The sequence below is a fragment of the Schistocerca piceifrons genome, chromosome 1 (assembly GCF_021461385.2).
Source record: "Schistocerca piceifrons isolate TAMUIC-IGC-003096 chromosome 1, iqSchPice1.1, whole genome shotgun sequence".
Lineage (NCBI taxonomy): Eukaryota > Metazoa > Arthropoda > Insecta > Orthoptera > Acrididae > Schistocerca > Schistocerca piceifrons.
Window position 1 is genome coordinate 737282630 of NC_060138.1, and position 964031 is coordinate 738246660.

The window sequence follows — 964031 nt, forward strand, 5'->3', positions numbered from 1 at the left end:
CGGAACAAACACTGGTAGCAGTTACTTCTGTAAAATATCTGGGAGTATGCGTGCGGAACGATTTGAAGTGGAATGATCATATAAAATTAATTGTTGGTAAGGCGGGTACCAGGTTGAGAGTCATTGGGAGAGTCCTTAGAAAATGTAGTCCATCAACAAAGGAGGTGGCTTACAAAACACTCATTCGACCTATACTTGAGTATTGCTCATCAGTGTGGGATCCGTACCAGATCGGGTTGACGGAGGAGATAGAGAAGATCCAAAGAAGAGCGGCGCGTTTCATCACAGGGTTATTTGGTAACCGTGATAGCGTTACGGAGATGTTTAACAAACTCAAGTGGCAGACTCTGCAAGAGAGGCACTCTGGATCGCGGTGTAGCTTGCTCGCCAGGTTTCGAGAGGGTGCGTTTCTGGATGAGGTATCGAATATATTGCTTCCCCCTACTTATACCTCCCGAGGAGATCACGAATGTAAAATTAGAGAGATTAGAGCGTGCACGGAGGCTTTCAGACAGTCGTTCTTCCCGCGAACCATATGCGACTGGAACAGGAAAGGGAGGTAATGACACTGGCACGTAAAGTGCCCTCCGCCACACATCGTTGGGTGGCTTGCGGAGTATAAATATAGATGTAGATGTAGACCATTATAGTATGATTATGGTCTTATGACACAAACAGTTACCCTGCTGGAAGGTGCCTTCAGTGTCAGGGAATATGGTTAAGGCATGTAGGTGGTCTGCAGTTATGTTCACATAGATCATAGTATTCAAGGTGCCTTCAATTACTATCACACGTCAAATGGCAGTGCACATGAATGTCATAAATATGATTGGAGTATATTAACATAACTATTGACATTATGTTTTAGTGTCATTAATTTTGAACAAAGTGCTGTTGTATTAATTTCTTGAATTAAGTCAGGTGGCAGTTCTCACCCAATGCAGTTAGGTGGTGGTGACTTGAGAAAGCAGTTCTTCAGAAAATCATGACATTACCATCCACCCATCTGAGTTATTGCTTCTTGTTACAGCTGTCCCACAGATAAACACATAGTAAAAACACAAAGTGTAAAGAACTTAAAGACAAATATATTTTTTCTTTTACAGGACAAATGTACATACATGAATTACATCTGATATTAATAAATAATGAGAATATATTATTGAGCTATAAGGACTGAGGACAACCTAAGTCAGTTGGTGATGCTCAGTGGGTGACTCTCACACAAGCTGCACATAACCAGAAATATATATTTTATGATGCTGCATTTGAGGGAACTGATGCTCTACTGTTTGCTTACAGTGAGTATGAAACATTCAAAGCAGTCTGATGCTATGTAAATGAATAAAGATAGAAGGATTTGTAAAAGACCATTGTTTGCACTATGGCACCACAATTTATGCAATGAATCTTTACCACACTCGTTCAGGCAGTTATGCCAAATTATGTGATGTCTGTAATTCAGTTGATAATTTCTGAGAAAATTTACATTATCTCATATGTATTGTTATTAGTAACCAAATCCATATCAGTTGTCACAGCTGCTTTCCAGTTATGCATCAGACACAGAACACATCATATTGAATACTGAGTCAGGATTGGACAAAAGATTTTGTGGTGTATCCATTTCCACAACCTGCAACCAAACATTGTCACAGTTATACATACTTAAATCGTATTGTTTTATTCAACAGTTTCTAGGACATCATTGCTCATTTTATAGTAAAAAACAGTGATAAATATATATTACTTCTTCAAAATCATGGTTTTTGTTTGTGTTATGTTTTAAGGGCTTACAGAAGATGAACTATTGAAATTTTTACCTGGTAATAATCGTGGATGTCTTTCTGCTGCTTTTACTGAGCAGGAGAAATAATGACTAATACACTTCTGCAGCATGTTTCACTAGCTTTCACAGTTAATAGGTGTCAGGAATAGGAATGAAACAATCATCTAATCATCAGAAATTTAAGCTGGTATGCTGTATTTAAAAAATGAGTTATGAGGACAAATCTATACCTACAAATATATTCCACAAGCAACTGTCTCATGTGAGATAGACAATAATTCAACAAACACTATCATTTCCCCAATTCTGGTTGATTCCAGTGACTGACTGCCAACTGTGTAAACAAACAGTGATTGGTCCTTTTACCAGTTTGTGCCCATTGCGTTACACTGGTGTATGTCAAAGATCGACTGACAGCCCCTGCACCAAGTGTAGATCCTCTACAAGTCTTGCAGCAGCCTACTACAATTGTCTGGTGTCTCAACTTCCCTCTATATAACATACTCTGTGAAAAACATTATCCACCAGGACATTTATACATATCATGAATAGTTATGGCCTTATAAAATTGCCAGAACCTATATTCAAATCTGACAATTTCTCCTCATTAAGAATAATGTGCTGAGTTCCATTAACTATGAATTCTTCAGTGTAGCTACATGAGTACTTTGCCACTGCTCAACAAAACTACTTCATATTTATTAATGAAAAACAAAAATCCATTTTCAGCTTAACAAGTCCATCATCAGAAAAAATTATCCAGTATAACTTGGCTCATGCCAAGCAACTTTTGCATTGTTTTGGGTAAGAAACATGTGGAAGGCAGATCTGTTCTGAAATCAGTGATTTTCATCCAAAAGCAGCACTAAATTAGCATTGTTCAGAAGTTGTTGAATGATGCTTACAATGATTTTGAAACTTCTTCTGAAGTTCAATGTTACAAGAAGGTTCTGCTCACTGTGATATTCAGTTTCAATGGTGTAGAGGGTCACGAGTTATTTTCTCCGAGAACCTAAAAGGGGCATGAATGCAGCAATCAGAAGAAAATACTCTTACTTGTGACCAAATATTTCGTGGTAAAAGTACCACAATAATGTAGCTGTTCACACTTCCCCATATGTTCATCAATGTTTGACTAAAAGCAATATCCTTATCATGTCTCTGCTTCCCCTTCACTAGACACGGCTCCAAATGATATCATCCTATTCTTGAAGCTGAAAATAACTAGCATCACAGAATCAATGTAGGATCAATGAAGGAGCTAAATATCATTTAAAATTGTGTTTTAGAAATGCTGACACAAATGTATTATATTTAATGGTGACTACTTTGAAGGGAACAAAATAAAGATATTTTGAGAAAAATGATAATTCTGTGTATTTTTTTGTTGAATATTATACACTGAAGGTGATTGTGGTATGACTCAAGACAGCAGAGTATGACAGCTAAGAAATGGAGAAAATTCCAGCAAGAGTGATACAGTAATGATACAAAAGACACACTTATTTCTAACCTTTTTAATTTTGGAAAATTTTTATCCATGCTTATTCCCCGTAAATGTGGTTTTTAATATTATACACTGCTGTGACTCTGCTGAATAGCACTTTGTCAGTCATCATGACTTTTTGTGTACAATAAGAAAGAGCTCCCTCCAATGACTCTCTGTCACATCAGTACAATTAAAAACATTCTTGTATTGTATTCATTCTCTCACTCTTCTTCATTGTTAATTTTCATGCAGGATATGTCTCTGCAAATAAATTTTAGTTTATATTTTATTAACTTGTGCCAGCTGTACTACAAAAATGCATGAACTGCAGAACTGGACTTACAGCCTGAACAAAGTGTGCGGCACATGGCATCCACCAGCACACATACTGCTGTTAGGCCAAAGTTTGGCAACAGTGTGTCATTCACGAGCCTAGTCAGACAAACCTGTGTGAGGTGAGCAACAGTACCATGGAGACACATATACCTGTGTCTGATTCTGCTGCCTGTGAACCACATGGGTTGAGCTATGTGTAAGCTCCCCACCAGCACATGTCAAGTTAATTTGGCATTATTAATTTTGTTTTTGTTTTGTCATTTTTGCAAAGTACACAACTCCGCATGGGTTGAGATGGAAGTAGCTCATTTCATATTGGACGCGGATCCACTGTCTTACTGCAGTCATGTTGTTGGATGGTGTGCCCCTTCCACTGCGGAGTGAATACCCTCCAGGACCAGTGTTTGAGTGAAACTATTTGTGTTAACACCATTTACTGCAGTCTATGAATAGAAGTTATGGTCAGTTGGTCATGTACTGATTTGTGATGAATAAATGTATTATTTGACAAACATACTCTTTTTATCAATTCCCATCACCGTCCCCCCAACCTAACGTCCTTTCTGAAAGTAGTGCATTGGTGTGGCAGTAAAGCCAGTTCACTACATGACTAACTTGTAATTTGTGATCTCCAAATATTTCCTCTTCTCTGGTGGCCCTGACATGATTTCTACATGTGACCTTCCTCACCCAAGTACAACACCGACTTGATTAAACATGGATCCTGGAACTGTATACGGACAAGCCCAATGGCTTGGAGGGCAATGTCCAGAGCTTGAGGTTAATGGGAAAGCAGCCTCCACTGCATTGGTTGTTGAGGTCAGTCTGACTTCTGCGCCAGTTTTCACGTTTGATTTCCTGTCGAGCTCACTCCAGATGTCACCCTTTGTTAGTTAGTTGCTTGTGTGTTCCATGCTTGCACGGTATGGTACCCATTATGAAATGGAACGTGTCAAGTGCACAAGAAATGCACATATGAAACAAGATTTTTTTAATATATATATATATATATATATATATATATATATATATATATATATATATATATATATATATATATATATATATATATATATATATATAAAAAAAACAAAGATGTAGTGACTTACCAAATGAAAGTGCTGGCAGGTCGACAGACACACAAACAAACACAAACATACACACAAAATTCAAGCTTTTGCAACAAACTGTTGCCTCATCAGGAAAGAGGGAAGGAGAGGGAAAGACGAAAGGATGTGGGTTTTAAGAGAGAGGGTAAGGAGTCATTCCAATCCCGGGAGCGGAAAGACTTACCTTAGGGGGAAAAAAGGACAGGTATACACTCGCACACACACACATATCCATCCACACATATACAGACACAAGCAGACATATTTAAAGACAAAGAGTTTGGGCAGAGATGTCAGTCGAGGCAGAAGTGCAGAGGCAAGGATGTTGTTGAATGACAGGTGAGGTATGAGTGGCGGCAACTTGAAATTAGTGGAGATTGAGGCCTGGTGGATAACGGGAAGAGAGGATATATTGAAGAGCAAGTTCCCATCTCCGGAGTTCGGATAGGTTGGTGTTAGTGGGAAGTATCCAGATAACCCGGACGGTGTAACACTGTGCCAAGATGTGCTGGCCGTGCACCAAGGCATGTTTAGCCACAGGGTGATCCTCATTACCAACAAACACTGTCTGCCTGTGTCCATCCATGCGAATGGACAGTTTGTTGCTGGTCATTCCCACATAGAATGCGTCACAGTGTAGGCAGATCAGTTGGTAGATCACGTGGGTGCTTTCACATGTGGCTCTGCCTTTGATCGTGTACACTTTCCGGGTTACGGGACTGGAGTAGGTGGTGGTGGGAGGGTGCATGGGACAGGTTTTACACCGGGGGCGGTTACAAGGGTAGGAGCCAGAGGGTAGGGAAGGTGGTTTGGGGATTTCATAGGGATGAACTAAGAGGTTATGAAGGTTAGGTGGACGGCGGAAAGACACTCTTGGTGGAGTGGGGAGGATTTCAAGAAGGATGGATCTCATTTCAGGGCAGGATTTGAGGAAGTCGTATCCCTGCTGGAGAGCCACATTCAGAATCTGATCCAGTCCCGGAAAGTATCCTGTCACAAGTGGAGCACTTTTGTGGTTCTTCTGTGGGAGGTTCTGGGTTTGAGAAGATGAGGAAGTGGCTCTAGTTATTTGCTTCTGTACCAGGCCGGGAGGGTAGTTGCGGGATGCGAAAGCTGTTGTCAGGTTGTTGGTGTAATGCTTCAGGGATTCCGGACTGGAGCAGATTCGTTTGCCACGAAGACCTAGGCTGTAGGGAAGGGACCGTTTGATGTGGAATGGGTGGCAGCTGTCGTAATGGAGGTACTGTTGCTTGTTGGTGGGTTTGATGTGGACGGACGTGTGAAGCTGGCCATTGGACAGGTGGAGGTCAACATCAAGGAAAGTGGCATGGGATTTGGAGTAGGACCAGGTGAATCTGATGGAACCAAATGAGTTGAGGTTGGAGAGGAAATTCTGGAGTTCTTCTTCACTGTGAGTCCAGATCATGAAGATGTCATCAATAAATCTGTACCAAACTTTGGGTTGGCAGGCCTTGGTAACCAAGAAGGCTTCCTCTAAGCGACCCATGAATAGGTTGGCATACGAAGGGGCCATCCTGGTATCCATGGCTGTTCCCTTTAATTGTTGGTATGTCTGGCCTTCAAAAGTGAAGAAGTTGTGGGTCAGGATGAAGCTGGCTAAGGTAATGAGGAAAGAGGTTTTAGGTAGGGTGGCAGGTGATCGGCGTGAAAGGAAGTGCTCCATCGCAGCGAGGCCCTGGACGTGCGGGATATTTGTGTATAAGGAAGTGGCATCAATGGTTACAAGGATGGTTTCTGGGGGTAACGGATTGGGTAAGGATTCCAGGCGTTCGAGAAAGTGGTTGGTGTCTTTGATGAAGGATGGGAGACTGCACGTAATGGGTTGAAGGTGTTGATCTACGTAGGCAGAGATATGTTCTGTGGGGGCTTGGTAACCAGCTACAATGGGGCGGCCGGGATGATTGGGTTTGTGAATTTTAGGAAGAAGGTAGAAGGTAGGGGTGCGGGGTGTCTGTGGGGTTAGGAGGTGGATGGAGTCAGGTGAAAGGTTTTGTAGGGGGCCTAAGGTTCTGAGGATTCCTTGAAGCTCCGCCTGGACATCAGGAATGGAATTACCTTGGCAAACTTTGTATGTGGTGTTGTCTGAAAGCTGACGCAGTCCCTCATCCACATACTCCCGACGATCAAGTACCACGGTCGTGGAACCCTTGTCCGCCGGAAGAATGACGATGGACCGGTCAGCCTTTTTTATTTTTCGACATAGTCTCCTTTTAGACTTATACACTTCATCCAACGCTGTACTAATTTGTTGATCCCTTCTGAATTATAGGAATTGTCCAAGTCTGCAAAATAGCTATTAGTTGCTGCAATCACCTCCTCACTTGAATAAAATCTTTGTCTCGCCAGCCATTTCTTCAAATTGGGAAACAAACAGTAGTCCACGGGAGCCAAGTCTGGAGTATTGGAGGTTGTGAAACAAGTTGGGATCCTATTTCTATTAATTTTGTGACTACAACAGCTGAGGTGTGTGCTGGTGCATTGTCGTGATTGAAAAGGACTTTTTTGTGGTTCAATCGCCGGAGTTTTTCTTGCAGCTCAGTTTTCAAATGGTCCAATAACAATGAATAATACGCACCTGTAATAGTTTTACCCTTTCCCAGATGGTCGATGAGGATTATCCCTTGCAAATCCCAAAAGACAGCCGCCATAACCTTTCCGGCCAGAGGAATGGTCTTCGCCTTTTTTGGTGCAGATTCTCCCTTGGTAACCCATTCTTTAGATTGTTGTTTGGTCTCAGGAGTATAGTAATGCATCCATGTTTCATCCACAGTGACAAAACGATGCTTTAAGTCCTGCAGATTCTTCCTGAACAGCTGCAAACCATCCTTGCAACACTTCACATGATTCCGTTTTTGGTATAGCTGAGCAATTGAGGAACTCATCTTGTGGATAGCTTTCTCATGTCCAAATGTTTATGCAAAATATTATGTAACCATTCATTCTAGATGCCCACAGCACTAGCAATCTCACGCACCTTAACTCTTCTGCCATCTATCACCATATCATGGGTTTTATCAATGATTTCTGGAGTCATAACTTCCACAGGGCATCCAAAATGTTCAGCATCACTTGTGCCCATTATGGCCATTCCGAATATTTTGAAACCACTTATAAACTGTTCTAATTGAAAGTGCAGACCTACTGTAATGTTATCAAGCTTCTCTTTAGTCTCCTGAGGCGTTCTGCCTTTCATAAAGTAATGTTTAATCACCACACGAAATTCTTTTTCATCCATTTTTTGACAATCACTCGCCTTCCTTGATTCACACGAATACCAAACACAAAGAAATAGACCAATATGGTTAAAACTTAGTGTGCATTCTTTCCAAAGATGCTACTAACTAAACATGACCTCGATCTGTGCCGGTGGTGCCATCTCTCGGACTTCGCATGGACTTTTCAAACGCCCCTCATTTGTGGTGCCTGACAATGGCGTATTTTAACCTTCTGGGAAAATACCTTGAGTTAGTGATGCATTACATATGTGACTCAGAACACCAGCTGTAATTGCTCCACATTGTTTTAATATCTTATCAGAGATGTCATCTACTTAATCTGACTAATTTTTTTCAAAACTGACTCTTCCATGTTTTGCCTGGCTTTTTCTTTTGAACTATTCTCACAAATTTTTTCTCCTACACATAATAAATGGTTGTTAAATACATTAGCTACTTTTGTACTGTTGGTCAGGATGGTCTCATTCTCTTTAATAGCAATACTACCTACCCCAGTGGTTACTTTTCCTGTCTCCCTTCTAACAACATTCCATATTGATTTGATTTTATTGCCGGAGTTGTTAATTTCTTCTCTAACATACATATTTTTTGATTTCCTTACAACTTTTCTCAGTGTGTTAGAATAATTTTCATAGTGTAAAACTACTTCTGGATCTTTACTAGTTCTTGCTATCTCATACAGTTTTTTTTCTTTCTGAAGACACTTGAATACCTGTTGTAATCCAAGGTTTCTTTGAAAAATGTGTGGTGTTAAATTTAGTAATTTTCTTTGGGAAACCATGTTCAAAAAGAGATATAATTTTACCAAGAAATATGTCTCATTTATCATTAGCATTTGGCTCATTATATACATCTACCCAATTAGCATTTCTTAAATTTTCTCTGAAGTGCCCTATAGATACTGGGTTGAGCTACCTCATACTTTTGCTTAATCGTTTCTGGACTGAGCTTGTCCATCTCAGTTCCAGGATCAATGTTGGAGTCACAACAATGCCATACTCACATGCGTATAGACTCTTTTGTGTAGTCTCTGTGCAATGCTGCATCAGGCTTCAAGACCGGATCAAATGCCATGTTGTGCTTCCACAACTAAGTGCATCAGTAATAGTTCATCATAGTAATGTATGCCTATACCACATACTACTATGGACAGTTCACAGCCAGAACTACCTGCCATTGCTGTCGTTAGCCAGCTGTATGAGGACATGCCAACCATATCTCTGGTGACCCCAAGCACTGACATCTCCAGCTGCCACCATATCACCACTGACTGGCCCTCTACCATAGCACTCGCACTAATGTCACTATGAAGGGTGAGAGCCCCAAAAATATACTAGCTGCAGGTTGATCACCTGTGTTTTCTTCCAGCTCTCAAGCTCCACTCTCCATGAGGTGATGTGTGTAGCAACCATACTGCAGAAATGTGTGACTGACAGAACTCCAGTTACAGCAAGCCTGAAGACAGCAAGTGTTGTCATCCACTGGTGTGCACATTTATCATCAGGACTAGTTTTAGCAATGGTGTGCCAAGCATGGGTGGGAGTCGGACAAACCAGTGCAAGCTGTGCAACAGTACTGTGCAGACTCGTATTCCTGAGTCTGATTCTCTACTTGTAAACCATGCGGATCAAGCTTAGCATGAGCTTCCCATCACCCCATGCATGAAGTAAATTTGGTGCTGTTCATCTAATTTTTGTTTCATCATGTTTGTAAAGTACACCATTCCCCATGGGTTGAGAAGAAAGAAGTTTGTTTCTTTTCAAACAGGCGTTCATTCTTTTCTCAATGTCACACAATTGAGCACCATGCTCATATCATTGAAGACTGTATACCCTCCATGTTGTTGTTGTTGTTGTTGTTGTTGTTGTTGTGGTCTTCAGTCCTGAGACTGGTTTGATGCAGCTCTCCATGCTACTCTATCCTTTGCAAGCTTCTTAATCTCCCAGTACCTACCGCAGCCTACATCCTTCTGAATCTGCTTAGTTTATTCATCTCTTGGTCTCCCTCTACGATTTTTACCCTCCACGCTGCCCTCCATACAAAATTGGTGATCCCCTGATGTCTCAGAACACGTCATACCAACCGATCCCTTCTTCTAGTCAAGTTGTGCCACAAACTTCTCTTCTCCCCAATCCTATTCAATACTTCCTCATTAGTTTTGTGATCTACCCATCTAATCTTCAGCATTCTTCTGTAGCACCACATTTCGAAAGGTTCTATTCTCTTCTTGTCCAAACTATTTATCGTCCATGATTCACTTCCATACATGGCTACACTCCATACAAATACTTTCAGAAATGACTTCCTGACACTTAAATCAATACTCGATGTTAACAAAATTCTCTTCTTCAGAAACACTTTCCTTGCCATTGCCAGTCTACATTTTATATCCTCTCTAATTTGACCATCATCAGTTATTTTGCCCCCCAAATAGCAAAACTCCTTTACTACTTTAAGTGTCTCATTTCCTAATCTAAGTCCCTCAGCATCACCTGACTTAATTTGACTACATTCCATTATCCTCGTTTTGCTTTTGTTGATGTTCATCTTATATGCTCCTTTCAAGGCACTATCCATTCCGTTCATCTGCTCTTCCAAGTCCTTTGCTGTCTCTGACAGAATTACAATGTCATCAGAGAACCTCAAAGTTTCTATTTCTTCTCCATGGATTTTAATACCTACACCGAACTTTTCTTTTGTTTCCTTCACTGTTTGCTCAATATACAGATTGAATAGCATTGGGGAGAGGCTACAACCCTGTCTCACTCCCTTCCCAACCACTGCTTCCCTTTCATGTCCCTCGACTCTTATAACTGCCATCTGGTTTCTGTACAAATTGTAAATAGCCTTTCGCTTCCAGTATTTTACCCCTGCCAACTTCCGAATTTGAAAGACAGTATTCCAGTCAAAACTGTCAAAAGCTTTCTCTAAGTCTACAAATGCTAGAAACGTAGGTTTGCCTTTCCTTAATCTTTCTTCTAAGATAAGTCGTAGGGTCAGTATTGCCTCACGTGTTCCAACGTTTCTACAGAATCCAAACTCATCTTCCCCGAGGTCAGCTTCTACCAGTTTTTCCATTCGTCTGTAAAGAATTCGCGTTAGTATTTTGCAGCCTTGACTTATTAAACTGATAGTTCGGTAATTTTCACATCTGTCAACACCTGCTTTCTTTGGGATTGGAATTATTATATTCTTCTTGAAGTCTGAGGGAATTTCGCCTGTCTCATACATCTTGCTCACCAGATGGTAGAGTTTTGTTAGGCCTGGCTCTCCCACAGCTGTCAGTAGTTCTAAAGGAATGTTGTCTACTCCAGGGGCCTTGTTTCGACTTAGGTCTTTCAGTGCTCTGTCAAACTCTTCACGCAGTATCATATCTTCCATTTCATCTTCATCTACATCCTCTTCCATTTCCATAATATTGTCCTCAAGTACATCGCCCCTGTATAGACCCTCTATATACTCCTTCCACCTTTCTGCTTTCCCTTCTTTGCTTAGAACTGGGTTTCCATCTGAGCTCTTGATATTCATGCAAGTGGTTCTCTTTTCTCCAAAGGTCTCTTTAATTTTCCTGTAGGCAGTATCTATCTTACCCCTCATGAGATAAGCCTCTACATCCTTACATTTGTCCTCTAGCCATCCCTGCTTAGCCATTTTGCACTTACTGTCGATCTCATTTTTGAGATGTTTGTATTCCTTTTTGCCTGCTTCACTTACTGCATTTTTGTATTTTCTCCTTTCATCAATTAAATTCAGTATCTCTACTGTTACCCAAGGATTTCTACTAGCCCTCGTCTTTTTACCTACTTGATCGTCTGCTGCCTTCACTATTTCATTCCTCAAAGCTACCCATTCTTCTTCTACTGTATTTCTTTCCACCATTCCTGTCAATTGTTCCCTTATGCTCTCCCTGAAACTCTGTACAACCTCAGTTCTTTCAGTTTATCCAGGTCCCATCTTCTTAAATTCCCACCTTTTTGCAGTTTCTTCAGTTTTAATCTACAATTCATAACCAATAGATTGTGGTCAGAGTCCACACCTGCCCCTGGAAATGTCTTACAATTTAAAATCTGGTTCCTAAATCTCTGTCTTACCATTATATAATCTATCTGAAACCTTTTAGTATCTCCAGGGTTCGTCCATGTGTACAACCTTCTTTCATGATTCTTGAACCAAGTGTTAGCTATGATTAAGTTATGCTCTGTGCAAAATTCTACCAGGCGGATTCCTCTTTCATTTCTTAGCCCCAGTCGATATTCACCTACTACGTTTCCTTGTCTTCCTTTTCCTACGGTCGAATTCCAGTCACCCATGACTATTAAATTTTCATCTCCCTTCACTACCTGAATAATTTCTTTTATCTCATCATACATTTCATCAATTTCTTCATCATATGCAGAGCTAGTTGGCATATAAACTTGTACTACTGTAGTAGGCGTGGGCTTCGTTTCTATCTTGGCCACAATAATGCGTTCACTATGCTGTTTGTAGTAGCTTATCCGCACTCCTATTTTTTTATTCATTATTAAACCTACTCCTGCATTACCTCTATTTGATTTTGTATTTATAATCCTGTATTCACCTGACCAAAAGTCTTGTTCCCCTGCCACCGAACATCACTAATACCCACTATATCTAACTTTAACCTATCCATTTCCCTTTTTAAATTTTCTAACCTACCTGCCCGATTAAGGGATCTGACATTCCACGCACCGATCTGTAGAACGCCAGTTTTTTTTTCTCTTGATAACGACGTTCTCTTGAGTAGTCCCCGCCCGGAGATCCGAATGGGGGACTATTTTACCTCCGGAATGTTTTACCCAAGAGGATGCCATCATCATTTAATCATACAGTAAAGCTGCATGCCCTCGGGAAAATTTACGGCCGTAGTTTCCCTTTGCTTTCAGCCGTTCGCAGTACCACAACAGAAAGGCCGTTTTGGTTAGTGTTACAAGGCCAGATCAGTCAATCATCCAGACTGTTGTCCCTGCAACTACTGAAAAGGCTGCTGCCCCTCTTCAGGAACCACACGTTTTTCTGGCCTCTCAACAGATACCCCCTCCATTGTGATTGCACGTACGGTATGGCTATCTGTATCATTGAGGTGCGCAAGCCTCCCCACCAATGGCAATGTCCATGGTTCATGAACAGCCAAACTACTTGTACTAACACCATTTACTGTGGTCGTGCAATTGTGAGTGCAAAGACATTTAGGAACAGAACTGACTGTCAGTTGATCATGTACTGATTTGTGATGAATAAATGTATTATTTGGTAAACATGCTCTTTATCATTTCCTGTCACCATACCCTCACCCTAGCCTCCATTCTGAACTTAATGCAAGGGTGTGGCAGTAAAGCTGCTTGTTGCATGACTGACTTGCAAGCCACGATCTGCACAGGTCCCCACTTCACTCTTTTGGAAACTGAAACTACTCTCTGCAAGAATCTACAATGATCCTGGGAAAAGATGATATGCCAATATCATCAGCCATCTTTCTGATAATGAATCAGTGATTGTCAGTAACCACTTTTCTCACATTCTGAACATTGTCACCAGCTGATGATGTACGGGAGCATCTAGAGAGTTGATAATCTTCAACAAATAGTTATTTTTGTAAAATTTGTACCATTTTCAAATGCTTGTTGTACCCTCAGAAGATTAATCAAAACTGATATAGTAGAGTGAAACACAGTTTTAATCTGCCAGGAAGTTTCATATCAGCGCACACTCCGCTGCAGAGTGAAAATCTCATTCTGATATAGTAGAGTGTCGATTATCCAAATGTCAGTCAACCAAACGACCACTTAACCAAACCATTACTCACTCATGCAAGCCTCCCTACCTCTCAGCTATGATTTTGCCCAAAAATATGAAGCTCACCATGAATGCAGATCGAGATACGACATTGTTTACAAGTGGTTCATACAAGGAGAACCTGTCTCTTGCCCCATTCCATATGAAAAGGCAATTTAATTTAATGAAAATCTTGGAGGGCCATTGAATTTTAAAGCAAGCATGGCCTGGTTAAAACACTTTAAAGTCAAGACAAAGCACTCCCTATGCCTCCTTGCCTCTTGTTGGCAGTTGCTAGGCTAGTTACAACAAGTGGTGGCAGCACTGACTGAAAGCTGGAAGGATTGGTAGGAAGGGGAGGAGCAGTAGTAATGCGGGAGCAGGAAAGTGGCACACGTACTCAGCTACACCCAGCCAACAACAATACATGACACCCCAGTAAATAAATCATTACATCTATTGAGACAAAAACGAGATTTGTCCAGTGCTTTTTATTTTTTTTTATTTTTATTTTTTCAAATTTCCCTGATGTGTTTGAAATTCTCTGATATTCCCTGATTTCCAGAACCTGTGGCAACCCTGATTACATACACTCCTACTGTACTTGCATTTGTAATAATAAAAGAGATTCATGTTACTATTAACATATGTGGATTTGTAGGTAAATAAAAGTATACAGTTGGATTATTCAAAGAAACTGGTTCTACAAACATCCACATCCCCCACTTAGTTTGGATAACTGACGCTCTATTGAATGTCCTGCTGTATATTCCACACTAATTCAATCCTTTTGCCCCATTTTTTCCACAACCTCAAAGTCAGCAAGCATTCCAAAACATCAGTAAACAGTAAAGTAGACATCTATTTCTACTAGCAATGTCAAAATATATTCAGGGCAAATACAACAATATAACAAAAAACTGTGATTATAAGATATATACTCTCTGTAAAATTAAACAGTTCCACATACATTTTGATCAAACCTCATAAAAGCAACATCACATTTAAAAAACAACTGATTTATCACTTGACCTGCAAGCATAACATATAATTATATCCACATATAATACTTGAGTTAGTTACAGAACTAAACATGTCATTACAACATTCTCATTAGCACTGAATACTGCAGCCACAATAATGCAAAAACAAATTTTTTACATACCTGCCCTTTATCCATCACAATAATATGGTCACAGTGCATAACAGTATTCAGCCGATGTGCTATTGTGAGTACTGTGCAGTGCTGGAACTCTGACTCTATTGTACTCTGAACACAAGCTTCTGTTTCAGGATCTACTGCTGCTGTAGCCTCATCCAGAATTAATATCTGTTTTGTAGATAACCAAAAAGAAATAAATATTAGTTCTGCATATTTTTAAATAATAAATTGTACTGACCCCTACACATACCAATACATTGCTTGTTGTATTAATTTGTGGACTATTACATATGTTAAAATCACAATAAAAAAACACAAAATGGATCACAGAGGTACTATCATTCTGAACTACAGGTCTGCCCTTCAGTGAGGGTATGAGAATAAATCGAGAGTTATTGAAAAAGTGATAACAGGAGGAAGAGGGTGCAGATGGGTGGGGGAGATCACTTAAGAGCATAAGTGTATGTAGCACCACCACTGTGCTGGAATAAGGAGGTGCCGCAACAAGGCCAGCCAGTCTACTAGCACTCTGCGAGTAGAGAGACCCAAAGCCTTTGCAGTTAATAGTAGCCTGTCTGTGAATGTGTTTGTTTACTAGGACCACACCAGTATAATAGACTCTCTCTCGGATTTGCTGTTCAAGTTAAGTCAAGTTATTGAGTCATTCAGATTATGTGTACTTCTCATCATTTCTGTTTTTTATATAAGCAGCCACCTATTCCTTGGCACCCATCTCTGGTGGGTGCAACACAGGTGACGAATATATGCTCATGAGTTTTCTGGTTTTACTTCTCACTCTACAGCCATCTGGTGACAACATTTATCATTGTGTTTCTCTATTTTTTGCAGATTTTTCATTGTTTCTGTGCTTCCCAATTCTTGATTCTGTTCTCATTTCAAATCCTGGCCTGCATCTGCATCCAAATTAACTGTGTGTTCTTGTACCTTCGGAGCCTAACTATTTGGTGTGTTCCCTTATCTTTCTTGCTGTTGTGTGTTGATCACAGATGGCCCTCCACAAAGAACCACAACTAACAAAGATTTTCAGTTTCAGGTGCAGTAGCTGAATAATTTAATGGAAATGATGACAGACTGCTCACTACACAAACAAACCCTGTATCACCACCTCCACCAATCACAGCACTGCCACAGCCAGCAGTGCCTGTTCCCGTACCACCATTCCATGCTTTTGACTCAATGCAGGAGGAGTGGTTTGAGTACCATGCATGACTCAATGCTTGCCTGCAGGTACATCAAGTTAAAGGTAGGGACAAGCTGAACCCCGGATGGTAAGTGTCCTCTGACTCAGGGTTCTGCATGACTTTTCCAAATTCTACCCCTTTCCCTAAATGTCACCAATCTTTTTCCTGCATCCCTCTTCCTTTCCCTCAACTTTGATTCCACTTCTATTTGTGCAATATATACTAGTAATAAATGGAGTGTGTTTGTAGCTTGCACACCGCAGTGTGCACAGCCTCAGCCAGGGCAGAAACGTAAACAGACTCAGTGTGCTAGGTAGCAAACTACTTCAGTTTCACAGCACATGAGCACCTGTTGTGATGCTAAGTGTTATTATTGTGGCAAGCACAGTCACAATCAAGCTGTTTGTTTGTAAAAACACAAGTTCAAAATGCATTTTGCATGTTCTCAAATGTCTCAGTCAATGAATGTCAACACAATTTTGTCCAAGCTCTAGTATTAAACAGTGCAAAGTAAATGCAAAGGAAAAGAAGTCACACACTTCTTCTATTTAGCATCAGACAAATAAAAATTATTTGTCGCATAACAAATTGCCAATCACAAAGCTTGCATGCAGTTGGACACTGGTTGATCAGTGACCTTGCTGAACACAAATACTTACAAACTCTTAGGCAAGCCCCAAACTACATAAGTTGCAGGCATCTCTTTCTGATTATGGTGGACATGACATGCCTGTACTAGGTATTTGCAGCTTACCTGTTACTTTCTGTGACACAATGAAAACAGTTTCATTCACAGTTTTGTGTTCACATGCCAATGAAAATATTTTTGACTTAGATTTGCTTGATGCTTTGGTTTGCAAAGTCAAGACAATATCCTCTCTGTAAACTCTTCTTTGACTATAGAGAGAGTAGCTCAACTTTTTGGTGAATTTAGAGGCAATTGTCAAGGAGACAATGAAAGAGCTAATAATTTTGAGGCTTACACTACCGTGAAAGACAATGCGCAACCACAGTTTTGCCACACATGGCTAGTCCCTCATGCTATCAGAATCAGGTGGTACAAGAACTCTTATCCTGGCAAGACAATTGTGTGATTTTCCCCGTAGCAGTCAGTCAGTGGGCATCATCTTTAGTGGCAATAATGAAACCTTCAGACAGATTACATTTCTGTGCTGATTTCAAGGGAACAGTAAATCCACAAACCATGATTGACTCTTTTCCTTTGCCATGGTCTGAGGAACTCATGGACAAACTTGGTGCAAATCATTTCTTTTCCAACACTGATCTTCAAGATGCTTATTTGCAGCTTCCTTTGGAAGAATAATCAGAAGAAGATTTGGTGATCAACACTCACTTAGAGTTATTTTTGAGACCCTCACTTGCAATTTTTCAACATTATTTGTTATAGTTGACTGCTACAGTTCCTTATTGTTTATACTATTTGGATGACATAATCATTTTGGGTTGTGCTCCTGATGAATGTCTTTCCAATCTCAGGAAATTGTTTCAAATGCTCCCAAATGATTGATTAAAGTTTAATAAAAGCAAGTGCTCCTTCTTCCAGGCTAACATTTAGTATTTAACGCGTGTGATTAACAGTCAGTGCATACACTCTTTGCAGACACATTTAATCACCACAAGGGACTTCCCAGCCCCTTAGAATGTCAGTGAAATCCAATTTTGTTGGGTAAACTGACTTATTTCATTTGGTTCATCCAGACATTGCACAGACTGGAGCTCCATCGCATCATCTTTGATGAAAGAATGTTCTGATTGAGTGGACCAAAGAGTGTCAATCACAGAATCTTAGATGTGCTTTATTGAGTGAATGTTATTTGGTGCATTTTGATCCCACCAAACTCATTGTGCTTGTGGCTGGCACATCCTCTTACGGAATTAGTGCTGTTCTCTCATACAGGAATGGACTAGAGGACAGTGCCTTTACATAGAAACTCCCCAATAAAGTGCAGTGCAGCTACTTGCATATTGAGAAGGAAGCTCTTGCTATCATATACAGGTGGCCAAATTCCACCAATAATTATATGGCAGAAAATTCTACTTGGTGGCTGAGCACAAACCTCTCAACTTATTGTTCAACTCTTCCAAGCCAATCCCTCTGTGCATGGTGAAAAAGTTTCAGAGACGGTCTCTGCTCCTCTCCAATTACCAGTACGAAATTGTGCACAGGCCAATGGCTGAGCATTGAACATGGACACTCTTTCTCATCTACCAACTGCCACTGATTTGGTGTTCAACACTTCAGAGGACTCTTGCCTTCACTGTAATTTTCAGAAGAATGAAACACTTGATGGTTTTCCCACTGACCACCATCAGATTGCTCGGGCATTGGCTGCAGACCCTAGTCTCAATATCCTGTTGCAGTACTTCTGCAACAGTTGGCTGCAGCAATTGAGCAGAATAGTGATCTGGTGGTATGCCATTATTTTGCTCTTCAGCACAACTTTTCTGTCCAGCAGAGTGTTATCCTATTACATATGGACAATGATCAATCTTGTGCAATAGTGCCACATTTGCTTCAGAAGGAAATTCTTCGCCTTCTCCGTCAAAGACATTGGGGAACTGTATGCACTAGGCACCTCCCCCGACGTCACTGTACACGGGCTAGCACGGACATGCAAATCAAACAATTCACTTCACACTGCTGACAATGTGTGGAACGCTAGACTGCCCCACCACAGAAATTTGTTGATTGGCCTAAGCCCAGCACCCCTTGGCAGCATCTGCTTATTGACTATGCATGTCCCTAGTGGAACTGTCATTGGCTTATGTGGTAGATGCATTTAGCAAGCTTCTGTTTGTGGTGCCCATGGAATCCACCATGGCAGTTAGTACTATAAAGACTCTGACATCAATTTTTTATATTTTAGGTCTACCGGAAGTTTTAGTTTTGGGCAATGGACCCCAATGTACTTTGGCAAAATTTCAACAGTTCTGTGTCACCAGTGGTATCAAGGATGTAATGGCAGCACCGACCCACCCTCAATATAATGGTGAAGCAGAACATTTCATCCAAACATTAAAGTACCACGTGAACAGGTTATGCATTTCACATATGTGGAACCAGGCATTAATGCCCTTCCTCTCACCATACAGTTCCCAGCCACACAACAGGAAGTCACCAGTGGAGCTCTCGCACGGATGCTGACATCGAATGCTGCTGCAGCTGCTGCATCCTCTGCAATGATCGATCCTCCTTCCCCAGAACTCTAAATTTAAGGTTAATGATGTTTTTTTCTGAATTTTTGGCAGATGCAGGTGCTGGGAACAAGGTCTTATCAAGAAAGTGTTGGGATGCTCTTTTATGTCTTACAGGTCCCACTGGGCTACAGAAGCATCATCAGAATCAGCTTCGCTTGTGTGAGCTGTGTGATCCTGCTGCACATTTTACCTTTCCAGGTTTGGTGCCAAGGAGGATGCCGCAGGCTCATTGCGTTCACCTCCCTTTGGTCCTCCACTGCTGATACAGGACAGGGAGCCAATAATGAATGTGCTGCTATTACTGTCACCCCATCATCAAGGTTCCAGCCACGAGAGGTGGCTCAACTTCACCCTGCCACCTTCTGGTTGGCCTCCACGGAACCTCCAGGTGCTGTTGTGCCTTCACTGATAGAAGGAAATGTTCCATCCCTGGGCATAGGGGCACACTGTATGGAAGATTTTTCAGCCACTGTTTCTGGCCCAGTGGATGTCAGCGTGTGGATAGGAGCTGGCATCAGTTGCACTTTTGGTTCCTGACTGGTCAGTGGCAACTGCGCCCAAATCCTACCCATTGTTGTTTTCACCAGGACCAATATACAACAGTGGCAAAAAGTTTTTTTTTTTTTTTTTTTTTTTTTTTTAAATTTGCGGGTAGAGAGGGTAGGGAGAGGATTGTGATGCCATACAGTATCAACACCCCTTCCGGCAGAATGCATCCTGAGGTTTGCAGCAAACTATGCGACAGCTGTACCAATCTGTGGACATCTTGAAGCCACAGCTATGGCCGCATGCACAGGTAGTGCCACCACTATGCTGGAATAAGAAGATACCACAGTGAGGCCAGCCCTGCCTGATAGCAGTCTATGAACAGAGTCAGCTGGAGCCTCAGCAGTTTATAGCAACCTATCTGTGAATGTGTTTGTTTACAATGACATTCCCTATAAAGCAGATTCTCTCTTGGACTTGCTGTTCACACAAACACCTACCAACAGAAGTATGATTGTGTGGAGTACTAAATGAAATGTGTGACTGGGTTGAAGTTTTCTTGAAGGATGCACTTTGTACTGGATGAAGAGTCAGTGACAGATCTAGTATAAGAACTTCAGTTGTGTCCAAGGGAAGGGATGTTGGGACCTTTGCTGTACAGCTGTATATTAATGACATAGCAGACAACATTTATAGTAACCCTATACTTTCTGCAAATGACTGATTTATCTAGTATTAAGTACTGCTGGAAAAAATCTGCATAATTATTTAATCAGATGATGATGAAAACCAAAGCGATGCAAAGATTGGTAACTCACTTTAAATGTTCAGAAATGTAAAAGTGTGTATTTCACAAAACGAAAAATGTAGTATTCTATTGCCACAATATCAATTAATCAAAATTGGAACCACTCAACTCATACAAATTCCTGAGTGTAAAACACTGTAAGGATATCAAGTGGGATCTCACATGCTTTGTTGTAGATAAAGCATGTGTCAGACTTTGATTCATTTGAAGGCTAATGGTAAAATACTGTCACTCTATGAAGGAGACTGCTTACAAAATCACACTTGTAACTTATCCTAAAATATTTTTCAAGTGTGTGGGACTCATACTAGACAGGACAAACAGGTGATATTGAATGTATACTAAGGAGAGCAGCACAAATGGTCCCAGATTTGTCTGACTCCTGGGAGAGAATCAAAGAAATGCTGAAAAACCTGAAGTGGCTGTTTCTTGGACACAGATGCTAATTATTCTGTGAAAACGTACTTACAAAATTTCAAGAACCAGTGTTAAGTGACGAATCTAGGAATATACTAGATGTGCCCTATGTGTCACTCCTACAGAACTACAAAGACAAGATCAGACTATTTACAATGTGTACAAAAGCATTTAAACAGTAACTGGTCCCATTTTGATCATGTGAATGGAACATGAAGAAGCCTTAATATGAAATCTTGCAAGTAACATAATATTATGCTTCTTTTTTTGGAATAAATATGAATATCTTTTGAAGACTTTTAAAAACTCAGACTGAACACTTCCAAAATAATATTTTGAAAAATTCAAAATTTTAGAGCATCTTGTGTGCAGAAATTGTGCTGGAATGGAATTTCAACTTGAGGGTTTTTCCCTCTTGAAGAAAAATATTTAATAAAATTTTTTAATTTTGTCCTTTGTTGCTGGATGCATTTTTGGAATTTTATTAAAGGGTTACAATGCAGATAACATTTTATTTTCTAATTATTTCTGGTTTCAGTTAGTGGGAAGTAAATGACCCACTTAGTAATAAATAACAAATTAAACAAAATTCAATAGTAAACATAAAAACTGCTGCAAGAAGAATAACTGCCAATAGAGCGTATGGATACACTTAAATTGAAAACTGTCCCATCCACAGCTCGTGGTCCAGTGGCTAGCATTGCTGCCTCTGAATCACGGGGTGCCGGGTTCGATTCCTGGCCAGGTTGGGGACTTTCTCTGCCCAGAGATCGAGTGCTTGTGCTGTCCTCATCATTTCATCATCATCATCATCATCATCATCATCATCATTCATGAAAGTGACTAGATTGGACTGTGTAAAAAATTGGACTGTGTAAAAATTGGGACTTTGTATGGGCACTGATGACCACGCAGTTGAGTGCCCCACAAACTAAACATCAACATCATTGAAAACTGCCTTCTAAGCTTTCAGAACAATAGGTTCCTAGATGTAATAGGTAAAGACAGCAGATAGCAAAAAAGACATTCAAGGCCACTTGGCATATCGGAATTAAACATTATAACAAATTCCTCAAAAAGATAAAAGCAAATACTGAGGTCAAAACCCTTGGAGAACCTTTGAAGTCTTATTTACAGCACCACTCCTTTTAATCTATCAAAGAATATTTAAATGTAGGTATTACAATTGACCTACCAGAGATAGAGATCGGCTGTGCATGGGGTGTGCGGTGTGTGGTGTGGTGTGGTGTGGTGTGTGTGTGTGTGTGTGTGTGTGTGTGTGTTTTCTTTACTGAGGAAGGCCTTGACTGAAAACCCAATGTGTAACAGTGTTTTTGTCATGCCGGTCTGCAATTCAACATGTCATCCATAATGCAGTTAAATATATGTAGTGTATTACAGAAATATTTAAATGAAAAAAGTGTATTATTTGTAATTTAATATGTATGCATAATAATAACTTCCATCTGACTGATATCTTAAGTATAAGCTGCTTTTGTAGACTACAGTAGCAATAAAAATGCAATACAATTTTTTAGGAAGGAGGTTGGAATAAAAGTGTGGGGCGCTCAGCAGGTAACCCCCAAGGCCCGTGCCCCTGGCTCCTCCCATCTTCCCATGTAATAGTCTCCAATTAATTTTCCTTTTCACATATGGTACTCGAATTGACTGCTTCAAGGCAAATGCATATAACTACCCTTTTTATTTATTTATTCATGACGCACAATAAGTATATCCAGACTGGAATAGCAATTGATGCAAAAAGCTTAAGCAATCTTTTCATCTATGTTAAAGAGGTGTTCCCGGCACAATGCAATAATTGAACTATGCAAGTCACTCTACTTTTAAATAACAGTTTATTAAAGTGAACACATTCAGCATAATTGGAAAGCAAGTTAAATATTTTAATGATACCTGGAAGGGTAAGCCAAATATGGTTTTGTGAAAATGAGGGCCAATAAACAAAAGAAAAGGAGAAAAAAATAAAAGATGAATTTTATGTAGGGAATCAGAACCAAAATAAGTTGGAGAGACTATGTCAGTGAGCTCAGTTTCAAATCTCATGTGACTGGAGACGCAAGTGAAAAAAACTTAAAACAAATAGTCAGAGAGTAAGCAGCATTTGTCTAACATTTCAACATAGCTGATAAGTAAAGAGGATAGCGGTAACAAATTGCATCCAACGAATTTGTGATTTTTCTCAGTGTCCCAGTGTAAGCTTTGTGCATCACACACATTTTCCACTACAGTGCTCAACTCTCTTATCTATATGATTCTTATTTTGATGTTCACCATGAATAATAGTATCTAAGATACAATTGTTTAAAGTCAAATGTTATGACTAATGATGTAATAATTCAAATGCAGCTCCTTATTTTTCTAGTTTAATCCAATTTGCATAATTTAACTATGGAAAAATGTGACAACATACCTTACAATTCCGCAGCAGTGCTCTAGCAAGACACAGTAATTGTTTCTCACCAGTAGACAGACTGTCCCCTTCCTGAGTGACCTTAGCATCCAACTGTCCCTTCATTGAAAGAACCTTGTCTCGTAGTTGTGTTCTTTCCAATGCAAGCCAGATCTCTGCATCTGTATATTGACAATTTACATCTAGGTTTGACCTGCAAATTTTAATGTGAGGTGATTATTATTGCTACATGGACTTTTAAATTTGAAATGTGATGATGAAGTTTGTGACAAATAATGTTAAGGAAATTAGGATTCCCGTGTTAGAAAAAAACAAGCTGACATTTATGTGTTAGGAAAAAATGCAAAGTAGTTCATTACATAATGATGGCTAGAATTAAACATGAAATTCCATTACTCATGGCAAAAAATATGCTGCTGTTATTATTTGTAAAGACACAGGTTTAATTGCTGACAAATTACCATGATATATGGAAGTTTACAAACATAATTTACAATAAAAACATTATTCTGTATCCTGGATTTTAAGGATGTAGCAATGTTTGCAAGTATTTTATAAAGTGTTTTAAATGGTACAAAACATGAAGGACCTTATTTCCAGGATGGCAAATTTTCGAAACTTAGAAAACTAGCACATCCCCTGAGTCAGAAGTGCTAGGAGATTTTCCATATGAACACTGTAAGGACAAAAGCCATGGATCCCAACTTGAAACTGTGGATGGATGTCTTACATGATAACCTGAATAACCAACTAATAATAAGTTAGTAGCACCATTTGTTTCCTGCTGATTGTTGCGGTTTATTAATTATTGAAGGGATTATTCCTTGTGTTTACCAATATTATAGCATGGAACAAAATTCACAGAGCATAACACCATTTCCTTCCAATACTTTTTTTTCACAACAACATATGGTTTTCATTTTTAGCCAACAAGGCTTTGCCTAACTAGCAGGCAGAGCAGCTTCATAAAATTTAGCAAAGACGTTTATTGAAACAAACAACCATTATTAAAAACTGCACGAATTGTAATTTACTTTTCAGTTATTGTTTTCATTTTTATTCATCCACTCATAACTCTCTCTCAGTGTGGATGTCACTCATTGATATTCGAGACTGTGGCAGGGAGCTGACTGTTTGTATCATGTAAGGAGACATACAGGATATATAAAAAAGAATCATCCAATTTGGAACATCTATATTTCTGAAACTAATAAACATATACAGTGAATTTTGTTTTTTGATGAACAGGAACCTCAAAACATTTTTTTTCATACCTTACCATAGGTGTTCAATACACCCCTCTTGAGATACACAGCACATGTCAATGTGGAATTCAAATTGTTCCCACACTGCAGTGAGCATGCCTTGAGTTGCAGCTTCCACAGCTACTGTTATGTGATGTTTCAGTTCATTCACTGTTATTGGTAATGGAGACACATAAACAGAGTCTTTTATAAACCCCCACAAAAAAATTATCGGTTGCAGTCATGTCTGGTGACACTGGAGGCCAGTAATGTAAGGCTGAATCATTTGGTCCCGTGTGACTGATCCATCATTCAGTAATCCTTTGATTTAAAAATTCCTGCACTTCCAGATGCCAGTGTGGCAGTGCCCCATCCTGCTTGTAAATGAAGTCATTCGAATCAGTCTCCAGCTGTGGGAAAGAAAGTTCTCAAGCATATTGTGATATGTGCTTCCTGTAAAATTGTTGTCAGCAAAGAAAAATGAGCCATACACCTTATCTCAAATAACATAATAGTTACAATTTTTTAAATTTTATGATTCATTCTGATGTACCACGCAAAACTCGAGAGTTTGCTCTTTCCAACGGAATGTTGTTCACGCATGTATTTCAGATAACATAATAGTTATGATTTTTTTTAAATCGGATGAGTCTCCTTGGTATACCCTGCATTTTGGAATTTAGTATGTGAATGGAAGAGTGTAATCTTAAACACATATGGTCCTCCGGCATAGTGATAGATCGTAGTACAATCTTAAAGCACACCCTAATCTGACTGTCCTCCCAACATCCTCCCATCACTGTGGCGATGAACCAGAGCAACTGTCTGACAGAAGGCATCTGCAAACTGGTACTGTGTTTCTGTAGAAAGATTACTGACCTTGTTGACTAACACCTCTAACCAATTACTTATAGCCTACTTTCCCATTACAAGAACACAAATCACTTCCTTCACCATCTTTCAACCGTTTCCAACTCATGACAACCTGGTTCCTTGTTTGTTGCTATTGACACTACCTCCAGACCCATGAGTGGAAAATCATTCTGGAAATTATTCCCCAGGTTGTGGATAAGCCATATCTTGGCAATATCTTTTCTTCCAGGTGGGCTATTCTTGCAAGGTTCACGGGAGAGCTTCTGTGACGTTTGGATGGTAGAAGATGAGGTTCTGGTGGATGTAAAGCTGTGAGGACAGTTCATGAGTCATGCTTGGTTATCTCAGTTGGCAGAGCACTTGCCTGTGAAAGGCAAAGGTCCCAAGTTCAAGTCTTGGTCTGTTACACAGTTTTAATCTGCCAGGAAGATTTACTAAGTCCATATTCACTAAGACACATCATGCCCATGACCTTGCTGGTATTAAGCACTATTTCTCCCAATGTTCTGCCAACTACAAACATACTACCTCATTACTAGCACACCAAACTAATTATATTCTAAGTTGTCATCACATGGGATGAGGCAGCTAACACTGACGTAGAGAGGAAATTGAACCTCATGAGACACAGCACCTATGTCACATGGAACATTCCAGTTAATGTGATTTGTCACTATAGCGCTCTCCAGTGTCCTCTGTTGGCTGCTGGCTGTATCTGGCTTGCAGGCCACAGAGTTTGTTTATGATAATGGACACACAAAAAATTCCTACAGTTACCTCTATTAAAATGCATGTTTCTTCCCTTTTCCACGTGCTATTTGTATTTTTCTGTCTGTTGTATACACAAATAAAAACTTCAGTATCCATGAACATGCTGCAAGACAAGAAGAAATGTTCCATGTCCAATCAGTAAAGACATCAGCTTATAAAAATTTACAAGATTGGACAAACTTACTCCTGAAAGAGAATGCACTTATATTTACATAACATCAAATGTTATAGAAAATATTTCTATAAATTTGATAAGAAAATCCCATAACCTTTTATAAAATATGAAGGTAAGAATATAGAAAATAAAACAAAAATAAAAATAAATAAATAAAATGGATAAAGCACAGAGTGACCCTCCTACACTTTGTTTTGTGACTCAGTATTCTACCTTGTATTTTATGTTTTGATCTTCTGAAGGCTTTAATCAGTGATATGTTATTAACTGGCATACAATTACAACAACTCCTACCAAGAACAATGCATTTTTGATGACTCTTCAATGTGCTGTTGCCTTAAAATGGTGTACTTTCATAATAAACAAGTTATAATATGAAAAGAACTAAATATGAAAATTTTTTAACCACCGATAATGACATTTCCTGGCATTTAGTACAACACACTGTACCAATAATGACGTGTTTTTGAGCAAGATCTTCAATGTGCTGGTACGTAGAAACAGCATACATTCATATGGAGTCAGTTATAATATAAAATCCACCGAATATAGGCTTCAACTGAAAAATAACAAAGACAATATGGCATCTCACAAATTCTGCTTATGATGTAGAGAGCATTCTTGCCTGTTATTGTTTCAACCTTTAGTAGTATGTTGCAAAAAATCACTGAATTTATTTTTGTCTCACATGAGACAATGGCTCATCGATCTGGAATAAAAGGAAGCAATGGTACGAAACTAATACAGCTACACATCACAACTCATTGTGTGAGAGGATGGCATTACACATAACTGATTATCTAATGGTAGATACACAAACTAACCTGTAAATGGCCATTGGTCCTGCAGGGAAGTCTCATATATCAACCTGTTTATAAGCCACCTAGAAGAAACTTTCCTAGTTATCCAAGATGCTTAACCCCACTTCTGCTTTAGGTTTATTGATGACATCATTATGGTCTAAAACCAGATATAAGGCATTCTATGCTCATTTCACCACAGCCTCAACACCTTCTCTGCTACATATTTCCTCAGAACTTCCTCGGACCAACATGACACCTTACCTGACACTGACGTCCATCCCTTGATGGCTCCATAAAAATCTAGGTTTATATCAAGGCCACAAAGCATCAACTACCTCCATTATGACAGTTGGCATCCCTTACACACTAAAAACTCTCTCCCATAAATCATGGCAACATGTGGACAACACATGTGCAGAGACAATCAGTCTCTCGCATGTTATGGTCTACAAGCAGGGTGGTACATGATGGTGCCCATGCTCATACTGCAGTTCAGTTCGACATTTACAGACAAACAATATCCTTAAAAGTTCACCCACAAACAGATCTCCTGTGTCATATACACACAGGCATCTAATTCCCCCACCGCTCACAAGAAATCTGTTGCAAAGGGACACAGCCCACTCCCAATTTACAAATATAGTCCTGTGCTGGAACAACTTAACAATGTGCTTTGCTAGGACTTTGAATACCTTTCGACATGCCCTGAAATGGAGAACATCCTTCCCATTATCCTTCCCACTTTCCTCTAACTGGTATTGCGCTGCCCATCTAATCTATGAAATATCTTCTTCCATCCTTATGCAACACACACAGTCCCAACTCATTGCCACATGGATTACATCTGTGTGGACGATACAGATGTGAGACCTGTGCTATGCACCCTCCAAGTGCATCCTTTTATTCCTGACCTGTCTCAGCCATATCATACCCCATCAGAAGCAGGGATACCTGTGAAAGTATGTTGTTGTTGTGGTCTTCAGTCCTGAGATGGTTTGATGCAGCTCTCCATGCTACTCTATCCTGTGCAAGCTTCTTCATCTCTCAGTACCTACTGCAACCTACATCCTTCTGAATCTGCTTAGTGTATTCATCTCTTGGTCTCCCTCTACGATTTTTACCCTCCACACTGCCCTCCAATGCTAAATTTGTCATCCCTTGATGCCTCAAAACATGTCCTACCAACCGGTCCCTTCTTCTAGTCAAGTTGTGCCACAAACTTCTCTTCTCCCCAATCCTATTCAATACCTCCCCATTAGTTACGTGATCTACCCACCTTATCTTCAGCATTCTTCTGTAGCACCACATTTCGAAAGCTTCTATTCTCTTCTTGTCCAAACTAGTTACCATCCATGTTTCACTTCCATACATGGCTAAACTCCATACAAATACTTTCAAAAACGACTTCCTGACACTGAAATCTATACTCGATGTTAACAAATTTCTCTTCTTCAGAAACGATTTCCTTGCCATTGCCAGTCTACATTTTATATCCTCTCTACTTCGACCATCATCAGTTATATTACTCCCTAAATAGCAAAATTCCTTTACTACTTTAAGTGTCTCATTTCCTAATCTAATTCCCTCAGCATCACCCAATTTAATTTGACTACATTCCATTATCCTCATTTTGCTTTTGTTGATGTTCATCTTATATCCTCCTTTCAAGACACTGTCCATTCCGTTCAACTGCTCTTCCAAGTCCTTTGCTGTCTCTGACAGAATTACAATGTCATCGGCGAACCTCAAAGTTTATACTTCTTCTCCATGAATTTTAATACCTACTCCGATTTTTTCTTTTGTTTCCTTCACTGCTTGCTCAATATACAGATTGAATAACATTGGGGAGAGGCTACAACCCTGTCTCACTCCTTTCCCAACCACTGCTTCCCTTTCATGCCCCTCGACTCTTATAACTGCCATCTGATTTCTGTACAAATTGTAAATAGCCTTTCGCTGCCTGTATTTTACCCCTGCCAACTTCCGAATTTGAAAGAGAGTATTCCAGCTAACATTGTCAAAAGCTTTCTCTAAGTCTACAAATGCTAGAAACGTAGGTTTGCCTTTCCTTAATCTTTGTTCTAAGATAAGTTGTAAGGTTAGTATTGCCTCACGTGTTCCAACATTTCTACGGAATCCAAACTGATCTTCCCCGAGATCCTCTTCTATCAGTTTTCCATTCGTCTGTAAAGAATTTGCGTTAGTATTTTGCAGCTGTGACTTATTAAACTGATAGTTCAGTAATTTTCACATCTGTCAACACCTGCTTTCTTTGGGATTGGAATTATTATATTCTTTTTGAAGTCTGAGGGTATTTCACCTGTCTCATACATCTTGCTCACCAGATGGTAGAGTTTTGTCATGACTGGCTCTCCCAAGGCCGCCAGTAGTTCTAATGGAATGTTGTCTACTCCCGGGGCCTTGTTTCGACTCAGGTCTTTCAGTGCTCTGTCAAACTCTTCACGCAGTATCTTATCTCCCATTTCGTCTTCATCTACATCCTCTTCCATTTCTATAATATTGTCCTCAAGTACATCGCCCTTGTATAAACCCTCTATATACTCCTTCCACCTTTCTGCCTTCCCTTCTTTGCTTAGAACTGGGTTGCCATCTGATCTCTTGATATTCATACAAGTGGTTCTCTTCTCTCCAAATGTCTCTTTAATTTTCCTGTAGGCATTATCTATCTTACCCCTTGTGAGATAAGCCTCTACATCCTTACATTTGTCCTCTAGCCATCCCTGCTTAGCCATTTTGCACTTCCTGTCGATCTCATTTTTGAGACGTTTGTATTCCTTTTTGCCTGCTTCATTTACTGCATTTTTATATTTTCTCGTTTCATCAATTAAATTCAATATTTCTTCTGTTACCCAAGGATTTTTATTAGCCCTCGTCTTTTTACCTACTTGATCGTCTGCTGCCTTCACTACTTCATCCCTCAGAGCTACCCATTCTTCTTCTACTGTATTTCTTTCCCCCATTCCTGTCAATTGTTCCCTTATGCTCTGCCTGAAACTCTCTACAACCTCTGGTTTAGTCAGTTTATCCAGGTCCCATCTCCTTAAATTAGCACCTTTTTGTAGTTTCTTCAGTTTTAATCTACAGTTCATAACCAATAGATTGTGGTCTGAGTCCACATCTGCCCCTGGAAATGTCTTACAATTTAAAACCTGGTTCCTAAATCTCTGTCTTACCATTATATAATCTATCTGATACCTTTTAGTATCTCCAGGATTCTTCCATGTATACAACCTTCTTTTATGATTCTTGAACCAAGTGTTAGCTATTATTAAGTTATGCTCTGTCCAAAATTCTACCAGACGGCTTCCTCTTTCATTTCTTCCCCCCAATCCCTATTCACCCACTATGTTTCCTTCTCTTCCTTTGCCTACCTACGAATTCCAGTCACCCATGACTATTAAATTTTCGTCTCCCTTCACTATCTGAATAATTTCTTTTATCTCATCATACATTTCATCAATTTCTTCATCATCCGCAGAGCTAGTTGGCATATAAACTTGTACTACTGTAGTAGGCATGGGCTTTGTGTCTATCTTGGCCGTAATAATGCGTTCACTATGCTGTTTGTAGTAGCTTACCCACACTACTATTTTTTAATTCATTATTAAACCTACTCCTGCATTACCCCTATTTGATTTTGTATTTATAACCCTGTATTCACCTGACCAAAAGTCTTGTTCCTCCTGCCACCAAACTTCACTAATTCCCACTATATCTAACTTTAACCTATCCATTTCCCTTTTTAAATTTTCTAACCTACCTGCCCGATTAAGGGATCTGACATTCCAAGCTCTGATCCGTAGAACGCCAGTTTTCTTTCTCCTGATAACGACGTCCTCTTGAGTAGTCCCTGCCCGGAGATCCGAATGGGGGACTATTTTACCTCCGGAATATTTTACCCAAGAGGATGCCATCATCATTTAATCATACAGTAAAGCTGCATGTCCTCAGGAAAAATTACGGCCATAGTTTCCCCTTGCTTTCAGCCGTTCGCAGTACCAGCACAGCAAGGCCGTTTTGGTTAATGTTACAAGGCCAGATCAGTCAATCATCCAGACTGTTGTCCCTGCAACTGCTGAAAAGGCTGCTGCCCCTCTTCAGGAACCACATGTTTGTCTGGCCTCTCAACAGATACCCCTCCGTTGTGGTTGCACCTACCGTGCGGCCATATGTATCGCTTAGGCACACAAGCCTCCCCACCAACGGCAAGGTTCATGGTTCATGGGGCTGTGAATGTAGTTATATCATATACTATCTTTACCGTAGTTTAAACACAGTCTTTTATGTGGGAATGATCATCAAGCAAATGTCCACCTGAATTATTGGCCACTGTCAAAGTATGGCCCAGAGCATTGTTGAGCACTCAGAGGCAGAACATGCTGCTGGGCATTACATGTTCATCACAGTCCATGCTACCTGGATCTCCTCACACCCATGTGCTGTCCCCTCCCCCCTCCCTCAAGTACACATACAAGCTGCTCCTGAATTACTTAGATGTAAACTGTGCTTCAATATATCTTTCAATGTCATAATGCAGCAAATGCAGCCATTGCCTCCAGGAGAGGAAAGAAAACTGTTGGAATTAATGTACAAATAAACTGCCACAGGTTGTGTATTATTTGATTATTACTAGTTTTTCTCATCAGACATGAGAAACTTCTGATATTTATTGCCCTGAAGATAATATATTAAAGGTATAAAGTTCCACTCGGTACCAATGTTAAAACAAACTGATACATGCTTTGGTCTTGCAATTCTCCTGTCTTCAATCTCCACTAGTGTCACACCCATCTCTTGGCCTCATGTCTCCCACTTCACTCACTTGGCATATCTTCACTCAGTCTTTTGTCTCTGCAGTTTTAAACCTTCTCTGTTCTATCATCCCCTCCCCCCACACCGAACTATCTTCTTCTAGTTCAATACTCCCTTTGTGTACTACACTTAATTGCTCTTTCTGTGCCATCCTATTCCAGTTCATTGCAGTCTCTCCCTTTCAGCTATGAGCCTCCCTTCCCTCCACCCTTACCTTCTGCTACCTGTTTCCTTGCTCTTCTCACTCACACCTCCTGATACAACCTCTCACCCTGGCGAAATACCAGTGCCACAGCAATGTAGTCCACCAAGGTGTGTGTGTGTGTGTGTGTGTGTGTGTGTGTGTGTGTGTGTGCGCGCATGTGTGTGTAGGTGTGGGTGGGCGGGTGGGTGGGTGCATGTGCGCATGCCTGTCAACCATTCAGTTATTCAACTACATGGTGAGTGGTTACCACTTCTCTTCCCATTATTTAGAAATATATGTTTGTAGTTTGTGTTTTGATATTATGGTATAGATAATAAACTGAATCAAAAATTACTTATAACTGACACCTTCAACAAGCATAGACACAGCACCAATGTGTTGGAAAGTTGTTCCCTAACTAAAAGAAAAATATTGACAGTAATGCTATCATCTCAGGCAAAGAATTAAAACTTCCAACTGTCTAATTTATGCATGTTAGTAAAGCTGGAGAATAGTATACTTTGTTACTCTCTGCATCCATATCTAATTGAGACATGGAAAATATATTGAGAAGGCAGGTTAGATTGTGCTGCAGGGATGTGTTCATTGCAATATATAACAATACTATGTCTAGTGAGGTCAAAATTCAGCCTGACTGTGAACATACCTGGGTGTGAGTAACCAGCCTTGGTGCACTCGAATTAGTCATTGGCTACTTTTAATGGGCACCCAACTTTACTACTAAAGTTGCAGAGGTATTCCAGGAAAGTCTAAGCTTCACTGAATATAATTACCCTGACTTGCCATAGCAGCAGGAGGAAGAGTGAACGTCAACCCACTCAGTATAGACTCACATGTCTATACACTCATCCCCAGAGAATTTAAACAGTCCTGTAAAGTACATCTGAATGGTTTCTCTGAAAACTGTCTTCAGTAAATTTGTCCAATAGTCCACATGTGACAGAAATATTTTGGACCTTGTGGCTACAAACAGACTTTACCTTATTTGCAGTATTACAGCTATGATGATTTTTAGAGTCAATAGATCCATTAAGAAGGATAGGGAAGTTTTTATGTTTGTATAAGAAGTTGTTGGTATTCTGATTACAAAATAAATGGAAATAATTTAATTTGAGTACAATGTATGTAATGGAATATTGCAGAACTTTTAAACTTACCACACACCACATTCTGGATAAGTTTACAAAAGTAAATACATTAAGGATGGCAAAGAAAAATCTGGTTCAATAATAATGTTTAGAAAATGCTGAGAAAACAGAGACTGCTGCAATCTCAGTGCAGAGAAGGGAGCAGAAATGTCAACAGGCAGAAGTTAGTCTATAAGGAGAGCTATGCACACTATTTGACAACTTCCGCCCGCCCAGTTAGCCGTGCTGTCTAACGCACTGTTTTCTGGATGGGAAGGCATCCCGGAACAAATCTGCCCAGCGGATTATCAAGGTCCGGTGTGCGGGAGGTCTGTGGATGCTTTTTAAAGTGGTTTTCAATCTGCCTCGGCGAATGTGGGCTGGTTCCCCTTATTCCACCTCAGTTACACTATGTCGGTGATTGCTGTGCAAACACTTTCTCCACATACGCGTACACCATAATTACTCTACCACACAAACATTGGGGTTACACTCACCTGGTGTGAGATGTTCCTGGGTGGGGTGGGGGGGGGGGGGGTGTTGACTGGTGGGGGCGAAACTGCACAATAACTCTGGGTTCTGTGTTTGGCAACAGAAGGGTGAGTGGACTGCCGTAGCCTGTTGTGGTGTTGTGAACCACTGAGGGCTAAAATAGGGACAAAGCCTGTCTGTCGTTTCTAGGTCCCCAGTTCCATACAATACAATAACAACTTCCACTGCTATAGGTTAGCAAAATGTCTTTTCAAGAATCCGAGAAAAGTCTGGTATTACATAGTAAATGGTCAACATCTTCTATTCAGTCACTCAATGACCAATCTGTTGCACAAACTGAAGATGGAAGAAGAATAGCCAAAGGCTTAAATCTCGCACTTGATAAATCATTGACACAGGAGATCCCATCATTTAATTGCCACACACTGTTCCACATGGATGACATGTAAATAAGCATTGCCTCTTTCTTATCTTGCATTCATCATGAATCTCAGGCACAGTAAAAAGTCTTAAGTGACCAGAAAAAATGATTAGGTTACTCTGATGTATAAAAAGGTAAAAGAACAATGCACAAAATTATACATCAATATTCTTAACATCAGTCTTGTTCAGCATATAATAAATTTGAATATAATGAGAGAAGCTTCTGTCCATAGATCAGCAGCAATTTAGAAAGTATCACCCATGCAAAACCCAGCTCATCATTTTCACACAGAATATCCTTTCACCGAGTGAGGTGATGCAGTGGTTAGCACACTGGACTCGCATTCAGGAGGATGATGTTTCAATCCCCTGTCTGGCCATCCTGATTTAGATTTTTCATGATTTCCCTAAATCACTTCAGAAAATGCCGGAATGGTTCCTTTGAAACGGCATGGCCGATTTCCATCCCTAATCCGATGGGGCTGATGTCCTTGCTGTTTGGTCCCTTCCCCTCAATAAACCAACCAACCAATATCCTGTCAACAGCTGGTGAGACCAATAGGCAGCTTCTATATGCCTCAATTTTTGGAAAGAATTTGATGTTCGACCACATTGTAGACTACTAACAAAAGACCCAACATATGGTGTAGGATCTCCAATATGTGATTGGCTCAAAGACTTTTTGAGTAATGTAATGAAATATGTTATCTAGGTCAGTGGGTGTTCATTGGACACAAAGATAATTTCAGGAGTGTCCCAAAGAAGTGTGATAGGACCACTTTACTTTTCCATTTAAGTCTTTCACATAAAATATGGCCACTAGTCAGCTGCCACAAAATCAAAGTCTGAGTTGTTCACTTAAGGTGCCAATAAATCTGGCCACTCCCTCAGAATCCTAAGTCCAGCTATCTGTATAAAACAGAAAGACTGTAGCAACAAAAAGTTTATGGAGGAAGTTATGTCTCCTACTAGAAGCAAGTCTGATGATGTATCGGCTCGTGGTCTAGCGGTAAATGTCACACAGTGTAAATGCAAAGCCAAGGTTTGTGCCAACTCCTCCCTTTATTTTAGAAACCGTATTGGCACACAGGTTGCTCTTAACGTATTTATCAACTGTAATTTTCTAGTTGAAGTTCTAGTATGGTGGCAACAGAAGCAGTTTGAAACATTTTTGCTGTGTATGGGATGCATGTCATCAAAGAAATCATGCAAGATAATGGTTTTCTCATTTCCAGCAGGTACCCAATTATTGGCAACTCTGATTCACTGTGATTATTTAACCTCTGTGTGACATTTGTATTCAATGGGCAAGTTTAAAAAGTTGGGAGTAGAGTAAAGCATGCTCTAATTCATAGCAACAAAAATCAAGGTGATGGCCATATCTGCATTCTTCCTTGAACATCACCAATTTGAGCACTAATGTTCAATGTCATTACTGATGATGAGATATGGTGCCTTGGCGTTATGACCCTGTGATGAGGGGTTGGGGTGGGAGTAGCATAGGAATGGACTGGGTGTTATGTAGGTGGGGTGGTTGATGGAATATCATTTTAGGATGGGTGGGAGGGATCTTGGGTAGGAAGTCCTCCATTACCAGACATGATCACAGATGGCCATAGTTCTGGCAAAGGATATGGTTCAGTCGCTCCAGTCCAGGGTGATAATGGCTGACGATGGGAGCACTTCTTTGCAGCTGATTTTTGTGGTTGGTGGGAAGATTAGGGGTATGTTATGATATGCCACAGGAAATCTGTTTGCATACTGGTTTTGGAGGGTAGTGCCTGTTGTGAAGGGCTTAGTGAGACCTACAGCATGCTGGGCAACAGAATTCTTTGCCACAGCAGATACACCATCCATGGGGTGCCAGGCTGTATCAGACTGATTTTTTGGTGAGGATGGGGTAACAGCTATCAAAATGGAGGTACTGTTGGTGGTTAATGGGTTTAGTATGGACAGAGATGTGGATGGAGCCATAAGAGAGGTGGGGGTCAGCATCCAGGATGGTAGCATATTGGGTTTCAGGCAGCCAGGTGAAGTGGATGGGAGTGGTGTTGATGTTGTGGAGGAATGAGGATAGGATGTCTTGGCTCTGGGTCCAGATAATGAAGATATCATCAATGAACCTGAACTGGACAAGAGGTTTTGGGATTTTGTGAGGCTAGGAAGGTTTTGCTCAAGATGGCCCATTGACGGGTTGGCATAGGACAGTGTCATGTGGTGCCCATGGCTGTGCCATGGATTTGTTTATATACCATCCCCTCACAGGAGAAGTAGTTGTGAGTGTGTAGATAGTTGGTAAGGTGTATAAGGAATGATGTAGTGGGTTTGGAGTCAGAAGGACATTTGGAGAAGAAGTAGATAGTGGCAAAGCTATGGGCGTGAGGGATGTTGAGGCATAGGAAGGTGGTATCAACATTGAAGAATAGGGATAAGGGTGGGGTTGGATTGCGGTTAGTTGAGAATTGGTGATGGGAATGGTTCATATGAGAGGCTAGGCTTTGGCAGCTGGTTGGTTGTTTGGTTGGCTGTTGGTTTCACTTGCAAGAGTTGAGATTCTTTCCGTGGGAGCATAATAACCAGTTACAATGGAGGAGTATGATTGTTGGGTTTGTGGAATTTTGCAAGCATTTGGAAAGTGGGTATGTGGGAGATCACTGGAGTGAGAAAGGAGATGGATTTATGGTAAAGATTCTGGGATATACCCAAGGATTTCAGCAAGGATTGGAGGTTATACTGGACTTCTGGAATGGGTTCACTATAGCAGAGCTTGTCGGTGGAGGAGTCAGATAGTCACTGTGATTCATCACAACAATGATGGAGCCTTTCCCTGCAGGGAGGATGTTTAAATCCAGGTCTGTTTTGAGGTTGTGAATAGCTGTCCTTTTTCTGTTGAGAGGTTTGTGTTCCTGGAAAGGGATCTGAGGAGGATGGTGAGGCTAGGATGGAGGTAAGGAATTCCTGGAAGTTTACTGGGGTGGAGGGGGGGTTAGATGGGAGGGAGGAGAGTCACAGTTGGATGGTGGTCTGAACTGGGAGGGGACAAGGTTTCAATGTTGGTATTAAGTTGATTCTGGTTGGAGGGATTGATAGCAAATAAGTTTGCTGTTGCAAGGACTGGGAGTAAGATAGCTGGTATTTGAGAAGTGCAAAATGATTAAATGTGGGTTGGCAGGGGGGAGGGCACTTAAGGTAAGGCCTTTCTATAGGACTGAAACTCCTATAGGATTGAGGATTTTGGGGGAAGGTTAACAACGGTGTTTTGAATTTCTTGTGTTCTGGATTTTATGGAGGGAATTTTGGAGGAAGCGGCACATTGGGAAGGTCAGCACGGCAGGGGGTGTGGGTGCTATGAGGGGTTGGCAAGGGGGTCACTGTGGGTAGAAAAGGTGTTGATGGGGTGTGCTGCTTTGAGATGGGAGCAGGATGTCAACAAGTTTATAATTTATAGACGTGGTGTCTGGAGAGATCTTACAACTGTTGGGAGGGCAGGGGTTTCAATTTTGGATATGTGGTGTATATAGTTAGGATTACACGGTAACAGTACCTTGCTGAGGGAACAGAGGTGATTTTGGCATGCGTGCATGCACCATTGAGGTGAATATTTGCTGTACCAGGTTTGTGAGAAGTAGGAATGGTGGAACCAGAAAACATGAAGGTCATTGTGGAAGGAAGAGTCGGATTCAGAAAAGGGAATTTTTATAGTTAGGCTGTTGGGGGGATTCCATGGTTTAGGCAGCAATTAAAGAGCAGGATGTGGGGCTGGTTTTTACTTAAGGATAGGGATACTTTTCTGAATTGGAGCAGATAGAGAGATGTGATCTTGCTACGAAAATGTGATATTATTTGGAAAGTAGGAGAACAAAAACACTGTAAAGGGAGCTATGGATACAAAGGCATGGGTCTGGGATTGTGAAAATACCAGAAGGGCAATAGGATAGTTATGTAATGTGAGGATATTCAATTACAGTTAAGGTACTGTGCCTCTGGAGAGCAGGGGAGGGTGGATAGTCAAAGAACATAAAATTCTGTCAGGAAGAATGTGTGACAAGGTATGGGTTGATTTGGAGATGAAATGTAATGGTTTGTTTAAGTATTTTAGCTGTGATCCAGCAGATGGGTGGTTCACAGGATAGCGTGCAGTGCAGTCAAAATGGCCCTGACTAGTGTTGCAGGGTATCACAAGATTCATGCATGGCCACAATAGTTGACACCAGTATAGTGGGTGCGTAACAAAGGCCATAACAAAGGCGAGAAATAAATCATATGGAGACATGAGAATGTAGAAGTTGGGAAAGACAAAGTAGATGTAAATCATGAGCAGTAACAAAGGACAGATGACACAAGGTTTAGGATGGAAGGGAGCCACCAGGCAATATAAATATATTAGGGAAAGTTTTGGCAGAATGTAAATAATTTAGTAGTAAAGGGGACCACTCCCCGAATAGCAGAAGTGTTGTGTCATCAACACACACACACAAAAGACACACACACAAATACACACACACACACAACCGTGCACTAAATTGTGATGGCTTGGCACTCAACGCCAGGATTGCAGTTCGGCAGGCGGACTGGGGTGGGAATTGTGTCGCGAGGGGGGGGGGGGGGGTGCAATAATAAACCCACTAAACACCTAAGGTACCTGCATTTTGACAGCTGTCATCCCCTCCACATTAAAAAATGTTCTAATATAGTCTGGCCATGGATGGCCCTAAACCTAGTCCATATGCAGATTTTCCACTCCATATTCTCATCTCCCACCCCTCCCCCTGCCTAATCATCCCACCATCCCCAAGAATCAGCTGCCAATGAGTGCCTCCCCTCATCTTCAAATATCAACCCAGATTGGAGCAATTGAACCACATCCTTCACCATATCTTTGATTATCTATCATCAAGCCTGGAAATGATGGACAGCCTACCCAAGAGCCTCCTCACCCACCCACACAGCATTCAGGTCCATGGTGATGCCACTCCCTCTCCATATCTCTTGCCACAGGGGTCATATACCAATGGAAGACCCAGATGCTAGACCTGTCTGATTCACACATCCCATCACAAACAGGGTTTCCTGTGAGAGCAGCTCAGTCATAAGCCAGGCCTGCTGCAATTTCTACACAGCATTTTGTGTAGGCATGACTAACAATCAGTTGTCCACTGGAATTATTGGTTATCATTAAACTGTGGCCAAGAGCACAGTTCCTATAACTTTCTTCCTCTGCTCATGCCACTTGACACGATCTCCACCCCATTTGCCCTGCTGGCCTGCAATCCTGACATTGTGAGTCCAGCTAGCACAATGTAGGTGTACAGGTGTGTGTGTTCGTTGTTTGGAGTTTAAGAGCAGTCAACGGCAAAAGGTTATCAGCATTAAAGATTTTAAAAGAAGCAAATGTGGATAAAATGATTAATATTGTCGTCACAGAGTGAGGAGGAAACCAACAAAAGGACACTCACTCCCACCCCACTGTGATGACCCTCACAATCACTCTATCTCACATGCCTTAAGACAATGGAGAAATGGTGAAACATGGTACACCTGGGATTAAAACATACGCAAGACAAAAGAAGAGCTAAAGTGTGACTGGCTGACAATTTGCAAGAAACATGATTGAGAAAGCCACCCTGTTAACACGTTAAGAACATCTCCATAAAAGTTTAGGAAACAAGTTAGACTTATCTCAGAACCCTTAACACACTCACCACATTTGCTTGAATATCACTTAAAATAGAGGGTTGATGTTGGTAAGTATGTGGCTGCCATTTATCTGAAAATAAAATGCAGTCTAATAAAATGTGGCATAAAGTGATTGTATGCCACTAGCACCAGAGCAAGAATCCAAGAATCATTAAGTTGTAGCCTACATGAAGATGAGTAAGGAGGACCTCATCCCACCTGTGTGGCTGGAACAAGGCATACCAGTACTGTGCTGTGGGCTTTACTAGACACAGCTTATTGTTTGCCACTGCCAGCCACTCTTTTTATCATCAATGCAAGACACTGAACCTCAACAGTGAAGCAATAGTATGTGGGGGATGGCACAATGATGTATTTGGAGATCTCTACACACCACCTTGGCTGCTCCATCTGCCCTTTCATTCCTCGCAATACCCATACAGCTTGGTACCCAGCAGAAAGAAACCTCCTTCTTCAACCTTTCTAGTTGGAGGAGGGGATCCTAGATATTCTGGACTACTTTACCTGCTAGGTACAAGGGTTATAGAAAGTGAAGGGCACTCATGGAATTGGAACAGACAAGGAACTTAGCTCCAGTGCCCACAAGATCGCATATAATTCTGCAGCATGGACAGTTAAGTCATGATGCACTCAGACCTTGGTGACACGTTCAGGGAATACAACAGAGCAACCTGCAGAGTCCCCCTGTTTACACCTGTCCATAACTACAGCTACACAGTTGTGTTGCTCAGTTAAAATGCCATTAAATAATGTATTGAAACATATGCAGGAGTGTAACCTCTCCTCTGCTGCATTAAATCTAAAATTACTCTGGACTGCTCCAGTAACCAGGGATGCAGTCAGTCAGAATCCCAAATTTGAGCCTGTACATGCTCCTTATTAAGGGACTCCAGTGCGGCTCCCAAATGGCCTTGTTGCTTACGGATGATGGGTAAAAAAGTATTCCATAGCTGGACAAGCAATGCTATGGTATGCTGGGGAGGTGGGAGTAGTAAGAAACTGACCGCCTGACACACCATGAGGAGTTGCCACCAGATGGAAAGTGGCGTTCCAGCAGCCTCAGAACAGAGACTGGATATGGGGCTGGTCCTGTAAGCACCCAAGGCTAGCCTAGTCCCCTCTTGGTAATATAGTGTCAATGATCTTCATCTAAGAAGGCCTTGCTGACACATATGCTGTGCACCCAGAGTCCACCCATGATCGCACAAAGGCCCTATAACTGGAACAGACGGGCCTGTGGCTAAGGCACTTCGAGTGTTCAGTGCCATCTGGGATCTTGCCTTCAGATCTTTGAGGTGAGCTAACCGTGACAGTTTTGAGTAAAAAATGAGGCCAAAAAAGCTCACAGAGTCTTTAAAAAGGAAGAGTATCCCACATACACATCAGGTGAATTAAAAATATGACAAGAACAATTAAAATGAACACACACACTTCTATGCACGAAAAAGTTAAATCAGTCTTTGTAGTTCATTGCTCCAACCTCTTCACTGTAAATTGCAGTTGACTAATTGCTGTTGTGGCATTGGAGGAAGAGCAGTAGACTGCAAAATCATCAATATTTAAGGAGTATTGGATAAGATACCATACTGTGGACATGATAATGTCAGTGGCTATGGCAAAGAGAATAACATTTAAAACACTGCCGTGGGGAACATTATTCTCCTGCACAAGACTATCTGACAGCATGTCACCAACTCTGTGCCTAGTGGTGTCTGAAGAGGAAGGAAGGAACAAACAAAGATGGGGAAGTAGGCATGAAAGCCCCACTGGTGAGTGCAAGCACATGCAAGCGCATTTGTGTGTGTGTATGTGTGTGTGTGGGCATGCTCGTGCACGTGCACACATATGTGTCCACGGTCTCCATTTCATCAAAGACTTTTTTTCTGAAAGCTAACAAAGATTTCATTCTCTTTTGTGGGTGCTTGTCAATGACTCAATACTTCCACTTTAACAAAACATAAGATATCAATAACAAGAGCATGTCCACATCATCAAAACTTAGAAAGATGTTAAACATTTTTTACTACAAAACAGTCTGTGTCTACATGCTGTCCTATTTCATAGACAAATAGTATAGAAATGTTCAGTGAACCAGCTAGCAAATTATTCAGTACCACAAGCATTATTGAACATGCAATTCTGCAATATCATAAATTTTTCATAATCAGATCTATAGATGCTGAAAGTAGTAAGAATACTTATGATGGAGAAGTTTTCTTCAGATTTTGTTATTGATTTTTGATGTGACTGCTTGAAGATCTGCCACAGAAAATGTGAAAAGTTGCTCTCCAACTAATGCAACCTACACTTTACAGCATGACCAAGTTACCACAGAGCTAGCAAACAACTGTGGCATGTATGTCTCCCTCACTGCCCCAGTGATGGCTAATGCAGATAATTTGCAATGTATGAGACACTATTTATTATTGATCTCCCTGGACTCAAAAATATAAATTTACTAACTCGATATCACACTTTCAATGAAACACCTTCAATGAAATGACAAGAAACTGTGAATTGAATTTAAAAGGATAATTCTGTGTCACTCCAGGTCGTAACTTGATTATAAGACAGCTGGCAAACATATTCTGTGATGTTACATTATACTAGTAGCAGCAAGAATAAGTTTCCCCAGTTGAACTGTTTCTTCAGCAATCTCGCACATGAGAAGTGCTTCAGAGACCATCAAATTTACTGAGGGCTAAAATATTATGAGTAAAAGTAATTTTGTTTTATTTCCATTTCTGGTAACTTGTGTTAGGGGCTACAGCATAGTTATGAATAATACTGAGATGTACCGATTGTAACCAGAACACCATAAATTAAGAGGTGCATGAATTATTTGTGTCGCCCTCCTCTTCAATACCTGTCATAATTACTGTTTCTTTTTTATTTTTTTTAATTTTCTTTTTTGGCTTAAGGGTACTCTAAACTGAAAAGCTAATTCACCAGATGTGGTCCTCTTTTCTGGAGCATCTCCAATGGTTATACTGTAAACATTATGAGCAGGCAACACGTCTTTTGCTCATTATAGACTTTAAAAAAGTTTTTATTAACATTGAACCACACAAAGGAAATGCTGAGTGACGGACAGGCACAACAACACTGTTATACACACACACACATTCATGCAAGAATAACTCACACATGCATGATTATTGTCTATGGCTGCTGTGGCTGGACTCAGTGACCAGAGATAGTGATCGTGTGCATGTGAGTTGTTGTTCTGCGAATGTGTGTGTGTGTATAACTTCTGCCACAGAAAAAGGCCTTCTGGCCAAAAGCTAAAATTTATAGGAATGTTTTTGTTTTGCCTGTCAGCGACTCAGCATCTCCTCTGTATGGTGAATAACAGTCTATCCTTTACATAATATTTTTGTTATTCCATTCAAGGCTTTCTGTTGTTTGATTTTCTTATCTGATATTGGCACTACCCCTAAACAGTGTAACACAAATAAAATCAGCAACACAGCATTGATAGCAAAATGGTAATATCCACCAGCACTGACAGCAAAATGGTAATATCCATCGAGAAGTTCCCTAAGTTACAAATAATACAAAGTTTGAAAACAAAAAGTAAAGTGCCCAAAGAAACAATGTATAAAAATAAAAAAAAAGTGTGCTCAAAAGGCATAAAGAAATGGAACTAGGGTATGTAAATAGGGTTGGGTTGTTTTGGGGAAGGAGACCAGACAGTGAGGTCATCGGTCTCATCGGATTAGGGAAGGACGGGGAAGGAAGTCGGCCGTGCCCTTTGAAAGGAACCATCCTGGCATTTGCCTGGAGCGATTTAGGGAAATCACGGAAAACCTAAATCAGGATGGCCGGACGCGGGATTGAACCGGCATCCTCCCGAATGCGAGTCCAGTGTTTAACCACTGCGTCACCTCGCTCGGTATATGTAAATAGGAACACATATACTGACAGTAATATCTTTAAAATGTGAAACTTAATCAAAACTGTCATTCTGTCTATAATAATTAAAATAATGAAAAGTAACTTCTGCTGACAATGACAACAAAATAAACCTTGCTAATGCTTTATCTATAAAAGCAAAACACATCTGATAACTGAGCTATTCAATTACATCTCAGACAGACAGAAATTAAAATAACTATAAGATGTTCATTTAATTGCACATGGTGCAAATTTTTAACAAAGTGCATCACAGCTGGTGAAGTTTCCTCTTAACATATTGCCTGATGACTTCATATTAACAAAAACCTTAGTTATCAAAATACTCAAATAAGAGTTATTGAGGCACTATTGCCAGAACAGATTGCTATGTCAAATGGTTATTACTAATGTAATGTAGCGCTCATTCTGATGAAGAGGTGAATGACACCAAGTCTTTGGAGTGGCATTTATTCATAGTTCCTCACTGGGAAACCTAGAATTAAACATGACAGCATAGATGGGCAGATGGTGCTGGGATGTCTGAAGACTATCCAAATGTTTCTGATTCATTATGCCAAACTACCACCATTCTTTAACAGCAGTCATTGTCAGCCATATGATAACCCAGTTTCTGCCAGCAAAAGAGCTACTCAGTTGTGTATGAAGAGCATCCACAACTCTAAAACCCACACACTGGGTACACCCATCATTTAATAATTAATCACAGCATTATGCCCTGTGCCTAAAGCTTTCTGTAGATGATTTAAGTTCTTCTACAGCAGAATTGTCACATTGTTGTAGGGATCATAAACAAGAGTAACAGACTATCATGCCATCATGCACCCCCACAATTCCCACTGGTAAGGAAGCCATCAAAATAAAAATCACTGACATTCTTAATAGAGACAGCACCGTACAGCTCAACTTGGGATCCAGTGATCATAGGGCTGCATATAATGCAGAGCTAACATATGCATATAATTGGCAATAGCATCTGCACCAGAGGTGTCACTGCCAAGAACTAGAGTATACAGGGTGATATTTTCCACCATGTACATACTATAGGGATTGATCAATGAGGGGATAAGGAACAAAAAAAGTCTAATGAACTCATGTATGGAAATGCATGGTTTCCATTCTAGAGACCATTTATTCAATCATACATTGTTACAATGACTGCGGTCTAATATGCGCTGTACCATGCAAACCACAGTTACAGTATGTGTTGAAAATGGTTTCCATGTGCTTCAATGTATGCATATGTGCACCGTAGCTTGTTCTGTCTTACATGTCCACATTGACCAGACTGCATCCAAACAGTGTCAGAGGCAGCATGAATGCTCTGCTCCAGTGTCACCACATCTGGAATGGGCTCTGCATACACAATACTTTTGAAATGGTCCCGTAACCAGAAATTGCACAGGTTGAAATACAGTGAACAAGCAGGTCATGCAACTGGATCCCCTTGTCTGATCCATTGATCAGGGAAGACACGATTGAGATGTGTCTGGACGTTAGCAGCGAAGTGGGCTGGAGCACCATCATGCAGCAGCTACATAACCCTTCAAATCACCAATGGCACTTATTCCACCACGAGTGGAAAAGTCACCCGCATGAAATGTCTGTAATTCCAGTATGTTGGGCTATGTGGAAGGAAGACTGGTCCCAAAATATGGTTGCAAATTATCCCGGCAGCACCGATGCTGATGATTTGCTGTAACCATACCAAGGGCGTTCTACATACTATTCCAGAGATGACCATTATGAAAGCTGAAGATACCACTCTACATAAAGTTGGCTTCATCTGTGAATAGGATGGATGACACAAATCCTGGAATCGTGGTTGCCTGGTGAAGAAAACAGTGACAAAGCTGCTTCCAATATGGAAAGTCTGTCGCTAGTAAGCCCTTCGTGCACTCTTAAATGATAAGGGTAGTACCAATCATCATGGAGAATGTTCCACACGGTCTTCTGGCTTACCCAGTACTGGTGGGTCAACTGCCCGGTATTGACAATGCAATCGCCTTCCACAGCGTTAATCACATTTTCCTCCAAGTCTGGTGTATGTCCTTCATGAAACAAACCTGTCTTGGACAAATGGGAAAACACTATTGCAAACATTGAAAGCTGTAGTTGTTGTCAGAGGGGATAGGTCTCCTGAGACAACCTTGCTGCCTGCCGTCTTTTGCCATTTGCCTTTCAATAAGTAAACACCATGTCAGCAAGCTCTCAATTTGAATATGGAACCACTGTGTACAATGCCATATCACATCTACTACAATGTGAGTCAGCAATGGAAGTGAATCAGACACAATATTACCAATTACTATGGCAGGAGAGGGTGCTAGACATGACTATGAGGAACAGTAGCACCCTCCAGGAGGAAACCATGCATACTGCAACTCTGGCTGTGTGGTACAGCACATATTAGACTGCAGTCTCTGTAACAACGTAGGATTGAATAAATGGTATCTAGAATGGAAACCATGCATTTCCGGACATAACTTCATTAGAACTTTTTTGTTCTGTATCGTCCCACCAATCAATCCCTAGAGTTTGTACAAGGTGGAAACAATCACCCTTTATAAGGGCACAAAAGGAGCCCATCAGCAGTCATTCCATTTGACAATAGCAAAACTGACTGAAAGCTCATGGCGTTTTAACCACTGGAAGATTGAAGACTGAGAACATTTTACTTAACACCATTGTGTTACTTCTGCATTAACCAATACACAACATTTTATAAAAGAAAACTGCTCAAGAGGTCTTCTCAGAATTATGACAAAATAACAGATAACAAGATTTTTCCTACAACATGATGTCACAATGAGAAAATAGTTTAAATACAGTGCTAGGAAAAGAAAATAGTACACCTGGAAAGACAATGTCAATTTTGATCTGATGATGGCATATGCCATATAGAGGATAGTAGATGTACTGCTTATGATTTCAACATCATCTACCAACATATACTGTAGTGGCATAGCTACAAGGGAGCACCTGTGTCTATCCTTTAATAAGGCATACTCACAGCCAGAAGACTAAGTGTGGTGCAAATGTGTGAAGCAAGCAGGCAACCAGGTTGAGATGCACTCTTGCTTCCTACAGCCAAATGAGTGAGTTTGAAAGGGGTCAAATTGTGGCCTTCTGAACAGAGGGGTAGTGCTGTTGGAGAATAGACAGACAAGTTGGATGTGCTCCATCATTTGTGCAACAACACTGGTATCAGTGGTCAAGTGAACATTCTCACACCCGTAGAGGAGGTTCTGGTTGTCCACCAGGACTGCTGTATTTTAAGGGCAGCTGTGGCAGATCGTACAGCTACAACAGCACAGATAAGATGGCTTGTGAGCCCAGACGTGCCAACACAAACTGTTGCAAACTGGTTATTAGCAGTGGGACTATGGGCGTGCACACTTCTAGCCCTTCTTCCATTCATGCCACAGCATTGATGCGCATGGCTCGGCTGGCACCAGGTGAGGATCACCTGAAAGATGTAATGCCACACCATGGTTTTCAGCAATGAAAACAGATCTGCCTGCACGAACTGATGGTCATCTGTGCGTATGACATAGAACTGGCGAGGGTTGTCTTGTAGAATGCATTTGTCCAAGGCACACCAGCTCCACCCCAGGCCTTATGGTCTACAGTGCGATAAGCTAAACTCTCGTTCATGTTTGGTGTTTCTGGAGGGGACTCTAGCCAGAACTCATTATGTGCAGAATTTTTTAGCCCTGTTCTTTTACCACTCTTGCAACGGGAGGCTCAAAAATGGTTCAAATGGCTCTGAGCACTATGGGACTTAACTTCTGAGGTCATCAGTCCCCTAGAACTTAGAACTACTTAAACCTGACTAACCTAAGGACATCGCGCAGTTCCAGACTGTAGCGCCTAGAACCGCTCGGCCACTCAGGCCGGCACAATGGGAGGGTGATGTGTTGTTCCAACAGGATAATGCTTGCCCATACACTGCCTGTGAAACTCAACAAGTTCTGCAAGATGTGTAGTAGCTATCCTGGCCAGCACTGTCTGTGGACTTATCTCCAATTGGGCGTGTGTGGGATACGATGGGATGAGAAGTGACCTGTGTGACTCATCAGTCAACAACTCTTACAGTCTTTTTGTTGTTACTATCTGCGACTCAGCATCTCTGCTATATGGTGAGTAGCACCAATCCTTTTAAAAATATTGTTATATTTAGAATTAGCTTTAAATAATTTTGCTGATGACTCATGAATTTGTTTGTCAGGCCACTAGTGCAAGGAAAATGAATTACATGTTATGAATATAAGCAAATTTATATCAGCATCTCATTACTGCCGCAATGTATGTAAAAACGGTGGAGTATGCATCTATACAAAAACAGAATTACAGTTTAAACAAAAACAGAAGAGGACCATCTAAATACTGAGCAAGATTTTGAATCATGTGACACAGAGACAAAAACTGAGGACAAGAGCAATAAACTAATTGTTACACAAATATATAGGTCACCAATGGGCGATAAAAACACGGCTTGTAAAAAGCTGGAGGCAGTGTTAAGCAGTTTATATAATAATGAAGTGAAATTATTTTTATGTGGGGATTACAACATTAACATGTTAACTGAAAGTGAAGAAAAGAGACAGCTTCTGAGTATCCTAAACAGCTTTTACATGAAACCACTCTTTACGAACCCCAGTACAATAACAGAGTTTTCATCTTCTCTATTAGATAATATCTTCACAAGCATGGAAAATGGTTTCACTGAGGCACAAATTGTAACTTAGGTCTTTCAGATCACAACACACTTGTCACATGTATAAATTCTTCTATACCCAAGGTAACAAAGTATAAGTTAAGATTAGATTAGATTTACTTTCATTCCAATTGATCCATAGTGAGGAGGTCCTCCAGGATTTAGAACATGTCAGAAAAACAACAATACATGACAAATATTTACAACTAAAACAAATAAGCTAATGTACCATTCCACAGGTCCCTAGTGGAATGATCGTCATTTTTTAATGAACACTATATGAAAGAGCCATTTTACAAATACTAGTGCACTGAATCTAAAATAAAAAAGTTTATTTATTTATTTATAAGGTAATAAACGTGCAATACAACTACTATAATACTTATTTACAATGAACACATTAATGCTCTGAAATGGTGCAGAAGTTAGATTTTACTTACACACACACACACACACAGATATATATATATATATATATATATATATATATATATATATATATATATATATATATATATAATGGAAGGAAACATTCCACGTGGGAAAAATTATATATAAATACAAAGATGAGGTGACTTACCGAACAAAAACGCTGGCAGGTCGATAGACACACAAACAAACACAAACATACACACAAAATTCAAGCTTTCGCAACAAATTGTTGCCTCATCAGGAAAGAGGGAAGGAGAGGGGAAGACGAAAGGAAGTGGGTTTTAAAGGAGAGGGTAAGGAGTCATTCCAATCCCGGGAGCGGAAAGACTTACCTTAGGGGGAAAAAAGGACAGGTATACACTCGCACACACGCTCATATCCATCCACACATACAGACACAAGCAGACATATTTAAAGACAAAGAGTTTGGGCAGAGATGTCAGTCGAGGCAGAAGTGTAGAGGCAAAGAAGTTGTTGAAAGACAGGTGAGGTATGAGTGGCGGCAACTTGAAATTAGCGGAGATTGAGGCCTGGCGGATGACGAGAAGAGAGGATATACTGAAGGGCAAGTTCCCATCTCCGGAGTTCGGATAGGTTGGTGTTGGTGGGAAGTATCCAGATAACCCGGACGGTGTAACACTGTGCCAAGATGTGCTGGCCGTGCACCAAGGCATGTTTAGCCACAGGGTGATCCTCATTACCAACAAACACTGTCTGCCTGTGTCCATTCATGCGAATGGACAGTTTGTTGCTGGTCATTCCCACATAGAATGCGTCACAGTGTAGACAGGTCAGTTGGTAAATCACGTGGGTGCTTTCACACGTGGCTCTGCCTTTGATCGTGTACACCTTCCGGGTTACAGGACTGGAGTAGGTAGTGGTGGGAGGGTGCATGGGACAGGTTTTGCATCGGGGGCGGTTACAAGGATAGGAGCCAGAGGGTAGGGAAGGTGGTTTGGGGATTTCATAGGGATGAACTAACAGGTTACGAAGGTTAGGTGGACGGCGGAAAGACACTCTTGGCGGAGTGGGGAGGATTTCATGAAGGATGGATCTCATTTCAGGGCAGGATTTGAGGAAGTCGTATCCCTGCTGGAGAGCCACATTCAGAGTCTGGTCCAGTCCCGGAAAGTATCCTGTCACAAGTGGGGCACTTTTGTGGTTCTTCTGTGGGGGATTCTGGGTTTGAGGGGACGAGGAAGTGGCTCTGGTTATTTGCTTCTGTACCAGGTCGGGAGGGTAGTTGCGGGATGCGAAAGCTGTTTTCAGGTTGTTGGTGTAATGATTCAGGGATTCCGGACTGGAGCAGATTCGTTTGCCACGAAGACCTAGGCTGTAGGGAAGGGACCGTTTGATGTGGAATGGGTGGCAGCTGTCATAATGGAGGTACTGTTGCTTGTTGGTGGGTTTGATGTGGACAGACGTGTGAAGTTGGCCATTGGACAGGTGGAGGTCAACGTCAAGGAAAGTGGCATGGGATTTGGAGTAGGACCAGGTGAATCTGATGGAACCAAAGGAGTTGAGGTTGGAGAGGAAATTCTGGAGTTCTTCTTCACTGTGAGTCCAGATCATGAAGATGTCATCAATAAATCTGTACCAAACTTTGGGTTGGCAGACTTGGGTAACCAAGAAGGCTTCCTCTAAGCGACCCATGAATAGGTTGGCGTACGAGGGGGCCATCCTGGTACCCATGGCTGTTCCCTTTAATTGTTGGTATGTCTGGCCTTCAAAAGTGAAGAAGTTGTGGGTCAGGATGAAGCTGGCTAAGGTGATGAGGAAAGAGGTTTTAGGTAGGGTGGCAGGTGATCGGCGTGAAAGGAAATGCTCCATCGCAGCGAGGCCCTGGACGTGCGGAATATTTGTGTATAAGGACGTGGCATCAATGGTTACAAGGATGGTTTCCGGGGGTAACAGATTGGGTAAGGATTCCAGGCGTTCAAGGAAGTGGTTGGTGTCCTTGATGAAGGATGGGAGACTGCATGTAATGGGTTGAAGGTGTTGATCTACGTAGGCAGAGATACGTTCTGTGGGGGCTTGGTAACCAGCTACAATGGGGCGGCCGGGATGATCGGGTTTGTGGATTTTAGGAAGAAGGTAGAAGGTAGGGGTGCGGGGTGTCGGTGGGGTCAGGAGGTTGATGGAGTCAGGTGAAAGGTTTTGCAGGGGGCCTAAGGTTCTGAGGATTCCTTGAAGCTCCGCCTGGACATCGGGAATGGGGTTACCTTGGCAAACTTTGTATGTGGTGTTGTCTGAAAGCTGACGCAGTCCCTCAGCCACATACTCCCGACGATCAAGTACCACGGTCGTGGAACCCTTGTCTGCCGGAAGAATGATGATGGATCGGTCAGCCTTCAGATCACGGATAGCCTGGGCTTCAGCAGTGGTGATGTTGGGTGTAGGATTAAGGTTTTTTAAGAAGGATTGAGATGCAAGGCTGGAAGTCAGATATTCCTGGAAGGTTTGGAGAGGGTGATTTTGAGGAAGAGGAGGTGGGTCCCGCTGTGACGGAGGACGGAACTGTTCCAGGCAGGGTTCAATTTGGATGGTGTCTTGAGGAGTCGGATCATTAGGAGTAGGATTAGGATCATTTTTCTTCGTGGCAAAGTGATACTTCCAGCAGAGAGTACGAGTGTAGGACAGTAAATCTTTGACGAGGGCTGTTTGGTTGAATCTGGGAGTGGGGCTGAAGGTGAGGCCTTTGGATAGGACAGAGGTTTCGGATTGGGAGAGAGGTTTGGAGGAAAGGTTAACTACTGAATTAGGGTGTTGTGGTTCCAGATTGTGTTGATCGGAATTTTGAGGTTTTGGAGGGAGTGGAGCTGGAAGTGGGAGATTGAGTAGATGGGAGAGACTGGGTTTGTGTGCAATGAGAGGAGGTTGAGGTTTGCTGGAAAGGTTGTGAAGGGTGAGTGAGTTGCCTTTCCGGAGGTGGGAAACCAGGAGATTGGATAGTTTTTTGAGGTGGAGGGTGGCATGCTGTTCTAATTTACGGTTGGCCTGTAGGAGGATGCTCTGGACAGCCGGTGTGGATGTGGGAGAGGAAAGATTAAGGACTTTTATTAGGGATAGGAGTTGACGGGTGTGTTCATTGGCTGAGTTGATGTGTAGGTGAAGGATTAGGTGGGTGAGGGCAATGGATTGTTCAGTTTGGAACTGGTATAGGGACTGATGGAAGGAAGGGTTGCAGCCAGAGATGGGAACTTTAAGTGTAAGGCCTTTGGGGGTGATGCCAAATGTCAGACAAGCCTGAGAAAATAGAATATGGGAGTGTAATCTGGCTAGGGCGAAGGCATGTTTGCGGAGGGAATGTAAATAAAACTTAATGGGGTCATTGTGGGGGTGTTGTGAGGGTGACATGGTATTAGAAGGTGGAAAGTGTTAACATGAGGTGAAATGAAAATGAAAATAAAAATATATGGGGAGAGATAAAGGTGAACCGGAAAGAAACAGGAGATCTGGAATGAAAAAAGGCGAAAAGGTGTTGGTTACAGCTGGGCTATGTTGGACTTGGGTTGGTAGATAACAATGTGCATAAAGGTTAGGTGGTTGTTGCCGCCAAAACACGTTAAAGGACGCAGAAATTCGGGAAAATTTCGAAAAAACTGCGTGTAGTATATTAAAAGGAGTGGTATTGTGGTGGCAGATTATGAAAATGAGACTAACAATTGTCTGACGAAGAAATAATCGCGTTAAAACCTGTGGGAAGCGGCTAAAAATGATCAGTGGTGTGGGAAAAACGGAGATGGAAATAAAGCGAAAGTTATTAGAACTGGCCGAAATGGTTGTTTAAAAGGTGAAAGGAGCTGTTTGTGAACTAGAAAACGGTGGATATTATAGCGGCGGTAGTGCTGAAAGCGGCAAAAAATTTTTTTTTTTTTTTTTTTTTTTTTTTGGTTATGGTTTGGAAGTGGGTTACGTATTATTGAGTATATATATAGGCGGGATAAAATAGTATAGCAGATTACGGTAAAAAGGAGAAGGTGAATTCAAAGTGAAACCAAAGTGAAACTACTGGCAAAAACAGAAAGAGGAAAATAAGACGACAGAAAAGATTTCGAAATGCAACAGTGACAATAACAAACGTAATTGTTTCCAGGACGTTCTTGAGTTCACACCACATATAACTCTTACTGCACGTTTTTGTGCCTGGAAAACTTTAGCTTGGCTTGATGAATTAGCCCAAAAAATAATCCCATGTGACATTATGGAATGAAAGTAGGCATAGTATGCCAGCTTTTTCATTTTTATATGCCCTATGTCTGACACAATTCACATTGCAAATACAGATTTGTTAAGATGCTTCAGCAGTTCTGTAGCGTGCTCCTCCCAGTTGAATTTGTTATCAAGCTGTAATCCCAAGAATTTGACACCGTCCACTTCTTCTATCTGCTTGTCATCGTATGTTAAGCTTATATTCGTGGGACACCCCTTAGAAGAACTGAACTGCATGTAGTGTGTTTTTTCGAAGTTTAGTGACAAAGAATTGGCTTGGAACCAGTGTTTAATGTCCACAAATATTTCATTAGCTGATCTTTCTAAGACTACACTTGATTTGCTATTTATTGCAATGTTTGTATAATCAGCAAACAAAACGAACTTGGCATCTGGTAATGTTATTGACGAAAGTTCATTGATGTACACAAGAAAAAGTAAGGGCCCCAAACTGGAACCTTGTGGGACCCCACATGTAATTAGTTCCCAGTTGGATGATGCCTGATGGCTTGATACATGTCTCTTTCCTAATAACACCCTTTGTTTCCTGCCAGAGATATAAGATTTGAACCATTTTGTAGCATTTCCTGTTACACTATAATATTCTAATTTACTTAAAAGGATATTGTGATTTACACAGTCAAATGCCTTTGACAGATCACAAAATATACCAGTTGCCTGCAATTTTTTGTCTAATGAATTAAACACATTTTCACTGTAATTGTAGATAGCCTTCTCAATATCAGAACACTTTAGAAATCCAAACTGTGACTTTAACAGTACGTTATTTGAGATAAGATGGTTATAAAGCCAATTGTACATTACTTTTTCTAAAATTTTTGAGAATGCTGGCAACAGTGAAATTGGATGGAAATTTGATGCTATTTCCTTATCTCCCTTCTTAAACAGTGGCTTAACTTCAGCATATTTCAACCATTCAGGAAATATTCCACTGATAAACGACTGGTTACACAGATAGCTTAATATGTTACTTAGCTCAGAATCACATTCTTTAATTAACTTTGTAGATATTTCATCATACCCACTAGATGTTTTTGATTTTAAAGATTTTATGATGGACATTATTTCTGTTGGGGTAGTGAGGGTCAAATTCATATTATGGAAGTTACTTGAAATGTCTGGTCTGAGGTATTCCATAGCAGCATCTACCAAACCTGACAACCACATCTTTTCAGTAATAGTTATAAAATGTTTGTTAAAAAGTTCTGCAACATTTACACATCTGTCACCAATGTATCATTTACTCTTAATGCTATTTGTTCCTCTTCATGTCTTGTTCTACCGGTCTCCTACTTCAATATATCCCATATTGTCTTTATTTTGTTATCTGTTATGACTATCTTTTCCTTGTAATATATTTGCTTTGATGTCCGTATTACAGTCTTTAATATTTTGCAGTATTTCTTGTAATGTGCTATAGCATCAACATTGGAACTGTTTCGGATTGACAGATACAGTTTTCTCTTTGTTTTACTAGATAAGTGGGAATATAAAAGACACTTCTGCACAGAAAACGTAAATACTTTTATTTGGATGTTAGCAAACAAAACCTGGGAAAATGTATTTTCAAAAACAACAACCGATGACTTATACAAATCTTTTCTACTATTTTCATGTCCCTATTTGAGACTTGTTTTCCAAAACAGTTAACAAAATAAGTGTTGTGCCAAAGAACAACAGCCAGTAGTTATTACCTGCTCTCAGAGTATCTAGCCAAACTCTAAAATATACCAGTCAAATAAAAAAAAAAACAACAAAGATAAACACTTCGCAGACTATGTTAAGATGTATAAGAACATTGGCAGGAAGGTGATTAAAAAAGCTTAAACAATGCACAATGACAAAATAATTTTAAGGTCAGCAAACACATCAAAAACAATATGGAATGTAGTAAAAAACAGAAATAAATAATAATGTTAAAAGTCAAGATGACATTGTTTTAGAAGATGATCATGGTGTGTTACTCAGAAATCTCACCCTTGCAAATTACATAAATGACTACTTCATAAACACTGCAGTCAACCTGAGTAAAAATTGCCTTAGGAACAGTGGAACCTCTGTTCCAAGAGAACAAAGTGTCATTTCAATATTGCTATGCCCCACAAATAAATCAGAAGTTCTAAGACTGATAAAAACAATGAAGAATAAAATGTCTTCACGGTTGACAAAGTATCTGCTTCAGTCATAATAACATGTGCTCATGTCATATCAGAACCGCTCTCACACATCATAAATATATCATTATCTGAAGGACTGTTTCCTCAAAGATTAAACATCTCAAAAATAAAACCACTGTATAAAAAGGGCAATATATATGAAGTGACAAATTATAGACTAGCAGCTTTGTTATCTGTATTTTCAAAAGTAATAGAGACAGTAATGCAACATAGAATAACAAATTTCCTTGAAAAAGTCAATCTCTTGTCTGTAAACCAGCAAGGTTTTCACAAAGGATAGAGTACAGAATCAGCTATTTTTCATTTTTCATTTCATTGAAAATATTGTAATAGGACTAGACAGACACAACTGTACAATAGGAATAAATTTGGACTTGATACTGTCCAACATGATATCTTGCTAGACAAGTTAGAAGCTATTGGTATACGAGGAGCTGTGAAAAAATGCTTTCAGTCTTATCTCCATAACAGAAGACAGGTAGCAGAAATTACCTCAGCCAACATTAAAATCCAAAGTATTGCTTACAGATTTGATTTTAATTTGTACCAATTGGGATACCACAGGCAAGTGTTCTAGAACCTCTCTCATTTTTAATTTATTTAATGATATCAAAATGTCAATCAGTGCTACTCATATAACCCTGTTTGCTGATGATACAAATGTTGCGACTAATGTAAACCAAGTACTGCCAACATCTGCAACTAGAGTTTTGAAATATTTACAAAATTGGTTTGAAATGAGCAAGTTAACTTCAAATATTTCAAAAACTAATTACATCCATTACAGGAAAACAAAGTCACAAAATGTCCTGGACCTCAGAACACAAAGTAAAGATGTTAAGAGAGTGGCTATCACAAAATTTTAATGTATCCACAAAGATGAAAATTAGGTTGGAGAGCCCACATCCACTATCTCGCTAGCAAGTTAAGTTCTGCTTGCATTGCAGTACTTGTAATTAGTAACGTATCTAGTGAACAGTGTAGCAGAAGTGTCTACTTGGCTTACATTCACAGTGCTATTACTCATGGCCTCAGTTTCTGGAGTCATAATACAATAAATCTAAAAACAATCTTCACACTACAAAAATGAGCTGTTAGAGTATTTACCAACAGTTTGAGGGTAACCCTCCAAGCAGCTATTTCAAAAGCTAAATAATCTAACTTTACTGTGACTGTACTACAAAAAAGTGAAAGTGAAGTGAAAATTTCACAACCATCTCATGTCTGCATTCATATAATACAAGAATGTGTAATGATATCCATGTAAAAAGAGTAAACAAGGATATTACACAGAAACAAACAAACATTCCAGTACAAAATTGTATAAAACATTCCAGTGCATATAAAAGAAATGAAAAAATTGTCTTACTGCCCGACTGCAATTCAGTGTGAGGGAGAACGTTCAACAACCCAGTATCAAGTAATTATATTCATGTACTATGTTGATACTATATGCCACAGTCAGTGTCAATAGTGTTTTCAGTCAAATGTTTCTATTATCTTAATTAGTATTTTGGACAGAAGAGTCACAACCACTATGTGTTTTTATTTAAATCTTAACAATAATCCATGGAAAATATCTTTTATGCGATTAATCAAAGTTGTATATACTGTTTAAATAAAAGTTCGTATAGGGTACTATGCACCCTTGTACTTTTAGAATACTGTTCATCCTTGTGTGCATGTATGTGTACGTGCACATAAATTTTACTACTGCTACTACTACTACTACGATTGACTGGATGCCAGGATCAGCACCTTCATTGTCGCCTGTGGAGGCTACATCACATACTAATGTGGGTGTTTTGGGATGGGTCAATACCTGGTACCTTATAACTCCTTGTGCTATTATTTGTAAATGTAACCATTTCATGTACTCCATATGCACTGTTGCAACAACAAACCTTAAGTGAAACAGAAACCTCTAAAAGGATGACTATTTTTTTTCTGGCAGTGTAGAATGAAATTTGTATATACTGTAGTGCTTGTGTCATAAAACCGATGAGCTCCTTGGTTAGAAAAGACAATAAAAAATAATAATGCTAAGTGATCAATGAGAAATATGCTTAAGACTGAAAACATAAATGAGTAAAAAGTAATGTCTGATTCTGATGGATTTTAAACACAATTACTAACTGTAAAATGTATGAAGGTTTCACCTTATTGTTCCTGAAAACAGTACAGGATCTTGTGGAATAACTGACAAGCGACTCCTTAGATGTTGGAGCTTGACATCTGCTATGTTAACACCATCAACTGTAATTTTCCCAGATGACAGTTCGGCCATTCTATAGATAGCTGCTACAAGAGAACTTTTACCAGATCCAGTCCGGCCAACAATACCTATTAAGAAAACAGTTACATGAATCACTTTGAATATTGTCTGCAACTTCTGTCAGTGATGATGTTAGTGTAATTTTAGCAATAAATTCTGAATAGTTATGGATGTATAAACTGTCTACTAATTTGAAGATGGTTAGCAGGAATCCCAGGTTTGAGTCTCGGTAGGGGCATACATTTTCAACTGTCCCCACTGCTATTTATCAATGCCTGTAAGCAGCAAAAGGTGTGGATTTCATTGTAATTTCATTGTCCACTAGTTATTACACCAGAGAAAGGTGACTGTCCTGTTCCAACAATTCATTACAAAATTGTATGAAAATTATGCAGTTATATTTACTTATTTTGTAATTGTAACATGTAATTCCATACGCAGAGATTAAAGCTTTGGGATGTGTGAGGTGATAAAGTTCATGGGTCATATCTGGAACTTGTGGATGTTTGTGTACATCAGTTCTAATGGAACAATGTAATTGTAAGTTTATGAGTGTGTACTGGAGGGCAGCAAAAAAGAGTCCTTCATTATCTCAAGGATACTATGAACTATGGCATTATGTTTAACAAAGGAGATTTTAAAATTCTGTATGTACTGTAACTGGACTCAAATTTTGTAGAGATTTAACTACTGTGTTGTTTCAATAGAGGAGTGCTTTTCCACTGGGGAAAAATAAAATTTCATGTGTGAGCAAGAAACAGGAGAATGTTACAACCTCAACTACTGAAGATGAGTAAGTAGCTTTAAATACTGCATTCAAAGAGGCTGTGTATTTGAGGCAGCTGACAGAAGAATTTTTAAATGATAGGAGTCAAAATTCTGTAATCATTTTTCATGATGCTGCTGTATTAACTAAACCACTTGCTATGGAACAAAACATGTATCTTATTAATAAGTTGAAATTGTTGCCAGGTTAAGTGGTAGTGTTGTTACAATGGTAATCTGGCTCCTTGTTTCATTTTTATCAATGCATTTTGTGATGTGTGGACTATTTTTGTGTTGTTATTCCTTTTGCCTGTGTATACAATGTAATGCAGTTTCTGTGAATACAAGTATTATGAACAATGTAATTTTTATTTATGTTTACCATCATAAACACCATAATGTTCTAACCACACTCTGCTAACATCTTATGGACCCAGGATGGTAAATCTGTGCAGTGAACTATGTATGTCATGTTGGTAGGAATATAAATAACTGAACAAGCTTATTCATTTTGTGTCCACTTATTATAGTTTGTCTTTCATGAAATTCATCATTGTCTAAACTCTTGTTTTTTGGAAGAAATCTGTAAATTCAGGTTTCCTAAAATGTCTTCAAATGGAAGTTAGATGAAAACCACTATTCCAGAGGTACACAAACTAAGAAGCAAGAATGATTACAACACATAAAAATTTAGGATGAAACTTATTCTAATGCATGAAAAATTATGGAACTATACCAAGGGTGCAAGTATAGTTAGAAGTGCAGAGAAGGATACAGATGAGTGGATACTTATTCTTTAGCATGTGGCTAAATCTCTGTATGCACATGTGGACAACATAACAAAGGAAAGGAAGCTTTGGATACCCTGGAACATCTGCTTGCTGGTATGAATAAAGCTAAGTGAGATGCTCTGTTGGACACTACATTATCTAAATTTGAAGGAAATGTTCAGCATTATGTAACTCATATTCCGGATATAGTCAACAAACTGCAGAGCATGGGCAGACCAGTTGATGATGGACTAATTGCACTCATTATGCTTAGAGGCTTAACAAAAGTTTGTCTACTTTACAGGATAGGTGTCAAGTCCAGTAAAATGGATGAAAATTTCACATCAGAAAACATAAAAGCAAAGTTTGCTAAATGGAAGTGTGGAAGTTGCTAAATGGAAGTTGGACAAAGGTGGTGGTGATAGTACCTTATTCACAAAATCACAGCAGGTTCTTCCGAAGACAAACAAGAAAGGTAGAAAATAAAAATGTTTCAGTACATAACTGGTGCAGTGTTTCATTATTTAAATAAAAAATATTTCAATTGCTGGCAGTGTGGTCACTAAAGTCTGAGTGTCCACAGAAGCAAGAATCTTCAAAGAAGTATTTCAAGGGAGCAGAAAAGTAATTGTTTGATGGACTTGGTATGTCAGATTTCAACCAGAATGAGTGGATTATTGATTCCAGAGCATCATCGCACACGACTTCAAGGCAGGGATGGCTTCAAAATCTTGTACCAGAAACTTGCCAACAAAAAACTGTGAAGTGTGCTGATACTATTGAATTAATAAGCAAAAGGAAAGGAGATGTATTTGTCAGTTCATCATGTGTATCTACATTCATAAATGTTATTCTTGTCCCGGGCTAAACCACTAATTTTTAGTCAGTTTTTTTTGGTTAAGAAAGGCATAAATGTTATTTGAATCTTGTCTGCCTAAGCAATATAGAGCAGAGACATATGATACTGCTGTCTGCATAAAGAACCATGTTCTAAATAGAGAATTTAAAGGCAAGACTCCACAGAAGTTGTGGAAGAGAAAAGTATCTTCTGTGAATCATTTAAAAGTGTCTGGTTGTTGAGCTCTTTTTCATATACTAGATAAAAAAAGAAGAAAGAGGGACGTCAAAGCTAAAGAACTTGTTTCTGTAGGTTACAATGGAATGACAAAAGGTTACAGATAAACTGACCTACAGAATTCCAAAAAAACTGTGAAAAGCAAGAGTGTTGTTTTTCTGGACAATGAGTGCATGACAGACAGTTCCAGAAAACTAGCTGTACATGAAGATCACTTTATGTTGCAGCCAAATGAACAGTACCGTATGCTGAAGGGGATGAGGCAGAGAAAGTAGTGGAAGTCAGTAGAGCTGGGAGTGACAGACCCAACACTGATCAAGACACACAAAACCCAGATGCTCTGTCAGTGCTAGACATATAAGAGACTGAGATGCTGCCATCAGACCCTGATGCTCCAGAAGATCAGCCAGTTAGGTAGCCTGTGTACCCACAAATGAGTACCTGGAGTATGTCACCTATTTGGTAAGTAGTTTTTCCAGTTTGGGAGCACATCTTGTTAGTCTGCGAGATACTATGTCAAGCAGTGATAGAGACTTCATAAAAGCCATGAAAGAGAAAATGAAGTGTTTTCACAACAATGGTGTTTGCGAAATTGTGGACCCAGCAAAGAGGAAAAGTATTGTAGGTAACAAGTGAGTAGTTGAGTTGAACACTATATTGTACTAGACTTGTTGATGATGGATTTACTCACAATATTGGTATAGATTATGATGAAACTTTTTTACCAGTTGTGAGACATAGTACTCTTACAGCTCTCATTAGTTTAGCTATTAATTTTGATCTTTAGATTTGTCGCTGTTGTTGTGGTCTTCAGTCCTGAGACTGGCTTGATGCAGCTCACCATGCTACTCTATCCTGTGCAAGTTTCATCTCCCAGAACCTACTGCAGCCTACATCCTTCTGAATCTGCTTAGTGTATTCATCTCTTGGTGTCCCTCTACTATTTTTACCCTCCATGCTGCCCTCCAATACTAAATTGGTGAGCCCTTGATGCCTCAGAACATGTCCTACCAACCAATCCCTTCTTCTAGTCAAGTTGTGCCACAAGCTCCTCTTCTCCCCAATTCTATTCAATACCTCCTCATTAGTTATGTGATCTACCCATCTAATCTTCAGCATTCTTCTGTAGCACCACATTTCGAAAGCTTCTACTCTCTTCTTGTCTAAACTATTTACTGTCCACGTTTCACTTCCATATATGGCTACACTCCATACAAATACTTTCAGAAACTACTTCCTGACATTTAAATCTATACTTTATGTTTACAAATTTTTCTCCTTCAGAAACGCTTCCCTTGCCATTGCCAGTTTACATTTTATATCCTCTCTACTTTAACCATCATTAGTTATTTTGCTCCCCAAATAGCAAAACACCTTTACTACTTTAAGTGTCTCATTTCCTAATCCAATTCCCTCAACATCACCCGACTCAATTCGACTACATTCCATTATCCTCATTTTGCTTTTGTTGATGTTTATCTTATACCCTCCTTTCAAAACACTGTCCATTCCGTTCAACTGCTCTTCCAAGCCCTTTGCTGTCTCTGACAGAATTACAATGTCATAGGTGAACCTCAAAGTTTTTATTTCTTCTCCATAGATTTTAATACCTGCTCCGAACTTTTCTTTTGTTTCCTTTATTGCTTGCTCAATATACAGATTGAATAACATCGGGGATAGGCTACAACCCTGTCTCACTCCCTTCCCAACCACTGCTTCCCTTTCATACCCCTCGACTTGTATGACTGCCATCTGCTTTCTGTACAAACTGTAAATGGCCTTTTGCTCCCTGTATTTTACCCCTGCCACCTTCAGGAGTGCGGATTAGCTACTACAAACAGCATAGTGAACACATTATTGTGGCCAAGATGGACACAAACCCATGCCTACTACAGTAGTATAAGTTTATATGCCAACTAGCTCTGCAGATGATGAAGAAATAGAGGAAATGTATGACGAGATAAAAGAAATTATTCAGGTAGTGAAGGGAGACGAAAATTTAATAGTCATGGGTGACTGGAATTCGTCAGTAGGAAAAGGGAGAGAAGGAAACATAGTAGGTTAATATGGATTGGGGGGAAGAAATGAAAGAGGAAGCCGCCTTGTAGAATTTTGCACAGAGCATAACTTAATCATAGCTCACACTTGGTTCAAGAATCATAAAAGAAGGTTGTATATCTGGAAGAATCCTGGAGATACTAAAGGGTATCAGATAGATTATATAATGGTAAGACAGAGATTTAGGGACCAGGTTTTAAATTGTAAGACATTTCCAGGGGCAGATGTGGATTCTGACCACAATCTATTGGTTATGAACTGCAGATTGAAACTGAAGAAACTGCACAAAGGTGGGAATCTAAGGAGATGGGACCTGGATAAACTGACTAAACCAGAGGTTGTAGAGAGTTTCAGGGAGAGCATAAGGGAACAATTGACAGGAATGGGGGAAAGAAATACAGTAGAAAAAGAATGGGTAGCTCTGAGGGATGAAGTAGTGAAGGCAGCAGACGATCACGTAGGTAAAAAGGCGAGGGCTAATAGAAATCCTTGGGTAACAGAAGAAATATTGAATTTAATTGATGAAACGAGAAAATATAAAAATGCAGTAAATGAAGCAGGCAAAATGGAATACAAACGTCTCAAAAATGAGATCGACAGGAAGTGCAAAATGGCTAAGCAGGGATGGCTAGAGGACAAATGTCAGGATGTAGAAGCTTGTCTCACTAGGGGTAAGATAGATTCTGCCTACAGGAAAATTAAAGAGACCTTTGGAGAGAAGAGAACCACTTGTATGAATATCAAGAGCTCAGATGGAAAGCCAGTTCTAAGCAAAGAAGGGAAGGCAGAAAGGTGGAAGGAGTACATAGAGGGTTTATACAAGGGCAATGTACTTGAGGACAATAGTACGGAAATGGAAGAGGATGTAGATGAAGACGAAATGGGAGATAAGATACTGCGTGAAGAGTTTGACAGAGCACTGAAACACCTGAGTCAAAACAAGGCCCCGGGCGTAGACAACATTCCATTAGAACTACTGATGGCCTTGGGAGAGCCAGTCCTGACAAAACTCTACCATCTGGTGAGCAAGACGTATGAGACAGGCGAAATACCCTCAGACTTCAAGAAGAATATAATAATTCCAATCCCAAAGAAAGCAGGTGTTGACAGATGTGAAAATTACCGAACTATCAGTTTAATAAGTCACAGCTGCAAAATACTAACGCGAATTCTTTACAGACGAATGGAAAAACTGGTAGAAGCGCACCTTGGGGAAGATCAGTTTGGATTCTGTAGAAATGTTGGAACACGTGAGGCAATACTAACCTTACAACTTATCTTAGAAGAAAGATTAAGAAAAGGCAAACCTACGTTTCTAGCGTTTGTAGACTTAGAGAAAGCTTTTGCCAATGTTGACTGGAATACTCTCTTTCAAATTCTGAAGGTGGCAGGTATAAAATACAGAGAGCGAAAGGCTATTTACAATTTGTACAGAAATCAGATGGCAGTTATAAGAGTCGAGGCACATGAAAGGGAAGCAGTGGTTGGGAAAGGAGTGAGACAGGGTTGTAGCCTCTCCCCGATGTTATTCAATCTGTATATTGAGCAAGCAGTAAAGGAAACAAAAGAAAAATTTGGAGTAGGTATTAAAATTCATGGAGTAGAAGTAAAAACTTTGAGGTTCGCCGATGACATTGTAATTCTGTCAGAGACAGCAAAGGACTTGGAAGAGCAGTTGAACGGAATGGACAGTGTCTTGAAAGGGGGATATAAGATGAACATCAAAAAAAGCAAAACGAGGATAATGGAATGTACTCAAATTAAATTGGGTGATGCTGAGGGAATTAGATTAGGAAATGAGACACTTAAAGTAGTAAAGGAGTTTTGCTATTTAGGGAGTAAAATAACTGATGATGGTCGAAGTAGAGAGGATATAAAATGTAGACTGGCAATGGCAAGGAAATCATTTATGAAGAAGAGAAATTTGTTAACATCGAGTATAGATTTAAGTGTCAGGAAGTCGTTTCTGAAAGTATTTGTATGGAGTGTAGCCATGTATGGAAGTGAAACATGGACGATAAATAGTTTGGACAAGAAGAGAATAGAAGCTTTTGAATTGTGGTGCTACAGAAGAATGCTGAAGATAAGGTTCGGTAGATCACGTAACTAATGAGGAGGTATTGAATAGGATTGGGGAGAAGAGAAGTTTGTGGCACAACTTGACTAGAAGAAGGGATCGGTTGGTAGGACATGTTTTGAGGCATCACGGGATCACAAATTTAGCATTGGACTGCAGCATGGAGGGTAAAAATCATAGAGGGAGACCAACAGATGAATACACTAAGCAGATTCAAAAGGATGTAGGTCGCAGTAGGTACTGGGAGATGAAGAAGCTTGCACAGGATAGAGTAGCATGGAGAGCTGCATCAAACCAGTCTCGGGACTGAAGACCACAACAACAACACCTTCAGAATTTGAAAGACAGTATTCCAATCAACATTGTCAAAAGCTTTCTATAAGTCTACAAATGCTAGAAACGTAGGTTTGCATTTCCTTAATCTAGCTTCTAAGATAAGTCGTAGGGTCGGTATTGCCTCACGTGTTCCAACATTTCTATGGAATCCAAACTGATCTTCCCCGAGGTCGGCTTCTATTGGTTTTTCCATTTGTCTGTAAAGAATTCGCGTTAGTATTTTGCAGCTGTGACTTACGAGATGCGGCTAGAAAAAAACTGGACTGATGCTGGAAGAAACATTTATTTACAATTATTTACAATTTCATGTTATCTCCTTCAATGTACTCTCCTCCTTGGTCTCTACACCGCTCCATACGAATTTTCCACTGTTCATAGCAATGCTGCAAATCATTTTCGGTAAGTCCATACATTACTTCCGTCACTTTTTCTTTTACTGCTTCAACAGTCTCAAATCTAGTTCCTTTCAAAGCTGACTTGACTTTAGGGAAAAGATAAAAGTCACAGGGGGCCAAATCAGGTGAGTAGGGTGGATGATCTAAGATGGGAATGTTGTGTTTTGCCAAAAAAGTCTTCACTGACAACGCACTGTGAGCTGGGGCATTGTCTTGGTGAAGGATCCATGACTTTTTTCTCCACAAATCGTTCCATTTTCTCAGTACTCGCTCACGTAGGGTAGGCAGGACGCTAATGTAGTAATGCTGATTCACTGTTTGTCCCTCTGGTACCCAATCAATGTGCACAATCCCTTTGATGTCAAAAAAAACAATCATCATTGGCTTGAATTTCGATTTTGAGATTCGTGCTTTTTTTTGTCGTGGAGAACCAGGAGTTTTCCAATGCATCGATTGGCGTTTACAAGTTTCGGGATCGTAAGTAAAAAACCACGATTCATCGCAAGTAATAACATTTTGTAAGAAGGTGGGATCACTTTCAATGTTTTCCAGGATGTCAGAACAAATCATTCTTCGGCGTTCCTTCTGTTCAATTGTGACACACTTTGGAACCATTTTTGAACACACTTTGTTCATGTTGAAACTTTCATGAAGAATCTGCCTAACACTTTCCTTGTCAACTCCTGTTAACTCAGACACTGCTCTGATTGTTAAACGGCGATCTTGTCGAACAAGTTTACTGATTTTTTCAATGTTTGCATCAGTTTTTGCTGACAATGGTCTGCCAGTGTGAGTGTCATCACTGGTGTCTTCGTGGCCATCTTTAAATCGTTTAAACCACTCAAACACTTGTGTTCGCGACAAACAATCATCGGCGTACACTTGTTGTAACATTACAAACGTTTCACTTGCAGATTTTCCTAGTTTGAAACAAAATTTGATGTTAACACGCTGTTCTTTCTGTACACTCAACATTTTCCGACGCACAGACAAAACGTCAACTACTTAAAACAGACGCCACGGGCAGACTGAGTGCAGGAGGCAGATGAAACTCGAGCAGTAGGCGGAGCGAGAGTCACGTGACAGGCCACGCGACTTTCAGCCTTATTGCATTCGTTTTATTGTTTCACCAGTACTAGTCCAGTTTTTTTCTAGCCACACATCTGTCAACACCTGCTTTCTTTGGGATTGAAATTATTATATTCTTCTTGAAGTCTGAGGGTATTTCACCTGTCTCATATGTCTTGCTCACCAGATGGTAGAGTTTTGTCAGGACTGGCTCTCCCAAGGCCGTCAGTAGTTCTAATGGAATATTGTCTACTCCGGGGGCCTTGTTTCGACTCAGGACCTTCAGTGCTCTCTCAAACTCTTCACGCAGTATCATATCTCCCATTTCATCTTCATCTACATCCTCTTCCATTTCGATAATATTGTCCTCAAGTACATCGCCCTTGTATAGACCCTCTATATTCTCCTCCCACCTATCTGCTTTCCTTTCTTTGCTTAGAACTGGGTTTCCATCTGAGCTCTTGATATTCATGCAAGATGTTCTCCTTTCTCCAAAGGTCTCTCTAAATTTCCTGTAGGCAGTATCTATCTTACCCCTAGTGAGATAGGCCTCTACATCCTTACATTTGTCCTCTAGCCATCCCTGCTTAGCCATTTTGCACTACCTGTCAATCTCATTTTTGAGGCGTTTGTATTCCATTTTGCCTGCTTCATTTACTGCATTTTTATATTTTCTCGTTTCATCAATTAAATTCAATATTTCTTCTGTTACCCAAGGGTTTCTTTTTACCTATTTGATCCTCTGCTGCCTTCACTATTTCATCCCTCAGAGCTACTCATTCTTCTTCCACTATATTTCTTTCCCCCATTCCTGTAAATTGTTCCCTTATGCTCTCTCTGAAACTCTGTACAACCTCTGGTTCTTTCAGTTTATCCAGGTCCCATCTCCTTAAATTTCCACCTTTTTGCAGTTTCTTCAGTTTTAATCTACAGGTCATAACCAATAGATTGTGGTCAGAGTCCACATCTGCCCCTGGAAATGTCTTACAATTTAAAACCTGGTTCCTAAATCTCTATCTTACCATTATAGAATCTATCTGATACCTTTTAGTATCTCCAGGCTTCTTCCATGTATACAACCTTCTTTCATGATCCTTGAACCAAGTGTTAGCTATGATTAAGTTAAGCTCTGTGCAAAACTCTACCAGGCAGCTTCCTCTTTCATTTCTTAGCCCCAATCCATATTCACCCACTATGTTTCCTTCTCTTCCTTTTCCTACTGATGAATTCCAGTCACCCATGACTATTAAATTTTCATCTCCCTTCACTATCTGAATAATTTCTTTTATCTCATCATACATTTCATCAATTTCTTCATCATCCGCAGAGCTAGTTGGCATATAAACTTGTACTACTGTAGTAGGCATGGGCTTTGTGTCTATCTTGGCCGTAATAATGCGTTCACTATGCTGTTTGTAGTAGCTTACCCACACTATTATTTTTTTATTCATTATTAAACCTACTCCTGCATTACCCCTATTTGATTTTGTATTTATAACCCTGTATTCACCTGACCCGAAGTCTTGCTCCTCCTGCCACCGAACTTCACTAATTCCCACTTTATCTAATTTTAACCTATCCAGTTTCCTTTTTAAATTTTCTAATCTACCTGCCCGATTAATGGATCTGAAATTCCATGCTCCGATCCGTAGAATGCCAGTTTTCTTTCTCCTGATAACAACGTCCTCTTGAGTAGTCCCCACCCAGTGATCCGAATGGGGGACTATTTTACCTCCGGAATATTTTACCCAAGAGGATGCCATCATCATTTAATCATACAGTAAAGCTGCATGCCCTCGGGAAAAATTATGGCTGTAGTTTCCCCTTGCTTTCAGCCGTTCACAGTACCAGAACAGCAAGGCCATTTTGGTTAGTGTTACAAGGGCAGATCAGTCAATCATCCAGACTGTTGCCCCTGCAACTACTGAAAAGGCTGCTGCCCCGCTTCAGGAATCACACGTTTGTCTGGCCTGTCAACAGATACCCCTGCGTTGTGGTTGTACCTACGGTACGGCTATCTGTATCGTTGAGACACGCAAGCCTCCCCACCAACGGCAAGATCCATGGTTCATGGGGGGGGGGGGGGGGGGGTCTTTAGATTTATCATTTTGATATCAAGACTGCTTTCTCATATGGGAACTTGGAGAACACTATTTTTATGAAGCAACCAGATAGTTTTGTACCAAAAGGGAATGAAGGTAAAGTCTATTAAGTATCCAAGGCTACTTATCGCTTAAAATGGCTAGCCAGATAGTGGTCTGAAAAGACACATACTGTAGTTTTTGATCTAGGTTATGTGAATATTGTTCATTAGGTCAGGTAAACAAACAATATTCACAATATTATTCATTAGGTCAGGTAACACCCCCATGAACCATGGACCCTGCCATTGGTGGGGAGGCTTGCATGCCTCAGCGATACAGATAGCCGTACCGTAGGTGCAACCACAACAGAGGGGTGTCTGTTGAGAGGCCAGACAAACTTGTGGTTCCTGAAGAGGGGCAGCACCCTTTTCAATAGTTGCAGGGGCAACAGTCTGGATGATTGACTGATATGGCCTTGTAACACTAACCAAAATGGCCTTGCTGTGCTGGTACTGCCAACAGCTGAAACCAAGGGGAAAATACAGACATAATTTTTCCTGAGGGCATGCAGCTTCACTGTATGGTTAAATGATGATGGCGTCCTCTTGGGTAAAATATTTCAGAGGTAAAATAGTCCCCCATTCGAAACTCTGGGCAGGGACTACTCAGGAGGATGTTGTTATCAGGAGAAAAAAAACTGGCGTCCTATGGATCGGAGTGTGAAATGTCAGATCCCTTAATCGGGCAGGTAGGTTACAAAATTTAAAAAGGGAAATGGATAGGTTAAAGTTAGATACAGTGGGAATTAGTGAAGTTCATTGGTACGAGGAACAAGACTTCTAGTCAGGTGAATGTAAGGTTATACCCTACTGGCCATTAAAATTGCTACACCAAGAAGAAATGCAGGTGATAAACCAGTATTCATTGGACAAATATATTATACTAGAACTGACATGTGATTACATTTTCACGCAATTTGGGTGCATAGATCCTGAGAAATCGGTACCCAGAACAACCACCTCTGGACGTAATAACGGCCTTGATACGCCTGAGAATTGAGTCAAACAGAGCTTGGATGGCGTGTACAGGTACAGCTGCCCATGCAGCTTCAACACGATACCACAGTTCATCAAGAGTAGTGACTGCCGTTTAGTGACGAGCCAGATGCTCGGCCACCATTGACCAGACGTTTTCAATTGGTGAGAGATCTGGAGAACGTGCTGACCAGGGCAGCAGTCGAACATTTTCTGTATCCAGAAAGGCCCGTACAGGATCTGCAACATGTTGTCATGCATTATCCTGCTGAAATGTAGGGTATTGCAGGGATCGAATGAAGGGTAGAGCCACGGGTCGTAACACATCTGAAATGTAACGTCCACTGTTCAAAGTGCTGTCAATGAGAGCAAGAGGTGACCGAGACATGTAACCAATGCCACCCCATACCATCACGCCAGGTGATACGCCAGTATGGCGATGACGAATACACGCTTCCAATGTGCGTTCACCGCGATGTCGCCAAACACGAATGTGACCATCATGATGCTGTAAATGGAACCTGGATTCATCTGAAAAAATGATGTTTTGCCATTTGTGCACCCAGGTTCGTCGTTGAGTACATCATCGCAGGCACTCCTGTCTGTGATGCAGTGTCAAGGGTAACTGCAGCCATGGTCTCCGAGCTGATAGTCCATGCTGCTGCAAACGTCGTCGAAGTGTTCGTGCAGATGGTTGTTGTCTTGCAAATGTCCCCATCTGTTGACTCAGGGATCGAGACGTGGCTGCACGATCTGTTACAGCCATGCAGATAAGATGCCTGTCATCTCGACTGATAGTGATACGAGGCCATTGGGAACGTGATGGTATGCATTTCTCCTTCTTACATGAGGCATCACAACAACGTTTCACCAGGCAACGTCGGCAACTGCTGTTTGTGTATGAGAAATTGGTTGGAAACTTTCCTCATGTCAACACGTTTTAGATGTCGCCACTGGCGCCAACCTTGTGTGAATGCTATGAAAAGCTAATCACTTGCATATCACAGCATCTTCTTCCTGTCGGTTAAATTTCGCATCTTTAGCACGTCATCTTCGTGGTGTAGCAATTTTAATGGCCAGTAGTGTAAATATAAAATCAAATAGGGGTAATGCAGGAGTAGGTTTAATAATGAATAAAAAAACAGGAATGCGGGTAAGCTACTACAAACAGCATAGTGAACGCATTATTGTTGTCAAGATAGACATAAAGCACACACCTACTACAGCAGTACAAGTTTATATGCCAACTAGCTCTGCAGATGATGAAGAAATTGAAGAAATGTAGGATGAAATAACAGAAATTATTCAGATAGTGAAGGGAGACAAAAATTTAATAGTCATGGGTGACTGGAATTCGGTAGTAGGAAAAGGGAGAGATGGAAACGTAGTAGGTTAATATGGATTGGGGGTAAGAAATGAAAGAGGAAGCCACCTGGTAGAATTTTGCACAGAGCACAACTTAATCATAGCTAACACTTGGTTCAAGACTCATTAAAGAAGGTTGTATACATGGAGGAAGCCTGGAGATACTGACAGATTTCAGATAGATTATATAATGGTAAGACAGAGATTTAGGAACCAGGTTTTAAATTGTAAGACATTTCCAGGGGCAGATGTGGACTCTGACCACAATCTATTGGTTATGAACTGTAGATTAAAACTGAAGAAACTGCAAAAAGGTGGGAATTTAAGGAGATGAGACCTGGAAAAAATGAAAGAACCAGAGGTTGTACAGAGCTTCAGGGAGGGCATTAGGGAATGATTTACAAGAATGGGGAAAAGAAGTACAGTAGAAGAAGAATGGGTACCTTTGAGGGATGAAATAGTGAAGGCAGCAGAGGATCAAATAGGTAAAAAGACGAGGGCTAGTAGAAACCCTTAGGTAACAGAAGAAATACTGAATTTAATTGATGAAAGGAGTAAATATAAAAATGCAGCAAATGAAGCAGGCAAAATGGAATACAAACGTCTCAAAAATGAGATCGACAGGAAGTGCAAAATGGCTAAGCAGGGATGGCTAGAGGACAAATGTAAGGATGTAGCGGCTTATCTCACGAGGGGTAAGATAGATACTGCCTACAGGAAAATTAAAGAGACCTTTGGAGAAAGGAGAACCACTTGCATGAATATCAAGAGCTTTGATGGAAACCCAGTTCTAAGCAAAGAAGGAAAGCAGAAAGGTGGAAGGAGTATATAGGGGACTACACAAGGGCAATGTACTTGAGGACAATAGTACGGAAATGGAAGAGGATGTAGATGAAGATGAAATGGGAGATATGATACTGCGTGAAGAGTTTGAGAGAGCACTGAAGGTCCTGAGTCGAAACAAGGCCCCCGGAGTAGACAATATTCCATTAGAACTACTGACGGCCTTGGGAGAGCCAGTCCTGACAAAACTCTACCATCTGGTGAGCCATATGTATGAGACAGGTGAAATACCCTCAGACTTCAAGAAGAATATAATAATTCCAATCCCAAAGAAAGCAGGTTTTGGCAGGTGTGACAATTACCGAACTATCAGTTTAATAAGTCACGGCTGCAAAATTATAACGCGAATTCTTTACAGATGAATGGAAAAACTGGTAGAAGAAGACCTTGGGGAAGATCAGTTTGGATTCCGTAGAAATATTGGAACACGTGAGGTAATACTGACCCTACGACTTATCTTAGAAGCTAGATTAAGGAAAGGCAAATCTATGTTTCTAGCATTTGTAGACTTAGAGAAAGCTTTTGACAATGTTGACTGGAATACTGTCTTTCAAATTCTGAAGGTGGCAGGGGTAAAATATAGGGAGCGAAAGGCTATTTACAATTTGTATAGAAACCAGATGACAGTTATAAGAGTCGAGGGGCATGAAAGGGAAGCAGTGGTTGGGCAGGGAGTGAGACAGGGTTGTAGCCTCTCCCCGATGTTATTCAATCTGTATATTGAGCAAGCAGTGAAGGAAACAAAAGAAAAATTCGGAGTAGGTATTAAAATCCATGGAGAAGAAATAAGAACTTTGAGGTTCGCCTATGACATTGTAATTCTGTCAGAGACAGCAAAGGACTTGGAAGAGCAGTTGAACGGAATGGATAGTATCTTGAAAGGAGGATATAAGATGAACATCAACAAAAGCAAAACAAGGATAATGGAATGTAGTCGAATTAAGTCGAGTGATGCTGAGGGAATTAGATTAAGAAATGAGACACTTAAAGTAGTAAAGGAGTTTTGCTATTTGGGGAGCAAAATAACTGATGATGGTCGAAGTAGAGAGGATATAAAATGTAGACTGGCAATGGCAAGGAAAGTGTTTCTTAAGAAGAGAAATTTGTTAACATCGAGTATAGATTTAAATGGAAGGAAGTCGTTTCTGAAAGTATTTGTATGGAGTGTAGCCATGTATGGAAGTGAAACATGGACAATAAATAGTTTGGACAAGAAGAGAATAGAAGCTTTTGAAATGTGATGCTACAGAAGAATGCTGAAGATTAGATGGGTAGATCACATAACTAATGAGGAAGTATTGAATAGGATTGGGGAGAAGAGAAGTTTGTGGCACAACTTGACTAGAAGAAGGGATCGGTTGGTATGACGTGTTCTGAGACATCAGGGGATCACCAATTTTGTATGGAGGGCAGCGTGGAGGGTAAAAATCGTAGAGGGAGACCAAGAGATGAATACACCAAGCAGATTCAGAAGGATGTAGGTACCTTTGAGAGATGAAACAGTGAAGGTAGTAGAGGATCAAGTACGTAAAAAGAGGAGGGCTAATAGAAATCCTTGGGTAACAAAAGAGATATTGAATTTAATTGATGAAAGGAGAAAATATAAAAATGCAGTAAATGAAGCAGGCAAAAAGGAATACAAACGTCTCAAAAATGAGATCTACAGGAAGGGCAAAATGGCTAAGCAGGGATGGTTAGAAGACAAATGTTAGGATGTAGAGGCGCATATTACTATGGGTAAGATAGACATTGCCTACAGGAAAATTAAAGAGACCTTTGGAAAAAAGAGAACCACTTGCATGAATATCAAGAGCTTTGATGGAAACCCAGTTCTAAGCAAAGAAGGGAAAGCAGAAAGGTGGAAGGAGTATATAGAGGGTCTATATAAGGGCGATGTTCTTGAGGACAATATTATAGAAATGGAAGAGAATGTAGATGAAGATGAAATGGGAGATACAATACTGCGTGAAGAGTTTGACAGAGCACTGAAAGACCTAAGCAGAAACAAGGCCCTGGGAGTAGACAACATTCCATTAGAACTACTGACAGCCTTGGGAGAGCGAGGCCTAATAAAACTCTACCATCTAGTGAGCAAGATGTATGAGACAGGCGAAATACCCTCAGACTTCAAGAAGAATATAATAATTCCAATCCCAAAAAAGCAAGTGTTGACGGATGTGAAAATTACCAAACTATCAGTTTAATAAGCCATGGCTGCAAAATACTAACACGAATTATTTAAAGACGAATGGAAAAACTGGTAGAAGCCGACCTCGGAGAAGATCAGTTTGGATTCCATAGAAATGTTGGAATACGTGAGGCAATACTGACCCTATGACTTATCTTAGAAAATACATTAAAGAAAGGCAAATCTACATTTCTAGCATTTGTACACTTAGAGAGAGTTTTTGACAATGTTGACTGGAATACTCTCTTTCAAGTTCTTAAGGTGGTAGAGGTAAGATACAGGGAGCGAAAGGCTATTTAAAATTTGTACAGAAACCAGATGGCAGTTATAAGATTCGAGGGGCATGAAAGGGAAGCAGTGGTTGAGAAAATTCTGAAGGTGGCAGGGGTAAAATACAGGGAGCGAAAGGCTATTTACAATTTGTACAAAAGCCAGATGGCGGTTATAAGAATCGAGGGCCATGAAAGGGAAGCAGTGGTTGGGAAGGGGTTGTAGCCTATCCCCAATGTTCAAGACCCAACAGTCCACAGGAAAACTGATGCTTATGGTTTTTTGGGACGCACAAGGTCCAGTACTGGAACATTATGAGGAAAGGGGAACAACAATAAACAGTGTGCATTACAGTGAGATGCTTACTTCCAGGCTAAACCCTACAATTCAAAGCAAACACCAAGGACTGCTGACAAAAGCTGTTGTGTTGTTGCACGACAATGCCCGTCCACATACTGCTGCCCACACTGCTGAAACACTCCAGAAACTCAAATCTGAAGTACTGGGCCATCCTCCATATAGTTCTGATCTTGCCCCTTATGACTATCACTTGTTTAGTCCACTAAACAGGCATTAAAGGCCCGTCGATTTGCCTCGGACGAAGCGGTGAAAGAAGCAGTGCACTCCTGGCTTGCGACTGAACCGAGAACCATCTTTTATGAGGACATCAGGAAGCTTGTACAAAGATGGACCAAGTGCATTGAAACGCAAGGAGACTATGTCAAAAAATGATGTTCTTGTAAGTTTCCTATTTGATTACAATAAAATTTTGTAACTACTTTGCAGATAATAACTGACTTACCCTGGTACAAATAATGATATTTCTACACCAAAACATTTTAACAGCAATGCACATTATTGCAGTCTGTTATTATAATACACCACAACACAGCACAAATAATAATTTGTTTCTATGCCATTTATCACTATGTTTAGGGCTAGGGCAAAGTTATCGCTAAAACATATAAGATTGCGGAGACAGAACTAATGGCTATTACTTATCTTCGGAAGGTAAAATTTCAGAACTGCTAATAGACATGTAAATGTACACACACTAACATTCGTTTTGGAACAGTGAAAAGGGTAGTTGCTAGTCACCATACAACAGCGATTCTGAGTTGCAGAAAGGCACAACAAAAAGACCATCAGAAAGTTAGCTTTATGCTGACAAGGCCATTGTTAAAAACAGACAACACACACACACACACACACACACACACACACACAAACACACACATATACTGAATTTAATGATACACCATTATTTAAGCTGCTTTTTAAAAGATTCCAGCCCAGATTTTTAGTTCATTTGGAAGTAAATTAGGAGACTTTGTCCCTTTGACATTGAGGGTCATTTGTTTTGAACATAGATTGTCACGTGATGTACCTGAATTCACCTTTGCTACCATACTTATAGTTCTCTTCTGCAGAATAGAAACCTTAATCATGTTCATTTGGTAGTTACTGCCTCAATCCAAATCTGTCTGAACTGAACTGTGACATACACAGTCACAATATATGGAACAAAAATAATTTTCATGAATGCTTTGCCCCAATTACAGGGTTCAGAATAGAATGATGTACTTTGGTGGTAAGATATTCAACAAGCTCTTGCATAACATAACATAAAATAAAAAATAAATAAATAAAACCATGTGTCATTAGCCACTCTTCCTACAAAATATCTGAATATTTAGATTCAGGCATTCAAAATTTTTGGTAGCTACATGGCAAGTAGCAGTGTTTGCTGTAAAGTTGTATAACAAATAATAATCTATTATAAGTATGGCTCAAATTTATAAATATAAAACTAATTTCTTTGAAGCATACCATTGTAATCAAGTGCATATTAACTTACTAATTCCAGATGAACAGCTTCCATATAGTAAAACTAAGAAGGTAGCAGCTCTATTGAAAGAAGCAGCTTTCTTACTAATTTTCACAATTAAATTTAAGTGATATGAATGTGAATAGCATCAAGCAGTGTAGTGATAGTTTAATATTAGTACAGTATACAGATTAAGTTTCTATTATGTCTTTGTCCCATGTTAACATTTACCCTGACTTGTTCCATATCCCTGAAGATTCTCCTCTTGATGGGATCTACGGAACACAATGAATGAATGAATGAATGAATGAATGCGTGAATGAATGAACATGTTTGAATAGGAAATGTTTGAAATGCTCATATTTAGCAGACTCCTTCACATTTTTAGTAACCAAATAATATATGAAACAAGTCCAAGTAACACAAATAAGGCTTTATTCCCGGATCTGTGAACAATAATGGAAATAAGTCTCTCGTGGATCCCCATGTAACAAGACGTGAACAGTACAACTGGAGAACATAAAGGAGGGCCAGATAGAGGTGCTCTGAGCATATGTATATGCAAGTCGCTGGCAGACAGCATGGCAGAGACCGTGCTGTGTGCATGGCTCCCAAAGGCAGCCTCCAGTGGCTGGCCTGCTACATTTGACGGCTGAGTCAAACACACACATTCAGCAATACCACACTCAGTGCATGCACACTCACATGCACTAATAGCATCATGCAGCACATTCTCAGTAGCGTTCCTAACACATCTATATGCATCAGCTTGCAATTACTTGACATTAGTCTTGGTGATTTACAGCTGCTTACAAAAAGCAACCAACTCATCCTCCACACAAGAATAGAAGCACAATTGGGCTGCATTATGCCTGAAGTAATATTTTACTGAACAGTAAACGAATAACTCATGCCTGGTGCAAAATTTTACAGGTGGTGTAATATTTTACTCTGAAATGGTTATTTGTTGGAGATCTTAGGTTCAAGATGTTTTAATACCACCCATTTGTTCTTCAGAACCCATTCTATACCTTCCTTTTCTCTCTGTTCTCTTAGAAGATTCCTCCTCTCTGCCCTAGACAAGGCTTCGGTCTTGATCTGTTCCAACTTATCAGTGATATGTTCCACTTCTTGGACTGTTCTGTCCCCTTGTCCAGTTGCTGAAAGAGCTTCCATTTGTTCAACACCTGATGTTTGGAAATTTGAGGTATCAAGATGTTCATCAGTTTTTAAACTAGTTTCTGTGCACTCCATTTTGGGCCCATGATAATTTTGGATATATTGGATGGACACTAGTCGACCCTCACACCAGTGTAAGGCTACTTTCTCAGGGAACTCACCCAGGATCCCTGAGGCTGCATTCATGAGGTATCTTCCCATGTTCCATGCACTCCTCCTCAGCATGGATTGAATCATGCCTTGAGTTGGGAAACTAGGTTGCTGGGGACAGAATTACAGAAAGAATTTAGGAAGAGATGGGCCACTGTGTGGCTCTTTTCATCAGGTTCATCCAATGAGGCCTGTCAAGGTTGGGGGACCTTGCCGGTATCTATGCTGATGCCAAAATAGCTCTCAGCTTCAAGCATACATGCAAACCTCTCTGCCTGGACAGTCAGTACTAGATAAGGCAGTATCACCTGGAGAGGATCCATAATATTACTCTCTTTTCAAAATTTTTTACATTTTCTGCTGCAAATCCATATTTTTTCACTAGGCAACTTCTGGATGTTGTACATTCATATTTTATTTGGGACTGGGTACAACATTTGGTCACACTTGTATAACATTCATTTAGAAGGTTATTTCCATACATACATTTGCTTTTTATGATGTTTTTGTTTTAGTGAAAGTGGCATGAAATCTTACTTTCTAACAATGACTCATAAATTATTTGTAGAGCAATTTGGCTACATATTATACACCAAGTTGACAAACTGATACAATAGCAATATGCCCATATGCAGAAGGCAATAGAATCGTGTATGCAAAGTATAAAAAGATAGTGCATTGGCAGAGCTGTCATTTGTACTCATGTGATTCATGTGAAAATGTTTTCAACGTGATTATGGCCACACGAAGGGATTGAACAGTCTTTGAATATGGAAGGATAGTTAGAGATAGATGCATTTGCGCAAAGTTGTTTGTGCTAAAAGACAAGCACCAATGTGTGAAATAACCACACAAATCAATTGGGGATGTACAACGAACATATCCATTAGGACTGTGCAGTGAAATTTGGCATTAATGGGCTATGGCAGCAGACAACCAATGTGAGTACTTTTGCTAACATCATGACACTGCCTGCAGCATCTTTCCTGACCATATAGGTTGGACCCTAGCAGACTGTTAAACTATGACCTGCTCAGATGACTCCTGATTTCAGATGGTAAGAGCTGATGGTAGGATTCAAGTGTGGTGCAGATCCCAGAAAGCCACGGACTCAAGGTGTCAACGAGGCACAGCACTGTGGAAGCTGGTGAAACTCCATAACGGTACGGGCTGTGTTTATTCGGAATGGACTGGGTTCCCTGGTACACCCAAACTAATCATTGACCAGAAGTGGCTATGTTTGGCTTGTTGGAGACCACTTGCAGCCATTCATGGACTTCATGTTCCCAAACAATGATGGAATTTTTATGGATTATAATGCACCATGTCACCAGGCCACAGCTGTTTGGGATTGGTTTGAACATCGGTTCATGTTGGCTTTTGATTTATATCTTTTATAACTCTCACAGGAACTCAGCAGATTAAAATCACATGTGTGCTGTAAATGACCAGTTCAATGTGAGGACTTTACATAATTTTTGACATTACAAAGTGTGTTGACATAGTGATTTATGTGGAAGACTCTAGTTTTACTACTTTGGTATTCTGCAGGCATTACGGAAATGAAGTGTAAAGAATGGTTTTTACTCAATTATTTGAGGCAGACTGCTTCCTCGCTTTATTGAAACTTTGGAACACTTCCTATACAGATTCCCAAGTGTGTTTATTATCACATCAACACCTGCTCTCAAATACTAGTATGCAGCTTATTTATGTGTGTGAATAATTTATATGTAGTCATTTTGTGTGTGATATTTGACATTTGCACCCACAACCACAGTCAAGTTTGCTTGCTTGTAGGCACCTATACAATAGAATACATAGCTAGGCCACAGCAATATTAACTTTTCATATAACAGTCTCAACCGAACAGCAACAGCAACAGCAACAGGAATCAGTTACAGGAAATTAGAAGCAGTTGCGATTATTATAGCCCCTCTGTTAACTCTAATTCAACGTAGATCCCTAGAACAAAAAAAGTGCCCCATAGCTGGATGAAAGCACAGGACACACCTGTCTACAGGAAGGGTGACCCACAAAACTACCATCAAATATGTTTGACATCCTTTTTTTTTTTTTTTTTTTTTTTTTGAAAACATTCTGAGTTCAAACATCATGAAGTATGTATAAAAAAGTGTCAGACCTCTTGCCACATCAATTCAGATAAAACTTTGAGATTGTGATGATTACCTGCATTGTCCTCATCAGCAGCAACTGACTATCAAAACTAATGTTGTAGGGTCCTTATATAGCCCATAGATATCTTCTGATTGGTTGATGATTATGTAATGCTATCACAAATGGTGTCAATGTCTGCACTGGTAGTGCCACTATTCCTGTAGTAGTGTAAATACTGTGATGAGTATCTCAGTCTCTTTTTTGCATTGGGAGCTCATTTCCAGGCACTGGTAATATTATATCCACTGTCATGGTTCAAGTTCTTCTCACAGATTCATATTTCTACAGCCTCTTCAATTACAGAATCCCATTATATAGGAGCCTGGGCTGAAACTTTCATTTCATCAAATAATATTTTGTATTTTTTTCTGAAGCTGTGCTCAGCAACTACAGATTTCTCAAGTTCTTGATTTTTATTATATGGAAATGATACGGATGGACTGACTGATTTATTTGCTTCTGCTCTTACAAGGGGCATCATAAATCCCATGGAACCTGAGGCTGAGTCTGTCCTTAACCAGGGCTAGCATCAACTTTACCTTCCTAGGAGGTTGGAAAATACATTTTATCTTCCCAGGACTCTGCCTATTTTGCTGGATGTAGCACTGTGGAAAGGGAGGAATACAATCAGTGGCTCATCATATGAATGTTCATTTTCATGTTTCCTTTTCTTGGAGAAGGCTGACTTCATATCACCTGAATCATAGCCATTCTTTTGGAACACATATTTCAGATGATTAATTTTGGAATGCAAGTGGTGCTCATTAGAAGCTGAAACCATCCGCAACAGTGTTAAGCCATCTATAGTCTATATAAGGCCACCACAACAGTAGTTTTGAAAGTCAGTTGCTCCTGGTAAAGACAACTGAGCTGTCATTGAAAGCTCAAGGTTTTACCCTGAACTGAGATGGCAAGAAGTCAGAAAGTGTTTTATACAACACTGCTGTCATGAACGGCTTCATTCTCATGATGAGGTATCTCAAATAGAATGACCTCAGCACAAATTTTGAAAGCATCGATCTTGCGAAACCCTACTTGCATTTTTCTCATGTGACATAATAAAAGCCACAGACCAAGCCTGTCAGGTAGATGCCATATTATTGCTTTCCAAAGAACATTTGACTGAGTGCCATACCTACAGTTTTTATCAAAAGTATGACCATGTGGGGTATCAAGAGAAATTTGTGATTGGATTGATGATTTTTTGGTAGGGAGGACACAGCAAGTTATCCAGCATGGAAAGTCACTGATAGATGTGGAAGTAACTTGGGGAGGACCCGTAACACCATCAGACTTTTAGCAGGTGTTCAGTTATCTACAATGAAGTACAGTTTCAAAGAAGCTGCACAAATATACAGCCAGAGATTGATAAGATCTTAAAGTGGTGCAAAGATTCACAACTTGCTTTAAATGTTTGCAATTATTAAATTGTGCCCTTCACAAGATGAAGAAACATAGTAACCTAAATCAGGTAGCAGATTTCAGTTTATTGGTACAATACTACAGAAATACAATCAGTCTAAAAGAAGACTGCTTACAAATTGCTGATTGACTTCTAGAAAATCCAGTGGGCAGTGGAGTTTTCCAACCATTCTAGTCACCAGGCCCAGATGGGATTTTTCTGGCTCTACTGCAAGAAGCAGGAGGGAATAATTAAATTCATATGCAGTCTGTTTAGAGTCAGTCTAGTAGCAGAAGTCATCCCCAATACTTGGAGGACAGTAAACATTGTTTTCATTCAGAAGTCAGGGAGAACTGATCATACCAAGGCTAAGGATATAGGCCTAATCACTCTGTCCCTCTTTCTTTTACAGACATTATAAAAAAACTGGTTAATGTGCACATGATAAAGAGAATGTTAGCTGAGGTTCCTCTACATGGAAAAAAAAAAAAAAAAAAAAAAACCCCATGCGTATCGACCAGTAAAATCATGCAAAACTGCTCTTTACCAAATTGTTAGGAAGGTAGAAAAAGCTCTACACATTCAAGAAGCTGCTCTCTGCATCTTCCTGGATACTGAGGGGGCTCTATGCAACATGACCTTCAAATCCAAGTTTAGAGCCGCCAAACAGCATGGCATTAAGACCACCATGTTGAGCAGATGAAAGGTAAAAGTCACATTGACAGATGTAAAAATGGGGATTAACATCACCAGACAGTGTCTACAATGTGGGGTTTTGTCTCCACTACTGCAGTTAGAACAATGACATGGTGTGCTCTGAACATGGTGCAAAATGAGCAGGAAAAGGAGTCTAAGGGTTAGTCCCAGGAAAACTGTTATAGTACCATTAATGAGGAAGCATATTCAGGACACATATTGAAATCATAAGCTCTTCAGTGGTTACCTAGGGGTAACCAAGGATGCAAAACCAACATGGACTCCTCACACAGAAGAATAAAAGTTCCAAGGCAAAAGGTGCTCTCACGTGCACTACAAGGGCCTGTGGTAAAAACTGTGATCTGGGTCCCAGAAGCATGTACTGGATATCCAAATCTGTTATAAAACCTGTGATACATTTATGGGACTCCAGTATGGTGGAATAAAGCAGAGCAAAAGGTGGCTGCTGAGGAGCTTGGAAAGGTGCAGAGATTGGCCTGCTTTGCATAATAGGAGGAATTAGCAACAAAAACACTGCAGGAAAGCAGACCATGCTGGACTTGTCTCCGTTACACCTTTGGGTTACAATGGAGACACTAGCAGGGGTATAAAGGTTAAAAACTGGAATCCTTTAGGATATCCAGTATCCTACATTAATATAATGACTGTGGTAAATATAGGAATGGCTGGAGAAATTCCCAATGGCTATGAAACAGCTTCCAGCTGCTTCAACAAATGTTTCAGTGTAACAGTTGGAAGCACGGAGCATTGGAAGAATGAACCATGATACTGTTCAGGAGACAGTCTGGTTTGTGGATGGGTCAAAACAGATGAAGCTGCTAGGACCAAGGTATATGGCACTGCAGTCTCTCCAGGGATGCCAACTATGAAATTCTGGGCAGAGATATTCACTGTACAAGCATGTGTACATGAGAATTTACTTAAGTGCTACAAGGATCATACTATCTACATTCATTCAGACAGCCAAGCATTTCTGAAATCTTCATTAGTCCCCTGCAATGAGATCAAAGATCAATGCAGAATGCCATGACTCCCTTGTGAGGCTTGGAGAAAGCAACAGGTTTGACCAAATGGGGGTCCCTGGTCACCCAGGGATTAGTGGTAATGAACAAGCTGATAGGCTGTCTAGTGCAGCAGTGATGAGTCCATTTGTTGCTTCAGAATCTGTCTTAATCATCACTAATGGTATGGTAAAATGTAAATTATGTGGCTGGGTCAGAAGGAAGCACACAGAGTATTGCATTAAGATTCAAAATTGAAATATGGTAAATTAGTGATGCCCAAACCATATTTTAAGAGAAGTATTGCAATCCTGGGCTTGAACAGAAGACAGATTAAACTCATTGTAGGTCTGTTGACTACCCATGGGAACTTCAAGAAACAGCTGCACACAATCGGCCTCAAGAAAGAAACCCCTCAGTGTAAACTATTTCCAATGCGAAGCACTGGAGGCCAAAAGACAGTAAATATTTGGGACAGTAATCCCTGAAGAGATTGTGTCTCACAAAGACCTAGTAAAGGATACCCTGCTACTCATCAAGGGTTCTGGGTGACTCTACTGGAATGACAGGGAGAGAAACTGTACAATAATCTTAGTTTTGGTGTGGGTGCCAGGAGTCTTAGCTCACTATTATCAAATAAAATCAATATTATTGACAGTGAGGTGAGAATGACTATATAAAATTAAAATGGTGTACTGAAGTTGATTGTGACTAATTTTGTAATAATAAAATATAATGTAATGATCGTTATGAAACTATAAAAGTATATGAGGCAGAGTATGCAGGAGACTATGTTTCAACAAGCGCATTTTGGACTGCGGTTTCAGATTGTTTTCCATAATTTTTTTAATAAATAAAAGGAACAAAAGACTTTTGAATGTTGTATATTGAAAGAACATGTAACTTATTGTTCAACTATACAAAGATGAGTATTTAAACTGTATTTAGATTTAATAACTTAACTCTTCTATATCCATTGCTAGCACGTGATATCATAATATTGGTATTAATCTATAAGAAAGCACCAGCTATTGATACGGAGTGCATTCTATTATTTTTTGCTGCTTTAGTATTGATGGAATGTAGAATTTATTCACCTTAGAACATTTTACATGTTACTGGTGTAATTATGTACATATAAAGCTAAGAGACAAAAATACATAACATTTCATGATATTTACACCAGTGACATATTGATACAGATAATGTGAAAATTATTTATGTAGGATCCTTTTAACCAGTGATTTATTACAACTTTGTATGACATTAGTCAGAACTTTATGTCACTTACACCTGATTATTCATACTGTTTTACGGAATGGTATGCTGCCTTCTTAAACCAGTCTTCTAGAACATTCTTAAATGTATTATATGGAACAGGATGGGTGACTTTTGAGAGTCTGTTGAAAAATCTGGGTTCTTGATATCTGTGGCTGTTGTGAATCTTAGCTAGCCTACTGCAGGGTATGTCAATTGATTATCCAGTTCTTGTGTTGTGATCATGTACAGACATCTTAAGGTTATAATTATTTAACTTCTCTTTAACATTGAGAAGGCAACTATGCATGCGATGCCATGGGACTGTCATAATACTCAAATCTTTGAAGTGATCCTTACAAGATTCTCTTGGAGTGAGTGCAGCTATACATCTGTTAGGCTTTTTTGCACTTGAATACAGTTCTTGAGCTGGAGCAGTTGCCCCATAGAAGAGTTCCACAGGTAAGATGGGCGTGGAAAAATGCAAAATAAGCAGATAATAGTAGGGTTTTGCTTACATTATTCCTCAGTATGTGCAGCAGATAAATCACCTGAGAAAATTTTGAGCACAATCTTTCTGTATGACTCGCCCAGCTGAGTTTGTGATCTAGGTGCAAACCTAATGGTTTGATTATTTTTTGATCTTCATTAGACACACTTGAACTGAAAACAATGTCTTCAGTTTTATTGTTATTAATTTGCAAATAATTTGCCTGGAACAAGTTAGTGCATTGGTCCACTGCTATATTTAATTACATTGCAGCTCCTCTAAATCGTCAACTTGTATGGCAACAGTTGTAGACACACACACACACACACACACACACACACAATGAACAGGAATGGACCCAGTATTGAGCGCTGTGGAATGCCTTTTGTAACAAGTAATGAGTCTGACCTTTGGTTCTTTATAGTTACCATATGCTTTCTGTTGCTAAGGTGAAGAGCATTCTCTCCAACTCTGTAGTATTGGAGCTTTCTGATAAGTATACAATGGGAGGGACTGTCAAAAGCTTTCCTCAACCCTAGAAAAGTCGCACAGGTCGTTTTATTAGTCTCAAAAGAATCAGCTATTTTTGTAATGATATTCTCCACTGTTCTGACCCTGGAAAGACAAGGTATGAAACAATATTGTGAGGAGCTAGTTAGGTTATTTTTCTTGAAGTGCTTGTTCATCTGTGCATACAATACTCTATGATTTTTGATATTACTGGTAAGAGTGACATGGGACAATAGTTATCAGGAGATGCTTTATCATCTTTCTTATGGATAGGTGTTACAATAGTAATTTTTAAGCAATCTGGGAAGATTCCTTCGAGTAGCATTTTGTTGATGATTTTGGTTAGCAGCAGTAGAATTTCGTTCTTTATATTTTTTATTAGATGATCTTCTGCTTTTAAGTTGCTAAGTCGGGCAATTGCTTTGTTAACCTGTCTGTAGGACACAAGTGTCCATTAGAAGTTGTCATGTTGCTCACTGTCTAGAGCTGGAAGAAAAACTATAGCTTTACTTGCACCTTCAATGAGATTTTTATTTGAGCCAGAACAGGTAAAGTGTGCATTTAACATGTTCAGTTGACTTGGAATGTTGTTGGGTTTCTTTTCATAGATTATCTCTGTTTTGATAAATTTCCACACTGGTTTACACTTATTTGTTGAACTGAATTGTCATTGGCTCTATTCTTGGCTGCTCTAATTTACTATCTATACACTCTTCTCGCTGCTGTGTAAATTTCCTCCTCAGCTTGTTCTGTCGCAATCTGTCATAGTGCACCATCATTTCTTCCCTAAGTTTGTGCAGGTGTGTTGTGTACCAGTTTCTCAGTTATTGAGGTTTATTACTCCAGTTATGCTTTGTGTGTTTTCTGTGATATTTGGGACAACATGAGTCATGGTTTTTTACAAATAATTCTAAAAATTGCAGTGTTGAATCATTAGCAGACATATCATTAGTGAGTACTGTATCCCAGTTGATGTGACTAAGCTCAGTTTTTAACTGATTCAGTTTATGATCTGTTATTGGTCTGATTACTCTTACTAACTCAGTTGAAGAACTGCCTGTCTTGTTGTTTAGGGGTTGCCTAACGCACAGCCCTGCATGATCTGATATCCTGTGGTTTACAGTACCAAATTCAGTTTTATTTCGCTGAAAGTTGCAGGTTATATTATCTAAGCATGCACTGAGTGTGGTGGATTTGTCATTTAGACAGTAGAAGTTTAATGGTCTTAATATGTCTAATAGGGGTTTCATATGTTCAGCCTTATACCTAATATCATCAAATATAAAAACTCTGCAATTTTACATTTTAAGAATACTATTTTCTACGAATAATTCTGTATGATTACTAGGAGAGTGGTACACTGATGTCAAAAGTTACATAAACAATTATAAATAAGACTTCCCTTTTTCTATATGGTTGCCAGATTCTGCACTGTCTGTGATACTCTGTACTGTCTGTGTTATATGACACATCACCCAGTTATAGTTTAATACATGGTCAAAGTACATTAATGTGATAAACACCTATGTTAAACATCAACATGCAATAACCACTCACATATGGAGGGGGCAGCACTAGTAGTGGAAGGTATATGAGGCATGTTGGGGGTACACGGAAAACACTGCAGTCATTGTTGTAATGTGAAAACAGAGAGATTTATCTGAAATCCAAAAGGATATGATCATTGGCTTTCAGGGCAAGGATTGGAGCATTTCCAAAGTCAAAAAGTTTGTAAACTTGTTACTGGCATCGAAAGATGAACTAAGTGGAACAGTGTACTCTCAATGACCATTCAGCAAATGTTGTTGCATATGGGCTTCCGCAGCAGGCACTTGGTTCATGCACCTGTGCTGACTGCTGTTCATCAGTGATGAAGACTGGAATTTGCATGCCAATGCAACAACTAGATGTTCAAAGAGTGGCAACAAGTGGCCTTTTCAGATGCTTTACACTCCAATGGTCAACTGGCTTTTGATGTGAATAGCATGAAATATCTGAAAGCAAACACCCTACAACAATCATCAAAAGGGCTCAGGCCGGAGTAGGGAGTGTTATGGTCTGGGGAATGTTGTGTCATTCCCTGAGTGATTTTGTCAATCTGGAAGGCACGATGAATCAACACAAATATACATCTATCCTTGAGGACCATGACCACCCCAAATGTGCAGTTTGTTTTTAATAGGCATGACAGCACGCTAAATGCAATATGTCACACAGCTTGCCACATACATGCATGGTTCAAAGAGCGCAAGGGTGAATTTACCTTACTACCCTGGCCATCTTGCTCCCCAGACTTAAAACCAAATGAGTCTCCTTGGGACCAGCTCGATCGAGTCATATGCACTATGGTAACTCCACCTACAAACCTAACACAGCTAACCAAGGTACTGGAGTTGGCATGGCTCCACATCGCTGTCAGTACCTTCCAAAACCTCACTGACTCTCTTCCTCCATGTCTTACACTGGTCTGTGCTGCAAAAGGTTGTTATTCAAGCTATTATTCACCGATAGCTCAAACCAAGGGAACTCTCTCAAGTGCTGAGTTGTTTTCCCCATGACAGTCTTCAGGATTTACCTTCTCAATCAGTACACTGTACATAGCATGCAATCCTGAAGGAAATATTACAGATGAGGTGTCATCAAAACAAAAAAGGTTCTCATCAGCTCTGATTCACACAGTGCCTTACAAGTACTGCAGCAAATATACCCCACACAGAAAATCTGCCTGCTGACAAAGTTTCCACCATCATGGTTTTGAAGCACAGTGATTACTTAGCAGAAGGAATCCACCAGCTGTAAGATTCATCCACCTACAAACTGTGCCACATTGACCCCATTCCAGAAATCCATCAGGATCTCCGCTCTCTCCTTAAATCCTTAGGCCCATCCCAGAACCTCTCTCTGGAGTCTATCTCTCTCCTCGTCCCTATCATTCCCCCACTCCTACCTTCTACGTGCTTCCTAAAGCCCATAGACCCAACATCCCAGTGCACCCCAATGTGGCTGATTACTGTGCCTCCACTGGGAGAATCTCTACTCTGGACCATCTCCTTCAGCCTATTGCCCACAACATACCCTCCTATATAAAAGATGCCAAACATTTCCTGCACCAGCTCTTCACAGTTCCTGTTCCTTTACCCTGCTTGTCACTATTGATGGCACCTCTCTCTTCACTAACATCCCTAATGCTACTGAACACTATGTTCCAAATGAACAACCTCCTTCCTAGTTGCCATAACCAACTGCATCCTCACCCACAATTATTTCTCCTTTGTAGACAATACCTACAAACAAATGCAGGGTACAGCTATGGGCACCCACATGGCACCATCCTTTATCAACTTATTTGTGGGCCATCTAGAAGAATCATTCCTGAACACACAGAATCTCAAACCCCACATCTGGTTAGTCACCCAAGGCTGTCACATCTGTACTGATGAGTGGTCCCTCTTGAAATATACGAAGTGTCTCATTGAGGCCTTCACAGACTGTAATTAGCCCCCCCCCCCCCCCCCCCCCCCTGCTGCCTTGTACAAAAGCAGATCTCTTGTACCCTATCTCTCCAATTACTCCCCACCTCCCAAAGTCCCATTGTTCGGCCACAGACACAGAAGAGCATTCAACTTGTGAAACAGTACCACCAAGGACCAAAGCAACTGAATCACATTTTCTGCCAGCGTTTCAACTATATCTCGTTGTGCTCCGAAATAAGGAATGTTTTACCCACTAACATTCCCACCTGTCCCACAGTTGTAATCTACCACCTACCAAACCTACACGACATCCTTGTCCAACCCTGCACAACCCCACCTCCCAACCCCTTGCCCCATGGCTGATAGTCCTGTAATAGACCTAGATATAAGACCTGCCCCATAGATCCCACCTATTCCAGTCCAGTCGCAAGCATTACCTATCCCATTAAAGGCAGGGCTACATGTGAAACCAGTCATGTGATCTACAAGTTACGCTGCAACCATTGTGGTGCATTATACCTGGACATGACAACCAACACACTGTCTGTCTGCAAGAATGGTCACCAACAAACGGCGGCCAAGAAACAGCTGAACCGCCCCGTTGCTGAATATGCTGCCCAATATGACATTCTTCATTTCAATGATTGCTTCACAGCCTGTGCCAGCTGGATCTTTCCCACCAATTTACGAACTGCGCAGGTGGGAACTCTCGCTGCAATATATCCTACATTCCTGTAACCCTCCTGGCCTCAACCATCGTTAGTCATTATCCTTACCTATCTAGCCCTTGCCTGTTTCCAGCACTTCATAGCCTCTATTTCACCAATGCACCCTCACTCTTTTTACTTTTCTTCTTTTCCGCTACCTCCCTGCTGTTCTAACCTCTCTCCACCCTGTCCTTGTATGCTCTAACAAACAGTATTTTACCATCCCTCACATCTACACTGCTATCTCTCCCCCTCCCCCCTAGCCTCCTCCTTAATCTCACCACCCGGTTCCTCTCCCATCACGCGCTGCTGCTTGTTGGTCTCAGCAACCAGAGACTGTGGTCATGTGTGTGTGAGTTGTGTTTGTGTGAGTGTGTGTGTGTTGTCTATTTCTGACGAAGGCTTTGTTGGACGAAAGCTCATTTTCTGACAGTCTTTTTTGTTGTGCCTGTATGTGACTCAGTATCTCCACTACATGGTGAGTAGCAACTATGATTTTCATAATATTGTTTCTAGTATCATTATTATGTGGAATGAAATAAACATATAACATTAATGGCTGGGGTTGTTCAGCCACCTAGTCCAAGGCTTTTTATTTGATACCACTTTGACTACTTATGCATCAATGACGATAAGGACAACACAACACCCAGTCCCCGAACAGATAAAATCCCTGACTGGCCAGGAATTGAACCTGGGTCCCCTGCATGTCAGTCCTGCTGCACTGGCCACCCAGCTACAGAGGTAGACATCATTGTTATGTAATGAGCTGTGACTGATTGTTGGTCACAAAATTTCACATACAGAAAGGCTGTTATCATAGCCACTTAATTTATGCATTTCAAAAGCTCTAAAATATTAGCATATGAATTTCAGTTCAAGTTTTTAACATGCACGTCCAACACCTTTTGTAATCCCAGTTTATTGTTTAAATTTTTCCATGTGCGTAACTGATAAGACAGAGGTCAGGTTTTACACTGGATGTACTTCGATACATCAAAGTTAATTTCAGTCTGTTTGTGGAGAACAAATTAATATCTTTCAAGAAAAATGTCTTCATTCATTCATTCACACACTGTGTTCCATAACTCCCATTAATAAAATTGTACATTATACACTAACTGGGAGAAGAAGCCACTACAAGCTACGTCTATAAAGTATACTAACACACACACACACACACACACACACACACACACACACACACACACACACACACACAGAGAGAGAGAGAGAGAGAGAGATAGATAGATAGAGAGAGAGAGAGAGACATATGGTTGGCTGATCAGTTGCTTAAAAAATTATAAATCACACACTTTACAAGACATTAAAACATGCAGCCCAAAAGCTTAAACCAGAGTCCAGACACAAAAGAAACTAATATTTCTCTTGTCTCATCTTGAGGACAAGTTCCCATTTACATTTGCTTCTGCCCTCTTGTCTCAGTTAAAATGTGTACAGTGATTTGTGTTCTCTACACATCCCAGACTGAGGCTTCCTTCTACAAAAGTATGAAGCCATGATTTACTGAACAATGCCCATCCTCCCACCATTCCATGGCTTCTTACTGATGACAGCCCATAGGGGAGTGGCACATTGCGTTCTTTGCTGGCCTCCTTGGTTGCTTGCTCATTTCCCGAAATTCCAGTAAAATGAGACATGTTTCCCCGGCTACTGAAAAATCAGTTATTTGGTGGATTGCAGATCTTTCTGTGGTTGCATGTTGAGGGATTTGGGGAATGATGGTGAGGCAAGGTTCAAGCTTAAGAAATTATGGAAAGTTGACAGGGGGTGATTGGGGGGGGGGGGGGGGGGGCACTTGGATGGATCACTGTTGGATGGAGGAATAGACTGAGTCAGGCAGTGTTCAACATTGGTCTTTGGTTGAGTCTGATTGGTACGGTCGGTGGCGAAAAAGTGTTTCCACTGTAGGGACCGGGAGAAGGAGAGGTCTTTAACAAGTTCTGCATGACTGAATTTGAGAGTGGGGCAAAAAGTGAGGCCTTTGGAAAGGACTAATACTTCTGCAAGGCTTAGGAGTTTGGCAGAAAGGTTAAACACCGTGTTTTGGGTCTGCAAAATTTCTGAATTCTGTGTGGTGGTGAGAGTGAGTGTTTGAGGCTGGGGTAAATGTAGTCGGTCTGTGAGACAGGGTTTGTCAGCTATGAGTGTATGTGGTGGAGGCTGTTGTAGAGATAGTGGATAGTGGTAGTCCAAGGTGGGAACAGGTAGTGAACAGGTTGGAGAGTTTTTTGAGTTGGCATAGTGCATGCTGCTCTAGCTCCTCAAGTGTAAGAGTTTCAGTGTGTGATGTGGGATCCGGTAATTTGGGATTGCACAGAAGGAGAATTTTGTGGATGGAGGGAAGATATTGCAAGGGGGTTTGGGACTGGTTGATATGGTTTTGCAGGACCATGCTGGTGAGGGTTAAGGATTGATGGAATTTGAACAGATGGAGGTCATTGTGGAGGGAAGGGTGGCAGCCGGAGATGGGTAATTTGATGGTAAGGCCATCTGGGGGGATTCCATGTGCCAATCAAGGATGCAGGAACAGTATGTGGAATTGGGTTCCAGCTAGAACCCAGAAAATAAGACATGAATTATTCTTTACTTAATTTAGCAATCTAGCATGGCACAATATTCTGAAGGGATAACAGGCATGGTATTGGAAATAACTTTAAAACTAATTAAAATGAAATCTATTTGACAATTTTTTTGCACCATAGTACAATATTTCACAGATGATTGTACAGTTTGTACATTTTTCTCCTACAACATTAAATCTTTAATTAAAATTATTTGTTTTAATCTTCAGATAATTGGGGTTAATGTCAACTATATAAGTGGAAGCATGCAACCACATATGTAGTGGATTTGTATATTTCACTTGTTTACCTTGTACATCAGCGACAATTTCCAAATTTTAGCAAATCATTTTGGATTTTGTTCAACTGAAGAACCAACAAACTGAACTAGTCTATGTTTGCAATAATTACTAAAAATAATAAAATAAAAGTAGTTGTAACTACATCCACAAATAACATGGTTATTTGGATAGTACACCTAAAAAGCACAGCATATATTTCTGAAGAAGCTTTGGCTCCTGGATTTAGCAAACGATTATCTGTTCCAGGAACACAAGATAATACAACTAGTGTCAGAATATCTGTAGCTGTTCAGCAACCTTTTCCTTTTTTATGTATAAAATTTAAGAAGCATTTTACATTTATTTTTCTTTTGGCTATTGCAGCTACAAACAGTATATTATTAACATACCTATTTTTTCAGCAGATTCAATGATAAAATTAATACCCTTTAAGACATTTGGCAAACCTTCTCTGTAACAGAGGCTGACATTTTTGAACTCAATTCTGCCCTTTGTAGGCCATTCTGGCAACACATTGATTTTTGCTGTTTTGAAATCCTCTGGCATTAATTTCTGTCAAAAAAAAGCAGAAACAGAAATACAATTTTGTACAGACAGTGGTAAGAAATATTGTGAATTTATTACACATCATTCCTTATCTCTAGTAGTATCCACTCATGTTATTGGCAAAAGAAGCAATCTTGGTATGAGTTTCATGCAATTTATGGTATATCGCATTAATAGTAAATTGTGTTCAACATTTCAAAATGGAATGACTACCACCAAGTTTTCAGTGTGAATGTATGGCTGCAATCAGTCTGTGTCACAAAAACCAATATCTCATTGCTAAGAACATGAGCCTGAGTATTTGTTTCACAACTTAGATTACTTGAATTTCCACTCAAAAATGGAGCTTCCAAAGACAAAAATGTGAACTAAAGCTTCAAGAAGTTCTGTATCACACTGTTATACCACACCATTCTTAATGTTCATGCATTTCTTTTCTCTTTACCACTTTCTATCCCTTACCAACACAAAACAATAAGTATTTTCTCAGCATCTTAACCTATTATCATCTCTCACTCTTTTTGAATTTATTGATATTTATTATGTTCTCGTCATCTCCCCCGTCAACCCCTGCTGTCTCATCCCCACTCCTACCACACACATTCTTAGATATGACTTCCTTTAATTTTTATTTTTTATTTGCATGATGTTACTTATTTCCAGTTACGCTAACATCTATGACCTCTGCTGTTCATAAGCACTTCGTAAGCTCAATTTTGGCTCTTATTTCATTGTAGCTTACAACTCTTTTTCCATTCCAAGTGTCTCTTCTGGCCTATGTTTTAGAAACACTACCAATGCCATTACATATTATGTCCCTTATTAATTTTTGTGCCTTTCTCCTGTATAGAGAATTGCCAAAAAGTTGAGCAACTTAGGGATCCAATATCTATTACATCAACTGTGTATCTACCTGTCATTATGTGAGTGATATAAGATATTCTCTTTTGTCTCAAATGGTATTTAACTTTTACTGCTTTTAGTCTGTAAAATCTGTTTTGAATGAAGTACTGACACATTCTTTCATTTCAACAACAAGATGCTCCTGGAAATAACAAACAAAACTAGGAAATATTGCAATTGAAAAATATATTTTCTTACCTATTCCAGTAACTTAAATAATTATCTGACATTATATAATGTAGATGTCAGTTAATAGTATGATCACTGCTTATGGGCCATCATTGCCATAATGCGTAATCTACTGGCAGATGTTAGTACACTCACGTAAATATTAAGCTGTCAATAGTACATCAATAATAGGTTAAAAACAGGAGTGAAAAATCAATGGCTTTCTTGAGTATCATTGGAACTTAACCATCCTGCAGCTCCTATACATTATATATTTCTACAACTGCACTTGAACACCGTTTCATATCATTCACATATTATCATATAATCAACTTTTTATTATGATCTAAACATCGCATAAACCAGAACGGCAATCACTAGTCAAATGTGCTAGTGTATTTTCTCTTCCCAGGTTCACACTAATGATATATTTGATATGTTACTCTAGTGCCTTGTCTGCAAATATTAATTAACAATTTTTTCATTAAATAAACATAGTAAATTAAAAAATTAGTACAAATAATTCATGACAAAGTTATCCTTATCATTTAACAGTGGAGAATGTTTTGTTTTGGCACTCAGTAATAATAATATACACGGTGTATCTGAAATGAATGTAGAAAATGAGAGGGCTGGTTGAGTGGTTCATAGTAAGCATATTTCACATAGCAACCAATGCCCACTTCCCTTATCGTACAGTGCTAGGCGTCGCTGAACAGCGTCACGTGCCACCAAGAGGTAGGCACACAACATACCTTTCGAACCATCATGGTAGCAGTCTGCAGGGCAATTCAATGTATTTGTGGCAAAAAGATAAATGAGAAGTTGGGGTGAAGTTTATCTTTATTTGAAAACAGTTACAAAAAGTGCTCAAAATTACACCCTTCTGCTTGAATGCATGCCATGCAGTGGCACTGGAGTGACTGTCACACTCTTTCGAACACTCCTGGCAAAGTGGAAACTCTATTGGGGCTGCCACAACGTGCACTATCAGCTCTTCATCAGTCTCAGTGGGTATTTTATAATGACAAATTTCAAATGGTCCCAAAAGAAAAAAAATGAATGGACGCCAAGTCAGGGGAACGTGCAGGCCATGCCAGCAGCCCACCTCTTCCTATCCAGTTCTCACCAAAGGTTTCATCCAAACGCATTCACACAGGTTGTGTGAAGTGCGCAGCTGCACCATTGTGTTGGCACAACATTCACTGTCGAACATTGAGTGGAACATGTTCCAACAGCTCTGGCAGGGTTTATTGTAAAAAGATGGAAGTATCTGTTTGTGTTCAGTTACTGGGGAAACATGTTATTGACCAATCAGATTATTGCCTACCAAGCCGGACCAAATGTTGACAGCAAAGCAATCTAGGTGACCACAAACAAAGGTCGCATGTGGATTTTCTCGTGCCCATGTGTGCTGCTGTTGAACATGCTCTCTCATGTAAAGAATAACTTGTGCATAAAAAGTACACAGTTTAGGAAGTCCTGTTCAATGACAACTTTGCGAAAACCACTGGCAGAAAATCATCTGGGTTAAGGTCATGAGTCTTCTGAAGGCAGTAGGGGCGGAAATCATTTTCTTGCTATACATGCCAAATTGTGGAATGGCTTACACCCATTTCCCATGCAACACACCATGAATTTGTTCAGGGTGTGTTTTCCAGTGGTGCTAATACCTCCTATTCAAGCCATGGTGTACGCACTGTGCAATGATGATTGCATCCATTAGGTCTTCGTACATGTGACACAAAATGAATGCACCATGTTTCAAAGTAGATCTTAAATGCACGGTGCCATTACGAGAACACTCCAGTGGAAAATGCACCTCAAGTAAATCTGTCCCTCATAGGGAACTGTGGATGGCAGCAAATGTGTGTGAACCTGGCATTTGATGATTTGGAAACCACCGAACATATAGACATTGGGCAGTGTGAGCATTTCCATCCCCTGGCCTGTAAGCACAATGCATGTCTGCCATTTCCTCCCGAGAAAAGCACTCCATTCCCTGTCCACACCACACAGTAGCAAACAGAAGAGTGTCCTCATGTCACGACAAACTGATGCAGGGGAAACCAGACTCCACAGTGTGTAAAGGTGCTGCCCTCTATGCAACACCTATCAAACAGCTATTTGCACAGCCAAAAGAACTGCGTTCACATCCAAGTAAGAAGCAGAAAACCTGCAATGTTGCCCCACCTGGAATATCTGCAACTATGTCGACTACAAGTTATAAAACTTCCACCTGATGTCTCTTTTACCTTGATGTCACAAATACATTGAAATCGTTGCCCTACAGAGCTGCTACCATGATGGCTCAGATGGTATATTATGTGCCTACACTCTTGGCAGCGCAGACACTGTTCAACAACATATAGTGCCTATGCAAAGGGATGCTGATACGGGATGCTATGTGAAATATGCTTGTTATGACCCACTCTACCAGTCCTCTCATTTCCTACATTCATATCAGATACATCCTGAATATGGTTTTTATTTAGAGTAAATAGATGGTCTGCTTAGACAGAGGTAGTCTGTTTCTGTCTCACAGGGCACAGCCTTATCAAAGGCACCTTCAGTGCCGGGCAGGGGGGTTTGCATGCTCCAGCGAATTTGAGGGCTATGCCACCATAGCTACCGGCAGGGCACTGAAGCTAAGCCAGACAGGCCTCAACAGATGAGCCATACCAATTTAGGAACAGGAAGGCCGATCCCCTTAGGGGAATAAACACAAAGAGAAAATAAAATTCTGGTTCTACAGGTTGGGAGATGAGCATGGATTTTCACCTCATGAAATGGAATTGTGGCTGATGCCATACATCAGTCTATGAAGGATGTAGATTACAGGATGATGAACTGGTAAGGGAAATGTTGACAAGAAGGAAAAGAAAAAGGTGGGTTGATGATATGGAAGAGCACTTCAAAGCACTGGGAATCAGGAACTGGAAGAAGTAACAGTAGACAGAAGCAAGTGGAGGCAGATGACAAAGGAGGCCAAGGTTCTACAAGGACTGCAGCATTGACCAGTAAGTAAGTAAGTAAGTAAGAGGGCCTGTTCATCTGTAGTCAAATATGCTCATTTTATAGCTGATTTCAAGCATCAACAGATGATGAAGTGAATGCATTTGTACCACATCTCCAGTTTTTGTTACAGTTGTTATAAGCAATTTCATGTACAAAAGCCAATAACTTAGTCAATAATATGGCACAAACACGATGATAATTTTATAGGAATCACCTCTTTATTGTGATTTGAAAGCAATCTCTAGATTTTCTGTAGTTATTTTGGAAGTGATTTTACTGTTATGGTGAGTATATACATATTTTAGTTGTAGACACAGTCAGAATCTCACCACGATGCTGAATGTCCAAACCCATGCAATATCTTGCCTTCAGCCCTCTCCCCCATGGGGAAATCCAAGCAAAATTTACTTACTGGCTGACCAAATATTTAATTCTTACCTACCCTGTTGCTCACTTGCTGCTGCCCCTCCAACTTGTAGCTCTTGCTTACTTGTCTGGCCCGGCAACTACGCTGCAATTTACCAGTCATACAATGCTCAGCTAAAATCTGCTGTACATTGACCAATTTGGGTGTCGGGCATAACTCTTGCAGAGTCACATCAAATTTTAAGTTAACTGTGAAAAATGCTCATTCATATTTTTTTTAAAGACACATACAACAAAGCACACTATCATTGCAAAAAGTAAAGCTTTCCTCAACCTAAAGGTCAGTCTACAAGGGGCATTATCCGAGATGCGGAGGAGGTTCTGCCTGTGGCTATCGAGGGTGCAGGGTTCAGTAGTCTGGAAGCTGTTAGTCAGCTCAGCAGCAATGATGCCTGTTGCTTGGGTTCTGAGGAAACACTCTGTTCCTACAGGTGGCTGGTGGAAGTGGTGAAGACTGCTGGTCTCACATACAGGGTGCAAGCAGAGATCACTATTTGAAGCACCATCCCAGAGTCGATGAGGGTCCTTTGTTTTGGAGCTGGATAGAGGGTTTCAACAAGGGGCTCTGTTGATTATGTGATGATCATAGCTGCAGATTTCTGGACCTGCACATGTTGTTGTTGTGGTCTTCAGTCCTGAGACTGGTTTGATGCAACTCTCCATGCTACTCTATCCTGTGCAAGCTTCTTCATCTACCAGTACCTACTGCAACCTACATCCTTCTGAATCTGCTTAGTGTATTCATCTCTTGGTCTCCCTCTACGATTTTTACCCTCCACGCTGCCCTCCAGTACTAAATTGGTGATCCCTTGATGCCTCAGGACATGTCCTACCAACCGATCCCTTCTTCTAGTCAAGTTGTGCCACTAATTTCTCTTCTTTCCAATTCTATTCAATACCTCCTCATTAGTTATATGATCTACCCACCTTATCTTCAGCATTCTTCCGTAGCACCACATTTTGAAAGCATCTATTCTCTTCTTGTCCAAACTAGTTATCATCCATGTTTCACTTCCATACATAGCTACACTCCATACAAATACTTTCAGAAATGACTTGCTGACACTTAAAGCTATACTCGATGTTAACAAATTTCTCTTCTTCAGAAATGCTTTCCTTGCCATTGCCAGTCTACATTTTATATCCTCTCTACCTCGACCATCATCAGTTATTTTGCTCCCCAAATAGCAAACCTCCTTCACTACTTTAAGTGCCTCATTTCCTAATCTAATTCCCTCAGCATCACCTGACTTAATTAGACTACATTCCATTATCCTTGTTTTGCTTTTGTTGATGTTCATCTTATATCCTCCTTTCAAGACACTGTCCATTCCGTTCAGCTGCTCTTCTTAGTCCTTTGCTGTCTCTGACAGAATTACAATGTCATCGGTGAACCTCAAAGTTTTTATTTCTTCTCCATGGATTTTAATACCTACTCTGAATTTTTCTTTTGTTTCCTTCACTGCTTGCTCAATATACAGATTGAATAACATCTGGGAGAGGCTACAACCCTGTCTTACTCCCTTCCCAACCACTGCTTCCCTTTCATGTCCCTCGACTCTTATAACTGCCATCTGGTTTCTGTACAAATTGTAAATAGCCTTTCGCTCCCTGTATTTTACCCCTGCCACCTTCAGAATTTGAAAGAGAGTATTCCAGTCAACATTGTCAAATGCTTTCTCTAAGTCTACAAATGCTAGAAACGTAGGTTTGCCTTTCCTTAATCTAGCTTCTAAGATAAGTCGTATGGTCAGTATTGCCTCATGAGTTCCAATATTTCTACGGAATCCAAACTGATCTTCCCTGAGGTCGGCTTCTACCAGGTTTTCCATTCGTCTGTAAAGAATTCGCATTAGTATTTTGCATCCGTGACTTATTAAACTGATTGTTCGGTAATTTTAACATCTGCTTTCTTTGGGATTGGAATTATTATATTCTTCTTGAAGTCTGAGGGAATTTCGCCTGTTTCATACATCTTGCTCACCAGATGGTATAATTTTGTCAGGACTGGCTCTGCACAAAGGATGCAGAATTGTAGAACTCTCCTTGATAGGTCAGGGGTGTGCTACACAAAGGAAGCAGCTACTCGGGTAGTGGAGTGGAGATGGAGGTTTTTAGGCAAGGTGGTAGTTTGAGGTACTGTGATGAACATTCATCAGCTGATATGCAGAGAGAAAAATCAGATCATGTACAAACTGTCAACAATCTGACTGTCAAAATTTTAACTTGAAAATTTTAAAGTATTTGTAACATGTAATGAATTTACTGCCCTTATGGAAATTTCTCAGGCTCAAACTATTCATGGGGCTGAGAGCTGCTGAAACTGGAAGTAGAAAGCTCTGAAAGGTTTAGTGATTCATGACAAATATCAAACAATGGAAAATCCAGAATGGAATGTGATTCATGAAACATATATCAGAAACACAGATTAAATGCTATAGGAGGTGGAGTGTTCTTCACAGCTGATGAAAATATTGAGGTCAAATTTGAGCATGACATTGAAGTTATCTAGATGCATATAACAGGTCTAAGTGGAAACAAGTTAATTGTTGGTTGTTTTTAGTGGCCACCCAATTCTGCTGTGACAGTTTTACAGTCATTCAGAGGAAGTCTATGGTCAATAGCATGGAGATACCCAGATCATGCACTGTTAGTTGGAGGTGACTTTAATCTGGCAAGTATAGACTGGGACATCTATGGATTAACTGCATGCGGTATGGACAGACAGTCTTGTGAAGTAGTTCCGAAAAAGTTTTCCGAAAACTGCCTTGAACAAATAATTAGACAACTCACACGCAATGGAAATATTTTAGACCTTTTGTCTGCCAACAGGCCTGACATTATCAACAGTGTCAGCATAAAGACAGGAATTAGTGACCAAGATGCCATCATATCAATGATGGTTACTAAAGTTAACAAATCCGTCAAGAAGACCAGGAGAGTGCTTATGCTAGAAAAAGTAGATAAGAAGTTGTCAGAATCCCACTTAGACAATGAATGGGCACAATTTAACTCCAGCATGACAGAATGACGGACATAGAGGGATTGTGGATAAAGTTCAAACTGATTGTAAATCACACTATGGAGACATATGTGTCAAGTAAGAGGATTAGGGATGAGAAGGACGCTCCATGGTTTAATAATCAAATATGGAAAATGCTGCGGAAACAGGACTGCTGCACTCTCGGCTGAAAAAAGAGTGTGCAAATGTTGCCACGCAAAAATAATTGGAAATACGTGCATCCATAAGATCAATGCATGAAGTACACAACAACTTCCAGCATCATACCTTAGTGAAAGATCTTGCCATGCACATGAAAAAATTCTGGTCATATGTATAGTCACTAAGTGGGCCGAAGGATTCTACCCAGTCACTCATAAATCAGTTTAGAGTGGCAATAGAAGACAGTAAAAGGAAAGCTGTGTTTAAGAAATCATTCACACAGGAGGATCACACAAACATACCACCATCTGACTGTCATACAGACTCCCATGTGGAGGACACTGAAATTGGCACCCACGATGTAGAAAAGCAAATGAAAGAGTTGAAAATGCATAAGTCACAAAGCCAAGATGTAATCTCAATTCTGTGGTATCTTATTGTGAATCACTCGCATAGTGAAAAATCCCAAGCAACTGGATAAAATGCAAGTGACTTCTCTACGTAAGAAAGGTAAAGAAATTGACTCCCATAGCAACTGATGAATATTCTGAACATCAGTTTACTGCAGAATTCTTGAACACGTTATGAGTTTGAATATAATACATTTCCTTGATACAGAAGAGCTTCTGATCACAAATCAGCATGGATTTAGAAAGTGTCACTTGTGCGAAACTCAGCTTGCCCTTTTGTCATGCAGATTCCCTGGACTTTGTCCTCAAAGATAAGCATTCATCAGAGATGAGGGTACGATCAGGACTGCTTCAGGGAAGTGTGATAGGATTCCTTTTATTCTCTATGCACATAAATGACCTGACCGACAGGGTGAGCTGCAATTCATGGCTGTTTGCTGATGTGCTGGAGCATAAGGAAGATGTTGTTGTTGAGCGACTGTAGAAATATACAAGATGACTTACACAAAATTTCTTGTTGGTGTGATGAATAGCAGCTTTCTCCAAATGTAGAAAATTATAAGTTATGCGGATGAGTATGAAAAACAATGTAGAAAATTATAAGTTATGTGGATGAGTATGAAAAACAATCATGTAATGTTCGAATACAGCATTAATAGGGTCATTTTGACACAGTCACTCTGATTAAATACACACATCAAAAAAAGTTTTGCATTACCCCGGTTCCCAGAACTCCTGAAGATAGATGTTGACTGTGGATATTGTATCACAGACACAGTCCCTTTGACTGTTCAGAGATGTCACTAAACGCATCCAAAGATTTAAACAACCATGTATGAGCAGTACCTATTAGACGGAAGGGATATGACAGCCGATCAGTTCCAGTCATTTCACCAGGAAGGAGGTACATGGCTCATGTTGTCTGTAGTTCAACCATGCCTAGACAGTCAATATTGATCGCGTCCACATTGTTACTTTGTGCCAGGAAGGGCTTTCAACAAGGGAAGTGTACAGGTGTCCCGGAGTGAACCAAAGCGATGCTGTTCGGACATGGAGGAGATACAGGGAGACAGGAACTGTCGATGGTCGATGACATGCCTCACTCAGGACGCCCAAGGGCTACTATTGCAGTGGATGACCGCTACCTACGGATTATGGCTCGGAGGAACCCTGACAGCAATGCCACCATGTTGAATAATGCTTTTTGTGCAGCCACACAACATCATGTTATGACTCAAACTGTGTGCAATAGGTTGCATGAAGTGCATCTTCACTCCTGACATCCATGGTGAGGTCCATCTCTGCAATGACGACACCATGCAGCACAGTACAGATGGGCCCAACAACATGCTACATGGGCTGCTCAGGATTGGCATCATGTTCTCTTCACCGGTGAGTGTCGCATACGCCTTCAACCAGACAATCATCAGAGACGTGTTTGGAGGCAACCCAGTCAGGCTGAACACCCTAGACATACCGTCCAGCAAGTGCAGCAAGGTGGAGGTTCCCTGCTGTTTTGGGGCGGCATTATGTGGGTCTGATGTACACCGCTGGTGGTCATGGAAGGCGCCGTAACAGCTGTACAATATGTGAATGCCATCCTCCGACCGATAGTGCAACCATATCCGAAGCATGTTGGCAAGGCATTCGTCTTCATGGACAACAATTTGCGCCCCCATTGTTCACATCTTATGAATGACTTCCTTCAGGATAATGACATGGCTCGACTAGTGACCAGCATGTTCTCCAAACATGAACCCTATCAAACATGCCTGGGGTAGATTGAAAAGGTTTGTTTATGGATGACGTGGCGCACCAACCACTCTGAGGGGTCTATGCCGAATCGCTGTTGAGGAGTGGGACAATCTGCACCAATAGTGCACTTGTGGATAGTATGCTGCGATGAATACAGGCATGCATCAATGCAAGAGGATGTGCTACTGGGTACTAGAGGTACTGGTGCGTACAGCAATCTGGGCCACCACCTCTGAAGGTCTCCCTGTATGGTGGTACAATATGCAATGTATGGTTTTCATCGGCAATAAAAAGAGCAAAAATGATGTTTATGTTGATCTCTATTCCAATTTTCTGTGCATGTTCCATAACTCTCAGAATCAAGGTGATACAAAGCTTTTTTTGATGTGTGTATCTAGGCATAACATTGAGAAGTGATATGAAATAGAATGAGCACGTCAGGTTGGCAGTATGGAAGGCAAATGTTTGACTTCATTTTAATGTGGCAATTTTGGGAAACAGTAGTCTTAGCTCATCCATAAAGGAGGCAGCATATAGAAAAACTAGTGAAACAAATTCTTGAATACAGTTTGAGTGTTTGGGACCCACAACACGTTGAATTAATGGAAGACACTGAAGCAATTCAGAGGAGTGCTGCTAGATTTGTTACTGGTAGGTTCAATCAGCTCAAACAAGAATCCCTCTAGGGAAAATGAAGCTCTTTTCACAAGGTCTGTTGTGTAAATTTAGAGAACCATCATTTGAGGCCAACTGCAGAATGAGTCTACTGTCACCAGTGTATGAACACAGCTCTTTTTTTCACACACACACACACACACACACACACACACACACACACACAGCAAGAGAGGGAGAGGGGAGAAAGAGAAAGAAAGAGGAAGAGAGAGAGAGAGAGAGAGAGAGAGAGAGAGAGAGAGAGAGAGAGAGAGCTAAAGTGTTGCAGCACTTCATCACATCTGGATCTATGCCAGAAGACGATGAAAGATTATCCTTACGGTACTCATTTATTGTTTGCAGTGACTTACCATACGAAAGCGCTGGCAGGTCGATAGAAACACAAACAGACACATACATACACACAAAATTCTAGCTTTCGCAACCAATGGTTGCTTCGTCAGGAAAGAGGGAAGGAGAGGGAAAGACGAAAGGATGTGAGTTTTAAGGGAGAGGGTAAGGAGTCATTACAATCCCGGGACTGGATCAGACTCTGAATGTGGTTCTCCAGCAGGGATACGACTTCCTCAAATCCTGCCCTGAAATGAGATCCATCCTTCATGAAATCCTCCCCACTCCACCAAGAGTGTCTTTCCGCCATCCACCTAACCTTTGTAACCTGTTAGTTCATCCCTATGAAATCCCCAAACCACCTTCCTTACCCTCTGGCTCCTACCCTTGTAACCGCCCCCGGTGTAAAACCTGTCCAATGCACTCTCCCACCACCACCTACTCCAGTCCTGTAACCCGGAAGGTGTACACGATCAAAGGCAGAGCCACGTGTGAAAGCAACCATGTGATTTACCAACTGACCTGCCTACACTGTGAAGCTTTCTATGTGGGAATGACCAGCAACAAACTGTCCATTCGCATGAATGGACACAGGCAGACAGTGTTTGTTGGTAATGAGGATCACCCTGTGGCTAAACATGCCTTGGTGCACGGCCAGCACATCTTGGCACAGTGTTAATCCGTCCGGGTTATCTGGATACTTCCCACTAACACAAACCTGTCAGAACTCCGGAGTTGGGAACTTGCCCTTCAGTATATCCTCTCTTCTCGTTATCTGCCAGGCCTCAACCTCCGCTAATTTCAAGTTGCCACCGCTCATACCTCACCTGTCTTTCAACAACATCTTTGCCTCTTTACTTCCGCCTCGACTGACATCTCTGCCCAAACTCTTTGCCTTTACAAATGTCTGCTTGTGTCTGTGTATGTGCAGATGGATATGTGTGTGTGTGCTCCCGGGATTGGAATGACTCCTTATCCTCTCCCTTAAAACCCACATCCTTTCGTCTTTCCCTCTCCTTCCCTCTTTCCTGACGAAGCAACCATTGGTTGCAAAAGCTAGAATTTTGTGTGTATGTATGTGTCTGTTTGTGTTTCTATCGACCTGCCAGCGCTTTCGTATGGTAAGTCACATCATCTCTGTTTTTAAATATATTTTTCTCGCGTGGAATGTTTCCCTATTATATTCATATCATTAATTTGAACCTAACAATCACGTTTATTATTGTCACTCTTGCATTTCGAAATCTTTTCTGTCGTCTTATTTTCTCTTTCTGTGTTTTGCCAGTAGTTTCACTTTGTATTCACCTTCTCCTTTTTAGCGTAATTTACTATACAATTTTATCCTGCCGATATATACTCAATAATACGTAATAATACGTAACCTACTACAAAAAAAAAAAAAAAAAAAATTCCGCTTTCAACACTACCGCCGCTATAAAATCCACTGTTTCTAGTTCACAAACAGTTCCTTTCACCTATTAAACAACCATTTTGGCTAGGTCTAATAACTTTCACTTTATTTCCATTTCCGTTTTTCCCATATCACTGATAATTTTTAGCCGCTTCCCACAGGTTTTAACGTCATTATTTCTTCGTCTGACAATTGTTAGCCTCATTTTCATAATCTGCCACCACAAAACCACTCCTTTTAATATATTACACGCAGTTTTTTCGAAATTTTCCCGAATTTCTCCGTCCTCTAACGTGTTTTGGCAGCAACACAACCACCTAACCTTTGTGCACATCGTTGTCTACCAACCCAAGTCCAACATAGCCCAGCTGTAACCAACACCTTTTCGCCTTTTTTCACACCAGATCTCCAGTTACTTTCCAGTCCACCTTTATCCCTCCCCATATATTTTTATTTTCATTTTCATTTCAGCCTCATGTTACACTTTCCACCTTCTAATACCATGTCACCCTCACAACACCCCCACAACGACCCCATTAAATTTTATTTACATTCCCTCCGCAAACATGCCTTCGCCCTAGCCAGATTATGCTCCCATATTCTATTTTCTCAGGCTTGTCTGACATTCGGCATTACCCCCAAAGGCCTCACACTTAAAGTTCCCATCTCTGGCTGCAACCCTTCTTTCCATCAGTCCCTGTACCAGTTCCAAACTGAACAATCCATTGCCCTCACCCACCTAATCCTTCACCTACACATCAACTCAGCCAATGAACACTCCCGTCAACTCCTATCCTTAATAAAAGTCCTTAGTCTTTCCTCTCCCACATCCACACCGGCTGTTCAGAGCATCCTCCCACAGGCCAACCGTAAATTAGAACAGCATGCCACCCTCCACCTCAAAAAACTATCCAATCTCCTGGTTTCCCACCTCCGAAAGGCAACTCACTCACCCTTCACAAGCTTTCCAGCAAACCTCAACCTCCTCTCATTGCACACAAACCCAGTCTCTCCCATCTACTCAATCTCAAACTTCCAGCTCCACTCCCTCCAAAACCTCAAAATTCCAATCAACACAATCTGGAACCACAACACCCTAATTCAGTAGTTAACCTTTCCTCCAAACCTCTCTCCCAATCCGAAACCTCTGTCCTATCCAAAGGCCTCACCTTCAGCCCCACTCCCAGATTCAACCAAACAGCCCTAGTCAAAGATTTACTGTCCTACACTCATACTCTCTGCTGGAAATATCACTTTGCCATGAAGAAAAATGATCCTAATCCTACTCCTAATGATCCAACTCCCCAAGACACCATCCAAATTGAACCCTGCCTGGAACAGTTCCGTCCTCCATCGCAGCGGGACCCACCTCCTCTTCCTCAAAATCACCCTCTCCAAACCTTCCAGGAATTCCTGACTTCCAGCCTTGCATCTCAATCCTTCTTAAAAAACCTTAATCCTACTCCCAACATCACAACTGCTGAAGCCCAGGCTATCCGTGATCTGAAGGCTGACCGATCCATCGTCATTCTTCCGGCGGACAAGGGTTCCACGACCGTGGTACTTGATCACCGGGAGTATGTGGCTGAGGGACTGCGTCAGCTTTCAGACAACACCACATACAAAGTTTGCCAAAGTAACCCCATTCCCGATGTCCAGGCGGAGCTTCAGGGAATCCTCAGAACCTTAGGCCCCCTGCAAAACTTTTCACCTGACTCCATCAACCTCCTGACCCCACCGACACCCCGCACCTCTACCTTCTACCTTCTTCCTAAAATCCACAAACCCAATCATCCCGGCCGCCCCATTGTAGCTGGTTACCAAGCCCCCACAGAATATATCTCTGCCTACGTAGATCAACACCTTCAAGCCATTACATGCAGTCTCCCATCCTTCATCAAAGACACCAACCACTTTCTCGAATGCCTGGAATCCTTACCCAATGTGTTACCCCCGGAAACCATCCTTGTAACCATTGATGCCACTTCATTATACACAAATATTCCGCACGTCCAGGGCCTCGCTGCGATGGAGCATTTCCTTTCACGCCGATCACCTGCCACCCTACCTAAAACCTCTTTCCTCATCACCTTAGCCAGCTTCATCCTGACCCATACCTTCTTCACTTTTGAGCCACTTTCCTTGACGTTGACCTCCACCTGTCCAATGGCCAGCATCACACGTCCGTCCACATCAAACCCACCAACAAGCAACAGTACCTCCATTATGACAGCTGCCACGCATTCCACATCAAACGGTCCCTTCCCTACAGCCTAGGTCTTCGTGGCAAACGAATCTGCTCCAGTCCGGAATCCCTGAACCATTAAACCAACAACCTGACAACAGCTTTCGCATCCCGCAACTACCCTTCTGACCTGGTACAGAAGCAAATAACCAGTGCCACTTTCTCATCCCCTCAAACCCAGAATCCCCCACAGAAGAACCACAAAAGTGCCCCACTTGTGACAGGATACTTTCCGGGACTGGACCAGACTCTGAATGTGGCTCTCCAGCAGGGATATGACTTCCTCAAATACTGCCCTGAAATGAGATCCATCCTTCATGAAATCCTCCTCACTCCACCAAGAGTGTCTTTCCGCCATCCACCTAACCTTTGTAACCTGTTAGTTCATCCCTATGAAATCCCCAAACCACCTTCCCTACCCTCTGGCTCCTACCCTTGTAACCGCCCCCGGTGTAAAACCTGTCCCATGCACCCTTCCACCACCACCTACTCCAGTCCTGTAACCCGGAAGGTGTACACGATCAAAGGCAGAGCCACGTGTGAAAGCACCCACGTGATTTACCAACTGACCTGCCTACACTGTGATGCATTCTATGTGGGAATGACCAGCAACAAACTGTCCATTCGCATGAATGGACACAGGCAGACAGTGTTTGTTGGTAATGAGGATCACCCTGTGGCTAAACATGGCTTGGTGCACGGCCAGCACATCTTGGCACAGTGTTACACCATCTGGGTTATCTGGATACTTCCCACCAACACCAACCTATCCGAACGCCGGAGATGGGAACTTGCTCTTCAATATATCCTCTCTTCCCGTTACCCACCAGGCATCAATCTCCGCTAATTTCAAGTTGCCGCCACTCACACCTCACCTGTCATTCAACATCATCTTTGCCTCTGCACTTCCGCCTCGACTGGCATCTCTGCCCAAACTCTTTGTCTTTAAATATGTCTGCTTGTGTCTGTATGTGTGGATGGATATGTGTGTGTGTGTGCGTGAGTGTATACCTGTCCTTTTCTCACCATAAGGTAAGTCTTTCCGCTCCCGGGATTGGAATGACTCCTTACCCTCACCCTTAAAACCCACTTCCTTCCGTGTTTCTCTCTCCTTCCCTCTTTCCTGATGAGGCAACAGTTTGTTGCGAAAGCTTGAATTTTGTGTGTATGTTTGTGTTTGTTTGTGTGTCTATCGACCTGCCAGCGCTTTCGTTCGGTAAGTTACCTCATCTTTGTTTTTATATATAAATTTTCCCTCGTGAAATGTTTCCCTCTATTTTTTTATATATTATTTTGCCATATATTATTTTGCCATTGATTTTGTAAAAGACAATTATCAATTTTATTAAAACATAACCAATGACAGATTGATCACATTTAAATTTTAATTTATGTATTCTATATAAGGAAGTCATTTATACAGTGATTCATTATCTGTTTCTGAGATTCTATAAGTAATCTATAATAGTACTTTATACTATTTGTTACTGTTATTTGACATGGAGATTCACAATCGATTACTGCTGGTATAATACCTAGCTTTACAAGTGTGTATATATGACATGCTGCTCAAATACAAATATGATACATGTGACATGCTGCTCAAATAGAAATACGATACAGAACAACTTTTATAACATTTTAGTAAATTTAATTACACTTTAATAACATTACCACTTTTCCTATTCAGACCACCACAGGACAACTGCTGTTACTTTGGTGCGAAATTTAAAGCTGTTAACAAGAATTATCAAATTTCTTACATATACACAAGAACCTTTCATCAAAGTTCAATTTTTGTACAAAAATTCCTTGTCGACACTGTAAACTGTTGAGAAATTATTATCACAAGTATTACAATATAAGTATCATAAATTACACTTGAGTGGCTACCCATTGGTTTCCTCACCATTGGTTTTCTCATCTGTACATTTCTATACTCAGGGTGCACACTCTGATGCAGAGAGCAAGAATCGTTTTGAAAACAACTTCTGGGCAGTGGCTATGCCATTTATTTGCAAAAGCTGACAGGAATGCTGTTCCATTTAAGTATGCTGGACGACTTTATGAAGTTTGGAAATTAAGGGAGAAGACCTGACAGAACTGAAGCCATGAGGGCAGGTTGTGAATCACACCTGAAAAGCTTGGTCATTAAGAGCATTCACCAAGGCAACATTATGGGTTTGAATCCCAATCTGGAATACATTTGTAATCTGTCAGAAATTTTCAGTGTCAAAATCTATTATTGTGACCTGTTACTATTATTAGTGTTAAACTTGTAATAGAAATATTGATTCATTAGCAGCATAAAAAATTATGTGTATTTTATGGTCATGGTCAAACATTAAGGCCTTATACTCCAATGGAACTGCAATGAAAATGAATTATTTCAGCACCGCAAATTCAAGTTCTTCACTGGCCAGTGAAAGAGGACTTTCTCTGGTTACTTTCTAATCACAGGCACTTTGGAAACAAAGAGAGCATGTCACAACACAATAAAGTACGACTGAGCATGGGACGAGGGTGCTGTACAAATCCATGATGCCAGTTTTTCAGAATTTCATCATTTTCTTTAGAAATTATACTAATCTGGCAGGCAGTCCCAGTTTAATTCATAGTTTACTATGTGAAGTGAGTGACCAAACAAGTACTGTTCAGTTCACTCTGGAATAGGGCAATACCTACTCTTTGCTATGGCCACAATTTCTCAGACCAGTAACGTCCCATAACTCACTGCGGAGTGTATCTTGGGATAATATATTTGATATTCTGGGTTTTGGCTTTTCTCTTCCTGGACACCAATAAAAACAGCTTCTTTGAGTACTTCCACAACCCCTATGTTGACAAATAATTTCACTCCTCATGGAGTTCATCTATTCCTCTGCCAGAAGTTTAGAAAGACTAGCTTCTGCCTATGATCTAATTACCTACCCCCTAACGTTCCTAAACAGATCCTTTGAATTAGGACCTATGGAAATTTGGTACAGCTGTGTGATTCATTCACTGTTTTTTGTTCTGATTTGGCCATGAAATGCTGTCATTTAATTTGAGGCATGAGACTTGAAATATGTGTATGGGGCTGTGAGGGAGACATGCCAAGCTGCCACCTTGCAGCCAAAAACTTAAGTCATGAGAGGTGCACACCTGGAGCTAATTTAGTGTATTCTACTGCTGAACTGCTGGCATGTGCCACAGCTGGTCCAAGTAACTCTATTGCTACACTATGCATGCACAGGGGCTGGCCTTGCAGTCAGCAACAGCAGAGTTTGATATAAGTTGCAGACACCACCACCATCTCAATGCCATTGCGAGCCACAAGTGTCAACCATCACAGGGATGGCAGGTGTCTGAGACATAACAAGAAAAGTTCACTGCTATGAGAAATGAAAAGACTTTCCTTTTCTTTTGCAGTTGTTTTGTATAATTATACTCCACCAATAACCAGGGCACAAACAGCATGGAGCAACAACCAGGAAGTTCCAGTGTAATGCCCTTTGACAGAGGCTCAATCATCTACATGTATCTAGAATGAGATTTTCACTCTGCAGCGGAGTGTGCACTGATATGAAACTTCCTGGTAGATTAAAACTGTGTGCCCAAGTTCGAGTCTCAGTCCGGCACACGGTTTTAATCCGCCAGGAAGTTTCATCAAAATGTACATCTATACTCTACAAACCACTGAGAGGTGTACGACAGAGGGTATGTCCCATTTTACCAGGTACTGGGGTTTCTCCTTGTTCCATTCACATGTGGAGCATGGGAAGAATTATTGTTTAAATTCCTCCACAAGTGTAGCAATTATTCTAATCTTATCTTCATGATCCCTTTGTGAGTGACACATTGGGGATTGTAGTATATCCCTAGCATAATCATTTAAACCTGGTTCTTGAAACTTTGTTAATAGACTTTTTTGGGTTAGTTTACGTCTGTCTTCAAGAGTCCGCTGTTTCAGTTCCTTCAGTAACTCTGTGACAGTCTCCCGTGGATTAAACAAACTTGTAACCATAGATGCTGACCTTCTCTGTATACATTCAGTATCAACTGTTAGTCCTATCTTGTATGGGTCCCGCACACTTGAGCAATATTCTAAGATGGGTGACACAAGTGATTAGTAAGCAATCTCTTTTGTAGACTGATTGCACTTCCCCTAGGATTCTACCAATAAACTGAAGTCTACCACCAGCTTTACCCATGACTGAATCTATGTGATCATTCTATGTCATATCCCTACAAAGTGTCACATCCAGGTATTTGTATGAGTTGGCTGATTCCAACAGTGACTCACTGATATTATTATCATAGGACATTATGTTCTTACAGTTTGTGAAGAGTAAAATTTTACGTTTATGAACATTTAGAGAAAGGTGCCAATCTCTGCACCAAGTTGAAATCTTATCAATATCTGACTGAATATTTATGCAGCTTCTCTCAGATGGTACTTTGTTATAGATAGCTGTTTAATCTGCAAAAAGCCTGATTTTACAATTAATACTGTCTACAAGATCATTAACATAAAACATGAAGAGCAGGGGTCCCAACACGTTTCCCTGGGGCATACCTGAAGTTAGTTCTACATCTGATGATGACTCTCCACCAAGAGAACATGCTCTGTCCTCCCTGCCAAAAAGTCCTCAATCCAGTCACAAATTTCACTTGATGCCCCATATGATAATACTTTTGATGATAAGCATAGGTGTGGTACTGAGGCAAATGCTTTTTGGAAATCAAGAAACACTGCATCTACCTGGTTGTCTTGATCCAAAGCTTTCAATAGGTTGTGAGAAAAGTGTGAGTGTGGTTTCACATGACTGATGTTTTTGAAAACCATGCTAGTTGGCATTGAGGAGATCATTCTCTTCAAGATATGTCATTATGTCTGAGCTCAGAATGTGTTCTAAGATTCTACAACTAATCAGTGTCAAGGATATTGGATGGTAGTTTGTGGATCACTTCTTGCAGACAGGTGTGACTTGCACCTTTTTTGCAAGGACTGGGCACAGTCTGCAGTTCAAGGGACCTAGGATAGATTATATTGGGAAGATGGGCTAACTCCGCAAATTCAGTATAGAATCTGACAGGTATTCCATCATGGCCTGGAGCTTTGTTCAGTTTCAATGATTTCAGCTGTTTCTCATTTCTACTGACACTAATATTTATTTCATTCATCTTTTCAATGGTATGAGGCAACTCTCCTGGGTTTTCTTTGTAAAGGAACATTTGAAAACAGAGTTAAGCATTTCAGCTTTTGCTCTGCTACCCTCAATTTCAGTTCCTATCTCTTTCGCTAGGGACTGGACACTAACTTTGGTGTCACTAACAGCCTTTACATATGACCAGAATTTCTTTGGGTTCTGTGAAAGATTGCTTGACAATATTCTGCTGCGGTAGCCATTGAAGGCATGACAAATTGCTCTCCTGACAACCAAACGTGTTTCATTCAGCATTTCTCTTTCTATAGCCATATGCTTTATTTTAAACCTATTATGCAGTAATCTGTGTTTCTTTAGAAGTTTCTTTACTGTCACAGTATACCACGGAGGTTCCCTCCCATTATGAGTTGTTCTACTGGATACATATCTGTCCTATGTGTGGTCAAATATTCTTTTAAATGTGAGCCAGAGTTTCTCTACATGCTCCTGACCTGTGCTATAAGTTTCACGTTCCTTATTGAGATACGACATTACTGATTTTTTGTCTAGTTTATTGAACATGTTCATATTTCTGCTTATTTCAGTTGTTCTTTGTACTGTGGTAATCATTGTTGCCACACTCGCATCATGGGCACTACTACCAGTTTTGATGAGGACAGACTTAAAGAGACTGTCAAATCTATTTGTTGCCATTAGATCCAATATATTTCCATCATGAGTGGGGTTCTGAACCATCAGTTCTAGGTAGTTTTCAGAGAAAGCACTTAGTAATGTTTCACATGATGTCTTGTCATTCCTACCACTAACAAAGCTGCAGCTTCAACATGATACCACAGTTCATCGAGAGTAGTGACTGGCGTATTGTGATGAGCCAGTTGCTTGGCCACCATTGACCAGACGTTTTCAATTCATGAGGGATCTGGAGAATGTGCTGGCCAGGGCAGCAATCGAACATTTTCTGTATCCAGAAAGGCCCGTACGGGACCTGCAACATGCGGTCGTGCATTATCCTGCTGAAATGTAGGGTTTCGCAGGGATCAAAGGAAGGATAGACCCACGGGTCGTAACACATCTGAAATATAACATACACTGTTCAAAGTGCCGTCAATGCGAACAAGAGGTGACCGAGACTTGTAACCAATGGCACCCCATACCATCACGCCGAGTGATACGCCAGTATGGCGATGACAAATACACCCTTCCAATGTGTGTTCACCGCGATGTCGCCAAACATGGATGTGACCATCATGATGCTGTAAACGGAACCTGGATTAATCCAAAAAAAAATGACGTTTTGCCATTTGTGCACCCAGGTTCGTCATTGAGTACACCATTGCAGGTGCTCTTGTCTGTGATACAGCGTCAAGGGTAACCACAGCCACGGTCTCCGAGCTGATAGTCCATGCTGCTGCAAACGTCATAGAACTGTTCGTGCAGATGGTTGTTGTCTTGCATACGTCCCCATATGTTGACTCAGGGATCGAGACACAGGTGCACGATCCATTACAGCCGTGCGGATAAGATGCCTGTCATCTCGACTGCTAGTGATACGAGGCTGTTGGGATCCAGCACGGCGTTCCTTATTACCCTCCTGAACCCACCGATTCCATATTCTGCTAACAGTCGTTGGATCTTGGCCAATGTGAGCAGCAATGTCGCGAAACGATAAACCGCAATCGTGATAGGCTACAATCTGACCTTTATCAAAGTCGGAAACATGATGGTACACATTTCTCCTCCTTACACGAGGTATCACAACAATGTTTCACCAGGCGATGCTGGTCAACTGCTGTTTGTGTATGAGTAATCGGTTGGAAACTTTCCTGATGTCAGTATGTTGTAGGTCTCGCCACTGGCGCCAACCTTGTGTGAATGCTCTGAAAAACTAATCATTTGCATATCACAGCATCTTCTTCCTGTCGGTTAAATTTCATGTCTATACCACGTCATCTTCATGGTGTAGCAATTTTAATGGCCAGTAGTGTATATGATTGGGAAACTTACATACAAGCAGAGGTTTTCTCTAAAGTTATCGTTTACATCAGGAGATGAGTCTTGCTCAAACAATATCACATGCAGCTTCACCTTCTGTCTTGGTGGATCTGAGTTTCTTGTCTAGTGTGACAAACACACCACCTCCATTTCACATTTGCCTACCCCTTCAATATATACTCGAATTTTCCCCAAAAATCTCACTGCTACCAATTTCAGGTTTCAACCAGCTTTCTGTACCTAGTATTATTAGAGCTTCATTGCTTTTCATGAGTGCTTCAAACTATGGGCTTTTTTGTGAATGCTTCAGCAGTTTACCATTAGGAATTTAATACTCTCATCTGTGGGTGGCATTTCTTTCAATCTTACACTGATACTTGTAGATTTCCTACAGCTATCATTATCTGGGTTGGTTGGAGAGTTGCCTAATCTAAAAAACCTTTGTGTGCAACTCACACACAGCCAGCTACCTGAGTAGCAACCTCTGATGTGTAGCGTGTACCTGACCTATTTATGTGGACCCTACAGTTCTTGACCCAATGGTGCGAGCCCAGGAAGTTGCAGCCTAACTTGTCACAGAACTTTTGAAGTCTCTGATTCCGTCCTTCCCCTCAACTCAGAAACAAGTGCCACAATCAGTCGGGGACAATGCTGCAAAATATGAGCTTCATTGAAACTCCACATGCAAGGCTGATCTTCTCAACCTTCTCTGACAGTCACTGGAATGATCCAAGAATGACTTCGGAGTCCATACGACAAGCATCATTTGTTCCAATGTGCACCACAATCTGCAGTTGGTTGCACCCTGTTTCCTCAATGGCTGCTGTTGTGAGTTGAAAATTAAGTCTTGCAGAAGTGCCTGGAGCACCTTTGCAGAAGGCTGAGAGAAAATGTTATGCATTTATTAATGTGCCTGTGCTGCAGTGTCACAAGTATTTGGTGTTAACAGGTTTTTGACCTTATGTTACGTTTTCCCTCTTGGGAAAGTTTGGGAAAAATGTTAGTACCATTTGACAGCACAACAAGGGTGTTGGTGAGATGTGCCACTGAAATAATGTATGCCAGTTAAATTTAAAAACACTGAAGCTGACAGGAAAGGTTCCAACCTATTTCGAGTCAGCAGAAAGCTGAAATATGTGCTGGTTCCATGGAGATACAGAGATAATAAAAGATTAACTAGATGTAATGACAAACTGTCTACACTTTACCAATAACATGATGAACAATTACAGACCTTCGCCACCCTTATTCAATGTGTTTTTGGTAAAGTGTATGTGTTGAGAGAGAGAGAGAGAGAGAGAGAGGAGAGAGTAAAATAATGCATCATTAACAAAGCTGAAATACCTGCAGTTGTATTTGTGAGAAGGTCTAAATCTTGCAATGGAGGGGAGATTAAATGGGCTGCATATGATACATTGCAAGAAACAGTCAGGTTTGCATTACTACCAAAGGAATCCAAACAGTTCATGCTGCTGTCGCACAAAGTTCAGAGCACCAGATGCATTTCTGCTGCAGAAGCTCAGTGCAACAGTGTAGCTGGATTCTACAAAAAGCTCAGGAATTTTTGTGTATGAATTGCGATTTATGGACCATGATGTGTTCTGCGATTGTCAAGAAATGGAAGGAGTATGTCACACTGCTGCCTTAATATGGAAATGCAAACAGAAGCAGCCTAGCCTCTACTGCATGCTCCTAGTAGCAAAAGCAAGTCCAACAGCCCATGTAGCGAACATAAATTTAACCAGGAAAGCTATAGAAAGCTCTCAAAATTTCTCACATATTTATATGATCAAGTCGGTGTGTTTTCTGTATCTTCCATTGAAAGGGAAAATATGTACTCATTGTGCTGTAGTCAGTGGATTAAGAAGAAATTTTATACATCCTATCTGTTTGCAGAGAACTAAATTTGAATTACATAATGGGAGATAAAAAATCACAAGTACAAGAAAGACTTAGACGCTATATTATGAAATTTGATGCTATATTAGGAAATGCTTTCATTTGCAGTTTCCAAGGCATCTCCAATTTATGAACACAAGAAATTCAACTGCATGGAATCATTCACCATACTGTACATATTAATGAAAGAAATGCACTTTCCTGAACTTTAGCTCAGCCACATATCTCAATGCCAAAGTAAAAAATAAAAAGAGAGAATATCTGCATAAAGTTAAATGATAAGGTGTTAATGAGGGAACATGCCTGGTTGATCCAATTACAAGGAACAAATGTCTGAATAACAATCAAGTACATCTGAAGCATAGAGTATGCTGGCCAGTTAGGTGCTTATTTGTATCAAAGCACTTACGATTTTGGGAAGAAAGATATTGTTATTTCACATGGCACAAACCCAGGCAGTGTACAGTTCTGACTTGTGTAGAAGTATGTCTGAATAACAATCAAGTACATTTGAAGCATAGAGTATGCTGGCCGGTTAGATGCTTATTTGTATCAAAGCACTGACGATTTTGGGAAGAAAGATATTGTTATTTCACATGGTACAAACACAGGCAGTGTACAGTTCTGACTTGTGTAGAAGTAAGAATAAGGTAAAAAGACAAGTCCAAAAGATTGATAAACAACACATCTACATCTATGTGATTACTCTGCTATTCACAATAAAGTGCCTGGCAGAGGATTCAGTAAACCACCTTCATGCTGTCTCTCTACCGTTCCACTCTCAAACGGTACACAGGAAAAACGAGTACTTAAATTTTTCTGTGCGAGCCCTGATTTATCTTATTTTATTGTGATGATCATTTCTCCCTATGTAGGTAGGTGCCAACAGAATGTTTTCGCAATCGGAAGAGAAAACTGGTGATTGAAATTTCACGAGAAGATCCCATCGCAACAAAAATCGCCTTTGTTTTAATGATTGCCACTCCATTTCACGTATCATGTCTGTGACACTATCTCCCCTATTTTGCGATAATACAAAATGTGCTGCCCTTCTTTGTACTTTTTCGATGTCATCTGTCAGTCCCACCTGATGCGGATCCCACACCACACAGCAATATTCCAGAATAGGGCGGACAACTGTAGTGTAAGCAGTCTCTTTGGTAGACCTGTTGCACTTTCTAAGTGTTCTGCCAATGAATCGCAAGTCTTTGGTTTGCTCTAGCCACAATATTATCTATGTGATTGTTTCAATTTAGGTTATTTGTAATTGTAATCCCTAAGTATTTAGTTGAATTTACAGCCCTCAGATTTGTGTGACTTATCGCGTAATCGAAATTTAGCTGATTTCTTTCAGTACACATGTGAACAACTTCACACTTTTCTTTATTCAGGGTCAATTGCCACTTTTCACACCATACAGATATCTTATCTAAATCATTTTGCAAGTCATTTTGATCATCTGATGACTTTACAAGATGGTAAATGACAGCATCATCTGCAAACAATCTAAGATGGCTACTCAGATTGTCTCCTATGTTGTTAATATACACTCCTGGAAATTGAAATAAGAACACCGTGAATTCATTGTCCCAGGAAGGGGAAACTTTATTGACACATTCCTGGGGTCAGATACATCACATGATCACACTGACAGAACCACAGGCACATAGACACAGGCAACAGAGCATGCACAATGTCGGCACAAGTACAGTGTATATCCACCTTTCGCAGCAATGCAGGCTGCTATTCTCCCATGGAGACGATCGTAGAGATGCTGGATGTAGTCCTGTGGAACGGCTTGCCATGCCATTTCCACCTGGCGCCTCAGTTGGACCAGCGTTCGTGCTGGACGTGCAGACCGCGTGAGACGACGCTTCATCCAGTCCCAAACATGCTCAATGGGGGACAGATCCGGAGATCTTGCTGGCCAGGGTAGTTGACTTACACCTTCTAGAGCACGTTGGGTGGCACGAGATACATGCGGACGTGCATTGTCCTGTTGGAACAGCAAGTTCCCTTGCCGGTCTAGGAATGGTAGAACGATGGGTTCGATGACGGTTTGGATGTACCGTGCACTATTCAGTGTCCCCTCGACGATCACCAGTGGTGTACGGCCAGTGTAGGAGATCGCTCCCCACACCATGATGCCGGGTGTTGGCCCTGTGTACCTCGGTCGTATGCAGTCCTGATTGTGGCGCTCACCTGCACGGCGCCAAACACGCATACGACCATCATTGGCACCAAGGCAGAAGCGACTCTCATCGCTGAAGACGACACGTCTCCATTCGTCCCTCCATTCACGCCTGTCGCGACACCACTGGAGGCGGGCTGCTCGATGTTGGGGCGTGAGCGGAAGACGGCCTAACGGTGTGCGGGACCGTAGCCCAGCTTCATGGAGACGGTTGCGAATGGTCCTCGCCGATACCCCAGGAGCAACAGTGTCCCTAATTTGCTGGGAAGTGGCGGTGCGGTCCCCTACGGCACTGCGTAGGATCCTACGGTCTTGGCGTGCATCCGTGCGTCGCTGCGGTCCGGTCCCAGGTCGACGGGCACGTGCACCTTCCGCCGACCACTGGCGACAACATCGATGTACTGTGGAGACCTCACGCCCCACGTGTTGAGCAATTCGGCGGTACGTCCACCCGGCCTCCCGCATGCCCACTATATGCCCTCGCTCAAAGTCCGTCAACTGCACATACGGTTCACGTCCACACTGTCGCGGCATGCTACCAGTGTTAAAGACTGCGATGGAGCTCCGTATGCCACGGCAAACTGGCTGACACTGACGGCGGCGGTGCACAAATGCTGCGCAGCTAGCGCCATTCGACGGCCAACACCGCGGTTCCTGGTGTGTCCGCTGTGCCGTGCGTGTGATCATTGCTTGTACAGCCCTCTCGCAGTGTCCGGAGCAAGTATGGTGGGTCTGACACACCGGTGTCAATGTGTTCTTTTTTCCATTTCCAGGAGTGTAGTTCATGCACAACAGAGGGCGTATAACACCTCCCTGTCTATTACTACGAACTGTAACCTTTCTGACAGGAAATCACGAATCTAGTCACACAACTGAGGCGATGCTCCGTAGGCACGCAGTTTGGTTAGAATACGCTTGTGAGGAACAGTGTTGAAAGCCTTCTGGAAATCTAAAAATATGGAATCAATTTCACATTTCCTGTCTATAGCACTTATTACTTCATGAGTATAAAGAGCTAGTTGTGTTTCACAAGAATGATATTTTCTGAATCCATGCTGACTATATGTCAATAAATCGTTTTCTTCGAGGTACTTAATAATGTACGAATACAGTATATGTTCTAAAACCCTACTGCAAATTGACGTTAGTGATATAAGCCTGTAATTCAGCGGATTACTCCTACTTCCCTTTTTAGGTATTGGTGTGACTTGAGCAATTTTCCAGTCTTTAGGTACGGATCTTTCTGTGAGCGAGTGGTTGTATATAATTGCTAAATATGGAGCTATTTTATCAGCATACTCTGAGAGGAACCTGACTGGTATACAATCTGGACCAGAGGCCTTGCCTTTATTAAGTGATTTAAGCTGCTTTGTTACACTGAGGATATCTACTTCTATGTTTCTCATCATGACAGTTGTTCTTGATTGGAAATAAGGAATATTTACTTCGCCATCTTTGGTGAAGGAGTTTCAGAAAACTGTGTTTAATAACTCTGCTTTAGTGGCACTGCCATCAGTGGCTTCACAGTTGTTATCACGCAGTGAAGGTATTGGTTGTGTCTTGCCACTGGTGTGCTTTATGTATGACCAGAATCTCTTTGGGTTTTCTGCCAGATTTCGAGACAGAAAAAGCAAAAGGGCTATGACAGAATGAAATAAAATGTTGATGTAATCATCTATTTGAACTTATCCAGATTTTGAGGAGCCATTTATCCTTTTGTATGTTGTCAGTGACTGTCATGTAGGCTGCATTTTCCCTCAAACGCAGGGTGGCAATGAGAAAGCAATTAGTTATGCATCATTATGCATGCTAAATCTGGCTGAGCAGAATAATAGCCCACTGAAAAGGAGATTCTCTCACTGGTCTATGGCACCCATTATTTCAGATGCTATCTTTACAATTGGCACCTCAGACCATGGTGCTTCCATATGTTATTAAATTTAAAGAATCCCAGCAACAGCCTCATTACAGTGTCATTAAAGTTCAGTGAAAAAACTATGTAGTGAAAGATGAAGCTGATAAGCTTAATCCGAATACTGATGACTTAAACTGGAAAAGAAAAGTGCTGCAAGTGGAAAAAAATACTTATTAGTGAGCTAAAAGAAGCACAAATTACAGACAATTAATGTAATACCTTTTATACTTAACCTGATTTTATGGAGACAGATGACATTCTGTAAAGGAAGACAGAACTCAGGAACTGAATGGGAGTTATAAAGCCCTGCTGAAAATGTATTTGGCAACAATGTCATGAAAGTATTTGTGTATATCACAATCACTAATGAGCCACACATGCCCTTGTCAGTACATTATTGTGGACAGTACTTCCTCACTGTGCAAAATGGTTGGCCAGACAGTATTCTTCAGTTCGTTCTAGAATATGACAATAGTTATTCTTTACGACAGTGTCAGTTTCATGAACCAATTTCACCTTGGCAACTGGTGACATGATCTTGCTATGGGTTTTAACTCAAGGTGAGGTGCATGAGGTTTTGGTTTGTGGCTCTTCTCTTTTTTTGACACTGATGCTGATAGCCATAGCAGTTAATTCCAATATTCTTGTGTGCTGGCATGTAAACAGACACCAGTTTCACACCACATGGACCTAATCTAACATTCATTTTTTCATAAACACTTTGTAGAGATGGGCTCCTGCCTGCAGGCAACCCTTCTTTCTTTGGAAGTCTCCCATGTAGCCCTTAAAATTTAACAAATTTCTATGTGAAAGGTTCAAAGGAAATTATCATTATATTTACTAGTTGTCCAACTCTCATCCTGTCCTGACACATGTTTGGTGAATAGGATCTGTGCAAGAGCACACTAATCCAACTAGTTGTCACTTCAGCTTTTAAAAACATTAACTGTAAACAATAAATTTTACAAGATAATATGAAAAGATTCAACTTACCCTAAGATATGAGTTGATTCTTTCAACTGAAATGAAACGCATTTCTGTTTCAGAGACAAGACGAACTGTATACTGGAAAATTCCACTGATGTGAGCTGAGTAAGATAATGCCAGTCCTGACAGAGCAGGTGGAATCACATCTCGGAATGCTATTACAAAGCAGGAAGTGAGACACACAGCAACCACTAAAAAAAAAAGCAAACAAATAACTAATGACCAAAATGTGTTTGATTTATATATTTATCATATTTTTGCAAAACAGTAAAATAAAAGTATCATGGAATTCAAGTACATAAACAGCCCAATAGACATCCAAAGGTAAAACTGATTATATAATAAGCTATATACACAACCTACATCAGCTGTAGAAGGAGACATGAGATCTATTCCTTCATATATTTAATAGCTATTGTGCATCTTCTGCTCTAATTTTTTGTGTTTTATGAAGCAAGTTTGTATATACGCTATTTCTTGAGAATATGATATAATAGTACTGAGCCGGCCCAGACAGCTGTGCATATTAAAGTGCTGCTTCATGAGTGGGGAGGCACACCAGCCATGGATTGAACCTGCCCCGTGGATTAACCATGAGGGCTGGTGAGCTGTCCAGCCAGTATGTGGTTTTTAGGGAGTGTCTCACATATGACTAGGCTAATACTGGGTTGGTACCCGTGTTCGGTTTTAGTTACATGATTTGCAAACATTTAGAACAACCTTTGTTCACTTTCACATGACTACCACAACATACAGACAATTGGGGTACACATATTCCATCCTGGGGGGTAATAAGGTAAACATGATTGACATCCGGCCACCTCTTAAATCAACAATGACAAATTCATTAACAACCATGCCAATCCTACATCATTCTGGGACACAAGCACAGGAAAAAAAGGATGATGGCATCTGGCCACCTCTTAAAACAGCAATGTCAAATCCATTAACAACCATGCCAATCCTGCATCAATCTGGGACACAAACACAAGAAAAAAAAAGATGATGATATAACAGTACTGAAAGTGTATGGAGCATTGAGGATGCTAGTAAATGAAAACAACAGTTAAGTAGCAGTAGTATTAAAGGAGGCCAAGTGACTTTCTTAAAATCAGCAACTTTTTTCCTAACAATTCTACACACATCTAAACAAATCTAGAAGTGATTTCGACACCGATGAGCCAAAACATTTTACCACCTGCTTTATGGTATGCTGGTTCACCTTCAGAACGCAATACAACAATGATTCTGCATGGCATGGTTTCCACAAGCCCTTGGTAGGTTTTCATTGGTATATGAGTGTAGGTATATATGCACATGTCACGCAATTCCCATAAATTATGGGCCAGTGCATTGTGAGCTTGGAGCTGATGCTTTATAGAATGCCATATGTGTTTCATCAGATTCAGCTCAGGAGAATTTGGTGGGCACGATGTAAACTAGAGTTCAGTATTGTGTTTACCAAACCATTCTAGCAAGATCCTGACTTTATGACATGGCCAATTAGTAATGCAGGTGGTTCACAATAATGTTCACGTAGTTCACAGCAGTCATGGTGCCTTCAATTTCTATCATAGGCATCAGGGAAGCCCAGCTGAATGTCCCTCACAGCATAATACTATTCCCACCTGACAGCAGCTGTGATGAAGTGCATGTTTTGAGCAGTCGTTGGCCTTGATCAGGGTGTATCCGGACACAACCGTCAACCTGGTGTAACAAAAAATGTGATTTGTTTGAATGAGCAACACATTTCCATTGTTCCATAGTCCAATTTCAATGTCCCTGTGCCCATTATAATGTAACTGGCATAGTCATTGGATAAATATGAGAACATTTAGGGATCATTTGCTGTGGAGCCCCATGTTCAACAATGTGCACTGAATGGTGTGCTCCAAAACTCATGTGCCTACAACAACACTGTATTTTTCCTTCACGTCTGCCACAGTCTGCTACTCATCCTGCTTTACTGAATGAGCCAGCCTCCAATCACCATGTTCTATGATGAGTTGCGGACATCCAACACCTTGTCTCCTATTTGTGGCTTCACCATCCTTCAAGTATGTTCCATAGATTCTTACAACAGTTGCACATGGACAGCTGACCAACTTCGTTTCTGAGATGCTCATTCCCAGGTGCCAGGCCACAACAAACTGCCCTCTGTCAAAGTCACTGGATTCCCCCTTTTGTGGCCCACATCATCATTAGAATGTTCCTCATTTGTCTCTGTTTCAATTGTGTGTTTTCCTTACCACATTACATGTCCACAATGCTACCATGTAGCATTGAGCTTTGTGGAATACAGTATTCATGATGTTTTGCCTCATTGGTGTTTAATTATCAGTGAAATTAAATTATCACTAATCACAATTTGTTATTAGTATTCTGTAATGGGTCCTTCAGCCTGTTAATGTGGAACTTGACTGGTTCCACATCCCTAAAGGCTCTCCTTAATGATAAGATTTACAGGATGTCTGAATCAATGAAATAATTGGAGGAGGGGGTAGGGGGCAGTGGAAGTGGGGTAGAGGTGGAGGATGTCTATGATAGAAATGTTGAAAACTTATTAATATACTCTGAGGAAGGTAAATAATTCCACCAAGTTACAGAATTATTTCTGCTTAATGCATACACCTTTCCATAAGGCCACACAAAGAAAATAACGAAGACAGAAATTTTTTGTGAAGCAGGAATATGATATAATTAACTGGTTGGTCATAGCTTTTATACTGTACAAAATGAAGTGTTATTAAGATATTGCATTTGAATACAAGCTGTACAACTTTGCAACTGCCATTTTTCCCCCAACATTTGAGGCTTTAATCAAACAAATTGGTTAAATATGTATCATTCAAAGTATTTTCTATCGCTGACCACTACTTTCTCCCATCTTTCAGGCAGTGTACAAATCCTGCATCGAAAAATTGTACATCTTTTGAAGCGATCCACGAATCGATCCAATCTGTGACTTCTTCATGAGATCGGAAGTATTGGTCAGCCAGGCCATGTTCCATTGATCTAAACAGGTGATAGTCAGAGGGAGCAATGTATGGAGAACACGGCGGGTGGGGTAGGACTTCCCATTTTAACATTTCCAAGTATGTTTTGACCTCTTTTGCAATGTGGGGTTGAGCATTGTCATGCTGCAAAACTCACTTTATCATGCATCACGCTGTATTGTGGCCGTTTGTCTTTTAATGCTCTGCTCAAACGCATTAACTGTATTTGATAACAAGAACCTGTGATTGTTTCACTTGGTTTTAACACCTCATAGTACATGACGCTGAGCAGGTCCCACACAAATGCAGAGCATGATCTTAGAGCTGTAAATATTCAGTTTGGCTGTCAATGTGGAAGCATGGCTGGGATATCTCCATGATTTTTTGCATTTAAGGTTTTCGTAATGAACCCATTTTTCATCCCCATTCACAATGTGATACAGAAATGCCTTCCGTTTTTGCACCTGAAGCAACTGTTCACACACACACACAAATGCCGTTCAATATCTCTTGGTTTCAGCTCATATGGGACCTAAGTTCCTTCTTTCTGAATCATGCCCATAGCCTTGAGATATTTTGAAATGGCTTGCTGTGTCACTCCTAATAATTGTGCCAATTCTTCTTGAGTTTGATGTGAGTCTTCACTCAGCAATGTCTCCAATTCTGCAGCTTCAAAAACATTCTCTCTTCTGCCACTATGCTGGTCTACAACGTTAAAATCACCGTTCTTGAAATGTTGAAACCACTCATGACACATTCTTCCACTAACAGGGTCCTTACCATACATACTCGAGAGTATTTGATGAGCCTCAGCTGCTGCTTTCTTCATACTGAAACAAAACAGTAACACCTCACGCGACGAACGAGAATTAGGTTCGTAAACTGACATATTCAATGAAGAACAACTTTATGATGCAGACACATATTGACTAATGTTTGAATGAGGTTATATTGACCAAGGTCCAAGCTAACTGCCTGATGTCTGTGATCTGTTTCTTTTGACTGCTACTTACCATTGTTGCCACCTATCAGCAAATGGCACAAGCAAAGATGTACACGTTGTACGATTATGGGTCTGTAAGGTCATGTTGTGAGTAAGATAACTATAATAGGGCGAAATATTCAATGCTGAGTGGTCACTATTTTGTTGTGGACATTCCTCTCCACATAAATACTGTTGAAAACTATAAATTACTTAAAAATGAAAACAATCAATTATTGATAAAATTATTTAATTGTACGAATATAATAGAGGGAAACATTCCACGTGGGAAAAATATATCTAAAAACAAAGATGATGTGACTTGCCAAACGAAAGTGCTGGCAGGTCAATAGACACACAAACAAACACAAACATACACACAAAATTCAAGCTTTCGCAACCAACGGTTGCTTCATCAGGAAAGAGGGAAGGAGAGGGAAAGACGAAAGGATGTGGGTTTTAAGGGAGAGGGTAAGGAGTCATTCCAATCCCGGGAGCGGAAAGACTTACCTTAGGGGGAAAAAAGGACAGGTATACACTCGCGCACACACACACACACATATATCCATCCGCACATACACAGACACAAGCAGACATTTGTCCTTCCCTCTTACCTGATGAAGCAACCATTGGTTGCAAAAGCTTGAATTTTGTGTGTATGTTTGTGTGTCTATCGACCTGCCAGCACTTTCGTTTGGCAAGTCACATCATCTTTGTTTTTAGATATAAATTATTTATTTGATTAGATAAAAAAATCTACTCTCCAAGTAGCGGCAGAACACAATTAAAAGATTGTTGTTATTGGCAAGCTTTTAGAGCCAGTGGCTCCTTCTTCATGCAGAAGGGTTAAGGCAAAGGAAGAGGGGTGAAGGAAATGGACTGGAGAGGTCTAGGAAAAGGGGTAGATTTCGGAAAAGTCACCCAGAACTGAGGTTCACGTGAGACTTACCCTATGGGAAGAGAAGGAAAGACTGATAGTTGGGGACTGCATTGGATGAGATTTGAAAACCTGAGATCTTAAAGGTGGAAGACAGGGTAATATGGAAGACAGAGATTACTATTAAAACACTGTGCACAAGTTAATAAGAGTGGGAAGCTAAGTGCATTGTATGTAACAGAGGTGGGAGGGGATGGTAAAAAATAGATGGGAAAGGCAATGAAAAATGTAGAAAACTAAAACAGAGTGAAGCAAAGAGTAGTTACAGTGAAGAAAAGCTGAGGCAGAAGAAATTAACATAAATTAAGGCCAGGTGGGTGGCAAGAACCAAGGACATGTTGTAGTGCTAGTTCCCACCTGCGGCGTTCTGAGGAACTTGGGTCTGGGAGAAGAATCCAGATGGCATGTGAGGTGAAACAGGTACCGAGGTCATGAATGTCATGTTGTATAGCATGCCTATGCCCATTCATCCTAACTGATAATTTGATGGTAGTCATGCCGATGTTGAAGGCTGAACAGTGTTTACATAATGGCTGGTATATGAAATGACGTTTCGCAGGTGGCTCTCCCTTTGATAGTATATGTTTTGCCAGTTACAGGGCTATTATAGGTGGTGGTAGGAGGGTTCATAGGGCAGGTCTTGCAGCAGGGATGGTCACAGGCGTAGGAGCCATAGGGTAGGGAGATGGGTGCAGAAGGAGCACAGGGTCTGACAAGAACATTGTGGAGATTGGGAAGGGAAAGGAAAGATATTCTAGGTGTGCTTAGCAAAATTCCAGACAAAATGGATCTCATTTCAGGGCATGATTTTAGGAAGTCATGGCCCTGTTGAAGTAGCTGATTAACATATTCCAGACCAGGATAATACTGAGTCATCAACGGTGTGCTCTGAAGCTGTTTTGTGGAGGGATCAGCAATACCAGGATTGGATGTTATGGCCCTGGAAATCTGCTTTTTAAGTAGGCTTGTGGAGCAATTACATGCAGTGAAGGCTAAGGTGAGAATGATGGTGTATTGCTGTAAAGAGTCTGCATCCGAACGAATACGTTTGCCTTGGATGCCAAGGCTGTATGGGCGGGAACCTTTGACATGGAAAGGGCAGCAACTGTCAACATGTCAGTACTGTTGTTTGTTGGAAGGTTTAATGTGGACGGAAGTGTGTAGCTGGCCTTCGGTGAGGATGAGTTCAAAATCAAGGGAAGAGGCATGGGATTTGGAATAGGACCATGTGAAATCTAACTGGGAGAAGGTTTTAAGATATTCCAGGAATTTTAGCAGGTCAACCGTAACATAAATCCTTATGGTAAAGATGTCATCAATGTATCTAAACCAAACCAGGGGCTGAAGACTTATTGATGCCAGGAAACCCCCTTCCAAGCAACGCATGGAAAGGTTGTCATACGGAGTCATCCCGGTTCCCATGGTGATACCCCTGATCTGTTTGTACATCTGCGCCTCAAAGGTGAAGCAGTTGTTGGTAAGTATACAGTTGATCAAGGTGAGTAGGAAGGATGTCATAGGTTTGGAATCAGGTGGGCACTGGCTGAGGAAATGCTCAGCAGCAGACAAACGATGTATGTGGGGGATGTTGATATAGAGGGAGGTGGCAGCAATGGTGACAAGCAAGGTGTGTGGTGGGAGTGAGACGGGCATGGATTTCAGACGATCTAGGAGATGGATGGTATCTGTGATGTAGGACGGGAGTTTTTGTACTATGGGTTGCAGGTGTTGATAAACTAAGGCAGATATACGTTCGGTGTGTGGTTTGAAGCCAGCAGCTATAGGATGGCCAGGATGATTGGGTTTGTAAAAGGTGGGGGTGCACGGTTTGGGAGGGCTGAGAAGTTCTATGGACTTAGGTGTTAGACCTTGTGAGGTGTCTAAGGTTTTAAGGAGGGACTGCAGGTCAGTTTGAAACACAGGGATGAGATCTGGATGGCAGACGCTGTATGTAGAGGTGTCAGACAGCTGGCGTAGACCTTCACTAACCTACTCCTTTTGGTCAGGTACTACAGTGGTAGATCCTTTATATGCTGGGAGGATAATGATGGAGTCATCAACTTTTAGGGATTGTAGAGCCTGGAGTACTGCAGAGGACAGGTTAGGATCATGTTGTAGGGACCTGAGGAAGGGTTGTGAGGCAATGCTGCATGTGAGGAATTCTTGGAAGGCTTGGAAGGGATGGTTATGAGGTAGTGGTGGTGGATCAAGTTGGGATTGGGGTCTGAATTGTTCAAGGCAGGGTTCAATGTCAGGTTTTCTGCTGGAAAGGTTTTGGGGTTGGGTTGCACATTGATATTTCCAATGGATATTACAAGTGAGGGAAAGTAGGTCCTTTACCAAAGCAGCATGATGAAATGCAAGTTTAGGTCTGAAAGTGAGGTCCTTAGATAATACAGATAATTCAGGAGGGGAGAGTGCTTTAGATGAGAGGTTAAGGACACTGTACTGTTGTGACTGGTTCTTGGGATTATGGGTTATTCTTGATCTGGGAGGCAGTGGCAAAGGCTGTGGGATGTTAAGAAAGTTGGCCAAGCTCGGTTTGTAGGAGAGGAGTGGTGGCTGATGGTGTGGGTGTTTAGGGAGATGCAGAGGGACAGGATGGGAAATACCACTGTTCAGGTAGTTTAGGAGAAGTTGGGATAGCTTTTTGATGTGAAGTCTGGTATGTTGTTACAGTTTAAAATGGCCTTGGCGACTGATACCATTCAAGGAAACATGAGGGACAGATAACTGTAGGATTTTGAAGAAGGAGAGATGTCTGGTAAAGTGGAAATTTGCTGATGAGGCATGTAGGTCACAGATTAACTGGATAAGAGTAAGAGATTGCTATATTTGAAACTGTAAAAGCACCTGATGTAGGGTAGCATTGCACCCAGAAATGGGGACTTCCAATGCTAGGCCTTGGTCTGTCTACTGCTGAATTTCCCCAGTCAGCACCCACCTGATCCCAATCCTATGACATCCTTCCTACTGAACTTAATCAACTTTATACTTACCAACAACTACTTTACCTCTGAGGGGCAGACATACAAACAGATCAGGGGAACGGCCTTGGGAATCAGGATGGATCCTTTTCATGGGTCACTTGGAAGGGGCTTGGCATCCATAAGTCTTCAGCCCATGGTTTGGTTTAAATGCATTTCTGACATCTTTACCATATGGACTCATGGTGAGGCAGACCTGCTAAAATTTCTTAAATCTCTGAATACCTTTTCCCAATTAGATTTCACATGGTTCTATTCCAAATCCCATGCCACTTTCTTTGATTCTGATCTTGGTCTAACTGAAGGCCAGCTACACACCTCCGTCCACATTAAACCTTCCAACAAACAACAGTACTTACATTTTGACAGTTGCCATCCTTTCCATGTCAAAGGTTCCATCCCATACAGCCTTGGGATCAAAAGCAGACATATTTGTTTGGATGCAGACTGTTTACAGCAATATACCACCATTATCACCTCAACTTTCACTACACGTAATTACCCAACCAGCCTAGTTAAAAAGCAGATTTCCCAGGCCATAACATCTAATCCTGATACTGCTGATCCCTACACGAAACAGCTTAAGAGCACAACACTGGTGACTCAGTATTATCCTGGCCTGGAATGTGTTAATCAGCTACTTCGACAGGGCCATGACTTCCTAAAATCATGCCCTGAAATGAGATCCATTCTGTCTGGAATTTTGCCCACCACAACTAGAATAGCTTTCCATCATTCCCCCAATCTCCGCAATATTCTTGTCAGACCCAAAGCTCCTTCTGCACCCATCTCCCTTCCCTATGGCTGCTATCCCTGTGACCATCCCAGCTACAAGACTTGCCCTACACACCCTCCTACCACCACCTATAATAGCCCTGTAACTGGCAAAACATTTACTATAAAAGGAAGAGCCACCTGCGAAATGACACTTGCCATATACCAGCTATTATGTAAACACTGTTCAGCCTTCTGCATGGGCATGACTACCACCAAATTATCAATTAGGATGAATGGGCATAGGCAGTGGGTATATACTGGCAACTCTCAATATCCTGTTGCAGAGCATGCTCTACAACATGACCTTCATGACCTCGGCACCTGTTTCACCACACGCGCCAACTGGATTCTCCCCCAGACACTAGTGCCTCAGAACCCCACAGGTGGGAACTAGCACTACAACATGTCCTTGGTTCTCGCCACCCACTTGGCCTTAATTTAGGTTAATTTCTTCTGTCTCAGGTTTTCTTCACTATAACTACTCTTTGCTTCACTCTGATTTAGTTTTCTACGTTTTTCATTGCCTTTCCCATCTACACTCCTGGAAATTGAAATAAGAACACCGTGAATTCATTGTCCCAGGAAGGGGAAACTTTATTGACACATTCCTGGGGTCAGATACATCACATGATCACACTGACAGAACCACAGGCACATAGACACAGGCAACAGAGCATGCACAATGTCGGCACTAGTACAGTGTATATCCACCTTTCGCAGCAATGCAGGCTGCTATTCTCCCATGGAGACGATCGTAGAGATGCTGGATGTAGTCCTGTGGAACGGCTTGCCATGCCATTTCCACCTGGTGCCTCAGTTGGACCAGCGTTCGTGCTGGACGTGCAGACCGCGTGAGACGACGCTTCATCCAGTCCCAAACATGCTCAATGGGGGACAGATCCGGAGATCTTGCTGGCCAGGGTAGTTGACTTACACCTTCTAGAGCACGTTGGGTGGCACGGGATACATGCGGACGTGCATTGTCCTGTTGGAACAGCAAGTTCCCTTGCCGGTCTAGGAATGGTAGAACGATGGGTTCGATGACGGTTTGGATGCACCGTGCACTATTCAGTGTCTCCTCGACGATCACCAGTGGTGTACGGCCAGTGTAGGAGATCGCTCCCCACACCATGATGCCGGGTGTTGGCCCTGTGTGCCTCGGTCGTATGCAGTCCTGATTGTGGCGCTCACCTGCACGGCGCCAAACACGCATACGACCATCATTGGCGCCAAGGCAGAAGCGACTCTCATCGCTGAAGACGACACGTCTCCATTCGTCCCTCCATTCACGCCTGTCGCGACACCACTGGAGGCGGGCTGCACGATGTTGGGGCGTGAGCGGAAGACGGCCTAACGGTGTGCGGGACCGTAGCCCAGCTTCATGGAGGCGGTTGCGAATGGTCCTCGCCGATACCCCAGGAGCAACAGTGTCCCTAATTTGCTGGGAAGTGGCGGTGCGGTCCCCTACGGCACTGCGTAGGATCCTACGGTCTTGGCGTGCATCCGTGCATCGCTGCGGTCCGGTCCCAGGTCGACGGGCACGTGCACCTTCCGCCGACCACTGGCGACAACATCGATGTACTGTGGAGACCTCACGCCCCACGTGTTGAGCAATTCGGCGGTACGTCCACCCGGCCTCCCGCATGCCCACTATACGCCATCGCTCAAAGTCCGTCAACTGCACATACGGTTCACGTCCACGCTGTCGCGGCATGCTACCAGTGTTAAAGACTGCGATGGAGCTCCGTATGCCACGGCAAACTGGCTGACACTGACGGCGGCGGTGCACAAATGCTGCGCAGCTAGCGCCATTCGACGGCCAACACCACGGTTCCTGGTGTGTCCGCTGTGCCGTGCGTGTGATCATCGCTTGTACAGCCCTCTCGCAGTGTCCGGAGCAAGTATGGTGGGTCTGACACACCGGTGTCAATGTGTTCTTTTTTCCATTTCCAGGAGTGTATTTTTCACCACCCCCTCCCACCTTTGTTACATACAATGCACTTAGCTTCTCACTCTTATTAATTTGTGCACAATATTTTAGTAGTAATCTCTATCTTGCATATTACCCTGTCTTCCACCTTTAAGCTCTCAGGTTTTCAAATGTCATCTGACGTAGTCCCCAACAATTAGTCTTTCCTTCTCATCCCGTATGGTATGTCTCCCCAGACCCACAGTTCTGGGTGACTTTCGCGAAATCTACCTCTTTTTCTAGACCTCTCCAGACCTTTTCCTTCATCCTTACCCTTCAACCCTTCTGTCTGAAGAGGGAGCCACTAGCTCTGACAGCCTGCCAATCACAGCAATCTTTTATGTGTGTGTTCTGCCTCTGCTTGGTGAGTAGATTTTTTTATCTATCCAATTAAACAAAATTATTTAAAAAGGTAGACAACATACGGTACTGCAGTGAATGTTGATGTTGATGACTAAGAAGTCTAAATTTATATGTATAAAAAATGAAAGCTGCATCTCAGTATACCTGCTAAACTATCAATTCTGACAGCAAGCCATCTCATGGAAACCATGCTCAGGAAAGAACATGTTGAATTTTCATCAAAAAGTTGGACAAATCTGTAAAATTAACAAAAATATTTAAAAAATACATTTATTATTGTCAAAATATCTGTAATAACTGTATGTTATGAAATAACTGTGTGTTATCAAATAAAAGCTGCAGTTAGGTTCCTACGTTTCATCAGAACATACATACATTTACTCCACCCTAGGTTATGGAATGTATATTGCCATTTAAAATTTTATTATGTCTAACACATGGTGCATCTATATGCTATTGACAAAAGTTTTATGATGTACTAAATTCAATAATTTAAGTTTAATGGTTAATGATTAGCATTAGTAGCACTTATTCCAAGAAAGTTAACTTTAAAGAAATTAAGTGAAAAAGATGTAAAGTTTGACCACTATACATGCATAGTTGCACTTACAATGAGCAGTTAAATCATTGTCAATACTGTTTCAAATTATTGTATGATAACTATAAATAATTTGGTGTAATTGCATCTAACATAAAACTAGACACACATGAATTTATTAAAAATTAATGGGGAAGCCAGACTCAATCTGCTGACAATATGAGAACACAAACCACACATAGGTTCTTTGAGTCCACTGGAAAGCTTTTCGTATTCAGAACTGTAGACAACAGGAGGAAGACAGGCGGCAGTGTGTAGTTTCTCATCAGCAACAAGTGCAGTGAAGAACAGTATGAAATTCCAGACCCTTTTACACTGTCATATGTATTGAGCCCAAAGGGCAAATTTTGATATTGTATTTCAATAGCTGGATACATTAAGTTTAATGCTTTTCAGGAATAGTACGTGAAGTGTGGAGAATAGGTTTTATGCTATCTTTATAAATTCATAGCTTATTGTCTTTACCTGTAGATCAGTATTACTTCTATACCTACATATGTACTCTACAAGTCACTGTTCAGTGCAAGGTGGAAGGCTATTCTGTTGCCAAATATACTCTCAATAGATAACATTGGCAGAGGGGAATACTACCTGAAGTATATGACTCGACTCATATTGTTCTGATTCTTTGGAATGAGCAAATGAAGGGAATGTGGTGTGTGTGTGTGTGTGTGTGTGTGTGTGTGTGTGTGTGTGTGTTTGTTTTGTACTAGCATCAAGAGTCAATATGCAGGGAACCATTTTTCAATGTTATACTCCTGTGCCAGCAAATTTGGGATTAAACTGAACAGATCTGCTATGAAAACTTCTGACATGATCCATGAGACTTCCAAGGTCAAATCCTTGCCAAGAATACATGTTTTTGAATATGAAAAAATTTTTGAAAAATATGAGAAGATGTCAAAGCAGTATACAGGATTTTCAACATCCACTTAAATCAATGGGAATGTGATAAATGTTGAGTGTTTGATAGCACAAGATGCAAATTTAGTAAACTCTTTTCTTTCTCATTTTTAGATTGATATCATTGGTTTAGTGACAGTTCATTTATCACAGTTTGAATATCTTTTATTTTCTAGGAGTTAACTGGTAAATACAAGAAATTGTCAATATCCGAAGTGAAACAATGTTTCTGGCAAATACATGTCATTAAATTCTTATGTATATTCTTAAATGAGCACTTCTTGACTCCTTTCTTACTCACTTAGAAATAAATATGCCTTCTTTTGCAAATGCATGTATTGTGCTTAAACCACTAACAGTTGAGCCAATAGCACTGAGAACTGGTGACCGCGTAACTGCATCTAAGCGTTTGATATCACGAATGGCAGACCTTAAAAACACAAAAATTAAATTATCAATGTTTACAAAACATTAATTCTATGCAATGTATGACAATTCTAGGTATATAGTTTCACAGCATACTCACCTGAATATCTTACTTATCAAATGGTAGACTACACCCAATACAATAACTGCCACGAAAAACCATGGAAAGACAACACATATAAACAGGATTGCAAAAACAACTAGAAGTATATTCTGCATGATAGTTTCCACAGTGATAGGCAAACGAACATCAACTGTAAAGAAAGAAAACTATGAAATGTATGTACAATTAAAATAAAACCTTAAAAATTTTTTAAATGATTTTCATTAGTGCAAATACTTTATCAGTATAGAAGACACATCTATAGATTTTTAATTTTTAGAAAAAGCTTAAAGAATTTATAAAGTTCATTAGGTGCAGAAGTACTAATAATATGATTTTAATATAGAAAAGAAGATCATTTTCAGCACTTCCAAACATGCCTTTCAAAGGGCAACAATATACTTAATTTATGTGGTTTTATTATGTGGCCAGACCTTCCATGCAGTCTAATAGTTAATGGGACCTTTAGTACAAAACAGCTGTTTTACAAATTACCGTTAGTAACACCGCTATCTATTCCACTGAGTGATAACAGGCAGTAAGCATTCACAAATTTATATTTTGAAGTATTTAGAATATTTATGTTTCAATATATTCATGCAGGTATGCATTTCTTCGTTCCATGTGAATTTAATGGGATTTGTGACAATGTAATATCATCTTCTTCACAGAAGGTGACCTTTGCAGTATCAGACAACTCAGTCTGTTTTGTGACGGCATATGACAGTGACAAGCTGGCAGCAGCATTTGCAAAATATCCTTTGGTCTCAATTGTAAAAATAAAAAATGAAATAATATCTATTTACTGTAAACCAATCAACTAATGCAAGGTAAAAGAAATGTTAGAATTTATCTGTCTGTCAAAAGATACAATTCATGCTTGTATAATATTGAAGTCGGCCATTTGTAACATCAATTATCTCTAAAGAGAAGAAGAAATTGTGAATGAATATGAGTTTGTTTCCAAAAGGATTTTAGAACATAGTTTTATTATTTTGAATAAATTTATTTATTTTACAAAACTGAAGTTATAATGTTGAAGTTGAAGATGTAGCAAGAGAGAAAGAAATTTATGTTAACTTAGAGGTTTGGAATTTTATGAGATTAAAAACCAAAAAAAAATTATTTACAAATTTCTGTAGAAACAAATGGCAACTGTTCTGACTGACTTATTAATGAAATATTACTACTACAGGAGGAAGTTTGTCTTTCTGGGAAATCCTCTGTGTCAATGATAAAAACAAAATGTGCAAATTTAAAAAAAAGACTTACCACCAGTAATTCTTAAAGTATTAAAGACAAGCTATGTCAGAGAGGAATTATTTCATGTTATTGGCTTTTCCCACAATTTATACCGGTGGAGTCTATTATGTACACACAGTTCTACAGAATACATAAAAGAGAAACAGAATATTCATCTCATCAGTGAAAATTGATAATTTGGCTCCCTGGTAAAGGATAATCTTAGAGAAGAAAAGAAAACAAATCAAGTGGGACACAAACTGGCTTTGAATAAAAATGTTTGTGAATTTACAAATAAATAAATAAATAAATGAAATCAGTACAAAGAGGATGGAATGCAAATTCCATATGGATATACAGGGGAAGCCTCACATCGAATGAAATTAATTTTGATTGATTTTTCAGGTTGATTTTGCTGACAAACAAGCAGACACCACTGTTATGGATGCCATATCATCATCTACGCCTTCTGCATGGAGGGAAAAACATCACCATCACTGTCACTGTAGAACGGCTATTTTTGGGCAGCTACTACATCTACTTCTGCTGTCAACAAGGAGATCCACCATACAATGATACAGAAAATGGTGATTTGATTTCAGAATAGCATTATAGCAAAATGTTATAGTGCTGTGGTGGTAGTTAATGATGAGTGATATTGTACACAACATTTTAGAAACAGTGGTGAACAGTAAATGAACAGAATAAATGTAAAACTGAATTATTATAATAAAATCTAATCTAAACATACACTGTGCAATCCACTGTGAAGTGTATAGCAGAAAGTACTTAGTATTGTACAACATATTAGGGTTTTTGTCTGTGTTCCACTTGCATACATAGTGCAGTAAGAATATGTAAGAGTTGACCAATGCACCCTCCTACCACCACATGCAACACCCCTGTAACTGGTAAAACATATGCTATCAAGAGGAGAATCACCTGTGAAGCTACATATGTCATATACCAGCTGTTATGTAAACATTCTTGGGTCTTCTACATTGGTATGACTACTATTAAGTTATCAGAAATGATGAACGGGCATAGTCAGAGGGTGTATACTGGCAACATGCAATATTCTGTGGTAGAGTACACTCTCAACATGACAGTAGAGATCTCACTGCCTCAAAATGACAGTAGAGATCTCGCTGTCTGTTTCACCACACATACCATCTAGATTCCCAATCCTTACACCAGTTTCTCAGAACTTTGTTTGCAGGTGGGAATTGGCTTTATGTCTATACCTACACAGATACTCTGCAAGCCACCACAAGCTGCATGGCGGAGGGTACCATGTACCACTACTTGTCATTTTTCCTCCTGTTCCACTCGCAAATACAGTGAGGGGAAAAATGACTGCCTGTACGCCTCCATATGAGTCCTAATGTCTCATAGCTTATCTTCATGGTACTTATGCGCAATGAATGTTGGCAGGAGCAGAATTGTTCAGCAGTCAGCTTAAAATGCTGGTTCTCTAAATTTTCTTAGTAGTGTTTCCTGAAAAGAAAACTGCTTTAACTCCACAGATTCCTATTTGAGTTCCCGAAGCATCTCCGTAACACGTTTTGTTCAAACCTACCAGTAATGTTAAAGCAGCAAAGAGGAAGTCGGGTGTTAGCTCCGTGTGCTACAATTATTTTCTGTATATATATATATATATATATATATATATATATATATATATATATATATATATATATATATATATATATATATATATATATATATATATATGATATCAATATAATGGAAGGAAACATTCCACGTGGGAAAAATTATATATAAAAACAAAGATGAGGTGACTTACCGAACAAAAGCGCTGGCAGGTCGATAGACACACAAACAAACACAAACATACACACAAAATTCAAGCTTTCGCAACAAACTGTTGCCTCATCAGGAAAGAGGGAAGTGGGTCTTCCCCTCTCCTTCCCTCTTTCCTGATGAGGCAACAGTTTGTTGCGAAAGCTTGAATTTTGTGTGTATGTTTGTGTTTGTTTGTGTGTCTATCGACCTGCCAGCGCTTTTGTTCGGTAAGTCACCTCATCTTTGTTTTTATATATATATATATATATATATATATATATATATATATATATATATATATAATGGAAGGAAACATTCCACGTGGGAAAAATTATATATAAATACAAAGATGAGGTGACTTACCGAACAAAAACGCTGGCAGGTCGATAGACACACAAACAAACACAAACATACACACAAAATTCAAGCTTTCGCAACAAATTGTTGCCTCATCAGGAAAGAGGGAATTTTTTGTTTGCGGAGGGAATGTAAATAAAACTTAATGGGGTCATTGTGGGGGTGTTGTGAGGGTGACATGGTATTAGAAGGTGGAAAGTGTTACATGAGGTGAAATGAAAATGAAAATAAAAATATATGGGGAGAGATAAAGGTGAACCGGAAAGAAACAGGAGATCTGGAATGAAAAAAGGCGAAAAGGTGTTGGTTACAGCTGGGCTATGTTGGACTTGGGTTGGTAGATAACGATGTGCATAAAGATTAGGTGGTTGTTGCCGCCAAAACACGTTAAAGGACGCAGAAATTCGGGAAAATTTCGAAAAAACTGCGTGTAGTATATTAAAAGGAGTGGTATTGTGGTGGCAGATTATGAAAATGAGACTAACAATTGTCTGACGAAGAAATAATCGCGTTAAAACCTGTGGGAAGCGGCTAAAAATGATCAGTGGTGTGGGAAAAACGGAGATGGAAATAAAGCGAAAGTTATTAGAACTGGCCGAAATGGTTGTTTAAAAGGTGAAAGGAGCTGTTTGTGAACTAGAAAACGGTGGATATTATAGCGGCGGTAGTGCTGAAAGCGGCAAAAAATTTTTTTGGTTATGGTTTGGAAGTGGGTTACGTATTATTGAGTATATATATAGGCGGGATAAAATAGTATAGCAGATTACGGTAAAAAGGAGAAGGTGAATTCAAAGTGAAACCAAAGTGAAACTACTGGCAAAAACAGAAAGAGGAAAATAAGACGACAGAAAAGATTTCGAAATGCAACAGTGACAATAACAAACGTAATTGTTGGATTCAAATTAATGATATCAATATAATAGAAGGAAACATTCCACGTGGGAAAAATTATATATAAATACAAAGATGAGGTGACTTACCGAACAAAAACGCTGGCAGGTCGATAGACACACAAACAAACACAAACATACACACAAAATTCAAGCTTTCGCCTCATCAGGCAACAATTTGTTGCGAAAGCTTGAATTTTGTGTGTATGTTTGTGTTTGTTTGTGTGTCTATCGACCTGCCAGCGTTTTTGTTCGGTAAGTCACCTCATCTTTGTATTTATATATAATTTTTCCCACGTGGAATGTTTCCTTCCATTATATTGATATCATTAATTTGAATCCAACAATTACGTTTGTTATTGTCACTGTTGCATTTCGAAATCTTTTCTGTCGTCTTATTTTCCTCTTTCTGTTTTTGCCAGTAGTTTCACTTTGGTTTCACTTTGAATTCACCTTCTCCTTTTTACCGTAATCTGCTATACTATTTTATCCCGCCTATATATATACTCAATAATACGTAACCCACTTCCAAACCATAACCAAAAAAATTTTTTGCCGCTTTCAGCACTACCGCCGCTATAATATCCACCGTTTTCTAGTTCACAAACAGCTCCTTTCACCTTTTAAACAACCATTTCGGCCAGTTCTAATAACTTTCGCTTTATTTCCATCTCCGTTTTTCCCACACCACTGATCATTTTTAGCCGCTTCCCACAGGTTTTAACGCGATTATTTCTTCGTCAGACAATTGTTAGTCTCATTTTCATAATCTGCCACCACAATACCACTCCTTTTAATATACTACACGCAGTTTTTTCGAAATTTTCCCGAATTTCTGCGTCCTTTAACGTGTTTTGGCGGCAACAACCACCTAATCTTTATGCACATCGTTATCTACCAACCCAAGTCCAACATAGCCCAGCTGTAACCAACACCTTTTCGCCTTTTTTCATTCCAGATCTCCTGTTTCTTTCCGGTTCACCTTTATCTCTCCCCATATATTTTTATTTTCATTTTCATTTCACCTCATGTAACACTTTCCACCTTCTAATACCATGTCACCCTCACAACACCCCCACAATGACCCCATTAAGTTTTATTTACATTCCCTCCGCAAACAAAAAAAATTCCCTCTTTCCTGATGAGGCAACAATTTGTTGCGAAAGCTTGAATTTTGTGTGTATGTTTGTGTGTCTATCGACCTGCCAGCGTTTTTGTTCGGTAAGTCACCTCATCTTTGTATGTATGTATGTATGTATGTATATATATATATATATATATATATATATATATATATATATATGCTGTATCATTAATTTATTATTCCGTGTCTTATTCATAAAATATTATAGTTCACAAACTACCCTCATGATACTTAACTGCAAAAGGAATAGGGATACAACTTCCTCAAATCCTGCCCTGAAATGAGATCCATCCTTCATGAAATCCTCCCCACTCTACCAAGAGTGTCTTTCCGCCATCCACCTAACCTTCGTAACCTCTTAGTTCATCCCATGAAATCCCCAAACCACCTTCCCTACCCACTGGCTCCTACCCTTGTAACCGCCCCCGGTGTAAAACCTGTCCCATGCACCCTCCCACCACCACCTACTCCAGTCCTGTAACCCGGAAGGTGTACACGATCAAAGGCAGAGCCACATGTGAAAGCACCCACGTGATCTACCAACTGACCTGCCTACACTGTGACGCATTCTATGTGGGAATGACCAGCAACAAACTGTCCATTCGCATGAATGTGTGGATGGATATGTGTGTGTGTGCGAGTGTATACCCGTCCTTTTTTCCCCCTAAGGTAAGTCTTTCCGCTCCCGGGATTGGAATGTCTCCTTACCCTCTCCCTTAAAACCCACATCCTTTCGTCTTTCCCTCTCCTTCCCTCTTTCCTGATGAGGCAACAGATTGTTGCAAAAGCTTGAATTTTGTGTGTATGTTTGTGTTTGTTTGTGTGTCTGTCGACCTGCCAGCTATCTGTTGCCTCATCAGGAAAGAGGGAAGGAGAGGGAAAGACGAAAGGATGTGGGTTTTAAGGGAGAGGGTAAGGAGACATTCCAATCCCGGGAGCGGAAAGACTTACCTTATGGGGAAAAAAGGACGGGTATACACTCGCACACACACACATATCCATCCACACATTCATGCGAGAGTGTACTCTACCACAGAATATTGCATGTTGCCAGTATACACCCTCTGACTATGCCCGTTCATCATTTCTGATAACTTAATAGTAGTCATACCAATGTAGAAGACCCAAGAATGTTTACATAACAGCTGGTATATGACATATGTAGCTTCACAGGTGATTCTCCCCTTGATAGCATATGTTTTACCAGTTACAGGGGTGTTGCATGTGGTGGTAGGAGGGTGCATTGGTCAACTCTTACATATTCTTACTGCACTATGTATGCAAGTGGAACACAGACAAAAACCCTAATATGTTGTACAATATATGTCTGCTTGTGTCTGTATGTGTGGATGGATATGTGCGTGTGTGCGAGTGTATACCTGTCCTTTTTTCCCCCTAAGGTAAGTCTTTCTGCTCCCGGGATTGGAATGACTCCTTACCCTCTCCCTTAAAACCCACTTCCTTTCGTCTTCCCCTCTCCTTCCCTCTTTCCTGATGAGGCAACAGTTTGTTGCGAAAGCTTGAATTTTGTGTGTATGTTTGTGTTTGTTTGTGTGTCTATCGACCTGCCAGCGCTTTTGTTCGGTAAGTCACCTCATCTTTGTTTTTATATATAATTTTTCCCACGTGGAATGTTTCCTTCCATTATATATATATATATATATATAAAACAAAGATGATGTGACTTACCAAATGAAAGTGCTGGCAGGTCGACAGACACACAAACAAACACAAACATACACACAAAATTATTATATATATATAAATCCTAGTTGTTGGGCTCAGAGGAGATCATTCCGTTCAAGACAATTCATTACGTTTGAGCTGAGAATATGTTCTATGATTCTACAACAGATGAATGTCAATGAGTTGGATCCTAGTTTTGTAGATTACTTCTGTTACCATACTTGTAGATTGGTGTTGCCTGTGATGTCTTTCAATACTGGATGTCAATGGATGTAGGGTACACTGTGGGTAAAGTGGCAGATATCTCGACTAAAAATTCAGTACAGCATTTGACAGGAATTCTATCAGGCTCTGAAGATTTGTTTAATTTTAGTGATTTCAGTTGCTTTTAAACACTGATAACATAAATGTCTACATCACTCATCCTTGCTGCAGTGTGAGAATTAAACTGTGGCATTATTTGCATATCTTCCTTTGTAAAGGGACATTTGAAAACAAAGTTCAGCACTTCTGCTTTTGCTTTCCCACCCTCAATTTTGCTGCTGGTGCCATCCAGGAGTGTCTGTATTCCTAGTTTGGTGTCTGTGAGAGCCTTTACATTCCTTTCAGTTTGGTGAGAAATCTTCCAGTAAGATTATTTACACTAGTTACACAGGCTTCACATATTACTCTCTTGACAGTGAAATGCATTTTATTCAGCACTTTCCTCTCCATAGCCCTATGCTTTGTTTTACAACTATATGAGTACTTAATAATTAGAGTATGTTTAACACATCAGTAAACAGGTATTTAAATTACCAGTCAAAATTGATGTAGAACTTTTATGAATGTTTTATGAACTAAACAGATAATGCTAAGGATTTAAAAAACAACAATAAACCTTTGTCTTGTCTAACTGAAAGTGTAGATCAAATATAACTGATCAAATAATGTGGACAAGCTCCTAATTCGAACTGATACCTATGAGTCTCAAGGAAAAAAAATCGATTACAAAGAAACATAAAACTAATAAAAGAAGAACTACATAAAAACCTAATGAAATTTAAATAAAATTAAAATCTGAGGAGAGAAATTTATGATAACATAGACATAGCAAGAAAAGAATTTGTTGAATCTGTATATAAAGTCAGAAAAAAGCAAAAAATATTTTCAATGATGCCTCTTGTGGGCAAAGTTTCTAGATAAACTTGTTAGTGACAGACATTGAACAAAACTGTTTATTATAACAATGGCCAGATATGTCCAGGAGAAAATAATTGGGTGAGTATCATCTAAGGTTAGTTCCATAGTAAGTTACTCAGAACTATTGAATATTTTTAAATGTAATGAGGGAAGATGAGTGAATATGATCCAGTGGAAATGAGGCTCAAAGAGAAGGGGGCAACCAGAAATATGAATCTTCTCTCAAAAGTAGTGATAAAGGGATGGAAAGAACAATATTAACAAATTCTGTAGATTTCAAGGGTACTGCTTTCGTAAAAACAATGATCATCCTGTTAGGAGTGACAACACTGAAAACATTGTTAGTCAAGAATAAAACTCCCAGGGATTAAAGTACTGACTCTGAATCAGAGGACACACACACTACCTTTACAAAGCAGGTTGCCAGTACTTTCATTTTTTATTCAGTCTGTTACCCCCTTGAATTGCTACTGGTCCGGTGCTTCCTTGCACATGATCTTCAATTTAAAAACAAAATAGACAAATTCCTGCATCTTCCTTTCCATGAGTGATCCATTCCATTTTTATGCCTTTCTCAAGTTATTCTGTAGCCCTTAGTCCCACTAGCAATACCCTCCTACAGTTTTTTTCAGTGTATGGCTGTATAGGATACTGGATCTCCTGATGGCTTACACTAACAATTTCATTGTCTCTTATGTGAACTTACCATTTTATTTTCCTTGATTCACGGGGTTGAATACATATGCTCTGATTCACTGCCTTTACTCACATCTAAAACTACTGACTATTTCTTCTCATTTATGTTTCTGTTAATTAATTTCCAGGATTCTGGAAGACATGATGTCAGCAGCACTATGGTTTACTACATTATGCAATAAACTGAAGAGATTCATCCAAGTTGCAAATATTAATTTTATTAATTATTTCATGACTAGTTTCAAGCCTAAGCTTATTATCAAATCATCCACTAAGGTATGAAATAACATCCATTAGGACAACCACATGCCTATTCAATCCAGTTGAACTCATCTTGTAAATTAGTGCAGGTTTGAACTTCATTCACCAGGCAACTTCATTCACCAGGCAACTTCATTCACTAGGCAGTTCAGACCTTATTAATTTGCAAGATGTGTTTAGCTGGAATGGATACAAATGTGGCAGTCATAATGGATATTACTGCATAGCTTAATGGATGGTTTGATAATGCGCTTAGACTCAAAACTAATCATGAAGTAATAAAGAAAATTAGTATTACAACTTGGATGGTTCTCTGCAATTTATTGCATAATTTGGTCATGTTTATGTGTTTCTGCATTCAACAATTTATCAATAGTCTGTTAACTTTGTATTATTTAAGAAACATTATAGCTTTCACCTTCATCTATGTCTCTTGAGAAAAGAGTTTGCATTCTTCCCAGAGGCGTTGTTTCAAAGAAATACAGTGGGCTCTCCACCACTTTCTTGAACAACTTGTTGTGCAGTATTGTTGATGCTCTCAAAGACACCTAAAATATTAGCAATAGTTTGAGCACAACAGTAGACAACAAGTATTGTAAGTAAACAAGTACTTAGATTAGAAATCTCAGTGGTACTTACTTTTGTAAACATGAACCCTCTCAGCAAGCTAGTTCCCAAAATAACTGCAATTGTTACTGCATAAACAAGCTGATACATGTGGTACTTTGGATTATCATTTAAGTTGTGACTGATGACGGTTACATTTCCCAAATTTATTGTCACATTCTGGAAATGATAAAAATGAAAATTCTAAGATCTGCTGTTACCAAAAGGGTGAATGTGATACCTTGAACAACACACATCTCTAGTACAATAAGGACTAGTAATATTTTAGATTCTAAAAATATTTCACAACAGGCCAATTAATATTTACGGTCACTACCTACAGTTTCTACATCACATATAACCTCTCCTTACAATATTGTGCTCCTTTATTTGACTCGGTCTTGTTTGAAATTGTCCTTTACAGGGTCCTGGAAGTAGATATTTCTGAAATTCTGAGAGCCACTGAATCACAATTTAATTACCATTAACTGGTGATCTTTTTCTTGTTTGGGACCAGGTACTCACCATGGCCAAACAGATCTACACTTGTCACATCCTAAAGTCCCTCTAGATCACACTGAGATGAATGACTGGATGGTGCTTTAAACAACAATGCCAGCACATTTCCATCTCAATCATGTCTAATATGAGCTTATTCTTTTCATCCAATGATCTGAAGTCAGCAAACCACTAAAGTCACTCCCTTCTACTCTCCCTCATTCATCACACATCTCATCCTAGCACGAAGAAAAGTAAGCAAGCTTACGTGGTACTTAGGACCATGGTCACAGTTGCTTCACTAGGCAAGTGGTAACGAACACAATATGCATACAATAACTTATCACTTCTCAAAGAGGATGCTGGCAGTAGATGTATGAAACCCGTATGTTGCACAGGACCTATTCACACAGGGCAGGCAGAATGTAAAGGATCAAACATGTAACAGTGTTTTGTACTTATGCAAAAACACAAGTAACAAAAGTTAATATCTTATTGTTACATATTACAGAATACTACCGTACAACACTATTGTGAATAGTACTGTTTGCTAATTATAACATATGTACTGGTTGTAGGGTATGAATTTAACAATGGTGTTTTCTTTTCTGTTTGTGCTTAAAGGAGCAGGGGGAAGTTACATATACTGCTGACCACTAAAAATTATGTGTAACATATTTAGAAAATGCAATACCATAAAGGCAAAGAATAGGAGCCAGAACTCTTTACTAGAGAGTACAACAAAATGCCACCAGTAGGGTGTCATTGGGTGTGGTAAGATATTGATGTGGAGCTCACATAAAGAAGCCATGAGGTGCCGCAATTCATTGGCAGTGAGCACATATGCATATGGCCACACACAAGGCCTCGTAGGGTGGTGGCTGGATGTGCCAATGTGTAAGTGGCTACATGGCCTGCCGCAGAGTATAAAGGTGGAGGCAGTGGTGCCCAACAGAAGGCAAGACTTCTATGTAGGACAGACTCAGAGACTGCATGTCTAGTATTTGCTCTGGGTCTGCTCACATTCATATTTAGTCACATACCTCCCTCCAGAGAAACATGATAAGAATTGTGCAATTTTATCAAGTCATTCATTCATCTTCTGCTCAGATGAGGATAAAGATTGTTGTTATTCAAGTCTTGTCTTTTGTTCATATATTTCCTGACCAATTTCCATAATTCTTTCAAAACATTCATTTGCCATAACCGCGTTCGCTAACTGGATGGACCCTCCTCAGCTTGCTATGACTTTAAGTGTCTAGACCACTCGTTACATGTGACATACGAGTTTTATTTTCTGGAGCCAGGTGTGAGATTGGATGGTCGTGAATAAGTGTGAAGTTGTTGTCGCGCTATGAGTTATCAGAATAGTCACTCCTCTTTGTAAAACTGAACTTGCACAGCCCCAGCACACACAAAGCAATGGAAAGGCTTTAAGGATCCCTTTGCATTATATGAACAACCCATACATAGGCCAGTGGCAGAGCCAGGAACTAGGACAGTAAAAGAGAGTTTGTCAACTGTTCTTGAGAAGGATGGCCCTTTCCAGCACCAAGGAATGGATGGCACCAGGAAAAGAAAGAGGAAGAGGCCAGGACAAATGCAGCACCAGATAGGGCCTGGGGCCAAAGCATAGTGGCCAGATCGCGCCCAGAGTCGATTTGGATATCCCAGAAGGTGGCCAGGAGTAACTGACAGTGATGTGAGACTGCAGATGACACATAGATGGTGGAACAGGTTACCGACAGTGCGAGGGCATCTAGCAACAGTGGTGGCCGACAGACTGCCCAGAGAGTGTTTATCATGCACAGAGCGTTCATAGGAAAAGTAAAAGCTAGGAAAATGAAGTAAGAGTGTAAGAAAGCCATTTCCTGGAAAGATATTAAGAGTTAGTCATGAAAACAGAAACAAGTTCATAGAATTGGAGTGCCAGGAAGGCACTAATAATTGCTTGACATTTCTCATGGGCACTGCAGTGCAGATAAACCTAATTCAGGGAAATACTCTGGGAAACAGTGGAAGGTATAATCTGGATGAAAAAATTTGGTTCAGGGAATCACTAGTATGGTTGCAAGGATAAAGGGAATGGTAACACTCAAATTATGGACAAGAATTGGCATGAAAGTGACACACTGCTTCGATGTAATTAGGGAAGATGTGGATCTTTCATTTCACATGGTGGTGAGCCGAGACTTATTCAAGGAAAATGGAAGCATAATCAATTACATCACCAGAAGCTTGTCGATCCACAGGGGATGGATTGAAATCCAGGCAGGTGACAATTGAGCTCTGTACAGTTGCTACTACAGTTGTGCAGGTACCGGAAAGAAAAGGCAATTTCAGAAAAGCTCAGATGCCGAGCAAAATTCACATAGAGAAACAAAGACTGAGTAACAGAGTAAGCTCGACACAGTACAGATCTTTCAAGAAAGGCTTGAGTGCAAGTCGAGAAACATGTATAAAAGCGAGAGCAAATAGGGACAGAAAGCAAATGGTTGAAACACGACAGAGACATGCAACAGGTATTACTGGAGGGAACCAAAAGGGGTAAAGCAAAGTTGAACAAGACTAACAATAGAACCCTGAAAGGAATGGGTGTACTGAGTACAAATAGAGGTGAACAGAGTCAAAGAGGCTATCATTCTGAAACAGGGGATCACCAAGGACCTGTTTCTTCTGAAGCATTAGCAATAGTAGAATTAGGAGAATGGCTAACAAGTGCGCTAAACACTACAGATTAGAGTGTGTCAGTAGAAAGCCCACTGTTGGTACCAGAAGCAGTCCCAGAGAAGGCATTGTTGTGGTAATCATTTAGCATGAATTGTGTGAATAGAAACATGCCACAGTTGAAAACGAGAGTAAGTATACTAAAAGAGAATATCCGAGTGAGTCATTTGCACACCACAGAGAAGGCAGCAATTTGAGCTACATAGCATGTAAAGCAATGTTTTTAATTTACCAAGAGACAAATTATCTTATACAGATTATATACTGCATGAAATTAAACTTAACAGAGGCAGAAGGCAGGGTGATACTTATGCAACAATGCAGAATACTGTAAGCACAAAAAGAGATGCTCCAGCAAGAAACTGGAAAGGTTTCAGAGGGTGACATCACAGTACCAAGCAAAAGTGATTGGAATTTTCTGTTAACTATGATTCCAAAGAAAACGCTTGCAAGTAGAAAGCAAAAGTGGTGAATAGTTGTGGACTATGGGGGACTGATGAAATCTCCCTAAATTCATTACCAAGGATAGAAAAAATTCCTGATGGTCTAGGAAAGCCAAAATACTTCTTGATCCTAGATTTAGTGAATGGTTTTTATTAGGTCATATTATATAGAACGAACCAAGAAAAAGTGGTTTTCAATATGGTGTACAGATATTCAGAGTACAAATGAATGTGCATGTATCTTCAAACAACACTAAGTACATTTCAGAAGTTGATGAACTCTCTTTTGACAGGCTTACAATGTGACAAGTTGTTCATTTATTTGGATAATGTGATGATATTTGGCTGCTCCTTATAGAAACACAATGTTTAGCTGACAGAAATATTTGAAAGACTTAGACTCCACAATTTAAAGTTAAAGGTGGACAAGTGCAAAATTTTGCAACAACAAGTATACTAGTTGCCCATATTTTATCACCTGAGGGCTTGATGACAGACACACAGAAAGTCAAAGTGACAATGGAGTATTCACAGCCTAAAACAACAAAGCAACTAAGGGGATATCTATGACTTGTGGGATACACAGGCATTTTATAAACAACTTAGTTAGCTACATGAGTTATTAAAAAAGGAAATATCTTCCACTTGGGATTCAAGCTGGAAAATGATTTTCAGTATCAGGAACAGGAGCTGATCAGCTCACTAATGTTGCAGTATCTGGACCTTGACAAGGGCTTTATAACTAACACAGATACTAGTGAGACAAATATAAGAGCAGTTTTGAGTCAGGGAAAAACTAGAAGCAAATTATCTTTCCCAAATGCCTTGAGGATGCTGAATAAGGCAGAAAGAGGGTACAGTATGACTGGGAGGGATATGTTAACCATCTTTTGGGCAGTATATTACTTAAGACTGCACATATTTGACAGGAAGTTACTGATATGTATTGACCAATTTGGGTAGGTGTCATCCTGATTGATGAAGTTTATGTCAAAGTTGCAGGAATAAGACCATCAGATGATGCTCAAAAATGGCAAACAAAATGAATTCGCTGATGCACATCTGTGAGTAAGGAAGGTCAGGGTGGTTGGTGCATGACCAGAAGGCAACAGTAGCCTAGGTCTGGACAAGGCAGAAGAGAAAGCTGTAGCATGGGTCAGGGACTTACAGGCAGGCACAGGCAGCAGGGCTATTGACATAAGCAAGCAGGCGACAGGCGGGATCACCGAGGACACAGAAAAATGAGACAACTGAACTGAAAACAGTAATAGATTATATTAAAAATTGTGAAAGCTGTGTCAAAGATATAGAAGAGTATATCTGGGAATGTGAGACATCTTACGTGAGCATGGTAGAAGAAATAAATCAACATGAAAAAGCTGCAAAATTAAAACAGTTTCACGTATCTCCCACTGGAGGACAACATGGCATAGAAAGAATCTATCAGTGAATAAAAAAAGTACTGAGCATTAAATGATATGAAGAAGGATATAGAAGAATATATTTTAGAGATGATAAAGACGCATGAACACGTTATCAAAATGTGTGATGCCGATGTAGTGCTTCCATTAAAGCACACAAACCAAGGAAATAAGTACATCCTTATGTTTCAGCATGCAATGACTAAGTTTATGGTAGCCAAGCCCATTGAACAGCAGTATGTAAGGATAAGTAGTGAGCAGTTACAATGTAAAACAGTATATAAGAGCCTTACAATATGCAAGCAAGTACTTATACTTTTGTTCACATATGACCATGAGAGGTATGACACTAAGAGGTTGCAACCAGTTCAAGAAATTCTGAAGAACTGCATTCAGAAGCTAATAATATTGAATGAAACTCTGTGGACACCATTAAGTAATAATGAATGGCTCTTTGTTGTCCCAGTGGACTAGGGCATTACCATTGTCTGTCACGAATAAAGACCCACCGATGTCATGCACTGATGTAGAGGAATTCTAAATTATTAGGTAAATGTCATGGATATAAGGCTCAAATGATGATCAAATCAAAGCAAATAATACAAATAAACGTTTATAGTGTCAAGTGCAATTATGTAGTTTACAAAAACTACATTGCAAGAGAAATAAATAAATAGAGAGAGATACATATGGAGGGTGGTACAGGAAAGAGGGGGGTGGGGTGGGCGCAGATGACTTAAAATTAACACTCATGAGGTAGTTGCAGATACCAAAATTTTCAATAATTAGAGGCCAATACACCAAATGAAAAGGTAGGCAGTATTCAGAAGTTATTTCCTTTAGAAATCAAGAAGAGAGCTAAAAAAAATGTAGACAGCTGGATATGTTGATTCAAGAAAGGGGGAAAAAGTGCCACGGCAAGAATGGAAAGAAAGTCATGAAATTTTCCTTCAATATTTACAGTACTTTTCACAATATATAAATAAAATATAACTTACCCCACTTCCTTCTTTGATCCACACAGCAAGCCACCATGTGCTAAATGCTGTGCTGCCCACATTTAATAAAAAACATAATGAAACTATGAGTGTAATGAAATAGCCTCCTGCTGCAGAAATGTATGACTGGTAAGTATAAAAACGAATATTTCCTTTTGTAATTTCTTCCTTTTCCATGATTTTTTGTCCTGAAACCAAGAATAATACAATGACATGGTACTGGAACAAAACAACTGCAAAAAGTCAAAAGTGGAGCAGCAATACTATGATAGATAATACCAAATGATAGAAGCAATAGTCACATTACAAAGGTTTGTGTTAATCAGAAACCAGATTTATAAAGTGCAGCCTGAGCTAGAAGATCTGAACAACCTTTTCTACATAGTCAGTTGTCATGTGACACACTTTTTTATTTCCAGAGAAGCAGCTATAATGAAAGGACAAAGAATTTAATAACTACCACATAATTGTACATTCTATCCTATCATAACAACATTCATTTCAGCAACAACAGTTATGAAAACTGTATGTATTTATCTTTTATGGAGTTAACTGAATGTAATGTATTCGATAATAATAAAATGACCCAGCATTATTTCCAGATACTATTAATTTATTCAACAAATATCTTATGTTTTGGTAACTGAAGACTTCTGGCAGAAAAGTCAAAAGTGGAGCAGCAATACTATGATAGATAATACCAAACGATAGAAGCAATAGTCACATTACAAAGGTTTGTGTTAATCAGCAACTAGATTTATAAGGTGCAGCCTGAGCTAGAAGATCTGAACAACCGTTCTACAGAGTCAGTTGTCATGTGACACATTTTTTTATTTCCAGGGGAGCAGCTATAATGAAAGGACAAAGAAGCTTCAGCTAATTGTGTAAAGTGTATTAGCCTCAATGTGAATATGGAAATAGGTACAACAATATATGCAATGACAGATACATTCTTCCAAGAATTCAAAGAAAAAAATCAATCATCATTGTATAGTTTAATATTATGACTAAGACACAAACCGACAATGAAACAGACAGCATCTGTGAAACCAGGAAGTAATATGATGTCTGAAAAACAATGAAAATCTTCGAGTCATGGGAGGCCACAATATTATAAGAGGAAAAGGAAAGAATAGAGAATTATCAAATATATGTTAGCTACAAAGTGAGATAAACACCTAACTACAAGGACTAAACATTCCACAAACCAAAGACCATAATCGCTAAAATAATATATTGAAGAAAGGTCTCTTGATATCACATGACAGGAACAGTGCTGTATGTTTCAAATGTACATGGTATTACATGTAACTTTTGTTTCTGTGTGGGAACTGTTGATTGTCTCAAAGTATCCAGAAGTTTGAATACTCCATTCTACGATTACCCCTGCAACAATTTATTCATGTCCCACAAGGCTAAGTGTGAGGTTCACAGTGACTCTCTATATATTTTTTCCTCAGAATAGATTGCTGTGTAGATTGAAGTAAATGTCGCATTGTCCACAATCCGCTTAATTTTTGCAATATGGGAGATGGAATTGATTTTAGGTTGGAGGGGAAATCCAGCTTTCATATTGTTTATGGAAGGAATACATAAATAATCTTAATAAGAAATGACAGGACAAAATTTTGAACATGATATAGTTGACTGTGGGTACAGCATTTTGCAGACCTGTCGGTTGGTTGGTTGGTTTGGGGGGAGAGACCAAACAGCGAGGTCATCGGTCTCATCGGATTAGGGAAGGATGGAGAAGGAAGTCAGGCGTGCCCTTTCAAAGGAACCATCCCGGCATTTGCCTGGAGTGATTTAGGGAAATAATGGAAAACCTAAATCAGGATGGCTGGACGCGGGATTGAACCGTCGTCCTCCCGAATTTTTGCAAACCGACCATCTCTTTAGGTTGAAAAGAAAAGTCATTATACTGAAATCACACCTAATTCACAAAATGTGTGTTGCATGCTTACATTATGAATCTAAAATTTCTTATTTCAGTGTAATTATTATAATGTGAATGACAAGCATATAAGACAATCTCTCACGCTTAAGAAGAATGTTGAATACAGCAAAAGTGATCATACAATGACTGTTTTCACAAAAGTGATCATACAATGACTGTTTTCACAGCCACTGTTTAGGCACTTGGTAACAGGCATAGTTTTCAATGTTTATTTATTTATTTACTCACCAAATTTTCCATGGTGTTTGGCAGAACACAACAATATTAAATAAGGAACACTTCCTACTGTTCCGCAAAATTCTGAAGGTACTTTGTGGCATTATGTGACAATTTTTTTATGTCATGGGTTGAGTCATTACATACTTTACAGAATGCTGATTAAAACTATTATAAACAAAAGGAACTACAGAATGAATAAAACACAGTAAAAAGTATTCACAAAGTATATGAATAAATTATACATTACAGTGAAAAGTTCTCAGCTTCTGCAAAGAACTCCAGTACAGAATAGAAGGCATGTGCCACTAGGAAGCCTTTCAACCTGGATTTGAAGACTTGGGATTTGTCACTCAATTTTTTCATTTTTGCTGGAAGCCTATTGACAATGAAACCTGCTGAAGAATTCATATCTTAGCAAAGTGTTATGTCAGTACAAACCGTTTTTCTGTCCACTGTTCACTGATCGAATGTTGCAGTTTCTTCTGAATGAGTCTATATTGTCAACAACAAATCCCATGATGGAGTATACAAACGGGGATGGCAAAGTTATAATTCCACACTGATGAGAGCAATAACTGTCACTTTCAAAAGAAATCCATTTCATTTCATTTCTAAATTAAATTTGTAAAGAGACAGATCAGCAAAATAAACATAGCAACAGTTGACAACTCATTGTATAACTGATGGCTTGACTGGCTGATATGCATGGTAACAATTCTGGAACAGTTGCTAAGCTTTTGGATGAAGTCTTTCTCCAGAGAACTACAGAATACACATACACACACACCTGAATGGCCACATTGTCCCCGATGACTATATTACACAGACATGTAGCTCAACTGAGGTGATGGTTGTATTGGGTGGTGTAGTTGATGAAAGAAAGGAGGCAAGGAGAAGGACGGAAAGTTGGAGGGAATGGGAGTTAATGGAATGATGGGAGGGGCAGAAACTTCAGAAGATGGGAATGTGGCATATGTGAGTTTGAAGTGTGAGACTTAGACAGGAGCATGATTGTGCAAGAAGTGAAGTGGAGCATGGTCCAGGTGTGTAGACGGGTGACAGGCACAGCATAGGCTGATGAGGCCAAGAAGATTTAGAGGTTCAAATGGCTCTGAGCACTATGGGACTTAACGAAGATTTAGAGATCAAAGGCTCTATTGTAATGATAATTTCCATATACACAGTTCAGAGAAAAGCATGTACAGTGCGTATGTGGAGGAAAGGGAAAATGTATCTGGAAAATCTTTGATTGAACAAATCAAATAAAGTGGAGGAATGTCTAAGAAGAAAGTCCACGAATCATTCATGAAGTTTAATGTTAAGCAAGTTATGTATTTTCCCACAGAAGAAGGCAGATAACTTACACTGAGCATTCTGCCTTGGAAGACAACTCCAAACACTGATACAAATCATGTTAGCGGAGTGAAAAAATCAGTTTCTTTTATTTTTAATACACCAGATTTTTGTTTCAATTCAACAAAATATGCTAATCACACTCCTATCAAACAATATGCATGAAAATTTGTTCACAGAGACATCTAAACTGTGAGCACTGGTAAAAGTCGATGGACATGTTGCATCAGTGTTGCCAATTACACATAACATATCCCTTAAAACACTGGAAAATCCAGAATTGGATGTAGCAATATATTGAAAAGGATAATTACTGCTCACAATATAGCAGAGATGCTGAGTCACAGAAAGGCACAACAAAAAGACTGTCAGAAAGTTAGCTTTTGGCCAACAAGGCCTTTGTCAAAAGTAGACAACATACATACACGCATACACTCATGCAAATGCAACTTACACACACATAACCACAGTCTCTGGCAGCTGGAGCCAGCTGAGTCTGTGTGAGAGTGTGTAAGTGTCTGTACATTGTCTACTTTTGACAAAGGCCTTGTTGGCTAAATGCTAACTTTCTAACAGTCTTTTTGTTGTGCCTTTCTGTGACTCAGCATTTCCGCTATACCATGAGTAGCGACTATCTTTTTCATTACGTTGTAATGTATTGCTTAATGTTTATTTATTTGTAATCTGCATTTCAGAGTACCATAGAAATATCTAGAACTGACCTGGGGAATCTATATTCAACCAGCATGTACCCTTTCTAAATTTGTGTATTAGTTAGCTACTCCTGGCTTCTAGCTGACTGATAAGATCTCTCCTTTGACCTCACAAATTGGCGTGGAACATACAGTGTGTCCTTGATGTTTCTAAGCCATTGTTACCAATGGGATGGATAGTACAAAAAAGTTCCGTGTCTAACTTTTGTCAATTTAGCCTTCTTAAGCTGTGCTGAAGTACAGAATAATTGTATTTATATAATCATGATTTATCAACTTAGCAAAACAATAATAATATTTTTTTTCCATTTTGCTGAGAACTGAATTAGTAGCCCAGGACAGATTCACCCAGGCATCTGACAAAGCAAAAAAGCTGACTGATTATGGCAAGATTTCATCCTGCCACAAAAACCTTTGTTGTCTTCCTGCAAATTCTATACTTTTGTTGTCAGTCTTCTCTGAAATGTGGTACATGACAAACATGTCTTCCAAACTTCCACATTTTGAAAAGCAGTTGAAGTTATGAAGTCAAATGCATTATCAATTAGAAATGCTGCAAACAAAGATGAAATGCCACGAATTACCTTGTGTGATCACATAATGAACACGAACAGAAACTGCATTAAATGTAGAGGAAGAACATCATTGCAGAACACCCAATGGTTGTCTTAGAGCACAGATTTTCATTTCTGAAATTTGACATTTGGTTTTCAGTAAAACACTATCTTGACAAAAGCTGATGAAATGCAAAAGTGTTTGAGAACAATTTGCCTGGAGAAGAGTGGGTGGACAGTTTCATTCATTGAAATGTCATGCTGGCAATGAAAACTTCATTGAACATCACTACCAGAAGAGTAAATGTACCTTAGTTGTACACAGTGACATAATTGATTTTATGTTGTTTCCTGGTTCATGAATGAATTTTTATTTTCTTTGTTCAAAATTATTATTATTTTATTATCCATGTTTCAGGTTGATATTGACATGGTTAAGAACTACTTCGCAAACCTTCAAAAGAGTCTAGAGGGCATCAGAAATTCTAAGATCCTACAGTACAATGAATCCAATCTAGATGATGGAAAAGTTTGAATTTACAAATGAGGAACCAGGTCTCTGGGGAATATAATGAACTCTTCTAAATCAGTAACCAGAATATTTGTTGGTACAGCCAATGGTGAACTCCTGCCTGCATGTGATGTTTATAAATGTAAACATATGTGGCATACTTGGACACAAGGAGCACCTGCAGGAACCAGATATAACAGGTCAAAGTCTGAATGGTTTGATGAAGCCATATTCAAAGATTGGCTACAGACTATTGCAATACCTTTGGCCAGGAAAAAAGAAGGTGTGAAACTAGTGCTGTGTGACAGTGTGCCTTCCCATTTTTCATTAAGTGTGCTCAAAATGTGTAAGGAGCACATAATTAAATTCATCTGTCTCCCTATGAATGCCACACACTTGCTACAACCTCTAGACATGGCATTTCACAAGCTTACAATGGCATGGCTATCAGTATTGACAAAATGGCACCAGGAAGCAGACAGAAGACTGACTTCAATTCCAAAGAGCACTTTCCTACTCTTCTTAGTGAGTTGATGGAGACCACTAATCCTATTGCAGCTGCCAACTTAAACCATGGATTCTGGCCCTGTGGCATTTCTCTATTCAATCCACAAAAAATCCTTAATACGATATTGTCATCACAATGTTGTATGGCAGAATCTCCAGAATTTCAGCCCACACTGGCACTGGTGGGAGAAGTAGTCATGAAAGTGCTCCAGGACATGAGATACGAAAAATAACCAGGTACCAGAAAAAGAAACTGAGCCAGGAAAAAGTTTTGCCAGTGCCAATACTGATGGTGGAACATCTCAGTCAAATGAATAAATGTGTCATCTCATGTAAACTGAGCAATAAAAGAAAAGAGAAGTCATGAAAACTACCATGGAAAGCAAACAGTCAGTGTCCAAGGATTTCACTGATTGTGATGAAGATGTGCAGTATTCCATTAAAGATTCATCAGATGAATAAGGTGAAGAGTAAGATAATAATGGTGACAATTTTTATGATCCTAAACCAGGGAATCGGCTTTTAGTGAAGTTTCCAGCTAAAAAGCAAAAACCATTAAGTTTTATTTTGGTTGAATTGAGGAACTGTTCACTGGAGAAGGACTTGATGTTTGTTTGAAACTCTGGCAGATTCCAGTTCAGATATCCTGAGTCACAAGATCTGAGTCTTACAGAATCTGAAAAAATATAAAGAAAACTAAGTGTTCCTGTTTCTATGAATGAAAGGGGAGTTTTAAAATGTGCTGTAAATTTCCAGCGCTATGATATTAATTCGGAAGTGACAGAGATGTAAGCTGGTCAAAGTGGCTGAGTGGTCCTAGGTGCTACAGTTCGGAACCGCACGACCACTATGGTTGCAGGTTCAAATCCTGCCTCGGGCATGAATGTGTGTGATGTCCTTAGGTTAGTTAGGTTTAAGTAGTTCTAAGTTCTAGGGGACTGATGACCTCAGAAGTTAAGTCCCATAGTGCTCAGGGCCACAGAGATGTAAAATACATTTACTATATTTTTCAAGGCTATTTTATTAATTTGTTCATTAATAACTTTGCTACTATTGTGTATAGGTTGACATAATTTTAAGTCTGATGCATGAGCATGAACATGTATAAGTACATGATTAACAAAATATATTAAAGTTCTCATATATGGATCCTAAAATTCCTTTTAAAAAATTAAGTAAATGCAAATAAATAACAAAATAATCCAATAGGGAGGATGATATCAACCAGAATGTGTTAAAATGTTCATTTGTGTGTACTTTTAATATGGTGGTTGACATAGCGCTGAGTGCTGGGTTTGAGTTGACCGACATTTAAATGTGCCTTCCTCAGTGACTGTGGACATTAATAAAAAATAAAATAACATGAAACATTCCCTTAGCAATGAGCTATGAGATACTATTTTCAGTGAAAATGGAGACTGCTTTGTCTGTGGAGCAGCGTAAAAAATACGAAAAAAAGTGGCGGTCTCTAAACGGGTTGACAGTATTGGTTTACACAAATTTCACTGTAAGGATCATATTTTATAAAGATTTATACAATGTGGATTCACCTTGAATGTTTCCTGGAGTATGGTGTTCTCCTTTCATGTCCATTCTAGACATATCAGAGTTAAGGTAACTGACATCATTCAAACCAGCTTCCACTGCTTCTTTCAACCTGGAAAAAATAAAAATAAAGTTGAACACTACATTTAAATAAAATTATAAGTCAAGAGAAATTTTCCTTTCAAAATATTCTATAGAATAATGTTTACTGACCATATGTTCATGGTTGTAAGCGCTACATGATATACGGCTGGGGGATGAAGAAAAATATTGCAACAAGGTTTACTTATTACTGCAGTTTTGTAGAGGATGTTTACTGATCTTTTCCACTGAAAATATATGGAATACAGAACTGCTAATATGTATTTGCATGTACTTTGAATTACTTTAGCTTCATTACATATACAAAAAACTATAATTCTAATAAGCAAAACATTATGCATTGGAAAACTGCTTCTTTAGGTTATTAACTCCATCAAATGATTGCAAAAAATAAAAAAAATTGATAACTGCAAATAAGGAGTGAATTTCATGTTATAGTCGATTCTCTGCTGAAAAATATGATAGTCCTGAACTACACAATATCTCTTGGTTTCAGCTCATATGAGACCTAAGTTCCTTCTTTTTGAATCATGCCCATAGCCTTGAGATATTTTGAAATGGCTTGCTGTGTCACTCCTAATAATTGTGCCAATTCTTCTTGAGTTTGATGTGAGTCTTCACTCAGCAATGTCTCCAATTCTGCATCTTCAAAAACATTCTCTCTCCTGCCACTATGCTGGTCTACAACGTTAAAATCACCGTTCTTGAAATGTTGAAATCACTCATGACACATTCTTCCACCAACAGGGTCCTTACCATACATACTTGAGAGTATTTGATGAGCCTCAGCTGCTGCTTTCTTCATACTGAAACAAAACGGTAACACCTCACGCGACGAACGAGAATTAGGTTCGTAAACTGACATATTCAATGAAGAACAACTTTATGATGCAGACACATATTGACTAATGTTTGAATGAGGTTATATTGACCAAGGTCCAAGCTAACTGCCTGATGTCTGTGATCTGTTTCTTTTGACTGCTACTTACCATTGTTGCCACCTATCAGCAAATGGCACAAGCAAAGATGTACACGTTGTACGATTATGGGTCTGTAAGGTCATGTTGTGAGTAAGATAACTATAATAGGGCGAAATGTTCAATGCTGAGTGGTCACTATTTTGTTGTGGACATTCCTCTCCACATAAATACTGTTGAAAACTATAAATTACTTAAAAACGAAAGCAATCAATTATTGATAAAATTATTTAATTGTATGAATATAATAGAGGGAAACATTCCACATGGGAAAAATATATCTAAAAACAAAGATGATGTGACTTGCCAAACGAAAGTGCTGGCAGGTCGATAGACACACAAACAAACACAAACATACACACAAAATTCAAGCTTTCGCAACCAACGGTTTCTTCATCAGGAAAGAGGGAAGGAGAGGGAAAGACGAAAGGATGTGGGTTTTAAGGGAGAGGGTAAGGAGTCATTCCAATCCCAGGAGCGGAAAGGCTTACCTTAGGGGGAAAAAAGGACAGGTATACACTCGCACACACACACACACACACACACACACACACACACACACACACACACACACACACACACACACACACACACATATCCATGCGCACATACACTGACACAAGCAGATATCAGAACTAGCCATGGCTATGAGAATTACTAAAGAAGGGCCTGATTGACCTGAGTTAGTAAATCTAATCAAAGCTCAGAGTATACAATTAGGCTCAATGAATTCTCAATTAGATGACCAGAGGACAGCTGCAGATGCTCAAAATGCTGCTCTAAGTAAGGAACTAAATGCAACTCTAAACAAAGAACTAAGCTTAGTACATTCTAGTTTAAATCCTCAGACTGAAACTTTAGGATTGTTAAACGCCAAAGTCGACTCACAGAGCAAAGAATTGGTATTCTATGCAAAGGCATGGATGCTTTAAAGACTGAATTTGACACCTTGAATAGTAAAGTAGAGGATTTGAAATTAGACTTAAAGAAAGAATGAACCAATTCATTGGACATTCACGTAAATCAAATGTTCACCGGCTTTAGTCAGAAAAAGAATGATCAATTACAAGACTTAGTAAAAAAGTTAGAATTTGATATTGAGGAAAAATGTAATACTGTAGAATCAGAAATCAATGAAAAGTTAGGATCATTTGAAAATGTTTGCAACGTTAAGTTTGATGCTGTAAAGCAGGGATTGCATACTTTAAAAGAGAGTGTCTGTATATGTGTGGATGGATGTGTGTGTGTGCGAGTGTATACCCGTCCATTTTTCCCCCTAAGGGAAGTCTTTCCGCTCCCGGGATTGGAATGACTCCTTACCCTCTCCCTTAAAACCCACATCCTTTCCTCTTTCCCTCTCCTTCCCTCTTTCCTGATGAGGCAACAGTTTGTTGCGAAAGCTTGAATTTTGTGTGTATGTTTGTGTTTGTTTGTGTGTCTGTTGACCTGCCAGCACTTTCATTTGGTAAGTCACTACATCTTTGTTTTTAGATATATTTTTCCTACGTGGAATGTTTCCCTCTATTATAACCATATATATGAAAACTATGACGGTTCTACATCATCATCATCATCATATATATATATATATATATATATATATATATATATATATATATATATATATATATATATATATATATATAAAAAAAATGGAAACAGACATTCCCAGCACTACTTCCTGCAGGGGGAGATCGAGCCATGGCCTGCAGGAAGTATCGCTATGCCAAAACCTGATGGGCTGGAGACAGCTATTTAGGAGCTAGGACCAGCCCCATAGTTCAGTTCACACCGGATGCCGACCTCATGTACTTTGACCGCTGAAGATTACGTCTTCGTATCTGAATTGGACTTTTACTACTGAGTGTGTGTTACCACGTACCTTTGTGGAAAATTAGAAGTGAACTTTTGTTTGCCTCAATTAGGAGACTTTTACTGGGAATGTTATTGTTACCTTTACTTTTGTTGTTGTCATCAACCTTGTGAACTTACCTCAACAAAAGTTGTGTTTCTGAAAAATTGTGAAGTGTCATTCACAACACACACATATATACAAGTATCTAAAAACTAGGATGATTCTACGTTGAGTGTATATAAGAAGGAGGCTTGGGAGAAAAAAAGAGTCGAACTGGTCATGGTAGTCATCTAAGAAAAGTCTGTATAATAAGTACTCCGATAAAGTGATGAATTGTAGTATATTGGACTCAAATAGCCTAAGTAAGCACATTATTTACTGAATAGTCTATATAGACATGGTATCTAATGGAAGTATAGAAGTTGATAAGTAGAGGAGGACTCTAGGGATTAGATGAAGTATTAAGAAGTATATGCCAAGTGTAGAGTAGATTTGTAACTTTACCACAAAATACTTAATTACAGTATACATAGGAGTGTATACTGGGGTAATGAACCATGAGGCCTACTCAGACAGGATAAGGGGGGAGGGGGGGGCAAAGAATATGGGGCAGGCATACCTACTTGGAGTAGGCCGACCTGTGGCATGAAAAAATAGGAGTGTTTTATAAAGGGGTGTACCTACCAAAAAATGGAAAGAGGACGTGCTCTCATAGGGTCAACCCACTGGCTAAGTATAGGTACCGATCCTAGGGGAAAGGAACAATATCGTGACAAAAGTCACAAAATTTTGTAGGGATTATTCTGGAAAGTTTGAATTATAGGCACAATGAGCATTATTACGTTTTATGGAAGTTCACGGGTGTCAAAAGGAACACTTTCATTTTGCCCAGACTTCCTCCAAACTACAACAGATAATGAAGCTAGTACATACTAAAGAAAAGGTAGTACAGAGGATAGAAATAGAAAATGGATTACTCAAGTGTCATAAACACCTGCAGTTTATGATTGGAAATAAGGAAAGAGTCCTCTCAATTCTTAAATATTATAAAAGGTGACTAAAAACATAAAAAAAGTTCGGGTCTTGATGTCAAGGTGAAATAAGAACAGAATATAGGAACTCTCAGCTAAAGATAATTCTAGAGATAAAAAAGATTGTTGTTAAAGTGAAAGATGTATGGAGAAACATGTATGAGAAAAGTATATTGTTATGATATGAAATGTTTTTGTGAGTGATGTTAGGTACATAACAATTATATATAAAATATCGTAAGTCTGATCTGACGGGGGGGGGGGGGGGGGGGGGGGATATGTAGTGTTTTGAGAATTTCCGCATGAATTCTAGAACCACTCAGCCTTCAACCATCTCGAACACATGATATTTTAGAGGTGAGTGGAAGAAAGGAACCCTATCTACTCCACATAATGTGTCTGTGTATGCAGGTGTGAAATCAGTTGCAAGCAAAAGGTCAATGCTGCAGTTGAACGGCACCGACAAGTACTTGCCGGGTGATCCATGGAAGTCACAGTGAAAAGTACACAGAAGAACCAAGGAACTCCTGTATTATTCTGTGCTGTTTGTAATTGTGACTATTGTTAGTGACAAAAGAACAACTGAGACTTGGAACTGTGAATAAACTCTTATCTTGGGCTTGGTGGAGGCTAGATGTATTTTACAATTTGTTTGTAATAGAGTTATGGTTGTTAAGCCAACTCGTTGCTAAATGTACTCAAATTTGTTTCTAATGTGAGACTATACAACTGACTTACAAGAAGTCTAATGTTTATGTGTGAAGTGTGAATTTTGTTCTTTATGAAGCTCAAATATACCCATAGCTATTTTAAAGTATTCCTCTAGTACCTCATTATTTCACAAAGAGAGAGAGAGTCTTAAATGTTCCTGTGACTAGCATCATTCTTCGGAGAAGAATTTTGTAGAGATTCCAGAAGCCAGCTATCCAGAGAAGAAGATCGGCTGTGCATTCTTAAGTGAGTTATCTCATGTAAGAGAAGTGGGGAGTTTACACATACACTTCACACACTCTTAGTCATCAAAAATGTTAGAAAGACCAGCCCAATCTACCCACCCAGTACTTCCTATTCCAATCATGTCACAGGATTATCCTACCCCATCAGAGGCCAGGCCACCTGCGAAAGTAGCCACGTCATATACCAGCTCTACTGCAAACATTGCAAGGATTTTTGTATTGGTTTATTTATTTACACATCAAGTTCCGCACGACCAATTTGAGAAGCAAATCTCCAACATCATGGAACGTGTCAGTACATGAAATTACAATGTAAAAGTAATACCAAATAAAAATAAAATGTTTATGAACCCAAAAGAAGTCAAGCCATAAGTTTAAGTAAAAGCAATCAACAATACAAGAAGAATCAGCTTAATTTTTCAAGGAACTCCTCGACAGAATAGAAGGGGTGACCAATGAGGAAACTCTTCAGTTTTGATTTGAAAGCACGTGGATTACTACTAAGATTTTTGAGTTCTTGTGGTAGCTTATTGAAAATGGATGCAGCAGTATGCTGCGCACCTTTCTGCACAAGTGTTAAGGAAGTCCGATCCAAATGCAGGTTTGATTTCTGCCCAGTATTAACTGTGTGAAAGCTGCTTATTCTTGGGAATAAGCTGATATTGTTAACAAGAAATGACAGTAAGGAATATATATATTGAGAGACCTATCTCAAAATGTCCAGACTAGTGAACAGGGTTCGATAAGAGGTTTGCGAACTTACACCACTTATTGGCCCGAACCTCCTATTTCTGAGCCAAAGATATCCTAAAAGAATGGAAAAAGTTAGCACAAAATATAGTACCATGCGACATAAGCGAGTGAAAATAAACAAAGTAGACTAATTTTTGTGTTGAACAATCACTTACTTCAGATACCGTTCGAATAGTGAAAATGGCAGCATTAAGTCTTTGAACAAGATCCTGAACATGGGCTTACCACGACAATTTACTATCTGAACACCTAGAAATTTGTCAGTTTCACTTATCATATGTCCATTCTGAGAAATTAAAATGTTGGATTTTGTTGAATTGTGTGTTAGAAACTGTAAAAATTGAGTCTTACTGTGATTTAGTTTTAGTTTATTTTCTACAACCTATGAACTCATGTCATGAAATGCACTATTTGAAACTGAGCCAGTGTTGCACACAACATCGTTTACTACCAAGCTAGTGCAGACAGCAACCAGAAATATTTTAGAGATACCAGTAATACTAAAGGGCATATCATTTATATAAATAAGAAACAGGAGTGGCTCCAACACTGATCCCTGGGGCATCCCCCACTTGACTGTACCCCCACATCACAGCCATTCTCAACATTGTGAATAATGACCTTTTGCTGTCTGTTGCTAAAGTAAGAGGTGAACCAATTGTGAGCTACTCCCCGTATTCCGTAATGGTCCAACTTCCGGAGTGATATTTTGTGATCAATGCAATCAAATGGCTTAGTTAAATCAAAAAAATATGGCTAGCATTTGAAACCTTTTGTTTAACCCAACCAGTACCTCACAGAGAAAAGAGACTATAACATTTTCAGTTGTTAAACGACTTCTAAAGCCGAACTGCACATTTGACAACAAATCATGTAATATAAAATTATGAATTATCCTTACATACACAGCCTTTTCAATAACTTTTGCAAACACTGATGGACTAGAAATAGGTCTAAAATTGTCTATGTTACCCCTTTCTCCATTTTTATAGAGCGGATTTTCCACTGAGTACTTTAATTGTTAACGAAATTGACCATTCCTAAAGGAAAAATTATAAATGTGGCTAAATACAGGGCTAACATGTGCAGCACAGTATTTTAATATTCTGTTAGGCATTCCATCATATCCATTAAGAGTCCATAGTCTTCAGTGATTTACTTATTGGTGTGACTAAACAACCAGATGTCGACCAGGATGAATGGCCACCATCAAACTTCAGCCACGAGCAAAGTAGATCACCCTGTTGTGCAACATGTAGCTGAACATAACATGTTTGACTGCAATGGCTGCTTCAATACCTGACCCATCTAGATCCTCCCATCTATCAACAGATTTCCAAAACTGTGCAGATTGGAGTTATCCTACAATATGTCTGCTTCCAAAATTATTCCAGCCTCAATCTACGGTATTGTTGTCCCTACAACCTCCATCCAACAGCTTCCACTCCCTCGGTCCTGTCGCCTCCTCCCTATTCTCATCTCCCACCCTCTTTGTGTGCCGCCATTTGCCAACAGACACACCCATCTTTCCCCTTCCCTCCTCCTCTGCTTTCTTGCTCCCCCGTCTCGTCTCCCCTTTCCTCCCCTCCCCCCCTCCCTCTCACACAGGCCCTCCACACTGGTGTATGAATGAGGTGTGCTTGCTTGTGTATGTGAATGGTGTGTGTCTCTCTTTTACTGATGAAGGCTATGGCTGAAAGCTTTATGTAAGTGTCTTTTAATTGTGCCTTTCCCCAACTTGACGAGTCTGCCTTATAGTAAGTAGCAATCTGTCTTTTCCTACATTGTTAAGCCACTTAAATTAGAATGTAAGTGGTGTTTTTTGCAGGATCCTAATGTGAGTCGTTAACAAGATACCATATTTTGAAAAGTTCCCACTCCAACACTTGTTCAATACCTGTATTGTACTAGTATTTATGCAGATTAAGACCAGTAATGAGACAACTGACCATCACAGGTTCTGTTCAAAAATGACCAGCAGCAGCAGCAATACATGCTTCCACTCTGGAATGGAATGACTGCTGCACAGGTGCTAGTATTTCAGTGGGGATGTCAAAGCAAGCTGCAGTGATATGTTGTTGCATACCATCAGGTGTAGTTGGTGTGTCTCTGTAGACAGCATCTTTCACTTTCCCTACAGAAAAAAGCCTACAGGCATCAAACCTGGGGAACAGGCTGCCCAAGGCCTCTGTGTTCAATCCAATGATTTGCAAACAATTCATGAAGACATGTTGAAGTACTTTGTGCACTATGGGCTGGACAGCCATCAATTGGTACCACATGTTCCTCCTAGTCTGCAGAGAAATGTCTTCTAGCACCTATGCAAGACAATATGTTAGGAGGCTGTGATACTTGTGCATGTTCAGTGTTCTATCCATGAATAACGGGATTATGAGCTGATAGTTCACTATCCCACACCACATGTTTACAGTCCATGGATGCTGGCATTGCATCTGACAAAGCCAATGGGTATTGTCAACAAATCAATAGTGCATGTTTTGGTAGTTTGCCTGGGCATGTTTGGTAAATGTTGCTTCATCACTAAACAAGATAGATGATACATCTGGAGTACCCTGTCTTAAGGCCCATGTACAAAAGTTAACACAATTTTCACAACCATTTCGATGCAGCACTTGATGGAGAGAGATGTGATAGGGATGGAACCTATGTTGATGGGGAATGCTTAGGACGCTTGCCTGACTCATACCAGTTCGTCATGCGATAGTGCGGGAGCTAACGCACAGATCAACTGCAATATCAGCAAGAACATTAATTCCTCCTCTTCTGTCAACACTTTTTTCCTTTTGTTACATTGTCTAGGTGTTACACTACCACTTACACATAACTAGTTGAAGAGGTTGATAAGTAACTGCTGAGATGATGCACATGTATTGGGATATCTTGCCACATGCATCATACAAGAATAAACTGCATTCTTTCTACACTCTCCATACAACATGTGCAAGTCTGCATTTTCTGTACTGGTAAATCCTATCATCCATTCATGACCTACTACTTGGACTGTCACACACTAACTAACTAGCAAGTCACAGTACATTCACAGAACACACAAGCACACTATAAGCAAACATAACAACACTGTACCCAGCAACTATGCAGGCTGAATGGCACAAGCAAGAGTCGGTCCTGAAACTTCTCAAAATATGATATCTCGTAAATGACTCACATTAGAATCCTGCAACAACCACTACTGACGTTTTAATTTACCCTACTTTTAGTTTGGTAATGTCAACAGGCATTGTTCCATTTAAAAAAGTGTATGTTTGCACAAAAAATACACTTTCTAAGTATTATTACATTCTGTTTATTTGCTAACAAAATGAGCCCAACTACCAATCCATTCTATGAAAGCTGCACATCAACAGCACCTTCCATTTCTTGAATATTGCAGTGTATGTGTCTGTTGTTTTGGACATACCCAAAAGAACATATGTGATCCAGTGGCCATACAAATACTTACTCAAAGGTTTTCAGTGATGTTAGTCACATTTGACATTGAAATGAATCAATGGTAACAGGCAAAACTTCTGAGCTGGACCAGGATACAAACCTGGATCTCTTGCTTAAAGCGAGCAATTGCCTTAACTGTCTTGGCCATCCAAGCACACTTCCCATCTGACCTAAATTCCCAGCCTGTTACCACTACTAGCCCTGTGTCACATACCCATGAATTTCTTACAAGTGATTTCAGATTCCTGCAAGAGATCAGCCTTGGTGTGCAACTACACAGAAAGAATGGATCATCAGTCATCACACCATAGGTTAGGTGTGTGTGTGTGTGTGTGTGTGTGTGTGTGTGTGTGTGTGTGTGTGTGTGTCTGAAAGAACAGACACCTTACATGATCCAGAGGCCAAACAAATAGTTTTTCAATTGTTTTCAATGATGTTAGCTGCATTTAGGCATTGAAATGAATTGATGGTAACAAGCAAAAAAAAATTTTTTGGACATATCTGAAAGAGCACACACCATACAGTGTGATGACCAAAGATCCATCCTTTCAGTATTGATGCACACTAAGCCTGATCTCTTGCAGGAATCTGAAATAGTGAGTAAGGGGTCACAGACAGGTGACTCTACGCTACTAGTGTGTAACAGGCTTTGAATTTGGGTTGGACTGAAAGCGTGTTCAGATGGTCAAGCGAGTTAAGGTGACCACTTGCATTAAACAGGAGATCTGGGTTTGAGTCCCGATCTGGCACAAAATTTTCACCTTTTACCATTGATTCATTTTAATGCCCAAATGTGGCTAACATCATTGAAAACCTTGAAAACCTTTAAATACGTTTTTCTATGAGGTTTGTGACAACAGCAGTAAATATTTTGCATGCCCTGGATTGACATGTATATAGATTTTCTGTGCAATAAAATAACTGCAACAAATTCCTTTAGTATAATATTTCCCCTGGCTTTCATCATTTCAGTGGAAACACCATAATTCCCTTGTACCTCTCCTTCCTTCAAAGTGACATTACTTAGGTATGTAAGTATATCATCTTCATGGTGAGATTTCTGATCTGTCTGTGTAAATCATCTTATATCACATTCCAACATATCTTGAACCCCTTGATTTGCCTTTATTCTCTGCCTTACTGCTCTTGAAATATTTTTCAGTTTCCCTTCCTTTGTGTCTGCAACATCTTTTGCTGTTTCCAAAACACCCTTGTCAAATAATTGCCCCTTTTGACAGTGTCTGTACAATCTTCATTTGGTTAGACACTCAAATTGTTGCTGGTACATCAACCAAATCTTTAAAAACGGTAATAAATCTGTACCGTCTGGGTATAATAAACCAACCAATATTTACAATATTTAGACCTGACATAGCTAAATGCCTACTTTTTACTCTTTGTAAAATCTTCACCAATCCATTGTATTACTCTGAGACCATGGTTCCATTACTTATGGAATAGTGCTTGAATGGTAATTCATTTTACGAGACACCAAGTAATAATATAGTAATCTGTTCTGGAACTTGGGCCAGAAATATCATCTCCCAGAACACATACATGTGATAGTGACAGTGTGGTGTGATGAGTGATGACACAGTGATCTCTTGTGAGTGTACATGCCACTAGTATCAATTTTATAAATGAGGTAGGTTAGCTATTGCTCCATGCTTCATGATATGTCCATGTAGAAAAATTGAACTCAACATTTGCAGAGTCTCCCTGAAGGGCAGTGAGTTGACAGGTCACTATCCACGAGCAGATGGCATCATCAGTAAATAACCAAGGAAGCTCATAGAGGCAACGGAGTTCCATGTTCAAAATCTAATAATTAATATCCATGTCTGTCTTTTTCAAACGAAAGTAATTTTGCAACTCTGCACTGTCTTGAGGTGAAACACATATATGTATGCGTCACATTCTTCATTGATAATTGGAGCTTCTTGGAGTTTCATCAGAATCAACAATATTGTTTCATTGTGTAAAAATTATTTTATTATCTGATAATCTTGAAGTTAGCAATTATGGACTTGATTTTGTGGAGATATTGTGCTGGCACTAACAGTGACTTTGACACTGAGGTCCTGGCAGGCCCATCAGTACCAACCAGTCCTATGTCATCCTCCACCAATGGCATCATTGGATGCTGTACATATGGGCCTGGGGTCAGCACCCTGCTCTCCAGCTGTTGTCAGTTTTCGTGACTTGGTGTCACTACTACTCAGTCAAGTAGCTCCTTAATTGCCATCATGAGGCTGCCTGCAGCATGTTTCAGTCCTCCCAATGAGAAAAACCTGTGGCAGATCAGGTAATGGAACCCTGGTCCTCTGCATGGCAGTTAGCTGCATTGACCACTCAGCTATAGAAGTGGACAAGCAGATATGTACATGAAAGCAATTAAGCAGAATTAGTCTACAACAAGAAGAGATAGAAATGAAATTTTTGAACCATCAAACCTATCTGTCTGTTTTAAATACTAATCAACTGCACAAATATAGTTCATTGTTATTTTACACTCACTATCTTTCTGAGTACACTATTTCCTACACAGTGATCAAGTGGAGTAATTAGTTTGATTTTTATTCAGGTTTCTCTATTGTTAACTTACAATGTGTAGAGTGCATCACATGGACAAATTTAATCAGTTAAAAGAGACTTCATGGACCTTATGCAAAATGTATGTTGGTAGCAGTAAATCGTTATGCAGGCAGCTTGATATGCAAGATCCCTAAATTTTCTCAGTAGTGTTCTTCGAAAAAAATGTCGCCTTCCCTGCATGGATTGCCATTTGAGTTCCAGACGCATCTTTATAACACTTGCATCTTATTCAAACCTACCAGTAATAAATCTAGCAGCCTACCTCTGGATTTAATTTGATCTGGCGCAGAGCCCAAAAATTCAAGCAGTACTCAAGAATAGGTCACACTAGCATTCTATATGCAGTCTCCTTTACAAATGAACCACACTTTCCGAAAATTCTCGCAATAAACCAAAGTAAACTATTCATCTACCCTACCACAATCCTCAAATTCTTGTTCCATTTCATATTGCTTTGCAATGTTACATCCAGATGTGCAATGGTCATTCTGTTATCTTCTAATGCCACACAAGATTGGGCAATGAGTGATTGGATGGAAGCATTACACCCGATTAGCAATTTTACATAGGACCAGAATTTTCTCAGGTTCATGGCCAGATGTTTTGCTAAGGTATAACAGTGTAGTTGTTTTCTTCACACGTAGATCTTTTCACAAATGCATGAATCTCTACTGACCATTGCCTGTCATCATTTGCACATTCCCTTTTGAACCAAGAAGATTGCAAAACCCTTTCCTTCTGCAACTTTTTCTAAATTTCGTTGCAAAACCATGGTGGGTCTTTTCTGTCCTTAATCCACTTATGGGGCACATACTTGGTCTGAGCACAATTTACAATCTGTATAAACTTTGTCCATAACTGTTCAATGTGCATCATGCTGGAACTAAATGATGTCATTTCACCATCTAAGTTAGATGCTAATGGTTGCCTAGCTGCTCATTCTAAGGGAAACACTCTCCTAGCCTCTTTGTTCCTATAATGATTCCATCGATAAGGTCTGACCTGTTTATAGCTGCAAGGTCTAAGGTACTTCACTTGTGTATGGGATGTGAACTAGCTGCTCAAGACAGTTTTCAGACAATGTGTTCAAATGTGCTTCACAAGACTGTCTGTCTGTACTCCCTAGAATGAAGCCATAGATGTCTCAATCTATACTCGGTAGGTCAAAGTTATTTCAAACTAGTATCGCATGATCTGAGTATTTACACATTACTGACCATAGACTTTCCTTTGAATAACTCAATAACTGTCACAGCAAAATCGGATGGCTAGGAAAAGCACCCAACAGTTGATTGGTTTCACCTAGACCTGTTATATATGACTAGATAACTTGAATATCACACCCAGTTTTGCTTCAATGGAGATAATATTTTTGTGAACTGTAATGAACACTACCCCTTCCATGGCATCTAATCTGTCTTTCCGATATATGTTCCAAGACTTGCTAAATATCTCAGAGATATCTACTTCGGATTTCAGCCAGCTCTTGGACCAAGAAAACTTTGAGCACAAGAACTTCTCTGGAGGACAGTAAATTTGGGTACTATGTTACAAATACTTTGAAAATTTACTGATAAAATTTTGACAGTTGAAGTGTCTTTAAGCTGAACACAGTCTGACTTCACTACCTGTGTGTTGTCTGGTGAGAGTTCATCAGAGCACCTCAAACTACTGCCTAGCCTAAACAAAACCCATGTACATTACAGAAGTTGCCTACTACCAGAGTAGTTGAGTTGCTTCCTTTGTGGAGTGCACTCCTGAACTATCAAGTGGAGTCCTTCAATTCCCCACCCAATAATGGAAGTACAGAAATGTGCAACCAAGACCACCACAGAGTTGACAAAGCCTTTGGTTGAGATCCTCCTATCAGCTCCAAACCAAAGGATGACAATCAACTCTGGGAACAATGCTGCAAACTGCGAGCTCTGCTTGCACCGCATGTGTGAGTCCAGCACCCTTCACCACGATCACCAGCTGCCTATGTAAACTGAGTATGGCCTCAGAACCCATGCAACAGGCATCTTTGGTGCCTACATGAGCCACAGATTGCAGGTGACTACACCCTGTACACTCAATAGCCACAGGCAAGGCCACTCAACATCTGGGATGAGGCCCACCAGTCGAAATACCCATTGCACACTGGCTTTCTTTCCAACATTCAATACTATCTTCCTAGGTGGCTCCATAATGTGCCTAATGTTGCAGCTCCCAGTAACTAACAAATCCCTGCCCACATGTGCCTGTTTGGACTCTGCTGAAGGAACAGCCACTAGTTCACTCAGACAGTGAATAGGGGAGGCCAGGACCACACTGGTCCACAAACTTGAGTGATGCAGATGTGTTACCACCAGCCACTCATTCTGCTGTGAGAGCTTCATGCTCACAGTGCATAATACTCCTCCAGGTTTGATCATGGCCTCAATTTGGCAAGGAAGAGAACTCACAGTTGTTTAAGGGATACCATGTCCAACTCAAGTCACTCACTGATGGGTCAATCCTATAGCGTGGCAAAATCGCTGGAATATAGAATGCCATTTTTCAAATGCAGTTACAAACAATCATGGACATTTTCTGTGGTATTAAGATTAGATGATTTAGCAGACCAGTCAAGGTTTTGTAGGGTGACCAAGTGTTTGTCAAACCAGGAATGTGTATGCGCAGCCCTTTACTAATATTTTGTACCAAGATTTTATAAGACAATGAAATATGTAAATATTCTGAAATTTTATTCTATATCTCTTTTCACTGATGGATCATTTAAGGTCACACTAGTGTTGACTCTTATCTAGTATTGTTGCTTAATTGTTGTAGCCACATGTTCTTCTTCTTTTGTTTGAGACCAACAAAGGATCATATTTAAGTTACTAAATTAGCCCCACACTTTCTCCGATACTCCTTCATCTATTACCTGTTTTCTTTTACCTCTTTTGCTCTTTACTTTTTCATGTATTTTTGAATTGTTTTTCTTGGAAATCTTAATTTTGTTTCTATATTTTATTCTCTCTTCAATTTCTTCCTTATTTATGTCAGTTTTTTATAAGGTTTCCATTCACTGCCCTAAGACACTTTTAATTTTACAAAATGTTTTAAGAGTTTTCTTGCCAATCTGTCACAATTCATTATTTGAATGTGATCATATATCACTACTCTTCTTTCCTTAATATTCTCTGCACTTTTTTTTACTTGATTGTATATATCTCTGTTATCTCTTTATTGTCTGCCTCCTTGGCTGAGATGTCAGCACATGTGACTGCCATGCAGTGGGTCAGGGTTCGATTGCCGGGGAGGTTGGAGATTTTCTGTACTTGGGGACTGGATGTTGTGTTGTTGTCATCATCATCATCATCATCATTTCATCATCATCAACAAGCAAGTTGCCCAACACAGTGTCAACTGAAAAATACTTGGAACTGAGTGGCGAACTTCCCCAGTTGGAAGTCCCACTCATCAATGTCATACGATCATTTCATTTCATCTCTTTATTTAAATCCTTCTGCTGGTGTCCTACATCCTAACATCATCTGCATAATCTTTCTTTTGTGAGGGTACATAATTTAGATGAATTAAACTTGGGATTTTTCCCATAACCATTACAGCTGCAAAATTTCCTGTTTCACTGTCATCTACAAATGAGTAAGCATGACTGTTTCATTATACAGTTTATAGTAACTCAAATATCTGTTTTACACTTTATCATTTATCTGAGTTACTCATTGGGTGAAGTTCACCAGCAGATATTCCTATGCCATGACAGGTGCTGCATGGAACTTACAACACCACATGGAGTGCCAAGAGGGACCTCACAAGACTTCACTATAGGAGTCATCAATGAAGACTAAAGAAAATAATGCATTATTTTGGAAATTCTTGTAAGGTCTGTAGTTTTTTGTTTAGCTGGAATCTGGTATCCACTCAAGACACATGCATGCAACTGACCTTTTAATAAAAGATTTTACTAAGGAACCCACACCAAGAATTTATGATTTCACTACCTGAAAGCCTTTCAGTTTCCTTTTTCCTGGTTTACTCACCTTTCTTTATTGATCCTAAAATTACTTTTTCTGAAGCATATATGCATTTAGACTGATTTACTGTCTTATAATTGTGAATATTGGCGTTTCGGGATAATTATTTTTTATTATAAACACCTTTTGTTAAGTGAAAAGCTATGTCCTGTCTTAATCCTGCTCTGGTGGCTTCTTTTTCACCCCCTTTTAGGTTGGATGACTTCTCGTAGATACTTAAATTTGGCTGTTTGTCTGATATTTCTGAACTTTGTTTAATTTTGATGATTTCTTGCCATTTTCCATTACCTCTGGTTTTTCAAAAGATGATGTGTAGTCCTGCTTTTCCTGCTGTTTGGTTGAGTATTTCTGTCTGTTTTTGTGCTACCTCTGTATTGTCAGTCAAAGCTGCTAAATCATCTGCAAACAATCAGTTTTGAAACATACTTTTTCCAATCAGCATGTACTCATTCCATTTCTGATGTTAGATTGTGCTAATTTTTTCTTTCATTGTGTGATCACTTTTTCAGTTACAAAGTTTAATGGGATTGGTGATAGTCCATCACCTTGTAGATCTCCTGTCTTGATCTCAAATGGGTATAATATGTCTCCCATGCATTTTACTTGAGATTTTGTATTTTTTGGCCTTTTCTTTAAGAGCTTTTGTTTTTTCTTGCCTATTTCAAATTCTGCCCTTCTTTTACAAAAGTATGAATTTTGCTTTCTTCTAACCACTAGGCACTGATTTTTAATTGAGAAATGTACTGAATATTATGGTTAGAAATGGATGTAAGTCAGCAGCAAATTCTGTACAGAATCTGACAGGGATTCTGTTTTATTTTAGCAATTCACCTGCAACTCAATGCCACTGACACTAACATCTATATCACTCATCTTTGCAATGTGCAAGAATAAAACTGGGACAGCACTTTTGATCTTCAATTGAAGATATAAAGTCTATAAATGAGTTCATAATCATGTTATGGCATTTTATTTGTAAAGGTCCATTTTGATCACATAAAATGCACGATTCACAATTACCATTTTCAGCTGCTGTCACCTTCAGATCTCTTAAAAATAGTAAAACAGTATTGTAACAAACTAAATTCAATTAACTGAAGCAAAATCTATAACAGGCCTATTGATATACAAAAATAATAAAAATATTAACCTGATTAACAGCCATGCATACCAGTATTAGAAAAATTTCTGATTTGTTAGTTAGATGTGTTCCAATCTCTAGTATATGACCATCTTTCAGGACATAAATTTTATCACATTCGCTAACAAAACTAAAATGAAAAAGAAATTATTATATAATAGTAGAGTTCTTATACACTAAACAATTTCTAACTTTTTAATAAGATGGTCTTTACTTCCAGCATGAGAGGCCAAAAATATTTTATTTTAGGGTTAAATTAAATGAAATATACTAGTACATCCAGATACAACATAACCAACTGCCAGTTAGTTTAGATATCAGAGAAGAGAAATGCTGATAATTTGATAATTAATTATTGAAATAAATAAAAATAAATATTTATATGAAGGCAGTTTAGATATCAGAGAAGAGGAATGCTGATAATTTGATCATTAATTATTGAAAGAAATAAAAAGAAATATTTATATGAAGGCTTATTGAAAGAAATAAAAATAAATATTTATATGAAGGCAGATGGTTTTACTGACCAACTAAAAAGTGGAAATAAAAGCTATAATGTTAACCAAGGAGAGGTAGACAAAGCAAAGATGAAAAGAAAATACATTTACCTTCATGTAGTGCATATAATTTTCTCATGTTTTTGAGAAGCTCTAGTTTCTTAAAATAAGACAAAACAGAAAAAAGTGTTAAAACAGCTATTGAGATTTCAAGTCTCACTGTACTTATATGACACTTTTTATAAAACTTAAATCAAAATATATGTAGCAGTTTTGGTGTTCATAACAAAATAAAGGCACCACTTACGAAACATTGTTTTCTTGGTCTTTGTTTGCTGTATATCTTTTGATCATAATCGAGTATTCCTTCTCAGAAGCCATCAACTCTTCATGTGTTCCTTCCTCTAGTATACGACCATCTTTCAGGACATAAATTTTATCACATCTGCTAAGAAACTAAAATGAAAAAGGAATTGCTATACAGTATCTGTACAGTTAGTTTAGGAGTACAACAAGAAAGTCTAAAATCAAACATAAAAATATTTGTATTTCACATAAAATCTGAACAGAAAACAAACTTAATAACAGAAATTTATCACAATGATAGTTGTTGTTGTTGTGGTCTTCAGTCCTGAGACTGGTTTGATGCAGCTCTCCATGCTACTCTATCCTGTGCAAGCTTTTTCATCTCCCAGTACCTACTGCAACCTACATCCTTCTGAATCTGCTTAGTGTATTCATCTCTTGGTCTCCCTCTACGATTTTTACCCTCCACGCTGCCCTCCAATACTAAATTGGTGATCCCTTGATGCCTCAGAACATGTCCTACCAACCGATCCCTTCTTCTGGTCAAGTTGTGCCACAAACTTCTCTTCTCCCCAATCCTATTCAATGCTTCCTCATTAGTTATGTGATCTACCCATCTAATCTTCAGCATTCTTCTGTAGCACCACATTTCGAAAGCTTCTATTCTCTTCTTGTCCAAACTATTTATCATCCATGTTTCACTTCCATACATGGCTACACTCCATACGAATACTTTCAGAAATGACTTCCTGACACTTAAATCAATACTGGATGTTAACAAATTTCTCTTCTTCAGAAACGCTTTCCTTGCCATTGCCAGCCTACATTTTATATCCTCTCTACTTCGACCATCATCAGTTATTTTGCTCCACAAATAGCAAAACTCCTTTACTAGTTTAAGTACCTCATTTCCTAATCTAATTCCCTCAGCATCACCCGACTTAATTAGACTACATTCCATTATCCTTGTTTTGCTTTTGTTGATGTTCATCTTATATCCTCCTTTCAAGACACTGTCCATTCCATTCAACTGCTCTTCCAAGTCCTTTGCTGTCTCTGACAGAATTACAATGTCATCGGCGAACCTCAAAGTTTTTATTTCTTCTCCATGAATTTTAATACCTACTCCAAATTTTTCTTTTGTTTCCTTTACTGCTTGCTCAATATACAGATTGAACAACATCGGGGAGAGGCTACAACCCTGTCTTACTCCCTTCCCAACCACTGCTTCCCTTTCATGTCCCTCGACTCTTATAACTGCCATCTGGTTTCTGTACAAATTGTAAATAGCCTTTCGCTCCCTGTATTTTACCCGTGCCACCTTTAGAATTTGAAAGAGAATATTCCAATCAACATTGTAAAAAGCTTTCTCTAAGTCTACAATTGCTAGTAACGTAGGTTTGCCTTTCCTTAATCTTTCTTCTAAGATAAGTCGTAAGGTCAGTATTGCCTCACGTGTTCCAGTATTTCTACGGAATCCAAACTGATCTTCCCCGAGGTTGGCTTCTACTAGTTTTTCCATTCGTCTGTAAAGAATTCGAGTTAGTATTTTGCAGCTGTGACTTATTAAGCTGATAGTTCGGTAATTTTCACATCTGTCAACACCTGCTTTCTTTGGGATTGGAATTATTATATTCTTCTTGAAGTCTGAGGGTATTTCGCCTGTTTCATACATCTTGCTCACCAGATGGTAGAGTTTTGTCAGGACTGGCTCTCCCACGGCCGTCAGTAGTTCCAATGGAATATTGTCTACTCCGGGGGCCTTGTTTCGACTCAGGTCTTTCAGTGCTCTGTCAAACTCTTCACGCAGTATCATATCTCCCATTTCATCTTCATCTACATCCTCTTCCATTTCCATAATATTGTCCTCAAGTACATCGCCCTTGTATAGACCCTCTATATATTCCTTCCACCTTTCTGCTTTCCCTTCTTTGCTTAGAACTGGGTTTCCATCTGAGCTCTTGATATTCATACAAGTGGTTCTCTTATCTCCAAAGGTCTCTTTAATTTTCCTGTAGGCGGTATTTATCTTACCCCTAGTGAAATTGGCCTCTACATCCTTACATTTGTCCTCTAGCCATCCCTGCTTAGCCATTTTGCACTTCCTGTCGATCTCATTTTTGAGACGTTTGTATTCCTTTTTGCCTGTTTCACTTACTGCATTTTTATATTTTCTCCTTTCATCAATTAAATTCAATATTTCTTCTGTTACCCAAGGATTTCTACTAGCACTCGTCTTTTTACCTACTTGATCCTCTGCTGCCTTCACTACTTCATCCCTCAAAGCTACCCATTCTTCTTCTACTGTATTTATTTCCCCCATTCCTGTCAATTGCTCCCTTATGCTCTCCCTGAATCTCTGTACAACCTCTGGTTCTTTTAGTTCATCCAGGTCCCATCTCCTTAAATTCCCACCTTTCTGCAGTTTCTTCAGTTTTAATCTACAGGTCATAACCAATAGATTGTGGTCAGAGTCCACATCTGCCCCTGGAAATGTCTTACAATTTAAAACCTGGTTCCTAAATCTCTGGCTTACCATTATATAATCTATCTGATACCTTTTAGTATCTCCAGGGTTCTTCCATGTATACAACCTTCTCTCATGATTCTTAAACCAAGTGTTAGTTATGATTATGTTGTGCTCTGTGCAAAATTCGACCAGGCGGCTTCCTCTTTCATTTCTGTCCCCCAATCCATATTCACCTACTATGTTTCCTTCTCTCCCTTTTCCTACACTCGAATTCCAGTCACCCATGACTATTAAATTTTCGTCTCCCTTCACAATCTGAATAATTTCTTTTATTTCATCATACATTTCTTCAATTTCTTCGTCATCTGCAGAGCTAGTTGGCATATAAACTTGTACTACTGTAGTAGGCGTGGGCTTCGTATCTATCTTGGCCACAATAATGCGTTCACTATGCTGTTTGTAGTAGCTTACCCGCATTCCTATTTTCCTATTCATTATTAAACCTACTCCTGCAGTACCCCTATTTGATTTTGTGTTTATAACCCTGTAGTCACCTGACCAGAAGTCTTGTTCCTCCTGCCACCGAACTTCACTAATTCCCACTATATCTAACTTCAACCTATCCATTTCCCTTTTTAAATTTTCTAACCTACCTGCCCGATTAAGGGATCTGACATTCCACGCTCCGATCCGTAGAATGCCAGTTTTCTTTCTCCTGATAACGACATCCTCTTGAGTAGTCCCCGCCCAGAGATCCGAATGGGGGACTATTTCACCTCCGGAATATTTTACCCAAGAGGACGCCATCATCATGTAATCATACAGTAAGGCTGCATGCCCTCGGGAAAAATTACGGCTGTAGTTTCCCCTTGCTTTCAGCCGTTCGCAGTACCAGCACAGCAAGGCCGTTTTGGTTATTGTTACAAGGCCAGATCAGTCAATCATCCAGACTGTTGCCCTTGCAACTACTGAAAAGGCTGCTGCCCCTCTTCAGGAACCACACGTTTGTCTGGCCTCTCAACAGATACCCCTCCGTTGTGGTTGCACCTACGGTACGGCTATCTGTATCGCTGAGGCACGCAAGCCTCCCCACCAACGGCAAGGTCCATGGTTCATGATAGTTGCATATGGAAAAATGATCGTGTGGTAGCAATAGAAGATATAACATAAAATGTGCATGCAGAGGGTATCAAATGTTCCCCACTGTATTACCCCCAGATGGTTCTGCATTTTAGCAGCTCTGTGCCAATGTCACATTGTTCTGCAGAACACCCCATTCTTCTCTCTCACAATGTCTAACGACTATTGAGGTTGCTGATATGGAGTACCTGGCAATAGGTGGCAGCACAATGCACCTAATATGAAAAAGTATGTTTTTGGGGGTGTCCAGATACTTTTGATCACATAGTGTATTTGTCGCAGTAGCCCAGAAACTCAAATCCACTGAGATAGAAATTGAATCTGCATGCAAAATTCTTCGGGCAAGACTCAGTGCCAGGGGTGGGCATAAATTGGTTACTGGATCCTTCTATGCCAATCAGACTCATCTCCTGATGTAAATGATAAATTTAGAGAAAAACTCTGTTTGGTTGTATGTGAGTTTCCCAATGATACATAATCATCGGTCAATGCTATAACCATCCAGCAACCAAGACAGTTTTGTTAGTGGTGGGCATGACATCATGTGAAACATTATTAACTGCCTTCTCTGAAAGCTACCTAGACCTGATAGTTCAAGACCCCACTCACATTGGAAATATATTTTATCTAATGGCAACAAATAGATATGACTTCTTAGAGAGTGTCCTCATTGAAACTGCTATCAGTGACCATGACATGGTTGTGGCAACAGTGATTAACAAAGTACAAATAATGGGTAAAATAAGTAGAAAGATAAATATGTTCAGAAGACTAAATAAAAAAGCAGTAGTGTCATATCCTAATGAGAAACTTGAAACTTTCAGCATATGGCAGGAGCATGTAGAACAACTATGGCTCAAGTGTAAAAAAATAGTTGACCATGCACTGCATAGATATGTACCCAATAGAACAGTTCCTAATGAGAGGGGTCATCCATGGGATAGCTTCACTGTAAAGAAACACCCAAGGAAACAGAGGTTACTGCATAATAGGTGTAAAACAAAGCTCAGGACAGTAGATAGACAGATGCTGAATGAAACATGTTTGGCTGTCAAGAAAACAGTGTGTAAAGCCTTCAATGATTACCGTAGCAGAACACTGTCAATTTATCTGTCACAAAACCCACTGAAATTATAGTTATATGTAAAGCTGTCACTGGCATCAAAGTTAGTGTCTAGTTGCTTATGAATGACACAGGAACAGAAATTGATGGTAGCAAGGCAATAGCTGAAATGTTTAACACAATTTTCAAATGATCCTTTACAAAGGAAAACCCACTGAAAAGATGAATGAATTAAGTTAGTGTAACTGGTACTGAGAAACAGCTGAATTCATTAAAACCGAACAAAGCTCCAGGGCCTGATGGAATTCCTATCAGGTTCTGTACTGAATTTGTGATTGAGTTAGCCTATCTAACCATATCCTTGACATTGATTTGTTGTAGAATCTTAGAACACATTCTGAGCTCAAACATAATGAGGCATCTCGAACAGAATGACCTCCTCCACGCCAACCAGCAGGGATTCCAAAACCATCGATCATGTGAAACCCAACTCCCACTTTTCTTACATGATATACTGAAAGATTTGGATCAAAGCAGTCTGGAAGATGCAATATTTCTTGATTTCTGAAAGCGTTTGACTCAGTACCTCATCCATGCTCATGGTCAGAAGTATGAACATATGAAGTAACAAGTGAAATTTGTGACTGCACTGAGGAATGTTTGGTAGGAAGGCACAGCTTGTTATTGTGGATAGAGAGTCAGTATAAGACGTAGAAGTAACTTTGGGAGTGAAGTGTTTTGGGAACCTTGTTCATGTTGTACATACATCAAAAAAAGTTTTGCATCACCTTGGTTCCCAGAGGTCCTAAAGATAGACATTGACTGTAGATATTGTATCACAGACACAGTCCCTTTCATTGTTCAGAGATGTCACTAAACCCGCCCAAAGATGTAAACAACCATGCATGAGCAGCGCGTATTAGACGGAGGGGTTCTGATAGCCGATCAGTTCCAGTCATTCCACCAGGAAGAAGGTATACAGCTCGTGTTGTCTGCAGTTCGACCATGCCTAGACGGTCAGTACCACGGTTCAAACATGTTCGCATTGTTATTTTGTGCCAGGAAGGGCTCTCAATAATGGAAATGTTCGGGTGTCTAGGAGTGAACCAAAGCGATGTTGTTTGGACATGGAGCAGATACAGAGAGACAGGAAGCATTGACAACATGCCTCGTTCAGGCCGCCCAAGGGCTACTACTGAAGTGGATGACCGCTACCTATGGATTATGGCCCGGTGGAACTCTGACAGCAAAGCCACCATGCTGAATAATGCTTTTCGTGCAGCCACAGGATGTTGCGTTACAACTCAAACTGTGCACAATAGGCTGCATGATGCGCAACTTCACTCCTGACACCCATGGTGAGGTCCATCTTTGCAACCACGACACTATGCAGCATGGTACAGATGGGCCCAACAACATGCCAAATGGACCACTCAGGATTAGCATCACATACTCTTCACTGATGAGTGTCACAGACGCCTTCAACCAGACAATCATCGGAGACATGTTTGGAGGCAACACGGTCAGGCTGAATGCCTTAGACAGACTGTCTAGTGAGTGCAGCAAGGTGGAGGTTCCTCGCTGTTTTGGGGTGGCATTATGTGGTGCCGACGTACGCCGCTGGTGGTCATGGAAGGCACCATAATGGCTGTATGATAAGTGAATACCATACTCCAACTGATAGTGCAACAATATGGGCAGCATATTGGCGAGGCATTTGTCTCCATGGACAACAATTCAGGCCCCCATTGTGCATGTCTTGTGAATGACTTCCTTTGGGAAAACGACATTGCTCCACTAGAGTGGCCAGCATGTTCTCCAGACATGAAGCCTATCTAACATGCCTGGGATGGATTGAAAAGGGCTGTTTATGGACGACGTTACCCACCAACCACTCTGAGGGATCTACACAGAATCACCATTGAGGAGTGGGACAATCTGGACCAACAGTGCCTTGATGAGCTTGTGGATAGCATGCCACGACAAATACAGGCATCCATCAATGCAAGAAGATGTACTAATGAGTATTAGAGGTACCAGTGTGTACAGCAATCTGGACCATCACCTCCGAAGGTCTCGCTGTATGGTGGTACAACATGCAATGGACGGTTTTCATGAGCAATAAAAAGAGTGAAAATGATGTTTATATTGATCTCTATTCCAGTTTTCTGATCAAGGTGATGCGAAACTTTTTTTGATGTGTGTATATTAATGACCTTATGGATAATGTTAACAGTATTTCAGACTATTTGCAGATGATATGAAGCACTTTCTGAAAGAAGCTGCATACATATTCAGTTAGATCTTCATAAGATTTCAAAGTGGTGAAAAGATTGGCAACTTGCTTTATATGTTCGGAAATGTAAAACTGTGCAATAGATGGAATTGACCAACTCATAGAAATATGTGGGTCTAACATATCATATGACTGCAATATCAGTGAGTCACAGCTGGAATTGACCAACTTGTAGAAATATATGGGTCTAACGCTTTGTAGGGATATGAAATAGAATGATCACTCAGTTGTGGGTAAATCAGGTGGTAGGCTTCAGTATATTGGTAGAATTTTGTGGAAAATGAGATTGCTTACACATCACTTGTGTGGCTCATTCAAGAATATTGCCCAAGTGTATGGGAGCCACACCAAACAGGATTAATAGGGTGTATTGAACATATACGGAGACGTGCAGCACGAATGGTTACAGATTTGTTTGACCTGTGGAAGAATGTCACAGAGACGCTGAAAAAGTGAAATGACTGAAGATAGACATAAATTGTCCTGAAATGCCTACTTACAAAGTTTCAAGAATTGACTTTAAATAATTATTCTGGAAATATACTATAGCCCCATTTATACCACTAACATAAGGATTGTGAGAACAAGATTAGATTAATTACAGCCTGCACAGATGCATTTTAGCAATCATTCCCTTCACACTCGTATGTGAATGGAGTGGGAATAAACCCTAATAAGTGGTACAACAGGAAGCATCTTCTGCCATGCAATTTATGGTGATTTGCAGAGTATACATGTAGATCTAGATTCTTAGCAGGCTGTCTCCAAGCCACCAACAGTGGGTTTTGACTGATCTAATTATGTTTTGATGGCTCATGCTGAAAGTGAAAAGCAAGAGAGGGCAACATATGATCAAATGGAGTTCTCATGAAAGTACACTTTCAGTCATGAACTGAGGTATTTAAAACTATGTTAAAATCAAACAATGGTAAATCCAGGAAAGTTGTTGCTCACTACATTGCAGAGATACTGATTCGCAGATAGGCACAACAAAAAGACTTTCACAATTAAAGCTTTTGGCCATTGGCCTTTGTCAACAATAGTCTCACACACACACACACACACACACACACACACACACAAACACACAAACACACACACACACACACACACACACACACACACACACACACTCACCCAAACGCAACTCACACACACGACTGCAGTCTCAGGCAACTGAAATACTGCCTGAGACTGCAGTCATGTGTCTGAGTTGCATCTTCGTAAGTGCATATGTGTGTCTATTGTTGACAAAGGCCAATGGCTGAAAGCTTTAATTGTGAAAGTATTTTTGTTGTCCCTATCTGTGACTCAGCATCTTCGCTATATGATGAGTAGCAATTGTTAAAAGAAGTACTTGAGCTAGTGTGAGGAAAGAATTTTTAAATGATGGAGAAAATGAGTGAGCAAACAGATCAATCAGGTGCCCAAGTGAAATGTTGAATAGACCAATTAGGAAAGCCAGATGCATTGTTGATTCACCTAATCCAGGAATTTGATGTATGAGAAAAAATTCTAGATATTAAAGGGCCCACAAGCTGTGAACAGTTGCATAAATTTAAAGCTGAAGTGAAAGATGACAGCAATTATAACATTATTATGCAAGAGATGGTCACATCTGAGGTGTGAGAATATAATGTCTCCCTTATAGAGAACTGAACAATGAGACTTCAGGCCCATGTGCATTGTCAACTACTTCACTAAGAATCCAAAGTTTCTGGAGCTATGGAAGCAGTGATTAATGCTGCAGCAACAACAGAAATATGAAAAACAGCAATATGAGGTCCTGTTGAATTATCTGAAGCAACACAAGCAGCATCAGCTCCATCTAGTTCTCGACTCACAAATTTCTTTGTGTTGAAGGTGTTAGCGGGTTTATCTATGTCATTTCAGAATATATTGTCAGGGAAGTGATGATCCTATTCAGCAAGGGGCTGATTGTTGGCTTCTAGTAGACCAAATTTTAAAACACCTCTTAGATACTTAATCATTCACTGATATTTACAGGTTGCTGACTATGCACTTTGATCATTAAACTTACATTGTAGCTGTCTGACTACAATTTGATATAACATAAAAAATTATGCTAGTCCTATTTAAATAGAATAGGTGATCTGCAAAATCTGAGTTGCCACAGCAAATTTGAATGTTGGATTAGTGAAAAGTCTTACATGAAAGCACCCGTAAGACATGTTACTGCATTTGGCATCTGACAACAAAGTGCATACTAAAGCACATGCAATTCAGACCCAAGTCTCAATGGCATTGCCCAGTGAACTCAGCCTTTTGAAGCAACATCAGCATAGTTTGATGATGACTGTGACAAGTTTTCAAAAATAAGTGACAAAACAGCAGACACCCACTCATGAAAACATAAGGCAACAAACAGTGCTGAGAAAAGTGGTTAGTGCTATGTTCTCCCAAACATTCACATCTGCTAATGTTACCAATATAGCTGTCAGAGGCCTTAATTGTGGGGACATGAAGTTAGCTGCAGTGCATGCACTGGCAGAGACTACAACTTGAAGTGTTGTGTCTGGCCTCCAAAGTAACATAAAAATGTGTGGTATAGCAGGCCACAATCAATTTACACTCTATGAAGCCTTTAGTCAAGTGTCAAAGACAGTCTCACTACTTCAATTGTAATGTGTTCCTGACTTTCTCTTGCTTTATGCTTGAGCAGTTACTCTCCGGCTCCCAAACAACTTTGCTTCAGTTTATGCTTGTGCATCAGCTGGTAAGACATTTAGAGCATTTGTTTGCTCTTGGCAAGTTTGCCCAGACAAGGCTAGTGACTGATTGCAGTGCTATTATTCTCTTCAGTCACTCAAGTAATGAAGTCAATAGTATCCTGTATCCCGTGGAACACTAAAAGCGGTAAATGTAGGAAGTCTGGAAATTTTGCAAATAAACAAAAATGGCAATGTTCTGAGATCATACAGATTGTAATAGTAGTGGTCAATAATTCATCTATTGTTAAGTGTAGTATCTGTTTATGATTATAAGAAATGAATTATTTGAAACACATCATAAATTTACTGTACAATACAGACAAGTTCAAAAATTGTAATTGTACAGCTTTAATAACACAAATCAAATAGTTTTATACACTTATATACAGAGTATTTGGTCAAACATGGATCAAACATAAATGAGATTATTTCATTATTTATTCAAAAACTTAATTATTTCTCATGTATTGGATTTATTTTGAAATTTACTTTTTAATTTTATTTATATTTGAAGTTATGTACTTTAAAACTGTTGATTACAAATCTTTAAAAACTGCTCCAAGAAAAGATCATCACTAAATAATTCATTTGTAATGTAAAAGAACTTCTCTGATGGGCGTGTTATCTTTTTCTTCTGAGATAGCCGTGAGAAGTAATTTTACATATAAGTGGCAGAAAGGGAGATGTGAAAATTGGTTTGGTTTTCACACACATGCTTAATGTGTCAGTAACTGTGAATTTGATGAATAGTCATGTAGAGAACATGGAATTAATGTGTCAACAGTGAATATAAATACCTGCAGCTTTTATTAATAATATCACAACTTGACAGTAGACTTGGCAGTAGATGAACTCAATATCTTTCTACACCCATCAGGAATCTCATGTTCCTCAAGACTGCTGTGCCGGCAATGTAAGGAAAATGTATTCCACATCAGGAACCAAGGTAAGTCAAAATAATTAGTTTCAGTTTTTGTACTGGTAACAGTAAACTATTTCTAATCTGTCACCTCTGTTCTTCAATTGTTTGTGAACATGAAGAAAATTGACCCAACCACTTCATTGTGAAAAATCATATTTGGGAAGATATTATGAATTTTTGATGTATTTAGTACTGGTTGAGATGGTGGACATTAGAAGCTCAATGAAGAAAATTAACCCCCTATATTATAAACCACTGTAAATAAAAATACTCTGATAAAAAAGTTGGTATGGAAAAAATTGTTAACAATGATAGATGAGAAATGCAAGTATTTGGAAGCAATAAATTAAGAATCTGGCATTTAAAAATGGAATTCAGAAAAATAGACCTTGAACGTTTTATCTGTTATAGGAATAACCACCAGGAAGTTAAAGCAAAACTCGGTTCCAAGTCACAGACAGCACAGAGGCATAAACTTACATTTTATTTGATAATATTCCCACCAGCAGGTGATATAGAGGTGTTACAGCTCGGGAGTGTAGTGTGCCATCACAGGCAAGGAAGGCAGGTCAAGTGGGCTTAATCACTCACAGCAACAGGTTAAGCAAACTCAGTTGTCAGTAATACTTTGCATGAGTAAATCCCTATCATACCTAGCTGCTTCTTGTGTACTGACTCTACTGTGGACTTGGACTTTCTAGATATTGTTACTGGCATTCCTCTTGTGCTCCCTTCACAATGATCTATGAATGTGGCTTTATTTAGGGATTACAGGCTTGTATCAAGCGATGACACAAAATATGTAAAGACAGGAGTCTTTCTGTTAATGATTACAAAGCAGGCATTTTTGCCGTCAATAGGATCTTGGAGTGTCCCTCTCCACTGCAGTGAAGAAAAAATGTAAAACTGATACACAGCTCTCCCACTCTTGTATTAATGCATTTGGGTGGGGCTGTGGCACAAATATTGATATTAATAAATACAAACTGGTTTCAAAGTTTTGAAGAGCAGAAAAGATGATCTATGAATGTGGTGAATAGAGATTTGCAAAGCATAAGATTAAGATACTGTCCACAGAGGTTTGCATAGCATAAGGTTACACATTGTGCACAGTAGTGACTCTTGGATGTAAGTCTATAGCTCAGAGCAAGTCTTGAGTATGAATGTACAGCTAGCTGCCTTAAGTGGAAGGCATATCTTGCTGGTGTTTTGTACTTTTCATTACTCTGAATGGGGTAAACTGATGCTACAAAGAACATTCTGTTCACCACTGATTGTAGAAATTATTTATTTTTCAATAGCAATTTCAGCCTAGAGACCATTTTCAAGGGGTACTGCAAAAGATTTTGCTTTAGCATAAATCAGACTTCAAAATCCTCTGGCATATATGCATATCATTGTCAAAAATAAGCCTTTTCACTGTAGAAATACCATACCATCAAATAAGACTGAAGCTCTGTACACCATGATTTTCATGATGTACAGAGCTTCACACTCGTTTGATGATACAGTATTTCTACAGTGAAAATGCTTACTTTGCTGATGACATGTACATATGTTAGAGAATTTTAAAAACCTGACATGTGCTAAAGCAAAATCTTTTGTAGTACTACTTGAAAATGGCTTTTAAGCCAAAATTATAACGATGAAATAAATAATTTCTACAGTCACTGCCAAATATGAAATCCTCTAAGAAATTATGTGTGACTGTGAACCCCAATGAGGAGAAGTTCTTTGATGCTATTGAGTTCATTTATGGCACACTGGTGTATAAGGCATCACAAATTCAGTTAATTAAACACTCAATGTCTTTCAGAGAATAACAGGAGATGAACTTGGCAATAAATAGTGGTGCAAAAACACATATGAACACAGTCTGCAGCACTTGAAGAAGACAAGTGGGTCAGTCATTCAAATATTGTGATAAAACAGAATCAACAACTCATCTGAACACCTGAAACCACACCATTAATCAATTTGATGAGAAACCTGAGAAATCACAAGTTAAGAGTTATATAATTAGATGGCCTAAATATATGAGGCATGGTGAATTATTAGGCTATATGTAGTTGTGGATTTGTCTTTGAGTCACTCAACAGACATATTTATTAATGGAATAATGACAGACAATTGTGTGATCTGTTTATATTTTAATCCTTTCATATTAGAGCCAGAGGATGTTTTTGATCATCATTCAGTTTCAATAGTCAGGTGAGAATTACTTTCTGCAGTTGTGGTAGGAAAGATTGGTGTAATTCACTCTGTATAATATACAAACATCACTCCTCTGAGCTGTTGAGACAAGCCTTCCAACAGAAGGGAACTTGCGGTGTGAGGCTGGATGGATTATCTGTCTGTGAGGATACCTTCTTTCTGCTTTGGTACACACTTCACTTCATTATATTCTCCTTTCTCACTTGTACTTTCTTTTTTATCAAGGGATGCTACTAGTACAAAGCTTGTCTTGAATGTAAGAGAACCCACAGAACTTAGCTTAGAATGGCAAAAAGAACAGTGTACGAAGGATAGATTGAACATGATCCTAATGAGTGCAAAGCTACACAAAATGTTGTTACATAAGAGCATCACACGTATCATAAACATAACATAGCTCTTGACCAAGATAAAGTTAATCTTTTTTGTATAGATTCTGTAACAAATATCAGGAATGAAATTAAAACTGCAAGTATGAATGCAACCAATCTATTTAAGCAACACCAACTTGGGAACTATAGCTTTAAGTGGAGGACAATCACACCCACTGAGATGACATAAGTAGTGGCAAAATTCTCAAATGCCAAGAGCATGGCCTACTCTTGATTGTCCAATTACATAATTAGCAAAACAGTGCATATAATTAGTGAAACATTTGTCTTTCTTTTTAACAGGTTTCTACAGTTTGGAGAATTTCCTACAATACTAAAAATATCAAAAATAATTCCAGTGTACATAAAAGGGGCCAAACTTGATATCAAAAATTACTGACCAGTTTCAGTAGTTACTATTTTCTCCAAAGTATTTGAATCTCTTATTTATAACCAACTAAACAACTACTTTAAGACACATAATCTACTTTCTAATAGTCAATTTGGCTTCTGCAAGGGAAGAAATAGTACTACTGCTGTTCTCTCAACTGATTTCAAAAATTACTGACCAGTTTCAGTAGTTCCTATTTTCTCCAAAGTATTTGAATCTCTTATTTATAACCAACTAGACAACTACTTTGAGTCACATAATCTACTTTCTGATAGTCAATTTAGCTAATGCAAGGGAAGAAATACTACTACTGATGTTCTCTCAACTGATTTCAAAAATTACTGACCAGTTTCAGTAGTTCCTATTTTCTCCAAAGCATTTGAATCTCTTATGTATCACCAACTAAATAACTACTTTGAGTCACATAATCTACTTTCTAATAGTCAATTTGGCTTCTGCAAGAGAAGAAATACTACTACTGCTGTTCTCTCAACTGTGAACGAAGTAATAATAGCTTTTGAGAATAAAAATAAAGCTTCACTTCTTTTGTGTAATTTAAGCAAGGTATTTGAGTGTATTTCTGAGGACATCTTACTTGCTAAAATCAAATTCTATGGTGTACAAGACTCAGTATTGGCAGTAATTGTATCATACCTAAACAACAAGAAACAGTTTCTCTCTGTCAGCAATAGACACTCACAGCTGCAAGAAGTTAAGTCATGGGTCCCACAAGGTTTTGTCCTTAGGTCCTTCTTTTTTTATAATTGCAGACAATGATTAACCACACAATGTCCCCAACTACATTATTTGTTATGCAGATGACACAACTTTGCTAGCTCAACATAAGAACACATTAGTTCTGCAAGGTATGATGCAAGATGGCATGGAAGCAGCACTAAATTGGTTCTCATCAAACACAGTGCTTTGCAACCCAGATTAAAAAAAACCACACCTGCACAAATTTGTGTTGAGTTAATTATTTAATGTGGAAACTGAGAGGCTCAGTAACAAAAGAATATTTAAGAGTTATTTATTTTTCACTCTTTTAGTCACTTAGGGTACAGGCTGTCAATATGAGGATATTCTCCTCACATCAGTGAAATTCCAAAAATTCAAAAGAAGGTAGTATGGGCAATGAGCAATGCTGGTAGATTTGAGCACTCCTGGTCACTATTCATACATCTCAAAATATTAACAGTCATTATCTCTACATATATTTCTCAGTATTGTATGTGAAAAACAGCACAGCGGGTTTCAAAATGAGGGAAAATGTTCACCACCATAACATTAGATGCAAAATAAAATTATATATAAAAAGCCACATGCTGGTAAGAACACAGCACCCCTATCTAATCAACAGCTTAAGAATAGTTAATAAATTTTCATTTTCTGCTCAGGCAGCTCCCGTAACTAATTCAGAAGCAAGTTGTTAAGCTGTCTACTTTTTAATCCTTTTTGTGATGTAACTGAATTTATGAATATAAAATAAATTGACATTAATTTTTAAGACTTTCATTATGAGATGTCAATGACTGTATTTATTTATTATTTTACAGTTTATCCCCTTTTTATAGGTTCTATTTGGAATATGTTAATGCTCATTCAGTTTTAAGGTACTATTGAAGGAAAATGTAATATGATATAAATGTAGAATATCTATTCCACATCAGGTGGACAATGGTAAATTAAGAATCTCAGTGTGGTTTATTAACCTTCTTTCTTACATCATTGTCCTGAATCATGTAACCTTTCCCTTTTTTGTTTTTATACATGAATATACCTATAGTGAGATCTTGGGCTCAAAAGATTATATTTTTTCCTAAGCTTCTTTGTCATAGTGGTCCAGAGGGCAAGCATTTACAATGTGTAAAGGGATCACAAGTGATTACTGGATAGTTACATATTTTGACAACAGTGAGACATGAGTGTCCAACTGAGACTAGGAGTGGCAACTTGAGCAGTAGGAGGGCTGCATGAGGTTGTCAGTGGCAAGCTGAGTCACCTCACACTGGCCAGGGAGCCAGAGGCCAAGTGGTGCTGTCAGATTTGGTGTGACCAGAAGTTCCACGGTATTGGTCATATGAGTACATTACATGGTATTATATGAAATGTTTGACTTGAGTGTTTCTATTGAGGGAACCATATATGGTATAGAGAAGCATAACATATCTGTTTAAAGAGCACACTGTTCTGACCATTTCATTTTGACAGAACACTTTTATCAGCACCTTGCAAGTTTATGAAGATTTATTATGTTGAAAAAATGTATGGACAAATATTGTAAAATTACTAACCACTCAACCATGGGTGATACAGTAATGATCAAGGTACCATTTTAAAGGGCTTGGCATGAGCATCTGCTAATATACCCACTTTTACCAGTTACATCATAATTTGCGGATAAAATAAGTTTCCTATAAATGTACTAAAATCCTGTTTCCTTCAGTAAAAATGGAAGATACACAAAACAGCAAGGTGGCATCTGTTAGGATACTGCCATATACACTACAGATATTTGTATGTTCTATGTTTTACATGATTTATTACATTATCTCCAGCCAATTAATGTTTTAGTCATTAAAAGTTCCTGTAATTTAACATAACACAAAAACTGATGGCACCAGCAGAAAGGGATGTAATTTTCCATTAGAATGATGTGTAACTTTGTTAGTTATTAATAAATTTTAAGCATTGTTAATAATTTAGTGAAGGTGTGCAATCATGCTAATCATATTTTTGTGTCTAAACTACTGAGCATACAACAACTTGCTACATTTAAAATTAACCTGGATGAAAACATGCATCCTCCTGTTTAATTACATATTAGCTAGCAGTAAGAATACTGAAATTGTAACTTTGTACTGGAGTAAACTGTGAGTCTAAGGTTTTGGAAAGTTTGGCCTAATGGTATATGATGGCCATCCTGATACTAGACAAGAGACTCAGTTTTAGACCACACTAGAAGGATGACTTACATTACTCTGCATAATGAATCAGCCACATGGTTTGGTAATAACTTATAATTATCTACTTGTGTGCTATCTGCATTTTAATAAATTTTGTTATTGAGTCACAGTTAGGACACTAGTATTTTTTAATGGTTTTCCATTCACTGATGATTTTTTGAGTGTTACGAAAAGTTGGAACATATCCAGTTTTGAATGTTGGATGAACACTTGCAACTTTGCCACAGTCACAACTTGTATTTGTCTGCTGCTGGTGGATCATTTGTGATTTTTAATTATTGTTTTTATTTTTATTTATTTATTTATTTATTTATTTATTGGGACCAAATTAAGGAGGAGTCTCCATGGTCATGGAACAAGTCAATACATTAAATTATAACACGATAATAGAAACAGATAATATGAAATATAAGAAAAATATTAGGCGACAATTTGTAAGTTTAAATAAAGAAAATCAGCAATGTAGCACCGGAATTTGCTTAATTTTTCAGCTCTTCCAGGAGCTCCTCGACAGAATAGACGGAGTGAGCCATGAGGAAACTCTTCAGTTTAGACTTAAAAGTGTTTGGGTTACTGCTAAGATTTTTGAGTTCTTGTGGTAGCTTATTGAAAATGGATGCAGCAGAATACTGCACTCCTTTCTCCTGTTCTAGGCACAGTGAGGTCTTATGTTTAGTTCTCTAATGCAGTGACCATTTGGGACTCATATTTATTTTCAATCTGCAAAACAGTATTTTATTGTGGGCATCATAAGTCAGAATATACAAAATTTGCACTGTTATCTACAATCTATAAGGTTTCATGTAGCAGTTACAAACTTCACTATTTTGTTTTAAACACATTTAGTGTAGGACTTTGCTGTCAGTACCAGTTAGGCTCTCAGTAAGCACTAATAAAAAGCAGTTATGGAATCTGCTTAAATAAACTTTCAGTTTAATTACAAACATTCAGCCCAGCTACAATAATTTATAGTCACTAGCCCATTCATTCTTGACTGATTGCATATTTTAGTGAAACTGAGTGCAGTTCATTTATTAATTGTGTAGAAAGCAACAGGTGCAACGAAGCCACAGAAACCATAGAGCCCTTAACAGTAGTGTTGTTACATTCCAATCCAGCCATACATCAGAGGGCAATTTATGTACAATATTGACCTTGGGTGTTAGCTTCACAAATTATAGCTCCATAATGTATTTCTGTTTATTTACTATTTGGAGGGGGTGATGGAGGGGGGGGGGGGGGGAGCTGGGAGGGAGAATGTAAATTAAACAATGAAAACTCTTAGTTCTAATGAATGTAAGGGATGAGAAGATATTGGTCATGCAGTTTCTTTCGTAAACTGTAACTGTAATAAGAAAACAAAAGTGTACAGTCACAGAGGAAAGTAGACACAAATAGTTCCACTACTACTGTGCAAACGTTATGAACACTTACCTGTTCAAAAGTGAAATGTACAACTACTAAGAGAAACAGTAAAAATCTATAGAACCTGGAATAGAAAGAGGTTGATACAGATACACAAAAAAGTGAGATCATTATATACATACTTCTCTGAGGAAATAAAGGCTGAAAATTGTCACCTGATGTTGGCCTAAGAAGCTGAAAGACAATTCATGTTAAAATAGATAATATTTACTGAACATTGGGAAAGTGTTTCCTTTTTAACACTATTGTCATGTTTTGTCAAATGCCAATGGAGAACTCAGTTAATGTCATAGTAGTTTAAAATTACATATTTTGGGTAGTGTGATACGAACGTGCCAAAAACTAATAAATAATTTTCTTTTCTTAGTGTAAAGGTACTGTGGTAGTAAATGATTACAGGTGCTGACATACTTCTAAAATAACTCATTGATTATGATAAATGCCACTGTCTTAAAAGTAATTAAAGATTTTGAATGGTATGTATTAGTTATTTATAGGGGTGGCACATAAGAGGAAACAATAATTTTGCAGAATTAAACTAGCATGTGATTTGAAAATGCTTGTTCAAAGAATATAAGGGCTATAGACAAAGGAATACAGGATGGGCAGGTAGAGGTGATTATATTTCTGTTTGTCTGTATACTGAAAGTACCGGTATGTATGTGGGATTCAGAAAATAGTGTAATAGTCACTAGGATGTGGTGGGGGCTCTGTCTGTGGCAATAACAAACATTCAAGCAAACAGAGTCAAAGGAGTCATCAGGAGAACCAAGTAATTTTAAAAAATCTTGTAAAAGGCAAATTTACATGTTAAAAATCATGTGTTTATTGAGTAACTGATTTGAAGCTGATAAGTTTTTGTAAGCTATAATATTTATGAAATCCTAGAAAATATTCTTTTAACTAATCGACATCCTAGAATTTTTAGAAGACAAAGGACTTAAAAACAATTTGCAAGATTTTATGTAACTGAAATAAACTAGAATGAGCACAGTCAGGTTTAAGTTAGATGATACATCAAAGAAGCAACGACAATTATATGGTTGTAGAATAAGAAAATTATTGCAAGAAATAGAAAGAACTGTATTATAAGTAGAAGGAAGTTATTTGTAGGGTATGTGATTGTTTGATGTGTAGATAGGTTACATCCACTGTGACAAGAAAAGAGTCAGGATTAAGGAACTGTTGAAAAGCTGTGGAAGAATTGGTAATTATTTTGGATAGAAGAAGGGAGACTGGTCATTTGGTTGAAGATACTGATAAAACTGGGTAAGAGATATTTCAGTGGGAGTGATGTAACCTGTCACTAATTGAGAGACAATTGGAGTAGGGTTTGTGGAGTTTGGGGAGCAGATACAAGGCAAATGTGCCCAGCATTTCTATGATGAGGAGGCAGATGGGTTCAAGTGTCAGATTTTGGGACGGGCTTAATTTTCTAATGAGCCATGTTAGTCTTATGGAATCAGATAAATGTGGGAAGATTACTACAGTACGTTGAGAATGTGTTGAACTCATTAGGAGCAATCAAAATGTTAAGTTTGGGATAGGTTTACTGCATCATAAATAGGTTTTTGTTTCCACAGCTATGATGTTGGACCAACTAGGAAAGTTTTTGGGGAAATAAAATAAGAGCCAGTTTTGAGGTCAGGAATTCTGAAAGGTTACATGGAAAGGATGGGGGAAGGATTAATTGTATGACAATTAAAACAGTTTCAGAGAAAGTTCTAAATGTGATTTGTGTAGCAGTGGTCAGAAGCAAGGGTGGGGAAGGAAAGCTTTCTCTAGTGGTAATGAGTAACAGAATGGAGATTCTTGAGAAGATCAATAGGTTAAACACCAATTTGCAGTTGAAGGTGGGAGAGTATTAAAACTTCTCGATACATTAGGCCTTTGAAGATAACCTGATGATATTGTTAAGAGATGGAGGGTGAAAGAAGTTTCTGGGAATGTAGAGTTCAGGAAGGCAGGGTCTGGGAGCTATGAGGGTTTGGTACAAGAGGCAATTAAATGAAGTAAGAGTTTGAATGGTGTTGAAGGTTGGCAACATATGTAATAAGAGAGGATAAAGTTTATGAGAAAGGATGTCTTCCACCAAAGATAATAATGTTCATTTAATAATTTTATTCATACAAAAGTGACACTTCAAATATGACTTCAAATTAAACAGGTATACAGGGTGTAAATGATAATTATTTACAACATACCACAGGGGTGTAAGGGAACTGAAGATGAGCTATTTGATGTAGTAGATAACCTGTGGTCTGTCAAACCAGGAAACAAGCTCAAATTGGTCTATAAATGCCACCTAAGTTGCAGACCACAAGAATTTCAACATTTGGTCACATTCTTACACTTCTGGCTCAGTCAGCCATTTCATTAAGATTATTAATTTAAACTTTCCTGTAACAGTAATTAAAGAAAAAAGACTCTGTAAACTTCATGCAAAAACTAATTACATTTACAATTCAATCTTAATATAATCCTTACAAGCACAATAGTTTTGTAGTAAGAGGACCAGACAAAAAAAATTATTTAACTGTTGATTTTTTGCTGTTAAAATCTAGAAAATTTTGATGTACAATTTAAAAATTTGAATTTTGCATTTTGTAAGTGCAAGAGCAAACGATTTGTAATACTCAAGGATGATTGTAGCTAAAATCTCATGTGGTTTGCATATGCTGTACCTTACGGGGCTTCTGTAGGCCAATTTGAGGCTGTATCCTAGCTTGATAGAGCAGAAGAGTCCTATATCAAATGGTATGTCTCAATTCAACAGATACTATTATAGTACACTGTAAACAATTTCAGTTTACACAACGTACATAATTAAAATATGGCTTCAAATTAAAGGGGTGTGTATAATTACAGTACCTGCACTTGATGAGTCACAAGCAGCACAGTTTTGTGTTTAAGGGCAGTAAGAATACATTTCTCAAAAATATGAGCACCAACATGAGCGTCAACAGCACTCAGTGGATCATCCAAAAAGTATATGTCTCTAAATGGGCCAAAGAAAGAAGTCTGTGTGGGTCATATTATCTCAAGGGTGTAACTATGATTTAATATTTTTTTGCAAAGGAATTTTAATTATTATAAATTTTCAAAACCAACTGATTACTTTAGCATTAGCTAACTGTAATGGAATTTGACATACTTCATCATTTAAATCGTGGTGTTAGACTTACCTGTTGGAGTACAATGCCCTTGCTAAAGCCACCCTCTGTTTCTGTCCACCAGAGAGATTTATGCCTCTTTCTCCAATTTCAGTTTCATCTGCTCCTGGCAGTTGTTTAATGTCTTCCACTAGTGCACAGCTATAAACAGCTTCATAGTACCTGGGGAATTGTCTCTCTGATATTACGAAATCAATGGAATGAAAACAAATATTACTATATAAGGCCTCATTATCACTGACAAGCTAATCACTACTAAAGAGACATAAATAGGTAACATCAATTACTTTCACCAACATACATTTATGAAGTACTTGTACTTTTCTTTAACTTTGTTAATGAGAATTACTCTTGTGTGAATGTGCACACACACACTCTCTCACACACACACACACACACACACACACACACACACACACACGCACACACACACACACACACACACACACACACACACACACAAATAAAGCAAAAATACAATTTAAAGACTTGAAATCACTGCAGAGTTCAAGACTGTTTGTCAGAATAAAAATATAACTTTTAATTATTTGTGTTTAAAATGCTGTGTGTGTGTGTGTGTGTGTCTGAAGAGAGAGAGAGAGAGAGAGAGAGAGAGAGAGAGAGAGAGAGAGAGAGAGAGGGGGGGGGGGGGGAGGAGGGGGGGAGGGAGGGGGGGGGGGGGAAGGAGCATGTGTAGAATTCAGGCTGAATCCCTGGTCTTGTCACACAGATTCCTTGGCGAAAGGATTGTAATGGTGAGCACTCAGCCCTGTGAAAATTATTTATGACATACATGCAGAAGAAGTAGTAGAAGCACTAGTACCAAAATCTGACAAAAAACTGCCAAACAACAATGTGGTAGCTACTTGCCCTTCCAGCACTGCATTTCAGTGACACCTTAGGCAAAAAAGGCAATGGTCAGAAGAAGCGTCACATAGGTTCCTGGGCCTCATCACTGTGTTTTTTTTTTTGTTCTGAGTTATGTAATTTGTCAGTAGCTGTTTGAAAGACATTAAAAGATGAGTGCTCATTTCTGAGGAATATTATTTCTACCCTATATTTAACTGTGACCAGTGGTCTATTACTTATCTCAACTTACTTTCTTGATTGTTGAGTTACATGAACATTGTGTTGCTTCTACAATTTCTGCCTTAAAGTACCACAGACATCATACTCAATTTGAGGCTAAGACACCCATGGATCAAATGACTTATTCTGCTGCTCTTGTTGCAAATAATTGTAAAGATAGTTTTGACATTACAAGGGCATTAAGGAAACACTCCAATCTCTGAATCTACAAAGTTTAAGCCCCACTAGAAACAATGGACTCATGTAAAAAAGGCTGCAGAGGAGATGTAGCCACAGAATTTATCAAACAATTTATTACTTAATTGTTTATTATCATCAAAAAATATTTTGATTACAAAGCATATCTTTAAATTATAACTTGTTTTTAGATAACAAATTCCATGAAGTTACAAAAATGATAACAAAAAACATATTTCATCCATTGATAAAAGAAAATTATCAGTTTTCAGCCATGCTGGTATCTTGATTATCACACATACTAAACAGCACCATTTGTGCTCTACTATCAACTGAAGCGGGTTCACTGTCAAGCTGTTCTAGTCACAACAAATGGTATGGAGTGGTACATAAAAAATGAGGTTGTATAAAGCAAGGAACAAATGTAATGTGGCACTGTACTCTGTAGAATATAGCAGGGTAACCCTTTGTTTGCAAGGTCATATTTTTCACATAGTCACTTGGCCCAACATTAGGCTACTGTGTGAAAGAAGTTTCACCTTCCGTTAAGATTTCCATTGTTTGCATGCCAGCAAAGGACCAATAGGATTGATGACAGAACAAGAACATGCAGCCATGAGGCATCTACTGTTCCATACCTGTGACCAAAAGAACTAGATCAGTGCCTCTAGTAATTGGTGGCTGGTTCACTGTAAGCATTGATATTCAGCAACAAATTCGACAAATCACCAAGTCAACTGAAATGAGAATTTATTTTTATAAAATAATGCATCATAAATACAGAATGAAGGGAAGAGGTACTGCTAGCAGACTGCAGTAGACAGATATCTCTAGATAGCTTATCCAGGGAATGCACTGGTCTGAATTTAAGTTTCAGTATATCATTCTTTTTTAATCCATGATCAAGTTTCATGCCCAGAATGATTCTGTTACAGCTGACCATGGCAACAGAAGCATGCAATCTTACATAAGCTTTGTACTGTTATGCAGCACATCTATGACACTAAACTCAAATATTCACAACACTATGTATTATAAACACAAGAATTACACTCCAAAGAAGAAAGAAGTTGCCTCTAGTACCAAATTGTTTTGTTTTGGATGTACTTCATCTTTGAGCTTAGTGATTTAATTTCACAGTATTTATTTATTTTTGAATATGTACTCCAAGGATATACATGGTAATTTTCTTGTTTTAGAAGTGGAAATTGTTGGAACTTCACATGTATTTAATTAAACGTCAGCATCTATAACATGCATCCGAATTATGGTCAACAGGAAATGCTATTGTAATATTGTTAGAAGCTGCATAATAAAATATTAATACACTCTAAAACAAATACTAAGTAACATTACAAATCTGACAATAAATAAATTGTGCAGAAATAACATAAATACATTAATGGAAAAATCAAACAATGGAAAATCCCAGAGGAATAATGACAATACTATGAAAAGGATAGTTGTTGCTCACCATATAGCAGAGATGCTGAGTTGCAACCAAACAAAAGCGTTGGTATGTTGATAGAGACAATAACAAACACAAACACACACACAAATTTCAAGCTTTCACAACACACGGTTGCTTCATCAGGAAAGAGGGAAGGAGAGGGAAAGACGAAAGGATGATGGTTTTAAGGGAGAGGGTAAGGAGTCATTCCAATCCTGGGAGCGGAAAGACTTACCTTAGGGGGAAAAAGTGACAGGTATACATTCGCACACATGCACATATCAATCCACACATATACACACACACAAGCAGACATATGTAAAGGCCATACATATGTCTGGCCATACGGGTTTGCTGTCGGGTGACGTCGTCGACCACCGCCGATATTTGACAGGAGCACACCCTGCCATTTTCAAGGCACAACTGCAAGGAGGAAACAATGTGCAAGGGAATTTAATACCTCGGTTCACAGAGGAGAAACAAGGAAGATACCATGCACAGAACAAGTAACCGCAGAGTCAACACACAACCAAAGATAACCAACATCAGAAATATCAATAGTGACTATTAATCACCAGGTGAGGTAGCACTAATTCTGTCCCTTTGTTTTTTGATGAGAGACAGAGCTGGATTCCAAGCAGCATTTAAACAAAATCCACCATCTCTGTTTATAAGGTTGCTTGATAGTTTGATTTCAACAGCTTTCTTAATAACACTATCCCAATAGCTGGATGTGCAAGCTAGAATCTCCGTGTTGTTGTATTCCATAGGATGACCGGTGTCCAGGCAATATTCTGCAATAGCGGATTTGCTCAGCTGTTGTAAGCGTATGTGATGCTTATGTTCAATACACCGGTCTTCCACAGTCCTGATTGTCTAACCAATATATGACATGCCACAACTGCAAGGAATACGATAGACACAAGCCTTAAGCAAACCAAGATCATCTTTTACGGACACCAAAAGGGCTTTAATCTTAGAAGGTGGCCAAAAAAACACATTTCACATCATATTTCCGCAAAATACGGGCAATCCTGGAGGAAATTCTTCCTGCGTAAGGCAAAAAGGCCATCTCAGCTGTTTAGCTAAAAGAATTTCATATGGTTTTGTATGGAATGTATTATATTTCAGGCTAAAACATATAAAAATAAATCACTTCATTTTCTTTGTTACAATTGATATGTACTAACTCTGTATGAACAGTTAAAATTACTTTTCTTTTAGAAACATTTGATATTACAAAATATCTGGCACACTTAAAATTCCTATTATTAATTGCACAATCAGATGATATTTATTAAATTTATTTCTGGATTCATTTATAAAATAATGATATAACTTGGTGAAGATTCTTCTTTTGTCAAGAAAGTTGTAAATTCTTTGGAATATTGTTACTACAGCAGAATGAGGTAGTAGGGGTCACGCCTTGGACATGATTGGACATGTTTTTAATTTTGGCAATAACAATGTAATTTTTGATTTAAAAGTGGAGACTGTAAAGATGGTTAAATATAGAAAAATGTGACATAATGAAAAAATTACAGAAACAGAAATTATGAAGCAGGTTTACTTCAGAATTATCATGTCATTTGGAACCTACAATGTCAAAAATTTCAGCATCAAGAATCAACACCTAGAGTTGATGGACTGGAGCCAACTATGAGAAAATAAGGTAAGTAAAAAGTTTATTTGTAAATCTTACTCCTCTCAAAGCTTACTAAAAGAGTTAGATATTTTGAAGAGTGAAAATCAATGGGTGATGTGAGGGAGGGTAAGATTACATGGTCCAGGGTGGTCCAGCAGTTTCTTCACTACAGTTTGTCAGAGACCATGCAGACAGATAGCTTGTTCATTGTCATGCCCACATAGAATGCGGCACAATGGTTGCAGCTTAACTTGAAGGTCACATGACTGGTTTCGCATATAGCCCTGCCTTTGACAAAATAGGTGATGTTTGTGACTGGACTGGACTAGGTCGTAGTGGGAAGATGTATGGGAAAGGTCTTGCACCTAGGTCTACTACATGGATGTGAGCCATGAGGCAAGGGGATGAGAGCAGGGGTTGTGTAGGGATGGACAAGGATATTGTGTAGGTTCGGTGGGCAGCGGAATAACACTGCGGGAGAGGTGACTGGAGAGATAAGGCATGGGAGATCTGTTTTTGTACAAGGTTGGAAAGGCCTCAGTGAGACTACTGATATATTTTGAGAGGGACTGCTTGTCACTACAGATGTGATGGCCATGGGTGGCTACGCTGTACGGAAGGAATGGGTGGCAGCTGTTAAAGTGGGGTATTGCTACACGTTGGTAGGTTTCATATGGAAGGATGTACTAATGTAGCCATCTTTGAGGTGGAGGTCAACATAGAAGAAGGTGCCTTGTTGAGTTGAGGAGGACCAGGTGAAGTAAATAGGGGGAAAGACGTTGAGGGGGGGAATGTGGATAGGATGTCCTCAGCCTCGATACAGATCATGAAGATGTCATCAGTGAATTTGAAACAGGTGAGGGGTTTTGGTTTCTGTATGGTTAGAAAGGATTCCTCTAGATGGACCATTGGCATAGGATGATGCCATGTGGGTGCCCATAGCGTACCCCGGATTTGTTTGTAGGTGATGCCTTCAAAGCAGAAGTAAGTATTAGTGAGGATTCATGGTGACAACGAAAGAGGCTATATGTTTGAAATCCTTCAGGCATTGGGAAAGGTAGTGTTCAATAGAGGCAAGGCCATAGGCATTAGGGATCTTAGTGTAAAGAGAGGTAGCATTAACAGCAATGAGCAGGGCACCATGTGGTAAGGAACAGGAACTTTGGAGAGTAGATGGAGGAAATGGTTACTATCTTTCATATGGGAGGGTAGGTTGCAGGTAAAAGGCTGAAGGTGTTTGTCTATGAAAGCAAATATTCTCTCAGTGGGGGCGCAACAATTGGTCACAATGGGGCATCTTGGGTGGTTAGGTTTACGGACTTTAAGAAGTATGTAGAAGGTAGGAGTGTGGGAGTGGTAGGGGTGAGGAGGGAGATGGACTCTGGGAAGAGATTGTGGAATGGACATAAGGATTTGAGGAGAGACTGGAGGTCCTGCTGGATTTCTGGAATGGGGTCACTATGGCAGGGAGTGTTTGTAGGTGGATAAATCTGACAGCTGGTGCAGTCCTTCCACCAGGTTACTCTTGGAGTTCAAAACAACTGTGATGGAGCCTTTGTCAGCAGGTATGATTATTTATACGGGTAGGATCAGTTTCTAGGTGGTGCTTTGGAGTTCTTTCTGCGAATGTAAGGTTAGTGTGCATGTTGAGGGATTTGGGGAACGATGCCAAGGCAAGGTCTGAGGTTAAGGAACTCTGGAAAGTTAACAGGGAGTGATTGGGGCAGGGGGGAGTGGGGATGTATCACGGTAGGATAGAGGAGTGAACTGAGTCAGTCAGGGTTCAACATTGGTTTGTGGCTGTGGTGAAAAAGTGTTTCCACTATAGGGGCTGGGAGAAGGGGAGAAGGTCAATAACAACTCCTGTATGATTGAATTTGGGAGTGGGGCAAAAACTTAGGCCTTTGGAAAGAACTGATACTTCTGTGGGACTAAGGCTTTTGGAGGAAAGGTTCGTGACAGTGTTTCGGGTCAGTTTAGATTCTGTATGGTGGTTGCACCGTGGTCTAGGGGTAGCGTCTTTGATTCATAATCAAAATGTCTTTGGTCTCAGGTTCAATCCCCGCCACTGCCTAAATTTTGATAAATAATCAGCATTGGCGGCCGAAGACTTCCGGCATAAGAAGTTACCCTCATTCTGCCAACGGCCTTGTCAAAGAGGGCGGAGGAGTGGATAGAGGTTCAGGGCACTCTCTTGTCCTATGGGTGGGAAATTGCCCCTAAAGGCGGAAGAATCAGCAATGATCAATGACATGAGGATGCAGAAGGCAATGGAAACCACTGCATTAAAGACACGTAACGTGTATCCACAGGACATGTGGCCTGTAATTGAAGAAGTGTCATGATGATCTCTCCATTGGCAAAAGATTCCGGAATAGTCCCACATTCGGATCTCCGGGAGTGGACTGCCAAGGGGGAGGTTACCATGAGAAAAAGATTGAACAATCAATGAAAGGATAACGTTCTACAAGTCAGGGCGTGGAATGTCAGAAGCTTGAACATGGTAGGGAAACTAGAAAATCTGAAAAGGGAAATGCAAAGGCTCAATCTAGATATAGTAGGGGTCAGTGAAGTGAAGTGGAAGGAAGACAAGGATTTCTGGTCAGATGAGTATCGGGTAATATCAACGGCAGCAGAAAATGGTATAACAGGTGTAGGATTCATTATGAATAGGAAGGTAGGGCAGAGGGTGTGTTACTGTGAACAGTTCAGTGACCGGGTTGTTCTAATCAGAATCGACACCAGACCAACACTGACAACGATAGTTCAGGTATACACGCCCACGTCGCAAGCTGAAGATGAACAGATAGAGAAAGTGTATGAGGATATTGAAAGGGTAATGCAGTATGTAAAGGGGGACGAAAATCTAATAGTCATGGGCGACTGGAATGCAGTTGTAGGGGAAGGAGTAGAAGAAAAGGTTACAGGAGAATATGGGCTTGGGACAAGGAATGAAAGAGGAGAAAGACTAATTGAGTTCTGTAACAAGTTTCAGCTAGTAATAGCGAATACCCTGTTCAAGAATCACAAGAGGAGGAGGTATACTTGGAAAAGGCTGGGAGATACGTGAAGATTTCAATTAGATTACATCATGGTCAGACAGAGATTCCGAAATCAGATACTGGATTGTAAGGCATACCCAGGAGCAGATATAGACTCAGATCACAATATAGTAGTGATGAAGAGTAGGCTGAAGTTCAAGACATTAGTCAGGAAGAATCAATATGCAAAGAAGTGGGATACGGAAGTACTAAGGAATGACGAGATACGTTTGAAGTTCTCTAACGCTATAGATACAGCAATAAGGAATAGCGCAGTAGGCAGTACAGTTGAAGAGGAATGGACATCTCTAAAAAGGGCCATCACAGAAGTTGGAAAGCAAAACATAGGTAAAAAGAAGGTAGCTGCGAAGAAACCATGGGTAACAGAAGAAATACTTCAGTTGATTGATGAAAGGAGGAAGTACAAACATGTTCCGGGAAAATCAGGAATACAGAAATACAAGTCGCTGAGGAATGAAATAAATAGGAAGTGCAGGGAAGCTAAGACGAAATGGCTGCAGGAAAAATGTGAAGACATCGAAAAAGATATGATTGTCGGAAGGACAGACTCAGCATACAGGAAAGTCAAAACAACCTTTGGTGACATTAAAAGCAATGGTGGTAACATTAAGAGTGCAACGGGAATTCTACTGTTAAATGCAGAGGAAAGAGCAGATAGGTGGAAAGAATACATTGAAAGCCTCTATGAGAGTGAAGATTTGTCTGATGTGATAGAAGAAGAAACAGGAGTCGATTTAGAAGAGATAGGGGATCCAGTATTAGAATCGGAATTTAAAAGAGCTTTGGAGGACTTACGGTCAAATAAGGCAGAAGGGATAGATAACATTCCATCAGAATTTCTAAAATCATTGAGGGACGTGGCAACAAAACGACTATTCACGTTGGTGTGTAGAATATATGAGTCTGGCGATATACCATCTGACTTTCGGAAAAGCATCATCCACACAATTCCGAAGACGGCAAGAGCTGACAAGTGCGAGAATTATCGCACAATCAGCTTAACAGCTCATGCATCGAAGTTGCTTACAAGAATAATATACAGAAGAATGGAAAAGAAAATTGAGAATGCGCTAGGTGACGATCAGTTTGGCTTTAGGAAAAGTAAAGGGACGAGAGAGGCAATTCTGACGTTACGGTTAATAATGGAAGCAAGGCTAAAGAAAAATCAACACTCTTTCATAGGATTTGTTGACCTGGAAAAAGCGTTCGACAATATAAAATGGTGCAAGCTGTTCGAGATTCTGAAAAAAGTAGGGGTAAGCTATAGGGAGAGACGGGTCATATACAATATGTACAACAACCAAGAGGGAATAATAAGAGTGGACGATCAAGAACGAAGTGCTCGTATTAAGAAGGGCGTAAGACAAGGCCTTTCGCCCCTACTCTTCAATCTGTACATCGAGGAAGCAATGATGGAAATAAAAGAAAGGTTCAGGAGTGGAATTAAAATACAAGGTGAAAGGATATCAATGATACGATTCGCTGATGACATTGCTATCCTGAGTGAAAGTGGAGAAGAATTAAATGATCTGCTGAATGGAATGAACAGTCTAATGAGTACACAGTATGGTTTGAGAGTAAATCGGAGAAAGACGAAGGTAATGAGAAGTAGTAGAAATGAGAACAGCAAGAAACTTAACATCAGGATTGATGGTCACGAAGTCAATGAAGTTAAGGAATTCTGCTACCTAGGCAGTAAAATAACAAATGACGGACGGAGCAAGGAGGACATCAAAAGCAGACTCGCTATGGCAAAAAAGGCATTTCTGGCCAAGAGAAGTCTACTAATATCAAATACCGGCCTTAATTTGAGGAAGAAATTTCTGAGGATGTACGTCTGGGGTACAGCATTGTATGGTAGTGAAACATGGACTGTGGGAAAACCAGAACAGAAGAGAATCGAAGCATTTGAGATGTGGTGCTATAGACGAATGTTGAAAATTAGGTGGACTGATAAGGTAAGGAATGAGGAGGTTCTACGCAGAATCGGAGAGGAAAGGAATATGTGGAAAACACTGATAAGGAGAAGGGACAGGATGATAGGACCTCTGCTAAGACATGGGGGAATGACTTCCATGGTATTAGAGGGAGCTTTAGAGGGCAAAAACTGTAGAGGAAGACAGAGATTGGAATACGTCAAGCAAATAATTGAGGACGTAGGTTGCAAGTGCTACTCTGAGATGAAGAGGTTAGCACAGGAAAGGAATTCGTGGCGGGCCGCAACAAACCAGTCAGTAGACTGATGAAAAAAAAAAAAAAAGGTGGTAGGAAGGAGTCTTTTAGGGTTTGGTAAATGTAGTAGGTCTGTGAGACAGGGAATTATCAGCTATGAAGGCATGTGGGAGAGGTTTGGAGGTTGTTGTAGAGGTGGTGGATGGTGGCAGTTCAGGATGGGCGTAGGAAATAAGCTGGCCGTAAAGTTAATTGAGGTGGCATTGTGCATGCTGCTCCAGTTCCTGGAGGGCAAGATTTTCAAAGTGTGATATGGGATCCAGGAATTTGGGATTGCATAGCAGGAGAATTTTACGGATGGAGAGACATGATGCATGGAGGTTTTGGCCTGATTGACATGGTTTTGCAGGACTTTTGGTGAGCGTTAATAACTGCAGAATCTGAACAAATGGAGGTCATTGTGGAAGGAGGGGTTGCAGCCGAAGATGGGTAATTTGATGGTAAGCTCATGAGGCTAGCGACCACACAGGAACAGTAAGTGGGACTGGGTGCTGGCTAGCGATAAGGAAACCCTTCTTTATTGATGCAGAGAGAAGGAGTAAGAAGTCATGGTGCAGGATAAAAACACATAAAAACATGTAAATAAAGTAGGAATACATCCAAAAACATTCACAAAAGTATACCAAAAAATGTGGGAGAATTCATGAAAGGATGAAACGAATGAAATATGGGGAAACAAGATGAAATCCGAGGGAGTAGGCCAATTGCAAAAGGCAAAAACCAACTGAAATCAATGTGAAAACACTATGAGATCAAAGAAAAAAACAAAGAAAAAGATTGTAATGTGGGTTGCAGATCTGTGAGTGGATAAGTGTGAAGAACGGGGACGGTAGATGTGACTCGATTACATAAAGTTAGAACGGGCTAGAATAGAGAGGAGAAGAAGTGAAGTGGTGGGGAGGGGTGGTAGAGTGAGATACAAGTTTGTGTGGCACAGGAAGAAAGTGAAAATATATGAGAGTGACACAGGAAGAGTGATCAATCTGAGCATCTAGGATTAATGATATCAGTGGGAGTAAATGTGGAAGATGAACTGGACCACCTAGTTGTTGAGCACGCTGCACAACACAATGTCCTTCTCACCAACACCAGCTTTTCTAAACTGCATGGATGGCAACTATTCCTACAATATAACCACCATTCCCATAACCCTCCTATCCTCAACTATCGTTAGTCATTGCTGGTATCCACCTATCCCCTTCCGTGTTCCCTTTTCAGCATTACACAGGCCTCTATTCCTCCAAAGCAGCCTCAGTCTTTTTACTTCTCTCCTTTTCCACTGTCAACCCTTCTTCCTCCCCCCTCCAGCCCCTGCTCTACATCCACCTCATCACTGTATGCTCCCACAAGCAGCCTTTACCAGTTCCCAGCCGTACTCTACCATCCATTCCCCTCTTTGCCCCAGCCTCCTCCTTACCTCCACCACCCAGATGCTTCTCACATCATGGTCTGCTGCTCGCAGTCTAGCCAGAGATGGTGTGGTGGTCACGTGTGTGTGTGTGTGTTTTTTGTCTATTTTGATGAAGGCCAGTTTGGCAAAAAGCTTTGTTTAACAGTCTTTTTGTTGTGCCTATCTGCGACTCAGCATCTCCATTATATGGTGAGTAGCACTATTCTTTCCATATTGTTATCAAATACATTAATGGCATAGACACATCAGTTTAATGCTTGAAAAATAGTGACTTTATATACACAGTGCTAATGGTAACAGTTCAGACAAGAGTTGCTTATGATAATAAATTATCTAGATAATTCACCTTTCAAACTCATTAAATGAATAGAAAGAATAATAAAAATAAATTTTAAGAAGATTCAGTTTAGACAAGAAAATGGAATTTTGATTTCTTAGGCTTTTGAGCACTACTAGGAGCAATAAAGATTTTGGTACCAGCTTACATTGCACCCTTTTGCAACAGTGACAGTTTTTTACTATGCTGACAGACTGGTCTCTCAACTAGCTCAAGGCCTAACACATCAGCTATTATGTTTAAAGGATCCCTGAAACTTGCAAATGGCACTAAATTTAATAGTTGAGTGATTACAAAGCTATTACAGAAGTAATGGCTAGTTAGAAGTTTAGTTATGGTGCATCTGTAGCTCTAGAAGTGTTAGCAAAAGTGTTTATAACAATGAAGATAAAACATATCAAAGTGGAGTCAATCCACATATTGTCGACCTACTGGTCTTAAATAACTATTTTTCCCTGATCTTTGACCTAAATCTATTTATACACTCTAGGGTGGAGGCAGTGTGTGACTAAAAATGCCAAAATACAGCTCATACAATGTTTCAAATAATTTTCTTGTGCGTGTAATAGTTTACAATGTGCTGATTATTATGGTACATTTAGATATCAGTAAAAATGTAATAAGCACAAGAAATTAGTAATCAAAATCATTGCAACACCATGTTATATGAATATTAGTTAGAACTAATCAGTAGTTTTGAGAGGATTGGTGCCACTCACTAGGGAGTCCAGATTTCATTCTTTCTAGTCATGACATTCATTTTCCCAGGAACTATTTAACTTGAAAGGTATTAAAGGTAAGTTACACCCAAATTTACTTTTAAAATTTGTGCCCTTATTCTTGTTTACTTCCAGGATTTGACATTATAGTTTTATTGCACTATTTTTTCTGAACCAAATATTATTATTCATTTACGCCCCTAATTAAGAATTTGCATAAATTAACAAAATTGTGAATACAAAAATTTTATATGTAAAATGATAACCTATTGTCAATGTAAACAGTGTGCTAATCAGATAGTACTACGAACTTTTATACTTTACCAACCACCTACCTATTTTTTAGTTAAAGCAAATCATTATTGGAACTTACAGGTTATCCCCATTACTAAATGTTTACCTTCCAGTTTTATAAACTGAAATATATTTAGTGCAATAAAAAAAAATCAGTACTCCATTCTGTAAATACTAACTGTCCAACCCCTCAGCCAACAATCCTGAACCCATGTACCACAATCACCATGTACTCTACGTTTGCAATCACTGTGATGACAACTTGTAGTGACTTGGGCTTTTCTTTCAGCGAGTTCTCACCCAGAAAAGAATCTGTTACCATCCCTATGTTTGTTAGTGTGATATTATGTACACTCTGTACTTTTAGTGAGCCCATGCCCAGTAAGTTCATGGTCAACATCTCTATCAGAATCAGAATCAAAATTTTACTGTCTCATAACATACATGTCAAATCACTGATTTATTGTACAGGAGACTCGTCAAGTTTATAATTATAATACGTTGTATATGGAATACAACATTTACTAGAACTACAAAGTATCTTAGTATATATACTATTAATTTTTATCCTGCTCAAATGGTAAGATCATTATTAAAAATTCATCAATAGAGTAATAGCATTTTTGTACGAGAGTGCTATATCATTTTCTTTTTACTGAATCAGTTTCAGTCTTTCGAAAATTTGTTCTTTTTTAACTTATTGTATATTTTCATCCCCATATATTATGGAGTCTGCGCGAAAAGATTGACTCTATGTGTAGGAAGCATAAACTTTCTTTGTTTCTGCTTACAAACCCATGCCAGAAGTTATTTGGAGCAAACAATTCTGGATTATTATTTGTGAAAAGAATTGTTTTCTATAAATACAGTGAGGGAACACTTAGTATGTTTAGGTCTCTTAACAGTGGCTAACAAGATTCTCTTGACTTTGTACTACTCATGTTTCTTATATCCTTTTTTTGTAAAGTTAATATTCTTGTCAAATTGCTAACATTTTCCGAAAAGACAATGCTGTATCTCACTATTGCCTCAAAGTAGCTGTGGTACACCACCTTTTTCGTTCTATGGCAGTGACATTGGCTAAGATTGACATAGCAAATGCTAGGCTATTCAGTTTATTTTTTAAATGGTCTATATGTGAGGACCAAGACAGATTTCTGTCCAACTGCATTCCTAAGAGTTTAACACATTCTGCTTCATTTAGTTCCAGACTTCCTTGTGTAATTTCAATATCATTTATTTTTGACTGTTTCATCTTAAATTGTTGGTTGGTTGGTTTTGAGGAAGGAGACCAGACAGCGAGGTCATCGGTCTCATCGGATTAGGGAAGGACGGGGAAGGAAGTCGGCCATGCCCTTTCAAAGGAACCATCCCGGCATTTGCCTGGAGTGATTTAGGGAAATCACGGAAAACCTAAATCAGGATGGCCGGACACGGGATTGAACCGTCGTCCTCCCGAATGCGAGTCCAGTGTCTAACCACTGCGCCACCTCGCTCGGTCCTTAAACTGTATAACCTGTGTTTTTGAAATATTTAGTTTTAGGCTGTTCAGATGGAACCACACATCTAGATTTTCTGGAGTTTTTATGACTCTTTTGGCAATTTCTTCTGCATTTTTATTTGCTATCAGTACTGATGTGTCTTCAGCTAATAAAACTGAATGACTTATATTTATGAGTAAGTCATTTATGTAAAAAAGAAAAAGTATAGGGCATAGAATTGATACTTGTGGTACCCCTCGTGAGGTAGTTCTTCATTTTGAGGAGTATTTTCCTTTGTCTGACTTTATGACTAAACTTAGCTGTCTCTTTGTCAAATATGACTTACACCATTGTGAGTCACTGTCTGCAATTCCATAGCTTTGCATTTTATATACATCGAACCACCAAAGAAACTGGTATAGGCATGTGTATGCAAATACAGAGATATGTAAAGAGGCAGAATATGGTGCTATTGTCAGCAGCACCTATATAAGAGAACAAGTGACTGATGCAGTTGTTAGTTCGGTTACTGCTGCTACAGTGGCAGCATATTAAGATTTAAGTGAGTATGAACTTGGTGTTATAGTTGGCACACGAGTGGTGGGACACAGCATCTCTGAAGTAGTGATAAAGTGGGGATTTTCCTGTGCGTCCATTCCACAAATGTGGCATGAATATTGGGATCTGGTAAAATATCAAATCTCCTACATTGCTGTGGCCAGAGAAAGATCCTATAAGAACGGGACGAACGTCAACTGAAGAGAATCATTGTTTCAATTCTCTCCAGCACTACTTCAGACATTAGTTGAGTCCATGCCATGTTGTGTTGCAGCACTTCTGTGTGCTCACAGGAGCCCTACACGATATTAGGCAGTTGTGGCAGTTTCTTTGGCTCTTCAGTGTAATAATAGTAAGTGGTTCACAGAGTCAAATGCTCTGTATATAAGTCACAGGCGATCCCTGCAGCTTTTTGTGATTTATCTAATGTGTAACAAACTTTATTTGTAAATTCATTAATTGCATAAATTGTACTTTTGCCTTTTTTGAAAGAAAATTGATTTTTTGAGATTACATTAAACTTCTGACAAAAATTTTGAATCTGATATGGAACATCATTTAAAATATTTTAGAAAACACAGCAAGAAGGGAAATTGAACAGTAATTTCCCATATCTATGAATTTGAAGTTCATATCTTGCCAAAAAAGTATTAGAAACTGTGATCAGTATTCATACATGTAATATCGATGTTGTTGTTGTGGTTTTCAGTCCTGAGACTGGTTTGATGCAGCTCTCCATGCTACTCTACCCTGTGCAAGCTTCTTCATCTCCCAGTACCTACTGCAGCCTACATCCTTCTGAATCTGCTTAATGTATTCATCTCTTGGTCTCCCTCTACGATTTTTACCCTCCACGCTGCCTTCCAATACTAAATTGGTGATCCCTTGATGCCTCAGAACATGTTCTACCAACCGATCCCTTCTTCTAGTCAAGTTGTGCCACAAGCTCCTCTTCTCCCCAATCCTATTCAGTACCTCCTCATTAGTTATGTGATCTACCCATCTAATCTTCAGCATTCTTCTGTAGCACCACATTTCGAAAGCTTCTATTCTCTTCTTGTCCAAACTATTTATCATCCATGTTTCACTTCCATACATGGCTACACTCCATACAAATACTTTCAGAAACAACTTCTTGACACTTAAATCTATACTCGATGTTAACAAATTTCTCTTCTTCAGAAACGCTATCCTTGCCATTGCCAGTCTACATTTTATATCCTCTATACTTCGACCATCATCAGTTATTTTGCTCCCCAAATAGCAAAACTCCTTTACTACTTTAAGTGCCTCATTTCCTAATCTAATTCCCTCAGCATCACCCAATTTAATTCTCGACTACATTCCATTATCCTCGTTTTGTTTTTGTTGATGTTAATCTTATATCCTCCTTTCAAGACACTGTCCATTCCATTCAACTGCTCTTCCAAGTCGTTTGCTGTCTCTGACAGAACTACAATGTCATCGCCGAACCTCAAAGTTTTTATTTCTTCTCCATGGATTTTAATACCTACTCTGAATTTTTCTTTTGTTTCCTTTACTGCTTGCTCAATATACAGATTTAACAACATCGGGGAGAGGCTACAACCCTATCTCACTCCCTTCCCAACCACTGATTCCTTTTCATGTCCCTCGACTCTTAAAACTGCCATCTGGTTTCTGAACAAATTGTAAATAGCCTTTTGCTCCCTGTATTTTACCCCTGCCACCTTTAGAATTTGAAAGAGAGTATTCCAGTCAACATTGTCAAAAGCTTTCTCTAAGTCTACAAATGCTAGAAACGTAGGTTTGCCTTTTCTTAATCTAGTTTCTAAGATAAGTCTAAGGGTCAGTATTGTCTCAAGTGTTCCCATATTTCCACGGAATCCAAACTGATCTTCCCCGAGGTTGGCTTCAACCAGTTTTTCCATTTGTCTGTAAAGAATTCGCATTAGTATTTTTCTGCCGTGACTTATTAAACTGACAGTTCGGTAATTTTCACATCTGTCACCACCTGCTTTCATTGGGATTGGAATTATTACATTCTTCTTGAAGTCTGAGGGTATTTTGCCTGTCTCATACATTTTGCTCACCAGATGGTAGAGTTTTGTCAGGATTGGCTCTCCCAAAGCTGTCAGTACTTCTAATGGAATGTCTTCTTCTCCTAGGGCCTTGTTTCAACTTAGGTCTTCCAGTGCTCTATCAAAATCTTCACGCAGTATCATATCTCCCGTTTCATCTTCATCTACATCCTCTTCCATTTGTATAACATTGCCCCCAAGTAGATCGCCCTTGTATAGACCTTTTATATACTCCTTCCACCTTTCTGCTTTCCCTTCTTTGCTTAGAACTGGGTTTCCATCTGAGCTCTTGATATTCATACAAGTGGTTCTCTTTTCTCCAAAGGTCTCTCTAATTTTCCTGTAGGCAGTATCTATCTTACCCCTAGTGAGATAAGCCTCTACATCCTTACATTTGTCCTCTAGCCATCCCTGCTTAGCCATTTTGCACTTCCTGTCGATCTCATTTTTGAGACGTTTGTATTCCTTTTTGCCTGCTTCATTTACTGCATTTTTATATTTTCTCCTTTCGTCAATTAAATTCAATACTTCTTCTGTTACCCAAGGATTTCTACTAGCCCTCTTCTTTTTACTTACTTGATCCTCTGCTGCCTTCACTAATTCATCCCTCAAAGGTACCCATTCTTCTTCTACTGTATTTCTTTCCCCCCATTCCTGTCAATTGTTCCCTTATGCTCTCCCTGAAACTCTGTAGAACCTCTGGTTTAGTCAGTTTATCCAGGTCCCATCTCCTTAAATTCCCACCTTTTTGCAGTTTCTTCAGTTTTAATCTACAGCTCATAACAAATAGATTGTGTTCAGAGTCCACATCTGCCCCTGGAAATGTCTTACAATTTAAAACCTGGTTCCTAAATCTCTGTCTTACCATTATATAATCTATCTGAAACTTTCTAGTATCTCCAGAGTTCTTCCATGTATATAACCTTCTTTCATGATTCTTGAACCAAGTGTTAGCTATGATTAAGTTGTGCTCTGTGCAAAATTCCACCAGGCGGCTTCCTTTTCCATTTCTTACCCCCAATTCATATTAACCTACTACATTTCCTTCTCTTCCTTTTCCTACTATCGAATTCCAGTCACCCATGACTATTAAATTTTCATCTCCCTTCACTATCTGAATAATTTCTTTTATCGCATCATACATTTCTTCAATTTCTTCGTCGACTGCAGAGCTAGTTGCCAAATAGACTTGTACTACTGTCATAGGCATGGGCTTCGTGTCTATCTTGGCCACAACAATGCATTTGCTGTGCTGTTTGAAGTAGCTTACCCGCATTCCTATTGTTTTATTCATTATTAAACCTACTCCTGCATTACCCCTATTTGATTTTGTATTTATAACCCTGTATTCACCTCACCAAAAGTCTTGTTCCTCTTGGCACTAAACTTCACCAATTCCCACTATATCCAACTTCAACCTATCCATTTCCCTTTTTAAATTTTCTAACCCAGCTGCCCAATTAAGGGATCTGACATTCCACGCTCCAATCCGTAGAATGCCAGTTTTCTTTCTCCTGATAACGACGTCCTCCTGAGTAGTTCCCACCCGGAGATCCGAATGGGGGACCATTTTACCTCTGGAATATTTTAATCATCATTTATCCATATAGTAAAGCTGCATGCCCTCGGGAAAAATTACGAACGTAGTGTCCCCTTGCTTTCAGCCGTTAGAAGTACCACCACAGCAAGGCCGTTTTGGTTAGTGTTACAAGGCCAGATCAGTCAATCATCCAGACTGATGCCCCTGCAACTACTGAAAAGGCTGCTGCCCCTCTTCAGGAACCATACGTTTGTCTGGCCTCTCAACAGATGCCCCTCCATTATGGTTGCACCTACGGTACGGCTATCTGTATCGCTGAGGCACGCAAGCCTCCCCACCAACCGCAAGGTCTATGGTTCTTGGGGGGAGTTAAGCATGTAAAAAGTACAGGTTCAGCATGCTGTGCAATAATACCATGCAGTAATTCATGTGATTTCTTTGTGAGTCATATGAGCAGTAACTATTAATGTGTTGTTGTATTTTTGGTGAATTTTATTTTGAATGAACCAGTATGCTCACTGCCATTAATTACTGAACATTTCCAGGGGCAGATGTGGACTCTGAACACAATCTATTTGTTATGAGCTGTAGATTAAAACTGAAGAAACTGCAAAAAGGTGGGAATTTAAGGAGATGGGACCTGGATAAACTGACTAAACCAGAGGTTCTACAGAGTTTCAGGGAGAGCATAAGGGAACAATTGACAGGAATGGGGGGAAAGAAATACAGTAGAAGAAGAATGGGTACCTTTGAGGGATGAATTAGTGAAGGCAGCAGAGGATCAAGTAAGTAAAAAGAAGAGGGCTAGTAGAAATCCTTGGGTAACAGAAGAAGTATTGAATTTAATTGACGAAAGGAGAAAATATAAAAATGCAGTAAGTGAAGCAGGCAAAAAGGAATACAAACGTCTCAAAAATGAGATCGACAGGAAGTGCAAAATGGCTAAGCAGGGATGGCTAGAGGACAAATGTAAGGATGTAGAGGCTTATCTCACTAGGGGTAAGATAGACAGGTGTTCACTATTCAGCAATACACATTTTCAATAAGATGCCAGCAGCCATAAAAAGTTTAACTAATAATAAAGTTCAGTTTGAGAATACTCTAAGGATTTATTCATGGCTAATTCTGACAACTACATTGAAGAATTTACTAACAGAACCAACTGATGTATGTTATTAATAATACCACATAATGTGAATATTGCATACAATGTGACTCCTGCACAAATTTTGTGTAGTAATGCAATCATTGTAAAAAAGTGCAGTCAAATGTTTTTTATTTCTTTTCTTTTATCTGATGATGTGTGGCTACAATGACTTAAGAATTAACAATGTGGACCTAAGTGTACTGAACATTAAATATTTGGTCACAAGTTTTATATCTTTTTAAATGTAAATATCTTCGCAGAAGAAACCAAGTAACGCAGTTACCATAGTATAGTGGTTATGATACTGGATTGTTGCATCGAGGGTCGTAAGTTCAAAACTCACCTGCATTGAAACACTTTAATTTCTATACTCAGTTCGAGTACATTCTAGACAAATGGTAAGAATCATTGTTCTGGAATGTTCTATAGCTGTATATATACCATATGCGCTCTGGCTGGAGGCAATTCGCTCTGCACTCTTGTATGTGCAAGTGCTGAATAAACCTTCGTTAAGTGAAGTTAGTATTCATCATTCATCTACTTACACCTTCCTCTACGTGACATTATTCTGGTGGAGACGCTGGGTACTGGAACTTGTGATACCACATATTATCGACGACACAGTGGCTCCCATCAGGCCATGACAGAGCTGCCATTTATGTGGCAAGAAACCTGAGTTCGAGCCATATTCAACAGATTGCAATCTATCGGAGACAGAAGAAGAAGAGAGCATTGAGGGCATTATGATGACAGTAACGGTGTGCCATCACATGAGACATCCTTCCAGGTTCTTGGGTGACAATGGCCAAGATCCAAACAAGTGGCTGAAGGTACATGAGCGTAAAGCCAAATTTAACAAAAGGAATCATACCGTGTGTTTGGCTAACGTATTTTTCTACTTGGAGGGTACTGCCAAGCAATGGTATGAGAACATCGAGGAGAAGTTCAGAAGCTGGGAAGTATTCCAGGTGGAACTGCACAAGTATTTCGGCGACACACAACAACAGAAGTGCAAGGCTGAAGATAAATTGAAGTGCAGGGCACAGCATCCACAATAAACTACAGTGTCCTACATTCAAGACGTCTTGGAGCTGTGTAAAATAATGGATCTTCAAACGAAGGAGGAAGATAAGGTAGCACATCTCATGAAAGGTGTTTCTGAGGACATGTATCAAGCCCTACTCCTGAAGGAAGTTTAGACAGCAGACGACTTCATAAAATGGTGCCAGTATATCGAGACAATGCATCAAAAAAGAATTACACGCAAGAAGTTTGAACAGCTTCCAAACATTGTATCGATGTCTGTGATGGAGGAAGAAACTGATTTCACAAGTGTTCTTCATCAGATAGTGAGAGAGGAAGTTCAGAAGGCACTTGGATTGCACGGTGAGCAAAAAACTGAGACGCTTCAAGTGGTCATAAGGGAGGAAGTGGAACAGACATTGAACCCAATCTCTTGTCCTTCATTTCCCTTTAAAACGGCGAGAAAGTCAAGACCCATGTGAAGTTACATTCTTACAATGCTGCATGAGGAACCTGTTTGGACACCAAAGAAGACTGATGTCTGGAGGACCCAGGACAACTAACCAGTATGCTTCCACCACGAACGACCGGGACATGTAGTGCGCTACTGTCGAGAAAGGCGGTGGATATTTGATGACGCCCGTGCCAGAAGACAGCAGACCGATCTTAGCTGACGGCAACTCCGGGATGATGAAGATGAACAAGAAGATGTGGGTGCAGGACGACGTAGGTCACCATTGGCACAAGCTAGCCACTGAGTGGATGCTCCCCAACATGCCGATTAAGGTCTCCATCACCGTTTAGAAGCTCCAGCTTATCACCTAGCCGCTGCAACCTGGGAAATTAAAGGGTGCGACCTTCCTTGGGTGTGAGGATGCCAAAGAGAAAAATCTTCTGCAGTTGATCACTACAAAAATGATAGGAAACTACGTCGATATCCTCATGTATGGCTGACCAGCTCAAGCTCTTGTGGACTCTGGAGCATCATATTCAGTCATTTTGGAGAAGTACCATCGCCAGTTGCAGAAAACCGTATTTGTCGACAGCAAAACATCTCTGCTGAAGGTAGCTAATGGGAAATATGTAAAACCTACAGGAAGATGTGTCTTTCGTGTGGGTATAAGTGACCATACACAGCCTTACAAGAGTGTAGTCATGACGTCATTCTCAAATGGGACTTTTTGAAAGCTTCCCAAGCAGTTATAGACTGTGGTTGCTCGAAGGTTATGCTAGACGAGATGAGATACTGTGGACAGGAAGATGCACATTTGAGTGTGTGGAGACTATGTGTGCTGGATGAAGTGATCATTCCTGCAGTCAGCACTAGAAAGGTATCTGTCATGATAATAAATGAAAAGCACCAGTTTGCTTTTATTCTACAATATTATTTTTATTGCTAACCGGTTTTCGGCTTACAAGGCCATCTTCAGGCATTTACTGAGTATTATCACCAAAGAAGTTAAATGTTTTTATTGCTAACCGGTTTTCGGCTTACAAGGCCATCTTCAGGCATTTACTGAGTATTATCACCAAAGAAGTTAAATGTTGGTGATAATACTCAGTAAATGCCTGAAGATGGCCTTGTAAGCCGAAAACCGGTTAGCAATAAAAATAATATTGTAGAACAAAAGCAAACTGGTGCTTTTCATTTATTATTATAATGTTGTTCTACCAAGAACCGACGGAAGATTCTGTTAATATAGTATCTGTCATGTGTCATGCCATGCATCAGCCCATGGATCTTGTAGTGGAATGTAAGAGAAGCATACCACTGAAGAATAACTTGGTCATCCCAGCCTCTGTCGTCTCGTTTCAGAACGGATTCGGTGAATTGTGGATAGTTAACTGTCGCCGACAACCGCAGATCCTTCCAAGACGCATGTGTGTAGTAAACGCTGACCCATTAATTGCAGAACAGCTGAGCGTCATAGAAACCTCCCATGCTGAGTCTGTGGGCGAAATTAATGCTACCACTACGAGACAAGATCTTCTAGCTTGACTATCAGCAGATCTCACTAAGGAACAACAGAAAAAGCTACTTTCCATTCTTCAAGAGTTCTCTGAGTGCTTCAATCCACAGGCAAACAACATATTAGACAAATCGACAGTGAAGCACTGGATTAGCACTGGAGACCATCAACCAATAAGCCACAGAGCATACCATGTGTCAGCAACGGAACGTCAAATAATTCGCAACCAGGTAGAAAAAATGATGAAGAATGACATCATTCAGCCTTCGCAGAGCCTATGGTCATCACCAGTGGTTCTTGTCAGGAAAAAGGATGGCAGTTGGCGCTTTTGTGTTGATTACAGGAAGCTTAAAAAGATAAATAAAAAAGACATTTACCCTCTTCCATGAATTGACGATACACTAGATTGTCTGAAGGGGGCTAAGTTTTTCTCGACCATGGACATGTACTCCGGATACTGGCAAATTGAAGTAGATGAGGCTGATCGTGAGAAAAATGCAATCATCACCCCTGAGGGCCTGTATGAGTTTAAGGTAATACCGTTTGGTTTGTGTAATGCACCAGCAACTTTTGAACGGATGATGGATAATCTTCCATGTCACCTGAAGTGGACAATGTGTCTTTGTTATTCAGATGATATTACAGTGATCTCAGAGACATTTGATGAACACATAAAAAGACTGAGGGCCGTTCTTATGTGTCTCCAACAAGCCGGACTGAAACTTAATCCAAAAAAGTGTGTCTTTGGAGCAAAAGAAATCAAAATACTTGGGCACCTTGAGTCAAACAAAGGTCTGCAGCCAGATCCAGAAAAGGTGAGAGCTATACCAAAATTTCCCATTTGTAAAAGTATTAGATATGTGAGAAGCTTCCTCAGACTGTGTTCTTATTACTGTTGTTTCATCAAAGACTTTTGTATCAAAGCCAGGCCACTCCAAGAGTTGCTAAAAGCCAATGCTAAATTTATCTGGGGTGGTGCTCAACAAGATTCTTTAGATGTGCTGCGAAAAGCTGACACTGTACTTGGCCTGTATGATGAGAGAGCACCTACAGAACTACACGCAGATGCCAGTAGGTATGGGATTGGTGCTGTTCTGGTGCAGATTTTGGATAGAAAAGAGAAGGTTATAGCCTATGCTTCTAGGACACTCACAAAAGCTGAGAGAAACTACTCAACTACAGAAAGAAAATGTTTTACTGTGATCTGAGCCATGTGCAAATCTCGACAGTATCTCTATGGAAGGCCATTCACAGTTGTTACAGACCATAATTCACTTTGTTGGTTGACAGGTCTTAAGGATACAACAGGACGACTTGCCAGATGTGCACTACGTCTTCAAGAGTACAGAAGTGTACAAAAGTGGAGGAAAACACCAAGATGCCGACTGTCTTTCAAGAAACCCTGTGCAAGACCATCAAGACTTTGTTGAAGTCAGTGAATGTCTCGCTGCACTCAAGGATCTCTCTGCTGAGCAGAAGGACGCCAAGATATCTCAAATTATGCTTGTCTTAAATCAGTCAGAGGATGTGAAAGGACAATTTAAGGTAGTTAATGAGTTACTTTGCAAGAAAAACTTTGATCCGTTTGGAAAGAGGTGGCTACCAGTGATTCTCAAACACATGCACTTAGATGTTCTACAGAAATTTCATGACACACCTGAGGCCGGACATTTAGGATTTATTAAGACATACAATAGGATCAGCAAGAGATTTTTCTGGCCAGGTTTATCTAGGAGTGTTCGTCTCTATGTGTGACACTGTCAAGAGTGCCAGAGGAGAAAGGCAGTTCCCCAGAAACCACCTGGCTGACTCATACCAATTCCACCTACCGAAACGCCTTTCCAGCGTGTTGGGATTGACCTCCTTGGACAATTTCCAATGTCTGCTAGTGGCAATAGATGGATTATTGTTTGGATTGATTATCTGATGCACTATGCCATTATAAAAGCCGTGAAAACAGCCGAAGCTTTCGAGGTAGCCAAATTCATCATAGAATACATTGTATTAAAACACGGTGCCCCCAAGGTCATTAATAATGAATCGAGGGAAAGGTTTTCATTCTAATCTTGTGACAGAGATAAATCACCGATGCAACATTACTCATCACATGATGTCTGCCTACCATCCGCAAACTAAGAGGCTTACTGAACACCTTAATAAGACCCTGGCCAACATGCTATCAATGTTCATAAATGTTGAGCAGAGCAACTGGAATGAGGTGCTACCTTTCATGACGTTTGTCTACAACACCGCCAAACAAGACACCACAGTCTTTACGCCATTTTTCCTGTTGCATGGGTGTGAGGCGACGACGGCGATGGACACTGTGTTTCCGTTACATCCTGATAACGTGGACGACGACTACAGCGGCCAGATGAGGAAGCTTGGCAGTTAGCTCGACTCCGCACACTGCAGGCTCAAGAAAACGATTGCCAAAGGTATGACCCGAGCCACTGCCCTGTTGTCTACCAGCATGGTGATCCCGTCTGGATCTTCACTCCTGTTTGGAAGGTTGGTTTCTCTGAGAAGCTCCTCAGACACTACTTTGGAAACTATAAGGTAGTAAGACAGTTGTCTGATGTTACTTATAAAGTTGAAGATTTCAACCCCGACATAAAATGACGAAAGATCAGAGATACAATCCACAACCTACAAATGAAGCCCTATAATGATCCTACAACCCAGGGTAAATTAGAAGCTCCAGCAACGGGCAACAAGCGGCAAGGGAAGTTCTAAGAAGATCACCGCCAGGGTGAACATCAGCCATTGAGAGTTGGAGTACGCAGGACCGATGGCTCATTCCTGGACTAGGAGGATGTAACACTGAGACGCTGTTCTCCTAAGGAGGGGGCAATGTCACAGAAGAAACTGAGTAGCACAGTCACCATAGAATAGTGGTTATGATACTGGACTGTTGCATGGAGGTTCATGACTTCAAAACTCACCTGAACTGAAATGTTTTAATTTCTATGTTCGGTTTGAGTACATTCTAGAAGTATCCACAAATGGCAAGAATCATTATACTGCAATGTTCTGTAGCTGTATATATACCGTATGTGTTCTGGCTGGAGGCAGTTTGCTCTGTGCTCTTGTATGTGCAAGTGCTTAATAAACCTTCGTTAAGTGAAGTTAGTGTTCGTCATTCATTTACTTACACCTTCCTCTATGAGACAATATGCTTATGTTTTTGTTTATTTGATCCGATTCAACACCCACAAAGCCAGTTTCATTTGGCTCCTTGGAAGATACATTAGCATATCTGTTCATATTTTGGAAATATTTATTGCATATTCCTGTTTTCTGACATGTTCCGTATTCCAAAGATTTCCTCACTAAGGATCAAATGGAAAGAAATGTACATCTAATTTAATCTACTTTAATCTTTGTCTGTGGTGTATTATTATTTTGTGTAGCATGCAGAGATCATTACTGACATTATGAACGAACACAGAATTCTAATCATGGCCCTTCAGGAAATAAGGAATGTGATCATGACTGTATGGAACCATAAGGACACCAACTTTATAAAAGAACACCAGGAAAATGAGTCATGAAAAATTGGCCACAATTTGAAAATGGATTTATAATAAATCTCAAAATCGCTGACTCGGTCATAAAATTTAAATCTCCATCATGCAGACTTGCAACATTAATTTCAAAATATACAAATGAGACATACACAGTTATCAATGTATATGCTCCCACCAATCAAAGAAAGAACCCCCTAAAGACACACAAAAATGCTGAGGTTTCATGGATCAAACCTTAATCAACATTTCTCCATCAAAATTAACCTTTTCCCTGGTGATTACAATGCACATCTGGGTCTATGAGGAAGATAGCAACATACCACTGGAAAATGACCAGCTCATAAACAAACCAACAAAAACAGTCCAACAGTGATTTAAATTTGCAGGAAACACAAAGTTATCTAAAAATCAACATGCCTTAAAGGAAATCTCATAAATTAAAAACGTGGTAACACCCCGAAAAGATGACTGGCAGCTATATCTTGTTTCATAGACAAATTTCGTCATCGTGAAATCTACAACATTAAAGTCCTAAGTATGATGGACACAGGGTCTAACCACTAAGTTTCAAATATCTAAATTAGTGCTCTGTGGTAAAGAGCAACCTCAAAATAAAAACAGGAGAAAATTCAACCAAAACAAATTAGTAAAAAATTTGGTATACTGCACGAAATCTGGGATAGAGCCTGTTGACACCAAATCACTACATTAATTGACCATCAAGTTAAAATTGATAATGGAGGAATTAGCTCCAACAAATCCCAGGAAGAAACATGATTGATGGAATGAGGAATGTGACCAGGTGATAGAGAGAAGACACAGAGCTTGGATAAACCATCAAACCCAAAAGTCAGAAGTACTACATCTAGAATTAATACAACAAATGAAGTCCAACCATAAAAACATCAGACAAACAAAACGTAAATATCTTGAAAGCAGCCTAGAAATGACAGAAGAAAATTTCAAGAAAAAGAAATTGCGATATAATTACCAGACATTCGGCAGATCTCATAGGTCCTCCAACTATCAATAACATAGAACACACAATTACAGAAATTTAAAATAACAAGGCATGTGTTGAAGACCTGATCTGTGCAGAAATATTAAAAAGGCAGGAAAACCCGCAATCATAAATCTCCATCACTAACTAGTCAAAAATGTGGATCACACAGAATATTTCAGAGCAATGGATCACAGGAATAACCCATCTGTGAGGTAAAACCAACCCCGATAACTTCAAAGGAATAACACTTCTAGACTGCAAATACTAATTTTTTACCATATCATTTACAACAAAATCAAAAACACTTTGGAAAAACAACTTGGACAATACCAAGGATGATTTCACCACTATAGAAACTGCCCAAATTCTCATCCTGAATCTAACAATGGAATTTTACACGTACAGAAATCAACAGTTCTTAATTTGATTTCAAAAAAGCATACGATAGCATTGACACATCCACATTTTTAAAAATCCTCAGATCATACAGTCAGTTTAATAAAAATCATTGAACTAACTTTAACCAACACAAATTCTAAGGTGAAGGTCAAGGAGGGAATTACAAATGCTTTTACAATAAAAACTGGTTGTACACAAGGAGATGGGAGTATTTTCAATATAGTCCTCGATCACGCCATGAAAATTTGACAAAAAAGAAATGCACTGAAAATCAAATAAGAACGGACTGCCTGGGGTTTCTAGATTATTTACCTCTCCTTGCAGCTGACACGGAAGAAGTTTGTTCCCAAATCACCAGTCTCCACAAAAGGTCTTAAAATACGATTACAAATATCCTTTGAGAAAACTGAGATCATACCCACAGAATGCTTGTGCATAAGTAAAGTCTTCAAAAACAGTCACAAAATTAATGCAGTTCTTCAGCTTAAATATCCTGGAGAAGTCATCAAGTCAAACTTACTTGACAAAGAAACTCTAATGCTTTAGACAACAAGAATCAATGTGGAGCTGATCTGCCAACTTGACACTGTAGGGATTAGAGAGTTTACATGTAAATTCTGGAACTACTCGACCTTCTGCCACCTCGAACACGCGATATTTTAAAGATAAGTGTGAGAGAGAGCCTATTTACTGCACAACACATGTCTGTGTGTGCAGGATGGATGTTGGTTATGGGAGGACAGGAGCTGCGTCAGCCGAGCAACGCCTACAAGTGTTTGCCGCTCGCACCATAGAACCTGTATGGAAAGTACAAGGCGTAATTACCTGTTCTTCCTTGGTGGTCAAATACTTGTAATTGTTATAGACAATCAAAACTCGTTTTGTCTACGGACTCTTACTTAATTTTGGTGTTAGACTTGGTAGAAGCAATATCTGTCTTTGAATTTCTGGTGGTTATTAAACCCACCACACTGTAATTATATTTAATAGTATCTAATGGTTAACAACACAGCTGACTTGCAAGAGTTTGTATGCTTATCTGAAACTTGTAGAAATGAAAATATACCTGAAATGAACTGAAAGTATGACGGTACTGTGTTATTTCAAGAGAGAGAGAGAGAGAGAGAGAGAGAGAGAGAGAGAGAGAGTGAGTCATTTTTAGTTCCTCTAACCAGCACTATTTCTTCAGAGAAGAAGTTGTGGAGATCGATGCAGCCAGGTATCCAGAGAAGAGCATTGGCTAAATGTTTCAAGTAAGTCAACTGTAGTAAGAGAAGTGTGAAGTTCGCAATCCAGTGTTACACCGCTTCTCTTGTCACCAAAACCGTTAGAACACCTCTCTCACATGAGTTGCCTTACTTGGTAGACACAGTTGATCTTCCTCACTGGATAGTCGGCCATGTCAATCTCAAAAACTTCTTCTCCAAAGAATAAGGCTAGTTAAGGGAATTTACCAGACTCTCTCTCTCTCTCTCTCTCTACTCATGAAATAAGTGGATACTCACAGAATACTTTTATTTTAGTCTTGGTATATTTCAACTTCCACAAAGAACAAACTCACCATTTCTCAAATAAATATTTGAACGTTTGCAATTCAACTGACTCATCTCACATTAGAATCAGTTAAATACAACCACATAATTTATGAACACGTCTTACTTGTGATTTATAAACATGTCTTGCTTCTAGCAAGTCCAACACATAAATTACTTGAAAGTCTAATTTCATTTCTTCATTTGTCGTTAACAATCATCGCAGTCATTAAAAGCACAGAATATTACACAAACACTCCTTGTTCTTCTCTACACATACACTGAAACTCTATGGATTGTATAGCAGGTACTTGTCGCCTGCCGTTCGGCCGCCGCATCCACATTTTTTAGACCTGCACACACAAACATGCAGTGCGCAGTAGGTCGGATTCATCTCTCTCACACTTCTATTTAAAATATCATGTGTTCAAGACGGAGGAAAGCCAAGTGGTTCTAGAATTTACGCAGAAATTCTCGAAGCACTACAAAACATGGATAAACAGAATCAACAAAATGTAAAAGTTTGATTTCTAACCTGGTCCATTTATAATAAGAAATTCTTGTGAGTAAATATTACAATCCAAGGCTCTAAAACTGTAACCCTTCTGAAAGCCACTTATGCTTGCAAAATGAAAAAAAATATCAAGCCAAAGGAATCTGGAGAATCGTTCCCAATAAATCTATCTATTGAGAGAGTGACACAATCACCAGCCTAATGAAGAAGAAAAGAATCTCTTATTTCTTTCACATCTTGAGAATGAAAGAAAACAGGATTTTACAACTTGTGATGAGAAATCTTAGAAAGAAGACATGAGGATAAGGGATTCGGGAATTCAGCAACTGAGAAAATTACGATAAGAAGGAATGAAACAGTATTCAATAAAACAGTGCTGTGAACATTGTAAGAACTGAATTGTAGAACATGCCAAGAAAAATGAACAAGGAATGACTCAAGTGGTCCAGTGTAATAAATAAAGTTAATAACATACATGAAATAAGTATCAGAAATCAGTACTTTTTGGGTAAATAATCATCAAAAAATCACATAATCTTATTTTTCACTGAGAAACTGTTGCTTAATGATTTGTCTAGACTAAAAAATATTGTCACAATGGAAAAATGTGGAAACTGTGCCAGAGCAGGGAGGAATGGTTAACAGTGTGAAAACTGCCTATGGTTTTTAGGGTTCTGTACCGTAATCGGTAAACTCGGAACCCATGTAGTACCACTTCGTTGTCCGTCTGTCTATCTGTCTGACAGTTAAACCCTTTTCCTTATGAACTAGTACACGTATCAAGTAGAAATTTATGTCACATACTAAGGTCTATCATCCCTTGATAATGTAATTAACATAAGCTTCTACGCCAGTACATCAAAAGGTACGGCTATTTATGTGACATACATGAGGAGACAAAACTCATGGGATAGTACTATGCGCATATGCAGATGGAGGTAATCTCACATACACAAGGCATAAAAGTGCAATGCATCAGCAGAGCTGTCCTTTGTACTCAGGTGATTCATATGAAAGGCTTTCCAAGTGATTATGGCCACATGACCGGAATTAACAGACTTTGAATGCAGATTGGCAGTTGAGCTAGATGTGTGGGACATTCCATTTTGGAAATTGTTAGGAAATTCAACATTCTGAAAGTGTGCTGAGAATACCAAATTCCAGGCACTGCCATTCACTGTGGACAACGCAGCGGCTGATGGCCTTCATTTAATGACCGAGAGCAGCGGTGTTTGCGTAGAGTTGTCAGTGTTAACAAACAAGCAATACTGTGTGAAAGAACCAGACATCAAAGTGGGACCTTTGATGAATATATCTGTTAGGATATGTGGTGAAATTTGGCATTAATAGACTATGGCAGCAGATGAACGACGGGAGTGCCTTTGCTAACAGCTCAACATCGTCTGCAGTGATTCTCTTGGGCTCATGTCCATATCAGTTAGACACTAGATGATCGGAAAACCATGGCCTGGTCAGGTGAGTCCCAATTTCAAATGGGTAAAAGCTGATGGCAGGGTGCAAGTGTACCACAGACTCCATGAAGCTCTGGGCCAAAATTTTCAACAAGGCACCAAGTGAGCTGGCAGTGGCTCCATAATGGTGTAGGCTGGGTTTACATGGAATGGACTGGGTCCTCTGATCCAAGTGAACTGATCATTGACTGGAAATGGTAATGTTCAGCTACTTGGAGACCATTTGCAGCCATTCACGGACTTCTTGTCCCCAAACAACAATGAAATTTTTGTGGATGAAAATGGCCATGTCACCAGGTCACAGGTGTTTGCGACTGGCTTGGAGAAGATTCTGGACAATTCAAGTGAATTATTTGACCATCCATCGGACAGTTCATGCACAAAATCAGGCACTGTCAACACTTTCACAATTATGGATGGCTATAGAGGCAGCATGGCTCAATATTTATGCAGGGGATGTGTTGAGTCTAAGCTACATCAAGCTGTTTCACTATGCAGTGCAAAAGGACAGATGACACAATATTAAATAATCTGTAGGGTACCTCTTGTAGAGAATCATGAAATTTGGCAACTGTCACTTGTTATCTGACCGTCTGTCTGCCTGTTCGTCAGTTAGACCCCTTTTCTCAGGAATGGGTAGATATATCTAGTTGAAATTTATGTCATATACTAAGGTCTATGGTACCTTGGTGCTGTAAAAAAGTTAAGCTTCAAAGTCAATGCAATCAAAAGAGACAGACATTAATGTCACGTATTTTGATACTTGCAAACTCATTCATTAAAACCTATAGGGTATTTCCCATTGAGCTATAATCTGGAAATTTGGCAAGAAGTAAGATTTTACAGTGCAAGTAAAACAAAAAGATGAGAAAACTGTTAATTTCTCATAATATTTTTCATTCCATCACACAAAAATAATATTTATTTTGTCTTTTGTTATTTGACTTCAAATTTAAAATGAAGCCATGGAATTCCCGGGACTAATAATTTGCCAGTATCAATGTTGATAACAGAGAAAAGTTGGAAAAGTTGTTGGGAGTCTGAATTCCATGAACAGATAAACTGTCAGCAAATATATTATTGAGAATGAACAGCTGTTTTAAAATAAAAATGGATTTGACAGTACCACAAACAGATTTGGAGCAGTTAAAATGTAGATTTGACAGGGGTAAAATGAGGAAAATTGTAAATGAATGGACTGTGGTTAGATTAGATTACATTCAGGTTTTGTTCCAGAGACTCAAAACTGATATGATTCTAGTGCATGCAAAAAAACATAAAACATTTGAATATAGTACTTAGCACCCAGATAATTTTTCAGGAGGTTGACAAAACAGGTGAATACATTACAGTAATCTGGAACTGTTAATGAAATGATAATTAAATCAAGACCCTACACTGCCAGGAACTGTTAACAAAATTATAATTAAATCAAGACCATACACTGCCGATGGGCAGAATTAATACATGCTCAGAATGAAACACAGTTATGTACTTTTAATCAATTTACCATACACAAAATATCTAATCTTGGCTGCTGTAACCAAGTGCTGTCAAAACTGAAATCTAGCAGACATTTTTACTTAAGATAGTCTAACAGTTCCCGTTAAGAGATTCATTTATATTGTAGAAGGAGCTGCCTACCAAAAAGTCTTTCAAACTCTGTTTAAACCATTCTTTATTTGAAACTGAGTTTTTAATGGCTGCTGAAATTTATTGAAAATGTGTGTTCTTGAATACTGTGCCCCTTTGTTGATCAAGGTAAGTGGTTTTATGGTTTTATGGTTTTATGTCTTTATGTAGATTGTTCTTATTCCTAGTATTGATAATGTGTATTGGGCTATTGGTATGAAATAAAGATGAATTACTTGCAATAAATTTCATTAAGGAATAAATATACTGAGAAGTAGTGGTTAGAATATGAAGTTCCTTGATCAGGTTTCTTCATGATGTTCTTGAATTTACCCAACAAACGAGTCTTATTACATGCTTTTGAACATAAAAACTTTTCATTGGTTTGACAAGTTACCCCAGAATATGATTCCGTGTGATATAATAGGATGAAAGCCAGCAAAGTATGCATTTTTTTATATGTATGTATTTATATCTCCTACCTCTGACATTATTCCCACTGCAAATACAGATTTGTTAAGGCGCTTCAGCAATGCTGTGATATGCCCTCCCTGCCTGAATTTATTATCGAGTTGTAATACCAAAAATTTAACAATGTCAATCTCTTCTATCTACATGTATTCATTTGTTATACACATGCTGGAAGGAAGTCTCATACGAGTTCTGAACTGCATATAGTGTGTCTTCTCAAACTTTAATGACAGTGAATTAGCTTTAAACCATTTATTAATGTCAGTGAAAATTCAGTTAGCAGCTATTTCTAAATCTATACTTGACTTTGCTATTTATTGCAATGTTTGTATCATCTGCAAACAAAACAAACTTATCATCTGGCAATGTAACAGATGAGAGGTCATTAATGTACACAAGAAAAAGCAGCAGACCCAATGTGGAACCTTGAGGAACACCACACATAATTAATTCCCAATCAAAGGTTAGGTTAGGTTAGTGGTGTTTAACGTCCCGTCGACAACGAGGTCATTAGAGACGGAGCGCAAGCTCGGGTTAGGGAAGGATGGGGAAGGAAATCGGCCGTGCCCTTTCAAAGGAACCATCCCGGCATTTGCCTGAAACGATTTAGGGAAATCACGGAAAACCTAAATCAGGATGGCCGGAGACGGGATTGAACCGTCGTCCTCCCGAATGCGAGTCCAGTGTGCTAACCACTGCGCCACCTCGCTCGGTCCCAATCAAATGAAGACTGCTTGCTGCACAGGTATTTCACAATGACATCATTTGTTTCCTGTTAGTTAGATAGGACTCAAACTATTTTGTAGCCCTGCCGGTGACAACATAACATTCTAATTTGCTTAAGAAAATGCTGTGATTCATACAGTGAAAGGCTTTTGACAGGTCACAGAAAATGCCAGTTGCCTCTAATTTGTTATCTAATGAATTGATTACATTCTCACTGTACATCTAAATAGCTTTCTTTATTGTAACCCTTAAGGAACCCAAACTGTGACTTCGAAAATATACTTTTTGCAGCCAGATGCTTAAGACAATGCATGAACACAACCTTTTCAAATATTTTTGAAAAAGCCAGCAAAAGTGAAATTGATCAATAGTTTGATGGCATATCTTTGTCCCCCTTTTTGTAATGAGGCTTAACTTCAGTGTATGCTAGCCAGTATGGAAATATTCCACTGATAAGAGATTGATTACACAAATAACTTATGATGTCAAATCAGGTAAGAGTTATACGAGAAGCTGCAAGTCTGCTAGCTTTAGTCTAGACATTTCCAGTAGGGTCACTCCTTTGAAGACTGAACAAATGTGTGCAGACTAGCCATGGAGTTCAGGAACCCACTGACAAAAGAGGCAAAAAGAGCAGTTTAAGGCTAACAGTAGTCATTGGGTTAAAAAGTTCACAAAATTCCTTTTGCTGGAGAGTAGTCTTGGGATGAGACTGTCAAAACTATAGTGGCTGTCACAAAAATAGGCTCTGCAAAGTCATCTTACCATCCTACAGCACTGCCAGTTAGTGATAATTTCAGATGTTAGATAAAAAAGAGAGACACTTCTACTTTTAGTCTAGAATATGATGCAGTGCCTTCCAAAAGAAAATTCTGGGCAGCTGTTATGAAAATCAATAAATAAATAAAAACTAACATTACTAGAAATTTTGAAGAAAAATAGTTTTTTTACTTCAACCTATGAAAGAAACAGAACCACTGATATATTGAATTGAAAATAATATATGAACATCCTCAAAGTTTATACGTGCGTGTGACAAATATTGTATCATGAAAACATAAAAGTATTCCAAGATAAAAACTAAAATACCATAAGAGGTGTCGTGCATGGGTACTTGTAGGCCGCTGCCAGGATTTTAGTTCTGACAGCTCAACTTAATACGGCTGAGAATATTCCCTATCATTTAAAATTTTTTTAATTTGTAGCTCTTACTGACCTTTCGTCACTGCAGCCATCACCCAGATCACCAATATGCACTCCACAAAAGTAACTGCATGTACTTTCAGGCCAATATATCCATTTGTTGAGCAAAATATATTTTTGTGTGTGGTTTTGTGAAACCACAAATTTTATCAAAGTATACTACAAGATAATTGTCCTCAGCTCATAGTAAACACATCTCACACAAAACTTCGTTCTTGCTGCATCAACCAAGTGAATGGAGAAGACAAGGAACGGGGGTATCTGAGCCAGAATAATTAATTTTTTTATAGTGATCACTCTATATTTTTCTAGCTGTCAGATATTTTCCTCTGTTGTAGCAATGAAGTACAGTTCTATGACCTAATGGTTTGTCAAAAATCATTAAATTCTGTTAATTTCCATTTTCATTTATCCTTTTCTTGGAAAATCAAATCACATGCTAACATATAGAGGTTCTGGCAATGTTACTGCACTGTTAGCACAGAATACAGTCGATTTGGAAATACCACAAGGTTTTGTTGTCATTTTATGAACCTGTGCACAATTTGTATTATTCCTGGATTCTTCAGTGTTGCTCAGATAAGTAAAAAATCTTCAGTGCATTCGATACAACAATTTTACATTGTCTTTTCACCCTTTAGGCATACCAACCAGAGTAGCACTACCATGGGCCTTTGCTCTTGAATTTCGCTCACTACCGAACACACATCAGTTCACCGTTACACAGAAGAATGAAACCACACATGAACACACAATATTGCATAGAAACACAGAACTTTCAGCTGGCACTGTCCTATTGTGCTGTTAGGTGACCATGTGGCAACAAAGATATGAGATGGGCAAATTACAGTGCTTACCACTGGTAGACTGCAGGGGGCAGGTGTGACCTTGAGGTGTCTACTTTTATGATGGCCACTCTAGTAAAGAAATCCCTGAGTACGAAATACTAGGTAACCAAAATTTTTCAGCCAAATGCAGTGCTTAGTGGTGTTACCTGTGATTTAAATTGTGTGGGGGAAAAAAATTAGTAACAAAAATAATGCAGAGATTATTGGAGATGCCAGGAACCGCTTTGACCAAAAATCTCAACTACACAATTGAGGTTCACATCAGGTACATAACTGGGAATGTTCCTCACACTAATCAGTGTCACTCTTTGGAAATATGACAAGCTAGGGATGAAGTGCTCTTCGAAGCTTTCAGAGTTGCTTAACAGTGTGAGTCAATCACATATGAGAAAACTGATGCATCACCCTTTCACACGATCCCACCACAGATGACATGATCTACAGCTGAATGTTTCCGGGAAGAGACAACCTGATCAATTAATTTAAAGAAGCATTCGATTTAAACCTAAACTTTCCATAAAAACCCTCTGCTTTTTAATACTTTCATTAGGTCTTTTTTCAGGATAAATTCTTTCTTAAGATAGCACAGTTGAATAACTACACACCCAGCAGCAACTATCACTGAAAAAAATATGACAGCTTGGACATTATAAATAGTAACAATCATAATAAATATGGACTTTCCTATCACAAAATATGAAGATTGTCAGATAAGAAAGATGACTTTCTCATATCCCTGCAGGAAATTAAAAATTTAAAGTTATTTCTACAGATGCACTGTGCGTAAAAGAAAATTGTACGGCAGTCACAGAAACTGAAATGGTGCCCACAGATGGATATAAGATTGGATCACATTACATCAGGAAATGGGGAGTGGCTATCCACTAAAATAATGGAATGAAGTCCCAGGCCGTATAAAAAAAAAAAAAAAAAAAAAAAAAAAAAAAAAAAAAAAAAAAAAAAAAAGCAGTAAACTTGGATGGTAGTTTTGGTGGTATACAGATCCCCAACAGTAAATGTTTTAAATTTCATTAAGCAATTAGGTGGTGTCTGAGAAGCAATACTGTGTGGATATTTCAATACTGATTTCACCTTGGGCAGTTCTGATAATGAGTACTTACAGTTGCTGATCTGCAGCTTTGGTTTGATTCCCACAGTATCATTCCCATCAGGAATAGAAAGACAGTGCACAGTACCTGGTAGCTTTTTTTCTAGATCTGTGTTTTATGAAGTAGATATGAGTCCCATAATAAATTATCCATCTGTCTGTTATGGAGCAATAAACCATACACATCAATCAGGTTTAACTCAGAAGGAAAAACATTCACTTTCAGTGACTCAAAAGTCTTTTTCTCAAGTCATCATCTTCATCATCATCATCAGTGTTCTGCCCAATGGAAGGTCTTCACTGTAGCTCTCCCACACAGCCCTATCATTAGCTACCCTCTTTGTTTTCCCATAATTGTTTCCTATCCTTACACTATCCATCATCTGATACCTTCTGCATCCTCTTTTGCTTCAACTCACCATTCCTAACATAGCATACATCAGTAAACAACCTCTTTTTATCCAGTGTCCAAATCAGTTGTGATTTCTCTTCCTGATACCTTTAAAATTTCTGTCTCTTCCTCCGCTCTTCTCAACACCGCATCAATTCTCACTCTGTATACACATTTTACCCCTTCCATCCTCCTCCAAATCCACATCTCAAATGCTTCTATTCTTCTTTCTTCCTCTTTCCTCAGTGTTCCTGTCACACATCTGTATAATGCCATGCTCCATACGAGGCACTTCACCAGTCTCTTCCTCAGGTCCTTGTCCATGCACCCACATAGAAGCCTTTTCTTATTATTAAATGCCTCCTTGGTAATTGCTATGTTTGTTTGCACCTCCTTCTTACTACACCTTATGTCATCTGTAATAATGCTTTCCAGATATTTGAAAGCACTAACTTGCTTTATATCTTCCTGTCCTAAGTTTATAATATTATTCTTGCTTTTTTTGCACTTACCATCATACATATTGTCTTTTTCTTATTAATTCTCATTCCAGATTCCTCACAGGCCTTATTTAAATCTTTTAGCATTCTAGTCATAATTCTTTCGCTCTCTGCTAAGATATCATATAATCCACAAATTGAATAGATTCTAACCTCTTACCACCAACCCACAGTCCTCTATTTTGTTCCAAAGGTTTCTGAGTAATATGCTCCAAATATATGTTAAACAGTATTGTGGAGAGGCAACAGCCTTGCCTCACCCCCGTTCCAACTGTGCTTTCCTCCGTCATCTTATTCCCATTCTGTACTTGTATTTTCTATAGTAGGTATAGGTTTTTAATCAGTCTTCTACCCCTGCAGTTGACACCATTCTTCCTAAGAATATCCATTAATTTATTCCACTGATGTCCATTAATTTATTCTACTGTGCTCTATCAAAGGCTTTCTCCATGTCAGTGAAAAGGGTATAAACTTCTCTTCCTATTTTAATGTATCTCTCACATATAATTCTCAGCAGTCCAACTGCACCTCTTGTACTTTTCTCTCTTTTAAATCCATACTGTTCCTCTGCAATATTTTATTCCAGTCTTCCATGAACTCTTCTATTTATCACTATTAATAAAACTTTTGATGTATGAGAAATCAAATCTATAGTTCTCAAGTCAAGCTCTGAAATTAGATCCTCTCTCCCTGATGTTCTTCCCATGCAGTGTTGCCTTTCATTGTCCTTTTAACCTCTGTAATGTCCCACTCAAACCATGTAATATTCCCAAACCTTTACCCCTACCACAAGATTCATACCCATGAAATCATCTCCCCTGTAAAATTTGCCCCATGTATCCACCCACTATCATCTACAACAACTTCACCAGTGGAAAATCCTGTTATGTCAAGCTCACTTGTTGTTCGTCAACTAACTTGTATGGCCTAGAAAGTTTTTCATATAGACTTGACCACCATTATACAGGCTGAGCACATGAATGTGCATACAAAAACTGTCTGCCTTGGGGATATTCACTGACTAGTTGATGAAGCTGCTCTACAACATGATTTGAGAGACCTAATACCTGCTACATTACATGGACTATTCGGACCCTCTCACCCAATGCTAGTTTCCCTCCAGAAATGGGAACTTGCCCTCAAATACATTTTCACATCCCACCACCCTCCTGGACTTAATTTCCATTAACACATTCACCACTTCCTTTTTTCACTATACCCTTTTTTGCCATCTTCGTTTCCCTCCTTCTGCTATTTTTCTTATGTCTCATGTTCTTAATTGCACTATTCACTTCTCTTCCCCCTAAGCTATCTTTACTTCTAATTCTGCTCATCATTTCTGAACTGAAGTTCTTACCAATGTACGATCTCTGACCTATACTCTGACACCACCTTCATCTTTGTCTCCCCTTGTCCTCACTAAAAGTAGGTTTATCTTGCCCTGGGGTCTGAGTGACCTGTGTTTCTTTTTTTGACTCTTTCCACTCTATCCCTCTGTAATCCCTGATGAAGGAACTAGCAGTTGCAAAAGCTAGAATAATGCCATACCTTTTAATTTTGTGTGTGTCTATTGGCAATACTAAACATTTCATCTCTTCAAGGTAGGTTTTGTCCAGCAAATGAGTCTCACATTTATTTATTCTCTCAGTAGAATTTTCCTTTTGTACATATGTATAACCTTTGTTACAACATAATCACAGAAAACCAATCTGTCACTGTGGCTAATGACAAATTCTACTTACATTTTGTGTAATTTTGATATGATAAAAAATAGGGAAATTTGTTTACATTACAAAAAGTGAGATGATCATAAAAAATAAGAAAATAAGACTCAACTTGCCCTTCTTTTTACTAAGTGATAAAATAAAGATATGAGTACTGGTCATCAATAACCATGTGCTAAATAAGATTATGGAACTACTTCAACTGTGCTTACAATAAAATACAAGATAATTTATCTTCAACTAAACAGGTTTACATATTTCTATCACAGTTACATCAGCAATAATGCTGTAGATAATTTTGTGGAGTCTATGGCATTAACTGGTGGCTGTTAAATTCCATTAAGCAGAAACTGCAACTGAATAGTGTTGAATTATTTGCCTTTAAACACATGACAGCATGACTGATTTAAATCAGTTTGTAAAAAGACTTGATATTTACAGCAATACTATCAACACAACTGTTTTATACCTATATTTATTGTTGTAAGTGGCACTGTTTTCTTTCCTTATGAAGAATGGGCCTTAATTTGATGCTCATATTACATTACATCAATCAAATTCCACAGGTCCTGTAGAGATAGTGCTCTTTGATGTAGAGAGAGGTGAAAATGTACAGTTTATGTAAGGGCAACACAATGAAATGACTTAATAGTATTAATTTTATTATTTTATTCTCTAATGCATTAATTTTACAGAGTTTCCATGAAGATACTCTTCAATGGATTAGAGTTCTTTAATCGTTTCTTTTGGAAAGGAGATCAATTAATATATGAAGTCCATTCAAAAAATTCTGGAACATTTATGATTTCGTGCCAGTGGTGTGTTGGAGCATAATGTGGTTGGCATCCTTGCAAATGCCAGTGTTTAATGTGTAACTGCCAAAAGTTTCATTGTTTTATGTCTGTTAGTTATTGTTCACTGCTGCATTGAGTAGAATATTGTGTTGCACAATTTGTGAATCTTAAGATGACAGAGTTAGAGAAGCAATGTGTCTGCATCAAATTTTGCATGAAACTCAAGAAAGCATTTACAGAGACACACCAAAAGTTGCAGGAAGTCTACGGTGATGAGTGCTTAAGCTTCACTTTGTGTTACAAATGGTTCACACAGATAAAAAAATGACCAGATAAAAGTTAAAGATGACCTTTGTTTAGGATGCCCTTCAACATCTACCAACGAAGCTCACATCAGTAATGTTACCAAACTGTGCTGTCAGAGAGAGTGCAGAAGAATGTAACACTTCAGTTGGATCATGTCATTAAATCTTTACATCTTGGACTGCATTGTGTAGCTGCCAAGCTCGTCACACAGCTCATGAGCCAAGACCAAAAAGACCTTTGCCTCAAAAACGGTGAAGGGGTTTTGGATCATGCAATAAGAATAAGATGTTCCTTAAGTGTGTCTATGGTTATGATGCTGAGACCATGGTTCAGTCTTCAAAATGGTTTGGGAAAGGCTCTCCAAGACCAAAAAATGCTTATCAGGTCAGGTCAAATGTCAAAACCATGCTGATAGTTTTCTTTGACTTTGAAGGATTAATTCATCATGAATTTGTGATACAGCAACAAACTTTTAATCAATGTTATTATCAAGATGTGTTGCGAGAAAATGTGAGAAGGAAATGACCTACAATGTTGCAATACAATTCATGGCTCTTGCATCATGATAATGCACCCACACATTCACCCCTAGTAGTGTGTGACTATTGCACAAAAAACGATATCACTGTGCTGCCTCATCCTCTCTACTCTCCACTCTTAGCTCCTGCAGACTTTTTTATTTGAAAAGTTGGGAATGCTGTTGAAAAGATGAAGATTTGCAACGACAGATGAGATAAAACAAAATTTGCACGATCCAGCAAGAGATGTGCCAAGACCGCTTTGGGAAGTGGAAAAAGCATTGGGAGCAATGTTTCAGTTGTGGAGGAGAGTATTTTGAAGGAGACCATGCACAATAAGTAAAAGGTAAATGAAAAAAAAAACTGTGGACAAAGTTCTGAAATTTTTTGAACAACCCTCATACGTATTGTGAAACAGTTCACAAAACAATGTGTTTTTTGAAGAGTGGTTTGCAGGAAGTTCTAGAACTAACACCAAATACAATTTTAAAAACATACTTCCATATTCTGAAAATGTTATTTCTGTAAATTCAGTTTCCTGAAATTTGAATGGTAATGTACAGAACACTCAAGTTTCTTCATTTTTAAATTACTTACAGTAGCAATAATGTTCACTATAAATGTAACTAAAAAGGCCTTTACTTAAAACTTACATGAGAGTTTTCCAATTAAAGGTTAAGATCTGCCTGAAACCCACAAAACTTGTCACTATTTATTTATTGTATTTCATTGCTTGAGTAGACTACTTCTAAGGTCTGTGTAGTAGTTGTATAAGAAGTATCAACACACTTATCATTAATTAAAAAAAAATTGTGGGAGTTCACATTCACACTACACAAACCTCCATCCTGCAAACCCTGTTTTCACCACTGAAGAAATAAATGTCTTAAATGTGTCATATGCAGTTCTTATGCCTCATGTTTAGGAGGCTATGAAGTGAGAGTTGCACCTCAACAATCAAAATAAAAATTGAATACACTTGTGTATGTTTCAGGATTCTTATTCAAAACACAAGCTGCTCATCAGCGGTAACAATGTACCTTGGCATATATAATTGCTATTGATGTACAGAATCATTTTTGGCTCAATTCTACAATTAAAAAAAAAAAAACTATTAAAGTACAGAAAAAGGTTATCAGAGTGATAAAGCAAACTAAATGTGAGGATTTATATACACACCTATTTCAAAAACCTGAAAAATACTGCCTCTGTCTAGTTTGTACATTGTATTGTACTAATCTTTACACGAGGTCCAAACATAACTATGATTTACACTCATACAAAACAAGCCAGAAGTTTAACTTACACATAAATGCAGTAAGTACAGAGTTATAAAAAAGTGAGTTATACTGTACTGGAGTTAATTTATATGACAGCAAACGTTGTTACTTAAAATGCATATCGACATTAGGTACATTTAAAGTAAAGTTGAAACAGTTCAGGATTGACCACTGTTTCTACTCTGTCTCTGAATTTCTGGAGCATCATTATAAGCAAATCTGATTTACTAAATATTGTTAATTATATAATTATGTATTATATCAATTTATATTATTATTTATGTTGATTGTGTTGATCATGTAGTCACACCTAACAACTACTGGAATTATAAATAAACTGAACTACCCTTGACTTGCCTTATACCATATGTACAAACAATGTAGTACTTCACATTACATTATTATGTACCTTGATTGTGCTAATCATGTAGTCTCAATAACTAAATTATGTTATCCCTAAGCTGTCTATATCATATGTACAAACAATGTACTAAAAGGATTTACTGGACCAAAAATAAAATAAATAAATAAAAAGTAGTGAACTGTATTTACTGAGACTTTTCAAATTCAATTACAACTAATTCCACTGAGCCATGTGTTTATGTTTTCAAATGCTTCAATATCTACTTTTTCAGTAAGAGCACTGGTACTAACTTTTATTTCTATACCCCTATCATCTGTAACAAGATTAAGACTGGCATTGTCTGATAGTTCAAATTGAGGATTATTTATGTGTATCATAACAGAAGGCCCAAATCAGAATAATATGCTACACCATGTTAGATTGCCTGAAATTACAAATTCCTGTTGCAGTGCAATTAATGTGAAACTAATATACACCACTTTCTCTGAAAAACCACGAAACTGCTATGACTATTGTTCCTTATTTTCAGGCTTGTATGTAAACATAATGGTTCACACAATCAAATGGATGATCAAAGTCATAAAATATTCCCAACAATAATATGTTTGAATTATTGATTGTTATATATGACAACTGTCAAGGTAAACCTAGCCTGTTGAATGATAATCCTCTTTGAAATCCAAGTTGTGTGCTACTGCTACCTCTTTTGTTTTCTAAGCGTTTAGTAATTCCACTGTATGCTGCTGCAAAGTTCTTGGCGAAATTTAAATAATGCCAGGAGTGAAGGTTAGTTAATTAGTTAGTTACATATTCGACAGATCTGAACGATACTTTTGTTGAAAAGATGTGGAGTGAAGCAGTTTACATGAAACAAATCCATGGAATAGAAGGAGTTTTCTAAGATAAATGATTTTAGGTTAGATTTAAAACTTGCTTCGCTACCTATCAGACATTTTATGATATTGGATAAATGATCACAAATTTGTATGCTCAATACTGACCTCCTTTATGAGCCACCGACAGCTTTAATCATGGATAATACAGGTAATTTTTTCTGTCCAGTGTTGTAGTTGTGGACATCGCCATTTTTCTCAAATTGTCATGGATTCTTTATGACAACTTTCTTTAGCCAATATATGTACTGTGATGATGCTGTTAAAATGCCTAACTACATGAAGACTTGCCCACATGATGATCACTAGTGAACACCATGTATTATTCTTACTGCTCAATGGCAGGAGTTTGATTCACTTGTTTCCAAGACTAACAACTATACTAAGAGCAAAAGTAGTTGAACTTCATTGATTCAGAAGCTGACTAATACACTTCTTCCAATTTCAGTTTTCTTTAATATGTACCCCCAAAAATTTGGAGCATTCTTCCCAATTTACTGACTCCTGTTCATTTGGTACATCAATTGTTGGTAAGACTCTATTTGTTGTACAGAATTAAATATAGTGTGTTTCCTAAAAATTAAGGGAGAGTCCATTTTCAGAGAAACACTTAATAATTCTGTGAAAAACATCATTAACAACCTCATCTGTTACTTTCCTCTCATGGAATTTATTACAACACTAGTATCATCTTCAAAAAGTAACCATTTCTCCATATGGAATGTTAAGTGGAAAGTAATTCACATACGAGAACATTTATTAAGTAATGCAATATATTTTTATTTTTTTTATTTTTCTGAAAGCAGGCCGGTTTTATTCAGAATTCCAATATACCATATTATTTCCCACTCTTTTGACTACAAAACCCTAGTTTTCAACATAATGTCTGTTCAAAGCATGCTACCTTACTGGACGGCCTGTGTGCATGCATGGTACACTCTACTGGTCATCATAGGAGCCAACGTCTTGCTGCATCAATAACCTCCCCATTGTACAAGTACCGCTTCCCATGGGGTGTGTCCTTCATTGAGCCAGACAGTTGGAAGCCAGAAGGTGCAAACAAATATAAATTCTATACTAATTATAAACATCTGGAAGACAAAATAATAGTAATCTTTAAGTATCTATTTGGTTCTAGTCAGAAACATGTTAGCAAAACCAGCCCTTAATTAATTCCAAAGTAATTAACAGTTTTGTCAAAGTATTCTTTGCAAAACGATATTTGTTAATTTTATGATTTAAACAAATAATTTGGTCTAACTTTTGTAGTAGAAGAAAATGTTAAGAAGAACCAATTATTCGATGTATTCAGTTAATCGAATTAGTTAAGTTTTAATTGTAATTTCTGTAAATTAAACTTCAAACAATGTGTATTTTCAGCACCTATTATTGTGATGATATATAAGGGCCCAATTTTTGGTCAGGAGTCAGTCAGTCCACAGTCGAGATTCAGACGAAGAACCTGTGTTGCTTAGAATGACAACAATGTATCAAATAACAGTGCTCCCTCCCACAGTTGGATAAGCAGCTGCCAGCAGCAAGTCGTATACTCTTAGCTCACTTATTTGTTACATAGTTTAATCCCTAATTTCTTTGGGTGTTTTTTGGTACTTGCATTGTTTAATTCATAAATTTCGGGCATATTATAGTATTTGAGAGTTGTAGCATCGCGCTTTAGTACATGAATAGTGTAAATTCGCGTAGTCGTCTGTCTTCTGTTTTCGTTTTGAACGGCCAGTGTCAGTTGGTCATAGCCAGTGTGCTCCCTGCTGCTGTTGGATAAGCAGCTGCCAGCAGCAAGTTGTATACTATTAGCTCACTTATTTGTTACATAGTTTAATTCTTAAATTCTTTTCGTGTTTTTTGGCACTTGCATTGTTTAATTCATAAATTTCAGGCGTATTATAGTATTTGAGAGTTGTAGCATCGCGTTTTAGAACCTGAATAGTGTAAAATCATGTAGTCTCCTGCCGCCGAGCAGTGTGGCGGCAGTGCGCAAGTAGCAGCATTACTGCATTTACTTCACAATCTTGTATTTTTATAACCATTTAAATTTTGTGTCGAATTGTTTGTGCTCTCTGTAGATTAGTTCAGATGTTCTTTGCACAACAGTATTTAGCACGGATAGGGACTGTGACTGCTGTGTTCGGATGCGGGCTGAGTTGGCATCCCTTCGCTCCCAGCTTCAGGCAGTGTTGGCTTTGGTCACACAGCTTGATGCCAATGGGCATCACTGTGGGGGTCTGGATGGGGGTTTGTCGGGTATGGCCAGCTCGTCCCACGCATCCCCAGATCGGACTACGGCTGTGGCTGCCCGGGATGAGGCTGACCTCTCACCCGTGGTAGAGTGGGAGGTCTTCTCAAGGTGTGGCAGGGGGTGAAAGACATTCCGGAGGGCTGAACGGAAGGCCTCTCCAGTTTGTCTGACGAACCACTTTCAGGCTCTGTCTCCGGCTGATACTGATCTTCGGCCGGACGTGGCTGCTTGTCCTGTTCCAGAGGTTGCCCCTCAGTCTACAAGATCTGGGCGGTCGCAGAGGGTGGGCTTACTGGTAGTTGGGAGCTCCAGCGTCAGGTGCGTAATGGAGTCCCTTAGGGATATGGCAGCAAGAGAGGGGAAGAAAAACAATGTGCACTCCGTGTGCATACCGGGCGAGTCATTCCAGATGTGGAAAGGGTCCTTCCGGATGCCATGAAGGGTACAGCGTACACCCATCTGCAGGTGGTCGCTCATGTCGGCACCAATGATGTGTGTCGCTATGGATCAGAGGAAATCCTCTCTGGCTTCCGTAGCTATCGGATTTGGTGAAGACTGCCAGTCTCGCTAGCGGGACGAAAGCAGAACTCACCATTTGTAGCATTGTCGACAGGACTGACTGCGGACCTTTGGTACAGAGCCGAGTGGAGGGTCTGAATCAGAGGCTGAGATGGTTCTGCGACTGTGTGGGCTGCAGATTCCTCGACTTGCGCCATAGGGTGGTGGGGTTTCGGGTTCTGCTGGATAGGTCAGGAGTCCACTACACACAACAGGTGGCTACACAGGTAGCAGGGGTTGTGTGGCATGGACTGGGCGGTTTTTTAGGTTAGATGGCCTCGGGAAAGTACAGAAAGGGCAACAGCCTCAAAGGGTGGGGGGCAAAGTCAGGACATGCGGGGACCAAGCAGCAATCGGTATTGTAATTGTCAACTGTTGAAGCTGCATTGGTAAAGTACCGGAACTTCAAGTGCTGATAGAAAGCACCGAAGCTGAAATCGTTATAGGTACAGAAAGCTGGCTGAAGCCAGACATAAATTCTGCTGAAATTTTTACAAAGGCACAGACGGTGTTTAGAAAGGATAGATTGTATGCAACCAGTGGTGGTGTGTTTGTCGCTGTTAGTAGTAGTTTATCCTGTAGTGAAGTAGAAGTGGATAGTACCTGCGAATTATTATGGGTGGAGGTTAGACTCAACAACTGAGCTAGGTTAATAATTGGCTCCTTTTACCTTCCTCCCGACTCAGCAGCATTAGTGGCAGAACAACAGAGGGAAAATCTGGAATACATTTCACATAAATTTTCTCAGCATGTTATAGTCTTAGGTGGAGATTTCAATTTACCAGATATAGACTGGGACACTCAGATGTTTAGGATGGGTGGTAGGGACAGAGCATTGAGTGACATTATACTGAGTGCACTATCCGAAAATTACCTCGAGCAATTAAACAGAGAACCGACTCGTGGAGATAACATCTTGGACCTACTGATAACAAACAGACCCAAACTTTTCGACTCTGTAAGCGCAGAACAGGGAATCAGTGATCATATGGCTGTTGCAGCATCCCTGAATATGGAAGTAAATAGGAATATAAAAAAAAGGAGGAAGATTTATCTGTTTAGCAAGAGTAATAGAAGGCAGATTTCAGACTACCTAACAGATCAAAACGAAAATTTCTGTTCTGACACTGACAATGTTGAGTGTTTATGGAAAAAGTTCAAGGCAATTGTGAAATGTGTTTTAGACAGGTATGTGCCGAGTAAAACTGTGAGGGATGGGAAAAACCCACCATGGTTCAACAACAAAGTTAGGAAACTACTGTGAAAGCAAAGAGAGCTTCACTGCAGGTTTAAGCACAGCCAAAACCTCTCAGACAAACAGAAGCTAAAAGATGCCAAAGTTAGCGTAAGGAGGGCTATGCATGAAGCGTTCAGTGAATTCGAAACTAAAATTCTATGTACCGACTTGACAGAAAAACCTAGAAGTTCTCGTCTTACGCTAAATCAGGAAGTGGCTCGAAACAGCATATCCAGACACTCTGGGATGATGATGGCATTGAAACAGAGGATGACACGCGTAAAGCTGAACTACTAAACACCTTTTTCCAAAGCTGTTTCACAGAGGAAGACCACACTGCAGTTCCTTCTCTAAATCCTCGCACAAATGAAAAAATGGCCGACATCGAAATAAGTGTCCAAAGAATAGAAAAGCAACTGAAATCACTCAACAGAGGAAAGTCCACTGGACCTGACGGGATACCAATTCGATTCTACACTGAGTACGCGAAAGAACTTGCCCCCCTTCTAACAGCCGTGTACCGCAAGTCTCTAGAGGAATGGAATGTTCCAAATGATTGGAAAAGAACACAGGTAGTCCCAGTCTTCAAGAAGGATCGTCGAGCAGGTGCGCAAAACTATAGACCTATATCTCTGACATCGATCTGTTGTAGAATTATTTGCTCATGTATTATGTCATTTCCGGAAACCCAGAGTCTTCTCTGTAGGAATCAACATGGATTCCAGAAACAGTGATCGTGTGAGACTCAACTCGCTTTATTTGTTCATGAGACCCAGAAAATATTAGATACAGGTTCCCAGGTGGATGCCATTTTCCTTGAGTTCTGGAAGGCGTTCGACACGGTTCCACACTGTCGCCTGATAAACAAAGTAAGAGCCTAACGAATATCAGACCAGCTGTGTGGCTGGATTGAAGAGTTTTTAGCAAACAGAACACAGCATGTTGTTCTCAATGGAGAGACGTCTACAGACGTTAAAGTAACCTCTGGTGTGCCACAGGGAGTGTTACGGGACCATTGCTTTTCACAATATATATAAATGACCTAGTAGATAGTGTCGGAAGCTCCATGCGGCTTTTCACAAATGATGCTGTAGTACACAGAGAAGTTGTAGCATTAGAAAATTGCAGCAAAATGCAGGAAGATCTGCAGCAGATAGGCACCTGGTGCAGGGAGTGGCAACTGACCCTTAACATAGACAAATGTAATGTATTGCGAATACATAGAAAGAAGGATCCTTTATTGTATGATTATATGACAGTGGAACAAACACTGGTAGCAGTTACTTCTGTAAAATATCTGGGAGTATGCGTGCGGAATGATTTGAAGTGGAATGATCATATAAAATTAATTGTTGGTAAGGCGGGTACCAGGTTGAGATTCATTGGGAGAGTCCTTAAAAAATGTAGTCCATCAACAAAGGAGGTGGCTTACAAAACACTCGTTCGACCTATACTTGAGTATTGCTCATCAGTGTGGGATCCGTACCAGGTCAGGTTGACAGAGGAGATAGAGAATATCCAAAGAAGAGTGGCACGTTTCATCACAGGGTTATTTGGTAAGTGTGATAGCATTACGGAGATGTTTAGCAAACTCAAGTGGCAGACTCTGCAAGAGAGGCGCTCTGCATCGCAGTGTAGCTTGCTGTCCAGGTTTCAAGAGGGTGCGTTTCTGGATGAGGTATCGAATATATTGCTTCCCCCTACTTATACCTCCCGTGGAGATGACGAATGTAAAATTAGAGAGATTTCAGCGCGCATGGGGGCTTTCCGGCAGTCGTTCTTCCCGCAAACCATACGTGACTGGAACCGGAAAGAGAGGTAATGACAGTGGCACATAAAGTGCCCTCCGCCACGCACCGTTGGGTGGCTTGCAGAGTATAAATGTAGATGTAGATGTAGATGAAATAATTGTTACACCAGTAGGCCATGCATTAAAGCAATGACAGTGACTGTTCAATGTATTTGAAGAACTGTGAACTATGGGGTTATGTTTTTACTGCTCGTAGATGTTCAACAGTAAACTATTGTAGCAGTATGTCAAGGTTTGCCTGCAAACTATTAATGAGGCTTATGGAAAGTTTAAATAATAGTGCACTGTCCATACATATATAACTGCGTATTATTGGGGGGTTGTGCAAAGTGAAAGTAAACTACAGTGAAACAAATGTGTACCTGTTGGTTACATCATTTACGGTCAGTGTCCAAATTACAAAACCCATTTTTCAACCAGTGTAGAAAAACAGTAACTCAACACTGAGGACAACAAATGAAGGAATAAACAAAGCAGGCAGAATTGCTACAACGTATAGTGCCGTCACCTCTTGAAACTTCATGAAACTGTAAGTGATGAAGCGAGGGTATTCTATTATGTCCCACAACAAACTCCACATTTTGTCATCCTAAACTAACCGAGGAAAAAATGTGTTGCAGGAGAGCTTCTGTGAAGTTTGGAAGGTAGGAGACAAGGTACTGGCGGAATTAAAGCTGTGGGGACGGGGCGTGAGTCGTGCTTGGGTAGCTCAGTTGGTAGAGCACTTGCCTGCGAAATGCAAAGGTCCCAAGTTCGAGTCTCGGTCCGGCACACAGTTTTAATCTGCCAGGAAGTTTCATATCAGCACACGCTCCTCTGTAGAGTGAAAATTTCATTATATTCTCATTTGTTTGTTCTGAATGGCCAGCAACTATTGGTCATAGCTCAGTCAAGCTCCACCTCTGTTCGTTAACCATCAGGAGTGTAGCAAGTTACATATTTATGTAAGTTTTATAGTTAAGTCTTGGGTTATTAGTACTAGGATAGATAGGATGTGGGCATGCTACGCGTGAATGGAGGAGGAGCTGGACACAGTTCATGAATAGTAGAACATGGGTTTGGGCATGGTCAGACATCTTCACGCTGCTACTTCAGGATAGAGCGGTGGCAGAGAATCTGGCACATCACATAGGATATATCAGGTGTACATTCAACCTGTACATGGACTTCTGGCCACTCCTTCAGTATGGTTCTAGCAGGCACATGGGGACAGGGGTTTGCTACTTATCAAGAGCTCCAATGTTAGGCACATTATGGAGGCCCTTGGGTGAAAAGCATCTGGCACTGGAAATTTGTCTAATGCGCGCTCTGTATGTCTATCAGGTGGCCTCATTTGGGATGTCACAGAGGGACTGCCTGCAACAACTGAGGGTGCAAGGTACAGTCCTCTGCAAGTCATGGCTTACCTCAGTACTGACGACATTTGTCACTTTGGTTCTGAGGCCAACCTCAGTTCACATGGATGACTGGCAGAAGTAGTCAAGACTGGTGGCCAAACTCGTCGGGTGCAAGTAGAGATCACAATTTGCAGCATCACACCCAGAGTTGATCAACGTCCTTTTGTTTGGAGGGTCTCAACAAAAGCACCATTGTTGATAGTCTTGGCTGCAGATTTCTGTATCTCTGTTATGAGGCAGAGAATTGTAGGACTCCCCTTGATAGGTCAGGGGTGCTCTAGACAAAGGAAGTACGAAGTAGGAGAGCAGAGTACTTGTACAGTGCACAGGCATTTTTGTTTGGCTAACCAGTAGTTTGGGTTCTCTGATGAATGTTTGTCAGTTGATGCGCAAAGAGTAAAATCAGATTGCACACAAAGTTTTAACATCAAATTGTAGAATTATTAGTTACAAAGTTCCTGAATTTACTGCACTCCAGAAAATTGTTACACTCAAATTATTCTTGGAACTGAGACTGGCTGAAATGTATAGAAAGCTCCAAAATGTTTAATGAGGCATGGTACAGATATCTGAAAGACATATTAGATGCCACAGGAGGGTGAAAAGTTATTACAGTTGACAAAAATATTGTGTCTATAGAAGTTGAAATTGAGTCTAACTGTGACATTTTCTGGACACAAAGCAACAGGTCTACATGAGCACAAGTTAACTATCAGACTTTTTTAGAATCATTCAAAGAAAGGATACACTCATTAGCACAGAAATAGCCAGATCACGCGGTATTAGTTGGAGGTGACTTTGATATACTGAGTATAGACTGGGACAGCCACAGATTCACTGCAGGTGATAAGGACAGACAGTCTTGTGAGGCAGTGTTGAACACATTTTCTGAATACTGTCAAGAGCAGCTAGTTCAACAGCCCACAAACAATGAAAACATTTAAGACCTTGTAGCTATAAACAGGCTTGACCTTACTGACAGTGTTCGTACAGAGAAAGGGATTAGTGAAATAATGCCATCACAGCAATGGTGATTACTAAAGCTGTAAATCCATCAAGAAGGCTAGGCAAGTATTTTGGTTAGAAAGAGCAGACAAGCTGTTGTTAGCATCCCACTTAGACGGTGAATGGCTATCATATTGTTCCAATATGATGAACACAGATGAATTATGGGGAAGCTTTAAATTGATTGTAAATCATACTCTGGAGAAGTATGTCCTGAGTAAGTGGATTAAGCATGGAAAAGACACATCATGTTTTAATAGCAAAATTTTGAAAATGATGAGTTAACAGAGACAGTTGCACTTTTGGTTCAAAAAAGAATGCGTAAATGATGATAGACTAAAGTTCTTAGAAATTCATGTATTTGTAAAAAGATCAATGCTTGAAGCAAGAAACAACTTCCACTGTCATACCTTAGCAAAAGATCTTGTGAAGAACCTGAGAAAATTCTGGTTCTACATAAAAATGATAAGCAGGCCTAATGCTTCTATCCAGTCACTAGTTGATCAGTCGTCTGTGGCAATAAAAGACATCAAAAAGATACCTGAAGTTTTAAATTTCTCAGTTCAGGAATCATTCACATAGAACTGTATAAATCTACCACTGCACATTCTCTCAAATAGAGGACATAGTAATAGGCATCCCTGGTGTAAAGGATCAACTGAAAGAATTGAAAACAAATAGGTCCCCAAGTCTGGATAGAATCCGTATTTGGTTTCACAGAGAGTACTCTACATTGGCCCCTCACTCAGCCTGCATTTATCGTGAATCTCTTGTCCAATGCAAACTCTAAAGTGAGTGGAAAAAATGCATTTCTTTCTGTATATTAGAAGGCTACTGGAACGAATTTGCAAAATTACAGACCAATATCCCTAGCATCGGTTTCCTGCAGAATTCTTCAGTTTATTCTGAATACAATAAATTATCTTGAGAAAGGGAAGTTTCTGCCCACAAATCAACATGGATTTAGAACGTATCACTTGTTCGGAACTCAGCTTGCTCTTTTCTGACATGATATTCTTTGAACCATGGATGAAGAGCAAGAGGCAGATTTCATATTCCTACATTTCTAGAAATCGTTTTACATGTGCCCCACTACAGACTGTTAACAAAGATGCAAGCATACTGATTAGGTTCCCAGGTATAAGAGTGGCTTGATGACTTCTTAGTAACAGACCACAATATGTTGACTTTGATAGTGTGAGAAAGGCGATCTCTGTTACCTCTCCAAATTAATGCATATCTGCTGTTAATTATTACAGAGCAATCTTCAGCTCACTATTGTTAAGAGGTTTTGTCAGTCCAGCTCTGTTTTTGCTGTTGCAGAATTTAGCCTGCATGATTATTCTTCATAACTTTTTTTATGCAGAAAACTGTAAATCAGAGCACACCTGGCAGTGCCAGCAGTTCTTTTGAAATATTAATAAAACAATAATCATTTCAGCTCATTGACATAATTATTTTTTGTGTTAACAATGAGTGATAACACTTAGAAATTGCTTGTGCTGGCTTCCCTCCTTTGTCATGTGTATCATTAAACAAAGAAGTCGAATAAATTACCCTGGCTTTGAATCTCCAAATACAACAAAAACAATACAAATTGTGAGTTGTACTTTAACATGTTGACTACCCCAATTAACAAAAGAAAGCCTGAGCTTTGTCATTTCAGGTTAGTATATTAAGCTGCAGATGATGGTATAACAGTTTCTACAATAACATATAATAGCATGTAGTTAGTAGCTTACAGGAGAGTTCAACTTAAGTAAGATGTGTCATTATGTACATTGCCCTGATGCACCTTGTAAAGAGAATGTCAACAACAGTTGCTATTATCACTAGTACAATTACTATCCCCACCACCACAACCACCAGCACCAACACTGATATTGCTTTCTCTCTCATACCGTTTAGCCTCAAATGTTTCTCCAAACAATACATTCTCCTTCAGAGTTGCATTTTGTATCCAAGCTTCTTGGCTAACATAAGCACAGGAGCCATCCCTAAATACATGTCCTGAAGTAATTCTCATTTGTCCAAGTGCTGCTAAGAGTAATGATGTTTTTCCAGAACCAACAGGACCACAAATACCAATCAGCTGACCCTATTCAAAACAAAAGATAAGTAATGGTTAAAATTTCTGAGGACTTTGGTGGTCTTTACAACGATAAGCAACTCCAACACCAGTTTTCTTATTTTTAAAAGTATTGTCTTAATGAGAGCACACATAGTAGTAAGTCTGTTTCCAAGGAAAGAACACATTTATCATCACATCTTATGGGTATTCAGCACAGACTCTAGAACATATAGATTCTTTGTCACAGCTATAAAAAAATGTGCAATGTTTAAATAGCAAAATGGGTGAAACAGAAGAGCTCCTAAATGACTCTTAAGGCATCACTAGGCACAGCTCACAGAAAAACAATCAAGAAGTACTCGAATTACATATTTTGAATTATCTATGTAAAGGAAAACATTAATTTATGTATACAACATACCACAATTTGATAATTTCTCCCAGGTTTTAGAAAATCTTGAGTGATTCTAAATAAAATCAAAAATCAATCAAAATGCATTGTCATGCACCCTAACTCACATAAATTTCACAAATGAAAGTGAAAAAAAAAAAAGGCATCTGGTTAATTTATCAGTATTTTATATTTTATATTATATCATCAAATGTATGAGACAACACGTTCTACAACTCCATCTATATTCTGCAATCTGACCTACAATATGTAGCAGAAAGTACTTCAGTGAAAATCATCAATTGACAATATAATGTAAATGGATAGATAAAAAAATTTACTCACCAAGCAGTCGCAGGAGAATACACACACACACACACACACACACACACACACACACACACAAGTTTAACTTTGATAAGATTTCAGAGACAATATCTCCTTCTTCTGACAGAAGAGGTGAAGGGAAAGAAAGAGGGTGAAAGGAAAGGACTGGAGAGGCTTAGGGAATGGGTACAGTTCAGGAAAGTCATTCCGGGTCAGAGGAGACTTACTGCACAGGATGAGAAGGAAAGACTCTCCTGACTCAGGGTTCTGGATGACTTTTCTGAACTGTTGTACCCCTTTCCCTAAATCTCTCCAGCCCTTTTCCTTCACCCCTCTTTCTTCCTCTTCAACTCTTCTGCCAGAAGAATGAGCCATTGGTCCCGAATGGTTGTAAGAGTTAAACCTTCTTGTGTGTGTGTTCTCCTGCCGCTGCTTGGTGAGTAGATTTTTTTTATCTGACCAGTTAATATTACAAAGTATTTCAGGTGTTACTGTTATTTGCACTTATTCATGTTTTACTGGGAAATGGTATTGGGAAGAGCAGCTGCTGGTAATTCAAATCAGCTCAATTTTTTTCTGATAAAACCGCCACAGCCATTTCACAAGATAAATGGGAATGATGATAATCTACTGACTGACTCTTCTCAGACTATAGGTTCTTGTAATTTTATCTGTAGATCTCTCCCTGAGTCAGAAGACATCTACCATGAGGTGGAGGAGCAACTCCATAACATTCTCACACTTATGAAGGAAACCTACAACAAAACATCAACTACCCTTTGGATCTTCTCCACATCCCCTATTAATCCTACCCGACATGAGTCCCAGGCAAAAAAAATGGAAATGTCGTGTGGCTAGGGCCTCCCGTCGGGTAGACCGTTCGCCTGGTGCAGGTCTTTCGATTTGACGCCACTTCGGCGACCTGCGCGTCGATGGGGATGAAATGATGATGATTAGGACAACACAACACCCAGTCCCTGAGCGGAGAAAATTTCCGACCCAGCCGGGAATCGAACCCGGGCCCTTAGGATTGACAGTCTGTCATGCTGACCACTCAGCTACCAGGGCGGACAGTCCCAGGCACATAAGCCATACTCAAGACACCTTCGCATGAGAATTCTGTGAGCCATATTTCCTTAGGATCATCCAATGACCATGTCTGGCAGCTTCCTTTCCAACACCTTGTAATGTATGGCTGTTCCCTTTAAATTATTCTGGACATATATTCCTAGATACTTAATAGTAGCTTTATGAAATAAAAACTGATCATATATTTAATGAAAGACATACATACCACTATGTAATTTTCTACAAAGAATATGGCACATTCTTTCTGTGTTATTTTACCTCTAGCATTAATCATATCTGCTAAAACACCTTTTCTTTTGACATACTCTACATGGCTTTATAAATCTCATGTAATTACTTCCAGGATCTTATTATCTTCATTGCTAACTATTTATGTCTGCAATTCATCTTTTTAACATTGTAACCTCTAGTTTGTCAAAAATGGCTAAGATAATACAAATAACAGTGCGCAAGAACATTTATTTAACAATATGGCATTTTCCACAGTCGTTATATGATGACTACAAACATATAAAAATAATAAATAACTTTCACATATTACATACTTGAATGACTTAATGAACATTCTTGTCATTTGACATTCACTTGTCACATGTTCAGTGTGCAATTCACTTCATTGAACTCCTTGTCATTCCTTTTATTCATCTCTCACCTACCCGTTTCATAAGTTGGTGACCATCATAGCCATATCACTTTTGCTTATTCTAAAATGTTCATCGCCCAAGTGTGACATCCATGTCTGCAAGTTTCCAAGCCAACATCTTTTTCTTTTTTGACCCTGGGTATCTTTGCATGACAAATGTTCTGCAACTTTTATACCTCTTTCCATTCCTCATTACATGACTGTGGCATTGCAATTTTCTGCATTTTACTCTGTTTAGGACTTACGTTTTTGTTAGTTTTGTGGACAATGTCACTGTTAGTAATTTTTCTGTCCATAGCACTCTTAGCATTCCTCTGTGCAGCCACATCTCAAATGCTTATGCATATTGTTTTGGTCAAAGTCCAGGTCTTAGCTCCATAGAAAAGGATGGGAAATATGTAGCAAGGTAAAAATGTTAATTCTGCTTTGACTGAAAGATGATGCCTCTAGAACAGTCATTTTACAAAATGAGATTCTGGCTTTCTCGATACGGACTCTTGTTATCCCATTTATTGTTAATGTTATGAGACATGCATATTTGATTACTTGTGCAAAAAGTTTGCCATTACTGTTTAGCTGACAGTCTGATATATCTTTCTTGTTGATAACCATTAATTTTGTTTTATTTATTTTGATTTATAGGCCGTAACACTTACTACTTTTGTTGATATGCTATACATGACGATGGCAGCTATTTAAGTTGTCAGCAAATATTACAGTATCATCAGCACAGCAGATATTGTTTGGCTTCTCTCCATTCAAGATGATTCCTTCTTCAACATTTTCAAGGGCTTCTTTGAAGATGTATCACAAATAAAGATTAAATATCTGTGGCAACAAAATACAGCCTGGTATCACTCCTTAGCATATCTTCAATCTGCCAGGTTTCTCATACTCTAACAGCAGCATATTGATTCCAATTTAGATTAATAATGATGTGGAGGTCTTTATCTATCCCACTATTTTCAGCAACTTGCCTGTTTTGTAATGTTTTACTCTTTCAAAAATATTTCGATAAACAATAAAAACAGACACAGACATCACAGTTCACGTCTACAGATATCTGGAATAAGATTTGAATGCAGAACAGAGCCTCTTAAAAGCCAACATTATTTCTGAAACTGAGCCGTGTAGGTGTCATTGTTCTTCATAAACCTTGTATATTCTTTTGTGAATAATTTTTAGAAATATTTTGGGGATGTGGCTCAAACTTATTGTTCTGAAATCACATTTTTTGCTCCACTTTTTTTGCAAGATTATAAACTCTGACTGAAGCCATTTTCGAGAAACGAACACAATTTACAAATTTTATTGAATATTTTTGTCAATGATTCCATTTGTTTTCCATCAAACAACTTGAGGAACCCAGAATGCATCCTATCTGGTCCTGCTGGTTTTCCAGCTTTCATTAACCCTTATTTCTGATGTCACTTCTTCCACTGGTCCTGTTTCTTCAGCAACTTCAAGTAGATATGACTTATCACAATCAAAACCTTCCTCCACACAGTTTTTTCAGTCACATATTCTTTCATTTTTGTCCATGATCAGCTTATTGAACTGGCTCTTGTAAAAAGTGGAAATACGCATGTGACATTACTGCACTGAAGAACACATTGATCCACGAACTGTAGAAAGCTTCCTCTTTATTTTGTGTTTATGATCACAAATAAATGTTTGAAGACTAGTGACCTTATTCAGAAAATACCATATTAACATATGAGTATGAATACAAAGCCAACAAATAAAAATGAGGTACACCCTCAAGATTATATCAAGTAACAGAATACTTAGAATACAACCAAATTGACAACACCACTGCAAACATGATGCTTACTTTGCTAACAGTGCATGTCACATTTTTCATTATATTGCCATGTCAGAAGCATTTTACATATACTGTTGTTGGGTATCACCTTGTTGCCCCATGTCTGGTACATTTCTTGACTTTACACTTTTATTCATATCTCAGTATGGCCATAGCTGACTGAATTTGATAACATATCAACTTTTCTGAACAATCATAGACTTGAAATAAAGAGGAAAAACTCATATGACTTATTTTGTAGATCCATTGGTAACTACAAGATCAGTTTCACTTGCTGATAAAGAAAAAGAAGTTTTTCAGCTGTTCACTCAGGTTACTGCTCTAGTGCTGTTCTTAAGGAATGACAAATTGTTGGTTTGTAGGTGTGGGGAACACCACCACATGCTTCCAGCACATCTGACAGTTCAGCACGTTGTACCCAATACACAATGAAAATGTCCCTTTGACATATTTCAACATAAATTTAACAATAATAAACGAAATAAGTTCCATCAGAACACTAAATACAGACACAGCTATGGCACTCTTCAAATCAAAAATAATACCGATACTGGCTTATGAGATAGAAATCATATGGACACACCTAAATGAAAAGAACTTAGAAACATTGGAAAGAGTAAAAGCAACCTATATCAAAAGAGCATTAGGGGTAGCAAAAACCACAAGATTAGTCTACCTTCTCGCCCGAGAATCTTTCCTCATAGAGGATCTAAGGAGAAGGTTCTTACTTCCCAACACATCAGCATCGGAGAACCTACTAAGATCACTACTCAAGAAAAGAGAGGAAGTACCAACGGAATTCTATGGATCCGGGGCCATGATCGACCGCACTTGGACAGCAGCAAATTCTGAGATGAGACATGTACTTACAAGACTCGCAGTACACGGATTCCACCATGAAATTTGTGCAAATACAACATATCATGAACTGTCAAACCTTTGCAAGTGTACACTATGTGGACAGTCTTGTGAGAGATACCATATAGAAATATGCAACAAGAATACCAGATCAATTAGAGACTATGCAATAAATGGTTCAAATGATAATCTGTTATAATACCTGCACTGAATGTAATCTACTACTAAGAATGATACAGACACTCAATACATCTTTGTAATTCACTCTCAAATGATTTTAATCTAATGTGTAACTATAATGGCTATTTTGCTGCAATAAATCATTTATATTTAACAATAATTGTTATTGAGCAGTGACTACCTTCTGTTACAGAGTGAGAAAGTTTTTTGTGAAAAATGCACAGATAGCTGCAGCTGAATGTTTGCTGTAAGTTTGTCACAGGAATGTTCAAGACATGAAAAGAAATTTCTATAATATTCCCTAACTACAAGACTACATCTTAATTACAAAATCCTTGCTTCTGCACTACACACACATTTCATGTCATTAGTGGTGTGTTAGCAGTAGACCAAAGGTCTCTGTATAGGTAAAACACTGTGGAAATGTGATCAGATGTAAGTACACTACATACATTTTGTGAAATCCCCTGACATCACCAGAAGTCACTCTTTGTACATCTGATGCATTATTTTGGACATCAAAAACTAGCCCACTAAATGGAGAACAGAACTTCTTCACATGGTATCTCCACAAAAAAGGCCCTTAACTATAGCATATGTTCATTCTTTTCAATTAATTCTTACATATTTTGGTTCCTTTATCTTTGTATGCAGAGAAAGAATGTTTGAAGACTTGGAGCTGTTTTCTTTTGGGTGCAAGTGCAAAAAACTTCAAAGATACTCTGGGAGCCCCAGTGGAGATGCGGAACTTCATCACACAATCACGTCTCATATCTTCCCATTTCTCCTGGTACCATGCCCTTAAAATTGCTTACAGTTTTGCACCTATAATGGTTTTTTTCTTGGCACATGTATCTTGACCACTACATCAGGATAATGAAAGTAACTCCCAAAAATTGGTTTCAAAAACGCTGTGTTTAACTAAACATTGTCCTTTTGGTGGTGGTATATCCTCTTTATTTCACCTTTAACTGATTTACCTAACATGTTATAGGGAGCCTTACAGTTCAATGTGGACTCCCAAGCATGGTGTAGTTAGGCAATGTTCATATCAACAAATCATTGCAAGAGGTGGAAGAAGCAGTAAGTGACACAACTGAGGATAGATCTCCAACTTTTTTTTTAGGATTTGCAGACTGATACTTACGTGCTTGTCCACAAAGTCCACTTAAAATACATTAAAACAGCAGTTAAAAAATACATTTGAAGTACGGTTGGTTCTGTGAAATGGAGTTTTTAGACCATACATAATGAGTGAGTCAAAAACCAAGAACAAATGAGTATGAATTTTTACTTTTTTGTATTAATGCAATGAAATGGCCAACAGTGTGAAAACTGCCTATGCTTTTCATATTTGATGTCGTGAAGCAACCTGCCTTGAAGGAAATGTGGCTGGCTTTCAGAACTGTAGCAAGTTGTGGCTGTTGCACTCACTGAGTCTGGAGAAGAAGCAGCTGATCTTAAAATTTAAAGTTGATCTAGCTTTAGGAGAAGCAGAATTAGAGCATCTGAGAGCTATAGTTTGGAGCAATAAGCATCGGAATAAGGTAGGTTTCCAGACTGTGGTCCAAACTATCTAATCAGACATGAGATTTAAGAGATGTTGCCATTCTGTTAGCTGTAATCTAGATGTCTCCAAAAGCTTCAGTGCTATGGAGATTAAACAAACATGAGTAAGCAACACAAAGAGTTCAGGAATAGTTGGAAGAGAAAGGGTGCAAGTCAAGACTAATTAAGGAGATAATAAGACCAAGAATATCATTCTATTGAGGAGCAGTAATTAGGATTTTTAAGCCAAGTGCAATGCTTAGCAATGTTACCAGTGATTTATGTTCTGTAGGTAGAGATGTTGATGAAGACGATAACTGGTGAAGGCCAGTAATGTTTGGTCAGTAACCTCAACTGCACAACTGAGTATCAGGTATATCACTGACAATGCTTCTCACTCCTGATGGGAAGATTGTATCAATCTTTCAGTGATATGACAAGCCTTGGACAAATCATTCTGCAGAGAAAGTAAATGCTGAGTTCAGGATTAGTTCAAAAGGGTAGAGCAATCACACATGGTATGACTGATGCATCACCCCTAAAGTGGCCAACTTGCCAAACATCTGAATGTTTTTGGGAAGAGATTATTTCCATGAATAATTTCCAGAATCATTCAGTATAACCAAAGCAGTCTGTCCAATTACCGTGACTTCTTACAATTTTATTAAACCTCTTTTAAGGTACAAACTTCTGAAAGACTGTAAACATAGCGGCACCAGTTAGTAAATAAACAGAAAACATCATACTGGACAGTACAAAAAGGACAAACAAAATATGTCTAGACTTTTCTGTCAAAACACAAGAAGCATATTAAGTAAAAAAGAGGAGCCCCTCATATGGTGATGTGAAACTGAAAAATTTAGAGACATTTTTAGAAGTATTCTACTAGTGAAAAGAATATCATTAAGAAGTCACAGAAACAGAATGGATGCACCTAGATGGCTACAACCTAGTATCACATTACTGTAGGCATAGTAAATGGAAAAGGAGAGTAGCTATACACGCAAAAAGTAGAAGAAAGCCACAGCACATATAGCTGAATAAGTACTATGTTACATGGGACTTTGACTGCTGTACTAAGTAACAGACTTGTAAACATACAAAACAGCAGTTCTGACAACGATCAGCCCACAACAAGATGGGTTTTAAACTTTATTAAACAATTACATTTAGCAGAAACAAGTATAAATCACTGTATGCATAGATTTCAACATTGATTTCATCTGAGATAGTGTTGTTTTAGAGCACTTGTGGGTACTGAAGTTCAGTTTTGGTTTATTCTCTATGCTTAACACTCCAAACAAAAATAGACGGCATTATGGAAAAATGATTGATGATTTCTTTCTAACTCTGTCTATCACCAAATAAATATTAGCCCATAACAAATGATTTGTCTGACCGCAACTGTCATGTGGCAGCAATAAGAATCTCATGTAAGAAGGGAAAAGTATAGTTTGTCTGCCGAGTGAACTAGTCCTGGTGAATTTCCATTATTTCCATAATTCTGTGGTGGGAGGCCTCATGGGAGTCGCCAAGACTATTGCTAAGATTCGGGAGCATCTAACCTGGGCAACATTGTATAAGAACATTCATAGATTAGTAGAGCAGTGCCACATTTGTAGGGAGCCCAAGCCCAACTCTAATGCGAGGAGACGGTTGCTGCAATCTACCAGGGAGACTGCACCAATGGACAAGGCGTTCATTGATTATATAGGACCATTACCAAGAACGTGGAATGGCAATATATATATATATAGTTAGTGGCGGTTGCATTCACACGCTTTGTATGGTTCGTCCCTAGTAGTGGAATAACAGTGGGTTTAACCATTCGCCATCTGACTAACATTTTTTCAATCTTTGGTCTACCAAGGTCGCTTGTTAGTGGTAACGCCCCTGCTTTCGTGTCATGGCAGTTTAGGAGATTTTGTTTTGAAAGTGCTGTACATCATATCACTACTATTCCCTACTACCCGCAACCTTCATTTGCGGAGAGAGTGAATTGCAATTTTAAGGCCGCTTTCATAGCCTTCCACCAGAAGTCACAGTGAAGATGGCACAAGATGATCCCTTGATTGAACTTAGCCTTCAACTCCGCCTGCCACGAAGCGTATAAGGCCGCCCCTCTCTCTCTGATGCTCAGTTATCATGTGAACTACCCACTCGCTAATTTGTGGTCCATCAATGATTTACTGCTCAAGGAGGTGACTAGCGAGTTCATTCAGCAGAATTGAAAACGTGCCAGGAAAAATATCGAGCTTGCACACTGGAAACTAGTGCAGCCATGCAATGACGGGCAGTGTCCATTTAAGGTCCAGCCAGGGACAATAGTTTTCATTCATAATTTTTTGGCAGGGGGCAAGGGAAAGAAAAAATCTCGAGCAAGTTATCACCACGTATTTTTGGGACCCTGCCAGGTGTTATGGGTCCTGAAACCAGTCAGTTTGCTGGTTCAGAATAGTCGGATGGGGAAAACCTCATGGGTCCACATCTCTCAGATCAAGGGAGGGAGCTAGCTCTGGTCTCTTGTCTTGGATGAATGGGGGATGGTTTTCTGTTTTCTGAGGGGGAGGATGAGCAATGTGGCTCATTCAGTGATATTCCCGCTGCCGGTATGGGTCATCTTTCTGGTGGTGTAGGCAGTGCGTGCGGTGGCACCTAACTACTGGACCAATCGGGGAGTGAGTGGTAAGCTCTAGCAAGTAGCGAGGATTTTGCTTTGAGATGCTGAGCAGTAATGTCATTTGGGAGGTCTGGTGGACAGTACAGGCTCCGTGCAAGGCATCAGGAAGAGCACATCTAAAAGGGGCTGTTTACCCAGTTGACGGCGCCATAGCAAATATCGCTCCCATGGAAGCAGTCATGTTACTGGGAAGCCGTTGGTGTATTTCGCTTCCTGCATGTCTCCTGGCTCCGGGATCTGCAGTGGCTGACTTCATTGAACAAGCAAGAGGGTAAGGTTCTTGCTTGTGCTGTAAATTGTGGCTGGAATTGACTACTGGGTTCCGTGCTGTTGACTTCATTTTCTTGGCCAGCCATTGCTACTCCTACTGAGTCTGTCCTTGAATGTGTTAATTTCAACTTGCTCAGTATGCAAGGTTCTAATGAGAGCTGTATGTGATATGATGATTAACATTTACTAGGGCATGGAGTGCTGATAAATTATGTGCGAAGATTGCTAGTGTCAGTGTTAACCGCCATTGAAAACGGTTTGGCTGGTCCTTGTCTAAGTGCTGCCTGGTTATTGAATTTATATCAAATGACAGAGTTAAGCCGGCCAATTGCTAGAGATATACATGGATAAAATTTTCCCTGGATATATTTTGCTGCAAATTACAAAAACATTGCTGTTACGTTTCTATCTGAAGTGATAGTGTGTCTGAGAGATGCGTGTCTAATTCTAAATGAGTAGTAGGATAAATTCTTACAAGTTACTGAGAGGCCAGGTCCTGGGTTACCACTTGCTTGTGCTGTTGTGTATTTTCTGCCCCCTTTACCCACGTGTGCCGGCTGGCCATGTATCTAGTTCACTCGCGGTTTAATGTATAATTGGCCTTACACACAAAAGATAATAGATTTGTACTGCAGATGATGTGCTGTAATGGATTATTGTCATTCTAGTTACTTAAGGCAGATGTTAGTCTGTTGTAGATATGCACTAGTTATGGGATTTCTCATGCCTATTTGTAACCATTGCTGCTCCCGTTTGGCGGTCAATGTCGAGCCTGTATTGGAAACAGCTGAGTGTGCTGGCGTCCACTTCTGCGCATAGTTTGTTGAATCCCATGAGGTTTCTTGGTCACATGAAATTTTATGTTTTATATCCTGCATTGTTGGGTGCCTGCCATTTAAGTAACATGGTTGTTTGCCATGGTATCTGAATTGTTGTTGCCTGTACTCTGAATTACTTTGGTAATACCAATCACTGCAGTAACAAAAAATGTGTTGATGGTTTTATTTGTTATTTGTCTTGTTTAAATGGGCCAAAAAATATTCAGTGCAACTGTCAATGGTGATTGCCTGATGTGTCACTTGGCCCAGTCCTACCACACCCAGCCTATTGTGCTGAGCTTGTGTCGTTGTGTAAAGGTTGAATTTCATGCTGTGCTGACTCAATTGTATAATTCAGAGGGAATTTTCGACATTAATAACCCAGTTTTTATTTACAACTGGTCATGGACAATTACAGTAGATGCTAAGAGAAAAAGTGTCTAAAGCTGGGTCAAAGTATCTTGTGCCAAGAAAAGAGAGCTTTATTTTATACCTACAGAGGGTGAAACACCATCATAATAAAATAAGAGAAATCAGAGCTCACACGGACAGATTTAAGTGTTCATTTTTACCATCCACCACTCAAAGAGTGGAGTTGTAGAGAACTAGCTTGAAGGTGGCTCAATAAATCATGTGTCAGAGGCTTAATTGTGAATTGCAGAGTAATTATGTAGAGGTAGATGTAGATGACTAGCTGAATCAAGACTTACAAGTGTACTAGAAGAATTTTGCAAAATTCTTCAGCATATGGTTTAAAATGAGAAAAGATGCACTACACACAAAATTTTAAAGTTATATTATGTTTCATAGTCCCAGAGAGATGTGCAGCAACGAATAGCCAGTGGCAGGTACTCTCTGTTCAGGACACAAACAGGTACACAAGCTCTGCTGCCATATATTCAAAGGAAGTAGCTCCCAACAGTGATTTCTCAGCAAAAGAAGCCAGTAAAAGATCCAGAGAACATACATCATTATGTACAACTGTTGCTAACATTAAGTTCTATGTAAATGAGCTCAGATGGATTGGATTTTTAACTTGAAAAAAAAAATCACTAAAGTACAGTTCACAATATATGATTTATTTTCTCATTAACGAATGCAACCAAGGTCTGGTGGTAGCATCTTTGATTAGTAATCAAAATGTCCTCAGTCTCTGGTTCAAAACCTGCTACCTGTTAAATTTTGATTGTTAATCAGCACTGGTGGCTGAAGACTTCCAGCATAGGAAGTCACTCTCATTCTGTCATTGGCCTTGTCAAAGAGGGCAGAAGAGCAGACAGAGATTCTGGGGACACTCTCTTGTCCTTGGGGTGGGAAATGGCTCCTAAGGGCGCAAAAATCAGCAATGATCAACAGCATGAGGATGCAGAAGACAATGGAAACCACTGCATTAAAGACACACAATGTGTATGCACAGGGCATGTGGCCTGTGACTGTAAAAAGAGTCATTATTATCTCTCCATTGACAAAATATTCTAGAATAGTCTCCCACTTGGACCTTCAGGAGGGGACTGCCATGGGGGAAATGACCATGATAAAAAGAGTGAATCACCAACGAAAGGCTAAGGTTGTACGATTGGGGCATGGAACATGGTAAGTAAGCTAGAAAATCTGAAAAGGGAAATGCAAAAGCTCAATCTAGATGTAGTAGAGGTCAGTGAAGGGTAATGGAAAGAAGACAAGGATTTCTGGTGAGATGAGTGCAGGGTAATATCAACAGCAGCCGAAAATGGTATAACGAGAGTAGGATTCATTATGAATAGGAAGGTAGGGCAGAGAGTGTGTTATTGTGAACAGTTCATTGTTCTTATCAGAATCAATAGCAAACCAACAGCGACAACGATAGTTCAGGTATACATGCCAACGTCGCAAACTGAAGATAAAGAGGTGGAGAAAGTATATGAGGATATCGAAAGGGTAAAACAGTATGTAAAGGGAGATGAAAATCGAATAGTCATGGGAAACAGGAATGCAGTTGTAGGGGAAAAGTGGAATAAAAGGTTATAGGAGAATATGGGCTTGGGACAAGGGATGAGAAAGAAGAAAGACTAATTGAGTTTTGTAATAAATTTCAGCTAGACGAGATATACTTGAAAGGCCGAGTGATAAGGGAAGATTTCAGTTAGATTGCATCATGGTCAGACAGAGATTCTGAAATCAGATACCAGATTGTCACTTGTACCCAGGAGCAGATATAGACTCAGATCACAATGTAATAGTGATGAAGAGTAGGTGGAAGTTTAAGAGACTAGTCAGGAAAAATCAATATGCAAAGAAGTGGGATACAGAAGTACTAAGGAATGATGAGATACACTTGAAGCTCTCTAAGGCTATAAAAAAAACTTTGTGTTCTGCCTTAGGGCAGGTCTTGTCATGGGGGGAGCCTCATCAGAAAGGTCCACCGCATGAGCGTCTAGGGAAGTGATTCCAGTGGTGGTTTCCTGTTGCCTTCCACTGATGATGATGAAATGATAATGAGGACAACACAACACCCAATTCCTGAGCCGAGAAAATCCCCGACCCAGCCGGGAATCGAACCTGAACCCCTTGGCGTGACCGACTGTCACGCTGACCACTCAGCTATCAGGGCAGACCTAAGGCTATAGATACAGCAATAAGGAATAGCTCAGTAGGCAGTACAGTTGAAGAGGAATGGACATCTCTCAAAAGGACAATCACAGGAGTTGGAAAGAAAGACATAGGTACAAAGAAGGTAAGTGTGAAGAAACCATGAGTAACAGAAGAAGTACTTCAGCTGATCGATGAAAGAAGGAAGTACAAAAGCATTCATGGAAATTCAGGAATACAGAAATACAAATCACTGCAGAATGAAATAAACTGGAAGTGCAGAGAAGCTAAGACGAAATGGCTGCATGAAAAATGTGAATAAATCAAAAATGAAATGATTGTCAGAAGGACTGAGTCAGCACATAGGAAAGTCAAAACAATCTTCAGTGAAATTAAAAGGAAAGGTGGTAACATTAAGAATGCAATGGGAATTCCACTGTTAAGTGCAGAGGAGGGAGTGGATATGTGGAAAGAGTACATTGAAGGCCTCTATGAGGGGGAAGATTTGTCTGATGTGATAGAACAAGAAACAGGAATCAATTTAGAAGAGATAGGGGATCCAGTAATAGAATCAGAATTTAAGAGAGTTTGGAGGATGTAAGATCAAATAAGGCACAAGAGATAGGTAACATTCCACCAGAATTTCTAAAATCATTGGTGGAAGTGGCAACAAAACAACTATTCACGTTGGTGTGCTGAATGTATAAGTCTGACAACAAACCACCTGGCTTTCAGAAAAAAATATCATCCACACAATTCTGAAGAGTGCAGGAGCTGACATGAGCGAGAATTACCGCACAAGCAGCTTAATAGCTCATGTATCAAAGTTGCTGACAAGAATAATATACAGAAGAATGGAAAAGAAAATTGAGGATGTTTTAGATGATGATCAGTTTGGCTTTAGGAAGGGTAAAGGCACTAGGGAGGAATTTCTGACACTGTGGCTGATAATGGAAGCAAGACTAAAGAAAAATGAAGACACATTTACTGGATCTGTTGAACTGGAAAAAGCGTAGGGCAATGTAAAAAGGAGCAAAATGAATTTCTGAGAATAGGGCTAAGCTACAGGGAGAGATGAGTAATATACAATATGTACAAGAGCCAAGAGGGAATAATAGGAGTGGACGACCAAGAACAAAGCGCTCGGATTAAAAAGGGTGTAATACTAGTGTTCAATCTGTACATCAAAGAAGCAATGATGAAAATAAAAGAAATGTTTGGGAGTGGAATTAAAATTCAAGGTGAAAGGATATCAATGATATGATTTGCCAATGACATTGCTATACTGAGTGAAAATGAAGAAGATTTACATGATCTGCTGAATGGAATGAACAGTCTAATGAGTACAGAATATGAATTGAGCGTAAACCAAAGAAAGATGAAAGTAATGAAAAGTAGCAGAAATGAGAACAGTGATAAACTTAACGACATCAGGATTGAGGGACATGAAGCAGATGAAGTTAAGGAATTCTACTACCTAGGCAGCAAAACAACCAATGAGGATGGAGCAAGGAGGACATCAAAAGCAGATCAGCACTGGCAAAAAGGGCATTCCTGGCCAAGAGAAGTCTACTAGTACCAAACATAGGCCTTAATTTGAGGAAGAAATTTCTGAGAAGGTATGTTTGGAGGACAGCATTGTGTGGTAGTGAAACATGGAATGTAGGAAAACTGGGACAGAAGAAAATTATATCATTTGAGATGTGCTGCTACAGACAAATGTTGAAAATTAGGTGGACTGATAAGGTAAGGAATGAGGAGATTCTGTGCAGAATCTGAGAGGAAAGGAATATATGGAAAACTCTGACAAGGAGAAGGGACAGGATGATAGGACATCTTTTAAGATGTCAGCGAATGACTTCTATGGTACTAGAGGACTGCAGAGGGTAACAACTGTAGGGGAAGACAGACTCTGGAATACACCCAGCAAATAACTGAGGACATAGGTTGCAAGTGCTTCTCTGAGATGAAGAGGTTGGCACAGGAGAGGAATTTGTGGCGGGCTGCATCAAACCATTCAGGAGACTGATGACTCAAAAATGACTACAGCTAAGGAGAGAAGCTGTTGGATAGTCTGTGTTGTCCTGTGTTGCTGCTTTGGCAAAGAAGAATCAACATCTGCCAAGCTGGCTGGTACTTTAAAAAAATGAAAGGTCAACATTTTGAAAATAAAATTGTGATGGAAAACAATGGGTTTTCAAAGGTGGGAAAATATTTCTGCCTCACAGCTGCAACTCAGGAGAGTTGTCAGATTGATGCTATATAAGTATGTGCAATGTTAAATATTAAGGGACTGGAAAGGGATGTCATGGACCAAAAGCAGAGTTATGAAAGTACTACAAAACCACACAGATTTTCACCTAAATCTGTGCTGTGCAAGTATACATACTGTACCAGAATTACTTTCCTTTTCAGAAGAAAGATTGTTGGTCTGCTCTGCATATGCTTGATATATTTAATCTTTTCCTCATGGTCATTATGAACAATAGTAGGAAATAATGCACTTTTTGCAATGTGTTGGAAAACTGGCATTCAGATTTTTCAGACTAAGGCTCTATACAATGCACGTCACTTTTTTGTGATGTCTCCTACTGGAGTTTGTTGAGCATTTATGTGATACACACTGACATGATAAATTCATGATGAAGTGTGCACCTCTTCTTAGAATATCTTGTATCTCTTGGATTAATAATATTTGATACGGATACTAGACCAATGAAAAACACACAATAACCGGGCAAATTGAGGTTTGTGGATGAAACACTCTTCCTTGCTATTCTTCTGGTAAGCCTGTCTGGCATCTGTGTTACCCACAGCTAGAGTCCTGTAGTAATTCTATCTCAATGTGTGCAAAACTGACACTTCTAGATATTAGAATGTTGAGACTTATTCTAGTGACTGATATTGAGCACATAATCAAATGATATAAGGTCTTTTTTGCCTATTTATATATATTGCATTCATTTATGTTGAGTGTATGAGTTCCTACCTAGGGCTGAATGTCTACATGCCTTCCTGCAGTTTGTAATAAGTTTATGATGGCAGGACACCCCTGCACACAACTGCATCAACTACAAAAGTGTTACAGATATTATATAAAAGATATCCTACAAGTTATTAATATATATCATGGATAGTAGTTCCAATTGCACTTCTTGGAGATACTTCACTTTAGACAATATCTTCACTTCTGACAATGTCTCCCCAGTGAGACCGGTTTAAAGAATTTTGTTAACTAGGAAGTCTCCAATCCAACTGCATACCTGTTCTGATTTACAGGCAATGGTACAGTACTGTATTTAAACCTATAGGAAGGCCAAGAGACAAGGCATCAACACGGACTTCAGTATCTACATGACAATATGGGAGCATGAGTCCACAACAGCGATATCTTTAGCGCCAGTACTAAAATTTTATGGGACGAGTGTGGATAAAGTTCACAAAATTATTAAAAACAGAACTGCAAAGAAAAACATAAAAAACTCTCTTAAAAAAAGTGTGGGTGCTCATGCTCTCTCTCTCTCTCTCTCTCTCTCTCTCATGCGCAAGCACACACAAGCACGCGCGCGCGCACACACACACACACACACACACACACACACACACACACACACACAAAACAACACCAATGAAACTACATTGTCAGATATAAAACTTAAAGTAAAAAAGGAAAAGAAATGAAAAAGTGACTATAATCAGTAGATAGCAGTGGCTGGCTGATTGCAGGAATGAAAGTGATGAGCCAGCCACTCTGTGACACGTCTCCGGCCTAAAATCTTAGCCTGGAGCAGAGACTCTTTACAAAAGTGAAAGCATAGTTACAAGGAAAAGATAGGATTTCTATCAATCACTGTGAAGGACTATGCTGCAGTCACCAAATGCTATAACTGATATGACTATGGGCACTATGGAAAGTACTGAAAGAAAACAAACCAATATGGTCCCACTGTGAAGAACCTGACTATTTGAAAAAGGACTGTAAAAATAGCAAGTGAACGCCAGAGTGCATTCCATGTGCGAAAAGAAAGTAATCATGCAGCCAATGAGGTACAGACTGTGGTGATGTACCAAATGTTTTGGGAACAGGAAATTCAAAAAATGGAATATGGATCCTGAATCATTAAGTAATCTGCTAACAAGCATCACAGAAAACCAGAGTGTAACTACAAATGCAAGAAATATGAAGTCAACAGTCAAAGAAGATGAAATACTGCCCAGGAAGAAAATATTATACCTGAGACCACTGATCAAATGGATTATAAAATTACCTGTCATCTTTGCAATAAACAGGAACATTCATTGAGAAAGAAGTGAGATGCAGTTTATGAAGTGTTTACAATGCAATGAGACTAGCTGAGGATACACAGATCTTAACCATAGCAATAAGACACCTGATAAGGCACATTCATCCAAAAGTCTGTACCACAAATTTTCTTTTCACAGAGGAAGCTGACCATATTCAGCTTAGTATCAACAACTTGCCTGCAAACACAGAGGAACTACAGACCTTACTTGACTTTGTCTTTAAGAGGAGGCAGGTGTTTGCATTACTGCTTGTAATTGGTGGAAATCAGCGAATGGAAAACCAAGTCGATGTTATGACATTGCATTGTTTTCCTGCTTTCGAGCACTGGCTGAGGTGCAGTACCTTAGCTGCTGCGGTCTCCCACACACCTATGTGTATACTTCGTGTGAGCTGTTGTCCTGTAACACTGTTATTGCTGGCAGTCAAGCCATGGGAAGTAAGTACAAGTCTTCTCTGTTCATGTTGGTGGGTCGCTTGGCTATTTATATTGTCTCTCTAATCTTCCTCCTGAAAGTAAGAGGCTGTTTCACCAGTATGCGAGCTTCACAAAAATCAATCTGTTTGCCGCACTCATCCTGGTGTTCTGTCACCGCTGACTTGGTGTGTTGTCTTAGACAGATATATCTTTCGTGTTCAGTTATCCATGTACTGATAGTCACCCCCACTCACCTAATACACCTGATTTTGTAAACTCCAGCAGCATTTAGTTTGTCAACAGCATATTTCGCTGTGTGGAGAACATCTTTTACTCTTGTTGCTGTTTGGGAAAATCGGCTTCATGCTTGCTCAGCAGAGAATTTTGTCAACCCGTTCAGTGATACTTGAACATATGGTAATAGAGTGATGTTTTGTGCTTCCTACCACTCTCCTCCATTGCCTTCATTCTTTGTTGCCATAGTTTTACCTACTACTTTCATCCCATAATCATTGGCTCCAAAAGTGGACTTGAGATTCTGTAGTTCACCCTTTAAATGTTCCTTACTGCTGATCCTAAGAGCCCTCTTAGTTAAAGTGTGCAAGGCAGATTTCTTCTGCATAGGGTTATTACAAGAGAAGGCATGCAAGTACTGGTCAGTACTGGTTGACTACCTTTATACTCTATGGCCCAGTGTACCATCAGGCTTTCTGTAAATTTCCAAGTTGTATGTTAAGGACTCCACCCATTTTGCAGAAATTTTAAAAGAAAAGTGTGTCTCAGCCACAGATCTCTTGATCAGCTTCAACATGAAGTCTTTTTTCATGAATGTACCAGTGCAAGACTCCATGAACAGCTTAGAGGAACACATGGCACCCGATATCTGTGACCTAGTGCACCATTGTTTAATGACCACCTATTTCAGGTGGAAAGGGGAATTCCATGAACAGACAGATGGTGTCGCTGTGGGCTCCCCTCTCTCACCTATTGCAGCAGACATTTTAATGAAGGCATTTGAAGAAATAGCACTCAAGGTCGCACCATTATACCCAGATTTTTGGCTCCAATATGTTGGTGATACCTTTGTTATCTGGCCACATTGGGAGGAAGAGATACGAAATTTGCATCAACACCTCACAGCACAGTAGAATCCAATTCACTGCAGAGATAGAAAAGAATAGGGTGCTTAGGGTGCTGCCTTTCCTCGAAGTGGAAGTTTACAGAAAGCCTAATGGTAAACTGGGCCATAGAGTATATAGGAAGTTAACCAGTACTGACAGGTACATTCATCCCTCCTCTCATCAACACCCTATGCAGAAGAAATCCACCCTGCACACTTTAACCAAGAGGGCTCACAGGATCAGCAATAAGGACTATCTAAAGGGTGAACTACGAAACCTCAACTCCACTTTTGGTGCCACTCATTATGGGATGAAACTAATACATAAAACTATAGCGACAAAGAATGAAGGCAATAGAGGAGAGTGGAAGGAAGCACAAAACATCACTTTGTTACCATATGTTCAGGCTGTCACTGAAAGGGTGTGAAAAATTTTCTGCCAAGCAGGCATGAAGCCAACTTTCCAAAGCAGCAACAGAATAAAAGATGTTCTTCGCACAACAAAAAATGCAGTTGACAAACTGTGACTGTGAAATTTGCTGCAAAAATCTATGTTTATATAGACGGGTGAATTGTATATGTGGCAACATCGGTAGCTCCGTGAGGCTATTTGCAGATGACACGGTTGTCTACAAGAAAGTAGCAACATCAGAAGACTCGTACGTACTCCAGGAAGACCTGCAGAGGATTAATGCATGGTGCGACAGCTGGCAGCTTTCCCTAAACGTAGATAAATGTAATATAATGCGCATACATAGGGGCAGAAATCCATTCCAGTACGATTATGCCATAGGTGGTAAATCATTGGAAGCGGTAACAACCGTAAAATACTTAGGAGTTACTATCCGGAGCGATCTGAAGTGGAATGATCACATAAAACAAATAGTGGGAAAAGCAGGCGCCAGGTTGAGATTCATAGGAAGAATTCTAAGAAAATGTGACTCATCGACGAAAGAAGTAGCTTACAAAACGCTTGTTCGTCCGATTCTTGAGTATTGCTCATCAGTATGGGACCCTTACCAGGTTGGATTAATAGAAGAGATAGACATGATCCAGCGAAAAGCAGCGCGATTCGTCATGGGGACATTTAGTCAGCGCGAGAGCGTTACGGAGATGCTGAACAAGCTCCAGTGGCGGACACTTCAAGAAAGGCGTTACGCAATACGGAGAGGTTTATTATCGAAATTACGAGAGAGCACATTCCGGGAAGAGATGGGCAACATATTACTACCGCCCACATATATCTCGCGTAATGATCACAACGAAAAGATCCGAGAAATTAGAGCAAATACGGAGACTTACAAGCAGTCGTTCTTCCCACGCACAATTCGTGAATGGAACAGGGAAGGGGGGATCAGATAGTGGTACAATAAGTACCCTCCGCCACACACCGTAAGGTGGCTCACGGAGTATAGATGTAGATGTAGATGTAGATGTATATCAAAATGTTGCCACAGCTATGTGCTCTCAAGGTGCCAGTAGCATTCTCATACTATCACCTCTTACCCTAATGGCAATGGAGCATAGAAAAATGATTAAAATCATCCAAATAAATGTGATGCACAGTGCCACGGTTATGCAAAAACTCAGCAGAGTGTTAGAGGAGATGGATCTGCACATATTATGTGTACAGGAGCCTTATTCCAGAAAAAGGGCCTTACCTGCCAGTTATGGCACACATCATAACAGCAGGTCATCAGCCAATGACCATCATTGGGGCACCAGATAAAAACATAACAGTTACAAAGATATATCAATTCTGTAATGAACAGCTGGTGACAATAGAAGCAATGGCTGCCTTGGGGAAACTTTATATAACTAATCAATATTTTCAGCACAGTCAGAAGATACAACCACATATAGAAAAGCTAAAAACAGCAGCAATATTTGATTGGCACGACAGACACATTTTTAATGGATGCAAATGCTAACTCAACATTGTGCCATATCAGAGAGTATCTTAAAAATACAGAGAACAACAAAAAAGTCTGAGTTTCTATCTAACATTCAAACAACAATACAGAGAGCTATTACACCAAAAACATGCAGAAAAATGGAGGCAAACATTAAGGACCAAATGGTAACAGATATTTGAGGTTTTCCATACAAACCTGCAATAAACAAGGTTCACCCACCCACTGTATTATCAACCTTGTAATGGCTTGATGGCACAATGATGACAGACTAGGAGATATCTATGCAGTACCACTCAGTTGCTGGATGATATAATGATGGAAGATGCAGAGTACCATCAGTATCTTCATTCTGAATTACTAGCACAGTATTGTTTTGATTCAATTGGCCCAGTGGGAAAAAGGCTGGTAGTAATGAAAGTTAAAGAAGCAAAAAGTCCACGGATTGATAGAATTAATAGAATTATGGCACTAGTGTTGCATCAGCTAGTTAACCAAATTGTGCCTTGGGCAACAGTGTTATTTATTGACTGTCTTTTGTATGGATGATGCCCCGAACCTGGAAAATTCCAAATATCATTATACTACAAAAAGTGGAAGACAAAGATCCAAGAGAACCAAAACCACACAGACTGATTTGTTTAGTAAATACTCCAGCCAAAGCAAAGGAAAATCTTTTGTGCCACTGCCTGGGGATTCACAGACTGCTCATAGACATGAGCTCCCTGCAGTATCGTTTCAAGAAAGAAAAATCCACAGAGGATGCGATAAATCACGCAGTGAATGTTGTGAACACCTCAGATGAGAAGTATGTTTTAGGCATAATAATTAAGATAGCTGGGGCATTTGATAATTTGTGGTGCCTGCCCTGTTTAAAAGAATGAAACAGATTGACTGTCCCAGGTGTCTCTATAGCAGTCTACAAAGATCCAAGAGAACCAAAATCAGGCAGGTGCAAATGGAATAGCCAGGAAAGAAAATTGTGATGAACATCAAAAAAGGGTACCTGCAGGGCTCTCTTTGCAGTCCAGAGTTCTAGGATGTTGGCATTGACCCATTACTTAAACAGCTTCAGAATGTAACAAACACTAAAGGCTGCATTGCCTAGGCAAACAATATGTTAATTATTGTATCTACCGATATAAGGGCTAACCTGGAGGAAAATAGTAGGGTAGTTCTTAAAGACTACATAATTCAAGAGTAGAAAACAAACTAAGAATAGTAGTCCTCTTAGCGCCAATAGGAGTGGAGAAACAAGAAACATGTTTTTTCAGTCCCTGCTGTAAAGGCTGCCCTGTACAAAACGCATGTTGTGTGAGTACTGTATCAGCCTGCTTTATCAAACTGCTTTTCAGGGTAGACTACAAGTCAGGTTGAAGAAACAGTTTCCCAGACCCAGACATGTATGTTGCATTACACTACAGACGTGTTGTGTTGGAGTAGTACAGGCCTGCCTTATCGATCTGTTTCGCAGTTACTGCATGTGTGAATGGGTATGGCTGGGAAAAGTTTGAGGTTGATTGAGGAGGGAATAGACAGAGATAGTGTGGCAAGAGGGGATGGACAGAGATAGGAGAAGGAGGCAGGATGGGGGAGAGAGGAGGAGGAGGAGATGGATAGGGAGAGGCAGAGAAGAAGATGGACAGGAAGAGAGGGGGGTGGAGCACTAAATGGATAAAAGAAGGTAGGGAAGAGGAGATGGACAGAGAGAGAGGAGAGAGGAGGTGATGGGCAAGGAGAGAGAGGAGGGAAGAAGAGATGGGTAGAGAGTTGAGAGGAGGAGGTGGGCAGAGAGGGGGAGAGAAGGAGATAGATCAGAGAGAGGGGCAAGGTGGACTTTTTGCCAGAGAAGGGGCAACGTGAAGGTGGGTCAGAGAGGTGAGTGAGGAGGAGATGAACAGAGGGAGGAGAAGGACATTGACAATGAAGATGGTGAGGGTGAGGGGGAGGAGGAGATGGGCAAAGTGGGGCAAGGATGAGATGGAGCAAGAGTGGGGAGCAGGAGATGTGTGCAATATATAGGATGAGCACAAAGTCTTGCCCTGATTAAAAAAATTTATAGCAGAATAACCATTTGACATAATAAGTTACATTTGATGCCATTACATAGATTAGTGTTACTAGTTGTTGTGACCAATAGATGGCGCTACTGCTCCACAACACCGACGCGGTCTGTTAGGTCACATTAGTTGCTGACAAAATGGCATTGAAGCAGGAGAAAGCGCAGGGTGTGCTTTGGTTTCATAAAGCGAAACCGCACATCAGTGTTCAGCATAAATTTTGCACTTCTTATGGACACAGCCCTTCTGATGTTAAATCAATAAAGCGATGGTATGCAAATTTTAATGAAACAGTCAGCACTGAAGATCGTCCTCGAAGTGGCAGGCCTATTGTGAGTGATGCAAGTGGTGATCATGTTTGGCCATCGTTTCAGTGGAGTCCATCTAAATCAACTTGTCAAGCATCATGTGAACTTCAAACACCACAAGCAAGTGTGGTGAAGATTCTTCACGAAAGGCTTAGGTTGCATGCTTACAAAGTGCAAATTGTGCAGGCCTTGCAACCGAATGCTTTGCTGACATGTGCTGAATTTGCAACTGAGATTCTCAACGGGGTTGATGGCACTAGCAATTACTTAAGTCGCATATGCTTTACCGTTGAATCCACCTTTCATGGCAGTGGAATGGTAAATAGGTATAATGTCCGTATATGGGGTTCAGAGTCTCCACACACTACTGTACAGTTACAGCGAGAAAGTGAATGTTTGGTGCGGCCTCATGCATAACAAGGTTTTTGGACCGTTTTTCTTCGCGGAAAAATCCATTACCGCTAACATTTACTTAGACATTTTGCAACAGTTCATTGCCTCACAGATAGAAGAATATCAACCCTGAATAATTTTCCAGCAAGATGGAGCGCACCCCCCCACCCCTCCCACTGGGCTTTGATAGTGCGTGATTTCCTGGATGAAACATTTCCGGATATTGGTCCAACACCCTGGCCACCCCACTCTCCAGACATTACACCACTTGACTTTTTCTTCTGTGGCTATATTAACAACAGAGTACTCGTCACACCAGTTGCTGATGTCAACGAACTGAAGGCTAGGATACAAGCTGCTGTGGGTACTGTGACAGAACACATGTTACAAAACACGTGGTGGGAACTGGAAGATGGAACACCGCCTCAACATTCTCTGAACTACTAAGGGAGCACACGTTGAGATTTACTAACGTAAATGGTCTTAAAAAAAAAAGAAAAACTAGTAACACTAACCTAGGTAATGGCATCAAATGTAAATTATTATGTCAAACGGTTATTCTGTAATAAATTGTTATAATCAGGGCAAGACTTTGTGCTCACCCTGTATATGCTGCACGGAAAAGTATACATATATAAAAAGCAGATTGAATGTATGTATGTATGTATATCTGAATTCTTGTATGCATCTATGTATTTATGTCCAGAATGTCCTCCAAAAACATTGCATTGACTTCAACTATATTTGGCACACTAACACCAAACTTCACGGGTATCAGCACTTTGGGATTTACAATTTCATAGCTCCAATAGTAGTGAAGACAGGGCAAAAATATATTATTTTAATTTTTTTTCCGCCCATGCTATATAGGCTACCCTGTACAATATGCATACCGTGTGAGAATGATGTCAATCTACTTTATTGACCTGCTTTGCATGGCAGCCTACATGATTGGGGAACATAATAATTTACAAACCACTGACATGTAAGCTTTCCTGCATGATAGGCATGTTGTGTTGGAGAAGTACTGGCCTGCTGTATCAACCTGTTTCATTTGGTAGCATCTACATCATTGGCTAAAAACGGTTTTTCAACCCCTTAACATGTAGGCTGCACTGAACAATTGGAATATTGTTGAAAGAGTATTGGGCTGCTTTACTGATCTCTTTTGCAAGGGCTACACATTCAATTAGGCATACCTGGGGGAAGGTTGACACGGTGAGAGGATCAGATGGACAGAGAGTGATGGCAGGCAGGATGCACAGGAAGAGAGGGGGCAGGAGGAAATGGGTAGACAGAGAGGACAGAAGGGGATGTACAGAGATGGGGTGATTTAGAAGATACACACAGAGACAGGGAGAAGATGAGATGGACAGGGAGAGAGGGGGGAGAGAAGAAGATGGGCAGAGAGAGAGAGAGGGGGGAGTGGAGAAAATGGACAAAAAGAGGAAGGAGGAGGAGAAGTACAGAAAGAGGGGAGCAAGAAGATACAGGCTGACAGGGGAGCGGGAGAAGGAGATGGGCAGAGAGAGGGGAAGAAGAGATGGATTAAGAGAGGGGGGAAGGAAGAGGTGTGTGTATAGTATGTGACATACACAAACATGAGCAATGTAGTGGTTGAAAGGTGAGCACACTACTAAAAGGAACGTTATCAAGACTGAGAAACCCCACGATCAAAATAAAAAAAAACAACCTGTGAAAAACTGATAGATGTACGTACCTTAGTATAAACATCGAAGAAAAGCAAAGCTTTATGCATATACAGAAATTGTCCATCAAAGAGTCATTAAAACCCTGAACAAAACAATAATAACTGGCTAAAGAAGCTCTCAGCTGCCTCTAAGTGCAGTATGAATTAACAACAATGTAATCTTATTCACTATTGTTGGCATAAGGTCAGAAAGGCAAGGTCAGCACATGTTCTGTGGTGATCACAGAGAAGTGTACCTCCAAGCCTGGCAGGCACACATAGAACAACACTGTTTAAGGCACTGCTGGAGATACTAGGCTTGCTACCTATGGATCTAGCCATAAGAAAGAAAGGTGTACAATACTGGTTCAAAAAGGGCAGATAAAATTGGATAAAGGAGATACTGGACAAAAGAGCCTTGCCAAATAACAAAATAGAGGCATGCATTGATAGAGAATGGCAAGAAATCTGAGAGATGACAGAAACAGGGACGATAACTTACCTATTTTTCTTCTTAACATAAAAGAAAGATTCACAATGCCATACTTCCTTCTGACCAAGGAAGTTATACATGCTCTGTTGGGACATGATCCACATTACAGTTGCTTATTGAAAACATGGCAATGTACCACACACACTTGTGAATGTGGAGCAATCGGCATCTGGACCCCATCATCTGGTAGTGTGCCATTAGACAAGATGTCACAGACAAGGACAGTTATAACATAATACGAAGTCAGGAGCTGTGGCATAACCTGAACTCACTGACAGCCAAAATATCAGATTATGAACTGCAAGCCTACATGACCAAGAAATAACCAAGAAGAGGGCAGACATCATGAAAATGAGGTGCATCATTGGAGAACATCCACCTACAGTGACCTTCCAAGGGCAGCGAGGAGATTTGTCTCTGGGAGGACCAGGAAGGATTTCCTAGGACCCTGACAGCCATCTCCCAATCTCTTGAGTGGCACAGCAGCAGCCCCTACAAACCCAGAGTTGTCCCTCAGCATGCCAGGAGATAACTATACACACAAATGAAGAAAACTAGCCAGGTTCTTTTACCAAGTATACTAGTATAATGTAGTGTAGTAGCGTAGTATAGCCCAGAATTAAAAATTACAAAATTTGTGAAGTAGCAGTGTAGCATAGTTCAGTAAACTAGAAACATGTGTCCTCTGGATGAACACATATCTGTGGGCCAGATGGCCAAAGGGTAAGAAGTACATTTTTAATATTATTTTAAAATATTGTTTTTGTTATGTAGATTGTTTTCCCCTAAGCATCATAATGCTTAGTTAAAATAACACATTTGAAATTATGTTAAAATATTTGGTTATATTCATACCAATCCATGTGCACCATTTGGCAAAAAGCAAAAGAAAATAGCAAATAAGTACATAAACAGAAATTTTATAAGCTTTGCCACACTCATCTCATTATCAGCTAAAATACAGGATAGCTCTCCATTTAAACTTGAATCTGCCTACTTATCACAATATTAAATACACTCAGTTAAATTATGGTGTACAGTGATTTGCATGCCACAGGCATCAAACATTGTGGGGACCTCTCATTGGAGTAGGGAGGAAACAGTGCCAAATCTGAGGGAAGTCAGGGCCACTTCATCCCAATGGAATGATCAGCAGGAGCAACATCAAGGACAGATAGTTGGTTTCGCCATCATTGCTTATTGTCTCTCACTGCCAGTCACTCTTCCTCCCATGATTGCACTGATCTCTGACTCACCAGCAAAATGACAGACTGCAGTTGAATAGCATATTGTGTCATATCACATTCCCTGTAGGCCTCCTTGGTGGCATGGTCTGACTGTTCATTTCCCCAAATTCCCACATGCCCCAGTGCCTAGTACAATGATAGCTGATACTCTTGAAGGGAGTACAGTTGGTTTTGTGACTATTTCTTCTGCCAGGTACAATTACTGCAATGCTTATAGGGCTCTAAGGGAATAAGAGCAGATGAGAAACTGTACAGATTGAAACATAAAATCTGGAGTTCAATCCTACTTAAAATTCATCGAGGCTAAAATAATTCTGGGCCTCTGTAGTAGACAATATGGACATCTGCCATAATCTCAATGTAAAACATTTAAATCAGCCACACCAGTCTATAAAAGGCAATCCTTTGTGCCACAGGGCCTCACTGCTCATTGTCAAATATGAAATAGCCTTTTGACTGGTGGCTGAGAAAAAGTATGATTTGTAGGTGTCTTTGGCATGGACAGTGTTTCATAGGTCTGTCACATGGGGAAGAGTTGTCACCTGACATGAAGTGCCAGCTCACCAGCCTCAACGCAGAGGTTTGGTATGGACTTGGTCCTAAAGACCCCAGTGGCAACCTGACTCCTTCATGGTGCACCATATTTAACATGTTCAGAAAGGGGGTCTTGAAAGCCCATACACTGTGCACCTATAATCAAGCCGAGAGCACATGATGGCTATATAAAACTGGAGCAGCCAAGTTTGGTCTGTTTCTTCTGAATTGTGGCTAGACATTTCCAAATACTGAATGCTGTGAGGGATTGCCTCTTCAGATCCCTGCAATGTGGTAACCACATAAGAATTAAATGTGCAGCACAGACCCCTCACCACATCTTTAAAATTAAGAACAGTGTCTATATTTCCAACTCACGAAAGTTTAAAGCAGAACATGAGTAGTTAAAAATAGCACACACAGACTTTTTGGTTGAGGAATTAAAACTCCCCTTCACCACCCATCCCACCAAACATCAGACAGTCAGTGGCAACTGATCAGTTGCTGTTGCAATGCTCAAGGTGGAACAAAAGATAGAGAAGTTATCAACAAACAAAGAACATTGGACATTGTGCTATTAATGGTGATGGAAAAGACAGTCACATTTACAGCACCTCAATGAACACCATTCTCCTGCTCAGTGTGATCAGAGGGGATGTTAGAACTTGATGTTGAAAAGTAAGATCAAATGAAGATTGGTGGAAATTCTCAAAATGCCCATGCATGGAGCTGTCCGAGGATATTGTGTCTCCAAGTTGCCTTCTCAAGGCCAAAAATGTACCATTTAGGTGATGCTGATGCCAGAAAGATGGTTGTATTGCTGCTCGAGCTGGGCCAGGTTATCAAAGGTGGAGCGATATCTCCTTAACTGACTGAAAGTGTGAAAGTGACTAAGGAACTGCCTGAATTCCAAGATCCAGACAAGGCAGTAGTTGACCATCTGCTCCAATGTCTTTCACATGCTGCTTCCTAAGTTTTAAAAGTGTAATTAAAATTGTCTCTCAACACAAGTCGGGAAATGGCAGCATAATTTACCCCCTTCTGAGCCTAGGTTAGATTTAACCTTGAGTGTGTGTGCGAGTGTATACCCGTCCCTTTTTCCCCCTAAGGTAAGTCTTTCCGCTCCCGGGATTGGAATGACTCCTTACCCTCTCCCTTAAAACCCACATCCTTTCGTCTTTCCCTCTCCTTCCCTCTTTCCTGATGAGGCAACAGTTTGTTGCGAAAGCTTGAATTTTGTGTGTATGTTTGTGTTTGTTTGTGTGTCTGTCGACCTGCCAGCACTTTCATTTGGTAAGTCACATCATCTTTGTTTTTAGATATATTTTTCCTACGTGGAATGTTTCCCTCTATTATAACCATATCATTAATTTGAACCCAACAATTACGTTTGTTATTGTCGCTGTTGCATTTCGAAATCTTTCCTGTCGTCTTTTTCTCTTTATTTTCCCCTTCTGTTTTTACCAGTAGTCTCACTTTGTATTCACCTTCCCCTTTTTACCGTAATCTACTATACAATTTTATCCCGCCTATATATACTCAATAATACGTAACCCACTTCCAAACCATAGGGATATGTGTGTGTGTGTGTGCGAGTGTATACCCGTCCCTTTTTCCCCCTAATGTAAGTCTTTCTGCTCCCGGGGTTGGAATGACTCCTTACCCTCTCCCTTAAAACCCACATCCTTTCGTCTTTCCCTCTCCTTCCCTCCACACAAACAAACACAAACATACACACAAAATTCAAGCTATATATATATATATATATATATATATATATATATATATATATATATATATATATATATAATGGAAGGAAACATTCCACGTGGGAAAAATTATATATAAAAAACAAAGATGAGGTGACTTACCGAACAAAAGCGCTGGCAGGTCGATAGACACACAAACAAACACAAACATACACACAAAATTCAAGCTTTCGCAACAAACTGTTGCCTCATCAGGAAAGGGAAGGAGAGGGGAAGACGAAAGCTTTCCTGATGAGGCAACAGTTTGTTGCGAAAGCTTGAATTTTGTGTGTATGTTTGTGTTTGTTTGTGTGTCTATCGACCTGCCAGCGCTTTTGTTCGGTAAGTCACCTCATCTTTGTTTTTTATATATAATTTTTCCCACGTGGAATGTTTCCTTCCATTATATTGATATCATTAATTTGAATCCAACAATCACGTTTGTTATTGTCACTGTTGCATGTCGAAATCTTTTCTGTCGGATGTCTGCTTGTGTCGTATGTGTGGATGGATATGTGCGTGTGTGCGAGTGTATATCTGTCCTTTTTTCCCCCTAAGGTAAGTCTTTCCGCTCCCGGGATTGGAATGACTCCTTACCCTCTCCCTTAAAACCCACTTCCTTTCGTCTTCCCCTCTCCTTTCCTGATGAGGCAACAGTTTGTTGCGAAAGCTTGAATTTTGTGTGTATGTTTGTGTTTGTTTGTGTGTCTATCGACCTGCCAGCGCTTTTGTTCGGTAAGTCACCTCATCTTTGTTTTTTATATATATATATGATGTGACTTACCAAACGAAAGCGCTGGCAAGTCGATAGACACACAAACAAACACAAACATACACACAAAATTCAAGCTTTCGCAACAAACTGTTGCCTCATCAGGAAAGAGGGAAGGAGAGGGAAAGACGAAAGGATGTAGGTTTTAAGGGAGAGGGTAAGGAGTCATTCCAATCCCAGGAGCGGAAAGACTTACCTTAGGGGGAAAAAAGGACGGGCATACACTCGCACACACACACATATCCATCCACACATATACAGACACAAGCAGACATATTTAAAGACAAAGAGTTTGGGCAGAGATGTCAGTCGAGGCGGAAGTACAGAGGCAAAGATGTTGTTGAATGACAGGTGAGGTATGAGTGGCGGCAACTTGAAATTAGCGGAGATTGAGGCCTGGTGGATAACGGGAAGAGAGGATATATTGAAGAGCAAGTTCCCATCTCTGGAGTTCGGATAGGTTGGTGTTAGTGGGAAGTATCCAGATAACCCGGAGTAACACTGTGCCAAGATCTGCTGGCCGTGCACCAAGGCATGTTTAGCCACTACACGCTTTTGTGCAATGAATACTCTTGTACTCAATGATGAGTTACCCCAGAATATGATGCCATACGAAAGCAGAGAATGAAAGTAGGTGTGGTAAGCTAATTTACTGAGATTTATAGTGCCAAAATTTGCAATGACCCTAATAGCATAAGTAGCTGAACTCAAACGTTTCAGCAGATCTTCAGTGTGTTTTTTCCAGTTCAACCCCTCATCAATGCATACACCTAGAAATTTTGAATATTCTACCTTAGCTACTGATTTCTGATCGAAGTCTATATTTACTAATGGTGTCATTCCATTTACTGTGTGGAACTGTATATACTGTGTTTTGTCAAAGTTTAATGAGAGCCCATTTGCAGAGAACCACTTAATGATTTTCTGAAAAACATCATTTAAAATTTCATCAGTTAATTCTTGTCTTTTGGGTGTGATGGCTATACTTGTATCACCAGCAAAAAGTACCAGCTTTGCACCTTTGTCAATATAGAATGGCAAGTCATTAATATATATTAAGAAAATTGCAAAAGACCCAAGAGCAAACCTTGCCACACCCCATTCTTGATTGTTCCACAGTTTGAGAAATCACCAGTTTTTTGCATATTATGTGACCTGCTTATTTCAACTTTCTGCACTCTTCCAGTTAGGTATGATTTAAACCATTTGAGCGCTGTCCGATTCATACCACAGTACTTGAGCTTATCTAGAAGTATTCCATGATTTACACAATCAAAAGCCTTTGAGAGATCACAAAAAATCCCAACGGGTGACTTCTGGTTACTCAGAGCATTTAACATTTCATTAATGAAAGTATATATATCATGTCGATGAAGTCATGCTTCTCTTGTTATTTACTGTCCTGTTGTAGAGTTGTCTTACAATGTCTGGTTTATACCCATTATTTGCACAATCACTTCGAGTGTTAATAATTCGTTCTCCAATGCCTTAGCAGAAAGAGGAATAGTGAATGCTCTATGTAAACTGGAATGAAAGAAGGCCATTTTGTGAGACTGTGGGTGCACAGAGTCAGCTGGTATGATATTGTCAGAGAAGGTACATTTTCTAAAGATGTTAAATTCTAAATGATTGTCTACTATAGTGAGATTAAGGTCTAGGTAATTCAGTGTTCTATTGGGAGATTCCATTTCGAGAGTGAAATTTATGTTATCATGGAGTTTATTGAATACTGAAAAAATCTGGTCAATATCTTCCTGGGAACCATCAACTATGAGAAGTATACCATCAACATATCTTGCGTAAAATGTTATTTTACTTGCTGTCTCTGTATTATTTACAAAAAATTGTGATTCCATAACAGTCATGAATATTTTGGATACAATATCGGCCAGGGGGTTTCCCATTGCTAACCCAAAATGTTGCCAATATATTTTTTCATTAAAGGAGAAGTAATGTGTTTCAAGATGTTCAAAAGGGTCATAAGTTCATCAATCTCAATATCTGACAATTTCTTGTGGAGGCGCAGGTTGATAAAGATCCCACCCTAGCCTTACAAAAAGAAATATGAGCAGGTCTCAAAAAAAAAAAAAAAAAAAAAAAAAAAAAAAAAAAAAAAAGCTCATAAATATGAACCCCAAACCACCCACCCTGAAGAGTCCATTTAAAGTCCACAAAGACAATCACACAATTCGACCAATTGTAGACAGCACTAATAGCGCATACCACAAGCTAGCCAGATACCTGCACTATAAGATAAAAGATAATTTTGTTTTCACAGATAACTATTCAGTTAAAAATTCAGTAGAATTAGAAAATAAATTGAAAGCAATAAAATGATCAGAAACATCAAAATTTGCGTCACTTGATATTACAAGTCTTTATACTAATGTGCCTGTAGACCAAACATTGAGCATCTTAGAACGTAACGTAAGAAAAATTTAATCCACTCTTTAAAAATAGCTAAGGACAAACTGTCTCTCTCCAAGATATATAAAATCACATGCAGTGAGTGCCCTAGCTTTTACATCTGCCAAACAGGGAGAGCGCTGTCAGCAAGATATAAAGAGCATATGCCAACGAGAAGTGGTGACGGCACTCGGGGTTCGACTTTTACAGAGCACCTTGTCCAAATGGCCCATTAACTCAGTCCTCCAACTAATACTGAGCTGTTGCACTGCGAGGTAAAAGGAACAAGGCTAGATATTCTAGAGACATGCAATTTTTAAACACATGATATCCAATACAGAACAATCAGCTGCTGCTGAGAAATAATTGGTTTAATGTATCCCCATTACATCAACTACCATTTTTCTCTCCTGGTTGCTGCATACCATGTGAGACATCAAGCCTTGTGCTTCCCGTTAAATGTAATTTTGGCCCACTACTCTTTCACAAGAGTTTGGACACCATTATAGTTGATTTTAACAATTATGCAGCACAGTAAGTAAGACTTAGCTGCTTTAAATACTTCCCCTTTCTATGATACTATAACGTTACGCGCATATCGTGTTACTTACAATGTTACCCATGGAAGAATATTCCCGTCAAAGGTACATTGTAAATTATATGTTAGTACGCTTGACTTATGTCTGTCAATAGCACATAAGCATGATGATGGAGATGTTGTACCCTCCACCACACTTTAATTAATATGCTTGACCTATGTTGGTCAATAGCATACATGAACTTAACTTTGTAGATTATAGGTTAGTATACTTGACCTATGTTGGTCAATAGCATATAAGCATGACAGAGATGTTGTACCTTCCGCCACACTATAATTAATATGCGTGACCTATGTCGGTCATTAGCATAGATGAATTTAATAATTATGCAGCAAAGTAAAGCAGAACATAGTTGCTCTAAATATTTCACTTGTAACGATAACGTTACATGTGTACCATGTTACTCACAATGTTACCTATAGAAAATATTACCCATCTAACATACATCGTAGACTATATTTTAGTATACTTGACCTAAGTCAGTCAATAGCACGTAAGCGTGATGATGGAGATGTTGTATGCCCCGTCACACTCTAATAAATGCGCTTGACCTATGTCGGTCAACACTAGTTAAGTGTGATGACAGGGGCGTTGTACACCCAGTTACACCCTAATTAAATTATAAATAATGATTAAGGTTTTAAATAAGTGAGACAAGTAAAGTGATCGGTATTAGGCATGTTCAGTGGGGATACTTTACACGATGACCATACGTGCTTAAAGTCGTAAAAGTTGTTCTTAAACTTTATATACCCAACCAAGTAAATTTCATGCCATTTAATACAATTTGCATATAGTTAATACACATAGGAACTTCATCTATGAGGTGCATTCAAGTTCTAAGGCCTCCGATTTGTTTTCTAATTAACTACTCACCCGAAATCGATGAAACTGGCGTTACTTCTCGACGTAATCGCCCTGCAGACATACACATTTTTCACAACGCTGATGCCATGATTCCATGGCAGCGGTGAAGGCTTCTTTAGGAGTCTGTTTTGACCGCTGAGGCAATAGCAGCACGGCTGGTGAATGTGTGGCCACGGAGAGTGTCTTTCATTGTTGGAAAAAGCCAAAAGTCACTAGGAGCCAGGTCAGGTGAGTAGGGAGCATCAGGAATCACCTCAAAGTTGTTATCATGAAGAAACTGTTGCGTAACTTTAGCTCGATGTGCGGGTGCATTGTCTTGGTGAAACAGCACACGCGCAGCCCTTCCCGGACGTTTTTGTTGCAGTGCAGGAAAGAATTTGTTCTTCAAAACATTTTCGTAGGATGCACCTGTTACCATAGTGCCCTTTGGAACGCAATGGGTAAGGATTACGCCCTCGCTGTCCCAGAACATGGACACAATCATTTTTTCAGCACTGGCGATTACCCGAAATTTTTTTGGTGGTGGTGAATCTGTGTGCTTCCATTGAGCTGACTGGTGCTTTGTTTCTGGATTGAAAAATGGCATCCACGTCTCATCCATTGTCACAACCGACGAAAAGAAAGTCCCATTCATGCTGTCGTTGCGCGTCAACATTGCTTGGCAACACGCCACACGGGCAGCCATGTGGTCACCCATCAGCATTCGTGGCACCCATCTGGATGACACTTTTCCCATTTTCAGGTCGTCATGCAGGATTGTGTGCACAGAACCCACAGAAATGCCAACTCTGGAGGCCATCTGTTCAACAGTCATTTGTTGATTCCCCAAAACAATTCTCTTCACTTTCTCGATCATGTCGTCAGACCGGCTTGTGCGAGCCCGAGGTTGTTTCGGCTTGTTGTCACACGATGTTCTGCTTCATTAAACTGTCGCACCCACGAATGCACTTTCGACACATCCATAACTCCATCACATGTCTCCTTCAACTGTCGATGAATTTCAATTGGTTTCACACCACGTAAATTCAGAAAGCGAATGATTGCACACTGTTCAAGTAAGGAAAACGTCGCCATTTTAAGTATTTAAAACAGTTCTCATTCTCGCCACTGGCGGTAAAATTCCATCTGCCGTACGGTGCTGCCATCTCTGGGACGTATTGACAATGAACGCGGCCTCATTTTAAAACAATGCACATGTTTCTATCTCTTTCCAGTCCGGAGGAAAAAAATCGGAGGCCTTAGAACTTGAATGCACCTCGTACATAATCCTTAGTTTGCTTACAATTATGGTTATCAGCTCCTAACACGTGATATACAGACAGCCAATGATATACAGCCTTGACTCTCCATATGTGCATGCGCATGAGCTGCTATGTGCTCAGTACAATTCTGCATGCAACGGTCAGTACCAACGTACTTGCCTCTGCCAACTGACCACGTGGTGAAGAGATGCTGGGGCTGGACTTCAGTTAAGTAGTTTTCATTCGACATGGTACCACGGTACTATAGGTTTTAATTTTAATGTTGACTGTGCCCTACTCAAATATGTTATAGTAATTTTATGCTTCTGAAGGAGGCTAGATTAATTTAGCCGAAACCTGGTAAAGACCAGAAAATTTGTGCAACTGAGGTTGCTTCTTCAAAATATTTGAAACCACATACCCATCTTGCTAGTAAGTGGTCTTCATTCTCTTTAACTAATAGGATGCAGTGTTGTGCATTAAGAACACACGAGAGTGTGCACAATAAAATAGCATTTTTAGAATGGAGAATAATCATTACACTTATGTCACAGACATCAATATTGCATCCACTCTGTTATATGTAAATGATCTGCCATTATGTCGGTATGATGGAGAAGTTTCATAAACCCGGAAGATTTACCGGCACCTAATCATCCAGTCATGAAAGCCATCATTGCGCAGAAATTGTTCTCTTTTCTGATGATGATTGAAAAAAACTTCAACAATTTAAAATGTAAATACTATTTTCTTCACAATTAATATCTGGGCCCTCCAAATGGTCTGTCACTGATCTTAGATATAACACAATACATACTGCACAAGACCTGACCCCACCATCAGTAATAATGCATAAGGGCAAACCAATAAGTGAAACAGATCAGACATTCTTAGGTGTTTGCATTGATAAGAACCTGAAGGCAAAGTCACACGTTACAGATCCCATTAAATATTTAAGCACTGCAACTTTTGCATCATGGATAATATAGGATTTTGAAGATGAAAATGTAAAAAAATTTACTTTCATTTCCTAACTTCATTCATAAATGTCTCTTGGCATCATATTTTGCGGCAATTCATCATTGAGGGGAAAATGAGTTTGTTGCACAGAGGTGTGTAATGAGGATTATATGTGGAGGGCTATTGACAGTAGACAGTAGACTCAGAGCACATTTACTCCATTACGAAATTTACTGCCAAGCATCAATCACAGTTCAAAAAGAACAGTAACATTCATAAATACAACACTAGAAGGAGAAATGGTTTATACTATCCACCACTCAGCCATAGTGGGACAAAGAAAGAAGTGAGGTATTCCACTATAATGTCTTTCACCACCTATACAGTGATTTAAAGAATTTAACAGATAATAAAATTAACATCAAATACAAAAATATTAGCAAAAGGATACATTGCTACTCACCATAAAGAAGATCCATTGAGTTGCAGACAGGAACACTGAAAAGATTGTTACATATTACAGCTTTTAGCCAAAGATGTCTTTGGCAAGGAAAAGAAACACACATTCACACAAGCTAGCACAACAACTCATACACACATGACCACTAAGGCCAATCTGGAGGATCGGAAAAGGAGAGAAGAAGCCTGATATTGGGGGGAGGGAGAAAAGAACGTTGTCTGGCAGAGCATGCAGGGACTTAATGATGGCCTGACTTGACTGCCAGTTGCAATGCCATGTGGTGGAGTGGGGGGGGACCAAGGAGTGAAAATGAGAGGAGCAGAGGTTGGCACACAATGAGGGTGAGGAAACAAGAAAAGGGAAGAGGTGGTAAGACAGAATGGGTGGAAACTGTTTGGTGGAGGGTGTGGGTGTGGTGCATTACCGTAAGTTGAGTCCAAGATAAGTTTGGGAACTGAGAATGTGTTATAAGGATAACTACCATCTATACACTTCAGAGAAACTGTTGGTGGAAGCAGCTATTAAAATCAAGTATGTTATGTTCAGATGCATTGTGTGACAGGATCATCTACTTTGCTCTTGGCCACAGTTTGGCAGTGGCTATTCATCCTAGTGGACAGCCAGATGCTAGGCATACCAATAGAAAGAACTGTGCATTGGTTGTGGCAGAAATGGTATAAAACATGACTGCTTTCACAGGCAGCCTGGGCTTTGATGGGGTAAGATAAGCCTGTGATAGGACTAGAATAGGAAGTGCTGGGTCAGTAGATCGGGTAAGTCTCACACCTGGGTCTTCCACAGGGATATGATCCATGTTGCAAAGGGGCTGGGATTGGGAGTGGTATGGGGATGGACTAGGATGTAGTGGAGACTGAGTGGGTTATGGAACACTACTTTGAGGGGTAGAAAGGAGCATGGGTAGGATGTCCCTCATTTCAGGGCATGACGATAAGATAATCAAAGTCTTGACGAGATAGGGGGGACAGGGGGATGAGGGGGCACTCTTTTGTAGCTGGCTCTTGGGAGGAAAGGGCGGGGAGGGAGGAGTTGGAAGGGTGGGGGAAATAGCACAATAAATCTGTTTGTGGACTAGGTCTGGGGATAGTGCCTGTCTGCAAAGGCCTTGGAGGGCCCTTCAGCATACTGGGAAAGGGCGTTCTTGTCACTGCAGATACACTGTCCTTGCATGGTCAGACTGTATGGGAAGGTTTTTTGATGTGGAAAGGATAGCAGCTGTCAAATACATGTTTTGTTGGTGGCTGGTGGAATTAATGGGACTTAAGTATGAATGGAGCCATCAGAGAGGAGAAGATCATTCTCCAGGAAGGTGGCACATTGGGTTTAAGAGGACCAAGTGAAGAAGATGGGAGATAAGGTGTTGTGGTTGTGAATGAATGAGGAAAGGGTGTCTTAGCCCTGAGTTCAGATCATGAAGATATCATCAATGAACTTGAATCAGACCAGGGGTTTGGGGTTTTGGGAGGCTATCAAGGTTTCCCCTAGAAGGCCCATAAACAGATTAGCATATGAAAGTGTCATACAGTTTCCCATGGCTGTGCCATGGATTTGTTTGCACACCTTGCCTTCAAAGTAGAAGTAGTTACATATTACAATAAAACTAATTATGTGTACAAGGAATGATGTAGTGTGTCTCGAGTTTGAAGGGCACTGGGAAAGGTAGTGTTCAATTGCGGCAAACCATGGGTATGAAGGATGTTGCTGTACAGGGAAGTGACATTTACAGTGAATAGTAGGGACCAGGGGGTAAAGGAGTGGTGATGGTGGGGAGTTAGTGAAGGAAGTGGTTGGTATCTTTGATGTGGGAGCTAGATTACATACAACCTCAACACCTACTCTCCCATCTGCTTCCTTTGATCCTCAACACAATGTGCCATCTTCCTGGAGGTTGACCTCCTCCTCTATGACAGCTTCATAGGCACATCTGTCCTCATTAAAGCCGCCAACCACCAACAGTACCTGCATCTTGACAGCTGCCACCCTCCCACATGAAAAATTTCACACGTACAGCCTTGGCACGTGGGGATAGTGACAAGAACCCCCTTTCCCAGTATGCTGAAGGTCTCACCATGGCCTCCACAGTTAACAGTCACTATCCCCTGGACCTAGTCTGCAAACAGATTTCCCATGTCATCTTCACATACCCCCCAAATTCTCCTAAGCCCCAAGCTACAAAGGAAGCACCCTTCTCCACACAGTAGCATCCCAGACCGGAACAACTGAGCTATATCCTTCGTCAGAGCTTTGATTATCTATCACCATGCCCTGAAATTAGGGACGTCCTACCCAAGCTCCTTCCCACCCCTCCTACAATGGTGTTCTATCACCCACCCAACATCCACAACATCCTGGTCCATCCCTATACTGCTCCCAATCCCAACCCCTTCCCACATGGATCACAGCCCTATGGCAGAATCAGGTGCAAGACCTGCCCAATCCACCAACCCAGCACTTCTTATTCCAGTCCTGCCACAGACTTATCTTACACCATCAAATAACAGGCCATGTACGAAAGTAGCAATGTCATATACCATCTCTGCTGCAACCACTGTACAGTTTTTTATATTTGTATAACTATCAACCAGCTGTCCACCAGGATTAATGGCCACAACCAAACTGTGGCCAAGAGCAAAGTAGATCACTCTATGACACAACATGCAGCTAAATATAGCATGCTTAATTTTAATAGCTGCTTCAGAAATCAGACCGTCTATAACCTCCCCTCCACCATCAGCTTTTCTGAACTGTGTAGGAGGGAGCTATCCTTATAATACATTCCCTGCTTCCAAAATTATCTCAACCTTATCCTACAGTAACCTACCATCCCAACACCTTCCACCCAATAGTTTCCACCTATTCTGTCCTATCACCTCATCTCTTTTCTCATCTCCTAAACCACATTGTGTGCCACCTTCTGCCAATGCACCACCTGCCATATCCCCTTCTCTGCTCCTCTTGTTTTCTGTTTCCCATTTTTTCCCCATGTCACACCTCCTGTTGCTGCACCTGGCAGTCTTAACTGGATGCCATCTAGCCCTGCATGTTCCATCAGATAGTGCTCTTCTCTCCCCCTCCCCCTACCCTGCCCTGCTCTATATTGCTATTCATGTAACAGTTGCACTGTAGTTGGAACTGCAGTGATAGTGGTCATGTGTATATGTGTTGTGCTTGCTTGTGTGAATGTACATGTGTTTGCTTTGCTGGAGAAGGCTTTGGCCAAAAGTTATAAAGTGTAATTACCCTTTCATTGTGCCTGTATGCAACACACAGGGTCATCTTTATATGGTGAGTAGCAATATATCCTTTTACCTATATTGTTAACATTCCAGCCTTGATTTTCCATTGTTTAACTTCAAATACAAACAGAAATCAAAGCTGAGAGAGGGAGATTGAATGTAGTCATGTATTAATCACTTTATGGGTGGAAAATATTGCTTAAAGGAGTCATGTATATGGTCAACAAGTTGTCGTATTCTCCACTGAGAAAGTGTGTTGTAATTGTAAAATACTCATCCTATATTATAACAAGAGATCACAATTACGAACCACAGAATATGCAAATAACTAACGACCATACTGCCTAGAATTTTTCTGAATTAAAACTACACATCATTTACAGTATCATTCACAGAGCTGAAGGTCTCTTGTTGGCAACTCAGTAAAAAGGGAAGCCTTTTTCTTCTCTTTTTTGTAAGCAGGTAAGAAACTTGCTATCTTTCTTTGCTTGACATTCAACACCATTAATCAATTATGCCATTGATGCATAACATCATACACAAAAATACAGACCTGTGATTTATTTTAAATGTACCCTTTAGCATAACATTAAAAAACAACATAATTATTCATTTACAATTGACGATGATAGTATAGAAGACTTCGTGAATGTAACTACACACATTTTCTGTACCCTTACACATGCTGTCCCACATAAAAGGGTAAGCATATCATTGTTAGGTAATCTAATTCAAACATAAACTATTACATTAGTATTTTTTCAATTGGTATATTTGAACATAATCCAGATTTCTATTTTTTCAATAATCAATCATTCATCTACTTTGATCATTATCGTCTCTCTTCTTGTTTCTTTTCAAAGTCACGTAACTACATAGGCTTCAAAAAAAAAAAAAAAAAAAGTTTTGTTACGTGAATCAGTTTTGTCAATGAAATAATTTTTTCAAATTAATGATATGAATATAATAGAGGGAAACATTCCACGTAGGAAAAATATATCTAAACACACAGATGATGTGACTTACCGAACGAAAGTGCTGGCAGGTCGATAGACACACAAACAAACAAAAAACATACACATGAAATTCAAGCTTTCGCAACAAACTGTTGCCTCATCAGGAAAGAGGGAAGGAGAGGGAAAGACGAAAGGATGTGGGTTTTAAGGGAGAGGGTAAGGAGTCATTCCAATCCTGGGAGCGGAAAGACTTACCTTAGGGGGAAAAAAGGGGTATACACTCGCACTCACACACATATCCATCCGCACGTACACAGACACAAGCAGACATGTGTGTTTAGATATAAATAATTTTTTCATATACACAAGAAAAATCAGTTTCGGTTACACGTTTTGTCTATTCGTTTATTGTTAAACTTCCTTCATTACTGGAACTTAACACTTTGGAGACCAAATGTGAGCAGAACTCAGGCCACTACTTCGTGTTAAAAAGGCTGCACTCAAGGATAAATCAGGCCTTTTCTCGATGCATGAGCCACCTGTCGCTTGGAAACGACTCATTTCATGTGGCAACAATGTATATACATCTTGTGACCTGCTCCTTGACAGGTACTGCCTCCTGTTGTGAATGTCTAGAATTATTTTGAAACAAACATTAGCAGATGCAACAGCTGCTGTCATGAATGGCAGAGCCAATATGATCACATTGAAGTAATACCATCGGTGCACTCGTCAGATTTCAGAGTTTGCTGTAATTCTGCTGCAAACACATGACATTTGTTAAGCAAGCAAGAAATTTTGGAAGCTCAAAAGGACAAAATTGCTCAATAATTCACCTCGCACTTTGTCCTTGGAAGGTAATTATACTTTCTGCCATCATTATCTTAAAATTTGTAATCTATAAAGGAACTAAAGAAAATATGAAAAAGAAATTTCAAAGCTTGGCCCTTTTAATATGTATTAGTCTTGAAGATACATCAATTACTAATGTACCAGTAGTGCTTTAAATAATGGCATAAACAGCCAGTCTCCATTCTGTTAAAGAATACCAATGCAACTAGATTCTAATCTGAGATACCTGGCAAATTTGAACTATATAATATCATAGCAGGTTTATGGTGTTCTTACTATGTACATCACTCCCTTTATTATTCTTTCCAGAATAAATTTTAAAAAATGAAAAGTTCCCTTTTTGGTGTTAGCACATTAGAATGCTTTGTTCAGAAGCTACTTGGTCTCTGTTCTAAAGTAGCCAATCATGCCACTCAGCACAACATTCTTGAGTTCAATGGCTGCTTCATAACTCATGCCATCTGGATCCTTCCCTCCAATACCAAATTTTCCGTACTATGTACATGGGAGTTATCCTTGCTATATATCCTTTGCTCCCATAATCCCTCTGGGCATGACTTCCACCATCCTACAGTCCTCCCACTCTGTATCCAAAAGTTTACACTACTTCTATCCTGTCATTTCCTCTGAATTCTGCCTCACTTCAAGCTACTGCCTACCCATACAGAACTGTATCTCCCACCACCCATGTCTTTCCCCCTCTGTCCATCCCCCCTGACACTTGACACAATGCCCAACCGACTACACCTGGCAAGCTGCAACCCTGGCATTGTATGTCCAGACAGCACAATGCAGGTGCACACTCTAGCTCACCAAAGGATTTTTTTCTGAAAGCTAGCAAAGTATTATTTTCTTTTGTGTGTGCTTCTTGACAACTCAATGCCTCTGCTATTCAGTCTGTGGCCTCCTTCACCTCTAAAAAAATTTTCATCCTGAGAGAACATTCCTACATATTAAAACAAATTATAAAGTACACAACATTATTTTCAATAGAGTCTTCATTCATGATTTATTCTTAGGTTATGGTAACCAGATTTCCAAAGTCAAACCATGAGACACAAATTAGAAGCTGAAATGAATCTAAAATTTGTGGAAACTTTTGTTAATACTTCATCTGCATGGCAAATTTGTATCACAACACCTGGTTTATGCTATAACTACACAAATCATTGCATTACTAATCAAGTAAATATGTCATTGTTTTGTTGTTATCAAATGCAACACAAGATATCACTTTAATATAATTAGGTCTTTGACTACGATCAACAATATTGTAACTTACATATGAGGGCATGCTAAAAAGTAATGCCACTAAATTTTTTATGTGAAAACCCTTAAAGTTTTTTAAATGAAACAACCATTACTAATAGTCATCTTTAGTCTTCATGTTTCCATATTTGCAACCCTCTGCTGATAGAGGGCTCTGAACTGCAGTGTGTAAAAAGGTGCTGTGTAATGCAACTATGTCAGTGTGAGAAACAGTGTGTTATACTTGAGTTTAGAATTCCAAGAGTTCATCCACACATGGAGCACTGTCTCACTGAGCAGGACAATGCCACACCACTCATGACTGCTGCAATAACTGTCACAATCTGACACCTTGGATTCATCATCATCGATCGATCTCCAACCCTCATTCGATTTTCATCTGTTTCCAAAACTCAAGGAACACCTTTAAGGACTTCACTTTGATGATGATGAAGCAGTGCAAGCAGAGGTGAGGTTATAACTCTATCCACAAAATCACCCATTCTACAGTGACACTGTCAACAAACTGCCCTCTTGTTGGGAGAAATGTGTTCACCACCAGGGTGACTATATTGAGAAATAAATACGCAGACATGAAGAATAAAGATGTACAATGTTAATAATGTTTGTTTTATTTACAAAGCTTTAAGAGTTTTCACATAAAAAATTTGGAGGCATTGGTTTGCAGACCACCCTCTTAGTTTACCTATTTCTCACTCTCAATTGGCCTGGGAGTTTTGTTGTGCGTTGTTTCTAGAAAACCTTTTTTGTTATATTTTACAGATGAACTTACGTTATTCAAGAGTTTGATATTTTCAAGTAGAGGTATCCTGAAAATGAGTCTAAGTTATAATTATTTTCTTAAAAGTTTTGAAATTAAACCTATTCTTTTCATCAGCCCATAAAGCATTTATTCACATTAATGCATTGCACAGCATCATAATGACCTATTGTGAACTGAAAAAGTAGTTTTACACAACATGCAAAATAATCTCTGACTTTGCTATTTTAATATTGCCAGTAAATACACACTTTCTTTTTGGCAGTCCTGTGAAAAGTTTTAAATCTATACCACATCAACTAATGTGCCTCGTGATTCTAAAGGTCTAAAACCACACTTCTAAATGTGGTGACCTGAAGCAACAGGAAGTGGAAGTGACAAACTATTCTTCAAGTGAAAACATTACATAGTACCAACCATAAACTTCAAAATTTGTGCCTCATTCATTTTGGTGTAATCAAAGTGGGTGTTTTTTTTTATTTTACAATGTGCAACTTAAAACACACTGTTCCAAAACACACACACACACACACACACACACACACACACGACTACAGTCCCTGACAGCTGGAGCCAGACTCAGCGAATCTGTCTCCAGCTGTCGGAGACTGTGGTCATGAGTGTGTGAGTTGCATTTGCACGAATGTGTGCTTGTGTATATGTTGTCTGTTTCTGACAAAGGCCTTGTTGGCTGAAAGCTAACTTTCCAACTTCCCCAACAATATGTTATCATAACTTAAGTAGTAACACAGTGTAGCGGAGATGGAAAATTCAAAGTGTTGAAAGATAATTTTTCTGTAGTAACAGAATGTAGTAAGTTCTCAGCAATAACAGATGATAAAAAATCTCAACAGTGTCAGGAACTGGCACATTCTTAGTAATAACAGGTGACCATAAGTTCTCTGAATCAAGAGAAGGTAACAATTTATCAGTAGCAAGTGATGATACTAATCAGTCAAAAGCAACTGATGATCATAATGAGTTACTATTAACAGAAAACAGTAGCTTACCTATTAAATGTTCATTATGAATTTTTTCTGCACTACCTGAGTATACCACAACAGCTGGTAATATCTCCAACTGATGTTCGATTTCATCGGCATACACTTTAACAGTTTTTACATTCTTAGCTATAATATATTCCAAAGTACATTCTGTGCCTGTTATTTGTTCTTCATTTACTGAGTTAATAGTATCATAATGTTCAACATTGTTGTCAGTCTTATGTTCGACTAAATATAAAATATAAATAATCACTGAAATCTTATAGCTTCTATTTTCCTGTGTAGAACACATTGTCTAGTCTGTCTGTGCTTTCTCTTAACTGAAAACTTATCTCACCCTCCAATTTATCAGCCTTTGAAACTCTGTTACCCATTTGAGCAAATTTCTTGCTCATTTCTCATTTTATCTCTGTTGATTGGCTTCAAATTGCCTGAATAATTGCTTCTAAAATTATGCCTCCTTGTATGAGAGCCATTATGTCAATCACTTAACAAGGACATGAATATAATAGGGAAACATTCCACGCGGGAAAAATATATTTAAAAACAAAGATGATGTGACTTACCATACGAAAGCGCTGGCAGGTCGATAGAAACACAAACAAACACATACATACACACAAAATTCTAGCTTTCGCAACCAATGGTTGCTTCGTCAGGAAAGAGGGAAGGAGAGGGAAAGACGAAAGGATGTGGGTTTTAAGGGAGAGGGTAAGGAGTCATTCCAATCCCGGGAGCGGAAAGACTTACCTTAGGGGGAAAAAAGGACAGGTATACACTCACACACACACACACATATCCATCTGCACATACACAGACACAAGCAGACATTTGTAAAGGCAAAGAGTTTGGGCAGAGATGTCAGTCGAGGCGGAAGTAAAGAGGCAAAGATGCCTTTACAAATGTCTGCTTGTGTCTGTGTATGTGCGGATGGATATGTGTGTGTGTGTGTGTGTGTGTGTGTGTGTGTGTGTGTGTGTGCGCGAGTGTATACCTGTCCTTTTTTCCCCCTAAGGTAAGTCTTTCCGCTCCCGGGATTGGAATGACTCCTTACCCTCTCCCTTAAAACCCACATCCTTTCGTCTTTCCCTCTCCTTCCCTCTTTCCTGACGAAGCAACCATTGGTTGCGAAAACTAGAATTTTGTGTGTATGCATGTGTTTGTTTGTGTTTCTATCGGCCTGCCAGCGCTTTCGTATGGTAAGTCACATCATCTTAGTTTTTAAATATACTTAACAAGGACAAATGTACAAACCCACAAAATTAGTGTTGTAAAAAATCAATTAGAAATTATTTAGTTTTCTATCAGGTGTGGCTTTTGGTAATGAATATCTCTATTACTTTTCTTTCTAGATTGAACAGTGTTTGACAAATTGACTTTGTAACTGAGTATTCATGTAATTGCTACACTCTATTAACTGATAAATTCAACTGTAATTGATAAATCACTTGAAGTACAAATAAGTTACAGGAATCCAATTGGATGACAGTTTCAACATCTATCAATATGATGGCAGGTGAAAATTCTGTCATTTTCAAGGCACAGACGCAGCAAGAAGGCATCGTGCAAGGGAATTTAAAAACACAGTTTGCAGAGCATATCTGGAAAGACAACACACACACGTGTGTGTGTGTGTGTGTGTGTGTGTGTGTGTGTGTGTGTGTGTAAACACTAGTGCCACCACACAACCAAAGATGACCAACTTCAGAAGTTCCAAGTGAAGTAGCATAAATGCTGTTCTCTGTTTAGTGACAAGGGAGAGAACAGAATTTAAACTTAAACCCCTTCTCTATTTAAAGGCCACCTGCTAATTTAATTTCACCTGTTTTACTTAATAACATTATCCTCTTTAACACTGGTAGCATGCCGCGACAGCGTGGACGTGAACCGTATGTGCAGTTGACGGACTTTGAGCGAGGGCGTATAGTGGGCATGCGGGAGGCCGGGTGGACATACCGCCGAATTGCTCAACACGTGGGGCGTGAGGTCTCCACAGTACATCGAAGTTGTCGCCAGTGGTCGGCGGAAGGTGCACGTGCCCGTCGACCTGGGACCGGACCGCAGCGACGCACGGATGCACGCCAAGACCGTAGGATCCTACGCAGTGCCGTAGGGGACCGCACCGCCACTTCCCAGCAAATTAGGGACACTGTTGCTCCTGGGGTATCGGCGAGGACCATTCGCAACCGTCTCCATGAAGCTGGGCTACGGTCCCGCACACCGTTAGGCCGTCTTCCGCTCACGCCCCAACATCGTGCAGCCCGCCTCCAGTGGCGTCGCGACAGGCGTGAATGGAGGGACGAATGGAGACGTGTCGTCTTCAGCGATGAGAGTCGCTTCTGCCTTGGTGACAATGATGGTCGTATGCGTGTTTGGCGCCGTGCAGGTGAGCGCCACAATCAGGACTGCATACGACCGAGGCACACAGGGCCAACACCCGGCATCATGGTGTGGTGAGCGATCTCCTACACTGGCCGTACACCACTGGTGATCGTCGAGGGGACACTGAATAGTGCACGGTACATCCAAACCATCATAAAACCCATCGTTCTACCATTCCTAGACCGGCAAGGGAACTTGCTGTTCCAACAGGACAATGCACGTCCGCATGTATCCCGTGCCACCCAACGTGCTCTAGAAGGTGTAAGTCAACTACCCTGGCCAGCAAGATCTCCGGATCTGTCCCCCATTGAGCATGTTTGGGACTGGATGAAGCGTCGTCTCACGCGGTCTGCACGTCCAGCACGAACGCTGGTCCAACTGAGGCGCCAGGTGGAAATGGCATGGCAAGCCGTTCCACAAGACTACATCCAGCATCTCTATGATCGTCTCCATGGGAGAATAGCAGCCTGCATTGCTGCGAAAGGTGGATATACACAGTACTAGTGCCGACATTGTGCATGCTCTGTTGCCTGTGTCTATGTGCCTGTTGTTCTGTCAGTGTGATCATGTGATGTATCTGACCCCAGGAATGTGTCAATAAAGTTTCCCCTTCCTGGGACAATGTATTCACGGTGTTCTTATTTCAATTTCCAGGAGTGTATAATCAGACTGAAGTCATGTAACTGAAGAAATTCATTACTGAGAGAACACTCTGTTATAGGTAGATAACTTTGAATATTGCAGAATATACCTGTGTTACATGAATAAGAAGGTCCTTGAATGTATTACAAAATCAAAAACAAAAATATTAGTGTGTACCAACATACGAACCTACTTCCTTAAGCCCTGTAGCTGCAGGTCTCTAACCACATGACCACAGAGATGGCAAACAACGTTGAATATTACTACTGTTAACCCAATCACAGCTGATGTGTCATTACTTGGCATTTAACTATAACAAATAATACCTAAAGTGAAGTGCTTGAGATAAATCTTCAACGCATCATCACTTTTAAACAGTGTGCTGTAATAAAAAGCAAGTTATAATACAGAAACAATGAAATACAATGAATTCAGTATGGTATCTCAAAAGCAGTGAGTGTGAGACATCAAGTGACTGATTTCTGGTTTCAACATCAGCCACACGCTGTGGCACTTCCTAATTTTAGTCACTCATGAAAAATACATATTAGCTGATCTCTCCACAGAAAAGCCTGTTGTATAGTTGTCTCCATCAGAGTCACATTATCAATGGTAGAGTGATACCTATTGAACTCATACTGCAAGCGAACAAGGAACTGCCTGGAATCTAAGGTCCACACTAAGTGGTTCAAATGTTCAAATGTGTGTGAAATCTTATGAGACTTAACTGCTAAGGTCATCAGTCCCTAAGCTTACACCTTACTTAACCTAAATTATCCTAAGGACAAACACACACACCCATGCCCGAGGGAGGATTAGAACCTCCGCCGGGACCAGCCACACAGTCCATGACTGCAGCGCCTTAGACCGCTCAGCTAATCCCGCGCAGCACTAAGTGGTGATTGATCATCCACTCCAAGGTCTTCCTTACCCAGCTAGTGAGGGCAACACTTGGGCTCATAAACCTTTCCTAGGTTTGAGGAGGGGGATTAAAACAGAATCTTTCCATGATTCATGGAATTGTCCTGCTTCAAAACTGAAATTAAAAGATTTAGGAGAATTCTTTAGACATTTCCATTGAGCTGCTAAATCACGTTAACAAATGTTGTCCTGCCCTGGTGACATATCACATGCCACAGACAGTGCAACTCAAGTTCCCACACTGAGAAAGAGCTATTGTAAACTTCATTGTTGGTTGAACTGAAGTCAACACCACCCCTCTCAGTGACTGCATGTTGTTGACAGAAAACTGGGTCCCATTAGGTGGTAGCTGTTATATGAGTGAAATGTTCACCCATTGCCTGGGCAGAGTCTCTTTTGTTAGTCTGGAGAATATCATTCAAAACAGCAGTAACTGTGCACCTTGTACCTTTGCCTGGAACCCTCATGATGGTTTCCTGTGCATTCGAAAATGAAATGGTTAATAAGGTTCAGGAATACCTGCCATGAGCTTCTCTCCATCTCTTTCTAATACAGCAACATTTTGCTCTCACAGCCCAAAAGGTTGTGAGATTTTCAGCTGATGGCTTGTGTTTGGACCTACACAGTGCTGTGGACCTGCTCCTGATTGTGGAACAACATTCTGCACTCCATCAAGGCACAGGTTGTCTTCTTAGAATTCCTGCGGACTTAGGAGTGGATGCATCAGCAGCTTGGTGGATCATGGTGGTGATGTGATACACCCGTTCCTAGACATTCTATGTTTGAATTATGCTATACAACATCCACTTTGAATAACTGAGCACCCATCTTGGACTTATTTTGGGGTCTGCACTATCTCCAGAAGGAGTATCCACATTAGAAAGTGACTGGAATGTAGACCATTGCTGTGCAGGATTAGCCGAGTGGTCTAAGGCGCTGCAGTCATGGACTGTGCGGCTGGTCCCAGTGGAGGTTCAAGTCCTCCCTCGGGCATGGTTGTGTGTGTTTGTCCTTAGGATAGTTTAGGTTAAGTAGTGTGTAAGCTTAGGGACTGATGACCTTAGCAGTTAAGTCCCATAAGATTTCACACACATTTGAACATTTTGTAGACCTTGACCACTTCCCACAGAGAAGTGTGTGTGAGAGCAGTTGAGCATAATGAAAGATTAACTGCAGAAAAAGACTCTGTAGCAGTGCTAAAGTGTGGCTCAGGTCCATATTCAAAACATGCTAATCTTCTGGTAACAAGAGACTCTCAGCAACTTGGCCCCAGGGGTAGGGGGTAGAACCACCTCAGAGCACACTGTGTGCATTAAAATCATCACAGATAGAAAAGGCCAGGGGAGTTGCATGATAAACTGGATAGGAGTCTCCTGGTCACTTTGGTTTTGTGGGCACAGATGGAAGGAATATACAATAATGAAGGGTTGCACATGTACTGCAATAGCAACTGCTAATAGGCTGGTGTTGACAGAGAGAGCTCAGGGGTGGCATGTATAATAAACAAAGATGGCTATCTCCTTTACTTCTCTTCCGACTTAGGTTTTCCTTTCTATGCAGGTAATAACATCTTAGCACAGGGGTGTCTGATAGTTTGAAACATGTTTCTTGTATACACGACCACAAAGGTCTTCCCTTTGCTAGTTTTGTTACTTTCATCGTCCATATTTTTCTGTCAAGATGGGGATTTTTCAACAGACAAGGACTTGTTGGAAGGACTCGTTAGTTGCCTCATACAGTTTTCAATTGTCTGCAGTGTGTCCTGCATCAGGTTCACCACACAAGACTAGCACGGCATGATCTGATGGCTTTGGGCTTCTTCACTTCAGTCTGAACATGTTAACCACAACTTTCTCCTTAGACAGAGAAGAGACTTTGTCATTGTGGACACACCCCTCAACTTTGATCTGTGCCTGTAGGGTCTGATTTGGAGCTTAAGGAAATCATTTGTCTGTAGGCCTTGCTGGTTCCATGGGGGAAATAAGATCTTTTATGGCAAATCCTTCACTGCAAGAGAATGGTTAATAAGGTTCAGGAATACATGCCATGAGCTTCTCTCCATCTCTTTCTAATACAGCAACATTTTACTCTCACAGCCCAAAAGGTTGTGAGATTTTCAGCTGATGGCTTGTGCTTGCATATGCACATGTCTGTGGCAGCTTCTGTTGACATAGTCTGCACTGAGGAGATCTTTCTCTGGAACGTTATTTTGACCACTGTAGCAAATGAATTTTCTCAGGCTGGTGGTTTTTGAGTTACATGTACCTTTTCTTAAATTCTATATATGGTACTCACCCTGTGTTTTTAATCTCCTGAATCATCATTTCATACAGGAAAATCTGCCATTCGAGGGTCTAAACAGCTTGGTTGTGTTGCAATTCACACAGAACAGGAAAGCTGAAGAACTGTCTTTGAGGGCAGTTTGGTCACATTTGCCACAAACTGCCCTTCCATTGTATGTTGTGGTGATGAGTCCATAGTGCTAACACTTCAACAACACATTGGGTTTGAGACACATGATCTAATTTCCGGGTGGATAAATCCTGCTTGAATGTGCTTAGGCAACACTGGAGAACTGATGGTCAGAACAAAGATAGCTGTCTTTTCTGATTCACTCTTGATTCACTTCAGTTAGTTCTTTTCATATGTCATCCCGGCACCTACCCACTCTTCATTCAGATCCTCTACATCTATGTCCATCAGGTCGCTGCATGTTACAACCACCTAGCTAGAATTAAGGATATTGTGTAATACAGAAACAATTTGGTACAACTCAAGATTTTTTGCCTTCTGTAGGGGTTTTGTTTCATGTGATGTGGCACTTTCCACCAATAGTATGACATTCCTCAAAGGTCTGATAGATTTCAGTGTGGCTGCCACACATTCTAATTGTTTATTTATGTAGAAAGGTGACACATTTTCTGAGTTTATTTCCTGTGTCTTAAAAACCAAAAACATATTCTGGACACAATAAGTATCCTATTACTCATTGACTGTCACTTTTGAGCTGAATCTCTCAGTGGGCTATCTAAAGCCCTTTTTGTTGAGTGGGTGTTATTGCTCCCTGTTGTTTCACCTATACCGCTAGGGTTATTTTTAAGTAATAGAGTCATCATGGTATACTCATAAACACTAGGCAAACATGAGTCGGCCCAGACAGAGGCTCGTTTACATGGGGTAGCCTTATACAACTGAGATGCAGCAGGTTTCCCGGAGGTTGCCCGCTAACGACTATTTAACCTCAAGAGATATCCATCCCATTGGCACACAGTGCACCCTCAGGTTGAGTTTTTCTTTTTTTATAGAAGTTTATATCCCCCTCATGATGCAGGCAATTAATTAACCCATGACCATATTCACTGTAACAACATAACATTACACCAGATGTGCCACACGGTGGGCCCTGAAGCTTGCCCAAGGCTTATAGTTACAGAGGACTGGCAGTGTTCATCAAGAAAGCCAAACCCATATCGAGCAGTCGGTGAAGGCTGAGATTCCTGAAGTGCTCATCATTTGGCACAACCTGGGAGGTATTTGTGGTGTGCTGACTGCCACAAATCAAAGAAGCATTACTCCTCCTATAATGTTTTCATGAAAATGTACTGCCAAGTTTAATCAAAAGGCTAAAGCAGGTAATAATGAGGTGACAGCAAAGAAATGAATGTGAAAATCACAAATAAAACAAAATACATGTGATAATTTTGTTTTGTTTCTAAATACTGCTTTGTTGTCTGCTTCATTTTTTTCTTGGGTCCTACAGGTACAATGCCAAGCTCAATCAAAATTCTGTTGATACTACATGTAATCATAAAGTTTCATAGCAAGGCTGGTTTAGCCACTCCTTCTTAGACTACTGTTGACCTTTTAAGCTATACTTACTTTTGAAACAAGTAAATTAATATCAGAAATAATATTCTCATTTTTTTCAGATGTGGCAATGTATGACTTTAGTTTTTCTGTTTCAGTGGCATCTGAATTGTCTTCTGCATTGGCACATGTGCTGAAAACCAGATTAATTAATTAACAACATTGTCTGTATAACATAAGTGTTACAGTACAGTGAAAAAGCTTTTCTTACTCACTCAGAAGTAGTGTAGCCTGTTTTATTGTCAACATCAGAGACAACAGGTCCATCCATTGCAAAGCTTCCATTGTTAATACACAGTGCTTGAGTTTTATCAACAGGGCGAGTTATGTAGGACATCATATCTTGAAGCACCAGAAGTTTCTGTTAGAATAATTTCAAAAATTTATCCATCACTTAAGAAATAAGTTAAAGGTTTGCATTAATGTATTACACTTAACAGCAAATATTTGTAACACAGTGTGCAGGTATGATAATCTGGGTCAAGCACTTTTCAAAAAGTGTGGATTTTATTCTGGGAGCAAAAGTGTAGCATAACACTGTAGTTATCAAACATGGTTTGTTTAAGTTGTGGAAAGATTATGAGAAAATTGCAGTAAATCAAATGTGGATACAAAAATAATTTGAGGAGCAAGGCAGTTTAACCTTTAACAATTACTTAATGTTTCACACAGTTTAACCATTAACTATTACTTATGGTTTTGCATATTATTGTCACAACTTTCTTTTGAATTATATATTTCTTTCCCACCCTGGACAAATCTGTATTGGCCATGAACATGAGTAAGTAAAACTTCATTCCATTTCTTTTTCTTCATCAGAATAATTCTGCTGTCTAAAAGGTCAAACATTAAAATTGTGTGTGTGTTCCCATCAGTTTGATTTCTGTGTATGTGTACGTGCAGCAGAAATCAATGATGTAATGTAACTGGATAGAGAAAAAACCTACTCACCAAACAGCGGCAGAACACGCACATTAAAGAAGGTAATAATTTGGCAAGCTTTTAAGGACAGTGATTTCTTCTTCGGGAGAAGGACTGAAGGGGAAGGAAGAGGGGTGAAGGTTAAGGACTGGAGAGATCTAGGAAAAGGGGTAGATTTCAGAAAAGTCACCCAGAACTGCAGGTCAGGGGAGACTTACCATCATATCTGTAATAATAATTGTGTTTGTACTATACCTCTTCTTCATCTATTCTTTTGTGGCTTCACAATTCATTGTGAACCTTGGTCTCACCAACAATTCTCTGCCAATTATCACAATGGGTGATTATCAATCACAGATATTTAAACTGGTCAATTCTCTCAAAACTATAATTGCCGAACGTTATTGAGGGTGGCATGTTCTCTTTCCATGCTTTCCCAGCAGTCATTTATTTTGTTTTCTGCTGTTTTATATTCATTCCCATATTCCCAGTGACCTGCTCAAGTTCAAAGAATGCCTCCTCCACTGCCCTTCTAGTTGTTGAGACTGTATCTATGTCATTGGCATATGGTAGTATCTGCATTGACTTGTAGAAGATCATTCCCATGGACAGGAGGTTTGCATCCTTCATGACCTTCTCCAAGTTAGTATTAAAAAGGAGGCACAGCAATGCATCTTTTTGCCTTACACCATCTTGTATATCTAATGGATCATTTACCTAATCTATGTTACAAAATTCCTTTCGCTTGCATGTACCCTTCTAAGTGTTGCAATTTACACAGACATTAACGTATTTTAATTTCTTTTTTAAAACAATTATTCTCTGTTTATAGTAGACCAAAAGATCACTGTACACTGTGTTACAACTATGTGCAGAGTTATCAATAATCATTACAGAAGCAGATTCAAAGCCTATAAACAAGACCATCCTTAAATGAATTCTGCAACAACAGAAAACATTAAAGGCAGAAATGTAATGAGTAATGCTGAATAACTAGTTTCATTGCAGAAATTGAAATATTAAAAATATGAATACTCATATAAATCATTGAATGACAAGTATGCTTTCAAATAATAGAACAGTTTTATGTTATATGAAAGACCAGCAGTACACTAAAACAGAGAAAAAGTTAGAAAAGTGTGCTCCACCCAAACATGCAAAAGTAAGAAAGTTAACAGAAAAAATTCAATCACTCCCAAGCACAGACAGCTCTATATACAGTTACAAATCTTTTTCATCCTTCACTATATTGAAATTCCACAACAAACTTCTTTACATTGTTTGATTATGTGTTAGAATTATTTGCCTTTCATGTCACCGAACACTATGTGAAATTTGTAATTCTTGGTATCTCAATTAATAAACAGTCACACTGTGATAAGGAGTGAACTGAAATACAACAAATGAAGAGAGTTTGGAAGTGTAACTTCATCAGAAATGATACTAAGATACACCCTATCACAAATTTATTGATGGATTTGTTTGTTATGATCCTAAAAACTAGAGATGAATCATTAAACAACTTATGATGATACAGCATGTATAGTGTGTAATTATAATATAGCTAAGAATTTTGTTGCTGTATCTCAATTTAAAAATGGAATAAAGGAACAGACCAGCTCCTGATTTTTAAATTTAATGGTTGATGATAATGTGTGACATGAAATGCTAGAACATCTACACTGTGATATAACATAATATTGAAAATAAAGGTCTTGTATCCTGGCACAGCAAGTTCAAAGGGCTGCCAGAAGCTATGGAACTCAACTATAGGTGCCACACAGTGCTGTTACATCTGCAGGTGCTGGTGTTGCTGCTGCAAGTGGTGCCATGAGGACTCACCCACCTTGCTGGCTTATCAGTTCCTGTGGCAGCCAGTTAAGGCCATCACCTCCGCAATCAGTCTTGATTTCTCTGTGCTACTGTACTGAACTCATTACGCATTGCTGTCTTGATTCTTATTTTGCATCGTCTTAGATACTGATCTTGGGTTACTTGCTGGACTTGTTATTCAGCCATGCTATCTCCACTGTCTGTCTTTATCTAATTGCTGTCCACCTGTTTACTCTCTGGCAGCTTGCTGTTGATTCCCCAAGCCACTAAGCCAATCTCCCGTGGCTCTCATGTCATTCCTAGTCTTGTCTGATTCCAGTCACTATAACTGATGACAAGAAAGAAGGTTAGAGGCATGCCATGGGTGTAAAGCTTGTGCAGCTCATTGAACAGCAACAGCAACAGCAATTAAATGACAGACTGAATTGCTCCATGAGGAAATTCAGCTTTTGTCAGGTCGCTTACAGGTTTAGGGTTCCCAACACATCCAGACTGTGGTCACTTCCCACCAGAAGGAGACCCCACCCACCTGTCTTCCTGTCATTTAATGACATCAAAGATGATTGAGACATGTACTTGCAGCAGCTGAAACAGTACCTCATCGTTTTTCAGGTACCTGAGAATGCTCTCCAATGGTCTCAAGCTTCCCTAGAGACGTTTATCTTATTAAAGAAGTTCGCTTCATTCTAGAATCTTGTCATGCTCACATTTGAGATGTGCTTGTTGCTGTCTGATTATTAATCACAACAGTTCCATGTGGTCATATCGTGCCTTGAGTTCCATCTATATCAAAAGCAATCTGGTCAGTCATACCATTCGTGGGGGACAGACTTGCAAGGGTAGAGTCGACATTGTGATTTTACTTGCATGAACCCAGTTTGCAAACCTTCATATGCAGATTCTTAAATCTGAGATGTAATGGTCCAGTTGGCTCCCATGATATATTGAAAATCATGCACTCTTTCAGGATCGCACAGGCTGCAAATAAATGCCTCATGGCTTGACCCCAAGTAGTGGCAGTCCAGACATCACCTTGGCGGTGGAATTCTTATATGTCTTTTTCCTGATGGTGGCATTTCGATTCATTGATTTTGGATGTGTCAATAGCCTCTGAACAGCCTGTCACACCACATCGGCATAAGCAGTAGGGTTTCCTGTCATGTCCTGACTGCTTCAAAGCACACCCACAGGCATACTGTCTGGATCACTGGGCACACTGTACCCATCGTGGGAAAGATGAGCATCTCTGCGCTGTCTGTTGTCAACCATCCGGGCAGTCAGATGTCACTCCCCACATGCATCTCGAGACAGTGCATGAAATTCTAGCAAACTGGGAAGTTTGTTTCAGGTAGACACAGGAACAACCATTTCTTTGATTAACATCCAAACATATGCTCATCTTGGTTCCCCTGACTTGGCTCCACCCTTCTCTCTGGGATCAACTCACACTCAATGCTGCATACAAAAGGTTGTGTGGTTGATAATTCTGTTTTTTGTCAATAGTCACTCTGCTAGCACCATTTTCAGTCTGGACACCTTCCCACTTTTGGATTTTTGATCACTGATGAGGTTCACATCATTTGAAACATAGTTTGCTTCCAGGAGTGACCTCTGTAACACCTTTGTGCTTTTATTTGAACATGGCTTGGAGTGCACAATGAATTTCTAGGCTCGTATGTCCTTATGTCCAGATGCAGTGTGCTGCTTCTGCCAAGCACAGCCTATTCTGTTTCCTTATGGATGGCTGTTAAGCAAGAACTCAGTCACCTCCTTGAAACTGGGGTAATTGAACCTCTTAAAACCAGTGTTTGGGCCACACCCCTTGTGGTATTAAGAAGCCAAATGACGCTCTCTGACTATGTGGACACTTCAAATTGACAATTAATCCCTTGGCAAAATTGGAAACCTACTACATACCACATCCAGAGGACCTCCTCATGAAGCTTGCTGGAAGTGAATATTTTTGAAGATGCATATTTTCAGATCCCAATGGATGAGGAATTGCAATGCATTGTGGTCATCAACACTGCCTTTGACTTATACAGATTCAAGTTTTTGCCCTTTGGGGTCTTTTCTGCTCAGTAAATCTTCCAGAGATACCTGGAACAGTTAATCTTCTCCATTCCTACTTGTACTATCTATCTTGATGACTCAATTGTTACAGACAGTATGCACCAGGACCGTTGGTACAACCTTTGTGCCTCTTACACAAAGTCAGTTTTTTTCAGGAGGAAGTGGAATGCCTTGAACACTTGCTCAACAAAGAAGGGATCCAGCCCACTAACTGCCACATTTCTGCCACCGACTCTCTATCCTGCTTCCACAACATGTACCAACTGCAGGCTTTTTTGGGAAAGGTGAATTATTATCATAAGTTCCTTCCATGAGTGGTCCACATTATGCATCCACTCAACTTGTTGTGAAAGAATGGCATGCAATTCAGGCAGATGACCACACTTTCACACAGTTGAAACATTTGCTGCACTGAGCATCCTGCCTTATGCCATTTTCTCTGCCACAATTTTTGTTTGCCGATGCTTCTCTCTATGGTACTGGTGCAGTGCAGCACATAGAAACGATGACATTAACAATACTGAGCAACTGATTCTCCAAGATGCTGGCACTTGCTCATAAGAGCTACTCGCAAAGTGAAAAGACACATCGGTGATCATCTCTGCCATTAAAAAGTTTTGTGTATGTTCTCCTGCTTGTCCTCGCGGTTGATACTCATCATGTACTCATCCCACCTACCCTGTGCCCTCAGGTCTTGCAACTTCTCTGTAATGGGCATGGGGTATAACATGGATGAAAGTCCCTGAACGATGCCATTCCTGCTGGCTTGGACTGAACAAAGAAGTGGAGGCCATGTCGCACAGCCGTTCTGCTGTGCCTGGAACCAGGCTGCTCCTTCGCAGTACTTCACCCCTTGGCCCACCAGCTGTTGCCCCTGTGACTAAATTCACCTGGACTTCACTAGCCCTTTTCTCGGCTCTATGTAGCTCATTGTCATGGATGCTTATTCTAGCTACCTATACATGGCCAGCATGGTGTCCATCAACACTGACACAACTCTCAATGCCCTTGTCCTGATTCTAGTGATCGAAGAGTTTCCCTGCAACATGATGTCTGGCAATGGGCCCCAATTTATGGTGACAGCTTTTGAACAGTCCTGCACTTCCAATGGCATCTGTTTAGTCTACCATTTTACCCATCCTCCAATGGCAAAGCGGAGCATATGGTCCAAATGTTTAAACAATGAATGTTGAAACTGTTGGGCACTTCCAGCACCATATCAATGCTCACAATGTTTCTGAGAACCTACAGAACCATCGATGCTGACGACTGTAACCTGGCCCCATGGACGGCACCCACATACTCTCCTCCTCCTGGCCCCACAGCCCAGGGAACCCCAGACCAGGCACACTGGGTGCTTTATGCCAGACTTAGTTATCTGGGCACCCTTATATGGGACAAAATCCTCTTAACTGCAAGCCACTGTGGTTGCCACCCATGGGTGGTGCCTTACAATTATTGACACTCTGAAGGGTTTGGAGTGCTGTCGTACCAACTGGCTCTGTGTGCCGACCACCTGCGCCATTACCACCAGCTCTGTCAGACCTGGAACGCCAGTCATCGCTACTCCCACACCCACACAGGTACAACTTGTGCTCCAGGACACCAGCAGCGGTTCCTGAGGACACCAGCATGGAGGTGAAGGTCTCTGTGTCCCTTTCACCCCTCTCCGCCTCATTGCCCGTACTGTCATTGCCCATGCCGCAGCATGTTGCCAGGAGCCCCAGAGAGAGAGACAAAGAGAGACAGAGAGAGGAAACTAAATGAGTGAATACATTTTTCTAATAGATGTGTGGTGACCTAACATCACAATGTTTAGATGTGTGGTGAACTTAGATCAAAATGTTCCTCACTAATGGTGACACTCAGAAATAATTTCATACAGTTACTGGTCTGTACCATACGTGTATTTCCCTTCAAATACTATAGCTGCAAATTCTCCATTTTTTATCAAGGTGAGCCAGTGACAGACTTCTGAGTGGAAATCTGTGTCTATTAATTCCATCCGGTGCCATGATACATGACTCACAGAGGACATGTGAAATTCATCCTACTGTGAACTGTTTCACTGATAACATAGTGACAAAGGAACTCCACAATTATGGATAAATTAATGAGTCTTAAAAAAAATAATAAAATAAATATCGAACCATCAGAGTGCCTTGTAAAAACATGACAAAATACATTTAGATGCTATGAGTCCACATTGATGAAGAGTTAAATATATCATTGTTACAAATGATGGTAAGCATCATAATGCTAAGGAGAAGAGACTGATAATACAAATCCCTGTGAGAAAGTAGATGAGCTACAAGTGGATCTATAACTTGTTCTGGGTAATCCATATTTCTGCCATTCAAATTTCTGCCACTTCTTTGGTCACTAAATCACACAAATATGGCTCTGTGACTGTGATTTGAATGCTGGCCAAATTAATTGAGTGACCAGTGAAAATACAATGCTCAACGACTAGAAATTTAGTTAGTTGAAGAAGATAGGTGTCACAGAAATTCAACACACTTTCTTCAGCCATGCATGAGATTTGTCCTAGATAACACTCCCCACATTCACTTATAACTTTACAGATTTTTGACTTCATAGTCCCCACAGGAGTTGCTGTCTTGGCTGGCAGGCAAAATGATCTCTTTCACCTAGCACTTTTTCATTACTCTTGTTATTTTTGAAGGGACATGTCCATACATGGAAGAAAGATCACTAACCTGATACCCTCCTCTTCCAGAAACTGGTCCTGTATTCTCTCATTCACCATAAGCTTAATTTGGTGTGGAGCATATCCATTATTTTTTAATACCAACAGTGGGGGACACATTTGTTGCACAGAATTTTAAAATATAATGATCAGGGGACAAAAGTCAACACACTTTCCAGGATTTGCTTTGGAAGTATCTCATAAATTTTGTCATGTCAAACTTAGGGAACATTCAGAAGAGTAGTTTCTCATTATTACAAATTACCCATTCGCTAATACCATACTACTGTGTACCATTGTTGGTTGCACTCATTTTCCAGACCAGAATCAGTCTAGTTCCTCATCTTCAAAAAAGAACTTCATAGCCTTTCTTTTCACTTCATTCTGTAGCCCTCTAGTAGAACATCTAATATTCTTTATTGTAATCTAATTTTCTTGCTTTCCATATAATACACAACCTCAGACTTTCCCAACATCTTCTTAATACATCAGAATAGTGGAGCCAGTAAGTCACAACATGAGGTTTTTCTAGACTTATTGGCTACATATAATTTTTGCTTCAATTCTTTGATAATTTCATCATCATATGGACTATAGAATTGCTCTGTCATCTGGTTCATTTATAACACATGCACATTATACAGGGCTATTACAAATGATTGAAGCGATTTCATAAATTCACTGTAGCTCCATTCATTGACATATGGTCATGACACACTACAGATACGTAGAAAAACTCATAAAGTTTTGTTCGGCTGAAGCCGCACTTCAGGTTTCTGCCGCCAGAGTACTCGAGAGCGCAGTGAGACAAAATGGCGACAGGAGCCGAGAAAGCATATGTCGTGCTTGAAATGCACTCACATCAGTCAGTCATACAGTGCAACGACACTTCAGGATGAAGTTCAACAAAGATCCACCAACTGCTAACTCCATTCGGTGATGGTATGCGCAGTTTAAAGCTTCTGGATGCCTCTGTAAGGGGAAATCAATGGGTCGGCCTGCAGAGAGCTAAGAAACGGTTGAACGCGTGCGGGTAAGTTTCACGCGTACCGCGGAAGTCGACGAATAAAGCAAGCAGGGAGCTAAACCTACCACAGCCGACGGTTTGGAAAATCTTACGGAAAAGGCTAAAGCAGAAGCCTTACCGTTTACAATTGCTGCAAGCCCTGACACCCGATGACAAAGTCAAACGCTTTGAATTTTCGGCGCCGTTGCAACAGCTCATGGAAGAGGATGCGTTCAGTGCGAAACTTGTTTTCAGTAATGAAGCAACATTTTTTCTTAATGGTGAAGTGAACAGACACAATGTGCAAATCTGGGCAGTAGAGAATCCTCACGCATTCGTGCAGCAAATTCGCAATTCACCAAAAGTTAACGTGTTTTGTGCAATCTCACAGTTTAAAGTTTATGGCCCCTTTTTCTTCTGCGAAAAAAACATTACAGGACACGTGTATCTGGACATGCTGGAAAATTGGCTCATGCCACAACTGGAGACCGACAGCGCTGACTTCATCTTTCAACAGGATGGTGCTCCACCGCACTTCCATCATGATGTTCGGTATTTCTTAAACAGGAGATTGGAAAACCGATGGATCAGTCGTGATGGAGATCATGATCAGCAATTCATGTCATGGCCTCCACGCTCTCCCGACTTAACCCCATGCGATTTCTTTCTGTGGGGTTATGTGAAAGATTCAGTGTTTAAACCTCCTCTACCAAGAAACGTGCCAGAACTGTGAGCTCGCATCAACGATGCTTTCGAACTCATTAATGGGGACATGCTGCGCCGAGTGTGGGAGGAACTTGATTATCGGCTTGATGTCTGCCGAATCACTAAAGGGGCACATATCAAACATTTGTGAATGCCTAAAAAAGCTTTTTGAGTTTTTGTATGTGTGTGCAAAGCATTGTGAAAATATCTCAAATAATAAAGTTATTGTAGAGCTGTGAAATCGCTTCAATCATTTGTAATAACCCTGTATTTCACATACTGTCACCCCAAGGCATGAATTTCCTCTCAGAAGGCAGCAACTGAGTTACTTTGAGCACTGCTGCAAAGTATTCAGTTCTAATATTGAAAAAAAATGGAGGTGTCCCAGCTACTTGTCTGAATTCCTTTGCAATATTACATTTCCGGGAAAACATCAACTATCATATGTAAAACAATAATGGAATTCCAGGATGGAACAATACATAAAATAATGGAAAGGGAATCACTCACCGTAGAACAGATGTAGCAGAAAACAGTATAAACACTAACTTTCAAGTTGATATTCTACATAAAGTACACTTCTTCATACACACACAACCACCCAAATGCACACTCCTGCAGCTTCGGTGAGACTGACTATTCACTATCACTTATTTGGAGCAGTTGCTTGTTTGGATGGAGGTGGGGATAGGGTAGGAAAGAGCACACAAGACAAGGAGAGGGTAGTGGGATAATGTGAGGTAGGTCTTTCAGCAGGTGACTCAGCTGGATGAACTGGATAGGATATTGTCTGCCAATTCAGGTTCTGGTAAGGTTGTAAGTATATTTCGACAAATCCTACACTCCACTGCAGTTGCAGCATTCATGGGTGGCAAGGAAGAGACTTTTTAACATGGAATGGGTGGCTGCTGTCAAAGGAGAGGTATTGTTGATGGATGGCACACTTGAAATGAGCAATCATATTTATAGAGCCACCAGAAATGTGGAGATGGATATCTACAAAGATAGTTTGTTGAAATGAGAAAGACCAGCTGAAGCGGATTAAGGAGTATTACTTCAACAGCTGTTTCACCACATACTTTCTTCTAGCACAAGTTTCTCTTAAGTACACAGGTGGGATTTGTCTCCCCAGTACATCCTGCACTCTTACAATCCTTCTGGCCTAAGCCTCCATTAACCTGTTTATCACTGCCTCACCTTACCTTTCTCCTTCTCTCTTTGTCCACATGTCTCCTTCCCCATCCAGACTGTGTACTGCTTCCTCCCACCTCGCTCCTCGCTCTCCCCCCCCCCCCCCCCTCCCCCCAAATCTCCTGATGTGCAGCCGTTGAGTCATCGGTCGAAAAACATGTCTTGCACTAGCCCACCTCCTTTTTCCCAGGCAGCTGCTCTCAATAAACGATAATTAGTTAATTAGTATTGCTGCTGCAGTAGTGTGCAACTGTTTACTGTTATATGCGTCTATGCACCACACATCAGTATGTTATAGGTGAGTGGTTGCTTTTCCTTTTGTTTACCTATAAATTCATAGGTAACATAATCACCAATCTCTAACAGACATAAACAAACATGGTACAGCAGAAATGAATTTCCGATATTGAGGTATGTCTTCCACATTTCCGTCCTAGAAAGACATTGTCAGTATCTACTTTTTTTACTGTCTCTAAATAGATAGTGTCTTGAACTGTTGCTGTAAAAAAGTAATAAAATATATAACAAACTTTACTTTCATTATTATTTTTGTGCTGAAGTATGTTAATTATCTGACAGATTTGATCACAGTTTAATTAACAATGAACAATTCAATGATGGAATCTTAGAAAATGGGAAAAAGTGAAACAAGTTACACATTTTTGAATACTGTTACATGAATCAATAAGAAATGCACCTCTATTCTTCCAAAAGCAACTGCTGCATCATAAATATTGGCCACACCAATTTGCAAAGTGTTGAATGTATTCCTTATTTGACCATTAAGAACAGCAATCAGAGGAAATGCCTGAAAATGGATGTTATAGATAATAAATGACAGGAAAATGAGGATGTTTACAGTCAGTCCAATGATCAATATTACGCAAGATGACATGCACGTCACTGTCATTTTTATGTCATCATGATTGTGAGCTAGCCTATAACATGAAACGATAAATATTAACTTTCCAATCTAAGCTACAGGCTACAGTAACCTGAATAAACATATGAAGATAGCAGTAGTGAATGACAGACAGGGTGAAACAGATAGCATTATCCTCTATAATGTACAGCAGTTCATTTATTTTTGGTGCATGACTGTTCTTTTTCTGACATTTTAATGTGGTAAAAAGAGGTTTTCTATATTCCTTAAAATTTATACATCAAGAATCCCTATAAAGTAGAAGGACACCAAGACAGTTAAGAACGAGATTTTCAAGATAATGTGGAAAACGAGCAAACACTTTTGGAAATTACTGACTGGAGTGATTACTATAACAATGGACAAGTTTGCCAAATACTGTCACGTCAGCAGCAAATATCTTACACAGCATGTAATTTTTTACACTGAAGCTATATTAAAATAATTAAAAATATTCTCCTTTAAAGAACCACCAACAACATCAGCATGCATCAGAGTATGAAACAGAAGTCTTATTAACTGGGAACCACACTGTAGGAAAGGGAAGTAACAACTGTTGTGGAAAGTTGGTTACTGCATAATTATGCAAATGTACTACTAATCCTTTTCCAATATTACTATCTCAAATTATTTAGCAATTAGAACTTAACAGTTCGTGTGTCATATGGTATGCTCCATGACTATATATTAAGTTGCCTAACCGCATCCTAATAAATACTCTAACTATGCAGCATCAGCACATTCATAGTGACTCCACATTTTCTTCCTTTCCTGGGGCTCCCAGTACTAGAGTAATCAGAAGGATCTCGAAGAAGTTGCCCAATTCTTGGTGTCTTAATGACCACAATGTAAAAGTTCTTCTGGTAATGTTCCCTGTCATGACAGTAGCAATGGTGAAGAAGAATAGATAATGCACAAGAAAATCAACAGGTTAAACATGAACAGTGATGCTGATCAATATGAGATCAGTCTTGTACCTCGATCAAAATAGGTATGTAACTGTAACCATCTCACCCCAATGGACATATTTCTTTCCATTTACAAAGAACTAATGGTTTAAACTGTTCAAACTAACTATTTCAATCACTCTAGTTTCCATCTGCCTTACCATGTAATTACAAACCTACTTCACTGTGAATGTGAATAATATTTTAATCAATGAAACACATATATGAGAATCACAGGGCACTAAGAAATAGACTGATTCATCACCATTTAAAAATAAAAATTATTTATTATTGAACTCAATGCTAAAAAGTAATATGGATGGCCTTATAAGATTTTTATGAAACACAAAACAGAATAAAACTTTAAGTTATTAGCATCATATTGCTGAAAATGATAAACGACCTTTATTCTAGAGAGAGAAATAATCCCTTCAACAATAACTCTACTTCCTTCACGTAATCTGCTTAGAACATCTTTTAATTGATTCCCAAAAACTGCACAAATGGGAAAAGCCTGAAAATAAATGAAAAGAGAATTCAGTCACAGTTCAACTGAAGAATTATTCACTAATATCATTAACTGTTCAAATTTTAGTAAATGAAGTACAATCGCTCTTCCAAACAATGACCTTTCTTTCACCTGAAAATATGAGCATATTCAACAATCCTTCTACAAATAATTGCTTCAAGAATTTATGTTTATTATTGATTTTATTATTATATCACTTCTGAAGAAAATTACAAACTTAATATACAAGTACTTTTTTTATACCTGTAGTACTCAATAAAATGATTTTAAGTAATTATATGTAGTGATGCATCTCAAATGTGCATCACTCACCACCTAAAAAAAAGTTACAAATTGATCCCAAAGTATTGTACAGACTGATTATGAATGGCCCAAAAGCGCCAGTATATAGAACAGGTTACTTATGATTCTTTTCACGTATGGAGAACCAGAAAAGTCTAAAAATATAATTAATACTCTTTCCTATATGCCTAAAAATCCTGATATATTAATATTGTTCCTTATATGACTAAATTACACATGAAAACATTTTGTATATCTAAAAACAAAGATGATGTGACTTACCGAACGAAAGCGCTGGCAGGTCGATAGACACACAAACAAACACAAACATACATACAAAATTCTAGCTTTCGCAACAAACGGTTGCTTCATCAGGGGTTCCCTCTCCTTCCCTCTTTCCTGATGAAGCAACCGTTTGTTGCGAAAGCTAGAATTTTGTATGTATGTTTGTGTTTGTTTGTGTGTCTATCAACGTGCCAGCGCTTTCGTTCGGTAAGTCACATCATCTTTGTTTTTAGATATATTTTTCCCACGTGGAATGTTTCCCTCTATTATATTGAAAACATTTTGTGATTGGTATACAGTTATGGTTAAATGAATGGCCTGAAGACATATTAGAGTAATATGATTTGTAAATTTATGCCAAGTAACATTTCCATACTCAAAGAACAATGTAATCACTTTATCTGATGATTGTCTCTTTTATGTCTGCCATTAATTAAATCTGATGGCAACGGAATTCACAAATTCAGTACTCAAGACCAAGTCATATGGTTTCATTATCAATATAGGTTGATATTGCAAGTAAATAGCAATACTGCTGACAATAAACTGCCAGTTGCCTGAGTAATCTAAAATATAAGTCACTACTTCTATGAATAATATGACTTTTAACAAAGGAAAGTTTAAATGAGAAAACTAATAAATTACAATATTGAATTGTTGGTCAATACTTAAGTGTAGGTGGTGAAACGTATGAAGCAGGTAACAGATATGTATAAAAGTAAAAGTAGCACAATACCTAGTTTTCAGAATTAATAGTTCCTTTGTTGGAGAAGAGACAGGGGTCAAAGGAAAGGTCAGTCACTCAGAACCCATCATGTGAGAGACCTACCTATAATGATGTGGGTTTTGCCTAAACTATACGTCTCTCATCTTCATTGAAGGAGCTATTAATTCTACTATGAAGCGACAAAGAAATTGGTATAGGCATGTGCATCTTCATATTTTTGCAGCACAAAGAGTGTTCCATAACATTTCGGGCATGCAGCCGCATAATTTATGCAGCTGCACTCCTGATATTTTATGGTATAGGCGTGCGCATTCACATACAGAGATATAAACAGCGATAAAATGGTGTTGTGGTCGGCAGTGCCTATATAAGACAACAAGTGTCTGGCACAGTTGTTAGATCAGTTACTGCTGCTGCAATTGCAGGTTTATCAAAGCCTAAGTGAGTTTGGATGTGGTGTTATAGTCGGCACGTGAGCAATGAGACACAGCATCTCCAAGATAGCAATGAAGTGGGGATTTTCAAGTATGAGCATTTCACGAGTGTACTGTGAATATCAGGAATCTGGGAAATATCCAAATCTCCGACATCACTGCAGCCAGAAAAATATCGTGCAAGAACAGGACTAATGACGACTGAACAGAGCCATTCTACATTCCAGAAGTGCAGCCCTTCTCCAAATTGCTGCAGATTTGAATTCTGGACCATTAACAAGTGTCAGCATGCAAACCATTCAACAAAACATCATCAATAAGGGCTTTCGGAGTCAAATGCCCAATCATGTACCCTTGATGACTGCATGACAGAAAGCTTTATGCCTCGGCTGGACCCACCATCATCGTCATTGGACTGCTGATGGCTGGAAACATGTTGCCTGGTCAGATGAATCTCGTTTCAAATTGTGTCAAGCAGTTGGACGTTTATGGGTATGGAAACAACCTCATGAATCTATGGACCCTGCATGTCAGCAGGGGAGTGTTCAAGCTCGTGGAGGCTCAGTAATGGTGTGGCGCATGTGCAGTTGGAGTGATATGGGGTCCCTGAACACTTCCGCTGACTACCAAACTCCCCAAACATGAACATTATTGAGCATATCTGGGATGCCTTGCAACGTGCTGTTCAGAAGAGATCTCCACCCCATCATACTCTTATGGATTTATGAATAGACCTGCAGGATTCGTGGTGTCAATTCCCTCCAGCACTACTTCAGACATTAGTCGAGTCCATTCCTTGACGTGCTGCGGCACTTGTGCATGCAAGCGGGGTCCCTACACAGTATTAGTCAGGCGTACCAGTTTCTTTGCCTCTTCAGTGTAAGAACTAGGTACTCACTATTACTTCAGTATGTGTTTGTTGCCAGTACTACATTTTTCACTCCTGAAAGTAAATATTGGTCAATAATTTTCTCTCATAATAAATGACATGATGTGTTTGATATCTGACTCATTCATACCAAGATCAAAAGTCACTAAATTTTTCCTGTTACTGGTGCACAAAAATTCAATTCTCAACATATTTAAAAGATGCTTCTAAGGATTTTCAGGTTTCCATCATTTGATTATCCACATAACTGATGTTTACAAAGATTATGTTTACATGTGAACACAAAAGTTTCATGTGACTTTTATGCATTGTCCTAAAAAAGACTGAAAGAGTAAAACCTTTCTAAGTAGACAGTGCCATTTCTGTTACGAATTCCTCATTAAATATTAAACATTGAGATCTCATTCCAAGGCATCAATGCATACGTACTCTGTGTTGTGCAGACCTTTATAAGAACAGCTTATTATACAATAATATAAACGGGGTCTGTCACAAACATTACATAGGCTCCCAGGTAGATCCTGTTATACTTCTAATTCAGTAATGAATGAAAAACCTTTAAGTTTTAGTAAGATCTGAAAACTGATCTCTCATATACACTGCTTTTCATGAATACTTTTGACTCCAGCAATTGAAGCATTATCTTGTTCTGATCCCATCATCATCTGTAATAATCCTTCATTACATTCTTTTGCCTACTACCTTGAAAATCCACTGCTTAAATGACTTACTCACATAAAGCTGTCTTTCATCTAAGCAGACACACTAGCCCTCAACTTCTTTGGTTTCTTGAGCACTTTTCATCATTTTCTTGGTGTGAATGTATCAGAAGGCATTAGGCATTGTTCAGCAACACAGCAGTGATATCAATCATAGTGTTTTACTCAAATGAACCCACAAAACATATTGTGTTGTGAAATTTACTGCAATTGTCATGACGAAACAGTGGAAATGTGTTTTAACGGTTTAGGAGTTAGCATTACAGGCACATTAAGACCTTCTAGGCTTTTCAGGGTATGCTAAAGTGTTGCATTACAAGATGATATCTTTAGCTGAACCTTACAACTAGAATGTAAAAAGTTATGACCAGTGCAGTAGGTCCCAATAATATATTTGCCAAAAATGTTCACTGAAAAAATGAGCTATATTTTACAGCAACAGAGTTATTTGCCTTGATGCAGACATAAAGCACGATAACTGAAGAATGGCTTTCTGTCTGCTTCCAATATGAACACATAATCTGTTAACAAAGCCAAACTTATCAAAGGCAGAACACTGAATGAAGACCACTAACAAGAACAACGAAGTACAGGGACTGTGCGGGACTGTACCACACTGAAACACGGCTGCTTGCTTCGCCTACAGTGGTGATTGTCAACTGTGACCTTTAGCATCTCAGAGCTGCAAATTGATACCAGCTATTGGCAGGGACATTAAATCCCTCCCCCTGATATTGGTATATAGGGTCAAGAATATGCCACCCTATACCAGTGCTGGAGGGGAAAGGGGATGGGGCGTAGGGGTGAGGGAGGCCAGTAGAATATCCTGCCGAAGGATCCAGTCACAGCCAGCAGCCAACACAGGCGGCCAGGCAGAAGACTATGGATGTGGCAGCATGCTGGAAGCAACAGACTGCACCGGTACAACACAGATGAGGGAAGATCAGAGGGGAGGGACTGGTTCCAGCTCCATGGGTTACCACACCACGAGACCCTCACCAGCCTTCCAGTGAGCAAGGCCAAGGGAGCAGAGGTCATATTGGAGACTGGGGGAGGAGAGAGGGGGGGGGGGGGGGGGGTGCATGGCAAAGGCAAGAGGTACAGCTGGTGGTGACCCTCGTGTCCAGCCTGGATGTCGGAGGTGATGGCAGGGGTGTGGGTGCTGATTGCAACTGTAACTGTGACCAAAGCCAGTAGCAGTGGTGTGCCAGAAAGATGTGCCCAGCAGCATACACTTTGGATTCATTCCCGATGCAGCCAAATGTGCATGCCCGGACACAGGTCCTCCCATGCATGGACTGGCAAGTATATGGCTAGGGAATGTTGGATGGGGCGTGAGAGGCCTAACAGTGCACAATGCCAGCATGTGGGCAGCATTCTGACCTGAGTGACCCTGTTGATGGGGGCAAACTGATACACTGCAAGAAAGTGATGCAGAGCTTCCTCAATAGATGACACCTGCAAGAACTTCCGCATCTGTGTTTTAAACATACGGACCATCCACTTAGCCTCCATGTTGGAGGTGCAGTGAATGAGGATGGGGGACAGGTGTTCGATGTTGTTATGGTCACAGAATCCACGGAACTGCGTTCACATAAATTGGGGCCAATTATCCAACAAGCAGATAAATGGCGTTCCCTCAATGGCAAGTATCACTGAGCAGGGACGGATGATAGCAGGGATGGTAGTGGACAGCATTCGTGCCACATAAGGGAAGTTTGAGAAGGCATCCACCACCACCAGCCACATAGCTACCTGAAAGATCCTGGTAAAATCAACATAGACCCTATCCAATGGGTGGCCAGGGTTGGGTCACATCAAGAAATGTAGCACAAGGTCCACTTGTTTGAAGGAGCAGGTATGACAGTAGTGCAAGTGCGTTCAAAGTCAGCATCAATGCCAGGCCAGTAGATATGCCTCCAGGCCAATGCCTTCATGTGTATCATACCTCAATGCAAATCATGAAGGAGCTGGAAGATGTCAGGGTGGAATGACAACCCAGCATTCAGAGACCACTGTGGCAAACATTAAGATATTCTTCATGGTGTTGAGCCAGTAGCACAACACAAAGTAATTGTGAAAGGCCAAGTTGGCCTGGCAGGAAACATAGTCTGGAAACTACTTCTGAACTGCAGACAAAACTTTCTGCAGGACCAGACATGGAACAACATCATGGCTACCTCTGGCAAGACCAGTGGGAGTTCATCCAGAGTTTCTTGTAGATATTGGTCAAGAGCAAAACAAACTTTCTCCCAGCAACCAAATTACATGTCAGGGCACAGAAGGAGGTGCTACAGGTGTCTGTGTGGGCCTGTATGGTGATGAGGTGAAAGTGGATTTCACAGTGGTACCCTCTTAAAAACAATGCTCGGCACTTTAGACACTGCACTGTTTTTTCTGAGAGCTGAGAATGATCCCTGGACTACAAAATCAAGGGCTTGTGGCCAGTCAACAGGTGGAATTTGTTGCCAAATACATACACATGAAATTTCTTGACCCTGTAAATGATTGTTAAAACTCAATTTGTGGATAGTTAAGTTGTGGTGCAATCAACTTTTTGGATGTGAAAGCAATAGGCTTTTCAGAACCATCTGACAACTTAGGGGCAAAAATATAGAAATTTCATTCACAGATGTGTCCCCCGCAAGTGTAAATTGCAAGCCCAGCATATATGGCATCATATACAATGCCACCTTGAGACCATCCTTATGGTGATCAAAACCCTGTTGATAGGTGGCCAACTATACAAATCAGATACCCTTCTTGTGGAGCTGATTTAGGGGGTTTTATGTCCACTCCTGATACAAATAAGTAATCCATAAACAAAGCCAAGATCACACTGTGAGCTGAACATGGAAGGAACACCAATAACAGTAACCAGAAAGTCAGTGACCACAGCCAGGCTGGCATCTAAGTAACAAATCATGTGGTGTGCTACTGAGAGCAACTTATGGGTGCTTGTGTAGCTCCATGCTGCAAGCAGTCGGGCCCACCTGACATGTCACTCACTCTTCTGGTGGTGCCTGTCAACTATAATGCCTCTCAGCCACCAACGATTTTGTCCACTGGCAGGAATGTTAAAGAGGGTGTACAATTTGCAGGATTTGGGGAATAAAGCTGGCATAGTACATGATTTTATCCATGAGTGACTGTAGCTGCTGAAGGTTAGTAAAAGTCAACATATTAGGGATCAAGTTGATATGGTCATGTGTGCATGTGATATCCTTGTGACTAAGAATGTGCCCCAGGTTTATGATGTTGGGGGCAAAGAAACTGCATTTTTCTAACTGACAGAGTAAGTCATTTTCCTCAACTCATTTGAAAAGGGATTTGAGATTCTTGTAGTGTTCCGGATGTTTCAACACCTTAAAAATATAAAATCTAAACAACTGACACAGAGCAGAATACCTTCAATCAAATATTCTAAACACTTTCGGAAAATGGTAGGTACATTAGCAGCTGACACGATGCATCACTGAATGGCAGTTGTACATATGCATCTTATAGATTTATTGATGAAAAATAGAGGCCCTCTGCTAAGTTTAGTAAACAAACCCTCCAGGCAAGACACATGATAGAGATATATGTTGGACTGGGCATCTGTTGTTTTTGTTGTTGTTGTTGTGGCCTTCAGTCTAGAGACTGGTTTGATGCAGCTCTCGATGCTACTCTATCCTGTGCAAGCTTTTTCATCCAAGTACCTTCTGAAACTTACATCCTTCTGAATCTGCTTAGTGTATCCATGTCTTGGTCTCCCTCTTCAATTTTTACCCTCCACGCTGCACTCCAATACTAAACTGGTGATCCCTTGATGCCTCAGAACATGTCCTACCAACTGATCCCTTCTTCTAATCAAGTTGTGCCACAAATTCCTCTTCTCCCCAATTCTATTCAGTACCTCCTCATTAGTTACGTGACCTACTCATCTAATCTTCAGCATTCTTCTGTAGCACCACATTTTGAAAGCTTCTATTCTCTTCTTGTCTAAATTATTTATTGCCCATGTTTCACTTCCATAAAGGGCTACACTCAATACAAATGCTTTCAGAAAAGACTTCCTGACACTTAAATCTACACTCGATGTTAACAAATTTCTCTTCTTTAGAAACACTTTCATTGCCATTGCCAGTCTACATTTTATATCCTCTCTACTTCAACCATCATCAGTTATTTTGCTCCCCAAATAGCAAAACTCTTTTACTACTTTAAGTGCCTCATTTCCTAATCTAATTCCCTCAGCATCACCTGATTTCGACTACATTTCATTATCCTTGTTTTGCTTTTGATGATTTTCATCGTATATCCTCCTTTTGACATACTGTCCATTCCGTTAAACTGCTCTTCCAGGTCCTTTGCTGTCTCTGACAGAATTACAATGTTGTCGGCAAACCTCAAAGTTTTTATTTCCGCTTGATGGGCTTAAATTCCTACTCTGAATTTTTCTTTTGTTTACTTTACTGCTTGCTCAGTATACAGATTGAATAACATCAGGGATAGGCTACAACCCTGTCTCATTCCCTTCCCAACCACTGCTTCCCTTTCATGCCCCTCAACTCTTACAACTGCTATCTGGTTTCTGTACAAACTGTAAATAGCATTTTTGCTCCCTGTACTTCACCCCAGCCACCTTCAGAATTTGAAAGAGAGTATTCCAGTCAACATTTTCAAAAGCTTTCTCTATGTCTACAAATTCTAGAAATGTAGGTTCACCTTTCCTTAATCTCTCTTCTAAGATAAGTCTTCGGGTCAGTATTGCCTCACGTGTTCCTACATTTCTATGTTCTACAGAATTCAAACTGATCTTCCCCAAGATTGGCTTCTACCAGTTTTTCCATTCGTCTTAAAAAATTCGTGTAGGTATTTTGCTGCTGTGACTTATTAAACTGATAGTTTGGTAATTTTCATGCCTGTCAGCACCTGCTTTCTTTGAGATTGGAATTATTACATTCTTCTTGAAGTCCGAATGTATTTCACCTGTCGCACACATCTTGCTCACCAGATGGAAGAGTTTTGTCATGGCTGGCTCTCCCAAGGCTATCAGTAGCTCTAATGGAATGTTGTGTACTCCTGGGGCCTTGTTTCGGCTTAGGTCTTTCAATGCTCTGTCAAACTCTTCACGCAATATCATATCTCCCATTTCATCTTCATCTACATCCTCTTCCATTTCCATAATATTGTCCTAAAGTACATCACCCTTGTATAGACCCTCTATATACTCCTTTCATCTGCTTTCCCTTCTTTGCTTAGAACTAGTTTTCCATCTGAGCTCTTGATATTCATACAAGTGGTTCTCTTTTCTCCAAAGGACTCTTTAATTTTCTAATAGGCAGTATCTACCTTAGCCCTATTAATATATGCCTCTACATCCTTACTTTTGTCCTCTAGCCATCGCTGTTTAGACACTTTGCACTTCCTGTCGATCTCATTTTTGAGATGTTTGTACTCATTTTTGCCTGTTTCATTTACTGCATTTTTATATTTCCTCCTTTCATCAATTAAATTCAATATCTCTCCTATTACCCAAGGATTTCTACTATATACTGGGCATTTATAGTGGACTTAAAGTTACAAGTGTGTAAAGACCAGTTGGGTATCTAGGGCAGCCACAGAGGTCACCCATTGAATGGCTGACACCAGGGAAATGGGGAAAAGATGCTTTGGTCCTGAATCTGAATCAATTCTGCTTAAATAGCCTCTCTCACCACAAATGCTAGAGGGCATGCATGCACTACAAAATTGTGGTATTGCTCTAGGCTTCATAGATATAGGAGTGGTAAAATTACTTGCACATCTGAGCATCGGTTCAAAAATCTCTTTGTATGAATTCCTCAGAGTACTGAGGTCATGAAAGAGCACCATTTTGGACACTAAACTGACTTGGTCCACTACTTTGAAACCAAAACTGGCAAAAGTATCTGAACCAAAGATGTTAGCAACAGTAGGGGAGCACACAACTAAGAAGATTAGTACATGGTCAACATCGCTGTACTTAGCAGCCAACGACAGTTCTCCAAGGAGAGGTATAATCTTGTAGCAGTAAGACACGACCTGGTGCTGTGTCCTTTGCAACAACAGAGAGGTGAGCTGCTGGCACTTTTTCACTGATTAATGATACAGCTGCACTTGTGTCCAGTTGTAAATTCATGAACTAGGCAAAAGCATCACATCCGACGTAAGTTTCCAAGGCAGCTCTGCAGCTGTGATGATGTGGATCAATGCGCTGTCCTGCGATGGGTGAGCATACAGCTGGTGGTTTGCTGTGAGGAGGCCCCGATTGCTCCAGACTCAACAATCCACTGCATAAATGACCTTGTGGATAACATCAGAAGTTCACTGAGGCTTTTTGCAGATGATGCTGTGGTATATCGAGAGGTTGCAACAATGGAAAATTGTACTGAAATGCAGGAGGATCTCCAACGAATTGACGCATGGTGCAGGGGATGGCAATTGAATCTCAATGTAGAAAGTGTAACGTGCTGTGAATACATAGAAAGAAAGATCCTTTATCATTTAGCTACAATATAGCAGGTCAGCAATTGGAAGCAGTTAATTCCATAAATTATCTGGGAGTAGGCATTAGGAGTGATTTAAAAAGGAATGATCATATAAAGTTGATCGTCGGTAAAGCAGATGCCAGACTGAGATTCATTGGAAGAATACTAAGGAAATGCAATCCGAAAACAAAGGAAGTAGGTTACAGTACACTTGTTCACCCACTCCTTGAATATTGCTCACCAGTGTGGGATCCATACCAGATAGGGTTGATAGAAGAGATAGAGAAGATCCAATGGAGAGCGGCGCACTTCATTACAGGATCATTTAGTAATCGCGAAAGCACTATGGAGATGATAGATAAACTAAAGAGAAAGACTTTGCAGGAGAGACGCTCAGTAGCTCGGTACAGGCTTTTGTTGAAGTTTCGAGAACATACCTTCACCGAGGAGTCAAGCAGTATATTGCTCCCTCCTACGTATATCTCGCGAAGAGACCATGAGGATAAAATCAGAGAGATTAGAGCCCACACAGAGGCATACCGACAATCTTTCTTTCCACGAACAATACGAGATTGGAATAGAAGAGAGAACCAATAGAGGTACTCAAAGTACCCTCTGCCACACACTGTCAGGTGGCTTCCGGAGTATGGATGTAGATGTAGATGTAGATGTAGATGAAGATGTAGATGTAGTTGGTGCAGGCAGCTGCTTCTGGAATGCTGGGTGCCATAGTCATTGAAAGAGTGAACTTTCTTTGACTCGCATGAAGCACATCGCAACACCGAGGAAGGAAAACATATCTGACCCCTGGTTACCATTACAAGAAAAGGTCACTTGACAGTAAGCAGTGAGCAGAATGATTGGTGTGCTTGAGTCTCTTACGAGATGCTAGTGGTCAGAATTCCAGTGAACTCAGATGCAACTTAGAGGCCAAAACAGAAGATTACAAGTCAGAATCATTAGTTGACTGCTGCTAGCAGTGTCAATAAACTACTTTTGCCACTTGAATATCATTTTTGAAAGCATGCTGAGCTTCAGAAGCACTATGAAAAGATTTAGCAATTTGAAGCACTTTACCAAGACTATAACTGAACATAGTCAAAGCTTTCCCTGCAACCTCCCTGTTGGGGGCAAGATGCACAATTACGTCCTGAATCAATGATTCTGCATACAAAAGTTTACAGTTCAGGCACATGAAATTGCACTTGTATGTCAGACCCTGCAAGTTGGCAGCCCTTGCTGTGTAAGACTGTCAGTGTCCTTGACAACTTACTAAACTGTAGCCTAGCTGCAATAAAGCACGTATGATGACCAAAGTATTTGGTTAACGAAGCATAGAGATCATTCAAAGACAACGTACTTGGGTCCAAGAGTGGTTGCAGTTTCTACATTCTACACCACTTTGTATAAATGACAACTAGAAGGCAAGAGTGACGCACTTTGCTGTCTGCCAGAAATGCTATAAGCAAAACACTACAGTTCAAACCACTGGAGGTAGACTTTGCTGTTCTCCAAAGACTCATCAAAGACAGCATATGGCAGCTTTTGCTGCAACTTCCCTCTTGGAGGCAAGGTGCACAGTTATATCCTGAACCAATGATTCTGCATACAAAAGTTTACAGTTCAGACATGTGAAATTGCACTTGCATGTGAGACCCTGCAAGTAGGCAGCCCTTGCTGTGTAAGACTGTCAGTGTCCTTGACAACTTACTAAACTGTAGCCTAGCTGCAATAATGCATGTATGATGACCAAAGTATTTGGTTAACAAAGCACAGAGATCATTCAAAGACAAAGTACTTGGGTCCAAGAGTGGTTGCAGTTTCTACATTCTACACCACTTTGTATAAACAACTACTAGAAGACAAGAGTGACGCACTTTGCTATCTGCCAGAAATGCTATAAGCAAAGCAGTACAGTACAAACCACTGGGGGTAGACTTGGCTGTCCTCCAAAGACTTGTCAAAGGCAGCATATGGCAGCTTTTGCAGCAGCTTCCCTCTTATTGGCAAGGTGCACAATTATGTTCTGAATCAATGATTCTGCATACAAAAGTTTACAGTTCAGACATGTGAAATTGCACTTGCATGTGATGCCCTGCAAGTTGGCAGACTTTACAACTCACCAGACTTTAGCCTAGCTACAATAAAGCATGTATGATGACCAAAGTATTTGGTTAACAAAGTACAAACATCATTCAAAGACAAAGTACTTAGGTCCAAGAGTGGTTGCAGTTTCCTCATTCAATACCACTTTGTATAAATTACTACTAGAAGACTAAAGTGACTCACTGCTGTCTGCCAGAAAAGCTATAAGCAAAACAGTACACTTCAAAACACTGGAGGTAGTCTTCACTATTCTCTAAAGACTTATCAAAGGCAGTGTATGGCAGCTTTTGTTGTAACTTCCCTCTTGGAGGCAAGGTGCACAATTACATCCCGAATCAATGATTCTGCATACAAAAGTTTACAGTTTGGACATGCTTATTTGTATTTTGGATTATGCGTATGGCTTGTCTCTTGAAGTCTTTGAATACCATGATGCAGAATAAATTCGACTAGGTCAGTTACTACAATTCTCACAGCTTCAAGGGGACCACAACACTCAGACCATGTTGGTGAGGTTGATTCTGGACTCGGATCAATTGCTGCCAACAACTCTAAATGAGATCGAAGAACAGACAAGTTTCCTGGATCTCCTGTCCTCTGAAGAGCAATTACCAACTCTTGTACTGACCGGGCAAATGATTGAGGAGTTTGTAGTTTGTCAATAATGCTTTGCATATGTGATTTGTGGGCAGTGTCACCATACAGTAAACTCACCAGACTTTAGCCTAGCTGCAATAAAGCATGTATGATGACCAAAGTATTTGGTTAACAAAGCACAGAGATCATTCAAAGACAAAGTACTTGGGTCCAAGAGTGGTTGCAGTTTCTACATTCCACACCACTTTGTATAAGCAACTAGTAGAAGACAAGAGTAACGCACTTTGATGCCTGCCAGAAATGCTATAAGCAAAATAGTAGCGTTCAAAACACTAGAGGTAGACTTGACTGTTCTCCAAATACTCGTCAAAGGCAGAGAATGGCAGTGGGATCACAGCTGGGACCACCGACTGATGTTCTTGTTGACAAGACACAAGCTATAGGAGAGTAACATACTGTTATTGCTATTGCTGCCACTGTTCCTTGTACTGCCACTGTTGTAGTGACAGCTGTTGCTGCCAAAGTTCCAGAAACTTGGGATCCATAACACTGGCACTGGGTGAGAATGTGTTGCCAAAAGCACAATATGGTAAGGACCTCATCACCACTTTTTTATCCACTCCTGATACATATGAGTAATCCATAAACAAAGCAAAATTCATCAAAAGAGAACAATGAATGAAGGCCAATAACAAAAAGAAGAAAATCCAGGCACTACGTATGGTCAATAGCCAATGAACAGTCGGGTGTGACTGATAGTAGTTCACATAATTGACTGTACAAGACTGAATCATGGATGCCTGTCTGTCTCCACAACTGTGAGTAGCTTGGTCCACATGACATATCACACATCATTCCTCAGGTGGTGATCGTCAACGGTAAGCTGTAGCGATTCTGAACCACTGGCTGGGATTTTAAAGATGGAATGCTGACTCTGTTCCCAACCAGGAACCTCTAAATGGATGCTTCATTTAATACCCAAATGAAGTTAACAAACTGTTTATGAACACAAAAACATGTAAAGGGTACATTAAAAATGAATTATGTCCTCCATGTGTCTTTTCGTTTGTGAAAAGCCAAGAAATAAAGAAAAAAGGGAATTTAATTCTGGATTATAAAACAACTGTCAACTGTATAGAAACTTGAAAAATTTAACAATAACAGCAGGGACTTAAAGCTACAGGCTTTATGAACCAGATGATTAGCTACTCATAATTTTGAAAGAGTGTAATAATAGTATTCTGTATTGCCATATCAGTGCTTAATAATTTGTGGTTGCATATATTTAGAAACGAGTTCAACCACCGAGGATAAGAATAACATTTCAAAAAGTTATTGTAATAGGCCTAATACACTGGGATGATCTAATGATCTACTCAAGTGCAAATAGGAGGTTCAAAAATCAAAAGTATCTAATAATAATAATAATAATAATAATAATAATAATGTTAATAATAATAAAGCTGAATTAATGAGGAAGACGTACTTGTTACAGCTAACAGGTGATCAGAATGTGGCAGAGGATCCAGAAAGAGCAAACTACACACAATAAAACAATCAGCAACTATCTTTGCCCTAACAGAGGGTGATCAATAATTAATGCAACCATATTCATGGTGTGCAGCTGGTCAGCGAGGCCAGCTGCTTCGCTCACTGCGTGGGTGACAGGAAGTCTGCCGTAGATACAATATAGTTTGTTGTGTAAGCTATTTCTAATGCACATAACATAAACACTTAAAATGAAAAGTAAATTACTCACATATATTACACAAGGATATGCTGGAACTGCAGCCCTTCATTGTTAAAGTATTCTGCTTAGGAAATTGCTGATTAGCCTGTGCAGTTCCCTCTGTGAAATGGCAGCAATTTCTTTCCAAATGTTAATTTTCAGTTCATCTGATGTGTGTAGATTTGATTTTTACACATTTTCTTTTAATTCGCCCCCCCCCCCCCCCCCCCCCCCCCGCGCCACCTTGAGATAAAAATTGCAGAGGGTTCAATCAGAGGAACAAGGAGGCTATATGTTGTTAGTGATAACTCTATATTGAAACAGGTCTGAATTTCCTGTAATGAGAAGAAAAAAGAATGCTGCAAAATAATTTTCCCCATGTCTCTCAATGTTAATGGTTTCCTTAAAAAATAGACCGTGGGGGGGGGGGGGGGGGGGGGGGGGGGGGGGGGGGGAGGGCTATTACTCTCACACTGCAAACAGCACACCACACTCCTATTTGTTGATCTTGCATCAATGCTTCATGAATTACTTTATGCTTTTATAAACTCCAATAACACCTATTTAGTGAAACAATGATACATACAAAAAGAAAGTTAGGTGACGGTCAATTCCCCCATTGTATACCATATTCAAAATCCATACACAAAACTATTGGTCAATTGGTTTAAGTTCTTGCACTGTAGTTATTTTATAGGGCTGAAACTTTAGGAACTTCATAGCCATTTGAACAGAGCCATAGGAAATTTCCATTTATTAAGAAAGACATCGAACTGAATTCCTAGGAGACCTTTTCAGAGCATGCTCAATGCTATCTGCAGTTTCTTCTATGACTGCTGTATGTGGTTGTCTATGTTTCCTATCAAGAACCCTCCCCATTTCATGAAATTTACTTATCAATCAACGAATCACACTCCAGTTACAAACTTGAGCATCAGGGAATTACTCTGGAAATAATCTGCTTACTGCATGTGCTTTTTCTGTACTCATGTATGATTCATACATGAATATGCTTTGAAAATAGAATACTTTTATTCATCATTTCACTTGAAATACTTCCACTGAATAAACAATGTTGTACTACCTAACAAACATGTGCTACCTATGCAAGGTTCCTACATGCACAAAGGTCTTGCAGCGAAGGAGAAATATATTCCCTATTAGCACTGTAGCTGGCAGTCTGATGACAGGGCAAAAATATCGCTGCCACATAGTTGCATTAAGGATCCATCACCCTATACCTGTAGATGACACAGAAGCAGCAGTGATAAAGAGGGCAAGTATATTAACAGCAGAAAAGATAGTGACACCTACAGTTGTACTAATATTAGAAATACCTTCGTCCTTAGTTACATCACCACTTATTATAGCAGCAGTGTTGATGAGGCAAAAAACAAAATTATTAGCGGTTAAAAAAAAAAAAAGGAGAACAGTTTCTCCTTCACAACTTGTAGATATACTAAGAAAATACATCAATGGAGGCAAGTACATTACCACTAGCAAAGGAGGAATTGGCAACTTCAGCAACAGTAACATCAGTGGGATCACTATCCTTAACAGAATCATCTTCTACGTCAGTACCAAGAAGGGACATGAAATCGGTAACGGGAAGAACCAGCATGCGACACAGTAGGCACAAGTTACTATCTTCCATCATCAATTACTGTTCACACATTAACTAATAAAACAGAAACAAATCATGATGTCACTATTAAAAAACTGGGATTGTCAGAGCACTTTCATCAAATTGCAATATTAAAAATATCTGCAGTACAATGCAATTAAAAGCTTAGTTACAGAAGGGATTGTGTATAAAAAAGGTGTGACTTTGCTATACAGTTGGCTAGGCAATAAGGGAGGAGTGGCACCCAGGAAAACATACGAATATGTATTAAGTTGTATTAAAATTTGATACAAAATGGTTTTCCAACACAGGCTTGGCATGTACTTACCAAACAACTTTATTTGTAATTTACTCTGTGGAGCATAACACAGAACTGCACAACAACAGACTTGAAAACAAGTGAATAGCAACTTCTATAGACATCAAAGGTATTACATGATGGTAAAATTTGAATCTCTACATGCCCCCAAATCTTAGACAGTTATAAATAAAAATTTACTCTTAAATTTGTGGCTCTAGGATTGAAGTCCAAATTCTTCAACACATTTCTCCTGTCTCAGTGCATGAAGAACCTTCACAGTAAATCTGCCATCATATTTTGTGTTGGCTAATATCCCAGTTTCAGTGGAAAGTCTTGTAGAGCTTGGTGTATGAAGTGCTATTTTGTATGAATTTACTTCATCTTTGAATGAAAAATTGGGTTGTGTGGTAACTTCCCAGCTGACTGATTGTCATTGAATAGGGTGATGTCTGACAGTTTTGCCACACTCATCTTTCTTTGCTGCTTCCATGAAGCTCACATAATCAACTTCAGTTGATGAAAGAGCAACAGCTCTCTGCTTGCGTGAACGCCATGAGGTTGCTGATCTGGGTAAAGTAATGTTGTAGCTTGTATATGACTTCTTATCAGCATTGGAACTTCCCCTAATCAACATCTGTGAAATTGAATATTCATTCCTTATCCTTGATGTTGGTCAATTTCGTGTCTGTAGTTCGTTTTAGGTATCTAAGAATTCACTTAGCCACTTGGCCGTGAATAAAAATATGGCTGTTGTTGTACTGGCTTAGCTTACTGATTGGATAACATGTCACATCAAGCATCAGAGGCAATGTACAACAATGCTCCAACCATTCCTCTGAATGGATAATGAGTACCTCTTGCATTCAACTTGTTTCCACTTGCCAATGGAGTCCTTACTGGCTTGCAGTCATCCATTCCGAATTGGTGTAAAACTTCTCTGATACACCTCCTTTCACATAATGTGATTTTGTCACCAGACTGATCTACTTCAATGCCCAGATAGCATCTTATGGCACCAAGATCCTTGACATCAAGTCTGGCAAACAACTCATCCTTGATTTGTTTTGTCCTTTCTGGGTCTGCTGAAGTGATTACAATGCCATCTACATAAATGAGAAGGTAGACTGAATGTTTTTCTGCACTGTCTAGAAAAATAGATGGATCTGGAATTGTGGGTTGAATACTATTGGTGTTAAAGGCTTGCATTCAACTTGCCACCTCACTGTTGATCAGCAAGGCACAGTTCATAAATGGCTTTTCTACGTGTACACACTTTATCACCATGTTTCAATGTTTGGAGAATGCTATTTGCCTTCTTGAATTTATGATCATCTTCCTCTTCATCTTTCATCAATTTTAAGAATTCAACTAGTTATTCCATGGATATTACTGTGCTAATTTACCATTGAGAAATGCAGTGGTGATATCCAGTTCAGAGACATGCAAGTCAAATTTGAGCCATGGGTAGCCTGAATTATTCAATTCTTGCAGCTGGAGAGAACATTTCCACAAACTTAAGCCCAGGTTGTTGGTTGAATCCTTGTGCAACTATTCTTGCTTTTCTCATATATATATAAAATAAAAAAGAGATCAATGACTTCTGTATTTATTTCTCAAAATAGTCCTACAGTCAATTACACTTTCATTTTTTTTGGTCTGTCTAGTGTCCCAGGTATCACTTTTCACCAGTGACTTGATTTCATCATATATAGCCTCTAGCCAATCTCTATGATCTGAAGCACATAATGCATCATTGTCACTGATTTCTGTTGCATTTGCAATGGAGGTAATAACATGAGCTGAAACATCTGATGAGTCTACATCTGGCACAAACTGTTGAGAAGGTGAGAAGCTTGAAGAATTATTGTCTTCAACACATTATAAGTCAAGGTCAATGCTGAATTCTTCGTCTTTATTGATTGGAAGCCCATCTTGTTCAAAGCTGTAGAGTGGTTCATCATCTGATAATGGCTCTGATTCAATGTTTGTACCACAATTGAAATCTCCTTCAACAGAATCGATGCTGATGCCTCCTCTTTGGTGATGATCTAGTTCATCTTTACAGAAGTCCACATAAATTTGTTTGGGCTCAAAACTGTCATGATCAAGGAACTTCACATCTCTTGACATGTGAATTCTATGAACTCTTGGTACCACAAACAATAGGCTTTCAAACAGTCAAAATAGCCTACAAAAATCTCTTCCTCCCCTTAGAATCAAACTTTTCTATGTTTTATGATTTATACAAAATGTATGAAGATGAGATAGGACATGTTTTCTCTTCAGCCACTTCTCGTGAGGAGTTCTGTCAGCCAGTCCTTTACTTATGCAATGATTTCAGATTTAATAGCTTTGTTGATGGCAGTAGTCCTGACTCAAGCAGGACACAACATGACATTTCAGGCAACAAGCAGAATTTAATTTTGTGACCAGTCTGATTTTCAACTAGGTTCCTGAATTCAACAAACTTGTCAGCAACTTCACCTTCATTTGATCATCTATAAAGGTCACAAAAAAATCACAACCTTGAGATGTTTCTCTCATTGGCCCACAGACATCAGAGTGAATTAACTCCAGAATCTCTTTTGTTTCCTTCTCCTATGGTGAAGGCAGTGGAAATGATTTTTTCTTCAAGACATACAGTGCATCTAATGATACAGACATCACTGAATATCCAGTCAGTCACATACTCATTTTTGAGCATTTTGATCATATCTCATGAGTTTAAGTGGAAGAATCCTCAGGAAATGTGGTCCATACACAAAGAAGGTAGCTTACAAAATCCTCATTCAACCAATACCTGAATACTGCTCATCAGTCTGAATCTGTACCAGATTTGATTGACGGAGGAAATACAGAAGATCCAAAGAAGAAGAGCATTTTGTTACAGGTTCATTTAGTAAGTATGAAAGCATTGCTGAGTGGCAGATACTGCAAGAGAGGCATTCCGTATGATGGTGTGGTTTACTGCTGAAGCTCCAAGAGTGTACATTCCTACCAGAGTCAACCAGTATGTTGTTTCTTTCTATGTGCACCTTGCAAAAATACCAAGAAGGTAAAATCAGAGTGATCTGAGCTCACTTAATAGACTTAACAGCAATTGTTTTTCTATGAGCCATTCACAACTGGAACAGGAAAGGGGGGGGGGGGGAGTAACAATGGTACATAGTCTACCCTTTGACACACAGTGTAAGGTGGTTTGCAGTTTGACCATTATTTGTCACTACACTTTGAAAAAACACACTACATGCAGTTTGGAGCTAGCAAGAGATTTTCCCTCAGTATATGTCTGAAATGTGATTACAAGCACATAAGAGAAGTTAACATTGTTAAATTCTTGGAATTACAGCTTGATAATGGATTCAACTGGGAGGAGGGTACCACAGAAGTGCTTAAGTGCCTAAAAGAATCTCTATTTGCAATGTGAATGTTGTCAGACTGAGGTTACATAAAAATTAAAAAGCTACGAATCTTTACTTATTTTCATTCCATAATATCATATGTGATCATTTTTGGAGTAACTCATCAAACCAAGGTAAAGTTTTCCACATCCAAAAATGTATAACACGAATTTTTTATGGTGTGAACTAAAGAACGTTCTGCAGAGCTTTGTTCAAGGAACTGGAGATGATAACTACTGTTTATTCCTTCATATTTCATTAAAAATGCAGGCTGTCCCAGGAGGAATGGTCGATATTCAGGTATATGACAGAAACAAAAGAATTCTAGTAAACACAGGCTCTAAAATGCATACCTTAAGAGCTGTGATCACTTTTTCATCTTCACTACTGTGAAACACATCATGTACACTGAAAAAGTGCTCATAACTCTTAAGGTATGCATTTTAGAGCCCATACTTACCAAACTTTTCTTCTTGTTTTGGTCCATAGTAGCTCCTCCAAAAGTATGAAAAATAAAGAGCTTGCAATAGAAGAGATTTGTTTAATAGTATCATAGCTCTTAAGGCAATGCATTTTAGACCCAAAATTTACTAGACTTTTGTGCTTCAAATGATCATTCCTGTCATATCCCTGAAAACTGACCATTCCTTATGAGACACACCGTGAATCTGTTTTTCAGACTCAGAGTATGTTAAGTGCATCAGATCAATAATAGAAATAAGAATAATCTTTGCAAAGACTTAAAGTTACTTCCTCTGGTCCAGAAAAGTGTCCATTATTGAGGAACACACATTTTCAATAACTTGCTACCAGCTACAAAAATTTTAACTACTAATCATTTACAAGAAGCCTTAAGGGTTTATTGGTGGCCAACTCTTTCTACTCCACTGATGAATTTCTTACAAGAACCATCTGACCTGTAAATGTCACTAATAATACCAAATAATGCAAGTATTATGCACAATTTGACTTCTGTGCAAATTAAGTGTGGCAGTGCAATCAGTTTAAATAACTGTTGTAAAAAGATTATATCATTTGGTGATGTATGACTATAATAGCATAAGAATTATCATATGCACCCCAGTGTATTGAAAATTTACATGTTTTGTGACAAGTTTGCTATTATCTTTTACATGAAGATATGTTTAAGATTTTTTGACTTATTCCACATCCATCAGGACCATTTGACTTGGGATCTGTGGAAGGTACATCAGTGTATCTTTTTCTTGTTCCAAAAATGTAGTGTGTATTCTCATTATCTTACATGCTCTACATCCTGGAGGATCTCCTCACTATGGATCTACTGGCACAAACAGTACATCTAATATATGCTTATCAAAGCAAGAAACTTCTCAAACTATATGACATTCTAGGGTCATGCCCCATTCTCAAATTCCTACCATAGCAGTTGTTCTTGCTGTAAAATCTAAACTATGCAGCAAACCTCTACCACTTACTTCGTAACTACTTCAGGAAATCCAAAAACATTGGAGACTGAGCAATACATGAAACTACTCATGTTGTTTACCAAATGATGTGTTCACTGCACAGCTTTTTTACATACGACTAAACTAGCTGAACACATGAATGGAAACAGAAAATGTTCCACTTTGGGACTTAGTACCCAGTTGCTGAACATGCTCTACAGCATTACTCAAGAGGCCATTTGGATCTCCCCAAGTACTAGTTTCCCCAATTACAGGGATGGGAACTTGCTATTCTCCTGGACTTCACCCCCATAAGTAACATTTGATCTTTGCCTCATTTGGTGTAATTTAATTGCTAATATACGTTTATTTTCGTCACCTCTTCCTCTCTCCTCTTTAATTTAATTTTTCTCTCTCTATCTTTTTTCACTTTCTTTTATTTCTTAATTGTGTTACAATTTCCATCTTTCATTTCTCTTTAGCTTTTTAATTTATCTTTACTTCTTTCTCTGATCTTCCCATCATCTCTAAACTGAAGCTGGCACAGAGCTTGTTCTTCGACTTATTACTCTTCCTGATGCTTTCTTCTTCATCTTTGCCCCCTTCTCATCTTCCTAACAGCTGGGTCCTTCTCAGTTTAAGGACAGAATGAATTTCTCCATTTTTTCAAATCTCTTCCAAACAAATACGTCTTCCTCCATGAAAAAGAAACGTTTGGTAATTCTAAAAGCTAGGGCTATCTTTAACTTAAAATATTTCTATTGTTAGTACTAGCAAATATGCCTCTGAATGGTAAGTATTGTCCTGCTGTTTTAATTCCTTATAAGTTTAATAGTTTTCTCAATCAGACTTCCTTTTTGATACAAAAGGCATAGACATAAATTGTTTTTTTCACAATTATCAGGGTATTTACACAAATGTCAAATAAGTAATGATTTATAAATAGTAAATAAACAGTATAAATGGATGAGCAACAACTAGTATTTCTTTGAATTAAAGGATTTTCTAATAATTGTGTAACTTGTTTATTTACTTGTACATTTTGAATCACAGAGCAAAGTGGATTGTCATTAATTATGGATAACATTGAATACACCATCTGCAAGAGTTTATGTTTGTTGTATCTAACTGGAAACTACTACATCAAGAGATTTGGAATCTTAAGCATGGCTGCAGCAGAAACTGTGAAAATGTAATATATGGAATAAAAACAGTCTCAAGTTGCGGAAGGTAGTAGTCAAACGCTCTTGACTACTACCTTCCACAACTAGGGGCTGTTTTTATTCCATATATTATCAAGAAATTTATCATATCCATCAAATTTCTTCCCCTTGCTGGTGTCTATTTAACACAAGAGTACATATGGTTGAATGAATGAATTCCAGTGAGTCAGATCTCTCAATGAAAAGGTAACATCTTTCCTGGTCAAGTGTTCAAATGAATTCTATGATGTGAAACTATGCATATCACCAGTCCTTGAGATATTTACTACTTTTCTTGAAAGTTCCAATGTAAGAGGAATAGTTTATGTTTGTGTATCATTAACATTGTGAATCATATTACGATAAAACCAGTAATTTCATGAACCGTTGACTTCTAATCAAACCAAGTGGTGAAGGCTCGCTCACAGCCCACAAAATTGTGTTGTTATATTTTGTTCATTAGACTTAATAAATATATCATTGTTCCTGGATATCTGAGTACATCCATTGTAGTGTGATCCTCCCCTCTACATCTACATCTACATCTACATCTACATCTACATCTACATCTACATGATTACTCTGCTATTCACAATAAATTGCCCGGCAGAGGGCTCAATGAACCACCTTCATGCTGTCTCTCTATTGTTCCACCCTCGAACAGCACGCGGGAAAAACGAGCAATTAAATTTATCTGTGCGAGCCCTGATTTCTCTTATTTTATCACGATGATCATTTCTCTCTATGTAGGTGGGTGGCAGCAGAATCTTTCCGCAATTGGAGGAGAAAACTGGTGATTGAAATTTCATGAGAAGATCCTGTCGCAACGAAAATCGCCTTTGTTTTAATGATTACCACTCCAATTTGTGAATCATGTCTGTGAGACTATCTCCCCTATTTCATGATAATACAAAACAAGCTGCCCTTCTTTGTACTTTTTTGGTGTCATCCGTCAGGCCCACCTGATGCGGATCCCAAACCGCACAGCAATACTCTAGAATAGGGCAGACAAGCGTAGTGCAAGCAGTCTCTTTGGTAGACCTGTTGCACCATCTAAGTGTTATGCCAATGAATTGCAGTCTTTGGTTTGCTCTACCCACAATATTATCTATGTGATCGTTCCAATTTAGGTTGTTTGTAATTGTAATCCCTAAGTATTTAGTTGAATTTATAGCCCTCAGATTTGTGTGACTTATCGCATAATCAAAATTTAGCTGATTTATTTTGGTACTCAAGTGAATAACTTCACACTTTTCTTTATTCAGGGTCAATTGCCACTTTTTGCACCATACAAATATCTTATCTAAGTCATTTTGCAAGTCGTTTGGATCATCTGATGACTTTGCAAGATGGTAAATGACAGCATCATCTGCGAACAATATAAGATGGCTACTCAGAGTGTCTCCTGAGTCGTTAATATAGATCAGGAACAATAGAGGGCCTATAACACTTCCTTGGGGAACACCAGATATTACTTGTGTTTTACTCGATGACTTTCCGTCTATTACTACGAACTGTGACCTTTCTGGCGGAAAATCACGAATCCAGTTGCACAATTGAGGTGTGGGCCCACAGGGCCTGTAGATGGAGTTAACGTAGTAATAATATTCTTAAATTTATTCTTCAGCCATGAGGGAAAAGAAATATTTTTGAGCTACATCCAACTCCAACTTATTTAAATCATTGCAAGCATATGAACATTGACTGAATTTGTACATATCAGCCAGCAGCAAATATAAACAAAAAGAAAAGGTAAAAAAAACTCTATCTCTTTTAATCAGTGGTTCTTCTTTTGACAGTAGAAAGGAAGGTGGGAGACATAAGCACATTAGGCAATTGTTAAGTAGGACACCTACTAGGACCACAGTCCAGGAGAATACTCTGGTCCTAGTAGGTTTCCTACTTAACAATTGCCTAATGTGCGTATGTCTCCCATCTTCATTTCTACTGCCAGGAGAAGAACCACTGATTAAAAGAGAGAGAGAGGTTTTTTTTTACCTTTTCTTTATTATATATGCTGCTGGCTGATATGTACAAATTCACTCAATGTTCATATGACCCTATTACACTCTGAATGTGCTTTATGTTGATTTATTTGATAGTCCTCCCAACCTTCCTTCAAATTTACATACACTATCTCTCTCTTTCTGCCATACAATCCCCTTCATTTTTCGTCAAAAACACATTTATTTTAATGATGTATTATCTACAGTTCCTAATGTTCAGATACTAAAATTGAATACAGAATTAACATAATGAAAGCTGACAATCTGCTACAGTGCCTACTGCCTACTTCCTAAAGCACTACAAAATCGGAGTGATGATTAAACATTCCAAATGCAGACAAAACCCATGTAATCCATAAAATAAAGTGGTGTAATATTTTTATTTATTTTATTGCAGTTTTAGTGGAGAGGAACATTGAAAGCATATATAAAAGCTTATGCATGCATTTTGGACATAATTAACCCTATTCTATCATTATGCTAAAGTTACGCTGAACTTTTTTTCAATGATGGACATCATAAATACCGTAAAGTAATACTAATAATGTAATTAAACTATTTCTAGATAAGTATCAGCACTACAGTTAGTTTATGCATTGAAACTGTATCTACAAAGCATTTTAGAACACATAATTTAGTTTCCTAACACCAAAAGCACTCTTAGCATGTCATGCAAACACAGAAAATTTCATATAGTAGACCTGAATCCTTTTTATTGCAATCAGTCCATCGAAGAAACGTATACTCCATTCATTCAGAATGATGAGTACAAAGTTGATTTGTTGTCGCATGAATGTAAGTACAGAGAATGCCTAGAAATGAACAATTTGCTGTAATGTTTCTGAGAACAATAATGTTATATAGATTTGCCTTATCTTTAATAAATTCACATATAATTTCATCCTTCATTTACAACTTGTTATTTCGGTTTCTCATCTTCAAGTGCTTGTATTATCTTTTCACCTTTACTTCCTTCACATCCTGTGAAATTGCATGCAACAGAAGAGAGGCTCATATGAGCTGAAATATTATTACACTTACAAAAATTACGTGAAGAAATTTTCAAAATTCTGTCTACCTAACTATGGATAACATTGAATTCACATAGTATGTAAAAGTTTGGCAAAATGTAAATTATGTAAGAATGATGATAGCAACTCATCAAATAGTGGGTCTCACACACACACACACACACACACACACACACACTCTGTACTGGCCATATACACACTGCTAGGACTGCAATTTGGCAGGTAGATTGAGGTGAGGGAGTGTGTTGTTTGGTGTGGATGGTTAATTATTAATTGGTTGGACTTCATTCTTGTCCTGCTATCTCACAGTTATCTACAAAACCTATAAAAAGTACATAAATGTAAAGCTAAGTAGGAAGTTAATTTTGTTACAAGTACTAACTTCTGAAAAATGTGCTTTTATATATATATATGTTCTGTATTTCAAGTTTTAATTACATTTCATAATTTCTGAACAACTCACTTGTCTTGATTAAAACACTGTCACAGCTGTTAAATGCAGATTAGTCAGAAATGTATTGTTGGGATTTGTAATACAACTGAGTGGATAGGATAGTATACTAAAGGTTGTCATGACGCAGTGAAGCACAGAAGTCACAAAAGGAAGGCAATGTTCTGAAATGTACGTGCAACATTCATAATAATAAAACTGTCACTTACATTCAAGCCCTGGATCCTTCACTGCAATTCATCCATATTTTATTGCAATTAATCTATTCTGTGGAAAAATTTAAGTGAACTCATCTTTCATAAATAAAATGAAGTTGTTGTTGTTGTTGTGGTCTTCAGTCCTGAGACTGGTTTGATGCAGCTCTGCATGCTACTCTATCATGTGCAAGCTTCTTCATCTCCCAGTACTTACTGCAACCTACATCTTTCTGAATCTGCTTAGTGTATTCATCTCTTGGTCTCATTTACATTAATTTACATAAGTTACATTAATATAATAGTTTTGTCACAGTTCAAGTTTTAGTAGCTGATGTGTAAAATTGTGCACATTTGTGAAAAGTACTTCTACTTTAATGTTTCTGAGGTGTTTTTGCATCATTTTGAGATGGTTTAAATAATTATCCAATCAAATTATATTTTTATAATATTTTATTTAAAATTAAAAATTATGTGAATATATCTCACCATGTTGTGGGAGCAATCAAAGCAATTATGTATAACAAAAACACATGCACTACAGAAACCAAATTTTGAAACTACAGGTAACTGAAAATGTGACTGTCAAACACGAATACAGAAAAATGGCAAAAATTATGAAAATTTAAAAATAAATATTATAATATGCTTTTGTATTCATTTTCTTTGTTTACAGCCAACAGTGCCAATTTGCAGGTCTGTGAGAGCTCATGAAAAGTAGTTCCAAGATATAAAACTTCCTGGCAGATTAAAAATGTTGCGGGACAAATACTCAAACTTGGGACGTTTGCCTTTTGCGGGTGAGTGCACTACCAACTGAGTTGCCCAAGCATGACACAACCTGTCCTCACAGCTTCAACTCTGCCAGTACCCCGTCTCCTGCCTTCCAAACTAATTCCAAAATATAGCATGTAAAAATTATTGTTCAGAACTTGTGGACGGATAACAATAACAATTGTTAGAACTGGAAATGTGAAATCCTTCAAGAATAAAATGTTGTAATGATTTTTGGGTACGCTACGGAAAGTTAATTGGAAAATGTAATAAATGGAAAAGGTACACAACTAGCATACTGATTTCCAACACTATTATGAGAGTCCAATATCTTGGATTTTTGCATATTCTTCATATGCTTCTGGGACTGTGAATAAGAAATTACTATGTAGCTACAAGACTGCAGCTAAAATAATCAGGTAAGTGCTCCAGTAAAATGAACTGTGCTAGCCAACTTTTCAATTTTTAAAATAAACCTGCAGATATGTTTAACGCATTTGTACTGTAGGCAGAATGTAATGGCTAGTTACACACTATAGATTCTGGTTATGTATGAGGAATGCAGCAGAAGTAATAACATTACAAAAAAGGAAGCTAGAATTTGAGCTCTTCAACACAGCATCTAATTAACAAATCTTGATGTAGGACAATCTTAGGATGCGCGAAAGAAGGATGGGGTGGAGTTAGGTTTTAGATGAAAGGGGATGATTTGCACATCTCTTTCTCAATTAAACTGAAATACTACCATAAACTATAGTCTGATGCCAGTGAGCAGGAGCCTTGTGCAGATGTATAACTATAAAGCAGTAGCCCAGCAGAATAATATTTCAGCAAGAAAAGAAGTACCATCAAATTGGGAAAAATTGGTCTTGCTGCTTGGTAACTGTCATGCAAGAAAGCAGACCAATTGCTCCAGGCAAAAGCAGGGTCAAGACTTCATGTGACAAGCATTAAGATACCTAGTGCTAAGCTTGGCCAGGTCACAAGAGACAGAGGAATGAACTAGGTATTTTAATGCAGAGGATCAAGTACTGGTAACTGAGGGGAGTAAGTAAGTGGTTACTATACCTCACAAATGTGAGGTATAGTATCGGGAATGAACTGACACATCAGGAGCAGCAAATGTCCATGAACTCAGATTCAAAAAACATAGTCTGCACTTTAATTGTAAGAATAAAGGCAAGTCAGCAGAATTATCATATGGGAAGATTGATAGGGAAAGTGAGGCGAGAGCTTATAATCACATATGGTGTAATTTTTTCTGTGGTACCTGTTGGGGGAGGGGCACCTTCCTTTAGACTAAACCCTTCATTTAGGCAGGCAGTATTGTGGAAGACTCAAGTAGCTAAGGTTTTCAAGGACATAAAGGAAGACAAACTAAAGGCTACATTTAGTATAATGCACTAAAAATTTAGAAGCTTGAAAAAGTTCTTAATGTAGGTGCTTACTTAAATGGCTCAGAAATGAAAACCTAGTTACGTGCTATGCCTATGTCAACACCATGTAAACAACATTGGTGACATATGTTGAAGATTTTGAATTTATAGTGTTCCGCTGTAGAAGGTAAGGATTGCTGAGGCAAAGAAAGAAAGTTGAAGTATGAGGTAATAAAATAGTACTGGGCCAATAGGAAACTGAAAAATCCTTTTTATAAAATTGACAGTAGTGATCCACTGAAGACAATAAAATGATAATAAATAATAGAATTAAAATAGAGGAAAAAGAGTTATCAATCATTGCATGTGAAAAATAATCTTAAATATGTCACTATAGAGACAAGCAGACTTTGTATAGATCAACAGATTGAAACATGTGCCTGTCAAGTACCTATAAGGACATTTATAATTATTACACTTCATAGAAACTCATGCAGAAACTTGCAGATATTTTTAAAAAGAACTGAAATAACCAGAAGATTCTGACCTATATCAAGCTGTCAGACAATTGGAGGCAGGTTATAATTTGCAATTATTTCAGTACTAAACTTTTGAAGCAGTCTGATCATAAACAAGATATGGAAAATCACTTAGTATGCAACCAAATATGAACTGTAAGCTTTGCTGCCAGAATAATGTTCTAGATAGTAACACCTTAACAGATAGCATATTTGCGTGTGAAGACAGAATCAATGGGATTCACATTCAGTTTTAAAATTTTACATGGATATTAACAAATGGCATTAAAGAAAAGGTAACTAGTTCAAAGGGAAAATCAGTGGGGTTAGTTCAAGAGGAAAATTGTATTGCAGTATGAGACTCAGTACCACAAGCATTTTATCAATTTCATGCTACTGCAAGAGGGACATCAGAAAAAGAAGTAATTCCTTTAAAAGCAAATTTTCTTGTGGACGTGATGGAATTTTAAAAAAATTTTACAAGATGTAGTACATTGTTATACAAGTAGTTGCTTATACATGATATTTTGAAGGCAGATTATAATAGGCAGGGTATTTTGATGACAGATTACAGTATGTCATCATTAGACTATTTTTATGACAGTAACTAATTTTAATTTTGCACTGAATGATGAAATAGTTTTGCAATTTAATGGCAGGTGGCTCTGGATAGACTTCTTAAAAATCATTATCCATTATATATTCAGACTTTCTCCAAACTGATACTGTTTAGGAGGCAGAATACAAGTTTGGTTAGGAAAAATGTGGAGGGTGGTTATGTGCCCTCCACTCTCCCTTCATTGGGGTATGCCCTTGTGCATAAAAACTTTTATAATGAACTCAGTGAAATTTTTCTACCAAACTGATGTTGGATGAAATGTTACTGAAAAAAAAATCTCCATCTGAAACTAGCTAAATTTAAAACAAAAGTATTTCTAGTGTCTTGCAAAGAAACAATTAACATCAATGGTATTTAATCAGGAAATATGCAATTCCATACTTACTCATATCAGTTACATTGCAAATGGAATATTTTTTGTTGCATGGTTACAATATTAAAGGGATGATATGACAAATTTCATCTTAGACAGCAATGATAACAATTTGATAAATACAGGAAAAGATTTAAACATACTGTTTAATGTGTTCTTATTGCCACTTTCACATCTGTTTTGCCCTTTACTTCAGTTTTTATTGATTGAAGTTGTGATCTTCGGAGAATTTCAGATTGTATTAATATCAGAGGTCAGAAGCACAATTTAAAATTTAAATGATGTTCATTAGAATAAAAGAATAGTCTAACCTGTGAAGCAGTCAAATTATTACCAGCTGCTAGATGTGCAAGAAATGTTACAATTGCAGATATGACTGGAACTGTTGGTGCTATTGAAATGCTGAGGCTCTGACAGTAAGCTGATTTCTCAAGTAGCTGATGTTCTGCTTTGCGAATTTCTGCAGAAAATTAACAGAAATTAAATTAGTTTCAATTTATTACATGAACACAATGAAACTAACACTTATATTCCCAAACAATGGTCTTGTAAGCCAAATATAAAGCAAGGTTTTTCCACATTGAGATATAGTGCATTGGGACTAACGCTACATTCTTCATTGTATATGTAACACATTTTTCAGCATGCAGCTACCAAATTTTATCTATTTACATACGGGTTTCAGATTACTAGCTGCCAAATGGTCTGAGACTAATGCAATACTTATAACCATAAAATGAACTAAGTGAAATGTTGGATTGAAAATGGAATTATAATGTTCTGAAGATAAAGTAATAGATAATAAAGACAGCTTTGAATAAGATCAGAAAGTTCATGATTAATACAGGGCTTCTTGGTGTTCACTTGAGTTGGTGACTATTTTTATACATGATATTTCAGTGACTGATGCATTTGTCTTCTTCAGATGCTGCAAGCTGTGTCAAGGCCTTGCACCTACTCACCCACCACAATAACACACAAAACTTATGAGGGCACAGATCTCAAAGGGACAGCTCTTTGGATGACAGACAATGGATAGCCAGTGAGCAGCAACCCAAGTGCTGCCAGAAATGACCGTCCTCACAGACCTTTTCTCCTCCACAGGCCACATGACTAAAAGTAGTAGCTGCAGTATCCCTGTGTCTGGGTGTATTTAGGCCAGCACTCAGGCTAAGCTCAAACACTTCACTCCCAGTGAGTTTCCTGAGCCAGGCACTGACTGCAAAAGTATTCCCTCAGTCAGGATCTCACTCTGGAGCTGCTGCTACAACAATGACCCTGTCCCATCGATCCTACTCCCTTTGGGGGCGCTACACTGAAGAGACTTGGTTTCTGATGCCATGACCGGCAATTTGAATTTGTAATATTTGTCTTTGTTTTTCATCAACAATATGCTTCACTTAAATTTTTGTGCATACCTTTGGGACTTTTAACTTTTGCATGTCCCTCCCAGACTTTGATTGTTGCATGCTTATGGTATGGAAACTGAATTTTGGAACTTTCAGTTTATTTTGACACTTTCAGGCCTTCAGCCTTCAGGTATCATTATTGTTCTTTAAATATTTCAGAAGTGACTTGTCTTCAGTTGTTGTGTTCCAAATTAAATCCTCACAGAGAAGATCATTTATGTGTGTTACAATAAATTTCGTACTCATTTTATACCTGGGTAATTTTCCTGTACTGCCTTCAGTGGACAAAGCAGTTGCCAACAATGTTGTTGTTATTGTTGTTGTTTCTTTTTTTTTCTTTTTCTTTGAGTCAGTGTCCCACGCATGCACTCTTACCCAGGTAGATTGTGTCTTGGTATGTGTTCTTCCTTCTTCCATCTTCAAGTACACTGACTGCCACGTTGTTTCCAGCATAACAGAATCAGTGGATGTCTCTGTTCAACAGATGCAGTACACCAACGAACTCCTGATCATGCAGCTGTCAGCCATTTTCACCTCACCTCTGGGGCTCTCAAACTGTCTCTCCCACATTGAATCCATGTTCAATGACTTTCGGACAGTGCTCCTGCTGTTTCAGCAATTTGGCAAGAAGATCAAGATATGGGTGAACAACACTGCATGCAGGAAACAGCACTGCTTAGCCCACAGCATCACAGGTAACACCTGGCAGCGCACCTTCCTTCTGGTGTGCACAGGACCAGACACTTATCACCTTCTGCAACAATTTAACCTGGAAGTGGAGCCCCATGCTCTGCTCTTTGACATGTTAAAGTCCAGTTTGTTAGAATATGTTGACTCCAGAAGCACATGGTGACAGCCCACCACAAGTTTTTCAGCTGCCATACACTTGACAGACAGGCTTACTGCAAATGGATCACCCTCCTCTAGGATTTATCTCATGCCGCATTTCCAGTGTAGTTATCCGCAGTACAAGAACTCATAAGTGGCCTTCTTGGTCTGGGATTTGAGTACACCCCCAATGAAGAACTACGCACAGATCTCCTTAAATTGAAGAATCCTTTCTTAGAAACATGTCTTCATTATCAGAGTTTAAAAAACATCTCTCAGATCACCGGCCACCCTGCAGAACCCATCACAAGTATTCACTGGTTTGCTGCCTGACCAACATGCTGCCCTCATTTCCAGCCACACCCCATACCCTGGTCAGATTCACATGATGCAGGCATAGACTCAGAGGACAAACACCACCTTTAACAGTTCCCTTCCTGCAGCCTGCGTTTTTTTAGTTACCATGGACGCCAGTGCCACTACAGGTGTGCTAAGTGCACCTCTTCTGCGAAATCTGAACATAGGTCTGAGTTGTGCCAAGCAGTGCTCAAAATGAATGTCGACTGTTGACTGTGCAGGTAATGGACCCTTGGATGCAAGGGTGGATGGCAGGGCAAATCTGTTCCCAGATGTACCCTATATCCAATCTGTACTTCCTCACTCCTAGAAATCTCGATCGGCCACGGCAGCCCTCAATAATGTGACCATCGAGCTGCAGATAGACACGTGGACCACTGCAACCATCATAGATTGGCACTCTTATTATTGTGTGGGGGTCCATTCATCTTCAATCATTTGGTACTTCACTGCTTAGTTACAAGAATAACATCATTAAAGTCAATGGCCAATTTACAGACCAAGTTTAGTAGCATTTGACTGCCATTAAAGCCACAATTCTGGTCATCAACTCTCCTGGAGCCATCAGTCTCTTGGGCCTGAATCTGTTCAATGTTCTTGGCTTAGAAATCCATGACTCCACTCCCCATCATGAAGTCACTGGGCACAAACCCCAACCTAAAAGACTTCTCTTCCAAGTTTAGCCCAGTGTGCACAAATCCCCCGTCAGGTGTCAAAGATTTTGAGGCATATGTAGCTCCTTTCCCATCAGTGACGATGAATTTCTTCAAACCCTAAAATGTTCCCTTCACAATCAGAGAAGAAGCTCAGAGACAGAGCTAGAGAGGTCGCAGGATGAGGGTATTCTCACTTCCACTCCCCACAACCAATGGGCCATTCACAGAAAAATCAAATGGCACATTGTGCCTTTTGTGAAGACTTCAAGACAACCATTAATGTCCAACCTGTCATAGATGATTATCCTGTTCCCAAGGTAGAGGACATCATGATTCACCTTGCAGATGGCAATGTATTTGCCAAGACTGATATACGTGATGTGTATCTCCAGCTTCCACTTGCCGAAGATTCCCAAACCTTTTTAGTGATCAACTCTCCTTTTGGACTGTTTCAGTACCATAGACTTCCATTTGGCATTGCCAGTGCTCTGACCATTCTTCTGCACTACTTTGAGCACCTCACCCACAATAGTCTAGGCACGATAAACTATTTAGACAAGATTCTTGTCGTATCTCCAGCTTCCACTTGCCGAAGATTCCCAAACCTTTTTAGTAATCAACTCTCCTTTTGGACTGTTTCAGTACCATAGACTTCCATTTGGCATTGCCAGTGCTCTGACCATTCTTCTGCACTACTTTGAGCACCTCACCCACAATAGTCTAGGCACGATAAACTATTTAGACAAGATTCTTGTCGTCACAGGCAAGGACACACAGAACTTGGCTAACAACATGCACACACTGTTCATGGTCCTCCAAGACACAAATCTCACATGCAATAAAGATAAGGGCTGTTTTTCTGTTCACCAAGTGGAATACTTGGGTCACATTTTAGTGTATCAGGCCATCTGCCCTATCCACCTTATACCGAGGCAGTGCAAAAACTTCTGGCCCCACCAACACCAGCCAGCTGGAATCAGTGTTGAGGCAGTTCAATTATTACTGTAAATTTATTCTAAATGCAGCAGCCATTGCACAGCTATTACAACACCTCTGACGGAAAATTGTTTGCTGGCAATGGACCCCAGCCTGTGATAAAGCTGCCCAGACTAAAATGGGCTCTCTTCCACCCCGCGTGCCTCATGGCATATGACCCCACCAAACCCCTAATCTTGGCAGCTGATGTATAATACTACAGGTTGTGGGCAGTTTTTCATATGCAGTTGATGGGATGGAGTGACCAATTGCATTTGTGTCCAAGACTCTCTCTGCTGCAAAGCGTAACTAGTCAGATAGGAAAAGAAGCCCTAGCAATCATGTTTAGCCTAAAAACAGTTACATTACTATGTCACCATTTCATGCTGTTTATGGAGCACAACTGTTACTCTCTCTTTTCAAAGTGTCATCAAATATTCCAAACAAAATGGAATGCCACCTTCAGCGATGGGCTCTGTTTCTTTCAAGTTACAATTACAACATTCAGTACCATTCAACAACCTGACATGCTACTGTTGACCACCTCTTTCATCAGCCCCTGGGGAAGGCCGCTGGCTTTGACACAGATCTCAAAATTGGGTTCCTCCTAGATGTCACTGCTGTGACAGCCTTAGCCAGCCTTCCACTGGACACCAAGCTCATCATGCACTACACCACTGAGGACCCAGCACTCCACAAGGTACTCTGCCTGCTGCAACACAGTTGGCCGTCAGACTGCAAGCAGCTGGGACACCCAGAGATTGAGACTTGCTGGTACTGGAACGAGCTCTCCATCCCTACAATGTGCTCCTGCTCAAGGAGGACAATAGCCACAACAGTCATGATCCTGGCAGCCATGCATTTCATCTCTCTTGCACATGGAGCACTGGGACATAGTTCTCACCAAGTGCCTGGCCTGCCAACATGCCTAATGGTGCCAGAATGAGATTTTCACTCCGCAGCGGAGTGTGCGCTGATATGAAACTTCCTGGCAGATTAAAACTGTGTGCCCGACCGAGACTCGAGCTCGGAACCTTTGCCTTTCGCGGGCAAGTGCTCTACCAACTGAGCTACCGAAACACGACTCACGCCCGGTACTCACAGCTTTGCTTCTGCCACTACCTCGTCTCCTACCTTCCAAACTTTAGAGAAGCTCTACTGCAAACCTTGCAGAACTAGCACTCCTGAAAGAAAGGATATTGCGGAGACATGGCTTAGCCACAGCCTGGGGGATGTTTCCAGAATGAGATTTTCACTCTGCAGCGGAGTGTGCGCTGATATGAAACTTCCTGGCAGATTAAAACTGTGTGCCCGACCGAGACTCGAACTCGGAAAGGTTCCGAGTTCGAGTCTCGGTCGGGCACACAGTTTTAATCTGCCAGGAAGTTTCATGCCTAATGGTGGTCATGGATGCAGTAATTGCCTGCATGGTTATCTCCTACTCCATCTGCCAGAATAAGTTGGATACCCCTCCACATCATTCTTTCTCTTGGTCAGACACTTCTGCCCCTCGCCATTGGTCCCTTCCTAGGGTACACTTGGTTAATCACTATAGATGCTACCAGTGGCTTCTCCTATGTCTCATGCATGTCTTCTACATGCACAGGGCAGACCATTCAAACTATTTATTTTATTTAGCATATGGCATTACATATGAATGGTGGCTAGCAATTGTGGACTACAGAGTTTTACAAAATATATTAATTTCATAATTTATAATTTAAAAAATAAGTCTATAAATTAACATCTAATTTGTCGAACCATTCAAGGGCTGCCTCTGTCACATCAAAGAAATCTTCCACGTTCCCAGTTCTTCTGCTACAGCTTGTTACAATGTGATGGATCATCTGGTGTTCATTTCCACAGTCACACTGAGAAGATGAAGCCCTTCCCCATCGGTAGAGGTTTTCAGCACAGAAGCAGTGGCCGGTGCGGATCCGGTTAAATGTTTTCCAGGCACAATGCGTTAGTTCCATACTGGCTGGTCTTATGTCAGGTCTTCTGATGTTCCTCATGGACAACAGTGTTCCACATTTCTGTGCGCTTTTTGTTGATACTGAAAGTAGCTGCCTGTAGCGATTCTGCCATCAGGACAGACGGTTGCCTAGATTTTAATCGGTTCATTTGGAGTGCAGGAACATCAGAGTGCATTGAAAGAGTGGGGATTTTAAGTAATTTTTGGTATTCCTTGAGGATGGCATTCTGTTTTTGGTGGTCTGGTGGTGCAGTGTTGCTTAGATGTGGTAATCAGTATAAAGGAGTAGATTTGATGCAGCCTGTTATTGTCCTCGTTGCTGCATTTAGGTCCATGTCAATTTTTCTCACATGTGTGCTATTGAGCTACAGTGGGGCACAGTATTCGGCAACAAAATAGACCAGCCCTAAGGCAGCACATCGCAGTGTCGTAGCTCTTGCACCCCATGAGGTACCACTCAGCTTCTGTATGATGTTATTGTGTGATCTCAGCTTGCTGCGGTGTTTTCTGTTTGCTTCCTGTAAGAGAGGGTTCTATCAAGAGTCACTCCTAGATATTCTAGAGTGTCTTCGTGGTGAAGGACCTGACCATTAAAGGTGACATTCAACTTCGCATTTACCATTCTGTTGTTAAGGTGAAAGCAGCTGACTTCAGTCTTCGTTGGATTTGGTATCAGTCTCCACTTCTTGAAGTATTCATCTATTGTGCTTAGATCTGCAGATAGGATCTCTTCACCAGATTCAAGAGTTCTCTGCTGGGTGGCCAAGGCCAGATCATCTGCATAGATGAACTTCCTTGACTCTGTTTCAGGGAGGTCAGATGTATACAAGCTGAACAGGATTGGTGCCAAAACTGAGCCTTGAGGAAGACCATTATCAAGTTTCTCCTGTCTGCTTAGTTGGTTGCCAAGGACTACTTAAAACTATGTCCACAATTTTTTAAACTGAAGGGCTACAAGAAACTACTGTCATGGTTGATGGCCCTCAATTTGCTTCTTTGTAATTATCTGCTTTCTGTGAAGAAAAGGATGTAGCACTGATACATGCCGTGCCCTTCAACCCTGCTTCTAATAGTCTAGCCAAACACTTTATTCATACCTTTAAATCCCAGCTGTCCATCACCCTCTGGACAAGGCTCTTAGAATCTTTCTGGCTTCTTATTGTTCGACTCTCTAGGACTGATCAACCCAGCAGAAAAACTCCTGGCCAAACACCTTGGTTATAATCATTTGTCATCCATCCCACCAGCGCCTACCCCTCCTCTCTGTGGTCCAGCAACCACTGTTCCTCTCTCCAATATCCTGTGTGGAATCTATTTTTCACCAAAGGCTGCCAGAATTAGTTTTCTGCAGTCGTTTCCAATCTTCTGGGCCAGGCTATTGTTGAGGTGACACTTCAAGATGGCACAGTGTGCCATAAGCACATTAACCAATTGTGCCCTTGCTCTGGCCCCCTTCCTGGATCCAGTAGCCTACCACCATCTTTTGTTCCAGAGGTGAAATCCTCCACAACACCCAAACCAGACACCACGAGCCTGTCTTAGCTCCAGCCTGTGGCTGGCTCCCTACAGCGGCCTGCATTTGTTCCATCTGCTACACCAGCACCAATGCTGATGGAGATGGATCTCTGCCTCCCCCCCCCCCCCCCCCATACCCTCCCAGGTGCCTTGGCCACGAGTGGAAATCCAGTCCGTACTAGAGACATTGAGAAGCACTGCCACCTCTAATCCCCTTTAAAAGGGAGGGGTGGAGGGGGGGGGGGGGGAGTGGAGAACAGGAGAGGCATGCTATATTTAAACCTTGTGCCTACTCGCCAGCAAGCAACAATACAGCCATGTTATATGTGCACGAATCTCATAGGGGACAGCTCTTCAGATGATGGTCAGGGGATGGGTGCACTACAACCAGCCACCATGTGGCAACCCAATTACTACCAGAGTCACTGGCCCCACAGACCCTTCCTCATCCACAGGCTACATGACCGAAAGTAGTACCTGCAGTGTCCTGGGGCCCAGGCAGTATTTAGGCCAGTGTCTGGGCTACATTCAGGGAGTTTGCTCGAAGTGAGTTTCCTGGGCAGGTGCCAATTGTAAAAGCATTCACACAATAAGGATCTCACTCTGTGGTCACCTCTATGACAATAATGCCATTGATGTCAACCTTGCCCTCCAGGAGCTGCAAGCAATGGACCTATCCCATTCCTGGACTCCGTACAGAAGAGGCCTGGCCTCTGATACCATCTTTGTTTTCCATTGGCAATACACCAGACCTAGACACTTGTGCATCCTTTTGAGTCTTTAAGTTTCTCTTAGGACTTTATTTTTTGCACATCCCTTTGACTGTGGCACACTTAGTATACGAACATTGTATTCTGCAACTTTCAATTTAATGTGACATTTTCAGACCTTCAGCCTTCAGATTTTATTATTGTCCTTTCAATATTCAAGAAGTGATTTGTGTTCGGTTATTGTTTTCCACACTAACTCCCATCAGAGAAGATTATTTATGTGTGTTACAATAAACTTCATATTCATTTTATGCCTGGGTATTTTTCCTGTGCTACCTTTGGCAGACATATCACTGCGTACTCAGTACTCGGTCTCCAACAAGTATGGCTGCAGTCTAAGTAGTGAGTACGTATACAATGCAGCTTGCATCACCTGAAGAAGAAGACTGGGTTGGTTGTTTTAAACTCATGTATAAAAATGGAATCAAGAACTCACTCAGGAACAAACCATCAGTCAAAGAAGCCATTAAAATCTAAAATGCCATGACTGCTTAAGTATCTAAGTATGAAAAAATGAAAAAGAAACAACCTCTGTTTTTAAAGCTGAAACTAAATAACTTTCAATGGGAATTTAACTGACAGAATATCCAGAATTATTGCAGAGTCTAGGCCCCTACAGAGAATGAATACAATTGAATGTACAATAGATATCATAAATGAATATAATAAAATTAGTTAAAATTTCAGTACTTAAAAAAAGACACTTATTTCTTAGTTACATTAGATAGCTACAGTTTATTTATTGCTTCATAATCAACATTATCATGTAGAATCCAGAATCAAGTATTAGTCAGAAGTACAGGATCATCAAGAAGAACTTATACTTCACACTGAAATCACTTTTACTGAGCATACATAAAAACAAAGAAAGTTGATGCACCAGCCTCAGCAAAGAGTTCTCCTATTTGGACATACATAGAATGATATAGAAAACTACAGTATTCAATTCACAAATGAGTCCTAGAACCTCCTGTAAGTCACAAATGTTAAGCAGTAAACAATTATGGGATGTGGGAATCAAACCAGTAACCTGCACATCACCAGACAATAACTACAACCACAACACCATTGGGAAATATTCACAACATGTGGTACTGCATCCCATCCTGGCAAAACAGTGGCGTACTGTGTTCAAATAGACTTCAGATTCCTGGATATGGATCCCATCAGTGCTCTTTTGTGTGAAAGCACTGGTCAATCTTTGTATTCTGGTTGTGTTGTCATGCCCTCATGGTCACTGCAATGTTCAAATGAAGTTATTTTTTTCCAGAAAATTGCCATAGCCAGGCAAGTCTTCATGTTCCTTGAGTCAGAAGCCTGTATCATCAATCTGCGTCTCAGGTGTATGATAGGGCTATTGCAAAGGGTATGGAAGAAATCTTTGTAATGTTCTTTCCTCAATGCAGAATCATCACCCTCAGTTATACAGGATGATCCAGAATTCCTATTGCACAGTTATAGGCTTTGTACAGAGGACTCAGGACAGCAATATTTGGTAATAAAACCATGTCTGGAAATGTGCTGTACATAAGATAAATGACTTTGAAAGAAAGTCAAATGATACACTGCCCACACAAAAACCATCCTATGCCTGCGTGAACTACAGTTTATGCTCGAAGTGGTGACATCAAGTTTTGTTACACAAAGTGCACAGTGTTCATGTACATAAGGTCGAAAAGCTCTGGAGTGTCCTGAATGACCTCTGCTGCAGCCATTACATAGGCAAGGAGATCGTCCTGTGACTCCACAGGAGTCTCATAAACAATACTCTTCATGTAATCCCACAGGAAAAAGTTCTGATCGGATGGGCAACAAATCAGTCCACTGCAACCTATCCACCTGTCCCTGAATGTGAAGTTGGTGACAGACATCACGTGAAAGGGGAGCTGGTACACCATTATGCTGGAACAACATTGTTGGAGGGATGTGCAGTGGCATGTCCTCCAAACGCTGCAACAGTATATCTTGTAGGAAGGCCAAGTAGATGTGGCCCATTAACTGGGGTGATGGAATACACTGGGCTATCAGATGACCATGGATAATATCAGCCCTCGAAGTAATACCAAAATGATTTTGAAATTCAAGCATGAGTCTTTTCCTCAACACAAGTGTGACTGTTACAACGTTTGAGCAGATATTCATTTGTGAGATACACTACATCCCATGATACCCTGAAATATGGGGAATGTCTTACCCACTACCCTTTCCATCCATCCCACAGTGGTATTCCACCACCAACCCAACCTACACAATATCCTCCTCCATCCCTACACAATACCTGCTCCCAATTTCTTTATTTGTTGCCCATATCCCTGAAACAGATCTAGAGGGAACTCCTGTCTCATACATCCTCCCACCACCACCTACTCCAGTCTGGTAACAAGCATCATCTATCCCATGAGAGGCAGGAATACCTGTGAAATCAGTCATGTGATCTACAAGCTAAGCTGCAACCACTGTGCTGTGTTCTATGTGGACATGAGAACCAACAAGCTGTCTGTCTGCATGGATGGCCACCAACAAACTGTGGCCAAGAAACAGCTTGACCATCCAGTAACTGAGCATGCCGCCCAGCACAACATTCTTCATTTCAATGGCTGCTTCACAACCTGCACCATCTGGATCCTTCCTCCCAATACCATTTTCTGAACTCTGCATGTGGGAGCTCTCCCTGCAATACCTTCTATGTTCCTATAATCCTCCTGGCCTCAAGCTTCATTACCCATTGTCCTCTACCCACATATCCATTTCTCTCTTCCCATTCGAACCCTAAACAGCTACACAGGCTTCTATTTCACCAACACACTGACAGTCTTTCCATTTCTCTCCTTTTCTGCTCCCCCCCCCCCTTCCTCCACCCTCCATGACCTCCATCTAACCTCCCGATTGCACATAGATGCTCTATCCTCCCTAGACCTCACCCCTGTATGCTCCCACAAGCAGCACCTTACTGTCCCCCACTAGTGTCTTGCTATCCCTCCCTCTCTCGGCCTCATCAGAGACTGTGGTAGTGTTTGTGAGAGTTGGATTTGTGTGAAAGTGTATGTGTGTGTTGTCTAATTAATTTTGACTGAAAGCTTAACTGTTTAGCAGTCTTTCTGTTGCGCCTATCTGCAACTCAATTTTTCATTATATGGTGAGATGCATTTTATACTTTTCATAGTCATCTGTGAAAAGAATGATCTGAGGAATGTCTGGAATATTGACACAATGGAGTAGGAACCAGATGCAGTAATCTACATGTGGCACAAATTCAGCATGCCTGCACCATCTGGAAGTGATATGGGTGAAGTTTCTGTTCATGGAGAACTCACCAGACATTCCTGTGGCATACATCGTGTGTTGTTGCAGGTATTCATTGAGGGATACTGGTTGACCAGTTGGAGGACTTTTTCCTACATGTCAAAAGAGTGACGCATCCCGCCATGACCACGGTCAGCCCTATTAGCCTTGAAGGTGCCAGTTTCCCGAAGCCATTGTTTCAATCTTGTAAAAACTGTATGTGATGGATGGGCATGAGCTGGAAATCATTCGTGATACAAGTGTTGTGCTAATTGACCTTGTAGTCCAGTTTCACTGCAAATGAGTGACATCTCAGTGTACACAGAAAATGTGTATCCTGCCATTCTGTAATGCACCATCTTTCTCAATCACTCAGTTGCAACTGATGTACATGTGCTTCAATTCATTGGATTATTCTCTGATGACACGTGACATGACATCACACAAGATGTCATGTGACATGACCAACCTCTGTCAAAGCGTATTGCCTTCTGTTGTCCAAAATGTTCCAAATGGAACATTTCTCAACATGAGTTTATTTCCAAATATTGCTGTCCTGAGTCCCCTCTACAATACCTAGAACTTTGTAATAGGAACTCTGTGTACAGGTGACGTGTCAGTGTGACGCATTATTGAGTATTGGTCGAAGATGCTCAATCTTCTATATGTATAAGAATCCAAATTAGGTCTCCTGAGATGTAGCTTAAAGGGTAGGGGTTGGCATAATAATGGTCACAGTCATTAATCTAGGATTCCGATATCCATAAATATGCCAGTTATCTTTCTTCTTCACTTATTTTGATAACATTTTTGATGTAATCATCATCAGGCTGAAATGAATGCAAAAAATTCATTGATGTTTTAACATTTTCATCATAGGTCAGGAAGAACGGATTGAAACTTATAGTGCCTCATTTTGCTCTAATGCATGCATATGTCACAAGACACAGAATCACATGCGAGTCTCTTTGCTTGATGTGAACCTCATTCAGAGCAAATCTGCTGATGTCTTTATAATCAATCCATTCTGTGAGATGATTCATCTGTGGATAACAGATACTTGTGATCCTGCAGATGTTGTTGTGTCATGTAGTTACTTTTGACATTAATCTCAGCCAAAACACTTTTCCAGAATCAGAGATCATTGTACCACGAATCAAATTTAAGTTTTTGATAAGAAGCTTGGCAATCTTCAGAGCCGTCACAGAAAATCAGGTTTTCATTATCGGTGGTAGTGTAATAGGTGAGGCAATTAGTCCCCGCTACTATCCATTTGTTTCCATTTGTTGACTTAGGAAACCTCCCCAATCTGGTTAAATGGAGCAACTGTAAGAGGAACTGGTACAAGATGTTCTGCAGATAGCTGAGGCACAAGTTCTTGTCATTGGCAGTCTCTAGAATCTCTTACATAACATCTAACAATGAAAAGTCCTGAATGGAATAATGACAACATTATGAAAAAAACAGACTGCTACTCACCATATAGGAAACAATATTGAGTCACAGAGAGGCACAATAAAAATACTGTTAACACATAAGAAGAAGAATGGGTAGCTCTGAGGGATGAAGTAGTGACGGCAGCAGAGGATCAACTAGGTAAAAAGATGAGGGATAAGAGATATCCTTGGGTAACAGAAGAAATATTGAATTTAATTGGTGAAAGGAGAAAATATAAAAATTGCAGTAAATGAAGCAGGCAAAAAGGAATACAAACGTCTCAAAAATGAGATCGACAGGAAGTGCAAAATGGCTAAGCAGGGATGGCTAGAGGACAAATGTAAGGATGTAGAGGCTTATCTCACTAGGGGTAAGATAGATACTGCCTACAGGAAAATTTAAGAGACCTTTGGAGAAAAGAGAACCACTTGTATGAATATCAAGAGCTCAGATGGAAACCCAGTTCTAAGCAAAGAAGGCATAGCAGAAAGGTGGAAGGAGTATATAGAGGGTCTATACAAGGGCGATGTACTTGGGGACAATATTCTGGAAATGGAAGAGAATGTAGATGAAGACGAAATGGGAGATACAATACTGTGTGAAGAGTTTGTCAAAGCACTGAAAGACCTGAGTCGAAAGAAGGCCCCGAGAGCAGACAACATTCCATTAGATCTAGTGACGGCCTTGGGAGAGCCAGTCCTGACAAAACTCTACCATCTGGTGAGCAAGATGTATGAGACAGGCGAAATACCCTCAGACTTCAAGAAGAATATAATAATTCCAGTCCCAAAGAAAGCAGGGGATGACAGATGTGAAAATGACCGAACTATCAGTTTAATAAGCCACGGCTGCAAAATACTAACACGAATTCTTTGCAGACGAATGGAAAAACTGGTAGAAGCTGACCTTGGGGAAGATCAGTTTGGATTCTGTAGAAATGCTGGAACACGTGAGGCAATACTGACCTTACGACTTATCTTAGAAAATAGATTAAGGAAAGGCAAACCTACGTTTCTAGCATTTATAGACTTAGAGAAAGCTTTTGACAATGTTGACTGGAATACTCTCTTTCAAATTCTGAAGGTGGCAGGGGTAAAATACAGGGAGCGAAAGGCTATTTACAATTTGTACGGAAACCAGATGGCAGTTATAAGAGTCGAGGGACATGAAAGGGAAGCAGTGGTTGGGAAGGGAGTGAGACAGGGTTGTAGCCTCTCCTCGATGTTATTCAATCTGTATATTGAGCAACCAGTAAAGGAAACAAAAGAAAAATTCGGAGTAGGTATTAAAATCCATGGAGAAGAAATAAAAACTTTGAGGTCCGCCGATGACATTGTAATTCTGTCAGAGACAGCAAAGGACTTGGAAGAGCAGTTGAATGGAATGGACAGTGTCTTGAAAGGAGGATATAAGATGAACATCAACAAAAGCAAAACGCGGATAATGGAATGTAGTTGAATTAAGTCTGGTGATGCTGAGGGAATTAGATTAGGAAATGAGACACTTAAAGTAGTAAAAGAGTTTTGCTATTTGGGGAGCAAAATAACTGATGATGGGCGAAGTAGAGAGGATATAAAATGTAGACTGTCAATGGCAAGAAAAGCGTTTCTGAAGAAGAGAAATTTGTTAACATCGAGTATTGATTTAAGTGTCAGGAAGTCGTTTCTGAACGTATTTGTTTGGAGTGTAGCCATGTATGGAAGTGAAACATGGACGATAGATAGTTTGTACAAGAAGGGAATAGAAGCTTTCGAAATGTGGTGCTACTGAAGAATGCTGAAGATTAGATGGATAGATCATATAACTAATGAGGAGGTATTGAATAGAATTGGGGAGAAGAGGAGTTTGTGGCACAACTTGACAAGAAGAAGGGACCGGTTGGTAGGACATGTTCTGAGGCATCAAGGAATCACAAATTTAGCATTGGAGGGCAGTGTGGAGGGTAAAAATCATAGAGGGAGACCAAGAGATGAATACACTAAGCAGTTTCAGAAGGACGTAGGTTGCAGTAGGTACTGGGAGATGAAGAAGCTTGCACAGGATAGAGTAGCATGGAGAGTTGCATCAAGCCAGTCTCAGGACTGAAGACCACAACACAACTTAATCTTGTGGACGAAAGGACTTTTTCTAAGGTAGAAAACACACACACATTCACATACTGTAATCATAGCTCACACACACATGTCCACTGTCTCTGACTGCTGAGGATGGACTGCTTACAGCAACTGCATCTGCTGGAAAAACCAATCTATGGTTTGTAAAATAGTAGTGGGTGCATTTGTGGAATAGGAGGTTGTGTAGTGCTGGTGTGGGAGCAGGGAAGGAGATTGGTAGATGAGGCATAGGGACTAGCGAAGGCTGAAATGAGGGGGGGTTATGGGAACTTACAATATATTCCAGGGAGAGTTACCACCTGCACAATTCAGAAAGTCTGGTGTGGGTGGGAAGAATCCAGATGGTGCAGGTTGTGAAGCGATCATTGAAGTGAAGCACATTGTTTTGGGCAGCACATTCATCAGCTGGGTGGTCCAGCTGTCTCTTGGCCACATTTTGTCGGTGGCCATTCATGCAGAGAGGCAGCTTGTTGGTTGTCAGGTTTACATAGAAAACACCACAGTAGCTGGAGCTTAGTTTGTAGATTACATCTGCAACTACATCTACAAGGATACTCTGCAAGCCATCATACTGTGTGTAGCAGAGTCATTTCATTTCCTGTTCCACTCACAAATAGAGCAAGGGAAAAGCAAATGTTTATATGCCTCCGTATGATTCCTAATTTCTCGAATCTTATCTTCGTGGCCCTTAGGCGGATTTTATTTTGGCGACAATAGAATCATTCAGCAGTCAGCTTCAAATGCTGGTTCTCTAAATTTTCTCAATAGTCTAAGTCGCCTTGTATCTTCCTACAATCACTAAACCGTACACCAAAGCATCATCAGCAAAAATCCGCAGACTGCTGCCAATCCTGTCTGCCAAATCATTGACTACTTTCACAGGTAGCCCTGCCTTTGATGGTATAAATGTGCCTGTGACCAGGTTGGCATATGGTAGGTGGTGGTGGGAGGATGTATGAGACATGTTTTTCATCTAGGTCTATTGCAGGGGGATGAGCAAGGAGCAAGGATGGACTGCAATATCCGGTCGGCTCACATCTTTGCAATAGACCTAAACCCAAAATCTTTCCCATAAATCCTCCCATCACCACCACTTACGCCACTCTAATCACAGGCATGTATTATCCCATCAAAGGCAGGGCTACCTGTGAAAGCAATCATGTGACCTACAAATTAAGCTGCAACTGCTGTGCTACTTTATATGTGGGCATAACAACCAACAAGTTCCCTGCCCGCATGAATGACCACTGACAAAATATGGCCAAAAGAGAGCTTTATCACCAAGTTGGTGAACATGCTGCCCAACCCTATGTGCTTCACTACAATGACTGCTTCATACACTGTGCCCTCTGGATCCTTCCTACAAACACCAGTTTTTTTGTGTCACACAAATGGAAAAATTCTCTGCCCTATACCACATGTTTCTATAATCCCCCTGACCTCTGCCTGTACCTCATCTACCTATCCCACTTTTCTGTTCCCACCCCAGCAGTACACAGCCTTCTACTCCACTAATGCACCCACAAGTCTTTCCCCCCTCCCCTCCTTTTCTAACCCCCCCCCCCCTTCAAATCTTATAACTGTGCCTAGCAGCCCTACCCTGTGCCTAACATGTCCCTGCATGTTCCCACAAGCAGCACTACGCCTCCCCACCTCTAACCCCACTATCCATCCCCCTCACCACTCCAACTTCCTCCTTACCCACACAACACACAGATTGCTTCTCCCAACATGTGCAGTTCCTGTACACGGTCTGGACTCAGCAGCTAGTGTGCATGAATTGTGCTTATGTGAATGTGTGTGCATTTTCTACTTTAGAAGAAGGCCTTTTGGCTGAAAGCTTAATTCATCCTTCTCTAAGGTCTCTATGGTCTTCAGTAATGACAGATCTTCTATTTATTTAGCTGTCACGTTCATTACTAAAAAGCAGCATTATCATGTTGTGGAGAAATCGCAGTCTCCTGTACATTCTAATTGTCTGAATATCAGAGTCTACATGACAACTTTATTTATTCTTAATGAGAGGTTTCAGTCAGTAAAGGCCATATTCAAATCCAAAAACTTGTTACAGCAACTGTTGTGTGTCAAGGCGCAACAGGTCTTTTGACCTGAAGGCAGACTGTAATGCCTCAAACTGGTCTTCTACACCTACACTAATAATAAAACTGCAAAATCATCATGTCTCTCTGTTTGAACATACTTATCCCAAACCCGTTGCATGAATGTACTCACAGTTTTCACAGGTAACTTTACCGTAGCTCGGGAGAAAATGTATAGGATTTATTTCACGAAAATCATAACACAGGATAAAAAAGATTTCATAACTTAAAGTTTAGGAGACTGCTCAGCATAGTAATTTGGATGTTTATCTTAGTGATCATGTACTACAACAAAGAAACAATAGATGACAGTGTCAGTTTCATAGTACACCAAAGAACCAATAGATAGTGCTGTTAGTTTGTTTACCTTAGTGACAGAGGCATTTTTGGATATTTAAATCAGTAGCAGAATTAAGTGCTGCAATCTTATCTTTGTGAACGCAAACTAACATTATGAATTTACTTGGCTTGGATATATAGTTTTACTGATTTCACTATGTGTATTAAAAACTTAAAGAGATTGCTTTGCTTTTTCAGATAGGATTTATTTATATTTGACTTCTTGGCTAGTAAAAATGAATTTATTGACTAAGAAATTCTATAAGGACTATGTTTTTGCCATCTGAGGTAAAGACACTTCTTTATCTTCTGTTGCAAAGCAAGGATTTATAACTAGTGGAAAATAAATAAAATTCTGATACAAACTGTGGTATTCAGACAATGTTCATTATTATAGTGATGACTCAGATGTAATACTGTAATGTACCTCCAATCAATTCTTTGAAACGCATTTGGCATCCTTGTGTTGCGTCCATTTTTGTACACTACTATGACATATTCCTAAAGTATTAGTGCTCATCTTGACAAATATCTTTATGGAGCTTTCAAATTTGTCTGCCATTATAAAGAATGGTGGTCAGTCACAATAGTGAATGATCTGTCATATAAATAGGGTCAGAATTTACTGATTGTTCAAACTGCAAGGAACTCTGGAGGCATAGGCAATCACTCTTTCAACGCCCCCATGGATTTGCACTAGAACTATTCCTATCTTGTAACCATTATCATCAGTGTGCAGTTTCATCTCAGCATCTTTATCAGAAAGGTGTCATGACTAGTAAAGATGTCAGCTTCTCCTTTAAGGATACAGAAAGATCTTTCTTGCTCTTTGACCCAAGAAAATTTGGCATCATCCTGTAGTAGTTCTTGCCACAATCATGCCTTACAACTGAAACCTTTTATAAAGCATCTATAGTGGGAACACATTTCAAGGAAGCTTCTTACATTGGGATTGTGCTGAGGAGTAAGAAAATCCGTTATGGCTCTCAATTTCTCTAGATCAGGAGAGAATCTTTTTTGTCAACTAGGTACCCCATAATTCATATAGCTATGGCAATGAAGAGTTACTCTCTCAGATTCAAAGACCTGCACAATTGACACACTTAAGCACAGTTGTCAAGTTGCTTAAGCTCTTCAAATACCTTTGAGATGATAACAGTTTGATCCAGAAAGCAAAACTTGTCATCTATATAAGATATTGAAATGAGTAATCCATCATGCATCCTAAGGTGGCTGAAGTGCTACACAAACTAAATAGCACAATTTGAAGTCACACATGTCATCAAATGTTATGAAAGTAGTCTTTTGCAGATCAGCTTAATGCAGTACCATGTGTTCTATGGTGCTTCATTTCTGATGAAAGCTTGCCTATTTACTTGTACCAGTTGCTTTGTAGCAACAAAATTAAATTAAAGTTAATTGTCAGTTGTAACAATCAGCTACCACCAAACAACCAATGGGCAAGCACACAACCATTTAATAGATTTAGTGACTCGAATACTAGTCTAGGGACTGGTTGGGAGAAACTGCACTGTGCTGTCAAGAAATTCTCTAAATAATAATAGAATACTCTAATGAACAAATCAAAAGCACAGTTCAACACAAAACATCAAATAAGATGAACTGTGAATAGTCTGTTTGGACAATGATGTATTCTGACACAGATTTAGGCCACAGGCAATCTTTTACTCGTTCAGCTGCATTGTCCAGTATGCAAACCCACTAATGTAAATTAATTTCCCCACATTCAACTAGTTCACGCAGTTCACTGAATGGCTGATTCTCAAATAAAGTACAATACAATTGATCATACAGACACACAATGAATAAAACACATCTCCAGAATTGTTATCTGCTGCGCTAAATAAACAAGTTCAAATTATCTTCCTACCAAGTAGTCACACCCAAACATCTGTGGTTCTTAGGCCACTCAGCTCTTACCCAGGGCAAGTACACCAACACACAAGACCCCTAAACATTTACTGATTCCTTCCTCCATAACTTGGTCATGCGACCAGAACTGTAATAAAGTTACCTTTTAAGTTCTAGGCCTTCTAGACCAACATTCAAAATCATTTACAATTTTTAAACATATTTCATACCAAACAAATAAGGTACATCTTTCGGTTTGATTTGCATCTCATTATTACACCAGTTAATTTTACATATAGCTGAAATTATGCGTTTTAGACATTATTTTTATGTTACAAGCTGGAGCTGCAGGAACCTAGTCAAGTTCACAACTTAATTCTTCAAGCCCTTGCATTAACTGATTTAGTCAAATGACATTCTTACAACATTATATACTAGAATTTCTTATTAATACATACAATCAATAAAATAAACTATTTTTGCACAGACCAATATCTTCATGTAATTGTGGAGGACTTTATTCCTTGACACACAACCACTGTAGTACAGTATTTTGTTTATAATAAATTCCTCTTTCATTCAACATTACGTCTCATAGCCTCAGCTTGTAGGAAACCTACTATGCCAGATGGCAAGTTTTAAATTGTCTCTGTTATGAATATTTTTACCATGTACAACCTAAATAACAATACTAAATATTTTGTAGAACACGAGTGGTGATGACTTTATTCAGATCATCATTCTATTACAATTTTTTTAGTGCTTTTTGTGACTATGTAGCGACAATTTTCACTTTCTATCAGTGCACGTATTGTGCGCAAACGTCGTTTTCTTTACATCATGGCTGTCAGTTGGCTTTCCATGCCAGCCACCAGGGGCACTGCAATCGGCATCGAATTTTTCACAGCCGCAACAGAACGTACACATTATTTTGACGTAATATAGTTCTGTTGTCATTTCTAGTCAATTATTATTCTCTTGTAGTTATGCCTTGTAAAAGTAACGTTCTTCTCGGAGATATATTTATCCATGTAAGAGTGTCTATTTATCCAATCTGTATTCGTTAATTCTTGTATGCTGCCTCATTCCTTCGGAGGAAGCAAATAAAGTTTTGTTCTGCAAGTAAACAGTGATAATTTTTTGCACTCTCAGGCTATTAACAAACCAGTCATAATTGATATGCCAGTAATGTCCAAAAATATATAATTTACATTCAGATACACCCAGAATCTCACTGTTTTAGCATTCTGCCTATGAGTGCTTGGCCGTGCAACGTACTTAACAACATAGGATTTCCTGAAAGCAGTCACACAACCAGCCATTGCTCAGCAGTCCTAGCCAACCTTACAGCATACAATACATCTCAGTTGCCTTGTACAGCCATCCCACTGCAGTTCACCAGCTATACAACACTCAACTTAACCTTTACCCTTCATGATCAATTTATACATAATTACCTACAACTTACAGCCACTCATCATCTTCAATCCGCCAGTAGTCACTCTGCATAACCATAATAGAGAAATTCTTTGCTCCTCTCAGACAGTCGAAGATGTCATCATCTGAAGCAATGGTTATACATCTCTTTTGATAAATTTGTTCAGCTGCAATTAACTGATACAGAAATTCTGTCCTTCCTAATGAAAACCATAGAGAAGGGCTAAGGACACTGATCTCCACTTCTGCCTGTCATTCATCTGCTGACCAACTAGAGGGTGGGACAGTCCCCAGTGTTGATATGGTATTTCACAATAGGTCATCTTGTACACCTTGAATACACTCAAAAACTGATTCAGAATGGTCAACACTCACTGACATTGTCCCTCAGCCACATCAGGAGCTACTGATGGCTGGCTCGGTTGGGGGTAAGTAATGGTAGCTTAACATGATTTTTTCATCAGCGGCTCTGAACTATGTTACTGGACTATTTTGGTTGACCCGGTTGTACATAGACAAGGGGAAAAAATATCCTGGATTTTTCCCAGATTTACTGGTTAAAAATACATATTTTCCCGGGTGAAAACAAACTTTTCCCAGATGAAAATACCATTTTTCCTCATTAAGTGACAGTATAAAACTTATCATTCCTTTGAATAGCAAAGGTTTTATACACCGGCATTTAGGACTTCCTGCCACTTAACGAAACAAAACCTGGCAAAAACATCAACTCATTTTGGAAAGATGTTTAGTGTGAGGCAACATCTACACTGCATATTTTTCATGTTGTGAAAGTATAAATATGAATTCCACCAAATACAGCATGTTAGTTTCTGAAGGAAATCCAGACTGCTTTGCACTTCAGTCAGCCCATCATAGCTCACATCATTTGATCTCACCAGCCTATGACAGGAGATATTCAAAGCGTAGGCCATGTGTTGTACTTAGACAACAGCAACATCACTATTAAGTAGCATGAAGACAGAAATAGGAAAATTTAACATTTTAAATTAATACACATATTATCCCCCCCATGAACAAATAGGAAAATTTAACATTTTAAATTAATACACATATTATCCCCCCCATGAACCATGGACCTTGCCGTTGGTGGGGAGGCTTGCATGCCTCAGCGATACAGATAGCCGTACCGTAGGTACAACCACAACGGAGGTGTATCTGTTGAGAGGCCAGACAAACGAATGGTTCCTGAAGAGGGGCAGCAGCCTTTTCAGTAGTTGCAAGGGCAACAGTCTGGATGATTGACTGATCTGGCCTTGTAACAATAACCAAAACGGCCTTGCTGTGCTGGTACTGCGAACGGCTGAAAGCAAGGGGAAACTATGGCCTTAATTTTTCCCGAGGGCATGCAGCTTTACTGTATGATTAAATGATGATGGCATCCTCTTGGGTAAAATATTCCGGAGGTAAAATAGTCCCCCATTCGGATCTCCGGGCGGGGACTACTCAAGAGGATGTTGTTATCAGGAGAAAGAAAACTGGCGTTCTACGGATCGGAGCGTGGAATGTCAGATCCCTTAATCGGGCAGGTAGGTTAGAAAATTTAAAAAGGGAAATGGATAGCTTAAAGTTAGATATAGTGGGAATTAGTGAAGTTCGGTGGCAGGAGGAACAAGACTTCTGGTCAGGTGACTACAGGGTTATAAACTCAAAATCAAATAGGGGTAATGCAGGAGTAGGTTTAATAATGAATAGGAAAATAGGAATGCGGGTAAGCTACTACAAACAGCATAGTGAACACATTATTGTGGCCAAGATAGATACGAAGCCCACACCTACTACAGTAGTACAAATTTATATGCCAACTAGCTCTGCAAATGACAAAGAAATTGATGAAATGTATGATGAAATAAAAGAAATTATTCAGATAGTGGAGGGAGATGAAAATTTCATAGTCATGGGTGACTGGAATTCGAGTGTAGGAAAAGGGAGAGAAGGAAACGTAGTATGTGGATATGGATTGGGGCTAAGAAATGAAAGAGGAAGCCGCCTGGTAGAATTTTGCACAGAGCACAACTTAATCGTAGCTAACACTTGGTTTAAGAATCATGAAAGAAGGTTGTATACATGGAAGAATCGTGGAGATACTAAAAGGTATCAGATAGATTATATAATGGTAAGACAGAGATTTAGGAACCACGTTTTAAATTGTAAGACATTTCCAGGGGCAGATGTGGACTCTGACCACAATCTATTGGTTATGACCTGTAGATTAAAACTGAAGAAACTGCAAAAAGGTGAGAATTTAAGGAGATGGGACCTGGATAAACTGAAAGAACCAGAGGTTGTACAGAGTTTCAGGGAGAGCATAAGGGAACAATTGACAGGAATGGGGGAAAGAAATACAGTAGAAGAAGAATGGGTAGCTTTGAGGAATGAAGTAGTGAAGGCAGCAGAGGATAAAGTAGGTAAAAAGACGAGGGCTAGTAGAAATCCTTGGGTAACACAAGAAATATTGAATTTAACTGATGAAAGGAGAAAATATAAAATGCAATAAATGAAGCAGGCAAAAAGGAATACAAACGTCTCAAAAATGAGATCGACAGGAAGTGCAAAATGGCTAAGCAGGGATGGCTAGAGGACAAATGTAAGGATGTAGAGGCTTATCTCACTAGGGGTAAGATAGATACTGCCTACAGGAAAATTAAAGAGACCTTTGGAGACAAGAGAACCACTTGTATGAACATCAAGAGCTCAGATGGAAACCCAGTTCTAAGCAAAGAAGGGAAAGCAGAAAGGTGGAAGGAGTATATAGAGGATCTTTACAAGGGCTATGTACTTGAGGACAATATTATGGAAATGCAAGATAATGTAGATGAAGATGAAATGGGAGATACGATACTGCGTGAAGAGTTTGACAGAGCACTGAAAGACCTGAGTCGAAACAAGGCCCCCGGAGTAGACAACATTCCATTGGAACTACTGATGGCCTTGGGAGAGCCAGTCCTGACCAAACTCTACCATCTGGTGAGCAAGATGTATGAAACAGGCGAAATACCCTCAGACTTCAAGAAGAATATAATAATTCCGGTCCCAAAGAAAGCAGGTGTTGACAGATGTGAAAATTACCGAACAATCAGTTTAATAAGCCACAGCTGCAAAATACTAACACAAATTCTTTACAGACGAATGGAATAACTAGTAGAAGCCGACCTCGGGGAAGATCAGTTTGGATTTCGTAGAAACACTGGAAGACGTGAGGCAATACTGACCTTACGACTTATCTTAGAAGAAAGATTAAGGAAAGGCAAACCTACATTTCTAGCATTTGTAGACTTAGAGAAAGCTTTTGACAATGTTGACTGGAATACTCTCTTTCAAATTCTACAGGTGGCAGGGGTAAAATACAGGGAGCGAAAGGCTATTTACAATTTGTACAGAAACCAGATAGCAGTTATAAGAGTCGAGGGACATGAAAGGGAAGCAGCGGTTGGGAAGGGAGTGAGACAGGGTTGTAGCCTCTCCCCGATGTTATTCAATCTGTATATTGAGCAAGCAGTAAAGGAAACAAAAGACAAATTCGGAGTAGGTATTAAAATCTATGGAGAAGAAATACAAACTTTGAGGTTCGCCGATGACATTGTCATTCTGTCAGAGACAGCAAAGGACTTGGAAGAGCAGTTGAATGGAATGGACAGTGTCTTGAGAGGAGTATATAAGATGAACATCAACAAAAGCAAAACGAGGATAATGGAATGTAGTAGAATTAAGTCGGGTGATGCTGAGGGAATTAGATTAGGAAATGAGACACTTAAAGTAGTAAAAGAGTTTTGCTATGTGGGGAGCAAAATAACTGATGATGGCCGAAGTAGAGAGGATATAAAATGTAGGCTGGCAATGGCAAGGAAAGCGTTTCTGAAGAAGAGAAATTGTTAAGATCGAGTATTGATTTAAGTGTCAGGAGGTCTTTTCTGAAAGTATTTGTATGGAGTGTAGCCATGTATGGAACTGAAACATGGACGATAAATAGTTTGGACAAGAAGAGAATAGAAGCTTTCGAAATATGGTGCTACAGAAGAATGCTGAAGATTAGATGGGTAGATCACATAACTAATGAGGAAGTATTGAACAGGATTGGGGAGAAGAGAAGTTTGTGGCACAACTTGACCAGAAGAAGGGATCGGTTGGTAGGACATGTTCTGAGGCATCAAGGGATCACCAATTTAGTATTGGAGGGCAGCATGGAGGGTAAAAATCGTAGAGGGAGGCCAAGAGATGAATACACTAAGCAGATTCAGAAGGATGTAGGTTGCAGTAGGTACTGGGAGATGAAGAACCTTGCACAGGATAGAGTAGCATGGAGAGCTGCATCAAACCAGTCTCAGGACTGAAGACCACAACAACAACACACATATTATATTACTGCCACAGAAAAAGTTTTGCATGCATTAGCCTAAAGGGTGAATGCCGCCAAGCAGGTAACTAACAGCGATGGAGAGCCTAAGGCAGCAGACGATTATAATAGTGGGGAAATTGATGATCTAACTTGGAATGAAGTGGAAGAAGCCATAAAGAGGATGAAAGGGGGCAAGGCACCAGGTTGGGATGAAGTAACAGTGGATATGATATGAGCAGCAGGAGAAGTAGGAACCCAGTGGCTATACAGAGTGCTGAGGGTGGTGTGGAAGGAGAACAGAATTCCTGAGGATTGGAAGAAAGGAATTATAGTCCCGATCTTCAAGAAAGGGGATAAAAGGAGATGTGAGAACTACTGTGGAAAAATCTATGAAAAGATCCTGGAGAAGAGAATAAGAAGCAGTATTGAAAGTGGACTGCAAGAGGAGCAGTATGGTTTCAGACTGGGAAGATCAACAACGGACCTCATATTTGCGGTAAGGCAACTGCAGAAAAGGCACTATGAGTACGGGAAGGACTTAATCATGGCCTTTTTAGATATTGAGAAGGCGTATGACAGTATCTGTAGGGACAAGCTCTGGGATGTGCTGAACGCAAAAGGGATAGATGAAGAGATAACACGAAAAGTCAGAAAAATGTATGAGGGAAGTGAGAGTTGTGTGAAAGTGGGGAGGGAACGTACTGCATGGTTCAAGCTGGAAAATGGGCTGCGACAGGGAAGTGCACTTTCGCCTTTATTGTTTATTATTGTTATGGATGAAATCCTACAGCAAGTATCAGAAGCAATTGGAGATCATAAAATGAAAGCAGTGCTTTTTGCCGATGACCTGATGTTATGGGGAAATTGCGAGAAGGAGGTGCAAGAGCAGTTAGATGTATGGGAGGCAACGGCAGCACAATATGGAATGCATTTCTCTGCAAAGAAAAGTGAAATAATTGTCACAACAAGGAAGAAGAATAGGCCAAATGTGGATATAACTTGTGGAGGGGAAAAACTACAAGTGGTAGAGAACTTCAAGTACCTGGGAGGCATGATTGAAAGTAAGGGGGGAAATGCAATGGAAATAAATGAAAGGTGCAGAAAAGCAGGGCAGTTCTACAAATGCATTAGGGGGCTTATTTGGAGCAAGGAGGTGCCACAGAAATCCAAGGGTATTATATACCGAACCTACTTTGTCCCCATATTGGCATACGGAAGTGAGACATGGGTAATGCACAAAAGCGACAAAAGTAAAATACAGGCTAGTGAAATGAAGTTCCAGAGGAGCAGGTTGAGTGTAACAAGACGAGACAGATTGCGAAATGTGTATGTGAGGGAAAGACTAAAGGAGGAACCAGTACAGGACAGGATAGAAAAATCAAGAGTGCAGTGGTGTGGACACATGAAGAGAATGGATGAGGGAAGAATTCCAAAGAGGATGTTTGATCTGCAACTGGAGGGGAAGAGGCCCAGAGGAAGACCAAGAGATAGATGGGTGAAGGGAGTGAAGGAATGTGTGACGAGAAGAGGAGAGAACTGGACGAAGGTGGAAGAGGGGGAATGGTGGAAAGACAGAACACGATGGAGAGGCTTGTGTTCCCGACAGACCCAGCCAGTGGCTGGAAACTGTCCAAGATGATGATGAGCCTAAAGGGTAAATCAAACACAAATGTGCCAGTAAAATTTCAAATAATGACATAAATGGTTGGTCTTCTGAGTCTCACATTTTTCTGAGTGGCTGGTCCTCAAAGTGTTAAATTTTGAATTCGAGTCAAACACTCGATGATATAAGAAATTCATCATACATTCTCAGAAGTAACATAATTCATCTTGCACAAAAGGACATTTACTTTGACAGTAACACTTCTCGAATCACCATTCACAATATTTTCCCATGACCTGTTAGAAATAGCTTCATTTGAGCAGTTGCCAGAGAGCAACAGAAAACTCACTTTACTGCACATGTGCAGCTATGATGATGTAGAAAGCCTGTGCTTGGTGTTTGCTTTGCTCATACGCTTTTTGTCTCATTTCTGTCTGGAATTTCATGCATAGTGCATCATGTGCAGCACTGTGATATGTTGTTTGGGGAGGAGGGGACACGGAGTTATTGTACTTAGGGCAATTGTTGTATCCCATTCTACCCAGACAAGGAATGCAAAATAAGAAAGCACTCCTTGGCATAATATTCATTTCAAAACTAGACTCTACAGCTCAAAATACCCAAATATTTTGCTATGTGGTGACTTGAACATCGTTTTTTTTAATTTTTGATTTTATTTAATTTTTTATTTTATTATTTATTTATTTATTTTGTACTCAGTAATACTGTTATGTAGCATTTCCAATCAGGTACTCAGGTACACATCCACACAACACTTCAAAAAGCTAGTAAAAAGGAATAAAAATTCCTGCAAAAATAAAAATAAAACAATTGTTTGTATACACCAGAATTACAGAGAATAAAAAATAAAAAAATTAACAAGGTTATCTGTGAAGTGTAAGTGCCAGTTTATATTCTACTCCAAGAGTAAATATAAAGCCTTGTGGGGATAAAATATGGTGTGTTGTCAATCTATAATTTACCGAAAATTGCTGTTCTATAAACTTCAGATGCAAACAACACAAATTAAGAAATAATGTCAAGCCCAGAGGAGGTACCAGGCAAGTGATCAAAAAATATTGTTTCACAGAAGGCAGATTTGTAAAATTCTGCTAAAGCTTGAAACAAAACATTTTATTCAACACTAGTAGCCAATTTTGTCTGCGTAGTCATCTTCAAGTGAACAATTATGTATGTTCGTATGTACACTGATCAGCCAGAACATTATGAACACCTACTAATAGCTGGTATGTCAAACTTTGGCACATCATGGCATGGAAACAATGAGGCCATGATAGGTCATTGGAGGGAACTGGCACTGCATCTCCACACACGTCACCCAATTACTGTAAATTCTGGGGAGGGGGGCAATGAGCTCTGGCACCACATTCAATCGCACCCCAGATGTGTTCAATCAGGTTCAGAGTTGGCAAGTTGGGAGGCCACCACATCAATTGGAACTTGTCACTGTGTTCCTGGAACCACTCCATCACACTCCTGCCCTTGTGACATGGCACATTATCTTGCTGAAAAATGCCACTGCAGGTGGGAAACATGATGATCATAAAGCAGTGTACATGGTCTACAACCAGCGTATGATATGCCTTGGCTATCATGGTGTCTTGCACGAGCTCCATTTGACCCATGGATGCCCACGTGAAAGTTCCCCAAAGGAAAATGGAGTCACTGCCAGCTTCTGTCCATCCTGCACTACAGGTGTCGAGGAGCTGTTCCCCTGAAATGTGATGGATTCGCGTCCTCCTGTTGGCTTGATGAAGATGGCATCAGGATTCATCAAGCCATCTAATGCTCTGCCAATGCACCAATTTCAGGTGCCAATGGTCATGCACTCATTTCAGTTGTAACTGACAGCGTCAAGGGGTTAACATTGGCACATGCATGGGTCATCAGCTGCAGAGACTCATTGTTAGGAGTGTGCAGTGTGCTGCTGTGTGTTCAGACACACTTGTAATCTGCTCTGCATTAAAGTCTGATGTTAGCTCTGCCACAGTTCACCATCTGTCCTGTTTTACCAGCCTGCCTGGCCTAGACGTCTGACACCCGTAATGAGGGGTGGCCACACAACTCCACAATGTCTAGATGTGATTTGCCTTGGTTTTGCCATGTGTTGAAGACATTCACCACAGTACTCCTCGAATACTCAACAAGTTGTGCAATTTCTGAAATGCTTGTGCCAATCCCCTGGACCATCACAAAATGCCCTCAGTCAAACTCTAATAGATTGAAATAGATTGTACAACTACCCAATTCTAGAGCCTGTGTTTATTTGCTTTACGTTTCACTTTTTTGCCACATACCAAGGAGGGAAAACTGTTTGAATTTCCTATTCAGATTTGTTTTCTCTACCCAATTTTTAACATTATACAATAGTTCCAACAGCTTGGGTAAATTTATGCGAGCTGCAAATTGCATCACAGCTTCTTCAGGAATATTAATTTTTCTAGGGACATTTTGCTCCTCGCCTTCCTTTTTTGTTTCTTCCTGATCAACTTCTGTGTTGCAAATTTCTATCAAATCTGTCCCTGAAGTACAAGTGGAGTGAGTTGACACAAAATCATCACTCTGAATGTAGTGATCTGCAGTACATGAAGTGTTTTGCATTTTAATTAATTCAACAATACCTGCTGCATTTTCTTGAGCGCTGATGGCCACACAAGTATCTTGCTCTTGAACCGCAAACCCCACTCCCTTGAAGCACTTGGTAACATTTTCAGGCTTTATTTTCCCTATTGTCAAGCCAATCCAATTTACTGCAACCAGGAGAGAAACTGACCGTGCAACAGCAAATACACTTTCAGCTTCTTCAACACTAATAATAAGAGACTGTATCAATAATCACCTATAATGGGACTTGGATGTGTAAATAACCCCCTGGTCCATGGGTTATGTGAGGCTGGTTGAACTTGGTGGGAACCAAGCCAATTTCATGTCTGCAACTTGGCTTTCAGGTGGCAGGTTGCATTGTCCATGAAAAGAACAATTTGGCAATATCCTTCTTCATTCTGGCATTAAGAAAGATCAGCCATCTTCCATAAGACCACTCATCACGCACATCTTTTTATTGCTTCATCATGTATCCGGATGCTTTCTGACGTCCACATATTTGAAACAATGTGGTTTTGCCACCTTTACCATCACCAATGGCTTCTCCATTTCACTTAATATGTTTCTACACAGCAGTAAAGTGAGTCTTTCCTTGGACATGTTTCGAACAGTGTACTTTTTACCTAAAATTACTACAGATTTTGAAGGTAGTGCATGCTAAAACAGTTCTGTTTCATTAGCATTGAACAAGTCTTTTTGGTCATAATTTGAAATTGGATTGTACAGTACTGTCTTCCATTCTGTTGCTACACTTTCCTGCATGTCCTTAGCTTGCCCATACTCTTCATTCCACACAATGTTGTGCCTAGCTTTGAAACTCTCCAGTGCTCCTGCTGATGCCTTCAACACCCTATTTCCAAGTTCTTCAGTTACTTTCAGAGCCTCACTCTGTAACATGGGTCCAGACAAAGCTAAATTTTTTATCCAGGCACAGCTAAACTTTTTGCCACCACACTTACAAACCATTCTCACACTATCTCATTAATTTTTTGATTTCCTGTCTTCTTCACCTTTCTTTTTATTTGCCTGTTCCCTTTCATCCATTCATCCCATATCTTATCCTTTTTTCTTAACGTATCATAAATTTGTGTTTTACCACATATGAAATGCAATTTAATTTTGTGTACAGAGAGTGTGTCTTACTCGCCTTGATTATCCTGAACTTTTCATTACGTGTTAGTAAAAACACTTTTTCTTTGACATCATGTTATCAGCCAGAGCGCATCTAGTCAACTGAAAAGGGGCAGAAACTAATGCAGGTACTAAATTACTTTGGAATGCTGGTAAAACCATTGTTCAATGGAACTACACCCACCTATTCCCTGCACAAATTGCAGCAGAGTGTTCTCAGGTGTGCAACAATGTTCCAGTGTGCACCCACACATGTCAATCATAATGGAAAACAAGAAACATTGCCAATTAAGAGTGTTCATGAACAAACCATTTCCTCTGATGAACTGACACAGCTATTTGTAAACAGGCAAAATACGTGCTGCAGTCAACAATGCCTATATAAGACAAGTGTCTGGTGCAGTTGTTAGATTGGTTACTGCTGCTACAATGGCACTTTATCAAGATTTAAGTGGGTTTCAATGTGGTGATATAGTCGGCACACAAATGATGGGACACAGCGTCTCCTACGTAGCAATGAAGTGAGGATTTTTCCCATATGACCATTTCACGAGTGTACCAGGAATCTGGTAAAACATCAAATCTCCGACATTGCTGTAGCCGGAAACAGATGTTGCAAGAACAGGATCAATGAAGAATGAAGAGAATCATTCAATGTAACAGAATGCAGCCCTTCCACATATTGCTGCAGATTTCAATGTTGGGCCACCAACAAGTGTCAGCGTGTGAACCATTCAACAAAACATCATAGATAAGGGCTTTCAGAGCCGAAGGTCCACTCATGTACCCTTAATGACTGCACAACACAAAGCTTTATGCCTTGCCTAGGCCTGTCAACACTGACACTGGACTGTTGACAACTGGAAACATGTTGCCTGGTCAGACAAGTCTCGTTTTAAATTGTGTCAAGCACATGGACTGTATGGGTATAGGGACAACCTCATGAATCCATAGACCCTGCATGTCAGCACAGGACTGTTCAGGCTGGTGGAGGCTCTGTAAAGGTGTGGGGCATGTGCAATTGGAGTAATATGGGGCCCCTGATATGTCTAGATATGAATATGACATGTGACGTGTACGTAAGCATCCTGTCTGATCACCTGCATCCATTCATGTCCTTTGTGTGTTCGGACGGACTTGGGAAATTCCTGCAGGACAAAGCAACACCGCACACATCCAGAATTGCTACAGAGCGACTCCAGAAACACTCTTCTGAGTTTAAACACTTCCACTGATTACCAAACGCCCCAGGCATGAACATTATTGAGCATATCTCGCATGTCTTGCAACATGCTGCTCACAAGGGAACCTCCCCATCGCACCCCCCTCAGATTTAGTTATAAGTTGGCACAGTGGATAGGCCTTGAAAAACTGAAAACAGATCAATTGAGAAAACAAGAAGAAGTTGTGTGGAACTGTGAAAAAATAAGCAAAATATACAAACTGAGTAGTTCATGGGAAGATAGGCAACGTCAAGGACTTTGGGAACGCAGGAGCACCGTGGTGTCGTGGTAACGTGAGCAGCTGCGGAACGAAAGGTTCTTGGTTCAAATCTTTCATCAAGTGAAAAGTTTAATTTTTTATTTTCAGTTAATGTGACAAACTCTTAAGTTTTCATCACTTTTTTGGGAGTGATTATCACATCCACAAGAAAACCTAAATCGGGCAAGGTAGAAGAATCTTTTTACCCATTCGCCACGTGTACAAGTTAGGTGGGTCGACAACATATTCCTGTCATGTGACGCACATGCCGTCACCAGTGTCATATAGAATATATCAGATGTGTTTTCCTGTGGAGGAATCGGTTGACCTATGACCTTGCGATCAAATGTTTTCAGTTCCCATTGGAGAGGCACGTCCTTTCGTCTACTAATCGCACGGTTTTGCGATGCAGTCGCAAAACACAGACACTAAACTTATTACAGTGAACAAAGATGTCAATGAACGAACGGACAGATAATAACTATGCAAAAATAAAGAAAATAAAATTTTCACTCGAGGGAAGGCTTGAACCAAGGACCTCGCGCTCAGCAGCTGCTCACGCTACCACGGGACCACAACGCTCCTGAGCTCACTTTGTCCATGATGTTGCCTATGCGACCCGTGGACTACTCAGTTTGTATATTTTGCTTATTTTTTCACAGTTCCACACAACTTCTTCTTGTTTTCTCAATTGATCTGTGTTCGGTTTATCAAGGCCTATCCACTGTGCCAACTTATAACTAAATCTGAGGGGGGTGCGATGGGGAGGTTCCCTTGTCAGAAGAGATCTCCACACCCCTCATACTCTTATGGATTTATGGACAGCCCTGCAGGATTCATGGTGTCAGTTCCCTCCAGCACTACTTCAGACATTAGTTGGTCCATGCCATATCGTGCTGTGGTACTTCTGCGTGGCTGCGAGGGCCCTACACATTATAAGGTAGGTGTACCAGTTTCTTTGTACAATAATACTGTATAAGCTACAGTAGGAACATTCCATGTTATACAAAAAATTTGCATACAAAAGTGTACTGAATGTGTCAGGAGTGAAATAGTTACATGGTTTGGGCAGATAAATGGATTATACATGTTCTGCTTTGATAAAGTTTTAGCATATTTAGGAAACAAGGCTCACCATGGCCCAGTAGATGGAATGGGGATAATAACTGGAGGAATAAGAATATGGTGTTTGCACAACAGAAAATCCAGGACTGAAAAACGACAATATCATGAAAAGGACAGATTGCTAGTCACTATGTAGGGAGTTGCTGAGTCACAGATAGGCACAATAAAGAGAGTGTCAAGGAAGTAAGGCCTTCATCGGAATTTCTCTCTCTCTCTCTCTCTCTCTCTCTCTCTCTCTCTCTCTCTCTCTCTCACACACACACACACACACACACACACACACACACACAAATGCAGCTCACACAGACATGACCACAGTCCTGGCTGAGGCCAGTCTGCAAGCAACAGTGCATGACAGGGGAAGCAATCTCGGTGGTGTGGGTAAGGAGGAGGCTTTGGCGGAATGAAGGAAACATGTTGGGTTTAAAGCTGATGTACCATCACAATTTGTACATTATACAACCTTCAGGCACATGGTATGAATAAAATTGCTATTGTAATTATGGAGTAATTAACGATTAAAGTTTCAATATTGCTAGTCTTCGAAAGACTGCTATTTTTGTGTTTTCAAACTAAAAAAAATTGTATCCCTAATAGAAATATGACATGATAATTTCTGAGTCAGAATTAAACATACTAATGTTTTAATTGGTGTTAGTTAATGGAATTGTAATTATGACTATAAAAAAATGAAAAGTTTTACTTGTACAAAATTTAATTAATTGAATCTTGGCTTTTCATTCAATAAAACTAATCCCTCTGTTCACCTGAAAATGATAGGGTGATTATCCTTTAAGTAAGTAAAATGATAAATGCAAATCGATGAAATATACTGTTGTAATGATAAAACATATAATTTATAATCTTAATAGAAACAAATTCTTTACTGTCTTTGTAGGAAATTATTCACTTTTATTTCATGTAAATTTCTATGTAATTTTGGAAGATGTATGTAAAAGTTTTAATTCTTAAACCTAAAAATTTTATATGTAACAATATCAGTAATTGTTTAAAATCATATAAATAGAGGTGAACTGTACGCCGCCATATCTCAGTTGGGGTCCAGTTTAGCGTCAGTCGTGAGACAGTGTTGGGTCAATCTTACATGTAGTTCACCGCCGAACATCTAGCATGCAAAATAAAACTCGTTGTGAACACAAATTCCTGGAGCTTATTTCTACCATTGCACAAGATGAACTTATGGCAGCATTAAGAAGCAGCACCCTGGATTACACAAGATATGTATTATTTATTTGGTGGAGGATATCTGTAATATGATGTGGTATTCTGTTTTCTTGTGCTAAGCAACGATACATATGCCAAACTTCACCACACAACAATCATTTTTCACCATGTTATATTACAAAAGTTTACAGGTAGTGATTAGGTGGCAGTGGGGGTGGATCACGGTTGGGCAGAGGAGTGAACTGAGGCAGGGTTCAACGTTGGTCTTTGGTTGAGTCTGATTGGCAGAGTGGGTGGCGAAAAAGTCTTTCCACTGTAGGGACTGAGAGAAGGAGAGAAGCTCTTTAACAAATCCTGCAGGATTGAATTTGGGAGTGGGGCAAAAGATAAGGCCTTTAGAAGGGACTGATATTTTTGTGGGGCTAAGGCTTTTCAATGAAAATATTCTCCACTTTGCTTTTGCCTACTTCCCATCATGCCATGAAATGAGGAATGTCTTACCCACTATCCTTCCTATTTCACTGCCCTTTGAACCTAAACAACATCCTTGGCCCACCCTATACAACCCCTAACCCCAACCCCTTGCCTCTTGGCTCATATCCCTGTAATAGACCTAGACGCAAGACCTGTCTCGTACATCTACTCCAGTCTGCTCACAAGCATCATCTATCCCATCAGAGGCAGAGCCACCTGTGAAACCAGTCCTGTGATCTAGAAGCTAAACTGCAGCCCCTGTACTGGATTCTATGTGGGCATAACAGGCTGTCTGTCCGCATGAATGGCCACTGAAAAACTGTGGCCAAGAACCATGTGGACTACCTAGCTGCTGAGCATACTGTACAAAACAACGCTCTTCATTTCAATGACTGTTTCACAGCCTGTGTCATCTGGATCCTTCCTACCAACACCAGACTTTCTGAATTGCAAATGTGGGAACTCTTCCTGTAGTATATCCTATGTCCTCATAACCCTCCTAGACACTCAAGCTCCATTATTCATTGTCCAACCTATCCCTACCATTACACTGCCCTTTCTTTTCTGTCCCCCCCCCCCCCCCCCCCCAACAGTCCCCCACACCGTCTAGCTTCCTAACTGCACCTAGCTGCCCTATCCTCTCTCCACCGCATCCCTGTTTGCTCCCACAAACAGCACTTCACCGTTCCCCACCCTTGCCTCGCTATCCCTACCCCTCCCTGCCCCAGCCTTCTCTTTACCTCGACTACCCAGATTGCTTCTCCTTTATTTGCTGCTGCTCGTAGTCTCGCCTCGGCAGCTGGAGACTGTGGTCATGTGTGTGTGTGTGTGTGTGTGTGTGTGTGTGTGTGTGTGTGTGTGTGTGTGTGTGTGTGTGTTGATGAAGGCCTTTTGGGTCGAAAGCTTACTTGCTTGACACACTTTTTGTTGTGCCGCCTATGTGCTACTCCAATTCTGATGAAGGTCTTTTTGGTCAAAAGCTTTCTTGCTTGACACACTTTTTGTTGTGCCTATCTGCTACTCAGCATCTCCGCTATGTGGTGAGTAGCAATCTATCCTGTTCATAATATTATCAACATGTTGATTGAGGTTTGCAGCCGACATGGTCCTTCCAGCAACAGATGAAAAAGAATTGCAAGATACGGTTGATTCCAGTGAAGCTTAAGAAAAGAGTTATGCAGTGGATATTAGTACAAAGAAAAAAAGTAATGGCACTACGAGGAAATAAAATGGGAAAGACAATGCTGAATGGAGAAATATTAGAACTTATGCAAACCTTTGAATACATAGGTAGCTGGATAGAAAGTGACTGGGTGAACAGCACTAAAATTAAAACCACAATAACAATGGCAAAAAAGGCATTTTGTATGAATAGGAGAGTTTTTTCAGAAATATGCAAACAGATTTGAGGAAAAGACTAATAAAACATTTTGTATAGAGTATTCTTCTGTATGGTGCTGAACCATGAACAGTGAGGAAAAAAATCACACTGTTTCAGATTCGGACATGGTGGAGGATTGAAAGAATTAATTGGATGGATAGAGTGAAAAAAAGAGGAGGTACTCAGGACACTGGGAGACGAAAGAAAATTACTGAACATAATAAAAAGAAGGAAAAGAAAGTGAACAGAGCATATATTAAGATAGGTGAGGGGAGGGAAGAGGGAAGGGGGGAGGGGGGGAGGGGGCAGGGGGATGGGTAGAACAAGGGGAGGGGAGAAGGAGGAGCATTGACAGGGACTATAAAAACAGAGAAGAGGAGATGAGGGAAGAAAAGGTTTCAGATCCTGGATCAGTGGCAGCTTGTGAAAAATTTTACCAGTGTGCTACATGGTGACCTATAGCCCTTACAAGGGTAGTGACCATAATTAAATTGAATGTATCAATTCCCTGTATATAAATTGAATTGTTTAAATATATTTAAATTTTACAATTAATAATTAATCATTTGACACTGTGATGGAAAACAAATAAGGGTAGGAGTGGGAATCTAACCCAAGCCAATGAATTGTCAGTTGGTGCATTTGACCACTGGGCTACCACAACAAAAATTGAGCTGCTGCTTAAAAATCTCTCATGTGTAAATCTTTAGAGGATATTTCATTTTTTCCTAGGGCTTGCTCAGGTGAAATATTCTAGGAAACTGAAAGGGGCATCTACCTGTTTCTACTCAAATAGTTTGAGCCAAATCAGTAAGCATCACCTCAAGTTCTCCTGATGTTAGATTTACACTTGGAATAGATCTACCTAGCTCTTTAAAACTCACTTTCTCCTCCAGAGATCTACTGAGAAAGGGCTTCTTTAGCAGATCATTTACAGAAAACATTTCACACTAAATTTCCTCATATACTCATTCTTTTTACTACCATCTATAGTCTTTTGACTAACAAGGATAGTAATAAATGAATACATTAGTTTTACATATGTAAACTGAACTGTTTTAAATCTACTTAATTTTATAATTAATAGTTTAACATTGTGGAGAATAAAATAAAAAAAATAAAAAATTGAGATGGTAGTGGGAACCAAACCCGAGTCAATGAACTTTCATTCTGCATGCTTGACGACTTTGCCACAGTGCCATTATGTCAACTGCTCCTCAAAAACATCTCATACTCTACCGCTGCACAATATGTTACACACAATTTCAAAGAAAATTGCTGACATGTGCAGAGAGCAATGTATCACTCTTTGTACCAGAAGGGTGACGTCACATTAGTGCATGGGCAGTCGAAAACAGGCAGCTGCCTCTCTTCTCTGAGTTGATTGTTGTGTGGCTGATTACCATTTCAGCACTTGACACTGGTTTTCAGTTCACAGAGAGAGTGTTACACAACATGTTTTTGATCTTTTATTTGCATACCAACATGAATCCCATGAGAAATGGCTTAATTTTAATGCAATTTCCAGCTTGCATTCAATGTAAAATGGCATAATTTTTGTGTGACTTTTGGCTCACACTCTAAGAGAAATGGCATTTTAGTGTGATATTTATAGTGTGCTGCAGCACATTGCCACATGGTACCGGGCCGCCACTGTCCTGGATGAAGTTCTGAATGGCAACACATACAACAACTTTAAGAAGGAAGCAACCATTTACAGAAAATTTAGACACATAGGACGTGCTAACATAGCAGAAAACTGACGATGGTCATGATAATTAATGATCTGACAAACAATATAAATGTAGCCCCAATCTTTGTGCAAATAATGTAGTTACATATGATTAAATAGTATCTGAAAAGAGCTGCACATCAATCACATCTTAAGAAGATTTCAAAATGGCACTAAGACGGACAGATTGCTTTAAATATAAAGAAATGTGAAACTGTCCACTTCATAAAATGCAGAAATGGTATTATAACTACAATATCAATAAATCACAATTTGAATCAATCAAATTAAACAAACGCCTGGGTGTAACAATTTGCAGGGCTACAAAATGGAATGATCACACAGGCTCAGTCATAGGTAAAGCAGGTGACAGACCTCAGTTCATTGCAGGATACTGGGAAAATGCAGTCAGTCTACAAAGGAGGTTTCTTACAAACACTTGTATGTTCAATCTTAAAATATTGCTCAGTCATGTGGGACCCATACTAAACAGGACTAACAGAGGACACTGAACATATACAAAAGGCAGCATGAATAGTCAGTCAAAGGTTCGTCTATGGGACATCTTTATGGAAATTATGAAAACCACAACTGATGAACACCTGAAGATAAAAATATCAACTATTTTGTGAAAGCCTTTTTGGGATATGGTGTTAACTGAAGCATCTGGAGATATATTTCACCCACTTCCGAAGGAACTACAAAGGCAAGAGTAGAACAATCACAGTATGTACACAGACATCTAAACATTTATTCTTCTCATGCTATATACATGACTGGAATGAGAAGAACCCCTTCATATGCAGCGCAATGTTAAACACCCTCTGTGATATGCTTCATAGCAGTTTGCAGAGTATGTACATAGTTATAGAAATTTCACCAGCTAACAGAAATTGCACTGCATACGATACTATCAGATTTAAGTGCATTACCATAGGATTCGCAAATAGGTCCCACTCTTATTTTTTACTTGCCTTAATGTGTCTCCAAAAAGTGTCAGTCTACAAGACAAAATTCTATTTTCTATTATGGCAATTCAATAATTATAAATAAAGACATCAGTGCCACTGTTGTGTAAAGCTGATGATAAGACAAAAGTACACACAAATGGTCAGAGAAAAACAAAGTAACCCTTAACATAATTATGAGCAACAGTATGAACAATAACAATACTAAAGCAAACAGAATTACTGTCTCAGTAAACAGTGTAAAGACAAAAAATTGTGTGTACAAATGTGAGCAGAAAACAAAAATGCAGAGACCATATTAAAATAATAGCAAACAGATTTTCATCTGGTTCATATATCCTAAGGGTATTATCATCAACTGCCTCAGTGTAACTTGTTATTCATTCTATCATTATATACACAGCAATAATTTAGGGTTTATGCAGACAGAACAAGAAAAAATCATGTTCCCATCATTATGCCAAAAACAGCTATATACACAAACAAAATGCAGGATACACTGAGCACTTAAAACTCAAAATAGTATATGTTACCAGGGACTCAATAATAAATCAATAGAAATCATTAAAGAAGTATCTGAAACTGAGACAACAAGAAAACTATTAAACCATATCTTACAAAGAAAAGTTATTATATAGTTAAAGAGTATTAAAATAAAAAATAGCTAGCACATTAACAAATTTGAAAAATCAAACTGCAGGTGCAAAACTAATCTTAATATATGGTGCAATATTATTTTTGAAATTGCTATATGTAGTGTATTGTATACATCTATATTAGGTGTATATATCAGTGTGTGTGTGTGTGTGTGTGTGTGTGTGTGTGTGTGTGTGTGTGTGTTCGACTTTTCTGTATCACAGAGATAAGCAGTGATTAAATAAATCTAAATAGAATGTGGACTGAAATAACATAAAGTGTCAAATTAAAGTATGGAGCTCACCTAAAAGTGAATCACAGAATCCTTTTTCCCAGGCATACATTTTGATGAACTTAATACTATTAAGTATCTCAGTCATTAGCTTCACTCTCTTATCAGTTATTTTCACAGCTCTTCCTCTAAAATATGCAGTCATCCTTGATATTGCATACTAGAAGGGAGAGAAATTCAATGTAATAAGAATGAAACATAAGGAAACCTACTTTTAATGGAACGACTGCACATTTCTTGCAATAATCTAAGATCAAGTATGACACTATATGTGCTATAATACCAACTGATTAATCTATTCCTACATATTATTTCTCAAGCTCAAGTGTCTGCCTGATGAAAATATTATCTTTTATTAATGGCACTACCGAAGCATATTCAGTCAACATACAGACTTAACACAGAAAAATGTGGTCCAGTAGCAATACCAGCAACTGTAGCATTTGGTTTGTAAGAAAATGTTTAGTTTACATGTCTCATGAGGACTCCCTTTTAAGTTCTCACAAAGTCTACAAAGAAAACATTTTTTGTACAAATTGTTTCAATGTTTCTCAAAATATTCTTGATTGCAATGTATACACACCTGCATGTGTCTGAACTACTCCTGAAAACATTTTTTCCGCATTGATGTTGGTACCTAAAAAATATGATTTTAGAAGTATTCAACAGTTTCTTGACATGCTGAAAATTGCTGACCACAAATTTTTCATTTACATAAGGGAATGAAAAGGTACTGTGCATACATCTCTTTCATCAGGTAAAACTAATATGTGCCCAAAAACAGTGCAGGTAAATCCCGCGAAATTATCAATCGATAGTTTTCAAAATGTGGAAGTAAATACGAACCTTCTTGGTCAACAAAATTCATGTGACAAAAATTTCAAAGCTATTGTATTGGGCGACAGCCAAGCCCGCAATGTATCTAAATTCTTAAATGAAGATGTAGACTTCAAATGTTTAGGTTATGTTTATCCTGAGGTCAGTGCAAAGTTTGTCCTGAAAACCATAAACCGAAACTCTGCCACAACAAGCACATCTGATATCGTGATAATTGTAGCAGGAACAAACAATGTTGCTTGCAACAACAGTCAACACCTGATAACTACTCTAAGAAGGAAGTTACCTTGTATTATATCTAAAAAAGTGTTTCTGGTTGACGTGCCATTCAGACACGATCTTCCAAATTGGTCATGTGTGAATGTAGAAGTAGCAAGTACTAACTCACAGATACATAAATTATGCTCAAAATACGCAAATGTTACCTTAATAAAAGCAAGTGAATTTAGTAGAGATCTATACACACGAAATGGATTTCACCTTAACAACTTAGGTAGAAATGAAATCACTAAATTCATAACAGAAACTGTAAAGAAAACAAAAGTACAAAGTAGCCCCACAATACCACTCGGCTACAGAGAACTGAACATCACCCCCAATGCTACTGTTACATCCGACAGGTCTCACGAAAATTTGGTACCCAAGTGCAAAAATGGTTTGGATCATACCAACATCAGAGCTCAATTCAGCACACCTAATATAGATAAAACTAGTGATTGCTTATCACAGCTGTCTATTCCTGCAATAGTTAACTCTCAAAGGAAATCTTTTTCAGACTAAAGAACAAAAAGAGTTACAGAGTTAGTGTTGTACCCAGTAATGTGCCCGAGTCCCACTCACTTGAAAAACCAGTGTACTCACACAAAAAGTCAAAATTTTGTGTTTTCTTCCAGTATATGCAAAGCATAGGGAACAAAAGTTTAGAACTACAAATATTTTTAGAAAGCTTTAGAGACACTATAGATGTGCTTTGTATAGCCGACATTGGCTTAAAGATAATGAAGCTGCCTATTTTTCACTTCCAGGATTTCAAATGGTCAACAATTTTTGCAGAACTAATAAAAAGGGAGGTGGCTAGCTAATACTTGTCCGAGATGATGTATAATGTAATCCATTACTTAAAACCAAGCATACGAACTGTGAAAAGCATTTTGAATACGTCACAGTAGAAGTTAAATGTATTAAGCTTTTAGTTATATGTATCTACAGACCACTTGATGGTAACATACAAATATTCACCTCCAAACTAGATATGCTACTACAACAGTACAGTTTAAAATATCCCAGTATTATCTTATGTGGAGACTTTAATATAGATTTTCTAGTAGAATCCACTGCTTCCCAGAAAATAGTGAATATATTGCAATGTTATAACATGATAAACTTAAACAAAAAACCTATTAGAACAACTAATACCAGTTCCTCTGTAATAGATGCTGTTTTTGTTAACAATGACATGTCATCTGCCTGCAAACTAGACAACATCTCCAACGGTATATCATATCACAATTGCATGATACTGAATATGACCATGCAAGATGCAAATAGACAGACAGAACCTCCCCAACAGACTTACAAAAGATCAACTAGCAACAAAAATAATATAGCACATTTCTCACTTCTGCTCCTAAAGCTGACTGGAAAGGTGTCTATTGTGCCAGCAATGTTGACAGAAAGGCTAATGAATTTATGAGTATCTTGCAACACTGCTATAAAGTGGCATTCCCAATCAAATTTACAGCTAAAAAATACACATCTCAACTGTTCAATAATAAATGGTTAATACCAGGAATAAAAACCTCTTGCAGAAATAAGAAACTGCTATATGCCTACAGTAAAACTATAGACAGTGAGGTATTCCCTAACTATTTCAAGCAGTATAAAAGAATTCTAAAGCAAAGAAAATGTATAATAGGCAATTCATTATCAACTCAAGTAATAAATCAAAAGCCGTGTGAAGACTGATAAATGAAACAGTTGGCATAAAAGACAAGACACACTCAATAACCTGCATTAAAGATCAGAATGGTGTTATCACTGCCCCTAAGCAATTATGTGAAATATTTAATGATCACTTCACAAATATTGGTGACAAGTTTTCTTCTTTAATCAAGACTCCTGCACTCACTCATCACTCAGATTTAGCATTATTCTCACAATCAATTTTCCTTGGCCCAGTCACACCAAATGAAATCTGCAATATTATAAGGCAGAGACCAAACAAACATTCCTGTGGTCCTGATGTTATATCTGATTGACTTTTAAAATAGTCTGCCATCATGTGTGTGAACCACCGTCAGATATAATAAACTGCTCTTTATCATCAGGTCAATTTCCTAGAATTTTTAAAGCAGCAAAAGTTTAAAAAAGGGGAAAGGAGTGATGTAAGCAACTACAGACCCATCTCAGTCTTATCAAGCTCATCAAAAGTCCTAAAAAATCAGTATATGACCGTGTTATAAATTTATTGGAAAGTAACTGCTTACTAAGTCCTCACCAGTTTGGGTTTAGGAAAGAGACGTCAATAAATGTAGCACTATACTCATTTTTAAATGAAATCTATAGGGCACTCAATGATAGAAAACACACAACAGGTGTGTTTCTTGATCTCACTAAAGCTTCTGATCTTGTCAACCATGAATTACTTTTGGAGAAACTACTATGTAATGGGATTAGGGGAAATTGCAATGACTGGGTTTGGTCATATCTCTCAGACAGAGTACAGAAAGTAGTGGTCCCCTTTTATTTCCAATATTCATCAATCATCTGCCCCAAAGCATTCAGGAACGTCTACCAGTAATGTTTGTTGATGACACCAATAGACTGTTTTCAAATCACTGTCCTCATCAACTAAATTCCACAATTGCTGATACAAATTGTAGTCTGGTAAACTGGTTGAACAAAAACAAACTTCTCCTAAATAAAGATAAAACAGTGTATATAAATTTCCACTCGACACACAAGGTATCGTCTGTGATAGATGATATCAGGATTGAGAATGTGCCCATACAGCGAGAAAGAGCCACAAAATTCCTTGGAGTGTGGATACATGACACACTACAGTGGGACATAAATAAAGATAAATTATTAAGTAAAATGAACAGTTTGTGCTATGCTTTTAGTATTTTAAGTTAAATCTGTGATATCAAGACACTAAAATGTGCCTACTTTGCATTATTACACTCAATAATTACATACTGCATTCCTTTTTGGGGCTTCTCCCATAAGAATGTATTTATTATGCAGAAGCGAATAATTAAGATAATGAAACAAGCACCCCTGTCTTCCACCACTAAACATCTCTTTAAGGAGCTCAGTATTTTGCCAGTGCCTTTCATCTATATTGATGAAACAGTGTGTTTTATTCATGAAAATCTCCATATATTTACAAAAAATAGAGATGTTCACTATCATAATACTCGTCATTCCAATGACATATATACACTCCTGGAAATTGAAATAAGAACACCGTGAATTCATTGTCCCAGGAAGGGGAAACTTTATTGACACATTCCTGGGGTCAGATACATCACATGATCACACTGACAGAACCACAGGCACATAGACACAGGCAACAGAGCATGCACAATGTCGGCACAAGTACAGTGTATATCCACCTTTCGCAGCAATGCAGGCTGCTATTCTCCCATGGAGACAATCGTAGAGATGCTGGATGTAGTCCTGTGGAACGGCTTGCCATGCCATTTCCACCTGGCGCCTCAGTTGGACCAGCGTTCGTGCTGGACGTGCAGACCGCGTGAGACGACGCTTCATCCAGTCCCAAACATGCTCAATGGGGGACAGATCCGGAGATCTTGCTGGCCAGGGTAGTTGACTTACACCATCTAGAGCACGTTGGGTGGCACGGGATACATGCGGACGTGCATTGTCCTGTTGGAACAGCAAGTTCCCTTGCCGGTCTAGGAATGGTAGAACGATGGGTTCGATGACGGTTTGGATGTACCGTGCACTATTCAGTGTCTCCTCGACGATCACCAGTGGTGTACGGCCAGTGTAGGAGATCGCTCCCCACACCATGATGCCGGGTGTTGGCCTGTGTGCCTCGGTCGTATGCAGTCCTGATTGTGGCGCTCACCTGCACGGCGCCAAATACGCATACGACCATCATTGGCACCAAGGCAGAAGCGACTCTCATCGCTGAAGACGACACGTCTCCATTCGTCCCTCCATTCACACCTGTCGCGACACCACTGGAGGCACGATGTTGGGGCGTGAGCGGAAGACGGCCTAACAGTGTGCGGGACCGTAGCCCAGCTTCATGGAGACGGTTGCGAATGGTCCTCGCCGATACCCCAGGAGCAACAGTGTCCCTAATTTGCTGGGAAGTGGCGATGCGGTCCCCTACGGCACTGCGTAGGATCCTACGGTCTCGGCGTGGATCCGTGCGTCGCTGCGGTCCGGTCCCAGGTCGATGGGCACGTGCACCTTCCGCCGACCACTGGTGACAACATTGATGTACTGTGGAGACCTCACGCCCCACGTGTTGAGCAATTCGGCGGTATGTCCACCCGGCCTCCCGCATGCCCACTATACGCCCTCGCTCAAAGTCCGTCAACTGCACATATAGTTCACGTCCACGCTGTCGCGGCATGCTACCAGTGTTAAAGACTGCGATGGAGCTCCGTATGCCACAGCCAAACTGGCTGACACTGACGGCGGCGGTGCACAAATGCTGCGCAGCTAGCGCCATTCGACGGCCAACACCGCGGTTCCTGGTGTGTCCGCTGTGCCGTGCGTGTGATCATTGCTTGTACAGCCCTCTCACAGTGTCCGGAGCAAGTATGGTGGGTCTGACACACCGGTGTCAATGTGTTCTTTTTTCCATTTCCAGGAGTGTATATAGCTGATCAACAGCTACATAAATGGCACCGTAGTGTAAGGCACAGGGGAGTATTCTGTACAAGGAGCTACCTGAAAATGTCAGGTCTTGCCAGAAAGGATTCATATCCAAAATAAAGTCAATCCTACAGAAGCACTGCTTCTATTCAGTGGAAGAATTTATGAATAGTAATCTAAAACAATTTTTGTAATGTATTTTACTGCATATGTTAAAATATTACTTTCAACTGACTTATTTGACTCTATTCACAGATATAACTGTTCCTTGTTATGGCTCATCTGCATTTATAATAACACAAAGTAAATAGTGTTACTCTGTAATCATTATCTGATGACTGTATGTAACATACCAAAAAAGTTATGATTCACTATGTACAGCATATAATTTATATAAATGTATATCTTAAGAATGTCTATACTTATGCATGTAACTGAATACCTACAAAATAAGTATATTTATTTATCAAAGCATGTTAAACGTAACTTACCCTACATCTATGTGTAATAACACAACAGGATTTCTGGATGAATAAATAAATGAAATGAAATGAAAAGTAGTTGTTAGATGATAAGTCAGATGAAGAAAGGCTATGAGACATTAAATCAATGTTTTTTTTCCATTAAATAATCAACTGTTTGATATGTTCCAATAATTTACAGAAATGCAGCTGTGTGATGACCGATAATCACTGATATTTCATCAGGTGCACACCCTGTCATTTTCAAGGCACACCTAGAGCAAGGAAACATTGTGCAAAGAAAAATATGACATACTTAGGTCCTGTTGAAATAACTGCAGCTGTCGATGTCATCATCTTGCTGCAGTCCAGTAAGTTATTTGAACATTGTATACACCAGAAGAAAGTGAGGTCTCAATTGTTTGACATGCTGAACAACAGTTGAATATGTCATGTTGAAGAATTATTTGATATTTTCAGGTTTTTTTCCTGATTTTATCAATATCTAGAGACACATTCTTGGATGCAATACAGAATTAACTGTTCTTTGATTCTCTACAGCAATAGTTATGATATATGCAGTGTAGCCAAAGAAGGAAGGGGTCATTGTCTTGGAAATACTTCATGAGTGAAACACTTTTGTTGGTTTCAATTCATCTTGGAACTTCCAACAACTGATTGCTACTTAATTTTCAACTTACATGAATATATTAAATTTTTGTCTCTTGTTTTAATGTCATATACATATTTTGCATTTTCTTGGTTGATATTTCTAGGCATTTCCTTATATTAATTGAAACGAACAAGTTTTGAGTTTCAATCAAACTGTGTGAGTTGCACCAGGAAGAGACCATTTCCACTGCCAAATGTTCAAGCAGATCTGATTTTACAGTAGTCTCTGATATGCCTCAGGGTGCCTCCACCACACAGCTAGTCAAATGCCAATCCTTTTCAGTGATGTAGCATGCAACATCATTGCATTTTGGAACAATAACTACAAAGTTCATCAGTGACGGAAGCATGAACGTAGCTAAATATAGCAGACTAACTGTAAACAACCTTTTCTCACAGTAACTGATTACCGTAAGTTTGTAAAAAATCATGAGGTGCTATTATTGAGTTAGGCACGTATGAAAATCATAGTGCATTAGCTTCCTCAGTAGGGAATGTCAAGTGCAGCACTTACTTTGGTTTGTGAAAAGCATTAATTTTACTCCCTTTATTAGGTGCTCTTCATTCTTTAGAATCATTCATATACCTTGATAGTTCATAATGAAATATGCCTAGAGACTGTGTTTGTTTTAAGCACAGGCAAGGGAAGATGGTCACTGTCTGCAAACATCTAGAAGCTATGTTGGCTATGGTTGATAGGGGCCAGGTTTCTGCCATAGACTGGAACAGCTTTAGAGTCCTTAGGGTGATAATTGTGACACTTCAGGTGTGTCTGGAGTCACATCAGATCCCTGACAATGACATGCTCAATCTTGCTTGTTCATCTTCACATGAAGGTGAACAGTGGACAATGTTTGAATTTCAGATCTACAGATGAAAATCAAATGTGGCCAGTGGGCAATGGACTGTATGCATTAACAGTAGTTGTTGTAGGTTTGTGAATAGGTGGTTATGGTGTGAGATTTGTACAAAGTATTTTCAAAGGGGGAGGGGGTGAGGGGGGGGGGGGGGTGCAGTGAGGAAGCCAGTGGGCATTCTAGCAAGATCCTCTTGTGGAAATGCAGTATTTGTAGCAGAAATTAGTTGATATGGGAGCAGGAGCATGAGATCTGTGCCCTTCAGGTGCAGTTACAATGTGCAAAAGAGGAACTAGACAGGTTGAGGAGGGTGAAGGGCACTGGGGTGTGGGAGCTGGCAGTTGGTAAGCAGGCAGCTAGGAGGAGGACATATTCAGATAGTTGTACTTTGCATATAACCAATAGATTCGACCAACTGTCAGAGTTGAGTGGAGAGGAGCCTCTTGTAGCTGTGGGTGTAGGAAACATGCAGCAGTTCACAGCAATTAGGGGGACTAAGTCAGTTGTAAATTCTAACAGAAAGAAGAAAGTTCTACTGTTAGGTAGTTCACATGGTAGTTGCAGGAAGTGTTGGGAAGTGGGTACTGCTTCACCAGCATCATGAAGCCTAGTGCAGGATTGGCTCAAGTGACTGTTAACACAGGAGAGTTATGTACGATTTTCCAAAAGAAGATTTGTTAGTGATTGTGGGTGCGGCAGGAAATAGTCTTGATAGGGATGGGGAGTATGATGTACGTGGTGACATGGTAAAGATAGCTACTCAAACTGGTGCCACTTTGTGCAACTGTTTCAGCGTCATGATTGACCTCATCTTAATGTTTCTGTTAAGTGTGTTAACGTGGAGCTGGAGATAGCACCGATGGAAGAGGGCACAGCTTACATCGCAGCGATGTCAGCTGAATTTATCAGTAGATCTGGTTTCACTAGGCATGGCCTGCACCTCAATAGGTATGGGAAGGGAAGGCTGGCAAAGCTTATATGTGACAGTGTAGTGCACGTTGGTGGGATCACTCATGGAAAAATTCCTATAGTATTTGGTGTTAGAGCAGCACCTTTTTTAGATTGACGTCAGCTGATAGGTATCTCTGCTTAAAGGAACTCCCTCTAACAAAGGAGTCACCTCCAGAGGAGGTCAGGTATCCACGTAGAGAAGGAATTAGCACATTTTATCAAAATATAAGAGGTATTAGAGATAAAGTTGGTGAACTGCTTATAGATGTTGACTCTGACTTTACTGGTATATCAGAGAACAAATTAAATAATCTGACAATTCAGAGGCTTCCTTTACAGGATACAGAGTAGCTGGCTGCTTTCAAGGAGCTTTTTTTGTGGAGTGGGGGAGTGGCCACATACGTAGAAAACAGTATTCCATTTCAGTCTGTAGACGTATCATGCCACTGCACTGCACTGAACAGAATGCACTGAATATTGTACAGAGGCAGTTGAATTTTGTGAAACTAAACTTCAAATTGTTGTTGTTTATAGGTCCCCTAACTTTGACATCAGTGCATTTATGTTCAAATTAGAGAGATATCTTGGTTCACTTTTTTTAGGAAGTACCAAAAATTAGTTTCATGTGGTGACTTCAACAATAATTTTGTATGTCGTTGTGCAGCAAGAAAAAGGATGTTGGAAGATCTCCTAAATCCATATGAGCTGATGCAGACTGTGCTTTTTCTAGCCAGGGTCCAGGGGAACAGTAGCACAACCACAGATAATAGTTTTATTCATTCTTTGTTGCCAGATGGGCACTCCGTTAGTAAAAGGGTGAATGGCTTTCAGACCATGATGCACAAATTTTAACATTAAAAGATTTTTGTACTCAAAATGGCTGCCTAGATAGGTAAGGTGGCTGCTTCTGTCCCCTCCCCCCCCCTCCTGCCCACCTCTACCCTCCCCCCTCATGATATGGAGGCACAAATTATAATTTTTGCTTTCACCCTCAGGAATAACTGTAGTCTTCAAGTTTGGAGCTTTTTGTAAAGATTAAACCTAAGGCACGGTCAATTCTGCAACAATATTAAATGTGTAATATACTGATTATTCCTTGCTACTCTAGTGTTTTCTTGAAGCTGTGAGAAAGGAGGACAGGCGCTCCAAGGCGCGGAAGCAGAGACGATGCTGAGGGCAGACGAAACTAGGAGAGATATTGTTACATGAAGTAAACTGTAAGGGGAGAGCCTTGCGAAAATGCAGATGCCCTCAGACATGGTCCCAGGGTGCTAGCCACTCTTCAAGGAATTAACACGTAACTTCATATGTCATCTAGACACTGATATGTTGCCATTGTAGAACTTTGTAACCAAAAGGCACGTATTAGCGATAAAGCCAGCTTGATACCAGCCCTGAGAACATCAACATCAGTAGGCTCACAAGGGTTACAAAGAGAGCAAAAACGCCAAAAAACTGTTGACCTAGCAGTCGCTACTCCGGGGAGCCCAAGGGGCTGGGCTAAATGACGTATAACAATAATGTTGCAAGCCTTATTTGGCAGAGCAGTTACGTTTACCTTTCAGCTGAACAATGTTGATACCAAATACAGACTTAGTTAGTGCAACAGCATTAACATCCCCACTTTAGGAGCAGTAGATGGGACCTAACTAAACTGTGACTGGCAGGGGCCTGCAAGAGACCTGCGGGATTGGCTGGGTGGCTTTAAGTGGGAAAAACAGTGCCCCGATGTGACTCTTTAAAACCCCTAGATTCTGCTTTTTTGCGGAGTTCTCAGTCAGACAATCTGGGTGCCGAATCCACATCCATCAACTCCAGCCTTGGTCAAGCTCCATGTAAGTCTGCTCTCTCACTTGGAGTGCCTCAGTGAACACTGTCACGTTTATTGTATTTTGTTTTGCAACTTAGTTGTTGCCTTAAGATGCTGCTAGTGTTTGCTACTGTGGTTAGCATCCACTCCTTGGACTTCTACACTGTCTTCTTTTGTAATAGTATTACTCACGCTTTTTCTAACCCTAGAACTAGCCTCCAGTGTATTAGTTAGTCCTGTCTGGAATAAACAACTATTTCAAAACACTGTTTGTCCAGGAGTCTCCACAACCAGTTCCCTACCAAGTCTCACCACCTGCATTTCTAGTAAATGCCTGTACCAGTGTTGGCTCAGATAGAAGAAAACAATCAAATGCCTTCAATGTGAATTATGCTTCTGCCTTCTGCTCTGTACCGCTCCGGAGCGCAGACTGACCAGTAACTCCTTTTCTTCCTCTCCCACCTATGTCACGACACGGCAGATGTGGATTTCTTAATGTACACTACTGGGTGAAGCTTGCGAAGTTTCTGAGTAGTTCAGGCACACACAAGTTTTAGCTACAGAGGTAGTGGATGTTGTGTACAAATGAAGGTATTTTGAGTTACAAAAACCAATCTATAAGGCTGACGAGTGGTTACATGCCATATATCACAAAGTAAGAGCACCTGCATGTGTTCCACAGTTAATTCCAAAAACATTCAGTGTAAGATGGCCACTATCGAAGCAGTTACTCAGCTTGATATTGCCTGACAGAGTTGTTGGATGTCCTCCTAAGGGATATTATGCCAAATTCTGTTCAACTTGTGCGTTACATCATCAAAATCCTGAGATTGTTGGGGGCCCTACTCATAATACTCCAAACATTCTCAACTGGGGAGAGATCTGACAACCTTCCCGTCCAAGGTAGAGTTTGGCAAGCATGAAGACAAGCAGCAGAAAATTTCGCTGTGGGTGGGCAGACATTATCTTGCTGAAATGTAAGACAAGGACAGCTCGCCACAAACAGCAACAAAAAAGGGTGTAGAATATCATCAGTATTCCACTGTGCTGCAAGGGTGTTATGAATGACAGCCAAATGACCACTGCTATGAAAAGAAACGACACCCTAGACCATCACTCCTGGTTGTTGGGCCGTATAGCTTGCAACAGTCAGTTTGGTATACAACCACTGTCCAGTGCATCTCTAAAAACATCTTCACTGGTCGTCAGCACTCAGTTTGAAGCCGGACTTATCACTGACAATAATTCCACTCTAGTCAACAGGTTTTCAGGCTCTGGAGATGCCACAGAAAGCAATGGGATACCAATCTGACTATTGCCCACCATACAGCCTGACAGCCAGAAGTAATGATTGGTGGTGCCATTTCTTTTCATAATAGGACCCGTTTGGTTGTCATCTTCTGCACCCTTACAGCACAGTGGTACATCGACAGTATTCTATGCCCGTTTGTTGTTCTTCATGGCAATCCATCCTGGTCTTACATTTGAGCAAGATAATGCCCACCAGCACAAAGTGAGAGTTTCTACTGTGCTTGTCTTCATGCTTGCCAAATCCTACCTTGGCCAGTAATTTAGCTATATTTCTCCCCAATTGAGAATGTTTGGAGCATTATGGGTACGGCCCTTCAACCATTCTGGGATTTTGATGATCTAACATGCCATTTGTACAGAACGTGGCATGACATCCCTCAGGAGGACATCCAACAACTCTATCAATCAATGTCATGCCAAGTAACTGCTTGTGTAAGGGCCAGTGGTGAACCAATACATTAATGACTTCTTCAATTTTGAAGTTCCTTCTCTTGAATAAAATATCCAGTTTTTCTGGAATTGTAATCCTTTTTTTGTCTGTATATGTACATCACATCTACAAATTGCCATTCTTTTTGGATAACTCCTTTGTGGTTCATCGCTTTTTTTGTCTTGGCACGCATATAATAAAAAGAGTGGTTTGCTTGTGTGTGCCACTATAACTCTGCAATCTACACCCACAGCCCCATGAAGGTTATATAGTGTGGAAGCCCTCCAAGCCCCTTCTATGATGCAGGTTTCGGTTTGGAACTGCGAGGGGTTGGTTTCAAAGACATGGGTGTCAAAAGAGGCATGGACTTCTTATGGGAAGTCAGTGAAGCAGCTGAGAACTAAGCACCAAAATGGCCGAGACTGGCCAGAATGTGCATTTTAAATGTTTGAGAGCATTGGAGAGTGTTCCAGAATGTTACAGAATTTTTTGAAAGGTTTGAGAATGTTATGGAATGCTACAGGAGGTTAAAAAATGATCTAGAAGGTTCCAGAATTTTCCTTTTATAAATATTTATAAATGTTGTGGAATGTTCTCAGATGTTTTTTTGTTCTTTGGGGCCCACAGTGCAAAATGTGTCTTTTAATGACATGATTATTTATGAATAATAGTCAGCTACACTACTATGTAAGTTGTTTATGTATTATCTCATTCAAAATGAGCCCATTTTTGATGGTCTTAATATAATGGGGTTGTAACTATGATCTGAAAATTTATAAAACGTCATTAGGTGTTTTACCTTACAAGTAACATCGTTGATGTCATGTCCTATCTGTTTTGGAATTATTACTTTCTCCCAGGTGTACAGTGGAGCTGTATATCAGATGTTACTTGTTTTCCATGTATAATTATGAAACCATTATATTAAGACCATCACTTATCTATGTATTTACAGAGCACTTGATGGTGGCAATTTGCTGAAATGGGCTCATTGAGAATGAGCTAAAACATAAACAACTTACATAGCAATGTAGCACACTATTATTCATAAGTAAGTTCTCAGATGTTTTAGTATGTTCTTGATGTTCTATAAAGAAATGAATAAACAAGTGACAGAGTACTTCATTTCAAATTAGGCTATTGCGAAATACTTAAATGGATATAGGAGTACTTAAAGAGTATTTTTTTTACTTAAAGAATATTTTTGATCCTTCAAGACTATCTTTGAGTATGAAATAATTTTTACGATTTTTGCATGTGTCCATTTTTACAATCTTCTTGAATGTCCTTGAGTGATCTAGAATGTTCTCAGAAAACAAAGATCAAGGGATGTGGTTCTTTTTCAGCTAGTTGCATATAAATTATATGCGGAAACATGAACTATGGCGAGGTTATTACCAGATGCATCCAAAAATGATGAACATGCTGATTTTCTTTTCTTAGCTGCTGGAGGATAAACACATGTAGAAAACCATCAGAGGATGAAAAATGTGTATGGGACACCATGTCTATTGAAAACCACCACTGGAGAATGCTATTCCACTTTCCACATTGGTCACGATTAAACACAAGATGAACCCACATCACAAATGTTGTAACACAGAAGTTACACCAACTCAAGCTGGAGACTCACAAGCACCCACCCTACAGGTCTGATCTCTCCCCATGCAATCATCACACCTTTGGTCCCTTAAAAAAGGTCTTGAATGAATAATTGATTCATGTTGGATGACAATGTGCAGCAGGCAGTTACAGACTTCTTCACACAGCAGGACATTGTGTTTTACCAAATGGGTATCTTTAGCCTTGTGCATCAGTGTGATAATTTCCTCAGTGCTCACGGCAGTTTTGCCTGACTGGCATCCTGATTCTCCACTGTATGGCCTTCAAATGGAAATTTTTTGATCACTCCTTTTTTTGTTCCTTAGATCCACAGTGAGGAGATTCTTGAGGATCCACCTCTCATCCTGGGGTCTGAGTGACCTGCACTTTCTTTTTAACCTACCCCAACCCAAACATCTCTCTTTCCCAAGGAAAAAACTAATATCTCTGACAGCTAGGATAGTGTGTGTACTTTTATGTGTTTCTACTAGCAATAGTTAAAATGTTGTCTCCTGAAAGTGAGAACAGGCCAACAGTCTTGTCTCACAATTTTTTTAATTTTTTCAAGTGAAGAAGAAACCAGACTTCATTATAAGAGTTGAAGGTCATGAAAGGGAAGCAATATTTGGGAATGGAGTTAGACAGTGTTGTAACTTATGCCTGTTTTTATTCAGTCTATACGGGAGAAAACTGGAAAAGTAATTAAAGGTCAGGCAGGAGAAATTTAAAAAATGACATTTGCTGGTGACATTGGGATACTGACAGAGGTGACAAAGGACTTGGAAGAGCAGCTGAACAGAATGGACAGTGTCCTTGGAAGAGATTATAAGATGAACATTAACAAAAGCAAAACAAGGGTAATGGAACATAGTCGAATTAAATCAGGCAATGCTGAGGCAATTAGATTAGGAAATGAGGCATTAAAATTAGTAGATCACATTTTCAATCTTGGCAGCAAAATAACTGAGGATGCAGAAGCAGAGGCTGGTAACAGCAAGAAATGCATTTCTAAAAAAGAGGAATTTGTTAACATCTAATATAATTTTATGTAATAGCAAGTCTTTTGTTAAGGTATTTGTCTGGAGTCTATAGAAGAAAAAAAATTACCCAAGAAGACAGAAGAAGGTTTTGAAATGTGGTGGTATAGAAGGATGCTGCAGATTTTATGGATATATTGAATGAATAATGAGGAGGTACTGAATAGATCAGAGTAAAACAGGAATTTGTGGCACAACTTGACTAAAAGAAGGGACTGGTGGCAAGAAGAGAAAAATTTTTCATCAGATGAATACAGGGTTATAAATACAAAATGAAACAGGGTATTGCAGGAGAAAGTCTACTAATAAATAAGGCAACAGGAATTAACAGGGTAGTGAATGCATTCTGGAAGCCAAGACAGATATAAAGCCAAGACCTGTCACAGTAGTACAAGTCCATACATGAGCTAGCTCTGCAGGTACTAAAGAGATTGAAAGAATTTATGATGACTTAAAAGAAATTATTCAGATCTTTAAGGGAGGTGAAAGTTTAATTGTGATGGGAGATTGGAAGCCAATGATAGGAAAAGTAAGGAAAGGAAAACTGGTAGGAGAGCATGGATTGGTGGAAAGGAATGAATGGGGAAATCACGTGACAGTATTTTGCAGAAATCACAATTTAATAACTGCTAACACGTGGTTTACAAATCATGAAGGGAGGTTGTATATACGGAAGAGATCTGGAGACACCAAAAGATTTCAAATGGATTATGTAATGGTCTCACAGAGATCTTGCAACCAGATTTTAAGCTGCAGAACATTTCTGTGGGTAGATGAAGCTCCTGGCCATAATTTATTGTTAATGAACTGTAGACTAAGCCTGAAAAAATTACAGATAGATAGCATATTAAGGACATGGTATCTGGATATATAGTGAGTGGCAGATATATAAGCTGTGAGTGCAGTGTTCATAGACCTAAGTAAGTTCATTACTGATAAGTGCTTAGCACCTTCACAAATAGAATGCAATATACATATTGTAGTAACAATTTTACAAATGTAAATGCAATTACAAAAAAGAAACAGACATTCAGTGAAGGGGCTGAAAATTTAAATGATTGTGAGGAAAAAGGGGTACAATAAAAGGAGTCAGAATATATCTCACATGAGAGAGCATCTAAAAGGACACTGATGTGTCTCCTGGTAAACTGCAGGAACACAATCGGGAACGAAACAGAATTTTGTACATTAATTGGAGGAACTGAGGCTGTTATTGTGGTAGCTGTAGATTCCTGGCTGGCAGCGGATATGGGGACAGGGAAGTTTTTTCCAAAGGATACCATGTATACAGATGGCACAGAGGGACCAGAAGGGGTGGGGGGGGGGGGGGTATTTATTTTAGTGCATTAAGTATATGAATGCAAACAGAATTTCAGCAATAATGACAACAAAATCCTAGGGGCATGATTCAGCACTTGCAGAGGGGAAGAGTTAGATGTAATAGCCTTATAGAGAATGCGAAATGGGAAATGAAATTGCATTATTGTTGAGAAATTGTTGGATTGCGGGAACATCTCTAAACTGAAGAGCAGGTAACTTGGAGGATACCTAACATGCCAAGAGTGCATTTGTAAGGAAAATTAGACTCACAGGGCTCTGGAAGCATCTGAGTTGTGGGCTGGAGAAAAATTTTAAAAACTGAGTGGGCAGATAAAGTACTAGAGAATACACAGAGGAAAAGGTGATCCACTGATCAAAGTTGTGCTATGGTAATTAGAAGTAGTCAAAGACTAGAGCGTGTAAAACATACAATCAAGAGTATTGGCTGGTACAGTAGGTATGCGAAGGTGAAATGATTGATACCAGCTACAAAGGGACACAGCCTCATACTTTACTGTTGTATTTCCTTCAATCTTGGTTCCTGAGCAGCCATCATGTCTGTCCTTTATACTGTTCGGTAAACCATTATTTCTTCCTTACTTTTTATTGGACTCAAAAAGCTACTGAATTATAACCTTGGGAGGTGTATATCAATTTACTGTCAATGGGCAAATAGAACTTTTTCTTCCATACATATTTTTCTTTTTGTCCTCAAGTATCTGTTTATATATGATTTAGATTATACGTCTCATGACCATTTACATAGGATTATTATTGTAATAATCTGACACATCCTACACCCTAGCAGTACACTCATGTCAAGGAACCATGGAACTTAAAAATAAATAAATAAATAAACTCTTACAATCTTTATTTACAGTTAATAGTTATGTATAATTATTGTACTGATTAAAAACCTGTAATCTTGAGGCTACGCAGTAAAACAATAAAATTCATAGCTCACCTGAAGTGGATAAAACAACAAGAATGATGTCATACCAAGGACTGCCCACGGACCCAACAGCCACAATATGTAACTCACGCCACAAATTATTACAATTGGCCCTCCAATTATCATTGGTACAAACAAAGCCATATCCATTATCTTCTGTCCATCGTTGGAAAATATATTTATGAGCTAAAGGATGGCAAAACAAATAATTAAAGATACGTAACTTTTCATTGAAATATAATACAAAATTGCACTCAACTTTAGTCGTATTGAAATATACTGGTTTTCACAAATCATAGTAATACACAAAAAATAATAACTCGAAACATTGTTTGTTAAATGTATTGAAATTTGAGCAAAGCATAAACCTGAAAAGCTGGCATAAAACAATATATGCTCCATGTTAGAATACCAGTGAAACACACACAATGATATAGAGGAAGCAGCATCAATACAGACTCTAATTACCACCTCAAGCAGGAATACAATACATGCAGTTATAGGTAATGTGGTTACTGAGAGAGTTGGTGAGCTCCTCAGGAAGTGACTTTCAACCTCCTTGCAAAGTTTCTCTCAGCACAGCAAGGGTCTTAAGAAAAGGCTCATGAGTTTCATAAATATGCTTTATGGGATTCGGGTTGGGACATCAAGTTGGACGAATGACATACCCCAAATGTAAGCTATGGAATGTTGTTGTCTCTGAAATGATCCCAGGGTGACAGAGCATTGTGATTTAATAGGATGCATTCATCACTTATTGCATTAGCATGAGGATGCATATTATCATCACGGATGTCACTTGTACAGGTTTGCACAGTCACTGTTCACACAAAAAGAAAGGGATGTCTCTATGTCCATCTAAAGATATACTCATATACCACAGGCATTGGCATGGCCCTTCAGGGAAATGTAATGCCCAATAATGTGTTCACCATAACAAAATATGTCTGCTACAACTTTTTATCTTAAACCAAATTTCACCTACCAACACTATGATCCTCGACTGATTTGGAGTGCAGTGTATTGGATAATCATTGATACACACTCAGGAAAAGGTGTGCCAGAAAAAAAAAAAAAAGGGTACATGGCTGTCCAAAGCGACACCACTGAAAAGTGTGCCTACTTGGTTGTTGCCTGACCCAAAGAGACTTAGCCACAACCTAGGGTTTGTTTCCAGAATTAACCTTTCAGTCTGCAATAAAGTGTTTGCGGTTTTGAAACTTCCTGGAAGATTGAAACAGTGTGCCAGACCAGAGCTTGGAAATTTAAGGTTTCTGGCCTAACACACAGTTTTCATCAGCTAGAAAGTATATGCTCTACTGCAGAGTGAAAGATTCATTTTAGAAATAATGTCTGGGATGTCACTAAGCCATTTTATTTGAGCTATCATTTCTTCAAGGAATGCTAGTCCAGTAAGAAATGTTTCAGTGAAATCTTGAAATTGAGTGAGAAGTTCTGGCAGAATTGCAGCTGCTTGAGCATTCCCTGAATTGGCAAGAGCATTGCCTGTGAAAGACATAGTTCCATGTTAGAGTCCGTTACCACCACACAACATTAATAAGTGAAGAAGTTTCAAAACAGTGGACACTGCTCTTCAAAGTCAATTATTTATCTGTCCAGTTTCTGCAAAGAAAGTCTTTTTTCATAAAAAAAAGCATCCTCTTTAAAATATTTAATCAAACATATAACTTGAAACGTTATTACACATAAACTCTGAACATTTCCTGGCAAGTTTCAATATGCAAAAGTGAAGCCTCTATATAAGTTAGATAACAGAAATATCAACAAATATAAACCAGGAAAATGTCTAGTTTTGATGTTGCAAAGGTTACTTATACATAAAGTGAGAATTCACATACACTGGGCACTAAATTACAGAATTGCAGACTAGCAGTATATGCTGTGTTTTGTTAAAAGCATTTGACAGCACAAAACATAATATCAGTTTCAATAACTTAGTATATTATGGTGCCACAGAAAATTCTGTAAAACTGTCCATGTGATGTCACTAAACAAAAAAAAAAAAAAAATACATTTTGTCCATTTCTGTGACTCTTCATTATGGTCTTCCAATTCCTCATCAGATTGCAATCACTTTGTTCATTATGAAATGCATTTTTTTTTTAATTTTTACAAGAAGTGTGATATGTTACAAAAATTAAGTTACAGACTTTTGCAACATAGGAGAATCAACAGTTTGACTCATTGTACAGAAAAAAGGATAAAACTGCTGATTTTAATGATTGTGACAAAAGGTAGAGTGTGACAAACCATCCACTTGAAAATGAGTGTCATCAAAATAACTATTGTTGGACAACGTATCCACTGTAGACATTTATAACATGCGTGCTTGTTGAACTGATACTGTGATTCAACATTAGAATAATTAGAAAGAATTGCTCTACAATTGAATCATGTTTTCTGTTACATAATGTCAGTGGTCAGGCCAGAAAACACTGCCTACTAATGAACTGCCTACTCAACACATACACCACTAAACATACACCAGCCACTTATAACTGTATATCTACAGATATACTCTGCAAAACACTGGGAAGTGCATGGGAGAATGTGCTTACATTGTACCACATGTTAAATGTTTCTGTTGAAATCATGTATAGAGGATGGGAAGAATGACTGCTTAAATGCCTCTGTGTGCACTGTAATCAGCCTAACCTTGGCTGTGCTGTCTCCATTGGAGAGTCGAAGTATATTTTTGTGTTTCGATGTGAGAGTTGAAGTATATTCTTGTAGATTCTTCCCTTAATACTCATTCTTGCAACTTTGTCAATAGGCTTTTGCAGTGTAACTGGTGTCCATCTTCAAGCGTCTGTCAATTCAGGTTTTCAGCATTTCCCTGACACTTTCCTGTGAGTGAAACAAACCTGTGACCATTCGTGCTGCCTGTCTTTTAATATATTCAGTACCCCTGTCAGTTCTATTGAGCATGTGTCCTACACACATGAACAATATCCTACTATGAAATGCCAAAGTGTTTAGTAAGCAGTCTTCTTTGTTGACTGATTGCATTTCCACAGTACAATCGAAGGAGTACATTCACTTGGGTTTGAAAGCTCTCATGAAAGATATAGACTATATCAGTATTGTATGGATGAAGAATGCCAGTTAGAGTTCATAACCCATTTGCCAACAATATGCAAGAATTGGGTGACCTGTGCATGAATATTTGGCACCATCTACGATTGGTGTTGTAGCAACAATTAGTAGGTACCTCATTAGAAGAACTGGTACTGTTACCATGTCAAAGATGGACTATTGCACTTTCATTTGGGTTGACATAATGCTCCAGCAGGACAGAACAGCAAAATCTTTATAAAATGCTAGCTGAAGTTATCAATTTTGTAAATTCAAAGAAATGAGGAATGGAAAACTTGTGCCCCTTGACAGATTGGAGTCCACCACCCACTGATTTAAGTTTAAAAATATTGATATAGGAGGAAGCACAAATTGCACACAATTATAATTCCACAGTATCACTTCTTAGTCCATAAATGAAGCAAGCTACACAAGACATAGGTAATTTCAATATTATTATAGGTCAGCTACACCTAAAGAGCAAAAGAAGACTATAAATTTTACTTATTACTTAAAAGAACAAAGTGCCTTCACACAACACAGCCTGAGTGTTACAGAACACTTAGGTGCACATTTAGGAACTGTTCCTATAGGATCATTCACAATAATTCTGTAGGAAGAAAATGCTGGCTTAACCATTTTTACTTTGATAATGTGTAAGAAAATGTGCATCACATTTTCTCTTTATGGTGCTTGATTCGCTCACTAATAATTTCCACATGAATGAGAACTCAAAATCAGTGCATCCTTGTCAACTGACTTATGACACTATCACTTTAAATAAGTAACTTTGTTTTGTACATATCAGTGATAGAAACTGATCTTTATTGGCACAGAAGCACCAAAAGTGGTGCACATCATTTGGTATATGAATCAGTTCATTTCACAAGCAGCTGTCTGATGAAGAAGGTCTTAGACTTAATGGGACTGGAGTATGTACCTGCAGAAGAATGCAAAGGGTAAATTTTGTGAAGCTGTTCAGAAGGATACAAACCATATGGCAAGGAAACTGGATGAAGAAGAGAACAAGATCTGATCAGAACATTGGAAAAGTATGTTTAGCAGGAGAGAGAAAATGTGCATCAAGGGAGAACAGTGGATAGAGGTGTTCTTTTACATTATAAAATCAGAAAATCATAACCTTGACATGAGCAGTTGATCCATTTGCAATATATCACACCTTCTGGTTGTGACATAAATCTTTCTGTTCAGTTTTGTGGTTTTATCTATCATTTTAATCTTATTTTTCTTATCACGTATTCTTCATAATCGATTAGTCACTCACTTGAGAAATTTTATCTTTATTTCATCTAGTTTTCTATTGTCTTAAAATAAATGAAGAAAGTCAGGCATAATTTGTCTTTTCCTGGGAGTTGTGAAGCTGAGCGGATGCAAAGAGTGGCACACTCACATTCACATTCTTGTAACATATTTGCTAAAATAAATAAAGTGTCTTAAGATCAGTTGGTGTGGACTGCAAGATTATCAGACTGTTCAGTTATTTTACTTATGTTTAAAAAGGACAAAGAAAGGCAGCATATTGAAAAAAGTAACCAAAAGATTTCTTCAACAATTTGCAGAGAAGATCAAATTATTTGAGACATGGTATGATGCTCCAGGACCAACCTCTGAACCTTTGGATTGAGCATTTTATACTGAATTAATGTGAAATAATAATTAACTACAATTTATTTAAATAAAATTTAACCTGTACATATTTCTTTTTCATGTATTCGACCTCAAAGATAAATGATGAGAAATTTATTAAAAAAAAACAACAACAAACGAAAGAAGCTATGACAACCGAAAAGGATGATCAGTGACGGAGGTAATATGTAAGTTGTACAATTCAGTTTATAAATTCAGAGTCAGGTAAAACATATTCGTAGTGCATGAATTCTTGGACAGTATTTATTCCTCCATACAGTGCATAGCTAGATAATGAATTCAGGAAATGGTGGATACCGAGGCGAATAAGAGGACATTGTAATAAGTGAACATGCACACAATTTCAAGAATTTGTGGTGATTATTGATAAGTGAAAAGCATGTTTTATCTGTGAGTGACTTTCTTTGGAGCTGCCCAATGCTGGATTTCTCACATGCTGTAACACTCATGTTTTTTGCTGTATTGCGTCTTGTTATTCAGTGTTTAATAAATGTAGTTCCATTGAAATGTATGTTATTAATGCCATACGTTACCTTAACTGCATGAATAACCACAGAGGTGACTCGACAACCGTTAGCAACATTACAAAACTGCAAGTTTTTATCACCTTTATTTCGAGTGCTTCGGTTCCCATTGTTCACCACCGACAAGGACCATATTATTCCTTCACGTTTGGACTTCTCCATACCAACAGTGAGGTTTGACCATGAATCTGCTAACATATCTACCTCATCACGCATGGCTATGGTGGAATGGCATAACTTTGTTTCACAGGTTTTCAATGCTACCTAGCCAGCCTCACCTGGCACAATATGGCCAACATCACCTGCTCCCTGCATGGCAACCACACCACACCAAGTGGCCTGCTCACCAACCTTGTCCCTGTAACGGACATCACCACGCCATTCCACAACACTCTGCTGGCACAGAGACGAAGTTGGAGCTACACGGCCCATTTGGTGAGTCCACAGCATGTTGCCTCGCTCCACACAGCTTCTCATTCTGCAGTGTTCTCTCAATTTGCGTTGATGAAGCCAGCCCCCCTCCCCCCCCCCCTCCACCACCACCACCACCCCACCCCCCACAAATCCCCCATGCTGTGGCAGGCTCCACTCACACGGTTTCATTTTTGCATGCTTACTTGGCAATACCGGTTGCCTCTGCTGCTTCAGTTTGCCTGCATGCTCACCAGGTGTTGCAATTCACCTTTTCCGCTCAGCTCTACCACCCACTTATTTGGTGATGCCAGTCGCCTCTGCTGTGTCAGACACCTGCATCTTTGTGCATCTCTCCCACCTGCATGAATTTTCGGCAACACTAGTCACTTCTGAAATGACAGACACCTTCGCTCTTGCACCTTCTACACAACCCGCCTCCCACTTGAATGGATTTTCGGTCACACCAACTGCTTCTGCTGTGCTGGACACCTTCAGTCTCATACCTTCCACCTCGGTTCTTGTCGCAGTGACCTACAGCACCCATACTCTGCTCGCACACACTTGTTGAGAAAAAGGGATTTTGACTTGAGAAATAATATATATGATATTATACACACTTTTATTTGCCATACCAACTAAAGCATCTACTCACTCTCCTTATAAACTGTGATTACTGTTCTTTCTTGTTTCATTCTTCCCACTCTGCATTTATTTCATTTTCCCCATTCTCTCTCTCTCTCTCTCTCTCTCTCTCTCTCTCTCTCTCTCTCTCTCTCTCCACCTCTGTCCCTACTTGCAATATTTTCTTCCTGCATCTATTGCTTGACAAATCAGTGACTATGTCTGCCGTAACCTAGATGCAAGCTCGTGTTCTTCCCTAACCCTTGTATTGCACTGTCATCTTTCTTCCTCTTCTTTCTCTTTTGCCCAACAAAGAAACCTCAGAAGAATAAAGCAATGAATATGTCAGTTTTTAATATAAGTATCTTCCAGTCTGATGCTGCTTTGTAGTTAGATAGGTAGATACATTCTTACAAGCTTATTTTGATGCATCTATGTTTATGACTCTTGTCCACCAGAAATATTTGCTGATTTATACAATGGCAGAAAATATTTGGTTGAATTTTTATTTGCACCTTAAAGTTTGCCGTGAAGGAATAAAATGTGTAAAGTAAGTATAAACAATTTCCATTTCATGGTACTGTGTATGAAAGAAATGGCAGATGATTTGCTTTGTAAAAGGAGGATATAAACTGTTCGATATTAACACGTACTGTAACTAAGAAAAACTAGCTAAACAGTAAGAGACCAAATGTGAGGCCATCATGAATATTAATAGTTGTGAAAGTTTCTGTACACTAGTCATCTACAAATGGATAAGCATGCATACAAGTAGTTTGGTTATAGTTCTAATAATAATGAAATGGAGCCTAAGTAGTGCTGTAGTATGTATTTTTATGTAGACGATATCATATTATAAGTTCAAATATTTGTTTTATGCTGTATTCTATTATTTGTTTGAGATGCACCTTGGATGCCTTTCAGAGAATGAAGTTTTGCAGTAGATATCCCTAAGTCACAGCTTAGGGTTGCATGGTGCTAGCAACACTGCGCAGCCAGCCAAGGAGGATCTCAGAATACTCTGTTCTATGAAAAACCATGGAGGAGCCAGTTAACAATAACAAATATTTAAAACTTAAATTAATGTAAAACTTGTATTTTCATTGTTTTAAACTGATGGTACTTATTTCAAAGAAAATTATTATAACAGAAGCTAAACAATAATGGAAATTCTTGGATGGAGCAATATATAAACTAAGTGGACTGATACATAACAGATACATAACTGACACATATCAGAAAACAGCATTCTTACTAGGTTTTGAGCTCTTGCTCTTTTTCTAGTTACACCCATTCACAAACACAACCACACAGACACGTGTGTGTACACTCCCACAGCTGCAGTGAAACTAATTACTGATGATCAATAACTGAAAGCAGTCGAGTTGCCCAGGCTCATGGAGGCAGGACGTGACAGGGAAGAATGCACGACACAAGGAGGGGGCAACAGGATAGAGCAAAGCAGGAGTTATGACAAACAACTCAGTGGTTGCACAAGACAACAGGAGTTTACAGTGTAGAACACAAAGGAGATATAGAGTGATGGAGGCTAACTTGTTTCTCACTGCCTCCCCCCCCCCCCCCCCCTATCTTTTTGTTTCTCTCTCTCTCTCTCTCTCTCTCTCTCTCTCTCTCTCTCTCTCTCTCTCTCTTCCCCTCCCCCTTTCCATCTCTGTCTCTCCCCTGCATCAGTCTTTGTCACTCTATATCTCTACCCTATCAATTCCTTTTGTCCTTTTGTGCATCCACTAAGTCATCTGTCAAAAGACCCACCTCACTCTATCCCGTAATCCCCTCCTTAACTTATGTGGCCTTCCCTACCTCCTTCCCACATCCAATAGCCCAAGCAAATGCTTTCAATAACTGATAATCAGTAATGAGTATTGCTGCACCTAAGAGAGTGTACATTTGGAAGTTTCTGTGGTTGTGTGTATGAATGTATGTAATTTTACTATAAAAAGAGCAAGAGCTCAAAGGCTAGTGTGAATGCTGTTTCTTGTTACACATTTCTGTGTTCTACTCATTAGGCTGCTATAGGCAAGTGGCTGTCTTTCCCTTATTTTGATTATAATAGAAGTTAACTAATTTATTACAATTAAAGCAAAATGATACACCAAAATACATGACCACTTTCACAAGATGTGGTAAAATATATTACTTTTATTCCATGATGAATAGTATCTGAATGTTTTGCAAAAATAGCAAGATTCTATCAAAATAAAGATCCAGAGTTAGTGAGAATGTCAGATCAATATAATGTTATGAGTTATGAGTCACAGAAGAGTACAGTAATGAACTATAGATAATGGGAGATGGCATGACTCAATTTGTTAAGAGTAAAGCAAGCAAACTAATCATAATGTTCAGGCCTGGAATTTTATTTTATTTTCAGTACTTCTTCACTACACAGCTGCATACAACATTTTATTTTTTCATGAAGGCACACAAATTAGATAACTTGCCATGCACTTACCTGGCCAGTAGAGCTGTCTCCCAAATTATTGAGCCGAAATAATTTTCTGTACAGTAAAGCAAGGCAAGCTGCCCGTAACCTAATGCCTGTCCTAAACAAAAAAGATCAAATCAATTAACTGATGAAATAGCAATGTTACACACATCATTGTGTTAGATATATTGTAATTGTATTATAGCAATGTGTTAAGATTTTGATTTGGTCAATCTGTGCTGACAAATGCCACAATAGGTAACATATGTAGGGTAAACAGGTTTGTGCAAGAGTTGAATCTACACTACCAGAAAATGAAAAAAGAACACCATGAATTCATTGACCCAGTAGAAGGCAATTTTATTGATATACTCTTGAGGATGTATACAACAAATGATCCCACTGACAGAGCCATATGCACCTGAATATAGCTGACAGTGCATGTAAAATGTCAGAACTATTACCCTATACACCTTCCTTCAGCGATGCAGGCTGCAATTCTCCCATGGAGACTAATGCAGAGGTGACGAATGTACTTTTGTAGACTGACCTGCCATGCTGTTTCTACCTGCTGCCTCAACTGGGCCAGATTTCCTGCCTGTGTTGCAGACCATGGAACATGATGTTTCAACCAGTCCCAAACATGCTCAACGTGCGACAGATCTGGGGACCATGCTGGCCATGGTACATGACATACACCTTGGGGAGGAAGCTGGGTGGCACGGAATAGATGTGGATCTGCGTTATTCTGTTGAAAAAGCACATTGCCTTATTGGTGCACAAACGGTAGCATGAAAGGTTGAATGATGTTTTGGATGTACTGTGCACTGTGCAATGTTTACAATCACCAGAGGAGAACAGTTATTGTAAGATACAGCTCCCCACACATTGATACCAGGTATTGGCCCTGTGTTCCTCTGTCATATACATTTCAGATGCTGGTACTCACCTGCATGACAATGCACAAGTGTATGACCACCATTGGAACCAAGGCAGAAGAAGAGACTCTCATTACTGGTGGCAACAAGTCTGCTTTTCTTCTTCCTTAAGCACCTATCACAACACCACTGGCGGCAGGCTGCACGATGTTGGCATGTGAGCAGAAGGTGCCCTAACGGCATACAGTAAGATGCCAACAGTCATGGTGTGCATCCGTGCAACGCCGCGATTCAGACCCAAGCTGACGGCCATGTGCACCTCCTGCGGCCCACTGGTAAGAACAACCATACACTGTGGAGACCTCTCGTACCAGGTGTAATTCAATTCTGCTGTATGACCACCCCACCTCCCAAAGATCGACTATATGCCCTTGCTCAGACCCCATCATTTGCACAAATGATTCACATCCACACTGTCACAGCATGTTAACAATGTTGCAGACACAGCTGATGTCCGTATGCCACAACAAACTGGCTGCTACTGACTCTGGAGGTGAACAACTGCTGCAAAGCTTGCAACATTGCATGCCTGATAATGCAGTTCCTAGTTTGTCAGCAGTGCTGTGTGACTGATCATTGCATTAACTGCCCTCTATTGGTGTCTCGTGCAAGTACGACATGCACTAGTCACTTGCTTCTAGGTGCACCTTTTTTTTCGTTTTCCAAGAGTGTATATGTATTATGGTTCAATTTTTCAAGGTGATCTAACTAGCATTTAAGAGTACCAGCAGTATTCATAACATACCATCTCCTTTCAGTGTACTGGCATTCTAAATTCAGTAGTTCAATAATGACGATCCTCAAAACATAACTGCATGTATGGCCTGAACTAAAAATTTCTCACGACATTTAAACATTACTTACATAAAATTACTCTTTTGAATACTCTTTCTCAATCTGATAAACACTCTTCCTAAAATTAAAAAATGTTTGATCACATGATTAAGAACAACATTTGGAGACATCAAATGAGTCCAAATTCATGCCAACAGAAAATATAGCTTGAAACTATCTAATTCTTAGCATTGTATGAACAACTGTCCATCAACTTCCAGTTGCCTCAGTGTGTCTTGAGTTTTCCTCCCACCAAATAGCAACTTCTTCTACATCAACATTTTTTACATGTATTATCATTACACAATAAAATTTCCAGTGCAGTGTGGTGGCATACAATGGCCAGTCAATCCCATTGCATGGCCAGATCACGTATAAAAATGTAACTTCACAACTATCCCAGCTAGTAGTCAACTCTTGGAAATTAACCAACATTTTTGGCTTAGTTGCTTTTGTGATTTTTAGGTTTTTCATTCATAACAAGCTAAATCTGGTTTCAACTGTGATGCCAGACACAGAACTTGAAACTTCGTATGTGCAATGGAAACTCCAGGTAGGAATGTCAAAAATGTAGAGAAAAACGATTTGCCATTTACCATAAAGAACACACATCAAGTTGCAGACAGGCACAATTAAAAGACACTTACATAAAGCTTTCCGCCACAGCCTTCATCAGTAAAGGAGAGACATGTGCTATTCACACACACAAACAAGCATACCTCATGCTCACACGACCACCAACTTCAGCATCTCGGGCCACATCTCTTTTACTGATGAAGGCTGTAGCTGAAAGCTTTATGTAAGTGTCCTTTAACTGTACCTGTCTGCAACTTGACAGGTCTTCTTTATGGTAAATAGCAATCTGTTCGACTGATGACCTCAGAAGTTAAGTCGCATAGTGCTCAGAGAGCAATCTGTCTTTTACTATATTGTGTGCAATTCAACTGTTTGAGCCCGCATTTGGTCGTACAACAGAGTTCTAGGCCCATGTACACTTAAAGCAATCAGCAGTGCCTACATTTTGCAGAGCTCATCCAGTGCCTTTCACCATGTGTGAGTGAGTTAAAGCAGAACTGGATAGGTTGCAAAGTATGAGATTTAAGTCCTCAGTACTATCTAACCAGTGTGCTACGTCCAGAGTCACAGTTAAGAGACCAAATGGATCAGTTAGACTTTATGGTGATTTTAAGTCTACTGCTAAAGCTCAAGCAAATGTTGATCCTTATAAATTATAGAGTGCAGCAGTCAGTCATCCTTTTTTAGATTTTATTATGCAAATCCAGATTTTAGCTAGTAGCTAGCCATTCTCAATGCACTATTTTCTATTATCAATGCATGTAAGTGCCTGTCGTTCAGGCGACAGTCACAGTTCTTTGAATACTACATACAATAGGACCGATGACTGTAGCAGTCTGGTCCCTTTAATCCCACAAACCACACTACATACAGTAGTATTCAAAGAACTGTGACTGATGCCCTAACAACAGGGACTTACAAGCATTGAAAATAGAATACTACATACAGTAGTATTCAAAGAACTGTGACTGATGCCCTAACAACAGGGACTTACAAGCATTGAGAATAGAATACTACATACAGTAGTATTCAAAGAACTTAGACTGACACCCGAACAACAGAGACTTACATGCATTGAGAATAGAATACTACATACAGTAGTATTCAAAGAACTGAGACTGACACCCGAACAACAGGGACTTACATGCACTGAGAATAGAAAATAGTGCATTGAGAATGGCTAGCTACTAGCCGAAATCTGGATCTGCATAATAAAATCTAAAAAAGGATGACTGATTGCTGCTCTCTATAATTTATATGTCACATAACAGTCGCTGAGTGCACCCAATTTCCGAATGGAAGGTAACCTGATGAAAATGTTGATTCACATCTAGTTCCTAGGCCAAATGTAGTGTTAGCAAAGTTGGTTGGAACCATTGTTTTTCAAAAATAAATCTCACTAACGCCTTATTTCAGTTGCATGTAGATGAGCAGATGAAGTATTTTCTAGTGGTTAATTTGCCATTAGGCAGCATCGTTATAACAAGTGGCCATTTGGGGTCACAAGCATTCCCATGATATTTCAGAGACACCTTGAGCAACTCATCCAAGGTATCCACAACTGTGTTCATTATTTAGATGACTTGCTAATTACTGGAGCCACGTGGGAGCAACACCTGTGCAACCTACTAATGTTGTTTTAGCAGCTCCATGTCCATGGTCTGCAATGTCATTATGATAAATGTAGTTTTTTTGAGCCAAGCATCAAGTACCTGGGGACTTTATTAAGTAAAGGGCTTATGCCCACAGGATCTCATAGAGGCACCAACTTACCAGCTCCTAAGAATGTCAAAGAACTACAGTTATTCCTCAGCAAAGTAATTTATTATGCGAAGTACATTCCTAATAAAGTCCAGATTTGCCCTCTATCACCATTTGGCCATGATCTCCATAGCCACTCCAGGGAAAGGCTTGCCCACCAGCCTGACTGCTACCACTAGAATGTCCACCCCCATTTAGGCATTGAGAGGTGGTCAACAACTACCTGTGAAGGGAGCTGATGGATGTGAAACCGTTTTCTCTCCCTAAGTCACTTCCAGCTCCCACCATCACCACCAGCAGGCCCCTCACAACACAACTGATGGAGGTTGGGCATTTTCGGACTGAGGCGCCCATAGAAGCCAAACTGCTGATCCCATCTCCGCTACGACCTAAACCCACTTCCTTGCAGCGAAGCCCAATGTGCTCTCCGGAAACCATCAGTCATCCAGGTCTCGCCCAGACAGCACCATCTTCTGGTCCAGCTGATCACATCGAGGGCATGTATATAATACAGGAGCCTTTTTTCTGGGGATTCCGGCACCTCTTTCTCCCCTTCCTCACTGAAGTCGGCAGGGGGTAAGGTTTAGTATGTGACAGTGATTTGGATTCCTACCCAGTCCGAGGATCAAAAGGAGGAACACATCAGAGATACAGAGGTTACATATTCTCGCTATAGTTTGCTTCTGTGCGAAGTGCTGCTACTGCCGCAACCACGTCACATGGAGCCAGCCACTGATGTGATTATGTCGGTCAACACCGTGGCCCGGCTCTTGCCAATTGTTAGTTTTTGAAGCCTTTTGTTACTCATCATCAAATAGCAGGGTTTGACCTTACCTGTATTATGTTTGTGATTTGGATTGCTCCCTGGACTATCACACATGTTTAAGACATCTTTGCTTTGTTCTGGACTTGTTTTTGGTTAGGCCGGTATTACACTATCAAATTTCTTTGTCCAATATCTTTGTCCAATATCTTTGTCAAAGATATTTGATAGTGTAATAGGGACTTTGTCAAATGTCGTCCAATATTTGATCAAATGTATGGCCTCGCTGTATATTTGATCAAAGAAACCGCTTGTTTTCTGTTCACTGCAATGTGACATGTTACCACATGGAGCGCTAGAATCGCTGCAGCGCTCTGTCGTCTGTAGTGTTTTTATAACCATGCCGGTAAATACAATTGGTGTGTGCCGACAACTACAAAATTAATAGAGATGTCTGAAGCTGATGAGGTGCTTTATAACGTGAGGCACCCTGAATACAAAAATAGATTAAGAAGGTTGGAGACCTAACCTAACCTAACATAACACTCTCCTGCAGCAAGGAATCGGAGTGTTACAGTGAGCCTGTCTTCTGAAGATGTAGCACTTCTTAAGTGAATATTGTGCTTTGTGATATGAGGATACACTTCATTGAGCACATACAGAAATGTATGCTCATCCATTCTTAAGTAATTGATGTACGACTTGACGTCTTCCACTGTAAGCTCACGTAACAAGTTTTGTTGAATGCTTTTATCGTGTCGTCGTAAAACCCACAGCTTCACCCAGATTAGATTAGTTTTTCGTTCCATACATCCGTGCTGAGGAGATCCTCGTGGATGTGGAACATGTCGATTTTTTTAAGCTGAAATAACAATACTAATAGTATGAATAAATACATCATTCGTTTCTATTAAAAATTTCGCCAATGGAGTAGAAGGAGTTGGCCAGTAGTAAGTCTTTCAGGCTCCTTTTAAACTGATCTTTATTTCTAACTAAATTTTTTATGTTTCCTGGCAAATTATTGAAGATGAATGTTCCTGAGTAGTGGACCCCTTTTTGAACTAAAGTAAGTGCTTTTAAGTCCTTGTGCAGATCATTTTTGTTTCTGGTATTGTATGTATGAACTGAGTTGTTTGTTGGAAAAAGAGATATATTATTTACGACAAATTTCATTAAGAAGTAAATATACTGAGAGGCAGTAGTTAGTATACCCAGTTCTTTGAAGAGGTTTCTGCAGGATGTCCGTGAATTTACTCCACAAATAATACGTATTACACGCTTTTGGACTCTGAAAACTTTTGTTTGACTTCAAGATTTACCCCAAAATATTATCCCATATGACATTATGGAATGAAAGTAGGCAAAGTATGCAAGCTTTTTCATTTTTATGTTGCCTATGTCTGCTAACACTCGAATTTCAAATACAGATTTGTTAAGGCCTTTCTGCAGTTCTGTGGTGTGCTCCTCCCAACTGAATTTATTATCAAGTTGTAATCCCAGGACTTTTAAGACTGTCAACCTCGTATGTATGGTTTCATTTTTTCCCCCACTTCTTTTCGGCATGTGCACACAATGCAATTGGAGTACGTACAACTGCTGCGGTTAATAACAAGTTGTTGTCAGCCATCTTGAACTTTGACGAAAAATTTGATGACAGTGTAATGTCCCTTCTAGTGCTACGTCAAAGATCTTTGACAAATATATTGGACGGAATATTGGATCACATCTTTGATCAAATCTTTGACAAAGAAATTTGATAGTGTAATACCGGCCTTAGTAATGCACTTTGTGAGCTCAGCTGTCCTTGACCTCAGGAACTGCCTCTTTGTTCCAAGGGTCTCTGCATTAAGACTAGTGCGAGTGAATGAAAACTGTGTTCTACATATGCAGAGTAGGATAGGAAAATGTGGAGCAAACATTGCCAGCAGTTGCTCGTGGTTGGTGACCAACTCAAATACTCTACCAAACAGCCAATATTGGAATTTTTACATGCCACAAATGACAGAGAATCGCATTTTCTATCTGTGAGTAGTTTTGTTAGGTAGCTGACAGGGTATTAGATGCAAACGTGATTGGAAGTTCAGATCTGTTAGTTGTACAATGTGACAAGAATGTTCCAATCCCATAGGGGAAACATCTGTTGCTAGGATGTGAGGGCACCCAGGAGAAAAATGAGTGATTGCTTCATAATAAAGACAGCTTATTTTATTTTATAGATCCATTCAAAAGGGACACCAGCTTTCCAATGTCTGTTCAACAGCGCTGCTATCATGGCAGCATTTGAAAAAACCATCTACAATAATTTATTTAACAAAGTACTGACTGAAGTTCTTCTATTAGAGTGCATGGTTCACACAGCTCCTGGATGGCTTGCAGGTGGGATTTTGTTGTTCTCATTCTGTCTTTTCCCATAACACTTCATAAGTACTCTAATTCTGGTTTTAAGAAATGAGCACTTCTGCACATTGCAACAGAGAATGTTTGCAACAGTACTGTGGAAACCTGCTAGAGGTTGCATGAAAGGTGTTCTTTGCCTATTTTGCTTACTATGATGTCCAAACAATTAGAGCAAAGGAAAATGTCATGCAGTAATGGCTCCAGGAACCTTTGAAACATTGCTGGGGCATTTGCTACACCAAACAGCAGACTACAGGATTGATATAATCCACATTCTGTATTTATGGACATGAATGTTTGACACTGTGTCAAAGGGAAGCTGGAAGCTGTGTCAAAGGGAAGCTGGAAGTATGCTTCAGAGAGGTTGATCGAGTAGCAATGCCCACCCCAAGGTGTGAGAAAATAATTCTTGGGTCTATGGTACTGGATAGGTATCTGGTACAGTTTGGGTGTTAATGGTACAGTTTGGGTGTTAACTGTGGGCTAGAACCCGCTGCAGATGCAAGAAGATCCATGTGTTTAATGGACTACTATGATGTGGTATGGCTGCAGAGTTCATGAAATTGGTGCTGAATTCCCCACACTTGAGGTGACTTACTTCATTCTGTATGGACTCTGATGGCATAGGATACAGTGTGAGTATTTGAAAATCACAGAATAGTGATATGTGCTGAAAACCATTTAGCACATCCCAAAATTGCTAAAGGGAGAGGAATTTGTTACAAATGTGCTGATTTTTTGAAAGGGTGTGACTTCTGTTATCACATGAGTAGTCTAAAATTGCATTAAATCATTTATTATGTATGGAGCATCCTTATGACTGCCATTACAAACTGAAGATACTGGATAACTAATTTTTATGTCACCAAGGAATACCATACATCCAAAACTGGAACTGCAGGGACATGCTATGTGGCAGGAACTGACAGAGTTTTAATTGTCCACTTGTCACTTGTAACAACACTGCTGTAGTGACAGTATCCAATTGAAACAGTACCCAGTGTCCAGGGATATGGCCACATGTGCCTTTCACAGCATCCATCCCATGTTGTATGGAGAATGTTGATATTCACTGGTGGCAAGGACTTTGTATTTCATCTTCAAGATATGTGACAAATGGTGTAATGTTCTCTACTGCCAGTTATTTTTTGAAATGTAGCTTTTATATCGAGTTATACCATTCATCTTTTTGCAGACTATGGCTGTATCATCTTATGGATTACTGCTTCAAATTCTGCAGTCCTTGCTGGAAGATAAATGTTTAGCATGCTTTTCATTTTCAGGAATAAATACAACACTTCTCAGATCTTTGTGTCACATATTCTTGAAGTATAATACAGCTATCTTCTCATGACAAACAATGATTTTTGTAAAAACATTACAATAATCTTATAAACCAGAATATCCATGTAAAAGTCAACTTGACAGTTCAAAATATGAATCAATGAATTACTATAATCTTTTCTTGTTTGTCCCCAAGTTGATACCAGCATTGTTCAACTGGAGCTTTAATTCCAGGACTGACATGCTGCTCCAACCTGAGCTGACAATACTTAGAGTATTCACAAACACAGGTACTTCCTCTCGTAAAATTACTGTGATCACTGTCCCACATTGAAGACACACATTGTCTGTTGACATAACATCTGCATCTACACCTACATCTTGTTATGCTTGTAAGTTGCCATATGAAAAATAAATGATGAAGTCACTCTCCTGTACAACAATTTATTATGTCATCCTATTGTTCACAGGTGTTATTTGTCAGAAAGGTAAATGTAGGCTTACGCATCACTCTTCCAGGGTGATACGTAATACCTCAACAATGGTGCAGTGGCCTATCCAAACACAGATTGTAAAAACACCTCTGTGATGGGGACGGTGTAGCAACTGTGGTGATAACAGAACTTGGGCCAAAGAGAGGCACCCTTCGAAACATGAGACAGGCTGGCCCAAAGTGGGTGGCTAAGGCAGCTCTTATTTGAAACTGTGAACACAACATCTTTCAGTTTTGATATAAGGCACTGAGCTTCCTATGTTACTTCAAATAATTGTGTGATGGCTGGGACATGTTCCAATGTAGAATCTGTTAATCTGAAGGTGTGAATCAGGACTTGATGGGTGTGTCTCAAACCAACCTGTCTTATATGATGCTATCTGAATAAGATTTAGAAAATCCATCTGCTGTGCAAGTGAATTTACAGTGTCAACTAATGCCTTCGAGTTTGATGGCCCATTGTAAGTATGTCTGTCCTAGTTGTTTAGTGCACTGAAAGAACTGCAGTCATTCTGAGCCGACATGCTCTCAGTGGACAAAGTATTGCACTGGTTTATCCATGAGCTCATCCAGGGTGAAGGCAGGCAGCTCCTGCTTGGGGGAAGGAGGGGGGAGACCGGGTGATCTTCTATACCAGCCGAAACATTTGCAGTCAGCACCACATCAGGAAGCATTCCCAACAATAAGAAGCATCAGTTTTGTGTCCTGTCATGAGTTGATGGGGCAGGCATGTTGTACGAACTTCATTCCTCACAGACACTGTTGAACATAGGGAATATAGTTCATTACACAGGGAATTGGCCCTTGTGGGCCATGATGATTGTGAGGTCACCTCAGAGCAAGTCAGTAACTGATCCGTAAATTGTTATTGCTGTACCTGCTAAAGTGCAACACCTGCCATTAGTGCTAATAGTTTTTTACTTGTAGTTCCAGTTGTTTTTGGTATTTTTTGATGAGCTTAAGATATGCTAGCCCATCTCTAACACACTTATGAACTGGCTAGATCTAGATACTGCTCTACACACATAATGATTATGGTCACAGATATTTTAGTTGACCTCCACACACGAGACTAATAGCTTCTCAACATTTGCAGTAGATATGCAAATAATTATGATTAAAGAATTTACTGGCCATCAATCATTAAATTGCCATAGCCTTATATCAGGGAAAAACTGAAGTCCATAAGAACACAACTGAAGTAAAAGGAACTGACACTTGATGTTCCAGAAGTTCAGTGCTTATCAAAAGGTGCAATCAATGATACTAGATAGCAACTTGAGCAAGTTCAGTTCTATCATCTGTAGATGAGTGTTCCCGACAGGAGCATAATACCTTGTCAGTACAGCAGGGTAAGACAGCAAATTCAGCAGAGCCCTGCAGAGCAGGTAGATAAACAGAGTCCAGTGGCAGGGGCAGCAAGAAATGGTGGGGTAGAATAGAAGGCAATGATCTGCGTGAGGTGGCTGACTGAAGATAAGCTGACTTCCACCTGCTCTACAGTCACATATATTACCATATTCATGGTTCCTCATGTGGTGGATTTGTGTAGCCAGCAGTAATGTGGTGTAGTTACCACCACTTGTGGCAGAGCCACTACACCTATGTCATCTATGGTATTGGCTATCAATACATTTTTGGCCATCGATGGCTTCCTATCTCCAAAAAATTCCTCACTTAGAGAACAGGTAAGATATATTCCTTTACAGAAATCATATAATTTCTTGTGTACATTATCATGCCCATACTGTAAATATAACATCTACAGCAAATAGCTTATCACAAATGTCAGTTGCTTTTTCAAATGGAGCTGATTTTTGCTTTTCCACTAGGAAACTCTGTTAATCAAACAATGGAAAATCCAGGATGGAATGTAACAATATTATGAAAAGGAAAGTTGCTACTCACCATATAGCAGAGATGCTGAGTCGCAGATAGGCACAACAAAGAGACTGTCACAAATAAGTTTTTGGCCAGCAAGGCCTTCATCAAAAATAGATGACAAGACACACACACACACACACACACACACACACACACACACACACTCATGCAGATGCAACTCACACATGCATGACTGCAGTCTCCGAAAACAAGCCACACTGCAAGCAGCAGCCCCAGTGCATTATGGGAGTGGTGACTGGGTGGGGGTAAGGAGGTGGCTGGGGCAGGGATGGGGAGGCATAGTAGGGTAGGTGTGGGGGACAATGAACTGCTGCTAGGGAGTGCAAAGGGACAAGGTGGAGAGAGGGTAGGGCAGCTATGTGCAGATGGTTAGATGGAGGGCATGGGAAAGGTGGGGGAGAGGGGGTTAGTGGAAAAGGAGAGAAGTAAAAAGACTGAGTGTGGTGGTGGAATGAGGGCTGTGTAGTGCTGGAATGGGTACAGGGAAGGGGCTGGATGAGTGTGGACAATGACAAACGAAGGTAGAGGCAGAAAGATAACGTAGGCTATGTTGCAGGGAAAGTTTCCATCTGCACAATTCAGAAAAGCTGGAGTTGGTGGGAAGGATCCATATGACACACGCAGTGAAGCAGTCACTGAAACAAAGAATATTGTGCTGGGCAGCGTGCTCAGCAACAGGGTAGTCCACTTCTTTCTTGGCCACAGTTTGTTGGTAGCCATTCATGTGGAAAGACAGCTTGTTGGTCGTCATGCCCACACAGAATGCAGCACAGTGGTTGCAGCTTAGCTTGTAGATCACATGACTGGTTTCACAGGTAGACCTGCCTTTGATGAGATAGGTGATGTTTGTGACCGGATTGGAGTAGGTGGTGGTGGGGGTTGTATGGGACAGGTCTTGCATTTAAATCTATTACAGGGATGTGTGCCATGAGGTAATGGGTTGGGAGCAGGGCTTGTGTAGGGATGGACAAGTATATTGTGTACGTTTAGTGGACGGTGGAAGACCACTGTGGGAGGGGAGGGAAGGATAGTGGGTAGGACATTTCTCATTTCAGGAGACAACGATCGGTAGTTGCAACCCTGACAGAGAACGTATTTCAGTTGCTCCAGTCCTGGGTGGTAATGAGTTATGAGGGGAATGCTCCTCTGTGGCCGGACGGTGAGACTTTGGGAGATGATGGGAGACTGGAAAGATAAGGCAAGACAGATCTGTTTTTGTACAAGGTTGGGAGGATAATTACAGTCTGTGAAGGCTTCAATGAGACCCTCGATATATTTTGAGAGGGACCACTTGTCATTGCAGATGCAACAATCATGGATGGCTAGGCTGCATGGAAGAAACTTCTTGGCATGGAATGGGTGGCAGCTGTCAAAATGGAGGTATTGCAGGTGATTAGTAGGTTTGATATGGACAGATGTACAGATGTAGCCATCTTTGAGGTGGAGGTCAACATCTAGGAAGTTGGCTTGTTGGGTTGAAGAGAACCAGGTGAAGCAAATGGGGGAGAAGCTATTGATGTTCTGGAGGAATGTGGATAGGATGTCCTCATCCACAATTCAGATCGCAAAGATGTCATCAATGAATCTGAACCAGGAGATCAGTTTTGGGTTCTAAGTGTTTAGAGAGGATTCCTCTAGATGGTCCATGAATAAGTTGACATAGGATGGTGCTATGCGGGTGCCCATAGCTGTACTCTGGATTTGTTTGCAGGTAATGCCTTCAAAGGAGAAGTAATGTGGGTGAGGACATAGTTCGTCATGGTGACTAGGAAGGAAGTTGTTGGTTTGAAAAGTTGTGTTCAACAGCAGTAAGGCCATGGGCGCTAGGGATGTTAGTGTAAAGGAAGGTGGCATCAATTGTGACAAGCAGGGCACCATGTGGTAAAGGGACAGTAACTGTGGAGAGTCGGTGGAGAAAATGGTTGGCATCTTTTATATAGGAGGGCAAGTTCTAGGTAATAGGTTGAAGGTGTTGGTCTAAGAAAGCAGAGATCCTGTCAGTGGGGGCACAGTAACTAGCCACAATGGGGTGTCCTGGGTGGTTCGGTTTATGGACTTTAGGAAGCATGTAGAAGGGAGGAGTGCAAGGAGTGGTAGGGGTGAGCAAAGAGATGGACTCCGAGGGGAGGTTTCTAGCATGGGTGTAAGGGTTTAAGGAGTGACTGGAAATTCTACTGGATTTCTGGAAGGGAGTCATTGTGACAAGGTTTGTAAGTGGATGTATCTGACAACTGACGGAGTCCTTCTGCCGGGTAATCCTCGCAGTTCGAAACGACTATGGTTTAGCTTTTGTCCGCAGGTAGGATTATAAGGTTGGGATCAGTTTTTAGATGGCGGGCTGCGGTTCTTTCTGAAGATGTAAGGTTAGTTTGCATGTTGAGGTATTTGGGGAATGATGGTAAGGCAAGGTTCAAGATTAAGAATTCTGGAAAGTTAGCAGGGGTTGATTTGGGGGCAGTGGGGGTGGATCATGGATGGACGGAGGAGTGAACTGAGTCAGACAGGGTTCAACATTGGTCTTCGGTTGGGTCTGATTGGTTGGGTTGCTGGTGAAAAACTGTTTCCACTGTAGGGTCCAGGAAAAGGAGAGAAGGTCTTTAACAAGTCCTGCATGACTGAATCTGTGAGTGGAGTAAAAGGTGAGGCCTACTATGGAAAAGACTAATATTTCTGAGGGGATATGGCTTCTGGAGGAAAAGTTGAAGACTGTGTTTTGAGTCTGTTTAGATTCTGGATTCTATATGGTGGTGGGAGGGAGTTTTGGAGGGTGGGGTAGGTGTAGTAGATCTGGAGACAGGGTTTGTTAGGTATGTGGGGATGTGAGGGAGGTGTGGAGGTTGTTGTACAGGTGGTGATCAGTGGTACTCCAAGGAGGGAGTAGGAACTGAGAAGGGTGGAGAGTTTTTTGAGGTGGCATTGTGCATGTTGCTCTAGTTCCCGGAGGGCAAGAGTTTCAGTGTGTGTTATGGGTTCCAGGAATTAGGGATTGCACAGTAGGATAATTTTGCAGATGGAGAGAAGGTACTGCAAGGAAGTTTGTTGTTAGTATGCTTTACAGTTGTATGCTGTGGCTGCTTCTCCTTTCTAATATATAGCTTGATTTGTTCCACTTTCATGAAAGCTCTCCTTTATAGGGGGACTTACGGAATATTGTTAATAAATAAATGAATTAAAGATACAAGATGAGCATTGGCAAATTAGGTACTTCTTAACTACACTGTTTGCCTCTCCTTCCCCAAATCTATCTTTACTGCTCACTATGTCCTTATCTTGTCTGGACAGAAGCTGGCACAGTGTTCACCATTGTACCATCTCTGACCTACTTTTCCTGATGCCTCCCCATTCATCTTTGCCTACACTCACATCCACTCTCTCCTATCCTGATATCTGAGTCACCTGCCCTTCCTTTCTAACCTTCATCAGCCTGACTCTGGCTTCTACTCAACAAAGGAACTATTACTTCCAAAAGCTAGGCAGTGTGTTCCTTTTCCTTCCGTATGAGTCTGGGCATAGGTACCCCCTGAAGGTAAATACTGGCCAGCAGAGCTGTCTCTCTATTTATTAGTTTTCTCAACCAAAATTTTTCTTTTATACAAAAAAATGTTGTTATATCCAGTTAAATCAGCATGATGCAGTGGCATAGAAGCCATAGAGGGTAAAATAATTTGTTCATAATTACTCACATCACATAAATGTTCAAGGTATTCACAGGCCTCAAATGCAAGAAATTTTTATTATTAAATTTTACAAAGAGGTCATTGACTTTAGCTGATACAACTGGCCAGGTCATGCTAGAATAGGCCAAATCATTGTCAGCAAAGCTACTCTGTCAATCAAATGATGTCACATGCTCAGCTGACTTCTGAGACAGAGGCTCTCGGCTGCCTAGAGCAGATCCTAAGCAGCTTAGTTTCTTTACCTTTGCATTTCCATTCTCCTCTGATGTGCCTCTGGGCTACTGGACCTACCTTCTCTCATTCCCCTGGCAATCCTTACCACACAATCCCCATGGGCAAGTAAATAACTGATACGGTTTCTTTTTCTGAACATGAGTACAATATATTATTTACAAGCCCATTTCACTTTTTGATCATGATTACACTCCAAAGTGGGTTTACAAACTAACATCACTACCAGGACGCCAAATTCAACCTGTCTTTGGCCTTGAGGTGCCGCATACAAATTACTAGAACATTAGCAGATGCGTGAAACAACTGTGAGGGCTGCCCAACTCCGTGCTGTGGTGCTGTGGATAAGTGCTTTGCATAGTCACTCCCAGCTGCCACCACGGCCTAACCTGCACTGCCACCACTGCTGCTGCAACTTCACAAGGTTGTGCAACCTCACCCACCTCCTCTGCTACCTGAGCACAAGGCCATATCGTGGTAAACAACAGAGTGCTGGCCCAACTCTAGGCACCACTGCCATGTTGCTGCCAAACACTGCCATGTAGTTGATCAATCTGCAGATGTAAATTGTGAGCTTTGCTTTTAGGGAGAAGATGCCACCGGTACCTATGCCACTGAATTTGCTTTGTTTGTTTTGATGTGTTTAGTTTAAAGGAATGCCAACAACCAGGTCACCTAGACAGCTGGAGGTTGATCCACAATTACAAGCTAGGAAGGAGCAACTCTGGGTGATGAATGGAGATCTGCAGAGGTGCTTTAATGAGGCATTATTGAACGTAACAGCCATTACTGAATGCAACACTGTAGTGCAGCACTGTGCCATCAGTTAGCCTCACTTTCCAATTTCTGAGTATCCCATAGGCAGTTCTCTCCTGATCTGCATTGATGTTGCAATGGGTTCACTGGTTCCCACCATGCGAAAATGTCCACACTTTCACATAAAGTTACACTGACACTGGGAAAATGTCCACAGGGAGTGATAGAATGTTGGTAGTAATCACCAGCCTAAGTTGCAAGGGGTGGCTCATGTTTATGTAAATTTCATGGAAGGGATGAGAAATAATACAGCATTTGGCATCCTTGTAAAAGGGCTAGTCGACAGGCATCGAGATAAGCAAAGGGTTAACCAATACAGAGACAAAAGTTTGGTAAGGATTTACAGCACTTTGCTGGCCAAATAAGGGCTGTGTCAAGTTGTGGATATGTACTGGGGGAAAGCAATGAAAGGATAAAGTACTAGACAGCAAAGTGGAAACTTACCATTTGGACATATCTGTTTGCAGCACTGACCACACATAGATGCTAAAGTGAATTATGTTTCGCCGATTACACTATGGAAGACTGTACAATTCACATTTCTATGCAAGGAGGCCATTCAGTCTTCCACTAAGGTAAAGCCCACTAGAGGTGCATTCATTGCCAAATTGCACTGCGCTTGTTGCAAACGCCCAGGCTACAAGGTTCCTGAGTGATTGGCACTGTAATGTGCTTACTTTAGAAAGATCATTCATAAGAGAGCAAATTGCGTGTCTTTACAACATAGTTCAGCTAACCAAACAAGCTTGAATAAATGTGAATACAGAAACGTGAATGGGAGCAGTTCTGCCACTGCCCACCACTCCCCACCCACAAAGTGAATCCATCAAGAGTGATAGGAAACATAACTTTAAAAGGTAAAATCAATGGTGCATTGTCTATTTTTATCATTGACACATGTGTAGAATTAAGAGTTTTGTTTGAGAAGACACAAGTCAAGTCCAGAATGAATTTGCTACATTCCAACAACCCACTAAATCATATATCATAATGTTGATGTTAAACAAAGCTGAGAAAATATTGGGTGGTATAGGGAACATCACTTGTATCACTGCAGTACAGGTGTCATGTAGCTGTTCCCATGGAAGACTACTGATTGGTGCACTTCCATTGGTATGATGAAGAAGGTAGTGGGATTCATCATACCGTGCAATGCTCTGCCACTGCGCCAATGTCCAGTGACAACGGTCATGTGCCCATTTCAGTTATAGTTGCCAGTGTCGTGGTACTAGCACTGGCACATGCATGGATCGTCAGCTGTGGAAGCCCATCGTTAGCACTGTTCGATACACTGTGTGTTCAGACACACTTGCATTGTGCCCAGAACTAATGTCTGATGTTAGTTCCACTATAGTTTGCCACCTGTCCAGTTTTACCAGTCTGCCCAGCCTATGACATCTGACATCTGTAATAAGTGGTTGCTGCCCAACCCCATAATGACTGGATGTGGTTTCACCTTGGTTTCGCCACTTGTTGAAGACACTCAACACAGCACTCTTCAAATACCCAACAAATCATGCATTTTCTGAAATGCTCATGCCAAGCCTCCAGGTCATCACAATATGGTCTCGGTCAAACTCAATAGATTGTGTACCTTTCTCATTTTACACACGGAGAGCACACTCACAGATACTACATGCACCATGCATGTATCTGACAAACAGTCATTCCTCACCAGCTGATGCTGCTATTGCCTGGACGGGTTTATATCAGTAGTAGGTTAGTGATCATACTGTACTGGCTGATCAGTGTATCTACAGCTTTAACAATATCCTGTGTACTACAAACCATGTTTCAAGATAAACTCCATTCAGGCCCACGTGTGTTGGCCAAGTGTGTTGGCCACACAGACAGTCTTCCAAAATAAACTCAGTTCGATTTTAGTTTCTCTCAAATCTTGCTTCATACCCTCATGAATATACATTACCATGCCCCCCTCTTCAAAGGATATAACCCCTCATTTCTAACTCTAAGCCAATGCATTACAACGATATTACTGTGAAGTTGACTCAAGATTACTCCCAACTCATTCTTCACATGCAGTTACCCACATCTTGTCTGAATTTTGAATTGGAAGGATGTAGGCTTTATACTTTTCCTGTTCCCTGGAAATCTACTCATTTGTACATAGTTTGGCAAACAAAAGACTACCTGCCAGCTACAATCGACTGACACATACAGCTTTGTCTGCTAGAGAATTGCAGAACTGCCCTGTATAGCTGAAACTATATTTGTACTGAGTTAACTATATACCCTGACATTTCTCTTTGCAAAATTCCTCGATTATTAGCTGTAACTAAACAACTGCTGTGTCCCCAACTGAAAGTCAAATTAATACAACCTCTGTTCTACTGGGTACGAACAAGTTGGGAATATGCAGTCCCATAGCCCATTCTGATTTCATTTGTGTGCTTCAATCAGAATTTCATTCCACGCACGTATTGAGTATTGATAAAGAATAGCAGACTTCTGTTCAAAGCATCCCATCGCTGTACCCTGGGACCTGAATTTCAATTCTCTTCACAACTGAAAGAAACTTCAAACGCCACTACCACATCATTCCTGTTATTCATTCCAGAATACAAGTCCTTTCTCAGTATACATCCTGTTTTATCACTTCTTCCAGATACTTACAACACCTAATTGCTTAAGTCCCTGGATAAGTTGATGACACAGGAGCAACAACAAATCACTCTAGATCTAGCTGCCATCCATATTACGACATTCTGCCAGCATGATATCTTAACATAATTGTTCCTGGAGTGTTATCCACCCTGCTTGCTATTCTGACATTGAGCATAACTATATTCTGCTGTTACACTCACAAGTGTAGAGTACGTACAGCCACTCCAACTGATCACGTGTCTTTTACTGGTTCCATTGGATTTTACCAAGGTTGTAATCCCGCCAGGGATTGTCTTCTTTAATTCAAACTATGTTTTATTTGTCTTATGAATTGCTTACTTTGTGACTGCATCAAACAATAGGTTTTTATTATTACATTTGTTTGCTCATTTAATGTTTTATTGTCATGAGTTATTTTTACAATCCTGCTATTGAGTTTAACTAAACTTAATTACCTTGCAGTTGCTATTATATAAATTGGGGTTAAAGAAATTGCCCTTCAGGTGTTTATTGCAAATGATTTATTTGTAAGACATGTTAATGTAATATGAAGTGTCATGTTTTGCAACTTATGCCATTCAACACATCTGGTAGTTATATCTACTTAATTTTGTAAGTCATACTTAGTGACATACAGAAAGATTTAATGAAGTAGCTGACTTGTTGCTTGTGCTTATTATTATATTTTCAATTTTGTAATTTTTCTCTGGTTGATTAAATAGCTGTGGTTTTACTTAGAGAACTTATTTGGTGACACTAACAAACCCAAAATAAATTTTATTTAACACTGCTTCAGTCCATCCTGATTACAGTTATCAGTTTGTTAACCGATTGGTGACACCTTGGTGGTTACACGGTCACTGTAAGGATATTGGACAACGCAGGCCTATGTAACCTTTTCTTTTTAAAAAAAAGGGAAGAAGAAGAAGAAAGACTGCAGACTGCAATCTGACGAGGAGGCCATTCAAGATAATGTTGCCCCTATTCTATTACAAATCACACCAGGTCCATTACTTTCTCTAATGAAGTTGAAATCAGTCAATCACATTCTTTATTAGTCTTTAAAACTGAGTTTTAAACTTGTATTGATTTTTTATGATATGTTCCAGTGCTTGTCATTTGAGTGTTTCAGTTGCTTGTAATCCTTAAAATTGTCTCTAAAACCAGCTTCAGCTACCTTTTTGACACTACTACTGTCACAGTCCTGTGTCACCACATAGTAATGTAATGGTTATGCTAGTTTCCAAGATTTGAACTGTTACATAAAAATAAAACATTGAATTGTAAAATTAAATTAAAATATTGTTACCCTTAGATTTAACGTCCCATTGAGATTGTTGAATTCACACCCAGTAAATTCACGTAAGGACAGGGGAGGAAATATAAAAGGTGCTCCCAAGCTCCAAACACAAGAAATTTCTATTATCTAAATTTTACAAACAGGTTGCCTTTTCATCTAATGCTTATCTGCTGATATGACATTAAATGACCAGTTCACAGCAGAATAGGCTAAACTGTTGTCAGCAAAACCACTCTGACAATCAAATAATGTCACAGGATCACCTGTACTCATAAAGTGCCTGAAAATATAAGACAGAATTAGATAAGACAGTTAAAGTGCACACTATTCACCAGGAAAGCCCAACAGTGTGTAGTGTGATTTCACAAGACAAGATGAATTACTCTGTTACTAATTTCAAAAATAACTCCGACATTATAAACAATTCAGACATACAGAGATGAGGAAACAGAAATCAGGATGTCCTAATTGATACTATGAAACATATTGAACTTCAAAGTGTACACAAAAAAAAGAACTCACGGAAATGTGTCTCTGCAATGTTTAATGAAGATTCACAGCTATCTGCTGTCATAAAAATGCGCAGCTCCAGTGTGACAAAACATGAAAAAGTAACATAAAGTTTATTGCCCTTGCTGACAGTCATAGTTGTGAGATTGCTACAAAGATCAGTGACAGAATATCTGAAAAAGCAACAGCATTTGTTAAGCCTGGTGCTTCCATGTCTGAAATAGGAAATGTCCACCTGCCTGAAGTCGGCAAATTAACTCATAATGATTTTATTGTGTTGTTTGGAGGAGCAAGTGATGTATTTAAAAATGAAACTCCAAAAGCTATTGATGAATTAAAGAAGTGTTTAGGACACTTGACTCATACAAATGTCCTGTTAATGACTATTCCATACCAATACGACCTACCACCATGGTCATGTGTAAACCGAGGGATAAGTGCTGCCAACATGTTACTCTCAAAAATATACACACAATATGAAAAAATAGAAGCCATTGATCTGAGTGGTATAGGACATAAATTGCACACTGGACATGGACTACAACTAAATGGGCTATGGAAGCAGTTTGTTGTGGAAAAAAATAGACATATGTGTTGTCAAGAAATCAGAGATAAGACATACAGCATCAAATAAAACAGATACATCATCACATCATCTCTGCTCACCAAAACAGCAATCATCTCCCTGTTATGCAGAAGTGGTGCACAGCACATTGGAAGAAAAGAAGCAGACTCCATCAATGCAGAAAAAGACTCCAGGTTCCCACACAGATGATTTTTTTATGGACAGATCCTTACCACGCAAGAATGAGGTCAGTGATATAATAAAAATGCCCTTATGAATCTCAAATGTTCATGTAAACCCCGGTACTGGTAATCAAATAAATTACTGCAACAAACACCTTTCTGTTTGCCATCAAAATGTTCAGTCAATAAGAAACAGTTTTAGATGTAGAGATCTTACCAAATACAGAACTTAACTTTATTAATGTTCTGTGCATTACAGAACACTGGCTAAATAATGACCAAATTGACTCTTTTCCTATATCAGAATACACACTAGCAAATTATTTCTGTAGAAACAGCTATAAAAATGGAGGTACTGCAATTTTCACCAAGCATGGGTTAAAATATAAATCAATCAATAAGTTTCAACATCTCAGTGCAGAAAGAGATTTTGAGCTGGCTCTCACTGAAGTCAGTGATGGAAATACAGTTGTAGTATGTATTCATCACTCCCCAAATGGAAATTTTGACTCATATCTAAATAAGCTTGAATATGTACAAAACAGAATTCATCTACACAAAAAATCAAAAGTGTTTTTTACGGACTCCAACATCAATTTTCTTGGAACCAGCAAAAGAAAAGAACTATTGCTCAACCTCACAGATACTTTCAACTTAAAACAGACTATAACAATGCCAACAAGAATTACAAAAACTACTGCTACTGCCTTGGATCACATACTTATGAATATAAATTGTACTGCAAAACGTATAAGTACAAGCCTTAGCGATCACGAAGCTCAAATTGTCACCATCCAAGCCACTTACAGCCCTACCAGAACTATAAAAGAACTATAACAGCAAGACAGTTTAATACACACAATATAGAAACATTCAACTCCCTGTTATCAGGAGAAAGATGGGAAGACGTTTTGCAAATAGATGACACCAACAAAAAGTTTGAGAAATTCTCTAGCATCTTCATTAATTACTTTGAAACTACATTCCCTCTCAAAACACAAAAAATAAGAGGCACAACTAAAAAAGCAAAGCTATGGATAACAACAGGGATCAAAATATTAAGTGCGAGGAAAAGACAATTACTCAAATGCGGGAAAAACAATAACATACCCCCTCTTCTAAACAGTTACATACAGGAATAAATTCAAATCTACAAAAGAGTGATACAACAGGGGGAAAAAAAGGCCGATGATAAGTTCATAACAGAATCTGCAAATAAAAGCCAAGCAGTACCAAAGGAAGAAGCAAATAAAGTGTCCCATAAAACGGGAAATATCACTCTTAACCATGAGAACAAGAATATAACTGATCCCCAACATATTGCAAATCTTTTTAAATGTTACTTTGCAGAGATCACAAATAATTTAATAGTCAGTGACAGAACAGATACTAGAAAGAAAGAGAAAAACAAAGTGCACTCATGTTCCTCTTCAATCTACATTGACGGAACAACCCCAGATGAAACCATCAGTGGTGCATCAGCTCATAGGAAAATGTCATCAAGGATTGATGGTATTCCTGATTACATCATAAAGCAATGTATTAAAAACATTTCACTTCCTCTTGCAGACATACTGTAGTAAATTCATCTTTTCTGACAGGCACATTTCCAGACAGTTTAAAAATTGCTAAAATGGTCCCTATTCACAAGAAAGGAGACAAAACAAATATTGAAAACTATAGGCCAGTTCCATTATTATCAGGCTTTAGTAAAATCACAGAAAAAGTAACACGTTAATGAAATTCTTTGAGAAAAACAAAATTCTCACTGATTCTGAGCACGGATTCAAGAAAAATAAAGCAACAACCAGTGCAATCTATGATTTTATAGAAAATGCCCTACAAGCAATAGACAAAAAAAAAACAAAGACCCACTGGCATTTTTTTAGACTTAAGTAAAGCCTTTGACATACTGGACCACAAAATACAGTTGGAGAAGCTCCAAGTATATGGTGTTCGAGGCACTGCACTAAAATGGTTCACTTCCTCCTTAACAAACAGAAAACAAAAAATAAAAATAAAACATGAACTAAAGGAAAACACCAGGACATGTTTCTCAGATGCAGAAGTTCTAAATAAAGGATTCCCTCAGGGACCCATTCTTGGGCCAATCGTCTTTCTCCTGTATATAAATGATCTAGACCTGAACATTAAGTCACAAACATACACTCTTTTTGCAGATGACACAAGCATCCTAAATACAGGAAATACCCCAAGTCAGTTTCAAACAGCTGTTAATAAGACTACAGAACAGCTAAATACATGGTCTGAGGGGAATAAACATATAACAAACACAAAAAAAAGTTCCTAAATTACTGTTTAAAAGGTGAGGTATGCTGCCCCAGTGTGACAATAAACTCCAACAAAATTTCATCTTCTCCAGAAACAATGTTCTTAGGCTTATGGCTTCAAAATAGCTTCAAATGTCACACACATATAAACAAAATTAATGGAACACCAAATAAAATATGTTAAGTCTGTGTTTACTCTCTGTCAAAGCAAGTTATAGCACTGTCTGAACTGCCTACTTTGCCCAGTTCCACAGCATCTTACTGCATGGAATTATATTCTGGGGTAACACACCACCTACTTCAGTCATCTTCTTAACTCAAAAAAGAACTGTAAGAGCAATGCAACATGCTCGACAAACAGATTCCTGCAAACCCTCTTTCAAAAGTCATCAATTCTCCCTCTTCCCCATATGTATATACTAGAAATCTGTAAAAACAACAGAAAGAGTTTAAAAGATGTAAATAAAAATTTTAATATCCATGAACATGATACAAGACAAAAGGAATAGTTTTTTGTCTAGTCAATAAGGACATCAGCCTATAAAACCTACACAGTAAACAGCACTTTACAAATTTACAATAGTCTTCTGTATAAAGCAAAAGACATACCATCATTCTTATTATTTTGTAAAACCCTAAGGGCATTCTTATTGGATCATTGCTTCTATTCAATAGCAGAATTTCTAGATGATTTAAGATACAAAAGACATGAAACAAGACAGTGCAGCTACTGCAAGAACCTTTGCGGAGGAAGCTAAAATTCATGTAACTGCTGACATGTGTGTGTGTGTGTGTGTGTGTGTGTGTGTGTGTGTGTGTGTGTGTGCCACAGCCGAAAAATGTATTGCTCGTCTGTTCTGAGCCACCACCGAGAGAAGACACTAAATGGCTTAGTTTCTTTACCACTGCACTTCCCTTTTCCTCTGAGACGGGTCTTGGGCCACTGCAACTACCTTCTCTCACCCTCTTCACAATCCACACCATGTAATCCCCATGGGCAAATAAACTGATACTGTTTCTTTTTCTGCACATGAACACCAAACATTATTTACAAGCCCACATCGGTTTTTACCCTGACCACACGCCGAAATGGATGTACACAGATGTATAGATGTAACAGTGTGTACAGATATTAAAAGAAATAATCAAATGAGTTCAGTTAAACTGTAGCAAACATCATGCTCTGGCAAGCAAACAGGATATTACAAAACTGTAGTATGTGCACAAAAGAGACAGCTTACAAAACACTTGTGTAGTTCATACTAGACTATTTCTCAATTGTCTGAGAAATATATTAGTTCAAACTAACAAGAGACACTAACTGTTAACAAAGAAGGGTGATATAATTGGTAAAACAATTGTCTCACAAATTCGAAAGTGTAATAGAAATGCTGACAAAATTTTAAATAGTCAACATTCAAAGCAAAACGCTGTAACTCTTCTGCAAACTGCTTAGAAAATTCTGAAAACTCATTTCCAAGCTACAAATATTAACATAAACATTCCTTATATGTATTGATCCCACACAGGCTATATGAATAACATGAGAATAATAATAACAGCTTGCACAGAGACATATACGCAATTGTTCTTGTCAAGTTCCATGCTTTATAGTGTCTGAACTTGCTTTACACTATACTACTCAAAATAGAGTACTGGAATTTGGCAACAGGGAGTGTCTTTTGTTGTCCCATTTTTTCTGCTTCTTTGGACAGGTGTCGAAACTTTGGAGAGAAAACCCCAAGCTTAGAGAACGCAAGGCAGTAGGTGTGACATTGCTATATGTGGTAATGAGACTTTCTACTTCTTGATCAGCTTTGTAACAATGCAGCCAAGAGATCAGGCTTACTTGCACATGGCTATCATCTCCCATAGACTACAAGTACTGTTACAGTGATATTTTTGTATGGTACATAATTCCATTTTCTCAAAAATTTTAACTGAAGTAACACACAGTTTTTAATCTCTCTTTTTTATGCTTCCACAACTTAGCAGCATTATCAGTTTTGGCTGAGTTACATCAGTAAAATATTTTTCAATCTGAATAAAAATCAGAAAATAAAAAGCAAGGAAAAAATGCAGCCTTTGAGAAACGTAATTGTGGTGTTCTTCCTGCCAACTCACCTCTCATTTAGCAAATCAATTAACCACAGCATTTGTATTCTTGTCAGATCTCCAGCTGGAACATATCGACATCTGGACACAATATTTCAGTGGCCCACCTCACCGCCATCTTCAGGTGTGTAGGCCATCACACTAACTCACTGGAACTGAAATCAAACATGCCACAGCAGCTCCTTTATACACAAACATGGGTCCTCCGCACACACACGAACATAACTGCCCTCTCGCGCAAGGCACAACAGTGCATCGGTGGTGAAAGAACATGGAAATGATAAATCGATATCAAACACTACTGACAGCTTTTGATGACCAAAACAAGGACCGTTGTTTCCTAACGTCAAACAGAACAAGGTTTCAACTCTTACTTAAAGGATACCCCGTATCTCTATTTATAATATTGTCAGATAGCCAGATTTCAATGGCTTCTTTTACTGCACAGTCCCATTACCAAGACACAGGGGTAACCAATTGTGTCTCTTCATACAACATTTTTTGTTCTTCAGTGAGACAATGTTCCGCCACTGCAGATTTTTCCGGCTGAAATAAACACGTGTGGCGATGATGCTCCATGCAAAGATCCTGGACCGTACGAATCGCTTGTCCAATATACGTTTTCCCGCAATGGCAGAGAATCTTGCAGACCCTGGGCTTTCTCAAACACAAATCATCCTTCACTGAGCCAAGCAGAGCTCTTGTATTAGCTGGCAGACAGAGTATACTTTTAATATCAAATTTCTTTAAAATCCTTCCTATTTTTGAAGATATGCTCCTCACAAAAGGTAGAAATGCCACTGATTTGCTAGTATCTTCTGTTGGTTCCCACAAAGGTCCAATCTGTACAGCACGACAGATCTGATTGTCAGTATAGCCATTCTGCTTGAACACAGATTTTAGATGATCCAGTTCTTCTGTCAACTATCTGCATCTGAGGTGGCATAAGCTCTTTTAACCAATGTACTTAGGACTCCACTGCGTTGGTATGATGGATGGCAACTTGATGCACGAAGATATCAGTCTGTATGCATGGGCTTTCAGATAAACACTATGTCCTAATGTCCCATCATCCCTCCTGTAGACCAAGACATCTAAAGATGGAAGCTTTGCATCCTTTCCAAATTCCATTGTAAACTTAATATTGGGATGCAGACAATTAAAATGATCTAGGAAACAATCCAGAGCATCCCTCCCATGTGGCCATACCAGATACGTATTGTCGGCATATCTCCAGAAACAAGTTGGTTTTGGATTTATTGAAAAGCTCTGTCAGTGAACAATTATTGCAGTCAGTCACACTATCATTCAGTTTAGTTTCTATTGTGGACTTTGCAACTAGGATATGTAAATGCTCTGTTACTGCTATTGATAATACCTTTTTAAACAAATCTAGGGAAAAAAGTCATATTACACAACCAATAGTAAATAGGCTATCTGATCATGACATGCAGCATGCTGTGTTAAATGTTAAAACTTGTCAGGATAAAAAATCTATTAAATCTGAGTACAAGAGGATAATAAGTCAAAAACTGAGAAATTCAGGAAATTGCTCAAAGACATGAACTGTATAGATGTTTACAATACTTCTGACTCAAATTGAAAATACAAAACATTATTTTAATTAAAGTTACCTACACTTTTGAAAATTCTTTTCCCCTAAAGGTAACTCAAATCACACAGAAGTCAAAGAATAAACCATGGATTACACTAGGAATAAAGATATCATGTGGGACAAAAAGGAAACTGAACCTATTATCTAGGAACAGCTCTGATGTTAGCATTGTAATGCATTATGAAGAATACTGCAAAATATTGAAGCAGGTAATCCAGTAACTGTAGCAGTTGAGGAAATTGTAAATAATGGCTCTCAGAAAATTATTAAGTATTTCTCTGCAAATGGACTCTCATTAAATTTTAGAAAACACAGTATTTACAGTTCTGTACAGTAAATGGCATAACACCATTGATAAATATAGTCTATGAACAGAAGTCTGTTGCTAAGGCAGAATATTCCAAGCTTCTGGGTGTGTGCATTGATGAGAAATTGAATTGGAAGAAACACATCAATGATCTGCTGAAATGGTTAGGGTTATTGCAAATTTTGGTGATTAACATATCAGTAAATTAGCTTACTATACCTATTTTCATTCACTGCTTTTATATGGCATAATATTTTCGGCAAGACAGCCGGCCGTGGTGGCCGAGCGGTTCTAGGTGCTTCAGTCTGGAACAGCGTGACCACTATGGTTGCAGGTTAGAATCCTGTCTCAGGCATGGATGCGTGTGATGTCCTTAGGTTAGTTAGGTTTAAGTAGTTCTAAGATCTAGGGGACTGAAGACCTCTGATGTTAAGTTCCATAGTGCTCAGAGCCATTTTCTTCTCAAAGACATGAACTGTATAGATGTTTACAATACTTCTGACACACAAAAGTGTGGAATCAGAATAATAGCTGGAGCCCACCCAAGATCACCTTGCAGACATTTATTTAAGGAATTCAGTATATTCACAGTACCTTCACAATACATATATTCACTTATGAAATTTGTTATTAATAACGCATCTCAATTGAAAAATAACAGCGAAGTGCATAGCTACAACACAAGAAGAAAGGATGATTTTTCACGATTCTGCATTAAATCTCACTTTGGCACAGAAATGGGTGAATTATGCTGCTACAAAATTCTTTTGCCATTTGCCAAATAGCATTAAAAGTCTGACAAATAGCCAACCAAAATCTAAAAGTAAATTAAAAGAATTTCTGGATGACAACTCAATAGATGAATTTTTAGATATGAAGTAGTAACTGTAAAAAAGGAAGAAAGAAAGAAATGAATTATTTTGTCTAAAGAAAACTTATGTTAAAGTGACACGTGCCACATCATTACGAAATGTCGTATTCATGATCTATGGAACAGCTATAAATGTACTAATGTATGTATGTATGTTCAAGAAAAAGATGATTACATTGGGCAACAAAATAAAAACTGTATGGAATATTGTGAAGACAGAGACAGGTGGGGCTAAAAAGGAAGAGGAACAGATAGCTCTAAAAATACATGAGACATTGGTAACAAGTGCATGTAGTGAAACTTCCTGGCAGATTAAAACTGTGTGCCGGATCGAGACTCGAACTCTGGACCTTTGCCTTTCACAGGCAACTCCTCTACCAACTGAGCTACCCAAGCACAACTCACACCCCGTCCTCACAGCTTTTAATTTCGCTAGTTCCTCGTCCCCTACCTTCCAAACTTCACAGAAGCTCTCCAGCGAACCTTGCAGAACTAGCACTCCTGGAAGAAAGGATATTGCGGAGACATGGCTTAGCCACAGCCTGGGGGACGTTTCTAGAATGAAATTTTCACTCTACAGTGGAGTGTGCACTGATATGAAACTTCCTGAAAGATTAAAACTGTGTGCAGACCGAGACTCGAACTCGGGACCTAAGCCATGTCTCCGCAATATCCTTTCTTCCAGGAGTGCTAGTTCTGCAAGGTTTGCAGGAGAACTTCTGTGAAGTTTGGAACGTAGGAGCCGAGGTACTGGTGGAATTAAAGCTGTGAGGACGGGGCGTGAGTCATGCATGGGTAGCTCAGATGGTAGAGCAGTTGCCCACGAAAGGCAAAGGTCCGAAGTTCGAGTCTCGGTCCGCCACACAGTTTTAATCTGCCAGGAAGTTTCAGTCCGCTGTAGAGTGAAAACTTGATTCAAGGGCATGTAGTGCTGCAATCCTCTTAAACAAGTATTTCATTTCTGTTGCTGACAGCTTGGGGTTATCAGGTTCAGTGAACAGTGCAATGGTGTATCTGAGACCAGTCTTTAAAAATAGCTTCAGTAAAATGGAAATGACATCACATCTCCCAAAGAAGTAGCATCCATCATAAAATCCTTAAAATCTAAGTAGTCTAATGGGTATGATAACATATCAACAAAGTTAATCAGAATCATCATGTGAGTTGACTTCTATCTTAAGTTATTTGTGTAATTAATATCTTATCAGCAGAATACTTCCACATTGGCTAAAACATGTTGAAGGTAAGCCTCTTTACAAGAAGAGGGATAAGGAGATACCACCAAACTATTGACCAATTTCACTTTTGCCAGCTTTCTCAAAAATATTTGAAGAGGTTGTGTTCAAGCATCTCCTTAAGCATCTGACTGCAAATAATATATCGTCCAAGTCACAGTTTGGATTTCTTAATGGTTGTGATATAGAAAAAGCTATTTATGCCTACAGTGAGAATGTACTTGATTTATTAGATAATAAATTAGAGGCTACTAACATTTTCTGTGAGCTGTCAAAAGCTTTTGACTGTGTGAAACACACTATTCTCTGAAGTAAATTAGAATATTATGGTGTCACTGGCAGTACTGCGAAATGGTTTGATTCTTATCCAACAGGAAACAAAGGGTGTCCTTGCAAAATACCTGTGCAGGAGCAGTCTTCATCTGACTGGGAATTAATTACACGTTGTGTTCACAAAGGTTCCATCTTTTGTCCATCGCTTTTTCTTGTGTACATTAATGACCTCTCGTCTGTTACCCTGTCAGAAGCTAAGTTTGTTTTGTTTGCAGATGATACAAACATGCAATAAGTAGCAAGTCAAGTACAGATTTAGAAATAGCTGCTAATCAAATTTTCACTGACATTAATGAATGGTTTAAAGCTAATTCGCTCTCATTAAACTTTAAAATGACCCACTACATGTAGTTCAGAACCTGTAAGAGATTTTCTTCCACCATGTGTCTAACATATGAAGACATGCAGATTGAAGAGGTTGGGAAGGGCACACCACAGAATTGCTTAAGTGCTTAAACAAGTCTGTATTTGCAATGAGAATGATGTCAAATGTAGGAGATATAAATATAAAAAAACTTGCATAATTTGCTTACTTTCATTCTAGTACGTCATACAGAATCATATTCTGGGGTAACTCATCAAACCGAGCAAAAGTTTTTAGTACGCAAAAGCATGTAATAAGAATCATTTGTGGTGTAAATTCAAGAACATCATGTAGAAACCTGTTCAAGGAACTTTGTATTCTCATCACTGCTTCTCAGTATATTTATTCCTTAATGAAATTTGTTGCAAGTAATATATCTGTATTTGCAATCAACACTTCAATACATAGTACCAATACTAGGAATACGAACAATCTACATAACGACCTAAAATCACTTACCTTAGTCCAAAAAGGGTTCCAATATTCAGTATCACATATTTTCAATAAATCGCCATTAAAAACTTGGTTTCAAATAAAGCATGGTTTAAACAGAGCTTGAAAAACTTTTTGATAGGCAAGTCCTTCTACTCTATACATGAACATCTTAACAGGGACTTTTAGGCCAGCTTAAGTAAAAATATCTGTTAGATTTCAGTTTTGACAGCATTTGGTCACAACAGTCAAGATTAAGTATTTTGTGTATGATAAATTTATTAATAGGGCATAACAATGTTTCATTCCGACAGCGTATTAATTTGTGGCACCAATGAGGTCAACACCAGCATCGATCTGAGTATCATCTTTGAACTAATCTAAAATTATCTTTGGGTGAAACCACCATGTTAGTTCTTTGTAAGCCTTGCTTGTGTAAAGAGGTGAATAAACGAACTACTGCAAAATGGGAGTGTTGTTTGGTGTAACTGACCCAAACTTCTCCCTCAAATTCTTTAAATATTAGCGGTTCCAGTATACAGTTTACTGTATTGTATTCACCTATTTTGATGATCTCCTCACAAATAATCAGGTAGTAAGTATTATATTCCAATGTTTTATGTTTTTATGTTATACTTTCTGACTTTTCCACACCCATGAGAATCATCTCATTTTTTGGGTCTATGGAATGAAAACTTAATCTAATCTAAGAACACCGTCTTCAGTGCCACGTCCTCAAAATCACTCATAAACAAACTGGTGACTATGGGGGATAAGGACTCCCCATAGCCACTCTGTCAGTTTGTTCAAAGTATTTGTCATTAAACAAAAATTGACAAATACTTTGAACAAACAGATGGAGTGGCTATGGGGAGTCCTTTATCCTCCATAGTCACCATTTTGTTTATGGAAGATTTTGAGGACATGGCACTGAAGACGGCATTCTTAAAACCAACTTGTTTCTGGAGATACGTTGACGATACATTTATGGTATGGCCACATGGGAGGGATGCTCTGGATTGTTTCCTAGATCATTTTAATTGTCTGCATCCCAATATTAAGTTCACAATGGGATTTAAAAAGGATGGAAAGCTTCTGTCTTTAGATGTCTTGGTCTACAGGAGGGATGATGGGATATTAGGACATAGTGTTCATCACAAGCCCTTGCATATGGACTGATATCTTCATGCATCAAGTTTTCATCCATCGTACCATCACAATGGGGTCCTATGTACATTGGTAAAAAGAGCTTATGTCATTTCAGATGCAGATAGTTTGACACAAGAACTGGATCATCTAAAATCTGTGTTCAAGCAGAATGGCTATACTGACAATCAGATCCATTGTGCTCTACAGATTGGACCTTTGTGGAAACCAACAGAACATACATGCAAATTGGTGACATTCGTACCTTTTGAGGGGAGCATATCTTCAAAAATAGGAAGAATTTTAAGGAAATTTGATATTAAAAGTGTATTCCATCCGCCAGCTAAGACTTGAGCTCTGCTGGGCTCAGTGAAGGATGATTTGGGTTTGAGAAAGCCCGGGGTCTGCAAGATTCCCTGCCATTGTGAGAAAGCCTACATTGGACAAATGATTCGTACAGTCCAGGATCATTGTAGCAGGAAAAATCCGCAGCGGTTGATCACTGTCTTACTGAAGGACATAAAATGTTGTACAATGAGACACAAGTGCTCTCCCCTGTGTTGTGGTATTGGGACTGTGTAGTAAAACGAGCCATTGAAATCTGGCTATCTGACAATATTATAAACAGAGATAAGAGGTATCCTTTAATTAAAAGTTGAAACCCTGTTCTGTTGGACATTAAGAAACAATGGTACTTGTTTCAGTCATCAAAAGCTGTCAATAGTGTTTGATATTGATTTATCATTTCCATGTTCTTTCACCATCGGTGCACTGTTGTGCCTTGCGCTAGAGGGCATTTATGTTCATGCACGCACTATGGACCCACAGTCATGTATAAAGGAGCCACCACAGCATATTTCATGTCAGTCCCAGAGACTTATTAAGACGGCTTACTCACCTAAAGATGGTGGCCAGGTGGACCGCCGAAATATTGTGTCCAGATGAAGATATGTTACAGCCGGAGACCTGACATGAATACAACCAATTATGATGCCAGTAAAGTTTACGGAGCATCAGCCACAATGTTTTTTGGGCAGCAACCTGCCAACTTACCCATTTGATGTTAGAGAATATTGTCTGGTTATACAGAAACAATCGTCCTGTATGCATTTGAAGACATGACTTGTCTATCAAATTAGTTTGGTACATCAAATGTCACTGGAGCAAAAAATCATGTAGTTTTGTGAATATTGTAAGACAGATGATCTGATTTTTCTTCTTCTTCTTCTTTGCCTGTTCCCATTTCCCCACAAAGTCTGCTTTCTTATTGGGTTTTGGCAATGTTAGTGACAATTGGTGGCTGGATGCCCTCCCTGGTACCACCACTCCCTCTGTGGGAGCCATCTGGCTCAACAGCCCATGTTGTTAATATGCGAGGCAGACTTGATCCAGGATAGGTTCGCCTACTTTAACCCCAAAAGCAGCATGGTAAAACACTTGGCTTTCCAGCCAGTTTATCATATGACAGATGACAACATCAGCTATTTTCATTTGCAATAAGGGTAAGTTTAATTTAATTACAGTATATTGTCTGTAAAACTGAGAACTATTAACTCTTACAATCTGTGAAAAATGCCACTAAGCCTCATTCACACAATATCACAGTAATAAGTTAACAGCAAACCAGGAGTGGAAAATTATTTAAAACATTCACGTAAATAAACCAATGGAAAAGCCAGGCTGGAATAATAACAAAAATTATGAAAAGGATAGATTGCTAGTCAGCATATAATGGAAATGTTGAGTCACATGAGTCACAGACAGGCACAACAAAAAGACCGCAAGACAACTAAGCTTTCAGCCAAGGGGCCTTTTTCTGATTTAGACAACATACACATACACATTCAAGCAATTTCCAAGTGCCTTACCTTTTTCCTCATTCCCAAATTCAATAATGCTGGACTGACCTTCACACCTTCTCCCAGCCCCTACCATGGAAACACTATTTTGCCACCAATCAGATTCAACCAAAGCCCAACACTGAACCTCACCTGTCTCAGTTCACTCCTCCATCCAAACGTGATCCATACACACTTCTCTCAAATCACCTCCTGTTAACTTTCCAGAATTTCTTACCCTTGAATATTGCCTTACCATCATTCGCCAAATCCTTTAACATGCAAGTTGACCTTACATCCACAGAGAGAACTGTAATCTACTAGCTACAAACTTGTCCCGACCTTATAATCTACCTGCTGACAAAGGCTCCACCACTGTGGTTTTGAACCAAAAGGATTACCTGGCAGAAGGATTCCACCAACTGTCAGATTAGTACAATTAAAAACCCTGCCACAGCGACCCCATTCCAGAAAGCCAGCAGGATCTCCAGTCTCTCCTCAAATTCTTAGGCCCATCCCAGAGCCTCTCCCCAGAGTCTGTGTCTGGTTACTGTGCTTCCACTGAGAGAATCTCTGCTCTTGCAGACCAACACCTTCAGCATATTACTTGCAACATACCCTCCTATACAAAAGACACCAACCATTTCCTCAACTGACTCTCCACAGTTCCTGTTCCTTTACCACATGGTGCCCTGCTGCACTGCCGCTATCAGACACTACCTTTCCCAACTCCAGATGGATTCCAAATGTACAAACTCCTTCCTGGTCACCATGCTCAACTATATCCTCACCCACAATTACTTCTTCTTTTGAATGTCTCACCTACAAACAAATCAAAGGTACAGAAATAGGTACCAGCATGGCACTACCCTATGGTGCTAGCATGGAACCACCCTATGCCAACTATTTATGGGCCATCTAGAAGAATCCTTCCTAACGACCCAGAATCCCAAATCCCTCACCTGTTCAGATTCACTGATCACTTCTTCATGATCTGGATCAAGGGTGAGGACACACAGTCTATATTCCTCTAGAACCTCAACACATGCTTCCCCGTTCACTTCATCTGGTCCTCCTCAACAAGCCACCATCCTCAATGTTGACCTCCACCTCAAAGATGGCCACATCAGTAACTGCCCATACAAAACCTACCAATCACCAGCAATACCTCAACTTTGACAGCTGCCAACCAATCCATTCCAAGAAGCCCCTCCCGCACAGTCTAGCCTCCAGTGGCCATCGCACCTGTAGTGATGTGCATTCTCTCTCAAAATATGTTAAAGGTTTCACTGAAGTATTAACAGACAATAATTACCCTCCCAATCTTGAACAGAAACAGATCTCCTGCGCCGTATCCCTCCAGTCACCCATCACTTCCCCAACCCAAGTCCCACCTTCCAGCCACAGAGGAGCATTCCCTTGGGACTGCCTCTTTTTGTGCTCTGAATTGAGGAATGTCCTACCCACTATCCTCCCCCCCCCCCTCCCACATCGGTATTCCACCACCCACCAAACTTACACAATATCCTCATTCATTCCTACTCAACCCCTGCTCATAAACCCTGCCTCATATCCTTGTCATAGACCTACATGTAAGACATGTCCCATACATCCTTCCACCACACCACTGATTCCAGTCCAGTCATAAGCATTATCTATCCCATCAAAGCAGGGCTACCTGTGAAACCATTCATATTATCTACAACCTAAGCTGCAGTCACTGTGCTGCATTCTATGTGGGAACGCAAGCAACAAGCAGTTTCTCCACGTGAATGGCCACAAACATACTGTGGCCAAGAAACAGTTGGACTGCCCAATTGCCGATCATATTGTCAATTACAACATTCTTCACTTCAATGACTGCTTCACAACCTGTGCCATCTGGATGTTTCACACCAACACCAGCTTTTCTGAACTGCCCAGTGGGAAATCTCCTTGCAATGTATCCTATGTTCCCATCGTAACCCTTCAGTCCTCAACCTCCATTAGTCACGGTTTTTCACCCACCTCTCCCCTTCCCAGTTTCCACTCCATCACTACAATGCTGTCTATTCCACCAATGCACCCACAGTCTTTTTATTTATCGCCATTTACGTCCCCCTCCACCCCCTCCCGTTTCCACCACACTGCAACTAGCTGCCCTACCTGCTCCCACAAGCAGCACTTTACCATCTGCCACCCCTACCCTGCCATCCCTCTCCCTCCCTGGCCCAGCCTTTTCCTTAACCCCAACAACCAGACTGCTTTTCCCATCATGGACTGTTGCTTGCAGTCTTGACTCAGTAACTACCGACAGTGGCCGTGTGTGTGTGTGTGTGTGTGTGTGTGTGTGTGTGTGTGTGTGTGTGTGAGAGAGAGAGAGAGAGAGAGAGAGAGAGAGAGAGAGAGAGAGAGTGCATTTGTGTGCACATTGTCTAATTTGGAAAGAGGCCTTAGGGCTGAAAGCTAACTTGTCTAGCAGTCTTTCTGTTGTGCCTGTCTGTGAACTCAGTACCTCATTATGTGGTGAATAGCAATCATCCCCTTCATAATATTGTCAAATAAATAAAAAAATGCAAATCTCTGCTGCCTATCTGTTAGTAATATATGTAATCTAATATACTTAATGTGGACAACACTCAGTGAATTACTATTCAATGTAGAAGAGATGATGCAAATAAGTGACAGACTGTTTTTGAGTCAACATAATCCTCTGAGACTCAAAGGCTTGATGTACAGAACAGATACTGAGATTCACTAAATAATAATTTTTGCAGTGGTATTCTAAAGATTAAAAACATTGACAGAAAGGTGGAAGGAAAAAATCTTTACATATTTTAAACAAGGGTGAGAAGAAGGATTTTTACATGCATAAAAGACTGAGGAGGGAGGAGATAATGGGCATGCAAAGAAGTATAAGTAAGTTGGATGGCTAACTGCTTACAAATACTGTGAGAATCAAGTAGATTCAGGAGACTAGCTGTGTGGCAAGAAAATTGACAGCTCAGTTGACAAACCTGCGATGGACGCAAAACCACAGCAGATAATCACACTTTTGTACACCAGAATGCAGTGGCAGGATGAGCTAAATGAATTAACCCAGATGAGTGCTTAAGAGACTGGAAGGAGACAACACAACACCAAAGGAGATAAAGGTAATTTCTTGAGGCAATGCTTAATCTTCAGGATCTGTGACTGCTGTATGATGACGATGAATTTTAGCACTGAATTAAACCACAGCCATAAATTCACATGTATAGTACCACTGGAATTATCCTGTATTGCTCTTAAACACCCATTGAAACTGCATTTAAAAGCATTCATATAATGTCACAAATATTATCCAAATGACAAAAAGAAAGAGAGATCTTCTTTTAAAGCTGAAACAGTTACCTGTATGAAACAGCCCAGTGCCAAGAAAAGAGTAAGATTCTAAAGAATTCAGCCAATGTAAGGAATGCTGCCCATTTTATACCACTCCAAACACTTTCTTCACTACCCTCAGCATATTGCAGCAAATTGCGCATGAATATGGTCTGAAAACAAAGTTCATGTTAATTATCAAAATTATTCTGCACTGAATGAAAATGAAATAAAATCATACATTAACACATTTAAAATAAAAATTAAAACAAAATATTGTCCAAAAATTACACAGCTTGCAGCCTGAAATGTGAAATGTCTCATAATATAAACTACTCAAATCGCTGAACCTGCCATAAAGAAGTGGAATCAAAGATCAGGTGTACAGACAGGTATGAAAATTACAGAACTATCAGTTTGATAAGTCACAGTTGCAAAATACTAACATAAATCCTTTACAGAAGACTGGAAAAACTTGTAGAAGCCAGCCTTGGGAACATCAGTTTAGATTATGGAGAAATATGGAAACATGCAAAGCAATACTGACACGAAGACGTCTCATAGAAGATAGGTTAAGGAAAGGCAAATCTATGTTTATAGCATTTGTAGAGTTGGAGAAAGTTTTTGACAATGTTGACTGGAATACTCTCTTTCAAATTCTAAAGGTGGCTAGGGTAAACTACAGGGAGCGAAAGGCATATTTACAGTTCACACAGGAACCAGATGACAGATGTAAGAGTCGGTCGCCTATCCCCAATCTTATTTACTCTGCATATTGAGCAAGCAGTAAAGGAAACAAAAGAAAAATTTGGACTAGGAATTAAAGTCCAAGGAGAAGAAATAAAAACTTTGAGTACACCGATGACACTGTAATTCTGTCAGGGACAGCAAAGGACTTGGAAGAGCAGTTGAACAGACTGGATAGTGTCTTGAAAGGAGGATATAAGGTGAACACAAACAAATCAAAATGAGGATAATGGAATGTAATCGAATTAAATCAGGTGATGCTGAGGGAATTAGATTATTAAATTAGACACTTGAAGTAGTAAAGGAGTTTTGCTATTTGGGAAGTAAAACAACTGATGATGGGAAAAGTATGGAGGATATAAAATGTAGACTGGCAATGACAAGAAAAGTGTTTCTGAAGAAGAGAAATTTGTTAACATCAAATACAGATTTAAGTGTCAGAAAAACCTTTCTGAAAGCATTTGTATTGAGTATAGCCATGTATGGAAGTGAAACATGGATGATACACAGTTTAGACAAGAAGATAATAGAAGGTTTTGAGATGTGAAGCTGCAGAAGAATGTTGAAGATTAGATGGGTAGATCATGTAGCTAATGAGGATGTACTGAAGAGAATTGGGGAGAAGAGAAGGGGTTGGTTGGTAGGACACATTCTGAGGCATCAAGGGATCACCAATTTAGTACCGGAGGGAAGTGTGGGGGGTAAAAATCATAGAGGGAGACCAAGAGATGAATACAGTAGGCAGATTCAGAAGGATGTAGGTTGCAGTAGTTACTTGGAGATGAAGAGGCTTGTGCAGGATAGAGTAGGACGGAGAGCTGCATCAAACCAGTCTTTGGACTGAAGACCACGACAACAAACAACATCAAAGATCTAAGTACAAAATAAATTATGTTAATATACAGGGTGGAGAAAAATTGTGTAATAAAATTTTAACCCTGGATAGCTGATGCCAGTAGGAACCAAAATTACTAATGTTGTGTGGGTCGACAAAGCATAATTTTTAAGCTACTGAAACTTGATGCCAGGTGCTCCTATTGGACACAGGGTTGCCCTGTTGCTGGATGCTCTGGACAACACATGACCACAAATGCTTTGCCTGCCAGAGATCACGATGTACTGAAGGCGGCCCACATGCTCGGTGGTAGTGCACCAGCCTTCCCCTCTTGGAGGGGGGCTGGGGGCAAATCTGATGGGGTCCCGACAGATCCATTGTAGTTAGATGATATGACATACTGGGAACAAACCAATCAACAGTTATTAGTTCACATACAGAAAGTCTTTTACAAATTGTGTCAGACCTGAAAAGGGCCTTTTTTGTAGCTAGGACATTGTTTACTTACAGCAGGTGCTCAAACTGGCAATCCTCTGATGCGACACAAGCTTGATAACGTCGAATGGTGTTTTGCCAAACTCTTTCAAAGATTCCTGACATTTCCCCAATGTGATTGGCAGCATGTTGAATGCAATCTATTAATTCCTTTTCGTTTCTAGGTGGTTCATGTCTGGATGGGTGAACTAGAACCTTGAAGAATCAGCACAGGAAAAAGTCCGGTGGTGTGAGGTCTGGTGATTGCTGGGGCCATATCGTACGAGCACTCTGCCAATTACCCAGCTGTCAAAGAGTTCATCCAAATATATGCGCACAGCTTGACTGTTATGTGTGGGTAGCCCATCATGCTGCAACCACATGCATAGCCGTATGTCCAGGGGAACATCTTCCATAAGGTCGGGTAGAGTTTCTTGCAAAAAGTGATGGTAATTTGCCCCAATAAGTCGAGGAGGTAGATGGACCAGCCCAATCAGATGTTCACTCACATTGTCTACCCAAATGTTGAGCATAAATCGTTCCTCATGTCCATGGACATACGTGATGTGAGGATTTCCCCTTGCCCAGTAATGAACGTTTTGAGTGTTGTAAAGGCCATCCTGATGGAAGGTGCACTCATCAGTAAACAACACAATGGTGGGGAGGTTGGGATCTCGTGCACCACATCACAGAAACCACCGGCAAAACCCTAGCCTGTGTTCATAGTCCGCCACAGAACTTAGGTCTTGGACAGGGTGGAAACTAGAAGGATGCTGGTCGTCATTGCTCAAAACCTCCCAAACTAACAGATGAGTGACCCCCATGTCCTGTCCAACTACTCAAGTACTTGTCGTACATCGTTCCTCGAAGTGCTTGACAACAATCTCTTCAAATGCAGCATCCTGTCATGTTCGAGGTCTTCCAGCATCACCCTGATATCCCATAATGAGCCTGCTTTGCCAAGTCGCCGGTGTATTGCTGTAAATGTTTGCAGGTGTGGGTGGCGTCTTATTGGGTACCATTCCTCATACAACTGTCAAGCTTCATGCACATTACTGCCAGCTAGTCCATAAACAAAAACCACATCCCATTGTTCTTCAAACAAATACTGTGATGCCAAGCTTACTGTATGACCAAATCACAGGTGACGTGTGTGTGCTCTGAAGCAAAGCTTACGTGTGAATGTCTCTGACATGAAGTGGGGACAAACAGCAAGACCTATTCAACACGTGTGCGTATCACGTTGGGGCAGTGACAGGGTGATGGACATTTGTATGTGTGAACTAACAACCACAGCACTGCCCATCAACTGACGAACAGCAACAGAGCAATCCCATGGCCAATCGGAACTCTTGGCTCCAAGTTTCCGTAGTTTAAAAATGGCGCATTGTCGACCTACACAACATTAGTAATTTTGGTTCCTACTGGCATCAGCTATCCAGAGTTAAAATTTTGTGACACAATTTCTCTCCACCTTGTTTATTTACATATTCATGATACTGAAATTCATCAGTAATAAGAAAAGTCTATAAATTACTTTCACAAACACTCTGTTCCAACAGCAGTAGAATTTTAGCAGATATTTTAATTTCTATATGTTACCATGAACCAGTAGATTCTCCCCTTGGAATGAACATGGATGTTAAAAACAAATAGAAGAAGAAAGTTTTAGGTTGAATATCCAGTTGACAATAAGGTAATTGAAGATGTAGCACAAACTCAATAGAACAAGGATTGGGAAAGGAAACCAGCAACAACTTTTCCAGAATGACCAACATAACAAAAAGTGCTGTGTCTTTTCAACAGGATAATGTCACCATTCATAGTTTTCATCATTTATTGTCAACTCTAAGAGGAATATTCCCTGGTCATCCAACACATTTTTTTAGTACGACCAGTTGGCCTGCCCTGTCACCTGATTTGATATCAAATGATACTGAACAGCTAAGGAAAGAAATGTAGCAACAGCTACCATCATTCAGGCCACAATGAGTAACAAAGCAATGGAGAACAGGTGCAAATGGCTCAAGTGTTAGTTATCAGTGATGACCACAATTTTGGTTATATTATCTTTAGAAGTTACTGAAAAAAATCTATCATATGTGCTTTTCATAAACACTGTAAAAGACTTTTTCTGTTTACCTCTTATTCTTACTTTTTATTTCCCTTAAAACTTTTTTTAACCAATGTTTAAGACATGCTGTAAAAAGAATAAGACTGCAATGTCATCACAATTATGCACTGCTCTTTTGAAGCCAATCGAAAAATGTAGGCTACTGCATGCAGAATGTTTCATAATGGTGACAAATATGAAATCAAAAAATAAGGTGACTGTATGTTTCAGGTTAAAACATTCTGCCAGACTTGGATTCAGCAGTGAATAGCTATATCTTTGTGAACACTACACTTCAAATTACACCATGTGAAGACACTTCCAAATCACCTGACATATTTAACTTTTCACAAGTTTCTCCCCTGTCCTTCCAGACTCAAAATTAATTATAAACCAGTCAAGTATCTACCCACTCAATGGCTGTCACAAGAGGGAGCATTTATTTATTTATATTTTCTTTACATCATAATAATGGCTTTGCATTAGAAATACTAATACAACAATAATTATACTTACAAAATATGTTACACACTACAATTGTTGCATCTTATATCAATCGAACAGAACTCATTCCATATGTTGTCAGACCTTTTCACCTGGTGCACAGAATCCCATTTCCCCTCTGCTACTTTGTGTTTAAAGGCATTAATGTTTGATCTATTCAGAGTTATTTTCTGCTGAACAATTTATTTTTTATTTTTTATATGCACTGGTAAGACAGAACATTATGACCACCTTCCTAACAGCCAGTATGTTCACCTTTGGAATGGATAACAGCAGCAATGCATCATGAGATGAAAGCAATGAGGCCTTAGTAGGTCACCGGAGGGAGGTTGGCACTACATATGCACATACAAGTCACTTAAATCCTGTAAATTCTGGCAAGGGGGGCGATGTGCTCTGATGCCACGTTCAACATCTACATCTACATCTACATCTACATGGATACATTGTAAATCATATGTAAGTGTCTTCCAGACAGTGCAGTGAACTACCTTCACAATAATTCTTTATTATTCCAATGCCGAACAGTGTGCGAAAAAACAAACACCTATATCTTTCTGTGTGAGCTCTGATTTCCTTTTTTTCCCCCCTGTACTGGTTGGCATCAACAAAATATTTTCACATTCAGAGACAGTTGGTGATTGAAATTTGTGAGAAGATTCCACGGCAATGAAAAATGACTTTGTTTTAATGAAGTCCACCAAAAACCCTGTATCATGTCAGAGTCACTCTCTCCCCTACTTCATGATAATACAAATCATGCTGCCATCCATTAAACTTTCTTGATGTACTCCATTAACCCTGTCTGATAAGGATCCCAAACTGCACAGAAGTACTCTAAAAGAAGACGGACAAACATAGTGCAGGCAGTGTCTTTAGTAGATCTGTTATATTTTCTAAGCATCCTGCCAATAAAATGCAGTCTTTGGTTTGCCTTCCCCACAATTAGCACATGCACTGGTTGTCAATGCAGAAGCCCATCATTAGGAGTGTTTGGCATACTGTATGTTCAGACACACTTGTGCTCTGCCTAGCATTTACCTCTGATGTTAGTTCCACCACAGTTCACTGCCTGTCCCGTTTTACCTGTCTGTCCAGCCTACGATGTCCGACATCTGCAATGAGAGGTGGCCGCCCAACCTCATGATGTTCAGTTTGGTTTTTCCATGTGTTGTAGACACTCGCCACAGCACTCCTCAAGCACCCAACAAGTTGTGCAGTTTCTGAAATGCTCGTGCTGAGCCTCCGGACCTTCACAATATGCCCTCGGTCAAACTCAGATAGATCATGCACCTTCTCCACAACCTTGTGGTATGGAGTATTCTTAATATTTTGGGAGATGAATGGCAGCTTGTAAGTAGCCATAAAAAGTTCTGACCCTCTTAAGAATGAACATAATAAAGACATTTAAATCATTTGCCTTTCCCTGATGGCTCCCCCCCCCCCCCCCCCCCCCCAATCTTACCACTGTGCATGGGTGCCATCGTCTTTTTTGAGGCTTACATATATTCTCACAGTAATACAATAAATGAGAGTTCATCATACAACCGACAGCACACTGCAATTATATTCAACAGTACTCCACAGAGACTTCTTGTACACAGTATCACAACAAAGAAATGCAAATGTCTAACCAAATAACAGATACCGTATTTACTCGAATCTAAGCCGCACTCGAATCTAAGCCGCACCTGAAAAATGAGACTTGAAATCAAGGAAAAAATATTTTCCCGAATCTAAGCCGCACCTGAAATTTGAGACTCGAAATTCAAGGGGAGAGAAAAATTATAGGCCGCATCTCCAAATCGAAACAAAGTTGGTCCATTGTAATATGAGACACAATTTAGGTCGAATGAATGACGATACAGCTACAGTAGTTTGGTTCGAGTCGTAAGTTAGCAGTTAAGCTTTACCAGGTAGCCATTGCTATGCGTCAGGCGCTCCGTCCATATTTATAAGAGTACCCTTCCTTTTCCACGTGCTTCGTCTGGTTTGAATTGATAGCTTATTTTTCTTTGATCTGATAAGCGCAGTTTTCTTTGTTAAAGGTTTTTACATCACTCTAAGCTGAAAATGCGTTACTGTACTGTGTCATGCATTGTTTGTCGCATTCTGATAGTGCGTGTTTACGGCCTGTCGCCGCTCGCGGCATGGCTTGCTTTTGTGCGCACTACGGCCTTTTTTTTTTTAAAAAAAAAGAGGAATCATCTCATTAGCGAAACAATGGCAAGAAACTGCTATTTGTTGTTACTTACACTGCTGCTTTCTTTGACAATGATCAACAAGAACCAAATAATAGACTGCATATGATAGAAGATGTTCTGAACGAGAGTTTAGCGAAAAATTTTCTCCATTTGAAAATCTTTGCAGGCGCCTCTTTAGTACATTACATTCTACACAGAAATTAGAGTCATCTTAGATTTAAAAATCTAGTCAATTGCCGTGCTTCATTTCTGACTGTATCACTATTAAGTATAAGAATAATACGAATATAAACATGACATGATATTTATATTCTTCCGCGTTAGCTGTTGTCTCACTCTAGTTTCGTAGTTTATTAGGCAGACCGGATTTAAATGAGATAGCAGCAAACATGAAATAATACATGGCAAAATGTTTATATGCGTATTATTCTTATGGTGACGAGAATACTGCATGTGATTCACAATTTATAAAAGTTCCTATTATAGCAACCATCTCTTCTCACAGATAGGAAAAAATTCAGAACGTAGAGTTGGCCATATTGACAAAACATCCCAAACAGTCTTGCCAGTCGGATTTTCGTAGTACATTGAAAATAGCTTGTCTTCCACCCTTTTTTTTTAATTTATTAACTGACGCAGAGGTTTTGGCGCCAGTATTTATCTTTGTGCCTACAAAGCATGCCTGTGTAGCGCTACATATATTCGACGGCAGAAGTAAGTTGTGGCGGCACCCACTAACTTTTTTCCAGAATTTCCGCTGACTTTGCACTCGATTCTAAGCCGCAGGTGGTTTTTTGGATTACAAAAACCGGAAAAAAAGTGCGGCTTAGATTCGAGTAAATACGGTACTTCATCTCACACCCAACAGCATTGCTTGTAAATGCTGCATCATATATAATTTTTACAGCTTGCCTTATTAGCCATGTCTAACTTGTTAAGTAAAATTTTTGTTCAGTAATCATCTTTTCATGAATAATAATAACGTGCAGGACTGACTCCACATATTTTGACTCCCTAGTCAAGTAACATCTTTAGTTCCCTCAATTTGCCACTGCCCCCCCCCCCCTCCTGCCTCCAACGTATGACCCATTCTCTCTCTCTCTCTCTCTCTCTCTCTCTCTCTCTCTCTCTCTCTCTCCACCCCCCCCCCCCCCTCCCTCCTGCCACGCCCTCTGCCACCCAATAGCTCTGTCTAATTCCCTTCCCAGTAAAAACTAAATAAAAACTAAAGACTGGTAAGAATATGGTGTTCAAATGATAATACATAAATTATTAAAACAATCCTGCTGGAGGAACATTCATAACTGAGCATTATAGTAGAGATTGAAAGTACCGATTCAGTTGTACAGTTTTTTAATTTTCCAATGCTTACACCCTGACTGGTTTTAGGCTATTACATGCCCATCATCAACTGCAATAATTTTGTGCTGCAGGAGAGCATAGGATGCGGTATACCACCAGCGAGTGCAGAGCATGGTAAGCTCCATGTTCTGTGCTCACTGGTGGTACACTCGTGCTCTCTATTGTGGTGCTCGGGGTCACTGCACAAAATTATCACACTCGATGATGGGCATGTAACTGCCTAAAACTGGTTGTGGTCTAAGCATTGAAAACTTAAAAAAAGAGAACCTTTACAACTGAAGTGATGTTTTCAATTTCTACATAAATTATGATGTTGCAGTAATTGGTTTTGTAACAGTTTGCAGCATTTAATAATAAAAAAAGGACACTGGATACTAATCAGTATAGAATAGGCCAAGAATAATTTCTCATCAAAACTATGAAACTAATAGGAGTTCCCACCTCCCCCTCTCCCTGGCTCAGACCCTTCGTACACTATTGTCCGTAATCATCCCATATTTATTTCTCCACATCTATGTCACCAGTGAAAATTTGGGGTGAAAATCTGAGGATTAATTTTGCCAAGACTTCACTAACAGTGTCAGATAATTGCCTAAAATTTCTGAGATTTTTAGGCCAAATAGTTACTCAGACATGAGTGCACTCCTGCATATCTGCAAAATGACCCCAGTTATTTGTAGTTAAAGCACCAAATCATTGTGTGAAAATGCTGAAACAGGGTAACGTCAATATAACAAATTGTCAATTAACAGCTCTGAAAGCAGACACTAGGTATTGTTAATGTTTCATTTAATTGATTGAAAAAAGAGGATCATGTTCTAATATTGTTTATTCTTCTTTCATGGTAGCTTAAATCTAAGCATTTATTTTGATTATGAACAAGTACACTGTCAGAAGTAAAAACTGTGTATACTGCCATACAATTCTCAAGTGAAAATTTGTATGAAAGTTTGTAGAAAACTTGTATTTTGTTCATAAAATCAAATGTACCTGCATGTACTAAATAAAATTCAAGATGAATGCAAATTTAGAACTTTCCTATCAACTTTTCATTTGTTTCAAACTGCCTACACATACACTTAACATCCTCTTTATTACAAATATTTTCCTTGTATTACATAAATTAATGGTGAGCAAGATGTATGAGACAGGCGAAATACCCTCAGACTTCAAGAAGAATATAATAATTCCAGTCCCAAAGAAAGCAGGGGATGGCAGATGTGAAAATGACCGAACTATCAGTTTAATAAGCCACGGCTGCAAAATACTAACACGAATTCTTTGCAGACGAATGGAAAAACTGGTAGAAGCCGACCTTGGGGAAGATCAGTTTGGATTCTGTAGAAATGCTGGAACACGTGAGGCAATACTGACCCAATGACTTATCTTAGAAAATAGATTAAGGAAAGGCAAACATACGTTTCTAGCATTTATAGACTTAGAGAAAGCTTTTGACAATGTTGACTGGAATACTCTCTTTCAAATTCTGAAGGTGGCAGGTGTAAAATACAGGGAGCGAAAGGCTGTTTACAATTTGTACAGAAACCAGATGACAGTTACAAGAGTCAAGGGGCATGAAAGGGAAGCAGTGGTTGGGAAGGGAGTGAGACAGGGTTTAGCCTATCCTCGATGTTATTCAATCTGTATACTGAGCAAGCAGCAAAGGAAACAAAAGAAAAATTTGGAGTAGGAATTAAAATCCATTGAGAAGAAATAAAAATGTTGAGGTTCGCCAATGACATTGTAATTCTGTCAGAGACAGCAAAGGACTTGGAAGAGCAGTTGAACGGAATGGACAGTGTCTTGAAAGGAGGATATAAGATGAACATCAACAAAAGCAAAACGACGATAATGGAATGTAGTCGAATTAAGTCGGGTGATGCTGAGGGAATTAGATTAGGAAATGAGACACTTAAAGTAGTAAATGAGTTTTGCTATTTTGGGAGCAAAATAACTGATGATGGTTAAAGTAGAGAGGATATAAAATGTAGACAGGCAATGGCGAGGAAAGCATTTCTGAAGAAGAGAAATTTGTTAACATCGAGTATAGATTTAAATGTATGGAAGTTGTTTCTGAAAGTATTTGTATGGAGTGTAGCCATGTACGGAAGTGAAATATGGACGATAAATAGTTTGGACAAGAAGAGAATAGGAGCTTTCGAAATGTGGTGCTACAGAAGAATGCTGAAGATTAGATGGGTAGATCACATAACTAATGAGGAGGTATTGAATAGAATTGGGGAGAAGAGAAATTTGTGGCACAACTTGACTAGAAGAAGGGAATGGTTGGTAGGACATATTCTGAGGCATCAAGGGATCACCAATTTAGTATTGGAGGGCAGTGCTGAGGGTAAAAATTGTAGAGGGAGACCAAGAGATGAATACACTAAACAGATTTAGAAGGACGAAAGTTGCAGTAGATACTGGGAGATGAAGAAGTTTGCACAGGATGGAGTAGCATGGACAGCTGCATCAAACCAGTCTCTGGACTGAAGACCACAACAACAACATAAATTAAAAAGAAAATGCACTGTACTGAGAATTTTTAATTTACTATGTAAGACACAACAGAGGCCCAGTATCAAAATTATAATTTTCTCTCTCTCTGGTCCTGTTTTAGCACTTTCACATTATGTGCACTACTAAAGATGAGTGTTTCTGCTGCAACTGCAAATGACAAGGACCAATTTGCAAGTACACAAGAGGAAACTCATGTGAGTGATGCTTGCACAGCAACAAGAATAATGCTGGTTAGAAGGCAAAGCATCAACAACTTAAACTAACAAAAAACTCAATTTGTTGAAATTTTCTGGATTTCTGCCATACATTTGGTGGTTCGCAAATATTAACATGCTAGCTGGCTGCCTAGCTCATTTGTATTATAGAACTGTTCCTATAATTGCATGAAAACTACACAGTATTTCAAGCAGCTAAAACTGACTTCTTGTCGTTGTTGTGGTCTTTAGTCTGGAGACTGGTATGAAAACTGACTTCTTGTCGTTGTTGTGGTCTTTAGTCCAGAGACTGGTTTGATGCAGCTCTCCATGCTACTCTATCTTGTGCAAGCCTCTCCGTCTCCAAGTAACTACTACAGCCTTCTGAATCTGCTTAGTGTTCTCATCTCTTGCTCTCCCTCTACGATTTTTACCCTCCACGCTTCCCTCCAATACTAAAGCGATGATCCCTTGATGCCTCAGAATGTGTCCACCAACTGATCCCTTCTTCTAGTCAAGTTGTGACACAAATTCCTCTTCTCCTCAATTCTATTTAGTACCTCCTCATTAGTTACATGATCTGCCATCTAATCTTCAGCAGTCTTCTGTAGCACCACATTCCAAATTATTTATCTAAAACGTTTATCATCCACGTTTCACTTCCATACGTGGCTACACTCCATACAAATATTTACACTTAAATCTATACCCGATGTTAACAAATATCTCTTCTTCAGGAACACTTTTCTTACCATTGCCAGTCTGCATTTATATCCTCCCTACTTCGACCACCATCAGTTACTTTGCTTCCCAAATAGCAAAACTCATTTAATACCTTATGTGTCTCATTTCCTAATCTAATACCCTCAGCATCACCTGATTTAATTCGACTACATTCCATTATCATCATTTTCCTTTTGTTGCTGTTCATCGTATCTCCTCCTTTCAAGGCACTGTTCATTCCATTCAACTGCTCCTCCAGGTTGTTTGCTGTTTCTGACAGAATTACAATGTCATCGGCAAACCTCTTCATTTCCTTTACTGCTTGCTCAATATAACCCTGTCACAGTCCCTTCTCAGCCACTGCTTCCCTTTTGTGCCCCTCAACTCTTATAACTGCCACCTGGTTTCTGCACAAATTGTAAATAGCCCTTCACTCCCTGAATTTTACCCCTGCTGCCCCTAGAATTTCAAAGAGAGTATTCCAGTCAACATGGTCAAAAGCTTTCTCTAAGTCTGCAAATGCTAGAAATGTAGGTTTGCCTTTCCTAAATCTATCTTGTAAGATAAGTTGCAGGGTCAGTATTGCCTCACGTGTTCCAACATTTCTACGGAATCCAAACTGATCTTCCCCAAAAATGACTTCTACAAGTTTTTCAAGTTGTTTGTAAAGAATTCGTGTTAGTATTTTGCAACTGTGACTTATTAAACTGATAGATCGGTAATTTTGACACCTGTTAACACCTGCTTTCTTTGGGATTGGAATTATTATATTCTTCTTGAAGTCTGAGGGTATTTCATCTGTCTCATACATCTTGCTCACCAAATGGAAGAGTTTTGTCATGTCTCCCTCACCTACAGCTATAAGTAGTTCTAATGGAATGTTGTCTACTCCTGTGTCTTTGTTTCAAAATAGGTCTTTCAGTGCTCTGTCAAAGTCTTCACATCATACCATATCTCCCACTTCATCTATGTTCTCTTCCATTTCCATAATATTGCCCTCAAGTACATTGCCCTTGTATACACCCTCTATATACTCCTACCACCTTTCTGCTTTCCCTTCTTTGCTTAGGACTGGTTTTCCATCTGAGCTCTTGATATTCATACAGTTGTTGTTGTTGTGGTCTTCAGTCCTGAGACTGGTTTGATGCAGCTCTCCACGCTACTCTATCCTCTGCAAGCTTTTTCATCTCCCAGTACCTACTGCAACCTACATCCTTCTGAATCTGCTTAGTGTATTCATCTCTTGGTCTCCCCCTACGATTTTTACCCTCCACGCTGCCCTCCAATACTAAATTGGTGATCCCTTGATGCCTCAGAACATGTCCTACCAACCGATCCCTTCTTCTGGTCAAGTTGTGCCACAAACTTCTCTTCTCCCCAATCCTATTCAATACTTCCTCATTAGTTATGTGATCTACCCATCTAATCTTCAGCATTCTTCTGTAGCACCACATTTCGAAAGCTTCTATTCTCTTCTTGTCCAAACTATTTATCGCCCATGTTTCACTTCCATACATGGCTACACTCCATACGAATACTTTCAGAAATGACTTCCTGACACTTAAATCAATACTGGATGTTAACAAATTTCTCTTCTTCAGAAACGCTTTCCTTGCCATTGCCAGCCTACATTTTATATCCTCTCTACTTCGACCATCATCAGTTATTTTGCTCCCCAAATAGCAAAACTCCTTTACTACTTTAAGTGCCTCATTTCCTAATCTGACTTAATTAGACTACATTCCATTATCCTTGTTTTGCTTTTGTTGATGTTCATCTTATATCCTCCTTTCAAGACACTGTTCATTCCGTTCAACTGCTCTTCCAAGTCCTTTGCTGTCTCTGACAGAATTACAATGTCATCGGCGAACCTCAAAGTTTTTATTTCTTCTCAATGAATTTTAATACCTACTCCGAATTTTTCTTTTGTTTCCTTTACTGCTTGCTCAATATACAGATTGAATAACATAGGGGAGAGGCTACAACCCTGTCTCACTCCCTTCCCAACTACTGCTTCCCTTTCGTGCCCTTCGACTCTTACAACTGCCATCTGGTTTCTGTACAAATTGTAAATAGACTTTCGCTCCCTGTATTTTACCCCTGCCACCTTTAGAATTTGAGAGAGAGTATTCCAGTCAACATTGTCAAAAGCTTTCTCTAAGTCTACAAAAGCTAGAAACGTAGGTTTGCCTTTCCTTAATCTTTCTTCTAAGATAAGTCGTAAGGTCAGTATTGCCTCACGTGTTCCAGTGTTTCTACGGAATCCAAACTGATCTTCCCCGAGGTTGGCTTCTACTAGTTTCTCCATTCGTCTGTAAAGAATTCGTGTTAGTATTTTGCAGCTGTGACTTATTAAGCTGATAGTTCGGTAATTTTCACATCTGTCAACACCTGCTTTCTTTGGGATTGGAATTATTATATTCTTCTTGAAGTCTGAGGGTATTTCGCCTGTTTCATACATCTTGCTCACCAGATGGTAGAGTTTTGTCAGGACTGGCTCTCCCACGGCCGTCAGTAGTTCCAATGGAATATTGTCTACTCCGGGGGCCTTGTTTCGACTCAGGTCTTTCAGTGCTCTGTCAAACTCTTCACGCAGTATCATATCTCCCATTTCATCTTCATCTACATCCTCTTCCATTTCCATAATATTGTCCTCAAGTACATTGCCCTTGTATAGACCCTCTATATACTCCTTCCACCTTTCTGCTTTCCCTTCTTTGCTTAGAGCTGGGTTGACATCTGAGCTCTTGATATTCATACAAGTCGTTCTCTTATCTCCAAAGGTCTCTTTAATTTTCCTGTAGGCGGTATCTATCTTACCCCTAGTGAGATAGGCCTCTACATCCTTACATTTGTCCTCTAGCCATCCCTGCTTAGCCATTTTGCACTTCCTGTCGATCTCATTTTTGAGACGTTTGTATTCCTTTTTGCCTGTTTCACTTACTGCATTTTTATATTTTCTCCTTTCATCAATTAAATTCAATATTTCTTCTGTTACCCAAGGATTTCTACTAGCCCTCATCTTTTTACCTACTTGATCCTCTGCTGCCTTCACTACTTCATCCCTCAAAGCTACCCATTCTTCTTCTACTGTATTTATTTCCCCCATTCCTGTCAATTGCTCCCTTATGCTCTCCCTGAATCTCTGTACAACCTCTGGTTCTTTTAGTTTATCCAGGTCCCATCTCCTTAAATTCCCACCTTTTTGCAGTTTCTTCAGTTTTAATCTACAGGTCATAACCAATAGATTGTGGTCAGAGTCCACATCTGCCCCTGGAAATGTCTTACAATTAAAAACCTGGTTCCTAAATCTCTGTCTTACCATTATATAATCTATCTGATACCTTTTAGTATCTCCAGGGTTCTTCCATGTATACAACCTTCTTTCATGATTCTTAAACCAAGTGTTAGTTATGATTATGTTGTGCTCTGTGCAAAATTCTACCAGGCGGCTTCCTCTTTCATTTCTGTCCCCCAATCCATATTCACCTACTATGTTTCCTTCTCTCCCTTTTCCTACACTCGAATTCCAGTCACCCATGACTATTAAATTTTCATCTCCCTTCACAATCTGAATAATTTCTTTTATTTCATCATACATTTCTTCAATTTCTTCGTCATCTGCAGAGCTAGTTGGCATATAAACTTGTACTACTGTAGTAGGTGTGGGCTTCGTATCTATCTTGGCCACAATAATGCATTCACTATGCTGTTTGTAGTAGCTTACCCGCATTCCTATTTTCCTATTCATTATTAAACCTACTCCTGCATTACCCCTATTTGATTTTGTGTTTATAACCCTGTAGTCACCTGACCAGAAGTCTTGTTCCTCCTGCCACCGAACTTCACTAATTCCCACTATATCTAACTTCAACCTATCCATTTCCCTTTTTAAATTTTCTAACCTACCTGCCCGATTAAGGGATCTGACATTCCACGCTCCGATCTGTAGAACGCCAGTTTTCTTTCTCCTGATAACGACATCCTCTTGAGTAGTCCCCGCCCGGAGATCCGAATGGGGGACTATTTTGCCTCCGGAATATTTTACCCAAGAGAACGCCATCATCATTTAATCATACAGTAAAGCTGCATGCCCTCAGGAAAAATTACGGCTGTAGTTTCCCCTTGCTTTCAGCCGTTCGCAGTACCAGCACAGCAAGGCCGTTTTGGTTATTGTTACAAGGCCAGATCAGTCAATCATCCAGACTGTTGCCCTTGCAACTACTGAAAAGGCTGCTGCCCTCTTCAGGAACCACACGTTTGTCTGGCCTCTCAACAGATACCCCTCCGTTGTGGTTGCACCTACGGTACGGCTATCTGTATTGCTGAGGCACGCAAGCCTCCCCACCAACGGCAAGGTCCACATTTCATGTGGGGGGGGGGAGTTCTCTTTTCTCCAAAGGTCCTTTAATTTTCCTGTATGCAGTATCTATCTTACCCCTAGTGATATATGCTTCTACATCCTTACATTTGTCCTCTAGCCATCCTTGCTTAGCTATTTTGCACTTCCTGCGAATCTCAGTTTTGAGACATTTGCATTCCTTTTCGTCTGCTTCATTTACTGCATTTTCATATATTCTCATTTCATCAATTAAATTCGTTATCTCTTCTATTACCCAATGTTTTCTACTAGTTCTTTTCCTTTTACCTACCTGATCCTCTGCTGTCTTCACTATTTCATCTCTCGAAGCTAGCAATTCTTCTTGTATTGTATTTCTTACCCCTGTTCTTGTCAATCAGTCCCTAATGCTCCCTCTGAAACCCTCAACAACCTCCAGTTCTTTCAGTTTATCCAGGTCCCATCTCCTTAAATTCCTACCTTTTTGCAGTTTCTTCAATTTTAATTTACAGTTCATAACCAATAAATTGTGGTCAGAGTCCACATCTGCTCCTGGAAATGTCTTACAATTTAAAACCTCGTTCCTAAATCTCTGTCTTACGATTATATAACTTATCTGAAACCTTCTGGTGTCTCCAGGCCTCTTCCACATATACAACCTTCTTTCATGATTCTTAAACCTAGTGTTAGCTACGATTAAGTTGTGTTCTGTGCAAAATTCTACCAGGCGACTTCCTCTTTTGTTCCTTATCCACAGTCCATACTCACCTACTACTTTCCCTTCTCTTCCTTTTCCCACTATCGAATTCCATCATGACTATTAAATTTTGGTCTCCCTTAACTATTTGAATAATTTCTTTTATCACATCATACATTTCTTCAATCTCTTTGTCATCTGAGGAGCTAGTTGGCATACAAACTTGCACTACTGTGGTAGGCGTGGGCTTTGTGTCTATCTTGGCTACAATAATGTGTTCACTATGCTGTTCATAGTAGCTTATACGGGTTCCTATTTTTTTTTATTCACTGTTAAACATACTCTTGTATTAGTGTTATTTGATTTTGTAGTTATAACCCTGGATTCACTTGACCAGATGTCTTGTTCCTCCTGCCACCAAACTTCGCTAATTCCCATAACATCTAACATTAGCCTATCCATTTCCCTTTTTAAATTTTATAACCTACCTGGCTGATTAAGGGATCTGACATTCCACGTTCCGATCCATTGAACGTCAGTTTTATTTCTCCTGATAACGACATCCTCCTGAGTAGTCGCCACCCAGAGATCCAAATGGGGGCTATTTTACCTCCAGAATATTTTACCCAAGAGGGTGCCATCATCATTTAACCATAAAGTAAAGTTAGATGTGCTCGGGGAAAATTATGGTTACAGTTGCTCCTCACCTTAAGCAGTTCACAGTACCAGCACATGTAATGTAATTACAGTTGATTCATTCATTTGGGTATAAACCTACACATATGGAGGTAGTCATTCCACCTAATACTTACAGGACTTACAAATCCCATAACAAGGCTTGCAGCATACAGCATGCACGAAACAATCATACGTGTCTGTATAAACTTCCTCACTACTCTGGACAAAGATGCATCATTAAGTCCCACTTGTGCCACTTCATCCTGCCAAATAAGCTGCAACCTAAGGAAAAGTAGAAATAGAATTTGAAATACCTCATTCCACTATCTCATTTAAAATTTTATAAATAGAGATAACACAAAGAAATGGAGCAAAAATGTGCGTATAAAAATGTCTCAATATATAAAATATTGATACATTCCATCCCAGTTTTCCATTGTTTGTCTCTTTTATGTCTGATACTTTATGTATAAAATTTTATGTGCAGATTACAGACTACTCGCTTACCTTTGAGAATTTAGATCACATGATTCAAGATGTGACCCTTGAGGTAGATCTTCTAAAGTGAAGCCTTTTTTGTGAGCATGATACATGTAAGGTGAAACCCATGAATAATAAATATATGAAAAAAGGCCAGCACTATCAATACCCAAAACCTTTTTGTTCCTAAAAGCAAATCAAAACATTTTATTAACAAAAATAAATTAACTTTAAGATATTAATATACACAGTTTGAAACTTGTTGTTGGCATGGACTCCCATTTCCCACTTTACGAATGGAGCATCGCAGTCTTGATTCATTTATACCAGGTACTTACAATTAAACTTTAATTACTTGAGGCAGTGCAGATGGAAACTATTTACTGTATGGGTACTCAAATTTATAGGAATTTTGCACAGACTATGTGCTGCAGGATTTGTGTTGTTAGTAGTGTTATTGTCATGACTTGCCATTAGATACCAGTACTGATATGGAGCCACAGAGGTGAAACACAAGCATCAGTATGCATTACAGCTGCAGACAGTCAACATGAGTCTGTACAACATGAGCAGCGCTAAACTCAGAAAGCTGTTTTATCAAAACATCAGCAACACTGCTGCTGCTCTTTAAAAGAATGACACATTAGAGGAATACATAGACGTCCTTGTTCTGCACCAGGGTTGAAGAACATGATTTGAAACGTCAAATTAACTGTCAATTTGGGAATTACTCCTTGGACAGACATAAAGCGCATTATGCTACAAATTGTTGAAGAAGTTACTATTGCCATGGCTGAGAATGCTGGATGCAATGTGCAATCTTCAAGCAGCTGAACATTACATGGTACACCATTCGAAAAGAGCTCCAAACAAATGTGAAATGTTATCTCTTGTATAGTTCCAAGCTGTCACATATACAGATGGCCATTACACTGAGCAATATTTGTAACCTAGAACATAAACCTGGTAAAGCAATTAACAAATCTTACCCTTTCACATGAAAATTAAAATGTGTTTCCTTCAATGGATTAGTCATTATTTTTCTTTTGCATGTCCTGAACAAATTTTTCCACAAAGATTCATTGTCCTATAATCACTTTTTTTTTCATGGGGGTCTTCTCAAGTAGCATAAGTTGAATTGTAGCCACCCAAGTGTTCGAAAACGGTGGGAAGTACAGAAATATTTGAATAAAGAAAAAAATACATTTCACTGAAATACAAATAGTTGTTAGCTAGTAGTGTCTTCTTACATTAGTCCCCCAATTCATAAAGCTTTCTATATAAATCATAATCAATGTCATTACCATTTTCACCTAGTGTAACAAATACTTTATTTTTTGCCCCCCCCCCCCTGCTGTGTTGGCATCTAGGAATGATGAACACCTTTTATTTTCATTAATCTGTTCCATATTAATCAATAGCCCTACACAACTATACTTTATCAGAAAAATTAGTAATGCACATTACAAATAAATGTTAAACAGAGTTAGTTTCTACTAATCTCTGTGAATAAAATGCTTTGGAATCATTCAAAATACTTACTTGATATTTCTTCGAACTGGAATAAGATTTTTGAGGGCAGGCTGATACCTTGACATTCCATGATTTGTCATATATTGTGGAGTGGTATTTACATATGCACGATAAGGGCTACGTTGTAAGGAACTGTCCCTCCTGCCTTTGAGCCTTTAACAAAAAAAGATTAGTGGTTTTCATAGAGACAACTGTTTGATAAAATATGAGCTATTTTTCATATAATATGTGTCTACCATAACCCAAGTTCAGGGAGTGATTCTCAAACACAGAAAATTTGTCATTAAATGTTCTTGACTGGTGGTTGTTTAAATTTTCTTTATGCCAGTTCTCTTTTTTATTGCATTAGTAGGCGCAGGCTACTAGTGGCCACAGTGTGACAACATGTAAGTCAGAATAACATGTATGTAATGGGACTTTAAGGTGAGGCTAGCTACAATCAGGTGTAAACTGCACTGCGCAGTGGTAATGGCCTTAGCAGGTGGGTCAGTGTCATCGTAACTGGGGCACATCTCCTTTTACAGGTGACGAGCCCAGGTGCCATGTTTAGTGAAGCAAATGTGCCTCAGGGTGATATAAATGTGTCTGAATTTTGAAGCAAAAGGCATTCCTATTGCTGGACAGTGAGATATCTGGGCCTCATCAACAGCAGCCATGGGTTCGAGATCACATTGCGCCTTTAGCCGCCAGCAATGAGTTCGTCATGGGACTCAGTGCCACAGCATCATACCTGCCATCTGCATCTGCTGCTGCCTGCACCGGGTTCCCCACAGGACTTAGCACCTTCAACACCATCTACCGTCTAACTCCTGCCAGAGGGCATAGTCGATCCTACGTACAGATGTCTCCACATGCCACCACACTGAAGGCAAGCAGGGCCGTGGGGCTGCTCGAAGTGCTATTCTTGACAGAAAAGTAGTGTGCTATTGACATCACGCTTGTGGCCTACAGAGGCTGCAGGCCTGCTGTAATCAACACAAAGTCCCTAGGCAGGATTCTCTCAGAAGGTGGAAGCCGCCATCCGTACATCAGCTTTGGCCATTGTCAACAGAATGAGGCATGTTCTGCTGCATTGAGCCATAACAAAGCATGTACTGAAGTTGAATAAAGCATTTTTTACTGCCAGCAGTGTTTCCACTGGACCCTCCAGCTTGCCACCACCACCACCACCACCACCACCACTCATGCCACTGAGTGCAACTGTGCTCTTCAGAATGGTATCAGGGGAGTTGACATCACCGCAGTCAACAGCGGACAGAATTAGGAAACATACGGTAAATACTTATATGTTAACACAGAATGAGGAGGTAAACACAGTGTTGCTACAGGAAGCTGAGTCTTGTGTGCTTTATGCTTTCCTAAGAGGTTTAGCACCAGAGACATCTAGAGAGATCTCCATGCAGTAATTAGGTTAGCATTGGATTATGAGGAAATTGAGATATCAGCAGGTACGAGGGATCAAAGAAATGTGTTCATATCAAATGCAAAATGCTTTAATTGTGGGCCTAGAAAGCAAATGCAGTAAAAATGAATGTGGAAGTGGAATGTGCCATAGTGGGGGTGAAAAGTGGCAGGAAACACAAAGTTTTATTGGATACAGGGGCCCATGTGTCAGTGACCTCAAGAGAGCTGTAGGAAGCAGGTGTTGGAACCCACCATGTTACAAGTTACTTGGAGTAGGCACAGTGGTATATGAACCTTGTGATAGGTAATGATGAATTTTTTGTTTGAGACAACCAAATTTAGACACTGGGTGGAAGCAGTGCCTCATCTAATGATCCTAGGGTTAGACTTTCTGCATCAACATATTGCCATAATTGACCTTTGGTGAGATGTAGTGGAGCCCAGTGAGAAGACATTCCAGCTAGGGGGAGCTGTTGTCAATGTTGATCTGTCACAAGAAACACTTAGTTTACAGGGCAATCCAGTTAAATTGTGAACAATGACATTAATGATTAATTCGCATGACAGTGTGTTGAGTGGCATCAGAAAGTTGCTATGGGTGAATGTGGAGCCTTACCTACCACGTGATGTGTTGTGTACAGTGGAACTGCTGGAGGATAGTGAAATATTGGATACAGTATGATTCTGACAGGAGATGAAGCACAATCTGAATAGCACAATCTCTGTAACCAATTTTGGTGGAATTTATTAATCAACAATTGGCTGGCAGTAAAATAGAGGAGAGAAGTAGCTCTGGCAGAATATGGAAGTAAATTGCAATTTTAACATAGAAACATGTAGATAGCTCAAAGAAATATCAATTCTTTTGCAAGTAACATTGTTTAAATAGTAAAACTATGACAGATGCCTACCCAATTCCGAACATCACAGAAGCGATTCGTAATCCTGGGCAATGGTGGTACTTCTTGACAATGGACTTGAAGGGTGGATACTATCAGTTACAAGTGGCTCAAGTGGACAGAGCAAAACCTTGAGGACAGTATCATTATGAAGGATGCTGCAAGGATTAGAAAATGCACCAGCAACATTTCAACATTTGTTGGATGGGGTACTAAAAGGATTGACACAGTTATGTCATCAGACACATCAGATACTGATGTAGCTGGATGAAATAATCATCTTTTGGAGAGATACGCAGTAGTATAGGCAACAACTGAGGGAAGTATTCAAGAGATTATGGACAGCTATTTGACGCTAAGTACTGAGAAATGTCACTCTACACTACACGAAGTCAACAACTTAGGACCTGTGATAACTAAGGATGGTGTAAAAACTGATCCTAGATTAGTGCAAGCAGTGCAAGATTTTCCAATACCAGAAACAACTAATGGTTTATAATCTTTCCTTGCAAATTATTACAGAAAATTCATGAAGGGGTTTGCGGATATTGCAGAACTGCTTATGCAGTTGTTGAAGAAGGGGGTTAAGTTTGTGCAACTAGAGGAATGTCAAGGAGTGTTTGTTGAATTAAAGAAAGTGTTAACATCGAGTCCAGTGTTGGTGTTTCTGTACTTTCAGAAGGAGTTCATATTGTCATGTGATGCATCAAACCATGCTCTTGGGTGTGTTTTGAGCCAGGAGATTGAAGGTGAAGAACATGCTACTGCCTTTGTGTCAAGACAGCTGAACAGAGTGGAGAAGGATTAGTCTACCACAGAGAGAGATATATGCTTAGGTTGGTGTATGGATTAACATACTTCTGGTTTAAGTTAATGGAAGGAAATTCAAGGTAGTGACAGGCCATGCTTCTCTGAAGTGGTTACTAAGTTCGAAGGATCAATCTAGTAGACTGGTCAGATTGGCAATAAAACTCAGTGAATTTGAATACAAAGTAATGCATAAACTAGGAAAGAAGCACTGAAATTCGGACGGCTTAAGCAAGAAAATAGCAGTAGTACAAGCACTGTATCAGAGCCTTGCTAAATGGCATACAGCACAGAGAACCAACAAGGAGTGTAAACTGTATAGCAAGCAACAGTAGTTTAGCACACATGATGGATTATTGTGTAGAGAAAAAAATTAGAACCACAGGTGGTTCTGTCAGCAGAGCTGATGCAAGAAGCACTATGTGAAATGCATAATCACGTCTCATCAGGCCATGGGGAAGCAGGGTGATGAATCGGAGAGGGGCAGTAAAGTACTGGTGGAAGAGAAGGAAGAATGATGTTGATCAGTACTTCATAAATTGTATAGAATGCGTGCAGCATGAAGATTTTAATGGGAAGCATGTACTACTGCAGAAGTTGCCAGAAACAACAGAACTGTTTAGTTTCATTGGGGTGGACATGTTAGGAACACAACCAAACACAGAAGGTGATCATTTTGTGCTGACCAAAATATACCATTTTCCCCCTAGCACTGAGCTGGTGCTGATGCCACACCAACAAGTTGCACAAGTGTTAGTTAATAGGTGAGTACCGAAGTTTGGAGTGCCGGAGACAATACGGACCAAGAGATGAACTTCATGTCAGACTTGATTGAAGAGTTGTGCAGGTTATTAAAAGTAAAAAAGTTAAAACCAAGTCTACTTCATCCTCAAGCTAATGGAAGGACAGAATGAGTTCATTGGACACATGGGTAGGTGCTTAGTTATCATGTGAATGCACAAAATTTGGATTGGGATATGTTTTTATCCTTCATAAAGAGTAGTGTATAGCTCTAAAGTGCACAACAGCACCGGGTTGTCGCCATTCCAGATGTAAGAAAATGCATTCTTTACTGTCAGCAATGTTTCCTCTGGGCCCTCTGGCCCCGTCTCCACCATCACTCACCCCACAAAGGAATTGAAGCTTTACTTTCTCAATAAACATGACACCTTTGAAACTTTTATAATGGGGTTTCCTCACATTGTTAAATGTGATGACTGAACAGTTGAACAACAATCAATGGACTCTGGTAAACAACATTTTTCTTATGGTGAGAATTTGTCAGTACTTACTGTTCAAAACGACTTGGCACACATGTTTGCAACTTCTCATATCTTCAACAGTGACTTTATCTGTTGGTTTTGTCTGAAGAAACTTTCACAAATTTACTAATATGCCAAATTACATTTGGCCAAGTGGAAAGTCAGAGCATATTATTTTTAGACAGGAATTTCATCCACAGGACATTGTTAACAGTGCATTGACAAAACACAAAAATGTACCAGAACAAAACCAAATATCTCATTCAAGAGCCAATAGAAATATGCATTGCTACTCATCTCAATGTTGGTATTCATTACTGTCCATAATAGTATGAGACACAAACAGTAGGGATTTTACTGCATTCCTCTACATGTATATGTTAAGGATTTTTCATCTCACACAATAGTTTTTAATGTAGGCAAGAAATATCAGCCCACATAGACTGTTAAAATCCTTGCAATGCCACAGTATTTGCCACCACTAGGCTCTCTCAGTCAGTCACCCCTGTCCAATGAAATAGCTCACGCATTTCGAGGGAATGTTTCCACCTATGTGACTTTGACCTCATCATTCACTTCACAGTACCTAGTAACTGAACATGTTTGAAATTCACTCTTATTGGAAATTACAATATTTACACCTTTAAAAACATGGAACATTAACAAACTTCCACCCTCATGTGTAATTAAATCAATTTATCTTTTATGGGACAATTTATAAAGAGTTCTTCCATCTTTGGTACTGAAAATTATGAAGAATTTAAATGCTACATTAAAAGCAGTGAATTTTTCTCCATTCGAAGCTTAGTGATATGGGCTAGATATTATAGAGAGAGAAATTCCAGTCTGTGATAGGAAACGTTCCCTAATGCATCGAGCAAGGTTGTACAGTTGTAACACACTGGACTTTCCTTGGGGGAGTTGGCAATTCAAATCCCTGTCCTACCATCCATTTTTAGGCCTTCTCTGATTTCCATGAAATACTTAAGGCAATTCCTTGAAAACACATGAGCAATTTCCCCCTCTGCCTTTCCCCTATTCAAGCAGTCTCTCTAATGATCTTGTTGGCGACAAGATGTTTCGGAATAACTTTCAGTGAAGCCAACAAATACTACAATTTCACTGAGATCAGTTTTTGTTATCCCTTTATAAAGTAAAGATATATAAAAGTAAAAGATATAAAAATATACATATCATATAAACTGACTGATCCATGGGTAGTTGGTAAATAGCTCAAATATACATATTATGTTGTTGTTGACACTGTTTAAAGAAGATTTATAAAAATGATATTGTATGTTTTAGATGCTGATTTCCCACAGATAGCCTCTGTTCTTTACATCTGTTCAACTGTTTTTGACACTTAGGATGGAGTGTAAGTAGAGATTAGAACACCTTAGTTAACCACAGCACATTGCTTTCATTCTCATTTTATTTTTGTGTCCCCTTCAAACTTGGTGCCTTTCCACAAATTGCTAGATAATTAAAAATCATATTTCACTGACCTCAACAATAACACTCAAAAGAGTACTGTGGCCAATACATCCACATATCTTAGGTTAAAAAATTAGTTTAATATTTTGCATGAATTCCATGAGCAATTTACTAATGTCATGAGAATCAACACATTCAGGGGGAATTTTTGTTTCATTTTAACTAGCTTTTTATAAGTACCCAGTCTGATTCCTTTCTGTGTCTAGGAAAGCCAAATGATATGTGGCTGACATTCTGGATCTCCTCATAGTCATAGTAGTTGCAGTGTGGTGATGCTATGATGAGATTTCTATGGAACTGTTGTCAATAGAAGCTGTGGTGGAATTTTAATCTAGCAATGGTTATTTAAAAAACCATTGCTTCTTCCCTTTGCTACTGTGGTTACATTTTGTATTCCATTTTACATTGTATCATTGTGTCTTCATTATACAGGGTATAAAAAAACTAGCTATATCATATCTTAAAGTATTTGGAGAAGATAAAAATAAACATTTTTTTAACATGACAAAAATGTCACAAGGGTATCATTTTCATGTTCATGTTCTACAAAGGTTTTGATGCTAGTGACACTCAGAGAAGGTGTTCCAATTGCTGTGTGATGAATGTTGTTTAACAGATGTTGTTGATCTCCTATGGATTTCTTTTTGTGGAGGTAGATAAAACATTTGGTGTATGAGGCACCAATAGACACTCCAGAAGAACTGATTGCCCCTTGTCTGAAGCTGCAGCCATTATTTATGAAACATCTGGTTTTTTCAAGCATGTTAGATAAGCAAGTAGATGACAGTTGCAATTAATGTAAATGGACGATATTTTCAGCAATATCTCTAATACAGTATCCATCATGTGGGAGTTCGAAGACAATCTCTGAACATCACAAGCATCAAGACATTCATGAACCCTAGAGTGGAAATGGTGCACCTGTGACATTTTTATCAGATAAAGAAAGTGTTTCTTTTTATGTTTTCTAAACATTCTGAAGTTTTATGCTCTGTATGTCTGTTTATCTGTACCAGATGCTCTTGTGTAGATCCTCAGTCTCCAACAATTTCAGTCTTAGACTACCACAATGAGATCCCCATCAAGAATGCCTCTCTGTTTTGTTTTATTCTTTGTCGTGTTCTCTGCCAGTTAGTTGGCCTTCACATTCCCCATAGTCCCAGCATGCCCCTTGGTCAATACAAGTGATATTCCTTCTTCCCCTTCATCCTTGCCACTTGATGATAGTGTTTGAAAAGCAGAGAGTGAGTCCATTACTACTACAACATGCTCATCTTGGATTTTCATATAGTTACTTAGAGCTCTTTCCATGGCTAAGTGTTCCACTGTGTAACCTGACATCTCTTTCGGTAGTTGGAATAGTCAATTCTTTTTACTTTTGGTATCTACATAGGTGCAGCCAACAGAGCCATTCATATTTGGACCCACTTGTCAACACAAATACAGCACTTGAAAATTTTCATAAAAAGCTTTGTGAATTGCTTTATATGCCTGGAACATAAAATGGCATTTTGAACCTTTCCTTAAAATAGGTAGGATGCACATCTGAGAGAGGGGGGAGGGGGGGGGGGGACTGTGTGTGTGTGTGTGTGTGTGTGTGTGTGTGTGTGTGTGTGTGTGTGCAATGTGAGAGTGACTTGTTTTCTCTTGTTCCATGCCGTTCTTTCTGATTTGAATCACTTGGTAACACTGCAGTGGTGAAAAGAAGGATGGCTGCTGTAGTACGTAAATGGCTGCCCCAGTGCATTGATTAATCATTTTTTATTTGTAACTGAAGATGGAGAAGGAACTTTACAGTGAAAAAGTATTGCCTATAAGGATAATTCACCAGCATGTGAGGCTGTGGAAAACCGAAAAATACTATGTTTGTTTGCATGGCCATCTTCTGCAGCAGCTGTTTAAATCAGCTATTATCAGTTTCCCTTCTTGAGCTTACTGAAATTTAATTAAAGAGAATTTTACACCAGACGCATTTTGCTTTTATTTATAAAGCATCTTCTGTGGTTATTTTGCAAACTTGATAAATATTTTTGTACATTTTTGACTGTCTTAGATTAAAAACAGCATTTTGTTTATAAAGTTGGAGTGCAAATTACTTATGGTGTTTCTGCTTCTTCTCTCCTTGCTAACACTAGTTAATGTCAAAAGACTTCATTTCACTTATGCACTTGGCAGTTTTTGCAATTGTGCAGTGTTTCTTGTGCTGTATTTAGGTTACTTACACTTCACTTTTGTAAATCGAACTGAAGTTATGTGTGTTTCTCACTCTGCACAGTATTACAGTGTTTATGTCTGTTCATATGTTTTCGTGCAGGTTGTGAGCATTACCAACCAGTGAATTTACATATTTCTTTTCTTTTAATTTGTGTACTGTGTATGTGTGTTTGTGTGTGAGAGAGAAAGAGAAAGAGAAAGAGAAGGAAAAAGAGAGATTAGAAGATGGGGGTGGGCACAGGATGAATGTGTGCAGTGTGTGGGTGTGTGTGTAAGTTAGTGTAAATTAGTGAAAAAGTCTTGTTAGCTTGGCAGAGATGTGAGAGGAATTTGGGAGGTGGGTGAGGGGGCAAGGGGTGAAAGGTGTTTTTAACTGTTAGATCACTTAATACAACATTAAATATATACACATAATCACAGGCTCCATTTACCATCACCTCCTCCTCCCAGCTTCTGTCCTATAATCAGGCCCCCCCCCACACACACACACACACAAAAATAAAAAATAAAAACTCAACACCTCCCTCCCCCACCAATCTCCTCTCACATCTCTGCTAAACATACAAGACATTTTCACTAATTTACATTAACTCTCACACACACAAATTTTAAAAAAGATGTAGTTTCATAGATTGGCAACATTCACAACCTGCGTGAAAACAAATGAATAGACATAAATACTGTCCAGAGTGAGAAACACACATACCTTCAGTTCAATTTACAAAGGGGAAGAACAAATAACCCAAATGCAGCACAAGAAATACTGCACAATGGCAAAAACTGCCAGGTGCATAGGTGAAAATAAGTCTTTTGATGTTAACCACTGCTAGCAAGGAGGGAAGAAGCAGTGGTTTGGACAAGATGTAAACTAACACCGTAAGTAACTTGCACTCCAACTTAAACACCGTTTTTGATCTAAAACAATCAAAAATGTACAATATATGTACCCAATTTGCAGAATAAACATGGAAGATGCTTTACAAATAAAAGCAAAATGCGTATGGTGTAAAATTCTCTTTAATTAAATTGTAGTAAGCTCAAGATTAAAAACCAATAATGACTGATTGAAAAATATTGTTTCACTATACTCACACAGATCTGGAAGATGCACCAGCAAGCAGCCGACCTCCTCTAATGGAGGAACCAAAGACCATCATAAAAGTGCTGTCTGATATGTGCATCATCACTCACACAATTGTCAGAAGTGTTGGTTTTAGTGCATGAGGTACTGTACACAACAAAAGTGTCTGTCAATGGGCCCCAAGATCGTTAGTGTTCTTTGAAAGGGAGCTTCACATTGTATCTACAATAGAAATGTTGAAAATGTGCAAGGGCAAAAAAGATGAGGTTTTCAGCCATCTGATTACAGTGGATGAATGTTGGGTTGTTCGCTATGGTCCAGAAATGAAAGAAACCAACAAACAATGAAAACTACACAGTTCCCCTCCTTAAAGGAAGACACAACCATCTTTGGGCAAGGTTACGCTTTCTCTCTTTCTGCATTGTCAAGGAGTCACCTTCAAACACTATATAAAAAAATAGACAGACCATTGCAAAACATAACCAAAATCTTCTGACCACTCTGCTGCCCAGGGTCAAACATGTACCAAGTCAGTGAGATGCTTAGACTCTTGTGTTAGTGTGTTAACTGTAAACTCAACATTCATCTCTTGCAATGACCCCTTACATGAATGTTTCTTCGTCATTAACTTGCCCCTGCCCCCCCTCCCCCCCCCCCCCCCCCCCCACACACACACACACACACACACACACACACACACACACACTAAACCATGGTCCCTGCCAAGGTGTGATGGCTTGCTTGCCTCAACAATACAGATAGTTGCATTGTCAGTGCAACCACAATGGTGGTGTATCCACTGAGAGGTCAGACAAACCCATGGTCCCTGATGAGGGGCAGCTGCTTTTTCTGTTCTTGCAAGGGCAACAGTCGGGAAGTTTCACTGGTCCAGCCTTGCAACACTGAAAGTCACAGAGAAAGATCAAGCTTTGAATACAGTAATCAGATTCAAATGGATGTAGGCTGTGGTAGTTACGCATACATGAAGAGGCTTCTACAGGATAGACAAGCATGGAGAGCTCCATCGGACCAATTTTCAGACTGAAGACCACAACAGCAGCTTTTTCCAGCAATTCCTATCACAGCCCACTTGATGTTCCTATTGGTCTTTAGACATCAAATGAGAAACAAACTTAGCTGAAAACTGAAACATGTTCAGGTTTTGAGTCACAATCTAAAGCTATAAACTAATACACAACAGTTGGCATGCATGAGATCAGTCTTCTGTACGTGAGCACCACCAGCTGAGGTCTAGAGTCTTCTTGGTCAAGCATAATATTTAACTTACTGATGACTAGTTTAGAACCACTTATAATACAGAGTTCAGCCACGGGTATCTTCTCTGAAAGCTTGCATCAAAAGTTAAAATGTTTTCATAAATGTTTACCCCACTTCCAGGCAAAACTTCTTGCTGCATCATTGCTTCCATTAATCAGACATTAGAAAAATCTCCACAAATACATTATCACCCTTCACTCAAATAATACTAGTTCATAATACAAACGAAACATCAACAATGTCATTACTCAAGAGGTGGTGGCAGAGTCATTATCATCAACAACACATTTCTAGAACCTGCATTGTCGCGTAAAAAGAACATAAAGTGCATATGTATTTTGAATAGGTGATGTACACTAATGCTATATATAATTAATGTTATATCAGGCGTCTCTCTTAAGTCATCAGGTGCGTTTTCTTTGGTGTTTCAGGTGATATTTGCAATTTCACTTTTTTAATGTGTAGCTGGTGTTGGTCCAAACAAATATTGCTCACCACGCCTTTCATATGATACACAATGCTGACAAAAAATGTTGGTTTGTTTCCCATTACAAACAAAATTATTTTTAAAGTGGTCGATATTTGTTTTATTGACATGTATTAACAGGGACAGTAAAACACAAAGACTAACCAGTACTCCAGCAGCAAAATCACCACTCTGGCCCATGCTGACTGCTACCATTACGCAGTAGTGCTCCTTTGTCACTGTTGGAGTACTGGTTATTCAATATAACAATGAAAATAATCATTTTTCAACAAGATAATGTAGCACTAAAATATTGTGCATGAGTTAATAAGAGTGAAAAGCTAAGTAATCTCTCTCTTGCATCTTACCATATCTTCCAACTTTAAACTATAAGGTTTTCAAATCTCATCTTGTGCAGTCCCCAACAATCAGTCTTTCCTTCTCATCCCTTTTGGTAAGTCTTCTGACCCAGGGTTCTGAGTGTCTTTTCTGAACTCCACCCCTTTTTCCTAAACATCTCCAGTCTTTTACCTTCACCCCTATTCCTTCCTCTTCAGCCCTTCGAGCAGAAGAAGGAGCCACTGTCTCCAAAAATTTGCATACATGAAATCTTTCTTTTATATGTGTATTCTCCTGCTGCCACTTGGTAACCAGATTTTTTTATCCATCTAATTACATTATATCGTTAGTCATTATGTTTTACTGCCCTGCTAATAGATATTGATGGAACAAGTACCACACTATACTAAAGTGGGACTGCTGTATCTAATGGGCGTGTAAAATTTGTCTTTAAAAATAATTTTGTTTTTGACATGAAACAAACTGATGGTTTCCACTGACACTGGGTGTTGCATGAAAGACAGATGAGTGGTGTGTGTTTGGGCTGACTCCAGCTATGCCCTGCAAACATGAAATCGCACATATCTGCCGAAAACCGGAGATGTGTTTGACAGCTCATTGGGAGAGACACCCTGTATTGATCAGGATGTTACTTCCAAGATGAGAGTTAAACAAACTGCTAAAAAAAAGAAAGTCATATTCCACAGATCCCATGGAGAGTAATCTCTGGGGCGAGGAAAGGAATCAAATATGAATATTTAATTTAATTAAGGTGCACAACCATAAAATAACATTACATTACTGTAGTACAATGACAATTACATCTACGGTTTTTGTGAAGATACTCTTCAGTGGAGTGAAGGAGTTGTCCAAAAGGAGGTTCTTTAAGTCAACCCAAAACTCTGCTACGCTATCTATCTAAAATTTAATTTGTTCTAGTAGACTGTTGAATATATCTGTACCCACGTATTTAGCTTGTTTCTGTACCAACGTTATACGTTTGAAGTCTTTGTAGAAGTTAATTTTGGTCTTAGTGCCTTTCCCTATCTTTTATGAAAAGAGAAATATTGGTAATGACAACGGACATTAACAAATATAATTGCAAAGTAGTTGTCAAACTACCCAGTTCTTTGGAGAGGTCTTAGCAGGATGTTCTAAAATTAACACCAGCTACAACTCTTATAATACACTTCTGTATTCTGAAAATAATATGCCTCATCTTATCTTGAATTTTGTCACAAAATGACTCAATACCTAATTAGTGCATTAATTAAAGATTAATAGTTATCTATGATGTAAGTGATGACACTAAACAGACAAATTACAGTAAAACTAAGACTTACAATTCTTCCTCATTTCCATCACTTCTTTCATCTTGACTAGCAGAGAGATGATTTGGCTGAATTTCAGGAACACGAGAAACTTCATTCAAGGGGATCTTTCTAAAATCCCCACTATTTGCCATTTATTCTCTTTTACTGTAACAACAAAAATTCTTGAATTATAAATGTTTAATCACCCATCCACTCACCCACCCACCCACACACACACACACACACACACACACACACACACACACACATAGTCACACTCTGTAGAGAATAAACGGTGAGACATGGTTGTACTATGAAGAGGAAGCAGACTGAATGGAGAGGCTAGAACGAGAGCTGAAAGAAATAATGTAAGCATGTACCTAAGCTAAGGAAAAAGATATTTTATTAAGTATGAAAGTAATACGACAGAAGATAACATAAAGAAGAATGCTAGTCTGAAGTGTTAGGTGTAAACATAGAATATAAGATTACAAATAATTAGAAATGTGTAGGATTGGAAAGATGAGGTACATGAGTCAGGTCCTCCGATGAGATGGTTCACCCTGTTGTGAGGACAATGGTTTCCCCTCATCCTCCCAATATGTGGCTCCTGGTAATCTTGAGGTCTGAATGACCTGCCCCTACTTTCTACCCCTCTTTCCTTCCTGAGGAAGGAATTAACTGTTCTAAAGGATAGGATAGTTTTTGTACTTTCAAATATGTCTATAAGCAGTCCTTCAATTTTGTCAACTGAAGGTAGGTACTGGTCAGCCATTTTGTGTCCTTGTAATTTTATAGCTTTCTCAAATCCTTTAGGGTGTGCTAGAACTGGAGTGTTAGCACCTACAACGTTTTTACTACAGTGCTAGTATGGTTAAAAAAAAAAGATAATTGTGATAAAACATGGAAACTCAGCCAAGACACACAGTAGAAACATAGTTTTCACTACTGCTGATAATTAAACATAATGCAGCTTCTGTGATGGCACTGCTCCTTCATCTGTTAAAGAATACCATCAGCATTTTTGACTAGTCAAATTCCAAATAATTACTTTTCCCCAAGTTTTTAATAGATTTGATGAAATTGGTTGGCTGTCCTGTGCACAAATTTTGCATGAAAAAAGGTTCAACAAACAGTGCAGGAATAGCAACACAGTACTAACACCCAATTCTGTTAAGTACCCTGTGAAGATTTTTGGCACATCTACGTACTGTATGAACATGAGTCTGATGATCATTTCATCCATCAGTATTATGTTTTGATGACTGTGACTGCTAATCTGAATGAAAATATAATAATATCTGCATCAGTCACAAGCTTTTATTTTATCTGTGGCACACTTCAACAGTTACACAATTGTCATCAGGTAAAAGGCCTCTTTTTACATAACATTTCTTACAGAAATGTACTTGTGGTTTCTTGGAGCATTCAACGTGGCCAGGATGTTATGCTGCATCTCGCACTGATAACAACAAGCCTAGTTAGTTTGCAAATAACATGCAATGAACAAATTATGCAGGTATAAAAATTATTTACTGTGCAAAAGCTGAAAAAAAGGTCTTTCACATGACATGGATAATCACATCTTTCTTGCCATACATTAACAGACACAACCATTACACATTTCATTGTAATACATCTTTTAAGTCCATACTTAATCAAAAATGGTATGTAAACCATGCAAGAACCTTCTAGAAAAATACAGGCACTGAACAAGCCGACTTACTCAGAAAAAGAGTCAAATATTGACTGGTACTGTACTTTTACATTCCCCAGCTAGTTCTTCTTAGGTACATGTGATGAGCTTCAGCTTAATGTATATTGCTTTTCAAGGTCCCCAGAGAATTCTGAAAAACAAAAAACAAATCATGACTCAGCAGTGAAATCTCTAAATAATAAAAAAAAACTGTGGATTATCTTCTCAATTATGACCACACAAACACAATATCCATCACAGCATCCCATCATTCTGTGAACCCTACATCCTATACATAAACTACAATTCATTCCAAATATTTTTTTATTTAAATGTCCACTTTATTCTATTTGATGTGAATTATCAAAATATTGTTTCTCTGCAATAAGCACCATCAACTCTATTGAACACAAATACAATTAATAAGCAAGAAACATCAGCAAAAAGATCCTATGCCGATACAATAAGGTGAAGAACAAAACACTGAAGCATATCTTCAGGATTCAAAGAAATTCATTAGATAATTGTGGAAACATCAAGCCAATATTAAAGCTCAGCAGTACTAGTTCAAACCTTGTACATGTCTCAGGTGTAATGATGAACTTCTTTTGTTAAAATAGTATCATGATTAATTATTTCAAATTCATTAAAAGCCTGCTGCTATGCAGCTTGTACAATTAGTTAATAAAGAATTCTCAATTGTATCCACCAAGTTTATCTTAGAATTAGGGATGTCTGACAGCTCAGCCCTTCTTTACCTCATTGCCAAATTTAGATAACACTGTAAAAGCGAAATGAGTCAGGAACATGCCAACAAAATGTGGATACATTTGTCTCAAGACTAAATGAAACTTCCTCATCGTTCAGCAGGCAGTGCTCAGTAAACATAAACTACAGTGGTTTTGTATCAGAACTCATGACTGTTTTAAATGAATGTTTCCCCTTCATGACAGCTTGTGACTGCGGGGAGGGTGGCGGGGAGGGGGGGACTTGTGGATAACTGAAGGCATCAGGATCTCTAGTATTAGAAAGAGGAAATTGCACATGAAAGCAAAGAACAAACATGATTTAGAGTTTTTCAGCTAAATGACAAACAGTTAATAGTTTGTCAGTTAAATGGCTAACAGTTAATATGTATCAGATGGCATAAATAAATCAAAAGCTGTATGGCAGAATGTCAAGATTGAAATAGATGCTCAGGAACAAAAAGTTTTAACCCTAAATTAGAAATAGATGGGGAAATGATTACAAACTCCAGACATACATGCAAAGAATTCAACAATGTGTTTTATAAATTCTAACATAATTGATGATCTCCCTCCTCCACACATAAGTCCCAATATAACGTGATACAGATTAAGAGGATTCAAATTTACTCATGTATCCTGCTATGAAGTGACTAACATTGTAAAATCCCTAAAAAATCTCAAATCTGCAGGCTGGGATGAAATTCTGACAAAAATGATAAAGGCAGCATGTGATAATATTGCCCCCAACTTGTAAGGTTACAAGGGATGATGTAATAGTATAACTAATTTCCTGAATGTGATAATGTTTACTGTGGAAGAACAGTTGGGGTGTAGCAAGCACAAGTCAATAAATTTATGGAGTCACCTTCTTGATAAAGAGAGGAGGCAGCATATAACAGTTTCACATTGAATTACTTAGTTACATAACTGCCTATGTCTCATTGCATAACTTGGTACATACAGTAATAATGTAAGGTGTGCTTGTCTTGCTAATCATTGGATTTGCTGGGTATCTGATCACTGAAATAGGAGTACTCCATAAACATAAGAGCTCTTCAAAATAGTTCAAAACTCAAATTTAAAGAATAGTAGCAGGGATAATATTTTGGACATTAAAGAACATGTTTTATACAAAAATTAAGTTGTAAGGATGTTTGAGAACCTCTGCATAATAAGTTATTGTCTTTTATTGTGAAGGTACTGTTCAGTTTTCGATCTATGTAGAGCAAAATGAGTATTTCGTATACCACACCATTTAGGCAAAGACGTGATTAAACAAAAGAAGAGGGGTGAAACTGCCAAAAAGGTGGAGTGCCCTTAAATATGTAAATAACCTGATGATTGTCTACAAAATAATATAAGGTATTTAGTTTTATGTATTTTAATATTGTAACATTGTAAATGCATGTTGGCCATGTTTAGAAATAATATATTTGACTAATGTAGTGTCACGTGACCGGACACAGGACAGAGGATAGGGGACAAAGGTCGGGGTCTTTGGATCGTGGTCCGTTGGTGGCGTAAGGTCGGTGCGGCTAAGAGCCGCTGACATTTGTGAACGATCATGATTTAGACAAATACTTGAATTCATTCACTGCTGTACTTAGATGGCTATTTACTCAATATAGGGTGCGAATGCAACTGTGCACAACCGAACCCCTTTTGCAGACGAGTCATGATAAAAGGTTGTGTACAAGCCCGAGTGAAGTTGCAAACTCTGTGACATAATAAATCAATTGTTTGATGAAGGCTGCTTTCTACACAGGTTGAAGTATGCAGAAGTTTGATCTATCCACAAGAAGGGCAGACAAGAGGAGATAGGAAATTTTCACCCAGTATCAATAGTACCAATTATTTTTAAAATATTTGAGCAAATAGTGTGTAAACAATTAGAAAAATACAACAAAAAACATAACATTATTCTTAATAATCAGTATGGGTTTAGGAAGGGCCAAAGTGCCATGCGTGCTATTAATGAACTAATCACTAAAACAAGCAAATGCCTTGATAACAAGGAGAGTGTACCCAGTATTTTTTGTGAGCTCAGTAAGATATTTGATATGGTAAACCACAAGCAGCTGCTCCTCAAATTAGCTTCTTATGGCTTCCATGAAAAATCTTTCAGTTGGTTCACATCTTATCTCAAAAATAGGAAACAGAGGGTAGTTGCCAGATGTAGAAGTATGAAACTAGAATTTGGTTGCAATAATTACACATCTGTTGTTTGAAACTGGTAAACAGTACTTTATTCAAAATAATCTTCATTGCTATTTATACAGTTCTCCCACCTCTCTAGCAGGCTATCAATGCTGCGGGGACAATAAAAAAAATCTTCTTTTGAAGTGAGCCAGCCACCAAGCCATTTTTGTACATTTCCATGCAAATTGAAGTGTTGTTTAGCGAGAGCGCGTCCCAGTGATGCAAACAGATGATAATCAGAGAGAACCAAGTCTGAAGAGTAAGCCACATGCCCTGGTATTTCCCAACTGAATGCCTCAATCGTTTCCCTGACCCATTTTGCTGTCTGTGATGGGGTGTTATCATGGAGCAATAAGAGTGTGGCCTTTCTCCATATTCCAGTTGTTTTTCATGTAATGCTCCATTTAAATCAATCATTTGCTGTTGGTAATGATCAGTAATGGTTTCGCCAGGTTTTAGCAGATCATAATAGATGACACCCTTCTGATCCCACCAAACATAGAGCACTGCCTTCTTTCCAAAGTGATTTGGTCTTGCAGCGGATGTCGATGGTTTGCCTGGATACACCCATGATTTAAGATGTGTAGGATTCTCAAAATATATCCATTTTTCATCATCTGTCACTATTTGATGGAGAAACGACTTTCTTTTATATCTGGCAAGCAGCATTTCACAAGTGGTCTTTCAGTTTGCTTGCTGTCTTTCATTCAGTTCATACGGCACCCATTTTCCCACTTTCTGCACCTTAGCTTTCAATCAGACAGAAATGGCTTTCAAACAAGAATCACACCTTCTCCTGTCATTGTGTGGCTGACTCCACATACAAATCAACCATATTTTAACCAGTTTCAATGTGTAAGATGTCAGATGGAGTCAGCTAAAAACACATCATTGTGTGGAATCTAATGCAGCAAATATGAAAGCAGAACATATTGTTATTTAAATACTTCACGAGAAATCTAGTTTCTTTGCCTTCCTTTTGCATGTGTAGATTACACAGCTTTTTAACAAGGCTATAAACAAAGTTTACATATCTCAGTCTTGTACCTGTCCAAAAGGTTACTTGTTACTATCATTGTAAGCATTGATCTTGGCTATAAATGTAGGGATGTATTCCCGACACCATAGTTTTGCAAAACATCCACATCAACATGGGTTCAAGGGTGTTATGAATGGAATTCCCTGCAGTGATCCCCAATTATGCAACACATCTCAGATGTGAATTTTTACTTGCGTTCTTCTTTACAGATATTCTTTTCATAATTTTTAGTTTGATTGTCTTTCATTCTGTTTTGTGTATATTAGAGTAACTTACTGACCAGATTTCAAGAATTGGTTGTCATCAAGAAACCCAGTAACACAAGGTGCTTCAAAAAGAATGACTTAATTTTAAATGGTAGTAATTACAAAACATAGGATATATCGACAAGGAAATATGTGTCATTTGAAAGAGTGTGGCCCATAATTTCGCCATTAGATGTTAGTCGATGCATCTTCTGTTTGCATTCAGTCAGAAGTAAGATAGTTTCTGCTCAACAGGAGACATTTTGTGTGCTGCAGTTCGCAAAGAGTGAGTTAGTGATTTTGGTCCAGCATGTTTTTCATCAGAATTTTAGCACTCATCGCCTACACCCAAAAATATTCGTCATTGTTGTCACCAATTTGAGGAGACAGCATGCTTATGCAAAGGTACGAGTCCAGATCGATCTCACACTTCTGATGACATGTGAGTGGAGTCCACGAAAGTCTACTCATCACCCAAGCACAGAACTGGTAACGCCTCATATGACTGTCTGACGGCTGTTAAGGCATTGTTTGTCCTATAAGCCATAAGACTACAATTAGCACAAGCTCCTCGGGTTGGTAATAAAAGGAAACAGGTTGACTACAGCATAGTTCTGCTGGAGGACATGGAAGACAATACATTTTTACCACAGTTGATTGTCACCAACGAACCAACATTTCATATTAGTTGCAAAATAAACTGACACACTGTGTACATATGGGGACTCGGGAATCCTCATGACATTATTAATCATGAAAGAGACTCACCTAAATCGAACGTTTTTGTGCTATTTCTCATGAAAAAAAAGAGTGCAGTCCCTTCTTTTTTTAGGAAAACACAGTGACTAAAATGAGCTACCTTCAAATGCTGCAGAACTAGCTTTTTCTAAAACTTCAGGAGAACTCCGATGACTTCATTTTCCAACAGGATGGAGCTACATCACACTGGCACAACAATGTACATCAGTCTCTCAATGACACTCTGCCTCAATGCTGGATAGTGTACATGGGACTCCAAGACACTGTCCAGCATTCCTGGCCTCCAAAATCATCAGACATGACTCCATGTAATTTTTTCTTGTGGGGATATGTGAAGGAAAGTATGTTCACCTCCCCTTTACCTCATGACAAAGAAGAAGTGAAGAAAAACTAACAGCCGCTGTAACTTCTGTAAAAGCAGATACGCTGCGTCAAGTTCATGGTGAATTCAGCTGTCGTCTAAGTGTTGCTCGTACTGATGCTGCTGGACACACAGAGCATTTGTGATAGCATACCCAAAACTTTAAGATTTTGTGAGTATTTCACATTCATCCTACATTTGTACTATGCTTTTATCAACAAATATGGAGTTTTGAAATCAGATCGTTCTTTTTGAAACACCCTGTGTTTTGCATCTTTTTACATAATGCTCACTCAGGGATAGTCTAAATAAGATCAGATTAATTTGACCTGTTCTTTGTATGAATCTGACTAGACTGATTTATGTCCTGTTTTTTTCCAGGTCTGTAGCAGGAGCACTAGCTCCACACTGTTTTCATGACGTCCTCCATGGCATACGAAAGAGTGGGAGAATTTAGTTTGATAATATCTCAATTTTTTTAGAACATTCACAAAGTCAGTTCTCATAAATCTGAAAGGTTTTTATCTCTGATATCTAAAAATTAAACATCACTGAAGCTAGATCTTCTACAACTACTCCTCCATATGTGTGCTTGCTCCTTTTGGTGCTCAAGTTCTGCAGCTGAATCTTGCATAAACCTGAAGTGACTTTTCCTCCAGGTGTGCTTATTTCATTCTAAGCCCCACTTTTGACCTTATATACCGCAACAGAATTAATATAAAGCACGTCTGTTTCCTGTAAGAAAATTATTCCAGCCTTTTTGCCAGTTTCACCATTCCCGAACTCATTTCTCAACTGAGGTTGCATTACTTACAACAGCAATATTCAAATATGGGGTCGAATATCACTAAATTCTAATCATTAAGTTTTCCTTTGTGTCAAACCTCATCATTCATGCTTATGTATTATGCAGAACCCGTCAATATCCGTTCTTTGGTCTAATACTGCACACACTGTAAGAATTATTGGTGTATTAACAGTAAGCTTATAACATGCTTCGTTGAGTCCAGCCTAATGGCCAGAAATCTATAACTCATAGCATGGATCGTTAAGGTCATTCACTTAAGAGCAAAATTTAAGGATGATAGTAACTTTCGCACAATGTGTCATTGTCAAGAAACATAAGTCTATGAAACTTGGACCATATATATAAAAAATGGCTGTAGTATAGTAAAGAAGATAACAGAAAGAAAAACACAATTAGATGAACAGAAACTTAGTCACAGACAATATTACACCGAAGTCATCACAATTTATAATGATCACCTGGACATTACAATATGCGAGACACGAGTGTGTGATCACCATGGGCAGCAATGCATGACCTGCAAGTTCTTCTGTGCTGGCCACGAGGGTGGCAAGGAGTTCTTGTGGTAGGGCATACCATTTCTCTTCCAACGTGTGTGGCAACTCGTGAATGTTTGTTGGTGCACGTGAATGTGCTGCAATACGTCTCCCAAATGTAGCCCTCATGTGCTCAATGGGATTTAGTTGGGAGAACATGCAAGTCAATCTATTTGCTGACCATCTTTGAATTCCTAGAGCTTTTCCACCCACATTGTTTGTTTTTGTTGCGCATTTTCATCCATAAAAATGAAGTCAGAGCCAAATGCATCACTGAAAAGATGTAAATGAGGAAGGAGTACAGAGTCACAGTAACGGTGGCTGGTGAGTGTACTGTGTTCATAGATTTGGACATCGGTATGCTCATGCAACATTATGCCTCAACACACCATGACACCTAGGCCACCAAAACAATCTTGTTCAACCGTATTCCTGGGTGCATTACTTATCATCATATGGGAAGATGTGGGAGCACATAAGGTACCCAGGAACACTGTCAAACATGATTGTTTTCATGATCCAGATGTCACAACATGATGAGACATAATGCTGTATGGGCATAATGATCTCCAAATCTTTGAACATGGTACAATCACCACGTAATGTTATTGTGACACTGTACTCCTTCCCCTGGAGTATGTGTACAGGAGTGCATTCAAGCCAGACTTTTTTATGGATGACAATGTATTATTTATTTTTGTTCTGATGATCTATGTTGTGACAGTATCATAGGATATGGAACGTGTCAGAAATCTATGGTAGCACATAAAAACAAAACAAAATGATTACATATTACAGTAAAGAGTAACTTAGGTTTTACTACAGAAAATCAATTTTGAGAGTTAAATAAATATTACAAAATAATAAGTGTTACAGAAAATAAATACTGCAAAATATGTGTTTACAATAAACAATAGTCAGGATTACAAATGTAGATTTGGACACAGATTTGCATTTAACAATACAAGAAATGCTAAACACTGTAGTTCAGGAACTCTTCTATCGTATAAAATGATCCTTGTAATAGAAACTGCCTTAAAGTTTTTTTAAACAAGAGCTCATCTTCTACCAAACACTTAATTCCTGAAGGGTGGGCATTAAAAATCTTACAGCCAGTCAAATGGACTCCTTTCTGTACCATGCCTGCCTGTTCATAGTGGATATCACGTTTTCTTCTCATCTCATGACTATGATACTCACTATTTTGTTTAAAAATGAATTCTTCTTTCCTTATGAAGCACATCAAAGAGAATATATATTGTGCAGTGGATGTAAGGATTCCAAGTTTCTTAAAAATATTCCTGCATGTGGCTCTAGGATGGACTCCACACATGATCCTTATGGCTCTTTTTTGTGCACACAGTACTTTTTTAGCCAGTGACTGATTACCCCAAAATATAATTCCCTTTGCCATAATGGACTGAAAATAACCATAACAGGCTTACTTCATGGTTTCCATACTTCTATAAGAAGAAACAATGCGTAAGTTGCTGAACTCGATCTTTTGCATAGATCCAGGATGTAATTTGAGCAGTTCAGTTTTCTGTCAATATGCAAGCCTAAGTATTTTGAGGTATCCACCCAGATTATCACCTGCTCAGCATTTTGACTACTATTTCTTCATTTTTGAATGTTGTGTGGAACTGAACATAGTTTTTTTAGTGTAATTTAAAGAAAGGCCATTAATATTAAACCAGTTCACTGTTTCACTTAAAACCTTATTTGCTGTTTCCTACTGAATTATCAATAAGTAGTAAAGTGTCATCAGCAAAAATGGTGAATCTACAATATTCCATACAGAGAGGGAGATTATTTATAAAGATAATAAAAAGTAGGGGGCCCAGAACCGAGCCTTGGGGCACTACACATGTGATAGTAACCCATTCTAAAGATAATGGGACTCAATTTTGACTATCCACTACATCTTCCTGTTTCCTGTTTGACAGGTATGAGTCGAGCCATTTCCCTGATGAACCACTTATACTGAGATGTGCAGCTTTTTGTAAAAGAATCTGGTGACTGATATAGTCAAACACTTTTGTTAGGTCACAAAAAATCCCAACCAACTTTAGTTTTTTGTTGATAGATTCCAAGACTTTGCCAGCAAATGCAAATATTGCATCTTCTGTTGACAAACCTTTCTGAAATTCAAACTGACTTTTGCTGGGGATATTTTGATCCCTGAGATGCTTAACTATCCTGGCATGCATTAGTTTCTCTAAAATCTTAGAAAAACTTGTCAGTAGTGATATCGGCTGATAGTTAGCAGCATCCATCTTATCACCCTTCTTATACAGCGGTTTTACAACTGCTTACTTAAACCTCTCAGGAACTATTCCTTGCTTAAGTGACACATCAAAAATGTGGCAAAGGACTTTACTTGACTTTACTTACATGACTGCAGCAGTATTTTAATAATTTGTTAGAAATATTGTCAATCCCGACAGCGTTTTTACTTTTCAGAGATTTAATAACTCTTTCAATTTCTTGAACAGTGACTGTCTTATTCAGAACTTTATGAGTTTATAGTGCATACTCCTACTGGGATCATTTGATCGGTTGGCTGCTGCATACAGTTCTCTTCTTGTTTTACAAGAAATTGATGCCTTTGGTAACCCAAGGCTTGTTTCCAGATTTTAACGGATTTTCTCTCACTTACTTCAAAAAGTCTTGTAACTTCATTGACAAATATATTAAATTTTGAGTTAACATCAATTGCAGCATACACAGCAGACCACATAGTACTGTGCATATGGAGGAGCTCTTGGAATGAAAGGAAATTCAGTGAATGGACTGGCCTCCCCATTCTCCCAGACTTAAATCCCATTAAGCATAGCAGTTCTTTCTATGTAAAGTCCAAGTTTCATTGATCTTTGTTACCTGGCAGTGACACATCACCTGAAAGTTACTTTCATCTTTAAGTTTTGCACATCAGCATTTTTTTGGTTAATATAACATTTCAGTTCTTTTTTGAGATTCAGATTCTTTCTTTATTGCTTGCCATTGACAACATACAGCAGAACAGGCTTTTCCAGTGATACCAAGTTACAGTTGCGATCCAAGTTTCAACACTGATATTCATTTTACATGTATAAATGAAGTATCTTGTATACAGCTATAATTTTAAATATTTGTATCAGCATTTTTCATATCATAAAACTCTTTTATATTGTAACATTGATTTTTTAGCCAATAATATAATTTAAATTTGGGTTTTTTTTAATAGCAAGAGTCAGCAGTGAGAGGAAACTTGTTAACAATTTTGAGGGTATTCACTTCATGGGAGTTTCCTATTATAGTTAGCCTGTGCCTTGGGATGACAATGTTTGCCTTATTTCTAGTGCCATGTTCATGAATTGTATGCCTGATGACACATTCTTTAATGCTGTTTTTCACAGAGTGCAGACTCACAGGTGTACAGATACACTACTGTTAGTATCCCCTACTGTTAGTATCCCAAGCTTGGTTAAAAAAAAAAAAAAAAAAGAAAAAAGGATGGCAGTGCTCTTTAAGAGCAGCTTTGTACATTACATGAACAATTTAAAAAAAAAAGAAAAGAAAAGAAAAGAAAAGAAAAAAGCATTACTGATATGAGGAGAATGTCCCAGTATGATTAGGCAATATGTTACAAGTGATTTAAAGAGGGCGAAACACATCATACGGAGATAATTACTGCTGACTATCTCTCAGTTTCCACATGAAGTAGGACACTCCTGAAACCTTTTTAGAGATTTGGTTGATATGTTCTTCCCAACTGAGCCTGGCATAACTGTATATTCCTAAGAGACTGACTTATTTATTATTTACATTTTTAAGACAGTCCTCACATAAGTTTTGTGTTGTCTGGATTACTAACAAGTTTATTAGCTGCAATCCAATTGGATGCAGAGTTAAGAGTTTCTTGCATAATCTTATCAAGAGTTATAATTCTTGATGCAAAGTACACGTTTGCCACAAGTTTCCCCAAGTGAAATTCCCTGATATTTCCCGGATTAACAGACAGGTTTTAGCATTTTTCCCTGACAAATTTTGAGATCTAAAGAGTAAGTAAAGACATAAGTTGATAAAAAAGTATAAGGACCTCCATTTTCTCCTAGGGTCATATGTGCCTATGTCAAAACAGTGAAACACGAAGACAAAGGGAGGAGTTAAAAATGAATACATGTCAACCCCCAACAACAGAAGAGAATACAGGTAAAACCAGGGACTTGGAGAAAGGTCTACAAAATACGCAATAGAAAAATGGAGGTCCAGAACTAAAAATTAAATGGTCTTTGCCATATTGCTACGATGCATAAAAAGTAAAATGTACTCAACAGCCCGAGTGTCATTCCCTACAATGGCCTTTAACTCGGACGGCAAACCCAAATGGGAATGCAAATGGTCGAAAAAAGGGCATTCCGTCATGAAATGGTTGACAGTTAAAAATTGGGTGCAATGTGCACAAAGTGGTGGGGGAGCGCCACTTAACAAATGGTGATGGCTAGAAAGGCAGTACCCAATATGCAACCTAGTTAAAATGACCTCCTAATGGCGGGAGGGCCGAGTGGAGGTCATCCAAACCACTTGGAGAGACTTGATAACCTGGAGCTTATTGCCATGACAGGAGAACCAACGGCAATGCCAAAGTGACACCACCTCCTGACAGATGGCAACATAGAGATCATCAGACAGAATGTGAGAACTAGTGGGCTGCGGTATGAGGACTGCAGTCTTGGCAGCAGCATCAGTAGACTCGTTTCCTATCAGACTGACATGACCAGGAACCCACACAAACATCACAGTGGCTCCATCAAGAGTGAGCAATTGAAAGCTTCCTTGGACCCATTGCACTAAGGGATGGATGGTGTACAGTGTACAGAGGCTTTGAAGGGCGATGAGAGAGTCTGAACAGATGACACAATTGGAAACACCGTGTCACCGGATGTACTGTGTGGCCTCATACAGAGCGAAGAGCTCTGCTGTAAATACTGAGCAGTGTGCCATAAGCTGATACCGAAAAACATCTGTGCCAACGACGAAGGCACACCCGACATCACAGTCAGTCCGAGAGCCATCAGTGTACACAAAGGTACTATTACAAAATTCCACGTAAAGGTCAGGAAACTGAAGGTGATAGAGCAAGACTGATGTAGTGTCCTTTGAAAGTGAATGAAGGCCAAGGTCGCCGCTCGAAGCCAAGGTGCTGAAGGGTTCACACCCACCAGGAAAGTTGCAGGGAGCGTTAAGTTAATCTGCGAGAGCAAGAGCCGAAAGAGAACTCCAAGAGGTAACAGAGAAGAGGGACGCACCCCATACTGGAGATCAAAGGAGTCATTGGAGAAGGAGGGATAGGATGGGTGGCCACACATGGCAGACAAAACGGCGTGCATATTGCTGAAGAGAAAGTCACGACAGTAGGACAGCAGTAGTTTGGCAGCTTCTGCATACTCGTTCTCAACAGGGCTACTGTAAAAGGCGCCAGTGGCCAAACAGATGCCACAATGGTGGATAGTGTTGAGACGGCATAAGAGGGATGGAGTGCAGATGCATAAACAAAGCACCCATAGTCTCGTTTCAAACAGACAAGGGACCGGTACAAACGAAGGAGTGTGATTCGATCTGTACCCCAGGAAGTACCATTGAGGACACATAGGACATTGAGGGACCGCATACAGTGGACTGCCAGGTAAGAGGCCCAAGAGAGTTTCCTATCAAGCAGAGCCGCAGGAATTTCATAGTTTCTGCGAATCGAAATGCAACACATCCTAGATGGTGGGAGAAACCAATTGCGCCACCAAAAGTTCATAGAAACAGTTTTGTCAGTGGGAAAACAAAAGCCATTGTCAATGCTCCATAAGTAAAGACGATCGAGACATCACTGAAGACGCCTCTCAATGAGACAGGCCCATGAAGAACTGCAATACATGGCAAAATCATCAACAAAAAGGGAGCCAGAGACGCCCAGTCAGAGACAGGCCGTTATAGGGTCAACCGTGATAGCAAAGAGGACGACGCTCAGAACAGAACCCTGACACACACTGTTTTCCTGGATAAAGGTATCTGAAAAGGCAGAACCCACACATACTTTGAAAACTCAAGGAAATGGGGCAGGCAGCTACGGAAGCCCCACATGTAGAGTACGAGGGTACCTGTCCTCCAGCAGGTGTACGCTTTCCCCAAAACGAAAAACAAGGCCACAGTCTGGGATTTCCGCAGAAAACAATTCATGACATGGGTTGACAAAGGGACCTGCAGAATGGTGTGCTCAAAATCCACAATCTGTGGTGGTTAGTAAATTGAAACACTTGAGCCACCATACCAGCCAGGCATGAATCATACCTTCCATCACCTTGTATGTCCTTACCAAGCTTAGGTATGGGTATGACAGTGGCTTCATGCCAGTGTCTGGGAAACGTGTCCTTTGCCCAGAAGCAGTTGAAATTATGAAGGAGAAAGTGCTTGCCCACAAGAGAAAGGTGCAACATCTGAATGTGAACAGTTTATGGCCTTGGGACGGAGGACTGGAACAAAGTGAGAGCATGATCTAGCTCCTTCATACTGTCAGAACAGAAACTGTGGAATGTATCTTGGACCCAGAGAGCCATTGGAGATTGGCCCACACAACAGAAGAGGGAGTGGAACTGTTAAAAGAACTAGCGAATGAAATCCAGCTAGCTTTTTGTTATCCTGAAGAATGCGACGACTCTGTGCATGCATCTGTTTATAATAAATGCAGTTTGCCATCGTAGGATGATGGTTAAACGTGTGGAATTGCATTGTGGCACGCCTCAGTCCACCAAGGGACTGGGACACGGCATGTAAAGAGGAAGCGCGAGAAATGGAACATTCTGCAGCCGTAAGGATAACGTTTGTAAGATATTCCTTCCACCTGGTCATCAGAACTGAGGAAATCATGTTCATCGAATATCGTCAGTGAGGGATAAAGCCTCGAATCAGCCTTAGTAAGCTGCCATTAGGGTGTGCAAAGAGGTGGGGTAGGTGTCAGCAAATGGATAGCACACGGGAAATGGTCAGGTGAGTATGTGTCAGAAAGAACAGACCACTCAAGACGATGAGCAAAATGGGCAGTGCAGAAGGATAGGTCCAAACGGGAATATGTGTGTGTGAGGTGTCTGAAAGGAATGTGGGTGTTCCTGTGTTAAGGCAGAAAAGGTTAAGTTATTAAGAAGGCCATCCAAGAGGGCACCTCTTGGACAGGCTCTGGCAGAACCCCAAATGGGATGCTGCACATTAAAGTCACCAAGCAGCAGAAATGGGTTAGGCAGCTGCCCAATAAGCTGGAGGAAGTCAACACTGGTGACATCAAATTACGGAGGGGAGGGAGTAAATGGTACAAAGGGAAAAGATCAAGTGAGGAAGGAATAGGCGAACTGCAACATCTTGAAGACAGGTAGTCAGGGAGATAGGTTGACTATGAATGTCATCCCGTATGAGAATATATTGAATCATACTATTTTTCTTTCTTTTCTTGTCTTATATAAGCTATATGTAACCTGAATAAGCTATAAACCAAAGATCCCACCAAAAATAAATTAGCGAGTTGTTATGTGGCAAGGATAATGTTTTAATACATAGTTAAATATCTGTATGAAACAAAGTAAGAAATACACTCTGCAGTTAATTAATTCATGTATCTTCACCCTTTTGTTTTGGGAAGTGGTAGCAGTCAGACATATGCTTGAATCTGTGATACCAGCATTGTTAAAAATGTGCATTGTAACCATTCATTAAAAGTATTATAAAAAGTTATTAGAAAAGGAATATTTATTAGCACAGTTGTAATTTAAACTCCTATCTGTTCATCATTTCACTCACCTCCGAGATCCTGCATCAAGAGGTTCAGTGCAGACAAGAATAATTAACTTGTATCTGGAGGAGCATTCCTGCATTGACACTGTCACACTCAAGACTAAACACACTGGAATTAATGTGAAGGTAATGACTCAGAGTTGAGAGGCACCTATTGAACTTGGTTTACTTATACTAAAAATATTGTGCTTTGTGTGTTGAAGAACTTACAGACAGATCGACAATTTCAATGGTTGTGGTGATTGATATCACACACTACTGGAGGCAGCAGTACATAATGCAAATTATGTTTATTAACCTTGAATGTACAGATATACAAGGTCTGTTGATGTTGGTATCAGTTAAAGTTCACCCAAGATGGTGCACAGATTCATAAATTACCTCCAAAATTTTCTCAGCTATTCTTTCCAATCAATTTTCCAATTATTCAAGCGATTATTAATACATTTCCATTTCCACATCCCTATTCAAGCAGCATGACTCCCCATGAGATGGAATGCCAACCTCGGGCAGAAGGTCCAAAGAGACCGGGACGAAATGCGAAAGCTCAAAGTCGTGAGGATGCAATTTTGTTTCCTGAAGGTAGAGTACAAGTGGATGCTGTGATTCTAAAAGCAGCCATAAATCTTCTTCATTGGATTGAAGGCCGCAAATGTTCCACTGGAGGAGAGTTATGATGAGGAAAAAATGAAGGGATGTCACCTCAGCTGCAGCTGAGTGCCAGCCTGCGAACACTCACTGCTACAGGGCACAGAGGCAGAAGGATCCTGCTCCGTGAGGCCCACAGAAGCTTTGGCCTTCTTCTGTTGTCGGCCTGCAGAGTCCAACTCAGAAAAACAGTTGGTGGTGCACACTGGCGACACAGAGGCCAGCCGGGTGAAAGTATCACATGCCAACACCATCGAAGAAGATCTTCAAGTTGGTGAAGGAGAAGACCATTTCCCTTTGTTGGACTTCTTTGAACCTTTCTGATGATAGAGCGCAGGGTTTGCAACTAGCCAATAACTTGCAAGCGAACAGCTAAGGAACTGTTTCCTTTACTCGGATTTCCTGGACAGCCCACTCATCGAAATCCATCGAGAGGAGGTGGCATGCTCACCATTGCAGTTGATACAGCAGGGAGAAGGAGGCAGTCAATCACCCTAGTGTGTATCCCTACCACAGGTTACACATTTCGCCAGGCGTTGACAAGACATTCAAGTGTGGTTGAAACAATGTCACTGGTAGCAGTGCATTGGGTTTGTAATGTACAGTCGGACTGTGAGAACCTCACAACCTGCTTTTATCTTGGATGAAAGCACCACTCTATCAAAAGTGAGAAAAAGAGTGCAAGTATGTACTAGGGAGGCATCTTCCTTTTTTGTCACCCAATGGACGGCAATGACACCCTTATCAGAGAGGTATGTTTGGATTACGACCTCGATCAGACTGTTGAGCAGCCTAGTGTAACTAACACCACAAGAAGAATTCAGTTTTATTGGCATCGATACCAACAGGATGGCTGTGGACAAGTGAAGTGGCAAGCAATTGTAGTGGTTTGGGAATCAGAAATAGTCTCCAAAAGCAAAGTGCCATTCCACAAACGAGAGCAGGATTTCACAGGGACGACAATTGCATCAACACCTTTCTGAATAACAAAGGGATTTACCATTGCGAAAGATTGACCGTCTTCAGTACATGAAACCATGAGGAACCATGGTGCAGTTGGGAGGGTCTTTGAATCGTTAGCCTCATTCCGTTTACATTTTGTAGACATTGATTGTGAAGATGATTGGCTCATTGCGAGAAAATCCCCTCCTTGAACGTCAGTGTCTCCAATGGCATGCTCCTTCCAACTGGGGGCCCCTTCACAAGGGGGCACACCCAGGTGATTGTTCACACCTCAGGTCACATCTCCCAGACACTTGACAGAGGGCCCAATCGGCAATTTGGGAACGTAGCAGCTCAGGCGATCACCCTTCTCTGTCCTGGCCTGTACCAGGAGGTACGTGTGAACTCTCCCTGTAGACCTGGGGCTGGTAATTAGGCGATACCCAGTCACCTGTTATGCATCAGATGTGTGCGCTGGTCTTCAAGAGAATGCAGGGAGGAAGAAGAAAAAAGAGGAGCCTCAAATGCCAAAGTGGAGAAAGGTTGGGAGAAGATAAACAAAGAAAGGAAAAATGAACTAAAAAAGTGGTCAGACTTTTCTCATGTCAGCTACGGACAGTGTGGAACATTCCCAAAAACATACCAGGCATGTTCCCCAAGGGAGGGGAAAAAGAAAAGCAAGAGGATAGACATGAAGCACGGAAGGGAAAAGCTACAAAAGCTGGGGCCCATGGCAGATTTCTCCCCCGTGTGAGCAAAAATCTTAAGCACTAACATCAACATCTTTTGTAATGAACTGTTTTTAGATGGAGAAAGCAAGGCAAATTGTATGTGTGTTTCATTAAGACCACTATTGTTGTTTTATTTCAATAAAACAAAACACATTTGAGACAAAAATATGCATTTCCTTGGAGTCCCAAGGCAGATTTAAAATACCTTCGCTGATTTCAGAAATAACCACAGAAAAAGTAGGCCTCTTGAAAGAAGTGTACGAGGCAGGGAAGAATTGTGTATAGGGACCACCAATAAAATGTTTGGTGATACAATGTTCTTATTGTCACTTACTAGTCACAGTGCTATGCCTATTATTTTACAGGTATTGTGTAATTTTTCTTTCGAGAAATAAACGAATAAATAGCGTATAAACTGCCAGTGACTGCTACAATTTTCTTCTTCTTATAGTACATACTTTCAAATATATAAACATATTTTTGAAGTGCCAAAATGTAGTAGAATAAATAAAATGTCCATAAAACACTGCATGTACAATGTACTTGCAGTGAAACAGTTGCAATTCCTGTAATCCATCGCCCATGGCCTCTGGTCTGCCAAGGAGCACTGCAATCCTGGGTCCTTGGATAAACCATGAAAATCTGCCGCATTATGCCACACACACACAGACCTGAACTGCAGGCACATTGGTGAGACTAGGTCCGATGGGCAGGTCTTGCACATTAGTGGGAAATGATGGGCTTCAGATCAGAAGGCCCGATCTGTTAGAGATACCCATAGAAATGGCCTGCGGTTTTGGCCTGTCATGGAAGTCCCCTCATGTGGCTGGCTATTTACATGTCACAGTCACCATGTTGATGAAATGAGATTGTGTTGATCAATCCATGCAACAGATAACTTGTGCAAATACTCTGAGAATCAATACTAATGAGGATAGATAGCAACTTGCCGTAAAGATGATTGCTGAGTCGCAGACAGACATCCAGAAAAGACAACTAAATTTTCGGCCATAGCCTTTGTCAGAAAACAAGAGAATACACACATCCCTCAGACACAACTCATGCATACCTGAGCACCATCTCTGGCTGCTGTGTCAACAATATCTGAGAATCAGATCCAAACAAACCACACCTCCTGCCTCCTTGCCTCTCATCGACAGCTACTAGGCTAGTGGCAAGAAGTGGTGTCAGCACTGACAGCAAGCTGAGGAGAATGGTAGGAAGGGGAGAAGCAGTAAGAATGAGGGAGTAGGGAAGTGGCGCACGTACTCAGCTGCCCACAGCCAGTGACGACTCATGACATCTCAGCAAACAAACCATTTCATTTATTGAGACAAAAACAAGATTTTTCCAGTGTTGTTTCTCAAATTTCCCTGATACTTCCTGGACATGTTTGAAATTCCCTGATTTCCAGAACTTATGGCAACCCTGAAAGTAAGTAAAATTGTATCATCAGCATAGCAGATAACCGACTGTGATACACAATGGCGCAGGTCATTGACAGCCACAGTGAAGAAGGAAGGGCCATGAACACCTGTACCAATTTCTATTACGGCAGAGTGCCTATTTCTAATTGAAAAAAACTCTCTTCTATTGTTCAGGTAGGAAGAAATTTCTGCTAATGTAGATTTCTGTATACCACAATACTCTAATTTTGTTAGCGATATGATGAAAGGAATACAGTTGAATGCTTTACTTAGCTCACATAATACAAGTGACACAGTCTTCTTAGTCTCAAAAACTGTTAAAAGTCTGATCAACAATTTCCAGAACAGCTGCAATTGTACTCATATTTACACCTGGCTCATTTTTACACCTGGCCTGCTTCATTGGATGGACATGAGTGATCCAAATATTTTTGAGAATATTGTCACAATTGAAACTGGTGAGTAGTTCTTCGGGAGTTGTTTAACACACTTGTTGAATATGAGGATAACTTTTGAGATTTTGAGTAAATCTATAAAACTCTATACTCTACAAAGTTTTTTAAAGTTTACACAGCCTCATGCATTTTTTTTTATATCCTTATTCACACAGGACCAGTTATGTAGACTGTGGTGATGGGTACAAAATTAATGATCACATTCATATTTCTGAATTCGTGCAGCCTCCAGCAAGAGATGGTGATAATTGATAAATAAAAAGGCCTACTGTTTCTCATCTTGTTTGTACTGTCTTCAATTCTGCCATGCAGTTCCAAAATGTTCACAGTTTTTGCACTGTCTATATTCGAAAGTATTTGAAAACGATTGTCATTCACTATATTTTCTTATTCTATGTAGCCTTCAGCAGTTTTCATTTTATGTCTGTTGTTTTTATATTACATTTTTGTTCACTTTTCTGAGTTCTTTGAACTACCTTGCAGAAGATTTACCTAGTTTTTCATTGATAACAGCTCAGTTTTTAAGGCTGTGGGTGTCAATAACAAACTGTATCTCAGGCATGAAAATAAATTCAGAATTGAGGGAACACAACATGTGGAATGCAACAGGGATTGGTCATCATCATCATCATCATCATCAGTTATCTGCTATATTAGCAGGTCCTTTGGCTCTCCATTTTCTGTGATCCATTGCTTCCTTCTGAAGGCTGCTGTATGTTGTACCGTCCATCATGTCATCCAGTATCTGGAATCTCTTCCTTCCTCATTTCCTTTTCCCTTCTACATAACCTTCTAAAACAGTTCACAATAAAGGATGGCAGCCAACAGTTTTTATCAGTCCGTCATTCTTTCTTAATATATGCCCAATGCAATTTCTTTTTCTTCTCTTTATTACATCTAGTAACTGTCTTTTCTCTCCCACTCTTCTCAGTACCTCTTCATTTTTTACTCTGTCCATCCAACTTATTCTTTCCATCCTCCGCCATGTCCAGATCTCAAAAGCCTCCAGAATTTGTCTGTCTTTCTTCCTCATAGTCCATGTTTCAGCACCATATAGAAGAACACTCCATACAAGACTTTTTATGAGTCTCTTCCTGAGTTCTCTGTCCAGATCACTGCAGAAAATTCTCCTTTTCTTATAAAACGCTTCTTTGCCATTGCTATCCTTGTATAAATTTCTGTGGTGCCCTTCCAGTTGGTGTCCATCCTGCTTCCAAGATGCTTAAAATTTTGCACCTGTTCAGGGATTGGTACTGGGCACAATCTTGTTTCTAGCCTACATAAGAGATCTCCCAATAGCTTTAAAGGACAGTTAAAAAAACTATGTTACTGATAACACAAGCATACCAATCAAGGTCCAAACTCGACCCTTGTAGAGATGGCTCAGAGGACAGCTGAGTGTGCTTACAATTGGTTCACAGGTAAATAGTTTAAGTTTTAATCTCACTAAGACTTTTATTATGCAACTTCAAACAAAGATGATTACCTTCTAGTACTAGAAGTAGATATTAATAATCAAACATTGAATGGTCCATAGTATGTAGAATTCTTTGGTATCCAGCTGAATAACAAGTTCAACATGCAAATTAACTCAACAAAAACTCAGTTCAGTGTATTATGCTCTTAGAGGCGTCTCTCATGGTGTTTGTTCAGCAGAAGTGAATAGTAAGAATATTGTGTAAAGAAGATAACCATACATCTTTCAGAAGGCCTTTTTTGGATCTTGGAACTCTTAAACCAACTTCCAAATACATTTACTCCTTGACTGTTTTTGTTGTTTACAGCAAAAATTATTTTCAACTAAACTATGCAGTCACAATACAAGGCACAAAAATAATTTTCATGTAGACTTTCTCTCCTGGTCCAGAGTTTAGAATGGAGCTACGCATTCTGGTGGTAATATATTCACCACGTTCCTGTCTAACATAAAGCCAGAAATTGAGAATCCATAATCGTTCAAACGAAAGTTAAAAACATATTTCACTAGACACTCTCTCTAAAAATTATCTGGTAATAGCTTTCTTACTAATTTACTTGATTAAATTCAGATGGCAGATGTATAAATAACATTAAGTAGCGCAGTAATGATTTATTGTCACTACATATACAGATTAAGTTTCTAAGACGTTAATTCATAACCACATCCCTGAAGATTTTCCTACTTGCTGGAGTATACGGAACACAATGAATGAAAGAATGCATCAAGAACAGTTCAGCTAAACTACACCACCTCAACAAAATAATTCATCAAAATCAGGAAACAACTGAGAAAAGGAAAGAATATAGTCCCAGATTGCATTGCAGTGACACTCTGTTTTATCATATATGATATGGAGTGGCCAAAACAGTGGACACTGATTTGTCAAAAAAGGGTTGTTAGAAGAAAAAAAATATTGAATAGATGAAATACCACAATAAATGAAACAAAGCACAGAAAGAGAACTTCTAGTACTAGACATAAAGGCATACACTTTAGGTAAGTGTAACTTGCAAGTAGAAGTGTATAGAAGACAAAAGTATATGTCTGCCTGCTTAGCTGAGAGGTAACATGCTTGCCTCTCATGCAGCGGGCTCGGGTTCAATTCCCGGCTGGGTTGGAGATTTTCTCCGCATGTGGACTGGGTGTTGAGTTGTCCTCATCATGATTTCATCCTCATCATCAGCATGCAAGTCACCCAATGTGTCGTCGACTGAAATAAGACTTGCACTTGGCGGTCGAACCCGAAAGGGACCTCTGAGCCAACAATGCCATACGATCATTTCATTTCATTTTTCAAAGCATAAGTCTTATAAATTTCAAGCTGAAGCGGAACTGAATAAATAGTAATGCAACAAGTCTTGGGATGACAATGATAATATTAAAAAGATATAAAGATAAATCTCCAAAAGAAGACAAAATGTCTACAGGACAATAAATGTGAAGCAGAACTGTTAGTGCAAATGAGCTTTTACAAGGAAAGAAGAAGACAACCCTAAAAAACTGGAATAATGCTGATATTAATTCTACCTAACCAAAAAGGACAAGATAAGATATAAAAAACTATAGATCTTTTTTCCAAAATTATCACCAACCACACAAAAAAGCCACTGGATATCAATCAAGCAAACAAACAAGATGGCTTCAAAAGAAATGGATGTAGCACAATGGTCTATTTGTGAGTTTGTGAATAAAACTACAAATGGAGTAGAGAGTATTAGTTACCACTTTGTCTGGGATTCACATATTCTGAGAAAACTTTTTACTTAGTTCTGTATGAACAGCCCTCGTGAACGAAGACATTGACTTATTTAATGATATTATATACTGAAGAATATAGATGTCAATGTTACAGCTTCTATTAGGTTCCATCAGGTTGGTGGGAAATTAAGAGCTGAATGAAGTGTCAGGAAAGGAGATTCCATATCATCACAACTGTTTTCAAATACATGGAGAGTTTTGAGCTCCTTAAACTGGGGAAATGAGAAAGGTATACGCATTAATGGAGCCCTTAGAACCACATATTATCTTGCTGGCAACACTGTGCAGTTTGTCTTTTGTGCAGATGAAACTCAACTGTCAATAGATAAGCTTAATAAAGACAATTTGAACACAGGCATGAAAATGAACTATAATTTGACTAACATAATAAACAACTTGTATATCAAAAAAGCAATACAAATTAATAGTCCAAGCATAAACCAGTTTTTGAGGTTCTATGCTTAGAGTGGTTGAATATAAGTACTGGATGGACTGGAAAAGAAATAAACAGAAAATTAAAAATGTTGTGAAGTGCTTTAGGATACTAAATTAAGATGGAAAGTTTACCAACCATGAATTACCAGTTATGACTTATGATAATAAAACAAGGACTTTTACTGTAGAAATCACTTAAGGAATGGTCAATAAGCAATGGAGAAATAATGGAAAAATAAATCCATGGATCAGGAAACAGGCTGTAGTGGAAGATTTAATTATGACATTCATGAAAATGAAATAGAGGTTATCAGGATATTTAGCCAGGCAAATGGTTGGTAGATGGACCAAGGAAGTTCTTTGCTGTTCTCCAAGAGATTGGAAAAGACCTAGATAACTATGTCAAGGTAGGTGGTTACATGATATTAAAAACATGTAGGAGGAACACTTCTACTTGCAACTGTAGAACATAATGCATGGAAAAGACTAGATGAGGTCTTTATTCACAAACACACATCAAATGGCTAACAATGATGATGAAAGTATGCACAATTATGTGAGAGAAAGTATGAAATAACTGAGCAGAATTCAAAAACATAAATACAAAATAGTAACTGATAAAGTAATAGGAATTTTATAACCAACACCTATGGACTGTAATATCAGTTGTCACTGGACACTGAGATAAATTGTAGAATTCTCAGATACTTACTTCTGCTTTCTAGAAATGAGATATTGCTTTTAATATCACAGAAGAGAGAAAACTTATTTCAGAGCAATTGGAATGATGTACTTGAGTAGCCACCATAATTTACTAAACAATGGACAGTAAAGCGTCAGATATTAAAAATTTCTAATCCAGGGAGCCATAATACTAACTTACTCACAAAGAGTGGAACCGACTTTCTTAGTATTACGTAACATCTTACTTGAAACATGTAGAACTCATTGTTATATCATCCTGACCAAGTATGCATTGCCTTTAGCCCTAAATCCAACTACACAATACCTGCAGCCTGATAACACAGAAGCACCAAAGATAAAAGCAGTCCAAACAGCTGCACACACGACTAAATTTTCAGAATGTGCCAAGATATTGCAAGAGTGTACTCTTAAATAATATCTCCCCACTTCACCCTCATCCCACACCCTGACCCCTTCTTATACCTCTCACCTCCGTCACTGCCCCTGTCTCTTTTTTTCTTTGCCCCATCCTTATACTCATTGACTGTGTGTGTGTGTGTGTGTGTGTGTGTGTGTGTGTGTGTGTGTGTGTGAGAGAGAGAGAGAGAGAGAGAGAGAGAAAGAGCGAGAGAGAGAGAGAGAGAAATCGTTAAGTGCCAAGGTCATAGGAATGCCAGCCTTATGGCTGGACAGTCAGTTATGAATACTAGTGAGTATTTTAAAAAAGTATCAGAAAGAAATATCTATCCTGACAATATTCAACACCATTCAGTGATCATTTCCTGAAAATAATCCATACATAAGGGTGAACCAGGTACCACTGTGACTTTTTTATATTTCTCCAACAGAATTATTATTCTAAGTGGAATTTTTATCACTGATGCAAGTTGCTGCAATATACATACAAAACATATGTCTAAGTAATTGGGGAACTAACTTGGAAAACTCAAATGTTTGATCGATATCTAAAACATGGACAAAAGGTGAGTATATCAACACACATGACATTTTGTGTAAACATGATGTAACAAAGAAAAAGAGGCTTGAGGGTAATGTAGAGTCATAATATCAACTCATGAGACATCTTGAATAAACAAGCAAGGTTTCCAGAACAGTGCTATCAGAGACACATTAAACTAACCTTAATTCACATCTGCTGATATATCTTCCATCTACAGGTAAGCTGAAACTTGACAGTGTAATATACTTACAGTAGTGGTGTAAATATTACATTATATTAGGACAAGATGAAAGGTTCTTTGCCTGGAACAGAGACGGCTTTGAGGTTAATGTAAATTTCATTTTGTTATAGGTTGGTACATGTTGTGGAAGTCAAGTGTCAATTTGTTTTTTATACAACAGCTGAAAGTAGGCATGTTGTATGTTCCATTTAGTCACATAAACTGGAAAATTGTCCCCTTTTTCTTTGGAGGGGAGGGGGGTGGGGTGGACAGATTACTGTCAATAGAAATTCATACAAAGTTTATGAAAGTGTAAAGGCAGCCTGCTCCTTCATTTTCATGAATTATGAAATGGGCATCTGAATTCAATATGACCATAATTCATTTGTAGTAGATACACATGCAGGATATCCTAAAATTATGTCCACAGATTGCACCATAGAAAATGTGCATAGTATAGTTTTGGGCAACTGATATTTAAATTTATATCAAATAGTTGATGCCATATGCATACTAAAAGGCAGATTAAAAATAAAAATTAAACATAATAAAGATTTGTGCAAGACATGTGCCACATTTGTTAATGCTGACTAAAAGTAAATGTGATTTCGCAATAATTTTTAAATTGTTAATTTGGACAGATATGATCCAGTTTCTAATCATAATGAGTAGTAAATATACTGTGAAATAATAAATTGAAATTTCTGAAGTACTATTAGTTTGTTTCATAGTTTTGTGCTGTCAGAACAGTTAACCCTTTTGTAGGGGAAAAAAAGCAAATAAGTAGGCCTACAAATTTGGGATCAGCTCAGAGATTTAGAAACAAAGTGTTACATTGAAGGATAGTGTGGATGATTGAATAATCACAATTAACTTCTTTGGCAATCAATAAATATTTTATTTATCAAACAATGGAAAATCCAGGATGGAATGTAACAATATTATGAAAAGGGAAGTTGCTAATCACCATACAGCGGAAATGCTAAGTCACATATGGGCACAACAAAAATGCTGTCACAAATAAGCTTTTGGCCAGCAAGGCCCTCATCACACACACACACACACAACTGCAGTCTCTGGCAACTAAAGCCACACTCAGTGTGGCCTTGCTGGGCGAAAGCTTATCTCGGCTGCGCACGGCATACGGCTACAAGACCAAGCTGATCGTTGATGCAGCATCTTATGTGCCACATTACTCCCGCTGATATCATTAATCCTATACCTTCAAATTGATCACTCTCCCTGCATATTTTGACATTTTATTTCCTGCACCTATCTGTTGTCACACAATCTTATATCTCATCCTACAAACCCCTCCCCACCCCCCACTCTTTCTCTGTTCTATCCCAGTTCATACACATTAATTCCACCTTATACACCTTCAGACATTATAAAGATGATGTGACTTACCATACAAAAGCGCTGGCAGGTCGATAGAAACACAAACAAACACATACAGACACACAAAATTCTAGCTTTCGCAACCAATGGTTGCTTCGTCAGGAAAGAGGGAAGGAGAGGGAAAGATGAAAGGATGTGGGTTTTAAGGGAGAGGGTAAGGAGTCATTCCAATCCCGGGAGCGGAAAGACTTACCTTAGGGGGAAAAAAAGGACAGGTATACACTCGCACACACACACACACACACACACACACACACACACACACACACACACACACACACATATATCCATCCGCACATACACAGACACAGGCAGACATTTCACATATATATATATATATATATATATTTTAGAGGGAAACATTCCACGTGGGAAAAATATATCTAAAAACACAGATGATGTGACTTACTGAACGAAAGTGCTGGCAGGTCGATAGACACACAAACATACACATGAAATTCAAGCTTTCGCAACAATCTGTTGCCTCATCAGGAAAGAGGGAAGGAGAGGGAAAGACGAAAGGATGTGGGTTTTAAGGGAGAGGGTAAGGAGTCATTCCGATCCCGGGAGCGGAAAGACTTACCTTAGGGGGAAAGAAGGGGTATACACTCGCACGCACACACATATTCATCCGCACATACACAGACACAAGCAGACATATATATATATAATACAGGGAAACATTCCACGTGGGAAAAATATATCTAAAAACAAAGATGTGACTTACCAAACGAAAGCGCTGGCAGGTAGATAGACACACAAACAAACATAAACATACACACAAAATTCTAGCTTTCGCAACCAACGGCTGCTTCATCAGGAAAGAGAGGGAAAGACGAAAGGATGTGGGTTTTAAGGGAGAGGGTAAGGAGTCATTCCAATCCCGGGAGCGGAAAGACTTACCTTAGGGGGAAAAAGGACAGGTATACACTCGTATACACACACATACCCATCCGCACATACACAGACACAAGCATGCTTCCTAAAGTCCATAAACAAGAGTGTGACTTGAGTTGGCAGAGACTGCAGCCTTGTGCATGAGAGTTGTGTGTGTGTGTGTGTGTGTGTGTGTGTGTGTGTGTGTGGTTGGTCTATTTTTGACGAAGGTCTTTCTGGCCGAAAGCTTGTTTGTGACTGTTTTTGTTGTGTCTATCCATGACTCCCTCCCTCCGCCCCCTCCCCCCATGAACCATGGACCTTGCCGATGGTGGGGAGGCTGGCGTGCCTCAACGATACAGATGGCCGTACCGTAGGTGCAACCACAACAGAGGGGTATCTGTTGAGAGGCCAGACAAACGTGTGGTTCCTGAAGAGGGGCAGCAGCCTTTTCAGTAGTTGCAGGGGCAACAGTCTGGAGGATTGACTGACCTGGCCTTGTAACACTAACGAAAACGGCCTTGCTGTGCTGGTACTGTGAATGGCTGAAAGCAAGGGGAAACTACAGCCGTAATTTTTCCCGAGGGCATGCAGCTTTACTGTATGGTTAAATGATGATGGCGTCCTCTTGGGTAAAATATTACGGAGGTAAAATAGTCCCCCTTTCGGATCTCCGGGCAGGGACTACTCAAGAGGACGGCGTTATCAGGAGAAAGAAAACTGGCATTCTGCAGATCAGAGCGTGGAATGTCAGATCCCTTAATCAGGCAGGTAGGTTAGAAAACTTAAAAAGGGAAATGGATAGGTTAAAGTTAGATATAGTGGGAATTAGTGAAGTTCGCTGGCAAGAGAAACAAGAGTTTTGGTCAGGTGACTACAGGGTTATAAATACAATAGGGGTAATGCAGGAGTAGGTTTAATAATGAATAAAAAAAATAGGAGTGCGGGTAAGCTACTACAAACAGCATAGTGAACACATTATTGTGGCCAAGATAGACACGAAGCCCACACCTCCTACAATAGTACAAGTTTATACGCCAACTAGCTCTGCAGATGATGAAGAAATTGATGAAATGTATGATGAGATAAAAGAAATTATTCAGGTAGTGAAGGGAGACGAAAATTTAATAATCATGGGTGACTGGAATTCAAGAGTAGGAAGAGGGAGAGAAGGAAACATAGTAGGCGAATATGGATTGGGGGAAAGAAATGAAAGAGGAAGCCATCTGGTAGAATTTTGCACAGAGCATAACTTAATCATAGCTAACACTTGGTTCAAGAATCATGAAAGAAGGTTGTACACATGGAAGAAGCCTGGAAATACTAGAAGGTATCAGATAGATTAAATAATGGTAAGACAGAGATTTAGGAACCAGGTATTAAATTGTAAGACATTTCCAGGGGCAGATGTGGACTCGGACCACAATCTATTGGTTATAGCTGTAGATTAGAACTGAAGAAACTGCAAAAAGGTGGGAATTTAACGAGATGGGACCTGGACAAACTGATAAAACCAGAGGTTGTACAGAGTTTCAGGGAGAGCATAAGGGAACAATTGACAGAAATGAGGGGTAAAAATACAGTAGAAGAAGAATGGGTAGCTCTGAGGGATGAAGTAGTGAAGGCAGCAGAGGATCAAGTAGGTAAAAAGATGAGGGCTAGTAGAAATCCTTGGGTAACAGAAGAAATATTGAATTTAATTGATGAAAGGAGAAAATATAAAAATGCAGTAGATGAAGCAGGCAAAAAGGAATACAAACGTCTCAAAAATGAGATCGACAGGAAGTGCAAAATGGCTAAGCAGGGATGGCTAAAGGACAAATGTAAGGATGTAGAGGCTTATCTCACTAGGGGTAAGGTAGATACTGCCTACAGTAAAATTACAGAGACCTATGGAGAAAAGAGAACCACTTGTATGAATATCAAGAGCTCAGATGGAAACCCAGTTCTAAGCAAAGAAGAGAAAGCAGAAAGGTGGAAGGAGTATATAGAGGGTCTATGCAAGGGCGACATACTTGAAGACAATATTCTGGAAATGGAAGAGAATTTAGATGAAGACGAAATGGGAGATACAATACTGCGTGCAGAGTTTGACAGAGCACTGAAAGACCTGAGTCGAAACAAGGCCCCGGGAGTAGACAACATTCCTTTAGAATTGCTGACGGCCTTGGGAGAACCAGTCCTGACAAAACTCTACCATCTGGTGAGCAAGATGTATGAGACAGGTGAAATACCCTCAGACTTCAAGAAGAATATAATAATTCCAATCCCAAAGAAATCAGGTGTTGACAGATGTGAAAATTACCGAACAATCAGTTTAATAAGCCACAGCTGCAAAATACTAACGCGAATTCTTTACAGACGAATGGAAAAACTAGTAGAAGCCAACCTTGGGAAAGATCAGTTTGAATTCCGTAGAAATATTGGAATACGTGAGGCAATACTGACCTTACGACTTATCTTAGAAGAAAGAGTAAGGAAAGGCAAACCTATGTTTCTAGCATCTGTAGACTTAGAGAAAGCTTTTGACAATGTTGACTGGAATACTCTCTTTCAAATTCTGAAGGTGGCAGGGGTAAAATATAGGGAGCGAAAGGCTATTTACAATTTGTATAGAAACCAGATGACAGTTATAAGAATCAAGAGATATGAAAGGGAAGCAGCAGTTGGGAAGGGAGTGAGACAGGGTTGTAGCCTCTCCCCGATGTTATTCATTCTGTATATTGAGCAAGCAGTAAAGGAAACAAAAGAAAAATTCGGAGTAGGTATTAAAATCCATGGAGAAGAAATAAAAATGTTGAGGTTCGCCGATGACATGGTAATTCTGTCAGAGACAGCAAAGGACTTGGAAGAGCAGTTGAATGGAATGGACAGTATCTTGAAAGGAGGATATAAGATGAACATCAACAAAAGCAAAACGAGGATAATGAAATGTAGTCGAATTAAGTCAGGTGATGCTGAGGGAATTACATTAGGAAATGAGACACTTAAAGTAGTAAAGGAGTTTTGCTATTTGGGAAGCAAAATAACTGATGATGGTCGAAGTAGAGAGGATATAAAATGTTGACTGGCAATGGCAAGGAAAGCGTTTCTGAAGAAGAGAAATTTGTTAACATAGAGTATAGATTTAAGTGACAGGAAGTCGTTTCTGAAAGTATTCGTATGGAGTGTAGCCATGTATGGAACTGAAACATGGGCGATAAATAGTTTGGACAAGAAGAAAATAGGAGCTTTCGAAATGTGGTGCTTCTGAAGAATGCTGAAGATTAGATGGGTAGATCACGTAACTAATGAGCAGGTATTGAATAGAATTGGGAAGAAGAGGAGTTTGTGGCACAACTTGACAAGAAGAAGGGGCCGGTTGGTAGGACATGTTCTGAGGCATCAAGGGATCACAAATTTAGCATTGGGGGGCAGCGTGGAGGGTAAAAATCGTAGAGGGAGACCAAGAAATGAATACATTAAGCAGATTCAGAAGGATGTAGGTTGCAGTAAGTACTGGGAGATGGAGAAGCTTGCACAGGATAGAGTAGCATGGAGAGCTGCATCAAACCAGTCTCAGGACTGAAGACCACAACAACAACAACAACAACAACAACAACAACAACATCCATGACTCAGCATCTCCACTACATGGTGAGTAGCAACTTTCCTTTGCATAAAATTTTATTTATAATGTTTGACGTTGTTATTAGTGACAGTGCACTGGGTTGGTAGATAGTGGAATGTCCCAGGGATGAAGGCACCAGCATGTAACAATTATCCAGCTACTGCATTCACCTCAGAAGAGACAGCCTAGGATACAGAATAAAACTCTGAAGTGTTTGCCACAGAAAACAAACAATTGTAGAAAGAGAAAAATTCAAGTTCGGTACATCCTATCTCAGAGTTAGTATTAAACTCCAGATCCTCACTGGAGGCATTGTGTCACCTGTATACTGAATAAACTTACAAAATAGCAATAGGATTGAGAGCATACACCCATAATGAGATACACTGTAACAAAATAATGGCAAAGAAGGAAAGGTCAGCATTTTTTACAGTCGATATGAATTTATATTGCTACATTTTGAAGAAATGAAGTTGGCAGTTATCATTGGGAAGGCTAAAAAGGTGATTTCTAGGATGCAAAACAGAGTCTTCTTATTCTTTAGCTGATAAAGAGTAAAACAATAACTGAATACTACATGTCTTCCAGAGTCCACCTCCATAGTTGAGTAGTCAGTGCACCTGACTGCTGCACAGAGGACCCACATTCAATTCTCAGTACTGCCAAATATTTTTTCTTTGGGGAGGATTTAACCAACTGAGGACCTACCTGACCAAATAGTAGCTGTTCCTAGGTCAAGAAACCTCACACCAACCAGGAGAGCGGTGTCCTGACGACATGTCCTCCATACCACATCCCATGATGCCATTGGCAGAGAATCACACAGTGGTCAGTCAAGCTTGATTGGCTCATCTAGTGCCTGAATACAGAAATTTACCTTTTACACAGTCAATATGGAAAAGGAGGGTGGGGGATGAAAGAAGGACTGGATTGCAATGTGCTTTGGCAACAGAGTAACAATGAAGACCAAACTTTTGAACAGCCATCTTAGTCACCAGATCTGGCATTCCTTGATTTCCAGTTTTTCCCATGTCTCAAGAAATTGGTGGTTGGAAAACATTTCAAACATAAAGTATAAGTTATGACAGGCTTAGCTGGATATTTCTTGGATCCTCCTCAACCACTCTGAAGGTGAAATCTGCTTGAAGAAAAAACAATGGATTTTGTGCAAAGACCCTACATGAGACCGTATCAGAAAATACATTCATTTTGATACACAAACTGTAGGCATACCATACGTACTGGGCCAAGATCTTTGGCAGCCTGACAGGCATTGTGCATTGTGGAATTGAAGTTTTTAACTGAAACACATGTTTCTTTTTATAGACAGTGGGTCGCTGGAGTCTAGTACAGTCAGTCAGAATTTTCAGGAAATGTGTTACATGGAATAGTAATGACTATAAAAGCAAATAATGAATAAGGTGGGAGAAACGGGATGAGAGGAAGAATATTAATTAGTGACAGATATGAAAAGGCTGCGATAAGTACTGATTAAACAAGTAATTCGCTGATTAAGAGTGGCTCAAGTGGTTAAGATCAACAATCATGTGTGAAAAATAAGAAATGACAACTGTCAGGTACTATGTTTCAACTAAATTTTTGTGGTTTTCTAAGAGAAACAATCTATAATGACACTACCCATGATGATATTGTAACAAAAGTGATGAGTGCAAGTGCAAGTTGAAACTGGTAGGGTTGAAATACTTGTCAAGTAAACAGTGATTATATTTACATATTTTGTTTGTTCTTCTTATGTCTTTGCCACTAATGGATGAATGCATCTTGATGGCAGAAACCATGGACATCATGGGTTTAGCACCTCTGCCACAAGAAGCTGCAACTACACCATATGAACACTGGCCACACAAGTTGACTGCCTGGGGAACTACAAAAATGGCAACTTAACCAACCACTGAGAAAATGTATATCAGTTACTCTTTAACCAGCTGTGTCCAGTAGATCACCATCAGTTATGCTAAGCCAATGTCTCTCACCACCACTACTGACGGACTCCACCAAATTCGTTCTTTCACCCTGCTGTACTGCACTTACCCTGGATGTTAGTGTGGCCTATGTCACATGGAACCCTCTGAACTTGCTCACGTTATTTTCAACTGTTGCTAAAGGCATTCTGTGACACACACTGAATTTCTGAAGTTTCAGCTGCTACTGCTTCGTTTATTTATTTGTGGACTTTTCTACATAATGATCTAGTGATTTAAGTTGTATTTATGTTTGATGGCCAGTAAATACTTAATTGTAAAAGATTCAACCAACAGCTGTCCTAGCTGTCCACCATGAGCCAGCTCACTGTGCCAGTCTGAACTGGAGCTTCCCTCCTGTCCCGAGTGCCTACTCTGCCACAGAAATGATACCTGCCCCAACAACAGCACTGATTGCCCTGCACTTGCACATGCCACATCATTCCCATCTGCAACAACACCAGATGGCGGACTACAAAGCCCTCACCATCAATGGAGGTCAACATTGTCCACATGAAGCAGGGAAGATTCAGTGACAGGCACCTATGGGCGCAGCACCACATAGTTGACCACTGGGTACAATTTCAACTGAATACTGGCACTACAGCAACACTGTTCTCCATAGATACCTATGACAATTAAACTTTGCTCCTCTCTAACCACCATGTACTATGCCTCCGGTTGGGTATGGTCAAACAACAATTCGTGTTATAGACATATGGTACACCTTGGCCACATACAGATCAGTCAGCCACCATTTTCAGTTAGTAATTGTAATGCACAAGCCAGTCCTACACAAATTTGGCATGGACTCTTTCAATTCATCTTGTTTCATAATTATATACTCTGTGCCCTATTTGAAGTCATTTCCTTTCTAGAAATCAGCACTTTTGTAACAGCTGACCTTCCCTGTTTCAACATGAATTTTAGTGTGTGCAAAAGGGTTTTCACCACACATCACTCTTCACGTTGACGTCATTCTGAGTTCTCACATGCTCATGCAATCAGAGAGTCAGTTCAGAATGGACTAAGTCACCTCATAGCCCGGGGTGTTCTGCATCAAGTTCCATCAAGTCTCTGGTCATCTTCCAGCAAAATAGTCTATAAACCACACAGACTGCAACACATTTGTGGAGACTTCAAGGCCACAGTTAGTACCTACACTGCAACGAATGTATATCCACTACCATGGACCCAAGAATTATTTTGTCAGCTTACAGGTGGGTGCTGCTACTCATAGATCGACCTTTTCAAAACATACTTCCAGCTACCTCTTGATGAAGAGTCTCAAAATTTCACACAATATCAAAATACTATTTGAACTGCACCAATACCACATGCTGCCATTTGGCATAGAAAGCACTCTAGCAATACTTCAAAGATGCCTGGAGCAATTACTGCATGACACTCCCCATTTCTCAAATTATTTGGATGATTTCACAGTAACCGGAAACAATAAAGAAGACTGTTTATACAACCTTCAGCAAGTTTTCACACATCTGGAGCAAAGAGGCCTCCAATGCAACCTGCAAAGGTATTCATTTTTTCACCAGATGTTGATTATCTGGAACATAATCTGAGAAAACATGGAGTGAAACCATCAGGATTGCACCTACAGGCTACACAGTAACTGCTTGAACCAAGCAATTTGAAAGTACTTCACACAGTTCTTGGTCAAGTAAATTATCACTGACATTTCATTCCGACTGCTGCTAGGAAAGATGTCCAGTGGATTCCCAAACATAAGCAAGCATTCTCCCCTCTCAGCCACTGTCTAATGCAAGCTCCATGCCCCATCCATTTCCCCCTGAAAGTACACCCTGAAAATGGATGCCCTGACTTTGGGATTGGGAGCAGTATCATAACACCATACAACTGATAGGTCTGAACATACAAACACATATGCATCTAACACCATCCCAGGAGCCCAGCATAGCTACTCACACTCTGAGAAACAAAAAAATCCATGAGCATCTACATCCACATCTATACTCTGCAAATCATCGTGAGGTACATGGTAGAGGGTACGCCCCATTGTACCAATTATTAGAGTTTCTTCCTGTTCCATTCAAGTACAGAGCATGGGAAGAATTATTGTTTGAATGCCTCCATGTGTGCAGTAATTACTCTAATCTTATCCTCATGATCCTTGTGTGAACGACACATAGGATGTTGTAGGATATCTCTAGAGTAATCATTTAAAGCCAGTTCTTGAAACTTCGTTGTTCACATTTCTCGGGATGTTATGTTTGTCTTCAGTTCCTTCAGCATCTCTGTGACACTCTCCCATGGATAAAACAAACCTGTGATCATTCATGCTGCCCTTCTTTATATATGTTCAATATTCCCTGTTAGTGCTATCTGGTATGGGCCCCACACACTTGAGCAATACTCTAGAACCGGTCACATGAGTGATTTGCAAGCAGTCTCCTTTGTAGACTGATTGCACTTCCCTAGCAGTCTACCAATAAACCAAAGCCTACCACCTGCTTTACCCATGACTGAACTGATGTGATCATTCCATTTCATATCCCTATGAAGTGTTACACCCAGGTATTTGTATGAGTTGCCTGATTCCAACAGTGCCTTATTGATATTATAGTCATATGATACATTTTCTTCATTTTGTGAAGTGCAAAATTTTATATTTCTGAACACTTAGAGCAAGTTACCAATATCTGCACCACACTGAAATCTTAACAAGATCTGACTGAATATTTACGCAGCTTCTCTCAGATAGTATTTCATTATATATGACTGCATCCTGTGCAAAAAGCCCGATTTTACCATTAATATTGTCTGCAAGGTCATTAGTATAAAACATGAACTGCAAGGGTCCCAACACATTTCCCTGGGGCACACCCGAAGTTACTTCTACATCTGACAATGACTCTCCATCCAACATAAAATGCTGTCCCCCCACCCCCCAAGGTCTTCAGTCCAGTAACAAATTTCATTTGACACCTCATATGATCGTACTTTTGACAGTGAGCATTGGTGTAGCTCTGAGTCAAATACTTTTCAGAAATTAAGAATCACTGCCATCTACCTGGCTGCCTTGATCCAAAGCTTTCAGTATGTTATTTGAGAAAAGTGCAAGTTGGATTTCACATAATAGATTTTTTTGAAATCCATGCTGGTTGGCATTGAGGAGGTCATTCTGTAACGATACCTCATTATGTTTGAGCTCAGAATATGTTACAAGATTCTAAAATAAATTGATGTCAAGGATACTAGATGGTAGTTTTGTGGATCACTTCTACTATCCTTCTTGTATACGGGTGTAACCTGTCCCTTTTTCCAAGAACTGGGTATAGTTTTTTGTTTGAGGGATCTAGGACAGATTATAGTTAGAAGAAGAGCTAACTCAGATGCAAATTCAGTATAGAATCTGACAGGGATACCATCGGGACTTGGAACTTTGTTCAGCTTTAATCATTTCAGCTGTTTCTCAACAACACTGACACTAATACTTATTTCATTAATCTTTTCAGTGGTATGAGGATTAAATGGGGCAATTCTACTGGGTTTTCCTTTGTAAATGAATATTTGAAAACAGAGTTAAGCATTTCAGCTTTTGCTTTGCTACCCTCAACTTTAGTTCCTGCCCCATTCACTAGTGACTGGACACTAACATTGGTGCCACTAACAGCCTTTATGTATGACCAGAATGTATTTGAATTTTGTGAAATGTATTTTGATAGTATTCTGCTATGGCAGTCATTGAAGGCATTACGCATTGCTCTTTTAAGAGTCAAATGCATTTCATCCATTATCTCTCTATCTATAACCCTACACTTTGTTTTGCAGTTATTATGCAGTAATCTCTATTTCTTTAGAAGTTTCTTTACAGTGACTGTATACCATGGAGGTTCCCTCTCGTTATGAACTGTTCTACTGGGTATGTATCTATCCAGTGCATGGTTAACTATTCTTTCAAACTTGAGCCAGAGTTCCTGTACATGCTCCTGACCTGTGCTGAAAGTTGCAAGTTCCTCACTGAGATACGATACTACTGGTCTTTAATCTACTTTGCTGAACATATATATCTTTCTGCATGTTTTAGTTGTCCTTCGCACATTGGTAATCACTGTTGCCACAACTGCATCATGGTCACTGAGACCAGTTTCCATCTGGACATCCTCAAAGAGGTCAGGTCTATTTTTTGCCATTAGATCAAATATATTTCCATCATGATTGGGGTTCCTAACTATCTATTCTAGGTAGTTTTCAGAGAAGGCATTTAGTAAAGTTTCACAGGATGTTTTTATCACACTCACCACTAACAGAACTGTAATTTTTTCAATTAATTGTTGGGTGATTGAAGTCCCCAGATGATTGAAGTCTCCACTGTGATAGCAACATGACTGCAGAACTTACATACAAGCAAACTGAGGTTTTCTCTAAGGTTTATGGTTACATCAGGAGATTAGTCTGGTCGGCCCCACCATTGATACTGAGTCTTCCCCAGCAATCTCACATGCAGCTTCAATTTCTACCTCAGTGAGTTTCTTGTCTACTGCAACAAATACACCACCTTCATTTAACATTTGCCCATCCTTTTAATAAACAATTAAATTTTACCCAAAAATCTCACTGTTATCAATTTCAGGTTTAAACCAGCTTTCTGTACCTGGTGTTATATGAGCTTCACTGCTTTTCATGAGCACTTCAAACTCTGGCACTTTGTTGCGAATGCTTCGGCAGTTTACCATTAGGATTTTAATACTCTCACCTGTAGGATGCATTTCTTTTGATCTTACACTGATAATTCTGGGTTTCCAACAGCTATTGTTATTTGGACTGACTGGAGAGTTGCTCAATCTAAAAAAACTCTTGTGTACATCCCACACACAGTATGCTACCTGAGTAACAGCCTCTGATGTGTAGTGCACACCTGACCTATTTAGGGGGACTCTACATTTCTCAACTCTATGACACAAGTGTAGGAAGTCACAGCCTAACTTGTCACAGTGCCTTCAAAGTATCTGGTTCAGTCCAACCACTTGACTTAGAACCACAGGGGCACAATTACATCTGGAGATGTTGCAAATTATGAGCTTCATTGCAAATCCATGCACAAGACTGGTCTCCTCAACCTCCTCTGCCAATCGCTGTAATGACCCAAGAACAGGCATCATTTGTTCCACTGTGAGCCACAGTCTGCAGCTGGCTGCACCCTGTTCCCTCAATGGCTGATGGGATAGCCTCTTCAACATGTCGAATAAAGCCCCCAGGCATACACACTGAGTGCGCCTGGTGTCCTTTCCTGTCCCTTGCTGCCATGCCCTAACGGGGACCATCATTTGCTATATGTCTGAACCGCTGATGATTAATACATCTAAAGTACACAAATCTCAGATACTCTTCCAACACACCGATCTGCAGCAGCTGCCAATCATTTTGACAGTAGTCAAGTTGATTTCCAGCTGCTTACAAATGTCAACTAACTCATCCCACGCTTGAGAATAGCATTCACAGTGGGGCTGTATTTTGGCTGGAGAAATATATTATGAAGCAATGAACAAATAACTTTTAATTAAATCTGTTTGCTAGAGTATTCGAGTTGGTCACTGACCATATACAACTGCTGGTAATATTCGCACCTGACTACCATCTCCCAGAATGCACCATCCACCACCTACTTTGGTCCCTTTATCTCATTAATAATTAATACAAGATCACACATACATCCCACAGCTTGCCATGCCTATGTTGACACCTTATGATAGTTACTGGTAGGTCCACAAGTGGCATTTGATGCCTCCCCACCAGGTCTGTTAGCAAACAGACAACCAACCGCCAGCAGGTCTAACAGATCTTTTACTGACAGATGCGCAAATAGCAGATGTGGCACTTAAACAGTTTTTATGGTGCATTCAGGATTACATATGCGGTGGATGATCGTTTCAACCAACCAAATAGGTGGCCAAAAGCCTGCAGTCACCCTTTGAACAACTTAAGAGTTCACCATGGAGTTGTACTGTTATTGGTGGTTGCAGACAACAATCGGAAGATTATTCCACAAGAAGTAACATCAAATACGTAAGTTAGCACTCCTCCATAAAGGGTATTGGGGCATGTCCAAAGCCAAACATCTTGCACACCAGCACGTATATTGGCATGGTATCAATCAAGACATCACCAAGATGGTTGTGTGCTGTCAGGAGTGCAGTACACCCTAGTCAGCACCTCATCAGCAGTTACATTCCTAGGCACTACCTCATGGGCCCTGGGCCCACCTCAGCACACACTTTACGGTACAATTTCTACAGTATATGTGGATGGTAGTAATTGATGCTTATTCACATTTCTCCCATGTGGTACTAGTTTCCTCCAACTCAGCAGAAGCCACAAGGCATCAACTGAAGAGCCTAAGAAACTGGTACACCTGCCTAATATCATGTAGGGCCCCCGCAAGCATGCATAAGTGCCGCAACATGATGTGGCATGGACTCGACGAATTTCTGAAGTAGTGCTGGAGAGAATTGACAACATGAATCCTGCAAGGCTGACCATAAATCCGTAAGCGTATGAGGGGCTGGAGATCTCTTCTGAATAGCACATTGCAAGGCATCCCAGATATGCTCAATAATGTTCATGTCTGGGGGGTTTGGTGTCCAGTAGAAGTGTTTAAACTCGGAAGAGTGTTCCTGGAGCCACTCTGTAGCAATTCTGGATGTGTGGGGTGTCGCACTGTCCTGCTGGAATTGCCCAAGTCTGTCGGAGTGTGCAATGGACATGAATGGATGCAGGTGACCAGACGGGATGACAGACTGTCAGAGTCATATCTAGACACATCAGGGGACCCATATCACTCCAACTGCACATGCTCCACACCATTACAGAGCCTCCACCAGCTTGACCAGTCCCCTGTTGACATGCATTCATCAGGTTGTCGCCATACCCATACACGACCATCCTCTCGATACAATTTGAAAAGCTCCGAAAGCCCATATTGATGATGTTTCATTGAATGCTTCGCACACTGACACTTGGTGATGCCCCAGCATTGAAATCTGTAGCAATTTGCGGTAGGATTGCACATCGGTCATGTTGAACAATTCTCTTCAGTTGTCATTGGTCCCGTTTTTGCAGGATATTTTTCCAGCTGCAGCAATGTCGGAAATTTGATGTTTTACCGCGTTCCTGATATTCATGGTACACTCATGAAATGGTTGTACGGGAAAATCCCCACTTAATTGCTACCTCAGAGATGCTGTGCCCCATCGCTCTTGTCCACACTATAACACCACATTCAAACTCACTTAAAGCTTTATAAACAGTAACCAGCCAAACAATTGTGCCGGGCGTTTGTTGTCTTACTTAGGCGTTGCCAACCACAGTGCCATATCGTCCTGTCTGCATATCTCTGTATTTGAACATGCATGCCTATGCCAGTTTCTTTGGTGCTTCAGTGTATATTTCCAATAGCAGGCCCCCCCTAAGTCATCGTCTTGGATAATGCATCCCCACTCCGGTGCCACATCTTTTCAAACTTCTGCAGTCTTAATGGCATTTAGTAACATCCATATGCTCAATTGTATCCACTTTCCAATGGTCGAGCAGAATATCTACTGCATAAGTTCAAGAAACACATGGCCCAGAGCATACTGGAGAGGAGTTGGTAAAATCATTGACCACTTTTTGAAGTACTAATAGGACATGGACCCATCAATAGAAAAAGCCCAGTTGCCTAAAGGAGTGTTCTAGTCACACCTGGCATCTTTGGCGAAGATCTTATAGGTTTGTAATCAATGGATGAAGACAGATCTTTGGAAGAGAGCACGGGCAGCATACATTTAGCAGCTCCGTCACAAGTGGTGGTAACTCTGCTGTGTGACAGCCATATAAATCGGCAGTCTGGGCCACTACGAAAATGGTAATATAACTGGCCGCAAAACAAGCAGAGGTCAGTTTCTATACTCTGCAAAATACTGTGAAGTGCAAGGCACAGGCTGCGTCCCATTGCACCAGTTATTATTGTTGCTTCATGATGGATTGCAAAATGAATGACTGCTTAAATGCCCCTGTGCACACTGTAATTAGTTTAATTTTGTTATCTTTGTAATCCCTATGGGTGCAATACAGTGGAGATTGTAATATGTGATGTGGTGACTATAATTAAAGTTCCAGTTTCAAAACACTGTAAGAAAACAACTGCTGCTCAGAATGACCTCTAATTTGAATAGAATATTATCGAATAAAACAGAAATGTTATGGAAACAAAAAAAATTAATGAATATTTTCCTACCAGATGGCGACGTAAGCGTCATAATAAAATGGGTTCAGCTACAAATGACTGATGAACTGTGATACAATGACTGTGGTGTGACTTTCACATTTAACGAACCATACTGTGCAATAAGCATGACCATACAAGTTTGGCATTCAGCAGTTGTGGCACTCTTAGTTAGGGAAGCCCATCCGCCCAAGCGAGATCGTACTACATTAGATGGGAAAAATCAGCTTTTAATTGTCCTGAAGCCAAAAACCGCATGGAAAGCTACAATTTAATTGGTTTATAATTGTCACAAGCCTGGTGCAAGACATGTTCAATCTGCTGTCCACCATTTTCCCTCCGAAATTGAAACAGCACATTCCACATCAGATCAATGTGTCTCAGCGGTCATGTTCAGAATGTGATGCGTAATGCATGCCTTCAATACAGCTATGTTTGTAATTGGGGCACTGAAGACAGCATGTTTCAGATAACCCCAATGCCAGAAGTCAAATGGATTTAGATCAGATGCTATAGATGAATAGGCAGTAGGGAAATGACAGCTGATAATTCTAGCGTATCCAAAATGCATCATCTGCAGCAGCTGTTACACTGGATGTGCAGTGTCAATGTGTGGAGGAGCACTATCCTGCATAAAATTTATCCTGCCCACAAATCCACAGCACTGAAGGGTTGGTATGACAATGATGCCCAAAAGACTCTCATAGCCTTTACCAGTTTTGGTACTGGTAACAGGACCCGCAGGACATATCTTGAAAAAATATGGCCCTATGATTAAAGATGCCTTCAACATGCACCACATAGTTACCTTTGCAGAATGAAAGGTACCGAGCGATGTGCGAGTGGATTTTCCATTGCCCATATACTACGGTTCTGTGTACTGACATGTCTTTGTAGATGGAAATGGGCTTCATCTGCCCACAGAATGTGCCATGTCCATTCGCAGTCCAATTCCATGTGAGCAAGAAATTTGAGAGCAAACATTTGTCTTACTGGCAGGTCTGCATGAAACAATTCATGAAGATGGTAAATTCTGTTTGTCCAGCAATGTACACTGTTTCTTAGAATTTTATGTACTATGCTGACAGACATGTCCAAGATTTGTGCAGTTCCCCATGTAATGTATACCTGCACACAACTGTTTGATCCTTCCTGCAGTGTTTTGGCCACACCTTCTACTGCTGTTAGATCAACTGTTTTCCTCCCTTTGCCACAGAGCACCTCAAAAGAACTTGTCATTTCATAATCATTTTCTCCAGATCCTTGGCAAACATTGGACCAGTGTCTTTTTGCGTACCCTTGAATGTCCAGTACGTCTGGGACACAGTCGCCAATCTTGTAAAAGAGCTTTACCAGCAGCGTGCAATCCTGCATTGAGACATTCATGCTGAGCACCTCAGGTGCAAACTGAGGAACAGCAGTGTACCCCCAATCTAGTGGTAAAATTCCTGTTAATTTCTTTCTTTTTTTCCCATAATGTTTTCCACTTCTTCAATTATATTCCATTTAAATTCGCCATCATACTGAGCAGCAATTTGTTTTTTACGGTATTTTGGAATGTTAAGTATAATCAACCTGTATATTCCTAGATTCATCAATTGAAGTTGGTTCTAGAAACATTCTAAGTAGGTTTTCACATGATAGTTTGTGTCTTTCTTCAAGCACCTGCCAGTTCAGTTCCTTCATCACCTTAGTGACATTCTCCCGTGGGTGTGCTCCCTGCCGCCGTTGGATAAGCAGCTGAGCAGCAAGTCGTATACTCCTAGCTCACTCATTTGTTACATAGTTTAATTCTTAATTTCTTTGCGTGTTTTTGGTACTTGCATTGTTTAATTCATAAATTTCGGGTGTATTATAGTATTTGAGAGTTGTAGCATCGTGTTTTAGTACCTAAATAGTGTAAATTCGCGTAGTCGTTTGTCTACTGTTTTTGTTTTGAACGGCCAGTGTCGGTTGGTCACAGTCAGTGTGCTCCCTGCCGCCGTTGGATAAGCAGCTGAGCAGCAAGTCGTATACTCCTAGCTCACTCATTTGTTACATAGTTTAATTCTTAATTTCTTTGCGTGTTTTTGGTACTTGCATTGTTTAATTCATAAATTTCGGGCGTATTATAGTATCTGAGAGTGTAGCATCGCGTTTTAGTACCTGAATAGTGTAATTTCGCTTAGTCTCCTTCCGCCGCCGAGCAGTGTCAGCAGTGCGCAAGTAGCAGCATTACTGCATTTACTAGGCAATCTTGTATTTTAATAACCATTTAAATTTTGTCGATTTGTTTGCACTCTCTGTAGATTAGTTCAGACGTTCTTTGCAAAACAGTTTTTAGCATGGATAGGGACTGCAACTGCTGTGTTCGGATGCAGGCTGAGTTGGCATTCCTTCGCTCACAGCTTCAGGCAGTGTTGGCTTCGGTCACACAGCTTGAGGCTGTTGCCAATGGGCATCACTGTGGGGGTCCGGATGGGGGTTTGTCGGGGACGGCCAGCTCGTCCCACGCATCCCCTGATCGGACTAAGACTGTGGTTGCCCGGGATACTGCCCGCATTGAGGCTGATCCCTCACCTGTGGTAGAGTGGGAGGTCGTTTCAAGGTGTGGCAGGGGGCGAAAGACATTCCGGAGGGCTGAACGGAAAGCCTCTCCAGTTTGTCTGACGAACCGGTTTCAGGCTCTGTCTCAGGCTGATACTGATCTTCGGCCTGACACGGCTGCTTGTCCTGTTCCAGAGGTTGCCCCTCAGTCCGCAAGATCCGGGCAGTTGCAGAGGGTGGGCTTACTGGTAGTTGGGAGCTCCAACGTCAGGCGCGTAATGGGGCCCCTTAGGGAAATGGCAGCAAGAGAGGGGAAGAAAACCAATGTGCACTCCGTGTGCATACCGGGGGGAGTCATTCCAGATGTGGAAAGGGTGCTTCCGGATGCCATGAAGGGTACAGGGTGCACCCATCTGCAGGTGGTCGCTCATGTCGGCACCAATGATGTGTGTCGCTATGGATCGGAGGAAATCCTCTCTGGCTTCCGGCGGCTATCTGATTTGGTGAAGACTGCCAGTCTCGCTAGCGGGATGAAAGCAGAGCTCACCATCTGCAGCATCGTCGACAGGACTGACTGCGGACCTTTGGTACAGAGCCGAGTTGAGGGGCTGAATCAGAGGCTGAGACGGTTCTGTGACCGTGTGGGCTGCAGATTCCTCGACTTGCGCCATAGGGTGGTGGGGTTTCGGGTTCCGCTGGATAGATCAGGAGTCCACTACACGCAACAAGTGGCTACACGGGTAGCAGGGGTTGTGTGGCGTGGGCTGGACGGTTTTTTAGGTTAGATGGCCTTGGGCAAGTACAGAAAGGGCAACAGCCTCAACGGGTGCAGTGCAAAGTCAGGACATGCGGGGACCAAGCAGCAATCGGTATTGTAATTGTCAACTGTCGAAGCTGCGTTGGTAAAGTACCGGAACTTCAAGCGCTGATAGAAAGCACCGAAGCTGAAATCGTTATAGGTACAGAAAGCTGGCTTAAGCCAGAGATAAATTCTGCTGAAATTTTTACAAAGGTACAGACGGTGTTCAGAAAGGATAGATTGCATGCAACCGGTGGTGGAGTGTTCGTCGCTGTTAGTAGTAGTTTATCCTGTAGTGAAGTAGAAGTGGATAGTTCCTGTGAATTATTATGGGTGGAGGTTACACTAAACAACCGAACTAGGTTAATAATTGGCTCCTTTTACCGACCTCCCGACTCAGCAGCATTAGTGGCAGAACAACTGAGAGAAAATTTGGAATACATTTCACATAAATTTTCCCAGCATGTTATAGTCTTAGGTGGAGATTTCAATTTACCAGATATAGACTGGGACACTCAGATGTTTAGGACGGGTGGTAGGGACAGAGCATCGAGTGACATTATACTGAGTGCACTATCCGAAAATTACCTTGAGCAATTAAACAGAGAACCGACTCGTGGAGATAACATCTTGCACCTACTGATAACAAACAGACCCGAACTTTTCGACTCTGTATGTACAGAACAGGGAATCAGTGATCATAAGGCCATTGCAGCATCCCTGAATATGGAAGTTAATAGGAATATAAAAAAAGGGAGGAAGGTTTATCTGTTTAGCAAGAGTAATAGAAGGCAGATTTCAGACTACCTAACAGATCAAAACGAAAATTTCTGTTCCGACACTGACAATGTTGAGTGTTTATGGAAAAAGTTCAAGGCAATCGTAAAATGCGTTTTAGACAGGTACGTGCCGAGTAAAACTGTGAGGGACGGGAAAAACCCACCGTGGTACAACAACAATGTTAGGAAACTACTACGAAAGCAAAGAGAGCTCCACTCCAAGTTTAAACGCAGCCAAAACCTCTCAGACAAACAGAAGCTAAACGATGTCAAAGTTAGCGTAAGGAGGGCTATGCGTGAAGCGTTCATTGAATTCGAAAGTAAAATTCTATGTACCGACTTGACAGAAAATCCTAGGAAGTTCTGGTTTTACGTTAAATCAGTAAGTGGCTCGAAACAGCATATCCAGACACTACGGGATGATGATGGCATTGAAACAGAGGATGACACGTGTAAAGCTGAAATACTAAACACCTTTTTCCAAAGCTGTTTCACAGAGGAAGACCGCACTGCAGTTCCTTCTCTAAATCCTCGCACAAACGAAAAAATGGCTGACATCGAAATAAGTGTCCAAAGAATAGAAAAGCAACTGGAATCACTCAATAGAGGAAAGTCCACTGGACCTGACGGGATACCAATTCGATTCTACACAGAGTACGCGAAAGAACTTGCCCCCCTTCCAACAGCCGTGTACCGCAAGTCTCTAGAGGAACGGAGAGTTCCAAATGATTGGAAAAGAGCACAGATAGTCCCAGTCTTCAAGAAGGGTCGTCGAGCAGATGCGCAAAACTATAGACCTATATCTCTTACGTCGATCTCTTGTAGAATTTTAGAACATGTTTTTTGCTCGCGTATCATGTCATTTCTGGAAACCCAGAATCTACTATGTAGGAATCAACATGTATTCCGGAAACAGCGATCGTGTGAGACCCAACTCGCCTTATTTGTTCATGAGACCCAGAAAATATTAGATACAGGCTCCCAGGTAGATGCTATTTTTCTTGACTTCCGGAAGGCGTTCGATACAGTTCCGCACTGTCGCCTGATAAACAAAGTAAGAGCCTACGGAATATCAGACCAGCTGTGTGGCTGGATTGAAGAGTTTTTAGCAAACAGAACACAGCATGTTGTTATCAATGGAGAGACGTCTACAGACGTTAAAGTAACCTCTGGCGTGCCACAGGGGAGTGTTATGGGACCATTGCTTTTCACAATATATATAAATGACTTAGTAGATAGTGTCGGAAGTTCCATGCGGCTTTTCGCGGATGATGCTGTAGTATACAGAGAAGTTGCAGCATTAGAAAATTGTAGCGAAATGCAGGAAGATCTGCAGTGGATAGGCACTTGGTGCAGGGAGTGGCAACTGACCCTTAACATAGACAAATGTAATGTATTGCGAATACATAGAAAGAAGGATCCTTTATTGTATGATTATATGATAGCGGAACAAACACTGGTAGCAGTTACTTCTGTAAAATATCTGGGAGTATGCATGCGGAATGATTTGAAGTGGAATGATCATATAAAATTAATTGTTGGTAAGGCGGGTACCAGGTTGAGATTCATTGGGAGAGTGCTTAGAAAATGTAGTCCATCAACAAAGGAGGTGGCTTACAAAACACTCGTTCGACCTATACTTGAGTATTGCTCATCAGTGTGGGATCCGTACCAGATCGGTCTGACGGAGGAGATAGAGAAGATCCAAAGAAGAGCGGCGCGTTTCGTCACAGGGTTATTTGGTAACCATGATAGCGTTACGGAGATGTTTAATAAACTCAAGTGGCAGACTCTGCAAGAGAGGCGCTCTGCATCGCGGTGTAGCTTGCTCGCCAGGTTTCGAGAGGGTGCGTTTCTGGATGAGGTATCGAATATATTGCTTCCCCCCACTTATACCTCCCGAGGAGATGACGAATGTAAAATTAGAGAGATTAGAGCGCGCACGGAGGCTTTCAGACAGTCGTTCTTCCCGCGAACCATACGCGACTGGAACAGGAAAGGGAGGTAATGACAGTGGCACGTAAAGTGCCCTCTGCCACACACCGTTGGGTGGCTTGCGGAGTATCAATGTAGATGTAGATGTAGATGTAGATGTAGATGTAGGTTGAACAAACATGTGACCATTTCTGATGCCCTTCTTTGTATCCATTCAATATCCCCTGTTATTTGGTATGAATCCTGCACACTTGTGCAATATTGTATGGTGGGTCAGATGAGTGTTTTGTACGCAGTCTCCTTTGTAGACTGATTGCAGTTCCATAGTATTCTCCCAATGAACTGCACTCTGAGACCTGCTTTACCTATGAGTGAGACTGTATTATCATTCCATTTTGTATCCCTAGATATTGTTATACTCAAGCTACTTAGCTGCACTAAGACACTATCCACTCTTGTTGCTGGATTCGTCTCACTCTGTTGTACTGTCATGAGACTTTGTCGGCAGTGATCAGCTACAAGTGGTAGACTGAAACCTTTCCTCAGGATAACTGTGCTACCAAGGGCTAACACATGTGCAATGCTCTGAAGTTGATCGTATCATGATCATTCGTCAATGACTACATCGTGTAGTAAACACTGAACTTCTGGAAATTCATATATCAGTTGGTTCTATTTTGTTTATGCCCTTGTGGACTTCAATTTTTCTGTAGATACACAGATCTGCTGATTTCTGTTGTTTTAATGTTTCATGGTAGGCAAACACTTTTTGACTATAAAAGTGTTTATTTATTACTGTACATTACAGCAGTTATCAATTGCAGACTATCAATTGTGCACATACTATTCTCTATTTAATTTCACATGAATGATAATCAGGCTTTATTTAAACTGAATAGGGATGTGGGAGGAGTATGATGCTCACAATCACATCTCCACTTTCCTGTGTTTACTTGTGAGTTCAACTCCCTATCTCACCAAATAAATTCCAATTGCCTTAATTAAACATGCAACCCCTGATGTCCTTGAGGTACAGGATGGGAGCAAGGTAAAAATTGACATGTGGCTTACCAAGACCAGAACATTGTGGTGAAGGAGATATAATAATGAATACTAAAAGTAGTGTTCATACGAATAAATGAAAAACACCAATGTTGTTCTACCAAGAACCGACATAAGATTCAGTTAACACAGTCTTCATACATTTAAATAATCCAGCCAAATGTGGCTCCAAATTTAAATGACTTGAAAAATATTAATTTTGAAGCAGAACAGTCCTTGTCGGGCAACAAAGAGTAACTGCAGTGTAAACACAGAGGCACAGAGTAGACAACACACTATGTGGATGAAACAACTGAACTACTTACAGTTGCATAGTCGGAAGTGGATGACGTATGTAAAAGATCTACATCTACATCTACATACATACTCCGCAATCCACCATACGGTGTGTGGCGGAGGGTACCTCGTACCACAACTACAATCTTCTCTTCCTGTTCCACTCCCAAACAGAACGAGGGAAAAATGACTGCCTATATGCCTCTGTACGAGCCCTAATCTCTCTTATCTTATCTTTGTGGTATTTCTGCGAAATATAAGTTGACGGCAGTAAAATTGTACTGCAGTCAGCCTCAAATGATGGTTCTCTAAATTTCCTCAGTAGCGATTCCTGAAAAGAATGCCTCCTTTCCTCTAGAGACTCACACCCGAGTTCCTGAAGCATTTCCGTAACACTTGCGTGATGATCAAACCTACCAGTAACAAATCTAGCAGCCCACCTCTGAATTGCTTCTATGTCCTCCCTCAATCCGACCTGATAGGGATCCCAAACACTCGAGCAGTACTCAAGAATAGGTCGTATTAGTGTTTTATAAGTGGTCTCCTTTACAGATGAACCACATCTTCCCAAAATTCTAACAATGAACCGAAGACGACTATCCGCCTTCCCCACAACTGCCATTACACGCTTGTCCCACTTCATATCGCTCTACAATGTTACGCCCAAATATTTAATCGACGTGACTGTGTCAAGCGCTACACTACTAATGGAGTATTCAAACATTACAGGGTTCTTTTTCCTATTCATCTGCATTAATTTACATTTATCTATATTTAGAGTTAGCTGCCATTCTTTACACCAATCACAAATCCTGTCAAAGTCATCTTGTATCCTCCAACAGTCACTCAATGATGACACCTTCCCGTACACCACAGCATCATCAGCAAATAGCCGCACATTGCTATCCATTCTATCCAAAAGATCATTTATGTAGATAGAAAACAACAGCGGACCTACCACACTTCCCTGGGGCACTCCAGATTATATCCTCACCTCCGATGAACACTCACCATCGAGGACAACGTACTGAGTTCTATTACTTAAGAAGTCTTCGAGCCACTCACATACTTGGGAACCAATCCCATATGCTCGTACCTTAGTTAGGAGTCTGCAGTGGGGCACCGAGTCAAACGCTTTCCGGAAGTCAAGGAATATGGCATCTGTCTGATAACCTTCAGTGCAGCAACAAAGAAGCTAAACACTACAAAGGAGACAGCACAGTGCACTATGTTCTCAGTTACAGTGATGAGTAAGTGTTGTAAATAGTCTTCACGGGTTTGCCGCCGGATCACGTTGTGCAAATTGGAATTTGCACAACGTGATCCGGTGGCAAACCCGTGAAGACCACCGGGAAAGCTTGAAGAGTTGCTCAAAGCAAACTGCATTTGGTATAGTTGCATTAGACACTACTGAAAGAGGCATAGGCCTTTTGGATGGGAACCAGTTTAAGAACATTAAGCACATATAACATCAGCGTTTTGTATTTTGAGAGTATACTCAGACTGTAACATCTGTTTTAGTTGGTGCTTGAAACAATATCATAGCCAGCAATACACAGCAAACAGATAATCAGTCATATAAATTGAACATGCGAATAAAAAAATGAATCACAAGATTCTAAGATTTCAACTGCTACTAAAAGGAGGGAAAAAATACTTGACAATACCTGTATGTTAGAAGATTATGATAAACCAAATCTACAGGCACAGAAGGAAATGAAAGAAGTAAAGAAAGCTGAGGCACTAATATAAATGGCATAAAAATAGGACAGGGATCTGTGGAGAAAGAGAAATGTTCTGATGCAAACATAAAACCAGCAAAATTTACAAATAAAATTTCAGAGCTGAAATAAAACTGTAGATAAAGTGAAAGACTGTGACATCAGGAGAACCTAAATCAGAAGTAGAAAACCATGTTAAATCATTATTTCCATAGAAAGGACCATAACGAGTAATAGTAACAGATCATCCAAATACTGCCAAACTAATGTGCATATGAACAAATAAAAGTTGTGGCCAGTTTTTGAGTGCATTTGAAAGGTAGTGGGAAAAGCTACAGATTTTTCATTTAACAAAAAGAAGAGAGTATGGCAGGCGACACTGCAGAAGCAGTGTACCCTGAATATCCTCAATTTGGAACAAGATACTGAAACAAGTATTTTCGAAGACAGCAAAAGAAAACCACAAACAGTGCTTCAAGAAATATGCAACAAAGTAAGAAAACAAAGACAACACAGCACGAGAGACAAAATAAAAGATTTGTGCTCATAAAATGATATCAAGTATGTAGTACAGAATATGATAAGGTACAACTTACATTGTGGAACGAAACAGAATGGAAGGAGGAAGGAATAGAAGGTATAACTAGTTGTATCAGTATGCAGAGGTAACTGCAAGAATATAGTAATGTTTAGTAAAAAATCATATAATACGTATGAATGAATTTAAAATCGTCGTCCCCTCTCTCCTCCATGATGAAGGAACAAAGTTCCGAAAGCTAGGATACGTAAATTTTCTGTTCTGTTTTGTGTATCTACCGGCTGTACTGAGCTAAGTACTAGCCAGCCCCTCTATCTCTTTGTTAGTATTTGTTTCACAAAATAAATACTGCTACTGTTTCATTATGTCAAGTACACAATTATCAACTGGCAGTATTGATGCCATTGGCTATTATTTGAAATTATGACCAAAAAATTAGAAGACAGACAACCAGTTTCTTACAGATGAACTGAGTGGCGCACAGGCACCCTTAAAACATCAAAAAAAATCAAACTAGCTTTCACACTGGCAGTTCCAAGAGAGAGATAGGCGGTAGATGGATCAGAGGGGGAAGGGAGGTCAGAGGTAGGTGGGAGGGGGTGAGTTAGTGCTGGGGAAAAAAAAAAAAAAAAAACAGCATGAAAGATTGTACAATTTTTTGATCTCACAAACATATTTAGCATCCACCTCTGCAGTGGAGTGGTTGTTTGAGTGTGTTTCATTTTCCATTTTGTTGTGCCCATCCTGAAGTCTCCATTAGTGTAATATTATTACTAATTAAAGGGTTTTTCTTGGGTAATTAAGTTTAAAGCTTTTGTTTGAGCTGCTGTTGTTTCGATCTTGATCTTGCAAAAGATGGCCTCTATTTTCATAAAAGTAATGATTCTTTTAGCTCTAATTAACTGAAGATAGCTATTTGAGTGAGTGGAAATTGTATTACACACTGGGAAACAAAGATATTTGAGCTATGTGCATGTCTAATAAGAATAGCATACCTCTCTTCTACATTGTGATGAGGAGTATTCAGATAACAACTATGCCATGGACAGTGTGAATGAGTAACGGGCTATGAATCAATCACATCTGTGGGTGAGTATTCCTCTACACACAGAGTTTCTCCAAGATCCACATTGCCAGTTTCATAAAATACAAACACAAACTGTAAATATCAACAATTAAGGTAAACAAAGCAGGAGAAATTATCTTGGTTCTGAGTGACTTCTCCAGTTTGGACCAACTGTACAAGGTTTCATTATCTTTTCTTATCTGCCAAAAGCACTTTTCTTCTAGCAGTGGAGCAACCACATTCAAGCAGCCCTCATCAGGTATTGTTCTGTCTACATTACCTTGAACCAAAATATGAGCATCCATATTTTCAGAGTACATTAGCTGGTGCTGTAATCCCATGTTATATATGATTTAAAGTATGTGACTGTGCAGAAAAGTAATGCCTCTAAATTTTTTTATGCAAAAATTCTTAGTGGGAGTTGGAACGCCCTATCCCGACAATGCTAAATTTAGTGACTTGGCTTCCTTGTATTTCAGAAACCACTGCAGCTATTGAGATGGAACTTTTACAGGGCATTAAACTGTAATTTCTGAGACTACTGAACTACAATAATTGCATTTCAGCTACTGCTTTCAGAAATACAATTTTTTAATTACACAGTTAAATTTTTTTGTACATTATCATAAATAATTTTAATTATACATAACATTATTTCTTCTTTTAGTTTAGACTCAGGATTATGCTCTTTTAGTTTAGACTCAGGATATGTATGTTATTACTCCCTGAAAATCTGAATATTCTACTCTAAGTGGTTTCTGAGATTTAGGGAAAAATGCAACAGAAAATGTAAATTTTCAGGAATGGCTACTAAAGTTTCAAAAGACTTTTTATTTTTAGTCACTCAGAAGTACCCTGCACCACACTGTATATCTTCCCCTTTTTCCATGTTTTTTCTTCTTTTCTTTTTTCTGGGCTCCTTAGTGGCCAACAGTGCTGTATACTCTGCTTTATCAATGCGAACCTTGTCCATCCATTCAAGTTCGCTGATGCAGTTTGCTCCAGGATTAATTCCCATATGCTGTAGCACTTTCACCCTAACAATGTTGCCATCAATAAAAGCAATAACAGCATCACTGACCCCCCCACCCCCTTTCGTGTCTTCATTTCGGCAAAAACATTTTTTTTTGTACGCGAATCCATATAAGATTATTGAACAACTCATTGGGATTTTGAATCTAACAATGCAGACACTTCTTCAGTAATTCAGGATTTGCCAGGTCCCTGTAAATAGGTTTTATGATACGATATCCATGACTGCTGCTGGGATGGAATGTTTACAGCTGTATGAACAGTTTGAGTACTGGGCATTGTGATAATTGCACCATGAATCAGGTCCAGGAGGGCAAAGATGGTGTTCTGGTTCTTCATCAGTTGATAGTCTGTGGAAGAAGGTAGCCCATACTGCCTGCTTCATTTTCAACAAATCCTCAGCAGTATTTCTAATGGCCATCCCCTAATACTGCTGTAGTTCATCAATCATTTTGTCTGTCAGCCTGCCTCTTATGGTTTACCATCAAAAAGTTTCTTATATCTCAAACTTTGTTTCAACTTCCTCAACCTGGTGCCCATCCTCTTGTGGACACGACCAATACTAACACGTAACTTAACCTTAATAACACAGCAATCCCCATTCTTCTATATAAAAAATTACCGACTTTATTAGATCTTGAAGTAATGCACATAAAAATTTTAATATTTTCAACCAGTGTAGATTATATTATTTGTTCATCTGCTCTTACCATCTCTTTGTCCAATCCTTACTCTTCCATTCCTCTGACCAACTCCTCGCTCTCCGTGAGCATGACAATGCTGGACCTCACACAAACACAGCAACATCTGCTGCAAACTGACATCTTGCATTCACTGTCATCCATCATCCTCCATAAAGCACCAATCTGGTCCCTTCTGATTTTAATCTGTTTACAAAACTTAAAGAGCATCTTCAAGGACTTCCCTTCGATAGTGACGAGGCAGTACAAGCAGAGGTGAGGTTGTGACTCATTCAACAAAGTCAAACATTCTACAGTGACAGTATTTACAACCTCGTCTCTCACTGGGAGAAATGCATTTGTTGCCGGGGCAACTGTACTGAGAGAGATAGATGTTGATAAGAAAAATACAGATGTAACATGTCAATAACATTTGTTTTATTTTAAAAGCTTTAAGAGTTTTCACATAAAAAATTTGGTGGCATCACTTTTCAGCACACCCTCATAGTATCTTGGCTTTCAACATAACACTTTCGTCTTAGCTTAGGCTTAGTCACTCATGATATAAATGGGCTACTGGTTTATCAAATTTTAATTTATTTGATTTTGCTGACAACCAAATGGACTAATTTGCTATTCATTTTTAATACCATATTCATAAGTGCCATTTCTCCATGGTGAGGAATTGGTAGTTCGCAAATATTACACAGTAGTCAGAACGTACTGATTAATCCCGATAGTCCTTGAAGATGCTCTTTAAGTTTTGTAAATAGATTAAAATCAGAAGGGACCAGATTGGTGCTATATGGAGAATGATGGATGACACTGAATGCAAGATGTCAGATTGCAGCAGATGTTGCTGTGTTCGTGTGAGGTCCAGCATTGTCATGCTCCAGGAGAGCGAGGAGTTGGTCAGAGGAATGGATTACAGAAAGCAAATGAAACCATCAAAGATGTTTTATAGATGGGCAATATGTAATAAATTGACATTGGACATAAAGAAAACAAACAGTACGCACTGCAACGTAAGGAGGTAAAACTACTTTGTCATTATAAGTACTGATGACAAATCTATAAAACGTGTAACAAACACTAAGTTTTTACAGACAAATTTTGATCATCAGTTAATATAGAATGAACACACAAAGGTACTGGCAAAATGAATATGTCGTTGGCACATTACACTTTTAGGGCTCTATCATCAGTTCATAACAACCAATGTCTTGTGGTGATGTACACCAATTCCTGGTTACGGGATTCTTTTCTGGGGTTTGAAGGCATGAAACAATATCATAACTTTTAAACTTCAGAAAAAGGCCACAAGAATAATACATAGAAGTTGTAGGAGGGCTCAATGTAAAGAACGATTAAAAAAAATGGTCATGCTTACCACACTAAGTGAGTATATCTACGAATCTGTGGTTCAACCATCGAAAATATTACTAAGTACTTCACTGACAGATCTACATTTATAATCACAAGACAGTCGACACTTTGAACTCACATTTACAGCGGAAAACAAACAAAAAACTTGAAATAGCATTTTCTATCAGTGAATAAAATTTTATGATGGGTGGATGTAAGGGTGTGCAAACCTACATGGAGCATATTTGGGTGTTTACAGGCCTGCAGTCAGTTTTCTAAACCAAATAGAGTTAGTGCAAGGGGCACACCAACATGTTCATGGCCCAGGAGTCTTCAGAGGTTGTCCTTAGTGTCTGCAATGATGAAGAGAAAAACTATGTTTTATATTAAAAGTTATCTGAAGCAAATTGTGTGCAAATCAAAGAATATTGTACAATAGGAACCAACTGAATGAGGCAATGCAGATGTTAAGATACTGACATCATACTCAGGAGGATGGAGTTTACTCTGTCCAAGCACCCTGATTTAGATTTTCTTAAATCATTTCAGGCAAATGCTGGGACAGTTCCTTCATCAAGGCCATGGTTGACCACCTATCCTATCCCATCCTCACAAAACAACAGTTATGTACTCTGTGTATACGTACACTTAGAGCTAGCAATTTTTGTTGTATTACATGGTAAGTCCCATATCACTATGAGATTTTGCTGAATAAAAAGAAATAGCTAATGATTTAATTGAGAAACGTTCACCACATTTATGTACAAAAGTAAGTAGCCTAAATTATGCTTGTACATCAATGCAACTTTTTCCTAGGAAAACTTCAAACTGCTATCAAATATGACAAATTCTGTTTTACGTCATTTATTTGAAAACTGGCATGTGTTGCTGTTTCTGATTTAAACTTCATTAATAGTCACTCAAATGGTAGTTTATTCAGCAACAGGCTCATTGTTGATACCTGAAAATATTGGGTAAATGGAATTCAGTGGTCTTTTGTTGCTGACTAGTCTACCATTTCCTGACAGAATAACACATCAGCAGGTCAAATGTAGATCTGTCAATTGTGGATAGAGGGAGGTAGCTTGAGTGAATTAAATAAGTTTACAGCTGACGGGCAGTAGACAAACATAAGTGGCACTGCCAGACAGCATTCTAATATTACAGAATTCTCAGGGTCCTTGAGAAGGCAACACTGTATCCACATGCTGTCTAATGAAGGGCGGCAACTTGGTTCTGTTGGTTTGCCTAAAATACCTAACATGAGAAACTGTCAATCACAAAATTATTTTAATAGAATAGAAGGTATATTAAAGTAGAACATTTTCTTTTTTTATATTTCCTCAACAAGAAATGAGGAATACTCTGGCTAACAGTTCTTACGAATCAATGTATCAGTGATAAATGAATTTGTGACTGCAAAATAAAGCTTGCTAACGAGGAATCAAATGGTAATAACAGCTAACAGCATTCACTGGAAATGATTCAGACTGTGAGATGCAGATTGCAAGTTACATTAAAAAGAAGAAAGATTTATTGATTAGTTATTATTTGACCTATGTCAGTGGAGGAAGCAAGAGACAGTCATGGCAAGTACTGTACAGTTCACTTGTGCTGTAGCTTTGTAAGTATTACTTACTGTTACTGCCACGACTTCATTGTCACTTCACTTTTGAGTTATAAAGAAATGTAGACATCACAGACAGCACCTTAAAACACTTCTTGGAAGACAATGACTGTCATAATACAGTCAACCACTCACTGAAATTCTACTATTCACAATTTTCCGCCCTTCAAGATGGAAAAACTTGTAGCCAATGGAAATATCTCACAAATACTCATTAGTTCTGAACAGCACAAAATATACTGAAATTTCATAATTACAACAGCAGACACGAGGTATGTCTCATACAACTTATCTCAGAAAGACTAAAGACAATAATAAAAGTTCTGTATGTAGGGCTTGGTTGGTTGTTTCGGGGAAGGAGACCAGACAGCGAGGTCATCGGTCTCATCGGATTAGGGAAGGACGGGGAAGGAAGTCGGCCATGCCCTTTCAAAGGAACCATCCCGGCATTTGCCTGGAGCGATTTAGGGAAATCACGGAAAACCTAAATCAGGATGGCCGGACGCGGGATTGAACCGTCGTCCTCCCGAATGCGAGTCCAGTGTCTAACCACTGCGCCACCTCGCTCGGTGTGTGTAGGGCTTATTTAACATTATATTGTACACTACCACTGTGATAACATTTATTATTCACTCTATTTTAGTTACAATTTCGTTTTCTTATCTTAGAATGAGGCACCAGAATCATTAATGAAAACATTACCTAACATCTTCAACACAAGTACAAATCAATGCAGAATGAAATTTTATGTTCAGTAATCCTACTATAAATCAACTTCCTATTTTTCTAGCTTGCATTGATTTGCTTTGTTGCCTCTTTACATTTCTATTTGCACTGTGGGTTAAATGAGTAGGCTCTTGTAAAACTGGCTCAGAATATGTCAGTATAACACATGTATCAGTGTAAATACAATGCAGATTGAAGTATGTTGTTTACATTAATCAGTCACATATGGTGACTGGGTATTAGTTTACAACCGCCAATGAACTTCAACCTTGTAACAAGTCTGTTGCAGGGAAAATAACAATTTGGCATTGTTTAATAATTTATTTCCTTTATCTTGAATGACTAAATTAACTTAGAGGTAACAAGAGCCAAGAAAGATAAACTTCTTTTACAAAGGTTACTAAACATACATTTTAATAGACTTTAAGGTTAAATATAGCAAATAAAAGAAATGAAACAACTCAGTCACAACAATACAGTAAAAAAATTGTTAATATTATTCACAGAATCAGCAAATATTAAAGACATATCTATGAAATACTGGAGTATGCGTTATCAATGTTCATAAATATTTGCAGATAGGTAACCGATTTCTTTCGGTTATTTTCGGTTTAGACATTTCGTGAATTTTTGAGTTTTGCTCTTCGAGTTCTGAATGTTCATTGAAACAAGATTTATTACTACACAGTTTCAGTATCAACTTGCATCGTTTGTGAGCCCTTATTAACTTATTTATATATTTTTACTACAATTAAAAAGTATTCTCGCGTGGTCAGTAAAAAATTCTGCACCAAGTGGGGCTTTCTATAGAGCTGAAGATTGGGAGAATCCGGTCTTACAAGAATCCTTGTATTGTTGAACGGTGCTTTGGCTACATAAAATTACAAAACAGCATTCTTACTATGCGCAAAATGCGGTCATTTCGTATGTAAGAAGCTATAAGAAAGTACATTCTACGCCTAAAATGGTCTTCACTGTTAACACTAACTGTACTGTTTATCGTCACACCAACTATTCTATAAACTACGTCAGGTACAACAATGTCGACTCATTTGCATCGGCACTATATAGCTTGCACATTCATGTGTAACCTATATATTATTTTTTAACGGAACAACTACTGTATGTCCTACTTTCCTTGCGACACAACTGTTGCACACGCATCACGTAGTTTTACGAGCGCACCTGTAGCTTTCAAAACAAAGCAAACGCGCTGATTTGAAGTAAAGTATTTCATCTTTTACCGGTAGGATAGAACTCGTCAAAGGACTCCAAGCATTGAAATGAAAACTGGAACAGCTCTTACGATATAATGCATCGAATTACTTACTGTCTACACATCTGGCAGACCCATAAACCAAAACGACTATCCCTGTTACGCACAGCAGGTACAGCACTATACGTATCAACCGTGACACTAATAATCACGAAACGCATCATAGAATGACACGCCCACTTCATCAGAAATTGATAAAAAGTCTTTATCAAGTTCAATGGACTATAAAAAAATTAGCCCTATGAAAAATGGTCACATACTATTTCTACAAGCAGTAATTCGCATCACAGATTTACATTAAATTTGTTCATCCAAACACCTGCTTCTTTGCTTAAATTATCAAAAGCTGTAAGGAGCAGTCAAATGAAAACGAGACGGAAAACGCAGATAAACTGTTTATTATTTCAAAACTGATCGCCATAATCCTTAGTACATTTATCCCACGGTGAGACAAAATAGTCAACGCCTTCATAGAAAAATGCTTGCGGTTGCCTGCGGAACCATGACTGTAATCAGGCGTGCAGCTCTTCGTCCGAAGCAAATCGATGGCCACGAACCTCTTTCTTTAGGGCTCCAAAAATATGGATATTGAACGGGGAACGATCGGAAATGTTTGGAGGATGTGGTTCTGAGGTAAGAACGCTTGACAATGGCCAAAGAGTGCTTGGCTGAAAGCTCGTGTAATTTTAATCACTTGACGTGGCTGGAAACCTGAGAACTTTTTATTCAATAATTATAAAAGAGTAACCAGAGCCTGACAATCTGTCCATTTCGTTTTTTTTCCTATGCAACTAATAACGTCATAAGTAACTTCATTTTTCTCTTTCATTAAAAGTGACTTTTTCACTTAATATATTATCAGAATGAAAAATGTTCCTATTCTGGCACAAAAGAATGTGTATATGACCTGGGCAGGGTTATAGTTGCAAAAGAAGGGAACTAGTTTTCAACTAATCTGGCGAAGACATTTAAATAAAAACACCTTTATATGTTCGCGCTCTTTTACCTTTTAGTATTCATGTCATAATATAACGCACCATGTCAAGTAAAACAACATAATCGTGATGTCATTCTTCCAGGAACAAACCTGCCCCCAGAAATTTTATCCCCCCCCCCCCAAAAAAAATCTTTTTAACTGTTACATATATGCTATTCAGCCATATCATACAATATATTGCGATGACGAATCTCCTGGATTTTGGGCACAGGTTCAGGGACTTCAGCCTATAAAGTGAAAGATACCAAAACTCACAGTTAAGATAGCTATCTCCGCTGGGGAAGTAGGTCAAACTTAAATGCGAATATGTCAAGATGTTTTGATATCAATGCCTTTGAAGCTTCTAGCCGAAAAGCTAGTTCCCTTCTTTCACATCTGTAACCCTGCCCCGGACATATTCGCCTCTTTTGTGCTATGACAGGAGAATTTTTCATTCTGGTTCCCAACTTTTATCTACAGTAACCATGACATCAGACAGCCATAGCTCGGCGACCGATTGCATATTTTTGTTGACTCAGACCACCACTGATCGGCATAGACGTTCTTTAATTGTCTTTCGAACTGTGTTACGTATATCCTGCCAATGGATAAAGCTTTCACAAACCAACAGGATGGCCATTAACTACCTATTTGTCTACCATCTCACAAAATTTGAACCGATTCACACAAGTCTGAAACATAAGTGGTGCACCTAAAAAACTCACAAAAGTGTGTTTTTTGCACATAAAATCCGAATGAAGCTAGGGTTTTGAAGGCAAGTTTTCAATTTTATCATAAATATCCATTTTTTATGTATTTCAATAGCTTTAGTGTTTTAGAGCATTCAGTTCACATGAGAGTGAGTTTTACATGCACGCTACATTTACCACGACTTTAAACTGTCGAATCTCGACAGCAGATAAAGATTATTGGGTAAAAACATTCGTTTTGACTTTACCCATTTATTAGTTCTGACATTTGACGTTTCTGCTCAACTCTAGGACGAATGTCATAAATGCCCCTTGCGACTCTCCCAAGTTCCCAATTCGGAGACGTTAGTAAAAATCCTCTTCCTCCTCCTCCAATCCTCTGTACCCCAGCATCAAATATAACCAAAATGAATAAAGATGTGAAGCAATAAACTGGCTGAAAAAATAACACGAGTGCAAGCTCTAGTAAGGTCTGTCCTCCTTCTCAGAGGCTGCAATCAAATGGACTTAAAAAAAAAGAAAATGACCTTAGTGGAGAGTTTAAATACATTCATACAAGTTTAAAATATTAGAGCTGCATGCTTCAAAACCGTGTTTTTGAATGTAATTTGAAACATGTAAGTGGCACACATAGAAGTTTACAAAAAACATCTAAAATCGGATAAGTTAGATTTCTGAAAGAGAGGTTTCAATTTAAATGTTAGTATGCATTTTTTATTTATCTTATCTGCTTTAAACCGTTTCTGTGTATTTGGTTCATGTAAGAATGAATTTTACATTCCGCATTTAGCTTGACTGTAACCCAATCATATTTCTACAATGCAACAGATTACTGTGTAAAAAAATCGTTTTGGGCTTCTCATTTATCAACTTTAGTGGAAAGTTTGAAACGACTGGTACACGTTTAAAGTGATGCACTTCAGAAAGCTGCAAAAAAAAGAAAGTGTTCTTTCCATGTGAAATCAGAATGGAGCACATACAAATAGTGCCATTAGCTGAGCATTAATTTCAATGCAATTAAAATATTTTGCAAAAGGAAGTAATCGATTCACACAATTTGCTTCAGTGCCAGCTCCAACCTTTTCTTTCAAGCCTTGTTTAATATACTTTGACGTAACTAGTCCACAGTAAGACAGATATTTGAATGGCTACACAAATGACCTCTGGTCCAATTTAAACCAAAATGTTTTTACCTCATGTTCTTAGCCCTAATGAACTCAAGCACCAAGACTCCTCCCCCCCCTCACCCTTCATCCAATTGTACTCTTGCATACAGATTTTTCAAATGTATTTTTACAGCAATTTTTAGGTGTAACAATTAGACCCCAGAGCACTAAAGGTGTGAATAAGTACAAAATCTCCTATTCGATATCTTAGAATGACAATTTTGCTGCTCAAAATGTTATTGGAAAATAAATCATTTTTTGTTTTAGATATTAGTTATAAATTATTATAGCTCCAAGAGTATCTTACATTCAGAAAGAGAAGAGAGTCTTCTGCTTTTGATGCATGATAAGCAAGATTTTTAATCCTTGGTCACCCAGAGATTCTTCCTCCAGTTCCTCATTCTCTGCTTCAAATACTTGGTCTACATTACTGCCATCTGCACATACAACTTTATCGTCTTCAAGGAAATTTTCCTCAGGACTAAATCCTCTATCATCCCCATTTTATCAGCTTCTTCAACCAAATCATCCAGTATATTAGTGTCAAAATCCTGATGAAACACAGCACAATACATATTGTGCAATCCACGATGTTAGCACTGAAGACGGACAATTTTATATAAACTAATGCCCTTCTGATGTGAGTGCTTAATATTTCACTTAAGATGCCACACTAAGGTACATTCTAAGCGTTAAAACGGACATGCTAACTATTAGAAAACAGTCACACCATTAATAAACATTTGTAATATCTACGACAAGAGCGCCAGTACCTGCAAACCGTTGGACTCGGGCAATAAATAACTCAGCTATTATAATAACAATGATTACCATGTAGGTACTCCTGAGCACGTGTCACTCATATGTACAGATTGGCAGGAGCCACAAAGAGATATCAACGGAAATAGAAAATTTTAGAAGGGCTTAATAATATAGTCTTAATGGAAATTATTGCTTCATCAGCTTACATTCTTACTTATATACTGAGTGATTATAATTAAAGTTAAACATTCAAAACGCTAAAGAAATAACACCACTTGTCAGAATGATGGCAAATTGCAATGGAATGTTACCGGAGAAGTGGAAAAACGAATGGCAGAAGGAAAAATTAGTGTGATAATTTATCAGTAGATGGCATTGTATGTGTCATAATATGTAAATGAGAACACCTGTCATGTGCACGACCCATTGAAGTTGGTATAAACACGCCAGGTACATGGCTTTTCCTCGTTTTGTGTCAGCTACGTTCGCCATGACTGTCTCAATGCACGATCGCACTCAGCTTGTAAAGCTGCATTACAAGACTGATGACCATGCACAAGTCACTCTGCAGAAGTTCTGGAGACTGTTGGGTTTGAAAAAAGGCGATGGTCTGATGACTGCCGTAGGTCTGGAGAAAATGATTCGGAATTCGAAAAGAATTGTAACATGGTAGAGGGAGGAAACGAATTGATTTGACATTAGTAGAAGCAGTGGACACAGCAATGCAGGAGGAGACATGTGGTAGTGTGCGAAAGTGTAGTGCATGGAGAATTGCCCAAACATTGATATCAATGTCTTTGAAGCGTAAAATCGTACGAAACATCATTCTTCGCTATCCATTCAAAATTACCCATTTGCACAAGTTGCTTCCTGTTGATCTGCCAGCAAGAGAAACCTTTGCTTTAGAAGTTCTTGCTCGCATGGAAATGGACAATGATTGGCCGTGGAAGATTTTGTGGACAGATGAAGACCACTTCCATCTGACAGGATATGTCAGCACACAGAATTGTCGAATATGGGCAATGGAAAATCCACACGCAAATCAACCAGTACCGCTTCATCCTGAAAACGTCACTGCATCATTTTTCTTCATAGGACCATATCTTTTCGCAGAGACAGATGCTTCTGGCCCTGTTATCTGTACCGTAATTGGCAAGTGCTAAGAGTGTCTTTTGCCCATTCACGTCATTCCATCTCTCCAACAAGATAACGCACCTCCAAATATTTCAAATCCAGTTAAGCAGCTTCTGAAGCGCCATTTCGGAAATCCTAGAATTATCAGCCGCCATTTCCCCACAGCCTGGCCGTCCCAATCACCTGATCTTAATCTGAGTGACTTCTGGCTGTGGGGATATTTGAAAGACGTTGTGTCCAGCGTTCTGATTGCAAACTTAGTTGCATTGAAGACATGCATTGTGCAACACATTCTGAACGTGACCCTGGAAACACTTCGATCACTTGTGGAACATGCTGTTTCTCAATTTCAACTTGATGCAGAAAACGGACAACATATTGAACATATTTTGCGCCAGTCACACGGAAATTAATAATCCGATTTGATTTTGATTTATGCTTTTTATGCGGTTCTTGTACTCATGATAATTAAAAACCGATGTGATCGATGCTCTTTATGTGGTTTTTGGCCTCAGGACAATTAAAAACCGATGTGAGTGATGGTTTTGATGCAGTTTTAGGCCTCAAGACAATTAAAAATCGGTTGTTCCCATCTGATGTGATATGACCTTGTCATTGTGGATGGGCTTACATAACTAACTGTATCACAACTGTAGAGCCATACACAGTGAGTAGTACAGTTTGTTTAACGTCAAACGTACATCTAAGGCATTTTTGTATGATTCATTTGTAGTCAACCACTATTAAACTATGATGCTTATAGCACCATCTATTGCTATATTTTGTAAATATTTATTTTTCTTCAATCATATGTTTTCCCCCTTATCCAATAACATTCCGTTGTAATTTGATGTCATTCTGACCTTCGGTGTTATTTCCACAGCGGTTTGAAAGTTTTACTTTAATTATAATCACCCTGTACATTGCGGGTGTCAGCTCTGTTCTGTTATTTAACCCGAAAATAATTTACCGCTTTCAGAAATCTGACATAGCTTGTAGGCACAAAAGTAAAAACTCCACTACTATAATATGAGCGAATGCAGCGAAACCAGCTTAACTACCGATGTCAGCAGCCGACGACGGCCTCAAAACTTTCTTCTCGAGAGTACTTGACGTTACGTGACGGCCTGTATGAATGCCATTTGAAATGCATTGTGCTATATTTTGACATAGTGTGACGTGATGTGATGGCCAGTGTGAACTGGCCTCTATTTTGCGGTCTGAAGCAAATTACTGTCCTTCACGAACTTCTTCATCTCGGAATAGCATTTGAACCCTAATTCCTCAATTATTTATTGCACGTATTCGAATCTCAGCCTTCCCTTACAATATTACTTTTTGCAGCTCCTGGACATTATTTCCTGATGTCTTCACACATACCCCATCTTCCTGTCCCTTCTTCTTGTCAATGTTTTCAATATGTTTCTTTCTTTGTAGATTCTCCAGGGAATCTCCTCATTCCTTATCTTACCAGACCACTTAATTTTCAAAATCCTCCTACAGTATCACATCTCAAATGCTTTGATTATCTTCTTTTCCTGGTATCCCATTCGTGTGGTAGCGTTCTCGCTTCCCGCGCCCGGGTTCGATTCCCGGCGGAGTCAGGGATTTTCTCTGCCTTGTGATGACTGGGTGTTGTGTGCTGTCCTTAGGTTAGTTAGGTTTAAGTAGTTCTAAGTTCTAGGGGACTGATGACCATAGATGTTAAGTCCCATAATGCTCAGAGCTATTTGAACCATTTTGGTATCCCATTGTTCATGTTTCACTGCCATACAATGCTGCGCTCCAAACGTACATTCACAGATCATTCTTTGGCAAAATAAGGCCGATGTTTGATACTAATAGATTTATTTATCGGATTTTTTGCATGGAGCCACCAGCTGATGACTTTCGCGAACGTGACAGCAATTTTTTACAAGTTTTGCATGAACAGAGAATACATACATTTTATATATGCATAAATGATTACATACACATGATAAAACTATAAGTGTACTTAATAAGGCCACAAAACTGGATGTTACATCATAATTATAACAAATATTCAAATATTACAGAACAAAGTACACAAATATATCTATTTAATTCAACATTAATAGTCATTCAAAAAGTACAAGCACTAATCAGTCAGGAATGATTTCATTTTCACTTTCAATAAGATCCCTTTGCAAATAACTATAGAGCCTGGGAGGTTGTTGTAATGTATCTAGCTATTAACACTTAGCCTTTTGTTTTTAGTTCAGTTCTTTATCTATAGTGGTAATATGACTTTCTTGTATAGTGTTGTAAAAAGGGTATAAGAGTACTTAGTTCTGTTGTTTTGACATGTCACAATAAAATTAATTAATTAGTAAAGACAGAATGAGTAAACTGTGAGTTATTTTTGATGTACAAAGATTTTCTTGCAGGAGTATCTGCACCATACATGGATAATACTGACTGCTCTTTTCTGCAGTGTAATTATTCTGTTCATATCCATGCCAGCATCATAGCCCTTGAAGTGTCTTAAGGCACTTATTATGAGTTGTAACTGAACCAATAATTTCACTAACAATCTGACACCCTGATGTTGCTCATGAGCATGTTTACCTTGTATGAGGTTCACAGTTCCTTTCTCACGTTTTCTTGATGCTTCAGACCTGCTATATAGTGCCACTGCTTGTACTGTAAGACTTCTTCGGTTTGTAGAAGGTCGAGTGCTGTAAGAGAGTTCACATCGATAATTCGCCAGTAAACGCGTCACTGCCTGTTTAGAGAATGCTTCTGTATTTGGTTTTAATGGTATTCAACATTTAAAACGTAGGCAGCTAATCTCATACTCATGAGAACAATATATCTGAAGTTAATCTAAGAACGGAAGGGAAGAGAACGAGATTTTCACTCTGCAGCGGAGTTTGTGCTTATATGAAACTTGCTGGAAAATTAAAACTGTGTGCCAGACCGAGACTCGAACTCGGGACCTTTGCCTTTCGCAGGCAAGTGCTCTACCATCTGAGCAACCCAAGTACGACTCACGCCCTGTCCTCACAGCTTTACTTCTGCCAGTACCTCGTCTCCTACCTTACAAACTTTACAGAAGCTCACCTGTGAATGAAATTTCTCCCCAGCTTCTATCAGCTGTTTCTGCTGGCATTTTAAACTGTCCACAGAAGTGCTTACTCTGTGTCTTCCGAAACACCACAAAGCCGCGACGTCAAAGTATAAACACCACCTCCATAGGAAGTAGAGTCTCTTGTCCAATGGTCACACTTATCCCAATCTCTCTGACAAACCAAAATTGGAGTGCGCACAGTGGAAATACTCTAGATCAGTGGTAGTCAGCCTATTGGGCTTACCGGCTTTTATGGTGAGCAGCAGCGATTTTCAAAACATTTCCACTAGGTTTTCATTAAATTTTGATGTGCAGTACTTGATAAGTAATTATAATCAAATGCTTTAACTTGTTGTAACTCTGCTTCATAATTTTTGTAAAGCTACTTCCATAGTATATAAATCACCATTGCTGAGAAAATGGTGGGCAATTAGAAAATTTTACTGCTAACAGAGATACAAAATCGGGTGGTAGATTAAAAAGGTTGACTACCCCTGCTCTAAATGTTACCTGCCTAAACAACGATTTTATACAGATATCTTTCATCTGATTGCGAATAAAAGGCGAAATAACCTGTTACACCACAGATCCACTCTCTAAGGTGAAAGATGTCATATAAAATAACTCATTTAACTCATTATGGTCTTTTATAACCTTCCACTTATTATATATTATTATAATTGCTTAAAGTAATGTCTCATGAGACTGAGGTCGTGAGATGGCCTCAGACAGCAGAATATGTATGATCATGCATCTTAAGTAAGTCATTTTGCATTTGGTATCATTAGGCTCAATAATAATTTCATTTCACTTCATTATATTTTCAGCATTTATTTATGCTTACTTAGTTAAGGGATAAAATGTATTTTTTTCTTAAACTACTATAGCAATCCAGCTACTTCATAATTACATTGTTAGATTTTCATAGCAGAATGCAAATTCATAAGAGACTTGTTCTATTTTGCCAGGCTCGATCATTAGTGCATACTTCGGCTCAAAGGCAATTAGCCTTACGCTATTTTTCAGTCTCTTTATACAACAGCACTAGGTTCTCAAATTTATTGAGAAAGACAAGGTTTAGGCTCTTATTTACTGTTAGGAGCTACATGCTGACATTTCACTCTACTCTACTTTCCACAACTTCATATCTTACCTTTGCTGTAAGTCAACATGTAAGGAAATGAAAATTCAGAGAATTATTTGTTGCCCAGGTAAGTTCATTTGATTTTGACTAGTTTGAAGAATACTTCATTTGCGTGACTAACAGTCATATTATTATTTTTTCAATGCAATAGGGTCCACAGCTGTGATGAATTTTTTGAATGATTCAGAAAATAAAGAAAATGGCAGCTGAAGGCTTCAAGAAATCATTCAAAAAAGTCATATTATTGCGTCCTACCTTTGTAGAAATGTACTCATGCCTTATCATTTGTGCTAATACTGTAGACTTACATTTGCATATTTTTGATGTGGGTGTCCTCTCCTTAACCCCCTGCATAAAAGAAATGGTACAGATTATTCTTTGCATGGGCTCAGCAGACCAGGGATCAGACCACCCATTCTCTGGGTTCATCTATCCCTTTTCCCTCCCATACCCTCAGAAAACTGGTTTCACCCCATCTTAAGGATTTAAAACTGCATGCACAGTATATCACACTTGCCTTCACAAATTCCCATGATGAAGTTTCTCCATACCTTATTGACTTTACCCAGCTATTCTAACATGTGTTCCCTAACTCTTTCTTTTATAATCTTTTGCTTTGCCGCAACTCGTGTACCTTCTGTCAAATTATGTAGCACAGAGCCTACCTTCCTGTTATCCCTGTCAATGGCAAACCACTCTTGATCTATTTATTGTACCCAGTTTTTCATGTTTATGTCTATTTTATTATTGGAGCAGTCACCTTTCATACAGACTAAAAATCTTTATCAAAGTACAGTTTGTAATGACTCTGTTAGACCAATTTCCCCTGTATGTGTAATAATATAGCTTCTCACTTTCTGCTGAGAATACTGCTATATTTGCTATTAATCACTATTTTATTTCTTTCATTATTACAGCATTCGAAACATTTACTTAACAGCTCTTCAGTGTTTCCTTCCTGTGCTAAAAGACACAGTATATCCATAATTACTGCGTTTTCTTATATTCTCACAAACCCTTCATGCACTAGTGCATGCTGCTCTGCTAACAAATTACCAGAACTCTCCTACCATACATAAAGCAAATACCATTTACTGCAGACTCGGCAGAATAGTTCTTATTCCATGCTGTTTCATCTTAGTACGTCACTTTCTACTATAAGGGCTGGTGTTAGCATCCCCTTTTAGCCATCATTGTTACCATTACTAACATATGCATATCACGATTATACAAACGAATTGCTCCTTTACTTTGTATCACAAAAAATATTGTCTTTGTCGATACATCTTATGTAAGTTACCTTGTATCTCTTGGCTCTTTCTGTAAAGCAGGTTAGAATTACCACTATGTGGCCTGGATAAAAGAAGAGTTTCAGCAGTAGAAACACATGAATCTGGAAAGAGAGAAGATAAAACCGGTACTCCAGGTGGAGAAGAAGAAAACGAGATACAAGGGTGTTAGGACCGAAAAAAAGATACATCTGCAAAGACAAATTCCCAATCCACTTCCACTCCAGGATACCATTCCTAATGGGTTTTACACTGAGGCGCCAGAGGACAAAGCGTGGTGAGCATGCCCTACAGAACAGACTTGTACCGGTTTCACTGGTGCAGGCCTCAAAAGTTAATCCTAACTGCACCCCTATGAGAAACCAGTAGAGATTGGGTAACCACATATCAGTCATCTGTGTTGCTTAGCCTTTTAATCATCAGTCTGCAAGTCAGTTTTTGTTCACAGTGTTTCATAACTGTGAAATGTATGTATTGAATAATAAGTAACTAGTTTTCAGTACCTAACCTCCCTTTAATTTATATATGTATCGAAAATGCCTCTTGCAAACGTGTAACATTACGTTTTTGTATTCTCAAGTAGTGCTTATATATACATATATTTGTAAGGGATTTTCTACACACACACACACACACACATATATATATATATATATATATATATATATATATATATATATATATATATATATATATAAATAATCCCTCATGCAAAACGTGCAACAATACTTTTTCATACTCTCAAGTAGGGCTTATAATCGTTATTTAATATGATATACTCTTTATGTTCATATAACAGTCTTTCCCCTTTACTTTCGTGGTATAAGATAGAACAGTGATAGGGAAATTTATATTGCAGACAAAAGAACAGTACAGCTCTGTGGAAATTTTAATTTGAAGTAATACAGCAATTAACTCATAATCCCATATCTGGTAATTTTCTGTGGCACATGCATTGATTGATTATTTACTAATACAAAGTAGTAATTTTTTTGGTGCTGTGAGGTATGAGAGGGTGATATTGACTAGACGTGCCAGATATCATGTACCTGGTGTGCAAGCATACAGGTCACTAGGTGCAACAACAGTTGTGTTCAGTGGATTATTGTGTCTTGTTATAGGTTTGGTAGTTCTTATTAAACAGAACTACTTGTTGATTAATTGGTGCATATTGCATGTAAGCTGTTTAAGGTAGGGTGTCAGAACTATCTGAGAACCCAGTTTGTGATGTTAGCTATTGTGGTGACAGTTTCATTAGTTGTCACTTCATTCATATGAGATCATGTCACTGAGCAATGTCATTTTTAAGTAATCTCATTCTGCTTGATTGTAGAGGGACTTTCTGAAACACTACTTTGAAATTGACATCTACAAGTTTGCACACTACATAATTTCGTGTTCTTCCCTGCAATGGCAACACATAATCCATCCCACCATTAACAAATCCACTAAAACTATAGTCTTCCAGACCATGTATACACTTGCACATGATTTGGAAATTGCAATTTGCTTACGAAAAAATACCCAGTCATCCATCAGCACAATGGAAGCAGATGTGTATAATGCAATTTCAGAATGTCTGTCAGTGCATTTTAAGTTCGGTGATGCTTTGTAGATTACTCCCTACCCCCATTAAAAATGTTTCATTAAAACTACAGACTTATGCACAATATATGCACATACATTCTATAGTGATTTTTGAAATGCACTTCTGTATGGCTAGCATTTAGACAGAACCAAATTCGACCAGTCCGTCCCACAGTTACATATCAGAGCTTATAAACAATGTTCTTTTTAGCGAAGAAAGTGTATACATCTCTACTGGACATCAGGTAGCCAAACATATTCAGCATGTTAAAGAAATGTTGCGTTTTACCAAATCCATAAGCTAATAGACATCTATAGAGGGCCATTACGATAATCCAGGCCGATGGTTCACTGTAGTTTTAATAGAACATTTGTTAACGGTAAGAAGGTGTACCACATGGTGCATCACTGTACTTAAATAGCACTGACAGAAATATTTTCTTTGCAAGCAAATCACATTTCAAAACCTGGAGGTAATTTGTATGTGCATACATGGCATAGAAGACTGTCATTGTAATGGACCGTTTGTTAACGGTGGGAGGAAGTACGAGACACATAATCACTGTACTTAAACAATGCTGACAGACGTTTGGAAACTATGTTTCCCACACATCTGATTCCATTGCTCTACTGGATGACTGGGTATTTTCTTCATAAGAAAATTACTTTTTAAAATCAGGAAGGAGGCTATATTCATGTACTTGGTATGGAAGACTAGTTTCAGTGGAACATTTGCTAATGATGGGGGAAGTACCACACTCAGTATTACTTCACTTAAACAGGACTGACAGACATTACTGAAATTTAAAAAAGAAATATAATGTTCTTCTTTGTTCCACATTAACCCCAATTCACTATGCAACAGTATTTAGCAAATAATTGTATTTTGTAGATTTCAAGTTACACATGTGTTGTGTCCAAAACCTGTTGGAGTAGGAACATTATTGACATTGAAGGCAGGAATACCTAGACAGAATGTGCTGTCCTTAGCCATCAACTAAGGCTCAATATATATATGTCAGTTTGCTGCTCATCTTCTCCCACTCTATTTGAATGCATCTCATCTTCATACCTCACCATTAATTCTCAGTTTCCACAATAACTTTGAGGTCATTGTCAGATGCTGTTCTGACATTAACTCGCATAGACCTGATGATGGTTAAATGATATTTACTGGTGAACAGTTACATTGATTCAACAGCTCAGTACTGTGGAATTGCTGTCTACCAGTCATGAGAGTCCACATCTGTTTGTATTGCATGGATGATCAGTGAAGGAAACACATCATGTTGTTGTTGCTGGGATCATATAGGTTGGTGAACTGCCTTCGAATATTTAACATAAAAAAGCCCTGGGATGATGTATTTCTCCTGAAATAATAAGGGTGGATTAAAGTATCTATGGACATACATAGACAACCATTTTTTACTCGATGAGTGCAAGAGGGTAATTGGCAATACTGGTGTGATGTACCCTATGTATTGTACAGAGGCTTGTGAGAGATTTGTTTCAGATGTAGGACGTTTGCAGGTGACGGAGTGTATACAAGCAGGCAGGGAGACCTGTGGGCATCTAGCTGTTGACCTGAACGTAAATAATTCTAACTACTGCAAATAAACAGGACAAAAAAATCCCTTTGTTATCACTGGAAATATTACCTGTATTAAAATACCTAGCACTAAGCATGTGGATCGAGTTGGAGTAAGATGCATGTGTTGATCTCAGATTCGTTTGCTACAATTCGAACCGACATGTAAGTACTGGTGGGTCTGTTTCTAAAAAAATTTAAATACCACTACACATATGTGCACTGCCCACATGGATATACAATGTGCTACCTGGAGTATGATATCACAGTCTGTCCAATCTCGAATAGCATGTGTGGGGGGGGGAATTAACAATGTTGTAATTAAAGGCTAAATCTTCCTCTACTCTTTTATTGGCTCTGAATTGTACATTGTTGTGCGATGCAGCTGCAGCAATGTAAATGATTCAATGAATAGTGTGCTGAATCGTATTATGGAGGTACCAGTATATGCTATTTGAAAGAAAAAGACGATGTATTTCACATAAAACACTGTGCTGCCAACTACAACTGCGATACCATTAGGCTATCGTATATCTAGCGCAGTGATCGTAGGAATATGACAAAAATTACATATTTATAGACAATCATTCAATTTAATTGTAGGTGTTAAGGCTCTGAATTTCTTTGCGCTGCCCTCATATATTGAAGGTACAGCAGTAGGGCTCCCTCGGTGAGTGCACTGGAGAACTATTCCCCTGTAATATCTCCATTAAAAAACCCATATCTGGAATAATGATCACATAGGAGATTAGGGTATATACCGAGGTAAATGGATAATTACTTTTATTCGATCAGTACTCGTGTGAGTCGAACAGGAACGAAAAAGTCGACAATACTCTTATGACATAGCCCACACCATGCTCTGCACACTGGTTTGCGGAATATGTATTTAGACATAGGCTTTTATCTATAGGAGGGCTGCGAAATGTAGGCTATGGCAAGCTGAAAAAGAGAAGAGTAAGAGGGAGAGAGGGGTGTGATATATACGTCCAAATGATAAATCTCTTCCTTCAAAAATGTTACTCTTCTTCACACCTCCTCTGTGTTACCACAGATGACGTGTCACTGATCTCATTTGTACTAAGACTGCAGTACACATGAGGTGCCCACTTGCTTCCACCGTCCTTAGAGGAATGCATGAGTTCTAATAAATGTTCACCAACATGCAGTCTTCTCTAGCTGCTGCCCCTGCCCCGTAAACAGCATATACAGGGTGGTCGGAAAACGTCTGAAACGCTCATAGGGGTGTTGCAGGGCAAGTTGCACCGTGACATAAATGTTAAGAAAAAATTCGATACGTTGCACCGTTTCCGAGTTATTAAGCACTGAATGTAGCCAATCGGGGCGTCGTGCGCTCACATTCAAGCGGCCTGCCAGGGGTGGTGTTACCTAACGAGTGCTTTGTTTGGTTAGCAGAAACTTGAAATCGTGCGTGCAACGACCTTATTGGCTAATTTCAGTGCTAAATAACTCGGAAATGGCGCAATGTATCGCATTTTTTCCTAAACATTTATGTCTCAGTACAATCTGCCCTACCACATCATGACAAGCATTTCAGACATTTTTTGACCATCCTGTATATATATATATATATATATATATATATATATATATATAGAAAAAAGAAAATTATTTAAATGAAAAAAGAGTTATGCTCCAAAACACTGATGAAAAAATAGAAAATATTTCATATCTCGTAAAAAATGGGAAAAACATTCAAAAGAATTAATAAAAAAACTTAAGAATAATTGAACAATGTCCATGTATGAAATTTCAATATTTATATAATAATTATAACTTTGTACAAAAAATATTAGACAATGACAAAAGGTAGTATTACTTATATTTAATATAGCTGTATATAAATAAAATTCAAATTTCATGCTTTCTTATTGTGATATTTTTCATGATTCTCAGTGTTATGAATTGAAAAAGAGAACTAGAGAGGAAATAGATTTCGAAAACAGGGAATACAATAAAAACAGTTATTGCATTTATATAAAAGTTTTAAAGAAAACATGTTTTAAAAACGAAACGATTAAAATGAAAATAAAGGATCGATGGATGACCTGTACCAAAAGACACTAACAAGAAGCCCAAAGACACAAAATGTTGGACATAATGTACTAGAGATGTGAGAATATGAATGGATTAATTCACTAGAACATAAAAACTTAAGAAATTAAAACAGTTACTGGAAGTTACCGAATCTTTGAATCCAAAAAATGCATTTTACGATGGTCGAACTAATATAACAAAATTAAGAGCTAAAGCTAATGGCATTATCACAAAAATAAAATATATTGATGTTGTAGTCTTCACCCAACTGTAGAATAATATGATTATTAAACTGAGCGATACCTAGCAAAAATATATAGACCAAGATATTATATTAAAAATAGTATTGGTTTGTAAAATGTATAGTATTGGCACCTAGAGGACTGTATCATCCAGTATTGCCAGTACCAATAAACATCGATTAGAATGATAAAGCTTTAGTTTCCTTTGTGTATCAAATACCCAGAAGAAAAAATAAATAAATATAATCCCAATGATAGGAAAAGAAATTTTATTGGAACTTGGACAACTGATGAAGTAAAGAAAGCTCCACGAAAAGGATATAAAACTGTAAGTATACATTAATGTGGGATTTTAGAAATAAAATTAACTTGTTTAAAAATTATATAGAAGATGTTATGAAAATAAAATTAGAAACAATTCCTCATGATTTTGAATCCAAGGAGTTATAAATTAAAAAAGTGGAAGAAAAAATGGACATTGAATTGGATTAAGATCAGATAAAGGAAACTACAGGAAAACTAGCTATTGCTAAGGTATATCTGAATTCATTATGGAGAAAATTTGGACAACAACAAAATATGAGCAAAACAGAGTATGTTGCAGATCTGCAACAATTTTATGAGATACTATTGGCTGATCGACTAGATAATATGTTTAGAACTTTTGTTAATAAGAGTATGGTACAGATGAAATACAATTTTAATGATCATTTGTGGAAAATTACACATCTACAAATATTTTTATAGCAGGACTCATTACATCAATTGCAAGGCTTGTGTTGTATGATATGTTGGATGAGCTAGGAGAGTCAATTATATATTTTGACGCAGACATTATAGTGTATATTGATGATGATAAAAATACTATGGAAACAGAATGTATCCTGGGTGAATGGACTCATCATTTAGGAAACAACTGGTTTAAAAATTGGGTATCGTCTGGTTCTAAAAGTTTCTATTTTGAGAAAAATGATAAAAATAGTGTAATGAAGATAAAGAGGTTTACTTTAAACTGTAAAAATATTCAAAAGTTGAATGACGAATGTATGATAAGATTAATTGAGAACGAAGTGAAAGAGATGATACAATTAGAGTACAGCCAGAGTCTGATTTTTGTTGTCCACTGTGACAGCAGCGTGCCAAGAGGTCAGCAAGTGACATTTCTGAGTACTATATCGAATGAATGCGAATACAATCGTTTATATTGACTTATAACATAGTTTTGTACAACAGAGACTGTATTTAGTGCCATAAAAATCAACAATAATTAAAAAATGACACTACATTTGACATTCTTTAGGTTTCTAAGAACTCAGACAGGTATGAAATACAGATTACTGTCCTGTTTCGTTACGATTCTCTTATAATGTATGAATACTTATCGTAGAACGTCATTCCACTTTAATAATAAGAAATTGCCATTAGTAACCGAAGACCTAACCTTTTACAGAAACACATTTTGGCCAGCCCTTACTGACATATCAAAGACAACCACTTTGTTAATAGACTGAGCGCGCAAGAAATTATCATTGTAGACTTGCAGAACAGAACTTCATTTGCTTCTGGCGAAGGAATGAGGCGGCACACAGGAATTAGCGAATACAGATCGGATAAAAACACAATTACTCCGAGGAGAACGTTGCTTTTCCTAGGCTTAACTATAAGAGAACAATAATTGACTAGAAATAACAACAGAACTAGGGAATCTCAGAGCTATACATACGCTTGTTGACGGCTGTGAAATATTCAGTGCCGATTGCAGTGCCCTTGGCGGCTGGCATGGGAAGCCAACTGACAGCCGCGACGTAAACAAACCACGTTCGCTCACAATACACAAACGACCAGTCGCGCACAGAATTTTGTCACTACAACAGCCCCTAGGTGGAGCGGAGCGCCGTCCAGGTAACGAGCAGGAAGCGCACAGGCTGTTCCGATCTCGTTGTGTGGTGTGATGATGATACTGCGTCAGTAGGAGGCAGTTCTGCGATCGTCGGAGGCGGTTGTGCAACAGCTGGAGGCGGTTCAGCGACAGAGGTAGGCGCTGCCGGTGCTTGAGCAGGAAGTTGTGGTCGTGGACGGTTGTCAGCAGGATCCTCCTGTGGAACATAAGCCAGTTTCACTCTGTCAGTTGACGCTGTAGACGGATTTCCATTTAGCAGTATTTCAAAGGCGTGTTGTCCTCATTGCAACACCTTGTGCAGGCCAGGGTACGGCGGTTGTAGCGCAGGGTTGGCGCACGAGCTTAAATATAAAGTCGTTGTGATGCTGACCAAGCGTCTGTGGTGGCGGTGCTTCGACGAATTCTCCAAGAAAACACACCGTTTTACTATACACTAGTTCTGCAGTGAAGCGTTCAAGTTGGGTTTGAACGCCGTCCAGAGACCCAGTAAAATCATTGGTAATGCGGCAGTCCAGTCTGATCTACGGCACATGATCGTCGCTTTGATTTTGCCATGCTAGTGCCCAACTAGACCATTACTGGCCGGATGGTATCTAATAGTGCGGTGGTACGCTGTGTCGCAGAATTTGGCTAATTGAGAGAATAGTTCCGACTCAAACCGAGACCGCGATCTGTTGTCACATATAGTGGGCAGCGAACGCGAGAAATTCAGCTTGAGGTAAACATGGAAACTTTTGTTTCTGCTGTTATGTTGTCTATGGAAGTTGCCTCAGGCCAGCGTGTCAGGCGATCATCAATCATTCTTAGAATGTATCTCTGCTCGTTGGAAGGAGGCAGTCAGCATGCGACGTCGTTGCGAACGTGGGCGTAACTCGCGTAGGTCACTGGAAAGTATCCAATTGGCGCATGAACTTGACTCTGAATCTTGCTTTGTTGACATTTTATGCAATGCATGTGCCCATTCTCGAAAATATTTTTGCATTCCGGGCCACGTAAGTTGGTGCGAGATGAGGCGAACTTTTGCCCTGACACCAGGTTGACTTAAAATGTGTAATTTGTCGAAAGCTGGTTTACAAAACCCTGCTGGCAAGAATGGTCTTGGTTTTCCGTTCGAGAGATCGCAATAAAGCTTGACTTCAGAACCGGGTACGTCTACTAACTTTAGCTCGATTGTTGGCGCTGGATCGTTGAGGCAGTTGAAAATCCTCAATCTGTTTTTTTCTGCCTCAGCGAGTTCCATTAAGTCTATTACGCTCGCGTTGCTCGTAATGGCAGAAGCATGGGGCCAGCAATCTGCTACCATGTTGTCGATTCCGGATACATGTCTGATGCTGGTACTGAAATGTGCAGTAAACACTAGTTGGTTGTGCTGGCGTGGTGAACAGTTGTTGTTATCCTGTCTTTCGATCAGTGGAGATAGTGAATGCTCTTGTTTGCAGCTGAGGTCTAGAATATTTTACTGCTCGTATATCGCGAGGAGTTCACGATCGTGTGGACTCCACAAACGATGACATGTCGACAGCTTATGTGAGTAAAATGCCAAAGGTTGCCACGCGCCTGCGTATAACTGTTGCAGCGCGGCTCCGATCACTATCTGGCTCGTGCCTACTACTAATGCAAGAAGTGTGCTTCAAAGGCTGAATTCATGTCGTCGGTTCACTGAATCGGCAGAGTTCCCTTGATTCTCGGACGAGCCAGTGCTGCAGTCAGTAGTACCTGTACTTCAGCTGAGTGCGGCAGATGTCGATGGTAGAAATTGAGTATACCAAGAAACCGACGTAGCTCACGAGTTATACGAGGACGTGTGATCTGCAATATGGCTTCCACTTTTTCTGTAAGGGGAGTGAGCTTTTAGAGGAGATTCTGTGTCTTAAAACATCAATCTGCGACTGCCCAATCACACATTTGGCTGCATTGAACCCCACACCATATTTGTTAAGTCGTTTTAAAACTTGTAAAAAATGTTGTTCGTATTGTTCTGTGGTCGATGAAAAAATTAAAACGTCATCTAGATACGCGAAACAGCATGGTAATCCTTACAGTACAGAGTCCACAAAATTTTGCGAAGTTTTTGCGGCGTTCCTCAAGCCGAGTGCCATGTACTTTCTTTCAAATAAGCCAAAAGCGGTGTCCATTGCCGTTTTCGAAACGTCTTCCTCTGCAACTGGTATCTGTGTAGATGCCTTAGTGCAGTCCATTACGATAAAAATCGTCGTTCCTTTCAGCGCGTAATAGTAGCCACGCAGTAGAAGCACAGGATATCGATGTGGTAGTGTGAGGGCATTGAGAGCACGGTAGTCACCACACGGGCGCCTGGCGCCGCTTTTCTTAGGTACAGTGTAGGGGAGAACACCAAGGACTACTAAACGGTCGTATGGTCCCTTCTCTCACCATAACATCGAATTCTGCTTTCGCTATAGCTAACCGGTCGGGCGTTAGACTCCGAGGGGGGCAAGAGACTGGTGGGCTGTCTGTGGTCTTGATACAATGTGAGGTGTTGTGACACACCTCCTTGGGTGCTCCGGGGGCCGCGTCATGGCCAGAAACCGTCTGAGTAGGCAGGTGTGCTCCGCGGCGTCTCCTTAACGACTTGGGCAGAGTACTCGGCTGCGCGACGGCAAAACCCAGAAGCAGACAGCCCGGTGTCGCCATCAACCAACTGTGCGTTCCTGACATCGGGTTTTAAGTTGTAGTGCGCCAACAGATCGGCGTCGACGGTAGGTTCGATAACGTCTGCGACAGTAAAGTCCTACATGAATGCTTGGCATAGACCCAGGTCCAGTTCCATTCGCTGGGTGCCAGAGTTTGTGATGGGCGAATTGTTGGCAGCAGACAGGCAGAACAACTTTGCCGGTCTACAACAATTTAGTGGTCTCCAGGGAAAAATACATAAATCCGAGCCGATATCTACTAGATATTTGTAGCCTGTCTTCCTGTCACTGACGAAGAGGCGTTGGAATGACGTTTCACAATCGGAGACAGTGTCCGACGTGCAAGGAGATGTACTGGTGCATGTCGCTGCTGTTGCCTTGTCGAGAGAGTAACTCCTGAGTTCGTTTGGTGAGGTGGTCGACTTTCGCTGCCAGACTATCAAGATCTGTACACGTAGCTGTTGCCAGTGTGTTAGATGGAGCTGCGGATAGCATGGCTTGTATTCGGTTGTTCTAAACCGCCAGTGCACCATTGCGTCCTGCTATCGACGTTGAAATTGCAGCCTGGCCTGTAGCATCCATTATACGGTCTACCAAGTCGTCCACTGCGCCCAAGGGCCTGCCAGTCTGCGACGATGTGATGGCTTATATGTGTGGCGGCAGACGGCGACTTCACAACGTATGCAGCAGGTTATCAAGCACAGTACCAATGTCCAACTTCCTGTGCAAGTGACGTAAAAACTGTGATGGTTTCCGGTCTCCCATGTATTGTGTTAACACATGACACATAAATTCAAAAATGGTTCAAATGGCTCTGAGCACTATGGGACTCAACGGCTGTTGTCATCAGTCCCCTAGAACTTAGAACTACTTAAACCTAACTAACCTAAGGACATCACACACATCCATGCCCGAGGCAGGATTCGAAGCTGCGACCGTAGCAGTCGCACGGTCCCGGATTGCGCGCCTAGAACCGCGAGACCACCGCGGCCGGCACATATAAATTCCTCTTCTGATGCAGGAACTCGTCGTATCAGCTCTACCTTCATCTCTCATATGCGTTGACCGCCGACGAGGCGATGAATACACCTCGTATTTATTACCGTAGTGTAGCGTCTGTAGAAAGGAAGAACACGATGACAGTGCTTCCCTAGGACTGGGGGAGCATCGTGACATATAGGCAGTGCGAGTGTGGGCATACAACAATTTTTTCGGGTGCTGTACTGTGAAACACGTATGTAACGTAGCAGCGATGGCGAGGCATTGCAGCGTCTCTGACCAGAGAGTATGCGCTTGACCGCGCGAGTGTTGCGAGCAGTTCGCTAGTTGTCGCTATGCAGAGCAGTACTCTGTCAGTAGTTGTTGCGAGCAGTAGCTCTGTTCAGTTGCGTCGAGTACGCTAGTAGTCGTCATGCAGAGCGGTCGGTCAGTAGTAGCAGCCCAGTGCGGTTTTGTGTGATGTAGTCTGTCGGCAACACTGGTCAAGATGCTGAATAAGGTATATTATTAATTAAGGTAATGATCAGATAATGTAAAGTTTATTTATTGTAATTAATCTCCAACAAGTGCCCCAATAATAATTTTGATTTCAAAAGCAATTTTACATAAAATTTTTATTTAATTGAAGTAACTATTTCGTTCCACTTCCCTTAAACAAAAGTTTCAGTTTTCAGTTAAATAATAAAAAAAAAGGAATAGTATTATTTGCAATGCAGTTCCTCCGAGCCGTGCGCAAGAATAAGAGCAGAAATTTGACTAGCTGTTACAATGAGGTAAGACTTTAATTCTGATTTTTGCACAGGGCCAAAGACCGATATTTCGGTTTAATTGAATTTCATTAGCACTGAATTGTTTTTCATTATTTTTTTGGGAGCATACACAAGAGTCAGATTGCGAATTTCACATTTTTGTTGCCTTTGTCAGTACATTTCATTGCAGGGACGTTATTCTTGGCTCCTATTCATTTATTATTTCTGTCATTAAAATTTCAGTGGGGAGGTTACACTTAGCGCAATGTCCATTAGCATTTCTATACAATATTATCATTTCTTTCTTTTAAATTTCGGTGGGGAGGTTACACTTGGCGACACCCAGTCCAGGATCGTATTTCGTTGAGAGTCTTTTGAAAAACAGTCAGATATCTGCTCTTATTTGCTTAGTTATAATTAGGATTTGGCGCAACGCTTTTACTAATCTTATGACTTTCTTTCTACAGGTCAACGGCAATTCGTTGCTCTGTTGTATTTGTGTGTTGTTTTTGCATTGTGCTTCTTTGCATTGTGAATATTTGTGACTATTGTAAAAATGCCGCGAAAGACTGTGAATAGTGTATCGCGAGGTATTACGAACGAAATTACCGGCTCAAACGACTTTACCGATAGTAATTGTGATACGCAGCATAATGATGACAATCCTGCGTTCACTAACAATCAGTGCATTCCAACCATTAATGATGACTTTTATCTTAGTGATGAACAAACGAACTCAATTGTCTCCACTGTTAATTTGACGACAATTGATGACGCGGGACGCTCTATTGTAATGAGCGCTGCCGAGCTTAACTCACCCGATTTGGAAAATTCAAATAACGTTCAGACAAATTCTTCTAATGAAAGTGATCAGGATACTCAAAGTAGGACGGATTTATTTAATTCCGGAACAGTGTCTGACAATGTACATCTGACTGATCAACGTTTTTGTAAATTACAGAATGACCAAATGGTCACACAAAATGCGACAATTGTAGATACACCACCAAACAGTACTGAGAATAGAGTAGGTAATGTCACCTTGGAGCAATTTATGACAATATTGATACAACAGAATGAAAAACAGAGTGAAGATTTCAGACAATTTAAAGAACAGAACAAACAAGATAACGAAAAACTCAAACAACAACTTAGTGAACAGGCGAGACAACAGAGTGAAGATTTTAGACAACTTAGTGAGCAGAACAAACGGTTTAATGAAAAATTAGACGACAATTCCAGACAGCTTAGTGAACAAATTAGAGCCGTTGCCGCGCAGTGTCATGACACTAAGGAACAGTTGCGCACGGAAATTGAGGCTTGTTCACGAAAAAATAGCGAAGAGATTAAGTCTGTTGCGCAAGAATTAAGGGAAATGCAAACAGCCGCAACAGAAACACTCAGAGACGAAATTAGCGGAGTCGCTAAACAATGCTCTGAAAAAGCTACACAATTACGCGACGAGTTTAAAGCAATGACAGCAGAACTTTCGCGCACAATGGACGCAAAGATAGACGCGAAATTCGAACAACAGAATACTCAGATTGACGAACGCTTTAATCTTCACATACAAAACAGTGATACGCGTTTCCGCAAATTTATTCAAGATCAAAACAAAGTAAAACGACAAGTCATGGAAACAATCACTGCACAAAGACAAGAAGACAAACGTAAAATGTTCGCGAAAGCGAAGACGTATGTAGACAATAATATTACTACAGTGTCCGACAAAATTAATACCATAGAACAGTTGAACGCGGAATTACGGGATGAAATTTCTGATCTTAAATCAAAAACAGATACACACACAGTAAATATTCAAACAGTGACAGACAGATTCGAACAATTAGAACTAACACAGGATTGCGATGTCATCAAAGCTGATGTTAAAAAACTGAGCGAAACTACACGTAAGTTGCAAAAACAGATTAATGCGTCCGATTCTAAAACCGATGATCAGGCAAAAATACTGACTGAAAAATATGATGAATTGGCCAGTCGTATTGATGCTATCGAAAGTAATAATGATAATAAATCAGACGATACTGCACCGATTTCATTTAACCAAACACCTGAATTTCAAAATTTACAGCAGACAATTAATGAGATCGATTCGTCTAATAACACGTTGCGTAGAAAATTGTCGAATTTACAACAAGAAGTAACAGAGATGAAAAACATTTCAGTTAATAACATACCACAACAGACGCCACTTTTCGAACATTTGTCTGACTCACGCAGCGTGTATAATGTGAGCAATTTACAGCAACTACGCGACTTAAAATCCGAAAAGCCACGCGACTTAAAATCTGAAAAGCTACGCAACTTGAAGTACGAAATGACACAGACGAACAGATTCACACACAAACCTGAACGTGTTATCAAATTCAGTGACGAGAACGTTGATTACGAGCAATTTTTATCCGCAAGAAAATGTAAAGAATTTAATAATGACAGAACACAGGTACACGCTTTGAGCTATATACGACAATTTGTTTTTGTACTTTCACCGCTATTGCCTGTAATGCAGAAGCTAGCTTTGAACCTGATGCGACAATTTGCTATTGCATTTTCATCAGCGTTGCGTGTAATGAGGAAACTTGAATTAACGTGCTTACAACAATTTACTTTTGGAATTTTACCGCTATTGCCTGTAACGCAAAAGCTAAAATTGATTTGCAGTGCGTAATTGACCTCAGGGGATTCATTACGCTTTAATGAATATGTGCCGTAGCGAGCATAGGGCCCCGAGCTGTAGTAGTGCTGTTTCATCTTTAGTTTTCTGCACTGCTGCCTTTTCTTCTACTATCCTTTATATCTATCAAAACTGCTCTTTAACTATTGCTCTATCTAGAATTAAGAAACGAGTAATGAAAACCCGATGTGACAAACTTTTACCGAATGTGACAATTTCAGTAGGCACTCCCGTAATGACAACTACCGCCGTAATTTTAATTACAGATAAAATCGTAATCATCAGTATGTGTAAAATTATCAGCAATAGCAAACGCATTTTTTTGGTAACAATAGATCTTTTCACCACAATAGCATGAAAGTGAGCCGCTTAGCATACCTAACCAACAATGCAGTCTACAAGGTCAACCAAACTTTAATGTTTCGCCACGTGCACGTATAGTCCCAGCTCCAACAAATAGTAATGCATGGCAGCAAAGAAATAACTACGTACAGACAACACACTATTTCAACTCGTATCGCAATGCACCGTATAGGAATGACTATTACGACAGACGTAAAAATAATGAGAACAATTTTCAGCGTACATCTAACAACAGTCGGACATACCAACAGCAAAATTATGCACGAGAACCTATTCTCATGAACGAGCCCGACAGTAGGTATCATCCAGAGCGTAATACGTCTGGAAGAAGTAATAGAACAGTTCAAATAGTAGAAATGCCACAGAATCCTCCTAATAATAACAACACGTCAGATAGAATCTGACTAGATACTGCACAGGACGCATCTTCTAATAACACAAGCACTACCTTTGACACGCAAAATGTTGTTCACGAAAATGTAATTACTTTTGACGATATCAGAGACACTCTTTTACAGGAAAGACCAGTTGTTCAGAAAACTATTTCACATCCTGTTATCGAAATTAAAATTGGTTCTTCGAAATTCTCAGCAGTAATCGATTCCGGCTCACCTATATCAGTAATAAATGAGGAGACTTTTAATGAGTGCAACAAAGAGAATACCTATCCGACATTACCTTTAGGCAAAACAAAAGTGAAAGGAGCAGTATCGAGTAAAGGAGTAGACGTTAAATTACAGACGCATTTATCATTTTGTATTGGAGGTCATACTTTTCACTCTGATTTTTGGATTGTTCCTTTATTGACAACAGACGTTATTTTAGGTACGAATTTTCTGGTACAACACGACGCAGTTATTGATTTTCAAAATTCTTATTTAATGTTAAAGGATGAAAATATACAATTTGCTTTAGAATTTCAGCACTCTTTATCTGCGGAAAAACAAACAATTAACCGCACAGAGGTAATTTCCGCAACACGTGACATAGACTGTAATCCCACATTGTTCACGGATACGTACGTACACAACTATAATACTCCAGACGAAGCTGACTACGACGTAATGCAATTGATTTCTGATAAAGTTAAAGAGAGCAGTGCAAATACAGACGACGAACGCACGCAGTTACACAAAATTCTTTTACAGCAAGCTCCAGTTTTTGACAACATTCTTGGTACTATGTCCGGCTTTATGTATGAATTTCAAGTGAAACAGCACGACACATTTAAAGCTAAGCATTATCCCATTCCTTATATTCACAGAGAACAAGTTAAAAAAGAATTGCAGGATATGCTCGACCAAGGAATTATAGAACCAGCAGTTAGTCCGTACATAAATAAACCCGCTACATATTGTTAAGAAAAAAGATGGCTCACTTCGCCTTGTACTTGATTCACGTCACATTAATGACATTATTATTAATGAAACAGATCGACCACAGACACTAGAGGAACTTTTACAGAAATTTCATGGTACAGCTATTTATTCTACACTAGATTTGAAATCGGGATTTTGGCAAATTCAACTTCATCCAAATTGCAGAAAATATACAGCTTTTCTCTGTTTTGGCGACTGTTATCAATTTTGCAAACTACCGTTCGGCTTAACTATTTCTTCTGCAGCTTTTATTCGCGGTTTGAACACAATACTTCCGACAGAACTTAAGGACAGAATCACAACGTATGTAGACGACATTCTTATCGCAGAAGCTAACTGGTCTGAACACAATCTGATTCTTGAACAACTGTTACAAACTTTTCATGCACAAGGACTCACAGTTAACCTCAGTAAATCGCATTTTGGCAAAACTTCCATAAAATTTCTTGGACACGTAATTTCAGCAGAAGGCATTGCACCAGATCCGGAAAAACTTCAAGCTCTACGTGACATTACTGTTCCTACGACGAAGAAACAACTACGCAGTTTTTTGGGCTTAATTAACTTTTTTCGTAAATTTATTCATCACTCTGCATTAGACACACCCAGATTATGCCATTTAACAGGTAAAAACAGTATTTGGTCTTGGGATAAACAAGCACATTCTGAATTTGTGAACCTGAAACATGCTTTGTTGAATGCTCCACTTTTATCGCACCCAGATCTTACCAGAAATTTTTCCATTGCCACCGACAGTTCCAACACAGCTTTAGGCGTACATATTTTCCAGGAAATTGAAGAAGATGGTTCAATAGTAATTAAAAACATCGCATTTGCAAGCCGCATTTTGTCACCTGCTGAACGAAATTACTCCGTTACAGAATTGGAAACATTATGTGTTGTATGGGCTTTTGCGAGATTTAGGCATTTTCTTTATGGCAGACATACCACCGTTTACACAGACCACAGAGCGATACAATTTTTACTTTCAGCTAAATTTACTCACGACAGGTTAAGTAGATGGAAACTTTATTTACAGGAATTTAATTTTACGATTGTCCACATTCCCGGCACACAAAATGTTATAGCAGATGCACTATCGCGTTCTCTGAGCAACAATCAGCAAGACGTAGCAACCAACTTCTGCAAAACAAATTTCAGTGTCATGTACATTCAGCAAGTTGCATTTGAAAACTTTATTTCATCGTCATTACAGGACATAGCGCAAGAACAAAATAAAGACAATGTGTGGAAAGAAATTAAACACCTTTGGCAAGATAGGAAAAATGTTACGATTAGGAACCACTACACTGTACGCAATGACATTCTGTTTCGCCGCTCTCATCCTGACAGCAACAATTGGTTATTATGCATTCCTGACGAACTGGTTAACAAATTAATTTGGTACACTCATTTAAGTTACGCACACTACGGAGCACGAAAATGTTTTCTTATACTGAGACAGAACTGTTATTTTACTAACATGGAGAAACGTATACGACGAGTTTTAGCGTCTTGTAAAATTTGCCAGAAAGCTAAATCAGACACCACTTCACATATTCCTCCATTATATCCCATTATACCTGTTAAATTACGACATATGGCCGCTGTAGACATTTTTGGTCCGATTCCGAGAACTAACAGAGGTTTTTGCTACATCTTTGTCGCTGTTGAGCTCACTTCAAAATTTGTTACTTTCACTCCGTTACTCAAAGCTACTGCTAAAACCGTTTCGAAAACATTTGTAAAACATTTTCTATTTCATGTAGGGCATGTGATGAAAGTAATTTCTGACAATGGATCACAATTTCGTAGTAGCGTATGGACACGCATGTTACGAGCCAGAAACATTTCTCCGATCTATATATCCAAGTACCATGCTTCTTCGAACCCCTGTGAAAGGTTAATGAAAGAAATTGGTAAGCTGTGCCGAATATACTGCCACAAAAGACATATTGATTGGGATACACACATACTCTCATTCCAAGATGTAATTAATTCAATTCCAAATGAATCCATTATGCTATCTCCGTCTGTTATACTGAAAAACGTTGAACCACCAAACAAAATTAAAGAATTAGTAAACTTCCCTAAATGTCGTCGACTAAGACACCACGAAATAATTGACATTGCGCTGAACAACATCAAACGTGCCGCAGAGCGCCGGAGAAGACAGCAAAAACAGGTTTGTAGACGCCGAGACTTTCACGTTGGACAGAAAATATTAGTACGTACACACTATTTATCCAGCAAATTAAAAGGTAAGTGCAGTAAATTTGAACTTCTATACGCAGGTCCATATCGGAATCGCAGCATCCCTCACCCCAATGTTGTACACGTCGAAACTTTGAGAACCAGAAAATCGAAAGGCAACCACCATATCTCAAACATTAAACCGTTTATTGAATGAAGACACTGTATGATTCAACACACTATGATGCCATTTACTAATGCAATTATATTCACATGACTAATTACTGATGATTATCGTATTTTTTCTTGGCAAGTGCCCGGCAAGGTAAGGTTAGCAGGTCGCTTTTCTTGTCGTTACACGTCAGACTGTGCACATTTTCCATTTTTTTTTTTTTTTGTGTATGATTGTTTTCAAGTTTTGTTTGTATGCACTATGAAATAGTTAAGATATAACACACACCAGTTGACTTTGACATTTTTTGCCTTATGACATCTCAACATCGTGACTGTTTTACATTTTTTGCTGCTGCATTGTATTATTCTGTGTACATTTTTGCATCTGAACACTGTCAATGTCTTTGACATATTACGTTTTCTGTCATGTTATGCTGTATGCTTAATTGTGTCACCATAAACCAGTCATTATTTAGTGGGTATATGATTTAAATGCAATCTTTGTTCATCAATTTCAGAAAGAAATGATGCGTGTAAGAAATAAATTCAACAGAAATGGGAATTTCACCTACGGAATAAACGAAAGAAGATGCAATAACTTTATGAGGAAGTAAATGGATCAGGATTAACAAGCATTAACAAGAATATACTATACCCATCATAGAATAGCAGTCTTAACTAATTTTTTCTTTCAGAATACAAGGTGATTGATGCAGGCTGTCAGACAAAACTACACATCTTAGTTTTAGTGATGAAATATGCTAGAGATAAGGAATAGTTGTATAATGAGTAATGAAATGATTTTTTGCAGATGATAATGAATACTGATGAATAATGATGAAGGAAATGGTATTATGAATAATGAAGTTTTTCTTTACAGGTGATGATAATAGTGAAGTTATGATGATATGGATAATGAAGTTTTTTCTTTACAGATGAGGATAATGTTGAAGTTATGTATTTATGCTATGTAGTTATTTAAGTATTTGTTGCAGTTTGTTTTGACAGCAGGTGTTATATTGCATAGTAGGATAACGGAAAGTTTTTGGAAAGGACAGCTATGGAACACATTTTTATACACATTTCACTACCTGTTAATTCGAAGTTCACTACTTTTCAGCATAGTGTGCGTTTCTTCTTTCAGGTCAATAATCCATTTTGTATTTTTTCCAGGAGAAGCTCTTCATGATACTTACTAAACCTGTTACTTATTATATCTGTTCTAGTACTTGCATTTTTATTTTTTACCCATTTGTGTTTATTATTTATAAATGTGATCACATATACTGCCTTGTTACATAACCTTGCTACAGCTGACTCATGACGAATGACGTTACTATCCTCATTTGCAGCAATAGGTCAAAAGCAAGTAGTGTTATGCCTCAGCAATTAATTATCGATCCCAACGCAATGCATTGCTAACAAAAAAAAATGTATTACCAGTCCCACATAATGTCACTAGTTTATGATAATTCTGAATAATACTGAACAACTCTGAATAGTATGTCACTTCAGTAATGACTTCTTAATGATACAAAAATATATATATATATAAAATAATGCTTTGTAACTGGCTAATAACTGCCACTGTTTATTGTAATGAGATTACTTATAATGCCCATGATTATTAATGCTATGACTGTAATTAACTGATTTTAATAATGACTTTGTAATGATCTGAATACTACTGAATGAGGAACACTGTTTATTGTAATGAGACTACTTATAATGTCCATGATTATTAATGCTATGACTGTAATTAACTGATTTTTTAATAATGACTTCGTAATGATCTGAATAATACTGAATGAGGAACAATGATTTATTGTAATGAGACTACTTATAATGCCCATGATTATTAATGCTATGACTGTAATTAACTGATTTTTAATAATGACTTCGTAATGATCTGAATAATACTGAATGATGAACAATGTTTTATTCTATTCAATACTTGCTGGCCACTGAGTGCCAATAATTAATGTCAGTCAATGAATTATGTTATTAATTATGCCATTAATTAGCTCTTGTTTTCGATGTTGAGTTTTCATGTTTTGGTTAATGGCCAATGAGTGCCAATAATTTGTATCACTCAATGTATTATGTTAATGCTAGGCCAATAATTGACTCTCCTTTTCAATTATGACTTCTGATGAACATTATTCTGTCATACTAAATATACTTTGTAACTGGCCAAGGACTGCCACTGTTTATTGTAATACGATTACCCATGATGCTAGCTAATGATTATTACTATTGGAATGGCAAATGATTAATTAATTATGCTATGCTTTGTAATTAGAAGAAGGCTAATGATTCTTAATTATGCTTTGTACCTGGAAAAGAATGCGATTGTTTCATAATGCTTTGTAATTAGGAAAAGGCTAATGATTATTACTATTGGAATGACAAATGATTAATTAATTATGATATGCTTTGTAATTGAAAAAGAATGCGATTGTTTCATAATGGTTTGTAATTAGAAGAAGACTAATGATTCTTAATTATGCTTTGTAACTGGAAAAGAATGCGACTGTTTAATAATGCTCTGTAATTAGGAGAAGGCTAATAATTCTTACTATATTCAAATGACAAATGATTAATTAATGACAAATGATTAATAACTGTAATTAGGAGAAGGCTAATGATTCTTAATTATGCTTTGTAACTGGAAAAGAATGCGACTGTTTAATAATGCTTTGTAATTAGAAGAAGGCTAATGATTCTTACTATATTGGAATGACAAATGATTAATTAACTATGCTATACTTTGTAACTGGAAAAGAATGCGATTATTTCATAATGCTTTGTAACTAGGAAAAGGAGGTTACTGATTCTATGTAAAACAATTCATGAACATTTTTCTGTAATACTGCATACTTGGTACAGAAATGTTCAATAACTGGGCTATGAATGCCACAAACTACTAATGAAGACTGTAATTGTGAATATTATGTGACTTAATGTCCTTCACCTCATGAGCTAACTACGCTGAATTACTGCAATGTCCATTTGTCCTGTTTATCCTAGTGATCATGGAGCACTATCTTTGGTTTTGCACTAATTCTACGTTGGTGTGCCTTGTAAGAGCGTGGTGTTGACACGACATGCTGTCCACCACCGTGAGCGGTGAAGACGTTATTATGGTCCCACTGTTTGGTGTACCTAATGTACTGCCAAAATGAAAACATGGAATATTACTACGACAATTCAGTGTCTTGGCTACACTGATAAATCCTGATGGGAAAAGAACTTCAAGTTGTGTCACTTGGTGTTGTACTTCTGTGGAAAGATATGGACTTTCAGAACAGCTGTGTGCAATCTAAAGTGCTACAACCATGATGCAATCCTTCCCTTTCCTATCCTAATTCTTGTCACATAGTGAAAATCATTTTTGCTAACATCATTTATGTTCATGGCTATACTTTTTTTTTTCTTCTCGATTTGCTGAACTCCAGTGCGAGTACAGTTATGTCACTTGTCGATATGATTTTTGCCATTATGTTTATTTATTGCGAAAATGCTAAAGACATTTTTTTTTCTTTTCGATTTGTTCTGAAGTACAGTACATGTGCACTCTTGTCTTTTATATTGTATATACATTTTTATTTTAATGATATGTTCTGAACTACAGTGCATGTGCACTTATGATAGGTGTCAATATGTTATCTACTGAACTTCAGTGCCTGTGCACTTTTCTCATTTTTCAATATGATTTGTACTATTCTGTATATTCAATACTTCAATGCGTATGCACTTATGTCATTTGTTACTAATTGTATATACATTTCATCATTTGCTGATATGTTCTCAACTCCAGTGCATGTGCACTCATGTCACTTGTCATGATTTTTTTTCCCAGTCTGTTTATTTGTTCTGAAAATGCTAAAGAATTTTTTCAGTGCGTGTGCACTTTGTTATCTGTCAAATAATTTGTATATACAGTTTTCTGATTTGTTACTATGTTTTCTACTCACATTTTGTCTTTGTCTGATATATTTTGTACTTAGTGCGTGTGCACAACATTTAATTTATGTACTACATCTAAATATTCTGTAAATTGTAGAAGTTTGTTAATTAAAGAAAAATTTTGCCGCGCTTGGCAAGTCCAAATGACTCACCATCGCTGCCAAATTTTTGCCCCCCCCCGTGGAGGGTTATGAAACACGTATGTAACATAGCAGCGATGGCGAGGCATTGCAGCGTCTCTGACCAGAGAGTATGCGCTTGACCGCGCGAGTGTTGCGAGCAGTTCGCTAGTTGTCGCTATGCAGAGCAGTACTCTGTCAGTAGTTGTTGCGAGCAGTAGCTCTGTTCAGTTGCGTCGAGTACGCTAGTAGTCGTCATGCAGAGCGGTCGGTCAGTAGTAGCAGCCCAGTGCGGTTTTGTGTGATGTAGTCTGTCGGCAACACTGGTCAAGATGCTGAATGAGGTATATTATTAATTAAGGTAATGATCAGATAATGTAAAGTTTATTTATTGTAATTAATCTCCAACAAATGCCCCAATAATAATTTTGATTTCAAAAGCAATTTTACATAAAATTTTTATTTAATTGAAGTAACTATTTCGTTCCACTTCCCTTAAACAAAAGTTTCAGTTTTCAGTTAAATAATAAAAAAAAGGAATAGTATTATTTGCAATGCAGTTCCTCCGAGCCGTGCACAAGAATAAGAGCAGAAATTTGACTAGCTGTTACAATGAGGTAAGACTTTAATTCTGATTTTTGCACAGGGCCAAAGACCGATATTTCGGTTTAATTGAATTTCATTAGCACTGAATTGTTTTTCATTATTTTTGTGGGAGCATACACAAGAGTCAGATTGCGAATTTCACATTTTTGTTGCCTTTGTCAGTACATTTCATTGCAGGGAGGTTATTCTCGGCTCCTATTCATTTATTATTTCTGTCATTAAAATTTCAGTGGGGAGGTTACACTTAGCGCAATGTCCATTAGCATTCTTAAATAATATTGTCATTTCTTTTAAATTTCGGTGGGGAGGTTACAACTGATATAAAAGATAACTGCGCTATTTGTGTAAAAGTGCATATATGGTATTTTAAAGTTAGTGTGGCTTACACAGTGTAAAGTGTGTATATATTGCATTGTTAAGTTACTATTGCTTATGTTATGGGATGACTGGAGAGGATGACTGTGTGTCCTATAGTGAGGGATGTGTAGATTGAGTACGTGGATAACAGTGAGCGATTTTTTACGCGGAAAATTATATGCGCTATAGATACTGAGGCGCAGTCGTCAAAAGAGGAGACATTAACTGTACACTGATCGGTGTCAGAATGTAGGAGCAATGGTAATATTTAATTGTTAGACTGGTAAATATTTTCCTGGTTTCCGACATTCTTGTGAGTCTCGTATGTATTTGATAATGTGTAGGCAAGTTCACGTGTTTAACTGTCAGTGCAATTTAGCAATCTGTGCAAAATAACCACAGAAAGCCTCGGAAAGAAAAAGTGGATCATGTTTCGATACCGGATGTATCACTAATTCGGCGGGTAAGTTCGATAAGAGGCAATGAGAATGCTCAATTGATTGCGGTGGGATATAGGAGGGAACGTTTACGTACGTTGAGAGTTGGAAGGGTACGACGTTAGGAGCGTTGGGAAGAGCACATTCGATGTTATTTTCGTAAACAGGTTCTGTTATGGGAAAAATTTTGGTGCATACAAGCTGGAACAACAGATGGTTCAAATGGCTCTGAGCACTATGGGACTCAACTGCTGAGGTCATTAGTCCCCTAGAACTTAGAACTAGTTAAACCTAACTAACCTAAGGACATCACAAACATCCATGCCCGAGGCAGGATTCGAACCTGCGACCGTAGCGGTCTTGCGGTTCCAGACTGCAGCGCCTTTAACCGCACAGCCACTTCGGCCGGCTGGAACAACAAGAAAGAGAGCGTTAACTATTTCTGGGGCACTAAAATATTACGGAGAGCTGGACTCGGCTGATATTTTTTTGTTTTTCACAAAGCCATGTGAGGTAAGAATAACACTGAGAATGTTTTAGATGGCAATGTGTCAGTCACATGTGCGGTTTAACGCGAATGTCAACATGCTCTGTGCTATTCTGCCTTCAATGGTAAAGACAAGTGGCACCTGGAGATGCCTGGTACATGAGACTGGCGTGAGCGCTACTTGGAACGCAACTTTCACCGGTGTTCGACGACGCCGACTCGGGGACTATGACGGAATGAGAGGGACCCGAGCTGCGGCTGCCTCTCTTCACGGGGGTTGTGTGCACGCGGCCCTAAATAGAGGGCTGTGAGTGCTTTTACAGCTGACGGCCCCGCGGACCGTACGTGCGATCGCGTCATCATCGGTGTCTAGCGGATAGGTGTTACATAGAATGGGGGTTCCGCCACCTCATGCTTGCGCAAGGCGGGCAGGGGCTTGTGTGCGGTTTGACTGATGCGTCACTCATCGCTACCTACTACACTCCTGGAAATTGAAATAAGAACACCGTGAATTCATTGTCCCAGGAAGGGGAAACTTTATTGACACATTCCTGGGGTCAGATACATCACATGATCACACTGACAGAACCACAGGCACATAGACACAGGCAACAGAGCATGCACAATGTCGGCACTAGTACAGTGTATATCCACCTGTCGCAGCAATGCAGGCTGCTATTCTCCCATGGAGACGATCGTAGAGATGCTGGATGTAGTCCTGTGGAACGGCTTGCCATGCCATTTCCACCTGGCGCCTCAGTTGGACCAGCGTTCGTGCTGGACGTGCAGACCACGTGAGACGACGCTTCATCCAGTCCCAAACATGCTCAATGGGGGACAGATCCGGAGATCTTGCTGGCCAGGGTAGTTGACTTACACCTTCTAGAGCACGTTGGGTGGCACGGGATACATGCGGACGTGCATTGTCCTGTTGGAACAGCAAGTTCCCTTGCCGGTCTAGGAATGGTAGAACGATGGGTTCGATGACGGTTTGGATGTACCGAGCACTATTCAGTGTCCCCGCGACGATCACCAGTGGCGTACGGCCAGTGTAGGAGATCGCTCCCCACACCATGATGCCGGGTGTTGGCCCTGTGTGCCTCGGTCGTATGCAGTCCTGATTGTGGCGCTCACCTGCACGGCGCCAAACACGCATACGACCATCATTGGCACCAAGGCAGAAGCGACTCTCATCGCTGAAGACGACACGTCTCCATTCGTCCCTCCATTCACGTCTGTCGCGACACCACTGGAGGCGGGCTGCACGATGTTGGGGCGTGAGCGGAAGACGGCCTAACGGTGTGCGGGACCATAGCCCAGCTTCATGGAGACGGTTGCGAATGGTCCTCGCCGATACTCCAGGAGCAACAGTGTCCCTAATTTGCTGGGAAGTGGCGGTGCGGTCCCCTACGGCACTGCGTAGGATCCTACGGTCTTGGCGTGCATCCGTGCGTCGCTGCGGTCCGGTCCCAGGTCGATGGGCACGTGCACCTTCCGCCGACCACTGGCGACAACATCGATGTACTGTGGAGACCTCACGCCCCACGTGTTGAGCAATTCGGCGGTACGTCCACCCGGCCTCCCGCATGCCCACTATACGCCCTCGCTCAAAGTCCGTCAACTGCACATACGGTTCACGTCCACGCTGTCGCGGCATGCTACCAGTGTTAAAGACTGCGATGGAGCTCCGTATGCCACGGCAAACTGGCTGACACTGACGGCGGCGGTGCACAAATGCTGCGCAGCTAGCGCCATTCGACGGCCAACACCGCGGTTCCTGGTGTGTCCGCTGTGCCGTGCGTGTGATCATTGCTTGTACAGCCCTCTCGCAGTGTCCGGAGCAAGTATGGTGAGTCTGACACACCGGTGTCAATGTGTTCTTTTTTCCATTTCCAGGAGTGTATGTACTCTACTGGAAAGGGGGCGGTGGACTGTGCTTGTGCATGTTGATTGCATTATTTCGCGAGCAGCTCTTTATGCTGTGCTATGCGCTATTTGGACAGTTTACGAATACTGAGCGTGTCTACACATCAATGTGAAGAATTATTTAGGAGCAGTTTGCTGTTGTGTACTGAAATTACAAGTTGGTTGCGTGTCTGTGGGCTGTGCAACATGGCTCCAGGCACATCAGGATGGATCTTTTGTATCGGTGTGATAGATGTAGCCTATTGGTAAATAAGTTGTTTCAAAATAAATAGAGTGCAGTCAATCCTTACTCTCCCCAGCAGTCCAGAGCAGGCTGAGTCATCTTGCCACTATTTTTCCTAACCATCTTGGTTTACATCAGGAAACGGACGACAGCGTCCTCTGCTCGTGGTACTGAGTACCACACCTCGTGGAGAACACACTGTTTGCAGCCATCATGGATAACTGTACTTGTGTCATCAGCTGGTGTCACAGAGGCGTTCTCTGGCGGCGACGAGATGTACTAAGCCAGTTGGGGTCTGGAGCTCGTGGTGAAGGCACTAGGCATCTTAGATTACAGTACTTGCGTCATCACCTGACGTCATTGCAGCATCCTCTAGTCGCATCGACATGAACTAAGTCAGTTGGGCTATGGACTCAGTGGCGAATACACTTGGTGGTGATGCTGCTTCTAATTGTTTAAATAAAGACTGGTGTATGATTTAGACAGTTGACGATTAGCAAAGAGAGTCTTTTAGATGGATTATTATTCTGACAATTTAGGAGTTGTTTGGCTATCTAGACGTAAATGTATTGCATTATTTACAAGTGTTTCGCATGTCTGTAGGCTGTGCAGTGCGTTATTTTTGACGGTTTACAATTAGCATGCGTGTATGTGTAGAGCCTTATACATGAGTTATGTAGGAATAGTTTGCAGGTCTGTATGCTGTGGGGCATGTCGGAGCATTTGTTCTATAATACATACACTCCATCCTTAAATAAACTGCTCCCAAAGAAATAAAGTACACTCCTTCCTCTCTCCATCAGCCTAGTGTGGGCTAAGTTCTTTTACCAGCAAACCCTAGGAAGAGGTTGCGTCCTGGAGGCTTAGGTTAGTGGGGGTGAGCTTTGCTTGCAACAATTTTCTTAGGTTGGTAGCGAAAGCCCAAGTGATCTCTTTTTACGACCAGAATTCAAACTCGGCGCCGGTTCCTAGGAAGAGGTGGCGGTCTGGACCTTGAAAAGTAGTTGAAACTAGGTAGTTGAAAGTATAGTGAGCGTGTTTTCTTACCTATATGAAGTCGAATCACGTGACTAATGCATTAGCCAATAGGAGTGCAGCATTCTAGGGGTGAGCAGTGCTAGGTCATGAATGAACACCCTGCTGACATGGGGAAAATGTGAACACAGTGGCTGCCATCATCTTGAATACCAGTACTTGTATCATGATCTGATGTCACAGTGGCGCTCTCTGGAGGCGACGATATTAACTAAGTCAGTTGGAGTCCAGACCCAGTGGCGAACACACATGATGGAAATTGGTTAAATAATAAAGAAAAGTCCTTTTTTCTGCCTAGGTGTGACGCATTATGATGTTGGAATTTTAACTTCCAGCATTTTCTGGGGGGGGGGGGGGGGTGTAGGGTGTTTAGGTTAGTGGAGGTAGCCCAATTGACCTTCATCCCACCAAAATTCAAACTTCCCTCCAAAATCCGCCATCTTTTATGACGTCACAGGGGGTGTGTCTGTGACGTTGTGACGTTACGATCGACATCTTGGATGACGTCATCGCCTCCATCTTGGATAATGCTACTTTGGACCGATACCCCTGTTGTCCCCATACTGACGATCAGCACAAGTTTTGAGGAGTAATACTGCCGCAGACGAAGTTGGCTTCAACTTGCTCAAATCAAAGTGTCGGATTCTGCGGCTAGAACGAGGGTAAGCGCACTGTGGGTTACGCGACAGTCGGAATTATTTCTTCTGACGATTTTGTCATGTCGTTTTCAGAATAATTACACCTCTTGGCGTTTTTCAGGCCTCAAATCACATCGAGGTCATCTCTTTTGTCGTGACCGACGTATCAGTGACGACTGGTTTGTTAATAACTCGAGGGTGAAAGAAATTATCATTGTGGACGTGCAGAAAAAAAACTTTATTTGCATCCACCGTAGGAAGGAGGCGGCATACAAGTATTAGCGAATACAGATTGGATAAATACACAATCTTACACAGATGACTGAATCTCCAAGAAAAACACAGCGTCTCTGAGGTAGCGATGTAGTGGGGATTTTCCCGTACGACCATTTCACGGGTGTACCGTGAACATCAGGAATCTGGTAAAACATCAAATCTCCGACATCGCTGCGGTCGGAAAAAGATACTGCAAGAACAGGACCAACGACGACTGTAGAGAATCATTCAACGTGAAAGAACTGCAACCTTTTAGCAAAATGCTGCAGATTTCAGTGCTGGGCCATCAAGAAGTGTCAGTGTGCAAACCATTCAACGAAACATCATTGATATGAGCTTTCAGAATCGAAGGCCCACTCATGTACTCTTGATGACTGTACGACACAAAGCTTTACTCCTGGGCCCGTCAGCACCAACAATGACTGTTGAAGATTGGAAACATGTTGCCTGGTTGGACGAGTCGCGTTTCAAATTGTATCGAGCGGATGGAGATGCATGGGTATGGAGACAACCTCATGGTGTGGAGCGTGTGCATTTGGAGTGATATGGGAGCCCTGGTACATCTAGATACGACTCTGACAAGTGACATGTATGTAAGCATCCTGTGTGATCATCTGCCTTCACTCATGTCCATTGTGCTTTCCGAAGGACTTGGGCAATTCCAATAGGGCAGTGCGACACCCCGCAAGTCCAGAATTGCTACAGAGTGTCTCCAGGAACACTCCTCTGAATTTAAACACTTCCACTGGCCACCAAACTCCCCAGACATGAACATTATTGAGCATATCCGGAATGCCTTGCAACGTGCTGTTCAGAAGAGATCATCGCCCCCTCGTATCCTTACGGATTTATGAACAGCCGGGCAGGATTCATGGTGTCACTTCTCTACAGCACTACCTCAGACATTATTCGTGCCCATGCCGTGTCGTGTTGCGGCTCTTCTGCGTGCTCACGAGAGCCCTACATATTAGGCAAGTGTAGCAGTTTCTTTGGCTCTTCAGTGAATTATATCTCAAAACAAAATGTACCTTCTGTGGCAGCTGTCGCACCACAACCAGAGAATCCTGCCACAGCACCATCTGCATCACTACAGGCACAACTGGCAGAACTTACAGCATAGGTCGCGGTTCTGCATGCAACTACCAACCGACGTCGCTCTCTTTCAACCACGAGTGTATGTTGGTACCACAGACGATTCAGTACAGAGATCCAGAAGTGTAACCCGCCTTGTGAAAGGGAAGCAACGATAAGGGCTTAGTGATAATAGCAGCTGACTCAATAGATAACAATGTCACCTTTTCATCACTGAGCAGAACATGAAACATGTTCTTGGTAGAAACTGCCAGTGATGTGTCATGTGTCAATTTACACAACCAAATGCCTACCTCGCTGTAGTCATGACGATTGGCATCTGTTTGCCACTAATGTCTCCACCATCCAACATATGGATAGGTGGCCTTATCTCTCCACCCGGGTCTCCAACGTCAGTTCGGGTGGCAGCTCATGTTCGCTGATGTAGTGCATCCCATATCAGGAGCAGACTTTATGTTATTCTTTGGACTACTTCCAGACCTCAGACACCGACATCTTCTGGACATAACAAGCAAGCTAAGCAGTCAGGGTCGATTTCATCACAGTGACTTTGCTGGTAAGCCAACAGTAATGGGTGATTCACTATATACCGCACTCCTTCAGCAGTATTCAGAGATTATGCGGTAGTCACCCACGCTTGCACCAGTACAACACAATACAGTGCACCACGTATTACCAACTCCTAGCCCATCGATCCAAGTTCGACCACAGCGTCTGAAACTGGATAAGTTTAAACTAGCAAACCAGATGTTTGGCTACATGCTGGCGCAGGGAATCTGCCAACAATCTAGTAGTAGCTTGTCTTCGCTTCTCCATGTTGTGCCAAAGAAAGCAAATAGATGGCACGCCTGTGGCGATTATCGTCAGCTCTACAAACAAACTATTCTTGATCGATATCCTGTACCCCACATCGAGGACTTTGGACACAACGTACACGGTAAACGCATCTTCTCTACTATAGATCTAGTGCTGGCTTACTATCAAATACCAGTCACACCAGAGGACATCTCCAAAACCGGAGTGTGTACTCCATTGGGATTCTTTGAATTTATCAGGATGCCATATGGCCTATGCAATGCTACCCAAATAGTTGAAAGGCTCATGAACGAAGTGGCACATGATCTTGATTTCTGGCTCGTCTATATCGACGACGTTTTAGTGATGCCCAGGTCAGAGACAGAGCATTCTGCCAGCTTTTCGACCGTCATGGTGCACACGGTTTGCCTATAAATCCAGTGAAATATGTTTTCGAAGCGCCAGAGGTGCAGTTCCTGGGCCACACCACCAACACCCATGGAACACGGCCTCCACAAGAGATGGTCGAGGTGATCTTGAATTAGTCAAAACCGATAACAGTACATGCGTTACGTCTATTTCTAGGTGTCACGAACTTTAATAGACGTTTCGTTCTTAACCATACCTTATTGGCTGCACTTTTAAACGAGTACCTACTTGGAACACGTAATCCTGGTGAGGAAGTGAGTGGACAGATGGGATGCTAGAGGATTTCGCAAAACTGAAATCTGCTATCGCAGAAGCCATACTGTTGACTCGCCCAGCTCCAGAAGCACCTCTCACCCTCATGCTCGATGTTTCTGCTAGAGCAGTCGGTGCCGTGTTGCAACAACAGACGAACCAGTGCTGACAAACACTGGAATTTTTCAGCAAGAACTTTCGCTGGCAGAACAATACTGGTCCACGTACGACCGGGAGCTGTACACGGTGTTTGATACTTTTAAGAAGTTCCAGTACATGCCTGAGGGGAAACAATTCACCATGGTTACGCACCACAAACCTCTCACATATGCATTTCAACAAAACCCTGACAAAGCCTCACCACACCAGCTCCACCATTTAGATTCACAACCAATATTGTACACGTCGACGGTGAGAAAATTTGCCAACTGATGCTCTATCGCGCATTCAAAGGATCACAAGCGCTGTGGATTATGAAGCAATCGCAGCAGCACGACAGCTTGATATGGAGCTGCGAGAGATTTTGGCAGAACCCGCCTGTCTACGGCTCTAGTGTCTTCCACAACCGGCATCGAACGCCCGCAGCAGCTGCGATGTGTCAACATAACGAGTGCGTCCTTTTATGACAAAGAGCGTCCACCAGCAAGCCTTTGCTTCATTACATCAGCTGTCACAGCCAAGAGTCCGCAGAAACACCAAACTGGTCAAACGGACTTTTGTGTGACCGAATTTTAATGCAGACTGCAAGGCTTACGTACATCAATGCACTACACGCCAGCACAATAAAATTATGCGACATGTTCTTTTACCACTCGGCACATTTCTACCATCCAATCAACGTTTCGAGCACATACATTTGGATGTAGTAGGACCTCTCCCACAATCTGAAGGGTTTACCTACTGTTTGACCGCAGTCGATCAGTTCACACGTCGGCCAGTGGTTTTTCCGACGCCAGACATCACAGCAGAGACTGTAGCTCCGACATTTTTCCGCTGGAGGATCACCCATTTCGGCATTCCCCTATGCATCACGACGAATCAAGGCAGACAATTCGACTCACATCTGTTCAAGGTCCTCGCCTCTCTTCTAGGACCAACAGGATTAAAATCACATACTACCACGCAGCGGCAAATGGACTTATGGAACGACTGCATCGTGAGTTAAAGGCGTCCTTACGTTGTCACACCTCAGAACATTAGACTGAGTCACTACCTATCGTTCTGCTCGGCACCCGTGGAGGTATAAAGGAGGATGTGGGAGCTATGGTAGTCAAAATGGTGTATCGACAAACGATTCGTGTCCCACGTGAATTTTCCGACACTATTCGGAGTGATGTGATAGAGGCCTCGTACTTTGCTAGAATACACAGTCGCACATTCGGCAACTGCCCACCATGGAACCGAGAGAACCATAGCCTCTTCATTCATTTGTATTCCGCTAGTTGTCAAGATGCAAACATGTTTTCGTTAGGCACGACACTGCGCAAACCGTTGCAGCCACCTTATGATGGACCCTACAACGTGCTCACTATGGGCAACAAACAATTTAAAGCGGAAGTTGGTGGTAACCCAACGACGTTTTCAGTTGACAGACTAAAGTCCGTTTATGACACTACCTCCACCGACTGGGACAGGGCAACTGGACAAACCAATACAGACACGTCAGTACAGCTTAGTACAGCTTTCCATCCCAGAGCCGAGTGCAGGCGCCACGCAGCCGAAGTTAACTAATGACGCCTGTGACGCCGCTGGAAGCGACACAACTGCACGAGGCACAAAGAAAGTGCTTAAGCGGTTGGGGTAACGTGTGCAATTCAACCAATATCACTGAAACTGCGGGTGTGGGAAGGGGGAGGGGCATTATCTTGTTACAAAGTGCTGCTTATCAAAGAAATTTATGAGATGTTATGCAGTTATGGTGTTGTTCATTCTTTGGTTGCTGTGTGTAACCAGAGATGTATTTTACGCGTAGTTGCGCTTCGTAAATGCTGGAATAAATCTTGTCAAATGCCCAACAGTAGTAAGCCGATGTGGAACTGTTAGCTACTGTCTTGTGCCTTCTAAGCCTTCCCTGCAAGATCAATTTCGCAATTATTCTGTTAAGTTTACATACATAATTTCTGCCGATAAAGCTGCAGATAAATTATCCTTCTCAAAAATTTTACCTCTCTGGAAAAGACTTTTTGCTTACACTTTTCATATTTTATTTCCTGAATGACGAAATTATACACCAATACAAAAATGACACAAAAAATTTCACATCAAAATTACTTCATTAGAGACATGGCGAACTTTCACAGAATAACACGTGACACAAAGTGCATTTCTCTTTACACGTAACTAAAAAAGTTCAGTACACATCATTAGAGCAACAAAACTGTTAAACCACTGCTTTTTTGCTAATTTCAGCTGTTTAATGTTAATGTGAATCATTTAACGGGTTGTTATTTTAACATTCATGGGCAAGAAGTTTGGTAAAGGAAGGAAGTGGTCAAATTAGTAACATGAAATTAATTTTTATTTGTTGTTTTACTTCATTCAATATATATTCACAAGCCACACATTTGCAAATATAATCAGCTTCCCCAACCTGTGTCTCATTCCATAATAGTCACCCTCTGCAGCTGCTGTTGCTTTTTTGTGTGTGCCTTTAATGTACTCTGAAGGTACACAGTAGCAATACGTCATATTAACTGTGACTCAAGCATGTCTTCACAGTCAATGGCACACACTAGCATGTGCACTTTGCCAAATACATTGGCTTGTTCACCAAAGAAAAAAACAGACAGAATTAACAAGCCTGTTATAAAAATGGTTTGCCTTTACAGTAAATCTCACCAGAGCAGAGTGAAAGCATTTTTCTGTATGCTGCTCTATTTTAAACACTGCTACAGAAGGGTGAAGCAAACCACCTCTGTAACCTTCATAGTAAAGGTATCTTGATTTGTCACAGGAGTGTTGCAGTAAGTGTGACCATTTCGGTATATGTAGGGAATAGTAATAAGTTCTTTGCACTTAGCACATCTTAATATTTGCATAATATTTTTCACAACACATCCTAATACATAATAAATAATATTCTCCTGGTGGAGGTCACTTTCTAAACGCCATCCTCATTACTCAAGTCACTTGCAGTAACATTGTTCTTGAGCAACATCTTGTTCTCAACAGACTGGAACTGTAATGTGGTGGGATTATTGTTCCAACCAAACCTAGATCTGATGCAGAAAAAAAAAGAATTCTACATGATATTGTGAGAGTTTGTATGTTAAAAAAACTTTAGTGGTTCAGTATCCCGAAACAGAAATTCCTGGTAGAGGCTTCCAACACCATGTATGCACTTGAAAACTCCTACCACAAATGTTTTTTGTCGATGTACGAATGCACACACACCATCAATGTTAATGTTTGAAGGAAGTTTTCTGTACAACAAAGACATTCAGTCCAATAATTTACGTTTTCATTTCTCAGTGGTTGTTTAAAGCCCTTAGCATAAGCATTCCTAAGTTGCACCCATCAAATGGTGTATCAATAATTCTGATGACGTCTACAGAGGCGGAGGTATCCTGAAGTCTGGCAGCTGGGAACTCTCTAGAAATTCAGTAACATCAGAAACACTGGAGCTCATTGTCTGGACTGCAAAAAGGGAAAGTAATTTTCTTATTATACAAATCCACATGTGAACCAGAGTGAAAATTGCCAAATTCACACTCTTGTAGATAATGTAACTTCAAAATAAAGTCTCACTTCACACCTCCAGCTTTGCAGTTAATAATTTTCTTTTCAGCCAAAGTATTACAAACTAATTTCAGCTTATGGCATGGATCAAGAATTGCATGAACATTATTATCATTGGCAGGGTGCTTGAAGTAAGGAGTAAAATTTTCCAGATTCAGTGAGCACCCAAGATTTTCCAGTGTCTGAATGTTGACAACAGTACCATCATATGTCACTGACCTCACAAGAAAACCTACAGAAAACAGTTACTATAAACAAAGTCTCACAATTTAAGTCGTTACGTCTGATGACAGTTTATTCAGAAAGAAATATGCAATTGGACACTTAAACTTTTCAGCATATGAGACTGCCTGGAAAACTAAAGCTTCAGTAACCAACTCTGCATCTATATTCTCAATATTGCCCAGATCAGCATAGCCTGCATACACTTTTTTTGTTGTTCCACACAAGCTGCTTCCTAATTAACATACTACCAAAAATAAGTGCACATTCTTTAAGATATTGTTTGTCATTGATACTATGTTTCAGATAGTTGAAAACCTCCTGTAGTAACGAGGTTCACAGTTTACTGATGATACCCAACCATGAAGAATTCAAGGGTAGGACAAAAGAAACCTAGAAGGTACAAATGTATAAGCCTTAGATGAATAGAAATGCAAGGATAGGGCAAATTGTTTGGATAGTTCAATGTAACACCTTTATTGCTTCTTTGCACCACTGTTTTTAAATGGGTAACTATAAAGTCTGAAGAACCCTTTCGAAATTATCATTTACAGTTACTTTTATCAGCATTTTGCCATTGTTTCCACCTTTTTTTCATACCACTCAAGTTTCATCTGCAACTGTCTCACTTTTTTCTCCTAAGGGCCACAATTCTGTGAGAGACATCTGTCTGAACACTTGCATCACGCTTCTCATAATTGCTGTCGGATTCACACAATGTATTTGTCATTTGGATCTCATTCATTTTCTGAAACAAAATTAAAAGAATCCATCAGAAGCTATTATGAGCTATGACAAATTCAGAGAGATACATTAACAGCAATGTTAACCTTGTTGTTAGTTCAATACATGGTTTCACCTCAGAAACTGATGGTTTATACCGAACAACTTGCCTTCTCCGACTGATTTTCGCTTGCAAACGGCCTGAAAACTGAATAAAGTTAGTATAGCGACATCTTTCAGCAGCTCTCTATCAGCTCATGGTCGAAACATGCAGCTGTATTTTGTAAAATGAGAACTAGATATGATGCTATGTTTTGATGGAATCCAGTACTCCCTTTGTCTGGACGTGAGTGAAGAAAACAGAAAAGATTTTAGATATCTTTTTACAGTATTTGAATTTCTCGAACACTATTTTCTTTACCATACATTAAAGCATACGTAACTTACAGAGGCAACTGTGACAAGACCTTCTACACGAAAACGCCGACCTCCGGCCTACAGCTAGGACTTTTTATGGGTAAGAACACCAGTAGCTCCGTGCTAGCAGCAAATCAAAGGAAAACAGATGCAGAGCAAAATCTTCATGAACCAAAACTACAAGAAACCCCGGTGAGTGGTGTCAAAAATCATTCCATTGGGAAACAGTCACTATTATCCTTTAAAAAAAATGGTTCAAATGGATCTGAGCACTATGGGACTTAACTTCTGAGGTCATCAGTTCCCTAGAACTTAGAACTACTTAAACCAGAATGACTTAAACCAGACATCACCCATATCCATTCCTGAGGCAGGATTCGAACCTGCGACCGTAGTGGTCACTCGGTTCCAGAATGTAGCGCCTAGAACCACTCGGCCACTCTGGCCAGCTCCTTTAAAATATTACACCATAATGTGCAGTCAATGTTTAATAAGTTACTAGAAATAGATCTCTTCCAAAAAACAAAGTCGCTCTTAGCTTTTCTCCTTATTACTGAACACTGGTTAACAAAAGACAAAATTAAAAAAACGCCACTTGGTGATTTTACTCTAGCTGGTTATTCTTGTCAGAACAAAAGTAAGGGAGGTGGTACAGCATTCTATGCCAAAAAAATTTAAGCTACAAATGCCTCACAAAGTACAATAATATGCAAATAGAGACAGACTTTGAATTCTCCTTAATTATCTTAACAGACTATAACCTATTGATAATGAATGTATATAGAGCCCCTGATGGGAACATCCAAACCTTCAATCACTCCCTTGAAGCACTACTCACAAAAATTCACTCACTAAACAAAAATCTATTAATAAGTGGAGATTTTAATATTGACTTCTTCACACCTGGAAAAAACAAAGACGAATTGTTGAATATTACAAATTCATTCATCCCCAACTGTAAATACACCAACCAGGATCACAAAAAATTCAAAAACAGCTCTAGATTAGATTTTCATAAATGCCATAAACTACACCACCACAAGTCATCAGCACAGGTTACAGTGACCATGAACCCCAAATACTAATGGCGAATTTAAATTTTATAAGACAATATCCTACAAAAACTAAAATGCAAAGGCAATTTAATGATGTTCATATAAGGCTTTTTAATTATCTGTTAAGGGCTGAAAACTGGGAAGAGGTCTATAAAGAAAATGATGTAAACTACATATTTAATTCCTTCCATAAAACATTTCTCCATCACTTCAATACTGCATTTCCACTGAAATCCAGGAAAATCGGAAACAAACAAACAAACTCATGGGTAACAAAAGGGATAATGACAGCCAAAGAAAGGGTGACTTAAAAAATCGCATGAAACACCATGAAGTCGATCAGTTTAGGTCATACTGTACGATCTATTTTGCAATCTACAGAAAAGTAATCCAACAAGCAAGGAAATTATACAATAATAAATTTATAAAGGAATCTAACAATAAAATGAAACGCTTGTGAACATTTGTAAAAAATGAAACAAACAGTAAGCAGCATGTTATAAACAAAACTTTAAAACTCAACCTAAATGATGAAGTCACATCAGATCCCTACAAAATAGTAAATGGTTTTAATGACTACTTTAGCAAAATAGCAGAAAACCTGATAAATAAAAAATGTCACAGACCAAATACTCAACACCAAACACTGATGGAAAACATACCAGTACAGGCATCAATGTTTCTTCACAAAGTCTCCAAAACTGAAGTACTTACAGCTATAAAAGTACTAAAGAATAAGTATTCCAGTGGCAGTGACAACTTTCCTGATTTAATTGTAAAGAAATGTGGAGAATCCATTGTAGAACCCCTAACCCACATAATAAATGCATCCTTTACAAATGGAGTTTTCCCTGACCTACTACAGACTTCTAAAATTACCCCACTTCACAAAAAGGGCCTAAAAATGATGTAGCAAATTACATGCCCATAGTACAACTCAGCTCATTCTCAAAAATATTTGAAAAATTATTTTACACCAGACTGAAAGACTTTACTAATAAACTATCCTTGTTATCAAAACACCAGAATGGTTTTAGAAAATAAAAGACGACTACCACAGCTATTTATGAGTATCTCAACATAACCTCAAAAGCACTAGATAATAAGGAAATCTCTATTGGATCTTTTTAGATTTATCCAAAGCCTTTGATGTAATTGACCATACCATACTCCCTAAGAAGCTAGGAAATAAAAGTATAAGAGGAATTGCAAACAAATGGTTAGAATCTTACCTGTCAAACAGATTACAAAAAGTTGAAATTAATTTTTAAAAAAAACAATACAACCACTCATCAATGTACTGTCCACTACTCTGACACAAAGCCTATTAGATATGGTGTGCCACAAGGCTCAATCCTAGGACCCATACTGTTTCTGCTATACATTGATGACATAAGCACAAAGCTTCCTACAGGACATACCACACTATTTGCCGATGACATGAGTATACTAATAACAGGTACTGATACAAAGGACCACAACCAAAAAATTAAACCGCTTATGTCGTCACTCAGCAGATGGTTCAACGAGAATAAACTGATTATAAATATACAGAAAACAACGTACATCAACTGCAGACTCTCATCCCAAAAACAAGAAATGCCCAATGTGATTCTAAATAACCAAGAGCTTACATGTGTGGACTCTGTCAAGTTTCTTGGCATATGGATTGAAGAAAATCTTAAGTGGGAGACTCACACAAGTTATATCTCAAAAAAGCTATCAACTGTGTGTTACATTTTAAGGATACACAAAAATCAGTCACAAAATCTGTTCTCATACATGTGTATTATGCTTACTTCCATTCTACATTAAAGTATGGAATCATATTTTGGGGGAACTCACCTGGGGGTAGATATATTTTCAAAACGCAAGGAAAAGGCAATACGCATAATATGTAATCTAAGACATCATGCAGACAACAGTTCAAAACAAATGATATTATGGCACTGCCCTCTGCTTACATTTATAATATCGTCTCATTTGTCAAGTCATACCTGTTAAACAATGATTGCACATTAAAATTCAATGTAGATATTCATAACTATGCAACAAGGCAGCAATCTGATCAGTCAAAAACTACCTGCTACCAAAAAAGTGTTTTAGATGTTGGGATACAAATGTATAATAATTTACCAAATGAAATCAAAGCAACAAAGAACCCAAGAGCCTTCACTCATAAGTTAAAAAAATATCTCTTGTACCAATGCTTTTATGCAGTTGATCATTTTTTTTGAAAAGTGTTAAAATTGAAAACAATTTTATAATAAATGTTCAATTAGGTTTGAAAACTATAGACTGTGCATGTCTTTGAAATATACTGGATTATTATACACTGTGCATGTCTATGAAATATACTGGATTATTTTACTATTACATTTGTACTGGCTGTTTGTATTTTACTATACAAAATTTGTATTTACTGTTTTGTTTAAGATAGAGAATTTCCTCATTACAAAATAATGTAAAATCAATTTATTAAAAATTAATTGCAAATATGTTCTCTTGACCTGCCCAATATCATATGTACAACCGTACAGTTCTATGATTTGTATTGACTGTTTTGTTTATGATAAATAATTTCCTCACAACAAAATAATGTAAAAATCAATTTGTAAAAATTACTTGTAAATATGCTCTCGTGACTGTCCAATATCATATGTACAACTGTACAATACTATGATAGTCTGGATCAATAAAATACACTACAATACCACTTCCTATTGCCTGTCTATTACTTTATCCATATGCAACAAAACTCTTTATCATGTTTGTAACAAAAAAAAGAAACGATCACTTTCAAGTCACCAGCAGAACAACAAAAAGAAGTGCTACTGCCCTGTTATAATATGATGACTCCATAAAAGAGCCTCCCAGTTTTCTAGGCAGAGACGCCTTTGAGTAGTCTCTCTAGTTTAGTATTGAGGGATCTTTGGTTAGCAACCGAGTAAATAAGATCGCAATAGTTAATCTCCCAATTTTTTAGGGAAAAAGCAGAAAAATTTATTAGGGCACATACGCGTTGAGTGTATTAAATACAGCACGACCGAAATAAAGAATATGGACAGATTCCCCCTACGACATGGAGCTATACTACCGACAATTACAGGGAGAGGAGGCTCTCCTGAACATGAGTATGGACATTGAGCAAACAACGAGTTCTGCAGAAAAACGTACACCGAAGCGCAAGGAAGAATTAAAGAGAAGAGACGAGCAGTTGCCATTCAGCAACACCAACAACAAGTAATGGAGGAGATAAAGAATCTGACAGTGCTCAACAAATGTACAGCTAATATATGATCAAAACAAAGGTAACATATATCACAGTAATGCAGTAGGTCCATTTTATCTATTTGTTGAAGGACTTAATGATAATGTAGGTAAATATCACTCTATGGCCTTACTTACCTCAGATTCTGAGCACAAGCAGAAAATCACAAATCTAAAGGTTGTGGGGAAAAACAAAATTCGGATTGGTTTATCAACAAGAGAGACTGCAAACAAGTTTGTGGAGGACAGCCTACTACATCAGAAACAGATGGTAGCAGACATACGAAACCACAGAACACATCAGCAAGGAGTTATTAGAGAAGTAGATCCCGAGATCACAGAGTTAGAGTTGAAAGATGCTATTCAGCCTACAATTAGTCACCCATTTGTGCAGAATGATCAAGAGAATAAGTAATTTAGAAACGACAAATTATATACCCTGGCAAACCTGTGTGCCCACGTTTGCATCGCAATTCCTACCAGAATATGTGACGATATACAGCATAAAGTGTAATGTTAGACCATACATACCACTAGTAAGGCAGTGTTTAAATGCCTTTGGTATGACCATCTTAGTAATCAATGTCTGTCACAGATTCGATGCAATCAGTTGGAGGGAACCTTGAGACAGCTCAGTGCCCAAGTGAAATAATGTGATGCAACCACTGTAAAGGGAACGATGCATCGAGAGATAAGTCTTGAACACTATATCTCAAACAACAAGAGGTTAAGAAAGCTTCAGCTACATACATTATATCCGTTAAGGAAGTTGAAGAATATGTAATCGAAAGACCGTATGCTTCTATGGCAGAGAATCTTGACAGTAGTAAACTGGATTGAGAGAAAGAGTCCCTTTCCCATAAAGAGTATCCAGCACAGATTCATAGCAACTGTTCATCACAGTACACAAAAACAAATAAAGAATTCGCCAACTCCAAGCCCTCCTTTTGCAAATATAAATTTACCAATCTCTCTTATTAAAGAGAATCTATATGCATCACGACCACATACTCCTGAACCACAACAGGTAATCATATCAGGAGAGGAGGAGAAGAACGCAGCAATAATCGAGCAGTGGGTGGCTGGCATAACAAATCTAATAACACAGTTTTCCTCATTAAACAAAGATAGTCTGGATCAAGCTAATATATACAGTATGATTGCTTCAATAGTTAAAAAAATATGGATCAGGACAGAAATATGTTACTCTTATGCTTTACTCATATAAAAAGAACAACATATATTAAGGTTCTCCAGTGGAATGCCAGATCCTTATATGCTAATAGAGAGTCGTTCATGCATGAACTTTATACTAATGACTCCTCTATCGCTGTTATAAGTGAATCCTGGATTAAACCAAATACGTCTATTAGCGGTCGAGAATATCAAGTGATAAGATCGGATCGAGAGAGCGGAAAAGCTGGTACAAAACTCAACTATAAACCAATTACCATGCCACTGCCTAACCTTGACTTTCAAGCTATAGCAGTAAAAGTAAGTATCAACAAATGCCAATTCTTCATTGCATCTGTATATCCTTTCACAACATTTAAGTATTTTGAACAATACATGCACACAATATTGCAATATATGCCAAAACCCTTCCTAACATGTGGGGATTTCAATGCCCATCGTGCAGCAAGGGGGGTGTCTTTTGAATGATTAGGCAGGGGAGTACATAATGTCTTCCATTGATGATTATAACATGACCATAGACGATGAAGGACCTGTTACATTAAACCAAGGATTATGGATGTGACCAACTATAGTGGATATAACGTTAGCTTCTCCCTATATGAACCAAATCACAGTATGGTCGGTTCTGCACTATACCTTGGGATCAGGTCTTTTCCCTATAACTCTGAATACACGGTGTGAAAAAAGTAACTGAGCACATATTGCCAACAAATTGACTTGGGACGTGAACTAAGCAGATTGGTATAAATATCCCCAAATTTTGGAATTACAAGTAAAATCAATAAGAAAAAACCAACCTCCACACAGGGCCTATACACAGCTAAAGAACAGCATATATCACGCAGCAAATGAATCCATCCCAAAACGACCTTTATCAACAAAAGCAAGACAACTGGGCAATCCATGGTGGAATGACGACTGCAATAAAGCAGTACAAGACAGAACAGCAGTGTTATGTGAATATGTTAAACAGTCCAACAGGAACAACTTTTTACTCTATAAACCAACAGCAGCTAAAACAAAGAAACTACTGAAATCCATTAAGAAGAGTTGTTGCACAAATTATTATAGTGGTTTGACCAATCATCGGAGATATGCCAGAAGGTCAACAGATTTAGGAATATCGGCCCTGCAGTCAATAATACACAACATATGAGTCGATAGAAGATTTCTGTCACCTTATTGTCCCACTAAGTGTTTGGAATAAGCTAATCAGGAGAAAAGGGATACTCCTGTAACTTAACATTTGCTAACTACACAGTTAGTATTTATGAGTTTTATCAGTCATCAAAGAGAGCCCTAACACTGCCCCATGAATGGATCAGATCACATATTTCATGATAAAATACATGCCTGAGAATGCTGTAGAATTACTTCTTAAAATATATAATGGAATTTGGATGCATCAAGAACTGGTCTCTGAATGGAAGACGCAGATCATAGTGCCCATATTCATTATGTAATCAAAAGTATCTGGACATTCCCAAAAACATGTTGTTGTTGTGGTCTTCAGTCCTAAGACTGGTTTGATGCAGCTCTCCATGCTACACTATCCTGTGCAAGCTTCTTTATCTCCCAGTACCTACTAAGGCCTGCAGCTTTCTAAATCTGCTTAGTGTATTCATCTCTTGGTCTCCCTCTACGATTTTTACTCTCCACGCTGCCCTCCAATACTAAATTGGTGATCGCTCAATGTCTCATAACATGTCCTACCAACCGATCACTTCTTCTAGTCAAGTTGTGCCACAAGCTCCTCTTCTCCCCAATTCTATTCAATACCTCCTCATTAGTTATGTGATCTACCCATCTAATCTTCAGCACCACATTTCGAAAGCTTCTATTCTCTTCTTGTCTAAACTATTTATCGTCCACATTTCACTTCCATACATGGCTACAGTCCATACAAATACTTTCAGAAACGACTTCCTGACATTTAAATCTATACTGGAAATTAACAAACTTTTCTTCTTCAGAAACTCTTCCCTTGCCATTTGCCGGTCTACATTTTATATCCTCTCTACTTCGACCATCATCAGTTATTTTGCTCCCCAAATAGCAGAACTCATCAACTACTTTAAGTGTCTCATTTTCTCATCCAATTCCCTCAGCATCACCCAACTTAATTCGACTACATTCCATTATCCTCATTTTGCTTTTGTTGATGTTCATCTTATGTCCTACTTTCAAGGCACTGTCCATTCCGTTCAACTACTCTTCCAAGTCCGTTGCTGTCTCTAACAGAATTACAATGTCATCGGTGAACCTCAGAGTTTTTATTTCTTCTCCATGGATTTTATTACCTACTCCGAACTTTTCTTTTGTTTCCTTTATTGCTTGCTCAATATACAGATTGTATAACATCAGGGATATGCTACAACCCTGTCTCACTCCCTTCCCAACCAATGCTTCTCTTTCATGCCCCTCAACTCTTACAACTGCCATCTGGTTTCTGTACAAATTGTAAATAGCTTTTCGCTCCCTGTATTTTACCCCTTCCACCTTCAGAATTTGAAAAGGAGTATTCCAATCAACATTGTCAAAAGCTTTCACTAAGTCTACAAATGCTAGAAATGTAGGTTTGCCTTTCCTTAATCTATCTTCTAAGATAAGTCGTAGCGTCAGTATTGCCTCACGTATTCCAACATTTCTACGGAATCCAAACTGATCTTCCCTGAGGTCGACTTCTGTCGGTTTTTCCATTCATCTGTAAAGAATTGGCATTAGTATTTTGCAGCTGTGACTTATTAAACTGATAGTTCGGTAATTGTCATGCCTGTCAACACCTGCTTTCTTTGGGATTGGAATTATTATATTCTTCTTGAAGTCTGAAGATATTTCGCCTGTCTCATACATCTTGCTCACCAGATGGTAGAGTTTTGTCAGGACTGGCTCTCCCAAGGCTGTCAGTAGTTTTAATGGAATGTTGTCTACTCCGGGGGCCTTGTTTCGACTCAGGTCTTTCAGTGCCCTGTCAAACTCTTCACGCAGTATTATATCTCCCATTTCATCTTCATCTACATCCTCTTCCATTTCCATAATATTGTCCTCAAGTACATCGCCCTTGTATAGACCCTCTATATACTCTTTCCACCTTTCTGCTATCCCTTCTTTGCTTAGAACTGGGTTTCCATTAAAGCTCTTGATATTCATGCAAGTGGTTCTCCTTTCTCCAAAGGTCTCTTTAATTTTCCTGTGGGCAGTATCTATCTTACCCCTGGTGAGATAAGCCTCTACATCCTTACATTTGTCCTCTAGCCATCCCTGCTTAGCCATTTTGCACTTCCTGTCGATCTCATTTTTGAGACGTTTGTATTCCTTCTTGCCTGCTGCATTTACTGCATTGTTATATTTTCTCCTTTCATCAATTAAATTCAATATTTCTTCTGTTACCCAAGGGTTTCTACTAGCCCTCGTCTTTTTACCTATTTGATCCTCTGCTGCCTTCACTATTTCATCCCTCAAAGATACCCATTCTTCTTCTACTGTATTTCTTTCTCTCATTCCTGTCAATTGTTCCCTTATGCTCTCCCTGAAACTCTGTACAACCTCTGGTTCTTTCAGTTTATCCAGATTCCATCTCCTTAAATTCCCACATTTTTGCAGCTTCTTCAGTTTTAATCTACAGTTCATAACCAATAGAATGTGGTCAGAGTTCACATCTGCCCCTGGAAATGTCTTACAATTTAAAACCTGGTTCCTAAATCTCTGTCTTAGCTGATACCTTTTAGTATCTCCAGGCTTCTTCCATGTATACAACCCCAAGAACATATGTTTTTCATATTTGAGGCATTGTGTTGCCACCTATTGCCAGTTACTCCGCATTAGCGACCTCAGTAGTCATTAGACATCGCGAGTGATCAGAATGGGGCGCTTTGTGGAACTCACGGATTTCGAACATGGTCAGGTCACTGGGTGTCACTTGTGTCATGTGTCTGTACACGAGATTTCCACACTCCTAAACATCCGTAGGTCCACTATTGCCGATGTGATAGTGAAGTGGAAACGTGAAGGGACACGTACAGCACAAAAGCGAAAGCTTACAGGCCGACCTCGTCTGTTCACTGATAGAGACCACCAACAGTTAAAGAGGGTCGTAATGTGTAATAGGCAGACATCTATCCAGATCATCACACAGGAATTCCAAACTGCATCAGGATCCACTGCAAGTACTAATACAGATAGGCAGGAGGTGAGCATCCTTGGATTTCATGTTCGAGCGACTGCTCATGCCTACAGTGATGTTTTAATCACCTTTTTGCTTCCTACTGTTGAAGAGCAATTCGGGGATGGCGATTGCATCTTTCATGCTGTTCATAATGCACGGTCCGTGGCGGAGTGGTTAAACGAGAATAACAACCCTGTAGTGTATTGGCCTGCACAGAGTCCTGACCTGAATCCTATAGAACGCCTTTGGGATGTTTTAGAACGCCGACTTCGTGCCAGGCCTCACCGAACGACATCGATACTTCTCCTCAGTGCAGCACTCCATGAAGAATGGGCTGCAATTCCCCAAGAAACCTTCTAGCACCTGACTCAACGCATGCCTGCGACGGTGGAAGCTGTTACCAAGGCTAAGGGTGGGCCAACACCATGCTGAATTTCAGAATTACCGATGGAGGACGCCACGAAATTGTAAGTCATTTTCAGCCAGGTGCCCTGATTCTTTTGATCACATTGTGTATAAAAAAGGGAAAGATCCATTATTAGCCACTTCCTACAGACCGCCTGCATTGTCGTCATGTAATGCTAAAATATTGGAAAAACTAATAAAAAGGTGGTTGGAATGGTGGGTAGAATCTTCATACTTAATGCCGGATAGCAATTTGGCTTCCGTAAGAAGCTCGATGGACAACATTTCTGCATTAGTCTCCTCCGTGTTAGCTGACTTTGGTGAGAGCAAATATACAGTAGCACTATTTTTGGATATTGCAAAAGAATGTGATAATATTCACACAAGTATACTATTAGATAAATTAATACTTTTAGGAATTTCACCTCAGTTTGTAGACGATATGTCGTCATTAGGCAGCGAATGAACTGTGTATGTTAGAAAGAATACTGGATTCAAGGGCCCATGCTTGATGGACAACAGCATACCACAAAGATCGGTACTCAGCTCACTACTATATGCAACGTATGCCTATGATATGGGGAGGGCAATAACTCAGCCAGTTAGAATTATACATTTTACAGATGAGATAAGTGTATTTACTTGCCATGTTGTATTACAGGAGGCGATGAACTAACTTACATCATTGATAAAGAACCTGAGTTGGCAGCTTTGTGGAAATGGCCTGATGGTGGCACCTGAGAAATCTTCAGTGGTCATATTCATCAGGAATGGTTATATACCAAGAAATCGTTTAATACCTGCAGACAACAAAGTAATACAATTTAAAGCACTTATTCGGTTCTTGGGAATGACACTGGACAGTAAGCTTACTTGTACATCACGTATTAAAGCCTTAATCGAAACCAATGAGCAAACGCTCAATATTATTCGATCGCTTACAACAACATGGTGATGAGCGCATGCTTCAGTGCTGCTGCTCCTATGTCACTCGTTCATTAAATCCAGATTGGATTAGGGATGTATGTACCACAAGTACACAACATGAAGACTGTTAGAGAAACTGGATAGATTGCAGTACCAGTGTAAATGCACCTGCTTAGGAGTAATGAAACCCATATCAACAAATGAACTGTTGGTGGAAGCGCAAGAGATGCCCCACTATATGAGGAGGAAGATGCTGATGGAACAATACATAGTAGAGCTATTATCATACTCACAGCACCCAATTCATCAGATTTTACAACTGTACTATCCTTCTCTAGGAAACTGAGTAGAAAACCTTTTGATTTCATTCTGACATGTAATAATTTGGCAGATGAGTGCAAAGCTGTTGCCACAAGTACTTAGTGGCCTGTTTACCGATATGATTATTTCTTAATCAAGGATCGCATCTCATTCCAGACAATAGAGGGGAAAGTCTGATTTCTTAGAGACAATTACAGCAATGGAAAGACAAATGGGGGAAACAATACAATTGGTAATTTATATATACACAGATGGATCATAGACAGCAGTAGAGAACAACACAGGATGTACTGTATTTCGTCCACAACTGCAGATGGCCCAAAAATATAAATTACCAGCGACTACTTCTATCTGTCTGGCTGAAACAATTGCAGTGTTAAAGACAATACAGTGGTGTATGAATGAGAAATACACATCCTCTGTAATATAATCAGACTGTAAAAATGTACTTCTAGCAAAATCAAATATAAAAATCTTAAAAAACAATGAGTACCTTCTCTAAATTCATTATTGGTACTATGAATGTCTCACAAGGCAAAAAAATTGTCTTTATATGCTGAAAGCCCACTGTGGAATGAAAAAGCAAATCAGTTCGCAAAGCAGGCTATGTTCAACAGGACAGTACTAGACATAAAACTTCTGTATAAGAAGTTGAAACGCGTATGTATTCAGTACCAGCAATGGCGAGGCATGACAGAATCTCTGACCAGAGAGTTATTTATCGTTGCTAGTCTGCGCTTGACTGTGCGAGAGAGCAGTTGCGGGTTGTACTCAGTCGGAAGTAGTGTGTGTGAGGAGTCGGCAGGCTTCGACATGGGTCTCTGGTCAAGGTTCGGGACGAGGTATATTGTTAAATAAGGTAATGAAGCAGCATTGCGCTCAGCCAATAACATCTGTTAATTGTAATTAATTTGTTCAAGAAATGCCCCAATAATAATTTTGTCTTCAAAGCAATCGTTTTTTTAAAAAAAGAATCATTCCAATTGAAACAATATTTCCTATGCTTTTCCTCCCTGAATCAATTTATCAGATTAATTATTGCACAGGGCCTAAGGTCAGCGATGCTGCCCTATTATTGTGGGTTTAATGATTAATGTTCATTTCTCAATTTTTGTGTTGAGTTTACATTGGGTCATTATTATTCAGTAATCTTGTGGGAAACTAACTTTTGGCACTATTTGCAGTTCTATTCAATTCTTTTCATTTTCATATTTTTACAGGGAGGTTACACTTGGCACCATTTACATTTAATTATTGTCATAAAAATTTCTGCGGGGAGGTTACAAAGTATGGACAACTTATTCAGAACCGGACATTCCAGTCTTGGCAGGAAGAATGGATGCAGAGCTCACGATACAAAGGAGGTTTCTATGTGCAAATACAGCCATGAATTCTGAAACAACCTTGGATTGAATACGATTGTGGACCTCAACAAGCGACATCCACATTAATTAGAATCTAAGGTTTAATTATGGGACATTTCCTGAGCATTTATACCAGCTGCTTGTAAACCAAACACCAGTCTGTGACTGTGACAATACTACACAGGGAGACATGGACTATATATTATTTCAATACAGAAAATATAGTGAGGAGAGGAATAGGTTTTTAGCATTTGTTAACAAAAATAAAATATCAGAACCAATATCAGTCAAGTACTTGCTACCTGAATCTAATATTAAAACTTACAAGAAGATAATCGAATTTATGTGTAATGAACAGATAAAAATATAAAGTTTAATAGTAAATGATAAGGAACAGGAAAAACCAAGCTAATCTAAAAGATGCACATATCGAATGAAGAAAGATATTATTACTATGCAGGAGTGACTGAATAGTGTCTAACAGGAGACAAGAAACCAAACCACAAACTCACAGTTTAGTATTGAGCTCACTGACTGTTATACAACCAGATAACCATATAGTAGAAATATATTCCTACTCTATACAGATAGCCAGAGAATGTTAACACAAAAAATTTCACCAACAAGGAAGTTAACAAAGAATTCTCATTTGAGTATGATAAAAGAGTAGTTGTAGAAGATTATAATAAAGTGCATTGTTGTTGTTGTTGTTGTTGTGGTCTTCAGTCCTGAGACTGGTTTGATGCAGCTCTCCATGCTACTCTATCCTGTGCAAGCTTTTTCATCTCCCAGTACCTACTGCAACCTACATCCTTCTGAATCTGCTTAGTGTATTCATCTCTTGGTCTCCCTCTACGATTTTTACCCTCCACGCTGCCCTCCAATACTAAATTGGTGATCCCTTGATGCCTCAGAACATGTCCTACCAACCGATCCCCTCTTCTGGTCAAGTTGTGCCACAAACTTCTCTTCTCCCCAATCCTATTCAATACTTCCTCATTAGTTATGTGATCTACCCATCTAATCTTCAGCATTCTTCTGTAGCACCACATTTCGAAAGCTTCTATTCTCTTCTTGTCCAAACTACTTACCGTCCATATTTCACTTCCATACATGGCTACAGTCCATACAAATACTTTCAGAAATGACTTCCTGACACTTAAATCTATACTCGATGTTAACAAATTTCTCTTCTTCAGAAACGCTTTCCTTGCCATTTCCAGTCTACATTTTATATCCTCTCTACTTCGACCATCATCAGTTATTTTGTTCCCCAAATAGCAAAACTCCTTTACTACTTTAAGTGTCTCATTTCCTAATCTAATACGCTCAACATAACCCGACTTAATTCGACTACATTCCATTATCCTCGTTTTGCTTTTGTTGATGTTCATCTTATATCCTCCCTTCAAGACAGCATCCATTCCGGTCAACTGCTCTTCCAAGTCCTTTGCTGTCTCTGACAGAATTACAAGGTCATCGGCGAACCTCAAAGTTTTTATTTCTTCTCCATGGATTTTAATACCTACTCAGAATTTTTCTTTTGTTTCCTTTACTGCTTGGTCAATATACAGATTGAATAACATCGGGGAGAGGCTACAACCCTGTCTTATTCCCTTCCCAACCACTGCTTCCCTTTCATGCCCCTCGACTCTTATAACTGCCATCTGGTTTCTGTACAAATTGTAAATAGCCTTTCGCTCCCTATATTTTACCCCTGCCACCTTTAGAATTTCAAAGAGAGTATTCCAGTCAACATTGTCAAAAGCTTTCTCTAAGTCTACAAATGCTAGAAACGTAGGTTTGCCTTTCCTTAATCTATCTTCTAAGATAAGTCGTAAGGTCAGTATTGCCTCACGTGTTCCAGTGTTTCTACGGAATCCAAACTGATCTTCCCCGAGGTTGGCTTCTACTAGTTTTTCCATTCGTCTGTAAAGAATTCGTGTTAGTATTTTGCAGCTGTGGCTTATTAAACTGATAGTTCGGTAATTTTCACATCTGTCAACACCTGCTTTCTTTGGTATTGGAATTATCATATTCTTCTTGAAGTCTGAGGGTATTTCGCCTGTTTCATACATCTTGCTCACCAGATGGTAGAGTTTTGTCAGCACTGGTTCTCCCAAGGCCGTCAGTAGTTCCAATGGAATGTTGTCTACTCTGGGGGCCTTGTTTTGACTCAGGTCTTTCAGTGCTCTTCACGCAGTATCATATCTCCCATTTCATCTTCATCTACATCCTCTTCCATTTCCATTTCCATAACGAAATAAAATTAAAATTCGTTTCCTATACCTTCTAATGTAAAAATAAAATTGGTATCGGGATTTTTAAAACGGTTACATAAATGCAATAACAACTTTTATTGTATTCTCTTTTTATGAATCTATTTCCTCTCTATTTTTCTTTTTCAATTCATGATTTTGGGAACCAAGAAAACATCAGGATCAGAAAGTAAGAAATCTGAAAAATATTTTTAATACATCAGGATTTATTAAATGTAAGTAAAGTTCCTTTTGTTCTTTATCTAACATTATTTTGTGCAAAGTTCTTCTTATATAAATTTTCATAGTTAATATATAGATATTGTTCAGTTATTCTTAAGATTTTATTAATTCTTTTAAATGTTTTTCCAATCTTTATAAGAATAAGCAATGTTTACTGTTTCTATTTTTTCACCAGTGTTTTGGAGCATAATTCTTTTTTTAAAAGTATGTATAGTTGCAAACATTTTCTCTTTTTAATTTAAATAATTTTGCCCCTTTTAAAAAATTCATACAACTTAAACAACTCGATAGCTTTTTCTAAAATCTGCTATCTATTTATAACATATATATTCTTCAATCCTAGTAAACATTTTCTCTGTATAAATGAATATGCTACTCAAGAAAATCAACAATGCTAGCAATTCTAATTTGATAAAAAAAAATTAATGAGCTATGAGAAAATGTTTTGTATAACATTACTGGATGTGAATATTTAGATACTAGATATGTTGAAAAATCTGTATTGTGGTTAATAACGATTTTAAAATTATTTTGCCAAAAAACATTGTAAATCAATTACTGATTGGAAGATTTAATATTTTTGAAGATGAAAATTTTACACTGATACAAGGGAATGTTGAAACTTAAAAGTAACGATAATGATTTTCGTGATTTGTAATTTTTAGTGTGAATGCAGGTGGCACTGATTTCCATTTTAATTTTTACCATATTTTCTTATGATAACTTACCTTACTTTCTTTATTTGAAAAGAAAAATATATTGATTTCCAATGATATTTCATGCTTTATTCATTATTAAATCTGAGTCAAGGTGAGGCTAGTGGCAGAAAATTATTCAAAAATTAAAAGGGATAAGAAAATAAACAAAAATTAATATAATAAATATAATAAAAATAAAAAAGAAAGTAAAAAATAAAAAGAAACAGTATATACTATATTTAAAACTGGTCATTTCTCTGCTTGTTTTCTTATTTTTCTTAGAACCAAGGTGAATCAGGCCATATGTAATACCTAAACAATTAGCCCCCAATATTAATTTATAAGAATGTTTTCTTTTCCTCATTAGTAATAATAAACTCGTACATTGCTGCAGAATATGGCAAAGATAGGCTTTTAAAAATATCTTTTTAACAAAAGAGTAATTTCTGGAGAATGTTCAATAGTTTTTAACAACTTTTGTATCAGTTTCTCTTGAGAGTTTTAGATCTCACACAAAAAGGACATGTAATTTTTAGTCATGGATCAACAATATGTGTTGTAAATGATATGTGTGATAAAAATAATGTAAGAAAATACATATATTAAGATTTATCATAGACACGAGAATATTTTTAATTATTGTGCCAATATTCCTTCACAAACTTGACTTTTGCCTGCAATCATAAGAAGAGGCAGTAGTTTCTCCCATCATGCAAGACATCATAAGATAAATACAAGTTAATCATCAAGATTCAATGGATGGATTACATGATCGCCAACCACAGATTATTAGAGGTAATTTAATAGAGGCAGTAGTTTCTTCCATCCTGCAAGACATCGTAAGATAAACATGAGCTAATCCTCAAGATTCAATAGATGGATTATATGATCAGCAACAACAGATAATTAGAGTTAATGTAATGATGTCAGCGTAACTTAATAGTTACTTCTATTAGATATATACAGTGTATAATAATCGAACAATTTACTTTGTGTTAAGCAAAGCTTTCTGCTGCAAATATGCTTCGTGTGACTTCACTATTGGTATGTTGCATTGTATTTTTCTTATGCTGCTAGGAAGACTGTTCATGGCACCAATTTAGTTTCAACAAGAATCCATAGTTTAATTCCAGTACTGCATGTAGTAATTATCTTTCATTGTGTAAATTTCATGCCAATTCATACTCTTTGTGTTAGCTGTTGGGCTCCCCCCCCCCCCCAGCATAGTTATTCCAAAATCAACCAACAGAACTAACTATCTTTATCCTAGGGATTATAATTTTTTCCCCTAGAGCGCTCTGCAGGCCCACTTATTCCCCTAGAGCGCTCTGCAGGCCCACTTACTACTCACCTCCTATCACACTATGTTGTAAAGATCGTAAAACAGGGATAGAATAAAAAATAAGTGTTTTTTTAATATAAAAAAACTTTTTAATATAAAAAATTTTAATATAAAAAATTAAATATAAAAAATTAATATAAAGAAATAAATGATTTTTAATATGCCACATTTTTTTAACATTAAATGTCCGAATGATTTAACACAACCAGGTGGTAATGGTGTCCATTCCTTTTTCTCAATTTACAAGTACATTACTTCCTTCCACATATATCTTGCAATGGGACTGCACTGAGAAAATTGCTGAACATATGTACGCCCTTTAAGTGAAATGCAGATCATGCAGCAGGTGAAGATATCAGGTACTGTTCTGAAGATAGTAAAAAGATCTGGAAGTAAATATCTACAACTACGTAAAGAGCAATGACTAGCAAATAGCAGGAAAAGCAAATGTCATGCTGAGAGAGGGGAATGTATCCACGAAAAAAGTGCGAGAGTTGAGTGATTGTAAATGTTTAATGTGTAAACATTACGCTATAATTTATAAGTGACAGAGGTTTTAACATAGACATTATAGTGTGATACGAACTGTAGGTAAATATACTTATAAAATAACTTTTTTTCGTGCTTGGGTAGCAAGTATCATGAGTGAATTGAAGATATTTATTTTCAAACGAGACACACAACACATACCGTCGATATATCACACTTTATGTAGATATTTTCAGTGCAATACAGTGAGAGCTATGTACTGAACATTGTCTTTGAAATCCTTTTTGTGCGAGTTATATGCTGCTAACATTCTAAAGTCATAAGAAATGCACTGCTGGCAGTGAGGAGGGAAGCAAATTCGCGCACACAGTCTGCTGCAATATGTTGTGCTAGTGAAAAGGAAATGGTCAGAGGAAAGTTTAATTGTGATACATGTGAGAGGCTTTCATAGAGCTGGTCAGAGGTGTGCCCTCTTGCATCCAGAGGTGGAGAGCAGAGAGCTCCTGTGGGTCACCTGTCGAAGCTGGCTGCACAGTGCATCTCTGCCTTTTACGCTTGTTACATGCTGGGCAAAGTGGGAGGGCATTACTTGTTATTTCATGTTCAGCAGCCCTCGGTCATGGCGGCATCTGATACTCAGATGCACTCTGGAGCATTCAGCGAAGACATGAAATCTTCCGCGTTGTGATTGTAAGGTTATTATTTATTTAAGTAAAGTGCGCAGCTCTTCTACTCTTATCCCAGTGGTGGCAGTCCGTTAGTGGAGTATATTACCGAAGTATCCTGGTGCGCTGCTTAAATCTGGACAAATTTTATTTTATTTTATTAAAATAAAAGACAATTGAAAATGAAAATCCTTTTACTTATGAATAGTGGTATCTTTCAAGAGTAGTAACATTACTCGATGTAACCTACTTCAGCCACAATGACTGTCACCAGTCTTGTCATGAAACAATGGCACGCACTCTTTAAAACATCACTTCCATATTCGCGAATGCTACTTCGATAGCAAAACATACAGATGTGCCAATGGGGTGCCTCGTCTCATTGGTAACTCTTTTGACTGCACTCCAAACATAATAGTCTAGGGGGTTGAAATCCGGGCTATTCGGAGGCCAGAACTCCTTTGACCATATCAACGTTATCCGAGAGCCAGTTTTGGGTTAAACTGCTCGTATGAGGTCTTCCTCTGCCATCCGACACATTCTATGCTCGCTGACTTTCACTACTGGCTCCAGGTTCCTCAGCGATTGACCCAGACACTCCGAAATCAGCGCCTGAGCCTTTTCGATGATTGCCGCAACTTTTAACACGCGTTTCCTCGAATCAGGTTTCCTCAACAGGTAAGCGGAACCTTCCCCAGAATTCTCTGAAGCATTATAACCGAAGTAAACAGTTGATCTCGAGTACCCAAAGAATCGAACTACTTCAGAAGACTATTTGCGGAGACTTTCGCTAATCGCTGCTCATCGGTTGTGCTCTACACTTGTCCGTAACACCTTTGCCATTTTGAGGTTCTGTTTACTAGATGCCAATGGCTTTCAAGAACACCAATCGCGATCTCTGGCGGGACTACTATATGGCGGGAAATTCAAACTGAAATTTGTGCATTTCTTTCCGTACAAAACCTTCCAGTCAATATTTTTTTTACAAATCCAATATAATCACATAGTGCTAGAGGAGCTGATAGTTACATCACATGCTAAAAGTGTCTGCTGAACATTCCTGGAAACTAGACCAGTACCAATGGATGCTGTACTATGCAGGAAATTTGCAACGTCACCAAAGTTTACTGATGCTACTGCTGTTGATGATGAAGTGAGGTCCATATACCAAATGACAATCTCAGGATGCTGGGTGCACTCAGGGTCTGTGGGGTTATGGAAGGGAGAGGAGCATACTGTAACAGTGCGGGTGAGGTGACACCAATTTTTTGGTCATAAATTACCACTATCAAGCGACAGTTTTCACTTTATGCTAAAAGAATTTAACTCTTAACTAACACCTGGGTAAACATGAATACAAGTTCCCTACTTGGCCAAGGTCCATACTACAAATGACAGTCTCAGGATACTGGGGACATTAAGGAACTGTGGAGGAGGGGGCGATGGCGGAAGGACCAATAGGAGCACAGTGGTGGTGGTGGAGACGGTGGAGGTGGTGGTGGGAGGTAGGACCAATAGGAACAAAATGGGGGTGACGCCATTTTTTGGATCATAACTTACCGTCATTAAAGTAACAGTTGTCACTTCACACTAAAAGCATTTGGACACATGGGTAATCATAAAAGCAAGTCCCCCACTAGGTTGCCATCTTATCTATAAATAACAGTAATTCACATTACATTTACTGACCCTAATTGTCTTATCATGACAGTTATTGCCCATGAATTACTTGACAAATAAACAAAACATGGGCTAGTAGTAATTGGTGATTTGCTTACATATGGAGGGATAATGGCGTCTTTGATCTGAAGCCTGTCTACGCCTACTACTACTTGTGTCTTGAAACATCGTCAGTAAATGACAGGAGATAAAAATTTCCACAAATAGACGATGTCTCCATTGGTCCATATACATCAGAATGTACTAAGTGCTTAGAAGACACTGCTCTACAAACCTAAAGGATGAGCTAGATAAAACAACATATTAATTGCATGGTGGAAGTGAATGAAAGTTTGGGAGCACAATGCCAGAGGTCTCCCAGATGTGCACAGGAAGTCGAAGGCCACATGGCATGAGATCAGCATGATTGTCACATTAAATATGGCTGGCCCAACAACACCAGTTACATGAAGAAGCGGGAAAAGACTGTGTTGCAATCAGTGAGCATTTACAGTGCACTCTGGTAGCGTTCTTCGATACAACATGCTCAGGTGGCAACATCTGGATTACTTCACACATGGAAGAACAACAGGAAACTGGAGGGAGGACAAAGTATGTAGAGTGTATCCGAAGAGTTTGCTTTGGCTCTCAGCATTGTTTCACAAACATGGAGAGCATTTTGAACCACAGACACTGCAGCCAGAAGGAGAGGATATGGTCGACCATGGTTAACTACAGCAGCAGATGAACGCTATATTGTGCAACACAAAGAAGAGACCTACTTCGAAGAGGGCGTTGCAACTGGAACCGCGTTTAATAGGACTGCAAGCGCACAGTCTCACATTCCATAGGTGCCACAGCGACTGCACAGGGATAGGTTTTTGGCCCAACCACCAGTATGTTGTGTACTATTGACACCCACACCTCAGCGACACCATTTGCGATGGTGCCAAGAGCATACTGACTGGGTCAAAGAAGAAGTAGGGTTGAATGCTCTTCTCAAACAGCATATTCAGTCTGTGTAGTGATTCTGGGTATTCTCTCAGATGGGGAGAGGTTAGAAAACCCAGGAACACTATTGAACATGATAGTTTTGGCGTTCCAGTTGTTATGCTGCGCAGAGGCATAATGCTGCGTGGGCATACTGTCCTCTAAATCTTTGGACACGATGTACTCACTGGCCAATGTTATTGTGACACTGTACTCCAGTCCTTGCAAGTCTTTTCAGAGGCACACTCGGCCATGATTTCATTTTTATGGATGAAAATGTGCGTCCACACTATATTGTGCATGTGGAAGAGATGGCCAATTCGCCATTTGAAATCCTATTGAACATATGTGAGATGCTTTTGGAAGGTGTATTCCAATGCATGCACATGCACCAGTGGCCTTTCAGCAGTTGTCAACTGTGCTGGTGGAGGAATGGAATTCCCTACAACAAAAACTGATTATTAACATAGTGGCCAGCATTGGAGCACGCTGCAGAGCATGCACTGCTGTCCTGCCTTTTGTAATGTCCAGGGGACCTTCATAAATCTCAGTGCTTTCAGCATAATTAGTGTCTGAATAAGAGTGTTATCGTCTCATTCAGTAGTTTTAACAGTTAACTTCTGTACTATACTATAGCAGTTCTTTCTATGTATGGTCCAAATTTCATTGAGTTTTGCGACCTGGCAGTGACACATCATGCGAAAGCTACTTTTATTCTTACGTTTTGCACACCTGTGTATTTCTTGCTAGATTTGGAAGATGTGACTGTTTTCCCATCAAGGACCACTCACAGGATTCCTTGACCAAGATATCCTCATTTAATCCAGTTGACACCTTTGCCAACTTCAGCATACTTTTGCGAGTCATTTTTTCTAGCCTGTGATGCCATAGAAATCCACTACCTTGTGTGTAGTACAATTCCTTTCTCTTCTATTCAAACAATAAACCCAGTTCTTATGAAATACTTTGGCATTCAGTTCATCTTCTGCACAGTAGATTAATCTCCCTTGTTAGTTACTTTATGCCCTTTGGTTACAATTTAACTAACTGAGAGCAACTTCATGGCTGTGTTTGAAATGTGAAGGATGCCAGACACTTCTACATCCACTGTTTTATCACCAGTGCAGATGGTCAGACTTCCAGAAGCCTCTGCTACTAAGTCCTCACCTCCCATACTGATCATTGAGCTACTACATGGTTTGGCATAACGAAACTTCATTCCATCGTTAGTGATGTGAGTCGAAACACATGATCTAAATACAAAAAATTGCTCTGAGCACTATGAGACTTAACTTCTGAGGTCATCAGTCCCCTAGAACTTACAACTATTTAAACTTAACTAACCTAAGGACATCACACACATCTTTTCCCGAGGCAGGATTCGAACCTGCGACCATAGCAGTCGGCCGGTTTCAGACTGTAGCGCCTAGAACTGCTTGGCTACCCCAGCCGGCATCTAAATACAAAAGCTACCTATTTTGAGGTGGCTAAGACGCTGCTGCAAGAAATTCTTTCATGTATAAGGACTGTTACTTGTTACATTTCTTTTATCGGTACTTTTTGACGAACTTGCTCATTTTTCGACCATACTAGAACAATATAGAGCTTTTTGCACTTGTAGCAATGAATAATGCCGTTTGTATGACTTTATTTAGATGTAATGCTGACTCTTCATTTCTATTTGTGTCTCCAGGTTTGACAATTGGTAGTAGTTTTACTTTATAGAATCTGTGGTGATACATGTGCCTGTCCATTCTTCACTCACTCAGAGTTTCATTTCATTTTACACAATTGTGACTATTATGATTCGATTGCATTAGTCGTCTACAGACTTCTATTTATCTAATTTGGTTGTGATTAATGTTCTAAGTGAGCCCACTCTACATAGACTCCAGAGTCTTCAATGCTTTTTCCAGGGCTATCCAAGTTTCTGCTGCTGTATTCGTGTCCCTTATATGGGAACAATTTGTCTTGTCCCTGAAGGTTGTAATACATGAATGTACTCTTATTTCTCTTTTGTTCCAAGAGTCCTCCAGTTTCTTCGATCCCAAAGAAGAGTTTTTTTTATAACATCCCACAGTTCGTCATGGACTAAATATCTCTTGATGATAAATTTTGACATACAATTATTTGTGTGTCCAATTAACGTTTCAACTTCTGGAAATCCAGATAATATTGTACCACCGATTTCTGGGTCTGTGTGTATAAAATCAGTCTATGCATGTGAATGATCGATTGGTGGGAATGCAAAAAAAATCATCTCACATGGAACTTACTTACCATGGGGGTTGTGGAGGAATACTCAAAATCGTGTAGCTAAGAACTTAGATTATTGATGCAGAATTTCAGTCATTACGCATTGACTACATCGGGACAAAACAGCCGATCGCTTTAATTTTAGTCAAACTATTAGGTGTAATAGTTAATGCAACAAACAGCACAGTATCCTTCTGACAATTCTACTACGAAATTATACAATTTTAAGAATATAATCAGTGAAATGTTGCTTTTTAGGAAGTGGAACATTACAATATTGTGTGAAAATTATTGATTGAGCTTATGTACAATTAAGCATTACCATTGAAATCAGAAGTTTACAGTTAATGTTAAGCATAGCCTGTCTTTGTGTGTCTCACACATTTCTCCCCCTTCTGAGGCTCTTTAGGTCGTTATACACATTATCAGTTTCATTTGACTATTTTATACAGTCGAGAATATGTATTTCAGTCTTAATTTTACATTAACATTACAATCACTAGTGCATACAAGTAGTTTGCATACAAGTGGTTTTCATACAAATAGTTTGCATACCAGTAGTTATGATATCTGTAAAAACGAATTTCAACAACAAATGGGTTATAGATGTGAATGATCATTTTGTATGCAGCAAAATGATACTCCAGTGTTTCGGGAAATTAAATTTTTATTTCGCTTTGATGAGCAAATAAATTACAAGTTATTAACGAGCTACTTTATCTAAAATATAGTTCACTATCCTTTGGAGATAATTAGATTACTATAATTACATTCACTTTTCCATGTGTGAGAAAAAGTCTTGCAGAATTCTTACTGCATGAGCCAACTAGATTGCAATATCAAGTGACCATTGTTGTCTCATATAAGGACTCAGGTTTGGAAATAAAGTCGCACTGAAACACTTAGTCATAACTTCACTAAATATTTAATCAACGGAATTCTGTGGCAAAACGTACTCCATCACCTGTGAAACCAGATACCCCATGTTGCTACCATTTACTTTTCTAGGATGTAGCAAGCAAGAATCAGATGTAACCCTGACATAATCATATGTTCTTGTTGAATAAAAGTTAAGTGTTGAAGCAAAAGACCTTAAAGTTGAGCCACAATTTTAAGAATGACGGAACCTGCTGTCCTGGCAAAAAGATGTGACAACTCTTCTTTTAGAGGTTTTTGCTGTCTGTGGTAACAGGCTGCTGAGGAAACTTGGTTTTCTACCTGTTTTGCACATTTATGTCACTCACTTAGTGTACATATTTCCCTTGATATGAGCAACAGTGTCACGAGAAGGAGCATTTCAACTGAGGGGAACGAATTGTGGCTATAGTATCAAACAAATAGATCCATGAAATTAGTATTATATGTCAAAGTTTTGGGCCACATAAATTATGATTACATTCTAGAGCAATAGTTCCATAAATAAGGGAAACTCTCCCACATAATACTTAGAACAGAGTAGAATAATCAAATATGCACAAAAGCTAATTAATATGTTGAAAATTTTAAATGAATAATTTGTTGTCTTATCACAATATTCACTCACAGAATTGTCTGAAGTATAAACATTTAAATAAAATATAAAGCGCATAGACAGCTGCTGTGATACCAGCTGACAACAACAAAGGAAAATAAATTTAACATTATATTCTGCCAAATAAATAGGTGTTTCACACTGAAACATTACCATGACATATGAAAAATCTACTGCAACTTACATTCTGTGTATGAGAGAAACGATAAAAAGGTATGCAAATCTGAGGTATGGAAACGTAGCAATGAAGTTCGATCACACTAGAAACTCTCTGGGTATAATAGTGATACATTTTACTTGTGTGCTATATTCTGTCATAAAGCCTTGATCCACAAGCTTGGTCCTTCATGCACTTAATATTGCAAATATGAAAATCAGTGAGGTGAAACATCGAAATGAATAGTCCCTATTTAAAGCCAAAGTATCATTTTAACTAAAGCATTTTCCTCCTGAAAGAAATAGCTGTCTTTCTGCTTATGTTTGTGCATCCACAGTGCCGCACGAGATTTGCCGAGTGGTCTAAGGCGCTGCAGTCATGAACTGTGCAGCTGGTCACGCCGGAGATTCGAGTCCTCCCTCGGGCATGGGTGTGTGTGTGTGTTTGTCCTTAGGATAATTTAGGTTAAGTAGTTTGTAAGCTTTGGGACTGATGACCTTAGCAGTTAAGTCACATAAGATTTCACACAATTTTGAACATTTTTTTGCATCCACAGATAACATTAGCAACCATTTTTACACAAATTTACATTCACATTTCGATGTATAACATTTGATTTCGGTTGGATTTATTGATTCATCTTTAAGCATTTTCCATGCAGTTGATGTCATTTTACATACTGTGTATAACTACATAAAAGTCATATTTTTAACAAGTTTCAGTAAGATGTACCTTCTTTACAGAACAAACTAAGTAATCTTAAATATAAATCCGTCATGTAGAATGACTAAAGGAGAAACAGTGTGTGTAACACAAGACGCGTCCTGAGAAAAACGTTTCAACAACTATAAATGAGATACATTTGACAAATGTTAAACATTAAGTATAAATGCACAATGAAAATAAAACAAGAGTATGATACAATTACATTTTCAGAAAAACTGAAGTAATACAGAGTTCACATCATACATTAGCTTTAGTAGGTTAGAATATTTTTATTACATATTTTAAATTCTTCTGCTATATAGAAGGCTTTTCGTTGAAGCCCCCTTTTTGTAATATTTGTGTAAACATTCAGTGATACACTGTGTGCTATAGGCAACAACACCCCCCCCCTCCCACACACGCACAACTCATAGTGTTCTGGTTTCAACCATATGGCGGAGTGCATAAGTCATTGGACTCATGTTTACAGTGTTAGGACATTTCCATAGATTTTAACCTCCTTGTTTCTTATGAACCGATTCTGGATTTCGACACACAAATTTAAATTTTCATCATTTATGAAACATTGCTTTTTGTAAAGAATCATTATTATTTTTTCTGTTCTTTTCTTTTTATACATATAACATTTATATACACTCCTGGAAATTGAAATAAGAACACCGTGAATTCATTGTCCCAGGAAGGGGAAACTTTATTGACACATTCCTGGGGTCAGATACATCACATGATCACACTGACAGAACCACAGGCACATAGACACAGGCAACAGAGCATGCACAATGTCGGCACTAGTACAGTGTATATCCACCTTTCGCAGCAATGCAGGCTGCTATTCTCCCATGGAGACGATCGTAGAGATGCTGGATGTAGTCCTGTGGAACGGCTTGCCATGCCATTTCCACCTGGCGCCTCAGTTGGACCAGCGTTCGTGCTGGACGTGCACATCACGTGAGACGACGCTTCATCCAGTCCCAAACATGCTCAATGGGGGACAGATCCGGAGATCTTGCTGGCCAGGGTAGTTGACTTACACCTTCTAGAGCACGTTGGGTGGCACGGGATACATGCGGACGTGCATTGTCCTGTTGGAACAGCAAGTTCCCTTGCCGGTCTAGGAATGGTAGAACGATGGGTTCGATGACGGTTTGGATGTACCGTGCACTATTCAGTGTCCCCTCGACGATCGCCAGTGGTGTACGGCCAGTGTAGGAGATCTTTTTTTTTTTTTGTGGTTTTAGGGCGCAAAACTTCTATGGTCATTAGCGCCCAGCCCGTGACGGAGGAAACAGGAAAAAAACGAAATTTAAAATCAGCAGCAATTGGAACAAAGTCATAAAATTTGAGAAACTAAAGGCAGAAGGAATGCTTAAAAATCCACTATAAGAAGGGGTTGGTTGTCCCCAAAAAAAGCTTCAAATGACTGACGTCATTTCACTGTCACTAATAAACTGTAGAACGCGGTCAGCTGAGTGCGTGTCATCTGCTAAAATCGACGATAGATCAGGCGATAGCTGTAGACGGGAGCGTAAGGGATTAAAATAGGGGCATTCAATTAAAAGGTGTCTGACCGTCCACAGCTGAGAGCAGTGGGGACAGAGTGGGGGAGGATCACCGCTTAAAAGATGTCGATGGCTAAAAAGACAGTGCCCTATCCGGAGTCTAGCTAAAATTACCTCCTCCCGACGACGCGTTCGGGAGGAAGAGGTCCAAGCGCAAGGAAGGGCTTTCACTTCCCGCAATTTATTATGGGGAAGTGTTGACCAATGCGCATGCCATAAATGAGCAACTTGGCGACATAAACCGCTCCGGAGATCGGTAGACGGAAGAGACTGAATAGCTGGCCGAGGAAGAGAGACTGCAGCCTTGGCCGCTGTATCGGCCGCCTCATTCCCACAGATACCAGCGTGTCCCGGGAGCCAGAGGAACGCCACTGAGACGCCCCCCAGGTGGAGCAAGCGCAGACAGTCCTGAATCCGGTGGACCAGAGGGTGCACAGGGTAAAGAGCTTGGAGACTTAGGAGAGAGCTGAGAGAATCTGAGCAGATTACGTACTGTATCCGCTGATGGCGGCGGATGTGGTGGGCAGCCTGGAGAACAGCGTAAAGCTCCGCAGTATAAACCGAACACTGGCCGGGAAGCCGAAAGTGATTTGGGGTGTCGCCAACAATATAGGCACTCCCTACACCTAACGATGTTTTCGAGCCATCGGTGTAAATAAATGTGGCTTCCGTCATTTGTGCACAGAGAGCAGCAAATGCCCGACGGTAAACAAGTGTAGGGGTACCATCCTTGGGAAATTGACATAGGTCTCTGAGCAAGTCGATCCGGGGACGGAGCCAAGGCGGTGCTGTAGAGTCGAGACGCCGAAGAATAGACGGCCGAGCAGAGGAGTAGACTATACTTCCATAATCCAATTTCGAGCGCACTAAGGCGCGATAGAGGCGGAGAAGGACCACTCGGTCCGCTCCCCAGGAGGTACCATTCAGGACACGGAGGGTGTTAAGGGAACGCAGACAGCGAGCCGAAAGATAGGAAACATGGGAGGACCAGCACAGTTTTCTGTCAAACATAAGACCCAAGAATTTAGCGACGTCGGAAAACGGAAGGTTGACAGGACCTAGATGTAAGGAGGGCGGAAGAAACTCCTTACGTCGCCAAAAATTAACACAAACGGTGTTACTGGGTGAGAAACGGAAGCCGGTTTCGATGCTCCACGAGTGGAGGCGATCGAGACATCCTTGAAGACGTCTTTCAAGAAGGCTGGTCCGTTGAGAGCTGTAGTAGATCGCAAAATCGTCCACAAAGAGGGAGCCCGAGACATCAGGAAGGAGACAATCCATAATTGGATTAATGGCGATGGCAAACAGTACAACACTCAGCACGGAGCCCTGGGGTACCCCGTTTTCTTGGGAGAAAGTACGGGAGAGAGTAGTGTTCACCCGCACCCTAAATGTGCGCTCTGCCATAAATTCGCGAAGAAAAAGGGGCAGCCGGCCTCGAAAGCCCCAAGAGAACAGTGTGCGGAGGATGCCTGTCCTCCAACAGGTATCGTATGCTCTATCCAGATCAAAAAATATTGCTACCGTTTGGCGTTTCCGGAGAAAATTGTTCATGATATAAGTGGAGAGAGCAACAAGATGGTCAACGGCAGAACGATGCTTTCGGAATCCGCATTGGTCTGGTGTTAAAAGACTGCGGGATTCCAGCCACCAAGCTAAACGGTAATTCACCATACGCTCCAAAACCTTACAGACACTACTCGTGAGAGAAATGGGGCGATAGCTAGAGGGGAGATGTTTGTCCTTTCCAGGTTTCGGAACGGGAACGACAATAGCTTCCCGCCATCGCCTGGGAAAGGTACTGTCGGTCCAAATTCGATTATAAAGGCGAAGGAGGTAACGCAGGCTATGGGTTGATAAATGCAGCAACATTTGGACATGGATACCATCCGGTCCTGGGGCGGAGGAGCGAGAAGAAGAGACGGGCATGTTGGAGTTCCCGCATGGAGAAAACAGTATTGTAGCTTTCATGATTTTGAGGGGAGAAAGCAAGATGTCGCACTTCCGCTGCACGTTTCTTCGGGAGAAACGCTGGCGGGTAATTTGAAGCGCTCGAAATCTCAGCAAAGTGCTGACCCAATGAGTTAGAAATTGCGACGGGGTCCACTAAGGTATCATGCGCGACAGTGAGCCCAGAGACCGGGGAGAAACTAGGCGCGCCTGAGAACCGTCGAAGCCGACTCCAAACTTCCGAGGAGGGAGTGAAGGTGTTAAATGAGCTAATAAAGAATTTCCAGCTTGCCTTCTTGCTATCGCGGATGACGCGACGGCATCGCGCACGGAGCTGCTTATATCGGATACAGTTGGCCAAAGTTGGATGGTGACGGAAAATGCGAAGAGCACGTCGCCGCTCACGTATTGCGTCACGGCATGCCTCGTTCCACCAAGGAACTGGGGGGCGCCGGGGCAATTCGGAGGTGCGTGGTATTGAACGTTCCGCAGCTGTGAGAATAACGTCGGTAACATGTGTGACCTCATCGTCGACGCTGGGAAAGCGACGGTCATCGAATGTCGCTAGAGACGAAAAAAGTGTCCAATCGGCTTGGGCAAACTTCCAGCGTCGCGAGCGCATATATGGCAGTTGAGGCTGCAGTCTAAGAACACATGGAAAGTGGTCACTCGAGTGTGTATCATCAAGGGCGAACCATTCGAAGCGCCGAGCTAGCGGAACAGTACCGACCGCAAGGTCCAAATGAGATAAATTTGTCGTGGAGGCAGACAAAAATGTGGGGACCCCAGTGTTGAGGCAGACTAGATCCGCTTGGTGGAAGACGTCTAGCAATAGTGAGCCACGTGGACAAGGATGTGGAGATCCCCAAAGCGGGTGGTGGGCATTGAAGTCCCCAACCAGCAAATAGGGGGATGGAAGCTGATCAAGAAGATGAAGGAGATCAGCTCGTGCCATTGGTGTGGACAATGGTATGTATACCGTACAAAGAGAGAACGTGTATCCAGAAAGGGAAAGACGGACGGCGACAGCTTGGAAGGAACTGTTTAAGGGGATTGGGTGATAATGGAGAGTATCATGGAGCAGAATCATGAGTCCTCCATGGGCTGGAGTGCCTTCAACAGAGGGGAGGTCATGTCGGACGGACTGAAAATGAGGGAGAACAAAGCGGTCATGGGGACGCAGCTTTGTTTCCTGAAGACAGAAGATGACCGGCGAGTAGGATGGTAAGAGGATCGACAATTCATCCCGATTGGCTCGAATGCCGCGGATATTCCAGTGGATAATGGACATAGGGTGAACAGAAAACGGAGGAACGTGACCAAGGGTGCTGTCAACTCAACGACTGCTCAGAGCTTGCGACCGACAGCATGGAATGGCATTCAGTCGAAGGCAGAAGATCCTGATCCATAGGTTGGTCAGGAGCAGCTCCTGCCACCAACGATCGGCCAGTTGACCGGCCACCAGCAGTGCGCCTCGGCGACACAGAAGACGGCCGAGAGCGATTTCCGCCAGGTGGTGCTGTAGATGGGACACGCCTTGGCGGAGAAGGAGAGGAACTGTGTTTCTTCGTAGCCTTCTTGGAAGTATGATGTTTAGATGAAGGAGGAACCGATGGTTGTGAAGTTGCGGTACGTAAAAACTCTTCACGAGAATGCTCTTTTTTCGAAGACTTGGCGTCTGACTTTTGGGCTCGAGATTTAGCAGAACCCGACGAAGGGTGAGCCGTAGAGTGGGCAGGCGAAAGAGGTGAGGTTGAACGGGCGATCTTTGCGCTGGCCGATCTGACGACCGTGGTACTAAAGGTGAGGTCGCAAGTCTGTGTGGCCGCCTCCTTGGTTGGCCGAGGAGAAGCAAGGACAGTGCTGTATTTTCCTTTCTGAGGCACGGTGGGCTGTCGACTGGCGAGTAACTTTCGAGCAGCAAAGGTCGACACCTTTTCCTTCACTCTTATTTCCTGGATGAGCTTTTCGTCCTTAAAAACGGGGCAATCTCGAGAGGAAGCAGCGTGGTCACCCATACAGTTGATGCAGCGAGGGGATGGAGGTGGACAAGCACCCTCATGGGCATCCTTGCCACACGTAACACATTTGGCCGGATTGGAACAGGACTGGCTGGTGTGATTGAACCGCTGACACCGATAGCAACGCGTAGGGTTTGGGACATAAGGGCGAACGGAAATTATCTCATAGCCTGCTTTGATTTTTGATGGGAGTTGAACTTTGTCAAATGTCAAGAAGACAGTGCGGGTTGGAATGATGTTCGAGTCAACCCTTTTCATAACCCGATGAACAGCCGTGACGCCCTGGTCAGACAGGTAGTGCTGAATTTCTTCGTCAGACAATCCATCGAGGGAGCGGGTATAAACGACTCCACGCGAGGAATTTAAGGTACGGTGCGGTTCCACCCGGACAGGGAAGGTGTGGAGCAGAGAAGTACGCAGCAATTTTTGAGCCTGGAGGGCACTGTGTGTTTCTAACAACAGGGTGCCATTCCGCAATCTGGAACAAGACTTTACAGGACCCGCAATTGCGTCGACACCTTTCTGAATAATGAAAGGGTTGAACGTGGAAAAGTCGTGACCTTCGTCAGACCGAGAAACAACAAGGAACTGTGGCAACAATGGAAGAACCGTCTGTGGCTGAGACTCAGTGAACTTACGTTTGTGAGCAGACATAGTGGAAGGTGAGGAAACCATTGCGGAAGAATCCCCCATGATTACCGGCGTCTCCGATGGCGCGCTCCTCCCTTGTGGGGGCCCTCACCGAGGGCACACCCGCCTTAGATGGTTGTTCACACCTCAGGTCACACCTCCCGACAAACGGATGGAGGGACCAATCGGCACTTTCGGAAGGTATCAGCTCGGGTAATCACCCCTCCCTGGGCCTGGCCGTTACCAGGGGGTACGTACGTGTCCTACCTGTCTACCTGGGGCGGGGAATTACGCGTTACCCCGTCACCGGCTACGCACGGAAGTGCGTGGGTCGGCCTTCAGACACGCACAGGGAGGAAGAAAGAGAAAGGGAAAGGAAAGAAGAGGGGGTCTCAAACGCCGCAGCGGAGAAAAGGGTAAAGAGAAGAGGTAAGGAAAAGAGAAGGACAAAGGAAGGAAGAAGACATACAAGCAAGGAAGGAGAAGAATGCGGTACATTTACAAGCGTCCGTCTCCGGACGTAGGCACAAACCATACTCCCAGAGGGGGAGAAAGGGAAGGAAAGAGCCAGAGGTGAGGGGGGGGGGGCGAAGACAGGGGATGGGGAAGGATGCGGAAAGGGAAGGTATGCAGCCCGGAAAGGAAGGAAGGCCACATTAGCTCGGGGCCCCGTGCTCGCTACGCATGTATCCACAAAAGAGTTGTGGATCCCCTGGGGGGGAGTGTAGCAGATCGCTCCCCACACCATGATGCCGGGTGTTGGCCTTGTGTGCCTCGGTTGTATGCAGTCCTGATTGTGGCGCTCACCTGCACGGCGCCAAACACGCATACGACCATCATTGGCTCCAAGGCAGAAGCGACTCTCATCGCTGAAGACGACACGTCTCCATTCGTCCCTCCATTCACGCCTGTCGCGACACCACTGGAGGCGGGCTGCACGATGTTGGGGCGTGAGCGGAAGACGGCCTAACGGTGTGCGGGAGCGTAGCCCAGCTTCATGGAGACGGTTGCGAATGGTCCTCGCCGATACCCCAGGAGCAACAGTGTCCCTAATTTGCTGGGAAGTGGCGGTGCGGTCCCCTACGGCACTGCGTAGGATCCTACGGTCTTGGCGTGCATCTGTGCGTCGCTGCGGTCCGGTCCCAGGTCGACGGGCACGTGCACCTTCCGCCGACCACTGGCGACAACATCGATGTACTGTGGAGACCTCACGCCCCACGTGTTGAGCAATTCGGCGGTACGTCCACCCGGCCTCCCGCATGCCCACTATACGCCCTCGCTCAAAGTCCGTCAACTGCACATACGGTTCACGTCCACGCTGTCGCGGCATGCTACCAGTGTTAAAGACTGCGATGGAGCTCCGTATGCCACGGCAAACTGGCTGACACTGACGGCGGCGGTGCACAAATGCTGTGCAGCTAGCGCCGTTCGACGGCCAACACCGCGGTTCCTGGTGTGTCCGCTGTGCCGTGCGTGTGATCATTGCTTGTACAGCCCTCTCGCAGTGTCCGGAGCAAGTATGGTGGGTCTGACACACCGGTGTCAATGTGTTCTTTTTTCCATTTCCAGGAGTGTATATTAAACACTAATAATTTTGTATCATAGATAATATTGGCATACAAACAAAAGAAGTAGAGATACCCTCTTCAGTTGAATATCTTCATCTGTTTCTCTATACAAGTGGTAGCGGACTGACATAAGACGAGTTCCCCCATGTTAATATTGTTGAAAAAATGTGTATTCCAACCGCAAATTAAAGAAGTGCTATAGAAAGTTATTAAGAAAGCAAAGTTTATTCGTACATTCATATTCTGTTCACCATTACGTCTGCACCGAGATCCTGCATCGAGAGGATCGAAGCAAAGAAGAGGAATTTGCGTGAGCAGAGAAGGGGTGATCCGGAACCAGTATTGTCATATCAGTCTCTATGCACAATAGCAGCAACAGGAAAAGGATGTACGTAAATTTACGAATGTTAATCTAATAATGTCTTGAATATTGAAGGTCTGTTGATATTAATGCCAGCTGAAGTTCACTCAGGATATGAGTACTTTCCAATTTCTTTCCATTATTCTTTCCAAATTTCCTTTTTAATTATTTAAGCAGCAATTTTTAATCAGTTTCCATTATATATTATATTTTATGCATGTCCTTCTATTCCCTCTCCTCTTGCCACTATTCAGTTACGACTGTTCAAAGGATGTCGCCGAGCGTTGTATGAACACACCTTTGAATTGTTGAGTTTCTTTTTTGAGATAAATGCTCAATTTTATCGTTACAAGAACCTAGTGAGGTCTTGTTGCATTTGTTACATGACCATGAGATTTAGACTAAAGAAACTTGAAGGAGCAAATTAAAATTAAATTCTCCCTACAAGCGAGGTGCGCCAGGAATGCTGATTTATGCGGTAAAGGTAGGAAGCTGCTACGCTGTATACTTATATGGACATGCTTGGCACCATCTTTCTTGCAGTGAATTATCTCTTTTTCTTCCAATGTATATCCTATATGGAGAAGGCATTTCTACAGGAAAGACGAAAATTTGTGTAAAGTCAACATTAAAGTGCAAAATAATTCATTCAAATTCTGGCAGCCTGTATCAGAGAATAATGAGGTTCATAAAAGAATACGCATATAAAACTGCTTTAATTGAAAGGTACCGATACAAACAAAATTACGTTTTTGCAATTTTTTTATCATCATTTTGTTAAACATTGTTCATAATGGAGCCAAAGGGAATTGCCATTGTTGAAAATTCATTACAAAATGCAGTATGCCAAGATGTCGGAAATCTGAGCTTGGCAACAGTTGAAAGTAATGCACCGACTCGTGAACGGGACGATGGCTGCCAAAACAACCAGGTTGGCCCTCACTATTAAAAAATGATGTCACTGGTAATATAACTAATCATGATGTCACTTTTATGGCGTTCTACGAGACAATTGTCTGGTCTCACTGGGAAACATTTTTTCGAATAGTGGAACTGCAGTGCGCGACAGCGAAAATTTCTTTGATTATTTGCTCACAACGTCGCGAACGAAAGAACAGGAAACAGCTCACAAAAAGTATGCAGATACAATGAGACAAACACTTTGACACAGCTCATGCAACTAATAACACAACAGTTTGCACTGCAAAATCAGGCATTTAACGATTTCAAGAATAGTGTTAGTCAGCAGTTCAGTGAGGCGAGCAAAACTATACGCACTGAATTATCTGATGAATTATCCGGTAAGTTCACAGAACTTGGTAAACAACTAAAACAAGAAATGCTAGTGAAGCATATTCTCTGATTCAGGAGACGCAATCCGAAGTGGATACGAAGGTGAAAAATGTGACGAACGCAGTCAGAGAGCTGCAAGACGTATGCAAAAACCTACCTACAGAAGTATAAATGGTGAGACTAAGAGTAGATCAGTTACGTTTGGAGTCAGAATTTGCCAAAAAAAAAAAACGAAAAAACAAAAAAAAGAGAGATAATTTATGTGCAGATGTAAAGGAAATAACTGAAAAAGCTGAAGCCGGGATGCTGGATAAGTCAGCACCCTTGCTGAAAAGGTAGTGTCAGAATACAACATTTATGTAGATACTGTAGAAGAAGCTCTAAAAGAGAAAGAAAGTCAATTTCTAGCTAAAATAGATTCGGGTTTAACGGAAGCAGAGGAAAGGGTACGAGGCAGTGTTGCTAAAACTACTGACATTCCAGAAAAACATGTGACAGAAAACAAACTGATGCTTTTAGAGCAGTTAGATACCTTCACTGGTTACCCACAATACGGGGCTAGCCCATCGAAGGGAAATAGCGAAGGTCGCACAATGCAATAACACTTGCCAGCAGTCGAGCAAGCGCAGTTGCCATGCACTACGCCACGAGCGAGCAGAAAAACGCTTTTCACTGACGGGGTGGCGGTCTGTCAACATTACTTGCAGAAGAGGGATTACTTAGGCATCGACAATTTCCGGTATTAACTTCTGAAGGGAAATAACACACCCTGTGGTCTTTATCAGAGAATTTCGAAATGCTTTACTTCGTACCTGGACCGAAACCCAGGAAATTAGATTTGTTGTTGGCTATACACAGGGTGACATTCTGCTATGGGCTACGGTCATGGCGGAATGTTGCCACTATTATAAACTATTTGAGAGTGCATTTTTGGATAAGTATTGGTCTGAGGCCGTACAAGACAGGCTCACACATGGAGTATTCAACCCAGCTCCGTTTAATAGCAAGTATGGAAGCTTAAGGGGCTGTTTCGAAAAATATTTAAATAAAACCAGATACTGGATGAACCTGGTATCTCAAGTAGACATGCTGAAAATTTTAAAGAACGGTCTTCCTGCCCACATTAGGGAAAAACTAATTACCATCCCAGAACACGACACCGAATACTTTCTATATCTATCCAAAAAAGCAGAGTTATGTTCGCTACACTTTCAGCCAAATCAGTGAATGTGATATGTAGGGAACGTATATGGAATGTAATACCCACATTATTTATGGTATCAAATAAAACACCACACCTGCATGTGAAAAATACCATGCAGATGTGATAATAAATCGTCAAAAATATTAAAACTTTTTCCCAAGGCAGGAGAAACCAATTCTACAATTGTTACTAAATCAGAGCCATTAACAGCAAGAATCTTCAACGCATTCGCTTTCGAAACAAAAGTAATTTCATTTAGAAAAATCCTCATGTATGACAAAGTCGAGTAGAGTGTAAGAAAGGGATCACTGGACTCCATAAAAATTTTTAAGTGTCTATTATAATAACAACATACAACAAAATAAATACATTGCTTCTCATGCATGAAGTGTGTCTATGTTCCCTTCCTTTCAGTAAAAATATCTGCAAATATAGAAATTTTCGAAAGTGTTTCTTCATGAATGTTATTGAATCAGTGTGGTCGGCCGTTTTTACGTGTATTTCACGATAATTCATGTCTCTTGATGAATTACTAACGCATGTAACGCAAAAATATAACAACTATTCCGTTAGTTAAGTAGAAAATAATTATAAACAAACATTATCCCTACGAAGCATGTGACTGTCTGCTTTATCACTGCTTGGAGCGCTAGTGTCGCTCCAGCTGTCAAACGGTAACACTTTCGCGCCAGAGAGTGTCGTGACGGTATTTATTAGACTGTGATGTCACTATAATCATCACCACAATATTTTCTTCTCCAAAATACTTAGTACAGACAATGGATCTCTTGGATGGAAGATAATCAGTCTTTCCTTATAACAGCTTTCGACCATTTGCAGTGTGTGTCTGTATCTGTTGGGAACCAGAATACCGTGATGTAACTTTTACCATCACTTGAACAATAATCGGTTGAAAATTCTGGGACAAAACACTTGTCTGACATCTGAAAAATATCACTGAATTAATAGTAATACACAGTTCCTGTAGATAACTCGCCACCTATTACTATAATATTACATTTCACAGTTTACTGTGTTTCTTCAAACTATTGCGCCATATTTAAACGTCGTTTCCATGATAACATATTTGTTAGAAAACTAACCTTTACCGACATACCAGCGAATTTTGAACATCAAGAGCAAAAGTTCAACAAATGTAGCAGATCTCACAGCAATCGAAACTCAGATATTCACACTGTGTGCATCTTGTAACACATCAGTTTAGTAAGCCGTTTCACAGCCTTGCCAACTCTCATGGATTGTTTTTTGTTTTTGTTTTTTTTGTTTTGGTTTTAGGGCGCAAAACTGCTATGGTCATTAGCGCCCGGTCCATGACTTAGGAAACAGTAAAAAACCGAAAATGGAAACCAGCAGCAATGGGAACGAAAGACATAAAATTGGAGAAACTAAAAGCAGAAGGAAGGCTTAAAAATCCACTACAGAATGGGGTTGGTTGTCCCCCCCAAAAAAAAGCTTCAAATGACTCACGTCATTTCACTGGCACTAATAAACGTGAGAATGCGGTCGGCTGAGCGCGTGTCATCTCCTAAAATCGACGATATATCATGCGATAGCTGTAGACGGGAGCGTAACGGATTAAAATAGGGGCACTCAATTAAAAGGTGTCTTACCGTCCACAGCTGAGAGCAGTGGGGACAGAGTGGGGGAGGATCGCCACTTAAAAGATGTCGATGGCTAAAAAGACAGTGCCCTATCCGGAGTCTAGTTAAAATTACCTCCTCCCGACGACGCGTTCGAGAGGAAGAGGTCAAAGCACAAGGAAGAGCTTTCACGTCCCGCAATTTATTATCTGGAAGTGTCGACCAATGCGCGTGCCACAAATGAACAACACGACGACATAAAACGCTCCGTAGATCGGTGAAGGGAATCGATTGAATAGCGGGCCGAAGAAGAGAGACTGCAGCCTTGGCTGCAATATCGGCCGCCTCATTTCCACAGATACCAACGTGTCCCAGGAGCCAGAGGATCGCCACCGAGACGCCCCCCAGGTGGAGCAAGCGCAGACAGTCCTGAATCCGGTGGACCAGAGGGTGCACAGGATAAAGAGCTTGGAGACTGAGGAGAGAGCTGAGAGAATCTGAGCAGATAACGTATTGTATCCGCTGATGGCGGCGGATGAAGTGGACAGCCTGGAGAACAGCGTAAAGCTCCGCAGTATAAACCGAACACTGGTCGGGAAGCCTAAAGTGATTTGGGGTGTCGCCAACAATATAGGCACTCCCTACACCTAACGATGTTTTCGAGCCGTCGGTGTAAATAAATGTGACGTCCATCATTTGTGCACATAGAGCAGCAAATGCCCAATGAAAAACAAGTGAAGGGATATCATCCTTGGGAAATCGACAAAGGTCACAGAGCATGCAGATCCGGGGACGGAGCCAAGGCGGTGCTGTACCCCAAGTTGTCAAGAAGGTTTTAGGAAAGCGGAAGGAAAGAGAATGGAGCAGTTGACGGAAGCGGACTCCCGGTGGTAGTAGGGAGGAGGGGCGGCCTGCATACCCTACATCAAAGGAGGCGTCGAAAAAAATGTCATGGGCTGGATTAGCAGGCATGGAAGACAGATGGCTAGCATAACGACTCAGAAGGACTGCTCGCCGATTGGACAGCGGAGGTGTGGCAGTCTCAGCACAAAGGCTTTCCACAGGGCTGGTGTAAAAAGCTCCAGACACTAAACGTAATCCATGGTGGTGGATAGAGTCGAGACGCCGAAGAATAGACGGCCGAGCAGAGGAGTAGACTATGCTTCCATAGTCCAATTTCGAGCGCACTAAGGCGCGATAGAGGCGGAGAAGGACCACTCGGTCCGTTCCCCAGGAGGTACCATTCAGGACACGGAGGGTGTTGAGGTATCACAAACAGCGAGCTGAAAGATAGGAAACGTGGGAGGACCAGCACAGTTTTCTGTCAAACATAAGACCCAAGAATTTAGCGACGTCTGAAAATGGAAGGTTGACAGGACCTAGATACAAGGAGGGCGGAAGAAACTCCTTACGTCGCCAAAAATTAACACAAACGGTCTTACTGGGAGAGAAACGGAAGCCGGTTTCGATGCTCCAAGAGTGGAGGCGATCGAGACATCCTTGAAGACGTCGTTCCAGAAGGCTGGTCCGTTGAGAGTTGTAGTAGATCGCAAAATCGTCCACAAAGAGGGAGCCTGAGACATCAGGAAGGAGACAATCCATAATGGGATTTATGGCAATGGCAAACAGTACAACACTCAGCACGGAGCCCTGGGGTACCCCGTTTTCTTGGGAGAAAGTACAGGAGAGAGTAGTGTTCACCCGCACCCTAAATGTGCGCTCTGCCATAAATTCGCGAAGAAAAAGGGGCAGCCGACCTCGAAAGCCCCAAGAGAACAGTGTGCGGAGGATGCCTGTCCTCCAACAGGTATTGTATGCTCTCTCCAGATCAAAAAATATTGCTACTGTTTGGCGTTTCCGGAGAAAATTGTTTATGATATAAGTGGAGAGAGCAACAAGATGGTCAACTGCAGAACGATGCTTTCGGAATCCGTATTGGGCAGGTGTTAAAAGACTGCGGGATTCCAGCCACCATGCTAAACGGTAATTCACCATACGCTCCAAAACCTTACAGACACTACTCGTTAGAGAAATGGGGCGATAGCTAGAGAGGAGATGTTTGTCCTTCCCGCCATCGTTTGGGTAAAGTACTGTCGGTCAAAATTCGATTATGAAGGTGAAGTAGGTAACGCAGACTATGGGTTGATAAACGCAGCAACATCTGGACGTGGATACCATCCGGTCCTGGGGCGTAGGAGCGAGAAGAAGAGAGTGCATGTTGTAGTTGCATGGAGAAAACAGTATTGTAGCTTTCGCGATTTTGAGAGGAGAAAGCAAGAGGTCGCACTTCCGCTGCACGTTTCTTCGGGAGAAGTTGGAATAAATTGCTTAAAAGATGGTCGTCATTTGATCAGCAAGAGTCTTTCATCTATACAAAGCTTGTGATATGGACGAAATGAATTACGAAAGGTCTTATGAACTTTGTCAACGATCACCCTAATTTTAAATAGATTGTTGCCTCCAGTACTCACAGAGTTATCACTGAAGTGTAGTATTCTCAGAAGCAGACAAAAACCGTCTCTGGCCATAATTTCGCTAAAAACTGGTGTGTTCGAAATATTATCTCTGGACCAATAATCACATAAAAACTTCTTAACTTGCGCCACTATAAGGTAAATAGCAACAAAAGAATACATTTCCTCAAATCCAGTGTCTTTCCATTTAGACAGTCGAGATTTCACTGATTCTGTAGCATTTTCTATGGTGTAAACGTAAACGATTTGTTTCGTCTCCAATACGTTGCAAAAGTTCTTCAGACATAAATATCACAAAAAATGAAAGAATGCTTGGGTCAGTATCTGGTTGATATTTGTGTCCTGAACTCTAGTCATCAAAGTAATAGTTTGTCCTTAGCTCAAGTCATCAAACTAATGGTTTAACGGCTGGAAATCTGTTTCGTTCCAGTCAAACGTGTCACTTAATTGCTCTCCTTTCTGAACCATTCCACTGTCACATTCCAAATCCTCGGATTCAGAGGAACTGCTGACTAATTCTTGCTTTCCCCTCTGATGTAAAGGGCTGATGACTACAGCTTCGAGATTCTGTTTAAGACTCTGCTAGCAACATCAGATAATTAACACTCACTGTCGCTCCTAGTGAGCATACCCAGGATCTCTTTATCTGTGCAACCATGGCGACGTGACATTTCTTCCATAGAAAACAAAAAAAACTGACGAAAACAGAGGAAGCGAAGTCGAATTCTGCAAAGAGGGGACACAGCAACATACATATACGTAATCTCGAACTATGGTCAGACCACTGAACAGCTGCTGGAAGAGAAGGGCGGAAAGACAGCTCTGCGTGTTTACATGTCTGTCGTGCTCAGGTAGCAGTGACTCTGCGCTCCAAAACTCGTCCCTAGCGGTGGAAAGTCCGGTGTCACGGTATGTGTCAATAGGTCCTTAGTGCTGTAGGGAAAGCCAGGGGCCATACTTAAACACGTCGAGTGCTCCTGGGGAACGGCGAGGCGTGACGAGTTAACACGTCCACAGCAGTCAAGGGGTTAAGGAAAGCAGCACTCGAAGAAAAATAGAAATTAGAAAATCCTTAAATGACCTGTTGGATATCAGAACCAAAATATTTTCAATACACATTAAAAATGATAGGAGGAAGAAGGGAAGCAATTATGACTAATGACACTTATCTCTCCTTCTCTTACCACCTAACTGCACACTCACACCATCCTGCACCCACACTAAGTATTTCACATTTGCATAGCATCTAAAATGATAATATCTTACATCAGAGACATGAGTCACAGGTTTTGGAATAACAAGTGCCAGCAATATTTTTAAAACACTTTGAGAATATATAATAGGAGGAACATGACATACACTAATCAGTCCTTCCTCTTAACACCTAACAGCTCACTCACCATCATACACTCTACTAAGTGATACTCATTACAGTAACATAATAGACACAAAGTATATTCTCTCTATATTGAAAACTGTGAAAGTTTTGTAACATCACAGCTGAAGTAATGAATATGTATAGGGAGAGCTTACATGTGCTCTAGTTAGTACTGAGAACTTGCTTAGTGAAGTTAACAAAAGCCGACAACTATTAATAAAAACTATGTACATTTTTTACTTTCTTTGTTTAAAATATGTCCTTCCACCACAGTTTTCAGTTTCCTTTTGTTTAATAACCTATGCAGCTTGTCATTTCCATTTTACAATAATTGTTAAGCAAAATATTAACATCTGTCAAAACAACAGATTTACACAATTCCTGTGCTGAATGTTTGTCACAGACATCTACTGCAAAAATCATCATTGGCCATGACACAATCAAGAATTAATTTACATACTATTTACCGTTGGTTTTGAAGCCAGAGAAAGGGATCACAGTGTTCATCTGACAATAGTTCCCACATGAAAAAAAAAAATATTACTATCAGCATTTTCTGTTGATATCGCAAGCCACGTCAAGATCTTTAATAAGTTTGTGCTCAGCACTACATGCCAGCTGCTTATCTGTTGTTAAAAACAGAGCACAGTTACCATACTTTAATTTCTTTCCTGTGCTGTAGCAACAGTATCAAGCAATGAATGTAAGCACTGATAATTCTGGACCGATAATTTCCAAATCACACTAACACTTAACTTACAAATATCTGATGCTGAGATGTCTCAGGCAACATCAAGACATTCAGACTGAACACAGCTTTGTAGCGATCTAATAATAATTTTCTTAGCTGAGTCATCTTGTAAAAAAACTCTAACAAAGTTGATAATCTCAGCTTTTTCTCTGCCTCAAATATTTGCCACATTGACACATGGTGCAGGGATCCAGATAGTCATCAATACAGTCCATACCTGGCTTCCAAGGCATCAGTCTAAAATTTTGCAGGCAGCAAGTATGACATTTTAAGTTCTGACAGACAATATGTTCTCAGTTCTAATAATGCATATGTTGCATGCTTGAGTATCGAGTGTATTTCCTTACTGAGCTTATCACTTGACAAATTCATGGAGCTCCAGTTGTCTAGCCAATTTAGAAAATTTTCTAGAAATTTACACCTCTCATTATCCTTGTGGCTTGTTAGAGGCTCTTGTATTTTCTCTCTAAGTCTACGGCCTTTCAAATGGGACTTAACATTCACGATTTTCCACCATGTGCTTATTATTTTAATAAATTTAGCAGTTCATTCATAATTTTTAATGTTATTTGTAGGCCCTAACTCCAGTAAAAACACTTGTTCTCATTGAAAATATGACAAGCAAGCGTTACATTTTGTTTTTTTAATGAAGAGGGCCACAGAGCTTTCATACTTAAACCATATGCAAATTTCAATAATTTGTTTGTTTCAATGTCAAATATGGACCTAATTGCAGAAAATTAAGTTTGCATTCTCACAGAGGTGTTTCCAAAGCTGGGAAAGCAAAATGTCAGAAGTTAATCCTTCAAATTCACCCAGTTATTTCTGATGCATTTATAAATATGTACTGGGCCCATAACATAAAACAAGGGAAAGCAGTACTAAGTTGTGGTGGAAATTGGTAGTAAGGTCTCATGGGACCAAACTGCTAAGGTCATCGGCCCCTAAGCTTACACAATACATAATCTAACTTAAACTAACTTATGCTAAGGACAATACTCACACCTATGCCCGAGGGGGGACTCGACCCTCCGATGGTGGGAGCCACACAAACTGTGACAAGACGCCTCAGACCTCACAGCTGTTGAATATTTTCAAAATTACTAACTGCTTTTCTATTAATTGAATTATTGTCAAAATACAAATAATCTTTAAACCTAAGTCTTCCAGCCCAATCAATACTTTTTTATTACATTGAACAACTGGTCAGCAGTCATTTTAATTACAGGCAAGATGTGGACAACATCTTTAAATGATGAAATTACACCTTGCATCATAAACACATGAGCAGTTGTTGCAAGAGCAGTGGTATCATGTGCCATACCGACAAAATTTCTTCCTTTGTAGTCCATGGGTGGCTTAATGTGTACTTCATTTAACATGAATGTCACAAAACAACACTGATGATTTGGGTTCGGTACTTTCTCCCTACTGTAACTAGAAAGTTTGGACTTAGGATCAACATTAATATTTGCACAGATGTTTCTAATAGTACTAGGATGAGGCAGAATAATATTTTCAGTGCTCCTTATGAATCTATAAGCATGACCCGAAATAAAAACCAACAAAGAAGCAAATACTAAAACACGGGGAGGAAACCTTTATCTCTCAGAACGCGAAAAGCTTAACTGAAACTGGCTTCTTATGAATTGAACAGCAGATTTAATTTTCTCCTCACATTCTAAGATATCTAACAACTCAACGATGATGTCTTTAAGATGTTTTTCTTCCTTTTTTCACACTAAACTTTCAACAAATATTATAACATTGTCTAGATCACGGACTTTACTCACAGTTTTTGGAACTTTCTTGGAAGTAATTTCACAGCCCTTAACATAAATGCTTACACTGAGTTCCTGATTAATAATTATGTACAAAATATGATACGGTGTTATTTCAGTGTCTACATAAAAAACTGTAAATATGAACCATTCACTGCTTTTGAGCACTTTTCGCTACAAGTAACAGAGTCGAGGTTCATTACCAGTTCTTGAAATGAATTGAAGGAAAACTTCTTATTATCTTCTTCTAGAGATTTAATACTGTCCTCTGTGGATCTGCTCAGTGAAGAAGCTTCCCTTTGTTCCTGTTTTTCAGAAGGAGATTCTCTAGTTTTTGGCATCACTTTCGAAATACACGAAGGGCAGTTAGGAAATTTGCTTGGGACTACGTTTTCTCGGAGTTGCGGCTCGCTTAGTGGTGCGGTTAACGTAGCCCCAGTTTTCCAGTCTACTGCTAGTGTTTCCCACAATATATCGCCTTCGCAGAAGTGCAAATGGCAGACCTGCGAAGTGAAAAATAATACTGCACGCATGTCGCTGAAACTTTTACCGATACTCAAACTTCAACTGCGATATACTTTCGTCGATAAGTACGGCTTAAAATGAAAGGTACTCACCACAGAATGCTTGATTAGCGAAGTTCTCTATTTTGATCGCAGATAACCATTTCCTTCGCATATTCCCATCGGCTGGAAATTTAAAAATGTGAACCTTCTTCTTCTCATCGTAATTACCGTCACAACCAGGAAAACAATACTTATTCACCATGGTGATGATCTCTTCTGAACTGCTATAGGCAGTATACACTTAAAAGCACAGAAAAGCAAACGATTCCACGAGGGAATTCAACTCACTAACACTACAGTTCCGAAACAGTTATTTACATGGCTCCACATAACATTTCTACATGCATCTAGGTTGCGCCGATACGGGTAGGTGACACTGGCCTTATACCTGAAGTTGATGACGTCACTTACCTGCTGGCAGAGAGTTGTAAGGCTTTGTGATTTAGGTGGTGTTGCATTAGCACGGAAATTTTCGCTCAGTTTTATCAAATTTGTAACTTGTAATGTGGAATAATTGTAATTTATTATTTGATTGTTTTAGACCTCTGTTCACTATTCGAATTGCGTAAGCTTGTAATTATTAGCATGTTTTGTTCCTATACAATATTATAATTTGTATCTATTACCATCTGTAAGTAAGTGTACTGTCCTAATGTATAATTACGACTCGTTATCTTGTATACTGGATCAAAGAGACACGAATAAATAAATAAATAAAACACTAAATACCATTTTCTACATCTATACTCTGCAAACCATAGTGAGGTGAATGGCAGAGGGTACGTTCCACTGTACGAATTATTAGAGGTTCTTCCTATACCATTCAGTTATGGAGCGCAGGAAGAATGGTTGTTTGAATGCCTCTGCGCGTGCAGTAATTATTCTAATCTTATGATCTTATCTTCGCGATTCCTAGGTGAGCGACAAGTTGGGGGTTGTAGTATATTTCTAGAGCAGCCATTTAATTTCGAATAAATAACAATGAAGTTTCATTCCATCCTGTCTCATCTCTTTCCGTTGTCGGCTTATGTGAATGCACCATTTTAAATGTATTGTGGAATGTTTTCTAGTTCCGTTTTGTCGTGTGAGGTTGGAATCGAGCGCAATCGATTTGACAGTATCTCGAGTAGTACAAATCGTAGTCAAGTAAGAGAATGAATATCTTCAACTTTGAACTGCTTGTCGTGCTGAGAACCTGTCCGTGGATGTTTGTTTGTAAACATATAATTGGCCACCGATTGTGTAAACAGACGTTCTTTAGTCATGTGAGATCGGTGTGAAATTTAGTGAAATTTTATAATGACTTTATTAGAAGTGTGAAAATCTCTGTCAATACATTGATTTGCAATGCCTGAGAAAGTAGTTATGCGTTTTTGAAATTGTCCACCACGTATATGACTCAGATTTCAAATATGAAGTACGAAGTGATATATAAATATTGACTTTTAACGCCGTGTAAGTAATTGTTTGTATCCAACTTGTATTTTTATTTTACGTTTGTTATATACAACATAATTATTGAACCGATAATTTCGCTCATAAATTACTGTAATTTTCAACTCGTACTTTCAGTTTTATAGATAAAGTGAGTCAGAAATATCATCCAGCGTTTATTAATTTTTTGTGCTTTCCACTGTCCGTGGAAGAGTCAAACATGTCATATATAATTTATGAGTGCAACATTATTAAACATATGTGTCAAAGTATATTTAGTTAGTAAATTTTTTGTTCTGCTTATCATTTTCACGCTAAATCGTAATGATGTGGAACGAGTCATTTTACAGGCGTGAGTTAATAATTCCTGACCACTGCCACTTGCCCATTATAGTAATAGAAATTCTTCTGCAGAATAGAAGGAATAGAAATGTCCATGCTGTATTTTGAGACATTAAAATATTTTGAACGTCATAGATGTGCTTGCTTTACATTACTCACAAATTACTTATCACTACGAAATATTCATTGCCACCAATGTAGCAAAAAGAGATAACTTTTTATGCTGGATTGGAGTTGGTCGTGAAATATGTTCACTTATTTACCGTGACTCTTTTGCTTATTTTAATCATTAATAATGGTATTATAATTATCTTTTGATCTGTCATTGTAGTAAAGGAGTTTTGCTATTTGGGGAGCAAAATAACTGATGGTGGTCGAAGTAGAGAGGATATAAAATGTAGACTGGCAATGGCAAGGAAAGCGTTTCTGAAGAAGGGAAATTTGTTAACATCGAGTATAGATTTAAGTGTCAGGAAGTCGTTTCTGAAAGTATTTGTATGGAGTGTAGCCATGTATGGAACTGAAACATGGACGATAAATAGTTTGGACAAGAAGAGAATAGAAGCTTTCGAAATGTGGTGCTACAGAAGAATGCTGAAGATTAGATGGGTAGATCACATAACTAATGAGGAAGTATTGAATAGGATTGGGGAGAAGAGAAGTTTGTGGCACAACTTGACCAGAAGAAGGGACCGGCTGGTAGGACATGTTCTGAGGCATCAAGGGATCACCAATTTAGTATTGCAGGGCAGCGTGGAGGGTAAAAATCGTAGGGGGAGACCAAGAGATGAATACACTAAGCAGATTCAGAAGGATGTAGGTTGCAGTAAGTACTGGGAGATGAAGAAGCTTGCACAGGATAGAGTAGCATGGAGAGCTGCATCAAACCAGTCTCAGGACTGAAGACCACAACAACAACAACTGTCGTTGTATACATGGAAGCCTGAGTAGTAAAGTTGCCCACTTTACCATAAGAAAGAGATGCATTTCATACGTCTATAATGCAAATAATGTTAGTATTTTAGGTCCTTAAATTTTTTTTTTAGGTTTTCTGTGATTTAAGTTTCTTTGTGGATATGATAACTTTTCTTATTTGTTTATAAAACTCTTTATACAGACCCACATGCTTTATCACTCCTGATTGGTATTTTTTCTAAATTACTATTTCTATATCATATCAGCCAGTTTTGGTCACATATTGGACGTTGACATCCCAGATTTCTTTGATGTTTAATATTGATGATACCTAGCGCTTACCAAATACTGCAATTTCTTACAGCTTTTCACCAAGCCAGTGTTTTGATTTTGTGTTTCAAAATATGAAAAGTAATGTTCAGTGTCCCGTAGTTCTTAAGAAAAATTTAAGTGTAACTTAAGGGTTATTGATGCTATAGAGATGACTGCGGTGTCACTTTAAGTGTTCTCAGTGTGTACTTTTATTTTACAATAAAAGATGTTATATGGTTCAAAATGATTAAATGAAGAGACAGGTCAATGGGACACATTCTTGGATATCAAGGAATATTTAATTTTGGATGTAAGGGAATAACAGTTGTAGAGAGAGACCAACGACTGACTACAGTAAGCAGGTTCAAATAGACAACACCCCTCCTTCTGGACACCTCCTGGTTGTATTGATCACCGTTTTCTCATTCAGCATGGTTGCTGCCACCTTTCTTCTACTTAGAATGGTATTAGTCCATCTGCGTATGGTGGTCTCACTGCCATGCTCTTCTGCAGCCCTAACCATGGTTTCAAAGGTCATATTGCTAAAAGCCCCCCCCCCCCCCCCCCCCAATATCCAGGAAGATGCAGAAAGCTATTTCCTGAAAGTATAGAGCTTTTTCCACCTGGTGAGTGGGTGAAGTGCTGTATCACTTGATTTCCCTGGTTGATGTGAGTGTCAGCTTACTTGTAGAGGAATCTTAGCTAGCGTCTTCTTCCTACCATGCACACTAATCAGTTTTTGTAATGCCCCTGTAAGAATGGGGGACAGACTGACTGTCTCATATCTTTGGCCTTGTGATCAGTTCTCCCTGGCTTTGGAATGAAAATAACTCTCACCGCCCTCCAAGCATTAGAAACTATTCCTGCTGCTAGGCTGACCCTAAACAGTCTATATAGGAGTCTGATTAAATCCTCCTTTGCTTGTTGCAGTGGAGCTGTAAAGATACTATCAGGGCCTAGCAACTTGAGCAGTTGAAGCATTCCCACCACCCTGTGGATTTTTTGTAAGTCAGCGCATTCTATGGCAGATTCCCAATTTTCCCTGTGGTTACTTCTAAACAAGTGTCTCTCTGGGACAGACTCCTGCTCCGTTTTATCTGACAGAGTGCACTGAGGGAAGTGAGTCTTGAGGAGCACATCCAGCATCTCACTCGCTGTCCTTGTATTCTCACCATCCTCCTTTCTTAACATACTTCCTGGATTAGTTGCTGTTCTAGTGAGGATCTTATGAACTTTAGCACAAGCAGCTGTACCTTCCACTTCCTCATAGAATGCATTCCAGCAAAATAGTTTTTCCAGCAAAATAGCTTTGCTTGCTTTATTGCAAGTTTTTGTTTCACAAGGGCCTCCTGATATTTTAGCCTATGTCCTTTTTTCCTTGCAAGGTTAAACAGGCTTCTTACTCACTTACTTTGCACTTCCGGATTCCTGTTTGTGCACTTGTCAATGATTGGGCAGTTTCCTAAGTATGAGGTCATAACGGCAGCTGTCACTACATGAGCCATTTCCTCAAAATCTACCGGGTTCCTTGTTGAAGTTCTGACTTCAGGTAAGCGTGAGTTATGTCTTTCCTCTATGAGTGTGTGTCTGTTTTCCTTGGATTCTTATAGGCCTTGGCCTGTTCAACACTCAGTTCAACCTCAAACTTAATATACTCATGGTCAGATAAAGATGGCGCCATTGCCACAGACTATTGTTTGATGTAACTTACCCATCAGTGTGGGTCTAAAAGTTATATCAATTACTTCTTCCCTTCTTATATTCTTGGAGGTAGGTTCCTTACTGTAATTCAAGCTTTCCAGACTATTTTCTAGTACAAATTTGAGTAGGTCCTTATCTCTGCCATTGTTGTTGCTGCTTCCCTGCACTAGGCTGTGGGCGTTGTCATCACAACTAACCAGCAGTTGTTCATTCTGCTGTGACCAACTGTTCTATTTACCAGTCTCCTCACTTCCTGGAGAGGAGTAGTACAGTCACCATAAGGAAGGTAAGCTAAGGCCAATACAATTTCGCTCATGCTTTCTTCCTCACATTGTTTGATGCTCATGGTCACTTAAGTCCCTGAAACAGAAGTCCGTGATTGGCATGAATGAAATTACATTCTTAACATAAATACGTGTTCTGTAGATTTCTAGTATAAATCAGCTTACCTCCAGTTCCTTTGAAGCTTGAACTCCCCCCCCCCCCCCCAAATATAGATGGGGTTCCTGGATCAGTGCCACATCCACTTTATGTCTTCCCAGAAGATGACTCAGGGTGGCCGTTGCCCCATTACTGTGTTGCAGTTTTACCCTGTAACACTTGCAGCCTCCAACTTGCTGTCATGGTCACTTCTGATGTCTTTGATTAGCCTGGCGGCAACCAACCTGTGAGAACCCTAAGTACAATTTCATGTCTTGTTCTCACATTGCTGCCAAGGATTTTTCACTGACTTCCATCACAAGAGTTTGGCTGTCCGGTACAACCTTTTGGTTGATTACCCTCCAATCCTCTGTCAAGGATTTAAGATTCTGTGCTCTTATTTTCTCAAACAAAGTCTTTGGAGGAGAATCCTTGAGAATTTTTGGTACAAAAATTGATGCCTTTGCAGCCTTGAACAGATTGTCCACTGTCTTGACCAACAGCTTCACCACCTCCTGCAGAGATATCTTGGGCAGCATCTCCTTAAGCTATTCCACAGTTACCATCTCCTCACAGACAAAGATAAGAGCACCTGTGTCCAGGTAGAGCCTCCTGAATTTGGGTTTTGGACTCTTTGCCCCCACCCCTCTCCCCTATCTGATTAGTCTCTTCACTCCAAGACAGTCTCTTTTTTTTGGGGGGGGGGGAGGCTTAGGGCAAAGACTTTTTAGTTCCCTCCATTTATTTGCCCAAAAGGATGTCTTACCGTGAACAGTCATGGAATGCATAATATGTATGTGTATTTATCACCAAAATGTAAAGGTGATGATGTGTGCTGCTCATGTAAAAGGACCATACACTGAACTTTCAGAAAAATCCTTTTTGTAATCTGAAAAATGAGGAGTGCATGCTGCATCACTGTACTCCGGGTCCTTAAGAATATAAACTCTATAACTTTTTACTAGAGCTGGAATCCTTACAAGATTCTGAAATTTATCTTCAAGCAATGGCTCCAAGTAGGTTGAGCTATGTTGGACACATTAATGAAGACATTCAGTGAATTTATTGAGTATCTCATGCAAAAGCTTCAAAACTTGACACAACACCATCACATATTAAAATCTCAGAGGCACTACTTAAAATTTACCAAGGAACACTCTCCGATACTTCATGCAACGTTATAATACATTTTGCACAAAACTATACATGTTTGCTTCAAGATGCAATACAAGAATTTCCCTTACAGAACATTCATGTCACCCTTCATCATTTTGCTGTGTTCTTTAAAACAAGGGATTGCTGTGTCATGTAAGTGATTGTTTGTAGCATGATACAACCACATTCTATTGTTGTTGTTGTTGTTGTTGTGGTCTTCAGTCCAGAGATTGGTTTGATGCAGCTCTCCATGCTACTCTATCCTGTGCAAGCTTCTTCATCTCCCAGTACCTACTGCAACCCACATCCTTCTGAATCTGCTTAGTGTATTCATCTCTTGATCTCCCTCTATGATTTTTACCCTCCACACTGCCCACCAATACTAAATTGGTGATCCCCTGATTCCTCAGAACATGTCCTGCCAATCGATCCCTTCTTCTAGTCAAGTTGTGCCACAAAATTCTCTTCTCCCCAATTCTATTCAATACCTCCTCATTAGTTATGTGGTCTACCCATCTAATCATCAGCAGTTTTCTGTAGCACCACATTTCAAAAGCTTCTATTCTCTTCTTGTCTAAACTATTTATTGTCCATGTTTCACTTCCATACATAGCTACACTCCACACAAATAGTTTCAGAAACGACTTCCTGATATTTAAATCTATACTCGATGTTAACAAATTGCTCTTCTTTAGAAACACTTTCCTTACCATTGCCAGTCTACATTTTATATCCTCTCTACTTTGACCGTCATCAGTTATTTTTCTCCCCAAATAGCAAAACTCATCTACTGCTTTAAACGTCTCATTTCCTAATCTAATTCCCTCAGCATCACCTGATTTAATTTGACTACATTCCATTATCCTCGTTTTGCTTTTGTTGATGTTCATCTTATTTCCTCCTTCCAAGACACTGTCCATTCCATTCAACTGCTCTTCTGGGTCCTTTGCTGTCTCTGACAGAATTACAATGTCATCGGCGAGCCTCAAAGTTTTTGAAACTTCCTTTCAGATTAAAACTGTGTGTTGGACTGAGACTCGAACTGGGGACCTTTGCCTTTCGCGGGCAAGTGCTCTACCATCTTAGCTACCCAAGCACGACTCATGCCCCCTCCTCACAGCTTTACTTCCACCAGTACCTCGTCTCCTACTTTCCAAACTTCACAGAAGCTCTCCTGCGAACGGGATGTGAATCGTGCTTGGGTAGCTCAGATGGTAGAGCACTTGCCCACGAAAGCAAAGGTCCTGAGCTTGAGTTTCGGTCCGACACACAGTTTTAATCTGCCAGGAAGTTTCACATCATGCAGAGTGAAAATCTCATTCTCAGAGTTTTTATTTCTTCTCCATGAATTTTAAATCCTACTCCAAATTTTTCTTTTGTTTCCTTTACTGCTTGCTCAGTACACAGATTGAATAACATTGGGGATAGACTAGGAAAACCTCTCTCACCAGTATACTGGAACAGTTACCATGAATCCAACTTGTTAATTACTTCAGTGATGGCAGCTCTGCACAATATAAAAACTTTTTAAATTTGTACCATCACGAGCAAGATCATGGGGTAACTGAAATATCAAACTTTTTGCCAATAGTCAGGGCAAAAATGCATGTGGTGTAGTTTGTGGCACTGTTAAACATTTAACAACAAGAGAGAGTTTACAGAATCCTTATGACAGTCACATTTTCAGTCCAAAAGATCTGTTTACATTTGCCAAAACTCAAATTTCAGGAAAATAAACATTTTATGTTCGGGAGGTAACAAAATCCACAGACATGTTACAAAAATCACATGACACTGGTTCTACCATTCCTGTGAGAAGAGTCAATCTTTTATTTTATTTTATTTTTTTTTAACCAATGGTGGCTTGGAAAAAATTCCAGAGACTATTGAAGAACCCAGAGATACAAAGGTCAAATTCAATAAACCAAGTGGACCTTTCTCAGATTATTAGTGGCCACAGCATGCTGAAGTTTGCTGGATCCTTTATGAAAACATTTTAATGATGTTGCCTGCTCCTGGCACAAGCACACATCTCTTATATACTTGTGGATCAGACACAGTATTCTTGATTGATGACTTGCTTTAAAGAATGAACACTTTTTAGAATGTTACAAATGTATTTTATGCAAATTGGAGATTATTTACTGTACACTTGCTAAGAGTCACAGAACAAAATGAAGATACTTTTTTATGTTCTTTCAGTTTTAAATCACTGAACAGAACAAACTCCCTTCTAAAAAAATAAAATAAAAAAGTGGATAAGACTTTAATTCCAGATTTGTAACTGGACTCGCATTCGGGAGGACGACGGTTCAATCCCGTCTCCAGCCATCCTGATTTAGGCTTTCCGTGATTTCCCTAAATCGTTTCAGGCAAATGCCGGGATGGTTCCTTTGAAAGGGCACGGCCGATTTCCTTCCCAATCCTTCCCTAACCCGAACTTGCGCTCCGTCTCTAATGACCTCGTTGTCGACGGGACGTTAAACACTAACCACCACCACCACAAGATTTGTAAATATTTGTATCTGAAAATTTCGACACTTTAATACTTTTATATCATAGTCAATCCTCTTATCTTCCCAACAACACAAAACTGAATAAAATTGATTCATAAATAAAGAAGTTACAGTAGTTACAAACTTTTAACCAACTTTTCCTACCAATGCCAATTTATGAAAAAGACCCACATTTCAAAATGGTCTCCTGACTTGTTTTGATCAGGTAATTTAGAAAAATTATCTTATCCCTCTTTCACTATGTACTTTCATACACCAATTTATCACAAACATCTGTGACACGAGGGCAACAAAATTTCCTTATTTGGGGTGATTTTAAATGAAATGAGCCAGTTACTGCATTATGTTAGTGTTTCCTAAGTATTATTGCAGCAGTCATGTTAGCAAGTCATAAATATTATTTTGGCAGTCATGTTAGCATGTCATAAATGTTATTTCAGTGTTCATGTTAGCACATTGTAAATGGTACTTTCTCAGCCATCTGTTTGTCATATGTTCAGCCATTTCTTCCTCATATCAGTGTAATGTTGCTAATATAAGGAAATAATTTTAAAGCAATGCACTATACATGGGTATTTTATTGCAATTGAATCAACTGTTTTGTCGTATAAGATCCGAGGAGTGTGGTCTTTTTAATGGTGAATGCGTAATCATAGCTGTTCCAATAATGAAGTTTAAAATGGAAATGGGAAAGGAGGAAGGGTCTTGCCTTGAGATTATGTGAATATGGACAGAAGGAAAGATAGATTTGGTGCCTAAAAAGGGAAATATGAAAGGAAAAAGAAGATCAGAAATGCTGTGGCCAAAGAAAGCAAGAAGATAGCCTCAGAGACAGATGCCTGTTCCTCCCATCCCAGGATCCCTCCCTGACAGTACTTCACTGGTGGGCTAGAGAAAAGAGATGTTCATCAGTCCTACAGAATGGACACCACTGGCTTCGTCCCCACATGCCCGAAAAATTTGCCCTTCTGTTGTGAGCAAATGTGAATTATGTATCCTCCTCTGCAGTTGTCTCTTGGAATTTTTTCTCAGCATATGCATACGTATGTTCCTCTTTGCCAAGCACTGTCACATGTCAGCAATGACATAATTACAAATGAACTTGTATTTTTAATTTGGAACATTTATGAAGAACACCATGTCCCAATGCTACATGCTTTAGTAATCAAATACATTTGTTTGATGATTTAAGACAAAAAATATGTGAACAAGATACAAATTCAGTGTCTTACCCTGTACTGTGTATATGAACTCAGTGAAGTGAGTGATCCTAAAGGCAAAAATTAGGTTGGTGCATAAGTTTGTAGCAGTTTTGCGTCACATGTTGGTATTCCAGTTGCTACAGGTTTACTTATCGATTGTCGTTTTTTATTTGTAGTTCATTGTTACTATTTGAGTTTACATATTTTCATTTTGTCATTCGGAAATAATGACTGGAACTGCGGACACTAGAAAATAGAGTGCCAAGTGGATAAATCAGAACATTCTGACAGATTTTTGTGTTTGGGTTCAGTAGAGGGGTGGCAGCAGAGGAGGCAGCCAGAAACATTTGTGCCAAGTATGGTAATAATTCTGTTGAACAGAGCATGGCAAGATAATGGTTTTCTCATTTTAAGGACGATTGTTTTGACATTAGTGACTCCATGTTCTGGAAGACGTTTGATGTTTGATGAAGATCATTTAAACGCTTTAATTCATAATAATCCATGTCAGTGTACTCGAGAAGTGGCAAAAATGATTAACTGTGATCATTCCACCATCATGAGACATATGCGTGCATCGGAGAAGGTTCAAAAATTGAGTGTATGAGTACCACATGCTCTAAACCAAAATCACAAAAATCAGCGGATGGCCATATGTGCACCTCTGCTCATGAACAACACTGGCCATCCTATCCTGTATCATTACTGGTGATGAGAAATGGTATCTTTATGCTATCATAAGGAAAACAAAGGAATTATTGAGCCCAAACAAATCAATAATTCCCCATGCAAAGACCTGCATGCATCCACAAAAGATGATGTTATGCATCTGGTGGAATAGCGATGATGTGATGTACTACGAATTGCTTCCATGAGGTATAACCATCACTGCTGACATTTTATTGTCAGCAACTGAGATGTCTTGCAGACACAATCCAAGAACAACAATCAGGAAGACTGTGTGAAATGATTCTACTCCATGATAATATACGCCATATTGTGCTCTACTGACAAAAGCACTTACGGGAGTTGGGTTGGGAGGTCATTTTGCACCCACACTATTCACCTAATCTTGTGCCCTCAAATTTTCACCTTTTCCACACACTATCAAACAGCCCTCAAAGAACTTCCTTCCTGGATGAAAATGCACTCAGACAAGATTTGACGAGTGCTTCGCCCCAAAACCACATGATCTCCACAGTCACAGAATTGAGAAGTTAACCCATCATTGGATAAGTGCTGTAAATAGTGAAGGAGACTATATTATTGATGACTAAATTCTCTGTTATGTGTATCTGTTGTGCTTATTAAACTTACAGAAAAACGCTATGGAGTTATGTACCAACATAATACAAAATGCTGAAGCAGGTGCACCATGACACTGTTATCTCGCTGAAGGCTCAGAAAACCATGAACAGCTTCACCAATGACACTTTCAGGTGCATTGCAGCTGAGGCCTTATGCACTAAAGCAAGCACTTAGCTATATAAATGGTGTTTGGTTAAGAAATACATGATCTTCAGTATGAACAAAAGAAAGTTGCCAGAAGCCAGGTGTACTGTGAACACGACCTATTGCTCATCAGGTACTCTGTGGGTATGCAGATTAGACTGATACTGAATCTATCACCCCAGATCATATAAAATGATAGACTACCCCCATGAAGTTAATAGCCTACTTGAAAATTCCACTGCCACGCATATCAGAAAACATTACTGGATAAGTTCCTGAACTTGTCAGGGGCCTCACCAATTGCTTATGGTTAGAGGACCTTGGCATTTCAATTGAATAATTGACTTCAATGGTTTCTGAATGACAGAATTTGGTCTGTAAATTAATGTTTGTTCAAACAAGTCTCTAAAACTTACTCATGGCATATAAACAATATTATGTAAAGGATAGTTGTTACTTGACCATACACCAAAGATGCTTAGCCACAGATAGGCACAACAAAAAGACTGTCGCTAAAAGAGCTTTTGGTCCACTGTCTCTGGCAGCTGGAGCCAGACTGTGTGTGTGTGTGTGTTTTTTGTCTATTTTTGATCTGCGACTCAGCATTTCCGCTATATGGTGAGTAGCAACTATCCTTTTCATAATATGGTTACAGTCCATCCTGGATTTTACATTGTTTGATTTATTTCATGACACATAAATGTATAAGTTGTAAAACAATTTGAGAATGAATTTACATAATTAAAACAGAAAAATGACAAGAAAATGAATAGTTGCTAGGGTCGCCACCAGCATGATGCTGGGCAATTACAGTTGAGATGATGCCCAGACACAATGGACACAAATTATGCTTTCAGCCATGATTGCAAAACTTTAAAATTACATAAGAATAGGTATGAATTTGAACAGAGCATACACCAGAGCAGTGAATAAAGGAAGAATCAGAAAGAAACATATCTAGGCAGGTGAGCTCCAATGAATTAACTCAATAGTGAAATAAACACAAGTGGTTACAAGAAAAATCCTCTTTGAAGCAAGAATTAGATTGCAGAAAAACTTGCATACTGGTGCATAAGGCTCATAGATCAAGTTAAGAAGACTAATAAATGAAAACCAGGAAAGAAGTCTTCTTTCTTCAATATATCACGATTTCCAAAATACAGAGTGGACGTTGCAAATGTGTTCTCACCGTGACGGTCATTGAGGTGGTTGCCAACAAGTCGGGGTGCGCCAAACTGTGGCAGCTGCTAACTATTGCTGGGCTGAGCCGATGTGATGTGATTGCAGGTTGTCTTCCAATCGGGATCTGGAAGTCTGTTCCTTAGCTTCCACCAGAAAGTTAAAATGTATCTGCCAATGAGACACGTCTTTTTGGAAAAGGGTTGCAAGTATTGCTCCATTCCCACAACTAGACTTGTTTGTAAGAAATTCTGAAAATTTTGCTGGGTTTTGCGCAGCGTTTCCACGGGAAGAGCAAAGTTTGGAAATTTGCAGACATACAACTGGCTACATACTTGGCTTCAGGAAATGTATCTGGAGGCTAGGGATGGAAAAAAATCAACCAGGTAGAACTGATATCAGTATTTTTGTTCTGAATAATTGGCATTTTTCAGTATTTGTTTGGTCTCAGTCATCACATTTGCTTTTTATTTTTTACTAATAACCAAGTAAAAAACCTAAGTATCAATTAGCCATAGCAGTGGTAAAATTTTTTAAAACTATCTTTAAAAAAACAAGTAATTTTTATTTGTTTAATTTTCATTGCTTTGAAATAATTCTTTTTATAGAAAATGGGGAAAGGTAACAGTAATGTACCTGTTACCATGTTGTTTGGCCTATTGGAACTAAGCATGTACATTCCGTGTATGAGACTTGCCCCATCTGGTCTGTATGATAGTTTCTCACTGTTGTCATTGGACATTACTTATGTTACTGAATGGCACCATTTCCTAGCCTGGGAATGTTATACAGAGTGTGGAATCAATGAAGAATCCGAAAGAAACATCTCTAGGTGGGTGAGCTCCAATGAATTAACTCAATTGTGAAATAAACACAAGTGGTTACAAGAAAATCCCCTTTGAAGCAAGCAAGAATTTCTTTATGGATAGAAACAATGTACTTGCGACATCTTATAAGGAGAAAAAGTAAAACTTAACATTCATTTATAGTTTACAATAGGAATAGAAACTAGCTCATCTATTATCTATGTCTACATAATATGTCTTTATCTGGTTGTATGTCTTGAAAACAGGAAAATTAACTTGAAAAGTAGAGTACCTCATCCTCAGTTTTCAACCTTTAGCAATGAGTATTCATAATGCCCAAATAGTGGTATGATTCTCAGTTACAATAGGATTCTTGAGCTGAGTTTTAGAAAATTAGAATCAAGAGGAGAATACTAATGATTTTTAGGAGTATCCAACCACATATCACTTTTTGAGAAAAGCAGCAAATAGTGGACAGGCTGTTTTCTTTTATTTGCCTATTTAATTCAGTGTTTTTACTTTATGTATCTTGAAAATGAGGGAGTCAAAATGCTGGCAGCTCTTCCAGAATGTGTGAAAGTTCATCTTGTTTTTGTACCGGTGAAAATGGAGTTCCCCTGGTCAAGAGCAGATGCATTTAATGGAAGAAACTACTACAAGAATGAAATGTTAGAGGGGTGGGTTACTTATATTGCTGCATTCCCCTAGTCACTCATGTAAACAATACCCAGTACAGGCAGAAAGTCGACAAATAAAACTGAATTGGAAAGTATATGGAGCAAGAGAGTCTCGTATGCAAATTCAGTATGAAACCAGGGTAAAATGTCAGGAGAAAGTCCTGAAACAGGCTGCCACCTCACATCTCACAGTACTCTGATCCAGAAGTGTTGCCAGGAGAGGTTTCAATAAGAAACATGGTGAGGCCTTTCCAAGAACAATTTCTATCAACTGACAATCAATGAGGAAAGAAAATAAACTAGAAAAGTTTAAAAACACAATAAGAAAAGGAAAGAACACAGAGAGAGCATCTGTTGTATCTCCTCGAAATTTCCATTTACTGAAATTACAAGATTTCTGTACACAGTAACTTTAAATTCTTACATCAAAATGATCAAACAAAACATAAAAATTGCTTCAGATTACCACACATTCATCCCAAAGATTATGAATTAACTCAAAGTTATGAGCATTTACATAAAAAAAATTCTCTAATGAAAGAAGAGCACAAAACAAAATTGAAATATTTATATACCAAAATACTCTCAACTGTGTCAAAGTGTGAAAAGGTGCCTCTAAGTACATGTGCATGTTGTGTACAACAAAATATGATTTGTAATAAATGGTGTGCTCAGTCATGGGTGTGTATGTTAAAACAAAATGAAATTACAAAACATGAAATGACTTAAATAATGTATAAAAATTGTGAGACACATGAAACTCAGCACATTTACAAATGGCAAACATGTACACTTGATGTGACATGTTTCACTGAACATAAAATGGGTTTATGAGCACATTTTTAGAAGTGGATGAAATCGTATGAAGAGACAAAGTAATACCTTCGTTATCGGTACTAAAATATCAGTTAAGTGTAACAAAAGTGAGGCAATAAGCAGCAACAAAAATACAGCATCAAGACTGGCAGTGAGGTCCAACATTTAGCACAGGAATGCTTTGAAAAACAGATCATAGAACACCATATGTTCCTTTAATTGTTTTATTAAAGGAGCAAAAAACTATAAAGCCTTCCAGTGACGTCCAATTTTAATCTTTAAAAGTTATGTGGCTGTGTTTGAAGATAGACACATGGTTGATCTGAATGAGTTAGCACTGCATATGCACACTTCTTTGATTTTGACTTTTAATTGAATATTCTGGTCACAATTTGTGGGACTATGCGAGTGGCTGAGGACATCTGACAGGAGCATCTGGCAACACCAACTGGAACACCAAGGCCTGTCATCTTCTTGGCAGATTTGATTGTGGCAGCTTAGGTATGAGGGCAATTGTATAGTCTGGTAATAGTGTAACATGGGACAGAAATGCTAGGTTTGATATTAGGCTGGTTAATTGCCAACCAAGTGCATGATTGTGGTACAATCTGTGTGATTACTGCTGTAAGACCTCACTAGGAAATAACAACTTGGGTTGCTTTCGTGGCAAACCAGACATCAAAGAGGAATTCTCTTACTAGAACAAACAATCAAACTTTGTTACGTGCTTCACCATTGTGCATGATGAGTAGCACGGAAAGTGCTTCTCAGTCTGTGAGGAAAGGGCATGCATGCAACTTCAGTTGATTTGTTGATGGTGACATTTACACTTTTTGTGGAGACATCAGGAATATTGAATAGCGGCTGTACGAATGTCCTGCCTAAAGCAGGTCATGTACATCATGGCCAAATGCCCCTTATGAAGACATGTGCTGCTGAGCCTGCTATGTGGGCCAGGACCAAGAGAGCAATGCCTCTTTGGAAGCGGGCAGTCAGCACATTGTTGGAGACCAGTCGGTCCTCCTTTTGCAAAGACAGATCTCTCACTGTGTGCTGTGATACCACCATTGTTTGTGAGTGCGGTACTCGTGCTACTTTCCTCTGACTATACACTTACACAAACTGACAACCATCATGCCATTGATGTCTTACAAAAACATAGTATACATCCTACTGAAAATCATGCAACCAATGATCTTCACAAGAAGAAAATTAAACAAATTGGTCTTTATAATTGCTATCACATTGTTTAGTTCAAAAAAAAAAGATAAATGAACAAAAAAAAAAAAATTAAACTGTACAATCTCTGTGACCTATTCAACAAGAATTGAATTTATCTGGAAAATCAATTTGATGGCAAAGCAGAATTTATGGCACCACCATTGGGTGTTGGCATTAATGGAGCTTACAAAACTATTTACAGAATGCTGTGAGTTAAGGTGAACTTTAGAGAATATGAGAATTTATAAATATAACACCATGAGAAAAATAAATTTTACAACTTAAACAGGACACACACGAAGTGAAAGGAATAAAAAGGAGAACATGTGGAAAAGAAACTAATCTCAATGACTCATCTGTACATCCACGCACATGTTTATTGTTGTGTAACGCAGGGTTTGTGTAATTAGTCGCACACAGTAATAGCACCCCTCTGTTCATTCCATTAAATCTAAGTTAATTGTGTCATTCCTGAAGCAAGCATGCATAACAATGTGTACTACTTATCTTAAAGTAAACAAACTATTTACAACAGTGCTCACATGCGCCACTACTAAATATGCACAGAAAAACATTGAATATTAGTCCCTTCATATGTCTCAAGCTCATTGCTTTGTGGCTTTACCCTCGACTGTTGCACTATATTGGCTGACCAATCGTGATTGTTTACTATTCACTTATCCTACTATGTTGTTGTGAGGAACACCAACCCGGCTTTGTGGGGGTCTTTCTTTTACCTGAAAGTATCTCCAGTAATGTGGGGCTTCATATCATCCTGTAACGAATTACTAAAACATAACTTGGAAGAAAATAATGAAAAAAAAAGGTTTAGTTGCATCATCAACTAATAGTATACCTTATTCCCAGGTGTTGTTCCTAATGTCTGTTGCCGATAGCATTAATGAACTCTTAGTCATTTTGCCTGTGCAGCAGGCTCAGACAGCCACAGAATAAACACCAAATCCCTTAATGGGTCCCTAACCTTCTTAAAAATTGCTGGCAGTCCCAGTGCACTGCAGTGTGGACGGCACAAAACATCATCCTCATTAATATCTTAGTGGTCCAGGTATGTTCTGACATGGGCAAAAATCAGTCCTAACTCTTTGTGATGGTTGGCATCATCTTCAGCATGGACACACACACACACACACACACACACACACACACACAATCTTCCTTATATGTCATCTACGATGGTGATCAAACTACAACTTTCTTCCTCTATTAAATGCTCCAGTTGACTTCATCCACTCCTGCTTATCCAGCATGACAGAAACATACTTTTTTTTGCCTTATTATGCAGGGTGAAACTTGTGGCATGCTGCAATATTTGTAGTGTGGGTGTATGTCATGTGGATAGTGACCCCAAAAGTACTTCCTATCTCACCCTTCATTAAAGGAAAATGCATGCACCTGTGCGCCATCTCAAATGCCTCTTACCTCTTTAACTAAAAATATCACCATAATTATCTGCTAGACAGTGTAGCATGTAAGACATTGCCTAAAGACCCTATCATTTATCCTCCCCCCCCCCCCCCTCCCCATCCCCGTCCCCTTATCAAGATTGCTACATAAGCGGACTGTAAGACTATCACAACAAGAGAACACAAATATTACACATAATGATTTAACTGAATATGCATTGAAAAAGGAATCTACAGGAAGAGACATCATGAAACAAATAAAACGTGAATTGTTCTAAAATATTTTCTTACAAAAACTTACTTATTTTCTAGGTAGCCACAGCACTCCAGTTTCCTATGTATTAAAAGCACGAGCTACATGCTCCAGGTAGGGTTTGACACCCACTACATGATGGTGCCTATAGATTTTCCCTGTTGTGATGGATTCTATTTCTAAGAAATTTCAATGCAAAATCCTTCTCACATGTAACTGACCCACAAACAGGGAAAGAAACATCTGGCCTGTTTCCGCTATTTGTTAGATAGCCTGTGTGCACTGACAAGAACTTTGTCCCCACATGGAAGACCATGGCATGTGTTCTGCTATCAGATGCGATATATCACTCGCTGTATGATTTCCTGGTGTTGTAATTTCGATGTTGTTGTTGTTGTGGTCTTCAGTCCAGAGACTGGTTTGATGCAGCTCTCCATGCTACTCTATCCTGTGCAAGCTTCTTCATCTCCCAGTACTTACTGCAACCTACATCCTTTCTCAATCTGCTTAATGTATTCATCTCTTGGTCTCCTCTACGATTTTTACCCTCCACGCTGCCCTCCAATACAAAATTGGTGATCCCTTGATGCCTCAGAATATGCCCTACCAACCGATCCCTTCTTCTAGTCAAGATGCGCCACAAATTTCCCTTCTCTCCAATTCTATTCAATACCTCCTCATTATTTATGTGATCTACCCATCTAATCTTCAGCATTCTTCTGTAGCACCACATTTTGAAAGCTTCTATTCTCTTCTTGTCTAAACTATTTATCATCCTTGTTTCACTTCCATACATGGCTACACTCCACACAAATAGTTTCAGAAACGACTTCCTGATATTTAAATCTATACTCGATGTTAGCAAATTGCTCTTCTTTAGAAACACTTTCCTTGCCATTGCCAGTCTACATTTTATATCCTCTCTACTTTGACCGTCATCAGTTATTTTGCTCCCCAAATAGCAAAACTCATTTACTACTTTAAGTGTCTCATTTCCTAATCTAATTCCCAGAGCATCACCCGATTTAATTCGACTACAGTCCATTATCCTCATTTTGCTTTTGTTGATGTTCATCTTATATCCTCCTTTCAAGACACTGTCCATTCCGTTCAGCTGCTCTTCTAGGTAGTTTCCATTGCGGCCGGAAATCAATCACTACACTGATCTTATTCAGAGGCACTTGGCGTCGCAAAACCATGATCAGTGGCAGCATAGTGGCAGAGTGCGAGAGTTCATTGATAACTTTGTGGAAATTGCGTAAGAACACATGCCAAATTTTTTATACTGTGATGTCTCAACAGCCCCCCCCCCCCCCCCCCCCTCCAAATTGATCCGCCCAAAATTGTGGCCCATTATCTGAAATTATTCTGCAAACCAGTCTTACCTAGTTGAGGAAATGCTTTTCAAATACGCTTAGAATGCTCTTCCCCATCGCTCTTTTGAGCGGTGTGAGCACAGTGTAGTTGGAGATCAGTTCAGTCATTATAAGCAAATAGTAGTAGCCTCAGCTCGACCTTGGGAGCGGGCTAGGGAAGTCAGTTGCAGCCTTTCCCGCAATTTTAATGGGACAATAGGGAAAAGGATTGGTTGATTTGAGGTTGTTGGCAGTTTTGCCTTCCGGCAATCCTTGCATGTCACAAGTATCTTGCAAATCTGTCACTGCATATTCTTAAAATGGCATGTCATTTTCAGTTTGAAAAAAACTTTTTTTGCACCAAAATGTGTATAGCTCTGGTACATGAACAAAACCAGTTTCTCAGTAAGTGTGTCTGGGATCAACCATTGGGTGTCTATTGTCCTGTGCCTAAATAGCATCCTTTTTCTGATGAGGTAGAACTGTCTCACCCCTGGGTTGTCTCACTAACACTAACACCATTTCATTCCCTGCAATGCAGGATCCTTGTCTTGTTCAGCGAAGATGTCAGTTAGTGAAGCTGTCACATTTTTCTCAGAAACAAATTTTTTTGAGATGGTACAAGCTAAAGTAGTTCTCTTCGAGATCCTCCTTCGCACCTTCTGTTAGGTCCACAGAGGAGCATGAAATAGCACCTGGAATGATGTTGGAACTGCAAGGAGATATTGTATTGATAAATCAAGTTCCTGGAGCAAAAGCACACATTGTACCAGTGTACCATGCATAAGGTTCATAAGAAAAAGCTGCAGCATCTTGTGATCCATTGGAATGGTGATTTTCCTGCTAAATAAAAAGAATCTGAACTTCTGGAAATCCCAGATGATGGCCAGGACTGCCACCTCTGTGACAGAGTAATTTCGTTCAGATTTCTTTAATGTGCGGCTACCACGCACAATGGTCTTGTGCATGAGTGACCATCTTGCACCATCTCCCGAAACAGAACCACCCCAAGCCCTGTTAATGCACTGTCCATTACCGTGCAGAAATCAGCAGAGCAGATGTGCAGGTATTGATGCCAATACTAGAGCTGATTTTAATGCTTGATGTTTCTGTTTGATTGTCCCAGGTCCAAGCTGCTGCTCTATTCATGAGTTCACAAAGGCATGGTGTAGCTATGGTTTTGGCCAAGATAATACCTAGATATCCTGTCAGTTGTTTTTTTGTAGGGGGCTGCGGAAAATGTCATATGGCCTGTATTTTTGCAAGGTCAGGTGAGATCCCATTCTTGGAGATATGTGGCAAAGGAATTTCATCTCTTGCACCCCAAATTTGGATTTCTGCAAGTTCACCATAAACTCAGTTGTACAGAGTGCAATCAGTAGGTGGCAGAGCACAACATTGTGGTTCCCCAATGTGCTTTCCGGTGTCAAGATTTCGTCTACATAATGCGTGACATACTTGCATAACGACTCATCTAGCACACGATCTGGGGTTCTGATGAAGGCTGCAGAGGAAATGGTAAGCCTGAACAGCAAACACCAAAAACCCTAACAGTGACTGAACACAAGTAAGGCTGTAATGTTGAAGGACGGATCAAATTCTGTTTGCCAGTAGCTCTATCTCAAGTCAAGTGAAGAGGACACTTGTGCTCCATGAATCGTACAGGAGCTTTTCAATATTTTCTAGTCCATTGGTTCCCGGTTTTATTATGCACTGAAGAGCCAAAGAAAGTGGTACACCTGCCTAATATATCGTGTAGGGCCCCTGCGAGCATGCACAAGTGCCGCAATACAATGTGGCATGGACTCAACTAATGTCTGAAAGATTAGATTAGATTAATACTAGTTCCATGGATCATGAATACGATATTTCGTAATGATGTGGAACGAGTCAAATTTTCCAATACATGACATAATTAAGTTAATTTAACAACATAATTAAGTTAATATAACAACTTTTTTATTTTATTTTTTTTTAATTTTTTTTTTTTTTTTTTTTTTTTTTTTTTTTTTTTCCTTAATTTATACCTAAAAATTCCTCTATGGAGTAGAAGGAGTTGTCATTCAGAAATTCTTTTAATTTCTTCTTAAATACTTGTTGGTTATCTGTCAGACTTTTGGTACTATTTGGTAAGTGACCAAAGACTTTAGTGGCAGTATAATTCACCCCTTTCTGTGCCAAAGTTAGATTTAATCTTGAATAGTGAAGATCATCCTTTCTCCTAATATTGTAGTTATGCACACTGCTATTAGTTTTGAATTGGGTTTGGTTGTTAATAACAAATTTCATAAGAGAGTATATATACTGAGAAGCTACTGTGAATATCCCTAGATCCTTAAATAAATGTCTGCAGGATGATGTTGAGTGGACTCCAGGTATTATTCTGATTACACGCTTTTGTGCAATAAATACTTTATTCCTCAGTGATGAATTACCCCAAAATATGATGCCATATGCAAGCAATGAGTGAAAATTGGCATAGTAAGCTAATTTACTAAGATGTTCATCACCATAATTTGCAATGACCCTTATTGCATAAGTAGCTGAACTCAGACGTTTCAGCAGATCATCAATGTGTTTCTTCCAATTTAATCTCTCATCAATGGACACACCTAAAAATTTTGCATATTCTACCTTAGCTATATGCTTCTGATTAAGGTCTATATTTATTAATGGCGTCACACCATTTACTGTACGGAACTGTATGTACTGTGCCTTATCAAAATTCAGTGAGAGTCCGTTTACAAGGAACCACTCAGTAATTTTCTGAAAGACATTATTGACAATTTCATCAGTTAATTCTTGTTTGTCAGGTGTGATTACTATACTTGTATCATCAGCAAAGAGAACTAACTTTGCCTCTTCATGAATATAGAATGGCAAGTCATTAATATATATTAAGAACAACAAAGGACCCAAGACCGACCCTTGTGGAACCCCATTCTTGATAGTTCCCCAGTTTGAGGAATGTGCTGATCTTTGCATATTATGAGAACTGCTTATTTCAACTTTCTGCACTCTTCCAGTTAGGTACAAATTAAACCATTTGTGCACTGTCCCACTCATGCCACAATACTTGAGTTTGTCTAGCAGAATTTCATGATTTACACAAGCAAAAGCCTTTGAGAGATCACAAAAAATGCCAATGGGTGGTGTTCGGTTACTCAGATCATTCAAAATTTGATTGGTGAAAGCATATATGGCATTTTCTGTTGAAAAACCTTTCTGGAAACCAAACTGACATTTTGTTAGTACTTCATTTTTACAGATATGTGAAGCTACTCTTGAATACATTACTTTCTCAAAAATTTTGGATAAAGCTGTTAGAAGGGAGATTGGACGGTAATTGTTGGCATCAGATCTATCCCCGTTTTTATGCAAAGGTATAACAATAGCATATTTCAGTCTATCAGGAAAAATGCCCTGTTCCAGAGAGCTATTACACAGGTGGCTGAGAATCTTACTTATTTGTTGAGAACAAGCTTTTAGTATTCTGCTGGAAATGCCATCAATTCCATGTGAGTTTTTACTTTTAAGCAAGTTTATTATATTCCTAATTTCAGAGGGAGAAGTGGGTGAGATTTCAATTGTATCAAATTGCATAGGTATGGCCTCTTCCATTAACTGCCTAGCATCTTCTAATGAACACCTGGATCCTACTATATCCACAACATTTAGAAAATGGTTATTAAAAATATTTTCAACTTCTGACTCTTTGTTCGTAAAGTTTTCATTCAATTTGATGGTAATACTGTCTTCCTGTGCTCTTGGTTGACCTGTTTCTCTTTTAATAATATTCCAAATTGTTTTAATTTTATTATCAGAGTTGCTGATTTCAGACATGATACACATACTTCTGGATTTTTTAATAACTTTTCTTAATATAGCACAGTAGTTTTTATAATGTTTGATAGTTTCTGGGTCACTACTCCCTCTTGCTGTCAGATACATTTCCCTTTTCCGGTTACAAGATATTTTTATACCCTTAGTAAGCCATGGTTTGTTACATGGTTTCTTACGAGTATATTTAACTATTTTCTTGGGGAAGCAGTTTTCAAATGCATTTACAAAAGTGTCATGAACTAAATTATATTTTAAATTGGCATCAGGTTCACGGTACACCTCATGCCAGTCTAACTTCTGTAGGCTTTCCCTGAAATTTGCAATTGTTGAATCATTGACTGAACGTACTACTTTGGAGGATTGTTTAGTACTGCTGAATGGAGCTATGTCATATATTGTAACTAGCTGTGCACCATGATCAGAAAGACCATTCTCAACAGGCTGAGGATTTATCTGGTTAAACTTATCTTGGTCAATAAAGAAGTTATCTATCGGTGAGCTGCTATCCTTTACCACCCGAGTAGGAAAATCAATAACGGGTGTCAAATTGAAAGAACCGAGTAATACTTCAAGGTTATTTTTCCTATCACCCTCTTTCAGAGAATCTACATTGAAGTCCCCACAAATAATAACTTGCTTCCCCCTGTCTGACAGATAGAACAATAAGGAGTCCAAATTTTTCAGAAATGGATGAAAATTTCCTGATGGGGACCTATATACAGTTACAATTATAAATGTACCTTTATTTAATTTAAGCTCACAGGCACATGCTTCTATATGTTTCTCTACACAAAACTTTTTTGTTTCTATACTTTTTGCACAATGATAACTTTTTACATATATGGCAACTCCTCCTTTCTCCATATTTTCTCTAATTACATTTACCTTATCCAGTAACAATGTGATGCTCAGACAGGCATAGTATATCTAATCCTGAAGGGCTGTCCATAAATCTGTAAGAGTATGAGGGGCTGCAGATCTCTTCTAAACAGCACTTTGCAAGGCATCCCAGGCATGTCTGGGGAGTTTGGTGGCCAGTGGAAGTGTTTAACAAAGAAGAGTTTTCCTGGAGCCACTCTGTAATAATTCTGGATGTGTGGGGTATCACATTGTCCTGCTAGAATTGCCCAAGTCTGTTGGAATGCACAATGGACATGAATGGATGCTGGTGATGAGACAGGAGCTTACGTATGTGTCACCTGTCACAGTCTTATCTAGTCATACCAGGGGTCCAATATCACTTCAACTGCATGCTCCCCACAGTATTACAGAGCCTGTACCAGCCTGAACAGTCCCTTGCTGACATGCAGGTTCCATGGATTTATGAGCTTGTCCCCATATCTGTGCATGCTCATCTACACGATACAATTTGAAACAAGGCTTTTCTGACTAAGCAACATGTTTCCAGTCATCAGCAGCCGAATGTCTGTGTTGAGGGGCCCAGGCCAAGGGTAAAGCTTTGTGTCGTACGGTCATCGAGGGTACACAAGTGGGCTCCGAAAGCCCCTTTCGATGATGTTTCGTTGAATGGTTCACACTGACACTCGTTCATGGCCCTGCATTGATGTCTGCAGCAATTTGCAGAAGGGTTGCACTTCTGTCACACTTAATGACTCTCTTCAATCATTGTTAGTCCTGCTCTGCGGAATCTTTTTTGGTCCGCAGCGATGTCTTGGGTTTGATTTTTTACCAGATTTGCGATATTCACAGTACACTTGCGAAATGTTCATACGGGAAAATCCCCTCTTCATTGCTACCTTGAAGATACTGTGCCCAATCACTCATACACCAGCTATAACACCACATTCAAACTACTTAAATCCTGATAATCTGCCATTGTAGCAGCAGTAACCAATCTATCCACTATACCAGACACTTGTCTTATGTAGATGTTGCCAATTGCAGTGCCACATTCTGCCTGGTTACATACCTCTGTATTTCAATGTGCATGCCTATACCAGTTTCTTTGGTGCTTCAGTGTAGATTTCATTTGCCATGGAGTCAAGTACTGTGCGAAGTGTACCATCTCGTTTCAGGACAGTGAGGTGGTTTTTTTTGTAGAATGTTATGGCTGGCTCAATTACACATTGATCAAGTATTGTTTGTGTACATTTCTATGCTATTGGTATGGAGTGTGGTCGAGTGAAGAACGCCTTGTGATCTTTCCTCCTGAACTTACATTGAAAGTCCTTCATTGGACTGACTGTGATGAGAAGACCTCAACATTGTCACTCATTGCATTCATCAGTTTGATCTTCTCCTTATTGTTAATGTCTTTGGCACCATTAATCTTATCTGTGGTGGTAGCTGCTACTTTCTCTTCACTGAGCATGACTCCATCCAGCTTGTTATTGCCGTGATCGATGATGAGTAACTTCCTTCAGCTTCTGTATCAGTGACATTTAGGCAAAGTTTCGGGCATGTTGACAGGATGTGCGCCCATATTGCATGCTCTTCAAAACGTATGCTCATCTGAACTTTTTTGTGCAGGATAATTTCATGATGATTTAGATCCAAGAAAGCCTGAAACTCCCACATAAAATCCAAGCCCAGTATTACATTGACGGCCTTGGTACTCAAATTCAAGGTATACCTGCCTTGCAGCTTCTGTGGTCTTTCCTACAATGGCTTCTGTATCTTTGTCTTCTGTAATCACAGAATTGGCCAAGTGATCTTTTCTAGACATTTTTCCAGTTCCTCTTCTGCAATTGCAGAGTTCTGGCTGCTGCTGTCCCAGATTACATTTAAGTTAACCCCACCTACAGTGATAACTGTGGCAGGATGTAGGTTCCTTGTCTCCGTCATTTCTTTTCCTTACAAGGATCTCTCACCTCCACAATTTGGGCACTGTGTCTTTCATGATTGTGTCCCTGTGCTCTGTCATCTCCTTGATTGTAATTATTATTGTTACCTTTATCGTTTCACCAGTTCCCCTTGTTGTGGTGATTACTGTAGTACAGCTGTTAGGCATGTGTGGATGGAACCTGTTGTCTCTACGCTTATTGTATAAATGGTGTGGTCGTGCAAAGTGTTTCTTGTTACCGTGAGTTGGGCTGCCATTCCCATTCTCATTATTAATGTGTTCAGGCCCTAGTAATTGGGTCTTGAATGATTCCTCATTGTCTCCACAACATTCTATTAGTCTTTTCTGATAAGTGTGTGACAACTTGCCATAACAGAACCATGTTGAACAGTTGGTGCAAAAGGCATGTTAAGAAACAGGTTTTTCTTACATGTTTTCTTGAAAAATATGGCAAGGCTGTGTATACCTGAGTTTGCAAAATTTTTGTCCTACATGATTTCATCTTTAACAAGTGCCTGATTTCCTGTGACTAATATGTCACGAGGAACTTCTCCTGAAACGTTCGGTAAGAGTGGCAATTCTGTGCTAATGTTCACAGCTTTGTCACAGCTTCACCTTCGATAAAACTGCACACAAAATGTAGTTGAAAATGAACAGGCTACAATTATGGATGCTGAATAATCACACTGTTCTGCCCAGGTTCTGTGATGGAGGTTATGAAAGTCAAAGCTTTCCCCTTACATTGACCTCGCGGCTTCATTGAATGCCAGATGTGGCTCATAACATGCTGCACTTGGCGGCTGTGATGGCGTGCTGTTATTGTCTGTGAGTGAGTGATTTTGGTAACTGCGTATCATCATGTCAGGTACAGAGAGGATGCTGCACTCAATTGCACTGGCGACTCAGTGCAGTGACTTTCAATTGCAGAGTTCCTCGCCAATTATTTCCTCCTGCTGCTTGTGGAGCCTGTTGATGTTTTCTTGAACTTCCTTCAACTTCAGCAGTACTCACTCTTCTGCTGTGCTTGAAATTGGTACAGGGGACGTCATGTCATATTTCTACAATCTTTTCCCCTTCCTTGACCTTTTGTTCTATTTCATCAGTTTTCTGTTCTGTTTGCTAGAGTTGCATTATCTGTCCCAACACTTTGTAATTGTTTGTTTGTGGATCTGTGATTCAGAAGAGATTCCCTTATTAATTTCTGTCTTCATCTGGAAAGCCTTGCTTGTTTTCTGGTGTTCCTTTGTGTCTTTAGCATTCTCATGTACTTGTTTCTGTATTGGCTCTGTAAAGACTTAAAGATTTCAGCTGTTTCTCAATGCCAGTGGGTTGAGAATTAAATTTGGCCAGCTTCCAGTGCTTTCTTTGTGAAAGCATGCTTACAAGCAGAGTTAAACATTTCTGTTTTTTGCTTTGCAACCCTCAGTTTCAATTTATGCCTCACCCATGAGTGTCTGGACCTTATCTTTGGTGCCAATAACAGCCTTTGTATATGTAGAGTCTTGTACCGCAAGGAAGCAAGGGAGAGGATGTTGTTGTGGGTGGCTGGTATCCTCTTTCTACAACACAAATGCACATGTGGATTAATACAGTTCTTTATTTACAAGAAATAGAACATTTACTTAACTTGAATAGAGTCCATGTTTGTGGTGCAAGCTGTTCAGTAATAGTCCCACTATGGTCACTATGGACTGTCATAGTCTGTGATGAACTTAACCTGCTCTGTGAGTAAACTGACAGCCGCCAAACTGGATGAGTGAGTGAGCAAGGCCCTCCGGTCAGCAGCAGCTTAAATGCATGCTGTCGAGAGGGCGTTGGCAGCATGTCACTTGTGGGTGTGTCTCTGGCCTCTCTCATGATAAGCGCACTCAATCCAGCACCTACTAGTTGATCTTCGCACTTCATCTTTGCCAACCGGTATGCTGGCAACAGTTTACGCCAGCACATTACTCCCCCCCCCCAAAATACCACACCGTTGTGACGTATAGAGAGGATGCGAATGGCAACTGGGTGTGGTGTGGGGGGGGGGGGGGGGGACAGGATGCTGAATAATTTAGACATGAACTGGGAGCCATGACTGTGGAGGATGGTGTACTCCCCACCGTACCCCACCATATGGCTTGCAAGGCAACAGGAACATCCTGTGGAAAACTGGTGTCTGGGCACACATCCAGGCCTGAGGGTGATGACGACGATGATGGGTTCATGTCCATCGGGTTGGCGAGCAGGGTCAGCGGGGATGCTTCATCCAACCACTCCTCCTGGGGTGCCCAGGTGGCACCAGCGGGCGGCTGATAAGGCCGCACGGGCTGCACGATTCCATGAGGCCATGAATCTGGGGGAAGAAAAGCAGCAGAATCATGGGGCAAATGACATGCATGAATTTGGTTCTTGCAGCAGCACTGCAAACCATTGGGACCTGCAATCAAGTACACAAAAGAGCCAATACGTTCCTGAATCATGCCTCGTTCCCAGTGACCACACTTGCCATAAGTCCTAAAAAAACAAGCTTGTGCAGTGCAAAGCAATACTTGCAGACCATCAGCAGCGCCAGATGCTACAGTGGGTGTAGCAATTGTAGCAGCATCCGATGGTGGCAACCATGCAGAAGTTCTACTGGTGATGGTCCATCTAATGGGTGGGAACGAAAGGAGGTGAGAAAGAGTTGCAGCACCTGTTCCTGAAGGTGGATGGTACGAAGCTTGGCCATCTGTTTTTAAAAATGCGTACAAAGCATTCTGCTTCACCGTTGTACATTGGGTGAAGCAGATAAATTGTTAGATGACGAATGCCATATCATTCATAAAAATGTTCAAAATCATGTGAAGTGAACTGTGGTCCATTGTCCAACACAAGTACTTCTGGAAAACCTTCTATGCAAAGTATGGAGGACAATGCTTGAATGGTGCTATGTGATGTGGTAGAAGCCATAGGCACTGCAAATGGGAACTTGCTAATGGAGTCTATGACTATAAGCCAATGAGTGTTCCTGCAAAGTCGATGTGTACTCGTTGCCATGATGATTGAGTCTTAGGCCAAGCTGCGAATGTTCGTGCACGGGCGACACTGTGATGTCATCTGTTCAATATGGGCATCCATGGCCTATCAGGTACAGTGCCATTGTGGTAACTGTTTAATGTGAATAATTCCCCAATGTTCTTGGTGGAGCAATCACAACACAGCCTTTTGCAACACTTTATGAATAAGCACACTTGATTGACCACTGTCATTTTGAACTAGAATCGCACCCTGTTGAACTGAAAGGTTATGCCAACGTGCAAAATATCAGTGCACAACTGAGGTCTGGATACTGTTCAGTGAGTGAGGCCAAGACGTGCGAATGTAAGGCAACAAAATCTTCAGATCAAGGTCTGCTTCCATGTCTGTGAAGTTTTTCTATAGTACAAGAGAAAAGACTGCAGCAATTCGAGAGTTCTGCACATCGATTTGGCAGCAAGATGAGGCAGACACATCAAAATCAGAGTCTGTGCCAATTGGAAGGCAAGATAGAGCATCTGCATTGCCATGCTTTGCCGCAGGTTTGGCACAATGTCATACTGATACTATGAAAGGAACAAAGCCCAATGTTGCAATTTTTGAGGAGTGCGTGTAGGAACCGGCTTTGACGGATGAAACAAGGACTGCAAAGGCTTGTGTTCTGTCACTAAAAAGAACTTCCAACTAGTCAAATAGTGATAGAATTTGGTCACACAATGCATAATGATGAAAGATTCTTTTTTCCATTTGAGAATAATTGCACAGAGTTTGATTTAATAAATTTGAGGCAAAAGCAATGAGTCTGTCTTGTGCACCAATTCTGTGCGGAACCACAGTGCCGATTCCATAGGAAGAACCATTGACTTGCAAAACTACCGGCTTGGCAGGGTCAAATACACTAAACATTTGTCACTAAGCAAAGCATTTTTGAGTTCCTGAAGTGTGTCTTGACAGTATTTAGTCCACACAAAAGTACATTTCTGTGACACAAGCAATGCAGTGGAGTTGCGATCTGAGCAGCATTCGGTATGAACTGAGTGTAGTATGTCATCTTGCTTCACATTGACTGCAGTTCTGACACACTGTAAGTAGCATGCAGGTCAGGGATTGCAAACAAATGAGATTAGAGGGGGTGCACACCCTACTGTTTATCACATGACCTAAGTGCTGTAGTTCAGTTTGAAAAAAGTCACACTTTTTGAGATGACACTGTCCTGCATCTGACAACACTCAAAAAAGAGTAAGCAAATTGGCAATGTGTTCCTCTGGTGTACAACCTGAGACGACAATATTGTCAGGGTAGTTTGAACAAACTTATTGGCCGCTGTAGCACCCAAATTATATTGCTCTAAGATTTGCAATACTTGGGGAAGTGATGGATCAGAGTACTTTAAGATCTGTTCCCATTTTCTACTATCTGGGACACTGAATGTTATGGCATCATGTATCATTAAACCCCTGTAAAGGTTGCCACAACTACACTTAAATTTGCATTTCCTAGTCAAGCCAGTTAATTCTGTGTACTACTACTGGTACGTCCATTCCGACTTCTTGTACAAGCAAAAGAACTGATATCTAGTGCAGATACTTGGACTTGCTGGTCATAGAACTGAGTTAATGTAGCAATTACTTGGTCATAGATGAGTTTGTGGGGAGACACAGTTAGGAATGTTTTTTGTGTTAACTTAAACACAACAGTCAAAAGGAAGTATTGTGACTTTACAGTACCCTGAACACAATGAACTTGACAATGTGCTTTGAACTAAGTCAGGTATTCAATCCATTCCTCCTCTGTTTTCTTAAATTGCCGGAACGTTGGTATACTGGTTAGCGGCACTTGTTGTGCTGGCTGGGTGGTCAGTTGTGGCTGTGTGGCCAAAACGTCTTGCACATCATGTTGTCATACCGTCATCAATGAAGTAGCGACTTGTTGGTTCTGAAAGTGAAAAGCTTGTGTTAGCCATCTGTGGCTGAGACACAGGGGCAGGGGGTAGAGGGGGTGGGGAATTCGTGATTTGCACAAATGCTTTATATCAGAAAGCAAGCAAAGCCTCTGAAAAGCGAAATTTGATTAGTTCTGCAGGTCCCCTCCTGGAATACATGCAAGAATACAACAACAAATTAGCAAATAGAAACACTTGTACACGATCATCCCTGCAAGCTAAAACACAAGAGAAACAAGCAAAATCTTCAGCCAAGTTCATTGTCTTCAATCGCCACTGAATTATCCTCGTTCGCCACTGTGGAGTCTTGTACTGCAAGGTAGCAAGGGAGACATGTTGTTATGGGTGTCTGGTATCGTCTCTCTACAACACAACCTGTGATGAACTGAACCCGCTCTGCGAGTAAATTGACAGATGCCAAACTGGATGAGTGAGTGAGCAAGTGAGTGAGAGAGCGAGGCCCTCCGTTGAGTGGCAGCAGCCTAAATACATGCTGTCGAGAGGCTGTTGGTGGCGTGTTGCTTTTGGATGTGTCTCTGGCCTCTCTCGTGATAGGCAAACTTGATACAGTGCCTACTAGTCAATCTTTGCACTTTATCTTTGCCGACTGGTGTGCTGGCAACAGCTGAAGCCAGCACAATATATGACCTGAATATCTTTGGGTATCATGAAATATCTTTCACTAATGTTCAGCTGTGGTGGTCATTGAAGGCTTCACACATTGCCTAACTGACAGCCGAACATGTTTCATCCAGGAACACACTATCAAAAGCCATATAATTTGTTTTATACTTGCTATTAAGTAGTCTCAGTTTCTTTATAAGTTTCTTTAAGTGACTGTATGCCACGGAGAGTCCCTCCCATCGTAAACTGTTTCACTAGGTACATATCTATTAATTGCATGGTCCACTATTTAAACTTGAGCCATAGTTCCTGTACATGTTCATGTCTTGAGTTAAAAGTTTCACATTGAGATATGACACTACTGCTTCTTTGTCTACTTTAGTGAACATATAATTCTTTCTACCTGTTTTAATGGTCCTTTGTGCTTTGGTAATCATAGTTAACTGTCCTGTCTCATGGTCACTTACACTATGTGATCAAAAGTATCTGGACACCTGACTGAACATGACTTACAAGTTTGTGGTGCCCTCCATCAGTAATGCTGGAATTCAATATGGTATTGGCTCACCCTTAGCCTTGATGACAGCTTCCACTCTCACAGGTATGCATACATTCAGTCAGGTGCTGGAAGGTTTCTTGGGGAATGGCAGCCCATTCTTCATGGATTGCTGCACTGATGAGAGGTATCAGTGTCGGTTGGTGAGGCCTGGACGAAGTCATTATTCCAAAACATACCAAATGTGTTCTATAGGATTCAGGTCAGGACTCTGTGCAGGCCAGTCCATTACAGGGATGTTAGTGTTAGGTAACCACTCCATCACAGGCTGTGCATTATGAACAAACAGGTGCTTGATCGTGTTGAAAGGTGTAATCGCCATCCCTGAATTTCTCTTCAACAGTGGGAAGCAAGAAAGTGCTTAAAACATCAATGTAGGCCTGTGCTGTGATAATGCCATGCAAAACAACAAGGGGTGCAAGCCCTCTCCATGAAAAACACAGCCACACCATAACACCAGTGCCTCCGAATTTTACTGTTGGCACTACAAACGCAAGCAGATGACATTCATCAGGCATTCACCATACCTACACCCTGCCATCGGATTGCCACATTATGTACTGTGGTTCGTCACTCAACACAATGTTTTTCCACTTTTCAATCGTCCTATGTGTATGTTCCTTACACAAAGTGAGGCATCGTTTTGTATTTACCAGCGTGATGTGTGGCTTATGAGCAGCTGCTCGACCATGAAATCCAAGTTTTCTCACCTCCTGCCTAACTGTCATAGTACTTGCAGTGGATCCTGATGCAGTTTGGAATTCCTGTGTGTTGGCTGGGATAGATGTCTGCCCATTACACATTACAGCCCTCTTTATCTGTCGGCGGTCTCTGTCAGTCAACAGATGAGGTCGGCCTTTACACTTGTAAGCTGTATGTGTCCCTTCACGTTTCCACTTCATTATCACATAGGAAACAGTGGGCCTAGGGATGTTTAGGAGTGTGGAAATCTTGCGTACAGGTGTATGACACAAGTGACACCCAATCACCTGACCACATTTGAAGTTCATGAGTTCCGCGGAGCACCCCATTCTGCTCTCTCACGATACCTAATAACTATTGAGGGTGCTGATGTGGAGTACCTGGCAATATGTGGCAGCACAATGCACCTAGTATGAAAAAAGTATGTTTTTAGGGGTGTCTGGATACTTTTGGTCACATAGTGTATGTCATTTTCAGTGTGGTCATCCTCAAAGAGGTCAGATGTATTTATTGCCATTAGACCAACAGATTTCCATCATGAGTGGGATTCCAAACAATCTGTTCTAGATAGTTTTCAGAGAAGGCATTTAGTAATGTTTCACAGAATGTCTCGTCATGCCCACCACTAACAAAACTGTAATCATCTTAGTTGATTGTTGGATGATTAGTCTCCTCCAAAGATTATGGTGTAATTGGGGTACTTAACTGCTAGTGAACTGATGTTTTTTTTTAAATTTTTGGTTACCTCAGGAGACAACTCTGGTAGTTGATAGAAGGATAAAGAACAAGTTCTATCTCAGAGGAAGTGACTTTTTGTCTACTGTGACAAGTGCACCATCTTCATTTCCCATTTGCTTATCCTTTCGATATTCACTTAAATTTTCCCCAAAAATCTCACTGCTGTCAATTTCGGGTCTTAATCAGATTTATGTACCTGATGTTATTTCAGCTTCACTGCTCTTTAGCGGTGCTTCAAACTTTGGAATTTTGTTGTGAATGCTTGGCATTTAACCACTATGGTTTCAGTAGTCTCATCCATGGGAATCGTTCTTTGGATCTTACATTAATACTTCCAGGTCTCCTACAGATGTTGTTATCTGGAATGAATGGAGAGTCACCTTATCTGAAAACATTCTTGTATGTGATGCATATGCTGTCAGCTACCTGGGTAACAGCCTCTGATGTTTCGTGCACACCTGACCCATTTGAAGGAAGCCTGCATTTCTGAAGTCACTGGTACAAGTCTAGGAAGTTGCAACCTAGCTTCTTACAGAACCTTTGCAGCGTCTGATTCAAGCCTTCCACTTGACTCAGAACTAGGGGGTTATGATCTGTTCTGGGGGAAATGCTGCACATTTTGAGCTTTCTTGTAATGCTGTGAGCAAAGCTGTTATTCTCAACCGTCTCTGCCAGTCATTAGAATGATCCAAATATGACCTTGAAGCTCAGATAACAGGCATTGTTTATCATAACAGGGATCACAATCCCTTAGTGGCCGCTGAAATAGTCTTGTCAGGTTGCTAAATGAGGCCCTCAGGCATACACACTGAGTGCACATGGTGTTCCTTCCTACCCATTGCTGCCGTTTCCCATAGTCTCTTCAAGTTGCTAAATAAGGCCCTCAGGCATACACACTGAGTGCACATGGTGTTCCTTCCCACCCATGGTTCCGTTTTCCATAGGGATACCATTATTTACTGCATGTTTGAACTGCTAATGATTAATAGAGCCCTGCCATTTTGCATTTACCTCCCTTTGACATGGGACACCACTCATTTCCCAGTACGGAGTTAGTCTCACTGGATCAGTTTCAGTTTCAGTGGAAGACAGTACCTCAAACCTATTGGTTAGGGGGACAGGTGTAATCCTGAGTTCTACATGATTCCTGTCTGCCCTGCACAGAGCACATAGACCTACCACTGACCCGCCACTCAGTCAAGTGGATGACAATGGTAGATCCTGAAACTTCCTGGCAGATTAAAACTGTGTGCTGGACCGAGACTCAAGTTTGGGACCTTTGACTTTTGCGGGCAACTGCTCAACCATCCGAGCTACCCAAGCACGAGTCAAGACCTGTCCTCACAGCTTCAATTCTGCCAGTACCTCGCCTCCTACCTTCCAAACTTCACAGAAGCTCTTTTGCGAACCACACAGTTTTAATCTGCCAGGAAGTTTCATATCAGTGCACACTGTGCTACAGAGTGAAAATCTCATTCTGGAAACATCCGCCAGGCTGTGGCTAAGCCATGTCTCCGCAATATCCTTTCTTCCAGGAATGCTAGTTCTGCTAGGTTTGCAGAAGAGCTTCTGTGAAGTTTGGAAGCTAGGAAACGAGGTACTGGCAGAATTGAAACTGTGAGGACGGGTCAGGAGTCGTGCTTGGGTAGCTCAGATGGTAGAGCAATTGCCCGCGAAAGGAAGGGTCCCAAGTTTAAGTCTCGGTCCGGCACACAATTTTAATCTGCCAGGAAGTTTCATATCAGTTCACACTTCACTGCAGAGTGAAAATCTCATAATGGTAAATCCTGTACTTCCTGTAGACAAGACAGTATCCAGAAGACAGAATAGTACTTGACACATCTTTGGTATTCCTGGTGCATGACTCTCGGTAGCTCTTCCAATTAAGCCATTCTTAGCAATTTCCAGTCGCTTAATTGTTGTCAGAGTGATTTCCCAGTTATGAACAATGTATCAGAGAGCTGTGATCTGTTGTAGAGGTATGTACAATTCAGGAACATTGAGACAGAACCACTGAATACTGAGGAACTCATACATATGAACTAATTTAACTATCAATTATGCTATAAATTCTGTAATTGTAATATTTTCTCTAATTGTAATATATTTTAGATTGAATATTAAGCCATTAAAATGTGTTCAGGACTTCTACATTAACTTAATGTAAAAAAAAAATCACTTGGAAAATGCCTGCTGCACTTATTTGTAATCTTCAAACCATTAGTTTATTTCTCAAAAGATTTTGGACCACACAAGCTTTTGATTTTGTCAGTGGAATTGTTTTTGAATACTGACATACAAATAAATTAGATTAGGAATGTCTTACCTGCAGTTATTGAGGTTGTTATTCAATAGGGAACAGTTTTTGTAGTGTTCGTGCTTTCATTTTTTACATTATGCTTTGTCTTAACCAGCTGATGTCAAGTCAAATCATTCACAGTCATCTAGAAGTACAGTGAACTGACAAATAACAGAATTGATAACAATTTCTGTGAAATTATTTTTCTTGCATCATGAATAACACTTTTCCTTTACTTATTAATTGGTACTTAAAGCTACCTGTGTGAGTGTCCTTTTTGTTCAAAGAACAGGAACAACAGAATGCATTCTGTTTAATAGCTCCTTAAAATATCTTACCATTTCATATTTGTAAGGCAAATGTATTTGTCAGACCATGAGAGTAATAATCAAAATGATATTCTAGCTAACTGCAATAAATATTTTTCATTTTCTTTAAAAATGTTGCTGCGCTGCAAATTTTTCTGAATACAGCATCTTAACACTCCTGATTTAATGATAACATATTAACAGTTCTGATTTAATAAAAATGTGTGATGACATTATATGGTATACAGTAATTTGAAATATTATATGTAGCCAGTTATTTAAGGTTTAACAATCTTTTGAGTGTTTTTCAGAATCTGTGACTATGAAATTTACATCGTCAGGCACAGTGTTATCAACTATCAAAGGAGACAGATATTTACTTCCAAATTTATTCAACATTTCTTAATTGTCAGTAACTGAATCTTGTAACTAAAAACATTCAGTACAGTAAAGGAACATTCCCAGGTGCTCAATTTTTAACACATACAAGATCCACCCTCTGAGAATATATGAAAATAATCTGAAATTTCCAATTCACAATTCATGTGTGTGTGTGTGTGTGTGTGTGTGTGTGTGTGTGTGTGTGTGGAGGGGGGGGGGGGCGCGAGCGCGCGCGCGCCCACTATTTTTTATATGTTGGACCACAAGATATTAGACTACCTATTTGTAGACATAGTTTGTACAGTCATTTGTTGACAGAGTATGTACAGTCATTCATAGTGTATATGGGTCATTGAGTTTGATTCTGTATTTCTCTTTCAGATCCTTTGGCTGACGGAATTTGCTTTTATGCAAGAAACTGCCGAATGCTTCTGACTGCTGCAATGATTTTAAAGTAAATAACATTAACAAGTTCGTTGGTGTGGTCAAAACTACACTGACTCATTGCATTTTATATTTCATACAATAGTCAATTAAGACAACTTAAACTGTGGAAACAATGAGCAGTATAAAAACAACATTGAAAAGAAGCAGACATTGACTTGATTTTAGTTTCTGTAATATAATCATAGAGTGTCATAGAATGCTTATATTTGTATCTCTTGACTTATGCTCTCTGTTTAAAAATAGCCGAAACATTGGAGTTTACAGTACATCATGTGATCACATAACGGCTATACAGTTCCATTCAAAACATCTGCCTTACACTTAGGAAAAAAATAACTTTTGCTTATAGTTATCTCCTAGACAGTATACACAAAAATGCCTCACTAAAACATTTCAACTTCATTCAGCACATTCATTTGTAGTGATATATTTTATGGTTCTAAAATGGCTGGTCCTTTTAAGAAAGGTGACAAAGTTTTTGCAAAGGTTCGTGGGTATCCACCTTGGCCTGCCCATGTCCAGTGTTTAGCAGAAGCAACAAATAATAAGTTAAAATATCATGTAATATTTTATGGGACCTATGAGACAGCGGTCTGCAAGGCTGAAGACATGTTTCCATATGTTGAAAATAAAGAACGATTTGGAAGACCATTGAAGAGGAAGGGTTTTAATGAGGCATTAGCGCAGATAGAGAATGGAGTTAATGATAAGCTCTTTGAAACAAAATGTAATGAAGACAGCGAGTCAGACTGGGAGTCGGATTTCAACCAAACCTCTCCTGAATCACAAAGGGCATCCAAAAGTTCTGAACAAACTGAAGGAAATTCTGTTAACCAGCGAAGCGCAAAGATTTTGAAGTCTGCTGATAAATTAAATAGTAAAAAATCTCTAAATGAATCTACATCACCTTCGTCTCAGGGTGAAGCACAAAGAGTGAGTCGCTCTGGACGAAAAATAAAGCCCAAAAAGTTTGCTGATGATGAAATAACGGGGACAGGTATTAATACAGACAACAGTGAACACAGTGTTCGAGCCATAGGTGGTTCCTATGATCAAAACAAGAGTAATGTGTTACCAAATAATTATACATTATCTAATACTGTTAGTGAAGACAATGCTGCAGGCAGTGAAGATGATCAGGTGGATTTTTGCAGAACAGGCAGATCTCACCAATTTCCAGTGTCTCATAAGAGGAAGTCCTCTTTGCAGACTGGAACTGCAGAAGGAGATAACACAATATTTAAGCCACATGTTGAACTTTCTGAACCACCTGTACAGAATGCTTTGCCATCAATTGGAACTACTCGACTGACTAAAATAAAACAATTGCAAACTGTGAGTCAACTGTTATGCTTAGATGCTCTCATAAAAGCATCTACTTGTTGTTCAAAAGCCAAGCTTGAAAACTGTGTTAAATATTTAACTGAACTGGCAAACTTGCCAGTGGACTGCAACACATTGAAAAGGTGTCCCCAGATTGTAGTTACAGTAAGGAAGCTGACTAAATACTTAGGAAACACTACCAACTTAGAGACACCTGTTTCTGAGGGGGGAAAAGCAACAGAAAAAATATTTCTTATTCAGTGTAAATCTCAGCAAATATATAACAAGTACAAAGCAATGTTTACTAATTTTGAAAAAGATGTATCTTCTTCAACATACTTAAATAATGTAGATTATTCTCATAGACATAGTTTTTCCAGTGAAACTGGCAGTTCATCTGCAAGTGAAGTATTTCCTGCTGTGATATCACAACCTGGTCCTAGTAACACTGTAATAAGAAAGCTTTCTACGAGAGGAAGAAAAATTGGCAAACCTGTTGCACAGCCTAGGCTATCCAGAATAGTAGGTAGGCCAGCAAAATTTATTAGAAGGTCAGTACATCACTCCAGAACTACCAATGCTGACAACAGACGTAGAGAGGATGTAGAAAATTGGCCGCCCAGCAGAGATTCAACTTGATTTGCCTCCTCAATGTTCTAAACAAAACTAATGTAAAGAGCCCATTAATAAAGAAAAGTGCTTGTAGATGTTTTATAATTTACTGTATTAGAGAAAGAAGATAACTGTGAAAATTATTGTTAATGTTTTGCATGTATTTGTGATCACAACATTTATATGAATATTTTTGTATGAGAGGTTTTATTTTGTAATTGTATTGTGTACAGATGTGCCTTAATTCAAATGAAATGAACATTGTGTGATGCAGTGTAGACTGTACAATATTTTATGTATATTTTCTGAAGCACACTGTCAAGATAAGGTGTGAATAAACTGTTACATAAAACCTGTCTAATGAATTCAAAATGTATTCCTATTAATGTTTTCAGATGTGGGTATCCAATAGTAGATTAGTTCAAGTAACTAAACGTAGCTGCAGAAGATTGTTAGGAATATAAGAATTTGAGTTTAGTGTGAGTAATATAATTAGAAAACAAGAAAAGAGTACTGTACATCTATAACTATACTCTACAAACCACTGTGAAATGCATGATAGAGGGTGCTTCCCTTTCCACTACTTATCCGGATTTCTTCCCATTCCATTTGCATGCAGAATGCTGGAAGAATTAGTACTTGGATACCATTGTGCCCACTGTGATTAGTCCAATCTTGTCTTTGTGGTTCCTGTAGGTGTGCTATGTAGGGGACGGTACTACGTTATTAGCTTCCTGACTTAATTCTGGTTCTTGAAATTTTTTAAGCAGGGTTCTTTGGGATATATGATATACATCTTCAAGTGCCTGCCTGTTCACTTTTTTCATCATTTCCATGAAACTCTCCCATGGATGAAACAAACCTATGAAAGTTCATACTGCTCTTCATTGTATATAAGGGATGTTCAGAGAATAAGTGTACTGCATTTTTATATTTTTTAGAAAAAGCATATTTGAAAAAATTGCAGGATATTGTTTTCATGCTTGTTGTATATTTTCCCACATAATCGCCATCCTGTCCAATGCATGTGGTGAACTGTGGTACAAGCTTCTTTATACCCTGCACGAAAAACTTTCCCAACAGCCCATTTCCCCACTTCAGAACCTCTTTTAGCACCAGCTCATTTGTTGAAAATTTAATTCCACTCATGTTTGCCTTCAGGGAGGTGAAAAGATGATAACATGACAATGCCGGGTCAGGGGAGTATGGGAGGTGATTCAAAAGATTCCAACCAAATTTTTCCAAGCCACCTTGGTTGTAAAGCTGTGTGAGGATGGGCATTGTGCAACTAGCACACTCCTCTCATCAGCATTCCATTCTTTTTGTTTTGAATGCTCCTTCTGGTTTTTTTTAAGTCTCACAACATTGTGCATTGATGGTCTCTCCTTGAGGCATAAATTTGACAAAAATGATGCCTTATCCATACAAAAATACTGCGGCCATAGTCTTTTTGCCTGAAATTGTGGTTTGAAATTTTTTGGCAGGTGCAGAATTGGTGTGACACCACTATGAGACTGACTTTATGTCTCAGCCGTGTAATGACCCACTCATGTTTCATCTCCAGACACAACAGAGCTGAGGAAATTCTCACCTTCCAATTCAAGTCACACAAAGAAACTCACTGGTGCCACTGATCCATTTTTCTCATGCTGCTCTGTCAGCTGTTTTAGAGCCCATTGTGTCCACAGTTTCCGGTATGCCATCATTTCTGTGTCATGTATAAGAGAATTCTGGAGAGTTGTGAAAACATTGAAGAAATTTCATCCAGTGTCAGTCGGCAGTCTTCACGAACATTTTCCTCAGCTTTTTGCATCAACTCATCATAAAAAAAATCAAGGTCCTCCACTCCTCTGTTTGTGATGAATATTTGTTCTGCCTCCACTAAACTCCCTACATCACTCAAACACACTTATTCTGTCCATAACACCTTCACCCTTTTGATTCATGAAAAAATTTGTGTGTGTTATACCTTCCACGAGTTGGAAGCAGATCGCAGCATGCAGCTTATGCTTGACGGGATTTCTTATCAACATCTTTCATGCAACTGGATACTACAGTGTGTGTTTGGTATGTGCTCCCATGATCCTGCAATGCTTGCTGTGTTGAGGGCATCCCCCTCTACCACCTCAGTTTTTCCAACCCTCAGAAGAAAAAAAACCAGCCGATTATGGTCACAGTACTTACTTTCTGAGCATGCCTCATACATTCAATGTCTCATGATAGTCCTATTCGATATTGGTCCACACACATGAGCAATACTCTAGGATCGGTTGCATGAGTGTTTTGTAAGCAATCTCAAAAATCTTTGTAGACTGACTGCATTTTCCCAGTATCCTATCAATGAACCAAAGTTTGCCACCTGTTTTATCTGTGACTGTGAGCTTATGTAATTATTCTGTTTTATATTTGTACAAGATGTAACACCCAGGTATTTGAAAGATTTGATTGATTCCAGCCATGACTCGATATTGTAGACAAAGGATACTACATTTTTTCATACAGTTTTACATTTCCAAACATTTAAAGCCAGTAGCCAGTTTTTAGACCACTTTGAAAATTTACCAAGATTTCCCTGAATATTTATGCATCCTTTATCAGACAGTACTTCATTACAGAAAATTGTATCATTTGTGAAAAGTTGTGGGGCGGCAGGTGGAAAATTTTGTTATTATTTCTTCTATTGTTAGGTTTGTTGCCGTTCTCAACACAGGCTCTCTAACTGCAATGTTAGCAACCAGAAAGCAATTAGCAAAAACGTAATGCCTGTAATTAGAGTTCACTGTGCCCACTCAGATGGAGAATAAAAATTATTGATTATTGAAGTTCATTACTCTGAGGATTTAGGATGATGTCTGGGATTCATACAAAATGCAGTTTACTATAACCATTTTCACTATATTCTGAAAACGATAAAGCACAAAATTCCAGACAAATGATTACCCATATCAGCTATTGTACTATCAGAGCTTTTTCAGAGTCTGTTGTGCGAATCCTATTATCCCTAGATAACGAAACTGTTCAATATCCATTACTGATGTAATTTTTCAAAGTGAATGCTCGCCAAAATTTGAAGTTAATACTCATCAAACGCCACGCTAGTAATGGTAGAAAGTCTGTCCTGTGGCGACACGTGAAAATACGATATATGCAAACTGAGACTAAATCACTGGAGCCGTTCCATAATTAACACTTTACCCCAATGCGAACTCATTGTTAAGTGCATATTGAGTTATGTAATACGGCATCCAAGACTGTTCACGGCAACTGCACAAACGCGACGCGGCTTCCGACACGGAATGTACGCTGACACGAATCAAGAAGAGAACTGGGGCCTTACTCTAGCTCGCATGCTCTTATTTATATAGCCGCGGTGCGGACCGCCGAAGGCGCAGCCGACAACATTTACCTTACTAACTAACCGCTGGGGCTAGCAGAACACTACTCCAAGTTACTAAATAATTAATTACTTCATTCACTGAAGGCCAATGAGGTTCATTATTTACTTGTGCAATCAGCACACAGGTAAGCATCTGTAATAAAATTCTAATGTGTCTAGGTTAAATACTTTTGGCGAGAGAATTATTTTAGTTGTACTGCACGCAGTAGGTGAGCTCTGAACCTGCCCTTTGGAGAGACACTACAGCTATAGTTTTATAGCTACCTTTTTGAAACTTCTCAGATCTTTGTTATTATAGCATATCTCCATTCTACCTTAATCTAAACATCCTAGCTTTATCTAATCACTTACTTAATCTATCTTGCTTCCGAACTTTTGGGACACAAAAACAGAAAATCATGAATTTGAATCAAAATATTACTTTGTGAGATCCAGCATGCTGTTTCCATTAAATTACAATGAAAAAGGAATCTGAATATAAATTTTGAAGTTTCTAGCTCCTTTCTGTTGCGTCAATGATTTTTCCGTAAAATGTCCAAATTTCAAAAACTGTTGAAGTTATTAAACTGAAACTTAACACATTATCATTTTAGCATCACTCCTGACATGATATTACCTTTTCAGATTATTTATTTTATTTTTAAGGTATTGTGCAACATTCGTGACGCCATAGCTAGTTACAGCGGACTAGGCTGGCACACAATGGAAAGCATATGAATTTTATATGGCGTGAGTAGGCTGCTTCCCTACAACGTCTTGAGGTTACTATTGTCTGCCAGGTTGTTAATATACAGTATGAACACTACGCACCCTGAGGCAAGCCTGAAGTTACTTCTATACTGAGGTGACCAAAGTCATGAGATACCTCCTAATATTATGTCAGACCTCCTTCTGCATGGTGTAGTGCATCTATTTGATGTGACAGGGACTCAAAAAGTCATTTGAAGTCCATTGCAGAAATACTGAGCCCTTGCTGTCCCTATAGCCGTCCATAATTGCAAAAGTGTTGCCGGTGTAGGGTTTTGTGCTTGAACTGACCTCTTGATTGTGTTGGATAGGATTTATGACAGATGATGTGGGTGGCCAATTCATTTGCTCAAATTGTACAGAATGTTCTTCAAACCAGTCGCGAACAATTGAGGCTCAGTGACATGGTGCTCTGTCATTCATAAAAATCCCATAGTTGTTTATGGATATGAAGCCCATAAAAGGCTGCAAATGGTCTCCAGGTAGCCAAACATAACCATTTACAATAAATGACCAGTTCAGTTTGACCAGAGGACCCAGTCCATTCCATGTAAACACAGCCCACACTATTATGGGTCCACCACTCATTCACAAAGTGCCTTGTTGACAACTTGGGTCCATGGCTTCGTGGAGTCTGTGCCACACTCGAACTCTTATCATCAGCTCTTATAAAATGAAATCAGGACTCATCTTACCGGGCCACAGTTTTCCAGTCATCTAGTGTCCAACCGATATGGTCATGAGCCCAGGAGAGGTGCTGCAGGCGATGTTGTGTTGTCAGCAAAGGCACTCACATCGCTCATCAGCTGCCATAACCCATTAATGCCAATTTTGCCAGACTTTCCTAATAGATACAATCATCATACATTACTCACTGATTTCTGCAGTTACTTCACACAGTGTTGCTTGTCTATCAGCAGTGACAATACTATGAAAACACCACTGTTTTCAGTCATTAAGTGAAGGCAAAATTTGGTATTCTTGGCACACTCTTGACACTATAGATCTTGGAATATTGAATTCCCTAATGATTTCCAAAGTGGAATGTCCCACGCTTCTTGCTCCAACTACCATTCTATGTTCAAAATCTGTTAATTCCTGTGGTGTGGCCATAATCTTATCGGAAACACTTTCTATTGAATCGCCTGAGTGCAAATGACATCTCAGCCAATGCAGCCCTTTTATACCTTGTGTATGTGATACTACTGCCATCTGTACATGTGCATATCACTATCCCATGAATTTTGTCTCCTCAGTGTATATCAGCAGCTCCTCATTCAAGATGACATGCTGCATCCCCCTACCAAGAAATCACCAAGCCAGGCCCAGACTGACTTTGATGCCCTATGTGATTGTACTGTCACTAATAAGTATTGGTGTGGTACCGAATTAAATGCTTTTCAGAAGTCAAGAAGTACTGCATCTTGATCCATGGCTTTTAGGATGTCCTGTGAGAAAAGCACAAGTTGAATTTTGCATGAACAATGTTTCAGGAATCTACACTGGTTGTTATGGAACATGTCATTCTGTTTGAGATATTTATTTATTTGTCATCAATATAATTTGTATGGACATAAATTTACACAATACAGGCACATAAATACAAGTACAGAGATGTAAACAGATACATGTGTATTTGTACACATACATACTATCAACAGTTATGTAAATGATTGTAGTCACAATTCTCTGTGGCAGGTGGAACTGCCTTGATAATACATTGGTAGTGTTACTAGGCCAGATAGGGTACATAAGGCGTACAAACTGTGTTAGCTGTCCAGTGATCGCTGTAAAAAAACGGGGAGATGCCATTTTCTTGTGTGAGAGAGTGTTGTCAGCATCTGACGTAGTTTGAAAGAGGCCTCATCCCAGGTTTCCATTTGCCCAGCTGGCCAAATTGTCCAATATCCAGATTTGTAGGACATTTATATGTAACAAGGGCCCATTGTTAAACTGCATGGGAATGTTGAGTACGCATCTAGATTCTGATCAGCCATGTCTGATCACCACAAGGGAAATCATCAAACTTTGCACCAAGAACATTGTAATCCCTTCACATCTGTGGCTGCCTTCTGAAAATAAGTAATGGACTCTCTACAGGGTTCTGTGTCATCCTGCACCATTGGTCAGGGACGAGCAGCAGCTGCACTACGCCATTACTATCCCATGCGTAGGCTGCCATTGACACTACATCACAAATGGCTTCATGTGGAGTGGTGCTGAACTTAGAAGGTTGGACTGCTGATGAATGGCATTGTAATGTGTTCAGTTATGAATCGTAGTTGTGCACTACCATGATTGACTTATTGTTGGCTAAGTATGGAGATGACCTGGGAGAGGTCCCTTTCTTACAATGTTTTGGAGAAATTCAGCAGTTGTACTCATGATGTTATGGTGTGGGCAGCCATTGAATATGACTTTAGGTCATAGCTGGTAGTGATCAAAGGACAGAACACTTGAGGGACCAGCTAGGAAGTCAACTCCATCCCAGTGGTTCTATCCAGGATATCGAGGTCCATTTACAACAGTTGTGGGCCAGCTTGTCTTAGGAAAGGATACAATGGCTTTATGATATCCTTCTCAAGTAATTTGGTGCATGCATCCAGGTCAGAAGTGGTTCAACATCATCCTGATAAATGAGTACATACTGTAGAGTTCTCTGTGAATTTCATTCGATATTGTAATGACTCATTGGAATTGCATGACACCCCCCCTCAACGTATGGAGTTTTGCTTTGTTTCCTCTTTTTTTTTTTTCTCCAGGCAGTGTGTTTCTGTATGCTATTGAACATGTTGTAAAATGACTCTTAATCACAGCAGTTAATCATGACCATGTTTGTCAACACAATTTACATATCATTTCAGGTAACCCATGACAGTATAAAAACACTTTTCTAATGAATATTCCTGATGGCATGTATTTAATTTTTGTCCTTGATCACTTTTGGAAATTTGTTGTTAAATTTTATTCCATTATATAGAATATTTGTTTTTTTCATGTGGGGTACCATAGCTTTATGTTTGTTAAAGGAAGTTTTGAAGTTTTCCACCTTGGTTGGTTTTCATAAATAATCAATTTATTACATCTTGGACACTTGTAGTTTCCAATTTGGCAGTATTATGGGAAGGATGGATTGCTACTCTCCATATAGAGGAGATGTTGACTTACAGACAAGCAGAACAAAAAGATTGCTGTACATTTGAGCTTTGGCTGCAAGGTCGTCTTCTAAAGTAACACGACCACTGCCTCTAGCTACTGACACCAGACGGCATAGAGAACTGCGGTAGATTTTATTTATTTATTTTTGTTTTGTTTGGGGTAGGGGGGAGGATGAGGACGAGACTGGGGCAAGGGACAGAAAGGATAGCAGAGTAGGGGTGGTAGAAGTTGTTGTCTTCAGTCCTGAGACTGGTTTGATGCAGCTCTCCATGCTACTCTGTCCTGTGCAAGCTTCATCATCTCCCAGTACTTACTGCAACCTACATCCTTCTGAATCTGCTTAGTGTATTCATCTCTTGGTCTCCCTCTACAATTTTTACCCTCCACGCTGCCCTCCAATGCTACATTTGTGATCCCTTGATGCCTCAGAACATGTCCTACCAACCGGCCCCTTCTTCTTGTCAAGTTGTGCCACAAACTCCTCTTCTCCCCAATTCTATTCAATACCTCCTCATTAGTTATGTGATCTACCCATCTAATCTTCAGCATTCTTCTGTAGCACCACATTTCGAAAGCTTCTATTCTCTTCTTGTCCAAACTATTTATCGTCCATGTTTCAGTTCCATACATGGCTACACTCCATACAAATACTTTCAGAAACGACTTCCTGACACTTAAATCTATACTCGATGTTAACAAATTTCCCTTCTTCAGAAACGCTTTCCTTGCCATTGCCAGTCTACATTTTATATCCTCTCTACTTCGACCATCATCAGTTATTTTGCTCCCCAAATAGCAAAACTCATCAACTACTTTAAGTGTCTCATTTCCTAATCTAATTCACTCAGCATCACCTGACTTAATTCGACTACATTCCATTATCCTCGTTTTGCTTTTGTTGATGTTCATGCCATATCCCCCTTTCAAGACACTGTCCATTCCGTTCAACAGCTCGTCCAAGTCCTTTGCTGTCTGAGACAGAATTACAGTGTCATCGGCGAACCTCAGCGTTTTTATTTCTTCTCCGTGGACTTTAATATCTACTCCGAATTTTTCTTTTGTTTCCTTTACTGCTTGCTCAATATACAGATTGAATAACATCGGGGACAGGCTACAACCCTGTCTCACTCCCTTCCCAACCGCTGCTTCCCTTTCATGCCTCTCGACTCTTATAACTGCCATCTGGCTTCTGTACAAATTGTAAATAGTCTTTCGCTCCCTGTATTTTACCCCTGCACCTTTAGAATTTGAAAGAGAGTATTCCAGTCAACATTGTCAAAAGCGTTCTCTAAGTCTACAAATTCTAGAAATGTAGGTTTGCCTTTCCTTAATCTATTTTCTAAGATAAGTCGTAAGGTCAGTATTACCTCACGTGTTCCAACATTTCTGTGGAATCCAAACTGATCTTCGCCGAGGTCGGCTTCTACCAGTTTTTCCATTCGTCTGTAAAGAATTCGCGTTAGTATTTTGCAGCTGTGACTTATTAAACTGATAGTTCGGTAATTTTCACATCTGTCAACACCTGCTTTCTTTGGGATTGGAATTATTATATTCTTCTTGAAGTCCGAGGGTATTTCGCCTGTCTCATACATCTTGCTCACCAGATGGTAGATTTTTGTCAGGACTGGCTGTCCCAAGGCCGTCAGCAGTTCCAATGGAATGTTGTCTACTCCCGGGGCCTTGTTACGACTCAGGTCTTTCAGTGCTCTGTCAAACTCTTCACGCAGTATCGTATCTGCCATTTCATCTTCATCTACATCCTCTTCCATTTCCATAATATTGTCCTCAAGTACATCGCCCTTGTATAGACCCTCTATATACTCCTTCCACCTTTCTGCTTTCCCTTCTTTGCTTAGAACTGGGTTTCCATCTGAGCTCTTGATATTCATACAAGTGGCTCTCTTTCCTCCAAAGGTCTCTTTAATTTTTCTGTAGGCAGTACCTATCTTATCCCCAGTGAGATAAGCCTCTACATCCTTATATTTGTCCTCTAGCCATCCCTGCTTAGCCATTTTGCACTTCCTGTCGATCTCATTTTTGAGACATTTGTATTCCTTTTTGCCTGCTTCATTTACTGCATTTTTATATTTTCTCCTTTCATCAATTAAATTCAATATTTCTTCTGTTACCCAAGGGTTTCTACTAGCCCTCGTCTTTTTATCTATTTGATCCTCTGCTGCCTTCACTACTTCATCCCTCAGAGCTACCCATTCTTCTTCTACTGTATTTCTTTCCCCCATTCCTGTCAATTGTTCCCTTATGCTCTCCCTGAAACTCTGTACAACCTCTGGTTCTTTCAGTTTATCCAGGTCCCATCTCCTTAAATTCCCACCTTTTTGCAGTTTCTTCCAGTTTAATCTACAGTTCATAACCAATAGATTGTGGTCAGAGTCCACATCTGCCCCTGTAAATGTCTTACAATTTAAAACCTGGTTCCTAAATCTCTGTCTCACCATTGTATAATCTATGTGATACCTAGTATTTCCAGGGTTCTTCCATGCATACAACCTTCTTTCATGATTCTTGAAGCAAGTGTTAGCTATGATTTAAGTTATGCTCTGTGCAAAATTCTACCAGATGACTTCCTCTTTCATTTCTCTCCCCCAATCCATAGTCACCCACTATGTTTCCTTCTCTTCCTTTTCCTACTCTCGAATTCCAGTCACCCATGACTATTAAATTTTCGTCTCCCTTCACTACCTGAATAACTTCTTTTATCTCATCATACATTTAATCAATTTCTTCATCATCTGCAGAGCTAGTTGGCATATAAACTTGTACTACTGTAGTAGGCATGGGCTTCGTGTCTATCTTGGCCACAATAATGCGTTCACTATGCTGTTGGTAGTAGCTTACCCACACTGCTATTTTTTTTTATTCATTATTAAACCTACTCCTGCATTACCCCTATTTGATTTTGTATTTATAACCCTATATTCACCTGACCAAAAGTCTTGTTCCTCCTGCCACCGAACTTCATTAATTCCCACTATATCTCACTTCAACCTATCCATTTCCTGTTTTAAATTTTCTAACCTACCTGTCCGATTAAGGGATCTGACATTCCATGCTCCGATCCGTAGAACGCCAGTTTTCTTTCTCCTGATAACGACGTCCTCTTGAGTAGTCCCCGCCCGGAGATCCGAATGGGGGACTATTTTACCTCCGGAATATTGAGGACGCCATCATCATTTAACCATACAGTAAAGCTGCATGCCCTCAGGAAAAATTACAGCTGTAGTTTCCCCTTGCTTTCAGCCGTTCGCAGTACCAGCACAGCACGGCCGTTTTGGTTAGTGTTGCAAGGCCAGATCAGTCAATCATCGAGACTGTTGCCCCTGCAACTACTGAAAAGGCTGCTGCCCCTCTTCAGGAACCACACGTTTGTCTGGCCTCTCAACAGATACCCCTCCGTTGTGGTTGCACCTATGGTACGGCCATCTGTATCGCTGAGGCATGCAAGCCTCCTCACCAACGGGAAGGTCCATGGTTCATGGGGGGGGGGGGGGGGGGGGGAGAGAAATAGAGGAGAGTAAAAAAGATTGATTAGTGGATACGTTGGTGGAATAGAAGGCTGTGTAGTGCTGAAGTGGAAGCAGGAGAGATATTAGTGAAGGTTGAGGACAGAGAGTTATGGGAACGTAGGATATATTGCAGGGAGAGTTCCCACATATGCAGTTCAGAAAGGCTGACTTTAGTATTAAGGATGCAGATGGTGCAGGCTGTCATTAAAGTGTAGAATGTTGTGTTGGGTAGCATGTTCAGCAACTGGGTGGGGGGGTCCAGCTATCTCTTGGACATAGTTTGTCAGTGGCCATTCATACAGACACACAGCTTGTGGACCATCATGTCCATGTAGAAACCAGCACAGTGGTTGCAGTGGGATAGGAATACCTGTGTCCGGACTGGAGCAGTGCATGGTGGGAGGATGTGTGGTGCAGGTATTCATCTCAGCGTGTTACCTTGATATGAGTTATGATGCAAAGGATTGGGAGCAGGGATGGAGTAGGGATGGGCAAGGATATTGCATAGGTTCAGTGGGTGGGGGAATACCACTCTGGACGGGATAGGAAGAATAGTGGGTAAAATATTCCCCATTTCAGGGTATGACGAGAGGTTGTTGAAGCCCTGGTAGAGAATGTGATTTAGTTGCCCCAGTCCTGGATGGTACTGAGTCACAAGGGGAGTGCTCATTTGTGGCCAGATGGTACATTGGAGGTGGTAGGTGACTGGAGAGACAAGGCACTGGAGATCTATTCCTTTACCAGGTTAGTTGGGTAACTGAAGTCTGTGAAGGCCTCAGTGAGACCCTTGGTATATGTGGATAGAGACTGCTCATCATTTCAGATGCAACTGCCATGGGAGACTAGGCTAAATGGAAGGGACTTCTTGGTATGGAATGGGTGGCAGCTGTCAAATTGGAGGTATCGCTGATGGTTGGTAGGTTTGACATGAATAGATATGAGGTGTTGTTGCCTAGTTCATGAATTTTCTCCAGGTGGCCTTACCATCAAATTGCCTAACTCCAGCTGTAATCCCTCCTCCCGAAATACACTCCATGTGTTTGAATTCTGCCAGTTCATACCCCTCATCATCTTAGTCCTGCAAAACCATGTAAATCAGGTCCAAACCTCCTTGTAGTTCCTCCTATCCATCTGTAAAATTATCTTGCTCTGCAATCCCAAATTCCTGCTCCCACATCTCACATTGAAACTCTTGCCCTCTAAGAACTAGAAAAGTGTACAAATGCCACCTCAAAAAGCTCTCCAACCTGTTCACCTCCTACTCACACAGTAGACTACACTATCCACCACCTCTACAACAGCCTCCAAACCTCTCCCACATCCCCTCATAGCTGACAAAGCCTTCCTCCCAGGCATAGATTTACCACATCCTCAGAAACTCCCACCACAACCATACAGAATCCAGAACCTAAACAGACCTGAAACACAGCAATGAACCTTTTCTCCAAAAGCCTTAGTCCCACAAGAGTATGAGTCCATTCCAAATGAGATTCCTTTTGCCCCACACCCAAACTGAAACATACTGAACTTGTTAAAGACCTTCTCTCCTTCTCCCTGTCCCTACAGTGGAAATACCAAGGTCATTCAATAACTAATGCCCCACATTTTTTTAAAAAAGTCATTGGTATACATAGTCAAATGTCCTTGATGGTGCTTGCTTCACACTTGATGTTTGATCTGTGCGCCAGTGAAATTTCGAACCATTCTGGCAGATGACAGAGTCATAGTACAGCATCAAAATGGCATCTATGTACGACTCATGTTACAAGCAGTGTACTGTTATTGAATTTTGTGTGCAGAAAAAGCAACTGTGGTGATCATCCATAAACATTTGTGTGCAGTGTATGGTGATGCTGCAGTTGATAGGAGTATGATTAGGTAATGGCTAAAGAAAGTTGCAGCCTCAGGAAATGCAGAAACAGAGCTCCATGATCAGTCATGCTCAGAACGTCGTGTCACAGCCACTGCTGCAGACATGCTGAATCGCAGCCTCAGGAAATGCAGAAACAGAGCTCCATGATCACCCATGCTCAGGACGTCCTGTCACAGCCACTGCTGCAGACATGCTGAATCGTGCAGATGCCATTCTTTGTGCCGACTGGTGCATCACAACTCAACAACTGGCTCTACAGTTGTCGGTCAGCATTGGAAGCGCATCTGCAACAATCAAGACTCTCAGATATTCAAAGAGGTGCTCACGGTGGGTTCCACAAAAGCTCTCACAGTGGACAACAAGATGCAAAGAAAGGCCATTTCATCTGAATTGTTGGAGCATTTTGAAACTGACAGAGGGGTCTTTCTGTCACGGATTGTTACGGGGGACAAGAAATGGGTGCACCACTTTGTGCTGGAAACAAAAAGGCAGTCCATGGAGTGGCGTAATCCTCACTCATCACAAAAGAAGAAATTCAAGACAACCCCCTCTGTTGGAAAAGTCATGGTGACAGTCTTCTGGGATTGTGATGGTGTCATTCTCATGAGTGAAGATTCTGAATAAACTCAAGAACTGTTTCCGACATGTTTGATCGGACAAGAATCCAGCAGAAATCTTGCTCCAACACAGTAATGCATGCCCACACACAAGTCTGTGAACCCGAGAACACTTCGCCAAATTGGGCTGGACATCATTGCCTCATCCACCCTACAGTCCAGACCTGGCACCTTTTGACTTCTGTTATTTTGGGCTGTTTAAAGATTCTCTACGGGGAACACACTTTGAAGATGACGAGAGGGTCAGTCGCGACGTGAAACCATGGCTACAGCTACAGGAGAAGAGCTTTTACCACCAGGGAATAAATGCTCTTCCACAATCTTGGCATATGGCCACAGAACGTGATGGAGATTACGTAGAAAAATAGGACATAGACAAGACATGTTGATATGTATTGTCACCAAATTCTGACTTAACAATAAATACGTTCTGAGAATAAAATGTGTGGGGCATTACTTATTGAACGACGCTCGCACTTTCTTGCCGGTAACCCTACCTGTCAGACTCAACCCAAAGCAGATGATTCAGTTCATTCCTCCACCCATCCATGGTCATATTCCACTGCCCACAAAGCACCCCCTATAAACATCCCAGAATTTCTTAATCTCAAACCTTGCTTCACCATCATTTTCCAAATCCCTCAACAAGGAAACCAAGAAGACTGATCCTGACCTTATTATTCCATCTGCCAACGAAGGTTCCACAACTGTGGTTTAGAACTGCAGCGAGTCAGCTAGCTGACAGATTCATCCACCTGCAAACCCTGTCACAGTGACCCTGTTCCAGAAATCCAGTCTCTCCTCAAATCCTAAGGCCCATCTGAGATTATCTCTCCTGAGTATCTCCTCCTCACTCCTACCACTCCCCACACACCTACCATCCTATATAAAAGACACAAACCATTTTCTCCACTGCCTCTTTGTAGTTTCTGTTCCTTTACTACACAGCACCCTACTTGTCACTACTGATGCCACCTCCCTCTGCACTAACATCCTGAATGACTGTACCCTTGTTGCTGTTGAACACTACCTTTCCTGTGCCCTGCTGACTCCAGACCTACAGGGAACCTGTGGTACAGCAATGAGCACCCGCATGACACCATCATATGCCAACCGATTCATTGACCATCTAGTGGAATCCTTCCTAAATAATCAGAATTCATAATCAGTCACCTGGTTCAGATTCACTAATGACATTTTCTGGACTGAGGGTGAGGGCACCCTATCCACTTTCCTCCATAACCTCAACACATTCTCCCCACATTCACTTTACCTCGTCTTCCTCAACCCGCGGGCCACCTTCCTCGACGTTGACCTCCACCTCAACCATGACTACATTAGTATCTCCACCCATATGATACCTACCAGCTACCAACAATACCTCACCTTTGACATCTGCCACCCATTCCCTACCAATAAGTCCCTTCCATACAGCCTAGCCATCCGTGGCCTTCGCATCTGTAGTGACTAGCAGTCCCTCTCCAAATACACCAATGGTCTCATTGAGGCTTTCACAGACTGTAATTACCCAACTAGTCTTCTACAGAAACAGATCTCCCATGCCTTGTCTCTCTGCTCACCTACCACCTTCCATGTACCCAACGTCTGGCCACAAGTGAGCACTCCCCTTGTGACTCAGTACCATCCACTACTGGGGCAACAGAGTCACATTCTCTACCAGGGCTTCAACTATGCTTTGTTGTGCCCAGAAATGAGGAATATATTACCCACTATTCTCCTCTCCTCTTCCACAGTGGTATTCCCCCACCCAGTGAACCTGTGCAATATCCTTGTCCATCCTTACTCGATCGCTGCTACCAACCCCTTGCATCATGACTCATATCCATACAATAGTCCTAGATAAGATCTGTCCTGTACATCCTCCCACCACTACCTACTCCAGTCCAGACACAGGTATCTCCTACACCATCAGAGGTGGCAAGGCCACCTGTGAAAGTGACCATGCGATCTAAAAACTAAGCTGCAACCATTGTTCTGCTTTCTGAGTGGACCTGACACTCACAAGCTGTCTGTCAGCACGAATGGCCACTGACAAACACTGGCCAAGAGACAGTTGCTGAAGATGCTGTACAACACTATGTGATTCACTTCAATGACAGCTTCACCACTTGCGCCATCTGGACCCTTGCTATTAGCCCCAGCTTTCTGAATTGCGCAGGTGGGAGCTCTCCCTGCAATATATACTACGTTCCCCTATCCCTCTGGCTTCAACCTTTGCCAGTCCCTCTTATTCAGCTACCTACCATGTTGTCTGCTCCCACTCCATCACTACACAGCCTTCTATTCCACCAACACAGCCACTAATCACTTTTCCCCTCCTCTACTCTCTTCTTTTCCACTTCCCTTCCCTCCCTCCTCTAACCTCCCGACTGCACTGTAGTCGCCCTACCATACCCCTGCATTCCACCACAAGTAGCACTACACCTCACCCCTGCTCTGCTATCCCCGCCCTTTCCTGACCCAGCCTCTTCCTTACCCCCACCAACCACAGACTGTTTTTCCAGCAGGTGCAGTTGCTCTTCACAGTCCAGCCTCAGTGACCAGAGACAGTTGTCATGTGCATGTGAGTTTTGCTTGTGTAAAGGGCTGTGTGTCTTTTCTACTTTTAAAGAATACCTTGTGACTGAAAGCTCAAATGTACAGCACTCTTTTTGTTGTGCCTGTCTGCAGCTCAATGTTTCCTCTATATGGTGAGTAGCAATTTATTCTTTTGATAATATTGACATTATTCCAACCTGGATTTTCCATTGTTGAATTACATCCTGATATGTAATTGGTGACTTGGTCTTGTTCCATGTTCATTTAGTGAGCTGTTTGTCGAGTATTGGTTGATATCTTTCTTCATGTGGATCACTGTTTGCAAAACGTATTCACATGGAAGGTTTAAGATTCCCATAAATTTAAACAAGTTAGTGCAGGGAATTCTACATTTAGTTATAATTTGTATAGTCTTCTTTTGTAGCTTAAAGATTGTATATTCTACTCATTTGTTGTCCAGAAGGTTATCCATAATGAATTATAACATGAACATATGCAGAATATGTTGTTATAATGCATGAGTTACTACACACTGAATTTGTTATTGTAAGTGCATAGCCTGCTGAAGCTATTCACTTCCTGAGGAATGTAATATATTCAGTCCACTTTACTTGTGAATCCTCACAGACCCATAGAAATTTTGTTCTTGATTCACATTCTGTGATCTCACTTTTTACTTTTAGAGACTACTGCTGGATTTTCTGCTTATGTTGAAATTGCAATTGGAGTTTTTTTTAACATTTTGAGTTAATTTGTTGTTTTTATCCATCTGCATTAGTGTGTGTGTGTGTGTGTGTGTGTGTGTGTGTGTGTGTGTCTTGAGCTGTAGCAGATCCTGTGCTTTTATCATACCTGAAACCAAAATGTTCTTTATACAAAAGATTGTACTTTATGAAGTACCCCATGCATCAATTTTTCACTATAGTTTTATAAATTTTTAATAATGAGAGTAAAGAGATGACCATATAATTTTCTAGGTCACCTTTCTTGTGATATGCATTAAAGGGTCTTGGATACTGCCTGTTCCATAGGACATGGGCACTGCCAAGTGCCTCTCAGCTTACTCCTAGGCAGGCAAAGCTAATATAGGCTACCTACCCACCAACCATATTACATGCATTCTGCACAAGTGCTGACCAAGCAGCCAACCTGTCTGCGTGTGCTTGGCCAATGCAGAATGTGCGTAGACTCTGGTCCGCTTAGCTGAGTGCCAACATGTCAGCCTTTAGCTGACCCCTGTCCATTTGAGCCCATGGGTGCCCAGCTCTCCGATGGCAGGCACACGAGTTGGAACAGCCTTGTGTTGCTGGAGGAGTTTATTTTTTCTTGAAAGTACATACATTTTGATGCCCTTATGACTGCTTAGAGTTTTACAGTACAGTTTGTAATGTAATTTAACCTTGTCGACATCTGTGTCCCTTGATGCTGAGAGGGTTCCGGGTGGTTGAATCCTAAAAATATTACTCTTGAAGTATATCTCAATTCAGTGTATCAGTTATTTACTCCTTCTGATTACTCCAAATAAATTTCCACTGAATTGTATAATACTGTACATTTATTACATGGACATATGCAATATGCTTTATGTGAAGATAAAACAAATTAATAGCTTCTCACTCAATCAGTAAATTTTTTAATCTGTATATTCTTCCCTGGCAATTCTCAGTGTTGCCTTCTCCAAAGGACACCTTTTGCATCAATGTGGTGTTGCAACTGCATGATGTACTTGTTGTGACATGAATGTGAAAGCTCATACAAGGAAATACACCCAAAGTAAGGTACCTACAGGTAAGGACAAATATACATCACGTTCTACGTACCTTTTTCCACATAGTCCCTTCACCAGTTCACATATTTGTTCCATTGCAGCACTAAATTTTAGGTGCCCTATGGTAGAATTTGTCCAGCTGATTATGGAACTACCTTTGGTCTGCTGTCTTGGCTTCATCGTTACTTGTGAATTGTTGTACTGTAGTATCCATGTTTCATCACCGGTAACAATGCGGCCCAGGAAACCCTCACCCTCCTTGGAATATTGTTCCAGATGATTCAGTGAAGACATCATTTGCTTGCTGCTTAGGCAACCACTTACATGAAACCTTCTGATACCCTAAGGACCTCTGAACAATGTCATAATCACTCCCATGCAATATGCCAAGCTCCCAGGAAATGGCTGTGATGTGCACATTCTGATCTGCTTTCACCATTGCATCCCTGAGGGAAATGTCAGTCACTGAAGAATGCGGCCTCCCCGATCTCCCATTGTCATGCAGGACTTTATGTCCTTTGTCGAAATGTTGAGAAATGCTTCCATCCTTGTCTTGAAAGCCAATGATCACACTCTTTTGGACATAAGATACACTGCCCCAGCTCAGCATTATGACAATGTCTGTGTTTTCTGCATCTCTCCGACATGCTCTATATACCCTTCACTGCTAGTGCTCCCAGCTGCCTCCTGTGACTGGTTATTGCATGTTGTGGTCAAATAGAGGTTGTAGTCTCATTAATGTGTCTGGACAATGTATGAGCTTTTATCTGACAAGAGGATGTTATGGATTGGCCCTGTTCGATTTTCTTTGTGTATATTTACGTAATTTGAAAGTCTGTGCCCAGACATCAGTTTCCTAATACAATGCAAAAAATTTTGAAAAAGAAAAAAGTTGCCTCTAAAATAACTTTTACTTTTATTTGAATTCTATTTTTTCTGAAAAGTGGAAATTATAAAAAAACACATATTGAATTATAATTTTCTAATGAAAATAACATCATTTTATTTTGAATTATGGGTCATGTGAAACATATTAAAATGTGATATACATCAATAATGATTCATAATGAATTTTTACTATGCAGCAGAGAGTGTGCGGAAATGAAACTTCCACGTAGATTAAAACCAGATTAATCTGCCAGGACATTTCATCAATAATACTGGTACATTCTGTATGCTCATTTCTCCATGGAATGAAGAATGAAGAAATTAGTGGGCATTAGCAGTAAATAGTGGAGATGTATAACACCCAGGAAAAATGCATTTGCAGTTGGCATTTGTAGTTGGCTGTTGTAGCGCTATTTACTGTAAATAAACTTCCTCTTGGAGATTTTTTTTGAACAAATCAGATTGGCAATACTTTAGATTATAAAGTTTTTAGCCTCATGACTTAGCACACTTTCAGATTTCCTGTCTAAATCAAGGCATTAATATTTATTGTGAGGTTTCATCTTATATAGTGTAATGTATGTTTCATGTTTAACGTCTTGCACTTGACGTGGAAAACACATCATAAGACACCTAAATTTGTAGTCTAGTTCTGAGATTCATCTTCTCACCAGGCTTCAAAGAAGAAATATGTAGTTGCATAAATATCTTTTACATTCACTGTATTGAATTCCACATACTGTTAACATAAATTGTGCTAGGGAAACGTATTACTGGTCCCGTAGGCATACAATAATTCAAAACATGTTTACTGCGTGTTTTCCACTATTTCATCTTATGTTTCTGCTTCAGTGTCAGAAGTATAACAGCGGAGTCTGGACTTTGCTATCTTCTGTTTGTATGTGCCACCGCAGTTAGGATAAACAGCGCTGCTGTATAGTATCAGTGTTCGCCACTGGGTGAGTCTGGCTGTGTGCTGTTAATGTCAAGATGTGATGTCATTATTATGTGTGCATGCTGTATCAAAGACAACACAGGCCATCTAATGACTTTTGTGACCATTTGAGATACTAAACTGCAGTAACCATTTCTGCAGATAAATTAAAGAAGCAGTTCATTATATCTTCAATTGGTATATTCACAGGAATATTGAAAGCTACTGATGTCTTTTATTTTCTTTGGCAGTATGAACCTGCCAACTTTAGGGAAAAATGTCCTCACAATATGATTTGCGAATGATAAACTTAGCAGCTTTGTACTCTGTGGCTCAGTCAGTTAAATGCAGTTATATGGTGATACAGATACCCTGTTTGAAACTACCGAGAGTCTAATTTTTTTTAGCGCAAAAATAGCCACCAAGTACCAGTGTAGTATGGAGTCCATGTTAAACTCAATATAAATAGGCACTTATCTTCAGAAATGATTCAGTTGTTAAAATTAAATATTAGAATGTCTAATGCCAAAACATAATTAATAGATATCCTCCATACTGTCAACCAATTACACATATCATTGAAGAAGTGCATCAGTGGGTCTGAAGTTGGGCTAGTAGTTTATTAGTTAGGATTATTGAATCTGATCTTCAAACACATTTTGAGATTTTCTATCTCACCTGGGAGAAAGTCAGGTGCTAGTCTCACTTATATGCATTGAGACATTGGGGAAGTCATTCGTACATCTAATGCTGAGTGGATAATACTTGTAAATGGTTCTTCATATCAGTAAAATTCAAAGTTTTGTTAACATTCTCATTAATATCCTAAAAACTTAGGGCATGACTAATGACAGTGTATGTAAGGAAAGTAGTTTGCCTTGGCACACAAAACATATAGTGCTGCTGTTAGATGCAGAAGAGCTTAGCATGCTATAGATTATTTTTCAAGGTAGTTTGATATCTTCATTCCATCTCACTTGATGGTCACTGTTATAAAATTCTTCAATCCAGTATTCACAGCCATTTGGAAACTGCAATGAAAGTACTGTTGCAAATTTTAAGATGTGTTGAAAGTAAGGGTCAGATGATTATAAAACTTTGCATTTCACTGATATAAAGAACCATTTGCAAATATTGTCAGCTCTGTATAGCCACTTGAAACTGATATTTGAGAAAAAATGGCTTCAGTCATCTACTTTCAGCAAAAATGTTGTACCTATCATGTACACAGGAACAAAATGAGAAGTTAACCTTGGCATTAAATGTGACTAATGACATCAATGATGTCTCAAAGTAGATAAGTCAGATTGGCACCTGTATTCTCCCTGGTGAGACTGAAAATCTCAAAAGTGTGTCTACAGCTCAGATTCAAAAATCCTTACTAATAAACTACTAGCACCAGATCATACACACTGATGCAGTTCTTCAATGATATGTGTAATTGGTTGACAGTATGGAGGTCAATTGTCAAATTATGCTTTGGCATTAGACATGTCAGTCTTTAATTAGCTGAATCATTTCTGAAGGTAATTCCTTATTCGTGTCAAGTTTAACATGGACTCCATACCACCCTGCTTTGCTTGTTGCGAATTACTGGGGGAGATGGGGATATATAGCCGGTGCATAGGTGTTGAATCGACGAAGACAGTTTCTCGTTGTAATTTAACGTACAGAAAATCAGTGGAAACATGTGGACACCAAATTTCGACTTATTTTGTAGGGACGGAATATAGATTCCAACCCTTCCAAAAATTATTAAGTTAAGTAATGGTCAGCAATTTTTTCATTAAAAAAAATAAATAAATAAAAAAAAGGGTAATCAGACTCGCAGTTTCAGACACAGGAACTGTATCACCATATAACATATTACTGCTTGAAAAATATACTGTGAAGTTATTTTTTCCAAAAGCTAGCAGGTTCACACTTAAAAAAAAGGCTTCCAAAATTGCAGTGAGTGTTCCAGCTGAAGCAATAACGAGTGGCTTCTTTAATTCACTGCAAAAATGGGTATCTCAGTTTAGTCTCTCAAACATCACAAAAGTCAATAGATTGCCTCTGTTGTCTTCGATACAGCACATATATGTCATAATGATTTCATGTTTGACTTTATCAGCAAGCAATGAAATTCACCCCCAATGGCCACTTTCTTTCTAAAGCATTAAGTACCTGTGATGTGACGTCATGAACCACAATGTCAGAAGGCTCAGGGTTTAACATCAAGCCATGAATTCTGGCAAAACATTACAGGGTTTAACATCAAGCCATGAATTCTGGCAAAACATTATGCTTAACTTGGCAAAAAGTAACACCAAGTTTGGTAAAACATACAGTGAATGTCGCAAAAAATGACGAACTTGACAAAAATAACAATGAATCTTGAAAAAAATTGCACTGAATCTGCCAAAAAATAACACTGAATGTGACAAAAAAATACTGAATTTACCAAAAACTCCAAATATATCCCAAAAAACAACTTCGAAAGTGGCAAAAACTAAACAATGAATTGGGCAAAAAATAACACTAAATTTGGCAGAAATAACAAATAATTTTGTAAAAGTAACACTGAATTTGGAGAAAAATAACACCAACTTTGGCCATAAAATTAAACAATTTTTTCCTAACCCTAATAATTGAAGAATATGTGGAGAATGTTGTTGAAGAATCATTCTCACAACATTATTTGACTGCCAACGAAAAGAAGTCTGAAGATTTGCACAGTCATGGTCAAGTGATGGACAAAAATATGGAAATGCCGCAAACACAACATATTACCATGCCTTATAGGGTATAAGGAAACTGTTGGCATTCAAAAAAGCTTCCAGTCATCTCAAAATGGATAAACAGAGGTTCTGTGTGGTTTTTAAGGGTATCTTATGCCATTCTTCCTGCAAAATAGTGTTCAAGTTCCTCAAAAGTAGATTACAAAGAAGGCTCAATAACACTGAGATCTGGTGACTGTGGAGGCCAAGGGAGATGACACTATTCATCCTCGTGCTCACAAAACCAGTCTTGGGCAATGCAAGCTGTTTGATCAGGGGCCCTGTCATCTTGGATCACAGTATCACCATTGTGGAACAAATATTGTACCATGGGATGGACTTGACTAGCCAAAATGGTCATGTAATCCTTGGAAGGAATGTGACCTCACAGAGTAACCATGATATGGCTGTCCAAATCATCACTGAACCCTAGCATGTTTCACTCTTGGCAGCAAGCAGTCTACTTTGTAGGCTTGGGACAGCAGACATAATATATAAACTAAGCCAGAAGTTGGAAACAATGTGAGACAAGACTCATCCAACCAAATGACTTTCTCCCATTGCTCCAAAGTCCTGGTTTTATGGTGTTGGGACCATGCATTCCTGTTACACGTATTGGCAACACAGATGTGTGGTTTTGGAATTGCAGCTCACCCTTCAGTTCTCAGCTTATGGAGATCCCTTCATAATGTTTATGTGCTGTCAGGGTTCACGAATGAGATATTCAGTTTTGCAGTGACTTTTGCAGCTGTTTTCGTCTTATTTTTTGCCACAATCCTCTTCAACAATTGTCTTTCGCAGTCACTTAACACACTTTGTGATTTAGCAGATGATATTTTTCCACTTTTCCTTTATGCAGTATAAATCTTCAATTCAGTACCTCTTGAAACTCAAAACATTTTATCTACCTTATTACGCAAGCATCCACCATATGAGCACCAACAATTTGCCCATGTTTGAATTCACTTAGCTCCGATACAACGCACTCACACTTAGATAGAACAATGTTCAAATTATGACTGACATGTGCAACACACTGATGGCACTGGACAAGTGTCATTCGTTGTCAAATACAACAGTGCCACCACCAGGCTCGGCAAGCATCTGCATTTATGTTTAAGCATGTATTGCCTGCAGAGTTTCCAGTTTTTTGTCCAACACTTGTAATTATAGTTTGAGTGCAAATCAATGCGCTGAAAAGTAAACATATTCAATACAAGGAAAATATCTATAATGGGAACACTGCAGTAGCAATAACCACTATTTCTGTGACTGTAGGAAACGTGTGGAGTAGGATTCGCTTATGGTATCCCATTACATGGCCTGACAGTTAATTGTGATGAAGTGTAGTTTTATATCACATGAAGTGTGATCAGAAAGTAATGGGAATTTTTGTTTTTCATAATGAATCTTTATTTGTTCACCAACATCAACTTTGCCCCCTTCAAAGTAGTCCCTCTCAGATATATAATACACTTGTGCCAGCACTTTTTCCAGCCTTGGAAGCAGTTCTGGAACTCACTTTTTCTTATGGTGTTCAGCTCCTTTGGTAATTCTGTTTTTATCTCAAAAATGGCGGAAAACTATGTCCTTTCATGGTTCTCTTCTGACTTGGAAATAGAAAGAAATTACAGGGGACAATGTCTAGCAAATACGGTCACCGAGGCAACATAATGGTTTTGTTTTTTTGCCAGAAAATCATGTACAACCATTGAGGTATGAGTGGAAGCATTATTGTGATGCAATTTCCATGAGGGGTTTCACCACAATTCTGGTAGTTTTCTTTAGATTGCTTCATGCAAATGGTGCATAACTTCCAGGTAATATTCCTTATTGATTGTATGACTATGAGTCACAAACTCATGATGCACTATCCTATTTTAATCAAAGAAAACAGTGAGAAGAACCTTCACATGTGATTGAACTTTTTAAATGTCTTTTGGTCTTGATTCTTCAGGCAGTTTCCATTGGAACAACTGGGTTTTGGTTTTGATGTTATACCTGTACACCCACATTTTGTCACCTGTTATAACCTTCTTTAGAAGTTCTGGATCATTGTCAGCTTCCATTGTCAGCTTCATTTGGTAAATCCTGAGCGATGTTGTTTTTGGTTGAATTTCAACAGATTCGGAACTAACTCTGCTGCAACACATTTTGTGCTCAAGACATCTGAAAAAACTGCTTGGCATGAACCAAAGCATATGCCAACATCTTCAGCAACCTCTCTGATGGTGATTTTCCAGAATCACTTTCTTACTTCTTCCACTTTGTTGCCAGTTACTGCTAGGGCTTCCAGGGAGGTATCATCTTCAATGTCTTCTTAAACCTCTTTGAAATGTTTATATCACTCATAAACTATTGTCTTACTCATAGCAGATTCACCAAAAGCAACAGTCAATATTTCAAATATGGTGCTGCACTTTATTCCGTTTCTCAAGACAGATTTAATGCAAATTCTTTGATCCATCTTTTTCAAAAGTAAAAATTTGCGAAGTACTCAGAAACACATATAACCTTTTCAACTGTGAACAATATATTAAATATTCTAAAAATCTGAAAATGCAATCAGACAACAGGAACATGTGTACCAATGAGATTTTTTTTTTTTTTTTTTAAAATCAGAGGTATAAAGCCTTTGAAATTAAATAATCCCTGTTACTTTTTGATCACACCTCGCATAGTGTCTGATCTCTGTTGGTGTTTCTCATGGGCACCATGAATGTCACACAGTATGTTCAAAAACATTCTACAGCTGATGGTGCTGCTGTAGGACCAGCTGCTTCGCCAATCTCTCTCCCTTGCTATCAGTATGTGAAGGGTAGTGCAGTTTGTGATCAGGAACCTACCCATGACCACCAGATAGCACAAGTGCAAGCTCAGTGCAAGCTACACAGAATGGATTATCACAGGACGCCATTCAGGACAATTGCCCCTCCATATCACTATGCCAGTACATGTGCATTCAACATTATGAAGATCTGTCATCATAGTAAAGTACACCTTGGTGGTCACATAGTGAAATTCATGTTGTCTGAAATTGTAATAATTTTGTTTGTGGTGGTCTCTACTTCTGGCCCACAATAATCCTAATCCTCTTTGTCTTTCAGTGAGCAATTTGTTCTTATGACAGTGATGTAAGCTGCAGGGCGACGATAGCCACTATCATTTGATGTTTGCGACCAACTGTCTAGGCTCATTGCACCAAGTAGGCTGAATGGTTTGAGGGAATGAATACACTTGTGACTAAATACTGATTTTACAAGGTAGCCCATATTTTCTTGTAAATGCCCATTTCTGTAGTTACAGGCGGCATGTCAAATTTTTATTGGATGTCTTTGGTGGGATGAGTACCGACCATTGCAGTTTACCAACAAATTGACTACTCATACTCAGGTACATCCCCTGGCTGTGAACCAAGTAAATTCTCTCTCCATGTAAGATGAGGTGTCATGATGAGGGGGCATCATAAAGAGATTATTGTTCCCACACTAGGGAAACATTACTTTAAATGGCCTCTTTGTAGCTTAAGATTAAAGTAATAAGGGACATGCCATAGATTTGGCTCAAAATCTGACCTTCAAAAGAAATATAGCAGAGGTGTGTGTGAGGATGTATTTGATCATGTTTACTTGGAGGGTACCTGTCTGTTTGGAGTTAACAGAAAATTTAACCAGACAGATGTATGATGGCATTGAGTTCATAAGCAAGGGAAGGGTGTGAGTATATAAGGATTTGACAATTTGGCTTTAATGGTGACACACAGGCAGCCTGAAGTGGTTGGTGTACTCAGTACTAAAGGATAGGCAGTAGGATGAATGCATTGGTCAAGGATGAATGTCTCTTCAGTGGAATCAGTGTAACCAGCCACAATGGAGTGTTATGGGTGAGAACATTTGTGAATTTTGGGAAGCATATGGGGGCAAGGACGGAGGTGTATGCATCTGAAAGGTTATGGGATGAGCCTTGATGAACTTCTGGAATTGAACAAAATTACTGTAAAGGATTTCTTCTGAAAGCTACCAAACTGTTTTGTGTGTGCCCGTCGATGACTAAACGCTCCTACTATTCAGTGTGTGACTTCCTTCACTTCTAAATTATTTACATTCTGCCACAACTTTCCTTCTATATTTTTTTTAGCTGTCATATTGTTGGTACCATAAGGAACAGAACTAGGGGAGCAACTGGAAAAAAGATTGGAGGTGAGAGTCCCTGGGATATTGTCAAGAAGTCAGAGTGAGAAAGGGCACAGTTTGGTGTAGGAACCAAATGGACCACTTAAAAATGTAGATTTGTACCTGATTCAGTTGTGGTCAATTGGAAATATGATAAAGCAGTGTTTTTACAGAAGGGAGCATGAATATGACCTGTCCATCTAAGTTGAAGCTGGGAGTGGAAATAAGGGTACAACCTTAGAATAGAACAAACTTTTGTGAGATTCTATATTTTGGGTGTTTTGTCATGAACAGCATGGACTTGCAAAGCATTCCATAATTTGAGTATCCAGTAACCATACAGATTAGATTAGATTCAGTTTTCTCTCCACAGACCCAAAAAATGAGATGATTCTCATAAGTGTAGAGCATGTCAGAAAGAATAACATGAAAAACATAAAACATTTAAATATAATAGTTACTACACCGATCATTCGTCAAGAGATTGTCAAAATAGATGAATACATTACAGTAAACTGGAACTGCTAATATTTACAGAATTAATACAATGTCAAAATGAAACACTGTTACGCACTTTTAACACATTTACTGTACACAAAATACCTAATCTGGATTGTTGTGACCGAGTGCTGTCAAAACTGAAATCTAACAGACATTTTAACTTAAGCTGATCTTTCAAACTCTGTTTAAACGGTGCTTTATCTGAAACCAAGTTTTTAATGGTTGCTGGCAATTTATTGAAAATGTGTGTTCCTGAATAATGGACACCTTTTAGGACCAAGTTATGTGATTTTAGGTCTTTATGTAGATTGTTGTTATTCATAGTATTGATACTATGTATTGAGCTATTGATTAGAAACAGAGATACATTACTTGCAACAAATTTCATTAAGGAATAAATATACTGATAAGCAGTGGTTAGAATACAAAGTTCCTTGAAGAGGCTTCTACATGATGTTCTTGAGTTTACACTACAAATGATTCTTACTGCATGCTTTTGCGTACTAAAAACTTTTGCTCGGTTTGATGAGTTACCCCAGAACATTATCCTGTATGACATTTGACATCATTCTCACTGCAAATACACACTTGTTTAGGTGCTTCAGCAATTCTGTGGTATGCCCTTTCCAACTGAATTTATTATTGAGTTGTAATCCCAGAAATTTACCTCTTCAATCTGCATGTCGTCGTATGTTACACACATGATGGAAGGAAATCTCTTACAGGTTCTGAACTGCATATAGTGGGTCTTTTCAAAGTTTAAAGAGAGTGAATTAGCTTTAAATCATTTATTAATGTCAGCAAAAATTTGATTAGCAGCTACTTCTAAATCTCTACTTGTCTTGCTACTTATTGCAACATCACCTGCAAACAAAACAAACTTAGCATCTGGCAATATAACAGATGAGAGGTCATTAACAAGATAAAGCAACAGACCAAAGATGGAACCTTGAGGAACACCACATGTAATTAATTCCCAATCAGATGAAGACTGACTGCTTACTGCACAGCTATTTGCAATGAAACCCTTTGTTTCCTGTTAGTTAGATAAGACTGCAGGAGACACTATAATATTCTAATTTACTTAAGAGAATGCCATGGTTCACAGACTCAAAGGCTTTTGACAGGTCACAGAAAAAGCCAGTAGCCTCTAATTTATCATCTAATGAATTAAGTACATTCTCACTGTGAGTGTAAATAGCTTTCTATATATAAGAACTCTTAATAAACCCAAACTGTGACTTCGACAATATACGAGGGCAGTTCAATAAGTAATGCAACACATTTTTTTTCTGAAACAGGGGATGTTTTATTCAGCATTGAAATACACCAGGTTATTCCCCAATCTTTTAGCTACACAATACTATTTTTCAACGTAATCTCCATTCAATGCTACGGCCTTACGCCACCTTGAAATGAGGGCCTGTATGCCTGCACGGTACCATTTCACTGGTCGATGTCGGAGCCAACATCGTACTGCATCAATAACTTCTTCATCATCCGCGTAGTGCCTCCCACGGATTGCGTCCTTCATTGGGCCAAACATATGGAAATCCGACGGTGCGAGATCGGGGCTGTAGGGTGCATGAGGAAGAACAGTCCACTGAAGTTTTGTGAGCTCCTCTCGGGTGCGAAGACTTATGTGAGGTCTTGCGATGTCATGAAGAAGGAGAAGTTCGTTCATATTTTTGTGCCTACGAACACGCTGAAGTCGTTTCTTCAATTTCTGAAGAGTAGCACAATACACTTCAGAGTTGATCGTTTGACCATGGGGAAGGACATCGAACAGAATAACCCCTTCAGCGTCCCAGAAGACTGTAACCATGACTTTACCGGCTGAGGGTATGGCTTTAAACTTTTTCTTGGTAGGGGAGTGGGTGTGGCGCCACTCCATTGATTGCCGTTTTGTTTCAGGTTCGAAGTGATGAACCCATGTTTCATCGCCTGTAACAATCTTTGACAAGAAATTGTCACCCTCAGCCACATGACGAGCAAGCAATTCCGCACAGATGGTTCTCCTTTGCTCTTTATGGTGTTCGGTTAGACAATGAGGGACCCAGCGGGAACAAACCTTTGAATATCCCAACTGGTGAACAATTGTGACAGCACTACCAACAGAGATGTCAAGTTGAGCACCGAGTTGTTTGATGGTGATCCGTCGATCATCTCGAACGAGTGTGTTCGCACGCTCCGCCATTGCAGGAGTCACAGCTGTGCACGGCCGGCCCGCACGCGGGAGATCAGACAGTCTTGCTTGACCTTGCGGCGATTATGACACACGCTTTGCCCAACGACTCACCATGCTTTTGTCCACTGCCAGATCACCGTAGACATTCTGCAAGCGCCTATGAATATCTGAGATGCCCTGGTTTTCCGCCAAAAGAAACTCGATCACTGCCCGTTGTTTGCAACACACATCCGTTACAGATGCCATTTTAACAGCTCCGTACAGCGCTGCCACCTGTCGGAAGTCAATGAAACTATATGAGACGAAGCGGGAATGTTTGAAAATATTCCACAAGAAATTTCCGGTTTTTTCAACCTAAATTGGCCGAGAAAATAAATGTGTTGCATTACTTATTGAACTGCCCTCGTATTATTTGCAGTCAGATCCTTAAGGAGAAACTTTAACACAACCTTTTCACATATTTTTGAAAAAGCTGGCAAAAGTGATATTGGTGAATGGTATCTTTACTTCCCCCTTCTGGTAAAGAGATTTAACTTCGGCATATTTTAGCCAGTCTGGAAATGATTACACAAATAACTTAAGATAGAACTTAACTCACATGAGCACTCTTTGATTAAGTTAATTGATATTATGATATCCAATAGAATACTTAGATTTTAAGGATTTTATGACGGATGCTACTTCACCAGGAGACGAGACATTTCCATTTTACTGAAGTTATTTTTAAAGGCTGGTCTCAGGTACTCCACTACACTGTCCGCAGAACCTGATAACCCCAAGCTGTAAGTAATAGAAATAAAGTACCTGTTTAAGAAGTTTGCAACACTACATGCACTTGTTACCAATGTCTCATTTATTTTAAGAGTTATCCGTTCCTCTTCCTTTTTGGCCCCACCTGCCTCTGTTTCACTATAGCCCACACAGTTTTTATTTTGTTGCCTGATGTAATTATCTTTTTCTCGTAATAAAGCTGCTTCGATTTTTGGATTACTTGCTTCAATGTTTTATAGTATTCTTTGCAATGAATTACAATGCTAACATCAGAGCTGTTCCTAGATAGTAGATACAGTCTCCTTTGTAAAACATGGTTTATTTTTTTACTTATGTTTGCTTTGAGTTACCTTTATGGGAAAACAATTTTCAAAAACAGAAGTAACTTTATTAATAAATGCTTTGTATTTTCCATAAGAGTCAGAAGTATTGTAAACATCTATCCAGTTCACGTCTTTGAGCAATCTCCTCAAAATTCTCAGTTTCTGACTGATTTATTACCCTCCGTTACTCAGATTTAACAGATTATTTTCTGCTGACAAGTTTTGACATTTAACACTAGATGCTGCTTTTCATCATCAGATAGCCCATTTACTGTTGGTTTTGTGATGTGACTTTTTTCTTCGATTTGTTTACAAAGATATTATCAGTAGCAATCTCAGAGTATTTACATATATTATTTGCAAAGTTCACAATAGGAACTAAACTGAATTACAGTGTTACTGATTGCAACAACTGTTCACTGACAAATCTGTGTGTCCTGTTATCTACAGTGAGCAAAGGAACATAAGATTATGTACATGCTTCTGCATCATAATGTGGGACTGCGGTGTTCATGGTATGGTTGCTGATCAGTTGCCGCCCTTCACTTTGTTGCTGAGTGATCTGAGCCATTGCGGTCCATTTATCCTCTTTTACAATTCGCAATAGCCAACAGCAACCTGTCACAGTTCACTGTTGCTCTCAGCAGTTTTTCCTGCTCACATATGGAGGGTCCCCATCATCATATGGTACAGCAAAAACAATAAAGCTAATTGGTCACAAGATATGGAAAACTTTGAATGATATTGAAACCATTCAAAGTGAATATCTCATGGGAACTACACTCCTGGAAATGGAAAAAAGAACACATTGACACCTGTGTGTCAGACCCACCATACTTGCTCCGGACACTGCGAGAGGGCTGTACAAGCAATGATCACACGCACGGCACAGCGGACACACCAGGAACCGCGGTGTTGGCCGTCGAATGGCGCTAGCTGCGCAGCATTTGTGCACCGCCGCCGTCAGTGTCAGCCAGTTTGCCGTGGCATACGGAGCTCCATCGCAGTCTTTAACACTGGTAGCATGCCGCGACAGCGTGGACGTGAACCGTATGTGCAGCTGATGGACTTTGAGCGAGGGCGTATAGTGGGCATGCGGGAGGCCGGGTGGACGTACCGCCGAATTGCTCAACTCGTGGGGCGTGAGGTCTCCACAGTACATCGATGTTGTCGCCAGTGGTCGGCGGAAGGTGCACGTGCCCGTCGACCTGGGACGGGACCGCAGCGACGCACGGATGCACGCCAAGACCGTAGGATCCTACGCAGTGCCGTAGGGGACCGCACCGCCACTTCCCAGCAAATTAGGGACACTGTTGCTCCTGGGGTATCGGCGAGGACCATTCGCAACCGCCTCCATGAAGCTGGGCTACGGTCCCGCACACCGTTAGGCCGTCTTCCGCTCACGCCCCAACATAGTGCAGCCCGCCTCCAGTGGTGTCGCGACAGGCGTGAATGGAGGGACGAATGGAGACGTGTCGTCTTCAGCGATGAGAGTCGCTTCTGCCTTGGTGCCAATGATGGTCGTATGCGTGTTTGGCGCCGTGCAGGTGAGCGCCACAATCAGGACTGCATACGACCGAGGCACACAGGGCCAACACCCGGCATCATGGTGTGGGGAGCGATCTCCTACACTGGCCGTACATCACTGGTGATCGTCGAGGGGACACTGAATAGTGCACGGTACATCCAAACCGTCATCGAACCCATCGTTCCACCATTCCTAGACCGGCAAGGGAACTTGCTGTTCCAACAGGACAATGCACGTCCGCATGTATCCCGTGCCACCCAACGTGCTCTAGAAGGTGTAAGTCAACTACCCTGGCCAGCAAGATCTCCGGATCTGTCCCCCATTGAGCATGTTTGGGACTGGATGAAGCGTCGTCTCACGCGGTCTGCACGTCCAGCACGAACGCTGGTCCAACTGAGGCGCCAGGAGGAAATGGCATGGCAAGCCGTTCCACAGGACTACATCCAGCATCTCTACGATCGTCTCCATGGGAGAATAGCAGCCTGCATTGCTGCGAAAGGTGGATATACACTGTACTAGTGCCGACATTGTGCATGCTCTGTTGCCTGTGTCTATGTGCCTGTGGTTCTGTCAGTGTGATCATGTGATGTATCTGACCCCAGGAATGTGTCAATAATGTTTCCCCTTCCTGGGACAGTGAATTCACGGTGTTCTTATTTCAATTTCCAGGAGTGTATGATAAAAGTAACCCAAAAATAAAAGTTAGGCACATTAATATATTTCCTGAAAGGTTGAGACTCACTTTCTTCATCACAAGTTTCTGTCCATTGCATTTCTGCACACATTTTCCAAATAATTATAAGTGAAATACCAAATGCCTGTGTTTTTGCAATCTGTTGTGTCAACACAATTAAATGTCTTCTGGAATTCTCTTTAAGGTTGTGAATGACTTTATTATCCTTGTATATGAGTTCCTTCACTTGACACCATGTGTCTTGGAACTATGCCATATAACTCACAAATAGGAACAAGGAAGTACTCAAGTAAAATCAAAAATCTCTTAGCACTACACAGAACTTGCATTCAGTGAATATTTAAACAAATAATTAGCTGAGACAGAATCACAAAGTGTGCCAGCAGCAGTGTGAACCAAGCAGTTTTCTTGCATAAAACGTGTCAGCAATAAGAATCTATTTCACGGTGTTCCTGTCATAATTGCACACTGAAAGCAAATGCTGGGGAAATGAAACTGCAGACTACCGACAGTGTGCATTTTATAATGGAATCCATGAAAGGCTCCACACTGGTCGTCACAGAAGGACATGACGGGATGGGAAAACTAACTTTCCCCGCCCCTCACTGTTTCCAACCAGATGAGATTCAGTACAGCTTGAGAAGATATTTAAATCCCCAATGAAGGGAAAGCCTGCTACTGTTTAGTAAGGTGCCGTATTTACATCCATACTTTGCAAGATGCCTTACAGGATGTGGCGGAGGGTTCTTCTGGTACCACAATCATTTCTCTTCTCCCATGTTATGTTCATGAGTGATAAATGGGAACAATCACTACTCCACATGAGCTCTAATTTTCTGTGTGGTCACTTCGTGAGACTTACGCAGAAAAAAGTAAAATGCCGCCTGACTCGGCTTGTTCATATGTTTTTGAAATTTTAGCAGTAAACTTTTCTGAAATGGAAAAGAATGTCTTCCACTGTCTGTTCCTGGAGTTTGTTGAGCACATCCATAATGCCCTTGCACTTATGAACCAAACTCATGGTAAAATGTGGTATTGTTTGTTAGATCTATTCTCCTTCTTCTTCTAGTAATGCAACCTGGTAAGGGTCCCAGACTATCAATATGGTCTAATGAATGTTCTGTACACTAAATCTTTTGTGAGTGAATTTGAAAGGAGGATCTTCTGGAGTGAAACAAAAATAGGACTAAACTCAATATTTCGGCCTTCTCTCTGTCATCACCTGCTTCAGTGCTGGAATTTTCACCGAGCAGCTAATCAGATGATTTAAATCTGCTTACTGATTTTACATAAATCCAAAATTTATGATTTTTGGGCAGATTGGTTCCCAAAATTTTATTTTCAAATTCACTGAATTATTTTTGCTCTGCTATCCTTATGCTAATTTTGGTTTCATTCTGCTTTTGTTTCTCAACATGGCTTTGACTTCTTTTACTCTGTTATTGTTGTTATGTCATTACTCTAGTCTTAGTTCTTTTATTGACATTATTCCTTTTTTGCAGTTTTTTGCATGATACCTTTCACAGTGTTCACTGCACAGTTGACACATGTAGTGTTCATTTAGCTGGTGGTATCTCTTGTTTTGGCAAAACTTGTGAGGAATCCATGTATTGAGTATAGTATTACTGTGTGTTGGAGTGCGTAGTTTGTCTGTTTCCACACTTCTGTCATTATGGCATAGGCTGAATGGAAGTCATTCCAGACAGAGTTGTATTTTTCTACGAGTATATGGTATGTGCTGTTGTAGGCCTTGGTGTTGGACATGAGCGCAACAACACTGTGATGTCTTCTATGAGGAGGTTCCTTTCATTAAGATGTAAGCCAATCTTGAAGCAGTGTCTTCTCAATTCCCAGGATTCATTTCATATAGTGGGATTTGACTTCTCTAGTGTTACTAGGTCATTGACGTTGTAGTTTGTCCTTGAATATGTGGATCCCGTAAGTTGCTATTCGTGCTATGGCCATTTTAAATGGTGTCATCACTGCTTCTATTGAAAACTTTTGAGGCTGTTGTAAATTGCTTTTATTGCTGCTCCTGCTCTTCCTTTCACTTGGGTGTTTAATGGTGTCATTGTTGTTTGTAGACTGACTGAAATATCTGTATTTTGGTACTGCTTCTAGTAGTTTGTTTTGAAGGGCCAGCGTGTTTTTTGGTAAGAGTTTACCTACTCTTCTGAAAATCATCTGTTTGGTTTTGTTTATTTGTAAGTCATTTTGCACAGACCATAATATTGATCTGTTTTGCACCTTCTGTAGCTCTTCTTTGTATTCTGAACCTATTACCATGTCATCAGCATAAAATATGAGTACTGCTGAACTGTCCATGGTGATCTTTGTGATGCCAGCTGTCATGATGTTTAATAGCGTTGCACTGATTGGGTCTCCATGTAGTACTCCATTTGTTTGAGTTAAGTTCTTGGATATGGTGATACCATCAGATAGTTGGATGTGATTGTATCTTAAGATGTCTGAAAGTATTTTTACTATTTGGTGCGTGTCACCAATCAACAGTCTGAGTTTTCAGAAGAGTTTTTTTTCTGGTAACAGTGTCAAATACTTTGCTATATTCTATAAAGACTACAAAATATGTTTTCCCTCGATGTCTTAGTGTATCTTGTGCTTGCTTTACTAAGCAGTCCTCACTGCATGTAGGGTGCTTCTTCCCTTTCTGAAACAAACTGGTTTTCTGGAACTTCGGCATCTATTTCAGTGGTAAGATTTCTGGTTAATATTTCCATGAAAATTTTGAAAGCTTTGTTTATGAGGGCTAGGCCTCTGTATGAGTCCAGGCTACAGCTTTCTCCTTTCCCTTATAGGATTCCATGATGCATTCTATATATATGCTCTCTGGCCCTGAAGCCTTTTTACTTTTTGCCTTTGTTATCACTTGGCACATTTCTTATCTTGTTATAGGTGTGTGACTTTCTACAGTTTCCATTGTACTGTATTCATAAGCTGTTTCCATGTGTTGGAGGTTTAGGATGGCTTCAAAATGGTTTTCACATGTATTCACTGAGATTCTTTTTATTGGTGGTGGTCTTGGGTTTTTGATCACTATGAATGGCTCTCTTTGGGCACATTCTGCTCATCGTTTAGCCTCTTCTTCAATGTGGTCCACCTTCTTCTTCTTCTTCTTTATTTGTGTTTTGTATGACCTTCTGCTGGCATATAATGACAGGTCATATTGTTAAGTTGTGGTTTTGGCTCAGTGTAGTGCTGACAGCATCTTCTGCTGTTCATCATAACACTCACTGTCGAACACGGTTTGCAATTTCCTATCTTTTATTTTTGTTTGACAGGATTTCAGAGGTCACTGTGCATAGTTCCGCAGCTTGCATCACCTGGTGTAACTGTATTACACATTTTGCTTTTTCTCTTTTTTCTAGGTTTCCTTTTAACTTCTCTGTGTCTAATTTCCTGGATATCCTGTTTGACTTGGGCTAGGTTGTTGGTAATAGCTGATTAAATTCAGAAGTCATTGTGCTGGTATATGTTTTCTTATTGGTGCTACCATTGATGTCCACGAGTACTTTCTGGTTAACTGCTGTTATGCCTTCACCTCTGAATAACACTAGTCTGTTGATGAGGCTATATTCTCATCCTCCCAACGTTTCCAGGATCAGTTCTGTTTTAGTGTTTGGTTTGAGTCTACTTGTGCTGAGATTGCTTACAAGGATTACTCTTGCGTAGATCTTTATTTCTGTTAATGTATCTGCTATTCTTTTGATTTCATCTTCTACCATCATCTGTGGTTGAGTATATATATGCTCATTATTGGGACCTGACTTGTTTTAACTATAATTGTGTTTTCATCTCTAATTGTTTCCTTTATTAATCACAGGAGTAGTTTGAGGAATATGGAAACTCCTTCTGCTGGTCCACCTGCAGTTTGGCATGCAAAAGAGTGAAATTAATAGTACACTTTTATAGTATGCTCCTCTGTTAAAAAGGTTTCTGTGCAGAATATTTGTGTGGTTACTGCAGTTCTTCTCCTTTGCTGTCGCGTGTTGTTTGAAAATGAAATCTCCTAACTCCTATTCCTTGTGGCCAAAATTCTGACCGCTCTGTATCCCCAAAAAATCTGAATGGAAACCCTACTTTGTAGACGTTTTTGTCACCTAGTGTGTGCAGTTCTTTACATTTTATACTATTTTTCATCCCTTTTCTCTTTAGGTAACTTCTAACCTTCTCTGAAGTGGTGTTTTTCTTTAAGTTGCCTAGATAAAGCCAGGCCCTTCCTTCCACAGGTTCACAATTATTGTTTTCATCTTCTCCTGTCCAAATGATGGATTTTACATTATTGATATTCCTTTTGCTTTTTTGTGTGTGTGCTGTTGTCCACTGACATCCTCTGTGGATATTATAGTGATGGTTCTCCTCATTGTTTGTATTGAATGTCTCATTTGTTATTTTGAGTTCTTAAAAGTGCTGTTGTTATGATATTTTCGTTTACACTTCAATTTGCTTCGTTCCTCTTATTACTACATTTAATGTCTTCGATACAAAATCCTTTATAAATTGGATGTCCCTTTTTATGTCTCCAATGTTGTCTTTTTTGGCAACACTTTGTATTTTGCGTAGGCATCATCTGCATTGGGTCAGGCACTTGAGCAGAAGATACTGGTTGACACTGGCTGTCGTTAGTTTGTTTCTGCATAATAGGTATTGTTACTTGTCCCATCGGTAAGCATTGGCTGTCCCCTGCTTGTTTGTGCATGGGGGTAACAGATGTCATCATTTGTCCCACAAACCTTCTTCCTCTAAGCTTGGTTTGAGGATTTTCATATCATGACGAGCAGTTTTCTTTTCTGTAAAACAGGTTCTTATGGCACTTACCGCACGTTGTATACCTTCTTTCATATTTTTTTTTTTTATATAGCCTCTACTTTGTGACATTTTCAATACTTTTCAAAGCATTTGCGACTCACGTATCTATTTCGTGCTTCATCTTGAATTGTTCTGAAACTCTCTGCACTTTTTTTGCAACTTTCTAACTTGGCTATTGAACCACAGTAGTTATTTAGCATCTTTCACAACCTTTCTCGACACATAAAGGTCCGAGGCATATTGTACAATGCTCCTGGATACTATCCACATCTTCATTCCTTGTGCTGAGTAGTTACTGTTGACTTCTCATATATTCTACATTATGATTCCTGTCACTATTGCAAAGCAAAAATATTTCTATTACATTTCTTAACATTCATTGTAACACTTGTAGTCAACTGATGTCATAATAGCCTTATGATTACTGATTCCATCCTCTGAGTTAACTGATTTGAAAAGTCTGGATCTGTTAGTTACTACATGATACTGTAAGATCCATTCATGAGCCCATTCTCTAAATAGTCAGAGGTTTTCAAGGACAGAGTAATCTCCCATGTATTTTGGTCTATGGCACCAGTTTTAATTCTCTTTCTGTCCCCCCCCCCCCCCCCCCAACCCCTCCACACTCTGGCTGCTCCCATCGTATAATATCGATCATAGATAGAAGCTAATACGTTCTTGCTCCTGAAATGGAGATGGAATCACAGATCTCCAGGTGTGAGCAATTTTTTACATGACTAAGCATCGTCATAGAAACTGAATATAAATTTTTGAAGTTTTCTACTTTCAAAAGAAATCATTGCATTTACAGCAAGAATATATTCTAAGACTTGCAACTTGAAGATCTTTCAGATACCAACCGATTATTGTGTGAAATTGATCTTTCCTGACAGGCAGACTGACTTGTGTCCCTCCACAATGACTTACAACATTTTACTACAAGAAGAGGAATCAGTTAGCTATTATACTTACTGTAAAATATTGTAAAAATTATTACATCCTTTGTGTGTGTCAGATGTATTAGCCAGTATAAACTTCTGTTTTTCAGGCGATGTAAATTCCTTACTAAACCAAATGTGAAATAATTTCTGTTTTTTTTGGCAGACTCTGAGTCTCTGAAAGTCTCTATTAAAAAAACCTTGAATAACTTACTTGGCAAAAAATTTGCAATCATGGCAAACCACAGAGTTTTGTGTTCAAATCATAGTATGGCACATGTTTAAGTCTGTTACATATTTGCACTTTATTATAAACATGACCACGTATGTCTAAAAAAAAAAAAAGAAAACTGAAAATAAAGGTACAAAATTGTCTTATTGCAGAAAAAGATGTAAAATTTTAGTCTTAACATGACAGGTGCTGATAAGAAGGAACAGGAGGAAAAATCAATATAAGAAAAATGCAACAAATGACACACACACACACACACACACATACACACACACACAAAAACCACTTCAAAGTTATTAGTGGAAGGTGCTTTAGTGATATTTATTATCAAGAAATACAGATCTGTTTATAGGAAGATAGATTAGGATTTAATGACTCATAAACAGTGAGGACATAGGGATTGAGCACAAGATTAGACTAGGTGAAAGATGAGAAATGAAAATCGGCTGTGTCTTTATCAAAGCAATCATCCTAAATTTTTCTTACATAATTACATGAAACCATGGCTAGATGGGGATCTGAGTCACTGTTCTCCCAAATGTGATTCCAGTATGCCTACCACACTACTTCCTTGTTTACAATGGGGAAACATAATAACTAGTACGCTGCCACTGAATATTTTTGTGTTGTTCACTTAGCATGAGTCTGAAATAATTTCACTGTATTATTGTGCAGTGTATGTTTTTAGCAAAACTGAATTTTCAGAACCAAAGAGTAGTTTGAAGAGTAAGAACTGCATATTATTTCATTTATCAGAAGAAACAGAATTCATTTTTAGGTTAAAAGAATTTGTAATCTGTTTAAATAAAACAATAAAAACCGAGAATTGGAGCTGTGTGCCTTTAGCAGGGAAGAATTGTGCCTGCATTTATCATAGATGGTTAGCTGTGCGGAATGTTATATCTACTTGAGAAGACTTTTAAATTATTATGGTTCTAGATAGGCTTATACGTATCTTTCAAAAGTTAGCTAGATTCATTGTGAGAAGGATGTGGAACAAATCTGAAAAGAGTTGCACAGGCCTTTGAGAAGGTACATGGGAATTGACCTGTGACGCAAAATTATAATGTCAAAACTTATGAGACATAGCATGGTATGAGTTAAAATGGTTTGACTGTTTCAGGTGGACATAACAGTAGCCCCATGGAATTTATATAACAGAAATGTCTAACAAAAGTTTTATACTTATTTAAGGGGGCATCATGCTAGGGTACAGCTAAAGGTAACCTGAATTTTTGCTATAAATTATTTCCAAAAGTAGCTTATTCAAGATTTAGTATGTAATTAATTATCAAGTTAGTAGTAGATGGGTAAATAATGTAAAAAATAGAATGAATATTGGGAATAATGGAACAAATTACTCATTATGCCAAATATAAATGGTTTGTAAAAGGAAACATCTAGTGAGATTCAGAGTTACACTCCAAGCTTAGCATTACCCCAAAGAAAAAAATAGTTCAAATGGCTCTGAGCACTATGGGACTTAACTCCTGAGGTCATCAGTCCCCTAGAACTTAGAACTACTTAAACCTAACTAACCTAAGGACATCACACACACCCATGCCCGAGGCAGGATTCGAACCTGCGACTGTAGCGGTCGCGTGGTTCCAGACTGTAGCGCCTAGAACCGCTCGGCCACCCCGGCCGGCTTACTCCACAGAACTACAAGCACTTTCATCCATTACATTATATTGTTTTTGTGCTGATTTTGTTAAGGGACCTCGGATCGTTAGAAGATTGATTGTTTCCAAGTTATGCTAACTTTGTTCACAAGCTGAAAACCATTCCTTTCTGCATATTTGATCAACTCCCATTCCTACGTTTTCCTTTTTAATCCAAGGAAAAATAAAAGCTGTAAAGAAACTAGAAGAGAAAATAATTCCATTATCTCTGTACAAACCAAATTTATTAATGTCCTAATGTGGTTCATAGTTTTATGAGAAGCACAATTTGGAAGAAAGACAGCAGTCAAAGGGTCAAATGTGTTACAGTAAGTATTTACTATATTATTTACTATTTTAATAATGCTGTTTCACACGTATTGTAACACATTATTTGATATCACAGATTGCACAAGAATGAATAAAAAACATTCATTCCTCAGTCATAAATACAGCAATTCCCTCAAGATACAGACCTAATCAGTTATTCATAACACAGATACTATGCCTACACAAATACTAACACTTTTCATCATTCTTTTTCAAAGTCATATTTACTCTGTTAAGGTATGATGGCATCAGTTACCATTTTATAAAATAATAATAAATTCATGGTATTATGTCAAGGTTTTGCTCGGCTTCTCCCTTTTCTCAAACCTTTCATCAATAAAATAAATCATCATGTTGTAAGCTGATCAAATAATTAAATTGTCAGACACTTAAAAAGCTTATTTACACAACAGGTAAAGTAAACCGTTATTGTAGTTTTGTACTGAAATGAATATTGGTATTAGCAGAAGTTTTTCCAGTTTTCATCTAAATGGCTACCAGTAACTTAGAAAACAATATATTAGAAACTAACAACTGTAAACCAGAAATCATTATTATTAAAATGCCCTGTAAAAAGAGTTGTTTAAGCTTTGTAGGTTACTATGCTTGGAGGCTATTTAAATGCAATTTCCTTAATATCTTATTTTGTGTTACCTGATACCCTCTTTCTCAAGGGCCTTGAACTCTGATTTTTCTTAAAACCTTTATTAACTCTTTGACATAATTCCCTTAAAAATTTGCTGTTCTTTGTTTCCTGGTATTCTTGAACTTTCTCTTTAAAAACTTTCTTAAATGACTGACCTCCTTCAATACCAAACAACTTATGACACTTTTGAAACAAAGCTTTAGACTTGTTCCTAATCTGAGCAGCACTATCTAGATATTTTGTCTTCTCTTCTTCTGTGAAGTTACCTACTCCTCTGTTCCCAACAAACTGACAGAGCTTTTGCACTGTGTGGACTAATCTTGGATTCTGTTTCAACATTAGAGCATCGATCTCAAGACAATTTAATTCATCAAGAAGTGGCAAACATTTCTCTGGATTTGCCTTATTGATGCAAAGCTCAGCTCTAATAGAACGATCCAGCTCAAGCATACGCTTTTCAGTTTCTTGCCACTTAGATTTGCTTTCCTTTACAGTAGCAACCAACTCATTTATATCGTATTTGTTTGCTACACTGTCATTAAGAAGTGGCTGCAAGCTAGCAGGCAGAAGGTCCCCTGATTCAATCGTTCGTCTGAGATTACATGCCTTCTCAAACACACTTTTTTTACAGGGCAGCTCAATGACACCACGATAATGATTTGAACCATTCTTCTTTGTTGAACTCTTGCCTCTGGTAGCCTTTGGCTCTGGCTGTGAACACAAATTACAGCGACTGTTGTGGTGTGAAGCATTGTGACTGGGCAACCTGCTCCGCTTGCTCTTTTCTCTCTCTTTCTCATTATTATGTTTCCTTTTTCTGTTTTTACATCCATCTCCAGCTACTGTTATCCTATTGATCTTCTGTTGTGAACGAGGCTTTGTTGCAGATGAATTTTTCGTTTTTCTTTTCACAGCAGTAGCCTTCCTAGATGTTGCCCTCTTAAGGGTACTACACTTTTTCTTTGGTTTTGATTTATTATTGGAAGATTTTCTCTTCTTCATTCTACCCTCTCTTTTTTTTTTCAAAAAACAAAACACACATGTGGTCTTGTGATTTTTCTCTCTATACTTCCGATGGTAAGGAATTTGAGATAGCTATCACCTATTTATATCACTACAATAAATGATTTACACAATGATCTGTTAAACTATCTTAACATTTAGATTATTTTTCTTGTAGGAAGTTGAATGAAAATTTCTGTAGCAGTTCAGCAACTAGCCTTCAACTATATCAGGTCATAAGAAATGTTTCCAAGATAACACCATCCATTCCTACGTTGAAAAATACAGCAGGTGCAGAGATGCAGACACTCCTACAAAGTCTGAAACACAAAATTAAAAACACAGATGCAATTTTGATTTAAAACTCTCTCCCTCTCCCTCTCTCTCAAAGAAACAAATAAAAAACACAAAAATATAACAGTTGCTATTCTTTTTATTTTTGTACAGGAAAAATGGTTTTACCACACCAGCCAACTCCTGCCTTGTGAGTGGATGCTATCAAAAATTTTGAACAGACACTGTTTTTATTCATTACTCACACAAACAAAATGATAATGGTTCCCACTCTCAACCTGCTTTATCCTGTTCACATTAACACAAAAATTACCACCTTCTATCATATATTTTAATTCCTTCAATGATATCACCATTTGCCATAGCAAAAATGGCTCTCTGAAAATAGTACAAAGCTCCTTTTGCCTCATATTTATGCCATTAACTGTTTTATAAACAGTTTCGTTATTAAGTTATGTTGGCACATGTACTGAATGCTGTGTGGGTTGTTACATGAATTCAAATATATAATTAAACAATGGAAAATCCAGGATGGAATGTAACAATATTATGAAAAGGAAAGTTGCCACTCACCATACAGTGGATATGTTCAGTCATACATAGGCACAACAAAAAGACTGTCACAAACAAAGCTTTCGCCTTCGTCAAAAATAGACAACACACACACACACACACACACACACTACACACACACACACACACACACACACACACACACACACACACACACACTTTACTAATGCAAATGTGTGAATTGCGTTTGTGTGAGTGTGGTTGTATGTGTGTCTATTGTCTATTTTTGACAAAGGCCTTATGGGCTGAAAGCATTATTTGTGACAGTCTTTTTGTTGAGCCTATCTGCGACTCAGCATCTCTGCTACATGGTGAGTGGCAACTTTCCAAATTTATAATTAGTTTGTTAGTACAACAAGATCTGTTAAATCTAGTACCATCACATCATGTGCATAAAAATCAGTTAACAAGTAAATGCCAAGGACAATTTTAAAACACGAGAATAGCCGATGTCCTGTCACGCACTCAGATGTAATACTCCACAGTAATAATGCATTTTCAAATGATACGTATAACTTTCTCAGGAAGGTGCCAGTACAGAGAGAAATACTTCTTTGAATAATATTTACAGATGTGTCGTTGGTTTCTTGGTAGAAAAACTTTTAGATTGATAGGTACCCTTAATAAACACACTCACGTCACTTCTCCTCCAAAATTTCAGACCATCTACAAATCATAAATATACTTATGAGGTACAAGCTCACTGTTGTTGTTGTGGTATTCAGTCCAGAGACTAGTTTCATGCAGCTCTCTATGCTACTCTATCCTGTGCAAGCTTCTTCATCTCCCAGTACCTACTGCAGCCTAGATCCTTCTGAATCTGCTAGGTGTATTCATCTCTTGGTCTCCCTCTACGATTTTTACCCTCCACGCTGCCCTCCAATACTAAATTGGTGATTCCTCGATGTCTCAGAACATGTCCTACTAACCGATCCCTTCTTCTAGTCAAGTTGTGCCACAAGCTCCTCTTCTCCCCAATTCTATTCAGTACCTCCTCATTAGTTACGTGATCTACCCATCTAATCTTCAGCATTCTTCTGTAGCACCACATTTCGAAAGCTTCTATTCTCTTCTTGTCTTAACTATTTATTGTCCATGTTTCAGTTCCATACATGGCTACACTCCATACAAATACTTTCAGAAACGACTTTCTGACACTTAAATCTATACTTGATGATAACAAATTTCTCTTCTTCAGAAATGCTTTCCTTGCCATTGCCAGTCTACTTTTTATATCCTCTTTACTTCGAGCATAATCAGTTATTTTGCTCCCCAAATAACAAAACTCCTTTACTACCTTAAGTGTCTCATTTCCTAATCTAATTCCCTCAGCATCACCTGACTTAATTCGACTACATTCCATTATCCTCGTTTTGCTTTTGTTGATGTTCATCTTATATCCTCCTTTCAAGCACTGTCCATTCCGTTCAACCTCTCTTCCAGACCCTTTGCTGTCTCTGACGGAATTACAATGTCATTGGTAAACCTCAAAGTTTTTATTTCTTCTCCATTGATTTTAATTCCTGCCCTGAATTTTTCTTTTGTTTCCCTTACTGCTTGCTCAATATACAGATTGAATAACATCAAGGATAGGCTACAACCCTGTCTCACTCCCATCCCAACCACTGCTTCCTTTCACGCCCCTCGACTCTTATAACTGCCATCTGGTTTCTGTACAAATTGTAAATAGCCTTTCACTCCCTGTATTTGACCCCAGCCACCTTCAGAATTTGAAAGAGAGTATTCCAGTCAACATTGTCAAAAGCTTCCTCTATGTTTACAAATGCTAGAAACGTAGGTTTATCTTTCCTTAATCTATCTTATAAGATAAGTTGTAGGGTCAGTATTGCCTCATGTGTTACAACATTTCTACAGAATCCAAACTGATCTTCCCTGAGGTTGGCTTCTACCACTTTTTCCATTTGTCTGTAAGGAATTCATGTTAGTATTTTGCAGGCACGACTTGTTAAACTGATAGTTCAATAATTTTCACATCTGCCAACACCTGCTTCCTTTGGGATTTAAATTATTATATTCTTCTTGAAGCCTGAATGTATTTCACCTGTCTCATACATCTTGCTCACCAGATGGTAAAGTTTTGCTAGGGCTGGTTCTCCCAAGGCTATCAGTAGTTCTAATAGAATGTTGTCTACTCCCGGGGCCTTGTTTTGACTTAGGTCTCTCAGTGCTGTGTCAAACTCTTCGCGCAGTATCGTACTTCCCATTTCATCTTCATCTACGTCCTCTTCCATTTTCATAATATTGTCCTCAAGTACATCACTCTCGTATAGACCCTCTACATATTTCTTCCACCTTTCTGCTTTCCCCTCTTTGTTTAGAACTGAGTTTCCATCTGAGCTCTTGACATTCATACAAGTGGTTCTCTTTTCTCCAAAGGTCTCTTTCATTTTCCTGTAGGCAGTATATATCTTACCCCTAGTGATATATGCCTCTACATCTTACATTTGTCCTCTAGCCATCCCTGCTTAGGCATTGTGCACTTCCTGTCGATCTGATTTTTGAGATGTTTGAATTCCTTTTTGCCTGCTTCATTTACTGCGTTTTTATATTTTCTCCTTTCATCAGTTAAATTCAACATTTCCTCTGTTACCCATGGATTTCTACTAGCCCTCATCTTTTTACCTGCTTGATCTTCTGCTGCCTTCACTACTTCATCTCTCAAAGCTACCCATTCTTCATCTACTGTCTTTCTTTCCCCCGTTCTTGTCAATCGTTCCCTAACGCGCTCTCTGAAACACTCTACAACCTCTGGTTCTTTCAGTTTATCCAGGTCTCATCTCCTTAAATTCTACAGAATCCAAACTGATCTTCTCCGAGTTCGGCTTTCCAACTGATGAGAGGCATATCCTGTCAGTGACCAAATTATGTTGCTATACTGACAGTCTGATAACATTTTAGAATAGGTTCAACCCTATAAGACAAGAGGGAGGGGAAGTAGGGGGGGAGGAGGAGAGGAGGAGGAGGAGGAGGAGGGAGGAAGAGGAGGGAGGAAGAGGAGGAGGAATGGGGGTTTGAGAGAGAGAGATTTAATTCTATCTTTTCATTTTTTTAAAACCTTGGAAATGACGTCACACTGAGATACTGTTTATATGGAATGGGAATAAATTTTCACCCTGCAGCAGTGTGTATGCTGCTGTGAAATTTCCTGCCAAATTTGTATACACATTGCGTTTAAGGAGGAAAGTTTTTTTAGAATCCAATCTTTTGTCTTATGGATTGAAGGTCATAATGCAGCAGCCATTAACAATTTGTTCCTCAATCCAAATAATTTCAGAAACTTAGACGTAAAAGTTATAGTAAATGCTTTATTTGGTCAGGGTGATGAAATGTTGACAGTAAAACATGCTGAGCAGTTGGTTTAGCTTTCTTCATGTTCCATAGATCATAACTGCATAGCTGCAAACCTTGAGAAGAGGCTTTCAGTAATTACACGGCAAATAAGTGACAATTGCTAGTGCGAAGCAACACAGCATTTTTTTTGTAGGGAGTCATGCTTCTGTGTAATATTTTTATAACTATGACTTCAAAAGTTTCAGAGGCATTCCTTTGCCTCACAGAGCATGACAAATTCATAAATCGTGCTTCTTGTCCACTCCATTTCATAAAGGCACAAACATAGAGACAACACACAACATTGCAGATAGAACAAAAACAAACACTAGCACTGTATAGAAGCAGTGAAATGAACATCTTCAACTACAGAATTGAAGATCTTTGACATTTGCACTGCCCATGAAGAAGACTTGAATGTTTCCTTAGCAGATATCCTATATGCAAACCCCTAGTGCTACTGGCCGATTTCATAGAAGACTCCAAGCTCCTACCCAGGTACAAGCTTCCTGCCCTAGCTGAGCACATCTGCTCACACATCGCAAATGTACACCCCCAGCCCTGTGGCCACACGTCTAGCTGTGGGTGTTTATACATAACGAACTGTCTTACTGTGAATTCATCATGTTAACCAACAACACAGTCCAGGCGGCATTTCAGCTGCCGTACTCAGGTCCACAAAGAATATTCAGCCATGTGAGTAACATCATGAAAATCTAACTCGATTGTAAATGTCAAACTGTTTCCATCAACTGAGTAAAACCTGTTTGTGCATTGGATGACAGGGCATCATAGGCTACAGCTACTGATGTGGAAGTGATGTCTACAGCTACTGATGCGGAAGAGATGTTTGATTATGTCCTAGCTGATGAGATGATGACTCTGTCTAGTAGGCAGAACAGGTATTTAAGGGAACACAAGTGCTCTTCACTTCCTTCTTCCCCACTGCTGCTGATGCCTCTGACTTCCACACTGCATACCTCTCAATCCAACTCTGTGACTGCTCAGGCTTCATGGCTACTGCTTCTCCACTTACATCATTTCTTGCCCACCACCCACATCACTTTACTTTGCTCATTTGAGATAACTGTCAATGCTGACACAAGCATAACGTTGCAGCCAGTATTGCCACAGATGGCCGTCTCTCCATTGCGGTTCTACTGCTCACACCTTCCCCAGGTCTTGAGCACTTGACAAAAACCCCCCTTGCCCATGCGGGTTGTAGCCTATGGCCACCTGTCTGGCTCCAAGACTACATAGTTTCAGACATGCATGCCCTCAACCTCCATAGGTCACAGAAAAATGGCACCTTCCTCTGGGACCAGCCATGACATGGCTGTCATGCAAGCTTGCCTCCTAGCACCAACTGACCGCCATATCACCTAACATGGCCTCACAACAGGCTCATTAGTCTTTTCTCTTCTCCATGCTCTGCTCTACCAGGGATGGACTGTGGCGACTATCGAAAGTGAACTGAACAACTTCAACTACAGAATCAAAGATCTTTGACTTCAGTTTAGTTTTTGCTTGATGTTGCTCATGCCCATTTGTAAGGGTTTTTGTGAGACAAACGAATAATTATGTTACATGGACTAGTTGGGCTTCTGTGTCTATCTCCACCAAGTTTAGTGACAGAAGCCCCCAAGTGGTAGCAGGTCAGGAACAACATTCCTTTGACCCATACCAACACAGTTGTGGAATACAGGCCAGGCACAGGCACAGGCGCAGACGCACGCACGCACACACACGCACACACACACACACACACACACACACACACACACACACACACACACACACACACACTATTATGCAGATTCAGATTCTTCTTTGGAGGTGACGATGTCATCAAGCTATTATGATTTAAGTTTGAAATTAACTTTATCTTCTATTAAAATCAGCACTGGGCAAGTAATCCAAGTGTTGGATAGAGTGTAATCAATTTATAACAGCTTATGATGTATGAGTTTTATTTCTTGGATAAAACTGCACAAGACATAAAACACTCGCAGTTAACAATGGTGGTAGGGAAGGGTACACAATGGAATAGAAGACAGTGTGTCAGCCGTAAGTGTCAAGTATAAAAAATACATCAAATGCATTACAATATATTTAATGAGGAAAATAACTTTCACATGATGTATCAGTGCCAAGAAACACAGCTTAACAAAACCCCAATTGTGCACAAAGAGTTAAGTTGGTTGTTCCATGCTGGCACACATTAGGAGCAACTGCTACAGTATAGTACAGAAGGTTGGTGAAAGAAATACTCAATGAAACTGACTGAAATGACACTTTTATTTAAAGGCAATAATTACACTGAAATCACTGTGATTCAAGATGGTCCCCCAGGAATTACAAACAGTGGGACATTGTTCTTAATAGGGTGTATGATCACCAAGGATGGCGATGCAAGCTCTGCAACATGCTCCCAAGCTGGCCAAAAGTTTGCCAAGGAATCCTTGTAGTAGAGCATTCCCATTCCCCAACCAGTGTGGTTGACAACTGCTGGATGGTTGTTGGTGCATGTGGAGAAACTGCAATACATTTCCCCAAAGCATCTTACATGTGTTTGATGGCTCTGAAGTTGGGGAAACAGACAGATCAGCCCATATGCTGAAGAGCTGTTCCACCTGCGCTGTTTCATGTGGTTGTGCATTGTCATCTATAAAAACTGAGTCAGGGCTGAATGCACCCTTGAAAAGATGCAAATGGAGGAGTAGTACAGCTTTGCAGTAATGTTAACAATGAGTGTACCATGTTCAAAGATTTGGCGATCAGTACACCCATGCAGCATTATGTCTCCCAATACCATAAACCTAGACCTGCAAAACAACTGTGTTCGGCAACACTGGACATAACCTCTTATCGTGAGAGGTGTGAACGCTTAATGCACCACAGGAATGAATTAATTTGGAGAGATTCACTTCCATTGTACTAATATTTATTTAAAGCATGAGCAGCTTGGAGATCTTAAAATCCCATCATCAGGTGTATGAAGGTATAGAATTTGGTACCACATAACATGTTGTTGGGCCAGTCAGTGCACGAATTCCAGTCACTGCATGTTGGCGGAAACTGTCTGCCACTGGGCCGCCACACAGTAGAGATGCCAACCACTACTACACAGCCCCCGAAGATTGTCATTTCACCCATGCAACATTATGCCTCTACACAACTCAACACCAGGACCACTAAAAGGATCACATTCGAGAGTACTGCACTTAACCTCATATGAAGAGGTGGGAACATATAATGCACCCAGGAAGATTGTTGAACGTGATCCTTTTGGTGGTCTAGGTGTTACGGTGTGGGGAGGCATAATGTTGAATGGGTGTACTGATCTCCAAATATCTGCACACAATACACTCAGTGATCAACATTATATTGATGCTGTACTCCATCACCATGTGCATCTTTTCAGGGTGCATCTGTCCCTTACTTTTTTACGGGCGACAATGTGCAACCGCACTGAACTGTGCAGGAGCAGCAGCTCTTGAGACAAGAGGATATTCTGTAAATAGACTGGTCTGCCCATATCCTGACTTATATCCAACTGAGCATGTATGTGACACATTGGGGAGACACTTTGCACCAACAACCATCCAACAGTTGAAAAGTGAGCTGGTGGAGGAATGAAATGCCCTGCCACACGAACTTCTTACCAATTTTGTGGCCACCATGTGAACACACCGCAGAGCATGAATTGCCACCTGCAGTGATCACACAACTTGTTAAATACCATGTCCCATCATTTGTAATGTCCATGTGATCATTTTGAATCACAGTGACTTCAGTGTAATTATTGTCTTTGAGTAAAAGTGTGATTTCGATTTGTGTCATTGTGTTTTTCTTTAACTTATTTTATGTACTACACCATATCAGTAGTTTCTATGTGTGGTCCAAGTTCTGTCAAGCTATGTTACTTAGCAGCGACACATCATGTGAAACTTACCTCCATCTTCAAGTTTTGCACACCAGTATACATGCAAAAAGACATTCAAAGATAAATATCACAAAAAGTTACACTACACAATACTCAGACTCTTGTTTGCTGATTTTTCACACAACTGATAACGACTTGCAATTAGTCTGAAACTTTTCTTTTTACAATGCTTTAGTAACATATCTGCGAACTGATCTTCAGCTGTAGCATAGAAAACAAGAATGCAACCGTTATCTATCTTCTCGTGAATGTAATGAAACTTTATGTGATTAGCTATTTTGTGAAGTTCATTACTAATTGTAATGTACTCTGGCTGAGCACAAAGAGTTAAGTTGGTTGTTCCATGCTGACACCAAGCTCCTCTAAGAAAATACAAAGTCAGGTGACTGTAGCAGCTGCTGCAACATACTCCACCTTCTGTTGAAGATCTAGCAACACATTTTTGCTTTTTTAGATGACCAGTTAAAAGGTCCACTGGTCAATATACTGACATTATCATTCAACAAATAATCAGTACCTCCAGCAAAATCAGAATCAGAGTATACATGAGTTTAAGGTTGTTACCATTCTATCTAATACCTTTGTCTCCAGTATCTTTAAGATGCATTTAGCTGCAGTCTAATCCCCATGTCCACAGCAACTTACCTGACTGACAAAAAATATTATATCATGTCGTGTCACTGTGGCAGTAAACATCAACCCATCTACAGCCTCATGAAAAGGAACATTTTCCATGGCAACTGATGAAGCCCTCTTGATAGAAGAAAGGCATTATACTTTCACAGTCTCATCTGATTTGCAATCCTACAAAGTACCTGGAATCATCAATCACAACTTCAAAATGAATCTTGAATTCTTCATGTATTTTATTTATAGTTGCAGTTAATTTACTCATAATTAGTTCATCATCAGCAAAAATAGATAGAAACACTTATTGACCCTCAACTTGACCACAGAACACAAAACTATCTGAGTAAAGCTTTTAATAAGCCGAACAATTTTTTTAAATTCCAACACTGAGGAAACTCTTCCATTTAATCTAAATTTGCATTATCAATGTTGAAACCTGCAGGATGTTTGATGAAAATATCATTTTGCAAATTACCATTGAGACAGGCTCTTTTCACATCAGTTGCTTCATGTTCATATCATAGTCTCACACCCAGGCCAAAACCAGGTTTCTGAGCATATCTTTTCGCACATAATCTAGCTTTGTGCCTCATTATGCGATCATCTGGTTTCCATTTAATTCTGCAGATCCTCTTACAATCAATATCCTGTTGATCTGGATGTAAGTCCAGCAAATTCCAGGTATTATTTTAGAGTCACTGAGGACATTTCATTTCTCATTAGTCCGCTTCCTCAGCTGAGAGATCAGCATCTCTGACTGCCATGCAGCAGGCCTGGGTTCAATTCCCAGTGGGTTGGAGATTTTTCCCTGCTCAGGGACCAGATGTTCTGTTGTCCTCATCATTTCATCATCATCAACATGCAGGTCGCCCAATGTGGTATCAGCTGAAAAGTCTTGCAGATCAGCAGCCCAACTCCCCACACGCAGCTCCCGGCCATACCAAATGATCATTTCATTTCATTTCATTTCCATTGTTTTGTATCAGTTTTCAGGGTCTTTGGATGCCATCACCTCCTTGAAAGTTTGTGGCTAATATGTGACTACTGTGAAAGTCACATAATTTTGGAAACAAACTGGTGAGTCAAGCTCATCAGTTTGTGCAGGACATGTCGATACAACATCAGCAACTGTCTGTCGTTCCACACCACAGTCACATGATGGTGATGAAGATTTTCCCCACTTGCAGTGTGTCCGCACATCGTCCAAGGCCCGTTTGGAGATGGTTCAAGGTAGTCCAAATTGCCTGAGGCTGTTCGAGTCCAGGGGGTTTCTTCTGGATGCAAGGCAGCTTCAGGCATTTTGTGGAACAGTTTTGTTGCCAGCAGCATTTCCATTCATCAATGGTACTGAATTCAGTGGGATGTCTTGATCTTAGTCTTTTTTGCTCTGCAGGGAATACATCATCCATTACTGGAAGGTCGGTGTTATTAGCAATTTTCTGATATTCATGGAGTAGCGGGCTCTTACGTCTGATATCAGGAGGTGGAATGTGGCTCAAGATAGGTAGCCAGTATGTTGAAGTAAATCGTATTGACCCACTAACAATGTGTATGGCCTCATTATGTTGTATATCTATATTTTTACATGTGGACTGTTTAGCCAGACAGATGCACGGTACTCTGCTGCGCAGTAACCAAACTGAGTGCCGATATCTAGAGAGTATCTATAGATGATCCCCAATGAGAGCTGCAGAGTTTATGGAGAATGTTCCTTCTGGTTTTCAGCTCCCCACATGTTTGTGTCATGTGCTACTTAAAAGAAAGTGTCCTATCTAATGTGATCCCAAGGTAATTTGGATGCATATTACGATGAAGTTTGTCTCCTTCAAAACAGACATCATGGGCTCTGTGTACCAATCTACTGGACATATGAAAACATGAAATTTCTGTTCTATTTGAGTTTTGTTGTAACCTCTATTTACAGATATAGTGGGTTAAAGTGTCTAGAACAAAAGTAAAGATTTCTTCAGTTCTTTCAAAAGTTTTCTGTTGAGTAGCTATTGCCCAGTCGTCTGCATAAACCAAACTTTCTGGACTGTGTTGGGAGGGGGGGGGGGAGGGGGGGGGATATCAGGTATATTTAAATTAAACAAGAGAGGAGCAAGGATGGATCTCTGTGGTAAGCCATTACTCAATGTTTTTGGGCATCTAGTGTATTTTTCTGTAGTTACAGTAAATGTCCTTCCAGTTAAGATGTCAATTAATTTTGTCATCCGTTTGCATGGGACAACTTGCAATAATTTATAAAACAGTCCATGCCTCCAAACTGTGTCTTATGATGTGCTTAGATCAACAAATGCAACTGATGTTTTCTGCTTCATTTGGTACCCTGCTTCAATAAATGTTGTTACAGTAAGACTTTATCAGTGCAGCTCCATCCTGACTGGAATCCAGCCTGCACAATAGGAAGGTTCTGAAAGATTACTGGACTAATCCGATTGTATAGAATTCTTTCAAGGAACTTACAAATAATGTTTAATAGCACGACTGGGCGATAATACTTAGGCTGGTCTGGTGCCTTGCTGGAGGGCAATAACTGTTCATATCCATGATGTACCTTAAGCCTCATATGTTCTCTGAGTGGTGCTAAAGAACAGTCACTTAAAGGCAAAAATCTAAAGCCAAGAAGGAGAGGCAGCCAGATAATCTCAAAGATATCCTGGTTCAAATGAATTTATCAAAGACACTACTGATCAGATTTCAAATTTAGCTGTACCATTCTGCTCTCATGTATATGGTGACTTGGTTTCATGGATAATCAATCTCCAACTGAAATGATAAGGAAGTTGATCATTAGCAAACTTTGACCCACTGCCAGTCCTAATAACTTTTAAGTCTATTCCCTGTCTGCCTTTCCACCAACAGTTGAAACTTTAAGAACACAGAAGAAACAACGCTTTAATTCCTAAAACATGTATGAAGTACCATCATATTTGGAAACAACAAAATAGTTCCTAGAATGAAATTTTCACTCTACAGCGGAGTGAGCGCTGATATGAAACTTCCTGGCAGATTAAAACTGTGTGCCGGACCGAGACTCGAACTTGGGGACCTTTGACTTTTGCAGGCAAGTGCTCTACCAACTGAGCTATCCAAGCACGACTCACTCCCCCTCCTCACAGCTTTACTTCTGCCAGTACCTCATCTCCTACCTTCCAAACTTTACAGAAGCTCTCCTGTGAACCTTGCAAGCACTTGCCTGCGAAAGGCAAAGGTCCCGAGTTCGAGTCTCGGTCCAGCACACAGTTTTAATCTGCCAGGAAGTTTCAACAAAATAGTTGGCTCCACAAAATGATGCATGTGGCATCTTCCCACATACTACACCATGAACAAATGCTCCTGAAGCACAGGCATGAGCCTGCTAATTTGACTAAATCCCTTCTTATACAATTTACCACATTAACATGATTCACAACATAATTTACTTAAAGCATTTGATCTTAATCTGGAATAAAAGTTCAGTCAACCATTTTTTTCAGATTATCAAAGTTTACACATTATATTGTCTTGAACTATAATAGAGCTACATCAGATGATGCCCAATTTACTTGTTCAATATTTTCCTTACAAGTAACATTTTTATGCTTTTGACCAAATTAGTTACAAATTGTTTATTTATTATTGTAAGTTCATGACAAGTTTGTTTTGTAATATGTGCCATTATCAAGTGTTCCTGTTGACATCATATCCTATAGTTTTGTTCTATGTCTATGTAATAGTACTATGAGATTTTATCTCACATTATTCTTAAGTCTAGATGTAGTGACATTCATAAATAATTTTTGAACAAAAGTTCTTTTATGTACTATATGATTAATATAGGTCATGTATTTACTTTCTGCAGAAGAATAATACTGAAATTTCATATTATTTTTTGACAGTTGTAAAAAGATTGATTATTTTGATGTCAATGTAATAGTACTGTGAGCCTTTATCTTTCATTATACTGTGAACATAGGTCACATATTTACTTTCTATAGAAGAAAAGTAGTAAAATTTCATGTTACTTTCTATAGAAGAAAAGTAGTAAAATTTCATGTTACTGTTTTACAGTTGTAAAATGACAGTTTATTTCAGTGATGGTTTATGTTTACAAGTAAAGTATGTCTTAGGTAGTCAGAGAGGTTTTTGTAGAGATACTGTACATTATGTAGAAGTACGATCTTAATGTTGTCTATTGTTTTTCATTTATCGTCTTGTGCTTACCCCATTTCTTTTTCTATCACATCAATGAAGATTTTCACAGAATTTTTACATTTGAGGTCCATCTGTTCATTCAGAATGCCATTTAGATATCTATTTGTATGTGCATTAAAATTATCTAAAAAAACTTAGGTGATGTAATAGAAAAAGGAAAGGGCTAAAAACAGTACAATAAACAAAAAACGATACTCAACATTAAGATCGACCATCTGCATACTGCACAATATCTCTGACAAAAAACATCTCTGACTACCTAAGATACATTTACTTGTAAACATAACATGTCATTGAAGTGATCTTGCATTTCACAACTGTCAAAAATTAACACAAAGCTTCACTATTATTCTCCAACAGAAAGTAAGTATGTGACCTATGTTAACAACATAGTATATAAAAGAACTTTAGTTCTAAAATGATTTATGGACATCACTCCATCTAGATGTAAGTGTATGCAAGACAAAATCTCACATTACAATTGCACATACATAGAATAAAATGATATAAAGGTAATATTGGAACACTTGATAATCACTCATTTGATGAAACAAGGTTGTCGCAAACTTATATAATCAACAAGGTATACACAATTTGCAGCTAATAGTGTCAAAAGTATAAAGAAGATGTCATATGATGACTTTATGCAAACTGTCGGCCTACCAGAGAAGATGTAACATTCTGTAACATTTATTTTCAGCTTTCAATTGCCACTAGGCTTTAAGTAACTCAATCTTATTGTTGGTAAACGTGACTTTAAATCTTCACTGGCTTGTGTTTCCACTGAAAAAAGGTGTTTCTTCAATCTAGGTACACAGAATGTACCACCCAACTAGTCACCTAAATGTTTCTAATTTCTGCACTTAGTATATGATGTTTAAGTTGATAACTTTCTCTTGACAATTTTCTTCTGTTGCACTCAGCCTTACAATGATCTTTCCTCTGACAATAATAGCACTCAGCATTCTTCTTGTTCACAGAACTCTTGCTTAAAACCGATTTGTGAATAGTGACTTTACCCTCTGTATGACTAACTCTAATAGCAGATAACAAGTTGCCATTTCTTCAACCTGCGACAAACTTTGATCTTCTTCCAGCAACCTTGTTGTTAAATTATTGAAAGTCTGCCTGCTTTTGTCACTTGAGTCCCAAGCAATACCAAACAAATCATGTTTCAATGAAAATCAATATCAAACTTTGGCAATCTTGTCTGTATTGCTCACTGATTCACATACATCTTCAAGAGACTGTGCTAATGTTTCTATTCTCCTAACATATCGCACACTAGTATCACAGCACATTTTGCAATTTCAGAACTGTTTTTTAATGTAATTTACTTTATTGCAGATCAATGCTCATGAAATATCTTATGTCGATTCCAAAGATAATATTGCCTCCAACTGGCCTTACCAATATCCAGCAATTTCTCAACAACAGGGTAATTTCCATTTTATATTTCATAATTAAAATTACCTTCATCAAAGTTCCAGATACTGAAAAACTTCGTTCAATCCATATCTTCACTCTTCACTTTACAAGTGAAAACCCTTGATGTAACTGAACTCAGTTCAGGCACTTGCTCGATGCAAAGAAAATAAAACCTTACCCAGTGAGAAACACATTGGCTGATACCAATCTATAACAGCTTATGATGCAAGAGAGTTATTTCTTGAACAAAAGGGCACAATACAGAGAACACAAATATGGAGATAGGAAAAAAGAGTACATAATGAAATAAAATACAGTGTGCACACTAGAAGTGAAAGGAGGGGGAAGGGAGAGGGAGAGGGAGGGAGGAGAGGGTGGGGGGAGAGGGAGTTGGGAGAGAGAGGGGAGGAACAGAGAGAGAGAGAGAGAGAGAGAGAGAGAGAGAGAGAGAGTGTGTGTGTGTGTGTGTGTGTGTGTGTGTGTGTGTGTGTCAGATACACTAAAACTATATGCATGTGCACACAGCTAATCAGCACAAAAAGCTACATTACACAGCATAAAGATTAGGTTCAGAACGTAAGAGAAAAATAATGTATAAAAAAAAACAAATGTTGGCTTGGTCAAGGAGTTTAAAATTTGCATGAAAAACATGGCAAAGATCTTTTACGAAGCAGGCAGTGATTTAAAATTAATTCTTTCTTACGACAAATTAAACTAATTTAATAAAAAACAGAGATACAGGATGGATAAGAGAGATGGGGAAGTGTACTGTCCCCAGATGGAATCTGTCCGCCAGATTAATCATGATGGTCAGTGTGCCGATCAGTCTGGATGTGGTTTTCAAGCAGTTTCCCCACATCTAACTAGATGAATAATGGGCTGGTACCCAAGTCACGTCTCCGTTACATGATTTGCAAACATTCAGAAAATTTTGGGATGCCCTCACACGAATTACATTACTCACAGAAAGTTGGTGTACACACATTTCAATCCAGGAGTTAAGTGGGTGGTGACAGGAAGGGCATCAGGCCATCCCTTAAATTAACCATACGAAATCTGTTAATAACAATTTTGACGCTGCAGAGATGTGGGACAATGACACAAGAAAAGAAGATAGTGTTCACAATACCATGGGAAATTATTGTAGTTTAAAAAATACCAGAGACTTTTGGATTAATTCATAATCATCAATTTGACATCCACTGTTTGATAACAGCCTCCTCTGGAAACAGCATCCTCTGAATAAAGTCTCCTCTGAGCCTTTTCTGATAATTATAGACTTCATCTGTACATATCCCTGTCATTGCTATGCATTTTCTATCATCCAGAAACCCTCAAACAATTACTCGCTCAGTCTTTTCTTGCCTCTCGGTAACCACAAAAGAATCTACCAACCATTTGCCTGCTAAACTGTTCTCCCCATTTCCATTTAATTTTCATTATAGGCATAACAACGTCTCCCAATCCTGTCTTCCCATTTCCATTTTTTCATGTTTGTTTTGATAATTTCCAACAAATTTATATCTCCATTTGTGCACTGAACAATCACCAGTATTTTTAATGGTTGTCACATGCTACACAGCCAAGTCAAAACTGATACTAAACATTTGCTGTAAACTTGTGTTTCAAAATTCATCAGAAACTTAGTTACTGAAATCATATTCTTTGCCAAAAGCACTCCTACTCATTTTTAGATTTCTTTATTTCTTTTTTCTATCCATCCAGTCGTCCTCAATTATTTCAAATACAAAAATTCACCGACTGGTTCCACAACTTCATTATTAATGTGTCAATCTACTGTTAAGTATATTGTTTGTGTATTAGGTATAATTGTAACTGGTTTTCAGACCTAATTTCAAACTTGGCCTTTTATATTCTTTGTTGTTTAAGCGTATGGCTTTGGAGGCATAGATATTTGTCATTAAAGCACATTACTTCTTTGTTTTTCCAGTTCAAAGATCTGCAGACTAGTTAAGGTGCTATGCAATCTCTTTACCTGACTCCTCCTTCAATTCTAAATTTCTCACTATTGTTATGAAATTTAACTGATGCTGTAGGACTGACCAGTAGACAGGGTGTAACAGATAAAAGTGCAGATACTTCTATTGATGACTGATGACAGTGTACTGAACAACATTGTCAGTATTTTCCCTGGGCAGCAGGTCAACTGTCGAAGTGTGGACACAACACAATTATTCTGACAGATGTAGTCCATTTAATGATGCAGTTACGGCTGTGCAGACAACATCAGATTGTAAAGTTTGTGATGTGTTTGTGGGAAGACTGTTCGACGCATAGAAAAACCAACCAACACACTGATGTGTGTACATATTGAGGTACAAAATATAAAAATATATGCACTAATGCTCGTTATACCCTTTATTCTTTGGTATAGTCATGTAGGATGAAACAACGGCTTGTTTCTCTAGTGCTTTTAGTATAGACTTCACTGAACCTAAGGCAAAAAAGCTTTCTCAGAATCTGTGAATACTAGACGAAGTAGTAATTTGTACCCACTCCTCCATTCTGTAATTTCTTTTATGATTGCCTTGTAGTCAATTGTGTAATATCTTTCACTAGAGACAGCTTGTTGCTTTGCTTTATTTAATTCACCACCCAACTCCACTTTTCTACATTCAGATCATAGAGTTGTGCAATTTGTTGCCTTTGCATAAAAATCAGCAGCAGTAGATAAATAAATCATTATAAAAAGGCAATTCAAATGATTATGATGATGTCTCTGACAGTGATAAAATCATCTGTTCACTTGATACAATTACCACTGATCTAGCAATGACTGAAGGCCTATTTCCTAACAGGCTTGAATATACAATGATGTCAGCCAAGTATAAAAAAATGGATGTTAGAAAATTATATCCAAATACAGGACTATTTCACTTTTCCCAGTTTTTTCACAATAATTTTGGAAAATGATCTAAAATTTATTCTAAAATTCTGCACGTTCATTCTGCACAGCACATCTTGTTAATTAAGTCCCAATTTGGCTTTTGTAAAGCATCCTCTACAAAAGAAGTTGTATATGATTTCACAAACCGCGAAGATCTGACTGCACTAAATAAGAAAAACTATCCTTTTGGTGTACTCTGTTACCTAAACATGCCTCTGATTGTGTGAACCATAAAAATTATACACACAGAACAAAATGTTATGGCATGAACTGCACCTCTATGGCCTGGGTGAAGCCTTCTTACAATCATCATGAAAAGAAAAGAATTGCTTTGACTGATTGCACCACATGAATTAAATTAAACTCTCATTGACGGGAAACAAAAAAGTGTGGTTTTGTACAAAGTCTACTATTGGATCCACTCCTATTCCTAAACTGCATGTGCTACCTTCCAGTGACTTAAAAATTATTCAGAACCTATGCTGTTCACTGATAACATAAATATACTAATCACGGGTCCATGCTCAAACATAACAGACTGTACTCAGATGATAATTGCAAACAGACTTTTAGCTGGTTCACGACAAAAAGCTGAAGTCTTAATCTCACAAAATCTTGTGTTATGCAATTTTAATATGCAAATGTGATCTTCTGGTCATGCATTATGAGTTTTTTAGGGTCCAGTTGTATAGATAAATCTAAGTGGCCAGATAAACTAATCAAGTATGTACTTCACTTCATTATGTTTTGTACTTAGAAATATCTCCCTTTATGTCGACACCAAGACCTGGGTCCCAACTTATTTCACATATTTCCATTCCCGATTGTCTTCTGCAATATCTTCTGAGGCAGTTCAGCTAAATATTTATTCAATTTCAGCCAGCAGCAAAAATATTATACAAAGGCCATATTAACACATCTTGTAGCATGCTCTTCAATTATCTTGGCATTTTTACATTCATTCATGTGTATGTTTATTATTTAATCTGAGGAAATAAATAAATGTATTACAACTTAACTAAAGTTGCTTCAGATTATTTTCAACATAACAGTCTTCCTATTAATTCTATTACAATAATTTTAGCTTGAGATGCATAAATTAATTTACAACACTAACAATCATTAATTGGTAATACAGTTTTTAACAACTGCTTTACTTTGTCAATGAATACTTTCAGTCTATATCTCGAAAGATTTCCTTTTATTATGAGGTCTACTGAACACAATAAAGGAACAAGTCAACAGATTCAGGGTTGGACGGAAACAAACAGTTGCCTGGGTTTGTCTGGAGGATGTGTGATAACACTGCTGCTATTGAAAAGATACATAAATGGCTTAATCAACAACATCTGCTCATTTCTGAAATAATGAGTTTTTGTGAGAACTGCTGCAGATTCATTATTGTCCAAAGCAGCTCAGTAATCTTAATGACAAATTAAGCACACTGCAATTTTTTTTAATTACAAGGACACAATATTACTCACCAGGAATTACATTCAGGATGTAAAATGACTCGTAGAACACATTTAAAAGTCATCCTCCTCGATAGCTGAGTGAACAGCTTGGCAGAATGCCATTAGAGCGGACTGGACTTGACTCCTGGCTGGGTCGGAGACTTTCTCTGCTCGGGGACTGGGTGTTGTGTTGTCTCATCGATACGCAAGTTGCCCAAGTGGCTTCAACTAAAAAGACTTTCACCAGATGACTGGTCCACCCTATGGGGGGCCCTCGCCACATGACATTTCATTTCATTTCAGTTTCATTTAAAAGCTGAAAATGTATGTACCTAGCTTTCAAAAAGAGGGATGAGTAGGAAAGGTAAGGGCAGGTCACTCAGATCCCAGGATGACAGGGACCTATCTATTTTGAGAATGAGGGGAAACGTCACATCAGAGAGAGTAGGAGGTTAAATATAATACATTGATAGGTACTGTGCAAGCTTCAGCCCAGAGATGATATGATCCAGAGAGAAGTAGGGAAGATTAAGAAGAAGATAAGTGGAAAGGAAAGCTCTATAACACTCTCTTTCCCATCACCTATCTAACATTTTCTGGTATATCTTATTTACCCTCATACTAGACAATGTAATCCTTACCCTAAACTAGTCCACATTTGAGGGCTAGACTTACTAACAAATCAGGGGACCAGTATGAGGGCCAGGATGGCTCCACCCTGAGCCAGCATATTCATGGGCGGTATTAAAGAGGAATTTCTTAAAATCTGAAGCTGGGCCACCTGGCTTGCCGTAAATTTATCAGTGACATCTTTGTGCTATGGACTCATGGTGCAGAAGAACTCCCCCATTTCCTGAAACAGCTTTACACCCAATTCTAATTCATCTGCTCCTTTTCCAAGCACAAAGTTACATTTCTCGATGTTGAACTCCATCCCACTGAACCTCTCCTCAACACCCAATGCCACATAAAACCAAACAAGGAGAAACAATACTTCGAATTTTACAGCTACCACTTCAAATGCTCCCTTTCATAACAGCCTATGAATCCATGGCAGACATATCAGCTGCTACACTATATCCCTAAATACCTACACCGACGACTTATCATGGGATTTCTTCTCCTGCAACTACTGGTACTGCAGAGATCTTGTTCATGAACACTAATCTTGGGCAATCTCACCCTCTTACAAATACAACTCTGACCTCCAAAAGATTCAGAAGTACGCCCTTGTCAGCCAGTACCAGGCAAGCCTCAAATGCCTCAATACAACACTCTGTCAAAGCTGTCAGTGACTCTAGTTAAACCCTGAAATGAGATTACATCTCTCTGATATCCTTCCTACATCACTCACTGTCACTTTCTCTCACTCTCTTACATTCTGTAACATATTTGTCAAACCATATGACATCCCAGGCCATTATCACTACATCAAGGTTCCTACCCTGACAGTTGTTCCCACTGTAAAATCTGCTGCCTGCACCAATATTGTGCCAGTTACTCCAGCCCTACCACTGGAAAACCTATCACCAAAGGTAGTGGAGGAGGAGGAGATTAGTGTTTAATGTACCATCGACAATGAGGCTATTAGAGACAAAGCACAAGCTCAAATTAGAGAAGGATGGAGAACGAAAGTGGCCACGCTCTTTCAAAGGAACCATCCCAGAATTCACCGTAAGTGATTTAGGGAAATCATGGAAACCTATACCAGGATGGCTGGGTGCGAGTTCGAACAGTCATTGTTCCGAATGCAAGTCCAGTGACAAAGATAGAGCAACATGTGAAAGTAACATGTTGTTGTAACCGCAGGAAAAAGCCAAGTCTAATTACAATCGTTATCAGATAGAAATAGTATGTAAACATTAAGTGAGTTAAAATGTAAAGCTGGACGCTGGGCGTGCCAGAGGCGTCATAAGAAACAAGATGCAGCTGGATAGCCGAGGTGGAAGTCCAAATTGCCGGACAGCTGCACATGATAAGAAAGTAGACTCCAAGTTATAAAGAGACAAAAGCTCTGTGTAGGGGACCTCTGATATGCAGTATCAGGAGTATCAACAGAGAGCACTTCTGGTTAGAGAGAGAAGTCTGGGAGTGGAGAGAGAAACAAAGAGGGCCCTTGGTGGGGACAGCACTATGTCATGAGGAGTCAATGAAGGGCTCAGGACACAGTGTGTGACCATATAAGGAGAGGCACCTCTATCTCTCCACCCAGCTTCTGAAGAAAAATAATGAAATTAATACTTAAAGAATACTAAATGAGGACAAGTTGCATTCAATGCTACGTCAGGCCAAGTGCTGGCAGGGTCGAAGGGGGAAAGCTAACAAAACTCGGGAGCACGCTGCTCTGCTCTCTCTCTCTTTCTCTCTCTCGCTCTCTCGAGGTTAGGCTCCTGGTAGCGGTAGTAGTCAGCGTGGATAGCAGCAGCCGACTTGGGCTGAGGAGCGAGTCAATGATGAGTGTTTAGGTTATAGCTGCGTGACTCTGACATAGGCTGCTAGTATGGACAGAAAGTACTGAAGAGCTTCTATCAGGCAGTTGGAACGGTGAAGTCAATCACCGTCTCTGTAACAGACTTGGCCACTCTGCAGGTACAATCACTACCCAGTTACGGTGATTTGTATTTCTTTCTGAATAAACTAGAACTTGTGTAATTAGAATTATATTAAAACCTTCAGCAGCCGACGGGTGTTGATATATATCAACGGGGACAGGTGAAAATGTATGCCCCAACCGGGACTCGAACCCGGGATCCCCTGCTTACATGGCAGATGCTCTATCCATCTGAGCCACCGAGGGCACAGAGGATAGTGCGACTGCAGGGACTATCTCACGCACCCTTCCCGCGAGACCCACATTCTCACCTTGTATGTCCACACACTACATTCGTAGTGTCCCACCCCAACACACTCATTACTTGTGGAAGACATTCTTACCAAGTCCCGTAAGAGTTCGGGAAATATGTATACATCTGCACAGACATGTCTGAAAGAACAGACGACATTGATGACTTGCAGCTGTCTAGAACGAAGTTAGAATTATATTAATACCTTCAGCTGCTGACAGGCGTTGATATATATCAACGGGGACAGGTGAAAATGTGTGCCCCGACCAGGACTTGAAACCGGGATCTCCTGCTTACATGGCAGACGCTCTATCCATCTGAGCCACCAAGGGCACAGAGGATAGTGCGACTGCACGGACTATCTCACGCACGCTTCCCACGAGACTCACATTCTCACCTTGTATGTCCACACACCACATTCGTAGTGTCCCAACCCATACACTCATTACTTGTGGAAGACATTCTTACCAAGTCCCGTAAGAGTTCGGGGAATATGTATGCATCTGCACAGAAGGAGGAGGTCATGGCTGGTATTGCCAGAACTATATACTTATATGGATATGGTGTCTGTCCTTTCGGACATGTCTGAAAGAACAGACGCCATTGATGACCTGCAGCTGTCTAGAATGAAATTAGAATTATATTAATACCTTCAGCTGCTGACGGGCGTTGATACATATCATGCCATGAAAGCAGGAGATCCCGGGTTTGAGTCCCGGTCAGGGCACACATTTTCACCTGTCCCCTTTGATACATATCAACACCCGTCAGCAGTGATGGAATTATGCTAGCAGCAGCAGTAGTAGTAGAGTTAGCATGCAAAGGAAGCAGTGAAGAGTGCTAGAGATACTAAAGAACTGAAATGTTTCACATGTGGGTTGAGAGGTCACATTGCAAGCAAGTGTAGGAAGAATAGGCCAGAGGGCAGAGTACAAGCAATGACGGGCAAAGAATTCACAAACTTTTGCTATGGGTGTGACAAGCTGCGACATACAGAGGCAGAATGCCGGGTGAGGTTAAGGAAGGTTCATCCGAAACATGTAAGAGATTTCAGAGGAAATCATAGAGAAACCAACAGAGGGTTACGGGAGTGGAGATGCCCACAATGTAACCTACCAGGGAGCTGTGGAGTCCCATGTACAAGGGTACAAGATGTAGCCTGCTTCAAGCACGGCCACTATGCTAAAGACTGTCATGAAGGGCCCTGGCACGCCTGGAGAAAAGGCATGGTGCCAGTATCTAGTAAAACCAACAAAGTAGTGCAGGGAAACTATGAGGTGGCAAGGCCGCACAGTTGGACGTTGTTGTGATAGGTAAACCCACAGTTAGGGCAATTGACGGTGCAACAGAGAATGATGTTTTAATATTGTATTGCATAGAGTTAACGAGGTATTTGAAGTTATTAATAGACACTGGAACACAGTTGCGTTTTCTCAAGAGAACAAGTGTGCTTAGAATAAATGAAACAGGAAGGCTTCGGTTAGAAGGCGTGACCAGTGAAGCCGTCAGTACAATAGGCATGGTACAGATACACTTAAGTGTGAGCGGTAGAGAAAAACTAGGACAGAAATTTCATGTGTATGGGAGAGGACTAGATATTCCTTATGATGGATTAATAGGCAGGAATTTCTTGACAGAGCATAGAATCAAGTTAAGACTATGCAGGTAAAGTAATAAGACTGAAAGGACAAGATATACCCTTAATAGTAGAGGAGGAACCAAAGGGATATGAGATAAAATCAGTTTCAGAAGTAGGCGGGGAAATAGGGCCCCGAGAGGAAAGAATAATGTTATTGAGGGTGGATGGAAATGTACCAAGGGGACTCGAAAAAGAGATGATTATTCCAAGGCAGGAGACTGCACAAGGGTTGCATGTACCTGAATCTTTAGTAAAAGTGTGAAATGGTAAATGCATAGTGAGTGCACTGAACGTGTTAGAGGACGGAGTTCAGTTAGGAAACGTCAGGTTAGTGACGGAAGAATTAGAAAGACTTGTAAAAGTACGCGAAGTAAAAGGTAGCACTGACTTCTTAGGAAAGACAGAAAGTTGTGCTAGGCAGTTAATACTGGATCACTTGAACATTGAAGAGAAAAGTGCTCTAGTAGAGGTTTGCGTGGAGTACGGAGATGTATTTCATCTACCAGGTGACAGATTGTCCTATACTTCTGCAATGAAGCACAGAATACCAATTGCGCCAGAACATGCGTGGAAGGTAGTAAATGCTAGACTGTATAGGATCCATGAAGTGCAAAAGGAAGTGCTAAAAGAGCAAATAGAACAGGTCAAAAGTACGAGCGCCTGGAACACACCGTTACTATTGGTTCCTAAGAAGTTAGACGTCAGTGGCAAGCAGAAATGGAGAATCATAGTGGACTGCAGACAATTAAATGACATCACTGTAGGCGATGCATTTCCACTACCGAATATCTCCGATATTTTGGGCCAGCTAGGGCAAGCAAAATACTTCTCGATGCTTGCCCTTGCAAGCAGATACCATCAGATACTGATGGATGAGGACAGAGAAAAAAACTGTGTTCACTTCGAACTATCAACATTATGAATATAAGAGAATGCCTATGGGACTGAAGGGAGCCCCAAGATGTTTCCATAGACTGATGAATACAGTCTTGGCAGGTTTGCAAGGTGTTAAATGTTTTGTACATTTAGATGACATAATATGCTATGGGAAAAACCTGCAGGAGCAAAACGACAAGCTCCAGTAAATATTTGACAGGTTGCAAGAGCACAATTTGAAGCTGCAACCAGACAAGTGTGAACTCCTGAGGAAGGAGGTAATCTTCCTTGGTCACTGTCTTACTGACAAAGGAATATCACTGGACATGGCAAAGGTGGAGAAGGTGAAGTTCTTCCCACAACTGAGAACAACCAAACAATTAAAAGGGTTTCACGGAATAATAGGTTATTACCGCCGTTTCATGGCAAACTTTAGCAAAATTGCAAAACCTTCCCATGAGCTCTTAAAGAAAGGAGTGGAGTATGAATGGGCCGAACGACAGAACAATGCATTTGAGGAGCTGAAGGAGAAACTGATAAACCCTCTGCTACTTCAGTACCCTGATTTTACAAAACCGTTTATCATCACAATGGATGCGAGTAACGCAGCATTGGGAGCCGTGTTATCGCAAGGAAAAAAGGTTGGCGAAGACTTGCCCATTGCATATGCATCCAGAGCACTGAACACAGCAGAACTGAACTATAATACAACGGAAAAGGACTTGTTGGCTATAGTATATGCAGTAAAACAGTTTAGACCATATGTATATGGCCGAAAGTTTACTGTGGTGATGGACTATAAGCCATTAACGTGGCTATTTAATGTCAAAGATCCGAGTTCGAGACTCCTGTAGTGGAGACTGACTCTCGAGGAGTATGATTATGAGGTAAGCCAGGAAAGCTAAACAGTAATGCGGATGTGCTAAGCAGAATAAGGCATGAAGGGAAGGAAGAGCTAGGTGCGAGGCAGAATACGGAGACAGAGATGATCTCTGTACCACAAGTAAGTGGGGAACAAAATTCTGTAAATGTGCGGCAAGTGCAAGTGTCAGCTGAAATAGAACAGGAAACGAATAGCAAAGAGGAAATTAGTCATGAGGAAAAGGAGAACATACTGAAAGAGATGCATGATAATCCCTTGGGAGGGCACCAGGGAATGCATAGGACACTAGAAAGAGTCAAGGCGTACAAACAGTGGTGTGGAATGAAGCGTGCTATTGAAAATTGCATTAGGAAATGTCCATTAGAAATAACAGGCACAGCAAAAAAAAGTATTTGAAAAATGCGCGATGGATATAGTGGGTCCTCTAGATGTATCCAGTACAGAAAAAAGGTACATGTTAACATTTCAGGATGATTTAAGTAAGTTTACCTTAGCCGTTCCGATTGAAAAACAAGATGCCGAAACGGTAGCTGAAGCGTTTGTGGAAAACACTGTATTAAGATATGGAATTCCATCAGTCTTGTTAACAGACCAGGGTCAGAATTATCTGAGTGACATTTTTAATTTGTTGAGGGTTAAGCACACACATACCACAGCTTACGACCCAGAATGAAATGGTGCACTAGAAATAAGTCATAGAACACTTGTAGAGTATCTCAGACACTTTGTAACAGGCAATCAAAGTTTTGGCACAAGTGGGTGCCGTATGCAATTTTTGTGTTCAACACTACACCACACAGCAGCACAGGTTGCACACCATTCGAACTATTATATGGAAGAAAGGTCAACATACCAGGAGTACTGCAGCAGGAAACACAACAGGTAAGTTATGATTATGAATCATATGCAAATAGGCTGAGAGCGAAATGCAGGAAGCCCACAGAGTGGCTAGAGACTCGATTATAAGGAGTAAGAAAATCAGTAAAGGACAGTATGACATGACACAGAATCCAAAAGAATTCATGGTAGGAGATAAAGTGTCACTGCACGACAAGTCGATGAGACGTGGTAGATCTCGAAAATTAGATTCGCAATGGAGAGGTCCATTTTAAGTATTAAAAGTGGAAGGTTCTAATGTAGTAATAAAAATTAAGGGAAATAAGGAAACAAAAGTACATGCCAACAGGTTGAAAGAGTTCTTTAAATTTCAGGTATGGCACTCAAGTGGCAAGTTGTGAAACTTATCATAGTGGTAGCAACATACAACATCACTGCATCAGAGTATGCAACAAACGATTTCCAAGTGACACAGTTTCCAAGCTCATCAGGATTATATTATGTAATATAGGACAAGTAGAAATATATATATCACATGGAGAATAGTTACGTATGTGAATGTAGATGCAATAACAGAAAGGTTTCAGAAGGCGGAAAGGCATGGGAGGGCAGCAGTACAAAGGTGCTGAGAAACACTAAAACAATGGAACGTAGGATTAATAGAGTGTAGGTTAGTAGATCAACAAGTAACACATCACGTGGAAAAGATCACGGGTTTGCGACAATCAGTATTACAGCTGACGAAAAATGAAACCAGAAGGAAGAGAGGAGTTTTCAACTTCGTTGGGCAGGTGAGTAAAATACTGTTTGGGACTTTTAATGAAGCAGGCGCAGCATACTATAAAGAAAGAATAGACGCTATGGAGAGAAACTCAGAAGGGTTGCTGAGGTTAACAAAGAAACAAGTGGCAGTGGTAAGGGTCACATACGCAGGAGTGAACAGGACAGTGTATACGTTAGAATCAAACGAACACGTTTTAAAAACGGGCATGCAAAGATTAGAGTGGTTCATGAGAGAATATGTAAAAGAAACAGACATGGGCTTCAAATGTGTAGCGCCCTTTGCCACAGGTATTAAAATTAGCGGCCGTGTTTGGTCAAATTGAGGAGGAATGCGAACAAATGAAAAATGCTATTGTAAATGCTCAAAAGGGAATACTGCAGCCTCACGTCATTAACCCAGTTCAAATTGTAAAATACTTAAGTTTAATACGGGATGAACTAAAAGATGTAAAGTTTCCTGTTCCTCTAGGTTACCTATTATTAAGAATAATTGATTTAGATGTTTTCATCTCAGGTAGCATACTAGGGCATGTAATTAACATTCCATTGATAGATAATACTAATTTCAACCTGTATAGAGTACTTCCATTACCTAAAGAGATCCCAGAGATGAAAGGGAGATATGTGTACATACAGCCAGAAAAAGAATTCTTACTAATAGGTGAATCCAAACGGCGATATGCAAAACTTTCTGCGGATCAACTAAAATGCAAACAACTAAGTAAGAATAGGCGACTGTGCAAACAGTCATTTGCCTTGCTATCAACATTTGACTATGAAGAGCGTGAAGCCAAGCTGTTACAACCGACAAGAGAAATTCTGGAAGATTGTGAGTGAAAAGTGGTCACACTGAATCAGAGCCTTTGGACACATCTAAATAGTAATGAAAGGCTATACTTTGCTTCTAAGGAAGAAGGCTTAATGGTACTATGTGGAAAGGAACCACCAAAGGATGTAATAATGAATGGGGTAGGCAAAATAAGTTTCTATAGTAAATGTAAAGTATATGGAACCAGAGTGTTCATACAAACAGACAGATTAATTCACAGTAATGCATAAAAGAAAGACATAAAACCGCAGATTAATCTAGAATTGTTGTATTGCAAATGAAGAAAAGACAAATGTCTCAATGTTAACGTTACATTTATCATTGGATCATGTAGTAACACAGTTAGATGATTTAAAAATCACAGGGAAAAGATTAGATGATGTCCAGAGAATGGTAGAGAGACAGGAGGAAGAATTAAAATATTCCAGGTATTTCACACACTATTCCGTAACCACGTATGTGTCAGTAGCAATAATTATCCTTATTATAATAACATGCTGTTGCAAAGAATGCAGATGTTGCAAAGACTGTTTTAACAGCATATGGAAATATTTTGAAGATAGTGATTGTTGTAGCACAGTATGCATAAGAAACACCATTGTAAACCCATACCCAGAAACTAGCTTAACTAGAAGACAAATAGATGTAGTAATATATGAAAGATGTGGAAAAGGCCAAGAAGAGGCAGTTTTGTTCAGAAACAGACGTTAAATAAACGTAAATAATAAAAATATGTATACCAAAAGTGTGATTAAAAAAAAATTTTTTTTCTTATAAAATGTGTAATGTCACTGTACCAATGTTCTTGTCCACACTTAATGAAGTTGTATTTGAAATGTCATTGTATTTACCAATGTTTATGAAAACTGTATAATTGTATGTATCAATGTTAAATGAAACTGTATTTTGATATAATTTTATGTATTATTGTATGTTATCCATGTATAATGTAATTGTGATTTGCCAAAGGCTTAATGGACTTCAGTTTACCAAGTGTGTAATGAAAATATAACATGTCAAGTGCTGATGTAACAAACAAATGTAAAATCTGTAAAGCATGTAATAAAAAGAAAAGACTCACAATTGATGCTACTCTCAGGAGTAATGCCAATTTCCCTGGTGGGGGAGGTGTTGTAACCGCAGGAGAAAGCCAAGTCTACTTACAATCGTTCTCAGGTGGTACAATGGAAACAGTACGTAAACATTAAGTGAGTTAAAATGTAAAGCCGGATGCTGGGCGTGCCAGAGGGGTCGTAAGAAACAAGACGCAGCTGGATAGCCAAGGCAGAAGTCCAAACCGCTGGGCAGCTGCGCGCAATAAGAAAGTAAACAGATTCCAACTTATGAAGAGACAAAAGCAGCTCTGTGTATGGGAACTCTGATAAGCAGTCAATTAGGAGTATCAACATAGAGCACTTCTCGTTGGAGAGAGAAGTCTGGGAGCGGAGAGAGAAAGAAAGAGGGCCCTTGATGGGGACAGCACTACGTCATGAGGAGCCAATGAAGGGCTCAGGACACAGTGCATGACCATATAGGGAGAGGCACCTCCATCCCTCCCCCCAGCTTTTGAAGAAAAATAACGAAATTAATAATTAAACAATACCAAATAAGGACAAGTTGTATTCGACGCTATGTCATGCCAAGTGCTGGCGGAGTTGAAGGGGGAAAGCTAACAATTCTCAGGAGCATGCCACTCCGCTCTCTTTCTGGAGGTTAGGCTCCCGGGAGCGACAGTAGTGAGCGTGGATAGCAGCAGCCAACTTGGGCTGAGGAGTGGGCTGTATGCAGGCAGCCAGAGATAGTCGCTGATGAGCGTTTAGGTTATAGCTGCGTGACTCTGACGAAGGGTGCTAGTATGGACAGAAAGTACTGAAGAGCTTCTATCAGGCAGTCAAAACAGTGAAGTTAGTCTCTGTAATAGACTTAGCCACTCTGCAGTGAAGCAGTAGTCAGAATGCCCAACTCCTTACTGATGTCGACAAGATGATCATGGGTGAGCACCACATGTTATTCTTACAACACATTTTTGGGCAATGAAGATCTTCTTTCTTAAAGAGGAGTTATTCCAGAACATTAGTCCATATGACATTACTGAATGAGAATAAGCAAAATATGTCAACTTATTGATTTCTCTCTCCCCAAAATTTGCTTTGATTGTAAATGCAAATGTGGCTGAACTAAGTTGGTTTAGGAGTTCCAAAATGTGTTTCTTCCAATTTCACCTAAGAATTTTTAAGTTTCCACCCTATGTATTATTTCATCACCATGTGTTACACTTATCACTTGTGCAGTACCCTTAGAGGTGCAGAACTGAACATGATGTGTCTTTGTGAAATTCAGGGTCTTGACCATTCACAGAAAACCAGTAATGATACGTTTGGAGAACTTTGTTCACCATTTCTTCCATTTCTGTATGTATACTGGGAGTGATTACAATACTGGTGTCATCTGCAAAAAGAATTAATTCTGCTTGTTGTACATTAGACGGTAGATGATTTACATATATGAGAAACAGTAGTGGACCTGAGAATGAGTCTTGGGGAACCCCATACGTGATTTCTCCACAGGCAGAATTATGTCCCACTATTAAGTACTACTTTATGCTTTCTTTTGGTTAGATATGACATGATCCATTGGTTGGCTATACCAACAATCCCATAAAACTTCAATTTATCTAGGAGCATACTATGATTGACACAACCAAATGCCTTGGATAGAACACAGAAAATACCTACTGGTGCTATTTTGTTATTTAATTCTTGTAATGTCTGGCGTGTAAACACGTAAATGGCATTCTCAGTAGAGCAACCCTTCTGAAACCCAAAATGTGATTTGCTGAGGATATTGTTGTTGCCAAGGTAAGATACTACTGTAGAAAACATCACTTTCTCCAAAATTTTGGAAAATAATGTCAGCAGTGAAATAGGTTGGTAGCCACCGACACCTCTCTTATCACCTTCCTTAAAGATGAGTTTAACAACGGCATATTTTAGTCTCTCTGGAAAAATGCCTTGAGTTCATAATGCGTTACATATTTCTGACAATACCGGACTTATTATATGGTAACAAATCTTTAGTACTTTATTGGAAACACTATGAAAACCAGAAGAGCTTTTATTCTTGAGAGAATATATGACACTCTTAATTTCAGAAGAAGAAGTTGGTGGAACATTCATATGATGTAATTTTATGAGAGTTACTTCTTCAACATATTGCTGTGATCTTTCTCTTGAATTGTTGGACCCTATGCTTGCTATTATGTTTAAGAAATGGTTACTAAATACATTTGCTGCCTGTGACTTGTCATTTATAACCCTTCCATTCAATTCAATAGTAATGTTATCCTCTTGTATGGTTGGTTGTCCTGTCACTTGCTTCACTATATTTCATATTGCCTTAACTCTGTTGTCAGACACACTGATTTCTGACATTATGTGCACATTTCTTGATTTTTTAATAACCTTTCTTAGTAATTTTGAGTAGTTTTTGCAGTGCACAACTACTGCAGAATCTCTACTTGTTCTTGCCTAAAGATACATTTCTCTTTTCCTTTCATAAGATACTTTAATTAACTTAATGATCCATGGTTTTTTACATGGCTGTTTAAGTCCCTTCTGATTAGCTTATGCGGAAAGCTATTTTCAAATAATGATGTAAATTTGTTGTGGAATAGATTAAATTTTATATTGGCATTTGGTTCTTTATAAATTTCACCCAGGTTGTTTCTTGTAAACTACTCTTAAAAACATTTGCCCTGTAGTCATTAATGATTCTGACTGACTTCCATTGAGGTATATCAACATTGTAAGGCGCTATGTCATTTATCCTGACTAATTGTGCATCATGATCAGAGAGAGCATTTGTTACTGGGTAAAAAGTTATTTTCTTGCTTTGTGCCTCATCAAAGAAGACATTATCAGTTAGGGGCCTACATCTTTATCCACACGTGTTGGAAAGTTAACTACTGAGAGCAAATTGTAGGATCCAAATAAGGTTTCCAGATCATTTTTCCTGTCAGAATCCATTACAAAATCTACATTGAAGTCACCACAGACTATTAACTGCTTGCTGATGTCTGGCAGACTGCACAGTTCAAAATTACCCAGTGGGGATCTATATACTGTTACAATTAAAAGTGAACTGTTTTTCAACATTAATTCACAAGCACACACTTCTATGTGCTGATTACTACAAAATCTACTTGTTTCAATGCTTTTGAACTTGTGTTCTGACTTAATATATGAAACAACACCCCCTTTTCCCATATTAGTTCTGCATGAGTAAGCTGCTAGACTGTAATCTTTTATATGTAACTTATCTAACCCTGTGGTTATGTGGTGCTCAGACAGGCACAGGATGTCTATCTTTTCCTCTAAATTTTGCAAGCACAACAAGCTCTTCTACCTTATTACTCAATCCTCTGATATTTTGGTGGAATAAGCTAACCTCACTTTTCTGTGCATTCTTGTAGGGCTCTTCTGTTATAGTGACATCTTTCAAAACACACTGCCTGAAACTTGATTCTAACCTATAAAGGGTGCCCCTCTGACATCAGAAACCACAGGGATCTTGCATTGTGTGATGGTGGCCCCCCGTACACTTCCTGCAAGAAGTTCAGTCAACCTGTCTTTCCCTCTCCTATTCAGGTGCAGGGCATGTCTAGAATAACCCCATCTCCCAATTGTAGCAATGCACACTGCACTCATATGAGAATTCATTTCAGTCAGCAGTAACCTGCTCAACTCAGAGTTAACACAGCTCACAGCAGTATTAACCTAGGGCTGGTCATGGGGCTGCAAGATATCCATGAAACTCACATTTTTCTGTGTAGTTGTTGCTCCTATTTTATCCAGGCCACCTCTAATGCTGTTAATTACTGTTCTTAGCCAAGCTATTTCCTGCTCCACCAACTATAATGACCCCATCCTCTTTGCCAAAACTTTTTCATAATTTTCCTATGTCCTCTGTCACCTGGCTAAGGCTAGCAATTGGCTTTACAATAATTGTTACCTAGCAACCTACACTCAACTTTTCCTGCACCATCTGGCCCACACCCCTCCTATGGCTACTACATAGCAACAAGACTCTTTTCTTCCTACTGGGTTCAGGTACCGACCTACACTGAGTCTCTTGGCTGGAAGCCTGCTGCACCCTACTGTAACATACTGTATATAAGGCTCTTCCCCTCTTACTTCAGGTAACAAGCCAAATTTATTCGATGCTGACAGCTCAAATGTAGAAGAAGTTGATGAGCTGTTCCCCTTTTGCCCATTGCCTATTACCTTTACCCAGTTCCAACGACCTTTTTTCCCCTTCAATCTATCTAGTTCCAATTTTGCATAATCTAATTCAGCCTGAAGGGCACAAATGTATGCCTCCTGTTCAGTGTCTTTCTTGTCTTTTTTGCAGAGCCTACAGTTCCATGGGAGGGTCTCATTGAGATCCCCATTCAGTTCCCCACTACAAGCACCCCGGTGAAATTCCATCCCAGTCTACACATACTACTCCCTCTTTGACTGTCCTATGGCAACATCCACACTTATCATGCATTGCAAGACAGATTATATGCTCCAAAAGAATTAAATCACTTAACACGCTACACACAACACGAATGTTCAATATTTATGAGCAGCAAAAATTGAGCCTACTGTTTAGCGCTTCTGGTGTTTTAATAAAATGTAAAAAGTTATTTATTTTCACTTAACACGAACTTAGCACTTACTTAAATTTAGTACCTGTTAATGTAATCACAACCGAATGGATTTTACTATACGCACACTGTATGTAAACAAAAGACTAGTTTGAAAGTTTCTAAATAAAATAACTTTGCACTGTTTATGTGACGAGACAAACGAAAACAAAGATCTGCATCTACACTATATGACCCTTTCACTTATTTCTGAGCTGGATGAACAACACAAGCTGTACTTTACTGAAACAATCTGGTAACTGACAGTATATGTAAATTAAACAAAACTTACACCAAAGTTCGTGTCTATGAAATGTTTCTTTTTTTCCGAAAAATACTCAAATAAAAATAAAACTTTCAATAGATGGCCTACAATAGGTATTAATTTACTTATTTATGATAGACTATATAAATTTATGTATAATATTATATTGCAATTCCAATTACTTGTTGATTCCTTTTGATCAGAATGTTATGGTCATAACACTGAATACTTAATATTTCTCTCGTGATAAAAATGAAAATATTGTTAGGTTACTTACTATACAAAGCAGCCACTCTCCCATCACAACTCCCAGGGCCACTTGTGACATGCATTACAAAGATACACTTCAAGGCTTGAGTGTGGATGGCCCCTTCTAAAGTTTTACTGGTGCGCCCATGAGTAAGAAATCTCTGACTAAAACAACCTCAGCATAAGGCACACAAATAATTTTCACAGTCTATGGTTCAGAGTCGAGATTCATACTCTCGTGTAAAGATGTTCAATAAGCTAATACGCTCTCACTAACAAATGTCACAAGGTTGGAAGAAGGAAAGGTTTTCTGAGCAGGGTACTTGAGAAATGTTTTTAAATGAATGTGTTAGCTCACAGGAATATTAATCACTCATGAAGATAACAGCTCTTTATGTGTTGTTTGTGTGAAAAAGAAAGAAAGAAAGAGAGAGAGAGAGAGAGAGAGAGAGAGAGAGAGAGAGAGGATGGAGGGGGGGGGGGGGGGGGGGGGGAGGAGTGGCGAGGTATTTCTCTGTTGGTCTTCTGTTTTCTCTTATCCTGGTACAACTGAGATTACGCACCAACTCAACGAAGTTAGTCCAACACAAGAAGAGCAACAAAATTTTATGAATTAAATAGTTTTGGCAGGAGTTTGTGAGTCTATGGAAGAGTAAGCAAAACTTTTTAAGCGATGTTATTGCTTATTGTTTTTATGCAAAATGTACACTGACTATGAGATTTAGATACATGTGATATTATCATAACTATTTCTGTTAAGCACCATGTTTCAAATTCCGACTTTGTCATCCAGATTTAGGTTTTCTGTGGTTTCCATAAGTGGCTAAGGATAATTCCGAGTCGGTTCCATTAACAGTGGCCACTTCCAATTTCCTCACCTGTCCTAGTCCAATCCAAGCCAAGTTTTCTTGCTTTTGATACATAATAAAATTTGTGTAATGTATTTGACACGCTCTATGCCATTATCATGAATGTTGAAAGCACAAACAAATAAACATGGTACTATCAATGGTTTTAGACATGGAATACCAGATTCAAATACCTTGATGATTGGATGTGATGGCCCAGGAAATCTGCTTTTGAACTAGGCTGATCTCTCTGTGCAGTGCAGTCCCCTAACAATAAGTCTTTCCTTCTCATCACATTTATTAAGTCTCACCTGACCCAGATTTCTGGGTGACTTTTCCGAATTCGATGCCTTTTCCTAAGCCTCACCAGTCCTTTTCCTTCGTCCCTCTTCTCTCACTTTCAACCTTCTACCAGAAGAAGAAGACACTAGCTCAGAAAGCTTGCAAACTTTAATACTTTTTATATGCATGTTCTCCCGCACCTGCTTGGTGAGAAGATTTTTTATCTATCCAATTACATTATATATTCATAGGATTTGTAGTTGACAATACTGACACATTCAGAAGAAACTACGTAAGTCATACGGTGAACACTATATAGAAATAAATACACATTTGGACAACACTTACTTAAGCACTGTATAGAAAGGTGTACACTATTCCGTATATTTCATTCTCAATATGCTTACAACAGAACTGAAAACTGAGTGATAAATCCCAAGTATTCAAATCACAGTTGAAAAGTTGCCTTGTGGCACGCTCCTCTGTTATGTACAAGACTTCCTCGCAGTAGTTGAGAATTTTTCTCTGTTATGTGTTATTTATTCTCATGCTCTCTGGTTTCTGGTGTTTTTATTAATTCTTGTTTATAATTTTTCTAATTCAGCATATTGTGTCTATGTACAGACTTTTACATGGCTGTGTAGCTTAGGCTTCCATGGTCCCATGGAACCTGATAAGTAAATTAATAAAATAGAATAAATGATGACATGTATTAAAGTTTTGAACATAGCTGCATGGTCAGCAACCGTTTACAAAGTAAAATTAAAACAATAGCAGCCATCAGTTGCAAAAAAAAGTCTTTTGATCTAGGTTTCAGCACTGCTATGAGTGCCTTCATCAGAAGTAAAACATTCAATCTGGCCTATAACATAACTACAAAATTATATGAAAAACTTTTTTAAGTGTCAGTACTGACTAGGAGCACAAAAAAGAAACAGTACTTACATGTCAAGTATAAAACTAAATATCAAGCATAAAGCTTTAGTCACAAAATTTTTGAAATAGAATACGTAGAAGGCAAGCCACTATGGGCTGCTTGCACGTGTTGAGCTACAGTAGCATCAGACTGAGGTGCCCGTGCAGTTACCAAAATATTTTTTCTAAGTCGACTAACAATTTTTTGTTTATTAAATGGTTTATATTAATTACATTTCATTTAATACTGCTTTTCTGCTCGCCAAGTTATTCAGTTCCCTTTGTACTTCTAAAATGTCGTTTTAAGCCTTTAAACCGTTAAGCTCTTAGTAGACTAGTTGTTACCGTGTCTGCTACTGTCAGATAAAAAAATATTGCCTTTTGCTTCATGTACTAAATAATGTTCATCGTAGCATTTGTTTGTCTATATTTTGAATGTTAAGTATCCTGTTTGTCTTTGCAGCTACCAGATGGCACTCTTGGTGTAATTTTAACCTGCCCGCAATTGCTAATGCGGGCGCCTCAGTCTGATGCTACCATAGCTCAATACATGCGAGCAGCCCATAGTGGCTTGCCTTCTATGTATTCTATTTCAAAAATTTTGTGACTAAAGCTTTATCACTTGATATTTAGTTTTATACATGACACGTAAGTACTGTTTCTTTTTTGTACTTCTAGTCAGTATTTGCAATAAAAAAAATTTTCCTATAATTTTGTGATTATGTTATAGGCCAGTTTGAGTGTTCTACTTCTGATGAAGGCACTCATAGCAGTGCCAAAACCTAGATCCAAAGACTTCTTTCTTGCGACTGAGGGATGCTATTGCTTTAATTGATGACAAGTATAATAAAAAATGCAACACAAACCCTAAAGTACAAAACAAGAGTCCACTATTCTGGATCATGGATATGTAACAAAATATTCATTGCAAACATAATCCGGAAATAATAACTTTGGAAATTTGTAAATATATTTGTAACCACAATAATTTATCTCAGTGCTTTGATACTAGCTTTTTAAAACACAAATAAAGACAGGACAGCTCATTGTAAGTAAGCCACCATTCATACAGAACATAACTATTCTTCTTCAACAGTAATCAGTACATTAACACAATTGCAAAGAACAAAGTAGTAGATCACTAGTAGCTAATAATTACACTAAGGAAGCAGCAGAGATTTTCAAAGTTACACATTTTCTTAATGCAGTAACATGAAAAAATCTTTGTATGTCTATGAGTTCTCTCTCTCTCTCTCTCTCTCTCTCTCTCTCTCTCTCTCACACACACACACACACACACACACACACACACACATAACACCAAATTGTCAACTTTCAACCTGACCTGGACCTTGGGCTGCACTACAGATCAGTTTGCCACCACAACCAAGATGTTGAGGAGACACAGTACCACACTTTAACCGATGTTGTCACATTTCCAGACGAATTTTCCATTGTGTAATCTCATGGTGGTATGACATATTCAGAGTGGATTGTATGAAGTATGGTGGCACTCGGCAGTGTGGTATGTTCGTTTCTAAATTGTTTGTGAGTGCTGTTAGTCATTCATTGGACTACTCGAGTGCTGATGGAAGAATAATATTGAAAGAGTTTTTGGCACTTTGTTAATGTGTTATTTTGATGTTGGCAGTAACAGGAACAGTTTCATTTTTGGGTTTGGATTTATTAGTGCATTGTGTTGATTACAGTTGGAGATTTAATTTTATGTTTTGTTTTTGGGTTGTTATGGATATGACAATGAAGTCCACTTGTAGGTCCTTGCTTGTTGCAATGGCGGGTGAAATGTTGACCATGATTAAATTCCTATGGTTATTTGGTTTAATTGGCAAGTATTAGAAGTATTGTGAATGTGAACAAGATATGAGATTAAAAAAAAGTATTGTGAATGTGAACAAGATATGAGATTAAAAAAAAGTTACTGGATCTGTGACATATTCAGGGGACAATGGATGGCTTCTACCTGGGGGGGGTTCATGGTTTTAGAAGTTTAGGCTGGCCATTCTAGAGATTGTGTTGATGACATACGATATTTGCTGTCACTGGATTTGTGTGTTGGCTGACTTTCATTGATAAGAATGTTTCTATGGATTTTTTAAAAAATTGTGCTATCCAGGGTACGTGTGATTGTGAGCATAGCTGTGTGTGTGTTGTATAATGAAACTGATGTTAATGTAGTTCTTTTTATGAATTTTCGTGTTGTGTTGTTAGCTGCTGGTAATTATCTTGGATTGTGATTGATAGATCTCATGGACTTTGTCTTACCTACAAGATTAATGTTATTGTTTTAACTACATAAGTAATGTTACGATGTTACACACTGCATTTGACGAGTTGTGTGTAGTATTGTGGACTTCGTTTGAGCTATACCTTTCACACGAAACTTCTGATACCAGTCCCGCCCCCCCACAAAATCCCGTAATCCTCATGGTTGTCCTGTTAGTTTAACGTTATTTCTGCAACTACTTTATTTTTTGTGTCTCTCCATGTATGTCATGAGGGACGTCATTGTCACCATATGTATAAGTTTGAAATATAGGTGTCTGCCATATTGATGATGTCACAGGTCAAAGCCCATGGGGGGAGAGGAGGGGGTAGCACAATCTTTGATTTGGTCTTGTTATTGTATCATATAATCACAAAATTCAGCAGCCTATGCCTCTTCATTGATGTAGTGATGGAAAGAGTATCCCCATTAAGTGTACATCGTGCAACCAGCTCTACAAATGTGACATCTTCAATTCACTAAAATAAAAAAAAAACTGAATTTATGTTATTTAAACTGGATAAGAAAAGGATCAAATATAAATCTGAGGTTCAGTATACATAGAAAATTGATTTTTCTCTCTCTCTCTTTGTGTGTGTGTGTGTGTGTGTGTGTGTGTTTTTATGCAATAAGTATTTTGATGGCAGTACAATTTTTCTGCAGTCTGTTCCAAATGACAGTTTTCTAAACTTTCTCAATAGTGTTCCACAATAAGAATGCCTTCTATCTCCAGATTCCCATTTGAATTTAGGGAGCATTTACACACTACACACTTGCCGACTGAACCTACAGGTGACAAATTTGACAGTCAAATAGTTTCACAGAAAACTCTGTCCACCACCATGCTTTGGATATGTACCTCCAAGTTGCTACAGGTATCTTGTAGCAATGACAGTTTAGATACAAATAGCAAACGTGCTGTCTTTCATTTAAATACCACGTTCCTGTATACTATGACACGTTTTATGTACTGCTTTTTCCTACCTTGTATCCTTTACTTCTTTATGCTTGACACTCATTACGTTTCTAACAGCATATTTATTATCTGTCCAGTTAATGATGCTCTCAGGTTTGTATGGCAAAGTCAACCATGAATATTAAGCTATAAGCACACAATTTTTTTTGCCTGCACTAGGAAAAAGTGTTTACTAAACATTTACTCAAATGAAAGTGAACCGTAAGCAATTTGGGGAACCCTTTGGTCTGAAGGAGATAACTTTTAGTTAGAGGCGGTAGATTTGGTTATATATGCCTCTATCAACAGTACTTCTGAAAAAATCTACAAACCAACAGTAACAATAATTATACGCAAAAAGGTGCCGATAAATGAATCTGTTGAGAAGTGGTAACACAGGTATTTAAGTGCGCTGGTTGCCCCATCAATTCGTCAGTACAGGTAATCTCACAAGAGACAACAAGCGAATGATAGTGACAACTGCAGAGTGATTGGAGTACAGTATTTATTACTACATTTGTTTCATTCCTCCATAACTGTGTATTTCGCGCACTAAATTGGCTATAGACTGCGTGGACTTATTAGTAGCAGGATACATATTAGTACATATGTTTGCTTTGTATAGTAATATATTTACAAAAACACACCTAGTTTCGTCTGAAATACCTGTGAGCTTCCACCCAAAACTTCATATACGCAAAAGTTTACTTATTTGGTGTTTAACTGTTTACTGTCAAACACCATTAATAAACATTGGAGCAACTGGCAGTGACAGTATAGCCAACATAAGATCAAGATCAAACACAGTCAGCTTAGCCACACCACAAACGTAACAATTTTCAATTGCTCTGGTTGGCTGCTCAAAGGCTGAGCGGCGAGCGCCAACGTGCAATGTTTACGTTGTCGTGACGCTAAAGAGTACAGACAATTCCTCGATAGTAAGCGTTTTCCGACGGAAAGCGTGTTGTGTGTAGGTAGTGTGGCGATTCACTGCATAAAAACACGTAATTTCTGATCACGTTTTGCTTTTAATGTTATTGTAATAACCACTGCATTTATTGCGGATCTGCCGTGTATTTGGGATAGGTTTATACTCTTACCAAGTTTTGAAGGGTGAAACATATTGTGTAGTTCTTCAAATCCCACCAATAGCAATATTTACTTTGCATTTATTAGTTTCTTCTTACAGTTATGAACTTCATGAGGAACAATTACAGCAGGAGACTGTGGTTATTATTTACGCCATCATATTTGCAATGACAGACGCATAATTGTTACGAGTTACAGTAGGTTTTTTTTTTTTGGTGGTATGCCCTTTCCTTCCTCCACTGAGCCAATAGTTTAAAATGGACTTTTAAACCACTTTGCAACTTTCATTTATCACATGAACGAGTCGTTGTCAGTACTGATTGTCAGAAAGAAAACAATTCGCCCACAGATTTACCTATTTTACTTAAAAAATAAGAATTCAGTCAACTAACAATGAAGTTAAAACACTGCCTTTTTAACACAACCAGGGAAGATGGAGCTTTCCCCTGCCCTTTCCATAGTAGTACATTTATTTCGAAAGTGCTAGTTTAAACTTACATGACCAGTGCTAAGTTGTATATTGATTGTTTATTGTTAATACATAATATAGATTACTTTTTATGGTATTCTTGTATTTTGTTATTGCTTGTCTTTTTTTTTTTTTTAGATATATGCCGTGACTTCTTCTCACATCCTTGAAGGTCGTTTTTTTTTTATGGAGCCAAGACACGATGAGTGAACATTTGTAGTATGAAATTTATCCATTTAACAGCTGTACTCTGTTGTAAACAACTATGATACATGATTTTCTTTGAAGATCTTACCATTTGAAGGCTTCCATACTGTCCATTACATTTGTTGATCTCTTCCCCTCCTCGTTCAAGGCTCATAGTGTCCTGCTGATACTGTCAATAAGGAAAAATATTTCAGGGTATGAATTTACAAAAGACAAGAAAATCATACGAACTTCATCTTTACACTATATCAACAACTTCCTATCACTATACTGCATATTGCTATTCATGCTAATTAAAGAGATCAGCAAACATTAACAAGCTGGGTGATTTCATCTCAAATCATGCAGGTCTAGAGTGAATGTGTCACATCATTATTCCAGACATTTCTGAAAAATATATGTTGAAGTTCCACATGACACCTCAAAAAAAAAAAAAAAAAAAAAAAAAAATTCAATTTTCTGTGTTGCTAAAATGTTGTGGACCTGTCTAAATTGTATTTGTGAAAATGTCATAATGAAAGGAACAGAAATCTGAAATTTTTAGGAAAAACCTTGTTCTCAGTATTATCAGATATGATTAACATATACACACTTCTGAGCTTGCTTTCATCTTTAATCTGGAATGTAAACTATGGAAGGTTTGTAACTTTTAGCAGACTTCACAATTGTGTTTTGAAAATATAAAGCCACAGGATGCTAATTGTCTTGAGAAATTATGGAATAGAAAGACTGCTAACTGTCAACTGTGGCATTAATGCCTGAACCCTACATCTAAATCTATAGGCCTACTCTGCAAACCACTGTGAGATATTTGGCAGAGGGTATATGCCATTGTACCATTTATTAGGATGTCTTCCTGGTCCGTATACAAATGGAGCATGGGAAGAATGATTGTTTGAATTCCACTGTGTGTGCAGTTGTTGTTGTCGTTGTTATGGTCTTCAGTCCTGAGACTGGTTTGATGCAGCTCTCCATGCTACTCTATCCTGTGCAAGCTTCTTCATCTCCCAGTACCTACTGCAACGTACATCCTTCTCAGTCTGCTTAGTGTATTCATCTCTTTGGTCTCTCTCTACAATTTTTACCTTCCACGTTGCCCTCCAATACTAAATTGGTGATCCATTGATGCCTCAGAAGATTTCCTACCAACCGATCCCTTCTTCTAGTCAAGTTGTGCCACAAACTCCTCCCCATTTCTATTCAATACCTCCTCATTAGTTGTGTGACCTACCCATCTAATCTTCAGCATTCTTCTGTAGCACCACATTTCGAAAGCTTCTATTATCTTCTTGTCCAAGTTATTTATCATCCATGTTTCACTTCCATACATGGCTACACTCCATACAAATACTTTCAGAAACGGCTTCCTGACACTTAAATCTATACTCGATGTTAACAAATTTCTCTTCTTCAGAAACGCTTTCCTTGCCATTGCCAATCTACTTTTTATATCCTCTCTACTTGGACCATCATCAATTGTCCTGCTCCCTTAATAGCAAAACTCATTTACTGCTTTAAGTGTCTCATTTCCTAATCTGATTCCCTCAGCATCACCCGATTTTATTTGACTACATTCCATTATTCCTGTTTTGCTTGTGTTGATGTTCATGTTATATCCTCCTTTCAAGACACTGTCCATTCCGTTCAACTGCTCTTCCGGGTCCTTTCCTGCCTCTGACGAATTACAATATCATTGGCGAACCTCAAAGTTTTTATTTCTTCTCCATGGATTTTTAATTACTACTCCGCATTTTCCTTTTGTTTCCTTTACTGCTTGCTCAATATACACATTGAGTAACATTGGGGATAGGCTACAACCCTGTCTCACTCCCTTCCCAACCACTGCTTCCCTTTCATGCCCCTCGACTCTTATAACTGCCATCTAGTTTCTGCACAAATTGTAAATAGCTTTTCGCTCCCTTATTTTACCCCTGCCACCTTAAGAACTTGAAAGAGAGTATTCCAGTCAACATTGTCAAAAGCTTTTTCTAAGTCTGCAAATCCTAGAAACATAGGTGAGCCATTCCTTAATTTGTCTTCTAAGATAAGTCATCGGGTCAGTATTGCCTCATATGTCCCAACATTTCTATGGAATCCAAACTGATCTTACCCGAGGTCAGCTTCTGCCAGTTTTTCCATTCGTCTGTAAAGAATTTATGTTAGTATTTTGCAGCCGTGACTTAGTTCATTATGCTGTTTGTAATAGCTTACCCGCACTCCTATTTTTTATTCATTATTAAACCTACTCCTGCATTACCCCCATTTGATTTTGTATTTATAACCCTCTACTATCCTGACCAAAAGTCTTGTTCCTCCTGCCACCAAACTTCACTAATTCCCGGTATATCTAACTTTAACCCATCCATTTTCCTTTTTAAATTTTCTAACCTACCTGCCCGATTAAGGGATCTGACATTCCACGCTCCAATTCGTAGAACGCATTTTCTTTCTCCTGATACTGACGTCCTCTTGAGTAGTCCCCGCTCGGAGATCTGAATGGGGGACTATTTTACCTCCGAATATTTTACCCAAGAGGATGCCATCATCATTTAACCACACAGTAAAGCTGCATGCCCTCGGGAAAAATTATGGCTGTAGTTTCCCCTTGCTTTCAGCCGTTCGCAGTACCAGCACAGCAAGGCCGTTTTGGTTAGTGTTACAAGGCCAGATCAGTCAATCATCCAGACTGTTGCCTCTGCAACTACTGATAAGGCTGCTGCCTCTCTTCAGGAACCACACGTTTGTTTGGCCTCTCAACAGAGACCCCTCCGTTGTGGTTGCGCCTATGCTACGGCTATCTGTATCACTGAGCCGCGCAAGCCTCCCCACCAATGGCAAGGTCCATGGTTCATGGGGTGGGGGGGGGGGCAGTAATCATTATAATTTTATCCTCAAGATGCCTATGTAAACGATATGTAGGGGTTGTAGTATATTCCTAGAGTAATCACTGAAAGCCATTTCATGAAACTTTCTTAGTTGACTTTCTCCGGGATAGTTTACATATGTCTTCAGGAGTCTTCCAGTTCAGTTCCTTCAGTGCCTCCGTGAATCTCTCTCACAGATTAAACAAACCTGTGACCATTCTTGCTGCCCTTCTCTGCATACGTTCAGTATCCCCCTTTACTCGTGTTTCGTATGGGTCCCACACACTTGAGCAGTATTATAGGATGGGTTGCACAAGTGTTTTGCAAGCAATCTCCTTTGTAGACTGTTTGCACTTCACCAGTATTCTACCAATAAACCGAAGTCTGCCACCTGCTTTATCCACAACTGAACCTTCATATCCCTACAAAGTGTTACACCCAGGATTTGTATGAGATGGCTGATTCTAACAGTGACTCACTGATATTGTAGTCCTTGGATGCTATTTGATTTTCGTTTTGTGAAGTGCACAGTTTTACATATCTGAACATTTAGAGCAAATTGACAATCTCTGCACTCTTTGCAATCTTATGAAGTTCTGACTGAATATTTATGTAGCTTCTCTCAGATAGTACTTCATTAAAGATAACTACGCCATCTGCAAAAAGCCTGTTTTTGCTATTAATATTGTCTGCAAGGTCTTTAATATACAACATGAAAAGCATGGGTCCCAACACACTTCCCTGGGAGACACCTGAAGTTACTTCTACATCTGATGATGACTCTCCATCCAAGATAACATTCTGTGTCCTCCCTGCCAGAAAGTCCTCAGTCCAGTCACAAATATCACTTGATACACCATGTCATTGTACTTTTGATAGTAAGTGCAGATACGGTACTGAGTCAGATGCTTTTCGGAAATCAAGAAACACTGCATCTACTTGTTTGCTTGATCTAAAGCTTTCACATGTTCAATGTTTTCAAAACCCACACTGGTTGACACTGAGGAAGTCATTCTGTTCAAGGTACCTCGTTTTGTTTGAGCTCATTATATGTTCTAACAAGGGAACCTCCCCATTGCACCCCCCTCAGATTTAGTTATGAGTTGGCACAGTGGATAGGCCTTGAAAAACTGAACACAGATAAATCTAGGAAACAGGAAGAAGTTGTGTGGAACTATAAAAAAATAAGCAAAATATACAAACTGAGTAGTCCACGCGCAAGATAGGCAACATCAAGGAGAATTTGAGCTCAGTGGTGCCGTGGTCCCGTGGTTAGCGCGAGCAGCCACCGAAGGAGAGGTCCTTGGTTCAAGTCCTCCCTCGAGTGAAAAGTTTATTTTCTTTATTTTCGCAAAGTTATGATCTGTCCGTTCATTCATTGACGTCTCTGATCACTGTAATATATTTAGTGTCTGTGTTTTGCGACCGCACCGCAAAACTGTGTGATTAGTAGACGAAAGGACGTGCCTCTCCAATGGGAACCGAAAACATTTGATCGCAAGGTCATAGGTCAACCGATTCCTCCGTAGGAAATCACGTCTGATATATTCTATACGACACTGATGACGGCATATGCTTCACATGACAGGAATATGCTGTCGACCCACCTAACTTGTACACTTGGCGAATGGGTAAAAAGATTCTTCTACCTTGCCCAATTTAGGTTTTCTTGTGGATGTGATAATCACTCCCAAAAAAGTGATGAAAACATAAGAGTTTGTCACATAAACTGAAAATAAAAAAAATTAAAATTTCCATTCGAGGGTAGACTTGAACCAAGGACCTCTCGTTCGGCAGCTGCTCACACTAACCACGGCACTACTGAGCTCATATTCTCCTTGATGTTGCATATCTTGCACGTGGACTACTCAGATTGTATATTTTGCTTATTTTTTCATAGTTCCACACAACTTCTTCCTGTTTTCTCGATTGATCTGTGTTCAGTGTTTCAAGGCCTATCCACTGTGCCCTTTTATAACTAAATCTGAGGGGGGTGCGATGGGGAGCCATGCTCCTGCACTGCAAGCTGGCACTCCTTATTGCTGGTTTCACGCTAAATTTGGTGATGCGACCTGCAACTGCAAGCCCCCGTGCGCTTTCCCAAACGCTTGGTGGGCACGTCTAGGCGCCACGTCCCGCTGCGCTGCCTCACGGTGCATACCGGCATCTCGTCTGACGCCTGCTGCACTGTCTTCCGCTTCGCGCCTCTTCGTCGAGGACACCAACACTGAACTTCGTTTTCTAGTGGACACTGGAGCCGACATTAGTGTTATCCCACCCTCCCTCGCCCCTAACATAGGTCCCTTATGTGCACCGCCACTGATAGCTGCTAACAATTCCCCGATTCCGGTGGTAGGTTCCTCACATCTCCTGCTTAAATTTGTCCCAGATCAGGTTTACCTCTGGACATTTTATGTTGCGGAAGTTGATGCACCTGTACTCGACCTCGATTTTCTTCATCACTATGCCCTCTCCCCTAAGCTGCAACTCGGCTGTCTGACTCACGTCTCCGGTTCCAGTGTTCCTGGTGCGTCACAACATTCCCCCCCTCAGCCCGAAGTTCCTATTGACTGTTCACACTCTGCCCTTTCAGAGTGTATGTCACTTGCTACAAACCTTTCTTCTACTCTCTCAGCTTTCTTGCGCGAGCGTTCAGACGTCGATGCATTGCGCACTCAGAATGTTGACCTGCGTGTTTGCATTGACGAAGTCCATGCACAACTGTTGCAGACATAAGAGCAGCTTCTACAACTCTGCACACCCACTCTTGCAATCGTGGGCAAGCCTCCGCAGCCTGGTCATTGTCATTAACAGTTTGGCCAGCCTCTGCCCCTACCCCCCCTGCCCCTACCCCCCCCCCTGCCCCTACCCCCCCCCCCTGCCCCTACCCCCCCCCTGCCCCTACCCCCCCTGCCCCTACCCCCCCTGCCACTACCCCCCCTGCCACTCCTACGTTTTTGCGTGCAATTCCGGAAATCACGCCGCAGAATAAACACAACTGAAGGACCCCCTGTGCGGCATAAGGCGCGCCGCCTAAACACGCAGAAACTTCGCCGTGCTAAAAACATTGTTAAAAATCTTTTGGATTCCAACATTCTCCGTCAATCTGATAGTAACTGGTCGTCACCAATCCATCTCGTGCCGAAGAAGGACGGTACTTTCGCCTCTGTGGTGATTACCGTGCTCTTAACGCACGCACTACCATCGATAACTACCCTATCCCCCACATTCAAGATTTCACCCAGATGTTGCATGGTTCCCAGATCTTCTCCGTTCTTGATTATAGCAAAGCATATCATCAGATTCTCATGTTCCCCGATGACATCCCCAAGACAGCCATAATCACTCCATTTGGCCTCTTTGAGTACTGTTCCATGCCATATGGTCTCAAAAACGCCACACATACATGGCAACGCTTCATCGACGCTCTGTTGTTTGACCTCCCTTTCGCCTATGCCTACTTAGACGATATTCTGATTTTCTCTCCCTCACCTGAGGAACACCCTCTCCATGTTTCCAGAGTGCTTGCACTGCTCGCTGCTAATGGAGTGGAGATCAACCACAAGAAGTCTCAGCTTAGCAGTCAAATATTTCAGAGCCGATGTCGAGGGTCGCCCGTTCACGATTTATACAGATCACAGACCCTTGGCAGATGCAATCCGTAACCCCTCACGTGATCTCCCCCCCCACAATGCTTCCGCCATATGGATTTCATATCCCAATATTCAACTGATGCACAATATATCCGAGGCGCTGACAATGTAGTCGCTGACTACCTGTCTCGCGTTAACATCATCACTACCCCACTTGACCTTACCGACCTGGCCCGCCGGCAAACCAAAGACCCCGATATTCGTGCCTTGCAACAAGACAGAACCTCTTCCCTCAAACTGGAACAATGTGCATTCCCCGGCACCATAGAACTGGTCTGGTGCAATGTTTCCACTGGTAGCTCCCTCCCTCTCGTACCTGCAGCTCTCCACCACTCTGTTTTTGATGCACTCCACAACCTAGCTCACCCAGGCATCAAAGCGTCCACCAGATTGGTCACGGAAAGGTACGTCTGGCCCGGTGTTAAACATGATTGTAGGGTGTGGGCTCGCGCGTGCATACCATGTCAGAGAGCTAAAGTGGGCCGCCATGCATTTCCTCCGCCAGGCACTTTCAACATACCTAAAGGACGTCTGTGACATGCCCATATTGATATTGTAGGTCCCCTCCTTCCCTCCAAGGGCTTTCAATATATCCTGTCCGTTATTGATAGGGTCACTAGATGGCTCGAGGTAGTCCCTTTGGAAGATATTTCGGTTGAGTCTGTGGCTCGGGCCTTCATTGCCACTTGGATTTCCTGATTCGGAAGCCCTACCTCACTGACCACCGACCAAGGTAGGCAGTTTGAATCACAGTTGTTCGCCTCCCTCTGTTCGCACTGTGGCGTCGCAAAGTTTCACACAACCGCTTATCACCCCCAGGCCAATGGACTTGTGGAGCGCTGGCACCGCACACTTAAAGCCGCACTTATGTGCCATGGTGACCAGTGGTCTGAATCTCTCCCCTGGGTTTTGCTAGGCCTCCGCACAGCATACAAAGAGGACTTGCAAGCCTCCCTCGCCGAGATCCTTTACGGGGAGCCTCTGGTTTTACCAGCTGAATTCGTCGAGGATACGCCGGTACCAAGCTCTTCTGAGCTCCCAGCACTCGTCGAGAGTGTTCGAGGGCACATCGTGCTCATCAAACCTCCCTTGCCATCTGCCCACTGTAGGCCTCGTGTGTTCGTGCGTAAGGAACTGCCCACATGTGAATTTATCATGTTACATGACGACACAGTACGGACAACCCTGCAGCCTCCTACACTGGTCCGTTTAAAGTCCTGTCCCGAGGCCCTTCCACATTGTCGATACTTAACAACGGCAAACCAGTAACTGTTTCACTCCACCGGGTGAAACCTGCGTGGACCTTGCAGGAGCACTCTGCAAGTGACCCCGACGTACACGACGCCTGCCCTCCTTCCCAGGAATCCCATCGTGATTTGGACGGGCCCACCACCCCTCCCACCCCTTCCTCCCCCCTTGCAGCCCACATCACGGGCCAGACGACCCGTGGTTCCACCCCATTGGCACAGGGATTATGTCCTAGCTTCAGTCGAGCTTGCTACACCTACCCCCAAGTGTTGTGTGTATGATTTCACCATGGACAAGTGCTTTTGTGACCTTCAAGTGTCCCACCCGTACCGGGCTGGCACAGGACTTGGCACACCACCGTGCTCCGCACTGCAAGGGGGGGGGGGGGGGGCCTCTGTGGCGACTATCAACTCTATGAGTGAGATATCTCCGCCATAGCAGGCTCTCTGACACATGTGGACTTATTGTGCGCCACCATATTGCTTCCCATTCTGTTGTGTGCTGCCGACTGTATAAGACGTTGTAAATATTCTCACATAATAAAGTTGTATTAATGCATGTTGGTTTGTTATTTAATGATCGCCGCCGCTCCGCACATCAGGAATAACCAAAAACCAATACTCTAACAAAGGATACTATTGTATACCACTATTTCAGAATAATACTGCAACAATAAAACATGAAAGAGAGAAAAAACGTAAATAAAACTTAAATTGCAAAGGAAATGCGCCATATACAGCAACAAAAAAACAGTGCTCATACAAGCGTCTGCCAACAGCAAAATGTGTCAAAGGCTTTAGGAAGTTTTTGAACATTTTTGGACACATTCTAAGTTGATTTCTGAGTCAATCATAAGTTGATAAGTTGATTTGTGAATGTGTGCGTCGTGTACATGATGTCTCTGTCAGGGGAATCCTCGTCGCATGTAGAAATAAAGTTTCCTACAGACAAAAGGAGCTATACGAGCTGAGCGGAGTAAGGCCGAACGGATGAATGACAACCGCTGTCTGTGTGGTTGATTGGGTTTGCGAATGGTGAGCGTTGTTATAATTACTAGCTAAATCCATAGATTCAGACTACAGGAGTGGAAATAAACGAATAACAGGTAAGAAAGATTACGTATTACCTTCTCGGTGTATCTAAGAAAATGAAATTTTGACAGAAAATTTTTGGGCAGATCGCTATACTAGTAAAGGCCAGTTGTGCAGTCCCCAGCTAGCAGCCACTTTAAATTCTATTATGGAAGAAGTGCGGAATACGCGTTGCACGAACATGTAGCAACGCCTAACCGGAGAATAATCGCGAGATAACTAAACCAGTGTTTCTGGCAGAGTTAGTGGAGTTAGCCTGCGAATAAGCTTTGATATTGGCAGGAACAGTTACAGAACTAGTGCTAACAAGACTGTTTGTTAGAACGAGGAAGGAGAAGAAACGACGACATCATATAAATTATGGAACAGTTTGACGATTCCAAGTTTATATAAAAATTTCGTACTACTACTTTTCGATCTCATACTTGAGAAACTGGAGCGTATGAATGAAGTGTGAAACTACTTCCTAACGTAAGGCTTTTTGCTTGTAGTAGGCCTAATAGGCACTTGATATTGGTACTTTGTGAATTGTATTCTGTCGTTACAAAAAAGACCGTTTGTGCCAAAACAGCCTCGTTTATTTGGTGTGTATTACAATTTTTGCAGTATTAGAAAGGCCTATTTCTTTTTATTTAGCAGAGAGTGACAAAATAGACGTAATCAGATTGGATTGAAGTAATGTGTATTGTCTTGCTTGTCTCGTGTCTTTACTGGATTTATGTATCCTATATTTAATTTTGTCACACAGGGCAGCAAGTTGTTAGCTGATAGGGAATAAAGAGTGCAAATTTTCTGAAGAGGGACAAGATTTCAAACCGGCCAATTGTAAGCACGAGAGGCACCACAGGACATTTTAATTTCCACTGTCCTGAATATGGTTTGATGGCATCCATTACAAAATATACAATTCCACAGAGCGAAGCACACTGACATATGATAGAAGAATGCTGTGTGAGGACGCGAGGCAATGCCCTTCGGCACACTTACGACCAAATAACATGTCTTACATTTCCTCGAACACACATGTTTTATGCACCAGACTCTTCAGAAAGATGTGCGCTACAAAATGAACATATTTTTGGAAAATTCGATTTCTGAAAAATTTTTGTCGTCCTATCTCAAACACTCGAGGGAGTGGCGGGGTATTGCACCGGTTCGGAAATATCGTAGACCCGGGGCTGATGTTCAGAGCAGTCTGAGTTACAGTGGGGTAGTGGGTAGTCTCCACGTGACCCTTGTTTACATTTAGTGATTTTGCTGTTTCCTCTTCGTTTACTGCTCTCACGTCAAATGAAAGCAAAACAGATTTCTGATTTCCACCTTTCTGACAGTCAAGCATTAATTGCCTTGCAGAACAATGAAGTTATTTTTGTCGGTTTGCTAAAGAAATTTTCTTTTTAATTCCACACACTGTTCGCTGCATTTCAAGTGCACGCTTTCAACTTCTAGTACGTATGGCATTATGCCATAAAAAGAACCAAATGTGAGATAACACAGTACTGGTACTCCAAGAAAATTTACATCCCGAAAACCACATTGAAAAGCTTAATATCAGGTCGTGGCCTACTTAACTGGGAATATGGACATACAAATGCGCACTTTAAATGTGGACATTTTAGTATGGGTCTCGAAATTCCGATGCTCTTGGAGTATCCTCTGATGTTTTGTTTCTTCTATGACATAATGTACGATCTTTTAATGTTTTACACGTACGAACACACGGGCTCCCTGCGACATCGTAGCTGCGCAAGCGCGGTGACGCCTGTCATCTGGCGCTCTCTGGCAACTGCAGAAACGAACCTATTTCTAACAGGTCGCGTGAAAATATGGTGGTTTGAAAAGCGTTACCATCAAAGTACCATTCTGGCAGTTACAACGGAGCTATGTGCAAATATGTACAATGAATTTCTTAGTTCAGAGAGCGTTTGACACTCATTTAAGAATGAACTCTTTGATGACGAGCCATTTAGATGAATTTCGAGCCCACAAGATCAGACATTTGAGCCGTTATTAAAAATTTTACGATCACATTTGTGTGATATATCTTAAATTGTAATACGCGCATAAAAGACCAACATTGTATGTGAAAGCTTAGCTTCTCTTGCAGAGTATTAATCTTACAGACACAATATATGTGAAAGCTTTGCGTTTCGTATAGCAACACTATGTATATTAATTTAAACCATTAACTTTTTCTGTTTGTGCATTCGCGCTACTTAACAGTGATGTTGCTATTGGCTGAGTACATCATGTGTCCTAAGCTCTGAATACACGCTGTCATCGGCTGGCGAGATCACTGACATGAGCTATGACTGGCTCACAAAAGCACATCGCAATCTCGATTTCAATGCTTCGGAAAGTAACATGCAGTGTTTGGTGGAATTCGAATTTATACTTTCGTAATACGAAAATATGCAGCGTATATGTTGCTGCACATCAAAGATCTTTCCAAAATGCGTTTTTTTGCCTGTGTTTAGTTTTATAAAGCGCCGGGAAATTCTACTCCTGTGTATAAGACCATAATCATTCAAAGGACTTATATAGTTCCAAGAGAAAATATACTGTCAGTTAACAGGGAAAAAGTATGTTTTTATCTGGGAGAAAGTGCATTTTTAACCGGGAAATCCAGGAGAAATCAGGGAATTTTTTTTCCTTGTCCACGTATACACCCTGGCTGAGCTCAATGTAGCGATCGGCAGTGGTTAACATGGACAGGCTCACATGGCTTTTGCCACACTTGCAAGGAATTTGTGAATGCCTAGAACTCTCAGGCCAAGATTATCCTTAACAGGTCACAACATTTCTTTAATTTTACTGGGTGGCAGGAAGGCTGGTCTGATTCCTTGCCTGTTTAGGACTCGTTCCTTGCCTATTTAGGTCTCTATTCATGTTAGCAGTTCTTGCACCACGGATTAGAAGCCACAGTATGTGTTGGTCATCTTGGCTTGCTTGAACAGCATTGTGTCTTGGTTTCCTTGACAGCATTTACCTTATACCATGGACAAAATACCCATTTCTTCTGAACACTGTCATCGGATGATTAATCTCAGAGCCGAGGTTATCCTTGTTTGAAATTTTCTGTACAAGAATGGCCAAGTCTTCCACCTGATTTCCTTTCTATAAACAGATCTAGGAAAGGTAACTTCCTTTTCTTCTTCACCCCCCTCTGAAAGTCTTATGTTAGGTGTATACCACTCAAACAGTCAGCAAACTACTGCAGCCTCTCACTGTTGTGTGGCCAGATTAAAAATGTATTGTCGCCATATCGGAAGAAACAGGATGGGTGGAAAGGAGCATGCTGACTCTTGAAAATCGCCCATAAAAATATTATCTATGGCGGGCGACATGGTGAACAGATGACTGTTATATTGGTCAGCTCATAATTGTTTCCAATGTACAAAAAGTAAATGGTTGTGAAAGTGTGTCAAAATAATTGTAGACAATCAAGGGAGAAATGAGCAGCCAAAAGTTGTAATGTGTCTTCTACTGGTACCTTCATTTCTCACCTGAAATTTTGAAATTATTTCAGCACACTTGGATGACGATTTACATTTTGTATGGTGCAAACAAACTCTATAGATGTAGAGGGCACCACCTCTGAGCATGTCATTTCTGTAATTCTTCAGGCTTTTCCAGCAAGGCGTAGTCATGTTGATTAATTGGGTTTCTGACAGTTATTCGTGTCTTCCTTGCATGATATTTCAACTGTGTAACTTGATCTTTTTCAGGTGCTGACTGATACTGATTCCACTGTGGAACGAGTTTGGTATGCTGTGCTAGGCGTTCTCTCTGCGGTCCGCACCGTGTCTAGCGCTCTGTCCGTGGTGTGAGGCTGCCAATAGCAACGGCTGTAGTGCTTTCTTCTAGCTGCGGCTGTTCCGAAAGCTGTGCGCGTACTTTGTGGCTATTATCCATTGTCAATACAGCGGAATTAAGTTCTTAATGGCGTCCAAGCTGTGCAAAGTGTTTTATCTGCCGATTGTAGCCATTTGAGACCTTCTGTGAATTGAGACGTTCTGTTACTGTAGTGTGCCATGTTAGGCGTTCTGTCCGAAGTTCTTGTCCCCCAGGAGTGGCTGCAGTGTCATTTTCAAGCCGATTCCGTTCAAATTGTCGGGCGAGACTCGGAACAACGCCCTCGGCTATTGTGTCTGTTGTCTGAGGTACCATTTCACATACTTGTTACATGTACTGGGCTGTCATCCCTAATTCCTTCTTTATACTTGTGTCCCTTGTGGTCTGGATGTTGCCTACGTTGCGTCTTCAGAAGATGGAGTGCTGGGTTCCAAGCCAAGCTCAGCTGGAAACCGGTGTCCCTGTTAATGAGATTCTCTGCCACCTTTATCTCAATAGATTCTTTGATGAAGCTGTCCCAGTATCTTGATGTTAAACAGCTGAGGCCTAAAGAACCAGTATGATCCAGATTTTATGGCCTCGGTTCCTCTACGTCCAATAGTCAGCAATATTGGTGTAGCCGCCTACCTCACTGCTCAACACCTTAAGAAGATGCTCTCACCATATGTAGGGAAGTGTGCCCATCACATTCGCAACTCAGAGGATTTCCTACAATGCCTCAGGCAGCTACAGATCTCAGACACTGACATTATGGTCAGTTTCGACATGATCTCCCTGTTCACCCGTGTACCACTGAGAGATGCACTTGAGCTGATTGGAGAAATGTACAACGGTGCTCTCGTGGTCTTATTCAGACGCATACTGACTTTGATGTACTTCCTATATGGGGGTCAATTCTGCGAGAAAATGGAAGGCATGGCAATGGGCAGCCCCCTCTCACCGGTGGTGGCCAATCTTTTAATGGAAAGATTTGAAGAGGACACCCTTACATTGACCCCAGATCAACCAAGATGCTTTTTCAGATACATGGATGACGCCTTTGTCATATGGCCCCATGAGAGGGAAAAGCTTGATGATGTTTTCTTGGACCATCTAAACTCATGCCACCCTAACATTAAATTCACCATGGAACTGGGGAAAGATGGACTACTCCCTTTCCTAGACGTACTATCTAAGAGGAAGGAAGTTGGTACCTTCAGTCATGGTGTGTACCACAAACCCGCTCATACCGACTTGTATCTGCAAGCCAGCAGTTGCCACCATCTGGCACAGAAAAACGCTGTACTCAGAACACTGTTTCACTGGTCAAGAACTCTGTCAGATCCAGATAATTTGGCGACAGAGATACAACATCTACAATCTCCATTCTACAAAAATGGATACCCTTCTTGAGATCTTCAAAAGGAGGCTGCGCCTTGTTTCACCACCAGCAGTTCTTGAGGAGATACAAGAAGAAATGCAAAAGGCTGCACATTTGCCATATGTTGGACCGATATCTGCTAAAATCAGCAGAATTCTCCTCAAACATAACATTAAAAGCGTGTACCATCCACCCACCAAGATTAAGGCTCTGCTAGGGAGTGTGAAGGATGACCTGCATCTACAGAAACCAGACATTTACCATGTACCATGTGAATGTGGGATGGCATACATTGGCCAGACAACCAGGACCGTTGACATCAGGTGCAAAGACCACCAAAGGCACATCGGGCTGAGACAGGCAACCAAGTCAGTGATTGCTGAGCATTGTTTAGAACTCGATCATTCTATGAAGTATAATGATGCCAAGATTTTAACACAACATTGAGATACTGGAACAGCGTCATGAAGAATCTATTGAGATTAATGTCGCGGAGAATCTCGTTAACCAGGACATGAGTTTCCAGCCGAGCTCGGCTTGGAACCCAGCACTCCATCTTCTGAAGACGCAACGTAGGCAACGTCCAGTCCACAAGGGACACAAGTATAAAAATGGAATTAGGAATAATAGCCCAGTACGTGTAACAAAAGACGTACGTGAAATGGTCCCTCAGACAACAAACACAAATCTGATTGTGTTCTTCTGAGTCTTGAGCGACAATTTGAACAGAATCGGCCTGAAAATGACACTGCAGCTGCTCCTGGGGGACAAGAACTTTGAACGGAATGCCTAACACGGCACACCATGGTAACAGAACGTCTCAATTCACAGAAGGACTCAAATGATGACAATCGGCAGATAAAACGTCTAGCACAGCTTGGACGCCATTCAGAACTTAGTTCAGCTGTATTGACAATGGATAATAGCCACAAAGTACATGCACAGCATTCAGAAGAGCTGCGGCTAGAAGAAACCGCTACAGCCATTGCTATTGGTCGGCGCACACAACGGACAGAGTGCCAGATGTGGTGCGGACTGCAGAGGGAATGCCTAAAAAATATAGGCATAAATACTGGACTCGTTACACACTGGAATCAGTATTCGGCAGCACCTGAAGAAGACTGCAAGTCACGCAGTTGAAATATCATGCAGGGAAGATGCGAATAACCGGCAGAAACCCAATTAATCAACGTGTCATTTCTGTGTTTTCAAGACATAATCCAGTCAGTCAGTTGCCATCCTATTGGTATAAAAGTGGAAGCCTCGCCAGTTTCGCAACAGTCAAACTTAGCCCCTGACAACAATGATGGAGAACTTTGTCAAAAGCTTAGGATCTTATCCAAATTTGACACAGCAAGTAAACTGAGAACTTTTTATTCAAGGACTCTGTCACGAAAGACTTCGTAGTCTTCGTAGGTACTGAAAATACGCAAAATAAGCCAACATTGTTGTCTTTAAGTAGAGACCATCAGGGATATATCTAAAAGCAACACGTGTAATTCATTGTATTCATTAGTTTATCTGGTGACACAATTTCAACTTGTTACATGGACGGATCTGGTGGAGTATTATGCCAGGTGTTTCATTTTCTGTATGACAATTAATGTTTTCATCTGATGCTAGCATATTATTTTTTCCTTGTTTGAAATTGCATTTTATGAGTCATTGTTATATTAAGATAAAAACTGTTTGATGTGAGCCTATTATAGGCATATTCAGCTGTAATCTGAGCTGTCTGGTGAGGTTGTGTTTGGGGCATTAATTTGTATGCTTATAACATCAGCAAACACACTGATAAAGCAGAATCTGTGGGGGAAAACACTGAAAGACTAGTAAAAGTTCTGTCGTTTTCATAAAAACAAATTTTAAACACCTGGGAAGATTATGTATGTAGTCGAAGAACAAGTGCGTGCAATACTGATCCTTTTGGGTCGCCACATGTTATTTGCTCTTGTCTGAGTTGATTTTTCACACTTGTGAATTTGATTCTCTGCTTTCTTTTAAGAAAATAAGACTGAATCCATATAAGAGGGATGCCGGTAATGTCATAATACTTTTACTTTTGGTAGAAGCTAGGTGCCATATACAACAAATTTGAAGCACACCACCTGACAGCTTTGACCAATGACGTCATACCACACAACACAAGAAGATGCAACACAAACATGATTTCACAATGCCAATCATTAACCTTAAACTTTTCCACAGCATGAAGATACAAACGTCAAGTAGAAAATCGAACAAATTCTTAATAATGAGTATTGAAGCTAACAGGGTTACAATGGGAAAATATGGGTTTTGTGTGGGTACATACCAAAATCTAACTTCACAACTGTAAAATCACAATAATAGTAAAATATATGAAATGCAAAAACAAAGCAACAAGATAAAACAATAGTTTCAAAAAAGCATAGTAAGAGCAAACACATTGTGTCTGGTATCGACAACATCAGTTGAGCTGTACAGGGTGAGCATTAATAAAACTGCCAAACTGCAAGAAATGGAGGTAAAAAGAGCATATGAACATGTCTGGAAATGCATTGTTGCCATGGCAGATGACACTGACGAATGAAGATTCCTCTGACCACGTGCTATGTATTCCTTGTGTTTTACAGGATGCATGATTGATGCAATATACGGGTAAGCAGCAGAATGGTCCAGTAATTGTCTCAGGAACAAGCCAAGATGAAGTTTGTGTACAGCCAAGCAGTTGGAAGCAGTAAAGAGTCAGCACATGACTATACCAAAACAAGTACCCTCACAGACACCAACCATGTATAACACAACATTTCAAGCTCTATTTGGGCATTTGTGTGATTGTCCTTCCAGGCTGACAAATGTGCAGGGAGGCAGTGGCCTGTGTGTACATCAGATTTGGAGGACTGGGTTGTACAGGATATTGAGATGAACTCTAGTACAAGTGGCCTGCCAACATGGTGTAAGCCAAAGTATGATTATGTGTATCTTGCATGACAACTGCAACTGCCACTGTCACCTGCAATGATTGCAAAGATTATCGGTGGGGGTTTCCCTCTGCAGGAAGGATTTTGCTGATGGTTTGTGTACCAGACCATCACAATTGTGAGACATCTGTCATCAGTCCTATTTACTTCAATAGTGTGTGTACAACGCTATTCAGAGAGAGGCCGTAACGTGAGAAAGAGCGCAGCAAACCATGATGCGACGTATGAACTTACGCGTTGCATCTCGTGGAGGCCACTTTGAACGTCCACCGTGACGTGGATGCAATGCAGCTCTGTACTGTGTTGTGGGACAATTTGTTGTCATTGCACGCACACTGTCCATTTCCGAACACATGTTCATAGGACTTTTTGTCCATTTCTAGTTAGGAATCCGCCCCTGCAGTTTGTCGGTTTTATTAATGTTTACCCTGCATAGCTCAATATGAAAGACTGATACCACTACAAAACTTTTAAAATAGATCACACCACAAAAAGTCAGAAGTCAAAACAGATGCATGTTGCAGTCAATCATCAAAATTAATGAAAGGCAATATCAGCATCAGTTGACCCATAAAGCACAATTCTGAAACATCGACCAATGCAGGAGGCCAAAACTTACACAACAAAAACAACATTAATAAAACCAAGAATCAGGTTTACCAAACACCAGATTCCACATGAATGAGAGATCGAGATGCATATCACAGGGAAATAACATACAATGAAGAATAATGAAATTAACACAGTTAATGAACGAATTTAAAAACATTGTTAAAACGCCTCCTCAGGTGATAGAAAACAACGCTGTACATGAAACAACCCCATCCCAAACCTAATGCAAATTCCTTTTGCTTTTGTTACTTCTGGTACCGAGTGCCGCGGATTTCGAATACGCGCCAGACAGCATGAGACTCGATGACCACTAGAGGTCTCTGCAGCAGTCACAACATATGCTGTGTCTGCACGCGCTCCTGTCCCCGAGTCTTAACGTGAGGGTGCCACTGTGGAGCACGTGTTCCCAGCAGCCAATACCGACATACCCTGTCATGTATTTAGGTGGCTGCCTCTCACTCAGCGAGGCAGTCCAATATTCATGTTGAGTCACTTACAGACAGCTTATTTAAGTTGCGTGTGCTTACTTCCCGTTTACGAATGGACGTTGTTTTGATTCTGTGAGGTTATCTCTTGTGACCCCATTGCTTAATTCTTTGTTGTTGAGCTTGGTGTCTGGCTTGGTTGTCCGTCGTCGTGCTTGTCTTTCCATTCCCGTTCGTCCGTCTTGTTTGTTCAAAGGCTGCTCCCGTTCGGTCCCTCCACATTTTCGTTAGCAGCAACCCCGCGACCGTTCCTGTTGCGGTTACAGCAGTACTTGATTTCAGTGTAATAATTTCAGTCTTGTCAAATAAATAAATTTATTATAGAAAATATGAACACTCAGCTTCAAAATAATACATTGTGAATAATTCATCTGAAGTACCGTTTATTCATCTTTTCATTATAGATATTTGCTGTTCTCACTAACCAGCATCATTACAATGTGTTCATAAACTGTAACTTTTGACAGACAAAAACAAACACTAAACTTCTGCTATGCTATGGCACAGTTTTTGATTACTGTGAATGGATCTTTTTTTGTATTATTTTTACCATAATGTAGGAGATATTGACAGTTCTTGCTGTTGTTGGCCGTGTGGTAAAATATCATGTTGACCTGCAGTGGAAATGTCTTGCCTCAAGTGAAAGTGATGACACTACAGTGTCAGAATTCCCTTTAACACATATGAAACAAAGAAACAAACACACTATATGATTATATTACACTATAAGTGTCATAAAAGTATTGAAATGTTAGAACATGAATATTTAGCTGTTTTTGGCCAGGTGGAAAAGATAGTAATTTTGCCAACAGTTACTAAGGTGCCTATTATTACTGTAGTATTATGCCCATTAAAGTTTTGGGAAAGTGGGCATTTGAACTACTGTGTCATACAAGTTCATAGTTGCTAACAAGTTGGACCACTAATTCTCATTGTCTTCTGAGGGTGGAAAGATACACTGTGGTTTAACGCTTTTTATGTGCACAGTGCATTATTAGAAAGTGTGTGTGTAATTTTTGTTGTAAGATGATAATTAAATTGGTATTCTTTAATTTACAGAATAATGGCCATGGAATTGAAGTGTGCATATCAGCAGTATGACTGGGGAAAATTTGGGCTCAACAGCAAAGTGGCATCTCTTCTAAAATGTGCAGAACCAGAATTGATAATAGATGAAAACAGGCCATACGCTGAACTTTGGATGGGAACTCATCCCAATGGCCCATCTATTGTGAAAAGTACTGGCGAAAAATTATTGGACTGGATCGAAGGCAATTCACAGGCACTAGGTAGAAAAGTAGTATCATCATTTGGTATTCAGTTGCCATTTCTTTTTAAAGTATTGTCAATCAACAAAGCCTTGTCTATTCAGGCTCATCCCACCAAGGTAATGCATTTGAATTCTTTTTCTGGACCATATAAAATTATATGCTTAATAATGCCAACATAAAACATGCTGAGGATTGTAACATTCTAGCCAAAATGTCCTCGTGCAGATACACATATCAAATGAGAAAAATATAGAACAGCAATTGTTTGATTACATTAGTTAATATTTGCAGCTGTGTAACCATTACACTTTTTTTACATTTGTCTGTCTCACTTACTTTCGTGTAGCATAATTTCACAAAGATAACAAAAATGAATTCTCATATAAGCACTCATATAATATTGTAACTGTTCCACATTAGCAGTAGTTAAATAGAAATCATTCAAAGAAATAATGGAAAGAGTGGATGTGTACCATAGAAGCTGTACAAGACTTCGTATTCTGAGAGTTTCTTTGAAACTTGACATCTATTAACAGCGTGGATCTTTTGCTTAGACGAATCTATTTATCTGTAGTTTATGTATGCTCAGCTCAACACCACCCCAGACTGTACGAGGGGGGACCCAAAAATAACCGGAATTTCTTTCTAGAAAGCAAATACTTTATTGTTTTCAAATACAACCTTAATCTCCTTCGAAGTACTCTCCATTAGCATTAATACACTTGTCCAATTGTTCATTTCAGTGTTCGAAGCACCTTTTAAATTCGTCCTCTTTGATACCTGCTAGCACTTTCATGACATTGCGTTTTACGTCTTCCACATCCGCAAAACGATTCCCTCTCAAGTCTCTTTTCGTCCTTGGGAATAGGAAGAAGTCCGAGGGTGCTAAATCCGGTGAATAGGGCGCGTGGGGCAACGAAGTCGTCTTCGTTGAGGCCAAAAACTGCCGAACGCTGAGAGCCGTGTGCGCAGGAGTGTTGTCGTGATGCAGGAACCACACGCCAGAATCCCACAAAGCTGGACATTTTCGCGACAAACTTCTGCGAAGCCGTTTCATAACCTCCAAATATAATTGTTGGTTTGCCGTCTGGCGGCACAACCTGGTACTACAAGTACACGATGTACAGCATTACGATTCCGGTTACCTTTGGGTCCCCCCTCGTATTGAACAGAACAGTTCATAATGGGAGGGAACCTCCATAGTATACATTCACTATAAAGGAACTTCTAAAGAAACAGTGTAAACCACAGTGTAGGGCTGTAGATAGAGAGATGCTGACTGAAGCACGTTTGGCTGTCGAGAGAGCAATGCATGATGCCTTCAGTGACTACTGTAGCAGAATATTGTTGAGGGATCTTTCACAGAACCCAGAAAAATTCTGGTCATATGTAAAGGCCATTAGTGGCACCAACATTAGTGGCCAGTCCCTAGCAAATGAGACAGGAATGGAAATTGAGGGTAGCAAAGCAAAAGTTGAAATGCTTATCCATTTTCAAATGTTCCTTTGCAAAGGAAAACCCAGGAAAAATGCCCCAATTTAATCCTCATACCACAGAAAAGATGAATGAAATAAGTAGTAATATCTCTGGTGTTTAGAAACAGCTGAAAATCATTAAAATTGAACAAAGCTCCAGGGCTCAATGGAATCCCTGTCAGATTCCATACTGGAGTTGTGGCTGAGTTAGTCCGCCTTCTAGCTATAATCTATCATAGATCCCTTGAAGAAAAAATTGTGCCCAGTTTGTGGGGAAAAAAGCACTGGTTGCACTCGTCTACAAGAATGATGTGGAAGTGACCCACAAAACTACTGTCCAATAGTCTTGACTTTGATTTGATTGAGAATCTTAAAAACATATTGTGAGCTCAAACATAGTGGGGTCCCTTGAACAGAATGACCACCTCAATGCCAACCAGTGTGGATTTCGGAAACATTAATCATGTGAAACCCAACTTGCACTTTTCTTACATGACATACTGAAAGCTTTTTATCAAGGCAACCACGTACATGCAGTATTCCTTGATTTCCGAAAAGCATTCGATTCAATACCGCACCTACGCTTATTGTCAAAAGCATGATTTACTGGGGTATCAACTGAAATTTGTGACTGGGTTGAGGACTTTTTGGTAGGGAGGGCACAACATGTTATCTTGAATGTAGAATCATTGTCAGTTGTAGAAGTAACTCATGTTTGCCCCAGGGAACTGTGTTGGGACCTTTGCTATTCCTGTTGTATATTAACGACCTTGCCGACAATATTAATAGTAAGCTCAGGCTTTTTGCAGATGATGCAGTTATCTTAATGAAGTACTATTTAAAAAAAGCTGCATAAATATTCACTCACATTTTGATAAGATATCGACACAATGTAGAGATTGGCAATTTGCTCTAAATGCTCAGAAATGTAAAATTTTGTACCTCACAAAATGACTATAATAAGAATGACTCACTGTTGGAATCAGCCAACTCATACAGATACCTGGGTGTAACACTATGTGGGAATATGAAATGGAATGATCACATAGGTTCAGTCATGGCTAAATCACACATGCAACCCATCCCAGTATATTGCTAAAGTGTGTGGGACCCATACCAGATAGGACTAACAGGAGATATTGGATGCATACAGAGAAGGGCAGTACGAATGGTCACACGTTTCTTTAATCTGTGGGAGAGTGTCATAGAGATATTGAAGGAACTGAACTGGAAGACGTGTGAAGATAGATGTAAACTGTCCTGAGAAGGTCTATTATCAAAGGTTTCAGGAACCAGCTTTAAATGTTAATCTAGGAATATACTACAACCCCCCAACATATCATTCTCATAGGGATCGTGAGGATAAGATTAGAAGAATTACTGCACCCCCCCCCCCCCCCCCCCCCCCACACACACACACACACACACACACACACACACACACACACACAGAGAGAGAGAGAGAGAGAGAGAGAGAGAGAGAGAGAGAGAGAAAGGCCCTCAAATAATCATTCTTCCTGCGCTCCGTATGTGAATGGAACAGGAAGAAACCCTTATAACTGGTACAGCGGGACGTACCTTCTGCCATGCACCTCAAAGTGGTTTACAGAGTATAGATGTGGATATAGATATTTTTGTTTCAACACTTGGGATTTACTGAGTAGTATCAGTTTTGTCATATAGAGGAACTGTGTTGCCATGCAGAAATCCTCACCAGAATAACAAACTTTTTAACAGGATTTGGTCACTGTATGACAGGACGGGCTTTATCGGGGGCAAGACTAACTTGCAACCACATCCAATAGATGCCGAGGGCAATGTGCAACCTCAAACTAGCAGGGATTGCTGAAGTCAGTAGAGGGTGGCCATGCACTGTCACCTTAAAGCCCAAATCCTAACATATTTAAATTTTAAAATGAAAATATATAATAAATAAATAATTAAAGTAAGCAACAAATAGTCAACTGAAATCGTGTAGGATTGTAATGTGGTCTAAACCAAATTCTTATAGTTCAAACTAATTGTTTATACCATGTATATTGACATAAATACATGAGTGATGGACTTATATAAGTAAAATGGATAAATCTGTTGGAACAGTAGTTAAACCAGCAGCGCAAAATTTAGTTACATAGTGCAAGCAAAGCATTTACACACAGTAGCATATGCAAAATAAATTCATATAGCCGTGCATTAATTGATGGAAAACAGAAGCAAAATCTTAAAAGCTTGTCAGCTAAATATTAATAAAATCCATCATGAAATATCATTAACAGTCACAACAAAAACTTAAGTTCATTTATCACCAATACTTTGGTGACAAATACCTAACTAACAAATTAATTTAATTGTTTGGGTAAAAATGTACTCACAAAGTGGCGGCAGGAGATTACACATATAAACATATTAACACTTTCTGAGCCGGTGGCTTGTTCTTCTGGCAGAAAGTTTGAATGGGGAAGAAAAGAGGGGGAGAGGACTGATGAGGTTTAGGAAAAGGGGGAGTATGGAAAAGTTGCAGAGAACCCCAGTCGGGAGACCTACTGGAGAGGATGATAGGGAAATTTCCTTCCCTTCCCATCCGGTTGATCTTGTAGGAACTGCCTGGTAACACAACAAAATCACACAGTGGACTTTGGTGTTTATTCTGTGAAGAATGTTATTTACAATGTGTTTATTCTTTGGTTTTGTTCTAGTGCATGCGATCTATTTTTATATATCTGGTCTTTGGTATTGTTCCTGTGTTCAACATCATGCAAAAATAAAGTTATATTCTTGAATGCATTACTCTTTCTCAAAAATAATTATTAATTAGCCTCAGTAGCTTTAGTGGTGACTTCAAACACTGAACTTGAAGAAAATTATGATGTAAAAACAAGAGAATTCATCGACTTCAGAAAATTCACAGAGGAATGAAGAAATGCAGCTGGTGAACCTTCAAGAACAGATACATGAACAACTTGAAGCACTGAAGTTAGCATTGGAGAGGCCTATTACTCCAATGTCAAACACGCGTACGGCTGTACAAACCAACAGCCTGACAGAAAAACATGCAGCACATAAATATGCAAACACCACAGTTCCTGCCGGACAAACTACAGCTGTGGTTTGCAGTGATTGAGCTCATGTTTGCCCATAGCAAGATCCATGATGAGCAGACCAAGTTTGCGATAACGGTGAAAGCGCTGGATGCTAGAGCAGCAACAGCAGCAGAAGATGTAATACTCTGACCTCCAGCAGAACGACCGTATGCGGCATTGAAAAATGTATTACTCACTGGAATGCATAAACCGTTAAATCAACGCATGCAGCAGGTGCTTAAAGAAGAAGCTATAGGTGACAGGACACTGTTGGAATTTTGGAAACATTTACGCGATATCGTCAACACAGAAGAATTGTCAGATGCGACGCTGAAACACATCTGGCTAGATCAATTATCAAGCATGGTAAAAGCCACACTAGTAACTTATGAAAAAGACAACATGCAGAGCCTCTAGGAGATAGCAAAGTCCATGCGGCTGTAGACAATCCACAGATGGCTTGCATGGCAATCTTTAATGGGGAAGAAGCGTAAGAAGTGATATCAGCAATACAGAAGACTCAGCATACAGACGTCAACAAAATAATGCAAGAACTAACATGACAGATGACATTATTGGAGCAACAGGCCTCACAATTGCTACAGAATGAAAACAGCAAGGCCAACGGCGAAATTCAACAAGGACAGATATGTTGGTACCATCAACACTTCGTGGATAGAGCAACAAAGTGTGCACAGCCATGTGTGTACTTAAACGTGAGCGGCGGCCATCAGTAGGCACAGCGGGCCGCCGTAGCACAGAAAAGCACCTGCATCTACGAGGTGAGATCGACGCAATCTACGGACGGGTGAGTAACCTCAATAATTTTCTTACCACCTCCAAACAGCTTCTTCAGAGATGTCAAGTCTAACCGTTGCTGCCTAATAGACTCAGGATCCGATGTAACTGTGCTCCCCTTTACTGACCATCAAGGAACAGATGGCACTCCATTGATGCAATTAACCGCAGCAAATAAATCGCCCATTGTCGCTCATGGCACGTGTAAAATTGAAGTTGCTTTAGGTTTCTCACAAAGCTGTCAGTGGACCTTCATTGTGGCAGAGGTGTCAGAGGTGATATTGGGTGCAGACTTTCTTTGTGACGTGCACATTACCGTAGATCTTGCTAATGCACAGATTAAACGATATCAAGAGACAGTAGGTGGCATCACAGAACGTGACACTTACCGTACGGGTAAGCATAACTGTGACACGGTGTCACATGCCGTAAGTGATAACATGGTTGTAGAAAAATTCACAGTAACTCACAAAACTGTACACCGCATTTACACCACGCCCAGTCAGCCGATACATCCGCAGCCGCGCAGGTTAGCACCCGATCGATTCGTGGCAGGGAAAGCAGGATTCGAGGCATTACTGGCATCAGGTGTCAATCGTAGATCAGACAGCTCGTGGGCATCACCCATACATTTGGTAAAGGAAAAAGATGAGCCATGGAGACCATGTGGCTATTACAGGAAGTTAAACACATGTACTATACCAGATCATTACCCAGTGCCTAGTATTCGCGACTTCACAAATCAATTACCTGGGCCAATGATCTATAGCATTATTGATTGTAAAAAAGCTTATCACCAGATACTGGTGGCAGAAGAAGACATACTGAAAAAAGCAATTACAACACCTTTCGGTTTATTCGAATATGTCCGAATGCCTTTCAGGTCAAAAAACGCAGCTCAAACATGGCAACGATTTATTGATGAAGTGTTGCGCGGGTTGAAAGGATGCTTTGCTTATCTTGATGACATATTAATCTCATCGACAACAGCAGAAGTACACGAGAAGCAACTGTCCGCAGTGTTCTACCACATAAACCACTACGGAATAATAGTCAACAAAGCAAAATGCGAACTGTGAAAACAGCAAGTGATGTTTCTAGGATATGAAGCTTCGGCAGAGGTCATACGCCTGTGAGAGGACAAGGTAGCAATGATTGACAACATGAACCGCCCCAAGACTTACCATCAACTCAAAAGATTTGTAGGTGCGGTAAATTTCTATAGACAGCATTTGCCCCGAGCTGCCCTTGACAGACGCTCTCGCGGGTAAAAATGCAAATGGCAAATGAGCGTTGCAATGGAACTCGGACATGGAGAGAGCATTTCAACATATAAAGGCCGACTAACGAAAAGCAGTACTCATTACTCATGTGGTACCAAAAGCACCTCTGTCAATAGTAGTCGATGCCAGCCAAGACACGTTGGGATCCGCACTGCACCAGAAAGTAAATGACAAATGGCAGCCTTTGGGTTTTTTCCTCACAAAAACTTACAGACCCACAAAGGAAAGGAAGCACATATGACAGAGAACTATTAGCGATATATGAAGCTATTTGGTACTTTCGCCCGTATGTAGAGGCAAGGGCATTTACTGTATACACTGACAATAAACCAATAATCTTTTCATTTAGTAAGTCACAGGATAACTGTTCTCCACATCAGTTTCACCACTTAGAATACATCAGTCAATCTACCACAGATATCAAGCATATCAAGGGAGTCGAAAACATAGTCACTGATTTCCTGTTGTGGGTCTCGGTTATTTCACAAACCATAGCCTAGGATAAATTAGCCACAGCAGGAGCTAATGACGCACATCTCCAACAGTACTTACAGTATGTAAGAACCGGACTTCAGTTAAAATTAATCCAGCCAGTGGGCATGAATGTGAAGAAATGGTGCGACATAGCTATGAACAAACCCAGGCCTTTCTTTCCAAGGCAACTACGGAAAGTGGTTTTCGACAGCATTCATGGACTCAGTCGTCCGGGGAAGCAGAACAACTATCGAACTACTCACGGAACATTTTGTCTGGCCAAGTACAGGGTGATTCAAAAAGAATACCACAACTTTAAAAATGTGTATTTAATGAAAGAAACATAATATAACCTTCTGTTATACATCATTACAAAGAGTATTTAAAAAGGTTTTTTTTTCACTCAAAAACAAGTTCAGAGATGTTCAATACGGCCCCCTCCAGACACTCGAGCAATATCAACCCGATACTCCAGCTCGTTCCACACACTCTGTAGCATATCAGGCGTAACAGTTTGGATAGCTGCTGTTATTTCTCGTTTCAAATCATCAATGGTGGCTGGGAGAGGTGGCCGAAACACCATATCCGTAACATACCCCATAAGAAAAAATCGCAGGGGGAAGATCAGGGCTTCTTGGAGGCCAGTGATGAAGTGCGCTGTCACAGGCTGCCTGGCGGCCGATCCATGGCCTCGGGTAGTTGACGTTCAGGTAGTTACGGACAGATAAGTGCCAATGTGGTGGCACTCCATCCTGCTGAAATATGAATTGTTGTGCTTCTTGTTCGAGCTGAGGGAACAGCCAATTCTCTAACATCTCCAGATACTGTAGTCCAGTTACAGTAGCACCTTCAAAGAAAAAGGGACCAAAAACTTTATTGGCTGAAATGGCACAGAAAACGTTCACCTTAGGCGAGTCACGTTCATACTGAGTTGTTTCCCGCAGATTCTCAGTGCCCCATATACAGACATTGTGATGGTTGACTTTCCCGTTAGTGTGTAAAGTTGCTTCATCACTAAACACAATCTTTGAAACGAAAGATTCATCTGTTTCCATTTGAGCAAGGATAAAATCACAGAAATCGATTCTTTTAATCTTATCAGCTGCAGACAGTGCTTGAACCAATTTCAGACGATAAGGTTTCATAACTAACCTTTTTCGTAGGACTCTCCATACAGTTGATTGTGGAATTTGCAGCTCTCTGCTAGCTCTGCGAGTCGATTTTCCTGGGCTGCAAACAAATGCTTGCTAGATGTGTGCTACATTTTCATCACTCGTTCTCGGCCGTCCAGAACTTTTCCCTTTGCACAAACACCCATTCTCTGTAAACTGTTTATACCAACGTTTAATACACCACCTATCAGGAGGTTTAACACCATACTTCGTTCGAAATGCACGCTGAACAACTGTCGTCGATTCACTTCTGCCGTACTCAATAACACAAAAAGCTTTCTGTTGAGCGGTCGCTATCTTAGCATCAACTGAAGCTGACGCCTAGTCAACAGCGCCTCAAGCGAACAAATGTACAACTAAATGAAACTTTATAGCTCCCTTAATTCGCCGACAGATAGTGCTTAGCTCTGCCTTTTGTCGTTGCAGAGTTTTAAATTCCTAAAGTTGTGGTATTCTTTTTGAATCACCCTGTATAATGAAGGATTGCCGTGGTTGGGTAACAACATGCATGCTGTGCCAAAGGAACAAGATTGGATGACATGTACATAAAGCAGTTGGAGATTTTCTCCCGGTAACAAATAGGTTCTCCCAAATTCATTTCAACATTGTGGTCCCTCTACCACCGTCGGAAGGCTACAAGTATTTGTTGACGTTGGTGGACTGGTATACAAGATGGGCAGAAGCTTCTCCACTATTGGACATTTCAGCGGAGATGGTAGCTTGAGTATTTTTGGCTTCTTGGATCTCCCGTTTTGGATTTCCACTATACGTGACAACTGATCAAGGATGACAGTTTGAATTCACTTTGTTCCAACAATTAGCCAAGCTCTGTGGATCCTGCCATCACCGCACAACCGCTTATCACCCAGTGAGCAATGGCATGGTTGAGCGGTGGCACAGGACATTAAAGACAGCATTGATGTGCCATAAGGACAGCTGGACTTCAGTGTTGCCAGTGGTGCTGCTAGGTCTCCGAACTTCCTGCAAATCAGACCTAGGTGCATCTGTGGCTGAACTGGTTTATGGAGAGAACCTCAGGCTGCTGGCAGAATTTTTCATTGAACCGATGGAAGCGACAGCGGGCGACATGCCTTACGTCTTACAACAAGTCTGCAACTACATGGCACAGCTACGACCTACATCTGGTTCTCGAAATGGCAGCAACACGCCGTTCGTTCACAAGCAGGTCAGCGATTGCCCTTATGTGTGGCTGAGGACAGATGCTGTACGAACACCTCTTCAGCCGCCGTATACTGGGCTGTATAAAGTACTCGCGAGAGATGAACATACGCTGCAGATAAATCATGACGGGAAGTGACAAACAGTTTCCATGGAGAGAGTTAAACCAGCGCACATGTGGCCGCCCTGTGATGAAGAAAATCAAGACACCTGTGAAGAACCGCCGTCTACACAATATGACGAAGAGGTGTTGCATGCAGAGAGCAACACGACAAGCCAGAAGCAGGAAACCACACCAAAAGTGCTTCTCAGAGAAGCACTCTAGGGCAGGCAGAATTATAAAATACAAGTATCCTTACGTGCCGGAGTTGCACTCTACAAAGGGAGGGCTGTGTAGGAACCGCCTGGTGACACAATGAAATTGCACAGTGGACTTTGGCGTTTATTCTGTGAAGAATGTTATTTACAGTGTGTTTATTCTTTGGTTTTGTTCTAGCGTTATGTGATCTTTTTTTATATCTCTGGTCTGTGGTATTGTTCCTGTGTTCAATGACATGCAAAAATAAAGTTATATTCTTGAACACATTACTCTGTCTCAAAAATAATTATTAATTAGCCTTAGTGGCTTTAAACTCATTCTCACGTGATGAGAAGGAAATTTCCTTCTAATCCTGTCCTGCAGGTCTCCCCTGACACGGGTTTCTGGGCAACTTTTCTGAACACTACTCTTTTTCATAAACCCCACCAGTCCTTTTCCTTCACCTCTGTTCCTTCCCTTTCAACCTTTCTGTCAGGAGATGGATCCACTGGCTCCAAAAGCTTGCAAACTTTAATACTTTTATATGTGTGTTCTCCTACCGCTGCCTGGTGAGTAGATTTTTTTATCTATCCAATTAAATCATATGTTCAAAAATTTATTGTTTTTGTTGATATAACTAATAAGGTTGTCACAATTAGAAATAATAAAAGCAGTGTAATATTAGTTCACAGCTACCTAAAACTGTTTAAATAACAATAAACTTCATGTGATCAAGGAAAAACAGTTGCTGAAAGCCACGTGAAAATCTCTTGAGTCCCAACAGAATTTAATGTCCAGAACTCACTCCCTCAAAATTATTCGAAATCCCAAAATATTTCTGAGTGTTTAATTTGCGACCACCAGAAACTTACTAAGTCCAACACATGCTATTCTAGGGCATGCATTGCTCTGGCTGCACAGACTTTAACAGCCTCTCATCCTGAAAGTTCACCTAGTAAAGAATACAAGCACTACTCTGTATGCTCTTTAAGCGTTTAGTCAACTGGCCACTACTGAATTCAGTACATGTATTTGCAAAATGACCACCATTCAGTTATAAATACTAACTTCATATATATAAAACCTAGAGCATATAATAAATGCTCATGATCAGTTTGCACTGTATATTAAAACATTTGTTCATTATTTCAATAGATATGAATAAATGAGTGAATACATCCACTACTATGATGTCTTCAAATTTAAACCACAAATACATGTTAAAACACTGAATTATGATTGGTTAGATGTAATGATTGTTTGGATAATGGAATCGGATACTTTTGCTGATTTCATACTATGATAGAATGAAGGTTTTCATGAGTGGATGTCATTGCTACTGGTAAATTTTTTGGAGTATAAGGTCGTGGTTCATGAAACTCTTCTGCTCTAAACATTTTGTCCAGAACTGCAGTGGATGTCTTCAGAGGCATTGCTCCTCTGTTGAGTTGTGGCGGCTGATGGGTCAGATGCCAAAGAGTGACGTATGTACTCTAGGAAAATGGGTGTGGCCTGAGTTACACCTGATAAGCAGAGATGATCCTTGTCGTAGATAAAACTTAGATATCAATTGTCGTTTTGTTAGAGATAAAAAAACTGTTTAGCAATTCTACAGAGCTACTGTCCGTATGTCTTTAAGTTTCATGGTTTCTTCTTTCCTATTAAAATTATCCCTATGTTTATATATTTCAATAGCCTGCCTACATAGCTATGGATAATAATTCATCATCAAAGATAAAATTTTTGCTGCAAAAAAACTTCACTTTGTTACTTCCTGGCTGAAGAGCTTAGCCTGCTACAGCCAATTTGTCTATTTTCCCTGGGCAGCAAAGACTTTTGTATCCCTTTAGCCATGTATTCGTGCTTCTGTTGATTGTCCTAATATAAATCTTACCTACACAGATTTTAAATGCGTCATGTTCTGACAAAGGAGGGCGTTAATTCATAACATATTGGAATGCTTGACCTATTTTCTTTGTTGGACTAAAAATTGGTGTAATAGCTTGTTTCTGTAAAATCTTTCCAATCTGATCTGTTACTTTTTTAATAAAAGGGAGAGACTGTGTTCTTCCATCATTGTTTCTCATGCTTGTCTTTCAACCTTCCATTATTTGGTTGTAGAATTCTGTTTACTTCTTTCCCCAAATAGACATGTTTCTCAAAAGCCTGCTTTAGATGTAGTAATTAAGCATCCAGGTACTCCGGCATGCGTATCCTTTTGGCTCTGTCTGCAAGACTTTTAATGACACCTCTCTTTAGTTGTAGATGGCAATTAGGGTTCTTACTTAAATATCTACCTGTGTGAGTTACTTTTCGAAAAACCTTATGTTCCTAATGTCCATTGATCTGTCCCATAACTAACACATACAAGAAAGGTATTTAGCTGTTAGTTTCTGTTTCCACAGTGAACTGGATTTTTGTATGTATATTATTTAGAAAACCAAAGAATTTGTCCAAAGCTTTTTTACTGTGTGACCAGACCACAAATGTGTCATTGACAAACCAATACCAGTGAGATGATTTCTTATTTGCTTTTTCTAAAGCTGAATGTGAAGATTCCTCCTTGCAGAAATTAGTTATAGCAGGACCTATGAAAGTACCAGTTAAGTATATTATTGTGAATATAGTAGCAGGTATGCATACTCTCCCCAAAGAAATTGCAAATGCAATCCGGTTTGAAACCACCAGAGTATTGTGCCACAGTAAACATGTGGAAAGTAATTTAATAAGGCTCTCAGAGTTTTAAATACAGATGAAGAGATAGTGATTATTTGTGCTGATGAGGGGAATGCTACTGTCATTATGAATCAACAGGTCTATCAAAGCAAAAGTCATAAAATTGATCTTCCTCTGAGACCCATTGTTAGCACTATCAATTCTCCCATGTATGAAATACCAAGATACCTGGCAGCTCATTTGCAGCCATTTATTTGGAAAACTGAGTCATACATAAGACTCGCATCATTTTGTAGAAAAAATTGAAGGGCTAATCCTCGCTCATGGCGATATCCCTGTAAGTTTCGACATAGTGTAGTGTCTTTATTCAGTATGATTCCAGTCAATGAAGTTACGGTTTTTATAACAGTTATTTTCCCAGGAGATTTGTCCATTCTTTTCAGACATTGCCTTACCTCCAGTCAGTTCCATTTGGATGATGAATTTTATGAACAACTTGATGGTCTAGCAGTGGTTAACCCATTATGTCCTGCTATATCTAATTTCTATATGTAGAAATTCAAACAGTCAGCTTTAGAAAAACCAGATAAGAAACCCATCTCACTGATATCAGTTTGTGAATCACATTTGTGTTCTGGCCACATGGTGATGAAAAAGCTTTGGACAAATTCTTTGGTTTTCTAATAGTATAAATACAAAAATCCAGTACACTATGGAAATAGAAAATGACAACAAAATACCTTTCTTGAGCATGTTAGTTATGAGACAGACCAATGGAAGTTTGGAACATAAGGTTTTCCAAAAAGTAACACACACGGACTGATACTTTACATAAGAACCCTAATCACCATCCACAGAAAAAGAGAGATGTCATTAAAAGTCTTGATGATAGAACCAAAAGGATTTGCATGCTGGAATACCTGGATGCTGAATTAAAACATCTAAAGCAGGCTTTTGAGAAAAATGGTTATTGACGGAAAGAATGAAACAGAATTCTATGACCAAGTAATGGTATGTCGAAGGGCAAGCATGAAAAACAATGGTGAAAGAATACAGTTTCTCTCCCTTTTATTAAAATAGTAACAGATCAAATTGGAAAGATTTTACAGAAACAAGATATTAGATCGGTTTTTAGACCAACTAAGAAAATTGGTCAAGCATTCCAATCTGAAAAAAAATTAACACCCTCCTGTGGAAGCAAATGGCGTGTATAAAATTACGTGTACGTGTGGTTAAGTTTATTTTGGAACAACCAACAGAAGTGTGAGTACATAGCTAAAGGAATACAAAAATCTTTGCCAGCTGGGGAAAATAGACAAATTGGCTGCAGCAGGAGCATGCTCTACAGCCAGAAAGTCCCAAAGTGAAGTTTTCTGAAACAAAAATTTTATATATGAATATGAACTACAGCTGTGTATAGAAACTGTTGAAATATATAAACATAGGGATGGTTTTAATAGGAAAGGAGAAATGTTAATGTCATATAGACAGTAGCTTTGCAGAATTGCTAAACCCCTTTTTTATGTTTGACAAAACAGCAATTGATAGGTAAGTTCTATCTTTGACACGTATGATCTCTGTTTATCACGTGTAACTCAGGCTATGCTCTTTTTTTTTTTCTCCAGAATACATGTCCCTCTCAGACATCCGACCCATCAGTCAGCAAGACTCAACAGAGAAGCAACGTCTCTGAAGATGACTGCTGCAGTCCTGGACAAAACATTAGGAACAGAAGAGTTTCATGGACCATGACATTATACCCCAAAAAGTTTACCAGCTGTGATCTCATACTATGTTTTTATGTGGAGAAATTGTAGTTACAGCACAATTTGCGTATATTTTCAATAAATTGTTTATATTTCATGTGATTATGAAAGGAACATGTTGACATGATTGCTTACGCAGTCAGCTTTCAGATTAGGAGTACATATCATACCTAAGTACATATTGCATGTTTTGTTCATTTGTTATAATTTTTGTAAGCTGTTATCGTTAATATGTTGGGAAATTTCTAAGTATTATGTTTTAGCCTCCACCTTTATGCTCCCTACTAATAGACCTTGACTGCCAGTTGGGATATTTTTGTCTCGGCTGGCTCTCCCAAGGATCTCAATAGTTCTAAGGGGATGTTGTCTACTCCAGAGGCCTTGTTTAGACTTACGTCTTTCTCTGCTCTGTCATGGTCTTGTTGCAGTACGTCATCTCCCATCTCATCCTTGTCTAATTCCAATTATCTTCCTACAATATCGGCTTCAAGTTCTTACGATGAATCTAAAAGTTGAAGCAACCTCCAGTACGAAGAACACCCTTTGCAGCACCTTTTTTTTTTTTAAAAAAAAAAACACCACCAAGAGAGATGCCTCAACCTAAATTCAAGCATCAGAATTGGCCACAAATGCATTTATTTGCACCTGCACTTGAAAATGGAAAAACTCTTTGTCAGTTTATCTTTTGAACAAAAATATTCAATCTCAAGAAGCCAAAAAACAAATATCCTTGTCCATATAAATACATCACTTCCAAGTATAGAGAAACGTTCATCCAAAAGGTGACCAAAACCAAAGAAAGCTGGTTTGAAGCCATCCAGTCACTGAGAATTCTCACTTCTCATGGCAAAGGTAGTGTTGTACTCATTGAAGTCCACAAGAGGGACCAAATATCCTGACAGTTTTTTCCAGCATCAGCAAGGCAAAGAGAAAACAGAAAAGAAAACTCTCATTAATGGGTAGTTCCTGTAATACTATGGAGCATAAATAGGTTCAAAACTCTCATAGAATAGATATAACTTCTAGCATAGAAAAAGCCATTTTTCTTATGTCTCCAGGAAACACACTTGAAAAATGCTTATAACCTATGCTGGAAACCTACTCTCTCTCAGAAGAATCATAACAAAACCTTTGTTGTAAAAGGGCTGAGGGTTAGGTAACATTCCATTTTTTTTAATTAAATTGGGCTTCTTAAAGTATTATTTTAGCATCTTTTTGAGCATTTTAAAAGTGTGAATATAACATCTGTACTGGTAAAAAAATAGTTCTCTCATATCACATCTCAAAATCTGCAGTCTGATTTTTTTCATCAGAGGTAAGAGTATGTGGTACCAGCGTGTACCATAACAAATCAAGCAGTAGGTAACATCATTAATTAGTAGCATGTTACACTCCATCTGTTTCTCTCATCACCAGCTTAAAGGCAGTAGCTGTTGTCATGCATGCATCAGTGAAGATACTTCCACCTCTTGAGCCACCTCTTAGAGGCTGTTGTAGACCTCATATAGCAACTGACTTCTGAACAGAGGTCAAGCAGTACATTTTAGCTCAGCCACAGTGCTGATTCAGCCACTGACTTTCCTCTCTATTCAGCCACCCTCAAAGATATTGCAGAGTGGGAAATGAACATTATCTGCTCTATCTGGACACACATTCCAAACAGAAGGGAACGTGAAAGGAAGCTGTTGAAATGAGTGCTGAGCAAAGAGAACTTGATGCTGTATAGCCAAGTAGCTGAGTGTGAACATGAAAACAGTGTCCAGGATGGATGATTTATGTTAAAGAGTGATTCGTCTTGCAGCTAAGGTATTTCTATCAAAGTCTTCAGAACACTCTGCAAAACCGTCTATCCTTTGGTGGAATTATGAATGCCATTCTGTAATCGTAGACAGGTGGGCAGCACTGTGAAGGTTCAGACCACTCCATCAGAAGCGAATCTGTCTTTTGGATTGCAAAGGCAAAAACATGGCAAATAGTTACAGATAGCAGCAGAAGGCCATGGCAGAATTTTCTGAATTCCAGTAGTTGTTTCACACCAGCCATAGGAGTATGGAAATCAATCAGAGAGGCATCTGATAAGAAAGTGGTAATTTACATATCCCTCAAAGTAGCAACAGTTGTGGCAGCACAATGCAGGACATGCATAAAATTATTTTCTCCTTCTGTTCTCATAATCTCTGAAAAAAGAAGTTGTATGGTATGCTTAGTTGACAGTGAACAACTGGTGTTTCTCCTTTAGTCAGTACTACATCCTTAGTGTCTCCCCATTTACTCTTCTTACTTTGCAACTCTGATAATTTTTTACATTGATTCTATGACTTTTCAACCCTGAGAACATGTCACTTCTTAATTACAGGCTCATGCTGAAATACTACATCAGAAATATCCAGATCTGTATAAAGATCCTAATCACAAACCTGAACTAGCCATTGCACTAACAGATTTTGAAGCACTGTGTGGATTCCGACCAGCTGAGGTTGTCAAAAATTTTATGAGACGTACGTATCTGACATATTTTGCATAGTTGTATAGTTGTGTGTTACAGTCATGAAAATTTTGTGATAATCTGTAGGATATTAAGTTTTAATACTTCAAACAAATTACGGGATGTTAACATATGAAAGGACTTTTCAAAAGGTCTGCACACTGTAAGATAGAATTGAATAAAATAATTTATTTTACAAAATATCTTCACAGGCCTTCAACATAATCTCCATTCTTGCATATGACAGCTTCCCAGCATTTTGAGAACATCTGCATTCGAGATAGGGCACTTTCATTGTTGAGCTGTCTGATTACTCTGATCATGCCATGGAAGTTTCATAATTGAATCAAACCATTTTTCATGGAGTTGTTCCTTCAATTTGAAAAAAAAAAATAAATAAATAAATCAAAATCTGGTGGGCTCATATCAGATTACCCATCCATATCTGTTGCACATGTCTCTCAGTGGCAGGGCAGTGTGTGGTCTTGCATTATTGTGCAAAATGAGGACACCAGCTGCAAGTATGTCAGGCCTCCGGATGCAAAACATTTTGCAGGAACAGTTTGTAGCACATGCCTGGGGCTCTTTATTGTAGCTATGACTCCTTTCATGTCATATACAGAGACTGTCATCAGTTTCAAAAGGGGTGACATGATTTAGTTATATATTTTTATTTTTAAATTTATGCTAATAATGGTAAGTCTTTGAAGATACATGGGGAGGGTGGCAGACTGAACAGCTGCTATTGTTAAGTTTGCCTGTATCGCTACCAATTTTCCTTACATCTTCTATAGTAATATCCACAGACGTTATTGCTTTATGTCATTTCTTCTTAATAGCAGCAGCTCCAGAATCTTCTTCTTCAGCCTTCTTCTTAATAGATAAATAAATTTCTTCTGACCGTGTTGTGTCAATAAGGCATTGTTTTCTTAATATAAAATTTTTGTAGAAGGAATTGTAATGGACATGTCTTTTTCCTCCTCCTCCTAAATAAAACCCCACTCCAAACTTATAATAAACACTGCATTGAATACTTTTTGATACAAGTTTACACTTTTTTCTTTATACAAAAGATGGAGTGTCACCATGGAGGTGTCTGAGACAGGAGAAGTGATTAACAAAAGAAAACTGTCAACAAATGAACATTAAAAACTGGAATTACTGATATCACATTGTTCTATACCACTTACTTTTCACATATCCAGTTTAGATGCACTACGAGTTTCACCTTCGATTGTTGGTGGCACAAGTTTTTTGGCCATGGAGAGTCAGAATTTTTCCATTGCAATGGCTGAGACTTTAGTTCTGGCCCAAAATCTCGTCTCCAGGTTTCATCAAGTGCAGCAATCCTTTTCAGAGACTATTCTTCCTCTGTTCGATAATATTGGAGCAATTCTTCCATGACCTGCTTTCTGATCTTCTGTCAAATCATGCAGAACCCATGTAGCAGCAACTTCTCTCACCAATAACTTTTCAGTTATTATTCTGTAAACTAAAGTTACAAACATTCTAACCTCATATGCAGTTTCCTCATCTGTTTTTCATCAATCCCCTCTCAAAATGTCATTAACAATAACCTGAGAGGTGTAGTATGTTGCATCTGATGGACTTCCACTTCTTGCGTTGTTCTCAGTGCTCACCTGACCTTCACGGAAATGAGCAGACCACCGTGATACTGTCCTACTTCCCACAACACTATTCCCATGTACCCCTTTCAAAGTGGGTTCCTTCCACGTAGGGTTTAGATTTTGATGTAGGAATTGTGGTCACTGTGTGTAATCCAACGTGACTCATTTTCAGCTTCCATTTTAAAACTGAATTACTCATAATGCAGCCATACAAACCAGCAAACACATATATGACTGTCATGTCTAAAGTCTTACTCTCAGTTGACATGATTTTCAACTTCATCACAACACCATAACAATCATGCATGCACACTGTACAGGGCTTTTGAAATGTGTGGCCCTTGTAGAAATTAAACCATGTTCTATAAATTCTTGTTAATACATAAAACTTGACACATTTGATACCCTCCCTTATCCTTCTTTCAATTGCAGTGTAATTTTTATTCTGATAAGCGGGGAGGGATATTTATCATATACAAAATGGTTTTCACTGACATAATGCTAAAACTGACTGTTCTCTATTAATTAGTATTTTGCAGGACTTGTCCACAAAATGGATAGGGATCAGATCATTAGATCTTATGTGGTCAAGAGATGTGTTTCCTTAAATAAGAGCCAATATCATGATTTAGCACTGCAGCTAGTTAATTATGTATCTGTATTTTCCTGCTCTTGGGTACACCAGTCATTTCAAAGTGGTTGATGAATTACTGGACTGGATTAATGTTCCAGTTGTATAAACACGAACATCAAAATGGGTTAAATGTAAGAAGATTGATGTTAAACAGCTAGCACACTGTTCAGACTGGTGTCTCCACCATTGGGTGGTTACTTGCTAGTATGCCACTGACACATTTATTTCAGAAGTTCACCAGATAATTTTGTAGCCATTTTGTACTTTCATGATGTTAAGAATGTTACTCCACCTCAGAAATGGTAAAGCACAACAGCAGTTTGAGCGCATACCAACTGTACAGATGCTTCATTTGGTGATGTGAAGGTAAGTACTCGGTTTGATTACGATGACTATGTGGAAAGAGAATTGTAATTAATTCTACTAATAATGAAGTGTGAGAGGCTACACAATGTAAAGCCCAGGATGGAATTGAGGTATGTTCACATGATGTGTCTTTCCTCGTTCGCAATCACAGACGCATGGGAATAAAAGGACATGCACAAAATTTGTGGAAAGAACACATTGTAGTGTTTCGAGAATTTCTGCGTAAATTTTCGAACTACTCAGTCTTCTATCATGTCGAACACACAATATTTTAGATATGAGTGTGAGGGAGTGGAATCCTACCTACATCATGTCATATGTCTGTGTGTGCAGGTTTAAATTCAGTTGCAGGAAGAATGTAGACGCGGCGATCGAACGGCACCGACAAGTACCTGTCAGGCAGTCTATGGATATTTAGTGAGTGCGTACAAGAGGACCACGGAGTATTTATGTAACTCTGTGATAATAGTGTCAGTGGCTATCGTTAGTGAAAACAGAACTCTTAAAAAACTCTTATTCCAACCTTGTTAGAGGCAAGACGCATTTCATGAATCCTGTGATATAGAGTTATGGTTATGGTTATTAAGCCAGCTCTTTTGTGGATGTAATTAGGTTTGTTTCTGACTTGAGGAGATAAGAGTGACTTACAAGAAGTCAGATACTTATGTGAGAAGGGAGAAACTTGTTCTGTATGAAGTTTTAAGATATCGTTAGTTGATGAAAAGTAACCTTCGAGTATCTATTAGTTTCACAAGAAGAGGGAGAATTTTAAATATTCCTAGCATCACTCTTTGGAGAAGAAGTTTAAAGAGATTCCAGAAGCCAGCAAAGAAGATTGGCTGCGGACAGCAAGTAAGTCATCTTGTAAAAGGATTGGATGTTAGTATATATACTTCACACTTAAATCGTCGTCCAAAGTGTTAAAGCATGTATGCATGGGCATCTTTTTGTCCACACATTTTCTCATTGCTTGGGAGCTGGTGCTGCATTTATTGGAAGATGTAATTTATTTGTGTGAAACATGTAATTACATTCATAGGGCAATTGGTAGTACAATACAACAGTATACAATCTAAATTTACTTTATAATAGGAACTTAAGAATGTAGTCCAAATTATTTGACATAATAATACTTTAGATTTTAGTTTCTACGGATTGCCATAGAAGCACTGCTCAATGAGCCATGATTTTAGATGTTTTTTGAATGTCTCTCCAGTTATTACCTTCAATTCATTTGGCAGTGCATTGAAGTATTTTGCTCCATTAATATATGTACTGTTTGCTGTTTATTTCAGTCTTCTGTATATCATATGGTGATTTTGTACTTGTTTAGTATTGTGATCATGAATTTCTGCTTTACGACTTGTATATGTCTTATCTTCTACAGTTAATACTATTGTTTCAAACATATACATAGCATAGATAGTCAGAATTTTAAATTGTATAAACAATCCCTTACATGATGTTCTAGCATCTTTTTTGCCTAATATTCTGAAGGCTCTTTTCTGGAGTTTAAAAGCTCTGTCTACATGAGTTTTGGAAGGCCTGCCCCACAATGAAAGACCATATGCTAGAAATGGATGTATTAAACCAAAATGCATCATTCTCATTGTTTGGGTATTGATATATGGAGCTATTCTTCTTAAAACATATAGGCTAGATGATAGCCTTGCATATACATTGTCAATTTGTTGTGTCCATAGTGGTTTGCTATCTATGCATATACCTAGGAATTCACACTCACTGCAGATTTTCCCTAAAATATTACTATCTTGAGAATCAATACAAGTTTGCAAATCACCAAAATTGAAGGGAATTATATTTGTTTTTTGTAAGTTGACTTTTAGATTGTCATTTTCAAACTTTTCCTTTGCAATATCTATAAATTTTTTTTACCTCTATGCCGAGATTAAGGGTAACAAAAAAGAAAATGCATCAAAGACTGTGGGTTAAGAAGTATCTAACAGAGGTATGAGAAATACAAAGTAATGACAATGTCTTGTTTGCAAATTTCAGAAGGTAGTCACAGTGGCATTTTAGATTTTCTGGTTGGGAATCTGCAGTGATAAAGCTGGCAATAACATCTTATTAGCTGGCAACTGCTGATGTATATACCAGTTTTAACTATTTATTTAGCATTGCAAAACAAACCATTTCAGTGATTACTTGTGAAACTGAGGTGGAAGTTCTTGGTCGTTATGTGAAGGTTAATTAACTTCCTATGTGTCATTTGTATTTTACTTTATAAAGAAAGTTGTTTACGCGATTTTGATCTTGAAAGCTTAATAGGCTATGTTGATTAACATCTTCAGCTTCGACAAATTTGCAAGTTGCGTAGATGCCAAAATCCATTAGGACAGAGGTTGTTTTTTCCAATTTTGTATTTTTTGCATCATCAGTGCCCTTCTTTTATATTTCTAGTTGTTTGTTGAGGAGCTACACATATCCCATCATTTGTTTTGTTCAGATGTCAAGCCCCTCAGTTATGCTATTAAGTCCCCATAACATGAATATTCGTCCACAGCTTTCGTAGACACTTTACTTAAATTTCTGGCTAATTCTTCCTTGTTTTCGTGCTTCAAAATTTATGATATCTTATTCTTTAAAGTAATATGATAGGAGACTTTTTATGTAATACGTGGTACTCTTGAGCATCACATCTCAATTTTTTATTCAAATAATCTTTAGAAATGGTGTTTGGCACAGACTTCTCTTGTTTGTAATCATCTCTAAATAAAAGTGTACTACCTTTGGAGCAACATACATTAGTGCATGTAAACCGCTTCACAACATAACCTCAACACACAGGAGGAGGAGGAGGAGGAGATTAGTGTTTAACGTCCTGTCGACAGCGTGGTCATTAGAGACGGAGCGCAAGCTCGGGTGAGGGAAGGATGGGGAAGGAAATCGGCCGTGCCCTTTCAAAGGAACCATCCCGGCATTTGCCCGAAGCGATTTAGGGAAATCACGGAAAACCTAAATCAGGATGGCCGAAGACGGGATTGAACCGTCGTCCTCCCAAATGCGAGTCCAGTGTGCTAACCACTGCGCCACCTTGCTCGGTCTCAACAACACACAGTGAAATGCACACAGGACCCAACTGCTTGTCGTCTGCTAAAAAGTCCAAAGATTCCCACCAAAGCCGGGAAGCAATGAGCTATATGCATGAATCCCTTTTCCAGGAAATCGCGCATGCACCAATGTGCATATATAGTTGGTGCTGTTGAAAATTTATGCGCGTGTGCAAAGTTGAACAGGAAAAAAGGCATCGTGTGGACGCACTTTAACAATAATATTGCTGCTTACCATATGGAGAAGATGTGGAGTCATCACAGTCAGGCACAATGAAAAGACTGCTATACCTTTAAGCTTTTGGCCAAAAGGCCTTCTTCTGAGGTAGAAAACACGCACATTCACACAAGCATTACTCATGCACACATGGCCACTGTGTCTGGTCGCTGCGGCCAGACTGTTGCAATGTGCAGTCCTACCACAGTGGTCGTGTGTGTGTGTGTGTGTGTGTGTGTGTGTGTGTGTGTGTGTGTGTGTGTGTGTATTGTGCTTGTGTCCTTGTGTTGATGATGATGATGATGATTGGTTTTGGGGTGCTTAACAGCGCAGTCATCAGCGCCCCTATAAAGTACCAATTTTTAAACAGTCCAATTTTTTATGCAGTCCAATCTAGCCACTGTCACAAATGATGATGATGATGATGATGATGATGATGATGTGATAATGATAATAACACAAACATCCAGTCTCCGGGCAGAGAAAATCCCCAACCTGGCCGGCAATCAAACCCAGGACCCCGTGATCTAGAGTCAGCAACGCTAACCGCTAGACCACAAGCTGCAGACATTGTGCTTGTGTAAATGTGTGTGTGTTTTCTGCTTTAGGAGCAAGGTTCCATTTGAGATTATCCACACAGATTATCAGCGACTACAAAGTGGTAGTAACAACAGCATCAAAGTAGACAGGGCAGCTAAAACAAGTAGAGGTACTTACATTGTCAGCAAACTAGATAATGAGGCAATAGCATTGTACGTCCATAAGGAACTCAAAATATTTAGCTCTGGAGAGGAGCATGTAGAACTGTGGCTCAGGTTTATAAGACTAATAGACTGTGCACATAACATGTATGTAGTGGAACCATAGCAGGGTTTACTGAAGGATTCGCACAAACCCAAAGAAATTCTGATCATATGTCATACTGGTACCAAAGATAATGTCCAGATACTCACAGATGATATAGGAACTGAAATTAAGGGTAGAAAAGCAAAAGCAGAAATCCTAAACATAGTTTTCCAAATTTTATTCACAAATGAAAATGCAGGTTTATTGCCCAGTTTGATTCTTGGGCCAATGCAAAGATGAGTGATGTAGATATTAAATTGAATGAAGCTCCAGGGCCTGACAAAATACGTATCAGATTCTATACCGAATTTATAAATGATTTGGCTTCTTTTTTAACTATAATATAAAATAATATATCTCTCAAACAAAAAGGAAGTGATCAGCAAAACCATTGTCCAATATCCTTGAAATCCATTTGCTGTAGATTCTTAGGTTCTTATATTCTGAACTCAAAACTTAATCTCTAACAGCATAACTTCCTCCATGCCACCGAACAAGGATTCCAAAAATATCTGTCAGGTGAAACCGAACTTGGATTCAGATGTGGAAGTAACTTTGGGTGTGCCCAGGGCTCTGTTATTTGGACCCTCACTGTTGATGTTGAATATTAGTGAACTTGGTGTTAATAGAAACTTCAGATTTTTTGCAGATGATGCGGTTTTCTATATGAAATTCTGTATGAAAAGCTGCACAAATATTCAGGCTGCTCTTGTTAAGATTTCAAAGTGATGCATAGATTCAGAACTTGATTTAAATCTTCAGAAATGTAGAATTGTGCACACAAAGAAAAAAGTCATGTCCTGTGACTATAACAACAAAGAGTCAAAGTTGTAATTGGTCAACTCATATAAATACCTGGGTGTAACACTTTGTAGGGATATGAAATAGAGTGATCACATAGGCTCAGTCATGGGTAAAGCAGATAGTAGACTTCAGTTTATTGATAGAATACTGGGGAAGTGCAATCAGTCTACAAAGGCGAATGCTTACAAAATCACTTGTGCAACTGGTCCTAGAATATTGCTCAGGTGTGTGGGGCCTCTACCAGATAGGATTTACTGGGAATATTGAATGTATACAGAGAAGGGCAGCGCAAATGGTCACAGGTTTGTTTAATCCATGGGAGAGTTCCACAGAAGAAACTGAACTGGTAGACACTTGAATATAGAGGCAAACTATCCCAAGAAAGTCTACTTACCGTGCTGCAAGAAATGGCTTTAAATGATGATGCTAGGAATATATTGCAATCCTCTATGTATCGCGCCCGTAGGGATCAAGAGGACCAGATTAGATTAATTACATAGTGCACATAGGCATTTAAACTGTTGGGTTTGGACGTTGACCCCAATAGGGGTGGAGGAATCGGCCATTCATAGTTCAGGAGAAGGCACTGCTTCTTCATTTGAACATGGGTCGTGGAGCTGATGGTCACTGGAACTACTCAATGACCTGTTAATGAAACATCCCTGTTTACAATTGTGCTTTATTTATTTTGGTACAGAGACGGGATTGCAGCAGGCAGGAGGCTATTTACTCTGAGTGACTTAGATAGTTGTTGGCACGTTGGGTGCTGAGATCAGCAACTGCTGGCTTGGAGGACAGCCCGTGTTAGCAGTGATGGCCATTGGCGTCAGCAAAGATGACTTCAGGACCTGTGTTAGGTGCAAGTTTTGGCAGCCTGACTATTTTTTTTTTTTTTTTTTTAAACCAGACCATCCAACATGGCTGAAGTAGAAGGCTTACACACACTGGGCGATGACCAGCAACAATGAAGCCTTCAGGGACTCGTGAACAGCAAGAGAGAGATAAGGCAGCTTCTTGCCCAGGCTCAGTTAAGTAACTCACCAGGCGGGTGATCAGCACTAGAAGATAGTCACCAGAAGGTGGCCCTGCAGTGCAAAGGCTCTAAGTTGTCTACATACAGCCTCCAGCTCTGGTGGACGCATACTCCTACAGGAGCCTGAAATCCTCGGAAGATGATTGCATGCTCCATTTCTCACTGGAGTTGTCTTCTTCTCAAGTTAACAGCTGATGGATACAGTGGTATTCAGCATCTCACACACGCCCTGATACAGTCATATACAGAGAATGTCTGTGAGCATTTGACAACAACTGAGAGTGATAGTCTGATATGGGGGTAGTATTTATGAGTGTCTGCTGGTCATTACTTCTCTGACAGCAACACTCCTACCCCAGGAGAGACAACAGGCTGTAGCGACCTTATGTCACCATTGGGTGACGATGGCTTCATTTGTTCTGAGTTTCTTGTTTAGTCTGCGACTGCAGAAGCCTAGCTGGAGCTGTAATATTGCTCAACTTCACCCCTCAGAGGTGCTGACTAGCTGGTTTCATTTCATCAGCTTCCTGAATAAGCACTATTTAATTCGGAACAAGACTTCTTGTGGAATGGTGTCTTGGCTTCAGGCTGACACTCACTTCCCTCTGTATGACCATCATTTTGCTGAGTGTCAGAGGAGCAGTTCATCACACACGACAGATTCGTTGTGCAACAGTCCTCCCTTCTTGAAGAAATCCTGTCTGTGGATGTGACATTCGTACATTTCTGGACAACAAATTTCTGAAAATGTTTTATAAATTCACATAAAAACATAAGATTTTCCTTGTCCTCTTACTCTAATTCTCAGCATAAATCATGTTGTTCATTGGCTGTACCTTATTCTACATGTTACTGTGTATGCTTACCCCAGACCATTGGTAACTGCTGCACTGGATTCTTGATCGCTTGGGCAGCTTTCCACTTGAAGTAGACACACATTACACAAAGCTATGTCAGAACCACAGCAATACCCGAAACTGAGACACTCTTGGGCATAATCATATTGCACTGCTCATTGTGGTATTGCCGAACATGCTGTAACATATGCTCAGTGGTAATACGACATTTCTGTGCAGATGAGTTTGCAACACATCTAATGTTCTTTCTGGCCAGTACAAAGGCTGTACCTGTTTCATTGTAGTTGGCCCAGGAATAGGAGGTGGGAGACAGAATGAAGTTCCTGCTATATCACAGGTTGAATTATTAATGAGTATCCCACTACCTTTCAATTTCAGCCTTGTCATCCCCTTGAGTCCACCTTGTTCATAACAATTCAGTCAGTATCTCCAATTCAAATGCAGAGTAAAACCAATACCTAACACACTTTGGAAGAATGGATGCGGCATTAGAACATCTCTTTGACCTCCTGCCACCTCAGTTTCACCTAACAATAACTGTATCTGAAATGCTCACATGCTGCTCTGGACCATCTTGGTTGGGTGTATGGTAATACTTTCTCTTTTGCTTAATTAGAATTCATCCATTGACATCAACAATACCTTACTTTCTCCTTGCAGATTACCAATACTTCCTGCATCTTCATCTGCATATATTTCCTCATAGCTTCCTATTTTACCTAATGCGAGTGTGTTGCAGATCACCTGTAATATATGTTGATACTTGCTATGGGAAATCAAATGAATATATGAAGTCTAGCTCTGTCGGTGTTAATTTAAACTGTTGACATGTTAACACGATGTCAAGCTTTGGTCTGCAAGCTTCAGCATATGGTGTAGTTCTAGTTTTTCCTGCACCCTTCACAGGCCAGCAGGGACCTATCTTGGAGGTAACCGTGTAGGAGCCATTGTCCATGTAGGAAGTGGTGTACCAACTCTGTAATGCTGTCGCTTCCACCTGTGCACCCTCTATGCTATTTGCTAAGAGACTAGAGAAGTCTTACTACAGCAGTTCTTACATCTAGTAAATTAAATTGGGTTTGTATCATGTCTAAATCTTGATTGATTGTGCCCATGGTTATCTTTGTATATATTGTTTGTTCAGTAGTTAAATCCTGTGTCATCCATTTATTATCCAGTACACCTTGCTCTGTATCTGGGGGGGGAGACAACCCATTTCACTCTCTCTTCACCTTCAAGGAGGGATGTACATTGTTCATCATCTCCCAGCACACTGCATTACCATAGCGTGCTCGCATTTGAATTACACACTATACCGGCTACCGTTCCCATTATTTTATTATTTTTATGTATTTTCTGTTTTCTTAGACTTACCTTGATTCAAGGACAGGCCAAATGTTGCACATTAGTTATTATATGTGTGCAGAATACACATTAGCTTCAAACGGTTTCAAATGAGTTAATATAACTAAGCATTATGGTCTTTAAGGGGGGGGGGAGGAGGAATGTAAAATCTCTACTTAAAAAAATATATAAATAATTCAGTAAATCTGCGTACTATACCTTTCAGCCATCTGGCCCACAGCTAAATATACATTCAGAATCCAAAGGGACATGCTACTGCTCTCCTGTACTAAGCTACACTACACTCCTCTCATCTACTTTGTATCGAAATGAAACTAGATTTCCTCATTTGCCAGGGTAGGCAGCCTCTGGTGCACTGAGGCACAGCTCCAGGATTCACAGGTGCTGTACTACCATGCTGCTCCGGGTTGAAGAGATTACAAGGTGTCTGTCAGAGTCTTAGGAAATCCTTCCTGGTCATCCCTAAGGCTCATCTGGATGCCTCCATAAGGTTGTTGCAAGTAGATGTTTACCCAAGGTACATCTTGCTGCCATATTGTGTGGCCTCCTCTTCATTGTTTTTTGATCATGAAGGCTTGCAGGTTGTAAGCTGATAATTTAACTGGCAGTTAGTTCAGTTTGTGCCAAAGCTCCTCACTTCTAATTATGTGCTGTACAGGTGTATTGACAAAGACCTTCCTATCCTGGTCTGTAACGTTTTGTCTATGGCACACTACCAAATGATGCAGTCCAGAGTGTCAATTGTTCCACATTCAGAAATAACTGTGGTATGGTGTTGTGTTATCAGTAAGTAGCTGAGATGTGAACTGAGTCATCACAGATACTGTATAACTCCCTTGGTCTGAAGGTAGTATGCCATTCTTGATCTTTATTTTATGTTAGGAAGGAACTGGTATATTCTCTTCTGTGTTTCTGCCCTGTCTCAGGTCCTGGTGTTTGTCATATTCTGTAGATGATTAAGTAATGGCTCCATGCTAACATCCCAATATCCTATACTAACATATAATAACGCCATCGAACAAGGACAGTGATATAGACATAACTGTCAAGCTTTTCCGTACACCTCATAAAAATGAATAATCACTGGTGCAGCCCAAGTGCATGCTGCACCTTGCATAGATCCTGCTTCCTAGTTTCTGTCTCCTTCCTTCTCTTTTTGTATTTTGCTTTCATCATAGGTAGCAGCACCGACACTTGCAGTAATGTGCCTAGGGTATTCATAAAAGGTGTACCGTATCTTATGTGGGCAATGGAAGTTCGCATTGGCAATTGCAACTACACATTCACAGGAAATATCATCTATATGACTTGGTATGGCCCCTGATAATTCATAAGAAATTTGTTAATTTTGACCTTTAATGTACAGGGACTTGCTAGCATGACCCATTGGCCAACTCTATACTCAAGTAACCTAACAGTACGTTGTCCTGTCCTTTCCTACCACTCAAGGGCTTTAGTATTTGCCCTCCTCACCCGCTTCCACTCAGCCTTTAATGTTTTTGCAAATTTTTGTATTGATTTCTCATTTTTGTCAATTTTAGGTTTAATAACAGTGAAAAGTTATGGTATCTTCCTACCATATACCATCTCATATGACAAGAGGCCAATACTGTCTTGCACATTTGAGTTATTTGTGGCTTTTACATAGGGTAGATAAACATCCCAGTCATTGTGGTGCTTATTTGCATAATAACTCAACATTTTACCGATGTTACAGTGAACGTGCCCAGTCCTCCCGTTTGTCTAAGAATGGAAGGGACCAGTTCTTAGCTTGCAGATTCACAATAAATGGCTTTGTTACTTAATTATTTAGAACAGATAGTTGTCGTCTTGATCTGTAATTACATGCTGACAGTAGGCAGGACGGTACTCATTGTCGAGTGGATGGATAGTGTAGCGGATCGTGGGACCAGAAGGGAGAGGAATTTTTGCACGTTGTATCAGATAAAAGGGATATATCTGCAAAAGTGAAACAACAGAGAAAATTATAAGAACATTATGGAGCAGCATTCAATATTGAAGAGGTCACAATAACAGGCTACATTGCTACAATAACAGGCTACATTGCTACAACAACAGCTCAAGATGATGAAAAGTAAGTTTGCAAGAAACTATTTTTTTTTTTTTTTTTTTTTTTTTTTTTTTTTTTTGCCAAGAATGGTGCAGCAGAACATTTTATGGAGACAGGCGTACCTTTGGAGTGTGGAACAGTGGGTGATGAGTCAAAGTGAACTGGGTTTGAACTGTATTTTATATGTTTGAGCAAATTGTTAAGACTGAACTATTATAAAATTATTAATTATGGCCGAAACTGGAGATTCAGGTTACATGTAGTGGCACACCTTGTTCAGCATTACGTGAAGGGGCACAAAAGGAGAAAACTGTTATTGGTGAATAAGAAATAATGAAGGTGTTGAGGCATTAAAGGAAGAAACAGGAGAAAAAGTTATTACAGGTGTTAGCGGAAAAACAGGAGAAGAAAGAGAGACAACAGGAGGTGTAACATTTGAGAGAGGAGGAGGAGGAAGAGAATACAGATGTTGGTACACTTACGTAATTGTTGCAGTTGTGTTGAGATGCTAATTTTTCGCGTATTCACGAATGTAGTGAACTCCGTGCCAATTTGACGACTGATGCATACCGTCTTCGTAGTATTTTAGTTTTAATTGTCAGCAATACAGAATCGGCTTTTAGAGACTGCGTCTTACACTGTGTGGTATATAGATACAGTCCGTAACAGTTGCTTCTGTTGGGAATGTTACTGGTAGTTCCAGTAATGACTAATTATTATTTATCTGTTTGATTATATTAAAAACAGGTATCACCTTTACTCCGTATATACTTACAACGAATTTCGATAAATGTACGAGGGTGGTTCAGAAAGTAACCTCCGATTGGTCACAATGCGGGTTGTAGGGGGGAGTAGCGACGCCATCTGTGCGTTCACGCACTCAACAGGTCAGTCGGCATCAAGCCGTGGTCGAATGAACGTCGTACCTGCGCTAGTTTAGTTTTTGTGGCAGTTTGAAATGTGTGCTGCAATAGAAAACCCCGCCAAATGTGAAGTGCGTGCTGTCATAAGGTTTTTTACAGCCAAAGGATATTCTGCAGCAGCTATTCGTCGTGAGCTTTGTGCCGTGTACGGACCAAGAGTTATGAGTGAAGGAGTTGTCCGTGAATGGGTACGTTTATTTAAAAGTGGACGAGAAAACGTTCATGATGATGAGAGGAGTGGTAGACCATCATTGGTGACTGACGAACTCGTTCAGACAGTTGATGCAAAAGTTCGTGAAAATCGACGTTTCTCAATGTCGGAGTTGTCTACTGGTTTTCCACAGATTTCTAAGACTGTCTTGTACGAGATAGTGACAGCAAGATTGGGTTACCGTAAGTTCTGTGCACGATGGGTGCCCAAAATTCTTACCGACCACCACAAAACTCAAAGAATGGCCTCTGCATTAGACTTTCTGTCACGTTATGAGGATGAAGGAGAACCATTGTTAAACAGAATCGTGACCGTTGACGAAACCTGGATTAAGTACGTGAACCCTGAGACAAAAGAACAATCAAAGATGTGGGCACATTCAAATTCGCCTACCAAACCAAGAAAAGCCTCGCAAGATTTTTCTGCCAGAAAACTGATGGCAACGGTGTTTTGGGATGCCAAAGGGGTGTTGTTGGTTGAATTCATGGAACGTGGTACGACCATTAATCAAGACGTGTACTGTGAAACAATAAAAATGTTACGACGGGCTATACAGAACAAACTCCGTGGTATGCTGACTTCCCGGTATCGTTTTTTTGCACGATAACGCCCGTCCTCACTCTGCTCGCAGAACAACGGCCCTTCTTGAGTCCTTCAAGTGGGACATTATCAACCATCCACCTTACAGCCCAGACCTGGCGCCAAGTGATTATCACCTCTTCATGCATTTGAAGAAATGGCTCGGGTCACAGCGGTTTGATGACGACGAAGAGCTCAAAGATGCGGTCACAGGCTGGCTCCAGGCACAAGCGGGTGATTTTTATGCAGAAGGAATTTCAAAGCTTGTGAAGAGATACGATAAGTGCCTCAATCGCTATGGAGACTATGTAGAAAAATAGTGCAAAGATGTAGATGTAAGATGTATATATTAAAATATTTTTATTTAACTTGGTGTATTTTTTTAAATCAACCGGAGGTTACTTTCTGAACGGCCCTCGTATTAAACACTAGAAAAGAGGCTGCTTACCAGTGACATTATTCAGTTGTTTCTATATATGTTTAGCATTTCAGCTCTGCTAGTCAAAGAACCTATGTGACCTACCAGCCCTCTCCTGTCCTATTCTGTTTGTGGAATGACCTGCTCTTGATACACCACCATACAAGATGAATTTCTCTAACGTCATCATCATGGTGTTGTATGTTGGGAAAAATAATATGCTACTGAATTCAATTTGGATTGTGTGCTTTCGGCATTTTAATAGGAAATCAGTCCATGAGTGACAGTGCCTGCCTTGCTGCTAAATACTGCAGGAGCATGAACAATAAGATTTGAAGGTTCGTTTACCTCGTATGTTATGCCATACCAACTAATCAGAATCATAGTTGCAAAATTCGTATAATTTTTTGAAACTTTGTCTATGAGGTGTGCCTTCAGTTTTTTTAAAAGATTTTCTGTTAATGGCTCTTCTTTTTTTTCTTCTTTTTCTTTCTTTTATTTATTTATTTTTTTTTTTTTTTAAAGAATTTAGCACCGCAATACAGATTATACAGTCAGCATGGAGAAGAATAGAATGGCAATGTAGAATTTATATCCGTATGTTCTGCTTGAGCAGCTTTGGCATAAATGGTCAAGTTTTATAACTTTCACGGTGTTGTTCTTAAATTCAATATATTTTCTGTAAGTTATGGTTTTTCAATGTCTGCTTTATTCCTTTATCTCCAGTTTCATTTGCAACAATTAATGAAAGATTAATCAGTAAAACTACTGCACTCCATTGGAAATGGACGAGATATTCCAACATACGATGAGAGAGAGCAATTAGACTGAGGCTATGTGAGATTTTTAGTTGAAGTATCATACAAGCAGATGCTAGAGACAAGGAAGAAGTGGTAATCCAGAGCTAGGTTTGCACAAGCAAGTGATAGCTATCAGCTTATTAACAGCAATTGCACATTCTTTAAATGCCTGAGCCGCCACTGTTTTTCCAGATTTTTTGTTCCATTCACTGTACCACTGGACAGGTCTTATGCCGAGCCTCTGATGTCTTCACAGGTCATGTTGCTACTGTAATGAAACTTCCTCTCTGCAGTGGAATCTGCATTATTATGATTTTTTTTCTTTTTGCTTTCTGGAACAAATTATTTTTCAGTGTAGATTCCTCTTTCTCATCACTGCACTTTGTCTGAGGTTTTATAGTGAGAGAAATTCTACACTAAGATTCTGAAAAATATTCCATGTTTCGGTTTCTTAACTACTGCAGCATACTCAAAATTGTATCCAACTACAAACTCATTAGACATAGGAATAAGAGAACAAAGATTCAAAATGTGGTCGTCTGGGGGATATTTCCAAAGTTCACAAGTTTTCCCCTTTGCCAAAGGCCCACTGTAGACAGTTGCACTTTCCTCATAAAATATGAGACTTTTCTTTTGCAGTCAAGGCATCTTATCACTTATTTTTTTCATGTATTTGGTCCAGAAGTCTTGCATAGTATTTGCTAGTTAGTGTCGTATCTTTCACAAGTTAATCAGTAAGTAAGCGACGCCCTGAACTGTGTGATGGCCACGGCAGCGTATTGCTTTGCTGTGCAACTTATTTACTGTTTAGGGAAGACTATGCACATATTATATCCCTGCATATTACTCCACAGCAGCAGCTGAAGTGTTAAAACCAGTACAGTTTTCAAGGGAATCCTATACCAATCTTTCTGCAAAATAGTGGCAAGGTTCGGTAAGGATGATGGAGGTGGATAATGATCATGCGCACTTCTCTCCAAAGTATACAACAAAAGCGTCCTGACATACCAATGTAAATACACTATGTGATCAAAAGTGTCCCGATACCCCCAAAAACGTATGTTTTTCATATTAGGTGCAGTCTGCTGCCACCTACTGCCAAGTACTCCATATCAGCATTCTCAGTAGTCATTAGACATCGTGAGAGAACAGAATGGGGCACTCCACAGAACTCACGGATTTTGAACGTCGTCGAGTGATTGGGTGTCACTTGTGTCATACATCTGTACACAAGATATCCACACTCCTAAACATCCCTAGGTCCACTGTTTCTGATGTGATAGTGAAGTGGAAATGTGAAGGGACACGTACCGCACAAAAGCGTACAGGTCGACCTCTGTTGACTGACAGAGACCGCTGACAGTTGAAGAGGGTCGTAATTATAATAGGCGACATCTATCCAGACCATCACACAGTGATTCCAAACTGCATCAGGATCTGCTGCAAGTACTATGACAGTTAAGCGGGAGGTGAGAAAACTTGGATTTCATGGTCAAGCGGCTACTCATAAGCCACACATCATGCCAGTAAATGCGAAACAATGCCTCGCTTGGTGTAAGGAGCGTAAACAGTGGATGATTGAACTGTGGATAAATGTTGTGTGGAGTAACGAATCGTGGTACACAATGTGCCGATCCCATGGCAGGGTGTGGGTATGGTGAATGCCTAGTGAAAGTCATCTGCCATTGTGTGTAGTGCCAACAGTAAAGTTCGGAGGCAGTGGTGTTATGGTGTTGTCATGTTTTTCGTGGAGGTGGCTTGCACCTCTTGTTGTTTTGCATGGCACTATCACAGCACAGGCCTACAGTGATGTTTTAAGCACCTTCTCGCTTCCCACTGTTGAAGAGGAATTTGGGGATGGTGATTGCATTTTTCAACACCTGTAGAACAGCTTTGTGCCAGGCCTCACTGACTGACATTGATACCTCTCCTCAGTGCAGCACTCCTTGAATAATGGGCTGTCGTGCCCCAAGAAACCTTCCAGTATCTGATTGAACATATGCCTGCGAGAGTGATAGCTGTCATCAAGGCTAAGGAGGGGCCAACACCATACTGAATTATTACCAATGGAGGGCGCCATGAACTTGTAAGTAATTTTCAGCTAGGTATCCGGATACTTTTGATCACATAGTGTAGATGTAGCTGCTGACAACACTTTATTTTCTCATTTTGTGAAGTAAGTTTTCAACTTAATTATGTTCCGTAATTATGATTAGCAACACCAACTGCAATGTGCCGTTGTGCTTTTTGTGGTGTTTCACACCCTGTAGCAAACATTGATATTATGGACACTGGACAGTACAATGAAGATAATCATTTCAATTTATGGCTGAATACGGATGAACTTGCAATGCAGGAACCATGGTACTCAGATGTAAGTGTGGCTGAGTCCCCAATTAACCAGAATGAAGACAGCAAGCTCTTGACTATGGATGTCGACACTACAAACTGTAAGTTGAATAGTAAATGTTTATCTGATGAGACAGATGTGAAGAAAGATTAGCACCTGGCAAAAGCAAAGAAATTACTGAATAAAATTGACAAAATGACTTCACAGGTATTGCATTACAGTAACTTGGAATACTCTTTAGAATCAGTTACCAGTTACACTGCTTTGAATATTTAAAAGTTTAAAACTGATGTAAAAACAACCTTAACACATCCTGTTCCAGTTCAGTCAGTCAGATACACATAGAAGCTGTGTATGTGAAATCCAAGAACAATTGACACAAAGTCAATTTATCAGGTCCTTTTTGCATATACATAGAAGGAAAGGCTGGAGATGTTGGCAACATGCACATGATACCATTGGGAAAAATTGTTTTTCAAGCAGGACCAGGCTGACGGAGGAACATAATAAATATCTGCTTAGTAGGGACAAATTACTTATAATAAACCTAACTTCTGCACAAGTGGCAAACAACTTAGTAGAATCATTACTGTTTCCTAGTAAACAGTATTTGCCTACATTCAAGCTCACAGGTTAACCTGGTGTGATGTAATCCATGATGTTGATGTGAATGTTAGTGATGATGAATAAATGCAATCATTGATAGAATGCAATCATTGATAGAGTTTCTCAGCATCAGGATGACATAAGCATGTTTTAAATGGGAATTCTTGGTCATCTCTGTCAGAAAAACTTATTTTGATTCCCAACATTTGCCAGAACGTGTAAGCGAATATAAGATGAGGTGTCAAGTCTGACCACATGTAGCAACACGTTGTATTGTAGACAGGCACAATGAAGAGACTGTTGCACATACAGCTTTCGGCCAAAGAGTTCTTGAGAACGGAAAACACACACACAAGTAATGGCACTGCCAGAGATAATGGCCATGTGTGCACGAGCTGTTCTTGCTTGTGTGAATGTGTGTGTATAGAAGGCTTTGGGTGAAAGGTAACTGTTTAACAGTCTTTTTCATTATGCCTGTCTACAATTCAACGTGTCATCTTTACAGTAAGTAGCAATCTATCCTTTTCTATATATTATTGATTTTCCAACATGGAGTTTCCATTGTTTCATATGTAGCAACATTTCGACAAGGTGTCAGTTGTCTAAGATTCGACCATATCAGCTGTCTATGTCGTTCTCAGAACTTGTGGTAACAGTCATTCAGCAGATGGATGCTCAAATCCAAGTACCATGTGTGTTCATTGTAAAGGGAATCATAACTCGATTGATAAGGCAGACCGTATGCGAAAGTTGCGATGTTTCAGTGGCTGAGAGAGGACAAGCAAGTTGACCACTACATATAGGGTATGTATACCTCAGGGCAATGGGGAAATCCAGGAAAAAGCTGGGGATTTATTCATCTGGGAGAAATCCAGGAAAAGCCCAGGATTTTTGTGGAATTTTCATTGTTTTTGTTTTCAGTTAAATTTTTGTAATTTTGACTTGTAAGAACTGATAGGATAACAAAAAATTTTACTTTACTCTGCTACTGCAGAATAACACTGCAGCAATAAGACATAAATGAGAAAAGAACACTTAAATTAAACTTCAGTTACAAAGAAAATGTGTCATTTACAACAACAGAACACAGTGCCCATACAAACATGTGCTGACAGCAAAATGTGTCAAAGGCTATGCAATACTTCATAACAACAAACTGCTTTCGATGCATCTTTCTCATGGGCCTCATTTTGATGAGTGTGACATCACAACTGTTTACATTTCTTACGGGTCATGCGAAAGTATTGCAAATGGCAGTTTCAAAAACATAGAAGCAGCCTCAGCAACAAACAAAGCCTCCAGTAATTCCTAGTCATTCATCATCAAAGTAAGCTACAATTAGGACCCATTGCACCAAATCCATATTGTCCACAGCATTACAAATTTCCTTGTCAAAAAGAAACAACACACACAGTATGTCTTCTTCAGATGTGACCTGCAAGACTCATATTATTGAAAGTCTTGTGAACTTTTTTGCTGTACTTACAAGACAAGCTTAATCACTGAACTTGGAATTAGTAGACTCATTAAGCAATGGAAATCCCAGGTTGTAATAACAGCAATATAAGGAAAAGATAGATTGCTACATATTGTAAAGAAAACACGTTGATTTTTTAACAGACACAATGAAAAGAGAGTTACACATGAACTTTTGGCCAAAGCCTTCTTCAGAAAAGGAAAAACACACACACACACACACACACACACACACGCACACGCGCGCACACAGAGAGAGAGAGAGATTTATTCACGTGAGCAAGCACACCTAATACACATATGAGCACTGTCTCTGGCAGATCGGAATTGGTCCTTTGGCCTGGAGCCTATTTTAGGGTCTCAACCAAAGGATTCATCGACTCTGATGGTCTTGACTGCAGATTTCAAGACCTGTGTTATCGGTTGGGGTTTGTAGGACTCCACTTTAGAGCTCAGGGATGGACTACACAAAGGAATCAGCTATTCATGTAGCAGAGTGCTTATGGAGTGGACATGAGTCTTTTTTATGGTAGGTGGTAGTTTGAGTTACTCTGATGAACACTCGCCAGTCGATATGCAGAAACACTTTGACTGGCAGAATTCTAGTGGTAAATTGTTGGAAGTATTCGTAACAAGGTTCCTGAATTTAGTGCCTTCCAGGAAAGTTCTTGTGCTCAAAATTATTCTCAGGCCTGAGTGCTGATTGAAACTCTAAGTGGAAAGCTTTGAAATATTTAGTGATTCATAGAACATATATTGGAAAGAGAGAGTAGAGACCACAGAAGAGGGAGTGGTTATTTTAGTTGACAAAAATATCGCCTCTATTGAAGTCAAAGCAAAGTGACAGAAAATATATCTGGTCACGTATAACAGGTGTAAGTGAAACCAAGTTAATGTTGGATGTTTTACGGGCCACCCGATTCTGCTGTGACAGTTCTAAAGTCATTCCATACCGAGTACAGTCTGGAATGCCTATGGATTCATTGTAGGGGGTACAAACAATCGTACAAAGTACTTTAGGACACATTTTCTGAAAACTGTCCTGAGCAGCTGGTTCGGAAGTCCACATGCAATGGAAATATCTTAGACCTTGTAGCTACAAATAGGCTGGTCCTTAACGACAATGTCAGTATAGAAAGGGGGATTAGTGATCATGATGTCGTTATAGCAACTATGGTTATGAAAGTTAAATCATTCAAGAAGTCTAGGAGAATATTTCTGTTAGGAAGAACAGATAAGCATCTCACTTGAACAGTGAACTGGCACCACTTAGTTCCAGTAAGATGGACACAGAGGAGTGATGGTAAAGTTTAAGGAGGTTGTTAATCGTATTCTAGAGAGTTATGTCCCTGCTAAGTGGATTAAGGATGGAAAATACCCACCATGGTATAATAACGAAGTTCAGAAACTACTGAGGAAGCAGTGGCTTTAGCACTCCCAGTTCAAAAGAGAATGCACAAATGACGACAAGTGAAGATTAGTAGAGATTCGTGCTTCTGTGAAGAGAGATATGTATGAAGCATACAACTGCTACCACTGTCATACCTTAGCAATAGATCTGGCAGAGAACCGGAGAAAATTCTGGTCCTATGTAACATCCAGGAGTGGGTCTAAGGCTTCCATCCAGTCACTTGTTGACCAGTCTGGTATCTCATTTGAAGATAGCAAAATGAAAGTCGAAGTTTTAAATTTCATGTGCAAGAAATTGTTCATGCAGCAGAATAATACATACATACATTTAGTTCTGCAGTGAGTTATACAGGTGTCGTCATGACTTATACAGCTGTCATCCTCTTATTCTTGTTGTAATTGTCTTCAGTGACCATATGTTACAATCACTCGACACACACCTTTGACCACATTGTGACTTAGTGGATAATGTTTTCTGCTTTTCCTGTACGCAGTATAAATCTTTGACGCGGTGCCTCTTGTATCACCACAAACTTCATTTACATTGGTTACAGACACCAACAATTTGATGACATTGGAATTTACTTAGCTATGAGATAATACACTAACAACTACACTGAACACTGTTCTTATGGCTGCAACTAACATTTGCAGTGTAGAGTCTTGTACTGCAAGGAAGCAAGGGAGAGGATGTAGTTACGGGTGGCCGGTATCCTCTTTCTACAACACACATGTGCATGTGGAATAATATGGTTCTTTATTTACGTTAACTGGAAACATTTACTTAACTGGAATAGAGTCCATGTTTTGTGGTACAATCACATCAGTAATAGTCCTCTTGCAGACTAATGTAATGTCAATATTGGTAATCTTGCTGTTACAAGCTTTAGTTTCTCACTGCTAGTAAAGTACAATTCTGGTTGAAGTAAACTAATCGCACTGTAGTCACTAATCTGTTTGCTATGTACTGTAGTAGCCTGTCATGACTAAACCCACTCTGCGAGTAAACTGACAGACACTAAACCGGTTGGTTGAATGAGGCCCTCCAGTCAGCGGTGGTGGTCTAAATACATGCTGTCGAGAGGGTGTTGGTGTGGTGTTGTTTGTGGGTGTGTCCCTGGCTTCTCTCGTGATAGGCGTGCTTGATCCAGCACCAATTGTCGAGCTTCCTCTTTGCTAACCACTGTGCTGGCAACAGCTTCAGCCAGCACATTCCGCTACCCCCCACCAGCTGCCCCAAAAAAAAAAGTAAATAAAAAATAAAATGCCACACTGTTGTCATGTAGGGAGGATGCAAACAACAGTGAGGGGGAGGCAGGATGCTGGATGTAGAGATGAGTCAAGAGCTGTGACTGTGGAGGGTAGCGTACTCCTGACCATACCCCACCATCTGGCTTGCGGGGCAACAGGAACATCCTCCAAAAACTGCTGCCTGGGCACACGTGCAGGAGTCAGGGCGTGTCCTGGGGCGATGACAGCGACAGCAATGATGACGATGGGTCCAAGTCCATCGGGTTGGCGATTGGGGATGGGAGGGGTGATGGCGCATCATCCATCTGCTTGTCCTGGCGTGCTCTGGTGGCTGAAAAGGCCGCACGGGTCCATAGGCCTTGAATCTGGGGGAAGAAAATCAGCAAATCATGGGGCAAATGACACTTACAAATTTGGTTCTGGTGGCGGCAATGCAAACCATCGGGACCTACAATTTAGTATGTAAAAGAGCCATTTCCTGCATCACGCCTCTTTCCCACCACGCAGAGTTGCCTACAAGATTGCAAAGCGATACTTGCAGACCGTTGGCAGCACTGGATGCCGTGGTGGGTGTAGCAAGTGTAGCAGCATCTGATGGCGGCAGTCATGCAGAAATTACGCTGGTGATGGTCCGTCTCATGGGTGGGAGCGGTAGGAGGTAAGAAAGAGTTGCAGTGCCTGTTCCCATGTGTGAGTGGTGCGAAGCTTGGCCATCTGTTGTTTAAAAGTGTGTACAAAGCGTTCTGCTGCTCTGTTGGACTGGCGATGAAACAGAGCACTTGTTAGATGGTGAATGCCATTTCAATCACAAACTTGTTTAAAATCATGTGAAGGCACTGCAAATGGGAACTTGCTAAAAGAGTTTACCACTATGAGCCAATGAGTGCTCCAGAATGGTCCTGCATAGTCAATATGCACTTATTACCATGGGGATTGTGTGTTAGGCCAAGATGAGAATGTCTGTGTCAGAGAAGATTAGTTTTCTGTGCATGCGCAACACTGTGATGTCATATGTTCAATATGGGCGTTGATGTCCTGCCAAGTACAGTGCTGTCGCGCTTACTGTTTAGTGCGAACAATTCCCCAATGTCCATGGTGAAGCAATCGCAACACATCCTTTTGCAATACTTTGGGAATAAGAACACACGATTGTCCACTGTCATTTTGAACTAGAATCACACCCTGTTGAACTGAAAGGTTATGCTGAAGTGCAAAATATCGGCACACAACTGAATTCTGGATACTGTTCAATGAACAAGGCCAAGGTGTGAGAATGTAATGCAACAAAATCTGGGTCTGCTTCCATGACCTGTGCAATTTTTCAGTCCAGCAATTCAGAGTTCTTTGCATCGATTTGGCAACAAAAGGCAGCAGATGCATGAAAATCAGACTCTGGGCAAATCGGAAGGCGAGATATGGTGTCTGCATTGCCATGCTTTGCTGTAGGTCAGTACACAATTTCATACTGGTTCTGGGATAGAAGCAAGCCCAACATTGCAATTTTTGAGCAGTATGTGTAGGAACCGGCTTTGATGGATGAAACAAGGACTGCAAAGGCTTGTGATCTTTCACTTGCGACCAAACAGATAGTGATGGAATTTCTTCACACCATGCACAATAGTGAGAGCTTCTTTCTCAATTTCTGAATAATTGCACTGAGTTTGAGTTAACAACTTTGAGGTAAAAGCAATAGGTCTGTCTTGTGCACCAATCTGTACGAAAGCAGAGTGCTGATTCCATAAGAGGAAGTGTCTACTTGCAAAATTACTGGCTTGACAGGGTCAAAATGCACGAAACATCTGTCACTAAGCAAAGCGTTTTTGAGTTCCTGAAATGTCTCTCGATAGTCTTTAGTCCATGCAAAAGTACATTTTTACAATGCAAGTGATGCAATGGAGCCATGATCTGTGTGGCATTCAGTATGAACAGAATATAGTATGTCATCTTGTCTAGTACTGACTGCAGTTCAGACACATTGCGATGATCGGGCAGGTCACAGATTTCAAGCAAATGAGATTGGAGGAGGTGGACACCCAGACTGTTTACCACATGACCTAAGTAGTTTAGTTTGAAAAAGTCACACTTTTCAAAACGACACTAGAGTCCTGCTTCTAACAACAATCATAAAAGAGTATGCAAATTGGCAATGTGTTCCTCTGGTGTACAGCAGTATTGTTAAGGTAGTTTGAGCTAAATGGCACTTTTGCAGTCAGCTGTTCCAAGTAACATTGAAAAATGGTGGGAGCAGAAGCACTGCCGAAGAGCACACGCAAATACTTGAACAGTCCTATGTGTGTATTTACAACAAAGCAACGTCATTCACCAAGTTTGTCGATTGTCCTCAGGGCGACGCAACAGATAAGTGTCATCTGCTTTCTGTGAGTTGACTGTAAACTTGAAGTCAACACAAATGCGAATGTGACCAGAATGCTTAGGCAACAAAATGATAGGACTTGACCATTGACTAGCTTGAATGGGAGCAATTACACCATTATCTTGCAATTCTTTCAATTCACTGAATACTTTGTCTCTTAAAGCAATTGGAATGGACTGGGCCCAGAAAAACTTAGGCTGTGCATTGTCTTCCAATGTAACATGCACTTCAAAGTTATTAGCCTTTCCCTTTCCTTTTGAAAATAGTTCAGGAAATTCTTTAAACAAGGTAGCTACAAAGTCTTTTGGGTCAAATGCAGACACTGAGTCGTGGATGCTAAGTCCAGACGAACCCAATGCATCTAAGCAAAATATGTTCTCACTGTCTCTTGATTTCAACACAGTAAAATTCACTGTCCTAGTGTAAGATTTGTAAGTGGCAGGCAACCTACACTGTCGAAGCACTGGAGTTTCCTGTCCATTATAAGCAGTGGAGTGCTTGCTAGATTTAGAAAGGCATGGTGAGCCTAACTGTTTGTACACAACACAATTAAACAAAGTTACTAAGGCACTTGCATCTAACTGAAAGTTCATACGGAGGCCACCAATTTGTATTGAGACAAATAGTTTGTTAGAATGTCATTACACAGCACTAGGTCAAGATGGAGGCACAACCTTAATCTTACTTTTGTCAAAACCTGTTGTAGGTTTTGAAAATGCAACTTTCACTGCATGTGCCTGAGCCCTTTTTTTTTTTTTTTTTTTTTTTTTTTTTTTTTTTTTTTTTTTGTGTGGGGGGGGGGGGGGGGGGGCAAAATTGGTGTTTTAGTGTCATTGCAAACAAACTGTTTGGACATAATCTTTTTTTTCCCCTCACATGTAGGATGCTGTGTTGTGTTGGGCAATCCTGTCTTTTATGGCGAGCAAAACATCTAGTACAAGACTTAACTAAATTCAGAGGCCTGTTTACACATCTCTGTGGCTGTCCGCATGGCTGTGTTCACAATTGTTGTGGCTGCTTGGGGCAGTCACAAACAAGGGGCAAATTGACCTGACAAACTGGGGCCTGGTCAAACAAGTCAGCCACTATGGCACCCAAATCATTTTGCTCTAAAATTTGCTATATTTGAGGAAGGGATGGATCAGAGTACTTTAAGATCTGTTCTTGTATGCTACTATCTGGGACATTGAATATTATGGTATCACATTTCATTAAATTACTGTAAAAGTTGTCACAACTACATTTAAATTTACACTTCCTAGTCATGCCACTGGCAGTCTGTCTGTTCAGGCTTTTTCTGCAAGCAAAAGAACTGATATCTAGCTGCAGCTACTTGAACTTGATGGTCATAGTATTGAGTTAATGCAGCGAATACTTACAGAGTTTCAGGGAGAGCATAAGGGAACAATTGACAGGACTGGGGGAAAGAAATACAGTAGAAGAAGAATGGGTAGCTTTGAGGGCTGAAATAGTGAAGGCAGCAGAGGATCAAGTAGGTAAAAAGAAAAGGGCTGGTAGAAATCCTTGGGAAACAGAAGATATATTGAATTTAATTGATGAAAGGAGAAAATATAATAAAAATGCAGTAAATGAAGCAGGCAGAAAGGAATACAAACGTCTCAAAAATGAGATCGACAGGAAGTGCAAAATGGCTAAGCAGGGATGGCTAGAGGACAAATGTAAGGATGTAGAGGCTGATCTCACTGGGGGTAAGATATATACTGCCTACAGGAAATTTAAGAGACCTTTGGAGAAAAGAGAACCACTTGTATGAATATCAAGAGCTCTAATGGAAACCCAGTTCTAAGCAAAGAAGGGAAAGCAGAAAGGTGGAAGGAGTATATAGAGGGTCTATACAAGGGTGATGTACTTGAGGACAATATTATGGAAATGGAAGAGGATGTAGATGAAGATGAAATGGTAGATACGATACTGCGCGAAGAGTTTGACAGAGCACTGAAAGACCTGAGTCTAAACAAGGCCCCGGAAGTAGACAATATTCCATTAGAACTACTGACGGCCTTAGGAGAGCCAGTCATGACGAAACTCTACCATCTGGTGAACAAGATGTATGAGACAAGTGAAATACCCTCAGACTTCAAGAAGAATATAATAATTCCAATCCCAAAGAAAGCAGGTGTTGATTGATGTGAAAATTACCGAACTATCAGTTTAAAAGTCACAGCTGCAAAATACTAACGCGAATTCTATACAGATGAATGGAAAAACTGGTAGAAGCTGACCTCGGGGAAGATCAGTTTGGATTCCGTAAAAATATTGGAACACTTGAGGCAATACTGACCCTACGACTTATCTTAGAAGCTAGATTAAGGAAAGGCAAACCTACGTTTCTAGCATTTGTAGACTTAGAGAAAGCTTTTGGCAATGTTGGCTGGAATACTCTCTTTCAAATTCTGATAGTGGCAGGGATAAAATACAGGGAGCGAAAGGCTATTTACAATTTGTACAGAAACCAGATGGCAGTTATAACAGTCAAGGGGCATGAAAGGGAAGCAGTGGTTGGGAAGGGAGTGAGACAGGGTTGTAGCCTCTCCCCGATGTTATTCAATCTGTATATTGAGCAAGCACTGAAGGAAACAAAAGAAAAATTCAGAGTAGGAATTAAAATCCATGGAGAAGAAATAAAAACTGTGAGGTTTGCCAATGACATTGTAATTCTGTCAGAGACAGCAAAGGACTTGGAAGAGCAGTTTAATGGAATGGATAGTGTCTTGAAGGGAGGATATAAGATTTACATTAACAAAAGCAAAACGAGGATAATGGAATGTACTTGAATTAAGTCGGGTGATGCTGAGGGAATTAGATGAGAAAATGAGACACTTAAAGTATTATAGGAGTTCTGCTATTTGGGGAGCAAAATAGCTGATGATGGTCGAAGTAGAGAGGATATAAAATGTAGACTGACAATGGCAAGGAAAGCGTTTCTGAAGAAGAGAAATTTGTTAACATCGAGTGTAGATTTAAATGTCAGGAAGTCGTTTCTGAAAGTTGTTGTATGGAGTGTAGCCATGTATGGAAGTGAAACATGGACGATAAATAGTTTAGACAAGAAGAGAATAGAAGCTTTTGAAATGTGGTGTTACAGAAGAATGCTGAAGATTAGATGGGTAGATCACATAACTAATGAGGAGGTATTGAATAGGATTGGGGAGAAGAGGAGTTTGTGGCACAACTTGACTCGAAGAAGGGATCGGTTGGTAGGTCATGTTCTGAGGCATCAAGGGATCACCAGTTTAGTGTTGGAGGGCAGCGTGGAGGGTAAAAATCGTAGAGGGAGACCAAGAGATGAATACACCAAGCAGATTCAGAAGGATGTAGGTTGCAGTAAGTACTGGGAGATGAAGAAGCTTGCACAGGATAGAGTAGCATGGAGAGCTGCATCAAACCAGTCTCAGGACTGAAGACAACAACAACAACAACAACAACAACTTGGTCAAAGACGAGTTCGTCGGGAAACACGGCTGGAAATAGTTTTTGTATTGACCTCAACATTTGGGACCCTGCATTCAAAAGGAAGTACCAATCCATTCTTCCTCTGTTTCCTTAAATTGCTGGAATGTTGATGTGGTGCCTTACCCCACTCATTGCTAATAGTGTGCCTGCAGTCTGCAGCATTCTCGGAATGCTATACAACAATTCAATCAAATAACATTAGTAGTTTTATTCCTGGAAAGCAAATTGACAATACTTAACTTTACTATAGCAAATGTCGTTAGTGAGAGGCGACATGAAAACAATACAGTCTGATAGCGAAGCACTAAATATGTTGCAGACGCTGGCTGATCTAAGCAGCCGAGGCTAGCAGGAGCTGTGTATATATTCACTTGCTGCAGGGGGCACGCCTGGTGTGGCGCTGTCCGATTCCGTGTACTATTGGCCACCCTTTCTTCACAGCCTTCTCTGCTCTTGCATGCCACCTCTTCGTTCCAACATTTGTGGTTATGCCAGAAAATTCCTGCCCAAAATGACAGACCATCATCATGTATGGAGTGTGACAACAGCAGGGGATGCAGGAGGGTGGACGCTCTAATCGGCCGGAAGCTGTAGATGCAGGGGACGACCAGTTTCCAGTCATACCCTGCCATCCGGCCTGCGATCGGCAGAAACATCCCCCAGAAAATGACCAGAAAGGTACATGTCCACCCCCTGCTGCCATGAACCAGATGAAGAAGGCAGCCACAGCTGCGGTGTGAGCGGGTCCATCTCCATGGGTAAGACGGGAGGAGGCAAAGGCTCCCGTCTCCATCAGGTCATCCCGTGGTGTTGTGCTGACAACCTCCGGCAGCTGCTGCGGCCGCATTGCCCTCTGGACCTTTGAATCTGGGAGAAGAGAGACTGAAAGATCATCATGTATGTGACAGATACAAAGTTGATTTTGATGGTGGCACTGCAAACCATATGGATCTGAAACAAGATACATGCAGGTGCCTAGTCGACGGACGGTCTCGCCTCGTGCCGTCCATCTGATGCCACTAAAAGCCCTATAAAAGACAATATAATGCGGTGGGAAGTGATACTTGTGTCCTTCCTGCGGCACCGGATGTTGAGGAGGGTGGAGCAGTGCATGACGACAATGGCTGTGAAGCAATTCTGCCGGTATTAGTCCATCTCGTAGGTGTGAACAATACGAGACAAGAAATAGTTGCAATGCTTGATCCATGGTGTGTGCGGAGTGAAGTTTGGCCATGTGCTGCTTGAGTGTTTTGACAAAATGTTCCCTTTCACCGTTTGACTGTGGATGGAACAGTGCACTAGTTAGATGCTGTATGCCATTTCATTCACAGAATGATTGAAATTCATGTGACATGAACTGGGGTCCATTGTCTGACATTATTACTTCAAGTAAACCTTCTAGGCAAAAAATTGATGACAACACCTGAATTGTGCTATGGGATGTTGTCGAGTTCATGGGCACAGCAAAAGGAAACTTGCTATATGAGTCAACCACAATTAACCAGTGAGTGTTCCAGAAAGGTCCCGCAAAGTCTGTGTGCACACTTTGCCATGGCAAATACGACATGGGCCAAGCAGAGAACTTTTATGGCGAAGCAGACTGATTTTCTGCACATGCGTGACACTGTGATGTCATCTGTTCTATGTGGGTGTCCATGTCCTGCCAAGTACAGTGTTGATGCGCTGTTTTGTACGAACAATCCCCCAGTGTCCTTCTTTTTGCAATACTTTAGGGCTCAATACACGTGACTGTCCATTGACATTTTGAACAAGAATCGCACCTTTTTGCACAACAAGGCTATGCCAGAGGTCAAGATGTGCGAATATAATTGAGCAAAATGTTCAAATTGGGATCAGCTTCTTTAGCCTGTGCAGTTTTCTTATAGTTCAGTGGAAAAGCCTGAAGCAATTCAGAATCTTGAGCAATGATGTGATAACAAGATGGAGCAGAAGCGTCAAAGTCTGTGTCAGGGTCAATCGGAAGACGTGAAAGCATTTCCAAAGTACTGTGTTGAGCTGTTGGACGATAAACAATCTCATACTGGTATTGAGACAACAACAAAGCCCGTCTTTGCAGTTCATACAGAAACTGGTATTGTCAGATGAAACAAAGACTGCAAAGGCGTGTGATCCATAACTAAGTAGAATTTTCTGCCATATAAATGGATGTGGAATTTGGTGACACCATACACAATAGCCAGTGCCTCTTTTCCATATGTGGATAGTTACACTGAGCTTTGGACAACACTTTTGATGCGAAAGCAATAGGTCTGTCTTGATCACCAATCCTGTGCGAAAGCACTGCACCGATTATGTAAAAGGGAGTATCAGCTTGCAATGCAACTGGCTTTTCAGGATCAAAGTGAACTAAGCATCAGTGACTGAGCAATGCATCTTTCAGTTTTTGGAAAGCTACTCGGCACTCATCTGTCCAAACAAAGGGAACATTTTTGCGACATGATTTGTGCGCATTCGGTATGAACCAAATCTAATAGTTCATTTTTCCTAAAACTGACTGCAATTCTGTGATATTACAAGGAACTGGGAAGCCTCGTATGGCTAACAAATGCAACTGCAGAGGATGTACACCTTGACTGTTTATGACATGAATAAGATACTGTAACTCAGGTTTGAAAAATCACTCTTGTCCAGCATCAGATAACATATGAATCAAAGCATGTAAATTTGCAATATTTTCTGCAGGTGTTCGACCTGCTACTACAATATTGTCCAAATAGTTTGAATAGTTTGGCACAAGCGCAGTCAGCTATTCAAAATACTGCTGGAATATGATGGGGGCGGAAGCACTGCCAAAAGGCAAACACAAATATTTAAACAAGCCCAAATGAGTATTTACTACACACACTTTTTGTGATTCTTCATCAAGCGGTATTTAAAGATATGTGTCGCGCAAATTGATTTTAGAAAAGTAGCATCCAGTGCCTAATTTGTCCGTAAGATCTTCTGGGCATGGCAATGGATAAGTATCGGTGACAGTTTGTTGGTTGAGTGCAGACTTAAAGTCAGCACAGAGGTGAATGTGACCTGAAGGTTTGGGGAGCAAAACCAGTGGACTTGTCCATTGACTAGCTGATATGGGCGCAATAACTCTGCTATTTTGCAAGTCTTGAGGTTCAACAGTGACTTTGTCCTGTAATGCAATGGGGAACAGTTCTGGCTCAGCAAAATTTCAGCTGAGCATTGTCTTTCAGCAAAATATGTGCAACAAAATTGAAAGCTTTTCCTAAATCTTCAGAAAAGAGTCCTGGGAATTCCTTTAGCAAGCTAGCAACACTCTCTCTGGCACTAAATGCAGAAACTGACAACAAATTGTCCTGAATGTTAAAGCCAAACAATTCAAAAGAGTCAAGATCAAATATGTTTTCACACTCACGTGATTGTAGCACTGTAAACGTCACTGTTCGCGTATGCAAGCAATACGTGTTCCGAGCACGGGAATGTCTTGTCCTTTATAAGCCATCAGTTGTGTGCTAGTTGTAGACAGGTGTGGGGAGCCTAACAGTGCATTTGTGTAACGATTGAGCAATGTGACAGAGGCACCCATGTCCAACTGAAATTTCCCATGTTTCCCACAAATAAGTAAATGAACAAGAAGTTTGTTTGACTGACATGCCACTGACAAAACTGCATGCTTGCCAGTTGCAGACTTGGAATATCCTGCTGAATTAATGACATGGGCCTTGTTATGAGAGTTTTGTAAGTGGGCTGAATGCTTATGTTTATTCCATTGCAAACCAACAGATTGCACATGTCTTGGCGTTTGTGCCATGTAAAACAGGGAGGGCAAGACTTAATTCTGTTCACCTGTGTAGCTGCCTGTTTAGAGAACTGTCTATGTGGCCTGGAAGGTTGTTTACTTTGTGTGGCTAGCGCATGCTGTTGGTGCGGAATGGGGCAATCACAACTAAGGGACTCAATCCGACAAGTAGCTATTCCAACAAGGCACCGGATTCGTATATTTGTACTACCTGTTAAAATGATGGATCGGACTGTTTCAAAATTTGTTCTCTGATTTTGACATCAGGCACAGATTGCATCACCCTACATAATGTCTGAATATAAAGCACCGCAAACATGTTTAAATTTGCATTTCCTTGTCATACCCTGCAAGTCTGTTACCCACTGATGATATGTTTCTTCACAGCCTTCTCTGCTCTTGCGTGCCGCCTCTTCTTTCCGGTGTTTGAGGTTATGCCAGAACAGTTGGTATACTGGTCAGCGGCACTTTTTGGGCTGGTTAGTTGGTTGATTGTGGTTGTGTGGCCAACACAGCTTGTGCAGCCAGTAGTTGTTGGACTATAGTCAGTAAGATTTCAGTATGAAACTGAAAAACTTGTGTTTGATCCGCCACATTGGCCATCTGTGGCTGAGATGTGGGGACAGTGGGTGTATGGGGCAGGGAATTCATGGTTTACACAAATACGTTATATTAGAAAGCAAGCAAAGCTTCTGAAAACAGATTTTATTAGTTCTGCGGCTCCGCTCCTAGAATACATGCAAGAACACAACAACAAATTAGCAAATAGAACCACTTGAACACAATCACAAATTAGCAAATAGAACCACTTGAACACAATCATATTGCAAGCTAAAACACAAGAGCAGCAAGTAAAATTGTCGGCCAAGTTGAGGGTACTGCACAGTTGCTGTTTGTGGTCAAATGTAACAGCACCACCTGCAGGGTTGGCTAGCATCTGCATTTATGTTCAAGCATGTATTTCTCATGATGTTTCTATATTTTTGTCTCAACCCTATAAATGCTCTTCCTTTTTTTTCCCCCGGAGTCAAGTTGTGTGTTCTGTGAAGACGAAGTTAATGTGTTGTTAACAGAAATTTGAGAACATGTTTTTGACAGTTGAAATTTGAGGTAATGTTGTCTAATTATTTGGGTTGTTTGCCTGTGAGAATAGGGAATATGTAAGAGATATTGAAGACTAGCTGGTGAAACTAAGTTGCTGTCGGTAGGTGCACAGCTGATGTTGCTCTTGTCCACTGCTGTGAAATTTGTTTTGGACGCGATGAAAAAGTTGTAGGCCTCGGTAATCGTTGACCACCGATCTTTTGATTCGTTAACTTCTTAAGTGCTTCTGAGGTGTACATATTGTCGATTAATTAATATTCATTGAAAAACTAATTTCTTCTGAATTGTCTGTAGTACTGGTAATTATTTGTGTACTTCATTGTAATATCCTGCTGTTGACAGGATTGTCGATGACAACAGTGTTCAATTAATATTCACAAGTCTTCTTTAATAATTCTGTATTAGATTTATCATTTTTATTCATCTGTTCAATTTACTTCCAGAGGTAATTGTTCTGGGTCCTTTCACCATGGTGCCAGAATGTAAAGTCCCCCTTTTTTTAATGACTGATTTTTTTATTGAGCTTGCCTTTTCTCTTGAGCAGTGAGTGCTGAATATTATTTACTTCGCTTTTAATATAATAGAGGGAAACATTCCACGTGGGAAAAATATATCTAAAAACAAAGATGATGTGACTTACCGAACGAAAGCGCTGGCAGGTCGATAGACACACAAACAAACACAAACATACACACAAAATTCAAGCTTTCGCAACAGACTGTTGCCTCATCAGGAAAGAGGGAAGGAGAGGGAAAGACGAAAGGAAGTGGGTTTTAAGGGAGAGGGTAAGGAGTCATTCCAATCCCGGGAGCGGAAAGACTTACCTTAGGGGGAAAAAAGGATGGGTATACACTCGCACACACACACACACACATATCCATCCACACATATACAGACACAAGCAGACATATTTAAAGACAAAACTCTTTGTCTTGTACACGATCAAAGGCAGAGCCACATGTGAAAGCACCCACGTGATTTACCAACTGACCTGCCTACACTGTGATGCATTCTATGTGGGAATGACCAGCAACAAACTGTCCATTCGCATGAATGGACACAGGCAGACAGTGTTTGTTGGTAATGAGGATCACCCTGTGGCTAAACATGCCTTGGTGCACGGCCAGCACATCTTGGCACAGTGTTACACCGTCCGGGTTATCTGGATACTACCCACCAACACCAAACTATCCGAACTCCGGAGATGGGAACTTGCTCTTCCCGTTACCCACCAGGCCTCAATCTCCGCTAATTTCAAGTTGCCGCCACTCATACCTCACCTGTCATTCAACATCATCTTTGCCTCTGCACTTCCGCCTCGACTGACATCTCTGCCCAAACTCTTTGTCTTTAAATATGTCTGCTTGTGTCTGTATATGTGTGGATGGATATGTGTGTGTGTGTGTGCGAGTGTATACCCGTCCTTTTTTCCCCCTAAGGTAAGTCTTTCCGCTCCCGGGATTGGAATGACTCCTTACCCTCTCCCTTAAAACCCACTTCCCTTCGTCTTTCCCTCTCCTTCCCTCTTTCCTGATGAGGCAACAGTTTGTTGCGAAAGCTTGAATTTTGTGTGTATGTTTGTGTTTGTTTGTGTGTCTATCGACCTGCCAACGCTTTCGTTCGGTAAGTTACTTCGCTTTTAGGTTGACAGTGGATAAAGCTTGGACTTAATCCTCAGATTTGGCAGTAAATGCTGGAAGCCAAGAAGTTAGCACAGTATGCTTTTGGATAGATAAATATGACACTCGTCAGGTCTATGTGCCATGTTTTCTTCCTCTCAAATACAGTAACTCTACACATTAAACATTTCCATGGACAACACATTACAATAATTACTTAATTGTCAGTCTCAAAATAAATGTCAGTTTGACAGATCAGAATACAACAAAATAAGTACATATTTGAGATTTTTTTGTTTGCTTTAGTTTGTTTTACTATTTATTTCTGAAAGGGGTCGGTCTAGAAAATATATATATATAATGTTTTTAATTTTTATTAACCAGACATTTTTTTGCGAAGTTTCAGCACCATCCGTGGGCTTTTATTTTCTTTTTGTTAAACAACAGGAAAAGTGCCCTTCACTGTTTGTAAATATATAAATTCGAGTTTTTAAGAAATTCCTTAGAAATTTGAAGACCAGTCACAGTTTTGTATATATGTTACTGTAAAAGTAAGATGATTGGTAAATCCTAGAATTAAATGGTGAGTAAATCCTAGAATTAACTAGTGAAATTTAAGGCTTACCATTACGGTATGGTAAAAGTCTGAAATTTCTTATTATAGGCATAGATTTCGAACTTTTAACAAGAGACATTGGTAAATCTTAGGATGTACCCATACCAACTTGTAAAACTGGATTAATTTTAAAAAATCAGCTTAACAGTTTATTGAAATAGTTTGTATTTATTGTAAATGTATGTATTTTAAACATTCTTGTATTCCAATGTGATTATAATGAGCAATATTTCATATTAGTGAAAAATGTCAAAAAAAATGTTACCTTGTGAATGTTAATTTTTGTTACAACAAGGCTGACTATTGTGGCATTTTGAATTACATAATATGGGAGATGATTTACACAAGCATTTTTTAGTCGAACACTTTTTTTTAAGCTATTGCACTTTTTGAACCCTTCTCCTCCAACAAAAGATTGTTTGGCAACCACTTCCCATAGATTAATTTCTTCTCTTGCTACTTCTTCGACGTTGATAAAATTTTCCTTGCACAATGTAAATTGGTTCCTAGTGTACAATGACTTCAGTTTACAGTTTTGGTACCAAGTTGATAAAATTTGTCATCCTGAATATTTATCGCAACTGCTATTATAGATTTTGCATCAATTTTTGCTCTGTCTACATCTGGTACTTTAGTCCTCATGTTGTGTCCAGCTGGAGGTTTTGAAATTTTGTTACGTGAGGCTGCTTTCATTTTCTTTGCTTGCAATTGAAGATCTTCTTTGGCAGCTTCTCGGATCTGTTTCACTTTATTAACATTGTTGGAAGTTGTCAACGTCTCAACACAACCATCAGCTGGTGCCGATGTCCTGTTAACTGTCGTCAAATCCTGTGTCATTGGTGATTCCTCACTTGCTGCAGCCACACTTTCTACCTCCATTCCTTCTGTTCCAGTACTTGGTTCACTGGCATCTATTCCTTGGCCATTATTTTGAATTTCCTGTGAGTCAGTGGAAGTGGTGTTTAACATTGTTTCCAAATCATCTTTAGTGTTTATATTTTTTATGAAATCATGTGGAGCAACTGAGGTCACAATGCCCATTTTCATTGGTACCCCAAATATGACTTCATATGGTGAACATCTGATCCCTTCACAATAAGCCCCATTTCTCTTGCTTGCACAAACCTCGGCCCTTCAGACGATTTTGAAGTTTCGTTTGTTTCCATTCATGTTGATAACATATTTTCGATATCTTGATTTGCTCTTTTGACTGATCAATGAGACTGACTGTGCCTCGGCTTCCCATGGACTATCTTTGTATCACTCCAAAACCCACATAAACTTTGAATCATTTGGTTACAAAACTCTCTACTATTATCAGACTGAAGGATGCGTGGGGCACCAAAGGTGGTAAAAATGTCCGAAAGATGATATGCTACTTCATCAGCCCTTTTTGAAGTTAGTGCATGGTGAATAAGAAATTTTGTCAAATTATCTTCGTATATAAGTATGAACTTCGACTTATTGTCTGGGTTTGGCTGCATGTCGATTAAGTCAATTTGGCATTGTGAATTCATTTCACTACATAAGATAGATTTCACTACAACACCCCTTTTAATGCTTTTTGCTTTTTCTGACATGGTTCACATAATCTCATATAAGTAACGATTGATTCAACAGTCACATTTTTGTACCTACAATTCAGTTCCACACTCATCCGTGTTTGGCCGCCGTGGCCTAAAGCATCATGGGTCTCATGTAGTATGTTAAACAGTTCATCAAAACAAACATAATAATGAATTTCTTCTTTTCCAGCGAACACCGGTGCTATGAGTTTCTCTTCACCTCCAATGTTGGGAATATTGTATCGCTTCAAATGAAAATTGTTGTCCTTCTTCCTATTCACTCATTCACTTAAAAGTTCGTAAAATCTGTTACTAATAACACTCGTTCTGATGCAAAGCTGCAAAAGAAACACCACTAAAATGAGTCACAAAGATGACCGTACGGACAGTGCTCGACACTGACTGAAGCTACGCAGCAGTGAGTGGACTGAGAATTCATAATTGCCAACGAAGAAACTTATCTGAACACAAAATTAGCAACACTGGAACTTGTCTGAACCTGCACAACGGAGGCAAGAGTCTTCGATCCAGCTTTTACCAGTTTGCATTGGTAAATCCTAAGACACCATCTCCTGACAGACGACAGGATAATGCTGCATAGTCAGTGAATGGTGGTAATCATTAGAAATGAGTGAGCAGGTGGGCAACTGCAGCAGTGGGTGTGACAGAAGCTTCACAGTTGACGTCTATTATGAAAATCGAGGTCAACAAGTTTGACACCGATGTCTTCGAGGTGGAAGTCACAGACGTTGAGAGTGACGACTGCCGTAATGCTGGGTTGCAAGAAGGCCAAAGTCATGTCGACAAGGGAGTAACCAACGTGGTCAACATGTAGCGGCTAAATTAGTAGGGCATGATGTGCCAAGGTCACCAAGGATGCATGCCAGTTAGAGTCTGTGGACAAATACCGTTGTTATTTTCCCATTGACTACAACATCAAAGGTGTGTGGTACACACTTGACAACTGGAATCAGTCCAAAATATGGTGGCTGCTGGGCTGGCCCTATAGTGTCATCACGTAGCACGACATAATCACAGTCCAATAGTTCTTAGTGGAGGAAGGTTTTTGGTGAAGTGTGTGTCATAGGCGTGTCACCTGCATTTTCTAGTGTGGCGTTCCACCAATTCCACAAATTCTGGGATATCTACAAGGTCTGGGGTGGGTGTCACTAAGATGAGCTCTGCTGGAAGTATAAGTGCTTCGCCGTATAGGACTTCTGCCAGGGAAGCCTTCGGGTCCTCTTTAAATGCTGCACAAACCCCAAGTAACACCCATGACAAGATCTCCTCCACCTCCGCCACGGCACATAAGTGCAGTACTCAGGTGCAGTGCCAATGCTTCACAAGGCCGTCACGAGGGAGGCTGCAAAAGTTGCAGAGTGTCGAGTAGCGAGGATTTCAATTATCTCCCTGTAGTTCTGTAATTGTTTAACGACAGCCAAAGTGAACTATCCATCTGTTAATGAAATTTCAAGTGGTAAATTCCACTGCGACTTCTTTAATTGGCACTTTGAGCCAATGTGAGGCTATCTCATTGTAGCTAGGTAGCTCGGCAGTACACACAGGTGTGCGCCCAAGGAGGTGGTGATGGAGTGTAAATCCCCAAGATGAGATCACGTGTTGTGTACTAAAGAAGCACAGTATGTTCCAAGTTTGGAGACAGGTGAAAGTGTTGGGGGAAGTCAAGCCCCACCAGTGGTTCGCAGATGTCTGTGACCTAGAAAGTCCACAGGCGTTAGAAATCTGTGTTGAGATGTATGACATGATGTACTGTTCCATGTACAGACATTGGAGAATTGTCAGTAGCACTGAGGCGCACCCCAAACATATCAGTGAGCTGTGTGAACATATCTTCTGAAACTGTGCTAACATAAAATCCTGTATCTATGACAAATATGTGTGTGAGCTAAGGTCTGTCCAGAACTTACAATCTTTCATCCATCTGGTGTGCCAACATGAAAGATGTGCATCTTGCATGGTAGGTACGACTTGACATCCCAGTGCGGGCTGATGAATTTACAGTGGCCCGCATTTGAAGTCTGGGAACCCGCTGGGAGAATAGCAGTTGTTCTCGGTGTCGCCAAACTGGGTGTGGTACCAGCAATTCTGTGACCTGGACTCAGCAGGGGCACAGCGTAGTGTTGTCGGTTGCAAGAGTAGTGGCTGGTCATTGCCCAGGCTGTCATTGGCCATGGTTGGCCCAGTCCACCATGTGAGGTAGATGAAAGAAATCTAACATTTGGCAAAGGAGTATGTTGCATCGTACCCACAAGGCTGATCTTCTTGTCAAGTGGTTTTGCTCCATGTGCGATCATAGCAAGCTGGAGGTGAGGTGGCAGTATGACATTTGCCCATGATGCAGTGTCCAGCATCAGAGTCATGTCCAATAAAGTTCTGAGCCACCACCTAAGCTGAAATGGAGTTTTATCTGCTAGCTGTTCATCATAGATTCCTTGTCAAAGTAGATTTCTGTAGTGTGGGATAGGGTTGAATCACTGCAGATATGGCTATTGCAGATTTATTGTGTGCCAGGGGTGTCAGTATGATGTCACGTGTTGTCACCATGCTAAGTGTGTTGCCAGATCAATGTCACAAACTTGGAGTTGTCATCCAAAATTCCAAATGATGTAAATACACATTCTGCTGATCCAAACCGTGGGGCCGATTGCTCTGGTGTGGTCACCATCTCTGCATTGCTGCAGGTGCCTCACCAGCTGTTACCGGCACCACCGACAGCCCGATGCAATGCCCTTGCTGTTGAGCTTACAGTCACAGTAATCACTTACCGATACAGGGAAAATTATCACAAACATAGATGACACAATATTGAGTGAAATGACTTTATCATGACAGAGCTCAATGCAACATATCGACATTACATGAGGTTCTAGACTGAAATGTCTTAGTTGTGTGCCTCGCAGATAATCCAATCCACCATGGAGACTCTCTGGTCAGTGTTGTCGCTAAGATATCGCCACAAATGGTTGAATGTGTTCTTGGTGGAAGCTTTGAATCTGTGTGAGGTGTCTTCGCCATGCACGTGCGCATGTGTGTGTGTGTGTGTGTGTGTGTGTGTGTGTGTGTGTGTGTGTGTGTATGTGTGTGTGTGTGTGTGTTAATTATCTTTTTTTCCCCAAAACTCACACCCAGATCACAGTCAACTAATCAACTGTTTGGCGTCTTGTTGTCACAGTTTGTATACAATTTTGAGGTAAATAGCTTCTCCATACTGCATTCTAAATGGTTGCAGATGAAAAAACTGTGGAAAAAAAAAAAAAAAAAAAAAAAAAAAAAAACAGGAAACCACAGTATGTGATAAAATGGTATCTGTACAATTCTTTGTCTACTTTTTCAGATTACTAAACATTTTCTTAAAAACTTTAATTTATATAATTTATATGCATGCAAGTAGTAAAGGGTATTTTTCCTGTTGTTTAATAGAAAGAAAATAAAAGTCATTAATGATCCTGAAACTTCAGCGAAACATATCTTGGGCAATAGAAGAAAAGGGAAAAGAGAGTCTTTTGCTCAAGGCGGACCCCTTCCAAAAACGTATTACTTGTACGCAAACATGGATAGAAGAGCTGCAGCCTCAAGATAATGCTTCCCTACTGCCGTTTGCGGCTCTTACTCCAGAACTAATGCACTCCTCCGACTTCGTATGACAATTCATTAGAGTGTGCACAATCCGCTTGCCTAGTTAATAAGATCGTCGTCCCACTCTGAAGACATTCAACCACATTGTTCACCACATGCAAATTACCACAAACAAATGCAACATTAGCACTCTTCTACATTTTAAATTTTTACACTGTTTTACAGTACACGATTGATATGTAGCACCACACTACCCAACAGAATTCGCAGTTGTAACAGTATTTTTGCTCTCTAGTCCATCGATTGGTTATTTGTTTTAATACATTGTAGGAATAATGTGCATCCTTACTGTGTCTCTTCATTTTTAATAAGTTGTCTGATATATAATGGGTAACTTGAATTGCAGCGGAGGTAAATGTGTAAAATGAGAGTGATGGTACTTGGCATAATTTTGGGTATAAGACAAAAACAGAGATAAAACAGATTCCATACTACAGTGTTAAGAACATCATATGGAAAAGCCTGATTGAGAAATAGAGACAGTTCACTGATCATCTGCTAAGCAATAAATACTGTCTCTTATTTTCTTAGGGGATATTTTAATCCTTTAGTATCTTAGATAATATTTTCTGCTCCGTTGTGGTTTATGCAAGACTTCTTCAGTATCTTGTTTATTTATTTATTTATTCTTTGTGCCTGTAGATGTTCCTGAACTGAGAGAAGTTTGTGGGCTAGAAGTAACTTCTCAGTTTTTATGTAGTGAACAAAAGGATGCAGAGCATAACCTTAAAGTATGTTTCACTGCTCTGATGAAATGTGAACCCAGTAAAATAGAAAAACAGCTGTCACACCTGCTGGAAAGACTTGACACATTAGGTAGGTACCCAAAACTTCAGAATGTGATAGTTTTGAATTTGTTACTTGTTGTGTGAATGGATGATCAATTAAAAAGAAATGATTTTTAGAGATAATAAACTTTCATTTCAGATGATGACACTAGAACATTGATTAATGGTGATTTGTTTAGACGATTACATATGCAGTTTCCTGGAGATGTTGGATGCTTCTCCATATATTTGCTCAATCATATTATTTTGAAACCCGAGGAAGCCATATATTTAGGACCTAATGAACCACATGCATATCTTTCTGGTGGTAAGATTTTGGCTCCTGATATTTATTATGCATGCCTTTGCTTTGATCGACGAACTTCATAAACTGCCATTCCATACTCATCAGCCAGGCAATGAAAAAAACCATATGCCTGGAAATAAGCTTCGAGGCATCAATATAAATACACAGCATTGTAATTGTTACACAGATTGATTTATTATTCCATACAATGATTGTAAAATTGTCACTTGATCACAATATTAGATTAGATGAATAACAATTAAATACAATGAACATCTACTACTACTACTACTACTTCTTCTTCTAATAATATTTACTGCCTACTACTTCTGCTAACAGAAAATAATAATGTGACCTGCAAAGGGGTTAATTTAAAATTAGTTACTATGGACAGAGATTGTGAAGGTTATAGGTATATTAAGGAACCTCCCTGGTGTACATATAGAATGATTTGGAAAATCTCAAAAGCTGGATTGTGTGACAGTTCTGAGTCTTCAATTGAGAAACAATATATCCCGAATTCTAGTTAAAATGAAATGGGACCGACACATACTTGGATTTAGAAATATAATGATTTTCATTAAAACTCTTCAGTTTGTATGCCTCTCTTTCTAACCACTGTATATTGTCAACACTAAGTCTCATGGAAAAGATAAACGTATCAATGTAGAAAATCTTCAACTTGTGAAATAGTGGCTAACATAAAGATTGTAGTCACCAAATCCCCCAAAATGCATATAAGTCAACTTAAGTGTGTTAGTCCAGCTAACGAAAGAAACTAAAGGGAAAATATTTGTGTAGTTCCAAATTTTTGTACAGTGGTAGGGGAAGTGTAATGAAAAACACACAAAAAATCCTGATCATGGGGTTTGAGCATGGGGATGGGTGGCATTTAAAGGTCACTTTTTTAGGTTTCTTTTGAATATCTCGAGAACAGTGACTTGTAGCAAAAATGTTTTACAGTACAGAATTGAACTACATTAAATTACCTACAAAAAGGTACCCATTTATTTTTTCTCTAGGGCTAATATTTTCCGTATTGCAGGGGATGGAAAATCACAATTTTAAAAAATGGTGTTTTAGTGATACAAAATGAATGTGTATTGTTAAATAACATTGGATAAGGACAAATATCAAATTTTTATACCACATCTAAGTGCAGTAGAATGGATAAATTATGTCATGGGGGTGTAGTAAGCTGGAAGAGGGGCTGGAGGTGAGAAGCGCAAGGAAAGATAAGTTGCCGGGTTGTGTTCATGCATTTCTCTCCCATATAGGTCTGCAAAATGAAAAGTGAGCAGGCAATTTCTCATTCTGTGTACCGGACACATCATGACAAGCAACTACAGAGTGTTTCACAAAGTTATGCCAACCCTTCTGTAGTTTGTGTTACAAATCACTGGCGACACAGTGTATAGGCATGCCAGGAGTGTTGTTTATTTCCAAGAAAGTGAATTGTCACTACATGGAATACACATACTAATTACTAATAATACAAATGCAAGAAATGCATATGGACAGAATTTGTGTAAATATTTGCACAGTGTTATACAATGTTGTTGTTGTTGTGGTCTTCAGTCCTGAGACTGGTTTGATGCAGCTCTCCATGCTACTCTATCCTGTGCAAGCTTTTTCATCTCCCAATACCTACTGCAACCTACATCCTTCCGAATCTGCTTAGTGTATTCATCTCTTGGTCTCCCCCTACGATTTTTACCCTCCACGCTGCCCTCCAATACTAAATTGGTGATCCCTTGATGCCTCAGAACATGTCCTACCAACCGATCCCTTCTTCTGGTCAAGTTGTGCCACAAACTTCTCTTCTCCCCAATCCTATTCAATACTTCCTCATTAGTTATGTGATCTACCCATCTAATCTTCAGCATTCTTCTGTAGCACCACATTTCGAAAGCTTCTATTCTCTTCTTGTCCAAATTATTTATCGTCCATGTTTCACTTCCATACATGGCTACACTCCATACGAATACTTTCAGAAATGACTTCCTGACACTTAAATCAATACTGGATGTTAACAAATTTCTCTTCTTCAGAAACGCTTTCCTTGCCATTGCCAGCCTACATTTTATATCCTCTCTACTTCGACCATCATCAGTTATTTTGCTCCCCAAATAGCAAAACTCCTTTACTACTTTAAGTGTCTCATTTCCTAATCTAATTCCCTCAGCATCACCTGACTTAATTAGACTACATTCCATTATCCTTGTTTTGCTTTTGTTGATGTTCATCTTATATCCTCCTTTCAAGACACTGTCCATTCCATTCAACTGCTCTTCCAAGTCCTTTGCTGTCTCTGACAGAATTACAATGTCATCGGCGAACCTCAAAGTTTTTATTTCTTCTCCATGAATTTTAATACCTACTCCGAATTTTTCTTTTGTTTCCTTTACTGCTTGCTCAATATACAGATTGAACAACATCGGGGAGAGGCTACAACCCTGTCTTACTCCCTTCCCAACCACTGCTTCCCTTTCATGTCCCTCGACTCTTATAACTGCCATCTGGTTTCTGTACAAATTGTAAATAGCTTTTCGCTCCCTGTATTTTACCCCTGCCACCTTTAGAATTTGAAAGAGAGTATTCCAGTCAACATTGTCAAAAGCTTTCTCTAAGTCTACAAATGCTAGAAACGTAGGTTTGCCTTTCCTTAATCTTTCTTCTAAGATAAGTCGTAAGGTCAGTATTGCCTCACGTGTTCCAGTGTTTCTACGGAATCCAAACTGATCTTCCCCGAGGTTGGCTTCTACTAGTTTTTCCATTCGTCTGTAAAGAATTCGTGTTAGTATTTTGCAGCTGTGACTTATTAAGCTGATAGTTCGGTAATTTTCACATCTGTCAACACCTGCTTTCTTTGGGATTGGAATTATTATATTCTTCTTGAAGTCTGAGGGTATTTCGCCTGTTTCATACATCTTGCTCACCAGATGGTAGAGTTTTGTCAGGACTGGCTCTCCCACGGCCGTCAGTAGTTCCAATGGAATATTGTCTACTCCGGGGGCCTTGTTTCGACTCAGTCTTTCAGTGCCCTGTCAAACTCTTCACGCAGTATCGTATCTCCAATTTCATCTTCATCTACATCCTTTTCCATTTCCATAATATTGTCCTCAAGTACATCGCCCTTGTATAGACCCTCTATATACTCCTTCCACCTTTCTGCTTTCCCTTCTTTGCTTAGAACTGGGTTTCCATCTGAGCTCTTGATATTCATACAAGTCGTTCTCTTATCTCCAAAGGTCTCTTTAATTTTCCTGTAGGCGGTATCTATCTTACCCCTAGTGAGATAGGCCTCTACATCCTTACATTTGTCCTCTAGCCATCCCTGCTTAGCCATTTTGCACTTCCTGACGATCTCATTTTTGAGACGTTTGTATTCCTTTTTGCCTGTTTCACTTACTGCATTTTTATATTTTCTCCTTTCATCAATTAAATTCAATATTTCTTCTGTTACCCAAGGATTTCTACTAGCCCTCGTCTTTATACCTACTTGATCCTCTGCTGCCTTCACTACTTCATCCCTCAAAGCTACCCATTCTTCTTCTACTGTTATACAATGGTACAGGGAAATTGATCCTTAATCATCCTGTATGGCAACTGTAACATTATTCCAGAAGTGGCAACTTCTCCCACCATGAGTGCTGCTCGCTTTGCAGTTCACAGGCTATATCTCCCCAGCATTTCCTGTCCAGTTCTCTCATGTGAGTGGACAAAGTAACTTCACTGAGATCATATTTGTATAGTGGAGTTATTTTCAGTTTATTAAGTGAGTGCTAATTTACAGTTGTTAAACAAGCTGTTATGTAAAAAACGGTCAACAGCTGGTGCTGTCAACTGTTTACCACACTGAAGAGCCTGTCCTAAGTGTAACATGCTGGCAATATGTATTTAATGATGTCGATTTCATTGTCTCTGCAGGAATACTTTTAGCAGCTTTCAAGGTATGAAATTCACAAACCCAGCCTCATCTCTCCCATTATCTATAGAAGCACAGAAGTTTAAATTGACTCTTGCTGTAATAGAAGTGGGTCACCTAAGTGATACAGAACTTCAGGTATTTCAACACAAGTCGAGTAATGCATCACAGCGGATTACTGTTCTAGATTTAAACCTGAGCAATTGTTTTTGTTGTGGTCTTCAGTCCAGAGACTGGTTTGATGCACCACTCCATCCTACTCTATCCTGTGCAAGCTTCTTCATCTCCCAGTACTTACTGCAACCTTCATCCTTCTGAATCTGCTTAGTGCATTCATCTCTTGGTCCCCCTCTACAATTTTTACCCTCCATGCTGCCCTCCAATGCTAAATTTGTGATCCCTTGATGCCTCAGAACATGTCCTACCAACCGATCCCTTCTTCTAGTCAAGTTGTGCCACAAATTTCTCTTCTCCCCAATTCTATTCAATACCTCCTCATTAGTTATGTGATCTACCCATCTAATCATCATCATTCTTATGCAGCACCACATTTCAAAAGCTTCTATTCTCTTCTTGTCCAAACTATTTATCATTCATGTTTTTCCATTCGTCTGTAAAGAATTCACGTTAGTATTTCGCAGCTGTGACTTAGTTCGGTAATTTTCACATCTGTCAACACCTGCTTTCTTTGGGATTGGAATTATTATATTCTTCTTGAAGTGTGAGTGTATTTCACCTGTCTCATACATCTTGCTCACCAGGTGATAGAGTTCTGTCAGGGCTGGCTCTCCCAAGGCTATCAGTAGTTATAATGGAATGTTTTATACTCCCGGGGCCTTGTTTCGACTTAGGTCTTCCAGTGCTCTGTCAAACTCTTCACGCAGTATCATATCTCCCATTTCATCTTCATCTACATCCTCTTCCATTTCCATAATATTGTCCTCAAGTACATCGCCCTTATATATACCCTCTATATACTCCTTCCACCTTTCTGCTTTCCCTTCTTTACTTAGAACTGGGATTCCATCTGAGCTCTTGATATTCATACAAGTGGCTCTCTTTTCTCCAAAGGTCTCTTTAATTTTCCTGTAGGCAGTATCTATCTTATCCTAGTGAGATATGCCTCTACATCCTTAAATTTGTCCTCTAGCCATCCCTGCTTAGCCATTGTGCACTTCCTGTTGATCTCATTTTTGAGACGTTTGTATTCCTTTCTGCCTGCTTCATTTACTGCATTTTTATATTTTCTCCTTTCATCAATTAAATTCAAACTCTCTTCTGTTTCCCAAGGATTTCTACCAGCCCCTTTCTTTTTACCTATTTGATCCTCTGCTGCCTTCACTATTTCATCTCTCAAAGCTACCCATTCTTCTTCTGTATTTCTTACCCCATTCTTGTCAGTCATTCCCCAATGCTCTGCCTGAAACTCTCTACAACCTCTGGTTTAGTCAGTTTATCCAGGTCCCATCTCCTTAAATTCCTACCTTTTTCCCGTTTCTTCAGTTTTAATCTACAGTTCATAACCAATAGATTTTGGTCAGAGACCACATCTGCCCCTGGAAATGTCTTACAATTTAATACCTGGTTCCTAAATCTCTGCCTTACCATTATATCATCTGTCAGAAACTTTCCAGTATCTCCAGGCCTCGTCCGTATATACAACCTTCTTTCATGGTTCTTGAACCAAGTGTTAGCTATGACTAAGTTGCGCTTTGAGCAAAATTCTACCAGGCGGCTTCCTGTTTCATTCCTTACCCCCATTCCATATTTACCTACTACGTTACCTTCTCTTCCTTATCTCATCATACATTTCATCAATCTCTTCTTCATCTGCAGAGCTAGTTGGCATATAACCTTGTATTACAGTGGTAGGTGTGGGCTTGGTATCTATCTTGGTCACAATAATGCGTTCACTATGCTGTTTGTAATAGCTTACCTGCATTCCTATTTTTTTTATTCACTGTTAAACCTACTCCTGCATTACCCCTACTTGATTTTTTTAATTTATAACCCTGTATTCACCTGACCAGAAGTCTTGTTCCTCCTGCCACCGAACTTCACTAATTCTCACTATATCTGACTTTAAGCTATCCATTTCCCTTTTTAAATTTTCTAACCTACTTGCCCGATTAAGGGATCTGACATTCCACACTCTGATCCATAGAACACCAGTTTTCTTTCTTCTGATAACGACATCCTCCTGAGTAGTCCCCGCATGGAGATTAGAATGGGGAACTATTTTACCTCCGGAATATTTTACCCTAGAGGACGCCATCATCATTTAACCATGCAGTAAAGCTGCATACCCATGGGAAAAATTAAGGCTGTAGTTTCCCCTTGCTTTCAGCCGTTTGCAGTACCACAACAGCAAGGCCGTTTTGGTTAGTGTTACAAGGCCAGATCAGTCAATCATCCAGACTGTTGCCCCTGCAACTACTGAAAAGGCTGCTGCCCCTCTTCAGGAACCACACGTTTGTCTGGCCTCTCAGTAGATACCGCTCAATTGTGGTTGCATCCACAGTACGGCTATCTGTATCACTGAGGCACACAAGCCTCCCGACCAACGGCAAGGTCCATGATTCATTTGGGGAGGGGGACTGAGCAATCATCTTAGATTTAAATATGATCAGTCATGTATCATCATACATATTGACACTCATCTTGCAAGTATACTGTGGATCTGTGATAAGTAGATCCTCTCATTGCAGTCCACTCTACAAATGCCAGCAATTCCTGAATGGAAGAGATTTATGCATGCTACCAGTAACACAGTCAATGGTGAGAGAAAGGAAGTAACTTTCTGGTCTTTCATTAATCCTCCACCAAATGAATACAACACAGTTACATGGCTTTACAATATGCTGTCAGTGACAGGCACCAGCATGATGTCACATTTAAGAGTCCAACACATTTTCCACCAACACTACATAGATCACTGACAGCAACACTCTTGCAAATTAAGCACCTTTCAACCTAGATTATAGGAACATATTTGACACAAAAACTCACTTAACAATTGCAAATAAGCACTCACTTAATAAACTGAATATAACTCTGCTGTATAAGTACTAGCCCATTGAAGTCATTTCGGCTGCTTACATAAGAGAACTGGACAGATTTAGCCTCCAGAATGAAATTTTCACTCTTGAGCGTTGTGTGTGCTGTTGTGAAACTTACTGGCAGATTAAAACTGTGTGCTAGTCTGAGACTTAAACTCGGGACCTTTGTCTTTCATGAGCAAACACTGTAAAGACTGAGCTTTTCAAGCACAACTCATTACCTGTTCTGACATCTTTACTTCAACCAATATCCCATTTCCTACGTTCCAAACTCTGTCTGTAAACTGAGAAGCAAGCAGTGCTCACGGTGGAGGAAGTTGCCTTTCCTGGAAGAATGATACAGCTGCTGTGGAAGATGACTAAGAATCAGTTTCCTTTTACGATTGTACAACACTGTGCAAATATTTAAGCAGTATGCGATTCTTGCATTAGTGTTATTACTAATTCACATCTGTATTCAGTGCTGTGTTAAGGTAACTTGTCTGTGAATACCTGGAAAAATAACAACACTTTTCAAAAAGTTTACACGGCTCTAACTAAACAATGTGAACTCTTAGTAGGATGAAAAGTGTAGGACAATAGGAGTGATTCTTCATGAACATTTTGGTATACATTTAGCTGTATAAGTTCTCATGTTGACTGTATTACTTTAAAAAAATCTGCATATTGATATGCTGGTCTATGCTTGGAATTTATGCACTGACTATCTGTCTTACTTAGATGCTTGAAACTTTAAGTACATTAACAAATGTCTATCTAAAATGTAGACAACAATCATCTCATTTCAGCCACAATTTTTTATTCTAAAAATATTTACATCCAATAATCAAAATTAAGGATATTTTTTTATAATTCATCAGTATGTATTTTCCTTCCTTTTATCCGCCAGCTTAGCCGAGTGGTAACATGCTTGCTCACCATGTAGCGGGCCCAGGTTCGATTACGAGCTGGGTTGGAGACTTTCTCCGCTCATGGACTAGGTATTGTGTCATTCTCATCGTCATTTCATCCTCATCACCAGCATGCAAGTCACCCAATGTGGCACTGACTGAAATAAGACTTGCACTGGGCTGCAGAAATTCCCCGGACGTGGCCTGCCAGCCAACAATTCCACGCAGTCATTTCATTTCATTTTTCATTCCTATTGATAGTACATTACTGTCTGAATTCTGCTCTCCTCCAAATAGTACCCTGAAACATCTCAAAAAATATTCAGATGTCTACCTCAAATAGATTTTTTATGTATAGGTAAGCATGTCGGAAAATTTTATTCTTGGGAAATTCACTTCAAAGTTTGAGCTATGACTCACATCTGTTTTCACTAATATATTCTAGCAGCATAATCTTGGTTTACATCTTCTCTTTTTCTTTTACTGTTTCTCCTCGCAATTTTGGCAGCTTTAGTTACCTCAAGGACCTACTCTTCAGCAACGATTATAGCATCAATTGGCAATAGTAGTATTAAACTCAGAAAACGTTCCTGGCAGCTCTAAAACTTCACACCTGCTAATTGCCCCATATTATAACAAATTATAGGCACAATAACTTTCATGAATGACGAAATAGCAGCAACTCTAATTACGGAAAAGTTTATAGGCAAACAACACTCAAAAACCAAATATTTACAAGGGAAACATATAAGCATTGCAAAGCATACCTTCTAGCAGAGCTGTCAACTAGAATAACAGTTGTATAGCATGTTTCTCCTACACGAGTGCAATTCCAATGAGCAGAAATGGAAAGCAGCAGAAATGTGGGTGTAAATGCAAATCAGGAGATCTTTAAGTTGTTTTTTAAACAACTTCCTGATGTCCAGTTCATTTTTTTAACTGCCATTGATTTAAGATGAACAAAGAAATATCGAGTTTTTGAAGCAGATACACAGGGAAATTACCTCAAGGAACTTTCTGGGAAATACACACACCTGGGCATGTCTAAACACTTTGCCGCCAGTGACTCACAAAATGAACTGCGGAATGGTGGGTATAACTTAATGAAACACTCTGTAGTTGCCTTTTGTGATGCAGTGCAGTAGAAAGAATGGAGAATTGCCTGCTCGCTCTTCATTTTGCAAACCTGTGAAAGAGGACATGCATGACCACAATCTGGTGACCTTGTTTCCCTCACACTTTTAACTTCCACTCCGCCTCCCTGTCCCTCTTCACCTTGTTATACCTCCAGAACATAATGTAGCTCTTAACATGGATCTATTGCAGTTAGATGTGGTACAGTAATGTAAATTTTGTTCATAATCCATGTTATTTGAAAATATACATTAATTTTATACAGTTAAATCACTCATACCTACCTAACAAACATGTTTTCAGACGGTTGTAGCACGGAAGCAGTACATTTCCTGATTCATATTCATGTTATTAGGTACTAACTCCCCTCTGCAAGTCCTAGAAGTTTGTAACAGTAATTTCCAAACATCCTGTAGATCAAAGCTTTCTTGTAGCACCTGCCTCAATTGCAGAGGATAAGAAGTCACACATCACGGTTTAGTGGCACTGCATAGCAGGTCCACCAGAGAATTAACTTTGAGAATGGTGACCGAAAATTAGTTGGAAGTAAGGTTGATATACGTGCAACCAAGTGACAGCTGGTGTATGGAGTGCGTCACATAATAACCAACCATGAGATTACTTTCCCACACTCATAGCACTTACGGTTTGTCTTCCATAGCGCATGTTTATGGGGCGCTCATTTCTTGTTTCGGTCCATACTAGTGCCTCTTAAAATATGGAATAATTTTTTTTTTTTAACACCTTATATATTCCATAACGAGGTTTGTGGTTGACTCATTCAGAAGCAGCTCAAAATTCATTCAGTGAACACTAGAGGGGAAAATGATTTGCAGTTGGACAACACTTCCTTCAGTTTTTTTACAGCAAAATGTGCGCTATTCAGCAAGTTGCATTTTTAATAGACTTTCAGCGACTGAAAAAATTGAATGATAAATCCTGAGTGTCAAATCTAAGTCGAAAGATTATTTTGTGGAACACTTCTTTCTTTAATACTATTCCTCACAGTAGCTGAGAACTTTTCTTCTGTGATATGTTATTTATTCTCACAACTTTCTCCTCGCATTTTATTAGTTTTTTAAATTTTTTTGTATATTAATTTTGTATAGGCATTCTGTAAACTACGTATTGACTCATACTATGACTGAGTAGCTGTGGCTAGCATGGTCCTATGGTTCAGATAGATAAATAAATATTAAAACATCGCAGTTAACTTTCGAGGTTATAATATTAAACAGCATTTAGAAGGAATTGACACACAATATACATCTGGACATTTGTTATCACCATAAATAATAATTATGTTCTACGTAAGTCCTATTAACAATGTCTGTTCTGATCAACCTTTATTGATTTGTTCTAATCTCAGGATTTCAAAGGGTGTTTTTTTCTCCTGGTTTTTACTTTTTGGTATTTTTAATTCAGTTTACGCCAAGCCTATGAAAAACTTGAATTGGTGGTCTGCAGTAAAAGCTAAGACTAAAAAACTGGTACTTGAACATCCCCTCCCTATTTAAACATGGTTGTGGTGTTTTTGTTTTCCCTCCACTTGTTAACTATGCCTATTTCTCACAAGGTATGTTACTTGGAATGTGTACAGCACATTAATATGAAATACACAAATCAGCCACAAATTACATGCATTTGTGAAATACCACATACATGTTATATCTAATTGAGTGTGTGAAACGATTGAACAATAATTATTTTAAAAAAGAGAGAGAATTGCACAATTTTGTCATTGGTCCAGTCTTCATTTCTTTGGCATGCTGTCAGTGAAGTGAAACTGAAAATTCCTTTAATGTGCAGTTGTAAGACAATAAGTAGCTACATAAAAGTTGTGAAGTAAACCCACTGGACAAAAAATTAGTCACACACAGATAATGTCACAGTAACATGTTACAGTGCTTCTAGCCCTGATTACTGTCTAAATCAGCAAATCAGCAAGTATGCTGTATCCATCTAAAACAACTAACTGATAATCAGACCCTGTAGAGCTACCAGATTGCAGGGATGTTGACTGCAACATTTCACCTGCTGTTCCAAATAAAGCCAGGCATTTTTATGGGATTAAAATCGGGTGATTTATTGGACTAGTCAAGATGTGATAGGGTACCAGGGTGTTCATCAAACCAGGAACACATGTATGAAGCTGCGTGAAGACGGCTGTTGTGATATTGGAAGACAGGATTGTCTACAGCATATCCTCATCATGGAGATGTAGAAGAAAGGTCGACTCTGTGTCATTGAGATCGCAAAATAAACATCGTGGTTCATTTCCACAGTCATCTGAATATCAAAGGACCGCCTCTGGCCTGAACTACACCCTTCTCGCTCTTTGAATTAAATTCCTTACTGTGCTGTAGGTGCAATGAATGCCTTGCATCAGTTGCAAAGTGGCAAAATCACAGTTTGTCAGATACATTGCTTGCCTCCAATCAGCCACTTACTTGTCTCCAATTAACTGATGTCCAGTTTCTGTGATGTGTAGTGTACTGAAGAGGTGCAAATTTATGTGCTGATATGAGCAATTGCCATTTGTGAGGGATCCGACTACAAATGTCCTCCAAATGCAGTTACATTTGCAATGTTGGTTCAGAAACTGGCTCAGGTGGGCCGCCATTCCCTGGCAGCAGCAGTCTTGTCCATTTAGAAACCACTCATCGCCTACAGGGTGCAACATTTGTCTGGTCCATGTCGGTTAGGATATTTTTATGGTTGTTATTCTTCTGCTGTCTGACATGGCTGTGAATGGTACATGGACGTATCGGACAGTTTGCATTGATACACCAACTAATTGGCAACTGTATTCGTAGTGTGATCATAGTCACAACAAAATGCAATAGCTTCTTTCTGCCAAAGATTTCCACATGAATCCATCTTACTGCACTGATTCCATACATCTTGCTGGCACATACAAGCCACTTTACTGCCATAACTTACGTCAGCGGTAGAGGGTAATGTGGCTGATGGATGTCAATTCTACACCATCTGCAGTGCTCCATGTAACTGTTGCACTGTTTTAAAGAGGTGACTAATACTTTTTTCTGGTGATCTTATATATTTTGTGAACTTTCAAAGAATTTGAGGTCTCTGAAATCATTTAATTCTTAAGCCCATTGCAATATGCATGGAATAACAATTCTTAAGCACTTTTACATCATCTCCATTTGTATTTTAATTTTTGTAAGTACTGCAATATATCATTTTGATAGGTGACTACCAGGTATTCTATTCTCCAGATTGATTTCATCAATATTTTCGTTAAAGTTTAAAACGAATAATATGAAACACTGTAAATGCCAAAATATACAGTTCACAGATAAGTTTTAGGAATGTAACTCATTTATTTTTACTTTTTTAAAATAAAGCTTTTATCTTGCAGATTGTGTAGAATGTATGGCCTGTTCTGATAATGTAGTCCGTGCTGGACTTACACCTAAGTATAAAGATGTTGACACTCTTTGTAATATGCTGAATTATAAAGGAGCACCAGCTGGAGACAAATTATTTAAGCCGATTGGAGAAGATTTATATACACAAGTATACAAGCCACCTGTACCAGACTTTGCTGTTGCCAAAATATCTGTAAGTGATACAATATAACTGATCTGTAAATCATTATACCTTCGTATAATTCAGCCTGGATCTACATCATTAATGAAATTATGCGTACACCATGTTGTGGTAAATAAGAAGCAGCTTCCAAGTGAAACATAAAGCTATTGCAATGCTTAAATTGCCCATTAGCACAAGATGTGACATGGCTTATGCTGTGACATAGCATTTAATTTCATGCAGACAATGGCATCTAAAGAAACAAAATGTTTATCAGAATCTAAATAGAAAAGATGGCTTGAGTTCAGCCCACTTGGCAGTGCTAATGTGCACAAAGTTATGACATTACAAGTAAACTGATAAGACCAGAGACAAAAACGTTGTGACATAAGTTGAGATTCAGGAATTTATTAAATTCGCAAAGAAACAAATGTGATAGATAGTGTTGACCTCAGGAGGTGCAACTGACTATACAGTCTAAATACATATAATAATAGATACAGTACTCCTAATTTTTGGAACCAGAGTTTACTTCACTTCGTTAGAAACCAAGAAACAAACACTAGGAGGGGCTCATTTTGTTTGAGGAGGAGACGAGCAAAGATGTATAAAAAGGTATCAGGAAGATGCTGAAACGAGCTCCTCCTAAAATATGGCCAAACCATACTTCCCTTTACAAAGAGTTTGACAAATTATCTTTTTATATACACCTATATACATACTCTGCAAACATGGAGGAGGGTACCTTGTACCAGTATTAGTCATTCCAATTCCTGTTCCACTCGCAAATGGAGCAAGAGGGGGGGGGGGGGGCTGCTGCTGTGCTTCCATATAAGCAATAATATTTCTTATCTTTTCTTCGCAGTTCTTATGTGAAATGTACATTGGTTGCAGTAGAATTGTTCTCTTGTGAGCTGGAAATGCCAGTTCTCTAAATTTTTTTCAATATTGTTTCACAAAAAGATAGTGTTGACCTCAGGAGGTGCAACTGACTGTACAGTCTAAAAACATATAATAATAGATACAGTACTCCTAATTTTTGGAACCAGAGTTTAATCCACCTTGATGAGAATGCCACACACTCAAGCAGTACTCAAGAATGGACACACTAGATTTCCCTACATGGTTTCCTTTTTAGATGAGCTACATTTTCCTAGAATTTTCACATAAATCGGAGCTGACCATTCATCTTCCTGTCTTATGTGTTCATTCCATTTCATATTGCTTTGCAGTGTTACCCGTAGATATTTAATCAACATGACTGTCAAGCGACACACTATTAGTACTGTATTTGGAAAATTAGGAGAGTGTATTGTCTTTTCATCTGCACTAGTTTACATTTTTCTACATTTAGAGCAAACTGTCATTTATCACACTAAATTGAAACTCTGTATAATTCATCCTGTATCATCCTACAGTCACTCATATGGCAATTTGGCATATACTACACCTACATCGGCAAACATTTGCAGATTACTGTTCACCCTATCTGTCAGATTGTTTATGTTTATAGAGAACAAGTGCACTCCTATCTCGCCTCCCTAGGGCACACTCAACAGTATCTTTATCTCTGATAAAATTTACCATTCAGGACAACATAGTGGATCCTGTTACTTAAGAAGTCGTAGAGCCACTCACATATCTGAGGACCTATTCCGTATGCTCAGACCTTTGTTAACAGTCTGCAGTGGGGCATTCTGTTGAATGCTTTTTAGGTATCTAGGAATATGGAATCTACCTGTTGTTCTTTGTCCATTGTTCACAGAATATCGTGTGACAAAAGAGCAAGTGGAGTTTCACACGAGTGGTGCTTTCTAAATCTGTGCTGATTTGTGGATAGTAGCTTTTCTATGTCAAGGAATTTTTTATACTCGAACCAATAATATGCTCAAGAATTTTACAGCAAATCGATGTTAAGGGTATTGGTCTGTAATTTTTCAGGTCTGTTCTTCTACACTCCATATACATAGGAGTTACATGCACTTTTTGCAGACACTTGAGATTTTGTTGTGCAGGTTTGAGGTATGCGCTAAAAACAAGTGGAGTGAAGGAACCAGTGCTGAAGAGTACTCTGTCTAAAGTCAAACTGGGATCCAGACCTCGCAACTTACATGTTATCAAATGCTTGCTTTCAGTCGTTTTCCAGTGCTTGAAATGCCTGTTTCTATGTATTTAATACAAGATTCTGTGCAGTGGTCAAACAGTGGTAAGTATGCTTGGTCCTCCTGCATGGATGCTTTTTGAAATGAAAAATTTGAAGCTTCAGCTTTTCTTTTGCTGTCTTTTATTGCCACAACGAATTAGGCAACAAGTGACAGTATAAAATCTTTTGACATTCTTAGTACATTTATGTAGGACCTGAATGTTCTGTTTCTCAGCAAGATCTTTCATTAACACTCAGTGGTGGAAGTTGTTATCTGCTTTGCACATCCATCTTTTTATACACACATGAATTTCCCGTAACTTTTGTCTCTGAACATTTTCACAATATTTTTTGAAGCAAGAGTGCAAAAATTTCAGTTTCCTCAGCATCTTAGAAATTTTGTTTCAGGCCATGGTGAATCTTTCCTACCTTTAATCCACTTACTCGGCACATACTTCTCCAGAGTGCAAGTTATTATTAGTTAAAACTTTGCCTATAATTCCTTTATGTCACTTGTATTATAATTAAATGATATTTATTCATTGTCAAGTGGGTTGTCAACAGTTGCTTATCAGCTCTATCCAGCATAAAAGCTCTCCTAACCTTCTTGATGGATTTATTAGCTTTACTAACCATCATCACTATGATGATATCATGATCACCAATCCTTGTTTCTATACTGTTACTGTTAAGATCAGACCTGTTTGTAGCTATGAGGGCTAAAATATTTCTATTGGTTGTGGGTTGTTGAACTAGCTGCTCAAGACAGTTTTTGGAATGTTTTCAGAATTACTTCACAAGATTGTCTGTTTGTTCACCTGCAGTGAATCCATAGACATCCCAGTCTGTATTCAATAGGTTAAAGTTGCCTCCAACTAATATTGCATGATCATGTGTTTCTTCGCTGCTGAGTGTAGACTACCTTCAAATGATTCTACAGCTGTTGTGGTGGAATTTGAATTTGTTTGCCAATAAAAACTTGATTTCGACTACACTGGCTACTCACATACAATCACACTCAATTTCAGCCTTGATAGACACTGTACTTTTGTCAATTGCAATGAACAGCCCCTCGCCCCTCCTACTCCTGTGGTGTTTAATCTGTCATTTATGTTCCATGACCTTGCGTCCTTGACAACCACAGGCAGAACCTCCTCAATATCTAGGATGAGCCTCTCCTCTCCACCCCTCCCCCACCCACCCATCATCCTGGCAGGCACTGAGTGCAATTTGGACTTCTTTTTCCAGCCCTGGAGGCTGTTTTCCTAAGGAACTCCATAACACACCTAATGTTGGAACTCCTGATACATAACAAATCTCTCCCTGTGTGACTGCTTGGATCCTGCTGAAAGAGCGGCCACTTGTTCACTTACAGTTTGAATGGACAAGGCCGGATGGCCAGTCTTCACATTCACCCTTTGCTTCTATCAACATGAACACATTACATTCTGCCCCTGACTGTGCAGTGAAAGTGACCCACATGTGGTATGTGGGAAGGTGCTTCAGCAGCAGAGACGGTAGGTGAAACAAGTGACACTTGAGATGTCCCATGCAATGCACCAGTTTCTCCATCGCCGTTACACTAGAGGCAGTCAGGAAATGGCTGACTATGGCCAACAGGGTCTTGAGCTGTTGGCAGACTGCGTCCAGCTCCTCCTGCATCACCGAATGAGGTGGCGCAATTGTTAGCACACTAGACTTGCAGTTGGGAGGACAATAGTTCAAACCCATGTCCAGCCATACTGATTTATGTTTCATGTGATTTCCCTAAATTGCTTCAGGCAAATGCTGCGCTGGTTCCTTTGAAAGGGCATGGCCAACTTCCTATCCTTTCCTTTCGTTTCCTAGTACGATGGAACAGATGACCTCGTTGTTTGGTCCTCTCCCCCAAATCAACCAACTTCCTGCACCTGCTCACTGCATTCACACTTCCTATCCATCATACAACCAAAATTGAACAGCAGCTCATGAGGAACACTAAACTAAATTTCTGTATAAGTGCAAATAAGTGCTTAATTTTTGGGGCCATGCTATTTCCATTATGTGCTCTTTTCTAATGGCTAGATGAATGGATGAGTTAGTAGTCAAGAATAGTACATGACAGAAGTAAATTTCATGATTTTCCCTTCTTAAAACAGTTATATTTAAACTTCATTTAATGAAATAAATGAGTAGAAGTTGCTCTACCAGCCACATGCCTATACAATATTTGAGCTCTGCTATTTTTGTGTTAGAGTTCGTGTCAGATTGTGGAGATGAAAATGTCTAAAAGTCGATTTCCTTTTCTCATTTTCATTCAGTAATATTTAATGGCGTCATATACTGGGGTAATTCATTACTGAAGATGATGATGTTTATTTTACAGAAGTATCTAACAATGATGATGTGCTATTTCTAGAACTTCTCGTAGACAGCTCTTTAAACAGTTGGGGGCAGCCCCACAGTACATATGCTCCCATATGAAGTTTGTTGTAAACAATGAATCACAGTTTGAAGACAACATTAACATTCAAAAATATAGTGCTAGAAGGAAAATTACTTGCATTTTCTTCACTCAACTGTTGTATTGCACAGGAGATGTTGAACACAGACAGGCACAACAAAAAGACTACTAAATCTAACAGTTGTTTTGTTGAGTCAGTCTGCTGAGTGACAAAGTCAGCAGTCTTTTTTGTTATGCCTATCTGTGACTCAGCAGCTCTATATAATGAGTAGCAATCTATCCTTCTCATAATACTGTCGTTATTCCATCCTGGATTTTCCACAGGAAGGAGACAGATATTCAGCCATAAAAATCTTTGACCGTACCTACCCACGATGTAAAGAAATGTAATAGACAGTAAAATTAACTTTTGACACAAACTGAAATCATATCTGCTTCTGATAGGTACTGAAAACTGGTTGAAACCAGACATAAATTGCAGTGAAATTTTGAACTCTGATTGGACAATGTTTAGGAAGGATAGTACTGATACTATGGGAGGCAGTGTGTTCATTGCAGTTAAAAGCTGTTTAAACTCAGTTGAGATCAATACTGGGTCGGACTGTGAAATAGTGTGGATAAAGCTGTCAATCAGAAAAGGATTGACCATTGTATTAGAATGTCTTTATAGACCACCAGCATCCGCAATAAACATCGCAGAACATTTCAGGGAAAATCTTAAGTAAATAGGAAATAAATATCCCAATTATTCATTAGTTGTAGGTGGAGACTTTAATCTGGCATCCATTGACTGGGAAAAATACACGTTTATCACAGGGGGCAGAAGCAAAGACTCGTGTGAAGTTATTCTAGGAACGCTTTCAACATACAACCTTGAGCAATTGGTTAGAAAACCAACTTGAGATGGGAACATATTAGATATCTTGGTGACAAACAGACCTGATCTTTTTGAGGAAGTTAATCAAGAAGACGGTATTAGCGACCATAATGTCGTCGTGGCTTCTATGTCAGTGGAAGTTGCAAAAAAACCAAAGAAACAGCATAGAGTTTTCTTGTTTGGGAAAGCAAATAAAAGTGTCATTAATGAATATCTTCATAGTCAGCTCCAAGCAATCACCGTGGGGCGCAGAGATATTGAGCATCTTTGTTCGGAATTTAAAGGTATTTTGCACCACATGCTAGAGAAGTATGTGCCTAGCAAAAATATAGGGGAGGGAAAGGATCCACCTTGGTACAACAAACATATTAGGATGTTGCTGAGAAAGCAGAGAATTTTGCACAGTCGTTTTAAACGTAGTCACTGCCCTGCTGACAAACAGAAATTATGCGAAATGAAAGCAACTGTCAAAAGATCAATGAGAGATTCTTTTAACAAATTTAAAACCAATATTTTATCTGCACATTCTAAAAATAACTCCAAAAAATTTTGGTCCTATGTAAAATCTTTGAATGCTACAAATAATTCAGCACCTTCTCGTGCTGACAGTACGCGTAATGTAATTGATGATGATAAACAGAAGGCTGAAATTCTAAACCTAGCTTTCAAAAACTTGTTTACGGTGGAGGACTGCAGCACCAATCCCCCTTTCAATTATCGAACAAACACAAGGATGGCTGACATAGTGTTTAGTGTATCTGGGATTGTAAAACAGTTAATATCCTTAGACGGCAGGAAGGCATCTGGCCTAGACAGCACGGTTTTAGGAAACAGCGGTCATGCGAGACACAGCTGGCCCTCATTGTGCATGATATACAACCAGCTCTATATACCGGCTCCAGGTTGATGTCATATTTCTCGACTTTCGAAAGGCGTTTGACTTAGTTCCGCACTGTCGCTTCCTCCAAAAAGTGTGCGCGTACGGTTTATCAGATGACATATGCGGTTGGATAGAAAGTTTTCTAACAGATAGAGAGCAGTATGTCGTCTTGAATGGGGTGACTTCAACAGAAACAAGCGTAACTTCAGGTGTGCCCCAGGACAGTGTAATAGGTCTGCTGCTTTTTACAATTTACATAAACAATCTGGTTGATGGTATTGACAGTGGCATTACACTGTTTGCCGATGATGCTGTAGTCTACAGGAAAGTAGTATCACACGAAAGTTGTAAACAAATCAGTGAGGATTTGCGGAAAATAAATGCGGGGTGTAATGACAGGCAGTTAGTAAGTGTAACCTACTGTGTATAACAAGGCGGAAATCCCCATTAATGTACGAGTACAAAATAAATGCCCAGTCTTTGGAAGCAGTAACATCCGTCAAGTATCTAGGTGTGATTATTCAAAACAATCTCAAATGGAATTATCAGATACACAAGTAACAGGCAAAGCGAACTCTAGATTGCGGTTTGTTGGTAGAATCTTGAAGCGATGCAGTCCTTCAACAAAGGAAGTTGCTTACAATAAGTTAGTTTGTCCAGTCTTAGAGTGTTGTTCGTCTGTATGGAACCATTACCAGTTGGGTCTGATTCAAGAGACTGAGAAGGTCTAAAGACTGGTACATTTAGCCATCAAAAGAGCATTACAAATCTCATAGAAAGTTTGTAGTGAGACACACTTACAGATAGACGACGCGCTAAATGGAAGGGGCTGCTGTCTAAATTCCGAAGTCCGATCTTTGATGCGGATGTAGAGCATATATTAGCACTATCAACTTTCAGATCGCGCCATGATCACCATTCAAAGATAAGGGAAATTAGAGCACGTACTGAGGTGTTCAGACAGTCGCTTTTCCCTCGCACGATTCACGCGTGGAACAGAGGGTTGGAGGGGATATGACTTTGATGCGAATTGTGCCCTTCACCACACACCGCTTGGTGGCTAGCGGAGTATATATGTTGATGTAGATAACATTTTGTACTTGATAGAAGAATTTCTGTATGTATAATAAATGAACTGTACTTGTAAAATGGAATGGGTTTGCATCATAGGAAGAGATCCCAGCTATAATCCAAGAAACATGCAAGTAACGAATTACTCATTAGATTTCAAGATTTGTATAGTATTTGAGTGATAAACACACTAAAGTGTTATAGAAATTTGGAATGAGGAAGAAACATTGCTTGCTTAAATGTGCAACCTTATATGGCCTGCCAAATTGAAATTGTTGGGAGGCATTAAAAACTAACTAGATAAAGTAATGCGTGTTGTGAAACTGCTCTTCATAGAGCCTGCTTGCCCCATGCAAGCATTCTTGATTTACTCCTCTTACTTATAATCCGACAACTTATTGTTCACATTGTGTCACCATATAAGATTAGCCACTGTATCGATCTTCACAGCGAAGCCCATGACATCAGATGTATCATTATTTTTCCAAAACAATCAATTTTGACAAAATAATTACACTGGATGGTTAAAAAAATCTACTCACCAAGCGGTAACAGAACACATGCATAAAAGAGGGATGTAATTAGGCCATTACCTAATTACAACCCTGTTTTATGCACGTGTTCTGCCACCACTTGGTGAGTAGATTTTTTATCTGTCCAAAGTACCACTTAGAACTATCTGTTCAACGTCCTGTGTTTTCACAATTACTTGCATGGGTTGCCAAGTTCTTGAACTCGGAGCCTGGTGTGGCCATTCTTACAGGTTGTGATTATGAGTATATTTAAAAATGGCTTCAAAAGCTAAACTGCATAGTAGTGGAAACAAAATAAATAGAAATTTTTTTTTCAAAAAATGTAGTAAAACTATTGTCTTTTGAATGATTTGTGGTGACTGTTGACCCCATTGCAACCAAAGCAATGACTGATACAATATCAAAGAAAAGTTTGTAACAGTTGTGAGGAGCTGACACCAGGGGAAATCTCTCATAGTCTTATTTGCCTTTCTTGTGTAATCACTACAAGAGAGCAGAAATAGATTTCCATGTCTTACCACAAAGTATGCATACCTAATTCACTATGAGATCAAAAGTATTCGAACATCCCCAAAAACATACTTTTTCATATTAGGTGCATTGTGTTGCCACATACTGCAGCGACCTCGCACATCAGCGACCTCGCACATCAGCGACCTCGCACATCAGCGACCTCGCACATCAGCGACCTCGCACATCAGCGACCTCGCACATCAGCGACCTCGCACATCAGCGACCTCGCACATCAGCGACCTCGCACATCAGCGACCTCGCACATCAGCGACCTCGCACATCAGCGACCTCAGTAGTCATTAGACATCATGAGAGTGCAGAATGGGGCACTCTGCGGAACTCATGGATTTCGAACATGGTCAGGTGATTCGGTGTCTATACATACATCTGTATGTGAGATTTCCACACTCCTAAACATCCCTAGGTCCATTGTTTCCGATGTTATAGTGAAGTGGAAACATGAAGGGACACTTACAGCACAAAAGCGTACAGGTCGACCTCTGTTGACTGACAGAGACCGCTGACAGTTGAAGAGGGTCGTAATTGTAATAGGCGACATCTATCCAGACCATCACACAGGAATTCCAGACTGCATCAGGATCCATGCAGGTACTATGACAGTTACGCAGGAAGTGAGAAAACGTGGATGTCATGGTCGAGCAGCTGCTCATAAGCCACACATCATGCTGGTAAATGCCAAACAACACCTCATTTTGTGTATCGAGCATAAACATTGGACAATTGAACAGTGGAAAAATGTTGTGTGAAGTGATGAATCACAGTGCACAATGTGGCAATCTGATGGCGCTGTGTGAGTATGTCTTGCATAGCACTATCACAGCACAAGCCTACAGTGATGTTTTAAGCACGTTCTTGCTTCCCACTGTTAAAGAGCAATTCGGGGATGGCGATTGCATCTTTCAACATAATCGAGTACCTGTTCATAATGCATAGCCTGTGGCAGAGTGGTTACACAACAATAACATCTCTGTAATGGACTAGCCTGCACGGAGTTCTGACCTGAATCCTGTAGAACACCCTTGGGATGTTTTAGAATGCTGACTTCATGCCAAGCCTCACCGACCGACATTGATACCTCTCCTCAGTGCAGCACTCTATGAAGAATGGGCTGCCATTCCCCAAGAGACCTTCCAGAACCTGATTGAACATATGCCTGTGAGAATGGAAGCTGTCATCAAGGCTAAGGGTGGGCCAACACCATATTGAATTCCAGCATTACCGATGGAGGGTGCCACAAACTTGTAAGTCATTTTCAGCCAGGTCATTGCATAGTGTATGTTCCAGAATGCAGCACATCAAAATGGAATTTTCTGGTACTCATACCTCGGGTTCTATGGATGATAAAAAAGCAGGGTCAAATGTTTTGGATAGTCCTTGGGCTAGGGACCATTTGTATACCCAACAGGAGGATCGTCTTTGTACCACTATCCTGCAGTACAGAATCAAAGTATGAATATTACACTCTTCTTCCTGCTTAGGCAAATGAAGCAAATCAGTTGGTTCTTTTTGCATTTGATGTGGTTTGTGGTGGGCATGATGGGACTTAATGGAAACACCATTAGTTCATGGGCAGTTCCTCAGAAAACTTCAAAGAAAGGTGGTTTTTTTTGCCGTCACCAGCAGTCCAAAATCCAGCCAAGGATTCTGAGATGGCTATGCACAGCAAATGGCTGTAAGTTTTGCAATATATTTCTAAGATGCCAGTCTCGTACAGCCTTGAAAACTTTCTTCATATATTTATCCATTTCCAGTATACAGAGATTCAAAATTACCCTTGGTGTACACATAAAATACATGTGTAAAATTTGGTGTGAGGTGAAAACGTACTTTATAAAGTGACATAGCACAGTGAAATATGCTGTAAAGTGTCTCTGTTATCATTTAGGAACATCGTATGTATTTCTGAAACATATGCAAAAAAATTTTTGCACATGAAACCCAGTCTGAGATGTAAAATTAGTTTTGCATTATTTCATTTTCACATAAGTAAACTATCTAAATTTTACTGTACAGTACATTTCTTTTCATACTCTGAAGAACCAAAGAAACTGGTACCCTTACCTAATATCGTGTAGGGCCTCCGCAAGCATGCAGAAGTGCTGCAGCATGATAGGGCATGGGCTCGACTAATGCCTGAAGCATTACTGGAGGGAATTGACACCATGAATCCTGCAGGGCTGTCCATAAGTTCATGAGTATGAGAGGGCAGAGATCTAGACAGCACTTTGCAAGGCATCTCAGATATGCTCAATAATGTTCATGTCTGGGGAGTTAGGTGGCCGGCGGAAGTGTTTAAAGTTAGAATTGTATTCCTGAAGCCACACTGTAGCAATTCTGGATGTGTGAGGTGTTGCATTGTCGTGCTGGAATTGCCCAAGTCCATCGGAATGCACAATGGACATAAACAGATGCAGGTGATCAGACAGGATGCTTATGTACAAGTCACCTGTGAGAGTTGTATACAGACGTATAAGGGGTTCCATATCACTCCCACCAGTACAGAGCCTCCACGAGCTTGAACAGTCCCCTGCTCACATGCAGGATCCATGGATTCATGAGGTGGTCTTCATACCCATACATGTTCATTTGCTCGATACAATTTGAAACAAGATGCGCCCGACCAAGCAACATGTTTGCAACCATCAATAGTCCAATGTCGGTGTCGACGGGGCCAGGTGAAACATAAAGCTTTGTGTCATGCAGTCATCAAGGGTACACGATTGGGCCTTTGGCTCCGAAAGCCCATATCAGTGATGTTTCACTGAATGGTTCGCATGCTGACGCTTGTTGATGGCCCAGAATTGAAATCTGCAGCAGTTTGCAGAAGGGTTGCACTTCTTTCATGTTGAATTATTCTCTTAAGTTGTTGTCGTTCCTGTTCTTGCAGGATCTTTTTCCGGCCACAGCGATGTCGGAGATTTGATGTTTTACCAGATTCCTGATGTTCACTACACTTGAAATGGTCGTATGGGAAAATTCCCACTTCATCACTACCTTGGCTGTGTCCCGTCTCTTGTGCACTGACTATAAAACCACCTTCAAACTCACTTAAATCTTGATAACCTGCCATTGTAGCAGCCGTAACTGATCTAACAACTGCGCCAGACACTTGTATGGGCATTGCCAACCACAGCGCCGTATTTTGCCTGTTCATATATCTCTGTATTTGAATACGCATGCGTGTACCAGTTTCTCTGGCACTTCAGTATATAAATTACATGCCCTCCTGCAGCAAGGAAAAGAAGGGTCCCAATGGAAACAGGCTCCTACTGGAGCACAAAAAATTCAAAATGTTCCTTCTTATTTAAAGGACTCTGACTGGAAAGTGAGTTACCAATTGCCTCATTCAACCTTCCTTGGCATCTTTAAAAATTTTCCCAAAAATTTTGGCATGTGATTGTATTCACACTTTTTTATGCTGTGAGAGAAGACAACAGTGACAGTGGCAAAGACACAGAACAGTAATATAAATACTGGAAGAATCTAGATAGGGGTTGTGTCATAGCAAGAGTGAAGGAGACAATGGAAGTGAGAGAGAAAGAGAGGGGCAAATGGCAGTGGAGCATAGTTGACAGTGACAGAACAATGCTATGAAAAGAGGGAAGGAGACAGTGCCGGGGGGGGGGGGGGGGGGGGGGATAAAGATAAAGTAGAAGTGGGTGAGAGCCAGTGATAATGACGGAGTATATGACATTGACAATGAGGGATAGAGAGAGAGATAGTGACATTGAGAAGAGACAGCAGCAGAAGGAAGGAATGAGATAATAGAAGTAAGTAAGTAAGTAAGTGAGAGAGAGAGAGAGAGAGAGAGAGAGAGAGAGAGAGAGAGAGAGAGAGGAAACTGTAGTAGTAGCACAGAACATAGGGAACTGTGATGGTGATGTAGGAGTGTATTACAGAGACAGACAAAGAATAATGACAATGAATTGGGCTGGATGAGTGAGTGAGAAAGGGCAACTGGAAGTGCTTGGATATGAGAGACTTACAGCAATGGACTACTGGGTGTGAATGAGTTACGGTTAGGGGAGCTTGTGGGAGTTTGAGGTGAGTTGCATATTAAAAAAAAGTGTGAATATGATCGCATGCCAAAATTATTGAGCAGATTTTTAAAGGTGCTGTGAGATATAGAATGAGGCAGCCAGTTCTCCACTTTTCACTCAGAGTCTTTTAGATTAACAGGAACATATTTGTATTTTTTGTGCTCTGATAGGAGCATGTTTAGACTGGTAAGAAGAATGAGCCGAACCTTGTTTTTAATCCATCACCCAGACACTCCTTTCTGCAAATCGTTGCTCTTGACACTGTTCTTATGTCTGTATATCTGATGATAAAACCTTTTGATTTTGGCAAATAATACCACACACAGATGAATTTTCAGGACATTAATAAGGCTCTGGTTCAAAAGATTGTTGCATATCCCTAGCTGTAATACAAGAGAGCCCATGGCCAGAACAAATTAACTATGCCATATTGCATCAGCTCTTCTCTAGAGGTAAAGGAATACCCTCAATTATTTTCATGGAAGCTGCTCAGTAAGAGTAACTTATTGCAGCAAATTTGATTTTTTTTTCCTGTCTGCTTTGGTGAATTTAGGTAAAAAACTACAAGGTGCAGAAATGTATCCAGGGCATCCACAATTCCCTTCTGGGAAAGGGGATATGAATTGGTGGATGTGATAGCCATGCATGGCTATAAGATTTATTCTTTGAAACAATGTATTACTTTTTATAAAAAGAAAAATAACTGCTAAAATCCAAAACTACAAACCTTGAGATTCAGAAATAGATCCATGAAAAGCTTCAATTGGAACATGGCTCTATATGAAATGATTACAAGCTTTTGGAATATTGTGTTACAGGAAACCGTTTAAGACAAGATTGATTGATTGATTGATGACTGAAGATGCCCTTCTAAGGGTCAAAAACAAAAAAGCCTAAAAGAAAAGTCATAATGAATCAAATAGAGAATATGGTTGCGCACATATTTCGAGACAAATCCTTGCATGAAGATTGTAGTTGAAAACTACATCAAACCAGTGTTAGGATTTATAACCAAAAGAGCATAGTAATATCTCCCAGTATGTTCTTATTTCACAATTGACTCACAAAATCATGCATAATTGGAAAGAGGAGTAGTTAAACTTTGTCGCTGCCATACATAAGTGAGAGAATGAGTGGATCGAAATGAATAACAACAAGGAGCAGTTTTAGAGGTGATGACATGGCCAGCCAGAGACACAAGTTGAAGTACTTCTAAAAGAGGGCACAGTCTTTTACACAGAGGTTTCTTCCTTATGTGAGAATCCAATGGTATCTTTTACTTATGGTAGTATGCATCGAAAGGAGTATGTGTGCCGATTCTAACTACTTAAAGGAAACCATAATTCCAGGATGCATTAGATTCTTTAATATTTCTCATAAGTAACACAATGGCAGTATGGACTCTACAAGTTATTCATGTTTCAAATTTACACCTGAATATTTATTAACACCTTCAGAGAACATCAGAAATGGACATCTTTTATTGGCGGTTGGGCAGCAAGGAAAAACTAACAAGACAGACAAACGGTATCACTTGGAATGAGATGGGCCAAACTACATGGAAATGGAAATGAGCGTTTGGCGTCATTGGCCGGGAGGCCCCTCGCGGGGCAGGTCCGGCCGCCATATCGCAGGTCTTATTACATTCGGCGCCACATTGGGCGACCTGCACGCCGGATGGGGATGAAACGATGATGAACACAACACAACACCCAGTCCCTGAGCGGAGAAAATCTCCGACCCAGCCGGGAATCGAACCCGGGCCCAGAGGACGGCAATCCGTCACGCTGACCACTCAGCTACTGGGGCGGACGCCAAACTACATGATGGGATGGGACAAAAAGCAATTGCTTTCTTCATATGGTACTATAGAAATGACAGTTGAACATGTGTGAGATGAAATTACATCTGCTTGGAAATGGAAAAGCAATTATGAATCCGTCGTCCACTCATGAATTAAAGAGAGATGGCTAGTTGAATTAACAGAATTAAACTAAGCTAAACCTTTGCTTCCTGAATGCCATGAAGCTTGACAAACTCAGCTGGGGCATAGCGTCCTAGTTAGTGATACCACACAAGTTTAACGCCTGCCTTCGTAGAGTGAAGACAGTGTCAATAACCGTAGGACTGCTCCCAGAGACTAGAAGTCTGCCATTCAAGGTTTGCCGTCAGGATTTGAATACCATCAGCACCAAACTCTTGAAGAATGCTGCCTCAGAGCCTGCTGAAAGAACAAATGTCTGTCCTCTTGGAGCCTAGCATAAAAATGTCCTTTGTACTTTTCATTTCAGTTTCACTTCATCTTTCCTAAGGAAAGCAAATGGCTTGTTTTGTCCAATCAGAATCTTACAACCACCAATCTGCCAGTGAGATAAGAGAACCGCGAAATTGCTATCCCTTTCCACATGAAGTTTAGGGAGTAGCTAATAGAGTTTACCACCCAGGAGTGGAAAAGTTCACTGCTTTCAAACTGTGTAGTGCCAGTTTATTGCAGCAATAACTATTTTGTGACCACAGGACTGTGTCGATCAGTATCGTCGTGCCATATGGCTATTGCATTTGTAAGCGTAGCAGCAGACAGACAGAGCACATTTTGAGCAAAGTTTGTGAAGAATAGTTTTGTCGAAAACAAGGGCCTCATTTTGTGCTCTATCAGTTAGCATATGACCAGACCAGCAAGTCACATCAGCTGTACTATGAAAACAGTTCCTATCTTTGTAGCTGACTACTCACTACACATGCTGTGAAGAATCATTGGATTTGTAAAGGATCAACCTCTCTAGTCTTGCAGGCATAACCAGCCTTTGATGAACAGGTGACAAAAGACTGTTTTCAATCGAGTTCTAAAGAAAGAAATTGGTCCCATGGAATCCATACACAACTTTACCAAAAGCTAAGAAGAGGACGAGAAACTACGTACTTCATGATTGATTAAAATTACTCAACCATTGGTTCACAGAGTTGTATCTAAACAGCACAGAAAATGAAATGTTATAAGGGGTTATTCATTAATCCCTTGCAATTGTTTCTGTCATTTAAGAATGCCAAAAATTAGCTTTTCATGAAACAAGTTATCCAGACAATTGGCCTACTTGTTTCAGTATCAGTAAGTCAATTCTGACAGAATGTTTTGTTTATTGGTGGGATTGCAGTTTGTTGCGTTGTTAGGGCACAGCTCGCTGTTTTGGATGATAACAGAAAAATTGTAAAGCACATCTTAATTTTTTGTGCATATTCATAACTGAAATACATATTTCACGATGAGTATTAAATTTTTTCAACAGCCTTGTTCTAACTAGTCAGATGTTGAACATTTTTCATTAGATAGCTCCTCATATCCGACAAAAGCATTTTGTAGTTGGCAGCATATTTTTTTTGGATTTTTGTCTCCATCTTTTACTTTCCTAGTATTACTTTATTGCTTAGTTAATATTATCTACATTGATTTCAGTTGCTTTAAAATTTAAATAATACATTCATAACAACAAAATGCGTGATGAATGGTTTACACTATCGTGATATATACAGAAAAAACACAAGCACATATACAATGTACGCAGTTGGTCAATTTTAAGTTCACATATTATCATCATTTTTTCCAGATCCAGTTTTCCACCTGCAGATGTGTGTCATGTTTTGCTGTCATTATACATATGTTGTTCCTAGATTTCTTTTAGCATCAAAATTCTTTTTGCCACTTCAGTTTTCATTTCTTTGATCATTTTCTTGCCTTTGGCCATAGAAATATTCTGTGCTATGCTAATTTTCTTCATTGTCATTACATGCTCCTCCCAGATTACTGCAAAAAGTTTTGGAAAAGTGCCTGCTTTAATGTACTTAAATATTCATTTATTTTAAAATGGTGCCTTGTTTTTACATCAATGTAAAATATGCATGCTTGGGATTTTATTGGTTTTAGGTGCCGGCAGAAAAATCCAATTATAATCTCATTCGTCGAGACTGTGCCTGCATTTTGATAGTAATTGAGGGAGAAGCCAATACGAATCTACTGGCACTGAGAAAAGGTACTGTTTTATTCCTCCGAGAGAATCAGGAATTGACAATTCAGAAGGTCACTAGAGGGAAAGGTATTACATTGTACCAAGCTTTTTGTAATGTGTAGAATGAAAAGGAAGTGTCATTCATTGCACATCACTGTAAAAGGCTGCATAGAAATGTAGTATTGTGCTAAGTGTAAATTTTATGCAGTGACTTTGTGATAACTTACAGTTCACAGTACTTTGGGTAGTGCCATTTAAATTATTGAAACCGTATTTTAGTGTAACTTGTACAGATGCATTGTGTATTTGTTATATATATCTCTCATGATCCTTATTATGTACTACACTCTGTTCAGTTGCTAAAATTTGCATTCCAGTGTTGTATAACTTTAAATGTAATTTTTGTCTCAGGTAAAATCTGACATCTGTAACTGCACATGCAAATGTGTCAGGCTGTGGAAGTAGTAAGCATTCACTTCCCACACAGGTTGTAGATTCAAACTGAATTAATATTGACAAAACAGGGTTTTTTTTTTTGTATAGCTGTGCCAAAAACAGTGAATTACAAATTTTGAAATTTACACTTAGTTTTTAGCTATATACGCAATTTACACTTTGGTTTTTTTTTCTATGTGTCATACTATATTAATATTTGATGATAGTGATTTAACTATTCTGGGTTAAGAATTTAGATAGTTGTATATGACATAGTTATCAGAAATATGGCAGTATGTTTTTATATATTCAAATAACTTTATGCACTTTTCTTGAGAAAATTTTTTAAACATATGTGTGCAGTCAAGTCAGTCATCTGTCATGTAGAGGAGATACTGATCAGTGGACGGGCACACAAACGAGATGAACTTCGTAATTCAGCTCTCAGAGTTGCAGTGTTCTTCAGAGCAAAGAGCATGCACACTTATATGCAGCCTTCAGGAAATGCAGCTATATTTCAGAGAGTTGCAGAATGGTTATTAAAAATGTACTCTGATAAAAAATGATGTGTTTAAGAAAAATTGATTATTCTTTTTCAAGGAAGAAACTATTTTGTGTGTATGTGTGTTTGTTTTTGAGAGAGAGAGAGAGAGAGAGAGAGAGAGAGAGAGAGAGAGAGAGAAGGGGGGGCTGGACTGTCTTGTTTCTGACCTGTGTCTGTCTTTTCCACTTCACTTTGAACAAGTGGATGTGGGATTTCCCAACTGAGTTGAAACCTGAACCACATCGTGCAGGTGCCACATTACAGTACTTGCAATGCCTAGACACCTCTGTCTGCATTTGGCTCACTTTTGGTTGTCCTTTAATCTGCAACTTGTCTCTTGGTTGGCCGAAGACTGTGATGGTTTATGTACACACATTTTGTAGAGAAATACTGGACCAAAGAATGCCTCAACAAGTTTTGCTGAGCTCAATAACATGACCAAAAAATTCCATTTGAGTATTGAAATTTTGTATAAGAATGATCATTAACAGAGCACTGGATCATACTGAAGTACCTCTAAAAAATATAAAATCAAACAAATCAAATCAAATTTTATTGTCGTTAAACAACTTAGTGTTGTAATAGACAGCATCAAAAAAATACAAGGAAAGGTACCAAAACACAATACAATACAACACATACATACAGGTTGCTTTTTTTTAAGGTGTCAATTAGGTTTTAAAAATATACAGAAAAGAAAAGTATTTACAGTTATACATCTCCTGGATCAAATTTGTCACAGAATATGATACCGCCTATATTTTCACTACATGCTATAACCATCATTCATTCTGGAGGCGTCTCAAGTTTTCTTCGAATTCCAGAATGTTGCGGGTTGTATTCAGAATCAGCCAATTTTTTAGTTTCTTGCCTAATTGCTGTACTGGCATTTCCCTGTTGAATAGCTTAATCCCCATGTAGTTATGGCAGTTTTGGGTTTTCTTTAGCCTTACCTGGGGCGTGTCAATGTAATGTTTATTTCTTGTGTTGTGTGAATGTACCTCCCCCCTTACTGTGAAGTTACTCTGGTTTTCATTGATGTCTATCAGACAGTGGTATATGAATATTGCAGAGAGAGTCATTATTTTCAGCTCCTTGAATACTGGTCTGCATGATTCATTGTCGGGTAAGCCCTTTATACCCTTAGCTGCCCTCTTCTGTCACTTAAAAACTTCCTGAGCCCCTGAAGAGTTCCCCCAAAGTATTATGCCATAGACTAGGTGCGAGTGGGAAAAGGCATAGTATGCCTCTAACATTTGGCTCTTACTGACATAAGTCCTAAGTTTGTGCAATAAAACAATTACTCTGGACAGTTTCTTGCATTGTTGTGCGTATGTTCGCCCCAGTTCAAATTCGGGTCTAAATAAATTCCTAGCAATTTGACAGATGTGTTTACCGTCCCTTCTGGTTTCAACTTACTCAAACGAAAATATATTGTCTCTGTTTTATTGCCATTTAAGACCAATGTATTGTTTTGCAACCTTGTGGTGGAGTTTTCTACCATGTCTGTATTTTTGTCCTCTAAAGTTTCCAGATTTCCATTTGATGTTATTAAGGTGATGTCATCAGCATATAGAATTGATTTGTCTGGCAAGTTATGTGGGAGGTCATTGTTATACACTAGAAAGAGAAATGGGCCAATTACTGATCCTTGAATAACTCCGGTTTCAATTTTGAGTATATCTGATAGCTGGTTCTCAATTATGACCATTTGTTGTCTGTTATCAAGGTATGATTCTATTAGCGATAACTATGAGTCCTTTATTCCGTATAGTTTTAACTTAGAAAATAAGATCTCATGGGAAATAGTGTCCAAAGCCTTACTGAAGTCTAAGAGTGTAATACTAGTAATTAAATGTAGCTTGAAATTGGCAACAATCTCATTGATGATATTGTCTACGGCTTTAATGGTTGATTTACCTGTCCTAAATCCAAACTGAGCATTGTAAATAAATTGTTCGTTACAAAGTACTTCAATAGTTGTGTTTTCATGCAATATTCAATGTCTTTTGATAAAATAGGGACAATCGAAACTGGTCTGTAGTTATTTGGACAGTCTCTGTCCCCTTTCTTGTAGATTGGAATCGTGATAGTCATTTTTAATCAATCTGGAAAGATTCCCTCCTCAAGGATGCAATTTATGAGATAAGTTAACGTTAACAATATTGTGTCAGAGATTTGTTTCAATATCGCATTAGAGAAACCGTAATAATTCTCGGTTTTGGAGTTACTCAGTTTTGCAGTTATTTTAGACACTTCCCTAGGGGTGACTTGTTTCCAACTAAAATTTAATCCCCTAGTTCTATCTGTGCCATAGGTGCTCACTCTGTGTTTATATGTTAACTCGTGATTGTCAGTGGGAGTAATATTTTTAACACTATTTACAAAGAACTCATTAAGTATGTTAGGTGCAACAGGCACTGATTCCTTTCTTACTTTTCTTCCTAATTCTTTATTTATAACTGCCCAGGCAGCTTTACACTTGTTTTTAGAATTATTGATAAAATTTTCATTGGCTTCTTTTATTTCCCTTCTGTAGACTTGTTTTGCCCTGGTATACCTATCTTTATCTGCCTTATTTCCTTGTTTGGCTTTTTTTATGAAGGATGATTGTAATCTTCCTAAGGGCTGCAAGTTCTAGAGTGAACCATTTGCAGCTCTGTTTCCTTTTCAAGTTATTTTGGTTATTTAGTACCTTTGTTATCTTTGGACAGTATTTATTAATATTAAAGCTAAGTGTTGACAAAAAGTTTGTAAAGGCCTCATTTACATTCTTACAGTTCAAAACTTTATTTTCCCAGTCCATCTCCCTTAAAATGAATCTAAGTTTTTCTATGTTCCTTTCCCCTAACATTTTGAACGTTTTCTGTTCCCTTTTATAATACTTGGTTCTTGTCATTGGAAATTTAATCCAGATCCCACTGTGGTCAGAGATGAGTGGATCTTCAACTCTGTATGAAAATGAATTTCTATCCATGACCGAGCGAGGTGGCGCAGTGGTTAGCACACTGGACTCGCATTCGGGAGGACGACGGTTCAATCCCGTCTCCGGCCATCCTGATTTAGGTTTTCCGTGATTTCCCTAAATCGTTTCAGGCAAATGCCGGGATGGTTCCTTTGAAAGGGCACGGCCGATTTCCTTCCCAATCCTTCCCTAACCAGAGCTTGCGCTCCGTCTCTAATGACCTCGTTGTCGACGGGACGTTAAACGCTACCTACCACCTTCTATCCATGTTGGTGGGAATATTATGTAGGGAAGACTTCTTTCTTGTTGGTCGGTCATTAATCAGATAGAAGTTGTATGATCTTAAAGTATTACATAATTGGGTCTTAGCATTTGACTGGGTTAAGACATCAATATTAATGTCCCCTAGATAAATTATATTAGAACTCTTGTACTTCTTTAAATACTGTGTCAGTTGTTCCCAGTGGGTTATAAATATATTTATGTCTGCGTCTGGGGTTCGGTAGAGCGAGATCAGAATCAGCTAATTCCTGAGAAAAGGACACCTGCTGCTTCAAATGACTGTTCTAACAAGGGAACATCCCCATCGCACCCCCCTCAGATTTAGTTATAAGTTGGCACAGTGGATAGGCCTTGAAAAACTGAACACAGATCAGTCGAGAAAACAGGAAGAAGTTGTGTGGAACTATGAAAAAATAAGCAAAATATACAAACTGGGTCGTCCATGCATAAGATAGGCAATATTAAGGGCAATGTGAGGCGAGGAGCGTCGTGGTCCCGTGGTTAGCGTGAACAGCTGCGGAACGAGAGGTCATTGGTTCAAATCTGCCCTCGACTGGAAATTTTGCTTTCTTTATTTTCGCAAAGTTATGATCTGTCCGTTCGTTCATTGACATCTCTGTTCACTGTAATAAGTTTAGTGTCTGTGTTTTGCGACCACACCGCAAAACCGTGTGATTAGTTACGAAAGGACGTGCCTCTCCAATGGGAACCGAAAACATTTGATCGCAAGGTCGTAGGTCAACCAATTCCTCCACAGGAAAACACGTCTGATATTTTGTATATGACACTGGTGACAGCATGTGCGTCACATGACAGGAATATGTTGTCGACCCACCTAACTAGTACACTTGGCGAATGGGTGAAAAGATTCTTCTACCTTGCCCAATTTAGGTTTTCTTGTGGATGTAATAATCACTCCAAAAAAAGTGATGAAAACATAAGAGTTTTTCACACAAACTGAAAATAAAAAGTTAAAATTTTCGGTCGAGGGAAGATTTGAACTGAAGACCTCTCGTTCTGCAGCTGTTCACACTAACCACTAGACCACGGCGCTCCTCGTCTCATACTGCCCTTAATATTGCCTATATTACACATGGACGATCCAGTTTGTATATTTTGCTTATTTTTTTATAATTCCACACAACTTCTTCCTGTTTTCTTGATCGATCTGTGTTCAGTTTTTCAAGGCCTATCCACTGTGCTAACTTATAACTAAATCTGAGGGGGTGTGCGATGGGGATGTTCCCTTGTAAGCAGAAAGTTCCTAGACTCAATAATTGGTGGTCTAAATGATTATTACTTCTTAGAAAAATTGAGACACCTCCAAGACCAAGTCTTTGTCTGTAAAAACCTGTTTTTAATTCAAACCCAGATGGAACATAGAGAGTTCCTTCAACCTCTGAGAGCCAGTGCTCATTAATACATAGAATATCACATGGAAAATCTTCCAGAAAATTCTCTAGCTCACAGTATTTTGTTTCTCAGACACTGTACATTGATATGAAAAACATTTAAAATATCCTTCTCAATAGAAAAGTTCCCTAATTTCTGCTTGTATTCCTGAGTATTTTGTGAGCAATAATGTCACCAAAACTGAATATCCAACATTTCTCCACCTCTAAGGGAATATAAACAGGTACTGTTTGGATTTAATTACCACATACATTGAAGTTGATAGTAGCTGTTGAATTTTTGTCTCCTTTACTCCGAAAGTCACCTTTGCAACTTTAGCTCTACAATCAAACTTTGTAAAATAACTGTTTATGGCTGTCTTAGTTTTGAACATTTATTTTGTTGGACATCTGTATTTGAGGTGATGGCTGGAAAAAGGGCACGTGGACTTACGTGCCTCTTTTCCATCCATTGGGTTAAATAATCCACCATACTTTCATCTATGATCTCCATAGTTTCTGTGTCAGTCAGTTAACTCTAGATATCAGGACAGCAGTTTGATGGAATCATTGAACAGCTGGTTACAGCTGCATGATGATGGTAGGTAACCTTCAGTAACTTTAAATTTAAAATTTAACACTTTGTTGTTATAAAAGAAGCGATGAAAGCAGTGTGTTCATGACAAAGGTACAAATGGCCTGTAGCACAACAGGTCTGTCCAGTGTTATGGAAGAGACTCTTCGATTAAGGAACATACAAGAGCAGCAAGAAATGCAGGCAAACAATATGTTACTGCTTTGAATAAGGTAATACCAGCTATAACGAATTATTTAGGATTAAAGGAGACTTCTCACTGAAAGGCAGAAGTGGCGCATCGTTGACAGGTACACAGACAAAAGGGACAGAACTTTGCTTTGCTAGCTTTCAGAATGAAATTCCATTCTAAAGCTGTAGGAGAAATGTGGGTGCGCACACACACACACACACACACACACACACACACACACACACACACACACACACACACCTGTCTCCCTACTGTGTGCATGCCTGTTGCTCCTGCAGCTTGAGAAAGGAATTTCATTGTGAAAGCTAGCAAAGCAAAGCTAAGCTCTGAGAGACCTTTTGTCTGTGTACCTGTCAAAGACGCAGCATGCCTGCCTTTCAGTGAGTCGCCTCCATGCATACATTTGTTCCTGTTTCTCCTGCATCATGGGAAAGGAATTTCATTCCAAAAGCTAGCAAAGCAAAGCTCTGTACCTTTTGTCTGTGTACCTGTCAACAACACAGCAATTCTGCGTTTCATTGAGTCGTCATCTTTGTTCCTTAATAATTCGTTACTCTTAACCAGAACTTTCCATACATTGTAATACCAGCCATGTTTGAATGTGTAAAGGGCTGTTGCCAGAATACTGTTACAAGCAGGAACATTTAAATGGAGTACTTCAAGATGGTGTTTTTAATAAGTTGTGATTAAGTGGTTCTAAAGAATGCCAGCTAATGGTATGATATGTAATGAACAAAAAAGCTATAGCTCTAAATGCTACAAAGACTCAATCGTATATCTGGGATTATAGGTTATGTCGGAGATCTAAGTCAAAGTTTGTCAGAAAATTTTATTAACTTTAAGGCTAGTGTTATTAGAGTACATTGTATTCAGGAGAAAGTTGCTCTAAATAAATCTTTTGAGGATACAAGGCACTCATGCTAACTTGTCATCTAAGTTTGATCAAAATATACGGGAACTGATGGCAAATGATTTGCAGTCCTTGTCTCACAAAAAAGTCATTACTGCCAAAGTAAATCTAACTAATATTATTCCAATGATCTAGATTTAAATGTAAAAACATTTTATGAAATATTCAGGAAATTTTTGAAGGATCAAACTGGGAAACCTCTTATTACGAGGTATAGCACATACTTCAAATTCTTTAGACAGAAATGTAGATTCTCATTCCGAAAACCTAAAAGTGATGCATGTGACCACTGTACACAAAGTGAAACAAAAGTAGGCCTAGCAACAGTTACATAGGTGAATATTTACTTCACAAGAAAAGGTTGACAAATATTTTGAAATGATAGGTGAAATTTTAAAGAAAGATAAAGACACTGAGACATGTAGTGTCATGGAATTTGAGTATGTCTAAAACTTTGTTGCCAAAGCTGAATGAGACTGGTCAGTTTCACAAAAGATGCTATGCATGTACATATTCAGTGTTCATTTTCATAATTACGAGACACACTACATGTACTTCTTCTTAGAAACTCTACCAAGGAAAGATGCCAAATCTATTTCACCTTTTCGTAATGGCTGTCCTAAAATGGAAATGATAAAATATAGAGATTTGAGAAATGTAATATTTCTTTCTGATGCTGCAGATTAGTAAAATAAGAATAAAGCCATGGGTACTTTAGTTAATAACTTTCATGTATATGAAACTGCAGTATACATAAACTTTTCCCAGTATGTGGAAACTTTTTCTCCTAATGTGATAGAAATTTTGCACAGTGAAATCAGCTCTAAGAAAGAAAACCATTATCCCCTATAGCTTAACCTTACCTTGAAGCAGTTATTGTATGCCGATCTCCACATTCAATGTATGCTACTATGCTGATATAATCAAAGACTGGAGTGGACAAATGAGCAAGTTCTTCATACAGGCCCCTTTGTGTAAACAATATCCATTTGAAATTCAGAGTTACATACAACTACAGTACAAACCAGATGTTAGAGACTTATACCGCTTCACTGATCAAGAGAGTGAAGACTGGATTGAAAGTTTTCTAATGGAAAGGCATCCAGTTGCTCTTAAAGCTAAGGATGTAATATTTGATATTGAAAATGACTTGAATACCTTACATGCATTAACTGATTACATTGGAATATTGTTTGCAATATAATTATTTCTAAAAGGAATGTTTTTCAGCAGTAATAAATTGTATCAGCTGAATAAATCTTTATAGGCTTTTTATTAATTATATATTAATATATATTATATATTAATTATCATAGTGCTTACTGGTCAGAAAAACACATATAACACATTTTTTTTCAAAAATTCCTGTTCTAATAAAACAAGCATATAAATGTCAAGAAACTAAACTTATTGTAATAAGGAAGCTTATATTTAATTCAGAACATGATAATTATAATGGCAAATAAATAAAATACTTTTATAGACAGAACACAAAACTGTACAGCTCTTTATCTCAAACCGTGGTATTTGTCTATGAGCCCTTTTCCCAGCCACTGCCTCAATTATTATTGTTGATTGTCAAAATTCCATTATAATTAATGGTGTGAAGTAACTGATTATGTGTTAAGTTCTGACTGTGCTCTGTAGTTTTTGTGTGTAAGTTTTTTTTTTTTACATTGGCTTGTTCAGTTAGCTACTGTTTAAATATCAGTCTGTATATTCAAATTTGGAAGGAGCGATTTTCGTTAGTTGTAAATATACAAAATTTATACAAAATAATTCATTTCTGAGTTGCTCTGTATTTCATTAAAAGTCATTATCTGCAGGATAATTTTCACATTACTCATGATAACAGTGCAGTTGGGTCTTACAGAAACATTTTCTTTAAAGAAATATTGGTGATTAACTACACATGCAAACCAGCTGAAAGTGAAATTTTCTGTGAACAAATAGTTGTTTCTTTCTAAATTGGTATACCTTCTATGAAAGTCCTCATTCTCCTCTTTTCAATAAAGTTTTACTGTTTGCAGGAACTCTATATTTGAAAATTTACCTGGTTTCAAAATTTTCATATTGAAATCATAAATGTACTTCTGTCCGAAATTCAGTACCATCGTTTCACACCCCTAATTTTTCTGTTATGAAAAATGCAAATTTTCACTAAAATAGTTTGTTTGTTAATTATTCCAATTAGAAAATTTCGTGTTGCCAAACCTTTCTCCAGGTTCTGAAACTCCCCATATACATTAAAATCACCCTATCATTTTTGCAATTTTCTACTTGTACTAGTCTTCATTAAATAAAGTTGCATCAGTGCCTATTGTGTCTCTGTTCCTTTTAATTTGCCTATCTTTTATATTGTTAGCTGACTTATTATAACTTGTATTTCACCAAATTATAATTTTTTATATAACACTTGCCTATAAGTAGGTATCACACGAAGGTCTGAGGCAGTTCTCATTCAGCAATCATTATGTTAAAGCCACGTAGATAGTCTGTGATTAACTATCATAACGTAACCATCTGTGTGACAATATGTTATCAGTCAGTTGCAAGTTAGGTAATTATGCAAATCATCTGTGCTGAACTGTTACAACATGAATTTAGAAAAGATATCTGTATGGTGTGAAAATTGGCATTTGGCCCTAAATAATGAAAGGTGTGAGATATCCACGTGAGTGCTAAAAGGAAACCATTAAAGTTCGGTTACACAAGAAATCAGTCAAATCTAAAAGCTGTAAATTCAACTAAATACCAATGATTTACAGTTACAAACAACTTCAACTGGAAAGAACACATAGAGAATGTTGTGGGAAAAGCCAAACCAAAGATTGTGTTTTATTGGCAGAACACACAGAATATGCAACAGATCTACTAAAGGGACTGCCTAATGACACTTGTCTGTTCTCTTTAGGAGCACTGCTGCATAGTAAAGGATCCTTACCAGATAGGATTAACAGAGTACATTGAAAAAGTTCAAAGAAAAGCAGCATATTTCATATTATTGAGAAGTAGGGGAGAAAGTGTGTTTGACATGTTACAGGGTTTGGGATGGAATCATTAAAACAAAGGCAGAATTTTTTCACAAAATTTTAATCGCCATCTTTCTCCTCTGAATGCAAAAATATTTTGTTGACGCTGACGTCCATAGGGAGGGATGATCATTATCATAAATGAGGGAAATCAGAGCTCGCATGGAAAGATATAGGCGTTTGCTTTTTCTACGCGCTGTTAGAGATTGGAATAATAGAGAATTTTTCTGAAGGTGGTTTGATGAACCCTTTGCCAGGCACTAAAATGTGATATGCAGAGTATCCTTGTAGATGTAGAGACAGATGTAGAAGTCGTTATGTGTGTCAGAGCTGCATAGAGTAATAGATTAATCTGTCACCAGTGAACTTTGTGGATGTTTGTTAATACGTGTAACTTACTAATCTGTGTCTAATATTGTGACTCCTGGATGTACCAAAGCTGATGATGAAAAAAAAAATGAAAAAAAGGGGGGGGGGACATAATGTGCCAATAAATAGGAAGAAATTGAAAATCATTTGCTGCAGTGTTATGTTCTTTTAACAAATGTCAGTCAAGCCCATTAATAACAGGACAATTCAAGATGACAGGTTATGAGACTAGCAGAGGTGAAGTTTCTGGGCTAGTAAGATTACAACATGGAGCAACTCCTGTAGAGCACACAGGTTAGAGCTTGTTGCCTCCACAGTATGCTTACCACGAAGCAGGAGGTTTGAAAGTGATCTCATCTTTAAACTTATTTTAAATCCAAATGGTACATTTCTGGACACGGGTTCATTATCAAAACTTTATCTACTACATCATGTCTACAATTGCTAGAAGCTTGTAATAGAAACTATGAAACACCCTGTTACCACATGTTGAGGAGCGGTAACTCGCCAGCTTTTATTGGTGGATGTTATTGAGAGTGGGTGCTATTTTGAGTGATCACTTCTTTTATATGGCTTAATGCTGATTTTCCCGAGTCACAGTGAATGAATGCACCATAGATTGCAGCATCTCAATCAAATCATCTTTAACTGTACTTCATCATGCTGCATTGAGTTTCTTACAGGTAATTAATATTAACAATATTTTTTACTATAGTTACTTGCAAAATATGGAAAATTTCTAATAACACAAAAATAAATATTAATTCTCACCTGTTTCATTCGATTAGACCTTCAATCTGATAAGCTAAACTCAGACATGTCTATGGTGCATGTGCACTTGCCGTTGTGACTGTGGTTTTAAAATGATGATTAGGCGGCTGTACAGTTTTGCAGGGAATGCTAAGGACCACACACCACATGTTTACAGTGAAATTCAGCTACCTCCTGCAGAGAGCCACCTCCTCACTTTTGAAATCTGGGTCCTGCCAAACTCGTGCCAGACATCAAAGCCTCCTTTTCTTTCTGACTTGCAAGTGCGCTCATGGATGTTATATTGCTTGGTGCTCAAAGGGGATGTACTGTCACACCTTTCAGTAACTGATGGAGGGTACTTCCATATGACATTGTTATGTTCTTCCATTTCCCGATACCTTTGTGAAAGGAAGAATGATTGTTAGTAAGCTTCCATATTAGTCTCAATTGGGAATTGTAATTTGCAGTATCAGATATATAAAATATGGCACCTGGTGTTGGTTGTAAGGATTATAGTATGTTGCAGCTTCTTAAACATAGATCAGAAGTGATCCTCTGCAAACTTATTAAGATATGACTGCCACGATACTTTCCAAGACTGAAAATATAGAATGTTAATCCTGTTTTTAAACTAGTAAAGAAACACATGTGCTTCACCTGCTGATGAAACCCCAAAGCCACGTGGGCAATGAGTGCTTTGCCCGTATTTTACTCTAGATGGCATTTCAACCACTTTGTGTGGTTTCAGTAATATAACTCCATCAACAACATCAGTAGTATAACCATCAATAACCTGACCTCTAAGCTTAATTTTGAGTGTAACCGACTTTAGTGTAACAGACTTTACTGTTGCAAAATATAGCATAACACAGTAGAATGCCTTTATTTGTAAGCAGTTTTTGTAGTATTTTACTCTGCTCTGTGTGTGTGTGGTTTTTGCAAAGGCCTTCATGACCAAAAGCTAACTTTCCGACAGTCTTTCTGTTTTGCGTTTCTGCGATTCAGCATCTCCAGTGTGTGGTGAGTAGCAACTATCCTTTTCACAATATTGCGGCATACAGCCTTGGAATGTGATTTCATAAGTTATTCACAATGAGGACAATAGAATTTGTGGAAATGGAACTTTGTGACAGTAACTATGGATCTTTTTCTTCTGCTGCATTACATGTTTGATGGGCCTTGGTCTTCTCAACGATCAGCCTCGATACATCTGTCTCCTCTGTTTCTTTCCTCCACCCTCAGATCTCCAGTTTGCAGGATCATCTAACACATTGTTGGTCTATTTTGATCTTGATTCGCCCTTCTTTCTTCTGGTATACAATCATCCTGTAATTATTCCTTGGGTATTATTTGATCTACCATTCCTCTCTATGTGACGTCCTGCAATTTGACAAATTTAACTGTGTCTTTCTTTTGTGTAAGTTGGTATAGTTAATGTAATTTGCTATAGTTAATGCTTATATCTTACTCTCAATTCCGCTGCCCCTCTCACAAGCTCATTGATTTTTCATTCAAATATTCCTAGTGTGTTCATATCTACTTCCATCGTACACACTTGTGACACATATGTAACTACAGATTGTACCAGTAATAGTATACTTTTAACTTGATTATTGTTGTGACTAGAGAACTCTTAAATATCTGTAAGTTTGCAAAATAGGCTTTATTTGTGGCACTGTATGTTTTCCCCTCGTACATTGTCATATATTATGTACCACTGGTTAAAAGGACACCTGGATAATTGAAGAAGCAGATTCCTTTGAAATATTCATTAGAGGGGTTCGGGTCATCAGGTGTTCTTCTGGCCTTAGAATTTGGCATTATCTATCATATATCCCATCAATACAAACAGTTTTGAGATTGGATTAATAAAAAAGAGAAATGTTAAGAGGATGGTTTTAATGCTTCATAGTTTCCTACACCTGAGTACAACGCACAGAATGTCCATAGAAGTGTGTGAAAGTGTCAGGAAAGTCCTTCTTTGGTATATTGCTCACATCGTGTGTCACATTGACTCAAATGTTGGTTTTGGCGTCAAAGAGTTGACCCTTCATGTGTATGCCTGCATTTTGTCATAGGTTCATGTTGATACCACCAAGATTGTCACCCATGATATGTATTTATTTTTTCCTCCAGAAAAGAATTAGTAGTATTTTGCATTTTAATCATGTAGTGTTTGGCATCAAGGCATCATTTTTGTTCGGGAATCTAGGTATGTGGGAAAGTCTTTGCATACACTTTCTCTTCTTCAAAGCGTTACGGAGAATGTCTCAAACACTTGTTTTACAGATATTGTGATTTCTGACACACTGCGGCTTCACTACGTAACAGTGCCTCCTCACAACCAAGTAGTCAAATGGAAATCTGTTGCGTACAGTTCTTAGTACCAGCTGACACCTTAGCTACTGCACTGACATCGCTTATACACCAGTAAAAAAGTCAGTCTTGGAATATTTTGGACGGACAGTGTATACTTCGTGTTTATTTTAATTTGCTCCTTATACTGCCATTGGTGCATATCGTCGGTGAAGAAACAATACGGCATAAGTAGCAAAATAAGAATTTTACACAAGAGACAAAAAAACTGTCTAAAATGCCTAATACATTTCATAGCGGTACTAAATTTGTGTCGTAGCACTACAAGGAAATATTGGATCAAGCTTAATTACGGCACATACATGGAATTGTCACGGTATTTATGCCATGATCTGTTACTTACGCGATATTTGTTTGTCAGTCTTCCGGCACAGTTTGACACATTTACGTTGTCATTTGGTGCTGAGAAAGCTAGTAAGAACACGTTTTGGAGAATTAAATTTTTTTATTGAAATACTTCATAGAAACATTTTAAATAAATATAATGTTTACATAGTTCCGATAATGTCTGCACATTTATTCAAGAAAAATCCTAAACGTCACTCAAACGAGCAACAGAGAATTACACTGCACTGATACTCATCACACAGTTACCTCTGCGATAATTTTCATTCATAAGGAATGTTGTCATAATAACTATGACAATCTTTAGGAAGAACAGATTTAAGTTTTTGTAAATGATCCCACTTGGATTTCTTGATTTTCAGTCTTTCCTTGTATTGTTTCGGGAAGCAAACATCTCCAAGAATTTTCCTCTGACGCCTCGGTAATTCTTGCCACATCTCGTTGAAGGAGCACTTGTAGTAAATAATACCATTTGGGCGGTACTGTAGCACCCACAGATCAGTAACTGTAGACTCATTTTTTACGGCTCTTCCAGGCCTAATTGAGTCATACAGCCACAAACGTTTCTCTGCGTAATTGATGAAAAAGAAATAATCTAGGTAATGGACTTCATATGGCTGTGACTTTTTCCTTGCTTTTTTGGATATCATAGCTTATTGGCTAGGAAGTGTAACTTCACGTCCTTTAAGCTTGCACTCAATGGATCTATGAGCTGAGTCACATTCCATCTTAGTATGGCCTTTCTCCAAAAACATTTGTTTAATCAATACTCCAGTATCAATTGCTAATCTTAAGAGCATTTGATAATATCACATTTCTGTTCTGATATGTGCAGCCGTCAGAATACAGAATGACTTGAATGGGATTTTCCTTAATTGTTCTGAATAGGGTGCCCACGATACATGAGGCAAAACATGATGCAATCAAATGCGTTTCACCGAACCCGTAACATACTGCATCACGACTTTCTAAATTATACATTGTAAAGTTATGAACAGCCAACTTTGTTTTATAATAAGCTGCACTTGCACTTGAAACTGGAGATACTTTCATGGCCTGTAAGTCCATGGTGTACACTGAGCAGAGCTTCTGCTGGGCTTCTGTTTTGTCAGCACCTTTTTGCATCCTTGCCTGATCTTTCCGTACTGTGTGTTGCTTCCACACGTCTTCACTCAAGTTACCAAGCTTGTAAGTACAACACAAGTCACACTGGTCTTTCTTGGGGGAAAATAAGCTAATATTACCATCTTCTAAAATCAAGTTAAGGGTAGCCTGACTTAATGGTGAAACCTTCTCCGCATAACATTTTTCCTCATAGATTCCATAGAGCTGTTGTTTGGATTGTAGAATAGGCTCAAGGTACAACTTCGAGGAGGATTTCCTGCAGTAATGCGACAGAAGTTTCGGAAGAGAGTCCAGGAATTCTTTCATGAAGGTTCTCTCATCTTTCTTCTTTGTCTGTTTGATTCGAGGTACCGACGATTCTGTATCAGGACTATCCAATGTGTGGAATTACCCAGCCAATATCGGACAGTCCATTCTTTAATCCCAAGAGTATTGAGGAACATCTTTTTGATACTTTATGTTTCCCCAGCTCATTTTTCAAATGATAAATGAGCGTCCCTTTTCTCCTGAATTTGCCAGTGTTCTTCCCTGTACATTTGATTGGAATTACGTTCACAAGGTTGATAACGTAAACCTTCCTCTGATCCCATGACATCATTTCCCAAAATGTGCTAAATACTGCCTGCCTATCATCAGCAGAAAACTGATGACACTTCCTTTGAACGGATTTCTGGCACATCTTTGAAGTACATGTTGGACCTAATTTTCGTGCCTCTCTCAGAGTATCATGAGTGGTTTTACCAATTCGACTTCTTGTGTATCCAATATATGCCTGTCCACACATTCTAAGAATTTTAATGGCATTTTTCTTCCAACCTTCAAGATGTGGTTTATCCTTCCTTTTCCTGTCGCTGCTTACGTCACCATAAAATTCTTGGCCTTCGCTGTCAGCATCATTATTGCTCCCGTGATCTTCCGATAATTTATCCAGAGTGTTTGGCAAACAATGAGCACCATCACATAGCAGTGAGTGTAAAGTACTGTCATCTTTAGTGGAAACTGTGACTGTGGTTTCATTTTGAGCATTGTTGGGTACAGCCACTGAAGTTTCCAGATGGAAAAATATTTATAAATTAATTTAAGCAGACGAAGACGAATCTCAAATTCATGTATTTATGAGAACAAAGACATCAGTTATACTATTAGCAATAATTCCAAGAAAATTTACCTGCATCATTATATGCAGGAACAGTAACCGAGAACCCCATATATGAAATTAATTCTTCTTCTGTAAATGTAACTTCAGCATTACGACTTTTCTCGCCTGTTGTTTGTTCTGCATTATCGGGAGACCCTACAAGAAAGTGGACAGTCTAGAAATCTTTGGCAAAAACTAATAAAACACAGAACGAGTGAAGTGGGGGTGTTCTGATTTATATCACAATAAGACACTTGCGGAGCTACTAACTTTCAAAGGTGAATAATAAAACAATTTTCTGACCTCTGTCAGTCACTCTCAGGAACGATTCTCTGCTTTCGTAAGCTAATTTCAGCTGAGTAACAATTTCTTCTTCAGTAAAAGGATCATCATCTATACTGCTGTCCATTATCATGAATGGAGCTACAAACATGAAACCACTTTCGAGCACTGTTAAATATGTAATATGGCAGTGACAACGTGCTGTGGCTGTGCACACTTTTGTATTCACGCGGTATTGTTTACAGTATCCATAGATTATAGATACGCGGTGTTTAATTCTCTACAGTTCTGCTGTATTGCCATCTGTTTATTTGCTGTGTCACATACGTGGTATTGTTTTAGATAATTTTTTCATGGTAAATAATTAAAAATTCACCATTATGGCGTTAAGAGCAGATGCGTGTACGGTCAACAACATCATCTGACTGAAAAACTAAAAATTGGCTATTTGACAGTTACGTGGTATTGTTTCTTCATTGATGATATATTTCTGTAAGTGTGTTTGTGCCTTACCACAATGCAGTATCATCCGCATATCCACATATTTGATTGGATTTCATCACTACTGTATGTATTTTGACAATTTTTTGTAACACACTATGCCATCATTGAAAAGCACTGCATAGTGTCCATGACCCTGTTTCACTCCAGATGTGTAGTTTGTTATTTACCGTATGTGAGCGCACAACTGTCAAACTTATTTTTATTTAGCAAAAGTTGTTAAAGTCCACATGGGTACTCCTTACTTATTTGTTGTTTTGCAACTATGCTAAAGGAGTACTCCAGCTGCTTGAAGGAAACACACAACTTATTCTTCTGTTAACATACAGTGACTCTTAACATGTGTTGGTCTAACATTTAACTCATAAAATGAATGGTATTACAAATAACAAATTTAGGTGACATTATTGTTCATCGGAAGCTTGAGTGATTGATAATCCTTGGAGCAGCATACAGCCCACAGGTCACTTTGCTGTACTTGTGATGACATTAGGTGCAGCTCGATTACTCTCATCACCGCACGAAGCTCAAAAGTAAAACCTCAGACAGACAAACAGAGCAACAACAGAATGTGATCTAAAGTAACATTGATACCAAATAAAGACAACTTTAATTCTCGAGAAGATGATCTTATCTGATTTCCAGCCAACTTTCCACTAATGCAAAATTCGTTGTACTTGTTGGTTTGTAGACAACTGCAGTACAGGAGTTTCTGACAGCCAACTAACTTGAACCAAAATTACCACCAATAAAACCACGTAACCTCTCAATCTTAATTTTTGCATTTGTGTCCCTCATTGTGAACTAAGATTCTTAATTTGTCAGAGGTGCATAGTTCTTTCAGTGCTTTATACAGTGCTGATGTGTTAACACTATCAACTCCTTGTTTAAGATCAACAAACAAAAACTGAAGACTGCAATATTCATATTTTTTGATTAATTGTCTAATGAAAAGATATCTGATCTAAACTGTCTTTGGTCGAAAATAATTTTGGTACTCTCCAAGGATATCTTCACTTTTATATTCTTTCATTCAGCACCCCTCTAAAGACTTTGAAGGCCGTTCTCAGAAATGATATAATTTTTCTATGCTCTGATTTTCTTTTTATTCTGATTTCATTTATTCCAGTCAACTTCTGTCGTACTACAGCTTTTACAGTATCGTGGTCGGACTCAGCTTGGACCTCTGCAGTTCTTTACATCTATGACTGACTGGTAAGGAATGATGTACTTTAACTAATACATGAACAGTTTGATTACTCACTTCTGTGTTCCAAAAAATATCTTTTTGTATGGAAAACAGATACTCTGAGTAAATTCTTATTAACAGCAAACTAGTCCCATTAACATTACTTTTTTGTGTAATGTGAGTGCTCTTGATACTACCCCACATTTGTTTCAGCCAACATTTGCATTGAAGTCTTCCAAAACTAGAAGCCTGTTGTATTTTTCTGTGTGAATCACTTGCAGACAAGTGGTGTAACGCACATTATTCTTGTTGCAAGAAATTTAATGGTTTATTAAAATTTTTATAAAAAATTCAACAGTTTTTCTATTACTTTTATAAATGTTTATCATATACTTTGGTATTATCAGAATAGTTTTTTGGAACTTGTTTTAAGAATTTCAGTAAATTATATCCAATTATTACGTGATGTAAGGGCAGCCTTAACAAAATTACTCCACTTGAGATATAAACAGTTAAAAGGATAGTTGCTACTCACCATTGAATGGAGATGCTGGGTTGAAGATAGGCACAACAAAAAGACTATTGGAAAGTGAGCTTTCAGCCAGCCTTCATCAAAATTAGACAACACACACAAGCAGACGCAACTCTCACACACATGATCACAGTCTCTGGCAGCTGAAGCTAGACTGCAAGCAACAGCGCATTATGGGAGGGGCAACTGGGTGGTGGAGGTAAAGAGGAGGCTGGGGCAGGAAGGGGAAGGGAGAGGGATAGCAGAGTGGGGTAGGGGGTAGAGGATGGTAAAGTGCTGATTGTGGGAGTGTACATCGAGCTGGTGGAGAGAGGGTAGGGCAGCTAGGTGCAGTTAGATGGTTAGAAAGAGGGTGGGAGGGAGGAGGGCGGGAATGGGGATAGTGGAAAAGAAGAGAAATAAAAAGACTGAGGGTGTGTTGGTGGAATAAGGGCTGTGTAGTGCTGGAATGGGAAAAGGGAAGGAGCTAGATGGTAAGGACAATGACTAATGAAGGTTGAGGCCAGGAGGGTTACGGAAATATAGGATATATTGCAGGCAGAGTTTCCACCTGCACAATTCAGAAAATCTGGTGTTGATGAAAAGGATCCAGCTGGCACAGGCTGTGAAGCAGTCATTGAAATGATGTAGAATGCAACACAGTGGTTGCTGCTTAGCTTTTAGGTCACATGAGTGGTTTCCAGATAGCCCTGCCTTTGATATGATAAGTGATGTTTGTGACCAGATTGGAGTAGATGGTGGTGGGAGGATTTATGGAACAGGTCTTACATCTAAGCCTACAGGGTGGTTGTAATTAAACTTTCCCTATTTAGCACATTATAACATGGAAACTACTTACCATATGAGTACCAAACTTGGTAACATTAATGTCCAGAGTACGGGGTGCATGATTTCCACAGCACCACTGTCCAGTTACAACTATGGTTACCACGTGCTGTGATTAGCCATCGTAATTCATAGTTCCACACACCTGCCCAGTTGCACTGCACTTGTTGATGGTTGATGTGTCAACATGAGCTTGGACAAAGGGAGCAGGCCATTATTGGTGAAGCTCTGCTATCAAAACAACAGTAATGCTGCAGCTGCACTTTGAGAATATCACCAGCTGAAAGGATTGCGGAAGGGTCCTCTTTTGCCACCTGATATGTGGAGCTTGAAGTAGTTCGAATCAACTGGAGAACTGGGTGTCGCTCTGGGAAGAGGTTGACGACCAGTTGCGCCACAGTTGGTTGATGAAATCGCTGTCGCTATGGCAGACAACACTGCACACAATTCCCTATTGTCAGGCAGTGCGCTTGCTGTGTCGCAACAGTTAAACATCCCATGGTACACTGTATGGAAGGTGCTTTGAACCATTCTCAAATGGTATCCATACAAGATCCATATCGTACAGCGGCTTGCACCACAGAACACACACTGACATGTTGACTTCACTCTCCACTTTCTTGCAAGGACTGAAGTTGATGAGGGCTGGCCCTGGACCATCCTGTGTACAGACAAAGCTCATTTTTCACTGACAGGTGAGGTGAACACAGAATTGCTGAGTGTGGGGATCTTCACCTCCAGTCACTGTGCATGATGTTCCTCCATACGGTGAACATGTCAACATATGGTGTAGCTTCAAGGCTATGTTCATCATTGGCTCATTCTTTTTTGAACAGGTTAGCACTCAAGGACGAAAGACATGCAGTGTGACTGATTTACTTTGCCAGCATGTCATACCTGCTCCATAGGAGAGAGAAGCATTGAACCCAATAGTTTTCATGCAAGGTGGGTCCCCACCGCACATCACTCATGAAGTTACCTGCTTCTCTGAAACACTTTTGGAAATGATCGAATTATCAGCCGATCGTTTCCAAATCCGGCATAGTCACCTATCTCACTCCCTGTGATTTTGGTTGTGGGGTTTCCTGACAGACAGGGTTTACCAGGAGAATATTCACACATGTGCTTATCTGAAGTGTAGCATATCGAGAGGTAGTCAGATACCTATGGACATTGAGCTGTGGTAAAAATTGCTGTTTTGAAGAGCGCGCCGAAGTACGTTGTGTGAAGCAGTCACCCTGCGTTTCTGGCGGTGGTGCCACTGTGGCAGTCGCAGCTTTGGTGTCTCCCTCTGGTGGGAAAGGGGAAAGGTTGCCTGTTTATGTGCATTTAAAGCACGCTATGAGCTCGTCAGAGTCAGTTGGAGTCAGTCTCTCGTCCCCAGCTTGCTAGTTTGTCTCTCATCTGCATTGGTGAGGCAGTTAGTGTCTGTCTGTCGTTCGGAGTGCTAGTCTGTCTGTTGGTCGGAGTGCTAGTATGTCTGTCGTACCGATCAACCTTTACAGTCGGCAAAATGAGAGTCTTTCCACTGCGCCAGTAAGAGAACTCCGTGAGTGGTCGCCCGGTCGGGGCTTAGTTCCTGCATCTGAGTCTGCGCTTTAGGCTGCCAGTCTGCTCGAGTTTGCTCAGGCAACAGTCATTGGCAGTTGGATCGATCGGTTGGTCGGTACTGAGACACAAGATGACTTGTATGCCTTGAGCGTCGCTCGAGTTTGCTCAGGCAACGGTCATTGGCAGTCGGATCGATCGGTTGGTCGGTACTGAGACACAAGATGACTTGTATGCCTTGAGCGTCGGCGCATGTGAAGTTGCCATGTGAGTCCAGTGGGCCGCGCCATATAGTGAGGGTTAGTGGCTTCGCGGCCGACACGAGAGCAACAGGAGTCAACCCACGACATCGGTCTGGCCGGTGCGAGCTGCGACGCCGTGAGACGTCCGTTGAAGCGACTGGCAGCGGACGGTTCGGGAGAGCATTTTGTGGGTGCTGCGCCAGGTCTTCACCAGAAATCGCAGTTTATTAGAAGTTAAGTGATTGGTGATATGTTGTTTCATTTACTTGTTAAAATCTACTTGTTTTCTTGGTGAGGTCACCAGCCGCTCTGTTTTGAGGTCGTCCCACCATTCTTCTCCGTTTGCCCACCCACGGGAAGGTGGTTATTTACGAATTGGGTGGTCCGTTTTTCCCTTGTGGAGTAGGGGCGGGTTAGAGCAACCTGCAGTTCCGGTTGTTTGATAATCGCCCTGTCAATCTGCCGTACATTAATAGCTGCCTCTGTCATGTTTGTCGGATTCGGTGTGTTAACGAATTTATTGCTTGAAGTGTAACGGCCTAATTCCTGAAATATGTTTTTATCTTGCCTATCATCTTGAGAGGTGGTATATGCGTACTGTAGAGCATGTTTGGCCAACCTTGCGTAATTTTATGTAAGATTGCATTTAATGGGCTTTTATTTAAATGGTCATTTTAGTATATAAAGTTGCCACTCTTCCACCGTAAGACTTTTCTTAGAAGTTAAAATCAAGTTGCACCTTCGGTGGAAAGTTAATCTTTTAATTTTAGTGTTTTGTACGATTTCCATCCCTCCTACAGGGCGCATAGTTTGTGTGCTTGTGTGAATTGTTAAAACTTTACTTTAAGGTAATCTAGTGTGTTGCAGATTTGCACCTGTGTAGTCTTTCAGAGGTTGTTGCGAGCAGTCGTGACGACGGGCCTGTCAAAAGGGAACGGCAAGGTTCTCAGCCTGAAGCTCATACAGTCAAAAATTTGTTTCTTTCTGCCTCTGAATAAATTGTAGCTTGATATTGAGAGGGTGCTCTCTGCTTATAATTTTAAATCTGTTTCTTTAAAAAAAAAAAAAAAAAAAAAAAAAAAAAAGCTTTCAGGAATAAAATTCCCATTTGTTAAAAGAGATTTCATCAGTTACTCCCTGACAACTACTTCCACGCTCACAACACAACATCTTTTGACAGCAATCCTCGGTGTTTAGTTCGAATTTTAGGCTTTAGCCTGGGCAGTAAGCGTCTCACTGTAAAGTACACTGTTTATTGCTGTGCCCCTTTCTCCATAATGTTCCAATACTGGACCTTGTGCATCCCAAAAAACTGTAAGCATCAGTTTCCCTGCGGACGGTTGGGTCTTGAACTTTTTCTTGCATGGTGAATTTGGATGTTTCCATTCCACACACTGCCGTTTACTCTCACTCATGATGATGGATCCATGTTTTGTCACCAGTAATGATCCTGTCTAAGAAGTTGTCCCCTTCGTTACCATAGCGATCCAAATGTTATTTGCAGATCTCCAAGTGTGTTTGTTTATAAAACTGTGTGAGTTGTTTTGGGACCCATCTTGCACAAGCTTTATGAGACCCAAGTCAGTTGTGGATGATTTTGTAGGCAGAACTGTGACTAATTTGCAGATGATGTGCCACTTTGTCAATAGTTAATCATCTGTCTAAGAGAATCATTTTACATGAACACTCAAGGGTTTCTTCATTTGTGTCAGTAAATGGTCATCCTGTTCCTTCATCGTGTGTAACACTTCTGTAACCATTTCGGAATTTTTTCAATCCATTTGTAGACACTCCGTTGTGGCAAAACACTGTTTTCGTACTGTACCAAAAGTCTTCGATGAATTTCGGCCTCTAATGTGCCTTCCGACCACAAAAATTGGATCACTGAACATTGCTCTTCTTTGGTACAAATAGACAGCGGAGCAGCCATGATTAACAGTTCGGCAGCGATAACGAAAGTAACCTAGCAGATTGAATATTGCAAAGATATAATAGCAAATAAACAAAGCATGTGTCATCAACATAAAATGACAGTACTATCAAAATAAACAAAAATATAATTAAATTGTGAATAATAATTGACTTACCCTCGTACATAGTTTTATGTAATCTTTGGTACTCATCATCATTATTGTCATTTCCATTCAGCGTCCCAATGTCTTCAACACTGCCAGAAGAAAGAAGACTCTGAAACTAGTGGTGATGAATGGGTGGATTTAAGGGCCAGAGTTCTCTCTTGTTATTCTTTGTCTGTTTTGTAACAGCCCATGATCCTATGTATTGCTTTCCTTTAGGTAAGTCAGAGAAACTGTGTACCCTTTTTTAGATAGTCTTATGAAACTTCATGTCCATTGAAAGAGTGTGAAGGGATCATTCTTTTTGTGCCAAATTCCCTGAATCTTTAGCCATGACACTGGATGTTCTCGCGAACCTTCAGATCTAGTGTCCCAGAAGTACGTGAATTCAAATTTTGATGGCAATTCATATAATTGTAAGCAAATAAATTACATTTCTAATAAACTACTTGACATGTCAGTCTAGGAAAGAATAGAGATTTTCCTAAACCAAAAGAAACAGCATTGTATGAACTATCAACAGCTGGTTTTTCACTGTCCACTATCATGAACTCCCAAGCATTTTTGGCCTTACATAGAAGCAATTTGTGGTTTTGTTGAAACTGTTCCTTTTGTTGCTCATCTGTTGAATCTTTGAGTTTATTTGTGAAAGCATCATATTGTATACAATTTACAGCTGTTATATCTCAGACAGGCACTTTATATTGCTAAAATCATCAGAATCCATGAAAACTGTTAATTTTTATTTAAAGTAACAAGATAATAATAAAATAAAAAACACTGACTGGCAGTGTATGACTCAGAACGTGATGGTCAATATTCATTGCTGGATCGTTTATCATCCCAAACAATTGGTTCCCTGATGATGTTTTTATTAATATAACTCATGGTAAATCACGCTAAACACAATTCAAACAGTTAAACAAGTAAAATCTAATTATTGGAACAATCGTAAGATCAAACATTTGCCGCAATTTGAGGAAACTCAAAACAATAGCAGGCACTGTAACTCACAACTACTACACTTCAGGGGTCAACAGAAAGATGTCTCTGCTTACAGCAGGAAATTGTGCTGCTACCTATGCAGTTGCTGTGCAAGTTACCATTTACTCCAGTAACATAACACCACCTGTAAACAGGCTCCTAACCTTATTTTTAAAAAATATGGAAAAGTGAAGTTACACCATTTAGGCTTCTTTTATCCAAACAATGGATAATCCAGGTTGGAAGATCTTTCCTTCTTTCAGTCTTTTCATTGCGCCTGTCTGAAATTCTTCTTTTATTCCTATTTTAGTTTCTTCTGTTGATGTGTATTAAGTTGACATTACATTCCTGAATTTCCATTTTATTCTCAGTCTGCTGAGCCTTTCATTTATAGATTAAAATTCCAGTAGATTTCTGCTCTCATCTTTCTGTTCCACTATACAGCAGATAATATTGAGACATATCTATATGTACTTGCTCTTGCCATGTCACATAACTACAGTGTTACACCTAAACTTCATCACATCATCACCTATTTATTACAACACAAAATGAATTATTAAATCTGTTTTATTATATTCTAAGTGAACACTGTAACCTACATAAGTGGGGCCAAGTAAGTGGATTTCCTTGATAGCCTTGTTCTGTATGTGTATTGAAGATATACTTTTGAAGCAAACTTGTCATCGTAAAGACAGTACTCAGTTGAGAAACAACTCCAAAATACAGTGGGCTCCTCCTACAAAAGCAAAGTGTGAGGTGTGAAGCCACCAATCCTTTACTGCCTTGCTGAATAAATGTGAGAAAGGCTTCTTATATCTGTACCACAAAGCTTCTTCCACTCAGATGCTAACTAAATTCAACTTCATAGTACTCAAAATGCTTCATAGAATTTCATCTCATAAATAAAAGAATTATTGATTAAATATATTTCTATTTGTAATAGTTTGGCACTTTGTGTTATTGGTGATTAAAAAAGTCACTACATATTCTGTAATTAACTTGTGTTTTGCACTGCAAGTACTCAGATGATGAATTGTGTTGCAGAACAGCACCTTAGTCCATATTAGAACACTTTAATCCAGAAGGGGTCTTTCAGGTTCATTATTGGCATTCTTGAGTGCTTGTTGTTTGCATCCACTAAAATTGACCTGCAGTTGTATTTGCAATTACTTACAGAGGTGTGTGATTCTAAACAAGTGTCAGCACAAAAGGTAATGAATCACTTGTTACATGAAACCAATCCAATCAACATCATTGCATGCTTTTCAGCTTTCTAAACCTCACTATTGACACTTCATATAATCCAAACTTCTTCAGAATACAGGTGTACTCCCTCAGAAGAATTTTAAGAATGAAATTCACAAGGCAAGGGGATTTTTCAACAGTTTCTGAGTTGGAATGAACAACCAACTTCACTCAGATATGTTATTTTTACAACAATCAATCCAGTTTTAACTCCTAAGCAATCTCCCATAATTGCATAAGCAGCCACTAGCTGCCACTACTGTCTGAACAGAGAATTTACAGTTGTCCTCTAATATCAACAGATGACATCTACTACTTTTCGAGTCTTGTTTGCGTGTGAGAGACGTAAACTTAAGGTACAGCAAAATAAAGGAAAAAAATATTTGGGAGTAAAGGCTCCCAACAGTGCTGCAAGAAAAAGAATAAGATAAACAAACTAGCAGACACTACTGCTGAAGCAGACTGTAATGTAACAAACTAAATCAGTGAAGTGCTCTGCTCAGTCATGATGTACCCTCTGCTGGAACATTTTCGTATCCTGTCCTACCCCATCCTGTATAGTAGCATGTTACCCAAGAACGCATGAATTTCTTCTTCGTGTAGATCCCATCAGTATTCTAACGCTTTCTTGGACGGCAAGAGACAGTGCTGTGTTGCGTTGCACGACTCACATGTCTCTTCCAGTTGACTCATATGTTGTGCGTGCAGCCGATCCTCTTCTTTGGGTCATCAGCTACATCCCTCTCACCGTTTAATTCTTCTCCAAAGGCTGTATCATGTTAAAGGGAATAATATCAACCAACTCTCTATTCTTGAAATAAATCATGTTGTGGGTTGGCAGGAGAGCCAACACCGGGTTACAAGAGGAAGCCGAAAGGCACGCGTTTTAGCTCACGCAGGCTGGCGTGAGGTCTGCAACAGGACAAGGAAATTAGAATTTAGAAAAATGGACGTAGCTGGTGGAATACTTAACTTTAATCCATTAATGATGAGCGTCGCTCTTGACGATACATTTGCTCTTGACGGTACATGATTACAGTATCAATAGTAACTGGTAATGGCGCCTTGCTAGGTCGTAGCAAATGACGTAGCTGAAGGCTATGCTAACTATCGTCTCGGCAAATGAGAGCGTATTTTGTCAGTGAACCATCGCTATCAAAGTCGGTTGTACAACTGGGGCGAGTGCTAGGAAGTCTCTCTAGACCTGCCGTGTGGCGGCGCTCGGTCTGCAGTCACTGATAGTGGCGACACGCGGGTCCGACGTATACAAACGGACGACGACCGATTTAAAGGCTACCACCTAGCAAGTGTGGTGTCTGGCGGTGACACCACAAATCATGTACTCATAGAATCTTTTCAGTTCAACAACAATATATTTTCTCATCCCCAAAGTCACAATTATTCTGTACAAGCTCCAGCAAGCCAACTGGTTCCAAGACAAATATCAGAATCGACAAAACACCCATACAATTACATATGTGCTGCCTCATGCAGAGTCAAGACATGAAGTAAGAGTCTCTATACAATACACGCTTCATCTGTTTCTGTAACAATTCTCATGACACCACAAACCACGGAACATTACCGTATTTACTCGAATCTACGCCGCACTTTTTTCCGGTTTTTGTAATCCAAAAAACCGCCTGCGGCTTAGAATCGAGTGCAAAGTAAGCAAAGTTCTGAAATATGTTGGTAGGTGCCGCCACAACTAACTTCTGCCGTCGAATATATGTAGCGCTACACAGGCATGCTTTGCAGGCACAAAGGTAAATACTGGTGCCAAAACCTCTGCGTCAGTAAATACATTTAAAAAAAAAAAAAAAAGGTGGAAGACGAGCTTTTTTCTCCGCCCCGAATTTCGACTACTGCATTTTCATACATTATCCAACAAAGTAAATACAAATTCTGTATTGTTCATCTTCGAATGTAGCAGCTTTTCAATGTACTACGAAAATCCGACTGGCAAGACTGTTTGCAATGTTTGTCAATATGTCCAATTCTACGTTTTGAATTTTTTCCTACCTGTGAGAAGAGATGGTTGCTAATGGGAACTTTTATGAATTGTGAATCACATGCAGTATTCTCTTCACCGTAGGAATAATACGAATATAAACATTTTGCCATGTATTCTTTCGTGTTTGCTGCTATCTCACTTAAATCCTGTCTGCCTAATAAACTACGAAGCTAGGGTGAGACAACAGCAAACGCGGGAGTATACACATATCATGTCATGTTTATATTCGTATTATTCTTATGCCTAATAGTGATAGTCAGAAATGAAGCACGGCAATTGACTAGATTTTTAAATCGAAGATGACTCTAATTTCTGTGCAGAAAGTAATGTACTAAAGAGGCGTCTGCAAAGATTTTTAAATGGAGAAAAATTTTCGCTAAACTCTCGTTCAGAACATCTTCTATCATACATAGTTTATTATTTGGTTCTTGTTGCTCATTATCAAAGAAAGCAGCAGTGTAAATAACAACAAATAGCAGTCTCTTGCCATTGTTTCGCAACTGAGACAATTCCTCTCTTTTTTTTTATTGTAAGCGGCGGTAGCATGCACGAAAGCAAACCAGGTCGTAAACACTCATCATCAGAATGCGATAAACAATGCATGACACAATACAGTAATGCATTTTCAGCTTAGAGTGACGGAAACACCTATAACAAAGAGAACGGCACTAATCAGATCAAAGAAAAATAAGCAATCAATTCAAACCAGACGAAGCGTGTGAAAAACGAAGGGTACCCGTATAAATACGGACGGAGCGCCTGACGCATAGCAATGGCTACCTGGTAAAGCTTAACTGCTAAGCTTACGGCTCGAACCAAACTACTGTAGCTGTATCGTCATTCATTCGACCTAAATTGTGTCTCATATTACAATGGACCAACTTTGTTTCGATTTGGAGGTGCGGCCTAAAACTTTTCTCTCCCCTTGAATTTCGAGTCTCAAATTTCAGGTGTGGCTTAGATTCGGTAATTTTTTTTCCTTTATTTCGAGTCTCATTTTTCAGGTGCGGCTTAGATTCGAGTAAATACGGTATACAAATACTCTTTGACTTTTTGATATAAATTGCAAGGCGCTGCTGGTAACAACTTGTCGGGGTCGCTTGTCTGACACAGTTCCTGGCTTCTCATGACCGCTGACCCTCCTGCACACACAGATACGTGTGGTGCAGTAAAAAAGTCTCTCTCGCCCTTGTCATTAAAATATCGGGTGTTCGAGACAGTGGAGAGCCAAGTGTTTCTAGAATGAACCTGAAATTCTCGATGCACTACAGTATGTAATGCTTCTTGTCCATAAATTTTTGCTGAAGGACTGTAAGTACAAGCCAATTGATTGTTCCCTGTCATTTCCTCAGATGTGTACACACTGCTGCCGGAATCATGTTTGAAACTGAGTTTTCTGTTAAAGGTCTCTGTTCACAGGGGTGGAAAACATTTCTTGCATTGTCAGCATCTGATTTTTCTCCCCCCCCCCCCCCCCCCCCTCATAGTATATTCAAACTGACTGCTAAATTATGTCTAGTCATACTGTAGATATGTTATGCTGCCTTTTAATACTTGTAAGGTTTAAACAAATTAAGAGAAAGTCACAGTTGTAGCTGGTTGATGAAAACAATACAGAGGAAGTGGCAGGAATATCCTGCTATGAATGGTGAATATGGAAAATGATGCTCTTTTCCATAACATCATGAAGATGTCATGGCATTTTGCAATTCTGGCAAGAGTGGTAGCACTTTGTTTCAAAGGAAGGCACAAATTTCAGGTAAAGCAGTTCCAATGAACCAAAGACTTCCATTTACTCTTTGCTCTTTATTATCAGAAGATTCATTTCAGATTCTTGAATTTTTATTTTAATTCTTGAAACAAGCAATATCTCCTAATACTGGTTGGACATTTTTGTGTAATATCACTTCTTCAATGTTTTTGAGCTGGTGTAGCTGTCTTCAACTCAAATATTGCCCTATAGCGTTTTACTAGGTGTGGTTCTGTTGGAGGTAGTATGGTATTGCCTTCCTCCAACTTTTTAAGCTGGCTTACCCAACCAGAGGGGGATCTACAATTTAGTGAACTCTGGTCTAAAAAAGCAGCATGTATGACTCTGACCTGGGCAGGATGATCTGAAATGTTGCTGTAGAGTAAAAGGACCCTTTTCAACAGCTTCCTGGCAACCCCTTGGTGGTAGTTTAACCCATGTTGTTGTTGTGGTCTTCAGTCCTGAGACTGGTTTGATGCAGCTCTCCGTGCTACTCTATCCTGTGCAAGCTTTTTCATCTCCCAGTACCTACTGCAACCTACATCCTTCTGAATCTGCTTAGTGTATTCATCTCTTGGTCTCCCTCTACGATTTTTACCCTCCACGCTGCCCTCCAGTACTAAATTGGTGATTCCTTGATGCCTCAGAACATGTCCTACCAACCAATCCCTTCTTCTGGTCAAGTTGTGCCACAAACTTCTCTTCTCCCCAATCCTATTCAATACTTCCTCATTAGTTATGTGATCTACCCATCTAATCTTCAGCATTCTTCTGTAGCACCACATTTCGAAAGCTTCTATTCTCTTCTTGTCCAAACTATTTATCGTCCATGTTTCACTTCCATACATGGCTACACTCCATACGAATACTTTCAGAAATGACTTCCTGACACTTAAATCAATACTGGATGTTAACAAATTTCTCTTCTTCAGAAACGCTTTCCTTGCCATTGCCAGCCTACATTTTATATCCTCTCTACTTCGACCATCATCAGTTATTTTGCTCCCCAAATAGCAAAACTCCTTTACTACTTTAAGTGCCTCATTTCCTAATCTAATTCCCTCAGCATCACCCGACTTAATTAGACTACATTCCATTATCCTTGTTTTGCTTTTGTTGATGTTCATCTTATATCCTCCTTTCAAGACACTGTCCATTCCATTCAACTGCTCTTCCAAGTCCTTTGCTGTCTCTGACAGAATTACAATGTCATCGGCGAACCTCAAAGTTTTTATTTCTTCTCCATGAATTTTAATACCTACTCCGAATTTTTCTTTTGTTTCCTTTACTGCTTGCTCAATATACAGATTGAACAACATCGGGGAGAGGCTACAACCCTGTCTTACTCCCTTCCCAACCACTGCTTCCCTTTCATGTCCCTCGACTCTTATAACTGCCATCTGGTTTCTGTACAAATTGTAAATAGCTTTTCGCTCCCTGTATTTTACCCCTGCCACCTTTAGAATTTGAAAGAGAGTATTCCAGTCAACATTGTCAAAAGCTTTCTCTAAGTCTACAAATGCTAGAAACGTAGGTTTGCCTTTCCTTAATCTTTCTTCTAAGATAAGTCATAAGGTCAGTATTGCCTCACGTGTTCCAGTGTTTCTACGGAATCCAAACTGATCTTCCCCGAGGTTGGCTTCTACTAGTTTCTCCATTCGTCTGTAAAGAATTCGTGTTAGTATTTTGCAGCTGTGACTTATTAAGCTGATAGTTCGGTAATTTTCACATCTGTCAACACCTGCTTTCTTTGGGATTGGAATTATTATATTCTTCTTGAAGTCTGAGGGTATTTCGCCTGTTTCATACATCTTGCTCACCAGATGGTAGAGTTTTGTCAGGACTGGCTCTCCCACGGCCGTCAGTAGTTCCAACGGAATATTGTCTACTCCGGGGGCCTTGTTTCGACTCAGGTCTTTCAGTGCTCTGTCAAACTCTTCACGCAGTATCATATCTCCCATTTCATCTTCATCTACATCCTCTTCCATTTCCATAATATTGTCCTCAAGTACATCGCCCTTGTATAGACCCTCTATATACTCCTTCCACCTTTCTGCTTTCCCTTCTTTGCTTAGAACTGGGTTTCCATCTGAGCTCTTGATATTCATACAAGTGATTCTCTTATCTCCAAAGGTCTCTTTAATTTTCCTGTAGGCGGTATCTATCTTACCCCTAGTGAGATAGGCCTCTACATCCTTACATTTGTCCTCTAGCCATCCCTGCTTAGCCATTTTGCACTTCCTGACGATCTCATTTTTGAGACGTTTGTATTCCTTTTTGCCTGTTTCACTTACTGCATTTTTATATTTTCTCCTTTCATCAATTAAATTCAATATTTCTACTGTTACCCAAGGATTTCTACTAGCTCTCGTCTTTTTACCTACTTGATCCTCTGCTGCCTTCACTACTTCATCCCTCAAAGCTACCCATTCTTCTTCTACTGTATTTATTTCCCCCATTCCTGTCAATTGCTCCCTTATGCTCTCCCTGAATCTCTGTACAACCTCTGGTTCTTTTAGTTTATCCAGGTCCCATCTCCTTAAATTCCCACCTTTTTGCAGTTTCTTCAGTTTTAATCTACAGGTCATAACCAATAGATTGTGGTCAGAGTCCACATCTGCCCCTGGAAATGTCTTACAATTTAAAACCTGGTTCCTAAATCTCTGTCTTATCATTATATAATCTATCTGATACCTTTTAGTATCTCCAGGGTTCTTCCATGTATACAACCTTCTTTCATGATTCTTAAACCAAGTGTTAGTTATGATTATGTTGTGCTCTGTGCAAAATTCGACCAGGCGGCTTCCTCTTTCATTTCTGTCCCCCAATCCATATTCACCTACTATGTTTCCTTCTCTCCCTTTTCCTACACTCGAATTCCAGTCACCCATAACTAGTAAATTTTCGTCTCCCTTCACAATCTGAATAATTTCTTTTATTTCATCATACATTTCTTCAATTTCTTCGTCATCTGCAGAGCTAGTTGGCATATAAACTTGTACTACTGTAGTAGGCGTGGGCTTCGTATCTATCTTGGCCACAATAATGCGTTCACTATGCTGTTTGTAGTAGCTTACCCGCATTCCTATTTTCCTATTCATTATTAAACCTACTCCTGCATTACCCCTATTTGATTTTGTGTTTATAACCCTGTAGTCACCTGACCAGAAGTCTTGTTCCTCCTGCCACCAAACTTCACTAATTCCCACTATATCTAACTTCAACCTATCCATTTCCCTTTTTAAATTTTCTAACCTACCTGCCCGATTAAGGGATCTGACATTCCACGCTCCGATCCGTAGAACGCCAGTTTTCTTTCTCCTGATAACGACATCCTCTTGAGTAGTCCCCGCCCGGAGATCCGAATGGGGGACTATTTTACCTCCGGAATATTTTACCCAAGAGGACGCCATCATCATGTAATCGTACAGTAAAGCTGCATGCCCTCGGGAAAAATTACGGCTGTAGTTTCCCCTTGCTTTCAGCCGTTCGCAGTACCAGCACAGCAAGGCCGTTTTGGTTATTGTTACAAGGCCAGATCAGTCAATCATCCAGACTGTTGCCCTTGCAACTACTGAAAAGGCTGCTGCCCCTCTTCAGGAACCACACGTTTGTCTGGCCTCTCAACAGATACCCCTCCGTTGTGGTTGCACCTACGGTACGGCTATCTGTATCGCTGAGGCACGCAAGCCTCCCCACCAACGGCAAGGTCCATGGTTCATGGGGGGGAGTTTAACCCATTACGGACATAATTTGTGAGCACCACATCCTGCTCATTTCAAAATAATCCAGTGTCATCTTGTGTAATGATGCCTCGTTCTTCCGGTTTTTGAGCAGTAGTGAGTCCATATTTCCACTGCTGGCTTTGTTTCTTTGGGCCATAGTGCTGCAGCCAGAACTCATCCATGGTAATTAGATGGCTTAAGAAGTCAGCTACTGAAAGGCAGAACGGCACATAATGAGTCAAAATGAAAGTGATGAGGATTTGCTTTCTGAATATACCTGCATCTTTGCTTTTCAACCTTTTAAATGATTGTTGTCATATTAGTCTTGATTTGTCAGTTTCATACTCTCCTACTATTTGCTGCAAATAACTTCCACCATTTTGAAATAATGATGAACTTTTATTACATGTGAGTACAGGCATGTGGCCTGAGTAGTGGTTAAGCTTCTACTCAAACTAAATGTTTTACTTAAATTTATGTTGTTAACTGGCTCTTCCATGGTTTTTCATAGGAATAGAGTACTCCTGAGATCATCCTTGTCTCTCTATATGGTATTGATAGCTCCATGCAGCAACTACAGTGACAAAGTGTTGGTTGTCTGCTGTTCATCTACATCTAGCGCACACGACCCAAGGAGTACTCCAAAAATAATAAAAATACAAAACAAATATTTGAACATATACAAGATATCACCTGATTTCATCTCAAATCGTACAGGTCATGTCAACTCGTGGTCATGAATTTCTCTGTAAAATATATATATATTAGACCTCTATATCATAAGTGTTAAGAAATAAAGTATTTCCGTTGTATCTTAATTTTTGTAAATGGTACAGTCCTTTGAGAAATGTATATTTTCCAAACAACTCTTAAAACAGTAGAGAACAAAAAAATATATAACTATTAAACCAAAAGTACTGGTGACCTGGCAGATGTTTTGCATTAAAGCTCCCTCTTAGTGTATTGAACTTTAGTTCTCTCTCTCTCTCTCTCTCTCTCTCTCTCTCTCTCTCTCTCTCTCTCTCTCTCACACACACACACACACACACACACACACACACACACACTCTTATTGGCATCCTTTAACGTACAAATTTAAGTAAATTTTTCCCCCCTAATCTGTAAAGTCACAGAATGCTATCTTTTCTCTCATATTACCAGATACTACTGGTGTAATCATAAACAGTATCTTATCTGCTCTAGCTATCTGTATTATGTAAATTTTTATTGCTAAAAATGTAAAAAACTGCATTTTTATGAGTTTTCACAAATTATTTACTTGAAAACCCCCATCCGAAAACTTTTGAGAATTACACAAAATATTGTTTGGTTAAAATGTTAGTAGTCAGTGCAAACACAGTGGGCAATATTTTTCTGTGTAAAGTGTTAAAAATTTTCAATATTCTGCATATTTTGCATCACTGAATTTCTATTGTAAAATATGCATGTTTGCAACGTTGTTTCCAGTGCTCTTGTGTTTATAAGAAACAAATGAGAACTTGCACAAAAAATTCTACGTTGAGTTTTGTGTTTTGTTTGAACTTTTTGTGTAAGATACAATGTCAGTGAAAAAATACATAGTGAAAGTGCGAGATGTGTGGACTATGAAACAAGACACAAGAGGGTGGTGTTTAAGTAAAGTGAAAAACACTTCATAGTTGTTAGAAATCTGTCAGAGACATTGTAGAAATATCTTGGTCCTCAAGTAACTGTAGAGCATGACATCCATTGTGCAGGAATTTCTACACTCACTACAAGAAGAAATTTAGTGACAACCTACCTGAACAATCACCATCACCCGAATGTGAAACTGAAAAAGACAGTGCAGATGTTTATATTCCTGGGTGTGAAGTTGTTGAGGCATTGAATGTTAGCATTTCTGGTGTAGCCCCTACTATGTTCCCCCTTAAACCTCCAGGTAACGTAAGAAGACAACAGAATGTAAAAAGAAATGTGGAAGAAATTGAAACCAGTTTTACACTAGCAACATCTTCAAAACTTTGTAAAGTGTATAATGTAGGTGCGCTTCTTGCACAACCTGAAGATGTGCACAAAATCTGATGTGTGGTTTCAAAACCAAAATACTGCTATCTCAGCTGCCACTTATACTGAGAAGGTACAGTTACTGACACCGATACCAGGTAGCTTCTCTAAACAGCAGGTACAGAAATACATACCCACTTCCTCGCATTATTTGATTTCAGAAGCCCTTAAAATAAAGAGTGAGAAAGGTACTTGGGCATGCCAAGATTCTTACTGTGGGCATCCATTGCAAGATTATACACTTAGTGTTGCTCTGGAATATGACCTAAGTGATGAAAAAGACTGCAGTAGACACAAGTCCTAACCAGGCTGATGCTATCTCTGCTAGTGAAAATGGTGAAAAGGTAAAACGATATATGACAAAATCAATAAGAGAAGCCTATCTCCTAATGTAAAAGGAGAACCCAAATTTAAAAATTGGTCCCTCAAAATCCTACTCCTTACGACCAAAATGGGTAAAATGCCAGCCAGCTGCACTAATTTGAAACGTGTTGTGTTTTTTTCTCCCAACCATAAGCAGTGTCACAGGAAAGAAATACACAGAGATGGACCTGATGCTTTTGTGTGTGTCAATAGCTGCAAGATAAATGTTGGTTGTAGAAGTCTGCAGTGTGTCCTCGTGCTGAAGTGATGACTGTTGAAGCATTACACCTTCAGGATACTGACACTGACATAACCTATGCATTGAGGGAGGGAGGACAGTTGGTGAAGCAGACAGTAGGGTCAGAGAAGTTTGTTACAGAGGTTAGGCACAGGGTCATAAAAGGAGTAGCTCACCATCACATCCGAAGAATTCAGAGGCAGGCTGTAGCAGAAGTAAAATCAGCCACATCCCAGAATACTGACACATTAGTTCTCCATTTCAACTTTGCTGAAAACTGGTCTGTTGCTTTGCAGAATGAAATTCAAGAGTTACCACTGACACACATCACAGGTATCAATATTCACATGTGTTGCTCACTTCTGTGGAGCATCACACTGTTTTGTTATTGTCAGCGATGACATCATTCTTGACATTGAACATGTGTATGTGACTGATGATGCTAGATCTCATTTTAAAAACCATTTTCAGCTTTATGAGCTAGGTTAACACTGTAGTACAGGAAATAAGACAAAATATGGGTATTTTCAGCAACAGGTCATGGAAAAAATGCATGTGATGGGGTAGGAAGTCTCTGTAAATATCCAGCATGAACTTTTTGGTGCTATAAGAGATGCTACTGATTTGTACACACCATATCAACATTAGTAAGAAAAATGAAACTCTTAATACTAAATGAAAGTACATAAAGGAATTCCATTTAAAAAAGAGAGGAGTGGTCTGCTATGAAGTCTGTGGTAGGAATTCAATCAAGTCACTACTGGATTGGTACATAACATTGCAAGGATGGTTCTCCACAAAATGTAGCCTGGTACTGCATGTGAAATGCAGAAACCACAGTGTACATTAGAAGACTTTGTAGTGAGCCACTTCATTTCTTGTGCGTCTAACATGGTGGGTGGGAGAGAGAAGTGTGTATCACGAGCTGCAAATATTAATGTCTTCTTTATGACACCTCATGGTCCTGCTAACACTTTCAAATGGCCATCCTCAAAAGATCAGTGTGCAGTTCCCATTTCCCAAGTAGTGGCTCTTGTTGGATCATCCTTGTCTGTGTGCAAATTCAGCTCAGCTATACAAGCAGATAAAAAAAACAAATTTACTCTTTTCAACAGTGCAGTGTTGATTGTCACATTGTAGGCAATTTTAATTCATGGAAAGTCATGAAGAAGTAGAATCATGACAGAAGACAATAATAATTTGTGAATAATACCAAACAAAGAAAAGTCAGTATAAATATTCTGTATCTCATTTTTGTTATAAAATGCTTTCAAACATAATTACGAATTGTTTTCCCACTCACCTGTAATGTTGTAGAGTAATTATTTTGATTCAGAAATACCAGTTTTGAATGACATTTACTTAAAATCAGTGATCAGTTTAAAGTATATAAGTGTCCATGATGTTTTGACCTTGAGAGTATAGGTCTACCTAAAAAATTTCTCACATTTTGTACAGACAAGTATTGCCCATTTTGATTGTACATTTCCTAATACAGTGACCAACTAACGTACCATGAAATTTTTAGAATATTTAGAATGGGGTTTTTGGAGAAAGTAATTTCTAAATAACCAATAAATTTCATATTCTTTCATCTTTATGTACAAATATTCTGTCAGTTTAAGAATTTCATGCATTAATGTTATACCTGACACTTAGTAGTCCTTTCACTTTATCATTTCTCAGGGCAGTTAACGTCCTGTGACTATTCATATTTTCAAAACATAATTTTGCAGAAAAGAGTTACAAATTTTCATAGTTTATATAAAAGAGAGAGAGAGAGAGAGAGAGAGAGAGAGAGAGAGAAAGCTCAGAAGTGTGTAAGTATTAATGATATCTCATAGTATTGGGAACAAAGTATTTATTGAAAATAAATTCAGATCTTTATTACAATTTTCCCTTTCAGTACATGTTTCACAAATACTCTCATTTAAAGATATCTGTAGCATTTTAACAAATCATTAGAAAATCGAAGTATTGTAGTTTTCGAGAGGTATCATGTAGAACTTCAACATATATTTTTTCAGCTAACTTTGAAATAGTTATGTATGATATTTATTCTTGAAATGTATTATTTGATATGAAAATTGCCCTAATTTGATCCCATTTAATAATTAATAGAATTCTTACAAAAAGAATTGTAGACATTCTTGCTGATTTGCACATGACAAGGTATAACTCTCCCTCTCTGACTGAGAAGAAGAATTACATTGGCAGAGAAAATTATTTAAATTTTTAGAATATATTAGTACTCTGTTGCAAGAATAACACGCTTGCAATTCCAAATTTGCAACCGCATGTATATTAATTCTTACACACAAGCCAACTTCATTCATGCTTGGAGATTGGACTTTGTAATGAAATAATAACTGCAGACTCTCAAGAAGTGTACTACCATTAGTAGCAATCTACATGAGATGTAGAAAATGGCTGCTAATTGTTCATCAGCAAGCCTATATTCTGCCACGTGTTAAAAATATGTAAAGGAACCTGAAAATCTGGCCAGTCAGCTGTGAAAGTACATGTACACCATTCCCAGTTAATGCAATTATTGTCATCTAATAATCACAAATGTTTACACAAGCACTGGCCAAGGCAGAAGAGGAGAGGCAGCTAAAGAAGTAGACGAGAGAGAGAGAGAGAGAGAGAGAGAGAGAGAGAGAGAGAGAGAGAGAGAGAGTGAGAGTTTATTAAAGACAAGTGATAAATTACATACGAAAATTCAGAGAACATTTTGTTGATCTTTATTACAATTAATGACATATGCATTAAGTTTGCCTTCTCTTGCCATGTGCATACAACTTTAAAAATCATTTGACATAAGTAGGAAAAGAAATTGAAGTATCTTGACTCATATCTGAATTTTCAAAAACCAACGAACATGTAAAATTTATCAGCTCCAGCCTTTAGTCATTATCTAGTTTATTCGATTACTACAGCATCGCTTTTCAACATTTTAAATGATTGTTGTCACATTAATCTTGATTTGTTGATTTTGTACTCTTCTATTATTATTTTCTGCAAATAATTTCCACAATTTTGAAATAATGATGAACTCTATTGCATATGTGAGTACAGGTTTGTGGCCTGGGCAGTTCTTAATCTTGTACTAAATGTTGTACATAAATTAATATTGTCAACTGGCTCTTCCATGGTTTTTCATAGGAACTACTATGAGGTCCTCCCCGCCCCCTTTGATTGAAGCAAGGAATTTTCTTTATAAATTTCTCAGTGAAATCAAATGCTGCTTTCACTGCAAGGAGTGCCTATGTAGGGCACGTATTTCATACTTAAGTCACTTTTCTAAGTTTCACGTAGTGAATTACATGCGCCATAAAAATAGCATTTTTTGTCTAGATGGTCTTGGCATTAGCTCGTAATTCTTTAACATTTAATCATAGTGTCCTTACTTTCATCTCAATGGACTTAAAGTCACTTAATACTCATCACACGTAAGTTTCATGCATTTAATTCGATTTTAGTCTGTTTGCTTAACATATAATAGAAAGTTAGAAAACAAAAGTTACTTCAAATATTTTTCTGAAAAAATTATTTTATGTAAAATATAGTTCATTCATACTGGATTAGGCTGATGCTTGTGGTAAGTGCGAGATCAGGAACAGCAAGTCGCAGGTACTAGATGGGAACGCCCAAGGACCTGTCATACACCAGTAAATTTTTTTAGGACCATCGAGTTAGGTACTTCCCTACTCCTTTGGTCAGGACTCCAGGAAGTTGCTGTGATGTCCTTAGTGCTTTTCATAGAAAAGACATGGGAATTAGAGCGATTGCGTGTGCACAGCAAAGTGCATTTCCCTATTGTTTGGTCTTTAATTATATAAGGACTGATTTGCATGTGATTCTCTTGAGTGTAACAGAGGCCATGTTACCATTAGGTAACCGTAGTGGTATTACACTGTATACACACATTGTTTAAAAAGTGCTCTATGTAGCTCTTTAAACTAGTTCATTCATTTGATAGAAGCTAAATAGAAAATAGTAAAACAGACGCTACAGGTGACATCACCTTTATACATCAGTTCGTGGATTGCAAAGTGATCTTCACTCATCCATTTAAACTTCAAGAATGTGGGCTCCATGTCTAAGGCACTCCTAGCAACTAGAATTAAATCGCCTCAGCAGCCAGTTCAGTGCTGAAACCAAGACTGCGTGAAACACCCGTGGAGTTTCGTGCATGTACTTTTCATCTGCAACTTTGAATGCAACATCAATTATCTCTTGTATGGAATAACATTTTGAGTGCACCATGAGAACTCGTCTCAAGATCACCACACCATATTACAAGTATGCAGGTTTATGTTACTAACAGGAATATGCCTCACAGGTATGCAGGTGTTTGCCTTACTAGTTACACTGTTAGCTTTTCAAGTCCATGTTAGAACTGGTTGTTAAAAGCCTCTCTTGTGAGAAATCCAAATAGAATGCAGTTGCTGTCATGTCTAATCCATTAACATTTCATTCCAACAATCTGCACATTCACAGATTGCCTGCACACACATTTTACAGAAACACTAACTCCTTTGGAATAGGAAAATTTCACAAGTTTGCAACTTCCATTTACATTGGGTCTTCAATCTTGGACACAGATAACACAATCTGACATTACTTTCGTCTCTTCCTTTGCTTTCATTATATGAGATAGCTGATTGCTGCTGTGTATGACAAAAATTATTGCTACTACACATACGAACATACATAGACATCACAATCAATACCATAGATTAAAAAAATATCATTGCTACCGCTATGCAGTTACTCTGACATTGCAGTGATAGTCTACATTCTACCCTTATTGGTAGTGCAATAAATTTTATTCATGGGCCACTTATCACCGCATGACTAACAAATTTTACTCATTTTCTGACACAGTGGACAATTAGTTAACTCATTTAGGTAGTACACTATTCTCACACTGTTTGACCTATCTTGTGATTGTAAAAGTCTTTACTACCTGAATTTTGTGTAGCCAAGAAAGCTAAATTATTTCATCACCATCAGTTAGAAGTCTGCACTACCTAGATCTATTTGGGTGTAATTATTAGTCACTTTATATGCTTATATTCCAGACATCCTACAACGCAGACAGAACAGTCATTGACCCACAGATTCAGGCATGTGGCTGTTAAATCAAATCCTTAGAATATGGGATTAAACATTTACAGATTTTTGATATGCTTAAAATATGATCTTTTTTGCTTAAACTTTCTGATCACTGACACAGTCACTTGGAAGATTATATAGTAAGGATATAGCATTTGACTGGATTTAGATGTTGTGTGTAAAATTCTTACATAGTCATTTACATATTGTACAAAATACTTTTTGTACCTTGTAGAGGGTTGTTAATATTTTTTATCCCAAATTGCTTTTACTTACATACTAAATGTTTCATGTCCATTGACTGCAATGCCCATAACCAATACTTAATCTAAGGTTGCAGTGGTCATAATATGCAAACATTCTTCTCAGACACATCAAGTGCATGTTTTCACTTAAAGGGCAGATGGAGGGCAAAACCACAAAAAAATCTTTTTAATTGTGTAATTTATTAGACTTAACCTTTAAGAATAACATCGCACAGTTTCTTAATCTAATTGTGACTAGAAATAGGTTTTAAAAAAGTTTGTTTGCGCATGCCACGCCACCTCTTTCTGTGCTGTGATCCCCACCTTCTCTATGCTAGAAATTTTTTGTGCGTTACTTTTTTGTTCACACAATTGAAAGGGACTGCAGATGAGTCTAGGAGGCTGTGCAAAAGATTATCTTTGCTTGTTCCTTTGTTTACAATGTAGCTTTTAGAAGATTGTGTAAACAGGCTGACAGATAAGGAAATTCACACTTTACAAATATATTATGAAAAAGCTATCAGGGACAAGTTACACAGTGCAAAAACAATGCAGCAAGCCATGTGGGCAATATTCTTTCACGAACTTTCACAGATGATAATCCTCAACATTCCCTTTGTGACATATTGTGGTGCAAATATCTTCAGACAGAAGCCATACATCCACAAACATGGTTTGCCACTCGTTTTAGATGCTATGAACCAGTTTTCAGGTATGCTGGAAAAATCTGTACACGGAAGACAAATGAGAGCTAAAATCACCTCATATGGATGCATTGCCAAAAAACAGTATGTGTCCTCAGTTGTTGTGAAGATAGCGGCATGTGATGCCCGTCTAGTGTTCAGTAGTGGAAATGTAGGTAGGATTAAGTGACTGTAAAGACTAGGCATCCATCTAGGTGCATTCACACTGAAGATTCTCAGAAGCATCGATGATGTGAGATTGGACAAAGCTCAGGCAGAAGAAGAAAAGAATGCAAAAGGTGGCTAGGCAAAGGAGGGAGAGGAAGAGATTACTCCAGGAAGATAAGGAAGAGAATAAAGTTATGGACAAGGACAGATTAGTCACTAGAGGTGTCAAAAATTAAAATAAAAACTTTAATGCAAACTGCGTAAATTGACCTTTTTTAGCTATAATGTACCTTTTCTGTGGAGTTATACACACTAACATCCTGACATTTGAAATAATTGTTAGAAGTACTTACTGAATAATCCTGTGCAGCACTTGTCCATTATCTTTTCTGTGAGAAAAGGTCTCCTTTAAAATTTGAGAAAAATAGAGCAGTCCCAAACAACACAAAACTGAAAAATTAATTCCAAAGCAACTATGACCTTAAACAAAAATCTGTTCCACATGTTTTATTAGTCTCTTATGCAGATGTAACCTGTAAAATTCCAGTTTCATTGCTTGATTAGTTTATGACAAAAGGTACATTATAGAAACAGTGATAATTAAAAAATTCAAATACTTATAAAATGTATGTTGATGCACATTTTCAAACAAAAACTGCACAGAATATCAAGCAATATGTTGTACATAATAGTCTCAAGTTTCACTATTTTAGATGTAACATTTATGGAGATATAGTTGTTTAAGTACAAGAATGCATTTTGCCCTACATCTGTCCTTAAATGGGAGACTAGCTCATGTTGCCACACTAATAACTTTTGCATACAGTCTAGATATTCTGACGAACTTACAGCCAAGGAATTTCCTGTACAAAAACTAAAAGTTAATCGCTTGTGGTGGTAATTTATGTTCACATTTCTTAACATTGTCAAGAGAGCTGAAATTTATTGTCACTGTAATTAGTGCAATCACATTACTAAAGCTTATCCTCTTCCTATTTTATTGTTTCTGTCAATATATGCATTCAGCTATTGGAAATCCATCTCCACGTTATGATGAGGGTACAGTTCTTTAGTTTTCCTTGTAGTTGGTAAGCCAATAGGTAAACACATTCTTGGTGACTGGGTTATCTGGCGCAGTCCAGTATATAGTACTTGCCATTTCTTATTCTTTCTTACTAATAGTGAAGGATTGTAGTGGGTTTTCAACACCACTTTCTGACCTACAGAGTATACTTGCATTCTGCCTAGCCTCTTGTCGTATTATTCCTTTCCAGATTAGTATTGTCTTGATTGAGATCAAAACTTGTTTTATCTTTTCTTTCAGGGTTTCTTCTGCTCGTGGCTTACGTGGAATGGGTTTCTGCCAATCCTTTTCTGTTCCCCCTTTCACTAAATCAGCTGGAGTGTGTAAGGTAGACTATATAGGAAGATTATTAACTATTTCTTCAACCACACCTTGAAATTCTACCAATTTGATCTGTTCGTGAGGTGCATAGGTTCTCATAAAACAAACTCAGTTAAGATCTTCTGTGTGAGGTGGCCTATGGGTTGAAATGCAAGACCAATATTTGCTTAATCTGCTGATCTTTCAAGAATTCCTGCTATTTATGACAAGTGAAATTGGATATGTTGTTGGATAAAATCGATTCAGGTTTGCCTACCATAGAAATATCGTCACTTACTATTTTCCTAATGACTGATGTGGCAGCAGCTGATTTCACTGCATCAAACTGCATATTTAGAAAAGATGTCGTATAAGCCAACAATATATTTAATGTTCCCACGAGTGGAAGGTAGTGGCCCCGAAAGGTTAATACAAACCCTACTTGGAGGTTTTATAGGTAATATTGGATGCAGTACTGTCCTACTAGTCCAGTTTGGAAGTTTTGCCCTTTGGAAAAGTAGACAAGCGTTCAGAATTTGTTGTGCTTATCACAACATACTTGGGAAATAGCAACGTATGTTCAATTTCCTGCAGCACTTGTTTGCACCACAATGCTCCCACATAATGAGTATGCCATACAAGAGTATTTTGATTGAGAGAGGGAAAAACACCACTTGTCAGATAGGACATCTCTCCTGTAAAACAAAGCACCTTTATATAACCGATAACGTTGTTCTATCTTGGGGTTATTACTTTGCTGAAGAAGCACCTTCACTTTACTCCACATGGCATTATAATTCCTTCATGTCCTTACATAGGTCTAGAAAATATAGCTTATACTTTGAATCTTTTGTCAGCATAATTTAGAATTCAGAGGTTTCATCTTTAGATTCAGGCAATTCCTGAGGCAATCATGATATGGTGTCAGAAATGATTTTGTCACTTCCTTTTACGTAAACACACTCAAAGTCATATGACAGAAGACACATCCAATTGGCAAGACACTGTGCAGCAGTTTAACAAACAACGGAAAATCCAGAATGGAATGTAACAATATTATGAAAAGTGGCGGTTTACATGACAGTAAGAAACTCTAAGATTGGTGATCACAGTAAACTGTGACATGGTTCCCAAACAAACAGTACCGTAATTAATTTTTTTTTAAACCCAGACCATAACCAAGGCCTCTAGTTTCAGTTACAGAATATCCCCTTTCGCAGTCGGAAAAGGTCCTACTGGCGTAACTGATTATCCTTATTTCATTTTTTTCCTTTATTGAGTAAAATAGAAAGAGGCATTCTCCAGCCCACAAAATGAAGCACCAGAGGCAAGGCAAAAGTCTTTTGACATGTCAAGATCATATGATGTGTCTGAGCGAACTAACATGTTTCATAGCTTCAAAGTTCTCTTTGCAACACTGTCCAGCACCATGGGCTATTCTTTTCTAAGGTCTAACAAGGCATTATTATTCACAACTGATGTTTGTGAAAAATCGCCTAAAAATGAACATAACCCTGTAAAGGCTTACAGTTGTCATTTGTTCCTTGGAAACATTGTGTTCTTAGTACCACTCAGTTTGTCATGATCAGATGTTCAACCTTCAGATGAAATTACAATACCAAGGAATTTGATCTTGCTTAGCACAAACTTGAATATTGATAAATCTGCAGAGAATGAAAATTTGTGCATTTACACCAACTCGCTTCAGCACTTCAGTTCTGCCATTATTGTAAACTGCATCATAGACACCTATTTTGAGTACTTCAAGTCCACAGAATTTCCTTTTTGAGCATCTAATCCAAATTAAATTATTGAGCCTTTCATTTGACTTACGTCTTTCCATGAAGACACTTCGCCCTTAAATCAGGGTTTGCAAGAAACCTGAATGTTCTGGTAAGGAGTGTTTGTGTGAACACATCTCATTTCTGTTCTTGAACTTACTACACCAATCATCTTTTGGACACAGATTGCGCATTGATGAATGGTGAGTGGATAGTTTGTGGGGAAAAAATTGCCCACACAGCACGCATCATTGCCTCTAAATTGTGTGTTTTTCCTGATAACTCTCCCATAAAATAACTGAAAAGAATCAATTTCTTTCAGAGTAAGCCTGCCTTTTCCTTCTAGTTGTTTTCCACCCTCGAGTACTTCACCTTTCTTCTCTTTCAGCACACGACGAAGCCTACCACCAAGCCTCTTTTGGATGTGGCCAACACATTCCAACTTTTCTATTGTTTTATTGTACAGATTTTTTTACCTGTTACAGCTTTGAATGAAGAGGAGTCCTCATCACCAAGACATTTAGTGTATCTAATACCATACTGGTCCTCAGATCTGGACAACATCGTCACAACTGCAACAGCCTCTCCATGCCTCCACTTGAGCCACTATAATTTTTAGAGCATGTTTTTCTTGCCACAGTTTCTGTCTTAATTGTTCGACATTTTTCTTGTTGCACACTGGTGGCATAATTTCTACACATAAAACTTTATCTGAGTCAATACCAATAACAGATGCAACTCAATACAGAGATGTGTGACCCCTTTTCATCCAGGTCCCCTCTACAGACACACACAGGTCAGTGACATTTGTAGGAGATTACCCTAGGACCTATTTCTTTTTGGTTTATTTCAACCAATTCCTACACTGCTTTCTTTGTAGAAACTTTGGCAGTATCGCATACAGCATCAGACATTTCTTTACTTATTTTTTCAAACCTTGCAGAAGTTGGAGGCATGTTCAGAAACCACGCAATAAATTACCTTCTGGGATGCCTTGGACAGGTCAGGGAAGATCATATGCTAACCTAAAATTGCTTTCATAGGTACCAGTGTCAGCTTTGTTTGGAGGAGGAAAATGAAAATTCATAGCCACACGAATTACAAGTTAATTTAAAATCACAAGCTATTCCCACTCTTCTTTCTTCAGTAACAATCATGTGTTCTATATTTTTACAGCTAACACACAAACAGACAACTTTATAGCCAGAAGAATCCATATCAACATCATTCACGCAACTGTACAATTCTGTCCCAAGCTTCGATGCTGAAGCTGAAGAGCTTATGTTCATTTCGAGATGCTTCCCCTCTTTTTGTTGGTAAACCAATTTCCATGAAACCTCTGTTTCCTAAACAGTTTTTCCACCACCCATTACGCGTAAATTTTGACTTCAACATAAATGTTTGCGAATTCAACCTTCCACCTAGTATTGTCAAAATGTAAATAATCCACATGCAAGAAAGTTTTCGGGCAAAGATATAGACATCAGCCAAAAATATTGGAAGAAAATAGCCTTCACACTGACAAAAATTCTGCCCAAGTAAGCAGTTTCTCAAACAGGTGGGAGGGGCCGCCAATGGAGAGTTAATCAATTTAACACTGTAAAGGCATTTGTAAAGGTGCTATCATGGTAAAATTCACACACAACATAGCTCAATCTAAAATCGAAATCCATTACATCCCCCTTAAGAACTCCATGCAAGATATACACTTTCCTATCAGATCTGTCACTACTAGGAAGATGCATTATATGGCTGTGCCTCCTACCATAATGTTAACAATGTTTGTATTTTTACTGGTTTCAAATTACTAACAATGATCCTGCAACTTTGAACTGGGCAAGCTGACATCTTTCGAATTTTACTCATTTAATCAAATTGATCATTGCCCCACCCTTAAGCAAGATAACAACTGGAATAGTTTATATAGTGCACTATCTCCTTTGAACTTGCAGTACACGTGTGAAATTTCTCTATTAATTCATCTCTCAAATCTAGATCTTCATGACTGCATAAATCGGTTGGCCCCCCCAACTCCAGCCTGTGGCCAACATGTGACTTGGACAATATTCGCTGTGTGATTCTGATTACGCCTCAGTATGCCAACTGGTTGTCTGAATTATTTTGTGTTTTACTGAACTGCAATGTGTTTAAGCATTGGAAGACCACTGATTGTGACTATTGTGATTATTCCTGGGACATACTCCATTATTTTGATAACCCAGGTGGTACCTATCATTGGTCTTTCTCGTATGAGTTGGAGAGTCAACATTTACATATCCACCAGCAGCTGGCACTGACGGCAGTGTCAGCTGATCGGTCATGATTGTTCGCTGTACTGTTGCCTGATTCATACCATTCCCATTACTATAGCCCTTGCATCGTAGTCTAGTACAGATAAAAAGTGTTCCTAACTTGATTCAGGTATCTGCATTAGCTCTTCTCTAATGTGAAATCCAAAGATTCCTGTCTTAGTTTTTCTTGAATGCATTGGGACCAATTCTGTGCCAAAATGGCATTCTCAAATTGTTCGTACAAGTGATGTTCTGCAGTTTCGGTAGCCCATAGGGCACCCTCGCCTTGTAGGAAGACTGATGGACTGAATCTTTTGTGGTCAGACCACGTTTTAGGCAATATATGTAAAATATTTAATGAAAATTGTAGTATGTACAGTTTTATTTTCTGGCATGAACACCTAAAATTGTCTATGTTTTGAGATTTTCCTACAAAAGACAGAAGTAAGGGTGGGTCCTTCCACTAAATTTCTGTGGGTATAATTATGTGGCAGTTGTCTACCTGGGCATCTGTCATGCATTGCTTTGGAATAGTTGACTAAGATAGTCGTCATTGGTGCCATCCACCTGAGATGTGTGTGATGTGTTACCACCTGTTTGCTCTTTTACAGTATTTAATTCCTTTTCCCCGTGATCAGTTGACCAGGAAATTTAACTTGAATCTCTTCTTGTCCTTTGCGCACCTTTCGAGGCATTGTTTTTCCTCACGACAGCTTGCTTTTCATTAATTTTATTAACCTTTTCTTTTAAAAATTCCTCTATTTCACATTCAGAAACAGTGGATAGATTTTCTATGTGTGACACTACTTGTTTCACAGTGAGCTTCATATTATTTTACTGTAGTTGCAAAGTGTCAAAGCTTTTACCTTTTCAAGAAGGGCCCCGACCGATTTTCCGCAACCTGCTGTTTATTGTTCAAGATGATACTGACTTTTGTTTTGTCCCCGTTTCAAGTTCTTGGTAGGACCTTTGGTTTCTTCTCATTAAAACAAATTTTGTTACTTTTAGGCCATTCAACTTTTGATATTATAAATCTTCGTATTTCCATAAGCATTACCGAATCCTCAGCAAAGCATTCGCATGTTTTTGTGTAGTGTGATTTAGATGGAGCAATGATGCTGTATTTTCCAGAACCATGACCCACAACAGGAACCCTAGAAGCGTACTTTAGTTATTTTTCATTCAGTCTTGACATTGACAAAAATGCCATTAACTAAATTATCTAAGTTTTTTGGACACCAAGTTCTGTAGAGCATTGAGAATACTTGGCCATTGAAGGCTCCTTGTATGTCCAGGCTTACCATCAACGTGTCATGACCATCCACCACACTGCCTTCAAATTATTTCTTCGAAAGTATCTACATCGCTTTTCTGCAGAGGAAACTCATGTTAGGTTAAGTTAGACTAGACCGCTAATAAAGTTTTTCTAGCACTTTTGCCTCTATACAGGAAGCTGATCACATATTTATCTTCCATACAGTTCACATTTCTCGATTTTACTGTTGATATTACAGTGGCTTTCTTCTTAAAACAGCCATGTTTCAGGCAAGTGTGGTACATCGTTGGCATACTTTCAAAGAAGACTGAACGAAGGAATATTTTGCTAATGACTTCTTTTCACCCCACACTCTTAGATTGATTCATTTTATTATTTCCAGAATTTCTAGTTTACAGGTTTTGTCATTAGCTGTGTGTGTTTATTGTAGTTGCTATCTGTTGGTGCAAAATAAGTGCTGCTTCAAACATTTCCAGATGAAAGACTCACTTCCAATAGTTTTGAGCATTAGGTTACAATATGCCTTCCATGACAAATTCATTTTTATAGCCCAGATATACACCATTTTGATGTTTTCTACACTCATTTCTTGTCCTTGAATTGGTTTCTTAGTGATTTTTTTTGTTTCTCCTCTTTTTAATTCATAGCGTGTTTGTAAAACTATTTCAAATTCATCTGCCATTTTTTCAACTAATTGGCTCATCTTGTGTTTCCCTTGCACTTGTTTGAAAATATCTGCAGTTGAGGTCATCAACCTTGGCTATGAATGTTTGAAATAATGCTTAGGAATGTACTTTCATGTACTGAAGGAAATAATCTGCTAGTGAACTTTCTTCTTTGCTCCAGTCACATTGTTGTGCTGATAAGAATAGTACACCGCAAAATGACATAAGCTGAATTAAAATGTGCAGGATTACTTTTTCTCACTGCATGAAATACATAAAAGATTCCAAACAACTGCCATCCCCTATACTGTGAAACTTTTTCACCAGACAACTTCTGTGTGGGCTCCCAGTTGGAGCAAAGGTGCAAAAATTGTAGGTGAGGTCTGCACCAGTGTGGGGTCTGTTAAGGATGCAAATAGGACCTACACCAGCTTGGCTTGCTGAATGGAGATCTTTCTGGTTTGCCATTTTGCAGGATTCCATGGAGCAATCTCATAACGCCAGAAAGTGGCTAGTATACAGTGGTGAGAGTGACAATCTGATGATCTGTACGGAGCATAATTTGCATGCAGTTGTGCCAAGCTTTGTAATGAAAAAGTGTTTACTACTGTGGTGGGTACTCCATCTTCTGTAACATTCTCCATTGTCACCCTGTTTCCCTGCAGTGTCTTCGGTGCTAGAAGCTGAAATCTCTAGATTTCACTTACTAACAAACAAACAAAAAAAATTTTCTTCCGATGCCACATTGAGCTAACTGTCATATGTATATTACTTTTTCATCAGGAATTACGATGAGAATAAGCCACACAACCAATAACAAGACAGTTTTTACAGACTTGTTTTTTTTGCTTCTACAATATCACTGTTATTGTGAGCTCTGTTCTTCCATGGCTACAACACACCTCCAAGCCACAACTGGCCCACTGCAGGTACGTATGTACCTTGTATAACCTGAACACAAAAGATTTCGCTGGCAACATCCTTTTGAAAATTGGATTACTAACAAACACATTCATTAGATGTCATGATCATCTTTTTTAGAAGGATCAAGTGTGTAACCCATTATTTTCTCTAAGATTTAATTCTTTTCATCTTGTAAAATGTAATTGTTAGCGTTTCTTTTTTTAATTCAAAATAATTTCTGCTTATTTACAATTGGACGGTATCGTTAATTATTTGCGAGAAATTTCCACTTACAATTTTCAATAGTATTAATTATTCATCTTTGTGCATTTCAGCAGAATCTTAGAGCAGGGATTCCCAAACAAACTTTTCTTCTGAAAACACTTTGACAATCCTGGGAATTTGATGGAACACCTTGTTTATTTTGAAGGATGAGAAAACTTTATAGTGATTACTTCAATTCTAAATCTTGACTAATAACACAAAAATCCCAATAAAAATAATTAGAACTGTCAATATGTTGGAGCACATATTTCCTGCAGAACACTGTTAGGGAAACCCTGCCCCAGTGTACACATATATGAGAAATTAAAACGTCTTCCATTTAGTTTTCTACCTCAAATTATCTATGTTGCCTCTAAGTCTGAGGTAATCACTGACTTGTTACTGTGACTTACCATATATTATCTCTGATACCATTTTATTTTCATGCATGTATGGGCACATCTCATTAATCTGCACAAAACTGTCTCTCTATACTAGTTTGGAGAAATAATCTATGTTCCGTTAAGGTTCGATTTGAGCAATAAAAACCTGACTCCTTTACATGATTAGAGTGATACGCCAGACAGGCTACTTGTTCTAGTAATTTGAGTATCTAGTAAGTAAGCCTCATCTATGTTCTATGCTCATTGAAATTATGATCCAGTGTCTGTGCTCTTCAACCAAAAAACTCGGGAAGAAGCAATAAAATCAAATCATTGTACCAACCCCACTCATTTCTACTTCCCTAGCCTAACACCCAATTCTTTAAGTACAGCCTCCAACCATAGAGATCTGATAAACCTCAGTTAGACTGACTGATTTATTCCCTTGCACAAAGCTGCTTGCGTACCAAAGACTGTAGACCCGATAAATCCCACATCGTTTCCAATTCAACTGAGGGATTCAACTATGTATATTGCAACCCCCATCAGCTTACGATATATAGATCTGTGTCAAATGTGGGGTCCAGGCTTCGATTCCTGGCTGAGTACCTTATCTAAGAAGTAAGGTGCCGTTGAGTACGAAAGTTAGAACTGGCAAGCCTCTGTCTTGAGACAAATTGGTTTAGCTTATGAGATAGATCAGGTACCATAAAACAGGCAGAGCAGCCCTTTTAGTGTACGGCAGTAACAAGCAGAGGAAGGAAGAACAAGAGCTCTTCAATTTGTCAGCTGTCCTGCACCACTGAATTACGAGACCACTGCCAGTGAACACTGAATACGTCGTCATAAGAAGTTACACCAATTGTCAGGCAAGATGCTGACACAGCACTGTTCGCCTGATCAAACATGGTGAGTGAAACACCCTGGCATGAAAACAAGGTCTGCAGCTGCGAGGAAGTATGAAAAAACAATATGAATCTGGAAGGTAGTGGGTTCCCCACCCATCAAATAGCTATATCTTGACGCAAGCCAAGCAAAAGTAATGGCATGCGACAAAGAAGATCAAGTGAAAGTCCAAGTTCATGTAGGCAATGAACTGCTTGAACAAGTTGATAAATTTACTTATCTGGGCAGTAATATTACCAGGGATCGAAGGAGCAAGGCAGAAGTGAGAAGTAGAATAACTCAAGCAAAGGCTGCTTTTAACAAGAAGAAAAACATTAACATCTAAGAGCATCAGCCTTGAAACCATATGTGTGGAGTGTGGCATGCTATGGGTGTGAAACATGGACTCTCGGGACAGAGGAACAGCAGAAGCTAAATTCTTTTGAAATGTGGTGCTATTGACGCATGCTCAAAATAAAATGGATCGACAAGGTCACAAACGAAGTGGTTCTGGAAAGAGCAGGTGAGAAGAGAAGCTTCTGGAGTTTCATTGTTAAAAGAAGAGTGCAATTTACAGGCCATCTATTAAGACATAAAGGACTCCTGAACACAATCATAGAGGGATATGTCGAGGGAAAAAGACCAAGAGGAAGACCACGACTGAGGTACATGGATCAAATCGTGAAAGATGTGGGATGTAACACCTATAAAGAAATGAAGAGAAAAGCTGAAAGACGCACAGAATGGAGACAAGCTGGAGACAAGACAGCCATTGTAGCTGTTGCAAACCAACCCTTGGATTGACCACTACAGAAGAAGAAGACGCATTGAAGTTAATTCCAAAAACTTTCAGGGGAAATAAAGACAATCTTAAGGAATTCTTAGAGAATTGTGAGTTAGCAATTGAACTTACTCCAGGTATTCATAGTATACCACTAGGATTGGAGGAGCCGCAGTGAGTAAGTTACTCGAACATGATTTGACCACAACCTGGGCAGATGTGAAGCAAATTCTGTTCAAGACCTATTAGTCAAAATGGACTTTGGAATACCAAGCTTGTTTATTATGGTTGAATGGGCAAGTCGAGTGGACACACTGCAGCAACAGTTTCGAGAAGCTGTCCAGGGAGCCAAGCTTTCATTGGGATGCTAGCAAGAGCAGTATTCATACAAGGAATCAAAAAAGGAGAGGATTTAACAAAGCAGTGGATTTAGCATTAATGGAGATTGCCTCTTGTGAAGAAAGGCTTGGTGAGTCCAGTGACGTGACAGACTATTGTGTTAGGTGTAAGAAAGGAGGTCATCATGCAAGGCACTGTGCAATGGAGAGACATTAGAAAAATAAGACACCATGCAGCCAAATCATCTCACCACCAAGGACAGATGAGATATGCAGAGATCGCACGGTCATGGAAAGCATACAGATGACTATCTGCAGCCAGTCAAACCTACAAATATATTCAGGACCATATAATATGTTTGTAGAGAACCAGGACATGTGGCTCGACAATTCAATGTCAAGAATGGGTCAGCAAGTATGATATTCACGGGACAGCACAATTATGCATTTGACCCATGCTACAAAGTTTAGTCAGTAGACTGCATGGGAAAGAATGATTTTTAAGCATAAGGGCACAGAAATAAAGTTTTACAGATTAGCATATTAAGAGTCAGTGGACAGTACGACGTGGGATTGACGAATGAGAGAATAAAACAGAGGGATCACTAAAAAGTAATAGTGACATGGAGCTGCAATATTAACATTGAGAGTAAACGTGTGTATAGCACAAGTTCCATGTAGCAGAGTAAGAGTTACATATCCCATACAAACAAACACATACACACACATGAAATTCAAGCTTTCGCAACAAACTGTTGCCTCATCGGGAAAGGGGGAAGGAGAGGGAAAGACTAAAGGATGTGGGTTTTAAGGGAGAGGGTAAGGAGTCATTCCAATCCAGGGAGCGGAAAGACTTACCTTAGGGGGAAAAAAGGACAGGTATACACTCGCATATACACACATATCCATCCACACATACACAGACACAGACACAAGCTTGTGTCAGTGTATGTGCAGATCATCTGTGTTTTTAGATATATCTTTCCCACATGGAATGTTTCCCTCTATTATATTCATATCCCACACAAAAGAATTTTAGGCAGACTTTTATGAGAAGCAGAAAAAAATAATAGATTACACACCAAAGACATTATGGGTCACGAGCAGCTGACCATTATGGCTACAAATGGAACAGAAACAGACCATCTAATCTTGCAGACTGGGAGAGAGCTGCAAGCAAGGAACATTGAAAAATGGGCAGCGAGAATGAGGGCATCAGTAGGGATGCAGGCAGAGCCGGAGATAGAACACACACACACACACACACACACACACACACACACACACACACACACACACACACACAGAGAGAGAGAGAGAAAGAGAGAGAGAGAGAGAGAGAGAGAGAGAGAGAGAGAGAGAGATACTGCAGTGTTGGTGACTGTGTAAAGGTGCATGTGCCATGAGTATTCAGAATACTACAGAAGGAAAGGTCGTATTGAAGTGTCCTGAGTTGAAGATAGGAGACAAGGTCGCGGATTAGCATCTTAATGATTCGAGTGGGTTATTTAAATGAAGAAAGGGGTTTGATTGAGATATGTATTCCATACCACAATGTATTTTACTTGCCTGGAGACAGATTAATGTATACAATGATTGTGAAGCACAATATTAGGTTGAAACCAGGATACAAGTGGAACAGGAACAGAAACAACTGCTGCACTTAAGCCAGGAGGAACTAACATTATTAAAATCAGCAATAACCAACTTAAAAAGCATGGTAGAGAAGTGCCCTAATATCCAGCGAGCCAGTATGGAGAAAAATCAAGAAACGGGTCTCAAGAAAACAGACTAGAGGATGCAGCGTATCATCTTAGAAACAGTATTCAATGAGCAGATAACACAATTTATTGTAATATTTCAAGAGTTAAGAGGAGAATACGAACGATTATTGGCAGCCACCACAAATGCACAAAGGGGGTTTACTGGACCAACATATCATTAATCCTGCACAGGTAATAGAATACCTTTGACTAATCATAGATGACATCGGTGACAACACGTTCCCCTAGATCTAAAAAAGGAAAATGGGTATGGGTTCCTCTGAATAATAGAAACTGCTCTATTCTTACCGATACACATGTAGCATACATATTGGAAATGCCCTTAGTTGAGAATCAGGTCTTTAATTTATGGAGGGTATTACGCCTTCCTGTAAGAGGCGGGAAGGTATGGCATTTATTTCTACCTCCTGAAGCTGACCGTCTACTAAAAGGTGACACCAAGCAACAACACACCGCCATACACTGGAATCAGCTATATTGTAAAGCAGCAGCACAAGCCCAGAAGATATGCAAACACGTCTGCAATCTAAATGACAAGCGAACACAACCCCTGTGTAACAGATCTGTTTAAACAACCGACAGATTCCAACTATCTGGATCAAGAAACTTTTATCAAAAGCACCATTTGGACCCCAGAGAAGAAGGATTAACTTTGTTATGTGACAGTCATAAACTAATAGATGTAATCACAACGGGAACAGGAAAACACATTCCTAAGAGAGTGTACAGGATATGTTGACCAGACTATACTACATACACAGCAAACAATAAAGACAATGAGCACACTGGGACATACAACCCAATATTAACATGGCCATGAGAAGTTCCTATTCGGGACCAGAATACATAAAGGCAGGGAGGAAAATGAAGACTGACAGTTCCCTGCACCTACAAAAAAGTCACTCGCAGGACCTAAAAAGGAGTCGGGCAGTGTGTTCAAATTAAAAAATAAATTAGGATTATATAATAGAAACAGAGATCCAATTGGGAAATACGCATTTTCATCTATGCATCAACAACTGCCACCCTCATAGCTTCTTAGGTATAGCAAACCCAGCATCCAATGCTGGGAGTGGAAAGAAGAGAGAACTTATCACCAGGTGTGTGTGTGTGTATTATGATATAGCTTAGGGGAAAATGTCCAGTGCACCCCCCCCCCCCCCCCCAGATGAAGTTTACCCTAATCACAGTGCTTCACCACTACACACACACACACACACACACGAGAAAGAAGTGGTCACATGTTGTACATATTTATACTTCAAGGATGTATATAAACTGTACTAATAAAAACCTCTTGTATAAATATTATACATAAGAAAGAGAAAACTTTCTTATGAATGTTTCTTCGTGTGTTAAAAAAGAAACCTGGTGTGTAAAAAAGTAAAATTAGTGAAGAATTGTGTCCAAATCATGAAGGGTCAAAAGAAAAAAGGTCACCTTATTAGGAATTTTAGCAAGTAGAGTCTGGAAACCTAGATAGAGACTTACAGAGCTTGTTGGTTTCACCAGACCAATATGAGGTAGTGAACATTAGGAAATCACGGATTTCAAATTGAGCATAAAAATCTATTCAACTAGGCTTGTACACTAACAATGGAACCTCCCCATCGCACCCCCTCAGATTTAGTTATAAGTTGGCACAATGGAAAACCTTGAAAAACTGAACACAGATCAATCGAGAAAACAGGAAGAGGTTGTGTGGAACTATGAAAAAAATGAGCAAAATATACAAACTGAGTAGTCCATGGTGAGACAGGCAACATCAAGGATAATGTGGGCTTAGGAGCGCCGTGGTCCCGTGGTTAGCGTGAGCAGCTGCGGAAGGAGAGGTCCTTGGTTCAAGTCTTCCCTCGAGTGAAAAATTTAATTTTTTATTTTCGGACTATTATTATCTGACAAACTTATGTTTTCATCACTTTTTTGGAGTGATTATCACATCCACAAGAAAACCTAAATCAGGCAAAGTAGAAGAATCTTTTTACCCATTCGCCAAGTGTACAAGTTAGATGGGTCGACAACACATTCCTGTCATGTGACGCACATGCCGTCACCAGTGTCGTATAGAATATATCAGACGTGTTTACCTGTGGAGGAATCAGTTGATCTACGACCTTGCGATCAAATGTTTTCGGTTCCCATTGGAGTGGCACGTCCTTTCGTCTACTAATCGCACGGTTTTGCGGTGCGGTCGCAAAACACAGACACAGTGAACAGAGACGTCAATGAACGAACGGACAGATCATAACTTTGCGAAAATAAAAAAAATAGTCTCACTTGAGGGAAGACTTGAACCAAGGACCTCTCGTTCCGTAGCTGCTCACGCTAACCACAGGACCACGGCGCTCCTGGGTTCAGATAATCCTTAATGTTGCTTATCTTGCACATGGACTACTCAGTTTGTATATTTTGCTTATTTTTTCATAGTTCCACACAACTTCTTCCTGTTTTCTTGATTGATCTGTGTTCAGTTTTTCAAGGCCTATCCATTGTGCCAACTTATAACTAAATCTGAGGGGGGTGCGATGGGGAGGTTCCCTTGTAAGAAGTACTTGCATTCTTGTCTGGACTGTGAGAAGTTACTCTATTACAGTGTGATTTAAAGGAACCTGAGGGTTTGATTTGAGCAACAAGAAACTGGCTCCTTTTCATAGTTCCAGACAAAGTGATAGGCAAGACAGGTTATATGTACTAGTAATTTGAGTCTCTAGTAAGCTTCATATGTTCTACAATCACTGAAATTACGATCCAGTGACTGTGCTCTTCAGCATGTTGATATAAACTTGGAAAGAAGCAATAAAATGAAACTGAAGTACCAACTTAAAGAGGCTCGTTTCTTCACTACCTCCCTAGCCTGATACCCCGAGAGTTTATGTACTGTCTCCAACCATAGAGACCTGATAAATCTCAGCCAGGATGTCACCAACTTACTCCACTGCACCTGAAAAATCCCATATCACTTCCTATTTTAATGAGGGTTTCACCTAAGTATGTTGCTAATCCTGTTGGGTTATGGCAGTACCTAAAATGTGAAAGTATGTAATTTGGGCTACTGTGGGATGGGGGGAGAAACGAAAAAGTGATTTGGTCATATAATACGTCTGCTATTCTTACACGCATAAATTTTTCAATAGGTAATATCATCTACAGTGTTTGAATTACCCGATCACTCACAGTATTTAACCTCTCCCACAAAAATTATTACAAACCAAAGTGTAATATCTGTAACAGGAAAGAAAAGTCTCCAATCCACTACTACGAAATATCTGTATGCCAATTACTATGTAATAGTTAAATGACCACTTTCAATGATACAAATCTACTTAGAGAGATGAGAAATGTGCTAATTTTGAGGTGGATATCAGCTGTGCTGTTTTACAGCATGGACTGTAGAAGTCATTACATCATAAACATTAATAAATAACTAGGTACTTATAATTGAAGATAGTAAACAAGCAATATTTAGTCACTAATTAATGTAATTTTACTTTGACAGTCTGACGGAATAATAACTTTAGTGATTCTAATTCTCTGTCTCTTCTGTAGAGTTTATCCTACTAGGATAGGATACTAGTAGGAAACTTCACTTAAAGATAATAGAAAAGCTAAGAGTCCACAAAACTATAGGGAAAACTAAATATGAAAGGCTGAAGCAGCTAACATGGAACATGTAAATGGTCAAACTGCCAAATCTACAGAAGATTCCAAATTCTCCTGAGTGTTCAAATTTTTTCACATCAGTGTTATATAAGCTTGTTTCTTGACCCATTGTGGGATCTACAAGAAGAAAAGCTTTAGGATGGGGAATGCCAATTATTTTATATGGTCTACCGTAATGTGGTAAGAACTTATCAGTTTCTTTTTTCGAGTTTGAACGAGGATATTTCCTGACTAATACCAGGTCATCAATTCCCCTTCCATTATGGTTTTGCACCCTGAGTTCTTCCAAGAAAGTACTTTAAAAGGTTGGAACTGGAACTCTTTTCACAATTTCTGTCAAGTCACCTTTCATCTTTCATAATAGAGGGTGTTTATAAATGAATATCAAGGTTTAACACTATAATATTTATTATATTAAACTTAGTTATAAATATGTCAAATGAAAGAGCAACTGTAACAGTTTTACCAAGAACCTTATAAATGTTCAATGTGAGCACCATTTGTCACACGGCACACCTGAAGTCGATAGCAAGGGGCCCATTGACAGGGCTTGCTTTGCATGGCCTCAACGTTCACCTGACCTAAAACCATGAGATTTTTTTCCTTTGGGGTTTCATCAGGGATCATGTGTACGTCCCTCTGCTACCAGCAGACCTCCCTGAACTAAGAAATAAGATTGAAGCAGCTACAGTCACCGAAGACACACGTATCAACATTTGGGATGAACTCTTGTTATAGATTTGATGTATGCCGTGAGACAAATGGTGCTCACATTGAACATTTATAAACACCCTATATTAAGAATACTCCAAGTCTTGCCACCCCCTGATGCAATTGTGTCATGATTATTGCATAGCGAGCAATGTTTGGTTTGGGCTGAGGATTATCTTCATTTACAACAATCTTAGTAACTTCCTAACTTGCCTGATACTGTAACACTCCATTGAATGCAGTAAACAATCTATCTTCAAAGAAAAGAATACACTACTATGTGGAAGGTATTGCACAAACAATTTAATATCTTACAAAACTAACACTGTACTGCTGACTCTTGTTTGATATGAGTGGAAACCCATTACAAAAATGTACTTGTGTACTTACCACTTCAGAGCATCTGATTTGCAGCCAGTATGTTTAATACAATTTTATACCACTTGGTTTGTTTGTGATGCACTGGCATCAGTGGTAGAGCTGTTTGGTAATGTGTATAGTGCAATTTGCACTTTGGTGAAATCTTTAGATTTGGTGTGGTGACACACTGATCTGAAGTCTAGACCAAGGTCTAAATTAGATTGAGAGGTGATAATTTGGTTGACTTGGCACAGCCAACAAATGTGAATTTCAAACAAACATTGTTGTAACAGACTTACCTCTAACATAGCCTAATGTTTACAACTGCACCATATTGAATCATGTGTTCATTTTAGTTGCACTGCCACATACAATCTGAGTAAACTACGTATCTCTCAGCCAGCCATCAATCATTTACGTAGCATTTGCAGTATTTAAAACACTGCAACTTTAGCACATAGATGCTAGATCATGCGATATTCAGAGTATTGTTTTAGGTACATGTACACACACACACACACACACAAAACACTTCTCAATTTGCAGCCCAGTACAGAACCGTTTGCTTGGCTTGAAAACCAGAGTTAAGCACCATGTACGTAAATCACCTTGTTATTCCACTTACACTCCACTGCCATGAACATTTCTTATCTATTACTTCATTATTATTTTACCCACAGATTACAGAAAATATTTTTTTTACCCCTGTGTTTTTCATATTTTCAAGTCTTAGTTCCATGAGAAGGCAGAAACTGTGTAAGCTGGTTAACTTTCCCTGTATGTAATAATTACGTGTAAATAGTACTTTTACAGGCATTGAAATGCATCTAAAAACTATTTGTTGTCTACATCCACTGTCAAATTTATCTAGCTTATTAGCCATGTACTGTGTAAATCTGAATGTGGCATTAGCAAGAAAAGAGCTGTTGGAATAGTTGTAATTTGCCCCAGGTTGTACAGCAGGGGACACATTTCAATAAAATAAATTCAAATTTATGACAAAACTCCTCTGAATCGAGCTGATGTTTGTTTACGGTATCAAAGTGTAGAACTCTCATATAGTCACAAATGTATCTCCCGACATTGTATCACGAAAAAACCATTGCCATATTTTCTGTCCACAAGCTGTTAATTTTGATTTGTGTGTGTGTGTGTGTGTGTGTGTGTGTGTGTGTGTGTGTGTGTGTGTAATCCAGAAATAGAACCACAACTGCTGTTTCTTAGTTTCTCAAACTTTACCATTTGCTTTCTACAGGAAAGACTTTTTAATCCTCATTTCAGTTACAGTTCTACTTTTAGGATATTTCCTCTACTTTAATAATACAAACCACAGTCACTAATTATATGAAGAGTAAAATGGTGACTATATCACTGGTTTTGTCTAGTTGAAAAGAAAATTTTTTGTGACATCTTCAGTCTTTAACCACACAATGAAAAATTCTTTCAGAACAAAGGTTTATTGTACTGTCCCTTTGCTTTCAGCATATTTACTATGCAGTTAAGAAACAATGTAAATTTATATTTATACTTGGGTCAAAATAAACTGATAGGAGCAATGGCAGATTCGTACTGTACCCACACATACAATATGATTACGGTGACAAGAACTGTGCAATTCATTTCTAAATCTCAACACGTTCTCCATTACTCACAAGTTACATATTACAGTCTGCAACTGACAGTTTACCACAACTGATATAACAACAGTGAACAGAACACAGAACAGAAAGGGGGGCACAACCTAGGTGGTTTTCTGGTTAACACTTGGCTGTCAATCACTTATCTGATCCTGGTAAGATTGACTGTTTTAACAAATAGAACACATCATAGGGTTTGCTAACAAAAGCCTTTTGTCAGGCTGGAATGGAGTGAAAATTAATGTGAACATTAAAAATAATGCATCAAATGTAGGACAAGAAAGTTTCTGCATACAGTGCATACGATCAACTGAAATCAAACTTGAAGAGATTAGATACATATACATACAGATCTTTATTGATTATCAAGATGGGACAAAATTCATATTATTATACGAAACAATCACCTATCCATAATTTTTTCACTAAGTTTACAACAGAGCATGCAAAACATTACATTGTATTCTTAACAGATGTGACAGCTGGACATAAAAATAGCCCATACAAATTTAAAGAGCTACAAAATGACAAACCACTATGAATCGTCCTTTTAACATAGTAAGGTTGTTAAAACATTGTCTACCAAATCAGTTGCTTTTTACATTTATTTTTCACACCTCATAAGTGTTTTCTGTAACAGTTAATACTGTTAAAAAGTAGTATGAATACGAGGGTCATATCAGTACATAAGAAGAATCAAATATTTAACAGATTTGAGTTTCCAGTAGTCCATTACACATAAACAGAAGACTTACTCTCTGAGCTGATTTTCAATCTCCTGATTATTTTGAATCCTGAATGAAGGAATGGACACACTCTCTGGGGAATGCTGTTGTAACCTTCTGAAATTTTAGTTTGCGTTCTGTAAAAGAACTCCAAAATGACTGATTATCGGGAACAGTAAAAAGTGATTTAAACTGGCTGTAAATGTAAGCTGCTTTATTTCTTATTGTGGCTGTCTTGGGATAGAACTGTGCCTTTTGTTGCTCTGAGAAATTCCACTTGTCTACATTTCCTACATAATGACGAAGCCTCCTGATGGTTTCTACTAAACTCGGTTGCTTGAGGAGCATCAAGGGATCAATAGACAGACCAGCGAGTTCATCTAAATGTTGCAAACATTTGTCAGGATCTGCACTCAATAAACCTAGACATCCTTTTATTGCACCATCAAGCTGTGCCAAGCGAAGTTCTGTTTTGAGCCATTTAATTTTACTCTTCCGACGTTCAATTAACAGTTGGCCATGTGTATTTTCTGATTCTTCTTTAAGGTACATTTGCATAGTTTTTGGAATAATATCACCTGCTTCTATTAAATCCTTCAATTTAAGGGCACCTTCAAGAGCTTTCTCTTCATCTGTATTTATATGGATGCAAACAGCTTGACCTGATGGAGCATTTGCCCTCACCGACTGGTTCTTTCTCAGAGTTTTCTTAAGCTCTTTTGCACCACCTTCTATGTCTGCAGAACTTTTCTCAATTTTCACTGAAGGTTTTTGTTCTTGAGAAGATCCTTCGTCAGCAGCAAGTATGGTGGTTTGAATGGCACCTTCTTCTAATGCAGCAGCTGCAGCAGCGTCATCATCATCTGCAAACTTTTTTGGCTTAATTTTACGGCCAGATCTACTTACAATCTCTGCTCTCTGTGGAGAAGGCTGTATTCCGACAGTCTCTGGAGTGCGCAAAGGTTCTTTGTTCATAGACTTCCGGTTACCTGAAGTACTCTGACGCTTTGTTCGTTTTGTTTCCTGTTCATCAGGACCAATTTCAGTCACACGTTTACGCTTCACGGGACGCTTCTTGTCCTCTGCAGTATCAGGCACTAATGGCTTTGAAACAGAAGTTCTCGGTGCTTCATCAATGACCAAGTCTCCTTCACCTTCACTTTCACCATCTGCACTTTGTGTAGTTGGAATACTACCTGGCATATTTGGAGGTGGAGGTTCTCTTCCCTCAATCTGTGCTAACGCCTGGGCAAAACCTTTGCGCTTTATTGGTTTTCCATATTTTTCTTTGTTTTCGTAATACAAAAACAGGTCTTCAACTTTACAAACCGCTGTTTCTGCAGTACCATAAAAGAAAACATTATATTTCACATTATTGGGAGTTGACGCTACTACATTTTCCACTCTTGCAGGCCACGGTGGGTATCCGCGAACTTTTGCAAAAACCTTGTCTCCAGGATGAAAGGTTTTCATTTTTGAGTGCAAATGTGTCAGTCAATCTGAAAAAGAAAAAGAAAATACGTAAATAACTCAGTCAGTTAAAAGCACAATGTTGTTTGTGGAATTTTTTATCTTCATAATATCTACAGAAACATATAATTAAGAGCAAATTATTTCATCACAGTAGCACCTAAAATTTTATCACTCAGATCTAAACACACTACATACCAGTTCAACTCCTCATAAAAGAGCACAGGAACATTTTAAAATTACGTTTCTGCTCTAAACTACACAACTGATCCCATTATGTTTCATTTATTATTCATTGCATGCCCTGAAACCTATCTATTTTATACAGGCTGTACATAAAGTCCAGGAACACTATTTATTGCACAAGAACCAAATGATGTAGAGATACCATACATATGTCATTTTGAAGAGAAACCCTGAAAGTTTTTTTTTTCCGTATGTGTACCGTCACAACGTAGTTTGTTAATTTGCTGATAGTCAGCGGTCGTTACAAACCTGGTGAATTCAGGTGCGGAGCGAGCTTTCTGCGTGTTCGAGTTCGACAAAAACAAGTGTGCTACAGCTGTTCAACGTATGTTTAGAACCAAGTACAGGAAGAAGCCACCAACAAGGCCCTTTACCACTGGCACAACAAATTCGTTACGGCGGGTTGCTTGTACCCGGCAAAGAGAAGCTGACGTCCCAGTGAGTGAAGTGAATGTGGAGTGCGTACGAGAGACATTCATAACATTTGTAAGGAGTCCAAAGAGATCAGTGTCTCATGCATCCCAAACCATTCAAATTGGAGCTACTGCAGAAGCTCGACGACGACAAAGACAAGCATGTTGGGTTTTGTTCGCAGTTGCAACAAGTGAATAACGATGGGGCTGGCATTGTTGATCGCTTCATTTTTAGAGACGAAGCCACTTTTCACACTAACAGGAAAGTGAATAGGCATAATTGTCGAATCTGGAGTACAAAGCATCCACACAAATGCATTGAATTCAAGCATGATTCCCCAAAGGTAAATGTTTTTTGTGCCTTGTCACGTCGAAAACAGTACGGACCATTCTTCTTCGCCAAGAGCACTGTCACTGGGTATTCCTACTTTGACACGTTATAGCAATGGCTGATGTCTCAAATGCAATCAGACTCTCCGTTCATCTTTCAGCAAGCTGGGGCTCCACCCCATTTTCATTGTGAAGCTCATGGATACCTGAACAAGGAGCTGCCGCATCGATGGATCGGCTGTGCTATGGAACGGGACAGCCATTTGACCAAATAGCCTCCCCAATCACCAGATCTCACTGTGTGTGACTTTTTCCGTGGGGACACATTAATGATGTGGTGTATGTACCGCCTCTACCATGTGATGTAGCAGAGTTCCAGGAGAGAATACAGGAAGTGACTGCCACAGTCAACGATGCCATGCTGGGACTGGTATGGCAAGAATTCGATTAGAGTTTCTTTTCAAAGTGCAATATGTATTACATCTGTAAAATGTTTAGTTCTTCTGCAATAAATAACAAAGTGTTCCCAACTTTATGTACAACCTGTATTTCACGGGTCCACTTGATACAAAATGATAATGACAATACCAGCTGTATAAGAATACACCTCCTACTGGTTGATTCTGACAACATGTTGCCTCAGCAATTTTAGAAAGACATCTACTGACACTACTTTTCAATTCTGCTAAAATTTCCAGTCTCATAAAATCAGAGGACTTAAAGATAATATATGAACTAATTTCCTGATGTCATTGAATTAAGCACCTTAGTTGTTGACAATTTTTGCAGGTATCTGTTCTGAAATATGTGATCCCCATATTTATGTTCTCAAATTCTGTTCACCTCTGATCAGTCTGGACACAATGCTGAGCCAAAATGTGTTGTTACTACTTTTCCAATCAAGTTAACAAATGAAAAACTACTACTGCCTGTTAAATTATATTCTAAAAACACTCAAAGTTTGACATTAATTATGAGTAACTTCCACTGTGGTACAAACAAAATTCAAGGCCGTCAACACTTTTGCTTCATGTATTCTTGAAGTTAAGCAAAAGCTGCACCGAGTCTTCTTTGTTTTGATGTATATCTGAATATCAAGAAAGCATCTCTTCTCCTGCACCTAGCACTGCAACTATATCAGACAAATTTTATTGCTGTTTATATTAGGTGCAGTTGCTGCAATGGAGCCAATCCCCTCAATTTACATTTAAAATTTGCAAAGAAACTAAGTAAATACAAAACTAATGATTCTCCAATCAAGACAACAGCAACACAGAAATTTAATTTTTTACCATTAATACAAAGCCAAGGAAAAATAGGGTTTAGCATTTCGTCAATACTGCAATCATTACAAATGAGCAAAAGTTTATTTTGAAAAATACACCCGAGGAAAATAATCTGCAATCTGAATAAGATACTTACCTTCCTTGTCCTCAGTTCATTATTTAATAAACTTAAAAAACCACTCTTTCAGAATTCTCTCTCAATTGCAACTGCACATGTTAACATGGCCTTTAAAATAACTTGGATGGATTTTTTTTTAATCTTGAGAGTTTGAAACAGACTACAAAAAATATACACCAGTGTTACACTCACGAAGACAACAATTTACCAAGGAAAGACAGTCGGCACCTAACACAACAGAGGCAAAAAACTATTGGTCACTTGGCAGAACTGAACTCTGGTTAACAGGCTAATACCCAGCACTCTGACCGTGAGGCACAGCAATGGCATCTTGTACTGATGGTCAAATCACTAAATATTTCACAATTGCTATTGATTCCTATACTTTTGTAAATTATGTTTAATTGGCATGAGTTTTGTATAATGTAGGAAAAAACAGATTGATTCTTACCCTAAAGACAACACATTAAGTTGCAGGAAGGTAGAATTAAGACACACAAGGCTTTCAGCCATAGCCTTCATCAGCATAAGAGAAAAACACACCATTCAGACACACCTCATGCACATCCCTGCCAATCACAGCTTAGCATTCCAGCCTGAGAGGCTGGAGTTGGCAGTTGTGTGCACGAATGGTGTGTGTTTCTCTTGCTGATGATGGCTGTGGCCGAAAGCTTTATGTAAGTGCCTGCAACTCAGTATGTCACCTTAATGTAAGTAGCACTCTGTCTTTTCCTAATTGTTGATATTCTTACCAGAAGTTTCCATTGTTCAATGTTGTGTACTGTATGTCTCATTGGTATGATATGTTACCAGTACAATATAAAATGGCCATGAAGGGCAAAAGTGTTGCAAGCAACTGTGATGTGTATGTACACACCAAAAACATCCGATGTGCACCATAGGCATTTTCCGTGCGAACAATTTTGTTTTGTCGGCTGCAACCGTTCCTGAAGAGCAAAAGAAAAACCTTTCACTTTCAACAGCCATACTTAAATAGCTGCAATGACACTGAGTGAAAATATATTATTCGAAGGGCATATTATGAATATTAACACAGTTTCTCAAATGACAGAACCGTGCAATTCATTGAGTGAACCAGACTGAAGAGGACTGATGCAGAATAAAGTAGTTTTAAAAAACTAGCTGTTTCATTTACAGTTGTATTATTGGCCATCTTTGGTTGGCAGCCTCTTGATTTTTGATTCTGAAAAGCAATAAAATTGGAATACTTGCAGAGTATACACAAAAAAATCACCAAGCCTTTCCACTGTATGTTTACGAACCTCACATCTAAAACACTACTACTAGTTGTGTTAACAACAAAATAGATGCAGGATGATTCCTTTAAATACCTTGCTTGATTTTATAGGGCCTGCCTGTGAAACATTCAACTGCCTACATCCTGAAGCTACAAAAGTGAACAACCGCTGTTTTAATGAAGGTGGAACAATATTATCCACCTGCTCCAGTATTTGCACAGAGTTGCTGTTAAGCTAATCAGTTGATAACCAAACTTGCTCTGCATGCCAGGCTTTTGCCAGGTTGCAGAATTGACGAACTATGTTTTTCTTCCATTGGGTAGGGAAAGTTCTTGTTGCCACATATTGTGGAATATTGTTAGTTTCCCTGATTTCCCTCTTAATGAGGTGATGCAGCATTTGGTAATGTGTGTTTGCTCATGGGAAAATATCTATGCACTGTGCTAAAGGCTGTTAAATTCACAGTCAATAAAAGGGTGTTTCATGTCTCAAGGTTTCAGTTCAGAAACTAAGTATTATGTCCCAATAATGCTTGATGAAGCATGAATGCAAATGAATAGGCAGTGGCTGCTAACATTGCTACGCAATATGCCATTAGTTTCCCCACAACTGAGCAGTCACATTATGTGCAATCACTGAAGCTGTGTTCGGAACCTTTTAAGGTAACACTCTCACCGTTGCTTGTTTAAATTGGGTTAAGTAGGCTTCCTACTCAGTTTGGGGCAGAAGGTAACCACTTTGGCATCGTCTCTAAGTTTAGTATTGTCATGGGCATTTAATCAACAGGTTCCCTGATGACCATATCACACTGGCTATCCATGTTGGCTTTTTGACTGGAGTACCATCCAAAACTGGTTACTTTCAAACAGTATAACTAAGGTGTCCTTTCCAAACAATCCCTACTACTATAAAAATTTCGGACAAGTGCAGAGTCAGACAGCAACAGCAGGGACTGGACTTTCTTCGGTAAAAAAGTGAGAGCGACCAGCACACAATTTGATTCAGAATTTGAGAAGTGACTAGGTCGACAAGGAGTAACTATGATTAGAGAAAGCAAACTGCCTCATCTAAATACAAGCTACATTTGGTTCATGCTTTTTAGAACAATTCTAACATTTTCTGAGCAATTGTAAAAAGAAAAAATATATTTAACTGGGAGTAGCTGCCATTAACATCCATCAAGTCTAAAAGAAAAATCTTACAGGGCTCAAAGCATGAGCTGCATGAAGGGCTCTCATCAAATTTCTAAATACAACATCTGACAAAGTTTGGTGAATGAAGTCAGAACAGTCGATTGAGCAACACTACTGACTCACAACGCTGCACCTGTGTAGCGGCCAGTGTTGACAACCTGCACCCACCATAGTTCAGTTAAGCATCGTGTGAGTTCCGAGTTAGACCTGTTGGACTAAGAAATGGGGACAGGACAATGAATGAGAAAAGGATCAATTTTAAGATTTGTTTTAAGCTTGGCAAGACACTGAAAGACACGCATCCAAAGCTGGTACATGTTTATGGGGATTCCATGCGACGGAGGGTGGATGCATGTATCCTCACTAACGGAGGACATTTTGGACATTTTCTGTAACAAAGTGTTTGAAATCACGCTGGTACGTTCTCTTGCTGTGTGTTTTCATTCCATGATTAATGTGATTTGAAGAGAAGTAATAAAATGAGCTCTAACATGGAAAGTAAGCATTTCCGGACACATGTCCACATAACATATTTTCTTTCTTTGTGTGTGAGGAATGTTTCCTGAAAGTTTGGCCGTACCTTTTTGCAACACCCGTATATTGGTCATCTACCCCTTCCTATGCTGAGTGACAATTATGTTCTCAGATGAAGTCTTAACCCCTCAAAGATATTTTGAAAATTATGCTCCAAAAATAATTCTTTTAATAATGAAAACCATCCTATAATGAATGATATTACATACAGTCTCAAAGACATCTTTGAGGGGAGTTAGAACGGAATTTTTTCCATATTTTCAAATTTTTATTTCACTATAAAATTTGCAATTTTCTGAATAAAATGATCTATGTATCACTTATAAGCATGGAAAGTATTTTATTTTATTTTTTTAAATATAATCTACACTAGTTATAAAAGTTAAAATTTTTACATGCATTACTTCAAGATCTAATAAAATCGGTAATTTTTTATACAGAAGGCTGTGGATTGCTGAGTTATAAAGGTAATGTGCAGGAGAGGATGGGCACCAGGTTGAGGAAGTTGAAACGAAGTTTGAGAGACAAGAAGAAACTTTATAATAGTAAAACTGTAAGAGGCAGGCTGACAGACAAAATGATTGATGAACTACAGCAGTATTATGGGATAGCCATTGGAAATAATACTGAGGATTTGTTGAAAATGAAGCAGACAGTATGGGCCATCTTCTTCCACAGACTGTCAACTGATGAAAAACCAGTACACCACCTTTGCCCTCCTGGACCTGATTCATGGTGCAATTACCACAATGTATGAACTGTTTGAGTACTGCACAATCAAACATTCCATCCCAGCAGCAGTCATGGATATCATAAAACCTATTTACAGAGACCTGGCAAGTCCTGAATTACTGAAGAAGTGTATGCATGGTCAGACTCAAAATCCCAATGAGTTGTTCAATAATCTCATATGGACTCACTCACCAAAGAATGTTTTTTTGGAATGAAGATACTAAAGTGCGAGGGAGGGAGGGAGGGAGGGGGGGGGGGGGGCGCGGCAGTGATGCTGTTATTGCTTTTAATGATGGTAACATTGGCAGGATGAAAGTGCTACAGCATATGGCAATCCTGGAGCAAACTGCATCAGAGAACTTGAACGGATGGACAAGGTACGCATTGATAAAGCAGAGTACGCAGCACAGTTGGCCACTAAGGAGTCCAGAAAGAAGAAAAAAACCTCTGAAAAAGATCAAGAGGATGATATACAGTATGGTGCAAGGTGCTTCCGAGCGACTGAAAATAAAAAATTAAGCATATATCAAGTGAGTTACAGTCTTGAAACTTTAGAAGACGTTCCAGAAAACTAGTGCATTTTTCCCTAATCTCAGAAACCACTTCCAGAACAGCATTCAAATTTTCAGGGAATAACAACATACATATCCTTAGTCTACTGAACTAAAGGAAAAACAATGTTATATATAATTAAAACTATTTAGGATAATGTAAGAAAAAGTCCACAAAATGCTAACCATGTAATTAAAAAATGCAGACTCAGAACATACAGTTTAAAGTACTGTAAATGTTTCATGTCAATGGCTACAGTGGTTCCTGAAATACAGGGAAGCCAAGTCACTAAATTTAACATTGTCAGGATAGAGCTTTCCAACTCCCCTTAAAAGCTCAAAATAGTAAGTTACAACATGAAGATCACCCAGTATACTTGTGCACTGGCCTTCAACTACATTATCCTGAAACTTTAAGCCATTTTTTAGTTTCTGTGTAGCTATGAATTCTACCCATGTATTTCACAATGATTTCCTATTAACATAAATCTTTGAGGAGATGGCTGGAGCACATTGGATGTATTAATCTCATACTACTGGTGAACACTTGTAGTTGTGTTCCAAAAATGAACAGCATAGAGACAGAAGTGATGACACTTTCTTGCAGTACCTGACCATTTTGCAGGACAATGCTCAAGCACGTACAGTGCAAGCTGTTACTGATTTGTTTGACTGATGGGGCTGCTAAGTGCTATACAACTTACTGCACTCCCCTGACTTAAGCCCTCGCGAGTTCAACTCTCTAAACTGAAAGAAACTTCACGGCATTCGCTTCAGAACTGCTACAAATTCGTCAGGCAATAGACTGCGCTGCTCGAACTGCCAATGTAACTGGCACTGCTAAGAGTATCCTACGACTTCCACATCACTGGCAATGGGTTATTCACAATGGTGGTGACTACTTTGAAGGTCAATAAAACTTTGAAACACGTATCTATTTTGTACGAACTGTAAATAAATAGTTGCCACAATTAATGTTCCACCCCACGTAATACCAGATGCTTTCTAGTGGCCTCTTTACTACCAGCAAGGAAACTGCCATAAGCAGGGTTTTATTTTTTCGAAGTTCTTTCCTTTAGTTGCCAGAGTGTAATCGGGATTTTAAGTTTATGTCAAAATAATGAAAAGAGGTAACTCAGGTTAAGTAGAATATGAGACTGCCAAAGAGTTGCTTCCATACTCATTCTTGCATGACTATCAAAACACAACACAGAATTAACACAAGAAGCAGAACTTAGTTTGACAGAACTACTGCAGACAGAATTGATCAACACCAGTATATGGTTGGAATCAAGCGACAAGACAACACAGCAGTCAGCATATAAAAAGGTAACAGCTTGCATGTCATACGCAGCCATGGCCTAGCCTGGTAGCTGGCAACGGTAGAATATGTGCTACACTGATCCACTGTTACTGCTTCCGATTCCCCAGTAGAATTTTTATGCTTGAAAAAAGCATATTGCTTCTTAAAATTCTTGTGTTTGCTTTACGTCAGCCATAACAAATACTACAGCGGCTAAGTAACTTCACCATATCAAAACTAACATGAAAAACAACATTGCATGTTCTATGCGCACCCCACAGCACCCAGTTCTTGGTAAAGCAAGTACTTATCTCACTTCCACATTTCAAAAATGAGATCTCTTTTGAAGTGCTGCATTTCTGTGGACAGTTGTGATAAAGCTGCAAAATCTGGCAAGATCAGTCTATATGCTGCACATTCTGCAAGTTCTATGTCATGTGCGTCACAATTACTGCTCCAAGAGGCATTACAATTTCTCAAAGTTTGTACACCAAAATTCTCCCACGTTGATTAGTCTGTGTACTAGTTTTAGAAACAACATTTTTGTGAACTTATTGCCGAGTAACTTTTTTATAAAACCTAACAACAGTATTAGGGAAAGGACAGACTGCTATGCACTGTTGAGTTGAAGACAGACACAACAAAAATATTGTTATACATTTTGGCCAAAGCCTTTCCCCACAGTTGTGCTCTGACACCCACTTAACCTCCACAACATCCTAGACCATGCCCATGCCATTCCTAATCCCTTGCCACAGGGATCATATCCCCATTCAAGATCCGGGCATAAACCCTGTCCAATCAATCCACCCACCCAGCACTTCCTATTCCAGTCCTGTCCTACGATTATCCCACCCCTTCAGAGGTTAGGCCACCTTTGATAGCAGCCAAGTTGTGTTATGGCTCTGCTGCAAACATTACACAACTTTTTATACTGTTATGACTACCAACCAGCAGTCCAACACGAATAGCCACCACCAAACTGTGGCAAAGAATAAAATCTAGCATCTTGTGACACAACATGCATAATGCAGCTGGATTTCAATAGCTGCCTCACAACCCTCCACCACCAGATTTTCTGAACTGCAGAGATGGGAGTTATCCTTCCAACACATTCTGCATCCCAAAATTATCATAGCCTCAACCAAACCTCCACCCAACAGTTTCTGCCTCTTATACTGTCACCTATTCCCTTTTTACACTCACTCACCCTCTTTGGGTGCTGTCCTCTTCCAACATGTGTGTCCATCCTTTCCCCTTCCCTGTTCCTCTCCTTTTCCACTCCCCATTCCCCCCCTCCACCACACGACACTGTGCCTGGCAGTCCCCACACGCTCCATCAGACAGCACTCTTCTCCCCCCCCCCCCCCCCGCCTCCAATGCCCTCCTATGCCTCTCCCCTCCCCACCCCACTCCACTCCACTCCACTCCAGATTGCTATTCATAAGACAGTCTCATTCTGATCAGAGCTGCTGATTGTAGAAGTTGTGTGTGAGGTGCACTTGCCTGTGTGAATGTGTGTTTTCATTTCTGAGGAAAACTTTGGCCAAAAGCTCTACTGTGTAACAGTCTTTTGTCGTGCCTGCCTGCAACTGAAGCTCTGATCTTTACAGTGAGTAGCAATCTATCCTTTTCCTAATACCGTTTATGTTGCAACCTGGTGAATCATACATAAACAAATTTGTTCTAAAGTAAATATATCTAAAAAGAAAGATGATGAAACTTACCAAACAAAAGCGCTGGCAGGTCGATAGACACACAAACAAACACAAACATACACACAAAATTCTAGCTTTCGCAACCAATGGTTGCCTCGTCAGGAAAGAGGGAAGGAGAAGGAAAGACAAAAGGATATGGGTTTTAAGGGAGAGGGTAAGGAGTCATTCCAATCCCGGGAGCGGAAAGACTTACCTTAGGGGGGAAAAAGGACAGGTATACACTCGCACACACACACACACACACACACACACACACACACACACACACACACACATATCCATCCACACATACACAGACACAAGCAGACATTTGTAAAGGCAAAGAGTTTGGGCAGAGATGTCAGTCGGGGCGGATGTACAGAGGCAAAGATGAAGTTGAAAGACAGGTGAGGTACGAGCAGCGGCAAATTGAAATTAGAAATTAGCGGAGATTGAGGCCTGGCAGATAGCGAGAAGAAAGGATATGCTGAAGGGCAAGTTCCCATCTCCGGAGTTCTGACAGGTTGGTGTTAGTGGGAAGTATCCAGATAACCCGGACAGTGTAACACTGTGCCAAGATGTGCTGGCCGTGCACCAAGGCATGTTTAGCCACAGGGTGATCCTCATTACCAACAAACACTGTCTGCCTGTGTCCATTCATGCGAATGGACAGTTTGTTGCTGGTCATTCCCACATAGAACGCTTCACAGTGTAGGCAGGTCAGTTGGTAAATCACGTGGGTGCTTTCACACGTGGCTCTGCCTTTGATCGTGTACACCTTCCGGGTTACAGGACTGGAATAGGTGGTGGTGGGAGTGTGCATGGGACAGGTTTTACACCGGGGGCGGTTACAGGGGTAGGAGCCAGAGGGTAGGGAAGGTGGTTTGGGGATTTCATAGGGATGAACTAAGAGGTTGCGAAGGTTAGGTGGACGGCGGAAAGACACTCTTGGTGGAGTGGGGAGGATTTCATGAAGGATGGATCTCATTTCAGGGCAGGATTTGAGGAAGTCGTATCCCTGCTGGAGAGCCACATTCAGAATCTGATCCAGTCCCGGAAAGTATCCTGTCACAAGTGGGGCACTTTTGGGGTTCTTCTGTGGAAGGTTCCGGGTTTGAGGAGATGAGGATGTGGCTCTGGTTATTTGCTTCTGTACCAGGTCGGGAGGGTAGTTACGGGATGCAAAAGCTGTTTTCAGGTTGTTGGTGTAATGGTTCAAGAATTCCGGACTGGAGCAGATTCGTTTGCCACGAAGACCTAGGCTGTAGGGAAGGGACCGTTTGATGTGGAATGGGTGGCAGCTGTCATAATGGAGGTACTGTTGCTTGTTGGTGGGTTTAATGTGGACGGACGTGTGAAGCTGGCCATTGGACAGGTGGAGGTCAACGTCAAGGAAAGTGGCATGGGATCTGGAGTAGGACCAGGTGAATCTGATGGAACCAAAGGAGTTAAGGTTGGAGAGGAAATTCTGGAGTTCTTCTTCACTGTGAGTCCAGATCACGAAAATGTCATCAATAAATCTGTACCAAACTTCGGGTTGGCAGGCCTGGGTAACCAGGAAGGCTTCCTCTAAGCGACCCATGAATAGGTTGGCATACGAGGGGGCCATCCTGGTACCCATGGCTGTTCCCTTTAATTGTTGGTATGTCTGGCCTTCAAAAGTGAAGAAGTTGTGGGTCAGGATGAAGCTGGCTAAGGTAATGAGGAAAGAGGTTTTAGGTAGGGCGGCAGGTGATCGGCGTGAAAGGAAGTGCTCCATCGCAGCGAGGCCCTGGACATGCGGAATATTTGTGTATAAGGAAGTGGCATCAATGGTTACAAGGATGGTTTCCGGGGGTAACAGACTGGGTAGGGATTCCAGGCGTTTGAGAAAGTGGTTGGTGTCTTTGATGAAGGATGGGAGACTGCATGTAATGGGTTGAAGGTGTTGATCTACGTAGGCAGAGATGCGTTCGGTGGGGGCTTGGTAACCAGCTACAATGGGACGGCCGGGATGATTGGGTTTGTGAATTTTGGGAAGAAGGTAGAAGGTAGGGGTGCGGGGTGTTGGTGGGGTCAGGAGGTTGATGGAGTCGGGTGAAAGGTTTTGTAGGAGGCCTAAGGTTCTGAGGATTCCTTGAAGCTCCGCCTGGACATCAGGAATGGGATTGCCTTGGCAAACTTTGTAAGTAGTGTTGTCTGAAAGCTGACGCAGTCCCTCAGCCACATACTCCCGACGATCAAGTACCACAGTTGTGGAACCCTTGTCCGCCGGAAGAATGACGATGGCCAACCGCAAATTAGAACAGCATGCCACCCTCCACCTTAAAAAACTATCCAATCTCCTGGTTTCCCACCTCCGGAAAGGCAACTCACTCACCCTTCACAACCTTTCCAGCAAACCTCAACCTCCTCTGATTGCACACAAACCCAGTCTCTCCCATCTACTCAATCTCCCACTTCCAGCTCCACTCCTTCCAAAACCTCAAAATTCCAATCAACGCAATCTGGAACCACAACACCCCAATTCAGTAGTTAACCTTTCCTCCAAACCTCTCTCCCAATCTGAAACCTCTGTCCTATCCAAAGGCCTCACCTTCAGCCCCACTCCCAGATTTAACCAAACAGCCCTCGTCAAAGATTTACTGTCCTACACCCGTACTCTCTGCTGGAAATATCACTTTGCCACGAAGAAAAATGATCCTAATCCTACTCCTAATGATCCAACTCCCCAAGACACTATCCAAATTGAACCATGCCTGGAACAGTTCCGTCCTCCGTCACAGCGGGACCCACCTCCTCTTCCTCAAAATCACCCTCTCCTAACCTTCCAGGAATTTCTGACTTCCAGCCTTGCCTCTCAATCCTTCTTAAAAAACCTTAATCCTACTCCCAACATCACCACTGCTGAAGCCCAGGCTATCCGTGATCGGTACAGAAGCAAATAACCAGAGCCACATCCTCATCTCCTCAAACCCGGAACCTTCCACAGAAGAACCCCAAAAGTGCCCCACTTGTGACAGGATACTTTCCGGGACTGGATCAGATTCTGAATGTGGCTCTCCAGCAGGGATACGACTTCCTCAAATCCTGCCCTGAAATGAGATCCATCCTTCATGAAATCCTCCCCACTCCACCAAGAGTGTCTTTCCGCCGTCCACCTAACCTTCGCAACCTCTTAGTTCATCCCTATGAAATCCCCAAACCACCTTCCCTACCCTCTGGCTCCTACCCCTGTAACCGCCCCCGGTGTAAAACCTGTCCCATGCACCCTCCCACCACCACCTATTCCAGTCCTGTAACCCGGAAGGTGTACACGATCAAAGGCAGAGCCACGTGTGAAAGCACCCACGTGATTTACCAACTGACCTGCCTACACTGTGAAGCGTTCTATGTGGGAATGACCAGCAACAAACTGTCCATTCGCATGAATGGACACAGGCAGACAGTGTTTGTTGGTAATGAGGATCACCCTGTGGCTAAACATGCCTTGGTGCACGGCCAGCACATCTTGGCACAGTGTTACACTGTCCGGGTTATCTGGATACTTCCCACTAACACCAACCTGTCAGAACTCCGGAGATGGGAACTTGCCCTTCAGCATATCCTTTCTTCTCGCTATCCGCCAGGCCTCAATCTCCGCTAATTTCTAATTTCAATTTGCCGCCGCTCATACCTCACCTGTCTTTCAACTTCATCTTTGCCTCTGTACATCCGCCCCGACTGACATCTCTGCCCAAACTCTTTGCCTTTACAAATGTCTGCTTGTGTCTGTGTATGTGTGGATGGATATGTGTGTGTGTGCGAGTGTATACCTGTCCTTTTTTCCCCCTAAGGTAAGTCTTTCCGCTCCCGGGACTGGAATGACTCCTTACCCTCTCCCTTAAAACCCATATCCTTTTGTCTTTCCTTCTCCTTCCCTCTTTCCTGACGAGGCAACCATTGGTTGCGAAAGCTAGAATTTTGTGTGTATGTTTGTGTTTGTTTGTGTGTCTATCGACCTGCCAGCGCTTTTGTTTGGTAAGTTTCATCATCTTTCTTTTTAGATATATTTTTCCCACGTGGAATGTTTCCCTCTATTATATTGTTCTAAAGTAAATTATTTTTGAAACCCATACCCCAGCAGGGATACCCGATGCACACTTGTTAAAAGTCTGAAGGGTCAAATTTTTCTACACAAAATATGTTTCCACAAATGCTTTCTTCCTTTAATCTCCACAATTGTGCATTATTAATACAATAAAAAATCTGCTTGAGTTGCCAATAACTTATTGCCAACCGCTTTCGAAGACTGCAGCTTCATCTTCAGGTGCACCCAACTGTGCAGTTCTGAGACCTGAAGATGATGCTTTAAGCTTTTACATCAGTTGCGCAATAAATAACTACACCAGTGTTTTTATTCTAGTAATAACGCAGAATTGTGGATCTGTGCAGTTGGTGGCATCTGCTTCGAAACTGGTTGTGCAATAAAATATTACTGGCACATGAAGCAGATTTTTTAGTCTATTAATATTTTCCTCAGATACAAATGTTCACCTGATCAAATATTTTGTTTACCATTACCCAACAAAGTTTCTCATGCAAATGATAATGAGGTCATTTTAGAGCAAAACGGACACAGAGATGAAAATTTTTACTGAACTTTCGTCACGTTAAATCAACTCTCAAATCTACAGTTTATTGTTTTGCAATCAATACACTAATTTTTTGGGAATATAACTTTGTGAATATGAACTACAGAGTTCACCAAAAATTCACAAAAACCTTTGCATGTGGGTAGTTACATGTCCTTGCCTCCTTTGTTTTTGAGGAGAGTGACATGAATATCATTAGTAGCTACGGAAAAACGTTAAACACTGCTTTCTCAGTTGCACACTTATTCATTTCAGTTTCTTCTATTTTCCTGTATGTGATGTTCCAAATGTAACACAGAAACTGAATACTTATGATACTGAAGTCTATTCCACAAGTTTTCCACTTTTAATATCTTATTACACAAGGGCTGCAGATTCCTTGACTTGCGCCATAGGGTGGTGGGGTTTCGGGTCCCGCTTGATAGGTCAGGAGTCCACTACACCCAAAAGGCGGCTACACGAGTAGCAGGGGTTGTGTGGCGTGGACTGAGCGGCTTTTTAGGTTAGATGGCCTCTGGCAAGTACAGAAAGGACAACAGCCTCAAAGAGTGCGGGGCAAAGTCAGGACATGCGGGGACTATCGAAGCTGTGTTGGTAAAGTACCGCAACTTCAAGCGCTGATAGAATGCACCGAAGCTGAAATAGTTATAGGTACGGAAAGCTGGCTGAAGCCAGAGATAAATTCTGCCAAAATTTTTACAAAGACACAAACGGTGTTTAGAAAGGATAGATTGCATGTAAACGGTGATGGCGTGTTTGTCACCGTTAGTAGTAGTTTATCCTGTAGTGAAGTAGAAGTGGATAGTTCCTGTGAATTATTATGGGTGGAGGTTATACTCAACAACCGAGCTAGGTTAATAATTGGCTCCTTTTACTGACATCCCGACTCAGCAGCATTAGTGGCAAAACAACTGAGAATACATTTCACATAAATTTCGTCAGCATGTTATAATCTTAGGTGGAGATTTCAATTTACCAGATATAGACTGGGACACTGGTACGGATAGAGCATCGAGTGACATTATACTGAGTGCACTATCCGAAAATTACCTTGAGCAATCAAACAGAGAACTGACTCGTGGAGAGAACATCTTGGACCTACTGATAACAAACAGATCCGAACTTTTCAACTTTAAGTGCAGAACAGGGAATCAGTGATCATAAGGCCATTGCAGCATCCCTGAATATGGAAGTAAATAGGATTATAAAAAAGGGAGGAAGGTTTATCTGTTTAGCTAAAGTAATTTAGGAGGCAGATTTCAGACTACCTAACAGATCAAAACGAAAATTTCTGTTCCGACACTGACAATGTTGAGTGTTTATGGAAAAAGTTCAAGGCAATCTTAAAATACATTTTAGACAGGTACGTGCCATGTAAAACTGTGAGGGACAGGAAAAACCCACTGTGGTTCAACAACAAAGTTACGAAAACTACTGCAAAAAGCAAAGAGAGCTTCACTCCAAGTTTAAATGCAGCCAAAACCTCTCAAACAGAAGATAAACGATGTCAAAGTTAAAGTTAGCGTAAGAAGGGCTATGCAAGAAGCGTTCAGTGAATTCGAAAGTAAAATTCTATGTACCGACTTGACAGAAAATCCTAGGAAGTTCTGGTCTTACTTTAAATCAGTAAGTGGATCAAAATAGCATATCCAGACACACTGGGATGATGATGGCATTGAAACAGAGGATGACACGCTTAAGCTGAAGTACTAATCACCTTTTTCCAAAACTGTTTCAAAGAGGAAGACCGCACTGCAGTTCTCTAAATCCTTGCAAGAACGAAAAAATGGTTGACGTCGAAATAAGTGTCCAAGGAATAGAAAAGCAACTGAAATCACTCAACAGAGGAAAGTCCACTGGACCTGACGGGATACCAAATCGATTCTACACAGAGTACACAAAAGAACTTGCCCCCCTTCTAACAACCATGTACCCCAATGAGCAGATGGGCAAAACTCTAGGCCTGTATCTCTGACATCGATCTGCTGTAGAATTTTAGAACATGTTTTTTGCTCGCGTATCGTGTCATTTCTGGAAACCCAGAATCTACTTTGTAGGAATCAACATGGATTTCGGAAACTGCGATTGTGTGAGACTCAACTTGCTTTATTTGCTCAGGAGACGCAGAAAATATTAGATACAGGCTCCCCAGTAGATGCCATTTTCCTTGACTTCTGGAAGGCATTTGATACAGTTCTGCACTGTGGCCTGATAAACAAAGTAAGAGCCTACGGAATATCAGACCAGCTGTGTGGCTGGATTGAAGAGTTTTTAGCAAACAAAACACAGCATGTTGTTCTCAATGGAGAGGTCTACAGACAAAATAACCTCTGGCGTGCCACAGGTGAGTGTTATGGGACCATTGCATTTCACAATATAAATAAATGACCTAGTAGATCGTGTCTGAAGTTCCATGCGGCTTTTCGCGGAATAGAAAGAAGGATCCTTTATTGTATGATAGCGGAACAAACATGTAAAATATCTGGGAGTATGTGTACGGAACGATCTAAAGTGGAATGATCATATAAAATTAATTGTTGTCAGGCAGGTGCCAGGTTGAGATTCATTGGGAAAGTCCTTAAAAAATGTAGTCCATCAACAAAGGAGGTAGCTTACAAAACACCCGTTCGACCTATACTTGAGTATCGCTCATCAGTGTGGGATCCGTACCAGGTCGGGTTGACGGAGGAGATAGAGAAGATCGAAAGAAGAGTAGCGCGTTTCGTCACAGGGTTATTTGGTAAGCATGATAGCATTACGGAGACGTTTGGCAAACTCCAGTGGCAGACTCTGCAAGAGAGGCGCTCAGCATCACGGTGTAGCTTGCTGGCCAGGTTTCGAGAGGGAACGTTTTTGGATGAGGTATCGAATATATTGCTTCCCCCTACTTATACCTACCGAGGAGATCACGAATGTAAAATTAGAGAGATTCGAGTGTGCACGGAAGCTTTCCGGCAGTCGTTCTTCCCGCAAACCATACGCGACGAACAGGAAAGGGAGGTAATGACAGTGGCACGTAAAGTGCCCTCCGCCACATACCGTTGGGTGGCTTGTGGAGTAGAAATGTAGATGTAGATAATGAGCCAACTTTAAAAATGTGAATCTGTGCAAAGATCACACTAATACTTCCTCACATAAGGCTCAACATAATTGGAAAAAATTTAAGGTATTTGAATAAAACTGTCAAATCAGACAAAAAACTTTCAAGAAGTACAGTTCAGTTTGGGAAACAGTGTGTAAATTGCCATATTGAAGGTCGCAGCCAATTACAGGGTGTATACATTGACAAGGGAAAAAATTCCCAGGCTTTTCCCAGTTAAAAATACACTTTCTCCCAGATGAAAATATACTTTTCTGCGTTAAGTGACAGTATACTACTCCTCGGCACTGTATAACTCATCAATCCTATGAATGTTTATGGTTTTATATACCGAGGTAGAATTTCCCGGCACTTTGGAAAGAGAAACTCAGGGGGGAAAAAAACACATTTTTAAAGACCTTTGATGTGCAGCAACACGTACGCTGCATATTTTCGTATTACGAAGGTATAAATCTTAATTCCAGCAAACACAGCATGTCACTTTCCGAAGCATTGAAACTGAGATTGCGATGCGCTTTTGTAAGCCAGTCATAGCTCATCTCACGTGATCTCGCCAGCCGATGACATCATAAGACACGTGATGGAGTCAGTCAATAGCAAGATCACTCTTAAGCAGTGCGAACACACAAGTAACAAAAGTTAATGGTTTACATTAATATACATAGCATTCACATAAGAAGATTAATAAACTGGAAGAGAAGCTAAGCTTCCACATATAATGTTGAACTTTTTTGCTCATGTTACACTTTAAGATACATCACACAAATGTACCAGTAAATATTTAATAGCGATGTAAATGTTCTGATCTTCTGGGCTCTAAATTCTTCTAAGTGGTCGTCCTCAAAGAACTGATTTTTAAATGAGAGTCAAACGCTTTGTGATTTAAGAAATTCATCATACATTCTCGCACGTAGTTCATCTTGTGTAAACGGAAATTTACTTTGAATGCAACGCTTTTCAAACCACTAATCGCAACATTTTCCCGTGACCTGTTAGAAATAGGTTCGTTTCAGCAGTTGCCAGAGAGCGCCAGATAACGGGCGTCACCACACTTGCGTAGCTACGATGACACAGGAAATCTGATGTTCCTACGTGTAAAACATTAAAAGATCTTACATTAGGACATAAAAGAAACAAGACATCAGAGGATACTTCAAGAGCATCGGAATTTCATGAATCATACCAAAATGCGTAACTCTGCTTAAAGTGCACATTCGTATGTCCAGATTCGGATGCAAATTTTCTTGGAATACCAGTACTGTATTATCTCATGTTTGGTTCTTTATTATTGCATAATGCCGTAAGTGCACTTGAAATGCAGCGAACAGTTGAAACTAGCCAACAGTGTGAAATTAAACACTTTGCTTCAAATAAATTGACTGCCTCAGCGGAAAAGATTTAATAAAAGCCAAATCTCTTTAGCAAACCAACAAAAATAACTTCGCTGTTCTGCACGGCGATTAATGCTTGACTGTCAGAAAGGTGGACATAAAATCTGAAACTAATATTGTAGCCTTCCGTAATTATGCTAACGTTAGCTAGCTCCCAGCCACAAAAATCCGTTTTGTTTTCATTTAACGTGAGAGCAAGAAACTAGGAGGAAACAAAAGAACCACTGAACATAAACAGAGGTCACGTGGAGACGATCCACCTCCCCACCACAACTCAGACTGATCTGTGCATCAGCCCCGGATCTACGATATTTCCGAAACAGGACAATATTAGATAGTGGCACCCAGCCACACTTCTGTAACCAGAAGCAACTGCTCAAACGAATCTAATTTAAACAGCTGTCACGTCATGCCCATTGAGGCAATTTTTTGTTTTGAAGCATTGCATAGTCTTTCTAAGGCCTCTGACACACTTTGATGTTGGCAGACGCTCATCTGAGCACTGTGTTTAGTTGTTGTATATAGCACATTTCCTTTGCAACTTAAGTTTCATTTCCGTTTTCTTTTTTTCTATGTTTTGTTGCTGCAGAATTATTCTGCAGTAGCAGGATACGGTAATATCCTTTGTTCGAATATCGGTTCTTACCAGTCAAAACAACAAAAATTTAACTGAAAACTACAACAATGAAAAATTCTCTGCTTTTTCCCGGTTTTCTCCCGGATGAAAAAATTCCAGGGTTTTTCCCGGTTGTCCCGGGTCGTATACACGCTGCAATTAGCAACTATGAATGGTTAAGGTTTCATCTAATTAAGATTAATAGAATGAAGCATGTTCTCTCGAGGCTTCCCCTCTTAAAATTCAGAGTGCCAATAAAAATGTAATTAAAAGGCTGTGACAAACTAAGTCAATCAGGTACAAAGACTAATGAGTAGCCACATGGTTAGTGGTTTTCACCTTTGTGAGTTGCAGCAGGTTCAGATAAACAAGAGGGAATTGTTCTGACTTGTCAGACTTGACAAATTCACACTTGAGAAAATTTGACACACACACACACACACACACACACACACACACACACACACACACAAAAGAGCTGGTCCATTACAAATCAGCAAAACTTCTTGTCTCCTTAATAATGGTTAAAACAGCTAGGAAGTTTAAAAGGATGAGCTACCCACACCACATGAAAAAATGGGCATAGTCCTTTCTGATGGAGTAATAACTCAACTGCATGATTTTTTCAGGATGATATCAGTAAGCTCTGCCATGGCATGAAGGATTTGTTTGTCCAAATTAGTGTAATAAAAGCTTAGAAACAAAAACGGCTGCTGCTAAGCAATTGGTTACGTGTGTGTGTGTGTGTGTGTGTGTGTGTGTGTGTGAGAGAGAGAGATTATCAGCGACGTATGGTGGCAGCGGAGCAATGTTCAAATTTGTGTGAATTTCTAAGGGACGAAACTGAAGAGGTCATCGATCACAAGACTTACACACTACTTAAACTAACAAACTAACTTATGCTGAGAACAACACACACAACAATGCCTGAGGGAGAACTTTAACCTCCAGCAAGAAGAGCCGCACAATCCTAGACATGGCGCCTCAAACCGCACAGCTAGGGAAGCAATAAAGGAGTTGGCACAGGGGCCAGCAAATCAACTGGAACTCACTACTGTGCTCCTCAAACCACACCGCCACTCCTGAGCCTGTGACATGGTGCTTTGCCACTGACATCAGGAAACACAATCATGAAGCAGTGTATGTGGTCTGCAACCAGTGTATAATACTCCTTGGCCATTACAGTCCCTTGCAGAGCTCCACTGGACGCATAGATGCCCACACGAATGTTTCCCAGAGCACAATGGAGCCATCCCCAGCTTGTCTCCATCTGGCAGTACAGGTGTCAACAAGTTGTCCCCCTGGAAGAGGACTGATTCACGCCCTTCCATCAGTATGATTAAAGTATCACAATTCCCCATATCATGGAACGCTCTGCCACTGCACCAACATACAGGGCCAACGATCACATGCCCATTTCAGACATAGTAGCAGATGTCTGTGTTAACACTGGCACACATACAGGTGCTGTAGAGGCCCACTGTTAGGAGTGTTTGGTGCACTTTGCGTTCAGACACGCTAGCACTCTGCCCAGCATTAAAGTGATGTTATTTCATGCACGAACGTGTCATCAACATAGCAATGTAGTATGGACACATGGAGCAGAGGAGTTGGATGCCTTCCTGACACATTTAAACAGCATTAATCCGAATATCCAATTCACTATGGAGGCGGAAAAGAATAGGCAATTTAAATTCCTGGATGTGTGTGATTAAACGACGGGACAGAACGTTGGGCCATAAGGTGTATAGAAAGCCCACACATACTGATCGTTATCTACATAAAGATTCAAACCACCACCCTAGACAAAAAAGAGGTGTAATGAAAACTTTGGTAGACAGGGCGTACAAACTTTGTGAACCTGTTTATTTAAAAGATGAGATTGAACATCTACGGTCAACTTTCGTGAAGAATGGCTATTCTAGCAAGGATATAGATCGAGCACTTCGCTCTAGGCAAAGAATCAGGAGTAACGACGAACAACAGTCGCCCAAGGGCAAAGTTTTTCTTCCGTTCATTAGTAAGGTCACAGATCGCATTGGGAAAGCTTTAGGCAAGTATGGGGTGGAAACTACTTTCAGACCCACTAGGAAAATAAAAGAATTTTTAAGGTCTGCAAAAGATGAACGACACCCTTTGGCTACACTGGGGGTATATAAAATTCCTTGTAGTTGTGGACAGGTTTACAGTGGTACCACAAAGAGAAGTGTGAACACCCGTCTTGTTGAACATAAGAGGAATTGCCGCCTGGGTCACACGGATAAATCGGCCGTAGCGGAACATGTTTACCAGGAAGGCGATCATGAAATAAAATTCAGCGAGACAAGCGTCATATCAAAAACCTCTCGTTATTATGCACGCTTGTATAGAGAGGCTATCAAGGTTGATAAACATCGTAATAATTTTAACAGGAAAGACGAAGGTGTTAAACTGGATAAAATTTGGATGTCAGCGTTGCACCGCAAGCGTGATGATCGATTACTTTCAATCGAGAATGTTGGCATCACCAGAGAGAATCTCATAGCCGACACCACGTGATCGACTGTGGCGCCCTCTGTACTGCATATATAATCAGCGCTTCCTCGAGTTCTCTTCGCAGTTCGCCGCTTTACCTCCGAGGATGTCTCCAGCAGTCGGAGACGAAACGTCAGGAGAGAGTTTTTTTACTTCGACCACGGCCTATCAGCCCGGAAGTTTTAAGTGAAGACATTACAAAAGGTTTTATATAATTACTGACACCCATAGACGATATTGTTGCAGTTCATCCCTTTTTGAGAAAATTTATGGGATTACTGAAACAAAAGTGACGAATCAAAGGAAAACTGCATATTTCAGTGATGTGTTTGCAAGCCAGCACAAAAGTTTTAACAATTTTAGTATTTACACCAAAATCTTTAACTCTGAGCCAAACTTTTTTGCAACAAGTCGTGCAAATCTGCACACTGTAATAAGAGACATCGTAAAAACAACTGGCTGGACGCACTACCCTACAGCATTCCTAGGGAAATCAAGTCTGCACTTCTTTGGACTCAAATTTGGTAAGTAGAAATTTAACAAATTTAATTTTTATGGAGAAGAAATGATTAGCCCGTGATTCTCAGAAAAAGTTTTTCTTTGCCAAAATATATGAACCAATGCAGAAGTTATGGTTTCAACACTACAACCAGTACAGAATTGCACACATGCTTGCATGACAACATGGTTGTGTGTTGGCGATGTTCGAGAAATATCATTTGATGAGAAACACATTTAATAAATTTTGTGTATACTTTTGGCCCTCTGGAGTTGCTTCATTTGGTAGTTCAAAGCATACTTGCTGGCTCCCTGATCAGCACATTTACCACAAATCTACTAGTGCCATTTACAACACCGTCAACGAGAGTTTCCCAGAACCAGTCATTACCAAAGCTGATGAAAATTTTAAGTCACTGCAGCACTAATACTGTGTTTTGTCATGTCAGTGATAGCATGGAGGCCATCAGGAACTGTCAACTCCCAAGGGCTTGGGTACCTTTATTAAACAACATACTTTTAGACTTGGCAACTAGTTTGGGTGTTAAGCCACTGCACAGTTTAAAGCAATACTGCAACTGAGCTGATAAATAATTTAAGGAAAAATAAATGTATATGAGTTGAGACAGTACATAGCTCAGAGCAGACAAGAGGTCACCCACGACTCTCGGGAACCTGAGAAAGTGACTCCCCTTGTGGTGAGTCTTGGGTGGCAATCAGGCATAGCACCTTGGCAATGCTGATGCCAGTTTCTTTTTAACTGGCAGTGGCAAAAGTTTCCATGGACCTGCACAAGCTTTTAATTCTACTGTGACTGACAACTATTTTAAAAATCCAATGATTCCTGATACTCTAAAATACTTTCATAAGAAATTTGACTGGATAGTCCCTAACCAATGAAAAAAGCATCCAGGGAAACCTGGTAGTGCACACAGAAAAAGATGGTCTTTCAAATGGTAGTTAACCCAAGTATGGATGAGGTACCCCTTCAGTGATAAAAGGGTTCAAAATTCACTATTGCAGCAAATCTGTTCAAAGGTACTTTCACATCTGTTTATCTCAATGATAATGAGCCCAAAAGTGCTAAAACTTACAAGTTTTATAGACAAGTAAGCCTAACTAGAAAGTAAGTCACTAAAGGAGAAGTTTCAAAACCAACCACAAACGGGAATCTAGCTACTTCAACGTTTTCATTACAAAATTTCTTGGCAACTTTAAGTTCCACTTGGACCAAAACTAGGGACCCAAATAAAACTTCCCAATTATGTACAAATGCACTGTTCCACTATCCTGCCATGTTTTGCATCTTTTCCACAATTATTTGCTGTCTTACAGCAGTTCAAAGATATGTAAGTTCTGTTACACTGATCCAACTTTTCTATGCTCTTCACTTATGAGATCCCTCATCACAAAGCATTTGGAAGCTAGAAATTTGTAAATCATCTCATCTAGCAAAAGCACACACAATTTTAACAAAATCTTATGGAGTCAAGTGCAGACTATCTCGAATAAGCCAACCTGATACAAAATCACACAGTATGCTACTTTCTGACTATGACTAGAACTGGAAGGTTAACCACAGTCTATATTTTGTGTAGCAAATAACCAACCTGCAAAAACATTAAGTTACCATATGTTATGAAATCTATTAAGAGTGACTTTCTACCGTAGGGTTGAGGCACCACTTCTGGCTATCTTACAGACAATTCACAACAGACTTTATGATTGCTCCAGGAAAGAAGTTTACACATCACTTTAAAAAAATCATTTCTATTGTTTCGAAGTATGTATATTACGACTATGTAATAAACCTTCCAAGTTTTATAGAAAAAAAATTGAAATCAGAATGGTTTATTTCCCCATTTTGCCCCACAAACTAGTTATGGCCAGACATTTACCCACTTTTGGGCCTTTAAGTAACTGTTTGCTGAAAAGTGATTTGTTCTTTATACAAGCACTTAAGAAAAATGTATTAAGCAGATACAAGTTACAGCAATTGATTGGAATAGAAAAACAATTAACAGAAGCATTTTAATGATTGGCCTAAAGCATTGTAATAACTGGCCTAGAAGCAATCTACAATTAATTCTCCTTTAGGAGCCAGAAAAATAAGCAAGTTTTCAACAACATTAAAAAGTCTGTTAGGGTCATGTCACATGACATCATTCAGTTTGTTCCTGGAACCAATTTCTTATTTTTCCTGCTGTTGTATCTCCAATCCCATTAACATTCAGCAGCTTTGTGTTACTACGCTCTGCTTCTCTTCAGAATAACATATCACTTTCTGCAGATTGTTTGCAATGCAGCCTTAGAATTTCACAAATCTGCTTCTTCAATACCTTCCTGCATATATACATCATGATTTTCATTAGAAACTGGAAACCCCATCTTTGAACAATCCAGAGCCAAGCTCAGCAACTTTTTCCTCCCAAGACTGAACGTGGGCCACAGTGCCCAACAGATTTTCATGGAGATCGATCAGAAATCTTATTTCTTTAATGTACTTGGAGCATTGTACAACTTTGTTGCAGAAGCAACCTTCATTCCCTAAACAATAGCCTTCCTGTGCATTTTTCACTTCACTGGGAGAATACTGAAATACTTTTTTGGGTTGACTCAAAAACCTTTAGTTAAAAATGTTATATTTTTATAATTCATGTGCAATATTTTATTATGCTACAAGCACAGATAAATTATGAGATGCTCAGGCTAGACTTAATTGTGTCTATCTTGAAATAAAAAAATTAACAATTATTTTAAATACGTCTACTTAAAATCAGCCTACTTAGAATGCAGACCAAATTTGTTGATCTGTTATATATGTTCTGTAAACATTTTTTTGGGTCAAGTGAAAAAAATGGGATACAACCCATCAGCTTCGACCGCCGACATCGTGGTTTACGCTTAGAAATGAATGTCTTTATTTTCAAGCCATGGATAATACATCGGTTACCTTCTGTGGTGAGGCGTCACCATTGTAAATTGAATTAAAGTGTTTCTAAAAGACAGGGCAAGACATTGTGTATGGCACAATTGTCGCCTCTTATCGGAGTGACCGTGTATGGCATTATCCGTATCACTTCAGGCAGAGGGGTCACATTCAGTCTCTGATGTTATTGAATTTAGCATATGTTAAAATTCATAAGAAACACGTATTTTTTCTTTTCTCAAAAAAAAATTCCTGCCCCCAGACACAGGCCTCCAAAGATGTCACTGGAAACACCATTTTGAAGATGCGAATTTTGGAAGAAGTTATAGAATGCTGTATTTCTGGAACAATTCTAGATATTTTGTTGGGGTTTTTATTTGAAAGAATTGCTTCATGATTACATAGAAATGCTCCATTTGGACTTACCCATCAAAGTTCTTTTACTATAGCATTCTAAACTTCTTTATAATTTACGGATTTTTTTTCAAAAATTATAATCTGTAAAATTATTTTTTTCTGTTGATTAGTACCACATTACATTCCCTGAAAAGGAGAGCTTCCACTTTTAAGCTGGACAGGTTTTATTTTAAAAATTTTTTTTTAACTTTCAAGGGTCATGTATGTCTTCACTGAAGCTGTTTCTTACTAATTTATTTGTTGCAATGTTTATATCTATTGTCTTTGTGGCAGTTATTTCTTTTTTTCACTTTATGGCAGTTACTTCTTTTCACTTTGTTGTAGTTTCTTGTCATTTTCTTCGTTGTGGTTGTTCATTGTTGGTTTTCTTATTGTAGTTGTCCAGTACTAAGTTGTTTACTGAAGAGGCTTCTATGAAATCTGAGACCATCCAGTGAGTTCTGTGATTTTGTGAGGAATTTGCCAGTTGGGACGGTTCCAGTGTGTTTTGAGAAAAGGACTGTTCGACATGTCCTCTGACTGGGGCCACAGGAGAGAGAAGTGTGCTAACTATTTACATATCCATAAAAGAAACAAAAAACAGACTGTTCAGATTGGGAATAAGTGTTCTCATTTGAAGACTTTTTCAAAGTGAAGATGTTTCCAGTGACAACATTTTTTGTGTTCTAAATGTTTTAACAAAATAACCACAATGACAGTATCTGAACAAGGTGAAGCCTTCATGGTGCAGATTTTGCATCAATAGAGGAAGAATTAAATACCCTGAATAAGTCAACTACAGAGGTATGTGTTAGTCCTGTTAAGAAATGGTGGTCAGTGAAGAAGAGTCATGAGCTCTACGCATCAAGAAAGCACAAGAGAAATGACTAGAGCTATCGATTAATACACTACAGCAAAACTGACCACAGTCTTCAAAGTAGAAATTCCATCTTCAGAAGAAAATGGATCAAAGCACTCTTGCACCTCTCGCTAGGAATTTTTCACAAATGTCAATTCAGCTGTTGAATACTGTGCATCCTACAGTGAAAAGGTGCAAGTTTTAACTATTATTCCAGAAACATTTTCAAAGAAAATTTTGAACCACATTCCATAAGTATCAAAGTCATGTTAGACAATTCAAGAAATGTGAGGTCTGTAAAAGGAGTCTTTGGAAGACCAGGTCCCTAATCTCGTCATCCTGTAGAAGCAGCTCAAGTTCAAACAGTGCAGTCATTTTATCTGGAAGATAAATGGGACCGTTCTCGCCACTGTGCCAACAAAAAAGACACTACAACTGTAACAGCTGAAGGTCAAAAAGTTGTGAAAGTGAAGAGTTAAATGACCTGCAGTATTAAAGAAACTTTTGCAGTTTATAAGAGCAACTACAGAACTTCACACATTGGAAGATCAAAATTTCATGCACTATGACCTAACTGAGCAGCTCCGCACCCACCTAGAGATGTCTGTTTATGTGTGTACTGCGTGAATTTTGAACTTTGTGTGGTAAACTTTGAAGAACTTGCTGGAGCAAGTGACATATGACATCTTGGTTGGGTGTGTGAAGTCATTGGTAGTCTGTCAAGTAAATCAAAATACTTTGTTGTTTCAAGAATGTGGTGGTGACTACCCTGGAAAGGTAGGACTGTCTTTACAGACACTTGGCCTGGAAGACATAGCAGATAACTCTGCAGAAATTACATAACATGGGAGGAAAATAAACTACTTAAAAACCTGTTGCCTTTGACAGTTTCATTGATGAACTTGGTAATTGGTCAGTGAAATCAGTAACACTACAGCACCATGATTTTGCTGAGAACTGGTCTGTAACTCTCCCACAAGAAGTACAAGGGTATCACTAGAGTAATGACCAGATTTCATTTTTTACGGGAGTGAAATATTTTCAAAGACCAAAAGTGTTGCAGTTATAAGTGATGAAAGGACCCTTTTTACTAGCAATGTGCAAAATTCTTCAACTGCAAACAGGGGCAGAGAAGATCATCATTTCTGATTGTGCTCCTAGTCATTTTAAAAATCATTACCAGCTGTCTGAAGTGAGCAAGTCGCTTGTGCTAACTGACTGGTTATACAGTGCTACTGATCACAGGAAAGGGCCTTGTGATGGTGTAGGAGGCTTGCTGGAGCACAATGTTATAACACAATCTTTGCGGACCAAATACAGCTGTGATTCAGAGCGGTGAGGATTTTAAGAGAGCCAATAAATCTTACACACAGCCCTCGTTCTTTTGTCCAAAGAGGAAATCGAAGAATTCCGTGAGTAGAAAAAGAAGAATAGACCAAACAAACTACTACTGTGAAAGGAATTCAGAAGACACGTTTTTGGACTCAAAGTGATGGGCAAACTCATATTGCATGCCATTTAAAGAGCAAGATGGAAGAAATTTCGTTTATTCAGCCAACACCTCAGAAACAGCAGGATAATGTTGAGATTCACAACCCGAGAAGGGTGATGTTTGTGGCATGTGGGTATGACTGGTGGATTGCAGAGATTGTATAAACTAATTTTCAGTTGATACTGTCAGTATCAAAGGCGAAACAAAACTTGTATTTGTACAGGTCAACTGAAGTATAGGATAAAATTGACAAGTGACCCTTTTATCCGCCTTCACATACTTCAACTGAGGTACAAGGCTGCCAATGTTACGTACATCGATTTTTTCGTCTTACTAGCACTAGTATCCTACTCTACAGCTGGCAAATATAGGTCATCTGAAGTATGGGATACATATTTTGGTCTTTTCACCTTTGCTAGTACTAATATAAGCTGAAGAATAGGGTACTAGTAGTAGCAGAGGCGAAAAAAAGCAACACCTGTAAAATTTGAATAGTATACTTCAGTTGACCTACACAGGTCATCTACATATGTCAAAATTTTATCCCGTACTGCAGTTAACCTCTACATTTCAGCTCATAGGAAGTTGAAAAGGATGCACATGACATGTCCATTTGTTTGCTCAGTACTGCATTCCTTTGTTTCTCAACATCTGTCATTCTGTTAAATCCTTGCAATACACCATCTGTGGTAACTTCTGATGACATTGGTCAAAACTGACAGGTCTTATCCCAGTCCTCAGTAATGCCCCATTTTGTAAGTGGTCAAAATAAGACACACATCTACATATAGTCACAAATGCTGTTAAAGGCCATGAAGTTTAACAACATGATTTTTGTGATTTTTCATATTCAACTTAAAACTACAATCCTTCACCTTACCTCGCAAGAGATTAACTTTCTTCGGATGATTTACATCAATATGTGGAATACGAAAAACGGTTATATGTTGCTTAAAGAAAAACCTTTACAAAACAATTTCAAAACAGGCCTTAACACAGAAGTAGGACCCCGAACAAGAACAAAGAAATGCTTCTATATCTAACAGCACATTTCATGTCAATAATACGCTAATTACGACAGCGTCCAAAACTGGAACATTGACACTAATTCTTCTTTGTGAATTACGAAACTGGAAATCCCGAATGTTAAACGATATATAAGATAGGACCGGCTACTAAATCTGCAAGCAATGGAACAGAAACTTATTACTTCTCCAATAAAAACGCCGACATATTCAAACAGCATAGAAATTCTCTACTTAAATAGTTCGCAAAGATATCCGATAGATTAAAAAAACATGTATTTAACAGACAGACTACAATTCCTTTAGATTGTAGGAACACTAAATTTACAATTTAAGAACAAAGTTCCAACAAGTGCTTACCAGGAAAACAATAAGGACTCCACAAATATATTAACGTACCTCCAAAATGTCAGTATCAAAACGTGCGGCTGTATCGCCGCACACCAGTCGCGATACTTCCACCAGCTTTTTTTTTTTAAGACAATTCGCCTGCTTTCACCATAATTGAACACGTTGCAGTTCAACGAAGACCAAGGAGTCCAAACACTGCAACACAAATATTGGTACCATTAACGTATCGCGAAAGTAACCATCAAATCAATATATCATACAAGAGTACAATTCTGTAGGGCGTTCTCCCATATCAATAACGATATCTTCTGAAGTAACCACGCAAACATCCTCAAGTTTCACAGCACGCAAGCTCGTTTCCAAAAACTTAACACTCGCAACCACCATGCCGAATAAACATTAAAGCGACAAATTACAAAGTAAAATTATAACTTCTTCTAGCACAACACGCCTACAGAAACATACTAAATTCATCTACAACATTAACTGTGGCAACTACTCTTAAACTGGAGCGTCTTTTTGCTGACATCTCAGTCCCACTGCCATTTTTACAATGACACAAAAAGTGGAGAATAAATCATTACAATAGGTTCCACACAATTCACATTACAAATACCCACGACACAACCCACTAAGCGTTACTGTATTCGTTTCCCATGATCAGCAGTGACGTGACTTTTTGTAGCAAAAATAGCTTCTCAAAACACTAAATCTCCTCACCTAATTCAAATAACTCTTCCAATGCCACTGTTACTCACAACCAAAGTGCGCCAAAATGTCGCACCGGTAACAAAGACTACAGAACAGAAAGATAAAACTATACTGTCAAAGGTCCTAGTTGAACACGTTTAAAAAAAATTTGTGTGAGACACGAAGAACGGCAAATAAAGAGTACCTTTCGAAACTCAAAGAAAATCAATTACATTACCAAAGGTCAAAAAATTATAAGTTTCTTTCATAAGAAAATAATTACATTTTCCTCAACGACTTTACAAAATATCAATGGGCAACTGAAATAATTTACATGCATATATACATGTACAAATTAAAAAACAGGAACTTATTCGATAACTAAATTAAATAAATACGTATATTCCGTTACAATTATATAGTGCTCCAAGATACGCTGAGGAAGGCAAATCCTGTACTGTAGATTACATAGACACACAGACACCAATACATATGAATCCTCCCACCATATACTTTAAGGATCAGAGTTTCCACAGGCGAGATCAGACTTCCTACTTGCACTGTTCTCACAATCCGGTTAAGGGTGGAAATATAAATTCAATTGTGTAAGTTTCGACATAAGAAACGTTAACGAAGAGAAAACGAAACTCCCCAAATGGTCGAAACGAAAATAAGTTCCTTCTAAAAATAATTTGTGTGCTCAAAGACGATAACAAAAGATGTATCGTCCAAGAGATTCTGCAACTGCTGTCAGGTGAACTTGCTTTCATTTTCCATTCGCCCTTTCGACAGTAAGTTATACGTCTTGAACCATTTATTCGCGTGTCTGCATAGTTAACATCACGGCCAAAAAATGAGATTTCCCTTCAACAAGATTAATAAATACTTAGTAAAGTGGAAAATGTAAAGTTGTAACCAGAACCTCATTCTAGCAAACAGAAAATAGCTTCAACCACTGAATAGTATTAGCGCACGTGACACAGTACCATTTCAGTATCGCAACGTATTCAGAGATATTGTAGCCACGTTCGTCTTTGAATGGCATGCACCTATAGCAAATGCCACACTTCGATGTCACTTCACTACTGCACAACCTTCCCTTGAAAGGCCCCCCAGACACTGTAGTCTGAAACCTCTGAGGCAAGACTGAATGAAAGCGACATATTGAGGCTGTAAAATAACTATCTTTATTTATTTATTTATTTGCAATTACTGTCCTTGAATGCCCTTAAATCAATTTTCAAATTAGTGGATCCGCTACTGTACTATGTTTTACTTTAACAGCCTACAGAGACCAGTGATACAGAACGTTAATATCGCTCAGTAGTTTGTAGCAGAAGCCTCATGAACCGTAGATCGGCTTCAATTGCTTTCGCATTCTTCTCTTACAATTGGCTTCTCGCCATTCAGCATTATTCCTTCCATCGTGAGTTTGAAGCCTACAAACTGACTGTCAGCCCCAACATATTCACATTGTTCTAACTTCAACATCATTCCAGCCTTTCTTAGAGTTACGAGAACCTCTTCCAGTAACTTAAAACCTTCTATCAATGACGCTAGGGCTATCAAAATTTCAGCAGCATAAATTGAGAGTTTTTGCATCAGATTAGCTTGGCTCAGTAATCCAACGGATACTGCAATTGAAACTGTTTGCCCAAAGGGGGAAAAATTTAAATCTGAAACCTCAGATGTCATTCTCTCTAACTATAATTGTGTTCAGTTTAAGTGCATCAAAAATAATTCTCACTACCTTATCCCTTTTTTTCAGTCACTATGGGACACCTACAGAGTCCCAGTCCATCTTTTTATTTAAGCTAATATGCATTACATCTCCATCCACAAGTGTAATAGGTTATGAATTTAACCTGATTCGATCACGTGGCACAACTTTCTGCTTATACACGAAATACACCACTTCAAAATGTTTTTCCGAGAAAACATTATCATACCTACTTTGTAATCCCAGTAGTGCTTCTTTCTGCACTGCTGTTAAATCATTAACACCCTTGAGATTACTCATGACTTGTACCCTTGTGTTCTGTGCACCACATCTGTCCTCGATCTTCTCCACTTTGCAACTCAAAGTATGTCCTTAAATCAAAAATGGCTCTGATTCATTTCCTGCTTGAACTCAAAGAACATCTACCCATAGTTCAGAGAAATTTTGTATTTAGTCAAGGGCTCTATGCCTCAAATACTTCCCAAACTACAACTAACTGAAACAACTTATACCCAGTTCACTTTTCACAAGTAAATATCAACGAAGTTACTTGTTTAAGAGGCTTACTTTGACCACTTGTAGTCATTTTTATTTTTATATCTGCAACTGAAAAATAATTTGCTCTTTATTCAATTTTTTCTTAAAAAGCTGATATTTTGGTCAGTTATCTCCAGGAGTTGAAAATCGCTTGTGTTACACTCCATGTACAAAAAATTTCAATGGTGGGCTCAACATTCTCAACTGTCTTTCTCTCTAGACATCAAGCCCTCATGCCCCCAATAAATTGTTTCCAATATCACAATCTTGTTTTATTTATATACTGCCTTATACAGATCCATCAAATACTTCACCTGCTATCTGATCGCACACTATAACCACCTCATTGAACTCCACTTCAATATCGTGATACTCCTTAGTTTACAAATATTCTATAGATTCTATGCTTTTTACTTTCATATAATTTAGGAAGTTAAACCCTATTCTGTGTGCCACCCAGAAATCTTGTTTAACTTTCAACAACAATGTCATATTGACCTGCCTCTCGAAAGCTGATGGCCTATACCTCATTAAGCAAATAAATGTGCTAATTCCATCATCAGTAGTATGAGTTACACCGTAACCTATTCATGTATAAGCTCATCATTTCCATTGCATCTGCCTACGCCACTGACATAGATTCTTCACTATTAGTGACACTCGTGGCATGAATTGCATGAAATGATGTGTGACTTTCCTGCCCACTTATATCCCTTTAGTGATAGCAATTACATATGCAGCAAATGGGCCTGCAGCCACGCTGCAACCAACACCTAAAATTTCTTTTATTTTGTGTCATACAATATCACTGTCACTATTGCATATGTATTTCAGAAATAGTTCAAAACACCCACTTTCTGAACTGGTCGGTTTTGCCTCTAACTCCGACTCAGTCATGGAATTTGGCTAGAGCCCTCCATCGGAATTTTATGACGAATTCCAGTTCTGGAAACCACCATTATCTGTATTACTAGCTTCCCTATTTAACAGAATTCTGCACTTCCTCCTAGGATAGTGTAACTGTACTGCAATGTTCACTCTATCTTCTCCACAAGTTTTCGCCTACAATCGGGTACATAGATAACAAATATTCTACCTCCATAAACATTACATTATTTATATACCTGTTCTGTTAATCTTTGTCCATCTTTCTTTCGACAATGGTTTCCATCCTCAAAACCCAGACAGGACTCACCCTAGGTTTGTGAATTGCTGTTGCCATTTAGAGGTCAATTCTTCATTGGTCCCTAAAATCCACTGTCTGGTCTATTATAATTCCTGACTTGTGAATAATGGTTATTCGATTTTGCATTGGATGTCAGAATGAAGATTGCATCGTAAATAAGAATAACAGAGACACTGCAGTATGGTATTATACGCTTTTAGTGCTAATTATATGTGCATTAATCTTTCATTTTCAGATATTATAGTAGCTGTCCATAGGACTGGCGACCGTAATTTTCACCAAATCTCAAATGTCTAATTAACACCAATTAATTGTTAACGTAATGATGGCACATTTACTTTCTTTATTAATTGTACCCTTTTCTCAAAATTAATTTTCACCAATTTCATTTGCATTTTTCCTTTCATTTAGATGTAACTCTTTCCTCCCTCTTTACCGAGAAATTAACTTCGGTGACGATTGCTTTTCCCAAATTTCCATTAGGTGCACGTGGATTAATTTTTCACTGTCATTAAGGTCGATAAGTGAGGGGCTGTTTGTGAAAGCATTTTTTTTCTGTTGATTGCTTCATATTCTAGAAATGAAATGGTGCAAAGAGGCTTTGTTGTTGTTGTTGTGGTGTTGTTGTGTAATTTCCATCCTCCACCCTATCACCGTTATAACTGGAATTCCCGCGCTGAAGACCTCGACGTCGCTCACCGATGTCGTTTTCGACAGCTGCAACCCGGATTTGTACTTTATTACGGTCTGACAGTGCGGTTATCTATCATTGGACTTCAACATTCACTGGTTTTATAGACCACTGCATCTGGATGCATTGCACTGGAAGTGTGATTAGTGTGTATTGTCTCAACCTGAGTGTGTACAGTCCCAGACTCGCCTAAATTCTGGTGTTTGTTTATTTCTGCTTATGCACCTTACTATCAGTACTGCAACGTACAACGTGTCGAAGTTGCAACTGTAGACTGTGAATCTCAAACGTGTCGTCCTCGACATCCTACCACTAAACTGGAGCAGAAACAATTCTGCCCTCACGTGACCCGAATGGATGCTCTAACTCTCTGATTGCGCAATGACGCGAAAACAGCTCACCAACTTCAGTGTTTCCATGCAGTAACGTCGATTTCGGCACTTCGCACGTCACGCAACCTGTTGACATTTTAAGTTCTCGATCTGATGTAACCTTGCAATGAGCAACCACTGTATTACATACTTCGCACTTCCACTCGATGGCCTGGGATCTGCATACTACTTTCCTTCTATAGATACGTACTGTCCGCTCTATGGCTCCGTTTTTTCCAAATCACCCGTTTTTCGAGATCTGCAGCTATGGATGTACCTCCAGCGATGGTCTACTGCACCTCCGTACCTCCCACATCTCACATCATCAGCCCCTCCCCCCCCCCCCTCCCAAATGGGCTATGAGCTACACTTCACAAGAGATATGTCTTTCGAATGTTCACCCAATGCTACGTAAATGATGAGGTCATCCTGCTGCAATGGCCTACTGTGTTCTTGTGTGCTGCACGTGGTCATCACATCAAGCCTCCCATGACGACCTCAGGTGGCACCTCAATGAGACACCCACAATGTTCAATCACGATTTCGCACACTCCCAAAATTGTACTGCCTTCACTGGTCACTGCAGGTCTATCTCCTATGCCAACATCTATGCAAATGGTTTCATCTGGTATGTTTCCTATATTTCATCCATAGCTGAAGGATAATTCAAGTATGTTGTTCATCTTGACAGATAACATATTTGGGCTTCATGGCTTTATGGATGAAGCCTCCTGTTCTTTACCTTGGTTAGTCATTTGCATGACCACACAGCTCTTATCAGTGGCTTGGTCCTCTCTCCAAACATTATTGAAATTCACAGATTGTGCATTGTATTATACATGATGAGAACTTAGGATCCAGGATCCATCCCAACTTTGGCAGCACCTCCGTGCATAACTGGATGCCAGATTCTTACTGGACGATGTGTTGTGGCATTATGGTTAGTCAGACTCCCATATGAGTTGTAATTACAATTATTGTCACCTGCTTATGATACACTGGAACATAAGTTACGCCTTGTGGGGCGAGCATATAGCATCCTGGAGTACAGACACATTTTCGTTAGCCCTAGTGGTCGAATGGTTGATAATATTAGCACTACAGGTGACATCCTCTACCACACTCCACCTCACTCAGTTGCCAGACGCTGCATGACAGGGCCCACAGTTGCCTGGGATGACACACAATCACCAGGCATAATTTCCATACACTGCTCGCACTGACTCCCTGATCACTTCTGACCTCTACCAAGGAAGTAGTCGGACAGCAGGAAACCTCCGCTCAGAATCCAACAGAGTGCATGTATGCAGCACAGCTTACTCCTAACCCTGTGTACACCCTCTGCTGATTCCGCACTACATTCGCAGATGCCACTCAGAACTGTCGCCTGTCCCGCATGGTAAAGGCTATGAACACTTAACTCCAGCCCATTTCCCTGCTACATCACACTTCATTAAAAAACAAACGCTTCCTCATCTCCTGGTCGTCATCTCTACTTTACAGACCCCACAGTAGGTCTCCCATTTCTCATCAATGTAAGTGTGGAGGCTAGTGTTATACCTACGACACTGGCCCCACCTCACATATTTCCTACTGGACTGACATTGTATGCAGCAAACAACTCCTGCATCAAGTCCTCAGCACTGTGAATCTTCAGGTCCATCTGACATCCGAACCGTATTTGTCATGGAATTTTCACGTCGCTGATGTCGACGAATTGGTGCTTGACACTTATTTCCTTAGACATTTCAAACTTTCACTCAACAAACAGTCAACTTGACTGTTACAATATGCATCTGACTCACTAACTCCAGGTCCATTCGACACTGCCCCTTCCATGCTATATATACAATACACCTTCCTACCCTCCTGCTCTGAGTGCTCTAGGTTATTAGCCCAGCTCCCTCTTTCACTGATCGAGCTTTCGCTTGGGCACTTCACCGTCGATGCTCTTCGAGTGCACACGTCACTACATCAACAGATTGATGCTGCATCTACGTGGCTGACACAGGCTCTTCACATAGCGTGCCAGCTCCCCAATCCGATTTCCTCACAACCAGCAATAGAGCTGCTATCAAGTGTGCCCTCCTTCACTGGCATCGATGTCTCAGAATTCCAAGGTCAGTGACATTTGTCCAATCAGTGTCTCACCCTTGCTCTCTGACAGTGGCGCTACTCAGGTGATTTTCAACAATTCATTCATGATAGTGATCTCTAATGGCATGTGGCACAGAATTAATACAACAGAAGGTGCGTCCAAATATTATAAGGAGAGCTGCCTTAACACTTAAAGGTGATGACATCCCAAGTCAGTTATTAGGAAACTACTTAACGCTGGAACCACATGTCCATTAGGTAGCAATTGTTCTTCCCCATACATCTTGTGCAGAATAAAGATGGCTTGTTTCTTCTATGCTGTTATTACTGGGTCCTGAACTCTAGAACTATCACAGACTGATCCAATTCCATAATGGTGCACTTGTGTCCAAAGTTCTGGACTGCTACAAAGCTTACCACCACATACCTTTTTTCACTGATGACTTTCAAAAAGCAGAACTGATTACCCCCCTTCAGGCTTCATGAGTAATCCTTCATGCCTTACGGCCTCAAAAATAAGGCTCAAATGTAGGGGAGATTTATTGAATCTCTCTTGTTCCGCTTGCGATTAGCATAAGCATCTCTTGATAACATTCTGATTTTTTCATCTACCACTAAGGAGCTTGAAAAGCACATGCAGCGACGTATGTTGAATGGTCGTTGAGGAGAGACTGTTGGTAACACCAATGGTTCATGTGATTTCAATTGATGCCGTACTGAAATCTGTGCAACAATGTAGCATTTGTAGTGTCCTGTATAAACGGTAGCTCATGATCCAACTACAGAAAGTTATAAGTTGTGATGCCACAGTAGATGCGGCTGCGAACCTGGCTTTATACTTTACATTGTTTTGAAGCCAGAGTGGGCGAAGCGTGCCGGCATTTTAAGTAGCTCAAAACATTAGCAAACTACTGTTCACGAGTGCTTCTTGTTCGTTATTTCTGTCGTGTGCACGCAACAACTGTTTTAAATACTGGAAGTTATAAGACCAATGACCTCGCAGTTTGGCCTCCTCTCCAATCAACCCAATGAACCCAACTAGAAGTTATAGAGCTTAACTCAGAGTGCACGGCCAAGAAAATGCCAGCAAGTAATAAACAAGTGAAGTTAAAAAAAGGAGTTGTGATGCTCAGTGACAGTGACGACAGGATAATTGCCGAAAAAATAAATGATTATATTACGTCACTTATGGCTAGAGGAATAACAAAATCGAATGCACCTCTCACTGAGATAATAAAAAACGATAGCTCACTAAACTAGTTATCCAAGAATGATACCGTCATAATCATGGGTGGAAGCAATGATGTTTGCCAGAATGAGGGTAAACACGCTACACAGTGTTTAAAATCTACACTACATGATCTCAAAGTGTCTAACATCATAGTTGCTAGCATGCCACACAGATACGATCTGCAGGGTAACACAGTCATAAATTCGGAGCTTGAAAAAATAAACAGCCGGTTACAAAAATTATGGAAGGCCTATCATAATGTGACATTCTTCGAACTTCCCATATCAAGAGAACTGTTTACGAAACATCGACAATACATAACAATGCTGGAAAGTCGTTCATTGGTAAAATGCTAGCAGAATTAATACAGAATGCTGACCTCATTACAAGAAAAGCGGTTCGATCGCGTCCGCATTGTTACTTTGTGCCAGGAAGGGCTCTTAACAAGGGAAGTGCTCAGGCGTCTCGGAGTGAACCAAAGAGATGTTGTTCGGACATGGAGGAGATACAGAAAGACAGGAGCTGTCGATGACATGCTTCGCTCAGGCCGCCCAAGGGCTACTACTGCAATGGATGACCGCTACCTACAGATTATGGCTCAGAGGAACCCTCACAGTAACGCCACCATGTTGAATAATGCTTTTCGTGCAGCTCCCGGACGTCCTGTTACGACTCAAACTGTGCGCAATAGGCTGCATGATGCACAACTTCACTCCCAACGTCCATGGTGAGGTCCATCTTTGCAACCACGACACCTTGCAGCGCAAAACGGATGGGCCCAACAACATGCTGAATGGACCGCTCAGGATTGGCATAACGTTCTCTTCATCAGTGAGTGTCGCATATGCCTTCAAACAGACAATCGTCAGAGAAGTGTTTGGAGGCAACCTGGTCAGGCTGATCACCTTAGAGACACTATCCAGTGAGTGCAGCAAGTTGGAGGTTCCCTGCCATTTTGGGGTGGCATTATGTGGGGCCAACGTACGCAGCTGGTGGTCATGGAAGGCGCTGTAATAGCTGTATGATACATGAATGCTATCCTCCAACCGATAGTGCAACCATATCGGCAGCGTATTGGCATGGCATTCGCCTTCATTGATGACAATTCGCGCCCCCATCTTGTGAATGACTTCCATCAGGATAACGACATCGCTCGACTAGAGTGGTCAGTGTGTTTTCCAGACATGAACCCTATCGAACCTGCCTGGGATAGATTGAAATGGGCTGTTTATGGACAACATGACCCGTCAACCACTCTGAGAGATCTACACCGAATCGCCGTTGAGGAGTGGGACAATCTGGACCGACAGTGCCTTGATGAGCTTGTGGATAGTTTGCCATGACGAATACAGGCATGCATCAATGCAAGAGGACGTGCTACTGGGTATTAGATGTACCGGAGTGTACAGAAGTCTGGACCACCACCTCTGAAGGCCTAGGTGGTGTAACATGCAATATGTGGTTTTCATGACCAATAAAAAAGGCGGAAATTATGTTTATGATGATCACTATTCCAGTCTTCTGTAGAGGTTCCAGAACTCTTGGAACTGAGGTGACGCAAAGCTTTTTTGATGTGTGTATATGATATTACACAGACACAGCAGGTAGGTGAGTAATTTAATGCTTATTACAGAAAATACAAGACAATACTTTAAAAAGTTGTCAAGGAAGCAAAAATGAAGGCAAATGATCTATACATTCAATCTGCTGGAAACAAGAACAATGCTATGCAGAAAGTTGCGAAACAACAGACACGTAACTACCAGAAATGCCAATATCGTCTTATGTCAAGAGAGAGAAAAAGTAACAGAGTGAAGGAAAGTAGCAAATACCTTCGACAGCTATTTGACAAACAAATGTGCACAACTAATTAGTAAGATTACTACAAGTAACCAAAATACAGTAATATCACCACTTAAGATCAACAGCTCTGCTACATCATTCTTTCTGTACCCAACGAATGAAGAGGAAATCCGGAACATTATAAAAACCTTAAAAACGAACCAGTCCTCAGGAGTAAATGGTATACATGACAAAATTACAAAAAAGATGTAGTGAACATATTGTAAAACCACTATCATATTTATGCAACAGTTCACTGGCGTCAGGGTCTTTCCTTCTTGTCTAAAAATTGCAAAATTCAAACCAGTCTACAAAAAAGGAAACACAAAGAAGTTGGCAATTACAGGCCAATTGCCCTGTTGTCTAGCTTCTCGAGAATTCTAGACAAAGTCTTCCACAAAAGACTTACAGCCTTTATGGAAAAATATCAAATCTGGGTTTAGGAAGAACCGCTCAACCAACAGTGCTACCTACGAATTCCTAAGTGAAATTTACCAGAAAGTGGACAGTTGCGATTATATCACTGGTGCATGCCTTGACTTATCAAAAGCATTGTATATAGCAGATTATGAAGCACTCCTACAGAAATTAAATCAACTGGCCATCAGATGCACACCTAATGACTGGATCAGGTCCTACTTTTGCGATCAGAAACAAACATTGAAAATACAACACAAAGACAGCAACAAAATCACAAATCATTACTCAGCTCAGCAGGACACGAACTATGGTGTTCCCCAAGGATGACTACTGGGACCAGTGCTGTTCAGCCCCCCCCCCCCTCTCCCCCAGTACTGATCCTCCTATATGTAAATGCCCTACAAACAAACATACAGTGTCAAAATGCTTACCAGTTTGCTGATGACACAAGCTTTCTCTTTACCGCAAAATCTGAAAACCTACCACAAGAAAACATAACAAAGACAATGAGCAGCATAGCAGAATGATCCCCATATAATAAGTTTATAATAAATGAAGGAAATGGTGTAGCAAACAACTTCCGTAATGTCAAGGAAGAGGTTCCACAAGCTTTAAATACCCAGTTGTCAAAGGAAGCTCTAAATAGAGTGGACCTGACAAAGTTTCTCGGGCTGTGGAT

At 39.7% G+C, this 964031-nt stretch overlaps 5 protein-coding genes and 1 non-coding gene across 17 annotated transcripts; 2 read left to right on the top strand and 4 right to left on the bottom strand.

Annotated features, from left to right (window-relative positions):
- Positions 1-1068: 1068 nt before the first annotated feature.
- Positions 1069-539786, bottom strand: LOC124711518 (ATP-binding cassette sub-family C member 5-like). Of its 4 annotated transcripts, XM_047241640.1 has the most exons (34): positions 539330-539786; positions 535881-535999; positions 481538-481658; positions 479842-479976; positions 467264-467407; positions 465749-465907; positions 465376-465523; positions 447882-448024; positions 411133-411223; positions 402349-402522; positions 385252-385399; positions 345495-345643; positions 340549-340659; positions 315499-315609; positions 313924-314034; positions 303003-303148; positions 302800-302920; positions 249982-250178; positions 196426-196575; positions 196112-196238; positions 175252-175400; positions 157547-157653; positions 150183-150370; positions 144129-144275; positions 143908-144037; positions 134223-134376; positions 133998-134126; positions 132340-132431; positions 121191-121375; positions 92390-92552; positions 57778-57961; positions 23499-23691; positions 14939-15103; positions 1069-1636 (listed from the first exon to the last, which is right to left on the bottom strand). In XM_047241640.1, the coding sequence occupies exons 4-34, from the start codon at positions 479961-479963 to the stop codon at positions 1553-1555; spliced, it is 4422 nt and encodes a 1473-aa protein (XP_047097596.1). In that variant the 5' UTR covers positions 479964-479976; positions 481538-481658; positions 535881-535999; positions 539330-539786; the 3' UTR covers positions 1069-1552. The 4 variants fall into 4 exon arrangements, with proteins under 4 accessions (XP_047097596.1, XP_047097611.1, XP_047097605.1 ...); XM_047241655.1 differs by lacking the exons at positions 315499-315609; positions 535881-535999; XM_047241649.1 differs by lacking the exons at positions 313924-314034; positions 535881-535999.
- A 92125-nt stretch (positions 539787-631911) lies between these two features.
- LOC124711539 (PC4 and SFRS1-interacting protein-like) lies at positions 631912-669771 on the top strand. 2 transcript variants are annotated; one of them, XM_047241684.1, is made up of 3 exons: positions 631912-632176; positions 643958-644181; positions 667477-669771. In XM_047241684.1, exon 3 carries the CDS (start codon positions 667987-667989, stop codon positions 669502-669504), a length of 1518 nt encoding a protein of 505 aa, XP_047097640.1. In that variant the 5' UTR covers positions 631912-632176; positions 643958-644181; positions 667477-667986; the 3' UTR covers positions 669505-669771. The 2 variants fall into 2 exon arrangements, with proteins under 2 accessions (XP_047097640.1, XP_047097632.1); XM_047241676.1 differs by lacking the exon at positions 643958-644181.
- Positions 669772-709763: 39992 nt separating this feature from the next.
- Positions 709764-751242, bottom strand: LOC124711555. Of its 5 annotated transcripts, none has more exons than XM_047241701.1 (3): positions 751121-751218; positions 746668-746989; positions 709764-711835 (listed from the first exon to the last, which is right to left on the bottom strand). In XM_047241701.1, the coding sequence occupies exon 3, from the start codon at positions 711513-711515 to the stop codon at positions 710508-710510; it is 1008 nt and encodes a 335-aa protein (XP_047097657.1). In that variant the 5' UTR covers positions 711516-711835; positions 746668-746989; positions 751121-751218; the 3' UTR covers positions 709764-710507. The 5 variants fall into 5 exon arrangements, 4 of the variants coding, with proteins under 4 accessions (XP_047097657.1, XP_047097650.1, XP_047097665.1 ...); XR_007005488.1 differs by lacking the exon at positions 709764-711835 and adding an exon at positions 746238-746445; XM_047241694.1 differs by lacking the exon at positions 746668-746989 and having other exon boundaries at positions 751121-751242.
- Positions 733020-733094, bottom strand: Trnat-ugu. The gene has a single exon. It is a non-coding gene; the product is annotated as a tRNA-Thr (tRNA).
- A 72-nt stretch (positions 751243-751314) lies between the features above and the next one.
- LOC124711581 (mannose-6-phosphate isomerase) lies at positions 751315-860610 on the top strand. 3 transcript variants are annotated; one of them, XM_047241749.1, is made up of 7 exons: positions 751315-751443; positions 771429-771756; positions 788198-788339; positions 830072-830245; positions 830357-830524; positions 842900-843102; positions 859513-860610. In XM_047241749.1, exons 2-7 carry the CDS (start codon positions 771433-771435, stop codon positions 859714-859716), a joined length of 1215 nt encoding a protein of 404 aa, XP_047097705.1. In that variant the 5' UTR covers positions 751315-751443; positions 771429-771432; the 3' UTR covers positions 859717-860610. The 3 variants fall into 3 exon arrangements, with proteins under 3 accessions (XP_047097705.1, XP_047097697.1, XP_047097688.1); XM_047241741.1 differs by having other exon boundaries at positions 751330-751447; XM_047241732.1 differs by having other exon boundaries at positions 751335-751477.
- Positions 860611-921304: 60694 nt separating this feature from the next.
- LOC124788157 (PC4 and SFRS1-interacting protein-like) lies at positions 921305-953365 on the bottom strand. Of its 2 annotated transcripts, XM_047255319.1 has the most exons (4): positions 953288-953365; positions 952616-952762; positions 926267-926461; positions 921305-923150 (listed from the first exon to the last, which is right to left on the bottom strand). In XM_047255319.1, exon 4 carries the CDS (start codon positions 923122-923124, stop codon positions 921709-921711), a length of 1416 nt encoding a protein of 471 aa, XP_047111275.1. In that variant the 5' UTR covers positions 923125-923150; positions 926267-926461; positions 952616-952762; positions 953288-953365; the 3' UTR covers positions 921305-921708. The 2 variants fall into 2 exon arrangements, with proteins under 2 accessions (XP_047111275.1, XP_047111268.1); XM_047255312.1 differs by lacking the exon at positions 926267-926461.
- Positions 953366-964031: the final 10666 nt, after the last annotated feature.

Coding starts and splice junctions, on each gene's coding strand:
- LOC124711518 (XM_047241640.1), bottom strand. CDS start 479,963: ATGGCAAATAGTGGGGATTTTAGAAAGATCCCCTTGAATGAAGTTTCT. Junction 144,038..144,128: donor GAGGGTTCATGTTTACAAAA/GTAAGTACCACT, acceptor CTAATATTTTAG/GTGTCTTTGAGAGCATCAAC. Junction 57,962..92,389: donor TGAATCTGCTGAAAAAATAG/GTATGTTAATAA, acceptor TTTTCTTAATAG/GTATTGTTGGCCGGACTGGA.
- LOC124711539 (XM_047241684.1), top strand. CDS start 667,987: ATGGCTGGTCCTTTTAAGAAAGGTGACAAAGTTTTTGCAAAGGTTCGT.
- LOC124711555 (XM_047241694.1), bottom strand. CDS start 711,515: ATGAAGAAGAGAAAATCTTCCAATAATAAATCAAAACCAAAGAAAAAG.
- LOC124711581 (XM_047241749.1), top strand. CDS start 771,433: ATGGCCATGGAATTGAAGTGTGCATATCAGCAGTATGACTGGGGAAAA. Junction 830,525..842,899: donor ACATGCATATCTTTCTGGTG/GTAAGATTTTGG, acceptor TTTATCTTGCAG/ATTGTGTAGAATGTATGGCC. Junction 843,103..859,512: donor TTGCTGTTGCCAAAATATCT/GTAAGTGATACA, acceptor TATTGGTTTTAG/GTGCCGGCAGAAAAATCCAA.
- LOC124788157 (XM_047255312.1), bottom strand. CDS start 923,124: ATGAAAACCTTTCATCCTGGAGACAAGGTTTTTGCAAAAGTTCGCGGA.